We start from the raw sequence: 1,153,433 nt of genomic DNA, 5'->3' as shown, positions 1-1,153,433 counted from the left end.
TTAACACTCATACATGAACATATACACACACAAATATATTTACACATATGCACACACACACACACATATATATATATATATATATATATATATATATACACACACACACACATAGACATATATATTAATATATATACATATACACACTTACAAACACATACACAAATACATATACATATATATATATATATATATATATATATATATATATATACTTACTGGCCACTTTATTAGGTACACCTGTCCAACTGCTCGTTAACACTTAATTTCTAATCAGCCAATCACATGGCGGCAACTCAGTGCATTTAGGCATGTAGACATGGTCAAGACAATCTCCTGCAGCCCCTGGGGTCATCCCCGGACCTCTGGCACATTTACTCACCAACACGGTAAGGACTGGTATTTTTATGCCCTAAATTGGCTGTCACCAGGCATGAGCTTTTGCTATGCCACTACTTAAGTGCATGTTACTATGCCCTAAATAGGTCTACATTCGCCATATACCAGCCCATTTAAATTGGCTCAACCTCTGTGCAATTTGCTATGTCCGGGTATGACTGTTTTCTTTCTCTGCTGTATGTTCACCCTGTAACCCTGTCATACAATTCCTTTTAACAATTGTCTATTTATGGTTATGTGTTTTTACCTTATACATAATAAAATTTTGTTACTTTTACTATTTTTTTGAATCTGTTCTTGCCTCATAGCTTCTCCCCTATTTCTTAGGGGTAATATAGGTTCTACAAAATGGAAATGGCAGGCAGCACTCCAGGGTTCAAGTCAAATGAAGGTGATTTTTATTGGAACAAGTGGTGACGTTTCGGTGTAATACACCTTTCTCAAGCTTGAGAAAGGTGTATTACACCGAAACGTCGCCACTTGTTCCAATAAAAATCACCTTCATTTGACTTGAACCCTGGAGTGCTGCCTGCCATTTCCATTTTGTATACAAGTAAGGACCTGGCCAAGATCCTTGGGGGGCTCTGCCCCCCTACTTTTGAGGAGTTGCTTCCACTGTGCGGACTTGAATTTTCCATGTTTATATATATATATATACACAGGAAGTAACTTTACCTTTCTTTTTTGGTCCTGGCAGGTTCGACCTTGTCCTCCTGAAGGGGGGAGCTTGGAGCAGAGGGGTTGGCGGGAGCAGAGGGGAAAACCGGGAGTGGAGGTATGCGGGAAGTGGGGGACAGCTGGGAGCGCCTTGCCGGATGGAGGGCTGAAACACGGTGCCGGATTGCGGGGGCAGGAATATGGTGCCGAACGGGGGGCTGGAGCCCAATGGCGGCCGGCGGGGGCAGGAGGACAGTGTCAGAGGCGGCCAATAGTAGGTAACAGGGAGGACGGTGCCGGACGGAGGGCTGAAGCTTGATGCCGGCCAGTGGGGGCATATATACGGTGGATTTACTGATTATCTGGTACAACATGCCACCAGTACATTTTATCAGATCATCAGAAATGACATAGCAAAGAATCTCATACGGACTACAGGCTGTCATGGCAATGAATATTCGCTCCCCCATGATGTCACAGGGAGCAACCATTACAGCCAAGATGCTTGCTGGTACATGCCATAAAGCGTTTACACCTGTGTTAACTGCCAACACCAGTCATAAGTGTTAACGCTGGCTGTATGCTACAATATATAATGTTGATTGGCAGCAAGGGGTTGAAAATGTTACTTAAAAAATACCTCAACCATTTTGCATCCATTTTCTTGTCTTAAGTTATTTATGAATCACAGCAGCCTCCAAGCATTTCAAATACATTAAAAGGGTTAATACATTTAAAAAATTCAATTATTTAAATGTGCAATATCCCCCACCGGGGCCTAACCTTGTATTGGGGCCTGGAGACAGCCGCAGTACCTGAGTGGCTGGCGGATGCGGCCTAGGCACGCTAGTGTCACGGTGCTTGGTATGGGGACCGGAGGGCTGTTCTACAGCCTGGCAGGTCTCCAGCAGGGTGGTGTTGGCAAGAAATGATGAGGGAGAGGCTGCTATAGAGGTTCTCACTGGGGCAACCCTTTGGTGTCTGGAGTATGAGTCTCTGTGTGGTGGATAGGGTGCCCGTGATGGTGACAGCCGTAGTAGCAGGGACCAGACGGAGGCAGACGTTGAACAAAAATAACTTACAGTTCTTTATTGGAACCGACAGGAACAGTAGCAACTTGGCTTGACAAACGGTAGAATGCTTTGGCAGTCTATGTACTATGCTCTGTGTGGACTGGGGGAGTGCTAAAAATGGGTCTCCTGGTGACAGGTTCCCTTTAATACCACCCTGCCTGCATGGTAATAGTAGCTGCAGGTTAAACTATTGTCCAAAGTATATTTTTAATTTGTTCTCATAAACCAATAAAAACTAATATTTTATGTGTCTCTATTGTAAAATGTATGGAAAATCCCAGAAATGTGAAGTTTGCATTATGAGAGGTGCATAATGGATGACATCCAAAAAAATGTGTTAGGATAGGTGAGAGTAAATTAGAATTTCTGAATACAGCACATATTGCATTTATCTTCACACAAACAGAGCGAGGGAGAACATTTAACTGATCTCTATATAAATTGATGTTAACATATTTGGCGGAAGATGAATGCAATTGCAAATAAAATACAAAATGAGAATAAATTCAAGGAGTAATATCTCCCAATAAAAGTGAATATTGTCAGCGTTTATACATCGAGAGCTCAAGTAACAGAAAGATTGTTCTAATGTTGTGTGATGGAGCAACTGACCCTAAACACATCCCTCCTGTCTCTGGGGATGGAAATTATGTGTACTAACCATGTATTATCAAAAGGCTACAGGTTAAATCCACAGTCAACATTAGAGTTCACATATAGAATTAATCTCCATAAGAGGTGGAATTCCAGTGTACGTACTGTACAATGTGTTATTGATCGTCTACTTATCCTGAGTTGAAGAATTTATTTGTTGTATAACAAAAATGCTTTTCCCACAATACATATATTGCATTATTAAAGGAAATCTACCATTTGCTTTTATGCTTTATAAGAACCAATCATACCTCGAGAATGCTGTAGCAACACTGATGCATAAACATATCTTATTTAATCCCTAAACCGTGTGGTTTTGCTGGAAAAACAATTATAAAATTATGATAATGAGGCTCTGTCGCTCCTGTGGCTGGCTCAGCGCTTCTCCTCTTACCCTAATTATGTACTTCAGCTTCAGAGAACGCTGTATTCACTGTGTTGTCCCTGACAGTCAGAAGTAATCAATCGCTGCGGTGTATGAGTCATCCAGCTCAGGTTGAATATTACAGTCTAGACAGTTCAGGAAGCTCAATGTAATGTGTTTATCAGTATTCACCCAGCTTTCTCAAGTTCCTGAATTTTATAATTGTTTTTTTGACCAAAACCACTAGGTTCAGGGATGAAACAATATGGGGCTTATTTACAAAGGGTTTGCAGATCACACTTTCGTTAGATTTTGGAAATTTTCGGGATTTGCGCTGCTGTGACAACTATTTAGAAGGGGATTATGTCACACGCGAGGGTGCTAGCTTTGTCACAATGGTGCCAGCTTTCGTGCAACAGAAATCATAGACCAGGAAGGAGATGGTGAACTCCGGCGGAAGCGACAGATGCAGGAAATCAGGCGCACGATCTTTCGATCTTTGTTTATCACGTCGGACAATGCACTTCGAGTGAACTCCGTCGGCCGCGTTAGTAAATGCGCCCCAATACGTTTTTGCATCAGTATCGCTACAGCATTCTCAAGGTATGTTTGGTTCACAATGCATAAAGACAAATGGAGATTTGCTTTAAATTTGTACTAATTTGTAGTTACATTCTATGCTTCAGAGCAGCATTCACTGTTATACATACATTATATTACTTAACCTGTAAAGTGACAGTCAATCTTATACTCTAATGCAACAACAAACAAAGAAACATGTACAACTTGGACAGGTAATTGTACTGTAATTCTAGTTTTAAAGAATTAGGTTCAAAGTTTAAGGGAAGGACCTCCAAGGTAATATTCTCTGGAATACTAAATGTGCCATGCGCTACACGGAGCAGACAGCGGGAGCTCAGGGAGTTAAATGCATGGCTCAGATCCTGGTGTAGAGCAGAGGAGTTTGGGTTCCTAAAGCATTGGGCTGACTTTTCATTGGGGTACAAGCTGTTTTCCATAGATAACTTGCACCTAAATGGAAGAGGAGCTGCTGTGCTGGGGGAGAAGATCCTAGCAGGGGTGGCGGAGCACTTAACCGGTTAAGGACCGGGCCCTTTCCTGTTTTTTTCATTTCCATTTTTCACTCCCCACCTTCAAAAATCTATAACTGTTTTTATTTGTACACGTAAAGAGCTGTGTGATGGCTTGTTTTCTGCGTAACAAATTGCACTTCATATTGATGGTATTGCATATTCCATGCCATGTACTGGGAAGCGGGAAAAAAATTCCAAATGCAGTGAAAATGGTGAAAAAACGCATTTTTGCCATTTTCTTGTGGGCTTTTATATTATGGCTTTCACTGAGCGCCCCAAATGACATGTCTACTTTATTCTTTGGGTTGGTACGATTACGGGGATACCAAATTTGTATAGGTTTTATATACCTTATATACTCGAGTATAAGCCCAGTACTAATACTCGAGTCAAAAAATAAATATATCTAAACTTACCTTTCTGGCGACCCCTGTATATCTTCTGTGCGATCTGTCCGGCAGCGGCGGCAGGCTATATACACTGGGGCAGGGTCTGGCAGGCTATATACACTGGGGCAGGGTCTGGCAGGCTATATACACTGGGGCAGGGTCTGGCAGGCTATATACACTGGGGCAGCTGTGACCAATGCATTTCCCACCCTCGGCTTATACTCTACTCAATAGGTTTTCCCAGTATTTTGTGGTAAAATTAGGGGCCTCGTCTTATACTCGGGTCGGCTTATACTCGAGTATATATGTTTTCATACATTTACAAAAATTAAAACCTCCTGTACAAAAATTTGGGGGGGGATTTTGCCATCTTCTGGCGCTAATAACTTTTTTATACTTTGTTGTATGGAGCTGTGGGTGGTGTTATTTTTTGCGACATTTGATAATATTTTTATTTATATCATTTTTTGGACTGTACGACCTTTTGATCACTTTTTATAGATTTTTAAAATATTTTTCAAAATGGCAAAAATGTGCCATTTTCGACTTTGGGCGCTATTTTCCGTTACGGGGTTAAACGCATTGAAAAACTGTTAATAGATTTTGATAGATTGGGCATTTTCGGACGTGGCGATACCTGATGTGTATGATTTTTACTGTTTATTTATATTTACGTCAGTTCTAGGGAAAGGGGGCTGATTAGAATTTTTAGATTTTTTTATTATAATTTTTTTTTTAACTTTTTTTTATTTTTCTTTTTACTATTTTTCAGACTCCCTAGGGTACTTTAACCCTAGGTTGTCTGATCAATCCTATCATATACTGCCATACTAAGGTATGGGGATATATATATATATACACTCACCAGCCACTTTATTAGGTACACCATGCTAGTAACGGGTTGGACCCCCTTTTGCCTTCAGAACTTCCTCAATTCTTCGTGGCATAGATTCAACAGGGTGCTGGAAGCATTCCTCAGAGATTTTGGTCCATATTGACATGATGGCATCACACAGTTGCCGCAGATTTGTCGGCTGCACATCCATGACGCGAATCTCCCGTTCCACCACATCCCAAAGATGCTCTATTGGATTGAGATCTAGTGACTGTGGAGGCCATTTGAGTACAATGAACTCATTGTCATGTTCAAGAAACCAGTCTGAGATGATTCCAGCTTTATGACATGGCGCATTATCCTGCTGAAAGTAGCCATCAGATGTTGAGAACATTGTGGTCATAAAGGGATGGACATGGTCAGCAACAATACTCAGGTAGGCTGTGGCGTTGCAACGATGCTCAATTGGTACCAAGGGGCCCAAAGAGTGCCAAGAAAATATTCCCCACACCATGACACCACCACCACCAGCCTGAACCGTTGATACAAGGCAGGATGGATCCATGCTTTCATGTTGTTGACGCCAAATTCTGACCCTACCGTCCGAATGTCGCAGCAGAAATCGAGACTCATCAGACCAGGCAACGTTTTTCCAATCTTCTACTGTTCAATTTCGATGAGCTTGTGCAAATTGTAGCCTCAGTTTCCTGTTCTTAGCTGAAAGGAGTGGCACCCGGTGTGGTCTTCTGCTGCTGTAGCCCATCTGCCTCATAGTTCGACGTACTGTGCATTCAGAGATGCTCTTCTGCCTACCTCGGTTGTAACGGGTGGCGATTTGTGCCACTGTTGCCTTTCTATCAGCTAGAACCAGTCTGCCCATTCTCCTCTGACCTCTGGAATCAACAAGGCATTTCCGCCCACAGAACTGCCGCTCACTGGATGTTTTTTCTTTTTCGGACCATTCTCTGTAAACCCTTTCTTCCCCACACTGATGCTCGGTTTGACCATGTCTACATGCCTAAATGCACTGAGTTGCCGCCATGTGATTGGCTGATTATATATATATATAGTAGAAAAAGGGGAGAGAGTAGAAGCTGTATTTAGAGATGACGTGGGTGCAAATCCCGGAGTCTTGACAAGGATCCCACAACATGCTGTATGTGTGTGTATATGCTATATGTGTGTATATGCTGTATATGTGTATGTATATGCTGTGTATATGCTGTATGTGCATTTGCTGTTTGTATGAATACGCAGTATGTGTGTATATGGTGTGTTTATGTTGTATGTATGTGTATATATGGTGAGTATATTTTGATGTCTAAGTATGAATACATGAATACATAAATGTGTGCATATGAGTGTATACATGTATGTGTGTAAGGGCTCATTCACATGAACATAATGGGGACAGACCATTGATGTCTATGGCGCCCAGACACTGTGTGGTGAGCACACATTATCTCACCGCACTGTGACCATGCATGGACATGTCCTATATTACGCTGTGTTACGATGCTGGCCACTTCCTATTCTATGGAGAGAGGAGGGGTGAACAGGGCTAACCGCTCACTCTCCCCAGCGTGCTGATGTATGTTCACCCGAGTGACGGCCCAGGCGAACATGTGTCCTGGGAATATACCCTGAGAGTTTATAAATGATTGTGTATCAGTGTATAGCTTAATGGCCCACATTTACTATTAGTGAGGAAGTGTATACAACGTGCAAGAGCGTGCAAGATTAATAAATTCCGGAATTAATCTGCCACACCATGAATGTGCAAAACGCAAATAAACCGAGTGCACCAGTTCTCTTAGTTACACTCCTGCTAACATGCAATGTTGAACGTTGTGGAAGATTTACTATAGCCTGCAGCCGGCCGCTGGCTCGGGCTATAGGGCATTTGTTGTGTAGAATTGATCCAGTTGCATGATTGGAGCCTCTTAATAGATGGTCTGATGTGCACCAGTAGTGGAAATAGGAAGATAAACTTCCAATGTATACAAGTCAGGAGAAAAGAGAGGTCCTCTTTAAAATGTGGTGGAAGTGCAAAATGAGTTGTGAAAGCCAATTCTGATCAGAGATAATTAGAAATTGCGGCAGCAAACGCATTGCACCATAATGTTACCAGTGGTACGAGACCTTACTTAATTTTGTAAGCTCTGCATATAAAGACTTTCCAGGCACAAATCACTGAGCCGTCATCTCACAAGTGTCTGTAATTTTATTCTTAATTTACAAAGGACAAACAGTATTTACACAAAGGAGCCTTAATTGGAATCCTGGAAGCTGTATTAGCGGGATCTTCGTTATCATCTGAAAAATTAATTGGATATTCATATAGCTCCTTCACTGCTCTCACCTGTCCCTGCCTTCCTTAGCACCTATTATGACAAGGTGTCACACTCTTAACCCTTTGTGGACTGCAGCACGTTTTTGATCACAGTAACTCACTGACTGTACAGTTTTGGAAATAATTGGAAACTATCATGTTATATAAAGCCACATTCTAGTCCAATGATGTGGAACAAATGCTGTGTGGTACATGGCAGCCAACTACAGTATTTAGCTTTTTTTAATATCAGGTTTAGCATTAGGACTATGGGGATGATGTATTATACGTATATTCCTACCATGGGGCAAATGCATTTTATTGCTGTTAAAAATTCATAAAAATGAAAATTTTATTTTATTTGTTTTACATTTTTACACTGAACTTTTCTAGTGTAACAGGAAAACATTTTTCATATGCAACATATTTAACCATACCTTATTCTATTATTTTGGATCATAGTTATGGTACACACAGTGATGGACATGTATCTTTATTTCTGGTAGTTTAATTGTCTCATTATTGCGACTTTTGTAGTTTTTGCAACTTTTCACTGTGACTTTTGCTGCCGTTTCTCAAGTACACCTTGATCTGCACCTTGTGTAGTGCGCCTTTTGTATCTTTAGTTTCCAGAAGTTCTGTGCGCCTTTTCACTCATGTGTCACTCTTTTTGCTTATTTTTGCTACTTTTTAGCCGCAAATCTGCACGATATTAACGCATGTGTTAACACCAAGTTAACATCACATTAACACATGTGTTAACAATGCCTTGACATGTCAGTTTTGTAAACACAAATGTTAACAGTTATGTAATTAGGCAGATCACCTCTCCTCAGCTGCTGCAATGTCTTTCAAGACAAAATGAAAATGCAACCAAAACGCAACGTGTGACCTTAACACCACGTGTGACCACAGCCTCATATGTTGTAATCTCCCTAGGGTGTAACTAGAGTGCTTAAAAATGCAGGACACAGCCTCAAATTCAAAATTTACAGTAGTGTCCACTCCTGCATATAACCCCCTCATGTGGCTTGTGTCCTCTCCTGTATATAACCCCCTCATGTGGCTTGTGTCCTCTCCTGTATATAACCCCTCAGATGGCTTGTGTCCTCTCCTGTATATAACCCCTCACATGGCTTGTGTCCTCTCCTGTATATAACCCCCTCACATGGCTTGTGTCCGCTCCTGTATATAACCCCCTCATGTGGCTTGTGTCCTCTCCTGTATATAAAACCTCACATGGCTTGTGTCCTCTCCTGTATATAACCCCCTCATGTGGCTTGTATCCTCTCCTGCATGTAACCCCCTCATGTGGCTTGTGTCCACTCCTGCATGTAACCCCCTCATGTGGCTTGTGTCCTCTCCTGCATATAACCCCCTCATGTGGCTTGTGTCCTCTCCTGCATATAACCCCCTCATGTGGCTTGTGTCCATGTGGATTTGAGACATTAGCAATAAATACTCTTTGTGCCTGCCAAGATAGGAAAAACTGAATATGTATCACAAGTAAAAAGACATGATCATATATAAGGCGCAAAATAGAGTTGCCAAATGTCTCAATTATACACCAAAGAAAAAAAAACTATGATACATGTCCCCCACTGAATAAATCAGGCGCATTATGCAGTGCACAACATAGAAGTAAACTGTATGAATGATCAGCTGTTAAACCTATATGTGGCTACACTACACATATCACTATGGTCATCCAGCTCCTATGGAGACGGGCCAAGTGAGTAACATTTAACCCCTTCCACCTCACCCAGTCGAAAAAGCCCACAAACTTTCCTGTTTGCAGACCATTTTTTCACAAGGCTTTGTGCACATGGCCTTAGAACCATAACTGAGCTGTCGAGTCCTCCCTGACAGCCTAGTTGTTAAAAATGCATTGTAACAACCACAGCAGGTTTGTAGCAACCAGCCTAGTAACCAGATTAATTTGTCTCCTGATAATAAACCAGGCTTTTCTAGGTTTCCTAAAAGTCGGGAAAAAAAATCGCTTACAGCAAACCCCAAATCATTTACATTGTTATGTCATTAAATTAAGGTTCCTTTTATTATTCAGGACTAGGAATGTGCTCTGAGAGGTAAAGGGTTGTGTAGGGGCAAGTAAATGCCAGAAATGCTATAATACAGCAGACTGCAGAATGACCAATACCTCATGCACAATCACTGAATCATTTTACATGTATATATCTCGTATATACACACTCACAGTATATCTTTAATTATGTGCTATGACCCCTGTTGTGGAGCACCTATGCGTCAACCCTTTTAGTACCGGACAGATACAAGAACACAGTGCCCGGCAGCGGCTCCTCCATCTCTCAAGCAGAACACAGGTTAAGCGTCTGGCATTTCGTGCTCTTTGTCGCTGTGAAAGAGCTTGATTATAAAAATTGCTGCAATCACTCCTAATTATACATCAAACATCTAATCAATGTAACTCCTACGTGTATAATATATATATATATATATATATATATATATATATATATATATATATACAGGGTTGGGGGGGGGGGTTGAACCTTAACTCTTAGCTTGCTGGGTTAAAAAATAATGAAGCAGAGTTCAGGTCACATTCAATCAATGTATAATGTTTCATGCAGGGTCTGTCTCTGTGTCTTACACATTGTGGGCACGAGGAAGAAGGATTCTAAAAATGCATTGGGAAGGTGATGTCAGTGACTCTTATACTATGAGAAGAGGTTACCTGCAGGTCAGTGCTAAGCTGCAGTTGTTGCTGAATTGATGCAAACTGGTCCCAAGATGATGATAGGATTAGAAAAATACTTCAAAATCTTGCTGAATGCCGCAGAAAGTCGGGGGTGGATACAAGAAACTAGAGGCCTACATACACTATATAAAAAGACATATATGCATGTTTTTCTCACTATCTGACATGAATTCAGAATAAGCATTTCCCTTTTTAAATCAAGTAGGATTACCAAAATTATTTATGTTTGCCAAAGGCCATAATAATGAGAGAGAGTAAATTTTAAAGGCATTTTATGTATACATCTACGTTTATTGGAAACACACCTGTTGATGTATTTAAACAGGGCCGCATCTGCCATGAGGCGGGGTGAAGTCTCCGCCTCAGGCGGCAGATTGCTGACCTGTTTTATGAGCGGAATTTCGCCACCGGTACCAAGGACTTGCCAATGGCTGGAAACTCCACGCTATCTGAAAAATAAATTACATCATGGCCTTTAAGGTACCAATGTAATTTATAGGCAGAGCAGTGCAGACATTAGGGCTGCCGGCTGGAGCATGTAGGTAAGGACAAGTTTTTTTGTTTTTTTTGTGGGGCTATGTATACAGCACTGGTGGGGGCAAGAGGCTGTGTATACATGGGTGGCAAGAGGCTGTGCATACAGGGGGGGCAAGAGGCTGTGAATACAGGGGGGAAGAGGCTGTGCATACGGAGGGGACAAGAGGCTGTGCATACAGAGCTGGGGAGGCAAGAGGCTGTGCATACAGGGCTGGGGGCAAGAGGCTGTACATACAGGTTTGGGGGCAAGAAGCTGTGCATACAGGGGGGAAGGAGGCTGTGCATACAGGAGGGGGGCAAGGGACTGTGCATACAGGGGGCACAAGAGGCTCTGCATATGGGGGGAATAAGCTGTGTATAAATTGTGGGTGCTGTATATACTATAATTTGGATGACTATATAAAGGATTATTTTACATGGGGAATAGTGTGTTCAGTCATGTTGTGAAGATAATATATATTAGAAACATGCTCCATTATACTGTAACTGACTGTGGTATTTTTAGGGGCGCAGTGTTGAGTTGTGCTGCATAGAGCTGAAGGCGTTTGTCTATGAATATGAATTCAGCAGAGATAAACCTTGGCTGGGAGAAATCGTAAAGAAGTCCTCTTTCTGATGGAGCAGATCGTCACCTGTAATCTACTAGATGTCACTAATGTCTGTGTATAGTGACTGACTAATAGTGTGTAAGGTAGCATCATCGGGCGAGGGGGGGGGGCATTTTGAAGTTTCGCTTCAGGCAGCAAAAAGGCTTGAATCGTCCCTGTATTTAAGGCACCCCTGAACGACTGCTACTTTGTATAACATCATGGGAAAGTCAAAAGAAATCAGGAAGAGAATTGCGAACTAGTCATAAAAGACCCCTGGGGGACATTTTCACTTTTTTTTCTTTTTAATTTAATTAATTTTTTTTTTCTTTTACAAGTGTTTCCCTGTAGCTGGGGCATCTATAAGAGCCTCAGTTACAGAGGAATACCACCACCTGTCACTGGTGGTGCTGATCAGAGCTGGACTGGGTCTAATTAGACCCAGCAGCTCTGTTTAACCACTTTAGCTCCTTCAGCTGTGGGGAGCAGAGAAAGGAGAAGCGGTAATAAACAGCATCTCCCTGGGGTCTCTGGGTGTCTTTGACACCCGTAGACCGGGTCCACCTCCTGCGGCCACTGCGGGTGCAGTAGAGAACTAAAGATGTTGCTGCCGACTCGGGACCTGCGTCCGATTATGTCTAAAGTCAACGGGCTTTACTAGATGAGTTAATAAACCACTACCGGTATGTTGTCAAACAGCTAAGCGATTAGAAAATCAACTTTGAAGTGAGACTGGTATTATGAAGTCAAGTCAACACTGAAGTCGAGCTTTCCCTGCCTTAAAATACCCACTGTTATTATGGTTTTGTGTCTAGAGACACAAAACACAGGTGTTCAGAGGCAGGGAAAACTTGACTTTACTGTTAAATTCTCCGCCTCCCTGACTTAATATCAATATCAATATCAATTAATATCTCACTTCAAAGTTGATTTTATGGATGATGCCACCAAACTGGGCCATGAAAGAAACATCATCTAGAATCTGTTCAGCTGCTCGACAACATACGGGTAGTGGTTTATGAGGTCAATTTCTGATGACAGGGTTGTCACATTCTACAAAGATAGCTCAAAAGAGTTAACAAACGTGTTCTTCATCTGCTTTGGCTGAAGCTCTGGGCATATACACTGAAGGTATCCAAACACATATACAGACAGATGGAGGAATCCTTTTTGCCTTCATTTGCTCATTATACATTGCAGAAAACATTGGATAGAAAGACGCAACAAGCTACATCTTTCCATCCTGCTGAGCGTCGTATATGTGTACATGAGCCTATATGAGCCTATATGAGCGAATATAATAGCATATGGAGGATGGATGCAACTGTATTCCATCCATCTTTAATCTTTATTTAGCAAACAAGGGCAATTAAATTAATTGGGAGGCACCCTGAACATCTGCAGCAAACAATAACTGTCTGCTGTCAATGTTCACCGATTCAGATTTCAGGGAGAAGTGATGAAAAAGGTTGAGTTTAGAGATGAGCGAGCACTAAAATGCTCCAGTGCTCGTTATTCGAGACAAACTTTTCCTGATGCTCGAGTGCTCATCTCGAATAAGAAGCCCCATTGAAGTCAATGGGAGACTCGATCATTTTTCAAAGGGACCATGGTTCGGGAATAAAATGTGTTATTTAAATAAAAAACTTATCTTCTGATAAGTTAGCAGATGTATGCAAACATCTGCAATCTATTCTTCACTGTTCCACGCGTATATTATCTCCCGACAAGTTAGCAGATGTGAAGAACAGTGAAGAAAAGAATAAAAACAGTGAACACAGGATCATTTAAGTGAAAAACGCAGTGAAAAACAGTGAAAAATAGATTGCAGATGTTCGGCACATCTGCTTACTTGCTGGGAGATACGCTGTCCCGGGATCCGCTCCTCTTCTTCCACTGAAGTCTCCCCGATGCCTCTGCGCTGCTCCCCGATGCCTCTGCGCTGCTCCCCGATGCCTCTGCGCTGCTCCCCGATGCCTCTGCGCTGCTCCCCGTTGCCTCTGCGCTGCTCCCCGTTGCCTCTGCGCTGCTCCCCGATGCCTCTGCGCTGCTCCCTGTTGCCTCTGCACTGCTCCCCATTGTTTCTGCGCTGCTCCCCGATGCCTTTGCGCTGCTCCCCATTGCCTCTGCGCTGCTTACCGATGCCTCTGCGCTGCTCCCTGATGCCTCTGCGCTGCTCCCCGATGCCTTTGTGCTGCTCCCTGATGCCTATGCGCTGCTCCCCGATGCCTCTGCGCTGCTCCCCGATGCCTATATGCTGCTCCCCAATGTCTCTGTGCTGCTCCCCGATGTCTCTGTGCTGCTCCCTGATGTCTCTGTCCTGCTCCCCGGTGTCTTTGTCCTGTTCCCCGATGTCTCTGGCCTGTTCCCCGATGTCTCTGTACTGTTCCCCTATGTCTCTGTCCTGCTCACCATGTTCTTCAATGTGTTCTTCACATATATATTGTTCTTCACATACTATTTTGTTCGCACCATTTCACACGTATCTTCCGACAAGTAAGCAGATGTGCTGAACATCTGTAATCTATTCTTCACTGTGTTTTTCACTGTGTTTTTCACTTAAATGATCCTGTGTTCACTGTTTTTATTCTATTCTTCATTGTTCTTCACTGTGTTTTTTAATTAAATGCTCGATCTCGAGCAGGGGAAATACTCGTCCGAGCAACGAGCCGCTTCGAGTATCTTAATACTCGAACGAGCATCAAGCTCGGACGAGTATACTCGCTCATTCTAGTTGAGTTATTGCACTTTATGAGTGTACAGTGAGACACTTCTTAGCCCTCCATTGTAAGAATACGTAGGAAATTGCGCCTGTTGTATCACTACAACGGAGGGTTACAGTGAGATATGAATGTTATTTAAATAAAAAACTTATCCTCTGATAAGTTAGCAGATGTATGCAAACATTTGCAATCTATTCTTCACTGTTCCACGCGTATATTATCTCCCGACAAGTTAGCAGATGTGAAGAACAGTGAAGAAAAGAATAAAAACAGTGAACACAGGATCATTTAAGTGGAAAAACGCAGTGAAAAACAGTGAAAAATAGATTGCAGATGTTCGGCACATCTGCTTACTTGTCGGGAGATACGCTGTCCTGGGATCCGCTCCTCTTCTTCCACTGAAGTCTCCCCGATGCCACTGCGCTGCTCCCCGATGCCTCTGCGCTGCTCCTCGATGCCTCTGCACTGCTCCCCGTTGCCTCTGCGCTGCTCCCTGTTGCCTCTGCGCTGCTCCCCATTGCTTCTGCGCTGCTCCCCGATGCCTCTGCGCTGCTCCCCATTGCCTCTGTGCTGCTTACCGATGCCTCTGCGCTGCTCCCCGATGCCTCTGCGCTGCTCCCCGATGCCTTTGTGCTGCTCCCCGATGCCTCTGCGCTGCTCCCCGATGCCTCTGCGCTGCTCCCCGATGCCTCTGCGCTGCTCCCCGATGCCTATATGCTGCTCCCCGATGTCTCTGTGCTGCTCCCCGATGTCTCTGTGCTGCTCCCCGATGTCTCTGTCCTGCTCCCCGGTGTCTTTGTCCTGTTCCCCGATGTCTCTGGTCTGTTCCCCGATGTCTCTGTACTGTTCCCCGATGTCTCTGTCCTGCTCACCATGTTCTTCAATGTGTTCTTCACATATATATTGTTCTTCACATACTATTTTGTTCGCACCATTTCGCACGTATCTTCCGACAAGTAACCAGATGTGCCGAGCATCTGTAATCTATTCTTCACTGTGTTTTTCACTGTGTTTTTCACTTAAATGATCCTGTGTTCACTGTTTTTATTCTATTCTTCATTGTTCTTCACTGTGTTTTTTAAATTAAATGCTCGATCTCGAGTAGGGGAAATACTCGTCCGAGCAACGAGCCGCTTCGAGTACCTTAATACTCGAACGAGCATCAAGCTCGGACGAGTATACTCGCTCATTCTAGTTGAGTTATTGCACTTTATGAGTGTACAGTGAGACACTTCTTAGCCCTCCATTGTAAGGATACGTAGGAAATTGCGCCTGTTGTATCACTACAACGGAGGGTTACAGTGAGATATGAATGTAGATTAATATGGATAAAATGAGTATAATATCTAACAATGCCCCATAGTAAGCTGGCCACACTCCATGAACTTCCTTGCTTCGTAAAGTTATGTGAGTGCAGCCGGAGATGAATGACAGGCTTGACCAGTCAGATTTTTCCTTGGAGTAATTTCACGCAGTGAAAACTGTTGCCTGAAACGACTAAGTTCTATAATTAAGGGCAAAGGCGAAACCCAAAGTTCAACAAGAAGCTGGGTGCCAAAATTAAAGCAATTAACCTCTTAGTAAAAGTCCAAAAAGGTTGTATGACTACACATGGCTGTTACTCCTACATTGGCTTTGGTGTTGAGAATGTGGGATGGCCCCTAAACTTGTTAACCCTTTCCACTAGCTTAGTTTCCAACCGCAATGTTCAGAGCTTTGATTTGGAGACAGTTAATCCTATGGTTGGCAAAATTAGTTGTAGTACATGAAAAGCTGAGAAGACCTGTAAAGTGTTGTTATGCGGTTTTGTAGTGCAGCAGCATCACCGTAAACAGATGATTACACTAATCATGAAGTAATTCTCATTGCTGTTACGCATGATACAAGATTCCCATTTGTTACCCTTTGGGTTGAATAGAAAGGGGCTGCCCCTTCCTGATATGCGGTTACAGAGGAATCCTGCAGAAACGTTCTATCAGTCCTCGACTGCATCCTGGTGGAAACCAAGGGGTTATGTGCTCTTTCCGCACGTTGCCAGTTCTGCATCTCTTCTAAACAAGGGTAATTAGCTGTTGGCGGGTGGTGTGCGGTAATTAACATTCTCTCAATTTTGTCTCTCGGCTTCGGTTTTTTGTGGGTATAATTGGGCTCAGCTTTCTCTTTCTTTGGATAATTGGGTTCTCCCGGCGTAGAAATTGCATTGCCTATTCTAAATTTAACCGGGAAGCTTTGTACTTTTGGTGCCTGTTCTCGTCGCCGGCGTTCATTGTTTTGAGAAGATTTTTGTGGAACCATTTATTTGGGTATTTGTTGTTTATGATGAAAGGGGAAAAGGTAAAATAAGAAACATAAAGAAAAGGATGTACATTTACTATGCAATGTGTGAGTGAACGCAAAAAATATTACTGTCAAAACAGTGGTGCAAGCAGGCCCAGCGTTACGCCATGTCAAAGTGGGAAAATGCCCAGCGCCCCCCAACCTCAAGGGAGCCTGTGGGCATCTGCATGGCTGGGCTGGCATTCTATTGCAAGGGCCTCTGTTTATTCCCATCGGAAATCCCTGTCATTGGCTGTAATAGTACTCAATGTGGCCTTAACTACAAGCTGCAGACAGTGAGTGTGATGTGGTCGGGAGCTTTCCTGGAACACGTCACACTCTGACCCACAATGCGCAGCTGTGTCATAACATCATCCCTTCCCACTAGGAAGCACCAGCGGCTGAAAATAAAAAGACAAGACAAGGCAGGTGAGTATCAGTTTTTTTTCTTTTGCAACAGAGAGGAGGGGCCCAGTGTATACAACGAGGGGGGCATTATCTAAATTCATGAAGGGGGGAAATATATAAAACTAATGAGGGTGCACATTATGTAAATTCATGAAGAGGGCAGTACATAAAACTCATGGAAGGCAGTGTATATAATGCAGGAGACTATTATTTAAATTCATAACCAGGGGCAGTATATAAAACTCATGGAGGCAGAGTATATAATTAATAAGTGTGGCCCAGTATATAAAATTCATGGGGGGCAGTATATATAATGAGGGGGCCCCGTATAGAAATTCATTAGAGGGGGGTAATATAATTGGGGGCACGGAGTGTATCATTCATTACGGGGCTCCATGTATATAATTCACATGGTTGCTCAGTGTGTATAATTCGTTAGGGGGCATGTCTTGGGCCTTGTGTACCTAATCTTCTTTGCTCACAACCAAACCAGTTAGATGTGAATGTGTTATTGGTACATTATTCATTTGGGGCCCTAGTTTAAATTTTGCCTAAAACCAGCCCTGGGTACAAGGTAATGTTATATTAAACCTGAAACTGATTTGTTGCCTACAGAGCAATAGGAATATTTAGGCAAACAAAAATTGTATAATACTTGTATAATTATAAACAGACAAGTGGAGAGAACTAATTCCCAGTGGGTGCAACTCTAACAACATGTAATGGAATTCTTGCATAGGGCTTCCTTCAGTCACACTTAGCTTTAGCCTCTCTGGTTGGTAGAGTCTAAGCTGCTGAAGGTTTTCACCATTTAGCTACTGTATAGGGATTTGGAGTTTGCTGATATGAATGCAAAGATTGCATCAGCACAATGGTCAATGTCTCATGGAGTAAACAGACGTAAGTATAACCATAAATAGCATGGTAATTGCTGAATACTAAGTAGAAGGGTGTCATGGGCAAAGGGAAATCCATGATTAGTAAAATTTCCATTTAGAAATCAACAGGTTCTAAAACGATAGGCTGGAATAGGCCAAACACAGTCGAAGGTTAATAAACCAGGGTTAATGCAGGGTACTAGTGAAAGCCAATTATCACATTCCTTTTGATTGGCTAGTCAATAACTGAACAGGCATTCGATATGCATAGGTGCCACCTGTAATTTCTGCCAGTACTGCACAGATTTTACTTCTTGTAATGCAGCAGAGGAACTATATGACACAGTTGTAATATATCCTTCTAAATGCACGCATGCTCAGTTGGTCTCTTTAGACTCGAATGGAAATTACAGTATGTTCTGAGTGCGCTGACTAGAATTGGTGGCAATCCCAGCATAAGTGTGACTGGCAAGAAAAGAGGCATGACCCGGGAGTATATCATCTTAGAGTTGGCGATTACAATAAATAAGTGGAGAATGGAAAAGTTAATCAACTTTTACAGGCCTGTGGCCATGAAAAGGGGCATCTTCTATGCCTAGAGAGGCAGTTCTACCATTGCCATAGACAGGGATTCTTTACTGGAAGAGCAATGGCTATCAAATTCTGTGGCGCAGGAAGTTGTTATGGTAGATACTTTGTAAATGTTCAAGAGAGGCCTGGATGCCTTTCTACAGAGCAATAATATCACGTTTATATGGATAGTTGATGTTGATACAGGGGATTATTCTGACTGCCGCACTGGGGTCTGGAAGGAATGTTTACCTACTTTGGACCTGCCTTACTCTGGATCAACACTGTATTATTTATAGGTTGGACTTAATGGACAGATGTCTTGCTTTCATTTCCTGAGGCTACTAATGGCAATGGGGAAGAGAACAATGCTTACTTGTTATGTACATGGGCCCTATCACTGGTAGGTAATTTAGTGGGTAAACCATGTTAACAGAGTAGGGGGCTGCACATTCAGCAGAAGACATGGTGTTCTATCTAGAACAGTGGTTCTCAACCTGTGGGACGAATACTATATTCTTGTACATGGTTTGGGGTCACTACAACATGAGGAACTGTATTGCGGGGTCACAGCATTAGAAAGGTTGAGAGCCACTGATCTAGAAGATTACAAAAGGTACATGTTCTGATGTACCTAGAGTTTCATAAGACCAGCATTTTCAGCATAGGTTCTAAATCTCTTTAGGTTGCTGTCCACGGTACTGAATCTAGAGACTGTGCCTAGTTATTTAAATGGGAGGAATTACTGAAGCAAAAAATAAAGCAATCTGAGTAGAAATAAGATCTGTATCTGCGTAGGAAAACTGTGATGATAATTAACACTAATTGAATACAATGTGCTTGAGTGACTTGAGAACTGTTACTATTTTTATAAGTATACAAAGGAACAATTATTGCTTTCCGCCCAGAGCTATGTTAGATGTGAACTGTCAAACAATGGTAAAGTATCTGGTGATATATGAGTGAAATAAACAAGAGAGAATGCGAGTCAAGATAAAGAATACAAAGGGATTGCCAGTGCCTAGACTCACATAGGACAATAATTTAGTTCCTGCATCATGGCTAAACTACATACGGGTATGGTACCATAAATTACAATAATGTATGCTAGACTTTCATTAATTAGGTGCTTTGCTAAGAATCTTCCCAACTTTTATTCATATGACTTAGGTGATGGAGCATTGTAATGCAGAGATCTCACAGCATGCAGCCCCTCACCCTCACCCCCTCCCAATCCAGTTTGGTTCCCCCCAAGTGCCTCAAAGAGCCCTGACCAGTGCATCATTTTCTCTTTGGAACACTTTAGTTTGGTTCTAGTCAGAGGCGTAACTCGGATTGATTGGGCCCCATAGCAACAACTGTACATTGTGGTGTGCGAATATATTGGCCACCACAATGTACCCTACAGTTAAACCTACATTAAAATAAATTATGTCTTTTCTAGTATAAAACAGGATGAAATAACACAGTCCACTATACTTTTTCATACTGTCTTTCCTGCTGTATGCAAGGTATACTGAGAATAGGAGGGAAAAAGAACAGAACACAGTAAAGCAGCCCAGGGCACATTAAGAAGACATACTTTGGGGGACAGAGTCCATGACCTGCTGACATCCATGCCTGGCAGCTCTCTCCCCCTTTTCCAACTATAGTACAAGTCTCTGGCATTGTTTCACGAGAGGGAGAGGCTTTCTCACACTACAGCCGATCCCAGCACACAGATGCCATACAGGAAGTGTGGGCGGGGCTATCAGTGTAAACTGTAGTCTGGGGGAAGCAACTTCCCTGACCAGCCCATGCAGCAGGTAATAATTTAACATTTTTGCTAAGCTACAGTGGCTAAGATAGACCCCAGTAGAACATTTTTTTACTCTGCAAAAAAGGTTTTTGTCTTAAGCCATGCCATTTCCACTGCCCCTTACTCCACCCCCACACAGTATGATTCCCCCCTAAGAGCTCCCCCAGCAGCTCAACTTCATACTGTTGTCCCCCACCCCCTGCAGTTCTTTTTTATAATGTACCCCCCAGCAACCCCCCTTATATTGTGGCTCTGTGCCAGCAGCTCCTGTTTATTTTGTGCCTCCCCCCTCATACAATGCCCACCCTAGTTGCTCCTTTGCATTTTGTGCCCCTCCCCCCAGTAGCTCCTTCATACTGTGGCCTCCCATCCTCCTTGTTACTGTTTGTAAAAAAATAAATAAACACCATTATTTGAATGTGTGCCATTGTATGATAGAGGCCACGCCCCCTCGATCCAGCTGGAAACATCAAAAGGTTTAGGCTGCGCTACCCAGCAAAACTTTGCCTTATCCAACTTGGAGTCGTTTTCAAAAATACCAGTGAAAGAACGATCACGGGTCCTTAAAAAGTATGCCGGAACGGGGTAGGAACACCCTCCGGCCCTCTGATCCGTCGGCGGCCATGCCCCTAAGTGCTACCTCCACACTCACATGCAGTGGAGGTGGCACAGTCGCTCAATTTTGATTATTTACCTGCTTCTACAGCATAAAACTGTCATAGAAGTAGTGATAAATTCTCACAAGTATTTTCTACAACCCATTACCTGCTGCAGCTCTTTTCTCCTCTCCTGTTTGTATAGATCTAAAACCAGCAGGCAGGATAATGTCATATCATTGTGTCTGCCAGCTCCATGCACACTTCAGCCAGGCACAGTGATAATACAGAGAGTAAAAATTTCTTTGCAGTATCATTGCAATCAACTCTATCAGTGTCCGGAGAACATAAATAGAGTTGAAGTCCCGGGACATACATCCCGCAGACAGGACAGTAGGACAGAGCCCGAAACTGTCCTGCAGGGTCTTTGATGGGTGGAAGGTATGACTCTCTCTGCTGGCTCTGTAGCTGCTTTAACTAATATGGTTGGTAAGAGTGTCTTTATTCCATGTAGCGACGTTTCGGTGATGCAGCACCTTTTTTAGCAACTCGAATAAAGAAATGGAATAAAGACGCCCTGATTTCAGTTTGTGTTTGGAGTGCTGCCTATTCCTTGGGATATTGATTGAGGACCTCTGCCAATGGTAGTCTGGATTTTGCACCCACCATTTTCTGCTGTGCTGCTCTGGATCTTCTGATACTATGGTTGGTAGTTATACCACTGCCTCTAGGCACTGTACACCGGAAAGACCTGCTGCTTTTAGAGGTCCTATGGCCCAATTATCTAATCTTCAAAATATGGCCCTAGTCATTGGAAATATTTGACTATTTAGTTGCTTCCTAATATATCTCACCCCTTGACATACGCCATTCACAATTTATTAATTTGCCAGTACGAAACTTATGGTAGATATATACAAATAGCATCTATTTATAGGGCCTCAAACCCTGAAAAGCGATTATCTTGTTATGAATAAAACTTAATAAAACCTAAATTGTACATAACATTTTTCAATGTCTGCTTCAGTTGCACACAAGGGGGCACATTTACTAAGAACAGTGGAAAGTGCACTATGTGCAGTCTGCCTGTGTGGTGTGCAGCAGATTCATGTGCAACACTTTTTCTTTTGGTGCACCTTTAACATAGGGCAGTGATGGCGAACCTTTTACAGATCGAGTGCCCAAGCTACAAATAAAATCCACTTATGTACCATGAAATGCCAACATGGAATTTTAAGCAGTAACTTATTGGTACCTGTTCTTCGACATATTTCAATGGTATCAGCCCCTAAGGCCACCAATACAGTTTAAGGAAGGAGGGTAAATGCAGATTATCATTGTAGCTTTTCTCCAGAGGAAGAATGAAGGGTCCAGCAGGATGTTCTCCAAAGATAATGCAGCCCCTTCCACACCTTCTTACTTTTCCCGCAGTTCCAAACAGCCAATGGAGTGTTGCTTTAAAATAGCGCTGAGAGCAGCATCTCTTAAGTTTCCTGGGACTACAGGAAGATTTGGTGGATTTGTTCCTGTCTGGTGAACTCTGTCCTGGGGTAAGAACCTGAGTGCCCACAGAAATGGCTCTGAGTGCCACCTCTGGCACCCGTGTCATAGGTTCGCCACCACTGTCTGACTTTGCATGATAAATTTGGTGCAGAAATTTGTGTTGCATGAAGAATAGCGCAGCCGCGCCACAAAAGGGTCGCGTGAGATACAAATGTGGTGCAGACACTTGTTAAATACCTGTGCAAGCAGTTTGCACTGAAAAGAACGTGCAAAGTACCCCAATGTTCCTAATCTTTGCTATCTGTCTCTCAATGGAAACATATTTGTTTACTTTTATAGTTTTGCTGACATAGTCCTTCTTACACAGAATGAAAACTTTGTTACAATCTATGCAAGTACACATTCTAATCATATACATAAACATGTTCTAGTTACTTAATAAGTAAAAGCATTATTTAAAAATTCTAAAGCTCTTTCTAAATTAGGAAATCACAGCTTGTCTCCATTTCTGTTCTCAACTGCAAACTGTAACCTCCCCATCCTGATATTTAATTTGACTAATGCGCTGCAAATTGATATTACATAGTATGTACATTACAAGAGAACACTACCATACAGAAACAGTAAGTGGTTCACACCTCTCTAGACCTTGCATCTGTTCCTGTATTAATCTGGAAGAGATCATGGTGGCAGTAGTCATCGTTTTGGGGACGCCTCAGGCTAGTTGAGTTTTTGGAGCTTTGACATGACATGCAAACATGAAGGATTGGGAGTGTAAGAATAAACTGAGAATGCAGAAAACTCTAGCATAATTATATGTGGAAGAAACAGGAAAGAGTGTGGAGCAGCTGTGCAATCTGCACTATGATTTTACCAGTTGTGATCATGGTGATGTACAGACTAAGATATACTGCAAAAACCTCTTGACTATCCAAAATTACATTGAAGGGATAGTCCACTTTTAGCACATTATAGAAAATAACTGACATTGTTTGTGTAACAAAAAGTTATACAAATTTTCAGTATTGTAGATACAGATATAGATATAGATCTCTGCTTCTTATGGGAGGCTTATATGTTTACAAAGGTCAATGGTCATGTGATGCCACACAGGTGTATTAGCATCATGCAGCTTTGATTACACTGTGTATCTACAGGAAGAAAACAATGAAGCTTCCTGTTGTATGACAAGCAGAAATGGAGAAAACAGTGAGGAATTAATACAGAAAGTATATTGGTCAATTTTATAACTTTTCATTAAACAAACAATATCAATTATTTACTGGAATGTGCTTAACCCCTTAAGGACGCAGCCTGTTTGCAGGTTAAGGCTCGCAACTTTTTTTTGAAATTTGACCTGCGTCTCTTTATATGGTTATAACTTTTGAACACTGTTACTTATCAAAGCGATTCTGATATTGTTTTTTCCCCACATGTTGTACTTCATTTTAGTGGTAAATTTTGGCTGATACGTTTTGCGTTTATTTACAAAAAAAAGAAAAAAGTGATGAATTTTTAGAAAAATTTGCCATTTTCGAAATTCAAAATCACCGCGTTTTCAGGCAGATAGATTTACCACCTAAATAACTTGCAGAATAACATTTCCCATTTGTCTACTTTACATTTTCATAATTTTTGAAATGTTTGGATAATTTATTTTGACGTCACGCGGCCTACAAATCGAATAGCGCTTTTCCGGATTTTCGGAATTGACTATTTTGGGGATAAATACTGTTTGAAATCAAATTTTACATATTTAGCAACAAAACCCCCTATATAACCAACCCATTTTCAAATCTGCACCCCTCAAACTATCAGAAACAGCATTTACAAAGATTGTTAACCCCTTGAGATCTTCATAGTAATTGAATCAAAATGGCGGTGAAATTTAGAATGGTCAAATTTTGTCGGTTATACGTTCATCTAGCCCTAAAATTTACACATTTCCAAAAGATAAAAAGAGAAAACTCACCATAAAATTTGTTCTACAATTTCTCCTGAGTGCAGCGACCCCCCACATGTGGACATTACTTGTGTTATGGGGGCACAGCAAGGCGCAGAAGGGAAGGAGCACCCTGCAGCTGCCAGGATTTTAGTTTCCTCATTGGCCCCTTTTGAAGGCTATAACATTTTCGCTTTTCCGTTATTTGGGCCATGTGACGGCATTTTTTTTGCGGGACGAGATGCTTTTTCCAGTGTTACCATTTTGGGGTTGGTATCACCTATTGTTGAAAATTTTGGAACTTTTTTTGAGGTCATGAGTAGAAAAGCATCAATTCTGTACTGGATTTTTTACTTTTTTTTTTTTTTGTGTTCACCGTATAGCCTAATAATCCTGTTATCTTTATTCTATGGGTCGATACGATTACGGGGATACCAGACATGAATATTTTTTCTTATGTTTTACTAAATTTGCCAAATAAAACCCTAATGTGGGGAAAAATCTATCATTTTTGCATCGCCGTCTTCCAAGTGGCATAACATTGTTACGTTTTTGGCTACAGAGCTGGTTGATGGCTTGTTTTTTGCGGGACATGTTGTTCTTTGCAACAATGTCATTCTGGAGTACATATGTTTTGTTGATCACTTTTTATTGCATTTTTAGTGGGATATAATAGGTAAAAATCATAATTTTTGGCGGGTTTTTAACGTTTTTTTTTTACGGCGTTCATCATATGGGTTCAATAGTTATTTAGTTTTATTCTATGGATTGTTACGGACGCGGTGATACTATATATGTGGGGTTTGTGTTATGATTTAGACTTTTTTGAGTGTTATATGTCTCTTTATATGTTTTGGGGCTTATGGGCATTTTTAGTGATTTATAAAGTAATTTTTTATTGAAAAACATTTTTTTTACATTTTTTTACATGATCCACCATGGGATATGAACAAGCAATCATCTGATTGCTTGTTCTTGATAATACTCTGCAATACTAATGTATTGCAGGGTATTATCAGTGCCAGCCTATGCAGATGCATAGGCTGACACTTTGCCTTTAAGATGACGTCACAGACGCCATCTTAAAGGTAAAGCCTCCAGGCTTCTCTGGGGTCCCGATCGGACCCCAGAGGTGCCAAAACAGCAATCGGCCCCCCCGAAAACGGTGCGGGGGGGCCGATTGTGATGTAAAGACCCCCAGAAGGCATGTTAAATGCCGCGGTCGCGTTGACCGCGGCATTTAACGGGTTAAACACCCGCGATCGGAGCCCACTCCGACCGCGGGTGTTAGCCGGGGATGTCAACGGTAGATTACCGTTGAAATCCCGCGGCTAACGATGCCGGTTCGGCTGCTATACAGCGCTGAACCGGCATCGTCTCTGCGCAGTAGCTGTACTGCGCTGAGCGCTATTCGCGGGACTCAGCGCAGTACAGCTACGGCGCAGAGCGCTAAGGGGTTAAAGTGGAAAACCCCTTTAAGGACTGTTTACTAAATGGATGAACACTTGTGGTTTGGATTAAGAGATGTTCTTCTCAAAGAGGTGATCTTTTGGAGAGGTTTAACTTTATAAAGATGTCTTCTGTTTAATACTGACCAATACTTCACTAATACTGAGACAGTTCTTCTATGTATCCTCTTACCAGTATTCTTCAAAACCCCCAAAACTACTAAATTTCAGAGGTCAAGAGGAATATTCCAACAAGAGAAATACAATAAAGAATAGTTTGGGTGGAGAGTTCTTGGAAAGTGGTAAATTAGAATAAACTTATAACTGCAGCCGGGAGCAGCGAGTAACTACAGACAAGAAAACACTCAATTCTGACCTTTCAGTTTAGCGCATACAGCAGCTGTGCACAGTAGTCATTTTTTTCACACCTACTTCAATCACCATGATATAAATATCTAATAGCATGCCAGAGCAAGCACTCACATCACATAATTCTTTCTATTCAACCTTATGCAGTTGAAAGGTACTTCAGTAGCAGGATAACTTGCAGACTGAGGGAGTCCCCAAAAGAGTAGAGTGCGCTGAGTGCTACTTGTGTCAGCGCCATAGAGAGTGGCAGAGCACATGACCTACCACTCCTTTCATTTGGACTACAGATAATTTGTTGTGACTGGAATAACCCTTTAATGTGCTGCTGTATCATGACCAACAATATATTTTCACTAAGTATATTGTAATCAGGTATCTGGGTCAGTCATGGGTTCTCCTTAGCAGCTGGAGCTCTCATGTCCTGAGCTGAAATGACAGTGCTTTTAGAAAGTGCTACAGCATAAATTTTACATAAACCCACAGAGCTGGGCATTTAATCAATGCCACGAGCCAGAAAACCTAACTGCAATCAAAGCCACAAATTAAAATCGCAGGGGACAGATGCCTTAAATCAATCCCAGGAAATATTAACCAGCGGATTCTAAGACTATGCTCCGAGCCAAGGGAAGGAGAGAGAAATATTCAGCAGCCACAGCTGACTGCTCCCTGCCTTTATCACCCAGGTGAGAGGCTGCACCAGTAATCCTCACAGAAAACTGCCACTTGCTATAAAAATGTCTGACTTTGCCAAATGGAAGGAAACTTTGAGGATAAAGCCAGACTGCAGACTTTAGAGACATGGCTGAGGTCGCTTTATCGGCCTCATGTTCATTTTCTATTCTCCTTAAGAAATAACACAAGTGAAGTGTAATAGGACTCATTAAGGAACATTCATCTAAAAAAGATTATTTGAAATAGTGCAGTACATGGGCAACATTGTATCAGTTTGGGATTGAAGCTAATTTTCACAAAAATTGTGTGCAAAGATTTTAGTTATATCTGCAATGTCATACACCTGATGGTGGATGTCAAGTGGAAGAATGATTGAACTGAATGATTACATTCAACATGATATCAATGAGGACTGTAGCTGGTCCCACAAAAAGGACACTTTGCACAGCTCCATAAAGTATAAAACCTTTTGCCAAACTAAGCTAATATAAGCAATTATGTAATTCCCTCTCTTTACCTGTCTACAGTCATATGTCTGCTAGCAGGAGTTTTACTTTGTCCGTATGGCTGCCTTTGTTTGTTTGGTTGCCATGGGAATCCATATCTAGACGGTCTAGAGGAGTAGAGGGTGGGTGGGTGTTGTTGGGAGGGGCAATAGGAGATATGCCCTGATCAGTAGCCTTATGGGTGCAAGACTAGGACCTTGAGTGATGTCACAAGCATGTGACTGATCACAGGCTTCAGGTCATCCAATTACAAACATGCTGCAGTATTCATAAATCCCCACGAATGGTATGTAGCAGAGCTGTTTTTGTTTGAAAGTTTGAATGTAGCAGAATGTAGCTGAATTGTGTATACAGTACAAATTGTTTGCACAGGATAAGGGGTGGTCTGCAAAAAGGTGGGCAGCTTCCATAGAATATAATGCAAAAAAAAAATAAAATCAGAGATTCTCCGTGATGCAGCTCTGTTTTTATCTTCTTATTCCTATTTAGGTGTTTTATAGTATAGTTGACATGTTTTAATATATCTTATATCTCCCAGCCGACACTGTGCTCCCGCCTGACCCCCACTCCCTGCATCCTGCATACCTCTGCTCCCGGTTTTCCCCTCCTCTCCACGCACCTGCCCCCCCCCCCCCCCCGCTCTGCTCCCAGCTGCCCCACTGCACCCTGGAGGACAAGGCTGAACCTGCCAGGACCATAAAAGAAAGGTAAAGTTACTTTATATAAAGGTAAAGTTACTATATATATATATATATATATATATATATATATATATATATATATATATATATATATATATATAATATATATATATATATATGTGTGTGTGTGTATATACTGTTTGTATATGTATATATATGTTGTATGTATATGCAGTAATTGTCATATTTATTGGCTTCTGTTTTGTACTACATGGCGGCATGCTGTATGCATTTTATACTGAATGGCGGTACTCTGTATGCATTTTATACTGCATGGTGGTACTCTGTATGCATTTTATACTACACGGCGGCACTCTGTATGCATTTTATACTACATGGCAGTACGCAGTATGCATTTTATACAACATGGCGGCACTCTGTATGCATTTTATACTACATGGCGGTACACTGTATGCATTTTATACTACACGGCGGCTCTCTGTATGCATTTTATACTACATGGTGGTACCCTGTATGCATTTTATACTACACGGCGGTATGCTGTATGCACTTTATACATCATGGCGGCACTCTGTATGCATTTTATACTACATTGCGGCACACTGTATACATTTTATACTACATGGTGGTATTCTGTATGCATTTTATTTTACATGGCGGTACACTGTATGCATTTTATACTACATGCGTGAGATTGTGTAAATGTGTGTAATTGTATAAACGTGTCTGTACCAATATGTATATATTTTTTTAAGGGGGGCCCCATGCAGAAATCCGCTATCGGGGCCAAGCTCTACTAGTTACGTCCCTGGTGCAGAGCGAGACAGAGAAAGTTCTGTAGAATAGCACAAATCATGACCTCACAGGGTGTCACGGCCGGGTGACGCAAGTTGCGTGCTTGCGTGCCGGGAAGAAGACTGAGGCGCGGCTCGGGAAGAAGCTGAAGGTGAGCATATCATGTGTTTCTTTTAAGGGGCCCTGCAATAGACATTACATTAAAGGGGGAGGGGGCATTTCATTAGAGGGGGACTCTGCATGAGACATTTTTTTTTTAATTTAACAAAGACTATATTAATTTGGTATTTATGTGAGGTGGCTTTTGAGAGGTGGGGAGTAAAAAATAGAAAGGCAAAGACAGAAAAGGGCTGTTTAGTATTTGAACTAATATAACAATATTATATCAACATTATAACAACAACCCCTGCGAACAGACATATGACACAGACAGTGGGCACTGATGCTAAACCCAGTTCCCAGCTGTCCGTTCCTATTGCCTGGCCCACACTAGGTAGGGGGTAGACAACTAGAAGACGATCCTCTGTTATGTCTTGCACACATGGAACACAACAAAACAAACAAAAAACACAATATGGCGGAATGGACAGCAACAATGGGGGCAAACAATGACAAAATAGCAATGCAATAGAAAAGTAAGAAATAAAGACCTTAGATCAGATACCTGAAGCAAATACACAAACAGAGAAAGTGTGAACAAGGCTTGACAGAAGTTTGACCAGCAAAGAGTGCTGAAAACTTACAGAGGCACACAGACACAGGCACACAGACAAAGGCAGAGTGCAGAGTGTGGCAGTAACCAGATCTAGAGATTAGTATACAATGCCAGAAAAGAAAGGCTATAAACTATAGATTTTGTGGTAGCAATAAGATTATTTTGAAGTAGAGGCACAAATTAGTTTCTATACATTTTGAGTTTGTGTAGTAAAAAGTCGCAACAAGACTGGACAATTATAGATTGTATATAAATATTGCATTCACATTACAGGACATGTATAACTAATTAAAATCTAGAGAGTACTACAATGGCTTCACAAGCGGAGGTCCCTTCAAGATGGCTCCTGAAATGTCAAGATGTACTAATGTAAAGATCCCAAATCTCCACTGCCCAATTACCAACAGGAAAAGTATCTGATTGCCTGTTAATTGTATCCAGGATGAGATGATGTGTCTAGTGGGGAGTAATGGGATAATGGGATCCCACATTCACTACTTAATATGGCTACTCAAGGTTGACAAGAGACTCTTGAGCTCCCGCAGGGAAAAGGAGGAAGATACAAGACACAGAGCTGATTGAGAGCATCTAAGGTGGATGTTGGCTGCAGTAAAGAAGTCACTCTGGATGATGTGCTCATATTCAAAAGTCTGACCCAATTATTCTTCAATGCCCTCAAAGGATATCATTTACACAGTGCCTCTAGCAATCCGGAAACACAACAGAGCCAAAGACAGGAGAGTAAGATAGGAGGCCAAGATCAAGGCTCTGCCTCCAAGGCCAAGATCAGTCTCAGACACAAGAGTGATTCTCCAGAATCTAGACTATTAGCGAACATAAATGCCTAAAGTATAATAAGATCCACCACCATAACAGACACCTGTTTATTAGGTCTACAGTTACACAGTTTCAGAAATCAACATCACACACTCACACCCCCTACTGCCCTAATAGAGGGCCTAGGCCCTTCCTGCCTGTCTGCAAGGGCCACCACATTTATTCTGCTTCACCTCTGACCCCACAAAGCAGTAACGGCCTGCGGGAAGCAATTACATTGTGTTTTATTAATGGTTTACAGTCTATAACTGAGAGGTGCATGGCTGCAATCACCTGCTGACTCCTGGCAGGAGAAGCGCGATGAAGAGATATCAGGGGAAATAGCAAGAATATACCATAGCAAGAGTGCTGGAAGATATATTCTAGTGTGCAGAAGGAAATCAGGGTCACCAGGTTCAGGGTGAGCGCCAGGATATGGAATTGCTCTTTATCTAAGTAAAATCTCAGTAAATCACTGGTGGAGGAAAGCTTTCACAAAGCATTTATGTGACTACAAGTAACAGGTGCCCAGTTAAGAAAAGCTGAAGGCTTTATTTACTGAATACCAGAAGAATCAGGCTGAAAATTGGCGCATCTATTTACAGTTCTCATTATTTCCATCGAGAGAACTTCTCTTATAATTAAGATGTGTTCATTCATTAAAATGAAATTCAATTTTTTGTAAGTGTTTTTGGAAAATTGGAGCATTTTGACTACAGTTTGCCCTCAATCTGTAAACACTTCCTTACTAATCAAGCTACATGTGTTTGAGGGGTGGGAAAAATATTTTACTCATGTTAAAATAACTTAAAGAACCAAGATGGGAATAGAAGTGAATGTTTCATCCTTACATAATCTATGCAGTGGAACAGGTCTTCCCCAGATCATGGGGTGTGAATCCAATCCTGCACTGTAGTTAAAAGTGAGTTAATTAAAATTAATTAATGTTCAAAAACATTGTGACCAAAACACATGAATCTGTTTGGACTGATATTGCCCTTAGTTGTAACATGGTTATGACTTAGGGCACTGGTGGCGAACCTATGGCACTGGTGCCAGAGGCGGCACTCGGAGCCCTCTCTGTGGGCACCCAGGCCATCACCCCAGCATAAAGTTCACCAGACAGCACTCAAGGAATCTTCCTACAGAATCTTCCTACAATGATAGGCGAACTTTCCCTCCTCTTTTCAACTGCATTGGTGTCCTTGGGAGGCTGAACGATTGAAAGTTGTCAATGAACAAGGAGAAATACATTACTGCTTAAATTACTGTACTGGCACTTTGCAATAAATAAGTGGCTTTTGGTTGAAGTTTGGGCACTGAGGCTCTAAAAGGTTTGCCATCACTGACATAGGGCAATATCTGCCCAAAATGCTTCAGGAATTCCTATGTGTTGATCACATTGTTTTTGGAATAATAAAAACACAGTGGGGCAGATTTACTCACCCGGTCCTGTTGCGATCCCCGAGGTGTGTTCTCCAACGAGGATGAAGTCCGGCGCGTTTCTTCAAGATCGTGCGTCCATTTTCCTGCATGTGTCGTTCCCCGCTGAGGTCCGCCGGAGTTCACCTTCTTCTTCCTGGTGTATGTGAGTGCATTGTCTTGCGATACAATTTGAATTGTAAATCCGTCGGCCAGGCCCCCGATTTGTGTCGCATGCAAGTCCGCGCGTTCGCCAAAATGGGATCGCGTGCGTTCCCAAAAACCCCACTCAAAAAATGCGCCGTGTGGACCCTTAGTAAATGTGCCCCAGTGTTTGCGTGTAAATCACAAACAATGTAAAAGCAGACATCTGTATGTGACTTTATATAGTGGAGGAGGCATATTACCAAAGGAGTCTGCTGCACTTCCAGCCCCCCTACTAAGGGTACATTCACACGCGGTATGCCCGCCGTGCGGGCATACCGCCGTGTGCTGGAGGTGAGGAGGAGGTGACCCCTCCTCCCTCCATAGGAAATAGCGGCACACGGCCGCACATCCGCCGAAAGATAGAGCTTGCTCTATCTTTTTGCGGTGTGCGGCCCGGATCGGTGCCACACATGTGTGGCACCGGATCCCCGCCGTGCCGCTATTGCCGTCTATGGGGACGTACATGCGGCCGCAAATTTGCGGCCGCATGTACGGCCCCGCAGACGGCAGTGTGAATGAGCCCTAAGATGTACAAATGGTTTAAGAATGCTAAACAAGAAATGCCTGTATTACCGCACCTCATATTCCTAATACTCTTCATAAATAATATGTCATATGCATGTCGCGTGACTACCTATGTGTTATACCATGTTACTAAGTACTCCCCATTGTTTCCAGTGAAGTGAGCATTAATGGCCATAAGGCAGGAATCCAGGTGCCAAGAGGAGGGAATAAAGCTGAACTGCTCCATCTGCTTGTTAATAACTTCTTAAAAGTTATTTATTAAATTAACCCTGTATGAAGAGAGTGCAGGCGTCTCCATGGTTACCTCATATCTTGGCAAGCTACGTTATAAATGATTATGATTTATAAAAAAAAATCAAAAATAAATCTGTATATTGTAAAATAACATTCTAATCAGATTATTTGTGTAATGTCTCTGCACAAAGCGAGGCAATGAGAGAAGTGCAGAATGCAGGGATTAATCACATCCCTGTGCGCAGGAGATAAACAAGGGAATTATGGATTTCAGCCTTAAACTAGTCAGTACTTAAATAGTCCGATCAGCATAAATGCTTCTAATATAAAGTATGTGTAAGGCTCCTTTTACATGAATGTATAAAAACAGCTGAGTGCTACCTGTACCATACCTTTTTCATCTGGGTAGCACACAACCACATTCACTACAATGGGCAATACAGTCATCCTTTTTCACCATACCATACAGTACCATACTGTGAGCGAGGTGTAACAAAAATATAGAACATGCCCTATTTTCTCCAGTATTTCTGTTCTGTACACCCCAAAGAAGTCTATGGGAACGTTTAAAATATGTGTTGCATACAATTATGCATCGTATCCTGACGTATATATACACGCGTGTAACATCGTTTGCCAACCCACTGTTCTTGACCAGTAAGTTTGTTTTTATTTATTTGGCTCTGACCTAATGACCTTTCTTCTGGCTGGGCCAAAGGTTTATGGGCAGATACCTGGTATTGCTACTACATTGGCTCTGGTCATTCCTTGAAACGATTATTTTGTCCATGTGCTACTCGTAGTCAACTATCTGAGCTGTAAAACTTAGAGCAGGCCCTATTCCATGAACAGTCTTTAATGTGGTATGTGAGCAGACTTCAGATGACACACAGGCCACAAAATGCATCAGTAGCCTAAAGAATAGATCACCAAGAGAAATGAGGTGACATCAGTGAAGAAGGTGAACATGCCTGACCATAACCACTGGTCTCATTTGCTGTCCCTCCAAATACCACATTGTCCCCCCATAAGGCACATAGTCCCCCCATAAGCCACAATGTCCCCACCTAAGCAACACTGTCCACTCCTGCAGCCACACTGTCCCCTCATAAGCCATACTGTCTACACCAATAGCCACACTGTCCCCACAGCCATATGCCACATAGCCCCCCACCCCCTGTAGCCACAGTACGCCCCATCCCCCACCCCACTCTGGAGAAAAGAAAAACTCACCTTTCCTCGCTTCCCTGAGGCAGCCGCCATCTTTCTTCAGCATGCACCTGCTGTATATCCCGGCTCTAATGCCGGCACACGTGATCCAGGGACGAAATTTTGTTTTGGGTACCCGGCACTTCCCTGGGTAAACCAGGTGCTGGCGCCAGGCATCATAGGACCAATTTAGCTTCAGTTTAGGTATCTGTCATTCTGCCCTCAATATATAAGGTACAGCTTAGGTCCTAATAATCACACTTATCCCAACTGCCCCCCCCCCACTACTGCCTCCTTTTATACTACTTGGGAATTGCAGTTTTTTTGGACCCTTTGTTGTTTAATTGACAAATGGGGAAGATCAGGGCTACTTTCAGGAACAGAATTATTCAAGAGATTCACAATGTCACAGGGAATGAGGGGGCCTTCTATTTCTAAAAGCTGATGTGAGCTGAGAATTTTGAAGGAAGGGATGAGACGGACTGTAATAGTCTTTCTCACCCTTTGTATAATTAACACTTGCCCTTATCTCCCAGGTCTTTTTTGTCATCAATTCCCCCTTGATCTCTCTTCTAATTAATTTAAGATAACAATTAGAAGAAAAATGTCAGCAAAAAAAGACAGAACATTCATGGTGGCAGCAAAGTTTTTTTCATACAGCTATTGCTACCGGGCGGATGTACAAAACATTGTCAGACAAGATGGGCTGTATGTAATTATTCTGCCTATAAAAGAACCATCAACCCAGACATCACTTTCTGGGGAGTGTAATGTAGATTCTGCAACATAACTGAACTGAATTCTTACTAAATAATAGTGCAGAGAGATTATAATGTTATTTGTGGATTTTCCTTGACTTTTTAGTAACATTATTTGTATCTGCAGACCTGATTGTTACCAAAGCTGTTGCCAAGAGATGGTCCTGAACTGTGGGCAGTGTGGAGGCACATTGTAGTTTCACTGACAATCAGCAAACAGTGGGCCAGACTGCACATAAATACTTGTTCAAACTGGTTGCACATGTATTTATGAAGTGTTTCTGCCTGTATTGTATTGTATTAACAATACATAATACTGTGCAAATAAAGGGGTGATCAGGTGCGCATTCACACCATGAACCACATTTATGTCAGAAGTCTGGCATAATTGTGAAGCACATCCATTAAACTGTGTGCAGCAGAAAAAAACTGGAGCACTTAGTTGATGCACTTTGGGCGCATGCAGGGTGGGCCAGATTCATGAAGACTGTGCACCGGTCTGCATGAATCGGGTGCATTCTTCCCACAAGGGGGGGCAAACTGCACAGAAATTTAATAGTGAGACACTAATCCAAAAGGACAAGCAAAAAGCTTAGAGTCAAAAGACCCAGAGCCTTAGACAGAGCCTATATTTATAGGCATGCTCTGTCTAGACACTCTGAGATGCCAGCCAATGAGCCACATGCAGAGCCTTAGGAAGATTACAATAAGTTACAAACATAATGTAAATAACATTTTAACCCTTGGGTTAACAGACATACAAATATTGCACTAATAATGCCCTATTCCCGCCACTTGGCGGTAGTGATGTGCCATGCAACCTAACTAGGGGATGGAAATATGCAGTTTAATATGCAATTAAAGGGATCCTGACTGTGAATGAGGCACTAGAATTGGGAAAACTAAACACTAGATCCCTGAGGCAAGCATTCCAGAGTTGCATTTAGTAATTGCCCAACTCCAGGACATTACACTTTTATAATTTGCATCCACACGTTGTGTATCCTCGTCAGTCGTATTTTTGATGTTTACTTTTTTAAATATCTAAATTTTAGGTCTAAATGAATGCATTATTTTGAATAATTAAATGTCTTAGTTGCATCACAATTTTTCTTTGTTTTTCATTCTTGTGATGGATTTACGGAGGATGATTTAAAATATAGTCCCTTTAATGCAACTTCAAAACTATATTTATCCCTAAAAATATTTTTATGACATGTGGATATTGGTATATTTTTCATATTACTTTGGAAGCTAATTTTGTTAGGTAAACCTGTGGGATTTCACATATAAAAAGGGAATTCTAGAAATAATCATACCCTGAGGAGGCTTAATGGGGGTTACAATTGCTGTAACTATACAAACTTGATTACTAGACTTATATCTTCCATATAAATGATTATATTGAAAAGCACACTGTTGCACAAATAGTTTGGATTGGACACCATGTCATGTATAGAAATTAAGACAAGAGATGATTATAAATGTAAATTTGGTTTATTGAAATAAAGTCCCCGCAGATGAAAATGTTGATCCAGAAGGAAGAAATCAGAGATACTTCTACTATGTAGAAGGTAGTAAAAGCCAGTGCTTTATGATGGTGGTGGAGTGATAAGTCCAAGAGAATAGCACTATAGGATGCCATGGGGAGTTTAAAAAACATGATCAGAGAAAGTGAGTATAAATAGTGGTAAATGTCCACGGATACATGTGACTGAGACAATCCGGAGTCAAGTACCTTTGATGGGCCATTGGAGGGCCTTCTACATAGTAGGGCTATGGTAGTCCTACCTGGATGAAGTGTGCTTAACTCTAAATTTAGATTTTACTTACCTCTTAGGTAAGAATTAATCTGTATATGCAGCCCAGCCATAATAATAATAATGAAATCTAGTGTCCATCTGACCACCATGTAAACACAACATACTGGATGTGTTTTCAGAGAGGAAGGCTGTAATCTATGGTCTTGATTCCTTCATTCTTTTGGGATGCTGAAGGTATTCCCTTTACTTTGGTTTCTCTAAACATTGGTAATGGTGGAATCTTTATGTAGCAGACGTGTTATGTTATTCATTTCATGGAAGCAGGGCTATTACAGTCCTTCTTTCATTTCAGGAATAGTTTTTCTGGTGTCTTCCAGAAACCTATGTTACACACCATACTCAATACGTCCATGGGGAAAGCTATTGGAATGGATTCCCTGTGCTGAGCAGTTGTTCTTGGCAGCTCTTGGACCTCTACAATCAATAGGTATGTGGGTAGACTTTTCCTAAGGTACACATGAGCTGGTAGGCTTCTGTTCTTAAAGGAAACCTGTCATCAGAAACTGACCCAATAAAACACTACCAGTATGTTGTCAAGCAGTTGAACAGCTTCTAGATCAAGTTTCATGATCCAGCGTGGTGACATTATCCAGAAAATCAACTTTAACGTTAGATGTATAAAGTCAGGGAGACGGAGAGTTTAACATTGAAGTCAAGCTCTCCATGCCACCGAACACCTACCATGTGATTGATATCATGCGCAGAACTTCAAGAGATCTGATCAGTGATCTCCCTGGATGCAGGACCATAATTAATTGATTTTCTGGATGATGCCACCACACCAGGCCATCAAAGAAACATCATCTAGAAGCTGCTCAACTGCTTCACAACATACTGGTAGTGGTTTATTAGGTCAATTTCTGATGACAGGGTTCCCTTTAAAGGCACAAGGAGGTATTTTTCTGCTGTTTGCCTAAATGTCATGGAAATACACCATGCTGGATATGTGTAAAGATAAGAAGACTATTATAATCCAGGTTCTTTATAGGACTGGGTATGTTCTGTCTTCCATTTCCACAATATGGCTTTCTGCTTGCAAAGAGTTCCAGGTGTCATTTGGTTGTCATCCATCTGAATGTCAGGCATAAATACCAAGCTCAATCCGTTTGCAAATAGGAAGGTTGTTTTCATCTCCAGCTCTATACATTTTAAGTTGCTGTTTGGATCTAAAAGATTTCTGCATCAGATATTTTGAGGAATGTGGTCTGTGGAGAACGTTATGTTCCCTACTAAGCCTCGAAAATTATTATTAGAAAAAAATAACACTAAAATACAAAAACACAAATCTATATGATAACTATTGATTCTTTTATGTAATCTAAGGAATCCTGGACGCAATGAAGAATCTGAGGTAAATTCAGGTCAATGCTTAATAAACAAAGAAAGGACCATAAAAGCGGAGCAATTATTTTGTTACATGTAGGACATATTTTTATCCAGGAGAGGAGGGTAGGAAAAAAATAGGCCAATTCAGCGCTGCTCCAGGACATATTTTTATCCAGTTATACTTCGAGTCAATCCTCTTGTGGGCTCCTGGTGGGCCTGTGGATGTCCAAACCCGTATAAAAATTTGCCCGGCCTTTATAGCATAAGTCAATGGTGCTGCTGACATTTATTATTCCTGCAGAAGTGCCCGACCATGTGTGCGTGTATCTGACAAAGCTTTGGACACTATCCGTGTGCAGGTTACAAAACAGTTAACACTGCTGTGCCTGCTCACCACAAACACTGTTAAACGCTTCTACTGCTTCCTGTATACCTACTTACCGTGGGTTACACTTCAGCAAACGGCATGCACTTCACTGAAATTCAAAAGCTATGGCAAGTCCTGGGAGAAAGGTGGGTCGGATGTTAGACTGGACTGTTAAGGAGATCTTCCATGCACATCTTAGTGGATGCGCTGAGTGATCCATGGGGGAGGATGGGGTGTTAGGGCTGTTTCACATGAACGTGTTAACGTGCCGCATGGTGGCATGATCCCACAGGCTGCACGCAGAGCAAAGGACAAGAGTCCTTGCATTATATAGAAATATAATGCAAGGAAGTTCCTTCTACTGGCTGAACAGTTGAGCCAGAACTGTAATAGTTAATAAAGTCCTGGTGTGCTTGTTCGGCCAGCAGAGGAAACACTGTTCTAAGGTATTTATATATATTATACATAATCATGTGGCCTTCTGATATATGTACATTTACAGTTTTTCTAACATAATTGTTGGTAACCGCCATGTCCTGTCACATAGAATGGTGCAGTTCTTGAGGATTCAGTCTTGTGTTGTGAATCCATAAACAGACTAAATTATGTGACCCCCACATCCTCATAATGTGAGCTACTTTAGTCAACAACAATATGACCTTTACTCCTAACAGCTGTGTGGTAGATTTACATGAACATCATGACAACAGGAGATACCTGGACATTGGGGACTAAAAGTCCAGAAAGTGGTGAATGGCTATATGGGGTAATATAGCACCTCTGCATTGGATCACTCTAACATTGTATTACTACTTGCCTCAGGAATCATATTCATCAGCCACTTGGTTGGACATCTGCTTGGCACCTCAATGCACATCTGTTGATTAAGACTGAAACTCCCCTGGAGTAAATGCCCCCACAGGAGTGGTATTCTTCTTCACTCCACCGTTTTTCTTTGGGAGGCCCTGAAGAGTTTTGGCTTCAGCCCTCAGTTCACACATTGGGTACAATGTCTCTACAGTGCCCCCAAGGCTAGGGTTATAGTTAGTCAGTTTGATCTCTTCAAGAGTACGAGACAGGGCTGTCCGCTGTCTCCATCACTCTTCGCACTGTTTAATAAGCCTTTGGCAATAAGGATACGGGAAGACAAAAGAGTTAAAGAATGTGGATGTGTAGGAATTAGAGACAAACTCTGTCTTTATGCAGATTACTTAATTCTCTAATTGCGAGATAGGCCAGGGTCGGTGCGGGGAGTGATGGAGATAGTGGAGAAATTTGGTTATTGGTTGGGACTGAACATCAACTGGAGCAAGTCACAGCTATTGGCCTTGGAGGCAGAAGCTAGACAAGATTTGGATGTGTTCAGCTTAGATATTTCTTACAGCCAATTTAAATATTTAGGGATTTGTGTATCAGCAAAATCTGATGACTACATAAAGCTAAACCTGACCCCCCTTAATTAACTCGATAAGATGTTGGTGCAAATTGCCGCTGACCCTATCTGATAGAGTTGGTTTAGTGAAAATGGTGATTCTCCCACAATTGCAGTTTATTCTGTCAGCCAGCCCGATATGGATTCTAGACTCCTTTTTAAATTAATAGAGGTAATAATGAACAATCTCATCTGGGTTCATAAAAAAGTAAAAATGAAAATTTCATATATGTATAAGAACATTAGAGAATGGTGATTGGGGATACTCCTATTTTGGGATATTTCATCAGTTCACAAGTTACAAAACTGATAATGTGGAAGGGGCAGGAGGGAACATGTAAATGGTTATGATAAATACTGTGAAAAGAAAAGAGGGTATGAGAATTTTTTATCTTACATAGATGTGAATTCACTTATTATTAGCAAAAGAATATGTCTATGTATGCCAATATAATGTGACATGAATTGTATCTAACTGTTTGCATAATAGGAGACATGTCTGTTAGTTAATTTCTCAGTATTTGGATGGAATTTTTTATATACTTTAATAAAGAGATTTATACCAAGAAATAAAATAAAGAAAGAAAACTGCAAGGAATTTATACAGAAAGTATATTGGAAAAATATATAATTTTTCATAATGCAAACAATAACATTAATTTGCCGAAATGAGAACGCCCCTTGAACTATTTGACAGTCAGCCTATCTCATGGCCCATAGAGTAAAGAAAATATGATATTATTGTAAACTTCCTTTTCACAAAAGCGATAAAAGGGGGCAGTAGAATCCTATTACAGAAAATGAAGACAGAAAAGACTGTAGGGGGAGTGTCCCTTTAAATAGTAAACAAAATCACCAAGTGTGAAGCAACATGACAACAGGAGGCAAGTTTTAATTAGAAACTGACAGCTCCATTATCTAATAGTACACCCATATATCGCAACCAATGTCTAGATTATTCAGGAGGGAAATTTCATCCATAATTTCTGTAAAAGTTACTCATACAATGTTTTGTGTGGCAGTAGGAGACTACATAGCAAAGGCAGAGTGGTCATAAATCTCACCTGCCTGTAAATACTCTGTATGGGGGGGTCCTGCCTGTATATACTCACTATGAGAGGGTCCTGGCTGTATATACTGTCCATATATTAATTTGGGAGGTCTGGTAAAATAAATTGTGGGTGCTGTACAATATATAGGATCTTTTATTTTTGTTGTCAGTTGTGTTTTAAAGGGTATTTGTTATTTTGGGGCACTGTTCTATTACATTCTACTGTAAGTCTACTGTAAGGCGCACATTGTGGTGATTTCATGCACAGAACTCAAGACATCTAGCAGTGAATTCAGCTGTGATAAGTCACAGAAGGGAGAAGTCATAATGGGGTTCTCTTTCTTACGGAGCAAACTTTCACCTGCAAGGTACTAGATCAGTGATGGCTAACCTGCCATCTGGTGCCAGAGGTGGCACTCGGAGCCCTTTCTGTGGGCACTCGGGCCATCATCAGAGATGACTCCAGGTATCTTCCTGCAGTCCCAGACTCCCCAGGACTTGCTATGCAAAGAGGTATTTGAAAGTGACAGCTCCACCTGGGACTATTTTCTGCTTTATTGGTGTCCTCAGGTATCAATGAAAACTGTGACAAAGAAGGGAGTATAAATCACAAATTACATTTCTGTGTTGGCACTTTGCGATAAATAAGCGGGTCTTTGTTGAAGTTTGGGCACTCGGTCTCTAAAAGGTTTGCCATCACTGTACTAGATGCCACTAATATCTGTGCCACTGACTGCCTCCTAGTGTTTGAGACAGCACCAGTCGCAGGGTGATCTTTGTGTGCACTGTATTGTTAGTAAAGTTTTCAGCATTTTCTGGTCAGCTGTAGATGCTTTTTATATATTTTCCTTCTATTTTTGTGGGGCAAAGCAGATGCAGTGTAGGCAAGGGCTCCAGAGGTAGGGAGGGGGTTGTCTTTCAATTTATGCCTTAGGCAACAAAAAAGCCAGAATTGGTCCTAGTGGCTTAGGCAGAAAAAAACAATCTAGCACCTCATTTCCACATAGTACTCATGTAGTTATAGGCTAAACTGAAGATGTAGTGAAATGCAGGATTTACTCAATGTAAATGGTTGACACTTGAATTGTGCTTTGATACCCAACTTTATGCAACCAATTTACATCTCACTTCAAAATTGATTTTCTAGATGATACAATCATACTGGACCATAAAAGAGACAAAACTAGAAGGTATTCCATTGTGTGACAACATACTGTTAGTGGTTTGTTAGGCCAATTGCTGAAGACAGGTTCCCTTTAAGTCAGGGCTCTGCCTCTGGAGTGGTTCTGAAGCCACTGCTTTGTTATTTTAGCTGTGTGTTTAAGGTCATTGTCTCGATGGAAGGTGAACCTTCTGTTCAGTCTGAGGTCCAGAGCACTCAGGAAGAGGTTTTCATGCAGGATATCTCTGTATTTGGCCGCTTCAATCTTTCTTTCAATTACAACCAGTCATCCTGTCCCTGCAGCTTAAAAACACCCCCATAGCACGATGCTGCTGCCACCATGTTTCATTGTTGGGATTGTATTTGGCAGGTGACGAGCAGTGCCTTATGCAGCACCTTTGCGTATTGTTTTGAGTTACATATGTTTGGTATGGACAACTTTATTCAAGTTGTAACCATAGTTGCCTGATCTTTGGATTTCTCAAAACAAGCTTCTGCATTCCTAATTAACTAATCGAGATCTGTAACTGGGAAAGCCTTCCCTCATCCCTTGCCTTTGGAGAATATGGAATTCAGCCAGAGCTTCTAAAACGTGTGCCTCATCTTTGAGCCTGCCAGAGACTTCTTGAAGAACTCATCATTTTCTCGTACTTGGACTTTTTTAGTGATAAGTGACCATGTTTGGACTTTATTTGGAATGTATTTCTTGTTTTTCTTTGTATTATATTTATGTAGTAAAATCTTTTGTATATATACTTTTTTTCCTATTTTCTATTAGTGTTGTCGGCTTTGTTCGCTGATCACCAGAGATTATTCTCCATTTTTTGATAAATATATATATATATATTTTGATAGGGAGGTTATTCGTTTATTTTTATATTGGGTGGTCTGACTTACTACTGACTTTATTGGACCTTCTTGTATATATGCACTATTTTGTTGTGATATATTGGATAGGTATCACTAGCATTATAAAATTAGGACACCTCCATTGTTTAACCTCTCTTTCTGTTTGCTCTGACACTTTTACAATCTAATATTCTACCTGGGGATGCACAGGCATGGTAAGACGCTGTTATTTTAAACACAGTGGGGCAGATTTATCAAGTGTCTGAAAATCAGAATATTTCTAGTTGTCCATGGCAACCAATCACAGCTCCCCTTTAAAATATTCATGAGCACTGGTAAAATGAAAGCTGAGCTGTGATTGGTTGCCATAGGCAACTAGAAATATTCTGACTTTCAGACAGCTTGATAAATCTGCCTGTGTGTGGTTACTTCCGGCTCCAGGGGTTGCTTGGTTACTATTCCAACGCGGCACTGCGGCTGAGTCTGTGCAAGTGCAGTAACATGCTGTTATATCTAATGCAGGATTACCATTTTCTTTTACGTCACTAGGTTACCATGTACATGCAGTACCCTGGCCGGGGTTGCGCAAGCGCATTAAGATTCCACTATATTCTACATAGTGTGACCATTTCCGGTATCGAAACGCGAGTTCCGGAAATGCACAGAAATCTCGTGTAGACGCCAATCTTAAGGATTATGGAGGCCACTGTGCTCTTAGGAACCTTAGGTGCTCTAGAAATGCTTTTGTAACCATGGTCACATCTGTTCCTTGCTACAACCCTGTCTCTAAGCTCCTTGGGCAGTTCCCTAGAACTCATGATTCTCACGTGTTCTGACATGTGCTCTGTGAGCTGTGCAGTTAATTTAGACAGGTGCGAGTTATCTATGAGTGTCACAGCAAAGGGCTGAATACTTATGACCATGTGATATTTCAGTTTTTCTTGTTTAATAAATTAGCAAAAATATCCACATTTCTGTTTTTTCTGTCAAAATGGGGTGCATAGTGTACATTAAAAAAATGAACTTTTTTGATCATACCAACTATCTACATTGAAACAAAGAGTGAAAAATGTAAAGAGGTCTGAATACTTTACTTACCCACTGTACTTTAGAATGACCACCATGTGTACTGAATGAAGGAATTTTGTACTAAATGCATCTGGTTTTGGAAGTAACTTCTACCCGCTCCACTTGAATTACAGCCCTCTTCTCTTCAGCGCTTTTTCCTGCACAGTGGAACCCAATGTATTGTACAAGGAACTGTAGAATGACCCCTTTAGGTGAATGGTTCTTTCTTCAGTTACATGCACAGGCAGACCGGTAATTTCTGTTATCAAAATGGCATGCTGTAATCTCATTACAGAAAAGAATAGTGTGGCCATTAAGTACTTAATTCAGATGCGGGCATTACAGTTTTCCATGCCAGGGCTGCCAGACATTCGCTGGCAGGAATTCCATTTGAGGCAGCGTTCACAAGGTGTGTTTCAGTTTAGTTTTTCAAGGACAGAGTAATGACTGTATTTAGTCTATTTGGTGTCAGTATTGTATCCGAGTCACTTTCTTTTTTTCATGTCTGTATACCTTTGGTTCAGCAGTTTTTCTTCATGTCCACAAAATAAAAATGATGGTTTAAATCAATTAAAAGGAAAAACACCTGGTTTCCCTGCATCATCATTGAATGGACAAAAATACCTGATAACGTAAGTAAAATAGGACGGGCTCTATTTTTTTCCACAGATCAGTGGAAGAAACTGAAAAGGGAAAAAGGACATTTAAAATAATGAGTCAGTATGCTGTCCTCAAAAATGATGAATAATGAGAAAAAAACAGATCAGCAGCTGAATGGTAAGGTCAGAAAATAGGGACATCACCACGTATTATTGGGGGTATTATTGATATATTAAAGGCACATATTTGTGGGCTCTATGTATAAATAAATACTTTGGGGGGCACAATATGTAAGTATTTGTTAACATATAGTGCCACCCCTGTAGATACTTACATATAGTGCCCACAAAGTACTGAATTACATATAGTGACCCCACCAAAGTAGCTACATATAGTGCCTCCAAGGTATATGTTTACATAAGTGTCCCAAAAATGTGCCTTTAAAATACAAAATCAGTTACCCTTGGCAGTGCTCTCGCTCCCGACTCCTCTTTTTGTTTCCTATCTGCTGCGCTGCGGGAGGGACAAAAACAGGATGCACGACTGCATGATGACATTAGAATGCGCCTATGCTTCCTGGTTCAAAGTGCGATTTGTACTGGATAAGTCTCCCCGTGGCATTGCACAGTCCCTGTCAATGGTATCTGCATCCTAAAGAGGCATATGCCATTGATTGCTTTCATTTCAGTGAGTACACAACAAGTGCTTACTCTGACACTGGCAGGGCCTCCTAGCAGGGGGTCGGGGGGCACTGGTGAACTGCGGATCAGCACACTGTAACAATTCTTACACATTACGGCCTGAAAGGGATAAAAGTTGTGACAGGCTACATGGTAGGGAAGGTATAAATAGAGTTGAAATCAGGGACATGCGACTTTCTGCTTTTGACATTAGGACAGACCCCAAAATCCTGGAATGTCCTTCTGACTTTACACTACAGATCCCTTAGATATCACTCAGCTCAGTAATTTATATAACAATATACACTTACGCTCCGCAGCTCCATCTTCCTTTTTGCCTCTGTATAATGTATAAAGCTGTCCCATCCATAACCGCTGACATATGACAGAGCATGTGGGAAGGAGATTTCTAGGAAAGCTGGGGATTTGTTTATTTGCTTAGGCATTAGAGGAAATAATGCATTTTCCAGGAAGTTTTTGTACTGTAAGCTCTCTATGTAAATCAGGCAGGGAGACAAGCACCCTCAGCGATGGGCTGTATGGTAGCAGGGCCTGTTAGGATCTCATTATCAAGTGCACAACCACCTCTGCATAGGGATCACTTACAAGTCTAGAAAGGAAGGTAGACAAGAGGTGACAGGTTTGCTACTGCAGTGCACTTGCCTTGAAGCCTCCAACTCCAGAGGTGACAGGTTTCGGATCTAAATGTCAATTCCTAAGAGCTTATCCAATGCCCTGGGCAGTTTTCTATCCTTGGAACATATTTAATTCCTCTGTGTCCATATCTCCTACACAACAAGTGGACTGAGCGAAGAAACTGGGGCACGGAGCTGGGTCTGAATATTGTACACTCACAATTTAATGTAATGTAGGTCACACAGCTACATAGTATCATGTAGTAACACAGATAATATCACATGTACTCTGCATTTACCACAAAGGTGATTTCATTATTGCTTTCCATTAAGATGTTGGTAAGAGTCTGTTCACATCATGCCTGAGCCTCCTCAGACATATTACACTTGGTGAGAATATTGTAAGACATTTAACGCCAAGGACTCGATGTATGCCACTACATAGGTACTGTATATAAAGGCAATACACATTTTTCTGTGGAACATTCAATAAAACTGACTGCACACAGACATTTTTTATTCAGTGAGCCCTAAAGATTTTTTTTTCAGTACTTCAATATTAATGCCCTATCATTAGAATAGCAATAAAAGATTGGCAGGATTTCCCTATGCGACCTCAAAACATACTGCATGAAATTGTTGCAGCTCTTTCACTGTATATCAGGGACCTGCTAATGAGAGACTCCGCTAGGGAAAAGGGAAAACTTACTTAGTCTGGTAGTTGCTGGATGGTGGAGGGGACATATTACCAAAGTCAGAGACAGACCAGTGTTCACACCACGATAGACAAAACACTGAGGGACAAACAACATATAATAGACAGATAAGCAAAGTCAGACAGAACCAGGTCAAATCCAAGATGTTAGTCAGGCATAGAATCGTATAGCGAGAGAAAGGTCAAATAAACGTAGCGGAGAACAGATACACAGAATAGAAAAGCAAAGCAATTGCAAAAGCAAATGACAATAGCAAAAAGATTGCAATAACTAGCAACCTGCAATCAGAATTGGCAACTATATAAGGAATACCTGGACACCGGCCACAGCAGCAGCTGTCTATCATTCAGGTCACAGCTTACACTAGAAACACAGGATCTGATTACATCACCTGGCTTTCCAGAGGAACAGACTCTTAAAGGCAACTGTCAATCAACGTTCCCAGCCAAGCAGCCCTCAGTGTGGCCGGAAATCTGGTCCAATTCGCACTGCTTTAGGAGAATTCAACAAGTCCTGACAATCTAGTTCTTCAGTCTTATGTAACACTTTCATTATATAATAATTTCCCAAAAGACTTGGAGGGATTATTACAGAGGCACATTGTTACAAGTTGCAAAATCTCCATTAGCTGTACACATATTTATGTATGTGGCATAGTTACTACAGGTATATATGTATGTGTGAAGTATAGTGACTGCAAGGATATATTTATGTGTATGGTAAAGTGACTATAGAGATATATTTATGTATGCGTATAGAGACTATAGAATTTATATGTGTGTGGTATAATGACTATAGATAAATTTTTATGTGTGCGCTTTAGTGAATGCAGGAATATATTTATGTGAATATTATGCTGACTGTATGTATATATTTATGCGTGCCATATATAGAGATGAGCAAGCACTAAAATGCTTGAGTGCACGTTACTCGAGTTGAACTTTTTCCGATGCTCGAGTGCTCTTTTCGAGTAACGAGCCCCATTGAAGTCAATGGGAGACTCGAGCATTTTTCAAGGGGACCAAGGATCTGCACAGGGAAGCTTGGCCAAACACCTGGAAACTTCAGAAAATGATGGAAACACCACGGAAATTGACAGGAAACAGCAGGGGCAGCATGCATGGATGCCTCTGTGGCTGCCTAATCGCACCATTATAGGGCAACAGCATGGTGATGACAGAGTGACCGAGTGAGGCGAGATAGCATCTAAAACACCCAATAAATGACCCTGACACTATAGGGGATGGCATGCGGAGGCAGCAGCAGCAGCGGCAGGCTAAAGAGTGGAATGGCGACATACCCCAAATGGACTCAGGCTTCAAACCAATTTAAAAAATTCCTTTGGCAAGAATAACGTGTAGCACTGTACGTATCAGTATTTGGCCTGGTTATGGCGGCAGAGAGGAACCAAAGGAGGTGAGCAAGAAGCTTTAAAATTTTTCCCTATGTGAACAAAAGGTTGACAGTATATTTAGTCGATAACACAGCATGGCGGCGACAGAGTGACCAAGTTCCATAACGTATCTGGTGAAACACCCGAAAAATGAGCCTGAAACAGCTCGTTTGCTAAGGGCACAACATGTGGGGGCAGCTATGGAGACAACTTTTGGAGGCAGCTTAGGAGACGAGGTCTGGAGGCTGCTATGGAAACAACGTGTGGAGGCAGCTATGGAGACGGCGTGTGGAGGAAGCTGTAGAGACGGCATCTGGAGGCTGCTATGGAAACGTCGTGTGGAGGCAATGGGGATGGTTATGGCACCCGAGGTGAACGTAAGGAGGTGAGAAAAGAGGAGTGAAAAGATAGATTTTAGAGGTAAAAGGTTATAGGTTGTGGGTTGAAGGTTGAAGGTGGCTGCAGTTCAAACAATGTTAGTTGACTCTTGGGATGGAGCTGGCATTCCGCTGCCAGGCGAGCTTTCGCCTGTCCAAGCCACTGCCTCTCGGCTCCTCCCCACCCAAAATGGGCCTGGGGGCCAGAAGCGTTTACTTATAAAAAAATTATAATTTTCAAAGCAGGCGGGGTTGTTTGAATATTTCATCTAGGAATAATGGAATAGCATAGCGGTGCTTTTTTTTTTTTTCGGAAATGGTTCCATGATTAAGAGCGACAGTATGGGGCATCCATATTGTGCTGCTATGATTGAAACTTCAGGTCTCCAGCATGGCGGCGACAGTTGGGCCGAGTTTCATTATGTATCTGGTGAAACACCTGAAAATTCTGCCTGACACAGCTTGTTTGCTAAGGGGACAATGTATGGAGGCAGTAAGGTAGTAGTAGATTAAAGGTGCTGCAGTTAAATCTATGTTAGTTGGATCTTGGGATGGAGCTGGTGGTCCACTGCCAGGCGAGCTTTCGCCTGGCCAAGCCCCTGCCTCTGGGCTCCTACCCACCCAAAATGGGCCTGGGGGCCAGAAGCGTTTACTTTGAAAAAATTATAATTTTCAAAGCAGGCGGGGGCTACAAACAGCACTTCTAAGAAGCTTTTATATAAGATCAAGTGCAGTACTGTTCTTATAAGTAATTGGCCTGGTTATGGCGGGGGAGGGGAACGTAAGCAGATGCGCAAGTAGCGCTGAATAATATCGGTCAATGACAAAAGTTTATCGGTATATTTTGTGGATAACACAGCAGGCTGGTGACAAAGTTAACAAGTTTGATGTAGAAGCCATTAAAACAACCCAAAATTCTGCCTGACACAGCTCGTTTGATAAGGGGATGATGTATGGAGGCAGCTATGTGGACGACTTTTGGAGGCAGATATGGAGATGATGTGTGGAGGTAGCAATGGGGACAACGTGTGGAGGCAGCTATAAAGACGACGTGTGGAGGCTGCTATGGAGACAATTAAATTTGAATAGTGCTTGTATGTGGCAGTCCAAAAAAGTTTTCAAAACAGAGGAGCGGGTAGGTGGCCCTCCAGAAAAATGAAATACATAGAGTACTATAGCTAGAGCCAGTTGGCCCTGGCAAAAAATAGCCAGTTTCCTCTGCTTTAGTCTACAAAGAGGAGGAGAATGAGGAGGAGGACTGCATACATTATTCAGGTTGAGCTGCTTTCACCTGGTGGAGAATAGAAATCATGAGAAATCCAGGCTTTATTCATCCTGATAAGCGTTAGCCTGTCAGCGCTGTCAGTCGACAGGCGTGTACGCTTATCGATGATGATGCCAGCTGCACTGAAAACCCGCTCTGACAACACGCTAGCGGCAAGGCAGGCAAGAACCTCCAAGGGGTACAGCGCCAGTTCAGGCCACATGTCCAGCTTTGAAACCCAGTAGTTGTAGGGAGCTGTGTGATCATTTAGGATGATGGTATGGTCAGCTACGTACTCCCTCACAATCTTTAAGTAAAGATCAGCCCTACTCTGCCAAAACTGGAGACAAGTGACAGTGTCTTGCTGGGGTGACATAAAACTGGCAAAGGCCTTGGAAAGCGTACCCCTGCTAGTGCTGTACAAGCTGCCTGCTCGCCTACTCTCCCTCGGTACTTGTCCCGCAGAAGTACGCCCTCTGCTGCTAGCGCTGTCAGAAGGGAAATACTGTTTCAGCTTGTGCACCAGGGCCTGCTGGTATTCATGCATTCTCACACTCCTTTCCTCTACAGGGATGAGAGTGGAAAGATTTTGCTTGTACCGTGGGTCCAGGAGAGTGAATACCCAGTAATCGTTGCTGGAATAAATAGTTTGAATGCAAGGGTCATGGGATAGGCAGCCTAGCGTGAAATCTACCATATGCGCCAGAGTCCCAACTCGCAAGAATTTACTCCCCTCATTGGCCTGACTCTCCATTTCCTCCATTCCCTCCTCCTCCTCCAACTCCTCTTCTTCTGCCCATACACGTTGAACAGTGAAGGACTGAGCAATGCTCCCCTCTTCTGTCTCGCTAACATTCTCCTCCTCTTCCTCCTCCACCTCCTCCGATATGCGCTGAGAAACAGACCGGAGGGTGCTTTGGCTATCAACAAGGGAATCTTCTTCCCCCGTCTCTTGTGACGAGCGCAAAGCTTCCGACTTCATGCTGACCAGAGAGTTTTCAACAGGCCAAGCAGCGGGATGGTGAGGCTGATGATGGCGGCATCGCGACTGACCATCTGTGTTGACTCCTCAAAGTTACTCAGCACCTGACAGATATCAGACATCCACGTCCACTCTTATTGTAGAATGGAGGAAGCTGATTTAGCAGGCATGGCACATGTGTCAGTCTGCCGAGTTGCAGAGCCGCCACCAGGTTACAGCCGTTGTCACACACAACCATGTCACCTGATCAGGCCAGCTAACCACTGCTATCGACATGTAAGTGTACCACCTGATGTTGGGTGGAGTGCAGAGTCTTCTGGCTTGTGATTGGCTCTGTTTCTGGCCGCCAAAAATCTAAACGCCGCGAGATGACATTTTCTCGAGCGGGCGAAATACTCGTCCGAGCACCGAGCAGTTGCGAGTATACTAATGCTTGAACGAGCATCAAGCTTGGACGAGTATGTTCGCTCATCTCTAGTGGTATAGTGACTTAAGGGAAATATTTATATTTGTGGTACAGTGACTGCAGGGATATATTTTTGTGTGTGGTATGGTGACAGTAGGTATTTATATGTGCTGTGTAGTGACTGTAGGTGCATATTTATGTGTGTGAAATAGCAACAGTAGGTACACATTTATATGTGCTTTATAGTGACAGTAGGTACATATGTATGTGTTTGATATAGTAACAGTAGGTACATATTTATATGTGCTGTATAGTGACTGTAGGTACATATTTATGTCTATGGTATAGTGACTGCTGGGATATATTTATGTATGCTCTATAGTAACAGGATATATTTTTTTGTGTGCACTATAGTGACTACAGGTACATATTTATGTGTGCACTGTATTGACTGCAGGTATATATGTATGTGTGTGGTGTAGTGCCTGCAGGGATACATTTATGCTTGCTGTATAGAGACTAAAGAAATGTATTTGTGTGTGTTGTGTAGTGACTGCAGGGGTATATTTATGTTTTTAGTATAATGACTGTAGGTCACATTTCATTGTGTACAGCTGTTAAATTGCATTTCAAAATGCAACGTAAACACCATGGGGCAGATTTTCCTACCCTGTCCTGTTGTGATCCCTGAGGTGCATTCTCCAATGAGGATGAAGTCCGGCACGATTCTTCAAGATCATGTTTCCTGCATGGGTCGCTTCCCTGCTGAGGTCCGCCGGAGTTCACCTTCTTCTTCCCGGTGCATGTGAGTACATTATCTTGCGACACAATTTGAATTGTAAATCCCATGCTTAGTCCGAATCTGTCGGGTTGTCCATCAGCCACGCCCCCCCATTTGTGTCGCATGCAAGTCGACGCGATTGCGCCAAAATATGATCTCGTGCGCCAAAAACCCCACTTAAATGCGGCGCAAATTGGAAATAGTTGGGAAAACCAACGAAAATGCATCGTGCGGACCCTTAGTAAATGTTCCCCCATGTGTGACCACACCCCAATGATTGAATTGTCCCTGGTTTTGACATAATTTTTTATGGTTTGAGAGTGGAGAGGGTGCCTAGGGCACCAGAAGGCCTTCTTCCTGCTCTGGTATTAGTGCAGGTGAAATGTATCACTCTGTAGTCCAGCCTATTGAGAACACATAGGGCCGACCCTTTAACTTTATTACAAATTTGTATTTGTACTTGGAAAAAAATAGGAAAATCACTTTTTCCATTTCATGTAGAGATTACTCATTATCACAAAGCCTCATTAACAAAGACATTATTCAAACAACGCAGATAAACACAATCCATCTTCATTTTCAAAGAGGCGACGTGCAGTAATGTTTACAGCGTGTGCACAGCATCGGCTCAGCTAAATGCAGCGACACAACCTTTGTTTTCTACATTTGTATAAACATTCAAGGATAATCCAATTTTACGCCTTCTCTCTGTTTTTTTTTTATTACCGGCTACAACATTTATAAACCTGCTTTAATAAAATCCGATGAATTTCACCTCTGGGCTTAGGGCAGTGCTGTAAACCTGATGTGACCTTCACATGGCCCCAACAATGGAACAAAAAAAGAAATGATCTGCGGTCAATGATCTAAACAAATAACGTCTTCAGCGCTGCCCAAATCAAGTTTATCCCCACTAATAATAGCTACTCAGGAGGAACAAGGCCCATAATTGAGTTACCTTCACCTAGTGTCCTGATACGTAATTGACCTCGACTGGGGATGATTAGATGATGTAGACGAGGAATGATGCCTTGCCCCAAGAACTGCGCAGTGAAGAGTATTGAGGAAGACAGGTCAGCAGGGCAATAGACACACAATGCAGACATATCTGCTGTGTACTGGATACATATTAGCCCACTCTTGGGTGCATGGTAACAGGTAAGATAGCTGGAGACACTGGCTGCACAGCATATAATGGGGACAACAGAGGAATGGGGATGCAGCGACTATTTGACATAAAAATGAAGCTCTGGTCTCCTTAACAGCACTTCTCTTCATAGCTGAAATGTGTCAGTTATGTGTAAGAATGTTACATATAATGTATATAATTATATTCTATGGCATCAAGCAGTTGCCATGACAGTCAAATCAGGATCCTCTCATAGGGTCCCATGGCTTGATTTGGCATGCCCTACTAAAGCCTACCAGAGGCAGGCTGTAATAGGAGAGCAGTATTTCCACCATATGCTGCAATACAGTTGTATTGCAGTATATTACATGAGCGATCATAACTCCATAGGATGAAGTAGTAAAATACACTCACCGGCCACTTTATTAGGTACACCATGCTAGTAACGGGTTGGACCCCCTTTTGCCTTCAGAATTGCCTCAATTTTGTCGTGGCATAGATTCAACAAGGTACTGGAAGCATTCCTCAGAGATTTTGGTCCATATTGATATGATGGCATCACACAGTTGCCGCAGATTTGTCGGCTGCACATCCATGATGCGAATCTCCCGTTCCACCACATCCCAAAGATGCTCTATAGGATTGAGATCTGGTGACTGTGGAGGCCATTTGAGTACAGTGAACTCATTGTCATGTTCAAGCAACCAGTCTGAGATGATTCCAGCTTTATAACATGGCACATTATCCTGCTGAAAGTAGCCATCAGATGTTGGGTACATTGTGGTCATAAAGGGATGGACATGGTTAGCAACAATACTCAGGTAGGCTGTGGCGTTGCAACGATGCTCAATTGGTACCAAGGGGCCCAAAGAGTGCCAAGAAAATATTCCCCACACCATGACACCACCACCACCAGCCTGAACCGTTGATACAAGGCCGGATGGATCCATGCTTTCATGTTGTTGACGCCAAATTCTGACCCTACCATCCGAATGTCGCAGCAGAAATCGAGACTCATCAGCCCAGGCAACGTTTTTCCAATCTTCTACTGTCCAATTTCAATGAGCTTGTGCAAATTGTAGCCTCAGTTTCCTGTTCTTAGCTGAAAGGAGTGGCACCCGGTGTGGTCCTCTGCTGCTGTAGCCCATCTGCCTCAAAGCTCGACGTACTGTGCGTTCAGAGATGCTCTTCTGCCTACCTTGGTTGTAACGGGTGGCGATTTGAGTCACTGTTGTCTATCAGCTCGAACCAGTCTGCCCATTCTCCTCTGATCTTTGGCATCAACAAGGCATTTCCGCCCACAGAACTGCCGCTCACTGGATGTTTTTCTTTTTTGGACCATTCTCTGTAAACTCTAGAGATGGTTGTGCGCAGTTTCTGAAATACTCAGACCAGCCCTTCTGGCACCAACAACCATGCCACGTTCAAAGGCACTCAAATCACCTTTCTTCCCCATACTGATGCTCGGTTTGAACTGCAGGAGATTGTCTTGACCATGTCTACATGTCTAAATGCACTGAGTTGCCGCCATGTGATTGGCTGATTAGAAATTAAGTGTTAACGAGCAGTTGGACAGGTGTACCTAATAAAGTGGCCGGTGAGTGTAGATAATAAATAAATTCTAAACATTTTATGTATCCCTAGGTCCTAATTGTCCAAATTCATACTTTTTCAACATTTTTCCCATTAAAAATGTTAATAAATGGTTATCAAAAGGATGTACAGTATGAACGAATATACATATTATATTTATTATATATATTATATATATATATATATAAAAAAATTTGTTATCTCTGTTATTGAGCTGACCCAAAGAACAAAGAGAATGTCCCAGAATTATAAAACTGGCATGATTGCATTGGCTTGTTTGCACTGGCTGCACAAAACTCTGCACCCAAAAAGGCATTCTGGTGCCAATTTGCACCTGGTGTCCAACACAATTGTAGCGCACACCTGTTAAGCTGAGTGTACCAAAAATTAAACTGGAATTATAGGCAGCTGCACCAGATTATTGAAGATGTGCTCCAGTCCTCAATAACCAGACGCAGTCTGCACATTAGTGAGCTGTAGTTCAGTTTGACGCACTATTGATAAATCCTGGCCAAAGTGTCATTTGGACCACACAGTGAAAACAGTAAAAACAAATCCTGTAAGAAAATGACGCAACTGCTTTTTTTTCATCAATTCCACTGCATTTGGAATGTTTTTTGGCTTTCTAGTATATTGCAAAGACTATTAATTGGTGTCACTTGAAAGTATAATTTGTACCACAAATGGCTTGGTAAATGGGAAAATGAAAAAATTATAGGGCCTGGTTGGTAAGAGGTTAATGGTGTCCTTTACAGCATACTGTCCCAAGCCGTCTCTTTTCCTAGAACTAGTACCCTGGTGTATTGCATGCTCTTCACACCATGCTCTTCACAGGTTTTTAAACCCTTTGATGTCCAATGTGACCCTTCTCTACATGGGATCTACATAATTTAGGGATTTCAGCTAGCATGAAAGGATAGCTTATTCTGATGGTATCATCAGAGCTTCTCCTATATAAGGTCAGTGTTTTTGCTGTATGTGAGTTTCTGGAACTGGCTGCAGACTTCAGACACCTAGCGGCCTAGGGTGGAGCAGCCCTTTAAAAACTTCTGGGTCTTTCTCAAAGTAAATCTAGCTTTCTGGGTTTTTCAATTCTTAGAAGAACATTGGGCATTGGTGTAGAAAGTAATTCAATAACATCTCACAGAAGCTACAAGGTGTACCTCTCCTAGTTTGCCCCTGGATATGAAGTGACACTCCTGTGTGCGTGGCGGTGCAGTTGCCGAGAAAATCATATGAATCCTTTTCTAATGACATAATGGGATAGGGCAGGAGAGCCTTAGTGAACACCATAGCAAATCCGTATTAACTTCTACTCTCTGGGTGTAAACCAGAATGCTTCCAATTAACGACAGCAGGAACTGATCAACAACAGATATCCCAACGTATTACCTATTATTTATATAGTTGCATACTACACAGTGTCATTCCATCAGTCTCCTGTGTAATCCAATCTCCTTATTCCATTTTATATGAAATCACACACTGACAAAGATGTTTTGTAGATTGGCCTTGACTCAAGGATTATGAGCTCTTGAGGAAAAGGGTCTCCCAGCCCTCAATAATTTCTCAATGTCATTGAGTCAGAGGGTCGCAGCAATGTATATCTCATGTAATTGAGGGCTCCTTGGAAAACATGGGGTGGTTATTTCGCGAGGCTGTGGTAGAGAATCTTAGTATAGATCTCCATCAGGAATGGAGAACTACAAGCAGATAAGAGTGGCAAGGGAGTAGTTGCGAACAGCACCCTCTCCAGGTTAGGAGCTGTCTAAGGGAGTCATGAACCCAGGTTCTATCACTGGATATTAGGTATTAGCAGCGGTAGACACTGCCTGGACAGGCAACAGTTAAGTATCTGAAAGTTATTATCCAATTGTATTCCAATACAATGGCAAGGGAGTAGTTGCGAACAGCACCCTCTCCAGGTTAGGAGCTGTCTAAGGGAGTCATGAACCCAGGTTCTATCACTGGATATTAGGTATTAGCAGCGGTAGACACTGCCTGGACAGGCAACAGTTAAGTATCTGAAAGTTATTATCCAATTGTATTTCAACCTGTACACTGGAGTGAAGAGAGATAGTGTATAGCACACCTTTAGTGCTGCCCATAGTACTTCCTCCCAGGACACAATCTGAAGCTTCCACGATTGAACACAGCTACATCCCAGCCTGCATCTACTACCAGGCTAGTGAACCATCCCTGAGGACCACTCTCCATGACCACTCCAGTAATCCGGAATATCCTGTAATCCGGAATCTGTTACAAGATCATTTGGCCCATTGCCTGCAGTTGTTCCAATAAAGAACTGTGAGTTATTTTGCACAACGTTGCCTGCGTCTGACCCCTGGATATGGCTGTATCACCACCTCGGGCTCCCTATCCATTACCCAGGGACATATCTTATAGAAATTAAGGGGCTGTCCCAGGGAGATCCAGTACATCAGCCTTTCCCTCCATATTTCTTGCACACACCACCTGCAAGAGACCGGCCAGGCTGTAGGACAGCCCTCCGGTCCCCATACCAAGCACCGTGACAGGCCCCAAGAAAAGGCTAGGCCCCAGTGGGGGATGTTGCAGATGCATTTCCTTATCCCATTCTGGAAAACTTAGCATATTTTCCCAGAATCCCCTAGTGGAGAATCCATGGCTAGAAGACTCCTGTTAAAGGGGAACACTGTTTCTAAATTGACTCTCTGCTCTATGAATATATATATATATATATATATATATATATATATATATATTACATATAGGGTAAATGGATACAGTATATACTGATAGCAGTCACTGATATACAGAGGCCATTTGGTCATTAGCATCACAAAGGCTTCAGCAGGAAGAAGCCACCATGAAGCAGGTGTGACATTCTCTATCTGCATACACTCGGGTCTATCCTGAGGGGTCTTAGGGTGGAGTTATGCCCACCGAGATATTTAGGCTGGTGAAACCAGAAGTCTTCCTCTTTTGCTTCTTGACTCTCCCTAGAAGACAAGCACTTAACATAAGGGACCAGGTCATATATTGTGTGTGCTTTCTGTGTATGTATATAACTTTATAAGAGTAATTATAAGATAGTACTTATAATACAATAGTAGACTACATGTACCTATAGATATTCCAGGTGTGTTTTACCATATATACATAACTAAGTATCTGCAGTGAGTGTATATATATCAGTGTAACTACATGTACAACCTGTAGCCGTATTTCACAAGTGGATCTGTGCCCTGCACGTGTATTGGAGGATTAGATATATAGATGCTATTGTGCATGAGTCTCTATATGTACATGTATATGGTCAGGTACTGGATGTGACTCCTGCTTCAGGGTATATCCAGAAGCTGATATTGTATATACGTACACATTACTGGGGGTCCAGGGTTGGGCAGGCAAGGAGGCCTCTGTGTGTAGTTGTGCCTTGTATGTATTTTGTATTGTATTTTATGTGGTTACTTTGTCACATGTATGTTATTAGTAAAATATTTTTATATTTAAGTATCTTTGTACTGTTTTTCCTTGCAAATCGTCTGGTGCTCACTCATTCCATTGCATTTGAATGATGTTTAAATACACAATAGAAACGGAACATGTGAATGTACATTTCCAGACAGTCAGCGGGTGATCTTTGACATGGCAGCTACACACAGCTATGATCTATTAACCTGCAGCCCCAATGGCTGTGCAATTCTGCAGGAAAGCATTAGTCTAATCGGCAAAACCACATTGCCATTTGATGCCTGCATTACCAAACTAGGCCAGAAGGTAGTGGTGGCATTATTTCTGGCATTTAGAAAATCATTTATCCTAATGAATAGTCAGGTACTCTCGTAAAAGAGTCATTTGGGGCCCTCACAACCAACGTGTTTCATATCATACAATTGTTCAGGCAGGTAATGATAATCTTTATGTTTATGGCCGTCTCTAAGAAGCTAAAAGCCTCAACAAAATTTACTCCACAGCCTCCCTGCAGGATTCCTGAAGGACACTGCTGGATGTGACCACACTGCTATCCATGAATTATACATACATTGTTTAGAAAATTATTTTAAGATTCTTGCTATTGATTTTTAAATGGCATTGAACATCACATTCATGCTATTAAACCTGTCAGTGTCATTACCTTGCAGTTGCTGGTTTGCACGGGTGACTGCTCCTCCCGTTATCATTTCCTTCTGATCTGAAACCAGCCGGCGACCTCGGCCTCCCATCTCGTCTCGTAATATGCACCGTTACCGTGTAAACGGCAGCCACGCAATTCAGGCTTAAAACAAATGTAATGTTTAAGTGAACAGTACGCTCTCTTGAAGACATAATTGACTTTTCTGTGGAAAAGATTGCTCTGATTCTGCCATAGTGCCACAGCGGTTTTCAAGCATTTTAGACAACAATAGAAAAAGTTTAAGAGCCCACAAATCAATGATAAGCAAGAGGATAAAAGAAGCCATGTTTCAGCCTCCAGGGCCTTCATTGCTCTGTTACTGCTTCCAAATCATGTTTTACATTGATTTGTGCCTCTTTTATGTTAGGCTCATTGGAAGAAATGTGCTAAAAGCTAATGGCACATAGTCACTGCTATTAGTGGAATAGCTGTGAAACAATTAGTCGCACATACACTAAATAGCTTGAAAGGCCGAATGCAAGCTATATGGCACAAGTAGAGCCTAAGTTTGATGAAGGTGCAAGGTCAACAGTGGTGACTGAAGACCCAGAGAACAGTCCTTAAGGGAGATTAAGATATTATGAGATTCTTAAAGAGCACCTGTCCCCAGAAATGTCATTTTAGCTGGTGACAGGTTCCTATAGCCTGTGCCATTCTGATTGTAAAAATAACTTCTGAATCATTACAGTAGTTTATATAGGTTTCATTCACATTACTCCTTGCCAGCAGCATGTGGCGAGTCGCTGAGACAGGGGCAGCTGCAGCCTGTTTGTGCCTGTGTCAGTCTCCTCCACACTCATGCAGCTCCCTTAGCCAACCCCAGTTCCTATCATGTGCATTGAGCAGTCAGGGGAGGGGGATGGTGTGGAGTAGCGGAGGAATGTATGAGGAGACAAGGACACATAAACATAGACAGCTGAAGCTGTTCCCCCCAGGACTCACCACATGCAGCTGGCAGGATGCCAGGCAATGTGAATTAAACTTATATAAACTACTGAAATGATCAGAATGTTTAAAATCATTTTTAAAATCGGCATAGCACAGGCTATTGGAACGTATCACCAGCTAAAAATTACATTCCTAATGATAAGTTCCCTTTAAAGGGATTTGATGTTCTTTGGATTACTAAAGCTTAGCTTTCTGCTACTATGATTATTTTTGTACTGATATCACTGCTTTTATTATCCCTGTACTGCGACATTACTGTGTTAATTATCCATGTATTGTGACATCACAGTGTTTATCATCTCTGTTCTGTTCAGTTTTTCGCTGCATTGGGACAACACTCTGCCCAGTATCCCTTTTTCTATGAGATCACTTCTTATAATTCATGTAATGTGGTTCCACTGTTCCATATTTCTAGTTGTTACTGATAACCACACAATAGAGTGATGCACTGTGTCATAGCTTTTGCTGTATATTCCCTATTATTAACCCATTCACACAGACTGGATGAACAGAGACGTGCCTAGTGCAGCGTATCATGTTATGTTATATATGTTCCGCTATTCCCTGCCTGATATTGCTCTTGCTCTTTCTCCTGCCTGTCTTTGTATTTTTTCTCACCTTGTAAACGCCTCTATCTGTCTCTTCCGCTCAGCTAGAGCGTCTCTCATCCATTAGAAATCAATTAAGTGCAGCTTCGGTACACGAATGTGCAGGAGAAATAGTGGAGAACATATTGCTATCTCCTTCAGAATTAAATCCATCCTCTTGTCTCAGGATTATACCCAGAGGTTCAGCTACAACTGAATTAAGACTGGGCTTGGGGTCCCCCACATTCAGAAGCTGCAGTCACTGGGGGAAGATTTCAGGAGTCTGGCAGCAACAAAGATAACTTCATTTCAGATCTCAATGTGCTAAATGAGTCCAAATACTCAGTACAGTATATCTGCTGTATTACATTAGAGCGATACAGATCTGATTAGTATCCAGTGATCATTTCCCCAGGCGACTGCTCTATCTCAGCATGTAATGCTTTGAAGGGGGTAGAAGTAACATAACTGCCACATGTTCATATCTTTTCTCTTCTGAGTTTCATCATCTACAGAATGAATCTTCCCAAAAAGTTGTCATTATACTTCTCAAATATTTTCCATAAAATGATTATAAATCATTACTGTCAGGTCTTATATTCTTTGTTACTCCAACAAATGTTTCTATAGTAAACTTGTAGAGCTGCCATTGATCTATTTAGGACATGGCTCAGTGGTTAGCACTACAGCCTTGCAGTGCTGGGGTCCTGGGTTCAAGTCCTATCCAGGTCAACATCTGCAAAGAGTTTGTATGTTCCCTCCGTGTTTGTGTGGTTTTACTCCCACACTCCAAAACATACTGGCAGGTTGATTAGACTGGGGACAAGGACTGATATGTGAAAATCTGTTGGCGCTATATAAATAAAGGAAATATTAAATTGTTATTATCTTGGCATATGAATTTGTCACCTACTTATACAGATTTAGAGAACACTATAAGTCAATTGCTACAGGTAACGGCTGTCCTCGACTTATAGAACATGTTAAAACATGCCATGACGGTAACCCTGATGTTTTGAAATTTGCAGGAATTACACAAGTTAAAATTAATCCGAATGGAGGGGATAGAAATCAAAATCTACTAAGAGAGGAAAGCAGGCAGATCATTGCATTTGATGCAACTGGCATCTTGGGAGTTAACGAAAAAAATGATTACAGCATGTTTTTATAGGTGCCCTTTCATTAATCCAGTCCCTAGAATAACCCTATCTGAATTATATACATAGATCATAACCTTAAAATGGATAAATATAAGCTTTACATTCTGCTTACGGTATAAATATTATTCTGCCACCTGCCAATGTTATTAATTATACTTATTACTGTATTATGCTTTTATATTTTCTATGTCCCTGTTTGTATACTCACCGTGCACTGCTTTTTTGTAAATTTGATGTATTTGCATTGTTCCCATGACGACACGTACCAGCGCCTGCGCATATAAGGTGCACGGCGCAGGTGAATGACGTCATTGGCTTGATGATGCGCCAGTAGGCGCGAAACGACTCGTCGCCAGGCCCCGCTCCCCCGTGTACTATGCACCTGAAATAAAGACACTACACAGCAATTGGTGAGTGCCGCTTATTTTTCCTTACTTTTTGGATATTGAATGGACTATTCATCGTATTAGCAGAGCACCACCGCCTGTTTCTTAACGAGAGGAGTGTATTGCCGGAGTCCGATACGGTTACTAACACTGCCCTGCTAGTGGTTGAACTGTGACCACTCAAATTGGATTGTGCTGAGTACTATTTCTTACTTATCTACTTATACAGGCTGTGTCCACCTTTATGTGTTTTCTTTTGTCCTGTAGGATTAGACATTTGTCTCTTTAACACTGGCAACAACCAGCTACTTTTACTTCAGTGGTACCTGGCTTTTTGGCAGAGTGTGCCAAGGCAGGCCCAAGTGACTCTAGTTACGCCGCTTTCTGAAGTATAATACAGGATGTAACTCATGATCACTACAAGGTAAGTATTGTAGTGTATGCACATGGTGGCCCACATTTATCAAAGCTAGTGCAGTCTGTACTATGTGAAGTTTGCCTGTGGAGTGTGCAGAGTGCGCCAAATTCATCAAAACTTGTGCAAGGTCTTCATGAATCTGGCGTTCCCTGCACTTCTCTGGAAGTGTGTACAATTTTTTTTGGTGTTGCTGCATGCTGCGGAATTGTGCCGCCCATGAGTAATAAATGTGACAAAACTGCAACTAAGCAGTAACAAGCCCTTTTGGTGCACATTTTTTGTGTCTTGTCAGACACAGCACAGCCGCGACACAAAATTGGCACAAACACTTTATAAATATATATGCAAGCAGTTTGCACATTCTCTCTAGTGTAAAGTCAGAAAGAAAACTGGCACAAACACTTTAATAAATGTGGGCCAGTGACTTCACAAGCAGAATAGTGAGTACACTGTAGATATTTGTTTTTTTATGAGTATATAACAATGTAGGGCTTGCAGGTGCCAAACCTTGGCTTTATGTGTAAGTATTATATTGGTTTAATATGTTTGTATATAATGTACATTGTCTATATAGTGAGTATAATATGTATATATAGGTTGGTTTTGGGGTGTAGGTGTATATAGTCAGAGTAGCCACCAAAATCTACAAGTGATGTCCTCCTGAGAGATACTAGCGAGGGCTCCTGTAAGGTTGACCGACATACACCCACAACACATCATGATGGAGTTGTGAAATTGTTGCACAGTTTATTGAGATACCCTCGTATTTATGGGAAATCTTATCAGTTATTAGCATATCAGAATCATTTACAAGGACACATGTAATAAGCAGGTGACTGACTCATTTAAAAAAATACCCTTAATTTAAATGTAACCTATTGTAACATCTCCCACCTAAAGAGCACAGAAAGGTTACTTGTGGATATTAAACTACTGTATCATCTTTTCTAAGGATACTGGCAGGTGTCCAGAGGTCCAGAGTTATCCCTATTTGATTCTCACACATTTACAAAATTAATGAGGAATATTTCAACTACTAGTAATAGATGAATATTACATAAAATAAGATATTTTCGTATAGCAGATCAAAAATTACATTTTCTAAAAGCAATACAACGCACTTAAAGGTCCGGTTACGGGAATAATATGATTAGAATTCATTAGGCATAACATTTTACTTTAACACTGGACCAGGCCAGGTTCTATAAATAAAAAATGGAAAAAGGTGGCACAAGTTGTGGAACAAGTTCCAGTGGTTTTTATTCCCAAGTTGGCCTTTTCTATTTTTTATTTATTATAGGACCTGGGCTGGTCCTGTGTGCTGGCACATGTGTGGGTGTTTTGCTGGTGTGGTTATGGGTTTGGATTGTGTTATGGGTGTTATAACTGTTATGTGTTCTTATTTATATAGGTGGGAGTGTGCTAGTGGGTGTAAATTACTTCAATCTTGTAATTATTGTATATAGTATGAGGGGAATGGAAATTATTGTGTTTATATTATTTGTTATTTTTTATTGGTGTGATTATTACTATGTTTTATATTTTAATAAAAAGATCTACATGATGTAACTCACAATCTGTACAAAGTAAGTATTGTAGTGTATGTACACAGTGCCAGAAGAATAGTGAGTAAAGGATATGCTGACTAGTATCAGTACATGGTGGTTGCCGTATTATCTATCCATTACAAAATTACTCTACAGTCTACAGTGTGTATATAGTCTTTGTGTAAACTTTACTTTACTCAAGGTAGACAGGTGTGTAGCTCAAGGTTCTTTGATGAAGCAGCAATTGTGTTGAGAATAAAATTTGTGCAACAGAAGTTGCTGTTTAAAGATGACAAGGTTGGAGTAAAAAAAGTCCATTAAAACAGAACCCATGGGTATAATGCACTAAATGGAAAAACAACTGTTGATAACAGGATCTTAAATATGACAAATGATCTCCCTGAAGGAGACTGAAGACTGAATAGTTGTAACATCTGATTACCCAAATCCCCCCCAAAGCATCTACACATTGTCATAATCTTTTCTGTTGATTGCGGAATGATTGCAAGACTGGATGCAAATTGTAATGGCAACCACTGGAGTGTCCTGTTGTAGACAGAATAACCTTTAACTACTTCAAAAGTCTACTGCATAAACTGCAGATTCACTGAAGATTTAATAATCATCCATTACAGTTGATCCAGGCCCTGATTGGGTTAATGGTGCCCGTGGTAGAAATGCGTCAATAAAGCCAGTAGTGACGGGAAAGAGCTGAGTGAATATTTAGGACGGCTACTTAATTCAGTCTGCTATTTCCATGTTGTAATCACTCCTAATTAGAGCTTGGAGTTACTTAGCCCTGCGCTATCAGGTCCTTCACAGTCTGCTCAGCTACAGGCAATCCCCCAGCGGAAACGCTGCTCTTGGTCTGGAGCCTGGTTATAGTGACCTGCATCTCATGACAAGGAGCTCATGTGCGCTAGATGCTAGCAAGCTCCTGACCGGCTCTGGGGACACCTGGTGGAGGAAAGACAGAATTCACCAGCATCCGACAACCTCACTGAGATTTACTGAAGGATATAGTTTCTAATTTGCACTACTTTTTTGATTAAATAATTAGCTCTAAAATCTATATAAATGATAAAGTACATACATAGTAAATGTTTTAAATGTCCACAACTTAAAAAAAGTTTTCTATAATGAATAGTCTTGTAACTCTTGTAAGGCAAATGCAAGGGCAGAATGGACGGCACCCGCCTGCACTGTATACAATACCTTGTAATGGATCAATGCCCACGACCGCCATAGAAAAGTGCTTGTCCTACTCACAGATAACGCATAGGCTAGATTTATTAAAGCTCCTGCACCAGTTTTCCGTCTGACTTTGCACATTCTTTTCAGTGCAAACTGCATGCACATGTATTTACAAAGTGTTTGCTCCAGTTATGTGTCTGACTTTGCTCTAGAAAGAACAGGCAAACTGCTTGCACATGTATTTATAAAGTGTCTGCGCCAGTTTTGTGTTGTAGTTACACTTTGTCTGACAAGACAAAAAAAATGTGCATCAAAAGGCGCATGTTACTACTTAGTCCGACCGTCCGCCACAATTCTGTCCAACGTGCGGCATACGCTGCAGCATGAACAAAGTCCCCCAAATAAGCAGTTTGCACTGTTTTTGATAAATGAGCACCATATACTATAGTTCTTGAGGATCAGTGGCGTAACATGAAGCTGTCAGGCCCCAGTGCAAAATGTGTGCCAGACCCCCAATTCTAATGTATCATTTAGAGTACTAGTCTTCTGACACAGGAAAGGTATACCATATGGGCCCCCTAGGCCTGCTGGGCTCCGTTGTGACTGCACCCTTTGCACCCATCAAGTTACGCCCCTGGTGAGGATCCATACTGATGCCAGACTGATGCCAATTGGCTGTGAATAAACAGATGTTAACTTCTTTTCAGAGACGACTTTTGTAACATTTGTTTATAGGTAGCTTAGGCTGTGGGAAGGCTGTGCAAATTTGTCTTAAGATAGTCCCCACATTTTCACCACATCTTCATCCCATTCACATGTACTGTTACTGCATGCACACGATGACTTGTGCTGGGGGTTCAAACCTGTATCATGTAAATTACTGTGGAAGATTTTACTTGCAGACCTTGTACAAAAGGGTAGCAAAATCAGCCAAATGATGGGTCTTTTTTTCCACAGCATGACTGCGAGAACTGCGTCACACTTTGTGATTTTGATTGTGTATAATAATAGATGTTTGTATATATAATTATACAGGTATGAACGGTTAGATAGGGGGATTGATCTGTCATAATTTCTGGATTTCACTTTAAATCAACTCTACCATCAAAATACATCATGATAAACCAGGGACACTTACTCCTAGATCCAGACATCGTGACGGTGGAAATCTTCTTATATTTGTCATCCATGGCCTCCTTCCTTCTAAAATCAACTTTTAGAATTATGCTAATGAGACTGAAAGGCTACTGGCATGGTTTCAAGAGCCTCTCTGTGCTACATACTTCACTGGATGTTACAATGTATTCGAACCCCCTCTGGTCCTGCACAGCACTTCACTGGAACTTTCACTATACAGTGGGAAGGGATGAAGTGTTCCTACACACTGTAACAGACTGAATCTATGGCATGGAGGAGCACTGGGAACCGCTCCAGTATCCCTTCATTATCATAATTTTAAAAGTTGATTTTAGAAGGATATAGATATAAAAAAAACACCATAATCACAGTGCCTGAATCTATCAGTAAGTGTTCCTGTTTTATCCATACTTGATTTTGATGATAGATCTCCTTTAACATAGTACTTGCATTCTATGTGTCCCATTATGTCCTATTGCAATCTTTATGTCTCTGTAAAAGCATAACAAAATACGAAATACAGAAGGTGATGAGAAAGTTCCCATTAGCATTCCATTCCCCATGTACATTAGCTTCCGTTATGCTGGTTGCTATATTTTTGCTATAAATAATGGAGGAGTATCACAGAAGCTGCTGAATTTGACTGTACACTCATCCATATATTTTGGAAATGGACTGACTCATCTGTGGTGCTGCTATTGGTGGCTCAATAGCAGATTGTGAAAGCAGTACATATCTTTGCTGCCTTCACAATAGCGCCAGTGTACTTCACATGCTACCACTACTTGGCCACAGCTGACCTGGCGCAGGTACATATATGATGTAACTGCATATCTTTAGAGTGAAGAAGGCACTGTTACTATATGGGGGTTCTGATAATAAACAATAGGGACACTGTGAGTTAGCTATCGTGGGTTAATGTGACTATAGGTTACTGTAGGGGGAATGTGACTATTAGCTACTGTTGGGGTGCTGTGACTACTGGGTACTGCAACAGGCACTGTGCTGAGTGGGTATTATTACTATATTAATATATTAGCTGCTGAGTGGACACTATTACTATATTTCTATATTAGCTACTGAGTGGGTATATTACTATACTAGCCGCTGAGTGGGCACTATTACTATATTAGCTACTCAGGGGGACAGGGCAATGTGACTATATGGGGGCACTGTTACAGACATACATAGAAGGCTGTTTACACGCAACTATATTACTTGACTGTACGCTGTCTGCGAAAAATTAGGACACAAATCAGGGTCTTGGACTTTCTTTTCACTGACCTGAATAGCCTGTTGATGTCAATGTAAAAAATGGCAAAAAGGCATGCAGCCTTAATGTTATTCCTAGGAGTCTAGCTTTACTAGCATTATATCAATGAATCAGGAAGTGAAGGATGAAGACTGCTATTGGCCTAAACATCATCTAAATCTAAATTTAGATAAAAAATAAAAATAGAGAGTGCAAAATGAAGAATATATGTAATGATGGCTCGGGGATACAGGGACAACAAACCAGACAGTGAGCCCTAAGTCTGAGCCCCCCAATGCTGTCACCTGCCTACTTGCCTCCGGTATCCTATTGATACGGGACAACCACGAAGACGATCCCTTCCTAGGCCACAGTGCAGACAAAGAACACGACAAACAAACAATACACAAAGGTAGCGAAGTCAGGTAAACCGGGTCACAACGGAGAGAGCAATATATAAGCAGAATCAGAAAGCGAGAGCCGAGGTAAGTAACGAAAGCCAAAGTCAGAATGCCAGAGAAGTCAATATAAGAACAAAACGCTGAAAGGACTGGGGAGCTGAAAATACGAATATTACCAGCGCTGAGGAACCTGTGCTGGAAAGTAATATAGGTGACTGGGGAACCTCCCCTCAAGGTGACTGGAGGAGAGATCTGTCATTCACAGCAGGTTAACTGTTGCTAGACTGCAGGGAAGCGGGTGTGGTGCAACAATCAACCCTGCAGCAATCTCAGTCCCAGTTCACACACAGAAACACTGAACCACCTCAACGCCTTCTAAGCCGCATACCGCGGACAGAAGACGATACAGGCAAAGACGTAACAGTACCCCCCCTTTTACGAGGGGCCACTGGACCCTCATTATTCCCACTTGGTTTAGAAGGATTACGGCAGTGGTATATGTTGAGGAGACGTGGAGCATGGAGATCTTTACCAGAGACCCAGGTACGATGTTCCGGGCCATAACCTTTCCAATGGACCAGATATTGGACAGAGTTTTTTACCCTGCGGGAATCCAAAATCTTTTCTACCTCAAACTCTAGTTCACCTTGGACCACCACAGGAGCTGGTGGTTTAGTCACGGGTAACACGGGAGGGATATATTTTTTCAGAAGAGATTTGTGAAAAACATTATGAATGCGAAGAGAGCTAGGCAATTGTAACCTAAAAGAGACGGGATTAATAATTTCGTTAATCGTGTATGGCCCAATAAATCGAGGAGCAAATTTCCCAGATGGCACTCTGAGACGCAAATTTCTAGTAGATAGCCACACTCGTTCCCCCACATTATATTCAGGACCAGGAGATCGTTTTTTATTAGCCTGACGCCGTTGGGTATCTTGGGCTTTCACCAGGTTCGACAGAACCCGTGCCCAGACTGAGCTCAGCCTTTGGAACGTTGCTTCAGCGGAAGGGTTAACAGACTCAATGTCTTGGCAGGACGAAAACTTTGGGTTGAACCCGTAATTACAAAAGAACGGCGACATTTTAGATGAGGTACTAACCCTGTTATTTAAGGCAAATTCGGCGAGCGGGAGGAAGGATCTCCATTTCTCCTGGTTATCGGAAATAAAGCATCTTAAGAACTGTTCAAGCGATTGGTTAAGTCTCTCTGTCTGCCCATTAGTCTCAGGATGGAAAGCGGAAGAAAATGAAAGAGAGATTCCCAATTGACCACAAAATTCTCTCCAGAATTTAGAGACAAACTGTACCCCCCGATCAGAGACAATATTTTCTGGTATACCATGAAGACGCAAAATATTGTTTATGAACAATGAGGCCAATAATTTAGCACTGGGTAATTTCCTGAGGGGTACTAAATGACACATTTTCGAGAATCGGTCACAAACCACCCAAATGACAGTTTTCCCTTGAGAGACAGGTAAGTCAGTTATGAAGTCCATGGAGATATGAGTCCAGGGTTTTTTAGGCAGAGGGAGAGGTTGGAGAAGTCCCTCTGGTACTCTTCTGGGCACCTTAGACCTGGCACATATATCACATGCTGCTACGAACTCCTGAACGTCACGTGACCACGAGGGCCACCAGTACAACCTTTCTAAGAGATACTTAGTGCCGGCAATACCAGGATGTCCGGCGAGCACAGAGCAATGGATCTCCTCTAAGACCCGGAGCCGAAGATTATGTGGCACAAACAATTTACCCATAGGAAGATTACTAGGCGCAAGATCTTGAGAGTTCGAGATAGCGGTGGCGAGGTCATGGTCAATAGCAGATAACACAATACCAGGCGATAGAATCTTATCTGGGACAACCTCTGGGGTATTGTCGTTACCAAAGCTACGTGATAGAGCATCAGCTTTGATATTCTTAGTGCCTGGACGGTAAGTAACAACAAAATTAAAACGAGTAAAGAAGAGTGCCCAGCGAGCTTGTCTGGGAGACAGTCGTTTAGCATTATCTAAGTATAACAGGTTTTTATGGTCAGTAATAACAGTTATGGGATGTTTAGCTCCTTCTAGGAAGTGTCTCCATTCCTCGAATGCCCATTTTATGGCCAAAAGCTCTCTGTTACCCACATCATAATTATGTTCGGCAGAGGAGAACTTCCTGGAGAAGAACGCTACAGGTTTTAGGTTAGTGAGAGACTTTGATCCCTGAGATAACACTGCTCCCACCCCTACTTCGGATGCATCAACTTCAACTACAAAAGGGTGATTCAAATCAGGTTGAGTCAAAACTGGCGCGGTTACAAAACATCTTTTAAGCTGTGCAAATGCTTGCTCCGCCTCTGGAGTCCAATTGGTCAGATCAGCACCCTTTTTAGTGAGATCCGTCAACGGCTTAGCCACAACAGAAAAATTCTTAATAAATTTGCGGTAATAGTTGGCAAACCCTAAAAACCGCTGAAGGGCTTTAAGAGTGTTGGGGCGTTCCCATTTCTCGATAGCCGTGACCTTGAGTGGATCCATACAAAAAGATTTAGGGGTGATGATATAACCCAAAAAAGTAATCTTTTGGACCCCAAACAGACACTTAGACAACTTAGCACATAAGGAATTCTTACGTAATCTAGAGAGAACATCCCTGACCTGTCGGATATGGGTTGACCAGTCAGGGGAAAAAAAAAATCAGAATATCATCCAGATAGACTACCACATATTGACCCAGGATATCACGAAAAATATCATTCACAAATTCTTGAAATACTGCTGGTGCATTACACAACCCGAAGGGCATCACACAATATTCAAAGTGTCCTTCGGGGGTATTAAAAGCAGTTTTCCACTCGTCCCCCTTTTTGATGCGAATCAGGTTGTAGGCTCCACGGAGGTCAATTTTGGAGAACCAGCGGGCACCCACCACCTGGTTAAGCAAATCAGGGATAAGAGGAAGAGGGTATTGGTTTTTGACAGTGATGTTATTCAGTTCACGGTAATCAATACAGGGTCTAAGTCCACCATCTTTTTTCCCAACAAAGAAAAATCCAGCCCCCATAGGGGAATTCGAGGATCGTATATGACCCTTTTGAAGGCTCTCTTGTATATACTCTCGCATAGCCTCTCGTTCTGGGGAAGACAAATTAAAAATCCTTCCCTTGGGATATTTAGACCCGGGAATGAGATCGATCCCACAGTCATAAGGCCTATGTGGAGGCAGGGACTCGGCAGTCTTTTTATCAAAAACATCAGAGAAATCAGAGATAAATTCAGGCAGAGTTTCTTCCTCTGACTGACATTTAGAGAGGAACAGCGTATTACAATGGGAGGAACACAGCGGATCCCATTTAACCAGTTCTCCAGTGGTCCAATTAAATACAGGATTGTGTACAGATAACCATGGAAACCCCAAAATGACATCAGCGGACAAGTTTTTTAAAACAAAAAACACTACCCGTTCGGTGTGGATAGCACCAACCTGCATGGTTATCTGTGGAGTTCTGAAACAAACTCTACCCCCCCTTAAAGGGGTAGAATCTGCCCCCACAACCAGGACAGGAGGATTCTGGTTAACCAACTCCAGCCCTAGGGCTGAAACAAAAGCAGAGTCAATAAAATTAGCAACGGATCCAGAATCAACCATAGCTTGTCCAGATATAGACTTATCATTAGCAAACAGAGACACTGGCAACAAAATTTTAGATACAGAGTCGGAAGATACCTGTGCGCCTGAGTGACACTCCCGATTATCACTCAGGCGCTGAAGTTTTCCGCCTGTGGCCTGGGTCTGGTAGGGCAGCCTCTCAGGAAGTGTCCAGATTCACCGCAGTAAAAGCAAAGACGATTCTTCTGGCGATGCTCTTTCCGGGTTTTGGCTCTCGCCGTGCCCAACTGCATAGGTTCTTGTTCAGATATAGGAGAGACAGAGTTTTTAGGAGAAAGTAAAGGTGACCCGGAGGAGTGACTCGCATCTACTCTATCTTTTCGTCTGTCCCGTAGGCGACGATCAATGCGGACTGCTAAGGCCATGGTTTGCTCCAGTGAGTTTGGATCAGGATGACCAATCCAGGCATCCTTTACAGGTTCTGACAGGCCTTTTCTGAAAAGGGCTTTCAAGGACGGTTCACACCAGTTCAAGGTTACGCAGTGTTTGCGGAATTCCATGCAGTATTCCTCCGCAGAGCGGGTACCCTGCGAAAGAGACAGCAAACTGGACTCCGCAAGCCCAACATGATCGGGTTCTGAGTATATGGCCCCCAAGGATTGAAAAAAGCGTTCCAAAGAGGACCACTCCTCTGCGGCTGGAGGTAGTTTCAGGGCCCATGCCTGGGGATCCCCCTGGAGTAAGGAAATAACCACCCCCACCATTTGAGTTTGGGAGTATAACGGGTTAACCCGAAAATAAAGCAAACAGGATTCCCTGAAAGTCTCAAATTTCTCTCTATCACCTGAGAATCGATCCGGGAGTAACAGGGGCGTCGCTAGGTCAAAAGATCCGGGGCTCGTGCCCCGGATCTTTTGGCCAGTGCCCCGAATCTCCTCGGGTCAGCAGATCATCTGCCCCTGGAGATTCCTTCCCTCTCGTTCTCATCACGATCTTTGTCCTCAGATCGTGATGAGAACGAGTGCAGGCGCTGCTTTCCCCTGCAAGGACCTTACCTCCGGGAGTTCCAGAGGCTCAAGGACCTGTGATGATGTCATGATCACATGACCAGCAGGGGAAAGCAGCGCACAGAAAGAGAGAGAGAGAGCTGCATCTGTGAGGTGAGAAACATGATAGGGACTAGGGAAGGGGGAGAACATTGTGGGGCACATTATTTCCTGGGGGGCTGTGTGAGGCACATTATTTCCTGGGGGGCTGTGTGAGGCACATTATTTCCTGGGGGGCTGTGTGAGGCACATTATTTCCTGGGGGGCTGTGTGAGGCACATTATTTCCTGGGGGGCTGTGTGGTAACATTATTTACTGGGGGGCTGTGTGGGCACATTACTTAGTGGGGGGCTGTGTGAGGCACATTATTTCCTGGGGGGACTATGTGAGGCACATTATTTCCTGGGGGGACTGTGTGAGGCACATTATTTCCTGGGGGGACTGTGTGAGGCACATTATTTACTGGGGGGCTGTGTGTGAGGCACATTACTTACTAAGGGGCTGTGTGAGGCACATTATTTACTGGGGGGACTATGTGAGGCACATTATTTCCTGGGGGGACTGTGTGAGGCACATTATTTACTGGGGAGCTGTGTGAGGCACATTATTTACTGGGGGCTGTGTGTGAGGCACATTACTTACTGGGGGGCTGTGTGAGGCACATTATTTACTGGGGGGCTGCGTGTGGGGCACACTATTTACTGGGGGGCTGTGTGTGAGGCACATTACTTACTGGGGGGCTGTGTGAGGCACATTATTTACTGGGGGGCTGTGTGTGAGGCACATTATTTACTGGGGGCTGTGTGAGGCACATTATTTCCTGGGGGCTGTGTGAGGCACATTACTTACTGGGGGGCTGTGTGTGAGGCACATTACTTACTGGGGGGCTGTGTGTGAGGCACATTATTTCCTGGGGGGCTGTGTGAGGCACATTATTTACTGGGGGGCTGTGTGTGAGGCACATTATTTCCTGGGGAGCTGTGTGAGGCACATTATTTACTGGGGGGACTGTGTGAGGCACATTATTTCCTGGGGGGCTGTGTGAGGTACATTATTTCCTGGGGGGCTGTGTGAGGCACATTATTTACTGGGGGGCTGTGTGAGGCACATTACTTACTGGGGGGCTGTGTGAGGCACATTATTTACTCGGGGGCTGTGTGAGGCAGATTATTTACTGGGGGGACTGTGTGAGGCACATTACTTACTAAGGGGCTGTGTGAGGCACATTATTTACTGGGGGGACTGTGTGAGGCACATTATTTCCTGGGGGGACTGTGTGAGGCACATTATTTACTCGGGGGCTGTGTGAGGCACATTATTTACTCGGGGGCTGTGTGAGGCACATTATTTACTGGGGGGACTGTGTGAGGCACATTATTTACTGGGGGGACTGTGTGAGGCACATTATTTCCTGGGGGGCTGTGTGAGGCACATTATTTACTGGGGGGACTGTGTGAGGCACATTACTTACTGGGGGGCTGTGTGTGAGGCACATTATTTACTGGGGGGCTGTGTGTGAGGCACATTATTTCCTGGGGGGCTGTGTGAGGCACATTATTTCCTGGGGGGCTGTGTGAGGCACATTACTTACTGGGGGGCTGTGTGAGGACATTACTTACTGGGGGGCTGTGTGAGGACATTACTTACTGGGGGGCTGTGTGAGGCACATTATTTCCTGGGGGGCTGTGTGAGGCACATTATTTCCTGGGGGGACTGTGTGTTGCACATTACTTACTGGGGGGGCTGTGTGTGAGGCACATTACTTACTGGGGGGCTGTGTGTGAGGCACATTACTTATGGGGGGGCTGTGTGAGGCACATTACTTACTGGGGGTCTGTGTGAGGCACATTACTTACTGGGGGGCTGTGTGGGGACATTACTGGGGGCTGTGTGGTCACATTACTTACTGGGAGGGCTGTGTGGGCATATTACTTACTGGGGGGCTGTGTGGTCACATTACTTACTGGGGGGCTGTGTGTGAGGCACATTACTTATGGGGGGCTGTGTGGGGACATTACTGGGGGGCTGTGTGGGGCACATTATTTACTGGGGGGACTGTGTGAGGCACATTATTTACTGGGGGGCTGTGTGGTAACATTATTTACTGGGGGGCTGTGTGGGCACATTACTTACTGGGGGGCTGTGTGAGGCACATTATTTCCTGGGGGGCTGTGTGAGGCACATTATTTACTGGGGGGCTGTGTGTGGGCACATTACTTACTAAGGGGCTGTGTGAGGCACATTATTTACTGGGGGGACTATGTGAGGCACATTATTTCCTGGGGGGACTGTGTGAGGCACATTATTTACTGGGGAGCTGTGTGAGGCACATTATTTACTGGGGGCTGTGTGTGAGGCACATTACTTACTGGGGGGCTGTGTGAGGCACATTATTTACTGGGGGGCTGCGTGTGGGGCACACTATTTACTGGGGGGCTGTGTGAGGCACATTATTTACTGGGGGGCTGTGTGTGAGGCACATTATTTACTGGGGGCTGTGTGAGGCACATTATTTCCTGGGGGCTGTGTGAGGCACATTACTTACTGGGGGGCTGTGTGTGAGGCACATTACTTACTGGGGGGCTGTGTGTGAGGCACATTACTTACTGGGGGGCTGTGTGAGGCACATTATTTACTGGGGGGCTGTGTGTGAGGCACATTATTTCCTGGGGGGCTGTGTGAGGCACATTATTTACTGGGGGGACTGTGTGAGGCACATTATTTCCTGGGAGGCTGTGTGAGGTACATTATTTCCTGGGGGGCTGTGTGAGGCACATTATTTACTGGGGGGCTGTGTGAGGCACATTACTTACTGGGGGGCTGTGTGAGGCACATTATTTACTCGGGGGCTGTGTGAGGCAGATTATTTACTGGGGGGACTGTGTGAGGCACATTATTTACTGGGGGCTGTGTGAGGCACATTACTTACTAAGGGGCTGTGTGAGGCACATTATTTACTCGGGGGCTGTGTGAGGCACATTATTTACTGGGGGGACTGTGTGAGGCACATTATTTCCTGGGGGGACTGTGTGAGGCACATTATTTCCTGGGGGGCTGTGTGAGGCACATTATTTACTGGGGGGACTGTGTGAGGCACATTACTTACTGGGGGGCTGTGTGTGAGGCACATTATTTACTGGGGGGCTGTGTGTGAGGCACATTATTTCCTGGGGGGCTGTGTGAGGCACATTATTTCCTGGGGGGCTGTGTGAGGCACATTACTTACTGGGGGGCTGTGTGAGGACATTACTTACTGGGGGGCTGTGTGAGGACATTACTTACTGGGGGGCTGTGTGAGGCACATTATTTCCTGGGGGGCTGTGTGAGGCACATTATTTCCTGGGGGGACTGTGTGTGGCACATTACTTACTGGGGGGGCTGTGTGTGAGGCACATTACTTACTGGGGGGCTGTGTGTGAGGCACATTACTTATGGGGGGGCTGTGTGAGGCACATTACTTACTGGGGGTCTGTGTGAGGCACATTACTTACTGGGGGGCTGTGTGGGGACATTACTGGGGGCTGTGTGGTCACATTACTTACTGGGAGGGCTGTGTGGGCATATTACTTACTGGGGGGCTGTGTGGTCACATTACTTACTGGGGGGCTGTGTGGTCACATTACTTACTGGGGGGCTGTGTGTGAGGCACATTACTTATGGGGGGCTGTGTGGGGACATTACTGGGGGGCTGTGTGGGGCACATTATTTACTGGGGGGACTGTGTGAGGCACATTATTTACTGGGGGGCTGTGTGGTAACATTATTTACTGGGGGGCTGTGTGGGCACATTACTTACTGGGGGGCTGTGTGAGGCACATTATTTCCTGGGGGGCTGTGTGAGGCACATTATTTACTGGGGGGCTGTGTGTGGGCACATTACTTACTAAGGGGCTGTGTGAGGCACATTATTTACTGGGGGGACTATGTGAGGCACATTATTTCCTGGGGGGACTGTGTGAGGCACATTATTTACTGGGGAGCTGTGTGAGGCACATTATTTACTGGGGGCTGTGTGTGAGGCACATTACTTACTGGGGGGCTGTGTGAGGCACATTATTTACTGGGGGGCTGCGTGTGGGGCACACTATTTACTGGGGGGCTGTGTGAGGCACATTATTTACTGGGGGGCTGTGTGTGAGGCACATTATTTACTGGGGGCTGTGTGAGGCACATTATTTCCTGGGGGCTGTGTGAGGCACATTACTTACTGGGGGGCTGTGTGTGAGGCACATTACTTACTGGGGGGCTGTGTGTGAGGCACATTACTTACTGGGGGGCTGTGTGAGGCACATTATTTACTGGGGGGCTGTGTGTGAGGCACATTATTTCCTGGGGGGCTGTGTGAGGCACATTATTTACTGGGGGGACTGTGTGAGGCACATTATTTCCTGGGGGGCTGTGTGAGGTACATTATTTCCTGGGGGGCTGTGTGAGGCACATTATTTACTGGGGGGCTGTGTGAGGCACATTACTTACTGGGGGGCTGTGTGAGGCACATTATTTACTCGGGGGCTGTGTGAGGCAGATTATTTACTGGGGGGACTGTGTGAGGCACATTATTTACTGGGGGCTGTGTGAGGCACATTACTTACTAAGGGGCTGTGTGAGGCACATTATTTACTCGGGGGCTGTGTGAGGCACATTATTTACTGGGGGGACTGTGTGAGGCACATTATTTCCTGGGGGGACTGTGTGAGGCACATTATTTCCTGGGGGGCTGTGTGAGGCACATTATTTACTGGGGGGACTGTGTGAGGCACATTACTTACTGGGGGGCTGTGTGTGAGGCACATTATTTACTGGGGGGCTGTGTGTGAGGCACATTATTTCCTGGGGGGCTGTGTGAGGCACATTATTTCCTGGGGGGCTGTGTGAGGCACATTACTTACTGGGGGGCTGTGTGAGGACATTACTTACTGGGGGGCTGTGTGAGGACATTACTTACTGGGGGGCTGTGTGAGGCACATTATTTCCTGGGGGGACTGTGTGAGGCACATTATTTCCTGGGGGGACTGTGTGTGGCACATTACTTACTGGGGGGGCTGTGTGTGAGGCACATTACTTACTGGGGGGCTGTGTGTGAGGCACATTACTTATGGGGGGGCTGTGTGAGGCACATTACTTACTGGGGGTCTGTGTGAGGCACATTACTTACTGGGGGGCTGTGTGGGGACATTACTTACTGGGGGGCTGTGTGGGGACATTACTGGGGGCTGTGTGGTCACATTACTTACTGGGAGGGCTGTGTGGGCATATTACTTACTGGGGGGCTGTGTGGTCACATTGCTTACTGGGGGGCTGTGTGTGAGGCACATTACTTATGGGGGGCTGTGTGGGGACATTACTGGGGGGATGTGTGGGGGACATTTCTTGGAGCGTGCTCACACATGGCACTAGGACAGGCCTTGGTTTGTTCACATATATTTTCCAGTAATACACAAGTGATGGGTAATGAGCACCTGGTTTTGTTTAAATGCAAGACAAAGTGTGAGCGCAGCCTTTCAGTATTTGGGGAGATTGTTAGGGGCGGCAGCAGGATAACACTGCCAGGGAACCAAGATGTAGGGACAATGAAGAACATAAGATGTGGTGATGGGGATTTCTCCTTTGTTCTCTGTAGCTGTGTATACCAGAAGTAACCTTGTTATTGGCACAAGCACATGTGAGGGGGTTATGTACAGAAGGGGGCATTACTGAAAGTGCAACACACATGCATTGGGGCCCGTGCCCCGGATCTTTTACCACCCTAGCAACGCCCCTGGGGAGTAACATTTTTACCTTGTTAATACTGGGGAGTGGAGGTTGCGGAGCAGCAGGAGACGTGGCAGGGGTCTCTGCTCTAAACTGAGTTAGAACATGGACCTGGTTAGCCAGATCAGCCACAATGCCTGCTAGGCCTTCCATGCGATGCACAAGATCCGGGATGGAGCTCATCCTGGCGGATCCGGAAGACGTAGCAAACTAAGGATTTTTAAAGGGCTGGTAATAATGTAATGATGGCTCGGGGATACAGGGACAACAAACCAGACAGTGAGCCCTAAGTCTGAGCCCCCCAATGCTGTCACCTGCCTACTTGCCTCCGGTATCCTATTGATACGGGACAACCACGAAGACGATCCCTTCCTAGGCCACAGTGCAGACAAAGAACACGACAAACAAACAATACACAAAGGTAGCGAAGTCAGGTAAACCGGGTCACAACGGAGAGAGCAATATATAAGCAGAATCAGAAAGCGAGAGCCGAGGTAAGTAACGAAAGCCAAAGTCAGAATGCCAGAGAAGTCAATATAAGAACAAAACGCTGAAAGGACTGGGGAGCTGAAAATACGAATATTACCAGCGCTGAGGAACCTGTGCTGGAAAGTAATATAGGTGACTGGGGAACCTCCCCTCAAGGTGACTGGAGGAGAGATCTGTCATTCACAGCAGGTTAACTGTTGCTAGACTGCAGGGAAGCGGGTGTGGTGCAACAATCTGCAGCAATCTCAGTCCCAGTTCACACACAACCACCTCAACGCCTCAGTCCCAGTTCACAAACACTGAACCACCTCAACGCCTTCTAAGCCGCATACCGCGGACAGAAGACGATACAGGCAAAGACGTAACAATATAACAAGCAGATGTGATCACACGTCATGATTTTGTTGTCCCTTGGCCTGCTGTCAATGCTGGGAGGTCACCACATGGTGACATTGTGACTGCTGTGGATCCTGTCCACTACAATAACATAAGAGAAGGCTGATATAATATTGGGAGGAGAGGACGGATGTAATGAACGTTCTTTGATGCATTTCCCCATTAGTATTGTAATTAGCCAATTCTAACATAAAGACTGTGACTTATTGTGTGAAGGGATCTCATCTCCCGGGTTTTGCTGTAATAAAGCGGCAGGATCAGAGTCTCTTCAGGAGGATCATTGCTGGAACAGGATGTCACTGTGAAAAAGTGTGCACAGGGCTGATAGAAGGCATCCCTGCTGGAGAGGTTTGTATTCCCGTCCGCTCACATATTATCTTGCCCTTTTCATCGCTCTGCAGACAGACACTATTCCTCCCTAATTGTTGACGATTAAAAACCGGCAGAAGAGCAAAGCATCAGCCCTAGACGTTTACAGCGGATCAATTTCCAGAGAAAAGGATAGAGAAGACAGCCTGGAAATAACTCCTGCCATGTCATTGTGACTGGCTGTACTAAGGGGGCGCTGTGCATGACATCGCTTATCTTCATCTTATGTGTAAGTTCATCTTATATGTAAGACCATCTTCATCTAACGTGTAAGACCACCTACATCTTCATCTAATGTATAAGGTCACCTTTTTATTCATCTAATGTGTAAGACCACCTTCATCTTCATCTCATGTGTAAGGAACCTTTATATTCATCTAATTTGTAAGACCACCTAAATCTTCATCTAATGTATAAGGCCACGTTTTTATTCATCTAATGTGTAAGACCATCTTCATCTCATGTGTAGAGAATCTTTATATTCATCTAATGTGTAAGGCCACCTTCATCTTCATCTAATGTCTAAGTTCACATTATATGTAAGACCACCTTCATCTAATGTGTAAGGCCAGCTTTAACTTCACCTAATGTGTAAGGCCACCTTCATCTTCATCTAATATGTAAGTTAATATTATAGTTAAGACCACCTTCATCTAATGTTTAAGGCCACCTAAATCTTCATCTAATGTGTTAGGAACATTCATCTTCATCTAATGTGTAAGTTCATATTATATGTAAGACCACCTTCATCTAATGTGTAAGGCCACCTAAATCTTCATCTAATGTGTATGGTTACGTTAATATTCATCTAATATGTAAGGCAACCTTTATATTCATCTAATGTGTATGACCATCTTCATCTAATGTTAAGACCACTTTGTCATCTGTTTTTTTTTACATATCTGTTAATAAAACTTAAGATTTTTACAGTCATTTACAGTCATCTTACAGCAACTATCCATTACATCATAGACAGCATTTGGATGCAAGAGCGCCGGCGTATGATAAGTATCCCCCACGTCTGTCTTTGGAGTTCTGATGCCTTCAGATACACTAAAGTGGCTTTGTTTTTTGTGGCAGTGTTTTTTGCTGTGTTGGTTGTTTGCGACAGTCGCATGAAAAGTCGCAGAAAACCCCCAACAAATGTCGCAACATAGACCAGGGTGGGGACTGGTGTAAACATGTGCCTAAACAGAAATTTGTGCCAAATCGCAAATCATGAATTCAGTCACATTATGAAAGCTAGTCTATGCAAATCATGAAATTGGCGCAAGCAGGGTCTATGTCAAAGTGCCAAACACAGAAAAAAACAATGATAAATCCCCCCCATTGACTTCTATTGGACCACAGGTCAGTGTAAACGGATCTTGCTCAGAATAAGAACTGCATTTAAAGCTACAGCATGATGTCCATTCAAAAAACAGACAACTCAAGTCCATGTTTCTCTATGGTGGACAGAGGCCCTAAGAGGCAGAAAATGGAAGGGGGGAATACCTATGAGTTAGGAAGGAGGCTCCATCAATAATCCTTGTTCTGCAGCAGCTATTATTGCAGTATTTACAGACACATCTAGAAGGGCTCTAATCCTCTCCAATGAAGAATCCCAGGAGACCTAAAAGCAATATCATGCAATCAATGGTTCCCATCACAGGGCATCTATAATAGGAGCGGAAACACATATTTCTGGCTAAAAACCAATGGAAACATGTAGAGATAATTGTGTTCTTATGAACATGCAGATTATCCTAGAAGTGCATTAGAGGCTGACCTGATTTGTTTACAGATAGGTGCAAGTGCCCTGGTCTCTGGAACTACTACCATGCTATATGGATGACATTGGTTGACAATCTTGAGAGGAGATCCTGGTTAGTGGTATTTTTAGCATCTACCTTCATCATAGCTGTCTAATCCAACAGGACCCACCATTGGTGCACTTCCAGGAAAATACCCATGTAAACGAAAATCACAATTCTATATTGCATGTCGTGAGTCTTTATACAATGAATAAAAATATTTATTCAAATTTTATTTGTAGTGTCACTCTATATAGGAAAGCACTTTCTATTACAGGTGAAAATACAGTTAACCTATAAATAGCCACACAACATAGGCCAATAAAAATATTAACATATATATGGGAAACTTTAGTGTGCAGCTCAGTGTATAGATTGGGCTAGACTTGCAGACTTATGTTTTTAAAATGATCTATTAGATCAGTAATTAAGACCCTAACCTCAGATGCTGCATTTGACTCTAAAGGGTGATGCATCACATTCACAAGGCTTGAAGTTTGTTCTAAAAGAAGCTTATTCATACATTTACATGACATATAGATGCACATGGCTGTGTATACAGACACACAACACATAACAGAAAAGCTTGTCCGTCATGTAATAGGATTGGCCACTTTACCTCATGTTTTTTGTAATGTGAGTGTAAATGGGGGGCAGGATATTAGGTAATTCACGAATACACATATATTAAAAGTTCTGATTCACTTTCTTGATATGTAAAGTGAAGCCTAGCAAGCTTTACACCCTGCCCTTTACTTTTCCCATATGGTCTCTCATTACTGATCTGCATGAAGTCATATCTGTGGCCTCTGACACTCCTAGGATCAGAAAACTGACTGACAGTGAGTATATTTGTGTGTGCACATGTTAAAAATCTCTAAATTCAAGGCTGTTTTAGCCCAACCCCCTTGAAAGGTTGTTTATGACCCATAACCCTATCCACAAACCACAATCTCCAGGGAACATGTTATTTAAAATTTGGATCCCATCCCTAAGTGTCTGGACCAATCACGAGTGTAAACGGCAGGTGACTGCTGCATAATACAGCAGTTATCTGCCATTTATGGAGAGGGCTCAGCCCATGATTTCTCTCCCTACAGTCTTAACAGCACCATATGTGCACTGTTAAGGGTTAAAAGTGTTTTCATGGCAAAAAATACAGATAATATACCCATGGAATAAGTTTAGAGAGTTAGGGGTAGAACTTTTAGCACTGTTCACAGAGAATGGAACAGGAAGCTGACATAAGGAATGAAAGGAAGACCTCCCATATTTTGTTTCTTTTATGATCTATAACTTACATTTAATTGAATAGATCTGCAGTAATATGTTCTTATCACTACATAGCAAGGATGCAGATGGATGTTGATCGGTGGAGGTTTGGGTTATAGGACCGTCACCGATCTGATGTTATGGAACTAATCTTTGTATATGTTATCAATATCGTTAGCCATTTAGCAACAGTGCCAATACTTATGATCCCTTCCAACAACCATAAACAAGTGGTATCAGGTGTCATAACTGAATATAAAGCTCACTTTAAGTTATTTTTGTAGCAAATGTTGCTCATTATTCAAGCTCTCTCTCAATTGAGGGTGATCACTTACATTTCTAATTCACTTTCCACTCTGAAATGTCTGCTAAATCACATGACATATGTAAGCTCACTAAGATGTCTGGGTACATAGAGGTTCTGTGCAGGGATGAGGGGGACCAAAATCTTCCAGAAACAACAACAAATTCCCAAACAGAGAATATGGAGAAAAGAGCTACTAATCTGACAGAAAATGTGTTACTCTTCCTGTACCTACACAAGTTGTGGATAGCGGTTTCCAGGATTATACACAGCGCCAATCACTCGTATTCCATCCTTTTCATCAAATTGTATCTTTATTAATGAGCTATGTAATGACCAACGCTCGTCCTCAGTTACATCAAGCTTAAAATTACATAAAAGTATGTCTGGCTTATAACCTCCTGCTCTTGGCACGAAGATCAGGGAGGCCTTACGGCAGCATGACGCTAGACCTTATGTCAGCTAGGTCAGGCTCGAAACGCGTATTTCATAGCTCATAAAGATACGATGAAAAGGAATACGAGTGATTGGCGCCGTGTATAATCCTGGAAAGCGCTATCCACAACCCTACCTTCGTTTGTGACAACGCTGTTGCCACTAAGCCTGGGACGGTCGCCTAAACCACCATAAAACTTAAGCTGTTTTCACGTGTTGTACCGACTGTACAACTGAAAAAGGTGAGCGCATTTATAATAACATAAAAATTATCTAAGATCTCACACATGTGGTGCCCATATGGTCTCTCTTCTTATCTGATATATATATACCTACACGAGACTACTGATTGTTGCAAAATTTGTTGAAATTTGAGGTATGCTGTAAAGAGGTTGTTTGATTTGTGAAAAAAATGGCTGATTTCTTCCTAAAAAAGTGTTACACCTGACCACGATCTTCGTTGGTATTACAGCACAGCTGTAAAAAATCAAATGGAGTGAAGTTGCAATAACACCTACTAATCATAGACATAATCATAGAAAAGGATTTGTTTTTGGAAGAAAACAGACATGCCTCAAGCATCCCCTATAAGGACAACCAAACTCAGTGTGCCCCATTAAGACCAAAAATATCTTTTCTGTGACCTTTGGGTGAGAGTAATAATTATTTGTTTGTTTTCTTTTTAATTGGTCTCTAAATGAAACAAGAAAAAAGTTTTTCTTGAAGCAACTTGCTCTCATCATCTTTTTTCTGTGACTCTGAATAATTCAGCCCTACAACAGCGCTGCGTATATATTTAATAGAGAATGGGATTTATCTCTTTGGATGTAATGGCCTCCCATAGCCACCAATGCCCACCTAGATAATTGAATAACAGCACATGATGAAGATGAGAATCCTTGAAGTAATAATGAAACATGAGGCTCCCGCTGAGCTCTTTATGGACTACCAGGCGGCCGGATGGCATTCAAAGGATGGAATTGTCTTAAGGTTAGATTTGCATTTCAGAGTAACTCCAACGTCTCCCGGAGCGACCTAAAGCTGCGATTCAAAGTGAAGACTTCAATTCATGTCATAGGAAATGGTTCTGTGGGGGGAGCAAACTATATTTATCCCCAGCATTAGCCCTTCTACACTGGAGCTGCACATGCTCACACTCTCTAATTGGATCTGGCTGCTCATCTGTTCGTCAGCTCTCTTGACCTCATTGGCCCCCAAAAGTTTAGATTTGCAAATATTAAACTAAACTGAAAATGAACACAATATCTGTGAAGATTTTTAGTATTCCTATATATTTCTGTATTCTGATCTACAGATTCCTGTAGATTGCAGTGTGTGCCTTTGTATTCTTGCATATTGTTGTATACTGCTGTATAGTATTATATATTGCTCTGTATTATTGAATATTACTTTATCACACTATATTGCTTTATATCACAGTGTATCCAGGTATAGTGACGTATGTTCATGTACAGTATATGACTGCATGTTCCAGAATTTTACAGTATTATGATTTATTTGGTATAAAACTTGCTTCCTTCGGCAGTGCTCCAGGATTGCTGAACGTCTGTGGAGAAAATCGCGCACATCTGCAGACTTTTTACACTTCAAATTTATGCTCAAAAGCCATTACTCTGCCTTCACCTTGCTAAACTGGTCTTTTTAACTAATCTCATATCCTCTCTCTAACAACCCCAAAATGCTCTTCAATACTCTTCACTCCTTACTAACATCAAAGGTGCAGTTGTTAGAGAAATAGTCACCTGTCACAGACCTTGGGGTTAAAGATCTGGCCACCTACTTTAAAGATAAAATTGATTGCCATCGCCATAAAAAAATTACTTACTCCACTAATCTCCTCCCTCTGGTGCCTTATCCTATGCACTCTCTTCGAGGCAGTCAGAGAAGAAGTGTCCAGGCTCCTTTCCTCTGCTTGACCCACTACCTGCATCAGTGACCCCATCCCCTCACATCTCATACAGTCTCTCTCCACAGGAGTGGATCCAAAACAGAGATGACCAGTAAATGGGATATTTGCATGTCTGCTGTGTTTTGTATCCACTGCTGCTTTTGGCTATCAATCCTGAGGCTTTTCATTCCTTCTGACAAATGAAATGAAGGGGAAAACTAAACATAGTGGCAACGTCATAGAGTGGTGAAGGGGGGAAAACAGCATTATGGAAATCACAGGGTGTTCCAGGGAGAAAGCGGTCAGTTGGCAGCAGCATGAGTAGGTCGCAGAGTGGCACAATGACAAATTATGGAGGTGGCGTAAACATGGTAGGCCACAGAGTGTCACAATGATAGAGTATGGAGGTGGCAGCAACATGGAAAGCCACAGAGTGGCACAATGATAGAATGTGGAAGTGGCATCAGCAGCAGGATACCACAGAGTGTCACAATTATAGAGTGTGGAGGTGGCAGCAACATGGAAAGCAACAGAGTGGCACAATGATAGAATGTGGAAGTGGCATCAGCAGCAGGATCCCACAGAGTGGCACAATGATATAGTGTGGAGATGGCGTCAGCAGCAGCAGGAGCCCACAGAGTGTCACAATGATAGAGTGTGGAGTTGGCAGCAACCTGGTAGGCCACAGAGTGGCACAATGACAGATTGTGGAGGTCGCGGACAATTCCAGTCCCTGGTAAAGATGGTGGGAGGCAGATGGAGCAACTGACAGCAGATGTGTGGCATCAGGCGGGTGGCAGCATCAGAATGGTGGCAGGAAGTTAGAATCCAGACTCATTTCTCATCGTTTGGGGGAGACGTCATGGCTGATCTAATCTGATGCATAAGGCATTGGTGTGTTGAAATCCTGGCCTATCCAGGCCTGATTCATCTTGACAAAGGTTAGTCTCTCCATATTACGGGTGGACAATCGGGTTCTCTTTGGGGTAACGGTGGCCCCCGCTTCACTGAACACCCGCTCTGATGCAACACTACTGACCGGGCAGGACAACTTCTCTACTGCAAACTCCGCAAGTTGCAGACACGCATCAAGATTTGCTACCCAGTAGTGCAGGGGATCCTCTACCTGGGGTTGTAAAATGCTTTCCAAGCAGGCCACCACCTGCTGGTGCAGGGTCTGCTCCATGTCCTGCTGCTGCTGGTGGCGGCTACCCTCCTTACTAGGCGGGTGAAGAAAGTTGCTAATTAAAGACTCCAGACTTAAAGGGGTATTCTCGTCTGGGCATTCACATTCAGTTTGATAAATCTGCCATATATAAACATTTCTTCAATTAGATGTTATTAAAAAAAATGTTCCTGTGTGAAGATAATTTCTCATAAATGTACTGATAAGGTCCCTTAGAAACGAGATAGCTTCGTCGGATACGGCCACCTCTGCTTGAGTGATTGCCCAAAGAAACAAAAGGTTTTTGTATATGAAATGTCCGGGATTTACTGTATGAACCACAGCCGTCCTGTGGTAATGATTACTGAATCCAGGAGGTCAGACAGGACTCAATAGCGCATGTCTGGCCACCGCTGCCAGAGTGTGACGTGGTCGTAACCGAGGAAGCCATCTCGTTTCTAAGGGACAGAATGACTACATGTATGAGAAATTATCTTCACACAGGAACATTTTTTTTAATAACATCCAATTGAAGAAATGTTTATAAATGAAAGATTAATGAAACTGAATGTGACTACCCAGACGAGAATACCCCTTTAAGCTCCTGCTGATGGAGCTGCTAATGCTCCTACCCTCCCCATCTCCCCACAGCAGCAGTGGCAGTATTACGTGAGCAATCACTGCCAGGAATCCCCCGGACAGACTCTACTTGTGCTCCAATTTCCTCCTTCTCCAGTTCAGCCCCCACCGGACTCATGTGGCCATGAGATGTAGTTGCCACTTATCTAGTGCCCTGACCAGACAGATTTTGCAGCATGAGTTCTAGGACATGAAGCAGTTAAATGACGTTATTCATCCGGCAGTCTTTGTGACTGACAAATAACGTAACCTCTTCAAATGGCCGGAGCAAACGGCAGTTGTCACACATGAGCTGCCAGTGGCTGACATCAAAGTTACACAGGGGAGTATTCCGGTCTGCTTGCATCATCAAAAAATCATTAATGGCTTTTCTCCATATGCAGGCGGTCTAGCATATGGAGGCTGGAATTCAATGGTTGGAAACATCGTATATCAAACTATGTTGGGGGAGACCGTTCTGCCGCTGCAACTCGAGGAGGGTGTCCTTGGCTTTGTAAGAATGGCTGAAGTGCATGCAGTTTCCTGGCCATTTTTAGAATGTCTGGCAGATGGGCGGAAGACTTGAGGAACCTGTTGACAACCAGATTGAACACGTGCGCCATGCATGGCACATGGACCATCCCTCCTCGGTCACAGAGAAAGCCACAGATTGATTTTTTCTAGCATGACGCGGAGCAGTTCCTCCCCTGTGTGACTTTGTTTGCCCAGGCAAACCAGGTATAGAAATGTGTGACACAGCTGTAACCTGCACATGTGGTATGATGGAGCAGCACTTGTGGAGGCTGAGGTGGTGGTGGAGAAGCAGGAGGCGGACACTGGCGCATGAGCAGCAGTTTGACAATGTGGAGGAGAAGTTGGCGTCTCTTGTTCAAGTTGTCGGTGTTGCTGGGCAGGAAGCAGATTCACCCAGTGTGCCATAAAGGACATGAACTGGTCCTCACCGTAGTTATAGCTCCACACATCGGCGCTGCAGTGCCTTTGAAGAAACCAATAAGCTCAAGGACTGGCCCACCTTCTGTTCTACATATTTGTGAAGGGCTGGCACTGCCTTTTTGGAAAAAAAGTTTTGACTTGGAACTCTCCACCTTGGTTCGACACAAGACATTAGTTCTCTGAAGGGTACAGAGTCTACAACTTGGAAAGGGAGGGACTGCAGTACCAACAACTTGGACAGGAGCACAGTCAGCTTCTGCACCTTAGGATGGCTGGACACATATAGTTGTCTCTTTGTAATCGCCTCGTGCAATGGCTGCTGGCCCCCTACTAAAGAATGTGTTATATAACAATTTTCTTATACTTTTTATGCACAGTGCTGCAGAATCAATTATTTAGTTATTTTTTTAACCCGTGTCCTAATTATTATACATGTAATACCCCTTTATGATACATTTATACAATGTGCCTCCTATTTATTAATTTACACATAGTTCCCTTACATGATATGATTCAATTATTCTTTAAAGCCCCCGAAATATTGAAGGGATCTTGTCAGTGAAGATAAGCCCAGTAATATATATTCTATGTTATATTCCTGTATGAACTGGATATATTGCTATATATTTTGGTATATGCCTGTATATTCTGTATTTTACACTATATGTTTTCAGTTTATTAAATTATTTTATTTATTCTGATCCATTATGGATCCCTTGGCCATTATAAAAAAAAGTCAACTTCTGTCTCCCATTCCATATGGCCATGTAATACCTTATTCTGTTTGTATCTATATCCCATGATCTGTGCTGTGAAATATGTTGGTGCTATAAAAATAAAGGTTCATTTTTTTAATCCAAAAGTTAGTGCCGAAAACATCTCAAATTCACCTCCTACTTATTCCAGCACTGTTTATTTCTCTTAGCACATCTTGCGCAGGAAACAGCAATCCTTTACTATGAATGTGAAGCAGAAAATGGCATACATCAGCACCAAACAGGTTCCCCAACAGCCTAAAAACTAAGAGATAAGTGAAAATCTCCCTCCAGACTAAGTAATGTTTTGGTCTCCAAATACATATGTGAACATTTGCTATTCTGCAAATTATTGTTCCATATTTGATGCCCATATAACTATAATGAGGAATTTGATGATGTTTCTTCTTGATGATTATTAATTAATACAGACTTTTTCTTTTTACATTCAGCTGATTTTTGGGAAGGCTGGTAATAATAGATTAACAGACAAGAGGCTGATAGAAGGGAAACTTGGGAACTTTATAATTTTTTTTTTCATAATCACTTAAATATCTGAGAAGTTAGTGAAAAGGGGGAAGTTGCTATTTTCCATACAGCAGTAGAGAATCCAGAAAATAACATCCTTAAATATTTGGTTGTTTCAAATTCTTGCCATTTAACCCCTTCACAAGATGGTCCTTTTTCATTTTTGTGTTTCTGTTTTTCACTCCCCACCTTCAAAAATCCAAAGCTTTTTTTATTTTTTTTTCTGTATACAGAGCTGTATAAGTGTTTATTTTCTGTGTAGCAAATTGTACTTACTAGTGACAGTATTTAATATTCCATGCTGTGTACTGGGAAGTTGGAGTTCCATATGCACCATTTTCTCACTAGTAGCTGCTTACTAAAGTAAAGTTTTAAAAGTAGCATTGAGGGAAAGTTTTTTTTATCCAATCCTGGAAAACATATTAGCATACTTCCTCTAAACCTAAACATTTTGTTACAGGTACCTGTAGATAATGTGAATTATGTCATAATAATAATAATAATTCATAGCAAGACACATTTCTGCAGCAGGTTTTACCAAGATAAAAATATTCAAAAACACTGCACAGAAAATGGACAGCAACTTTTGTTGGTTTTTGTTGTGGATCTTGATATAGTTTCCTTCTATGAAGATCCCCTTTATCTGCAGTTACCCTTTGACTTTCCTTGGTCTGTATTTACTAGGCCGGGCGAGCATACAGCCGCGTGCTGGAGAGTAGGAGGAGTGCTGCTCACCCCACCCCTCTCCATAGCAATGCACGACATCCAGGCGTAAATATGGGAAAAGATAAAAAGATAATGCATGCTCTACCTTTTTTAATGCACGGTATGGTACGTTGACACACGGGTGGTCACCATACCATGTATGGGTGCCATACGCGTCTACAGGGGTGCAAATTTGCAGCTGGTTATACAAGCCCACAACATCAGTGTGAAGGGGTCGAACTTGTATCTTTGTCATCCGGTTCAGATTGGGTAGGAATAAGAAGAAGCATGTGGCTCTGTAGCCCATATCTCATGCGTCCCACGGTTAATTACTAAGATCATTATTATTCAGTAAGAAATATTATTTGCTTCTGCTAACCATTTCTTTCAGAATAAGATTAATTGTAATCAATTTAAATAAAGGATTTCATTATTTTCTCTAGGAATTATCCCCTAATCCTGACATTTTACTGCTTTATTATTTAGGTTGCATTGCTTTCTGAACCGCAGCAGGTGGGGCCGCTTCTGTGTCACAGAATGGAGATTGCACAGGCAAGTCCCCTGCTCCTTAGAGACCATTGTATGATTGTGTCCTAGGTCGTATAAAGATGTTTTATAAGACACTGATATGAAAAGATTCATCAACAGGGGTATGATTGATTAAGAGACAAGAGTGTTGTCAATGACATAGGAAGTAACTTAGGCAATTAGAATTTTTTTTTTTGGAGGACAATTTTAAGTCCTGCTCTGAAGACCCCTAAACTTACATGGGCCACCCTCTTTTATGAAAAATTGCAAATCATACCATGAATATGATAGAATAAATGAAGGTATTAAGTTAAATAGGGTTTTAGGACTTAAAACAAACCTGTCACCAGGACTGTCAATTTTAGCTGGTGACACATTCCTATAGCCTGTGCTATGTTGATGTTAAAATGCATTTATCAGCATTGTGAATCATTTCAGCAGTCTATAATAGTTTATTTTACATTAACTGGCTCCCTACTAGCAACATGTGGTGAGTCCCGGGAGGAAGGTGGAAGGCAGCTGCAGCCTGTGTGTGCCTGTGTCAGTCTCCTCTCCTCCACACTCATGCAGCTCCCGCCTCCCCCTTCCTGTCATGAGCATTGACCAGGCAGGAGATGGAGGGGGATGATGTGGAGCAGAGACAGAATGTAGGAGGTTATACAGGCACACAAAGGTTGTAGCTACCATTCCCCAAGCTCCCCCCTTTCCCCAATTGCCACCCGGACTGACCAAAAGCTGCTGACCCATGGATAGCATAGGCCCAGCTAAAAATCACATTCCTATTGACAGTTTCGTTTTTATTTCAAATTAAAGCTAGCAGAGATCCTTTTTAGAAATTTGTGACTGAACGTTCAAAGTAGATAGTTGCAGAGTGTTTTATATTATAAATACATAAAAGAAGACAGACCTTATGGGACAACTGCACAGGAGTCTGAGTTTTGTGATCTTTAACTTCAGCTTTTAACAAGAAGTGCAAATAAAAATGCAAAATACTGGTAATAAACTGCAGAAATGGACCGATTCCTTTCCAGAGCACCGGCTACAATTGCCCTTATTAAAAGAAGGTTGTCATTTTCTTCTCTAAAACATCAGCACAGAATATTTCACCTATAAAAATATACCTAAAACAATCTCAATCTCTTAAAGGGGTTGTCCGAGTTCTGAAAAAAAAACAAAGGGAGGCCGGGAGGGCGCTGCTTAAAAAAATAAAGTTTTACTTACCTTCTGGTGCCCTCCGGTATCCAGCGCTGCTGTGGCTCCGGTCTGGGCACCATGTAAACAAACATGGCCGCCGGAGCAGCCCTGGACTCAGCTTCCGGCCGGACCCGGTCACCCTGTCTCTAAATGCTAAAGTAGCAATTTTCAGTCTTCTGATGTGTCTGAATTCTGCTCGTGAACCAGGAGGTCAGGCTGAACATCTCTATAAAGTAATCTTTAATTTTACTATGGACACACCTTGCCCCCTCAAGAGGATTCTCCAAAATGCGAAAAACTATTGCTTTAGCTTAGGTTAGTAATATTTTTTAGGTTCAATATGGTCTTAGGTGCAGAACTCGCAGAGCAAATATTCACAAACTACCAAAATAGTGTAAATACAAAAGTACTGAAAGAAAATACTGATACTGTCATCTAGGGCTATAATGAATGGACCGAAATAATGGCCTAAAATTAGTTTATTCCAATGTAAATGTGTTTTCGCTGAAAGTCCTCCATCATGTTTCAAGGCACACAAGTGCCCTGGGGAGCAGGGACGCACACGCTGGCCAGCCGGGACGGGAGGAGGAACATGAAGAGGTGTGTGAGCTAGGGACCGGGCGCCACCACGGAGAGGGGCACAGGTGTGCCTGTGATCTGAGACATGGATTGCAACACACCCATGACAGTGACCTGTGCATAGGATCAAAGTGCATAGGAAGCTTGCTTTAGCCACATTTTTGCCAAAAGTGACCCAATAAATCACTACAAGTATGTTGCCAAGTAGCAGAACACCTTCCAGATCCTGTTTCTTTCATGACCCAGTGTGGTGGCATCATCATGAAAATGTTAAAGTGAGATGTAAATTGGTTGTATATAGTCAAGGAGGGGGATATTTTAACACTGACGTTAAACTCTTTCTTCCTCAGAAAGCCCCTTCAATGTAATTGATGTTCCTGCATTTAGACAAATTACTAACCAGATCTTCTGTCAATCACAGAGGAGGAGGCGTTCAGAGCTCCCCACATTGACTTCAGTGTTAAACTCTTCGCCTCCCTGACTTTACACAATCAATTCACATCTCACTTCAAAGCTAATTTTCTAGATGATGTCACCACACTGGGCCATAAAAGAAACAAAAACTAGAAGGTAAAATGCAGTTTTACTGGTAGTTGCTTATGCAGGGCCGGATTAAGGTTGGTGGGGGCCCCTGGATGCAAAACGTGGTGGAAAAGGGAACAGAAATCACTATATACTGCTCCCCAGCAATAACTATAAACAGCCTACCCAGTAATCACTACAGCGCCCAGTATTCACTATATACAGCCCCCAGATATCACTGTATACATCTCCCCCAGCAATCACTATATACAGCCCCGGCAATCACTTTATACAGCCCCCAGTAATCAATATAAATAGTCCCCAGACATCACTATATACATCTCCCCCAGTAATCACTATATACAGCTCTCCCCAGCAAGCACTATATACAGCTCCCCCAGGAATCACTATATGCAGCACCCCAACAACCACTATATACAGCTCCCCCAGTAACCACTATATATAGCCCCCAGTAACCACTATATATAGCCCCCAGCAATCACTGTATACAGCCCCCAGTAATCACTATATACAGCCCCCAGCAACCACTATATACAGCTCCCCCAGCAATCACTATATACAGCCCCCCCAGCAATCACTATATATAGCCCCCCAGCAATCACTATATATAACCCCCAGTAATCACTATGTATTGCCCCCCAGTAATAACTATATACAGCCCCCCAATATTACCTATATACAGTCCCACAGCATTAACTATATACAGTCCCCCTATAATAACTATATATAGTCCCCCTATGATAACTATATACAGTCCCCCTATGATAACTATATACAGCCTCCCTAAAACTATATACAGTCCCCTATAATAACTATATGCACTATATAATTATATACAGCCTCCCTATAATAACTATATACAGTTCACATATAATAGCTATATACAGTCCCCCTATAAGAATTTTATACAGTCCCTCTACAATAACTATATACAGCCCCCCTATAACTATATATAGCTCTATAATAACTATATACAGCCCGCTATAACTATATACAGCCCGCTATAACTATATACACCCTTCCTATAAGTATATACAGTCCCCCTACAATAATTTTATACAGTCCTCCTATAATAACTATATACACCCCCTATAATAACTGTATACAGCCCTATAATCCCCCTATAATAACTATATATAGTCCAAGGCAAAATAAAAAAATTTACTCAACGTGCGCCTCCTTCCCTTCCATCGTGGTGTCAGGATACTAGTGTATATAGGAAGTAAACAAATATGTCGGCGCCCTGCTACAGGAAACGCCGTGACGCTGCGGAACTGTGACATCACATGCTCCGATGTCATACACGATCCGGACATCTATGGGTATCGCTCTGCCATAGACTGATTCAGGGCACAACGGTGAAATTTGGTCCAGGGAGCCCAGAGCCAAACACACTGTTGGCGATTCAGGCGGTCATGCGACCACCCAAATCGCCCACATTTGATGGGGGCCCCCCTATAATCCGTCCCTGGGCTTATGTTAGATAAATATCAATATCTCTGATGTGATGTGCATCCAAATTGTTGTGTACTGCGAGCTACTCAGACAACCATGATTGAACACACACACTTGTGTCTCCCAAAATGATTCCACTTTAATGTGCACTGGGGTGTGGCTTTAATATCCTCTCAGACAAAGAGTTAAAACAGACCTGCACAGTAGTACTATTTCTCACATTCCTATCATTGAAGAGGGTTTGTACTCTGAGACTCTGAAATTCAAATTCAATTCAATTAAAGACAAAATGGAGAATACATAAAGAAAATGGATTCTGCTCTCTCATACTTATTAGGCCAATTTTTGATGACAGGTTCCCTTTAACAAGTTGGACATAACCCGTAGTTATGAGCCCTTGCTAACAGGATATGGTCAGGGGGCTAGATCTATCATCCTTGCGAATTTTGAGTAGGTAGTTCTCCAAAAATCCTACTAAATTATCTAATACCCTAATCCTGGACATAAACCCCTCTTGTTTGGTGTGGGGTGAGAGTTAACAAGTTGCCCAGTTGCTTGGAGGCAATTAAGCAATTATTCCATCCTCCTATCAAGAATTGTGGAGTCTAAAAAAAAACGGTAACTCACTAAGGGTAGGGGTAGCAGATGAACATCCTCTTCTCAGTGACATCACAGTCGGTGGGTGGGAGCAAAAACCATGTGGGTTTTTAATAATCAAGCCCGAAAAACCCCCTTAGTCAGTCTTATGGGGAATCCATCATTGCATGAAGGGGATTTCAAGACAATCTTGCTGCTGAATCTCTACAGCCAAATAACTGTTACTAATAATTAGTAAGGCTATTAGTTTTAATGCCTTTTTATTTTTGTATGTAGGTATAGTATACTGTATATGTTCTTGCAAACATTTTTTATCTGGCAACTGTTTTAAGTGTTGCACTGCACATCTGTGTATAAAATCTTATAAATTAAATTTCTTTCTGATTGTAGCCTTAAGGAAGATAAGTTTCCAGAGAGATAACATTACTGATATCCGTTTGTAAGTAATCATATAGCTAAATGGGTCATCTGTGATTTGGGTTGATAGGATTGAAGGATTTCTGTAGACAGGTGCGTATTAGCCTTCTCATTTTAAATTAATAAGAGCAGTGTAGATGGTGGCAGATTTGAGTGTCAGGGCTAAAAGTAAAATTTAGCGTAAAGGTGCCATTTTGCGTAGAGGGGAAGCACTTTATGTACTAAATTGTGAGGCTCTCTATGGTAAGTGCACGCCATGATGTGACTTGAGAGTGGGTATTCACCACAATCACCAATAAAATTTAACAATCAAGATATCAGATTACAAAATTTGGGATTATTCAATTTAGAAAAAAGATGATTCAGGGTGCGGTTACACGTTGCAGTTAAAACTGCTTCACAATTAGTTTTGAGGTGGTTTTAGGTGCAGTTTTGTCAATTTCACAAGTGAAAGACATGAACTGAATGGGTGAATTTGATTTTGAAGGAGAAAGCTGTTCCACAAATTTTATTCACCTGTTGATTTGATGTCTTTCACTTGTTAAAATAAGTAATACCACCTAAAACCAACCCAAAACTAATTGTGATGCAGTTTTAACTGTGACGTGTGACCGCACCCGGAGGAGAGATGTCATTAAAATGAACAAATACCTGAACGGGCAGTACAAGGATCTCTCCAAAGATCTTTTTATACTTAGGCCTGTGACCAGGACAAGGGGGCATCCTCTGCGCCTAGAGGAGAGGCGATTCTACCATCAACATAAACAGGGATTCTTTACTGTAAGAGCAGTGAGACCATGGAACTCTCTGCCGCAGGAGGTTGTTATGGTGGACTCTATGTACATGTTCAAGAGAGGCCTTGATGACTTTGTGGAGAGAAAAAAATATCACTGGTAATGGGGATAAAACATTTATTTAATTCTTAAAGGTTGGACTTGATGGACTTACATCTTTTACAAGCCTTATATATTATACTATGATATCTTATCACAAAGTATGTATTATACACAAACATTATAAAAGTAAACATATTGGGGCTCATTTACTAAGGGTCCGAACGCCGCACTTTTGTCGGGTTTCCTGAATATTTCCGATTTGCGCCAAATTGCCCCAGGGTTTTGGCGCACACGATCGGATTGTGTCACATCGGCGCCGGCTTTCATGCAGACAGAAATCGGGGGGCATGGCCATCGGACAACCCGACGGATTTGGAAAAAACACAGAATTTTAAAAAAGAATTTGTGTCGCAAGATCAGCACTTACATGCACTGGGATGAAGAAGGTGAACTCCGGCGTGACCTCAGAGCAGAAGCGACACCTGCTGGATATCGGGCGCACGAACCTTAGTGAATCCCGGCAAACCCGTATCAATGTCGGACAACGCGCCGCAGGATCGCGACTGGACCGGGTAAGTAAATGTGCCCCACTAAATAAAAAGTATAATCAAACACAGTATAGTTAAGCAGCGAGGTTGTGATAAATCTGAGCAGTGGGAGGCTTCAGAAGCACCATCAGTGGCTCGGCTGCCATATGAAGTAGATTAGCTTCCCAGTTTTTAAAAGTAGGCTCCAGACTAATGGAAATAGCCTGAGTGGCTAAGTTGTTGAGCTGCGTAATAATATTTAATGGTAGAGGGGGCGGTGGTTGTCCTGATGTTGAAGTAGCAAACTGGTAGAAGATTACAATGTTGACCTAAAATAGATGGCAGGACCTCAAGTACATATTCAGTTTTTTTTCCCAAAATTTACTGCATGTATTTGCAAAGCAGTAGCAGAATCATTAGCGGCAGTTGTTTGGGGTGCAAAAGTTGGACTCTTACCCCCTGACAGAGTTGGAGAAAAATCTTATTTTCATTCACAAAAATTGTTTATTGAACAACAGGAACATGTACACTAGGGATGGCATTGAGGTATAGAAATTACAAAGACAAAGCAGTAGCCATAAAGGTGTTGGTGCCAAAGTCGTACAATACAAATTACAAAATCAGCGTGGAGCAATATGGCAATACCAAACAAAAGGCATGTAAGCATCACATAACCTTGAACATGCTTAACCTTAAATGACAAGAATGTTTTTTAATAAAATGTTATTTACTGATTTTATACACATATGTTCCAAATATTACAGAATACATGCATAACCAATGTACTCACCACTAGTAAATTTAAACTGAAGTTCATGATAATATGGCTATTTATCTCCCTAGTTAGAATACTCTTTAGCATTGTTAACACCTATTTTAAAGTGCTCATGCTCAGGACACCGTCTACTCTTTACAGGCACAACTGTGGCATTGTAAAATTTGCCAATTCAATTTATGTATAGAATATGCTTTTTGGAGGTCTCCATTTGTTAAGACCTTTTCTTTCTTTTGTTTGGGGAAATATAACATTGTTAGTATTGACCTCAGCATACATTATAAAAATATATAGTATGTATAATACATTTTATCCATTGGATGTTAAAATCTGCTTGAAATCAGCATTAAAGATGGGTGAATCGATTGTCACAATTCTGAAGTTTACAGTGATTTTTTTTCACCTTTATTGCTAAAATGAGCGCAAGCACAACGTGTTACATGGGGCAGAGAACTGGGAAGAAGAAGGGAACACCCTCAATGACATATGCAGACCTGTAAGCCAATCAGCGACCGGCAGGCTTATGTGATGTCACACAGCCCTATAAAAAACAGGCCACCATTTCCAATCGCGGCATTTCACACTGCATGTGCTGTCTCCAGCGTCTAGCTGTTTGTACTGTACTGTGCTGTAGCGATTTCTGCTCCACCCCAGGGTGTCCATTTTGGGGGATCTGTATACCCCAAATGGCAGTTCTTTTTTTGTTGCTGAAGTGAATAGGAATAAATCTGTGTAAAATCCACATAGTTTCTGTAGTGATTTCTGCTCCAATCCCAGGGTATCTGTTTTAGGGGATCTGTATACCCCAAATAGCATTTTTTTGGTTGCTGAAATTAATAGGAAGAAATCTGTGTAAAATCCACATAGTTTCTGTAGTGATTTCTGCTCCAATCCCAGGGTCTCCGTTTTGGGGGATCTTTATACCCCAAATAGCAGTTTTTTTTGTTGCTGAAGTGAATAGGAAGAAATCTGTGTAAAATGCACATAGTTTCTGTAGGGATTTCTGCTCCAATCCCAGGGTGTCCATTTTGGGGGATCTGTATACCCCAAATAGCAGGTTTTTTTTGTTGCTGAAGTGAATAGGAAGAAATCTGTGTAAACTACACATAGTTGCAGCAGTGATTTTTGTTCATATTCTAGGGTGTCAGTTCTTCTGTAAACCCCAAATTGCTGTTTTTTTGGTACATAAAGTAGGTCAATGTCATATCAACATAGTTGATTAACCAATATGTCAGACAGAGAGGTGGCAGGTGGAGCAGGCACATATTGCACCACAGTATGGGAAAGTCGCGCAGGGCTGACTCTGTGAGGCAAGAACTGCCAGTGTCATCTAGAGGCAGAGTGTTGATAAACAACCCAAAGATTCTCGATTTGTTGACTAGGTCATCCACTTCCTCCCAAATGACATCTGACAACCCCAGGCAAGAGTCCGTGGGTTTGTCAGATTCAACCCTTAGTTGGCATGGCCCAGGAGTAGATCAGCGGCGCTCAACTGTCCTTAACCAGCCTCTGTCCTGTTCATTTCCCTCAGCTAGAGATCTTCTAGGTGGTCTTGGCTCAGCGCCACTATACACCAAGGAAGAATTCTTTGAGGACAGTCAGCAGCTGCTTGGCAGTGAAGAATTGCGTCAGACATCTGATGCTTTGTGCAGTAGGCGGGAAAGTAGACATGTGGAGAGTAGCATGGGAGCCGAGCACTTGCACTTGCAAGTAGTCGAGCTGTGCATACTGAGACCGTTGATGAGAATAGCACATATAATACTTCGGAGCCGGGTGAAGACAGCGATTCTTCATCATTAACAGGAGAAGAGGGTGTCAGCTTGCGCTTCAGGCAGCGAAGCAGACAGTCACTCAGTGCAGAGTGTTGGCAGTAAAATCACCACCTCGGCGAGTGGCAGTTTTTTGTTAAGACACCAGAGGAGCCGAGCGTGTGTATATGTAGAATCTGTGGGCAGAAAGTCAAACGTGGCCAGGGACCTAACGTTGGCACCACAGGGAGAAAAGTGTCTCAGATGCGGAACTCTATCCTGCTGCCGCAGCAATGGCTGCGGCCACTAATGGGACACATGCCATTTCAGCCAGTCAAGGCTCCAGCGCCTCTCCCGAAGGGAGCTGTCTTTGACATCATCTCCTGGTATAGATGCTCCTGCTCCTTGCTACGCATGGCGCCAGCAGTCATTGAAAGAGGCGATGACAAAGAGACAACTGTATGCATCCAGCCATCCTAAGGTGCAGAAGCTGACCGTGCTCTTGTCCAAGTTGTTGGTACTACAGTCCCTCCCTTTCCAAGATGTGGACTCTGCACCCTTCAGAGAACTAATGGCTTGTGCCGAACCAAAGTGGAGAGTTCCAAGCTGAAATTTCTTTTCCAAAAAGGCAGTACCAGCCCTTCACAAATATGTAGAACAAAAGGTGGGCCAGTCCTTGAGCTTATTCGTTTCTTCCCAGGTGACAGTGCGGACGTGTGAAGCTGTAACTATGGTCAGGGCCAGTACATGTCCTTTACCGCCCACTGAGTGAATGTGCTTCCCGTCCCGTCTCCTCCACCTTGTCAAACTGCTGCTCCTGTGTCCACCTCCTCCTCCTTTTCCACTACCACCTCAGCCATCACAAGTCTAAGTGCATCTCCATGTGCAGGGCACAGCAGTGCCACGCAGTTCTACACATGGTTTGCCTGGGCGAAGAAAGTCACACAGGGGTGGAACTGCTCCACGTCATGCAAGAACAAATCAATCTGTGGCTCTCTCCATGACAACTGTAAATCGGAACCATGGGGACAGACAATGGGAGGAACATAGTGTCCGCACTGCACCGAAAAGGTATGGCCCATACGCCCTGCATGGTGCACGTGTTCAATCTGGTTGTCAACAGGTTCCTCAAGTCTTCCACCCATCTGCAAGACATTCTAAAAATGGCCAGGAAACTGTGCATGCACTTCAGCCATTCCTACAAAGCCAAGCACACCTTCCTCGAGTTGCAGTGGCAGAAAGGCCTCCCCCAACATAGTCTGATATGCGATGTTTCCACCCGTTGATATTCCAGCCTCCATATGTTAGACCGCCTGTATGAACAGAGAAAATACATTAATGATTTTTTGATGATGCAAGCGGACTGGAGTACTCCCCTGTGTAACTTTGTTGTAAGCCACTGGCAGCTCATGTGTGACACCTTCTGTTTGCTCAGCCTTTTGATGAAGCCATGTTATTTGTCCGTTGCCAGTACTGCGGGATGATTAACGTCATTCCACTGCTTCATGTCCTGAAACTGATGCTGCAAAATCTGTCTGGTCAGGGCACTTGAAAAGTGGCGACTACATCTTATGGACACGGCGGGGGCTGAACTGGAGGAGGAGAAGGACATTGGAGCACTAGTAGAGTCTGGTGAAATCAGTGGTTTTTCCACTCAAGTGCCAAGAGAGGAGGAGCAGGAGCATCCGGGAGAAGGTATAAGATGAGGCAGATGACCCAGAAGCACCACGGCAGTATACAGCGGAGATGGATGCCAGAAATCCCACAGAGTCACTTGCACAGATGGCCCGCAGCATGCTGATTTGCCTAAATAGTGACACCTGAATAGTGAACATCCAGCATAGGGATGAGTTTTGGCTCTCCACCCTTAGACCCTTTCTACCGGTCAAAAATGGGTGACTTTTTCAAACTTCCAAAAGGGAGAAACAACTGGCATAAAATAGAGAAATGCTGAAAAGACAGTTGCCCGCTGTCTATGTGCGCCCTTGTCCATCCTCTGTCAGGTCTGATCATACTACTGCCACAGCAGCTCCATCAGCAGCTTAAGTCTGGAGTCCTTAATGAGCAGCTTCCTTCACCTGCCTAGTGAGGAGGGTAGCCACCACCACCAGCAGCAGCAGGGATGCAGCAGACCCTGCAGCAGCAGGTGGTGGCCTACTTGGGCAGCACTCTACCACCCCAGGTATAGGATCCCCTGGACCACTGGGCAGCCAAACTTGATGTGTGGCAACAACTTGCGGAGTTTGCAGTAGAGAAGCTGTCCTGCCTGTCCAGTAGTGTGGCATCAGAGCGGGTGTTCAGTGCAGCGGGGGTTATCGTCATCCCAAGGAGAACCCGCTAGTCCACCCGTAATGTGGAGAGACTGACCTTTGTCAGGATGACTCAGGCTTGGATCGGCCAGGATTTCAACTTACCAATGCCTTATGCATCAGATTAGATCAGCCATGACGCTTCCCCCAAATGTTGAGAAATGAGTATGGATTCTAACTACCTGCTTCAGCCACTATTCTGATGCTGCCACCCTCCTGATGCCACACATCTGCTGCCTGTTGCTCCATCTGCCTCCCACCATCTTTACCAGATACTGTAATTGTCACCCACCTCCACACTCTGTCATTGTGCCACTCTGTGGCATACCATGTTGCTGCCTTCTAAATAATTTGTCATTGTGCCACTCTCTGACCTCCTTTAACTGCTGCTACCACCTCGACACTCTGTTATTGTGGCACTCTGTGGCCTACCAGGTTGCCACCACCTCCACAATCTGTCATTGTGCCACTCTGTGACCTACCATGTTGCCGCCACCTCCACAATCTGTCATTGTGCCAAAATGTGGCCTACCAGGTTGCTGTCAGCTCTAGAATTTGTCATTGTGCCACTCATTGTGCTGCTGCTGCCACCTTTGCAGTTCTTTTTTTGTCAAACACATAATATTTTCAGGGACATTGTAATAAAGCATGCATGCGGTATCTCTATTCTTCAAATTCAAATTTAAATTAAAAATTTCAACTTCAAATTCATTTTAAACTTCAAATTCATTTCAAACTTTGTCTGCTGCCACCTCCACACCTGTCATTGTGCCACTCTGTGGCCAACCAGGTTGCTGCCACCTTCACAATCTGTCATTGTGACACTCTGTGGCCTACCCGGTTGCTGCCACCTCCACACTCTGTCATTGTGCCACTCTGTGGCCTGCTGCTGCTGATGCTGCCACTTCCACACTCCTGTGCCACTCTGTGGCTTACCATGTTGCTGCCACCTCCACACCTGTCCTTGTGCCACTCCGTGGCCTACCATGTTGCTGCCACCTAAAGAATTAGTCATTGTGCCACTCTCTGACTTCATGCTGCTTCTGCTATCTCCACACTTTGTCATTGTGCCACTCTGTGGCCAACCAGGTTGCTGCCACCTTCACACTCTGTCATTGTGCCACTCTGTGGCCTCCTACTGCTGCGACCTCCAGACTATATCATTGTGCCACTCTGTGTCTTACATGTTGCTGCCACTTCCACACTCTGTCATTGTGCCACTCTGTGGCCTACCATGTTGCTGCCACCTAAAGAATTTTTCATTGTGCCACTCTCTAACCTCATCCTGCTGCTGCCTTTTCCACACTTTGTCATTGTGCCACTCTGTGGCTTACTATGTTGCTGCTACCTCCACAGGCTGTCACTGTTCTACTCTGTGGCCTACCAGGTTGTTGCCACCTGCACACTCTCTCATTGTGAGACTCTGTGGCCTACCAGGTTGCTGCCACCTCTACCCGCTGTCATTGTGCCACTCTGTGGCTTACATGTTGTTGCCACCTCCACACTCTGTCATTGTTCCACTCTGTGGCCTACCATGTTGCTGCCAATTAAAAAGAATTATCATCGTGCAACCCTCTGACCTCATGCTGCTGCCGTTGCCACCTTTGCAGTTCTTTTTTGGCAGACAAATTTAAATTAAAAATTTAAACTTATTCATTTCAGACTTTCTCATTGTGCCACACTATGGCATACCATGTTGCTGCCTCCTAAAGAATTTGTCATCGTGCCGCTCTCTGACCTCATGCTGCTGCTGCCATTTCCAAACTTTGTCATTGTGCCACTCTTTGGTCTACCAGGTTGCTGCCACCTCCACACACATTCTGTCATTGTGCCACTCTGTGGCCTCCTGATGCTGCCGCCACCTCCACATTCTATTATTGTTCTATTCTGTGGCTTAACATGTTGCTGCCAACTCCACACTCTGTTATTGTGCCACTCTGTGGCCTACCATGTTTCTGCCACCTCCATAATTTGTCATTGTGCCACTCTACAGCCTTCTCATGCTGCTGCCATCTGACTGCTGTCTTCCTGGAACACCCTGTGATTTTCAAAATGTTGTTTTTACCCCCCACCACTCTATGACGTTGCCACTATGTTTGGGTTTCCCCTTCATTTATAATAAATACCAATCAGATAACCCTATTCCTGCATAGAGCCTAACACCAAAATCACAATAGCAATACCAAAAGAGGCATATAGGACAACAATCTACCCCAACACAGACACAAAGCCATTTTGTTGGGAATCAAATAACAACAATCTTTATTAAAGGTTATTTACAGTAATCAAGACACATAACATTAAAACCATATAAAATATTCCACAAAACACAAAAGAGCGTGGTGGTGGTCCCAAGTCAACCAAAATGTAAACGCATCTCCACTAGTACCCTAAGTACACATGTAAGAGTAACTATATGATCAAATACCCACCCGGGCGTGACATGTCGAAAAGTTACAGGAGAGAGGCTTTGACCACCACCACAGCACCCCGACGCACGTTTCGCCGTCGCTTCTTCCTGGGGGTGTGCTGTGGCGTGGTAGGGATCACATATATATACATCACGTAACACAAACATGTGGCCTGTTTAAACCAATGAATTACCTGAGAACCAGCTGAATGGCAGGTGTGTACCGAGCGCATTACCGCGGTCGTCATGTCGGCATCACGGGGCGGAGTACCGGAGTTCCGGAAGACGAAAGAAGCGCACGCATGCGCGTCATCGTGAGCCGGAAGTGCGGGACCGCGACCGAGACCCGCGCATGCGCCGAAGCAATGCGCAATCGCCTGGCCATATCAGGTAAGGGCAGTGATGTGGGCAACCTATAATGTAATGTAATTAGATGCTAAAGTGACCTGTGCATACTTCCATCAAATACCATTGATTATTAAAGTAACAAGTGCCACATGTAAAATATATAATCAAAGTTGCAGACAAATGAATACATAGAAAATTCATTAAGAGTTAATAAATACATATTAATAATTATTAATAAAGTGCATGTCCAGACTTACAAACAAAAAAATAAATGGAGAATAAATTATATATATGTAGGAATGTATAAAGTGACATGTGCATACAAGAAAAATAGTGTAAGCTGGTGGCAGAAAATCCACCAATCAAGGGAATGTGAAGGATGGTGTGAAGCTGTGGGGACCTATAGTGATAGGATCTGTTGTGTTAATGAAGAGTATTGTGGACTCATGTGGGGTGTCATGAGAACACAGATGGATGTAAAAGCAGAATTGTGCTAAAGGTGTGGTGTGGTACCAGTGATGAAACTATAGTGCAAAAAAACACAACACAAAACACAACACTTAACGTGACCAGTGCAATGTCATGAATCCTGTCAATAGGCAGTACAATGCCTTGCTAAATTGCGTTGATATGTACTAATGTGCGTGGTAGGTATGTGAGAGTGGATGAATACTGAGTGGTTGAATGGTGATTGTAAATGTGAACAGTATGAATTGGTGAATTGTGTGGTATACGTGAGAATGATTGAGGACTGTGGGATAGGTGATATGCATGGCGTGACTGTAAAGGTGGATTGCAGAAGAATACTAAAGTGAAGTTAGATAAAATGAGGTCAAGTGTACTGTATAGTATGTATGTAAGAATGACAATTGGACGTCAGAATCATAACTATGTATATGGTAATGTGAATGAAGTGTGGAAAAGGATAGGTGAAAAGTGAGGATGGCCGGTTTAAAGACGACCAAGTGGGTGACGTGGGGGGGGTTTATATAGCCCCAATGAATGCCCCGCAGCACATATAAAAGGTACCAGCATAAATAGCCTGGTGCATATATTATAGTGGAACACCCCCACAAAGAGAGCAACGGCACAAACGTGATAGTGCAGATAGATCCTCATAAGTCAAAGATCCGGATAATCGATATTCAAACGTTCGAAAGTCAGTGTTCGATCACTCATGACCACGAAGATCTGCCTTCAAAGGAAAAGAGAAGAAAAAGGGGAAATGTAAACTAAATATCACCATAGCAACCCTACACCACTACTCGTAGCCCCATATCGGCCACATGATTGCACAACGCATCACAACGTATTGGACCCTACCATACACTAAAAGATGGAATAACAGACTCATTAAAACCAGCGCTGTGGGATAAGGTTAAACATATGGGGAGAATGAAAGTTTTTCATTAAGTCCAGAGGGGAATGTGGTGGCCAATTTAACTATCCACTTTAACTCGATTCGTTCGAGTTTCTTGAAGGTGTCACCACCTCGAGCCCCCAGAATGATCTTGTCTATGCCGTGGGCTCGTAGATCTTGCCATCTCCCGTTATGGTGCTCCAGGAAATGCTTAGGAATGGGTTTCAATTTTGATAACCTTTCCAAATCCGTGGGGAGGAGTTTGCCCGCTGCTCTAATATCTTTCAGGTGCTCTTGTATACGGACCCTCAATTCACGTGTGGTCATTCCAACGTATTTCAGTCCACAGGGGCAGCCCACAATGTAGACTACTCCAGTGGTGCTACAGTTAATAAAGTGCACGATATTGAAACTCCGTTCCCCTCTAGAATCATGAAAGGTTTTAGTTTTTACCATCAGTGGACAAATGGAACAATGTCCACACGGAAATGAGCCCCAATCGGGCCCCTTCGAACCGAAGATGTAATTTTTTGGTTTTGAAGGTGCATAGTGACTCTTCACTAACATATTTCCGATGGTTTCCGCCCTCTTAGACGTTATTTGCGGAACACTTGAGATGTGTTTTGCAATTTCAGGGTCAGACAAGAGTATTGGCCAGAAACGTTCAAGAATCCTATTCATTGCATGCCACTGAGAATTGTAAGTTGTAATAATTCTGACCTTGTTGTCATGTGGGCGTCTCTTTTGTTGGGTCAGGAGGGATCTACGATCCGACGTCTTAGCTCGCATATATCCCCTCTGTACATCTGAGTCCCGATATCCTCTTTGTCCAAACCGTTCCTTTAAAATCAGTGATTCTTTTTCAAAACTCGTCTCGGTATCACAGATTCTCCTTGCTCTCAGGAACTGACCTGTAGGGATTGCACGGATTGTATGAGAAGGGTGGAAAGAGTTGGCATGGAGGAGAGCATTAACTGATGTTTCCTTGCGGAAAATGGTTGTATTCAGATGTCCCTCATGTCCAACCTCAATCTGAATGTCTAAAAATTCAATGTGTTCCTGACTTATATTATTTGTTAGTCGAATGTTCAAGTTATTAGAATTCAAGTCATTCAAAAAAAGATCCAAGCCTTCCCTAGTCCCCTGCCATATAAACAAAATGTCGTCTATAAATCTCATCCAAGCAATCACCTGTCCAGAGGCTCTATCCATGGCTTCCTGTACTTCGTTCCTCTCCCAATGGCCAAGAAATAAATTTGCATAGGAGGGGGCACACGTGGCCCCCATTGCAGTCCCCCTCACCTGCAAATAAAACCTCTCTTTGAAGAGAAAATAATTGTGGTTGAGGATGAACCCCATTAATGTCAGGAGGAGGATGACAAGATTTTCATCCAGATCTCGTATTTCCAAAAAGAATTCTACTGCTTGGATCCCCAGATCATGATTGATACAAGTGTAAAGTCCTTCGACGTCACAGGACACCAGAAACATATCTGGCTCCAAAACCACATCCTCCAAACGCTTCAACACATCTGTGGAGTCCCGAATGTAGGATGGCAACTCCTCCACACATGGGCGAAGATAAAAGTCCACAAACCTACATATGGGTTCGCACATACTACCACAGCCTGACACTATCGGGCGACCAGGTGGAGTCTTGGCATCCTTATGCACCTTAGGAAGCAGATACAGGGTAGGTGTAATAGGGTCTTCCACCTCTAAGCCACGGCGTATTCTTAGTGGTATAATACAATTTTCAAATGCCGCATCCAATATACATACTAAGTCTTTGCTAAAGACTTCAGTAGGGTTTCCTGGCAGTTGTCTATAGCATTCCTGTTGCCCTAACTGTCTCAAGGCCTCAGCCTCGTACATATCAATAGGCCACACCACCACGTTGCCCCCTTTGTCAGCGGGTTTGAATACCACTTCCTTCATATTCCTCAGTTCTTTCAATGCCTGTCTTTGTCCCGGAGTTAAGTTGTCATAACGGCGATGTTGAGGCAATTTACGCAACTCTGCTGTAGTCATTTTGACAAACATTTCCACTTCTGGACTTATTGAGAAAGGGGGAAACGTGGTGGATTTAGGTCTAATATGTGCCGGAAATTTGCCTTGACCCGAGTCACTCACCTGTTGTTGTTCCTGCTCCTGTAGCAAAGACTCTAGTATCCTAAGCGTTTCCATGTCTTCCGTGGCTACAATTGAATGAGAGGTATCATCCTTAGCAAAGTGCTTTTTCCATAACAATTTTCGTGCAAACAAATATATGTCCTTAATTGCCGTAAAGTCATCATATGTGGCCACAGGACTAAAATTAAGACCTAAAGATAGTACAGATTCTTGTTCGGCTGAAAAAATAATTTTAGATAAGTTGATTACCTTTAATTTGCCGTGATTCAGTTCTTGTTGATTGTAGTATTTGCGTTTCATTGGAGTTCCTCGACTCTCATATGATGTTGGCTGACGTGCAGAGTTGCCCTCCTTTCCAGAGTGTGATGAATCAGAGGTGACCGTATCTAGAGAGGTTGTGGACTCAGACCTCCTCATAGAACGTGAGGCATCTACTCGCTGCCACCGGTAGGCCCTCTGTTTCTGAAAGTCAAGCATATCTCTCTGAAACTTTTTGTTCTTGACCTGTTGGATGTCTCTCTCACATTTTGAGCATTCCTGATTTAACTCCTGCTCAAACTTATTCATACCGTCAGCTGACAGCAGAGTCTTGATCTTCTCCTGTAAGGGAGACATGTTTTGTTCAATAGTCTCCAATTTCTTCTTTTCTACACCAATCAATATTTCAATGAAAGTACGGGAACAGGTGTGACAAGCATCTTCCCACCGCTTTCTCGTCACTTCATCTTCCAGAGCAAATGATGGATACACCTGTATCCTCAGCCCCCTAGGTATCAGATCTTTGGCCAGATACTGTTCCAATGCAGCTTTATTCCACCAAGTTTTGACACGTTTTCTAATCAATTCTTTAAGAGATATCTGTATCTCCCTAGTTTCATCTCTCCCAGATGATAATCCCACTGAATCGCAATTAAAAACTTGATTAACCATAGACAACCAATTCGTTTCTCTACTTCGAAAGTCCATAGTTAAAGTTGGGAAATCTATAAATGAAACATACACAATAAATACCAATCAGATAACCCTATTCCTGCATAGAGCCTAACACCAAAATCACAATAGCAATACCAAAAGAGGCATATAGGACAACAATCTACCCCAACACAGACACAAAGCCATTTTGTTGGGAATCAAATAACAACAATCTTTATTAAAGGTTATTTACAGTAATCAAGACACATAACATTAAAACCATATAAAATATTCCACAAAACACAAAAGAGCGTGGTGGTGGTCCCAAGTCAACCAAAATGTAAACGCATCTCCACTAGTACCCTAAGTACACATGTAAGAGTAACTATATGATCAAATACCCACCCGGGCGTGACATGTCGAAAAGTTACAGGAGAGAGGCTTTGACCACCACCACAGCACCCCGACGCACGTTTCGCCGTCGCTTCTTCCTGGGGGTGTGCTGTGGCGTGGTAGGGATCACATATATATACATCACGTAACACAAACATGTGGCCTGTTTAAACCAATGAATTACCTGAGAACCAGCTGAATGGCAGGTGTGTACCGAGCGCATTACCGCGGTCGTCATGTCGGCATCACGGGGCGGAGTACCGGAGTTCCGGAAGACGAAAGAAGCGCACGCATGCGCGTCATCGTGAGCCGGAAGTGCGGGACCACGACCGAGATCCGCGCATGCGCCGAAGCAATGCGCAATCGCCTGGCCATATCAGGTAAGGGCAGTGATGTGGGCAACCTATAATGTAATGTAATTAGATGCTAAAGTGACCTGTGCATACTTCCATCAAATACCATTGATTATTAAAGTAACAAGTGCCACATGTAAAATATATAATCAAAGTTGCAGACAAATGAATACATAGAAAATTCATTAAGAGTTAATAAATACATATTAATAATTATTAATAAAGTGCATGTCCAGACTTACAAACAAAAAAATAAATGGAGAATAAATTATATATATGTAGGAATGTATAAAGTGACATGTGCATACAAGAAAAATAGTGTAAGCTGGTGGCAGAAAATCCACCAATCAAGGGAATGTGAAGGATGGTGTGAAGCTGTGGGGACCTATAGTGATAGGATCTGTTGTGTTAATGAAGAGTATTGTGGACTCATGTGGGGTGTCATGAGAACACAGATGGATGTAAAAGCAGAATTGTGCTAAAGGTGTGGTGTGGTACCAGTGATGAAACTATAGTGCAAAAAAACACAACACAAAACACAACACTTAACGTGACCAGTGCAATGTCATGAATCCTGTCAATAGGCAGTACAATGCCTTGCTAAATTGCGTTGATATGTACTAATGTGCGTGGTAGGTATGTGAGAGTGGATGAATACTGAGTGGTTGAATGGTGATTGTAAATGTGAACAGTATGAATTGGTGAATTGTGTGGTATACGTGAGAATGATTGAGGACTGTGGGATAGGTGATATGCATGGCGTGACTGTAAAGGTGGATTGCAGAAGAATACTAAAGTGAAGTTAGATAAAATGAGGTCAAGTGTACTGTATAGTATGTATGTAAGAATGACAATTGGACGTCAGAATCATAACTATGTATATGGTAATGTGAATGAAGTGTGGAAAAGGATAGGTGAAAAGTGAGGATGGCCGGTTTAAAGACGACCAAGTGGGTGACGTGGGGGGGGTTTATATAGCCCCAATGAATGCCCCGCAGCACATATAAAAGGTACCAGCATAAATAGCCTGGTGCATATATTATAGTGGAACACCCCCACAAAGAGAGCAACGGCACAAACGTGATAGTGCAGATAGATCCTCATAAGTCAAAGATCCGGATAATCGATATTCAAACGTTCGAAAGTCAGTGTTCGATCACTCATGACCACGAAGATCTGCCTTCAAAGGAAAAGAGAAGAAAAAGGGGAAATGTAAACTAAATATCACCATAGCAACCCTACACCACTACTCGTAGCCCCATATCGGCCACATGATTGCACAACGCATCACAACGTATTGGACCCTACCATACACTAAAAGATGGAATAACAGACTCATTAAAACCAGCGCTGTGGGATAAGGTTAAACATATGGGGAGAATGAAAGTTTTTCATTAAGTCCAGAGGGGAATGTGGTGGCCAATTTAACTATCCACTTTAACTCGATTCGTTCGAGTTTCTTGAAGGTGTCACCACCTCGAGCCCCCAGAATGATCTTGTCTATGCCGTGGGCTCGTAGATCTTGCCATCTCCCGTTATGGTGCTCCAGGAAATGCTTAGGAATGGGTTTCAATTTTGATAACCTTTCCAAATCCGTGGGGAGGAGTTTGCCCGCTGCTCTAATATCTTTCAGGTGCTCTTGTATACGGACCCTCAATTCACGTGTGGTCATTCCAACGTATTTCAGTCCACAGGGGCAGCCCACAATGTAGACTACTCCAGTGGTGCTACAGTTAATAAAGTGCACGATATTGAAACTCCGTTCCCCTCTAGAATCATGAAAGGTTTTAGTTTTACCATCTTACCATTATTACACCTTACAATTCTCAGTGGCATGCAATGAATAGGATTCTTGAACGTTTCTGGCCAATACTCTTGTCTGACCCTGAAATTGCAAAACACATCTCAAGTGTTCCGCAAATAACGTCTAAGAGGGCGGAAACCATCGGAAATATGTTAGTGAAGAGTCACTATGCACCTTCAAAACCAAAAAATTACATCTTCGGTTCGAAGGGGCCCGATTGGGGCTCATTTCCGTGTGGACATTGTTCCATTTGTCCACTGATGGTAAAAACTAAAACCTTTCATGATTCTAGAGGGGAACGGAGTTTCAATATCGTGCACTTTATTAACTGTAGCACCACTGGAGTAGTCTACATTGTGGGCTGCCCCTGTGGACTGAAATACGTTGGAATGACCACACGTGAATTGAGGGTCCGTATACAAGAGCACCTGAAAGATATTAGAGCAGCGGGCAAACTCCTCCCCACGGATTTGGAAAGGTTATCAAAATTGAAACCCATTCCTAAGCATTTCCTGGAGCACCATAACGGGAGATGGCAAGATCTACGAGCCCACGGCATAGACAAGATCATTCTGGGGGCTCGAGGTGGTGACACCTTCAAGAAACTCGAACGAATCGAGTTAAAGTGGATAGTTAAATTGGCCACCACATTCCCCTCTGGACTTAATGAAAAACTTTCATTCTCCCCATATGTTTAACCTTATCCCACAGCGCTGGTTTTAATGAGTCTGTTATTCCATCTTTTAGTGTATGGTAGGGTCCAATACGTTGTGATGCGTTGTGCAATCATGTGGCCGATATGGGGCTACGAGTAGTGGTGTAGGGTTGCTATGGTGATATTTAGTTTACATTTCCCCTTTTTCTTCTCTTTTCCTTTGAAGGCAGATCTTCGTGGTCATGAGTGATCGAACACTGACTTTCGAACGTTTGAATATCGATTATCCGGATCTTTGACTTATGAGGATCTATCTGCACTATCACGTTTGTGCCGTTGCTCTCTTTGTGGGGGTGTTCCACTATAATATATGCACCAGGCTATTTATGCTGGTACCTTTTATATGTGCTGCGGGGCATTCATTGGGGCTATATAAACCCCCCCCACGTCACCCACTTGGTCGTCTTTAAACCGGCCATCCTCACTTTTCACCTATCCTTTTCCACACTTCATTCACATTACCATATACATAGTTATGATTCTGACGTCCAATTGTCATTCTTACATACATACTATACAGTACACTTGACCTCATTTTATCTAACTTCACTTTAGTATTCTTCTGCAATCCACCTTTACAGTCACGCCATGCATATCACCTATCCCACAGTCCTCAATCATTCTCACGTATACCACACAATTCACCAATTCATACTGTTCACATTTACAATCACCATTCAACCACTCAGTATTCATCCACTCTCACATACCTACCACGCACATTAGTACATATCAACGCAATTTAGCAAGGCATTGTACTGCCTATTGACAGGATTCATGACATTGCACTGGTCACGTTAAGTGTTGTGTTTTGTGTTGTGTTTTTTTGCACTATAGTTTCATCACTGGTACCACACCACACCTTTAGCACAATTCTGCTTTTACATCCATCTGTGTTCTCATGACACCCCACATGAGTCCACAATACTCTTCATTAACACAACAGATCCTATCACTATAGGTCCCCACAGCTTCACACCATCCTTCACATTCCCTTGATTGGTGGATTTTCTGCCACCAGCTTACACTATTTTTCTTGTATGCACATGTCACTTTATACATTCCTACATATATATAATTTATTCTCCATTTATTTTTTTGTTTGTAAGTCTGGACATGCACTTTATTAATAATTATTAATATGTATTTATTAACTCTTAATGAATTTTCTATGTATTCATTTGTCTGCAACTTTGATTATATATTTTACATGTGGCACTTGTTACTTTAATAATCAATGGTATTTGATGGAAGTATGCACAGGTCACTTTAGCATCTAATTACATTACATTATAGGTTGCCCACATCACTGCCCTTACCTGATATGGCCAGGCGATTGCGCATTGCTTCGGCGCATGCGCGGGTCTCGGTCGCGGTCCCGCACTTCCGGCTCACGATGACGCGCATGCGTGCGCTTCTTTCGTCTTCCGGAACTCCGGTACTCCGCCCCGTGATGCCGACATGACGACCGCGGTAATGCGCTCGGTACACACCTGCCATTCAGCTGGTTCTCAGGTAATTCATTGGTTTAAACAGGCCACATGTTTGTGTTACGTGATGTATATATATGTGATCCCTACCACGCCACAGCACACCCCCAGGAAGAAGCGACGGCGAAACGTGCGTCGGGGTGCTGTGGTGGTGGTCAAAGCCTCTCTCCTGTAACTTTTCGACATGTCACGCCCGGGTGGGTATTTGATCATATAGTTACTCTTACATGTGTACTTAGGGTACTAGTGGAGATGCGTTTACATTTTGGTTGACTTGGGACCACCACCACGCTCTTTTGTGTTTTGTGGAATATTTTATATGGTTTTAATGTTATGTGTCTTGATTACTGTAAATAACCTTTAATAAAGATTGTTGTTATTTGATTCCCAACAAAATGGCTTTGTGTCTGTGTTGGGGTAGATTGTTGTCCTATATGCCTCTTTTGGTATTGCTTCCCCTTCATTTAATCTGTCAGAAGGAATGAAAATCTTTAGGATTGATAGCCAAAAGCAAAAGTGGATACAGAACACAGAGGACATGCAAATATCCCATTTACTGGTCATCTCTGATTTGGATCAACTCCTGTTTGTTTTTGGCTTTAGCAATACTTTAGCAATACAGTGGCATCAATGCAAAATTACTGCCGAAACCCTCTCCCCTATTTTGGGGGTTTCTACATGTATCCGCGTTTAACAGAACAGGTTCTGTAGAAATCTATGGAATCATCTGATTTCAGTATAAAAAAGTGCACTCTTTGATGTTATAGTGGGATCTTGGCCCTCAGCACACTCCTTTCAAGCTGGCACAGACGTTACCTTGTCAGGCTGCGTTCCCGCTTCGCTTACTTGGTGAAGTTGGCCTCTGTAAGTGCCCATTGAATTGAAGAGTGAAACGATTCTAAGAGCGGCGGCTGTCATGTGCATATCATGCTATCATGCTAAAACACAGCATTGTTTGAAGACCAAACCACGCTCCCTATGCATATTTGTGCATGGCACAAAGTTCTACAACACCCTACAGGCTCTCTGCAGCCAGGAAGTACCTATTTTTGTGATTTGTCATGATTCTATTTGGGCCGAATCGAATATTTTTGAAAAATTTGGCGAACCGGTTTGGATTGAATTTTGTCAAATAATCAGCATGAACAACTAACTGCATAGATGCACATTTTCTGTGGATTTTCCCTTACCTATCGACTTTCACGTTACAGAGACTGCACACAAAAATCAATTAAACTGAAATATTGATGTTTTGGAAAGGACACAAAGATAAAATAGAAAAGGACAGATATGGACAATGAGAACTAAATGTAGATCCACCAAACTGTCCCTACCTACTTGCCAATCCTTCCATAGACAGTGACAACTGGTCAACGTTCCCTTCCTGTGCCAAAGTGAAAACACAGGACCAAACAAATACAGAAGTATAGTCATACAAATACAGGTAAAAACTAAGAGGACGATGCAGTACAGAATCAAGAAATGCTAGAAAGCTCCATAGAAGATTTATAGCAAGCACTGGGAAGTGTGCAGACAAACCTCTTATGAGATAACAGAGTCCTGGTTCAGATGACGATTGTACCAGCAACCTGGCATTGAGACTAACCAGATTAGTGTTGGAGGAATGTTAGTGAAGAAGGCATCTTAACCATCTGCAGCACAGAACAAAGTCAGTATGAGACAGATGAGTATGGTGGTAATAATTTAAGAGAGCCAGGATTAAAATAAGGTAGTGTTCAGACTGGTTCAGAACAGAATGCTAACTAAGTACAAAATCACAGTCAGCAATGAATCTTCTGCCAAATAAAAAATTCTGAAAAGATTCTAAGTCTACGTTCATCAAATTAACATTTGACTGCCTGATAAAAAAAAAAAAAACATTTAAATGTTATTTCCTTTATTAATTCGTCTTCTAAAAACAAATATCCATAGAATCACTGTCTCAGGTTTTCAGTATGTATATGGTATAATAGACACTACGGGGCATATTTATCAAACACTGGTGCTCATGCGCCAGCATATGATAGCCCCGCTGCTGCATGTTCGCAAGCCCGATACATCAAGAGGCTCCCGCCTCATGATGTATCGGCGCAGCCGGCAGCACAACCGGCAGCGCAGCGTTTATCCTACGCCAGGTAGGGCCTGGCGTAGAAAAAGGCACAGCCGGCAACTTTTCACATATGAAAAGTCGCCGGCAGCAGCGAGTGCGCAGGTACGGGGACAGTAACGGTCCGCACCGGCCCACTCCCGGCCAGCCGAGCCCTCCGGCTGCGCCCTCCCTTCACGCCCCTTCATGCCCCACTGCCGTGAAGGTGGCAGATCGGGGCAAATAATAGCAAAAGCTAGCAATAAGCTAGCATTTGCAATTATTTCAGGGCCTCTGCACCACTGGTGTTGTGCAGAGGTCCTGATAAATATGCCCCTGTGTGTATTGTTACACCCTTTTATTGTGTGCGTCTGTTTGTATTATACACTGAACAGGTTGGAATATACTGCTCCCATGGGGTAATGAGGAGTTCAACCCCACGTTAATTCATATTGCATTATGAATGCAAATTCCACACTACAATGAACTTGCTGGCTAGTCAACAATAACCTAGCCAGCTAATTAGCCTAAAAAGAAGCTGTCTCACTAGCCTATAGAGCGATTGCCTGACCCGTTTCTGCATTGATCAGTGGTATCAATTCGTCATCAGAGGCATAAAAGTAGCTAGTTAGGTTACAGCTAAATCAATTTGCCGATACTATCCTGTGCTCAGTGTTTCCTGAACACAAGAAGCATCAGCCGGCACTGTTGCGGTGCACTGTTGAGATGTGCGAACATAACATATATAAAGAAAATGCCACTCCCAACATGGGTGGGCTAAACAATCGAGCCCCCAATCAGACCCAGGGGCATACCTAATAACATCACAAGGGTTTGATACTCGGCAGCCAATCGGACTTCTCCCATAGACATCCATGCACTATGCATGCATACTAATGGTAATTTGAGAATACTTGCCTTTCTCACAAGTATTACCGCATCGCTTAAAGAGAACCCGTCATGCAAAATAACCCCCCTAATCTAAATATATTTTCATAAACTGCCATTAGAGAGCATTGCCTCTATCCCTTCATTGTCCCTCTACATGCCTGTAAACCTAAGCAATGAGGTCCTAAAGTTATATGCAAATGACCTGTGAAATGTCCAATGAAGCATTAGCATATTCAAGCTGTCCACTCTATTCATGAGTGGGAGGCACAGCCACACCCCCAGTGCATGACTGACAGCCTGTATAATGATGTGAGGCTGTATAATGATGTGCTTCCTGGTGCTGGTGGCCACGCCCCCTGCAGCCTGTGTGTGTGTGTGTGTGTAGGAGAGATACAGCAGCTCCAGGCAGCCATGTTATAGCAGAACATGTCAGGTAATTGTGTAGCTGATGTCTGTGTCTCTGTGTATTGGGAGGATGCAGCATGTCAGCAGATGCAGCACAGATACCAGCAATGCTTTACTATACATTACACACAGACATGAGAGGGGAGGGGAGGGGGAACAGGGGTGACATCACTGCCTCTAACCATGTGACCAGCCTCATTTACATGATAAAGAATAGATGATTTTACAATGAATAATGTATGAAATAACTAGATAAAGGCTGTGATGGGATCCTTGTGAGCTGCTCCAACAGGTAGAGGTGACAGGACTAGTGGCAGAGACCTGATGACAGGTGTCCTTTAAGATGGAAAACACTAGGTAGATCACAATAGAAGTCATCTATTTATGTAGCTCCAGTTGTACATAGGGAGTTTATATGTGACCATAGCTGTTTTGAAATGCTCCATGAGATACAAGAAGACTAGCATGACTCTATATAGACATAATGAGATTCCTGTGTGAACCTAGCCACTTTGGAAATGCTCCCTAGTGATGGAACCCTAGTAGTAGGACCGTTTCATGTATCAATCACAAAAAGCATGCATAGCTAATCTGGTTATTTGGTCCTCTGGTTTTTCTGTGGCCAATACACATGTCCATTTGGCTTCACGTTGGATAAGCATTTGATCAAAATTACCTCCACGCATTGGGGGCTTTACAAGATCCACACCTTGGAATGTAATTGCACATATAGTCACCGTGATGCCAGTCCCAAACATGTCGGGCAATTGCAGTATCATTGTCCTTTTTGATCTCTCTTATGTGTTCCCTTATGTGCACTCTGAACTCTCTATATGTCTTGCCCACATATTGGATCCCACATTGACAAGTCATTAAATATACAACCCAGTACTTCTACAGTTGATGAATTGTTTATTTGTAAAGGTACTGTTAGTTGTATTGCTCTGAAACACTTTGCTCTGATTGATGGATTAACATGATTAACCAAAAAACGCATTTAAATGTGGAGGAGGTTTTCGGTTACCAAGTTTCATGTACAGCTGGTTCAAGATGACTGTGAACTAGTTTGTCTCTAAGATTGCGCCCCCTTCTGTACATAATTGCTGGAGCTCTACCAACTAACTGCCCAACATCTGGTATCTTCTGCCATACTTTATGGTTAGAAAATAGCACTGAAGCTGACTTTGGCACAGGCCTTCTGCTGAAAAGTGACATACAACAGATTTTTTTTTTCTACACAGAAAAAAAGCATCTACATTACTTCAGCTAAATTACATTCAATTAAATGCGCATATATTGGCATCTAAATTTCCACAAGAAAATACAGTATATGCAGTGTATAGCACATCATAAGGTACAGAATGAAATCCAGACCAGTGGCAAAAAAATGACAACTTTTGCTTGTTTTGTTATACAGACACTTTCAAAGCAGGAAGTGCACTGCACACTTTCCATAGCCAATGGGGCAGATTTATCAAGTTTCTGAAAGTCAGAATATTTCTAGTTGCCCATGGCAACCAATCACAGCTCCCCTTTAAAATATTCATGAGCACTGGTAAAATGAAAGCTGAGCTGTGATTGGTTGCCGTGGGCAACTAGAAATATTCTGACTTTCAGACACTTGATAAATCTGCCCCAATATGTCCTGTATGTTACCAGCTTTGGGGAAGTAAGAAAGCTGGCCAAAGGCCAAAAGTACACCAAAGTTGTATCACTGCCCAGTGGAAAATATTACCTTGGATGTAATGGAAGCATTTTCCTGCCTGTGACTTTGTGAAGATATTGCAATACAGTAAATTGCTGCTTAATTTACCATGTATAACTGTGTACCCAAACTCAGCAGACAAAAGAGATGACCCAGAAGATGTTCAGGCTATGGAGCAGGAGCCTCATTGACATTATAAATCGCTCTGGGGAACTCATTCTTCAATAAGGTATATGGATACATGCACACAAACAAGCTGATTCTGTGCAGTGAAAAATGGGTATAACTTTGTATTTTCAGAGATCCTCACAAACATTACTCTATTAGTAATCCCTAAAAATGCTTCAGAATAGGACATGTTTTATATTTTAACAGAATGTTTTGTTGAAAAGTGTTGCACTTTTGCAGCTGTGTTCACTCTTTTCCGATAGCTCATGGACGTTTTTTACTGTCATGTATATGTAGCCTAATCTTGAGAACAACTGTCCATGGGGGTTATTTATCAGGCCCCATGCAAGGTGATATAGTCACACAATTTTCAACTGCATGATGACCCCTATAGAGGTCTGTGGCACCCGGGCAGGGTGTAGGGAGCACAAAGTCTATCACTGAGCCATAACTGAGCCGTTCAACTTCTTATGGAGGGGTAGGAATGAGGAGCACTCACCGCTCTTCCCTCCCATACGGAGCTGTATGCTACAGCCAGGTACAGCCCAGGCAAGCATACAGTCATGTGCATGGGGCCTCATAGTAGTTATTTTTTTTCTCTCTCTCTTTGCACCTTTCTAAGTACTTTGAGCATTTTTTGCACCTTTCTGCACTGATTACAAATGGTTGTTCAAAATTGGAGAAGCTGTTTTTACTGTTAGGTCTGCCCTATTTATCTTAGCTGGGCAGATTTGCCTGTTTGCGTTGTACCATTTTTTTTGGTGCAAATCAGCTGAATTGTGCAATAAATAGGCACATAAATAATCCAGCAAAACCTTTGTGTCAGCAAGATTCTTTCATGGAGGTAGGAAAAAAAGGTGCAAAAAGAAGAAAATTGGGACTTTTTGATCATCAAAAAGCAGAAATTGAGCCAACTTAAAGGGAACCTGTCACCATGTTTCACCCTTGGGAAACATGTGACCTTTTCAAATATATGAATAACTCCCCACACTCAGGATTGGCTGTAGAGGAGCAGGGGGCGTCGCTAAGCCCAGTGATGGGTGTTTTCATATATTTGAAAAGGTCACATGGAGAAGCTGTTCCCCAAGGGTGGGGTGAAACTGCTCCTTTCCAGCTCCTCCCAAAAGGCAACTGCCTAGTCCCACAGCAGATGCTAATGAAAGGTACAATATAACATATCTTTTTTTCTGTAAAACCAATTTTTAATACAAAAACACTTTGGCAGTGTATGTACTATGCTCTGTGGGGACTGGGGGAGTGCTAAAAATGGGTCTCCTGGTGACAGGTTCCCTTTAAAAATAAAACCAAACATGAGTTAAAACACATTTAACCTTATAATTAAGAACCAAAAAATACACTGGAAAAGGAAAATTAGCAAAGATACCGCACTATGATAACTGACCCCACATGACTACTTCAATCCACCACATGCAGTAAGGGGGATCATTTATCTTCAGTTTGGACACTTGTGCCTATCTTTTATTTATTTATTTACTTGGTTTTCGACTGTGTAAACTTTTTTACTATGTCTGCTTATGAGTGGAGTTTATTTGCTATAAAGTAGCAACTTTGTTCTGCAAATTGTGGATACAATTGCAACTTTTTCATACATCCACATTTGGCCTCTGCAAGGTGAATGAAAAATTTGGGCACAAATATGCAAAAGAACCAAAAAATAGAAGAGAAGAAAAAAAATAGAAAATACAAAGATAATTGACTGCCAATGAACCAATGTGGTTGCCACATTTTATGGCTTTGTAGTAGATCTTGCAGCATGCACTAGTTTCTGCCCCACATAGAAATAAATGGGTTCAGCAAGTGTAAGGTGAGTTTAAGGAAAGGTAAGATATCTGCTGCATATGAAGATTTTTATTTGGTACTTGAGTAATAATAACATTAACCACATGGCTGTATTTTTATATTTGACTGTACAATGGCTAAGACAGACTGTTCTGAAAACAGCACTTATAGATGAATCATGCCATTTACTCAAGAACAGATCCTCTTCTGCGTTCAAGGCTCCATCTCAAGGTCGCCTTTCTCAAAGCGCTAGAAAAACAGCAGACACTGTCATTAGTACAGTCGGATTTTGGGTGCATACAATATTTTTATTACATGACTAATGAATAATATTCACTTTTGAGCAGTCAGACATAAGGGGCCACATTTATCGTGGCTTTTACTTCTAAAAAGAGGCTCTGGGATTTGCGACTTCTCCACTTAAATCACTGATTGGGAAGGTTGGGGACAGTGTGCATGCCATGCAGAAGGCCAGCCCTGGGCTTTGCTGCTCCAGCCCACTGAATATAACCTGCGTCCATTCAGGCGCAGGCTATGTCGCAATCCTACGCCAGGTCAGACTTAACGTAGAAGAGCCCTTGCGGCACACCGCATTTTTGTGCTGTGCAGCTGGCCACTGGGATTTATCGCAAGGCTCTTGTGATCAATATGTCCCATAGCCCCTTGTGGAAAGCTACAGATAGAAACATCTTTGCCAATATTGTATAAGTCAATATAGTATTGTAGCAACATAGTATAGTAATATAGATGTCCGCTTGGCTAAAAACTTAAAAGTCAAGATTTAGTCACGATTCCTGGCACAGAGGGCAGGATTTGACTCATATGTTGGCACATGATGCCCCTGTGTATAAAACATCACCCCTACAATTATAATATCAGATTTATTATAGACAACTTTATATAGGTGCAACATCAGGTGTTGATGTCTGCAAAATTTACTACATTTTCACACCTGGTTCCAAAGTTTTTTCTGCACCATGAGGAGCTGGATTGCACTTTTCACTAATCTGTTTTCTGCCTCTGAATTCACATGATAAATCTAGAGTAAGTTCTCCTAAGTGATAAGTGGAGTGGGTTGGAAAAAAAGTAGCCAACAAAGATCACTGGAGGGGAGAGAAAAGGAGGTTAATGTTATGGCTATTAAAATCGAATACAGTTCTGAGAATCTGATACTATGGAAATGAGCTCATGCTTTTTGATATGTAAAGAGACACTCAGATCTGTACCTTATTATGTGTACAATTGTGAGACAAATAAAATGTTGTTTAAAAACAAGTAGCCAAAAAAATCGTAATTTGGGTGCACATTTGCTAATGTAACAATTGTGAAACATTTTCAAGACTCTTTGAACTGCAATAATACGTCCCTCTGTTGTGTGTCTCTGACCTTAAAGGAAATCTGCATAAAGAAGAAATAAGTAGATTTTCAATAGTAAATTGATTGCAGGGGCTACTGGGGGCATGGAGTATCCTCAGAGTCACCAAGGTGCCAACAGCAGAGGAACTCTGCACTGGCGCTGAACCCCCAAGCTGCGGGCACTTCACGGCAGTGGAACAGGAACTATTGCGTTTGCAGAGAGCTCACATGCAGCTGGATATGCACCCCTGAACAAAAACAGGTTAGGTGGATCTGCTGGGACTACTGAGCAGGGGTCGGCGTAGAGTAGCCTTCACCCACAGAGCTCTCTGAGGCTATGTCACGCCCCCAGTAGCCCCTCCAATTTATTTGCATAAAGAAGAAATACAGTTTATTTTAGCAAGGGTTGTATACCAGATAATGTTAAAACGGTTTGAGGATGGGGTAGGGAGGGGGAATCTACATTGGGATCTATTTCAGAAAGTAGATTTCCTTTAAAGGAGGCTTTTGTAATTTGGATATGTGGCCCTTTAGATGCTAGATGTCCCCTAAAAGGAAGCTGATAAACATGTTCTGTAGTTAACTAAAGAGCAAGGTGCACACAGCACAGACCCTGCGCAGTCCTATAATATGTCTTTGTTACTGATACGCTTGCAGGGTACCGTTAGAATATATCTCTTCAAGTGTTAATGTTTTATATATGACCTCTAGATACAAATGATCCAGTCAGATGGAGGACAGGGGCTTTCTTATCATCTGTCCCGCTCACTCAGTGCACAGGGCACGCAGCTCTGTCCTACCTGATCTATCCTGCAATTTACAATCCATCCTGTCACCTGCTTAAAATTCCACTCAGCTCCTCACCCATAGCTGCTCCTAATCTCTGCGCCATAAATATATAAATATTGTTTTGTGGAAAAGGGAAGTTTTCCTTTGTTGGGTTTCATCTTTTAAAAGGCTTTGATAAAGCTCTTCTTCCAGTGACTGCTCCCATTTCATGGCACACTCATCTCACTGTGTTTCTGATTTCAGCTGCCAGTTTTCTCCCTCTTGGATATTTTACATTTGATTCTATTTTCAGTTTTACAAAACATGTTTTCCAAAAACCAAAGAGAAGTGAGAAAAGTATGGCCTCTATGTCACTCTGTGATATATAAGACTTAAAGGGAAACATTAGTGAAAACGTACTGTAATTGTTCGCTATAGAATCCTTCAAAGCTTTGCATACCTCATTCCCGGGGAGTCCATGATTTAATATTACTTTTAGACCTTATATAATGACAACTACAAACAATTTCCTACTGGAAAAGTTTAAGTAAATTGACAAATGTCACTTCCTCTTCAAATGGGGAGACCCTACAACAGCACTTCTCAAACTTTGGGTCGCCTAAGACCATCAGAAAACACATATTTCCATTGGCTTTGGGAACTGAGACACCACTTCAAAGCCAGTAGACGGGATCAGCTTCATCCTGCTGTCTCCCATGGTCCGTTTCCTATGTGCAGCTCCCCATGTCCACCCCACCCTCAGTGTAAGACTGTGCCAGGGTGAAGATTTGCATACAAAAGAGGAGATGATCATCGCATGGGCACAGCGTCAGGAGAAGGGAGACTTTTTTGTGCCCCTTAAAGAAGGTAGGCACATTTTGCAAAGGTGAGCATTTAATTTAGGTATATTAATAATTGCACAGTAAATCTGGTCATCTTTATTATAGATAACCCAGAATTTTATTCTCTATGATTCTATATGGCGCAAACTGATGTTTTAGCATGTCAGCGTGCTGTAAGGGGTGTATGGAGAGGGCTCACAGGCATATTACAGCAAAAACATATTGTAGCAAATTACAGTTATTGAGTAGCAATAAATAAAATTTTATAATTGGGGATCACCACAACATGCGGAGCTGTATTGAATGACATTAGAATGCTTGGGAACCACTCCACTTACAATGTCCATTCAGTCATGAAAGGATCAACCTGATTTACACTCCAGTATTTCACTGACCTGTGCTGTTAGTTCATAATGGAAAGCACAATTAAACTGAACTATTATATTCACAAATCATTTTTTATTTTTTGACAGATACTTATAGACTTGATACTCATATGGGGTCATTTATTTTTAACCAGAACATTTGTGCATGTCTTTTTTGTATATTTTGGGTCTTGTACTTGCTTGGTTTATCTTTGATGGTGATGTTTCCTGAGCTACCTGTACCATTCTATTACTTACGTCTGCTTGGGACTAAAGTTTTTACTCAAAAATTGTTACTTTTTACTATGATTGTGCAAAAATGTGTGACTTTTTCACATCCACATCTGGATTTTAAAGATATATTAGGTGCAACATTTATCACCATCGGGGCCAGGGGAAGGGATCAGCTTCATGCTACCTCAATACATGTCTGCTTAGCGGGAGTGTGGAGGTAGAACTTCACCTAGATTCACCTAGACTCCCTGAGTCAGCCTAAGAGCCAATGAAGAAGAGGAAGCAGGACTGCTGTGGGGGAACAAGGGAAAGATAAGTAACATAGGGTTGTTTAATGCAGTTACAAGAGGAGAGAGGCAGAGGCCACAATATAAATATAATTTTGGCCTGAATGACTCTTTCCACTCTTTTCATTTGTTTGTTAAAATACAAAGTTTATTCTGATTTTAGGACTCTTTTTCAGGCTGGTAACATATAATGAGATGTGTTAAGAAGTGTACGCTTTGAAATGAATAGCTGAGAAATAACTATTAATACTTCGAGTCAAAATAAAATTTGGATTTTAACAAATGGATCAAAAGTGGAAAGAGTCATTGGGCCCACAGCAGGAAGTATCTTGAGCATGACATAAAGACACTCCAGCAAAGATGACGCTGTTTTCCTTCTGAATCTCTATTTGACCAATGGACTCCATCAGGAATCCATAAAAGGAGTACAAGCCAGCAGCAGAAGGCCCCCGGGACAGTTATTTTGATACATGCAATTAGTAGTTATGTGCTGGGCATAACCAAGTCACGTAAGCAGCACCAAACACACGCGAAAATCTAACACATTTCAAAACGGAAGTTGCCCGATGAGCTCTTTTTGTGCTCCTTTCTTTTTTTATATCTCTAAAGAAAGTAACTTTGTCAGCCTTGGTTTGAAATGTTCCCCTACTTTCCTATATTTTCCATAAGCAGAATATTATACAATAGGATATATTGAGAAATAATGGAAACAATCATCCACAATTATCCATGAACAGCATATTAGGAAGTTTTTCTGTTACTTTTGGATACAGAATCCTTCTGCAGAATCTAGCCACCGCTTATACACTCAGGTCTCCAAATCAATATTTCTTGAGAAGTTAGATAAATGGGATTTGTTGAGTGTACCCCAATGGTTATTATCAAAATGCAATGACCTTGTGGACCTTTCTGTGTAGAAAAGCAGAAGATTATTGATAACTACAGAAGATGCAATGCGCAGGGAACTCTAACATGGGGCTGGGGATCGGAGAGTTTTATTTTCTTATAGTGATGTCAGGAATCAGTGAATGGTTGAGATGCCTCTGGCTGTTTCTTACTTTTTAACAGGATTTCCAAAGATGACAGTAAATTAGAAATATAGTAATGATAAATCATAGCAGAATTTTGTTACTGCAAGGCAAAAAGGGCTCAGCAGTGTACCCCTTCATCTGCTAAAAGCATTTTGATTTCACAGAGGCTGGAGAGATGCAACACAAAATATTAGGTGGCAGCATGAATAATAGAGAACACAAGCAGGGCAAGTCTGCCACCAGACAGCAGATAACTTACAAGCCTACACATCTCTTCAAAAAGATCTTATATAATCTTATATAATTTTACCACTAACAACATCCATAACTACAAATAATACTGATACTTGATCTATAGGAGGAAGGAAAAATTGGAATAACAAATAAGATCATATGTAAGACACATATGACACCTTCTGAGAGTACACATGCAGCATTAGATGTTCCTGCTGGATACTGGAACATCCTAGATAGACCTTGTATTGTATAACCATAACTTTATACAAAATAAAAAATACTGTTTTTGACTCAGTTCTGTGTGACATCCCCAGTTAAAGCATACCAAACCTTTTTACAGAATTAGTGTGTATATATATGGCTATTATAAGACTTGGAATATGCAGTGCAACCGGTTTGCACGCTGTATCTCTAATTCTCATCTTTATACCAGTTGATGGGTGGACCGCCAAAAGGACATAGAGGAAAATCTATTCAACTACCTATATTGTGCTTGAACACATCATCAGAATCACATTGGGCATTATTGGAAAGCACTATCCAATACTCATGTAAATAAAGCGTTAAATACCTGTCAATGCTGCGTAATCCCCGAAACAGTCTGACAAAAGTGAGCAGCGTGACCCTTAGTAAATGAGCACCACTATGTATCTGCAGCAGCTATTGTCTTTTATCTTTTGGCTCTTTTGGCTCCTGCTAACTAGCCTTTCTCCCCTTTCAATTGTCCCTTCCTATTTGCTACCCTTGCACTATATTGCAGGTGACAACTGGGCAAATGCCTCTACCCTGGGTTTATACACAGAACACACAAACATGACAGATAATTAGGCTAAGTCAGACAAACTGGGTCTAGGTGCAGGCAAAAGGTCAGTATAAAGCAGAATCTTAAAACGGTGAGGAAAATATGCAGTGACTGCACATTGGGTTTGAAACACCCAGCACACTTAAAGAGCATGTGCAGAGCCAATCCCAGCTGAGAGAGACTGAAATAACTCTTTAGAAGTAGGCCCTAAACAAGGGGAGTGTAGGTGCTTTTCTGATGTGCCTCCCAAATCATAAGTGTTTTGCTGCAATTTGCAGAAAAAAATGCAATGGTATCTGCATGCACCTCCTGAGGCCAAGGGACGTGTGATGACCTCATCAGCACAATGCAAAATTTACATGTGGATTGATTGGACTGGGTTTGATTATGGGTTTGATTATGTCAAAACCATGTGATCATCCACATTATTTAAGGTCCTGTGGGAAAACCAGTGATCTATATTTACACGTAGCTGGACAACTGTAAGGGGGGAAGTTAAAGCTAGAGAACTAGATATGGGGATACAGGCTGGAGAAAAGGACATGGGACAGCAGAGTCATTTACAGGCAGCAACAATTGCTTCTCTGAGGTAATTTCCAAATCAACAAGCTGTTCAAATATCTGCTTTTATCAAAATGGTCATAACTGCTGATGATCAGTTAATGAATGGCATTTGATTGGCGGCAACTGGCTGTAACCTACCTTCTTACTGGAAGCAGTAAGGGTGAACTTACTTTTCTTATAAAGTGCATGTACCAGAAGTTCACACAACTTGCTAATAGATACGGTGGATTTCTTAGAAGAATGTAGCCATGTTCTGCCAATTCCTGTACAAACCACTTTTCAGAAAAAGTCAGACTTATTACACTTCTACTCTTCACAATTCAGGGCTCATTTATTGTTATAGTAGACATTGTTTTGATATTCAAGGCATATTACAAAGGAAGTACATGAAATAACTTGAATAATTGGAATAAGTATTCTTTTTTATTTAGCTATAAAAGTAACTGGGGAAAGAAGAAAATTATATGACTCAAAATCAGAAGAAAGGAAACAGAACAAAATATTCACATCCCGCTAAAGAGTTAATGTGAACTGCTGTAAACACAATGAAATGTGTATATCCTTGTGTAATGAAATGAAATCCTAGCACCTCTTTGGACATGTGCATTGTATGTGCAGAGCACAGTGGAGAGCTTCTGACTAGAGGCAGATGTCCCTTTCTGTGTGCCACCTGCCTGGTAAGTGATGGAGGCACATGGCATCTCATCCCTGAACCTTTTGTACTTTTAGGATAATAAGAGGAGGGTACAGCGGCAGCCCACTTTACAGTCCTGACACAAGGCAGCAGCACAGCTGGCTGGCTATCACCAGAAGAGATTAAATGACTTCATTTACACTACATTTGCCTGTATTCTGTGCCGCATTTGGTGCTTGCTATTATTATAAATATGACTTGCTTTGTTCTGCTGCAGACTGCTCCCAGAATGCAAGGTGCCCACTGACAATTGGTAAAATAATTTAATTTAAAGACAAATGTTATACAAAAGGAAGGAGTAAAAAGAACTAACATCATGTGTTATCAACTTTCAGCAGTGTGAAGAATGGAGGATTTGGGATTTTTATATTGTATATGGAAGCTTAATAATTGTTTTTTTTTCGCTAAAAAGGTTCTTAACCTTAAGTTTTATCAACACACTTTCTAAAATATGGTAAACCACGGAGGAGAGTGAGAGTGTTTGTGTGCTCCTCCACATTTACCATCATGCACACGTGGTCTTCTCGCATAGCCTGGTGGAAGGGTTTGTTTGTGCCAGGGGTTTCAAGACCAGCAGACAAGACAAGTGTCCTGCAATGTAATATATTCACAAATATATATGCACTGACCCCAGCATAGGCATGGCAATTGTATTGAAAACCTTCATACAATTATAACTAGAAAATGTATAAAATAAAAACATGATTTATCATTCAAAATTATTTAATTTTTGGGCTACTTATGCCAGTATATTTAGATAATCTTGTGGAAAGAGTTTGGTGGTATAATCATAACCATTCTTCAAGGCGTGTTGGAGATTATATTACTGTGTTTGCTTACATGTGTTTTCTTAAAGAGGACCTGGCACCAGATATTGCCCCCTGACTAACAATGGCTGTTAGGGTTACAAGTCCTCCCCATATGACCTAAAATGGTCTGCCATTGAGGCACTATACCTTAATTACAGCTATTTTTCTGATATGCAAATTAGCTTTTCTGACTCATCTGTGGCAGCCTGAGAGAGGAGAAGAGTCAGAGATACCAGTGAACCACACCCCATTATTCTGATTGGCAGCTCTGTGTCTCTTCAAATCCCTTTAAGTCCCCCTTTATGAAGGTTGAGCTGGGCTTTCAATATTTCCCTCCAACTTTCATAACCTTGTACTACTGCCATGTATCTCTAAATGATATTTGTATAATGTTAGTGTAACACAAAATACTTTGCCAAAAAATAAAGGGAACGCTAAAATAGCACATTTTAGATCTCAATGAATAAAAAACATTCATATTCATTGAAATAAGTTTTGCAATACCAACTATTGACCAATGATTGTACCGCATGTCAAAAAAAGCATGCTATGTACAACCAGTGTGACGTTCTGTAGGTACTGACTCAATGCCAAAATTAGTAGAAAATAATTTACATCTTTATTATATATTACAATATATAACAATATAACCATCATGTGCAGATACCTATTCAAACACATCAATCTGTGAAAGCCATTAGCTCTTCTATACAATAGTTTTATCATATGCAACATTGTGGCCAAATTCAGTTCATTTACTTCCCTTATGTCAGCACCCTTAGATTATGCCCTTGTGATCCTGGGCACAAGGGCATAAAATATAGCAAAAGGGACCTTCTAAAGGAGAGCAGGATCTCGGTGCTAAACTCCCACCCTGCTTGACTGTATGGAACCAATTTACATTTCATTTCAAAGCAGATTTTCTAGATGATGCTACCGCACTGGGCATGAAAGATACATGATCTTAAAGGTGTTTTCCTTCTTGAAAAATCCTGTAGTCGTTTATTAGTTAATCTTCGCTCAGGAAAGCTACGAACCCTTAATGCTTGCAAAACTGCCAGGCATAGTCCTGTATATATGTATATACTATACTGAGCTCAGTAGACACAACGCATGATGGTAACTATGGGAAGAATTTAATTGACTCCGTTCAGAGATAAAAGAAGCCTTTGTCCACTTCACTGCTGCTGAGGAAGATTTCTGACAAGTAGCTTTAGAACAGAAAATGCCTTAACTGGATTGAAAAATGTGAGCAACATTACATGGGCAGAGTTCTGTTTGTTTTGGAAGGATGAATCACATATCACACTTTGTAAAAACATCATTATGATCTCAGAGTTACACTTTGGACAAGGAAGAAAGGTGGGGAAAAATAAGGACATAGGAAGACATCTGTACTTTTGATTCTTGCAGTTTAGGTAAAAGTTCAATTACACTTTAAAAGTATGAGCTGCTCAGTCACTAATTATCCACCTAGAAAAATTTCTAAAATCCACAATTAAACACAACATTTCACAACATAACATTGGAAGCTTCATATTTTATCAAGATTTATAGCAGCTTAAGGAACTCTTTTTGTGCAAATATTTATTTTATAAGGGGATAGTTGCACCTCTGTTACTGCTCTTTATTTTACTTGTTTCTAAAATAAAACCTTCTAAAGCTGCAAATGAAAATATGAGTTTGGCCTCTGTGAGAAAACTTACAGTAAAACTTTAACAAAAGCTTTGAGAACAAAAGAAGGGAATGAATGGTGAAAAGCCGGAGGCAGACTTCTATAAATAACAGCTCTGGCGGGATGATCTTTACTTGTGTTTAAATAGTAAAAGATATAACCAGTAAATCAGATGTTATATCGGGAACATTTGCTGCACAAGCACATATCACCTGAAGGACAAGGATAGCACTGTCCAGGACATTATATGAAGCCTCTTCATTAAGAGACAGATACAAGCGTAAGGTACAAATAAATCAGTAAAGTTTCACCAAGTAGTAAAATAAAAAAGTTGGCTGTAATGACATCACGTCCCATGATCATTGCGGCTTTAGTGAGGATTTCTCCATAGTAAGAAGATGCCCTCAAGTTGTGAATGGATACAGTAGTTGCTGCTTGGGGAATGACAAATAGCAAAATGTAATCATTAGAAACTGTTTTAATACTTTTTGGAACCTTTTTTTTTCATAACGGTTGAACCCTGTATAACTTTTTTACAAGTTATAAAAGTGCGGCACATTTATCAAAAGTGTCCCAAACAATTTATATTAGAAAGCCTGAATCATCCTGTCTGATGCAGGATGATAAATCTGATGTAGTATAAGACTGTGTAGCCTAACTTTGCATCTCCTATTAGTTAAGAGTTAGGGTAATAATTAGGGTTACTAAAAAAAAAGTTTATGTCGTAAATCTCCCCCGTTGTATTAACCCCATCATCTCTAGCCCAAAACATCTCCTTATTTCACACAGAGTTTGTCAGAATGTTCTAAATGGACTCTCTGCTGAGTCACAGCCACAGCTGCCTTCCTAGGAGCGGACTGACAGCTACCTTGCAGTATCTGATCCCTGGAAAGCGGGGTGGTTTATTCTGTTGGTCTAAGCTGTGGCTTAAGTAATGCAGGAGCTAGGGTGGGGTTCAGGATCTGGATAAAAAGCTAATCTCCACTTAACTCGGGGCTGGTTATAGTTTTGTTTCTGTTTTGCTGGACCTGAAACCCTAAACTTGTACTTCAGCCTGTATCCAGCCTAAACAAGTGCACTGAACCCCAGTCTGAACTGTAACCTGTACCTGATCTGAACTCCAGTGTGAACTGGAACCCTGTATCCTGCCTGATCTTTATCTTTACTGTATAATGCGTTATTTAATTTATTTATGTACGCCATGATTTGTAAACCTCTACAGAATATAATAGTGCTTTTATAATAAAGATGGTTATTATTATCTGGAACCTTGAAACCCAAACCTGATCTGGAACCTTTACCTTTTTATCTTGCCTGATCCAGAACCTTGCCTGAACCCCGTTCCAGAACCTGGATACTGTACCTTTTTACAGACCCTGCCCCTTGATACCGAGCCTGTTTCTTAATTCTATTTTGTCTGCATATTTCTCTGACGGTAATACTCTTATTCTCCCTGTATTCAACAGATTACAATCTAATCTATACATGTCATATATAATATAATAATATAGTACTTCCAATTTTCCATTAGAAACTCCATGACTAGGAGTTGTAGTTCTTAAACACATCATAATAATAGCCATGAGGGAGCTTCTCCTATAGCCCTATCCCCCAAAGTCCTGTACACCTCTGTCCTATATAAATGTGTATTAAGTTTTAAGGAATTTAAGGTTCCTTAGATGTTGAGGTGTGTTCTATAATGTTCTGGAGAAACTGAGTTGTGAAGCATGCAGTTCTGGAGCAGCTGTGGTGTGTATTGTGAAGTTTTGGAGAAGCTTAGGTGTATATATTAAGAATCTGTAGAGGCTGATGTATGTTTTATAATGTTTTTAGCAACTATGGTCTGTATTATGAAATTCTGGAGCAGTTGAGGTGTATTATGAGGTTCTGTAGATGCAAAAGTGTAAACTTTAAGGTTCTGTAGATGCTGTGATGTGAATTATGAGGTCCTGCAGCAGGAGAGGTATGTATAATGAAGTTTTGGAGCAGCTAAGGTGTGTATTCTGATGTTCTACAGCTGGAGAGGTTTGTATAGTTAGTTTTTGTAATAGCTTACCAGGGGAAACATAGATGGCAATGTTGCACTATGCATACCATTCGCAAAAAGAGTTCCCAATGTAAACTTCTTACCTCAAAAGTACAAACCCCATAATTCCTGTGTAATGTATGTGCTATGTTCCAGCCATTGCCATGTCACAGTTTCTGTTTTTTTAATCTGTAACCAGAGTTTCATAATTCTGCCTTAGAATGTATTATGATCACGTATGATGCATCTCTATCTATGGAGTGTTTTAGCATTCTATTCTTTGCTGTTGATCCTATACAATATTATCCTGCATAATTGTCTTCAGCAATTAACCTACCATTACTATAAGTAATATTGGCATTTCTAAAAGTCACCTGCAAAGCTCCCAAGGCTGAGAAGACACCAACAGATCCTACAAAATGTGGCCAATACCTTACCCTTTAGAAAAGTAATTTATAGTTGGTAACGCTCTCCGAGATAATATTGCATTTCTCTTAATTACCCCTTAATTATCTTTGAGGATCCTATAATTAAAATTTCACAGAAGTGTCACTACAATCCATCAACCGGACGAATGTAGAAGAAAGTAAAAAGGGAGCAGCAGTTCAATGCGTCACTATACTGTCAAAGACCTGAGGAAAGTGGAGGAGGGTGTACACTTACACGAAGGTTTGATCCAGTCCATGTCAAGAGAGCCCTCACTTGTGGACCGGTCTTCAGTAATGCATTAATCTGACCAAAAATGTGTTATGACATCCCGATTCTGGAGCAAATGGAAAAACCAATCAAACAGGAACGACATGAAAAATGAGTTTTTCATGCCCTTATTGAACACATTGATTCAACATTCACTGTCTGTGTTGGGAAAAAAGCAAATGATTTATGTGATAAAGTAAGTATGTGATATATCTATGAAGCAGTGACTGGCACCATCTGCAAAAACTACTGGTACAAAGATATACAACAAATCTACTTGGATCTTTCAACCTATTCTTATTGTAATTGTAATTTCCAGACTGGAGGGAATTGAAGTTGACTAATTTGAGGAGGACTTCAACTCTTTCCACTGTCTCCTAATTCATGATCAATCAATACCATTCCTTTCAGCCCCAGTATGCTGATAAAACGGTCTGGAATGGGAAAGATGGTGCACTGAATATCAGATCTTAGGCTTAACCTAAGAGTACCCATATACATTGGACTATATTTATCAAAAGTAAGGCAAACTTCACTAAGTGCAGTTTACCTCATGAATGTGCAGGGTGCATCGGATTATTAAATACTGGCGCACGGTCTTCGGGAAGTTTGCACCATCTTTTTTAGGTGCAACTTTAACATTCAGCATGCAACACAATTCTGTCGAGTTGCTGTATTAAATGTGTCACCTACTCTGACTAAGCACGAAACATGCCCCTTTAAATTCCCATTTTTCTTTTTTGTCAACACAAGACGTTCTTTTCAGTGTCTTCACAGTGGTGAATACATATAAATCCCACTACTACCACCAATTGCTAGGCTGTACCTAAATAATAAGCCTACAATCGCATTGTTTATGTGATGCATTCAGTGTGTACGCTCCATATGTACATGAACATGTCAATTAACATATACTGTCATAAGAAGGCCTCTGTCTGATCAATATATGTCACATCCAGCAGGAAACAGATCTTTGTGAACATATGTCGGGAACCCTCATGATGTATGCTTACAATGGAGATAAAAATAGGATGTGAACAAGTCATTTGTTAAAGGGTACCTACAATGTTTTTTTCTTGATCAGTTTTAGGCTACATTCACACTTCCGTATGCGGGATGTGTATACGGCCGACGAGAATGGGCAGAAGTGTGTTCACACTATACAGAGCAAACACCCACGATGTGCACCACCAAAGGATTAAAGTGTATATGAAGGGGGATTTTAGGGAAAGAGGGAAAAGTTGTGAACGTATCACTTTAAAATGTAACTTTTATTTGTTCTTATATTAAAATAACCAAGACTCGTGTGCGTCTACATACACCATGAGGTTCTGTGTGGCAATACAAACCACACTTAATCAATGTCACCGTGGCTATATACTGTAAGCCTGGGACAGTAATACAGGAGGAGGTCCCCTTAGTTTGAACAGTCCTCCTGTAGTCCAATGTCACGTCCTCTTAATAATTTTTATAAGAGGACAAGAGGAGACAATGGTATATTGCTTGCATCATCCAGCGACAGGTGCTAATATTCTGCAGGCCACCTGAGAGCACAATGCTTCTATGTGTGAATAGAGACACAGTGGCGCGCTGTCAGATTCCTTGCTGGTATCGTTGCGCTGCGCCGCATGTGTCAAGACACAGTGCGCCAGCAGCTTGCTGTAGCTAGTCTCCGCGCACTCACACACGATATGAATTGTATCAGCCGCAGGAACCCAGCGCTGCACTGGCTCACTATTTGTATGTATGCTGGCACTGTCCCTCAGTTAATTGTCCCTATTCTGTGAGCATTGATTAGTGAAGAGTGTCCCGACACGTATTTCCCCAGGTCACCCTGGCTTCTTCTCGGGGCGGGGACGGCCAGGTTCGGCCATCTTTTATGATGTCATTTTTTTTTTGATTGATAGGTTAATTGTCATTTTTTCTTTTTTTTTTCTTTTTTTGATTGATAGGTTAATTGTATACGGCCGACGTACATACATCCAATATACGTCCCCCATAGACGGAAATGGGTGCACAATGCCCAACGGAAGCGGTATAGTACAGCACACGTGCGTCACTGTACCGCTCTGTACCCTGTAGAAAGATAGGACATGTCCTACGTACGGTGCCTGGCGTCATATATTCCTCTCTAGAGGGGTGTGGGGTGAGCGGCGCTCTCCCCCTCCTCCTCTCCCCGGCACTGCCTTGTGCCCGCCGTCCTACAACACTGCCATGTTCCCGCCGTGGGCAACGGCAGTGTGAATGTAGCCTAAAGGCCACTTCATATCACAGTTATTTCATCCAGGGAGCTGCTGTTCTATTTAACCACTTCTTCTCTTTGCTTCCTACTTGTAAGAGTTGACATAGAGATATATAAAAATTACAACCAGAAGGCAGGGTAGATCAGTGTTTGACTGCATCCCACATAAATTTACTTGAGATTGTGCTCACACACAACCATAGGGTCAGAGAAGTTTTATATCCCTTCAGCTATTTATGGAGGGACTTGCCTATTATATATGCACCCTTTTCATGTAGATATAGATTGACAGCTGAAGGGATATACAGAGCAAGGTGAAACGGGGGGGGGGGGGGTGAAAACTTGCCAGGGCAGATTTGATGGGAATTTAGGTAGTCAGCAGAGTTCCTACACAGCAGAGCATGCTATGACCTGGTAAGAAGGCAGGAATAATACAACTTACCTATATGTGAAGAATTCAGAATACATTGATAGAACTGCACAGAAAAGAAACAAGTCACATAGCTAGAATATTGCTGGTGACAGCGGTTATACAATTTATAAATGAAACTTTATAAAAGAGTCTACCTAGTTATGTCATATAAACTATGTCCTATGTATCAATCATATATCCATCTCAGTCATCACAGTTGCATCTCTCTCATAACTGCATCACATATCTCTTTAGTATGAGTCTATCCCATATCTGCACACTAGTGTCACTATTATCTGGCCAGTATTCTCCAGAGCCTGATAGAAATAGCTGGCCTTGCATAAATGGGTGCTGCAATTTCATATTTAAATGGGAATATATCAGTGATCTGTCATCTTTATTACTTCTTAAGTGTAATTTCCCGCTCCTGTTCTATTTTTTATGATGTAAATTGCTCACTTTCACACCTGCAAATATTTGGATTAATCATTACATGGAAAATTGTGTTTAAAGCTCATGCAGATTTATGGTAATAGCCATTAATGTCATTATTGAGCCATGGAGGGCAGAGATGTATAGAGTGGGTAGAGTTCAGCAGAGGCCACCTCCGGACTTGTCACAGAAGGTGTATATTTATACCTGAACCGTATTGTTCCGTGTTAATGCTGGCACTGTGCTGGAGAGAAACAGTGGCGTGAAGTATTTACTACTGCTGAAATAACAGCCGATGAGTGGCATGCGCAAATGTCACCGTCATCACTCATTCTCAGCCAAAATGCTGCCTTTTCCCTTTTATGTCATATTTTATGTGGTCACATATTGTTTAAAGCATTTAATAGCCTGAAAACCTGTCCCATAATGTTCTCTTGTCACTTCTCAAGCAAAGTGTAGCCCTCAGGTGTGCAGTTATTTTGGGGACCAGTAGACTTCATCGAGAAAAGTAACCAGATTGAAATAGTGTAACATTTCGAAGAATAAATGAAACATTCTCTGGAACCTCTAGCTAGAAATGGACAAGGTCCGACATGTATGTCTCGTTCTACACTCGCTTCATAAGTGAGGACCCTGACATGTTTACAATCACAGCTCAAGGCATATTAGGTTGTTTTAGTTGTTTATTCATCATTTGGTATAAAATTTTACCTTGTATGTTCTGCCTACTAAAAGTCCAAACAACACAACTCCAATTCTCTTCACCAGAGAGCAAGTACATGTCAGCGCAAGGTAACAATTAGAGATATGGTAGCACCTGAGGTAACATTTTATGTGTTTTTCAATAGAAGTGTAATAAAATGTGCGGTTAAATCTGTCCGGGCATGACAGATAATTGTTTGCAGAAGGTACTGATATATACAGGACTCTCTACCAATCCTATATTTAAAGTCATATTATTTATTCTATAGCTTTGTGTAATAGCACTACTATACTGGTGAATGGCGGTTAGAAATAAAGATTGCAATCCCACTTCAAATAATGTCTCTCCACTGTATAATACCACATAATAACTGTAGGTTCATCTGTGTGATCTGCCCACCCTGATAATTTAGATGATATCCCACCTGTTCATATACTGATATGCCCTGTAGAATCTTATTTTCCTTTCTTATACTACTTCTTGCACTAAGAGAAGGGAGTGAGAGAGCACAAATTATTGATAACCAGCTATGTGAAGAATTTACTATCTTTGAAGTATGTCATAATAGTACAGAACAGCAAGGTTAAGGATCTAACAAGGCTAGTGCCTACTGCCTTATGCTGCCAGCAGATACCCATTGCTAACACTCGTGTAAGTGCCACCATCATATTGGAAGAGATTGTCGCCTCCTGTGATGCCATGGCATGCAGCGATCTGATCTCATGACAGCCTGTAGCCTACCATAGCTCCCATATCATGACCTGTTATGGATCCTGTCTGTCATAACAAGCAACCCAGGGGGCCTAAAAAATAAGGAAACGTTTCAAATCTCCCAAAGAATAAAGGGAAAGTGTCATTTGGACTACAAAGTGATAGTGAAAAATACAAAGCTCATAGGAAAATGGAGCGCCTTCATTTTTTATACCAATTGGAATTTGCCTTGAATATTAAATACTGAGACAGTACAATATTTGCCACAGATGACATAGCTATGTTAACAGGAAAGTAAAAATGTAGCTTTTGAAAGATAGGGGTTGAACAATGGAATAGTACTTCAATGTTAAAGGGTTATTCCAGACTATTTAGAAAGATGCCTCACTCTTTCTACCTTTCCCTCCCTCACTCTCCTCTCCTGCCTGTCTCTCACTCCCTCCCTCTATCTGCCTCTGACTCTCCCTTTCCATATTTCCCAACTTTTGGGAAAGCGAAAGAGGGACAAAAAGTCTCCCCCTTTTTTAGAACCCATGCCCGCAGCCCCACCCACAAACATAGTGTAATGGCCCCCACATAGTATAATGTCCCCTTCCTGTGGTCAACCTCCCCCCTATGGACCCATATAACAGCCCCTAAAACAACTCGGCAAAATATAAAACCCCTCTTTAATTTTTTCCTCCCTTTACATTTGGTTTTCCACTTTTATTTATCTCCCCAAACATATGCATAATACTATCTGTACTCCTAACCCCACCCCTCCTAACCCCACAGAGCTTGTCAAATTGGTCCCTGTCCCCAATGGGGCTCACAGTCTAATCAACCTACCATTAGTGTGGAAGGAAACCAGTGGACCAGTAGGAAACCCACACAAACACGGAGAGAAAATACAAATTATTTGCAGATGTTCACCCTGGGACCTCCTCTTCCTGTGGCCTCCTGTCCTGAAGCCAACTCCTGTCCTCTATCCTCCTCCTCTGGCCCCCTGTTCTCCAGCCTCCTCTTGTGGCCTCTATCCTCCAGCCTCCCCCTGTCCTCCAGACTCCTACTGTGGCCTTCTGCCCCCCCACCTCCTTTCCTTCAGCCTCCTTTTGTAGACTACTTCAGCCTCCTCCTGTAGCCTCCTGTACTCTAGCCTCCTTCTGTGGACTCCTGTCCTGCACCCTCCTCCTGTAGCTTCTGTCTTGCAGCCTCCTTTCCTCCAGCCTGCTCCTGTGGCCCCCTGTCTTCTATCCTCCTCTTCCTTTGTCCTGCAGCCTTCTCCTATCCTCCTCCTGTGGCCCCGTTTTTCAGCTTCCTCCTGTGGTCCCCTGTCCTCCAGCCTCCTCCTGTCCTCTAGGCTCCTCCTGTGGCTTCCTATCCTGCAGCCTCCTCCTGTGTCCTGTGTACCCCTGTCCTCCAGCCTCCTACTGTGGCCTCCTGTCCTCTAACCTCCTCCTATAGCCTTCTTTCCTCCAGCCTCCTCCTATAGCCTCCTGTCCTACGGCCTCCACCTGTGGCCTCCTTGTGTGTCCTGTTTGATCACAAATTCCTACTTTTTTGAACCTTTGGGAGCTTTTTGGCTAGTGGTTGCTGGATTACATCAGGATCCAACACATCAGCACTGAAATACCATCCATTATCTGAGCACCCCCACCCGGGGCACTTTGCTATTTGACAAGTCTTCACCAGGTGAGCACCCCTATTAATGGGTTGGTTCTACATCCTCTTTTCTGGAAGTTATCACCCGAGGCACCATCCTCTGTTTTAAGTTTTTTCTTTTTATTTATAAATACCTGTAGCCTCCTGTCCTCCAGCCTCCTCCTGTAGCCTCCTGTCCTCCAGCCTCTTCATGTATCCTCCTATCCTCCAGCCTCCTCCTGTATCCACCTGTCCTCCAATCCCCTCCTGTGGCCCCCTGTCCTCTATTCTCCTCTTCCTGTAGCCCTCTGTCCTCCAGCCTTCTCCTGTAGTTTTCTGTCCTCTATCCTGGTCCAGTGGCCCACTGTTCTCCAGCCTCTCCTGTGCCCCCCTGTACTCTATCCTCCTTTTCCTCTGGCACCCTTTCTTCTATCCTCCTCTTCCTATGGCCCCTTGTGGGAAAAAACTTACCTTGCCACATTCCCCCGCTGCAGTCACTTCTTCTCCTGGGCTCAGACTGTTACTCAAGTGAGGGGGCATGTCTGGCCGAGGGTCAGATCTACCTCCTCCCATATCTGAAAGAGTCATCTGAGGGACATCTGAGTAGATATCAAGAGCTTATCCCTTCTCCTCCGACACTTTGGGAGGGAGAGGAGCAGCCTGGGACTCATAGCCATCTGTGACGTCAGGACAGAGCTCAAAATTTGGTACTGTCCTGCCAAATCCGGGGCAGTTGGGAGCTATATCCCTCACTCACTCGCCTTGCCAGTCTCTCTGTCTTTCACTCTCCCTGTCTGTCGATCTGTTACTCACTCACTCTCAATGTCTATATCTCACTCTCCCTGCCTGTCCTTCTGTCTCTCACTCTCCATGCCTGACTCTCTGTCACTCACTCTCTCTCTCTGCGTGTTTCTCGGTCTCTATATCTATCCATATTACCTCACACATAAGCTGTCTTATACTTGTTGCCTATAGTAACCAATCAAAACTCAGAGCTCATATTAATGGCTTGTGGCAAAATAGCAAACAATCACAGCTCAGCTTCTAATGGCTACAGGAGCAGCAACAGACAATGGCTTCTGTATATGGTGGTTACTAAGTGGATTTTGGAAAGAGCGGGGTGAAAATTTTGATTCCAAACTGAGTCTATGACATTCCCTGAATTTGGTGATTGTAAACGCAATGATGCAGTTTCTTTTAGCGGACATACATACATACATACACACATACATAGACTCAGCTTTAAATATATATATATATATATATATATATATATATATATATATATATATTAGATGTAATTATTGGAAATACTTTCTATCATGGTATCTTAAACGGTCATGAGTATTACCGTATATACTCGAGTATAAGCCGACCCGAGTATAAGCCGAGACCCCTAATTTTACCACCAAAAACTGGGAAAACCTATTGACTCGAGTATAAGCCGAGGGTGTAGTATACAGCCTGCCCTGCCCCAAGTAGTATACAGCCTGCCCTGCCCCAAGTAGTATACAGTCTGCCCTGCCCCAAGTGGTATACAGCCTGCCCTGCCCCAAGTGGTATACAGCCTGCCCCAAGTGGTATACAGCCTGCCCCAAGTAGTATACAGCCTGCCCTACCCCAAGTAGTTTACAGCCTGCCCTGCCCCAAGTAGTATACAGGGTGCCCCAAGTATGCCAAGCTAATTAAAAAAAATAAACTTAATACTCACCCTCCGACGATACTCACCTTTAATACTCCCGGATCCCGGATCCTCAGCGGCGGCTTCTCTCTGCATTCTTCACTAGCCGGCAGTCGTGTCCATGCGAGCTGCCGGCCGGCTATTATAAGTATATACATACATAAAAGAACAAACGATTTACAAGTTATCTTTCTAATTACCGTAATTAAAAAATATACAAATGTACAAAAATAATATACCTTATTTTCTGGACTATAAAACACCCTTTTTCCCCCCAGAAAATGGAGAAAAAACAGTGGTGCGTCTTATATTCCGGATGTAGCTGCTGGAGGGAATGGAGGGCACCGACTGCGCTCTGCCAGCTAATGCTGGCAGTAAGCGCAGCCCTTCACTGTGAAGTGCAGGGGCTGTGCTGAGTGCCGCTACGCTCATCTCCTCCTCTCAGCCCTCCACTGCAGGAGGAAATGGAGGACGGCAGCCCGCCCGCTGCACTCTGCCAGTTCTGCCATCCTCAGGGCACTGATATAAATGAGCTTTGTGGCAGAGCAGCAGCAGGAGCGCAGCAGCAGTGGAGAGAGAGGGGGGAGGAGAAAGGCACTGTCCAATCCCTGCTCCGCTTGTAAGTACGCCAAACCAAATAGTTAGCACAAAATAATGAAACAACATTTCTTAAAATGAACCCACTCCGTTAATGACTCAACAAAACCTTAGAAAACGCATGAGTGATATCCGGTCCATAAATATTTCATTACACCATTTTGTTTAAAACTTAAATCTTCTTTTATTAATTATTGCCATCTAAAAACAACAGTATAACAGTATGTGATGTGGGAATGCACTAGTGAAACTCCCAAGGACAACTTACCTTTTATTGTATTTCAATAGTCATACTGTTATACTGTTGTTTTTGGTTGGCAATAATTAATAAAAGAAGATTTAAGTTTTAAACAAAAGGGTGTAATGAAATATTTATGGACCAGATATCACTCATGCGTTTTCTAAGGTTTTGTTGAGTCCGCTTGTAAGTAGCCTGGGAGGCTCAAAGTGAAGACAGATGAAGAAGGCTGCGGGCAGTGTGTGAAGAGGAGCCTGTACAGCTCTGCTGCAGTGTCTGACCTGTAACTTCTCTCCCAGCACAGGATCAGTGATAAGTGCTCCCTTCCCCCGGGTCTCTGCTCTCACAATCTTAACCACTTGTTGCCTGGTATGTAGTGACTGCTCTCCTCCTCATAGATTGTAAGCTCTTGTGACCATTGTACAAGCACTGTCACCTTCTGTGTCCTCCTCCTCATAGATTGTAAGCTCTTGTGACCATTGTACAAGCACTGTCACCTCCTCTGTCCCCCTCCTCCTCATAGATTGTAAGCTTGTGTGACCATTGTACAAGCACTGTCACTGTAAGCTCTTGTGACCATTGTAGAAGCACTGTCACCTCCTGTGTCCTCTTCCTCCTCATAGATTGTAAGTTCTTGTGATCATTGTACAAGCATTGTCACCTCCTCTGTCCCCCTCCTCCTCATAGATTGTAAGCTCTTGTAACCATTGTACAAGCACTGTCACCTCCTGTGTCCCCTCCTCATAGATTGTAAGCTCTTGTGACCATTGTACAAGCACTGTCACCTCCTGTGTCCTCCACCTCGTAGATTGTAAGCTCTTGTGACCATTGTACAAGCACTGTCACCTCCCGTGTCCCCTCCTTCTCATAGATTGTAGGCTCCTGTGACCATTGTACAAGCACTGTCACCTCCTGTCCCCCTCCTCCTCATAGATTGTAAGCTCTTGTGACCATTGTACAAGCACTGTCATCTCCTGTGTCCTCCTCCTCATAGATTGTAAGCTCTTGTGGCCATTGTACAAGCACTGTCACCTCCTGTGTCCCCTCCTCATAGATTGTAAGCTCTTGTGACCATTGTACAAGCACTCTCACCTCCTGTGTCCTCCACCTCGTAGATTGTAAGCTCTTGTGACCATTGTACAAGCACTGTCACCTCCCGTGTCCCCTCCTTCTCATTGATTGTAGGCTCCTGTGACCATTGTACAAGCACTGTCACCTCCTGTCCCCCTGCTCCTCATAGATTGTAAGCTCTTGTGACCATTGTACAAGCACTGTCATCTCCTGTGTCCTCCTCCTCATAGATTGTAAGCTCTTGTGGCCATTGTACAAGCACTGTCACCTCCTCTGTCCCCCTCCTCCTCATAGATTGTAAGCTCTTGTAACCATTGTACAAGCACTGTCACCTCCTGTGTCCCCTCCTCATAGATTGTAAGCTCTTGTGACCATTGGACAAGCACTGTCACCTCCTGTGTCCCCTCCGCATAGATTGTAAGCTCTTGTGACCATTGTACAAGCACTGTCACCTCCCGTGTCCCCTCCTTCTCATAGATTGTAAGCTCTTGTGACCATTGTACAAGCACTGTCACCTCCCGTGTCCCCTCCTTCTCATAGATTGTAGGCTCCTGTGACCATTGTAAAAGCACTGTCACCTCCTGTCCCCCTCCTCCTCATAGATTGTAAGCTCTTGTGACCATTGTACAAGCACTGTCATCTCCTTTGTCCTCCACCTCGTAGATTGTAAGCTCTTGTGACCATTGTACAAGCATTGTCACCTCCTCTGTCCCCCTCCTCCTCATAGATTGTAAGATCTTGTGGCCATTGTACAAGCACTTTCACCTCCTGTGTCCCTTCCTCATAGATTGTAAGCTCTTGTGTATTGTACAAGCATTGTCACCTCCTCTGTCCCCCTCCTCCTCATAGATTGTAAGCTCTTGTGACCATTGTACAAGCACTGTCACCTCCTGTGTCCTCTCCTCATAGATTGTAAGCTCTTGCGATCATTGTACAAGCACTGTCACCTCCTGTGTCCTCCACCTCGTAGATTGTAAGCTCTTGTGACCATTGTACAAGCACTGTCACCTCCTGTCCCCCTCCTCCTCATAGATTGTAAGCTCTTGTGACCATTGTACAAGCATTGTCACTGCCAGTGCACCTCCTCCTTATAGATAGTAAGCTCTTGTGACCATTGTACAAGCACTGTCACCTCCTCTGCCCCCCTACTCCTCATTGATTGTAAGCTCTTGTGACCATGTGTCACATATACTCATACCTATACAGCCCTGTAACTCTTGAGACCCCCTGACTACATGCCAGCATAATTCTATCTAAAGATAGACGGCGGTTACCCGGGAGAGGAGGAGGGGGTGAGCGCTGCTCGCCCCTGCCCGTCTCCAAAGAGAAACATGGCTGCACTGCACCGCCCAGTTACTTTACTGTTACTTAATTAAAAATTTTAGCACACTATTTGGGGGAAAAAAAAACATTTCTTATTTTTCCTCCTCTAAAACCTAGGTGCGTCTTATGATCCAGTGGTTTTATAGTCCGAAAAATACGGTAAGTGTGATATTTTAATCTGATCGCAAATACACAATCCTGACATCCAGCATCGATTTCTTTGAAACCTCAGAGGACAATAACATTTGCAACCCTGCAAATTATAAGTATCTAAAATGGCAATGTTATTACACATGCTGGCTGAAGCGCTGAAATAAAGCAATGATAAGAGACGTGAATTGCAGACAGCGAACTCCATGGAGCTCAGATACATTCAATTACTACATTTGTGCCCTTAAACTCTCCTTTTAGCACCATCTGCTGTTCCATAAAAGGCCCTTAGCCCATTTACAGGACATCAAGTGCCCTGATAAACCATAATTCAGGGACACATGTTGTAAATGATAGCTTCAGAGTCAGTGCAAACTGCAGAGCTTCACTGTAATGCTTTGATGAATGGTGCTGGCGGTCTTGGAATACAGTAAAGTGAGGAGAGTTTCATGTCCATTTGTGCTCTGCACATTGAGATTGTCCTAGTAGGTGCTACATAATATGCAAAAGTATCTATATATCTAATCTATCTATCTATCTATCTATCTATCTATCTATCTATCTATCTATCTACTGTTATTTATCTATATCTATCTATCTATCTATCTATCTATCTATCTATCCATCTATGTAGAATTATGATGAAAACCTTTTTCATGATATTGTAATGATATGTTTTTCCTGGCATTAAAGGGTAATTCTCGACTCTGATAATATTGAGGTTACAGTTCTTTCCATACCAACATTCACCAGTACAACGGTGCCCCCACCTTACTGAATAGAAATGCTCATAGAAATAATGAAAAACAAACAAGAGACTCAAAGGCATTTGCTATCCATTGCCCCTATTAATATAGAAGATCTGTACAATTATTCATCAAATAAGTAGAGGTAAGTATTCTGTACTTACAGAATAGCAAATGAGCTCAGGATTTAGAAAGCAGAACCGCACTAACGGAACAGACTGATCTCATGTGTGGTATGATCAAAAGACCCTTTCTTATTATCCATCATTGCAACATGCCCACCCTCACTTAAAAAAGATCACTATGACCACCGGGATATGCATATTCTTGTGGAAACTAAAGGACCCACTTTCCATGGTGCTCTGGATAGGAATGACCTGATACACACAGAAAAACTAATTATGTCCTCTAAAGGACATACAACAAATTCCACCGGACCTGGAGTCAGTGGCTGGAATACTGGCAGACTTCCCACTATTGTAACCTTTTATAATGAGACGGTTGACACTCCAATACAGAAAAATGGGTTTCTTAATTCCCCCTGGACACATCTGCTCTTTGTCACCCCCACCCTTTTTCTCTTTTGCTTCTTCTCACCCCTTGCTTTGCTCTATGCAGAAGACCTTTTTGTGTGCCATAAGTAACTACTTCGAAATGTCTTTATAGATTTATATAAAAAAGTTTTAAACACGATGAGCAATTAGGCAATATTCACACACTTGTATATCACAGACAAAACAAAAAATTTTTTTTGACAAAATGTTGTAGTGTTCTGCCATTAATTATAATGAACCTGATGGGGCTGAGGAGGCTTTACCCTCTTTTAAGTGGTATTCCCACAAAGGCAAGTTTCTTATATGTACACAATTTCAGTTACCCTTAGACACAACCCTGTTACTTCTGACTTAGGGACAGGTGGCCGCCATCTTGGAATTGTATGTGACAGTGTGCAGATGATATTTCTGTCTCTCTATGCCTGTAGCCATGCCCCATGCATGGAGCTCACAGAGATTACTTCCTGCCAGGAGATCGTGAGCAGAGAGAGAGAGGTACTGCAAACTACAAGCTACAAGGAGATAAGTGATATGGGGGAAGGGGGAGGCAGGCACATATTTGTGAGATGTAGCAGGGCTCACAGTGTAACAGTGTAAAAGTCTGCCATCCTCTGACAGCCTTATGTAATCTTATGCATCTCTGATCTGTATCATCTCTCTTTCTATGTGTCACTATGTTAGTACAATGTGAGAAGCCAGATAAAAGTGTATATACACCTGTACTCTAGTAATGTAACCACATTGTTACCCCACAGAACTAGATGGGTCATAATTTGTCTGCTTAGAGAGTCCATGCCCACACCCTGGGATTTTACACTGAGCAGCCTAGAGAGTGGTAGAAGCTAAAACAGCAATAAAATTGAGTAACATTGTAAAGTAAGGGGTTAACTTGTGTTAACATCCCTACCTGTCTGTCACTCTCTTGCTTAACATTGTGTTAACAAGGAAGTGGGGGGAATTCATTAATGTGTCCCAGGCTCCAACAGTGCAGAACTGCACAACACTTGTCCAGTGCTGCATCAGATTCATCATTGTGATAATGAATCTGTAGACAGGGGTGCACCTAGCCTTTCTGCTGCCTGAGGCGAACTATAAAAAGACGCCCCCCCCACTCCATATATGTAATATATCAGGGAGTGTCAGGACCAGACCCAATCATATTGGTTTAATGTTAAAATAAAGCAATGCAAAATACATAGCGCTTCCCCCCATGTACTATATAATACACACAGCGAGCTACCACAAAGCACAAATACATACAACAATCCGCCATATAATATAAAATCAATACAGAGTGCTGCCACATACCATATAATACATATAGCGTGCCCCCATATACCATATAATACATACAGTGTGCCTCCATATACCATATAATACATACAGTGTGCCTCCATATACCATATAATACATACACTGTGCAGCCATATACCATATAATACATACAGCGTGCCCCCATATACCATATAATACATACAGTGTGCCCCCATATACCATATAATACATACAGTGTGCCGCCATATACCATATAATACATACAGCGTGCCGCCATATACCATATAATACATACAGTGTGCCTCCATATACCATATAATATATACAGTGTGCTCCCATATACCATATAAAACATACAGTGTGCCACCATATACCATATAATACATACAGCGTGCTCCCATATACCATATAATACATACAGTGTGCCGCCATATACCATATAATACACACAGCGTGCTCCCATATACCATATAATACATACAGTGTGCCCCCATATACCATATAATACATACAGTGTGCTCCCATATACCATATAATACATACAGTGTGCTGCCATATACCATATAATACATACAGCGTGCAGCCATATACCATATAATACATACAGCATGCCGACATATACCATATAATACATACAGCGTGCCCCCATATACCATATAATACATATAGCGTGCCCCCATATACCATATAATACATACAGCGTGCCCCCATATACCATATAATACATACAGTGTGCTCCCATATACCATATAATACATACAGTGTGCTGCCATATACCATATAATACATACAGCGTGCAGCCATATACCATATAATACATACAGTGTGCCCCCATATACCATATAATACATACAGTGTGCCGCCATATACCATATAATACATACAGCGTGCCGCCATATACCATATAATACATACAGTGTGCCTACATATACCATATAATACATACAGTGTGCTCCCATATACCATATAATACATACAGTGTGCCGCCATATACCATATAATACATACAGCGTGCCCCCATATACCATATAATACATACAGTGTGCCTCCATATACCATATAATACATACAGTGTGCTCCCATATACCATATAATACATAAAGTGTGCCGCCATATACCATATAATACATACAGCGTGCCCCCATATACCATATAATACATACAGTGTGCCGCCATATACCATATAATACATACAGTGTGCCCCCATATACCATATAATACATACAGCGTGCAGCCATATACCATATAATACATACAGTGTGCCTCCATATACCATATAATACATACACTGTGCAGCTATATACCATATAATACATACAGCGTGGCGCCATATAGTATATTTTACATGGTGGCACGCTGAATGTACACACATACATACACATATATAAACAGTATATACAGCAAATATACACCCATACATATACAGAATATATATATTACACACATACAAACACACACAGAGACATCTATGCATACATTCACACACACACACACATATATATATACATACATAGAAGTTACCTTCACTCTTTTCTTCCTTTTCTTCCTTTCTCGTCGACCTTGTCCTCGGGGGGCCGGGGGGGGGGGGGCGTGAGAATCGCAGCCGGGGTGGGAGGGAACGGGGATGTCGGAGCCGGGGGGGAAACCGGAGTCGGGGGGGGGGGGCAGCGAAAACGGGGGGGGGGGGGCGACGGCTTGCGCGGACATTGGGCTGGGGCAGGGACTGGTACCTGTGCCGGGCGGTGAGATGTGATAGGCGGGCCGCGGGTGGGGGAAGTGTCGGCCGGCGCGCAGGTACATGTGCCGGCCGCGGGCGTGTTCAATGGATGGGCGGGCCACTGGGGGAAGTGTCAGCCTGCGCGCTGGTGCCTGTGCCGGGTGTTTGAATGTGATAGGCGGGCCGCTGAGGGGAAGTGTCGGCCTGCGCGCCGGCACAGGAGCCGGCCGCCGCCGGGTGAATGTGATGGGCGGTGGTATTGTCCGGGGGGGACTTTAAGAGGTGCCAGCTGGAACCCATGCCAGCGGGCAGGAGCCCGACGCCGCCCCCTAGTCTAGCAGGAGGCGCGCCGCCTGAGGCGAGAATCTCAACTCGCCTCATGGCAGGTGCGCCCCTGTCTGTAGAAGTATAAGATTTTCCAGTTGTACTTTTTGACTTGCTTATCTAAACTGTGTGCCACAATTTGGCACACCCTCCTTAATTTTTTCTCGCACAGACTAATTTCTATGACCGCACCTACTTTCTTCAAAACCACCATTGTCTCGCCCCACCCTCCTTTGTCAGGCAAGTCAAAAAAAGGCCAAAGAAATGTTCTAAAACCATTTATAAATGTTTCAGAAGGCATTTAAGACTTTTTTGGTGCAAATTCCTCATTTTCTGTTGGAGGAGCAATATAGAATCCCCTCCAGTGTGTGTGAAATATGTGACTATTCTGATACATAGCAATGGATTTCTTCTAAAGTATAAGTAAAGTTTAAGCATTATTTACATAAGTCTCTATGCAATGTATGTCATGTATGTATTGAGATTAGTAATGCCACCATAGTAGTTTCCTTACAATAAAAGTAATTCACATATAGCCACTATACAAGTCATACTCATATGACTCCTAACAATCATGTATCAAGGACATCATTTAGGCCTCTGCCCGCAGCTCATTGTCCTTGTAGACGTCCAGCAATGTATGTGGAAGAATCTCGCCTGGCTTCCATCTATACTAACAAACTCCAAAATAACATCACAATGGAATGTAAGGAAATCTATTCAATGTTACAAGGGTCTCACAAGATACAATCTAATGAAATCCTATAAATGAATAGTACAGAAAGGCCAAATGGATCTTAATGCACATCTGCTCTCAGTGGACACAAGCGGCTGTTGTACTTGAATGATAATGTTACATCCAGATACCTATCAGGCAGAGAGCTGAGCCACACTAAAACCTATAGATATCTGCAGCACATGCCTGTTAAGGGCAAACAATACAGTATCGGGCAACACCTTGTATCAAGGGTTTTTGGCGTAATATGATTTCAGAAGGGACAAACCATAAAAAACAAACAAACCAAAAATTAATACATAAATCATAAGACAGAGGCTACAATATGGTGGTAGAGGAATTGCAGCTATTCCAGGGAGCTAAGGAGATCATAACGTGTAGAGAATAAAGTGTACGTGTCATTTAGCACTGACATTTTGTTGCTTCTGTGACATTAGACATATGCTAATCCATCAATAAGTATCTGTAAAAAATAATTGAAACTTACTCTCTGGAGAGTGTAATAAATTAATAACCTGCAAGTGATTAGTAGATAAATCAAAGGGCAAATGTAAAATGTATTAGATGATGAAGATGAATTTTATAGGAAGACATCTAAAGGTTCTGTAGGATAGGAATGTTTGCTACTTAGATGGTATCTTCAACCTCTGGTTTTCCTGCCGCTGTAAAACTATACATCCAAACATATTGGGGCACATTTACTTACCCCTCCTGTCGCGATCCTCGAGGTGCGGTGTCCCACGAAGATTCGGAGCTGCTGAGATTCACTAAGATCATGCGCCCGATATCCTGCATGTGTTGCTTCCCCGCTCAGGTCCGCCGGAGTTCACCATCTTCGTCCCGGTGCATGTAAGTGCATGGCTTGCAACACAATTTTGAATGTTAAATCCCGAATCCGAATGTCCGAATCCGTCGGGTTGTCCGACAACCACGCCCCATGTGTTGCATGAAAGTCTGTGCAATTGCATCAAAATCCGATTGCTTGAGCCAAAAACCCCAGTTAAATGCGGCGCAAAACAGAAAAAGTCTGGAAACCCAATGCGCTCCACGGACCCTTAATAAATGAGTCCCATTGTTGTTTATCTCTATGGCTTTGTCAATCATTCACAGGGGTAACCGCTAGCGCTGCATTTACAAACACAACTCTAGTGTACCGGGCGGGTCTCCACCTGATCATATATGTGTTTCTATGGAAACACATGTGATCTGTAACCAGAACCCGGTGTCTTGTATTGTTTTACTGCAAGACACCAGATTCTGGTTACCAATCACATGCGTTTCCATAACAATGCATAGGCAATTGGTCCCGCCTCATTGCATTTGTAAACAGAGCGCTAGTGGTTAGTGTGACCGCACTCTTAACCCCTAGGGGACACAGCCTATTTTGGCCTTAAGGACGCGGTCCCATTTTTCAAATCTGACCTGTGTCACTATAAGTGGTTATAGCTTTGGAACGCTATGAGATATCCGGGGGATTTTGAGATTGTTTTCTCGTGACACATTGTACTTCAAATTAGTTTAAAAATTTGGATGAAATCTTTTGCGTTTAGATATGAAAAAAAACAAAATTTGGCAAAAATTTTGAAAAATTCTTTACTTTCAACGTTCTAAATTCTCTACTTTTGATGCAGACAGTCATAGCACCCAAATAAATTCATAACTTACATTTCCCAAATGTCTGCTTTATGTTGGCATGGTTTTTTAAGATTCCACATATTTTACTAGAATGTTATGAGGCTCAGAATTTGGGTGCCATTTTTCACATTTTTTGTAAAATCGCCAAAACCCGTACTTAGATGGACCTGATCAACTTCTAATTGACACTGAGAGGCCTAAATAATAGCAAGACTCGTAAATTACCCCATTGTGGAAACTACACCCCTCAACGTATGAAAAACTACTTTTAAGAAGTTTGTTAACCCTTTACGTGTTTTATAGGGGTTAAAACAAAATGGAGGTGCAGTCTGCAAATTGTAATATTTTTTCACAATACACCCATTTTGGGTGGAAAATTAAACATTTAAAATGGATTAAATTTAAAAAGGCTCCACAAAGTTTGATACCCAATTTCTCCCGAGTACACGGATAATCTACATGTGGTGGTAACCTGCTGTATGGGCGCACGGCCGGGCATAGAAGGGAAGGAGGCGCCATCCAGATCAGATTTGCTATGTCACATTGTACAGGCTATAATTTTTTTCTTTTTTTTAATGTGGACCTATAGGGGCTTATTTCTTTTGCCACATGAGATGCACTTTTCTGGTATGTAATTTTGGGGCATCTACAGCTAATTGGTGAGATTTAATTAACTCGTTGTTGGTGGAGGAAATGAAAATCATCAATTTTTAGGAAAATTTTTATGTGTTTTTTATTTGGCCGTTAACCATACCATAAAAATAGTATATTATTTTTATTCTATGGGTCGCCACTAGAGATGAGCGAGCACTAAAATGCTCGGGTACTCGTTATTCGAGACGAACTTTTCCCGATGCTCGAGTGCTCGTTTCGAGTAACGAGCCCCATTGAAGTCAATGGGAGACTCGAGCATTTTTCAAGGGGACCAAGGCTCTGCACAGGGAAGCTTGGCCAAACACCTGGGAACCTCAGAAAAGGATGGAAACACCACGGAAATGGACAGGAAACAGCAGGGGCAGCATGCATGGATGCCTCTGAGGCTGCTTAAATGCACCATTATGCCAAAATTATGGGCAACAGCATGGCCATGACAGAGTGACAGAATGAAGCTAGATAGCATCTAAAACATCCAATAATTGACCATGACACTATAGGGGACGGCATGCAGAGGCAGTGGCAGCAGCGGCAGGCATGGCAACATACCCTAAATGGACTCAGGCTTCAAACCAATGGGTAGCAGAGAGGAACCAAAGGAGGTGAGCAAGAAGCGCTCAAATAATATTGGTACATGATAAAAGTTTGCCAGTATATTTTGTGGATTACACAGCAGGGTGGCGACAAAGTTAACATGGAAGCCATGAAAACAATCCAAAATTCTGCCTGACACAGCTCGTTTGATAAGGGGACCATGTATGGAGGCAGTGAACTAGTAGTAGATTAAAGGTGCTGCAGTTAAAACTATGTTAGTTGGTTCTTGGCATGGAGCTGGCGCTCCGCTGCCAGGCGAGCTTTCGCCAATCCAAGCCCCTGTCTCTAGGCTACTCCCCAAACAGCACTTCTAAAAACCTTTCGGATAAGATCAAGTGTAGTAGCGTTCTTATAAGTTTGGGATATGGCGGGTGAGGGGAATGTAAACATCTGCGCAAGAAGCGCTGAAATAATATCCGTAAATGAAAAAAGTTTTCCAGTATATTTTGTGGCTTACACAGCAGGGTGGCGACAAAGTTAACAAGTTTGATGTGGAATGCCCTGCAATAGCTCTTGGGCGGTGTGCCTTTTATCACCTAGGCTCAGCAGTTTGAGCACCGCCTGCTGTCGCTTAGCAACGGCACTGCTGCTGTGCCTAGAGCTACCGACTGATGGCGCCATGCCCACGGATGGTAATTCGGAGGAGGAGGAGGTGGAGGAGGGGTGGGAGGATTTGGAGGTATAGTAGGCCTTTGAGACCTGGACCGAGGTAGGCCCCGCAATCCTCTTTGTCGGCAGTATATGACCAGCCCCAGGGTCAGACTCGGTCCCAGCCTGCACCAAGTTAAGTGTAGTAGCGTTCTTATAAGTTTGGGATATGGCGGGTGAGGGGAATGTAAACAGATGCGCAAGAAGCGCATGATGCGCATGGAGCTGGCGCTCCGCTGCTAGGCGAGCTTTCGTCAATCCAAGCCCCTGTCTCTAGGCTACTCCCCAAACAGCACTTCTAAGAACCTTTTGTATAAGATCAAGTGTAGTAGCGTTCTTATAAGTTTAGGATATGGCGGGTGAGGGGAATGTAAACAGATGCGCAAGAAGCGCTGAAATAATATCCGTAAATGGTAAAAGTTTGCCAGTGTATTTTGTGGATAACACAGCAGGGTGGCGACAAAGTTAACAACTTTGATGTGGAATCCATGAAAACAACCCAAATTTCGGCCTGACAAACCTCGTTTGATAAAGGGACGATGTATGGAGGCAGCTATATGGACGACTTTTGGAGGTAGCAATGGAGACAACGTGTGGAGGCTGCTATGGAGACAATTCAATTTGGATAGTGCCTGTATGTGGCAGTCCAAAAAATTTTTCAAACCAGAGGAGCAGGTAGGTGGCCCTCCAGAAAAATGGAATAGATTGAGTGCCTGTATGTGGCAGTCCAAAAAAGTTTTTAAACCAGAGGAGCAGGTAGGTGGCCCTCCAGAAAAATGGAATAGATTGAGTGCCTGTATGTGGCAGTCCCAAAAAATTGTTTAAAACAGAGGACCGGAAAGGTGGCCCTCCAGAAAAATTGAATAGATTGAGTGCCTGTATGTGGCACTCCCAAAAATTGTTTAAAACAGAGGACCGTGTCGGTGGCCCTCCAGAAAAATTAAATGCATAAAGTACTATACCTAGAGCCAGTGGGCCCTGTCAAAAAACAGCCAGTTTCCTCTGCTTTACAGTAGAAAGAGGAGGAGAAGGAGGAAAATGAGGAGGAGGAGGAGTGGATAAATTATTCAGGTTGAGCTTCCTTCACCTGCTGGAGATTTGAAATTAGGAGAAATCCATGCTTTATTCATCTTGATAAGCGTCAGCCTGTCAGCGCTGTCAGTCGACAGGCGTGTACGCTTATCGGTGATGATGCCACCAGCTGCACTGAAAACCCGCTCTGACAAGACGCTAGCGGCAGGGCAGGCAAGAACCTCCAAGGCGTAGAGCGCCAGTTCGTGCCACATGTCCAGCTTTGAAACCCAGTAGTTGTAGGGAGCTGTGTGATCATTTAGGACGATGGTATGGTCAGCTACGTACTCCCTCACCATCTTTCTGTAAAGATCAGCCCTACTCTGCCGAGACTGGGGACAGGTGACAGTGTCTTGCTGGGGTGACATAAAGCTGGCAAAAGCCTTGTAAAGCGTACCCTTGCCAGTGCTGGACAAGCTGCCTGCTCGCCTACTCTCCCTCGCTACTTGTCCCGCAGAACTACGCACTCTGCCGCTAGCGCTGTCAGAAGGGAAATACTGTTTCAGCTTGTGCACCAGGGCCTGCTGGTATTCATGCATTCTCACACTCCTTTCCTCTCCAGGGATGAGAGTGGAAAGATTTTGCTTGTACCGTGGGTCCAGGAGAGTGAACACCCAGTAATCGGTGCTGGAATAAATTCTTTGAACGCGAGGGTCACGTGATAGGCAGCCTAGCATGAAATCTGCCATATGCGCCAGAGTACCAACGCGTAAGAATTCACTCCCCTCACTGGCCTGACTGTCCATTTCCTCCTCCTCCAACTCCTCCAACTCCTCTTCTTCTGCCCATACACGCTCAACAGTGTAGGACTCAACAATGGTCCCCTCTTGTGTCTCGCCAACATTCTCCTCCTCTTCCTCCTCATCCTCGTCCACCTCCACCTCCTCCGATATGCGCTGAGAAACAGACCTAAGGGTGCTTTGGCTATCAACAAGGGAATCTTCTTCCCCTGTCTCTTGTGAGGAGCGCAAAGCTTCCGACTTCATGCTGACCAGAGAGTTTTTCAACAGGCCAAGCAGCGGGATGGTGAGGCTGATGATGGCGGCATCGCCACTGACCATCTGTGTTGACTCCTCAAAGTTACTCAGCACCTGACAGATATCAGACATCCACGTCCACTCCTCATTGTAGACTTGAGGAAGCTGACTGACCTGACTACCAGTTCTGGTGGAAGTTGACATCTGGCAGTCTACAATCGCTCGGCGCTGCTGGTAAACTCTGGATAACATGGTCAGTGTTGAATTCCACCTCGTGGGCACGTCGCACAACAGTCGGTGAGCGGGCAGTTGGAGGCGGCGCTGCGCTGCCCTGAGAGTGGCAGCATCTGTGCTGGACTTCCTGAAATGCGCACAGATGCGGCGCACCTTCGTGAGCAAATCAGACAGATTGGGGTATGTCTTGAGGAAACGCTGAACTATCAGATTTAACACATGGGCCAGGCATGGCACATGTGTCAGTCTGCCGAGTTGCAGAGCCGCCACCAGGTTACGGCCGTTGTCACACACAACCATGCCTGGCTTCAGGTTCAGCGGTGCCAGCCACAGATCAGTCTGCGCCGTGATGCCCTGTAATAGTTCTTGGGCGGTGTGCCTTTTATCGCCTAGGCTCAGCAGTTTGAGCACAGCCTGCTGTCGCTTAGCGACGGCACTGCTGCTGTGCCTAGAGCTACCGACTGATGGCGCCATGCCCACGGATGGTCGTTCGGAGGAGGAGGTGGAGGAGGGGTGGGAGGAGGAGGAGGCATAGTAGGCCTCAAACACCTGGACCGAGGTAGGCCCCGCAATCCTCGGCGTCGGCAGTATATGACCAGCCGCAGGGTCACACTCGGTCCCAGCCTCCACCAAGTTAACCCAATGTGCCGTCAGAGATATATAGTGGCCCTGCCCGGCAGCACTCGTCCACGTGTCCGTGGTCAGGTGGACCTTGTCAGAAACGGCGTTGGTCAGGGCACGGATTATGTTGTCTGACACGTGCTGGTGCAGGGCTGGGACGGCACATCGGGAAAAGTAGTGGCGGCTGGGGACCGAATACCGAGGGGCGGCCGCCGCCATGAGGCTGCGAAAGGCCTCGGTCTCTACTAGCCTATAGGGCAGCATCTCCAGGCTTAGCAATCTGGAAATGTGCACATTAAGGGCTTGGGCGTGCGGGTGGGTTGCACTATATTTGCGTTTCCGCTCCAGCGTCTGGGGTATGGAGAGCTGAACGCTGGTGGATGCTGTGGAGGATCGTGGAGGTGACGATGGGGTTTTTGTGGCAGGGTCCTGGGCAGGGGGCTGACTATCAGCTGACACAGGGGAAGGAGCAGTGGTGTGCACGGCCGGAGGTGAACGCGCTTGTTGCCACTGAGTGGGGTGTTTAGCATTCATATGCCTGCGCATACTGGTGGTAGTTAAGCTAGTAGTGGTGGAACCCCTGCTGATCCTGGTTTGGCAAATGTGGCACACCACAGTCCGTCGGACATCCGGTGTTTCCTTAAAGAACCTCCAGACTTCTGAAAATCTAGCCCTCGCCGCAGGAGCCCTCGCCACGGGAGCTTCACTAGTTGACACATTTGGCGCTGATGCACCAGCTCTGGCCCTGCCTCTCCGTCTGGCCCCACCACTGCCTCTTCCAACCTGTTCTGGTCGAGGACTCTCCTCCGTCTCAGAAGCACTGTGTTCACCCGGCCTCTCAACCCAGCTTGGGTCTGTCACCTCATCATCCTCCGATCCCTCAGTCTGCTCCCCCCTCGGACTTCCTGCCCTGACAACAACTTCCCCACTGTCTGACAACCGTGTCTCCTCATCGTCGGACACCTCTTTACACACTTCTTCCACTACGTCAACAAGGTCATCATCACCCACAGACTGCGACTGGTGGAAAACCTGGGCATCGGAAAATTGCTCATCAGCAACCGGACAAGTGGTTTGTGACTGTGGGAAGGGTCCAGAAAACAGTTCCTCAGAGTATGCCGGTTCAAATGGCAAATTTTGCTGGGAGGGGGCAGACCGGGGGGGAGGAGGCTGAGGTGCAGGAGCTGGAGGAGTGCCGATTTCGGTGACATGGGTGGACTGCGTGGAAGACTGACTGGTGGACAAATTGCTCGAAGCATTGTCGGCAATCCACGACATCACCTGTTCGCACTGTTCTGGCCTCAACAGTGCTCTACCACGAGTCCCAGTAACTTCAGACATGAACCTAGGGAGTGTAGCTCTGCGGCGTTCCCCTGCTCCCTCATAAGCAGGTGGTGTCTCACCCCGCCCAGGACCACGGCCTCTGACCCCTGCAGTAGTTGGACGCCCACGTCCCCGCCCTCGTCCTCTACCCCTAGCCCTCGGGTTAAACATTTTGAAAATGAGAGTTATAACTTGTATTTTTTTTTAAACTTTTTTTTTTTTTTTTTTTTTTTGTGTTTTTTAGTTTTTAAAACCAAACGATGCTATCCTATTGCTATGGCTATTTTCTAGCCAAGTATTACAGCACACTACTATGCCAGATGAGATGACGCTGAGTTATGAAAAAAATAAACGTAAAATAAAAAGAAACTGGCAGACTCTGCCTAATTGAAATACAACCCCGGGCCCTAATAAATTTTCCCACTTCGGTCTTTGCGATGGATATGTGCGTCACTAAAACACAGTGGTCGCAAGTCTGACTCCAAATTGCTCCCAATTTGATAGTAGATGCACTGCAGCAAGTACAGCCACCAGCAGATCAACCAGAAATCAAATATATCTAACGCTACTGTAGGCGTAATTAAGACGTTTGTATTCTCCTATGGCTATTTTCTAGCCAAGTATTACAGCACACTACTATGCCAGATGAGATGACGCTGAGTTATGAAAAAAATAAACGTAAAATAAAAAGAAACTGGCAGACTCTGCCTAATTGAAATACAACCCCGGGCCCTAATAAATTTTCCCACTTCGGTCTTTGCGATGGATATGTGCGTCACTAAAACACAGTGGTCGCAAGTCTGACTCCAAATTGCTCCCAATTTGATAGTAGATGCACTGCAGCAAGTACAGCCACCAGCAGATCAACCAGAAATCAAATATATCTAACGCTACTGTAGGCGTAATTAAGACGTTTGTATTCTCCTATGGCTATTTTCTAGCCAAGTATTACAGCACACTACTATGCCAGATGAGATGACGCTGAGTTATGAAAAAAAATAAACGTAAAATAAAAAGAAAATGGCAGACTCTGCCTAATTGAAATACAACCCCGGGCCCTAATAAATTTTCCCACTTCGGTCTTTGCGATGGATATGTGCGTCACTAAAACACAGTGGTCGCAAGTCTGACTCCAAATTGCTCCCAATTTGATAGTAGATGCACTGCAGCAAGTACAGCCACCAGCAGATCAACCAGAAATCAAATATATCTAACGCTACTGTAGGCGTAATTAAGACGTTTGTATTCTCCTATGGCTATTTTCTAGCCAAGTATTACAGCACACTACTATGCCAGATGAGATGACGCTGAGTTATGAAAAAAATAAACGTAAAATAAAAAGAAAATGGCAGACTCTGCCTAATTGAAATACAACCCCGGGCCCTAATAAATTTTCCCACTTCGGTCTTTGCGATGGATATGTGCGTCACTAAAACACAGTGGTCGCAAGTCTGACTCCAAATTGCTCCCAATTTGATAGTAGATGCACTGCAGCAAGTACAGCCACCAGCAGATCAACCAGAAATCAAATATATCTAACGCTACTGTAGGCGTAATTAAGACGTTTGTATTCTCCTATGGCTATTTTCTAGCCAAGTATTACAGCACACTACTATGCCAGATGAGATGACGCTGAGTTATGAAAAAAATAAACGTAAAATAAAAAGAAACTGGCAGACTCTGCCTAATTCTACTCAAACCCCTAATAAATTTTCCCACTTTGGTGTTTGAGGTGGATATGTGTGTCACTAAGAGCTAAACACAACGGTAGCAAGTCCCCCTGCTAATTCCTCACAATATGGTACAAGCTGCAAATAAAAAAAAAAAAAAAAATTATAACGTTATTGTAGCCCTAAGAAGGGCTGTTGGGTTCTTTAAGAATCACTCCTGCCTAACAGTAAGCTAATAGAACACCCTAACGCTTTCCCTGAGCAGCAGCAGCTCTCTCCCTAGCGGCATCCAGACAGAGAATGATCCGAGCAGCGCGGGCAGCGGCTAGTCTATCCCAGGGTCACCTGATCTGGCCAGCCAACCACTGCTATCTACGTGTAAGGGTACCACGTCATGCTGGGTGGAGTGCAGAGTCTCCTGGCTTGTGATTGGCTCTGTTTCTGGCCGCCAAAAAGCAAAACGGCGGGAGCTGCCATTTTCTCGAGCGGGCGAAATACTCGTCCGAGCAACGAGCAGTTACGAGTACGCTAATGCTCGATCGAGCATCAAGCTCGGACGAGTATGTTCGCTCATCTCTAGTCGCCACGATTATGAAAATACTTCATTTATATATATTTTTTATTTTTTACCATTTTTACTGAATAAAAAGTAATTTGGCAAAATTGTTGTTAATTTTAGCATTACCGTCTTTCATATGTATAACTTTTTTAGTTTTCACCTCACAAATCTGTTTAAGGGCTTATTTTTTGCAAGAATGATAGCTCTTTTTAGTGGTCTTATTTTAGATTGCGTAACTTTTTAAAATCACTTTTTTTAGAGCATTTTTAAAGGGCATTAATAAAAAATCATCTTTTTCAGAGAGAGTTTTTTTAGGTTGTTTTTTACGGGGTTCACTTTGCGGATCTAATAACAATTCTGTTTTATTATACAGATTGTTACGGACGCAGGGATACCAAATATGTGGGGGTTTTGTGTATTTTATTCAATTGTACTGAATAAAAACTAATTTGGAGAAAATCTTATTCATTTTAGCATCACCATCTTTTCATATGCATAACTTTTTTATTTTTTGGCTGACAAATCTGGTTAGGGGCTTATTTTTTGCGAGAACAGTTGTTCTTTTTAGTGGGCTTATTTTAGAGTGCATAAAATTTTTAAAATCACTTTTTAGAGCATTTTTTATAGGGTATTAATTAAAAATTATCTTTTTTCGGAACGTTTTTTGCGTTTTTTTCCTCCGGCGTTTACCGTGCGGGTCCAGTAACAATTCTGTTTTATTATGCAGATTGTTACGGACGCGGCAATACCAAATATGCAGGTTTTTTTTGTGTTTTTATGTTTTTATACTTTATTAAGTTTTTTATGGGAAAGTGACATTTTAGGGGCTTATATTTTATGTATTTATTTTTTATTTATTATAATGTGTAGTGTTAACTGTTTTTGCATTTTTTTTTACTTATACATACTTGAACTTAAACCAGTGATGCTCTGATCACTGGTTTAAGTTCAATACACTGCTCTACAATACTATTTTATTGTAGAGCAGTGTAAACTGTCTGAGCAAGCTTGCGCATGCTCAGACAGTTTACAGCCAGACCCGGAAGGGGTCTGGCTGCCATGGAGACCGGGCAGCTCCGGGGCACATGCCAGTCCTCGGAGCTGCCCGGAAGAGGATCGGATCCCCCGGTAAGCGGCACGGGGGATCCGATCCACAGCAGGAACACCCTTACACGCCGCGGTCATGCTTGACCGCGGCGTGTAAGGGGTTAACACCCGCGATCGGAGCCGGCTCCGATCGCGGGTGTTAGCGCAGGCTGTCAGCTGTACTAGACAGCTGACAGCCGCTGCTTCTGGTACCGGCTCCGTTCGTGAGCCGGTCCCAGAAGCTAGACGTTATACTACGTCCCGGTGCGCTAAGCATCTAGCCCCGGGGACGTAGTATAACGTCGTGGTGCGCCTAGGGGTTAAGGGTTTCCCAGTACAATAAACAATGCATTATATTTGGAGGGTCCGGCAGGTCCATTGTGTTGTACCCTTTATTGGTGCCGTCTAGAGATGAGCGAGCACTAAAATGCTCGGGTACTCGTTATTCGAGACGAACTTTTCCCGATGCTCGAGTGCTCGTCTCGAATAACGAGCCCTGCACAGGGAAGCTTGGCCAAACACCTGGGAACCTCAGAAAAGGATGTCAAACACCACGGAAATGGACAGGAAACAGCAGGGGCAGCATGCATGGATGCCTCTGAGGCTGCTTAATCGCACCATTATGCCAAAATTATGGGCAACAGCATGGCCATGACAGAGTGACAGAATGAAGCTAGATAGCATCTAAAACATCCAATAATTGACCCTGACACTATAGGGGACGGCATGCAGAGGCAGCGGCAGCAGCGGCAGGCTAGAGAGTGGCATGGCGACATACCCTAAATGGACTCAGGCTTCAAACCAATGGGTGGCAGAGAGGAACCAAAGGAGGTGAGCAAGAAGCGCTCAAATAATATCGGTACATGATAAAAGTTTGCCAGTATATTTTGTGGATTACACAGCAGGGTGGCGACAAAGTTAACATGGAAGCCATGAAAACAACCCAAAATTCTGCCTGACACAGCTCGTTTGATAAGGGGACCATGTATGGAGGCAGTGAACTAGTAGTAGATTAAAGGTGCTGCAGTTAAAACTATGTTAGTTGGATCTTGGCATGGAGCTGGCGCTCCGCTGCCAGGCGAGCTTTCGCCAATCCAAGCCCCTGTCTCTAGGCTACTCCCCAAACAGCACTTCTAAGAACCTTTTGTATAAGATCAAGTGTAGTAGCGTTCTTATAAGTTTAGGATATGGCGGGTGAGGGGAATGTAAACAGATGCGCAAGAAGCGCTGAAATAATATTGGTAAATGATAAAAGTTTGCCAGTATATTTTGTGGATTACACAGCAGGGTGGCGACAAAGTTAACAAGTTTGTTGTGGAAGCCATGAAAACAACCCAAAATTCTGCCTGACACAGCTCGTTTGATAAGGGGACCATGTATGGAGGCAGTGAACTAGTAGTAGATTAAAGGTGCTGCAGTTAAAACTATGTTAGTTGGATCTTGGCATGGAGCTGGCGCTCCGCTTCCAGGCGAGCTTTCGCCAATCCAAGCCCCTGTCTCTAGGCTACTCCCCAAACAGCACTTCTAAGAACCTTTTGTATAAGATCAAGTGTAGTAGCGTTCTTATAAGTTTGGGATATGGCGGGTGAGGGGAATGTAAACAGATGCGCAAGAAGCGCTGAAATAATATTGGTAAATGATAAAAGTTTGCCAGTATATTTTGTGGATTACACAGCAGGGTGGCGACAAAGTTAACAAGTTTGATGTGGAATGGCCTGTAATAGCTCTTGGGCGGTGTGCCTTTTATCGCCTAGGCTCAGCAGTTTGAGCACCGCCTGCTGTCGCTTAGCGACGGCACTGCTGCTGTGCCTAGAGCTACCGACTGATGGCGCCATGGCCACGGATGGTAATTCGGAGGAGGAGGAGGTGGAGGAGGGGTGGGAGGAGGAGGAGGTATAGTAGGCCTTTGAGACCTGGACCGAGGGAGGCCCCGCAATCCTCTGCGTCGGCAGTATATGACCAGCCCCAGGGTCAGACTCGGTCCCAGCCTGCACCAAGTTAAGTGTAGTAGCGTTCTTATAAGTTTGGGATATGGCGGGTGAGGGGAATGTAAACAGATGTGCAAGAAGCGCTGAAATAATATCCGTAAATGGTAAAAGTTTTCCAGTATATTTTGTGGATTACACAGCAGGGTGGCGACAAAGTTAACAAGTTTGATGTGGAATGGCCTGTAATAGCTCTTGGGCGGTGTGCCTTTTATCGCCTAGGCTCAGCAGTTTGAGCACCGCCTGCTGTCGCTTAGTGACGGCACTGCTGCTGTGCCTAGAGCTACCGACTGATGGCGCCGTGGCCACGGATGGTAATTCGGAGGAGGAGGAGGTGGAGGAGGGGTGGGAGGAGGAGGAGGTATAGTAGGCCTTTGAGACCTGGACCGAGGTAGGCCCCGCAATCCTCTGCGTCGGCAGTATATGACCAGCCCCAGGGTCAGACTCGGTCCCAGCCTGCACCAAGTTAAGTGTAGTAGCGTTCTTATAAGTTTGGGATATGGCGGGTGAGGGGAATGTAAACAGATGCGCAAGAAGCGCTGAAATAATATCCGTACATGGTAAAAGTTTGCCAGTATATTTTGTGGATAACACAGCAGGGTGGGGACAAAGTTAACAACTTTGATGTGGAATCCATGAAAACAACCCAAATTTCTGCCTGACACACCTCGTTTGATAAGGGGACGATGTATGGAGGCAGCTATATGGACGACTTTTGGAGGTAGCAATGGAGACAACGTGTGGAGGCTGCTATGGAGACAATTTAATTTGGATAGTGCCTGTATGTGGCAGTCCAAAAAAGTTTTCAAACCAGAGGAGCAGGTAGGTGGCCCTCCAGAAAAATGAAATAGATTGAGTGCCTGTATGTGGCAGTCCAAAAAAGTTTTCAAACCAGAGGAGCAGGTAGGTGGCCCTCCAGAAAAATTGAATAGATTGAGTGCCTGTATGTGGCAATCCCAAAAATTGTTTAAAACAGAGGACCGGGTAGGTGGCCCTCCAGAAAAATTAAATGCATAAAGTACTATAGCTAGAGCCAGTGGGCCCTGTCAAAAAATAGCCAGTTTCCTCTGCTTTAGTGTACAAAGAGGAGGAGAAGGAGGAAAATGAGGAGGAGGAGGAGTGGATAAATTATTCAGGTTGAGCTTCCTTCACCTGGTGGAGATTGGAAATTATGAGAAATCCAGGCTTTATTCATCTTAATAAGCGTCAGCCTGTCAGCGCTGTCAGTCGACAGGCGTGTACGCTTATCGGTGATGATGCCACCAGCTGCACTGAAAACGCGCTCGGACAACACGCTAGCGGCAGGGCAGGCAAGGACCTCCAAGGCGAACAGCGCCAGTTCGTGCCACATGTCCAGCTTTGAAACCCAGTAGTTGTAGGGAGCTGTGTGATCATTTAGGACGATGGTATGGTCAGCTACGTACTCCCTCACCATCTTTCTGTAAAGATCAGCCCTACTCTGCCGAGACTGGGGACAGGTGACAGTGTCTTGCTGGGGTGACATAAAGCTGGCAAAAGCCTTGTAAAGCGTACCCTTGCCAGTGCTGGACAAGCTGCCTGCTCGCCTACTCTCCCTCGCTACTTGTCCCGCAGAACTACGCACTCTGCCACTAGCGCTGTCAGAAGGGAAATACTGTTTCAGCTTGTGCACCAGGGCCTGCTGGTATTCATGCATTCTCACACTCCTTTCCTCTCCTGGGATGAGAGTGGAAAGATTTTGCTTGTACCGTGGGTCCAGGAGAGTGAATACACAGTAATCGGTGCTGGAATAAATTCTTTGAACGCGAGGGTCACGGGATAGGCAGCCTAGCATGAAATCTGCCATATGCGCCAGAGTCCCAACGCGTAAGAATTCACTCCCCTCACTGGCCTGACTGCCCATTTCCTCCTCCTCCAACTCCTCTTCTTCTGCCCATACACGCTGAACAGTGAAGGACTCAACAATGGTCCCCTCTTGTGTCTCGCCAACATTCTCCTCCTCTTCCTCCTCATCCTCCTCCACCTCCTCCGATATGCGCTGAGAAACAGACCTAAGGGTGCTTTGGCTATCAACAAGGGAATCTTCTTCCCCCGTCTCTTGTGACGAGCGCAAAGCTTCCGACTTCATGCTGATCAGAGAGTTTTTCAACAGACCAAGCAGCGGGATGGTGAGGCTGATGATGGCGGCATCGCCACTGACCATCTGTGTTGACTCCTCAAAGTTACTCAGCACCTGACAGATATCAGACATCCACGTCCACTCCTCATTGTAGACTTGAGGAAGCTGACTGACCTGACTACCAGTTCTGGTGGAAGTTGACATCTGGCAGTCTACAATCGCTCTGCGCTGCTGGTAAACTCTGGATAACATGGTTAATGTTGAATTCCACCTCGTGGGCACGTCGCACAACAGTCGGTGAGCGGGCAGTTGGAGGCGGCGCTGCGCTGCCCTGAGAGTGGCAGCATCTGTGCTGGACTTCCTGAAATGCGCACAGATGCGGCGCACCTTCGTGAGCAAATCAGACAGATTGGGGTATGTCTTGAGGAAATGCTGAACTATCAGATTTAACACATGGGCCAGGCATGGCACATGTGTCAGTCTGCCGAGTTGCAGAGCCGCCACCAGGTTACGGCCGTTGTCACACACAACCATGCCTGGCTTCAGGTTCAGCGGTGCCAGCCACAGATCAGTCTGCGCCGTGATGCCCTGTAATAGCTCTTGGGCGGTGTGCCTTTTTTCGCCTAGGCTCAGCAGTTTCAGCACCGCCTGCTGTCGCTTAGCGACGGCACTGCTGCTGTGCCTAGAGCTACCGACTGATGGCGCCATGCCCACGGATGGTAGTTCGGAGGAGGAGGTGGAGGAGGGGTGGGAGGAGGAGGAGGCATAGTAGGCCTGAAAGACCTGGACCGAGGTAGGCCCCGCAATCCTTGGCGTCGGCAGTATATGACCAGCCGCAGGGTCAGACTCGGTCCCAGCCTCCACCAAGTTAACCCAATGTGCCGTCAGCGATATATAGTGGCCCTGCCCGGCAGCACTCGTCCACGTGTCCGTGGTCAGGTGGACCTTGTCAGAAACGGCGTTGGTCAGGGCACGGATGATGTTGTCTGACACGTGCTGGTGCAGGGCTGGGACGGCACATCGGGAAAAGTAGTGGCGGCTGGGGACCGAATACCGAGGGGCGGCCGCCGCCATGAGGTTGCGAAAGGCCTCGGTCTCTACTAGCCTATAGGGCAGCATCTCCAGGCTAAGCAATCTGGAGATGTGGACATTAAGGGCTTGGGCGTGCGGGTGGGTTGCACTATATTTCCGTTTCCGCTCCAGCGTCTGGGGTATGGAGAGCTGAACGCTGGTGGATGCTGTGGAGGATCGTGGAGGCGACGATGGGGTTTTTGTGCCAGGGTCCTGGGCAGGGGGCTGACTATCAGCTGACACAGGGGAAGGAGCAGTGGTGTGCACGGCCGGAGGTGAACGGGCTTGGTGCCACTGAGTGGGGTGTTTAGCATTCATATGCCTGCGCATACTGGTGGTAGTTAAGCTAGTAGTGGTGGAACCCCTGCTGATCCTGGTTTGGCAAAGGTTGCACACCACAGTCCGTCGGTCATACGGTGTTTCCTTAAAGAACCTCCAGACTTCTGAAAATCTAGCCCTCGCCACGGGAGCTTCACTACGTGACACATTTGGCGCTGATGCACCTGCTCTGGCCCTGCCTCTCCGTCTGGCCCCACCACTGCCTCTTCCAACCTGTTCTGGTCGAGGACTCTCCTCCGTCTCAGAAGCACTGTGTTCACCCAGCCTCTCAACCCAGCTTGGGTCTGTCACCTCATCATCCTCCGATCCCTCAGTCTGCTTCCCCCTCGGACTTCCTGCCCTGACAACAACTTCACCACTGTCTGACAACCGTGTCTCCTCATCGTCGGACACCTCTTTACACACTTCTTCCACTACGTCAAGAAGGTCATCATCACCCACAGACTGCGACTGGTGGAAAACCTGGGCATCGGAAAATTGCTCAGCAGCAACCGGACAAGTGGTTTGTGACTGTGGGAAGGGTCCAGAAAAAAGTTCCTCAGAGTATGCCGGTTCAAATGCCAAATTTTCATGGGAGGGGGCAGACTGGGGGGGAGGAGGCTGAGGTGCAGGAGCTGGAGGAGTGCCGATTTCGGTGACATGGGTGGACTGCGTGGAAGACTGACTGGTGGATAAATTGCTCGAAGCATTGTCGGCAATCCACGGCATCACCTGTTCGCACTGTTCTGGCCTCAACAGTGCTCTACCACGAGTCCCAGTAACTTCAGACATGAACCTAGGGAGTGTAGCTCTGCGGCGTTCCCCTGCTCCCTCATCAGCAGGTAGTGTCTGACCCCTGCAGTAGTTGGACGCCCACGTCCCCACCCTCGTCCTCGTCCTCTACCCCTAGCCCTCGGGTTAAACATTTTGAAAATGAAAGTTATATAACTTTAATTTTTTTTTTAACTTTTTTTGTGTTTTTTTGTGTTTTTTAGTTTTTTTTTTGTGTTTTTTAGTTTTTAAAACCAAACAATGCTATCCTATTGCTATGGCTATTTTCTAGCCAAGTATAAAAGCACACTGCTATGCCAGATGAGATGACGCTGAGTTATGAAAAAATAAACGTAAAATAAAAAGGAAAAGGCAGACTGTGCCTAATTGAAATCCAACCCCTAATAAATTTTCCCACTTCGGTCTTTGCGATGGATATGTGCGTCACTAAGCGCTAAACACAGCGGTCGCAAGTCTCACTCCAAATTCCTCACAATTGGCTAGTATATGCACTGCAGCAAGGACAGCCACCAGCAGATCAACCAGAAATAAAATATATATAACGCTATTGTAGGCGTAAGTAAGCCGTTTGGATTCTCCTTTGGCTATTTTCTAGCCAAGTATGAAAGCACACTGATGAGATGACGCTGAGTTATGAAAAAATAAACGTAAAATAAAAAGAAACTGCCAGACTGTGCCTAATTGAAATCCAACCCCTAATAAATTTTCCCACTTCGGTCTTTGCGATGGATATGTGCGTCACTAAGCGCTAAACACAGCGGTCGCAAGTCTCACTCCAAATTCCTCACAATTGGCTAGTAAATGCACTGCAGCAAGGACAGCCACCAGCAGATCAACCAGAAATAAAATATATATAACGCTATTGTAGGCGTAAGTAAGCCGTTTGGATTCTCCTTTGGCTATTTTCTAGCCAAGTATGAAAGCACACTGATGAGATGACGCTAAGTTATGAAAAAATAAACGTAAAATAAAAAGAAACTGCCAGACTGTGCCTAATTGAAATCCAACCCCTAATAAATTTTCCCACTTCGGTCTTTGCGATGGATATGTGCGTCACTAAGCGCTAAACACAGCGGTCGCAAGTCTCACTCCAAATTCCTCACAATTGGCTAGTATATGCACTGCAGCAAGGACAGCCACCAGCAGATCAACCAGAAATAAAATATATATAACGCTATTGTAGGCGTAAGTAAGCCGTTTGGATTCTCCTTTGGCTATTTTCTAGCCAAGTATGAAAGCGCACTGATGAGATGACGCTGAGTTATGAAAAAATAAACGTAAAATAAAAAGAAACTGCCAGACTGTGCCTAATTGAAATCAAACCCCTAATAAATTTTCCCACTTTGGTGTTTGAGGTGGATATGTGTGTCACTAAGAGCTAAACACAACGGTAGCAAGTCCCCCTGCAAATTCCTCACAATATGGTACTAGCTGCACTACTAGTGCCAGCAAGCCCAGCCACAAGCAAACAAAAAAAAAAATGTATAACGTTATTGTAGCCCTAAGAAGGGCTGTTGGGTTCTTGTTGAATCACTCCTGCCTAACACTATTCTAATAGAACACCCTAACGCTTTCCCTGACCAGCAGCAGCTCTCTCCCTAGCGGCATCCAGACACAGAATGATCCGAGCAGCGCGGGCAGCGGCTAGTCTATCCCAGGGTCACCTGATCTGGCCAGCCAACCACTGCTATCGACGTGTAAGGGTACCACGTCATGCTGGGTGGAGTGCAGAGTCTCCTGGCTTGTGATTGGCTCTGTTTCTGGCCGCCAAAAAGCAAAACGGCGGGAGCTGCCATTTTCTCGAGCGGGCGAAGTATTCGTCCGAGCAACGAGCAGTTTCGAGTACGCTAATGCTCGAACGAGCATCAAGCTCGGACGAGTATGTTCGCTCATCTCTAGTGCCTTCAAGTTAATGGTTTTGCCGATAACCACTAGCATGTTACTAGAAGGGTGCTAGACCAAGGACGGGACAAGAAAAATATTTTTTCTTTTTTTAATGAACCCTTTTTTTTTACTTCTTTGCCTTTCAGATCAATGTATGTGGTGTGGTGCGCTGTGGTGGACTACGTCAATGACAAGGATTTTCTAATGCACAAAAATATGAGGTTTTCTACACCAATAATATCAGGCTACAGCTTTATGCTTTTTGGCTGATTATAGAAAAAATTGTTCAATATCACTGGGGTTGGAAAACCCAGTTGTTTGGACTTTTCCAGCCCAATAATACTAGACTGCAGCCATCAGAGTACTTGATTATAGGGTGGTTGCGTACTGGATTGTACCCAGCTCAGGTATCCACTCCCCTGGTGATGATGGGTACCAGGATAATGGTAAGGGTTTTAGTGATTATGGACCAGCACTGAGCCCTGGTCTTAGTAATGGGTTTCACCATCAAGGTAAAATTCAACTTAAGCAAATGACACATTCTTTAAAAATATATATTTTTTAAATAAAAACTCCTCTACACACCCTGGTTAAAGGGGTTGTCCAAATTTAAAAAAAAATATATATGTGGCCGGGAGCGGGGTTACTAAAACAATAAAGCTGTACTTACCTCCCGGTGCCCTCCGGTATCCAGCGCTGCTGTCGCTCCGGTCCGGGGGCCATGTAAACAAACATGGCCGCCGGAGCAGCGCTGGATTCAGCTTCCGGCCGGATGCGACAACCTTCCGGTCCCCATACACAATGCAGTGTATAGGGACGGATAGGCGTACCCGTCCACGGCCGGCCGGAAGCTGAGTCCAGCGCTGCTCCGGCGGCCATGTTTGTTTACATGGCCCCCGGACCGGAGCGACAGCAGCGCTGGATACGGGAGGGCACCGGGAGGTAAGTACAGCTTTATTGTTTTAGTAACCCCACTCCCGGCCACATATATATTTTTTTTTAAATTTGGACAACCCCTTTAACCAGGGTGTTGCAGAAAAAACATGAATTCTCTAATTGATTTTTGACCTTTTTGTTGGTGTTTACCATATACCCTAAGTAATGTGTTAGATTTATTTAACGGGTCAGTAAAATTACAGCGATACCAAATTTCTATGTTTTTGCTTACATTTTACTAATTTTGTACAATAAAACTATACCTAATATAATTTTTGCAAAACCATTTTCCAAGTAGCATGACTCTTAATTTTTGGTCTATATAGCTGGATGAAAGGTTGTTTTTTGTGGGACATGGTGTTCCTTAGAACCATACCATTTTTATATTGATATGGTTTTTTAAACACTTTTTATTGCATTTTATGTGGGACAAAATAGGCGTTCATCATTTGGGTATAATAATGATTCTGTTTTATTGTACGGGTCATTATGGAAGTGACAATACTACAAGTGGCACCCACAAAAATGCTGCCGGTGGAGGGGGGCGTGATCGACCAGGGAATATCCCTACAGCCATTTGAATGTCTTGGTCGTGCTGACCGAAGCATTTACATGGTTAACACCCACAATTGGAGCTTGCTCCAACCGCGGATGTTGCACAAGGATGTCAGCGGTAGATTACCAGGCTATTAGCCGGACAGCGGCTAATGTCAGCGGTATTAGCCGGACAGCTATTAGCGGCATGGGGTTAAGTAATTTGAAATGTTTGAAGCTCCTGCAATTCATAAATAGTAGGTAAACGCATTTAGGATTTCTTATGCAGTTTTCATTTGATGAATCATCACATGTATATGTGTTCTCTAAGTATAACTTGTGTGTCACATTGTTAGCATTACAATGTTTCTACAAGTGATGTGTCATGCCTAATGGATTTGCTTTGCAAATGCATCATAAGGATGCAGTCTTAGAGAACCTGAATGTATCCACTAACCCAAAGTTCACTAACTCCTCTACCACTAACCTCACTAACTATAAGCTACTAACTGTAGACCACTGACGCTTGAGCACTTGAGCTGCTAACCCTAGACTACTAACCCTAAATTACTAACTCCACACCTCCAACTAATCAGCCTCATTGTACATAGTGAATTTTAGATGTATATTCAAAATAAGTTCAGCAGCACCAAGTTGTAAAATATAAAGCATTGGTGCTTTGCTCTTAAAGTGGTATTGATGGATCACTGACAATGTATGCAAAAAGATGCATCCATATTTAGCTATAGACTTTAATATTATACCTGTATAATGTTATTTGCGGTCCACAATAAAACCCAAACCCCACATTGTGCGAGAAAACATCCCACAGGAAACTAGTTGGCATGTAAAAGAAAATCTAGGCTCATACAGAAAACATGTAAACATAAAGTATGTATAAAGTAAAGTTGTAAAAAGTAGATAGTAACCTATGACCCCTGTACAATGAGGGAGCAGCGGGAACCACTGAGGCTCACTTACTGTACTCTGTAATAAAGAATAATGCACTCAGCTGTAACATACTGTGCCCTATGAATGTGTCTGCAGTAAGGTACACCATTACCCAGGCAGCTGGCACAGTGGGTAAACACAGGTTGTGCTGTAATTTACTGTCAAAGAAGTTGAGTTGCTGAAACAGAAATTATATCTAAGTACCTGTGGGTGAAATGTCCCAAGGCTGTAAAACTGGAAACTGTAGCACAAGCACGGTAGATCTTTAATAATCCCTTTCTTTGTAGAATTCATGTCATGTCTACCCAGCATGGTCCCTAGAGATAGTTTTGTAAGCCCATCAAGGGTCCTCGCTCGTCAGCATGTGTAACAGAAAGACCCCATGAGGCTTGAGCAATCTCATCTCCTCTCAAAGGATAGGTATAGTTTTGAACATTTCCCTCGAGTGGCCTTAACACGTCTCCCTTTAGTGAGCGCATAGCATGACTGTCCGAGAATCTGTAGGGAGCGAGCAACTCTGAGAGCAATTAAGAGCTATGGACTGACTGAGAACAGCAGCATGAGGCTCCAAAAGTGTCTGTATCCTGCTTTTATAGTGTAACAGGTGTAATGGATTCACCACTGGTAATATCTAAAACGTGGGATCGTAAAACCAATATTACTTATCTTATATATGTTTATGAGCCATTGGGGCAGATCATCAGCAAAAAAGAATCCACTTTCAATCCGTATGGAAATAAATGAAGTCATGGAGGTAGGAGTCTCAAACCTTTAGTTATCCTCTCTGCAACTCAGCTTGCCCCCGACATTGTGAGGGATACTCTGAATTACATCATATACACCCCAAACTGTAAATTGAAGATAAGTTAACATCCAGCCTCCATTCACCCTGATCCTATGTTCATTCATCGATATTCAATACTCTAATCAGGGACATCCCTCTCCACTTATGGAGTAAGCTAAGGGGGGAGGAGAGCTAAGAAAAAGATAAGAAAACTTTGTAAGTGTTCCTTTAAGTAATACCCTATTTAGGCTTTTGCAAGAGCTGTTCCAGAGTTGGTGACCAGAGATTAGCGGCTATCATGTCTTCTATTCACTTTACACCGAAAAAGCAGAATGCTCTTTTCCCTAATTATTTCGGAGTAAGTGTTTACGAAGGAGGAGTAAGAGAGACCGAAAAGTACTTTGTATAGTTAGGTACACAAACAAGTTGAGCACGCACCAGCTCACCGTATCACTGCACAAAGTACTCCAGCACGGACACCCCAAGGCAAGAACCCATGAAACCAATGTAGAGAGATTCCAGCACTGCAAACGGGATTCCTTCCTATAGTAATTCTTTATACCAAATTCAATAAAAACGCAAACACCACAGACAGTGATAAACATGTTTTGGCAGTTCTGGAATCTCTCTACATTGTATTGTTCATTGAAAAGTTACCTATATTTATATTTTGTACTACAGATACAGTGTATGCAGTAGTACATGTTTTTGGGAATATATGGAAATATAGTGCCCTGAAAAACCTTACAATACTTAGCATACAAATCAATGAATTCTTAATATTCACAATCAAACATAATTTAAAACAGTAAAATGCTTGGGCCCAGTTCACACCTGCACTCAGAGCTCTAATATTGATTTCAATGTCCATCAAGGGACATTTTAAAGAATCTGCTATGGTTTTTGTGACAGACAATGGACCTGTAATGGCTTGTAAAGTCTATTTGCATCTTTGCATCACTTCCGGTATTTGAGACGGAAAACACAACGCAGCCGCTTACGTACAATGTTAATCTGTGTGCGCTATATAAATAAACAATTATTATCAATGTCCCAATCAAACAATGGAAGTAATTAAACTCAATGAGCATCAGTCAACAACACATCAGTCAGGGTGCGGTCACACGTCACGTTTAATGCATGCATTTAAAAACGCATTGCAACAGCTGAGGAGAGATTTGCCTGATTAAACAGCTGTTAACACTTGTGTTTGCAAAACACAACCATCATCGCATTGTTAACGCATGTGCTTGTTTGCGCAATGTTAATGTATGCAATAACGCAAGTGTTAACATTTGCATCTTGTAAACAGCTGTTTAGTGTTAACAGCTGTTTAATTAGGAAAATTTCTCTTCAGCAGTTGCAATGAGTTTTTAAATGCATGCGTTAAACGCGACGTGTGACCGCACCCTTAGACTTCCGTTGTTATCAGTTATTGCAGAAAGAGAATAACTGAGGTCTAGAAGTCCAAGTGGAAATATTCTGCGTGGTTGTATAATATTGATAGACCTGTGGTGGCATTAAGCTTGTAGGAAGCTGAAGAAGCTTTGATGTTAAAAAGCCTTCAAGTATAATTTACCAACGTGCAGCCAGTTAGTAAACTGCAACTACAACAGTAATAATATATGTCTCATAGTCTCAATATTTGCAGTGAGTTAGAGCGTTCCCATCTGATATCCTTTCAGGACTTGCTGGGAATGGAGACTTCAGTACTAAACATGACATAACTTTGTAATCCTTCCCCTGATAGAAGCTCCTGTGGGAAGAGCCATGTCACTGCATGTGATTCTCCTACATTATAATTGTGTCTCTCATGCTCACAGCACAGACTGTCGTACAAGCTCTGAAACTTGTGTCAGGTTTGTCCCAGGGGGCCAATGTGGGAGGTTTTGGCATACAGATCTCAGGCTGAGTAATGAAAAGCAGCGGCTGTACACGTCTATATACAGCGCCTTCCAGAAGAAGAGATATTGTTAGCTCTAACAAGAATAAAATTATCCTGTAGTTGTAATCTCCCACCTATTTGTGTATTATTAGAATATATAATGTGCTCATAACATGTCAACGTAGAAGAACGCCATTCTCTATTATACATCATGAATAGGGGGAAAGGGTTCAATGTAAATGCTGACAGAACCATTTACATTATCTCAAAGGATACAACTGTGGCAAACTGTCTGCTGTTTCCATGAGTATTTGGAGAGGTCAGATTTCAATTCATTGACAAAAAGAAGAGATTTTTTTCAAACATGGCACTAAATATCCTCACTGAAAAAAGTGGTTGTTCCACAACTTTTGTTGTGAGAATGTAGTAATGATAATATAAACTGGCCCACATTTATCAAAAATAGTGCAGTCTGTACTTTGTGCAGTTTGCCTGTGTAGTGTGCAGGGTGCGTCTGATTCAGACTTTGTGATGCCCGTTCATCATGAATCTGACCCCCCCCTGCACTGCTCAAACTTTTTTTGGTGCACCTTTAACATTGTGCATGCGTCACAATTCTGTCAGACACTGCATGATAAATGTGATGCACAGTCTGACTGAACGCCCCTTCCAATGCAGAAATTTATGTCGCATTAGGTATAGTGCAACAACGGCATGCCTCCTTGGATTTCTACTCCTCCCCATGCCTTCTTGGACTTCTATACCACCCCATCTTCCATGGAGACATGATAGGATTTCATGTGATCAAATACATACATGGGGTAGACATTGAAGATGTAACAGGACTGTTAACCTCTTCCGATGTACGACGTAATAGTACATGCGTCTGCTGTGGGTGAATGGAGAGGGCTCATTGGCTGAGCCCTCTCCATAGCCGGTAAGTCACCAAACACTTTGGCTGCCCAAGTACAAAACCTTGTGTCACAATTAACACACAATTGTACGATATGTAAATCTCTGAAGCTATGGGAGACCCAGACTCTCACCTGCTACTCTCAGCATTTTGGTAAAGTAAGGAGAGAAATGCAAATTCCAAAGGTAAGGTAAACTTACATACTTTTTATACGGATTTTTTTGTGCTTTAACTCTGAAATATTTCAAGTAATACAAAGCTCTCTGAAATTAAGGACCCAAAAAGCAGCCACTTGGAACTCTGTGCGGGACATATGTCACTCCTATTGCTTTCTTTTTCTTTTTTTGTGTGACTTTATGTGAAACTTTACGCAGTTTGAGACTTTTTAGGCGCAGAATCAAGCAGCGTACCAAAGTTATCTGCCCCAAGGACTTAATGTAGTCGCCATTTTTATCTTTGTTGCCCAGATGTTTGATCAACTTTTCAACTTTTAGGCTGTGAAATTGTCCCATTCTTGCGCCTAATAAGTTGCAAAACAGAGAATGCTAGACCCAGACTTACTTTTGGGAGCTACTATTTGGGACTAAAAAGCACACCACAAAAAGTCGCAAAAGTGAGACTAAACAGGCAACTCATCACTTGTATCACAAAGAAAAAACTTGAGATACATTGCAATGATTCAGTAGGCCAACTTCAGGAAACCTGAAAAAGTGGAAACCAAAAAACTATGATACATGTGCCCCTGTGAGAGTGAATTGGGATTAACTGCACTAAAAGCAGAATTTTCAGGGTAGATTGGGGACATACTTTATGTGTATTTAGGATAAGCACAAAAGCGTATGATTCCATGTACTGTATTTAACCCGTTTCTTCTGTTTTTGACCAACAGAGGCACATGAGACCAGTGTAAAAACTGTGCTGAATAATCCTCCAAGGCAAATCACTGACAAAAACATCACATTACATCTGTGGAATCTCATGTAGCTCCAGAAAATATAAAAAAAAGCTAAGTATCTGGCTACCCCCCTCGGGCCTACAGGGTGAGATGATGTTTCTTCTTTGCAGAAAGAAAGAAAGATATAGAATTTAAAAATGCTGAGCAGTCTATGGTCATGTCCGGTACTAGATGGTTATAACTACAATTCTAAGAAAGCCTTCTCTCTGTAGACAACCTGCATCCATTACAGAACTGCAGGCTAATCTGCATAGCCATAAAAGTGATTATGTCTCCATTGTTTTACCATTTTCTAGCCACAGAGGTATGTTTTAGATCCTACTAAAGGCCACTTGACACTATCAAAGGTGTAGAAGGGAATTTCGACCCTACAGACTTCCTTCACTTTAACTGCATGGATGCTGCCCCAGTGCCAGTTAAAAGGTAACTTCAATCCATAGGCTTTACAATGTTACCTACAGTCCATTTATCAACATCCCCACAGTGAAATTTCCGAGAATCCTGCACCTTTTTGAGCAGAATTTTCCTGCACTAGAATTATGATAATCAATACACAGTAGACATGTACATTATAATAATTGCATGTTGTTGTTTACATAGTGTGACGTCCGGTTACAAAAATGTATGTTTTATTAATGGAAAAATATTGAATATAATGCGACTTGAGCATTAGCAAGTCTGGTGTGTTCTGGAAATGTAACCCGTATAGTCTTTTATTTTACAAGCTTCAAATGAAATGTTCTCAGTGTCTACTGATATTATAGACAAGTCCTCTGTAATTAGCAAATGCAGGCGGAGAGGAAGGGGGACAAGGACGGAGGAGGGGGGCTGGATATATGAAGTATTAACCTCGGCCATACTTGAAGGCTGGGCTTGTGCACTTTATAGAACATGACGGTTCAGTTTCAAGGGGACGTCGGGGTGACTCATCTTCACTGATGCATGAGGATACTTAATCAACCTTTTCACACCTGAGAGCCACTTCTCTGCCTTCAATTGCACATAATAATAACTCGGCTTTCATGAGCCCTTTCTAATACGCAGATATCAAAGCAGTTTTTTGTGCAGGATATTGATGCTGGAAAAGGCCTCATTAGCCATAACAGCTGTTAATTTATGGCTGGGTTAACAGAGAGATCTGAACCTGCTAATACCTGGGGAATTCAGACATCACCCACCAATTACCCAAATTTGTTTTCTACTTATTAAAAGCGAAAAAAGTTTAGAGGAAATGATTTTGTTTACATGGGATGTTGCTCTTTGAACAGGTGCTGGATGTGTCCTCTTGTGAGTTCCTCCACTGCAGCCGCCTCGGTGAGTTTCAGCACCTTGGAGAAATCCTCTTCAGGATGGAGGTGAAATTGAGAACATAGCCCTGGTCTGTTAAGTCTTCAGCAATCACAATCTGCATACTGTATGAGTAATGAATGAGCCCAACTGGGGGATTTTATGGTACAGATTATGATGTGTAATTATAGAAAGGTATCTGAGACTCCTCATGGAGGGAAACAATACCGGCCGTACCAGCAATAAGATGTTTAATGGTGGCGAACAGGTTTCAAGGAGTTAATGCCAGGAGACCTGAGTGGTTTCTCCAGGACACCGAAGAAGCAGCTGTTCTTTGCCCTGTGCTACATGCACCCTTTCCAGCTCTGTAATAAGTCCCTGCTAGGCGGCTGTTTGATGTTATTGCTCGCTTTGCCAGCTAAACACTGCTCCCCCTGGCCCTCCACTGAAGCCATGAAGGAGAGCACAGAACAGCAAATTAACCTTGAACGCAGGTGTGAAACAAACAACCTTAAACGAATCAGAAGCATGAAGTATGGCCGCTAATTACTCCGCAAGCGACTATACTCCCAGCTGGCAAGGCATGGGTCTCTCAGTAACCCTTGTGCTGCTGAGGAGGAGGCAATGTAGTGGATAGCAGCATGCAAGTATAATACAGTATTACTGGAGAACAAGGAGTTTGGTATAAGCAGGCTCTATAATACTGAGTAGTAGGCACTATGGGTGGATGTATCATTAAACAGACTTCTCTATAGTACTGAGTAGTGGGCACTATGGGGATTTATCATTAAGCAGGCTTCTCTATAGAACTGAGTAGTAGGCACTATAGGGGGATATATCATTAAGCAGGCTTCTCTATAGTACTAAGTAGTAGGCACTATGTGGGGGATTTATCATTAAGATGGCTTCTCTATAGTATCGAGCTCTAGGTTCTACAATGGGGCACATTTTGGGGCGCGCAAGAGGCGTTCCTACCCTGCGTCTGCATACGTTTTAAAAAAACGAACATGGCGTAGTTTTGCCTGGCGGCGTGCCACCCAACGGATACATCTAGAGGCCTACTCCCCTTTATGCATCTGCCGGTACATGGGGGAGCAGGTGCCGGCATTTGATAAATCCCCCCCCCCCCCTATGTCTATGTAGGCTAAATATGTAGGGACATTGTAAAAGAGATGAACTAGATCTCCATATAAAAGTCTAAATTGCATCTCTTATTGAGTTGATATTTCTTTAGATATTCTATGTTCTCAGAAATAGTGCATTTATATGTTTTCACTTATTTGTACTGTGACAATAAAATATTAGATCCAAAGAGTTCATCCATTTCATACTGAACATCAGCAACAAATGTTTCTTTTCACTGAATATATTACAAAGTTGCATGTTTTTGTAACACAATAATGAAAAAACTCAGTTTTCCGACGCTTACATCTTTTTTTTTTTTGTCTCTCAATTGTTTCCTCCATTTTTAGTTCCCCGACACCTAATTTAGGCACAATTTTTGTTGCACATTAAGAGTCTATCAACTTCTAAACATTTTCTAGAATTTGGAGTGATATTTCTGATGCCCATTTTTATGTAGCGCCCCAAATATATTAGGCCCTTGCACCACAATGTAAAATCACAGTGCAAAACACAACTAAAGTTAGGAGCCAGAAACCATATCTAATGCCACAAATAATAACTTTCCCCATTGCTTCTGCTTTTTAGATGGTCTTAGGCAGTGGCGTAACTAGGAGAGTCAGGGCCCCATAGCAGATTTCCGCTACGGCTGTTGTTACGCCAATGGTCTTATGTCAAATATTTTTCATAGTGACTTAGACTGCTTGATAAATGTGCCATGTGAAATGTCTCCAATAAATGTGAGACTCATTACTTAGATATTTCTAACGCCAGGAGGGGACTGGAGCCTAATTGACACCTTTCGAAAAGTTGCACTTCATAAATCCGTCTAACAGATCTGGTTTCAATTCAAATCTGGTGTTAGTAGGCTTAAATGCAAAGTAGAATAGGTTGGCAAATGTCACAAAACAAAGTTGCAAATTTTTGGTGCAAATCGGCAGTTGTGACAGTGTAGTACTACATTCTCCCAAATGTGTTTCTGATTATTTCACAAAAACATGCTACAGGTGCATTCAAGTCTAGTGTCATGTGCTGTAAGAATGTGAAAACCAAATCTGTCTGGCGCTGCGCTGTGTTGCTGTGGCAGTATAGAAGGAGAAATATCAATCTCTGGCATAAACAAAACCATAGGTACGTGGGATAATTAATTTTTCTGGTGATATCGGAATCAGTTTTAGTCTCTAATGCCCCTACATTGCTAATCCATGATCTGAGCGGCTGCCCTCCAGGAGTATTCGCAGTACCATTCCCAGAGGGTATACAGAGGTCTAATGAGTCCCAGAAATGATTGCAAGGGCTGCTGATCAAGCAGAAGTAAACAGGTTTCCTCCAGAGAGAATCAGCGATTGGTAGAAGTCATGCAATACTATGCACACTGTGCAAGCTGATTCCTTCAAGCCTCTAGGAATCCGAGGGGAGATCTGGCAGTCTGTGTACACACAGCACAAGTCACACAAGTGCGGCCTCCAAGGTGCTTGACTGTGACCTTGTACCCTGCACGCAGGTTATTTCTACAGTGTCTTCTGTACTTCCAGTACTCTGTACATGTAATCTAATAATGTATTCCATAGAAAACTCACTCCATGGTCATTATAATCTGTATATAATCTAGGATGCTGCTATTGTCATATTCTACATTTAACCCCTTGACGACCTGGCCCTTTTTTGTTTTTGCATTTCCTTTTTTCACTCCCCATCATCAAAAATCTATACATTTTTTATTTTTACATGTAAAGAGCTCTGTCGGGGCTTGATTTCTGCATAACAATTTGCATGGTATTGAATATTCCATGGCGTGAACTGGGAAACGGGAAAAAATTCCAAATGCAGTGAAATTGGTGAAAAAAACGCATTTGCACCATTTTCTTGTGGGCTTGGATTTTATGGCTTTCATTGAGTGCCCCAAATGACATGTTTACATACATTTACAAAAATTAAAACCTCCTATACAAATTTTTATTTTACCAATAACTTTTTCATACTTTGGTGTACAAAGCTGTGGGTGGTGTCATTTTTGCCACTTTTCATGACGCGCTCAATGATTTGAATATTGAAATAGTTTTCAAAATGGCAATAAAGTTCCAAATTCGACTTCAGAGCTATTTTCCGTTATGGTTATGCTGTGAAAACCATGATTATATTTTAATAGATCGGGCATTTTGGGATGCAGCAATACCTAATTTGTTCATGATTTTTACTGTTTATTTATATGACTTGTAGGGAAAGGGGAGGGGGTGATTAGAATTTTTTGTTTTTTTTAATATAATTTTTCTAAACATTTTTTATATTTTTATTTTTACTACTTTTCAGAGTACATTAACCCTAAGTTGTCTTATTGATGCTACCATATACTGACATACTATAGTATGGCAGTATATGGGGATTTTCCTCCTCATTCATTACAATGTGGGAACCGAACATTGTAATGAACAAGTTAGATCCAGACAGCCTCGGGTCTTCAGAAGATCCGTGGTTGTCATGGCAACCAATCTCCTTCCCCCAATGGGATTATGGGGAGCGACGATCTGCACCAATTTTTGAAGGATGGGTTAACACCCACGATCGGTGCTAGCACTGATTGCAGGTGTTACCGATGAGTGTTTGCTGCAGTATGCAGCAAAGACTCACTGGCTGTGAAGAGCGATCTTTAAGCACCCACAGCTGATATGCGCCGTACTATTATCATATGAGAAAATAAATCTATTCAAAATCTGGTTTGCTTTCAGTTATGTTATGTACCCTCTGTCTCACTCCTGGTCATACACGTAGGTCCACCCATGATCCTGTTCTTCATGTAACCTACTCTACTGCTGCTTTCATCTTATAGTGTATGTGTAACCTATACTGCAACAAGTCTCATCAATCTCATGAACTTGTATTCTTCACTGATCATGCACATTAACCCATCCAAAATCATGCCCTATAGGTGACCTACTCTACAGCTGCTCTCATCAATGGTTAGATTTTTCATGTACCCTAAATTTTAACCAAACTCGTGTATGTATATGTAATCTATTTGCTCATTCTCATAAACCTGCACTCACTTCAGATGACCTCTTCTACAGTTGCTCTCATCTATTTGTAAACTGTACATAAAACCTAACTTGCAAGCTCTCTCATTCTTGGACATGTAATCTATTCTACACTGAGTTGGCCTACCCTTGATCATGCTCTTCAGATAACATACTCTCCTGTGTTTTCATCTACAGTTATACTGTACATGTAACATGTAACATGCAACTGGTCTCATTCATGGACATGTAATATATAGGCAGTCCCCAGGTTACATACAAAATAGGTTCTGTAGGTTTGTTCTTAAGTTGAGTTTGTATGTAAGTCGGAACTGTACAATTTATAATTGTAACCCCAGACAGAATATTTTTGGTCTCTGTGACAATTGGATTTTAACCCCTTCCCGCCACGGCCCTTTTTCGATTTTTCATTTTTCACTCCCCACATATGCAGCAAAGACTTACCGGCTATGGAGAGGGCTCGGCCCGCGAGCCCTCTCCATGTACCGGGACCCGACATGTGACGTACTATTACGTCACATGTCAGTAAGGGGTTAAAAATGTTGGGTTGTCATAAGAACCAAGATTAACACTAAAGCTTCATTGCAGACACCTGCGATAACTGTTTCAACTGATTAATGTATCCTAAGGCTAAAGTACAGTAAATTACCAACATCCAGAGGCCCGTTTGTAACTAGGGGTCGTCTGTAAGTGAGGTGTTCTTAAGTAGGGGACCGCCTGTATTCTTCAAGTGGCCTCATCCTTGGTCATTATATAGTAGATGTGTGCAGTCCCTGATGTTGCAGGAACTATACAGTTGTTACGGAGGTCGCGGGTACACCTTTGCCCCTCTCTCTGCCCCAGCACTCCTCAGCTGTAATTTACCTGTCACCGCTCCTGTCTCCGGTCCATCGCCCGTGCACACTCTTCCCTGTCTCCCAGGACGCACTTGCGCCTGCTTTAGAAGATTTAAAGGGCCAGCTCACCGTTAACTGGTGCTGGCCATTTCACAGAATCCCTTATTAACCAGCCTCTTCCTGCACTCCCTGCCAGATCTTTGTGCCTCACAGCCTTAGAAAAGGCTTGTTGTATGCCTCATGCTATTGTTCTGTATTCCCATTGTGACCTCGGTTCTCCTTTTGACTTTGATCCTGTTCCGCCTGCCATGACCTATTGATATGTCCCCAATTTACCCATCCTAGCCCGAGTCACCCACTAGCAGTCTATATCGCTCTATACAGCTTGCTAGTCTATATCGCCCAATAATTTTCCAGAGGTATGAATGCAGACGGTGTGACATCATCAAACACTGCCTGTGTCCATGCAAGGAAGCGCTACCCAGCGTGGGAGAAGGCCACAAAAACTCATTTGTAGGGGGCTGTATCTAATAAAAAGGGATATTTAAAAAGAGGGATGTTTAAAAATTGGTGTCAAATACTAAATAAATTGAGGAAGTGTATGTTATTAAGCTGTATATATGACAAAACCTGGGAGGGGGGGGGGGGCGATAACTCAGTATGGTTCCGTATTCATAAATAGTCTATAACTGAACTAAACTGGGGGTGGAGGGGGCTTTTTATTGGAGTGTGCATTGTGGGGATTGTATATGGGGGTCAGATCTTTAATAAAAGGGGATCATTTATGGGGAGGCTGTTATGGGATACTGTATTTAAATAAAGTGGGTTCCATTTATGGGGGGGGGGGAGATTTTAATTACAGTAGGGCTGTGTATGTGGTTCTGTATATAATTTGATTGGAGCCTGTACATTATTGTGGTGTATTAATATATTAGGGTGAAACTATTTATTAGGGGGCTGTATATTAAATTGTATAGATTGGGATATATATGTACCACTTAGGAGCACAGGGGACATTATGTTGTAAGTGACTTTTGTATTTTTATGGGCGCAGTGTGGAGATGCTGATAAACCATGGCCGTAATGAAGTTCTCTTCCTGATGAAGCAGATCGGCACCTGTAAGGTACTACATGCCACTAATTTCTGTGTCACTGACTGATCTACTAGTGAGTGAGGTAGTGTCAGCCTGTGCACAGTGATCTTCGGTGCTGTATTATTACATACATAAAAAAAAAAGGTAAATATGCTTTTTAAAGATGCCTCTGTAAGGTCAGTGGGCTGAATATAGGAGGGGATCAGGGCTAGGATTTATTTACTTTTTTATTTCGCCATTTCAGTTTTTGCCTCAGACAGCAAAAAGGCTAGAATTGGCCCTGCCTAGGACTATTCTCTACCACCTGCATTCTATTCCACAGGCATTCCATTTTATTAAGCTCACGATAAGTCTTCAGGGCTGAGTTTTCCTTTCTCATTTCTGCTTCAAAAATGTAATCAAGTGCGGTACCCCTGATAGAAATTATAAACCACGGGACCTGGCAGAGCGCATCAGATTAATTGAAACTTAAACGGCCTCAAAAGTAATGTTTGCTAAGTGTTCTATTTAAACATTCGCATCACTGTGAGAAGCCCCTTCCCCCCCAAATCACGCCCTTGGCCGCTCTAGCACACACCCCACACAATGCTCACTTAATATAACATAATTGCACACCATGGTACGCAGCATTTGCCGCTGAACTGCTCTAATATGTGGCCCCACACCATTAATTCTGTGAAGGTCCTACAACAGTTCCAGCCACATTGTTCATACAAATAAGGTTAAAAGCGCCTCGGATGACACAAATAAAGGCTAGACTAATGGCTGCAATAAATAAATGCAGTGATAAATACCATTTGTTATAATTACGGTTCATTCCGACCTCTCCCTAATCGCCATCCGATCATACTAAAACAATAGAATTAATGCAAGTGAGTATGACACATAGTTGTAGACATAAGGTCTTACGTGCTTAACAAAGCTAGGGCAATATAGCGCAAAGAGTGCTGAGTAGTTGGTGCAGGCTCTGGTTTCCATAAAGAAACTTAATTTCATAATGACAGGTTTAATAGCCTTCTATAGTGTTCTAGCCATGTATATACCGGATTTATGGTAACTAGCAGTTTACCACACCATACAATCTCTCTATCAATTTAGGAATACCATAATAAGGCAAGAAAAAGGGTTTTCTATACCCATTAGATAAAAAGCACAGAGAGTTAAAAGACAATTTCTTCTGTGTTACATCTGTATCAACCTTGGTCTAGAAGTACAAGACCTTCCTTTACTGAAGTCTAATCGCCTTCTCCGTTAAGTCACAGAACGACCTTCTGCAAACAACACAACATGAAGCTTTCACTTCAGTGGCTGACAGTACAGAATGAATTCATCTAACGACAAGTTGTTAGTAACAAGTACAATAATTAAATGTGGAAGCATGTGGGGTGTATTAAAATCTGAATAAACCTGTTCAATTACTCAAAATTCATAATCACAAAAATATAGAAGAGGATAAAAATGAGTCAAAAACTCTAGCAGATAGATAAGATCCTATCATTGGTCACCCCCACCCCATGTGCAACATGACAGCTTTCAATTCTAACTTACAAATGTTTATTGCTGGCAATAATCACTAGATATTTGTTTGCCAAAATGCACAATTCACACAAGAAATATATTAAAACATAAAGCTAAGCAGTTGTTACGCTCTCCCTATATTCATTGATTTCTTATTACATTGACTGCAGTAAAGGAACAAAGTATAACCCTAAAATACACCAGGGACAACAGCATAACTAGATTGTGGAAGCACACTGCCACATTATATATATCAACAGAAAGAAAATGTAGCAAGATAGCACAATATGAGACATTCTCAAATAATAGTAAATGGATAAACCTCAGTAATATACGCTATATAAACATATCCATCACATAACTAAAGCCATGAAAAGCAGACAAATAACAGTATGGACCTGACTACCAGATGAGTCCATGAGCAAAAGCAACAGCAGTCAATTGGTTGAGAATATACGGTAAGAAAATATACTGTCTATAAATAAGATTTGTAAATATGTAAAGTGCAGGGTTGTGCACACTAGAGGCACTAAGGGCATTTATTATTGACTTTTATGCAGAAAACTGGCAGATTTTTTTTGCTGCGCCTGTTGCCACAATATTGGCACTTTTCTGACACTCACAAATTGTTTGTTTTTGGGCACATAATGTGAGTACCGCTTGGGAATCTGACATTTTTCTCCCCAATCTAGTTTGCTAAAAACTTTTTGGGTGCAAATTTTGACTTAAAATTAGAGCTGCAAAAAGCTGGCCTACAGAGCTCAATTTCACCATCATGAATGTGGAGACAGATCTATTCCTATTCGGTCCTGTGCCAATTCATAAAGACCTTGTGCCACAATCTTACATCCCAGTGAAAAATATAGCACGAATCAGGCACCAAAAACAAGCACCCTGTGTCACAGTTAATAAATGCGTCGCACTCTGTTTGTAGATACTATAGGGAGAATTTATTAATGTGTGGCACAACGTCTGAGTTTTGTAGTGTTATTTTTCATTGATTCACAAGAGCTTAATGTATTTGGTGCATCACAAGAAGAAAAAAAGAAATGAAATTGCCCCTCTCAGCCTATTAATAACAACTTTTACAAATCTTCTTAACTTATTGAGAGCTTTATAGTAACTAAACAAAATGGAGGTAAAATTTAGAATTGTCTAATTTAGAAAATATTTACAATTTGGAATTTACCCAACTTAAATTTTGTTATGTAATTTCTCCCAATTACAGGAATACCCCATATATGGACTTTACTTGTTGTATGGGGGCACAGTGGAGGGCCATGCAGCCGACAGTTTGTTTTTTTTTAAGTTTTTTTAATGCCGCACTTTTGTAACTATAAAATATTTGTTTTCCCATTAATGTCGCCATGTAAGGGCTTATTTTTGTGAGATGAGATCTTTCAGTGATACTATTTTGTGATGTCTATGCCCTACTGATGAAAATTTATTGAAAAATGGGTCAGTAACTGATTTTGTTAATTTTATTTGTAGTCTATAGCCTAATAAACACATACCGTATATACTTGTGTATAAGCCGAGTTTTTCAGCACAAAAAATGTGCTGAAAAACGTCCCCTCGGCTTATACACGAGTCAATGCAGAGTAAAAAATACTTAAAAAATAATAAACTTATATACTTACCCTCCGGTGGCCCCGATGTGCAGCGCTGCTCCCCCGATGTCTGCGCGGCTCCTCTTGTTGCTTCCGCGTCCGTCTTCTTTCTTCTGCTATGTTATTCCCCCGGGCGGTGCCTAGTATGACGTCAGCAGCGGCGCGTCATACATTGTGTTTACAACATATATCTGTACGTATCTAACTATTTCAGATTTATTTCAGATGTAGGATCTACATGTAAGATTGTAATATCCGTGACATACCATTCTCTATATAAGGTTATGAATGTGTTTTTATGCTATTGTTTTAAACCCATTTTATCATCCGGAGGTATTGTTTCGGTGTCCTCCTAGATCATGTGACTAGTGGGCGTCACCGGCTATCACGTGATCTAGGAAGGGGAGTTACCTAGTGTCACATGACATGATGTTTATTTTAAATAGCATGTATTTACCACTGAGTAGTAGACCATGAATAAGGCGTGACCGCCGAAACGCGTAGGTCTGTGTATTGGACTCTTTGGATACGTGTTCTCAGTTTTATATTGTGTATTCAGTAAAAGAGAATCTTTACTACGAATGTCTTGTGAGTCTGCGTAAGCAGTGCCGGGATAATCTTTCCACTACAAATATGATGTCCAGCCAGATGAGCCACAAGTGGGCTTTCTTAGGGCCTTCACACATTCATTTTATTCAGGTGCAGTTTTTGAACCCAAAAATGGGTGTGGATTATAATAAGTGAGAACATATAATTGAGAGAAGCTGCTCCTCCTCTTTCTGAAACTTCAATCCTGGTTTGGACATCAAAACTGCATCTGAAAAACAACATTTGAATGCACCCTCAGCTTTCTGACCAAGCTCTGAGGGGGATCCATGTTTACACTTTACCATGCTTTAGTGCCTCTTTTTAAATGATGTTTGGAGCCTTATTGATGGCAGCTGATGTTGTAAATTGGAATGATTGCAACTACTTAAAATATTTAGTAAATAAAAAGTTGCAAACTGAAACAAAAAGTTGCCAAAGTGAGGCTAAACACGTATCACAAAGGGAAAAAAAAACATAAGATACATTGCAATGATTAAGTAGGCCAACTTCAAGAAACTTGAAAAAGTGGCATCCGAAAAAATATAAAATATCTGCTCCTTTTAGTATTAGAGGTCAGATGTAATAAATCAGACCCTTTGTCTCCCACTGTCCATAAGATGTGGCATCCACCATTCTTTAAGGGCTTTAAGGGTTCCTGCACAACCAGGGCCAGATTATAGTGGGTGGGGGAGTACGGAGCGCGCCCCAGGGCCCCCACCACTGTGCCCTTAAAGGGGCTCCCACAACAATGTATTTGGGTCCGGGCTCTCCGAGCCATACCCAGCCGATGTGCCCGAGTTCCTACTCTGCCATAGACGATTAGAGGTAAACAAAGATGATGCCCTGCTGCGTGTGACCGCAGAGTGCCGCTATCTTGGTACACCTCCAATATCCACTAGTATTCTAACACCGTCAAGGAAGGGAAGGAGGTCGGCGCACATTGGGGGAACGAAGGAAGATGAGTACAGTTTTATTATTTTACCTAGGACTGTATATTGTTATTATAGGGGAATAGGCTATTATGGAAGGGTATATAGTTATAATAGGAGTCTGTATATAGTTAGTTATTATAGGGGGGCTGTATTTAGTTGTTATGGGGGAACTGTACATAGTTATTATTGGGGGACTGTATATATATTTATAAGGGATTGTATATAGTTATAGGGGTATATATAGGGAGCTGTATATAGTGATTACTGGGGGGCTCTTTATAGTAATTGCTGGGGCTCTGTTTATAGTGATTGCTGGGGAAGCTGTATATAGTGTTTGCTGGGGGAGCTGTATATAGTGATTGCTGGGGGAGCTGTATACAGTGGTAGCTGGGGGAGCTGTATATAGGGGTTGCTGGGAGCTGTATATAGTGATTTCTGGAGGGGTTGTATAGTGAATACTGGGTGTTGTATATAGTGATTACTGGGGAGGCTGTAAATAGTTATTGCTTGGGGGCAGTATATAGCGATTGCTGTTCCCTGTCTGGACTACATTCATTGGGGGCCCCCACCAGATTTTGCACCCTGGGGCCCGCACCAACCTTAATTCGGCCCTGTGCACAACATGAGGCACATGTATCAAACTTTTGGCTTGACTTTTCTTTCATTTTTAAAAATTTTCAAGGTGCTTGTGCTCATTTGCGCCTTTTTTTGCGCCTAAAACAGTCTCCTTTTTAAGTCTGCCATTGTCTAGTTTCCTGCAATGTCTCCTGAGTTGTCACCTGAATCCAGATGTGAAAGTTGTGACTTTTATAAAGAGTCAAGTAAACATAGAAGCTTTCTATAGCAGGACAGCAGAGATCTAGAAAACCATGAGGAATTGTTACAGAAATTATACTGGAAAATTGTACAACTTTTCCTTACACAAATCATATCAATTATTTTCCAGTGGACACTAAAACCAGTGGACATTTTAATGGATCCTTTAGTCTTCGGTTATTATCGTTTTACTGGTGTAGGTCAATAATAGAGGTCCAAACGCAGGTGTGAAGCCAGAAACTGGCGTAGAAGAACCATCTTAAGGGTAGAAAAAGAGTCAAAAGCCGCAATTACCAACCATAATAGGGTGAAAATTAGGAACATATATGTAATGTTTAATCTGCACCAAACTCCCACTTTTTTGAGTATACCCTAAAAAAGTAACATAAATGACCTAATGGCATTATAAGCCACAATATATATAAACAAACCATAAGACACATGTTATGGGTACATTCACACAAATGTCAGGACGTTGGAGAGGAGGAGGAGTGAGCGCTGCTCACCCCTCCCCTCTCCATAGAGCAGCGCAGGGCCGGCACCGTAACATATACTTTATTTCTGTGCTCACCGCACCGTGACCAGGCACCATAGACATCAATGGGGACTTATATGCGCCAACCCGATTTGCTGTTCCAATTACATTTGTGGGAATGATCCCTTACAGTGAGTTGGAGATATGACAACACAAGCACCTCACATTGAAAGGTCATGGCAGGTTTCTAATCACAGGACAAGTATCCAGGATTCGGTAAGCAATCTCAGCGAAAGGTGAGTTCTGTTACGGACACATGGACAATGTAATGTGCTGATAAAACTCACTTAGTTGGCAATCTGACAAGCGGAATCACTGCTCACAGTCACAGTTTTCTGACGGACAAAGCACCAGAAATTGGACAATGGCCAGAACTTCAATATTCTCGGTAACATCAAACAGGATGATGACACAACTACAACAGGACAAGGCCTAATGGCTGTACCTACCATCAGACACTATCTGCAGCCCACCTTATAGGTGACTCATGTTACAGTAGTAAAAGTCCATTGTGATGTACATTCTCAGCTCAGTGCTCTTATGATTCTCCTTATATGCACACGGCTTCTCCTACACAGAGCAGTCAATACAAGAAGCAAATTCTCGAGCCGCAGTGCATTCCACTTCATCATAGAGCAACATTACACGGCAAGTTCAATTTCCTGATGGAAACAATACAGAACAAAAATCAATAAACAAAACAGTAATTACTACATGTTACTTCCAATCATCCATTTATTACAGTGCAGACAGTGGCAGGAGCCTCCTCTGGTTTCAGATATTTGCCTGGATACATCTGTGAAGCTTTATTTTCACAACTGGTCCATTTTCCATAGCTGGCAGGAAGCAGACACTTCTTTGTGACTGCACTGGGATCCTGTATAGATCAATCTATGTTTTACTTCTTTTGGCAAAATCCAAAGTGTGTTGGCCGGAGCACGGACTAACCAACAGCTGCTTCTCATATGGGCGCAGCCAGGACACACACCCATACCAATGTGCATATCAATTCAATTCACCAGGTATAGTGAGCCTTAACTGTTTGAAGGTATAGGGAGAAACATACACCTACCTATTCTCACAGGCGTAACTATAAAGGGGTGCCTCATGAATATGGAGAATCTCCAGAGGTCATGGTTTGCAGTAAGTAATAAAAACCAACATACTTACCCTTTTCTGTTTAACGGTCCCAGCGCCGCTCCAGGACTTATGGCTTTGGGCCGTGCACCTGACCGTTAGTTGCAGGGGCTCACGGGATCTGCTTCATCCTATGAATGGCTCCTCGGACATAGGAAGTCACTGTCTTCCCACTATTATGACTGAATCTGTTTAACCTGCAAGGTCCTCTAATGGATAGTCTGATTCTGATGACAGTATTATCCATTCATTCTATACTATCTTTCCTTACTATACATTGTGAAGCACAATAGACCATCGAGAAAAGACTAAGGTGTGAAGAGCACCCATTGTCTCCTGCTCAAACAACTCACATACTGTCAGGTGATATTTTCAGCTGGTGACACTTGTGGACCAAGTGTAAATTGAAGAAAGAGTCAGTAATGACTTGAGATTATCCTCTGAAGATATGAACAGAGCAAGAATATCTATATGTATATACTGTATATATATATATATATATATATATATATATATATATATACTATAGGTAGCTGTGCCTGTATATATGCAGTATATGCAGTATATATGGCACTTCATATGCGTGTATATGTGTGTGTATGAGTGAATAACTGTATGTTTATGTATATAGGTATAGAAATGTGGGTGTATATATGAGTGTAATATGTATTTTTTTAAGCTAAAGGGGGGCCCCATTCAGAAGTCTAGTGCCTAGTGCACTAGTGCCTGGCCCTGGGCACAGTATATATTTATGGCTCTATACTGGGCCCAGTATATGTATATCTCTCTTTAATGGGCGCAGTATATATTTTTATATATATCTGTAATGGGCACAGTATATTCAGTACAGACCAAAAGTTTGGACACACCTTCTCATTCAAAGAGTTTTCTGTATTTACATGGCTATAAAAATTGTAGATTCACACTGAAGGCATCAAAACATAAGCCAACTTTTTCTTTGATTACTGCTTTGCACACTCTTGACATTCTCTTGAGGAGCTTCAAGAGGTAGTCACTTGAAATGGTCTTCAAACACCCTTAAAGCAGTTCCCAGAGATGCTCGGCAATTGCCTTTTACCTTCACTCTGCAGTCCAGCTCAACCCAAACCATTGATTGGGTTCAGGTCTGGTGACTGTGGAGGCCAGGTCATCTGGCGTTTGGGGACAACTGCGCTTGGGGACACTTTCAAAGTTTTCCCAATTTTTCGGACTGACTGACCTTCATTTCTTAAAGTAATGATGGCCACTCGTATTTCTTTACTTAGCTACTTTTTTCTAGCCATAATACAAATTCTAGCCTGACTTCTGCACAACACACCTGATGCTCTCAACCCCATTTATAAGGCAAGAAATCCCACTTATTAAACCTAGACAAGGCACCTGTGATGTGAAAACCTTTTCTGGTTACTACCTCTTGAAGCTCATCAAGAGAATGCCAAGAGTGTGCAAAGCAGTAATCAAAGCAATAGGTGACTACTTTGAAGAACCTAGAATATAAGACTCATTTTCAGTTGTTTCACACTTTTTTGTTATGTATATAATTCCACATATGTTAATTCACAGTTTTGCTGCCTTCAGTGTAAATCTACAGTTTTTCTAGTCATGAAAAAACTCTTTGAATGAGAAGGTGTGTCTGATGGGACACTGTTAATATCTATCTCTGTGTAATGAGGCACATCATTTACAATATCTATATATATATATATATCTGTAATGGGGCACAGTGTATGTTTATATTTTTCTGTAATGGGGCACATGTTGCACTGTTGATCACATAGGGGCACATTTACTTACCTGGTCCCTGCGCGATCCCCGAGATGCGTTGTCCATCGGAATCCCAATCTGCCGCGATTCATGAAGATCATGCATGTGTCGCTTCCCCGATCAGGTCCGCTGGAGTTCACATTCTTCCTCCCGGTGTATGTAAGTGCATTGAATGCGACACAAATTGATTTGTTAAATCCCGCGCGTTGTCCGAATACGTCGGATCGTCCGTCTGCCCGCCCCCAGATTTGTGTCACGTCAGCACAATTGCGACACAATCCAGAAAACGTCGGAAAACGACGGAGATGCGGCCGCGGGACCTTAGTAAATAAGCCCCATAATGTTTAAAATGTGTTTTTCAATTTCCTGAAATGTTAATAAATACATCACCTTCTTTGCGTGCCACCACCACATTTGTTGTAGGATTATTTGCTTTTGTTCTACAATGTTGACGCCAAAGCTTCTGTGTATGTGTTACTCATTCAGAGACTGCTGCTGGGGGCGCTGTTGCATTACAGTGAATGGAAATTTACGGGCTCATCAGTGATGAAATGCAGTACTGCAGTCTACAGGTCCAGGAGGTTCCCAAAGTTCTAGCATTTAGAACCCTATTCACTACTTTATTAATCCCCAGTATTGTGCACAAATAACAACTACAATTATTGTACATTTATAGATAAATACAAATATATTCAGTTAAATCAAGTCTTAAATAATAGATACAGTATCCAATATGAAGGAGGGAAGAAGGTGATGAGATAATGAATGAGTGTAAAATGAAGTGAGAGCAAAGGAGAGGGTCTGGTGATCAGGGAGTGTATGGGGACCGGGGCAAGGAATAAGGAAGTGGATGAGGAAGAAACAGGAAAGAGAAGGGTAAGTGGGCAAGGAAGTAGATGGTGGTGAATGTCAATAAAGAGGTGCAGCTGAGGAGTAAATAGGAGAAAGGGGCAGGGGAGAAGTGAAGGAAGGAGAGAGACAGGGGGTCAGCGAATGAAAGGTGAAGAGGGGCTGGTAAAGAGAGTGTACATGGAGAAGGACAGATGAGAGAGAGTTAAGGGAGAGGATCAGGTAAGAAGAGAGTAGGGGAAGTGGGGCAGATAAAAGGAGAGGAAGGTGGGCAGATGAGAGTGGAGGGTATGATGGGCAGATGAGAGTGGAGGGTATGATGGGCAGATGAGAGTGGAGGGTATGATGGGCAGATGAGAGTGGGGGGGGGGCAGATGAGAGTGGGGGATAGGGACAGATAAGAGTAGGGGAGGGGGCAGAACAGAAGGAAAGGGACATGTAAGGATAGAGTGGAATGTGGGAGGCAGGTAAGATAGCAAAGGCATAGTGGTAGATGAGAACGTGAAGAGAGAGGGACGGGTAAAGACAGAGCGGAGAGAGAGAGAGTGGCAGATGAGAGGAGGGAGAAGGGAAGGGGCAGATCATAGTGGAGGGTATGAGGGGCAGATCGGAAGAGAGTGGAGGGAGAGGGGCAGATTACAGTGGAAGGAGAGGGGCTGATGAGAGTTGAAGGTAGGGGGCAGATGAGAGTGGGGGAGTGGGTCAGATGAGAGAGGAGAAGGAGAGGCGTGGATGAAGGGAGCAGGTGAGATAGCAAAGGGAAAGGGGTACATGAGAGGGAGAGGTGCAAAAAAGAGAAAGTGAAGGGAGAGTGACAGATGACAGAGAGTGGAAGGAGAAGGGAAGATGGGAGTGAATGGAGGGAGAGGGGAAGGTAAGGAGAGAGTGGAGAGAGAGGGGCAGATAAAAGAGAGTGGAGGGAGAGGGGAAGGTAAGGAGAAAGTGGAGAGAGAGGGGCAGATGAAATAGAGTGGAGGGAGAGGGGCAGGTAAGAAGAGTGTGGAGAGAGAGGGGCAGATGAAAGACAGTGGAGGAAGAGGGGAAGGTAAGGAGAGAGTGGAGAGAGAGGGGCAGATGAAATAGAGTGGAGGGAGAGGGGCAGGTAAGGAGAGTGTGGCGAGAGAGGGGCAGATGAAAGACAGTGGAGGGAGAGGGGCAGGTAAGGAGAGTGTGGAGAGAGAGGGGCAGATGAAAGACAGTGGAGGAAGAGGGGAAGGTAAGGAGAGAATGGAGAGAGAGGGGCAGATGAAATAGAGTGGAGGGAGAGGGGCAGGTAAGGAGAGTGTGGAGAGAGAGGGGCAGATGAAAGCCAGTGGAGGGAGAGGTAAGCAGGTAGATGAAGGCATAAGGCGCAGGTGACAATGGGGTAGAAGGGCGAGCAGTAGGCGAGCAGGCAGTGCATTGGGGGGGTTATGAGGAAGAGGTCATAGTGTGAGAGGGGAAGGAGGACAGCGATCTCCGGGGCAGGTGAGGAGAGGTGTGCTGTTCCCCTTAGTTGTATATGTTGTTATTCTACTGTTTACATAACTGTATTTTGTTCTACCTCCATTATATGTGATATATTGGGGCTATGCTGGTCAGTATGCACATGCGCTCCCTCTGCTTGTTTTATAAGTTTTTTCTATGTGGGAGTGGTTTTGGAGCCCTGTCCCTGGTTATTTCCTGTGGCAGCCATCTTCGGTTGCCTGTAACTGGGAACACACGTGTTTTGGGCTACAGAAGCATCAAATTCTGACCAGCAGCTCAGATCTCCGTATTACAGAAGCGTATATCATCTTCAAGACTCATCACTTACCAGCATCAACAATCTCAGAGCCACACAACACTGTATCTGTGACTATCGCTGTATCTGAGGTAATAAACCAAGTCTTGCTTCACATCACTGATTACTGCATCTTATCTACTGCATCTGAGCTCTGGTCCTGTCTGCTCCACATTCTGGATACGAAGGTAGGAAAGTTTCCCAGTTACTATCTTCTAGTCAGTTACACCTTCAATCGCCTTGTGTGGGGACAGAACAAGAGGAGTGACAGGGCTGCCAGTCCCCTCCTGCCATGTCTGGCTCTGCCTGGAGGAGGAGGAGCGGAGCTGTGAGGAGAGGATGCAGCTGCTCATCCAGTGCATGTGTTTGGTAGCTCAGCCGCGGCGGCTGGAGGAGATCTGAGGGAGCAGGGCAGGAGCCCGGGACGTGGAGCCCCTGCAGGGAGGTTACACCGGTGATAATGCTGCTGCTGCTGGGGATGACATCTTGGCGGGCGGACATGCTGCTCCTGACCTGGATGCTGCTCGGCAGAGGTAGGAGACATCGCTCATCACTTACTTTCTCCAAGTGGCGGCTGAGCGGGATGTGATCGGAGCTGTGGCTCAGGCTGGACCTGGCTTCTAGTTGTGTCACCCTGTGGTGCTGCTGTCTGCAGGGTGACAGGGGGAGCTGTGGGGGGCGCTGGAGCTGCAGGGGGCAATCACCTGTTGGAATTCTGAGAGGACATGGAACAATGGGGGAAATCAAGTGAAGTGCCAGGAGACAGGAGGACAACTCTCATCAGGCACCTGACTACTACAGCCACTTGTTAGTATTGATGGAGCAAGTTCATAGGGTCAGGCAAAGGTTGTGGCCAGCATGATAGGACCCTGACCTAGGCTCAGGCAGAATGTGTGAGGATGGCAATGGGGATGTGCCAGCTAGTAGGGAATGTGGTGAGGCTGGCATGATCACCAGGGGCTGTGAGACAACGCTGCTTATTTGGGTAGAGAGAACCATGTCCTTTCTGCCTGCTCGCCCATCTCTGGCAGAAGCATGGCTTGTCACACAGAGACCTCACAGTTGGCTTCAAAATCTAGCAGCGGTGTCTAGTTATTTGGCCATTCTGTGTAACAGATCTCATTGCTTGTAGCAGAGGAGGCTTTAACCCTCTCCGCTGCCTCAGACAGCCCCAGCTTCATACAAGTGCATATCTCCAGCCTTTCCTCAGCTTCCATGTATGGAAGTATACAATAACCCAAAGGTCCATAACTCTATATTCTGTCTGCATATGCCAGCTTCCAGATCCAGAACTCAGTACAGAGACATTGGGGCCTAGGGACCTAAGGTTTGTTGTGGAACAACTTCTGGTCTTGCTGGGATCACCTTGCTGGTGCTGGACCTATGTGTAGACCATTGGGGGAGTTCAGGGGCTGCCAGGTACCAACCTAATAAAACTGTTGTCAGATTTTGCTTTGCCTTCTATTACTTTGCACATCAATAAAAAAGCAGCAAGATTAAACCTGTCTTCTTGAGGAACGTCAGAGAGAGGGATGAAATCTAGTTTAGTGCGATATTGACACTGGAATGAATATATAACAGGGTTACCTCTCCCAATTTAAGTCTCTGCTTTGTTGTGGATGGAATTTAATATCGTAAATCTATAACTTCCATATGTAAAATTAATAGCAGCACTGATATTGTAAATGCTGGAATTGGGGGGGCTAGGCTTGTGCTGCGTTGTACCCCATACAGTAAACTATACCTGAGATCACACTAGTTGTGACACTATTGGACTGTATGACTGGTTAGGAGCTGCTGGGGGTCAGATAAGTTCAGCGTAAACTTGCGTTACTACAAGCATTCTTTCCCAACCAGGGGTCCATAAACTCTGATCAGGGGTGCTCCAAAACACAGCACCTGTAGATACATACGCAACATATTCTAGAACGGGCCAATAATTTATAGATCCTTTACCCTCCCTTGCGCTTCTTTGAGGCAGGAAGTACATTGGGGGTCCTTGGGAGTGAACATTGTTTCAGGGATTTCCTTTACAGTAATAAGGTTGAGAATCACGGCTGTACAGGTAGTATACAAGGTTTGGCATCACTGTTTATCTTGTGATGCTCTGCCATCCCCTTGAGAAGGAAGGGATTCCAGCTCTGCTTTGAATTCAGCATGAAATCACTTTACAGCACACCCCCTCCAGCTCGAGGCATAGAGTTAGTTCATCCAGGATGCTGGCATCTATTCATGGATCTGGTCTAATTCCTGCATATCCCAGTCTCAAGCTCTGCGATGTATTCAGCACCTCCGCGCTTTCACAAATAGGCTGCGAAGGTCAGACGGTCTGCTCTGTGCTTCCCGAGCGGATGCAGAGATCTCCAAGCTCCTATTAATAACTGGTGCATCTCTAGAAAGACCTAATGTGCCCACGGATCTACCGCCAGGAAAGAAGGTGGAGGAGGAGAAATCGCTGCTAAAATATGCCTGTTGTATTCATTCAGATGTTTAGTAGTGTCAATCATTCCTATCTGAAGCAGCAGTTTCTGTATCTCCTCTGCTCTCCTTTTCTCTCTGATCAATCTTCCTAAGCCTCCATGTCAGTCTATTTATGGAGCTTGTGCTCATACGGTAAAGACCGCGCCATTCCAGACTGGGAGACGGGCAGGTTAGATATTTCATGTATCCAGTCCTGTCTATATATACCATTTATTAATGATACCGTGCCACACTGGACCATGGCAACAAACTGGGTGTTTGCCCAAGTTTTGCAGAAAAGACAGTTTCCAACTTTGGACAAGGATGCCCTGCGGTAGGGAGCATAAGACATAGCTAGTAATAAGGCTCCCTAAAAGAAACTGTCATAACAACCTGCTTACTTTGCTCCCCATGAGATTCTAGACAGGTCATGAAGAAAACTCTTCTCTGGCCAGTATCTCATTGTTCGTTTTTCTCTAGGATACTTTCCCTCTCTTTTCTGTTGTACTCTCTTATTCTCCTATCCCTCTCCAGACATCTGCTGTCTGAAAAAAATCTGCTCAATGCCCCTGCACCCCACCATGAGAAAGCTGCTCTGAATGACAGCTGCTAAGTGATACTTAGGTTATGTCCCTGTCCATTGTGCTGTAAGGATGTGGGTAAGGAAGGCTCATGAAGCCTTCTATAGAATGACAGCAAGCAGAGATCTAGAAAACTGTAAGGAATTGATATAAAAAGTATATTAGAAAATTGTATAACTTTTCTAAACATGGATAAAACATGGATAGGTATAATTTTTCTGAGAGTCAGGGCTATATTTGTGATCAGAGATAGAATGGAACATCATAGTTACACCCCTGATAGTCAAGGTCAGTGAAGTGATTAATGGTAACCTCCCTGGTGGTCTAGGGATATGAACATGGTAATAATTACATCCCTGGTGGTCTGTGGCAATATTTAACCTAGTCAGCCTAGAAACCTTTTCATCTGTACAAGAGAGGAGGTTAGAGATGTAGAGAGACTGGGCCCATCTGACATAGGATTGGTAGTGTCTGCCCTGGTGCACCTGCAAATCTGATGTGAATAGCCAAAATTGGGAGAAAATGTAGTTGCTAGAGGTTACAGCATATTATCAGATCTCAAGTATAGGAGGTAAAACTATCATCTTCTTCATTCACTTTCGTGGTAGAATTGGTGCGCTGTTGTCTGAGCAGGTTGTTTGCATGTGTGCATCTCAGTTTATGTATCATTAGTATAATGTGTTACTCAGACGAAGCTGCACTCCATTAGTAGTGGAAATACTAACGCTCTATGAAAGCCGCTCAGTAGATGATGGAGTGAATGTGCTCCATGCACTGGAATGGCTGCACCGGATTCTGGCTAGTCCCTATATCACACAATGGCCTCCATAGTCAAGTGTTTTTCAGAGTGTCATAAACATGGGGCTTCACAATTCCATTTACTTCCCTGATTTGCATTCACTTTACGATTCTCTGCCGTTTTGTTTCTGTTTAATTGGATTTCATGCAGTAGGTGGAAATTTGAAGGGCTCAATGGAAATGAATGGAAGCCGTTGGTGGCCGCTCTGTGTGACAGCACTGAAATCCAGGCTATTAGGGACTTCATAAGTTTGGAGGTGTTTGGACAAATTTTACTTGTTTTTGTTTGGTAACTGGCTGCAAATTTCCATGTTGCATGGATTTCACAAAGAGAATAGAATATCTATAAATTGATTATTGCCGCTCAAACTCATGCAAGAGCATTGAAATGCGGTACCAGAACCAACCGATGGACAGGTCATTGTTTCTCGACAAATCAGCTAAGACTTTCGGAGCTTGTGCAACCACTTGTAAGCTATGCAGCAACAGCTGTCTAGTCATAGTGTATTTGCTATTCTCCTTCATCTCGAGTTATTTAAGTGAACTGGTGAATAAAATCTATTGTTTTGTCTTTACCTTTGGCTTTTTTTTAACTCTATAGATATTTTTTATAATGATAATTATGGATGATGGATAATAGTCAAGCAAACTACCCCTTCCCTCCATATATGTGATAAATTAAATTTGACATAACAGAAGCATACTATAGTCCCATTACACGTACCAGATTGACCCCTTAATGTCACGTTCCATATAGTTCATGCACAGAATTCAGAATTGTGACAATGTCAGATATAAAGAGCTTTCCCATCGTCTCTGTGGTCATTGTTCCTGTCAATCATAGAGACGCATTCTCTCAGCACAGATATATTACATAAAAGAGATTATCAGAAAAAGCCGCATTTTGTCTGTAACACATGAACAGAATAAAAGCCTAGAAATGATCAGTGAGAAGGTTAATACGCAAGTCTACAGGAACGCTGATACCAGTGTTTTAAATGCCACGCATTAGCAAGCTGTACAAACAGACGCTTTTAGGAGTCGATGAGGGTAAGAAAAACTAATAATAACATCACCGTCTGCTAAGTGAGCTCCATTGTGACTGCTGAGGGATGAGGAAAAGCTAAAGCTGGAGCTGTGTGTACTACAGATGGTACAGGGGTTCGGGATGCAATGCTATTTATGCCATTACAAGTAATGGAATGGCATGGAATGCTGGATAAGGTCTTATTCACACAGGCGTGTCCGATGCACGTCCCAAAAAAAATGCATCCATTTTTAGTCCATTGCTTGTCATTATTGTATTCAGATCTGTTTTTTTTTTCACGTCCGTATGACAATGGTTTATTTGTTTTTTTTTTATCACATCCTCAAAATGAAATGAATGGTTTGCAAAACACCTGATTCCTTAGCATCATCTGAGAAAAAACTCGTAAATTATCCATGCGCCATCCTGTTTTTTTTCTCTATTGCAAACATGCAAAAATAGTGGGTGCTCCAATTTTTATTGGCGGACTGCAGGTTAGTGGAAAAAACAATAAAGGGTTAGTATACTGAAGAAGACAAATGAGCCCTAACACTTATGTGTTAGGGCATTGTGAATTGGTCGTAGCTACTGTATTTTAGGATGATAATAAGATTATTTAGTTACACTTATACAAGACTGAGCTGTCACGTTATGTAGGTGGTGAAAGAACTGAAGAAGACATACATGAGAATGTGAATATTGTAAAAACACCCCCAGGGTATTTGTTGGCCTCCCTATTAGACTATTACCAGGCCAGCTTTGAAGATAACCCCATTGTAGAAGATGCTATATTGAGTTCCATAGAAGGAATAAAGGATGATGGACTTTGCTGTCTTGGGTGTGACATAAAAAATAATATGTGAACCCCAATTACAGAACACCAAAACACAATCCTATTCCTACCGGGAGGAAACATGTCGTGCCCCTTGGTGAAAGGAAATTGATGCTGTCACTCAGAGGCTCTGATCTGACTCTTTCTTTTTTTGCTTAACATTTCATCCAGCTTTTCTCTCCATTGTAAAGAATTGTAGGCAGAATGTGTCAAAAATAGACAAGAAACGGAAAGAGAGATAAAACGCGGCATCAGATCAAATAAGGGAAATGGGCAACAAGGAGAGAGCAATGATGAAAAGGAGGGGACGGGGACAGGAAATGGAGTTGCAGACTGGAGCAGCTTAAAGAGCCGCGGAGGGAGAAAGGTAGACTGTACAGGTAATAGAAAGGCAGGGAGGAGATGAGACAGCAAGAGACGGATGCATTCTGAAAAGAGACAGCAGCGGGGGCTGAGTGCTGCAGAGAAATAACTCTAGAGAATCCCAAAAATTGTTCTATCGCTAGAACGTGTGAAGTGCCACTAATGCTCTCTCTTAATATTGAATACCTGTATTAATAATGAATGGCACACATTAGGCCGGTTCATCAATATTAACACTGTCAGTGCAGTCACTCATTGGTAAATGGGACACTCTATTAAATGGCTAAGAGTGCTTAGTTATGACACGCCAGCTGGAGTAATGGCATGTCCCCATGTGAATTCATTGCCAGGATTTCAGTTTAATATATAGACATCTAAGCAATGGTGACTTGTACAGGCATACTCTTCAGTCTGATGGTGTGGAATCATCCCCACTCCCCCTATGGTGTCCACAGAGCAGCCCAGCAGTTTGATTTCTGCGCCACGAGACATGGTGGTTGCGCTTTAGTCTTGTTATCGAATAATTAAAACGTACACAACGTCTGTTCAATTCCTGAACTCATTTCAGGTTGTCAGCTTGAGGACACAGCGACTTGGTTCGCTGGCTCACGTGATGTGACTGTATGCTTATACAGGACCAGACAATGATTGCCTCCATGTAATAGAGAAGACCAACCTGCTGCCGAAACAGTCAGGGTCAAGCTTCACCCTTTCCATCCATGCATGGAAGCCCTTGAAGCCCTTTTCAGAATGAAATTTTGTGCAAGCATACTATGTATCATTGTGTTGAGAAAATTGTGTATGTAGTAAAGTTGAGTCTTGAGCTATGTATTATTTGTGAATTTACATAGGACTGCAGGTACACCCTGTGCACTAGTTTGTATGGAGAGCTACTGGGGCCTACTGTGTAACCTACTATTGTAGACAAACAATGAGGCACGCTCTACTACATCTCACCTTGGTTGATTCCTGATGACTGTCACACAGTTTCTTTATTAACCTTACAATGTCCTGTGATGGTAGCAGCTCTGATGAGTAGCAAGCAGTTACATTCCTGTGGATGATCCTGATGTTTGCAGAGAGCTGCTCGGATGCTGATAACCTCATGAAGCCAATGTGTGAACAATGAATGAGGCCCTGAGTAGGAGTCAGGAGGGCATAGAAACACTGATTGCTATCACAGGGCTGCAGGAGCAGCAAGCACTTTATTTGCACATAAGAACCTCCTGATGGCAGCAGTGTCTGCATCTGCATCTAGCTGACTGCGCGATGTGTACAGGTAGCCAGGCTGAAGATTAGAGGATAGGGTGGTGGTAACTTTGTCACAGCACACATAAATACAATACATCTAGCTTTATAAAGATATCCTGCATTGTAATGCTTCATGATATGTATAGCTGCTATGTATTTAGGATTCTATATACATGCCATGAAAGAAGGGGCCATATATCTGTACTAAACATCAGCATATCTGGGCTCTGGAGATTATATTGTCTTCATGATTTGAAATCTTGACAATTTTTATTGTAGCACAGCATGACTACACTCATTCACATGTCCATTAAAGGGAAATATTCTAGAAATGACAAGTTTACTCTATAAACGGGAAATGAAAGTTCTGACCAGCAATCAAAAGAACAGTGGTCCCATGTTTCTAAATGTGGACTCCAATTTTTTGGGACTGCCTGAGATGGTCAAGCATTGTACTCTTTTTCTCAGTCCCATAGGGATGAATAAAGCCTTAGACTGTATCAGTGACCTGCTGCTCCATTATAAGGGTAGCATAGGGTCTCGGTCATTTATTATTGGTGGGGTTCTTGAAGGTCAGACTCCCTTTTCCTCTCAAATTACAAGGTACATCTCAAATAGATTACAAGGTACATCTCACATTACCTGAATACCCCAATAAACTCTTGTGTGCTTCACCTGTTCTATCTATATCATAAGAAGGATACACACTCTTATTTTGGTGTGTGTGTGTGTTGGGAAGGGATAGAAATATGTATAAAGATAACCATTTATACTCATGGTATTTATATAGCATTGGTTTTCTTATATAGAATATTGTACGGTAAAAGATGTGCAATGTGCAAGTACCCACTGTTCTGCTTTATGTTGGTTCTTTTAAAACTAATACTATTAAAAACATTGTGACTGTGGTTGGCCGTGAAGAACAAACAGAATAAAATCAGTGGTGTAATCATAGAGGTGCAGCAGGTGCACTAAAATGGCATAAAAGAACATGAGGACTCCAAATAATGGGGTCTCTGGCCTTGAATCCCCTCTCTCATTGCTGGCTGCTGGATGAGTGTACACCACCGCTCTGATTCATCGCTCATGAAAGTTATTCTGGGCAGATTTTCATAGCTGTTTTGTAAATTTTTCATAGAGGATGAGAGAATTACTGTACTTTCATGAAGGCGGCAAAATTATTACACATTCATGAGTCTCTCACATAAACAGGAAAGCTGGGTCAGTCCGTCTCCTAATTCACAGCCAGTCATCATAATTCTAGAAGATTGGAAATGACTGGGCCCAGGTAGAGCCTGGATGATGTTTTTATTTTGTGCTGTTTATTCTCCAAATAAAGACATTTTAATAGAAAAACCTGGGAGAAGTGTGAGCTCTCGGTAGACCGCAGATGATAAAAAGTCATCTCACAATGAGAGGTACTTGACAGGTCTGCAAATTCAGCAGCAAGCTGCTGTTAGGAAGGTGGTCTCTAGACAGTCAATTGAAGAGAATGAAAGATTACAGATAGTGTTGTATTTCTCCGGGACCAATTGTCATGTTTTCTATAAAGATCAGAGGAAAGGATCAGTTCACCCCCACATCCTTCCGACTCCTCTTGGGCAAGTGGCTGGAGTACTTAATATGGGGAACATGAGAAGGTGCATGCAGGGAATGGTGTGATTCACATTAGGAACCAAATGTCACCAACTTGCAATCAGATCAACCTAGATATCAAGTGGGAATTCAGCAAAAAGCACATTGCTTTATGACCGCCGATTTATTTACTGGGATTGTGGCTACATTCTTGACTTAAATATAGGAGGCGATTACAGGGGATTGATGGGACTGATACCCATGCTCTTTCTATGATGATGTGAACTTTACTAATATTATACAAAAAAACGGAGATAGGCCAGACAGAAGCGTAGTGAGGGGAGGCCGGCATGACATGGTCTGTTAGGTGGGACCTTCAGGGGGTTGGGATACAGTTGCTGGTCAGGGGGGGGGACACAATGGCTGAGCCGGAGTTGCCAGAGGAAGTGACTATCAGTTGCCTCAGAGCAGGATTGTTTTCCATTTTGTGCAGGGGTAAGTGTAGCAGAACACCCCACATTGTTCGACCTAGAAGCCCTTATATGATAATTGAGGGCTACTTCAGCATGATAAGAAAATGGTAAGGGAATGTGTAGTGACCGTGCCAGGTTCTGGTGTCCTGGGCAGTGCAGCTGTGCAGGAGCCGGAGGTGACACTGAGTACTCGACGACGGGTAAGGAGTCCCTCTGAGGACCTTGCACCATGTGGGCCACCTACCCCTGCTGCTAACAGGCACTCACCTGCTGGTAGGAATCCTGGGTAAGGGAGAAGTAGTGAGTAAAGGTTATGGATAACCACAAAGGGACCAAACTCAACAGTGCCAAAGTCATGGGATTATGTGCATTGGGGGAAACAAAGTATTGCAAAAGAAGCACACTTATAGGGGCACATTTACTAAGAACAGTGCAGTGTGAACTATGTGCAGTTTGCTTGTGTAGGGTGCAGAGGGCACCAGATTTAGGATTTGGCGTCTTCATGAATCTGGCGTCCTCTACACAGCTCTGACAGAGTGCACCACTTTTTTTGGGTGCACCTTTTACATGGGCATGCGACACAATTCTATCAGGCTTTGCATGTTGAATGTGGCGCACAGTCCAACTGAGCACCGGAACGCCCCCTTCAGTGGAGAAATTTCTGTTGTGTGAAGCATAGTGCAGCGGTGACACAAAACAGTCATGTGCAACACATTTGTGGCACAGACACTTTTAAATACCTGTGCAAGCTGTTTTCACTAGAAAGAACATGCAAAGTCTCCTGGAATACTGGTACAAGCACTTTGTAAATGTGCCCCATAGTTAGTGTTTTGTACCACATAGAGAAGCCTAGTATAGACTGTTTTATGATTTTGAAAGCAGTTAATTGGCCCTATCGTGATGACCTGAGTTGTCTCTCATGATTATTATGCATGGCTATGTCTAAGCATTAAGGCTCATTCACACATCAGGCTTTTTATAAGTATTCTATCTGCAATTTCCAAGGGGGATTTATTATTGGCTTTGTGCCATTTTTTTGGCACCCCCATTTTTTTTGAGCCTTATGTGTCATATTTATTATATGTCTGCAATTTAGTTTCTTTACGACACTCACAACTTTGATTTTTGTTGCTCAATTTGAAGTTTTTGAGTCCTTACATTTTTGCTGCACTTTCCATTTCTGGATGCTTTTTTAGCACCCCCTAATCCCTTTCATGAATGTAGTTTGAAACTTCTGACGCTCTTCTTGCGTTGCACCAAATACATTAAGGCAGTGCGCCAAAGTATTACATCAGAGTGCAAATCAATGCTAAAAAAACAATAATAATAAATGCCTCCCTTTGCGTTTATTCTCATTTTCTTTTTTTGTCAATGGATGAGCAGTATGAAAAATATTTTGAGCATGTACTATTTTTTCACGTTTGCAGACCACAGAGTTCAAAAGAAGTCTGTGGGTCCGCAGAAAAAAGTAAATGATGGCATTTTTGTTCAGCCACTTTTTTCACTGAGAAACCTAATGTTTTGCCCTCTAACTAATGTAAACCAGCAGTTTTTCTTCTGTTGACGTGGAATAAATGGATCAACGGATGCCATATGTACGTCAATAATGGATGTGGATACAATACTGACATATAACGGACTGCGGTTAACTGCTCATGGTCCGTATTTGATCATTTGTAAGCCAAAACCAGAAATGGTCTAAAACTTGTAACATATACAGATCATTCCATTATACTTTTTGTCTGTGTAAGCTCCACTTTTGGTTTTGAATTACAAATACTGATGCAAAATCCTAATCAAATCCTGACCATGGGCAGATACCCCTGATTAAAAGGGTCATTATGTTATCCTTGGAAATCCAGGATAGCAAACTGAGAAAAAACTGATGTGTGAATAGTTATATTTCATTTAAAAGTTTCTATAATTCCCAAAACAAAAATAGAAATAAAAAACCATAGTGGAAGCCTCCATCCTTTATGCTGCAAGTTTTATGTCAAATACTTTTTCTTTATTTTTTACTTTATTGTTTTATTTACAAAATGTTTAGTTTTCTGTCTCCTGACACTTTCACCATCCTCCGGGAAGTGCAATTATATAGAAGCTCAGGGGAGCTTAGTTCACATCTCTTGATATTAGTCATATGAACAATGTGTATCTTTCTCTTAGCAGTCACCTGGCAGCTACTGAGCAGGCGACAGCCCCCCACCCGCTCCAGTACATTGTGTCTGCTGATAGCTGCTGTATAAGATGCTATGTTACTGCTTTAGTGTAATCCGGTAGTCTTGCTGCTTTTCACACTGGCACAGCAACACAAAATAAGGAGAAGTAGAGAGAATGCAATGTAGACAAATTATAATCCTATTATCTACAGCAGCATTTTCTCCCGAAGAAATCCTGCGTATATTTGCATTTTATTTTATTAGATGGTGTGTACTTGACTCAAATTGAAATGACTTGAATAAATTGAAATATTAATGAGCATTTCCAGAGCTGCCGCCCACTGTTCTGTTTGTTTAAAAGGAAAAACAATAGGAAAATAACTGCTGTGTGTGTTTTTCGCTCAATTGGATTTAGAGTTTGAGTTTGGAGCGATTTATGGTGAACCTTCACATCAGTGTTTTGGAAGGGACATTGCTTTCAGTGCTCAGATCACACCCATGTCACCCTAGAAAGACAAGTGATAAAGATTACATGTGATGTGTGGGTACTGGAGCATACCAATCAGCCACTGGGCAGTCACACAGTGCCGAGAGATAAGGTCCTTCCCCCTAGGACTGTGAATATTCTGTACTGTGATGGGGACAGAAAAAGCCTAGCTTGTCTATAAAAATAACTTGTAGATAAAACAGAATAAATACCTGCTTACCCCCCATTGATATGATGACAATTTTAGAACTAAAGTTGGGGTGATTACCTATTATCAGTGGATAACAGGGCCACTTTCCCGAAAACTCACATAATGGGGCAGATTTACTTACCCGGTCCATTCGCCATCCAGTGGCGCGTTCTCTGCGGTGGATTCGGGTCCGGCCGGGATTCATTAAGACAGTTCCTCCGTCGTTCACCAGGTGGCGCTGCTGCGCTGAAAAGCATCGTTCCACACTGGAATTCACCGAGGCCGGCTGAGTGAAGGTAAGCGCGTCCCAAGCGACACTTTTTTGTTTTAAATGCGGCGGTTTTTCCGAATCCGTCGGGTTTTCGTTCGGCCACGCCCCCGATTTTTTGTCGCGTGCATGCCAGCGCCAATGCGCCAAAATCCAATCGCGTGTGCCAAAATCCTGGGGCAATACAGAGAAAAAAACGGTGCAAATCAGAAATATTCAGGTAACACGTCGTGAAAACGCAAATCGGGCCCTTAGTAAATGACCCCCAATGTGACATATAATGCTGTTCTACTCAACTTACATTGCCCTACTCATATGCATCATGTTATACCGAACCCAGTTCAAGAATACAATACAGAACTCAATTTCAGATTGCACTACCTAACGAAACTCCAGTTAAAACTACTTAGTTCCATCATGCAATGGAAAATTAGAAGACAACGGGGGTCATTTACTAAGGGCCGATTCACGTTTTCCCGACGTGTTACCCGAATATTTCCGATTTGCGCCGATTTCCCCTGAATTGCCCCGGGATTTTGGCGCACGCGATCGAATTGTGGCACATCGGCGCTGGCATGCACGCAACGGAAATCGGGGGGGCCTGGCCGACCGAAAACCCGACGGATTCGGAAAAACCCGCAGCATTTAAAAAAAAAAAATGTGGCGCGAAAATTGCACTTACCTTCACACAGCCCGGCTCGTGTATTCCAGTGCGTTCCAATGCTCTTCAGCGCAGCAGCGCCACCTGGTGGACGTCGGAGGAACTACCTTAATAAATCCCGGCCGGACCCGAATCCAGCGCAGAGAACGCGCCGCTGGATCGCGAATGGACCGGGTAAGTAAATCTGCCCCAATATATGAGCTCTTGATTCTTTCAGAAATAATGTAATCTCCATTGATCAACTTTTGCAGGTTTTTTGTAAGGGATACCAAAGTATATCAACATAAACCCTTTATTTTGCAAAAAATGTGATGTTTATAATTAGAGAAGAGCAATGACTGTAGCACAGAGAAAGATTCTAACTACATTTTCTGAAGGTTACACCAGTCAGTAGGACGTGCTCAGGTCGTTACTTCGAAGGACTTCAGCACATCTGCAGCCACAGGACATCACTAGTCTGTCTCACTGCTCTGGTGTGATTTCTTCCAGTCTCTTCCACAGTTCTGTGACTGTTGTGGGATTTTTTTGGGTTCATAATTTTGTCACCATGGATTTCCAGAAGTTTTCAATTGGGTTTAGATCAGGGCTTGGCCATTTCATTGTTTCAATGTTTTCTGTTTCAGGGAACTGCTTTACCCAATTTTTTGTGTGAAAGGGGGCATTGTCCCGCATGAAAATTGCTGGCTGATTGAATGAAGAACACAAGGCATGAACCACATGGTGTTGAAGATGTTGTTGATACTCAACACTGATACATATTGCACTACTGAAGGCATCTCAGATACATATTAAACTAACTGAACTGCATATTACCTTATATACTCGAGTATAAGCCTAGTTTTTCAGCACAAAAAATGTGCTGAAAAAACCCAAACTCGGCTTATACTCGAGTCAAAAAAATAAATATATCTAAACTCACCTTTCCGGCGACCCCTGTATATCTTCTGTGCGATCTGTCCGGCAGCGGCAGCAGGCTATATACACTGGGGCAAGGTCTGGCAGGCTATATACACTGGGGCAGGGGCTGGCAGGCTATATACACTGGGGCAGGGGCTGGCTGGCTATATACTGGGGAGGCTGTGACCAATGCATTTCCTACCCTCGGCTTATACTCGAGTCAATAGGTTTTCCCAGTATTTTGTGGTAAAATTAGGGGCCTCGGCTTATACTCGGGTCGGCTTATACTCGAGTATATACGGTACATTACTGAAGGCATCTATCAGATACACCATGGATATTAGGTGTTCAGACCAAAATTTTCTCAATTTTGTCTCAAATAAAATAAGGGAACGCACGTATGAGCTGGCTTTTTTACTAACACAGCTACATTTTACAATACCCAAGGCATTGATTATAAATATAACGCTAAGTGACAAACTACACTAACTTCATACTGTCTAACTTCATACTGTGATGACATATCCATCAGTAGATTCTACTCTACTTGAGAGTTGGATCTGCTTACCACCAGACAGAATAATATCTCAGTTGGCCCTTACATGGTAATAGGCCCTAACCATAATAGAGCCTATTGCTTCTACCAAGCTTTCAATGCAATTCAAGGGGGCAAGCACCAGTATAGATGAATTGTGGGTCCTTGTAATATTTATTATCACTATTTTCTTTTGTCTTTTACAATAAACTATTACAATGGAGTCCTACCTTGTTCTCCACTAGCATATAAATTTGGAGATCAATGCTGGAACAATGTGTAATCTTCAGATGTAGCAGGAGGAGAGGCAGGCCCGCGGTGTAGGGGAGCCTCTTGTTTATGTTTACAGGTCCCTATATACATGTTCTCTGTGACTTAATATTAAATCCTCTTGTTTTCAAGGAATAAACCAGACCCTGCTTTTTGAGGGCAGAAGAGGCCAATGTGTCTGCAGTTTCACTAATCCTCTCAGTGGCAGCTCCTCTTGGCTGGAAACAAGCTGTCCTATGCAAAGTCACTTTGGCTATTAAGTCTTGGAGAAAGTGACGTTGGAACAAGGACCTTTCCCACCTGCCGTTTGTTTTCTCTAGTAATCGCTGGCCGTCTCTTAAGGTCTCCAGGATATGTCAGTGGGGTATTTATCTGGAACCCATGAGGGAGCAGCTGGTGGAATGTCCAACCTTGTACAGGAGGGCAGTTCAGTTTAATACTCTAGTATTACTACAAGGAAGTATGTACATCCTGACAGATACCGTAAATCATGCATTGGATATTATTTGGTACTAACAGCATGCAGATCCAATAATGTCAGTGCTAGATATTTAAGTTCTGAAGCTGAACTGTGGCTTAGGGATTTAATGTGAACATCTGATCACATGGAAGCCATGACTGCGGGAGAATTGGAAACTGCTATATTTATAAAATACCTTAAAATATTCCACTATTGCCACATTGTTAAAAAAAAAGTTGACAAAGTAAAAACAATAGAGTGAGCCCTGCTGAGAATGCATATGAGTAGAGTACTATGATGGGAGCCGGGGGAGGGGTGTAATGGCACTGCACGGTGCTCCACACCGCAGGAACGTGCCTCAGCAGCAGAACATGGCTGAGTGTGCACAGACATGGTGTTTCAGCCATTTAAAAATGGAACAACAATAGGCAAGACAGGAGAAGTGTCATTGAAGAGCAGGACACTTGCAGCTTGACAGCCTCATCTGCACAGGTCGCCGAGAAACAGGAATACCAAAGATGTTAATAGTGTTTCTATAGGTCATACACAGGACAGGGAAACAGGGATGACATGCTACACTAGAGGGAAGTATGATATGTTCTGCACATTACACTACCCAAGACATCCACAGAATGTTAATCATATCCATTATAATATGTATCCTATCTGATCATGTAGTATAATAATAGCCAAACAAGAACATGCAATTCCAAACATTATACGTGTACTCTTTACAGCCACATGATATCCTACTAAGACAAATACATATAACACACCCCTACCCCATCTACAAGGCAGTGGTGATGAGCAGAGCTGACCCACAATGTTCTTGTTGGTACCAGACATTGCCTGTTGTGGTCCACAGAAAATGAACCAAGAGTTCAGTCAGAAGTCCATGTTCGGTTCACCCCCCCCCCCCTCTTCATCGGTAATACTCATAGCATGTAAAGGATAGCAACCCCATTTAAAGGGTTAACAGTATTCAGATTCTGGTCCAGTTTTGGCCGAACCCGTCAGACACGAATACTGATGGGTCTGCTTACAGTTCACCTACATATAACGAACCAATACAACTATACAATACTATCACATAATTTCACTACCTTCAAGAGAGCAACATATAACACTGTAACATCCCATAACAGATGTGAACTGGTCCCTTCATTTCAACAATGTAAAACAGTAGCCAACATGATACTAATACTATCAAGACAGCTGCATATACCATTACATGTATAAAACTAATAAAACCACAAATAAAACTCAACAATACTAAAAAAAATAATACTGCTCCCCAATAAAAGTACATATAGAGCAACCCTACACAAAGACCTACTACACACACGATTAAACACTACTACATTACCTGGGCAATAAACCATAAAGGGAATGTTAGAACAACAATATATTGTTCACTCACCTCCAAGGTGCACGAGTCCTATAATGGAAGGATCAGACTTCCAAAGTACTAGACACATGTTCAATCCTCATCCGTAAAAGTCCATTTGCTTTATTCAGTGTACATACCATAATCTGAGATGTTTCTTCCCAATGTGAGCGTTGACTTTTATGTATGAGGAGTGCTGGTCAAACTTACTACCTGTGAACATGCATAAAGGTAAACTGGCGGCACCCTCGGGTAGGGTACGAAATGTCTCATAGCCTACCTGAGGCTGCTAAGACATTAATCTGACAACCGTGCACAGTAGCTACAAACTACTACAGCTACATATACTCTTTATATTAGCAGCCAGAAGTACGTTATAACTGTACCTAATCAATAATGGATTCTCTGAGTAAAATTTTAGCTCATCATTTGGACTAGTAACCATAATAAGTCATAAATGACAAAATATCCTAGTATTAAATTCCTCATTAAATTGTTTACACCAGCTTCTTCTACTGACAGAAACTTCCATCTTACAGAACATTTTCTTACTGTGTCTTTGTCATTTTTCTTGTGCCCAAACCAATTATTTCTAGTTCCCTCCTATCTGGCTTTCAGAACAGCCTTTGTTGCAGTTTTTTCGTGGATAATAGATCTTGCACCTGCAACATTATATGACTAGTAAAATTTGCTTCAACATACAATAGCAGTGAATGGGTTAACAGCACCAGAGCTGCTCCGTACACTTGATGGATGCCACACTGTAACCGATGGTAACCCAATTACTACAGTAGCAGAAAGCTCCTACAGCCATGGGTGGCATCTCGAAAGCTTTTAAAAGCCCTGGCTTGAGCAGACACCTAATTAAATGAAGCCTGAAATGAGCCTGGGAGACAGAACGTGCTGCTGAGGAAAGCACAATAGATGCTGTGGGTATCATTATCTTTCTGTCAGATGTAGACCTTGCGCTACAAGGCTTCATCAACCCAGCACAGTGCATGACACAGGGAAATCTAGGGCTCCCTTCTGTCCTGCCCATTTGTTTAATGATCCCGGACAGAGCATGGACAAGGGCAAAGGTGCTGACAGCCAGGCAGCAATATGCAGAAACAAACACGTATACAGCATCATGGGCAAACAAAACAAAAAATTGAGACAATAAATCACTTTAGTACAATCTGCATTTTTACTGTGGGCAACACTGACACAATAAGAGTAGGGGGATTTTTCATTCCAGAATTGTGGCTTCAAAAAGTCACAACATGGGGCATTTGCAAAATTTGGGGCTCACTTGTGCAAAAATGTTGCAACGTTTTAGCATATTTGCACCACTCACTCCAGTTTTAAGAAGTGGGTGGAAAGGTAGACCTGTTAGGACACATATTAAAAAGGTGAAAGTGTATACTTCAAAAGACAGACTGAGGCTGCGTCACTTGTTGCGTTTCAATGGTGTTTTGAAACACAATTCAAACACGAAGGGGGAAATCTTGGCCCAATCGCAAATGTGCTTCCACTGGAGCGCATGGAAATTAACACCACGTGTTTTGCGTATTTTCAATGCAAACATGTGGTGCTCTTTACTGATCACATGTGTTTCAGCGGAAGCGCATTTGGCCGAGTCGTTCCCCGATGCATTTACAATCATGCCAAACACCTCCCCATTGCATCAGCTCAAGAAGAGTTAAATAGAATTAAAAAAAATATATATTTTTTTTTTGCATTTCGCTATGATCAGCAATACAGATGTGTTTAAACTAGGTCCATAGGACCCCTACATTGCACTGCCAGCAGTTTGTTGGGTGTACACCTGCTGGCTGGTTCCATTTAAGTTCTCATTGAAGTGCAGTGTCAATCCATCCTGAATCCTGCAGAGTTGTACCATATGGTGAGTTACAATAACACGTTATTGTTCTGCTTAGCGGGCAAGAGTCTTTGTGTGTGTTGTTGGCTGAGAAGTCAACGGGCAGAGATTCCCATCTGTGTGATATGAGGAAGCGCTTGTGTCTAATAATACCCCTAAATATGACATATATTACAGATCTGAACAGACATTGTTGTCGACTAGAATAGGAATCTAGAAATAGACAGCCAGCTGGGCAGTGCTATCTGCCAGACTTCCTTATACCCAGTATATTACCATGATTCTCACTCTCTTAGCATTATTTACAATGTTACAATGGCGTAGGTGGGAAACATTCTGCCACTAATTGTTTCAAATGTAACAGATCCAAACCCATTAGGCAGATCTCATTCTGCCAGTCCAGGGGCACAAGGATGTATCATCCTCCGCTTGTTAGGGAAGAGCCCAGCGGAAGTTTCCAACACATCTTTATGGAACCGTGAGTGATGAGTCTCTAAGTGGACCAATGGTATTGCTAAATCTTTCTTGAGCTACGGAATAACTTCAGATGTGCCCATTCTCAATCGTTAGATCAAATGATTGTTAGGATAACATTTGTACCTATATAAATGCATTGATTCATATACCAATGCGGCACAAGTCCAAATTTACATGTAACTATCCTTAAACTTAATGAAGTCACATGGCCAAAGTTATTGTCATTGACCTGTGAAGTGCATAGCCTGTCGTGTCCCATAGTACCAAGCTGCCATTGGATGCAGTTATGGTACATGAGGTAATGTCTCAAATATTGCAACCAGCCTCTATGTTTTCCTGTGCCACTAAGGTTTTGGGATGGATTTGCACATACTGTACATTAGCAAATCTCTGTAAAGAAGCACTTTATAAATCTATCTACCACACGTAAATGTTCTTAAGTAAAGAATTTTAATGGGTGCAAATCTGTGACTATCTAAAGACAGAAATATGATACATCCTCTACTGGAATCTATAGATGTGTTGCCTGGATTACACTACAGTAACGCATCTTAGAGCTCCAGGCACGGAAATCTTAAGGTTTGTTTTTTTCTTTAAAGGATATATTGTTACACATTATTAGTTTTAATAGCCAGGACAAGCGTTGTTATTATGCACAGAAAGAAAAACACTTTAATGAGAAGTCAGGAAAAATAGAGTTGAGTTTGTAATAAATTATTGTTCCATGTACTTTGCTGCTGTCTAGAGGGACCCATTCTAGGCCAGTTTAATCCAAGAAGCTGCTGGATGCAGCATTTATATTAAGAGTGTGAGCGGTGATGGGCCAGATCTCTCCGCACATGGAAGCCGCTATCTCTGGCAGAGTCGCTTCTTCCCCCTTAATAAACTTCTTTTTCGTAATTTTAGGAAATTTGCAAACAGCTCATATTGCTGTGTAATGAGCCAGAGCAGGAGCAAGTTTCCACTGAACAGTCGCCTATAGGAGAGGAAATGAACAAGCGTGAGATTCCACTTAGAATATTTGGGACAGATGGGGTTGGTTTGAGCGGAAAGTCCAAGGTAGTCATTCCACGGATGACCCGTCCACAACAAGAAAATGCTGGCGATAAACTTGGTTTCAATGTTTCTCTTGCATACTCTCTTCTTAACCTTTTCATTACATGGATTGACATCTGCATATTAATCCTAAGCAGAAAAATACATGCTGTGGATTCAAAACCCACAGAACAAACTATTTAGCATTGCAGGTTTTCTATGGGGAACGTATATGTAATACACATATGCATTTCAGGGGAAACATATGCATTTTGCTCAAGCGCCTCCTATTTGCGTTTTGTCAGTTTTAAATTGCAGGAAAAACACAACGTGTGAACGTGGCCTCCTTCACAGCAAGCAGAGATTTAAAAAATGGAGAGAATTACAGGTAGAATGTATATTAAAGCTGTAAATCTTATTATTTTACAGCTTGTTGTACATATAACAGTGTCTATATAGAAAGAATTGTTTAATAAAGTTCTCATTTAGAAACTGAAAAGACCTCGAACATCTGTTTAAAAAGAACCAAATGGCAGGTGTCAGGATTTGCTCTGGAGCAGACAACACAGATAGAATAGATGGAAAGATCTGACTATTAGAATCGTTGTTGTCTCTTTACAGCTTCCCATTGCTGGATATTAACAATCTGCTCATAACTAGTCCAGAGAGTGAGTCACCTGCAGCTTGCGCTCCCATTCCTTCTTCCCCGGGCAGCTGCTTGCCCATTAGATGGAAGCTCCACGCATCTGGGAGAGAGAATTTCACATCCAGCTATAAATGTCGTTAAACAGAATAACGCTACTGGGGCAGTAAAATGTGTCACGGCGTAAATGCGTCCTGCAGAAAAGATACACGTAAAGGGAGACAATTCATCAGATGTGATTGCCAGTCTCCTATATTGTTTTATAGGGAACAGAATGGAAGGCCTAATGAAAGTGATCCCAGGCTGGAATAATTACTGGTGTGATGCTAGATTACCCTGCACAAGGTGAAACACATCAGCTCAGGCTGGATAGACGTTCACTTTTACCATCTGCTTCCCTTCTTCTATCTTCACACTAGCAAAAAAAGGAGCCTTGACTTCTACAGCAAAGTGATGATATTAAAGAGGCCACTGCAGGAGAAGTCTCAGTCACTGACCTGCTCACTTCACCTTGCCCCTTATCTTACTACTCAAAGGACTTTTCTTGCCATGATAAGAACTCTTAGAAGAGAACTCTTCACCCTCGGAGCTGTGGCACTGTCATTTATTATATTGAGCTCCACTTATGAGTCCAAACTCGATTATTGAGTCCCACAGTTTATAAGACTGCAGCCATTAGTTACATTAAACAAGCAGTATCTAGACACGTAGCTGTTCACATTGAGATTATTCCTTCTGTCAGATGTAATTATATACGAGGAGGAAACCCAAAGGAAAGCTCCAATGTATAACACTATATAGACATACAATAATATGGTTTTCTTTTTTGTATGCACTTTAAAAGACATAGCACACATACTTTGTGGTTTTACTGTAGAGCTCTATGTAGGAAAGTGTAGCAAACCACAATTTTATGTACAGAAAAACAAAAATATGTTAACACAAGTTGAGGGATGCTTAAACGGTGCTCTTTTGGGTGAATAAAGCCACGAATTGTGTACAGAGTGGTACACACATGGATCCCTGCATATCAAACTCTCAACCCCATCTATCAGCTATTGAACACCTATCTCAATTCATGAGTGACTTTTTTAAGTAGATATCACTGAAATCTAAGAAGGTTGCACAACACAAATCATTGTTGTAGCTCCTCACGGCAGTTACAAAGAATACTGAAATTCATTTTTAGAAAGAAAGGATGGCACACTTCTGCACAAAACGCAATGCCTTTAAATGGATCATGACCCATTCATTAAAAAGTAGAGCATGTCCTAGTCTGAACCATTTTTCATGGATACAAATACGAACATCCGGCTCAAGAGTAGACTCCACTCCAAGCTCACCAAGCTGAGCAATCTAATATCACTTTAATAAAGGGAAATTCACCTTTAATGCATTGCCTTTTTCTGGTAGATAACTTAAATGTTTAGTCACATTTAAAGAGTCACATACAGGATCAACTACAATAATGCAGTATAAATTGTGAGTTTGTGAGAAATTAACACGTCATATGAGTTTCCAAGTAAAAGACAAAACACAGACATCATTTTCAGCTTTATCATGGATACTACTGTGGACAATCCTTAGTGTATGTAAAACTGTAAAACTTGTATATAAAAAAATATACTGAACTACGAGTTGACATATTGTATAAGCTATATGTCCCTCCAGACTTTGATCTATGTAACATTTGTTCTTAGGCTTTCCCAGTGGAGGTGTACAACATGTAGCCATATAAATCCCGTAGGGTTACTGATAGTCTTCATGCACAATGAGGCTTAAAGGACAAGCTTCAGCCTAGAACTGAATAAAGGGACATAAATACCGGACTGGAGAGGGGATGAAAGTATAAAAATGTCCCTGCCAGAATATAACAAGAGGGAAGGAGATAAAAGAAACCACATAGAGACAATTGTTCCAGGCCCAGGCAAGGGAAGGAGGCATTAAGATGATATTGTAGCAAGAGTTGAAACAAAAAAGTGGCCATATCTATTGAAGACACAGCCAGAGCTGCCAGTGATTGGCAGCAGTGCCATCCTACACACATCAAACAGGCTTTTGTTGTATGGAGACAGCAATGTACGCCCGGTGCTCTGAATAGCATTGTGTTTTATAGAAAGCCTCTGTGCAGAATATTCAATATATACCAGTGGTAATGCCTTAGTTTAGTTTGTTAACTCGTGCCACAAGGTATGTCTTTTATCAACAGAGGAATTGTATGAGCTACTGCAGGACAAGGGTCGGGAGTGAGCTCCTTGGTTCTGGCCATGCTCACTTATGGATCAGATGTCTCAATACCCACAGCATAACCTTTGATCTAATCAGAAGGCAGAAAAATAGAAAGAGACTAATATTTAATGCATTATCTGTCTATATATTGCCTAAATGAGCAGGAATGTCCCACCGTGGGCTCCTCAAACAGTGCAAGTTTAGCCGCTAAATTCCTTCGGCAGCGGCTCCCCTGGAAGCTCATGTCACTTCCAATGCTTAGACATGTGGAAAGAGGGCTGATGGAAATACGAGGAGACAGTGAGACACGGGAGGAATGACAGGCTGCGTTAGATGAAAGAGTTCTGATGTTCCGATGCTTCTCGCCAAGAGAGGGATAGTGATCTGAAAAGGATGAATGAGCAAGAGAGAGGGAGAGGGCTACACCAACACCATGGGGCTGTATTAGGAACGCTACATTGATCCAGTGATGAGAAATGACACAGAAACAAAAACTACAAAATGGAAGCAATAGTGTGTTATGCGCTACCAGGACTGTGGTCTGAATCATGGCTTATGTTGGCCATGGGGTTGTCAAATGGGACAATCACAAGCAAACATGCTTCAGTACAATACAATAAAGGCTGTATAGGCAAAGAAAACCGAAATCAACATGTATGTGACTCTATGTTAGGGTCCCTTAAGCATGGTAAAATAACATACCATGGAGAAGATAACATAAGTGAAATCCACGTGGATGGGACCTACTATCAGAACTATGAACACTCCCATAAAAATAAAATAACATTTAGAAAAGCATTTATTATAATAGGGTCTTTTTTTCATGTGCTGGCTTGCAATGCTTTGTGTCTATGCTGCTTACATCAAGAATTTATCTATATACTCTAGTAACTACCTTGTAAATACATTACAATACATATCTTATTCTGAGAGCTACATTCACAATTCTGCAGGTGTTAGAGCTGTAATCTCCCAGTATTTCATGCTCGCTTTTGCAATTCTCATTGTGGAAAGGGTCATCTTGACACCAGGCATTGTACAGTCAAGTGATACTTAAAATCTACTTTCTCTCTAGATTAGAAGAGCTTAGATTGGTTATTAGGGAATGTCTGTCCTAATATAAAGCAGCAGAATAGTGAGTGCAGCTCAGAGAGTCCTTGGAGGAGGTAAACACATATGTTGCACAATGAAAGTACCGTCCTGCTTTGTTGAACAGCTTTTTTCTAAATCCGAAAAATGACCACCAAGCAACACAGAGAAAAGACAAAAAGTTTCCAGTCCTCACAATCTTTACCGAAAATATCTTGAAATCTTATTTGATACTCTAGGGTGATAGAAATAAAGTGACTTCAGGCTTCAGCTGCCAGAATCTCTAAGATAATTACAGTCGCCTCTGGTAGGTTTGCTGAGTTCGGGATTCATTGAGGAGAGAAAATCTCCCTGGGCCAACCCTAAAGCAAATACTGTCAGTGTGACACTAGTCAATGTGTGGAGAGGGAGAGATTGCTGGCTGCGGCGCAGAACTCACGTGGAATAAATCTACTGAGAACTGTGCTAACGCTTGCCAGATAGCATCCGTCAAAGCGCACAAAGCCGTCGTTTTGCTCACTCACTCGATGAAAGCGACGATACTTTGTCTGACTAAAGAACACAATGTTTCTCTTCCCTCCAAAAAGAAAAAAAATAGTTAGCATTTTTGGTAAGACTTTGTTGGGAGCTATTGTGAGTAGACTTCAGTATATGGAGGGTTTTAAGAACAGATGGGCAGTGAGGTAACTGTATGGATATATCTGACTAGCTTGGCAGGTAGAAGAAGTCAATATATGGGTGCCAATCAATAACATTGTTCATATGTAATAAATACATCAATTCCTAGCGGCTATGTTCTGCCAATGTGTGGATGTTAGAAAAATGAAGTGAAGCATGGGTATAGTGTCAGCTTGTGAGCAGTGCATGTTGTTGCATGTAACACTGCATGGCAAAGAATGCCAAATACTTGACACAGCACATGAAAGGGAAAAATATGCAAAATGCATATAATTTTCAATTTGCAAAGCTGTTGCACATTGAGCTTTTATTGGGTAAATGTGATGTAGCTGTGATGTGGACACTATGGGGCAGATTTATCAAGCAGTCTGAAAGTCAGAATATTTCCAGTTGCCCATGGCAACCAATCACAGCTCAGCTTTCATTTCACCAGTGATCATGAATATTTTAAAGGGGAGCTGTGATTGGTTGCCATGGGCAACTGGAAATATTCTGACTTTCAGACTGCTTGATAAATCTGCCCCTATATGTCAGCTGAGATGTTGCTCTATTTTTGATTCATGATTCAACACACCAAAGTTATTGATGAAAAACCTGTGGTATGATTGGTATTTCAAACACATCTGTGGCACAATCATGGTAATGAGTAGAAGGTACGATAAAAATAAAAGAACCCATACCCAAGCAACCCTCTTCTCCTCCAACTGCATGACCCACATCCCTCGATAAGTCTTCCAATCAGTTGTAAAAAATCAATTCACAAAGGTGGTTATCTATCTAGCTAGAGAAAGGGTAATCTAGTCCAGATCTGAGTTGCAATGGGGCTTGTGAGGGTAGCAAAGCACTGTCAAACCAAAGTCAAACCACAGTTAAGTGTTTTATATATATCATATTCCAAGCAAATGAAGTTGTCCATTCTATCTACCTCATCTTTATTAAAGGTTTGCACCCATCCGCTTATACTGGTGCTACTGGCTCACTATATAATTTTAAGTGTGTACATACCTGTATAGGCCCAGCGCAAATGTTTAAAACTTCTGGAAATGCTTAAAGTAACTGTTAAATGTGATTTATAAAAGATGATTACATTTGGACTTTTTATAGGTCATAAAATGACTCAAAACTAAACTGCTAACTACAGTTCTAGTCACTGTGCACTTTACAGTTAAGCTGCACCATCCGTGTGCCACTTCATGGACAGTTCCATCAGGATTTCCCTTTGCAGTATGCATATGACAGATCTAGATACTGGAGTGAGAATATAAACAATCTGCTGCTTTGGCAAGGCTGCACAATAAAAATAAGGGGACATGTGTGCCGGATGATAGAAGGCCATGCCCTGTTTGAGCCAAAACTGCCAGCTTGCTTGGGACTTTGTGGACTTGGCATGTTCAAAGTTGAATATGCCAAAATACATCTCGGAGGAGAGGCTTGAACCACAGAGAGTGCAGATGGGTATCGCCATGGGACTGTCGCAGCCAAGTGAACTCATAAAGAGACAGGGAGTTAGGGTCTATGAGTAAGAAAACATATCTGAATAGAGAGACAGTGAGTGTGTCAGGACACGTTTGTCAATGCATTGCCCAACTTCCAGCAAAGGAGAGTAATGGAGAACTAGAGGCAGATAGAATCTGTCACTAAGGTTTAATTTGTGGAGGAACCGGGAGAGGCAGCAAGCGAAAGGACAGCCCTTCATTTATTGAAACAGACAGCTGGGAGGGGTAGGGAAACACTGAGGAGAACGCAGCCATCTGCAAGAAAAGGGGAGAATTAGCGATTCAGCACTTGTCTGATTTGCGCTATTTTTTCGCAAGACCAAAAGAAACATTATCACAGTAACAATTCAAGTTGGACTAGAACTGAGATGGAGACTTAGCCTCAGGAGGGGGAAGAAATTAGACCGACAAAGAATTCTCAGGAAAAATGCTAAAATGTGTTGGCATTCGTGAGCATGTGCAAGGATTGTGAATAATTTAGGTTAACACTTTTACTGCAAGCATGAATACTCAAGGTCCAGAAGAAAACGTAGATCTCATCTGTTCAACTTCTCAAGAGGCTTAAATGATATATTTTGACATGCAAAACTCTACCAATATCATATGTTTTATCTTTAAATTACATTAAAGGGAATGTTGCGAAATCATAGCACCGTAAAATGTAAGCCCAACGTCATTGCATATGCTTATGTATGAGGTTATTGGGGGGAATCTGTTATATTGGTGCTCCAATACTTGGGAGAAAGTTGTTCCCACTAGTTGGGTTATGACTTTCTATTGATGCCCAAATCTCTCTAGGAGTCTGAGATTTGCATGCCAAGAACTCTTCAGCACAATTCTAATCTTTTTGTATCAATGTTTTAAAGCAGAGGCCAAAACAATGAAACAAATGATTATACACTAATTACATCTGCCATAAAAGTGTCATTAATAGGCAAAACTGAATCAGAACAGGGCACGGGTCATCATTCTCAGCGGAGAGCTATACATGTAAAGAAATAGGAGCATAAAAAGCTAAAGTAAAAAGTATATTTCTAATTGTAATCTGAGCAATGTATTAAAATGTGGCTTTTCTAGGATGCAAAGGGTTATGTGAGCAATGCTTTGTAGGCAGTGATTAGTCACAGGGAGCAGAACCTCATGGAAGCCTCCAGCCTCCCAGCTATCTTCACACCCTGGTTTTACTGAGTGCTTATCAAAGGCGACAGCAAGACATGGAGAAGCCCGGAGCAGCACCTAGGAAATGATGAGAAATGACCAGTCTCAGGACATCATTTGCTAGGACATAACATAGAGGAGGGGTGTTTATATCAAAGATATTGTGAAATTCGTGCCCTAAAAGCTCCATCTCTAAGATGGGCATCCGCTAGCTCCTGCTTTCCAACATGACGGGACAGTAGGTACTAATGTAGGTGCCCAATGTAATAAAAAGGCTCACCTACTGCCCCAGACTAATTCAAAGATCTTTTTTATTGTTAAACTTTTGATGATGGGGAAAAGTGGACCTTTATCAGAAATTTGAGAACTCAAATTTGAATCGAATTTGCCCCGTATCATATTCTACCTTTGTTAACCCAAGCTGTAAAGCAAAACTACTACAATCCCCTACTGATGCATGATAGTTTGTTTCTCAATGCCTGGGGAACCAGCCACATCTAGTAGGTAACCATTTGGATGGTCTTTTGTGCTGATTTATTCTTGTTTCTGATATCCTTTATAAAAGAACCAACATTTATTGTATTTAGTGATCTTCTACAAGTAAAAGGTGGTTATGTCCAGGTATGATCAGTTCTCAGTGATTCTCTCCCCTCCTATCCCTTAGACAGAATAGCATCTATCTGTGTGCACTGTATTCCAACATTATTTCTTAGCATGAACACTGTATTAGCAAAAATCATTATCTCCAGCTCGGAATATTAAGGCAAAAGACAAAATGAAATCTTTGAAGCGGAGGCAAAACACATTTTTTTTCCTGACTGATTGCAAAACAATGAAAACAAAGTAAAGATCCAGATGGTAATGTTGATTTACAATCCTAATTGTCGGTAAATGACGCTATTACATCCCATCCAAGAGGACTCTCAGAGGTGACAGAAATGACTGCAATTCTGCAGCACATCGCACCCTGAACGTGCTAATACGATAATGATTCCAGCAGGCAGCTCACCTCATTTCATTGTAAGGGGAAAATATATGTCTTTGCCGCGTCTTTTCCCCGCTTGGAGGGGGGAGTTGTGTGATTGATGCCTGGAGCAAGCTTGGCTGCAGCACTGTTTTCATTTCATATTTATAAAACCTGATGGAGACATCGATCAATTAGGTGCTAGCTTCTGTATTTTGTGACGCCATGTCCAGCTCTTGGCTGTGAATCTCAAGTTCAGATTGAAATCTGTTTTGTTTTTGTTAGTGTGGCAAAACTGGAGCTACGAGGACAGGAAAATGGCATTTTATTTCCATCATCTCCCCCAGGCAACCTCACAACTGCTCGAAAAGGTCTAGTGGAGCAGAGGTTGATCTCATAATACTGTAAATTATAGACAAGGAGGACACATAAAAATCAGGACGAGATGCAACAAGCCATTAACCATCACCTTCTCATTAAATGACTTTGGCGTAAAGATTACAAGTTGAAATGGAAAAGGAAAGAAGAGTGGAAGGTGATGTGAGATGTGAGATCGGGGGTCTAGCTTGACAGCAGCAACATAAATATAATTGGGAGGAGGGTGCTTCCAGGTTTGAGTTTTTGGTGTTTTCATACCATCTTTGCATTAACTAGACATAGCTCATGCTATAAGGGGTTGGTCAGGATTACAAAGGCTTTTTTTTCCCCAAAATCAGCACAGCTTTTCTTAATGGTTGTATACAGCATTGGGATTTAGAATACTGGACTAGACAGTTAATTAGTGATGCAAAAAGTTATATCTCCTGGACGAAATGCAAGAATTGTTTCAACTCCTATTTTCTATTTAAAGGCCACAGGGAGTTATTTTCACTGCCCCAAATCTATAAATATGTATCCTGCACCTTGAAGAATGTGGCACACAATGCAAACTAACAAAATAAGACAACATTCAGGTGTCCAATGCCTTGTGAGACATTATGATAGCAGGTTAGACTGGCAAAATTAGTCAAAAGATTGCACAATATGTCATCTAGGATGATGCTGAGACATGTACGTTTTTAAGATAATTTTTTTATTGAACAACTTTTGTAATTTTTTAAGACAGAGAGTAAAGCCCAAAAAACTTAACTGAATTCCCAAAGAATCACTCTTTAATTCGGGTGCACATCTATCAATAAAGTCCCCTGATAGTTTGCACAAGATGATGGTCTACAATGTAATGCGGTATGGACAAACCCCATCTGCCATGTTCTAAAAAGATTCAATGCTGCCCACAGTGTTTCAGTGTTTGCTACAGTAGTAAATAGTAATTTTTTTTACTGTTTTTATTGAAACTTATTGAGATTTCTGCTGGTTTCCAGATAGCAGTTTATTGTGTGAGCTCCGATGTCATGCAGAGTTGTCACACGACTGACAGTGGTTTGAACCTGGGCAACTCTGTATAGAAATGGAGAAAATTACATGAAAAAAATTAGTCAAGCAACTATTTATGCAGAATTAAACTGTGAAATGTTGTTGACTGTGGAATTGCACTTTAAATGAGATGTTTAGTGGAGTTTTCCTTTTGTCCCTGATTGCTAAACCAAGCAATGAATATCATATTTGTCTCACTTTCCCTCCATAGAATCTGTGCAATCACAACAGAGGATCACATTGTGACTTGTGCAACGCGAGGACAATCGCCAAACGAGATCTATTTGTCAATCATACAAAGGGAGGCTGTGGCATTGAAAAGCTTGGCTTCCTTTCTCTGCCATTTAACTGTCATTTACACGTCTCTTGAATTATTCACATACATTTATTTTTCTACACATCTATTATGTGTCTTTCAACTCATTTAAATAGCAGATTGAAAGAGATGAGTGGAAGTGAACGGCCTGGATTGTCGTCTACAGTTAGATAAATGATTCCAGGGTCACTCTGGACGGGCGTCTCGGTATTATCGCCTTGTGTCATTTTTCTCTTTGCTGTCGGTAGCTGTCAGATGGTAATTTGGTGCCACTTAACAAACATACAGTGAAATTAATGTACAAGTTAACATGGTGTTGAATTTGGAGAAACAACAGCTATTTGTAGGCTCCACTGGAAGCTACCGGAGCTTTACTATCTGCTTTACTAATGCCTGGTATATAATATGCAGTGCAGAATATATCAGCACTCCACCCTATTACTGAAAGTCAGGCTTTCAGCAGCCCAGGACCTTAAGGAGCTCAGCTTCTATATGTTTATGGATCTCCTGTGTCCCACGTCATCTAAACTGGCCACATTGCTCATTGGACGCCATGCAATAAATCCAGAGACAGGATAATGCACAGTTAATAATGTATTAACTTCCATTGGATAAGATAAAGGGTCCTGAATTATTAACTAAGCTATATCGTTCTTCTCATTTTACAAAATGTGGGGCGGGGGTGTTAGATCTGACCCTTCAAAGTGACCCCAAAGCAGTTTATCAGTTTTCAATTAACAATCTTTGCCAACCGCACACCAATAAGGGCACATTAATGTGAAGTTAAATCATTGCTTTTGTTAATAGGCAAACGGGAAAAAATACTACCTAATCTTCTGGGGATTTCCACACTAGCTGTAATCTTATAATACAAGGAGCATTTGGCTTTTGAATATTTGCAAGAGATACTGTAGATAATAGGAATCGTTAATCACCCTAATTATTAATTCATGCCAAGTCTTAGCGGGTACATATTGCCTCGTTCTTCTATGAGGTAATATCACCCATCTTCAAAGAATTGTCTAAGCAGGATAAAACAATATATTAATATATGAAGAAATGATCCGGAGAAAACAATGTTGGCCTTTAGTGGTTTTACCAAATCAGACTTTGCTTTTACTTGGCCAAACATCGTATAGGCAATAATATACCCAAGTCTAGATGATGTAGTGTCATGTGCTTAGCCTCCCACATCACAATAAATGTGTTATTTTTGGAGACAACAACCATATGTGAAAGGTACATCTACTACGCTTAAGAATATAGTAAAAAATATATATACCTGCAAAGGCCATCACTGGGCTCCATATACACTAGACAACATGAAATGCATGCATGATCTGGTTTACTGAAAGAGGCTATGAATGGGGAAAGGCCTTCCATCCATCAAAAGTTCCACTCACCCAATTCACATCTCCCTAGATGTGTACCATCTGAGGACAGTCAAAGGAGATTTGGGGCCCCATGCACATTAAATGGCCAATTAATATCTAATCTTTATAGAGGCCTTAACAAGTGCCACGGGGGGGCTCATTAGGTTACATGCTGGACAGACAGTGCGCTATAGATCTTTGTTCTTTGGGTAGAGCCTTGACATTTCACCTCTAATTTATTAAATACCTGTATTAACGTGTAAATGAAATTTTATTGCATCTTTGCCAATATATTTTCATTGTGATAAACAGGTTGCTTTATTCCTTTTCTTGAAGCCAACACAGGTTAACATTTTGCCGATTCAGTACAACAAATCATTTTGCTACTGGCATGACTCTAAATGCCCTGTACAGAACAAAGCACTGGCTCCGAAATCCAGAGGTGTAACGCATTGATAAGTTCTCACCTAACCTGCCAGCCTGGTATCCTGTAAAAAACAGAGTGTAAGTGAGGAGTCAATACTGTCAATATGTGCTGGAGCTTTGTAGCAAATGACCAGCACATTACAAGACTGATGGAACAGCCGCTCCCTGTAGGTCCAGAGGTCCAATTTTCTTGACCAGTTTTTTCCCTTACCATTGACAATTTCACTTAGTTTAATTGTACTATTATTTTTTTAAAAGAAAGCATGAAATAAAGATGCTGTTACTTTTTTTTATTTTAAATGCAGCCTCCAGTATAAAGAATGGAGGTTTTCATATAGATGGCTAATTCCCAGCAAGTAAACAACAGCATGCTAATGTAACAAATGCCATATAATTAAGGTTTATATCATTTGAAATATTTTGTATCAATAAGAGTAGAATGTGTATTTACCTAAAAAGAATATAAAAAGAATGAACACCTCTATTCTTTACATTGTATGCTGCATTCAGAGAACTGCTCTTATTTTTACAAGAAGCTTCTTTATAAACAGAAGCCCCCTTAAAGACCAAGGTGTTCTTCATTAGAGTTAATCAGGTGACTATGGTGATCGACATCAGAAATTGTAGATAGTAATAATATATTCATGAATAATAGAAGTTTTTCTGCAATTGACGTTGTGGACACACTTTACAACTATTATTCTTTGCAAATATAGGGTCTCATTTACTAAGGGTAGCGCTGCTCACTTTTGTCGGGCTGTTCGCCTTATTCGGGGATTACACGGCTTGGACAGGTATTTAACAGGTGTCTACAATGGGATTGTGTCGCACGTGATTACAACCAGTGGCTTACTGCAGAACACTGTACCAAGGCTCCAGTGGTGGCCAGCACCAGGCACCTTAAGTGCCGGTGGATATATGGGCATTGTCTCTTCTGTCAAGCTGCAGCACAACACTACTACGGTATATTTGTAACCAACTAAGAAACTATAAACATGTAAGAACGTGCCTCTCATAGAGAATGGATGGAACTGTAACATTAAAGCCTGTTTTAGAGGCTGCAGTCACATGGCTGGGGGGGGCACACATCGGACACGCTGGAGAGGAGGAGAAGCGAACGCTGCTTACCACGCCCCACTCCATAGAAAATAAAGCGGCCGGGCTGTTCCTACGGCCAAAAAAAAGCATGCATTATCTTTTTGTGGCCACGGCACGGTACAATGACCACATGTTATGCTCACCGTACAAAGCCCGGACTCCATAGACGGCTATGGGGGACATTTATCCAGCTGCAAATTTGTGGCTTTATATATGTCCCCTATACGTTCATGTGAATGCAGCCTTGTTGTGTGTAACTATTGCCAGAACACTTTCTACATAAGCATTTCTCCAAGGGTATCAATAAAATACTATATTATACAGATATTACAAATGACCATATGTAGACATGGATACCATGGTGCAGAGCTGGTAGATCTGTCTGAAAGAGCACACTGTTCACAAGAAAGTGGGTTACCTAATCCAGAATAATCATTCTTACAGAATATGTGCCTCATTTCAACCTAGTGACATCAGAAGTGAGAATTTGTTGGGCCATGTCATGTGTTCTACCTAACAGAATGATTTAATCTAATCAGTGCAACTCGAGAAAGCAGCCAGGCTTTGTACGGAACAGTCAGGATTCCTGAAATAAAGCAAGAAATGGAGAGTGAATAAAACGAGTACGGTAAATTAACAAAAGGGACAGGAATAGAGGCCGTTTTTAAGGTCTGATGACTTAATGGATTCATAATGACTTTTAAATCCTCACTCGAGCAAGAAATAGTGTTCATTTTATAATTGCCTATAATTACACTTTTTCATAATCCAACACTGCCTGGCAAACTCCATCTATTGGGCTCCATTATCAATCCATTGTAAGCCTGAGTCCCTTGTGGAAATATTTATAATGTAATACCCACTGCTCCGAATCTTCTCCTGTTTATACATGACACTAGAATATCTGCACACAAAGATGCGTGCAAAACCTTGGCCATCATCAACAAGCATGGTCTTCAGGTCTTGTATGTCTAACCCACTAGCTTGGATTGACAGTGCCTAATGCTATTTAAAGGGAACCTGTCAGCTGGAACTTTATTTTCACTAAAGACAGGTTGCAGGTGCCCATTACAGCTGCATTGCATTGCATTCTGCTTTCCCTAGCATTTACATTATAATATAAATGTGTGTTATAAGTTACCTTGCTATCTGACAGAATCCTCTGTTTAGTCCTAGGGGTTGGGCTTTGGTTTGCATGCACTTTAAAAAACATATGACTTGTCTGTGCTGCTCACTGCTCACCTCTCAGCCCCCACCTTTGTGCTCCTGCACAGCTCCTTCCTCTCCCACTGATGTCAGCTCACCACCCTGTGAGCTCTATGAAGTAGCAGGAGGGAGGAGCTGTACAGTAGCACCAAGGTGTGGGCTGAGAGCTGAGGAGTGAGCAGCACAGGCAAGTGACATGTTGATTTTTGAAATGCATCCAAACAAAAGCCCAACCCCTGGGACAACACAGATGATTGTCAAGAATCCAGGTAAGTTATAACACAAAATTATATTGTAATGTAAATGCTTAGAGAAGGCAGAGAGGCATAATTGCATTGCAGCTGTAATAGGCATCTGCAACATGTCTTCAGTGATAAGGAGGTCCCTGGTGACAGGTTCCCTTTAATATAGGACTTTCTGCTTTTGGTGGCCAAATCCACTAAGCTACATCAACGCAAACATTGTTTAGGGACATGCTGCAAATTGTATAGCAAGTCATATTCCTGTCCATGTTTGTGGCTTGTTAGTCCACAGGTCCATTGTTTGTGGGCAGACATCTTAGGTAGCATTAGGGAACCTCACTGCACTATTGCTAACAGTTGAGAGACATTGTAAAGTGCAGCATATCAATCTCTTGCACACTTACCTAAAATGGCGCTGTGGTCTGTTTACTATCACCACCCCTTGTTTGCGGCCCACAAACAGCACAATTTGTGTACATGTGACCTTACTCTTTTGATCTAATACAATCATATATAACATTGATACAAGCAAGGTAATGGTCTGCTTCTCGTTAGGGGATATATAACAATGGAAAATGGTTCCCGCAATCCCTTGAGGTCCTAAAAGCTCTTCTGTTTTTGCAAATTAATTCAGCTTCACATTAAAAAAAACTATTCCATAGCATGTTCTCCTTAAACTATGGTATGTTTACTATGTGGATACCTGGGTTTCACCGTTTGGGGCCTTTTTACCATTATAGTAGATATTTTTTAGTGTCAGGCAATTAGGTCCAACCTATAATAAAATAACACCACCACTCATAGCTTTCCATATATCTAGAACATTCTGATAGACACAACCCCTTTCTCTTAAGCATTGATCTTTATAAAGCGCACAGTGTGATATTATAGAATAGAGTGGGAAGCCTTGACGTCCAATAAACTAGAAAGCGGCCACGTTCAAGCAGCATGTCCTACAAGGACTTCGCAAGTAAAATACAGATGGCTTTTTAAAAGGCTTTGTTTCCTCCTACATGATAAGATAAAGATCCCTGCTTCCTCTATCGCCTATCTCCTGGTGACTAGCCAACTTATCTTCTGAAGATGGCAATGTACAGATTGCAAAACAACAACCGGCCACGAGCTGCTGATATTTTCCATGCAAGAAAGCGAGAGAGTTGTAAAATGTGAAATAAAGGCCGTCTATTAAAGTTGTGAAATGAGTGCAGTGAACTTTCCAGGGATTTAATCCACTAAGCCACAATTTCCATATTCAGATGGTCAGCATATTGCTTTGCTTTTTGCTTTGAAGCAAGGTCTTTATTGGAGTGTCATTAGTTTCCCTTAAATTCTAAATCTGAGGTTTTCTAATAAACATCAAATATCAAACAGCAAAGCTCTTCAGCTATTAAAAGTAATGGACACTCTGAGATTCTGCTAACTAAATAGTTTGAAATAATCTGTGGCCTGGAAATCTATAATGTCATTTCTCATGCCGGGCTTTCTTCTGTTTTTTCAACGTGAAATCAATTGACTTCACGGAAAGTGACTAAACACAGAGACATCATTCATTTCATCACAGCCACAAAAGAAGTAAACGCTGCAAAAAAAATAACAATTAATAACTGACGGTCAATTTTATAGATTGATGGTTTTAAGTATAGCATCATGGATGATATTTGGGGATATAAACAAGCACAAAATATATATGTATTTTTTTTTTACTGTGATAGGCCAATTCCTGGACTGCAGCCCCAATTTTGCATAAACTGCTCATTTCTGCCTCTGAAATCTGGTCCCTGGTTGACTAATAGATGCACATGTGATATTCTGCCTATTATATGTTAGAAGCTTGTCGGCTGCATTCGTGGGGCTGATTCACTGACAGACTGAGAATAAATGTTCTTTCTCAACCATCTGTTTGGAAAGAGTCCCAAGGTTTTTTCTCCCCTGTGACAATCAAGAGATAAAAAGAAAACACAATTTTAGATGCCAAAACGGACAAAGATTCCCATTCTCTCAAAAACATGCAATCAAGATGTCTTTGTAGAATCCTTTCTTCATGATGTGGGAGCAAGGAGACAGCCTGTGAATTCTTTCCTTACTGTGACACTTATCTACCTGTTGTCTATAGGGGCTTCATTTTTCTGACCATAAGGACAGTCCCCCAGAGTCTCCATAGAAATTCAGACTTGTGCATCACACTGCAATTTTGTGGAAAATGGTAAATGAACATAATGTTAATGCATTAATTGTTAAAATGGACATATGAATAGTAGATTATTATCATATTACAGCCCCCAAAATATAGAACTAATATGCGCTATGCACCTGAAAAAAAGATGTAGGTTAAAGGGTTTTTCAAGTAACCTTTGTGTTGGACCAGGTTGGAAATAAATAAGATTGCATTAATTACCCCACTCAGGCTCCTAGTACCATTGTTTCTCTGGTAGTTCTGGTGTTTGGTCCACTATCCAGTCAGAAGGTCTGGAAGACTTAACCAATTAGTTGCATAATCGGACAAGGAACTGCATACTATAGGTGCCCTGGTAAACGGAAGTGATACCCCATGCTCCGATGAGGCCACTAATTGGGTGAAGCAAATCCAGTGACCCCCTCGAAATTACAGCTGGAAACAGGCCCTAAAGCTACCACCGCCGGAGCCACACAAGAAAATGTGAGTCGACAAATGTATGCTTTGGGTTTTTTTTTACCCTAGTCTTGGCACTTTAGTGGTTTTTCAGATTCCCCTTTAAGATCTGGTAAATATTAAGATAAAATTGACACTTAACCTTGGTGTGTTTCATACAGTACTCAAAACTTGTGTGGCAGGGGCATAATCCTGTTGAAAGGGGCCACTGAATTTAGGGAACGCCACAGCAATGGAATTGTGTGCATTGGTCTGCAGTTATGTTTGGGTAGGTGTGTGTCAAGGTAAAATTCTCGTAAATGTTAGAGACCAAGTTTTTCCAGCAGAGCATTGTCCAAGTCTCACACTATTACCAGCTTCCTTCCTGGTTCCACTTTTCCACAGGTTAGCAATAGTCATGCATTCGGGAAGCTAATGTTATCATTACAATTATTCAGTTACAGCCGATCCCCTACTTAAGAATACCTGACTTACAGATGACCCCCAGTTACAAACGGACCTCTGGTAATTGGTAATTTATTGTACTTTAGTCCCAGGCTACAATAATCAGCCATAACAGTTATCAATGGTGCCTGTAATGAAGCTTTATTGTTAATCCTGGTTCTTATGACAACCCAACATTTTTAAAATCCCATTGTCACAGAGACCAAAAAAATTTTGTCTGGACTTACAGATATAAAATATACAGTTCCAACTTACATACAAATTCAACTTAAGAACAAACCTACAGAACCTATCCTATAGGTAACCCGGGGACTGCCTGTTTTTCTAATTCTCATATTTACTATATGTGTGTTTTGGGGATTGACAAGAGCACTCTTACCAGTCTGCAGAACCTAAATGCAGCAAGCTGTGATGTATTGCATGTTCTATTGTAGCCAGCACCTTGTATTACAGCGATTCTTAAGTGTGATTGCGTTTGTCCACTCACATGAATGAACCTTGGACATCCATTACACTGCCATAGTCCATCAACTGCCTTCAGTTGAAACCATTTACCACAGCATACTAATATAATAAAAAAAATAATACATAAATAAAGCCTGCCGTTTTGCAGATGTGTTGTGTTGTGTTGCAACTAAAAAGTCACAGCTTTGTACATTATATAATTACACCTTTTTCCTGATGCTAACAAACCCACTTTAAGAACTAGTTATTGCAGACAACCACTACATCTTGCAGAGTAATAGACTCCAAGCAGAAACTTCCAATGGAGAAGAAGACATCCTGTGAGTTAAGGATCAAGATCAATATGAAGCCTAAAATAATTTTTCAGAAATATTCAACTAATCAAGTAGATTTATTTAGAAAATATGGCTATAAAAAGGAAGAAAATAAAGCTAGTTCCACTGCAGCAGTGTCGTCAGTGCAGAAGTGATAACCTCACATTTATTGTTCACCTTTCCTAATGCCTGACTAGAGGGACCCGGAGGTCAGCGGCACACGACCTTAGTTTGGCCATTAATCATGGACCATATGTTGGCTTGATTTCATAGTGCATGGACATGTGCTCCCACCAAGGGGTTATTTATCATTGGTTTTACTGGGCTTTTTTGGGGCGTAAAAATAGTCTCAAAAAAGTCACACTGAGGTTTTTTGGTCTCACAGGTCTATTTCCGCCTCATTAATCTGTCTTAAATATAGAAGTACTACTAGTGCAATGATGTGCAAAGCCAGATTCATGGGACTTTTACAAAAATAAACTGTGGCAAGGAGCCGCCTAATGATACAAAACCCTATCTATCTATCTATCTATCTATCTATTTATCTATCTATCTATCTATCTATCTATCTATCTATCTATCTATCTATCTATCTACCTATCTATCTATTGTTGATAGTCATCAGAGAATGAAGTATGACTTTGTCATTAAGAGCCTGAAGCAGATTTTTTTGCCTTTTTAATCCAATTGCCTGGTTGGAAACCAGAACTGATATTTCAGAAGACTTGATATTTCGGATCTGAGAGCAGAACAGAAGACTTGTAATAAAAAAGGAGAAGCAAGGGAAAATAAAAGCCACCTAAAAGGGCTTAATAATAATTAAGGCTCTGAGCAAATTAACAGCTTCTCAACACATGAAGGGATTTTGATCTAATGCTGCAACTTCAATTTTCTCCTCCAATCCTATCCAGAGGAGGGGAGTGGGCGGAAGGCATTTAAGGCTTGTGGTTTTCCATTTAAAGGCAGGACATTTCAGAGTGGAAAGGGAACAGCTTCGATCTGCAGCTATTTCAGAAATCAGGAGACTATTCTGTGGCTTCTTAATAGACTTTGTTTCCACCATTCCCAAACCGTTTAGACACAACATTATCTGCAAAACTACATACAGAAAACAGACCCCCATGGTAAACGGGTCCAATGGTCCATTTGACTGTCAATAAGCTTATATCCTTAAGAGCCCATCTCTCTGGGTATCCTAAGAAGGATGCTTATGATTACAAGAAATACTATGGCAATGCTGGCCACCTGTCTCTTGCTGTGCATTTGCTGCATATAATAAAACATCTTTATTAAATGTAAAGAGATAAAAAGCAATGAAGATTAGAGCTTGAACCCAGTGAAATGATCTATAATTGTGATACACACCTGCAGTTATTTCAGAATCAGATCCCAATTCTGCTGAATTGACTGCCATTAGTCGCCACTGTTCTGCCTCTGATTGTTCGGGAAACAAATTAATTAAGATGGTTTTTTACACTGCATGGATGAGCAGCATGAACAGTTTGGACATGCTAGGTCCTTTCTTTTAATATCAACATGCAAAGTGGTAGGTCTTGTATATGATGTCCACTCTACTTACTACTATTATTGTAAAGGTATTTGTGTAAATTATACAACTAAATTGGAACCCTCTTTGGAACGTGTTTTTTAGTCTATGAAGCATTTCACTTTATCTCTGCAACAATCTTCTATTTTTGCACTCCAGTTCCTACTTTTTTTGAGAGTTCATCACAAGTTCATTTAGAACCATCACAGGGTCCTATTAGTAATAGAGGAATGAAGTAAACTAGGGACCGTGTTGCCTGTATCTTCTTTTCCATTACTCATAACAGCAAAAATAACAAAGGCTGGAGTGCTATTTTTGCCATTAATAATCTTGGTCGCATTGTGGAACATAAACTTCCATAAATACAAGGCAATAAAAATGTATGACAAACAGAAGCCCTTCTGTTTACTATCCTTTTTGGTGTCCATTCTTATTTATAATGGAATTCCAAAATGACATCACTAGCAGTGATGTAACCATAGCCTAACATGTCCACTTCAAAAACAGAAAGAGGGTCCTTGATGTACTAAAACTAACCGAAGGGTCTGAACGGGTCAGAAAGCATAGGGTGCTTTTAACCTCACCAATCACATATAAACTAAACATAAGTACTCTCCTTGTCAAAATATGCGGTCTGAATGCTGAGAAATCTTGCACTTGACCATGAGGTAGTCACACCATGCGTTGGGTAAAAGAAAAAGCACTAGACATAACAGCCAGACATGTGCACAAAGTGCACTGGAATATTTATGTGCATATACAGAAAAATTTAGGGCATGCCCCAGAACGAGGCCCAGGCAGCCTTTTCAAATTCTACCCTGACACTGAGAATGACTGCTCTACAGTCGTTAAAGGTGGAAAAATATTCAAGAATATTTTGTAATCAGGTTGTGACTGATGTAAAAAATTTGTATACTAGTTGCAAATCACTAAACTTTCATGATCGTAATGATGCATGTCCACAACCAAATCTTCAGACAAGCGATTCAATAGTGCAACCGGCTTCAAGGCAGCATTAAGACCGATCAATCCTGGTGCTCGGCAGCGTCTGTTGTCCACATTAACAGCAATAATGCATCTGGCTGGCAGGAGATCACAAGAATATGATGCTAATAGTTTAATCCTTTTAGTTTGATGAGACATACACAATGACGTTTAGCTGCTAGTTAGATCTTATTTCACTTGGACCATAAACATGACATCAAAACTATATGTCACGACCTTATGGGCCACCAGTCAAATGGGTGGAGGGCAGAGCCAGTGCCAGCACTGGGCATACCAAGGCAAGTGTCGGGCTCAGAGCTGATTGGGGGGGGGCCCACATAAGGCTATATATAATTAATCCAGAGAGCTAATATAAAATGACCATGAGGGAGCTGTTTGGTATGATAAACTAGGGAATAATGTAGGGATTAGGAGACTGTTTTAGTTTCTGAATTTTTAATGCCACCATGTGAGTTCACTGCAAAGGGGCCTACTGAGGATCTGTCGCCCAGGGGCCTACTTAAACCTGGAGCCGATCCTGGTGGACATGAATAAGGTTGCATTAGCATGTTAGCAGGGAGGAGCTTCTTCCTGTCGCAGATAGATTTAGACCTGAACGCGTGGGAACATGCACCATTTGTTTTGCCCATCAACAATGCAACACATGTGCTCGTTCCCAAATGCGGTTTAAGCACATTTGGGAGCAGCTCTACCAACTGCACTTGAATTGAGTTTCTAAACATAGTTCAGATGTAACATGTGAACTCACCTTTGTGACCTTTATTTCCCAGGAAAAAAAATCCCTGCTCCAACTTTGCCTCCTAAAATATACAAGGCTGTGAAAACTCAAGGCTCTAACCTTTGATGTAAAGGGCAGCCTAAACATATCTGCCGTGGATAATATTTGGTAAATCTTAGATTTTCTTCAAATGTTTTCTGTTTTAAACCTTTTAAAAAATCTAAATGTTTATTTTATGTTTGTAGATTGCCATTCAGAGCTCTGTCCCATTTGACTTTGGGAAAGAGTCATATTGTATATATCTTCTATCCCTAAATGCTGGCATTGACGCTGATAATTCATTTCCACTTCTGTGATTGTAAAATGTAGGCTCTTTTTTGAAGGCAGCAGCGAAAAATGTAATTGTATTGAATCACAAAGTGGCCTCATCTAAAAAGCAGTCAGGCACATATGTGCTAAAAGCTGCATGTAAAAGTTTCCTTCTTTCTCAAAGGCTGGGAATCTAGAGCTGTCATTTTGTATAGAAATGAAATGAATGGTCCTCGGCGTCTCTGCATTAAAGAGAGAACAGAAAGGAACAGTTGCACTATTGAAAAGCAGAACACTTGCATTGATTCCAGTTTAAGAGTGCCAGAATACCCATAATCTAAGCAAATTGTCTGTGCTATATCTCCGCATTCGTGAACAGATGAAAATACAGGGAGAAGATGGAAGGGAAGAGGCAGTAGGCTGAGCCTTTTCCTGCTGGTATCATCAAATCATGTGTTAAAGTTGTGTTTAGACTTGGGACTGACTGGGGAATCTCTTCATATGTATCTGATGAACAGTGGAGTAGTTGTTCTTGTTACCCGGTGCTCTAGTTGCCCTACACACAAGTAACTACTTGCACTAGACCTTGCTGTCTGTCTTATTCGCTTGTGTTACCACTGCTGCTTCAGAAAAGTTCCACAACTTCTTAATAGAGTCTCTGCTATAATGCCTCCCAATTTGAATGAAACTGATAACTGTGAATACAACATGCCTGAAGCTGAGAAACGTGTATCAGGGTACATTCACACACACTTATGTCCGCCCGGCCGTTGCGCTGCTCACCCCTTACCTCTCCATAGAAAACAGCGGTCGTGTGAATGAGGCCTTATTGTGTGCTGGATATAGATGGTTACAATGTATTACTTCTCAGTCCTGGATCCAATAACTGCATTAAGGGTTCATGCTGCACACTTTTGTCGGACTGTACACCTTTTTTGGGGCTAAAACGGCTTGCACGTTTTTAAGAAGTATGTGCGCTGGGATTGTGGCACACATGACCCTTTTTGTGGTGCAGCTGCGCTGGCTTCCATGCATGACTGGTGTTAGTTATCAATGCAACAAAATGTATTATTTCTATGTATACATTCCTTATTTCTTACTTTCCTCCAGTATAAAATATTCAATAATACATTAGCTAGAGTACTCTCACTGTCCATTGACATAGCCCTCACCATCTTTTCTATTTTCTTACATGCCAGACTTGGGCATAGTACAACTGAGAAGGTAAACTTTGATGTATTTAATCATAAAGGGAAAATACAAGCCAAAAGCGCACTTCCATATGGCACTGATTCAGCAAATTCCCCTGCTCCAGTAACACATGATCTTCCTCTGTATTTAGTAAATGAAGAACAAAAGAGTCTCTCTAAAGAATAAGTGAAAAGACGATAATTGGGAAGCAAGCAGAGGTGTGACTGGTGAACAGCGGAGTAATGCTGCACACAAGTGGAGGGTTAAAATTAAAACCTTGTGGTCACATATTTTAAAATATTTATTGGCGGGGAGAAAGTTCCTCCCTGGGCCAGGAGATCTGCTGTAACCAAATTACTTCTACACAGAGTGTACATTACCTGAATCTTTTTAACATAAGTGGCAATAAAAAATAAATTGGTTCCAGACACTGGGGTCGCTTGGAAAGCAAAATGCGTATTTAATAGTCCATTTTTTCCTTCTTCTTTGAGCAGCGTTTACTTGTAACCTCTTCCTTTACAACTTCTAAGGATGATTGTTCCTACAAGAAGATCCTTTGATTGAACACCTAGGGGGCTATTAAACTAGCAGCTTTATGCATGAGTCTGTTACTTGCTGCATTGTTATTAGGGAAGAACGTCCATTATCATCATTCAGATCATTCACTTTTCCATTCTACTAAATAGGGCAAAAGGAAGTAGTTAATAAGTTTTATATTTGGTACAAAATGCACAACTTGTGAATACACAACTTCTTAAGGTTTATAAGGAATTGATGCTCTGAAACAATAATGATTTTATGTGTATATCCTTCAAAGGGTTGTGTATTTTCAAGGAAAATTTGGCTATAGGAATGGATGACTTTTGACAATATTACTATTTAATGGCATTAGGTCACTGAACAAAAAAGAAACTGAATTGTAACCTTTACTAATATTCCATTAAAGTGTATGAAAGCAACCCTATGATGAAAATGGTCTTCAACTACCACCTAGTATCTTCAACCTACTGTCTATTAAAGGTTAGTCCACTTTGCATGGGGATATTTTTCTCACCTCAGAGATCATAACCTCTATGCTCTCTATTTTAATAGATTTGCTGTAGTTTTCTTTCCCTTACAGCCAGTGGCGTAACTAGGAGAGGCAGGGCCCCATAGCAGATTTCTGCATGGGGCCCCCCTCCCTCTTAAAAATATTTATACATACACAGACGTTTATACAATGACACACACATAACATTCTACATTCACTTTTATGTACTCATTCACACATACATACGTATACACTCATATGCACACATTTAGGTACTCATATATACATTTATACACTAATACATACAGTTTATATGCATCAAAGTTTCATACATACTATTTATATACATACATCACATTCTTTTACATACGGTATATACCCACTGTGTATACACATACATGCACTATAGAAACACCATATACACATACTGAATCTATATACAGCATACACACATACATACAGTATATACAGTGTATACATACATAATGCATATACATACAGCATATACACACATACACCATATACATATACTTATTTAAATGCATGTGTCTACATACAGCATATTACCGCACATACACTATATACAGCATATACACATACAGTATACACATACTGCATATACATGCAGTATATACACAAATACATATGGTATATACACACACATACAGTATATACTTTACAGCATATACGCACATACAGCACATAGGGACATACAGCACATACAGCACATAGGGACATACAGCACATACAGCACATAGGGACATACAGCACATAGGGACATACAGCACATAGGGACATACAGCACATAGGGACATACAGCACATAGGGACATACAGCACATAAAGCACATAGGGACATACAGCACATAGGGACATACAGCACATAGGGACATACAGCACATAGGGACATACAGCACATAGGGACATACAGCACATAGGGACATACAGCACATAGGGACATACAGCACATAGGGACATACAGCACATAGGGACATACAGCACATAGGGACATACAGCACATAGGGACATATAGCACATAGGCGCATACAGCACATAGGCGCATACAGCACATAGGGACATACAGCACATAGGGACATACAGCACATAGGGACATACAGCACATAGGCACATACAGCACATAGGGACATACAGCACATAGGGACATACAGCACATAGGGACATACAGCACATAGGGACATACAGCACATAGGGACATATAGCATGGGTACACTGCACATACATACAGCACAAACATATATTACATACAGCATACATACAATCTTACATATATAGGGACTTACATTCGGCGGGCGCGGACGGAGTCGGCCGGCCGGGCAACCGTGGAGGAAATGGACCAGCCAGGCGGCCGTGTAGAGGCTGGGCCGCGGATTGACAAGGCCGGCCTGGAGGCCGCAGAAGCATCGGTACGGCCGGGCGGTCGCCGATGGATTAGGCTGCAGGTCTGGCCGGGCGGTCGCCGATGGATTAGGCTGCAGGTCTGGCCGGGCGGTCGCCGATGGATTAGGCTGCAGGTCTGGCCGGGCAGCGACTGGGGCACAGATGGACAAGTTAGCCGGGCGGCCGTAAAAGGAGTAGGCCAAGCGGCCAAAAACAGACTGGGGCGGGCTACCGCGGGGGACTAGGCTGGCGGGCTGCTGGAGTCGTCGGGGCGGTCGCGCCAAAAGAAGTGGGCGGGCTGAGTGACTACAGGCCAAGTCCGGCGGCCTGCAGATAAGGTGGGCAGACAGGGACAGAGGGACGGCACAGGGGTCCGTATGACTGTACAAGGGCTGTCCCATCTTCGCTTTTCATCTCGGGCCCCTGTGCCGCCCGGGCCCCGTAGCAACCGCTACGGCTGCTATGGCTATTGTTACGCCACTGCTTACAGCACAGGTAACATAGAAAATAGCATGAACTATAATGCCTCCGGTTTTGTCTATTTTCTCTTAGTTACTAGTCCTTTCACAAAACTCGATGTTTGTCCACACTGTAGTTTCACCAGGCACCCAAAAATGACAGGATGGTAGGTTTATACACATCATGAATGCAATGGTGGTATACAAGGGTGGAGCTGTGACAACCTCTCATTTTTGGAAGATTAACTTCAACACAGTAGATTTCTCATGTGCATGGCTGAGGATAGAGTGGAAACAAGGAATATGGAGGGTTAGTCAAATCTGGAAAACTTACCTGGTTAGCCACTATAAAAGAAAGCATTTGAGTTACGGTTACAAGTTAAAAATGTGTTAATGTTGCATTTACATTGCGTTTACATAAATGTGATGTAAACCCTAAACATATTGTTTACAATCTCAGATTGAGTTTGCAAAGTGTTAATAAATGCTGCTTATGTGCCCCCCATTGCTATTCCCCCCAACCACCACTTTGCTGCACGCTCTGTGATGCTCTCTATATTATGCTGTTGTCGTTGTACCCTTAGTTTCACCTTTGGCTATGTCTGTTTGTATGTCTTTAAAACCTTAAATAAAACTTTAAACATGAAAAGAAATTAATTACAACATGTAGGGAACATGAGTACAAAACATTCTTCACGGACCAAGCACGGGCCCCTGCATAACTTCAGTGCAGATGTTTGCTTAGCCGGCTGTTGGCTAAATCATAAAGTGTAATTACTCTGTATTCTTTCTATTTTATACCCTGCTGACAAAGCTAAGTCTGCCGGGCTTACAGAGGCCACGCTACTGGGCGTCGGGAACTGTAACTTTACCGAGGGGAGGGAATCTACTCACAGCAGATGTCTACCCTATACAGGATTATAGAGGGGAGGGAGACTGGATTAAGAACCAGATGTCTGAATTTTCTTATTTTCCCACTTCTTTGATTTCTCCTAATAAAAAAATGTGATACTGCCGTCTACCAGCGACCTACATTTATATTATCTTTTGGAGATTGCTCCTATTTTAGAAATCTAAGGGACATGTCTAAAAATTAACTCTTCTCCCTATGCTATCTAGGTCTCCAGAAGAAGAACTGGTACTGACCAAAGAGGTCAAAAGGTAGCATTGTTTAATTGGACAAAAAAAAAAACACATAGGGGGAGTATATCATATACTGGGATGCAATGCACCCCCCTGTCCTACTGGATACATCAAGAGGCTTAGACTTCTTAATGTACCCGTTGGCCAGCCCCACCGCCAGGTAAAACTATACCAGGCCCGATCTGGCATTGTTTTGAGTAAAAACCTGCAAACAAATGTTTGCAGGCTTTTAGAAAGTGCGCAGGTACGGGAAAGGAGCCCACACCACTAACAGCCTAACCCTCCATGCCTAGGTGCCTTAATCGCAAGATATTCCAATTATTTTGGTGCTTCTATGCCAAAATGAAAATGTTGGGGGTTTTAGTAAAAAATTAAAACAACACTGATAATACTGCTTGGTTTGAGTCCCCACTTGAAGCCTTATAAAGTTTTCAATATTTGTACAATATCAGTATAATTATTTTGTGACATTTAGAAATGTGCCATTGTAAAAGGACATCATATACTCCCAGATTATATTAAAGAGAAATAAAAGACAAACCTTTCACCTAAATGAGACCGAAGTCTAATTCCATCCATGAAATCTTCTTGACTGCTCCTAATTATACTGCTTTACATACTGACTGACTTAGAGAAAGAACTTTTCTACAACCAGACAGAGTGTTTCTACTTAACAGAGCAGCTTTTGAGTCTAATTGACAAGATGGAAAGTACTTGCCGAGTTTTCACAGAGTAAAGTAAAGAAAAGCTCACTTAATAAAGCTGCTAATGGGAAGAGTATAAACCTGCTATTGGTCCAGGCTAGGTTACAGGTCTAAGGAGTGTGAAGACCACTGCTTGGACTGTGTTACCAGTATTATCTGGGGTAAGAGAGAAAAGGTGTCAGGTACTCTTCTTTTTAGTTATTCTATCTATTGGCTAACATGGTACAAAGATTAGAAGTGTAAGATTGAGAATGAAAGATGATTTACATACCGGAGTTCACATACTGTAGAAGTCAACATACTAGTGTTGTAGAAAGGGGTTAATATACTATAACAATGCCCATTTGTTAATTCGATTGGCTGGGGAGAGTAACAGCTGTCAGAAAGTGTCTGTCGCAGGTAATTAGGATGCACATTTAATTTGAGAGTAAAACATACACATTTTCTACGTTTACATAAAAGGCCCAGAAAAAGCCTGGGGCGTACAAGTGTAAGTCACAAACAGCAGGGAGGATGCCAGTTATGTTTTTATCACTCAGCGCTTCCTACTTCAAGCTATAGCTCAAACTGAGTCTTCAGTCTTCCATCAAATAGAAATGTTCATCGACATTAGAAGACCAACTTCGTAGAGCTGCCTGCGAACTTAACGCTTCCAGGAATGTCCACATAGTGAGAAGATATCCACCCCCTAACATAACATTCAAAGCCCATGGAGAAACAGTAGCTTATGTTGCTTGCAAAGATGCTTGATCTATATTGTGTAACGATGAGCATCAGGTCAAGCATCCAGTGAACTTGGCCTGTAACTTATTTAAGTGAGCGAGAGCTTGTTGAACCTTGGAATGCATCACAATGAGCATCAACTATAATTGCAATCTTATTAATGTTCCATTAAGGTCTCTATTGCTTCCTTCGTTGTTACCCTTTAACACTTGAAGGAGAACTATTTGCTCAAATGTTTCTTCTCGAAAGTCCATTTATTTTCTAGTGGCTGAAGTCCCAGTCACCTTGAAACAGGAAACCTGCACATGGAGCATGAAAACCTTGTAACATGTACTTAAAAGAGAGGCAGACTACAGAGGGTTATTTCTCTTTTCATTCTTCTGTCACCTGAGGAGGTTTCTTCATTCTTAAAACAACGATCTTCTTTGTACAGCTTCTTCTTGATGCTACATAAGGAGCTAACCATGTCCCAATTAGGCTCTCCTTATTCCACAACATATCTAGTGGCACAATGGCCCTGATAATGCCATGTATCATACAATGGAGAGATGAGCAGTACCCTGACCTGCCTGTAACAAAACTAATCAGATGACCAATTAATGCTTACCAATTATAGCCATATAACGGCAAACTGCATCTGTAGCATAATAAAGTGCTAATTGTAGAACCCTGGTGACATCATATGCATGCAAACAAAGCAAACAAGACCAAGATAATTACAGCAGCAGGGGGTGTAAATGTATTGAAAAAGAACGCATCATAGCTAGCGCCTTGTGTTTTCTCCACGGCTGGCTGCCGAGCTACAGCAATCCGTCATGGGCATTCATAAATGCGCTTGTCTGCTGCCATATTGTTTACTGCTCTCAATATATGCCACCAGTTAACTATACGCAAACACAAATGTCCAGCGACAAACACAATGGATTTTGGATGATAATGCAAAGTTAATTTTCGAAGACTGGGAAATTATATCATTTTGAGATGTGGCATCAGAATTGTTAAATTACAAGGCAGTAATTTAGCTTTTGTAAAGCTGGAAATAGCTGCTTCTAAAAATACTAATAATCGCTGAGAAATGAGAGACAGCTGCATGCGGGATTATTGTTGCCGTGTTTTTATTTTTTTTACCCTAATGCTTGTATGTATTGTGTTTTACAGCTAGACAGCTCTAATAAATCCTTATGCACTGAACAACTGAGAACTGCCACTGGAGACATGGGGACCTGACCCGTGTCATATAGAAGTGCTTTCAATTCAGAATTCTTGGACCATAGAAGCAGGAAAGCTAATCTACTGTAGGAAATAACATGGCTACTGCTTCACTGTATGGTCCTACTAGGCCGCTTCTGGGAGATTACATTTACAGTACTGTCTGTCGTCAATGGACCCAAACTCTAAATTTTGCAGTGTCCGCGTTGTAATGCATCTTGTTAGTTAGTATCCTCTCCATGTTGCTGGCATAATATATAATCTGCCTGCTGATATGCAACCAGTTGCCCTACAACTAATTTCATCAGCCATTTTTCCTAAACATGGGATTGTTTGGAAGGATATTCCAATGCCAATGTCAATGTCAGACTTTGGAGAAGCCTTGTCATATTATTTGGAATGTAATCAAAAGTAGGATTCTTGAAAGTCAGGCATTGCCTTATAGGGGGCCACCTTCCAATAATGGCACCAGAGGCACAGTTTTTCTTCTTCCATTCATCAAAACATGTTTGCACCTATAAATACCTTCTCCATAAGAAGACACATTACCCCTCCGGACCCTGAGAATTATGGGACTCTAGTAAAGTCCTGCACATCCCAGCAATTTCCCCATCTCTGATACAGACATTAGGCAGAGAGGAGGATCATGATGATATAGCCCCGAGTGTAGCAATAGCAGAGACTTTGACTTGCCGCAGAATCGACACAATGTATCTTTACTATGTAACAAACTAATTATTAGCTTTTTCTCTTTCTTTTATCTCCTTCTGTCACAGCGGCTTAGAAAGCGAAGCCAGTGGGGACTTGTGATACTTATTAATGCAATAAAAGCACATAATCTCACAATCCTAGGCTATTCATTGTAAGCTTTATTTATGGCGACATGGCACTTGAATTATTCAAAGAGGATTTTTCTCTTGCTATATAGTTTCTTTGAAAAATGATAAGGTTAATTAAAAAGAGAACAACTTGATCAATTGCTGACCATAGTAACCTGGGTCACTACGGTAAGTCATAGCACATGAGAGATCCCAATAGAAAGCATTGCAAGCCATAATGTAGGTAACATAGGGGGAGATTTAATGCAAAAGAAGAAACCTGCACTGTCATATAATACATGCAAGCCAACACACTATAGCGACTAGAAGGCCATTGACCAAAAAGACAAAGAGACGTGTGTATAATCCAAAGACGTATACAAAAGCTTTATTTCATGTCATACCAAACAACAGAAAATGTTAAAAGCATCAAAAAAGTACTCAAGTACATATTACCTAGACCACTGTATCAGACTTTGTCGATACATTCACATTGCATCAAAAATACAAAGATTATTGCCAAATGTCCCACTGCTGTAAAAGTGCTTGAAAAGTACTACCGGTAATTCAAATGATAACTCCTATAGCTAAAAAGTATATAACACAAATGGAAATAATGGCACAACCTCAAAGAATATCACATGGTTATTCAGTATTTATATATAGTTACCAATCCCTGATCATAAAAGGCAATGTGCAGGATTACCCCACGTGTTCCGTCGATAGATGCGACTTCCTTAAGGGTCCATTGTGCCATTATTTCCATTTGTGTTATATACTTTTTTGCTATAGGAGTTATCATTTGCATTAGTACTTTTCAAGTACCTTTTAGACACCTGTCTACACCAGTGGGGCATTTGGCAATAATCTTTGTATTTTGATTTTGCAATGTGTATGTATCGACTTATCAGGGTCTGATACAGTGGTCTAGGTAATATGTACTTGAGTACTTTTTAGTTGTTTATAACATTTTCAGTTTATTGGCATTTTGACATGAAATAAAACTTTTGTATACGTCTTTGGCCTATACACACTTCTCTTTGTCTTTCTGATAGGGGGAGATTTATTATATGCTGGTGCTCCATACGCCGGCATATATTAAAGCCCCATCCCCACCATCATAGCAGATACACATGGCGCACACAGATTACAAGGTTTGATGTATCTGCCGGACAAAAGTACACCAGGTCCGACGTTTCGCATAAAAGCCTACGAACATACAGTGGCGAATGTTTGCAGGCTTATAGAAAGTGCACAGGCAAGGGGCGTTCCTGCCCCCAGCCCTCTCTGCCTTCATGCCCCCTCTCGCATACAAGGCATGGAGGTGGCGTAGTTGAGAGAATAATTAGTGAATCAGAAAACTGACGTAGAGGCACTGATAAATGTCAGTGGGGATTTGTGGAACATTGGGGTGACAGTAGTGTTTGAAGGGGCATTGGGGTCTGGAGGAACATTAGACAGGTATGAAGACTGTTATATTTATATTATTGATAAATTATTAACCAAAAATTCTGCAGAAATGCTACAAAATGGATAATTTCTCCTGAACCTCATGTACATAGGAGCAAGCCTGTATAAAGATAAGAGAGACTCAATAGCAATGTTTGGGTTGCAGTAATTAATGAAGCAATTAATAAAGGTTGTGTTAGATAGAAAGGATTTGACAGCACATCTGACTTACAGTCCATCAGCGGACAAGCCTCATCCAGAGAATGGACTCCCAGAGTGATGTGCGGTACATTTATTCAGCCTTAGGCAAGGAGAAGGCCAACACATTATTAGCATCTGCTCTAGGAGGTGATATATAGCGATGAGACAATGTATAGGTCTGTCATGTTCCTACAGGATAATACTGTCCCATGTATTGTGTATCATGGATCTCCTTAAAGGAAACCTACCACTTGAAGTGGCAGGTTTTAGATGGAAATACCGGGCACCAGCTCAGGGTGAGCTGGTGCCGGAGCTTATTTTAGTTAGTGTTTTAAACCGCGGTATCGCGGTTTAAAACATTTTTTAAACTTTATAGCCGGCGCAGGGAGGTACGCGCTCGGCGCTTACCATGCGCGCAGCTACATAGGAAGTGAATGAGAGCCGCGTGCACGGTAAGCGCCGAGCGCGTACCTGCCTGCGCCGGCTATAACGTTTAAAAAGTGTTTTAAACCGTGATACCGCGGTTTAAAACACTAACTAAAATAAGCTCCGGCACCAGCTCACCCTGAGCTCGTGCCCGGTATTTTCATCGGAAACCTGCCACTACAAGTGGTAGGTTTCCTTTAAGATAGGAGTCATTTATTTCCATGACACAGTCAACTCTACTGAGTACAATAAGCAACTTGATAAATGCCCCAAAATAAGTATTTTACAATAGGATCATCCACCTTCCCATTCACTATATATAGATGGCAGATTGGGGATCCATCACCACAATAGTACTGATAGCTCACGAATAATGATACTTTGCTTTACTAGTTATTGCTCTGTGCTTTTCCATCTATTACATCCCTTATTTATCAAATATTCTACTTTATATACAGAATTAATCTACACAAAACGCTTGGTCACTTTATAAATGCGCTGCATTACTGAACCTTAGGTACCCACTTGTTTTATGGTGAGGTGAAGCAGACCCTCAGGACTATGTCTATTTATACTGAGAAGTGTCGCTTTAACACTAAGTACTGTATAGTCATGTTATATAGGAAACATGAACTACCTACAAACATTATAGGAATTCAGAACAGCTATTAGAGCAGTAGCAGTTTGCAAGCTTTATGATAGTTTCCAGTGACAACCAGCAGAATTGTGAATACAGCTCATGAGTACAGAAAAGGCTGTATTTTGGATGAGTAGAAGATGAGTAATGAGGCTCAACAAAGCTTTGTTTGTAAGTTACATGTATCTTTAATATGTAAAACACAATCTATAAACGTGACATAATGTCAGCTCCTTATATCAAAGAACAAGCCCTATTTCCTCGCTCCTCACCTGGCTGCTATCATTTTCGCTGTTTTGTATTTCGAGGATGGTTCTCTTTAATTATTTTGAATAATGATAAAGTTCAACAACTGCTGTGCGGAAACACCGGGGAGATGAGAGTTTGTTTTGCATAATGCAGATTTTATGACCTAGATTTACTTTGATGATAAACGGAAAACATTTATGGGGCTATAAATCTGGAAAGCTGGATCAATGTCAATCAATAGACAGGGACAAGTGATGCGCCACTAAAAGGAGCTCATACAGTAAGCAGCCCTAGCACAGAAGATCCATGCATGCCTGTATGGAACAGTGTAGGGTGAATTACCACCATAGGCAAATTGCAGGAAATTCTGCCTTAATTTTTAGCAAAAGAACCGGTGCTCCTTCCATGCCTTCACTTAATAAATATGCAAATTAGTCCAAAGTACTTTGACACAGCATCTCAGACTATACATCTCACTGGACCCAGGAGTGATGTAGCCAAAGGGGAATACTGAGAGAAGCACTGGGTGATGGAAGTGTAGCAGGGGGCTGCTGTGCCACCAGAGTCCGGAGGTGCTCGCCAAAGCATTTCTGCATCATTTGCATATTTTAAAGTTAACTTTTGGCATGGAAGGAGCAATTATAAAATAAAAATGAAGCTATGAATGGCATGTGGCATAGCAGATGGTTCATGTAGCCAAATTGTGATGACTGATTCCCTTTAAGACTAAGGTGGTGTCAGGTTTGGTAATCTGGACCATCCTATTGGCCCTGCAGCAGCTTGGCTGGTCTTGCAATACTTACAATCTATGGTAAGTAGTAACACTGGAAGTCTATGGGGCTTATTTACTAAGGTCCTGCGGCCGCACTTTTGTCAGGTTTTCCAACGTTTTCGGGATTTGCTCCACTGCGACAGGTATTTAACTGGGAATTGTATCGCACGCGCGTGATTTAGCTTTAAAATTGTGTTGCGAGATCAAGCACTTACATGCATCCGCAAGAAGTCAAATCCTTTACAGCAAATTCTAGTTGTATCTGCTGTGGTTGTCCCTGCATGAGTTCTTGTCCACAAGTATTGACTGATGGTTTCAGGGATTTATCTGGTATAGTGTTAAATTTGCAGAAAATAATGCCTATTATCATATTAAATAAAAAATATATAGGCAAAACAAAAAAATCTATGTCTATTGTTACACCCCATTGCATTTCTTCATTGCATTTAAAGAATGAAACCACCACTTTGTGATTTTTTTTGAGTATGAAAAGAGCAATTTCCTGATCTAAGCTAGAAACAAGCTAAATTTTGCAGTTTTATTGGCTCTCCATCAAAACATGAATCAAGCATTTTTTTTTAATCTCTGTAGGCGTCTGAAATTAAAAAGCTTTCTAATGGTTTACCAATAAAAGCACTCAAAGGATTAAAGCAATAATAATTTGCTTCTTATTTTAAGTGAGAGTTGTAAATAAGACAGAAATAGACTTTTATTCAGCACAACCCCTCCAAAGTACAAGCAGCAGCCGGTAAAGAACATACAAGGGAGCAGACCTATGCAGAGGTTATACACATGGATGTATTTTTGGGCTTCCTCAAGCAAAGAAAAACAACTTACAGGATCATGTTTGGTCATTTGGTAAAGATGATACAGTATTTGTACAGTATATACTTCTAACCATCACTCATAATACTAGCTTCTGTAGTTATCCTAATGGCCAACTTGGTTAAGATATAAAAAAAGATGCATATATACTGTAGTTTTTTCTATGTCACCTGTTCCCATGATAGGTTGGCAGAACAATGGGCATTAGGCATCTGGCAAAAACTATCCATAGCAGAAGTGCTTTATGGTACGGCACTGCTGCTCCGAGTGTGTTTCTAGTGACTTGTATGGAATTAAGAAATGTTATGACATAAAGATTGAGAATGGACATAGTATAGGTGCAAAATGAGTACCACGTCAATAATTTACTAGGTTGCTGTATATGAAAATAAAACAGTGGACAACATGATCCTTGTGGGACTTTTTTGGTTTTTAAATTCCTGATTTTTACATGACCGAAAGGTGGGCATGGGCAGTCTCCAGAGAATGGTGTCCATTATCCTAATGTATCCCAATACCCTAAGTTTGCCACATGTAGTTATGTGATACACAACTGCAAGGGTGAGCATAATTCAGCACTCATCTCTTTTTCCATTTATTCATTTATAGCAACACATTTGACACAGAAGTGAATTCTGAAAAAAAAATTCTCAGCCAATGACCCTACTGATCCCTGGTAGCTGAGTGGGTGTCACTACGTGGCACAGGAAGGGTTAACAGAGCAGGTCACAGGGTCCTATCCAAGTGCTTGGCAGAGGCAGGAGTGATACAGATGCTGGACAGAATTAGCACAGCTTTATGAGGCAAGCTATAGAAGGCAGGCTGCTGTCTAGAAGATATGAAGGGGCTTCCAACAGCTTGGCCTCAGGAGATGAGACAGAAGGAGCTGTGGCCCCAGGTAGTTGTGCTGCTTACTGTGAGCTTTAAGATTAATATTCCAGATGTTCTCCTCTCCTGCCAGGGGCACATCAGATGGCTCACATCCTACAACAGCCACAGCACTTTTCAATCTCTTCTTTTCCAATCCATTTATTTTCCACTTTCATCCTCCTGCGCCCTATGAAGAGCTCCTGTTTATTCTTCCCATACAGTATACAGAAATGGTACAAGTTCTCCCACAACGGAGACCAAATCATGGCCACCTAATTATACACTGCGCTGTACAATATGTAAAAATGTCTAAAACTGAACAGAATTACAATCCATTATTACAATCCATAAACCTTGGAAATAATGGATCTCGGGATACATGCACTATATTGATTACTTTGACAGTGGTGAAAGGAGTGCAGCTAAAGGTGAAGAAATGTGACTCTTTTTTAAGGCTTTTTTCCTGAGTAGATTATTGGTGTTTGAATTTTAATCTCCCTTTTTATTCCTTAATAAAGTCATTACAAAAAACATTAATACAGTATATGACAGATTGCTGTTAAACACTCATCTTTACCTCTAGACATCCATTCAGATTTACTCCTTTAAGCCTAACTAAACCTTTGAAATAAATAGAGAAGATGAAAATAATAAACTTTCTAATATACTTCATAAAGTAAAGCAGCTTCTCTGTGGCCTTTTTTCTGTTACTTATTTATCCTGTAGTGAGCAGTGTTTCAGAAGTCTCATACACAATATAGAGGTAACGAAAAAAAGGCCAAAGATTCACTCTTCCTTTATCATGAGAATATTTCCTTTGATGATTCAGTTCTCTGAGGAGATTAGACTATCCAGGAACTGTCTGTAAAGAGTCAAGTCATTATACACTTTATCAGGTTCCTCTATCTCTCAGTAGAGAATGGGACAGAAAGCTGATTCACACAAACTGCTTAAATAAGTAAGAAAGGCAGTAGAAAAGTACACAAGAACTTATTTCCATATTAAAGTATATTACAAATTTTACAGCCTTATCCTTAACCTTTATCACCTGCGCTGTTGATTTCTCCAATTTAGTTAGTTGAGTTACACTTTAAAGTGAACCTGTCACCAGGAATGTGATTTTTAGCTGGTGACAAGTTTAAATAGCCTATGTTATGCTGATTTAAAAAATGCCTTTGCCTGCATTTTAAATCATTTCAGTAGTTTATTTAAGTTTAGTTCACATTACTTGGCTCCCTGCCAGCAGTGTGTTGTGAGTCCCAGGGGATGGGCAGCTGCAGTCCATATGTGCCATGTCAGTCTCCTCTCCTCCATTCTCCTTGTGCATTGAGAAGTCAGGGGAAGAAGGGGGATGGTGTGGAGGAGAGGACGAATGTATGAAGAGATACAGGCACTTGCAGGCACTGATCTCTGGGGCTCAGCACATGCTGCTGGCAGGGAAACAGGTAACATGAATTAAGTGAATATAAACTACTGACTTTATTCAAAGTGCTGCATTTTTAAAATCAGCAACATAGGCCAGTGATTTTCAACCTTTTTGAGCCACGGCACACTTTTTATACTTAGAAAATCCTGGGGCACACCACCAACCAAAATAGCACAAAATGACACTAAAACAGTCATATTATACATATAGTTAATAATATAGTTTCTAAATTTATTTTACTCAGTGTGAAACCTGGTCCTGTTTCGATAAACACAAAAGGGATATCCTGGCAGGAATGGTGGAAAGACACACGAAGCTCTTCCTCAGCAGTTCTCAGTTTCTCCCTGTTTTTAGTATATGGTGCTGATTATTATGTGGCTCATATACTGCAATATGAAGGGGTACAATGAGAAGTACTATGGCCATGAGGCCAGAGTACAAGTGCCGGCTCATATACTCAGCATATGAGCTGGTACTTGTAGTACTCCAGCCTCATGACTATAGTATTTCTCATTTTACATTTCTCATTGTTATATGCAGTATACTGCTGGAGTACTAAAAGTACCTGCTCATATGCTGAGTATTCTGCCAACAGTTCATATACTCAGGCAAAAGCTCATATAGTCAGCATTATTGGTGGGCATTACCTTGGCGGTGGGCAAATGCGAGAGTCTCTCCGCTCTCAGGATGATGCGCCGGCCTCGGTGATGTCATTTTGACGCGCAAGGTTCAAAGCTTGTGCATGTGTTATTGTACATGTCTCCTACATTGTAAGAAGCCGTGACTGCGCATCGCTGTGCATTGCATATTTTGGCTTATATTGCCCCTTTAAATAATAGAACCCAACCACCTTGAATTCTGTCAATAATAGAAAAAAATGCCCCCTCATTGATTACAACAAACTGAACATGAGCTGATGTCAGGATCTTCCAGAGTCAAAAGGCTGGAACCAGTTTGAGCCGTTCCCGCTCACCATGTATGAAGAGCACTGGTGTTCTAGGAGACATCACAGTGGTCGGTGCTCTGAATGTTGTATTTAGATCATATCCTGCACATACAAAAATTACACAATAAAAGTGATTGTTTACATAGGAGTTGCAGCTCTTGAATTCTCCCGTGCGTTTGCAATAAAAGGAATGTTAGCAGGGAACTGTGGGAGAAAGCTTGGAGCATTCTGGTTATTTTCTTTGAAGTGGCAAGGTTCAGGGAGGTTTAGAAAAAAGATGTGTATGAGCGTACGCAGCATTTCATTGACCACATGAAAATACTCATAGCCTGCCGGGTCTTATATTGTTCTCGCAGGCATATGGTTTAGCTGATAAAAAAAAATAATATTAAAAAAAAAAACAGATTTTGACCTGTGGACCCAAACTGACAACTTCAGAGACAAACAACACAACAGGATGTTTCCATCTGTCAGGCTCCCTTATCTCTGCTGCTCACTGACATTTCTGAGCTCACTGGGAGAATGAAAGCTATTGAGTCCGACCTTCGATGGATAACGCTCAACCAAAAACAACACGTCTGACATATTGCATCAGTGTTAGGGTCATATCCCAGGTCACCACAGTAAGACTACAGGACAGTTATGGCAATGTTCAGATAAATGGGGTTAGTGGCCAGTTAGTATCCTAAGACATGGCATGACATCAGTTTGTGGTTCATTCAGAAAAAAAAAATATGGGGATCTATCTGTGATTTACATGACATACTAAATATAGACATGGCCAGTATACTAAGCAGACCAATATCTATAGTCTATACCCAACACATCCATTCCTTAGGATCATGTTCAAACAAGGTTCACAGTGGGAGGAAGGGCCACTTGTCTCCCGGGTGCTGGTCAGGGCAGGGGCCTTTTATGCACTCATGCGGATACATATCGAGTATACAAACACATATAGTGCCATATACAAATGTACAGCATGTATACACACATGCAGTATATACACACACACACACCATACAGCATATATACATCACATATATGTTATATACAATGTATGCACAGTGTACAATGTGCAGCATAATATGTATATAATGGTTCACATCCTCCAATCTTTAGTGTGTCTCCTGACACTGCGGGCCCAATAGCGACTGCTATGGAAGCTACCACTGTAGTTACGCCCCTAGGTCATGAGAAGGATGTGTCAAGTACCCATTTGTATTAAAAACCTTTGTCCTGGATATAGTGAATGTACATAAATACATTAGTGGTGACCTACAGACTGGTCAGAAAACAAAGAGGAACTCCAGCAGCACACAAGGTTTCTTCAGATTAAATAGATATATTCTTTATTGTATTCTTATTCTCAAGCATCCGTAAGACAAGTCAGTTTAAATACTTGAGTGTTGGCATGTATATCAGATCATGATTAAGATGGCTCCCGTCAAAACGTATTCAACGTTTTTACCGCTGTACTTGTCTTATGGATGCTTGAGACTAAGAATACAATAAAGAATATATCTTTGTAATCCGAATAAACCTTGCGTGATGCAGGAGTTTCTCTTTGTCTTTTGACTTTTTGGCTGACGGACTTGGCGTGTACTGTGCACTGCAAGGAAGGAGGATTTAAGTGTTCAAAGGGGTGAGCTGGTTTTTAAAGCTTGTTTGGCTTACTTTTTCTCTATTACCTACAGATTGAACTCCTAGAACTGGGTAGTGGGGTCACCCTTGATCAAGCTTTTGTATGACTACCGAGGGTACAGTAAATAATATTGGTAACTGTTGAGTCTATTGAGTAATCATTGAAGTATAACATCCTAGCAATGAGGTCAAAGTTTTAGCTAAACCTGTGGGTAAGAATTTGACAGCATAAGCCCTTCTGTAGACCCTTTCCACTAATACCCTAAATGGGCAAATAACAATAGTCACCCACAGAAAGGAAAGAAACACAATAACCTCCAGTATTAAAAAACTAAACAGAGCATAAACAAACATATATGAGCCCTGCACAACAATCAATATTATTTATGGTTTATAGACACAGTATTAACTAGGAACCATGAACAAAAACATGTGTCACAACCATGAAATTCCAATAATAAATAATTTTTTTTTTTTTTTAATTTTTATTGAGAAAAACATGGTACAATATTGATCTACAGTACATCTTATAAAGCATTACAACTGTGCATATTAATATTCTTAAGTTCTATAGTACACATCATTACGCCAAATATAACTAGGCGATAGGTCTGCGCAGCAATAGGGAGCTAAAAAGTCCATGAGAGGTGTACATAGTTGTCCAGCTCACCAGAGGTCCTTGGCAGTAAAATAAATAATTTTAACAAATGTATCCCATAGACAAAGACCAAACAATTAATATTAAAACCACCTTAAAAGTGTAACCACATACACATTCCCTCACTGCAACAGATCCACTAAGTGTTGGTTCACAAAAATATACATGCAATGAAATAGTAATCACAGGTTACCATGAATAAATAACAAATCAATGCCTTCTCGAAGCAACCATGTCGAAATAACTTATCTATCCATAAAGATGTAAAGACCTATATGTAGACATAGAGGTGAACGAGAGACCAAACACCTGAAAGCAGCCAGGAGGTACAAATTTCTGCCGTACGTGTTCTGCCGCTCACAGTGACTTCATCAGGGGAAAGTGAATAGTACGAGTCTGTGTGGCTGTTTTATGTGTATGCGGTTCCTTGGCTGTGCACGCTCCAGAGACTTACGGTAGTTAATAGTGCGCATGCATTAGGACTTGTATTCGGATCTGCCAAATATTTTCCTTCTAAACTAAACTAAACAGACTAACCAGTGATTCTATCTGCACAGACCAAGTCTTCAGAGATAGCACAAGGTCTTCTCAGTACTGGGGTTTTCACACTCATAATGTAAAATTCAGGTTCAAAGCTGTCAGGTACTTAAGCTAGACGATTAAAAATTGTGATAATTAATGGTTCTGTAATGAAAGCCTAGTCATTTTATACACAGTGCAGATTTAATGAGTAAAAAAAACAGAGGAAAGGAAAACAGTAATTACATAAATTGTTAAGAATATTGTGAAAACAAGCACCTTAATGTGGAAATGTTTAGTAACAAAAATCTGTTAGTTCAGTATGCGGCCACTTTGCCTCCAAGCACATGCTTCACACTTATTAGGGCACAGAAGACACGTATCTTGCAGATGCTGAGTATATGGATTGTGCAGTTATTATTTTATGCTGTTTCTCAGGTAAAACCAACCATTGTAATCTATATACAGCTTCGACCACATTCACATGACCAATTGTGAGCGTACATACGTCCCACCATAGACGGCAATGGCCGCTCGGAGAAATACGGTGTGGCTCCATACACACCCTGTATGCCGTGCATTCCAATGGAGAGGGGAGGGGTCTCCTCTCCTCCTCTATATCCCAGCAAACATATGCCGCCCGGCCGTAGCTGTGCGGACATACTCAATTGCCTAGCAACCCTGCACAAAAGTGAAGTTGGTCTAGTAAATGTATAGGGGACCTCTACCTTATTTTCTTCCTATACATAACAGTTAATATGAATAAGTGAAGCTTTAATAAAGTAGTGGTAGTAGTGGTATGGTAAGGTAGCAAATTTATTTGAGTTTCAGGATTTACTTAAAGTGAACGTGTCACCAGGAATGTCATTTTCAGCTGGTGAAAGGTTCCAATAGACTATGCTGTGCTGATTTAAAAAATGTTTAACATTTTTGTCAGCTTTCTGATTCATTTCAGTAGTTTAAATAAGTTTAATTCATATTACCTGGCTCCCTGCTAGCAGAATGTAGTGTGTCCGGGCAACTGTCACCTTTGTGCCAGTGTCTCCACATGCATTCTCCCTCTCCTCCACACCATCCCCCTCCCTTTCCTGCATGCTTAATGCACATGACACAAAGTGGAGAGGGGTGAGGGAGCTGTATGAGTGTGAAGAAGAGGAGACTGACACAGGCTGGAGCTGATCCTTCCCAAGGGGACTCACCACTTGATACAGGCAGGGGACCAGGTAATGTAAAAAAAACAATTATTAACTACTGAAATTATTCAGAATACTGACAAAGGGGTTATTAAAGTCATCATAGCACAGGCTATAGGAACCTGTTATAAGCTATAAATAACATTCCTGGTGACAGGTTCATTTAAAGTCTGAGTCGGGCCTGCAGGGACTGACTACAACCATTTGCATTGCAGGGACTCATAACTATTCCCTAGCTCTCTATGGCAAGCTATTGTTGGCCTGTCCTGAAGATATTCCATCAATACAAATTGACTGGGAAACCCCTTACAGACTTTCTTTAACTCCTAAAGACAATGCAACTCGGCTGAAGTCACTGGACATATAGTAGCTGCTCTCCAATGAACTAGAATGTGGAATAACTACAGTAGGACAGTATTCAATATATTAGGCCTAACCTGCAGTAAACACCATGAAATGTATTATTTTCAGACCTGCCAATGTGACCTCTTCTTTATTACTGCCAGCATGTTCCTTATATTACTCCACAGACAGTCTGTCATCATCCCTTATTGGTTTAAGCAGCCGCAGAGGGAACTGGGAAGGATTCCACTACTGTAATGATGTTGTCATTTCCCCCTCACAATGCTGACTTTTATTTTAATCAATTTCGAAACAAATGAGGCAGAAAATTCCCCTGTTTTATGGGGTCAGGACAATATTACCCCACTGAATCTAATATGAAGCATTCAGATGCATTTAACCCTCTGTCTCCTGGTAGAAACGTGATTATTGGTAATAGAAGCTGAATGGAGAGGAGGGAACTCTTTACAGTATCGCATTTTCCCTGATGTTGTAAAACAAATTACTTGGCACGTTTCATTTACATGAACCTCACTAGAGAGCAAACATTGACCTGTAGTGTCATGTTCCTTTAAATCATATCTTGGAGGACTGGGAGAAGCATTTGTTTCTGGAGAATTTGCAGTTGTTTTATTATTCACTGATATTTGTCCTTATTGGATCTACCTTATTGCTTCTGTCTAAATAATTCTACAAAATAAAATGAATGGAAAAAATGCTAGATGTATAACATTTCTAACTTTTGATAAGAGTTAATCTTACCTTCTATATTGTTTTTTAGGTTCTGTGAGGATTAATTTCACAATATATTTTTACTACTAGAGCTCTTTTTTTTCTACACAGCTGTTCATTGCTTTTTTCGCCATATATTTCTCAGCTTGTGGGTATGAAGGTCACATGATCTATTGGTTTGCCAATTATTGATGCTGATTATTTGGTTTAATAATCCCCTCTACGTCAGCTTCAACAGTAGCCATTGTGGTTTCACCCCAGTTACCACAGAAACAGACAAGACTATGATCGGAGTCTTTAAGTCATAGCATTACAGTATTTTTTTGTTGTTGGAGAGAAAACTTCTGTTGAATTACCTTAACATGAAACCATATCTGGAACAAACTACTGGCAGGACATGTAGGTAGTCTATAATGTTCCATTCATGGTGACACATGTACTTCAATTAATGTATTGAGTAAAAGAGTACAGTACACCAATTATGCCCATTTGTTAGGCTGCTACAAATTTTAAGAAAGAATGCCGCCCAGCCACTCAGTATGCCACGTGCAGCGTACACAGGATGGCGATGATTAGGAGCTGCCTCGTTGAACCCCAAATTACAACGTCAATATGATAGTGACATGTGGAACTATGGCTGCAGTTCATGCTGCGCTCTTGTTTGTCAGTAATTTCTATTGTTGTGTGATCATAAATACACCAGAAATCACAGCTCGGTAATTACACCCTGTGTCCAGGATGGAGGTGCCAAAAGTCATTTGGAAAAAAAAACTGCTAAAAGCAAGCAAAGAAAACAGATGCAGAAATCCTTACATGGAGCTCCATTGGACTAGTGCTGGTATAAATGCCTTCTCTTGAACATGAAAATATGAAAATTTCCAGATTTGTCTCTCCTCAACCAATTCCCATGGAAGTTTTATGGAAAACAAATTGACTGAATGGCATACAGATGACACATGGACCATTTATGTGGGCAAACGGCACAGCAACGGATTACACGCTGCTGATATATGGACCTCGGGTTCACCTCTAAGGCTTCATGTATGTGGATGTTGTTTTTAGCACACGTCTGCGGGTCTTTCCATGGGCTCACACACATACTGCGTCATTGACCTCCCATGCCAATGACATATGGGCTACAAACAATGGACCATGGGTCAATGTAAAGCATACATGTTCGTGTACAGGTAACCTAAGGCCGCATTTACATGAACGTATGCCCTCCATAGCTGGACGGGCATACGTACGCGGCAATGGAGAGGATGCATCTCAACATAGAGATGCACATCTCAACATAGAGATAGGACGGGTCCAAGCTTTTCCTTTGTACAAAGTGGTACGGTGCCACACTGGGCTCTGTCACTTAAAGTGTCCTCCCATTTCACAAAGACGCACTTCAGAAATCCAAAGCAATGCTTCCCATGGGGCAGGAAAGAGTAAATAAGTGTATCTTGTGAAATCCACAATGGACACCAGTAAATTGTCCCCACTGGGAAGATCACACAATCCTGTTTAGGAACATGTACCTCTTTGGTAACATGCCCAGCTGGCCCAGTGTGAAGTCCCCTTTTAGCAGCTGGAATTTAGCCCTTGATAACCACTTTTTAAACCTTCCATTCACACAGGTACCTGCCGAGGCATTGGATTCCCAGCGTTAACAGCTGCCAACGATCTTAAAATCATAAGCGCCTTATAAATCCCCACTGACAGCCTGTCCCAGAGAACGGTGGGGGGAGAGGCTGCCAAGCAGAACACATTATTAAAACCTCTCATTCCACTTTCCCCAGCTTATGGTTATCATAAAGCACCAGTTTCATTCAATGCTCAGAATGTTCCTTCCCCTCACTAATGGGGAGGAAGAATAAGATGGCACATGGACGTACTTAAGTCCATGTAGGTTCATATGTATCCTTGTGTATGTTTCGTACATAACTTGTGTGTATATGTGCTTATAAGATTGTATGTCTGGGTTTCAATGAAAGGTTGACTGGGAGAGGAATAATAAAACATATTGGGGCTTATTTACTATGGTCCTGCGGTCGCATTTCTGTCGGGTTTCCCGACGTTTTCGGGGATTGCACTAAGGATTGCGTTGCACGTGATCGGATTGTGTTGCCCCCCAACACAAATCGGGGGGCGGGCCGACGGACAATCCGATGGATTCGGACAATGCACAGGATTTAACACTTAAAAGCAACAAATGCAGGATATCAGGTGCATGCTGGTAGTGAATCCTGGCAGACTTCATCCTCGTCGGACATTCCGGTTCTGGGATTGTGCAAGGACCAGGTAAGCAAATGTGCCCCATTATGTTATATGGTGATTATATGTATACATGGAAACCTATACTGCAGCTATTCTGAAGCCTCTGTTACAATGTATTATGTAAGGCATTGTATGTCTTTTTATGTATTTAATTCACTATGTTACCTCTAAACTGGATTCTTTATACTTTCACAGTGTGAGATAGTAGTCCCAAACATGGGACTCTGCCTCGGACGGGATACTACAGCTTCGGGCACTTAGAAGGCCATGGGTTGTGATACACGGCCATTGTCTTATCTGTTAGGGTTACACAGGTTGTAGCTGTGCACTGGCCCCTAAGCTAGGGATGTCTCACAAATTGCAGAAGGTAGAGGGTCCCTACAAGTGTGGGTAATACTGCCATAATAAGCTACTGAAGTACTAGAATTGTGACTAAATGCTGCTACAATTGATGTGCAGAGCACACTATATATATAATTATTTATAGGTACAGTATACATAATTGTTCTCACTAGACAATGGTATATATTAAGTGAAAATGTTTAGGGACACAGTGTGGTCAGTTTTGTAGCAAAATGCAGTTTTCATATATATTGGAACATGTAATGGTCATTTGTGTTTTTGTATTCTTTGATGAATGCAACATTTTCTGATTGCGGTGTGAAAGCAATTCTAAGAATTGCCTGGGGGATTTATTGGATGTATATAGTGGGGAATGAGCTTCCCTAAGTTTTACTCTTACACCCAGGCCTATAAGCCTCTACCTACACCCTTGCTCTTAGCAGTCGGGGAGTCAACATTTACTGATCATTGCTGTAAAGCATTTATAGTAGATATATCAGACGCCATACAGATTATTATTTGCAATTTAAACTCTCCATAAAATAATTGACCTATTTAAAAAAAATCATATGCTAAGGTAACCAAACCTTTGTATAATATTGTACAGTATATAGCAGGGTACAGAGGAGGATTTGGGGAGGGCAAGGATGCTTTTACACATAGCTGGAAGATTCAGGGTCGCCATCACTTCTATGATCAATTCGGCACTGAAATTACAGAAAATTGTCCGTAGCTATGACAATTGTAATAGAAGGGCAGTAATCCTTAGAGCTAAGGTCACCAACCTGTAGCTTTCAAGCTTTTATGATATTATTACACTAAACATACTGCAGCAGCCTGTGGCTTTAAGTGCATCCTTGAATTTGTAGTGTTGCAGAGACATAAGTATAGGGGTATAGAGACATTTAGTACATTGCTTCGGCTTATCCTAAAATTTAAAGCTGTGAAGCAAATAAATTCACATTCATGTAAAATAGTGCAGCCGCAACACAAAACAGTTGCGTGTGACACAAATGTGGTGCAGGTACTTCTTAAATACCTGTGGAAGCAGTTTGTACCTAAAAGAACATGCAAAGACTGACAGAACACTGCAGCAAGGTCCTTAGTCAATGTGCCCCAATGTATTTGGGAACTCTGATGGAGCCAATTGCTTATATCACGTTATCAGAGTCCTTCCATTAGTTGTAGGATATTCTAATAATGAGGGGGTGGATGGAAAACCCTTATGGTTTTTAAGGGAATCCATCAGGAGAGTCCACAGACTCCAGTCCATTAGTCAGAATCCCATATGCAGTCTGAAAGATAATGAAGGACACTTCTATTAGTCCACCAGGTCTGTGGTAGACCCTAATCAATCCCAGAGGTAAAGGGAAGAGTCCCTCTTATAGAATTATATTGCTATTTAAAGGTTTTGTCTAGTCCTCCGGAAATCTTAAGGACTGTAGTTGACAACTTTAACATTTTCACATTGTTTGTACATTGATTGTTACATGATGCTAGTGTATTGGAACAATGAATACATCTAGAGAGTAAAACCCTTCATACAGCTGAGGGCTTACAACAATGTAGTGTAGACAATCATCTGGGAGCTGCAAACATCAGCAACACACATCTCTGTCTTGTTTTGATAGTTTGTTACAATATGAGTCCATTAGATGGCTTTACTGGCACAAGGATTTGCTTTACTGGATACAGCTTAATAAACAATTAGAAATGGAAGTTATTTGGTCTGCATCAGTTTTCTAGATCTAAAAGAGAATGCACTCATTCACTGACAGCCAGCATAGATCTTGGAACTAGGCAGATTGTCTCTTTAAAGATTTTTCACAAATACAGCTATTGACAGGTTCAAATAGAGCCATATTAACTAAAAGCCACCCATATTTTAGTAAACAATAGTTTAAGAGCCAAAGAGGAGACCACCAGCAACACCCCTTCAGAGACGTACACCAGAAATCCGGGACACAGCGACACGCGCAGGAACAGGTATGGAGGATTCACAATCAGGGTGAACTTGAAGTAGTAGAACATGCAGCAAGCAAAATATTGAGAAGAGGGTAGCATCACTTTATGGGTGCATGGAGTAATACAAGCCGTCGCGTCTAGCCGCAGCATGCATCCCCCTGTACCCATGGCATCTTTTCATCAGTGATCAGTGAGTGATGTCTCTTGATGTTTAAAAATTGTTTAAATCACATCCCCCTGAAATCAGTTTCATGTTATCTTACCTGGCATCAGAGGAGCGTGTCCTCCTCTGCCTGCCATTCCTATTTACTCCTCCCCATACCATATGCCACCTCGCCATTCATGTTATTTGACCAAGGTGATGTCATCTAAGGTCATTTACCCAGTAACACTAACATTTACCTCATGTATATATCTGATCACATTAAATCACAGCATGCCTCCGTGGACTACTGCTCCTCCCCATCCTCTATGGAGGCATGCTGTGATTTCATGTTATAAGATACATACATGGGGTAGATGTTAATGTTACTGGGTAAAGCAAATGATACTGGTTAGAGGACCTTAGATTAAATGACATGACATAAAATGCTCAATGGTGTAACAGAACTCTCTTTCTCTCACTGTTCCAGCATGGAATTGTGTAAAACATTTGACACAGATTTTTCAACCTCAAATAGTAAATTAACAGAGCTGTATATGTCTGAAGTCCAATATTGGCGTAAGTACTAGGTCGATACAGCAGCATGTCCTAGCAGTGAGACCTGTCTATCAGGAACATGGAGGCAAGGCAATGCATGTAAAATTAAATATGCAGGGCTTCATTAATATTATTGGACTCACTAGTTACTCATTGGTTATTTCTCTTCTCCCAATTCTGAGCTGAGTGTGCTTGTGTAGGTGGGAGTTAGCCAAGACTGACATGTGTTTGTGGGTTCAGTGAATCTGGGTGATGGCTGACCATTTTCACTAATGGAGAATATGCTGAATTGTCCTGTATGGGAGAAGTCAGAAACAGTTGTTGGCAAAATATTACCATTAAAGGTGAATGGTCAGTTTTACTTTATCTTCTGTGTTTTTGCACAAGACCCCAGATAAATCTTAATATGAATCGGAGAAAATAACCAGACAACAATGGAAGGAAATTAAGTTCTTGTATACGCAGGGACGGCGGCAAAACAAAAGAGAACTGGAGGGGAAAATGACAAATCTGGAGATGACAGCCAGGAGCCGAAAGATAATAACACAAGTAATAATAATAATAATAACATGCATTTATGGAGACCCTTTGATCCAAACAAGAGCACAATGCAATTCAAATGTATTCAAGGCAGCGAGACAGCAGCAGCAGAGAGGGATCCGCTCACAGAAGAGATTTTTCTGGCCGCATTTAATTCATTAGCATCTCAGTTATTCAACTCCTTAGTGTAATCTCTAATTAAACACAGCCACAGACGCTATATCTACAGAAAAGCCTGACTTAAAACTTCTCCTCTCAATAACCATGCCATTATTATCCTCACATTGTTAGAGAGAAAGCCTTCTGTACGAAACCTCCATTAACTGAGAAATACAAGCCCCGGCATCGGAAGAAGGAAACACAAAGAGCTTCATTGGGGGCGCACGCTTTTCCACCTTTTATTCAAGATCCGACCGGTTTGTAAGTAGGCTTTGTGGCCTGTCACCTATAGCGCCAATGAGCGGACAATGAGATGTTTGTGCTGTGTTTCCAGCCATAGATACAGTTATAAAGACAAAACAGTTTGCTTTTCACACAATAAGATCTATCCAACACATTTGTTTCTAGGTGGCATTATCTGGATAATTATAATTAGCCCTTATTACTGATGTTTTATTCATGTAGGATACCTATATGATGCGGATCTGAGCAGCAGGAGACAAAGGACATTGTGATACAGCAGTAATAGGCAGCCGGGTGTTTGAGCCGCTTTGTCACAGGGAGTAAAGGCTAATAGAAAAGGGCGCACAGTGTTTATGTGGAAGCGTTGCTTGTAAGGAGCTATGATGAGCTTGTAAGTGACACTCTGTTATAAGTGGGCATTAATTTCTGTTTAATGTACCGTGCTGTGCCTGGCCTGAGCTGTGCAGCTAGTGAAGAAGGCTTTCAACATGATTAGGCCATGGATGCTAGTGCCTTTCAACTTTATTTATTGCCAATTTAACTTACTGTATGTAGATGCAGAGTCATTCTAAGGAAGAATAAAACTGCAGAGGGAGGGGGAGAGCCTGGTACGTGTAATGCCTACACTGATGTCCTTCAATGGTGCGGATACTGGAGCTTTATCAAACCCAGCACTATATTGATGGCCTACTTTTGTTACAGAGCCCCCTTTTTGGTGTATTTTATTAACTTAAAGGGAAATTAAGACAACTACCAGTATTTTTGTCATTTATATAAATAACTTCTAGATCATGTTTCTTGCATGACCCAGTGTGGTGCATCACCAAGAAAATTGACTTTGTAGTGAGATGCAAAATGGTGGCGGAAAGTTCAGCACTGAAGTTGTCAAACCCTCCAACTTCAGAATGTCCTCTTCACTGCATCCAGGGACATCTCTTACCAGATCTCCTGAAGTCCAGAGCATGAGGTCAATCACCATGGAAAGCCAGTTCAGACGTGGGGATAACGTAACTTCAGTGTTAAACTCTGTGCAACATTATTCATACAGTATATATTTCACTGGAAAGTTGAATCTATGGATGAAGCCACCGTGCTGTCCCATGAAAGAAACATGATCTGGAAGATGATTGACAGCTTACTGATAATAGTTTATTAATCCGATTTCTGATCACAGGTTCCCATTAATCACATTCTGTTGCCACAAAAATATTGTTATCATTAAATCAAGCCCATATTTCCAAAATGTTGTTGAATCTACACATCCCCACATGTTCAAGAATAGCCTTTCCAACTGAATAGCTGAGCAACTGAGTATATTTATTAAAATGACTATGTGCCTAAACAGCACAAGTCATAGATTGTGGCAACAGATGACCAAGCATTTTCACATAGCACAGTGACCTCTGATGCCCTCTCTGCTCTCTGACCGGCTAATTCCCCCTGCTTTACATATAATGACGTGGACTTATTGAATAAGAAGATTATAGCATGTATGATCTTCTAAGTGTAGTCTGTTACCACAGTAAGCCTCCAATAAGCCTGTTGTCTTTTCAGTTTTCCATTATACAACACAAAGGAAACGTGCGTTCTAGCATTAGCCCAGCTCGTGTTCTTCTTTGAGAATTAATCCGTTTAAACTAGCCTGCCGTCAGCTGTTTGAAGACTGCAGTGGTGTAAGTCCCAAGAAATGCTGGATTTATGCACCAATTACAAATGGGAAGTAACCTGGGTTAACTCTTTCTGGAGTTAAGGCACAACATAAGTCCAATTTTGACTATTTAGACAGGTTATGATTGCTTCAATATAATTGGAAACTTGATCCATGTATAAGGGGAGGGGGGAGCGGGGTTTATCACCACGTTGTCTGATATTGTGTATTACATTTTGAGCCTAAAAAAAGTCCCAGCTGCGATAAAAATTCTCAAAAAGTAGTACAAGATATTAGACAACAAGATGATAAATTCCCCCAGTGCTTTTGATGTATACTGCTGTGCCGGAGCAGCAATGGGGCTATCATACACCGCCACACCAGTGCCAATATATAATAAATAACCCCCTTTGTTTGCTTTTGCAGTTTTTTGGGTTGTTTTTTATGCCAAATTTATCTTTATGTTTTTTTTTCTGTGTTTAATCTGTTAATTCACTTTTCTGTTCTTGGCTTCAATTGCCACTCATGAAAGAAACTTGTTAAGGAATGGCTGGAATAGTTTTGCACCTTTGTTTGGCCCAATTCAGACAATTTAGGCCAAAAAAGGTACACATACAAACACGACTATATGTCCAAAAGCAAAGAGCCTTTACAGCTTACTCTTCTCCTCCAAATCCTGCGCCTGGGCCCTAAGGGAGATGAAGGCTGTCACTGTGCACGGATGTATTGGTTGGACTCCACAATGGTTTTTGGAAAATGAGGGTCATCCAGCACAGTGTAGAAAGTTTCCACAGTGTTAAAAGTTTCCAATTTCTATACAAAAAAGGGCATTATAGCTCAGCGCAGAGTACAATGTATAGTAATTAGTACTCTGCATTTAGCCATAATGCACTGTTTTGTATTGAAATGAATTTTAACATTTGAAGAATAAAGTTGGAAACTTTTAAAACAGTGCTGGATGACCCTCATTTTCTGAAAACAAATACAAACAAGCTCATCTATCCTGCTAAGATTACTTTTTAAGTTTTTCACCTATTTCAATATCTCTGGTTGCAGTCAGTGTGAAGCATTAATAATTAGAAATGTTTTATTTCAATGTTTTTCTTCTTTTGCTGATTGTTGGGCTTTGTTGGTAGGACTTCGCTAAATGGTCCATGTGCACTCTATTGCCTTCTTGTTATACTTGACTCTAGGAGTGGAGTGTTTCTATAATACAGAGTGGTACATAGTACCTGCTATGATGCATAAGCTGAAATAAATCCTTCAATCAGGCTATTGTTAGTATATTACCAGAAAAAATATAGTAGCAAAGCAGCGCTCCTTATAAAAGTTTTTTTCTTTATTCCACCATAATAAAAAAGCGATGTTTCGCCCCTTTCTATGAAGGCATTATCAGGCTATTGTTAGTATATAACCATTGTTGTCCATTCAACCTTTATTTCTACAGTACTATGCAGGCGTACATTGATGTCACATATTTGGCTTTTGCTTTTCCAGGGTGAAACTTTTGTATTACAATTGTCACCATTATTTGCCATGCGGATCCAGTCAGACGAAATGTCTAATTGTAATGAGTTCTGTTATTGTTCTGGGAGTTGAAGGCTGTTAATAGCTATTTCAATGAGTTTATCAGCGATAATGAATTATTTTGCATATATTCGATGCTCCTGAGGGGATAAATATCTGAAACCACAATTACGACATACAATTACACAGAACTTGCAGCTAATAGAGGGAAGAAAGTAAAGATTATTCTGTGTTTACTTCGAAAAGTAACAGTTTGAAGTGAAATGGAGAATATTATTTGAACATAAGAAGACCATGTTTATGGTGATTTTGCTGACAGAAAGTTTGGATAACTTCATGGTACACTAGAATAACTGGATTCTGGTACAATCTATATGTGACCAGTAGAAAGCTAGATGGCTTTCATGAAGTCTTGTAGTTTGCATGTAGACTTATCCCAATGCTTGGAAATAGAAATAGACATTGCTTGCTGCCATGCACAGTAGGTGACATGTAGCCTCAGATCACCGCCTGGTGCTACGCACGTTACACATAAGCTTTGACTGCTTATTGTATAGTAGATTATATGTAGACTTGGAGCTTTACATATTACATTTTGTTTGGTGCCCTATAGATTACATGTAGACTTGGCCCATTGCTGGCTGCCATTTTTACTATGTAACATGTAGACTTTGATCATAGCCTGATGCTACATAAATTACAGATAAACTTGAAATATGGCTTGGTGCCTAATAGATTACATGTAGACTTGAGCCATTTCTGGGTGCCATTTATACTAGGTGACATGTGGAATTGGATCATTACTAGGTGCTATGTACATAACAAAGAACTTGAAACATTGCTTGGCACCTCATACATTACATGCAGACCTGAACCCTTAATTTGTGCCATGTAGTGTGAATTACATGTAGACTTCAACCCTTACACTGCACCATTTAGTGTGTATTGTAGACTTTTCTTATTGCTTGGTTCCATGAAATATGATGCCCATTTATGTACAATCCAAACAGTGTCCATCACAACAAGGTCATTGTATCGATGAAGTAGTTGAAAAAAGAAACTTCTTTATTTGTAGAAAATTGAAAAAAGCATACACCATGGAGTGGAAAAGAACAGTTTTAACAATGAAATATACACATGCATATTAAGATCATACAACACCTTGTCTACACATGTGGTAAGCATTTATATACCATCTATTAGTTGTCAGCGCACTCAAGCTTCCAGGACAAACGTTGTCCCGATTCAAATAATGATGGTTCTTACATTAAATCCCCCTTAGAGAAAGCTAGAATTAGGATAAACCTACATATAAAAGCTAACACAGTATACTTCCATGTTATCTAGATTGTTGTACATCTTCTTGTTACCATAGAACGGACTGGATGAATGTCATCACATAATATCTATGACCCTATGAACCCACTACTATCAGGAGAAGATTCTTATAAAAACATTTTGTTGTGATACCATGTATTTTTTTTGTATTGTTCCATTATATAACTTTTCTGAAAGCTTTTCCATATCTCCATTTCCTAAAGCTCACCATTTATAGTGTAATAAACCTTAAATGGGGAGACTGTATAATGAACTTCTGTGGGTGTGCAGAAGTCGATGCCGTTCATAAGTGACCTGCAGTGTCGTATTCCCATTTCTCCTGTTAAGAAAAGGTCAAATGAACTTGAATGGACGGTATGATAATTTCCCTGACTTCATACTAAATTAGCCAAGCTAATTGTGAGGAGAAATCTCTCTCGAGCGGCAATTCATTAGTTTTTGGTTTACAGGTGAAGTTTCTGCAGCAGCGTGCTGCATCTTCTCTAATCATTACATCCAGCTTATCCCATTTCCACAATTAGGATAAGCATTTTGCATCGAAGCGTAGGCTCATTATTTTCCTCAGAAAGTGTTTAGGTCATAATAGAAAAATTCTTATAATTATTGATGGGCGGACAAGGAACTGACTGTTAGTTTGCATCTAATACAAGGATTTCTAAGTGACTATTCTTCAGTTTAATTGCAAAATTTAATGAACTTCTAACTTGAGTCAATCATTAAGTTTATGAACAGAAACAAGAAGAATTGGATTAAAATATGTGTATTAATGTGCTGGTGCTTCTACTTGGGCATCATGAAGCTGTTTAATAAGGGCAGTCTTTACCCTATTGGCTTTTATAAGACTTTAGTGGCCACAGGGACTTGACCACATTAGTTATTCCAATAAAAATTTGGCAAAAAAAAAGATCTGACTGTGCGCTCATAAGTCTGAGGACAGTTTTATGGCATAAATTACATTTATGGTTAGGTTGTTTGATAGGGCTTTCAGGGCTTAGGAAGTTAAAGTCTGTGGTGTCTCTATAACATTAGTTATAGAGACCAAAGGGGGCATTTACCTTACACTAGCGGATAGCCCCGCCACCCCTCCGGTGCAGCCGGATGCATGAAAAGTCTTTAGCCTTTTGATGTAACCGTTGGGTGGCTGCACAGTGTTTTTTTTCTATGCTAGGTCCTACCTTCTCATGTTTGTGAAATTGGTGGCTACAGCGAGTGTGCTGGAGCAGAGACAGGGACAGCCTGCACTAGTCCATTGCCCAGCCGGCCACGCTCACTCTCTCACCGGGCGCGTCCCCCTTCATACCCCTACTCCCCCTAGCATGGAGGTGCCGGAAAGGGGAAATTAATCGCAAGTGCTAGCAATGCACTAACATTTGCTATTATTTTAGGGCTTCTATGCCATTTTAGTGGCATAGAAGTCCTGATAAATACCCCCTAAAGTGTCATAGATGGTTATATGTAAATATGAAAAAGTTCTATCATATCATCCTATACTTATCTTAGGCTAGTTTCATAATGTTTTTTCTATACGTTTTTAGGACACTAAGTGTTTTGCCTACATATCCTTACAACATATGGCTTAGATGTATCCCACTGTATGCTTATACAATGGGATACATCGCCCAATGACTCCTCCTCCACCCTGAATGCAGGGGGAGGATTTAACAGTGGCAGCAGCCAGTGATTGGCTGCTGACAATGTTAGGGGTGTTTACCAAGTGATGTAACTGTCCTTATACAGAGAGTGTCATCACCGTGTCCCCCCTCCAAATGAGTAGAACCTGGGGGATGTAGCATGCCCTCCCCATAGGCTTCTATTGCCTCCTATTAGCGTATTATGTCACTCAGCAAGACGAAGCAGGATGGAAAGAAGTTGCTTTCTATACATTGTATACTGAGCTATCAGAGATAACAACTATTCCTCCATCTGATGTTTATGTCAGTAAGTACACTTAGCGTATATGTAGATAGCTCACCGAGCATATACACTGAGCATATACGGAAAACGTGATGTGAACCCAAGCTTACTTGTTGATTCAGTGGAAGGAAAAAAAAAAAAACCTGATGATTCAGGCAACAATTAACCCATATACAAAGAATACTTTCTACCAGACTCTGAATATGCCCAAATATTTCCTGGATCCACATACCAGTTCCAAAGAGACTAAGTATCTGTAACCTGTGAGACCAAGTATGTGAAGCCTGCAAGTAAATCTTCTATTCCCCTCTTGAAGGTGTAAAAGAAATTAACCATCACATCAACATCATGTGGAGTGTTTTTTACAATTTCACTGCACTTACAGTAAATAACCCCTAATGATGATGATGTAATTGACTCTCTTCTACAGTTGGTGGATATCCCCTTTTCATTGTAACAGGCCTAAGAGTAAAAAGTTCATTAGAAAGATCTCATTTCTGTTCATTCAAGTATTTGTGCACAGTATAATGGATAGCCCTGTAGCTATACTCTTTTATTCAATAAATGGAAGTGCTCCAAGCTTGATAACCTGTTTCAGTATTCTTATACACCTATGTCCTCACCATGGTTGCTTTCATATCCAACAACTCTACTTCAGCTATGTTTTTCTTATAATCAGGTGCCTAAATTATGTAAATATCTTATGCATGGTCTGACAAATGATCAGTATAGAGTTACTTTTATGTTATGAGCATCTATGCCTCTCTTGATGCATAACATACTCTATGCCTTGGCAGCCATTGCCTGGCACTGGTCACTAGTATTGATTTTGCTTTTCACCAATATTCTTAACCAATCTTTATTTGTACTTTTACTAAGTTTTAAAGAAGTTTTAAGTAATTGTATATTTTGCCTCCATGTGCATAACCTTATCATTTTTGATTATTTTAAATACTCCAGATGTATTAATCAGAGAATTGGGAATTCTGATAATCCAATTCTTGTTGCAGATTGAATTAATTTGGAGATTTTGGTTATGTATTTCCCAATAACTTCAGATGAAAGACCTTTACCTTGCAAATGTACAGTGAAGCAATGTGGCTGCTAATAGAGGAGAATACATATATTATATTGTGATTTGTATTATGTCTTTGCCTTTATTCATCTTTATCTCTACAGTATATACAAGCTGTGCAGTAGATTTTACCATGTTTGTTGCATAACTATTAGTCGTTTGGAGTAACGCCTAAAAAGTAAGGTTTCAATAAACAAGCAGTAAAATTGAGTGATGGGACAGAAAGTGACACAATATATTATAGATCATTGCTACACATGAGGAGTTCTGACTACATTATAAATGATGTCTGGGGAGGGCAGTCCAAGCCTTTTGCACAGCAATACATCATATAACACGCAAGAGATCACAAATCGGCTTATATCATACAACATGCAATGAGTAGAGATGTAATGAACACAAAGTGCTATGTAAAATAATGGGATAATGGGATTAGAGGAGACAGGATGAAGGATGGTTTCTATCTCCAGTCATTCAACATTCCCAATTATAATGTCCTGCTTCAGATATCTACATGTGATATCCAGGGATCATTATCAGTGTGGATTACTACAAAGAATACATTAGGAGGTTATTAAGACTGCAAGAAGATCAGTGTTTAGGGACTCAGAGACAGATACATAGAAGAGCTGGTGTGTTCTGGAGGAGAGGGACCATTATGTATAATGTGAAGAACATATCTAGATTATAGGGGTCACATGCTTGTAAATATATGTTGGGGAAGAAGTCCCAACAAAAGCAGGTTTTTGGTCCTTATTTTTTCTAAAGCCATTTTGGTGAAAGTGTGGCACTCATTTTAGAAATACATTGCAAGATATGGATGGAGATGAATTGATTTGCAAAGGAAGTAGTGGCCCTTGTTCATTGTGTGGCCCTGTAAAACCTTGACTACTGGCTTGGGGTGTCTGTTCCTCTCCGGAACAACTCAATTCTCAGACTACTGCATGAAGAATAACCAGGGTATACCTTCAGAGCTTCCCTGTGTGAATAGAGATTGTGGCTACTGCATTGGCCACCAACAATTATAGAGAAGCTGTATTGCAGTGAGGCGATGGGCGTGGGGAAAACTGTGTTGTGTGCAATTAGCATATAGTCTGTTGTAGGGGCATTGAGGGTATTGTGAAACCTTCATGACAGGTCCATGCAATGAGAATAATTTGCCTTGTAGGTGCAAAAATCAAAGAAAGGCTGGGAATCATTATACAATAGGAGACCAGGAATTAATATAGAATGAGAAGCTGCTTTATTAAACCTGCAGACAGTAAACAGGACCTGGAGGGCATGGCTCAATTTATAATGATAAGACGTCAGATGTTGAGCAATGAGCAGAGAAGTTTGACTGAGAATGACAGGTATAAAAGATAGAGGAACAGGAGCACTATCTGGTCACTATGTGCTAGGAATAATCCAGCAGGGATCCACATCTTTCCTCTGACTCATTTATGAGACCAGTATTTACTCCTGATACATAACTCTGTATTCTCATAGGCAATATGTTGCCTATGTATATATATATATATATATATATATATATATATATATATATATATATATATATATTCACTCGGAAATTGCGGCAGCACTTGCTATGAAAAAAGGTTGGCTCAGGACCTGGACCAAAGTCCCTCCACATATAAATTAAATGAAAATGACAGCATTCAGAGATTTAAATGTGAAAAAGAACGTACTTGTTTATTCCAACATATGTCAAGCTACGTTTCGGCTCCTTAGACCTGGAGCCTTCTTCAAGCAAAAGTATCTAAGGAGCCGAAACGTAGCTTAACACATGTTGGAATAAATGAGTAGGTTCTTTTTCACATTGAAATCTCAGAGTGCTGCCATTTTATTTTTTTATATATATATATAGACATGTTTTACATGGCTGCCTATGGGTGATGTGTGGCTTCCATTACAGCTTAAAATACAAAAAGTATACATTACATATTCTTATTTTTAAGAGCCTGTAGGATGTAGGAAATAGATGCCTGATTGATTCCATTGGTCAATACATCTATGGAATACATTGGAGATAAGTTAATACAATATAGGACATTTATTAAGGTAATTACAGACAATGTCATTGGCTGCAGGAGTCTGTCTTGTCCTTGAAGTTATTCCTGGAGTTAAAGAAGAGGTAATAACATATCATTCTGGCTAATCAGTTATGTGTAACATTCACTTTAGGGGGAGGGGTGAGCGCAGGTGTCCTTTCTACACAGGCAGATGAGCGGCTGTGGAGCAATTTGCCAAAATATAGGGCGTGTCCAATATTTTGTGGTGCGGCTGCTCGGTAGGGGTCTGGTCGCAAATCAGCCCCCTAATGACCATGTGAATGAGCCCTTAGACTAATCATCATGAAAAACATGAAAATAATTAATATTTAGTGCATATATTGATCCAAAATGATATGGCCCATGATTTACATCAGTCTGTGACATCAGCAAATAGGCCTGTGAGTGTTCTGAAACCATACAAAATCTTCTAGTATTGCCACATTCTGGTGTCATGGGTGATAAGAATCTGAATGAAGCCCAACAATGGGCACAGCAATTTTTGTAAAGTAAGGGGAAGAACCAACCAGTTGTTTATGCCACCTATAAGATGGTACAATGCACTCTGGAAGACTTGCTGTTCACTTCTTCTCTAGTTCTGTCCCTTCCGCATGATTGTAGAAAATGTTAATGGAATCATTTAGTGAGTAATAGCAAGTTGAAAAGCTCTTACCTCATGGCTAATGTGCATCTCCCAGGAGTAAAGATTTCCAAAGCGCATGTAACTGTCCACAATTACTGTATCTGCCTCAGGACTGTAGTGATGGGAGGTCAGAGGAGGAAAGGGGCCTTCAACCTGCAGAGATATAATTGTAAACCAGATCATGCCCTTATTCCTATTAAACCCCTTTCTATCTGCAGCAAGATGGATCTAGGTAGCTGCAAATGGCCTGTTCTGTCCATACTCTGACAAATGGCAGGCTTTTAGAAGCTTCCTTTCCTCTCTAAAGATCATTTTAATCAATTTGAGGTCTGTGGTTTCATCTTAAAACGACTTTATTATTTATTCATTGTCTTATTTTTACACAGTGTTTCTAGCATACGTTGTGCCACCAGAGAAGAATAATACTGAAACACTAAAGGATATCATCCAGAGAATTCACGGCGGCCCAGGGAGGCTACTAGTACAGCGATCAGAGTGACAAGACCATAAGGACTGTAGACAGAAGAAATGTCCTGAAGATAGGGAGCACGCCTTAGAAAGCTGGCAAAAAGAAAGGCCTTGACTACCGAGCCAATACCATTCTCTGGACACACTGCTCGAGATTCAACACTAGGCTTTCAGAATAAATAAAGGCTCCTCACATTGCAAATTATAAAGCTGCTATTCTGAGAATTTTCAGGTTTTTTTTCACAATAATGTATTTAATTTATATTGTCCCATAGTCACAACAGCTCTGTACTGTACCTACAGCTTAGCTCCCAGATATAGGTGAGCAATAAGTAGAAAACACATATAAAGGATGTATGGCTGTAGGATCTGACTACTGTTTTATTTGTGTAGTCTGTTACCATAGAGACACAGGGATCTGCATAAGCACTATAGGCACAAAGAGGGTTTAATAATTTAATAAAGCTGTAAAGATAGTAAGAGCTAAAAAGATGTTTCCAATAAATTGAAACATTTTTTTAAAAAATAAGCTCTTTCACCATCTAGCCTTATATTTAATAGGAGTCTTTACTGAATGTACACACATTTCTAAACATATTTTGTTCAAGGAAAATATACTGGGAAACACAAATTTTTAACATTTTGTTGTGAAAGGGTCCCCAATTGCATCACAGGTAGGTTCCCATCTGTTGTAACTAAACTCTTGGCTATAAAAAGCAATGTGCTACTGGGCTAATCCCATGGCCAAAGTGGACATGTTGGTTTTCAACTTTAACTTTTAACAATGATCAGCAATTCACTTAAACAGAACAAAAAATAATTAGTGGTACGATATAGGAGGTTGAAGGCCCAGGTAGGTCAGAGGACACTGCTGCAAAGCACTAGGGGTCAAGTAGATCCAAGGTTCAGACCAGACTACAGGGCAGACAGGTTCGGATTGGGGGCAGGTCAAGCTAAGGTTGTCACCAGAAGCAGAGTTACAGAGGGGTATCTGTGTAGAGGAGCCAAGTGAAAGGAATCAGACTATAGTACAATGTACACATTGGTAGGGAAGAAGCAAGCTAGAGACCTTTACTCCCAGTGGAAGAAAGTGCATTTTAATACCATGTCTTTCTTTGAAGACAAAAGAATTGTGACTGTGGGGGTTATTTATCATTACACCAGCTCCATGGGTCAGTTCTATGTCTATTTTTGGAGATTTAGTGCCCATCAGATTCATTAAAGTGGCTTTGGCTCTTTAATAAATGTTCTTATGGCCCAAAAAAGTCTCAAAATACATAAAAAGTCTCAGGTGACTGGAGTAACTGTGAGACATTTTAGTCATGATTCTGTCTTTGCAGTAGTTCTATGTTTAGGGCAGATTAATAAAGAGATGTATATAGTCCTGTAGCAGGGAGAAGTATCAAAAAACTTCAATGCGACTACTTTATGGGATGACTTTTTTACGCCAAAAAGCCAAGGGAAACCAATGATTAACAACCCCATATATCTCTAGTTTATTTTTTCAGTCGATAACAGAGCTTTTTTCTATGTTTATCTCTTAGAGTTTTGCTCAACTACTCCATGGAAGTGAATTACCCGTAACCCTATTAACTCTCTCTATTACCCCAATCATAGTCATAAAGAGTGACAGTGGGGGACATTTATCATGGGTGACTAGAACAGTTCTGCTATCAGACACTTCTGATAAATCTCCCTCAGTGAGTGTGTCTTTTTTATACACCGTTGCATATGTTATTTTTCCTTACCCCTTGCCCTTATATACGTTGTATCTCCTTCTGTTCCTTGCTGTGACTAGATTTTGTATTACCATAGAGGACACTGTCCCTTTATATCCATTTTCTCTGTTGCAATTATTTAAATGTCTATACTGTTAATAAAACTTGTATTATAAGATTTTGTGTTCATCAAGTTTTTATCAGTCCTTTTACCATTTTATTGCTCCATAATCCTCTGAAATCCAGTGCTTACATATTAATTCAAATCAAATATTAGGCATCTGGCAACAGCACAGCGCTGAACAGTAGAAATTGTATTTCCGGATGTTATTAGTGTTATCATAAAGACATTTGTACTTCAATCTCTATCTGGTGGATGCGGCATATACTTAAGTGGAGATATCAGAAGAATATTCTAGAACCAAATTTTTTGCTCTTGCAATAAAGTAACAGACTTTACCCTTCCTCAGAGACAATGGGGGTCATTTATCTTATCTCTGTTTGTTTTGGCTAGATTTTGCCTGCCTTTATTCTGCCTGCTACTTTGGTAATTTACAATATCATTCTTACTTTTTCCTTGTGTTTAATGGGTTTATTTTTTTTATGGCTTTTTGAGACATTTGTTACAATTGTCTCAAAAATGTCACACAGATGTCTCAAGTCACTTCTTTCAATTTTCTAAGTTTTCCATAAGTATGGTTTCATGTGGAGTTTTTTACGGCAAAAAATGTTGCAAATATAAGACAATTTAAAATGATAAATGTCATTTGTGACATTTAGCACTTCTGGAATAGAAGATAAATGTGTCATACTGACGAAAAACAATTACCTGGTGGACATTTCAAAAGGTCCCCAAAAAGGCATAAAAATTGCAATGCACCAAAAAAGGTCTAAAAAAGACAGAAAAAAACTGAAATAAAAATAAAAATAAATGACCACCACCTATAATCTAGCACAGTATCAAAGTCTACTAAACCTAGAATACTGACCCAGACTATCTGACCTCACAATGACCAATACTACAAAACCTACAATACTGACCCAGACTATCTGACCTCACAATGACCAATACTATTAAACTTAGAATACTGACCCAGACTGTCTGACCTAGAAAACTGGCAAAGATTTCCAGACAGTGGCTGTCTGACCTAGAACACTCACCAGGACTATCTCATCTGGAAAAGTAACCAGGGCTACCTAACCAACAACAATAAGCTAACTTGGGACAATGACTAAGACTACCTAAGTTGGGACAATGACCAAGATTGTCCATCCTGGGCCAACAGCAAATAATACCGTACTACACAATGACCGAAACTGCTGAACCAACAATTCCCAACTTGGTACAATGATGAAGACAATCTAACCTAGGACAGTATCCAATCCTGTATACTGGGATGTATGAGTAATAAACTGTTAAAGGAGAAAACGGTTTCCAACTATATGTGCAAAACCTTATGACTCAGAACCCTGAATGTTTTATCCCATTTCTATGTGTCTATTAACCTTGGTACCATCTCAGTTGTGATTTTCCTTTGCAGCATTTGCTTAGTACATTTTACCTTTTATTGGCTCTGTCTTCTTTATCTCTCCTTCTCGCCGCAGTCATCATTTCATTATATAATACATTTTTATTTTTGTGCGGGAACAATGTGCAATGGAGCATTCCCTAGCAGATAGTGTGTGTGTATGTGTTTGTTTTTCGGATGACCATTGACTTAACTGACCATGAAGCTGAAAGGGTTGTACTCCCACAGGGATTTCAAGTCACTGCCTGACACAATAATTACATTGGCTGTGAACTCCATACATTATATGCAGCGAGCGCCTGGTCCTTTGTTATTACGTGGCTTCATTGTGAACAAACATCCATATTGTCTCTGCATAAGTGTCTTGTGCTCCAATAATGATTTCCCGAGGCTTAAAGCTAAGATCTACTGATGGCTTTCACACTGTAGGCACCCACCATGCTCTGGATTATAAGACTGTTGCCAAGCTGTTTTAATACAGCATTTGGTTTCCTTTGTGTCTCGTTCCTGAGCACTCTGCTGCCAGCCTACACCTTGCCAACAGTGAGAGGGGTTAAGCCCTTACTTAAAAAGAGAAGAGCAAAATATGCCGAGAAACCAGATGTGATGAAGTGTTAGTACGCAGGAGTTACGGGTGGCAGATTGCATTGCTAAACCTCATTAGCATTACTGTCACTTAAAGCTTGGCCAGGCAAACAAAGGAAATATTCGTGCCGAGACACAGAAGGCCACTGAATAAACAGCAGCAGGATTCCCAGGTATTCATTCTCTTTCATTTGCTTGAGGATTTTGAGCACACAAAAGTTATGGGCAGTACATAAAATATAAATTGATCCCTTATCCATGTGTGAATGGGCTAAAATGATAACTGGACATCATTTGTGATATATCGGTGGAAATTTATTAAAAGAGTCTGAGAGCAAAACTATTCTAGCTGCTCATGGTAACCAATCAGAGTTTTTATTTTCCCACACATGATTATAAAAATTAAAGCTGAGCTCTGATTGGTTTCCATGAGCAACTAGAACAATTTTACCTCAGACACTTCTGATAAATGTCCCCCATTGTGTCGCCTTTATTGAAGTTCATTAAGAAAGCCAACTCTTTTCATATAGCTCAGAAGTCTCCACAAATTCTACCCACCATAACTATGCATAAAATGTCTAACCCAGCAGCATATGTAGAATAAATCTCTATCCATATAATGACTTCCATCCTATGCTACTACAGAGCAGCCCTCACTTGTCTGCTGGTAGACTTACTGTGTACACACAATGATGTCACAGTACAGGGATAATGCCACAAGTGATGTCACATTACAGAGAAAATACAGAAAGCGATGTCACATTACAGATCATAGGTGAACACAGCTCGTAGTGCAAAGCAAAATTTTGCATGCCACGTTCTCTAACTGCTCCTAATATTGAAATTATAGAAATCCAGCAGAATGTACTAGTACCATAAGTAAAAGACGGTACCATAAGTAAGACACGGTGAGGTATTAATGGGGACCGTGTCAGACGAGAGTTATTGGAGGTCTGAACGAGCTCTCTTTCTGATGTGTTTTTGCTGACTAGATGGTTGATGTGCATACTATTGTGGTTCACTGTGAACTTATTTTATCAGTAATTATTAAAAGTTATGTTTTACTTATGGTACTGGTACATTCTGCTGGATTTCTTACCAATATTTGGATGTATTTTTCTTGACTTGAAAAGTGAGTTAGCCAACTAGGCAACCTTTTTCTGTCTTGTTCGGATTTAGAATTTTCTAATATTGAAATTATAATAGCAAATTGAAAAGTCCTCATTAGCTGTTAAGCTCCATAGCAGCTTTTATGCTCATTACCCTGGTAGTTACAACTATGCTCATCATGTATGGATCTAGAAGTACATTATGTGATATACCATATGTACTCGATTATAAGCTGAAGTACCTATTTTTGCCACAAAAAAACTGGGAAAACTTATTGATTCATGTATAAGCCTAGGGAGAAAAATGTAGCAATTAATCTTTAATAAAATGTCCAGTAGCAGCCTCCCCTCATTAATAAATGTCCAGCAGTGTCCCCTTTAAAGAAATGTCCAGCAGAGAGCCCCATTAAAAGCTCCAGCAGTGCCCCCTTTAATACAAATTTACAGCACTGTCCCTTGTTAAAGTAATAAACTTATTACTCACCTCCTGTGCTTTGGTTTTGGGACTTGCACCATTGTACATTATGCGGCCTCCTCCAACATGGGACGTTAGCTCTCTAATCTGAAGAGGCCACTCATTGGATGAAGTGAGCCCCCTGGAACTTCCTGTCAGAAACAGGGCCAAAAACTGGAAGTAGCGGAGCAATGTGAGAACCAAAAGAGCCAGACAATGGCTATGTATTCCTTTTCTTTTTGAACTCAAGCCCCCTGGGGAGGTTTTAGATTCATGGAAAACCCCATTAGTCTAATATACCTACAAAAGAAATCAAGTTCTTGTGGCATTCCTAGACATACACGATAAACAAAAAATGTAACAGAACACAGTATCTGTATGACTAGTAGCATACACAACACAGACCCGCTCTCCATGCAGAAGTGGGAAAGGGTTAAGAAAAGCCATCTTGTGTACAATGTTTTGTAACTGCCTTTGCCTATTCTCGCCCCTAGTAAGCATTTTTATTATGATTAGTTCATTCCCTCTTATTTCCCTTGCAACCAGAAAAGCACTTAGAAGAATTCCTACTGGAAGCTCGCAAAATGGAGAGAAAATTAGCAGCAATGTAACATCCGCTGCCAATCTTCAAAACAGCTGCACTTGAGCCCAGCAAAAATAATAACGCGCTGAGCAATTAGCGTAATTAGCATTGGCAGGGCCCAAGCCAGCCGCAACACTGGATAGCTGGGACCCTTATTAGACACTCCGACGAGTTGGAGTAATATCTGTGACTCCCACACTAGCGCTGAAAATTGCCCATCAGAAAACTGATTTAAGATATTATGTGAGGGAGGGAGGAAGATGTCAACCATTCTCACATCGTCTCCTTGGACGGACAAGGTTTCATTATGTTAGAGGTGCAATTAGTGAGAACATACATGAGTAGAATTGTGTGATGAAATTCAGTATAAAAATATATCATTAATGCCGTTCTGATACTATACATGGAGTGTACTCTTCACATCATCAATCATTAATTAATATGTATTCCTAGGAAGAAAACAGCAAACATCTCTGAGCTCATATATCGGCACAAGAACCTTCCCAATGACAGGTCTTATATACACACCTTTAAATCATCAGTGTCATTTTCTGGATGCTCCTATCTGTTTGCTCGCCCTAGGGTTAATATACTTTAGTCTCTGACCTTCATGATACTATTATAGCTGTGGTAGAATGACAGCTAGTACAGAAGTCGCAATGACAACCCCTATATCTGGGCAGACCCATATCCTTTACTCCCATGCAACCAGCAAATAATACAGCAGGGTACTATGAAATGAGAGCAGGGGAATAATATGATATGAGAACTTGCCTCATTTGTGGTGCAGGCAAGTCTCCTTACATGTCTGATATAGAAAATATGTGCATTAACAGTGAATGTCTTTCTGTAGAACTTATGTTGTGCAGGTCGGTAGCACGTGGCCGTGGTCAGTCCATGAAAGACGGAACCTGCGTCCAGTGATATGATGAGAGGACTCCCAATCCAATTGTATGGATTTATGTAAAAGCATCCTTTCAACACCAAAAAAGATGGTGTTGTCCACCAAAATTAAATTATACTGAAAGTGGACTCACCTCACTGCTCTGTTCCTTCCTAGTCGACCTGCAACCTGGTAATGAACATTGACGTGGGGGATCTCTAATTTCAGTATATATTCTTCATATTTTATATAGCTACTAGTTTATTTTAAATACATGTATGAAAACCCAATTTCTAATACGGCGTATGGTTGACATGAATTAGAGTAGATGTGATAACTGTTTGCCCCACTAGTTCAGGTCTTTTTTTCTGCTTTATTATTAAGATAATAAAGCTATGGAGAATTTCGGTGCCGCTTCTTGTTCACTCTTCAAGGAGGAGCTCTGAGACCTGTGCACCTGGTCAGGGGAGCTGACTATTGTTCATTGCTTTATCCTGCCCTGGTTTCCTTAGCACCACAGAGACTCTACTAAGAATGTGCTCCTTCCCCGTGCCTACATAATGGATGTTTGTATTGTGCTCACATGTCATACTGCTTCCCTTGCAGATTGTGATGTTTTTCTTTTTTATCATGATTTTTTTTTCTCTCCAGGATTCGTGACTTTTCTTTGATAAGCACGTTTTCAGACCATCTAAGTGCACTTCTGGTCTCAGTTCTGATCAGTATGCAGCTCCAGCTGATAAAATATTACCAATACAAAGATAACCTTTTTGTATAATAGCCAAGTACTTGGATGTCTTGTCTGTGGTTCTTTTTTGTCATCATTCTTCTTTTAGTGTTATCGAAATTTCCCAGTTGTCGTCCTTGTTGGTGTCGTTAAGGTCACAGCTTTTTGGGAATCAAATTGCTAGTTGTTGATCAGACAACAGTCATGATATAAAGAAGTGGAGAAGTAAAATAAACATTTTTACAACTTTCATATGAAGGTACTGTCAAGACACCTTAACAATTAAAAACTCTGTAGGATGGAGTTATCCTTTAATTCTGAAGTATGTTATAAGATGAGCATTTTTCATATTATGCAAAGCACAAACGTCAACTACAGGCTTGGGTCATGCACCTTAAAGGGCTTGTCCCATATCAGCAAGTTAGGCCCCATCCACAGCATAGTGCCTAACTTGCTGATTGATGGGGTTGTCAGTGATGATCGGAGAGGCCATTCGGACCTGGGCGGGCTGCCCTATTCAACTCTATGGAGTTGACAGGGTACAGTGTTCAGCTATCTCTGTTAGCTCCGTAGAGATGAATGGGGCATTCTCAACCGGCTGCTCTGGTCATCTAAGACTGGGATGGGGGTACATCGGTCCCCCGTTCTTGTGATCTGTGGGGGTGCCATCACTGAGAACTGCACAGATCAGCAAGTTAAGCACTATGCTGTGGATAGAGCCTAACTTGCTTATATGAGACAACCCCTTTAACTCACAACAGCTTTTTTCATTCAACAACTTCCCTGAAATTGTTTCGCAGCAAATCCTCATAATTAAAAGGTATGTTTGATATTTAGCCTCTGGGTTCTGAAAGGAATGTTTTTTTTTTCTTTCATCCATTGACAACATGATCTTAAAAGTGACAAAGAATGAAAGCATATTCAAAATGGGTTAGATATTGCAGAAGTTTTATGAACTTTATGGTTAATAAGCTGGAAACCTTTAATCACTTGCTAATTACTCCCATTTGGATTCAATCACCTTTCCCAGTGCTAAAGAGTTAAAATATTGTGATTTAGAAAACATTTGCGTAGCGCCTGGGTAAAATGTAGAATAACAAGGGTTGTACTTAACATTGTTGCCGCCTAACAAGAATATTAAATATTAACTCAATCTGCCGCCTCCTTGTGTCAGACACTGGCATCCTGTTTAAGTTACCATATTAATATTGATGAGGATGAGGAGCTTTATTTAACACCTCCACAAGCAGAAGAACAACTTTTCATTTTCCAACTTTCGTTAACTCCTTGGACTCTGACAAGGACAGACACCCCATCATGTGAAGTGCTCCTCAGTTACTTAAAACCAGTCTGTTAATTCCTCATAATTCACTCCTCAGACCCTAAACCGCAGTGATTTGTAATGAAAATGATATGTTACTGGCAATGTATCCAAGTACAACATGGCTGCATTCCCAGCAGGGAGATTCCTCCTTAAAGCATCAATCGTATTTAACTTCTACAAGAAAAATAATAAATCCTTTCAGAAATTACCTTGCTCCTTTTCACTTCATTGTGGCACCATTTATCATGGTAAAACACAGTCCGGCAAGAACCACCTCCGAGTGCAGCAATATTTAGACGCAAGTGTTAAAAATGGCCTTGGTGCATTAGCCAGGTCTGCTCCAGAGGAAGGTTAGGATGAGATCAAATGGAAGATTTACCTCTCCGCACAGTAGTGTTAGAAGAAAGAAAGACACTTCAGCCTCTACTGGATATACACCAACACGCTCTGAGCAAACATCATTCTATACAATCTTGTGTGTTTGCTTTCTATAACCAGATGCTGTATAAATAGGTCACATGTGCTAAAAAGGAATGTAAACTTTAAAATTGTATTTACAGTTTTATTTTGTAAGACATCTCATATGATAGAGAGCACAAAAATATTTAAAACTTTAAGTATTCATTATCAATGCAGACATGTGGAATGGAGTTTTATGAGTTCAGACTTTACATTGTATATTTGTTTGTAGTCTGTAGCCATGAAGACACATAGGAGCTGCATATGTGAAATACCAACACTGTTTTCGAAGTTTATCCATTGCACTGGAGCAGTAACATCAATGCAATTAAGGTCTACATAATATTCAAAGGGATTTAAATGCTCAAAACTATTAGTGACCTATCATTGACACAGGGTACTCCTGACAATCCGCTAAGAGAGCAAATCCCTGCACAGATTATGAAGATGGGAGCAGACAGCTCCATCTATAGCATAGGGGCCATCCAAGATAGGATGAAAGGAAAGTCAATACAGTAACAGTTCTGCAGTTTGGTTGACATACAGGGAGTCCTTGCATCATATTTTTGTATAATGGAAGGACTTCCATCTGGTGCAATGTATTCATTTGATGTCATTGGACGATGTCATCCATGAATGTCATCCATGGATGCTACTCTGCAAATCTAGTTCTGTAATCCTGTGTGTATGGGTGCAACATTTATTTTCACCTTATTGGAGTGGGTGCCATATGTGGCATAACAACTGGTTATCAATGACCTCTAGGCCTTGAAAACCCCCTTTAAGCCACTATGACAGAAATTGCACTTTGTTCAGACAGTAAACCCCTGAAAGTGCTGATAAAAATAAACTAGGAATGAGGAGGAATTTCCGATGATGCCATCAAAGACTTTTCGTGCGCTTTGCAGAACACCATATGCTTTCACTTCATTTTCAGCAAGTCGAATGTGTGAAAATATTGTTATTAAACACAAACAGGAGAGAAGTGCAGTTAAAGAAATCAATAAGCACATCAGCAAAATTATTCTAATGCCCCACAGGGCACATAATCTGAGAAGGGTAGGCTGCCTGCACAGCGCTGATACTTGTAGTTCGTATATGAGCTCTATATCTTCTTGATCACCAGGTCGGCACCTCCTGCTTTCCATGTAATAAGCAGGATAAGCTGTTTGGAGAAAACTAATTAATATAAATCTTCCTTCTGCGCAGGGAAGTCATTATTAGAGGATGAGGTGATATTTCGATAACAGAAAGCAATAATGATAAAGCTTTGTATCTTTGTAGCATAGGCATTTTGGAGTGTTTGCGGCCACAGAAACATGCATCGCTGATGTTATCTCTCCATGTTCTTCTTCTGCTACGGCTCACACAGGTCTAGTGGGCAATTGCTGATGTTATCTCTCCATGTTCTCCTTCTGCTATGGCTCACATGGGTCTAGTGGGCAATCGCTGATGTTATCTCTCCATGTTCTCTTCTGCCTTGGCTCACATGGTTCTAGTGTGCAGTTGCTGATGTTATCTCTCCATGTTCTCTTCTGCCTTGGCTCACATGGGTCTAGTGGGCAATCGCTGATGTTATCTCTCCATGTTCTCTTCTGCCTTGGCTCACATGGGTCTAGTGGGCAATGTAAATACATCATATGATGTTTACTGGAGCTTGATGCATTCTATTGGACCCTTCATCCCGTCTTCATTTTTCCATTTCAAAGTTCATTGTTTCCTCTATGTATAACTTTGTATGGCAGCCTTGGCTGCTCACTCATGATTCAATCAGTAATTTACAAGAAAGACATAGAGTTCTGGGTTTTATTTAATTGGAAACAATGAGTTGTCTGAGTGCCACACAATTCTATGGGAAGATGAGAGGGTCCATTCAATAAAGCCTTTCATAATAATTGTTTTCTAAGATTTAAAACGATGCTGAGACAGAAGTGCCTTAAGAAGGATAAAACACACATTCTTCATGATGTATATAAATAAGAAAACACATAACCTCTGGTAGAATCCATTCTGTGCCTGCTATTGTATCAAAGCTTTATCCATTAAGACTATAAAGCAATTCCTTTGTCATAAAAGTTACTGTCCGCCACAGGGAGACCCAAAGATCATTCGAAGGCTAAACTACCTAAATATTTGGAGGTTATGAGCTCACTAGCAATTTTTTTTATTGCTCTTTGATTCCAATAATTCTTGACTTAAATTTACAGTTTTGCATATAAAGTTTCCATACACTCCTACAAATGAAGCATAGTTTAACTTGACACTGAGGCTTTGCTATATCTGTATGGTATAGCTGAATGGTCTCCATGGTTACAGACTACAAACAAAATCCCGTGTAGTCTGATCATTTTATTTGTAACAATTTAGTAAAGTACAAAAAGCTAAAGGGATTTTATTAGCATTCAAGAGCTGTCCACCTCTTGGTGCTGAAACTGGCTGCATCTCTTAAAATTTCTTTGCACAAGTTTTCAAAAATGTTTCCGGCTTAGGGAACAATTTCACCAATATGTTCAGGTCTGATGGTCTTCATATCAACAAGTCTCAGCTTTGAATTAAGCAAATGCAGCTGGCCGATAATCCAGGCCCATCATGAGACAACAATGTATTTACAGAGCTGAACTTTCCCGTAGCATATATTCAATCTATTCAATGTTCTGACAAGTCGTGGTTCTCAAGTTTGGGAACGGTCCAAGGATTTGACACAGCTGTAGCTGAATGTGACCATCAAAGCAAGTCATCTGCAGTGCAATTGCATTTAATCACAGTAACATGACAGCCGGGGAGTGCATGCTTGTCATTAAAGGTCATTTGAAGAACGTTATAATCAGCCATCTTTGCAGGTGGCAGCACAGAGATGCCACTTAGTGCTGAATTTCAGGGGTTCACACTTAATGGAGCGAGGCATTCTGCGGGAGAACCATTGCAGAACTCATTCACAAACACGGCGGCTCTTATACATATTTACATTCCATCATCCCTCCCAGCTTCTAACTATTGTAATTACACCACGGGTCACTGATTAGTTATAAGGTCACAGGCTCGAAACACAATACTCTGCTGGTTCCTCTGGTAGGATAAAAAATGATAAGCGGAAAAGCATCTCAAGGGGTAGTGCAAGTGCAATCTAAGCCAGAAACCCAACACCTTCCTAAATGGCTAGTAAAATGTAAATGTCTGCATTATCTGCTGATGGTCAGATTAAATTATCCTCACACCCTTTACTGACATGTGTGAACAATTAAATCAATAATAATATGTAAGATTTCAGCTAATGTCTATGGGGTAGTCCAAATACCACCCCATGTGAAGTCATTACTGGAAAGATCAAGTTTTTAGAAAAATGATCAATGAGCCCTCATGGCCCAAGAAGGGTGGAGTAAAATTATTACTGTACTATCAGAGACAGGTTTCTCATGTAATAGATTCTAACAATGTCACTAAAAACCAGAAAAAATGAAACTTTTTGGATGTATGTTCCACATTTCAGAAGGTTCCTCTTAATAAATGCTCTGAAAATCATTGTTTTCCAAGGTTACAGGAAGAAGCTGCCTGCACTTTATGTACTATGTACATGCTAAAGCAGAGCAAGAAGACAAAACCAAGGAAGTATTTTAAGTCTTAAACAACATATTCTGTGATGTAGTGAGGATGTGTCCAATACAGTATGGTACTTAAAGGAAATCTATTGCTGCTTTGTGACCCAAACATACCTTGAGAATCCTGTAGCTACACTGATGCAGAAACATATCTTGTTTAATCCTTGAACTGATTGGTTTTGCTAAAAAAACAATTATAAAATTCAGGACCTTGGGAAAGCGGAGTGCCTACATAAAGACATTACACACGGACCTTCCTGAACTGTCCAAATAGGACTAATTAACTTAAGATGAATAATTACAATAATTCATTTATTTATATAGTGCACACAGCTTATGCAGCACTGCACAGAGCTTGCCAAATCAGTCCCTGTCCCAAATGGGGCTCACAATCTAATCAACCTACCAGTATTTTTTGGAGTGTGGGAGGAAACCAGAGGACCCGGAGGAAACCCACGCAAACACAGCGAGAACATACAAACTCTTTGCAGATGTTGCCCCTGGGACTCATACACAGCAGCTGGGGGATGGTGCAGCGATTGATTACTTCTACCTGTCAGGGACAACACAGTGATGACGTATTCTCGGTTTATGCTGAACAGGACAAGGCTGAAACAGTGCATAATTAAACTGAGGAGAAATGCTTGGGAAGCCACAGGAGGAACAGAGCCTCATTAGCATAATCAGTGTAGCTACAGGATTCTCAAGGTATGTTTGGTTCACAATGCATAAAATCAAATGGCAGATTTTCTTTTATACTGTACATCTCATGCCCACGAACGTGAAACGGGGCCAAGTAGGTTGTCTTCTTTAAAACAAAGACCACTGCTCCTTATAACTACTGATCCATGGGGAACTGTGGTGGGTATAATGATTTTTAGCAACACATTTTCCAACCTAAACAGAATTGATTGCAAAGTGACATTTTTTAACTATGTATGACAGTTAATGACAGTAACTGTTTTAATGAGAGGATTTGATAAGGAGAACATATCAGTCAGGCCTTGTGTAAATTGCAATCCCACATGTAATATGTATGTGCTACTTGCTGTGCTGGGGTTTACTCCTCTCTAATGTGACACTGATCAGTTACACATTTTTTTACAATGAATGATAAAATGATATTTCACACATGTCAGGGTGGGGGTACCTGAGGCTGAAGAGGAATCTTATTCAATATGAAAAATACTCCTCATTAAATTGTCTGTGTGACTTTTTAAAACCAAAATCCGCAAAAACTGTAAATTTTTGCTACTTTGTGACACCAAAAAATCTGGCATAAAAATGAATAATCTCCCCCGATGAATTAGATGCATCTGCAGAAAATTAAATCTTTACTATCTAGGAGCCGGCATCGAGTTAAGCCATAACTGATGCCAATTTTTGGCACAAATTCTTAGAAATCTGTGGGCTACAGGAGGCCACTATTCCACTCAGACCCTGCACATCCACACATAGGTGACATGAGCAGAGCAAACTCACCAAAAAATGATCACTGTGTTGCAAAAATTGTGGTGTAGCAAATGTTTTCAACATTTTTTAAAAATTTACATTTTTTCTGTACATACTATAGCTACACTGGGTACATGTAAGTTTAGATTTGTCTGTCTTTTTTGGGGGGTATTTCTTAGCTCTCTGCTGATCAGATGTATCTTAGCAGTTTTTCCTTATTGATACATATGGCGTTTGGGGTCCTAGTGAACTAAAGTTGCAAAAAGTCTCCAAAAGTCTCAACTAGTTCTAAGCTTACTTTTACACCTGGCCAGAGAAAGCTTTAGATGTGTACTAAAATTTGCTACTTTTTTCAACTTTTTAAAAAAGTCGCAACTTTCACATCTGAATTCAGGCGATAACTCAGGGAACACTGCAGGAAAAACTAGACAATGGAGAACTTTGAAGGAAGACTGTCTTAGGCGCAAATAAAGTTGCAAATGAGCACAAGCACCATGACAAGTCTCAAAAAAATAAAGAAAAAAGCAAGCCAAAAGTTTGATATACTGTATGTGCCTCAATGAATGCAATGAGATGGAATATGAGGATGAGCATAAGACAAAAGATGATAAAGCACATTTACTTACCTGTCCCTGGCGTGTTCTCCGATGTGTATGATCCGACCAGAATGCACTCTGCCGTGATTCACTAACATTGTGCGCCCGCTATCCTGCATGTGTCGCTTCCCCGATCAGGTCTGCTGGAGTTCACCATCTTCCTCCCGATGTATGTAAGTGCTTGTTCTTGCGACACAATTTAAATGTTAAATCCCGCGCTCAGTTCGAATCAGTGGGATCGTCCGATGACCTGCTCCCCCCATTTCTGTCGCATGAAAGCTGTGCCAAAATCTGATCGTATGCGACACAATCCCCTTCTAAAAAACGTTGGGAAGTCCGACGGAGATGTGATTCGAGGACCCTTAGTAAATAAGCCCCAATGTCTTACAGATGCTTCCCAAAGGGGTTAAAAAAAAGAGGAAATGTACAAAAAATGTGGATCACAGAGCAACTAACCTATTATGATGCAACATAGATAAGTCATGAAGAATTACACAGAGATAAGATGTCTGGTCATTGCTTATGCTTTTATGGTGCATTCACATGTTCTGTTTGTATTGCTCCTAGAATAAGGAGGGATTGTACCAATTGCATTTGCATTTCCACTGAGGTCGGGAAGTAAGAGTTCTCCTTACGGAGACTACCAATTAAGGCCACCATGTAGGCGTGTAGAGTCTTATAGCCATTGATGCCCCACTAGGGGGATACTGGGAAAATATGCAAAGTTTTCCAGGATGGGATAAGGAAAACCACGTCTCTTTTAGCTACCTTGTAAGGCAGCTCCCTTGACATTAAGAATGAGCTACAAGAGGCCTGGATTAAAACCAAACCAGTACATCTGTTTCAGAAGGAACAGATTCCCAACAGTACAACATAGGGAACTGGTTATAAGACTCCACACACCTACATGACGACTCAGAACTTTTAATTCCCGACCCTAGTCAAAAGCTTCTCACTCAAACCAGCTCCCTACTCTGTACTGATAAGACCCATCAGGTGGAAACAGTGCTGTCTACAATTGGGAGTCTGTTCCTTCTGGAATAGATATACTGGTTTGGTTTTAATCCAGCATCACGTAATAAGACCTCTTGTAGGTGATGTCTGATGTCAAGAGAGCTGCGATACAAGGTACCTAAAAGAGGTGTGGTTTCCTTATCCCATCCTGGGAAACTTTGCAACTTTGCATGCAATCGGAAACTAGCACCAGGTTTTGCATGTAAACAATGGAAAACATGTGGTGCTTCTTACCTATTGCATGTGTTTCAGTAGAAATGCAGATGTGATCATAATAAGCATGTCACAGTTCTGGTTACATTGCAATACAAGCGTAACGTGTGTCCGCATCCTTAGCTGAGAAGGACCTTTAACATGTGCCCCATCTGCTCCACTATTAGGGACGTGTCTGAACAAGAGTCCATGAACCTTTTGTTGTTTGTATTTGTACGCAGTGAGACTTATGTGTCGAGATCTTCCAATCTGAACCTTATTGTGGTTTAAATGTTGGCGTCAGTATCAATAATTGATATAAACAGTTTCAAGTATTAAGAATCCATGGAGACTATCAATTGTAAGAAGGAAAAAATAACCGCACGTCTAACACAATACTTGGTAAGGGCCGGTCATGAAGAATTTGCAGCCTCTGCTATAATTGGTTGGCATTTAAAAGAGCATTACACGTATTTAGACATAGAAGATGAATTATAGTCTTTATACATCAAGATAATGTATTACCAGTAGCTATAATAATTATGTTAAGAACAGTTCAAACCGAATTCATTGCTAAGGGTCAGCGGAAAATTTCACGCTGAAACCCACTTTCCAGTAACTCAGGTCTGGATGTATGTCACTTACATTTTTTGTTAAAAGCAGAATTAGAGTAGTAAATGCATGCCGACCGAAGAAAGCAAAAACTATTCTTATTTTTCAGCACAGCTGTGCGCTCCGTCTCCCGGCATGTTCAGATGATGATTGAAATGTTTTAGAAACAAAACACTTCCTGCAATTGACTTGATGTTTTCATGAATAATGTTATTAGTGCAAGTATGGGTTAAATAAATATGAGAGCAAATTAGTCCTCATTAACAATTCTGACATATTGTAGTACACCATAAGGATGCTGCATCCCATCTTCATTATAGAGACGTAGTGGAATGGTTCTATTTGTGATATTCAGTACCTAGATTTCAGCCAAAAACTCAGACTGATATCAGCAAATAGTAAGGAAATTCTCTCCCAGAGAAAAATAAAGGCTGGGCATATTACTGCATCACGAGACAATAGAGCTGCCTTGCAGTACCTGGTACAGCCACTACCAGACCTATGGTGTGCATGTTCGATTGTGCAAAGGAAACACAACTATTTTAATTAGATGACAATGTTGGGTGTAGTATTAAGATGCTCAAATTTGAAGGGAAACTATCTTTAATCAGTTTTGGCCATGCAGACCCTGTTCTGCACCTTTGTGTGTTATTAGTAACAGCAGAACTGTGAAAATTATATTTATATAGCTGGTTTAGCTGATCCTGATGCCTCCACCACTGACAGCAGTAGTAGTACAGTAGTCTTCTGGTTGATTACTACAGCATTCACAGAAGACGAGCTATAGGTCAAAACCATCTAAGATAATTATACAGCTCCCCTAGGTCAATACATAACACTGTCTGCATTTTTGCATGATCAGAGTTGCTGACAGATTACTTTATAGTTGGGTAGAGCATTTCACAGTAACTGAAAAATTAAAAAGAAATATTTTCGAAAATGTTCTAAAAATGTTGCACAAAATATCTGCAGTAGCATCTGCACATAACAAAGTGTGCAACTTGTCAACTTAGCCTGTAGATTTTCATTGCAGATGTTACCCTCTGCCAAATTAAAATTTGCAACAAAAAAGCATGCTTTGTTGCGCATTCTTAGCAGCGCATATAATTGGATGGAGAAAATTTGCGATAGAAAAAGAAACATATAAGAACAAAGGCCAATCGAAGAGAGCAAGGCCCCTTACACATGAATGTATATTTTTAGCCATGTGCTAGCTGTATCATAACATTTTTATATGGCTAGCAAATGGCCCTATTGTTTTTAATGGAAAATATAGTCATTCATTCATATTTCCTACTGTTGTGTATGTGAAGTGGACAACCCCACCGCAAGAGCATATTCTATCTGTGGACCTATTTCCGGTTTCACTCCCTTCTCCTCCCAGTCATGTGCTACGCCAGGGCTACTGCCTGGGTAAGCACATGGCCATAAGGGAACTTCAATTTTTGAAGCTTTCTGCAGTCTCTGCTGTGTCCAATCCCTAAGGTAGGCTATTGCAGATAATTTAAATTGGGTGAAAGTGTCATAAAGAATACACATGTTTTACACATCATTTGATCCTTCTTTGTTGGTACAGCAATAAGGTCTATCTGGCTGTGTTTAAAAAAAAAACCAAAAAACTGTGAAATTACCAGGAAAATACATGTGAATACACTTGACTAGAAGTATATTGAGTAAGTGAAGGAATGTTTCTCATTTGGCGGATAAGTAATTCTAGACATGTCGACCACCGTCGCTATTAACGTACGTCATTACATGAATTATTGAGCTGCGAGACGTGTGCAGCATTTGGGGAGCCCACATTCTGTAACGTGAAATTGATGTTAGCTACAAGCAAGTGTTAGAGGTTACTGCTCCTCCCTGGCCCAGACTTAAAGGTATGGAGATAAGATACAGCAGAACTTTACAGCCTCAGTTTTTTGGCTAAGAGTTGGCATCTCTCATAAAAATGTAATTAACTACTGCAAACTTGTGAGGGCCGAGCTAAGTCTAATTGAGTGATCAGCGCAGTCTGCATGGACGGAGCCTCGCATACTAATTACTATATTATCCAACACCTGCTTCCCAGCACAGAGCAGGGAGTACAGGCTGGATGAGAGGAGCTTCAGGACCATTGCCTGGGACCTCGGCTTTATAGCTGAAAGCCTCTGGTAGCTGCTGCATTGTACCTCCCACTAAACAATGCTCATACATTACAGTTGTTGGGTTCTACACTGCAGTTATATCATCTAACATAAGTTCATAAAACCCCAAAACAAGATAATAAACATTTTTTTCACAGATATAAAGAACACAAACCAAGATGCCTAAAAAATATAAGGAAGGATGACTATTGACAACTGTTGTTTATTTCTGTGTCTATATAAAGCCATATACTTTTATTTCCACTTTTAACACAATTTTAAAATGAGTAAATAATACATGTTATATTATTTAAGGGGTTTGCCCATGAAAGAAAGTTCAAAGCTCAAATTTTAATCACCTAATGATGTTTACACAATAAAGATCATTTTTGACCACTTACCTTACAATTTTACTGCTGTTTTAGAGTCTATCACTCAGTGATGGTTAGTGTAAAATTCCAATTACAATTCCAGAGTGTTATAATTATTATGATCCCTGTGTGCTAAGAGATGCTTTGTGCTGACAATGTGCTTAGGGTACCAGGGTTTTTTAGTTTCTAAAGATTCTACTAGTATCTGACAAATTGAAAAAATGAGATGAGACAAATCAGAGAAAAGAGATGACGCAATCCCTGAAATGGATATAAAACATAATGACACTCTCAGCTCTGCTAACTCACCTATAACACACTCAGAGTCAGCTCTGCTATTTGCCTCTCTCCTTTGGATAACACCCTTATCTTGTCTGTAGCTTGTAGAATAAGTCTCTGTACACTGCTGCTTGCCGAGAGAAAGTGTCTGTGTCCGAGCTGGTCTTGTAATGCGGGGAAAGGGGCAGAAGATATGGTCGGATCCAGGGACAACCATATTGTATCTGTGAAATGCTATATTTTTTTGTTAATAACAGTGAATTAGAGGATGTCTTATTTTGTTATCCTTAGTATATTTAAAGGGGTTTGCATATGAAAGAAAAGAGAAAGAAAATTCTCATTTTCAATCTTCACGTGATCATTTTTAAACCCTAACTTTGCAATGTTACTCTAGAGTGTGGGCTGGGACTCTTTAAGCAGACACTTCATGATCCAACTAATGCTGTGAGATTCTGAATGCTGACAATGTGACAATTGTCAGGGTACAGGTTTATATACACTTTCATTAGCTTTTGAACAATCACTAGTGTATGAGACAGATCAGAGATAAGAGATGATGAGATCAATGAGATGCATACAACACATGACATGCTTAGGTCTGCTACATCTCAGCCACAACATGCATGTTAGATCTGCTGTGCCTCTCCCCTTGATAAAGACCTTATCTGTCTGTAGCTTGTAGATTTACTCTCCTCAGGATCTTGTTTCCTGACAGAAAGTCTGTGTGTGTTTGTGTATGGTGTGTGTGTGAGCTCATCTTGGAATGCAAGGGGGGAGGGGCGCTGCAGACAGGAGCTCAGTGCAGCCTCAGACAGGTAGAAAAATATGTCTTTCCAACCGTAAAGTCAGAAGATTAATGGTCGGATCCTGGGGAAAATTAAATTGTATACACCAGGACTGATAGAGACTGGTTTGAATCATGGGAAATGCTGTATTTTTGTTAATAACAGTGAATTAGAGAATGTGTTATTTTGTTATCCTGAGTATATTAAAGAATCTGGTCCTGTTTTCCCCTTTCTTCTCTTACTGTATCAGAATAAACCTCCTTTCTATGCTTCTTTATACAGAGAGCAGACAGATAAGGAGGAGTTCCTTGCCTCCATGCAAACCTGGATGGTATTTCACTTGAGAGACCTCTCGCTCTATATAGATAAATTATCACGCAAAACATTATCCAGGTCTGTGGAGAGCAAAGTCCTCAGAAGTTATGTTTAGGCACCATATTATTCCTGTTTTTTAAACAGTTTCTAAGTGTGTTATGTAAATGTAAGCTGTAAACACAAAGAAATGTGTGCAATAGTTACATTTTCACTAAGATATTAACTTGTTAATATTCACTGCCTTCCCTAAGCAACATAAAGCTCCAATCCTACAATCCTTCCAGTAACAGAAAATAACAATGTAGACCCCAGTGGTAGAAAATGTTTTGATGAAACCCCCTCCCACCGATTAAAGCAGGGAAGCCAGGAGCTGAAGCCAAGATATTTGGTAGAGGTTCAGCTTGAAGCCATTGACACACTGTGATTCGCTCCAAATGAGTTCAAGTAACAGGTTCCAAGAGAGAACAGTTATTGAACAGGAATTGTCAATGCCAGAGCTCCATCCAAAAACCTGAGCGCCGGTCTTTTTCTAAAGACCCCATTACTGCTCTGTTTAAGACCAGCTGGAGACCAGCGATCCGATCCAGGACTGTGTTAAATATCTGAGCTACAAAATCAAAGTAATCCATAAACATTTAGTGGAATCATTACTGCTCTGGATGTGGAGTGACGAAGGTGTAATGATGTAATGTAAAAAGACTATTCTGTATGTAGTTCATTGGGTCAGTAAGGAATCAGCCTATAGTGAAGGCTTATAGACATAAATGTATTAAAGACTGGTTAAATTACTAACTAGTGTAGCTTATCTGACCAATGTCTTATACAGTAATGCTTAAAAATACACATTGCTAATTTATATAAAGGTTATATGTTTGGAAAACATTTCTTCTTCAAAGAAGTCCACATCCTATACTCTACGGATGCACACTGCTTGGACCCCAATGTTATAGACACCCAGGTATTCAGCTCTGATTATTAATCTTCTCAGAGCTGGGGGTTTGTCTCAGGTACATTTAGTGCACAGATGGCCAGACCAATCAGCTGCAGGGTCAACGTCCAGGCACTCCATTTTATCTAACTGCTCACTCCATTCAGTGCTGGTTAGACTTGTCGCCGGGCTCCTGTACTCCTACATAGTGTATTTGCTGGTCTTTTCTGACCCTTGCATGTACAAGATGATTCTATTGGATTGGATGATTCCCATTAATTTGGACCTCACCTGCATCTAGGTTTTTGCTCGGTTAGCCTGACCTCACTTTTGTCATTCTGTCACTTTGTTTGCATGTTTATCTGTTCTGTGCACATATTCAGGATAGTGATTGTCATCCAGTTGTCACCAGTGGGTTAATGCAGTGTCGACATGTGGGCAGGGATAGAAGTTGTGGGAAGTGAAGGGCTTGCATTTCTTCCAGTCTTGATAGCACCATAGCCAACAGACATATATGTACTGTGGATACTCCTAACTGTTCAGTCAATTTCAAGTGTTTTGTATAGGGATTATTTAAACAAGAATCCATATTGGAGATGTGTATGGTAAATTACACACAATTGATTGCAGAGAAGATGCTCTTTGTAAGATCGCATCTATTGTGTCTTCTTGTTCTCCTGTTTTTTTTCCCTTTGTACCTAAACGTGTGAAGTGGTCTACAGATAATTGGAATTGATGGATTAACTAACATTTCAGTATAACAGATGAAGTGGGTTAAATTTCCACAGGGGGGGTAATGCTGTAATGTAGGTTAGATACACTTGTAAGACCTGACTGTAAGATATTCACTGAAGTGACAAAATTCTGTATTCTGCTCTGGACTGACCTGTGCTTATATGATATGCACATACATAATGCCACTTGTCCTACATGATGCTCTAAGCATTTGATTGAAAAAAAATCTTATGTGAGTCATCAGGCAACTCCAATCCATCAGTGGATCGAGTATGTATTAGAGTTACTTCATTTTTGCTAAGTGGTTTACTGGAGAAAAAAATGTGTAATGACAACCGTCAATAAGGTGTTGTTGGCAGATCCAATATTTGTATATGTGTATTAAGTCATTTTAATGCATGATGGTGACCTAGAATAGTTTTGGTTGGCTTATTAAATACATAAGATCTACTGGAAATCTAGGCCACATGGCAACATGTTACAAGACATAATATTGTACTCCTATATCACTCCTAATGATAGGGAAGGAGGTTATGCTACAACTTATCTGATTTCTTAAAAATTGGCTGACACTTGGCGGATATCCAACCCAGCTGAATTCTGCTACGTTTATTGCTGCACCTTATAATGAGCAGCTCTACAATTACTATGGTCATGGTCATGTTTTTTTTTGTCTAACCCAAGCCTAAATCAATACAGTAGGACATAAATATGTAAGTTCATTAAAATGTATCCATCATATGAGCAGCACTACTGCAAAGGGGCACAGTAGTCCCATGCAAAAGAAACCGTTAGCTGCTCCCATTCCATTGATTCCCATTCCATTCTATTACTTCTCATCCCATTCCATTACTTCCCATCCCATAACATTGCATCCCATCCCATTACTTTGCATTCAGTTACTTCTTATTCCATTACTTCCCATCCCATTCAATTACTTCACACTATATTCTATTATTTCCCATTCCATTACTTCCTATTCCATTCTACTAGTTCTCATTCCATTATTTCCCTTTCAGTTACTTCCTATGCCATTACTTCACATTCTATTCAATTACTTTCCATTCCATTTCATTACTTCCCATCCCATTACTTTTTATTTCATTTCATTACTTTCCATCCCATTCCGTTCTATTATTTCCCATTCCATTACTTCCTATTACATTCTATTACTTCTCATTCCATTCCTTCCCATTCTATTTGATTACTTTCCATTCCATTACTTCCCTTCCCATTCCATTCCACTACTACTCATTCCATTACTTCCCTTTCTATTCTGTTACCTCCCCTCCCATTCCATTACTTCCCATTGCATGACATCCCATATGATTACTTCCCATCCCAAAACTATTTATTCAATCCCATTACTTCCCATTCTATTACTTGCCATTACTTCATATTCTATTTCTATATCTCATGGTGACACCTAGTAAATGCTCATAGTGCTAGAAATAAGCGGGACACTATTGATCTGGATATTTTGTATTGCTTGATCCTTTTTGATTGTACATTACAGGCGGTCCCCTACTTAAGAACACTTGACTTACATACGACCCCTAGTTACAAACGGACCTCTGAGTATTGGTAATTTATTGTACTTTAGTCCTAGGCTACAATGATCAGCTGTAACAGTTATCAAATGTGTCTGTAATGGAGCTTTAGTGTTAATATTGATTCTTATGACAACCCAACATTTTTAAAATCCAATTGTCGCAGAGACCAAAAAAGTTCTGCCTGTGATTACAATGATAGAATATACAGTTCCGACTTACATACAAATTCAACTTAAGAACAAACCTACAGACCCCATCTTGTATGTAACCCGGGGACTGCCTGTATTAGCTGGTTTTTGTCTGTTTTAATTATGTGAAATACAATCAATTTGGATTTTATCATTATTAGTGTGCATCATCACTTTTCCTCCCCCAGGCTTCCTTTTTTTTGTGGTATGTTAAGTGCTTAAAAGGGGTTACTTTTCACCCAGATTGTGTGCCTACAATATAATATATTGGACTATATATATATATATATATATATATATATATATATATATAAATATATACATGTCAAACTTATTCATTTTCTCCAATAAAAGGAATGTAATCAATGATTGATTATTTATAAGAATGGATTATGGATATGTACCGTAGTTTAAAACATTTTAGGAAGCCTTCATCCATCTCATCTTATTCCTCCTTCCATTCACTGTGGATGTCACAGTTAAAGGAAACAAGTGAGCTCCTCACTCTCCGGGGTCACGATATACAATGAGCGCACGCTCTGCTTAATTAAACATGAACAAATGTCTGCTAACCAATGGCCAGTAACACACAGACCGCAGCTTGTATTGCAGGGTGACTACATGTCCTGTTCTTTAAGAAGACCAAATCACTGCCTTAATTTGACAGGAGAGCTGTTCCAATCTCAGACATGGGCAGTGAGCTTGAAATCCAGACTGAGTTTGTCAGCCCTTTGTAAATGCTGTTGCTAGGTAACCATCAATCGCACTACCGTGATGTTCTACTGCTGCACTACCTAATGCTATTATCCGCTGTTGATTACCTTTTCCAGTCCATTGAACCCTGTTAAAGCCAGAGACTTCCCTTACATAGCTTTCTTTGGCAGTAGCCGGCCACAATCTCTTGGAAAACTTCCCTTTTAGTCCATTCAGAAACTGGAAATGCTCAGTTGAGCTGATATAGGAGAGTCATTCAAAAACTCCCCTGGCCTGTGCAGATACTGGGAACATGTACAATATGGCCTCAGCTGCCAGCTTTTACTTGGGTTCTGCCAAGAAGCCTGAAAATACAGGTAGTCTTCTTCTTCCACTGCAATACAGATCAGACAGCTTAGCAAAAGAATTAAAAGGAAGAGTAAAGGTCAGCCTGCAATGTTCAGAAAATGTATCGATGCATTGAGAAAAATAACTTATTGGAGGTCATTTATCATAATTCTGTCTTTCATCATGTGTGTCTATTTGTGCATATTTTAATGAAGATTGTGCAAAATTTGCCGTCGGTTTATCACAAATCTAAGGAGCAGATAATCTTGTATATGTAGGCGCAATCGGCTCTTGTGCCAAAATGGGCTACTGCCACTACAAATTTCTTTTAGGCTGGGATCTGTCAGCAGTTTTCACCATACAGAGCAGCAGAAAGTGTTAGGCAGCAGCCAATGAGAACTCCCTAACCATACCTTGATGTGAATAGTTAGTAGCTGCCTATGTGAGGTCTTCTGCTTTGTATGGGCAAATCTGATGAAGTATTCCTTATAATGATTGACAGCAATTTCTCTGCAGTTTTATACAGAATGAGTTTCATTATATAGGACCACTCACTGGACTTCTAAGAGTGAATAAGAGGTTTAGATGAGTAAATCACAAGATAAAATGAATATAATTTTTTTTCAACTCCCGTTCTATAAAATGCTGTAACATTCTCAGCGTGATATGTTCCCTTTTACGGAACTGATCAAGGATCCATTTAATGACTACAGAGTAGTAGGAAGGGGTTAACTGCACTGAAGAGGTACAGAGCCATATTCCCATCAGGCAGATTACAGAACAAAGAGCTGGGAGTGAGAATCTAAAATACTGGGAACCTACACATGTACATGATTGATTGATGGATGCCATAGATGTGTGGCTGTGACATCACCCTCCTACAGACACAGGAAGCCTGTTATTATACCTGCATTAACATTTTCATAAACACACCGTGCCACTTGCAGAACCCCCAGCTCTGGCTCTGGGGGTGAGAGCGGCCCTCCTACAAGTAAAAAAACCTCCAACTTGTCACTGCCTGTTGGGTACACGTCAATTGTGGGGCAGGTTCAGCGGCTGGACAGCTCCGGGTAAACATGGAGGGGGAAGGATGAATGTTATTATACAAGAGGAGGACAGGCTAGAAAACTCTTTTCACACATCTGAACTAAACCCATGGACGCCAATGTTAATGTTTCCATTTGCCATTTACATTCCCTTATTACACAGAGCCTGATGCTGTGCACATATAGGAGACACACAAGACAAATCCAAACTTATAGAAACAAAAAATACATGGGCTAGAAGAAGTAAAGGAGACTGAATGTCTGTCAATAGGATGACATGGTTTAATCCCCATGGCAGGGTTTGGCCCTGTCATCAGTTTAGGACTCTCATCACAGCCATGTTATGCATGTGACATCAGAAGCGAGTGATGAGAGAGGCTGTGATGATCACACAGTATTAGGGATGTATCAGTGCTAAAGCACCTGCTGGAGCTTATGCAATGCACAAGTAGATTGTATGCAGATTACATGTACATTACCGGAGGGGCCACCTGGTTCAATTCTGTTTGGATCCCTGTGGAAATTGTAGCTGTCACTTACTGTCAGCTCTCAGATAAGCAGCTTTGATCCTCCACAAGACATCTCCCTGGAATATGCATATGCAATCCCAGAAAGAAGACACAATTGTAACCCTGGAAAGTTCAGGTAGGGGCCATTTCTATTGTGGGCTCATATTAAAAAAGGAACTGAAGGAGCAACGCACGGTACCAGTATTTTCTCTTTAATGTTTTTTGAACCTGTGTTATGCTCTGTCCATACAGGTCCTACGCTTGTCATTTATTTAATGACATTAATTTTACCTGATGTGTTTGTCTTCCTGGTCATTAGGGACACCCTTCAAAATATGTCACCCATCATCCTTGGTAAACAGGAAATGTAGTAATTCATATTGACCATTGAGATAAATGACTGACTCAAAATACTAAATATATGGAACACCAGAATGGTAAATGCCCATACAGTCTGGTCTCACAGAAAGAAGTCCAAATGCGCCATGAGACCGCCACTCTTAACCTCTCTGTCATGCTTTTTCCCTTTCTTTTCCCAGGACAGGGGCACTGACTATAAGCAACACAAACACATATAATAACCGGATTCCCTTAGCTACTACTATTAAGTAATATATAAATAGCAATGTTAAACTGGAAAGATAAAATATACCCACCCCAGACACAAATGCATTCACAGATTGTGAATGTCTTTGGCATCGGTCACATCCGTTTGACTATATAATTGTGCACTCTTTACTGAAGCGATGAAAATTGTAGCCATTAATACCATAGCTGCGCACCTCTGACCCCTCACTGCTCTACTCCGCAAGGTCTCACCTACCTTTAATGAGACACAGTTACCTTTGCAGTGGAATAAGAAAAACATGCTGTGTGTATGTGTAAATTTGAGCAATCCAACCTTTATATTGATAGACTCTCTGGGGAGAGGAAAGCTACCCGAGTATAGGCCGAATTGTGTTTCCATTAGCTATGAGGCTGAGAAATGTAAATATGAATTTTTACGTTATGTAAACTCATTAGTCGCTGCTTAATGCGTCTGGAAGCAGGAAGAAAGAGATCTTGATTGTTGCGTTCAGAATTCACTTAGAAATTGCATTTAGTCTTAATGTTCTCATTTGATACATATTGGGGCACATTTACTAAAAAACTGTGCAAACTGCACTATGTGAGGGCTCACAATCTATATAGTAGGGTAGCTGGAGACATGAGGTAAGGGGCATAGAGGGCAGTTATTACGTTCGGTGGACCCTGAAAAGATGGCTTTTCAGGCTATGTTTGAAGATTCGGAAAGTGGGGGACAGTCTGATGCATTTTGGAGAGATATCACCAGTGGAGAAGCAGAGTGAGCTAGAGAAGGAGAGTGATTGTGGTGGTTTCCCATTTTTACAAAGCTGGAATATAACACAGCAGAGGTCATGATGTGAGTGGGCAGAAGAAATGCTGAAAGAGAGTGTTCAACAGCAGGTGGTGGGATATTGGGGTAATAGTGGAGATGGAACTATAGGGGATAATGATTGTTATTGGCACAAGTTGCATTTTGAAAGGGTAATGGATTAGTAGTTACTTATGGTGTCCTTTTGTTCAATTGCAAGGGCTGGTTGGGCTCTCTGGTGCCAAAATAAGCTGACATCCCAATAATAAGATAGTTGGAGATAAAAACACTATTAGAAGGGCTGGCTGGGCTCTCTGATGATGATGATGATGGTGAAGATGATGGTAGGGCACAAGGTCATATTCTATAGTGCTACATTTTGGAATAATTCAGATGTGTGCATATTATCTGCACTTAGGAGACTGTACAGCTACATCTTAACTGCACTCAAAGACCATGTATAAACCCAGCCTAGGCCTATAGGCAACATCATTCTCTTGGATTGAACAGTCGTATCTTTCATATTAAAATAAGTATAAATAACTGTGATAAAAAGGCCAGGTTACAAAGTTTTCCTTAGTAATTGTCACCTGTCTGACAAGTGTCTACATCCATAAGATTTTTGTGACACCATTTTTCATGTTATCATCTGAGGTGAGAGAATGTAGTAAGCTGCAACAGGAATATGATTTCAATATACCTACATCCCGCCTGCTCATTAGGGGAGCCATTCTGATCCTAGAATTATATCCGCCAATTACGGTATATCTGATTCCATATCTATATAAAAAACGTTTGTTTTTGCAACCTTTTACTATCCAGTTAGCAGGTGGCAAATTGCAGCTTTGGAAAGGGTTGGAGGCCACTGCCATAGATGAACTTATCCTTTAAAAGACCCTGAATAACATGTTTTCCATAAAGTCAATGAAATTATGGTGATGACATCAGGTTGCAAAAGGGTTAACTGTCTCCAGTCTCCCAAACTGTTAAGATTCATAAAATAGAATTTCAGTCGACTTGTTAAAACTCTTCAAGTGGAAGGCTTCGAATTCTGAAATAATATGCCTCACAGGCTCTACATTCAATTTTTAATGTCTTTTATCTATACTTTCTCCATGAGGAAAATTACAACTTTGTAATAACTTGGGCTCAGTGATTTTATTTTCACAGTTCTGCTCTGAGCTCCAATATTCACTTTTCCTTTCTTAAAACTTTCTATTTTTTTTTTTTGCCCTTAAACCATATTTTCATCTACCCTGGTATTAAACCTAATGCAGAAGGGAATTACAGACAAGCATTTAGAATGCAGTAAACACGTTCCGGGCGGCTATTGAGGAGGATACTTTACACGGAGGCAATCTGTAAATTGTGTCAGATGAAGGGGAAAGCACCGGCCCTCCGATCGCTTCATGCATTGATTTGAATACTTTGTTGCAAATGTTTTTTTGAAAGTGAATGATTCAGATCATTAAAGTGATTTCCATGTCTCAGACTGTAACTGTACAATATATATGTATCTGAATCCTGACAAGATTGCTCCTTACTCTATCAGATGGCCGCAAACACAACCAAATTATTTCTAGTACAATCCAGGCTTGAGGCTCAGTTTCATCAGTAAATGTGTGGCCATAACCTGATACCTCTATGTGGTGGTTGATGATTGTAATGTAAAGAAGTTTAGAATTGTTCGATCCTTGTAGAAAAATGACAATATTTTGGTCCCTGTCAGAAGCAATGTATCACATAGAATTTTATCTCAACCTTCTATATACCAGTGAGTAGGCAACTTATACGAGAGAACAAGTTGTATACCATAATTACCTTTGTTACAAATTAAACCATTTTACAGGTTATATATAGAATGAATTTCCATGTACTATTCAATACCATACTTGTCTTGTAATAACAAAAGATTACAGCTTGTATTATACAAAATAGCTTAACTTACTATTCTGCTGGTGATGACACTATGTAGATATTTTATATTACTTATCCTGTACTGATCTTAGGTAGTTAAATACTCATACTAATACTGCACGAACTATTCTGCTGGTTGAGTCAGTTAGTTCTTACATTATAGTACCTATACTGTATTGATTCTGAGTAACATCATGTATTATACTCCAGAGCTGCACTAACTCTTCTACTGGTGAGTGATTCGGGGGTTTCTTCGCCAGTTTATATTAAGCCCAATATCCACCCATTTTTAGGTTTGTGACCCTGCACGGAAACCATAGATTAAATATCTGCTAGATTGGACTCATTAGGAGGTTAATATTTCCCCACACTATTGTATTTGCATTACATATGCTGTGCTGATACTGATTTACATCTTATACTATACTTCAGAGCTGCATTCACTATTCTGCAAGTGAAGTCACTCTGTACATGTATTACTTCATACGTTACTAATCCTGAGTTGCATTCTATATTATACTCTACAGCTGCACTCACTATTATGCTGGGTACAGGCTTTACATTATGTTTTGTGCTCTAAACCTGTGTGAACACAGCATATTTTATAAAGCTAAATTGCCAATTTTTTAAGGTTCCTCCATTTTCAGCATTCCTTGAAATCATCTTATTTAGAATCTCAACTTATCTGATATCTGATAGTAACAAACATACCTGCAAATCGATCTCTCAAATATAATTCAGCCTGTAATGTACAGAATAGTAGGTCAACTAGCGATGCAGATTTCCATTAATATAAAATTTTTTGAGAATTTAATGTATTTTAAAATATATGGTGAAAGTCTTGTTGCAGTAACAACTACTAATTAAACTTAGTAACATATAAAACTTATTTTGTATGTTATTTAATTGATAATTTTTATATCATATAAATATCCTATTCTCAGAGTATATCACCAGCACAGCACTGTAATAATGGCCATCCTATAATAGCTAAAGATATGCACTGCAAATAGAATCAGTCCTGATCTGTTTTTTAGGCTTTTATTATAAAGACTCTGCACAGGAATTATGTCTTTATTGTGGAGTTTGTAGCAAGTTATCGCCCCAGTAATCAATAGCTGGGAGATGGTGCCAGTTCTACCCAATTGACATTAGCAGTTTGGTGTCACCTCTAGAACGCACTGTATCATGAAGCCGCATGTCCCTGAGGTGGAAGTCCGCGTGCCTGTGCTTGTCGAATGCTATAGGAATCATTCTAAATAAAATTCACTGCATTAAAACTCGCTACCTGCTGTGAAAACTGTTCTGAGACTGAAAAATAAACCATCAATACATCTAGATCATCAAGAGGTCAGGATATGGCCTTCACTCCAGGTCCTAAAGCTTCCACAATAGAATATTTTTAGTATTTTAAACCTTAATGACTGCCATATTTACTTTATTATGGTGTTAATGGTACTCCTTCTGATGAAATGCCACACTGTGTCATCACAGCCCAACCCCGGCACTAACACCGGGATCAGAAAAGCCCATCATGCACCCGGAAAAGCCCAACGGCACCCTGCTGCATCAATAGGGTCACATTGCAGTCCTGGGTCCTCTAAGGACCCCAGGGCTGCCTGGGATAGCTACGGTATTTATTAGGGCAGGCGGGAGAACTGTCATCCAAACCCTTGGCTGGTGCTGCCACCCTTTCCTAAGCAAATGCAAATGAAATGGTAAAGCTGCATGTGCTGATGGGAAGCGCAAGACACAGTGAGGCCTCAAATCTGTGACAACCTGTATACCAGTACTAGCTCCTTAATGCATCATGGAGGAGTAGTGACATGATGTGGCATAAAAGCCACTGGTTTTCCTATTATACCACACAATGTCACTGGACTTCTTGTACTTTAAGTAATACATTAATGTATAGGTAGCTGCCATTCAAAGTAGTACTGAGACAAAGTGTTATGTACCCCACCCTGGAAAATGTATTTTTTCTCATCCCATCATTGAAAACGTATTTGCATATTTCCTTCACCGCTTTTATTTCTTCAGCCTTCCACAGTAGATAAAAGGCACTAATATTAAAAATCCAGCTTTATGAGACTATAATTTTCAATATGATGTACAGTAAGAAAAAAATCTCTATCCTTTTGTAAAGTGATCTATGTGGCGCCCTGTGTACCACCTGACTGAGAGACACAGGACTAAAGACTCCAGGTCAGTAGATGTACATGAAGATGCCCATTCAGCCAATCACTGGCTGCATTGGTGATCACCTGACTGTGTGATTGTCTAAAGGGCTTGACACAGGGCACACAGGGATCAGATAAGACTTGGTCAGCAGTGGAATGACAAGGGCAGCAAGGCTGTTTTATAGCTCATGCTGTCCTGGACACTGAGTCTGCATTCACCCCATCAATAGTCAATTTGCACTTGACAATAATATTCAAGATTCATTTGAATCATAATGATTTTAGGTCACTATTATCCAACTCCTATAGGCTATTAACCTAAGGTAAGCAGCATTTATGAAGAATTATAAAGATTTATTCACCCAAGGGCGAAGTGCGACATTTCATCTTTTGTTGCTTCACAGGCTGTTACACAGTGCAGGAACACATCTTCTATACTGTGCTGCTCCCTCTGCAGCCTTTGAAGCTACAGCTCAGAGGGGCTTAAGGTATGAAGTCATGAAAAGCTAGCTCCTGGAAAGCTTTTAGAAGACATATTTAATATAATGTATGTAAGGGCATAGCTGAAGATGAACTGAATCTGTATAAACTGAAAACTTGAGTTCTTTTCACAAAGCAATTAAGTGTATGTTTACAATGCCCCACAGACTGACGCCAACTTGACCCTAAAATTAACAATAAAGCATTTGGAAATGTCACGTTGTTACACACAATGCTACACTTCAACTTTTAGATCTGGAAAGAAAATTGATCTTTGTATCCTATCACTGAAGCTCATTATCTTAAACAACCACATTTCTCGAGCAGATAAAACAGAAGAAAGAGCAACAGTAATTTCACTGCTAATCATGTAATTAACACACGATGCCGAGAATGTATCAAGATCCTGCCACTTGTGCCTCCACTGGAATATATTTGCCCCAATGTCAAATATGTGAAAGTTGTAATTTCAGCTCCTTATGGTTGATGCTAATCTCTGGGACTCAGGCTTTAACGCTGGCTTAGATGTGACGGAGCATATTAACATAAAGAGAGGTGGGAAGTACAAACACCCGGACGCCAACTTTAGATAAATAAGATCTTCACATATCATAGTTCTGTGACTCTAGAAAAACAAACAAGGATTGTGTGGAATTATAAGTATTGTCCATGTTCAACCCCCTTTGATATGCACAGTAACTCCACCAGCAAAATTGTCAGTGCAGCTGTGAAGCATAATATAGGTTGGATATCAAGATCTGTACAGGAGAAGTAAGGCCATGTATGTACACAGTAACTCCATCAGCAGAATAGTGAGTACAGCTCTGAAGCATAATATAGGTTTGATATCAAGATCAGTACAGGATAAGTAAGGTCATGTATGTACACAGTAACTCCATCAGCAGAATAGTGAGTACAGCTCTGAAATATGATATGGGTGGTTATCAGGAATAGTACAGGATAAGTAAGACTATGTATGTAGATAGTAACCCCCTCTGCAGAATAGTGAGTACAGCTCTGAAGTATAATTTAGCGTGGATATCATGATGAGTACAGGATAAGTTAGGTCACATATGCAGCCAGTGACTCCACCACCAGAATAGTGAGTTCCGCTCTGGAGTATAAAACTGGGTATATACAGGATCAGTAGTAATGTGTGTGTGTATATATATATATATATATATCAATACATGATGATCCCCAGGAATCTAGGTAACTAGCGTTGGTCTGCTCGCTGCTAGCATCTTTTATATGATCTAAGAGCTGCACATACAGTTTCACCCCTCTGCATACAGACAGGCTCCAGATTTGGATAATCTTGAATTAATGATGAAAGTGAAATTTATGAAAATCGTCCATTTGGACTGAGCTTTGTATTAGGACTCCGCACATTGTCTACCATTCGCTTGACTTCTATTACTTTCCAGAGCTGTGAGCAGGAAGGAGTGAATAGAAGTACAGTTTTAATGAGAATGTCACTGTATCCACCACAGTGACCACATAAATCCTCCAGGTTTACATTGTGTTAATCTCTACACCTGAAAGACCGTCATCGAACATCAGATGTCAGGATAACAGACTCAACACCTAAGTCACACATGCCAATTAACACAAGCAGCAAACCCCTGGGGAATGACAGCTCCGGCGAAGATCTACTGAGCAGAGTCCTGCCGAATCACAGAAAAAGCCTTCTATTCAATACAACTCTCATGGAACATTCTGAGACATCTTTATTCTACTGTTAACATAGCACAGAGGATGTTCAAAGTGAAGAGAATTGGCCAGTTTTTAGAAAAGATGTAAGTCTTGATACAGCCGCCGGAGTTATTCATTGTACACCATTGGAGTAGAGGGAAAGATATTTGGCCCATATAAAAAAATAATGGAATTGAATGTCATAGCTGTAGTCAAGCTAGAAAACTTTGATATTTGTAGTTGGTGTCCTTAAGGGCACCACTTTGTGTAATGTTATATCCCAGCATGCATTCCAGGTTCTAGACATAAACCGTTATAATTTAACTAACATTATATGCTATAGTGTATATTTTTTCACCATAACTACCCAGCATGGATTCCCGCTCACAGGGCTCCTGCACATCGCAACATGATCAACCTTCGTTGCAGCCAACCTTATGCCTCCATCACTTGTATACCGCTTGCAGCACCTAAGCTCACCGCTAGGTGCTGCTGCACTGCAAACTAAAAATGCTGCAGCGCCACCTGGTGGAGAGTTGAGGCTGCACCGATTTCAGAGAGAAACCAGATACGCAGGGTAATTCTGGAATCGGAATAGAATGGAGCAGATGGAGGGAGTTAAATCGCTGAGGATAAAGACGAGCTGGATGATTGTTGCCAGAACAATATTAATGCGACAATGCTGTGATCTGCGCATTTTCTTGAAACAGAGCAAAGCTGCAGCCTAGGATGAAGCACACTGAGAATAACACGTAGATGTGTTTAATGGTCTGCTTTCTTCCTACACATTAATCCTTTAAGGAGATTAGTTGGGAGTAAGCCCTGTTGAAGCACAGATTGCAATATCAGTTAAGCAGCTTGCATGCCCATCAATCCACAGGATAAATAAGTCTGTCCGTGCAGTGGTGAAAGATGACACAGACCGTGTTCTAGGCCATGGATGTCAGGGGAGGGTTACAGAGAATGGATTGGTCCGCCATTCTATAAACCGATTTAGGACCATTAGTGTTTTTGTGATCATTTCTGTGATCAAACTTATCTTTCTGTGCCCAATGTATTGTACAACCAGTGGATCTTCCAATGGGTCTCCAGAGGTCCAGCAGTGGGGTGGGGGAGTCACCATTCCTGAAACAGGCTACAGGCAAGACTGAAGCCTCTTTGTATATCCGGGGCGCCCAGCGGGTGGGATTAACGTTAACATTTTAGTTATTTGCAGCAGCGCTTCATAAATCCCTTTTCTATATCTATGGCCCAGAGGAATCACATTGGATTGGATGCCCGGAGCCTTCCAGTTTTAGCACCAGTGTATAAATGCTGTTACAAAGACTGGAGTGGCAATAAAGCTAAATTATTCCCCTATGTAAACACCTTTAGCACTGCTCAATATTTGATCCATAATTTACTATGGCTTCATCTGCATTTTATGTGTAGGCCACCCCGGCCAGGAGCAATTAACACACAAGACGGTATAATTCTTTACACAGAGATCAGATGGCAGAAACTTTTATCATGCACGAAGAATCAACAAAGGTGCTGTTAATGATCAGACGCTGAAATGCGGAAGATTCCTTCCCAGATACATTGCTTTCTTCAAACAGATAATTACTAGAGGCTCTAACCAATACATTCATGTTAAATCCAATCCCATCATCTTCAGTCAGATTAACCTCAGCAGTGCCAGCCTCCTCTACAAGCAACCGACAAGTCTCAAGGTTAATTTTCAGATCCAGCTCTGTCATTATTATATCTCACACATTCATGTGCCACAAATCAATGGTTGAACATCTGATATATGAGTCATGTGACCACAATGCATTAATAATTGAAGTGAGGTTCTTATGAAAAATGTATAGCTACCTGATGATAAATAATCACCTGTAATAAGCATCAGCCTGAGAAGGAGGCTTACATGTCTAAAGAGTATATTTATAGATCACTCATCATACAAGGCCATGATCTGTAACGTCTGATTTAGGTATATAGATATCAAACAGCTAGAGATTTCTTTCTTGGAGTTATTTAAAAGGTTTATTATACTAGCCTTAAAGAGAATCTGTCAGCAAAGCTGCAGGGTGTGTTGAGGAGCAGGCCTGGAGATCATTTTAACCATACCTACAGTGCACTGCTGTGTGAGATCTCTTCAGTGTATTGCTGCACAGCAACTCCCCTCTGCTGTAGCAGGCTTCTGTTTGAATACTACAGCAAAGGGGGGGAACTGTGTTGTGTTCAGTGAAGACAACTTATCCAAAAAGGAGAGGAAAAATGTGTCAAAAGACAGATTTATTAATTATCCAAAAAGTTTAAATAAAAAACAACCTAAACCAATAGTAAAAACACTTAAAGCTACATAAAAATTGTACACAACTACACAAGTTTTGGTAATTCCCTCTGATATAAAAATAGTTGTAAGAATGTCCACTCTTGAATTTGTTGCATTGTCACTAGAAACGTTAAAAAAATAAGCTTCATTTCTTAAAACCCCATAATATTGACTCTTAGTGAGCATGCAGTGATTACATAGAGTCAGATCCTACAGCACCTGAAACAACGCACTCCAATATGTATACTCTGATAAGGTTTACTGTAAGAGTCTCCAGCCTTCCTGTACATTATTACTATAACTAGTGCCAGGGGCTTGTTTTCTGCTCTACAAATAGGACAGTTAATTAAACCTGCTGTACAGTAAGAAATGTAAAATGTCCCTGGCTGTTCCTCTAATGCCAACCGCTGATCCACCACACAGGAGACCGTCTGATTCATCACCACTAAAGAGCACATTGCCGATTGCCTGTTAATCCCAACTAGATACATTCGCCATAGATAATGTGTGAAGCGAGGAACTGGCGCCATTGTCAGGAGCAATAAAGGATGACTGGTAAATTGAAGGATTAATGGATTATGTGCCGACAAATGAAATAATTCATGACAGTTACTGCTGGCATGAGATGGAGTAGCTCAAAATAGGAACAGCTATGGGATGTCCATAGTAGGTCAAAACACTGAATACTTCAAACCCAATATCTGGGTGTGCTGTGTATCTCTTCTGGAGAGATCTGCAAGTCAGCAGCTCTCCTCCAACTACTATAGCAGAAAAAGGATAGGGCAAACAGCCTCTGTGTCTGAGAGTTGAAGAGTCCATGTGGGTTTAACCCTTCATGTAAACAACAAGAACAAGGACACAATTGCACTCTGCACACCCAATAGACTTAAATAATTTCATTATAGCCAAACAACAAACACATTAAAATACATATAGGAAATTAAAAAGATTCATACAGGGGTTCCCCTTCATATATTGACATCTCAAGGATGCAAAACATACAGGATACAAGTACATATAAATACACAAGATGAAGTTGTATCACAAAACAAGGGCTTCCCGTACCTTAGTATCATACAAAAAAATGTATGGGAACAGTCACTAGATATATATATATATATTTACTATAAATTCATGAATATAAATATTTGGTCTAGAGGTACAATAAATGTAAATCTACAATCTTCCTGAATGTTCAGATGTCTACGAGCAGTACGGTACAGCAGACCTTGTGGATTTGTGCAGAAATAATACTTGTGCAGGTTCCTAAACACCCCAAAATTATTTCCCTCCAAGGATGAGTTGGGAGATACTCAATATTATGAAAAGTGAAGGTTGTGTCCGGCACTGGCCGAGGATTAGGAATGTAATGACAAGAAGCTTATCTAGTTTCTTCTGAGACTCCAAGTAATCTAGGTACAACACACTTCAATCTCTCCAGGACATGGCACAGATTCACAATCCTGACAATTGTATCCAGCAGGCTTGTAAGTAAAGCATTCCATGAAATGTGGCAGTAGCGGTGGTTATGCCGCAGATAAGAGGGAAGTTGCTCCATATTAAGTCTGAAAATGTTAACATGTATCAGACTGGAAGTAGAAATGAAATCTGTAAGGTGAGGATAAACCAGAAGGAAGGCAACGAACAAAACCATACGATTATATACAGAAAAAGAGCTATAGAAAATGATGGCTTGGCTCAGGGCATGGGCTTGGAAACGTAGGCAATCCATCTCAGCGACAATGATGCCTGACTTATGTTTCCATCCTAAACTACGTCCCGTTACACTAAACCCTGCACATTCCATAATATACTTTCTCTATAGCCTGGTCTATTCTGCCATTTATGTCCATTACCCCCAGGTCTTAAAGAAATACATTCTGGATAATGTTATAATGTCTGTTGCAGAGGACGTCATAACATTTTAAACAATTTCCTCCAAATTCATTATAGCAATTGTAATTGGGCTAAACAATGCCTCCCCAGAATTTGTTGCAGCTTATCTAGCGATAAATATATATCTATATATATATATATCTATATATATATATATATATATATATATAGATAGATAGATATATCTGTGTAATATATATACTTCTTGCCCACTCCCACAGCTCCCTCCCTCTCCTGCTTTAGCCTCGGGGCTTTATTGCACTGCAGGGATACAGAGCGGATGTCACAGACAGCAACTGATAGATGGAGCCCTGTCCTGCGCACTCATTGTCAATATCTTTTGTGTCCTAAAGACGCAGATGATATTGATTGTTGTACAATATGGAGAAGGTGGAGGAGGGAGATTGATACCCTCTACCTGCTCCACAGGGTCAGCACCCCGCCTGGTTGCACCTACCACTCAAAAGGTAGAAACAGACCTGCTCATTTTTAGAAGAAAACCACAGACTTCCATGTGTATTAAGCACTATCCAATATTTGTAAAGGGTTCATCTCAGCTATATTTACAGTATGTATGTGTCCACTGTTGTCCATCATGTCTTGGATAGTGTTGGTGCTGTCCATGATCTTAGACCCCTCCCTACAACCTTTAGAATACATTTTGCTTAATCATACTGAATTATATATAAGCCAGAGAGATAGTGAGATCTTTGGGGTAAAATTGGATTTGTATAAATCTGTGCGAATAAGCGCTACAGCATCAAACCCCTATGTCCCCAGACTCAAAAATAACCATTTATTAAATTGTACGGCACTACAGAATATGTTAGCAATCTATAAAGTACAAGGATTGTATATATGCAGCCTTACATTTCTGTACAATAAGCTTTGTGTCATGAAGTGTTAAAATACATCATGTTGCAGTAAAAAAAAATAAGTTGCACGCTAGACTGGAAGATACATAGCTATTTTCTAGAAACGTCTGTAGATTAATAGTATCTTCTCCCGGCAGAGGTGGTTTAGGTTAATGTCGTAAGGAAAATTCGCAAACACTTGGCACAGGGACAAGAGGCAGCCCTGAATAAAAGGTCAGAGGACAGACCAGGACAATTTATCAAACCACATGGAACAGCGTAAATTTAGGTGATAGCAAGGACAAGGAGCGTCAATACCACGCTCTGCCTTCTTCAGGGTCTTATACAGCACAAAAAGCCCAATTATATGTTCTGCAAATTTACTGACAAGTGCACATCCCCCTGACTGATGGCCACAAGAAGTATTGGTGCTGTCGGGTGACTGGTTAGACCAGGGAGGGACAATTTGTTATAGAGTTTATGCACACAGCTCCTACTAATGCAATGTTTTCCTGCAAGCATTTTTCAAAAGGTTAATGCTTAAGAAAGGAAGAAAGTTATAATTCTATGTGAGTTATATTATTCTCTAAAAAGGTCAGATTAGAGATGTGGGAATAAGCGGGGATGTTGCTTGGCACTCGGCAATGTAGCACTTGATTAGCAGGTGAAATTGAAGTGTTAAGTATACTGACGCTTCACTGTAACGTAACTCATCAGTGCAGGGTAGGGGCCCGCTCTACACTGAATGCAGACCACCTAGGAATGTTTAGTACTATGTGACTGCTCACATAGTTTTACTACAGACATTGCCTTTCCTTAATGTCTTGTTTGCTTCTTTACATTTCAAGTAGCTTTTCATATTAAAGGGAAACCATCTTTTGTGGATTAACTCCCTGAACCAGCTGCTATGTTACCTCTTGCTATACCCACACATGACACCCTCTGCCCATGTGTGGGCATAGCCCTACATAACAAAGCAGTTTGTTCAGGTAGGTGGTGATGGATTCCCTTTAATTACACAAATACCCTAGGCCATAGGACCATTCCCAAACTACAGCCGAAAACGGACTTATTTATCACAAAGTGCCAACAAAGCTATTTAATCAGCAACTGCAGCTTTCATTGGTATTGGCATCTTGAGGACATCAATACTGTCTTTGTGGAAAGACAGTTTTGGAGGGGAAATTCAGATTTTTACTGTAGCTTCCCTCCATGGTCCCCTTGACAGGAAGAATTGTGGGACAGGAGATGACAACTATTCCTGCATGTCACAGGGAAAACAGAGCTCTAATCTTTAAAGGGAACCTGTCAGCAGAAATTGACCTACTATACAACCAGTATGTTGTCAAGCAGCTTAACATCTTCCTGATCATGTCCCACCATGGCCCACCATGGTGGCATCACTTGGAAATTCAACTGATTTTATGGAGTCATGGAGGTGTAGAGCTCAGTACTGATGTCAAGTTCTCTCTTCCTCCGAACACCCCATCCGTTGTGATAGACATGATGCACCAGACTTTAGGAGAGCCTCTAAGTATTGTCTCTTGACAATGGGCAATCATTTACAAAGAATAGGGATATCTGAGGCAGGGAAACTCCCCACCACCATGACTTTATAAAACCATTTTGCATCTCACTTCAAAGTTGATTTTCTGAATGTTGCAGTACTGGTGGTGGGACAAAAATAGATTAAATCATTATTCAGATCCCAGAAAATCCTTTTAAGATGGTTACCTGCAACATTTTAGCAGGACCATTACACCCTGCTCTAATAGCAATTCCATTGTGCATTTGGGTAAATGGAGCACAAATGTAGACTCTCAATAGCAGAGCATTTAGCTGCACTTCGACACTGTTGATTTATTCCTATTATTGTTATATTCGTTATAAATATTCTTTGTACACAAAGCGCATTATAATCTGCTAGTTTATTCCACCTTTACTGATCTAGAGAAGATGAACACAAGGTTAAAATATCATTATCAGGCTGAATAACGCACATTGACAAGAATGAACAATGGAGTGCTTTCCATGGATAACGTTTCCACATTGGAATATGATCAAACTTTTAAACCAAAAATAAAAATGACTCTTATGAGCTTTTATTGTCTTGACAAATGACAAGGCGTCTGTAGCTTATCCGCAAAATAGCGAAGGGGAGGGGGAATCCTCAAAAACCGCTTTATATAAAAAAAATAATAAAGTAGAGAATTGTGTGAACAACAGACTGTGTGGGTAGGCCAATTGTTCATCAAGTCTGGATGGTAATCTGTTCTCATTAAATATAATCCATTCATCTTTATAATGTTCTCTCAACGATTAGAACATCACAGAGTTTGTCTCAGCACCATAAAGATGATCTATAGGATATTATTTGCAAAACATAAGCTCCTATTGTGATATATCATGAGCACAAAACATTCGGCGTAGATTTTTTTATTATGATTTTTGTAAAATTGTTCCCCTGTGTGCTGTTATAAGTAACATTCTTTTTATGTTTAATTAATCCCGAGCTTGTAAAATGAGATAGGGGAAGGGGGATCTGTCATGGAGTGCTGGCTTTACTGGACTGATTACTTCTATATGAGACTGGTGGGGTTATGCTGGGTGGTACTGTGTGCCCTGTATAGAAATCAATAGGCACAATGTTTAGGTATAATGAGGTCTCCTCGAAACAGCTTACTAAAGATTCTAGAGAGTGCTGTTATATGTATGGGACCCAATCTACCACTGGTGAACAATGCTTTGTTGTTGATAAACGCTATATATTATATTACATGTGTGTTTTCAGGTGTGTGAATAGATTTTTATCCTCTATTGGTTAAAGAATCCTAAAGGATTAAAAACTAAATTATTTAAGCCAGTGTATAGAATCCCTGTGGAAGGTCAGAATCGCTGCCGAAATTTGCAATAAACACAATTTTTTGGTGGAACAGAGCTTAGTCGTTTCATTGTAAAGGTTGAATAACACAATGTAAATGAATGCAACAATAATGGACATGTTACAAGTTTACAAATTGGCAAAAGAAAGGAAATAGACAGCATGGTCCTAATGGTCCTGGTTCCACGGACCTGATCTTATTAATCCAGGGAAGAAGACAACAGCCTTCCAAAGTATCAATGTGAAAAATATTAAGTTCTTGATTCACCCAGTATAAACAGATAGTTATACAAGTAAAAACTGGATTTTTATCACAGTATATGGATACAGTCCACTATGTTGATGTAAATCGCAGTGGGTTGGCCACAGTTGACTATTACTACTTCTGCTGGAGTTAAGGCTACATTCACACGAATGTATGGGGGACCGTATATACAGTTAACGTATATACGGTGTAAATACGTTCCCCTTACATCGCAATGGCCTCATTGCGCCATACTGGAGCGGTATGGTGGCGCATGCGTGCATACCATTCCATAGTGCATAGAAAAATAGGACATGTCCTATCTTTCTACAGAATATGGTGCCGTGCGATGTGTATTTCTATGGAGAGGGGCGGGGGTGAGCAGCACTCTCTCCCTCCTCCTCTCCCCGGCGCTGTGCATGTAGCCTAACCCAAAACCTATTACACTTTTCACACAACAAAAGCAGTTTTTGCTGCTGCTGATTCAAGGCTCCATTCCTTGCGGATATGTCTACTATTGCATGTACCGGAGAGTGTCAGAATGTGAATTACATGCAAGTCCAACTCTCTGCCATGCACTGCCTTCTATGGGACAGTAAGTCACCACCTGCCACACTCCTTTACATCAGACTTGTATGGAACAATCAATAAGAAGCCCATTATAGGGGTTCCTCTACTGCAACCCCATGAGGAGTATTTAGAACAAGAACAACTTTTTAATATACAAACTGAAGTAGAGACCATCCAAAGTCTTGTACAGTGTCATACTAGGCAAAAAAAATCTATAAAATCACTCAAAGGGAAAGATTTGAACTATAAGTTGACACAAGAATATGATTTGCATCTGTAACATGAATAGTAGAAAAGATTCACTACACTGTAGACAGCTTTTAATGTCTCTTTAATAACCAGCATCCTGAGTGTGAAAACTATTGAGATTTAATCTATGACTGACCTTCGAGTAAATCGCTTAGTGAATAGACTGTAAATAGTCACAATGACTGGGGACCTGACTTGAAATGAGGAAAGGTCCATTAGATTAGGATTGATGTAACTATATAGGACATCCTCTTGGGTCTTTCCTACATGTACCTTGGCTTATTGTATCATTTGCTGCCCTCCCTTCCTGCACTCTGCTCCTGGTGTTACATCCCCAATGTTTTATTATCAGCGCTTTTATTTTAATCTGGGAGAAGGCGCCTGTGAACTTGTAGGAATATATCATGTATCTCCTCTAAAATGTCAGTTGTTATCCCTGTGACACCGATGTAATAAAGAAATGTTTATTTTGTTTATTAATTCCCACTTGTACCCGGAATTTGGCATTTCAAAGCCAAGCAAAAGAAGAACTTGGTGGCTCTTGTTTCCCTGTGTAGCGGTACTATACGGTAGGGCTTTGTGTAAGCTGGAGGCATGCTTGCTTTATCTTTCACCTATGTGCATCTGTCACTGATCAAAAAAAAAAAGAATCAAAAAGATGAACTGAGGAGAACATACATATTTTGAGTCAGGGAACCTTTTGAAGTTTCCTATTCCATTCAATTTATATAGAGTACCCTACTTCAAACATCTTCAACTTCAATGTTGGCGCGTTCTGCAGCGGAACAAAATGGCCACCGATTCTGGTCATTAACTGTAGTGCACTCTACTTATTTTTATCATAAGAATAAATATCCCCTTCTGTAGCTTTATTGTTGGAATAAAAAGAATAGGTTCTGCATTACGATTGTGTGGAGTGTGCAGCCTTCCCAGGGCAGAGGAGGTGATGGATTACCTTGGAGAACTTTGCATGCATCGCATCAACACATTGACATGATTTAGAGAGCTTATGACACAAATTGGGGATTGTAACTTAATTTTCCAATAAAAATTAGTTTAACACTGAGCCGTGAATGGCAAACTAACGACTGCAATATTATTTGCAATAAAGAGAGCCTAGCTGGGATGCTGAGATCCGTTACCCTCTCCCATTGTGAGGCCGGGAATTCTGACAGCTGTGGATGGTGTAACCTTTCTTACAATTCCTCCACAGTTCACTGCCTCCTATTTTTAAACCCTAACTTAGTGGAATATCATTGGCCTAATTTGCATTGCATTAAAGTAAAACATTTGAAATTTGTTCCCAGCAGAAGTAAATCTGACAGGACTTTATGAAGCTATTATACCTGCAGGTACCTCTTTTACTTAAAACACATTCAGCTCCAAGTCTTTTAATGATATTATTATATGTACTTTTCAGACTTACGGGAGACTAGGGAGAGTGAGATCCTTTTCCTTGGAGGATAGATAATCCAATGGCAAACTCAGTACATGCCATGTCATACAGTAGGAGAGAAAAAGGAAGGCAGCCAAGGAGAGACCGAATAGCGCTCATAGAGTACTATTGTTAAAGTATACTATGATGGTATTGAAGATATACGATTGGATGGAGGCTCACGAGATCTGGTTGTGCTGAATTAGGCACAACACTATTTGTCGCTTGTTAAGGTCTGGTGAGGGAATCTTATGTGCTGCCTTAAGACAGTCGTCGTCTAGACTCTAGTTGCCAGGACAGTCTGGATCGAAATCTAATAGAGTGTGTGGGGGACTTTCAGGAAGGGCGCACACAGTGAATTGAAATCTTCACGTTGTAAAATATGGTGAAACGTTTATTTGATATCTCAGGTCACAACGGAGGCATAAAATGGAGTTTTTATGACTCCGGAACATGTTGTGACCCGAGATATCAAATAAACATTTCACCAAACTTTACGATGTGAAGCTTTCGATTCACTGTGTGCGCCCTTCCTGACAGTCCCCCATGCACTCCATGACAGTAGGAGATTATGTGAAGGAAATTTTACTTAGTATTAGTCCACTCACTGTAATGATCTCAAAAATATGTTTTTGTGATCCTGCAGTCCTGGGCAGCCCAGCACCTGCCACGCTCAGACCTATTTTAAAGAAACACGTCCTGGGCTGCCTGGGACTGCAGAAGGAGGGAGTCAGTGTGGACAGGGCTGCATCATCAGTGGATCTCCTGCAAAGGACCCTGAAATTGTAACCATTCAGAGGACCCACGAGGGAAGCTACTATGATAATGCAAAATTATCTTCCTTTCTACTGTGTTTGTGTCCTAAGGATGAGCATACAATTGAAAGTTGTGATGGAGCCTAGAGCAATATGTCACTGCTTAAATCGCTGTGTTGGCAATTTGAAAAAAAAAAAGTGGGCTTTTGAATGTATTCTGGGTATTTTGACTCTGAAAGGTTCACTGTCCTCCATTATGGGATAACTAATAAAGATAATTACTGCCCTATTTATGTAACACAGACACGCTCATGTGTATTATACTCGCCATTCTTTTCATTGTATTACTATTTATTAGCTGCCATGGACCAATGTTCTCTCAATTGCCCTGGAAGCTACTGTAAACCTGGCATAGCTAAAGAAACACTGTCAAGAACCTAAAATGAAGTTGGGTTCTGTTGAGACGGGGAAAGTTACATAACGTCATATTGAGAATACATTCATGCATCCCTATGGTCACATTTTTTTATAGACGCTGGTTCAAGTAAGTCATTAGTTGCAATTTCAAATAAGTATTGTGACTTTTTTATAGGATAACTCTGATTCTAACTTTATATTAAGTTAATTCAGAGCTGTGACATTTAATGTAAGTAGCCTTATAACACACACTGTCCGTGAATCATGGAACGTATGCTGGCTGAATTTCAGAGATTTATCACATTGCATGGGAAGGTTCTTCATTGTGAAATATGATGCAAGGAGTCCCTTTTTCCAAACTATTATGATGATTACAACCTGGTGCTGCTCCTTGCATCATATACTACTATAATGAACAGAGGCCAATTGTGTGCTGCTGGCCTTAGCTGAACACTGAAGTTTTTCTGGTTGCAAGTGAAAAGTAACAGTGACAGAAATATGGAAAACATTGTGTAACCCCAGTTAAGTAGTAGCAGGCTGTATAATAGTAGCAGGTAAGTAGATTAAGGCACCTATATTTTTGCTTGTTATGAGTGTATTAGCCAGACAAGACATCATCACCATATTTAGCACATACTTCTATTTTATATGAATATACTTGAATTAGGAATATTACTACTATCAAATGTAGGATGTATACACTAGATCTGTAAGATCTATGGGATCCAGAAATAAAAGGTGCCAACTTGCAAATCTCTCATGGTTCTCTAATGTCCACAGATGAACTTGTTGCTCTGAAGATCAAACATGGGTTCTTTATCTACAGTATGAATTTAGTATAGGCCACATTAAACACAGTGAAGTCCAGAATAATTGAGTATGACATAGTAAACCCCAATATTGCTGTAACTTTGAACACTACACGGAAGCTCAGTGCAACAGAGCAATAATACAGGCAGCCACAATTCCTATCCCAGGAGGTCGCACAAATATGGTTATAGCAGAGTTTCACACTGCAGATTCATCTCATCGGCCACCTTTGGATTCACAGATGGGGAGAGGAGCTAGTGACACAGATCAGTCTCTGCTTCAGCCCCTGGGACTCGGAGAACCTGTTCTACACTGAAGATAGGACAAGGGTTTTATTATTTACAGATGACAAAGGGTTTGGGGAAACAGCTGTTAGAGCACATCTCATATTAGGACTGGAAATAGTGGAGTTTTGCAATGTTCACATGAATACGCTACCCTACAGACTACTTAATGCCAAAATAATTGTCCTTATGTTAATGAACGCAATCCGATGTCGGTTGAGTGTTAATCCTAGGTCTTGAGGAAATGTCACCATGGCCTGGGATGAACGTTTTGCCTACTCTTCTGACTAGCACCACTGTTTTCCTTGCTGTAACATGGCTCCTCAGATGTCACATCATTCTCTGGCCTCTGGATACTTCATTACTGTCACTTAATACACAGAATATCACATTGGCTTATTCCATTTCAATACATAATGGTTTTATTCACTTGTATAATTTTATTGGCCATACAACGTATTATTTAATTTGTTTGCCTATGTTTTTCTTTGAAGTGCATCTGTCAGGGGGGTAATGATATACAGCAGAGGCTGAATCATTATGCGATAATCTTTTCCCCTCAGGTTCCTGCCCTCCAGAAATTATTGCTGATGAATTCATGCAGCAGATCAGTTCACCTATGTGGAGTCCCATAAGCAGCATGTTCCTAAAGTGTGCTCATCACAAGTCTGTTTGCATGAATTGCTAAAGAAAAAGATAATAATTAGGGCACAGCACAGGTATCTTTTTCCTTAGATTTCACATGCTTCTGTTTCTGGGGAAGAAGGGTGATTTGTATTATTCACTATTGCTGTAATAATGAAGAGACTATGCAAGAATGATTTGACTGAATAATTGATATTGTGAAAAGATGTATTATAGCAGAAGAATTATTAATAACAATGACTATTCCTACAAACCTACAAGTAAAATACATTAGGACTTTTTAATGTCATTGCTCAGTGTAAACCAACAATAGCTTACAGGGCGACCCTGGCAATTTTAAACGGGCACAGTATTGTCAATCAATTTGTGCTGTAATAAAAAGTAGAACTGAAATATACTTTATTTAGCAAAACTGTGTTTTCTCTTTGAAAAATACTGCCTCTGTCAGATTTCATCTGTTTCCAAGAGAGATGAGCAAATCTTTGTTGATTCATATACTGGATTTTTCACCACCAAATCAAATTTTTTCTCATTTGCTTTGGACGAACCAATGTTACTCCAGTTATTTTTTAAATTGCTGATGATTCACCAAATTTTAAAAAAATGTTTGATTTGGGTCCAAACCCATATTGCTCAAATTGTCCTGGAAATTGTTATATAACCCCTTCTAGTTCTCTAAAATAAAAAAATAAAAAAATAAATAAATAAAATCTGATCTTTTATAATAAGGTTTAGGGATTAGGGATAGGGTTGGCATTAGGGTTATAGTTAGGGTAAAACCCTAATGCTAATCATTATCTAAACCTAATGTCAACCATAATGTAAAAATGTATAAAATACGAACGAAAGATGATAGAACCTTTTCATTAAAAAAATATTGGGGGTCATTTATTAAGGGCCCGATTCGCGTTTTCCCGACGTGTTACCCGAATATTTCCGTTTTGCGCCGCTTGTACTTAAATTGCCCCGGGATTTTGGCGCACGCGATCGGATTGTGGCGCATCGGCGCTGGCATGCGCGCGACGGAAATCGGGGGGCGTGGCCGAACGAAAACCCGACGTATTCGGAAAAACCGCCGCATTTAAAAACCGAAAATGTGTCGCATAAGGACCGCTTACCTTCACCTGGTCCAGCTCGGTGCATTCCGGCGCGATGAGTTTACTTTCAGCGCAGCAGCGCCACCTGGTGGACGGCGGAAGAACTACCTTATTAAATCCCGGCCGGACCCGAATCCAGAGCGGAGAAGCCGCCGCTGGAACGCGAATGGACCGGGTAAGTAAATTTGCCCCATTGTGTTTCAGAGCACTAGAGGGGGTTATATAACAATTTCCAGGACAATTAGAGCAATATGGGTTCGGACCCAAATCAAATAATTTTTTAAAATTTGGTGAATCATCAGCAATTCACTCATCTCTGGCTTCCTGGTTACAAGAAAGAAAAAGATGGGATATAAGATGGGGGGATTCGGGAAGTCTAAATTTGAGCTGGTTTCTAGTCTCTTATACAATATGGACCAGAACCTCCCTAATGAACAGAGATTGTGCACGGCCGTCTTAGATACATATTAGATAAACTGTGTTAATGTTATATAACAGATTTCCTCACTACCTCAAATAGATTCTCCTCCCCCCTGCACCAAGCTTGTCTTTACAGTCTGCTATCTCCCCTACCCTCATAGCTATAGCTGCCCGCATCTTGTCAGAGCACAGTAACCTATAGATTCTCTCTGTTGCCTTTAAAAAAATATATATTATAAAATCATATTATCAGCCATGGGTAGTGAAGAAAAAGTACTAACAAGCAGGACTGCCACTAGAAAGTTTGGGGCCCCCTGACTGGTAGATTTTGTGGGCCGGCACAGAATGATAATCCAACTCTGTGTGCACAGTGAGTTACCTGCACCAGGTAAGAGAGGAGGTTTTTCTATGATTTGGGGCCCCTTCTCCTCCTCGGGGTCCCTGAACACAGTGACACTACATACCCCCCGATGGCGGTCCTGCTGACAAGCCTTGACAATCTATATGCATGACTCCTGAAATGGAGAAAACTGTGGTTAATACTGCACAGAGCAAGGAAAATAAGAAGGATATCCAAAGCAACTATCAATGAATAGCCTTACAAACAGTGAGCATCTTCTATTCCTGGTGCTTGAATGATACTTGAAGCGATAAGTTTGAACAAGTCATAGAAAAACCCTACTTATACGTCACTCCTCCCAAATCTAAAATACACCTTAGTAAATGACATTGGTTTCTATAGAAATAAACTGCAGTGTATCCCTAGCAACCAAAATCTCAGATAATTCAAAACTAAATTGCGGTGACGGCATGCTTGCCATTGGTCATCTGACTGTCACTCCTTTTTATCTGAAGTACTCTATTATTACTATAATTAGTCAAGATTCACGCAGCAAATGCAGTAAAGGATGGAGAAATACACAGCCGGACACAAGATCTAAGAAGGGTTATAGAACCAAGCAACTTTTTGCAAAAACTACAAAGCTTGCCAAGATATTTCTCATTCCGTTTCCTCCAGTTGTGTTTTTTATTTCTATAATCTTCCTGAATTGTGGCACTAGAGGCAGCTGCTATACATCATATAAACAGAACAAGTCACATTAATATACAACTATAGATGCCACAGTGGAGTCCGTTCACTTCAAGGCCTCCTGGAAGGGATACAGTGCCCATAAAAGTATTTGAGTTAGGAAGTATCAATTTTATTTTTGCCTTAGATTAATTTCTAAATTGATGTTCCAGGCGTTCTCCTCTCTCCTGGTAAAAAATAGAAGGAGTAATGAGGCACGAAGAGCCAGTCTTGTCTCACCCACTGCAGGGATAGTTAAACGTTTCAATATCGAGAGAGAACTCTAAAAAGCGTTATCGGTGAAGCATGTCTCATATCAACTTAATCTCAGGGGATATTGCTGAGCTACGAGGAGGAGTGTCTGTGATTAATATCCTCCTTTTCAAACCAGATTTACACTTTGTATGAAATATTGCAAGTCTTAAGTGCAAGGGCACGGCAAAGTAATAACTTATTAACACTCCCAGGTGAGAAGGTTTCCCCCAACCCCATTGTGTCATTTGTTACTTCATATTCCTTGGAATAAGATCAACTTTTTAACAACTGCAAGTAATGACATATGAGCATCATAAGGATTTTCTTATACCAAGACATTTATATTGTATCTAATTAGTCCCATGTCAGGTCACTAACTTGGGTAAGAAAATATTCCTGAAGAAACCAAGGATATCCAGGATATCCAAACTGGACACCTGCAGTCTTTCTTGCTATATGAGGATCTGATTTTTGTAGTTTATTATTACTATAAGGAGACCAAATTATGATAACCTTTTCAGGACCATGGACAGCAATAATTTGCCTAAAGGGAATAGATAGCATAGAACATGGCACAGTAATAAAGAATACCGGTAATGAACACACTGGGAATAGACAAAGAAAGAAGACAAAGACAGTGAGCCCTAATACTTAGCCAACTAACTAGAATTCCCTACTTGATTGCCTTGTATACCCTACTGGTAGGGGACAACTGGTTGACAATCCATTGCTACAACAAAGTCTCAGGAGTCATAACAAAAAGGGCAAACATAGTACAAAATCAGAAGACAGTTGAATAGTCTGAACACAAGCAAAAAGTCATGTTACCAGGAGACAGATATCAGAGTCACAAGAGAGGTTTGGAGCCAAATAAGAAATCCTTATGACAACCTATAGGATTAGGAAAATGATTTCTAATTCTCTTAAGATTTGATATTTTTGTGAAAGGCATGCAGTCCTCTCTTAAACATTTACAAAGTATCATTACAACATCTTGCACAATGGTGCACAAGGAAGCTTATTTACATATACATAAAAAAAAATAAAAAATGTAAGTTTGATTTGGAATATGTAAAGTATGCGTAGTTTTGTTACATGTAGGGGGAATTGGAAGTTATAAAGTTTCCTTAAAGATATTTATCTTTAGGGATCTCAATGGCCAGAATTAGAACGTTAAGTTTAGCGCAATCCCCTTTACAGCTTCAACTTACAACTTCATCCCTTTTTTCTATTTCTCTGTTACCATATCAGTAATCAAAGGACATCTATCATCAGATAGCCTGATGGTAAATGTTTATACTCACCTCCCCATCGCATCCCACACGGCAATAAGCTTTTTTGTCATATTTTAGAATGCCCGGGTTTTGTATAAATAGAGCTTTATAGCATATGCAAATGAACCTGAGCCATAGCAGATATGCAGTGATCACGCATAGCGTGAGAATAGCAGGAGGACAGTGGGTGATGTCACCGGTTCTCTTAGCATAGTGTCGGCATAAAATAATTATCGATGGAGCCAAGAGTTGCTCGGTAGGCTTATTTGCATATGTTATAAAGCTCTATTTTTTTAAAATGGGGCATTTTAAAATATGACAAAAGAAGCTTATTGCCATTCAGGATGGGACGTGGAGGTGAGTATAAACATCTACCATCATATTATTTGATGGTAGATGTCCTTTAATGACGATTCACGTGATACCCTATTGGCAAAGAAAAATTTGGCATGACATTGCTACTACCCAAAATTACAGAAATGGGCGTAGTGCAGGTGTAGGTTATGAGGATATTTGGAGCAGTAGAGGCAAACGATAAAAATGTTGTGGTTTGTGGTTTTTGTAAACTGGTTAATGGTGGATTTCCTCCAGAGGCAAAATTAGTCTTTAACACACAGCATACTTGTCTTTCCGAAAAAAAATGTTCTAGCCTTAATACAGTATTTGAGCCACAAGTCATTATAGAAGCCATAATTGACTAAAGAACAAAGGAAAATTAACATTCAGATCCTGATGGATACACAAATGTATTGCAGACTAATTAGCTCTATGTGTGAAGTTTCTGAGAATCACTTAAGGAAAACACTATCCTGCTTTATTTAGACCTTGGAGGCCACAGCCTTTGTGGTGAGAAATGGTAGATTAGGTCATTTCAAGTCAATAGCTTCCACGAGTTGACAAAAGATACATTGTTCAGTGATTACAGTTCTACTGACACCAACAAATGTTATCTCCCAGCAGTTAGTTTGCTAGTTTTCTATAAAGGAAGACTAAGTAACATTCATTCTCCACTGTCTACAATTGTCAATAGAGATGTGTATACAGTTATTACCTTCTGTGCACCAGTATCAATGACGACTGAGCCCAGTGAATACATATGAGCCGTGTTCTAGAGTAACGCTCTGCAGTTTTCTAGACAGCCTCAATTACTATTTAAGTTCTAATTAACTTGTGCTCCATCAAACACTTCTCCCTAGGTGGCTGATTTGTGATTATAATAGGAAGTGTTAATGCTTTCCTTGAAGCAGGAGGTCAATGGAAATGGGGGATGTTGGAAACAGGCATGTAAGAGAAATCGTTTCCTTAAAGGATTTTGGGCTGCTGATCTGTCAATCTCAGCCCATAAATCCAAACAACGTCAATACTTTCTAATGTGTCTTTGACTGTAATTCCAGTAAAGACTAGTGTGGAGCTGATGGTAAACCAATAAAGTCGCCTACTTTACTTTTATTGTCTTTATCATGAGAGGATAATGCAGCATCTCTAAAGCCAGCACATCTTCATAAGACTTAGGAAGTGCTGGAAGGTAGCGGTGAGAACGAACCTGCTGTATGTGGTTTCAGTGATGGGCCTACTCATTCACACTTTGCTCTTGTATAATGAGTCATTTATGCTTTTCACTTTATTAGCTCCAAGTCAAGAGTTAACAGTTAGGCCAGCACCACATGACCTGCTCAGTCTGTCACACCCGGATCTGATACTGGCCGGACTACATGAACCAGACACAGTTCTGGGGATGGGGTTCTGAGAATCCTAGTGATATATAAGTACAGGAGTCTCATGATTCAAGGCCCACTGAATCCAGCAAGTAGACGCTCCGGTTTTCATGGAATGAGCAGGTACTTGTGGTGCGGGCCTAAGACCTTCATTCATTCAGTATTCATATGCATATGTTCTTCATACTGAGAGCATTCAGAAATAATCAGTGAAAATATACTTTACTAAAGGGAGCTTTCAAGTTAAAAAGTTATTTGTAGGAAACAGAACCTACATTCAGAAACTAAAACTCTATGTGTTAATGAAGCTGGTGCAGGATAAGAATGTCAATTTCCAGTTTAGACCTACTTTAAAGTGGTCTAAACTCTGCAACCCAATTTTTGGTACACGGAACATGCAAATAGGTCACACCCCCTTTAAGACCAAGCCACGCCCTTTTCCGAAGGTCACGCCCCCTCAGTCGAACAAGTCGGAAAATGACTAAAAACAGGTCTAAAAAGCCTTGATAAATGTGTCGCAAGGCATTTTAGACGCAAAAACACCAGAATTGTGATGCAAGTGCATTAATACAGCCCCCTATGAATATTTTACTATTTCACGGATGTGTTTTTTTTATCTTCCTTTTATCTTGCTCTAGCAAACATTTTAAAACGCTCTTTACCGCATAAGCTATTCCTGCTACTTTCACGTGTCCCCTTGACGTTTACCGTATATTGGGAGGATTTCTTAACACAAATCTACAAAGAATACTGCCTTATAGTCACAGGGGGACATGTACCATTATTTCTGCTAGTCAAATTGTCTCATTTTTTTTCTTTGTCGTATTTGCGATTTTTTTGCTACTTTTCACTTGTCGTTTTTCATGTACACCTTGGTCTGCACCTTGTGCAGAGTGCCTTGTGTATCTTAGTTTCCCAGATGTTCTGTGCGACTTTTCACTTTTTTTGCTTATTCTTGGACTTTCTAGGCGCAAATCTGCACCTGGTCCAGGGTAGGTGCAAAGGACGGATTTTTTTTTTTATGGACCCTGTTTTAACATGTAAATTGGAATTATTTTACATGCTTTAAATGTTTAAAATTTTGCACAGTAACCTGTTTTTGCATTTACATTTTTTTTTTAATAAATTGGTTACTAAGGGTGAGGTCACATGTAGCGTTTTAATATGCAGGACACAGCCTCAAATCCAAAATTAACAGTAGTGTCCACTCCTGCAAATAACCCTCTCACATGGTTTGTGTCCTCTTCTGTATATAACCCCCTCATGTGGCTTGTGTCCTCCCCTGTATATAACCCCTCACATGGCTTGTGTCCACTCCTGTATATAACCCCCTCACATGGCTTGTGTCCACTCCTGTATATAACCCCTCACATGGCTTGTGTCCACTCCTGCATATAACCCCCTCATGTGGCTTGTGTCCTCCCCTGTATATAACCCCTCACATGGCTTGTGTCCTCCCCTGTATATAACCCCTCACATGGCTTGTGTCTTCTCCTTTATATAACCCCTCACATGGCTTGTGTCCGCTCCTGTATATAAATCCTCACATGACTTGTGTCCGCTCCTGTATGTAACCCCCATATGGCTTGTGTCCTCTCCTGTATATAACCCCCTCATGTGGCTTGTGTCCTCCCCTATATATAACCCCTCACATGGCTTGTGTCCACTCCTGTATATAACCCCCTCACATGGCTTGTGTCCACTCCTGTATATAACCCCCTCACATGGCTTGTGTCCACTCCTGTATATAACCCCCTCATGTGGCTTGTGTCCTCCCCTATATATAACCCCTCACATGGCTTGTGTCCTCCCCTGTATATAACCCTTCACATGGCTTGTGTCCTCTCCTTTATATAACCCCTCACATGGCTTGTGTCCGCTCCTGTATATAAATCCTCACATGACTTGTGTCCGCTCCTGTATGTAACCCCCATATGGCTTGTGTCCTCTCCTGCATATAACCCCCTCATGTGGCTTGTGTCCACTCCTGTATATAACCCCCTCACATGGCTTGTGTCCACTCCTGTATATAACCCCCTCACATGGCTTGTGTCCACTCCTGTATATAACCCCCTCACATGGCTTGTGTCCACTCCTGCATATAACCCCCTCATGTGGCTTGTGTCCTCCCCTGTATATAACCCCTCACATGGCTTGTGTCCTCCCCTGTATATAACCGCTCACATGGCTTGTGTCCTCTCCCTTATATAACCCCTCACATGGCTTGTGTCCGCTCCTGTATATAAATCCTCACATGACTTGTGTCCTCTCCCTTATATAACCCCTCACATGACTTGTGTCCGCTTCTGTATGTAACCCCCATATGGCTTGTGTCCTCTCCTGTATATAACCCCCTCATGTGGCTTGTGTCCTCCCCTGTATATAACCCCTCACATGGCTTGTGTCCACTCCTGTATATAACCCCCTCACATGGCTTGTGTCCACTCCTGTATATAACCCCCTCACATGGCTTGTGTCCACTCCTGCATATAACCCCCTCATGTGGCTTGTGTCCTCCCCTATATATAACCCCTCACATGGCTTGTGTCCTCCCCTGTATATAACCCCTCACATGGCTTGTGTCCTCTCCTTTATATAACCCCTCACATGGCTTGTGTCCGCTCCTGTATATAAATCCTCACATGACTTGTGTCCTCTCCTGTATGTACCCCCTCACATGGCTGTGTCCACTCCTGCATATAACCCCCTCATGTGGCTTGTGTCCACTCCTGTATATAACCCCCTCACATGGCTTGTGTCCACTCCTGTATATAACCCCCTCACATGGCTTGTGTCCACTCCTGTATATAACCCCCTCACATGGCTTGTGTCCACTCCTGCATATAACCCCCTCATGTGGCTTGTGTCCTCCCCTGTATATAACCCCTCACATGGCTTGTGTCCTCCCCTGTATATAACCCCTCACATGGCTTGTGTCCTTTCCTTTATATAACCCCTCACATGGCTTGTGTCCGCTCCTTTATATAACCCCTCACATGGCTTGTGTCCGCTCCTGTATATAAATGCTCACATGACTTGTGTCTACTCCTGTATATAACCCCCTCATGTGGCTTGTGTCCTCTCCTGTATATAACCCCCTCACGTGGCTTGTGTCCACTCCTGTATATAACCCCCTCATGTGGCTTGTGTCCATGTGGATTTGAGACATTTGAAACAAAAAGTCTCAAAAAGAAGCTAAAATTTGTACCTGCCAGGATAGGAAAAACTGAATATGTATCACAAGTGAAAAGACATGATCATATATAAGGCGCAAAATAGAGCTGCCAAATGTCTCAAAAATTCACCACAGAAAGACAAAACTATGATACATGTCCCCCACAGAGTGCCATTTGTGGCCCAGATGGCCCCATTGTTAAAACACTGTGTAGCACACTGTGTACAATAAAGGTGTCATCTACCTGCTCTTCAAAGGCCAAAGGTATTGAGGTCTATAGCTATGTTTGATGTATATGTCAGGAGTTTTGCTCTTAGCTTTAGACATCTCTATGATTCTTCTCCATGTATATCTTTATGGAGGTTGTCTCAGTAATAGATGCCATTTGAGTTTGAATTCTATTCCCTTTCTGAAGTTGTTTATACCATCAGTCCCCGGTTATGTACAAGATAGTTTCTTTAGGTTTCACCCTAAGTTGAATTTGCATGTACTTCGGAACTGGTATAGTTTATAATTGTATCTCCAGGACAATAGGATTTTCATAATTTGTGCAGCCTGGGACTAAAGTAAAGCATCTAGAGAGCTTCTCTAGAGATCACAGGTGTCAGGGTAGTCCGCCTGTAACTAGAGGTCGTCTGTAAGTCGAGTATCCTTAAGCTGAGGACCCCCTGTATTGGAGAAGGGTCTACCCTTCATGCAAATCTGGGCTCCAAAACATTTCTATCATGGCCTGTCATTGGCTAAATTCCAGGGTGGAACAAGTTAAGCTAAAAAAAAAAAAATCATCATCTATACAAAGTCACACAGCTCATTTTACTGGGCAGTCTTCCAGCCAAGGTAACATCCTTGAAATTAAGCACTGTCTACCCCAGCACAACGAGAAGACGAGTAAGAATAATGGTCTAGTACTGCTGAGCTATCATTATGCTGAGCTCATTTGAGGTCGGGTCTGGGAGGGGTCCACCTACTTAACACATTGCTAAAGGAAAAAAATAAGTAGGAAAGAATAGCCAAGGCCCTTACCAGACATATCCTGGAATCAGCTCTTTCTGCAGCCTAAATATTCTGCCTTGCAGTATACCTGGGGAATTGATCAAATCATTAAGCTGGAATGGGCTCACGTAATGTTGTGTAAGCTTTCAAGTCAAAAACGCATTTATTTACCCAACACAACAATTGCTACAGAAATGATCTCACACAACGGAAATAACTCACAGGGAGAACCACTGATGAAAGGGAAGCATCAGCCAGGCGGAGAGTACTCATTACTATTAGCTGGAAAGTCCCCTCTTCATTCTCAACTCAACTGATGGTGTGTAATGCCCTGGTGTCCTGCCCACACAGAATGAGCTACAATCAATGTCGCTGCCACTTTATACTCCCCCCCCCCCCAGTACAGAGCAGCAGCCTTTCAAATTAGTTTTGCTTGTTTCCATTTCTTTAAAACAATATCTTAAAGGGTTGTCAAAAAGAGCAAAAGCTTGTTTCAGTTTGTATCTATTTCTAAAGCCTGCCCATAAAAAATAGATAGAAATTTGTTTAGGTGGACTCTGGTTCAGCCATTGGTTGTTCAACCCCTTTCCCTTTTAGCTCCCCTCCATTCAAAAGTCACTTCATTCAAAAGTTCACTCTAGTAATATGTGGCCTTAAATAGACCTTAAAGTGAATCTGTCTCCAGGGAGTCAATTTTAGCTGGTGACATGTTCCAATAGCCTATGCTATGCAGATTTTAAAAATGCCTTTGTCAACATACTGAATAATTTCAGTAGTTTATAATACATTATTTTACATTTTCTGGCTCCCTGCCAGCAGCGTGTGGTGAGTCCCGGAGGAGGAGAGCTGCAGCCTGTGTGTGTATTCTTCTTCTACTCCACACCATCACCCTCATTTGCCTGCTCAATTCACATAACAGAAAGTGAGGAGTGTGGAGGAGAGGAGACTGACACAGGCACACACAGGCTGCAGATGCCCTCCCCCCAGGGACTGACGACACACTGCTGGCAGGGAGCCAGTTAATGTAAAATATAGTATTATAAACTACTGAAATTATTCAAAATGTTAACAAATCATGGGCAATTGGAACCTGTCACCAGCTAAAAATTACATTCCTGGTGACAGGTGCACTTTAAAGGGATTTTCCTGGTTCAATGGTAAACCCCTTGAGAGACAGGAGAATCCATGTTCTTCATAATCATGGGGGTGAAAACAGTTACATATCATTGTCGCTATGGGATATTCACAAAGAAGAATGAAAGAAAAACTAAAAAAATCTGTAAAAACAACAGGTTCCGTCCCACCATCATAAACATATGCACAACACAGAAGCCAAAATACAGGTATAGCATCAGCTCCAAAATCCAGCTCTGGCTCCGCTACGATTCAGCATCTGTCTAGTGTACCCTCTTAACATTCACGACAAGTTACGCTCCTCTCTGCAGAGGCCCTTTTTTCTGGAGGTTAGGTATTCAATGACACTTTTTTGTGCCTGCACATGTCTGTTTTGTTATCACGACACTTTGGCCTTCAGTCCGCGTTCTTTTTTTAATCTGTTATTTTGCTGTAACCCTGGCACAAACAGAGCAGTCTGCCAGGAGCATCCATAGTGCCCAGCAGTGAGAACATTAATCACAAGATCTCTTCAAGTAACAAGTTTCCTCCACAGACTTCTCAAGAGACATGTTTTTTCATACCAATGCTGCTGAAACTGTCGGACTTTAACAGAAAATTAGATCACAGTGATCTTAACCTGGGATGAGCTGCCCTCCCTGGTGCCCTGAGTGCCCGGACATACAATGAAGCACTTTCTCTGAATTAGAAAGGAATAGCGCTTCAGACAAAGAACAGAGAAGTAATTAATAGGGAATGTTAATGTGAACACATTAGAGCCATGGAACAGGCTCCCCCTGGTGGACAAGCCAAGTTGCAGCACACCTCCAGGCTGCTGTAATCACTGCTGGAAACAAACAGCCATTTATTATTGGGCGACAAGGCTGCTGTTGCGGGTTTTATTCACTTATCTTTTTATTTACTTTGATCTGACAAAACACAAACAATAAAGTATGGTTTCTGGAAGATGCTGTAAGAATGACTTAATGTTTTGATAAAAAATAATATTCATCTTCATCGGCCAAATATCTTTGCTGACCTTGTACATTTCTCCACAGCTGCAACAAAACTAGCTGAGATATTGTGATGATCAATTCAGAGATATTATGTAGCAATAAAAGATGTGGGAACCTCTAATTATTACAGTTTGGATTACTGTAAACAAGCACAGACAGTGCGGGGGAGGGTGGATGGCTTATTATAACTTCAACTTCCGGCAAAATAAAAATGTGTTTCTGTTTTTCGATAAATAGCAGTACTAAGAAATGGGATATTACAGGACATCCTGTAACATTACATAGCACAAGGTCCTGTAAAGGGTGATGACTAGAGATGAGCGAGTATACTCGTCCGAGCTTGATGCTCGTTCGAGTATTAAGGTACTCGAAACGGCTCGTTGCTCGGACGAGTATTTCCCCTGCTCGAGATCGAGCATTTAATTAAAAAAACACAGTGAAGAACAATGAAGAATAGAATAAAAACAGTGAACACAGGATCATTTAAGTGAAAAACACAGTAAAGAACACAGTGAAGAATAGATTACAGATGTTCGGCACATCTGCTTACTTGTCGGGAGATACGCGCGGAACGGTGCGTACAAAATAGCATGTGAAGAACAATATATATGTGTGTAAAGAACACATTGCAGATGTTTACATACATCTGCAATGTCTTCTTCACACATATATATTGTTCTTCACATGCTATTTTGTACGCACCGTTCCGCGCGTATCTCCCGACAAGTAAGCAGATGTGCTGAACATCTGTAATCTATTCTTCATTGTGTTCTGCACTGTGTTTTTCACTTAAATGATCCTGTGGTCACTGTGTTCACTGTTTTTATTCTATTCTTCACTGTTCTTCACATCTGCTAACTTGTCGGAAGATACGCGCACCGGGGAGCGGCACGGAGACATCGGGCAGTGGCACGGAGACATCGGGCAGCGGCACGGAGCGGCACGGAGACATAGGGGCACGGAGACATAGGGGCACGGAGACATCGGGGCACGGAGACATCGGGCAGCGGCACGGAGCGGCAAGGAGACATAGGGGCACGGAGACATAGGGGCACGGAGACATAGGGGCACGGAAACATAGGGGCACAGAGACATCGGGGCAAAGAGACATCGGGGCACGGAGACATCGGGGCACGGAGACATCGGGCAGCGGCACGGAGCGGCAAGGAGACATAGGGGCACGGAGACATAGGGGCACGGAGACATAGGGGCACGGAGACATCGGGGCACGGAGACATAGGGGCACAGAGACATAGGGGCACCGAGACATCGGGGCACAGAGACATCGGGGCACAGAGACATCGGGGCACGGAGACATAGGGGCACGGAGACATAGGGGCACGGAGACATAGGGGCACGGAGACATCGGGGCACGGAGACATAGGGGCACGGAGACATAGGGGCACGGAGACATCGGGGCACGGAGACATCGGGGCACGGAGACATCGGGGCACGGAGACATAGCGGCACGGAGACATCGGGGCACGGAGGCATCGGGGCACGGAGCGGCACGGAGACATAGGGGCACGGAGACATAGGGGCACGGAGACATCGGGGCACGGAGACATCGGGGCACGGAGACATCGGGGCACGGAGGCATAGGGGCACGGAGACATCGGGGCACGGAGGCATTGGGGCACGGAGACATAGGGGTACGGAGACATAGGGGCACGGAGACATAGGGGCACGGAGGCATAGGGGCACGGAGACATAGGGGCACGGAGACATAGGGGCACGGAGACATAGGGGCACGGAGACATCGGGGCACGGAGACATCGGGCAGCGGCACGGAGACATCGGGGAGACTTCAGTGGAAGAAGAGCAGCGGATCCCGGGACAGCGTATCTCCCGACAAGTAAGCAGATGTGCCAAACATCTGCAATCTATTCTTCACTGTGTTCACTGTTTTTATTCTATTCTTCACTGTTCTTCACATCTGCTAACTTGTCGGGAGATAATATACACGCGGAACAGTGAAGAATAGATTGCAGATGTTAGTATACATCTGATAACTTATCAGAAGACGTTCTTTTTCAATTAAATAACACATTTTATTCCCGAACCATGGTCCCTTTGAAAAATGCTCGAGTCTCCCATTGACTTCAATGGGGCTCGTTATTCGAGACGAGCACTCGAGCATCAGGAAAAGTTCGTCTCGAATAACGAGCACTCGAGCATTTTAGTGCTCGCTCATCTCTAGTGATGACATCTGCAGGCCAGAGGTATGTGAGGGTCATTATATCATCCTGATGTAGGACTGGCCCATCTGAGTACCAGAGGATCCTCCGGTGGGCCGTGGCTGTACCCCAGAGGTGCAGCAGAGAACAATACAATTTGTAGGCTACTCGAGTCTATGTTCTAGAACTTGATGGAGGATAGGCTCCCAGCATTATTTATCTGGTGGGCCCAAGGAACCCAAGCCGGCACTGTGTACTTCATTATACAAGATATCTACTTTACTTTCTGAATGGTCTCTACTCGAACAAGCAAGTTTTAAGAGACATACATAAATCCAGAATATTGATAATCCACCACTAGCAGTGGCTTAGCTTCTCCTATAATTGGCACCAAGATTCATATTTCATCTATGCTATCTATGGGTCTATATACCTTGTTATCAGCACTTCTTCTTAGCACCCACCAAGCACATTCCCTATTGCCCCCCATCTCCCCTCAGTAGATCAACAAGTAGTAAAGTGTAGATGGATAAGGGTTACGCACGACAGCAGGATCAGACTACACCAGATGTATAGTCTGTTACCATGGGCACACATAAGTCTGATAAGGATTGTCGCAACTATTTCCATATTTCCTTCATTCACCTAAGATGTTCTTGAGCAATAAAAATAGATTTATCCATGGTTATAACAATGGACTGGATGTTTTTTTCATAAGTAGTATGTACCTCTATTTATTATTATCATTCTGCAACATATTTTGCAAAAAGTAATGGAAGTTTCATATGTAAATAAAAGAAATGATTCTTTTTATAACAGCGACAATAAAAACCTCTCCAGTAAGTAATCGCATCTACAAGTGATACATGTCTACTGTGACAGCTTTACTGCAATTTTAACTCAAAATGAAGTTATTAAGATCCATTCTGTAACTGCTGACTCACATCCGAGAGCTTGGATGAAGGATGCTGTCATTTTACTCCTCTTAAAAATAAGGCAAGGAGCATTATGATGATACAAAGGAGAATAGAGCACATTGAATGCGGAGGCTACAAAATGAATACAGAAGGGAAATAGACTATATCCCAGCTCATTGTTGGTGGGAGAAGTGCTCATGCTCTAGGTGTGTAAAATAGGCCAAGAAAAGTAATCTGTGCTAGAAGAAACTTTATGTAGAAAATGAAAGTTTTACCGGGCTCTGGATAAAAATGGCCACTTATTATTAACATTCCTACTCTAAAAATGAAAGCTTTCCACTGTTTTGTGTCTTCAGCTCCAATGTAGACTGGATCTCAAACTACATCTCCATGGTTACAGACTACAACTTCTTTGTGGTCAGATCTTGCAGACATGTTATTCTTGCTCTCTCTTGTTGATAACTTACACTCAGTAGAGTAGGAGGAAGAGAGAGTGAATTTAGATCTCTTTTACAATAAGGGCAAGTTCACATCTGTATTATTTAAATTTTTTTTGCCTCAGATTAACTAGTGTCAAAACATGCAGAACAGGTCTAAATCTTTCCATTATACATTCTCTGAATAGTCTCCTCTCCTGGTTTTGAATGGAAAAATGGAGACATACTGAGATGTGAACTGTCCCTTAAATCCTTCAAGGCGATATATATATATTTTTGAAAGGACTTGGTTTGTCCATCGCAGTCCATGGGTGATGACATCTATGTGCTATCCATTTTCTGTGGATCTGTTGCCAGTCAGTAGCTGCCACTCTGAGATATATATATATATATATATATATATATATATATATATAGCGTTCCATGCGCAAAGGAATGTAGAGTGTTACAAGCCGTCTAGAGAAATGGCCACCATGTAATACATGGACAGGGTCTGGCTGAACAACAACTACTTATTCTTGCTCAAAAGGGCCCCTATGATGTTCATAAATAAGATATGGTCAGATTTCACTTTATAAGACAACCCCTCTAAACTTAAATTATACAAGAATGGAGCAAGATTTTATTGCTCATCTTTGTAACAATGCTTTATCTATCATTTAACAGGAGATTCGGATCTTTCTATGACCTGGTTTCTTTGTAGAATGACCTTGGCCCTTTCGGGGTCAAATGCTTTATATAAGGGATGTTTATACTGAGCATTTCATGCCCATAGGTGGACTTTGAAGAGCTGCGAAATTTATATTATTCTTTCAAAACAACATGAGATGTATTCCCCAGGAGTGTGGGAAACGCTCCAGAGCCGAGCTCCGGCCCTGTTGTTTCAGTTCAGCGTGGCTGATGTGCAGTTGTATAGGAATTATGAGAATTCAACTGGGCCTGGGTGAAATAAATGATTCATGACATAACTGTGCAATGAATATGTTGTTTAATCACACAGGCTGTCTGCACAATTGCTGCTAAACTCCAGACACAATATATTTCTGTTTCAGAATTCATGTTCAGATGACAACAATACGATATTGCCTTATAATCCGGATACAATTTCATCTGCAGAACAACTATTACATGCTAGAGTGAGCAGTCTGTGCATGGGTTATTTGTTCCAAAGTAATATTTATCTAATATTTTGATGCGTATCGCTATAATAAATGAAAGTATTTATACCCAGTTCATTAACATTTATCAGCATGCAGCATGCAGAGTATCGGTATCTTGTCTGAGATAAGGGGTCTTGTTCTGGATACAGAGAATGTTGTCTGTCTATGCATTGCTAATGCTGCCAATGAAAAAAGAAATGAGTTAGATGTCTCTGGATACCTGGGCACAAAGCAGTAGCTAAGGCTCCATGGTATATGCTAATACATTTAATACTATATCCGGCACATTTTATGATTTTTGGCCCCTCCTCCTGTGCCACGATTGTGATCTCAACATAACCTTGACATAGGTTACAAGTCCTCACTGTAGGGCAATGATATTATTACACAGTTTAGTCATAGATGAGCAACTGATCTCCACTGAGTCCTAGAGCTGTTACCATGAGCAGCATTGCTTCTCATTAAATGATACCATATAAACGGCGACTACCAGCTATATAATATGGTACCTGTTCTATGTTATTCCTGACTATTTATTAAAGGGAGGGTGTCACCAATTCTTGTTTTTGACAAAATATGTCACTTTTTGAAAATGTTATTTTCTTTCAGATGCTATGCTTCATGATAGATGCTGCCATCTTGCCTAGGCTCTTTTAGCAGCATTTAGTAATATGCCACAGGCATCGGTGGACTACAGCTGACTCACTGAGGTCTATGGGGAATTTTTAGGCATTCTCTGTGCAAGGAGTGGGTAAAAATTCTGTGACATCTTCTGTTAGTAATGGAGGCAATGATGGTGTTTTATTTTTAGTCTGTTTTCTTCCATTACAATGCCATCTGACTTGTTTGCGATGTAAATTAGGTGACTGCAGCAGGTAAATCTGTCCGCCTAATATTCAGAGAGAGAATTGCAGGAGATAATACTTTTTAACCACTAAAGGACATCTATCAGTAGAACAAGGATTGTAAACCAAACATACAGACATTCCAGTGTGTGCCCCCTCTGTCAGGATCTGCTGTTCTTTTAGCTTCTTATGCCATTTTTTTAAAGAAAAAGGGGCTTTAAAAATCATGCAAATAAGCCAGCGGGGCTCCTAGCTCCATTAACTCCTAAGGAGCCTGGAGCCCCACAGGCTCATTTGCATGATCTTAAAAGCCTTTTTTCTCACAAACCAGGGCATAAGAAGCTAAAAGGGCGCTTTTGGGCATTATATTCCATTATGGAGTTAAACAGCAGGACTAACCATTATTATATTTTGATAGATAGGACATATTGGGACATGGCGATACCTATCATGGTTATGATTTTTTAAAGTTTATTTATATTTATATCAGTTCTAGGGAAAGGTGGGTGATTTGAATTTTTAGGTTATTTTTATTATTTTGTTTTTACTTAGTATTTAGTATTTTTGAGACCTCCAAAGGTACATTAAGCCTAGGTTGTCTGATTGATCCTATCATATACTGCCATACTACAGTATAAAGACCTAAGGCTGTCATGGAGACAAATCGTCGCTACCCAATGATGTCACAGGGAGCCAGCTTTTTACTACCACTGGCAGCGGTAGTAGGGCTAACACTCGCAATCGGTGCTAACCGGTGGGTGTTTTCTGCAATATGTAGCAAACGCTACAGGTGTGGAGAGAGCTCAGCCCGTGATCCCTCTCTGAATACAAGCAGCCGAAATGCGACGTAACTATAAGTCACATGTCATTAAGAGGTTAATAAACACATGTATATACATATATATATATACTAAAAAAACATGATATATATGACGTATATGTACTTGCTTAAAAGCTGAGTTTTTCAGCACAAAAAATGTGCTGAAAAACCCCTAAGCTTACATACTCACCTTCCAGTGCTGCCCAATACTCCCCATGGCTCCCCAGAGACGCGTCCATATGCTTTGCCCGCCGGCATACATCATGATCTGTCGCTGCTGCTGATGTCATAGTGTGCGCCGGCGCGCATGGAAGTGTCTCTGCCCGCTTTGTTACAGATGAAGAGCTGAATGAAGAGGAGCCACTAGGACAGTGGTGGCGAACCTATGGCACGGGTGCCAAAGGTGGCACTCAGAACCATTTCTGTGGGCACCCAGGCCTAAACCACAACACATAGTTTGCAAGCTAAGACTCAAGGCTTTCTCCTGTGATCCAATACAGCTCAGGACGAGCCAAGCTCAGCACTATTTGGCAACATCTTTGGCTGCCAGGAATACAGGTGGAGCAAGAAGGGGTGGATAGAGATGGATTGTCATTGGGGCTCCTGCTCTGGGCCCCCTGATTATTCCTCTTCAGGGGACACTGGAGGGAAGCTACAATCCAAATTTCTCCATCTTTCTATTGTATTGTTGAACTCAGGACGCCAATACGATTAAACCCCGTGATACAGCTGGGATCAATAGGTTACTGCTTAAATTGTCATGTTGGCACTTTGCAACATATAAGTGGGTTTCGGTTGTAGCTTGAGCACTCTGTCTCCAAAAGGTTCGCCATCACTGCACTAGGAGGATCTGGGAGCATCGGAAGGTGGTTATAGTAGTTTATTTTTTTTTATATACCCAGGGGCTGCAGGACCATTCATCAATAGGGGGCAGTTGACTAAAGGGGGGCGCATTGCAGGGCATTTCATAAGTGCAGGGGGTTGGTTGCGGGGCATTTCATTAATGGGACGCTGCTGGTAATTTCATTGGTCAGAGAGGCTGTGACAAAAGCATTTCCCATCCTATACTTGAGTCAATAAGTTTTCCCAGTTATTTGTGGCAAAATTAGGGGCCTCGGCTTATACTCAGGTCAATTTATGCTTTGGTATACACAGCACCTTTATACACTACCAATTTCTTCAGCAGCTTCTGCTACTATATGCTACTGCTGGACATTGGAAAACATCTATGTTTTAGTAGGGCACTTTATTACACTTTTCCCCACCACCATGTTACAGTATATTCTAGCTGTATGTCTTAGTTGCAGGTACGGTAATATCGCTGTTGCATTACATGCTCCCTGGGCTTTGTCTGTTATTAGATTCTACCTATGCAGGTGATGGACGATTTCTAAGTCAAGAGATAAAATTCCCATTACTGCTACCCAGAACTACATAGGAAGGTTTCTAATTCATTCCTTACTTGTCAAATAGTGTAAAGTGTATAGATATCTGCCAGATCACAGACCTCATCTGATCTCATTTAAGGATAAAATCAAAAAAGCCTTGTCTGAGGCTTAGTGAAGAAATTGTCCGGTAGAGGTTCTGTCTTACATATCCCTGGTTTACATGTCTAATTCCCCGGAGCACCTGGTAAATCCAATTGTCTGTTTGCCTTTTTTCAAGTTCTAGCAACAGGTGCTGTGAACCGTGTCAATAATACCGGGCTTACCGAGCTGTTTGCATAGGCAGAAAAAAATCATGTGTGTTATTGACATAGAATCTCTGAGGGTCTGTGTATCCAACTTGTAAGACAGATGCGCGTGAGCGAACACCTGCTCCAATATGGCTGATTGTGATGTCATAAGTCTTAATATTAATCTCGCTTTAATGGAAGTTTGTTTGTGTCTGTGATCCACAAATGATGAGTTTTGTCTGGTGTATAGTAAATACAACCCGTTTGTTGAGACAATAGTCCCGAAAAATATAACTTATATGTAATAAAGTGAGATTTGGCTAAGACTTGAGCAAACCTGTATTCACCATACACTGGTATGAAGGATGAGCCATTGGGGGAGAGGTCATCAAAACTAGTACAAGTAGAGCAATACTTCAACCAATGTCTATGTTATTATTCTCAAGTTCTTTGGAAACTGACATCAGTAACCTAGTTGGGGGCAAAATGTACATTTTATTTGCTAGTTTAGAATAGTTTTATACATATACAGTAACCAGAGGGTCAACAAATAAAGAGCATAGTCACTGGCATCTACATTTTTGGGTACTGGGGTGAAACTTTATATCCTCAAAGTTTTGAGGGGCTTGTGGAATAAACTCACAGGCAATGGTATTGTATGTTCCTATTGGAATCCCATATACATTAGGGAAATTGATAGATAATAGATTGTCAGCTTTTCAGAACAATGTCCTTATTCTTGTTTTTTCATTACTGTTTTATTGTTTGTATATGAACATGATGATCGTTAAAGTGCTGTGGAATATGTTGGTGCCATATTAATAAAGTTTATTATTATTATTAGTAGTAGTAGTAGTTGTGGTAGTATTGGTAGTATTATTTTCAGTGGTGAATTAAAAGGACACTGTCACCAGATTTTACTACATTAAACTACTATTCCCCTCAGGTAGGGGAAGAAATGCCATTTTAGAATTCCCTCTTTTAAGGGAAATCTTGCCTGTTTACCTATAAAATAATTCCCTCCAAAGTCATAGGAAGATGAAGTAAGAAGTATGTATTGCCTGAGATTTGTCACTTTTAGAGGCTGGAGAAGTGGCCCCTATCTTGGACTCTATAGTACCTAGAACCATGTTTTTGGTGTCATTTTAAAGATTAGAATCTCATTTTTGAGATAGCAGGATTGTGGTTCTGTGAGCTTGAGGGCAAGAGATACAAGCAGTTAAAGAAACAGTTAGAAACTGGATCTTTTTCTGCAAATCACATGTCTTTAAAGGAAACCTACCACTTCTGATGAGGTGAGCTGGTGCCGGCACTTATTTTCGTTATGTTTTTAAACTGATGTAAAGCGTTTAAATGCTTTAGTAATCTTTATATACAAGTAGCTTCACCACACCATGGTCCGCGCTCGGCGCACCATTTGCGCCACCGCTCGTGCGCCTGAATATAAAGTGGTCGCATGCATGGTCCGCCGAGCGAGGACCATGGTGTGGTGAAGCTACTTGTATATAAAGATAACTAAAGCATTTAAACGTTTTACATCAGTTTAAAAACATAACAAAAATAAGCGCCGGCACCAGCTTACCCTGAGCTGGTGCACAGCATTTGCTACCATCGGAAGTGGTAGGTTTCCTTTAATTGCCTGTATCTCCTAGGCCTCATGCACATGACCATTTGCATTTAGCGGTCCCGTTTTTGGATCTGGTTTGGTGCCGGCAAAATCTGGGGAGTAACCCATATGCCACCATAAACTAGTTGTATCTGCAAAAAAATACAGTGGGCTGGCACCCACATGACCTGGTCTCCTGGCCAACCCACCACAAAAATGGTCATATACAGTGAACAACACCGCATTTAGGTCATTTTTTTTGTACTCTCATAGAGAGACTGTACTGCAAAAACGTCAAAAAATAGGACATAATGAGAAATATAGTGACCAGATACATAGCTGTATTTCCTATTTCAGTCAATGGAGCCTTTTTTTAGATGCAAAAGAAAAATGGTCATGTGCATGAGGCCTTACTCTGTAGCTCCTGATTTTCACATGGTTCTAATACAAGTACTATAGAAATGAAGATATGGTAAGTAGCGCTCTCCATGTAGCCTTCAATAAATGACTCCTCTCACCTCATTTTCATGTAAATTTGGAGGGTATTTTATTGGTAATGGGCAAGATTTGACATAGAAGAGGAAATATGTGAGGGGATATTTCCTACCCTACCTGAGGAGGCTTGTAGTTTAGTGGGGCAAAAGCTGGTGTGTCTCCCTTTATAGAATTATAACAGATATCACTTTATATCTAATAGAACAAAACATAACATAGTGCATTATGTGGCTACAGTGCATGCCATAGGTACACGTGGTGTTTCGGCTTGATATTTAATGTTTGCAAGTAATAACCAAGTCTTACCAGGGCCGGCTCATCTGTATTGATGAGTACAATTCTGTGAAGACCAGTCAATTCTTTCCAGAACTAGAATCAGGCTCTGTGGAAAGCTGCATTAGTGGAAAATAGATTTTAAAATAAAAATCATATTCATTAATATCTGCATTGACTGTACATGGACACTATGAGAACCGGCGACATGTTTATTGGCCACAAATACGGAGATGTTAAGGCCGACCTCTCTTCTGCTCTGGGCAGTTTTAAAGTTCCTCAGATTAATAATTTATTGACCACAGGTCTGTTATAATGTGTTGTCGAAGCTTTTAATAGCTCTACATATAAAAAGGACACGTATAGATAGCCAAGCCATTATGATACTGAAAGGAGCGGCTATAAAATCTCTGATAATGACTTTTCACCTATGACTTATGTTCGGTATAACGAACTCGGTCTAAAATATTGCATTATGGATTTCCCGCCAAAACACTGCAACCAACACTATAACAGTGGCCTAGGGATAACTCATATCATAGTGAATCATGCAAAGGATTTACAGACCATGCTTTTATGGTGAGTATCACATCGACATATTAAGTGCTAGAGGATATACATGAAATAAGAGCATAGTGACATCATTTACACATTGCCCTTTATTTGCAACTTTCTATGTGTATTCATATGTATTAATTGATGTTAAATAGTTTATTGTTTGCAGAAGTGCAGTTCCTTTCGGCAGTACTAGGTATTGTTGTACACGTCTATCCAGTCTAATAATATAACCTGTAATACCAGATACAACCTGAAGAGATGACTGGCGCTATTTCTGAGGAAAAGAAGCCACCACTTTAGTTTGTCATCGCAAATTTAAAGGAAATCTACCACCAGGTAGATTACTTACTTAATAATAACATGCAAACCCACTTATTTTTGTTCTGATGGGTAGCAGAAGGCTTACGAGTTAAAAGTAACTCTAAGATTTCATTAGCTTTCTAATAAGTATATATATATACACTCACCGGCCACTTTATTAGGTACACCATGCTAGTAACGGGTTGAACCCCCTTTTGCCTTCTGAACTGCCTCAATTCTTCGTGGCATAGATTCAACAAGGTACTGGAAGCTCCTCAGAGATTTTGGGCCATATTGACATGATGGCATCACACAGTTGCCGCAGATTTGTCGGCTGCACATCCATGATGCGAATCTCCCGTTCCACCACATCCCAAAGATGCTCTATTGGATTGAGATCTGGTGACTGTGGAGGCCATTTGAGTACAGTGAACTCATTGTCATGTTCAAGAAACCAGTCTGAGATGATTCCAGCTTTATGACATGGCGCATTATCCTGCTGAAAGTAGCCATCAGATGTTGGGTACATTGTGGTCATAAAGGGATGGACATGGTCAGCAACAATACTCAGGTAGGCTGTGGCGTTGCAACGATGCTCAATTGGTACCAAGGGGCCCAAAGAGTGCCAAGAAAATATTCCCACACCATAACACCACCACCACCAGCCTGAACCGTTGATACAAGGCAGGATGGATCCAAGCTTTCATGTTGTTGATTCCAAATTCTGACCCTACCATCCGAATGTCACAGCAGAAATCGAGACTCATCAGACCAGGCAACGTTTTTCCAATCTTCTACTGTCCAATTTCAATGAGCTTGTGCAAATTGAAGCCTCAGTTTCCTGTTCTTAGCTGAAAGGAGTGGCACCCGGTGTGGTCTTCTGCTGCTGTAGCCCATCTGCCTCAAAGTTCGACGTACTGTGCGTTCAGAGATGCTCTTCTGCCTACCTTGGTTGTAACGGGTGGCGATTTGAGTCACTGATGCCTTTCTATCAGCTGAAACCAGTCTGCCCATTCTCCTCTGACCTCTGGCATCAACAAGGCATTTCTGCCCACAGAACTGCCGCTCACTGGATGTTTTTTTCTTTTTTGGACCATTCTCTGTAAACCCTAGAGATGGTTGTGCGTGAAAATCCCAGTAGATCAGCAGTTTCTGAAATACTCAGACCAGCCCTTCCGGCACCAACAACCATGCCACGCTCAAAGGCACTCAAATCACCTTTCTTCCTCGGTTTGAACTGCAGGAGATTGTCTTGACCATGTCTACATGCCTAAATGCACTGAGTTGCCGCCATGTGATTGGCTGATTAGAAATTAAGTGTTAACGAGTAGTTGGACAGGTGTACCTAATAAAGTGGCTGGTGAGTGTATATATATATTTTGTGTTACCCTCAATCAATCCTAGATCTATTAGTAACATAATGGATCTGAACATACAGCAGGTTAATGGGTGACGAAGATATAAATATAGCTTCTAAGCTCATTAAAACATCAATAGCCAGGACAACAGGTTTGAGGGTAAGGCAATGGCTTATAAATTGAACAGATTCACTTAGTTTGTTCAAAGCAAAGATGTCTTTTTCTTTTGTCGTCAAAATACATGTTTTGCAAATGACTCGATTAACATTTAAAAGGGCGCTCCTCGTTTCTGCTTGGGGGCATCATAGAGCAGAGAATAAAAGCATACCCTGCTATTTCATCCCCCCACTACCCACCCACCTTTCACACGGCTGGCTATATACAACATTTCATAGAAATTGATCGCTGTTGGAGAAACGAGAGGGGACTGTGAAAGGTGCATATAAACCCTGTCTTCTTTATTTAATTTGATTTTTATTTTCAGGTGCGGAGGATTATAGTCTGCAATATAAGGGAGAAATAATGTATTAGATCCAGGGTGTCTAGACAGAGCTGAGTAGACAAGACCTCAGCCATCGGCAGCCAATAACATCTGCAGCTCATAAAATGCAATATTTTAGGATTGATTTTTTATTAAACATAATCTGTTAATTACTAAATTAATAATGCACAATGATCTTCTGTGGTGACCGCAATAATCGCAGAAGATTGCGGTTTTGGGTCGACTTTATAACATTTATATCAAAACCAATAGTGTTTTACAGAATTTCTCCTAAAGAGGAAGTCACCGAGTCATATTTTTATTAAAAAGGATAGCTATGTCTTTATAGAGTAAAGTATAATTTATGGGTATAGGTATATGGAAATACAAAGAAAATGTTTTGTAGTTAATATTTTCATTAAAAAGTATTGAAACAAAATCCATATAAATTTGGGCTTATGATCCATGAAAGAATGTGTTATTTAGACCAACTGTGAAATCTAAAAACAAAGCACATCAGAAAATTAGGCACAATAATAATAAGGCTTCTTTATTTATATAGCACCTACAGATTATGTAGCACTGCAAAAAGCTCCCCAAATCAGTCCCTGTCCCCATGGGGCTCACAATCTAATCAACCTTCCAGTATGTTTTAGAGTGTGGGAGGAAACTGGAGGAAACCCACGCAAAAACAGAGAGAACATACAAATTCTTTGCAGGTGTTAACCTGGGTGAGAATTGAACCCAGGACTCCAGCGCTGCAAGGCAGAAATGCTACCCACTAAGCCACCATGCTGCTTTTTCAGCTTCCTAGTTTATTGAGAACATTAAAGGGGTATTCCAGGAATCAGCATAATTCATATACAAATGGCTCATTAAAATATAAGCTAATATGTAATTAGTTGTTATTTAAAATTTGACTTCCCTTAGTGGAAAATGCTGCTGACATGACTGTAATGAAGAATTAAAATGCTCCTGCCCCTTTAATCAGTCCGTTAATTTCCTCCACGCAAAGCAAACACAGGACAGAAGATGGCCGCTGGTCACATGTCCACATCACATGTCCTGCACCTGCCTGGACAGGTCATGTGATCACCACTGTGATTAGTTGTAGTTGGTTGGTTGCACTACATCCAGTATGGCCAGTGATGTGGTGAGACGTCATCTCAGTGAGGTGATGTGCAGGGATTGCAGTTTCACATCATTATTACTATGGTAACAGAGCAGGACAGTCTGTTACATCATCACTAGGAGCAGAGCATAAGAGGTAGGAGGAGTTACTGAGATCTAAAGGATCATGGAACTTCCATCGGTATACATCTTGATGATACTCTGCAACTCTGCATACTGTAGAGAGTCCATACATTTTGTAAATGATAAAATCAAACTATTTAAGCTTCATTTTGTGACAAATGACATTGAGTTTTGTTATATTCATTTATTTATATCATCATGGGTTTTTGTATAAGACATTCACATTCCCGGAATACCCCTTTAAATGAAGTACAATTTGTCCCAGAGAAAACAATCCCTTATATGGTTCTGTAAATAAAAAAATTAAAAAGCTTTTTTTGTGGATTATAAAAATGCAAGAATTAAAAAGGGATTCTTTTTTTTTCTTTCTCCCAGAACAGCAGGGGAAAAAAGGACTCCTTGTATTACATCACTATGATGTACTGAGTCCCGCACTATGCACTGTGGCAGTCAGTGAAATCTGGCCAGTGCACAGTCCGATTTACATGGTGCGTCCATGGCTGTGTGCAACCGACCTAAGGGGTCAATGCTTGCTACGTGCACTGGCCCAGAAAACAGGGTGTAACATAATGTGCACCTACCTCACACAAAACATAAGTGTGAACTCCGTAGATGTGTGTAATAATTTTCTTTGTATAGTTTACCTCTACTCGAAAGCATCCACTTTGCATATAAGGACGGCATCCTAGTATTGCTTATTACAACGTATGTTCATCATTCAAGAACAGTTTGGGAAAAACGATATTCCCATCTGTATAAGGTCTACTTTAATAGGAACTGAGAAGTAATACAGATGTGCTGTAACCTATACCATCTAATAAGACTTCTGCCGATAATCATCTACTGATAATCCCTATTACGAGTCCTGCTCTCTGCATACTATGACACCACATGTCCTTTACTCTTTATATCAATGTCATATGGAAGCAGGTGATGGCTAATAAGCATCTCACATCATGATATTAAGGAAATTAATATTGATGGCCAATCATATCTAGGAACAGCTCATTAAGGCCTGTCACCTTTCCGTCCACATTGTGCATATTCATTCTAATAGGAAGGTTAATTGTCTGCTTATAGACAGGTTCAGATCTGATGCCTCTAGGGTATCTACCTACTGTATACCATCAATCCCCTGTACAATTCATGGCAGCCATGGGGAACCTCACAAATGTTGAGGTGTCACTGTGCCGTGGTGACAGTGACAACATGTTTATCCATTCGCTTAGGAAAATATTGATTGACTGGAGACGTAATAGAGCAGAACAGGAGCCCCAGGGGAAAGTGAACTTACTGGACTCGGTGACTTCATTCTGTCAGCATCGCAGCATGCTTAATCATTCTAAAATGTGGAGTTCTTATAATCCCATCCTTGGTAACGGGGACATAAAGGAGCTGCAGGCTAATCCCCTGATTGTATCAAGCCTAGCTAAGAAAAAGTACCTGTACCAGCAGAAGTCACAGTCTGAAGATCCATGTACTGGATCAGGAAATAAACCACATCTATTGATAGGGAAGAAAACAATTCCTCAAATTTACCAAGAGAGATAAACCACCAGGCTAAATGGGACTTTGTCTCTTGCAATATGCACGTATGTCCATTAGTAATAATAATTATTTATTTTAATAAGAGCTTGTGCTCTTGTTTTAAGTTAGCACACATCCCCATTTATTTCTATGGGTCCTACACAAGAATGTGGTTTCCATAGACTGAGCCTTCTGCCTGACACATTTTGGAACAAATTCTAGTCTGGCACAAGTTTGCAGCCCACGTAGTCTTTTCTGTTGTTACTGGTGTGTGAAAGTACATCACACAAAGATGAAACGAGGACCGCAAAAAACGGACTACTGGCCCATTGCTGACAGCCTGATACTGCACACTGTGCACACTATGAAGCCTGAGATACAGTATGTAGCAATGAGGTTTTTCCCTATATGGTTAAATGGTGCTCATTGCACGCACTTTCATCAGACTTGCTGCCGTTTTCAGGATTTGCACGGCATTGACAGGTATTTAACAGGGGTCTGTGCTGGGATTGTGTCACAAGTGATCAGTTTCTGTTGCAGCTGCGCTGGCTTCCATGCGACACAAATTGGGGGGAGGACGATCCGATTGATTCGGACTGAGCGCAGGATTTAACTATCAAATTGTATTGTGAGACAATTCATTTATATGCACCATGAAGAAAAAGGTGACCTCCATCAGACCTTATGGGCATGATTTTAGTGAATCGCGCCACATTGCATGATCGTTGGACATTGGACTTTCGGTGAACTCCAGCGGCCACGTAACTAAATGAGCCCCAATGTTACCTTCCCATTAGGAAACCCAACCTATAAAAAGAGTGAGCAAGTGAGATAACTAAACAAACATGCAAAATAAACATGGGACTTAGAGAAATCCATAAGCACGTTGCAGAAAAACTTGTAAAGTGCTTCACCAAAATTTCCTGCAGAAATGGTGGAGTATGTGTTTAATGTTCATCTGATGCCGTCTGCTCCTGGCTTTATCAGCCGTAGTCATAATGGCATTAGTTCTGCTCTCATAGAACCAATCCACCTGATGATGAAGGCAGCAGTTTCCATGTTGTACCCGGTCCAGGTATCTGAAGTCTTGAGCTCTGGAGCATGGTAAATATCTGAATTACAAGGGATTGTTTGTTTCTTTGATTAACATGAATTTACGAGCACTTTAATAGAGCCAGAGACAAGAATGAAATGTATCAGTAATTCAATAATAATCAGCGTGGCATCACAAGAAATGCCTGGCTGCTCAAACAATTGATTCCAAGAGATGACCGGCATTGCTTACACAGCAGGCGTAGGCCTGGAGTGATAACTCACAGTATTGTGGGAACCATTAATATTTGCACCATTCTCCTGCAATTTTGGCATTGAATGTTACCCAGGTGCCCGCAAAGAAGATTTTCTACACTGGATTGCATGTGGTGATGCAGGGAGATTTACAAAGCTTGGCATTTGAATAGCCAGCTCAGAAAACAGCGGCAATAAGTCACGGCCGTGAGTGTGCGAGCTGTGACGGGGATCACACAAGTATAGAGATGGGAGATTAGTCGTTTTCTGTTTCTCGCCAATGAATCTTATCTTCTATCGGTTTACACATTTTCTGCATACATTTAAATATCTTCTTGAGCTCATTACACGCTCGGGCGGGTGACAAGGAGTCCTGGGAGCTTTCAGATGCAGCTTCTGACATATCCACAAAATTTCTATATGGCCAAAACAATAAAAATGCTTAATTTGCAGCAAGATATTCTTAGTGCACGGTCATTTTAATGTTTATTTTAGGTGTTTTTGTGTCTTTAGCTGTACAAAAAAAAAAATCGGAAATGGCTTCACCGGTGACAAATAAACCACTTCACAATTGGCCCCGGAGCACTAGCAGTGATCGGTGACATTGAACTCTATCTGCTCTCTGCAGATGTCGGGTCTATTCATTTTGGCCTTGAATTCACAGATAGGCAGCCACAAAACAGTCTTTTGTTAAGAAAGTGACAGTCTTATTAGTTCCCTTGAACTAATTTAACTGCGGTAAAAGCACAGATATTACTCCATCTAATTTATTGGCGGGGTGGAGTTTGTCAGGGCCTGGGTGGATGTATTTCCACAGTTCTACACCTTGAAAATGGATGGTTATTTATTTTTACGCCTAACAACAGAAGTTTTTCCTAAACATAGTTTTAGGAAATACTGTATATGAAGAATACTGCAACAGAAGAAATAATGAAAGCAGGGGACTCCAGAGACGGGCCGAGGGGAGTTTAGAATGTCTCCCAAAATGTTTTAAGTTCATTATTATTATTAGAGTTGGGCATCCATATTCCAGTGATGACCTGACCCAGATCAGTCTATTGCATAAAATACTAAATAAAAGGATCCTAGGATCCTGTCATAAGGACAAATTAATTGGTCAATATGTTACTGAGAACAGTACATTTTTCATTATTATTACAATAACACAAGTAATGCACAGAGATAATGTAGTAACGGAAGTCCCAGTAAAGTCATAACAAACACAGTAGTGTCACATGAGCAGGACATTATGCCCAGTGATGTCATAAGTGCAGTACATTGTTTACAATGATGTCACTAGAGCAGGACATTATACTCGGTGATGTCATAAGTACAGTACATTCTTAACAGTGATGTCAAAAGAGCAAAACATTGTGCTCAGTGATGTTACACAATTTGGTGAGAAATGAGCTAAAAGTATATGTCATAGTCACAGTCTGGTCTATAAGGAGAGAGGGAATCATAATATCATAGAACAGGTCAAGATGCCCTGTACATCAAAGTAAGAGTAGAACATGATGATGTCACTAAGCTTTAAAATTTTCCATTGCCCATGAGGTCAGAGTTTGTGAAATGCAAAAAGTAACACCTCTCTCTATCATTCATAGCCATCACTTACTGCACCTTATATCTGAAAGCATATACACCCTCTTATTTGTTTGGGGCAATTATAATTTTCTTTTTTTTAAAAATGGTATCACAAGTCAAATCTACATTGGCCATTTTTTAGTGCAGTCAATGGAATATCGTTCTCAGTAACCCCCTAATACTAGCCTGTTACTTTATTAATAACATGTAATACATTTCATTATTCCTTTTTTGTTTTTGACTTTCAGCTTAGTACAAAAAAATGAATATTTACTTTTTACAACAATCCTACCCGTAGTCTCTGATGTCAGTCTGCTCCTATAAAATCCCCAGGATTTTTATACCTCAGGATCCCAACGGTTTTCTTATATGTCCATAAATAACTTCAGCTCATCAGATGACACTTTCTTATAGTGTCCCCATTATCCATTGCAAGCTATAAGCACAGGATGAACTAAGTAATTATGACAATTAGAATAATAATACATCTTAATAACTTTAACACAATTTAATTAGGTAAAATTGAATCACAGGAAACCGCAAATCAGAATATTTCAGTCTAATTAGCAATTAGAGATATGAGCTGTATACATTCCTCCTGAACCGTAGAAGGAGGGAGCCCATTAAGAAGAATGGAGTAACGACGTGTGTTTATTACAGACACTGATCCAGAGTAAGCTCATAGCTATAGACGGAATTAATGATTGATGGGGAGGCAGAAAGATGGTGTTGGGGGCTGTTTATAGAGATGTTATCAGATGTACAGACAGCTCATTAAATATTTCATTATATAGCAAGGGGGTCATCTAAGTTTGAATCACTGGATAGAAAAGAACTGTTGCTCCATTAGCTAAATAGTTATACTCATATCTTTTATATGACTAATGAAAAAAAAACATGTCTTGGCATTCAATGCATTAATGAGCCAGAACTCCTGCCTCACACCCATGAAATTACGACTTTTTAAAAAGTGGACATGGACGGGCGTTTAGCTGGGTGGGTACGCCCTGGCCTGACAAAATTTGGGCACAGGTTATAGCAGAATTCTACACCAGGCAGAACTTGGCTTGGAATTCATACACGATCACCAGATATACTTAGGAATATTTAAGGTTGGCATGATTAAAGGCGTCTGAGTGGATCCTAATCCAGTCATAAAGCAATGTCATTTGTTAGTGATTAAATTATCAGAAAAACCCTTTAATACAATAGATAGCTAAAAGTCTACCTAGATACTAGATACAACCCAAAACCAGTGAGTGTTAACAAATTAGGCTGCCCCAATTGAAGCAAATGATCTGAAGGTAATAGGGTTAACTTGACGGGACAACCTATTTTTAATTCTGTTTTTATTCTGCACATAGTTAATTAGAAATTCATTTAATTACAGAGTAAAAAAAAAAATCAACCCAGTCTTGCATAACACTAATCAGGCGTATGAGAGTATAAATCAAGAGGTTACTACCAACAGGGAACCATGTAAAAATAGCCTGCTCGGACTCATTTGCTCCTTGGTTGAGAGGTTTGCAGCTGTGAGGAAGTGTAGGTGTTTGGTTATCATTTCTCATATAATCTAAGGCTGGAAATTGTGTTTATTCTGCACAGAAATGTTACATGGATGCTAAAGAATTATAGGCCAAAATGGATAAAAACAGTACCCATACTATACAGAGGTTTTTCCAGATGTGTTAGAGGCACCCTGTTTCCCCGAAAATAAGATAGTGGGGCACATTTACTAAGGGTCCGCGGACCGCACTTTCGCCGGGTTTCCCGACTGTTTCTGTCTTGCGCTGCATTTAACAGGGGTTTTTGTCACATGTGATCGTATTGTGTCACAATCACGCTGGCTTTCACGCGACACAAATAGGGGGGGGCGGCCGCCAGACGATCCGACGGATTTGGACAAACCGCAGAATTTAACTTTAAAATTGTGTCGCATATAATGCACTTACATGCACCGGGGAGAAGATGGTGAACTCCGGCGGACTTGATCGGGGAGGGACAGGTAAGTAAAAGTGCTCCAGTGTCTTATATTAATTTTTGCTCCAAAAGATGCATGAGGTCTTATTTTCAGGTGATCTCTTATTTTTCCATGAACAAACATTCACTTTTAATGTTAAACAAAAAAATTCTGAATTCCATCAAGATTTTCTTGTAACTATTTTCATATACAACAATCTATGGTACTCCATTTCTATTTGAATAATTGGTCCTAATCTCTCATGTTTAGAAATAAAAATTTCCTTAAATTAACCCTTCTTGTCCAGGTAGCTTCTTGTAGCGCATTTGCACTGCAACAGTCATTTATTTATCCAATGAATTTATAACTAGTGTCGCAGCCTTTTGCAATGTAGTAGCAAGCAATGACTTCCGGTAGGTCTTATTTTCAGGGGAGGCCTTATATTTCTAAGTTTTAAAAAAAATTGTGCTAGGTCTTATTTTTGCGGGGGTGTCTTATTTTCAGGGAAACAGGGTAGTAGCAGTGTCAGACTGGTCTTCCAGAGCACCATAAGATCCTCCAGTATGTCCAGGCTTTCACCCAATGCTAGACCCCAGAGGTTCATCCGAAGACAGTCACATTTGGAGGCTACAAGTGTCTATTACACAAGGTTTTTATTAAGGTTTTAAGGATGGGCCCCCCTAATTTTTTATCTGGTTTGCCAAAGGAACCTTAGTCCAACACTTCATATTGGGGTGCCTTCAATGGTATTGAAAGTTACATCACCATAGTTTTATGGGTCAGTTCTTCACACACATGGACAGCACTTGCACCAAAAATAAATGATAATTATTTCTCTGTACCTTGGATGCCTATACACAGTGTGCTCCAGCCACAGTAACCACATGTGAATTATTGCTTATTGCTGAACTGCAGCTGTGCTTATTGAGTTTTAAAGGGTTATTTTTATCTCAAACTAGCACTATCTACAACTTTGCTGTGGTGGTCAGAAGTTATGGACCACAGTAGCCGTTTAGGATACAACATGGCTGTAAGATGCCAAGTGCATCTCTCCTATTTATCTATCAAATCTACACCAACATGGGAGCAAGAGATATATCAGTATTCATCCAGTCTTTCCTGCCATTCTACAATCTGGGATAGCTGGTTGATGTGTTACGTGTAAGAGTTGTAACAGTATAATCGCCAGGACATTTTTAGAAAATATATTAAAACAACTAAAGGCAAAACAGAATCTTGCCGAAAAAGGATGAGTAAAAGACTAATGGGATTATTTCTCCTACATCACTACTGTCCTATCCCTGCACTAATGTGTCTGGAAATTCTCCACAAGTCATTCTCCCAGTGCCTCCAGCACTGGTGATCAGCACTTTTATCATTGCAACTCCAGATTGAAATGGACTTTGTCCCTGAAAATGGGTCTCTTATGTTGGCAATGTTGTATTTTAAAAGGATCAGAGAAGGATGAGAGTCGTAATGAGACGGTCCCACTCTGTAATCGCTCTCGCTCTTCCTATCTTCAGTTGCTTGAGTTATATCGCTCTTTTTAAATGACTAGAATCTCTCAATCTCTTTTATCTATCGAGTCACTGCCATTAGGCGGAAGAAACAATCATAAATAACTTGACAAGTCAGCAAACTCTGTAAAAAATAACTACTGTGATAAATACCCGTGTTCATTTTATAGAATATTGAAGGAGGCAATGTCACATCTCAATTCTATGAACAAGCCATCATTGTACACTGTTGATCAGAGGTAATGAAGTAAATAAAAATCCAAAAACTAATGATTACCCCGAACGTGTAGATTGTTACAATATTTTGTTTACCTCTTGACCTCAGATGGGTTAATCCTTCAGTCATAGCCTAAGCCCCCTTTCACACTTGCATTGTAGATCACGTCAGAGTTTGATCAGGGTGCAATCAGGGTTTGGTCAGTGAAAAACTGACATTTTTCATCAGAGTGCAATCAGTTTTCAGTCAGTGTTTGTTCAGTGTCTCAGTTTTTCATGCGCGTTTTCAATGCTATTTCAATGCATTTTCACGCACAGATAATGCATGTGAAAATGACTCAGGACTGAGCTCTATCTTTTCTATGGCAATTGATCCGTGAAAAACGCATTGCACTTGCTTGGACTTGCAGGTGTCTCAGAGTGCAATGCGTTTTTGATGCGTGTCCATAGACTTGTATGGTGCGTTTTTCACGAGCGTGACTTAGCATGCTGAGATTTAAATGCGCGTTAAAAAAAAAGCATGTTAAAAAAAAATCAAGTCTGGAAAAGCCTGTTGATTACAATGGGCCAAAGTGCAATGTAAGCTCTGCACGTCAAAATTGTGCGCAGAACGCGTGTGAAGAACGCAAGTGTGAAAGGAACCTAAGTTTAGGTCTGGGGTTCAGGTGCGTCCTGCTCGACCTGGTCTTATTGTCGGATTGGCTGCCAATCCAGCAAATTAACACAGCTAGCTACTAGAAATAGCAGTAATAGGTCAGAGGGACACACCCCGGCAACATAGCATAGATAGCATGGATGCACCTGGCCATGAACCTAAATTTTGGGTCTGCTGATCTTTAATCTCAATTCATCACAATTTTCAAAATACTTTTAAATGAAGAGTTTACATATATTACACAAATAGAAATTCCTCTGTTGTCTCAGGCTTAAAAATCCGCATCAAAATCCTCAGGGAAGCTGACACATGCAATGTTTGACCTTATTCACAAATCCATGTTCTACAGTATTGTGGATATGTTTTATAGTGGTTGATCCACTTTTCACACAGTGAAACACAATTTCATAATATTTTTTTAAAGTGCATTTTGACTTTAAATGAAACCTACCATGAGGAATCTACTATAAGAAGTAGATCTGATGGTAGATTCCTCCTGCCTGCCTCTGCCCTAATCTGTAATTTAACAGTCCTGGAACCTAACATAACTTGTTAAAAAATAACTTATTTTAGTAATATGTAAATTAACTGCAGAGGCTACTGGGGTGTGTACTAGCTTGGTCGGGCACTGGGAGCTAAGGCTAGTACACTCCCCAGTAGCCTCGGCAGTTGATTTAAATATTACTAAACTAAAGTTTTTAACAAGTTAGGTTAGGTACAAGGATTATTACATTACAGATTAGGGCAGAGCCAGGCAGGGGGAATCTACCAGCACTCTACTTCTGATGATAGATTCCTCATGGTAGGTTTCCTTTAAAGGAAACCTACCACTTGAAGTGGCAGGTTTCAGATGGAAATACCGGGCACCAGCTCAGGGTGAGCTGGTGCCGGAGCTTATTTTTGTTAGTGTTTTAAATCGTGGTATCGCGGTTTAAAACACTTTTAAAACTTTATAGCCGGCGCAGGGAGGTACGCGCTCGGTGCTTACCATGCACGCGGCTACATAGGAAGTGAAGGAGAGCCGCGCGCATAGGTAAGCGCCGAGAGCGTACCTCCCTGCGCCGGCTATAAAGTTTAAAAAGTGTTTTAAACCGCGATACCGCGGTTTAAAACACTAACAAAAATAAGCTCCGGCACCAGCTCACCCTGAGCTGGTGCCCGGTATTTCCATCAGAAACCTGCCACTTCAAGTGGTAGGTTTCCTTTAATTACTTAAATCACTTGTCCAGAAAAAAAAAAGATGAATGGTTGAATCAAATTATTAATCAAAGACATAGCTGCCAGGGGGCAGTTGCCCTGGGCTCTGGGCCTCTGTGAAGCCGACTCTTCGGTCTTTCACTTTCTTTGTGTCCCCATTACACAGACTTGAATGCAGTGATTCTAGAGCAGCCTGTTACTCCATAGTTGTACATGGAGAATTGTGATAGTCCTCCAAGGTCCTGAATAGTCAGTACAGCATCCAGAAGAAGACACAGGAGATGTGTGAGATAAGTATGGGTTTTATGAGTGTCTCTGTGTCTTCCTGAATTTTTGTCTGTCTAAGTACCATTGCCCACACATCTCGTTTCTTACTACTCTCCTACTAGTATGGGCACCGCACAGTACTGTGTAAATTCCTTAAAATACAGATTTTGGTGCAGATAAAGTTGTGGTATTTGACAAAATGGGATTGGTTGACTAATGTCGTGTCCCCCTTTCCTGCAGAGCTGTGGTACATATCCTGCAAGTCAAATTCCTGGCTGTGGGAAACAGGACATATATACAATTTTATACAAAAAACAGATGTGATTCATCTTTATTTAGATATACGTACAATTAAAATCACTTAAAAACCCATTATATGGGATAAGATAAGAACCAAAATGCACCCCACTCCTAGACAGGACTGTATAAATGTATATACATGTCATGTAACAATTTTTTTTGTGTGTTTAATTGATGCGATCGTCATAAGTCAATAAATATTCTTAGCCAATAGAAATGGTTTAAACAATTTAAGTATAAGAATAATGTACATTGTAGTAATAAACAAGACTAAGACTACACAAATACATTTCTATGCAATATTATGAACACAACGTAACAATGATAACATTACCATGTAATTAGGCCTCGGGTAGGGGGAGTAGAAGCCCCATGCATATTGTCTGCTAAACGGGCTTAATCAGGCTTGGGTCAGTTCTCAGATCTTTAAAGCGGGCCTGTCACCTGTAGAAACGGCACTACAGATGCAGCAGTGTTACACTGCTAGCGTTATCAGAAACCTCCGATAACGCTAGCAGACACTGCTGCGATGTACACTAGAAACGCCGGACCGTTCTCAAAGCACTCCATCGGCGGGCGGCGACTGCCAAACGGCATGCGGCAGTCGCTGCCCCTAATCAAGTCCCCTCATGAATACGTCAGAGAGCGATCCGGCATTTCTAGTGTACATCTCGGCAGTGTCTGCTAGTGTTATTGGAGGGTTCCAATAACGCTAGCAGTGTAAAACTGCTGCATCTGTTGTAGCACTAGGAGCTGCTTACTTTACACCTACAAAACCGGATATGCATCATGATCAAGTTTGTGCATGTCATTCATACAGAAGTAACAAACACGCACGAATGGGCTTATGGTCATCATGCATATTCGTTTTTGTAGGCGGAAACAGGTTGCCTCACTTTGATGATCACGCTCCACCAGAGCAGACTAAGAATATTTATTGACCTCTGACTACCACATCAATTATACATACAACAAAAACATACCTACTACACCCCAACCTACGAATTATAGGACATATAAACAAGTCACTGCACAGTTGCATGTAAGGTTGCATTACATAGAATATAAGAAGAACTTCAAATAATTCTTGATTATTGATAAATAATTGCACCTGAGCCCCCCCATTCTGCTAACAGGATTAGCAGAAAACAGAGAAGTGACCCTCAATGCCTTAAAAAAAACACCCAGAGGGTGCAAATATCAGCCACCCTGTTGCAGGGAGCTTTGTGCAGGGCAGCCATCCACATCAAGCTGTCCACTATGCAGAATAAAGAGAGATGTGCTCATACTACAGAGAAATTGATTGGTTTCAATTGATATTCACAGATTAGTTTGGAATGTGGAATGAATAAAAGTTCTTCAGGTCACCGGCGCTAAGAAGCCTTTTTCTTGACTGTAGTTGGGGAACTAGTGTCAGCTTTGATTTATGGAGTGCTGCTGTGGGCTTGTTAGTACAATGTGTGTGTCAGTCTCCTGGTAGTGTGCCCAAACTGCAGTGTGATCCCATAGCTGTCCTGTAGGCATATAGCATATAGATTTAACCTATACAAATCAAATAGGCCAGAATGTTTCAGGAAGCAGGGAAATAGAGACATGAATTATCCTCCAGTCCATAGTTATTTAGAGCTGTCATTTTTTCACATCTACCAATTGATGGCACAGAAGGTAAAAATGTAGAAAATTATGTGTGAGTGACGTACAAAAAAGTTGCTAAGCTTTTGATTAATTGCTTATGCAAAGTATCTGGCACTCAAGCCCAGAGCAGACGCTCCCGGATTTCTTCACATCCTCCTCCTCTCTTATGTTTTTTATGTGATTAGTAACATAAAGGAGATCTGCAGGTCCCTGGATTGGGACTCCTGACAGGCTTCTTGGTTGCTGAAATGAATACTGCCTGAAAACATATTATTTGCAGGTTGGATGTTGAATAATGTAGATTAGACGTTCACCTGGCCACGGATAAAGCCTTTTGTCATTGCACTGCAATTTCACCAAATAACTATGGGGTCAGCAAGAATCTTATAGGGCAGTAATAATGCAAATGTTCGGATGGGGATCATTATTCAATATTAAAATGTCAGTTAGGTCCACGTTTTTTTTGTTATTAGAATGTTATTTTAATTAGAATAGAAGAAAAAACATACAGCTCACCGATGCAATGTTCCACCCATGCGGGGATCCATACAGGTGTTTGTGCTGTACTCGACCATCAAAGAACAAAACGGATCTCTGCACTGGTGTTGGGTAAAACACTTTTCTTTCTCGTTAGAGCTTTATTTCAATTCAAGTCCATAAAAAAACACACAAGCATTCAAGTCCATAAAATACACACAAGCATTTTTCCAGAACCATACAGGAAGGAGGAAAGAAGCCTACACATTTCTGATGCACTATGCACCCTTAGTCATGGCTCAAGCTTGCATAGCGCACCAGAAATGTGTAGGCTTCTTTCCTCCTTCCTGTATGGTTCTGGAAAAATGATTGTGTGTATTTTATGGACTTGAATTGAAACTAGTGCAGAGATCCGTTTTGTTCTTTGATGATCAATATATTATAATAACCGCTTCATTTGTATGAATGATTATAATCAAATACATCTTCTTTAGCTATTCAATGGATATTTTGATAGAATTGTTTTCCAAATAACTCAGAGATTTTTTATTTTTTTTAAAGGGATTATATTGTGTGCTATTGTGTACTAATGAGAATACTGGAAATCAACAAAGCCACACAAGTGGACAGGAAAGAATAGGGTCCACCAGTAACATTTGATTTTTGGGCCCGCCAATGTACATGAGGGTACCTCATCAAGCACTGGTAGATCCACCTTTTCACCTGGAGGCCAGCTTGAACCTGCACACAAGTGAATAGGAGCATAGCTGCGTAAACCTGCGACTTAAAACTCTGTCATTCCAGCAAGTGCTGCAAACAATTTAACGGAGGGAAGCTTGGTGTTGGACTTAATCAGATATTAATCGGGTTATCTTTAATCTGAAAAACTCTAGGTGCTGGGACACACATGTCATAATTCAGTTACTTGTTATGTGTATCCTTAACATGTGCGGCAAGTCAGAAGAATTAAGTGAGAATTAAGTGACTTCATGGAGGAATTAATGTAACACAAAGGGTTTTACAGTGGAATTAATTATGAAGGTGATACTGTCTTATTAGGGTGAGTAGTAATGACATGGTGCCTGTGTAATTTATCATAATACTTCCAGAAAGAAGGGCACCTTAAAAAACAACAAACGTCGAAAATGTCAGTCAGTTGTTCAGACCTGATGAAATGGTCCCAAAGATAATGACATGGTGGGTGGGAGATGTGGATCAGTGCGCAGTGGTGAAGAGAATGAAATGCGTTCACATCTGCATATCAGAGCTGAGACACCCATGAATGTAAGACTGACTCACTCAAGCCTGTTGCTGCATTATACAAACATGAAAGCTTTCCGGCAGCAGCGAGGGCTCGGAGTGAAGCGCTTGCCTCTCTCGCTCTATCCACTTGTTATTTTTTGTCTACAAAATAGAAATGTTTATGCTGCCTATTATATACCCAAGAAAATGAACAAACTGAAATATTTATCTCATGACAGCGGAGTTAGGTGCAGGAGGCCCTCACAAAAGACAGACTCATGGCCGCTCCAAATATGTGTCACATTTATGAGTGTCTTATACCTGACTATTTTAATGAGGGACTCATGCTCAAGTCCATGCTACACTTGAGGTCTATATTTCACCTACATATATGTGTGTCTAATGTATCCAAATGCTCACATTTGCCAGATTTTTTACATACATTGGGCTGGTCTATGTCACTTTCAATTGAATGCAAAAGATCAGTTGAATGTGCTTTTCAATACAATTGATTTTTTGTAAGACTATAAAACCATATATTATCAGTGCAAAAATGTAGTCTTGACCTTCGTTGTAACATTGCTGAATTTCTACCATTAGCAACACATAACAATGACAGCTCTCTATCTCGTTTACCTTTGTTTGGATCCAGTGGGGCACATTTACTAAGGGCTTTTCACCGCATTACAACACTTTTTTTCGGACTGTGACTGTTCTTCAATGTTAAAATGTCTTGCACACGTATTTAAATAGTGGGTGCGCTGCAATTGTGGAGCAACTGCACTGGCTTCCAGGCGACACAAATTAGGGGGCATGCTGTCGGACAGTCTGACTGATTGGGACTGAGCGCAAGCCCAAGCACGTACATGCACCACTAAAAAGATGGTGAACTCTGTCGGACCTAAGCGGGGAAGCGACACATTCATGATATCGGGTGCACGATCTTAATGAATCGCAGCACAGTGTATTATAGACGGACAATGGACTTTCTGTGAACTCTGGTGACCGGGTAAGTAAATGTGTTAAACATTCAGTTGGGACCTCCACCAGATTTTGCTCCCAAGGGCTTCCATCAAAATTAATCCGCTCCTATTTATCATGCTTAATTTTAAAGGTAGATGTTCTTTAAGGAGAAAAATTTACAATACCTAAAGTGCCAGAAATCAAATGAGATTACAGGTGGTCCCCTACTTAAGAACACCTCACTTACATACAACCCCTAGTTACAAACGGACCTCTGGATGTTGGCAATTTACTGTACTTTAGCTTTAGGCTACAATAAACAGCTATAACAGTTATCACAGGTGTCTGTAATGAAGATTTATTGTGAATCCTGGTTCTTATGATAATCCAACACTTTTAAAATCCAATTGTCACAGAGACCAAAAAAATTTAGCTGAGGTTACAATGATAAAGTATACAGTTTCGACTTACATACAAATTGAACTTAAGAACAAACCTACAGACTCTATCTTGTATGTAACCCGGGGACTGCCTGTAAAGTGTTGGGAGAGGGACCTATCGGCCCTTTTGTACCTCACAAATATACTGTATAACACTGCCATTAAAATAGTCTTTTTGTCTATATAACATTACAAAAGCCACAAAATATTTCATAGCTTTTCCGTCTATGTGTTTTCCACATATAAAATAGATATACCTTTAGCCATATGCTTTTCCATTTTTCACAATAAAAAGTCACAAAAATTGTTATAAAATCATTTTAATATATTCTTCAGCTGTCTAATGATCCCTGTGATATTTGCCTCTTGGACAGATCTGACAGGAGAACCATAGTACAGATGACATGGGGAGCTAGTGGACCCTGATGAGAACATGCAAACAGAAAGGGTCATGCAGAGAGCGAGAATGGAGCAGAGAGAATGACAAGGGCGGAGGATACAGGTGCAGAAATGATTAAAATCATTCTCTAGACACGACCTGTGAAATTCGGGAACTGTAATATTCCTTCAGAAAGAAAAAAAAAAACCATGGATACATTGTCTCCATTCTGTCCTCCTGACATTTAATCTGTCACATAAACACTGAGAAAAGTCTGAATTCACCTTTTTAAGAGAAACGACTGATAAATCAATCATAAGTTTTTGCTATTTTATTTTACTGGAATGATAATATGTAGATAATATTAAGAAATTAAATATATTAAAAATATTTTTTCATTAAACCCTACCAAAGCTTTATGGACATTCGATCCATTTAAAGGGGTATTCCCGCTTTGGCAATTTTCCAATATACTTTGTATATCTATATTCCACACAGTTTTCTAGATCTCTGCTTGCTGTTCTTCTATAAAAAACTTCTATGTTTACTTCCAGTGGATAGAAATATGACCATGGTCACACAGGTGCACGGCTCATTATATCACAGAGAGTAATCAGAGCTGTGTGATATAATGGGCTGTGCACCTGTGTGACTATGGTCAGATTTCTATCCACTGGAAATAAACAATGAAGGTTTCTGTAGAAAGACAGCAAGCAGAGATCTAGAAAACTATGAGGAATTTATACAGAAAGTATATTGGAAAATTTTATAACTTTTTATTATTTAAACAATATCCATTACTTGTTGACTTGGGAATACTCCTTTAACAAAAAATGTCATGTACACATCGAAATTGTTGAAAAAAATCATACGGACAAAAATATTCATTTGGCAATACTTTGACTGTGAAGTGCTGAACCTCAGGTTTCTGCCTTGGGTCTACACGGTGATTAGTCCTATTCATTGGAAATAATAAGTATGTGGCCACCCGCAATCATTACAATGCTGTTTCTAGCATTTTATATGCCTGTCTAGATTAAATACAGTAGGAGGTAGATTTTAGGAATTTTTTCAGTGTAAAAGACTCCATGTGAACATACATTTAAGATTGGTCCTGGTTACAAGCAAATGCTGGTTTGCAAACTGTAAGTGATAAAAATAGTTTGAGCCATAAAGACTACAGGGTATGTTTGCATTTTAGTTGCCATGGCTATATCTAAGGACCACACTTATATCTACAATTTTGCTAGGGTTACAATATGATGGATTCTGTAATCCAGTTACTGATTGGATGAGAAACCTCCAGTGGTGTCCAGAGACAAGAAGTGTAGAAAAACACTACTGGACTGGTGGGGGAACCGGCAGCCGTTACGGAGGACTGTTTTCATACTTTAATATGCATCACAGCATTGGTTCTCACATTTCTCTCTAGTTCCCAGTGTTTCTGAGCCATCAATATTCAGATCTCTAGCGTCGTATGGCCAGACATGCTACTCCACCTACCTAAAGCTTAATAAGCATAGTTTATGGGTAGCTTCAGGACCCAATATGCCAATTGGTCTTTCTACTGTCATGTTAGTGGTCTTAGGTAGAAAGAAACAGCTTGATACTGCCAATCTGAAGGTGGGGATGGAAAAATAATGCCCAGATGAAAAATACAACTGTAGCTGCACCAATGAAAAAATGGAAAGAATTGGAACTCTTGGAGAAGAGCCTCTTTAACTTTCTACCAACATATCTTGTCAATGATATCCTGAATGGACAATGGGGGTAATTTATCATTAGAGCGGCTCCCTACAACAGTTCTATGTCTGCCTATGTCTATGCTGGCAGTGTTTTTTTCTGTGTGAATTGTTTGCGACAGTTGCATGAAAATTTGCAAAAACCCCCCAAAAAAGTTGCACCATAGACCACGGTAGGGCTGGCGTAAATTTGGGCCAAAACTTGTGCCTAAATGGAAATTTACGCCTAATCGCAAATCATGAATTCAGTCATATTGTGAAAACAAGTCAATGCAAATAATGAATTTGGCGCAAGGAGGGTCTATGTCAAAGTGACTTTGCACTGTCATATGTTTAATTGGCGCAATGGAAAGTCGCAAAACAGCATTTGCACCACAAATGTGCCAAGTTCGGAATGATAAATTCCCCCAATTGTGTATAAATAATAACCATGAAGACACCTTGATCCACATACTGAATTCTATACATGGGAGTCATGATAGAAATACGCTACAGCCTACTCAATACAAAAATATAAATAAATGATCCCCATTCTTTCCTCATGGACGCAGCACAATTAATGAGTAAAAGCTATGTGTTACTGGAAATGCCCGGAGCCAATTATGTTCCTTATTGTAACTTCCCCTAATGTGCCATAATTAATCCACAATCTTTTGACCTGGTAACCTGATCCCGCAGAGCTATGTTAATATAAATCTATCTTGTTTTCCAGTCTTGATGCTGCTGACCTATTGTGACATCTGACCTTTCCATCCACAGCCCCATTAATGTTAATATTATCCTACTTGTCTTTGTATATGTGCTGGGACGGAAATGTCTCAATTAACCCTTCATTAACCTATCATGTTACAAGAGTAATTAGCTAATTATTCTGTCTGTTCCCATTTTACTCTGCATTAATCATCTACCTGCAATAGTTTAAGGTGATAATCTAATCATGTCAATTTGAAAAAAAAAATAACATTTTATTTTAAATCGTATTAGAGTGAATGGTTAATCCAACTCCCTGGGAGCAGTAATCTTGGCTAATCACTAAGAAACACTCATTTTTCAGAATAATGATAATAATCACCGTAATCACATTCAGCTGTGAATATTTTACATTTACGTTATACGAAAATAGGACAATTTTGTATCTTTTGCAACTTTTCTATAAAAATGAGTTCAAAAGGAAAGATAATTACCGTATATGCCGGTAAATTCTTGAAGTGACCAATCAATGTTTCTCTCCTATTACTATGAGAAATGGTTGGCTGCTATTTGATCAAAATTCCCCTTCACAGTTATTCAATCAATGAATAAACCGCTCTGGAGGGAATTTATCATATGATAGAGGCTTCCTCTCCTGCTGCCGTGCAAAACTACGCCAGGTCCGACCGAAAAAACCTGCAGGTTTTTAAAAAGTAAGCAAGCATGGGGCAGGAACTCCACCGGTGACCACACCCCCTCCACGCGCACATGGCCTTGAGGTAGCGTAGGAGCAAAAATAATCGCAATTTCTTGCCGTGCGGAACAAATTCCGATCATTATTTTAGTGCTTCTATGGCAGGAACGGGTGTAGAAGCCCTGATAAATGTCCCCCTATGTATCTATACTATAGAAAAACTGTAACTGGGGAAATTCTATTGCTCATTACATTACTCATCCTGTACTGATCCTGAGATATTACTTCTGATGGTAACATCACTATGTACAGTATATGTATCACTTACCCAGTAGTAATTTACTGTTACAACCCATATAATACTCCAGAGCTGAACTCACTATTCTCCCAGTAGCATCACTATGCATATACATAACTGATCCTGTAGTGATCTACTGTTACAATCCTTAGCTGCACTGCTCTCGAGAGCTGCACTCGGAATTCTGTTACTTATAACTGGAAACAGTCAGCAAGTTTGTGGACCAACATCACCTAACTGTTTAGCTGACTCTTCTAGATTACGCTGTCTGTTGCACATCCATAAAGAATACAGTCCGTGTGATGTCCTTTTTGTATTCTGGAAATCCCCCTATGGGGCCCACACAAGGTGCAGACTATGGCATACTTGAAAAACAACAGCAAAAGCCACAGTGAAAAGTCGCAAAAAACGACAGAAGTCGCAAAAATGAGACAATTAAACTAGCAGACATAAAGATACATGCCCCGCAATGTTTGCTAAAATTAGAATGCAACACCTGGTTCCCCAAAATCACCCAAGAAAAAACAGACCTAAGGTCTTTGAATATGATGTCATGGGCCTAACTGTTCCGTGGCAGTTTTCTTGTGCAGTTTGCTCATGACTACATGTGCAAACTGCTTGTTCATGTATTTTTGTAGCGTTTCTGCCGGTATTCAAGTTTAAAGAAAAAGGCGGATGTCCACTATATTTTCAAAAATAAGAATTGCATCTTTTCCATTTTTGAAAATATAGTGGACATCCGTCTTTTTCTTTAAACTTGAATATGATACTAACTTGGGTGTCTCATTTTTTCTAATATAGACCCATCTATACACAAAATTATTGTTCAAGGTTTCTGCCAGTATTGTGTTGCGGCTGCACTGTGTGGGCTACAACACAATACTCTGTACCTAAAGGGGCTTTCCAGTGCGCATTCGTATCAAACACCACATTTATGTTGGCAATTTCTACATAATTGTGGCGCATGCCCATTAAAGTGCACCAAAGTGCATTAGAGTGCACCAAAAAACAAGTGGACCACTCAGTTTCTGCACGTTTTGCATGTGCAGGGTACGCCTTATTATTGTGCGCCGGTCTTCAATAATCTGGTGCAGTCTGCACATTAGTGAGGCAAATTGCACGTAGTGTATGGGACCCAAAATGTGCAAAACCACTTAGAATACAGTGAGTCAGTATACTATCCATAAAATCACAGATGGGATATGGATGTGAAAAAAAGGAGCCCTTACAATTATTCCAGTTCCAGATTTTTACATTAAATGTCTGTGAATAACCTGGTGTAAAAATGATGTTGCAGTCTAGGGCCTTGTTCACACAAGGCCCACGTTTATTAAAGCGTTTGTGCCAGTTTTCTTTCTGACTTTTCACTGAAAAGAACGTGCAAACGTGCTTGCACATGTATTAATAAAGTGTCTGCGCCAGTATTGTGTCACAATAAAATACTGCACCTAAAGGTGCGTTCCGGTGCTGATTCAGACCATACGCCACATTTATTATATCGACTGAATTGTGTCACTCACTCTAGGTGCACAAAAAAAAGGTTGGTGCAGGGGGCGCAAGATTCATGAAGACCGTATTCAATAATCTGGCGCACTCTGCAAGCTATATGCAGTTTGCACTACTTTAGATAAATGTGGGCCAGTGTGTTTTCAGATCCCTTCTGGTAATTACAGTTTGTTCACCCTAGATGTACCCACTGCACTGCTCTCATTTCATAAGACTTGCGATAGTGTAAATGTCTCTATGACCAGGAAACAATCGCCTCCATCATTGACAGAGAGGATGGAATGAATAGATGATATCAGCCGCAGTTTTCTATGAAATCATCGCTCACTAATGACAAATGGCATTCCCAGAAAATAGAATGATGGTGACTTCACATTATCTTTATTGATTCAGACTGTCTTCAGACATTTATCGCAGTTTTACTTCACTCTCTTTGATTTGCTCTTAATTCATTCTCTCTTCATCTCCTTAAAATGTAAATAATTCTACAAATTCTACAGTCACCACTGTTTACATTTGCATCGGGGGGGAAATCGAGGTAGATCTCCCCGGCTCAGAGGACAATCACAGACGGCTCACCAAGCCAGGGAGAGCTAAGGCATAGAGCCAGCTCCCTGTGTCCTCCACCCAGCTTACTACAGTGCCCACTAGAGGCACCTCTGCCCATTGCTGTCCTCGCACTGGGGCGCAGCTGAATAGGTTTGAGTTTGTTCTCTCAATGTAGTGAGTCTGGCAGGTACTGGGCAAGAGTGCCCTATCCATTAAACGATTTGAGCCTCTTGCCTCAGGCTGCACCAACTGCAGTAAGATGGGGGTCTGTTTCAGGGGTGCTGTCTTTTGCTATAAAGCAGGACCTGACACCTAAAAATATTGAGAAACTGCATGGAAATCCCACTTACTAAAGAAAATAACCTGATATATTATTTCTGGATGTGGCAGAGAGAACTGCGTACTATAGCTTGCCTTTGTGTTTAGTTTCATCCCTGGCTGTGGACATCCATAGAACTTTATGTGAAAAGCTCAGCTCCTGCTTTTCTCCCTACTATTGGTGCAGAGAGAAGGGGTGGGGATGGGTCACCATGAGGGCTGTGTCTACCCCTCTCCTCTGCAGCAGATGTATTGTAGGTGCTCATGATTCTATCCATAGCAGTCCTTAGAAGTTAGATCTGCCTAGTGAAGCTCTGCATGACAGATCATAGGACAATAAAGGTAAGTATATGTAGCATGTAAAAAATAATCCTGGTTGTGTGTATCTGTGCAAGTAAAAGTGTAAGAATATATGACTGTATATTTATGTAAAGTTACTTTGCTTAGCACTAAATGCATTAATGATTTAATAATAGAGCAGTGGCCTTACTCATTGGCTTTATCCATATAACATGTTTGGCTTCCATTACTATAGAGACACCAGGATGTATAATATATACATGTATATCCTGTATCTGAAGTTTAATTGTTATCCTTTATCCGCAATATAGGCGATAACAATCTCATCTGTGGGGGTCCAAGTAGTTGGACCTTCCACCGATCATGAAAACGGACACCATGGTTCACAAGAACAGAGCTCCTGCTCTTACTAATGGATGGAGCGTTAGATTGAGCATACATCCTGCTGCTCTATGCGATTCTATAGAAGCTCTGTGCTCACTGCTATCTCTGCATACCCTTAAAGTATTGAATGGAGTGACAGGACGCACAATCAACCTGACACTTTATAGAACTCAGGGTCTACGGTAGCATTAGTCCAATCCTAACAGTTAGTAACTAGATATGGCAGCACAGCAGCTTAGTATGACTCATGTAGTGGACATGTTGCGCTTTTCAGGGGTCAGAATTTTTGTTGATAAATATATGACTTTGTATATAAAACCTGTATAGTGAGTATATAAGTATAGTATATAGTGAATGTATAAGAAGGTCCATGTGTGGGCATTCAATCAACACACACATGTAAACTTCTCATAAACTCTGTCATCACACACATGGACCCTGTCATACAATTCACCACAATGTCACACATTCAATATACTCACTATATAGATTTAATATACATAGTCATATATACATCCACAAAAATTCTGACCCCTGAAAAGAGCAATTCCAAATATTTTGATTGCATTTTGACACAATTAGGCTTTTTGGGACAGTTCTAAATCCACTACTCATCAGATTTATTAAAGAGGAGTACATACACCAGCAGAGAAGTGGAGTAACTATGAGATTTTTTTTCTTCTTTGTAAAAAGTCCCAAATCATGAATCAGGCTTTGCATTGTGTTATACGCCATTGCATTAGCAGTAGTTGTATATTTACGCCAGATTAATGAAGTGGCAGAAATAGCCCTGTGAGACTTTTTAGCAGTGAAAAGTCTTTTGTATGCCAAAAAAAAGAGGAAAACCAATGATAAATAACCTCCAATATCTTTGTCTACAACAGAAGATTAGCTAGACCCTTTAACCATTACAGTAGGTCAAAGAAGTCCAGCTACTCCTCTCTTCTCTGCTGCTGTGTTGGCCAAAAAACACATAGGCCCACATTTATCAAAAACATTTATCAAATGTGCAGTTTGCCTTTAAAGTTTGCAGGGTGCGCCTGATTTATAAATTGTGGTGCACAGTCTTCATGAATCTGGCGCCCCCTTCACTGCTCTGAAAGTGTGCACCATTTTTTTGTGCACTTTGTTCACGCTGCAGAATTGTGGTGGAGACACATTTGTGGCAGATGATCCGACTAAGCAGTAACAGCCCCTTTAGGTGCACATTTTTTCTATCTTGTCAAACACAGTACAGCCGCATCACAAAACTGGTGCAGACACTTTAAAAATACATGTGCAAGCAGTTTGCATGTTCTTTCTATGCAATGTCATACAGAAAACTGGTGGAAAGGCTTTTATAAATGTGGGCTAATCTTTTCTTAATCCTTCTTGTATCGTCTGTTACTTCAGCATCATTATAGGACTTGTATTGCACACAATGCACCAGGGAACCCAAGACTTTCACACTACATCACTTTACACTCCCACCATACCGAGATACAGCCTCATAGCAGTGTCACTCTTCTCCGTCTTAACTACTGCAAATATCATATCATCACCAGCAGCAGCATGAAATACCATTTACCATTTTGTTAGACTATAGGTTCTTAACTCCAGGCCGGGATTAAAGAATCTGCCCTCACTCTGTTGTTGTCCTCACATGTCACCATCTTGCTTTTACTTCCTCTCCATCTTACCGACAATCACTGCTGCTTTCTCAGATTCGTTGTAATCTGATCGCCTGAAAATCCCCTTTGAAGTAACACTGCGTGAAGAGGATTTATCCATGTCCACTTAAATATTCATGGGCTTGCATTTCTGCTAAAAAAGACACTTGTTTATTTAGATAAGATTTAATTTATTCATAATTTACCTAAATTTGCTGCCGCGTGCATGTACATTTTAGCTTATGAGCAGCATAATACATAAAACATTAGTCAGGCATGCAAATTTCACAAACACGGCATTTTATCCTGCCGGCTTTCTCTACAAGATAACTCACTCTGAGTCTGGAGGGAAGGCTGGAGGGAGTCTCTGGCTACTACCTGATCTTTAGAGACAATGCATTTTTCCCCTCTAAATGTTATGGTGAAAGGTGTTGGATACATTTACAAAGAGCTAATTTCAAGCTGGCAGCTTCAATGCACTTGCCTTTAACACATACAGTGACAGCTCTTGTAAACCTTCCATGTCTACTCAAAGGAGACAGCGGGAGTGTGAAATTGTTCCCTCGCTATCCTCAGTCACGTAGAACCGTCTGTTCCAATGACACTCGGGGAAGGTGTTGTGATACATTCCTTAACAAAATGTGTCACAAGGATTCATATAAGTGCTCAATCACAAATGAAATACAACTTAAACAACAGATAGCTTTTTCGTGGATAATTCAAAGCTTCAATAGTTCAACCGGAACTTCCCCTCGTGCCAACTTGATAGTGTACAGCCCTGTAAAGCCCTTACAAATAACCCAACAAAGTAACATATTGTCATGATTTTGGGGTAATCAATGTTCACCAGTAGAGGTCACTAGACAATGGAACAGCTAAATATAATGAATGCGAGCAGCATGATGGAGATTGGAGGGCATCTCTGGAGAAGTGATAACTGCATTGCTAAGAAGACGAGAGATCACTAGAAGTGGCTTCTGATAGAAAATACATTTTTCTGTTTCATTTTAAGTCCACAATCCTGACAAAAATAATTGTTGTTATCCTTAGAGCCCTTTGAATCGCCAGTATCCGGTAGAAAATCATGAATTCAAGGTGATGTCAGTTGATGACCGGACCAGAAGTCTATGTTTATCAAAAGCTGTGCTTTAGTACTAAAAGTGTGCAACTGAAGGATGCATGATGTTTGCCTCTTTTGGATTATAAGGTTACATCTAGTGTTGAGCAGACATGAACCACAACAGCTGAACCCAAACTTTCTCAGGTCTGCTAGTCACTAGTTACATCTGACAGGATAAAAAACAGGATAAAAAATATTGATGACCAATCATAAAGCAAGGACATCAATACTTGATTGATTGGGGTTCACCCAGCACCCTACAGATTAGCTTTACTCAGAAGCTATAAAAAAATAGAATGCAGCAAGACGCAGATAGACATGTTTCTGTGTAGTCTTAAACCAAGTCATTACAGCTTAGTTCTTACTCAGTGAATGAGCGCTGATCTGCAGTAACTTGGTCGTCCTGTTTCTTTATCTTTAATCTGAAAGGACCAGTTTTGCCAGTGGCACCTCACAGTCAACCTGGCACCATGAAAATATAGTGCAATCTGGAGGCAGTGGGGAAGATTTATTCAAAGTGTAAAACTGCTCTAGTTGGCCATGGACACCAGTCAAAGCTACTTGAGTGAAGTTGCCCCCCCCACCCTGTTAAAAAAAAACAAAATTGGTGTCAAATGTTTGTGCTACGTTTGTGCTGGTTTGTGCAGCAGAAGTTTTCGTTTGTGCCATTATTGTTTTTAAGATATTAATGAAAGTTTCCAGAGATCATCAAAGGTCAACCCACCCCCCACATTGCCCAAATCAAACAAAACTGGTGCCGAACAATTCTGCTACATTTGTGCTGCTCAAATTTCTTTTCGCACTGCTTTTGTTTTGAATGTATGAACAAAAAATAAAGGTCAAAAGTTCAACCAGCCCCCCCCACATTAACCGAATCAAACAAAACTGTTGTCAAATGTTAGTGCTACGTTTTTGCTGGTTTGTGCAGCAAAAATTTTTGCTTGTGCCACTATCATTTATAATATATTCATACTTTTTTCCAGAGGTCATCAGAGTTAATTTCTTCCAAAGTACAATGTGTTTGCTAGCTCCCCCTGGTGATCAAACCAGGGAAGTGCCACTAGGTTTGTTTTTTACCAGTTCATCCTAAACACCTTAACCTAGGTAAACACCTAAACATACCTTAAAAATGATAGCAGCACAAGCAAAAACTTTTGCTGCACAAACCAGCACAAACATAGCACTAACATTCGACACTAGTTTTGTTTGATTCGGTTAATGTGTGTGGGGGGAGGGGAGGGGCTGGTTGAACTTTTGACATTTAATTTTTTGTTCATATATTCAAAACAAGAGCAGCACAAACAAAAATTTGGGCAGCACAAACCAGCAGAAATGTAGCAGAATTGTTCGGCACCAGTTTTGTTTGATTTTGGTAATGTGGGGAGGCTGGTTGACCTCTGATGACCTCTCAAAACTTTCATTAATATCTTAAAAACGATAGCGGCACAAACGAAAATTACAACAGTTTTACCTCAGAAACTTGATGATAAATCTCCCCCAAAGTGTTTAAAATATAGGGACAGATGTATCACTTTTTTCAGTTTTTTAGTTGTTTTTGCGCCTTTTCATACTGGTGCACCATTTTTTGTGCCATTTTTGCGAATAAACGCCAAACTAGCCGCGCAGCAAAAATAGCCAGGTTTCCCCCATTTAGCCTACCAATCCAGATGTTTTGCTGCTACTATTAATATTCATCACTTGAGAATTTTCATTCAGGTGCAAAAATGGGCCCAAAAACACTCCAGCCCAAGGTGGTGTTTCCTGAGAAGTAAGCACTGAGCTCCTGTGCAGAGCAGCTCATCCCCAGCAGCAGAGCTCAGCCAGACACTAGTACAAATAATACAGGCACTGCAGACTCTATTTACAGGGCATGAGCTTCTATTTACTAAACAATCTGCAGAACCCTCAGCTCAGAGCAGGAGAGAAGTTTGCAGGATTTTGCAGATACGATAGAAAAGTGTCCCTGTGTAACAGGAAGATCACACTGGTGTCTGAGGAGGATACTGGGCACAATTACAGGGGTGCAGCAGGAGATCAGCACTGGGGGATCCCATCCAGGAGAAGCCCCTGCTGAGGAGGTAACTGGGTGCAGGGTGTCACACACCTGGGTGCTGCTGTGTTATCTTCATTCTGGGCTGTGGGAGAAGCAGAGAAGAGTTTGTAGGTCACATGTAAGTGCCCGAATCTAACTTTGCGCCTATACTGCGCCAAAATTGCACCTAAACTTTGTTGAGGTAAAGTGCTTAATAAGAGGCAGGAATTCAACTAATCACAGATGGTTTTAGCTTGTGATCATTCTGGCGCAACAGTGCACCAGAATTTAGGCGCAACCAGTACACTTACCCGCAGAAAATGATACATCTGGAAAAAGATTTTGTAACTTTTCATTTATATTTCTGTTTCTTACATGCTTAGAAACTGTAGATAAGTCAAAGATCAGTACTATCAGTGACTGACAGTCCTCTATATAGGACTGTGCATGAATGATGAACAATATTAATATTGTTCTCCAGACTCCATCTTCTTGATAACAGTTTCCCTATAAGAAGGCTAAAACACAACTGGGTGAACACCTGCTGGTTCTTTAAACAACTCAAATCCAGTTATAGGTTCATGTAAGATACGTTTAGCTGATACTGGATAGTTTAGGGAATTTGGGTAAAAAGAACATCCAGTAGACACGGAACATTACTGAATTTGGAGTATACGTCCAGCACTTTATTGGTTAAGAGAGAAGCCTTGGACTGGGTTTTCTGTAACCCAATATCATTAAATCTTTACTGCTCCGAACATGCTCCAGTTTCCTTTATTTATGAGATGTATATTTCTTCTGGCTTCCCGCCTCCACTCTGTCCCCCCAACCCGTTTTATTACAGTCATACATTCGCCCGCTGTGACAGCTGGGACTCTGTAAAAGCTCTCTCTGAAAAGAGAAAAAATCTATTTGCCATTTTTTTTTGCTGGGTAATAACTTAAAAATACCCACTGAAGCCATGTATATTAATTATGATAAATGATTACATTTAAATATATGGAAGGAGAGGCCGTGCACGACTAAAGAGCCATCCAGGCTGCACTTTGTACAAAGACGATCTATAAAGTGCTATGCTAATCATCGGCGGAGGAAATAATAAGGCTGCATTATTCCACAGTAACATTTTGTGTTGGAATCAAATGTCAGAAAATGACTTGTTATAAGTAACATATTTACATAGGAATGTAATAACTCAAACATTAGAAAACGGTAATTAATCCGTAATAGGGAAAAATACGCTCGGCAGTTTAGTTATAGTAATTCTATTTAATTGACCAAATTGAACATTCTGCTTAATAGGTTCGGCTTATACATGAATTTTCAAGACAAATCTCCTCTGCAGATTAATCTAATTTCTTCCTCATCTCAGTTAGGCACTTGTGGTATCTCAACAGCTTACAGAAAAATGAGATTTTCCTACATGAAAGTGGCAGTCTATTAGCAGGTAGCAGGAAGTAAATGAATTTAGTGTGTTAAGCTGACATTGCACAGAGCCAGTTCTTTCGTTCTTTGAAGAGAGATGAGTACCCCAAATTAATTTCTGCATAACTGGAGACAGTCGTAGGGTGACACAGTACGCAGAAATCCACAGTAACAGTCTATATACTGCATAATGCAAACATAAGGGAGCAGCACTTAACACCACTTGATTCTCAGAAAATTGTGAGCAGGTAGCCAGTCATTCATCTTCTTAAAAGTCAGACAGTGGGGAAGATTCATTATGCCACATTTACTGTAGTCTCCACCGGAAAACTGGTGGAGACTATAGTCTGTATCCACTAAGGCCAGAACCTCATAATGGATATGGCCCGGACCACCAGCGGGGGGATTTTAAGACTGGTGTTAAAAACACCTGTATTATTCAATTCCCTCCATTGAGTCCACCTTGATTTTCCCTGTAGACCACATGGCCAGCCTTTATAGTCAACAGCCAACCATACAACACCTTGAGATAGCTCTAACCTTTAGTTAGGAAGAACCCAATTACTTGAACGGATTTCCTGCTTTGGACAGCTAAATTAAAGTATGATATGAAGCAATTTGAATAGTTAAGTCATTTTGCTTTGAACTTATTTGCCTCTCTTGTGGCCAAAGTAAGAACTTCCAATGGCGTAGACTTTCCTAAATATTTAGATTCCAAATATTCCTGGCATCCTAGTCATGTGATGCTTATTCCAACACGAAAGCAAGAAAATTCATCATTTGGTGGAAAAATAACTGACATCCAAGCTTTAGTGTACATAAATTCTTATTAATAATATAATTTGCCTACAATACTGTATTTGAAGTAATTTGCCAAAATATCCAAATGGCTGCCTCTATTGTGTACAGACAGTATTGTCACATGAAGTCAATATAGTTTCCTGTTTAATAGAACAAATATTATTTTGTTAGTCTTATATTTATCCTTACATGGGAAGAAAATCATATATTTTAATATGTTTATCCTGGAGTAGTCCAATCTTTGAAAGGGTTTAAGTGAACTGTGTAGCCTTTTCTTACCTTGACAGATAGGGGAAGTGAGTACACAAGACACCTACTGTCTCTCCTATAATAGCACACCTCAAATATTAACATACCAGACATTAAGGAGAAGCAAACGAACCATCAAAGATAAATTCACCATGTAACAGTACACAATAAAAACATCTGTATTGCTTTCCTGTAGTACATATGACAGCAAACTACTTCTCTAATAGCCGAGATCTTCTCCCTCAACCAGAACAGTCCGCACAAAGTCTTTCATTTGTCGCCATATGAAAGAAACATTTTCTTCTCCCAATAACTATGGGTGGATTACACTGTCTGAGTTGATACAAGTTTGCATTTAATCACAATTAAGAGAGTCATGTTTCACGATGCTGCAATAAAAGGCAAACCATGCCGCAGATTAATCACGTTACCTGATGAAATAGCTATAGGGTTAGCAGCCGAGCCCCCTCCGCAGATCTCAGCAATGTATTTTCAATTTATTTGTACTAGGTTCCTGCCAGATACAGACAGGGTGATTTATGAGAACGTTTTTCATTGGGGAGGGTTAGACCCAACTGTTATTTCACTTACAACAAGGTAGGGGCTGCATTCTCATCTATCCCACCTTGACATTTCTGTGCGTGGTGAGAATGACCTGGAAGAAACCAGAAATAGAATGGGCAAGGACAACACCCCCCATGCTTGTCCTCTTTTCCCTTTACGATGCTGGGATCCATGTGGAAGCAAATGACACCAAAGTGTCCCAGAGAGCTATATGACTTTAAATAATAGGTCAAGGCTTTACCTGGAATATTTATAGATTTGAAAAGAAAAGCTATGTCATAGCATGATAAAGCAACTGGCAATAAATTAGCAATATTTGGCATACGCATATTCCATCTTTCATAAAGTTGCATTAACCTCACAAAAATGTCTAGCAAGATGCACCAAATCTTATTATTTGAAATATTTGATATCTCAGAGCCTATTATGCCCATAAAGATAAATACACCTATCAGGGTTGTCTACATTGAGATTTGTGACCAAATTGTCATCACAATATGCTACTAAATTGCTACATGTGAATTGCTGTATAGGAAATCTGGATTAGATCAAATTGAAATAATAATAATAATCATAATCATAATAATAATAATCTTTATTTATATATCGCCATCAAATTCCACAATGCTTTACAAATCAAATAATGGGGGTCAATTGTATTTAGTCTGGGACTTGCCTAATTTTTTCTTTTGGGTTTTGGGCTAGTTACATTTATCTATGATATATTTGGCATTTGAGTTTTGTTTTTTTTAAAGTCGTTCAGAACTTGGAGCTTGAGCTACCCATACTATTCAATTGCCATGTCTGCTCAGGACTGGAGTAAAATTTACTTTTAATTGATCGTAAAAAAAAAAATTGTGGCTTTTCATATCTCCACATTTGGACACTGAAAAAGAAAAAGGTCCCTGCAAACTTTGCTAGTGAAAAAGTCAAAGTTTTTTGCAAGTACCGTATTTTCTGCCCTATAGGGCGCACCGGACTATAAGGCGCATTAGTCCGATGCGCCTTATATATGTAATAATTACATATATAAGGCGCATCGGACTATAAGGCGCGGGGTCCGGCGGCCGGGGGCGTGGCGGAAGTCCGGGGGCGTGGCGGAGACCCGACGTGACGCGGCGACGGGACACGGCGACGAGACGCGACGCCGAGACGCGACGGGGAACGCGGGAAAGGTGAGCGGAGAAGGTGAGGGGGAGGTGGAGGAGGGCAGCGGACCATACTTACATAGGTCCCCGCTACCGGAGACAGCAGATCTCCCGCTGGAGATCTCCGGTAGCGGGGACCTATGTAAGTATGGTCCGCTGCCCTGTGCCCAGCGCCATACATAGGGCGCACCGGACTATAAGGCGCACTTTGGATTTCCAAGGAAATCCAATGCTTTTAAGTGCGCCTTATAGTCCGGAAAATACGGTATTCAAATCTGCAAAAAGAAAGAAAAAAAATAAGATAAATGATCCCCAATGTGTATTTCCGTTCCTCTGCACTGTGGTTGGTCCATTAAATCCACCTAGTTATAAAAATAATAATTCTTTATTTAGATAGTACACACAGATTATGCAACGCTGCATAGAGCTTGCCAAATCGGTCCCTGTCCCCGTGGGGCTCACAATCTAATCAACCTATTCTTATGTTTTTGGAGTGTGGGAGGAAAAAGTAGGACCCGGAGTAAACCCACACAAACACGGAGAGAACATACAAACTCTTTGCGGATGTTGACCTGGGTAGGACTTGAACCCAGGACCCCAGCGATGCAAATGCTACCCACTGAGCCACTGTCCTTCCCTATATATACCATAATCTCAAGCAGAAATCAGTAATTGAACATCATGTAACCTAACCAGATCACAGTTTGGATTGTACCAGCCTTGGATAGAACAGGATAATTCTAGAGGCCAGACATAGAACAAGTACAAAAGCCTCAAACTGTTCCCCTTCGCAGCACAGCAGACCTTCTACTTATTTACAGTAGAAAAGATTTTGCTTTCTCTACATTATCTCTTGTACAACTCTGAAATTCTATGCAAAACATCTGTTCCTTCCTCTCATCGTTCATCAAATAAAATACTTATTTCAAAATACTGGGACCCCTTGTTTCCAGCAATTTGCACCCCCTCCTTCTCTTCTTTCCCTAATTGTAAATAAACCTAGAAGTGATGGAGGATTTTAATGAGAGAGACAAATACAATTAGGAACCTGCTCTAATGTCTCTTATTCACCTGCTTAGGAAACAGTCTCCACAGGGCGCCTCTTGTTAAAGGACCTGCTCCAATTACTTTTCTGTCTCTTTTTTTCTAAAAGAAAATTAGTGGGTGTAAAACTAATATAAGCTGAGCAGTCAGGGTGTCTGGCGTAGCAACGCTGTCGCAGCAGGACACAGAGCAGTGTTATAAGCCTCTGTCTGATACTACTGAATACTATACTAATAAACTGAATTCATCTCTGCATGCCAGCATCGCATCCTCCATCATATTACTTAGTAATCATCACCTCTCTGTGACATAATATCATGAGAAGGTCAATAATGTAAAAAGATCTTCAAACTTAAAAGACCACATTTATTAAAGCCTTTGCACCAGTTTTTTGTCAGACTTTGCACTAGAAAGAACGTGCAAACTGCTTACACATGTATTTAAGTGCAGTACCACATTGGTGTCATGGATGCACTATGCCCGACACGCCACAAATTTCTGCACATAAAGGGGTGCTTAGTCGGAGTTTGCAACACATATATCATGCGGTGTCGGACAGAATTGTGCCGCAAGCTCCATGTTAAAGGTGCACCAGAAAAAAGCTGGTGCACTCTTTTGGAGCAGTACAGGGAACACCAGATTCATGAAGAACGTGTGACACATTTCATGAATCTGTCACACAATGCAGCCTCTACAGGAAAACTTCACATAATGCAGTTTGCACTACTTTTAATAAATGTGCCAAAGTCTATAATATGAAATGGTTAGAGAGTAGAATCAAAGTCCCAGTACTTTGTCTATGACACACAAATACACATAGTAGGGGTTTTAACCAGCACCATAGTTTAAACATCAGGAACCTTATTGACGTATAATAAAAATTCCATATTTAGTAGTCTCACGCTAAGGGTAAGGGCCTATTGTTTTTGTGTCCCAAACACATCACAAATGAGCATGTGAATATGAAATATTTGACATATACTTCAATAAAGTTCCTGATGTCTAAAACACAGTGCTGGGAAAATGTCCCTTTTCTGCAATGATTCGGCAGGTCCTGGTGCGTAATAGAGCTGATGCCTGTTGTGATCAATAACTTCCTCTTGAGCCCGTTTGTGACCGCACCCTCTGCACCCCTCAAGTTGCACCCCTGTTTGCAATTGCTTCAGATAATTGACACCCCACCGTATAAATGATTTCATGGTCTCCTGCTATCACTGAAAACCCCTAAAATACCAGGCCACTGAATGATTCCTCTTTGACCACAGCGGTACAGTAAGCTGATCGCTTTAATACTGCGACATACACTAAGTAGAGTTTCTGACGATCTCAGGATTACAAAACCCCTTTGTTCACTACTGTATAGACTTTATATAATGTGCTAGTATTATCTCCATGTGGCACAAAGCAGGCTGACAGGACTCATGACAGACAATAAATAACGGCAATAAGGGATAAAGGCACCGTGTACTGTGAGCGGATGGCTACACAGCCACTATCACAGCGCAATTTACAATTCTCAAAAGGCGACAAGGAAACGTTTGGTTAATTTGTCAGAAGTGGCCTCGGGAATGTCGCTTTTCAATGCTGAGTGTGGGAGTGGGCTGGGGCACTATGAAAATAATAACCTGCCTCTAGCATGTCTTTTCCATCGCATCATAGCACGAACGAGTTATGGAAAGACGGTTATTACAGGCTAGGTGTGTGAGTCCCCTGTCTGTGATGCCAGGGAATATTCTCCTGCTGGATATAGATCTCTGTCAGGCCTAATAACAGAGCTCGCAGTTATGTCTGCAAGGGCGTCAATGGCGCCTGTAACAGCAAAGAGAACAGACAGGGTTTACTAAATAATAAGAAGGATAACATTTCAAAGTCAGTGGTCCACAAAATGGGTCATGTAGCATGCCCTAATGGACTTGTGCGCTCATTAAAATAGGGGAGCCCAGTGACCCCAGAATTCATATAGGTTCTTCTAATATAATGTCCACTACTACTGTCCAATACTGATGCGTATGATATGAATTTCTTTCCTAAAGGAGACATTTAACAATCCCTCAAATACACTAAGCTTATCTGGATAATCCTTTAAGTTAGCGTAATAATAATGTGAATTGTCATTAGTAGAAGTAATCATTCTAGTAAAATCCACTTTTTGTTCAATCTGCATAAATAGCATTATTCTAACCTCTGACCTCCAGCCTGTAGCCCACTGACCTTTGTAAAATTACAACACCTACCATGCCGAGGCGGTCACAGGAAAAGCTCATGCACTAAAGCAAAGTCATTACAACCAGTAGATTTCAGTGAAATCAGAATTTTTTTTAGTATTTTATGTGATGAGTTACCTTCAGAGTCTACCTGACATATGATGTAGGGGTAAGGATCCCACTTTGGGGCTCATTTACTAAAGGTCGGGCTGCTCACTTTTGTCGGAATATTCGCCTTTTCGGGGATTACATGGCTTGGACATGTATCTAACAGGTGTCTGCGCTGGGATTTTGGCGCACACAATCCTTTTTTGGCACAGCTGTGCTGGCTTCCATGCCACACAAAATGGGGGGCATGCTGTTGGACGATCCGACTGATTCGGACTGAACTCGGGATTTAACTTTCAAATTGTGCCGCAAACCCTAGCACTTACATGCACCAGGAAGAAGAAGGAGAACTCTGTCGAACCTGAGTGGGGAAGTGGCACATGCAGGATATCGGGCGCGCGATCTTAGTGAATCGCGGCCCAGTGCATTATCTTCGTACAATGCACTTTCAGTGAACTACAGTGGACGCCCAAGTAAATTTGCCCCATTGTAACATTTCTTTGTGCCTTGTTCCCCTGGTACGTAAGCCACCACTAGAGTTGAAAAGTAGCGGTTCTTCACATTAAAAACACATGTACATTTGGCTGCGCTATGTATGCATGTGTTTCAGGGGATTGGGAGGAATGGCTTTTGCTGACAGCTATTGAAGGTGCATGGATGCATTTATTTAATCAGTGATCATTATCAGAAATGAAACGGAGAGAAGAGCAGTCAGAGGTTCTGTCTGTGAGTAAATTATTTGGTGTCTCTAGACATAGATCCTTTGCCTCTGGCTACAACTAGATTACAATAGAAGTGATCTCCTATAATAACTTGTTAATAAAATTGCATTTCATAAAATAGATCCATTTTGTACTTAGGCAAAAAACAGCTGCAGATTGCTAAACAGTCTTCCTCAGCAATCTCTGAGGCAGTTACATTTACCTTTTATAAATACAAATGTTAACATTATATTAACATATGCATGTGTAAACATTATGTTAATATTTAGTTTAGTAAACACAAATGTTAATGTAAATATACAAATATCCTCTTCCCAGATGTTGTATTGCATTCAAAACACAATGCAGATGCCACCTGAGACAGCAGTCACAGGAAGCTGAGTACAGCACAGCTGAAGGTGCAGGTTAGGGCAGGTAAGGCCGGCGGCACAAGTGGCATTTTGAGCCCGTTTTGGGTAAGTAGTCTGCACCTAGGATAATCGGTAAAAGCTTTCAAAAATGCATTTGTTTAACTGACTGCTTAAAACGGCCCAAAAACACCACGTGTGCCACCGGCCTAAGTCTGACAATTTCTCACCCAAAAAAATCAATAATCACATAATGATTCATAAATTATTCCTTTTGCACTTGTTTTAGTTACAATTTTATTGTAATGTAAAGGTCATCTGTAGTTTTGGCCCTATGAAACTTCCTGCCCATATAAAGGTATGTTTCCTGAATTAGTAGGGAGCCATTGTGAAAAGACTTACCGTAGTGGGGGTGGTGAGTAAAGCAACACAGGCACCTGAACAGAATGGGTCAGGTATATTGAGTGTTAATGCCTGTTGGAAGGTAAGGATTTGTTTTCTGTGGAGATGAGTCAATTTAAACCTTACACAAAACAAGACAAATCTTTAAAATCCAAAAGAGCAAATGCCAGCAATGTAAAATCAGGTGCTCTATCTATATGCCCCCACCAATAGTGCAGCAGCAGGGCCACAATTTTATTGCATTTTTGCTGTTATTCACAGCAAAAACATGAGTGCAGTAAACACACACTATGGTGCTTCAGGACCTTGAATGACATAATTCAAGTTCCCGCTGCATGAGTTGCTAAAAGCTGTATTTCTGTACAGAACTACAACTGTTACAGCCGGCCAGTGAAAGGACCTGTGATGATGTAAGGATAACAAGACCCTCTGACCCCTCCACTATGGTGATGGGAAGTTTGGCTCTTCTTAGTCAGCTGGTTCATTAGACTCCTCTCAATAAGAAGAGTCGGCTCAACTGGCTCCTGAACGGAATCCTATTTAATGTATAATGGCGAGCCTCAGGCCAGTCAGTCACCCCACTTCTCACCACTTTTAACCCAATTTCATCGGGATAAAAGGGGCGTGGTTATTAGGGGCCAGGTTAAGTGAGCTATCAGTTCACAGAAGGGAGCCTACTCTTGTCGTTGCTACGAAAGACACAGCTCTTTGTGCCAGCACGTTCACAAATGACCCAGCACTACACCTCTATACAGCAGCCAGGGAACAGGGCTGCTGACAGTGATGACAAGGGACTAGACTTAGAAATGGGAGAGGGTTCGCCCTTTCTGTGGGAGTATTGAAAAAAAAACCTTATTGGGGCTTGCTTTATGGGGTCTATTATAGCTCCCACGTGCAGACACTTATACACAATTATTTCCTGCTGCATGGGTTCAGACAATTTCTATTATGATTATTATGTGCACTGTAGTCTTCTCTGGCGTCTATATTACTAATTGTACACATGCAGTATTATCCAGTAGTGGTTTCTGGGGGGCATTTGCGCTGTACTAAGGTTTTTTTGCGCATCTAGGGGGTGGCGGTATGACAATGTGGCCCTCAGAATGTACTGTATTTTTTGGCCTATAAGGCACACCAAAAATCCTTTAATTTTCTCAGAAATCAAAGGTGCGCCTTATAGGCCAGTGCGCCTTATATATGAACTTATACAGAAATGTACTACAGACAAGATGTACTGTACATTTACCAGTGTTTAATAGCTCCATCCCCAGAAATGTCCTGCACCTTCCCACACAGTATACAGGGTCCCTGGCTCCTGAAGTGCCCCCATCCTGCCCTCCCCTAGCACGGAGAGACCGGAGCTGCCATAGTGCCGACCACGAGGCAATCATCAGTAAACAATCCCCCATACATGACAGCCCTGTAACAGGGGAAAGAGAAGGAGCCACAGGGAACCCCACAGAAATAACACCCTGCCTGAGGAGGGAAGGAGAAGGGGCAGAGGGAGACCGCTTAACCCCTGCTGCATCACCCTGCATTAACCCCCAGCAGCCCATACCTCTGAGATCGGAGCTCTCTGACACGCTGAAGACAAGTTTCCCGGGAAGTGTAGCTGGCCTGAACTGTGCACAGGTCTGCCACCTGCTGGTCATTTTTAGCTACTGCATTTGATCCTGCGCCTTATACTCCAGTGCGCCTTATATATGAACCTAGATGTCTTAGCAGGCTTTTATTAGAGGTGCGCCTTATACTCCAATGCGCCTTATAGGCCGAAAAATACGGTAATAGGTTGTGCACCTATGAGATAGCAACATTTTCAGCAATCTTTTGCATTATAGATCTAGGCCAAGTACAATAAAACCTAAAGTCACATAGAGCAGATAGAATAAAAGCACTGAATAATGTCACTCTCATCTTAGCATACACAAAAAGGATATTATAGGCAATCATTTGGATTACAGAAGCCATGTGTTTCTTCACATCCTATAATGCTCTCTGCTGGGTCCTGCACATTCGGTTTCCTTCCGTGAAAAGCTGAAAACAAGATTTCTGCAGGAACATTTCTGTCCTGTTGTAAAGCCTATAACCATCTGACCTATACAAAAGACGTAAATTATAATCTATGGTCTGCTACCATTTTAGGCCTATAATCCTTAAAAAATGACACGGTTGCCTATACTTAGTTGCATAATATGACACAGTGTGACAAGCACAAAGCTAAAATGTTACACCTATTGAGAAGGATTTGTGAAGAGCTAAGGCGGCCTAAGTAATTGTCATAGAACCAAATTAATCACCCCTGCCAGCTCACAGATTCATATTACATAAAGTATGTGCTGTCATTATACAGGGCATTATTATTCTGCAAAATGCAAATAGTAATCATTACAACACATTTCTGAACACAGAATAGGTGATTCATTTTCTACTATGCAATTTGTTAGCCTATTCTAAGCACATTATTATTTGTCATACATATACAAATACCCATGTCCCACACAAAATCATATAAATCATATAAATCCCTCTCACAAAATACAAATACACACCTACACAAGTACATACTTCCCCTTGATTTGGACAGGTAATGGGTGCCCTGTGGAGGGAGTAGCAGAGAGGGAGAGGAGCAAATAAGACAGAAATTATTAACCCAGATAGTGATGTGGAAAGTGAAGCAAAAGTAAAAGATGAAAGACCACCCGCATTGTGGGACTAGCCAAGTAGAGTGCCAGGGAATGTTCCTGGGGGTCAAGGTTCAAATAATTTATTGTTGGCCCCAAAGATCCAACAGAAGACCAACCCATTTGGAAGTGACATCACAATTTATTATGACATGACAATGCCCCTTTACCTACTATGACATCACACTGCCCATTATGATATTATAATGCCCATTTGTGACATCACAATGACTTATTATGACATGACAATGACCCTCTATGTCATCTAACTGACCTACTATGACATCACACTCCCCATTAGGACATTATAATGCCATTTGTGACATTACAAAGGCCATTAAGACATCACATAGCCCCACCATGACATCACAAAAAATATTGCAACACCACAATGGCCCTTTATTATTACACAATGTTCTATTATGACGTTGCAATAATAATATATCTACCTTCGTCTACCTGAAAACAAGGGAATCCTCAAGTGAGCCCAGGCTCTAACACTTCATAATCAGCCCCACAGATGTAGCAGAAGAGATATCCATTAAGCAATCACTTAACAACATGTTCTTTTATTTAGAAGTTGATTCAAATATTATGAATGATTAAAACTTATTGATTATACATCCAGCATGGGGATTTATGGATGAAGGGTGGGCCCTGAAGATCAGCACCTCTGGGAGGACGATTTTACCCCAGTCCCAACTGGCCACAAGAATGATGCAGTAGTCTATGAAGAAGACGATAAGGGCAACCACAAGCATTTCTTTTTGACTTGTGGTTAAGGAAAGAGCATGTTCCTGATTTGTTTCTTAGCTAGAGGTGTCATGAAGTGGCAAGGTCTTGTGTGTTTGGTTTTAAAGAGAGTACAGAGTCAAGACTAGAGAAAGTGTGTAGCCCTCTCAAAGCCACTCCAGGCTCACCAGTATGGTGATTACTTGCATACATTGGGGCATATTTACTAAGGGCTTTGCGGCACACTTTTGTCGGACTGTGTACATTCTTCTAAGGTAAAACGGCTTGCACGGGTATTTAAGAAGTATCTGCGCTGAGATTGTGTCGCACACGACCCTTTTGTGCTGCGCTAGCCTCCATGGGAAACAAACTAGGGGGTCCCAGATTCATAGTTTCTGGTGCATGGTCTTAGTGAATTGCTGCACGCAGCATTATACACGGAAATAGCACTTTTAGTGCAGTTTCCAACTTTCTAAGCAAATGTGCCCCTAAGTGTTTTTAAATCACATTTGTATAACCTTATTTTATGCTGTATAAAGGATGTAAAATTTGAGGGTGTGAATATATATGTGCTTCATTTGCCTTGTTTGAAATTTGATGTTTGATCATTTATATCTTGTATGTATTGATATATATGGTGCCCATATATATTATTAATGATTTATGTTTTTTATAAGGATGGCATTACTCTCTGATTATATCACCATTGCTAAAACTGCATAGTTTATGGGTTATAGAGAGACTTATCCAACTTTACATCATTTAGGGAATGGACCAGCCCACTAATTGCCCCCCCATTTATTAAGGTGTTTCTGGATAGGCTTCCTACTATACAATGTAACGACCTATGTATTGCTTGTGCATCACCACAAGAATTACAATACAGGTTACCCACAGTATTAAAATGAGGGCATCAATGGGTTAAGTGTTTCACACATGAAAGAAGCGTTGAATGTTTCCTTTCTGTATGACCGCTTTACAGAGGACACGGGGGTTAAATTACGCAGCATACTCATTTTCTCTTCTCAGCTTTTTGGCGTGAGTAGGAGTGCACTCATTTTGCAAAAAGCTGTCATTATTGTAACGGGTTTGTCAGGTCTATATTATAAGACAGGAGCTGTCAGTGGTGGATGAGATGTTTGTCACCGGCTCCCACTGCTTCCCAGTGATAGGAAGGAGCTAAACCAAAGAAAGGAGTAAACACTTTAAGGATAAAGAAGAGGCAGGCAATGGTGAGGAGGGAAGAGAACTCAATGGGACTATTGTTCTCTAAAAAACAATGCTATTACCTGGTGCTCCCTGGAGTGCTGGCCTGAACCCATCACCTGAATACGGCCTGACGGAGCCAATGGAAACACTACCAGCAGGAGGGAGGCTGCACATAGCTGACAAATTACTTTCCAGCTCTGATGTTTTGGTGGTGATAGGAGGGTCCTGAGCAACACTAAAATATTTCATTCTTAGACTCGATTTACACACAGCATATTGCTGCCATTTGTAACAGTGTCAAAAACATTACATTTACATGTTGCTGGCAGTCCTAGCAAAATGAAAATGAACAGCGTTGAGCTGTGATTTCTCTTCAGCTGATCTAGATTTCAATCTGTACGTTGCAAAGGCACATTATTGATGTCCTTACACGGCCAAATTTTTATGAATTACGGATATTCATGCTATTTTACACAACATGTAAGTGGAATTTGTGGATTTCCATCTGCTATGTTGTGATAGTAAAGCACTATGGTGTAACTATCAGGGATACTGCTGTGGCTAGGTTGTGTCACCAGGCTATAGCAGATCATGTAAGTGTGTAGTGTACCTATATAACTTGTAAAATAATCATTCAGAACCCCAATTCTAATGACAAGCAAAGATCCCTCCACCCCAAAACATCCCTCTAGCCCAGTGAATATCTCCGGTGTCCCAAGCTGCATTATTATGGATAAGCATGGATATCATCCTGCTGTTATAATAGATGAGCCGGTAAGAGGCAAAGCAGTGCAATTCCTCAGCTAATTGTGTATAATTATTTCTGCCTCTTTCCTCGAATACGATGAGGTGTAAAGGGTGGGAGAGATGGGAAAGCAGACAAGGAAATGTAAAAATGATGAGCGCAGGGCAGCATAATGCATCCAGACTCAGGCAGACGCCCAGCTCGGCGTGCAGACACAACAAGAGAGGATAATAAGGGGATTTCTATGTGTGTGTTGCAGAACACATTAATACAGAGCTCACACAAACACAGGGTTGTGATCTCTCTAGCAAACAACCTGTACTCCCCTCTCTACTGGGCTGCAAAAGAGCAGCCTAATTAATCCCATCATGAAGCGAGATATTTTAACCCCTGTCTCAGGTCACACAGCCTGCTGCCGGCTCTGGCTTTCAATGCGAGAACACTTGTGTGGCCTCAGACGTCACCAGGCATAAAATAGTGACAGGTGCAGAGATGTTCAAACAATTGCTGGTAAAGGCATACGGTTAACCCTGAGAAGACTGTCGGAGTCGGTGTAGATATAAGCTGTATACATATTTTCAGACCCCAGCAGGGATTCCAGAGACGTAGTATTTCATTTCTATCCAGGTAAAGCAATACCTTGAGGCGTCGTTGTCTGATCTTACATTTCTGTCTACAAAAAAATATCAAGATTTGCAATTTCAGTAAAAACAGTTTACTCTTGTAGAGAATGAATGTGTCAAAATCTCTGCAACTGTTCAAAAAAAGGTTGTATTCAGGTTTATTCGCTACACATTGGGGCACAAGGAGCCTGTGTCAGTTTTCTGTCAGACTTTGCACATGTATTTAAAGGAAACCATGATTAATCTACAATCAGAAGATTTTAGTAGTATGTATATTAACTGCAGAGGCTTCTGGGGGGTGGAGTAACCATAGCTCCCAGTGGCGGGCCAGGCTAGTATACGCCCCAGTAGCCTTTGCAGTTAATTTACATATTAGTAAAATAAAGTTTTTAATAAGTTATGTTAGGTTTCAGGATGATTAAATTCCTGATTAGGGCAGAGGCAGGAGGAATGTACCATGAGATCTACTTCTAAAAATAGATTCCTCATGGTAGGTTTCCTTTAAAAAGAGTACCCACCCCTTTTGTTCACTATTCTTCACACAACACACATTTTGTCATTGAAATGGGTGTTCCGGTGCACAGTCAGACTGTGTGCCACATTTAGGAAAAAAGCTGTTCTGTCCCATTTTTACCTGTTTTCTTCTCCTGTAGTGAAGAGTGTTTCTGAAAGGCCATACAAAGTAGAAAGATAAGGACAGGAGGCTAAAGATGAATTCTTTCCATACCTCTGTGAGGAGATAATCCTTACCAATGAATCAGCGTCAACTTATCTATCAGTTGTCAGTGTAAGTAGGGGAAGAAAAGCTGATTTACACATACTGCTAAAAGCAGAAAGAAAGGGAGGAAAAACAGGAAATGGAATCATGTTTAATAAAATATATTCCAAAGTTTACTATTATCACCCGCTCTACAATTTAGATTCAAAGTTTAGTTTGAATGTAGGATTGTACTGGTAAAGATTATTGTGCATGTAATCTCACTCATTGTAGGGTTTTCTTAAATGTAAAAAATGTGGAAAAAACATATAAACCCCTACCACTACCTCAGTCTTCTCTACCATGGCCATTGACTACCGTGGTCATGTAATACAGGAACCACTAGAGAATTATGGGGATTATTCCTTTTTTTGTCATGTATGCCATGCCTGAGTTGGTACCCTGGTAAAGCATACCACCAGCTGGAGAAAGGAGGGGTGAGCACTCCTCACCCCTACCATCTCCATAGGAAAGGGAGCAGTGGATTAGGAAAAATGGTTTTGTGTCCATTGTAGTAAAAACACTGAATTCAACCATAGAAGTGATGTCAAAGGGGCTAAATAAATCCACTAGCATTATCCTTAATGGTGTCACAGGTGTATAGACAGAGAATTGAATGACATGGTCTGTAACAGAAAAAAAGATTCACTACAGGAGTGGCTGCATATTCCAGATCAGAGGGAGAATAAATATTTTCCTGTTAATTAGACCTCTGGAAATATCAGTGAGCATATGGACATCTTCAGCTCTTTTTACCCCCCAGTCTGGGGACCCCGTATGAAACTGACAGACCCTCTGGCAAGCAGATAAAATTTTGTGTGTGAAATGTCAACTGGAAAAGACATGAGGCTGCTTTGTGCAACTCAAATATGTATGGGATTTAAAGCATTCAAAAACTACATCTGTAAGGCTTCTGTTTGTGTAAAAACATTAACAAGTCTGGAGATGTGAAAATCCCAAAACTGGTAGATGCCCAATCAAATATTCTAGAATATTCATGGCCATACATGTCCGAAAATTATCCAATATTGAGTTGTAAATAGTAGGCTCCTTTCTGTTTGTTGGAGATGGTATTTTGTAAATAAGAGCCAAATTACTAGAAGAAAGATGATAAAACGATAGATGAATGAGATAGATAGATAGATATGATGTACAGATAGATAGATGAGATAGATAGATAGATAGATAGATAGACAAGAAATAGATTATCTTACAGATTGCTGTATATCTAGTGAAAGACTTTTCTGGTAGACATTAGTTGCATACATTTTCTAAAGCATCTAATTTGCATGTAGGAACTGGAATTGAGAATGAGAGATTGTCTGATTAATGGTCTAAGCTTCAATCAGGCCATCAGCACCCATGCTGCGGCTTTGTTAGGGGTGGGGGCACTCAGTAGTTGGAGTGAGGACAGCAGGACGTACAAGCTACAGTAGGGTCAAGTGATTGAGTAAAGCTGGAATTAGGATGGACTCCTTCCTGTCATTGCTTGTCCCACCTCCTGTCTCTACTGCCATTACTTGTTGACATCTACAAAGTTTGCAAGTTTGACCCTGATTTTCTTGAAAATACAATGTCATGAAAGACAAAGGAGGGTGCCCACAAATCCGTATAACACCTCACGAGAAGATGACATTTAGGGAGTACTTTTATTATAAAGTTAAACTTGACTTTTTAGCATAATGATTTTCAAGATGTAAAATGGAATTTTTTTTTACTATCAGCTCATTCTTCCTCTTACAACAAACATTGCTGTCTGTCTGCCTATGTAAATTAGATATTGGAAGAGAAAGCACTCTGGCATTGTACACCTTGACAGCCTGTCACCCAGGTTTAATGACTGCCTCCTAATTTAGTATTTGTTCAATAGCTTTTTCAATTTAGCCTTGAAAGCCTTAGAGGGAGCAGCTTATGATTGAAGGATGATTCAAACGTGACAAGTGCAGCAGAAAGCAGATTTTTATATCAAATGCCAAAAAATGTTCTTTACTGCCTGTGTAAGTGGTAGGTAATGTGAATGCCAGTGGGCACCAGTGACTGTGATGTGCCCCGCTCCAACCTCCCTTTTATATAAAATTCTATATAGAAGACAATGGGCACTGTAGATCATCAGAAACATATAGATGTCTGCCGTAAACAACAAAACAGGTCACATCAGTAGATCAAGATGGCTCTGATAACCATCACTACAAATCACATTACAAACTATGAGCCTTCCACCCCCTTACCCTGTCACCCCAGCCAGTGCACAAATTTCAGGCCTGGCATTGAAGGCTCTGAGCTGCCAGCTCCTGTGTGATCCTCTTGGGCTTCTTTATACGCTATGTTACACACATCATTCCTGAGCCTTTCCAAGCGATGTGTTTTGAACACAGTTAGTCAGGCAGAAAGATGGAGAGCTGTAGAAAACTACAGACTTGGAAATCCAGACCAAATCCAATTCCTTTCCACATGAAGGCAGCTCTAGGAACAGATCTGTATGAAAAGAACTTGGGTTCGAATGTAACCCTAATACCAACGCATCAACTATAGTGCAAAACTCACTAGTGCAAATGTTTATGGAACTTTTGAACAACGAGAAAATTCTATTCCCTCTTTTATGTTAAAGGAAATCTACCACCAGGTTGATGGCTTGTAAACCAAGCACAAAGACATACTGGTGTGTGCCCCCTCTGGCAGGATCCACTCTTCTTTTAGATTCTTATGCCCTTGGTTTAAGAAAAAAGGCTTTACAAATGATGCAAACAAGCCTAAGGCCCAGACCCAATTAACAGCTATGGAGCCTGAAGCTCCTTGGGCTAATTTGCATTTGCAATTTCTAAAGCCTATCTTTTATAAAAACAAGGCCAAAAGAAGATAAAAGAAGAGCGGATCCTGCCATAGGGGGAACACACCAGTATGTTAGTGTTTTTGGTTTATAATCCCTGATACTGGTGGTAGATGTCCTTTAAAGTAGAACTGTAAAGTATAAAAATGTTTGCCTAACTGCACTAAGCAAAAATAAGCAATTCTCTAATTTACTATAATTGGCTATCTGCAGCTTTTTAGCAGCTAGCAGAGGCTTTACCTTGGTTCCCCAGGTTAATCTCCATTTGCCATGCTTCCTGGTTGGCATGGGAAACCGTATAGTACAGCTAGAGACAACAGGAGTCTGCTTGAGAGGGGCTTCAGGACCTGTAGTGATGCATCACACTCATCCCATGTTTCAGTTTGTCCAATTACAAACACGCTGTTCTGTGTCATTTTAAAGGGGTATTCTCGTCTGGGCATTCAAATTCGATTTCATTAATTTGCAATATTTAAACATTTCTTCAATTAGATGTTATTAAAATTATGCAAAGGTGTCTGAGGGGCTCTGGGCTTCATAGCAGTTCCAGTAGCCCCTCAGGCTCATTTGCATAATATTTTAAGAGTCTTTTTTGTAAATACAAGGTATAAGAGAAGCTAAGAGAAGAGCAGAACTTACTCTTCTCTTACACACAAGCACACCAGCATGTAAGTGTGCTTGTACAATCTTTGATCCTGGTGGTAGATTTCCTTTAAGCTGTGGTTATAGTCACGTGATGTTATAGTAACGTGCTGTCTCACAACCTCAAAAACTTTGTTTGTAAGGCAGTGTATTCCTAGCAACCAACCTGTATCAAGTCCTTAGCTGTAGATTGGCTTGGCACAATGTCAGTTCTTAAAGTGGCTTTATTATAACAATTTTTTTTGTAAAATTAAATGTCAATGTGATCTTAGGGTCTTCCTTTGTCACATTCAAATACATGTGAAAAGAACAGAATAACCTAAGAGAAATAAACACAGATTCTGAAGTAATGTATACTCATACTTAAACATGGAAGTGGATACATTTACTATAGTGAAGCAGAACTGTTCCAGAGTACAAATACCTACATATAGAAAAAAGGTATTAAAGACATCTTCCCCCAGATATTATTAGTGGTTGTGGCTTAATAGAAGGTCTCTGGTAGGTGATATATTTTCTATATTATTCTATGTTATTATATACCCAGCGCTATTGACCTTGGAGTAGAGAAGTTAAGTTTATATACAATAGAATATAGGAAATCATGAGCATGCCGCTTAATTAGTATATAGCAACTTTATGCAGATTATATTACACCCATTATAATTAAGTAAAGAAAAAAGACATCTTAAAAATATTTTCCAAGTCATTCCATTCCTGAACGTGCAGATTAATCAAGTTTTCCCTATTATACACAGCACTTTTATGAGCAACTTCATAAAATATCAAGATTGATAATGAACATTTATCTGAATGATGAAAGAAGCAATGACAATGGTGCTGCTGTCTCGATAGCGTTTAGTTAAGGTTAGGAATACATTTCCACAAAGGGAAGAGTCTGCAAATTATCCAGACATATTGTGCAGGAAGATGAATTTCGGCTTTTGAAAAACTAAGTTCTGTTTTCGGGTTCAAATTGCTGTACAAAAATGAAAGCAGTCATATATATCCAAACTGATTGTAATCTACAACATATGGGAGTTCTAGGGACAGTGCTTGATAAAATATGGTTTGGGCAGTTTAATGGACACTTCTGTCATGGTCTAATTTTACAGGTCCCAGTAAAATTAGAGAACATGATGTCATATTTTGTAGTGCAGATGGATACCAGCCAAATAGCAGATGACTTTCTTCATAGACAATGTGCTGTTTGTTTCTATTGTATGTATCCACCTGTCAGTCTCTCGCATTTGTAAATGTTTGTAAACATCTCTAAAAAGATTTAACACAATTAAAATGAGGGACATTATGCTAGAGGCAATTCCAGACACTTTGTTGTGTTATTTCCATGGTACATTTACATTGCAAATGCTTGGCAGTCTATACCCTAACTTCTCCATAAAATCATATAAAGCACAAGTGGTGGCATCTTAGGAGATTCTCTCTTAAAACTCTTTCTAGTCACACTATGGAGCATATGGAGAACCTGTCCTTTAAATTAACCCACCCAAAATAAATACTTCATTAAAAACTATGAGTAAAAAGCATTTTATCCCTAAATGGTTCCTTTCCTTGGCTAATATGTTAAAAAAAAATCTGTTTGTAAAATTTTATTGCTCTCACCTGATGCGAGTCCAAGCAAACACTATTTACACTCGCGTAGTAAATTTTACTTGCATTGCCTTGCCCCATGTTCATGATTGACAGGTCTCACTGCTAGAGAACATGGCACACCGAACTGGATTTTTATGACTTTATTTCAGTGAATATTTCACACAGTATAGCCTTCACCGTAGTAAATGAACACAAATTATATATTATTAGATATATTATTATACAAATCAGAAATAGTTTATAATGTTTCGGTCATCACGACCTTTGTCAAGTATGATCTGGCTGTATAGGGTAGTCTGTAAGAGAATGGTGAGGCAACATGTCGGTCGTGATGACCAAAACATTGTAAACTATTTATGATATATATAATAATATATAATTTGTGTTCATTTACTAAGGTGAAGGCTAAACTGTGTGAAATATTCCCTGAAATAAAGTCATAAAAATCCAGTTTGGTGTGTGCCATGTTCTCTATATGGATTAAGAATTCTACACAGAGCACCACCACCTAATGGTGTGCGTGTCTGTTTCTACTTGTCAGGTCTCACTGCTAGGTCATGCTGCTGTGTAGAACTATGAGAGGGAGCTCTGTTACATCATTGGACACTTCATGTCATGTGACCCCTGGTGTCATCTAAAGTACTTTTACCCAGTTACATTTGCAACTTCTACCACATGCATGTAGCTGATCACATTATATCACAGCATGCCTCCATGAAGACATGGGGAGGAGCAGAAAGAAGTCCATGGAGGTGTACTGTAATTTCATGTGATCGGATACATACATGGGATAGTTGTTGCAAATGTAACTGCTTAAAAGGACCTTAAATGTTTGGAGTTGTTTTGACGCAGTTGTGGTACAAATGCTTTTTGCTACCTTCCATCGGGCCAAATGAACATAGGACAGTAGAAAGTCACTTTGAAATAGAACCTGCTTGCTTGCACCAAATTCATTATTTTCATAGACTGGTTAGCACAAAACATAACTGAATTCAGGGTTTGCGATTTGGCGCAAATTTTCCTTTAGGCGCAAAATGACTCCCGTCACCCCGTGACCTATAAATGGGAGAAAATTCACTACCAAATTTATCAGTACATCAAAGGACAAGTACGCCAAAAAAGAACAATTTGCTACAAACGCAAAAAAAAAGAATATTATGAGACAAACGAAAAAAACAAATACAACAACATACATAGGCTCATTTGATGAATACAGATAAACAAAAATGGAATTAAACATAGACAACCAAGTAAATGCAATGATGAATTCCCCCCAATGTTTGCCTGGATTGCCTGAAGATGCAGAGCATGTTATGTCAGCAATGCACTACCCACTATGGGCCTGCACTTGGCATAACAAATAGCACTTTTGTTTGGGGTGTTCCTTTAAGTACCATTACACTTCTATCCCAAATACTTACTAATATTCTCCTATGCTTAGTTTCATGTAGAACATAAGCAAAAAAAAGCCTTTAGACAGGTAAAATGTATTGCCCAAATATCCAAGATATCCAAGAGTCCAAGATATGATCTTGATGTTGGTGCATTTGGAGCTGACGAGAATAAAAGCATCAGAGAACATCACATAAATAATGGAAACACTGCATAGCCAAACAGTGGAGGAACATATTGATATATTTTGTAATATATCAAGCAGGAGCAAAGAGAAGGTTCACGCCTCTCTTCAGCATTGCTGTCCACCTCCTCCCTTCCCTCCCCAGTCAGAGAGCCGGCGATGGCAGGCGGAATGAAGGGGCTTCTGTGACGTAGAGAGGAGCCTCTGAGGCTCATCTGCCTGATTTTAAAGGGCGATTTTCTCCTAAACTAAGCCATTAGAAGATAAAGGAAGACTAACCAGTATTTAAGTGTGCTTGGTGTACAATACTGCATCCATGTGGTATATTTCCTTTTAAGGAAATCAACCATTTAAATTTTTTTTAAAAAGACCTAGAAATACTCACCTTTGCTCATCTTCATCCTGATCAGCGGTGTTCTTCACTAAACTTTCTTTCCTAGAAAAGAAAATTACTTTTAGAAGTATGGAGTGCGGGGATATGATGTACGGCGCTCCAGGCTGCTAATTATGCACACACCCGGTGGGAGTATGGGATAGGGAGGTGATGTCACGCGAGTGAATTCACGCCTCTCTCATGACGTCCTCTCCCAACATGGGAGAGGGAGGGGCATGAATAATTAGCACCCAGGGCGCCGGACATCTTGTCCCCGCACTCCGTGCTGCTAATTATAAGTTTATTTTCTAGGTGTCAAGCTTAGCAAGGAACACCGCCGGGATCAAGATGAAGAGGAGCACAGATATTTCTAGGTGTTTTTTAAGGAAATTTTTTATAAATTGTTGATTTCCTTTAAATCTTTTGCAACCTTCTCATGTGTAGTTTCTAGATGTGTTCATCTTGAATACTGTCATCCATCACTGAGGTTCCTTAAAGTTTCTCTCAAAGACAACACCCTAATGATAATGGAATAAGGTTTAAAATGGGTCCAGAGAACATGAAACACATACAATTCTTTGCCTTGAAATTCAGTTAATGAAGCTGGCATCTCCATAAAGTGACAGGCATCAGGAAGATAAATGACTGCTGTCTGGAGCATCACACCTCATGGAACTACAGCTTTTACACTTTGCAGCACATCAATGGATTTTGTAGGATCTCCAAGACCTCTCACTAGATGTGACTATTTAACTACCCATAGTTGAAGTTTGCCGATTACACTTGCCATGCGCAGGGCAGACAAATGGGGTCCATTTAATGACTGATAATACCACAGTACATCATTTGCTGTAAGCATGATATAATTACTTGTTCTCTTTCATTTTCAAGGCAGCAGCACAAAACAGATAAACGTTCACTTTGCGAGATGACTTGAGAGAAGTTTCTATGTATAACGGTATAGCCTTTAATAAATAATTCCGATATTGATCTATTGATCGATATGAACCACACTAGAATTTGTCCTGCAGCTTTCTATAAATATTTTACGGATCAAAGCCTACTTGCGATCGTTACAGATATTCCAAACCCATCACGGAAAAGACATTCCATGGCATCCTCATCAGCAAGTGGTCATGGATTTCTAGCCTGCTGGATAACTCAGCCTCAAACTTTTATCTTACATCTGAAAGCCAAACAACCTGTGGATATTTGATGTAGTATATATCATACAGATATCACTGACATGTCTATTTAGTTTAACCATTTATTTTCATAAAGGCTATAAGCCCCAGCAGGCAGTTTTCATTCATTACCAGAATAACAATACACGTGTAATTTATGTAGCCACCTTGTGGTCTAATTAGTTAAGTGAGGTCCTGAACAGGGAATCCTACATTTTGTAAATGTATACATTTTGTATTTGATACTGTTTCCCTTCTGTGAGAGTCAATGATTTTACATTTTTGTATTCTGTATTTTATAGCAAAGCACAATGGCAGTTCTCTGGTACAGAACTTCGCAAACTTGATTTACACCAAATTATTTCTAACTGTTGAGTTTTAGTTTTTGCCCCCCCCCCCCCCAGTGAAGTGGGCATCACATCATGTGTACCAATAAGAGTTGGTATAAATGTGATGGACTCCATTTATTTTAAATTCCACTTGAATGTTTGCACAAATGGATGGAGCTGTCTGAAAGTTAGAATATTTCTAGTTGCCCATGGCAACCAATCACAGCTCCCCTTTAAAATATTCATGAGCACTGGTAAAGTGAAAGCTGAGCTGTGATTGGTTGCCATGTGCAACTAAGAATATTCTGACTTTCTGACAGCTTGAAAAATCTGCCCCAAGGTGTCAGCTCTATCTGCCTCCGCTAACCCTAATCTATATATCTATATCTATGGACATTGTACTGCGTTACTCCTATAAAGTTTTTACACCTATTCTTATGCTGTATGTACGGGTATAGCACAATACTGCTACTCCTATTCTTTATGTATAGACAACGGACAGTACTACTACTCCTATCCTGTACATATGGGCACATCACAGGTCTACCCACCTTATTCTGTAGTATGTATGTATGTATGGAGAATGGGGGGCCACATTTATAATAATGTGTAACCTCTATAATGGGCCCAGATTTTTCCCTTCTGTGTGAAAGCCAAGTTGCAAACTTTTCCCAGGAGAGTATGATGTGTAACTACTTACACCGATTAAACCTATCCAGCAAATCAAATATCTTCCAATTGTAACAAAAATTGTAGACTGCATGCAATGCAAGACATACTAGATCTATCCAAATAAGGGAAAAGTATCCAAGGGGATTTTAACATTGCTAACATTTAGTGTTTCCCTTTAAGGTACACATTACACAATTATTTTGCCAGTGAGTAGTCAGTGAAAGGAACACAAGCTTCGGGATAACTTTGTGTTATTCAAAGCAGACTGCAGCTGCCATTTTCCTTTAACTATTGGTTGCTTTTGTTTTTTCTTCATTGTACATGGGCCCAGACATATGCATCTCTCCAAAATATTCACTAACTTGTAAGGTAAATGAGAAGCTTTTGAGTTTTAATGTGTTCATGGGAACATCAACACTGACACTGTGATCAGTGATCAATTGCACATCTGCTGTTCCCTGAAATGAGCACGAAAGAAATGCCCCAGTGGAAGAGGACACCTGCTAGGCTGGGGTACAGAATGAAACTGTTAAAAAAGACAGAGAAAAACATTACTGAGAGAGGAGAAAAAACTTCTCATTAAAGCCGCCACTCATACTTTCACATAACACCTCTCAATATGACTTTCACAAATCCTTTTACAAAGTTTTTTTTTTCTAATTTCAGTTTCTATTACAAATCTTTCCAAACCAAATGTAATAAATTTAGATTGTAAGCCAGATGCGGAATGCAAAACTTTTGGCACAAAATGCTCCATCAAAAGACACTGCAGATGAAATACACTCCCCCTGAGGGATAAGTCTACAGTTTAATTTAATTTGATATTTCAAATTAAATTAATTCAAATGGTTATGCAATTCCCCAGGAAAACAGTCTCGGCTTATCGTGGCCTGCCACCAAATTGTTTAGTGCTCAAGATATATTTTATACTGTTAACAAAGACGGATGGATTGTGATGGAGTCTGAACGTTTTTATGTGAAAATTCATTGTCTATGCATCTGACACAAGTAAAAGAATATGAACATAAAATGTTCCAACTTCTCCGACATGTAAATCACATTGACTGACTCCCTTTTATTCGCCCCCAGAGCCATTTAGGTGGCAGTCCTGCGGCTGTAACTTCTATTATTATGATTACATTACAACGCAGTAATCAGATGTTACCCCATCAAAACTAGAAGGAAGAACATATTTTAGCTGGAAGAAAGTCATTTAGAATTTTTCATTTATTTTCTGATTTGCTTGTTGACAGATAGAGGCTATCACCTGATTTCTAGGAACGTCATATCCTTAAAAAAAACATTTTTCATTCATGATCCATGTAGTGAAAACACACAGTACATATAAGTATGCCTTGCAGAGTGAAAGGGGTATTGATCACATACATTAAATATAGGTATCAGTGTAAGTCACTGTAGTTAGATGCAGCATTCTGGTGAGAATGTAGAATGCAGCTGGTAAGCAGTCAATTTTCCTGCTGCATGTATGTCTTATATGCTAAATATATTTTTTGAAGCGCAACTTCAATACTATTTTTTTACAAATCAATATATCTTGTCATGTAGGATAAATTTTTCCTATTACTTGTCTAGCAGTTTTTTTTACCACACTCATCAGTTTAGCCAGTCCCTTAACCTGTTGTCTGTTCTGTCTGTGACTGTAGATTCCTCGCACCTCTTCATCAATCCTCACCACGGCCCCTGCTCTCCAGAAACTACACAGCAGGGAAGCTGTTTACCCTTAGTGCTCACACAACACAAACTATACACTTTATGTAACTATTTCACTGCTGGTTTCTACTACATATTCCATTCTCCTCCATGTGATTAAAGCTGCAGGCTAGTCACTATAAAGATCCTGTATGTAGAGACCATGCAGAGCTAGGTGGATTTACATGTAGGAATCTCACTGGATTTCCTGCTAAGTTATTTCATGAGAGAACACAAATAAACTATGGGCATCTTGTTATTGACTCAGTTTGAGGGCAAAGATAGGAATAGATTATGGAAAATAGAGGCATTGTTCTGTTTCTTTTGAAAGGGAGAACCACAAATGAAAATTTGGTAAAAATCATTATGACATTAGAGTTATACTTTGAGAATAATTGATGTTGACACTATCTGTATTTAAAGATAATAATAATTAATAATAACTGCATCCTGCAATTTTAACTCTGACCACTATTCCCAATAACAGCTAACACTTGCTAATTCTGTAGGGAGCTTTGTATGCAGTAGTCATGTAATTTATATCACTGACAGGATAACAATAGAAGATAACACATCTATAGAAAACACCATCATTTTATTCATCCACTGAAAATGGATGATGTTACAACTCATGCCTCTCCTATCTGCACAGAGCATGCCTAGAAAATTCCTTATAGACTTCAAAGAGTCACACTACCGTAGATCATTGTTTCCTAGAGCCATGAGGTTGCTTTAAAGTAAATGCTGTTATTAGAGCTCAAGCAAGATGGCAGAAATTAGAAGAAACATTCTACAATAAGTAAATAAGGACAAATTAGAAAAAAAGTTATTCATGTTGTTAACTAGTTTTAATGAGTCATCAACAGAACATTCTCTATAAGGGAAAACATTCAATGTACGGTAATAAGCAAGGAAGCACAGTTAAAATTGTATTATTCTGCAAAGTGTGGCCAACTTTAAACTTCTTCTCGCCCCTCATTCACTCGCTGTAGCACTTTGCTCCACTGCAACTCCTACCCTGACAGGTCCGTATATCCCATGGACTACCTTCCCCCACTGGCATAAACAGTTTCCTTATACCCACTCCTCGTCAGAAGAGCAGAATTTACATGTTGTGCAGAATTCAATATCTGACTGAGCTCATTGGCTGAAGGACCTGTGTATCACATGGCTATGATGTCATCACATGTCCTTTAGCTTTAAGGAAAGCTGTACTGATAACTCACAGCCAGAATCACCAGTGCAGTTACTACTTTGCAATGTTGAACAGTCCAGCAACCAGAAATCTGCTGGATTGGGTAGATTACTAGTCTGGGTCTGAAATACAGTTTCACGCTCATGGACCCTTGTCCAGGAATTCATTTTGAGACCCTCTACAACTAAATATACTGCATATAGTGATTACTAAAATTACCAGGAAATTTTGAAAACTACTGCACAGTAGGCTGGTACAGTCGAAAGATATAAAAATAATACAAATTATACATATTAAATATTCTACAAATAATTATGTATTCAACATAATTAAAGGGATTCTGTAGCAATTAAAAAACATTGCTGCTTTCCTGTAAAAATAGCACCATAGCTGTCTTCAGGCAATGTATGGTATTGCAGATTGGGTTTTATCCACTTTAAAAGAGATTAGTTGCAATGCCACGTAAAAACCTGCATTTAGGTGTAGCGCTGTTTTTCGGAAGAAAGCACCTATGTTTTTGTTAGCCTAGACAATCCTACGGTTTGGTTTGAAACCCCCACAATCAGCTGTAACATTTGAGGATATTGCATTACAAATTTGCAACAATAATAGGGATAAGAGTTCTTGGGTCCTCCAGGACAGAGAGATAACCATGGGGATTCTAAGGCAGAAAATCTGTTTAAAATATTTAATAGCAAGCAAGCTCAGCATGGGACGGTTAGATATGCAGAAACCGAAATTCGTATGCTTGTCTGAAAATATTAACCCCTCTAGAGAGCAATAAATTTGTGACAGAAAAGGATGACAGAGCAGCAGTAGTAATATCATTTCTAATCCCCTACTGAGGCATATCAGCGCGCTGGTCATCCCCTCATTTCACAGCTATTTCTGCGCCTGTCATTGCTGCGTGAGTGACACCTGTCGGACTCAGTATCTACAGATCCTTCTTTATTAGCATAAATAAATGAGTACAGCCAGGCCTAGGAGACACAGACCTTCAGAAATCTTTATCACTTTATCTGTCGCTGCAATGACCATTTGGTGATTATGTTCTTTTTTTGTTACGTTCAAAGGCAAATAATGAGGTAGGTAGGCAGCTGAAGCAGATCTCAGGGCCTGAGGACATCCAGAGAGAGAGAGAGCGAGAGGAAGGGAGGAGCAATGGAAAGATTAGGAGAAGATGGGAAGAAGAGGGCTAGAGGTGCAAGCTTGTGAATTCATCTGGTGAGATATTAGCACAGACCTGGGGACGTGGCTGTCGGCTGCGTTGGCGCCTCTATGTATATTACTAAGCTGCTGAGATTGGTAACCTTCTATAAGTGCACTATTCTCCCTCCCAGGGAACGCTGAATTGCACAGGGACCTGGAAACTGAGGCGTTGGGAAGTAACTTTAGAGTTTGCAATGCTACAAACAGATTACACACAGGCGGTGGAGACTGAGGGTAATGAGACAACAGCACAGCAGCGAAGGGAGAAAAGAACAAAAACAACAGCAAAATAAATAAATAAAACAAGAACCTTGTGGCAGTCAAATCAGTATGGAACGAGATCGCTGCGAGATTTTACAAAAAAATAAAATAACTGCATCAAATTACAGCTGTCAAACCTCTCCAACTGGAAGTGTCAAATCCAGCTCATTACACGGACGGCAGGTTCCTCTCCGCTCAAGATTGCAAGGTTCCTAGAAAAGCCTTTATATTTTGCCAGATTTCCTTGCTTAACCTTCCAAGTGCTGCAGAATGAAAGCCACCATAGCTAGCTAGTTTTAGTGGAACTGTCAGGAAAGAGAAGGGGTTAATGCATAGTTATTCAAAATAAAAAATTGGAGCAAGTAACTGCTGAACGAGAGCTGGCATGGAATGAACAGGGCTTCAGGGAGGAGAGGCAATTTCTGTTCCAGTCCATGTGGTTAAAAATACTTGGAATTCTTTTTCTTTATGCATGAATTCAATGATCATGAGAGATGAATGATGTGGAATTTGACTCTATCCATCAGCAGCACCATACATTTTGCACAGTCTGTCTCTGTAATACAAAGAGTAGCCAGGAGAAGGCAAGAAAGTGAGGTCCAGCAGAAGGCAGGAGGAGAAAGCAATTTCCGAATTGAACAGGGAAGGCTGACCATGTAGTCAGGAGTCTAAAGGGGTTATTTATCATAGAACTGTCGCAAGGAGATGCCTAATGATAAATAACCCCATAAGTCTCCATGCACACAAACATGGCCAAAATCAGCCATGAAAAATGGACATTAACTTGGACATGCTCTACTATTTAATGGATCAAACGCATAAAAATAACGGCCGTGGGAAATGATCTATTGAACAACTATATGATGTCCATTCAAAAAGAGTACAGCACATGGCCCATTTTCACCTTCTGGTGAAAACAAGGGGATTATGCACATATTTCTGGTACTCCATACTGGGGGACATGTATTATCGCATCTGCACCAAAAAAATGCCGGGATTTTAATTTTTTTTGGCGCAGAACTGTTGCGGATCATTTATAATGAGTTTGCGGCAGAAAGAAAAGATGTTTCCGACTATCCCGACACCTCCATCTTTTTTGGTGCATGTGGGCGTGGCCTAATGTTTCCATATTATCCTCCACATTTATGTGTATTTTTTCAACTTTTTTAGGCGCAATTTTTGGTGCACGATAGACCAGTAAAAATTGGTCAGATAGCAAAATTAAGGCACAGTCCATGTAAGATGTCGGCATTTTTATGGCGCCCGACTGATCAGTTCCGTCTACCCATTAATTACTAACAGCCTTGCCCCACTTAAATACATCGGGCTTTGCAAAGACTGATCTCCGATGCGGACAGAAGTGCTTGCGCCACAATTAGTAAATCCGCCCCACTGTGTGTCACATATATTAACTATTACAGACCAGCCTATTAATAGACATACACTTTACCACCCTCTACTAACAATATAAGATCTCACAGCATGTTTTCCCTTACCCTTCCTGTACAGAGAATATCTAAAGAAAAACTTTCCATAGACCTAAATCAGCTCCAGTGAATTGCCGCATATAGCCATGAGGCCGATGTAAAACATATCAATAAAAAGTGAGTAAAAGCTGCAGAAGTCATATTGTAGATAATAAAAGTAAACATTGTTATAACAGTTTAACAGTTTGTCTAAATGAGCATTTCCTATATTTACAGTGACAGCTCATACCTAATAAACTAATAGATGTCTTAACGCTTGATAGGCAGTCCCTAGAAAGACTTAAATCCTTATAGAGCATAATAATCCAGTAATATATTCTATTGGTTAAACTTTAGCCTCCTGTTCTTATTCTAAGGCATTCAGATTTACTGCTCCCTGCAGGAGAAGAAAGGAGCCAGACATGAGACGGAAAAGCTTAATTCCTTAATATTGTATATTTCAAAGTTTACCGCCTTCACTATTCAATTAAATAAATTTTAAAAATGCCTCAACGGTTTAGTTGTTTTACTAGCTTAACTAATAAATCACAAAGCTACAAATTCCTGTAAGGAAAAGGCATTTTATTTCTCCATTCTGTACAACCATAGAGGATTATTTATAAGGACACATTGCTTAGTGTTCCTGACACATTTCATGTAAAGTGTATATTTACCGTACATATCTTCTCTAAGCACACCATGTATCAAATACAAACAAAGCAGATACCCAGAACGCAGCATAAGAACATAAATAAAGTGCCAATGTAACATACTTGAACGACAGAGTAGGCCCCAGGGCAAAGTATCACACGTACTACAAGCAGATACATGTGGGAACAAACATCTCCAATCTCACAGTTGAGTCTGAATGTGTCTGTCAACAGCTCCGATAAGCAATAACAACATTGCCCTCTTCGCTCATACAAGTTTTTCAGAAGGTTATTATAACTATATTTATTTTCAGTAGCATCTGAAGTTATGGTAGAAGCTACACTTAATTTATAAGGAGTGAAAAAGAGTAGACCAGCTCATGGTGCACACAACCGTTTAGTGTCACGGCTGCACTATCCTTCACACGTAACAAATTTCACCATTGAAACGGCGCTCCGGTGCACAGTCAGACTGTGCGCCACATTTAATATGCAAAATCCGACACAAGTGTGGTGTATGCCCCATTTAAAAGGTGCACCAAAAAAAGTTACCAGATTCATGAATTGTGGCGCCTGTTCTTCATGAATCTGGCGCCCTCTGCACCTTCTCCAGGCAAACTGCATATAGTGCGGTTTGCACTATTTTGAAGCTGGAATACTTTATATATAAAGCTGGGACACTGTGTAAGCATTGCATTTCTTCACAGAAAGTTCTAAATCTGAAGCTGTCAGTTTCCTGCTGTGGATTCACAGTGGATCCTTCTGCTTTCACAGCACAGCAGATTTCCATACAAATTCAAGAGGAAAATTGTGCGTAAATTAACCACCCCTTACCCTGTCTATTTACTTGGGCCGCAAGCAACAGTCCCATGTTGGTGGGTGAGTGCCGCAAACTTGGACAGGAATTGGACCTCCTCTTTATTTTTGGTCTCAGCAGTTGGCTCATCATTGTGGTACCATGATACCATTCAATATAATCTGTCCGTGTGGGAAAAACTGGTGTCCGCAGGAGTGCCGACAGCCAGTGAAGCAGGAAACTAGGAAAATAACTGGAACCTGGGTCAGGTCAGGAGGAAAATTATGTGGTCAGTTATCAGCTATGGGGAGGTGTAAACAGATCTCAGCGTTTAGTCCCCTACCTACCTCTCATACTGACAGCAAGAGACATAATAACAGAATTTTGAACATTGCTAATTTAATTTATGATATAGCTGGTTAAGGAAGAGTTAATCAGACCTAGCACAATTCTGGTGCTGATACAATTAAAATAGTCATGTGCTGTGAAATTTATAGGCAGATCAATGCTACAGCAGAATCGGGCGGCTGGTGATGTAATGGAGCAGTCTGGTAGCTTTTACTTTCTCTCTGGAATATAATGCTGTATTAAAGCAACTTTTAGGAATTGTATACCCAACGTGGGTAGAGATTTATAGGCTGGTATTGTTTAGATTCAGAACTAAGAATTCAGAACCGAAAGTGGCTGACTGTGAGGAATTGATTGTTTATTTTATTAACTGGATGCACCTTCAAACGACTTCATAACTGTGTTAAAAGAATTGCATTCTGCTATGTGTTACACCTGTTCAATAAATGTGTGAATCGAGAAACTTCACCAAACCCTGACATTAAAACTGAATTCAATGATTTCCAGTGCAGTTGTGTTGCCTTGTGTAGACGCACAATGAATGGGATACAACTATTCTTTGTTCTTTAGTGATGACTCCAGTTCTAGAATATCAGCCACTATTAAAAGCAAATCTGTTGAAGCTTATACTGATCTTAAGTGCACTAACATAAAAATTACTTATGCGCCAGGAAACTAAGCCTCAAACAATTTTATCTGGTGCTGATGAGCCTATTTAACCATCAAATAATTCAGCTCTGAGACTGTACTGAGATAATTTGCAAAAGACATCACTATCATATCTCGAGATGGAATTTTATCCATCTGAAAGGGAGATAGCAAAAGATTGGTTTCAAATTATAGGTCAGTACCTTGGACAATTATAAGAGAGGTATGACTATGATTATGTCCTTTATTACATTCTGCTGCTTCATTCATAAGCTCAGGCAGTGATTTACGGGCGGTCCAATTTGCAAGTGAAACTTGTACAGCCTTCAATTTTTAATTGAAGGTATTGAAACTGGCAGAAACAGAGATAGCAAAATAGGGGGCTAGAGAGAGGGAGAGCTATTCATAAGGGATGGCACAAGACTTGCAGAAGAATAAGAGAGGGAGCTGTTTGTATTTGATATGAAACTAAATAAAAGACATTGAAGGCGGGAGATGGCGGCTCAATGGAGCACAGCTGACCAATATATCTTCAGTCAGAGACACTTGCTGCATTCTGCATCCACAGAGAGGACTGCAGGCACATTGAACGTTGAATTATCCCCAGTCAGTCTGCAGAAACTGCTCAGATTGAGTCAATCTACAGCACAGGAAACAGGGAATTAACACAGGAAGTCCGCCATGCCTTCGACTTTGAGAAATTTCATCCTCTAGCAGCCTTAATTAATGTCCCAGAAAGGTGCCAATGACAGTGGCTCACTTGTGAAAATCTACTGTATGGGACATGTACATGAATACCAAATCACAGTCATTAGAGCTTGCCGTAATTCCAACAATGAATGATGGATGAGCTGGTCTGCGGTGTCGCGGGCGCTGCTGGATAAAGGTGTGTGATGAATTGCATCTACGTGGAGTGGATGGCCTTGAATCCCTCATACAGTTGCACCTGGCGTCATTTTTCATCCAAACCAATTGGACCAGGGGAGTGTGAGCATGTGAGACGCAGCATGAACCCGCTCCCATTTCCTAAGGCAGCGCTCAAAACCGAGGCTGATGGGTGATGAGGAGGCACATTAGCTGGGTCTAGTGAATCCCTAGATAATGGGGCACTGACATGGTAATGAATACCTCTTTGTGAATATTAATTCATCTGCATGTATCATCAAGACATGGTTATAAGTGAAATTTTACCTCTCTCAAGAGAATAGGTGACATCTATAGCAAACACACAGCAGAATAAAGCACATTCACAGCATTGTTTAAAATATAAGCTGATTTTTTCTGCTGTATGAATGACTGTGACTTTCTCCTCTTGTTCCACAAGCATTGCAGTGCACTTCTGCAGCAAATATCTGTCATATATAATCTGCAATCTATATCATATCTGTCATTGAAACTTTTATGTGAGAAATAGGCTATTTATTGTAAAATTCTTATAGATTTGATACCCTGACCCCCCTACGGCAAGCTTTTGTGGAGCAGGAATGGCATCAGTGCTTCCCCAAAAGTGGTATCATTTTCCAGGGTGTTTCCCATGGAAATAAGGTTGGGAATTAGGGCAGATATTGAGTGCAGCCATGTGCCATTATTTCAAAACATAGATGGCAGAAGGTCACACTAAATGCTAGTGCCCATGGCCATCATTTTAACGGACTGTGTGACCTATCCGTTAAATAATAGAGCATGTCCTAGTAAGATCTGTTATTCACAGATCACTCACTGACCATAGTTCATGTGGATCCTTGAAAAATAGATTTCAGTTAATGTTTGGGTTTGTGAAAAAGGTGGGGTAGAGTAAGATAGATGGGGAGATTTACTAAGGAGATTGTGCCAGATTGATGGCTTACATTATTTATACCACATGAATGAATTAATTTATGAATTAAGATATTTTCTGATCTTATCCAACAAGAGACATGATTTTTAAGGAAATCTACCAACAAAATCAAGCATGATAAACCTAGATCAAGGCCCTGTGACTGTGGTAATCTTCTTATATTTATTATCCATGGCCTTCATTTTTCTAAAATCTAAAATTATGCTTATTAGTTAGGGGGGGCTTCTGGGGGTGTCACCAGAGCTCTTCATGGAGTGTTACACTGTCTCCTCTTCCACTTCTGATTTATCAGCACTTCCCCACTCCCTCTGCTTGATGTAATCTCACTTCAGCAGAGGGTTCAGCACACAGTGGTAGTGTATCTGCAGCAAGTAGTGTATTTTGTAACAACCCCAGGAGCCCTTCAGACTGTCCCTGTTTTATCCTGATGGTAGATTTTCTTTACAAACAGTTGTGAATTTGGAACATGTGCTAACCATTGTTTCAACAGCTAGCAAATGTCCCCATTAACTTATATAGTCTCATGCACAAGGTCTTGGATTCCATGACCTGGGAAGCCTTTTTTAATTGTCATCAGCGTGTGAGCGGCACTGCTTGCATTCATTTAAATTAATCCACCCAAAATAAATACTTAATTAAAAGCGATGATTAAAAAGCATTGTTCATAACCCTAATTATTCCTTTCTATGCCTGCAATGTTAAAAAATCAGTTTGTACACTTATATGCATCTCACCTGATGTTAGTCCCATCACGCTAAGTGAGTCCTGCATATAAAACTTTACTTGCATTGCCATGTCTCCTTGTTCCTAATTGACAGGTCTCACTGCTAGGACATGATGCCGTGCTGAACATTGAGAGAGAACCCTGTTACATCATTGGGCAGGTTGATGTCATCTAAGGTCCTTTACCCAGCTACATTTGAAACATCAACCCCATGTATAAATCTGAGCACATGAAATCACAGCAAAATAATAATAATAATTTATTGTCCCTGAAAAGGGAAAAAGAAAATGTCACAACAGGTTTAAAACTACAGACAGGGCTTAAAATACAATACCATAAAAAAAACATTAACAATGCAATTAATATGGGAAGTAAAATGCCCAGAAAGAAATTAAAGGATGTTACACCATGGGACAGTACCCTGTCATCATATCTGCCCTACAAAAGCAATATTAAAACATACAATAACCACATGCTAGCTAGACATCACCCACCACTTGACGATGCCTGAAAAAACACTCTATTTCGTGTTCCACAGGTGGATAGTGAGTGAAAAGAAAGATTTTTTATATCTGTCCATCCGCCATTTCATTTCTTTTAATCTACCACTGAAACTACTTCTCTGCTTTTGTATTTGGTTGTGCAGCAGGTGTGTCGGATCCATTATCACACTGGCAAATTTTTTGAGTACACGATGCCTACATAGAGTATGAGGAGGGAGTAGAAGTCCATTGAGACATGCTATGATTTCATGGGGTAGATGTTGGAAATGTAACTGGGTAAAAGACCTTACGACCTTATGATCACCCTGGTCATATGACATTAAGTGCTAAATGCTGAGAAGAGGCATGGGACATGGGGAGGAGTAGGTGGGAGGCGCCAGTCAAGCAGGACACGCCCTCTCTGATATCAGGTAATATGACATAAAGTTGATTTATGGCGATGTAGGGAAAGAATTTTTAGCTAAAGGAAGGGTGTCTAAAAGAAGCCCGTCACTAGCTGTATGTGTGAAAATGTGGTGAAAGTTCCCTTTAAGGTAAAGAAAACATAGCTTTTTCAGTGTAGCGGTTCGAAACCTGTAATCTTTTTACTTTTGAAATAATAGGCTGGAGACACACAGACTGTAACTGTGGGTTATCTCTGGCAGAATCACTTGCAGTGAGTTCCAGCATAGTAAACTAGATTTATATTAACTCCATCCACTTGCTGTGCTTCAAAAAAGAACATCAACTGGTGCAGGGTTAGAATATGCGGCATATTACCTATTACTTCTGATAACAGGAGCCAAGGCACAAAACCAAGGCACAAACCAGCTGTGAACAGCTGCTTTCAGACACATCAAAAACCACTGTGGGAAGATCCATAGTACCTCCCTACTGTGTGTACTTGACCATAATCAGGAGTAGTAAAACTGCCTCAATTAAACTCAGGGTACAGAAAACTGAACAAGCCCTTTAACCTTACAAGAAGTGGAAATGATATTGAAACATAGAACAATGCCTACCCTATACAAATTCCCTATAGCAAGGAAATAAGTGAACAATTATTTGTAATGTAAAAAGCTGCCCCCATCATAGTCTCAGATCTATTTTAGAGAGCAGCATCCCCAGCAGCTCTGAATCTTTATTGTTCCCAGGTCACAGGCGGAGAGCCTTCCAGTGTTAATATTACAGTAGGTAATAAAATGAAAGCCTTTGGTGAAGAAAATTTTATATCAAATATTTGTTTACAGCAAAGTGCTATCAGATCACAAATGATGAGAATTACTTCTCATACACTCGCTTCTGACCCCTAGCAGAACTAGTCTTTTTCAGAAAGAAAAAAAGTTGGATGTAATTATGTGTGATTTAAAACATTCACAGTTCTACAATAGTGGCCTTTTATGGAGCCTTATTTCTTCTCCCATTTGGATAGATCTTCTGCTTACTTTTGTTCCTGACAATACTGTCTCAGCCAACAAGTAATCTTCTTTGATTGAGTCCTCTTTTACATTTCTAATCAATGTCTTAAAATGCTGCGCTGTGAAAAAAATAAATGATAGAAACAAGACTATTCATATAATATTGTAAGTTGTCAATGCATCAAGAACCAATATTAAGTAAGTGCTACTAGGAGATTAAGTATATAGAGTCATTAGGTTGTAAAAAACTCATGGGTGAACTTATACTAGTGGAATAGTGAGTAACATACATTTCCATTGTAAATAACACTGTGGAGTTAAAGATGGAACTGGGGCACTGATAGCACATACCCCTTTAAATAGGAAAATGTATGCCCATAAACACTTCCTTGTCAAATTGCAATAGACATAATGATCAATGGAACTAATGTGTGACAAGCCAGACTTACCGAGAGACTCCAACTTTTAGCGCTGCATTTGCACTGAAATTGAAATCAATTCCAACCCCAGGCTGGCCTATATATCATCCATAACCTGTGCCAGTTTTCTGGAGCAGGCTATAGTGGAATTGGCGGGCTAACTTGTCTACACGCAGGACGGGCTTATGCCTTGCATTACACACATGCATTCCGATCATTCAACTAACAGTTTAAGATTTCAGTAAAAAAAAAAAACTATTTATGTTAGGAAGCTGTATGCAAGACCACTGGAGTCTTTGGGAGAGAGAAACTAAAACTAACTAGAAGGTCGACAAAGTTAAACTTTTTATACAGGCCAAGATTATCAGAGCTTTATGAAGGATAGTAAATCTGGTTTAAGACTGGATAAGACCTAACTTGTTGATCGTGGGGGTCTCAGTGATGAGACCCCCAAAGATCACAAAAATGAGGGGTCCGATGGGGTCCCACCATCAGACTTATGGAGCAGACAGCTGCACATGACCGTTTTGCTCCATTAATCTCTCTGGAGCTGCCAGAAATTGCCAAGCGCTACTTTTGGCGATCTCTGTCAGCTCCATAGAGATTAATGGAGCAGAACGGTCATGCACAGCCGTCTGCTCCATTAGTCCGATGGACCCCTCGTTCGCACGATCTGTGGGGGGAGCAGCACTGAGACCCCCACTGATCAGCAAGTTAGGCCCTTTCCCGTGAATAGGGCCTTACTTTTTTTTGTGGAAAAACCCCTTTAAGATGGTATAATCTAACTTATAAACTTCTTGGCTTATTTTGTGACAGTAAATCATCAATTCTGCAGTTGCACTGTGTTGGCACATAAACCACACCAATTTTGTGTGAAGCCACATCCTCTTTCCCAATATGAATCTTAAAAGTGTCCAATAAGGATTTTTGTTGGATAGTAAGGCTAAATTCTAGTGCATTTTGCTTTGCTTTGTATATTCCCTCCATTGAGTTAACAAAGTTCACTGACATGTTCCCTTTAAATACACAGTAAAATATTGGGGGGAAATTTTCTATTAAAAAAGATAAACCAACCAAAAAATAGAAAAGCAGGGGCTAGTGTTAGCCTATCCAGTTTTCACACTCTTTAAGATCTAACTTGTGAAAGTTAATTTGAAGTAGCAGTTGTGGCACGCTCTTGGAGAGAAAGGCATTGAATAATTGCTTGGCGTCTTGGCATGGTGTCAGTTTAGATCCAATCTATTTGATATATTTCCTTCTTTTCTAAATGCCGGAGGAAGCGGACATGGATTGCAAGCTCTTCCATGAAAAGATTCATTAGGACCAAGGAATGGGATAAAAGGTTTTAAAATAAGAACAGTAAAGATTGATTGGGCACGTACAAGTACAAAGGTAAGAAAGTGTAAAGAAAAATATATATACCTAATCCCTTGAAGGGCTCCCTCATGTGCGTTCTTTAAAAGCAGTATAGATGCCGCGATTCAGCCTTGGTTACATAGCAACCTTAGCCGCTCTGCTCACTGATTCAAGCGCATCCCCAAATCAATCAATACGTTTAATAGCACTTCTGCAACAATGGCAGCTCCAGCCAGAATTCATCTTCATTTTGCCTGTGCAGTCGAGTAACCAGTAGGAAAAAAGGCGCAGCAGGTCTCCGAATGGTCGGTTAAGTTGGAGAAAGGCCTTTTTCAATTTACCTCACAGTGTTAATCCTTTGCAGGGAATCTTAAAATGAAGCGTCTCACTCGGGTGTTTGCTGCAGCTCAGTGAGAAATACATTTCTACGCTCTCGCAAATAAATAGGTTTTAGATTTTTATATGAAGCAAAAAGCTCAGTTTGCACCGTCAGTTATAGGACGTCTAAAAATGGTATCTGTCTCCAAGGATCCTGATGTGTAACTTCCTATTTCAATTGAGTTTAATACAATTTTATAAACCTTTGTGTCAGCGCCAAGCAAGTACCACATATGGTTATTATAAAGGTTGTATTCCTGACATTTCCGCTTGGGTTCAGCAGACACTGTCCTTTTATTCGAAAAACAAAAACTACCTTGAACCTTACACAAGATGATCATCAAGTGTACTGGGTATAATACAGTCTAATACACTGGCTTCTGCTCCAGGCACCAGGCACAGCAAAATACTTCTGACTTTTGTTAAGGGGTTTGTCAGATTTATAAATATAAATTACAAAGATTTTTGCGACTTTTTAATTTTTGAATTAAATTTTGTAGACATTGTACATCTGTTCCTTACCATTTTTAAGATCTCTGCTTGCTATCAATGTTTGGAAATTTCTTTTATTCAGGGTCCATCCTGGCAGTTTTAAGCCTCTGCACATAGAGAAGAATGTTTCCATTCATGGATAGAAAACAGAGATCTTGAAATTGTGAAAAAATGAATCACAAAGTATATTGGAAGGCTGAGCATTTTTTTATTATAGGATGATTTCCATTAGGTTTAGTTTTTACTGTTAAAAGGATAAAAATGAACATTTTTAAAAATCTTTACTTATCAGCAAGACACTCTAGACACTCCCAAGTCCCCATTGGCTCATATAGTGTTGTATGTTGGGTTTTCAAACAATATTTTTTATTTTAAAATGGAACAACGGGGCATTAGACATTGAAAAAAGGGATACCTACCAATTGTAACACAGTCCTAGTTCTGATGTCCCTAAGTCATGGGGGCACATTTACTAAGGGTCCGCAGCCGCGAAACCGTCGGGTTTTTCCCGAATATTTCCTCTTTGCGCTGTATTTCAAGGAAATTGTGGCGCACGCGATCGATTTTTGGCGCAATCGCGCCGCCTTTCGCGCGACAGAAATCGGGGGGCGTGGCCACCGGACAACCCGAAGGATTCGGAAAAGCCGCAGAATTTAAAAAGCCATTTGTGTCGCAAGATCAAGCACTCACATACACCAGAAAAAAGCAGGTGAACTCCAGCGGACCTCGGCGCAGCAGCGACACCTGGGGAATATCAACGCACGGACCTTAGTGAATCCCAGCAGAACCCGAATCAGCGCCGGAGAACCTGCCGCTGGATCGCGACTGGACCGGGTAAGTAAATGTGCCCCATGGTCTTTACTTTCCAGCATCTTAATACACACAGTGGATGCCTTCATATCCTTAAACCAGCTGATTTAGACTGCCACAGAAGTCAGTGACTGAGCAGACACCTCCAGACATATTTTTTGAGTTGAGACACCAAAAAGTCAATTCCAAAATTGATCTGGAATTTGTGGGCTATCTGAACAGGCAATTATCTTTACCAAGGTTTTTACTTAAAGGGAACATGTCTCCAGGGACCACGTTTTCACTAAAGACAGGTTGTAAAAGCCCATGACACCAGCAGTGTAAATATGCTTTTCTGCTTTCTCTAAGCATTTTCATTACAATATAATAGTTTGTTTAGTCCCAGGGGTTGGCTTTGGTTTTAATGCATTTCAAAAAACAACACATGATTTGTGCTCAGCTCTCAGCCCCCACCTTTGTGCACCTTTTGGAAATGCATGCAGAACAAAGCCAACCCCTGGGAGTAAACTGAGGATTCTGTCAGGAAGCCAGGTCAGCTAAAACACACAATTATATTGTAATACCATTGCTTAGAGAAGGCAGAGAGGCATATTTGTAATGCAGGCGTGATGGGCTTATGCAACCTGTCCTTAGTGAAAATGAGGTCCATGGTGACAGGTTCCTTTTAAGAGTGGGCAGCAAATATTAGTGTTTTATGTAACTAAGTATAGCACCAAGTCATAATTGGTTCTTAGTTTATGTCACAATCCCAATATTATTGGCCACCTATCTATCAGAAAAGAATTACTTACTTCAGATTCATGAAGTCTCTTTCAGTTTATATAGACACATTTGTTTTGCACTAACTAACTCATAAATTCATAAAAACTCAGAAATCTGAACATCCCTCCAGCATTCTCCACCACAACCCTGGTCCCCAGCCAGCTCCTTAAAGCCCATAATGACAATGCTGTAGTTTACTAGGAGCATTTTGTTTTTCCCAAGTGCATGATTTTGTTCCCCAGACGTGCAGCAAATATGTCTCCTGTGATGTGTCTCTTATATAATCCATCATTTCGGAATATACAGAAGCACCGGCAGCACTTTACTTGTACAGTTTACCTTTGAAAGCTACAGCTTGAGCGTTTGGGGAAAAAATTAGCTGTAACTGTCTTGCAGATAAACATGATGAACTGTTTGAATTGTCTCAGACTCCATGAAGTTTCCTCCTACACTTTCTAATTTACACTGAAGACTCGGCGGAAACATAAAGCATATCAGTCTGACCTTAGTGCTCAGCAGTGGCTGACATCAATGTGTAGCATGTCATAATAAGTAGCTTTTATATAACACATAATGAAGGCATGATCAGAGGCTGCTGTTTGGCCTCTATGGGAACAATGGGGAGAGCGTAACATAGGCCGTCACATAGGATATACTCTTCCTTCATTAATAATAAAAACAGGATTAATCCCTACATGATAAGATCAAAAGACTGGTCAGATATGTGGAGAATCTTTGTACTGAAGTTTTCATCTAGGTCTCCTGAACCCATCCATATGTGAGCACAGGGTGCTTCCTAAACCCCAACTTCTTGACATCTACATAAGCCCCCAAGTGGGCTGCTTTTCTGGTAAACCAAAAGGTTCCTACTTGGCAAGTCTATCACGGTATGATAAACTCTCATGATGCAAATACATGTGTGATTTCAAATATTTATTCTTTTTTTTGGTATAAACGTGTAAATACTTTCGCAAAAATCTTTAAAGTTTAATGTTTAATGTTATGTGTAAATAATGGGATAAGACTGCTACCTCCGAATAATTCAAGTGACGCTCCCTCTCTAAATCATTCTCCTGCTACCAACTTGGCAGCCGTTCGCTGTGCTGTATTATTTATGAGTTTATAATTATGTCATGGAGCGAAGAGGATGACACATATACCAGATCCATGTTCCACCCTCTGAGCAGAGAGGGAACAGAGCAGAAAGGAAGAACCCGCTCCCTATTCCTAATGTCACTCTGTGACTAATCATGCTGAACCATACTGGGCATGGGGGACCAGCACACAGTATGTAGACATTTCTCATGATAATAGTGTAGGCAATCTCAATATGCATTGGTTATGTACCTCATTTACCTGAAACACATATATATTATCCGATAATGCACACATCTGTGGGGGTGCAGTGGCACAGCTAATCTATGGACAAAGCCGGACATAGACAGATAGATAGTGTAGCACCCATTCTGGTTCACAGCAGGAAATTTCTACTTCAATCTGTCTTGCTCGCAAGACAGACAGAAGCCCACATAGGTATCAGAGTACAAAGAAGCTTTTTGCATGGTGTGGAAAGATACAGACTCTTCCTAACAGCAAACTCACTTACAAACACAGCATAGATTATAGTAGCTAGAAAATGAACATTACAAGTCGCATAATGACCAGAAACTGTTACTAGAAATCTGTATGCAAAGTTTGTTATAAGTTTACGTGGTGCCCAGAGGTAACACTTTAATACACTCACCGGCCACTTTATTAGGTACACCTGTCCAACTGCTCGTTAACACTTAATTTCTAATCAGCCAATCACATGGCGGCAACTCAGTGCATTTAGGCATGTAGACATGGTCAAGACAATCTCCTGCAGTTCAAACCGAGCATCAGTATGGGGAAGAAAGGTGATTTGAGTGCCTTTGAATGTGGCATAGTTGTTGGTGCCAGAAGGGCTGGTCTGAGTATTTCAGAAACTGCTGATCTACTGGGATTTTCACTCACAACCATCTCTAGGGTTTCCAAAGAATGGTCCGAAAAAGAAAAAACATCCAGTGAGCGGCAGTTCTGTGGGCGGAAATGCCTTGTTGATGCCAGAGGTCAGAGGAGAATGGGCAGACTGGTTCGAGCTGATAGAAAGGCAACAGTGACTCAAATCGCCACCCGTTACAACCAAGGTAGGCAGAAGAGCATCTCTGAACGCACAGTACGTGGAACTTTGAGGCAGATGGGCTACAGCAGCAGAAGACCACACCGGGTGCCACTCCTTTCAGCTAAGAACAGGAAACTGAGGCTACAACTTGCACAAGCTCATCGAAATTGGACAGTAGAAGATTGGAAAAACGTTGCCTGGTCTGATGAGTCTCGATTTCTGCTGCGACATTCAGATGGTAGGGTCAGAATTTGGCGTCAACAACATGAAAGCATGGATCCATCCTGCCTTGTATCAACGGTTCAGGCTGGTGGTGGTGGTGTCATGGTGTGGGGAATATTTTCTTGGCACTCTTTGGGCCCCTTGGTACCAATTGAGCATCGTCGCAACGCCACAGCCTACCTGAGTTTTGTTGCTGACCATGTCCATCCCTTTATGACCACAATGTACCCAACATCTGATGGCTACTTTCAGCAGGATAATGCCCCATGTCATAAAGCTGGAATCATCTCAGACTGGTTTCTTGAACATGACAATGCGTTCACTGTACTCAAATGGCCTCCACAGTCACCAGATCTCAATCCAATAGAGCATCTTTGGGATGTGGTGGAATGGGAGATTCGCATCATGGATGTGCAGCCGACAAATCTGCGGCAACTGTGTGATGCCATCATGTCAATATGGACCAAAATCTCTGAGGAATGCTTCCAGAATCTATGCCACGAAGAATTGAGGCAGTTCTGAAGGCAAAAGGGGGTCCAACCCGTTACTAGCATGGTGTACCTAATAAAGTGGCCGGTGAGTGTATGTTTCTATGCTCACAAGAGTCCCTATTGGAAAAACCTCAATGGTTTCTCACTTTTTGACAAAATTTGCAGAACATCATTAGTACAAGTGAATAGGACCCAGAACTTACAGAACTTAATGGTCTTAGATGTGGCCGGCTGTGATGTCAGCTGGAAGGGGTGCTGGTAGTAGTACTTGCTTTAAACATCTAGTAAGACAACCCCTTTAAGTAAGGGAGCGGGTTCAGATGTATAGAAGAGATACAGATCTTCCCATTGGATCCACTCCTGTTTTAGCTTTAAAATATCATTTGAAAGAAATAAAAATATAAAATGATGCAAAATACTGATGAAATACTGAAGTAAGTATGGAAAAGGGGCCTCACAGCACAGCAGAGTTCACCAGAGCAAGGTATTATGGCCATGGTACTATATAAAGAGGCAATACAATCTTTCCCCACTATTCTCATTTAAAAGCGATAAACACAAAACTTCTATTTCATTAACTTTGCATTGTATAAGGGGCATTTTACATGATTTTGTAAGAAGCATGAAAGAAAAAATTGCACTCTTCATACCATACAATGTGTTCTGTAAGGAGAACTTACCCTCTGGTTGCCATAGCATTTAGGCCAAACATATGTGATGCTTCAATAAGTAGGTAAGGCTTACTGAAGAATTGCACTTTGGTGGCTTATGATATAAACAATTCATGGACCATAGACATGTAATCCTTGTCTGACCATGTATGGTGGAGTGCAAAGTGGAGAGGTCATGTTCCTATGCGAACTCTGTAGCGGAAATAAATGTATTATTTCGAAAAACCTATAGTTTCAGCAACCAAGCACAAAACCATTATTATTTCAACGTTGGAAGATATTGCTATTGTGTCAGAATCCCTGAAAGAAACATCTGACATTTGACACTGAAGGGTCGGGGTTGATAAGTAGAATTGATTCTTTTTCAAGCGATTTGCTGAATTCATTTAATTGTGAAGTTAGAGGCATCGGTTCAGGACCGGTACGTGCTCAATACAGATCATTAGAGCACTCGCTGGCTGTGTGCATATGTTGCTAGCGTCCAAGCGATCAAACCATTAGGCTGGGAGCAAGTTACGCTTTCAGCCATGGATATGTTTTTTAAAGAATGTTAAAGGTTGTTGCAGGGGTTTAAAATAGACACAGGCTTAGCTATAGATCTAAGCATAATATGCCTCAAAACAAATAGAATATAGAATCAATGTGCTCCTATTTGTATACAAGGTGCAGAGGCCACAGTGGTGTACCAGGCTAGAGGAGCCATTTGTCTGCTTAGGCTGCTACTTCTATATATAATGTACAAAGTGGAGACAATTGATCAGGCCATGTTTTCCAGAATTCTAGCTTGAAAAACAAGAAAAACAGTAATTTGTCACTTTTCAGGCTTTTTGCACGTAGTGCACCATCTTACATTTTTACAGATTTGTATTATTGGTAAAGTAGACGTGGTTAACCAGTTCTGCAATTTGGTGCAGAAAATCTGATGCATAAGACAGTACCAGCCATGTCTATTAGATTTTGCAAATCTAATGTATTGTACATGAAGCAGATATTTTCCATGTCGATATTTTGCTGCAGATTTCAACTGATTTCATTATGTATCATTATTTTTCTTAAAAATCTAAAAGAATTCCACTCTAAAAATCTGTGCCATCTAAAGTTACCTGCAAATGATTAGGATTATAAAAATCTGTGTGGAATTCTAAGTTAAAAAAACATACATTTTTGAGGTCTGCAAATGGCTAGTGAGTCAAAACAGCTAGGTCTTCATTCACCTACATAAGAGGATTGCAAGTTCACAGGGAGGAAAGCTGAAAATAAATTAAAATGGGAGACAATACATCAGGACTGGCTAGATTTCAATTCGGCCATGCAGGTCCCACACCAGAATTATTTAGAGGTCAGAACCGTTCCCATTTTGTAATATGAATTAATATTAGAGATTAAGGATAAGACTTTTGTGGCGCAGCTGCGCTAGCCTCCGCGTTCTGGGGCTCAGTCAGGTAAGACCACATCTCACCAGAAATAGAAATTATTTGCTTAACAGCTGGTTTGCAGATAAGATTTCATAGGGGACGTATTTAATATGCAAAGTCTGTGGCACGCCCTATGTTAAAGGTGCACCACAAAAAAGTTGGTGAACCATGCCGGGCCAGTGCAGGAAAGTGCCAGATTCATGATTTCTGGGAACACGTTCTTAATGAATCCTTCACACCATGCATTATACACTGGAAAGCAACTTTTAGTGAAGTTTACGACTTTCTTAGTAAATGTGCCCTAGTGTGTCCATACCCCTCATGTATATATACCTGACTACTGATTTACCAAAAATTTGTTAAAAGGTTAGACACACTTGTACAACATTTTAATGGTTTTGTATTATGCAGCAGATTTTAGCCTGTTAATCTGTGTATCCTAAGGTGGCGATATTGCAGCTTAATATCAATGAGTGGAAACAATAATGAAGACACAACAGAAGTTGCTGATTACTGAACAGCATTTTTTATCTTTCTATGTAAGGCCCCTTGCAGACCACCATATGAACGGCAGCTAGCATACAGCCACCATAGGAGTGCATTGCGCACAGCATGGTACTTTAAATACACAAGGATCTCACCGTAAGGTGCTGTTGCCTTAAAAAAAATAGAGAGTGCTCTGTCTTTTGCCATAAAAACAGCCCAGCAGTACGCCTCCATATGGATCGGGGAGGTGTGAAGAGTGCTCACCACTCCACCTTCCCAGCTGAACGTTCAGAATGCTTGCCCAGGGCCAGTCCCATGTGTTTCATAAAGAGCTGCAGCAACGAGAAAATTTCCTGCTGCAGGAGTAATTTCAATATATACTCAACCTGCACATAACCTGCTTATAACATTACAAATATTCCATCTTCTATAAACAAATTGGATGATCCCGAACATTTTATCTGTCTTTCAGATCCTGCATCATCTTATCTGCCTTTTATCTGTGATGTCACTCAATGGAAATTTTCTGTAACTTTGTAGTGTCAAATGCTCTTCAAGGGACTTTCTTCATATCAATACGGCTTATTTATTTTGATGTAGGTTCAGAAATGTGCTAATATTCTGACCAAAGAAATGAAAGCTGTTCACAGACTATCTCAGCTTTCCGTAAAACGTTGCATATCTATTTTGCGTTGGCTTTCATTTAACTAGCTTTAACACTTAAGTGTTGTCCACAGGAAAACAACATACAGCTGTCATGGTTTTTAGAAACTGTTTGATGACCCCCCACCAGATAAGACCACATCTCACCAGAAATAGAAATGATTTGCTTAACAGCTGGTTTGCAGATAAGATTTCATAGACTACAAAGTTTGCAGAGAGAAGAGAAGTGGCAGATTTCTCTATGATACGACCATCCTTGAGCAGAGGAGGATGTTGGCCAGCTTCTAATATATGTTAAATCTTCCTCCATGTAACGCAGAGACTTGATGATTAGCTTCGGTGAACCTTTATTGCCAGCTGTGGTGTTTGATGTGGTTCATACTCAGAGTCTGTTAGATTTCTTGCATTCAATGAATTACTGTAATATTTGTTATATATGACTGCTGTGATTCCCTGATCAAAAGGTCTGCACACACCCGGCTACAGCTACGCGAGACGTCATATTGAGTGTTTGCAATCTTATTCAGTCTAGTGTTATTCTATTTGAAATTCTCCTGGAGAAATTTCAAAGAAAATATTAAAAATGTAATGTCTATCTTGTTATGGAGCTATGTTCAAAGCAATGACCCACTGACCATTGAAGATACTGTAGGCTACATCCCAAGTATTTCACAATTCACCCCTAGGATTAATAGAGGCAACTGCATGTAATGTCTGTCAGGCGTTCACAAGACATCATTGACTTATTTCTAATACCATCAACGTCTGATGGAGCCTCTAATTCAGATGGGAACCAAGTCTAAATTTACACATCTTCATCAAATTCTAAACTCTAAGTGCAAATTGTTTAATGTATGAACAGTTTCTATAAAAACCTACATTATGGGGCACATTTACCAAGGGCTGTGCGCCAGTTTTCTGTCAGACTTTGCATGCTCTTTTAAACTGCTTGCACAGGTATTTAAGAAGTGCCTGCACATTTGTGTCACTCGGGACCCTTTTTGTAGTGCAGCTGCACCAGCCTCCATGCAACACAAATTAGGGGGCGATCTGGTGTCCAGTCTGAATGTGGGCCGGATTTTGCGTGAAAAGTCTGACAGAAATGTCTTGCATGCTCAATGTTAGAGTTGCACTGTTGTTAGTAAATGTGCCCAAGTGCATAAATGTATACAGTTCTATAGTAAACTCATATATTGTCCGATCCTGCTTCACATTTTAGTCTCTTTTAAGCCCCTTATGTATGTTGCAAGGGGGAAGAGCAGCAAGGAATTGAGTTTTGGATGCTTCTTCTCACAGTCACTGAAGGCTACTTTTACCCTTGTACAGAGAAATCTGTCAGAGAAGGCTTATAATAGCTCAGTATCTCTGTGTATCTCTTTTTACTCCTTACGTAAGTGGTTGGAAACACTCATTTCTACTAAATTTTTATTAGGCGTAGTGAGATTTTCTAAGTACTTAGAAAGTACTTAGAAGAACACAGATAAGAGATGCACACTGAACTGTCAGGCTGCTTCTCTGACAATATTCTCTTTAATATTAATGAGGGTGTATATTAGGCTGCACCATGGAAAGGGTTCTAAAAGAAAATGTTCAGCAGAAAACATTTGTTGCTTTATTTCACAGTATCAATATAATGGTATGTTCACATAACAATATTGGCATGTGGAGAAAACCATACAGTATTTACATTTCTGCCACATTACATTAACCCTATTCAATGCCCTATTCAATTTAGTAGTTAAAGGGATTGTCAAATTTCAGGAAAATAAATATTATTGTTTATGTAATAAACAGTTGTACAACCTTCCAATATATTTTCTGCATCTTACATTCTACTTGCTGTATTTCAATAGGAAGCTTCATTGTTTACTTCCTGGAGAGAGAAATGTTCCCTGCTCATGTGATGTCACATAGGTGCACAGCTCGTTGGATCGCACAGCTCTGATTACCAATGTGCACCTGTGTGACATGACCATGAACAGATTTTTGTATCTACAAGAGGTAAACAAAGATATAGAATGCCAGCAAGCAGAGATCTAGAAAACCACAAGGAATTGACAAAGAAAATGTATGGGAAAATTGGATAACTTTTCGTTATATACTAACCATAACATTTATTTGCAAAAACTGGACGACCCTTTTAAGTATGAAAACAATATGTGGAAAAAAACCTGTATCCATATTTATTATTTATTTTGTAAAGTGTGAAATATAATAGAAACTTAATGAAGTTTATATTCCTATTTATTTTGCATCAGAATTACAATTACATATGTGTGTACATAGCCATACTTCATTTTGTTTGTCTTTTTGCTTGCTCCAAAGTGCCTTGTGATTGCAGAAATTTCCCTTATACCATGGTGTGAATTGCAATAAAGCTGACTTGACTAAAGCCAATAAACGTTTCCAAATCTGGTGCTAAGGCAAATAATTGAGACTATTATACTTCAATCCATTTCAGTTAACCACTTCTTTACAAGTGGTGACTTAAAGCAATTTATTAGCATGGTGCACTGCTGAATTAGTCTAATTGAATGAGCTGATAATTATCCCACTTGGGTTTAGACAGGCATATCCTTCAGCCTGGTCTGTCAGGAGCATTTGAGCAGGGCTGAAGAAATCCATATGTTGATGAGGTACTGTATCTTCTGTAAGAAAAACCCCTCTGCTCAATTTATAGCAAGACTGGTATCTTGCTGACAGGGTTAAGCGGGAGCTGATCTTGTATTAATACATTTACGAGTCGGCAGCCAATCAGATGCTTAGCGCTTACCCAGCATTTGCTAGAATATTAATGACTTCTTTATTGATGAGAAATGAACCCAATTTTAACCTTTCTGGTGAATTCTAGCGATAGCTAAATTTATTTTGCCTTGTTAGCTGATATTTCTGATATTTACACAATATGTGAATTTTGTAACTACTTCAGCTCCAGTGAAGTCAGCTGTGAATTTCAGATAAAGCAAAGGGTAAGGTACTCAGAAATAACCAAGACATGAAAGCTTTGGAGAAGGTGGCTCTTCAGAGGTGCATTCTCTTTACAGTGCAATATTTAGACATTTGCATTCCCTTAGGACAGTCAGTAGCTGAGAAATCTGAAGTTCACTTAGAGCTTTAGAAGAATTTATGATCGGCTGAGGTGTTCCTATTTTTCAAGGGAATAGTCAATGCTCATTCTGGGATTGATCCTACACCTTGTAGTAGCTTTCCTTGGCTTTTAATTTAAGTCTGGACTCTCCTTAGTCAATACCGCAGTTAACGGATTAATTCTCATACTAATTTGTAATTACTTAAATCCTAAGACTCTCTATAGTATCGTGGTGGAAAAGGATAGAGGTAGACCTCCAATAATGTGGTACACTAGACTTTTGTCCATCATTTAGGGTACAGAGCACTATGTAATGTAGTAGATAATATTCATTGCATTATGAATTCATTAGAATAATCCTGAATGTAGTAAAATAATGATTAGATCATTTTGACATTGTTATCATTAAAATGTTATTACACTATTTATGGCATATCCATTGAATGTCCAAGAGATTTGGATTTCACCTCTGTGACTACTAACCTACCTAAAATAGGGGTCCATTGATTTCCTGTTCTTGAGAAAGGTGCAGATCCTAGGGGAGTTCTTGGAGCTTGTAGATTTGAAAGTGAAGAAAAAAAAATCTCCCTGTAATAATCGGTGGGGTTTGAAATGTTAAATTTACTAATTTGTTAATTTGCATAACATTATGAACTGAAGATTTTTAGGAAGGTCAGAATACAAAATTCTGATTTCCCATAAAGGACGTTAAAATACTTTTCAATCCAACCTCCATGAGGAGTGTAATTACCTTCCTGAGCCACGTCTATAGCCTGTCACAAAGTCCCTACACTGTGCTGACAAACTGTAGACTGGTGTCTACAGCTTGGTATCAGTTCCATTTGGAAGAGATTTACTAGTTTGGCTAATATCCAAAGTCATATCACAAGTCACAGGGGGTTATTAATTATGGCCTTTCTGCAGCTCTTGCGCCTTAATTTATAAAGTGTCATATGCTGCTTGTGCATCCAACAGCTTTCTGGCGCTCCTAATTTTCTGACTCACAGCTACACGCAACTCTAGGGAGTTCTAAACCTTTTCTTCTGTTCTCCAATTCATTGCGCCACAAACTTACATCCCACTTCAAAATATAGCATGGTTACAAAATTAATAAATACCTCTCACAGTCTCCATAATGATTTGAGTCTCCTTCTTGATCCGTAAGTATCAGAATTCTGCCATAAGTTGTTGGCATGAATATGAGAGTCTGAGATTTAGTAAGGTTGAAGAATTTCTAGGTTGCTGAGCAGAATTCTAACTGAAAATCAATCTACATGGTCCCCAATGGCCGAGGCTTGATATATTGACAGTTCACAAATCATATTTCAATTAGAATATAGAAATGTTTTCTTTAAAATCAATGCAGTGAAGTTTCTCTACTAAAAAGCTGTGTGAATCGATAAGTGCATGAAGTTCTCATTCAGCATACTGCAGTTCTCTAATACCAGGTGTTAATGAATAAAGCCTCTAGCAGATTAATGCTAATCACTGTCTTCTCTATTAGGAGAGTCTGACGACAGGTTAACCTGCACATCACTGACTATGCAGACCTGCGGCTTTATGATCTATAGCTTAATGGTCAGCCATTTGTATCCTATTCAATAGTGTCTACACATTTGGTAGAGCCAAAGCAGTTTAGAGATGCTGCTAGAAAATGAAAATCAGGACATGAATGATCTAACTTCTAGGTCTTCCTAAAAAATTCACCATTGAATAAATGCATGAGTAAGGAATACAGAGCAAAAATGTAGCCAATAATTGCATTATCTCACTGTGTCGATCAATAAGCCATTCCTAACAAGTAAGTTGGGGGTCTGCTAATCAATAGTTGTCATCGATAAGCTGATGTGATTACACATAACTAAATGAACTGCTGCTATGCATTTACCAAACTACTGCATAAAGACTAAACTAATGTGTATAAGCAAAGCTAGCAATTTAATGCAAGACGGTGAAATATGGTCACTTACCCACATATCTGGCTTTATAATGTAGGGATCTACCATTGCATCCACAGTTGTGGTCACAATTGTCTTCATCAGCAAGTTCCGTCTCATTGTTATGAATGGAAAGTTGGCTGTAATACCAATCACAAAAAATTACCAAGAGTGGCATTAGCCATAAAAAGATAATAGTTCCTCTATCAGTTCCCATTCTAATCCTTGACCTCAACCTGTTAACTGAAAAGGTCTTGTCAATTACTTTCTGTGGATCAAATATCTGTAGTGGAAAGGTGTTTCTGCTGTAGATTTATTCTGCAATGTTTGTATTGGATTGTCATAAATCCCATACACTAAGCTGCTGTATTATGCTATGGATTTACAACACAGAAAAGCTGCGCAGCAAATCCACATAATACGCATTGTGCAGATATACCCTTAAAGCGCACCTGTCACCAAGAATGTCATTTTTAGCTGGTGGCAGGTACGAATAGCCTATGCTATACTGATTTTAAAAATATCTTTGTCAGCATTCTGGATAATTTCAGTACTTTATAAAACTTTATTTCACATTACCTGGCTCTGTGAAATGGGCATCTGTTGAGTCTCGAGGTGGGGGGGAGGGGTAGGCAGCTTCAGCAGTCTGTTTGTGTCTCAGTCTCTTCTTCTCCACCCTCTCCCACATCACCACCCTCCCCACTTCCTGTCATGTGCATTGAGTAGGCAGGGGAAGGAGAGGGGTGGTGTGGAGTAGAGGAAGAATTCATGAGGAGACTGAGGAGCTGGTACAAAGGCTGCAGCAGTGCCCACCTCGCAGGACTCAACACAGCATAGCATAGGTTATTAATATCAGCATAGCATAGGCTATTGAAACTTGTCAGGTTTGCTTTAAGGTCTCCATTTCAAAGTGGTCAAAGACCAGTGCCTTAGGAGCAATATACCTCTTATACAAGCACTGAAATATAGAAGTAGCCGCAGTATACCACCATCAGCCAAGTAATAGGAGAGGAAGAATGAAGTTAAATATGATTTTTCCACAATAAATCATAATCACTGCTTTCTTTAGAATTGGCCTCATTTCTATATGACATGAGTGATGTGCCAGAACTCAGGTGTAACAAGCCGGCACTGTATGGATTGTGCATCTCCTTTGATGGGCAATTGGAGATTGAGGGCAGAGCCAGGGGCTGAATTAGAAGACACAGTTTACAACGAGAAAGACAGATTTAGCAAGCTACGATCATCTGTTCACTTATTGGCAGACTACAAATAATCTATGTAAAAGAATGTGGACATTAAAATCTTCCCAGGAGAGCCTTTGGCTCATCTAATGAAAAATTTCATCCCTGCCTCAAGCAACCAGTCATTCTAATGATGCACCAGGCGCTGAAACGACCTCCTTGTTTTCCGTTCTGATCTCAGCTGATAGCTCCCTCTGCCAGAGCCATCATATCTCTGATCTCTCCTTGCTGATGTTAAGTCTGTCTTGAGTTCAATCGCACCACAGAGAGATTAATACACTCTGGCATTCTCAGCATCGTGCTGTCCTAACCTATACATCAGGCATGTCATGTCTTCTGCTATCCCATATCGCCCTGATAACTTCACACTGGCGCTAAGAAATGCTCTCCTCTGGCTCAGCACAACCTGCTTCCATTTTAACCACATAAGGGGTTTAAAATACAGAATGATTGTGTATCATTCATCTATGTTTAAATCCGCGGCATTAGGGACAGTGCATGTGCCATCTGGGGTCTTGTATTATTGGCAATAAGATCTTTTAGGAGCCATAGTGTCATCATTTAAAGGAAATCTATCATGAACTATAACCAAAATTAAACTGAACATACTCACCTATAATCTTGAAACTTTGGGATCGCCTGAAATAAAGAAAAAATAAAATTAAAAATAAGCCCATAGCGTGGAAATGCGCCTCTCACCACTTCCCTATCCTATGGTGGAGAGGGGGGGGGGGGTGACATCACACAGGAGGCACAAATAATTAGCAGCCTGGAACGCCAGACATCACATGTGGCTCCCTCCTTCTCCTCATGGCCACTCTAACAACGCCGCTCTGTGCCAACATTACACTTGTGAAGCCATCAGACGTCAGCCGGGACACGGATAGAGGGATATCGCTACAAAGCAGTGTTGTTAGGAAAGAGAGCTTTCGTCAGGAGGTGAAGGGGGAGCATGACTGCATGGTTGAGGCCTACAACTCCTTGGCTTGATTTTTGCAAATGAAGAGGCAGAATAAAAGTTGATTTTGGAAGAATGGTGCCACAAAAGCATAAGAAAAGAAGCACTACTAAGATACATAAAAGGGTAATATTTGCATTTTGTGGGTCAGAAGCCATGTGACAGGCTCCCTTTAGTCTGAGATTAGTATAAAATAAGGAATTATTCAATAAATATATAGCACTAGAAATACTTTTGCAGATTGTCTGAAGGTATACTAAGCATCACACATAGGGACACATTTACTAAAAGCAGTGCAAACTGCACTATATCCAGTTTTCCTTAAATACATGTGCAAGCAGTTTACAATGTGAGAATGTTCAAAGTCTGATTGAAAACTGGCGCGAGGCCCATAGTAAATTTGCCCCATAATGTTGTATCAATTATTGGAAGGTCTCATGCCTATGATAGACATAAGCCCTGTTTTTCATTAAGAACTGCAAGAGGCAAGGACATGAGCAGAGAAGAAATGAGAACATGGGCTCCTCTGGATCTGTGGTCTCATGTGCTGTGTGTCCTGCATGGATGGAGTAAGTGCATAAACACAGTCTTATCTTCAATGACAGCGAGCAGTTCCCTGAGGGGTCCCATCTGCCCACCCTCTCTATCTCATCTGTGGAAACATTTCCTTCCCTATCCCAAGCAATTTGTATCAAATCCCGCTCAGTATCTGAGCCCCTCCTCCCTCCTTTCATAATGTTCTTTTGGGCTTATTTACTAAGAAATCCCAGCTGCAAGACGGCAACAGATTTGGGTTCAGCTGAAAAGAAAACACAGTTATGGTATAAGAGCCATTCATTTCTCTGACAGAAGTCAGAAGAGTTCACTGGTATGAACCAGTAGCTGGAAACCTGTCAAAGGATCACTAGGTTATTTTAAAAGAAACTCATACAAAAGTTTTTGATGCCTTAAGTTGTAAATCTAAAACATTGGTAAAAAAGAAACTTTAGAATATTGTAAATTGTATCCGTAATAGGTTAATACAGGAATCTACAAATGTTCATCTAGATTAAGGGGAGTGGTGTTCTTTATGGTGAAAGTCAAGGCTCCTGCTGGTTAAAACCATTCATTAATTAAATAACCTTTCATTATTGATATAATACTGTTGCCTTTGCATCGTTTGTAATTGGGCAATTAAAAAAGATTGTCTCACATGTACCACCCTGTAACATTAGATTATATAAAAGGGGTTCCCTTCTAGGGATTTTAAACATTAAAGAGGATCTGTCAACTAACCTGCCTTGTCGGCTAAGTTATATAATTGCATTCTCCATGCCTTCCAACTTTTCATGAAGAGAAAGAAGGGCCACATTACTATGCCCCTGGCCACATCCCTTTTTTGCTTGTATAAAAATTCACTACATTTTCTTTCAAACAGGAGTGACCATTTTTAGATTTACATTTAGATTTAGATCTAAATGGGTACTTTTGGGACATGGGGATACCCACGTTTATTTTTATATCTGTTCCACAGAAAGGGGTTTAAATTTTTTTTCACAGACATAGACTGCGGAAACATCAAGATGCCGAAACCTCTTGATGGCAGGGCTATCATAAATAACCCCCTTTTGTGTGAACATCCATCACCATTAATTGTAGATTGCAAATAAGTGAAATGGGAGTAAAAAATCAGGTGCCCTATCAGGTGTGCATGGCGTGGCGTAAGGGAGACATCTTGTAGGCCCACTACTCTGACAATTGACTGGGACTGAGCAACATTGAATGGCGCTATGCTTCTGGCAGGTGTAATTTGAGCCCTACAGTCAGCTGCCAGGTGGGAGGGTTGACATCTACACATCTATGGACAAGTTGTGAATAAAGAGAAACCCATTCATGATGTGAATATATGCACGTACAAAAAACAGATTACTGGCAATACTTCTCTCTCCTTTTATATTACAAATATTCATAGCTGACTCAAGAGTGACTGGGATATTTATGTAGAATTCTGAACGGGTTTTTGCTTTTAGATATTTTACTTTAGGTTTTATAGGGTTCCAAACAACAATTTCCATCAATCTGGCAGACTCTCTCAGGGCACAGATGCAAATTTCTTTGGAACATACTGTTAATGTTTGTATTACTTTACCAACACACTGTATGCTCCAAATTAGCATTAATGTAATAAGCGACATCTCGTGTTTGTTCAGAGGGCTTTTTTTTTTTTACCTATAACAATATTCTCCATTAGTCACTTTAATAAAACAGCCAACTCTGGTATAATTTCACAATGGAATGCTTTATCTGGATGAAAGGAGCACTGAGCAGGCAAATTTTATTCCTTAACATCTTTATTTGATTGGTTAGGAGGGATCGCTCATAAATAGCTCTGATGATGAAAGCAACAAAAGAAGAAAGGGAACAGTAAAACCAGTATCAAGCCTGATAGGAACAAGAGAGGTCGGGAGATGAGATAAGGAGGATGGCTGAAGACAGCAAGGAGAACTCTTACAGCAAGTAATGAGGGTAAATCATAATTAAAAGGGATGCGTTCTCTCTACACAATTGTAGGCCCCAGGAGAGGGGCTTTTATGTTCAACATTTGCTGAATCAAGTTAAAGGACTAATAAATGTACTTTACTGGCATCTGTCATGGAGCAATTTCTTAGGGTAACACAGCTTTATCATTTAAGATTCTTATTTCTTAACAAATTTATTAGTTACTTTTGTAAATGACAAACTTAATAAAACTGTTGTCTGGCTTTGAACATGTTCAAGAGAGGCCTGGATGCTTTTTCTTGAAAGCAAAAATATCACGGGTTGCGGGGAAAACCTATTCTTATAGGTGGGGACTTAACTAGGAGAAGCAGGGCCCCATGGAAAACTTCCCAAAGGGGCCCCCCTTCACACATATGACTTACAATCACACACATTCATTCACTCATATATACAACATTTATATATTCATATACAGCATATATACACCATATACACAAATACAGCATAAACATACATACAGCATATACACACATAATACACTACCTTATACACCCATGCAGCATATACAAAGACATACAGCATATACACATCACATGTTCACACACATAAAGAATGCTCCTGTTACTGCTGACTACACAGTAAACTACCAGAACAGTTCAGGAGACTGAGGGGACACAGAAGCACACAAGACAAGTCTGCCATGTAACCGAGTGCAGAAGGAAGCTCCGAGCTGGTGGACGGGGCTTACACTGCAGAGCGCAGGAGAATCCTCTGTGTCTGAAATCGCTGCGCCCACCAACCCTACTGGACATCATAGGTAGCAGCAGGGGTAATCAAGAATCTAGCACCAGCCACGAGCTGGTGCTAGAAGCTGCACTACACATGCAGGTCCATGGTCTGTGCACTGCCGCCTCCTTCAGGGCTCTTTCATCTGCCGCCTGAGGCAGGATTTTCATCCTGCCTCATGGCAGATGCGGCCCTGTATGAATACACCACACATATATACACACAAATACAGCACACACATAATACACACTGACACTGGTTTTTAATCTCTCGCACCAATATAACCATTATGGAATTTCAGCCAATCCTGAGCACAATGCCTCGCCCATATCCCAAAGTAACATCTCTCCATGAAAGCTTGGCCATTTTTGAGTGAAAGGCGTTGTCAAGGATTCAGTATATGGTAAAATAATACTAGTTGCAGTTTTTATTTTCATTCTATAAAAGTCTGCAGGTAGCTTAGCTCTAATACCGACAGGTGGACCTTGATTGAAATACATGGAAGGATTACTTATGCAGACGTGTCAGTGAAAACCTTATCCCAGCATGTCTCCTAGATCCAGAATTAGCAGTTGTCACTCTCTGCAGGGAGAATAGCATGTGAGGCTTACATAGAGAAGGTGCATGGGATAATCTGTGATCCTCCACACTGTGTCCTACCTGCAGGAAGCCAGACCTCAAATGAATGGAATACAAGATATTATAGCTAAGTAAAAGCCCTGAAATGAAGACCTATCTTTTCTTTTTTATGGCTTAGATAGTGTCTGAGGATTCTCTAAATGGTGAAATAATTGGTGAGCCAACTCTGCTTTCCCCTAATTTCTGGCTTGTTCTGTATTCACACAGAGATGTCCCTGCAGGGGGTCTACTGTGCGCTTGACTATAGGAAGCCCACACTCCAAACACTGTAATAAAACACTTTCCGACAGATTTCTGCAGGGATTTAATGCTTCATTAACTCTTCATTTTCCACTAACTAAATGTCATTTTTGTTTCTGGCTTGTAAAAGGCAAGGACAGAGCTCAGACAACTGTTATATTTCATTTCTTCTCTCTTACGTGTGATGATACCTGTACATTTGTCATAAGGTTTTCTCAAATTTTATCTGAAGGATGTGTAAATCCTGTATAAAACAGATTGGTTAAGAAATAGTTTCCTAAGCATTTAGTTTAGGTTATTTTAATTTAAAAAAATTCTCAGATTTGGAAAAATACTCCCTAGCACCAATAGTGAGGTATAGAGTACCCTAGCACATATAGTGAGGTGACAATGGCTAGGGGACAATCTGAAGCAAGGCCGGCTGTACACAACAGTAGTCGTTTTGTGAAAAACGGACCAAGTTCAAATAAACCATGAACCTCTGCACCATAAAACCTTTCCAGTCCACAGTCTTTTTTTCCTTAGAAAGACAACAGCCGTGTAACCACAGGGAAAATATTCTCTTATTAAGGACAGGAGTCAATTTAAGTAATATGTTCAATATATAAGTTACAGCAAGTGGCCAGGGAAAGCTGCGGATAGGGCTATGTTGGGCCGTGGAGTGGAACGTTTTCAATTATTACGGAATAGAAAAATACATAACACGGTCCCTGACATTCAACTTAGAGACAACCAGTTACATACAGACCTCTGTGTCTTGACTTCTAGTGAAGTATTGATAATTGTTAGTTGAAGGACATCTACCACCAGCATCAAGGATTGTAAGCCAAGCACACTGACACACTAGTGTGTGCCCCCACTGGCAGGATCTGCTCTTCATTCACCTTCTTCTGCCCTGGTTTAAAAAAAAAGTGTTTTAAAATTTTGCAAATGAGCCTGAGGGGCTCCAGACTCCATAGATTTTAAAAACAGGGTTCAAAACAAGTGCATAAGAAGCTTAAAAAAGAGTGGATACTGCTAGAGTATGTACCAGTGTGTCAGTGTGCTGGGTTTATAATCCTTGTTCCTGGTGGTAGATGTCCTTTAAGTTTTAGTGTGTCTGGCTGCTATTCAGAGATGCAACTACAGCAGTAGCAGCCATAAAAGATGCTATAGGGCCCACTGTGTCAGGGGGCCATGGCATCCAGCCTGACAATCTAAAGAATGTAGGACGTGTACCATCATTTTCATATTTTCTGCACATTTCACAGCTTAATATGTATATAACAGTGCACATCTTCCACAGTACACAGCATGAATTTGCAGCTCAGATAAGAAATGAGAGGAGAAGGGAAAGCAGAACTACAGGACCAGGGATTTATCTCTAATTTCTGCTGTTTACTTACCCCATGTGTTCAGCAGAAACTGGGACAGATATGTGTAAGTGTATAAATGTATTTATCAGTACATAAATGTGTGCACATAAGTGTATAAAATACATATATACAAATACATATATATTCTGAGGCGGTAGGGGGGCCACATTCATAAGTCTGCTAAGGGGCCCTTCTTCTCCTAGTTATACCGCTGCTGCTATTTATTAGGTAGTTCTTATCTTTTCTCTTAATATTAAAAAGTTACATTTGGCAGCATTCTTCTCAAGATAGAACATACTTGTGGAAGCCTAAGACTTAGGTTATATTAACATTTCTTAATGCATTAGAAGTTTGCAGGATATAAATTCAGAGACTTTTGTTATTAGTTACTGGTGAACTGCAAACTTTTTATAATCATCATTTATTATAATCATTTATAGTAAATAATAGATTTTGGCTCAAAGCCAACAGACTATTCCAACATAGTACATACCTTTTAGGAGCACATAAAAGGTAAAAATATAGCAGAAGTATTAAAAAAGAATACAATAATTTGCCATCATACAACATTAAAAGCATATGGTAACTGAAAGAGTATCTTACTTCTTTAAGAAGCTTATTAGCACAGTTCAGACATGGATGGACATACAGTATGAAAGTGAATTTTAAAAATTACATCCACAATACAAAGATTTTTAGCATGAAGGTTACAGATGAGAAAATCCACACCATATGTCTAAAGTTTTAGAGATTCAGTGAATTTCACAATGAAAGTGCGCAGCATAATCTGTATGCAACAGGTATACCCTGCTTTTCAACTCAACCTAACAGTCCTTATAATTCCCACTTCAAGTGCTCCTTGTTGAGTATTCATAGAAATTACATAACATGACCTTACAATACAATGAGGTCAATAGCATAGCGTTCATTTCCCAAGATACTGGATACATTACCATGTTAACTGTGAAGCTGTAACATTGATAGGGTTAACATTAGATGCCTAGAAAAACTGTCCCTAAGGTGGGATTGGCAGGCATACTGGTACAGAGTGGCTTTGAAATTGGATCTTTTATCTTCCAAAGTCTAATTAGAAAGCATCACACATCCCCAGTAACTGTGCTGACACAGACAGGCACGTTAAGCACCAACAATAAAGAACAAGATCATAAGCAGCTCAAATGACAAATGACTTCCCCATAAATCATGCGCTCAACCCGACTGCTGCTGCCAGAACAAGATTCACGACGGCAAGCAAATATCAGGGAAATCCACTATAACTTGTGGGAAGGGCCAAAAACTTTAGTCGCTTGTTTAAGAGGCACCTTGATGCTTACTTAAATATTCACTGAAATTCACAGATTCTCTATGTCTGGCAATTCTCAACATATTCTAAAGCTGATATACATTTAAAACTTAAAGGGGTTGTCCAACCACAGAGGAGAAGTGGGTCACGAGAACATGGATCCCAAAATGTTCCCCAAATGAACAGAGCATGAATTCATCTCTATGGCACTCACAGAAATAGCCAAGTGCCGTACTCCATCTCCATCAGTACCATAGACAGTGAATGGAGACGCAAAGAGCATGCCTGACTTGTGCTCCATTCTTTTGGATCCCAACAGGGGTACAATGGACCCACATTGTTGTGATCCGTGAGTGTCCCAACACCCTTTATCTTGTGGATCTTGTTGTGACTAGACAATCCCTTTAAAGCTACATCTACTGCAACAGAAAGCCAACCAGTCTGTAGAAGCCTAGCTACTAGTCTCAAGACAATAACCTCTTTCCATATGCTTTATTAGGCTATGAAAGGGCTCATAGAGAGTGGGGCCCTACCAGTTCAAGTTTTACATAGTTGACCATTGAATAAAACATAAGTGACATACATACAATAGTTACAAAAGGATGACTTCACGACACAATTGTCGGTAATCTGAGTCTTTTGTAACATTCTGTGGCTTGTAATTACATTGCAGCCTTAAAATATTCCTGAGATGTGATCAGAAACTGTGTAAGACCTCTCCAATGGGGATTAAAATAGGCCTAGTTTTTTTTAACAATCCCCATATTATGTAGTGAGCAGCCAGTTCTATTGTTGTCTTTTGCAACTCATTTAAGAGGAGAAGCTAGCTATTACCTCCTTCTCCCAAATCCAATCTTTCAATTATACTTCTTAAGATTGCTATTTTTACGGAAAAAAAGAAACTATGACATTATGGGCAATATGTGAGCATGATGCAAGAAGAAGTGCATACAATGATGAAGTTTCAGTCTAGATTCCAAGCATTTTACACATAGTAAAGACAAGGGATTCCTAAATCTAATCAACTCTTAGATAAAGTTGTGACATATTATTCTCAGAGTCATCCATTTTAAGGTGCTTTAAGAATATGTGTTAGTATTTGAACTAAAAAAAACACAAAATTAAAACTCCGTTGTAATCAGGTTTGAGCTGGTTTTGGGTGAAATCCTCTTAATTTAACAGGTGAAACAAAATAACTGAACATCATGGGGAAACCGGTTCAATAAATGAAATTCACCTGTTCAGTTCGTGTTTTAAAGCCGCCTCAAAACTCATTACAATGCAGTTTTAACTGCAACTTGTGAACCCACCCAAAGGATCAAAATGATTGGGAGACTCTTGTTGACTTGTTAGCCTAGACTGTAATTCAAATACCCGCAGTCCAGCACCAGATCATCTGTAACATTGAATGATACATTGTAACGACTTCAACATGGCAACAGCATAATCTAGAATATTTCATCATTTGGCATGTGTCACTTCCTATGGATACCAGATTAAATCCATTAACTCTTCTGGGACCGCCTGCTGACTTTAGAGGGTGCAAGTCCAGAGTCTGAAAAAATGTCTTTAGAGACCCTAGAGAGAAATAAAATGTGGTTTGTTATCGCTTCTCCCTTCTCCGCTCCATACAGCATTGCGCTGAATGAGCGAGATGCATAGAGGAGCGGAACCTGTGCAGCTGCCGGTTCCATAGACTCGGCGGTTACCTGACCGCTGGGTCTAAAGGGGTTAAACAGAGCTGTTGGACCTAATTAGACCCTGATCAGCACCACCAGTCACAGGTGGTCATTTCCCTTGTAACTGAGGCTCTAACAGATGCCACATTTACAGGGGAAAACTTGTAAAAGAAATAAAAAATAAAGTGAAAATGTCCCCCAGGGATCTTTGATGACCTCATGGGGGACATATAAAGTAAAAACAGACACACAAAATATTAACAAATATTCCTAAAAATACAATGACATTTCCCCATATAATATAAAAAAATCCCCGCTACACTACAAAAAGCATCGCCATAGTCGCCCCGTTTGCCCGAGACTATACATATTATATATCAAAATGACCGAAACAAAATAGGGAATTTAATGTCTATTTTGAGTTCATTTGAAAATTTAAAAAGTACTATATATTAAAAAAAGCCTTTTTTCCACTTTTAACCACAAATAAAAATGAAAAAAAAAAGTTTAAACTTTTATTACCTTTTTAACCAGCTCCATGTATCCCGGAAAAAAAACAGTGCCAAAAATTTTTAAGGTAGCATGGAAAAAAAATAAAGTTATGGCCCTTAGGCTATATTCACACTGCCGTTGCCCGCCCGTACCGTACCGTAGCGGGCAACGGCAGTGTACGGGGAGAGGAGGAGGAGGTGAGCGCAGCTCACCCCCGCCCCTCTCCATAGCAACCTATGGCGCACAGCGCCGTATTACGGGAAAAGATAGGACAGGTCCTATCTTTTTCCCGGGTACGGAACGGTACGGTGCCGCACGTGTGCGGCACCGTACCGCTCCCGTAGGGTGCCGTGCGCCCATAGGAGTGTATGGGGGACGTATATCGGCCGTATATACGTCGGCCGTATATACGTCCCCCATACGTTCGTGTGAATATAGCCTTAAACCGGCGCTTTTGAAAATTTGCTAAAAATGCCCGGTCACTAGGGCTAAGGGGTTAAATATCTTTAATTGTCATGTAAATAGGTAAATAGATTCTGCTCTTTCTGGACACATAGTTGAACAATCCAGTGACTGTCACCAAGCCAATTCTTTATACTAAAATGAACACTGGCAAGTTGAGTCGCATTTCCCCAGATGGATCCTCAGCCAGAGATGGCAGAGAAATAGCTCTGTTAGTTGTAGAGGCATAAGATGAAATGAATCCTGGGAGCTGTCTTGTTACTTCCAATGCACAGATTATATTTTCATTCAAACAGCAATATCCATGTATCTTACAGCACTTTACCAAAAAGCCTGAATGCAGAACATGGAATCAATATTCCTGTTCACAAAGGAAAACAAAATAATTGATTTGCTGGTGTTTAGACAAAGTACACAATTTTGGTTGCTATAGTAGAGCATATCGATCATTCATAGCATCTCTTGATGTATAGGACAATTACTTCAGTCCTAAGTGAGAATCTAACATTATAAGAGCAAATGTTGCATCTGGCAAGTTTTATGAATCAAATGTTCTAGATAACCAGAAAATGTGCATCGATGTTGAGTCAAGATAAGTAAATGCATACAAGCAATGAAAGAGACGAGTATAATGTATGCTTTATATTCCATACAACATACAATGAATATAAGTGCATATATAATATATAGTACAGAAAAAATCTAAAACTCTCTTAAAGGAAATAACTAAACCAGCAGTGTGACTGTATAACTAATGTGTCAAATCCAACCACTGTTGTGCAATGAAGTGCAATGTGTTTCTGGTCGACACATCTCGGTAATATATACCTTCCTTCAGTAAAGTATGCCATGAAGCTGTTTGTTTCTGCAGTGCCTAGGTTAGGGGTGGTTCCATTGTCCTCTCTATCTTAGCAGGCTGGTACTCTGGCCAAAGGCTAGGAGCTTAGGGTCAATGTCAGAGTATGCCCGTCTCAGCTTGTTCTTCTGGTTGTTGGGGTAGACTGTCAGTCTTCTCCTCTGAGCTCTGTTCCCTAACTGCAAGACACTAGGGTCTGGGACTGTTCTCTTTATATATTGCTATATTATGCTTCTATTTCAGCACAAATAATGACAAAGCATTATCTCATTGTCTTACATTGAGTACCCATAATACTAACGCAGAAAGTTTCTGTAATGGTAAACAACTTTCCAGACAGCACCTGTCATTCTAAAGGTCAGACTGTCTGCTTTTCTAGTAAACAAGTCTGTTTTCTTCTGTAAAACAATTTATACTAGTTTCTTGTTAAAGATACACAATCAGAAATGCCCCTTAACTCTTTCTACATGTGTATACAGATACACTACTAATAAACAGAATGTATGTAACAAAACACTGTTGATTAAACAGTTAAAATAAAGTGATGACTTCATATAGCGAAAATATTAAAATGTCCACAAATGTCTAAAGTTAAATGGAGCATATTCACTATGGCTACTTTGTGAATACAGGCAGAGGACACTTCTCTACCTAAGAAACAAGTAAACCACACTTTGTTTCTTATGTAACACTACTTTTTCTATTTAGAAGATTCCTACAACAGGTATACACTTATGGAAACTTGCTGTGTTATATTAATATCTACGCCTGGCTTACTTTCTATTACTATACAAAATATATGGATGTGACCACAATGAGTATTCATAAATTCACCTGTAAATAGACACAGTGAAGGAAACAAAGTTTTTCCTCTGTACACAGTGGCAAAGCATCATAGTATCAAGTTACGGGCAGGCAGTCTGGAAAATGTCCATGCCCACAAGCTCAGAGTGAGCTGCAGATGGTGATGCCAGGAGAATTGAGTGAATCACCCCTAGAAAATGTTCCATATGTATAAGTAATAATGAATAAGAAAAAGTTGAACCTGTACTGGTACAATATCAAATATCAAGAAAATGCCCCAAATTACCTCTCATTTCTACTTGCTGATAGACCTACTATAAAGTGTAATTGAAATCTACATAGAACTGATGTGTATGATGGTTAGTATTAACACCAACCATCATACACATGTTTCATACATTATCCATGACTCTCTTAGAATAAATCACGTGCCACTCGTCTTTTTCCTTGCTGTACCTACAGTGCCCTGAAAAGAGCATTTGTAGGTTTTGGGACCTGTGTTCCTAGGATAAGTAAATTCTATTACAGATGTAAATGTATAAGAGAATGCTGTAGTAAAATGATCCATATTATTATGAGCACAAATTACTCATACAATGCATGTATTATTAAACGATTATGATGAAATAAGTGCCTCTGTATCTGGGTAATTTTGCAATGCGTGTTGACAAAGAATTCCACTAACGCAACGTGTGTGATGCAACGTGCATATCATTTCAATGCTGGCAAAATCATTTCAATATAATTAGATATGTCGACCACAAAATTAAAGATGTTTCAACATGATCCAGAATGGGTTCCTATTTAAAACGTGTATGATTACAGAGTACACACCACTCCATTATACATTGTGTTAACTGTCCACATAATATACGCTTGATTGCTGCAGAAAATTGCACGTGCTCCTCAGCTCCAATGTCCATCATTTTTAACCAATTAAAGGACACATTGAAATGTAAATGAAGTATATTCTTAGATAGTTGCTCTCCTTAAAGTGTTGCAATGCTTGGTGTTTATTAAATAGGACATTACTTTACAGGTAGCAACAGAAGGTAAAATCTAATCTTTTAAAGTCTCCCTCATATTGTAATGTGTTATGGCTTCCAGTTTTACAATGACAGCAATTTTACAAAATCACGGAACTCATCCATTGTTTGTGTCCTATTCCTCATGGACTATACAGAAAAGTCAATAAAAAAATGGATCCATTTTTTTGTGGAAGTAGTTCACTGTAAAGAAGTTATTACAGCAAAATGTCCCCTATCTATAGGCCCCACTGGGGTATGTAGAGGACATGATCACTATCCCCCCAAAATTTCTTTCTCTAAAAGACTAGTCCATGTATTAAATATTCAGATATTAAAGTCATAGTCACTTGGTCTCCAGAAGACCTCCCATTTGAGAAAAGCCCATTCCTAAAATACTTTGTTTTCCGCATTACACTCCCTATTGGGCAGTCTATTCTCTCTCTCTCTTTATCTCTCTATAATTATAATCAATGGGCATCCTAGTTTTTACTATTAGCCTTTTAGTGTGATTTCTCCAAATCAATCAGCCTTTCATCAAATCCAAAGCAGTGCATTTTGTGCTACATATATACAAGATTTAGACTTGATAACTATATAATACTGAGTGTCTGATCCTCCAAGCGTTAATGGCAACCTGCCAAAGTCACAGTGACATCCTGGGAAGGAGGGACAATCAGAGGTAAAGATACAACCAGGTGCTCTGTCCATTTATTCTAGTGCTGAAATTACCTATAATTGTAGGGAATGCGATGGAACTGCAATTCCAACACGCCTCGCCGCTTTCACATTCCAAGACACAAAGAAATATTCCATCTTTGTTTAAATACCGCCTATGCCAGAACGGCCAGCACTGCACCTGCTTATTTGTATTGTGTTTAACTCATTTATATAGTGAAGGCAAGGTAAACAGCCTGTCAATTATTGATGGGGATGAGAGCAGAGCACTTTGCATCTGGCCTGAATATTTCAATAGGATGAAAGGAATTTCTCTGTAGTGAGAAGGTCAAAGACTTGAGAATAGCCCATCCATATGGAAGGAATTGTGTAAATGTTTATGTTGGGGATGGCTTCAATCTCAAATAGGTTTGTTAATAGTTTAGTAACTGGTTTTACAGTTCTGTGGTTTGCCCTTATTGGGGGTAAAAGTATATATTGTATTATATTATTATAAGAACTGTTTTGGTCTCATTGTTTTATACTATACCCCTTCCACATCTCCTCGGCAAATATTTGGCAAAGCTCATAAAATATTTTGCATAATCTATGCCCCTGAATGGACAAAATTACTTTACTTATTAGGAAACACTGGAACAACACTATAAAAATTGGTGAAATTGGGTAAATAAATACTTATTTTATTATGTTTACACATCTCTTAACAATCCTCCTTACCCAGATACAAGGGGCGATCAAAAAACCCCCTTTAATATTTTCTTTATTTTAGATAATAGAGTTACCTTTCCTATATTTTCAGTAACTAAATAGCAAGCAGCTCAGACATTTTAAAATGTAAATGAAGTGGAAAGGACATGTTGTCGGCCTGCGTCAGATGATAAATGAATTCAGTGTTTTTTAAGAAGGTTAAACCTGAAACCAAAATGACTTATACTGATCATATATGAAAATGTTCGATGACAAATAAACTTCTAGGACAAAAGTGATGGATATAATAAAGCAGAAAAAGATAACCAGGATAAAAGGTTGTAAACCAAGCATATTGACATACTGGTGAGTTCCCCCTCTGGCAGGATCTGCTCTACTTTTAGCTGCTAATGCCCTGTTTTGTTTTTCCAAAAAAGCTTTTAAATTATACAAATGATCTTGAGGGGCTCCAGGTTCCATTAACATCTAAGGCTCATTTGCACAATTTTTAAGCCTTTTTAAAGAGGTAAAACAAGGGCATAAGAAGCTTAGAGAAGACCGGTTCTGGGGGAATCTGATAATATAATGATTTAATCACTATTATACGATTAAGAGCAGTCTTTCCAGTTAAACATTCTCCCAAAACCATGAGGCAAGATGTTAATAAAGCTATGCCATTATATCCAGTGTCTACTGTGTATATTTGGGTATATTTGGAGACATTAGTGGATATTCGGTATAGAAGAATATGACTAGTACATGTATATATGAGGACATTGCTATTATTGCAGCTCCTTCTATTGAGTGAAAATTACATTGGAACAGAGTCTATCTAACAGATATAATATAATTGGTTGTGACAATAGTTTGATAACATTTACTGAGCGCCAGATACAATCTGGAATGTGATTAGATTGAGTGCAGCTTTGTATGGGAGTGACCTGCCTGGGGTTAGTATATCTGTAGAAAGCAGGAGCTGTCCAGCAAATTGAGGGCTGAAATATGCACAGAATAACAGCATCTCCTCCTCTTCCTCTTATCTGCATGCATCCCTGGCAATGGTGGTCTAAGTCAGCACCAGAGAAGAAGAATTCTGGAGCACTTACAACTTTGATATTTCTATTCCTCTGTTATTCCTTCTTGAAATTAATGAATACCATGACTATTGATTATTAGCATTCCCCTATCAAAGATGTATGTTCCTTCAGTTTGACAACACTTATTGTATAACCCCAGAACTGGAAGCAGACTGATTTGTGCAATGTCATCCATCGTAAACACTACAGTGCATGGGGTTCCTTGATTCTGGCTCTGTACACTGTGCTTTTTCATATCTGTATTTGCAAATGTAAAGGGCATCAATTTAAAAATACTATAAATTCCATTTATCTACTAAAACATACATGTCAGGCTTTACATCAAAATAAAACAAAATATAGGGGAGGGGATATTCAGAAACTAGGATCAGGAAACAAATATGGGGGAAAGACCACCATGTGCCTGGACTTTTTGTAGGAACTGGCACTGGCTAAAGTTAATAATGCCAGCACAGGGCATTCCCAACCCAGTCCGGCTGACTCTTCTCCCTGCCCACTTGGTGTAGAAGTGGCATAATTGGGAAGTCACAATTCCTGGTGTGCATAAATCCTCTCATGGATTGAGATGAATAAGGTATAAATGGGAAGGTTTGCTTTAAAGAAAGTTCTCCATATATGTGGGAGCAAAAGCAAGCAACAGGGAGTCGCTCTGTATATATATCCTGTCCTGACATACTAATGGAGAACACAGAGCTAACATGCCTTTTTTATGGAGCTGGATTAGGCCTGTGAGGAGGATTTGTCTTCCCTGAGTATTCTTTTAACCAGAATCTGTGTCATAAAAATTTGTAAATCTCCAAAACACCTCTCCTTCCTCCACCCTCATCTCTCTCCCCCCTCTTGCCCGGCTGTGAGGAAGAGAGAGATGCAGTGTAGAGATTCGGCTGATAGACAGATGGAAAAGTGTAATTACACACAGGAGCTGAAGCGTTTTCTGGAATTACGAATGTGGGTAGACAATTAAACTCTTTTCCAGAAGATTAGCCTTCTCCCTCCCATCTGTGCCTCATTTAAAAGTTTTTAGGGGGATATGTAGCCAGTCTCAGGAGCCGCCTTTCCGAGATAGGGTCTTCTCGTGACAATAGACAGCTGAAGTTTATAGTAAAATTTAAGAGACTCTTATTCTTGTATATGCCTAGTGTTCTACGGAGATCATGTAGTATGATCTGGTATTACCTATAAGTGACCCTAATCCCTTCCACTGTAATGTATCTCTGTTCCTCAGTGGATTGCTTGAACTCTCCGATCTCTAAATGTCTTATGATGTTTTATTGCCTCTTAAGTTTTTAAGTTAAACATTATTGTTAGAGGCTCGATGAAGAAAGGAGAGAGCGGATGTTTCTACCAATACAGCCAAAACAGTTGCTTAGGATTAAATGACCCTGTTAGCGGTGAGAGATCTCTATCACTCTCTTCTGTTCTAGTATTTGTCAGATCTGGCGAACCTCCAGTTGTTAAAACATTACGTTCCGATTCTCAGGAGACGAATAGAGAGCAGAAATGTAGTCAGAGTGTACACAAGCAGTGTATACAGCTTCACAAAAGTTTTACAGACAGATGGAATGTTACTCTTGTCATTTATCATATGTATAGGAAGCAAGATGGCAGAAGCCTTCATTTTCTTTCAATGGGAAACTATAAAAGTGCCATAATATTGTTATGACTGTCTATCCAGGAACAGAATAAAATATGTACATAAATGTATACCAAAACTATGCACATGCTTCAAGAGCAATTCCACCCAAGCGGAACTTTCTGAGATCTATAATATTACAGAAAGGTAGCGCTTCAAGAGCACCTACAATACAGGATGACTCTGTTGTACCCCCAGCGCGGCTGGTTGTATATGTGCCTGCAGCTCTATTAATCTCTGTTGCACTGACAGAGGTAGCTGAGCATAGAACTTAATACCATTGACAGTGAACGCAGCAACGGCCATTTCTGACTTGCCATTTTATTCATTTGGGGTGAAACGGACCCCCATTGTGTGATCCAAAGTGGTCCCATTGGTAAGTTTTGCCCAATCCACTTGAAACTTGATGCAGCACTTGGTGTGGCTGAACAACCCCTTAAGCCGTGCAAATAAATACTTATAATGCAAGAGAGGGGGCAGTTAGTTTTTTGCTATATAAGGTAACTGTCCAATGTCTTGTGCTATTCCCAGAATGCAAATAAAGAAACCCTACAATGATACCTGTATTGGCCACTACTTGGTGTACTGAGCCACACTGTGGCAACCAGCTGATTGGCAGGGTTGTGATATTTATGTCTTATCCTACAGATAGAACATCAACTGTAAAGTCCTGTACAACCTCTTTAAACAACATTTTCATACTAAAGAAATGTAAATGTTAAACTATCACTTAGTCTTTTCAGCTTCCAGGGATATTTATGTGCAGGGAAACTCCCTATAATTGGTAGGAAGGACAAGAGAAGGAAGGTGCTCTGTCAATGATGACAGTACAGGCACACTAACACTGCGGGAAATGGGCCCATACGCCATAGTTTAGGAGATGGTATAAATCTGTTTACTTTGATGAATCTCTTTTCTCTATAAACATAATTGGAAAATGATATTGGCAGTATTATTAATGTCTCACTGCTGTTGGAAGGCTGTCATGCATGCGAGTGCCCCTGCTAGGCGCTGCCTGGGTATCCGCTTGTATACACCTGAAGTGTAATTGGAAAGTGTTTTGAACTCCTGCTTGAATGAAAGGAGCGGTGTAAATGCAAATTACCATTGTAATTTAAAGGAAGAGGTGACAAGCATCTCCTTCAGTGAGTGAATGGTAGTAGGAATGAAATGACAAAAAGTCGACACAGGTCTTCGATGACTACATCCGAGGCATTAGTCCATATAATTATGTAAGGCAAAAAGATCTCTGCATAATTACAATAAAAGAGCGATTCCTCTATTGAGCCGGGAAGTTGTCTTCTTGAATAATATGTGTGTGCAGAACATCCTAAGCTTTACATTGATGTCTGCTGATCATATTTCCTCGTAGGATTGCAAGAAAAGATACATTTTTATTTCTTAAAAGTGAGACGGGATAATAAGGGGCTCTATACACTGAACAGGTTAAATATTTAAGCTTCCAGAGGTAGACACAAAGCTTAAAAGAAAAAAAAATCCTGTTTTTTGTGCTATGTAGACATGGCACTATTTTAACATCAAATAGCTAGAGAGTCTGTACGTGGTAGGAATCACTACACTGAAAATCATAAAAACTAAGATGAAGAATTATTTATAAAGTTCATTCTGATATGGTTCCCATGAGATGGGATTAGTCTGGGTCTCAGACTCACATTTCACCTGTAACCTGTCACACATCTACATGCAGGGTCTGCTTTTCAATGCCTTCTCAATATACTTAGCAGATTTTCTCTGCTTAATTCTAGAAAACATCAGACTTGGTTTACTTTCTATAGGATTGTAGCCAATGAGAAATATAATAACAAATGTTTAGCAGATTATTCAATGTATTAAACATATTTCAGAATTCAGCTTGTCACTGAAAAAGACTAATGTTTTATTGTGCAGGGAAGAAATTGAACAATGATATCCATGGCTAGTTGCTTGGGTCATCAATTGGCTGTTTGGTTACCAATTGGACAATATGTTCGGGCAAATCCCGAATGCACACATCGGGTCTGCTCATATCTACTAACCATCAAGATTGTTACTAAAATCTCAGTACCATTAAAATAGTTAGAGGCCTTCTAACAGTACCTATAGAGAAGAATGGGGCACAACATGCCACTACTATGGTATGGAGTTTCCCCAACTCTGTCTGCAGCAGATAACAGTTAAGAGAAGGATTAGACATGCTGGATTTCAACATGTTCCATCCTTTTGTCCTGAACAATTGGAATAGATAATGGCCTAGTCTCCCTACCCCATACATTCTGGGAGGTGAATGGGCAAAAACAAGCTTTATCAGTTAACATTTCTATTCTGTACATAGCCTGTACATTAAGAAACTATTTACGACATAAACATATGTCTCGAGGAAGGGGTATGTTCTATGTGGAGGGCTCCCTATGCGGCCATGAGAAATTCTTCTTGTACAAGGAATGGGAGAAAATAAACAAGCACTCGAATGCTATCTCAGCAGTGTAAGACTGGGGAAACATAGTTCTTATTGTCGACTAACAACTTACAGTCCAAGAATCTGTGTCAGTATAGTAACCCTTAAACAAGACTACAGAAATTAATACATGGAGACGGTAAACTCTGAGATCTCATTTCTGCTGAAATTTTGGATTGGTGCTGCAAAGGGGTCAGCATATAGATTTTCTTCAAATCAGACAGACAGGAACAAACAAGTTTCACAAAGCTTTGATCAAAACAGCAGAAATGGACGGCTGACATATTTTTTCAGAGACCGATAAATAGAAGAAGATAGATTTTGCTCCAGGCTGGGTAAAAAGCCATTAGCTGTTATGGAGTATGTATCTGTACGCCCTCCATATCCCTTCTGCTGAGATCTCATGGAGGAAAAGAGAAGACCTTCCCAGGGTAATTGGAGATCAGAGATCCCCCATTATTCGCGTGGTCCGATCACAATTTGCAGTCTTTTCAATGCTGGCTGTCTGGCATTCTTTTAAGTTGGACCCATGCGGAGAGCAGAGGAGAATATCTCACCCTCAGTTTCCATTTCTTTAAAGTTAGCGTAGTTGTATTCAAGATACATATAAATATGCTATACCACATTGAATAGTGTGAAAGGAGAAGAGGCTGTTATGTGATTAAAATGAACACAGCAAATTTTAATTAAATTGGAAGAATGTAATTATATGTTCACATTGTATTCAATGCTTGTTCAGTTTATTACACTTTCCAGGAATCCCTTCTTAGAGACCTTGCTGTAAATTTACCATTTCCTGCCTATTCTATAAATCATGGCCAGGAAACTGAAATATTCTGATGTATTTCTGACACACAAAAAACTGGCATATACGTTTATTGTTTTAGACCCTTTACTCTATAAAGGGCGGAGTCTATCACACAGTGAGTATAGCTCATTATGAAAGGGTCATGATCGAAAATGACATTGAAACATTGGGGCTCATTTACTAAGGGTCCGCAAACCACATTTTCATTGGGGTTCCCAACTTTTTACGTTTTCCGACGCATTTAACGGGTGTTTGTGCACGCGATCGGATTTTGGTGCAGGATTTAAAATTCAAATTGTTTCGCAAGATACGCACTTACAAGCACCGGGAAGAAGATGGTGAACTCAACGGTGGACCTCAACGGGGAAGCGACACATGCAGGATCTCGGGCGAATGAGCTACGTGAATCGTGCCGGACTTTATCTTTGTCGGACCGTCTAGAACGGGGATCGCAACAGTACCGGTAAGTAAATGTGCCCCAATGTGCCACAAAAAAACATTTGGTCTATGGTATATTGTTGGCTGGGATTTACTGCTGCTTTCTTTCATTTGTGAAATGTATAGAAGGGAGGGGGGGGGGGTTGTTCTTTAACCCCTGCTATACTGGTATGCAAAGCTTATTGGCTTTACTTGTAGGGATCTCACTAGATTAACTGAGTTACATCATGAAAGAACAAAAAGCATCATGGGAAGTGAGAGCATCTTATTACTGACTCAGCTTTAAAGCCATGACGGGAATAAGTTAGTCTCCTCCCACTTCATTGCTGCTGAGGAAGATTTCTGACCAGTTGCTTACAACAGAACAATGCAATAACTGTGGAAAGAATAGGGCAAGCAAAAGAACATGGCCATCCTTCTGTTTGTTTTGATAGTGAGAATTAAATATGACATTTTTAAAAATAATTATGAAATCGAGTTACACTTTAACAGACCAAAACCAGCCAATATAAATATAAATGTTTACTAATGGACTCATATGACTTACTGTGAAATACTGTGTATACAATCTTTATCTAGAAAACTCAATAGATCACCCACCCCAATATAGCCCCTAATTGCTGAAAGGTCTAAAATCTTAAGGTTAAAATTACTCAGGATTCATCAAAATAAAATAAAAATATCTGCAAAGAGATTCCAAGTGTGATCTAGCCTTTGGAAGAACAACTTTATTGAAATATTGTGCAAGGAAAAAATACAGAAAATATCCCAATCTGGTATCATTAATGTATCAGTCCTATTGCAGTTTGACATTTCCCAGGAGCCCACATAAGGTGAGCTATAACCCTTCAGTATATAAACACTAAATACAACTCATAAATACCCTTCATGCCTTAAATAAGGTTCATAGAGCTTCAGAAGTAGGGCAGCCTCTACATTATTACTTACCCCCTCAAGAGTGAGTGTGTTTTCATGAGACCAGCAAGTATTCGACGACATTGATTCCCTCAGTATGAAAATGCTCCAGTCAATTTTTTAATGAAGCTTTGAATCTTGATGATAAAGGAAAAATTAAAGATAATCAGAAAAATTGTAATTCTTTTTTAAAGTGAAGGCTCTATATTGAACAGAAAGAATAGTGCAGAAGTCATCAAAATGTTAATAAGCGCAAAACTGAAATTCCGCAGCAGCTAACTGAGAATCTTAACTTAACTGCAGAAATAATTCTATACAGCTAGTGCAAATACTGAAACAATATTGAGGAAAGATAACATCAGTTGTATTATATACAGTCAACATCTACAGTAAGTATATTAGAATTACTTGTAGGAGTAGAGAGCCTAGAGGAAGAGCTAGAGCCCAAAATAAAATGCTTGCACAGAATCTGCTGCTATCATATTGCTTTTTAATCCGTTATGTCTCATAATTAAATGGCTTGGTTCATTTTCCTACTCAGTTCATTTCCCTACTGAATTTATAAAATTAAAGCTTATCCTGCAGTTTTGTGTAAACATGGGGCTATAAGAATTTTTAGATTACTGGATTGAGAAAGTTTTTTTGTAATGATGTGTCTGCAATAGAAATGCATCTATATCAGATATTTTTTTCAGCAACATATCAAATCAAAATTTTTCTGATTCACCTTGGATGAACCAAAGTTGCTCAAATTGTCCTGGTTATTGGTATGTAATCTAATAAATACTGATTTGTTTATAAAAAGGTTCTATCTTCCAATTTTGTATGGGTTTATCATTGGCGTTAGGATTAACCATAACTGTAACCCTAACATAGGTTAACAACCTCAACAACACTTGTATAAAAATAATCTGTGTGTTTGTGGAACAGTTTGGGTTTTATACTAATATACAGAACAATTGGAGAAAATTCAGTCTGATTCATTTTAGAGCTGAACTGAACTTTTGAAAAATTAAACAAGGCTTCAGTAAATCAGATCTTGAAAGATTCTCTCATTTGTAGTCCACACATTACAGCTCTTTGATACCTTAGGCCAGATGCACTTGACACGAATGCTCGCATCGGCCGCAGCCGGACGAGCATATGGCAGCACGCTGGAGAGACACCCCTCTCCATAGTAAACAGTGCTGCACGGATATTAGTGCGGCTACTAACTTTTTTGTGGTGAGGGCATGGTACGGTTGACACACTTGTGCCATCATTATTCATTGTGGGTGGTCAGGTTTTCAGCCATGTGCAGCATCTAGGATGTATGGAAGCACCCTACTCATCACAAAATTGATGGAGTGTGAAGTGGTGATAACAAGACATTAGTGGGACAAAAGTATATGGGGTCTGTTTGAGTTTGCCACAGGTATGCGGAAAGTGAGGTATACGCATATAATAATGTGCTTCATGCAGATTGGAAAAAGACTAGCGATCTGGCGGTACAGTATACTAGCACTCACAACCCACATGTAAAAACCGAGCATAATCATCGTGATCTATTGAATAAATGAGAAAAATCAGACAATGAAAGCAAGTGGCGCCCAGCAGTTTTTATCACGCGTATATTCAAATTTGTGAATGAATGTGTATTTTCAATATTGCAGTATGAAATCATTCTGTGCGCCTCGCCGGCTGCCTGAAAACATAATATTTCTGCCATTTCATTTAACACGACTGACTTTGATGAACAGTTAATTATACAAAATTATCCCTTGTAATAAATGTGCCTGAATGAATTCAAGTGAGATAGAAAAGGTAGCATAACTTTTCCTCCAACTGTAGATGAAGCTTTTGGGAGTTGAATTTCCATCCCAGCAGGTGGGCTAGGCCTAACAATGGCAGGCTGTTCTCTGCAGAGGCTTTCGCCACTTCACATGGAATTAATGCTAAAACCTTTACTGGTTAAGTCATTCAGCCAAAAGAAGTTAATCAGCAGAGGATTTCACAGGTACAGCAATACAGGATAAGCGCAACGTAATTAGGATTGGGATGAAGCAGGCTACACATTAGGCACCCTGTGAAACCGCTGGCAGTGACTTCAACTCTTGGCTATCGCTTTATTCTTAGGACCATGAATAACACCAGGGAAGGGTTGGATGCAAACACAATATCCGGATGAGGGCTGATTTTTATATTTAATTAAACTGAAGTTCTAGAAATGTCAATGGTTATGGGGGTGACAGTTATCTCCACTGGACTGCAATGAACCCCCCCCCCCCCCCAAATAGATATAACAGTATTTCTTATATAGCTGCATTTTTGCACTTAATTCCCACAATACCTTTATAGTTTTTTGGACAGAACAATATTAGCATCGTCATTGCAAAGTCCTTCACTTTGGCAGTGGGCCCATACCCCACCTTTAACTACGGGCAAGCCTATTAATTGATCATGAGAGAAACCCAGAAAATATTCTTGCATCAGCATGTGTGAAGCCCAAGAAACATTTCTTTCTTGCATGTTTCAGACGACATATGTAATTCAATTTGGCAACAGACCAAATAGTGCACCTTACTTTAATATATAAGGTCATAATGTTGCTGAATTGGAAGGCACCCATCAGAATACCAAAAATTACTGATGTTTTCTAAATTTCAGATATCCTTCAAATTATTTAACCCTTAAATTTTAGTATTTGGCTCTGAGATTTTGAACTCCTAAACAAATCCTTATAATAGGTCTGCGACCCTTGCTGCCCCCACATCAGGTAATTGGAGGGCCAGTGGCATTCTGGGGGCAGACAAGCCCTGTACTTTGTTGAGCAGCTATGGTACATGAAACCTTAATATGCAGATTAGGTGCTCATAATGAGGCACATTTACTAAGCACATTTACTAAGCACAGTGCAAATTGCACTAAATGCAGTTTGCCTGTGTAATGTGCAGGGTGCACCAGGTTCGTGATTTCTGGTGCACGTTTTTCATGAATCTGGCACTCTCTGTACTGCACCAGCTTGTATTTCTTAAATACCTGTACAATAAGGTACCTAAAAGAATGTGCACAGTCCGACAGAAAACTGGCGCAAAGTCCTTAGTAAATGTGCCCCAATTATTAGGGCTTGCCACCTTATGTGATTCTGTAAAGGGTGCCTACCGAAAGTGACAAAGACCTGTCATGCAAAATCCACCACTACATGAAAAAGATGCTTCCTGTTTTTTTTCGATATTTCCATACTGCTAGATAGGGAAGCACAGCAAGCACAGCACTACACATTAGAAAGCCAAGTCTGTCAGCTTAGTCATTACAGAGGCAAAATTCACAAATCGCCTGTTACACCTTTTTCCTCCCACCTCAACATATCCTCTCTCAAGCAATTCCTCACCAGTATCAGTCCATTGCATTCTTCCAGGTTTTAATTGTTTTGCAGGCGACAACATGGAAGATATTAATCAGGTAGGCTAAGAGAATTAATACAATAAATAGGCTATTAAGTCAAACAATTTTTCAGCTCCAATATTAAATCATGCCATTGTTCTGTGTGCTTCATTAACTAAGTGAGCTACGCAGGAAAAATCCAGCTGATCCCCACTAAATAGTATAAATGTCTGCGCATAGCAGCGATAAGGACCATCTGCTCCTAGAAAATTTCTACTTCTACTCTGCCCACTGTGGTCCTCACCATATAGATATATGAATAAAACCACCTCCTATTCACACTTATTGGTCAACAGTCTTGATGGCCATATGACTGAGCTCTCTAGAATCCTGCGTTTCCAAAGCTAATGATATTTAGGTTGGTTTCGAAAATCCTCTTGAACGGTGAAGCAAGGAGATGTTACTCTTCATAGCGCACAATTTGGAGCTGTGGCATAGCCTTCACATTTCCATGTTTATTTTGCCATTCTGGCAGTATTAGAATCCAAAAAAGACTTCTGAAAATATTAGGAGACCACAAATAATGCAGTCTTCCCACCAAAAATAGTGGTATTGTAATGGATAGGATTCAATTTCCTGGTGAAGTTATTAAAGATGAAGTTAATGTTTAAAGAGAAACCGTTATTTGAGATCATTTTAAATATTGTGTGTGGTTGGATGTGGTGAACATTTTGGTAATATACTTAATTAAAAAACTGCTTTGTTTGCAAAAAGAAATCAAGCTACTAACTGCTATAGAGATGTATATTGTGTCTATGGAGGCTGCATAAGCTCACAACTTATCTCTGTGTGTGTTTAAGCAGCTGTGAGAAGGGAGGATTACCATATATACTATAAGCCAACCCGAGTATAAGACGATCTGATTTTAACACAAAAAACTGGGAAAACCTATTGACTCAAGTACAAGACTAGTGTGGGAAATGCATTAGCCACAGCCTCCATCCAGTATATAAAGAGCCAGCCCATGCCTGCTGTATATAGACATCCAGCCCATGCCCAAGTATATAGCAAGCCATCCCCCTCCCCCAAGTATATAGCCAGCCCACTGCCCCCAGTATATAGCCAGCCCATACCCCCTACTATATAGCCAGCCCCTGCCCCCAGTATATAGCCATCCAACCCATTCCCCCCACTATATAGCAATCCCATTCAACCCAGTATATAGTCAGCCAAACCCTGCCCCCAGTATATAGCCCACAGACCCTGTCCCCAGTATATAGCCAACAGCTCCTGCCCCCAGTATATAGCCAGCCCCCTACTCCCTAGTATATAGCCATCAGCCCATGCCCCCTAAAATATAGCCACCAGCCCCAATTATATAGCCAGCAGTCCCTGCCCCCAGTATATAGCCAGCCCACTGCGCAAGGTATGTCCAACCTATAAAGAAATAAACACTCTATACTGGGTTCAAGTTCCATCCAATACAACATCTGTAAAGAGTTTGTCGGTTCTCTCATGTTTGTGTGGGTCTCCTCTGGGTCCTCCGGATTCCTCCCACACTCCATACAAAACATACTGGTAGGTTGATCAGATTGCAAGCCCCATTGGAGACAGGGGCCGATTTGGCAAGCTCTGTGCAGCGCTGCGTAATCTGTGCACAATATAGATAAAGGAATTATTATTATATTACCTTTCCAATCCGTCGACTCTGTGTCCCTGCACTCTGCCCTCGCACACACCATGAAGTCAGCCACTTGCTGACGTCATAGTGTGTGTGCTGCCATTGGCCATAGGCATGCACACACTATAATGTCTGCAAGCAGTTGACAGCAGCGCACAGGGACACGGAGCCCGAGCATCACAAGAAAGAAGAGGACCTGTGGGGCATCAGAAAGGTTAGTACAGATTTTTTTTTATAGACTCGAATATAAGCCAACTTATATGGCTTATACTCAAGTTTACACGGTAACCCCTTCACTGTCAGCTTCATTTTTTAATATAGTGCTCATAACATACTACAGACTGGGAGAGAACAAAAAGGGTTAACACTCACAGCTGTGTAAACAACAGGAGAACAGAGAAGAAAGACCAGTTTTCAATCCTGTAGACAGGTTTGCCATGGGAAGTTATGAACAACATTGTAACTAAGGGGCATTAGCAGTCTATTTCTTTCCAAAGAAGGAGAATTTCTTAATGAAGTATATTAGAAAAACAATTAACTAAAAAAGTGATGCTTCCTGCATACTTATTTTCCGATATATAAATTTGGAACAGAAGATCAATATATTCTGAGCAGTACAAAAGATTTAGTGGGCAATTCAAAGCAGTACGGAATTATTATTGCAATGAATGAATTATGCCCAGTAGTACAACACAACCACACCTCATTGCTGAGCAATTCTGACTTTTGTGTCACACAATTAGTACAAAATTCTATGTATGTAAATTTTTTCTGTATCTGTCAAGTTCTTCAGCACTATAAGAAGTATAGTTGTGCTTCAGCTGTCAAATTCACCACTTCCAATTAAGGAAGTGGTGTACAAACGGTATAAGTATTGTAGGGAGGGGTGACTCATCTCACAACAGAAACAGTCACTAAGACATTCTGCATGACAACTTGAGAAATCCAACATGACCTGCCCCATTATAACTATCCAATGTATAGTACTTTAAGGTTATTGAGTCCTCATAAAGGTTCACCCAGTAAAGCTGACATTGTGAAATATGAATTATTCAATCTTCATACAGTGGATTTATTCACATTTGTATCATGTGAATCTGATGAAATTGTGTTTAGTAAAAACAGGATAATCATAAATCTGTATCTCAGCTAAAAAGTTGTGCAATTATAAATGATTGTGACTGATAGTGCCATTAACAAGCTGCAATGTATGTATTACCCATAAAGTTAATGTATGTGGTTGGCAGAGAAACAGAGACGGGTGTAGAAGTCTGTACCCTCCTGCTGAGCCCCTGAGAACACCAAGCACTTATCTCCCTCCTTTTATCTGTGCTTTATCTCACCTCTTGGGCATATTATGCTGTCTCCTTAGAAGCTTAATGTCAGACCTGTGAGGTATATTCTCTCAATGTGCGGTGCCAGATCAGCTAAATATAAGTCTCATGTTGGCTTAGTAAAGGTTATCTCAACTTGCAAGGAAGATCCAAAGAATAAACAGAAGAGTAGACAGCATGGAAAAAAGCAGTGGGTAAGAATACGTGACAGGCCAAGTTTACTCTGCACAGGATCGGTGTGGAATTGGTTTACTAAAGAGCATAAAGTAAAAAAAACCTACATAAATCAAGTCACAGATATCTAAATATCTTCGTAAAGTTGCTATATAGTAAAAATATAAAGTAAGATGGTATTTATCAATGGGAGATAATTTATAGTAAAAATTAACCCCTATGACGGGGTTTTCATATCACATCAACATCATGGGGGAGATTTATCATCATGTTTCTGAGGTAAAACTGTTCTAATTGCCCATGGAAACCAATCACAGCTCAGCTTTAATTTGATAAACAGATGTGGGGATATGAAAGCTGAGCTCTGATTGTGTGCCATGGGAAACTAGAACAGTTCTGCTCTAAGAGACTTATGATAAGTCCCCCACATCTCTATAAGACTTCTCTAAAAAGTTAACTTTTTCTAAAAAAAGAAGTAAACTAAGGCTGCTAACCACATTAGCAGCATTATCCGCTAATCAATAGGGTGTGTGGGGGCATGTATTTCCTGACAGGTTCCCTCTAACTAAAATCTTAAAAGAGCTGTCTGTATTTCTTTTTTTCTGTATTTTCCAGTTCTCCATGTGTAGACAAGATTTACAACTTCTTATTCTTATTACTACGCACAGAGACAAAAATGAGTTTTTACTGGAATGGTGTTTTCATGCTAGCATACAAAAATTCAAACATAGATAATAAAATTTATAGGTGTAGTATCTATTGTACACAAAAGTAACTGAGAGTTCTGGGAGTTGAAAAGAACAGTCAAAAAAGATGAGAAGAAACAGCCAGCTCACCTCATGATGTAAACCCAGTATAGCTCTCCCCTGTGATTCAATCCCACACTCCGAATCTTGTATGCTCCAACATTAAAATTTCATGTTTATTTTCACTACATTAAAATATCCATGCTGTTATAACTCCTGCCAAAAACCTCATGGTCTGAGTAAGTATTATGATTAAGGGCGTAAAGCAATGTCCAAAGCGTGTAGGTTGTTGGAGGGAGATATAGCAACATGTATATTTTAATACATTGAAATAAAGAATGCCATTTTAATATTGGAGCCTACAAAGCTTTGGGGGGTTTGGACCTTCTTCTGCCAATGAGTGGTCTCCTTAGACCACAGGCCATCAATTTTGAGGTGGAGGAAGTGACATCCCATGGTCTGAGGAAGACATTCATTATTCGAAGCAGGTGCTGTGACCGCATATAATGTGAGACACAGGCGCTGCAGACCACAGGAACCAAAGCAAAGTGGGTAGAGGAAGTCGTAGTAGGGCAATGATGTATCATTCCATTTTTTTTTTTTTTTTTGCCAAAACTGCCCCTTCCCTCATGGATTCTCTAAAATTCATGAAAAACATAATTAAATGATTTTTTTTCTGAACCCGTTTCGGTTCATATGGTTTGGTGCTATTTCAGCCCTGAATATCTTACTATGGGAAAATGATTGTGACTATATTGAATCACAGGTGATACCACTAAACATCTCCTTTCATGAATATTTTTGGGACCTTCTTCTCCAGAACTATTCACAAATTGCACCAAAGAATGAATTCCAGTGAGCAGTGGCACATTCCTGACATTAAAATCTAAATCTGGCCTTACAAAATCTTCCTTTTCCATCTTTACTCTAATTACCAAACTCAGAAGCAGGCTGAGGTTTTTTCTTGCAGACTGGATATCTCATCTTGACAGTGGCAGGCAATGTACTATCGTGTGTAGATAAATGGAGCATTATTGCAGCGAGAGGCGGATCAACTGCTCAGCATTCAGGCAATGTGGACGGGCAAAGAGGGAACTTTAACAGTCGTTAAAACCAAATGTGGCACCGGGGAGCAGAACCATAAAATAATAGCCTGACGCTTTCCCTCGCTTTTTTATGGATCGCGCTCGGCGGATGGATTGTCATAATAAAGACATACGGTTAAGGTTTTAATCCATGCTAGACTAAAGTACCCCTCTGAGGGACCTGAAAAGAAAGTATTAGTGGTCCCTTGTCTCTGCGATATGACCCAACACCAGGAAATTTGATAAACACCATTAAGAGATTCCCAATAGCAGTCAGCAAATAACAAGTCATTAAATGGAAAAGAAAATTTTCCAATGTGCATGAAGAACAGTCCAACGTCTTGCGCTGTCTTTGTATTAACCCTTGTGATCTCAGGCTGTTCATGGAATGGAGTTGTAATGTTAGGCAATAAGAGTTTTACTTACCATGTGGGTGTGAATTATGCACTGCTTTATACTCTGTGATAACTAGAAGCTATGTTAGGAAAAGTTCTAAAATTTTTTCAAGGTCAATGGTTGTCATAATTCAATAATGCTGCATTTTAAACCAAAGAACACTGACAACAGAGGTAACAATGTCATTTATGCACATTGTGGCTTGCATGAGAAGAGGATACATTGACCTCAGCTGCTGCAGATTGATCCTGGAAATGTTGGCAGCTGATGAATTTTAGATGAGCACTTTAACATGGAAAGGTATGCAGCCGCATGCCAAATTTATCTCAGCTTATGATGAGAAGTTAAGACCTGCAATAAATAAATCGTAAAAAGGTGTATGAAATACGAGGTCTTTGCTTTTGTCATCTCTAAAATACATCTGTGTTCAGGCGCCTTTCATTCTATAATGTCCACTGGTCAAGTGCGCCTTAGTTCAGCCATTATACAGAGACTTCAAAAGGCAGATTTCACATCTAAGTACTGTAAGGAAGATTAAGGCAACTTGTATATGAACATTGGCTCCAAGCCATGGTTCCACGGTCTGTTTTTGCTGTCCTTGTGTCATAAATGTGTAATCCGTGTGAAACATATGTCCGCAAAAACAGTGCTTGTGTTCTGCATGTCATTTGTTTTTGAGGCTAAAACAGAAGGCTGGCTGATGATGTCTTTAGCTTGTCCCAACTTCTTGAAGGGTCACCTGAATGTGTTAAATAGCACTGATCCACAAATACAGACGGCATCTGTGTTCCAAAAATTTTGCAGACTTTGGTGTAAAATAAATTATAAACTTAGACTATATCTGCTAAAGTTCTGCCAGATTGATCATTCCACATAGTATGTGATACATTGTAAAGTTGTCTAGCTTAGTGATCTCTTGCCTAATTTTGAAATATTCAAAGAACTCATCTCTGGGATCACATGTTTCTGGAGTTTTTGGAGAAATGGGCCATGACCCTACTTTACAATAAGGGCTGGAAAGTGGATGTTGCCAATGAGAGGTAGGACAGTGCCGTCAGATTACTACTTGATGACTTGTGTTTCTAGCATGTTTTTTTATTTTTTTCAAAAGGACAAACACAGTATAAATAAAGCTGAAAGCGTGAAGTGCACATCAAAGGGGATTGTGGGAGTTTGTCTAAGAATCAGCCGCTTTATGTAAATGACATTTTTGCGTCCAGATCACAAGGGAAATTAGAAGGAAAGTGAATGTTTTGGGAATACATTGGCAAAGACTTGAGCGAGAAATCTAATCAAAGTTTTCATTAAAATTTCCATTCTTTCCAGAGATGTTTAGGACACTTTAAAGTCTAATAAGCATAGGATGACTGCAGTTTAAAGCCTTTAGGTCTACTAGAGAGTCAAATGGTTAAAATAACCATTTTCCTGACTTAATGAAGCACAGATCACTAAGCAGTCTTGCAGTGTTGGAAAAATACAGCACCGTAGCGGATGATCTTGCCTTCTTATATTGTGAGAGAGGCACTAGACCACAAGGATAAATGCCTGAGAAGGAATAAAGTCTTGCAGTTGGGAGGAAAAACCAAAATAACACTGCATTTTTGTTTTACACTGGATGATCACCATTCACAGGCTACACTAGCTTTAGCTTTCTTAACCTGTAAAGTTCATGAGTGACTCAAAAAAGAATCAGGGCTCGAAAAAGCAGTTCATGAAGACCGATAGCCTGAAACAGACCATAGCCCCAAAGATGGGTTTTTTATCTGTATGACAGAATATACCATGGGTGTGTCATGTATGTGCAGTTTTTTTTTTTGGAGCACCAGTAAAGTGAATGTGTGTAGTGACCCCTTAATTCACAGTCTCTGGCCCTTGCTCATGATGTCCTAGCTCAAGATGCCCTTTCTCACGATGCCCTATACCAAGGATATACCATAAATTTCTTATATGGCAAAATCCCTTTAGATTGGCAGTCCTATCAGGCCAACCAAAAACACTTAATGGGTTTTTCCATGTAGACTATTTGCATGATAATAAATGCAGGTCCAGCTCTCCATTCAGACGTTTCTGGGTTCCCATTGGTAAAACTGGCATCTATCTACTATTGATGATACATTCTGTAGATGCGTCATACATATTCTACATAGAAAAACCCTTTTAAACTGCACAAGATACCAATTTTTCATGAATTTTCACTTTTAAAGCAGTGTACTTGATAAGAGGTTTTGAGCTTTTTTATCTGTGTTGCAGACTGCTCATCCCCCTTTTGCTCCTGTACAGCTTCGACCTCTCCCACTGATGTCATCTCACCAGGCTGTGAGCTCTGTGAAGGAGCAGGAGGGAGGAGCTGTACAGGAGCACAAAGGTGGGTGCCAAGAGATGAGCAGTGAGCAGCACAGACAAGTCACATGTTGTTTTTTGAAATGTATCCAAACCAAAGCCCAACCCCTAGGACTACACAGAGGATTCTGTCAGGGTGCAAGGTAAGTTATAACACACAATTATGTTGCGATGTAAATGCTTATGGATAGCAGGTGAAATGTAGGTATTGATGGGCTTTTGTAACCTGTCTTTAGTGAAAATGAGGTCCCTCATGACAGGTCCCCTTTAATTATGACTTTGACTTGCAAGAAAATAATTTTTAAAAAGCACCAGTACAGGCGATCCCCTACTTAAGGACACCCAACTTACAGATGACCCATAGTTACAGACGGACCTCTCTGCCCCCTGTGACCTCTGGTGAAGCTCTCTGGATGCTTGATTATAGTGCCAGGCTGCAATAATCAGCTGTAAAGTGTCTTTAATGAAGCTTTATTGATAATCCTTGGTCCCATTACAGCTAAAAATTTGGAAACTCCAATTGGCAAAAAAAAATTGTCTGGATTTACAATTATAAAATATACAGATTCGACTTACATACAAATTCAACTTAAGTACAAACCTATGGAACCTATCTTGTATGTAACCCGGGGACTGTCTGTATTTAAATATGAAACTAATTATAGGGGTCAGGGCATCATCCCTACATACAAGAACCTCTCCATCCCCTTTTCCCAAATAAATCATATATAAATAACACCTTAACACAACACGTAATATCCCCAAACAGAATCGCAGAGTTTTCCTCTGATTTATCTGATTTGTCTTATTGTTAATAATGTGTGTTCTGTACCTTGTATTACTGGTTTGTGCATATTGTCCTAAGAGGATATGAAGAAATCATTAGGCGAATACAGATGATGTACAACGACAGGAAAATAAAATATACAAACATACACATTACCGTCATTTACATTTAATAAAGAAAATGATGATTTAAACTGCGCAAATAATTCTCCTTATTGAACAGTAAATTAATTAAATGCATAAATATGTGCTATGGATATATTAAGACCCAAGTTCAGTTCTGAGCTGATACTTCCTACTTACAGTACATAATTTATGTGATGGAAACAACATGTTTAATACAGAGCGGAAAATCTGAGTAGAGAGGATTTGTATAGATTTGCATATTATTTGCATGCCATTATGCTACAATTCCTCTGCCTGAAAGCTACAGAAAGCGTATTATACCTGATCTCTAGTTGTTTTTTTACATAATGAATTTCCACAGACAAAACCGCAATCGCTCTCACCTTAAATGTATATATATTGAAGAAGTTGCTCACCGTCAGTTTCTCATGGCAACTTCTTCACACCATGCCAGCCTTGTCTTGCACGACTGAAGAGAACAAAACCCTTGGGAAAGTCAACGTTATAATATGTTGACTGCACTACTGTATGTACTAAAGCAAGTGATCAATCAATAAATCAAAAGGTTACATAAATAATATACTACATAGAGATACAGTTCAGAAATTGCTGTGAAATTGAAAAATACAGCAATCTCTCATATATTTTCTACATTCTGATTCTTCTAGTCACCGGACTGTGTTATACCCCATTTGATTGTTATACCCTCTCCCCAGGCTCAATCTAATATATTTCCACCATGTTTGTAAACTGCAGTTAATAGCCTGGCACGATTGCTATACAATTATCAAATCCTTCTACATCCAACTCCATCCACTGTATAGATATGTATCACCATATGGACATCTGATCAGCACAAGGTCTGTATGTCGGACACTCACTGATCACATGCTAATGATCTATACAGAGCAGCATGGTGGCTGAGTGGGTAGCACTACAGCCTTGCAGCGTTGGAGTCCTCGGTTTGAGTCCCACCCAGGTCAACATCTGCAAAGAGTTTGTACGTTCTCTCTGTGTTTGCGTGGGTTTCCTCCGGTTTCCTCCCACAGATCAAAACATACTGGTAGGTTGTTTAGATTGTGAGCTTCATTGGGACATAGACCAATTTGGCAAGCTCTGCGCAGCGCTACGCAATCTGTGTGCGCTATATAAATAAAGAATTATTATTATTTTATGCATGGAGGCCTTGAAAAAAAAACTTTTACTTCTAGGATTTATGAAGCAAAAATTAGTTTTGTATCTTTGAGAAGATAATCTGTATTATTAGCTGCAATGACATAACATAGGTAAGGAAAGTTCTGCTGTGTCTGAAATTGATGATGTGAGAAGAATTGTGATGCTTTCAGCAGTCTTTATCCTGTAGATCAAGGAGGCAGAAGATCAGCTTTAAATGGCTTTAATCTGCTAACCAACACCGCCTACATTGTGAATATTCTTTTAAAAGGTTGCACAGTCGGTATTAATATCCACCTGGAACAAATATGCGACTTAGTAGTCATTTCTCATATGAAATGTATAGCAGGTTTCTCTGTGCTGTGTCAGTATTGTTAGAAAGCAATTCTCCAGCAACATTTGGCTCAGGTTATCAGATTGCAAGCTCTTTGGGGGACCACAATCCATCTCATTAATCTCTTCCTATAACTTGTCATCCTTCATTTAAAACCCCCGACATGTCTGTAAGCTAATTTTCCTCTAGAGCTATTTGTTCTAGGCAGAAGGATAGAAATTGAAGAATATATGTGCATACATACATATACATTCTGTAATTTGAGTAAATGTATGTACATATCTGAAAATATAGTAAGAAGTTGCTAAGAAATTATTTACTAAAAGAACTAGTAAACCAGTGAAGGAACATATTTCACTTTCTTTGTTCTGAATGAGCATTGGCAGGCTGCCTTCTCTGTGCATGTTTCTGAGATATTGCAAAGTATAAAATCTCTATTCTGCTTTCCCTTCATATATATTCACCATATAATTGTATTCGAGGAGCACTACCAGCATTTTATATGGGTCTCCTAACTGCAGCACTGCCCTTAAATAGAAAGGCAGCAATCGAGTTATTGCTGCAGGTAAGTGCCCTAAAACTACCAATATATCACCATGTAATGTATGAAATATGGTCTCTGCTAGCTGCAGGATTACTTGTAAAACTAGATATAATGCAAACAAGAGGATGACATACACACATATAATGTGTACACACTGAATGTGTCCATAGACATATGCAGGCAGAAAGAGCTATCCTTCTTGTTGCAGAGTGACGTATATGTTTAGAGGAGAGTATAGCATCCATCCCTGACCTCCGCTGAGCTTTTGCAGTGAGCAGTCTACACTGATGTAAATGTTCATACAAGGACAGTTGAATGACTCGGGAGACATCCTTAACATTGTTAAACAACAAAAATCACTGACTGCCGCTGATTTTTACTCCTCTTCCTGCTTTCAGTGCAGAGAGGATGAACTGGACAACGTATCCTACTGTACAAATATACAGTGGGATATGTTGTAGACTTCTGTTGTAAGAATACATGAAGACTCCTCCTGATGTATCCTTATTACAGAAGGTTATAAATGTGGTATAAACCAATAAATCATTTAGCACATTTTTACTAAAATTCCCAATCCTCAGTATTTATAAAATCTTGGATAGTGAATGGAAATACTGTAGTCCACTCACTCTGCGTTATAGATTTCTTCATGTTTTATCAGTGTAATGTAGGTGTCCACAGAGGATTAATGGGTAGAGATACACAGTAGCAACTTCAGTTAGCTGGAGGAGTTTGCTTCCATTCACTTAAAGCAATGGAAATTGATCCACAAATGATATTATAAAGTTGTTTTTTTCTTCATACAATTATTTTCATTTCTCTACTCAAGACCAGACAATAATTTTTATATCATTTGCTTTTAAAATGATAAAACAATGTTTCAGCGAAGAAAAGTGGACGTTTGGGATATAATATAGACTTGTAAAAGCAGTCATTTCTGCATCTATGGTTTCCTGACACTTGTATCATTCATCCCAGGTCTGTCTACACGTAACATCCCATAGTACAGACATAACTACAGTTCTGCCAGTTAAGCCTGACGTTTATGAGATACTACATCTGGTCATCGGTAATAACATAGTAAAGATCGCGCTGCCAGCACACTTTGCTGCCACAAAGATAAAATCGTAAAAGAAACTCCAAACATAATGACATTTCTCTGAGCAAAAATCAAAACAGCTGAGCGCTGCCAGCAAAGCTTTTATTCAGATTGATCCAAAAGAAAAGTCCAGAATTTAATATAGTTTTTTGCTATTTTAAAACACATACACCTCAACGTCAAACGCCCAGACAGCCTATTTATATGTATATATTCTTTTGATCCGACCACTTAAAAAGTACTTATCAAAATAGCATTTATGAGGACATATTTCAGCCCAGTAGCAGGGAGTATCGGAAGATTAAGGAGACAAATTCCCGTAATCCAGTGGTTTAAAGAAAAACAAAATATCTTAAGCATGAAAAGATAAATGTTGTGCTTCTGCCAGATGATCGGAATCACTGCTTCATTTCTTCTAAATAAATCTCAGTGATAACAGGAGGAAAATGAACCAGAGAGGAGCATTAAAGGCTGACTTGTAGGATTCTCCAATTTCAGCTTGATGATCTCTCACTACTTTGTCTCTTTGTAAGAGTATAACCATACAGGACGGTAGCCTAGAATTTTTTTGATGCAAAATCCACACCTATTCTGCATGGCTTGGTATGAATTTTAGACAAATGACGTGCAGATTTCCCAGATATGACAAATATGAGATATATAGTCCTATATGAATATACCCTGACAGTCTGCATATATAATAATGCGTTTTGCACAATCACTAGAATGTATATTGCTGCCCACCATCTCCCGCTATCTGCTGTTGCTGCTCCACCTATAGCCCTCTCACTTCTCTCCACTTCAATGTGCATTTTAAGTCACTAGTTCCACCTCCACACAGTATAATACTCCCCTTATGGCCACCGGATGGTATAATCTGCACTCCTGTGACCCTATATAATGCCCCCTTCCTGTTATCCCTACTGTATAATGCCCTGTGCCCTCATGATATATGATGCTCCTCTAGTAGCCTCTCACTTAAAGGAAACCTACCAACGGATCTACCTTAATAGGTGCATCTAACGTATGTAAAGATATCCCTTTTTAGGGCTAATCCTTTAGTCCCTGTATCTTTTGTAATCTTTAATCAGGGAATATGCAAATTTTCTAAAGAGGCTACTGGGGCGTCGAGTAGTCGGAGCTGAGGCTACATGGTGCAGCTACTCCAAACCCCAGTAGCGTCTTTGATCCTCCTACCAGATAGCTTCAGTGTGCAGCTACAAGGATCTGCGCGCACTCGTCCGCGAAACCAGATTTCTGCGTATGAGCAGAACACATGCTGGCGGCAGCGCAAACTGGGCTCCGAAGCCTGAGCTACCACGCATGCGCAAAACTCTGGTTTCGTGGAGGAGTGCTATCTGGTAGGAGGATCAAAGAGGCTCCTGGGGTGTGGAGCAGCCGCGCTGTGTAGCTTCAGCTCCTGCTACACCACGCCCTAGTAGTTTAGAAAATGTGCATATTCCCTGATTAAAGATTACAAAAGATATAGGGGACTAAAGGATTAGCCCTAAAAAGGGCTATCCTTACATATGTTAGATGCATCTACCACCAGATCAACCTTAATAGGTAGATCCGTGGTGGTAGGTTTCCTTTTAAATATCTTTTATCCTTGGAATGCCACCTGCTGCATTTGTGCCTCCTTCTCTCGAGCTCTCAGCAATTATAATTCCCCCTTTTCTGTTACCCTCTTCACATAAATTCCCACTTTTGTGTTTGCCTCTCACTTACAATGCCCTCTTTTCTGTAACACACTCACTTATAATATCCCAATTTATAATGACCAGATTTCTGTATCCCCCTTCTTATAATGCTCCACCTTCTGTAGTCTTTTTCGCTTATAATGGCCCTTTTCTGTTTCCTGTTGTCACCCATATATAATATCCCCCTTTCCTTTTTGCTGTCAAATTTGAAGGAAAAAAAATAATATGCACTTCTTGTTCTCCCACTTTTGTTTTCTTATCTTTTATCTGGCAGTTGGGTTCGGCAGAGATAGGCTGGCTACATCAGTGCTGCCACGTGTGTTCTTACTCCACGTTACTCCACCACTGCCCCATTCACATAGCATTAATAGAAAAATACTACATTTCATTCATTCATGAGTTGTAGGTTTCTACTGGTCTTGAGCCTTACCATGCCATCTAGAATGTTTCCATTCACTTATGTCATGCACGTGAATAAGGAATTTAATGGGTTTAATAGGTCACATTGCTAAGACATTGAAATGTATAGTAGATAATGTGATTGCAGAATGTTCCATTACACAATGACTGATTTACATAAGACCGACGGAGGCCCTTTAAATATTTTCAGAATTTTAATATAAGAAGCCTTGCAATTAAATGCCATTATAATCCTTTTCTCCCTTTGTGAGCACAATACTGCTACAGCCAGAGAACCGTAATAGCATCGGTTACAGAGATGGTTTTGCAGCAAGGTCAGGGACGGTTGCCTGTCATGTGACACCCTGCACCAGATATAATGTGAATCGGATTGTGCCCATGGACTATGATTAATCCCTGCTCGTTACAGTCTCTTTCTGGGCGGTAGAAGGTAATTATTTCTTATAGTAATCAGAAAGTCGTGTTCAGACAAAAATCATTTGCATTAATAAGCTTAGGACCAATGAGAGGAGACACAGTGTAAACGAACCATGGATTATAGCCGGATTAATACCGTCTAATACATGGGACTTGGGTACATTCATTAGGAGACAGCGGTTAAAACAATAATAAATACTTAACTAATCAACCCCATTAGGGGACATAATGCAAGCACTTCATTTAAAGTGGCATTAGAAGTAAAACGTGGGGCTGGAGAGCAGGCAGCGAGCTGACTGGAAAGGGATTTGGTTAATTCTCCGAAGCAGAAGGTTGTTTGTATCTGGTGATGAACAACATCACCAACCTCACTGTCTTTTAGAGGGAAAATATAACTTTGATGTGTAGACAAAACTTAATGGCCCATTTACTATAAGACATCGTAAACTTAGACCCCACATGCTAAATTCATTACAGTATTGCACAGTGCTAGGGGTTTGCCCTAGGTCTATGCCTTCATCCTCATACTTCAGACCATTATTTTTGTTATAAATGATAGCTCTCATCGATTTTACACATTGTCCCACTTGCCTTGATAATATTCTGTCCAAGCACTAGCATCCTGTGCTGCCTCAATGCCAAATCATCATGTAAATTATTCATAGGTTGTTGGTATTATGAAATTTCTGGGCAGGAGACATTGTTATAAAAACAGCCTCTCTTCTTCTTCGGTACATCATGGTAGCTCCCGTCTCTGCCATTCCCCACACGGTGTCATGTTGATCATTTGTGAACATATATGACTGCTTAGTAGTAGGCTGCAGCAGGCCCACGCTATAGATGTAATCAGGACCTGATTGTAGGAAGGGCTCCAGGGGTGCAAGTCCTGGGGCCTCCACCACTTTACTTAAAAGGAGTCTGCCACCAGCAGTGCCACCATGCTGCATGTGCACCTGTTTAGAAGCTGTGGCATTGGCCGCCCAGTCTGCCTGTACCTTTCCAGGAGATGTGTTGTATGCCCCCACCATAATTTGTGCCCAGGGACCGCCACCTATCTTACTTCGGCCCTGGATATGATGTCACCTTTGAAGCTTCTTTTCACAACATTTGTAGTTACTTTGTAGTTATACATCCCCCTGCTGCTTCATTTTAGTTTTTCAATCCTTAAAACCCCTTAAATAATTTTATATTTAATATTCAAAAACTTTTATTTAAAAATTCAATATCTGTATAGACTTAACGTTACATTTATTACAATTGTATCCAGTCTAGACATAGCGCTTAGAGATAAACCATTTGGAGTTCTGCTAAACTAATACAGTATATCAGACACTACACTGTACATACCTAAGGGTATATTCACATGTGTCAATGTAATCTGACACTGATTTACTAGAATTTTCTTTGGCAGATATCCAAAGCTACCATTTAGTTTAAGTTCAGCAGTGACACATGAGGGTTGTCATACAGTGGGGTTATCCTTGATTTTGTGCAGAATTTGCGTAAATAAGTATGCCGAATATCTGCACAGAACGATTTTTTAGCATGTGCCTAGGTTCTAGAAACTCTGCTCATATTTTGGGGATTATGCAAATGTGTTCCCAGTTAAAATCTGGCATGTATGGACAAGGCTTAACTCTCACAATCACATTTTATTTATTTATTTAGCTCGCCAGATGTATTTGTTCAGGGCAGCTTCACAATATAAATATTACTTCTGTAGACAGTAAGCAGATATGAAAACAGTAAAGTTTGAAAGTGGCAGAATTGGAGTTTTAATGTATAATATTTCCATAGAACTGGGTATCTTCTTAAGGGTAAAGCTGCCTCCCTAGTGCAGGCCTTGGATGTATCCATTTCCAAGTACAGGATGCATACTTGATGTATAAATGAGGTTGAAGTCTGTGCAGAGATTTATCTTCCAGGCACGGTGGATTTTTGGTGTAATAAGGTGAATCAGGGACTTTTCAAGGATCTGTGTACATGGAAGCCTGTAGCAGGTGAAAGTCTAAGGGGGAACGCGAGTTGTGTTTTGGTGAAGGCTCAGCAGATCTGTAGCTGTGTCAAAGGTCTTGATCCTATAGAACATTTGTTTGTGAATTAGGGACAGAAAGATTTTAAAATTATCAAATGTGAACCCTCACAAAACGGATTTCCTAGCATCTCCCTCCTCTAAGCTGTCGGTAGCTTACTCAGAAGACGAATAAACATGGAGTCCTTTTCTGTGTCTTACAAGCTTAAACTCTTTGCCGCTTCGCGGTCCCGCTGCGCTTCCACTGAAGTGTACACCAACGCGTCCCGCCAGCCACTGTTTTCTTAATTTCAATGAGTATTTTCTTTCATCGCTAAAACAATTACACAGCCATTTCATGTTTAATCTGGCTCATTCTAAATATCTAAAGATCTAGAGACTCTTAAAAGTCGAGCAAAGAGGGTTAAGGAGGGAGTTAGCAGGCTTAAGTCGTTTTTTTTTTACTGTGAATGGATAAGCTATGAAGTAATGGGCCCGTGCGTAGGAAGAACACCTCAAACACTTGTCAAGGCCAGGAATTCATGCTCTATGTGTCCACCTGCGGAGGTAATTGGGTTCATATGAATTTCGTGCTGGACTGCCCTTCCCCCTATTAATGGCAAGGGTCCTCCAAGACACGTTGATTAGATTTATTGTATAGCACCTATTCTTTATATGCATATTAACAGTTCATCTTAACATTTGAGAGCAGAGCATCAGGGCCTTTCTATCCTGATAAATAAGTAAAATTCCCAGTAAATGAAATTACTTGAAACGTCTGGCAAACTGGAAACTGGAAACGTTTGGCCTTTATTACAACTCCCTTCCTGCTCGGACTCCCAGACACCTCTTTAGGATAGTGTATCATTGGTGTTGAGTAGTTCCCTGCATCATAAGCATGGATTACTTGAAAATATGCAATTTATAATATGCAATTCAGGACATGTCTCCGAACACAAGATCGGTGCCTCATAGTTGTGACCGTGACCTTCTACTCAGACTAAGGCTACATGCACACTGCCGTGGGGCCGCCGCACCATAGCACGGCAGGCACACGGCAGCGTGGGGAGAGGAGGAGGAGGTGAGCACCGCTCACCCCCGCCCCTCTCCATAGCGATATATGGCCGCGGCGCCGTAATACAGGAAAAGATAGGACATGTCCTATCTTTTGCCGGGCTACGGAGCGGTACGGTGCCGCACGTTTGCTGCACCGTACCGCTCCCATAGGGCGCCGTGAGCCCATAGAAGTGTATGGGGGACATATATCAGCCGCATATACGTGAGCCGTATATACGTCCCCTATACATGTGTGTGAATGCAGCCTAAATAGGAAGTGCGCTGCTCATCCTGGAGAACAGAACAAGAGAGGGGGCGCTGGAACTTGTGATCATGCAGAGGAGGCACCAAAATGCTCATTTACATATGCAAATAATGATAGCAGTGGGCGATTGCTCGGGGACAGTTGTACACTTACATGCACATTACACAAAACGTGAGGCAAAGTGCCCAACCCCTTTAAAATAAATTTGCTGACATACCATTCAATGTTCAATATTTCATTCACTGAATTTTTCATTAGATTTAATTCAGATTTAAATCGAATCGGTCCAAAACAATGTTGATCCAGTTGCCCTGGAAATTGACATACAACTCCATCTAGCCCTCAAAAAACACATATTTTGCCTCAAAAAATTGCATCTTGTTTTGGAAATAGTTTAACTTTGGATTACAGGCATAATTTGTTAATTATAAAGTCTTCCCATAGTAAATGCTTGAAACCTAAACAGTTGGATCCACAATGACTGAATAACTTAGATTACAAGCACAATTCATGCTCGTGATTCAAATCACTTGTATATCAAAGCAAGTTTTCCGTCGGCGCATGGGAGAGGAGGAGGGGGTGAGCGCTTGTGGCACCGTACCCACCCCTCTCCATAGAGATATATATTGCGCACAGCTTAGTAATACAGGGAAAGATAGGACATGTCCTATCTTATCCTGGGTAGGGAACGGTACGGTGGTGCAAGTGTACCTCGCTCTGCGCCCATTGCCGTCCCATGGGGGACATATATACGGCGGCCGCATAGACGTCCCCCAACAGTCGTGTGAATTCAGCCTTAGTTAAATACAATGTCTTGCAAAATGCTTGCAGAACAAGTTACTCATAATCCAAGGTACTACTGTACCAATCTCAGGTATTACTGAGAGCAGTAGCCATTTTAAAAGATTTGTCTGTACTAAATCAGAACATATTTGGATTCGCTTCTGTGACTAAAAAATCTACCGAATCTAGAAACCAATGAATAGATATGCTCATCTCTAGTCCCTTGGAAACTGTTAGCGCACTATAGATTATGGATAATCCAGTGCATGGTCTGTGGAGAAGAACTACTTAGAGCTAGAGTCTCCTACAGGTTATGTGGGCATTTCCAATGATTCATGGGAGTTGCTATTTTAAATTTCCTTTTATAAATCCTCAGCAGTAACTCCAAACCTGAGGTACGCTGACTGTACTATGTAACCCAGTAATATACATTATAGGATTCACATGTCAATGACTTGTTAGAAAATCTGCAGCAGAATGTTGTATATTTATAGTTTACATTGCAATATTGTGGAATTTGCCACAGGAAATAACTTTACATTTCCTCTTTTTAATCTGCAGCAACTTAAAAATGCTTAAATGCAAAGACGTATGCCTGCAGCCTTAGGACTGGTACACAATCCGTGACTTCTGGAGTGCTGAGTCTTCCTTTGGATATTTTTATACTGAGGTGCTTATCTGTTTGTCTTGCAGCTATGTTAAAGCAGCAAGGCGACAAGTGAGTCTTTGAAAATAGCACTCAAAATACATTAAACACAATTTATTTAATCCATATGGATAAAACAGATGGCAGAAAAACATCCACCATTATAGAAAAACATATGCAATGTATTACATCAGCAGCAGATTAATCCATCACATACTGAGTGGAAGGATGAGCCCCCTCTAGTGACCAGAGTGCAAACTGCAGCTGACAAAACACAATGTAATTGAGAAATCAGGCAAAAGTCTAATGTTCTAGTTATTAGATTACCCTTAATAATCCTAAACACATGTATCAACAATGCCAGACTATGGAATTGTGAAAATATTTATTCCTAAAAGCAATTATAATGAAATTAGTGAATCTATATCTCTTGGTTGACCTTTAGTCCATGTGCCAATCAAATACAGAGTTAATGAAGACAACACTGTGCATATGAAAGGCTTTACACTCCAGACTCTTGATTCGGCGTTTAGCTAGTTGTGAGCATTATTGAGCGGACAGTGATCGCATCCCATACATGGGTAACCTTGGGTTTACAAGATAAAATTGATCCAAATAAAATATTCTCCTGTGTAGAACTCAATCATATTGATCTGTGCTATGGATTGGCCTGTCTGAACTACAGATGAACCTGCGCTCTGCACAGGAATAAACAATATGTATACAGTATATGCTTCATTCTAGCTTCATTCTGACATTGTGCCATCATAAATAAGAAGACAATAAATTTGTATTGGAATTGGTGAAGTGGATTATTATGCTAGGATGTATTATACCCTCATTGAACCTGATACTCTGAATATCACAGAATGTCCTTTAGGGTGTTGAAAAACATGGACGCTTTCTTCCAAAAACAGCTACTCTTATGAGCATTTAGTGCATAGTATTGCAATTAAGGTCCATTCATTTTATACAAGCACAATCCATGGTCAGGTGATCTGCTGTTTTTGGGAGAAAGTAGCCATGTTCTTCATCCCATGGACAAGCCTTTTAAAGGGTACCATAAAAATTCAATCCATTCTAGAGAACATGTTAAAGAGCAGAAGGAGCTCATCAGACTGATGTACAGATGTGTTAATTTTTTCCAAACATCTCATTCTCAGCTCAGGAATCCAGGAGGCAGCCATTCCTATATAAGCACGCATATAGTGATAACTGCCAATTAATGAGTAGGACCACCCACTGGACTCCTAAACACAGAAAAAGTAGTGATTTAAGTCTTTTAATAATACATAATACTGAATTAGATAAATGCTCATCTCTGGCTGCTCTATAATATGCTGGTTGTAAAATGGACTGCATTCTCATTATTATAAATTAGGGAAATATTGAAGAGTGGCTGTAAAATAACAGAAACGCAATAATGACCATTACTGATTTCAATTCAGTTGCTACAAGCTGGGCATTCATGTTGAAATGGGAAATCATTGATATTTCATGGTGCCCGTTTAAATGAATGGATCACCATATTCTCTTCCAGAGAGGAAAAGGAAATTCCTATTTATTACATAATTCTACCCTTATAGCGAGAGAGAGAGAGTTGTCCCTCATAATTGATTGTAAATGTAGTTGTCCCATAATTGAGAGTTGTCCTGTAATTGATGTAACCTCTGAAAGCTGAAGTAAGAGCTTTTGTACTAGTCTACATGCACACACGCTGGCGGACCTCACCTGTCAATACAGGTACGTTGTTTACAGACCAGGAGCAGGCACATTCATGCACAGGTCAGGTAACTCTGCTTATCTGTACATCTATAGGGGTGCAACCACCAGTTATGCATCAGAATCTTTATTTCCTGCAAATTCTAACGTATTATTTTGGCTATGGCCACTTTAAGTAGCCTTACTGTTCTTATGAAAAGGAGAAGCTTCTGGGCACTGAAATACAGTTTGAGTCAGATCCACTCGTCGCTGCATATAACGGTGTACATCATTTTAAGGCTGTTCAGCTTGAAGCCGTCGTAAGGGCAGATTCATAGCCTGGAAAGGAGCATCATTCGATCTGAGCAATGAGTAACGCATGCTAGGCGCCATTTGTCATGACTATCAAAGTCTTTCTTTATGTGGGATAATCAGTTTTTTCGGGGGTGCTATTCCGACAGGTGAATAATGACGATTATCTTCCATGTTCAAAATTTATTCTTTCTTCTTCCCTGACAGGGTTTCTACTATAAAAGAGGAAAAAGCCATAAAACATTTGGGATAGGAGTTTGCTGAAGCGGCTATGTGTTGAATTTTAATCTTTTCTTTATAAATGTGCCCTTGTTCCTTTTTACCATTAATGTCATTGAGCTTTTCTTTAATTAGACTACATTGTGTATTGTCACATGGATGCAACACTCACCTATAAACAGTTCATGAAGAGACCACATGTGGAAGTAACAGTTGTGATCGTCTAATATCCTCTCCCATTTTGCAGATATATTCATCTCCATGGATACAGACTACAAACAAACCTATGTAGTCTGATCCTGCAATCAGGTTATTCCATCAGAAAAACATTCCTTTACTATTGATTCTTTATCTGGAGACCTTATATATTTCTTTATGGCTGCTTTATATCCCAGAGCCAGATGTGGAGGCCTAACACCTTGAGTCCTATTCATTTAATATTAATAGCATTTCATTGTATTACAAAAGAAGACAAATAGAAATTGTGAAGGGATGTTTGTGAAGCATAGGCAGCGTTTCCACAGTGGGGCAGAGCTGGTCACAAATGAACATTTCCTGCAGTGCACAAACAGAACAATAACTTCTATTACCCAGAAATATCAGTCTGGAGCATTGTTGATACTTGATCTACTAATTGAGAATTTTGATCACTAGGAAAACAAAGACTTTGCCTTGTTCCTTTCTATTCTCCCTGCCTGTAAGTCATTTTTCACAAGACATTAATCATATTTACCTTGCAGCTACAGTCCCGTTCTGCCCTCTCTTGCCGATTCTCTGCACAGCTCATGGGTCCTGGCTGTGTAGTGAAATGTTAAATTTGATTGAATTTACAGGTTCTGGCTTCACTGCACGATTTTGCCAGCTGCTAGTGTTTCTAATGTCATATTTTGTGATGTCACAATAATGTGGCTGTAAGACATGGAACAGCATGGTAATGGGTGCCCTGTCCATGCAGAAACCTTTGTAGAAGCACAACCCACAAAAAGACAAATTGTTAGTCAGTTTGCTGACCCCATGGAAAAAAAAAGAAAATGATCTTTTAGTTTTTTGTTTTCATTCAAGCATTATCATTGAGATAGGCTATTAGTGTTCCCAACTCTCTGTCTTTACAGACAACCATGATAATAATGTCTGCTTTTACAAGTGCATAATTCTATGGCTTCCGTTAACAAGTTGGGGAAAATGTAATGGAATTGACCAGCAAATGGGAAAATATAGGGTAAAATGTGGCCACCTATCACTATTGATATTCTTTAAGGGGTTTTTTTTCAATTCAAATTAAAGTATTTTCAATACAACATAGTGGTAAAGTAAGTGAAACTTACCTGAGCCTCCTACACTAATGGGAATGACTCTGCATAATGTTCCTGCTTCCACAATACAGAAAACACGGGGTGATAGACCCAGCAGTCTCACAACCATGAATTGGAAGTTATTTTTTTTATCATGGCTATCTGATAAATATTTGTTTTTGTAGCAGAGCCTGTATACAGCATTCAAAGCTGAAGTCTTCCATCATTCCATGCTTTTTCAGTGTCGTCACAATAGAACAAAAAATAATGGGGAGTGGGATTTAGCATGTGTTGCTGCATCATGTTCCAGCACTTGATATCCCCATCCACCTCCCTTTGGTTGAGTTGCATATATCAAGAGGCTACAACCTGTTGATATATCCGGCACTCAACCGTGCGGCTGGCGGTTCCGCACCAGGTCAAGCCTGATGTAGATTTAACCTGTGCCAGTTCCTGGTACACTCTATCACTAGAGCACAGGCAGAGGGCACTATTCTGCCCATTCCACGGAATTACACAGCTCCCTTCACACCCCTCTACATCCTCTTGGCATAGAAGTGGTATAATTGGAGAAATAGTCACGGACATGCGCCGATATGATTCATGAATATGTTAAATTAAGAAAAGTGACAATACTGAGAGCTCTGTTATCCTAACATTACATGATATATCACATTGTGCTTCCTGCAAGTAACTGAATCTGAGTTTTGCCTTCATGGATAGAGGATGAGGAGTAGGAAGGGGATATTTTCAGGCAAAACATTTAATAACAGAAGTGGTATATATATTTTTATCCCAGGAAGCTGCACGTTGACTCTGAGTTTGATAACAGCATTTATGACTTTGAAGGGAATAGAGAAAATAACTCCACACCAGACACGACTGGAATCTAAAGATGCATTCGGCTCCAGGAGCCAATTGGATACGACTTTAAGTAGGACCAGGGGGACATATTTTGAGAAAGATAAGAAGTAGAATTTTGAGGAATTATAGAAGAGAGGAACACTTCATCCGCAACGTTGGAAAGAGACACTTTTACATTTACGTCTACTTCTTAAAAAATTGAATATTTTCATTGACAAACTCAGAGGGTTTTCAGTCTCAGGAAAAATTGCAGCTCAATATTGATATGTTTCCCAGGAGAATTTTAAGTCTGTACAACACTCATTCAGAATATATAATGTTGATGGAGCGGTGAAAGCTGTAGTGGGGCACAGGCTTTAGAGAAATTCACTTGCCTGGTCTTGAGGAAAATCAGTTTTCTCATCCTACAGTGCTGGGTCTGGTGTATTGTAGGAATTCATGGCTTAAAGGGGTTTTCTAGTCTTCTGTTAGCTGCATGTACTCCTTGGGTAATGGAATTTTTTAGTATACTTTGTCTACATTCTTAAGACTTGTTATTGTGGTCAGTTTATGAAAATGTCCCAATACAGAAAAGAAACTTAGCTTTTGGTATAGTGTATCAGTGTAGTTATGCACTGTGGAAGCACTAATCAATAACAGTTTTCTCAGTAGGTTTTTTTATAACTTTGCAGTAACTGAATCCTCTTAGCGGTTCTAAAGGGGTAGTAAAATAAAACAAAGACAATATAGATGAGTTTCTAAATGGTGAGTGTCCAAATACTGTTTATATTGAGTGGCGTTCTCACATGGGTACTGGTAAGGCTTTTGTCTCAATATGTGTTCATCCTGTACGTGGCTTCTCTTCATCAGTCCTATAGAGATGGATTGTGCCGCATTGCAACATTCGGGCCTTCGACTCTTATGACCAGCTTTTGGAACCTCAATGATAACGTATATCCTTTTCTTTCACTTGTGGTACAACCCCTCTTGCTCTATTAAATGTTTAACTTTTGGAAGAGAATGAAGGTCCAAAATTAGTTCAATATTTATGTATCAAAAGTTTTTATTGGATGAATTTGTATCTATTAGATCACACCAAATTCTTGCCCACAGCCTTGTGTTATCCTGTCCCTCTCCTGCACTATTCAACATAGGGGCTAGGGTACCTCTATATTCACCTTTCACCGCTCCCCTGAAGAAGCAGCTCTTCTTCTCTTCTCCTCTGTGCGGTGGCTTTACGTGGCTCTGAAATCGGTAGATGTGATGTTATCAAATCTCTTGTGTCAGCTACAGAGCAGAAGAAAAGAAAAGAAGACTTTTTCACTTCAGCGGAGCAGGAAAAGGCGAGTTAATGTTTTTTTTCCCACACAAAAACAAACACATATAAGCGCATATAAATTGGGGGAGGGGGCAGTGGATTCTACAGGCAGGGTGGGGCACGGTGACAAATGGGGGGGCACTGACACAATTGCCTGCTTGTTAGCAGAACCAATCTGGAGGACGCTGGCCCTTTAGGGCTGGACGAGGGGGAGCGCGTGCCCTAGCAGCGGGAGCACGCGGCCTAGTCGGAGAAGCCGGTGTGCGGCCTGGACGGGACCGAGGCAGCATCAGGAGCCAGGAGAGCTAATGTCCTTAACTGTTGACAAGTTGAAGAGTTTCTTCGAGATCAGTTGCTGAATCCCCTGTATAAAATCTGTATACTTCCTAATTTATGCATTTCTTGAATCACATTAGTTTATAGAGTATAAGATCATATCCAACTTTCCTTCATGCAGAAGGGAGACTTCAATGACAAACCTTGACATGATGGACAAGGTCATGATGTGGGGAGAAGAAATGTCTCTAGTCATAGATTATGAAACAACCGCAGCCCCAGAATCCATTGTTGCTCCTTCACAATACAATAGCAATGATAAAAAAGCACATCAATATTTAATTGCACTAAAGATCCATCATTCTCTTTCTTTGCATTTGTAATAAATTATTCCATTTAGATTGCGGGTGCTCATTTACAATCACATTAATGTTACACAACATTGTTATCGCATTGAGAGCGCTCAGAAATGTAATTACACATGCCCTTTTTACATTCAATTTTTTATCATAAATGATCATTTCTCCCTCATAAACCATTTGTTACCGGGCTGAAAGAAATGTATTTAGTGTGACTTGAAGCCACAAACACAATGAAGCAGGCAGCCTGATTTCATGTCGGGTGATCAATAGCGTTATGTGGATGGATCTTAGCAGAGCTGCCATGAGTAGATTGTACGGCAGCCCCAGCAGTATCCACTCTTATTGTGGAGGTGATGTATGGCTGAGACACTGCCACGATGGATGGCTTCTTATTAAGAGGCAGAATATTATGTGATTAAAACTCTATATTTATTTGTAGTCTGCATGAATCATTGTAAGAACCTTCTCTCCCTGTTATCAGCTGCGATTCTGTGAAGTTTATGAAACAACTGCAAATTTTTCACAGAAGAAAGAAACAGAATATTTTGTGGCTGCCGTTAACTTCAAAACTTTCCTATAGTTATAGGGGATTCTCATGTTCCAACCATCTACCTTCCGCATCTGATCAGAGAACCAAACATGTGATTGCAGGATTCACCTCTATCTGTTCTTATTCAGAACTCTCTCTACTGCCATCTACTTCATAAGTCAGTGTCCGTCCCTTAAATGATCCCTGCAGCATAACTGTAGGAATTGGACACATCGTATTTATTTCTAAAAAGGAAAAGACATCATCTGACAACATCTGCTTGTCTGTTCTTGTCTCTCATTTTTACAGAGCTGGGTACTGGTAAGTTAAGTGAGAGGTCTTTAATAAGGTTCGGAGGCCATACACTTACATGTATTGTAGATGTAGGCCATACTTTATTCCCAAATTTTTGTCACAAATTAGGAGAATAAGAACTTTGCCCACAAAAGCTTCTCCAAAATAGTTATAATTGAAAAAAAAATTCATTTATAGTGACTTTGTTACCCATCTGTAGAGATCCAGCAATGCCACACAAATGTGCATAAAGTACAATTTATCCCGGCAATCCCCAAATACAGGCACATTATATGCTGGAACCAGCTACGTTATGTATTCTTTGTACTTGGTCGCTGGAACTCAGTCCTATTTGTGTGAAGAGTATAGAACTGTTGTAGCCAGATAAAATAACTATACAGTGTAAGCTCTTGTAGACACTGATTCTGGAGGTCCAATAGGTCCTGCATTTAGAAAATCAGTGGAGAACTTGGATCTCTACCAATCGGATATGTTGATGTCCCATGTTCTGATTGGGTGCCTAATACTAAAGTCCAGGAAAACTTCTTTAATGGGCACTATATGCAAAGTATCTGGGCAGTAATACAGGTGTAAGGACAGCATTCTGGGGAGTAAACCTATGGCATATTTTGTTTCCCTCAGCAGGTATTGGCAACAACTTATATACCTGCTCTATGAAAAATGGGGTTATGCAAGTTAAAAGGCAAAGTTGTGTGTGGCGTATTACCAGAGAGAAAGTTAGAGAGGATAGACTGTGTTAATGGGGTGAACTTCATATATTTAGGTTTGGTGTATTTTGACACTGAATTAGCCTTGTCATCATGCCAATTAAGTGTATACAATAGAAGCCTTTTGATTACCCTCTAACCTCCTTTAAACTTTTGATGTAGAACCCTGTAGAATTATGTTCTCTTGAATATACCAAATTTCCAACACTGGAACAACGTCATTCTATACCACTAGTGTACATGTGGTGTATATTAAGGAACAGTTAATATAATTCGGTTTCTTAGACTAGGCCTTCAATGCTAAATTAGCAAAATGGAGGCAAAAGGAAATTGGTACAAGGCTTCTTTACTGGCGGCCCGGTCAATGATGTTTCACGGGAAAGAATGGAATGAGTGTAGAGATGAAAGATAAATGGTAGATAGAAAAATGGAAACAATTCAAGTAAGCATAATGTAGAGACTCCTCAGAAGGAGGGGTGCGGTGCCCCCACAGGTCCTTGGCTGGGACCCTAAATAATCAAAATGTAAAAAATGCAGGCAGCACTCCAATGGTCCAACATTTCGGTGTAATCAAAAAGGTGATTACGCCGAAATGTTGCCAGTCTAAATAAAGTTCACCTTACTTGGAACTTTGGGTCATTGCAGTGCTGCCTGCATTTTTTACATTTAGATAGATAGATAGGCACATAGGTAGGTAGATGTCTGTGTTTACAGAAGATGAGACTGCCATTGTTTTCCTGCCTACGACTTTGTTCATTGTGTCTTTCTTTCTATCATTTGTTTCCCCCTTTGTGTGGGGTTGTGGGTGGGATAGAGAAGGGTGAAGTGTATTTTCTGAAGAATTGTTACAGTACTACCATTCTATGCAAATTCAATTAAAAATTGACTAAAGATCTAAAAAAAAATATTCTCATTGTGGAGTGTTGAGAGTAATGTGTTTAAATAAGAAAACTTCTACACAATAGCAAAGGATAGCAGAAGTATTGAACCGAGCTTCATGAAAAATTTAAAGTGACCAAAGGGGACGACACCTGTCACACATAAAAGCCCCTGTAAGTAAGGTAATGAGCACTTATTAATCTGTGGGCATGCAGATTACTTTACATAAAGGGAGAAAATGCATAATAAACCCATGCACCATAACGCTCTTTTCTCATGATACCACTGGCCCTTTAAAAATAAAGCCCTTTGTTCTGCATTTGACAGAATAGGCACATGATAGAATTTTGCTTCTCCCTGTTAGTTTCTCAACAAAGCGAATGGAGCATCCTTGACACATAGACGCACAAAATGAATTCTCTTCTAATCAAAGGGAACAATACAGGAACGCTTTGTGTTCCTAGAAAAAAATTCTCTTTGTTTAAAAGAAGAAAGGGGTGCAAAAAAAAAATAACAAGACACAAAGAAAATAATTAATGAAATTAAAATCCACGTCTCAAAGTCCCTATTGCTTGTTTTAAGTTTGAAAGCTGAAGTATTCATAGTTTCCCCCCTGGTGAAGACTGCTCATCAATAGCCTTGCGTCTTGTGATGCTATAGGTCAATGGCCACGTGCGGCCTTAGTATAACAATTGCATTGAAAGAACCAGCTATGCGCCACCTTTTCTGGCTTAGAAGTATCAGAATGAAATTGTGTAAAAGTTTTAAATTTGGCATATTAGATGCAGAGTAACGTGGATTTTACTAGAACAGCAGAGATTTAATAATCAATGAGGCAACATTTCTAATGAGAGGAAGTTCACCAGCTTCACCTCCACAGTAAAATAGCATTTTGTAGAAAACTTGTAGGAGACTTTATAAGGTTTGTAGACATACAATTACTTTGTGTGTCATTCAAAAGGAGTTTTCATCTTTATGTGAATAAGGTTTGTGGTGCATCATGTCTGATGGTGAACCTGTTTTGGTTTTTATCATTGCCCATTGGTGTATATTGAATCCATCACTGGCCTTCACTGAGCGTACGCTTTAGGAGGACCCCAGTAATGTAGCTGTCCATATAAGGACAGTTACATCACTAAGGAAAATACTCTGAAAATTGGCAACAGCCAGTAAATGGCTACTGCTGATGTTCACTCGACCTCCTGTTTTTAGGGTTTACGAGGGGAACAGGTTCACATATTCCATTATATAAGCATACAGTCGGATACATCCTAGCCCTACCTTGGAAGATTACATTCATTTATCTGCCCGACGTATCCTTACAAGGAATGGCTAAAACGACATGGGAATATAGCCTTAACTGTTCTCTGTATAACATAGGATGGGAAGTATGTACCATCAGTACAAGGTGACAAGTGTGCACTGACCAATGACATCTAATCAGCATTTAGCTTCCATTAATCTGCTACACATAGACTAAGAAATAAATCGCCTGCTTACTCCACGTTAATGTGTGTCGGCACTTAGTAAATGAGTTTCTACACACTGACCTGACACTAGGATAATGTATCCACAACATACAATCAAACAATCCAAGCCTGTTCCTTCATTTGTCCTTTTAAAAGGGAATGATAAAAACTTGTTTTGAAAACAGCATTTTAAGGGCTCTTTCACATTGAAGTTGCTCTGCCCCTCCACGGTTCAGTGATTTGCCTCTCAAAGGCATTTGGGCACATTTTCTTTGGTCCAGCGCCAGTTTTCTGTCAGACTGTGAACTTTCTTTCTATTGAAAACAGCTTTTACATGTATTTAAGAAGTTCCTTTTGGCGCACACAACCTTTTTGTGTTGCGGCTGAAATATTCTTCGCACAACACAAATTTTGTTATTGGAATAGGTGGTCCGGTTTACAATCCGACCGTGTGTCACACTTAACATGCAAAGTCCAACAGACGTGTGTTGCATTCCCCATGTTAAAGGTGCACCAAAAACAAAAGGGGAGCAGGGCAGAGGGCGCCAGATTCATGAAAAACGGGCGCCACAAATGATGAATGGCTCCCTCTGCACACTACACAGGCAAACTGCATGTAGTGTTTTTAGTATGTGCCACACTGTTTAAATGGTTGTTTTCACATTGGCTTGTATTTTCACTGATCTGTTGTCCGTCAAAAAAAATGATAAAGCTATATTTTTCACTGATGCATAACACGGAAAGCAATAGAAGTCTATGGGTCTGCAAAAAATAAACTGTTGAGACATCCATTTTTTTTCACTGATGATGCTGAAAAATCAGGTGTGATGCTTTCGAAGCAATGTTAAACCTTCAGTTTTTTTGGCGGACACAGAGACAAAACGGATGCATCACAGAGACAAACCGAAGGAAAACACAACGGAGGCAAAACACAATGGATGTGCAGCGCTAAAAAGCGTTTAATTGAACATTTCATTTGCATTAATTTCTTTTGCATGAACTGGATATCGGGAGTGCTTTTCTAAGGTGGTGTCAGTTGCCTTACAGCCTTTGAGATGCTACAACAGGGAGTCACACATTAGGGAAAATGCCCATGTTTCACCCATTTTTTGAACAGACAGAACATGGCTGCACTAAATGCAATACTTTTTTTTATAGATCAGTACCTACATCGGCTTTTCACAGCCAAGAATCGGTGTAAGCCTTACGCCATCTGCACACTGTGGGGCACATTTACTAAGGGTCCGTGCACCCCATAGTCCCCGACTATATGCGCCGCATTTTAACAGGGGTCTTTGGCGCACGCAATCGGATTTCATGCAACACAAATCGGGGGGCGTGGCCATCGGACAACCCGACTGATTCAGACTAAGCTCAGTATTTAAAACTCAAATTGTGTCGCAAGACATGCACTCACATACACCGGGAAGAAGAAGGTGAACTCTGGCGGACCTGAGCAGGGAAGCGACACATGCAGGAAATCGGGCGCGCGATCTTAGTGAATCGCACCGGACTTCATCCTCATCGGACAATGCACCTTGGGGATCGCGACAGGACCGGGTAAGTAAATGTGCCCAATTATGTTCAGCCCTTAGAAATGGACCTCTATGTTGGTCTGGTTTAATGGACTGAACACAGCGCACATGATGAGAAATATCGTGCAAGATGCAGCAAATGTAATGCAAGAAATTCATGTATCCTGGCCAAACTGTGTAGTTTGGTTGGCAGACAGGGAGTCCTTGCATCATATTTCTGTATGATGCATGGACCTCCAGCATGCTGGGCCATTTCCACGGGCTGAATACGCTCGTGTGCAACCAGACTTTAATAGAGGTTTGTGAGAAGTGGAAGTGGACTGATTTTTTTCATAGTTTTTTTAGGCTATTTTGCTTCTTTTGGCTTTTATTAAGGATGAATAAAGGTCCCTGAGAAATCTTTAAGCTAAGAAAGAAAACCACAAAAATCTATTAATCACTATTGATAGGGATGAAGGCAAAGGAAAAACCTCTTTAGATTTCTTACGTTTTTTTTCTTGCCCAGGCCAATGATATTGTAATATCTAATTTTAGAGCCTGGAGCAGGCAGAAAGCCGACTCGCCCAAGGTCAGCAAGAAAATGTGCGCGCTTGGATTAAAACCAAGTTCATTCGCTTCAAAGCCACTGACATTACAACTAATTTACTCTTTAGCCCCGAAGAGAGATTGTGGGACCCAATTAATCTATTTTTCTTGCAATTAAGTAAGACTATCAGTCACATATGGGACGTTTGATCTAATTAATCTGAGCATCCAGCACCAGTGCAAAGGCTTATAATAGACAGTGGTGTTTATAAAGCACAGTGCTGATGCGGTGCCATTACTGGACCTGAGATCTGCTTGCAGTTTCTGAGCCACTAATGTGACTGGAGGCCTGCAGGCCACATGGGGCATTTCCTGAGATCTTTTCTCTTTATTGCATCTTCCTGCATATATAATAATCTGTTCTACAGTAGACCCATAAGTAATAAGGTGAAGTCACTAGCTGCGTGGACTTGGGACTTTTGATGTTTGAGCCACTTCAGAGAGAGAGAGTGAATTGATAGATCAGGGACATCTAACTACCTTCTTTATGACATGTAATTTTGTATTTTGTTCTGGCAACTCCAGGGGAATGAGTCATCTAACAAGTTCTTGATGGAAAAGGGAAATATAAAAGAAATGCAAATCCTTGCTATTAGTTTTATAGAGACTCCGACGCTGCAACTTACCTACCCAAGCTAACTATTATGTTACAAAGAGCTTTGCCACACGTCGCCTATACCCATACCATAAAATTTCTCTTAACAAATATGGAATGAGGCTCAGGCTGAAGTTCTATGGGGGGCTCCAACTCCACAGCAATCACTTCATCCCCTGCTACACTTGCTGGACCCAGGAGGGATATAGCTGAAGGAACAGACCAAAGGAAATGCAGCCAGAGGCATTTTTTGCTGTGGAGTCGCCCCTCCACCAAAGCACTTAAGCCTCATTTGCATATTTTAACAGTTAGGTTCTAGCATGGAAGGTGCAGCTTCGAAGTAAAAACATGGGTATGTGTGGGCATAGCCCTACAGTGCATAACAGTTAGTAGGGTAGGTTAAAAGTGATGATGGATACCCTTTAAAACTACATGCACACTGCCGTGCGAACAAATGCATCAGAAGCAAGGAAAAGTTTGCAGCCCATTTCTGGCAGGTGTGAGGGGTGACCAGCACCCCAAATTATAGCAGGAATAGTACCTGCTCGATAATTTCAGGCACGGCTGCCCAATCACATTGCAGTGAGACATGATTTGTTCACTGCACCGTGATTGTGCATTATAGAAGTCAATCGCTGCCATTTTTACAGCTAGCTCATTGCCACCAAATTAGGCCAAAAAAGAACTTTACACCAGGAAAATGTAGGTGTGTTATAGAGCAGGAGGAGATTAGCATAATAATATGTATGGTTTTATAGAGGAAGATTAGAATCAGAAGCCCAATTTTTATTTTTTGCAGTCGAAAAAATTAAATATGATACAACAGTTTATGTCTTACTCTTTACTTTTTTTTTTTTTTTTTTACCAATTACAGTATATTACTCTGTAACATCTAACCTGGAGCCAGCTCTCATAGCTGGGAATGGGGAATGGTCGGTGTTCAGCTTCTCAGGATAAATGCAAAACATCAATTCCATGTAGTGACAGCTCAACACCTTTCCCCAGTGCTAAAATCACTTAAACATAAAAAAGATAACATAAAAGTCTCAGGCTTTCTATCCTGGTTTAAATTGTATGACACCTCCGATGAGTTTCAGGCTTTTAGTCATAAAATCTGTTTCAGCAACTGAGAAGTTGTTAATCTTCCTCTGGCACAGATGCCGTGTAGAAACTGTTACCTGGGCAAAGAGCTCCCTAGAGACCGCAAGAAGCCAAATGACAGCAAAAAGATAAGAGAGGGGAAACGTGCTGGCGGGAAACATGTGGGGGGGACGGGGGTTACTTAGATGATTGTCCCCAGAGCATCAACCACTTACATAGAAAACATTGCTGGAATAGGAGAAGGCAATTATCATTTCAGTGTGAACAAAGTTTGGGTTTCGGATCATTTCACATGTCACTTTGCTTAAGAAATGTCCTAAGGCTTACTAACAAAATTAGAGGTTTCTGGAAATGAATTTAATTCCCGTCATGATTTTGCATATTGTAGTGGTATTAATGACAGTTTAACATGTGACACCGGAGGGTACATATGCTAGGGAAAAGGACGAAACTCAAGGGTGTCCAATTTACACAAGAGATGTTATTGTCTGTATGACGAAAGTCATATAATTACCCATTATACTTTATATTAAGTATCATAAAAGAATACAAATAAACTTTACCCCCCCCTCCAATGTGCCTTTGTTGAAAAGCACAGCACAGACATCCAAGTATAAATCTGCCTCCACCCACAATTAACATTTTTCCCCAAACTTTTTTCACTTTGTCCATGTTGGCCCTACCCACTAGCGCTTGGCCCCACCTAGTGCTGGGTGCATGAAATTGTGAGAAGACCTGCAGTTTCAAACAGTGTTCAATTTACCATCCAAGTGAGAAGGGGCATTCTGGTAAGGACAGGGAGAGCACTTTCTGTCTGCTGGGGTTGAGATTTAAAGAGGCACTTAGCTGAGATGTGATTCACTGGCAGCCTGGGAGAAAATTTGATTCTTTTCTTCAGAAGTTGAGTCATCTATACTCATTTGCATATCATAATTACAGCTTAAATAAGGTACAGTGTCTCAGTGCAGATTATATAAGGTGATATGGGAATGGATTTTAACCCTTTAACAGCATGTATTATTGGTATGAGGGGTAAAATTCTGGTGACAGTTCTGCTGGAAGTAAATTTAAATTTGGACAAAAAAACGTCCCTAGCAATGTGTACCAATGTGTCTAAGATGCATTGCGGCACATTTATCATTGTACTTATGTGAGATGCGGCTGTTGATGCACAGGAAAGTGGGTGTATTAGGATCTACCTGGTGCTGATGTACCAAAATATTGATCCATGCCAACTAAATGGAGTTGTTAACTTTAAGCACAGTCTTAGGCCTGTATTGTGTACACTATGGGCCGCAAACAGGGGAAATTTAACCCCTGCTTGTGGTTTGATTCTGCCAGGTGTACAAGGACAGACCCTGCTGACTCTGAACACGTCTATAGGAAATTAGGTAGTTTGATAGTTTGCAAATGTGCCGTGCCTCACAATACTGTGTCCATACATTGTAGACCTCAAGGGGGCCAATTTAGTGGCTAGCTCACAGCGCCCCAAAACATTGGTGTGCATGATGCATTTAAGGGCATCTGCCATCAGTTTACTAATGCCAGATGTGTCCTAATAAGAAGCCAAAAGCTCAATGTTAATTTCTCTGCCTGTTAGGTGGCAACTGTGCATTTGCAAAAGAATTGCGACTTTTTATGGTTCAACAACAGGTTTTATCGGCATTCTACACAACATTGTATATTTTGTGATGTTCAAAGTGTTCAAAGGAACAGTAGGGGCATCCACAGACAACAAGACAAGACAAAATACAAAAGGGAAGTGGGGTCTGCAGAAAGAAAGGGAGAAGAGAATGGGATATGGAAGAGGGAGGGAGGTGGGTGGTGGATAAGACCCTTATTGTATACCCAAACGCCTGACCCAAGCCGGTTGCCGCCTGCGGTCAACCAGTTATGTATGGCAGGTATAGCCCGGACTTTCATCCTGCTGGACCAGGTTGAGTGAAACTGCTCACATCTACCATCATCCCTAGCTTGCAGTTCCTCCATGTGTCTAATTGAGTCCAGTGCCTCTATCCACTGCAATCTGGTGGGTGATTCAGTAGATCTCTACAGCCTAGGAATTATTTGTCTCATGGTCATAATAAAGTGTCACAATAGTCCTTTTTTGTATCCTGCAATATTTCCAGAGAACATCAATAGAAGCACTAATTCAGGGGATGGTGTGACTTTTCCCGGCAGATATTATAGAGATCGAAGATGGCTCGCCAGAGGTCTTGTACGGGCCCGTACTCCCACCACAAGTCACAGCCTTCACATCTGGATACAGGGAACACTGAAGAAAATTAGATAATGGCAAACTTTGAATAGAAAAAATAAAAAAAGGCGCAAAAAAGCACAAGCACCTCAATAAGAATCCTGCTAAAATCTTACTTATTGACAACTAGTATGGGTTAAATGGTTGCATCCTCCTAATGTTTGGGCTCCCTAGCTATAGATTGGGTTGCTTAATGGATAAATTCACCCAAGTACACAGACCATGTTATCTGGAGCACACGTAGCCGTTATTTTGTTATAATATATTCATTCTGGTAAAATGTACCATTTTGGATTCATGGCCATACTGACATTGCTGTGATGCATTGCAAACAGTCACCTAGTCACAAGACTGGAACATGACGCTGCACTGTTGAGTCTGGTCTTTCCGTCTTCTTCTTCTTCTCAACCTCTCCTTTTCTCCGCCAAACCTATATTGCCTTCTATTAAAAAAGACTCACACACCCTGCTTGGATTAAATTGGCCACAGCAGCCTTTTATTAACAATACAACAATAAACACAGTCAAACTGCTGAGTAATTTAACATTCCCCCCCCTTCTAATCAAAGAGGAAGTGAGGTCCTTGGAGTTACCAAAATTGAGTAACCGCCATTCTGCAACCCTACTTTTTCTTTACCCCAAACCGCCACCTCCGATTCAAGGGCACCAAGAGTGCAGTAATGGCCGTCTCTACTCCTTTTTTCACTCCCCGGGACACCACCCAGCGGGAGCCCAAACCGCCATCCCCCAGGCGGCCCACCAAATTAAATAGATGAATCCTATCCACCAGCTCTCTTTTTTACCCCTTCACTCCACCAACTCCAAGGACCTTGCTCCTCCCTCCCCGCCCCCTTAGCTGCTATGACAAAAATTTTTCACCCTCCCTCATTAGAAAATAGGGTGGGTGGGTGGGACCTATTTTCTCTGTAAAAGATGTCTGACTGACTTTCCCTAACGGTCCCTGCCAACACGCCCCCTAGCAACTCCCGCTCTTCACTGTTATGCCCCTTGACTACTAGCCCTCCCACCAGGCTGCGTCATGGCGACCTCCCCTCACTTCGGCGGTCCGGCCTCTTCTGGATAGAGGTTTGATCCTCTGTTATAAGACAGTTGTGTCTATTACTAGAATAGAGAATTGTCCTTGTTGGTATTTAACAATCATTTTTGATCATTGGTATATATAGTGTTGTGTGTCTTTCTTATGCTGGTGCATACAGTGGGATACATGGTGTCTGGGTGCTTAGCTGTACTTGATATAGTTTTGGCTTCAGTTGCAAAACACAAGGTTTGATGTCAGCAGTATTTAAAAGAAAATACAAGAAGAGAGAAATGTGATGGAAATAGTGTGTCTTTCATCTGCCACAAACGCTGCACTTGAGCATGTCTTCTCAGTGGATATTAACTTTTTCAGAGTGCATAAGATAATGTAGAAGCCTTGCCATGATACAAGAGTGCTTCCGATACAGAAGCCTTCCTATGCTCCAATTATGCTGCACATGGAATATTATGCAGCTGCTATAACTATAGATGAACGTACATATATACAGACAAACATATACATATTTAATGTTCCACTTTCTCTCGGCGCTCCTGGTGCTCCGCATTACCAATAGTTGGAACCCTGCCCCTGTAAAAAAAAACACTTAGCTTCGACAACTTCTGACTGCCCGGCACACCCAGCGTCCCCTGTCTCAGTGCCGGATTCAGTAGTGGGACAGGGGACGGGTGGGCATGCCAGACAGCTGGAAGTTTTGGAGCCAGGCGTATCTGCGGCTGTAAACAAACAGGGCATGGAATACCAGGAGTGCCGGGGGAGGATAGTACGGGTTTATATTTTATAACACCCCCAGCCCACCTCTAGTTTTTATCAAATTTGGAAAACCCCTTAAAGCTAATAGGATATATAATATTTCTTTAAAATGGTGGCCGCATAGTACAAGCATGCAAACATTTATATCATGGGCCATAAGGCCCAAAGCTTAGACGTAGAAGTTCGGAGCACTTGAGATATTTTACACATTATGAGGAACTGGGAGGACTCTACACTTGGGTTACACCATTTGAGTAGGCCTCACCTTAGGTTGGAATAATGGATAACATGAAGTAAAGTATGGATAATGGAACAATGGATAACATGAAGTATGGCATATTTATTGGTCCTGTAGTCAGATTTGCTCTATAATGAAATAAAAAGCTGATAACAGAAAGCAGGTGATTGCATATATTTTCGTGAAAAATAGAGAAAAATCATGTTTTAATGTTGTGTCCACTGGTACCTTTTTGCATGAAAACAACATTTATACCCTGTTTTGTAGAGTATATGTTTATATAGTATATATATTGTCCAACCTGTAAACATTTTCTGATTTAAAAGAATAAAATATGGCGCATTCAGGAGAAACACAGCAGTGCCTACTTGTGGAGATATTGGTGTAGACCATGCTACTCTATTGAATGCAATCTTTTGCCTGGCACATGTATGATTGTTATTCTGATAATACGTATATATTCTAGTGCTATCCCGTTATTGCAGAGCTTACTTCATGGGTGACAAATCTTGTAAATGTTACAATGACTTCACCAATTGAATTTATTTCTTGTGGCTATAAAGTGTCACATTTCTATCGATAAAGAGATATTACCAGACATTCATCCCTTTTTCCATATAGAATAAATTAGCTTCATCATCTGCCAGTCATCAATCTGCAGGGACAGCTTTGCAGCCACCGGTCCGGCCCCTGAAGAGCATTAATTACCACAATATTTCTATCCGCACTGTTTGCAGTCGGCACTATTACCGGGGTGTTAATATACAGACAAGTGCAGCCCCTTCCCTGACTCTGGGTGACAGCTGCACTCTGCGTGTTATCTGCCGTCCATGGCCGGACCTGACATAACGTGTTAATTAGAGACTGATGTTCGCTGATATGACACATAGACGCACAGCAGAATTGGCAGCATCAGTCACTAAGGAACACAAGCTGAACCGCCTGACATATTTAATTAAAAGGGAGCATGTTCTGACAGCAGGCCCAGTCATTCTCCTTCTGCAGCCTTCAACTGATCACACCGGTCTTACCATAAAGATGACACAGCCAAGACAAGTCTGGAGCAAGGTGCGCCTTCCTTCAGTCTCTGCACCAGGAAACATCAGGTTACTTTTCCTTAATTGACCTTAAAGCAAGATATGGAGATTATTTTTATTTTATTCAGGGGGCTGTATTCATGAGAATTTGCTCATGGGTCAGTGACCTCCATTGCACTTTGTGAAAAAGATTGTATGTGAGAAATTTCCGGGTGTTTTATCACATGCTACTTGAACATAGGAACAGCAAACAAGTAGAATATATTCATGCGTTACTCTTGAAGCCATGTCTTCTTTGGCTATATGAAAACATAGCCGAATGGTATCAGAATTGTGCGGTTTTGCTGCGTTAGGGGTGGGCGGGGGGACTCAATTAAATGGCAAGCGGATGATAAAGACTTTTTCTGCAATGTGTGTATGGGATTTTCATTAATTCCACACACTAAACTGCTTGTGTATTATATTATGAATACCGCACAGAAAATCCATGCTTAATACGCTTCATGTGTAGATAGCCTTTAAACCCCTGACGTAAGCCTGGCGTCGGTGTCACAGGCTGAGCCCACTCCAAACAGATCAGGATCGCATAAAGCAGGTATTAACCCTTTACAGGCCTTTGCTTTGTCGGCAGCATGTAACAGCTGGTGGCGCATGGGCGCCATCTTGGCTGTGTTATCGCCACTACCTGTGATGTCATTGAGTCATCGAGGAGTGACGATCCATTGCCACGACAGCATGGGGTCTTTTTAAGACTCTAGGGGGGTCATTTATCTTATTTTCCCCTTCTCTGCGCCTTCGTTTTGCACCTGCTGTGAGTCTATTTGTTGCACCTCATTTATCTTTGGCCTTTTTGGTCAGATGCAGGGTTCTTTTGCGTAATTTGTTGCGCTGATCATACATTGCCTTTCCTAGGCATGGTTAGGACAGGGGTGTTATTGTGCAATTATTTGCACCCATATAGGTGCAATAGTATAATAAATCAGGCGCAAACATCTGTAAAGAGGAGCAATGTGGAAGCAGTTTTATCATGCTGGATTTGCTGGATAATGGTAGATTTTCTTTGTCCAGCAAACAAAATTTAGAGCAGATAGAGAGAAAAAAATAGATAGCAGTTCTAGAGGGATACATATAAGAAGTCATTTTTAAAATTAATGTAAGATATTAAAAAGTAAATTTGTCAGCATGTCTCTAGTAAAGCAAAGATCACACTTATTAGTATCACAGTCCATCACTTAATGACAAACTTTACTCTGCTACATCTGCATATATAGAGAATTTTTGGCAATGGCCATATGCACTCCACTGCAGATATTGAGAAGCTGCTGAATATCCCCTACGGAAAAGTTATGGTTTCTCTAGAAATTAAATGACTTTAGTGAAGAGCAGACCAGAAAAAATATCTTAAAAAGCCTTTCAAGTCAACTCTATCAGAATGAGCAGGAAATCTCTTCATCTTCGGCTTTTTAATTCAAAGCGTGAGGAAACTCTTGACATTTTTTCTGGACCTTCTGATGGAAACCAGGATGTAATTATAGAATATTTTAGAGTGTGACTAGCTGCTATTCAGGACAGTGGTTGTCTGGGGAGCTATGGTCCTGCAGTTTTCAGTAGATTCCATTACAATCCAGTATCTTACAATTCCTGACTGAGATATAGAATTCTGTTTATACCTCCCTGATGTTTTTGAATTCCTTCAAAGGTGGTCTAGCAGCTCTTACTAAAGAGCTTACCTAGTGACAGGTAAAATACTGTCAGTACTTTGTAAAACTTTATTTCACATTACATGGCCCTATTACCACCCCCTCTCCTCTTCCTGTCATGTGAGCAGATAGGGGAGGGATGGTATGGAGGGGAGCACAAAGACACTGACACACAGGTTGCTGCAGCTGGTTTCCCCCGTGAAACTCACCACACACTGCTAACAGGGAGGAAGGTAATGTGAAATAAAGTTTTATAAACTAGTGGCAGTGTTCAGAATGTTGACACATTTTTAAAATCAGCATAGCAGAGGCTCGCTTTAAGAATTGGCGACAGGTTCACTTTAAGAATTGGCCTCTAAACAGGAAATGTAATCAATACTCAACAAATAAGATCCGTAAGCAATCACTCGCCGCCAATTCCTTGTTTCTACTGTCTACTGTTAAGCCATGAGGATCTTTTAACCATGTTTATAGAAAGCTCCAGATAACCATTTGCCTCAATGGTAACATTTGACCACTAAGGACAGTGATTGGATGCAGTGATCAGCCTGTCATTTTGCTCTCTGGTTTCTGGTAAAAAACACAGACTGGGTAGGGAAAAGAGAAAAAAACAACATTCAGTGGATCACTGACTCCTCCGCTAGTGTACCACTTGGACTCCACAGCTTTCTCCGGGATTGTTGACTTAACCTGTGTATGTACAGCACATGACCACTACAACCAATCTGGCCTCAGCAGACAAGTCAAGGCAACTAGGTAGTGGTGATGTGTTGTTGTTAGTGGTGATTGGTTACATGGAGACTGACATGTGCAAGCAAAATATCAGTAGTCACTTTTATTTTTAGATCCAGGCACTGTGACTTTGCTAAGTTTATTATCCATGGTCTCCCTCCTTCTAAAATCAACTATTAAAATGATGCTAATGAGCCAGAAGGGCTGCTTCATTCTGCAGACTGCTTAATAGGTTTTAGATTTTATAGAGAAATCTGTAAAAAACACAGTAACCTGAAAAAACCATACAGTAACATTTCCGGTGTAAAAATCGAAGCTCAACACAGGCCTCTCACCAAGCAAAAAGTGGCAACATTTAGAAAATATATAAAGATTCAGAGCTTAATCCCCGAGTCTTGCAGTTGCTAAGCTTTCCGTCATCCCAAGCTTGTGCTGAACACTGTGCCGGATTTACAAGGCAAGTAGCAGTCTTGCATCTACTGGAAAAAACGCAATTGCATGGAAATTAAAGAGAAGAAAGAAGCCTGATTCTGGGTTTATTCCGCCGGTTATTGCCAGGTGCACTGATATGATAGCGCAGACATGAAGAAAAGTTATTTTTAGGGTAGAGAGATTCTAAAGAGATTTGTGCAGTTTATCTTGCGCTTGTTAACATTAAAATCTTCCCCATTTCTACAGTAGGGAGGGATTTGCAGCAGGAGGTGAGGGTGTTTACAGGTGGAAGTCTCAGGCGCCATCACATAAACAGCTTTGAAAGATAGTTTTGTTAGCTACCTCTGAAATTTCACTTTCTGAAATGTTCATGTTTTCAACTATGGAAACCAGCTACACCATTTATGTTATTTCAATAACCTTCTAGTCTAGGCATGTGCTTAGACTTAGTGTCCAGCAGGATATTTCATAAAGATCATGATGTTCAAGATCTTAGTGGAACGTCCTGCAATGCCTGGACATGTATGACATATGTGATCAGTGCTTATCACAGGGCAACCCATTAGGACATACCATATAGACTCTGAGGAGATGACATAAAACCATTCTAGAGAATAATCCTTGGTAAATTCTACACAAATCTGTCTCATGTCCTTATATATTTTTTTGTCTATTAGCCTGGAGTCCATAGTCCAGATAGTAGGCTAGACTAGAAACTACAGTAGCCAACTCTTACATGTTGTAATTTTTAGATCAGGACACCTTTGCAGTCTCTGGGAATTAAATGAAAGCTTTCCGTTCACAGACAGATGGCAGAGATCATGCAGATTAATACAAATTAGCAAAACTTTTCATACTGAACTAGTACAGTACATTTTAGGTAATATGTACAGCTTTAAGATAATGGGGGTCATTTATTCGCGTTTTCCCGACGTGTCACCCGAATATTACCGATTTGCACCGATTTCCCCTGAATTGCCCCAAGATTTTGGCACACGCGATCGGATTGTGGCGCATCGGCACTGGCATGCACGCGACGGAAACCAGGGGCGTGGCCGAACGAAAACCCGACTCGGAAAAACCGCCGCATTTTTTTAAAAAAAGTGCCGCGGAGCTTGCACTTACCTTCACTCAGCCCGGCTCGGTGTATTCCAGTGCGTTTCGGGGAACTTCAGCGCAGCAGCGCCACCTGGTGGACATTGGAGGAACTGCCTTAATAAATGCTGGCCGGACCCAAATCCAGCGCAGGGAACGCGCCGCTGGATCGCGAATGGACCGGGTAAGTAAATCTGCCCCAATGTATTTAATATTATTACAATCACGGCCAGATTAAGGTAGGTGGGCACAAAATCTGGTGGGGGCCCACTAAATGTAGCAAGTTCTCCTGCTCACTATTCACAAGTCATGTGACTCCTTCCCACTATCTACTAGTCATGTGACCCTAGGAGTGTGCCGCTGTGCAGCAAGGTATGAGGTTATCGTGTGTTGCAGCGCCCAGATAGTGACAGTGAGCTCTGTCACTCTCTGGGAGCAATGTGTGGCTGTACTGTCGTGCTTCACTGCTAGACAGTCAGCTGACTGTGAGTCTCTGCAAGTGATGCATAGCAGGGGTGCTGCGGCACACGCCTAAACTCAGACGTTGCTGTTGTTGGAGTTCCCCCTTAGTGTGCGCCCCAGGAGCCTGCCCAATAATCCCTCCCTGATTGCCCAGTTATGTGTCTTTTAACTATATATGTCAAATGATTGAGACCTCTGCTGAACAAATATTTGATCTCATTGATGATAGTCATGTTTTGTGACAGCATGGGGCTTCATAACTTTTCTCTTGAATAGCCTCAGTAGAGCTCAATTCCAACAGTTGAGCAAAGAAGAATCTTTACCTCCAAAGTGGCTTGGGGATTGTTATATCCTGCTAACCAAGTGACAGAAATAAAACTACTAGGTGTCAGGTCAGTCTGGAAGTCAATGACATCCATCATCTAAATGTTCTGCAGCATTCCAGCAGTGAAGGAGTTAGAGGCAATGTCAGCTTTAATAAAGTTTATAAAAACAAAAATAGGATGATATGCCCCCACTGTGGGCCGATTGTCACACACTATGACACATGCCAGGGGCAGTAATACCTGTGCCTGCCAGGAGTCATTGTAATGTCAGGGAGACCAGTCTAAATTTATCTTCACCAGCTCCATCCAAATGTGAGAGCAGTGTTGAGGCCGGGATCACTGTGCTCTATATTTACATCAATAATAATGAAGGGGGATGCACATAGGACCCCAAAACATGATGTTTGGATCTATGGCTTATTACACTCTGCATTCAGGCATCATTACAGAAGGCAAATAGCAGCAAACTGATTATACATAGACCATGGCATTATTTATGTATTGTCATTGTTCCTGTCCTTGCTGCAAAAAAGGTAAATATGGAATTTCTCTACACATCTGTAATTAGGGGCAGGACAGATTGTGGATACATTTAGGCATAAAAGATTCTCTATTCTTTATTACAAAGTTCTTTCTATTCTCTAACTTTCTGTAATATCCATTATGGACTTGAGGCACTATACTTCATGTTGAAATTATGAAGAAATAATGACTGATCTCAAATCCAGAACGTGTGGTGGCATATTGATGCATCACAAACACATAGTAGTATATTGACTTATCTAGGACGTTCATTAGTGTCTTGTCTTATGGTGATGTTATGTAATGACTTGCTGACTTTATCCAGTATTTAAGGAGCAGATTGACTTTAATAACTCCTGGTTGTTATCTACAGCTGACGATTTAATAGAGGTTATACCAATTATACATTATTAATGTTTCCATGAAGAGAATGGCACTTATTTATAAAGCATTTAAAAGTTGAGTCATAAAGGGGGATGGGGTAAGGTTGACTCTTTAGTGTCTGGTGTAAAGTAAAGACTTTCAAGTTGTGTGCAGAAACTGAACAAGCAGGTATTAGTATGGAATCTTTAGCTTTGAGGCAATCATAGCAATAGTAAAGCTCCAGAGTATAATACTAGATGTAATGCAAGATCAGTTGTAGTCATGCAATTTCATGTGTGTACACAAGGGGGACTATTTTAACCCCTTAAGGACGCAGCCATTTTACAGCTTAAGGCTCAGCCCGATTTTTTGGATTCTGACTTGCTTCGCTTTATATGGTTATAACTTTTGAACACTGTTACTTATCAAAACGATTCTGAGATTGTTTTTTCCCCACATGCTGTACTTCATTTTAGTGGTAAATTTTGGCAGATAAGTTTTGCGTTTATTTACAAAAAAAAGAAAATATGATGATTTTTTTGAAAAATTTGCCATTTTCGAAATTCTAAATCATCACGTTTTCAGGCAGATAGATTTACCAGCTAAATAAGTTGCTGAATAACATTTCCCATTTGTCTACTTTACATTTTCATAATTTCTGAAATATCTGGATAATTTATTTTGACGTCACGCGGCTTACAAATAGAATATCGCTTTTCCGGATTTTCAGAATTGACTATTTTGGGGATAAATACAGTTTTGAATGAAATTTTACATATTTAGCATCAAAACCCCCTATATAATCTACCCATTTTCAAATCTGCACCCCTCAAGCTATCAGAAACAGCTTTTACGAAGATTGTTAACCCCTTGAGATCTTCATAGTAATTGAATCAAAATGGAGGTGAAATTTAGAATGGTCATATTGTTCCCTTATACGTTCATTTAGCACCAAAATTTACACATTTCCAAAATATAAAAAGAGAAAACCCACCATACAATTTGTTCTGCAATTTCTCCCGAGTACAAAGACCCCCCACATGTGGCCGTTACTTGTTTTATGGGGGCACAGCGAGGCGCAGAAGGGAAGGAGGGCGCTGCAGCTGCCAGGATTTTAGTTTCCTCATTGGCCCCTTTTGAAGGCTATAAAATTTTCGCTTTTTCGTTATTGGGGCCATGTGACGGCATTTTTTTTGCGGGATGAGATGCTTTTTCCATTGTTACCATTTTGGGGTTGGTATCACCTATTGTTGAAAATTTAGGAACTTTTTTTGAGGGCAGGAGTAGAAAAGCATCAATTCTGTACTGGATTTTTGACTTTTTTTTTTTTGGTGTTCACCGTATAGACTAATAGTCATGTTATCTTTATTCTATGGGTTGATACGATTACGGGGATACCAGACATGAATATATTTTCTTACGTTTTACTAAATTTGTCAAACAAAACCCTAATGTGGGGAAAAATCTATAATTTTTGTATTGCCATCTTCCAAGTGGCATAACTTTGTTACGTTTTTGGCTACGGAGCTGGTTGATGGCTTGTTTTTTGCGGGACATGTTGTACTTTGCACCAGTATCATGTCTGAGTACATATGGTTTTTTGGTCGCATTTTATATCATTTTTTGTGGGATTGAAAAGGTAAAAATCATAATTTTTGGAGGGTTTATAACAGTTTTTTTTTACGGCGTTTATCGTGGGGGTTCAATAATGATTTACTTTTATTCTACGGGTTGTTACGGACGCGGTGATACTATATATGTGGGGTTTGTGTTATGATTTAGACTTTTTTTTTGAGTTATATGTCTCTTTATATGTTTTGGGGGTTTGGGGCATTTTTAGTGATTTATGACTTTATTTTTTTATTGAATAACTTTTTTTTTTTACTTTTTCACTTTTATACCATGGGACATGAAGAAGCAATCTTCTGATTGCTTCTTCATGATAATATTCTGCAATACTCATGTATTGCAGAGTATTATCAGTGTCAGCCTATGCACTTGCATAGGCTGGCACTGTGCCAGTAAGATGACGTCACAGACGCCATCTTACTGGCAATTCTTGCTAGTAACTCTGGGGTCCAGATCGGACCCCAGAGTTACTATAGCAACGATCGGCGCCCCCCGAAAACGGTTCGGGGGGGCCGATCGTGGGGGAAAGACACCCCAGATACTTGTTAGATGCCGCGGTCGCGGGTGTTACACTGGGGTGCCGGCTATTAGTTACAGCCGGCACCCCGTGTTTCCCGATGCCGGTTCGGCTCTGATCCAGAGCCGAGCCGGCATAGGAGCCGTGGCGGATATATCCGCCACTGAGCGCTAAGTCACTGCGCTCCGTGGCGGATATATCCGCCGCGGAGCGTGAAGGGGTTAAAAAAATCTCAATAAATCATGCTAGATCATGTATCTGAAATAATTTAGAAGTGTGGAGTGTCACTTTAGACTAGCTATTAGTTGGCCTAGTTTAGAACTGAATTTTCTGGCACTAGGACTAGACCATAAGCCCCTTTTCCCAAGGCCTTAAAAATGGCTGAAAATGGTCTCAAACCCTCAATAAGGTGGCACACAGCATTTCAGGTGAAAATCACTCTACAGTTCTGCTGTAAACAAATTGATAAATCTGGAATAAGTAATAAAATGTACGGTATGTACACATTGTCAGACATATATTATTACTCATGCAGTAGCTCACATACATTACACATATGTCTAGACAAGACTTGTCAGATACCTTTTCCAAAATCCAGTTATTGGCACATGAATACGCCAATTTTTCACAGTTGCCACTTTTTTGACACTGACCCTTTCATTTCAAGCCTGTTCACAAAACCCGACCACTCGACCCATGAAAAAATAGAGCATTTTCAACTTTTTCACAATTGGCAGAAATTCGACATTGTTGGTCTTGTAGACTTTAATGATACTTGAATGACTCTGGATTTATGAAAATAGTGCACTTTACAACTTTTCAAAGTACATGCCATCTATGGTACATTCGTTGCCAGATGTTTTCCCACACTATGCTATGATGCAGTTATTTTTTTCATATCTCCACTTATACCACTTCACCTATAATGTTTGAGGATGCAATGTTATTCTCTGCACTGAACCTTTTTGATCTTTATCCTTTCATTATTTTCAACCCAAGCCTCCGATATCTATATTCAGCTGTGGTCCTAATGGTGACAAAAACAAAGTACCTAATGACATTCTGTAAATGTCACTTAGCCAAGAGCTCCTTGACCTTTGGAACGAGATCACCGCCAGCATCTAGCTTGTAATAAGGCTTATTCACTCCTCCGTCCTCAGCAGCTGGCTTTATGTCAAAAATGAAAAAAAATATATGAAAACTTGCCCCACTGATGATGCAATAAGCTGCTCAGACATCCAGAAACTTGATTTTCTCTAAAACAACAAACTAACTGAATTAGCAGCGTCAGATTTGCCATGTTGGGTGCAATAAAGTTGTCTAAATGAACATCTGTAGAACACTGGTTCCAGGAATCCTGATCAGCAGCCGCCTTGTTAAATCCTTCATCCTTATCATAGAAATGTATTCAGAGATTTTCCACTTGCAGAAGCCTGCACCAGGCCTGCCATCACCTATCTAAGGGAAAGTTACATTACTTGGCGTGAGCCAAGGACTGAAAATGTGTGACTATTGAAGATAAGTGCCCAGGTGCCAGGCACAAGCATCCTCTAAGCAGGTAAAAAGCCCCTATAGGCGAGTGCAGGCCGCATAGTATAATGGCTCATTGTTCCGCCATCAGTCAATAGCCAGGATTTCTGCAGTTATACAAAACATGGCGTGTTATTGTATATGTTTGCTAAGTGGAGCTGTGCATCCGTCTTGAGACTGGCACTATGACAGGCCATGAAGCAGAAAGAGGCAAGGGAACTGAAGCTGCAAAGTGTTTGTCCGTCTGCAGGCCCCTCTGCGGCAGTCGGCGACTAGTAGTTTGGCAGACTTTGGAGAGCGGAGCCAGATGCGCTCTGTCACATACAGCAGACGGCTTATTAACCACGCCACCGCACAGCAACAGCACAGATGTTCCAACACAGAGGTGGCTTTTTGCCTTTTTTTATAAGTGTAACTTCTGCTTGTTGTTTTCTTTATTTGCTTTCTTCAGCTTCTTGTGAAAGTTTCACCGTCATCTTTTTTAATTTCATCGCAAGTGCAGAGTCGCTGCCCCAGGGTGACTGCACGATTGATCTACCCTAAAGGAAATACAGTTTTCAAGATACAAGACAAAAGTAAACTGGTTTCAAGCAATGACTCAGAGATAGATGAAAGTAAAGATATTTTTGATCGATGACTTTTTTGAATGCAGGTTTGGGCAATTGGAAAACTAATATGTCATTTGTTTGTTTTTTAGAAACACAGTTGCTTTGTTTCTTTCTCCAGATCATTTTACCTGAAAGTCAAAACAATCAATAATAATAACTAAATATTAAATGTCCTTAAAGCGTTTTTCTGGCTTTACATTAAGTTTTATCAGTGTTAAAATAAAAAGTTCTACAACTTTCTGACAGTCGTTAAAGCAAATCTATGAAAACTATCTAAAATAAAAACCATTTGATAGGACATTCTTGCAGTGTAACTTATATAATTCATGAGCACTGTAGTAAATATTACAAAGTGCTATGATTGTGATTGCTATGAGCAACTAAGACATTTTTTAGACAGTTTTAATACTTTGTCTGTTATACATGCAAGACTGACTCATGCAAATCTGTTGGGTGCTATTGCTGAATAGACAAATACAAATCTTTAAATGGAATCTGAAAGCAGTTTTGTTCATATTAAACTGCAGACATGCTAGGTATAGGACCTGGAGAGCCGCGTAACCATACCTTTGTGCTAGGTATAGGACCTGGAGAGCCGCGTAACCATACCTTTGTGCTAGGTATAGGACCTGGAGAGCCGCGTAACCATACCTTTGTGCTAGGCATAGGACCTGGAGAGCCGCGTAACCATACCTTTGTGCTAGGCATAGGACCTGGAGAGCTGTGTAACCATACCTTTGTGTTCGGTAAAGGACCTGAAGAGCCATGTAACCATTCCTTTGTGCTAGGTATAGGACCTGGGGATCTGTGTAACCATACCTTTGTGCTAGGCATAGGACCTGGAGAGCTGTGTAACCATACCTTTGTGCTAGGTATAGGACCTGGAGAGCTGTGTAACCATACCTTTGTGCTAGGTATAGGACCTGAAGAGCCATGTAACCATACCTTTGTGCTAGGTATAGGACCTGGGGATCTGTGTAACCATACCTTTGTGCTAGGCATAGGACCTGGAGAGCTGTGTAACCATACCTTTGTGTTCGGTAAAGGACCTGAAGAGCCATGTAACCATACCTTTGTGCTAGGTATAGGACCTGGGGATCTGTGTAACCATACCTTTGTGCTAGGCATAGGACCTGGAGAGCTGTGTAACCATACCTTTGTGCTAGGTATAGGATTTGGAGAGCTGTGTAACCATACCTTTGTGCTAGGTATAGGATTTGGAGAGCTGTGTAACCATACCTTTGTGATAGATATAGGACCTGGAGAGCTGTGTAACCATACCTTTGTGCTAGGTATAGGACCTGGAGATCTGTGTAACCATACTTTTGTGCTAGGTATAGGACCTGGAGAGCTGTGTAACCATACCTTTGTGCTAGGTATAGGACCTGGAGAGCCGCGTAACCATACCTTTGTGCTAGGTATAGGACCTGGAGAGCTGTGTAACCATACCTTTGTGCTAGGTATATAGGACCTGGAGAGCTGTGTAACCATACATTTTTGCTAGGTATAGGACCTGGAGAGCTGTGTAACCATACCTTTTTGCTAGGTATAGGACCTGGAGAGCTGTGTAATCATACCTTTGTGCTAGGTATAGGACCTGGAGAACTGTGTAATCATACCTTTGCATGTATAGTAAGTAGCAGCAGGACTGGGAAAAGTGAACTTTTAATAAGGGTTTGCAGCTCCTGAAAGTACTCTATTTGAGTCAAACTGCAGAGATTTCTGCTCTTTGTGGTGAGCTGTTCAACAACTCGGTCCTTCTTTTTTTGTGACTGTTGCAAGTATCCAACCAAAATCCTGATGGAGCTCCTACCTCTATTAGAGGGGATGGGCAGTTGAACAGCACAGTGCAGAGATCAGAAAGCTCTTCAGGTTGATAGCTCTGCCTGGAGCTCTCGCAAAATCTGCACATCTAGATTGTAACTTCACTTTTTACAGTCCTGTGACTCTTAACAACTATTAACAAAAAATGTTATTGCAAACAAAAAAATATTTAAGTACCATTTACACCCCAAGAACATGGAAGTTAGACATGTAACCTTTTTAAATATTAAAAAATAAGTTTTTTTGGAGACTCCGTAGGATATTTGTTCTCTGTGGGAGAGGAGGGTTGGGGCCTTCCTCTACAGCAGGTTAATTTGCTGTTTGCACTCAGCTTTCAATTTTGGTGCTAAAGATGTTGCTGGGATTTCTTGCTGTAAGATGGACTGACAGAGCTGCTCCATTCAGTATTCAACATGACCAGCGTAGCAAGCTGCTTCACTGATGTATTAGTGAAGGAATGGGTAAAATGGCGGAGATTTATCATAAGTTTCTGAGGTAAAACTGTTGTAGTTGCCCATGGAAACCAATCAGAGCTCAGCTTTAGTTTTATAAACAGCTATGAAAGCTGAGCTCTGATTGGTTGCCACATGCAACTAGAACAGTTCTGCTCTAAGAGACTTCTGATAAATCTCCCCAAATGATTGTATAATGTAACTTCAGAGTAAATGGGCACCTGAGTGAAGTTGCCCCCCCCCCACCTTGTTCAAATCAAACAAAATTGGTGTCAAACGTTTGTGCTACTTTTTGCTGGTTTGTGCAGCAGAAATTTTCGTTTGTGCCGCTATCGTTTTTAAGATTTTAATTTTAAGTTTCCAGAGGTCATCAGAGGTCAACCAGCCCCCCCCCCCCCCACATTGCCCAAACCAAACAAAACTGGTGCCTAACAATTCTGCTATGTTTGTGCTGGTTTGTGCTGCTCAAATTTTTGTTTGTGCTGCTATTGTTTTGAATATATGAACAAAAAATTAAAGTTCAAAAGTTCAGCCAGCCCCCCCACATTAACCGAATCAAACAAAACTGGTGTCAAACGTTAGTGCTACGTTTGTGCTGGTTTGTGCAGCAAAAATTTTCGTTTGTGCCGCTATAATTTTTAATATATTCATACTTTTTTGCAGAGGTCATCAGAGTTCATTTCTTCCAAAGTACAATGTGTTTTCTAGCTCCCCCTGGTGATCAAACCAGGGAAGTGTCAGTAGGTTTGTTTTTTACCAGTTCATCCTAAACACCTCAGACACCTGAACATACCTTAAAAATTATAGCGGCACAAACAAAAATTTTTGCTGCACAAACCAGCACAAAGGTAGCACTAACGTTTGAGACCAGTTTGGTTTGATTTGGTTAATTTGGGGGGGCTGCTTGAACTTTTGAACTTTAATTTTTTGTTCATATATTCAAAACAGAAGCAGCACAAACAAAAATTTGCACAGCACAAACCAGCACAAATGTATCAGAATTGTTCGGCACCAGTTTTGTTTGATTTGGGCAATGTGGGGGGGGGGGGCTGGTGACCTCAGATGACCTCTGGAAACTTTCATTAAAATCTCGAAAACGATGGCGGCACAAACAAAAATTTTTGCAGCACAAACGTTTGACACCAATTTTGTTTGGTTTGAACAAGGTGGGGGGGGGGGCAACTTCACTCAGGTTAAATGGGCTGCCACTGTGTTTTTTTATGTTTTCTTTAATGTCAGAATGTAACTAGTTTCCTATTTACAATAGCTTATTTATTAAAAGTTCATGATTTTTACTTCTGGATGCGGCAACAACAGGTCTTTAAAGCTTCTATGTCCTTCTACAAATATTTAAATAATTTTGTTATGGGGAGTTCAGGCAGAAGAGGGCTGAGGTATTAGCAATCGGTGACCGGGACATCACTACAAGATTATGCAGCAAATTTCTGCCATTTTCCTATCTGTTCCATTCCATCTGCCATTCACACATTATCTGCACAAAATTATCTCTTTTTTTTCTGAAGGAAATAATTGTGACATAAAAAGATGCAACGTGACAAACAACAGGAGGCGAAGGCTTTTCCAATTTTGATTGCATTTTTAGCAGAATATTTTCCTATTTTAACCCATGCATACTTTTTATGTAGTTGTCTTTTTCCTGCCATACGTATATCGCAACTATTCAGACTCATGTGGCCACAGCCTTGAGGGAAACCAGTCAGGCACATCTGGCCCCACAAAGCCAAGGTTCTAAATTATTTTTTGTATGATAATATTGAGTCAGGGGTGAATCAGTGAATTCTGAAATGATAGGTTCAGGGACTCAATTCACTGGAAGCATGCGGTGCAGGGGCTCATTTTGTAATTTACAGAAGCCACTGTCTCATTCAATATAGGTTGCGCCTGATAATTCAATAGTGGCACATGGTGTTCAAGTATCGGCACTGCTATGGAAAGTGTGGGTGAAGTTGCATCTTTTTCTTTTTGGTGACCTTTCATTATACCTCGTGCAACACAGTTTGTCAAGCCGCAGTAATAAATGTGTTGCAAACTCCAACTAATCACAACCACGCCTCTATTGGTGTACAGTTTTCTAAAGTGAGGGACAAAATGCAACCGCAATATAAAAGTGCCACAAACACTTCATAAATACATGTGCAAACTCCGACAATGTTCTTTTTAGTGCAAATGTATTTTAAAAAACTCAACGTGCAGACACAATGATATATCTGGGCCATTGTATTCTTGTAGGGATAGAATATGTGTGTTTTTAGTAATCACTTGATCCCCTTCCCATACTTTCCTTGCAGCAATTTCAATTAGAAGGGATACAATGCATCTGTAACTTGTAAGTTATTCATTCGTAGACAGCAGCATCTTAAGTTTCCAGACTCTTAATAAATCTCTGTTAGATTCCAGTATAAAACCTCTATGGTGGTGAAGAGCCTGGAGATACTGGGGAGCAATTATAGTCATTAGGGGAGCAGGTCAAATATATTGTGCTTGAGGGAGCTGCTGGTGCATTGGGCAGGGGGACAGGTTGAATCCACCTCATGTTGTATATCGCTGGCAGAACCTGCAGCATACACACATTTAATTGGTCGTCAGGGGAGAGGAAGGCTCCGCTCACAGGGAGAGAGAAAACGAGACTTACGCTGAGAAACCGCTGGAAGGATATCGAGAAGATGCAGACACTGATTAGCATGGCCAGAGTTTTGCAGTAATATTTTGGATCGGCCAAATATAAGTCTATAAGGGGATTGTCCTCTCACTGACCTAACAGACTGACCCTTCCTTCAGCAATCAAGAATGCTGTTCATTCCTGTAGTTCCATCCTGGGGCCTAACAAAGGTTGCAACTCTATGAAACTGATACTCAGGCGATACAACTGACACTGCCAGCCACGTTATTTTATCGTATGATGGATTGCCAAGTTGTCACATTTTAGTGGGCCAGGAAGAAATCTTCTAGACTAGAGACGTGATGGAAGTGTTTAATTTTGTATCATATCTGTGCAAGAAAAAAACAAAGCAACAAAGCGATACAATGGTATATACATGAAAGAAATGTATAAGTTAGTTTTAAAAGTATTTTCCCAGCTTCAGTTTCGGGTTCAGTCATACCAATAACAGAAACCACTACATATTCTACGTTGCTCCATTTTGTGGGTGAGAATCCTGCTCATGCTTACTTTTTGGCCAGCTTTCCACACAGACATCTTATAGTTCATATTAATTTACTGCATAATCTTGTAGTGATGTCCTGGTCACCTATTACTAATACCTCAGCCCTCTTCTGCCTGAAGCTTTAGAGACCTGGTGTTGCCGCACCCACAAATCCAACAAAATAAAAATCATTACCTTTTAATAATCCATTGTAAAAGGAAACTAGTTACATTCTGACATGAAAGAAAAACATAAAATAAAAACATCCTGACCACTAAGAGATTTCAGGCAGGGCATGCTTTGCCCCTAAAATAATGGACGTGATTGCTTGGGGGTCCAACAAACATACCTCCCAACTTTAAGAGGCATACAAAGTGCAGGAGCTGTTCCCCCGCAGAAACCTTGCTTTTTCCTCTTCTGTGGCTTTGAATCCAGGACAATATCACATTGTGGCAAAGACTCAGGGGTGATGAATAGTTCCATTGGCTCTTTGCTTCACCATTGCATTCAAGCACAGTTAAAAGTCATGTTAGAGCAGGAGCCATAGACTCCTTGTTCTGGCATACAAAGCTGTGCTTTGCATGAGGGTGCCCCTGAAATCTCCCAATATCCTATGGCAGTGAATAAAGCAGGGGTTGCTCATTTGGACTTCTGTGATCGCTGATCATACCATTATTGCCTATCCTGTAAAAGGGGTCATATATCATTATGAATACAATGTGTTCACGTTTTCTGGGAGTTAAAGGGGTATTCTCGTCTGGGCACTAATTCAGTTTCACTAATCTTCCATATATAAACATTTCTTCCATTAGATGTTATTAAAAAAAAAAATTCCTGTGTGAAGATAATTTCTCATAAATGTAGCCATGTTGTCCCTTAGAAACGAGATAGCTTTCTCGGATACGACCACATCACATTTTGGCAACAGTGGCCAGATATGCGCTATAGAGTCCTTCCTGACCACCTGGATTCAGCGATCATTAACACAGGACGGCTGTGTGACATATAGTAACTCCTCGGACATCTTATATACAATAACCTTTTGTTTCTTTGTGCAATCCCTCCAGCAGAGGTGGCTGTCCCTTTCTAAGGGACACAATGGCTACATTTATGAGAAATTATCTTCAAACAGTAACATTTTTTTTTAATAACATCTAATTGAAGAAATGTTTGTATATGGAAGATTTATCAAACTGAATGTGAATGCCCAGATGAGAATACCCCTTTAAGTGTCATGTTACGTCCTTGAAGAAGTAAGGTTTGACTTTTTGCAGCAGTTTCATGAGGTTGTGCTCTTATGTCTGTAAAATTATTAATATTATTTATTCACCAATAAGGTGCAGGGCATTTCCTGTAACTTTAAAAAGATCTGTAACGTTAAAAAACATTTTCAGACATGTCTGGTCCAGAATTTCCCGTGTATTCTCTATCAACAAAGGCTGAGAACACAAGTGCATAACCTGCAGATAGTTCTTATTTCCCAAAGCATCACAAGATTTCACTCTCCAGCAGATGGAATATTTTGTGTTTTTCTACAAGAAGCAGCTTTTTTTTCTAACAGCATAGACTATACAGCATGTTAGTGGGGAATACCAGAAAATGTCTGTAGTCGCTGTGATACCACACATTCAATAATAGGGGCAGAGTACTGCGATACCTTTCCCCGTATCCTCAAAGCAACAGCTCTCCTTTTCCCCTTGGTGTGAGCTGTACATGACTATTGGTTACTGTGGGGAACACTGACTATTGGCTACTGTGAGGGACACTGACTATTGGCTACTGCGGGGGACACTGTGACTATTGTCTCCCTTGGGGAACATTGTGACAAAGCTGAGTAATATGTTCTGCTTTCTGGTTGCTCTCAAATGTTTGATTGTAATGGTAATAGTGTATTAATGTAACTACTCAACAGCTTGAGTGGATACATTTACACAGTAATACTATTACATTCATCCCTTTTAGAGGAAACCAACCATTTGATTTGATGCATTATGAACCAAACATACCTTGAGAATGCTGTAGCTACACTGATATCTTGTATAATCCATTTCAATATGATAATGAAGCTCTGTCGCTTGTGTGCCGGGGCTCAGCGCTTCTCCTCTAACATTCGTTCTGCACTTCTTCTGAGAATGATCAATCACTGTGTTGTGCCTGACAGGCAGAAGTATTCAATCGACGCACCATCCCCCAGCTGCTGTGTATGAGTTATCCAGCTCAGGTTGATTAGTCCTGTCTGGACAGTTCATGAAGCTCCGTGTGTAATGTGTTTATGTAGGCACCCAGTTTTCCCAAGGTCCTGAATTTAATATTTTTTTTTGCCAGCAAAACCATTCAGCTCAGGGATTAAACAAGATATGCTTCTGCATCAGTGTAGCTACAGCATTCTCAAGGTTTTTTTGGTTCATAATGGATGAAATCAAATGGTAGATTTCCAGTGATGTGGACATCACATTAGCAGTAATTTGTGTAACCTGTGGTCAGCTTTTTTTATACAGTATATAGTAAGGTTGTTTCCAATATGACACATATTATAGATCACATAGACTGCATTTTAAGACAAATAAGCTGTAAGTCATGCAGCTTGGTGCCATATTCACATATATTATTCATGTATAGACTGCATCTACTGTATATATCTGTATGTTTCAGTGTATGTATATATAGGAAAAGATTAAGCCACATGGATAAAGAAATGCTGTTAATTATACTGCTCGTGTCTCATTGCCAGTGCCTAATTCAACGGCAGCTCTGTAATTATAACTCTGTAAACCGAAATTCAAGCACTCCATAAAGCGGGGGCCGAGGCCGGGGTCTGTGCCAGTGGCCAAAGTGCCCATTATCCTTTCATTTGCCGTTATTTTACAGACAAAGCAATAACATTGGCGCATTAAAAGGGTTTGTTATAGAATTTCTATAAACAGAAAAGACGACGTCAAGCGAGAGTTTTTATTTTTGCTAATGTTGGAAAGTATCAAATAGAGATTATTAAAAAGTCATCCTTGTTTGTGGATGCTGGGTGACACAATCTATCCCGCCAATCTTCACATTCCATTTAATACCAGTTATACCTGTGGTCTTATATAGGACTGGGAATACTCGGTAATCACTGCAGGAAATGTACTAATTTGTGGTGCAAGCTGTGTTTTGGCACCTGACTTTACTGTGGTGTTTCAGTTTGCTTATACAGGCGACCGCCAACTTATAGAAGACCCCCAGTTACAGACGGACTTCTCTGCCCACTGTGACCCAAGGTGAAGCTCTTTGGACACTTTACTATAGTCCCAGGCTGCAATGATCAGCTGTAAGATGTGTACAATGAAGCTTTATTGATAATCTTTGTTCCCATGACAGCACACAATTTTGAAAATCCAATTGTTATAGGGACAAAAAAAAATCTGGACATACAAATTAAACCTAAGAACAAAGCTAAAGAACTTATCTTGTACATAACCTCGGACTGCTTGTCTATTTTTGGACATGGCCATAATTAATTTGGTGCACCACAAGCAGAACAAATAGGTGTCAGAAATAACACATCCAGGAAGAGGTCTAGAAGTTTATAGACTTGCCTTTGTCTAAAATTGTGCCAAATATGCACCAGTAAAAACTGTATGAGATAAATAAATGTAGCAAACCTGTTGGAGTCGACAGTCGGTAAATCTTGCGAATTGGCGCGTGACCGCATTGAATTACACACCGCGCATCACCACGCCAGGAATGGACATTGGCGTGGAGAGCGGCAGTCACTTGCCAATTTCAGATAGGCCACGAAAAGGTTGTGTGTATGTGTCCTTATATGTGCCACTGTGTGTTATTTGTAGTATTGCATAGGACTGTAGGAAACATCTTCCACTATCTAGACTTATCATTGTGTATTATCTGTGGTGTTACATAGAACTGCATATAAAATATACCACACTATTTCTATCCAGATACTTATTACTGTGTGTTATCTATGGTTGCATAGGACGGCAGGACACATTTACTATATTGTTTGTGCACAAAATGATCACTGTGGGGCTCATTTACTAAGGGGACGCAGACCGCACTTTTATCGGGTGTTCCAATGATTTCCGCATTTAAAAGGGGTTTGTGTTTCATGCGATGGGATTTTGGCACATCGGCGCTGGCTTTCATGCGATACAAATCAGGGGGCGGGCCGTCGGACAATCCGACTGATTTGGACCAAGCACGGGATTTAAATCTTAAATTGTGTCGCAAGACAGCAAGACATGCACTTACATACACCAGAAAGAAGAAGGTCAACTCTGTCGGACTTGAAGAATATCGGGCGCACAATCTAAGTGGATCGCGGCACAGTGCATCATCGTCGGACAATCTGGATCGGGGATCGCGACTCGGACTGGTAAGTAAATGTGCCCTGTGTGTTATATGAGGTGTGGGGTGTTATTTAGGACTGCAGGTAACATCTTTTACCTTATATGTCCTATCACAATTATGGCAACTTAACAAATTTGGCTGTGCTGAAAATATATCTATATACAGTATATGCATTTAGTTTTGGAGTCTATAAGCTCAGTGCTCAGCCTCCTCATTATCTGGCAATGCTGCTGTGAACACATAGACCCTGTTGTGGCAGTCTTGATAATTATGTTCTTAACACAGAACGTTCATGTGCAGCTGTCAACTAAATGAGGAAACATCACTGTGCAAACTAAAAGCCACAGACATCAGCATGATCAATTAAGAATGAGACAACTTACTTAATATAGCATCCCCATCATCACATGGAGATACCAGGAGGCACCAGGCTCTGGGATTTGTACAAAAAAACTTTTATTTAAGTAAACCTGGTCAATGTACAAGAAGTAGCTGCATAAAGCCAATATGAAGTTCTGGTGGTGACGGCGGGGGGTGGGGCGGGGGCGGGGGTTGGGAGTTGGGATAATGCAGTAAAATGTGGGTGGTTTGCACTTTGGGGACAGGCAGGGGGAATCCTTATTTTATATTAGGTAGGTGGTACATGCAGATGTGATGAGTCACTATTATTAATAGTCAGATCCTGCTTTGCAGAAACTGCTGTTTCCACCCACTTTCCTCCAAGTGGTACTGCCTGAAGCAAGAGACTCAACTTGCCTAATGACAGGTGCCCCCCACATGGCACTGCTCGAAAGTATGAGCACCTGTGTGTTAATCTCGTAACCAGATTTTTCCCATACAATAATGCACTTATCTTCTGTTCTGACCATAATTCTATCTCAATACTCATATGATACTGTGAATATTGGACAGGAGAGCTGTGGTCATTCACATGAATTACAATAATGCCATGATTCCAGTTCGCTTTAACCAAGAGCATACAGGTGACCTGCTTACTGTCTTCAGAATAATCTCATCCTGTGGTTTAGCATACAAGTGTTCAGACAACTAAACTGTCCCATACAGGATTGCAGCACAGTTTATTGTCCCCTGGCATGTAAATCATCTACATTTTATTGTCTTTATAAATACCGCCTTATAATTAACGATCAGATGTTAGTGTTTCCGGAACAGCGTTGTAAACAGACCTCCGTGTATACAAGCTAACGAAGATCCATGAATAATACATTGGCAGGAGTCGTACTCACTGCTTCATAATACAGAGAAGGATTTATTAGTGAGAACGGAAGTTAAAAGTGATGGGGACGGCGAAGCAGCTGTTCCAGCGCAATGTGAATGCTGCTTTATGTTCCATGAAAAGAATAAAGAAAACTGCAGTCCCTGTATGTTCTGCCATGCAGAGACTGTACAGAGGGAGAAGAATTTCTCTGAACAGAAAAAATAATCCTCCATTAGTGCAGTAAAGATCTATTATTCTGTCATTCTCTAGTCCAGAAATTAGGAAAATATGGCTATGACCATTGAATCATGAAGTTCATTTGGTAATTCATCCCTCATTGCTGTGTGAATGAATTCTGTAACATAAGGCTTTGTCACTAGTTTAGGCCACTTTTACATGGCAGTATTCTGGAATATTTATCATCAGTTTTTGTAATCCAAAACTAGGAGTGGATCCCATAGAGAAAAACTAGATTGGAAAGATGTGTTCTTTTTGTGAATAGCATCAATTGTATGGTCCTTGTTTCCAAATGCTAAAAAATCTGTCCAGAATAATGCCGTACAGAAGAAAAAAGCTTTTGTCTCCATACACTGTATATCTTCGGCAATGGAGGCAACTGAAAACAGATGATTTGTACGATGTCTGAACCTACTGATCTGATATTGATGACCTAAACTAAGGTTTATTTCTACAGCCATTAAGCAGTTCTACAATACCTGTACTCATGATCTTCCATGTGAAAAACATTTATGTAGACATTTCCATCATTTTCTGTAGACTGTACGGTAACAGACGGCTATAGTGGTCTTGAGAAAAAATTCTACTGAATCCAATATAAACATAATGGAAAAAACTGTAAAATGTTGTGCATAACTCCAGCCCTAACCTACCTTGCCAAAACTTGTCAAATGAATTTGATTGGTAGAGTGACCCACACCAGCTCCAAGCTGAAGTGTAGATCCCTCTATATTGTTGTTCCTGACAAAGAGCAGACAGATTTTTGCTACTTGTGTGGATGAAAAGTTCACGAGCTATGATCGAATGACATTCTACCCTAGAAAAAAAATTTGGCAATACGCGACGGCCTTCTACTCCCCCCTCCAGGAACTTGCAGCTGGGAAAGTTCACTTCCTTTTCTCTAGTCATCCTCGCCCATCTGACATTTTCCAAATAACAAGGTTCCCCTTTTCAGCTCCTCTCCTTCTGAGAAGTTTGAATGTCTTTTCAGAGGTGTGGGGCAGAGGTGGGGGGAGGGGAGAGCAGGATCTGTGCTGCACCCGACCTTTTAAAAAGACCGCCAAGGGGCTAATTAAAACTGAACGTGGACACTTAATACTGACAGGGCAGTGTGTGCCCTCCCATCTCTATTGTCACACATACGAGAAGCATTGCTTCATGCTTGGCACTAGAAGATGTCCCCAGCCTGTTGGCATTGCTTTAATGGTTCGTGGTAGCAGATCCCTATACGTTGTATAGTCTCGCTACTCCAAGGAAATATGCTAATTCTGCTTTTCAGTCCACCAAACGGAAGTGCTACATGGCAAGGAGAAAAATCTTGTATGTCAGTGTAATTGCTGTCAGATTTCATCCCCCACATGCTGCAGAATGACTCTGACATTATTCATCTGAAAGAAAAGAAGGGGAAGAAAAAGTTCTGTACTTTCCATATTCCTTCCTAAGTGCAAAGATGCATAATAATATTCTGCATTGACTCACAAAGAAATCTTGTCATAAGATGGTGCAGTGGGTCAGTAGTTCCTGGTATCCTACACACACGTGTGGCCATGCTGGGTAATAGGTCCAAGATACATACTGCAATTGCTCAGAATAGTTGATGGTGCGCTCTGTCACTTTTTGGGAACCCTTTCTATGACCTGGCTGTTGAGGAAGGCCAGCACTTCCATGCATATTTTACTATATTTTATTAATATTATTATTCTTTATGGAGTCCCATTGATTCCATTGTGCTGTAGATTTGAAAAAAATGTTTTACTTTTAAAATTCACATAAGTATTTATGGGAAGGTATAAGGAAAGACTAGGTGAAGGAGCAACAGAGGAGTTATTGTATATTGGAGGCACTTGTAAACAAGCGGGTCTTCAGGTCATGTTGGAAAGTGTGGAATAAGTTTTATGTGTATAGGTGTTTTGGTGGAGAGTCCCAGAGTATGGGGGATACATAGGTAAATGTCTTTGAAACAGTTGTAAGAAGAGTTGATAGTTGAAGAGTGAAGCAGAGATTATGTGTGAAAATGCATGGGGCGAGTAGGTCAGATATGTATGGAGGGGACAACTCCCACTTGTAATTATGACCCATTTATATTAATATTCATCCCATATATTTAGCTCAAAAACAGATTAAAATTCTTGACTTGTTCCACAGAAATAGTTTTGAGGTCCAATAGTGGGCAACACGATTTTTCTTGGTGCACTTGATTAAACTTCCTCCCCCTACTGTGTTATCTACAGTGCATGATCAGAAATCGCTGATCTGGAAGGGGTATGGGAGATTTGTAGTGTGGTATTGGCACTATACAGAAGCCAGGTTTTTATTCTTGTGCCCATTCCACCTATGTTCACCCAAGACAAACACAATTTGACACATTAATGCCTCTCTGGTAAATGTACGACAAATACATTTCCATGTCTCCGCCAGCAATTTTCATAAATCACCCTCTACTTAGTAGCCGGGCAGGAAAAGCAATATAAAAAAGCCTCTTAAAAGACAAATACAATACAGTGCATCTAAGTCTTATTAGAAGAAATTTACGCAAATTCCCCATAGTCATATTTTCTCCTCAGCCTATAATTGGAAACACATGACAGGCTGCAACTCCAAGGAGTGTCACATGTCACATCATTGGCTAGTCAGGCTGTAACATCTTATCCATCCAGTGTACACAGTGGTGTCCCAACCGCTAAAGCAAAAGCCTCTGTCTCCCTTCCCTGTCATGTACCGCTGCAGCTGGTGTCCTTGGTTGTGGATACAGATCGATCGGCACAGAATTAAGGGACAGCAGGAGGGTCAATGCATGATGACATTTCATTTAGGTACTGTCACAAGGAATGCTCATACTTTAGCGGCCGGCTTGTCACTTGAGCTTTATCTTTTTACACTGAAGACTTTGTATCTATAGGACAGCATGAGGTTTTTTTTCTGCTACACAAACCAATATCAGTAATCAGTCTTTGAAAAACTAAACTTTAATGCACAAAATTTTTTATATTGTTTATACTGCATTTTGTTTCTTTTCCCTACCAAATTTATGGTGTGTTCCCCATTTCTGCAGTGTGCATACAGAAGTAACAGGGTTTTATGAGTACCCAGGTTCTTAGGGGGCAGACTGATAACACAGTGATGAGCACTGGATCAGCAAATTTACAGTAAGTCCCCACTGTGAGGTAAAAGGAAATCTCTGTTTAATTATAATGACCGGAGGAGTAATGAGAAATGCTGCAAGCAGCAGAAAGCAGCTCTGTAATAATGGACTGTGGGGGTCCGTGCAGCCCGCAGGCTGTGTAACGCAGACTGGAAGAGCCAAATGTTTATGGGGACCAGACACTGTTCATCAGTGTGTACACAACCTGTTGTGCACACAGAGGTAACATGTGAGGGAGATTCGTTGTACAGAATCTGGACATTAACTCATAAACGCATGACCTTTACTTGGGCATCAAATGAATAAGTGTGTGGTAAAGTAAGTAGAAAATCACAAGTTGATACTATGGATATTTTATATCTCCCCACCTAAGAATCTGTATGATAAGATACAGAATGCCAAGAACAACCTTACTTAGAGGATTGCTCATTGTTGGACGTGAACGAGTCAACTACAAGAAGTTTTTTGCACACTGTATTTTCGGAGCAGATGTTCCGCCGTTCTTATAAAGCACTAATTGAAATTAAAATGTGCCGATTTATCTGATGCCGTGTCTGAAACTTTAATTGGCATATAATAGCTCAGCCAATCTAATACAAATCAATAGCCGAGGAAAAAAAAAGACTAAGTGCTATTTAATATATGTGGGACAAAGATCTGGGCCCAGCGCTCCGTCCTCTGATCTCCTAGAAGCCATTAAACAGCGCCTATTGTTCTTCACCACTGCGGCTGTGTGCAGGCCTCCAGATTACGTCCATACAATTAGAAATAGCCATCTGCCAATGAACACGATATTTACTTCCTTTACTAATTTCTTACATCATTAACATGGATATACAGTATGTAGAGTAAAATGTCTGTGCATATGTATCAATGGTACCTGGATTATCAAATGCTCTATAATAACGGACAGTCACCTGTTTGGACTCTATGGTGATTTGTATGAAAATATGAGAAAGTACAATACCACATCAATTCTGGCATTAAAAGGGTTGTATACATGAGATTGGCAGGGGTCCAGATCCTAGCACCCCTGCCATTTAGCTAATTGAATATTGAGAATTATGTTCCCTTTAATGTTTACAAAGTACAGCATTGTACTTTTAGCTGTAAACGTGTCTTTTATTATATCTCAGACCCATTTATGATAATGTTTGAGCTATAACAGACACGTTACTAAATGTTAGGCACTGTGCCTGATAAACAAAGTGGGTGCCAAGAGTTGGGGCTCTTTCACATTGGTGTTGTTTTTCATGTCCATGGTTCAGTGATTTTCACGGATGCCTTACAAAGCCATTGATTTGTACTGTATGGGTGTTTTCACATTGGCTTGCATTTTCACTGATTCGTGGTCCGTGGAAAAATTTAGGAAACTTCCAGTTTTTGTTGATGCCGTTCACGGAAGGCAAAACAGAAGAAAAATGGAGACACAACACAATGGATGCGCAATTGAAGCTGAACAATAACACCAATGTGAAAGAGCCCTTAGATCTACACAATCTGTTACCAGTGGCTTATATGCTTATATTCCCTTTTACAAGACTTGACGGTTGCTATTATCAGATTATTTCTAATATTTTTCATATAAAAGTATGTTGAAGAATCTAATCTAAGTTAGCATATTCAACTTCAACATTAATATACAGCAAACAAGCAAAAGATTCTACTACTTTCTAGAACATTAGATGCCAAAGTAATAGCTTTTTATTTTAAAAGTTATGCACATTGGGAGTAATTTCTGAGTAGCAAGTGTGAGATAGGTCCAGGGGCGTAACTAAGAGAGGCGGGGCCCATAGCAGACTTTTGAACGAGGCCCCCCTACTCCCACAGAAAATATACATACTTGTATACACATTTATACACTCTTAGGTCCTTTGCACACAAATACAATTTATGGCTGGATATCATTCCCCAGCATATACTGTCTCACCACACCATAACCATGCACCATGCACATCCTCCATTCTTTAGTATGTCAGGTTCGACCCTGGGGCCCCCTCACACTGCGGGTCCCATAGCAGCTGGTATGGCTTTCACCACTGTAGTTTTTGGGTAACCTAGCAAATTTATAAAGATAGCACAAAGAAAGCCATCTGGTGAAATTAGGGTGCCCTCACTATGCAAACAGTCATAGTGAACAGAAGATTAAAATAGGTCAGGGTCTAAGGTTACTTGGATATTGTTGAATCCTATTATGAAATATTCCTTCCATTCCTGCAATCAGAATTGCTCATAAACAATCCTCTAACAATAGAGCAAGAATTGTAACAATGTAACAATACATCCATCAATGTATCAATAATAAAGTCATTATATCATCAGCTTCGTTAACAGAGAAACAAGCCAATTGTACTTCACGAAGCAGGAGACTCCTGAGAGCACGTCTTACATTTGCCTGAATGTCACTGAAAATGGGAATCTGAAGGGATGGCAGTTTAGTAGAGTTGTAATTTCTGTCCATAACCATTAATTCATACAAGTACATAAAGATTTCACTTAATATAATTGACACAGGGAAATGTGCAGGAGCTGGGAAATGAAATGATGACAATGTCTAGGGCTGTGGTCTCCCATGCTAAGGCATTCAAGCAGTTGCTCATAGCGTACCCTGACTGCTAGGGTATGCTGAGAGTTGTAGTCCTTCATCAATTGGAGAGCCATGGGTTGCCATCAATGCTGGGAAAACTAGCTTTGTTTCCTACCTGAATCAACATGTAACACACATAGGGGGTTATTTATCATTGGTTTTCCAGGGCTTTTTTGGCGCAAAAAAAGTCTAAAAGTAGTTGCATTTAGGTTGTTTGTCTCACAGGACTACATACACCTCTCCATTAATCTTGCGTAAACATAGAACTACTGCTAAAGCAACACTGTGCAGAGCCGGATTCATGACTTGTGACTTTTGCAAAAAATGTCATAAAAAGTCTCATAGTTACTCCAGTACCCTGCTTGTCTATGTGCTGAGACTTTTTATGCATTTTGAGACTTTTTGAAAAAAAATTCAGGACAGAAAACATGTGCATCGGAGCTCCAAAAATAGACATAGAAATGTCCCAAGGAGCCGGTCTAATGATAAATAACTCCCATAGAGTCTAAGCTTTTAGTCTAGCTTGTTTAGTTTTTTTCAAGCTTCAGTTTTGCAAGTAAAATCTGGGCTAAAATTGGGTGGAAGTTTTGGCTAATTTTATGCCTTGGTAAAATCCCATAATTAGGGGAGAAAGGGCTCTTTCACATTGGTTTTGTTTTTCTCATCCGTGATACATTGATTTTCACAAAATTTTAGAACCTGTCCTATTTGTGGATTACATAACACAATATAAGTCTATGGGTCCACAAAAAATAACTGATGACAGATCCATTTTTCACTGTTGTTGATGGGAAACCAGGTGTTATGTTTTCTAACCAAAACCATTTTTTTGTGTGCAGGAAAGCATAAGGAGCATAAAAAATATGGATGAGGACAAAAGACAGAAGCAAAATGTGAAACTGCCCTAGGGCTGACCGCACACAGTCCTTTTATTTGCTGCCAGTCCACTTACTATTAAGGAGTTAGGCAAAGACCCGTTTCACATAAACGTTGTGGGAACCTATATCTGGCCGCAAAATTAGCAGCTGGATATCTGTCTCCACAGATGCCTCTGGCACCCGGCTTCCCAGACGTCGGGAAAAAGATGCAACCGGGTACTAGGCATCCCTATGGAGAGGGGAGTGGTGAGCTGAACGTGTGCTATACATAGGCGTAGCCTAAGGCCCTGATTACACTACACATGATCTGTCTGCATTATGTAAGCTGAAAACAGATCTTCTAAGCAGATCTTCACTCAACAGGTCCTTCCACCCTTCCATTAAGCGCAGAAGACGACTGTTTTTTCCGCACTATAGATAACTGAGGAGTACTGGAAGGTAACCTTCCATACATTGAAGTCTATGGCAAACAGAAGGCTAGCTTGAGACACAAGGTTGCCTAAGACAGAGAGTTTAATGGCAACCCCCTATGCAAGTGTTGACTGGGCCTTATGCCAAAACCTGCCACCAGCAACACAGTTTGGAGCTCCGCCTTTTTGGAAAACAAAATAGTCTTCACCCCTGTATCCACAATCTGAAATAGTTATTAACTAAACTATACTATATGTATAAAAAATGTCATAAAATACGTAGTACTTTTTCTTATATGACCACATAAAATGTCTCTATTGGTGGTTTTTGCATCTCGTGTGTAAACAGAATGTAATCTCTGTCATATGGCCACAAAGTAGGCTTGTGTGTAAACTGTGTGTTATCAGTTGTTGTGGAAAAAAACTAAAGCTGGCAAATTATGTCAGAAGCTTGTCCCAATCCTTTGTCACACATTTGTGTTACCTAGCAACTGATCCTCAAATGTGGACGGCACATAGAAGACACACTGTGTGTCACAACTATTTTTGACAGCCCCAGACAGATTTCTATAGGAAAACAGAGCCGTAAACATAGCCAAGAATAGGACCTGCTCTGAGTTTTTCTCTGGCACTAGGCTCAATCACGGTGGTAAGGATTTCTAAGCTGTGTGTATGAGCCCATAGAAATACATGGGGGTGTAACACAGCAGTGAAAATAACAGCCATATGACCTGAGGAGAGGAAAATGTTTGTGTGCATGAGGGCTTTACCTGCAAAATGATGTAAAAGAGTGGAGCTTTTCTATCTGCAAATAGATGGCAGTCATGTTTTTCCTGTGGCTTAGCCCTACTCTACATGATAGAGTTAAGTGGATTTGTGGCCATTTTGCAGTCATCTAAGTTCTCCATGGCTGCAGGCAGGAGCTCAGATATTTCCCATTGCTACCTCATACAGTCTTCTTTAGCCGAAAAAGAGTTACCGTGGAGAGCAGCAGTCCGGTTGTGTACAAGCTTTTGCTAAGCAGAAAAAGAAGATGTAGAAAAATATGTTAACAGGAATAGGGAAAAAGCATCTTGTGGTTTTAAGGCCAAGACCTGTGTGTGTCTGCTCCTTTCTGATAGTCCGAGGCTTCCAGAGATCAAAGACGTTACTGTTCCTAAGGCGTCAGGGAGAAGCCATGTTTCGGTCAGCTGTTCATTTAGAAAAGGGTGGAATTATCTGTACTTCAGGGACCCATGTTCAAATTTATCAAGCAGAGATTACAGTTCTGTATACTGTAAACTCACTTCATTAATTCTTTCATCCCGGAGTTCCACGGACCTCGCTCGCTGCAGGAGTCGGGCTGCCGACAAATGATTTTTCCCATCCTGGAAAGTGGAAGCCGATTAATATTCAGGCCTTGTACCAGAGTTGAAAGGATGAACCAAGGCTTGGCTAAGCGTCAGATTCATGTTGTTAATGATAATAAATCAGCAGCCCGCTCCTACCATGAACAAAGTGCCCGGGTTTGTGCAAGTGTCTAGGTTAAGAAATGCCACCTCCTAAGGGGGCTGTTTATGATGAGATGTATGTTCTTGGCCTGGAGTGCCGACATTTGCCTATACCAACAGGCATCTCCCAGGATACTCCTTTATATCGCTTTGTCGATCTTCAGATGATTGTTTTGTACACTTGACAATATATATTTTAAATATTTGTAAATATACTATATTCTGAAAATAGAGGCTATAGAAAAATCCACAAATGTAATTGTGCCTGGTGGGACCTCTACCCATGGACATTGCTAAATAGGTTTCGAAGGTTGCAGCAGCTCACATAATGTTACCAATGAGGCTCCTGGCCTCTAAATGGATATGTCTGCTTTAACCCATCATTGCGTCAGCCCCGTCCAACATTTTCCCACTGGAACAACAGTTCTCCCATGCCTACAGTAAACATGAAAGCTCTTTCATTTGCTGTCTTTTGCCACCCTTATGAAGATCACTATGTATGCACTTTCCAAGGATCATGTAGGGTTGGACACAATAGTGGATCATAATATGGGCATCTGGGAAGCAGCCCATGGGCTAAAGCTCCTGCTGGGTTCCTTAGCCAGCCAAACCACCCATCAAGTTTGATACTGCCTTGTAAAGGCAGAAAAGTTTCCAGCCCTACACACCTCAGCATTGATACTCATAGCACAATACTACTTGTATTCTTTATATATACAGTATATGGAGAATGCACAATACTATTTTTCTTATACTCCATATATGGGTGTTTATGCGGTGTAACCTTCTGAGGTACATCCTTGTCAGACAGATAAGAACGCTAATTAATAAATCTTTCCATATCTAGAGAATATTTCCAAGGTTGATTCAACTCTCTGAGGAGAATACAATATCATGGGACTCTTTGTAAATCATTAAAGAAGATGTCAGGATTAAAAAATTGTATATATGGCTGTGGATGTCATAAAAAAATATAACACTTCTACTCACCTCCTCTGGTCTTCGCGTTCACCCTTGGAATGCTCATCAGTGCATGGTCTATGTTTACAGAGGGTGGCAGTGCTGTCTAGACCACTCCTGAGCGCTTGCTGGAGCCTGAAATTCAGACTGAAGCAGGCAAATGGCATTGCACGAAGTGGCCCTGCCAGCCTCTGTAAACATACAGAGACCCAGGAGTGAGGGGCAGCGCCGCGGATGAATGGCAACGCCAGTGGAGATTAGTGCAAGTGCTTTATTGTTTGTATCCACATATCATTTTCTTATTCCAGCCAATCCCTTTAAATCCTTTATATCTCAACTGTCAGTGCATACAGAACAGAAAGCTGATTTACACAAACTGCTTAAATAAGGAAGAAAGGCAGGGGGAAAAGAAGGACACAGAAACAGATTTCTTTTTTAACCCCTTAATGTCCGCCCTATCGGTTTTTTACGGCGGTCATTAAGGGTACTTCTTCTGACACGTACGCCTTTCTACGGCGGCACGTCAAAGAAGATTTCGGGACACCGGGTCTCGCTGGTGCCGGTGTCAGGCTGTGATCTTACAGCCCAGACCCGGCACTAACACCCGGGATTGGTGTTTAACCCCTTACACGCCGCGACGTGTAAGCGTGTTCCGCGTGGATCTCTCCTGCCGCAGCCCCAGGTTCAGACGAGTGACCCCGGGCTTCTGGCTCCTCTACCCGCCGGGTTCTGCCTTCCTGGCAGGACCCGGCTGTAAGTAACTGAGCAATTGTAAGTAATTTTATAATATAATTAGATAAATAAAATAAAAGTCCCATAATCTCCCCAGTTACACATGAAATGCAAATAAAGTATATAAAACACAAAAACACATACATATTTGGTATCACCGCGTCCGTATCAATCTGTACAATAAATCTAAATCAATCTTGAACCTGCTCGTTGAACGACGTAAAAAAAAACTCGAAAAACTTCCCGTAATATACAATTTTTCATCAAACACCATCACAAAAAATGTTCTAAAAAGTGATCAAAAAAGTTACGTTCCCTAATATGATACGACTGAAAAGAATAACTCTTTTCGCAAAAAATAAGCCCTCAACGAGGTCTGACAACAGAAAAATACAGAAGTTATGGCCCGAAAAAGTTGTCAATAGTAAAAACTATTGCGATATTCTCCAATATTGGTTTTGCTCAAGAAAATTGAGCAAAGATAAGAAAAACTATATAAATGAGGTATCACCGCAATCGTAGTGAACCAGAGAATAAAGATAAAATATTATTTTTATGTTACAGTGAGCGGGGGGAAAAAATGCTAAAAATCCAAAATAAAAATTGATGATTTTGTTTGTGCCCCCTTGAAATAGTTAATAAAATCTCATGAATAAGCTATAGACCCCCAAAATGAATTATCTATACATTGTATCTCATCCCGTAAAAAATAAGCCCTCATATGTTTGCATTACCAAAAAAAATAAAAATGTATAGGTTGTACAATGTGACAATACAAATCTGCTGTGAATGGCGCCTCCATTCATTCTACACTCGGCCGTGCGCCCGTACAGAAGTTTACCACCACATATGGGGTATCAATACACTCAGGAGGAATTGGCCATCAAAAGTTGCAGTGCATTCTGAAACTGTCAGTTTGGCCTAAATGAATGTATTTTCAAAAAAAATTCCATAGTTTCTAAATCGCAGGTCCATATTGTTTTAACCCATGTGCAACACTTAAAGGGTTAATGGACTTAATAGAAGTTGTTTTACATACATAGTGGGGTCATTTATGTGGTTTTACTATTATTTAGGCCTTGAAAGCTGAGTTGTTCCTTAAAATGTGAGTTTTGGCAATTTTCATGAAAATTAGAAAAATCGCACCTAAAGTTCTGCACCTCATAACATGCTAGAAAAATGACAGGATGCATAAAATATCATCTCAACATAAAGCAGACATTTCGTAAATGTTAATTATCAAGCTTTTTGGGTAGTTTTACTTCCTGTCTGGAAAGCAGAACATTTCAAACTTGGAAAATGAAGAATTTTTACAAACTTTTGCCAAATTTTCACTTTTTTTCAGAACGAATCGCAAAACTTATCACTTACATTTTATAACTAACATGAAGTACAATGTGTCACGAGAAAACATTCTTAAAATCACCAGGATATGTTAAAGCGTTCCAAAGTTATAACCAATTATCGTGAGACATGTCAGATTTGAAAAATTGAGTCTGGTCATTGAGCTGAAAACTAGTGTCGGTGATAAGGGGTTAAAGAGTCCTTGTTATGCCAATTTGGGCCCTAAACCTGTGGTTTAGGGTCCCAGATCAGCCTGTATGAGGTCTCTACGTGGTCCCAATGTAAAAAATATATATATACTTTCCTAGATGCAAGTCCAATGAGGCACATTGGACTCACATCTGCAGCTGTTTCCGGCATGTGCATCATGTGCACTGTGACTCCTCCACTTCACTTGCAGAAGAGTGCTGGCCGGCGCATGGAGCTCAGGAGTGAAGGCAAGTTTTTTTTTAAATTGCGCCATCATAGGGACCTCATAGAGGGCAATTCAGGGCACTAAACCACTGGTCCATAAGGACCTTTGGGTGGTTTAGTCCCCCGAATCACCCTGACAGGCTCTCTTTAAAGTATATTACAACATTAACTTTTACCATCTGCTCTATTGAGCTTTCACAAATTTTTTGTTACACTTTAAATCTGAAAAGGCAACAAATTACAGGGGGTCAAGTCTTGTGTGTAATATAGAATTATGGCATAAAGGAAGCTGGTAATGTTAGGGATTAATTTATTGCAATTATATTTTGCATATTTTGGGGCTATTTGTAAACCACAACATGTTCTCCGTAGGGAGAATACATATGCAAGCATTTTTGGTTTTGGTTGGTTGGACCACCTGTCTTTAATTGAAACAATGTAGTTTGTATTGAGACCATTTCCCAGAACCTACATACCTCAGCACCATGACAAAACTGCATCTGTTTCTGTCTTACCACAATGGATGTTCACTTGGCCCAAGGCAACAATAAGAAGTTTCTAAGTTTTTAAGTAAGGTCACAGCACTGGCCTGCGAATCCTCTGTAACTTTCTCCATGAGACTTGTTGACCTACTTGTGAGAGACTTCTCCTCTCCAATTCCCTTCATCCCTGATCTGCTATCATTCTCCAGAACCTGCAGCGCACCTTATCTTCTGTGCACTTGGACAGACCCTCAGGTGCACTAAAGATTAACAAGGTTTAGTAAATCTTGTCATGAATAAAACACTACAGACATTCTTCCCGGATCTGGGCCGAGCGGTGCAGGTGATGCGAATCTTAAGTTCAGCGCTTGCTGATGCTGATTAATATTAAATCTTTGTTTTTGCTGTAGTCTGGGCCCCAGGGCAGTGGAATTAGCCTGTAAGATCTCGGTGACAGGAGCTAATTATTTCTGTATCACGCTATTATTCAGTCATGTGTCTTGGCAGAGTCAACCCAGGAATATTGCCAGGATTGTCAGAAACATATGGCAGAGCTGTTTGTTTATGGGTCACAGCAATTGGTACAATATGGGCAAAAAAGGGCAAATAAGGGTCAGGTGTCTCCTGCTGTGCCCGTTGCTACATGTGTTTACACCCTCATGATTAAATGTGACTAATTATAAATTATAATTGTAATATTAATCAATCCAGCGACTGCAAAATATTTGCTATGCTTATCGTGAACTGATTTTAGACTCCAGTCACATCCAAAGTTGCATTCATAGTGATATTAGTAGCAACGGGTAGCAAAAAACTGTATTTACAATTATGTATACTGCATGACCAGATCAAGGGTGCTGGAGCGAAAAGCTAATCACTAAGGCCCCTTCCACACTTGCGTTTTCCACGCGCGTGCTCTGCGCATGCTTTTGACGTGCAGAACTTGCATTGCACTCTGACCCATTGTAATCAATGAGCTTTTTCAGACTTGCATTTTTTTTAACGTGCGTTGAAATCTCAGCATGCTCTACTTTTACAAGTGACACGCGTGAAAAACGCACCATACAAGTCTATGGAGATGCCTCAAAAACGCATTGCACTCTCAGTACACTCATGCAAGTGAAATGCGTTTTCACGCATCAATTGCCATAGAAAAGATAGAGCTCAGTCCTGAGTCCTTTTCTTCTTTACATTTAGGATTTAGAGTTAATATAGGAGCTTGGAGTGCGGCGGTGGTCCACGTTCATGTAGTGATTGAGACTTAGTAATGGCCGGGGAACGGCCTGGAATGTTAGGTGGAGAATTCATCAATTTAATGTGTCCACATAAAACAAAGTGGGTGCAGGAGAAGAGTCATAAAGGCTCAATTAATTGTCGTTCATTAACGTGTCATTGTGCATTTTGTAATGGACAAATCTCAGGCTGCAAGCAGCAGTTACCGGTAATCACGTGATGTGTGGCGTCCTGTAAGAAGTGGCGCTTGTCTTATAAATCCTCATTATCACTGGTGACGTCATTGCAGATATTTCTGCCTATAGACTATTCTAATATCTGAGCCATCATTGAGGCTTAATCTCCATTTTTTATGAAAGTAAAACTTTGTAAATCCTTATTCTGCATCTTACTAGTAGACTTTTTTATTTGATTTTAACAATCTTAATATTTCTCCTTTGTGAGTGCGAATTGTTAACATACTAAAATGTTTTAAAGATGAGACAGTTTCACAATTGCAGATGTCAGATTATCAGCAGTGACTTAAAGGGTCTCTCCAAATGTACTTTTGGGATGGGGGGCACAGAATATTTAGTTTGTAGGGAGAATTGTGACATTTGACGGAGATTATTTCATTCTTCCTTTCTTTATTAAATTTCTATAATATTTGTGAGAGATTTAATGTCATCACCTTTGAGATACTTAATGTTTTTGTTTGTTCTTTTTCAGAATTCGGTCAGACTTTGGGATTTATGTCAAAGGACAAGTTCCGCAAGATGTCTGAAAGTAAGTTCACTTCTACTTTCCATCTCTGTGATGCTCTGCATGTCCTGTGCTCTATCTCTTCCAACTGTATCTTTAGCAAAGTTAACTTAAATTCTGCTATTTTAGACCAAAATTCGAGCTGTTTTGCCAATCGTCATTTCATGTGTTAATTTCAGCAAACATTGTGCAAAACACTTTATATGAATGTTGACTTGGCTTCCATACAGAAAACAGACATTTATACATATTCTAATTTTAAAAATTGCCGAGAATCTTTTCTCGAGAACTTTGTTTTTTTTTTTTCGAACAAACAACTTTAGATTGGTAGTGAGAACTACCAGAGGTGTTACATAAAATTCTTCAGTTAACATGAAGTTCTTAGTACTAAAGTTTTTAGCACATTACTATTACAACTTTAGGTTGTGGCTGGATTCTAGCCCATTTGACCCTGTGACAACTATTGCTGAGCTGTGCTCTGTGGGGATCAAAAGAAGTATCCACAAAATAATTGACACTTTTTAGAATAACCTCATCTAGATAAGATTTGAACTTGTCCCCGTGCCGCCGCTGCCACATGTCTCCGTGCCGCCGCTGCCACATGTCCCCGTGCCGCCGCTGCCCCATGTCACCGTGACTCAGCTGCCACATGTCTCCGTGCCGCTGCTCCCCCATGTCTCCGTGCCGCCGCTCCCCGATGTCTCCGTGCCGCCGCTCCCCGATGTCTCCGTGCCGCCACTCCCCGATGTCTCCGTGCCGCTCCCCCATGTCTCCGTGCCGCTCCCCCATGTCTTCGTGCCGCTCCGCCATGTCTCCGTGCTGCCCCATGTCTCCGTGCTGCCCCCCGATGTCTCCGTGCTGCCGCTTCCCCGGTGTCTCTGTGCTGCTCCCCGGTGTCTCTGTGCTGCTCCCTGTGTTCTTCAATGTGTTCTTCACACATATATATTGTTCTTCACATACTATTTTGTTCGCACCGTTCCGCGCGTATCTTCCAACAGGTAAGCAGATGTGCCGAGCATCTGTAATCTATTCTTCACTGTGTTTTTCACTGTGTTTTTCACTTAAATGATCCTGTGTTCACTGTGTTCACTGTTTTTATTCTATTCTTCATTGTTCTTCACTGTGTTTTTTTAATTAAATGCTCGATCTCGAGCAGGGGAAATACTCGTCCGAGCAACGAGCCGTTTCGAGTATCTTAATACTCGAACGAGCATCAAGCTCGGACGAGTATACTCGCTCATCTCTACAGATGAAGTATTATACCTGGGACTGGACACAGCCCTGAATCCTCCTAAGGTGTTCGTTATTTTCTGATATTCAGACACTTCAGTGATATTGCGAATGCAGCTCTGAATGTGGCTAAAGTAGTAAAGTAATAACCAAAATCCTGGCAGTGCCCTCATGCAACCTGTGATACCACAGTGGTAAACCATGTTGATTGCTGTGCAGATTGGTGCTTGAACTTTGTGGATAATATGTGGATCTTCCTTCTTTTCTGTCTTTTATTTGGGCCATAAGTTTCCTGTTAATTGCATTTGTTGCCCCTGTAAATCACATAAAATACAATAACTGCTCCCCAGCTCCATCCGCTGATCGTTCACATAATGGCAGCATTAATCTTCCTTGGACATCCCGCAGCTGAACCTTACTGACCCTGGTGCATTATTTTGATACCGGACATCAGTTACTGAAGTCTTCTTCCACATTCCCATTGATCCTGTATTCATGAATTATTGGTCCGGCTGATCTGCTCCCTGTGACTCTCATTCTAATATCACTTATAATTTATATACAGTAATCTAGTCCGGCTCATCTCTAAACACTGCTGTTCTCCTAATTAGCCCCCAATCAGTTATAAATTAGATATATATGAATCGCTAAAGGTTTCTACAAGTTTGTTTGCCAATTTACGGGACACATTACTGGTTAGGCCTGGTAACTGCAACTGGCGGTAGTTTTACACACTCAATCTTTATCATCGGCACATTGTTATAAGACATGCTGGAATTAGTAAGAGGCTCCAGCTTATCACCTCTGTGCAAGAATAAAAGTCTAAGCCAGGTCCTTAGAATTCAGCTATTGTGTAAATGTGGCTAGGCCACTGTGTAAAACGTCTTAAATTCCAATGTGTGCACCAGGAATTGTGACTTTTTCATGCCTTGTATAATGTCTTGTGTGTCAGTATTTTGCCACACATCAGCTCAAGTGTTCTGGATGAGACTATATTACCACGGTTGCGCATTTCCAACTCCATTTTTTTTTTGTTGAGGGGTATTTAGAGGGAACCCATCAGCAGAAATCACACTAATAAACTACTAAAATACATTGTCAAGCAGATGAACACCTTACAGAGAATGTATCTTTCATGTCTCAGTGTGGTGGCTGGGCCATGAAAGAAACATTATCTGGAGATTGTTAATATGCTTGACCAATTCCTGGGAGTGGTTTATTGAGTCAATGGGGATGTTGGTTTTGTATATTAAGATGCTGAAAACCAGTACGGAACTTGCTTTTCACAACTGAGGGCTTGTTACAGGTATGAACAGTTTGTGCTTCAAATGAATGCATTACATTAATAATGTAAAGGTAATGCACATGCAGGGGTGCACCTGCCATGAAGCGAGTTGAGCATCTCACCTCAGGTGGCGCACCTCCTGCTAAACGAGGGGGCAGCACCGTCCTCCCACTTTCCCACTTCCCGCCGGCTGGCACTGAGCTCCCACACACCGGATGAGACCGCGTTGCAACCCTCTGTCTGGCTCCCACCGCCGGCACGGAGCTCCGCCCCCGCCGGCCGCCTCTGTGCTCCCTCTATGGCTCGCCTCAGACATCAGGCAGGCTTGGTTCCACTGTTTAATGCAGTCCTTTTGCACTATAATCTCACGTATACATAGCATATATTTCCAAAGCTGTGGTATAAATTTTTAGTATCTGCGGTTTTCTGTTGCAGCACAGAAAGTCAGTTAAAAGTTCAACTGATTTTCAGGATCTAATCTCCAGTTTTATATCACTCTGGGTCCCCCACTGATCAGAACTAGGTAACAAAAGTTATCCTGGAATCCCCCATTCACTTCTGGGAGGAGATCACTGTTACAGTAGCCTCATAGAAGCCCCAGAGAATTTCCTAGTATGAATTAAGACATATATGTTGTGTATATTACCTGATAAACGAAAAGTAGCTTTGTTCTTAGATTAGTTTTTAGCAAATGTGTGCCCCAGATACTCTGAAGAGGGAGCTGATTTTTTAATGTGCTCTAAGTTTTCCCTTTGTTGAAGCCCTTTGAGCAGAGGTGATTCAACTCTATGGTGGATGCCACTTTGGTTACTGACCTCTGAGTGTGCGTAATAGAGACTATCCACAGCTCATATGCCAGACTTTCTCCAGGGTTTGGAGACAGGGGGGATCAAGAAGGGTAATGCAGGTGATTCATAATAATAATGATTTATAAAAGTCCTGTGAAAAGCTGTATGACACCCTCCTTTCAATGGTTATAAATAGCTATTTTTACGCGGGATCTTACACCTAAAAGCTGTAGCATAAAATAACTTACAGTATAGGTTTTCTAAAGCAGACAGTCCCTTTAAGGAGCTGAGATTATACAAATAAACACACAAAGTCACTTTGTTCCATGTATGATAGGTGGTGATACATAATGAAAATATACATGCATCCAGCATTGTAGCTCTGTTGGACAAGACGTTCTTTCTGTTTAATAATTCATAACAACACATCAAAGTGAGGTCAATTATGTACAAGAGACTGACCCATAAATGATTCATGTAGTGATACACTCTATCCGTCCAGCCGCGTGTCTGTCTCCTGATGCTGGCCCTCACTGTCTGTCCAGCCACAGGTGATGAGCTCACAAGTCATACAGGCGTCGTAAGGGTTAAGTGTCCGGCTTTCTTTGACGAACCATCCTCTTGTCATTACTGCTCTCAAGTGCCTGTCTTTAAGAGTTTTCAGAAATGAAATGACATAAATTACAGTACACAAGGCTCCTCTACTTCTTATCTACTGTATCATCAAGTTTAGCTTCTCCATTAGTTGTTTTTTCTTTTCGCCAATCTCTACCACGTCCTTATTTCCACGTCATTCATAAGGGGCCTACTTAACACACTTCTGGTTTCATATTCTGAACGGTGCTTCATCAAATGTTGGTTAATAGGCTCTTTTAGCAACCAAATTGATCCCTTACCGGAGAGCATTCATTTCAGGTTCCTCTACCTTTCATGGTCCACCAGGGGATTTGTGTCTGGTGTAATATTTTCTGTAAAGCTCTTTCGATCTCTGAACGCTGAATTTGTGAATGTCTCCTGATAATCCATTAAAGACAAGAACAAAAATCTCCTTAGATACATTATTACTCCTCAGCACTTTGCTTTTTAGTAATAAGAACCCATGTCTCTGTATTTTCCCAATGTACAATCTTACTGTGGGAGATTATTTAGTGTTAAGACTCTTGTTTGCCTATTCTACAAGCAGGTATTGTTAACTGGATTGGCCATTCCTATATTTAAGTTGCCTGTGTGCCTTTATTACCCTGCACATGAATGTTTCTCAAGTCATTAAGCAGATCTGCAACTTACTATTGTAATTAGTCCACCGCTATTATCCTTTATTATTTATATGTGTATTACTGGACCTCCTGGATTGCTCATTGATTGCCCATCACCGTGCTTTCAGGTGAATGTATTGCGGATATATGGATACTTTGATGCCGGAAGGTACCTCCGGTTGTCATTTCCTGTATATTGAGCAATAGTTATCATACCCTCGATTGCTTTACTTTTTTGACAGGATATTTACTTAGAGATATTGGCATTTTTTGGTCTTTGGGCTTACTAAGGGGGGCTTATGTACTCTGTGGTTTTTGATCATCTCAGTTACGGTATATGGTATACATTTGTATAATCACGTGTATTGGTATTATTACAATAAAGCATTTTTTATAGCTTTGCAGCTCTTTTCTTCTGAACTTTATTATTTACATGCCTGAGATCTGCTGAACAGGTGGAGCTGGAAAAGCACTCACTTCCCCCATCCCTTCACATCATGACTCACCCCTCCTCCTGCCCCTCCCTGGCTCAGCCAGAGTGCAGCTTCCAGGAAGTGGATGAAAGGGCTGAAGGGGAAGGACTGTGTGAGAGTGATGTCACATGGACACCCGGCACTGCCTCAATAGAGTAGAGCTATGTGTATGCAGAGGGCAGCATGCAGAGTACAAGGGATAGCAGTATTGCAAAGTGGCCAATCCTTTTAATATGTGAAAAATGCACCCGATTTATTACCCTTTACCAGTACTATGAAAAGCCTGCCCCATTGCACCCAATGATAACACAACATACATTAAGCTCCTTTTAGTAGGAGCAGCAGATATTAAATACCCCAAAACATTTTTTTCCCATTATACCAATACAGTATACAAAAAGATATTCCTACATGTAAGTTATGAATGAATCATGTCAGATTGTGAAAGGATACACCCTTTTCACTAAGGGAATTGTAACATCCATTCATTGCAAGGAATAACGGAGGAACAGTATAAAATGATTGTAATATGGCGAATATGCTCCACAAATGTTATTTTTTTATGAGGAATATAAGTATACACTTAAGCAGATATGTCAGGGGAGATAACTGGTCGTTTTTCAAGGGAGTCTACCACCCCACCACCACCAAGTGTTATAATCAGCTGGCAACATGGTTTTTCCTGATTCCTAACATACATAATGGATTTCTGTCCATTATGCAATTTCCAAGACATTCCCAGTTTAATCTGTATGTTATTGAGGCAGTTAGTGCATCAGGGGGTTTGTGTCCTCAGAATCTGGAGCACTGCTGTTCTTTTCTTTACCACTTTCCTCTTCTTCTCAAATCTTTTCCTTATCTGATGCAGAGGGAAGTGGTCCAGGCAGGAAAATCAGTGCTCCGGGTGCTCAGGACATGCTCATTAGCCGATGGACTAAAATAAGAATTTCTCAGGAACGTCATAGTGGACAAAAATAAAAAAATTAAAAAAGTATTTTTGAACTTACAGTACATTTCTCTACAATTTGCTGTCAGCAGATTTTAACGATTGGGGAGGTTTTAGACTCCCTTTAAGCCACATTATACACTTGTCCACAATTGAGGCTTCAGAGAGCATATGTGATGTGTTGAACACCAGGTGGTTTGTCTGGCTGTAGATTGAACCTGTATACATAGTGAATATTGCCAGCTGTCGGCTCACTGTATCTTTTACATCACAGTTTTTCTGTGTGGCTCCATTTATATCTCCACAGCAGTGTCTCAGCAAAGCCGGCTCTGCTACCACAGTCTCCATAAAAGCATTGGTCTCAGATTGCCAGAGCTGCACTGAGCTAAATGATCTATTCAAGCTCGTTTATAAGAAGGTGCCAAGCAAGGAAGGTGGCACTAATGGCTTAAACCCATCGATTCGCCCTATGCTGCCTTTATCCCTGAGAGACGTTGGCTTTTTCCCTCCAGCCCCCCTTCCCTCCGCTTTTCAGCGCCTCTCTTCAATCTATCGCTGGCTGCAGCTACGTAGCACTGAGTGCAATGCTGAAAAAGCAATCCATTGCCTTCAATCAATTTGTGATTGAAATGTGACATTTGGATGGAAGTTTTGCAGAAAAAAAATCTATGGCAGTCAGATGTTCTCGGAGAAAAAGGCTTTGACTTCAGAGGAAATACAAGCTCAGCTTCAGCGATGTTTTGAAGAACTGTACGATTAACCCTCCCCATGCCAAAATCACACTTGGGCTAAGGAAACAACATATAAAGTATTTGAAAAGTTTTTCAACATCTTGATTTAGATTGGGAAATCTACATAAAACATCCAATGCCCTTGAGATAAACTGACTGGTGGGAGTTTTACATACGCTAGATCTCCTGATGTATCTGCTGGCCGTGGTGCATGGGCACATGGCATGGGGTTGGCATAGTTGCGAGAATTAGCACAATTTCTTGCAATGCGCAAGAAATTGCGATTATTCAGGTGCTTCAACACCTCTTGGTCTGACCTGGTGTTGGAGTACTGCAAGTGTTTCCCACTTAATCTTATACTTTAATCAGTTCCAGAGCCTCATTCACATGTCTTATGTGGTCAGGGCTATCAACTCCAACTAATCATATAGCATAATGCTAGCACTGAAGTTGCTGAATAGTTGCTTTTTATGGGGTCAAGTTAACATTGCTCCCAAGTTTTGCGATCCAGAGAAGACACAAGATGAACATTCATATGCTCCAATACATGTCCTTTGCTACAATATATGTATAATACCTACATTAGGGGCCCCACACTCTATAAAATACCCCCATAATGACCCCCACCATGTACAATGGCCCCTTTCTTGTGGCCCCCATTATATATTCCTTCATTCCTGAGGTCATCAACCCAAACTGTGTAATGCCTCTAAACTGTCTAGCCCATATACACTCACCGGCCACTTTATTAGGTACACCATGCTAGTAACGGGTTGCACCCCCTTTTGCCTTCAGAACTGCCTCAATTCTTCGTGGCATAGATTCAACAAGGTGCTGGAAGCATTCCAGATTTTGGTCCATATTGACATGATGGCATCACACAGTTGCCCCAGATTTGTCGGCTGCACATCCATGATGCGAATCTCCCATTCCACCACATCCCAAAGATGCTCTATTGGATTGAGATCTGGTGACTGTGGAGGCCATTTGAGTACAGTGACCTCATTGTCATGTTCAAGAAACCAGTCTGAGATGATTCCAGCTTTATGACATGGCGCATTATCCTGCTGAAAGTAGCCATCAGATGTTGGGTACATTGTGGTCATAAAGGGATGGACATGGTCAGCAACAATACTCAGGTAGGCTGTGGTGTTGCAACGATGCTCAATTGGTACCAAGGGGCCCAAAGAGTGCCAAGAAAATATTCCCCACACCATGTCACCACCACCACCAGCCTGAACCGTTGATACAAGGCAGGATGTATCCATGCTTTCATGTTGTTGACGCCAAATTCTGACCCTACCATCCGAATGTCGCAGCAGAAATCGAGACTCATCAGACCAGGCAACGTTTTTCCAATCTTCTACTGTCCAATTTCGATGAGTTTGTGCAAATTGTAGCCTCAGTTTCCTGTTCTTAGCTGAAAGGAGTGGCACCCGGTGTGGTCTTCTGCTGCTGTAGCCCATTTGCCTCAAAGTTCGACGTACTGTGCGTTCAGAGATGCTTTTCTGCCTACCTTGGTTGTAACGGGTGGCGATTTGAGTCACTGTTGCCTTTCTATCAGCTCGAACCAGTCTGCCCATTCTCCTCTGATCTCTGGCATCAACAAGGCATTTCCGCCCACAGAACTGCCGCTCACGGGATGTTTTTTCTTTTTCGAACCATTCTCTGTAAACCCTAGAGATGGTTGTGCGTGAAAATCCCAGTAGATCAGCAGTTTCTGAAATACTCAGACCAGCCCTTCTGACACCAACAACCATGCCACGTTCAAAGGCACTCAAATCACCTTTCTTCCCCATACTGATGCTCAGTTTGAACTGCAGGAGATTGTCTTGACCATGTCTACATGCCTAAATGCACTGAGTTGCCGCCATGTGATTGGCTGATTAGAAATTAAGTGTTAACGAGCAGTTGGACAGGTGTACCTAATAAAGTGGCCGGTGAGTGTATAATACCCCCTAATGTGGCCTGCTAACATATAATGCCCTTCTCCCTGAATTCCCCTCACTTATAGTGCCCCCACTCTTCATTTTAGCGCTCACCAATGATGTCCACGATTAATACATAATACCCCCATTTGTATTTTTCCTTCACATATAACTCCCCCTTTACTCTCTGGTTCCTTTGGGTTCCTTTAGTGACCACTTTTATTAATCCCCTTCCCCTCGATTATAGATTCCCATATCTAGGACACCCCTCCAGTCTTGGTAATTGGCACTGCCTGTACTTGTAGCTTTGATCCTAACATTGTCCCTAGCAGCTCTACAAAGCCTCCATAACACAATGTCCCTTTCACTACACTACACTTCGAGTCATGCAATTAGTTACAGATTCATCAGCTGCCACTATGAAGTTTCACTATTTTGATATCTAGTAATTGGGCACAAAATGTCACTGTGGGGACAGCGACACAAAACACCCACATCCGGGCGAAGCCTGAAAGGTCATATGGCATTTGGCCTGACGAGCAGCTCAATGCTGTCTGCTCGATATCCTATGGGAGAAGATAAAGTTAAACTATTGTAAAATCAATCTTGGATTCATGTAATTGAAGAGAATGAGGTGAAGTCTTTAAAAGTTATTATGTGAAATACTAAGAAACTTATAATACATTAATGTAGAGCAGATGACTTTCTTATAGAGAACTACATCCTGATACGTAAAATATATGGCCTAGCCTTTCTACTCTGCTTTGTGTCAGGAAGTAAGACTTCTCCTTATGGAGACTGCCAATTAAGGCCACCTTGTAGGTGTGTCGAGACATATAGCCAATGACGCTCCACTAGGGGATTCTGGGAAAATATGCAAATATGTTTTCCAGGGTTGGATAAGGAAAAGTGTGCAACTTATAGGTATCTTGTAAGGCAGCTCCCTTCATCAAGCATCACCTAGAAGCCACCAAGAGACCTTATGACATGATGCAGGATTTAAACCAAACCAGTATATCTATTCCAGAAAGAACAGACTCCCAGCTGTAGACAGCACTGTTTCCACCTGGCTACCTTGTTAGGCAGCTTCCTAGACATCAAGCATGATATAAGGAGAACTCTTACTTCCCCAACTCTTTACTCTGCTTTGTGTCAGTTTTAGTTACTTCCATTCTTGCATTCTATTTATGTAATTGGGAACAGAGGAAGAATAGAACTTTAATTGCTCAACATATGACTGGTACCAGTGGCATTGATTATTGCTTTGACTGATTGGCCTGTGTGTCAGTCTTCACTGCAGTGATGGTATTTTATTCATGGGTCTGGAAGCAAACAGCTATATAGGCAGCCCCGGATTACGTCCAAGATAGGTTCTTAAGTTGAATTTGTATGTAAGTCGGAACTGTATAATTTATAACTGTAACCCCAGCCAAATTTTTTTGGGTCTCTTTGACAATTGGATTTTAAAATTTTTGGGTTGTCATAAGTATATATATCTTAATTGTAAACACCTCTGATAACTGTTACAGCTGATCATTGTAGCCTGGAACTAAAGTACAGTAAATTACCAACATCCAGAGGGCTGTTTGTAACTAGGGGTCGTCTGTATGTTGGGTGTTCTTAAGTCAGGGACCGCCTGTATAGCTTCCTTTCCAGTGGACGTAGAATAAAGGGTAAATTTAAATTATTGCTATATTTTTTCTTGGGTGATCGTATCATATGTCATTTTTTTCACACCAGTGATGGAGGCTGTTTCTGGCTTCCATAGCATGATTTATGGCATAATATCCTGAGACTGCATTGCTTTCTATTTCAGAACCATAATAGCATCTGAAAGTACAAAGAATGATGTTATTTTGGTGTTCAATCTTAATGGGTTTCTGGAAATTCCAACTCTGCAGTTGTCAGGAGGTTCCCCTCTCATATTCTTGGATATCGGAAAATTTGTTTAATTCTCAGTTTGGCTCTCACATTGGGAAATTAAGAACATATTATTTTTAGTCTTAATTCCGGTCTGAATTAGTATGTTACCATATTTCTGTGAAATTAGTATTTTAATAAAGACATCTATCATATAGGAACATGACTGGAGTGCTTAAAGGACACCTGTCATCAGGTCTCTGTCACTAGTCCTGTCACTACTACCTGTTGGAGCAGATCACAAGGATCCCATCCCAGCCTTTATCTAGTTATTTCATACATTATTCATTGTAAAATCATCTATTTTTTATCATGTAAATGAGGCTGGTCACATGGTCAGAGGCAGTGATGTCACCCCTGTTACCCCTCCCCTCTCCTCCCCCTGCTCAGGTCTGTGTGTAATGTATAGTAAAGTATGGCTAGTGTGTGTGCTGCATCTAGTGACATGCTGCATCCTCCTAATATACAGGTGAGAGACACAGACATCAGCTACACATGAATCTGACATGTTCTGCTGTAACATGGCTGCCTGGAGCTGCTGTATCTCTCCTATACACACACACATGCACACACAGGCTGCAGGGGGCGCCAGCACCAGGAAGCACATCATTATACAGCCTCACATCATTATACCGGCTGTCAGTCATGCACTGGGGGTGTGTCTGTGCCTCCCACTCATGAATAGAGTGGACAGCTTGAATATGCTAATGCTTCATTGGACATTTCACAGGTCATTTGCATACAGCTTTAGGACCTCATTGCTTAGGTTTACAGGCATGTAGAGAGACAATGAAGGGATAGAGGCAATGCTCTCTAATGGCAGTTTATGAAAATATGTTTAGTTCAGGGGGTTATTTTGCATGACGGGTTCTCTTTAAAGGGCTTTTTTAGCGTAGACATTTATGCCATATTCACAAGATGTCAGGTAATGTGTTATAGATACAGGGTTTACCTATTGCATCACATAAATAAGACCTTTATGGCATATTCTGTGGAAATGTCAGAATTCTCTGCAAGGGTAAATTCCCTTTAAAGGATATCCCACTACAGGATTGTATATTAGTCAGGGGTGGGATTCAAAGGTTTAACAACAGGCTCCCTCCATTGTGTAGCACGGCATGTGAAAAAATGATCCCTACTATATTAAAAAAAATTACAATATTTAAAATTCACTGTAAATTAAATGAATATTTAAATCAACCTTTTTGTATCTAAAAGTAATTTAATGAATGTTTATTTATACTCTTCTAACCTAAATGATTAAAAATGATCTTTATTGTGTAAACATCACTAGGGGCTTGAAATAGGAGAATTTTTTTCATGGGCAAAAACCTTAAATTTATAAGTTATTCAGTGAACAATTGTGAGCTCATTGGTAGAGATGAGCAGACTTGATATTCAGATCCATCCGCCAAACTTGGACGTACTGCCAGATTGGCAGCCGAACAGCCATGTGTATGTGCATGCGTGTGCATGCGTCAATGTGTCGTTGCATGGATGAGGCTGTATGTATGTATGTGTATATATTTGTTGTATGTTTGTGTATGTAACCCATTGTGATGTTCTGCAGCAACTGAGGTGCTTATTATGAGATTTTGCAGCAGCCGAGGTGTGTTATGTGATGCTCTGCAGCAGATAAGTATTATGTTTTATTCTTGTAGATAGAAGCGGTTATGTACCTGTACATAGAGAGTATAATTCTTGTACATCGGGCTGCTATCATAGTGGTAATATTTTTATACATAGTAGGTAGCATTAAAGTAGTTATATTCTTGTACAAGTTGGTCAAATTATATTAGTTATAGTCTTATAGAAAGGAAACAGTATTATTATAAGATTCATTCTTGTGTATATGAGTTTTATAGTTGTTACATTCTTGCACCCAAGAGCATAGATAGCAGAATTCTTGTACATTGGGGCAGTACACTGTTACTTACTGCTAGGGTACATTCACTGTAAGTGAGCTAGGGGCAACTCAGCAGGAGAAGAGTACAAGGAATATAAAATCTGCCCTTTGATCTAAGACATGATGTACGAAACATACAGAATAAATAGGTAAAGGTAGTAAAGCTTTCTTATATCATCCTCTCCTTGTGTAATACTATCAGTCTATAGCTTTATTTCTGCACACAGTCATGTGCTGCCTCTGCTGTTTGCTCTGGGTAGCTGAGGAACATCTTCATCACAAGGCTTGGAGACGTGTGGGGAATCCTTTGGGCCAGTCCTGGCAGTGATTCTCTCAGTGTTTAGCAAGCTTCATGCAAACAGTTTTGGAGTCTTTTGGCTTCCGACCACTAAAAGACTGGAGGGAGCTGTAAAGCACAAAGATGTCAAACTGCTTGTTACCCACCTGTCTGAGGGAGCTGTGCGGACAAGACTCGCCGCGTTTAACCCACTCACTGTCTGTCAGGAGTTCAGCCTAAAGGGGAGCCAGATCTTCTTTGAGAGAAGTCAAATTCAGCATTGGGAACTAGTGAGCTGGAAAGCGTGCAGTATAGGATTTTTCGGAATCCACGTAGTTTGCCTAATATAGCCAAAGGCCAGATCAAATGTTTGAGTGCACGGGGGACATAATCAGTGACTATTAGTGGTAAAATTAATACTTGATATAATCCCTATGATCCTTTTCGATAGACATTCTGAAATCGGGACCCCCTACAATAATCCTTCAATAAGATGACCACTAAATGTTTCCTTACACCCTCACCATGGATTAACGTATATACTCGAGTATAAACAGAGGCACCTTACTTTACAACATAATACTGGGAAATCCTATTGACTCAGGTATAAGCTTTGAGTGAGAAATGCATAGGTTACAAACTCCATTATAATTATATGTACAGCAGCCTAACCCTGTAATGAATTACTCCATGCAGTTTCCCCAGAAATTAAATACCCCATACAGCCTCCCCAAGTAATGAAATGCCTTGCAGCAGCCTCAACCAGTAATGAAATATCTCATGCAGCCTCCCCGAGTAATGAAATGCCCCATGCAGCCTCCCCCAGTAGTGAAATAACACATGCGTTCTCCCCCAGTAATGAAATGCCCTGCAGCAGACCCCCCAAGTAATGAATTTCCCTGTAGCTGCCCCCCATGTAAAGAAATACCCTGCAGATGCCCCCCAAGTAATGAAATGCCCTGTAGCTGCCTCCCGAAGTATTTAAATGCCCTGCCACTGCCCCTCAAGTATGGAAATGTGCTGCAACAGCAGCCCCCCTTCCCCCCAACAATTTGGCTTTTTTCAGCAAATTGTTTGTGTTGAAAAACTCGGCTTAATCATGAGTATATAAATACCTGTAATCTATAGGGAAATCTAGAAGAAAGTCTTTAGAAAGTTTTCCCAGATGAGAAATTAGGTATTACACCCTGTTCACTAACACAGGCTTACTGTAACACAAGACAAGACAGGATCCCCAGACTAAGTGATGCTCTTTGTAAACCACTCTTTCCTACAAGATGAAGATCTTGAACAATTGCATCCACTTTATCCATTAGGAATTGTTTAACAAGACACATTAAATGGGGAATCTAAACTGGCCTTTCCCTTTAAGTCCTGATTTGTGGGGCCTGAATAATCCTGACAGATCATTTCTTCTTATAAAGATCTACAAGAAAATTAATGATGACTTGCTCTACAAACCTCCTGATTAGACGTCTTATTCAAGGTCTTAAGCAACCATGCCGAATTATACGCAGCCGGTCCCTTTTATCGATCACATGCTCCATCCTGTTTGTTGTTCAAGAGACTTAAGATGCGGACTACACTGGAGCTGCGGAGAAGACGACAATCACTTATAACTAGTGACAGCCCAGTCTTCTGCTTTACTGATCTGGTATTGATCCAAGTAGCCGTTATCAACCATTAAACTCCAGAAACAGCCTGTTGGCGCTGTCAGACCTACTACATCACAAGAGGATTTTTAGAAATCTGCCAACACTCGATTAGGATCTATAGCTGGTTTTAGAGACTTGAGTCTTCCTCTTGTATGTAAATAAAGCTTGCTCAATGTATAATAAAAAGTTGAACAACTTACTAATAGCTGTCAGTTGGGACAGGCTGTGATTGTAAAATATACTGTTCATATTCACTGGCAGTCGCTAGGCATCTTAAAGTGGTGAGTGATTCTAACACAAAATAAATGAGAACGGCTTTAACTACAGGAGCATAGAGCATATTCCAGGACGTATGAAGGCCCATATGGATGCTGTGTCTGTAAATTAGTTGTTTATATGGCTATGCTTTATATGGTTACATGTGTGTATCACCCTGACACCATATGTTACGCTACAACTCTTTGGTTTGCCTGCTTTTGCAGAACAGGGAATGGAAGATCAAGAATGATTTTGTGATATCGGCATCTACCCAACAAAGGCCAACTGCTCGACTTTCCAAACAAATCTGCCCAGAATGATGTGAAATGACCAGATATACAGAACAAGAGATTCTGTCTCCCCGACTGATGTTCCGAATCAAACGTTACGTTAACTTATTGTGTTCTGTGCACGAACAGTTGCTGCATCTCCCTAATGAGACTCGTCTAATCTATGCTTCCTTGTGAAATGGTCTTACATGGAGAATGGAAAATCTCCTGTGCCAACAGCAACTGAACATCTGTTAATGCAATAATGGGTGCACTGATACGTTCTCCTGTTAGTAATGCGCAATGGTGGGATTTATTTTCATTTACTAAAATACATGGTTCATGTCCATCCTGCTCTGAAATAGACTATAAATCTCAAGAATGGTGATTTACTCTAAATCGCCACCTGCTGTACATACAATGCATGATGATAAACCCTCGGTGGGAGCGGCAGTCTATGTCATAGACCTCATAGTTCTTCTATGGCTAAAGTAAAATTGTCTCAGTTCATTCTCAGTTTCTAATGAACTTATTTCTATTCTCGTGACGGTAAACCTCACTTAGGAGGAATTGGTACCATTTTATGTGTAAGATTTTATGCTGCACATAGAAAAACCTTCCGTCTTTCTACCCTGCCAAATGGCAATGCTTTTTACTCCACGTAAATGTCTGCAACACGTAAAAAAGAATGGTGGATAGTAATTGTGTAGCACCATTCTGTTCCAGGAACATTTCAGCCAGGCCCTGGGTGAGTGCACGGAAAGCGATAACCTCTGCTTATAAATAAAGCAGCCATTTTATGGAGTGGAGGCTGGCACGTTCCTGGCTGTTGTGCATTTTATGAAGTGCCATAAATTTTTACCCTGTGATGGATTATTGAGAAAGGTTAATTGTGGAACAGATCGTAATCTCTGCAACAACCAGAAATTCTAATTAGCGATTGTTACATCGAGAAGATGCGGTGCAGCAAACTGGATCCAATGGACAGTTCCCAAGATGATGAAGATTATTTTAATGTAATGTTTAATGGGGGTGATGAACATATAAAATGTATATATATGATTACTATGTGACAAATCTCCTGCCCCGACACTTCCACAGTTGCACCTACCAAAGATATTTTGAAGTTTCTATGCTGCATACCTTTTTAAGAAGTCACAGTAAAATAATAAGTACAGTACAAGGCATATTCTTACTTTTATTGTCAGAAATGCTAAACTCCTAGTTGGTCTCTTGCCAGGCCCATAACTGTAACAGTGAAAATAAATGGAGTTGCCCTTTGCCCCTGGATAGCCTTGATGCCCAGTTTAAGAGCAGGAATTAAAAATGATGGATGTGCAAAAGACAGGGCTATGCGCATAGAGACCTTGGTACATGATCAGCTGTAACTATATAATTATATGGTTATTATATGTATCATATTATCTCATGTCCCATTAGATTTTATTAGTAGATCATTATGAATGTTATAAATCCATGTTTACTAAATATCCATTTATCATATTTTGTAAACATAAAACCAGCTATAACATCATAATGTCACTATATTTATCTACTTTTAATACAATCCGAGCCTCTCTTCGTGTTTGGTGAGACGTCTCGTCTGCAGGATACATTACCTTATTGCGGTATCCCTCTTTCCAATCTCCAGAATCGTTCTCAAGCCTGGCCGTCTGCCAGATATAGCTAGGAAGAGAATGGAATCTCAATCAGTGATTGATGCGCCTGGCAAGAGGTTTTATGGTCTTTGGCCACAGTAAGCACCTTGCACTCATTGTCAATTTCCAACTAAAAATAGTCTGTGGTTAGAGAAGGTATAAATCCACTAATGTTTACGATGCAGAGAGCCCACAGGGAGGATGCAGATGGGCGGGAAGCCTGGGCACCATCTTCCTACTTTCAAACCACAACATTGCCAGTACTGAAAAGATGTGTTTCCCGCTTGTTCAGTTGTCTAGATCCAAGAGTACTTAAGAGATACCATTGATTAGAGGTTGTATTACTGCAGGGTGGATCCACACGGATTTGACATGCTGTGAACATTCAGTTAAGACCGGATAACCTTCGTACTTCTATGGGGTTGTACTTCAATTCATAAGAAAAATGCATCTCTACATCGCCAATAGGTCAGTTCTCTGCAACTCAATGTCCGATCCATGAAACAAGATTTTAGTATATCTAGTTTAAATACCTCTTTTGCGGGGAACAGTGTAAAAGCTGCTCTTGTGCCAGAGGCATTCTTACCATTGGGCCAGACCGCATTAGGTACTATTAGGAGAGGGAGGTCAATGCTTCTTCCCGACATAGATCCCCTGCAGCAGCCACCACTATAGGAATTCCTAGAGAGATTTTTACAGTGTATAAAAATTTAAAGTGGTTTTCCAGTTCCAATGTATTATTGACCAATTAATGTCAAACTGGACAAGACTAAATGCAGGCATTTGAAATCCAATTACTCTGCTTGATTCTTATCTCCACTTATATCTGCCATTGGGAGAAGTCAGAAGCCTTCCATATATATCAGCGGGCTAAGCCATTACATGCCTATTGTGAACAACTAGGATAAAGAGAATTAACCATAAGCTCAGGGCAAGGACCTCAAAGGTAATTTTCTCCGAAATAGTGCCTGTACCACGTGCCACACCAGAAAGGCAGCGGGAGATCAAGGAGGTAAATAAGTGGCTCAAAAGTTGGTGTAGGAAGGAGGGGTTTGGGTTCATGGAGAACTGGGCTGACTTTTCTGTCGGCTACAGGCTCTACAGTAGGGATGGGCTGCACCTCAATGGGGAGGGGGGCGCTGTTTTAGGGGAAAAAATGGCTAGAAGGTTGGAGGAGTGTTTAAACTAAAGACCTGGGGGGAGGGCAACTACACTTGTGCAGGACAAATAGACGGTGTACATAGAGAGCTGGGAAGAGTCATAGTCCATGGGGGAGGAAGGGGGGCTGGAATGAGATTGGGGAATAAGGACAAAAGGAATACGGACAGGAAAAACCATATAAAGTGTATGTACACAAATGCCAGAAGCCTCACAAACAAAATGGAGGAACTGGAACTCTTGATGTTGGAACGGAAATATGATATAGTGGGTATCAGCGAGACATGGCTGGACAGTAGCTATGACTGGGCTGTTACTATAGATGGTTATAGTCTTTTTAGAAAGGATCGTATAAATAAAAAAGGGGGAGGGGTTTGTTTATATGTGAATTCTTGCCTCAAGCCCGTCTTGCGAGATGACATCAGTAACGCAAATGTGGAGTCCCTATGGGTGGAGATAAGGGGAGGGAAAAAGAATAATAAAATATTACTAGGGGTTTGTTATAAGGCTCCAAATATAATGGAGGCAGCAGAGGAAATGCTGATAAGTGAAATGGATGCGGTTTCAAAGCATGGTGAAGTACTTATCATGGGGGACTTCAATTACCCAGATATTGACTGGGGGGCAGAAACCTGCAGGTCCTTCAAAGGTAGCAGGTTCTTGTCAACAACAAAAGACAATTACCTGTCGCAACTAGTCCTGGAGCCAACAAGAGGGGGGGCACTGCTGGACCTTATCCTTACCAACAGACCTGATAGGGTATCAAAACTACAGGTTGGGGGGAACCTGGGGAATAGTGATCATAATATCATTGATTTTGTATTACGCTTTACTAAGAGCGTTAGTGAAGGGGCAACCAACACTCTAAACTTCAGGAGGGCAAATTTTCATCAACTAAGGGAAGACCTTAAAGGCATAGACTGGGATAATGCTCTCAAAGACAAAAGCCCCCCCCCAAAAATGGGACTTTTTCTCATATATTCTGAAAAAGTCCTGTGAGAAACACATACCTTATGGGAAAAAGCATAAAAGGAACAAGAAAAAGCCTATGTGGCTAACTAGTCTTGTAAGGAAAGCAATAAGCGAGAAAGATAAAGCGTTTAAGGTGCTAAAACGTGACGGTAGCGATGAGGCATTACGGGATTATAGAGAGAAAAATAAATCCTGTAAAAAGCAGATAAAGGCCGCAAAAATAGAGACTGAGAGAAATATTGCCAGGGAGAGCAAAAATAATCCCAAATTATTTTTCAAGTATATAAATGATAAGAAATTTAAAACAGAGAGTGTGGGTCCCCTTAGAAATAACATGGGGGTCATGGTGGAAGGAGATGAGGAAAGGGCCAATCTACTGAATGTCGCCTTCTCAACTGTCTTTACCCAGGAAAATCCCCTGGTGGAAGACACAATGAGGAATAATGTAAATTCTTTTTATAATGTCAACAGTTTAACCCAGGAAGAGGTACGGCGCCGCCTCGCAACCACTAAGATAGATAAATCATCTGGCCAGATGGCATACACCCCCGGGTTCTGCATGAATTATGTACGGTGATAGACAGACCGTTATTTTTAATATTTGAAGATTCACTGAGGACTGGTTATGTTCCACAGGAATGGCGCATAGCAAATGTGGTACCAATATACAAAAAAGGATCAAATAGCAATCCTGGAAACTACAGACCCGTAAGTCTAACTGCTGTGGTGGGGAAAATATTTGAGGGTTTTATTAGAGATGCTATCCTGGAGTATCTCACTGTGCACAACCTTATAACCCAGCGTCAGCATGGGTTTATAAGAGATCGGTCCTGTCAGACTAATCTGATTGGTTTCTACGAGGAGGTAAGTTCAAGACTGGATCTGGGGGACGCTGTAGATGTTGTATATCTGGACTTTTCAAAGGCATTTGACACCGTGCCACATAAAAGGTTGGTATATAAAATGAGACTGCTGGGAATAGGAGAAAATCTGTGTATCTGGGTAAGTAATTGGCTTAGTGATAGAAAACAGAGGCACATGGCACATTCTCAGATTGGGTTGATGTTACCAGTGGAGTGCCACAGGGGTCAGTATTGGGGCCACTTCTTTTTAATATTTTTATTAATGACCTTGTAGTGGGTTTACACAGTCAAGTTTCAATATTTGCAGATGATACTAAGCTGTGTAAAGTAATAAATACTGAGGTCGATAGTTTAGCATTACAGAGGGATTTGTGGAAGCTTGAGGGATGGGCAGAGAAATGGTTGATGAGGTTTAATGTAGATAAATGTAAAGTTATGCACTTGGGCCATGGAAACAAAAAGTATAATTATGTTCTAAACGGTCAATTACTTAGTAAAACTGAAGCTGAAAAGGACTTGGGCGTATTGGTGGATGGTAAACTTAATTTTAGTGACCAGAGCCAGGCGGCTGCTGCTAAAGCAAATAAAATAATGGGATGTATCAAGAGAGGAATAGATTCTCATGATAAAGACATAGTTCTGCCTTTATACAAATCCCTGGTCAGACCACACATGGAATATTGTGTACAGTTTTGGGCACCAGTGTAAAAAAGGAATATTCTTTCTAGAATTGCCTTGTTTTTATTACAACTTGTTACATCCCACTGGATGGATTATGTTTCGAAATTACGAACCTTTAATGCCTTCGAGATGTAGTAGAAGTATGGCCACTGATCATGCAACCTGTATAGGTTTCATAGGACAACACCTTTAAGAAAGAATATTTTACTTAATATGAGTTGTCCTTCCCTTAGCATCTCCGTCATCTTCTGGCCCTATCTTAGCAGCTTACTAAAGCCCTGCTGCTGAAGCAGCCACTCACCTCCAGCCGAAGGCACCTATACCAGGATGTGAGAAACCTCTGCCGAACACCATCCAAACAGCAACATTGAACCAGTTGATTGTTTCCTGCTTTCGTGGCCATTACCGTGTTCCAGAATAAATAACTGTGAGTTTTATGGTTGACATCTCTTGTCTCAAAGTGATCCCTGCGTAAAGCTGCTAAAATCAAGGAAGTACCCTTTATCATCACCCAGGGATCCCTACACTTACATCATGGTTGCCCCAGGAAGAAGTATCATACACCTGAGTGGCCTGACAGGCCTGAGTGACTGAGTGACTGTCACCCAGAGGGGTGCTTAGCTGCTCTCCGCCAGCCACTGAGATACCAAAGGGAATCCAGCTACCCCCAAGTCCAGAAAGGCTAGGCACCGATAGGGGATGTTGCACACTGTTATGTGCAAATTCTCTGAAAAGAATCACTTTTTGCCAGAGATGAGTCAAACTAAAGATAAACCACTTGAGATGCCACTTTTATGGGATTTACAGAACCTACAACCATGGTTTTATAGTAAAGGGTAGACCAGGGGTCCCCAAACATTTTACATAGGGGGCCGTTCATGGTCCCTCTCAGACTGTTGAAGGGCCGGACTAAAGTTAAAAAATAAAAAAAAATAAGAAATTCCTCTGTACACTGCACATATCCTATACTGCTCCTCCATCATTAATTATTTCCTAAACTGCCCCCCCATCATTAATTATTTCCTATACTGCACCTGCATCATTAATTATTTCCTATGCTGCTCCTCCATCATTAATTATTTCCCATACTGCCTCTCCATCATTAGTTATTTCCTACACTGCTCCTCCATCATTAATTATTTCCCATACTGCCCCTCCATCATTAATTATTTCCTATACTGCCCCCCCATCATTAATTATTTCCTATACTGCCCCTCCATCATTAATTATTCCCTATACTGCTCCTCCATCATTAATTATTTCCTAAACTGCCCCCCCATCATTAATTATTTCCTATACTGCCCCTCCATCATTAATTATTCCCTATACTGCTCCTCCATCATTAATTATTTTCTATACTGCCCCTCCATCATTAATTATTCCCTATACTGCTCCTCCATCATTAATTATTTTCTATACTGCTCCTCCATCATTAATTATTCCCTATACTGCCCCTCCATCATTAATTATTTCCCATACTGCCCCTCCATCATTAATTAGTCCCTATACTGCTCCTCCACCATTAATCATTTTATTTAATGCCCCCATAATTAATATTTTTTTTATATTAGGGCCCCCCGGCCGCCAAAATATATATGCTGCTGGTTAAAAAAAAAAATACTATACTCACCTCTGACAGCGGCTCCCGTGTCTTCTTTCTTCGGGCTGCTGTCGGCCGGGAAGGGGTTTGCGCGGCCGCGTGATGACGTCATCACGCGGCCGTGCATCCAGGTTCAAAGAGCGTGTGCACCGGGGTTGTCTTCTGGCCACATCGCTCCACCTGTAATAATAGTGCTCAAGCGGCCGCATCGAGCACTATTCAGTGACGGGCAGGAGCTTCCTGTCCGGACAGAGGCTCCTGCACGACTGCTGTGACCTGCCGGGGCCTCAGCAGGAGCCGCTGGCGCTCCAAGCGCTGGATTGCGCGGGGGCCGGATAAAAACGGTCCGCGGGCCGTAGTTTGGGGACCACTGGGGTAGACTATTCATATCCAAGTAGTTAAACCATGACCATTTCTGATAATAATCGACAAGTTATGACCAGGACTAGATATGGATATATATGAGTAGTAGGGGGAAGACATAAAGTTTATAAAATTGACCTGAGTGACTTTCACTATAGGGGAGGTATCGTTGGAATTATAGCATAGATGATAGTTTAAGGACATTTACCATAAGGGGGGGGAGATGAGTGGCATACACGTGACACTAGGCAGTGTTCTTGGTGCACTATGGCACTTTGGATCTGTAGTTTTATATATTGGAGATAACATTACACAGTTCATCCGATGCCCTATGGCTTCAGAACACCATAAAAAGCTGACCTTCTCTTACATGCAGCAATGTGCTCTTCTCATAAATGTTCATGACCATGAATTGGTTCTAATAGGAGACTCATGGACTTCAGGTGTTATTGTGGCCTGTACAGAGCAGCATTGGTCATTGATGACCCTTCTTGACCTTCTTGACAGCTATTGTTCCTTCCATGAATCGCTTTTACGGGATTTTCTTCCCCTGATTACCTCAATTTCTGACTATAAAGCTCAACGTGAATGCCATATAGAGAAGCACTGGCGGGCTGGGAACATGTAGTGAATTACTCATCTATTTTTGTAGATAACATTTCCTTCCTTCACATGGTGGTTGTGAATTCATGTGTGAACCCAAGACAGCAATGAGGGAAGCAGAGAAAAAGTGGAAAGTGGTTTATAAAGAAATTCCCTAGGAGTCTGGTAAATTAATATGTGGCTGAAAATAAGGTTATTTATACCTCAGCCCAAGCAGGTGATAATCATTGTATACGCACCACGTGTGAGTTATTGCTTGAAAGCCCCCATTCACTTTTCTACAGGGACCAGAAAAAGGAGAGGATGCAGGATCTCAGTGACAGGCTATACTCATGTATCTTTCCTACAAATCTGTCTCCTTATTATCTGCTCATCACTCTGGAAGGTGCAGGATGACTCTAATGATCCATACATTACACATAGACTAAGATTTTACCAACCTTCACTATGGCACTAGGGCTAAGGATGTACACCTGAGACAACAGAGGGAAGTCTGTAGATTTTAAAGGATTATACAGGTAGTAGTGACCTCAGCTCAACTTGTGACAAAATAATTCTTACTCGCCAACTCATCCACTCCTGTTAAAGGGAACCTGTCAGAAGAAATTGACCCAATTAAGCACTACCAGTATGTTGTGAGGATATTTACACCTTGCATGTTTCCTTAAATGATCAGCACAGTAGTATCATCCAGAAAATCACGCCACCACACTGAGCTCTAAAGAAAACATGAACAGAAAGGTGTTTATCTGCTTGACAACATAATGGTAGTGGGTTTTTTTTCTGTTTGTTTTTATTACCTCTACGTCCTCTCTAGCTTCTGAGAAGGGATCAGATGGAGGGGGGAGTGGGGGTTGGATTGGGCTTGGCAGAATGTTATGGATATTGTATATTCTACTACTGTTTTGTATGAGAATATTTTGAAAGTGGTATCTTCTTTATATTTTGTATTGTTGAATTAAAAAAGAAAAATGGAAAAAAAGGCCCATGCCAGCACCGGGCATTGGGCATCCACATGTATATTCACATATTTTTCATAAATCAACAGCTCTTTAGATGCAAAACAACTTTGCTTATTATCTTTGTTACCTATATGGAACAGTTTCCTTGCAATCCCCCTCCGATTACCTAGTTGCTGCAGGAGCTGCTTCCCCTCCATGTGCCAATAAGCCCTGGAGTCCGTACTTTGTTTATAGTTTGCTAATCAGATGGTTTCATGGGAGGGTCGGGTCTGCTGCTTCCTGCAGACAGGAGAGGAGGTCATGAAGCAAAACAAGAGAACAGAGGATGCGTATATGAACTGAAAAAGTAAAACTAAATTTTATTGAACAATAACAATCACATACAATATATGGGGAAGAAAATGATTAAAAACATCTAATAATACACCAATGGGGGTAACAATGCAACACAGGACCCAGAGGCATCCATGGGACCTGTATCCCTATAAACCCGCAGCCTGAGTAGACAACAAGACTAGACCCAACAAGCAAAAACATGCAACGATACAAAAAGAAATATATACCAGATGATAATGCAAGTAATGGTACAAGGAGTCTAGTTTTCCTTTGGGGTTTTTCCTTTACCTCCTTTTCCTACAGTTTTTGCCCTGCCCCTTTTGTCTGTTACTTGTTGCCATTTATGTCCTCTTGGATTGGGCTGCAGTCATCAAATCACTGGTGGGATACTGGCACAAATGCAGTGGAATATGCTGCTGCCCTCCATTGTAAGGATATGTCAGGAATCCTCCTGATGTATCCTCAGATGGCAAAAACAGGATTTGAGAGAAGCCTAATACTGGCCTCAGCAGCGGGATGTAACTAATGCTCACTGCGAGGGCGATGTCACCATTGATCTTTTGAACAGCTTTTAACATGGGGGTAGACTGGGGGACTGTCTGCCGGTTTAAGGAGTTTTATGCATTCAAATCTATAGTATCCCTTTATACTCCTTCCGTATCTTCCATATTTAACACAAGTTTGGAAAATAGCCTTGCTGATGACCTCCTACACTTTACTCAGTGGAACTGAAGAGTCAAGGCTAATTCATTGTTGCTGTGACTGCCACATATACCTGACATTTATAGCTGATCATTGCACTGCTAAGGTTAGTTTCACGTTTCCTAGAGACAATTTGTTGTGTTTCAGGGGGGTTAAAATTTAGAGTAAGGAGATCACATTGTCTTCTGGATGACGATGATGGGAAAGATGATAAGAAGTAGATGATGCCCTCTTCTTAACGCTTTAACCTGTCTGCTTCAATTAATTAAAACATCTTCCTTCGTATATTCTGTATATTGTGAATTCTTGACATTCTTATCTGCTACCTTTGTCGATATTAAGTCAATAAACCAGTTAAGGCTTCATTTGCATGTGGCAGATTTATTGCCATTTTCATTTTGTCCCCAAAGCATGAGGGTATGGGCAGAAAGTGCAGCAAACCCTAAATGGCGTCAAAGCATTTCAAGCATTACATATGGCTTCATTATCCTTGCACCATGTTTGTGTGATAGATCAATACTTGAATCTAAGCTTGTCTCATATAACATGCTATAAGTAGAATCATTTCTTTGCAGTCACAGGGCCATATGAATCCCTTTCATCTTCTTGTGATGATAGAATTGTTGACCATTGCTTCCTCCAGGTTAATCAATAATTGTGTGATTGTACAAGAGACGTCTTACATCACACAATACAATTTCTACCTCTCATTGTCCATCGCATCTTCGTCCTGTAGATGCCTCAATCAAAAGGTGGCGGATATAAAGGGCCTGGAGTCAAACACTCGAGGCAGACGCAACGCCAGACCACACAGACCACCCACCGCAATCATCTCTCCCAAAGAAACAATCAATTCACCAGAAATACTTCCAGAGCAAACATGTTATTAAGTTGTACTCCACACTATTGCTCATTTGAGGGTTCCCAATTTAAATAAGACTCAGATTATTATTATAATTTTTTCATGAAGGAGATTTTTCTGTTCTGAGCGATGTCGATAATAACATTCAATTTTTATGCAAAAAAAAAAGGCTCGCCATTCAATTCATTTTTAATTCATTAGTAGTTTCTAGGCGTTGAATCCATTTTCTGAGCAGTATACAGAGCAGTGTTTTATGTTGTAGGGAACAGTAGAATTATAGAAATATGACACATCTGCATTGTCTCGTTTTAAAAAGCCATAAAGCTGCAGCATAATGCACAGTAAAATAGCTACTGCAGTTGCCCCAGAAGCAGGTCCAGTACTGTATTTTTCAGACTAAAAGAAAAAATCTTGCTAAAAAGTTCCTGCCTCTTATTGTCTGAAGGTCAGGAGGACCAAGCACTTCCAAACCCTCCTGACCGCTATAATGGAGATAGGGGGAGACACTGACATAGTGCTTCCCAAAAAAAAAGCCTCCACACTGTTCTTTCCTTCACCTAACCACATCCTGACTGTAACACACAGGATATCTCATTTTGCATTAGGCAATAGGTAAATGGACAACATTTCAATTGAATTCTATAAAGATCATTCCATTCCCTACCCTTGAAATGTGAATACCCGCAAAATGAAAGTATTATACAGGCGGTCCTCTACTTAAGAACACCCGACTTACAGACAACAGATAGTTACAAACAGGCCTATGGATGTTGGTAATTTACCGTATTTTCCGGACTATAAGGCGCACTTAAAAGCCTTGGATTTCCTTGGAAATCCAAAATGCGCCTTATAGTCCGGTGCGCCCTATGTATGGCACAGGGCAGCGGACCATACTTACATAGGTCCCCGCTACCGGAGACAGCAGATCTCCAGCGGGAACTGCAGACCACGCGGCACAAACAACTTCTGCCGCGTGGTCTGCAGTTCCCGCTGGAGATCTGCTGTCTCCGGTAGCGGGGACCTATGTAAGTATGGTCCGCTGCCCTCCTCACCCTCCCCGCTCACCTTCCCCGCCGCGTCTGGGCGTCGCGTCTCGTCCCGTCAGGTCTCCGCTCCGCCCCCGGACCTCCGCCACGCCCCCGGACCCTGCGCCTTATAGTCTGATGCGCCTTATATATGGAATTATTACATATATAAGGCGCATCGGACTAATGCGCCTTATATTCCGGTGCGCCTAATGACACGGAAAATACGGTACTGTACTTTAGCTCCAGACTACAATAAACAGCTACAACAGTTATCAATGGTGTTCTTATGACAACCAAACATTTTTAAAATCCAATTGGCACAGAGACCAAAAAATTTTGTCTGGGGCTACAATTATAAAATATACAGTTCCAACCTACATACAAATTCAACTTAAGAACAAACCTACAAAACCTATCCTGTACTAAACCCAGGGACTGTCTGTATAACTGTTTTGAAAAATATTCTGAAAAAACAGCCAAAATACCAATACATTCTGTACCTCACTGTAGATTCTGCACAGTATGAACTATCATTGTGTAGATAGTGAGTAAAACATGGTTTTGTTATGAGACCACCAAACTCTCCTGTGCATGGAGAAGACCTCTAAAAGGATGGACTTTCCATGCCAGTTATGTATCTGCTGTTTGAGGGACTAGAAGTGGTTAAGGCCATTACTCACTGTTGTTTTGGCCACATCTTCATCTACAATGACATGACTTTGGATTTGCAAAACCATATATAGCTTAGTGGACTTGTAACTATTAAAGATGCCAATGTGTGATTACATTAATAATGATTTATCTGTTCTCTTTCCATAGGTCAATCCTCTTCCTTTACCCAACAACCGCAGGACCAAGTAGTGGTGGCTGGGAGACCAGTGAGCTTACCGTGTGCCATCCCTGGTTATCATGGTGTTGTACTGTGGATCAAAGATGGATTGGCACTAGGTGTCGGAAGAGATCTTTCTGGTAATGAACACTAATAGCATCATAGCTATGGGATGTCATTTTTGTTTTTTAATTAAACAGTTTTATACTCTTAGATTTATTCCCATTTAGATTGGTATACATTACTTATTCATAATTACTCTTTGAGGGTCCTATGTTCTTCAGAATTATAAACCCCAAATTAGCTATCTTGAGTAGACCCCTATAAACCTAAACCCAGAGTCTTGTACTGGAGATCCTCTACTATATTTCACAGCCATACGTCCTGAATATTGTGTTTATCTGCTTAAGACTTTGGCTGGCTAGAAGAATATGGTGTGGTGAGGGGGTATTTAAGGGTAATCCACCAACAGGATCCTGGAATATAAACCGACATTGGTCATGTGATCCTATGTGCCTCTTTGTTCTGGCCTCATTTTGGTGAAAATAGGGTTTTAAAAATATGCAAATAAGCCACAGGGGCTCTTGTAGGCATAATCGGAGCACCTCCGGGCTCCATCTTCACTTAATTATGTACATCTCTTTGCAGGGCTTACTGCCCTTCATCTTCCTCCTCCTCCAAGCCCGAGAAACGGAAAGGTCACCCAGCTCTTGCCAATGCCTAGTCGTGCCGCGCATGCATTCTGGCTGGCCGGTGGAGGTGTGAAGTAATTCCTGCAAAAGGGTATACATAATAAAGTGAAGACAGAGACCCTCCAGCTCATTTGCATACTTTCACCAAAACAAGGCCATAAAAAAGTTAATGAACAGCACATAGGAACTTGTAAGTGACACTGGTTTGTATTCCAGGATCCTGCTTGCTACAGTTCTGTTAATGGGGCTTCAAGACAGCAACTTTAGAGGAAAGTAATGGTGCTGCAAATGCTTACAAATTATTAACTTTGTTTCTAAGCATTCAAGGATACATCATAATCTAATGAACTTTATATTTGGTTTAGGCTATCCCCGATACTCTGTTGAGGGTGACCACTCATCTGGAGAACACCACTTAAAAATCCAACGCGCAGAGCTCCAGGATGATGCATTATATGAATGTCAGGCTATACAAGCTGCCATCAGATCACGACCAGCCCGGCTCACAGTGTTGGGTAAGTCACTTCTTCATTGTATTACTTAAAGTTCTTAAACTGAACTCTTACCTAATATCCGAATTTTAAGTTTACTGAACTTTTAACTGAGTTGTCCATCCATGACAGTTTTCCTTATATTCAGGATATCTTGAAGCAATACAGGTTGTTCCATTCACAACACAATGGTGCAAGATGCTCTGACCACAGACTCAGATGACAGCATAATAAGTTAAGAAAATAGGTTTTTCTTGGATTCTGAGTCTGAAGCTTATTATTAGTAATAGCTGTGGAGCCACCATTATTCCTGTTCAAATTGTATTATTTTCAGAGTGACAATAAGATATTAGAGAGTAAAGAAGAGAGACTTCTTCTGACTAGATAACTGTATTATAGACCCCAGAAGAAACAATCAATAGTAATACAGACCAAACAATTGATAAGAATACTGGGGGATATTTATCAGGACATTTAAAATGCTTGCTTATTGATAGCAGTTGCAATTCTTTATCCCAATCTGCCACCTTCACGCCAATGGGGCGTGAAGGGCCGCAAAGGAGGCGGGGGTGCGACTGGCCGGGAGTAGGCCCGCACGGGGCATTACTGTCCCCACACCTGCGCACGCGCTGCAGACGGCAGACATTTATCTTTAGTCATTTATCTTTTTAGATCATTTAGGAATTTGTTTTAGGAATTTTTGAATGCATGTCAGGTAATATTTGCTGTACAGTAGTGAACCCATGAAAAATTTTAGTGGTGAGCCAAAGGCGTTCCTGGCTTCCAATTTAAAATAATTATTCCAACCCAGTAGTATACACTAGACTAGTACAGCATTACACGGTCTCTCTTTGTGGCTGAAGAGGTTCTCTGTACAATCAATCCACTGTATAAAACAAATAGGAAGACCTCTTTAACTCATGTAAATGGTCCTTATCTGCAGGATATTCACAGGGCCCACTTATGGGAGGTAGATCAATACCCGGGATGAGACTAAATATTTATCTCTGCGGAGAGGATGCAGATCTGTCACGTCGCTGGTGACTAGAACCGCCGCACCTCATTATGTAAATTGTGACTTTAAAGCGAGCGCTGCATTAAGCCTAAAAAAAACATGATGAGTTGATAAGAGTTAGAAAAAAATTGATTGAGATGAAATCATTGGGTGATTTTTGAGGCAGCACAGCTCATTAGCTGTTTGAATAAGCCGTGATGTTAATTAAACAGAGTTTGGAGAAATTCAAACATGATGGATTTCGGAGTAAAATGCTAGGTAAACATTTTTGGCTGAATCACTAGGGTTTTGAGTGCGTCTGCAGATCAAAGTGATCAGAGGTGGGGAGGGGGCTGCCTAGTTGAAGATACAGGGCGCTATAGCCAGAAGGTAGCATCTTCTTAAGGTATATATATCATCAGCGTGTCTGCAGCCCACCATGGGAACTTGCTGGGGGCCCTGCTCGTTGTGCCCACGTCATGGGACTCCCCAACATGCTCTAATTAGCGACAGGTCTGTTTCTAGAACATCAGACAAATTACTTATTGCGTTGTGATATTTTAATGTGCTCCCAGGAGGTACAGACAAGTATCAAGGGATTTAGATGAAAAGTTGCAACCAACATGAACATTTTTGGCATAGAATGGAATCTGAAAAGTGTTAAAACAATGGATGAAGAGAAGAATATAAGAAAAAGGCTACATTGGGTAAACTGACAGATATGGAATAGCTCGGTGTTAGATCAGTGGGGATTTGTCTCCCTGCTCATCCACCAGTCATTGAATAGCTCAATATTAGATCAGTGGGGGTTCATCTCCCGCCACATCTATCAGTCAGCTGCGTAAAGGAGCTCTGCATTTTTGATATTTGTGACTGAGAATGGAACAGTACAGCAAATCAATGAAGAGCTGCTCCTACAAGCCTGGTGTGTAGTTTCCCAGGCAGATTGAATAGGTTTATGGACCAACCCGAGTACTAAGGTTTCTTAAAACTGCTCATCATCCGGGATTTAAAGGAGTGGAACCCTTGTCAATCTTGCATTGGTAACCTAACCTAACAAATAATAATTAGCAAAATGCCTCCAAAACCAATGATACTATCATGCCCCCCTTTGGTTTCAGAGAAATTTTTGAAACTGATGCCTATTGTTAGGATAGGAGAAGACACATAGGGGCTTATTTACTAAGGGTTGCGGATCGTACTTTCGTCCAACTGTTCATTGTTTTCGGGATTCGCGCTGCTGGGACAGGTATTTAGCAGGGGATTGTGTTGCACGCGATCGGATTGTGACGGAGCTGCACACGCTTTCATGCGACAGACATCGGGGGGGCATGCTGTCGGACGATCCAACGGATTCGGACTGAGCGTGGGATTTCAATTTGTGTCCCAAGACAATGCACTAACATGTATCATGAAGAAGAAGGTGAACTCTGGCAGACCTGAGCAGGGAAGCGACAGAGTGCAATTCCGGTCGGACAATGCACTTTCGGGAACTCCGTGGATGGGTAAGTAAATGTGCCCCAAACAGTTTCTATGTGATACAAATCAATCTTCAAGTGTAGCAGAGGGAAAGAGATTTGCACACCAACAACCTATCTTCTGGCCTTCCACTGGAATCATTGCCCATTGTGTTCTTACAGAATGACTTTTGTATCCATAAAATGATGATGGTGCCCTACATAGCACTATCATAGGTTTGGGATTATTATGAGTTTGATATATTCCCTTTAAAGGGCCTTATAGGGGTTCTGCAATAGATAGTACTGAGCAAATGCACATATTGCCCTGTGTATGGTTGGTGCTTACCACTTTCTGTCTCCTCCATGTTCTAGATCCTGTGTTTTGTTCTGTAAAGGGTTACTTTGGGGGGGTCAGGTACACCATACCTCCTGTAAATTGATGGCTGACCTCTCAAATCAGTGCGGTTGGCGAGAAAGCTTTGTACTTGCAGACAGTAAATCAATGCTACTTGTACAGAGACAACTACAATGGCTTGACAAGGGCAAGGCAGGGGTAAGTGCGCTAGTACGCTGCTGAATGGCATGAGTCTTCTTCAGCCTCAGGAATAATAACTTGCTCTGTTGTACCTGGAAGCACCTGGGACCAGATTCTTTCAAGAGCAAAAGATTACACTCACAATGATCAATCAATGGGAAGCGCATGAATGGAGACTCGCTGCAGTATCAGATCGCCTGTGGAACAAGAGGTCCAGGGGGGTGGCAGCACTTATTAGGATCAGTGTAGCCAGGGCAAACCACAACTGAATTTATAATGCAGGGGGTCATTAGATAGATGGAAAGTACATTTGCACGGGTTAGGGCCCCTGCCTGATACCAGAGAGCAGGTGCAGAGTCTGCTGGATGATACAAAGTCATGTCACTATCCATGGAATACAGATATTAATGTCAGCAAGTTCCCTTGCTGACTTTCTATGTCCTTCATATCATGACTCCTGAATCTGGTAAATAAAGACACATCAGGTTTTGTCAGGCACTTACAATCTCCACTACCAATGGCAATACTTATCTCATATTCTTCAATATTTGCTATAGGAACTTCCATTATTATTGTAGTTGTGTGTTGTCAGTGAAAAAAAAAAGTACCGATAGAGAGCTTTTAACTGAAATAAAGTAACAAGTTCTATGTTCTTACCCCACTACTTCTTCATTTACAAATTCAGACCATAAAAATAAAAGTTGACAAGCCCTCTAAAGAACTATAATGGCAGCATCATTGGTTGTCCTATAGCAGTCATGGCGAACCTTTTAAAAACTATGCCCAAACAACAACCAAAGACCATGGGACACATTTACTCACCCAGTCCTATAGCGATCCCCGATCCGGACTGTCCGACAAGGATGAAGTCCGTTGCGATTCACCAAGATTGTGCGCCCGATATCCTGCATGTGTCACTTCCCCGCTCAGGTCCGCCAGAGTTCACCTTCTTCCCGGTATATGTGAGTGCATGTCTTGCGACACAAATTAATTTTAAATCCTGCGCTTAGTCCAAATCAGTTGGGGTGTCTGATGGCCACGCCCCCCCCCCATTTGTGTTGCATTAAAGCCGCTTGTGTTGCATGAAATTGCGCTAAAATCCGATAGCACACGCAGAAATCCCCTGTTAAATGCAGCACAAATCGGAAATAGTCGGGAAACCCGAGCGAAATGCGGTCCACGGACCCTTAGTAAATGTGCACCCATGTATCCATCACCACCATCAACACAGCAATTTAAGCAGAAATGTATTGCTCCCTGCTGTGCCAACACTTTCAATTGTATTGGCATCTTGATATTACCAGGTTGAAATATGGAGAGGAAAATAGGATTATCGTTATAGCATCCCTCCAGGGTTCCTATAATAAATTGTAGGACCCGCAGCTGGAGCTCCAAAGATAATCCGGCCGTCTCCAAAACCGCAGTCCTGGACAGACCAACATGTGTCACTTTAAAATAGCTCTGAGCTCGCCCTGTCCTGGGTGGCCTGGGACTGAAAATGAATGCCTTGAGTCCTGTGTGGTGAACCCTGTGCTGACTGCCACCCCTGGCACCCGTACTATAGGTTTGCCACCACTGTCCAAGAGTGTTTCAGTGTAAAGAATTGTGGAAGGGCAAAGAGCAAATGGCTTTTATGGAAGGTGAATTCCTGATACATCATGAACCCTGTTCCTTAGGGAGAGCTTTCTTAAAGGTAACTAAACAGTAAATGTATAATGTAGCTGTATGACATCATAGGAGAGCAGTCCCTATATACCTTGTAACATTGTGTCAGTGTAGTAACAGGGTGACACATTGCACACTTATGCTTGGCTGCAGTGATGTAGGGCAAGGGTTAACGCATTTCTCAGCCGCCAGAAACTGATGTTCTGTGTAAGAAACATTTACGTTCCGTCCCTTTGCAGAAGACAAGTGAAATTGCTTTACTTACATACCTATTAAGCCTCTTTTTCGCCGGGGTATGTCCTCTGAACTTCGCTGCCAGCTTTCATTTAGCTGGTGATCTTGTGTCTTGCCAAGTTCTGTGCTCTGGAAATTCATCCAAAGCAGCTTTCTCCGATGGAAGCAGAGACATGAAAGAACGGGTATCCTGGGGCCAAACTCACCGTATCTCAGGATGACAGATCGCGCCCATCTACACAAACACACAACCATCCTGCAAAATCATATTACTGCAGATAAATCTTTTCTTCTTTTCTAGACTTTATCTTACATTTGTGGGTTTGGGGTATTTTTAAAAAGATTAAACAAAAATAAATATTATTATTACGGTTTAATCACATTCTCTTCTAGGAAACAATCAGATGCAACATAAATACCCATCTAAGAGTTTATAACATGGGTTCATCTTGCCATTTGCATTCATTCTCTGCATGGTTACATTCCTTCATTATTCTCATCATTAGCTTCCATTTCATGATTACAATGCCAGTGTCGCAGTGAACACTGGCATATTGTATTGAGTAGATCTTTAATGGCTTTTGCCCATGAAATGTAATCCCCTAGTTATGTTCACACAATAAAAAAATCGTTTTTAACCCCCTTACTTCACAATTTTACTAAGTTTTATTGATGTTTTAGTGATGGTCATTGTAAAATTTCAGATTGGGGGGGAGAGGCTCTCTAGCCAGACACTTCATGATTCCTCTGGGCTAAGAAATGCTGTGTGCTGACAATGTACTAAGATTATATACACTTTTATTTAGACTTATTTGGCAAGCTCTGTGCAGTACTGTGTAAGCTGTGTGCACTGTATAAAGAATTATTATTAGTCTGAACATTGTTCTAGTATCTGACACATAGAAAAAGAGAGATGAGACAGTTCAGAGATGATGAGATCCATGAGATAGATGTAAAACACAATGACACAATCCAGCTCTAACCCTTATGGATAAAGACCTTATCTGTCTGTTGCTAGTAAAGTAAATCTGCTTGCTGGCAGGAAGTGCCTTTGTCTTAGCTGGTCTCGTAATGCAGGGCGAGAGGCAGGAGGCAGAGAGCACTGTAGTGTGCAGACAAGAAAAGCTATTCATGAGAGTAATTGTCAGAAGTTTTACGGTCGTTTCCAAGGGCAACCAAAATTGTGTACACCAGGACTGAAAGAGAGTGGTTGGAAATATATCTCTGAAATGCTGTATTTTTGTTAATAACAGTGAATTACAGAATGTGTTATTTTGTTATCCTGAGTAAATATAAGACTCTTGTCTTTGTGGGAATACTCCTTTCATAATAATTTGGATGTTCCTTCCCTAGTGCAGTATTTCTTATCCAAGTACAAATGCCCTTTAAATGTTAATGTTGCTGGTCACCGGTAGATTGAAGCTAGTCTTTCTGGGCACTGGACCTTGCTGAATGCCATCTACCTAGTTCTGTGTATATATTTAGGATTCCATGCGTGACATAATTCTTAAATTATATTTTATGCACATTTAATTGAGATGGTTAACTATTTGGAGAGTTATAACAGAGAGGGGGTGCCTTTAGTCAGCTATTAATGTCTCATTAGTTATGGCACATACTCCATAGAAAGTTGTCAGCGTAGAGAGACCGGAGTGAGACACGCTGATTGTGACTGATGTGCATTTTCTGCATGGTTAGAGACGCAGCCTGTCAATCACTCTAAATTCATTTAACAGGAAGGTAAAAGGTGAAATGGTACCTGCAATGGAATGAGGTTTGAGTCTGATGCAGAAAGTCTGAAAAGTACTCAGCTCAGCTGTGTTTAAGTTCATGTGCTATGAATGTTCTATGGAGGGTTATGTCAATTTTTATATCTATCCCTTATCGACAGTATAGGTGATAAATGGTTCAGCAGTCGGACTACCCACAATCAACAGAATGGAGGACAGCAGGACTTGAACTGGGTTATGGAAAGTTCATAGACGGCAAAGTAACGGTGGAGGCAGGTCCATTCTGTGCTCATTGACTTCTATGGGACTTTTGGATTGGCTTACAGACAGCTAACACCAGGAAAATCTACTGGTATCGGAGAACTTGTGGGCCCCCATTCTGTGAATTACAGTGGTCTACATAATGAAAAATACAACCACTTTCTAATTCGCAATTGCTGAATGCAAACCTTCATTGTTTATATCCACGGGACCCAAATTTAGGAAATCTCTAAATTGAGGAGTTGTTGTAATTGTAAAGTCCAGTTCATCCCTGGTAACCACCATACTGATACATCGTAGCAAACTAAAATAAAATCAATCTCAAATTCTTAAATCAAAATACCATCAGGTTGTCCTAAATGGATTTTGATCATCATGAATGTGTTTTGTCAGGGGACAGATGTCCACTTTCAGCAAATATTTGATATTGTTTGTATAAGGGAAAGTTATACAATTTTCCAATATACTTTTTGTATCACATCCTCGTGGTTTTCTAGATCTCTGCTTGCTGTCCCACTATAGAAAGCTTCTCTATTTACTTTCAGTGGATAGAAATCTGTCCATGTGATGTGATGGACATGCAGGTGCACAAGCTGTTATTATCACAGACCGTAATAGGAGCTATGTGATAATAACGGCTCGTGCAACTGCATGTCCATCACATCACATGGACAGATTTCTATCCACTGGAAGTATATATTTACTTCTATACTTTCTATAGTGGGACAGCAAGCAGAGATCTAGAAAACTGTGAGGAAGTCATCCAAAAAGTATATTGGAAAATTGTATAACACAAACAATATCAAATATTTGCTGAAAGTCGACAACCCTTTTAATATTCCTGATATCAAAGGGAACTGTATTTGGGCAATTTTTTTTGGTGAGCTCTAAGAATCTGTTTTATTTTAATTTTTTATCTGGAAAACCAAAAACATTAGTGGATTGAAAGAAGATAGAAATGCCATCTGCCCATTATAGGTTTTGTGCCTTTACTCTGCACTTTTCCGAGAAGTCTTGGCTGGAGACCTCTTTGAAGGTCTCCTGTGGATCATCTCCAGGAACCTCCAAAATCCTTTGTAGTATATCCCACTGCCAACATTTTGTTCGTTTTGAGGAGAATGGTGGGATTTTTGTGTAGATTTAAAACAATTTATTTCTTTGGAAATCTTTTGCTATAAAAACCACACATGCCAAATACTGAACGAATATTTAATTGACAATTGCTAGAATGATTCCTACAACCCAATTACCAAAAATGATGAGCATAGGTTTTCTGATGTAGTACTACATGTTATTCTTCTTCTCACACCCTCTGCTCAAGCACCATCCACAGGTCAAGTATAAGAATCTCTCTACAGGATGCTGTAAGTGAAAGAACCTGTGATTTTGGCACTAGACCTCCATCCAAATGAAGTGCATAAGATCTGACACAATAGGGGCATTAATCAAGACTGTGCTTTTCTCCAGCATTGGTGGAGGATGTATCTCATTACAAGGTGTTTGGCTTGTCATAAATTATGAGGATGGCTCCAGCAGGTCAGGCCCCTATCCATGCCAGCTTCTGTCTGGCATAGACTTTAGCCATATTTTACATCTGAAAACTATAGAAGACAATAAATATGGCGGAGGCTGGTGGCTCTACCCTTTCTGAAAGTGGCCATGGTACAGTACAGTACATAAGATATTACTTTCCTAACCAGAAGGATGCCACATGGTATTCATTTTTATAGATTAAATTTGTGACTATATGTCATAATTCTTATTTGCACACTAATGATATGTATGCACAGGGGTAGGCATGTTTTTGTTTTTACAATTTTATTTAGTAGACTTCCATTCTTGCAATGTTATTGGTACTTCTTTGGTCTATTGCTCAGATATTAATTTACTCTTTATTATTAGGAACATATGATGTATGTTACATGCTGGGGCCAAAATGCTACAGCTGTATATTAGGCACCCAAGAATAAATCTCTCTCTCTTTTCAGCAAGGTCAAGGATTATTCTCTCTGCCTTATGTACACAGATTTGTAATCTACCCATAAACCTCTGCTTTATAAAATAACCAGATTAAGGAAAATTCCTTATTTGCTGGAATATCTATTAGGTTCCACCTAGAAATCCCTTTTCTTAATGTGCTCACAGTGTGTTTCAGTCTGAGCAGCCCATAAATCCCACATTAAAGACACAAGGCGGCAAAATGAGATTCTGTGTCAAATTGACATAAAAATGCAAAACGCCAACTTTAAAGAAGCCCGTAGCATTTTTCATACATTAGGCGAGAAATGTTTTCAGTCCCATTAAGCTAAGCTGCCTCTTGGCTGTTTCCGAGCTCAATCTGTCCATGCCACCGGCTACAGACTCCCCACATTGACAGATAGTGCGCTGGGCTCAGTTAATCTGGCAGATTGCGGCATAGAAAACGATGGGCCTCCCAAGACCTTCCGAACACTCATTTTTTACACTGCAATAATACATAGAAAGGGTTATAGTCTGGGTATTCTGTGCAGCACATTTGGAGCTGTGGAGAAGGAAGGAAGGAGATGAATTGGCCTCTCCGTGCTGAGCCACAAGACTCATCATTATACATGTAAATTATAATTTCATGTATATAATATGCCATCAAGGTGTTCCACACAATAACACTGCCACTCTTTTATCGCACATTTTATGTGCTAGTAAATCAAAGCTGCTGTCACCCCTGCAGCCGCAACACCCTGCATTGCAAGTCAGTGGCCGTAAATATTCCCCTTACATATGATACATGAGAAGTGTCCCTGGATTGTTACTGCTAAAATATTGTGATGCTTCTAGCTCCATCATACCATCCCAAGAAATGGTAGAGACGCTTTCCCTCATGGCAGATAATAGATTAAGGCTGGCAGGACACACAGTCATGTCTTTTTTCCCCTCTGTTACTTATTTATAGACCAACCTCTTACATTTCCATCCAGATCCCCCCGTTATGTTGTGGAGCTCAGTAATGTCAATTATATCTCATTCCTGAGGGTGGCGCTGTTGATCACTCCCCCTCTCTAGGAACATTCTGTCACATAAATCATTCTATTGACCTATAATGGAGGTCAGAGCTTTCCTCTATTCACAGCTAGTGACTGGGTTTTCCCTGGTGGGCCAGATGTGGAGGTGTTTGTTAGATTCGGTGTGGATATCCAACGAGACGAAAGTCCTGCGCCCTCATATCTAAAACAAGTATTCATGGTAAATTAGAGATCTGAAACGAGTATTAAGTGTTCTGTGCACCGTGAAATGAGATAGGAAAATGGCTGGATGGAAGACCTCCCGAGGGTGGCTGCAACGCACAGACTGATGTACGTTACATTGACTTCTAGATTCCTAGGTATACAGTTTGGGTCCCTTTTTCAACATCTCTGTTCAGTTCTTTAGAAAGAAACAGACACTCATCCATAGATTTGGTGTGTTGTATCCACGGCAACACTAGGCACAGCCATAATCATAAGTGGCACTGTCACTGGATATGTGTAATCCTCTGCATCTCCCGCAGTCTTTATTTTAATAAATTTGATCTAATTTTCCAATATGATTCACCCATCAACTCTCTTCTAAACTGACTCTTTTGGGTAAGCTGCCTGTAAGGGCTCATGCACACTAAAGTTAATTTAGGACAAGTCCTGGGTGTTGTTTCTATAGCTAGCCCACGTCCCTATTCACTTTTGGGCTCATGTACAAGGCTGGGAATTCCAAGGCCCCATGCATGAGCCAAAAGAATGAGCAAGACCTATTCCTGCACAAATTCATGGCTCAAATTGTCTATTATTAGACTATTATTAGCAAAACTGCTCTTATGTAGCATACACCCTCCTGCCCCCCGCCCCTCCACTAACACTGCCCTCACCGGACAATGAAGGGGTATGTTTGTGACTGACAGAAGTCTGAGCCTTTTTAGGAGAGACGTGATATTTACTATTCGTTCCTTAAAGGAACTACCTAATATAGTAGATCCAGGGGAAGACACCAAATCTAACTTATTAGGTAGATCCATGATGGCAAGATTCTTTTAAATATAGTCAAATAATGTTTTTTTTAGCAAAGCATCGCTTTCTCTTACAAGAATCTCAAATACAGTTAACCCTTGGAGGGCGGGATATATTTACCCAACGGCGGCTCCCAGTTCCAGCATTTCCCAGCTCCCACAGGTGCCTGCTGAGGACCCCAAGTAGCTACAGCAGGACCCGTGACCACCGAGAATGTCAGAAGACTGACAGGCACAACCAGGAACTGGGCAAATGTGCTTTTTTTGTGCGCAGTTATATAATAATGCAGGTAAAGGTTAATCCAGGAGAGGTCATTTTAGTTTGACTCTTCCCCACCTCCAGGACTCCTTATAGGTTATTTGTATACAGATCTGCACTTCCCAGAATACAGCCTGGAATGTTCCCATTCACTACTGACAAGAGGAAATCCTGAAAAACAAAGAATTTAATTTGCTGACTGTTTGTTCAGCTCTTTTTTCCTTGTTTTGCAATTTCTTATTCTCACATATTTTATGACCATAGTGACCAGTAATGTGGATGTGGTATAATGACGTGTGCTCAGTACAGTTCCTAGTCTCCTGTGTGCAGGGTGTAATTGGGAGTACTGCATATAATGGCACACTGTCTTCTCCGCACAGTTAGTGATCACTTGTTTGACACGGTGGATGATTACAGCTATTGCATGGTATTTTATGTGCCCTGTATAGTTCTGCTTGGCTTGTACTATGTGATACTCATTGAACATATACAATACACCAGCAGGACTGCTTTGTGCCCTGCATGGGGGTTCTACATGGTTTTTGGATGAAAGGTTAGGCCTGTCCCTTTAATTCAATACCTACTGTGAGTCTCAATAAAGCAGAGGAGATTGTGATGACCAGGACAGGGATGTTCGACCTGTACAAGAGCAGAATGTGCTCAGGCTCCCTTCCAAGTTATTACTGTTCTATAAAGCTGAAGATGTTACCCTTGTTGTAGTGTCCCTACCTTGTGCGTGATTGCTAAAGCTACAAACGTATTCACTGTCTGTTATCAAAATGTAGTTATTTCAAAAAATTCTGGAATACACCACATGGATGGATAAAGATAGAAAAATAAGATACAGATAGATAGATTTAATAGGGAGCCATTCAGAAGTCAAAAGAGCTGGCTCTTAGTTAGCGGAGCCTAATGATCCAGCTAACTAAGAAGAGTGAGGGAACTGTGTGGGTGTGGAGGAGAGGAGACTGACACAGGTACACACAGGCTGCAGCTTCCCTTTTCGGGTAATGTAAATTAAATTTATATAAAGTACTGAAATGATTCAGAATGCTGACAAATACATTTTTTTTAAAATCAGCACAGCACAGGCTATAGGAACCTGTCCCCATCTAAAAATGACATTCCTGGTGATAGGTTTGCTTTACATTCATGTATATTTCTGGGATTTCTTGCATTCTGGTCATGCCTACACATCTCAAGAGTTAGTTTGCTTTGGGTTACTATTCAACTACCAATCATCTATTCTGCTTGAGGTTTGTTTGCTGCCCTTAGAGTCTCTTGTAAAATGTTTCGATAAACCTAAAAATTCATTGTCTCCTTAGTGACCACAAGAAGTCTAGGCACAGAGCCAGAAAAGCATAGTATTAGTAATACTGTGTCATTGAGTCTAACACATGTTTTTAGCAGCTTGTTAGATGTTCGTATCTTAGATTATCTATGTCTAAACACAACAATGATAGCAATCAGACCTTATTTTGATAGCAATCATATTATATGTTAGCAATAACATAGTTCTGAATGGTTTTTCTTTTAACTATAGATGGATAATAGATTGCTAGACAGACAGACAGAAATATTGGAAATGTTCAGCTGTAACGAGGGAAGTTGTTTAATTGCAGAAATGTTAATGAGTACAGAAAAAAATGCCAATGATTGACTGGACTGAAATCCATTAGGGTTGTATAGTATTAGATCTGCTCTGTCAATCATCCCTGGTCAATGAGCAGCACACTTACTGTATGCGCTGCCTAGAATTAGTGCCGCATATGTGCTCTTTCACCTAAATAAAATTACCCATTTCTTAGATGTATATAGAGCCTTAGTGCACAGAATAAGTCTCATATCTATGTTATCCTGTTTACCTGCCAGTGAAAGCATCGGTGGGCCACAACGTCTTCCGCTGCTGACTCCGCCCTCGACATCCGTGTCGGGACTTCAACTCTATGTCTGAAGGGCACAAATAGAGGCCACAATATGAGGAAAAAAATGAGAGGGGCCACAATACAAAGGATAAATGAGAGGGGGCACAATATGAGGAAATGTGATGGACCACATTATGAAGAGCAGATAAAATTATGAGGAGCAGATGAGATTGGCCACAACATGAGGGGGAGATGAGAGGGGCCACAACATGAGGGGGAGATGAGAGGGGCCGCAATATGAGGAGAAGATGAGAGGGGCCACAATATGAGAAGATGAGAGGGGTCGCAATATAAAAGGAGGAGATGGAAAGTGCCACAGTATGAAGAGGAGATGAGAGGGGCCACAACATGAGGAGATGAAAGGGGCCATAATATAAAGAGGAAATGCGGGGGTTCCCAATGTGAGGCGGAGATGATAGGCTACAATATGAGTGGGAGACGAGAGAAGCAACAATATGAGGAGGAGTGGCCACAATTTGATGGAGAGATAAGGGGCCACAATATGAAGGGGAGATGAGTGGGGCCACAATATGAGAGGCCCCCAGTCTGATCCTGCATCTACAGTATTAAAGTCATGGAGCCAATTCCCAGTGTCAAAAGGCAAACGATTATTTTTTGCTTTTTAATGGATAAAGCAATCCATGAAAATCTGATATTTCAATTAAAAGTATTTATGTAAATATATGTTTGTTTTTCTCCTATATATTAACAATTCTTTGTGAAGGACTTTTTACAGTGAATTGATTGGAAGGCCTATGGTATTTAATGGCTATACTGTCTCAAGTTATCTAAATCCTAGTTTCCCTTTCTATTTTACTAGTGTACATCCTTATGTTCTGATATGGAAAAATGGGATGGAAGATTAAGAAATATGAATGTGATTCCTGAAAGCAGGATACATATACAAATGTTTAGCATGGGAATTATACTGTTTTAAAGGGATTGTTTGCTTACAGGGAGGGGGGTTGTTATAAGATCTTGGCAACTCTCTTTAACTGGGGTCCTTTATATTATGATTATTAGTTTGAGTTTTAAATCTTTTTTCCTGTTCCTAAAATGTTGCAAGTCAGATCTACAAACTGAATATATTCCAGCAGACTGTTCATGTTAGACACAGCTTCTGGGGGCTAAGCCAGGATACTAATTTCCTTGTGGTTACGGGTTGTCATACGACCATTCTCTTCTGTAAATGGATCAGAATAGTTTGGAGATGAATACGCATCTGATTTATAAAGTGCTACGGAATATGATGGTGCTATGTAAATAAATGTTATTATGGTTATTATTATTAAGGTTAAATTTATTATTATTATTATTATTATTATTATTATTATTATTATGTTACTGATGCCCTGTAATGTTCTAATTTCTGACAATATCATGATATATCCTCCATAGAGATACATGCACTCCAGGAAGCACCTGCCATGCAGCTCCATAATCATCCAATCCTTGTGCCATCTATTTTCCACAAATAAAATGACAAAGGTTTCCCCTCCCCAAGGTTTTTCTTTCTGATGAGAAAAACTTGTCCTCCCCAGCAGTGATGGGGTTAACCTCCATCATTTTGAGGCAGACTACCATTCTGTAAGGCAAGACAAGGGGGTAGCTGGAGAAGAATATAGAAGCTTTAAAATCGCTTGTTAGTGCTATTTATCCGTAATGCTACAAAGAAACAGAATTACAGCCGTCCTGGAGAGCGCGATTTTAGGGTTTTTTTGTCTGTACCATGAAATTGCAGGAAGCTGGCAGGAAAAGACCATTCATATAAATGATTTCAGCTCACAGGAGCCGCAGTTATGGAAGCCGCTCCATGAAAGACACCTTTCACACATCTCGCTCTCTGCTGAACAATAGAATCCACCGAGACTTGGCCCTGGCAGGAGGACCAGTACAGTCTCCTTACATACTAACAGTACAGTCTGGGGATATGGCGGAGAGGAAGGGGTCAGACCTGGTGATGGATGGAGGCACATGCTACTATATTCTGAGCTGCAGATGGCTGCCCATTCTAATGCCACTCTGAATGGCACAATATGCACCTGTACTGAACAGCCTGTTGTACTAACTAACCTCACAGATTTATTGTCTTGCAACAAATTGCTGTTCTTCGTATATTTTACAGCATTCTACAGTGTATCATGTTGTAAACTTCAGTGCAGGTGAATATCTTACATATAAAAAGGTGTCTGTGTTTTGGATAAAAGGATAAATTTACAAAGGTTTTAGAACCCTATGCACATATACTATACCAAAACAGTAACAGTTTCATAACTATAGTGTATAGGATTACCGTTACAAATAGGCTATCAATGTAGTATATATAGATCCTGGGCACGTATAGAATTAATGGTATGAATGGATAACCAATAGAGTATACTGTATATAGATCATGGGCACGTATAGGCTTAATGTTATTTATTACCGTATATACTCGAGTATAAGCCGACCCGAGTATAAGCAAAGGCCCCTAATTTTACCACCAAAAACTGTGAAAAACTGACTCGAGTATAAGCCGAGGGTGGGAAATGCATTGGTAAACCCCCCCCCCCCCCAGTAGTATACAGCCTGCCAGTCCCCAGTAGTATACAGTCTGCCTGCCCCCAGTAGTATACAGCCTGCAAGCCCCCAGAATAATACAGCCTGCCAGCCCCCATGTAGTATTTAGCAGCCCCTAGTAGTATTTAGCAGCCCCCATGTAGTATACAGCAAGCCCCTAGTAGTATACAGCAAGCCCCTAGTAGTATACAGCAAGCCCCTAGTAGTATACAGCAAGCCCCTAGTAGTATACAGCAGCCCCTAGTAGTATACAGCCAGCCCCTAGTAGTATACAGCAGCCCCTAGTAGTATACAGCAGCCCCTAGTAGTATACAGCCAGCCCCTAGTAGTATACAGCAGCCCCTAGTAGTATACGGCCAGCCCCTAGTAGTATACAGCCAGCCCCTAGTAGTATACAGCAGCCCCTAGTAGTATACAGCCAGCCCCTAGTAGTATACAGCCAGCCCCTAGTAGTATACAGCAGCCCCTAGTAGTATACCCCCCCCCTCAGTAGTATACAGCCTGCCAGTCCCCAGTAGTATACAGTCTGCCTGCCCCCAGTAGTATACAGCCTGCAAGCCCCCAGAATAATACAGCCTGCCAGCCCCCATGTAGTATTTAGCAGCCCCTAGTAGTATTTAGCAGCCCCCATGTAGTATACAGCAGCCCCCATGTAGTATACAGCAAGCCCCTAGTAGTATACAGCAAGCCCCTAGTAGTATACAGCCAGCCCCTAGTAGTATACAGCAGCCCCTAGTAGTATACAGCAGCCCCTAGTAGTATACAGCCAGCCCCTAGTAGTATACAGCAGCCCCTAGTAGTATACAGCCAGCCCCTAGTAGTATACAGCAGCCCCTAGTAGTATACAGCCAGCCCCTAGTAGTATACAGCAGCCCCTAGTAGTATACAGCAGCCCCTAGTAGTATACAGCCAGCCTGCGCCCACGGCCCTTAAAAAAAGAAACTTAAATACTCACCCTCCGATGTCAGCGCGCCTTACCGATGTCCCCGATGTCTTCTCTCTTCTTTCTTCCGGCATGGACGCGGCCATGTTTTCTTCTAGCATGCGCATACTAAGACGCGGCTGCTGCTGACGTCATAGTATGTGTGGCCACGAAGAAAACAAGTTTATTTTTTTTAAGTGGGTAATTTTTTTTTTGTAATAGACTCGTGTATAAGCCGAAGGGACGTTTTTTAGCACATTTTTTGTGCTGAAAACTCGGCTTATACACGAGTATATACGGTAATTGTAAGTTCAGTTAATTGTAACTTCAGACAAATATTTTTTTTTGTCCCAACAACAATTGAATTTTACATTTTTTTTGCTGTAATGGGACCAAGCATTATCCATAAAACTTCATTACAGACACCTCACAGCTGATCATTGCAGCCAAGTCTATGGTAAAGCATCCCAGTGGGGAAAGAGGTCGTCTATATTTAGGGGTCGTCTGTTACTTGGGTGTCCTTAAGTCGGGGACCGCCTATAGATCCTGGATGCATATAAAATTAATGTTAACAATACAGGAATTAGACTGTTTGTCCGTTCAATGTCTTTGATTTTTTGTTTCAGTTTCCAAGTGAATAATCAATGATAGGAAAAACAAAGAGGTGATTATTAATGTTTCATGAAATGCTGATCAATACCAGCTGCTGGACATATATCTATTATCAAAGGCTATTATGAAATATACAATGTGTGATTGCTATAGAAATTATCCAACTTCGAAACAACCATTCCATAATGTATAATACATGCAGGGAGGTTTCATTAAACAGGGACCTAATGACTCAGAATGGGACCTGACCGTAGAAGAACAGTGCGTCTGCTGCATTATTCTATGCTGCATATTGTCCTGAGAGCAGGTACATATGCATATCAGATACAATTTGCTATTCTGGCCTATTGACATTTTACTGTATTTTATAAATTTGACTCAATATTGGCAGAAGTCAGTGCCTTATTTTAGAAATAGCAAACTTGAGGAAAAAACCCTTAGTGGTCCCTGTGTAAATACAAGGGAAGCCAATTAGTTCTCAGTTGAACACCCAAAGGGAAACCTAATCTGCCAGCAAAATATTTATTCTTGCCGCTCGACCAGCAGCGCCAGGCCCGATGGTCTGTGGAGGCTCGGGCACTGACAGCTGGTTTAGTTATAGGGAAAGAGAAAACCCAAGATGCCACGGTGACGTGCCAGATGCAGATCACCAGATCCTTTACTGATTCTTCTCTCTAAATAACTCTGATTATCTGGGGAAACAACAACTTCCATCATCTCCTTCCACTGTTTAGTCTTTGAATTTTGCCTGTCGGAATCCATTAATGTTTTAGTTAATGGAAATTTGGTCCAGAGATGCTGTCTCTATAAGTGAACGGCGGCCAGAGTGCTGTCATGGCGTCGCACATCAGCCCAGGTGTTATCAAAGGCTCAGACATGCAGGGTAAAAAATTCTCCCCATCTTCCCAAATGCAAATGCATTGTGCCTGTATTGGCAGTGACGGCACCAGACTCTGCCAGCTGTTTTATCAACGTCACTTCAATAGTTTTCAAGTGGTGCAATGTCCATCAGGATGACAGATACAATCCAGAGTGGCAGCACCTGAGACGCCAACAAAAGTTCTCTTTTTTGTATTTTGCAGACAGGAGCCAGAGAAGCGGCCACCTGTATTTCTTGGGAAGATTCCAAATGTAATTTAAGTGCTGTGTGTTATTTAATTGGGGAGGGAGCAGGCAGCGCCAAGGAGTCCCAGACATGTGAGCAAAGTTCTGTCTGTACTACTCAGGTGCAACCTGGATAGCTGGAAAGATGAGGATTATTCAACCTAACCAAATGTAAATCATGGGGGAACTTATAAAGAGACCTTATGGCAAATTTGATGCATTTGATGCAAATTTCTGGCAGTGTGAGCACTAGGAGATCAAATCACTGCCAGCCGCAACTATTGTCCATAGTAAAATGTGTGCCAACAAAAAAGGTGCAATTTCTTATCTTGATGAATGTATGTAAAAAGCAAATACTGATAATAAATCCTCCTATTTGACTGTACTTGGTGTGAACAAGCTTCTCTGGTTTAGGGACACTGCCACATTGTACCAGGGGAACTTGATGTGTCATCCATACAGTACATAAATTAACTTAGCAGTAAAGCAGTTGGGGACACCCAAGGCTGTCTTTTGACCTTTTTTTTTTTTTTTTAACAAGCGTTTTTTTAACTTCATGTTAACTGGTTTACTTATGATTTCTACCCCTTATTACATGCCCCCTGCTCCTCCATGAGATAGAAGCTGCCAGGCTGTCACCATATACATCCTATATGTGTTGAGTGGATTTACTTGTGGTAAACTAAATGGATTTAATTCTACATTACTTTGATAGAGAACATCATGGGATCTGTAAGCAAGCTAACTTGCCTCAGCTTAAGGGCATAGACAGACGATATTAGTCTCCGCCCACTTCAGCTCTGGTGAGAAAGATTTTTGTCAAGCACTTTCAGAACAGAAAATGCCATAACTTTGGAAAGAAAAGGGGGAGCGGCTGTTTGTTCTGTTTGTTTTCAATGGTGGGATCACTTATAATAATTTGGTAAAATCACCATAACTTTACAGTTAAAGGGAACCTACCACACAAATCTACCCGTAAAGGTAGATCGGGTGGTAGGTGGATCAATGGGACGTGAGGATAGCCCTTTTAAGGGCTAATCCTCACGTCCCCGCACTTCTTTAGTAACTTTTATTTGACTTTTATGGTAATTTTATTATGTGGTTACTGGGGCGTGGCGGCTACTCCACACCCCGGTAGCCACTTTACCCCTCCTACTCACCATCTTCGGTGCGCAGCTGCTCATAGCTGCGCGCCCTCGTCCGACGATCCTGCCGTCTGCGCATGCGCAGAACAGCAGGCCCGTGCCTGTGCAGCCCCGGCTTCGGAGCAGTGACCGCGCAGGCCTGCTGTTCTGCGCATGCGCAGACTGTCGGATCATCGGACGAGGGCGCGCAGCTACGAGCAGCTGCGCGCCGTAGATGGTGAGTAGGAGGGGTAAAAAGGCTACTGGGGCGTGGAGTAGTCGCCTCGTGTAACCTCAGATGCGGCTACTCCACGCCCCAGTAGCCGCATAATAAAATTACCATAAAAGTCAAATAAAAGTTACTAAAGAAGTGCGGGGACGTGAGGATTAGCCCTTAAAAGGGCTATCCTCACGTCCCATTGATCCACCTACCACCCGATCTACCTTTATAGGTAGATTTGTGGTGGTAGGTTCCCTTTAAGCTTTAACACCACAGAAAACACACAATGATAAGTTTCTATGTACAGATAATACAGTAGATAATTCCTGCTGTAATTCCATATAGCTACAAAGATAACACATAATAATAAGTCTCTGTGTGCAGTTAATGTAGTAGATGGTTCTTGCAGTCCTATTTAACACCACCGATAACACATAGTGATAAGTCTCTGAGACATGGTATTGAAGTAGTGGTTACTTTCAGTCCTGTGTAACAACACGGGTAATACTCTGGGATAAGTCCCTGGATCCAGATAAAGTAATAGAAATTACATGCAGTCCTATGTAACACCACCAATGACACACATTAATAAGTCTGAGTCTTTTTGCAGTCCTATGTGACAGTACAGAAAACAGTGATAACTATCTGAATCCAGAAGTAGTATTTGATATTATATGCCATCTTATGTAAAACCACAGATAATACACAGTGATTATCTATACTCAATGTAGTAAATGTTACCTGTAGTCCTAACACTTCAAAGAAAACATAGTAACAAATATCTTGCTGTTGCCAGTACGATATTTGTTACTATGTTTTATTTGTAGTGTTAGGACTACAGGTGACATTTACTACATTATCTATACTCAATCAATTATGTTTTATAGCATCTAGAGTGATTGTCACTCAACAGATTTTTATAACCAACATTATGGCCTCATGCACATGAACATATGCTACGACCACAGCCCGGACAAACATACAGACATAGAGGAGGGTTGATTGCTCCTCACTCCTTCCCTCTCCATTGAAAGCCAAGCGGCCACATGTGCTCACCACACCGTGACTGGGTGCCATAGACCTCTAGGGGGGCCCTGATCCGGGCACAAATTGTAAATGAGGTGAATGATATTTCTGTCAATATTCTGTTCATTCATTCTTATCATTAACCAAGAATCTAAGTATAAACTATTCGGCTTCCCAATAACAAATTTGGATACAAACCATAGATCTCTGTGATTAATTGCTAGAAATCATAGGATGATTTAAAATTATCCTAGTGATATAGCTTTTTCTGAGGCCAGGATTTGTGGGCGTTCATGGGGTTTTTAAATACGGTAATTCTTCTCTCATCCAATAGATAAATGACTGTGGATCTTTAAAGCATTTCACAATTTTCCATCTGACTAATTTTTGGGAATTGATTGACCCTAAAAGATAGAAGACAAGGACCTGAAATCATCTGCTGGGAAAGAAAGCAAAATTCATCTTAATCCATTAAATGAGAACTGGGTTTATAGACAGAAAGAACACATTACCGCAGCGCATCTGACGGGACATTCATCACCTCAGATAGAAGTTGGATGTTGATGCCTTGTCATTAGTGGGGGGATGCTGGGGGTTATAGTGGAAGGTCACTCGGTGGTTCAGAAGAGAAGTCTGACGTGTCAGACGATAGAACTGTCACATAGGGGTTAATAAGTGCTTGAAACAATGTATCACATAAAGCTTAAGTACAGGATTACAAGGACAACTCTGAAGTTGCCCTTGTATACTTGCATAATATTTTACAGAAGAGAAGTAGGAGGCACGTATGTTACTGGAAAGCTAACATGTTAGGGAGAATGGCGGATGTTCATCAGGGCTTCTGTGCCACAACAGTGGCATAGAAGCACTAAAATAATCACAAATGGTAGCTTATGTCTAGAATTTGTGATTATTTTCCAGTATCTGCCACCTTCACGCCAGGGGACGTGGAGGGGCGTGAAGAGGGGGCGCGGCCGGCCGGAGGTGGGCGATGCGCCAGGGGGTGGGGTTCCTGTCCCCACCTCTGCGCACACACACGAGTGCCGGCATTTGCTAAATAACCCCTAATGTGTGAAAGTTTTCTGCTAAAGAACACGTGCTGCAGCCTAAGAGCCAATAGGAAATAAGCAGAATTTAGAAAGCAGCTCTGAATACACACACACACATATATATATATATATATATATATATATAACAAATATATAACAAAACATGAAGTAATGCAAATTATTGTAGCTCCTCCTTTAACTATTCACCATGCATGCATTGCATACTAATCTTCACCAGTGAGAGTTAGGGCTTATTATTAAGTTATTTTGATATCAAGTTGAACTTTCTGTTTGTACATAATGCTTGATCTTTAAGAATATAGAAGGATATCATTGATCAACGCTAGTGGCCCTAACTGCTCATGACAGGTTCCCTTTAATGGATTTACTGGTGGATACAACTGATATCTGAATAATTTGTAAATTGCTTTGGTGTAGGGGGTTATATGTATTCTCTTCGGATCGGTAGTGGTTGGTTCTATGTTATTTTTCTTATAGGTGACATTATCAATGACACAGTAAGGTTGATTTTACACGCGTCTCCAAACATTTCATAAGTGAACAGCAAAAGGAAAAGCTGGGTATGTTATTTTAGATAGGATGGGGCTAGCTGTTGCAGATTTATCTAATATGGGTAACAACTGTGTTGCACACAAGGGTCCATCATTGGCCATCGCTCAGGAGACTATTGTATCAAGGGGCAAAGGGTTTCTTACATGTAATTCTAGAAAATGCAATATGTGCAGTTTTGCCATCAATAGGAAGAAATCATTATGTTCCAGGACGCACACATGTAGGGTATTACCGGCTTTATTAATTATGACCGCTTTTATGTCATTTACATTATACAATGCTCCAAATGCAATTTACAATATGTAGGATGTACATTGAGTGAAAATCCATATCTAGGAACACCTGAGTGATTGCAGACAAATTAAAAATTCTCTTGGCTTTTTTAAAGCATTTTTTATACCAACATCAAGGCAATACCAGCACTTTTAAGTTCTATGGTATTGAAGTGGTAAAAAATCCAAGATAGGGCGGCTGGAGGAAAACTTTGCTTTGAAGAGAAGCGTTTTGGACTTTTGATTAAATACTTGATACCGAAATGGATTGCTTTAAAAATCTAATGCATCTTTATTGATATTAAGTGTTTTTATATACCGATTATATGTACAGTTACATATTCATAGGGTACAGACAATTAGTTTTATATGTGGCTTGCAATTAGTTTCCATTCAGGTTCACATCAGATTGTAGTTCTTAACTGCACTCTAGGAACTAAAACTCCCCTCCAGATCCGCTTGGGGCAATCTGGTATAATTTGGTGCCACCTAGTAGCTGTTTTAGCATTACCAGTAGAGTATACCTTCCAGTTAACCTTCAGGTCCACTTGGTATTATTCAGTGCCACCTAATGTAAAGAATCACTAGCGCATCATAGGTCTTTCGGTTCCCCTTCAGGTCTGCCAAAGATGTCATTATTCAGTGCCACCTAGTGGCTAGTCATGACATTACAGTTGTTTCTTAGGTTTTCCAGTTCACTTTTAGGTCCACACTTATTTCCTTATGTTTCCTTATGCGTCTGGTTGGGTTTCTAGTTCCCTTTCAAGTCTGCATTATGTTTGCAGTTTTGTCAATAATAATGTTAATATTTTAAAATGTAAAAACTCCTTTCTTGAACACTGCGTTCTGGATGGTGACTGACTAACCAAATATATATATATATATATATATATATATATATATATATATATATATATATATATATATTATACATATGTGTGTTCATTTCCTTTTTTTTATGCTATGTAGTCTAAGGAAGTATATTGTTTGTCTGCCGGAAACACGTCAGTTGTTTAGAGCTTATATGTACTACCCCACAAGTTTCTAGACCTGCCCACAGTTTTACAGCTCCCATCACAAACTCCTACAAACAGCTCTAGTGCCTATGCAACAGAAAAAAAATTGTTAATTAGCTCTTCCTAAATTCCCAGCAAACATTTTTTATTTAAATTTTTATTTATTTGTTAATTTACATGCTGAGACTACAACTCCCTTGAAGGCCTGCATAGCAAGCTGGGTGTAATACATCCTTCCCCTGCCTCTCTCTCTTAGCTCTAGCCGGTAAAAAAAAGTGTAAATCTTGGATATTGGGTAGATTACTGATTTTTAGTCAATCTACAGACAGATCTTAATATCTGAATGAGATGGTTAATTGGAGTTTATGTTCTGGTGAGGTTATGCAGGGAATTCTGCTTAGAATGCAGCCACACTTAAGACTGAGTTTTGATTAATTGCTGTTTTTCTAATGAGTGACTTAACGAAGAATATTACAATATATTAACATACCTCATACATTTGGTGCAAAAGAAGAAATCAAGAACCCTCAGGCCCAGATTTACTTAATGAGCAGGAAAACAATGTGGTGCTCACTAAGGTATTTTATTATTACAAATGCGGCCAAAATAGAGTAAAACGAACGAGGAATAATCAACTAATGATCCAAGATCCAATTCACTCCAGCCATTCTCTATCACACAACACTGTCCCAATGAGACTTAAACACAGAGGCCCTCAGGAAGGAACATCCACAATCATGTAAATACGCAGAGTCTGCCCGGCACCAGAAAGTTCTCTGATAAGCTTTTAGGGTATGTCTGTTTCTAATGATGACCAGCAACCAATCATTGCAGCTCTAGAATATGACATGATATGTTATAACTCAGTATCACAGTCATCTCCCCAGCAGTACCGTGCGTACAGCTCAAAACACCAATCCAAGCCATGCCGCTGTGGAGTATAAGCCAGGATGCAACTCAGCATTGGTACAGAGGAGCAGATCTGGAGTTAAAGGGGTTGTCCACTCCTTTACATAAGTTGCCTATTTGATAGCCCGTGGCGCTTAGCCGTGGGGCTAATGACTGCCTGCAAGTTTGGGGCGTAAAAGTTAGTGAGGTTTTTAGCAGTGGCAGCATGGCCCCTTTAAGAAAATGTTTGTTTATTCCTGGGTGCATGGGCTACGTGACTGGGGTGGGCTTCAGGTGTGGGTGGTATTAAGGGTGAGATAAAAGTGATAAAAGCAGACTGCAAGTGTGAACTCACCCGCTTTCCTGTTAATCTTCCCACCCATCCAGTTTGCACTAGAAAGAACTTGCAAAGTACGACAGAAAACTGATGCACTGAGCTTAGTAAATGTGACTAACTCATAGAATAGTTACTGGAGCTCTGGAGGGTAGTGACTATGGATTAATGGAGAATAAGAGGAATCATTGGAATACTTGTTCACAGAGACTCCACCAACAGAAAAGTAAGTGCATCTCTGGAGTATAATACTGGATGCAACTCAGATGTGAGAAGCTATAGTATAATCTCCTCCACTGCCACTGGAACACATCCATACCCCCTTCTGACAGTGGAAGGCCCATTCATCAGTCCAGGAGAGATCTCTGAGATTCTCCCTCATTATTTTTTCCAGCAACTTATGACTACTAACAACTAGCTCTCAGCATTCACTCCAGCAGCAGAATAGTGAGTGCAGCTCTGGAATTTACTACAAATTGAATCTCAAGATCAGTAAAGGAATATGTGATGTAATGTCGCCAGGTTTTCCACAAAGTGCCACTGATGTATTGTTGTTCTGCCATGACCATGGATGATACATTATATAATTTTTGTAATGCTGTATGGTAATTTTAGGGTCTCCCATTTATTGTAAATTGAAGGCTCTTGCCTATGTTTATAATGGTTCTGCATCATCATAAGAGAATTCTAACAACCAGCTTGTAAAACGAAAGCTCATTATACATAGAGACATTATTAGAATCTCCTGTACTTCTTACCAGGTAAAGCCTGTGCAGCCCCGAGCCAGCTGACCGGGTCACCTTGTCCCTAGTAGAATGGACGTTTTCTTTAGATGAAGATCTCCTCGTAAAATTATCTAAGGCTCAGTCACAGGGCAGAAACATTTCTCAGTATCTCTTGCTTGAATGGTTTTGATAAATGACTTTGATCGTTGGGCAGAAACGGTGGCTCTGTTATAGATTTGTAGCCAATTTATTAGAACGTAAAGACTGGAAAAATATCAAAAGTGGGGGTGGCAACTTGTTCATGTGTGCGTTCTTCTGTGGAGCATTACTAATTACCTCCTCACTGCCACAACATGACCTTCACCACGGGCTCACAGGGCCCACATGGTATCACCCATATTTCAAGCAAGAAACAAAGCACCAACCTACTAAGAAAGCAAACGTATGTGGAGAAATCATGATATCTGTTCAGTGCTGCTGAAGCAGCGGCGAAGCAGGGAATCCTTGCATCATTTATCAGTATGATGCACAGAGTCTGTCTGTGACACAGTACACTGCATGGTACATGACAGGTGCAATCACAGCCATGGGAATTGGCTCTTAAAGAGGTTGTCCACTTACAGAAAATTGTTGATACTGTTTGTGTAAGGAAAAGTTGTACAATATACTTTCTGTATCAATTCCTCACAGTTTTCTAGATCTCTGCTTGCTGTCAAACTCCAGGTACTTGCTTACCTGAAAGAAATCTGTCCATGGTCATGTGATATCACACAGATGCACGGCTTGTTATAACACATAGCACTTATTAGTCTCTGTGATAATAACAAGCCGCACACCTGTGTGACCATGGGCAGTTAACCTGTCCAAGCCGCACAATCCCCGAAAACGGTGCAAAGTCTGACGAAAGTGAGTAGCACGAACCTTAGTAAATAAGCCCCATTGTATTGAACCACAGCATTGTTGCATAGGAAGATTTGCCTTTGTAGCATTTGGGAAAACTAAGTGACACCCGTAGGAGCTCTTATTACTGCCTCATTGGTCGTGATCCACCTTTCCCAGAAAACAGTCCTTACATAGTAAGAGATGAGTACAATAAATATGACCTGCAGCTGTACTGACCAGACATACCCACGACAGCTCCGAGTTGGGTCTGCAGAGAATCCAGCGCCCCCATGATCACTAGCTGCATCCTGCAGGTGGAGATTACAGGGGTTAATGGCTTCCTAGACTCTGCGCTGCCTGTGGAGATTCATCACGCTCTGCTATATGACCATCTGGGAGCAATTAACCTATTTCTAAATAAGCAGAAAACGGTAATATCACCTGTTTAATGACTTACAGGAGGAATTAATATTTTAAGAATAGAACGTGAGAGGGAAATAGACATAAAATATTGTACAACAACATGCAGTAATTACGGCTTCAAGCTGCTTGCGCTCTTATTTTCCACGTAATTATTACCATTTAGTTGGTGCACATTTTTCCCAGAGGATGATGGGAATAATCCATAAAGCAGCCAGGATGGTGCAGGTCAGATAATGATCACTTGCTTAGACTTGTCGTCCCTTGGCTCCCCTACATTACCATCATTACTTATGTCAGAGCACTTTCCAGGAACGCTTATATTTCCCTCTATTGCTGGAGCATATGACCCAGATATCTTATAACATGCGGTGACTCATTCCATGCTGCAGAACTTCTAGAAAACGAAGGCAGCAACTAAACACAGAGGGTCATACATATGGCGCAACGGTGCAACAAACAGGGTGGAAATCAACCCCACCTTGTAAGGTAAATTGGTTGGTGAGGCAATGGCTCCCGATGGTGAAATGGCTTTCCCAGTCTCTCTGTTAAATTAGACTTAATCATTGTCTAATGGAATGTTACATAATGATAAACTTTCACTTCCTTTCCATTTTCATGATCTCTGCTAGCTGTCAGTGAATGCTCTGTACGAGAAACCAATGGAATTTGTGCTACAGCATGTGGATCAGCACACGGGCTCATGCATACGAATGGGAATTTTGGACATGTGCTGTTTTCTCTACAGCAAGCACACATCCACATTTATTTCTATATACTTATTCATGAGCTGACTCCCATGGAGGTGTGGTCACACAGCACAGTTCTTAACCCCTTAAGCCACCGTGACGTTGGGGTACGTCATGGTAAGCTTCTGTTTGCGCCTCCATGACGTTCCCCAACGTCATGGGGATCCCACAGGCTCAGAAGCAGGCACTGTGCGATCCGTGCAGGATGTCAAACATGACCGCAGCAGTTAAAGCATCCACCCACCTCTTCATCCGAGTTTAAGGGTGCCAATCGTCTCCATGGCATCCCTGGGGTAGAGTGAAGAACCCCAGGGCCACCTTAAATGACTGCCTGCTGGGTCAGACCCAGCAGTGCAGCTGTCAGCCTATGCATTTGCATAGGCTGAATGTTCTAATACACTGCCATACAATCAGTGAGGGACAAAAAAAGGTGTAAGAAAGTTAAAAAAAAAATCGATACTCCATAGCCTGCAGCCATCGTGTGATGTACAGATACGTCACGTATCGGTAAGGGGTTAATATACCCTAGCGGGTCTGAATAATTTTAAAAAGTAAAACTTTAAAGGAAATTAACCACTCAAAAAAACTTATAAAAATTCTCACCTGCACTCCTCTTCATCTTGATCCTGTTCGTTGCTAGTCTTGAGACGCCGGGATCTCCTAGAAAAGAAAGTTATATAATACAAGATGTCTGGCGCTCCGGGCTGCACCTCCCTCTCCCAGCTCTGTATAGATAGATAGATATATAGATAGATAGATATATACAATGTGGTGTAGCCTAAAATCCTGTTACATTGTGTTTACGCAAATGCGGTATAAACATAATATTCAAATTGAGTTTACATAAACGCTGTGTAATAATCACAGTGATGTAAACTCATTAGGTTTACATAAATGTGGTGTAAACATGTTCAAATTGCATTTACACAAATGTGGTTTACATTAATGTGATTTATAATGTGATGTAAATTAAAAGTGTGGGAATGCAGGCTAATATTGCATTCACATAGCGTTTATGTAAATGTGGTATAAGCATCGTTTTCGAGTTGCTTTTACATAAACACGATCTAAATAAATGTGATGTTAACACAATGTAAACGTGATGTAAATGAAAAATGTGTGAATGCAGACTAATATTGTGTTCACACATCACTTACGTAAATGCAGTATTAATATTGGGGCACTTTTACTATGGGCCCTGCACCAGTTTCTGGCGGACTGTGCATGTTCTTTTCGCACATAATGCCTCCAAGGGTATTTAAGAAGTGTCCACATTTGTGTCGCACTCAACCGTTTTGTGACGCGGATGCGCTATTCTCCATGCAACACACATTTCTGCACTGAAATGGTGCTCAGTCGGACCTTGTGCCAGATTTAATATGCAAAGTCAGACAGAAATGTGTTGCATGGCTTACGTTAAAGATACACCCAAAAAAAAAAAAAAACACCAGATTCATGAAGAACAGGCATCAGAAATCATGAATCTGGTGCCCTCTGCACGTCACACAGGCAAACTGCACAGAGTACAGACTGCACTGTTCTTAGTAAAAGTGCATCATTGTATTCATTGCTTTTACATAAACGTGGTTTCAATCAAGGCAATGTTATATTACTCCTCCTGGTATAGAGTTTATCCCCAGGGGTATTATGTGGCCTGGGCCAGACTATACACGGGCAAGAGGGGTATATTCGGGCCTGGAGGGATAATACTCTGGCTAGCCCAGAGTATACCTTGGTATACTCCGGGGAGGGGTCATTCTGGCCTGCTATACCAGGATATACCTCCTGACAGTGAGTCAGTTACCTACAATATGATCTGCAGTGACTGTACTACTTGTACTGTTCCCTAATTTAATCATCTTGGAGGACAGACAAGTTATTTAGTGTGAATAAAGTGTATTTTTGGGAAATGAATAGGTAAGCAGTGGGGTAGGTACGGATTATACTTAGTTTCTGTGCAGGGATTTTACAGCGCAGCGGCAGCGCCATCGTTGTGGGTAGCCATTGTTTTGGCAGCTGACTTAAGGCCACCAGATGGGGAAGTACTTGTCGATAAAAGAAATGTTCAGATCCCTCCTGGGTAAATTAATACATTGCAATATGAAACTAAACTTCCAGAGGTCAAACTGGAAAAAATGTTACCTGCAGTCAAAAAGTTCTTTCTATGCCTTGAAGCAAGGTCTCGCTCGAAAACTTTTACTCTGATTGCAATTTGAGTAATTCAAGAGGAACAAGTGTAATTCTCTTACATTTTAATGGGAAATTGCAATTCTGTGCAGTGAAGGACACTTTACCCCACACCGGCTAATAACATACCTGAGATGCGAACCATAGAAAGGGCACGTTTTTGACTGTGAGGGTGGCATGGAATATTCTCCATGTTCTAGGTCTTATTTTAACAGTTCTTTATGATGAGAAGGTTTGACATATCCATTTGCTTTACCTCTCATTGTTCTTTTCTACTTGTATCTAGATTAGAGATCTATTCAGCTTTAGTCAGTAACCAAATTCGATTTTATTCCTATTGAACTTATTCACACATGTGCGCTTTCTTCTCAGTATGCTATCCGTGATTTTCAAGGAAACATATTGAGCCTTTATTCTGTACATGCTTTTTCACAAATTTGTTTATTTCTACTAATCCTTGATCCAAGAAAAGCATTTTAGAGACTGTCCTTTTTTAACATTTGAAAACAATAGAAGTCTTTGGGGGGCAATTATCAATGTTTGTGCAAGGTCCATTTCATTGACGCACAAATTGTGCAGTAATTTACACCGGGATATTAGATTTTGGCACAAGGGTTTAATGAATTGGCGCATCACCGAAATTGGTCTGAACTTTTTTCACATTCATGAAAGTGAAATAGAACTCCGTGACCAGCTTTTTGCAGCTCTGTGTGCAGAAAATTGTGCCCAAAAAAGTGTCAGGAAACTAGAAGCGCAGTCAGACAAAAGTTGCAATGAATAATGACTGCCCCTTTATGGGTCCTCAAAAAAAAAACTGTTGACATGTGTTCAGTCAATTTTTTTCACTGGTTTTACCTTCAAATTTATGTAAACCATAAGGTTTTTTCAGATGTGAAACAAAGAATGAATGCCATACGGACTTGAAAAGAGCCGATGCGGATACAATATTGACACAAAACGGACTGACTAAAACAATCAGTGCACTGACCCTGCAAAAATACACCATGATAGACGCAACATTACTTCTACTCAAATCCCTTCCAGAGCTGCATACTTACTTTTGCTTTTAACTCATGTCTAGAGCGGTACTCAATCATCATTTGTTTCTCTGCTATATATTTTGATTAACTTGTCATGAACAAATTTCAGTTCCAACTTATCTTATACTCCAGTCACAAATAGAGCTGTAAGCATAATTTTGATGCTGAAATATTTGTAGATAGTGCTCTAGCAGAGAATAGTTACATGTTGTGTTTCATACAGTATGGAACATTTATTTATCCGTCCCGTTGACGGCGCTGATCCGGAATGCCCAACGAGGATTCGTGTCTGCCGCGATTCACTAAGATTGTGCGTCCAATTTCCTGCATGTGTCGCTTCCCCCGCTGAGGTCCGCCGGAATTCACCTTCTTCTTCCTGGTGCACGTGAGTGCTGATCTTGCGACAGAATTTTGTTTTTAAATTGCACAGTTTGTCCAAATCAGTCGGGTTGTCCGACGACGTCTACGCCCCCAATTTGTGTCGCATGCAAGCCGGCGCCGGTGCGCCACAATCCGATCGCTTGCGCCAAATTCAGGGGAAAACGTTAAAAAGTCGGGAAACCCGACGAAAATGCGGTGTTCGGACCCTTAGTAAATGTGCCCCAGTATCTTGCAGTATTTTAAGTATTTTGTTGCTATACTCAAAGCAAAACAGAACAATACAATATTGGCCCAGGTATACATAACGCTGCATGAGATATTACGCCCTGTGTAACACCTCTGGTTTGATAACACTGGCTTAGTGTCAGATGGCCTATTCCAATGTTCTCAGCAATCCTACACTGACACAGTTCTGTCTTCTCTCTGTATGATGGCACAGCCCTTATGGGTGCATGTCAGTGCTTTGCTGGGCCTCAGTGTCAGCACCACCTAGTGGCCTGTCTAGTAATTGCAGAACAACACACTATTACTTTCTTACCATAAGATGTCTTGGGTTGCCTTAGGAAAACTGTGATAATGTAATGATCTGCAGATACATATAACAAGCCATTATGGTTTACACATGTAAAAGAGAATATTTTAATTTACCAAAAACAAGCAGAGATCTTAAAACTGGGAAAGCATTCAACTATTATACAGCTTTATTTCCGTAAAACCAACAACTGAATCCCACATCGTTTGCATCAGATTTACCACAGTGTGGGCCCTGACTCTATCACTGATCCATGTTGCACGTTGCCCTGGCAGCATCGCGTCTATGTCTCCTAAGGAAATATTAGATCACTATGAGAAGTCTCACATCACAGGCCTGCGCTTATAGCTTCTGACACATGCACCTTTCTGCCCCACGTGTTTTACTTTGATTACAGTTCAGTTAGAAGGAAGCAGAAGGATGAGATTTATCAAAGTGCCGCACATATAGGAATATTCTGCTCCTTGTCTGGTTCTTAAGGCTACATCCTGGAAATCAAATCATCCGCCAGCACTGGGGGATTAGGAAGGAGACGATTCCTGCAGCACATGCATTTTAAAACAAACGCTGGAGGCAGAAAGAGACAAGCCGCAGAGAGAAGAGGCAGAGGGAGAAGATGAGCTGTGGGGTCACCCTTTATGTTTGAACCTCTAAATACACAAAGTTGTGATATTATCTCTGCTGTGCCAGAGCTGCTTACAGGAGTGTGGTGCCTCATAGTGGAGGAACGAAGAATCATTCACCGCTGTGCCATAGGATATGTAGGATTCTGATCAGTCAGTGAACAGTGAATGATGACTCCCCAGCGGCGCAGAAAATCGGTCTGGCCAAGTCATTCATGAAGATCTTCCGTGATGTTCTAGGGCTAGGTTCACATCTGCATTTAAATCTCCATTTCTAATACATCCATTCTTTGGAGTACAGAGAATCTTCCATATGTGCAAGTTGAATCTTATTTATATGTATAACTAACGAAACAGATGTAATCTGCTTGAAATTTTTCTACAAATTGTGTTTCATGAGGGCTACAGTGGAAGTAATGTAGATTTTAATTTGGGTTTTGTGTCCAGCCTGTAGAAAGAAAAAAAAAACTCAAGTGTAATTATGTAGCCATAATAACCAAAATGTTGCCCTTTATTCTTTATCATGCAAACTAACACTGGGGTCAAAATCTATTTACATATTTTTTGTCAATTCTTGATGGTTTCATACATCTCTGCTTTTGTTGTATCTTTGCTATTTTTTACATTCTAGTCTTGTGAAATGTTTTATGACAACCCCTTGGGGATCCATGATGGAAGCCAGATGGTCACCCACCTTTCTCTGAAACCATTTTAGTAGGGATTTCTGTTGTAATCTTAGAGGGGAGAAATTATTTTAAATTTGTTTTAGATTGTAAAAACATGATTTTTTTTTTTTTTTTGATTTGCCCCATGTTTCAGCAGGTTGTGTGTGGTATTACAGCTTAGGCAAGTTGCACAGAGGTGAGTTTATTCTGAGTTTCTGCTAGATCTACCATCCCAAGTGCGGAACTTGTCTAACCTACCTAAGGTCCATTACCAAGCACAACTAATATACTGGCACTGTTTCTAGGAGAAAACAGCAAGGTTTTTTTAATCCTGAACAATTGATTAAATTATATTTTTCTCACATCAACACCTTTACAGGGAAGCAGTTACGAAGCGTTACATTGTGTGTCAGTAACATATCTTTTCGGTTCTGATCTCATGCTGGTTAATACCATGTCTCTCTCTGTATCATAAGGTTCCCCTTTTGTATTTTTCCTATACACTTGTATAATTATCTTGTGTTTGGGAATTTGATTATTCAGGTAATAGCTTATTTTGTGACTGTGGGGGCTGACAGCTCAAGAATACAACCCTAGCTGTGTGGCACAGTGTGGCTGAGGGTGGCATGCAGAGTTTGCATGGAGCTGGTACTGTGGATGCCAGCCTAGCACCTGCCTCTATGACTGCCCCCCTACCTGGTCAGCCCACCCCTCCGCTTGTGGACTAAGCCTTCCTCTCCCTATCTTCTGCCAGCATGAGCCTAATGAAAAACAGCAGATGTTCTGTTCACTTTCAATTTACTCAATACATTAGCCTCATGCAAATCATATTTCATATCCAGCTGCGAGCAGCAAACAGTGGGACTGAGCACAGTCTGGGGCCTGCATGAGAGATTCCGGCAATAATCCCTCATCGAGTCCGTCCAGCGATGTTCAAGATGTTGCAGTCTCGGAGACGGGACATACAGGACGAAGAAGGAGGATGTGAATATATAATACACATCAAGCAGAATCACTGATGCACAGATGACTGCCAGAAAACTCTGCATCCTTTTATAATACTGGTGCACCCTCTAATAGGCTTGGAATTGTATTATTGTGTAGATAAATAGGGAGTTAACTGATGTGGATTTCCAGGACTAGTTACAGAGGCATAACACAAGCACACAAAAGTCGCCAAAATTGGCAATTTTCCATCCGTTTTGCATCAGATTGGCTTCCTGTCATCCATTTTTGTTTAATGTATGTAAAAAAAATGCAGATTTTTGTGATGTACAATAGTATATCCCTACAAACACTCCTTTCTCGTGAAAAAAATTCAATGCCAACCAAGTGCTGTCTGTTTCCTTTGACGACCCACTGACTTCTGTTGGGCAATGAGTCACTAAAAAAGGATCTAACATGCTCAACTTTTTGACAGAACAGATGCATTAAAGGAACAGGCGTGGGCATTAGTAGCTTATAAAAAGAATTGCATTTGGCTTACCCTTGTTCCATCTATTTAGAAAATAGACGCCACATGGCCGTTTTTCACTGTAGTATGTCTACTGCTACTACTGGAGCGCAATGTACTGTATATAGAAGCTGGTGGACAGTCATTCAGAGCAACCGTGCAACCAGGGTGCATTCACACACATTCAGTTTTTCAGATAGCGTTTTTGATGTCCAAACCAGGAGTGGAGGGAAAACAGTGGAGTTGCAGCTTTTCTCAAAGATATTTTCTCACAAACTATAATCCACACCTGCAATTGGCTTCAAAAACTGCATCTGAAAAACTGAAAGCGTGGACGCACCCTAATATGTGCCATCCTGTTTTAAAGGGATCAAAATTAATTGGACAATTGACTCAAAGGCTGCTTCATTGGCAGCTGTTAGCAATTCCATCATGATTCCATTCTCTATTAAACAGATTGGAAGCCTGGAGTTGATTTGAGGTGTGGTGCTTGCATCTGGAAGATTTTGCTGTGAAGAAAACAGTACAAATGACCACTTTATGCAGGTAAAAAAAAAACTTCCCTATGAAGAAATCTAGTGGTGGTCTGGGGTCGTCCGTCGCTGCTATGCTACCTGGCTGGCATGCCCACCATTCCCCTATTCCAGTGCCTGATACACATTGAAACTAATGCTGTATCAGGTCCTGGGACAGGGGGCGGTGGGTATGCCAGGTGAGCAGATATTATCAGAGCCCAGCATGCCATGCCTGTAATCTGGGCACCGCATAGACAGAGAAGTACAAGTTTATTTTTATTTCCATCCCCCACCCCAGTCCACCTCTAGATTTTTTAACCCCTTAAGGACGGAGGGTTTTTCGGCTAATTTCTCGCTCTCCAACTTCAAAAATCCATAACTTTTTCATTTTTACGTGTACAGACCTGTGTGAGGGCTTATTTTGTGCGTAACAAATTTTACTTTCCCGTAATGTTATTTATTTTAACATGCCGTGTACTGCGAAGCTGAAAAAAAATTCCAAATGTGGAAAAATTGAAAAAAAAACCGCACGTGCGTCACGTTCTTGTGGGCTCAGTTTTTACGACTTTCACTCTTCGCTCCAAATAACATGCCTACTTTATTCTTTGGTTCGGTGCGATCGCGGTGATACCAAATTTATATAGGTTTTATTGTGTTTTAATACATTTTCAAAAATTAAACGAATGTGTACAAAAAAGAAAAAAATTTTTTTGCCATCTTCTGACGCTAATAACTTTTTCATACTTTGGCGCACGGAAATGTGTGAGGGGTCATTTTTTGCGAAATGAGGCGACGTTTTCATTGCTACCATTTTGAGGTCTGTGCGACATTTTGATCATTTTTTATTTCATTTTTTATGTTATGTAAAAAGGTGTAAAAGTCGCATTTCGGACATTTGAGCGCCATTTTCCGCCTCAGAGGTCACCGCCGGCTGTAACCGTTTTTATATTTTGATAGATCGGGCATTTTGGGACGCGGCGATACCTAATATGTCTGTGATTTTTACTGTTTGTTATGTTTTATATCCGTTCTAGGGAAAGGGGGGTGATTTGAACTTTTAATATTTTATTAATTTTTTTAATTTTTTAAACTTTTTTTTTTCTTTTTTTTTTCACTATTTTTTAGACCATCTAGGGTACATTAACCCTAGATGGTCAGATCGCTCCTACCATATACTGCAATACTACAGTATTGCAATATATGGCATTTTTGCAGGTCATACATTACAATGAGCCACTGGCTCATTGTAACGAACCTGCATAAACCATGTAGCCTCGTGTCAAAAGAAGACCCGAGGCTACCATGGTAACCGATCGCCGCCCCCCGATGACGTTCGGGGGCGTGGCGATCGAAAAAAAGATGGCGGTGCCCGCGCGCCGCCGTCTTTTAAACGCCGCCCGCGACTTTGCGGGCGGCGTTTAGAGGGTTAATAGCCGCGATCGGTGCAAGCACCGACCGCGGTTATTAGCGGTGGGGGTTTTGTGCAAAATGCAAAAACCCCCACCTCTGTATGAAGAGGACTCAGCCCGTGAGCCCTCTTCATACATCCCTTATACCTCTGCGCCGTAGAGCTACGGCGCAGAGCGTTAAGGGGTTAATAAACTTGAACGACCCCTTTGAACTCCAAAAACAGACTGCATGAAAGTAAATACAGAGGGTTCACTGCATGCTGCAAGCTTGGTCTCCGCTAAAAAATGATCTAAAAAATCCAGCACAGTTCTGCAAGAACCTTCTTTGGCCAAATGAAGGCAAGATCAACTTGTACCAGAACGATGGAAAGAAAAAAGTATGGCGAAGGCGTGGTACAGCTTGTTATCCTACACACATCACATCAGCTGTAAAACACACAGAGGTAGTGTGATAGCTTGGGCATGCATGGCTGCCAGTGGCACAAGGTCCCTAGTGTTTATCAATATGACACTGGACAGACACAGCCGGATGAATTGTGAGGTATTCAGAAAAATACTATGTGCCAAAACATAAAGCCAAAGAACACCAGGAGTGCCTCAGGAAATAAAATAGCCCACATTTTTTTTATTTACTGTGGCAGAAATTTAGAAAGGAAAACATCTACATTAAATCAAACTATTTTATGAGGAAACTAGTTATAATGTTAAGTAAATGAGGATCAAGTTTTGCCCCAGGGCAGTTTCTTTTTTTTTTTTTTTGCCCCTCTCCGAACCTGTCCTTGGGCAACACACAATATAACCCCCCCACCTGCTAAACAATATCCCTGTACTGAACCTATAATATTATTCAGCCTGAGAGCACAGTTATAAGCGCGACCCTGGGGATGACACCTGTCAACAGCACCATGTAGCCCAAATCCTGCATGGCTTATGCTTTATTCATGGTGACCTCCTACACCAATATGGAAAATAACAGTGTACAAACCTTGCAATGTCCAGATTTATCTTCCTTTTTCAACACATTTTCCATAAATCATTTGGACTAGAAACTTCAAAATATATTTAATCAGAGAAAAATGTATGTTTTTTACTCTTTGCCTCCTACCCCCTAACATTTACTCAAAAAAATGTACGGAGATCTCCAAAGACAAAAATAATGCTCATGCTCTCTCATCATAAAGGTCTGAGAAAAAGGGAGGGGGCATAGTAAGAGTGAAGGAAAGTCACAGGTAAAGAAGAATTTGCAAACAGTAAGTTTACTATATCTTACATAAGTGCTGGAGTCAGTATCATCAATACTGTTAATTTTTTTTCTCTCTAGTCTCCTCCCTGCAGCTTTGTATCCGTGTACACTGTATGGCAGACATCATAGTACGTAGTCTTCCCCCATTAGTACAAGGACAGCTCAGCGTTATAATAAAGTTGGTGGCTGCGGAGGGAAAAATGTAGAAAAGGTCACATAATGGCCAGATATATTGCTATACCTCATATACATTTGCTAAAAATACGTATTTGATACACTGCCAACATTGCAAGTTTTTACACAGGAAGGAGTGATGTACCAGTGTATAAATATATATACACACTGGAGATCAAAATGAGATATCAATGTATGATTACTTGATTTTACAGAGTTTTCTATTGGCTTTAGATCAGGACTCTGGTCTGTTCATTTTATCATTTCAATGTTTTCTGTTTCAAGGAGCTGCTTTACCTGTTTGGCTGTATGACAGGGGGCAATGGTCTGATACACACTTGCATTCACTCTGCCATGTAGCTGTAGCTGCAGATTGGGCTTTTAATCTAAATGCTTATAAATGTTGAGAGACTTTAAGACGAGAGATCCTTACCCTGTCACAAGGCTGAACTGGCGAGCAATTCCAGCTGCAGCGTTAAAATAAATACCCATGGAGATTCTCTGAATTATTCTGTCCTCTCTTGCATTTGTTATTGAGGGCGACCAGCCTTCTTGGGGGACTTGAATGAGTTTGAGATGTGATAAAGATGCAAAATTCTAGAAATCACAGACCTGTAACAAACAACTTTTCTTGAGCGGCTGATAGGGTCACCCCTTTGGCCTTAATCTGGACAACTTGCTGCCTGAGGGTTTCAGTCACTTTGGAACGGCACACCATTTTTGCAAAGTCAGTGAAAACTGGAAAGTTAGGCATCATGACAGTGTTCTCTAATTCTGATCAGTGTTATTTTACAATAATCTCATTTACATTTTTATTCTTTAGAAGATATACAAACTATGAAATAAGCTTAAAAACTGCTGTTATGTTATCCATGCTATGATATATTTATATACCCATTGTAAGCTTTGTAGCAGCTCTCAGATGCTGTACTATTGACAGGTGACAGATGGTACAGCACTTTTTTCTGATTACTGGGAACCTGTCATTCTCCACTACCATCATCTTCATTTCACCTGTAGGAATCCAATTGACCATTAATCTCTGCACACGTAAATAAATATCTAACATTATGCCAGGTGATGCCGAGTATAAAATCTCCTATAAATATTCTGAACATTTCGTTTCCCCCCTGAATTCAGAGTTTATTTTTATTACACATTTTATGCTGAACTTATTTGAAATTCTGGTGATAGAGACATAATACGCTGCTGCTGCCAGTCACTGCTTATCCATTGTTATGCAGTTAGTCAACCATTACATCTCTGCCCACACTGAGGGCTGCAGGGGGCGCTCTACATGTTGCTGATTCTCATGAATTTCATCATAAGCTACTCAGGTATTGAATATCCCATAAGCACTAATAGCTTTAAAGCCAGTTTATAGAATAAACATAACACACTCACATCCTGAGCAAGGGCACTGGTAGCAATTTTCCAGTCTAATCATTGTCTCTCATAGTGACCAGTGGACTAGTGGAGAATGGTGTCTGATAATAACCACTGGCCTGGTGTCAGAAAATAACCACTCAGCTGGTGGAGACTATTGTCCGATAATATCAACTGGACTGTTGGATACTAGTGTCTGATAGTAATCGCTGGACTGGTAGAGACTGGTTTCTGATAACAACCACTGGACTTGTGGCAACCACTGGACTGGTGGTCACTGGTGTCTGATAACAATCACTGGACTGGTGGATACTGGTGTCTGATAATAAACACTTGGCTGATGGAGACTATAGTCCAATAATACCGACTGGACTGGTGGACACAGATGTCTGATAACAATCACTGGACTGGTGGACACAGATGTCTGATAACAATCACTGGACTGGTGGACACTGATGTCTGATAACAATCACTGGACTGATGGAAACTGATGTCTGATAACAATCACTGGCTGGTGGACACTGATGTCTGATAACAATCACTGGACTGATGAACACTGATGTCTGATAACAATCACTGGACTGATGGACACTGATGTCTGATAACAATCACTGGCTGGTGGACACTGATGTCTGATAACAATCACTGGACTGATGAACACTGATGTCTGATAACAATCACTGGACTGATGGACACTGATGTCTGATAACAATCACTGGACTGGTGGACACTGATGTCTGATAACAATCACTGGACTGATGAACACTGATGTCTGATAACAATCACTGGACTGGTGGACACTGATGTCTGATAACAATCACTGGACTGATGAACACTGATGTCTGATAACAATCACTGGACTGATGAACACTGATGTCTGATAACAATCACTGGACTGGTGGACACTGATGTCTGATAACAATCACTGGACTGATGAACACTGATGTCTGATAACAATCACTGGACTGATGAACACTGATGTCTGATAACAATCACTGGACTGATGGACACTGATGTCTGATAACAATCACTGGACTGGTGGACACTGATGTCTGATAACAATCACTGGACTGGTGGGCACAGGTGTCTGATGGTAATGTATACACCAGCATCCTTGCCCATTGGGCATCAGTTCATGTGTGTGGGATAACTGATATTTCTGTATCACCTCTGTCGTGACGCTGGGTATTCTTTCTGGCATTGTTCAGTTGCAATATAAATAGTCTCCACATCTTGCAATAGATGCTGTACAGTTCATTTCTTTTTAAGTTGCTTGATATATCTATCCATATCTATTTATAGGAAAGCGGGTGACAATCAATGTGGATGTAATTGCAACTAACATGCAAAGACTTTTTAGAAATCCCCAAAAAATGGGTCCTGTGCAGAAGCGTTATTACAGGGTAGTGGTTTGTACAGGTTTGGCCGCTTTCAACTCCATGCATTTTGCTTTATTGATGCCTGTAATGCTTTATTGGTTGTTTCAGTAAAGCTGGTAAAGAGTGATGACCAATATAGTCATTATGTTGAGAGTTGTAGTACCACCACAGCTCAAGAGCCGCAGGTTGCAAACTGCTTCAATTACAGGAAAATCATCATCTCCCAGCAAGACGAGAAATAAATGATTCTTTTTTTGCCCTTAGCCACATCTAGTGTAATATCAGCATTGTGATTATCTCTATAAATGAAGTGATTCCCAGCCGGGGGGCAGATGAGATTTAACATGGAGATCTGCAGACAGTGGATGGTACATGCAAGGGTTTGTACAGTCAAGGCCGCCCTGGATATTCCTTTTGTATTGATGAAATCCTTAATGAGTGGACTTCAGCTTTCAGCACATGACAAATCTCGGGCGAGAGACACTGACTGGGCCAGAGTGATTAAAACGGTGGATGGCAGGGCCCAGCACTTGATGAATGTTTTCTGTAATGCTGGTACCATCTCTATCACCGCGCTCAACCGAAGACATCCATCTTAGTCCACAGAGGACTGAGCTAATGGCATCTGAAGATCCCCCCTCAGCGGTTTTTAACCACAAACCTGTGAGAAGAGGCTGTCACCACTCACCAATCAATACTGTACAGAAATAACCCAGATTCTACCTGCCGCCTTACGTTACTGGCATAGTGCCGAATGATCCTGAGCATCAATAATCTTTGCTCCCTGTAAACTGAAGCTGAGCTGTAATTCCCTGAGATGCTGTGGGCTCCTGATTTATACCCATAACACACACATCTGCAGTGTCCACTATACGACCAGGTGTGACTGATAAGATTAATATAAGAAAAAAACAACTAATATGGCTGCCTTCTCACAAAATTGTCACTTATCCCCTTGTATTAAAGGGGTTTTAAGTTTAAATTTTGGACAGATTGCTGCTGGTCTAGCAATCCATGTGTCCTTCTGCCCTATGACGCCACATACTAAGTCCATTTTGTGAAACATAATCCATTTTGCAAGCACAGAATACAACAAAAAAATGTTTTGACCACAATGTATCCTACATGCACAATAAAACTAAGTTGAGTCTTTACAGAATCAATATTATTGACAAATAATCACAAATGACACAAACTTTGTTTGACAAATTAACCTTTTGTAAAACAAAATCACATTCCATGAAATAAAATATGCCATTCCCTGTGACAAATTTATGACAAAATTACTTTGTTACCAAATTCTATTCTGTGCCACAAAATACTTTTTCTGCTACAAAATTCCATTCTGTGTATCAAAATAGATCTTTACCCAAGAATTATTCTGTGTGACAAAAATCCCATTCTGATGACAAAATTTTATTCTATTCAGCAAAATGCCATTGTATTACAAAAAGCACTCACTATGCCCAAATTGCAATCTGTGTAGTAAACCTTTTTGTGCCACAAAGTTAAGTTTTGAAGCACACAATGAATTTTAAGAAGTTAGTGTGAAAAATGAATTTTGTGACTGAATTAATTTACTGTATATACTCGAGTGGAAGCCGACCCAAGTAGAAGCCAAGGCACATCATTTTACCACGAAAAACTGTGAAAACGTATTGACTCGAGTACAAGCCTAGGGTAGGAAAATGCAGCTGCTACTCTCTAATAAAATGTCCAGTAGTCTCCCCTCATGAATGAAATGTCCACAGCAGCCCATCCAATTAATGTAATATGTTCCCATTATTGTAATGTCCAGCAGAGTGACCCGATTAATAAAACATCCAGCAGAGAGCCCCATTTAATAAAATGACTTGCAGAGAACCCCTAAAAAAATAAAGTTAGTACTCACCCACCTTCAGCCTGCAGCCCTTCTTCAGGTGGGCTGGGCTAGTGGATGCACGTGTATGCGATCTGTATAATCAGATCTCATTGTTGTTTTGGATGGCTACCTCATAGTGGTATCACTGCCGAGAACAATACTCTTCTATATCCATCAGTGCCATGAAGATGAATGAAGCTGCCAGCACATGTGCGACTGGTTGCTCCGGACATCTTGGGTGCAATAGGGGTACAATGGACTGCCGTTCACATGATCCATGGGGATCCCATTACTGAGACCACCAATCAGCAAGTTAGGCTTTATATTGTGGATAGAGCCTAACTTGCTTTGACTGGAGAACCCGTTTAATGAATAAGGAATTTTATGATCACCTATTATTTTATTTTAGGGAGGGGGAATGGAAAAAATTGGGCTTTTTTATGACATTCACCATTCATTTTCTGTAACAATAATAAATAACAGAAGCCTGCTTGAAGCTACCCATCTATTCATGGAACTCGGTGGGGAATGGAAGGTGAACAGAAGACTTATTAGGATGGAATAAGAGTTGTTGTGTTTAGTGGGGGATTTGGGTTAGCTGAGTGTTTTTTTTTCTTCCAAAGAACATTTTCATTACGAGGAGGCACATAAAGGTATTCGGTGCATACATTCAGAACATTATCACATTATACAGTATGGTGGTAAACGTACCTAGGTTGAACTTGTTGCAGCGCCCTTTGCTAAACCCTAAGTTACATCTCTGTGATTACGGTACGAGTTTTAGAGGGAGCCATGGGAAACATTGTTTCCCCACTCTCCCCTGTCACTTTGTGTGTCCTCCCTGCAGCACATCTCCTGAATGTAAACAGACATCATTAATTCAATTACCTCTCATACATGTTGTTTTATGGAGGCGGCAGCACTGGTTACATGTCTACCGAGGTGTTTATAATTGAATTATAATTACAGTGAGATATTACGGGGGAGTCGATCACTTTGTTATTCGGGGGTGATGGTCTCTGTGCAACTATTACCATTGTTTTTCTGGCTCCCGATGCAGCTCAAGGACTCGCTCTCAGGAGGTAATGACGCTTTCACTCTGCATCTGGTTATCTGGCTGCGCAGTTCATCTTCTACAGAGAACATATCTGGATTTCTCCTTCACCTATGAGAGCAGCAAGTTATATTATTATGCGGGGCAGCCATTTTATGTGCCATGGGTGGGCACAGTGGTCGCAGCACCTCTTGGTGTATAGATTCTGAGGAGGGCACACGTTCAGTGCTGACACGCTACGAGCAGAAGACATGAGGCTGTTTGTAAAGGCTGCAGCTATTTTAGTCAATCCATTATCATTTTTATTGAAGGCCTTAAAATGTATGGCATGCAGGGTTCTTGTGTGTTTTCTTTATTGCAGATACAACAAGGGCAGCCAAGATCCAGAGCCGGGAGAACAAAACCTCTCTAAATCATAGTTATCCAATGTGTGACTGAAGATTTCTAGAGGGTAGTATCAGTGCACACTGCTACAAATGAAATCTTCTAGTCTGAAGCAAAGATTAATAAATGTATAAAAAGCATAAATATTCATTTTTTGACAGAATCTATGGGGAATATTTATGATGTGCTTTTTTCTATCAGCGTTCTTGGCAGCAAAAAGTTGGGGAAAAAAGTCACGCCATGGCTCTTTACGACTTTTTGTCGTCTAAAACTTGCATGAGGTATTTAACTTAAGACATAGAAATAAGAGCACATTAATCTGTCGCAATGTGTAAGGCCATGTATAAGAAGTGTGACTACCCCCGACATATAAGAAGAAGTAAATACCTGATGCGTCCAAAAATGCATCTTTTTTGTGCATTTTTCTAGAAGTCGCAAAATTACCGAAAAACAATATACAACATAAGCCAAATTTATCAAGTATCCAAAGCCATTTTCATAAATCAGATAAAGCAGAGCCTAATGATTAAGACAAGACTTGTTGAAAGTAAATGATCTCATACTACTAAAACAGATTGTTTGTTTTTCTTGTTTCAAAACTGTATCTCATGAAGACAATCTGGAGTGAGATAAATAGATAAGGAGTAATGTGTATCGGTGAGGAAGCCTTTCGCCTCAGACCCTGAATAAAATTTATCACGGCTTGTATGCCAGGAATCACGACAGTTGGGTAGGGACACCATCCTCATGACAGTTGGGTAGGGAGGTGGCATAGAGTAGTAATGAGTGGGCCAGATAGGGGACTCGCCATACTGGCACATTTTTGGCTTTAGCATGGAATAGGATTGTCCCAGGTGAATGGGCTGGGGCCTTATATTATCATCACCCCTCCTTCCTAGTATACTTTTCACTCTGTGAAAAGCTCTGAAGCTAGATGCTCATTGAGGTGTCAGCATATCTATGCAGAGAAAATGAGGTGGGCAAACAACTAGCATGTCCACTTTGGGTATCTTTGTGTGTTTCAAGGGTAGACCACCTCTCCAAGCATGCAGTGGTTTACTTAACAAAACTTTTGTGCACAATCCATAAATATTTATGATATTTGAGCATTAATTCCTAATCTATCTGGCTTGCCTATTACATAGATGGAAGAATGACAGTTCTCCAGTGTTGATGGGGAGAATTAACTCTTTAGCATCTCCAAATGGTCTTCCCACTCTACAATGTTTTGCTTTTCAGACAAAAAAGATCAATTTTCATGGTTTAAAAAAGCCGAACCCTTTTTATGTTGTGTGAGATTAAAGCTGAAATTCCATGTACAGAATCATATTCTTAGTTGTGCCTTCAATTTACCGGCACTGAGTCGCATAATTCTTTACTTATGATGAACCTTGGATTTTAAGAGGGTTTAACCGGCTGGTGAAATAACAGAAAATAAAATCCAGAGAGAGAGAGCAGATCACAGGCAGAGGAGAAGAGGCACAATCCTGCTGAATAATTTGTAAAAATGAATCATTACTGCATCTCAGTTTGATACTATAGGGCAAATGTATATCGACTAATAACAGTAAGTACTACAGTGTCCATGTAATAGTAACAGTCTGTGTCCCCATGACTGCTGTAAACAATCAGTGTCCCTGGAAGTGACAGCCATTGTCCCTAATGTAGTAACAGCCAGATTCTCCCCCTAACAGTAAATAGCCTGTGTCCCCATAACTGTAACAGCCAATAACCTATAGAAGCCGTAAATTCATGTAAAATTAACAGCTATAATTTTCCCATAAGAACTACAGTGCTCTAGTCAAAATTTGCACCTCACTCCTTTTATTTAAGTTCCTATGGGCAGCAAAATGGAAACCTGTGTCACTAAATAATAATATGTCACATATTTAGTCAAGCTCTGCATGGAAACATGGTGGAAAAATGGAGATTAGCTCTATGGGGCCAGTCTGCGTGTGGATCCTCAGCATATCAAACCTCAGAATATGAGTCTGTTTTTTCACAAAAATAGAGTCTTGTGAGCCTTCCCTTACAGGAACAACTGCCTATAGAACAGAACCAGTGCCTATAGTAATCGTTCTCATAGTGTCCCAGAGAAATGACTACCACAGTGACCCAATAATAGAACCAGTGCCTATAGTAATTATAGCCATAGTGTACCTGAAAAATGACTACCACTGTGACTCCATAACAGAAACAATGCCCCTATATTAATGATGGCCATAATGACCCTGTAAATAGTGCTAACCCCTTTGTTCTCAGAACATTGAGTGTACCAGTTCTTTCATAGTAGTAACAGCAATATTAGCTGTATAAAAATGCAGTGCCCATAGTGCCCCCTTAATAGTATCAGCCGCAGTGTTCCTTTATAGTGACTGACACAATACCCTCTCTGAAAGTAATTGTCACAAGACCTCTAAAATAGTAACAGATTTCCTTATAAGGCCCTTTACACGCTGCCATTGTGATGTCATATAAAACTTGTGGAAGGATATACGTCCCCATAGATGGCTATGGCGCCCGGTGCCCCTGTACCATACTGTGCACGGCAAAAACTATCTTATCCTGTGTTTACGGGTGGGCACCATGACTCGCTTTGAAGAGCGGAGGGGTGAGCAGTACTCACCCCTCCAACTCTCCATTTCCCGGCTGTAGACTGGGCACTGTAGTCTTCCAGTGACAGTGTCCTTACAGTGACAGGCAATTATGAGCAATAGAGATGAGCAAATTTATTTGTTGGTCTAAGACATCTGGAATTCTCTCAAGACAAATCTGATACTGTCATTCATTCCAGAGCATAGGGCAAGAGAAAATAAAAACAAAATGGAAACTTTTTATGGAAACTTCATCTCAGACCGGCTTGGATTTTGACCCCAAAACAAATGCTTTGAAAACTTGGATGAAGCTTCAGCAAATTGAATCTTGGATGATTCTCTCATCTCTAATAAGAAACAAGTTCATTCTCCTGAACTAAATGCATTCTTCTCTCTAAGAGAGCCTCCTTACTATTCACCTATCCATATTTGAGTTCTTAAAAAAGGAAAATTCCAAATCGTCAACCTGCAGAAAAGACATTGAGATTTGGGATCTGTCAGGTCCCCAATACCTGGACCCAAACCCACTTAGAATCCCCACTTAAAGGCAACTTGTCATGGCGATTTGCGACACTAAACCCCCCTGTAGGGTTTTTAAGCATTCAGGGGAAAAAAACTTTTTATATTTATCTCATCCCTCATTCCCTTCAACGTCTGCAAATTACATTGAGTGATGCTGGTGTATTGCACCTGGCTGTATCGCAAGAGGAGGAGCTGGTACAGGATCCTCCCATGTGAGTCTGATGTGCCTCATCGGACTCACATCTAGGTAAGTTTATTTTAGCGGTTTTATTTTTGTTTTATTTTTCTCAACTTACAGGCTTCAAAAAAGTTGATTTGGGCCCTAAACCACAGGTCTATGGAGTTCTAAATTGTCCTTTTTTAAAGCAAAACCCCTATGGCTTTTCTGTTATACATGAAGGGAATAGCAAAATGTGACTAACAATTCTAAAGGAAGAACAAAAAAAATCAAATCTTCTTCTCCCTGTGACAGAGATGGAGCTTGACAGATGTTTGTGTACTTTTATCAAGGGATGGTGGGAAAATAGCAATATATCATACAAAAAATAACAAAAGAAGGTGCAATATCAGCAAATCAGAGAATGAAAGATAGATGTGTATCCTGGAGCATGAGAGGAAAGAAATGAGTAATGTCACAGAGGAGGGGAAAGAGGTGGAGAATGGGGGACAGCCGGTCCTTGCCGCCTGCTCTGATAGATGACGTCCTAGACTAGAAACTGAGAAATGGATGCGTGTGAATGAGAAGCGAAATGAGCGACATCCACAGAATGAGATTCGAGAAGACAGTAAAGAAAAGTTACAGGCAGGAAACTGTAGACTAGTCAGGACTGGACCAAACAATGATTAAATACATGAAACACACAAGAGGAATTCTCCTTTTTGATAGGTTTAGATAGAGGGTGCACCAGACAAGTCTAGGATGGTCCTCTTGTCATCCAACTACATAAAGGCCATTTATAGTGATCTCATGTTCCTCATCATCACCCTGTGTAAACCTGCAAACGATCATGTCAACTGCAACTTAATGGGGCACATTTACTTACCTGTCCGAGGAGTTCACAGAAAGTGCATTGTTCCGATAGTAATGTACTCTGCCGCAATTTACTAAGTTTGTGCGCCCGACCTCCTGCATGTGTTGCTCCCCGCTCAGGTCCGCTGGAGTTCACCATCTTCTTCCCGGTGTCTGTAAGTGCTTGATCTTGCAACACAAATTTAAAGTTGAATCCCGCACTCAGTCCGAATTAGTTGGGTCTTGTGAGGACATGCCCCCTGATTTCTGTCACATGAAAGCCGGCGCAGCTGCGCCACAATCCGATCATGTGCAACACAATCCCGTTAAATACCTGTCCCAGCAACGTAATTCCCCAAAACATCGGGAAGTCCCATAGAAATGCGATCCGCGGACCCTTAGTAAATAAGCCCCAATGTGAGCAACAGGGATGTACTGATAACAATAATGAGTTACATGTGCATGTACTGGTTCACATACAGTTGCAATTACTGCTATATGAAGCTCCATGACTAGCAATTAAATAGCTGTACAATCGTTCAGCACTTGTTATCTGCCATTATAAATGGGCCGTAAGCCTCAAAAATTTGGTGCACTAGGGGACAGAGGCTTAGTAATAGGATGCAGGAGCACCACCTGGAGATATGAATGCTGGACTGTGTTCATTCCGCAAAGGTTCACACTTTACTTCTGCATCCCAATGGTGGCTGTGAGTCAGAGGGGCCACGTCGAAAGCTCGTTCAGGAGAGGCCAGCAGCATCGAGTGCTATAGAATCATTCACTGCAGTCACATTCCACAAACGGCGCCATGGTATACTACAGCCGCATTACTAGTCACCACTGCGTACGGAAGGCAGTTCTAATTACATCCATAACCTTGGAGGTTGGTAGAACAGCGTGGTAAAACCTTAGTGTGCTGTGGAGTAACGCAAAGTGCCAAGGCTGGAGTACAGTGGGGGTCATTTACTAAGGGCCCGATTCGCATTTTCCCAACGTGTTACCCGAATATTTCCGATTTGCGCCGATTTTCCCTGAATTGCCCCGGGATTTTGGCGCACACGATCGGATTGTGGTGCATCGGCACTGGCATGCACATGACGGAAAACTTTTAATATAGGGTATGGTCAGGATCAAGATAAAAGATCTATCCTATTAACAGTGATATTACTAATGCCATTAAGAAAACTTCAGTGGAGAACAGTTTTGCGACTTTTATGTGGAAAGTGGATCTGGACTGTGACATACTGTCTGATTACCTTCTGAGCTGTATGGTTTTATCATTCTATATTGTAAGAGTATTGGTGTATAGCGTATTCCCATTGTCCCAGATTGGATACACTAGCATTGCAAAGTTTTTATGTCTTTATAAAAAATATTACAAAATATATATATCATTACATTTTAAACTGTAATGGGATGTGGTAGTGCATTTATCCATTTTTAGTATTTTGGTCTTTTTTACTTTATACAGTTTGACACAAGGTTTGATCAGTGCACACCATGGGAAGTTTTTCTTTAAGAGGATAGTGCGGTCTGTTTTCTATTGTTTGATTTGTTGTATTTATATATGGAAAGAGAGAAGGTGATTTTATTTCTTTCCACTCTATAATCAAAATGGGGCTTTTCAGGTAGCTCACAGCAGCCCCCTTTTGTAGCTGGATTACAAATTACTTATTAGATGTAAGATCATTAGCACCGCGGTTCCAGTCCCACTGAGCATACAGGGACGTCATGGTGCAGATTTTAGCTGCTCAGCGAATAATTAGTAGCCACCTTCACGGCTTAGTTGTGATCTGGTATCTCTTTCCCAAAATAAACCATCCCCTAGAGAGACCCTCAGTAGAACTTCAGCAGGAAAAAAAAATCAATTCATTTATATATACAAGGTAATAGGGAAACATTAGCAATATTTTGTAAATTGTTTTAAAAAATAAAAACATCCAGCTTCTGTCTAAATGCCTCTGGTATTACAGGTCACCTTATTCATAAAAGAGCAGTTGTAGTACCAGACACAATCCATGAACATACGTAGTGCTGAAAGAAAGCAACCACAATTTTCTTAACAAACCCTTAAATTTTAAGGGTGCATTCATGTGTGGTATTTACATTGCATTTTAAAATGCAATACAACCGCTCAGGAGATTTAACAGGTGAAACCCTTTAACTGAAGAGGTGAATAACATTTTGAAAGGGAAACCTGTGCAATAAATGTGATTTACCTGTTCAGTTCATGTCCTTCACCTGTTAATATTAGAAACTGCACCAAAAAACACCTGAAAACTGATTACAATGCAAGTTTAACTGCAACATAAGGCAGATCGCCTGTCCATTTTCAGTGTTTCATATCATTTTTTTTCGCAGTACAGGCGGTCCCTTACTTAAGGACACCCGAATTACAGACGACCCCTAGTTACAGACAGACCCCTCGGCCCACTGTGACCTCTCATAAAGCTCTCTGGATGTTACTATAGTCCCAGACTGCAATGATCAGCTGTAAGGTTTCTGTATTACAACTAAAAATTTTGAAACTCCATTTGTCACTGGGGCAAAAAAAAATGTCTGGAGCTACAATTATAAAATATATAGTTTCAACTTACATACAAATTCAACTTAAGAACAAACCTATGGAACCTATCTTGTACGTAACCCGGGGACTGCCTGTACACATAATTTCTGACTTTTTGTATTAACATGTATGATTGGTTGCATCACAAAAATTTATAAAGGATTTTCTGTTTAGCAGAACCACTGTGAAAGGGTTTGTAATGCACCTTTATAACTTTTCTATTTCATGTCATGTATTAGGTTCACAGGGTAATTATAGCATACATTCCTAAACATTGCTGTACATCCAAGTAGGTTGAAGTTATACAGGTACATCCCAGCCTCAATACCCTAATAAGTAAGGACCCTTCAAAAAATGTACAGCTTTTTTTATTTGTGGCAAATACATTATTACTTTGACTTGACCTTGTACTATGAAGGATCAGTGTGCCTTTAAGTAATACATAAGTTGCCACCCCTCAGTCCAGGCACTTGTTCAAGGAAATTTTAGTTCCTAGAGGACATAATGAGATTATAGGAAGAAATTGATGAGCATAGAGGAAAGACATTAAATATATCTAAGAAAGCGGCGCGTTAATGTTCCAGGTGCGAACAGCAGATAGGAGCCACCTCGGTGAATGATAGATTTAATAATATCTAAAACACTGCCACCCCTCCCCCCTCTTCTCCTTTTCAGAATTTAATCGCCATAAATAAAACTTTGTGCTGCGACCTGTGGGGAGGAAAATGAGATGACCACATAAGCTGCTCCCGGAGGCCTCCACCAGGGACGTTATCCGGGAAAAATACGCTTATAACGAGAATATATTGGAATCCATTATTCATTCTGCCTTTGGGGACCCTCAGGATAAGTGCCCCCCTCTCCTCAAGATCCCACCTAGTTTTTAATCTCTGCATTAATCACATAGAGGTGTCGCCCTTCCCCCTGAATGATTACAAATTGCAGGGGGCTCTCTATGAGGCGAGATTATAAACCTTCCCCTCCGCCCCGTGACATGAATTATGCATAGTGAGAGCACACTGTCACTTCTCATCGCTTTATTTTCCCATTTCCTGTGTTACCTTTCCCTGCACACAGAACAAATCGCCCTTTACATAATAATGGCCTCTATCAAAGGTGCGGCTGTACACTGCTGTGTTACCAGGCACAGTCTGGTCATATATATATATATATATATATATATATATATATATATATATATACTGCGGTCACATTATAAAGTATCTTATAAGCTAGAATGATACCAGGACAGGAGAATTTTCTTGTTGCTTTTATCTGCTTAGTCTTATTTGAAATTATAGTTCAGCTCTCCTTAAATCAAGCTGAATCAAGCTTGCCACCGTACATATGCCCCCCACTGATGGCAATGGCCGCATGGAGCGCTATGGTGCCATACACATGTGGCACCGTACTGCTTCGTAGACGTAGAAAAGATGGGACATGTCACGCCTCCTCCTCTCCATCACGACTGATGTATGCCTGCCCGGCCGTAGATGTGTGGGCATACGTCATTGTGCATAGGGCCAATCAGAGATTTTATAAATGGAGTGCAACTGTAACAAAAGGTTAGGGCTCCAAAAAAGAGTGGAGGAGCACAGTGAAAAAAAAGGTTTATTACCCAAAGATTGGGTGCAACCCCAGGAGAACCCCACTAACAAGCAGATAGATGAAATCTCCAAAAATGCAAGTGGGGCAGCACTCTTTGTAAAAAGGCCGTTTATTCATCCAAAGTGAAAAATGTGACGTTTCAGCCCCCCCCCCCCCAGTGGAGCTATTTTCAAGCATGAAAATAGCTCTCTTGAGTAGCTGAAACATCATATTTTTCACTTTGGATGAATAAACAGCCTTTTTACAGGCTGCCTCGCTTGCATTTTTTAAACTTGGGGCTCCTGTATACAACAATGTTTATAGGATGTGTGCTGAACATACTTTTTACTACTAGTACATGACCCATTCCCTTAGATGGGCTCATGCGGAGTCCCGACTGGCTGAGTCCCAAAAGATACGGTAGGCCTTTTCTTGCTTGTGTCGCGGGCAGTTTTTTCAATTGTGCACTCACCACCGAAGAAACTGAGATCCACGGGTTCACTGTTTAGGTCCTGTATATAGTAGCACATGTCAAGGATATGTAATAACAATAATAATTACCTAGCGCCACCATATTCTGCAGCACTTTACAAATCATAGTTGACGTTACAGAGTACAAACATTCATATGGAACATGGAAATATGGAAAATAGTAAGGGCCCTACTCACAAGAGCTTCCAGTCTATGAGGATGAAAGGGGTAACGCAGGATAAATAAAACCTTGTATAATGGTCCAGCCATTCTTCATAAGGAAATAGAAAATAAAATACAATATAATAAATAGAGGTGCTTCCAGTCATCAGCTGTCATATTATGTACAAAAGTCCAAGGTGAATGGGGCTGCAGAGAAGCCTGAAGCTTGGTGTCTAGTGTTTGCTGGATAATAGATGGGAGGAGGACACAAGATGGGTTATTAAAGATAGTTGAAACGTGCATGCAGTTAGCAAGTGTGACAGGCTTGCCTAAAGAGATGGGTTTTAAGAGCATTTTTGATACTTTGGAGGTTGGGTATTAGTCTGATAGTCTGGGGCAGAGCATTCTAAAGAATAGGTGCAGCTCTGGAGAAGTCTTGGAGAAGTGAGTGAGAGGTTTAAATTAAGGTAGGGATTAATCTAAGATCACTAGTGGACCCAAGAGCATGGATTTGGTGATAGATTGAGATGAGTGAGGTAGGAAGGTGCAGTAATATGGATTATTGCTGTATTTGGAAGTTGACTGGCAAACAGTGCAGTGACTGGAACAAACTGGAGGCAGCCATGTAGCGTTTGGTCTGTAGGCCTTTTTGAAAGTTGTAGAACTTCTGTAATAAAATAAGTAATTTTAATGAGCCCCTTAAGGGAAGGCATCTCAGCAACAGTTGTGTTGGAATATCATGGAATCCTAAATCCCGGTGTTCATTATTGCCCTGCGTGTGTTTTCTTTGCTCCTGTCCCATAGAACACGTGGAGACGAGTTCTCCCGAAATGTAATGTTGTCACATATATTTACATTCATTACAGTGAGCAGCAGCATCTGGAGGTTTTTTTTTCCTTGGTAGAGACAGAATGAAATATGAGCCGCGGCAGGAAACATTCACTGCGTTACCAGCAGAACATGTTTTATCAGGAGAGAATTTATTACATATTATTATTGTTATTGTGGCCATACTTTACTTTCAGCCTTGTATCTACAACAAGAACATGCGCTGTGTGTGAGGGGTTTGTCCACTCACTGACCAAGTGCAGAAATTGTCTATTCCAATATTTGAAGGGGGGGCTTATAACCATGGAAACTCACTTTTTATGAGCTGTATCAATTAACTTCTATGCAGAACACATCAGTTAAATTCATTATCAACTTTTTTTTGTAGAGATGTATCACCTTCTACCGACCTACTACCATGCAGATATGTGGACAGCCCCCACTAAGATACATTTACTCTTATTATGTGACTTGTCATCTCCTAGCAGTGGTATTTAGGATGATATGTCTGTTGTATAGGATCTGAAAGGTCAGATGAGAGATGGCTTTGTACTTGTCGCCTCCAACATCTCTTTTTATTCATGAAGCTTGTATTGTCATGTAGACACATTTCATGTGGCAGGAGCCACTGGGCAACCTGTAGAGCATGATTTCTATCTCCTAAGTAACATGTGATATACAACCACATATCAAATACCTAGAAGGTTTAAAGCATATGTCAATCTTTGCATTCAGGACTTGATATAAGTTTAGTCTCCATGAGACTCCATTCACTTAAATTAGTTCTGTATGATATGAGTAATGTCCAGCACAAATTTACCTGAAGTGCCATATGGCCAGCTCAGTGGTCAGGTCGGCGCCAGGGAAATTTCCATAAAAAAAGGATAAGGAGGATGTGGGGAGAAGTAACACCTCAACATATAGTACCCAAATTTAGACCTGTTACTAAGAATCGTAATAAATGTATATAGGGCCATCATATTCAGCAGTGTTTAGAGATCATGGGGTACATATACAAGCAAAATAAGACATTACAGAGTAATAACATACTCGGATAAAACAGTAGGAATGAGGGCTCTTCTAGCAAAAACTTACAGCCAAGGAGTATGAATGGGTGACGCAGAAGGTGACATAACGTGCAGTGCCTGGGCCCAATGCAACATCTGTAACGGGGTCACCCATTATAATTTTGGTTTCTTCCTATAAGGCAGAACAGTCTTTGAGCACCTCTAGTTTAAGGAGCTGTGAGTCAGCATCTTATTTGCCACAATGTCTGTTTCATTATACGAACACCCAGAGCTTCTCAGATTTGTCATCAGGGAGGCTTGGGCAGTAGACTGCCGCCATGATTAAAGACCATCTGACTATGCTTCTCTAATCCTGTAGTTATCATGCTGTGTTCCTGCTTCCAAATTCATTATTTCAGAAGAGCCATCCCAAAAAAATGTTTTTATGAGCTAATCATTGGTTTATAATTTACACATCCAAACAAATCTTCACTGCGCCTGAGACCTGTTTCAACCTGTATGGCCAATTATCTGTAGATCAGAAGCGATGAGATGGAACACATTGTCCGGTCCAACATTCAGCGTAAGCGACGGCGACAGTAACACTCACCCACTGGGCTGTAAATATAGATCACACGGATGACGGAGATTACGTGACTCACAGAGCATGGATTGTGCTGCACTGAAGTCTAATCTGCTGCATCTCCACACGACAGTCCCATCATCTATGAGATATTGTGACTGTCAGTCATCGTTACACTAAAACCTACCACATTTATTTTATGCCACTCAAACCACAGGAGCATTTCCATGAATGTGCAGCATTGGGATATTATTTACCATGGATCTCACTTTCACTCACAACGACGACAGTTTCTAAATCCGTTAATTTTTAGAGAGCATATTATAGACCTCAGGGGTAGAATATCTGCTGATAAATGACACAACTCAGATGGTGCAAGAGTTAGCGTACATAACGTAGATACAACAATGAACTACGTGATTCATTTGGAGCATTACAGACGGATCCTTCCATGTGATATGCGTCTCCTTCCTTATTTTTCAATAGAAATGGACAATCAGGTTTTCTGCTTCTTTATTTTTTTTTAATACTGGCCGTATAAATGCAAATTATAATCCAGAGCTAGCATCACGGCGTTGCCAGGTTTATGTATAATGGTAATTTCAGTGCTGTAAGCGGCCGACTTCATAGATTTAAAGGTGCAATCCACAAAGGTTTATTAAAAAGAACAATTTCTTTTATTGATGTTTTTTACAAGCTATTTGTCCTGCATATTGAGGTGTTTTTATTATTTTTTCCAGATTTATCTCTTTTCTTGTGTGCTGAAGATACCATTATTCTCATAAACCGCTCTGCACACTGCAAATCCTTAATTAAATGCCTATTAAGTCATTTGTAAAGTCATTTTAATAAAATGTTGAGGATATTTTTAAATGTTTAATTTCCTATCAACATCCCTAAAGGAGCCTAAGGCCCCTTCCACACTAGCGAGTGTGATGCGATGAACTCGCATCACACTCGCAACGCAAGCTGCCGGGAACGCACGGCCCGAACGCTGCACCGCGGGAGTGAACTGACATGCTGAGTTCACTCCCGCGGTGCAGCGTTCGGGCCGTGCGTTCCCGGCAGCTTGCGTTGCGAGTGTGATGCGAGTTCATCGCATCACACTCGCTAGTGTGGAAGGGGCCTAAACCAAATAGGTAGAGATGGCCTAACAGCTACATGCCTATAGACTATTCATTAGCAATCCTGATGGTGATGATGTCTAAAGTCACCTCTGAAAGTCACCACACAATTTAGGAAAATGTGTCTAATCACAACCAACCAAAGCACATCTTAAAAAAAACACACTATAAGGAGAGCTGTACTCACTATTCTGCTGGTGGAGTCACTTTCAAAATATTTCCCCTAACGCCTGCCCACAGCATCCCTTATGTACATTTTAGACCCTGTCTAATTTGGCAGAAACCTTAGCTGTAGGATGCGCTCCCTTCAGGTTCGAGTGCCACATGGAAATATCAAGAGACTGAAGCCTCCAGATGTGTCTGGCATGGTGGAGGCGTGGGGATTTTATAAAACATCAGTGCACAATGCAGATTTGAATGTAGTAGTCTTATCTTATACTGATCCTAACATATTGCATGTACTGTACGCTCACTATTATTCTAGTCCCAATGTACATAGTATGTGACTTTCCTTGTATAAATTCTCTGTTATAGCCTATTGTACCCCAGAGCTGGAAAACAATTCTGCAGGCTTCAGAGCAGCAATGCTTTATGTTACTCTGCTTGTTCAGTGAGTGAATTTTGGAAAGTGCAGTTTTTGCACTGTTTTACTGCATTATAGGAGATCTGCAAAGATGAGAGTGGGCTGTATAACTATATAACTAGGTTAGGCCTCTGATTCGGACTGTAGGGAAACCACAGATACAACCTTATAGCCGGGCTGGATATTGCTACCTTTCTGGAATCTAATCCTACAAATCAAGACTTCAACAGCTATAAATCTAAAACTTGATGTCATGAAAGTTGTGTAACATTACAAGTACGGTATATGGAATAATCATATTTGGTCCTAGGTGGTAAAAAGAGCAGAGATGATGGTGAATTTATCTAATATGGTTTCTTTTAACCAAACCTTGTACAATGCATTTTACTCTATTGCGTCTCTCTATTAAACGCGCTCAGCTTCCCAGTGCAAGTCATAATATTTTGTACTTTTATTAGAAAGGTTTCTCATTTGCTGGAAACATGATTCTTATATTTATAACACAACAGATTTATTTCATTTCAATGTAGGAAAAATGGAAAAAAAATCCTCTTTTGTCTCAATCATTTCTGCTCTGGTGACTGAATAGAAAACATGTAAAATGTTCTGTGTTAGGAAAAATTATTGATTTCAATGCAATCCGTGCGCAGCGTGTGTGAATGCCGCCACATCAGGCACGTCCACTTACTGCAGTTTTATTAAATGCGGCTATGTAAGTAGAAAAATGTAGAGTTCCATCCTGAGAACAGATAAAAGGTGTGACATTGTTTAACTACCCAGAGGCCTCTACTTCTTCTTAAAGAAAAATACCCGCATTGTATGTTTTCTTGTACAATTTGTTGGTTCATACTATGAGGAGGACAGTAGGACAGGTAAATACAGTTTATTGCTCCCAGCCATTTTGGGCTGGATAGTGACGGATGGTAGTATTCCTGATAAACATATGCATTATAAGGTGTTTTCAGGCTTGATGCTGTTAAAACTGTATCACAATTGCATCATAAAGAACAGCATTTTTTTGTTTGGTTGTAGGTGCAGTTTCATAAAGAGTTGGGCCCCATGCACATAACCATCTGCAATATTTGCGCCACGGACAATGGGCTCTGTGCCATTATTTGTGGTCTGGTTGACACAAATGGAGTGAGCAATGCTCACCACACTCATGCCCATTCAAAGTGACATGGCGGTCTCACCACTCTTTGGATGGTGCAGAATAGAATTCAAAGGAGCTCAAAATTCGCTCATGTGCTAGGAGGCATAACTCCAATTTCGTAATGATTTTTACCAAATTGTCATAAGTGATTACCCCTTAAAAAACAAACAAAATGATGCCCAAAGTGTGCTGCTCACCCTTTTCTTTCCAGAGTTATGGCATTTTCTTTGCTAAAGTTACAGGTCAGTGCATTTTCCTCAGCAGCAGTGAGATGCAAGGAGATTGACCTCTTCCTGTTTCTGTCCTGAAGCTGAGTCAAATTTAGTGACAGAAAGACAGACAAAGTGCTGCAGAATCACAGACTGGGACAGAGGGTTTGATAGGAAACAGGGGAGACCTTTTACCTCACTATACCGTGATTTTAGCATCCACAAAGCAGCACACGGTTAGCTTTCCTATCAGTTACACACAGAGAGAATCACATAACCTTCCGCTCTTCACTCTAAAGTGAGCAGGGAGCAGTAACCCCTTCCTTCTATGGAACCGTCCTGTAAATAACTTTACGGAATCACAGGGATTATCAGCACAGCCAGGAGACAAAGCTACTGCAGGAATTGTTACACAGATCCCCGGGGTTGTTGTCTAAGACTGCTTTATATGGGCAGAACTGCTTTAACAGTTAAAGGGGAATTCCGGAAATATGAACGTCTGACACAAAAACCCATGATGATATAAATAAATGAATATGACAAAACTCAATGTCATTAGTCACAAAATGGAGCTTAAATAGTTTGCTTTTATGATTCACAAAATGTATGGCCTCTCTAAAGTATGAAGAGTAATCACTAAGTTGGCCGCCATTAGAAACTACAACTCTCATGATCCTTTAGTTCTCAGTAACTCCTCCTCCCTTTTCTGCTCTGCTCCCAGTGATGATGTAACAGACAGTCCTGCTCTGTTACCATAGTTATGATGTGTAGTGGCCAGCACTGCACATCACCAAACTGAGATGACGTCTCGCCACAACACTGGCCATACTACATGCACTGCAACCAACCCACTACAGCCAAACATAGTGGTGATCACATGACTTGCCCAGTCAGGTGCAGGACATGTGATGTGGCCATGTGACCAGCGTCCATCTTCTGTCCTGTGTCTTCTCCGAGCAGAGGAATTCAACTGACTGATTAAAGGGCCAGGAGCATTTTAATTCTCCATTACAGTGAATGTCAGCAGCATTTATCTGCTAAGGGGAGCAAATTTTTAAATAACAACTTACTACATATTAGCTTATATTATGAGTACCCATTTGTATATGAATTATGCCTATTCCTGGAATACCCCTTTAAGCAAGCCGTTAAGGGGAAGCTACATATTTGCTCTATTACTGTAACAATAAGCTCTTATGCCCTCCACTTCCAAAATAAGTTGTACACATGACTGTAGTATATCAGTTGTAGTTTGGGGGCAGCATATCACCACTGCTGCTGAGTTAGATTCCAGGCCAGATCAAATAAGCAGGTCGCATTTGGCCTGGGGGCCAGGAGTGATAGTGATAGAAAACACTGTTTTTGGATAGGAGTGACACGTTTCAGACTCGTGTCTCCTGTAATAACAATGTGGAATAATTATGTAAATAGAGGTGATGAATGGAGCAGCGCGCCGAATATCACAAATCATCACCGGCTCTACACACAATACAATCCCTCAATGGTAATAGCTGAACGCACAAAATGAACAAAAACTGATTAAAAAATCACTTTGCCTTGGCACCTCAGACTCATACTGTTTTACCATTTCAAGATAACAAGATAATGTACAGGCAATATTCATCAATTCACATACAAATGAGAGAACGCTCACAGACATCTGTTTGTGACATTGCCGAGATAAAAGAGCAGCTTCTGCTGGGAGGGAAAGGTATTAATTGCAGCGCAGGAAGCTCTATTCTCGCTGCACAGCAGTGTCACCCTGGAATCAAGTGCAGATCACACTATCTGCAATGCAATTATTGCGTCCCCTAGTGGTAGATCCGAGCACAACATCACATGTATATCCTGTGCCACAATAATTTTTACTCCGTCTAGTGGTAGATCAGAGTGCTGCATCACATTATAGTATTTCATGTGCTGCAATAATTTGTACTCCATCTAGTGGTAGATCGGAGCATTGCATTACCCATCACATCATAGTATAACAAGCACTGCAATAATCTATATACAATCTGGTTGTAGATCAGAGCACTGCATCACACTATAATATAATCAGGGGTTATCCTAGTAGCTTAAACATATTCACTTTAATGGAGTGGATCTGCAGTACTAAACACCGCATAAGGACCGATAAGGTGCTGCTTTTGAAGAGAACACGCATGTTTTCCAAATCTTATATATAATCTGTAGTGCAATAATGTTTGCTGAGTACTATAACCGCTAGGATGTATTTCACTTTTGCCTTAGAGTAAGTCCCATTGCTCATGAGCGAGTTTAAAGCATGATGCCTCAATTTGGGCAAGGCTGCAGGTACAGATGGTATCGCTGCCAGACTACTCAAGGCCTGTAGTGATCAGCTTGGTGGGATCATTGCACATGTGTTCAATATAAGCCTGAGGTTGGAAAGGGAACCACAATTGTGGAAAACTTCTTGTGTGGTACCACAGTTCCAAAGGCACCTCATCCATTGGACCTCAACAGCTACAGACCAGTGACACTAACATCCCATTTGATGAAGCCCTTTGAGAGGTTGGTTTTCACACATCTCCACCCTCCAGTGAGCTCATTTATGGACACCCTACAGTTTGTTTATTGGCCTGGCATTGGGGTGGATGATGACATCACCTTCCACCTTCTACATCGAGCTTTTTCTCATCTGGAGAAACCAGGGAACATGTAAGAATAATGTTCTTTGATTTCTCCACTGCTTTCAATGCTATACAGACAGGGCTACTAAGAGACAAACTGGATAAGGATGGAGTGGACCACCACACCTCTAGATGAATCCTTGACTACCTCACAAACCGACCTCAGTATGTGAGACCCCAGGACTGTGTGTCGGACACTGGGATTTGTAGTACAACTGCACCTCAAGGTACAGTCCTGGCTCCCTTCCTCTTCACACTGCACAGCAGAGAAGAGCTGAGGAGGCTGAGGGCATTTGGAGAGCAGGGGGCACTTCTTAAGACCTTCTTCAACTCTGTAGTGGGATCAGCCATCTTCTTTGGTGTAGTCTGTTGGAAAAGCAGCATCCCATCTATGGAGAGGAGCAGACTGGACAAACTGATTAGGAAAGCCAGCTCTGTCCTGGGGGTCCTCTTGACACAGTGAAGGTGGTAGTTGAGAGGAGGATACTGTGTAAGTGGAAGGCTATTCTGGAGAATAGTTCCCATCCTATGCATGAGACTGTGGTGGCGTTGGGGAGCACCTTCAGTGACCGACTGCTTCCCCCCGAGTGTGAGAGGGAGCGTTATTCCTCCCCACAGTGATCAGGCTGTTCAACCAACAAGGTCCTGATGGAAGTAAGCTGAATACCACAGACTGAATACCAAACTGCCGATCATTGCTTGTCTTCTTTTTAGTGTTCTTATCATCTTTTCTTTAGTCCATTTATCTCTAATATTCTTGTTCTGTCATTGTTTATAGTGTACTCTCTCTCTCTGCTACCGTAACACTATACATTTCCCCACTGTGGGACTAAAAAAAGAATTATCTTATCGTAACTTGCATCAAACTCGCATCGTGTGATGTCTGCAATGTCTGTCCGAATATTCGTAAACCAGAACTGAAATGACATGCTAAGTTCAGTTACGATTTATGAGCGTTCGGGTGTGACATTCCAGTAAGCGCACATCAGTTTGCTTGTGGGCAATTGGCCTAAGGGTCATGATATCAGTGGTGGGTTGGTCTTCTATCGGCAGCTGAGAACCATCATCCTTCTTATCTTCACCAATTTCTGTTTGTTGTAAATACAAATACAAAATAACAATAATTCCTGCAATCAAGAAGTAGAAGCAAAGTAAAAAACAGCCTAAATTATTATTTTTGTCATTCCTAACAATCCACACATTTCCTGATTCAGTGGAACAGATGGTGGGGACCATCAATGAACAGGCAACACGCGCATGTACCAAGTGTTAATGAGTTACCACACAACAGGTGTTAATGCGGGGCACACTGGATCTTATGGAGGAAATATCATCTGATGAGTTCATTAGGAACATTACACTTTGCCAAGAAATACAGTATCTATGACATTTAACCATCAATCATCTAAAATAGCGAGAAGGATCCAGAACAGGGACCCCAACAATCTGATCTTAAGCAGGGAGAGAGCTGACTTATGAAATCATCCTTTAAGCATGTCTTAAAGGAAGAAATCCTTTTTTCACTAATTAAAGGACTGTCAGAACAAATATATATATTTTTTTATCTGATTTTATTGTCTGGTTAGTCGATGACTGTAGGGGTGTACATTTTAGGGTCTTTTGTTCGTCATCATAAGTTTGTGATGGACTGGACTCCCATTGAACAATGACCTTTTTCGGGCATGCTTTCTTAATGCATGTTTGTGCATGTATCTGCGCAGTATTTAAACTCTACAGTACACACCTCCTCCTATTCTAAAACATGCTGTCTGCAGTTAGGACACCGCGTACTATCTAGTTACTCAACTGTGTAATACGCTGTCTGCCATGCTCAATACCATAGTGCCTGCAAATAGGACACTTTGTACAAACTGCTTGGCTCCTTCTGCTACTTAAAATGCTACCTGCAAATAAGACACTATATGCAACTGTCTCAAGACCTGCTATTTTATAACACTCTACCTGCCAAGCTCTATAATGTGCAGTGTGCAGATAGGGTAGCATTCTAAATCTGTCATTTACTCCTGCTCTGTAATATATTGTCTGCAGATAGTAGGACACAGGATACAATCTGCTCAGCTCCTCCTGCTCTATAACATATTCGGGCACATTTACTTAGAAAGTTGGAAACTTTACTTGCTTGGTATGACTGATTCATTAAGAGCGTGGGCCAGAAATCATGAATCTGTCACTTCCCCGCACTGGCCCGACATGGTTCCCCCAACTTTTTTGTGTTGCACCTTTAACATAGGGTGTTTAACCGACTGCTGGCATGCCCCCTAATTTGTGTCACATGGAGGCCAGCGCAGCTGCGACACAACATGGTCACATACGACACAATAGCGTCGCACACACTTCTTAAATACCTGTGCCCAGCCGATTTAGCCTAGAAGAATGTGCAAACTACGACAAAAGTGTGGTGCAAAGTCCTCCGTAAATGTGCCCCATTGCCTGCAGGGAGGACACTTGGTAGCATCTGCTTAGGGCCTGCCGCTCTATCATACACTACCTGCAGATGGGACTCTATGTACAATCGTTTCAGCTCCTCCTAATTTTTATTACTTTACCTGCCAAGCTCTTTAACATGCTGCCTGCAGATAGGGAAGAATGCTTAAAGGGGACCTGTCACCAGATTTTCACCAGAGAAGCCTAATAACAGGTTCCCATAGCAGTATACCAACTTGTGCACACACTGTTTTTAGCTAAAAAAAATGCGTAGTACCTATCCCCAGAAAATGAAGTTTGTAAGCCTACCTAGCACCCATCCTGAAGGAGCAGGGTGTTCCAGGGGCATGTGCTATCATCTGAGGCAGTGTGTCTCTCACCTCATGTCTGCTCCCTCCTGCAGTAAGCAAAGGATGTCTCAACAGCTCAAGGGAGTGGGGAGGAGGGACGTGTCAGCAGACATGAGGTGAGAGACACACTGGGGCTTATTTACTAAGGGTCCGCATTTCCTACAGACTGTTCATGGATTTCAGGATTTGCGCCACTGGGAAAGCAGGGGATTGTGTTGCACAAGATCGGATTTTGGCGCAGCAGCGCCGGATTTCATTCGACAGAAACTGGGGTACAGGCTGTCGGACGATCCGACTGATTCGGACTGTGCTCGGGATTTAAGATTAAAATTGTGTCGCAACCAGTGCACTTACATGCACCAGGAAGAAGGTGAACTCCGGCGGACCTGAGCAGTGAAGCGACAGATGGGGGATATCGGGTGCACGATCTTAGTGAATCGTGGCACAGTGCATTGTCGTCAGACAATGCGCTTTTGGGAACTCCGATGGCTCGGGTAAGTAAATGTGCCCCACTGCCTTGCATGAATATCACTTGCCCTTGGGGCACTCTGCTACTTATGGCAGGGTACCAGGTTGTCGTACAAACTTAATTTTCTGGGGATAGGAACTATGCATTTTTAAGCTAATAACCATGTGGGCACAAGTTGGTATAGTGCTATGGGAACTATGCTATGGATATTAGGCTTATTAGTGAATCTGGTGACATGTTCCCTTTAATCTGCCATTTCCTCCTGCTCTATAATATGCTACCTGGAGATAACACACATACAATCTCTTTAGCATCTTCTGCTCTATTAAATGCTACTTACAAATAGGAAACTGTGGTATGTAGTGTCTGTTCAGCTCCTACTGTTCTGTAAAATGCTGCCTGTAGATTACACTGTGTGTAAAACTTAATGAGTTTGTAACTATATATTTTTATATCATCTAAAGCCTGTTCACAAGTTGAGAAGTGTTTTTTTTTAAATTTTTCTCAGTAGATGACATTTCATAAACAATAAGTCTGAGCGTTAATGAGTTAGTTGTAATTGTGTGCAGGTCCACAGTGGTTGCCTGTCACACGTCTCACTGAAGTCCTTCTCCAATAGCCCATGCAGCATCTATTCCCAGTGCTCAGACATTGAAGATTTGCCTTATTAATACCTAACCCGCTGGTGACATTAGTGACACATTGAAGTGTTACTCACTGTAAATCAGCTAAATCAGCTTATTTAGGGTAGTTCCAAGACCTATTGTAAACTCTCTTACATATGAATCCTGAAAGAGTGATCTGCACTAAAGTTTGGAGGAGGAGGATCGGCTTTGTTATATTGTCTGAATGCTCATGTTTGCTCTACATATACAGAATACATGTTGAGAAGCTTAGATCTCCAGCCCTCCCACAGACCCTCAGGTAAAACATATAAATGCGTCATCCACAAGCTGTCACACTAGGCAAGAGGAAGCAAACTTTTTGCATCCCTTCAAACTAGAACCATGCACGTAGCCAATACACTGAACCCACTATCCAGAACCTGCTGACAGACCCTGAATGTTCCTGCAAGGGAAATGATAAACTAATTTACGCATGGCAGCTACTGGTAGAAAAAGATTGGAACTGCAGAGTACAGTGAGAAGTTACCCTGTCCAAGGTCAAGACTCAAAAAACACAAATGAGGTACAGAACAAAAATAAAAAAGAATAATGACAATAGTCAAATCAACAGGAAATTCAACCAAATGAGTACAAGTCAACAAGGTAGAAGAAAATAATCTCTGGCAGAGAAGTCCAGCCCCAGAGAAGCATTTTAGGAAGCTAAATAAAGAGGGAAGATCTCACAGTTGCATACAAGAATGTTCCAATTCACTGACAATAAGCAGAGATTTAGAGAAGCAAATAAACAATGATTAACCAAGTTGTGCATGGGGCTGCAGAGATTACATCCCGATTACATCCAGATTACCCAGCATTGTTGTATAAGGCACAAAGTAGAGGAAAAGTTGAAGGAGTAGCACAATGGTATATTGGATTAAGATCCGTGTGGGTGCACGCTTCAGGGACTCTGGCTCAGAAAGACCCTTACATAGGTAAATCCAACAGCGAGGAAGCAGCACTCCAAGTTTCAGTAGTGGTATTTATTTCACCAGTGGAAAAAGATACAACGTTTCAGCTATCTCTATGTAGCCATTTTCAATACTTGAAAATGGCTACATAGAGATAGCTGAAACGTTGTATCTTTTTCCACTGGTGTAATAAATACCACTACTGAAACTTGGAGTGCTGCTTCCTCGCTGTTGGATTTACCAGCATTGTTGTATAATAGAGAATTGTAGAACTTTATGGTGTTTAATTGTAACTTTTCTTTGCCCTTTAAACCATGATGTGTCCCCTGGTCATGACACTGCACCCACAGACCCTCTTTCATCCAATGTGACAGGGAGTCAGGATGACATTCAGCAGACGCAGTACAGATGGTAGGACTCCATGACGCCAGTTTATCTCTCCATATAAATAAGGTTGTAAGGATAATAGATAATAAAGATAAAAGTGACATAAAAGTGTTTATTACATTCTGGAACATAAATGGCGGCTGTCACGCTGGGATTTGCCCGGAGATGTTCTCTGTGTGACATAGTAAGGCCTAAATAAATTGTCATCTGTGTGAATGGCACAGAGCCTCAAATGCCCCACACAACCCATAAATTTATGTCATATAGCTGAAACTTTCTCTCAAGATGCCCCTTTACCGTTTTTTTTAGGTATAAATAGGGAAAGTTGGGCACAGAGTGGCAATTATTGCAACCTTCTAAAAGTTCTAAAGTTCTTTACTGTGATTTATTTGGAGACACCACAGCATTTGAAAATGTTGTATGCTCTTTAGGTACAATACTGTACATATTATAGTGGCTGTACTTGGTACTGCATCTTATCCCAATTCTCTTGAATAAGACTGAGGTGCAAACAATACATGTGACATCACAGACTTGTGAAGCTGAAGGAGCATTGCAATTATATCAAACAGCTGATCAGCAGTGGTGCCGGGTGTAGGACCTAATCCAATCTTAGAAAGATCACTTATCCTTGTGATCAACAAAATTATACCATAATATCCCTTTGATAAAGTTCTACTATTCAGGAATCTGGAACGGATCAGAGGCAACCCCTGTTGAACCTTTAGAAGGATCTATATTGGTGGTTACCCAGCTGGCCCAGGGACAAAAGGCTTTGGTTATGCAGCATGAACAATAAGCCTCATTCTCACAGAGATGGAAGTATAAAAAATATATGGCTAGAAGTGGCTGAATTATTTCTGACATATATTTAGACTTCCTGTATGGCTAGCTCTGATGCTATACATTAAATGTGCACAATATACAAAGAAATCTGAATTGTTTTGCCCATTTATCCTCATATAGCCATACATTAAGAATTTTCAGACAACCTAAACAATATAATTTTAATTGAAAATTTGAGAACAATATGAGAAGTGATTATACTATCATCTTTAAAGCTTCAGATGTGTCTGTACAGCCGACATTCATCAAACATAGCAGTTATATGTGAACTGTACCCAGTAAGGCAAAAGCTCACGTGCATTTTTACATCTGTTCGGTGTTTACCTATAGCAGAAGCGACAATGTCGTGTTGGATCCATGGAATGATGGACATTAGAATATAGTTTTTAGAGAGCAACACCAACATAAATTTTTTCACAAATCAATAGCTCTTGTCATGTAGAACACCTTTTGCCTATTACTTTCATTACATATCTCCAGCAGTATCATTGCTATCCTCCTCTTTAGCTTAGCAGAAGCCTGCGTTAAAGTAATTCATTTCACTTAGTTAATAGAGAATTAGTTAAAGCAATAAACTTATCAGCTTCTTCACTATATGTAAGAATTAATTTTGAGTAACAGCACAAGACACAGGAATGTAGTTTGCAGCGAGTCAGCTAAATTATATCTGTGTGAAAGGATACAAGGGATTCTGATCTTATCTCTCTGTGCTGATTATCTCTGTTGTTTACACATAAGGTACAGAACAGTTTCACAGATTTGAGGGTCTGTTGCTCCCTGCTTACTCTGGAGGGAGGAGAGAAAGGTCATGTAATGTAAAGACATTATGAAATCAGATTTGCACTGTTCAATAAACTTTTTAAAGGGAACCTGTCATGAGGGATTAGACCCTCAAACCACCACCACCCTGGTATTCAGGACAGTGTTAGAACCACAATGATGTCCTCCTATATTCCAGAATATTCAGCATTACACAGAAATATATTTCTGAAAGCTGTATACAAATGAGCTGAGAAACATCCCACTAGGATATCCCCTCCAGGATTAAATGATGTGTCAGAATCCATGTATATCATCACATGTCAGGATAGTGGCTTCTGAATGTATTTTTTGATGATGTACTTGTCTCATGGGAAACTTTTCAAGCCAGGAGAGGTCAAGATTCAAAGTTCTATATTCTAAGAGATTCAGCATTATTTAGAATAAGAAGGACACAATTGTGATGCTGTCACTGTCCTGTATAACAGTTTGGTTATGTGGGACTAGATCCTCATGACAGGTTCCCTTTAAAGAAGACCTCTTAGCAAGCAAAAAGTTTGATACATGTGCCCCATTGTGTCCAATAAAGGCTGTCATCCAGTTGTCATTCTATAAGTAAATATTTAGGAGGTATAATAGAGGAATGGTACAGCAATATGTGACCAGAATATATGTTCCTGAAATGAGACATTGTATTACATATGCAAAATGTATTATGCAAGATTAGAAAAACTAATATTACAGCTCAGTTTTATTTAAACAAATGAGACTTTACTGAAATAGTTCACAAAGCTTGGTACATCATGTAGACTGGTGAGAAACTATTTTATGTATGTTCACACTTATGAATGTGCTGCTCACAACTATTTCCCTAAAGGTTGTCCTTACAGTGTCATATTATCTATTAGTGTCAGCAAGATAGTTTAACCTAAAGAAGGACATTAAGACATCTTGTTTGTTTCCCAACAGTTCCGCCAGATGATCCAGTAATTATTGGTGGTCCTATTATAAGCCTCCGTGCGGGAGACCCTCTGAATTTAACCTGCCATGCAGACAATGCCAAGCCAGCAGCCACCATTATCTGGATGAGGAATGGAGAGGTCCTGAATGGGGCAACGTATTCTAAGGTCAGAACCAAGGCTTGTTATATTATCATTCTCGTAATGTTAAGAAAACTTGTTGATATTGGTGTTCATACACCATGGAGGGACATAATCATGAATATGGTTAAAACATAACAGAAACAGTAAGAACAACTATAAAAATTGCCAATAATTTGTCATAGCCACACTCAATAAAAAGCTATCTAATTGAATGTCTCATGATTGAAGGTTGGATACATTGACCTGATTGGTTCTGTAGAATGGACCATTCCTTAGTTATTTTTGTTGCAATTATTTCAGTACTTCTACACCAAAACCTGATAAAGCTTCTCCTGTGAGACGATCCACGGGATACCTGGGATCCACCTTTTTAAAGTAGTTGAAAGAACAGGGATGCACTGTTGTTGATTTTGACAGTAGGTGGCTAGGTTTGATTACCATTCGGGCAGCTCCATAAAAGAGAATAGTGCACTAGTCAAAAATGCACACCAGGGCTTCATCCACAGGGAGGGGTCAGACGGATGTATCATCTTTCCACTGATTAGGGGTATGATGAACCTCCCACTGTCGAGTGATTTCACAGGGTGAACCTACTCTTTAGAGTCTGAAATTCATCACATAAAGCCTCGCCAAGATAGCACCTATACTCTAAACTTTGTTCTCCTAGCCCCGGCGCTCACTTAACTCAATCCTCACTGCCACCACCTATTTTTAAATTAATATAAATAAGCCAACTGTCTACATAAGCCCCTTGACCACATAGAAATTACATATTAAAAGTAACACAATTCTCTATACCATTACTAAAAATGAATCCCTGTAATGTTATCCCTTCAGAAACTAAGATTCTCTAAGGCTACATGCAGAGACTTATTCCATTCTAAAATTTAATATACAAAAGTACAGTGAATACATTAATAACATACAATTGTCAGGTAAAAAGGTTATAAAACAATATACAAATGACACATACACAAACTGTTGCAAAATAAAAAGGGAATAAAATGAAAAGCCTAATGAAATAGTGGCAGATATCCGCCGCTGTGAGACCCAGCTAAAAATTCCTTTAGGCAGACTTCCAGGTGTTATTTGGAGTCTCAAGATGACTAAATTAATTTATAGACAGAGGGTCTTCCTTCCACCTCCTAGCTTGTGTTGTCACTGAGAATGGGAGGTTCACATGCCAATGGAATATACCGCCCCCTCTGTGAGACAAATTGTTGAGGTGAGTTGTTAGGAAAACTAAGAAAATGATTATGATAATGCAACTTTTTTAAGTTGGCCCCAAACTTGGGGTGACCACGCCTAAAAACAGGGGTGCTATGACAGCTGACCCTGTTTCCAAGCAGCTATGGTAAAATTCCTCAAATTATATCCAAGTTATTTGATAAATATGAGTTTCTATTGTCTCCTGTTTTTAATTTCTGGTGGGAAAGAAAAACACCAATCTTTCTCATCCCTTAAGCCCTGGCCCAGGATATGTGCTTGGGATAGTTGTGAATGACCAAACTCTCTGTAAATATAGGCTTCCCTTCAGCTTTGACAAACATAGACCACCTGGGGTCTTTGGCCACCACACTAGCTTTCCTTTCTGGGCTCTAAAGTGTAATTTTACATTTTCACTACAAAGCTTTGGGGGTGAGTTTATGGCTGGCTATGACTAAATGTAAATGTTATTGTAATTAAAGGACTAGTAGGGGCTTCACTCAATAAATCATGGCCATATTTCATACTTTTACCACAAGGGAATATGTGTTTTGGTGGAAATATAGATATTTACTATATAGAGATATACAGTACTGTCTACATCTACAGTACCCCACTACATGTAGTAGTAGATAAGTTGCTTACTCATGAATCACCTTAATTTGCTTTACTTACCCTCTTTTGATCCTGTGATGTTATATTTCCTGTAACCAGAATGCAGTGCATTGTGAGAGCCTACATGACACAAGAACTATTAGGTTATGAAATGTAATGATCCCGTTCCCACGCTTTTAGGTGGCAGCCATCAACATTGTGAATGCGGCTTTTGAATTGAATGGAGTATGAAACCTTGTACTAAATTCAAGGTACATTTGAAGCAAATGAATTCTTGGGGTCACCTGCTATATGTGCAGCATAAATCCAGGACAATAGTCTGACAAATTCCCCAGATATCTACGATTCCAGCTCCTTTTATCTTTTTAGGAACACACAAAATCGAGCACCTTGTGATTTTCCTGTTCTTTCATTCCGCCTCCTGTTTTCTTACTGAACCAACAAGAGAAACATTTACTTCTGTCTATCTGCTCCCAACAGCCGACTCTGTAATCCCTGCGGCCAGTGGGAACAGATAATTAAAAATGCAATCTGCAGTAGGGACCTTGCTATGAATGCAATGAGTATGTTGCCTGCTACCTTCCCAGAATGCTTTGCAGCTCACCACGCTCTATGGTGGCTCCATTGAACCAAGAGAATAAGAGAAAATTGAAAGCTTTTCTACGCCGCCAGCATATCATTACAGGCCTCGCATTTCTTTTGTGCCTCGGAAAATGCCACAAAGAAAAAAAAAATGTATTCAGTTCCTCTGGAGACGGAAAAAAAGTAACATTCAGTGAAATATTTCAATAATCTGGATTTAAATATATGAGCCTTTTATAGTCAGGATGTGGGCTCGCCTCAACGTAGTGCTGTATAATTTAGAAAGAGGGAAACAACCACAGTGCTGATGGAGAAGGCTGTAAAAATATTATTCTAATGCTGGGGCGTATAAAGCGCTTTTAACACAAGCAACAGGAAACAATGTTATGCTGTAGCAACAAATGACGAAAATACAACAATAACATTATATGGAGAGAATGTGATGTCATGACCCATAAGGTTTAGTTCAGGGACTGACTTGACATCTCTACAAATACACAGAACTGTGCAAAGCCGGTATTCACTAGGTCAATTACATTCATATTAGCTTTGAGCATTTTGCAGGTTGAAGGTAAAACAAGCATTAAGGATCAAAGGCCGCCATCTCTATTCTCTATTATGTGTCCATGTGTTCTAGCGATCCAGGTTTGGTTGCTGCATTCAAACCATTACTGTTTTTTTTAACAGTAATATTGTCAATCAGATTTCATTTCTGGATGCATTATCAGTGCTGCACCTACTAAAGCCTAGGTTTTTATAATGATTTCTTTATTTATATAGCGCCCACAGATTCTGCAGCACTTCACAGAGCTTCCCAAATCAGTCCCTGTCCCCATGGGACTCACAATCTAATCAACCTACCAGTATGTTTTGGAGTGTTGGAGGAAACCGGAAGACCCGGAGGAAACCCACGCGAACACGGAGAGAGCATACAAACTCTTCTAATTATAATAGAGAATAGGAGCATCTAAATCTCACGCCACTAAAAAGGATGTGCTCAAGACTCTGGATGTCAAACAGCAAAAATATGTGATCAAAGATATCATAAATAACTGTCTGGCAGAGGCCGAGTGTGATCCAATGTTAAACAAACATAAATTCTAATAAAGTGATAGTTCAGTGTTATAAGTTATAAGAGTATAAAAGAAACTAGAACTTATTCTGTATCAATGTACAAAATCAAGTTTGAATACTTGCATTGAAAGCCTTATTTTAACTTTTATTCTAAGAATCAGGGATAAAACAATAAAAAAAATAAAAAACACAATAATACACTTGACAATGGTATTGTAAGTAAATAAATATAACCATATCATATTTGCCATATAAGAAGGAAGAAATAACAATCTACGATGCCATATAGTGTATAATAGCTGAATTTAGTTTTTACATATAAAAAATATAAATAATGAGCTCATCTACTAATAGATAAAATATATGCAAATCACTATGCTAAACATTAAATAGCCTGGCCAGGGTATATTACACTGTTTACTCCAAATTTGAGCTGTATTTTTACAGATATCAAAATAAGCAATTATACACTATATAGCTGCTGAATTATCAGTGTCCTGATATCATAGATTGCTAATTGATCAACCCTATATGGCAATTATGATATGGTTGATTGATTTATTTACAATACCATTATCAAGTGTATTATTGGTTTTTATCCATTACACAGATTTGTTGAATAAAATTTGATATAAGGTTTTTAATGGAAATTCAAATTTGATTTTGTCTGTAATTCAAATTTGGTTTTGTCTGTAATTTCTAGTTTCTTTTGTACTCTTCTAACTTGTAACATTGAACCTTCACTTTATTAGAATTTATGTTCATTTAACATTGGATCACACTCAGGCCTCTGCCAGACAGTTATTTATTATATAGTTGAGTCTCTAGCCTCAGGCAGCAGTCTGCAATATCTCAGATTTGCTAGCCTGGGCTGAGTCCATCTAAATAAAGTCCCTTGCACTTTTTAGCGTCTATACCTTATATTTCTGTTACTCATTAAAAGTCCCCAACATCCCCCTACTTACTCCTTAAAAAAGGTAGCTTCCTTACTATTGACACCTTCCAACTGATGCTGCCTGTACAGGAACTGTAAAAGAGTAAGCAAAATGGTCTGTATGCAGCAACACCATGGGAAATAAATGGATTAAGCCCCTTGGATGAGTGTGGAAGTTGGATGAGTGTGGAAGAGACACAGAATGCAGCTGCCTCCTCCTCCCCTCTCTGGGACTCACCACACGTTGCTGGCAGGAAGCCAGGTAATATGAATTAAACTTATATAAATCACTGAAATTATTCCGAAAAAAAGGTATTTTTAATATCATCATAGCATATAGCTTAGAATATTGCAGTGGTGGCGAACCTATGGCACGGGTGCCAGAGGCGGCACTCAGAGCCCTTTCTGTGGGCACCAAGGCCATTGCCCCAGCACACCAGACAGGACTCAAACAGGACACAGGACTGCTTCCAGCAGTCTCAAGCAACTTAAAAGATGCTGCTTTCATTCAGTCATATATTAATGCGATACTTACTTCGCTTCTTGGGACTGTAGGAAGAGGGAGAATGAGTAGACAGGGCTGAATTATCTTTGGAGGACCTTCAGCTGACCCTACAATTCTCTGTGTACAGACGGCCAATGGAAAGAAGCTAATATTATGCAAATTTTTCACCTTGTCCTTAGGAGGCCAATATGATCAAAAGATGTTGGAGAACAGGAGGCAATAAGTTACTGCTTTCATTTTTGGTTGGCACCCCACAATAAATAAGGAGGGTTTTGGGTTGCAGTTTGGGCACTCGGCCATTAAAAGGATCGCCATCACTGGCATATTGGAACCTGTCACCAGCTAAAAATGACAATCCTGGTGACAGGTTTGCTTTGAATGCACAACTTACCCCACAACTTAAATATCTGACAAAGGGTTATCTCTTCTTATCTACTTTTGACATGCTTTATCAACCAAACCAAGCTTGCCTGTAACCACACAGATTAGTAGTGACCAGTATAACCAATAAGCAGATATTATATAAACGGTTAATGATTAATACAACCCGCGGATGCTGGGTGTGATCTTGATCACTAAGTGAGACCTAGTTTTTCTGTCCGTCATAAGCAATTTTTCACTTTCAGTTGTGAATCCTGAAGGGAATAGTCTCTTCCCGTCTGTGATCTGGCAAAACAGCAGAGATGTGTCCAATACTAATGGTGTAATATATCTATAATGCATAAGTGTTTTCATTTTGTTACCTCTGGGATATTATCTCCATAATTTATCCCATAACATTACTATCAGACAGTGCAGAGATTACAGGTCACAATGTAGTGACCACAGATGGAACTTGGGACATTTCATTATCTGTAAAGGCCATAAAATTCTCTGAGATTATTTAACTGAGAACATAAGATCTAACATTGTGTCACTGATGTGGGGTGAAAACAAAGAGTCTGCATTGTCACTGTTATCTATATGTCCAAATGACATCCCGTTAACTCTCTGGTAGCATAACCACACATCTCACTGCCCACTGGTTCTGTTCGGCTGCAGAAATAGAGCTCTAGGATGATGAGAGTCACTGTGACTGCGGCCATGGGTGTTGCACTAGTTGCCTTTACTTACAGGTATTGTATTTTTATATTAAACCTGTAATATGCCGTCCAATGATAGAAGCTCAGGACATCATAATGAAAGGGTTAACCATGCTAGTGCTTTGCGGAAATAAAACAACAATGAGACGGTGAGCAGGACGGATAGATTGATTGTCTTAATTGTTTTAACTGCTTTGTGAATTATTTATGAATATATTATCTGTAATGATACTTAAAGCCGCCGGGAGAAGGAACAACAAAGCCTTGATATTTTCTTATCATTTGATCAAAGTATCCACAAAGCAGAGCTCAGCGCAACCTCTCTGCTTAATGAGCGCGTTCCAGTACAAAGTAACAAGAAAAGCGCAGCACTCCCCCATCTGACCCCGCCATGATCCTGTGTACGACGTGCTACACGGTAACATCACTCAACGCCAGCCCCAGGGCATCATGGGAACAGGCAATAACTGCAGACGAATTGGATAACACTGGGAAATTTACATTTTTTTTAACCAGTGATATTTTACTTATTGCAAAAAAACATGTGTTCACATATGAGTGCCAGGAAATACAGGCCGTCCTCGACTTAAGAACACCCAACTTACAGACAACCCCTAGTTACAAATGGACCTCTGGATGTTGGTTATTTGCTGTACTTTAGTCACAGGTTATAAAGATCATCTGTAACAGTTATCAAAGGTGTTTACAATTAAGATTTATTGTTGTCAAGGAAATATTATTCTTGAATGTGTAAGATTTGTTGAACTATTGGGCAATTACAAACTTTGTTGAAATATGTGGCATCCATTGAAGCGTCCAGGCCTCATTTACAACATCCTGGAGATCCTTACAACCTGATAAACTCTGACCTGCAGAATGTTCTGTGGTGACCTCAAAAGCCATTTGGTCACCTCTCCTCTGCACCTACCCCCACCCCTGCATCTAGGGATTTTGAAACAAATGACTGTTTAAATATTCCTGGACACTCCCCCCTCATTAACACTTTGCCCAATCGTGAGTGACCCTCTGGACTAATTAATGAATGGGAGGTTCTGAAACCTGAACCAAACTGAGAAGATATAAAACAATATGAAATCCAGGAAATGGTGTTCACATTTTGGGGGCTGCCTGACAAAGCTGAGTGTGTTCCTTATTTCTCCCACCTCCAGGGAATCAGGATTTACTTTAAGTTGTAAGTTTCTGTTATTTTTCTCCCTTTTTATTTTATAACAGTTTTGCCGTGTTGTGTGTCATTTTATTTTGTAACTCTTTTGAATATTATTTTTATGCACTGACCAACTTTTTGTAATTAAAGCTTTTCACTTTAATTGTGGTCCCTGTATGCTCTGCGAACTCATAGCCTTGTGAAGTGTGGTTAGCTGTGTGACTGCTAAAGTGCTGAGTGTGCATGTCTAGTGGTGTGACAAGGTGACTGCCTGAGAGGGAAGAGTTGATGTAGAGTGGGATACTTATTGGTCCCAGTATAAATGCAATAAGTGGTGGCAGCGGGTCTGGTGCTGGATCTGTATGAGGTGTGACTTATGCTCAATTTGTGTCCTGAGTGAAAGGTGAGTGCAAGCTTGAGTAGGCTAAATTAACCCGTACAGTTGCACCCCACGTCACGTGACGAGGCGGCGGCGTCCTCGTCGTGACAATTGTCCTGGTTCTTATACCAAGCCAAAAGTTTTAAAATCCAATTCTCACAGAGACCAAAACATTTTTTCTGGAGTTTCAATTATACAATATATAGTTCCGACTTACATACAAATTCAACTTAGGTTCTGTAGTTTCGTTTTTATCTTGTATGTAACCCGGGGACTGCCTGTAATCAAACTTATGCTAATATTTAACAAATCTGGACTTGGACTCAATACCGCATATACAATTCGCCCATTGAAGTGAATGGAGTGGAAATTTGTTAAAAATAGTAGTAATAGTCCTTTTGGGACCATTTTTCATGAATTTCATTTGTGAGATGACTCCCGTAGAAGTCCCTACTATAGGGGTGAAGAGAATCTGCACTCAATCCATGTCAAACCCAAAGTAAATTCACATATAGTACATGATTTTTCTTGGGATGTACTGAGGATTTTTCCTTTCCATGTGGGAAAACTGTAGAAAAATGTACAGCTTATACAGATTGTGTGCTTAAATGATTTCTTTTAGTCTGTGCATATTTATGTATGGTCCATGGTATTAGTCATTAATATGAGATTGGTGGTTGAGCAAAATTGCCTAAACTGGTGAAAAGTTTTGCCTAAAAACAACAGTATGCCTGGTGGAAACTGGCATTTACATGAACTATAATGTGCACCACTTTCTGGCATAAGCTATAGGGAATCTGTCAGGTTACAGGAGTCCCCTCATTGCTAAGCTCGAACAAGGTCGGTCACAGCTATATTGTGAATTGTCAGCAATATCTTTAAAGAATTTAGTAGCATGCTAAATAGTAGGGGCTTATTTACTAAGGGTCCGCGGATCGCACTTTCGCCAAATTTTTTCTCCTTTAAAATATTCATGAGCACTGTTAAAATGAAAGCTGAGCTGTGATTGCTTGCCATGGGCAACTAGAAATATTCAGATTTTTAGACAGCTTGATAAATCTGCCCCATAGAGTCGGCCATAACAACCTCCTGCGGCAGAGAGTTCCATAGTCTCACTGCTCTTACAGTAAAGAACCTCTGCCTATGGTGATGGTAGAATCACCTCTCCTTTAGGCGTAGAGGATGCCCCCTTGTCCTGGTCACAGGCCTAGGTATAAAAAGATCTTTGGAGAGATCCTTGTACTGTCCGTTCAGGTATTTGTACATTGTAATGAGGTCTCCGCTCAGTCATCTTTTTTCTAAACTGAATAATCCCATTTTTAATCTGTCAGTATATTCCAGTCCCCCTATTCTCCTTATAATCTTGGTTTATCTGTATGTAAGTCTGTATGGTCACCACACAGTGTACAGAGCCGTCTGCCTAGTCTGTGCTTAGTCCAATATGTAGCAGGTGCTGATTGCGGCTGTGCTATTCTATGATTAATGTACATAGACTGGAAAACCCCTCAAAAGGGCTGGCCACTTTATTTCATGTTTTTCTAGTAATGTGTGTTGGGCAGGATACTAGGTTATTTACTAATACATTTCTATTAAAATTTCTGCACTACTATGTAAGGTAAATCCCCCCTTCCTGTATCTTACCGTATTTTCCGGGCCATTAGGCGCACCGGAATAGAAGGCGCATTAGTCCGATGCGCCTTATATATGTAATAATTCCATATATAAGGCGCATCGGACTATAAGGCGCAGGGTCGGGGGCATGGCGGAGGTCCGGGGGAGGAGCGGAGACCCGACGGGACGAGACGCGACGCGACGCCGAGACGCGGAACGCGGGGAAGGTGAGCGGGGAAGGTGAGGGGGAGGTGGAGGATGGTAGCAGACCATACTTACATAGGTGCCCGCTACCGGAGACAGCAGATCTCCAGCGCGAACTGCAGACCGACGCGGCAGAAGTTGTTCGTGCCGCGTGGTCTGCAGTTCCCGCTGGAGATCTGCTGTCTCCGGTAGCGGGGACCTATGTAAGTATGGTCCGCTGCCCTCATATAGGGCGCACCGGACTATAAGGCGCACTTTGGATTTCCAAGGAAATCCAAGGCTTTTAATTGCGCCTTATAGTCCGGAAAATACGGTATTCAGAAATAAAAGCTTATCGTAAAATAAGGAGAGTAGCTGATGAGGTAAAATACATTTATAAACCGGGGGACTTTACTTTACACCATAAGAAAGCATTTCTGAACATTTAATGGATGCATAATCCATAAATTACCTAATATCCTCTACACTGCTAGCACCGATCCCGGGAGTTATTAGTCCATTGCCTCCGGCAGCATTAAAGGGCTTGGCTAAACCATCTTGGCTTAGATCGTTGCTCCCCGTGATGATCCGCTGCTACAACAGCCTCGGGTCACACATAGCCCCCAGGCTGTTTCTTTTTACATAGTGTATTGCAATGTGTGATTTGCATATTGTAATACATGAGGTGTAAAATCACCATATACTGCCATACTGTAGTGTGCCAGGATATGGTAGGATCAATCAGACAACCTAGGGTTCAAGTACTTTAGGGGGTGTGAAAAATAGTTAAAATTTTTTTTTAAAAAAGTTAAAAGAAAATTAAAGTATGGGCAGGGACTCTCAAAGCAGACACATTATGATTCCTCATAATTTTATGAGGGCTATGAGATGCTGAGTGCTGACAATGTAATTAGATTATAAGGGTCCAGGGTTTTTCTGCACTTTTTTAGCTTTTAACATTGTACTAGCATTTGACAAACGCAAAGGAGGGATTTTTTTCATGGACCTTGTTTTAACACGTAAATTGTAATAATTTCACATGCTTTAAATGTTTAAAATTTTGCACAGCAACCTGTTTTTTAAAAAGTCTGACATTTTTGCATGAAATTTTTTTTTATTTATTGGTTACTTCTAAGGGTGAGGTCACATGTAGCATTTTAAGTGTGCTTTAATTGCATTTTGAAACCTATTACAACAGCTGAGGAGAGGTGATTTGCCTAATTACATTACTGTTAACATTTTTGTTAACAAAACGCAATATAAATGCTATGTTAACACATGTGTTAACATCACATTTACTAGGCCTTTAGTAAATGCAAATGTTAACAGTAATGTAATTAGGCAAATCACCCCTCTTCAGCTGTTGTAATGTGTTTCAAAACGCAATCAAAACGCAACGTGTGACCGCAGCCTCATATGTCGTCATCTCCCTGGGGTGTGACTACAGGGCTTTAAAAATGCAGGACACAGCCTCAATCCCAAATTAATAGTAGCATCCACTCCTGTATATAACCCCCTCAAGTGCCTTGTGTCCATGTGGATGTGAGACATTTGCAGCAAAAAGTCTCAAAAAGAAGCCAAAATTTGCACCTGCTAGGATAGGCATGATCATACATAAGTTGCAAAAAAGAGCTGCCAAATGTCTCAAAAAATCAGCAAAGAAAAAAAAACTATTATACATGTCCCCCAATGACACTCTCAGCTCTGCTAACTCTCGAGTGTCAGCTCTGCTCCCTCACCTGAAATGAAACACAGAGTGAGATCTGCTATAAAGACTGGGGGCCCGATTTGCGTTTTCCTGACGTGTTGACCGAATATTTCCGATTTGCGACGATTTTCCCTGTATTGCCCCGGGTTTTTGGCGCACGCGATCGGATTGTGGCGCCGGCATACACGCAATGGAAATCGGGGGGCGTGGCCGTACGAAAACCCAACGGATTCGGAGAAACTGCTGCATTTTTTTAAAAAAGTGTCGCGGGACACGCACTTACCTTCACCAAGTATAGGATCGTGAACTCCGGCGGGCCTCGGCGGACTTCAGCGCAGCAGCGACACCTGGTAGACGTCGGAGGAACTGCCTTAGTGAATTGCCGGAAAACCCGAATCCACCGCAGAGAACGCGCCGCTGGCTCGCGAAGGGGCCGGGTAAGTAAATCTACCCCTATATCTCTCTGTAGCTTGTAGAGTAAGTCGCTGCACACTGCTGCTTGCTGGCAGGAAGTGCCTGTGTCTGAGCTGGTCTTGTAATGCAGGGAGAGGGGCAAGAGGTAAAGAGCACTGCACTGTGCAGATATTAGAATATATTCATGTGAAGAATCTGGCCATAGAGATAAGATTTATGGTCACATCCAGGAGACAACGAAAAATAAACACCAGGACTGATAGAGACAGGTTGGAAATGCTGTATTATTCTGAATATCTATTTAGGAATCTTGTCTTTGTGGGAATACTCCTTTAACCCCTTAACGCTGAAGCCACTTTTCACCTTCCTGACACGGCCTATTTTTTTAAATCTGCCCTGTGTCACTATGTGGTTATAACTTCGAAACGCTTTAACATATCCAAGTGATTTTGAAATTGTTTTCTCGTGACACATTGTACTTCATGTTAGTTACAAAATTTCGGTGGTATGTTTTGCATTTATTTATGAGAAAATGAGATATTTGGTGAAAATTTGGAAAAATTCTCAATTTTCGAAATTCAAAAAGTTCTACTTTTTCCACACATGAGTCATAACACCAGAAAACATAATAACTAACATTCACCAAATGTCTACTTTATACCTCCGTAGTTTTTTTTATACATACTATCATTTTTGTAAGCTGTTATGGGGCTTTGAACGTTAGGTGTGATTTTTCACATTTTCATAAAAAAAGCAAAATCCTGCTATTGAGGGACCTGCTCAGGTTTGAAGTCACTTTGAGAGGCCTAAATAAAAGTAAAACCCCATAAATTACCCCATTATAGAGACTACACCCCTCAATGTACGTAAAACAACTTTTATGAAGTTTGTTAACCCTTTAATTGGTTTACAGGGGTTAAAACAAAATCAGATGCAATTTAAAATTTATTTATTTTTTTTTACTAAATTAATGTGTTTTTCATAAAATGTACAAATTCTCAGTGGATAAAATACCAAAACGCTCCACAAAATTTTATACCCAATCTCTCCCGTGTATAGTAATACCCCATATGTGGTGGTAACCTGCTGTATGGGCACACGCCAGGGCATCGAAGGGGAGCTGCGCCATTCAGAGCAGATTATGCATTGTCACTTTTTATTGGCTATACAATCTTTATTTTTTTGGCAATTTGGACATATAAAGGCTTACTTTTTGCGACATGAGATGCACTGTACAAATACTTCATTTTAGTGGGTCTGTAGCTTTTTAATGAGATTTTATTAACTCTTTAATGTATGGAGGAAAAGAAAATTGTCAATTTTGGGTTCTTTTTTTTTTTATATAAAAATACTATAATATTTTTATTCTCTAGATCACTACGATTATGGTAATACCTCATCTATATAGTTTTTTATATATTTTACAGGAAAAAAACGAATATAAAGAAAATCTCATTTGTTTTTGCATCGCCATCTTTCCAGGATATAACAATTTTTTTGTTGACAGTGCTAGTTTAGGGCTTATTTTTTACGTGTTGAGTTGTCCTTTTCAGTGGTACCATTTTGGTGCACATAACTTTTTTTTGATCACTTTTTGGAACATTTTTGTGAAGGGATTTTATGAAAATGTACATTTTTGGCGAGTTTATCGCGTTTTGTTATTACGGCGTTCACCGTACGGGTCCAATAATGTTTCTGACTTATTGTACAGATTGTTACGGACGTGGCGATACCAAATATGTGGGGTAGTTTGGTCATTTTCAGGTTTTTTCACTTTATTAGATGTGTATAGGGAATGTTTGTGTTTAGGGGGACTTTAATTATTTTATTCAAAAGTGTGTTATTAGTGTTTTTTTACCTTTTTTTTCTTTACTTTTACAGGTTAGCTTGAACAAGTGATCCATTGATCACTTGTTCAAGCTATTCCTCACCTAATACATGCTCAGTGTGTCACAGCCGGGTCCTGCCAGAAGGCTCCCGGCAGGAGGATCGCGCAGCCCCGGGCATCGGAAGTCCCGGGGCTGCGATCGGAGCAGCGGACCCCCCCGGTAAGCGCCGCGGGGGGGGGTCTGATTCCAGCTAAATGCCCCTGACACGCCGCGGTCAGCACGACCGCGGCGTGTTAGGGGTTAACACCCGCGATCGGAGAAATCTCCGATCGCGGGTGCTAGAGGCAGGAGCCGGCGCCAGAAGCTTGACGTACTATTAATGCTTTTTGCGGGAACACACCTCCCGCCATGCAGTAATAGTACGTCAAATGTCGGGAAGGGGTTAAGGATGGAGATACATATAAAAAATTCACTGTGGGTTAGCTGATTTGGAATCCCCATTAACAGAAAAGTTGCACCTAACTACACATGCACCTAAGTAAAAAAAATAAATAAATGAACTATAAAAAATCCCAAAACATATGTTGCTTCATGCTGAGAGTTTAGAAACTTAGTGTTTCCACAACATAGAACATGCAGTTTGGACTGGTATCCTTACTTTCATTACTATTCAATACTATTCCTATTTAGACATTAGATATAGGAGACATGTAACCAGTCATAAGATAGATACACAATGTCCAAAGGAATTTGTTATAAAAAGGAACAATTATATAAACATATCACTTATAAAAAGAAGAAAAATTCAATAATGGCAAATTAGATTTTACTGCAATTTTTATCCCCAAGGCTGAATTGAGCCAGAGACAAACATCAACTATGTTTCTCGGTTGAAGAGTTTCCTCTTGTAGTTTCCTCGTCTCTGTATAAAGTGCAGTATATCCAATAGATGATAATTACCATATTACAAATGAAAAAGCTACAGAAATAATATGGTGTGTGTGGCTTATGGTTACCAGTAATGGCCACTATGTCAGTCCTGGGAGGTGCAGTTACCTAACATACCACAGAATGGCACATCTTTGGCTACATGCACACTGCCGTGTGGCCGCCGCCGTAGCATGGCGGGCACACGGCAGCGCTGGGAGAGGAGGAGGAGGTGAGCGCCACTCACCCCGCCCCTCTCCATAGGAACACATGTGCGGACCATGGCGCCAGCGCTGCCCGATTCACTGACTAGGCACCAAGCTACATCGGAGCATCAGGTCCAGGTGCACTAGAGTGCTGGAACCTGGCTGCACACAGCACCTGTTCCTGGATGCCGAAATGTAAGTCCTGGTGCCAGGGGGACCTGAAGCCACCCATGGAAAAAAAAGAGAAGGTCCCCTGGTGCCTCCACCCCCCCCCCCCTCACTCCTCGAGCTACTGTCCCTGTAACCTCTGCCCAATAGTACCTACCACAGCTAATGTAACATGCTTAACCCCGGTGTATCAGTGCTGGACATAAGGGAATATGCTATATCCAGAGGCCCAGGGCAGCTTAATTCGCCAACACATGTCGCCACTGTGGCAACGGACAGTGCCCCCCTCGTCCAATGCTGGTCTCACAGATACACTAAAATGAATGTCAAGTAAGCTGTAAGTTACCAGTAGTATTGTATTACAATCATGTTTGTATTTTGTATATATTAACCATGTAACTAAGACCATCAAAGAAAGCAGCAAATAAATGTAGTCTATTGTCATTCTGATGTAACATGTATGTAACTACCTGTACCCTCATCAGTATGTAACCAGATGCCTGAGTAGAAATGTGGCCAAAAAAAGCCTATTCCTGATGTGTTGCTTTATTCAGGCCACTAAATTTACAGACAAATCTCTAAACAGCTATTTTTCAGCCTTTTCTTGGTTGACATGGAGCTTCTGATAGTTAGTGTATTATAATCAATGTTTGTCCTCAGAAACGGAGCTCCATATGTGGCTCTGATCTTTAAGGAGAAGTGTGGGTGGATATAAGACCCCGGTTATTCATGTTGCTATTTTTCCTATTAGCACTCTGAGTTCCGGCATGTTATACATTAGATGTTGCCATAAATTGGATTTATCAAATGGTGAAAAAAAATCTGGCAAAAAGTTCAAAGCTGCAGAATCTGTAAAAAGCTAATTCCATACATCAAATCCCTGTTATCACCTCAGGGGAGGGGGTAATCCAGCTCCTGCCAGCACAGCAGAATTCCTGGAACATTGACTTTTCCAATCTGGGCTCCAGTGGGTCTTCCAGGTCTCAAGCTTTCAAGTACAATTTTTTTGGACAGGACACCAAGTTTTTGAAGGCCATGCCAGGATTAGTCTCCAGGAAGAGGGCACCAGGCTTGGAGTCTATGCATTTTATTTGGCTTGTTCCAGTCACTCAGTTCTGGGCTCTGTAGACAGCTTCTTTTGTTCTTCTTTTGTCAGTGCTGCTAATAAACATAGAGCAGATAAACTAGGGGAAGGCAACAGACCTTTACAGTAGGTATACCATGTGACCACCCCATGTCGACAATTTTACAGGCTTCCAACCATTTCATAAACAATATTAATACAAAAAAATTGACATTGTAATAATAACCTGCATGTTTCTCCAGTGCTCTGTATGTAGCCTGCAGTGTAAAGAATGTGGGGCGGGGGGTATTTTGTTTGGACGTTTTTATAACCCAATCGCAAAAACGATCATGACACCTTCGAATATCCTCTCCGGTATCTAGCACCCACATCTAAACAGTCAACACCTAAGCAACAAGAACATTTCTGCCATGTAGGAGAGGCTTTGTATGGAGCAATGTCTAGGTACAATCCACACTAATGCAGGAAGGAATTACCAAGAGCAACAAATCCTAATGCTGGTGTGACTTTTTATTAGTTCTTCCCACTGTTTATATGAAGTTATTATGTAGGGTTATGTTATTGGAGTTTCAGCTCTGATCAGTAGCTACTCTTTCTTGCAGAGTATTGATGACACAATATTTCATAATCTAAAAGTTTTATCTGTCTATGGTAGAAAGTTGTATTTATCTCTGTGAACAAATTCCACAAAAGAGCACCTCCTCGGGCAGCTATACTGTAGAGAGAAGTGGAGCATCTCCAGCAACAGGCAGGAAATCTACTGTCAAAATCAAGCCTGATAAACCAGGGGCACTCACTCTTACTCCAGGCACCGTGACTGGGGTCAACTTCTTATATTTGTTATCCATGGCCTCCTTCCTTCTAAAATCAACTTTTACAATTATGCTAATGAGCTCAAAGGACTTCTGGGAGTGTTTCCAGATCCATTCGTGCGGTAGCTTTACAGGCTGTTATTTTGTCTCACCCTCTCTCCTGCTCCCTCGGGACTTCTCCCCGTCCTTTGATGTAATCTCACTCCAGCAGAGAAAGTTTCAGAGCATGGTTTGGAGAGATCCTTACACATTGTAACAACTAGATCACGCAGAGAGAGTGACTGAGCCCAGGGATGGAAGAAGCCGCGGCCTGCCAGCAAGCAGACTGCAGATCGATCACAACGGAAGATAATCAATTGCATGCATGCAAGACACACATACAATTGATTACAATTACAATTGATTGTGTGACATCATATAGGGGCTCACTTACTAATGGTCCTGCGGCCTTTCCAACTTTCCTATCTGCGCTGCATTGCGCCGGGGATTGTGCCGCATGTGATATGATTTTGGCGCATCGCCGCTGGCTTGCTTGTGACACAAATCGGGGGGTGGGCCGTCAGACAACCCGATGGCTTTGGACTATGCGCGTGATTTAACATTTCAAATTGTGTCGCAAGACATGCACTTACATGCATCGAGAAGCAGAAGGTGAACTTTGGCGGACCTCAGCGGGGAAGCAATGGATGCAGGAAATTGGCCGCACGAGCTACGTGAATTTTGTCGGACCGTCCAGATCGGGGATCGCGACAGGACCGGGTAAGTAAATTTGTCCCATAGTCTGCACTGGCATTGCACATAAACTTATCTCTGCCTGTGCTATTGCACTGCTGGCTGACAACAGACAATTTATTAGTGAGGGGAGACTGCTGTGGGTCAATTTATTGAGTGAAATCCGCTGGCTGTTGTAAATTATCAATCAGTGAAAGCTGCTGCTAGACATTTTATTGAGTGGAGGCTGCTGCTGGAAATTTTATTGAGTGGAGGCTGCTGCTGGAAATTTTATTGAGTGGAGGCTGCTGCTGGAAATTTTATTAAGTTTTAGCTGCTGCTGGACTATTTATTGAGTGGAGGCTGCTGCTAGATATTTTATTGAGTGGAGGCTGCTGCTGGACATTTTATTGAGTGGAGGCTGCTGCTGGACATTTTATTTAGTGGATGCTGTGGTATATTTTGGTGTAGAATATATATGTGTATTTTAAAGTATAATGTGTAGGATGGGGGTGGCAGCGCGACTGTCGGTATATTGTGGGCCCAATCCAAAGTTTGCATTGGGGTACACTGGTATCTTGTTATGCCACTGCATGTATATTCCATTTTTTCATGTAGTGTGTTGTCTTTGTATGGCTGAATATAGACAGGTCAGGTCAAATAGTTTCAAGTAGTTTTTGTTTTTTTCCACAATGCAATATGACAGTCTGAATGTACGATAAGGTGTATTGTAACGTATGTCTTTTTGCTGTCACTTATATGTCATGTTATCACGGATAATTGTAAATCACAGAAAGGGGAGGACAGTTAAGGGCTGTACTGGGGGGTCACGAACACTATTCCATTTGTATGGAAATGGAAAATCTATGTTTCTTTGCAGATCTAAAGTCACCAAGGGGTTAAATTAAAGAGTATTAGTAAAGTTCGGATTATAATGATTATAATTGCTTTTATCTTCACTTTAATTAATTATTCTTCCATCAAGGGCAACTCAAGGTCAATTTCTTTAGGATTTTAATTAGTGCGTCTGTCTCCAGTGTGAGGAGAGTTCACGGGTAATTATTGTGTTTTTTTTCCACTTGTTTTCATTAATTGTTGTTGTTTAGGATTTTCTCTAATTAACGTCTAAGATTCTTCGTGTTTTCACAGATTCTCTGCTCTGCCTTTCTGTCCTTAATCCCCAGAGTTTCCTCATCTGCAAATCGGATGAGAGACTGGGAAGCCTAGCGTTCCTTATCAGGAGGATCGCAGTGCGGCCTCCATGACAAGCGCTGCTCATTCCTCAGCCCGGGGCCACGTCTGTCATTTATTCATCTCGTCTACAAATCATATCTGACTACATGAAACAAATAAAGCAATTACAGTGTAGCCGAGAACTGTCTGTAAAACACAATGCAAGCAAAGCCACCCCAGAACAGCGAGATTGAGAGCGAGCCCACCAGGAATCTCAGATATAGCAGGGCTCAGCTTGTCACATTACTCATTTTATGGTGACATCACTGTTTATTGTCTGCACTGATACATAGCGCCAAACCCCGCTATATCATGTCCACTAAAATTATCAGGCAAAACCTTAAAAAAAAACTATACCCTTATCAAAGAATACTGACATCTTTACTAATAAGTGATAAGACCCTCATTTAGCGCCAATAGCTTATATTTGGAACGCAGACCGGGTTCACTGACGCTCTGTGAATGGCAGTACACTTGACTCACATAGTAGTCAGAGACTAATACAGAGGGGGCTTGTAGCAACTCGTAACTATTCTCCTCCCTTCAGTCCACAACTTTTTACTCCTACCAAACATGACTTACTGTTTCATAACTATCCACACTTAACCTTTCGCCAATGCCCTTTTTCATTTTTTGCTATTTTTTGATACCCTTCTAAAGGTTTTTTTTTTTCTTTTTCTGTGTCTGTAGCTTTATAAGGGCTTGTTTTCTGTGTAACACATTGTACTTGCTATTGGTGCTTTTTAAATTTCCGTATTGTGTACTGGTAAGCTGGAAAAATTAATAATGCAGTGAGCTTGATGAATAAAACGCTTTTGTGCCATTTTCTTGTGGGCCCGCTTTTTTACAGATTTTACTGTGCGCTCCTAATGTCACCTCCACTTTATTCTTTGGGTCAGTGCGATTTTAAAATGATACCTAATTTATAAAGGTTGTATTAGGTTTTAATAGGTTAAAAAAAATCTTCATTTTATCATTCTGACCCTAATAACTTTTTCATACTTTGGCGTATAAGGTGTTATTTTGAAGACGTATTGGCATTTACATTACTACTATTTGTGGTACTCTATGACCTTTTGATCACTTTTTATTTCAATTTCTAAGTGTTTTGAATATTTGGACACTATTTCCATTAGGGGGATTCCCCGCCAGGAATAGCTGTTTTTAAGTATTGATAGATCAGGACTGTTTGGACACAGTGATAACTTACAGTATATGTTTATGATTTTTTTATTGTTTATTTTTAAATCGGTTTTGGCAAACGTGGGATGAATACAAATTTTTTTTAATTATTTTCTTTTACTTCTTTTATTTTATTTTATTTTACTATTTGTTAGACCACCTATGGTACTTTAACCCTATGTGGGCTGATCGTTCCTAGTATATGCTGCAATACAGCTGTATTGCAGTATATGATGTATTTACTGATGATCTTTTACAGGTATCGATGATCACAGCGAAGATGGTGGCATTGCAGGTGGCATGTAAAGGGTTAAAATCCACAATTGGTGCCACAGTGATAGAGGGTGTTAATGTTGAGTATTTGCTGCAATATGCCCCAGTCTGTGAGCCCCCTCCATACTGAGTCTGCGGGCCCAGCTTGTGAGCCCTCTCCATACAGCCCTTGCTGCAAGACAACATAGTATTACATGGGTAAAGGGTTAATTAAACATGATCCCACTGTGAATACACTGTGCTCCTAATAGATATTAAAGTAGATCTACCATAAAATCATTCATGGATAAACCAGGAACACTTACTTAGATCCAGGCCCTGTGACTGTAATCATCATGTATTTGTAATCCATTTCCTCCTTCCTTCTAAATCATCAATGAGAAGAAAAACGGATGAGAGGCGCCAATCCAGTAGGTAGATTTAGGATTTTTATTGGTAAAAAACAGGGGTAGTGTAAAAGCCAAAGGTTACGCATTTCGAGGATGGACCTCCCTCTTCTTCAGATCCAGGCAACTGAGAGTGTCCTTCCTTTTAAAATCAACTTTAAAATTATGCTATTGAGCCTGAAGGGCTCCTGGGGATGTTACCAGAACCCCTCTGTGCTGCAGCTTCATAAGCTGTTATACTGGGCATTGGCACTTTCCCCTCCTACTGTGGCCTGAAACTTTCTGTGTTGAGAAAGCAGTGGGGATACAGTCTGTGAAGCTGCAGCATGGAGGAGCTCTTGTAAGTGGAACTGCTAGGTAAAAAGATCAGGGGCCCATGTGTAAGACATTACTGAGTGTGGACTGCAAGGAAACTGCTTAAGGGGGATATCATGTATTGGGGCTGTGTGTGACATTGTTTACTGGGCTCTGTGTTGGACATTACTTATTAAGTGTAGGGGCACTATTCAGTTTGGGGCTATGCTGGGGCACCAGCTGTTATATGTCTAACCTTCAACCATAAATCTTCAGTTTTTTCTTGCAATATGCAAAACATGAATCTACCTTTCGATTCTACCTCTGTGACTTATCTAGGCAGTGGGCATTTGTAAAGACAGCCCCATCCATCAGTGTTTCATAACCTGACAATTCTCATTTTTAAAACTCCTTTTTAAAGGGAACCTGTCACCAGGGACCTAATTTTCACTAAAGACAGATAAAAAGCCCATGTAAAAGCCCATGACACCTGCAGTGCACAAATGCCTCTCTGCCTTTTCTAAGCATTTGCATTACAATATAATTATGTGTTATAACTTACTCTTGCATCCTGACAAAATCCTGGGGTAGTCACAGGGGTTGGGCTTTGGTTTGGATGCATTTCAAAAAACAACGTGTGACTTGTATGTGCTGCAGGCTGCCTCCATCTGACCTCTGTGAAGGACTTGGATGAGGAGCTTTACAGGAGCACAAAGGTGGGGGCCAAGCTCTGAGGAGTGAGTAACACAGACAAAGCACATGTTGTTTTTTGAAATGCATCCAAACAAAAGTCCAGCCCCTGTGACTACCCCAGGATTTTGTCAGGGTGCAATGACTGTATATTGTAATGCAAATGCTTAGAAAAGGCAGAGAGGCAGATGTGCACTGCAGGTGTGAAGGGCTTCTGCAACCTGTCTTTAGTGAAAATGAGGTCCCTGGTGACAGGTTCCCTTTAACTTCAAAGTTTGCTCTGCTACATGTGAATTTATATACACCCTAACAATACATTTCCACATTTCTAGGTGAGAAAAACAAGAGCCTCCTTTAAGATTATTTCAATATGCGGAGTTCAGTGAGATTGTGTGACCGGTGCACTTTATTCTCATTTATGATTGTTTTGGGTCATCACATTCCATCCTACCCCATTGATACGAAGTCTGAATACAGTCCACAGTTTTCTTGACGGTTCATCTTCAAGTTTTTGCTGCTTTTATGTGTAATATAACTTTGGCGGGGGATGATAGATGAATGATACAATGTATCTCTGGTGTAAAGCAGTAATCATCCTTTATTGCTTCCTGGATGTAATAATCATTCTCAGATTCATCAATACATAAAATGTGATGAGCGCCAATTCCACCTGCCTTTTACACCGGGACCAGGGTTGGTTAAGTGCAATTTGCTTTTAGGGGAGAGTTGAAGGAAATGCATTGTGTAAGATTTTATATTTATTATTTATTTGGTAATGGAAAGCTTCAGGCTGAGATTTCACCAGCGCTTACTATTTAGCATATTTATTTGAAAGTTAATATTTTTCTTTGACTGTGAATCAGAGTTAATGTTCCTGTAACAGCGGCACTGTATGACAGTGCGAGGGGTGTGTACAAGTAGATTCAGGGCCCAGTAATCAGAGAATGTAACCAGCAGTGAATGAATAGGAAAAACCACATTGGTTACAAAGATGGAATGGATATTACAAGAAAATTGATTTAAAGGGAACCTGTCACCAGGGACCTGTCAGACAGGTTACAGAAGCCCATTACAGCTGCATTGCATGGATGCCTTTTCTGCTTTCTCTAAGAATTTTTAATAACATAATTGTGTGTTATAACTTACCCTTACCCTGACAGTTTCCTCTGTGTAGTCCCAGGGTTTGGGCTTTGGTTTGTATGCATTTCGAAAAACAACACATGACTTGTCTGTGCTCCAGACTCCTCAGCTCTCAACCCCCACCTTTGTGCTCCTGTACAGCACCTCCCACCTACTCCTTTACAGCCTGGTGACATCAGTTGGGGAGAGAGGAGCACTGAAGGAGCAGGAGGGAGGAGCTGTACAGGAGCACAAAGGTGGGGGCTAAGAGCTGAGCAGTTTGCAGCACAGACAAGTCACATGTTGTTTTTTGAGATGCATCCAAACCAAAGCCCAACCCCTGGGACTACACAGAAGATTCTGTCAGGGTGCAAGGTAAGTTATAATACACAATTATATTGTAATGCAAATGCTTAGAGAAAGCAAAAAGACAGATGTGCTATGCAGGTATAAAGGGCTTCTACAACCTTTCTTTAGTGAAAATGAGATTCCTGGTGACCGGTTCCCTTTAAAGCTGCATTCAAGGCTCCTCCTATGCAATCATGCCCCTCCTCCATCTTTTCCTCTCTCCATATTGTAAAAATAAAAAGATTTTTACATCTTCTGTGTTTAGGATCTTTTTCTGGTTTTAGAAAGATAGTACCTTCAATTATGCAGAAACTGGACTTATCCATCCTTACCCATCATGATAAACTTACCTCTGAAAGTGTCCTCCAGGCTCTGCCACCAAGTCTTTAATAGCAGATACTTTCATTCCTGTGAATAGCAGTAAAGAATGTCCTTTGATCAAACTAATATTTCCTGTACATCCCAAAAATGTTTAATTGGAATGAAGTTTGTAAGAATTTAAATGCCAAGTTAACATTGTAAACTCTAAAAACCCTAAATATGAAATGGAACCTATGTGCAATTCCTGTTGCAGAAGGACCTATGATGACATTATCACTGATCCTTCAATAACATCTTCATCTCTCTCATCTGCTTAGTAGAGACATGGGTCAGGAAGTAAGAGTTCTCTTCATGGAGACCGCCGTATAGACGTGTGGAGTCTTATAGACATAGCTGCTGTGACTCACTACTACCTCACTTTTTCCCCCTTTAGCAACTAGTTTATATGTAATCTGAAACCTCAATGACCTTCTGTTCAATTACCTTCTTGCTAGGGGCATCAATTTTTAGGATTGGCTGTTGGGCCATTTGGCTGCCAATCCGGCAATATGTCAGGCAGCTGAACCTGAACACCAAACACGACCATTGGGTCTGTTCATCACTAATAAAGAAATATTCCAAAGTTTTTTAGTTAGATATATTATTCATTTATGCTAAAGTTTTTGAAAAGTTATTGGTTTTAACTTATCAATTCATCATTTAATTTAGTTCAACAGGGGCAAGTCCTCTTAGGCCCTAGCTCCTGACACAGGAGCAGTTTTTTACCACCAGCTTTCACTAGAGAGCACAGATCTGTAAGTGACCAGAGAGACAGTGTGTAGCACACCTTCAGTGCTACACATAGAACTACCACCCAGGTCAAAGCTGCACCATCCAGTATTGGACACAGCTACATCCCAGCCTGCATCTACTACCAGGCTGGTGAACCAACTCCTGAGGATCACTCTCCATGATCACTCCAGTAATCCGGAATCATCCTGTAATCTGGAATCTGTAACAAGATCGTTTGGCCCATTGCCTGCAGTTGTTCTAATAAAGAACTGTGAGATATTTTGCACAATGTTGCCTCGGTCTGATCCCTGGATGTGGCTGTATCACCACCACGGGCTCCCCATCCATTACCCAGGGACATACATTACAGACACTAAGGGGATTGTCCCAGGAAGAACCAGTACCTCAGCATCTCCCTCCATATTTCTTGCACACCACCTGCTGGAGACCTGCCAGGCTGTAGAACAGCCCGGTCCCTATACCAAGCATCGTGACATCCACGTGCCTAGGCCGCAACCGCCACTCCGGTATTCTAGGCCACGGCTACCTCCAGACCCGAAGAAAAGGTTAGGCCTGGGTGGGGGTGCTGCAAATCAGTTTTGTTGGTGAGGTCTGACCCAGTAATTTAGTCATCCCGAATTAGTTCTTTTGGAAGTCAACTTCAAGAGCTAACTGTTCAGTTGCTGCCTTATATATCTCACCCCTTGACAGATGCTCTAATCTATAGTAGAATAACCCTTTTTAGGGCTAATCCTTTAGTCCCTGAAATCTTTTATAATTTAATGGCCCTAAAATGTAAACTTAATAAAGAGGCAACTGGGGCGTGGAGTATCCGTAGCTGAGGCTACACGGTGCGGCTACTCCTCTTGTGATCCGACTAACTGAAGAAGGATTGATAGGCAGAGGAGTAGCCGCGACGAGTAGCCTCAGCCCTGGCTACTCCACTCCCCAGTAGCCTCTTTAGTAAATTTGCACATTAGGGCCATTAACAATTTCTAAAATTTTTGTGGGACTAAAGGATTAGCCCTAAAAAGGGCTATCCTACTATAGATTAGAGGAACCTGCCACCGTATCTACCTTAATAGGTAGATCCGTGATAGTAGGTTCCCTTTAACATATTATTTTGTAAATGCAGATGTTAACAGCAATGTAATTAGGTAAATCTCCTATCCTCAGCAGTTGTATTGTCTTTCAAACCACAAAGTAAACGCCACATGTGAACTCAGCCTCTATGCTATTCACTTAAAGGGAACCTACCGCCACATATCTACCTATAAAGGTAGATCGGATGGCAGGTACATCTATAGGATGTGAGGATAGCCCTTTTAAGGGCTAATCCTCACGTCCCCTGTATCTTTTGCTAAGTTTTATTACTCAAATATGTAAATTTTATTAAGCGGCTACTGGGGCACGGAGTAGCCGGAGCTGAGGCTACACGGCACGGCTACTCCACTCCCCAGTAGCCTCTTTGTTCCTCCTACCAAAAATCTTCGGCGCACAGCTCCTCTTGGCTGCGCGCTCTCGTCCGAGAATCCTACCGTCTGCACATGCGCAGTGGCTCAGCCTAAGCTCCAGCTACTCCACGCCCCAGTAGCCGCTTAAGAAAATTTACATATTTGAGTAATAAAAATTAGCTACAAAGGTGCTTAAAGTAAAAAAAGAATTGCCTCTCCTGGAGCCAGCCACTATTCTGGTACTGGGGCTAACAGAATCAGCTGATTGGTGGTGGTCCCAAATGTCAGACTCCTTACAATCTAATATTAATTACCTTTCCCAAAGACATGTCACTAATATCATAAACCTAAAAAAATACCTTTAATATTACAGCTGATCAGTTTAGACATTACTGAAGCAACCTCCAAGCATCAGCACTGAAACTAGCACTTTATGTGTAACTTCATCTTTATTCCTGCTCAGTAATACGTATCAGTGTCCTTCAATTACCACACTAAGTGGGCACATGAAAGGCCGTTTAGCATATTCTGTATGATGCCAATTTACATATATTTATTGCTTGTTAAGCCTTGCTATATTCAGACAACAGGAGGCCTAGTTAGGTCTGCTGAGGACACGGGATTCCTGCGTCAGATGAGAGAGTGTGCGGCCGCTGCGATTCCCTGGCCTTGCACTGACTATAATTATACATCAGATATGTTACATGTGTGTTACATTATTCATGTGGACGAACATTAGCTATATTGTTCCTCAGAATGAATAAGCAGAAAGAATAAGAAGGGCTTTGTAGCAACTGTTACTTTTGTACCATTGAAGCTATCTATCAGTTTATGGAATGTTACCATTCAATGACATAATGCAGAAGTTATGACAATGGAAAAGATGTGAAATAAGATTGAGGAGGGGGATAAGGGGCTGATGTTATGATGAACATAACGCTGAGCCCGGGTGATGATCGTGTACAAGGTCTGCAGCTTGTTACTGAATGAAAAGTGTCGCTATCACAGAATGCTCCTGAGATGAAGGATTTCTCTAGTCAGCAGCAGCTGACTCGCCACTGCCAGGAGGGGTAAGTGTGTAATCAGGGCACGGGCTCCGCAGGTGCAGCCACCTCGGCAGGGCACTTACAATATGCAATCAGACAAAATTGGCATCCCAGAGCGAGGCTCTCGTCAATCAGCTGGAGAGTCATGAAATGTAGAGGGTCGTGTATGGAACCAGGATCCAGTAACCATCTCCATGCCATGACAGATGGCAGCAAAAAATAGTCTAATCACAGGGGTCACCTGCTTCAGGTAAAAGGTCAGGTCCTACATCTGACCAGTGAAATCAATGTCTATTCTCAGATGGCACCTGTTTGTACTGAGAGTTTACACCTAACCTATGACAGTCAGTGTCTGGTCACTGAGGTACCCTCACTTGTAGCCATGGTTCATGTCAAACCATCTGCTTGTGGACACTGCAGGGAAAAAGAGTGTGGTCACACTGCGTTCTAGGTCCGCTCTTGGTGCGTTTTTAAATGCATGTGGTTTTTTGGCCTTTGACTCCTTAACACTCCATGATATACTTGCTGTTAAGGATGTCTGAAGAGATCTCATGGGGTGAGCCCTTGTCATACAGACATGGGGTCTGCAAACACCTACTGCTAACACCTGCAATCAGTGCTAGTACTGATCGTGGGTGTCAGACCTCTAAAGATTCACCGGTGGCAAATGGGCGCCGCCATCTTTGTTGTGGTCGCCAATCCCCATGATGTCATTGGGGATCAGCGATCTGTGGCCATAACACCCTTGGGTCATACAAAGTTCTGAGGCTGTCTCATTTTAGCCTATCTATTCCAATGTGTGATTTGCACATTGTAATAGATGATGTGGAAAATCCCCATATACTGGCATATTGTAGTATGGCAGTATATGGTAGGATCAATCAGACAACCCAGGGTAAAGTACTCTAGGGGATGTGAAAAATAGTTAAAACATTTTTCTTTAAGTTTTAAAATTTTTTTTAAAAAATTACATAACCTAAAAGTTCAAATCACCCCCCTTTCCCCAGAACTGGTCTAAAAAGAAATAAACAAGTTAAAACATAAACATGTAAGGTATCACCACGTCCCAAAATGTCCTTTCTATCAAAATATAATAATGGTTATTCCTGATGTTGAAGCCCGTAACGGAAAATGACCCCCAAATGTCCGAAATGCCATTTTTTCATAATTTTGCAATATATAAAAAATGTTTACAAAATGTCAAAAGGCCGTACAGTCCTCAAAATAGTAGCAATGAAAACGTCATCTCATCTCAAAATGTACAGGCGGTCCCCTACTTAAGAACACCTGACTTACAGACGACCCCTAGTTACAAACAGTCCTCTGGATGTTGGTAATTATTGTACTTTAGCCTTAGGCTACAATAATCAGCTATAACAGTTATCACAGGCGTCTGTAATGAAGATTTATTGTTACTCCTGGTTCTTATGAGAATCCAACATTTTTAAAATCCAATTGTCACAGAGACCAAAAAAATTTTGACTGGGGTTACAATAATAAACTATATGGTTCCGACTTACATACAAACTCAACTTAAGAACAAACCTACAGACCCTATCTTGTATGTAACCCGGGGACTGTCTGTATACCTTACACAGCTCTGTACATTGAAGCTTGAAAAATGTATTCAGAAGATGGCAAAAAATTTGCATCAGAAATGAATTTTTAATTCTTTGTAAACAAGGTTTTTATTTATTATACAGGGCAGGTATCTGCTGTATTATACACCTGCCGCTAACTGGCATGATTGGTACTGGTCAAAGTTGACCATTTCACCTTAACAGCAGCTTCACAAATTGAGCCACCATATTGCCGCTAGGCGTGATTGATTGTTGCCATGAAAGGTGAGAGTCTTCGGGTGGTTCCTATGGCTGCCAATCAACACTCCCTATCATGGCCTGCAGGGGGCAGTCTGTAATATAAGAGCTACATATTCTCTATATACTGCAATACAGGAGTATTGCAGAATATTTCAAAAGCAATCAGACACCCAAGGGTTTAAACACCTTAGGAACCCTAAAAAAGTAATAAGTTTGAAAAGTGCTGCTTTTGGGACCCATACATTTTTTTTTTTATAAAAAGGGATACAAAGGTTGTAAAGTTCTAAAAATTATATAAATGAAAATGTCATCTGTTCTTTCAAATAATGTCATCTTAAACAACTCCATAGGCAACAGTATAAAAAGGTGTGTCAGGATATGGTGATGCAAAAAGATTTTACATTTTTTAAAAATCATTTGTGTTATCTGTACTGCATAGTTACTTCTGCAAATGCAATGCCTGCTTGAAAATGGTGAAACTGCTTTTATTTTTTGTCAATTACACCACTCTTGGAATTTTTTTTCCAGCTTCCCTGTAGATTTCATAGAATATAAAATTTTTCCACTAGTAAGTAGAAGTACTGTACATAACCAGGCTTCATACAGCTCTGTTAAAGAAGAGCAATGAAAAATGTAAAAACACTAAGCCCCTTCTACACTTGCGTTTTTCACGTGTGTATTCTTTTGACACGCAGAACTTGCATTGCATTCTGACCCATTGTAATCAATGGGCTTTTTCAGACTTGCATTTTTTTCACGCACACACACGCACTTAATGCATGTTTAAATCTCAGCATGCTCTACTTTTGCAAGTCGGTGCGTGAAGAACTTACCATACAAGTCTATGCATCAAAAACGCATTGCACTCTGAGACACATGCAAGTCCAATGCAAGTGCAATGCGTTTTTTCCACATCAATTGCCATTGAAAAGCTAGACCTCAGCCCTGAGTCCTTTTCATGCACGTTATCTGCACGTGAAAATGCATTGAAAACACGTGTGAAAAACTGAGACACTAAACAAACTCTGACTGAAACTGATTGCACTCTGATGCAAAATGTCACTTTTTCACTGACCGAACCCTGATCGTACCCTGACGTGATCTCCAACGCAAGTCTGTAAGGGGCCTAAAACTGAAAATGGCCTAGTCCTTAAAGGGTTCAATTCTGTAACCATGTGTTTCCTAGCTGGTGTATCAAAACCTAACTCTATCATGGGTGATAAGTTGAAATACATCTCTCCATATATTATCATGGGTGATACTGTGTACCAAGGCACTGTATTAATCCCTGTAATCTTTCACACCTTCTGTTGTGTAAGCTCAGTGATACAGTCTCATCTTATGTTTTTCTCTATAACAGACTCAGCTCCGGGATGGAAAACGGGAGAGTATAATCAGCACGCTCTTTGTATCGCCATCAGACATTGAGAATGGGCAGACAATAACATGCCGGGCTACTAACAAGGCAGTACCGGGAGGAAAGGACACGACCGTCACCATCAACATCCAACGTAAGTATCCCACTACCCCCCTTTCCATGGCTCAGAAAGATACAACCATGTATAACCTTTTGCCAATTACTCCAGCTCGTGTGATGAAAATACACTCTTTAAACCATTTCTCATCAGATATATTCTACATCTCAAATATCTTGTTTGTGGCCCCTATAGCCCTGCATAAACCCTCTAGCACAACACTGTATGCATTTTTGGTCTTGTTTTTTTGCCATAAAGATGGCCGTTTGTCTCCCATATATTAACTGTATTGCATCGTAAGCAAGCCGTAGCCACAGAAAAACAGCTACTCTTCTATGAAGAAGTATGGGGTCATTTATGATTAGCCGGCTGCAGTGTATCACTAGCCATATTTCCCATTAAAGTCAATGAGGCTGATGCAAAAAAAAACTTGCGGTAGCTAAAGTTTCAGACAGTTCTGAAAGTATAGTTCAAGGAGGAAAAAAGTATTAGAAATGAAGAAGAAAATCATTATTTGATGGGGAATTCACATATTTTCTAACAGGTATTTTAATGGAGGTGACAGGTGACAAAATATCAGAGCCTCATAAAGATGACAGGAACTTCTGTTCTGATTTTTTATAAGAGCTATTTGGATAGCGATCCCTCGGCGTTCTTAGCCTACTTTGCCTCAACTCTGGAGTTTCCATTATAATTTTTTGCTCTGTGTTGAGGGAAATGCTCTAATTATTTTCTTCTGATCTAGGATCTCAGACACTGGTTACTAGTGCGGCCACTTAAAGTTTATTGATATGGAGATGTAGCCCTCACACCACAAAGTTATTCTCCCATGATCTAGAAGCAGCGGAGAGTGAGCAGCAGGGTATTGAGCAGACAAGAACCGCTCTGTTTGTTTTTTTACCCCTTCAAGCTAGTGCCCGTTTTTCTCCTGAAACCCTTTTCAGGAGTTTCTATATTTCTATTGATCTATTGATCTCCCATCACTTCCTCTTCATTGTAATTGTTGCACAATAACTCCCAGATCGATTTTCCTCTTATAATCACTTAATTACTTGTGTGAAAGGAAGAGCAAAGGATTAGCTATCTGCTCAGAAATTGATGAAATATAATCACTGGATCAATGGAAATGTTTTGTGGTACAGGATTTGCAGCCTTCAGTTATTATTCACTTTCAGTATTATATAGGTAACTCCCATTGGTGCAGCCATTGCAGTGAATATATAGCAGCCTTATTGCCTCCCCGCTTATCCAGCCATTGTAATTGTCAATCACTACTGTAGCCTTGGCATTTTATTCATGAATCAGGGTGCCAGGGATGAGCAGATGGGATACTGTGTAATGAATTATTACCTGCTTACATGACTGGGAGAAATATTCATTAGACATAACGTATAGGATTTTGGTTCTTGAATGTAAAGTAATTTGATGTCAGTGTTAATATTTCAACAGCCTCAGATCTGGCTTGGTAGAAAGTCTCTGCAGGATAATCTTATCAACAATTTAGCCCGAATACAGGCCCTTGAGCTCTGCGGGGCCACAACATTTCATAAGGACATAATCAGACCAGGTCTTATTAAGTGTGTCCCGACTCTGCAGGGTGAAGAATCACCACTGTGCTGGACGACCATTAACTGTCCCAGTCACTGCGGGGTGAACGTAGTGACATGAACCTCCAGCCAATTATTTTGGCCAGTGCCACTGTAGGTTGACCATATATAGTTAGGAGCAAGGATCCTGTCCATCTTTATCTGTGAATATTCTGAATTACGCCCCGTCTCCTCCACAGAACAATGGTATTTATAGCTGCGCTGCACTAATAACCGACCGTGCAGGAATTGCCGGGCATTAAACAGCATCTTCTTTTCGGGACACACTAATTGGAAGGATGAAAGAGGCAACAGCTATCAGAAGACTTTGAAATGAGATTTCGAATAAAGATCTCGCTCGCTCTGAATTGCTTGCGCGGAAAAGCAATTAAAAATGCTATTAACGGCTACGAACTGCATCTGGAACGGAAGAACACACGTAGGAAAATAATTATAATTAACCCCATTATTCCTGGCAAACAGTTACATGGAATGTAGCGGTCTCCTCCTCAGAACCAGCCAGCTCCTCCCGGGAATACAGAGAAACGAGGCTCTTTTTTTTCCGTTTTATTATTCATGTACAAAATTAAATCCGGTCACAAATGCTCATTATTATAACTGGCAGGAGCTGAACGCAAACAGCATTAATCAAAGACGTGCTAACCCAGAGACATGTTCCTCTACACCGCCAGTGGTGGCGGCCACAGTATATGCAACATGGCACTTTGTAACAGGTTATTGAAGGATATCCTGCAACAAACAATGAAAAAATACCCAGTAATTTATACATGTTCCTGGAAAAGCTTTGTCAACATGGCTACCTTTGAAGGCAGATATGTCATGCAGGATTTACAATTATGGTAGCCATATTCTATTACAGTTAGGTATCAAATTATCCTAATTATGCTGCTTGGAGAATTTAGCCATTTTTGTTGTCTATCAATCAGCTTTTTTAGAATAAGACCAAACAAATTCTTCTTGTGTCAATTCAGTGACGCCTCTTATTATTAGATGATTGGTGAAGAGTCCTTTGAATCACCAATAACCTCGGTGCACGTTTGTCTCTTTGCACAGGCTGATGCTGTAGTAATTTTTTCTCCTGTATTCAGTTGCATTAGGCATCGGCAGCACATGGCTGTTTACACAGGATGATGCGCTGCCAAAGACTTTGAATAAAAGATACAATTAGCTGATTATGATTGTCAAGCCTTTAAGAAGCTGCTTATGACTCGTGACTACAGAGATTATCTACATTGAAGCTGGGAATATTTTTTGGCTCTTCTTCACCTCTAAAGACTGAACAGTAACTTAAAGTTCCTGTGCCACAATACAAACTATTAGTAGATATAAAAGGGGGTATTTTCAGGGCTTCTGCACCATGCCAATGCTAGCACTTTCAAATATTTCCCCCTTCCCACCCCCTCCACGCCAACCGGGGAACATGAAGGGGGGGCTTGGCCATAGAGAAGTGGGGTGTATCTCGTTCTCGCGCATGGCCACTCACTGCAGCCACCAAATTTTCATATGTGAAAATTCAAGGGCTGCATTTATTTCAATGACAGGTAGGGCCTGGCGTAGAAATAAATGTTGCGTAAGCCCCCATCGGATAAATCAACAGGCCGGAGTGGGTCGATACATCAAGAGGCCAGCTGCGGGGGTATCATATGGGGCTATCATATGATAAATAACCTCCATAGTGTGTGTGTATGTGTGTGTAGATATACAGTATATATATATATTTTTTTAAATAAACTTCATGATTGTGCACCGATATCTTGGCACCAGCATAGTAATTATATTAGCACCCCCCCCCCCCCATAATATGAATTGATTTTAAGAATCCAATACTGCACTCACCTATGGGGAGTAGGCTGCTCTCTCCCTCATTCATCCTCATAACTAATATACATTTGCTGTTTTCTCTGCTCTTATATATGATTAATGTGCACTTATATGTATGTAATGGAGCCCTTTAATAACCTTCATTTCTTGTAATTACAGATCCTCCTTTGGTTAATCTTACAGTGGAGCCTCAGCCTGTACTGGAAGATAACTTGGTCAAATTTCACTGCTCTGCCAAAGCCAATCCTGCAGTGACACAATATCGGTAAGATCTTATGGCCGCACATGGAGGATGATTCACAAAACATATTGAAATATTTTTTTTTTCTGCACTCAAGTTTTGTCAACTTTTCACTGAAATTGTTTATTTGTGGGCAGGACCATATACTTTAGTTTGATAGAGGATAGGAATCAAATGTAATGTGTCATTTGATTTTAGTAAAAAAAATGTCAGGAAGTGGTCATAGGAGAACATCACTGTGCCATTCCTGAGAATATGATCCATGTCTGCTACAATGTGCAGTACAGATGCACCTCCTTGTGTGGTATAAGGCTTAAAGTCACTTTCAATCTTTGCATTAGAACTGCATTGAACAACGTGCAATTGGAGTGCAGGGGCAGAGGTTTTCCCAATCACATATGTATTTAGGCCTTAGCTGCATTTACTGACCAATAAAACACATTTGTGTACAGGTAGGATAACTAACATTTCATAAGTCTGATATTGAAGAATGTTGAGAAAATTGAATTTTTTTTCTCCCTATGTTCAGTGCCTTTACTTGTTTCCTTTACAACACAGGTTATAATTAAGCTGCCAGGGAACTACAGACGACATGCAAGGTTCCCATCCCCCTCCAGAAATCCCAGCTTATATAAAAAGAATTCTGCACAGAATGTAGGATATAATGAATGGTTCTCAGCTCCTGCTTCTCTTTATTCCACATTTTACAATTATTCTCATATATGAACTGTGCTCATTTTTCATCTCTGAGATACAAAAAGGCCTTAATTTTGCAGCCACTTCATTCTAAACAGTAAGTTCTGCAGCCGGTAGCTTGCAACAAGGCTGTGATATATCTGCACCATTAAATCCGGGCTAAAAATAGGTCCCCAAAGCACATTAGCAGATATTGTGCCAGGTATAGGCATTGCCATCCTATATGTGATGCCGTGTAGGAAAGTCATGTGTATCGAATATCAGACATTGTAGTCTGTCCCATAAAGGAAAAGATAAGACGTAGATGTATATGAACTGATGTATTTGAAAATTTGTTAAAAAATCTGAAACCGTTATGGGCCCACTCAATATGCAAAATTTACACAATGGGATGTAGGATTGTGCTCATAGAGTGACCTGGGTATAAAGACTTTTAATATAGGTACAATAATAAAAAAGTATCTAAAGCACCAAACCCAGTATTCCCTCTACCTCAGTGGCAATTCATAATACATTTTCATCATAAAATATATGTTGTTTATTTTTCTTATAGCCTGTAAAACATAATCTATATAAAATGATACAAAATATTTCAAGTCCAATAAGAGATTCTTGTATGAGTCTGAAACAATTAGAATTAAACGTTATTTAACTATTATATAGCACACACGGTATTCGGATATTGACAGATCTGTAACCTCTATAAATTTCTTTTGACTTCAATTCTTATAATATGAATTGCCCCTGAGGTATAGGGAATACTGAGTTTGGTGCTTCAGATCCTTTTTTTTTTAAAGGAGTAAATCCTCCATTTTTTGCAGTGTGGCAGATTGGGTGGCTAGGCCCCCTGACAATCTAGGTCCTATTTCCAACCCTGGGATGAAAGATTCTTGTTATGTTTGTTTGTGAAAATGATACAAGCGTTATTTTTGTTGTACAAGCGTTTTTTCCATTATTGCCATGGTCATGACAACATTTGGTCATGAGTAACATTTATGTAAACGTGGCCTTAGGCTACATGCACACGAACCTGGATTTTGGCTGTGTGCTAGCTGTTGTTTCACTTCTATGGCTCATACATATGACCACGATTTTCACGCTCCTGTGTATGAGCAGTAATCTTCTTCTGTCGGCGGCACATGAGCGAAGCTCACACACCAATTACACACAAGTCTGTTGTTTGTTGCCTGTGAACAGCACGTGTAGGTTGAGCAGTAGGTTGATCAGTACGTTTAAGGAAAGCTGCTTCGACCTGTTAAAATCCTTTTTAATGGAAAAGTTTCAATGGATGAGTGTCTGTCATCAAGAAGTGGAGGCAACAGTAGTAAGAGATGACTACAAAATCCAACAACATGGGGTTTATTTTATTTTCTATATCTACAGAGAGACACATTTCTGCAGATCAGCTGCATACAAATGAGAAGGGGATTTTGTCATCAATACTATTTGCCAACTTTCTTCATTATTTTATCTTAAGCATATTGGAACAGTAGACGCAACGTTTGCAAAAATCTCCATACAATATAAAGTAATTTGACTCTGTAAGGGTCTACTTGACATTTGGCTTTTCAGCACCAAATACACATTTATAAAGGATGAAAAAATATTGTCAGACCAAAAACAGCTTTTCTGTTGGAGCCTGATTCATAATTGCTGAACATGGCTGGACAGAAGGAATGGCCACTTTGTGGTGGGCAAGCTACGTTTTTCATGCAAAATAAGTAAATTTATAGCTTTCTGCGCAATCACAAGCAATTTCCTGCCCATTGATTCACATTATCTCTGTGGTGCTGCTTGGAAGTTTTTGTAGTTGGTTCTTCATGATTTTAAGTGGATTTGTCTCAGAAACAGTTTTTCTGAGAGAGGACCTTTACTTTTGATTCCTATTGCTACGTTGCATGCTGAGTATGGAGCTTAAACTCTTTTACTATGAATCGGATTGAAAAGGACCCTGCAGCTTGGTCTCGTCTTCGAACTTCAGCCCTTCCAGCGATAGGAGAGCGGATAATCTTTCCAGCCAGTTCCGTGCACACTCCCACGTACAACCTACATTGACGCGGCAATAAATTGAAAGCATTCGAGTGTGTAATACCCAACATTATTAAGAGTCGCTGCGTAATTTAAGATAAGTTTAATAGCTTTGCAGATGTAAGACCCCAGAGCCGGGTTTAAAATGCAAAGCAACCCTGTATCTCAGCATCACAACATGTGCTGTATATATTAGGATCAAACAAGTGGCTGGGGGAGGGAGAAAACTCGAATTGTTGTTGACCCTCTCAGGATTGCTAGGTATAAGGGATTCCATTTCTGTGATTGATGCCTTCGCTGCTGAGATCTGACACCTAGAAGTATTTAAAAATAAAAAGTGTAGATTGTAAGTTGTGTTTTTTCTTATCAGCTCTCCTTATAAAAAAAAAATAAGCAGGGAATGCTGTAGCGGTGAAGCCCTGGTAGCAGTGTTAATTAGGTTAATTATTTAATGTCTATCCTAGTTTTTCATCATCTTGTCCAAGGAGAAAATTGCAGCTATTGGGAGGCATGGGTCAAGTGCATTGCAAAAAAATTGTAATTGATTTTGCATAATTTTAATGGATTCTATAACTAATTTTAAAAATATTTATACAATTTTATTAAACAGTTTTCGTGGTTTCATCATTTCATTTTTATCTAAAAAAGAAGGAGTCGTGTTAAAATGGACCGACTCCAACTCCAAAAACATATAATAATAAATAAAATTTCTTTGAAATGCCTTTTCTATTTCTGATCTAAGGACTCAGGCCAGAGGTGAACAACTCAACTCAAGGAGCTGCATCAGTATCCAGTACCTCCCCCCCCGACGCAGTCCAAGGCTACATTCACATTGACGCGTGCCCGCCTAACCGTAGCACGGCAGGCACACGTCAACGCCGGGGAGATGAGGAGGGGGTGAGCGCCGTTCACCCCTACCTCTCTCCATAGAGAAACATTGCGCATGGCCCCTTAATCCGGGAAAAGATAGGACATGTCCTATCTTTGCATGGGGTAGGGAATGGTCCTACTCCTTAGGGCGCCCATTACCGTCTATGGGGGACGTATATCCGCTGCATATACGCCGGCCTTAAATACTTCCTCAATATGGCTGTGTGAATGCAGCCTTAATACTGTAGATTCCCCCCACTGTCTATATATTGAGTGATATGGACCATGATTTGGGAACCATTTAGCAGTACAGAGGTTATTTTTGTAAGGTAAGTGCTTGCAGCAATTGGGGGATGTGAAAGGGTTTGTGCTCCAGATTCAGCTCCCTTGTCACCTTTCTCACATTGTTAATCATAATTAATGACAATATTAAGGAGGTCTTTCCTCAGCGTGTATAACACTGGGGTGGTTCTTGATTAATGACTCTGTGTATTGGGAACTGCAGGATGGCTTCGCCGTCTGCCCTGCACCTTTGTAATGTGTGTCACTTATGGATCTTGTGATGCATAAAATATTTTGTCTATGGCAATAAGATGCAGTGTCTCCGTGTTAATAATACCGCTGCCCTATATATAATATAATGAATTGCATTGAAATTGCTGCAAGAAGCAGATCTGTGCTTCCTGTGGCATATGGGATTAAGGACTGGCATATAACCTTCTCCAGGCAGGTTCATTCCATGTGAAACAGGACGCGCTGGGAATCCTCTTAAATTAGTTAGTTGCATTTAAATGCTGAATACGAAACTCGGTAATTAAATTAATCCATCAAAACTAAGCGAGGTCGACAGTAAACAGTTTTTACTCATCTTGTTAATATTCATCTGGTTTGTTTGCTAAAGCTCTGCAGTCCTCCTTAGTAGTACAATTTACTGGGTGCTGTGGTGTTTAACCTGTATCCCAATGCTGAAATCTATTAACACTGTAAAGTTAATGTTGGTGGCAGAGGTAACATGGTCAATGGAGTGCAGACTAGAGAAAACTATTAATGCAGTGTAGGAATTAATCAATTGGACAGCTCTGTGCAAGTATATGTATCAGATGTGAACATAGAGCTCCATCTAAATGGACTACACAGCTTAATCAACCACCAAAAGCTGCGAGATGACTGGTTGGTCAATGAAAGGACAAACATTAAAAGGGTTGACCGCTGCTAAGAAACTTTACTAGGATAAGTTCAAGACCCTAATAGGCTCAACTGTATTGTACCTACCTGGTAAAGTGTCTCTGTAGCCAATGGGAGGCGCAGGTCACATGACCCACTTGCAGCAGGACACTGGACTTTCTGCGACATCCCATGTCCTGCTGACTTCTGGTGGAAGAAAGGGCTCTGCAGTAATTATTGTATTCATGCCCACTCGCTCCCGTACCAATAGTACATAGGGTAAATGCCAAGGACACCCGCACACCCCTCCAACCACTGACAGTAAATAAGGTTAAATAAAGATACATGAAAAGATACATTCAAGTCCTACCTAGAATCCTACAGTGTTGATCTATTGGGGAAACAAAAACCCCGCAGAGCCAATGCTAATTGGCCTGTAGTAGTTTTTTATACAGACCAATATGGTATATAGATACATAGTACATATAGTACATATATATAGATATATAGTACAATAATTGTATCCAGGTGAGGGAACATGTGTAATGGGTTCTTCCATCTAAGGAACATCAAAGTTTATCTAGAAAATAATAATAATAAATCTCTATATCTAGTGTTCACAAGGGAGAGCCCTTATACATTGTAACAAACCTTGTACCTGTGTCAAGGCACAAGGTCAGAGCACACTTTAGCCACCGAAAGAAAATAACTCTTTCATTCAGTGACAGCCAACAGAGATACAAACCATGGCTGCTTATTTTTGTAAAATTGTTAAAGGTCCAAGTTAGACTAAGTTTGCATTCCCTCCTTTTATCAAATTATGGAAACCCCACGTCATTTTATTTGGTATTGATAATTCCGTACTTTGAAGTCCATGGGGAACGGAAGGTGAATGGAAGACTTTCTGTTGAGCTTATGTTTTTAGCTTCCTTTATACTGTCCTAAAACTGAGACTCCAAAGCAGGTGTGAACTGGATGTTACAGTTTTTGATACAATTTAATACAAAAAAATGCAAGTGAATAAGAAGCTTTCACACAACGACCTTCCAATTATGTCTTAGTGTTATCAGACAAACAGAATCCACATTTGCTGTGAACGCTCATTGCCATCTGATGTACCCAACACAGAATGTGATCAGCCGCCTACAGATATCTGATGATGCCAATTGTTGTGGCTGGAAATGGCTGTTTTCCCACTTTCTGTAGTTAATATTTAATAACATATGCTTTGATAATCAACAAAATAAGTCTTTATATTATCAAAGTAAGTAAAATTGTATCTGAAAATATTGTCATCCTGCAGTAGCATACTACATCTCATTCTAGAGACCACAGATGACAGCTCCAGCTCCCTGCCATGGACCTTTCAAATTATCTCTAATTTGCTTTTTTTCAGTTTCTGTAAACTGAAAGCGCAGCTCACCCCCACCCCTCGCCATGTCCTATCTTTTCACGGGGTATGGAACGGTACGGCGGGCACACATCGTGTAAATGTAGCCTTAGGGTGGATTCACACTGGCTTGTTTGTTGTATGTCCGTTGCACATCCATTGCGTATTGTCTCCATGTTGGTTCTGTTTTTAGTTTACATTGGGGCTCATTTACGCCGCACTTTCCTTGGGTTTCCTGCATTTTTCCGTCTGCTTTCACGCGACAGAAATCAGGGGGCGTGGCCGTTGGACAACCCAATGGATTCGGAAAAACCGCAGAATTTTAAAAAAGAATTTGTGTCGCAAGATCAGCACTTACATGCACCGGGACGAAGAAGGTGAACTCCGGCAGACCTCGGCGCAGCAGCGATGCCTGCTGGATATTGGACGCACGACCTTAGTGAATCCCGGCAGATCCGAATCAGCTTCAGACAACACGCCACGGGATCGCAACTGGACCGGGTAAGTTAATGAGCCCCAATATGTCTATGATGCTTCCCAGCATCATCAGTGAAAAACCGGACCTTTCATCAATTTTTCTTTTTAGACTTCTATTGCCTTCTGGGATCCACATCCATGAAAAAATAGGTTTCGAAATTTTTATCACAGACAATGGGTCAGTGGAAAACAACTGAAATGTGAAAACACCCATTGAAAACAATAGATGTGAAAAACAACTACTGTGATTGATTAATCATCCAGCATCAGACACAGGGATTAATCTGGCGCAGCAGAGAACTGTCTAGTTCTACCCTGCACTGGACTAAAGACCAACATATTGATACATCTCTCCCACTGTGACTTGTTCTAGTAGGATTCCCAATGGTCAAGTCCCCTTCAGCTGCACCACAGCTATAATGAAGCATTAATAGTTTGTATAGAAATCAATGCACCATCAATGTCTGTATGGATATTTCAGGTCCTCCATAGAGGATCAGTTCTTCCCTTAAAGGGTTCTAAGGCACAGATGCAACTCATTCATTTGGCCATTAGAAGGATATTACTTATGAGGCAAATTGTGGCTGCAGTGAGTATAATTACTGGCACTGCAAGGGACCTACTTATAGAACGGATGGTACACAGACATTAGTGACATCTAGTACCTTACAAGTGATTATCTGCTGCATTCACCACACTATTCTCCACATAAAACATCCTCCACGTATATACAATATATGGGGCAGTCAAGGCATCATCATCCTGGACACATTGGGGCTCATTTACTTACACTGTCCTGCGGAGTTCACGAAAGTGCATTGTCTGACGATCATGCACTGTGCCGTGTTTCACTATGATTGTGTGCCCGATATCCTGCATATGTCGTTCCCCCGCTCAGGTCCGACAGGGTTCACTGTCTTCTTCCTGGTGCATGTAAGTGCTTGATCTTGTGACACAATTTGAAAGTTAAATCCCATGCTCAGTCCGAATCAGTCGGATCGTCTGATGGCCTGTCCCCTCCCATTTCTGTCGCATGAAATCCAGCGCAGCCACACCACAATCCGATCGCATGCAACACCATCCCCAGTTAAATACTTGTCCCAGTGGCGCAAATCCCGAAAGTGTGTCCACAGACCCTTAGTAAATAAGCCCCATAGAATTCACATGCATTATGTATTTCTAGGAGGCTTATTTATCCTCAGTGACTACCACAGACAACCATTATCTGTCCTCATACAGTTTTAAGCCATTAATACGACTAGTGATACCACCAATATTCGAAAGACTATGATTGGGTTACAAAAACCCTGATTCCCATGCTGTCTGTAAAGAGCAAAAACAACTTGAAGACGATCGTTAATGTTAGTAACACAAGCTGCCATTTTATTTCCAGCTATCATTGCTTCTTACAAATAACGCTTGAACAAGCAATGCAAGCAGAAGTGAAGCCGTTAAGGAAAGCAGTAAAGCAGCTTCTGCCGCCACAGAAGGGAAACATTCCATTATTTACTATGTGCGAGGAGCCGACGGATGAAATGGTGCTTCCATAATCTGAATACCTTCCTGAGCATAAAATACCCACCACCGCTGGCGTTGCTTTAAATGAAGCCGCTCTGGGTCTCCTTACAGCTGGAACGTCCCACCTAATGGCTAAGCCACCGCCATTAAATCCTGTTTATGAACTTACTAAATGAAGCTTAGAAAATGAGCAGCGACTTTCCTTCCTTCTATTTCCTTACAGTTCTAGAATCTGAGACAAATAAGCAGATTGAAGGCATTTTCATCCCTATCTCCTGGCAGGAAGGTCCATGCGCGTCATTGATTACACAAATACAATATACCAGGAATATTTCAGCCAGTAATCTCACTTTTCCTGGTTGCTTCCATTGATCACCAGTCGCACATGAGGCTTGTACATGATTCTCCCCCAGACACAGCTGCGACTGATAGCACTAATTTAATTAAAAAGCAGATATCGGCCTCATTATTGACTGTCAGGTACATTCAAGAACTTCCTCGCTCCGATATCTGGTGCTGCCGGCATAGCTTAGATGTAACAGCCGGTAACGTGCATCACCAACTGTCTATCCAGCTCAGTAATTGTCAACTGGATGGTCTACAGATCTACCTGGGCCAAAATTGTTATATGCAACAGAGCTGGCATTGAATGCAATTGATGTATGTGGAATTGCTATGGGTAATATCCCTTACATTAGAAAATGCTACCTATACCTATGACCAATGGATTTTTGGCAAGCAGAAAATCTGTTGCATTTTTTCACACGGTGTGCTTGTAGCCTCGAGTACCGAAAGCAATACAACAAAGGTGCTCAGAGCCTCAGAGTGGACCATAAATGTATTGCACCATAGATGGTTATAGTTGGATTTGATTAAAAAGAGGCTTAATGCTAATAGAAATTGTACTTTCATTTTATTTATTCAGCTGTCAATCCTTCAGCCCAAAAAAGCTGCATTAGATTTGTGATTCCCAGGGCTTTACCTCCACCACCCTCTTGTTATTACGCACCCACTGCAACACATGGAGCATTAGTGGCAGGTAGCCACCATGACTCGACTACAAGAAACAGAAAAGCTACCAGCCCCAATTTAGACTCCACCTTTTCTATGTAGGACAGGCACTCGTTTTTCGCTGCACATATTGGGGCAGATTTACTTACCCGGTCCTGTCGTGATCCCGCGGTGCATTCTCCGACGAGGATTCCGGTCTACTGCAATCCACTAAGATCGTGTGCCCAAGTTCCTGCATGTGTCGCTTCTGCGCCGAGTTCCGCCAGAGTTCACCTGCTTCTTCACTTCTAAATGTTAAATCCTGCGCGTTGTCCAAATCCGTCGGGTTGTCCGACGGCCTGTCCCCGGACAAGCCGGCACTGATGCTCCAAAATCCGATCGCGTGCGCCAAAATCACAGGGTAATTTGGAGCAAGACGAAAATGCGCTCCACGGACCCTTAGTAAATGAGCCCCATTATCTACTTTACCTCAGACTGTTAACACTAAGTTATCTGGTATAATATAGGACTGCATGCTGCGTCTCTATTATCTGTACTCAGGAATATTAACCCAGATCTATTATTGTGGCTGCGCCAGTTTTCTGATTTTCACTAGAGAGAACATGCAATCTGCCTGAACATGTATTTATAAAGTGTCTGCGCCAGTTTTGTGTCATGACTGCACTGTGTCTGACAAGACAGGAAGAATCTGCACTTAAAGGGGTGTGTTACTGTTTAGTGGAGTCTGTGACCCAGTTAACGACTTGACAGAATTGTTTTGCACGCTATCTATTAAATGTGCACCAAAAATAAAATGGAGGGGTTCATATAATTGAAGACCGAGCACCAGTATTCATCAATCTGGTGCACCCTGCACATTTGTGAGTACTGCACTTTTTATAAATCTAGGCCATTGTGTGTTATTTGTGGTGTTATATAGGATTGCAGATAACTTCTACTACATTATCTGTGGTCTGAGCCATTACTGTGTTATTTGTAGTGTTACATAGGACTTCTAGTACATTGTGTATATTTTTGGATATATAATTATCCACTTCTCAGAAGATGGAATCAGACATTAGCCAATTCCTCCCTCTCCTCCAATCCCTGGGTATAATATTAAAATACTAAATTATGAGCCAATGATTTATATTATACAGTGTGTTCTGGACAAAAAGACACAACATTGTATTAATATTTTACACCCCGCTACTCCATATGCTGTTGGCCCCCAACTAACTTCTGAGGGAGATTACCCTTCAGCTTTATTGAAGGAACACCCTCAACTGCATAGGAAGCTACCTCTTTACTTTCTGCACATGAGAACTAATTTATAATTCACAGAGAGCAGATGAGAGTGAATACCTGCGCTTGTTCCAAGCTGTCATTGTGACAGGAATCGCTTGGTGTTTGCTAAGGCCGCCCTGACAAACAAATCACCTGACATTACAGAGTCACCCTGCGTTTTCTAGAATTGTGTAAATATAGAATTATCAATGTGGCCGTCTGACTATTATGCCCAATTTTCTGGTCAATTCTACAATAGCAGTATTTCCAAACAGCTCAAAAGCTACATTTTGGGTACTCATTCATACATCCATTACAGATATAAATAAAAGGAAACCTACCACTTGAAGTGGCAGGTTTCAGATGGAAATACCGGGCACCAGCTCAGGGTGAGCTGGTGCAGGAGCTGATTTTTGTTAGTGTTTTTAACCGCTGTATTGCGGTTTAAAACACTTTTTAAACTTTATAGCCGGCGCAGGGAGGTACGCGCTCGGCGCTTACTATACGCGCGACCGTGCGCACGGCTCCATAGGAAGTGAAGGAGAGCCGCGTGCATGGTAAGCGCCGAGCGCGTACCTCCCTGCGCCGGCTATAAAGTTTAAAAAGTGTTTTAAACCGCAATACAGCGGTTAAAAACACTAACAAAAATCAGCTCCTGCACCAGCTCACCCTGAGCTGGTGCTCGGTATTTCCATCTGAAACCTGCCACTTCAAGTGGTAGGTTTCCTTTAAAAACTTCTGGGAACCAACAGGGGTTGTTCTAAAAAAAACAAAGGAACTTTGACTTACTTTCCTGTTCACCCCTCTGGTCCAGCATGGCAGCTCATGGCACTGCAGGCCCCTGTTTGTATACGGGCTGCATTACCAATGTGCCATTGATGTGACGCTTCCACCATAGCCCCAATCTACACAAAGAGACCAGAAATGTTGTAAGGCATGGCACTGGAGCATGGGCAAGACAAGAGGTGAACATAAATAACCTTGTTGTTTTTAACAGTAACCTATTTCTGCCAATTAATTTGATAACTTCAAAGTACCCCTTTAAGGAAGATAAGTAGCCAAAATATCAACTATTGTGCAGGATTATCAAGGTTTGTTTTTAAATTGCTGCCTCTTTAAGAGGATGAGCTCAGAAGCATTGTAACCACATTCCTTGGTAGCTTTTTACAGGTTGCGTTGACTGCGTGTGAAGTATCTGCAACTTCTGAGGCTGGATGAACCAGGGGCCGCTGCGCTGGGACCCCTTTATCTGGCTGTGACGAGAGAATATGCCCTGCGCTCTTTGCCGTCTTATGTTGTTATGGGAACTGGCACAAAGACGATTCAGTCAAGAGCGGGCGCGCTCTGCTGTTCTTGATCTCATGAGGGAAAATCCATTCTGATACCTAAAACACTGAAAACCCTTAAGTATCAATAACGTAAAGGTGGAAATGTTCTCAGCAAAATTTTCCTTGTTTTGTGTGTGAAAGAAGCATTAAAAGTAGTGATCCTGTGTGTGTGTGCATCAGTCCCAGTGACAAGGCGGTAAAGACTAGGGCTGATGGCGGTAACAGATCAATCCAGATTCCCTGAATTAAACAGAAGTCGGCATGAAGATGGCAACAGTTACAGGTTCTCTAGTCTGCAGAAATTATCTGTTTTTGCATTGGGAATTTGGTCATGTGTGGGGTTAAAAAGCATTGGGGGAATACAAATGGTCAGTAAGAGTAGAAGCTGCCTTACAGCAAACCTGTCACCTGGAATGTAATTTATAGCTGGTGACAGGATCCTATAGCCCATTGGTGGTGAACCTATGGCACGGGTGCCCGAGGTGGCACTCAGAGCCATTTCTGTGGGCACTCAGGTCATCGCCCCAGGACAGAGTTCACCAAATAGAACCAAATCCACCAAATCTTCCTGCAGTCCCAGGCATCTTAAGAGAAGCTGCCCTCCATGCTATTTTAAAGCAACCCTTCATTGGCTGTTTGGAACTGCAGTTAAAATTAGTAGGTGTGGACTAATCTGCATTATCTTTGGAGGTCCTCCTGCTGGACCCACTATTTTTCCTGTACAGAGAGACCCTACAGAGAAGCTACAATGATAGTCTGAATTTGCCCTCCTTCTTTCAACTGTATTGGTGGCTTCAGGGGGCCCAATACAATTGAAAGATGTGGAAGAACAGGTAGCAATAAGTTACTGCTAAAAATGCCATGTTGGCACTTCAAGGTAAATTAGTGGATTTCGGTTGTAGTTTGGCCACTCGGTCTCTAAAAGGTTCACCATCACTGCTATAGCCTATGTTATACTGATTTTAAAAATGCCATTGTTAGCATTCTGTATCATTTCAGTAGTTTATGTTACATTACCTGGCTCCCTACTAGCACCATGTGGTGAGTCCCAGATGTGGTGAGTCCCAGGAGGAAGGTGGAAGGCAGCTGCAGCCTGTGTGTGCCTGTGTCAGTCTCCTCTCCTCCACACTCATGCATCTCCCGCCCTTTCCTGTCATGAGCATTGAGCAGTCAGGGGAGGGAGGGGGATGGTGTGAAGGAGAGTAAGAATGCATGAGCAGACACAGGCATACAAACATAGATTGCTGCTGCTTCCTCCCCCCCCCCCCCCCTTTAGACTCACCTTTAGAAGAAAGGCGGTCAAGCATAACAAAGATACAAAGATTACCATAGCTATGGCGCCTGGATCTATGAATAAGTGTCCCTGGTTTATCATGCTTGATTTTGATGGGTGATTTCCTTTAAGTTAGCATTCCCCTTTAATGTGTGTTAACATCCATGTTCTAATTGGCATATGTTGTGGTATTCACTATGTAAGATGGCAGATTCAAAAATCTTTCCTCTAGAATTACAAGTAGGACCAAGACTGAGCTAGACATACAGGACCAAGGGGATCAGCAGTTGTCACCCGTCCCTTACCAATTCCACAAAGCATTTTACAGTATCAGGAGAACATCATATAAAGCTGTGAAAATTTGCACCAGATATGAAATGGGGGTCTGTTGGTGTTTGCCCGATAAATAGTGGCAATAGGCTTGTTATAATCTTCATGACTGGGATTTCTGTCCTTGTTATGAAGAAACAGATGGTTGACCCAGGACAGCCCATATTCAGGATGAGTGATGTTGAGTATAGCCACAGCACCTGCACAGTATAACCACGCATGCTACACTGTTATAAATGAGATTCCTGCTCGGCTAAGACAGGCGCTCAGTCCAGTGCAATTAATTTCACATCAGACATTGTTACTTTTTGTGCATTTTATCATTTATATGCGGTTCCAATTGTCATAAGTGGCGCAAGGCACTGAGTGCAGAGAACTAGGAGGCATTCGTCAAGCTGCCACCAAGACGTGTTCATTATATCATGTGCACTGGAGGCAGCTCGAGGTCAAAACAACAATATTTTTAGAAGTAATTAATGGGAAGAAATTCGCCTTCATTTATTATGAATGGTGTTTGTAGAAGAAGAAAAATGTTTCCTGGTCACACAAATTAATGATCTCCCGAAGCAGCAAAATAAGGAGCTTGCGATCTGAGTACTGAGCATAAAAACCAAACAATAAGGAGCCTCAGATTCAAGTGCTGATGAATAGAGGGCAATTTAATAAGGAATTGTAGATATGAAGCCCAAGAGTAAGGAGCACTGGCATAGGTAACAGAAGAATAAGGACTCTCAGATTGGAAGGCTGTATAATAAGAAATATTAGATCTAAGGACCAAAAGTAAGGAGCCTCAGAATATGGAGCTTCCCTACGGAAAAGACCAAGGATCGCCTTACTTATCAGAGAACATCCTCTAACTAGGAATAGTAGCACTGTGAGCAGCAGCTTAAAGGGGTTGTCTCATTGTAGCAAGTTAGGCCCTAGCCACAGGATAGTGCCTAACCTGCTGATCGGCAGGGGTTTGAACGATGGGACCCCCACAGATCACAAGAACGGTGATCTGATGTACCCCTGTCGCACCCCAAGATCAACGGAGCAGCCAACCCCCAATGATCAGCAAGTTAAGCCCTATCCTGTGGACTGTGACTAAACTGTGACTAGTAGAGCGTGCTTTGTCATAGATCTATAGCTCAAGTGAATCTAAGAGACTTTGTACTTTGTAATACAGGCAGTCCCCAGGTTACGTACAAGATAAGTTCTGTAGGTTTGTTCTTAAGTTGAATTTGTGTGTAAATCGGAACTGTATATTTTATTATTGTAATCCCAGGCGGAATTTTTTTGGTCTCTGTGACAATTGGATTTTACAACTTTTGGGTTGTCCTAAGAACCATTAACAATAAATATTAATTGCTGACACCTTTCCTCTTATGTTCCTTCCCTTACTGATAAAATGTAATTGACTTTGCTGAATTCCATATTACTCACTAGAGGAAAAGGAGCTCACTGAGATGTCCGATTATTTTAACTTTCTGTGGGGAGTTGCCTTCTTCTAATAAAATATTAAAACTTGGTAAAAACAAAAAAAAAGAAATAAAAAGCATTTCATAGAGACCGGCATCATCACCTAGGTCTGGACTGCAAATTACAGGTAGAACCTGCATAGAGGAAAGTTGTAGAATACAAGTCATATAGCAAACTGGACAACTGATTTGTTCCACATTTCTTAACCCCTTCCCGACATTTGACGTAATAATACTGCATGGGGGGAGGTGTGTTCCCGCAATTTGCAGTATTATTACGTCATGCTTCTGGTACCGGCTCCTGAACGGAGCCGCTACCAGAAGCATGGGGTGCCAGCTGTATGTTACAGCTGGCACCCGTCTCGTGTGATCGCGGCGTGCAAGGGTCCCATGTGCCAAATCGGACCCCCCCACGGCGCTTACCGGGGAGTCCAATCCTCCGCTGTCATCCCCGGGGTCTGCCAGTACCCCGGGGATACGCAGCTTCTTCCGGGAGCCGGGTCCTGCCTCCTGGCAGGACCCGGCTGTGACACACTGAGCATGCGCAGCATGCTCAGTGTGTCACATAATACAGTGTAATACATCTGTATTACACTGTATTATGTGAAGAAGAGCTTGAACGAGCGATCAGAGGATCGCTTGTTCAAGCCAACCTGTTATGGTAAAAAAAAATGTTAAAAACACTTCATATATACATTTATTAATAAAAAGAATGAATTAAATAAAGTTAAAGTCCCCTAAACACAAACATTCCCTATACATATCTAATAAAGTAATAAAACACAAAATCACTAGAAAACCCCCACATATTTGGTATTGCCGCGTCCGTAACAATTTGTACAATAACTCAGTAATATTACTGGACCCGTTCGGTGAATGCCGTAAAAACAAAACACGAGAAACTCGCCAAAAATGTAAATTTTTCATAAAATCTCTTCACAAAAATGTTCTAAAAAGTGATCAAAAAAAGTTATGTATGCCAAAATGGTATCACTGAAAAGAACAACTCAACATGCAAAAAATAAGCCCTAAAACCAGCTCGTAGTGATCTGTAGAATAAAGATATTATAGTATTTTTAGTGTACGGTGTACGACCCCCAAAAAATACAAAAATAGAGGAAACCAAAATTGACAATTTTCTTTTCACCCATACATTAAAGAGTTAATAAAATCTCATCAATAAGCTAATGACCCACTAAAATGAAGTATTTGTAAAGTGCATTTCATGTCGCAAAAAATAAGCCCTTATATGTCCGAATTGCCAAAAAAATAAAGATTGTATAGCCAATAAAAAGTGACAATGCATAATCTGCTCTGAATGGCGCAGCTTCCCTTCCATGCCCTGGCGTGTCCCTATACAGCAGGTTACCACCACATATGGGGGATTGTTATATGAGGGAGGGATTGGGTATCAAATTTTGTGGAGCGTTTTGGTATTTTATCCACTGAGAATTTGTAAATTTTTTGAAAAACACATTAATTTAGCCCAAAAAATTTACTTTCAAAATTGTATCCGATTTTGTTTTAAACCCTGTAAAACAATTAAAGGGTTAACAAACTTCATAAAAGTTGTTTTACATATGTTGAGAGGTGTAATTTCTATAATGGGGTAATTTATGGGGTTTTACTTTTATTTAGGCCTTTCAAGTGACTTGAAACCAGAGCACGTCCCTCAATAGCAGGATTTTGGCTTTTTTATGAAAATGTGAAAAATTGCACCTAACGTTCAAAGCCCCATAACATCCTACAAAAATAAGAGTATGCATAAAAAACTATGTGAATGTTAGTTATTAAGTTTTTTTTCTGTTATGACTATGTGTGGAAAAAGTAGAACATTTTGAAGTTTGCAAATCGGGAATTTTTCCAAATTTTCACCAAATATCTGATTTTCTCATAAATAAATGCAAAACATACCACCAAAGTTTTTCAACTAACATGAAGTACGATGTGTCACGAGAAAACAATTTTAAAATCACTTGGATATGTTAAAGCGTTTCAAATATTATAACCATTTATAGTGACACAGGGCAGATTTGAAAAAATGGGCCGTGTCAGGACGGTGAAAAGTGGCTTCAGCGTTAAGGGGTTAAATAGGTGACTGTATGGGTGTAGCGGTTCCCCCCATATCTCTAGGGCCACAAGCCATTACATGTGTTCTAGACACACTGCTCCTGCATACCCTGACAGTTTGTTACAATGTATCAGTGCAGGTGAAATGTTTCATCTCAAAGCGTCTTTACAAGCGTCCATCTTTAAAAAGATGACATGATTTATAGTTGATGTTGACAATCAAGTGTCTTTTACCAGTTGCCATCAAACCCTGACCAAACCACAACTCTCCCAGACCCCAGTAAGCGTGATGACTAATCTCCCATTAAATAGCGCTGCCATTTCACATCTGATAAACAGCAGGTATTCTATTTCATCGTTGAGAATCGTTTAAACGCAACTTTCATCGGTTTCCCGTTTGCAACACCCTCATTAAAAAAAGGTGCTTGCAGTTTAACATCTCAACATGCAGATGTCTTAATTAAACATTATGAGAGGAGCTGCGAAGTGCTAATCGCCATTAACAAGAGTGCTAATTATATGACAGTACATTTTGCCTTGGACGTCTGGGGGAAAGTGTTAACTCGCGCTGTGCTGGTTACATATCAAGAAGATGGTATCATTCCAATTCCATTCCATTGACATAGCATTTTAGTAGTTAAAGTTCAGCTCATACATAATGGGAGAGAGTTATCACTGCTTCCATGCCAGCTTGTTTTCTGGCGTACAAGTAGTGAAATAATCCCAAATTCTTGCGAAATTCAAGAATTTGCCATTATAACAGTGATTATGCCACCTCCAAGACATGTGGACATGAAGGAAGTGTAGAGGGCGTGGCGGCCGGCAGAGTGGGCGTTCCCACCATGTGCTTGTGTAAGTTTGAAAAACCTCTGAATGAAAGTCGGTGAGCGTTGCACCTTTAGCACACCACGCGCCTGACACTGGCGAACCTATGGTCTGTTTTAGAGTCAGTGTAGATCATACTGGAGGGTAGGTTTCCTTTAAGAGATTCACTATTATCTTTCAATACTATACTGACCTGTTAATGATGTAGTTTTCATGCAATAAGTCTGTGTAGTCAGTCTGTTTTGTCACCATTTTGCTGCATACAGCTATATGTCTTTGATAGCGTGGGCTGCCCTCACTCCTAATGGCTGCTGCGATCTCACTCTGAGACTGCACATGTGCAAAACACTTTTTTCGGTCATGCGCAGACTACAGTGAGAGACACGATTCTTACATTCTGAATATTTATGCCGATATAAACATTGAGATGCCAGGTACCGATTACTTGTTTATGCACCAGCTGATTCACAACTAGATCATGTGACTTGGCACATATCATCAAGTTTTCATTAATGTATAAATTGTATTTTCTAATAGCTTTTAAAATGAATTTGCGGGCAGGGGGACTTTGAGGGGGACGGGCGGGAAGACATGCCGGTGGGCGGGCAGGGGATCGTGGAGGCGGGTGGGCGGCAGGAGGGCAGGGGCACGTACCAGCGGGGAGGATGTGTTGCATCAGGGGGGGGCGGGAGAGTGGGCGGCCGACACAGGTGTGCGGCTCTATGTTTAGCACAGCAGGCGTTACTGCTGTGCTGTTCACAGGCAGGGGAGGGGCCCAGGAGAACAGCACTAAATTTTGGTTTCATGTCCATCCCGGGCCCTCTAGCAGCACGTGCCCCATAGCAACCACTACGGCTGCTACAGCTGTTGTTACGCCACTGTTACCATTAACCACTTAACTTTCAGTTACTACTAGGTAACACCTCCCAATCAACCAGTCACCTCTCAGGTATTTTGTCCAGGAATGCCGATCAGTCATTTGAGCAGGCCAAGTGGCTACGTACTCCAGCCTGAGCAATGGTTTCCAAGCAACACACCGACTCACTTGCAACTATTTCACCCATGTCATATTGAGGGATCCCAGAGAATAATGAGTATCAGTCCATAATAGGAACGCTATGTGTATTTTATGATCACTATATGTACTGTATAACACAATATGAATGATGTATCTATTTTACACCTTTATTTCACTATATTGAAAAGTGTTTTATCCACATCAGAAATGCGTATAGGTAATTGATGATGTCACTTCCTGGGTGTATATATAACTCCCTATAACAATTGTTTCTATGCTTGAAAATAGCTTCATTGAGGGGCTTGAAATGTTGCACCTGCACTTTGGGTGAATAAACCCCTATTTTTTCAACGGATGTGCTGCCTCAATAGCTTTTCTTTGGACTTTACATACGCTTTCCCTGAGAGTCAGGCTAGCTGAGCATGGCACCCTATTTTTTTTTGTTAAAAACCGCTATATTACTGTGCTGCTCCACCTATTTGTATTTTCAAATTAGTTGGGGTTGACCAAAGATTTATTTTTATCACCTATCTACTAGAGAATAACATGCTGATTTTGGCAACATCTTGGACCCCAATGATCACAAGGAAGGGAATGGTAGGTTGAGCATGTACTCTGCTGCTCCATTCATTCAACATGGCACGGCTAGAGACAAACAATGTACTCCGCTCTTATGGCACTCTTATAACTAGTACGTGAAGTGCAGGGCAGATGTTGAACCTGCTAGTCCAGTTATTTGGGGGAATAGGATCCACATTCTTGTCATCAGCGTGGGTCCCAGAAGGCAGAACCACATTTATTAGCCAGGCATCCTATATCCTGTGGATAATGGAAAATAGTAAATGTTTGGTCAACCCATTTAACTAGGAGAAGATGTCATGGTAGATATGCTATTGGAGGGTACCCCATATGCCTCCTTCTTATTGCCCCCTATGTAAACCCAACCTATGTGCACATCTACATAAGGCCTGTATTTCTTACTTGTGTCCTCATGTGTTCTTTTACATTGTATGTACTTATGACATGGATATGAAGTTATCCATAGAGAGATTTGCAGTGCATGATCCATGGCAATGCTGTGGACCACACTGATACCTTGTTATATCTGTGTAAATTCTGCTACTGAATGACCACATCACAGCACACTCTGTATCGGGCTCTAGACTCAGTGACCGTACATAATATTTTGGGCTTCGTAACCATAATGAATTATAAATGCTCTTTCATTTCCTGCATTGTGCCCAGTAGCCACGTGGCTAATGAATGTTGTAATGTGCGAACATTAAAGACTCAATGTTCTGAGCTAATATCAAACAACATGAGCAGCTAATGGAGGCTCCAGCTCTAAATGTACGGATGTAATTGTCCCTGTCAATGGCTGCGATTGCTTCTGCTATCCGAATGTTTTCCTTCCATTATCCAAAACCAGCTGGAGAATGGCTGTGATACAGCAAGGAATCTCACTGTAAACCATAGACGGACACCAGTCCATGAGGTTTTCTGTTATGTGAGGTCCATTTTTATAACTCTGTATTTGTTGTAGTATTTTTTTTATCTTTAGATGTCACCTGTCACAAATATTTGTGGTTTCAGTGAGTAAAAACTGATCAGGAAGAATTTTAGTTGTAAGCATTAAATTTTCCTGTTATACGACCTATATAATGAATCATGCTTTAAAATATTCGGAATAATCTGTAAATTTTCACTCTTCTACTGGTGGTTGTGGTTATATCTTTACAGTGTTTTAAGTATCTCACATTCACTGTTCTGGCTTCTAGGTGGGCTAAAGGTGGACAACTTCTTAAGGAGGTGACAGAAGAAACATATGAGACAGTGGTCGACTATTCGTACTTCTCAGAGCCAGTATCCTGCGAGGTCACCAATGCCTTGGGCAGCACTAACATCAGCAGAACAGTAGATGTTTATTGTAAGACCCTCCAATTTTTATATTCAAAATAGTTTAGTCAAAACACAAATTGCTTACTCCAGAATAAATACATTCAATAGTACACGAACATGAAGGATTTTGCAGGAACCAGATATTACAGAAAATACACCTGTACCTATGGAAAATGACAAAATCGTTAAATAACTTTGAGGCGTCTCATGCATATCGAATAATGAAACCGTCTAGACTCAATGCATGAGCATAGTAGAGCATGAGGTCTGCAAGTGCAAAATGGCTCACCCCTGTATATCCCTGAAGATATATGAAAAGCTAAATGGAATCATAGAACCGAAAGGGAAAAGTTGGAGAAAGGGAGAAGAGCTTGAAATGAGAAGGTAAGGAACAGCAAGGAAGTAGGGGGAGACATATGAGGGAGGGTGGGACAAGTCCTCAGGACCTGAACTACGAGAACAAATCGGTGTATGCTGGGGTATCTTTAAAAAGGAACCATGGTTGCCAAATGCAGAGAAACTTCTCTGTGGTCATATCTACTTCCGCTGTGACCTCTTCCATACAATATAAATTGGAAACCTCCTGTACCTACTCGGCAAAGGGTGGAGTGATAGGTAATCTCTAATGCCACAGGATGACATGTAGCTATGAGAAAAAGCTAAGAGGTTCTCTTCTGTAAGCCAACGTTACCCGGGAGAATTGATAACATACCTATTTTAGCTGAGGCATTACACACTGTCCATAGGTGTAGAACACCTTGCTTCAAAATGGTCAAAGTCTATCACACACCAAACAAATATGTAACATCGTCCCTCTGGAACTGCCGCAAAGCCAACTGGTGTCTGGAACCTCAGGATAGAATGTTACAGGAACCCAGTACTATCTCATCAGAATTTATTCCTTTGTTTATCCTGAAAATTCAATCCCCAGATCCTGTTTCCATTTGCCCACAAATCCGGGCTCGTCCGTATGTAGTTCATCCTGTAAAATAAAATAAGTTTGGGAGTTGGTGTGCAGTGGTGTGGTGTGAGAGTCAAACAGTCCCTCGAAAGCCGCAAGAGAAGAGGTGAAATGTGTCCGATTTCCATGAGCCTGCAGTAAAGACCATCCACTTTTTAATTCAAATTAGGCTCCCAAATACCACATTATAGCCCATCGCGGTCATACATTAGTGTTATAGTGATAGTATAGAAATGACAAACATGCTTGACTGTTGAAGTGTAGTTCTAAAGGCAAATAGCTGAAGTGTGCATGCAGCTCTGGATATTAATGAAAGATGAAGCATCATGTAAATCAGGGGTCTCAAACTCGCGGCCCGCGGGCCAACTGCGGCCCGCGGGACAATATTTTGCGGCCCCCACCTGCATGGAGAGGGCAGGTCGCGCTGCATGGAGAGGGCTCACGGGCCGAGCCCTCTCCATAGCCGGTAAGTCTTTGCTGCATATTGCAGCAAAGGCTTACCGGTAACACCCGCGATCGGTGCTAGCACCGATCGCGGGTGTTTTGACAGCGATGGCTGCCGGCAAAGCTGCCGGCACCTCAAAAAGATAGCGGCGCCGCCATCTTACCTGGGATCGCCGCTCCCCGTGACGTCATCGGGGGACGGCGATCCGTCTCCATGGTAGCCTCGGGTCTTCCGTAGACCCGAGGCTATTTCGTTTTAACCCCTTCATTACAATGTGCTGATAGCACATTGTAATGAATGAGGAGGAAAATCCCCATATACTGCCATACTGTAGTATGGCAGTATATGATAGGATCGATCAGACAACCTGGGGTTAAAGTACCCTAGGGAGTCTGAAAAATAGTATAAATAAAAATACAAAAAAGTTAAAAATAAAAAAAATTATAATAAAAAAACCTAAAATTTCAAATCACCCCCCTTTCCCTAGAACTGACATAAATATAAATAAACAGTAAAAATCATAAACACATCAGGTATCGACGCGTCCGAAAATGCCCAATCTATCAAAATATGATAACGTTTTTTCAATGCTTTTAACCCCGTAACAGAAAATAGCGCCCAAAGTCGAAAATGGCACTTTTTTGCCATTTTGAAAAATATAAAAAATCTATCAAAAGTGATCAAAAGGTCGTACAGTCCTAAAAATGATATCATTGAAAATATTATCAAATTTCGCAAAAAATGACACCACCCACAGCTCCGTACACCAACGTATAAAAAAGTTATTAGCGCCAGAAGTTGGCAAAATCAAAAAAATAATTGTTGTACAGGAGGTTTTAATTTTTGTAAAAAACATTATAAACCTATAACAAATTTGGTATCCCCTTAATCGTAACGACCCATAGAATAAAGTAGACATGTCATTTGGGGCGCTCAGTGAAAGACGTAATATCCAAGCCCACAAGAAAATGGCGCAAATGCGTTTTTTCACCATTTTCATTGCATTTGGAATTTTTTTCCCGCTTCCGAGTACATGGCATGGAATATTTAATACCATCACTATGAAGTGCAATTTGTTATGCAGAAAACAAGCCCTCACACAGCTCTTTACGTGTAAAAATAAAAAAGTTATAGATTTTTGAAGGTGGGGAGTGAAAAATGGACATGAAAAAACAGGAAAGGACCCGTAACCGGTTAATCCCCTTCCCTCCGGTACTTGAAGAAGATGAAGTCGCCGCTCTGAACGCACTTGGTGCAGGTCAGAGCGGCGACTTCATCTTTTCTTTGATGGGAGGCAAGTACCGGGGGGGAGGGGGGGATGGAGTGTCCCTGACTGGGCTCAGTGCGGTAGGAGCTTGGGACCCCTCGGTGCACAGGACGCGTTCATAGAGAAAACATGTCTCCCAGCTTGGGGCTTTCCTTGCGCTGGGAGACGCCATGACATTTGAATCTGAATAATGATATTTTGTAAGCGCATTTTGTGCGGAAAACTTGATGCGGCCCAGCCTTACCCAGAATCTACCTCCAGCGGCCCCCAGGTAAATTGAGTTTGAGACCCCTGATGTAAATCAAGATAAGTAAATGAAGGTATTTACAACTATAAAGAATCCAAAGAGAAGGAGCAGTAGTAAAGTTATACTATAGCTGATGGTGGAGAGCCAGGAACCAGCATCACATACATAGATGAAGTCAAATGTATAAAATTGTTACTGAAAAGGCATCTTCAGTCACACTACAGTGAAATAAACTGGTCATTCCTGGATAGGATGTATGGAAGCCAACAACAAATGTTTTTTTACGCCATTCAACTTTCCATGGACGGGGTAATTTTCTAGCCGGGGCTGGTATCACTTTTATTTTTATTATTCTATTTTATTGGTCTATTTCACTATACTTCTTTTTGTACTCTACAGTTGGACCTCGGATGGCCACAGAACCTGAATCCGTTGTAGTGGATCTTGGATCAGAAGCCACCTTCCACTGTGCCTGGATTGGTAACCCCTCTCTCACCATTGTGTGGATGAAACGTGGCTCTGGTGTGGTAAGTACAATTCATATAAAAATCTCTTAATTTAACTTAACAAACCAATAACTTAAATCATTGAAATGTTTCACCACATCTGTGTAGCCCAGTGGCGACTTGGATTCCATGGCTTTTATCTCCTAATAGCTATGGCTCTTAGCAGATCTTTAAGATCTTTGGTTACTGTCAGGGAATATCAATATTCTTGCTCGCCATTTTGACTGACTGACAAAGAATGTGGCTAGAGAGAGCTCTGTGCATTGTCACAAGCTGTCCAGCTGTATGAGTACTACAAGGTCTGGACAGGTTTTCCAGTCTCATTAAAAATGATGAATGTTCCTTTTCATTGAGACAACCTTTGTTGTTAAAAATAATAAATGTAAACACTTACTTTCCTTTGTATAATAAGGTTACAAGCAGGCCCCATTCTGGCATTGACCTGAAGATTATACTTTTATGATGGAGAAGCCAACATAGTTTCCCTTACACAAGGCAAAAATAAACATGTGACTCCATACAGAGGAAACAATGTGACGTGCACAGGAATTGTAACTTACTTCCATCAGTCAGTGTCTGCGCCATTGTTTAATAGCCTAACACCGGCCGTCAGTCTCGTAAAGACAGGACTGCGATTCTAGTCTCCAGCCAGTTCATAGCCTGAGTTTTTACAACCAGAGCAGGATCGCGGGCTGAAGCTTTGACATTTATTTCCAAAGTTAAAATGGCAAAAAGAAACTATTACAGACTGACTTTCCTGAGGTCAGAGCCTTTATAGTCCAGACACGAACATATTAAAGGCAGAATTTTATTTTCAAAATTTCTTATTTATTTTTATCATCTCAAAATGTCCAGCAGGGTTCACGTAAGGAATGACAAGCACAAATAATATATTTTCTAGAATTGCAAATACAGAAGGTCAGATCTGTCATTTACGACCACATATACCAGCATTATAGTGTTGATAACTATGCCTTACTAAGGTACAAGACATTTGGGTAAACTTGATGAAAATATGGAATTCTTTTGATCATGCATTTAATCAACCAGTAAGTCTGAGGGTCTATTAATAGTTTTCAGAGCAGGATCCATCATATGAAAGGTATCATTGTTCCTGGATTATAGTAATTACTATATAATATACTGTATAATATTATATTCTGCTGATATGTCTGATAATCTACCAGTCTTGGTTTATCTCTGAGATCCTTTTTGTAGTTAATACCATAAAATTATTTAACCTTCTTGTCTACTGTATTGTGTGTCCGCTATATTGACATCTAGTGGCCATAATGAAAATGGCATTTTCAACATTGAATTTTCTAGAGATCATGGGGAGATTGATTTTTTTATATTTAAAAGAAAGTCGCACATTTTTGTGCAAAAAAGTCTACTTTTGATGTGTCTAAATAAAGCCTTTTAGATCCAAAATGTTTTTTTTTAAATGCATTTTTACATTCTTTTAACCTGAATTTTTTTTCAAGGTGGTGAAGTTAGACAGGTGAGTGCTTCCATAGCATTTGTGACTTTTTTGCCACTTTTTAAAAAGTCCCAGTTGGTGAATACATCTAAATTTAGTGTAAACAGCTGGATTTTTAAGATAAATACAAGGAATCCATTGAAAAAAAGTGCACCATGAGTTGTGGTGTAAATGTGGAAAAGTTGCAAAATAGTGCACAAATAAGCCTGCAGAAAAATATGCGACTTTTTTATTCTAACATTTAGAAGAAAAGTAGCGATAAATCCCCCTCCCATACCCCCCAAGTTCCTTTATTAAGGAAAATTTGTATTTTTGCCTGTACAGATGTTACATACAGGCCTGAGTAAATGATGGCAGATTATGCAATAATTGTGGAATTTTGTTGTTGTATATTTTACTTAGGTCTTGAGTAATGACAACTATTTGACAATAAAAAACGTGCGTCAAGAGGATGCTGGGAAATATGTTTGTCGAGCTGTAGTACCACGGGTTGGTGCTGGCGAGAGGGAGATCTCCTTAACTGTCAATGGTAAGGATTCAACCAAGGTCCTGCCTCCTGGGCTTAGAGGCACTGAGACAGGATTAGATCAGTCCAAAAGTTGTTTTATAGCCAAGCAGAATTCAGTTGAATGAATTTGAGCTGCAGTGCTGCACACAACCTGCGGATAGGTGTGGCACTGTCACTAGAAGGCTAAAGCCACATTGTTTCTAATTCTTTAATAAATCTGTTTATTTCTATAGGAAAGCTGGTAAAGACAACCATCACGGATCCCATAGAGCAGCCATCCACCTAATTATATAACACATTAATATTATTGTATACCTCATCAATCATTAAAATTGGGATTTATAAAGGGGATTCCTCTGATAATATTGATGACCCAGCTTTCTAAGGAACGCTCCAGAAAAATCAAATCTGCCATTCTGTCCTGGGAAATCTGAATGGTAAACACTACAACCACAAATCAAGAATGATAAACCAGGGATGCTTACTCATAGATTCAGTCACTGTGACTGTAGTAATCTCCTTATGTTATCCAAGGTCTCCTTCCTTCTAAATTCAACTTTGAAAATTATACTAATGAGCCTGAAGGGTTTCTGCTTATGTTACCAGAGCCCCTCCATGATGCAGCTTCATACGCTGTGAGTGTCTCACAACCCCCCTCCATGGAGGGAAAGGGAAGTTCTCCTGCACAGTGTAACAGCCTATGAAGCTACAGCAGAGTGGGGCTTTGGCAACACCCCCATTGTAACACCCATTATCATAATTGTAAAAGTTGATTTTAGAAGGAAAAAGGTCATGAATGACAAACATAAGCAGATTACTGCAACCACATTGTCCGGATCTATGAGTAATTGTCCCTTGTTTATCATGTTTGATTTTGATCGAAGATTTATTTTAAGTGTATGTTCACACAGTGAAAAATGCTGTGCGCAATCCGGTCCACAACTTTCCAACAATGATTTTGATTGACAAGCCCTATTTTGACCCCATTTGGGAATTTCCATTGATTTCAATAAGAGATGGATTTTGCATACATTTTCCCAACAAGATTAGCTTAAACACAAACAGATATTTGTATGGTATTCATTTTTCTTTAGTATATTTCCACCTGGAAAAGCTGTGTGGCATACATAGTGACCACCATTATGGATGCCATTCTCTGTAACCAGCTCAGCCTCTGAGGAAGAGGAGCCTAAACAAGAGGGGCGTCAGCAAACAATGGAAACATTTTTGGCATCTGTAACGGTTGCTTTTCTACAAATAGATACAGTAATTTGTTTTATATTGCATTTGTATTTGTTGTTCTGGAGGTGAATTGGGGACTTTGTTTTATTGTGATGTATATTAACATGATTATACAAGAACCTTGGGTCTTCGTGTCCAGGAAAGTGTCGCATACAAGCGGCAGTCCTTGTCTGTGCTCCAGTCTGAAGTAAATCACTTTTATATCTTTATCTCTTGCAGCGAAGCAGAACAGTAGATTTAGCTCTTTAATATTAGATTCTTTCTTATGTCCCTATTAAGAAGGCAGAATAACACTCAGTGGCGCCAGTTGTATATGGGCCCAATCCGCTTCCACTATTACAGTGGTTTACCCGAATATACCGAATATGTTAGAAGTGGAAACACTGTCCTCAGAGTGCAATGGACTAAATGTTAGTATGAAATAACGTTTGGGACAGTAAGCTGTAACCGTGTTATCCCTAATATTACTAACTATAGTCTAAAAGCCATTTACGTCTCTCTCCCTGATTTCTGAGACCTATTTTGTTTTTATTTAACTGGGGTGTACCAAGATTGATTCTTATTCTCTATCCAGAGGGCAGGGGATAACAATCTGATCCAAGCAGATGGACCCCCACAGTCCAAGAGAAAGTGGGTGCTTTTCTCACTAAGTAATGAATGTGTCCTGTCACTTCATTTAATTCTATGAGAGTATTGGGAATTGCTCGGCATAATGCTCAGGTATCCCTGGCGCTTTAATTTACTGTATATGATAATGCAGGAGATAACCAAATTAGTATTGAAAGGAGTAGCAGTACATATGCTCAATCTACCACTTCATTCAGTTAGTGAGAACAGGATCTACATTCTCATGAATCATGGGAGTCTGTTCTAGTGATTGGAGGGGGTCCCAGCAGTTGAACCCCCATCAATCAGATTATCCCCTACCTGTGGTAACCCTGTGCAAGATAATACCCACATAAGAAACTGGAAACATTTGTTGATCTCTGCCATAGTTCAAACTGGTTACTGTAGTAGCATTTGTTATCACAGTGTTGTGTAGACTGTAGAGACACATTTCCTCCAAAAAACAACCTATGAACCAAGGGCCAAAATAAAAGAGCCTGACACATCCACCCATCATCACCAGTATCATTCCCTTTAACTGACTCAACTCGAGTGCAAAGGGAAAGATGCACAGTTTGACCTTAGGCATTAGGACCCCCTCCCCTAGCCCCCACAATGATTAAAGTCAGATTGGGAATGTCAGCCTGGCTGCCCACATCTCCTAATTTCCCAGATCACAGTTGGTCTTCTGTCCCTAAATAACACACATACTGCGATAATGCAATAAGGAGCGCACAGGAGCGACAAGGAGATCCGCCGGTGGCATCACATTGAGCCAGGATGAGGAATGCACCATTTGGTTTTATCTTGCCGTGCCTTGCAAAGTGATATTGTTTTCCTTCCGCTCGCGCTCCCTTATCGACAGCAGGAGTTTAATTACAATTAAATAGCTAGCAGAAAACAAAACCAGCAGTAAGGAAACAACGCAGGCGGGCGGGGGAGGGGAAATCAGGCATCGGAGAAGGAGAGGACTGTCACCGGGGAAAAGTGGCGAGACTCAGTGCCTGAAACCAGTGACAAGCCAGGCGATCCCATGTATTCTAGTTGATTTTTGCATATGCAAAGGTGATAATCAAAACTAAAATCTCAGCAAATAGATTTCAGGTATGCATTTGTGATTTAAAATATTATCTGTACTTTTACATAGAACTGCAGGTTATGGCTAGTACATTATTTCCACTTACCTGTGGTCTTACATAGGATGGCAGGTAACATCCCCTATATTATCTGTACTTACCTGTGGTGCTAATAGGGCAGCCGGTAACATCTACTACATTATCTTTACTTACCTGTGGTCTTACATAGGATGGCAGGTAACATCTACTACATTATCTTTACTTACCTGTGGTCTTACATAGGATGGCAGGTAACATCTACTACATTATCTTTACTTACCTGTGGTCTTACATAGGATGGCAGGTAACATCCCCTACATTATCTGTACTTACCTGTGGTGCTAATAAGGCAGCAGGTAACATCTACTACATTATCATTACTTACTGGTAGTGTTACCTAGGATTGCAGGTAACATCTACTACGTTATCTTTACTTACCTGTGGTCTCTCTTACATAGGATGGCAGGTAACATCCCCTACATTATCTGTGCTTACCTGTGGTGCTAATAGGGCAGCAGGTAACATCTACTACATTATCTTTACTTACCTGTGGTCTTACATAGGATGGCAGGTAACATCTACTACATTATCTTTACTTACCTGTGGTCTTACATAGGATGGCAGGTAACATCCCCTACATTATCTGTACTTACCTGTGGTGCTAATAAGGCAGCAGGTAACATCTACTACATTATCATTACTTACTGGTAGTGTTACCTAGGATTGCAGGTAACATCTACTACGTTATCTTTACTTACCTGTGGTCTCTCTTACATAGGATGGAAGGTAACATCCCCTACATTATCTGTGCTTACCTGTGGTGCTAATAGGGCAGCAGGTAACATCTACTACATTATCTTTACTTACCTGTGGTCTTACATAGGATGGCAGGTAACATCTACTACATTATCTGTACTTACCTGTGGTCTTTCATAGGATGGCAGGTAACATCACCTACATTATCTGTACTTACCTGTGGTGCTAATAAGGCAGCAGGTAACATCTACTACATTATCATTACTTACTGGTAGTGTTACCTAGGATGGCAGGTAACATCTACTACATTATCTTTACTTACCTGTGGCCTCTCTTACATAGGATGGAAGGTAACATCCCCTACATTATCTGTACTTACCTGTGGTGCTAATAGGGCAGCAGGTAACATCTACTACATTATCTTTACTTACCTGTGGTGTTACATAGGACAGCGGGTAACATCCACTACATTATCTGTACTTACCCGTGGTTTTACATAAGCCTGAAGGTAGCATCTATTACATCATCTGTACCTACCTGTGGTGTCGAATAGGACTGCAGTTAACATTTACTACATCGTACACAGAGAGTTATCACAGTATGTTATTTGTGGTGTTGCATTGGACAGTGGGTAACATCTACTACATTGTATGTACTCAGAGAATAGCACTACCCGGTTACTAGAACATTAAAGGGTTTAGGGTTTTCGAAATAAATTTTTAATTTTGGAGATGTTTCTCCTTTATATTGAAGACCTGGATAGATAATAAGATTATCATGTAGTCCTATGGATCTTGCTTTGTGTGTAATTTTATATAATATACAGCAGGTTATACAGCCAATATATATATATATATATAAAACGCCTACCTTCCCCTCTCTTGCAAACCAAATGGATTCGGCTCTGTCATCCATAGCATTGTAATTCTGAGATCCGGAGCTTGTCCATATGTTACCAGTTGTTGTGAGGCTGGCAGCCCGGCGCCTGTAACAGCTGTGTTGTTAAAAATGTATAGGCAAACTGTGCACGGAAGCGGCCCACCGTGGACCCCAGCACAGAGAGCTATCACCACTGCAGCCTCCAACTCCAGGAAACTTTTCATGAAGTTAACAAATTCCAATAATTGAACCTTTCCTCCTCCTACTGCGGGATATAGTTTACCTTAATGTTTTCCAGTAATCGATCATCTCTTGCAGTGATGTAAATGTGCTACAACATTAAATGTAGCTCCTGTTTTCTTATAGATAAGATACAGTAGACAGTGGTTGATGATAGATTTGGTACATATTTGGATGCTTTGTGTAATTTTTACTTCCTTTTGGTTAGTTGTATGGGATTAAGTTTTTTCAACCAAAAAGTATAGTCAACTCTCTCTATACTGTTACAGTGCTGGCACTGCAGTTCTGCCAGTAGATAGGTCGTCCATGCTTCACATATCTGTATGATGGAAAGCAGCAAACAAATACAGGCGGCACAGTGAGACAAAAGGATTGTAATCCAGTGTGGGTGCAGGCTCCAGGGATTCGACTCAAAACCCCAGCGGATATCCAAAATTCGTAGACAGAAGAGCAGAACTCCTTGGTATTCAAAATTTATTCACAAGTGGAAAATATAGTGCTGTACTGTATTTTCCACTTGTGAATACATTTTGAATACCAAGGAGTGCTGCTCTTCTGTCTACAAATTTTGTATGATGGAAAGACTACTGTCCAGTGCAATGTGTTCAGTCTGTGGGATTGTACCAGCATACAGGTCCGTTCCCATAGGCTGAACATGTCTGTATGCATAATGATAAGACTGACATTATAAGTCACATTTATCAGGGCTTGTACACCTAAAATCTTGCATTCAAGCCCTGAAATAGGTGCAATTCCTGGCCATGCAGGGGTGTGGAGGGGCATGAAGGAGGGCATTGGTCAGGGCCATTCAGATGCAGGAAACTCAGCACCAGTACAGACCTGATGAATGTACCCCACTGACTTGTAGAAGAACGCCACCAAATATCTGTTTCTAATGTGATATATAAAGATGATATAAAATATGTAAATATACACACGAACAAGTCAAGGATTTATAGCGAATCTTTAGATTAACAAAGTTTTAGTGTGAGATATCTTTACTTCATTACAATGTGACTTCATGTTAATTGTGGAGAGCAGTGCATTGTGGGAAGTTGAAATAATAGCTCCCTATCAGCTAATAAACACATAGGCATCACTAGTGCCCGCAATAAAATGAATTCACTGGTTATCCACAAAACAGAAGGATAAGGGTGGGAGGGGGAAGTGCTGGGTGACTGGAAGACGTCCTCAGCAAGGTGACACAGGAACAAAGAAAATCCATAAATTCTTTCTCTACGATTACAGTTGAACACAAAGGCCATCGTGTATCCTGCTTGGAAGCTGCAACCTCTGCCCGTCATCTACACAACTCCTTCACAATACAGAGCAACACACAAGCATTGTTACCCATCGCTTATCACTTAATAATTCATAAGTGGAGGAGAACAGAGGTCTGCGCTAACAACTCGCATAAAGAGAACAAAACTCTTTCACACTAGGGTTCTGGTTCATATGCTGAATGTGGCTATAGACTGCTGGGACCCAGTGGATGCTAAAAGAGTGTGTGCTTAGTATCCATCATGCTGGTATTATATGCCAGGCTGAAGAGTAGTCAATGTATATTCAATATATAATTGGCATGAATGGCCCTGGCTGTGAAAAATGTAAAAAAAAAATTGCACCTGCCAGTGTGACAGGCATTATACCAACTATGCTTGCTTTACTAAACCAGCCTTAGTAATTGCACGGAGCACTAACTTTGCGACCAAACAAGAGTAGCTAGAGCAATGCCACATCGACACAGTGGCCTAGGGCACAAGACACATGAGGTGTAGGGCACTAACATTGGGGGTGACAAGTCCTATAAATAATCACAGTGTCCAGCGAACAGCCAGGTATTGCGATTATTTTTTCCTTTAAGCCACCTCCACGCCAAGTGCTGACCGGATCCTCCTGATCCTATCCGGCAGCAGCAGAGGGGTGCTTTATCATACGATGGTGCACAAAGTGCTAGCATACAATAAATTTCCCCACCAACATGATACTTGTAGTAACAGGACAATAGGATAGAGCAATATCTTACAATACCCTGAAACTTGGAATGACAGAATGATGACACTGACACTTGCTAGGACTAAAATGAAACGCACACTGAAACTTGGATGATAGGATAGTGACATCACTGATACTTGAGGGTACAGGGACATCAACACTTTAGGTACCTCAGCATGATACTAAAAACGGGGGGGGGGGGGGGGGCTACCAAACAGCTACATATCTATTTGACCACATTTAGACAACATAGAAATTATGTCCGCAGTAATGTGATGCAGTGCTGCAGAATGTCACACGCTGTAACCTCCATCACTGGTTGGAGGATTCCAGCAGGAGAGGAAGATAAATTCTGGGCCCTCTGAGACCCTTCAGAGGAGAGGTGACATAAGGAATAAAATGAATTAAGATGTATTACATCAATGCAATAAGAGTCTCCTGTATCTACACACTACACAAAGATGCTAAAGAGTGGCCCTAGAGAGCGGCATGGTGCCAACCCCAGTACAATGAGCAATCTCCGATACAGACAGACGAACTCAAGAGCCAGCACTCTACAAACTGAGAATAGCTGGAGCCACAGCTCCACCTGCAGGGCACTATAGGGTAGTGGATACAGGCAGCTCTCTGTGGTCTGCTGTATTCTGTAGCTGGTTATGCCAGAGATTGCTGCCTGTTTTATTTTTATTATTTTTGCTGTCTCTTGTCCCTTAGGGTGCGGTCACACGTCATGTTTAAGGCATGCGTTTAAAACGCATTGCAACAGCTGAAGAAAGATTTGCCTAATTAAACAGCTGTCAACACTTGTGTTTACAAAACGCAACCGTTAACGCATGCATGTGTTAACACAATGTTAACATCTTGTAAACATGTAAAACTGTTGCAATGCGTTTTTAAACGCATGCGTTAAACGCAACGTGTAACCACACCTTTAGGGTTTCTCAGTGAATTACACAGTTATTGTGATGATTATCAGATATTCTGTGGAATAACTAACTCCCTTTTATAGACTCACAATTCGGCTTGCAAACATTTTGGTCTTTTGGTCAGCCAGCACAGTCCAGCTCAATAGATGAAGATGGCCTCTTATACAGTGTAACAAGCTCTGGCTCTGGGTACAGGGTAGTTCTGTACAGGGTTCAGTCTGAGGATTTGAGCAATGGAGGAAAGAGTTTTACAAATTTGCATTTGTTCTTTTCAGTGTATAGTACATAAGCTTTATTGTATAAGACTGCATGGACAAAGTATAAAACCTGTGGCAAGTAAACTTGGTTTTGTGTCATCTTTCAGGTCCCCCGATCATCTCCAGCACCCAGACACAGCATGCCTTACATGGAGAGAAGGGACAGATCAAGTGCTTCATCCGCAGCACGCCTCCCCCAGACAGGATTGTAAGTAATAGTGGGACTTGGCTTTCAAACTATTTCACAAAATCGGGCCTCTGACCGCATTGCTTTCAATAAAGCCATTTGTTGTTTTTGAATTATCCCATAATGTACTTTGGGCCATCTATTGTTGCTTTCTATGTATGAATAATGGTCGCAGTAAACTATGACTTTTTGTTCAATAATACATGGGGCCAATGTATGAAGACTGTGCATCAGTCCTAACTATCATCCCAGCTGTAGAAAGAGGCACCAAACAAGGCTTCTGCTTCTATTAAATTTTGGTGTGACATCATTTTTATATTGAACAATACATTGAGATTTTTCACATGACAGAGCGGTAATATACCTACACTAATACATTATTAGCATAGAAGAGAACTTCTTATGAGGGCTAAGAGGACTGGCTAGAGTGGATTCAATTGCATAAATGTAGTCAGGTACAGTGGCATAACTAGAAGCTGATGGGCCCCAGCACAGAGTCTGTGCCAGGCCCCCGACTATAATGTATGGCTTATAGCAGTGATGGCTAACCTATGGCACTGGTGCCAGAGGTGGCACTCAGAGCTCTTTCTGTGGGCACTCAGGCCATCACCAGAGATGACTCCAGGTATATTCCTGCAGTCCCAGACAGCCCAGGACTTGCTGTGCACAGAGCTATTTTAAAGTGACAGCTCAACCTGGGACTATTTTCTGCTTTATTGGTGTCCTCAGGGTGCTGGTATCAATGAAAACTGTGACAGAGGAGGAAGTATAAATCACAAATTAGATTTCTATGTTGGCACTTTGGGATAAATAAGCGGGTCATAGTTGTAGTTTGGGCACTCGGTCTCTAAAAGGTTCGCCATCACTGGCTTATAGTAATAGTCTTCTCATATGGGAAGGTGACACCATAAGGGCCCGGGTTCGATTGTAACCTCTGCACCCCCTCAAGTTACCCCCCTGGTCAGGTACAAACAATGATTGTAAACTCCAAAATTCTGTTCAGTGATCACAATCTACAAATTGATGAAAAAAATAAACAAGACATTATTAGAAAATGACAAACCTTTTTATTGTTCTGTGAGTAGTATATACATGTCGGAGGACATATCAAAGTCGAGAACCCCTTTAAGGGTGCAATTCTGGCCTGAAAAGCATTGCCACCCATTGTGCACACACCATTGTCTTTTACACGCTTTCTCTTTACCCATATGAGCTGTGTACATTCTTAGACAGATGTTTCTAGTGTGTGACAGAGCAGCAGTGTCCACCACTAAGCCTCTCCTCCAGAGCCCACACCACCCTCCTGCGCCTCGGACCTACATGAAACACACTTGTAACATTCTCGACTGTTATTCCAGAGTCAATACGGCAGCTTCTCCACAGAGTCTTACGCACATTCCAAAAATAAAACCAGGACATCTTTGATCTTCTTTCTATCAATTTCAGCGCCCGCAGGCTCGCAGATAGCTGAGGGGGAGTAGAGGCTTTGTCTTATCTATTTTTACCTCTTCCACCTACACACAAACAAGCCTCCGGATCTCACCAAGCGTGTGCGTTCTGTGCTGGGAAGCACACAAACACTTATGTACTGATAAAAAAGATTGCCACAAGAAAACAAGTAATTACATTACATATATACAGAGTCACAACCCCACCAAGAGACTAAATCATTCAGTGACCTTAGCATAAGGGGCCCTGGATCTGTGAAGAGTGACAATGCTCCACAAACAAAACTCAATACCATAGTCCCAAAATATTCCGGCAGCTGTCAAGTTTCACTACTTGCACCATATCCTGCATCAAATTTGCAGTTTAGTATTTCTTTTTAAAGAAACTCCAGTCCAGCAAAAAGCAAACAATGTGAGCATCAAGAGTCAGGACAGATAAATATTAATTTAGTGTCTGCTACACATGACTAATTTGCACAGATTGGCTACATTCACATGATGTATGCCCACCGTACCGTACCATAGAGCGACACTCACCCCACCCCTCTCCATAGAGTAACATAGGGCCCGTGAGGCTATTAGGTCATTGAAGTGTATGGGGGACGTATATACAACATATATAAATATAAGTCGCCGTATACACGTCGTCAATACGTTCGTGTGAATGTAGCCTTATAAAAAGAAAATAATATCAATAATACAATTTTTTTTCTTTAACAAACACTGCAAATCTTTTAAAAATACAATATAATATGTATAATACAAAACATTGCATATTCATCAAAATTCAAAAACATTCCTAACTCCCCTTTTCTACCCATCTCCCTAACTCTCCCTTTCCCTAATCCAATAGAGGGCGGCAAAAGACTTGGCCTCACTAGAAGTCAACCAGAGAGACAGAAGAAGAAAGAGGAAAAATAAGTGTAGAATTAGAATCATAACTCAATGGTTCCTATAGACGTTTGTACTTGTTGCCTATTTGATATCAATCACTTACGGTCTTATTTTTTGATTCAGATTCCTAAAGAGGGATCCTGTGTTAAGTTCCAGATACCAATCTTGCCAAAAACAAAACTTTTAATTAAGCCGTAGACTGAATAAGACCCAATACGCCAACCCTTGCACTCTGGGATAACCTGATCTTCAACTTGGTGTCGATTATTTTAAAACCTCAATCTACTATTGATCCACTCAGGGGCAGCTCCATAACACAAGAAAAATATTTGCTGGCTTATCTGATACCTATTACATTGGGCATTCTTCCTCAGCTTCATTTTAAGCAATACCGCTGGTGAATAATACACCCTATTAAGGATATTTAAAGGATATCTACCGCCAGGATGAAGGATTGTAAACCAAGCACACTGACAAGGGGTTTTCCCACAAAACAAGTTAGGCCCTATACATTGGATAGGGCCTAACTTGCTGATCGGTGGGGGTCTCAATAATGAGACCCCCACAGATCACAAGAACGGGGGGTCCGATGGGGACATGTCCCAGAGATGAGTGAAGCAGATGCCCGCGTGTGTTTGTGCTGCTCCATTCATATCTATGGAGATGAGATTACCAATCGACAATCTCCATCAGCTCCACAGAGATGAATGGAGAATTGTTGAGGTGCAGGATCCAGCCCTTGGTTCCGCATAAAACAATTTGATCCAGCTTATAAATCTCTCCCCATATCCAAATTGTGCCCCCACCTGGCTAATCTGCATGGAAGCAAAAAGTCTACGGAAATTGGTTTTACCACTTCGGCCTGGAACAAAACCACATTGGTCTGGGTGTACATTTTCAGTTATCACCTTTATGCGAATTGCCAGAATTTTTTCAAAAAGCTTACCATCCACATTTAATAATGAAGTTGTGCGGTATCATTCCGTATCAAGAGTTTCTTTATTTTTAATAGCGTTCATACATAGATTCAGGTAGCTTACCGAACTCTATTGAGTGTTCCCATATCCATAGCGGAATCGCTTAGAGGATCTCGCTGATCCTCTTATTTTTTCTTTAAATATAAAAACACAACAATTCTACTGACCCAAATAATAAAGAGGACATGACATTTGAACCCCACGATGATATTTAAAAAACAAAGGTCATTAGAAAAACAGTGTTTTTTTGTTAGTGTCATTACATGTGGAACTTTTTCTACCATTGTTGCACAAAATATGATCCCACTAGGAAGTACAATTTGTTTGAGTTACGGGCTTTTGGAAGGTAAGGATTAAAAAATGGACAAAAGGTTAACAGGTGAAAACTGTTTTTACAGTAATTTGCACAGTTGCATACAGTACATTTATTGCACACAAAATTAGAGCAGAATCCACTCCACATCTCTCTCTTATTGCTCCCTCAGAAAGGAGAGCAGGTCTGTATTGGACATTAGTATTGACCAGTTCTGATGTGAATGAGTGTTTGGAACTGATAGAAACATTCTCCCATTCCCCAGCACCCATCTGTGTATCTTCATTCACTCAGCTCTTGCTCAATCATCCACCTTCTCTTCTACATGTAATATATTAGCCCTGCGAGCTTCAGAAGAAAAAGACAGATAAAATATATTTTTCTGATAAAATAGATTAAAAAGTTTTTTATAGTTACTTGTACTTTCAAAGGATATCCTCTTTAGGAACACTTTTTGTGAGTCTCACAGCAAACTCATCAAGGTGAAGAAAGGAAATGATGAAATCCTTCACTTCTGTCTGACGGCCTTAATGAGAAATCATTGCACAGTTCCAGTGCTTAAGCTTTGGAGTTTGACTTTATTAAATTGCTTTGTGAATTGCCAGTCAGATTCAGAGGATGGGGCTATGGGGTACTATGGAAACCCTGAATGGATTCCAGATATCCAGAATCCTGCTGGGAACCCAATCTTTATCCACATTCAATAGAGTTTTAAATGATATTTGCAGTATGTCCAATGAAGCTAAATGAGTCTGTCAGCTATTATATTACAGTGTTTTCCTATATTCCATTATACCTTAGACTAGATTGGGTGCTCCTTAGAAAGGGGTCAAGGATGGGGGTGGGGGAAGGACCATATATCTCACCTCTGCTAAAGTTTTGGTTTTCCTTGTGGGTTTCCATAAAGAATTAATTCAGAATATTACCAGATTATATAATTGTTCTCCCCCTCTTAGGCCTGGTCATGGAAAGAGAACGTCTTGGAATCCGGGACCTCTGGTCGGTACACAGTGGAAACAGTCAGCACGGACGAAGGAGTCATATCCACCCTGAGCATCAGCAACATTGTAAGGGCCGATTTCCAAACTATTTACAACTGCACAGCATGGAACAGCTTTGGCTCCGACACAGAGATTATACGACTAAAGGAGCAAGGTGAGCTGGCAGTTACATGCATGAATTATATCATATAAAGGAGAACACCACCTTAAATCATTCTACAAAGTTAAAAGACAACTGCATTTGGGGTCAGTAAGAAAGACCCCTAACCATTTATTAGTAGAATGTCCTCCCTAAAGGAGACATTAAAATCACTTTAGCATTGTTCAACAATCCCTTTAATCTTAGATGGTGACTATAGCAATTATAATAGCAAACCATTGGCACTATCCAACATAGCTCTGATTAGCACCTCTGATTGACCTAGTATGAAATAAAAAATATATAGAGATAAAATAATGTACATTTCATAAAATGGTCCTTAAGGTGGTATTCCCCTTCAAAATCTGGTTGCTGTATGTAAATGGTGATGAGTTGTACTATGATGTAGCCAACTTTTTATAAAAGAAAGCAGTAGCTTTTCCTGTGGAAAATGACACCATGTTCCATAACAATTGGTTACATAAGCCGACCACAGAATTGCCTGCAGCTAACCCACAGCATATTACAATCAAGGCATAGTGGATGGGATTTATACAAATACCAACCTCATGCCTCATATGATATGTGCGGCAGGTCTTGTACCTGCATCTTGACAATTATTGCATCTTCTTGCAAATTGTAACTTTCGTGAAGGTTGAAGTCCACTGCGGCTCCTCGAAGAGTAACGGCTTAGAATGCCCCTTTTTTAGCTGGATTTTGCCATGGGTGGATTCATAGTGGAATGTCCTGTGTCTCCCCAGTCTAATACTAATATAGAGTGGCCTCAGGTCTTACGCTCCAGTCTCAACCCAAGCTGCATTCAACGTTCTGGTTTCCCTTGGCTCTTATCTGCAGGTCCAATTTATTTTCAGTAGCATCTTCTATAAGTATTATATATTTGCCTACTATGTGTGTCATTAAATTTAGCTGGATCTGCCACTTATCTGCAGTTAAACATCTTTGGGGAGATTTATCACTGCTTCTACAGCAGTTTTCTGGAGTGGATGGGGCATATGCCATGTTGGCGTGGAGGGGGCGTAGAGGGGCATGGCAGCTGGTGGAGTAGGCATAGAGGGGCACATTGACCTGCTGGAGGGTTGTTTTTGCCTGTGTTCTTTTGCAAAACCAGCGTTTTTTGCTCACCAGCTGCCCACCAGAAACTTCAGGAGGCCTAAGCCTCTTGATGTATCCAGCGTGACGAGGGGGGTGTAGCCGCCATCATATGCTAAATCTCCCCCCTTATGTCTGCGGGTAGAGGATCCTTCCTTGCTGCTGGTTCAGCATTCATACAGAGCAGCTTTTAGGAATCCTGAGATGTTCTTTCTGTCGTACAGCATATTGTGCTTCCTCTTGGGCTGTACAGCCTCACAGTTTGTTCCATTTTTGGATATCTTTACAGTATCTTCTCTCCTCTAATGGCAGATAATACTCTGGTACAGAATGCAATCAAATTGCAACTCTCTTTGGCTCCTTAGTATGGAATCATAGCTAAAGAGATTCTTTAAATGCAGATTTGGATGTAACTGGTATAAAAGATTGTGTAACAGAATATAAATAAGTTTTCTCCAAGTTGCTCTGAATTCTATGAAGTTTGAAAGCATAGACTCCCTCCGGGCCATTATCTACTGCTAAATCAAGTGGAGAAAATATTTTCAATATATAGTAAAATAGTGTTTATCCAGCATCAGTCACGTCAGAGACATTTCATACCTGTTTTGCCCATTATCACCTCATGACAATGAGGTCATCCAAATCTGTCATCCGGTTCCCCCGGCTTTTAAATGCTTTACTAGAGATGTCTTCACAAATACAGATTCTCTACATGAGGAAAGGAAATGAAGACAATTTGTTAGTGAAGTTTAGACTGAAGATGTTTGACTTGTGTAATGTCTGGCTGCCAGAGGGCCCAGTAAGATATTACACCGTGCACAGTTCATCACGGGAACCTCATTACATTGTCTGTAAGGTTATTGTGGCGGCTAATGTAGTAGAAGGAACGAAGGAGCCTTGAAGGTGAAATCTGACACCAACCTCTCTTGTCCTATTAGTTTACAGAACGTGCAGAACAGACTGAAAGAATAAAAGTGTCACGGCAGCCATTTTGATCTGGGATAAGACATGTCATACAGCAGTTAGATTAGGTCACAATAAGGTTTTTACATTTCTATACCGGATACAGCTCACTTAAGTGGGGGGGGGGGCTATTGTCAAACAAAGTAACTCACAATATAAAGGATGTAGAATAGCTAATAGTCTCTGTAGCAGAGTTAATTAAGGCAGTGGGTAGACAAATTGGCACTGGTATAAAGTTTTTTATGCTACTCCTATGTCTTATTATATTAAAGATTGATACCCTTGTTGCTGTGGTAAGGGTAACAAGTTGTAGAAACTGTAAAAAACTTATACTCTCCTCTCTCTGTGGTCCTGTTCAGCCGTGGCGCTGACCATCACTGGTAGTTTCTGTTTGTATACAAAGGCAGGCAGAGAGATGGCCTTGTGTGCCATGCGCCTGCAACAGCCTGTAACTGCTACTGTAGCAGGGAGAGCATTTTCGATGTAACTTTGCCACCAGTCTCTGCATACAAACAGAAGCTGCCAGTGAGGGTCAGCGCCATGGCTGAACAGGGACTCAAGAGAGGGAGATATTCACTCACCACGAGTCGTACATACAAATTTATTTAATCCCGGACAACCACTTTAAGTCCATAAAGTCCAATTATAAAAGTGTATTTCTTAAATTTCTGCATAGTAACATTCAAATATATTTTGGATATAATGAGGTTTGAAATAACAACCAAGAGTTGACAAACTATCCTGTAAGAAAATGGTGTTGCAGGATGTTCAGACCCACCTTGTACAATCAAGACACAAAAGCAACACATCAATTAAATTAGGTGTACACCCAATCAAAAAAATGAAACCTTTTTATAGGTACAAAAAATATCACCACAAGGACCTAAGACTGAACCACACTGCTATAACCCCAAAGGCTACAAATAGCGCAGTGTGTTGTAATACAACAAAATATTAATACCAATGATAAAAACCTACCCAAAACATGTTTCTTTTTGGATTAATGCAATGGTGTGAGCTTCTTTGAAATTGTTCAATAAGGGAATACCCCATTAAAGGTACTGAAATATTACAGGCAATGCCCATATAGTTAATCCGTGATGACCAATAACAGGGAAGACCTTATATACAAACATGGATCGACTTCTTACATTGTCAAACAACACTTGTTATGAACCTAATATGGATCTTTGTAAATGGATCCTAAATTTGAGAAATTGTTACGTATAACATCTTAAAAAGTGTAGAAAACATCTTTTCTGGCAGAAACTCTCAGTATACATTACCTCACAGAACGACCCGCAGTGTGATCCAAGAAACCTTTCAGATTAAATGATTGCTGTAGCCACATTAAACCACATAAAATATGGATATTGTCATCTCAGTAATGTATCTCTTATTGATCCATTCTCTACTTAAATGCTCTTCTCAGCCTTAAAGGAGAACTCTATCTGGATCATTATGTGTATCAAAATTGTCAAATTTTAATTTTTTGGAAAAAGAACAGTCATAACGGAGGAGTTAGTTTCTACAAATAGCATTTTATTGTTTTTAACTAGGGATTTGATTGTTTTTAACTATATCCATTACAACAACTACTCAATACTTCTCTTATGTTCTACTACTGAAATTCTCATTTTAGGAAACATATCAAAGTGATAGCATGGATTAGAGTCCCTTACTTTATTCACATCCCTCCAGTGTTGTCTCAGTGTAGTGCAGGTGTTTTATATTTCTATGAAAAAGTTTTGAACTAACAAATATCATCCCCACATACAACAATAGAACAGAAATACTCTCTACAATAATACAAAACTGCTACTATGCACAATAATAAAACTATAATATTGTATTCTATGTACAAGAAAATAACTATGTCAATGCTGCCCACTATGTACAGAATATAACTACTATAATACTGCTTAATACATGCAAGAATATACCTACCATAATACCATAATGTACAAGAATATACCTACTGTAATTCTACTCCAATGGAATTGCTATAATACTGCTTCTATGTACAATAATATAACTACTGTAATACTGCTGTCTATGTAAAAGAATATAACTACTATAATACTGCCCCAATATACATATTATAACTACTGTAATAGACGTGGAGGTAAGAGCACCATAAATATCCATTAACTAACAAAAGGCAATTTAATGCACAACATACTGAAATCTTATAAATAACAAAATACTTGTAATTAGGCTATCAACGCCCCCCAATAATAAGAACAGACTTACTGTTGGTAGGTAAAAGGCTGCAGCTCTTTAATTTTTTACAAAGAATAATTTAACAATCCCTTCCCTTCCTTGGTTGAACTTGATGGACAAGTGTCTTTTTTCAACCTTATAAACTAAGATACTATGATACTATGAATTTAACAATCTTAAACAAACATAAGGTGCATTCTTTTGAAGTCTTTCTGCATGAAACGGACTGCCCAGACGGACTCCCATCCGGCACTACGGACTGCCAGGCAGTGTTAAGTTCTTAAATTTCCGCCAGTTGTGACTTAAGTAACACTGAAAGACGAATAAAAAACAGAAACAGCACACAAACCTTAACAAATAGGGAGGGCGGGACTTCTTCCAGGTGCGGGCAAGAGGCCGGATAAGCAGTGAGGGGGGGATTATAAGGACCAGGAAGAGGGGGAGGAGAAAGGATGGAGGAAGCAGCCAAAACACCCCTTCTTAAAGTGCTATCCCCTTCAACATAAATAATGTAAACCCAGGCCACCCCAGTCCGTGGGTACCTCCTTAGGCTGTCGGGGGTCCTATTCAGACGGAAATGAAAGAAGTAAACATAAAACCATTATGAGTTTCTGGCATCTCCTCTGTATCAAATGGTTTAAAGCTTATAAAACATATTTTAATGTGCAAACATACAATGGTATAAAACGGTGACCATGAAACTGTGAATGTCAAACTAACTATGAAAAAAAGAAAAAAATATGAGGGTAAAAAACATATAAGGACTTATAAAGACATATAAGGATAACAATAAACTATTATAAAACTGCCCTTTATGTACAAGAATATAACTATAAAGCCCCCATTGAGATCAGATTTTGTATCAAACATAGATCCTTAAAATTGTGAGGAATAGAAAAATATTGTGTTGGAAAAATGGATTTAATCATTAGTCATTTCCAAATTATGAAACTAGAATCTCATTTATCTGATGTCTGCAGCAGGGAAAGTAATGCCACCACGGCTACATTTGGTTCTCTGCATTTAAGTTACTAGCCCCTACAGTCATTGAGAAGCAGCTCTATGCATGGACAGTGATGGGTTAAGGATGCACTACTTGTTGGAAGGCCTCCAAGCCAGCACGGATTTTATTAAATGGCGGGGCAGGCAGGTGGAGAGCGCTCATTAAACTGTGATTTATAGACGCTGCTGTCATGTAGATTGAATCGGAACTAAATGAACTGCTCAGAATTAGCCTTGGGCACCTTCCAACCTAAGCGGAGACTGTGGCCGCACGGTCAGATGGTGTCATGGAGATTGCAGGGGATTTAGAGCCAGATGGGTTTGTGTCCTCCATTAGAGGGAGGGGGACCATGAGCATGACCTGTGTGACTACACTACAGAGTATTCATAGACACATCCCTATTGTGTGAACTCATTTATCTTATTCTGACCCTTCCTAATAGAAGCTGTCTGATCTGTACTATACTGTATCTACCGCCATGTTCCTCCAGCTAGTACTACTACCATTTCAATGCACCCTACACTGCCTAAATAATTTCATAATGTTCAACTACTTATATGGGATCAGACATAAATCATGCCGCATGAGCCAGTCACCAGCCCCTCATTCTTCTTTGGCCATGTCACTATACCCTACATGCTGCTCTATAACAACATGTACGCACATTGGACCAGATTTATTAAACTGGCTGCACCGGTTTTCTGGGGTACTTTGCACATAACTGCATACTACTGTATTTATGTGGTGTTTGTGCCAGTTTTGTGTCACAGATGCATTGTGTCTGCCACGACATACAAAACTCTGCACCTAATGGGGCATTCCAGTGCAGATTTGCACCTAGCGGCAAATTTACATCTTCAATAATCTGGCGCACTTTGCACGTTATAAATAATCCGGCCCATTCGGCATATTTATCATCTCCCATGATAAATCTGGACCATTGTTATTTACAGCTATGTCCCTGCACACTAATTTCAGCACCATGAACGCTGCTCTGCACTAAAGCCAATTGTCATACACTGTATGCTGCTTTACTTGCATGTTTATGCAACATGTACCACTCTGCATGCATATACAGATGGTCCCTTACTTAAGCACACCTAACTTACAGACGACCCCTAGTTCCCTAGTTACAGACTGACCTCTCTGCCCTCTGGTGAAGGTCTCCAATTGCTGCAATGATCAGCTGTAAGGTGTCTGTAATGAAGCTTTATTGATAATTCTTGGTCCCATTACAGCACAAAATTTTGAAAATCCAATTGTCACTAGGACAAAAAAAATTTTTGTCTGGAGCTACAATATACAGTTTCAAATTCAACTTAAGTACAAACCTAAAGAATCTGTACCTAAATGACAGAAATAGTGACCACTTAGTTCAGTTCTGGAGAGGACAGTGATAAAACTCGTACATATCAAGGCAGGTATCTAAAATTGATATAATGCAAACATAATTTTATGTATGTAAATGAAGAACAAGAATTCATGGAATTATGCTTTATATCTAATTCTTTGTTATTCCAGAGCTGATGAATGGAGACTAAATTACATGATGTCTCCTATAGAAAAACACAACAAAGTAGGAGACTCTGCTTTCACAGGCCCCAGTTCACATCTCCTTTAGGTCTTTAGACATTACATTACATTGTGAGTCAAAAGCAGGAGGTGTTGTTTGTCTGAAATTTGCTGGTGTTGTCGAAATCATACCATACCATATCCCCTGGGGCCCAGAAGTAGCCCTCTTATCACTAGGACTAGTAGAACTGCCCTTCTCCCACCTTACCACTATTATGCATCTTCTAAACTCTGCAAGAAACCTAATAGCCAAAAACTGGAACTCAACAACATTACCCTCGTTCCATCAGATATTATGTGTTGTAAAAAACAACTACAATTTAGAATCCCTGTTAGCACTCCACAAGGGTAACAAAAACTCCTTTGCAAGTAAGTGGGCGGACTGGACAAATTACATCTCCAAGCATCACCCATAACATAATCTGACTTTTACTATATATGTTGTATTCTCCCTAAGAAACATAATCATTGTGTATCAAACTACAGGCACTGTTATTTTTCTTTTTTAACTTCTATGTTCTTATATGTTTTTATTGCATGTGTAGCATATCATATGCCAGCAAAGCATTATGTTTTATAATGTCATAATATTCAATATGATACTCATATGCGCTGTTCCTTGTATTAAACTTTAAAACCAAATAAAAATAAAGTTACAAAAAAAAGCAGGAGGTGTAAGTCTTTCCATTTTACCATAGCTCTTTATTGTTGCTGGAAAGTCTTGCACCTGTTCTGTGTGTTAGACCACATTTGGTTGTGGCTCACAATAACTGATGCAAGTAACTGAAGACATAACAGACAGAGATGTGAACTGGGTCCAACTTTCTGTCACTTTCTTGTAGCATAGACAACATTATAGAGAAGAATAGTAAACTTAATGTGGGGTAGAGAGGGAAGCATTGGGTCCCTTGAGCTACGACTCCAACCAGCAGTCAAAAAACAACAAACCTGATACAGAGCACAGATAGGAAAACTGTTTCAAAATACTGACTAGAAATTACACACTGCCCAGAAACAGTGCTATTGCTGATTTTGAAAGATCTATCAATTGGTGATGGGCACTACAATAGTAGATAATTCACTCATTGGGACTTATTTGCTAAGGGTCCCGCGGCCGTATTTTCATCGGGTTTCCCGACTCGTCGGGGATCACGCCGGGGATTGTGTCGCACGCAATCATTTTTTGGGGCATCAGCGCCGGCTTTCATGCTACAGAAATCGTGGGGCGGACCGTCAGACGATCCGACAGATTCTGACTAAGCGCGGGATTTAACATTTAAATTTGTGTCACATCCAATGCACTTACATGATACAAGCAGGAAATTGTGCGCACGATCTTCTTGAATCGTGGCAGATGTGCATTCTGGTGGACATTCCGGATCGGGGATTGCATAGGACCGGGTAAAGTAAATGTGCCCCATTGTGTTGGAGGGCAATACTTCAATAGTGAATGCTCAGTGTCATCTGAAGGATTTGTAGAATTAACAGTCAATCGCTACCCTTGGAAAGAGACACTTAAGGTAAAGCATTTGTGAATCATGGTTTTCCTGCCATCCTGTAAAAACGAATAAAATCTTAGGCCGTTCCCTTAATCTGGACCCACAAGGCAGCGACATAGGACGACATCTGTCACACAAGACACAAATTGAAAAAAATGACACAAATTAAAAGAGTCTTCTGCTGTCTGCCGGAGCGCGATACCAATTCCGCAGTCACAGGCGTCAAGATCCTGTCACAAAGTGACAGCATTAACCAAATTGTGCACTAGATATAGATTTTATTATTCCGGCAGGCTGGAGAATCGCAGGGACAGATACTTCTAACGTTGCACGTTAAAGGACCACTGCATTAGATACAAGCGCAATGAAAAGTTCTACAACTATATAAAACTATATAAATATATTTGCTTTCCGGCACTGAATTCAAAGGCAAGAAATGCAAAGACCTAGATATGATTACATAGCAGAAGGTTTGTTTCAGCTGTATACATCCTAGATAAAGATATCTGAGGTACACAGTTTGGCTTCCAGATTTTTGATTGTTAGATCATGCAGCAGCTGGAAAACCACAGATTCAGGCATCATGCATATGGTTCTTGTTTTTGCCTGTGGGTTGACTCAATAGATAGCACACCTACAAATACATTTCTATGGGCTTCAAAACTCAGAGCAGATCCTATTCCTACCGGTAAATACAGTCATCATGTGAGTGGACCTCACACGCCAATGGGAGGAGGTGTATCGATCTGTTTACGGCAGAAAACTGGAATGATTTCCACCTGAAATGCTGTGCGCTACATTTATTGAAGGTTTTAGACCATTTTTCAGTAGTTTACTGAAAAAGGGGCGTGCCCTCGACAAAAAGGGTTGTGCCCTATGTACCAGAGCACCAGAAAATTCAATATTGTGGCACAGCGACCTAGTTCAATTAATAGTAGGTGCAAAGAAGGACTCACCAGTCTTATACTGCACCAGATTAGTCATCAAGCATCAAACATAGTGATTAATTTGGCGCAGCAAATGTCTAGTTTTACTGTACTCTATATCTCATCCAATGCCTTAGGGTACGTTGTTTGGAATCATTGATCTACACACATTTGTGTGAATGAGATCTTCTTTTACCCTGTGAATGTAAACAAGAATATCTAATAAATTTAAAAGCAAAAAATTTTCAAGAGATTTGTTTATCATATTACTAATCGGCTATGAAATTTAATTTCTTGTAGCTTTTGGAGCACTTCATCATCTCAGCTATAGGGATTCACTGAGAGGATTTTGGTTTAGAATTCTGCACTTGATAAAACTTTTAAATGTATGCAACTTTCCATTTCTGGTGAGTTAGACTTGGAGATTCATTAGCATGGGCTCAGTGCCCAAAAGGGACCGACATTCTGAATGGATTCTCGTATTTTTTTCTTGAGAAGTAATCCATTAAAATGTCATCCTTTACATAGGACCCCTAAATCTCTACCGTCCAAAGCGCTCAACCTAAATAGTTTTGACTGAGTGTCACACTTTATTAAGTAGATGATATATTTTCAAGGCTCAAATGTAGGAAAATGTGTTCTGCCTCTAATCAGAAGAAATGGAAATTGGACCTAAAATATAAGCGCCATTGAGGGAGGCTTGGAAGTTATTCTGATTTAATAGCGGTGTATAAGTGACCCCCCCCCCCTGCCTAATATTTGTCATTGACGTTAGCTGCGTCCTTAGTAAATCTAATGTAGTAGCATGCAGAAACTTCAGCCGTGCCAGGCTATAGACACCTGTTTTATCTTTAAACAGGTCGGAACGCGCGTTCAGGAGCAAGTGTGGAACCAGGTATGGATTGCTAACGTCCAGGTGAATATGCCCTGTTCTGTGTGTGTCTACCATGATGAGTGTCCAAGATGGTCTCTGACTCCCGGGGGCAGAAGATTCAAGAGAACTTCCCACACTTCTCAGTCTCTTACATTATGTTACTTTAGAAATGTCTAGAAATTCACAGGTAACGTAGCTTCATGTATTTATGTATCTCAAGAGCATTTCTCCCTGAAAAATAACAGCTCCTTATTAAAGAGAAGTCTGTAAGTCTTACTTGATAAACTCGAAGGGGGAGATTTATCAGAAGTGTCTGAAAGCAAAGCTGTTCTAGCTGCTCATGGCAACAAATCAAAGATCAGCTGTCATTTTATAAATGGCCTTGAGAAAATGAAAGCTTAGCTGTGATTGGTTGCCATGATCAACTAGAACCATTCTGCTTTCGGACACTTTTGTTAACTCTCCCCCAAAGACATTGAAAGTGGATGGCCATACAGCTTCAAAAGAAGATGTTACTCAGCTTCCTTAGTCTCCTGGATGGCAAACACGTCATGTTCGGTAACAAGAAGATGCTAGGGGTGCATATTTACATTATCTTGGCAGATTTACTACCTGGGTATCTAGGAAAGCTGGGTGACAACCAATATGGATATAATTTTAACATCAGCAGAAATATTGACATCTGGGTCATTCATGTCATAACCCTCAAATGTGGCTTTTATTCGCCTCTATGTAAGTTCTAAGGGCAGCGGAGAGGAGATTTTCCTAATTGCATTGCGTTGGTATTGTGTTTACATAAACGCAATGTTAATGCAATGTAATTGCATTTCAATAACATTGTGTTAACAATGCGATTACATTACGTTTTGTAAATGTGATGTTAACACAAAGTTAATGCGATGCAATTTGGCAAATCACCATGGAGAGCATGGAAAATCAGCAATTAAGGACTCCATGTAAATGAATGGAGAAGGATGCACATGCGTGGTCATCTCTACACCGTGGCAGTGAGCCAGGATCGAGTGATCATCATTCTTGTGATGGGAGAAATCTTTTAAATGTCAGAAGAACAGTTACTGTACAATGGAAGTAGTGAGGTATCATTGCTTAACAAAGATATTCAACATTTACACATTGGTGATAACAGCTGCTATTATTGGGTGTTTACACATGCATATGATTTGTTACCTGAAATGTATGCAATCACGCATGATGTTTATGTGGTAGATCAGGCGCAGGGGTTGCTGCAGTTTACTGTACAACAAATTCAGACTTTCTATAACAAATATTGAGGCTTGAATATACATATTAAAGCTTTAGTTAGGAGAACAACCCAGCTTTCCTGGACTTCTAGGCAAAAAATGTGCAGTGAAAAGATTAGAAATGCCCTATTCAAATTATTGAAGATTCTAGGAAAATTTGGATCAAGCCTTGTACTGAAAGAACCCAGCATTCCCAGTAACAGCAGATTGTTTTTATGATCATTGGAGGATAATTCCATTCTACGTCTAATTGCAAATTTTAGAAATCATCTCTTCTTACAGCTTTTGCTTTAGGTCCTGTGTAAGTGAAAAAGTGTCCAATTTCGGGATACACTATTATTGTTGGCAGCAGTTTATCCTTCTGTTATAGGTTTCCTATATACATAATGTAACAGCTGCAGGTTGTCTATCTTGATATTGAATAGCCCTTAAAGGGGCACTGTAGCATCAGCCGGCTCCATCCATATGGCTATAAGGTATACACATAGCATTATAATGCACCTATCCCAAGATGGATGTGTAGTATGCTATTAAGTGGAGGGATGAAAACAAAGGAAAAGAGCTCCTTCACCTAATCTGGCTCTTGCTGAACATGTAATGTAGGAGATTACATTAAAACAAGTATAAAACTGGGATCTGTTTTAAGAACTCAAATTTGAACTCTGCATATACATTTGCAAGAATCTGTATTTACTTCAGTCATACTCAAATTCATTGAAATGTTCACCACTCGCACATTCTGACCATGGTCCAACATGGCGTAGATTTCAGCTATAATATAAATTTGGCTGGCCAGGACATCCCTGACCTTGCACCACCTTGTTCCCTGCTCTACCTTACCCACTTTTTAATAAGCAATGTGTGTGGGGCAAAGCTGCCAAAAAGCAGCAAACTCTGAGAATTGAGGGTTTTTCACACCTTGTATACATAAAGACTGGTTCACAGGGCATTATACATCAGCTCCTGTGTCTCTCTGCAAAGGGTTCACGACAGAAACCAACATTTTTATGGATCATTGCAGATCCGACTACAACATTCAGATCAGAATTATGGTATTTGTAATAATACTAAAAAGAATATGTAGTTTCATCCTGAGAAATACCATAAAAATTTTATGTATTCTCTTTACTTCTTAATAACTGAAGCTATGGCCAATGCATACCACACCCTTGTGGTCAATTTGGGACCTGCTTATGCAGTACACATTGAGCAATGACATCTGCATTGTAATGGAGCTTCCCTTTAAATATTTAAAGGAAAAATTCTGCAGAAGCATATATTGGCAGAATATAAGCATAGATTTATTATACGGTTAGTAAAGTCACTGTTTTCTCAAAGCCTTAAAGGGGTATTCTCGTCCGGGCATTCACATTCTCTTTCATTAATCTGCCATATATAAACATTTCTTCAATTAGATGTTATTTAAAAAAATTTACCCGTGTGAAGATAATTTCTCATAAATGTAGTGATATGGTCCCTTTGAAACAAGACTGACTCCTCGGATACGACCACCTCTGCTGGAGGGATTGCACAAAGACACAAAGGCTGTTTGTATATGAAATGTCCAGGAGTTACTACATGTCGCACAGCCGTCCTGTGGTAATGATTGCTGAATCCAGGTGGTCAGGCAAGACTCAATAGTGCATGTCTGGCCACTGCTGCCAAAATGTGAGGTGGTCGTATCCGAGGAAGCCATCTCGTTTCTAAGGGACATCATGGCTACATTTATGAGAAATTATCTTCACACAGGAACATTTTTTTAATTAATATCCAATTCAAGAAATGTTTACATATGGCAAATGAATTAAATTAAATGTAAATGCCCAGATGGGAGTACCCCTTTAATACTGAATGGAGTGGCAGAACACATGGTCCACCAATTAGTGAGAACATGATCCCCATGCTCATGATCGATGGGTTATCAAGCAGTTTTACCCCCACCCATCAGATTGTTATAATTTGGTAATACCCAATTTAAGGCACCTGTAGCTTTATTCATCTTGTGTCCCCTAGTTCATGACTAGAATGACATAGGTTGTGCAAAGCTGAATGGCAATCCAGGTTTAGGAATAGAATGATAGGACTACAGTAACAGAAACAGAAAATTAATTGAAAGATGAAGACAGTTGTAACTCTAGATTTACTTAAACTTATTTTTTTGTGAAGAGATCTTAGTAAGACAGGAGCAGTTGCAATATCTTTTGTCACATTCTAAGGTGTGTATGCCAAATAGCAATGTCGGTTATGTATGAATATGGGTAATTGACACAGAACTAATATCATATATAAATTTATTTCAATTTCTTTTGAAGGAAAGGCAACAATCTGAACAGCCTAATCGTGCTATGGACATGCTGTTTATATACATATAATAATAACTGTTATGGTAATCTTCTGGAAAATATGGCAACATAAATCTGTCCCATGGATTTAGAAAAATTGGCTTTGGAATAAAGTGATTTTCTATGAGTTTTTGTAACTTGGTGGTCACATCATTTTTATTGTTTTCTATAGCATTTTGCTGCTTATAGACCCCCATAAGATCCCTAACAAAGCAGTTGTTTGCAAATATGGCTTCCACAGCACAGCGAATAAATGTTGTTACTTTACCTGTGTCCCTGGATGGAATGTCCCTCTAATATCTGCTGCAAGAATTAATTTGACAAATATTTCTTAAGATCAATGGAAGGAGCCTACAGATCAGTGTGTGAACTCACCATCTCCACCTTCTTCTCCTGCAGAATCTGTCCCAGTCACAGTCATCATTGGCGTTGCGGTCGGTGCTGGAGTAGCATTCCTGGTCCTCATGGCTACAATTGTAGCATTTTGCTGCGCTCGGAATCAGAGAAGTAAGTGTGCTAATAACTTGTATTATTAGGAAAGAGGGGGTCACTTATTTATTGACCTTTGATTTAAAATAAAATATTGTTAACACAATCAGTGTATTATATAAACCATTCTGTGTCATTATACTAACATGCCGGTTCACCCACACAGTGGGTAGTTAAGTACTTCTTACGGCTGCAGGTTTGTTACATTTTTGTCCAATATGGATAATAATGAGTGATCTAAACACATCTGTAGCCTCAGTCTTTGACTAATCCTTATAGTTTGTATCAATGGGGTTAAATTGTATCACCTCTGAGTTGATCATTTGTAAGTCACAGTAAGTCACAATTCACAGACAATTGTTAAGACTGAATACAATTGTATCAAACCCTCAGCTGTTAGGTATTGTGATCTCACCTATTTATCTATAAAAAAAAAAATCTCTTCCAAAGTCATATGCAAATAAGCTGAAAATAACTGGAGAGTGTTTGAGATGTGTAAAGTGTCATATTAAAGATTAGAATCTCATCTTTCAGATTGTATCAAACTTGTGGTTCTTTGAGTTATAGAACTAGAGATACAGGCAGTTAAGAACATAGCTTCAGATAAAGATCCAGATCCTGCTTATGTCTGGTTCTGTATCTCACAGAATCACAATCCTCATGAGATCTTAAAGATTACATTCTTATCCTTTAAGTGACACAAGCATGTTTCTAGGTACTATTGAACCAAGGATATGGTATTCTGAAGTGACACTCCCCTACAGGCTCCAAGCTACGACATTTCTATGCTCATTTTCACATGACTTTGGAGGAGTTGAAGTTGAACGGGTGAGATTTCACATAAAAGAGGACAGAAAGGACATTTCTTAAGGTGGCTGGTAGTTTAAAATGTATTAATTTGGTGACAGTGTCCACTTAAAGTGTCTAAAATTTAGACTACAGTAAGACATTTTGGTGGCTGGATTTTGCAGGTTGAACACTGCGCTCAGATGGGACTCCAAGCATCATAGTTATATGTGATGCAAGGAGATCCATTTTCCCTGCTAAAACAACTTAAACCGGGCTGTCTTAACCCAAACCAGATTTAGTGGGAAATGTATCAGAATGGTCTGAGAGCAGGACTGTTCTAGATGCCCATGGCAACCAATCAGAGCTACGCTTTGTTTTACCCACAGCTGTTTATAAAATTAAAGCTAAGTTCTGATTGGTTTCCACAGGCAACTTGAACAGTTTTACCTCAGACACTTCTCATGAATCTCCCCCTTAGTGCCTATTGGTGAATGATAAATCTGTCCAAAACTGTCCAAATCTTTGCAACTTCTATTTGTGCTATTGATTCTGAGGATTAAAAAATATGCATATTTTATGTAGCATTAGTTCATGTATGGCATGTACACCAACCATTAAAATATCCGTTTTATTAATTGCCAGTTTTAACTTGTAATAAATGTATGTATTCTTTAGATCTGAAGGGTGTAGTGTCTGCCAAAAACGATATCCGTGTGGAGATTGTACACAAAGAACCAACAAACGGGAGAGAGACAGAAGAGCATTCCAGCATTAAACAGTTAATGGTGAGATGAAGAACTATGTGTATGTGACAGATAGAATGTAACCATTTGTGCATCAGACAATGACGAGATGCAGAGTCTTGGTGGAATGTGGCCCTCTTCAGATCAAAATTTGGAGCAGAACTTGTAGGAGTTAGATGATGCATTGATGTAAGTCATGGGCTGATAAACAACTTCCTCTTGGAGGGAGAAAAGCAGGAAATTGCAGTCTTCTTACTCTTGTTCATCACTTTTCATGATATCACAGCGCCAATATATTTATCATGCAGGTTTTATAACAGGACATGACAGATTGCTGTATAATCTGCACGATCGACAGCCTCCCAGTGATAGAGATGTGAATACAGACTGCGGACACGCTGTACTATGTGTACACACAGCCTGATAAACTGCTTTATTACAGCGTATTAATTACAACTCGCATTGCATAAATCTGACTTACTAAAAAAGCCGCTCTGAAAAGCTTTTTAATTTGGGCAGATTTATCTTCCTCCCGACACGTAAATGTGATTTAAACTTACAATAATTTCTGATAAACCACTTCCTCTCATGAAATGTATCGCACTTATATGGTTTAGAGAGATGAAATTTAAGAGAGGCTGAAACCTTAAGCCTGACGCGTAATCCTGCTCCCCCATAATCAATGGCAATCACCCGGCGGAGACTTTGTATAATCTAAGCGTGCACGATCTGTCCTCAGGGAGCGGCAGCCCCTGTGTAACGCAGCTCGTTTCAGAGATAATTAACTAATAATATAGTGCGCCATACTAAACGGACTGCTGCATAATTAACTAAACAAATCACTGCCAGCATGTATGAGGAGTAAACTCATGCAACAGAAACTATGTGAAGAGAGAAAAACGATTTTCTGGGGTTTTCTTTGGACCTCCAGCAATGTTACTTATTTTGTATCTTCTCAGTAGCAGCATAAATCTCTCACATCTGCTTTGTTACTTGTTGTTGTTTGTTACCAGTGAAGGTAAGTATCAGTCTAGAGGCCATAACAATTAGGTTACATGGCTGTCTAGAATAGATATATTGCAGCAAAACATCAACTGAAATAAGTATTAAAGGGAACAGTGTAAGGCTACATTCACACACATGTATGGGGGACGTATATATGGCCGATATACGTCACCCATACACTTCTATGGGCTCACGGCACCATACAGGAGCAGTACAGTGCGGCACCGTAGCCCAGGAAAAGATAGGACATGTTCTTTGCTGTTTTCTGGATTTGCGCAGCTTTGACAGGTATTTAACAGGGGTTTGTGCTGGGTTTTTGTCGCACGCGATCGGATTTTGTTGCATCGGCGCTGGCTTTCATGCGACAGAAATTGAGCGGTGGGCTGTCGGACGATCTGACTGATTCAGACAGAGCGCGGGATTTAACTTTAAAATTGTGTCGCAAGACAATGCACTTACATGCACCGGGAAGAAGAAGGTGAACTCTGGCAGACTGGGTAAGTAAATGTGCCCCAATATGTCTGTATCCGGTCTAGGTACTGCTATGTGATCAGCAGGGGCTTAACTCAAATGACTGAGCCCCATAGCACACTTTTACACCATACACAAACACATTCTTTACTTACAGAACAATGCTCCCTCCATGTGAAGCAGAAAATCCTGTGCCCTACTTTACACAGGATTGCCTGTATCTATGGAGGGAGAGGCAGCGGTACTATGTATGTTATAATAGATGATGCTGACATAGGTCACAGCACAGGCTGCACATGCAATATTTCCATATTCTTTACATATAGCACCTCCAATTGATACTCCTGCAGCACTTACAAATGATATGTCCATGTGAAGCCGGAAATGCAAAATAGATATATATGCAGCACCTCTAGACAATATATCCATGCAGTACCTCCAAATAATATAAATTCAGCAGCTCCAAATAATAAAAATATATGCATTGCTCCAATGATATAAACATGCAGCGCCTCCAAATAATATACAGGCGGTCCCTACTTAAGAACACTCGACTTACATACAACCCCTAGTTACAAACGGACCCCTGGATATTGGTAATTTATTGTACATTAGTCCTAGGCTACATTGATCAGCTGTAACAGTTATCACAGGTGTCTGTAATGAAGCTTTAGTGTTAATATTGATTCTTATGACAATCCAACATTTTTAAAATCCAATTGTCACAGAGACCAAAAAAGTTCTGGCTGGAGCTACAATGATAAAATATACAGTTCTGACTTATATACAAACTCAACTTAAGAACAAACCTACAGACCCTATCTTGTATGTAACCCGGGGACTGCCTGTACATGTGGAACATCCCCCACCGGGGCCTAGCCTTTTCTTGGGGTCTGGAGGCAGGTGGGGCCCAGAATACCGGAGTGGCTGGTGGTTGCGGCCTAGACACACTGATGTCTTGTTGCTTGGTATGGGGACCGGTGGGCTGTCCTACAGCCTGGCAGGTCTCCAGCAGGTGGTGTGTGCAAGAAATGAGGAGGGAGAGGCTGATGTACTGAATCTCCCTGGGGCAACCCCTTAGTGTCCGTAGTATATGTCCCTGGGTAGTGAATGGGGGAGACCTTGATGTTACAGTCGTATCAGGGACCAGACGGAGGCAACATTGTGCATCAATATATTACAGTTCTTTATTGGAACAACTGCAGGAAATGAGCCAAATGATCTCATACAGATATCGGATTATTGGATAGTCCGGATTACTGGAGAGTGGTCATGGAGAGTGAACCTCTGGAGTTTGTTCACCATCCTGGTTGTAGATGCTGGCTGGGAGGTAGCTGTGTCCAATGCTGGAAGCTGCAGCTTTAATCCTAGGAAGTAGTTCTGTGTGAGACACTGAAGGTGTATCTCACACTGTCTCTGGTCATTCAGTGTTGTAGAAGAGATACTCCTGTGTCAGTAGCTAGATTCCAAGAGGTCTCTCTAGTAAGAGAGCTGGCTGGCAAGAGATACTCCTCTGTCAGGAGCTGGGCCTAAAGAGAGCTTGTCACTTCCTGTTAAGAAGTTTTTGTTACACTCTGGTCAGGTGGTCTCACTCTCCAATCACACTCCAGTTACAAAGGTGGAACATCATTGGATAATAACATGAAACAGTTTTAACCCTTGCCTATCCAGGCAGAAAATACCGCTGCTAATTACCTGTAGATGTACCGAGTGATGCAGGGGGCTTATTCGCAAACATTCCTCTGCCATGCGCATTGGCAGGGGTGTTGCATATGCAGAAGCTTCAAAAGAATTTATATGCAGTGCATCCAGATTTATATACATGAAGCACCTCCAAATTATATATACATACTGTAGCTCCTAATGATATACATGAAGCACCTCCAAATGATATAGATGTATGCTGCACCTCCAATGAAATATACATTCCGCAGCTCTAAATGAATATATATGTAGTGCCTCCAAATGAATATACCTGTAGCGCCTCCTTTTGATATATAAACGCAGCACTTCCAAATAATATGTTCATGTGAAGCAGACTGTGTTACATAGGACTTCCTATTATCTATGAAAGGATTGGCAGCGGTTACAGTACATGATGGGGACAATGATATCACAGCTTAGGGTCACACACTGTAGGTTTTTATCACTAATGCCAAACGGACCTACGTGCCTAAAAACAGCACAAGAACCAGGCTCTGTAAATTTAATATACATATATTAATAAAATTAAATGTATACGGTGCCTCAAAATTAAATATATTGAATGCATCCAACTAAAATATACCTTCAACACCTCAAACTATATACATGCAGCACCTCAAAATGATAATTTTGAGGCGCTCTAAATGATATAGATATATGCCTACAATAAAATATACATGCAGCAGCTTCAAATGAATATAATTTCAGTGCTGCCAATAAAATATACATGCAGTGCCTATAGAACTATAGATATATATTACCTATACATGATATACATGCAGAAGCTGTAAATAACATAGATATATGTAGCACCTCCAATGAAATATACCTGCAACGTCTCCAAATTATATATACACGCAGCATGTATATATCATGTAGTAAGGCTGCGACAGTGGTAGTTCCACCACTGGTGATAAGAACTACAAGTACTATTGACTGACAGATTATAGAAAACTAGAAAAAAAAATGTGTAGTGTCTAGTGGAAAAGTTGCAGAACCAAATCCTAATTTAGTGAATAGACACTCTTTACATATTGAATAGGGTCTATTTAAAAAACAGTATGGGCTCCACTATGACTTAAGTGCAGCCTCACTCTTCTATACACCCCATGATTCTGCCCAATGCTAAATATTGGTGCAGTCATGGGGCATCAGTTGTTGGGTCAGTTGCAGGATGTCCCTATACACCAGACTATAAGGTCGCCCTTTGTAATGCATCATTCTCTCCAGTTGATTCTGTTCTTTGAGCCCGGCAGGTGTTCTAATTTTGTGGTAAATGACTGGGGGCACAGTCAGGCCTCGGCTCTTGGCACAGGACCATGGCTCCTGTGCCAGCTCATCCCCTGCTTTGTATTCAGCCCTGATGGAAAAGTTCTACCTCAAGAAAAAGTTTCTAGTAGCAGGAAATTAATGCATGGAGGAGGCTGAACTGTCACTCCTGGGCCGCAGTCCTGTGCTGTAATCCTGGCACCTGTCCCTCTCCTGCCAGGCGCACCGTCACAGTGTGCGTGCCCCTTACAGGAATGCTGCAGATGAATTTGTAGCTGATCTATAGTTTTAATCACTTTTCCAATCCGTCATAATGGAGGAGTATGACATTGTCAGCGCCGAGGCTCGACGACCTGCATAGCCAATGAGCCAGCACTGCACTCTGCAAGGGCCTGAGCATGCTTCATGATGGCACATTAGATAGGGTCTTTATTTAGGGCCCCTTTCTCAAGGTTAGGCAGGATTTATGGAAGTTGTACTAATTTTCAGGCTGCAAATTTAATTTCTCTTTTCTTTCTTGGAGCCTCTAAAATGCAGCTTGCAACCTGCTCCAGGTTTTAGCCGGTAATATAAGTTTGATATGAGAGCTATGTGTCCAGGACGCTGCTGTTGTCATGTGTAAGCAAAAGCTTCATTCTTAGACTGATTTCTCCCTTCTCTGATCTCCTCTCCCTTGAAAAGGGCCAGGACAAGGCATTTTGATGCGCTAAACAGGCAAGCACAATTGCGCCCCCCACCACATGCACATGTAAAATCACAGCAAAAACCCAGCTGAATCAGGGCAGATCCTGAAGTAAAACATAAAAGGTTAACTGCTATGGGATCATTTACAATGAAGGCCTACCAGCAGACCAGCAGTAGATAAATCACACCGAAAATCTTTACCCTTAGTGAAAATAGTATACTTAATATATACAATTGGAACGAGCAGAGATCGTGTAAAAAGGAAGGCACTCACCAAAATCCAGCGGAAAGGATAATTCTTCTTTATTATACATGCAAGGGTACTCACAAAATGTAGGACGGGCAAGGGAGGGAGTGAGGGGTGATGCTACCAAAAGGCAACGGCCGTTTCGCGCAGTCCGCGCTTCTTCCGGCCTCCGTGCATAGTGACTATACGTGCATAAGGGGTATAAATGTTATGTCGAACAACCAAATTATTCAAAACACCTGCGGTTCAAGAGGCGTATCTTGCCTCACATTACAAATTCCACCAATAACACGTCTCTAATGGCTAAAACTCACCCAGGCAAGTGGGAGCTCAGCCAATCCTGTGGCGCAATCATTCCCGTCTAGCGGCGTGCTTGGCGAGGCATCTCATGCCTCCGTCCGGAAGCCAGGCTGCCGTACCGCCCCTAACACGCTCAGCTGTCTGGGATGCATCACGTGACACCCTCTCCGCCCGCCACGCCTTTAATTCTCCTTTACTTTTGAGTTCTCCCCCATGGCCGACCTTATAAAGAAAGCATTTAAAGATAACTGGCACGTGATAGAAAACGATAGAGACCTAGCCAAAGTAGCAGAAGGTGGTCCAGTGGTGAGTTTCAGAAGGGGAAAGACTATCAGATCAGAATTGGTCAATAGTGCCTATAGATCAGCACAGAGTAATTCGTGGTTAGAGAGAAACCCAATAGCGGGGAATTTCAGATGTGGAAGGTGCAAGTGTTGCCCGTACAACTCAGGAGAAAAAACGGTAGATTTTGGAGGTTTGAAAGTCAAAGTGAAAAGTTTCATTAACTGTAAGACCACCTTCGTGGTATATGTTTTGAAATGTGCTTGCCAGAGATTTTATGTCGGGAAGACGATCAGGAATTTGTATCTAAGAGTGAAAGAGCACCTTAGATCAATCGAAACCGGTACAGGGGCCCCACGTCTCATACAACATATTAGAGAAGAACATGGAGGGGACATTAGTACGCTCAAATTCGCAGGCATAGAAGTTGTTAAGAACCCAATTAAGGGAGGGGATAGACAGCGCCTCCTGCTGCAAGCAGAAAGCAGGTGGATTCTGCGCTCGAACGCTATGGGACCGGTGGGTCTTAATGACAAAATTGATTTTGGAATCTTTTTATAATAGTTGTAATAATAATCCCAATTGATAAGACAATGTTACACTGTATGATTTTAGTGACTCATCTAGGTGTATGACTGATTGTTTTCATCGCCTATTTGTTTTTAATCACCACGGGGTATATGTATCTAACAGCCTTTAGTTTATTACCTGTGATTATGTTCATTGTTCCCACGTTGACAAGAATGTTCTTATACAGGCTTCGTATCACCCTATGGGTCAGTGGTACAAGCTCGCCTTCCACCTCTACTCCCACCGCTAATCCGTAGATGTGATGACGCCGCACCGGTATCCATGGTAACGCGTCATGTGATCGGGAGGCGTGGCGGGCGGAGAGGGTGTCACGTGATGCATCCCAGACAGCTGAGCATGTTAGGGGCGGTACGGCAGCCTGGCTTCCGGACGGAGGCATGAGATGCCTCGCCAAGCACGCCGCTAGACGGGAATGATTGCGCCACAGGATTGGCTGAGCTCCCACTTGCCTGGGTGAGTTTTAGCCATTAGAGACGTGTTATTGGTGGAATTTGTAATGTGAGGCAAGATACGCCTCTTGAACCGCAGGTGTTTTGAATAATTTGGTTGTTCGACATAACATTTATACCCCTTATGCACGTATAGTCACTATGCACGGAGGCCGGAAGAAGCGCGGACTGCGCGAAACGGCCGTTGCCTTTTGGTAGCATCACCCCTCACTCCCTCCCTTGCCCGTCCTACATTTTGTGAGTACCCTTGCATGTATAATAAAGAAGAATTATCCTTTCCGCTGGATTTTGGTGAGTGCCTTCCTTTTTACACGATCTCTGCTCGTTCCAATTGTCAATATATGCCTACAGGATACAGAGCACCACTGCCTCATTGGGACTCACAGCACCTGTCCAGACTCCTGTTCCTGCAATATACCATGTGGATATGTTAAACTGTTGATTAGTATGCGGTAGTGCCGTGATCACTTTGTCCTGCTTTTCGTTTTGGTACTTAATATATACAGTAGATTCCAGGAAATTGATATATATATATATATATAGAACTACAACTATATGGATTATACCAAACACATAGATACCTGTAGTAATTATGCTGAACAAATCAATATTTACCTGCAATGAATATACTGCACACATAAATATATATCAGCAGTGACTACCCCCACATGGATACACTGGCAAAACGTACTGCACACTTGGACTGCCTTCAGGCAGATACAGATTTTTCTTAAATTAGGTTGTAACTGTGTCCTTCTGCCTTTATGCTGGCATTGTCCGTCCTGGTCTTCTTCCTAGAGGAATCCTCATGAGTGACAATGCAGGAGACATCAGGTACAGAATGTAATCATGACATTGCCCTCCCATGACTCATCACTCCCGAATTTGCACCCTTGCGATTTCAGCCTTTGGAGCACATCTCCACACTGTGTCCCTAAAAATATCACATTCAGTAAAATGTGCTCTTGATAACAGCTATGTCCCACAGTCCTCCTCAGTAATATTTACCACTCAAAACTGATTTTAGTTACTCCTTATTAATGTAGCACAGGACCCCCTTAGTAATATAGCACAACACTCCCCCTTAGTAATGAAGACCAGGACCCTCCATAGTAATATAGCACAAAACCAGTTTAGCAATATAGCAAAGGAACCCCCTAGTAATATAGCACAGGGCTCCCCCGTAGTGAGATAGCACGGGGCCCCATCCTCCTTTGTGAGATATACCACCCTTATTCAGATAGCACAGCCGCAGCTGTGTTAGATAACATAGGACCCCCCTTAGCTAGCACAGGGACCACCCTTAGTCAAACAGACCATTAAAAAAATAAATAAGCAGTCCAAAACATGAATACTCACCTTCTACCTTCTGTTGCCTTCCTTTCTTCCTCTTCGGCCCAAGTTTCATCTCACACAGGACGCTGTCAGCGGCATGATAACACTGCTGCCGGGATCCTCTCAAGGACATTCTCACTACACTCCCTGGTACCATCTCATTGTCAGTAGAAAATGAGGGAACAGAGTGACAACTCTGACACGGAGTAACATGCCCCTTAGCCCTTAAAGGCTTTGGACTTTGCACAAGAAAAATCACTAAACACAAATTGTGCTATTTTCTTGTAATGATTAAGAAAAAAACACTTGGTTATTTTTTTTGCAATGAGTTTTTCTTGTCATAAACCATCATTTCCAAGTGATGGCATCTTCAATATTCAGATTTCTAGCTATGGGGTGTTCTCTTTCACTGCCTAAATGTTCTCTTCTGTCATCTACCAGCACTCTGCTCCTCCACCCTTCTTCATACGCAGTAATAGCTACTATTTCAATATATTGTGCCAGGGGATTTTGCCCTGTCCCCTGTGTTATAATACAGGCGGTCCCCTACTTAAGGACACCCGACTTACAGACAACCCATAGTTACAGACAGACACCTCTGACCTCTAGTGAAGCTTTCTGAATGCTTTACTATAGTCCCAGATTGCAATAATCAGCTGTAAGGTGTCTGTATTGAAGCTTTATTGATAATCCATGGTCTCATTACAGCAAAAAATGTTTAAACTCCAATTGTCACTGGGGCTAAAAAATTTTTGTCTGGATTTACAATTATAAAATATACAGTTTCAACTTGCATACAAATTCAACTTAAGAACAAACCTCCGGACCCTATCTTGTACGTAACCTGGGGACTGCCTGTAATGTAAAGAGAGATAGATGCTGTCTTTTATAACCTGGCACTGCTAAACATCATAGAGGAAAGACTGGACAGAGAGAATGATGGGCATGGCTAAGGAAGGGTTAGGCAGAGGGAGGTAAGCAGCAGGTTTGGGCTGTATCAGACTGAGCTGTCTGTTGTAAGATGGGAGGGTATGTGGCTGATGAAAGTATACAGCTCTATTGGGCTGTATCACACTGAACTGCCTTCTGTGAGATGGGAAGGGGCAGGGTTGAGCTTCCTGGCTGCTGGATTTGGAGCAGAGGTATGTGTATGAAGGGAATAGAGGGAGTAACTGTTTGAATTCTACTCAGATTTATTTTAGTGAGGAAGTTGTATTTAAGTGTGTCTTCAATAACCTGTCGCACCTGGGATGTGCCAATCTTGTTTTTTTTATTTTTCTAGCATTCATTAACATATAAAAATACATTAAGCCCACAAATTCTGCCTTTTCCAGCTCGGTGTGAATGTACACTTATATGTGCAGAATTCTCAGGTCAGTTACGTTGGTCTGGGTTGCTGTGTAGACAAGTATTATGTATATTTCACACCTTCTGCTCTTTATTCAGTTTCAGGTTTAGAAATTGACTAATAAATTTAGTTAGAAAACAAACAATGGCACTTAATAATCAGGTCCCCTCCCCCATCATACTGCAAACCCCGGACAGGTGCAGTAGCGATTACAGGATACAGATTGCCACCTTCTGCTCTGCTTCTTAAGATTTACTCTGTTACTTTAATTAAACACAATCGCACTTCGCTGGATCAGGAAGAAAACAAAGCATTTTTTATCTTAATTGCTGGGAGGTGACAGCGGCCTTTTCACTACATCACATCCATCAAGAGGAATGCACTGCAGCATAAAGTGACCGATGCCAGGACGGTCTACATATAAATGGAGCTGCTGGATCTCCGGTTCCAATTAGTGAATTCAAAGCAATAATTATATCTTCTGCGGGGAAAGCTGGATGGCAGCTAGATTTTGCAGCATTCAGTCATAAAGCAGTATGAAAGGGGAGGTAGTATCACTACATAAGGGCTTATTCACACAGACAAGTCCGTTGCATGTCTGTTGAAAAAACATCCATATTGTTTCCATTTTTAAAAAAAGTTTTCACATCCATTCACATCTTTTTTCACATGTGCAAAAAAAATTCATTCATTCATTAATTCATTCATTCAATAGAAGGCAAAACAACGGGTGAGACGGTGAGACTTGGCCAACGTCACCCTGAGCTCACTCATTATTCTCCCCTCCCTTGTTATTTCTCTTATGCAAAATCAATGACTTGGCCAAAAGCTTCCTCAGCTCACTCATTCACCCATTACTCAGGAATCAGGGAGGGGAAAGACGAAACTCATCTCCCTCACTCCCGAGACATTTTCAGATCCAGTGAATGGGCTGAAGAGAAAACCAAAGGAGGTGGGAATGAGGGAGCTGAGGGAGACGTTGGCTGAGTAGTGACTCACACTCCTGGTGACTCGGTGAGTCTGCTGGTGAGTCCGTAGGTGCCAACTACTTTCTTAACATTAATTAAATAAACATATGAACTTTGGATTTTTATTTTTAAAATTAAATTGAAAAGAGTAAGAAGACTTCTGTGGGAACCTGTCATTAGGTTTAATGGTGACAGCATGATGACAGGTTACATAATTGAGTTTTTCTGATGAGTTTTGGTTAGGTTTTTGCCACAGCATCTTTATATATCTAAACTCGGAGTAGACTTTAATCCCAGACTTCAGGCCGAGGCTACAAATATAAAGTGTTTATTGCTATACAACCTGGCTGTTGTTTAGTGCCTGGATGGATAGACATTCTGCCTGCCCATTCCAGAGCTCTTCTATCTTTAATATGATATCAGAGAGAAATACTATACCACAGTGCAGCCAATGTCCCTTGCCTGCCATTAACACCATTGATTCATATGCTGTGGTCCCTGGACTGGATACTCATGGCCTGTGCTCCCCCTTCCCCCTCCGATATTGCCTTTTAGTCCCTGGGGCAAAGCAAGGAGAATGGCGCTAGAGAATCAATAGCAATTATGAGTAACATTTCCATGTGGCAAAACCTCTGCAGCACAAGGGGTGTCCAGTACAAAATATATATTACCATATCTGAGGTTGATCTTTACTGATGTTACCATTGAAGCAGAGTTAACCCTTAGTTATACCTAGGACTATTCAAAATGCATTGGGTTTAATAGGCTGCTAGTTCTATCCCATATGATTCAGGGAATGGTGAAGAAACACTACATTAGACACTACATTAGACACTACATTGGGCATATTACAGTGCAACATGTACCTGGGCCCCAGGCACAAGTCATGCTAATAAGCAGGTAATGGAGCGATGGTGCTGGTGACATTAGGGCCAGAATCTATTACACATTTGATCCCCATACACTGTGTAACTTTGTCAAAGCCAAGTAGGATTGAGGAAGTATGGTGTGACCACTCTCTTTATGTTTCTTCTACAGATCGACAGAGGAGACTTTCAGCAGGACTCCGTTCTCAAGCAACTGGAGGTTCTAAAGGAGGAAGAAAAGGAGTTTCAGAAGGTAAGATGGTAACATGAAGCAGAAGAGCTGTACTATCTGCAGAATATGTGAATTGCACCCAATTCATCAATACACCTGTGCCAGATTTACGCCAGAAAAGAAACACTTTGACACCTTGACACCCTGTACTGCTTGGGAAGTGTACACCATCTTTTTTGGTGTACCTTAACATACAGGGGCAGATTTACTTACCCCGTTCCGTCGCAATCCAGCGGTGCGTTGTCTGACGTAGATTCAGGTCCGGCAGGATTAACTAAGATCGTGTTTCCGAGTCCTTTCCTGTGTCGCTGCTGCGACGAGGTCCGCCGGAGTTCACCTTCTTCTTCCTGGTGCCTGTGAGTGCTTGATCTTGTGACACAAAACCTTTTTTAAATTCCGCGGTTTGACCTCAACCCCCCCATTTCTGTCCCGATGCGCCAAAATCCGATCGCGTGCGCCAAAATCCCGGGGCAATTTGTCGCAAAACGGAAATATTCCAGAAACTGAAAGTGTAGCGTTCAGACCCTTAGTAAATGAGCCCCACAGTGTGCAACACAAATCTGTCGATATAACACCAAAAAGAGCACATGAGGAAAACGGAAATAAATTAAGAAGAAAAAACTTTATTACTTAATTTTTTACTTTAATTTTTACACACCATGATAAAATCATCATAAAATCAGGGGTAACAGGAGAGGTAGAAGTTTATACACACCAGGAGGTATGGTATACAGGAGTACAATAATTTGACATCTAGGGCAAAGCAATAAAATACGTAGATTGCAACAACATTATATGTGCCCATCCAGTTCACAAAAGTAATTGCAATAAATAGCCATAGTGATATAAGTTAGGTGCATGTATATTAACATCTGTGAGCTGGATACCTGTATGCACGGTTACCTGGTGAGCAAGAGAACCCCTGTCGAGTCGCTGTATTTCATGTAAATTTCCAAAAAGTCGCCCGGCTTGCGACCACAAGGCCCTTTTTAAACCTCCAGGGCAAAAAGTAGATATGTTAAAAAATAACTCTTATTAGGTCTGCTTTTAAGAACAGTTGAAAGTGTGTTAAAAACACAAATAGACAGTATCCACACTAACAGTACTTAGGGATACACGGCTTCTACCCTTAATGTTATATAGTAACTCAGACAGAAGGGTTTGATCAGTTCCCCCTTAAAGTGAACAATCGTAAATTGTACAAGGAGCAGTATTGTGGGAAGAAGCAACCCTGTTTGTCCCTATAGTGTAAAGCCCATAACGCTGGCTCTTGACACTCACTAGGAGCCCCTAGAGAATTGCTTTCTCATAGTGCCTAATCCTTATCCAAAAGTGGAATACTGTCTACTGCAATTTAAAATTGTCTAACAGATCAGCTTAACCCACCCCTATTATGTGCTGTATTCAATGTGTCGCAAACTTCGATTAAGCACTTCCACGCCCATTTCGGTGCACATCTTTTTCCATCTTGTCGACACACAAAACTGGTGCAAACACTTCTTAAATACATGTGCAAACTCCAAGTTTTGTTGCAGCCAGTATAATAGATTTGGCCCAGTGTTTTAGGGCAAGTACAGTAACATGTACTGGGACGACTAGGCATGTCATGAAGAATCATCCAATGTAACCTAAGCTAGGTGGGCCTAGAGTACATGTAGATGCAGTGTCTAACCTACCAGTATTTCATCCCTGGGCTCCACCTTTGTGAGGGCCCCATTTAACAAATAACCCCTTCTGGCAGCTTTCTCAGCTCTGCTGCTGTGTGGAAATGTGTTCCCGGGAAAAAGATCTAAGAAGGCCTAAGCTCAAGGAAATAGCCAGTCAACATATTACTGACACGGCTACCAGGACCATAACAGTCTGAGACGAGGGCTAGGAAGCTGCCTCTACTTTTGGAATTTGTAAATTGTTGTCAATTATTTTAGTCCAACACGGCAGGTTTCCAGTCTTATACATTAACTTCAGGAAATGTTCCTGAAAAGCCACAATCTTTCCTTGCTATTGAAAACATTGCCACTTACATCCAAAGACCTGGTATATGGTATAATTGTAATTATTCTAAAAAATCTGGACTTCAGACTGATACATGTTGTAACATGTAACATTGCAACCAATTATGAGGAAAGGGAGAGATTTCTTCAGAGAATTGTCTAGACTGAAATCACTTGATACAAACTCTCAGGGACTGGATGGAAATATTGAATGTTAAGATTTACTGACCACTAGCACTGATGTGAAAAATGTTGAGAGGATAAAACACACAGTATAACATAAAGCTTCTCATCTTCTCTGTGATATAACTTAGTAACTGCTAGTCAATGCCCAGTGTGATGTGACTGTCCTTGCCTTAAAATAATCCTGAAATAACTTATTTTCTAGGACCCAACCAATGGCTACTACAGTGTCAATACCTTCAAGGACCATCATTCAACCCCAACTATCTCCTTATCCAATTGTCAGCCAGATATACGTCCTGCAAACAAGCAGAGGGTGCCTACTGGCATGTCCTTCACCAACATCTACAGCACGCTGAGTGGTCAGAACCGCCTATATGATTATAGCCAGCGCTTTGTCCTTGGCATGGGCAGCAGCTCCATCGAGCTTTGTGAACGTGAGTTCCAGAGGGGTTCAATGAGCGACAGCAGTTCTTTCCTGGACACTCAGTGTGACAGCAGCGTCAGCAGCAGTGGAAAGCAAGATGGCTATGTTCAATTTGACAAGTCCAGCAAAGCGTCTGCTTCTTCGTCCCACTACTCCCAATCATCTTCTCAAAATTCGGACCCAAGTCGGCCACTTCAGAGGAGAATGCAGACACATGTGTGACCATGGGCCTTATGCAAAACGCAATGGGGGTAAAAGTGGAGGACGTTCAGCTGTTAAGGCTTATGACAGGAACTTTGGACATTCTAAAGCTGGGAACTAAGGGTCATGTGGAGCCTCTTGAGATATTTATCTAGTTTTATATTTATATGAGAAAAACATAAAGAGGAGATGACAGGAGGATCTCCATATTGTACAAAGCACTTTGTTCTATGGAGTACAACAAGCCATGCTTCTATTCTTTAAGTGGGAGGGAAAAAATGTTTTATAAGACTATATCCCTGAAAAAAAAAAACATCAAAAAATGTCAAGCTCCCGGTTGTGTGGGGCTTTGGCACAGTGTGAAGCAGGAATCTAGCCATTAGTAAGCACAATGCTGATATAAAATGCGGATAATGGCAGGGTAGAAGAGGGATGGCAGCATCGGGGAACGCTGCCAGCTCATGTAGCAGTAAACTGGCCTATACATGATTATTCCATTTATTGCCCAGTAAATATATATATATATATATAAAAATATTACGTTCCTTAGATGAAACTTCTTCTAAATGGCATCCCCACCTCTTCCCCAGTATTCCCCAGTATCATGTATGATTATTCCCCCATCGGCAGGGGATGTGGCTGTAGGAAATAATCGAGCAGATCTTGAGTTTCATGGTTTGTCTATAATTTTGTCATGTTTTATTAAAAAAAAAAGAAAAGAGAGAAAAAAAATCCTCTAGTTTCAGGGACTGTAAGGGAGTAATGGGTTCCCATTGTGTCTCTTCTTCACCTCTTACAAGGACCCATCACATTGGAGACGTCACACACCTATAATTTATATGGTTATTTTATACAGTTCATAGATTGTTTCTACTCATCATAAAGGGACATGAACTGATTAAAGGTGAATGATGGGTACTACGATGGGTGCAGACCAAGGGCCTAGTCACATAGTCACATGATCACTGGTTAAAAACATTTAATGACAGCCAGGGCATAAAATGTTAAAAGAGAACGGAGCGTTATGTGTTATCCTTCAATAAAATAGGCGATGTGTGTGTCATAGTGGGGTCAGCCATGTTTGTTGGTTATCTATATATACATATCTTTTAATAAATACATGTCCGCACACAGGACAGGCAGCCATTGTTGTCCCAGAGTCTGTGATTTATTTATTTCATCATCACAAGTAAGTGGTGACTCACATATCGTGGTTCTATAACTTGGAAGCTTTTAAAAAGAAAATGTCACCTTCTCATAGTGTCCATATATTGTAAGGCAAATTTTTAAAATCATTTTTCAAGTGGTTTTACACTGTGCTCATACACAGTAGCATAGTGGATAACGGCTGAGTCTGATTGCTGGGGGTCTGACCCCCAGTGAATATGAAAACTGTACCTGCATCTCCCTTGATCTGGCCCATACTTGATGAACTTGCACTACATTCACTTTAATGGAGTTGATATAGCCTTATTGGAAGTGTGTAGAAGTCAGTTTAACACAGGTCAAGCATGTAGATCAGCACTCCATTCACTTTTATGGGGGTTTTGGATATATCATTTAGATCAGCACTCCATTCCTTATAGTGTACTTCAGGGAACTTGCAGGTGCCCATTCTCATGATACACCTACCAAAAACAAAACACACAAAGTACTAACCCATATATCTTAAAAAGTTCAAATTTTATCATGAAAAAATACATATCAAAATCACATATCACATATGCTATATAGAGAAGAAATATGGGCTAAGGATAGCCAGATGAAAAACACAAAGATGTGACCACAATGCTAATCATACATTCAAAATCAATTATACCAGCACACCATATTTTCAAACTTCTTACAGATAATACCAGTTACAACATATCCGAAGGAGTAAAAAATGTATCTAGCTCTATAGCCACTAGCAGAAATTGTTTAAAGAGGTCCAAATAACTGAGCATATTACTGGTTGGTGTTCTGGTCTGTAAACCTAGCCATTGCATGAGTTTCGAGCTGTTAATACAGCCATGTGACTTGGCCTTTAGAGTATTTTTTTATTATTATAATGGATTTTTGTAGCTCCTACACATTTGATTTCAGTTTGACATACTTTAATATAACGTATAGTGATGTATGTGTTACCAACAATCTTTTATCACTGTTACCAACAGCAACAAATACAAAACTTATGGAGTCAAGTATTGTTATGGCAGTGATGACTGTAGTGAATTACCACTAACAATACTTTTTGTTGACTACCTTCAAGCAGTCAACCAGTAAAATATTTCTGTCCATTTCATCTTTTTTCGCATTTGTATATATAATATTTGTATTATGTTTTAGGCAATATTTGGTGCACACCTTGTTACAATGAACACTGGTATGAAATCTTTCTGGGCTTTTCTGTATTCCTTGCCATAAATGGCACATTGACTCTATTATACAAGAAACAGCTCTCAGTATAGCTGCTGACCTCTAACCTGTATTCTTAGACCTCCATAACAAAATCTTTCTTTCTTAGTAGTCAGTATTTCTTTGGTGTTTAACTGTTTGTATGCAGCTTTCTTTCATCTTCATTTGTGTGATGCAATATTGTTATTATATTGTTGTTCCTGTATTTATTAGTTGGATTTTCTGAGACAATGAGATGTCCTTTATAGTTGTAGGTTATACTGTGTAGTAATCGATTTTTATGTTGTCATCCATGGTGAGCATAATGATCTCAACCACTGGTGGGCACAGTGTAAATATGGCTTCTCCTGAACTTTCTCTACCAGGGCCCTTTACCATTGCATTGATGTCCACCCAAATTATCTCCTGTTGCCCCTTTAAGCCCTGCATGCATGATAATGCACAATGCCGTGATTCACTAAGATTGTGCGCCTGATATCATGAATGTGTCACTTCCTCGCTCAGGTCCAACAGAGTTCACCATCTTTTATGTGGTGCATGTAAGTGCATTAGCTTGCGACACAATTTGAAAGTTAAATCCTGCGCTCAGTCTTAATCAGTCTGATCGTCCGACGGCATGGAAGCCAGCGCAGCTGCGCCAAAAGACAATCGTGTGTGCCAAAATCCCAGCACCGACACCTGTTAAATACCTGCGCAAGCCATGTAATCCCTGAAAAAGGTGCAAAGTCCGATGAAAGTGAGCAATGCAACCCTTAGTAAATGAGCCCCAGTGTGTACCCATTACAGCCCCCTATAGTCTGTAGTCAGTCTTGTGCTGCTGAAGTGAGGTCGACATTTTACCACTTTATACCAAGCCGGATGTGATGGGCGGGGCCTTCCTGGACTGGATATATGGACCAAGGTAAGTATTACTTCTATATTATTTTTAGGCCACCTGAAGCCGAGAGTAATCCTTTAAAAAGGGAAATGAAAACTGAAAAATCATAACCTTGAGGTAAGAAATGTTCTGGACATTCATGAGTCGTCCTCTCATCATGAGTGTTAATGGTCACTTGCCCCCACATTTTCATTCTCCGCCTCGTTAACAATTAGCCTCTGGTTATAGCGAGCTCCGGCCAGACTCTTCTCTGTGTTGTCAGGGAGATAAATGGCCTGAAAAGGAGAACTGCTGGAATAAAAGATTCCTTTCCGTCCCGATGCTACATCTTCTACTACAACTACTATGTTATATCATCTCTGAAAACTGACTTTATTGTGCTCTGTAAAAGCTCAATGCTCCCCTCATTCACCATTACAATGCGGTTTTCACATCGAAGCAACTCATGGCTGTGACCCATTTTCCATACGTATAGTGTCAGACTGAACCCCCTTATAGGTGTTTTTCTTTCCTTACATGAACACATACAATAAAGCTGCATTTGGAAAACATGAAATAAATGATACATCATTACAAATAAACTGGGAGATTCCTTTGGGTCTACACATTTCCTTCATATGATGAGTTTTATAATGGACAGCTGCAAAAGGAATCAACAGTGTGACTGTACATCAAGGTAAGCAGGAAGCCATGTTGTCTGTTGAATGATAAGGGAAAGAATATGCAAATACATTGTCACACCATTTTTTGGTACTTACAACCCTAGGTTAATGGCCAGCTTTAAAGTAGCCTTGTGACAACCCTAGGCATTGAGCCTCATAAGTTAATTATTCAAGGAATATAATGACAAGTTGTAGTAGAAATTCCTCCTTCTGACCAACCTCTCTGGCCTCTGGTTAATTCCATATAATGTAACAATGGCACAAAAATAGGATATTGACTATACAAACCTGCAATGGTGGCATGTTATCTTCTCCCTAAAGCACATTAAAGGAAATCTACCATTAAAATCAAGCATGATAAACCAGGGACGCCTACTCATAAATCTAGGCACCCTGACTCTACATATATCTATTATCCTTCTTTCTAAAATCCCCTCTTGTATTATGGTAATGAACCGTGAACGACTCTGGGGGTTGTTACAAGTACCCCTACGCAGTGTCGACAGGGGTGCCTGGAGCCCACCAGAGGAATTGATTCTGCCCCCCCCCCTCATGCTACATAGAAACATTGGGGCATATTTACCAGGGCCTCTGCACCACGTCGGTGGCATAGAGGGCCTGAAATAATCGCAAATGCTGGCTTATTGCTACCACTTGCAATTATTTTGCCCTCTCCGCCACCGTCTGAAATATCAATTCCCCTCTTGTTCTCCTCTCCCCCCTAGTGACCCCCCTGCTGCCCCCTGTTCTAGTTCCCCCCCGATGGCCCCTTGTTCTAGTTTTCCTCACCCCCATATATCCACCTCCTGCTCTAGTTTCCCTCTCCCCTTTAGTCCCCCCTGTTCTAGTTTCCCTCTCCCCCCTAGCCCCCCCCCCTGTTCTAGTTTCCCTCTCCCCCCTAGTCCTCCCCTGTTCTAGTTTCCCTATTCCCCCTAGTCCCCCCTGTTCTAGTTTTCCTCTCCCCCCTTGTCCCCCCTTTTCTAGTCCCCCCTGTTGCTCCCCTGTTCTAGTTTCCCTCACCCCCATATATCCACCCCCTGCTCTAGTTCCCCTCTCCCCCCTAGTCCCCCCTGTTCTAGTTTCCCTCTCCTCCCTAGTCCCCCCCTGTTCTAGTTTCCCTCTCCCCCTAGTGTCCCCCTGTTCTATTTTTCCTCTCGCCCTAACCCCCATGTTCTAGTCCCCCCCTGTTGCCGCCCTGTTCTAGTTTCCCTCACCTCCATATATCCACCCCCTGCTCTAGTTCCCCTTTCCCCCCTAGTCCCCCCTGTTCTAGTTTCCTTCACCCCCATATATCCACCCCCTGCTCTAGTTTCCCTCTCCCTCCCTAGTTCCCCCCCTGCTGCCCTCCTGTTCTAGTTTCCCTCTCCCCCCTTAGTCCCCCCTGCTTTCCCCTGTTCTAGTCCCCCCCTGTCCTTGTTTCCCTCTCCCCCCCTAGTTCCCCCCAACTGCTGCCCCCATGTTCTAGTCCCCCCCTGCTCTAGTTTCCCTCTCCCCCCATAGCCCCCCCCTTGCTACCCCTCTGTTCTAATTTCCCTCTCACCTCACTGTTAGCAGTCTGTTCCGTAGGAGTCTGTATAGAGGAGAAGCCGGAGGGTCATGTGATGATGACATCATCACATGTCCTCCAGCTTACCCTGTATACAGCAGGAAGGTCCTGCTCAAACTGCACACATCTTTTATTACATTTTTGCCCGCGATTCTCTGTAAAAATGTGAAAAAAGTCGCGGCCCTGCTGTCCTCTGTTTGGACCCTCCAAGCCCCCTCCAGTCCCCTGTGGCTTCTGCTCAATTCAGGGGTGAGTTCATGAGAGGTTGCTGGATGCAGGGGACAGGATCCGCAGCCGCGTGATGTCATCATTTAGCGGCAACGCATCCTGGGTCAAAGTGCGATGTGCATCGGGAAAGTGCACGTCTTACAGATGCCGATGCTATTGATCAAGTTCCATCCGGTAAACATGCGGCCATCCGGTGCGGCCGCATCGTGTTCTTTTACTAGAACTGGCAGGGGCCTCCTATCAGGACAGAGGCCCCTGCCATAGTGCAGGTGTCAGGGCCCACGGGGGGATTCACCAGCCCCGTGGCGGGCCAGACCGAGCCTGCCCGACCTGATATAGCACGCAGCATTGCCGGAATGTAAATGCCACTGCACCACATCAATGTAAATGGCGTCGGAAGCTTTCCCGGCAGAGTTTAAAATGTTAATGCCGACAATCACTGCCAGTAACAATTTCAGATGCTACCGAGAGGTGGATTGAGCTGACCATGAACCCCAATCCAAACTCCCGATGAACTTTGCGATTCGGGTCTGCTCAACTCTACTTGTATTCTTTATGAATTAACAACTCTAAATCATATTTTCTCAAAATTCTAGATGCAACTGTTATTATTCTGTATATGTATGAATAAATTAACAACTGGGAGTTACCATTTCTCCTTTTACAGGGTTGTGCTCGATGCACTGGACAGTGTCGAGTTATAACTGGTGACATACCACAGACAGGCTATGTACTAATGATATGTCCATGTATGGCAGTGTACTGTGGCTGTAACCAGGGGTGGCATTAGGGGGTGGCAAACTTTGCATTTGCCTAGGGGCCCCTATCCTCAAAGTGCCCCCTGTATGTGGACTTTTGTGGGCAGAGGATGTATTGCTCCTTTGATAACCCTTGGTTGAATGCCGGGGTGAAGATGCTTTTTCTCCTGTCTATATATCTATCATCTATCTGTCTAGTTATCTATCTCCTATAATTTGACTATTTCCTACCTATATAACTGTCTATCTAACCATTTATATATCTAGCATTTTTGTCTATTTATTTATCTATATATCTTCTATCTACCTATCTATTTCCCATCGGTTACCTATTCATCTATCAATCGCAATCTACACTCACCGGCCACTTTATTAGGTACACCATGCTAGTAACGGGTTGGACCCCTTTTGCCTTCAGAACTGCCTCAATTCTTCGTGGCATAGATTCAACAAGGTGCTGGAAGCATTCCTCAGAGATTTTGGTCCATATTGACATGATGGCATCACACAGTTGCCGCAGATTTGTCGGCTGCACATCCATGATGCGAATCTCCCGTTCCACCACATCCCAAAAATGCTCTATTGGATTGAGATCTGGTGACTGTGGAGGCCATTTGAGTACAGTGAACTCATTCTCATGTTCAAGAAACCAGTCTGAGATGATTCCAGCTTTATGACATGGCGCATTATCCTGCTGAAAGTAGCCATCAGATGTTGGGTACATTGTGGTCATAAAGGGATGGACATGGTCAGCAACAATACTCAGGTAGGCTGTGAAGTTGCAACAATGCTCAATTGGTACCAAGGGGCCCAAAGAGTGCCAAGAAAATATTCCCTACACCATGACACCACCACCACCAGCCTGAACCGTTGATACAAGGCAGGATGGATCCATGCTTTCATGTTGTTGACGCCGAAATCGAAACTCATCAGACCAGGCAACGTTTTTGCAATCTTCTACTGTCCAATTTCGATGAGCTTGTGCAAATTGTAGCCTGAGTTTCCTGTTCTTAGCTGAAAGGAGTGGCACCCGGTGTGGTCTTCTGCTGCTGTACCCCATCTGCCTCAAAGTTCGACGTACTGTGCGTTCAGAGATGCTCTTCTGCCTACCTTGGTTGTAACGGGTGGCAGAATGGGTCTGCCCATTCTCCTCTGACCTCTGGCATCAACAAGGCATTTCCGCCCACAGATCTACCGCTCACTGGATGTTTTTTCTTTTTCGGACCATTCTCTGTAAACCCTAGAGATGGTTGTGCGTGAAAATCCCAGTAGATCAGCAGTTTCTGAAATACTCAGACCAGCCCTTCTGGCACCAACAACCATGCCACGTTCAAAGGCACTCAAATCACCTTTCTTTCCAATACTGATGCTCGGTTTGAACTGCAGGAGATTGTCTTGACCATGTCTACATGCCTAAATGCACTGAGTTGCCGCCATGTGATTGGCTGATTAGAAATTAAGTGTTAACGAGCAGTTGGACAGGTGTACCTAATAAAGTGGCCGGTGAGTGTATCTCTCAGATCAATCTATCTGCTATCTAGTTATCTATATGTAATCTACTTTATATTTCTGTATCTATAAATCTTTATCATCTTTTATATTTATTTATCCACCATCAATCTACCTATCATCTGTCTCTCTCCTATAACATTCTCCTACAGTCCCATATTACAGATACTTACCATACTACTGCTTGTAACTACAAAGTGTTATTATGGTGCATGGCTAAATCAGCCTCTTACTGACTGTGAATGCTCATAAAATAGGGCCCCACTTTGTCTAAAACCGTCCCTGGCTGTAGCTGCATGTATGACTGTATACAGAGGCTGTATCTTCATGTATAGATGTGTACCAAGGCTGCAGTTCCATGTATGGCGGTGTACTGTGGCTGTAGCTCCATGTATGGCTGTGTACTGTGGCTGTAGCACCATGTATGGCTGTGTACTGTTGTTGTAGCTCCATGTATGGCTGTGTACTGCGGCTGTATCTCCATGTATGGATGTATACTGTGGCTGTAGCTCCATGTATGGCTGTGTACTGCGGCTGTAGCTCCATGTATGGCTGTGTACTGTTGTTGTAGCTCCATGTATGGCTGTGTACTGCTGCTGTAGCTCCATGTTTGGCTGTGTACTGTGGCTGTAGCTCCATGTATGGCTGTGTACTGCGGCTGTAGCTCCATGTATGGCTGTGTACTGTTGTTGTAGCTCCATGTATGGCTGTGTACTGCAGCTGTTGCTCCATGTATGGCTGTGTACTATGGCTGTAGCTCCATGTATGACTGTGTACTATGGCTGTAGCTCCATGTATGGCTGTGTACTGCTGCTGTAGCTCCATGTTTGGCTGTGTACTGTGGCTGTAGCTCCATGTATGGCTGTGTACTGGGGCTGTAGCTCCATGTATGGCTGTGTACTGCAGCTGTAGCTCCATGTACGGCTGTGTACTGCGGCTGTAGCTCCATGTATGGTGGTGTACTGTGGCGGTAGCTCCATGTATGACTGTGTACTGTGGTTGTAGCCCAATGTATAGCTGTGTACTGTGGCTGTATCTCCATGTATGGCTGTGTACTGTGGCTGTAGCTCCATGTATGGCTGTGTACTGTGGCTCCAGCTCCATGTATGGCTGTGTACTGTTGCTGTAGCTCCATGTACTGTATGACTGTGTACTTTGGCTGTAGCTCCATATTTGGCGGTGTACTGTAGATGTAGCTCCATGTATGACTGTGTGCTGTGGCTGTAGCTCCATGTATGACTGTGTACTGTGGCTGTAGCCCCATGTATGGCTGTGTACTGTGGCTGTAGCTCCATGTATGGCTGTTTACTGCGGCTGTAGCTCCATATATGGCTGTGTATTGCGGCTGTAGTCCATGTATGGTGGTGTACTGCGGCTGTATCTCCATGGATGGCTATGTACTGCTTCTGTAGCTACATGTATGATTGTGTACTGAGGCTGTATCTTAATGTATGGCTGTGTACTGTGGCTGTAGCTCCATGTATGGCTGTGTACTGTGGATCCAGCTCCATGTATGGCTGTGTACTGTTGCTGTAGCTCCATGTACTGTATGACTGTGTACTGTGGCTGTAGCTCCATGTATGGCTGTGTACTGTGGTTGTGGCTCCATGTATGACTGTGTACTGTGGCTGTAGCTCCATGTATGGCTGTGTACTGTGGCTGTCGCTCCATGTATGGCTGTGTACTCTGGCTGTAGCCCCATGTATGGCCGTGTACTATGGCTGTAGCTCCATGTATGGCTGTGTACTGCTGCTGTAGCTCCATGTTTGGCTGTGTACTGTGGCTGTAGCTCCATGTATGGCTGTGTACTGCGGCTGTAGCTCCATGTATGGCTGTGTACTGCAGCTGTAGCTCCATGTACGGCTGTGTACTGCGGCTGTAGCTCCATGTATGGTGGTGTACTGTGGCGGTAGCTCCATGTATGACTGTGTACTGTGGTTGTAGCCCAATGTATAGCTGTGTACTGTGGCTGTATCTCCATGTATGGCTGTGTACTGTGGCTGTAGCTCCATGTATGGCTGTGTACTGTGGCTCCAGCTCCATGTATGGCTGTGTACTGTTGCTGTAGCTCCATGTACTGTATGACTGTGTACTTTGGCTGTAGCTCCATATTTGGCGGTGTACTGTAGATGTAGCTCCATGTATGACTGTGTACTGTGGCTGTAGCTCCATGTATGACTGTGTACTGTGGCTGTAGCCCCATGTATGGCTGTGTACTGTGGCTGTAGCTCCATGTATGGCTGTTTACTGCGGCTGTAGCTCCATATATGGCTGTGTATTGCGGCTGTAGTCCATGTATGGTGGTGTACTGCGGCTGTATCTCCATGGATGGCTATGTACTGCTTCTGTAGCTACATGTATGATTGTGTACTGAGGCTGTATCTTAATGTATGGCTGTGTACTGTGGCTGTAGCTCCATGTATGGCTGTGTACTGTGGATCCAGCTCCATGTATGGCTGTGTACTGTTGCTGTAGCTCCATGTACTGTATGACTGTGTACTGTGGCTGTAGCTCCATGTATGGCTGTGTACTGTGGTTGTGGCTCCATGTATGACTGTGTACTGTGGCTGTAGCTCCATGTATGGCTGTGTACTGTGGCTGTCGCTCCATGTATGGCTGTGTACTCTGGCTGTAGCCCCATGTATGGCCGTGTACTGTGGCTGTCGCTCTATGTATGGCTGTATACTGTGGCTGTAGCTCCATGTATGGCTGTGTACTGTGGCTGTAGCTCCATGTATGGCTGTGTACTCTGGCTGTAGCTCCATGTTTGGCTGTGTACTGCATCAGTAGCTCCATCCATGACTGTGTACTGTGGTCGTAGCTCCATGTATGACTGTGCACTGCCATATAACTCTATGTATAGCTGTATACTGAAGATGTAAGTTGATGTTTGGTGGTGTACTGCATCTATAGCTTCATGTACGACTGTGTACTGAGGCTGTATATCCATGTATGGCTGTGTACTGGGACTGTAGCTCTATGTTTGGCTGTTTACCTTGGCTGCAATGCCATGTATTGCTGTGTACTGTGGCTGTAGCTCTATCGATGGCTGTGTACTGTGGCTAGGGCTGCATGTATGGCTGTGTACTGAAGATGTAAGTCCATGTATGGTGGTGTACTGCATCAGTAGCTCCATGTATTGCTGTGTAATATGGCTGTAGATCCATGTATGGTTGTGTACTGAGACTTTAGCTCCTTGTATGGCTGTGGATTGCAGCTGTAGCTCCATGTAGGGCAGTTTACTGTGGCTGTAGCTCTTGGTATGGCTGAGTAGTGTGGCTGTAGCTCCATCTATGGCTGTGTGCATAGGATATATCTCTATGTGTACTGTTGCTGTAGCTCCATGTATGGCTGTGTATTGTGGTTGTGGTTGTGTACTGAAGATGTAAGTCCATGTATGGTTGTGTACTGCATCTGTAGCTCCATGTATGGCTCTGTGCTATGGCTGTAGCTCCATGTATGGCTGTGTACTGAGACTGAAGCTCCATGTATGGCTATATACTGCAGCTAAAGCTCCATGTATGGCTGTGGACTGCAGCTATAGCTCCATGTATGGCAGTTTACTGTGGCTGTAGCTCCATGTATGGCTGAGTACAGTGGCTGTAGCTTCATTTATGGCTATGTGCATAGGATGTATCTCTATGTATGGCTGTGTACTGTGGCTGTAGCTCCATGTATGGCTGGATACTGTGGCCGTAGCTCCATGTATGGCTGTGTACTGTAGCTCTAGTTCCATATAAGGCTGTGTACTGAGTCTGTATCTCCAAGTATGGCAGTGTACTGTGGCTGTTTCTCCATGTATGGCTGTTTACTGTGGCTGTATTTCCAAGTATGGCTGTGTACTGTGATTGTAGCTTCATGTATAGGTTTGTACTGTGGCTGTAGCCCCAAATATGGCTGTGTACCATGGCTGTAGCTCCATATATGGCTGTGTACCTTGGCTCTAGCTCTATGTATGGTTGTGTATTGTGGCCATAGCTCCATGTATGGTTGTGTACTGCCAAGTAGCTCTATGTCTGGTGGTGTACTGTGGCTGTGGCTCCATGTATGATGATGTACTGTGTCTGTATCTCCATGTATAGCTGTATACTGTGGATGTATCTCCATGTATGGTGGTGTACTGTGGCTCCATAAGTGGAAGTGTACTGAGGCTGTAGCTCTATGTATGGCTGTATACCGTTGCTGTAGCTTCATATATGGCTGTGTACTTTAGCTGTAGCTCTATGAGTGGTTGTGTATTGTGGCTGTAAATCCATGTATAGCTGTGTACTGAAGAACTTATCCCATGTATAGCGGTGTCCTGTGACCTCATCATTATTATATAATCATCTTTCCATTAGATTGTGGCCCCCTCTCATACTCCCCATATTTTGACCCCCTCTCACACTCCCTGTATTGTTGTCCTCTCTCATACCCCCTCATATTGTGGCCCCCTATTATCCCCCCCTCATATTGTGACTTCCAGGTGGAATTCCACTTTGCATTTGCAAAAAGGGGTATGTCAGCAGCAGGCAATTGTGGAATTCCATCTCTAGAAAGCCCAGGTGAGGTGAAGTAGTGACAAACAGCAGTTCACCACCAATAACTGGACTGCCATTTGAGACATTTGTTCAGGGCTGCACTGCTTCCAATATGCCACCAATATGGTCAACACTTATGACTTTATTGTCAGCTCTACCATCCCCCTCTGTGACCTGTTTGAAAATGTTCTTATGGCAATGACCGAGCATGTAATGGTGGCCAGTTCAATCATGCCAGTTCGCACATTACTTGCAGTGTGGAGAAGGAGGAGACAACTCTCACTGAGGACAGGGTAGCCGTCCTTCTGGATCTATGGTACAAGGATAGTGTAGCATCCTTAATTCCACTAGTAGAGTGTGAGACAAAATGAGAGCATACAAGCGTGAATTGGTGCAGGCACTCTTGCAGAATTCCCATCTAACATTGAGAGCTCCAAGACAGAAAACTGGCGTAAAAGCCCTAAAAAGTCTCAAAATTAATTGTAGTGATACCTTGAGTGCAGGAGCTATCACTTCTACTCCGATAGGATGGGCCACAAAAGTAGTTAGTAGTAAGCAGCTAGAGTCACCCCATGAATGTAAAGTTTAATTGCAGCTTGATGGTTCATATGGGCAGAAATTAGGTGCCACCATCTTTCTCAACAGTGTTAATTTTGAATTATCAGTAAATTGCCGATTTAACCTTTTTGCTCAGAACTATGCCTCAGATTCCATTTAATATCTGCATCACAGGCCGACCCTTCAACTCCCAGCATCTGTGGAAGGTCGCTGCTCGCCAACAATGAGGTTAACTGGGTTTTAATAATGTACTGAATTACACATTAATGACCTTATTGCAGCCTTAATTAAATCCATTTTGCTGCATCAGGGCCTATTAAAAGTCTATTCTGGGAAACACTGCTGAGAAGAGTGCGGGAAGTTCAATCATACCTGCGAAGACATTGGGACCGACTGCAAAATCAGGACCCAGCAAAGCAATGCAATGACCTCTAACTGCACAATGACCCGCCACCTATTGGTGTTCAAAAAGAAGGAAATTATGATAATCCTGTATGACATGATACGCTAGATATGCAGAAATCCTTTATGTAAACTTCAATTACGCTAGCAATGAAACATACAATCACTGATTCTGCCTACTGAAATACTAGGAGCCCCATAGAGCTGTTTAATGCCACTCAAAATGTGTGTACATAGTGCTGAAAATAGATTTACAATGTGATAATGAGCATTGTACTTGCAATGAAGAAAAGAAGAGCGGCACTCATCATAACATGCAGTAGTCCTTTATTATCGGTGCATAGTACAGGGAAGTTGCGGGGCCTGACGACAGGCCGTTTCGCGCTTACCAGCGCTTTCTCAAACCGTTGACGTCATCCGTCCGCGACTCGCACAAAATATGCGTAGACGCCGGTGGATGTAGTCAAGGAAACAGTGTGAACATAACGTGCAGGTAAACATTAAAATCATAATCAGTATCAGATAAAAACAACGATAACAGATTTCATCCTAAAGGCACCTACTCATATGTATATTTTAAGTCACAGTAACGCATTAAGCATATCTCACTACCGTGTTACATTTAATTCGCTAGCAAGGAAATCATAGCTTATACCGTCAGCGGAGGGAATTATCGGAGGAAAACACTATAATCGTTTTTATCATTCATCCCCAGTCTGCCCGTAGCATTGAATTTAATAATGCACTTACTTTCCTTTCTAAGTAACTCTCGGTTCCTGTCTCCTCCAAGGGGGTCCACTTTAACTAGTTGGATGCCTGCAAACCTTAGAACCTCAGGATTCCCTTCATGGTGACTTCTGACGTGTTCGATAAGTCTAGGACACCCCTCTCCTGAACTGATAGATTTATAGTGCTCTCTAAATCTCACATAAAGTCTGCGTATAGTCTTCTCGATGTAAAAACATCCACAGGGGCACAACACTACATAAACTACATAAGTAGACTTACAGGAGATAAAGGAATCTACTTTTTTTGTCACACCACCAAACTGAATGGCTTTAAGTTGACTATTATATGCACAAAACTTGCAGGTTCCGCATTTATAGGTACCTCTAGGGATACCCTTATCTAGCTAAGTTGAGTGTGGGGTGGAAAACTGGCTCTGCACCAATGCCTTTCTCACTGTAGGGCAACGTTTAAAGGATACACAGGGGCGTTCCGTCACAAACTCCCTAAGTTGAGGGTCCTGTTTAAGAATGCCCCAGTTTTTTTTATGGCTTGGCGAATGAGGTTCTCATCCAAAAAGTCTAGTGTCTTGTCCCCAAATACAGCAATAAAACGCATGCCCATGGGATTTTGTGTATTAAGATGGTCAACAAACTCGAAAAATTGTTTGCGAGAACCCTCCCATATAATAAAAATATTGTCCACATAATGATGAAACGCCTTCATGTTTGAGACAAAGGGATTGTCCAAAGAAAAGATGTAACAGTTCTCGAAACAAGCGAGGAAAAGATTGGCAAAAGTACACGCAACAGGAGTACCCATTGCGGTGCCGGTTCTCTGTATTCTCCAAATTTCAATTCTTTTTAGTTGCTAAAGTTGATATCAAGAAATCCGTGTCAAATCAACATAGTTAATTGAGTGATTTTTGCTCAAAGTCCAGGGTGTCAGTTTTTGGGGTTCTGTATTCCCCAAATTTCAATTCTTTTTTGTTGCTTAAGTAGATGTCAAGAAATCCATGTCAAATCCACAAAGTTGCTGGAGTGTTTTTCTCTCAAAGTCCAGGGTGTAAGTTCTTGGGGTTCTGTATTCCCCAAATTTCAATTTGTATGTGTGGCATTAGTGTGGCATCAGAGCAGGTGTTCAGTGCGGAGGGGCCATCATTACCTTAAGAAGAACCCGCTTGTCCACCCATAATGTGGAGAGAGTGACCTTTGTCAAGAAGAATCAGGCTTGGATCGGACAGGATTTCAACACACAAAAGCCTTATGCATCAGATTAGATCAGCTATGACGCCCCCCCCCCCCATGAGCTACTATTCTGATGCTGCCACCCGCCTGATGCCACACATCTGCTGCCAGTTGCTCCATCTGCCTCCCACCATCTTTACTAGGGACTGGAATTGTCACCCACCTCCACACTCTGTCATTGTGCCACTCTCTGACCTCCTGCTGCTGCTGCCACCACCTCCACACTTTGTCATTGTGGCACTCTGTGGACTACCATGTTACTGCCACCTCCAGAATTTGTTATTGTGCCACTCTCTGACCTTCTGCTGCTGCTGCCTCCAGACTATGTCATTGTGCCACACTGTGGCCTACTATGTTGCTGCCACCTCCAGAATTTGTCATTGTGACACTCTTTGGCCTCATGCTGCTGCTACTGCTGCCACCCACCTACACACACTGTGATTGTGCCATTCTCTGACCTCCTGCTGCTGCTGCTGTCGCCACCTCCCCGCTTTGTCATTGTACCACTCTGTGGCCTACCATGTTGCTGCCACCACCAGAATTTGTCATTGTGCCACTCTCTGACCCTATGCTGCTGCTACTGCTGCTGCCCACCTACACACATTGTCATTGTGCCACTCTCTGACCTCCTGCTGCTGCTGCCGCCACCTCCACACTCTGTCATTGTGCCACATTATGGTCACCATGTTTCTTCCACCACCAGAATTTGTCATTGTGCCACTCTCTGTCCTCATGCTGCTACTACTGCTGCCGCCCACCTACAGACACTGGGATTGTGCCACTCTCTGACCTCCTGCTGCTACTGCAGCCACCTCCGCACTTTGTCATTGCGCCACTCTGTGGCTTACCATGTTGCTGCCACCACCAGAATTTGTCATTGTGCCACTCTCTGGCCTCATGCTGCTGCTACTGCTGCTGCCCACCTACACACACTGTGATTGTGCCACTCTCTGACCTCCTGCTGCTGCCGCCACCTCCACCTCCACACTCCACTTACCACTCTTTGATATTACAGTGGGATCTTGGCCCTCAGCTCAGTCCTTTCGAGCTGGCACAGATGCTACCTTGTCAGGCTGCCTTCCCGCTTCACTTATTTGGTGAAGTTGCCTATGTAAGTGCCCATGGAAATGAAGAGTGAAGCGATTCTAAGAGTGGCGGCTGTCATGTGCGTGTCATACTAAAACACAGCATTGTTTGCAGACCAAACCACGCTCCCTATGCATATTTGAGCATGGCACAATGTTCTACAACACCCTACAGGCTCTCTGCAGCCAGGAAATGCCTGTTTTTTAACATGATTCAACATGATTCGATTCAGGGGATCAGCATTATGCTTTTCTTTAAAGTGCTGTGCCACAGGTCTTCCTTCTGTGCTGAAATCTGGATCTTTTGCAGAGATAATGGGGCACATTTACTTACTCGGTCCAGTCGCGATCCCGCGGTGCATTGTCCGACGCTGCTTCGGACCTGCCGGGATTCACTAAGGTCATATGCCTGAAATCCAGCAGGTGTCGCTGATGCGCCGAGGTCCCCCCGAGTTCACCTGTTTCGTCCCGGTGCGTGTAAGAGCTGATCTTGCGACACAAATTCTTTTTTAAATTCCGCTTTTTTTCCGAATCCGTCGGCTTGTCCGACGGCCATGCGCCCCAATTTCTGTTGAGTGAAAGACGGCGCCGATGTGCCACAATCCGATCGCGTGCGCCAAAATCCCGGGGCAATTTAGAAATATTTGGGAAACCCGACAAAAGTGCGTCTTTCGGACCCTTAGTAAATGAGCCCCAATGTCTTGCATATGCGAATTTTCATCTCGCGTATGGTTAGGCCAATATAAATTTTATTGCAAGGGGCAGGTGGCATAATATATCACTGCTATGGTGTTGCAAGTGATGTTATGTGTGATTTTAAATTTCTTTGTACCGCCATGTTTATCAAAGAATCGGTGCGTTCACCGTCTCACTCACTTCCCAGTCCTTACTTGTGCACATGTGTATGTCACTATATACCACTGGTTTATTTCAGTTTTATCTCACTTTTTTACTATTTATTAAATATATATCAACTTATCTTTATTGATAACTTTGTATACTTTTTCATTGTACTTGCTCGTTAGTCAACTAGTTAGGTATCTTATATCCACTCTTGGTTCAATTCACAAGTGTCCAATTCCACCTGATAGCATTTGTTAATTCTGAAGGTGTAAGTGTCCTCTTCCTACATGTTAGGTAGGTTAATTCCGGAGATGTGAACATTGTTTCCATAGCGCAGCTAAGATTTGCGCTAATCACCCTCTACGTTCCCATGACAACTCGGTGCAAAGTGTTTGTGCGCTTTGCTTCTGGGTGTATGCAGTGTACTTACTGCGCATCCACAGAGGCAACGCGAGTAAGCACACCCATCACCCAAATATCGCCCTCTACTATGAGATTATATTGTGTATATTAACCCTTTGTTCGTCCACATCACATGAATGGCATGTTGGTAGTACTGTTCTGTATCAATAGGCAATATCATTTGCAAGTATTCCTGTCTCTAGCTCCATCTCTACCAATAGGTGATAACCCTATTTCTGTGTACCATCAACTATGGCCCCATGCGTTTTTGTCATTTTAACAACTTTTTCAATATTAATGAAGATTTATAATTTATGTGTGTGTTGTCTGGATATCCTGTCCCCCATATCCTTATGGTGGACAATATTGGTAATGCAGTGCCGTTTGGCATCTTTGACTTGTTGATGTCATATACTGTGTATTCTTGCTTAACAATCATTTTAATCCTGTCTGATCCCTGCAGTCAAGTGCAGATCCCTGCTTCATAGTGCCCCACAGCCATGTGCAGACCCCACCCCTGTGACCATGTGCAAATTATGCCCAAACCCAAGGCCCACGTGCATTTTATGATCGCTGTAGACATGTCTATTTTTTTTTTAAATGGATTGTGCCATTGGGGGGACACACTTGTATTTCAATGCGCTTGGTGTACAATCCTTCTCCCTGGTGGTAGTTGTTCTTTAATACTTTAGAGTACCTTAAATGGGTTTTCAGAGTCTATATCAGACCACTAAATTAAAAAAGTACAAATATTCACCCCCTCTACTCTTCTCCTTGATACCAGCGCTACCTATCACACTTGACACACCAGGATCACTTAGAACAAAAAGTTATAATTAGAAGCACGGAGTGTGGGATAAGATGTCTGGCATCCCAGGCTGCTAATTATTCACTCCTGCGCACCTCCTCCCTCTCCCATGCTTCTGTGCCCCTGTAAACAAAGTCCAAAGACAGAGCCGTTGGACATCAAAGGGACCACGTAAGTATTTTATTTTTTGAGCAGCCCCATCCTCGCAACATATTTTTTTTAATAGTACTCGCACAAACACATATTGAAGTAAACCATATAATGTAGGATTGTAAAACAGGTACACTTTTAAGCAGATGTGTGCACTATAAGAAAGGATCTGCTCTTCTGCAAGATAAAATAACTGATGATTCCGGCTAAAGGGCCCACACACAAGCATGTAAGCTTAATTGTTGTGCATAGCTTTATCCGAAATGTAGATTCCATTTTTACATTGCCTGGAACTGCACACATTAGTGGCCTTCTTCATAACTATAAATATCCAAAGTGTTAAATCCTCTTACTTGTATTATTAACCTTGCAATAATTACACAAGCCAAAGGAAAGTGTACACAAATTTCATTAATGTCGTAAATTTCAAAATGATGAGGTCTTGGTTAACTCCTTTGACTCATTTTACCTTGTCAGCCCGAATGCAACAATTCAAAAATGGGTCAAAGAAGTTTTAAGCTCACAACCCTCGTCAAGGAGCCCCACCTCTTGCGAGTCCCTACACTAAACTACCCAAAACAAAAAAAAAAGAAAATAATAAAAAAGCTAATCTGATAGGAGCCTCAAGATCCACTAATAACATCCATCTGCCTGGGAACTGCACCCTCCGAGGAATCAAAGTAGGAGGCAAACAACTCACGAACAAACAGCCCAGCTGGTCCATGGAGAATGTTGTCCAGGGGAACAGACGCTGTTGGATGTTGTCCCTCCAGGTCACTATCTGAAGCACCATCATGGAACTCATAATGCAGTGAAGCAAACAAATTCCAGGGGACAAGAAACCTAGAAAATAAAAGAGAAAATCATTACTATTGAAAAAAATCTATTTAAAAAATCTTACAGCAGTGTCACAACGAGCCGTTTCTCTGGTGTGACAGACTGCCTCATGTTGGTATCCTGTAACCGGAGTCCCAATCGCAGGGCCGCTAAAAGACGGTCAAAACAACTAACAGACATCCGAACGTAGTTCTGAAATTGTCCGGATGTTGTCGAAGGTCATCATAGAAGTCCCTAAAGTGAACCCAAAACCGCCTAGTTGTCTTTGGCTTCACTTCCAGCATTGCAGAACACCTTCGGAGAAGCCACAGAACAACCCAGTCCAGGATCAGATCATCAGTAGGATTGTGTCATCACAAGATCCTATAAACTCCAGAAACTACCGCCAGAACGTTCGTGTACATGGCCCCTAATATTGGTAATTATTTCAATGGATGTAATGGAGACAGATGACATAATATCATAGTAATAATTAGATATCTACACAATGTGGTTTGGGTCCTTCTTTATATCTCATATAATATAAAATTAATGGGAATCACACACATAGCAGGATTATGTCTCAACTGTAATGGGTGTGATATGGCCACCATAGAAGTCTATACTGGACCCCCATATGTCTCCAATACTATGCAGAGTCATATGGAGGACATTCTATCACATTCATATTCTATGACTCATCCCAATTTGATCTCAACCCCTGTAAAGACACCATAAGGGTAACTGTGTGTAATCCTGTGTAATAAGAAAATATGAATAAGATCCATGTAGTGTCAGTATCTTACCAGACTTTTTATGTATATTTGATGTTTTCTGTGAATTAATTATGATGTTTTTCATCTTTCAACTGATCTTTTGGTGATCTTCTGTGGAAAATAAGAAAAGCATAATATTGGTAAATATTTCTATGAATTTCATATTACAAATTGGAAAACTACGGGAAACCACACGAAACTGGGCGAATCGGACCCTTAGTAAATGACCCCATTATCTCTGGGATAATAATGGGGACTATAAAGGGACTATAAATGGATCCTGCAAAGTTGTTTGCAGTACTTCAGTGGCCACGTCCAGTAGGGCTTCGTGCTATCCAGAGATTCCTGGGCTTCACCAATTACTATTAGAAGTTTATACCACATTTCTCCTCCCTGGTATCTCCCATTGTGGTGCTGACCAAGAAGAATGTCAATCCTAAACTCTGGCCTCCAGCAGCTGAAGAAGCTTTCACTAAGCCAAAGTCTGCCTCTGCATCTGCTTCTGTTCTCACCCAGAAAGGGCCCAAAGGCCGAACTGTCACCTGTGGGTTCTTTTCTAGGACCTTTTCAGCCTCAGATAGGAAGTATTCTATTGGTGATCGGGGAGCTTCTGGCCATTAAACTTGCTTTGGAAGAATGACATTATCTCCTAGTGGGAGCCTCCTGCTCCTACCACCTCCTGCTCTTGACGCGGATTCCTCCGAAATCTATGAAGTAAAAGTGGTCCTGGATATGAAGTCTGTTAGAGTATAGTGGTTTTTTTTTCTTATGGATTGGAAGGGATTCAGGCCGGGAGAGTGTTCTTGGGAACCTGATGGAAACATCCTCAATCATGGTCTTTTGGAGAGGTTCCTACAGACCAAGAAAAGGGGGAGGCCAAAGGGGAAATACTGGTGTGGGTTGCAGGCGCACCCGTGTGCCTCCCTGTGCCCCTGGAGCTCGACAGCTTCTCTCATCTTCCCACGCTCCAGCGACTGTCTCCTCGCTCCAACGCGCACGTCTTCGCCTCCTAGGTGAGCCAGCGGTCTAGAATTTAAAGGGCCAGGACACCAATGATTGGTGCTGACTTACCGCCTTCCTAGTTAAATTCCCGGCCCCTTCCTGTGTCCTCTGCCGGATCTTTGTGCTTCCATGCCATTGAGAAAGCTGTGTTCCTTGTCCTTTGCGTTTATCCTGATTTCCCGTTGTGACCTCGATTCCGTTCCTGACTTTGGTCCTGTGCTGCCTGTCCTGACCTACTACTGCCACTACTTCCCCTACTCTGATCCTGTGCCACCTGTCTTGATCTCCTTCCTGTCGCCGACCACAATTCTGTCTTGCAATTCTGTACTTTTCCTTGGCCACCTACGCGGACAAAGTCGCGCCTGTGGAGCAACCTGGTGGTACCACGCCACAGCAGGTCCAAAATGCTTTACGCTGGGCTCTGTCGAAAACCGGGGATCACATACACAGCAGGATTATGTCTCTGTATAAATTGTAATGCCTTTGATATGACCATAATAAAAGTGTATAGGTTTCACACTGGACCTCCATGTGTCTCCAATACCGTATAGAGTCCTACGAGAAGGATATTCTATCACATTCATATCCTGACATGTTCTATCAGGAGATGCGTTACAGAGACACAATGATTTCTAGCACATTATTCTTCTTACCCAGGGACTCTACAACCCCCTCCCCCAGCTATATCTTTCTGATATTTCTGTGTCATACAAGACATTTAGAAAGAAAAAAAGACAAAATGATGTCATTGAACAGACCACTAACATACATGACCTATCCTAATTTTATCACTACCCCCTGCACAGACACCATAAGGGTAACTATGTGCGACCTATGTAATAATAAACTATGAATATGATTCATGTAGAGTCAGTAACTTACCAGATTTTTAATGTCCATTTGATGTTTTTGTTAAAGAATTATAATGTTTTTTCATCCTTCAACTGATCCGATCCATTCAATGATTTCATCATTTCCTGGGATCTTTTGGTGATCTTCTGTGGGAAAGAAGAAGAGAATAATATTGGTAATTATTTCTATGGATGTCATGGAGACATTTGACATAATATCCTAGTAATACATATCTGCACTATGTGGTTCTTTATATCTGATATAATATGTAATTTATGGGGACACACAGCAGGATTATGTCTCTGTATAAATTGTAATGGCTGTGATACAGCCCCCATAGAAGTCTATAGGGGTCGCACTGGACCTTCATATGTCTCAATTACCATGTAGAGTTATATGGAGGATTTTCTATTTCACTGATATCCTGACATGTTCTATCAGCAGCCGCATTATGGAGACACCATAGGGGGCATATATCTTTATTTCTCCTCATTTTTTCTTTCCGTTTAGTGACTTTTTGTGTTTTTGTGACTTTTGACAGTGACTTCTGCTGTAGTTTCTCAAGTACTCCTTGGTCTGCACCTTGTGAAGTGTGGCTCATGTGGCTCACATTTGCCCTGCAACTTATTCATTTTTTTCTCTATATTTGCGACTTTTCAAGCGTAAATCTGCTCCTGGTCAAGGGCAGGTGCAGAGGAAGGATTTTATTTCATGGACCCTGTTTTAACATGTAATTTGGCAATTGGCATTAGTTCACATGCTGTACATGTTTAAAATGTTGCACATAAACCTGCTGGACATTGAGATAGGGCTGTTGTTCCTTTTAATTTATACATTTTTGCATTCACAGTTAATTGAAATTTATTGGTTACTTCTAAGGGTTTGATCACACCAGACTGCATGTGTTTTATATTTTTCCATGCGTATGGTTGGTTGGAAAGCATTTCTTCTTCATTTCTGGAAGTGTAAGCAGCTTTGAAAATGTTAATTCAGGTGCTTGCCATTCCAGCAATAAAGTAAAACACTTTCTAACCAATCATATGCATTGTAAAATGTAAAGAACATGCATTTCTCCTATGCTTTAAAACCCTATCACAAATGCCAGGTGTGACCGCAACTTCATATCTCATTGTCTCCCTGGGGTGTGAGTAGAGTGCTTAAAAATTCAGGCCAGGGCCTCAAATATAAAATTTACAGTAGTGTCCACTCCTCTACATTGCCCCCTCACATGTCCTGTGTGAAAAAAAAGTCTCAAAGATGGCCAAAAGTTGCAACAGCCAGGACAGGAAAAAACATGTATCACAAGAAAAGACATGATCATACATAAAGACACTGAGACCAGAACAAGGCTGACACACAGCCAAGGTCTAAAGCGGCGGATACCGCTTCTTTCTTACAGGCTTAGGATCGCTATACAGTACAATCCGCATCTGAGGAAGGTCTTTTTGACCGAAACATCATGTATATGTATTAAGGTGGATTGGTACAAGAATAAAAGCATTAATTTTCAAAATTGGATTTAGTGCCATCTTCCATATCCTTACTTGCATACGGGGTTGAGACCCTATTTTGGCACCATCAAATAGTGAAACAGGAGTGCAGTGGAATTTCTACAAGTATGATCATACATAAGGAGCAAAAAAGACCTACCAAAAGTCTTATTTATACAACAAAAACTACCATATGCACTCGAGTATAAGCCGAGTTTTTAAGCACAAAAAATGTCCAAAAAAAAAAAAAAGTGCGGGGACACGGAGAAAATACCATAGCATTGATTGATTAAAGAGGGCCTGCCGGGGGGGGGGGGGGGGAGTCAGAAGGTGAGTACACAGTTTTGCAGAAGAAAAAAGATAGCCATGAGAGGAGGAACCATGAGGACCACTACTCTACATGACCCATCCCAATTTTACATAACTATGTGCAAACCTGTGTAGTAAGAAACTATGAATATGCTTCAATTAGTTTCATTATCTTACCAGATGTATTCGGAAATTCCAGCCATTAAAAATATCCCTATCATGGAGCACAACACTGCGATGAATATGTTGTTTCTTTCATTTGTTCCTGCATAAAAAATATTAGATTTAGTAATGATGGCGCTATTAATATCTCCAAGACCCACAGGGTAACAAGCCTGGGGACATCATCAGTAAGTATTACCTGATTATCCTACTATATACTAAAATATTATATATAAAGAGAAATGATTGAAATATCAGAAGCTCTTCATATGTTCTATCAATATCTCCACTAATGTTTATTCCCATTATGATTCTTACCGGGCTCCATATCCATGATATCACCTGAATAATATGCAGATGGCTTCTTCCTATAAAGACAGACAAAGACAGACACAGAGACAAATAGTAAGAACTTAGACTGTAAAAGTGACATATAAAGTTCTCCATGTATAAACCATGAATAAAGTGCAATTTTCAGTAACTTACCAGGCAAAATACCACAAATGAACGATGCAAATTACAGTTGTGATGGCCCATAGGACAGCACATATAATATAAATAATAATATAAATCTTCTTACACAAATCTATGGAGAGTGAAGAGGTTAGGAATGATGTTGCTATAAAATCCTCTAATAGTAGCACATTTATATAGTTAATAGTTATTTAAAACAAAGTTGAGATTTACGTCATATTTTTTTTTCTGTAATATTTATATGTAAAATTAACACATGTGATGAAAATAAAACAAAAGTACAACAAAATGTTTCCCAGCACTTACTCGCCATCTCTCCTCGACGAACTCTAAACCCACAAAGAGGTCATAGAGCCAATCACCATGCAGATACTTGGCCACGGCATTGTGATGTCATCATGTAAAGGCTAAAAAATCAATAATCTTTATTACAATTCACAAACAATAACCAAAAGTATCCTACATGCATGATTTAAAAACATTTAAAAAGTGTACAAATACACATATATACATCTGAGTGGGTCAGAGCCTGGTAACAAGGACCCACACACGGTCAGCACAAAATATGTGGACGCAAATACCACATAGAAAATAAAAGGGTAAAGCCCTAATAACCAAACCTAAATTCTATCCTGAAAAAGTCATGTATTGTCAAATCCAGATGCTCAAAAGGGGAGCAAGGTTGGAATAGTTTTGGATACTCGAAAAAATCAATTAGCGGAACAGAATAGAACAAGGAAAAGGGGGAACCCCATAAGGTTAGAACAGAGCAGAGCCCAAGTAGTGAAGTTGCTAATCGTGAAATCCCTAGTGGGAGGAGGAAATGCTAGGTCACAGACCTGTAGAACTCTTGTTACAATGTGATTTAACCATGGCAGCCAGCAGCTGCTTATGGAACTTCCATTTGATGCCAATGGGCATCTATGTCCCTACCATGGACTATATACAGGCTAATCCCACCTTATTTTACCATGGAAAATCCTCTGTTTCCTTATCGTCTGTTCGGCAGCACATATATATCGGTAAGCTCCCCTAGGTACAACCCAGAAGAGAACAAAATCAATTAAACAATTAGCCAATGGCTATCCACATCTGTATATAGAGACAAGAAGGCCTGCACACCCCTGTATTTTTAATTTTCTTAATTAGAAAGAGCTCAGGTCACTCTGGGTCTTTACACAGAAAGCAGTTTGGCAATGTGACCTTATCCGGGCTAAAATACCTTGCAGGTCACTCACCCTGGGGCCTATACACCTGTGTGGCTCCCTGGATGGCATGGTGTGGCCAGGTGCTCGTTAGCACTTATTATGTCCGTGGATCGCATCTTGCATCCCATGACATGTGTAAGTCCACGTTATCCTTCCTTTGCAGCGGTGTCATTCGGGGCAGGCAGTCCCCTGGGAGGCCTGGAGCAACTTCTAATAACCTTGGGTAAGTGTGGCCTGCATACCTTGATGTTACACATCTATGCCCTGTGATTATTTATCACATTATTTGTTTAGACGCACTGGACTTTGTGTTGCCATGGCTGGCAGGTCCAGGTATGGCTTATGAACATGTGCAAAGCCTTAGGATTATCGTAGGACTATGCATTTCTTAGGTTCCAGCTTGCTTAAATTTTGGGTCCACTAATCATACGCGAGAGTTCCTGATTCTTCTGATAGCTCACATCTATGAGGTTAAGGGTGATGCCACACGTGGCTTTTTAGGTCCGTTTTTAAGCATGTGTTTTCAGTCCATTCAAAAATGTGTTTGGCTTCTTTGAATCTGTTTATCTATTAACCCCTTCATGCTCTGCGATGGATATATCCGCTGCAGAGCTATAACGGGTGTATGAAGAGGGCTGTGTTGCATATGTGTTGCATATTGAAGAAAATAGTGTCCAAGAACAAGATTGACCACAATCAAAAATATATTTTTGACTTCAAAAATCTTCATGAAACATTCAAATTTTCAATCGATGTACAATAAAACTTTCCAAGTAGTATAATAGCTGCTTGCATTTTTAGACCAAAAGACTCTGTGAGTAAATCAGTATATACTTTCAAACTCGCTTAGGCGTAGTAACAGTCCATCCAATGAATGTCCAATTTTATACAACTCACATATCTTGATGTAAAGACGGAAACCACAGCAAAGACCCATCGCTATCACCCCCAGTCGGTGCTTGCACCGATCGCGGATGTTAACCTCTTCCCTGCCGCCGGCGGCACTTAAAGCATGGCGGCGCCTCCATATTTCTTCAGATCGTCGATCCCCGAATGTCATCAGGCGGCGACGATCGGTTGGCATGAAAGACCCGAGGCTGCATGGCTACTGCAGATTTGTTACAATGAGCCAGTGGCTCTTCTATGTGTGCTCGGACTCAAGGAAAGGGAAATTTCGGTGTCTCAAATGGTTATTTAATATTTAAAGCTGAGTGTATCTGCATATATCTGTGTATATGTCCACTGAAGTAATCTGCAGCTTCACATTTACAATCAGAAAATTTTCCACAGCTGCTCTCTGGGAATGTTATACGCTAGGATTTGAGTTGAAATTTTCACCCAGTGCTTTCCAATTTACACTTATTAATCACCATCTACAGAAACCATTGTTAGCAACCAATCGCAACTCAGTTTCTATTTTGCCACAGGTCATTAATATGAGCTGTAAGCTTTCATTGGTTACTGTAGGAAATGGGGGAGATTTGTCAAATGACAAAAAAGTCATTTTTTTTGTGACTTTTCATTACTAAAAAGTTACGCATGACTATTTCCGCCACTTCACTATACTGGTGTAAACATAGAACTACTGCTAGTGCAATGCAGTGCCCAACCAGATTCCTAACTTGAGATATTTAAAAAAGCTACATAGTCACTCCAGCCTCCTGCTGGTGTATGTGATGCGTCATTTTATACATTTTGCGCTTTTTTTTTGCGACTTTTTGAAAGAAAAACACATATAGAGCATAAGAACATTTATTAACCCGTAAACAACCTGTGTCGTAATAGCACGTCACGGGTCGGCCGCGGGTGCATGGAGAGGGCTCACGCGCTGAGCCCTCTCCATAGCCGGTAAGTCTTTGCTGCATATTGCGGGTGTTTTCCCGCTGATCGCCTCCGGCAAAGCGGCCCATGCGCCGCCATCTTTTCGAGGATCGTCGCTCCCCGTGACGTCATCGGGGAGCGGCGATCCGTCGCCATGGTAGCGTCGGGCCTCACGAAGACTCGAGGCTACTTCGGGCTAACTCATGCATTACAATGTGCTATCAGCACATTGTAATGTATGAGTAGTAAAATCCCCATATACTGCCATACTATAGTATGGCAGTATATGATAGGATCGTACAGACAACCTAGGGTTAAAGTACCCTAGGGAGTCTGAAAAATAGTAAAAATAAAAATAAAAAAAGTTTTTAAAAAATTATGATAAAAAACCCTAAAAACTCAAATCACTCCCCTTTCCCTAGAACTGATATAAATATAAATAAACAGTAAAAATCATAAACACATTAGGTATCGCCGCGTCCGAAAATGCCCGATCTATCAAAATATGATAACAGTTTAATCCCGTAACGGAAAATCGCGCCCAAAGTCAAAAATGGCACTTTTTTGTCATTTTAAAAAAAATTTAAAATTCTATAAAAAGTGATCACAAGCTCATACAGTCCTAAAATCGATAACATTGTAAACGTCATCAAAATCCACAAAAAACGACACCACCCACAGCTCCATACACCAAAGTATGAAAAAGTTATTAGCACCAGATTTGGTATCCCCGTAATCGTACCGACCGTAATCGTAGATATGTCATTTGGGGTGCACAGTGAAATCCGTAAGATCCAAGCCCACAAGAAAACGGCACAAATGCGTTTTTTTACCAATTTCACTGTATTTGGAATTTTTTTCCCACTTCCCAGTACACGGCATGGAATAATAAATACCATCTTTATGAAGTGTAATTTGTTACGCAGAAAACAAGTTGTCACAAAGCTCTGGACATGGAAAAATAAAAAAGTTATGGATTTTTGATCATGAGGAGTGGAAAATGAAAAAACAAAAAAGAGCCAGGTCCTGAAAGGGTAAAAGGGCAAAAGACACTTTAACCCCTTAAGGACGCTGGGTTTTTCCGCTCATTTCTCGCTCTCCAACTTCAAAAATCCATAACTTTTTTCACGTTCTTGTGGGCTCAGTTTTTTCGACTTTGACTGTGCACTCAAAATAACACCTCAGCTTTATTCTTTGGTTCGGTGCGATTGCGATGATACCAAATTTATATAGGTTTTATTGTGTTTTAATACATTTTCAAAAATGAAACGAATGTGTACAAAAAAGAAAAAACAATTTTTGCCATCTTCTGACGCTAATAACTTTTTCAAACTTTGGTGCACGGAGATGTGTGAGGTGTCATTTTAATGAGGCGACGTTTTTATTGCTACCATTTTGAGGTCTGTTCAACATTTTGATCATTTTTTATTTAATTTTTTATGTGATGTAAAAAGGTGTAAAAGTCGCATTTCGGACATTTGGGCGCCATTTCCCGCCTCGGAGGTCACCGCCGGCCGTAACTGTTTTTATATTTTGATAGAGTGGGCATTTTGGGACGCGGCGATACCTAATATGTTTGTGATTTTTACTGTTTATTATGTTTTATATCCGTTCTAGGGAAAGGGGGGTGATTTGAATTTTTTATATTTTATTAATTTTTTTTATTTTTTAAACTTTTTCTTTCCTTTTTTTTCCCACTATTTCTTAGACCATCTAGGGTACATTAACCCTATATGATCAGATCTCTCCTACGGCGCAGAGCGTTAAGGGGTTAATGAATCTGATGGGCAACAAAACTAGACAGACATAGAACTGTCCCAAGGAGCCGCGTAGTGATAAATCTCCCCCATCATGTTTTCTTGCTTGTTAATTTATGTAGGTACAATTTATGTTGAAATGGGTTTTTTTGTCTTTACAGGTATACTTAGAATATGTATACCGAATCATGTATATATGCATGTAGAGCAAAAGATTTGGATATTATAGTTGTCAGATCCGATGGATGTTGCTGTAATATAGGTGTAAATAATGACATCATTGGATGTGTCTGTATATGACTGAATTGTCCTTTACCTTCTCTCTTACTTCTTTTTCCATATGGTGGTTTAAACAAACTTCTAAAATACTTACCATAATAGATTTTGGTTTTGCCTCGTTTCCATTATAGGTATGTTCTTCATTGATGTGATCAGTTTACATGATTATGAAGGAGTTTTTCCACCACATGACCATGGGGGGTGGGAGTTTTAAATATGGTATGATGTGTTTGTATTTTAAGACCATGAATAGGGCTTGCTAGCCGAAACATGTAGGTCAGTTAAGAAGAATCCATTTTTTCTCCAGTATACAGCTCCTTCCTCCCCCACATTGTATACAACTTTTTCCTCCCCCACATTGCGTACAGCTCCTTCCTCCCCCACATTGTATACAGACACCCCCCACACACACACACACACATGGTATACAGTTGTATGCTGGGGGGAGGGTAGGTGCATACTATGTGCTGGATGGGGGTTGTATATACTATCTACGCAGGGGGTAGTGTGGCTGTATATTATTAAATGAATGGATCTGTGTAAAGGGGCTGGGTTTTTAGTAAGCTGGGTGGCTGTATATGGAGTAATGTATATAATTGGGGAATATGTATTTGGAGGCTGTAGTCGGGCTTTATATTAATTATGGGGTTCAGTAGGTAATCAGTTCAGGGGGTCTTATATATAATACGTTGTGGGTGCTGTACATACTATTATTTATGAAGGGGATTATATTAAGGATATTTTATGTGTTTTTTGAAGGGGTTTTATGAGGGGGGCATTTCAATTTTCACCTCAGGCAACAAAAAGGCTAGAAACGGCCCTACAGCAGCACATAATACAGAGTATAATTCTTTTTATTTATATAGCGCCTACAGATTCTGCAGCGCTGCACAAAGCATGAAAAATTGGTCCCTGTCCCCATGGGGCTCACAATCTAAACAACCTACCGTACATATATCAGCAGGCTCTGGCGAGATTTGCCTGATTACATTGCTGTTACAAAACGCATGCACTAACACAAGTTAAAGCATGTGTTTGTTAACACATGCATTTTGTAAATGCAATGTTGACAGTAATGTAATCAAGCATATCTCCTCTTCTCAGCTATTGTTATGTATTTCAAAACGCATAACCTGTGAACGTACCCTCAGAGTACCTGTGTATGATGAGTATATGCAGCATCTGAGGTATGTATTATGATGTTCTTCAGCAGTGGAGGTGTGTGTTATGAGGTTCTGTGGCAGCTGAGGTATGTATGATGAGGATCTACAGCAGCTGAGGTGTGTATTCTGATGTTCTGCAGCAGCTGGATGTATATGCAACATCCCCCACCCGGGCCTAGCCTTTTCTTGGAGCCTGGAGGCAGCCCTGAATACCGGAGTGGCAGGCGGTTGTGGCCTTGGCACGCTTATGTCATGGTGCTTTGTATGGGGACTGGAGGGCTGTCCTACAGCCTGGCAGGTCTCCAGCAGGTGGTGTATGCAAGAAATATGGAGGGAGAGGCTGATGTACTGGATCTCCCTGGGGCAATAATAATAATAATTCTTTATTTATATAGCGCACACAGATTACGCAGCGCTGCACAAGCATTTCAAATTGGTCCCTGTCCCCATGGGGCTCACAAGCTAAACAACCTAACAGTATGTTTTGAAGTGTGGGAGGAAGCCAGAGTACCCAGAGGAAACCCACGCAAACACGGAGAGAACATACAAACTCTTTGCAGATGTTGACCTGGGTGGGATTCGAACCCAGGACCCCAGTGCTGCAAGGCAGAAGTGCTACTCACTCAGCCACCGTGCCGCCCTAAGGCAACACCTTAATGTCTGTAATATATGTCCCTGGGTGATGGATGAGAAGCCCGTGGTGGTACAGCCATATCCTAGGATCAGACAATCCTGTACAAAATAACTCACGGTTCTTTATTAGAACAACTGAAGGCAATGGCCAAACAATCTTGGAACAGATTCCGGAATACTGGAGATTCCGGATTACTGGAGTGGTCATGGAGAGTGGTCCTCAGGAATTGGTTCACCAGCCTGGTAGCCGATGCAGGCTGGGATGGAGCTATGTCAAATTGTGGATGCTGTAGCTTTTGACCTGGGATTAGCTGAGTGTCAGTGCTGATGGTGCACAGACACTATCCCTCTCTTCACTCTGTGACAGGATGTGCTCTCTGGTAAGAGCTTGTGCTCCAAGAGTTTTCTGGAACTTAGGAGCTAAGAAGAACCTAACCCTCCCTGTACAGGGGTTTTGTACCTGGTCACTTTCCAATCACACTCCAGTGTACATGGTAAAATGCAATTGGATGATAACTTGCACCCTATTAGCCATTGCCTGTATAGGCAGGATCTACCGCTGCTAATTACCTCCGAATTGCTGTTTTACCCCTAAGGCGAGTTGTTCAGGCTCACCTGCTGGGGAGAGACAGATAGAGGGCCTTATTCGCAAACACTCCTCTGCCTGCACATCGGCAGGGGTGTTGCATATATTATGATGTTCTGCAGCAGCTGAGATGTATATTATGATCTTCAGCAGCTGAGGTGTGTGTTATGATGTTGTTCAGCAGCTGAGGTGGGTTATGATGTTCTTCAGCAGTTGAGGTGTGTGTATGATGAGGATCCCCAGAAGCTGATGTGTGTATTATGAGGTTCTGTAGCAGCTGATGTGTGTATTTATGAGGTATTCCAGTGAAGTGTGAATAATATTTAGTATCAGTATGTGAAATCTCACTAAAATTTTCAGCATTTACTGTATAAATAAATATATTCTTGGGGACATCCACCACATTTTTTGCCAGGAGAGAAGATTAAATTATTTCTAAACCTGTACGGCCGCAAAATGAGACTGCAGATATGTTTGTTGCTGCTAATATTAAGTCTTTTTTTTTCAAAACTGTAAGGTGTAGCGGTATTATTTGGGCCTCATACAGCATTATCATTGGTAATCTTGTTTTTTGCATTGTTACTACTCTTAATATTAGTCTGTGGAGGTAATTTTAATAACTGTACTGAGGTAAAATTTGCTACTGGCACAGGTCAAAACTAATTTTTGTTTTTTATCTGTGTGATGGTAGTTTTTGTCTTTTTATTGCAGTAATGATGGTTACAGGGGCAGGGGGGCCCCGTTAGGAATTTTGTCCTGGGCCCAGAGGTCTCTAGTTACACCGCTGCATAAAGGGGTCTTCCTATTTATAACATACACATAGAAAATTACTTTTCTCAGTGATCTCAGGACACAGCCAAAGCAGATGTCTCTGCTTACTGTACTCAGTAGTAAGATGTATTGCAGTGTCTGACCTGTGAGACCAATAACCAATGGTAGCACTGGTGATTATGTAATGTTAAAATGATTAATTTCTGAAAGAAAAAAATTTTATCACGGTATCAGAAGCTCAAGTAAAATCAGCAGCGCTGAAGACATATTCCCTTACATGGAACTTAAAATGCTTAAAATGGATTCAATATTAATGATTTGACCAGCAGGGCACTGGTGCCACCATGTGACCATATTCTGTATGACATAAACCTTAAACTGAGACAAAACCTAGTCTGTGGATCAAATGTGGAATCCATAGTTGATTTCAAGGGTGAGTTTAGACACAAGAAGATTTTTTTTTTTTTTGTGTCATGCCTATCAGTTTGAAGAATTGAGTTTTTGCTATGGATTTAATTTTTTTGCTGTGAAAAAACTAAACTAACTGACAAAGGAAAGTTGATGAATCAATACGGAAACCTATAATAGTTACATCTAAGCCAACATGTTGGCAGCAAACACCCACCTTGTATAGATAGGAGTCATACAATCATGCTCCTTTGTGTACAGAACTTCATGCTTAGTTGTTACAGTTCTGATATATTGCCGCTGCATTTGACAATCAGATGTCTTTAGCATCTTACAGCACATCTCCACACGGTGCCCATAAAATACCACAGTCATTTAAAGTGTTCCCCAAACAACAATACTCCTCTCCTAAATAATATGTACTCCTGACCACAGAACTGACCACTCTGTTTCACTTACTATATCTAAATACCCCAACTAAACAACTGACCATGCCATGCCACTAGATATAGGTATGCATTTAACATACACATCACCCTTTCATAAATTATTAAAAACAAATAATTCCCCTGAATACATTATAAGAATACCCCTGAAAAACTATACTGTCCTACTAAATTGATATATGAGTACTAAAGCAATGGGTCATAGTGCTAAGAAAATGGGGTCCCAGTGATAAAAAAAACCCCCAGTGATTAGGCACTTACTGTATTCCCTATTCTGTGGATAGGGCATGTGTACTTAGTGGGTAACCCCATTTAAGGATACTGTAAGGTTTCAATTTTATGTTATGAGACGCCATCTTACCTGTTTTCAGCTGCTTCAGAGATTTGAAAGAGTTATGGGGCAGATTATTAGAGGTTTGAATTGAGGGATCAACTAGAGGGTGCTGAGAATCATTTGTTGACATTATTTAGATAAAAAGGTCAGCCAAATTTAACATTTACTTACAGAATATTCCGGAAGCTTTATCTATGTTTGATCCTAAGTGGGGTAGACTCATTTGAAGGATGTCTAGTGTCATGTGATCTCATTATTTAACTCCAGAGACATAGCAAAAATTCAATGAAATACATCAATGTCTAAAAATACTTGTGGAAATCTCTGGTGAGAGCGGCCCGGGCTTCAGTATGAGATCAGTATGAGATAATCACCATGAAATCTTCTCAGGGAAAACCACACTTTTATCACTTCTCAGATCACAACGCAGAGCGGAGCAAGAGGTCAGTTTGGTTTATTTTTGAAGAGATAAAAAGTGAAAATAATCATTAAACGGCCAATGACAACTCTCTGATGTTCTGATCTGAAGCCATGACTGAAGGGCTTTCTGTGCCTTCTTATATACATGCGGTAAATGAGTGGTATAGGAAATCAGATGTATCTTTATAGATTTGTTTGTAAGCAGCTAATTGCCAGCGTATAGTCAGTCACTATAATATGTGTTTAATAATAGAGCCTGTGACGAGAAAAAACACTGTGGTTGGGCTATGAAATGCCTTAAACATATTCCGCAACTAATAAACTATCATAAGTCAAAGTCTTGTGCTCCCCTGGACTGTGACAAATGTGACTGAACATGCCAGGCGCCCGGCAGCTGAAATCAGCCAATTAAAACTTCAAATAAAACAGCAGTAATTAGACTATGAGGTCCAAGACCAGCTACAATCCATCATCAAGGGATATTTCCAATCAATAGGCTACATCCAAACAGAAGGAGAGATCCAAGTTTAGACTCAAGAGGGGAAAACCGATGATCACACAAGGTAATGATTCACAGAGATAGTTGCTGCTTGCAATTATACAATAAATTGCATGTGAGGCCCAATTCACTATCCATAAGGTTCTTCATTTGTTTCCTTCAGTTATTGTCAGCCAAAACCAGTGGTGATCCACACATAACAGGTGAAAGTCTCTCCAGCAACTCTACAGAAAGATAAGGTGTAATGAAAAGATCCCTATTTGTACTTATGTTTGTTCGACCACACCTAGTTCTGGCTCACAAAAAATGGAGGAAACTGAAGGAAATAAGACCTAATGGAGATGTCAACTGAGCCTTAGTGCTCATACACATAAGCGCTGACGATATTTTCTGCAGCTAACACAAGTTCACATTCATTTCTTTATGCCCATAGCAAAATATATAAAGCAAATGATAAAGCATATCCTATTCCTGATTTTGTTTAAAGAACAACTATAAAGTATAAAAACTTTTGCCTAACTCTGCACTCATTGCCTATCAGCCATTTGCTCATCCAGGGGTTTTATCTTGTGCCCCTGGCTGCCTTTGTTTGGTTGGTTGCAATGGGAATCCATGTCTAGATGGTGGAGATGAGTAGAGGGTGGGTGGATATTGTTGGGAGGGGCCCTAGGAGATGTGGGAGTAGCCTGCTCAGTGCAGGAGAATATCAATCCCGGCAGTATGTAAAAAAACTCTAGGACCTTGAGTGATATCACATGCTTCAGATCATCCAATAACAAACATGCTGCAGTTTTCATACATCCCCAGGAAAGGTATGTAGCAGAGCTGTTTGTGATCGTGCAGAATTGTGTATGTATGAAAGCTTGAATGCATGCACAAATCAAGAAAGAGCTCACGCTACTCATCAATTCCAATGAATGGCATTATTCTGCATACACAGAACAGTGTATATACAGTGCAACCTCTTTTCACAGGAAAGGGGTAGTCTTCAGATAGGGGGGCATCTTCCATAGAGTATAATGGCCAAAAAATTAGTGATTGAATAACAAAACAGTCTTTTAGGGAGGGGGTTCCCTCAAAGAGCTGGTCTTTTGGAGAGATTGTGTTATGTGTACATTATATATAATATATAATGATCATACAGTAATCTACTACACCACAAAGAAAAAGATACATTTAAACATGTCCAACTACACCATAAAACCCTTATATAGGAATAAAAAGATGAATACATGGCAATATCATTTATTCATCTTGTCATGTATTCATCTTTTTATTTCTATATAAGTGTTTTATGGAGTAGTTGGACATGTTTTAATATATTTTGATGATCATTACTATGATGCAGAGCTCCAGTGCTCTGTGCTGTCATCTGTGTGTTCCCTGACTTGCTCTGCAAATTAGGGGGGCAGCAGGCCCCCCTAATTTGTCGCATGGAAGCCAGCGCAGCTGCACCAAAAATGATCGTGTGCGACACCATCACAGTGTAGACACCTGTTAAATACCTGTCAAAGCCGTGCAAACACCAACGAAAGTGCGATCAGCAACCCTTAGTAAATAAGCCCCTATATCTCATCATATGATAAAGTCAGAAGCATGATATAGGTATTGTTGGAATTGTTGTCAAAGGCTTTCTCCAGAGTGGGACTCCCTTGCCAAAGACTCATTGGATGCCAACAATGGTCCATGAAGCTTTTGTTTGAAGTACATATAAATGCATGCATGTTGTGTGCATGTAGGCAGTTGAAGGAGTAGAGAATTAATTAATGCAAGATGGCAGTCAAAGTGTAAGCTGTATTTTAGCTTAGGCACTGTGTGCTTCTTTTATAAAAACTTTAATTCTTCATCAGGAAGAGATTTATTATTATTATAGTATTTATTATATACTATAATCTGTACATGAAAATGAACAGAGGAAACTATACAACAATGTTCAAGAAATATATACAAAATATACAGAAAGGTGCAATATGGTCATTGCTACATTTCAAACAGTATTCAGCACCTAAAAGGACTATGAATGGATAATCTATTAAAGGGGCAAGTTCATATATCACACATAGGATGAATCTTCAGATCTTGTGGCCTTCAGAAAGTAAGATGTTCACTAATCATTCCGATAAAACCAATTCCTGTTCAGTTGCTCTGTCCACAGCCTCAAAAGTATGTCAGATTGTGAATAACCTTGTGTTGAAGAAGCTTTTTTATCACCATAGCTTCTAGTGGAACTTTATGTTCTGATCTCTAGGAAAACAATCATATACTATAAACACAGCAAATAACTTGCTATAAAACTCCCTCTAATTTCTATAGAGAATTCTATAATGCCAACCTTTTGTACAAAAATATAACTACTATAACACCCCCACTCAGTTTATGAATACACCTACTATGATTCTGAGTCGTAACTACAGCCGTGGCAGCTGTTCTGGGACCCGGGAGCTTCACAGCGCTCACAGACTGGTGAGATGACATTAGAGGGAGTAGCCATGGGGGCTATGCCTGCCAGTATGGGTGCAGAGGGCAACATCAGTGGGAGCAGTGGCGTAACTAGAGTCCTCAGGGGTCCAGGGCAAAATTCCCAACAGGGCCCCCCCCCCCGGTATGCATAAAAACATTGAACGCCATCCACCAGTAGCCGTAATTAATGTCCCCCATAGGTAAAATACCCCCGAATAGCCATTTCCTACCCCCCCCCCCAATAGAAACAGGGCCCCATATATTTAAGCAAAATAAAAAATATAATTCTTATCTTATTTCTCTCCTCTTCACTCTCTCTCATCTGGGGATTCGGCGCAGGCGACGGCTGATGACGCATCTGCCAGGTTAGGTCCCAGGTCAACGACCTCAACAGACCAGGCGCATGCTGACAAGTCACTAAGCCTGCGTCGGTGTAATCGATGGATGCGATGCATGGGGACGGCGGGTGAGGTGGGTGGGACAGTGGATGAGGTGGGTGGGACGGTGGGCAGATCGGGGGCCCGTTCTCCTTTTTAGAATTGTGACAGCTCCAGGCCCCCTTGATCCAGCGTACAGACCAGATGCAGAACAGTCAGCGCGCTGTAACGAGAAGGCCCGCGGCTGTCACAATTTAAAACATCTGCTGGCTGTGCTGCGCCGAGTTATCAGCGCCGAGTATCAGCCCGGTCTCAGTCGCCACCCCTGCGACCTCGATCGATCGTGGGAGAGGGGGGAGCCATGGGGGCTATGCCTGCCAGTGTGGGTGCTGGGGGCAACTCGTTCGCATGACCGCCCGAATCGCCAACAGTGTATTTGGGTCCGGTCTCCCTGGGATGAATCCCCCCGATGTGTTCCGACTTCAATCTATGGCAAAGCGAGGAAGCAATAAGTTCTCTGCTTTGCCATAGACGATCGGATGTAAACAAAGATGGCAGTGCCCTGCCACTGGCAGCGCAGCATGTGACGTCACAACACCGCAATGTCACAGCGCCGTCTGTAGTCGGGTACCACCATATTTGTTTATTTCCTCTATCCTGACACCGTGATGAAAGGGAAGGAGGTTGGCGCACATTGGGGGAAGGATGGAAGGTGAGTACAATATAATTATTTTTGTTATTTATTATCGTGAGGCTGCATATAGTTAGTTATTATAGGGGATGTATATAATTAATATAGTGGGACTGTTTATAGTTATTATAGGGGGCTGTATATAGTTAATATAGGGACTGTTATAGTTAATATATGGGGTAAATATAGTTATTATAGGGGGTGTATATAGTTATTATAGGGGGACTGTATATAGTTGATATAGGGACTATATATAGTTATTATAGAGGGTTATATGGTTATTAAGGTGGACTGTATATAGTTATTATAAGGGGGACTGTATACAATTATAGATGGTGTATAAAGTTATTATAGGGGGACTGTATATAGTTATTATAGAGGACTGTATGTAGTTAATATAGGGGGACTGTATATAGTTATTATAGGGTTGTATATAGTTATTAAGGCGGACTGTATATAGTTATTATAGGGGTGTATATAGTTATTATAGGGGGGCTGTATATAGTTATTATAGGGGGGCTGTATATAGTGATTGCTGAGGAAGCTGTATATAGCAATTGCTGGGGGAGCTGTATATAGTGATTCCTGGGGGAGCTATATATAGTGAGTCCTGGGGGAGCTGTCTATAGTGATTGCTGTGGGAGCTATATATAGTGATTGCTGGGGGGCTGTATATAGTGATTGCTGGGGGAGCTGTATATAGTGATTGCTGGGGGAGCTGTCTATAGTGATTGCTGGGGGGCTGTATATACTGATTGCTGGGGGGCTGTATATAGTGATTGCTGGGGGAGCTGTATATAGTGGTTGCTGGGAACTGTATAAAGTGATATCTGTATATAGTGATTATTGGGGAGACACTTATAGTATCCCCTGTCCCCTGTCTGGACTACATTCAATGGGGGCTCCCACCAGATTTTTGCGCCCAGGTCCCCCACCGGCCCTGGTCTTGGTCCTTGCTGGTCCTGTGTTGCAGCGGCAATTGATGCCATATTATAATGCACCTATTAGCGTAGGGACCCACTAGAATAAGTGGTTAGTGGGCTTATGCAATACAAAATGTAACTAAAAACCTTGAGTGTAGTCTACCGGCAATAGATGATTGTGTAGTGTATGGATGTGTGGTCCAGTTCTTTTTTTCTCTCCCAATACTGGTAAGTTTATTCCCTATATAGATAGCCGGAGGGTATGTAAGTTTATTATTTTAAGGGAGTCTACTTCTGGACATTTCCAGTAGTGGCCTCCCTTCACTAATAACATGTCCAGAAGTGGCCTCCCCTCACTAATAACATGTTATTAGTGAAGGGAGGCCACTACTGGACATGTTATTAGTGAAGGGAGGCTGCTGCTGGACATACTATTAGTGAAGGGAGGTTGCTACTGGACATGCTATCAGTGAAGGGAGGCTGCTGCTGGACATGTTATAAGTGAAAGGAGGCTGCTGCTGGACATATTATTGGTGAAGGGAGGCTGCTGCTGGACATGTTATTAGTGAAAGGAGGCTACTTCTTCACATGTTATTAGTGAAGGGAGGCCACTACTGGACATGTTATTAGTGAATGGAGGCTGCTGCTGGACATGTTATTAGTGAAGGGAGGCTGCAGCTGGACATGTTATTAGTGAAAGGAGGCTACTTCTTCACATGTTATTAGTGAAGGGAGGCCACTACTGGACATGTTATTAGTGAATGGAGGCTGCTGCTGGACATGTTATTAGTGAGGGGATGTTGGTGCTATGACATGTTATTAGTGAAAGGAGGCTATTTCTTCACGTGTTATTAGTGAAGGGAAGCCACTACTGGACATGTTATTAGTGAATGGAGACTGCTGCTGGACATGTTATTAGTGAGGGGATGTTGGTGCTATGACATTTTATTAGTGAAGGGAGGCCACTGCTGGACATGTTATTAGTGAAGGGAGGTTGCTGCTGGGATATGTTATTAGTGAAGGGAGGCCACTTGTGGGCATTTTATTCAAGAGTATTGGCTGCATTTACCACCCTAGGCTTATACTCTAGTCAATAATTTTCCCCAGTTATTTGTATAAGTATACACCTCGTAAGTGTATGTGCATGTATATATAAATATGTTTGTTTGTGTATGTATGTATGTATGTATCTATTATCTGACGCCTTTTCAATTATTTATGTTTTCCGGATCTGTGTATGCTTATTCATACTTCACCTGATTCAGTGGACTACATGGCAGACCTAGATAAATAAATATATTTCCTAAAAAAAAATTGTGTGTGTGTTTTTTTTAACTTCTTTTCTATTGGCCAACACTAGGATCCAGCCTTAGGAATGGGTGCTGACTATTAGAAAATACCATTACTAAAGCAATTTTTGAGTTAAAAAGATTGTTTTAGGAAATATATTTTATTAAAATAAAAACCTCGAAATAAAACACCCTTGTCAACCACTTTTTAAAAAAATAAATTATCCAGGTCACTGATGTAATCCATCAAAGTATTCACCCACATATATATGTATTTTTATATATACAGGCATACTGGGGGGAAGAGTGGCAGCCGAAAGTTTTCTATGGGGCCCACTTATTCCTAGTTACGCCACTGCCCTTTATTATATTAATGCCCCCTATGTACAACGCTATAACTACTATAATACTTCCCCCTATGTACAGGAATATAACTACTATACTACTGCCCCTATGTACAAGAATATAACTACTATAATACTGCCCCTATGTACAAGAATATAACTACTATAATACTACTCATATGTACAAGAATATAACTACTATAATACTGCCCCCTATGTACAGGAATATAACTACTATAATACTGCCCCCTATGTACAAGAATATAACTACTATAATACTGCCCCCTATGTACAGGAATATAACTACTATAATACTACCCCTATGTACAAGAATATAACTACTATAATATTGCCCCCTATGTACAAGAATATAACTACTATAATACTGCCCCCTATGTACAGGAATATAACTACTATAATATTGCCCCCTATGTACAAGAATATAACTACTATAATACTTCCCCCTATGTACAGGAATATAACTACTATACTACTGCCCCTATGTACAAGAATATAACTACTATAATACTGCCCCTATGTACAAGAATATAACTACTATAATACTACTCATATGTACAAGAATATAACTACTATAATACTGCCCCCTATGTACAGGAATATAACTACTATAATACTGCCCCCTATGTACAAGAATATAACTACTATAATACTGCCCCCTATGTACAGGAATATAACTACTATAATACTACCCCTATGAACAAGAATATAACTACTATAATATTGCCCCCTATGTACAAGAATATAACTACTATAATACTGCCCCCTATGTACAGGAATATAACTACTATAATATTGCCCCCTATGTACAAGAATATAACTACTATAATACTGCCCCCTATGTACAAGAATATAACTACTATAATACTACCCTCTATGTACAAGGATATAACTACTATAATACTTCTCCTATGTTCAACGCTATAACTACTATAATACTACCCTCCATGTACAAGAATATAACTACTATAATACTACCCCCTATGTACAAGAATATAACTACTATAATACTGCCCCCTATGTACAAGAATATAACTACTATAATACTGCCCCCTATGTACAAGAATATAACTACTATAATACTACCCTCTATGTACAAGAATATAACTACTATAATACTGCCCCCTATGTACAAGAATATAACTACTATAATACTGCTCCTATGTACAAGGCTATAACTACTATAATAAGACCCCCTATGTACAAGAAGATTATTATTATAATTGTATTCCTACTGTATGTATAAGAAAGCAACTGCTATAATACTGCCTCTGTATGCAATATTTACCGTATATACTTGAATATAAGCCGACCCAAGTATAAGCCGAGGCCCCTAATTTCACCACAAAAACCCGGTAAAACCAATATTTTTTTACTCGAGTATAAGCCGAGTGTGGGTTTTCAGCACATTTTTTTGTGCTGAAAAACTAGGCTTATACTCAAGTATATAAGGTACCTAAAATAATACTGCCCTCTATGTACAAGAATATATCTACCATAGTTCTGTTTGACTAGTTAAAAAGTTATCAAGTTAAAGATCCCCAACCCATTACTGGAAAGAACCCACTGCATAGAAATGTTATATGAGATTTGTGGCAACCATGAGTCAAAAGCGGATACTTACTGCCATGTTTTTCATGGTCGCTTTATCATAGTAGTGAACGTATTGTGTTTTACTGATAGGTGCTGGATACCCAAATCCTGCAATATGCACCACGTCACAAAAGTGTATAGCAAAGGAGATGGCCATCAGGCCAGTGGTAGGCTTCTGAAATCATACAAGCAGATCAGTTTCTTCCCTTCTCACCAAGAAGCTTCTTATACATCTGCTTTAAGATACTTACTGCTGAGAATTTCTGGGTTTTATTGTCGTAGCTAAGGAGTCTTGTGGCCGCAACTTCCACGAAATATGGGTTCAGAATACGTACATTCTCAGGTTTCACATTCCAGATTACTGGTGGCTTTCTCCAGAAACCATTTGTAATCTGAAAGAATAGAATATAAAGGGGTTTTTTTTTCATCAGACCAGCTCCCTGGGACAGTTATATGTCTATTTTTGGTGCTCTGCTGCCCATCAGATTCATTAAAGTGGCTTTGGCCCTTTAATAAATGTTGTTATGGTCTATTTTCTGTCTGGGATTTTTTTCAAAAACTTTCAAAAAAAGTCTCAAAACACATAAAAAGTCCCAGCACATAGACCAGCAGGTGACTGGAGTAACTGTGGGACTTGTTATGGTTCAATTAAGTTTATTAATCAAACAAACATTGAAACAAACAAAAGTAATAGAATATTATAGCAACAGTGCTATAACCAATTTCCAAAGGAAGGCAGAGACATCAAGTACACAATAGCACAGTCAGGTGATATTGATTTTGCAAAAGTCCCATGTCTTGAATCTGGCTTTGCACAGTCTTCATAGTATCATAGTATATAAGGCTGCAAATCCATCAAGTCCAACCTTTAACAATTGACAAATGTTTTTTCCCCATAATCTCTGATATTTTGCTCTCCAGAAAGGCATCCAGGCCTCTCTAGAACATGTACATGGAGTCCGCCATAACAACCTCCTGCGGCAGAGAGTGCCACAGTCTCACTGCTCTTACAGTAAAGAACCTTTGTCTATGTTGATGATAAAATCGCCTCTCCTCTAGGTATAGAGGATGCCCCTTATCCTGGTCACAGGCCTAGGTATAAAAAGATCTTTGGAGGGATCCTTTTACTGCAGATATTTGCACATTGTAATAATGTCTTCCCTCATAATCCTAAATTTTGTAATCTGTCATTGTATTCTAGTCCCCCCATTCCCCTAATAATCTTGGTTGCTCTCCTCTGCACCCATTCCAGTTCTAATATGTCCTTTTTATACACAGATGCCCAAAACTGTAAACAATATTCCATACGTGGTCTGACCAGGGATTTGTATAAGGGCAAAAGTATGTCCTTATCATGAGAATCTATTCCTCTCTTGATACATCCAATAATTGTACTTGCTTTATTAGCAGAGTCCTGGCACTGGTCACTAAAATTAAGTTTACCATCCACCAATACCCCCAAGTCTTTTTCTGCCAAGGTTTTACCAAGTAATTGACTGTTTCAAACATAATTGTTTACAATTAATTTTTATTTTATGGCCCAAGTGCATAACTTTACATTTATCTACATTAAATCTTATCAACCATTTCTCAGCCCATTCCTCCAGCTTCCAGAAATCCTTGTAATTCTATACTAACGACCTCGGTATTAATTACTTTACACAACTTAGTATCATTTGCAAATATTGAAAGTTAACTGTGTAAACCTACTACACGGTTATTAATAAAAATATTAAAAAGAAGTGGCCCCAATACTGACCCCTGTGGCACTCCACTGGTGATATCAACCCAATCTGAGAATGTGCCATTAATGACCACCCTCTGTTTTCTATCACTAAGCCAATTACTTACCCAAATACACAGATTTTATCCTATTCCCAGCAGTCTCATTTTATGTACCAACTGTATCAAACACCTTGGAAAAGCCCAGATCTACAACATCCACAGCCTTCCCCAGGTCCAGTCTGGAACTTACCTTCTCATAGTAGGCAATCAGATTAGTGTGACAGGACTGATCCCTCATAAACCAATGCTGATACTGGGTTATAGGGTTATGTACTGTGAGAATCTGCAGGATAGCATCTCTAACAGTAGTTCTATATTTACACCAGATTATTGAAGAGGTGTAAATAGTCCTTTGAGACTTTTACGTATAACAGAGCCTTCATCCTCTACAACCTATTTTAAGCTTCCATCTTTGTAAGAATCTTCATTATACAAGCTTATCTGGGAAGTTAATTGTATAATGATATTATTATGTGTAGGCACTGTATGGTATCATTATTCTTACATTGATTTGCATGTTTTTTGTGTGGTCCATCTTATTCCATTGCTGCATTTTCACCTCTGTAAACAATATATAATTTGTAATCTTATTTTTTGTTCAAAATTTACAACAGATGTTGTTTTATAAAATGGATATATCACCACTTTTGCATTATGGCCCACTTTATATAAAAGTTCTCTCATTGACCATAAAGGGGGGCAAGATTTATGGATGCAGGTATGTGGGGTGGAGTTGGTTTGGTATTTGACCGTGACACACAAAGGTCAGTCATCACAGCAGAAGATCAATTCTCCTAATGTGTCAGATCAGTAGGCGAAATTAAAAAGCAATCCCCAAGCATCCACGTAGCAGGTCATTGACAGGGTCTTGTACTAAACTTATCAGTGCTCTCAGATAACATAACGCACCCTTTTCTCATTATTCAGAATAGTTTTCAGCCATTTTACATCGTTACTCTTGAACGCCACCAGCACCATCAGTGTCTTCGGATCGTTATCCAAATTCAGACTGAAGTGAGCAGATTCTGGGTAGAACAACCTTATTGAGGTCTTATCGCCCACATCTTTCTCATAATTATGGACAGGTGCATTGTTCAACCTGTAGAGAAACTATAACGATCAGAACATAGGCCCTCTTGTCACTGCTCCTAAGTCCATAATTGTAACAAAAACAGCAAGAGGCCCAATATAAATATCCACTCACCTGATGATCACGTCATATTTATTGATGACCTCTCCCAATGAACTGTTTTTCATGCGGTAGCCATTTCCGACTACTACACAGCGGCGACACTGCAGCCTGAGAAAGGAATATAATATAGTTGAAGATAATAGATTTATATTTTTTCAAGAGCTGCAGGAAAAATATGGGCTAAATAACAGTGAAGGTGGGAATTTTTAACAAACAGTTGGAGATTCCTACTGAAATATTATAAACCAATATTAGCAGCTACATGGTCATCAGATAAAAATCAGATGGCAGAGAATTAGATTGAAGAAGTGGGGATAATAACAGAAAGAACTGGGACAACTGTTTGTAACAAAATTTCAAATATAATACACAATCTGGTGAAACGGCTGGCTCAACTTTTTTTACTCCATAGGATTAATTACACCCCCAAAAAAGTTGGCAAAGTTTGGTAAGGGAGAAACATTTACAATTGGTACAGAAAGTATTCAAACCCCTTAAATTGTTTAATTGCAGCCAATTGGTAAGGCCAAAAAAGTAAATTTCTTTTTGCTAATTGATGTACACGTTGCACCCCAGGAAAAACTGAAATATTACGTAGTCATAAGTATTCAGACCCTTTGCTGTGACCCTCATTTACCTCACATGTCCATTTCCTTCTGATCCTCCTTGACATGGTTGTACTCCATCATGCAATGCAGTTCAGCTGTGTTTTAACTGATTCGACTTGATGAGGAAAGGCATACACCTGTCTATATAAGACCTCACCACTTACAGTGTATGTCAGACCACATGAGAATTATGAGGCCTAAGGAACTGCCCAAGGAGCTCAGAGACAAAATTGTGGCATAGCACAGATCTGGCAAGGTTTCTGCAGCACTTAACGTTCCTAAGAGCACAGTGCCCTCCATAATCCTAAAATGGAAGATTTTTGGGACAACCGAAACTCTTCCTCCACCTGGCCGTCCAGTCAAACTAAGCAATTGCATAAGAAGAACCTTGGTGAGATAGGTAAATAGGAACCAAAGGATCACTGTGGCATAGCTCCAGAGATGTAGTATGGAGATGGGAGATCAGTGCAGCCCTCCACCAGTCGGATCTTTATGGCTTTATGCCGATGGAAGCCTCGATGCAAGACATCTGAAAGCCACATACAGTTAGCAAAAAAGACATGAAGGACTCCCTATGAAAAATAAGATTCTCTGGTCTAATGAGACGAAGTTTGAACTCTTTGGTGTCAATTCTAAGCAAAATGTGTGGAGAAAACCAGGCAATGCTTATAACCTGCCAAATACAATCCCAAAAGTGACACATGGTAGTAGCAGCATAATGCTACATGCATCATGTTTTTCAGCTGCAAGGACAGGACGACTGGTTGCAATTCAAGAAAAGTTGAATGCGGCTCAGTAAAGAGATATGGATGAAAACCGCTTCCAGAGAGCTCTGGACCTCAGACTGGGCCAAAGGTTCAACTTCCAACAAAACAATGACCCTAAACACACAGATAAGATAACAAAACAGTGTCTTTGAACAACTCTGTGACCATTCATGACTGCCCCAGACCTGACCTAAAAAACTTGTTGCATCATTCCCAAAAAGTCTACTTATGACCATGTGATATTTCAGCAAAAATATCTACATTTCTGTTTTTTCTGCCAAGATCGGGTGCAGAGTGTATATTAATGAGCAAAAAAAAGAACTTGTTCTTACCAATTGGCTGCAATGAAAAATTTAAAGGGGCCTGAATACTTTCCACAACCACTATGCAATCAGAGGTTTACCGATCACGGTTACAGGGGGTGATACTGTGACCAGGCCCCTGGAAGAGAAGGGCCCAGGCCATAGCAGTCACATCTGCCTAGCATGCAGCAGTATATATCGACCCGTTACAGTCAAGGCCCCAGTCCTCCTGTAGTGAGTATGCTGTTTGGTGTCAATAGCTGGTGGCTGCGGTGGGTGGTAGTTTGCGGCAGAAGCCGGTGGGTGGAGCGGGTGCCTGCAATAGCTGGTGAGTGTTGGGCGGCGATAGCTGTTTGGTGGGGTGGTTGGGGTTGCTGCGATAGCTCGCGGGTGGGGCGGCCGCTGACCATAGCTGATGGGTGAGGTGCAGGGTTGGATTGGCCATAAGACCCACCGGGAGAAATCCTGGTGGCCCGATGGGGCCAATCGAAAATAAAAAAAATGTACTCCCCTTTCCAACGCTCCCCCGCAGCTCTGCTTATGTAGTCCGGCCGACAGTGACAGCTCCATGCTCGCTGGCAGGCGCACAGACTATGATGTCAGCAAGTGGGTGGCATCATAGTTTGTGAGCCGCTGCCACACACTGAGCTGGCACTACTGGACAGATTGAATGCATCAGATAGCGGAGCTATGGGGGAGCATCAGAAAGTTGAGTACATTGTTTATTATTTTAATGTGCTGGCTGTATAATGAGGGGGGGCAGGCTGGCTGTATACTGGGGGGCAGACTGTCTGGCTCTATACTGGGGGGCAGGCTGGATAACTGTATACTGGGGGACAGGTGGGCTGGCTGTATACTGGAAGGGTGGGGGGCTGGCAGGCTCTATACAGGGGGGCAGGCTGACTGACTGTATACTGGGGGCTCAGGATGGCTGGCTGTATACTGGGGGGCAGGCTGGCTGAATACAGGGGGGAAGGGTGACTGGCTGCATACAGGGGGCTAGGTTGGCTGTATACTGGGGTGGCTGGCTGCATACCGGGGGCTACGTTGGCTGTATACTGGGGAGGTTGGCTGTATACTGAGGGCGTAGGCTGCTTATATTGTGGGGAGGGGCTGGCTGTATACTAGGGGGACTGGATGGCTGTATACAGGGGAAATGGCTGGCTGTATACAGTGGGGGCTGGCTGTATACTGGGGGGAATGGCTGGCTGTATACTGGGGGGGGTGGCTGGTTATATACTGGGGGGGCTGGCTGGTTATATACTGGGGGGGTTGGCTGGCTATATAATGGGGGCAGGCTAGTTAAATACTGGGGAGGAGCTGGCTGGCCATTTACTGGGGAGGGGCTGGATGGCTATTTACTGGGGAGGGGTTGGTTGGGGTTGGGGAGTATTATAGTAATTACTTGGAGCAAAAAACAGACACAAAAGTAGAGATGGGAAATCCAGCATCCAAAAAAATGTAACAGGAAAACCGTGTTAAAACATAGTCAGAAATTGAATCTTCTTCTTTTAAAAAATATGTATAGTGAAAAACATGGAGACACAAAACACCCAAAAAACACGAGACAAAAAATTGGCAGAGGTAACGCGTTTCGGACTGTTACATCTTAGTCCTCAGTCATACCTGCCCTGCTCTAGCAGCTTGTAGTTTAAGTAATGGAAGATTCAGAGTCAGCTAGTGGGTTTTCGGCATGGAAATGACATGCACAGTAAAAGATGTGTGATTGGCTCCCTAACCTGCAAACTACAGGTAGTGGAAAAACAGTGTGATTTTACTTGTTTTAAAGTATAATAAGTCCTGTAGTTTAATCCCTTTGACAAACGAGTATCTAAACTTAGAATACAAAATGCTTCTATGGATAGAAGTAATTTTTTCCAGTCGCCACCTCTATTGGGGCATGCGACTTGCTCTAAGGCTGTAACTGACATTCCATTCATTGATACTGCATGAATTTCTTTAAAATGTCTGGAAATGTCTGATAAATTGCGTGTACTGGTGACTGTGTTAGGGTTGGCACCAGTTATATGTTCGCTAATACGGTCTTTTAGCTTTCTGACCGTGCATCCTACATATGGCAACAAGAATTTAGAGCAATGTATTAAGTATACCAAATGAGACAATTCACAGGTCATGTATGTTCTGATACTGCACGTCATGTTACTACTAATCAGTACAGTATCAGAACATATATGAACTGTGAATCATGGAAATCAAGGAAATCTACCATAAAAATCCATGATAAACCAGGGACACTTACTCATAAATCCAGGCACTGTGACTGTGGTAATCTTCTTTTATTTGTTATACATGTCCTCCTTTCTTTGAAAATCAACTTTTATAATTTTATAAATTTTATAATCATGTTAATGAGTCTGAAAGGCTCTGGTGAGCGTTTCCAGAGCCCTTCAGTTGTGTAGATTCACAGGCTGCTACAATGAGCAAAGCAGGCTCATAGATAACAAATATAAAAAGATTACCACAGTCAGATTGCATGAATCTATGAATAAGTGCCCTTTTATCATGATGGTTTTTGATGCTAGATTTTCTTTAAGAAATGGTCAGTGAAAAACTGACATTTTTCATCAGAGTGGAATCAGTTTTCATTCAGAGTTTGCTCATTGTCTCAGTTTTACGCGTTTTCAATGCAATTTCAATGCGTCCTTAACTTGCAGATATCGCACGTGATAAGGATCAGTGAAAAAGTTATTGATGCATCTCCATAGACTTGTATGGTGCGTTTTTCATGCGCAAGACTTGCAAAAGTAGAGCATGCTGAGATTTAAATGTAAAAAAACTGTGCGTGTGTGCATGAAAAAGAATGCAAGTCTAAAAAAATCCCCATCGATTACAATGGGTCAGAGTGCAATGCAAGTTCTGCGCATCAAAAGCACACGCATGAAAAATGCAAGTATGAAGGGGGCCTTACAAAGGCTAACTAATTATATTATTCTAGCTGAAAGCATTTCAAAGGCAACAGTCAAAGCCAACACACAGGTAGAAGTAGGGGATAGGAATATTTGGGGTTATTTATCATACGCCTGCCCTCATGCCTCGGCCTCTTGATGTGTCCGGCGGGGTCCTCTGCAGTGCTTATCTTTACACCAGGATCTGCCTGCGGGCTGTAGCGAGTGGCTGTAGCGACAGGAGGGCCACACACTGGTCCACTCCCCGCCGGTGGGGCAGAAGCCGTAATAAATGTCACATACATCCCCCACAACAATAATATAATGAAGTATTAATATGTAATTAATATTATGTTATATTAATATAATTGTAATGAAGATTGAATATACGAATTGAATGTTTTGAATAATAATTAAAAAATACATTGGCCTATAGACCTGAATGTAGATGGATGCAGATGATCAGATCATATTGTAATTCCTTCCTATGAATTTGGCTGCAGTTTGTATCTCTTGATAGAACAGAATAATAAACAGAATTTTATGGTACCCCCTGAAAGTAGTAATTGCCCAATGCTATCACTAGAGGGCAGCCAAGACTAGATGATCTGCTGCACATTGCTACCAAGTTCCTTTACCATCAGTTACAGTCACAGGCTTAAACTTGGATGACAAGGGAGACGTCTTTAACTTAGACAAAGGGTGCAGGAAGTGCAAAGTGGAAGTGTTGATCTGTATATTACTATGGAGCTGTGTGTTTCACTTCTCCACAGCTTTTATATATATTTATTTTGTAATTTATTTATTTGTATTATTTGTGTCTCTGATATTATGATGTATGTTGTCCCTGTGGTATGACATCTGGCGTTTCATTATTGATCACTGTCAGTATCTTCTCTGTACTGTGGCATAACTGTGTGTATAATCCCTGTACTGTGACATCACTGTGTATCCCTGCACTGTGACATCACTGTGTGTATACTATCATTGTACAGTGACATCACTGCGTGCATTATCTCTGTATTGAAATATTCACTGGAAAAGAAAAAAAGAATACATAACGTGTGTGTGCCATGTTTTCTGATTGGATACGGATTGGATTGAGAATACCACATTGAGCACCACTACTTCAAGAGTGTGAAGTTTCTACTGTTCTAGATACCTTGGGGCAGATTTACTTACCCGGTCCTGTCACGATCCCCGAGGTGCATTCTACGACGAGCATGAAGTCCGGCCCAATTCTTCAAGATCGTGTGTCCATTTTCCTGCATGTGTCACTTCCCAGCTGAGGTCTGCCGGAGTTCACCTTCTTCTTCCCGGTGCATGTGAGTGCATTGTCTTGCGACACAATTGGAATTGTAAATCCTGCGCTTAGTCCGAATCAGTCGGGTTGTCCATTGGCCGCGCCCCCGAGTTGTGTCGCATCCAAATTCGATCGCGTGTGCCAAAAACCCCACTTAAATGCATCGCAAATAGGAAATAGTCGGGAAACCCGACGAAAATGCGCCGTGCGGACCCTTAGTAAATGTACCCCCTTACTGTGACATTGCTGTGTATATATTTGCCCTGTGCTGTGACATCACTGTGTGCAGCATCCTTTTATTGTGATATCACATTGTGGATTATCTAAGCCTTTGAAATATTCTCCTGAAAGCGTCATAGTGTAATTGGGGCCCTATTGTAAGTTGGCTGTGGGTCCCAAGGTTACTACTAGTGCCTCAAATATAAAGATTTATTTATTTATTTTATTTTGGGTACATAGCTTTAATGGTAGCAAATTATAATATGAGGCTTCTTGGAGGTGGACATGACCACAAAAACAAAAAGTTAGAGATAGTTGGCTTTTGGGGGACATTTAAGCAACTTACACATTTTAAAAAATAAAAAGTTCACACTGCAATGAAATAATATCATAAAAGTTAAAGCATTTATTGCCAATTTCCTTATCTCATACTATCTATTGAAAGAAAAGCAAACAACAGGTGTGGGTAAACCCCCCAGAAATGTCTCAATAACTTGTCATGTGCCTTGAGCAGTGATCACAACTTGATGTTGTCTCATACTGTGTTTCATTCAACTAACTGTCTGCTCTTCATGAGGGCAGCCTTCAGGTTATTGAGGCTCTGGGGTATAGATGTACAATCCTCTACACTGCATCTCAGCTGATCCCAAAGGTTTTCAATGGGATTCTTGTCTGGAGAAAGTGCAGGCCACTCCATTTGAGGTAGCCCAGTCTCCAGTTGTCATTCACTAATGATGTGACCTAATGATGAGCTGGAAAATTGTTGTCTATGAAGATAAAATTAGGCCGGTGTTCTTTTTACAGGGACACAATGACCGGATTAATGATGTTATTCAAGTATTATGAGCTTGCCACTGTACTGTTTAAAAAGTGTTGGGCAGTTCGGTATGGACCAGACACACCTGTCCAGACTATAACATCACTACCATCAGGTGATGTATATCGCTCTCCTTGATGTTACCAACATCACTTCTGCTCAGTACAAATGCACTTTCATCAGTGACAGCACTGAGGCCCACGGATCCCTCCAGCACAGATACGCCCTGGCCGATGAAAGACGAAGATGCCTGTGACTGGTGGTGTAGTCAGGTACCTTTGCAGGTCATCCTGCTCGCAGACCACACTGATGTACAGGTTTTTGGAAGGTCTGAAAGACCTTTCACCTCCTTAAATGTGCGTGGAGCTGTGTAGCATTCACCATCCAGCTCTCCAGGACACATCCACGTCTATGCCTTTCTCTCATTCTTCCAGTCTCTCTGTATGTCTGTTACAACCTGCTGTTGACACTCTGTGACGCTCTAAGCTCAGAGGCCACAGTCTGAGAACATCCTGCCTGATGCCTCAGAATCCTAAAGGAAATCTACCATTTAATTTGATGCATTCGAAGCAAACATACCTTCAGAATGCTGTACCTTCACAATCCCTGGCTTGTGTCTGAAGGCAGAATAATCAATTGCTGCACCATCCCTGCTGTGTATGAGTGATCTAGCTCAGCTTGATTAGTCATGTCTTGACTAACCTCCATTTAGGTTAGGTTACAAGCTGTCTAATGTGTTGATCTAGGCAGCCAGTCTGACCCAGCTTTCCCAAGGTCCTGAATGTTATAACTGTTTTTTCAGCAAAATCACTCAGCTCAGGGATTAATCAAGATATAATCCTGCATCAGTGTAGCTACAGCATTCTCAAGTTATGTTTGTTTCATACTGCATCAAATCAAATGGTAGGTTTCCTTTAAAAGGGCTTTCCCACAAACAAAAGTTAGGCCCTATCCACGGGGCCCTAGCCCACTTTTATTTGTGGAAAAACACCTTTAGGCATCTGTTATGTTTGACACTTTTGGTGACATCTGGGATGCTCAATTTCTCTATTCTCACCCAAGTCTGATTTCTGCCACACCTGTTCTCAAGCAAAGAAGCACTTACATAGGACCTGCCTGACAAAGAGAAGTAGATGAACAAAACCACAGAAGCTAGACATCATGAGGAGATGCAAAGAAATTAGAGGTATATCAGCCTGCAATAGGTTATAAAGCCATCTCTACTATAACTTACAAAATACCCCAACTTACAACACAGCAGTGTACAGATATTGTGCAGAAAGCATTGTGCATTTGTGTGATTAGTCTTTACCTGTCAATTTCATGGGGTGTGTCATAATGATAAGTGAGAGCCAGTGTTTGCATTATCATCGCCTCTAAATAAAGGAATAACAAATAAATACATGCAAATGGTAAAAAACAAGAAATCAGAATTACAATATGTTGATGTATGACTTGTTATTTCAAGGGATTTGACCAGTTATCCATGGGTGAGAAATCAAGACAAACAGAGAGATGGAGAAAATAGGGCCAACTACCTTTCCTGGTAGAGGTGGTTGGGGAGAGAAACAGAAAGACAGTTGATATGTGATGCCTTGCTGCTCCACCTCTCCGAAAGCATACTGAAAGTTATTTTATTTGTGAAATATTGATACTGCCCCTTCCAGGCTAAACATAGCAGTTCACAGAACAGAACACATGTTGTCATATAAGTGCTAACTTGATGATGGAGCTTAAAAGAAATCTACCATTTGCTTTAATGCATTATGAACCAAACACACATTGAGAATGCTGTAGCTACAATGATGCAGGCATGTATCTTGTTTAATCCCTGAACTAAATAGTTTTGCTGCAAAAACAATTATAAAATTATGACAATGAGGCACTGTCGCTCCTGAGGCTGCCCCGGCACTCTCCTCAGCCTAATTATGCACTGGTCAAGCCTTGTCCTGCCCAGCATAAGCCAAGATTACTCATCACTGTATTTTCCCTGTCAGCCAGAAGTAATCAAATGCTGCACCATCCCCCAGCTGGTGTGTATGAGTCATCCAGCTCAGGTTGATTAATCCTGTCTGGATAGTTGAGGCAGCTCCTGTGTACGTAGAAGTAATGTGTTTATGTACAGCAGCCAGGGCACACAGCTTTCCCAAGGTCCTGTATTTTATAATTGTTTTTTTGAGCAAAACCACTCAGTTCAGGGATTAAACAAGATATGTTTCTGCATTGGTGTCACTACAGCATTCTCAAGGTATGTTTGCTTTACAATGCATAAAAACAAATGGTAGATTTCCTTTAAACAACTAGGGGGAACAAGGGGGACGTGTCTAGCTAAGTGTCCAAAGTAAAGATGACATTTACATTGATGTGTTTTTTTAGGAAAGGTCAATGACCTAGCACAGAGACATGGCAATAGCTGTGTTCATATAAGTTCATTACAATTATAATTTCCTTTCATAGACGCATGATCCTAATGATTTTAATGCGTGATGATTTTATAAAATGCTGTGGTTTGTAGGAAAATCTGTAGTGTGTACACTTTGGGAGAAATTTATCAAGTACTTTAGCATTGTGCCATTTCTTGATGTTAACCCCACCCCTCATATTGTACTGGGTATACTAAGAGGCTCCAACCTATTATTATATATGGTGTCCTACCATGCAGCCGGACAATTCTGTGCTGTCAACTGTGCCAGGAACCCTGTGCCGGTGCTTGAGACTTGTGTCTAGTGGTACATACTGTCAGTAGTGGGCTCTCCCCAGGATCATGGAAATCACTTAACTACTGTGTAACTTTTATCTACTTAAAGGGCATGTGTTACCAAAAAATGAACTACGTTTTTATAACACATTTGAGATTAAAAATATGAGGGGGTGACACAAGAGGTATAAGAGCTTGTATAGTGATCCATTCTTTATAAGGGAACAGAGTAAAATAATTTAATAAGCTTGAACCAGCCATCAGCTGCCATCTTATTTACAAGGTCCAAGGTGAAAGTGACTGCAGAGAAGCCTGGAGCTTATGTGGTGTTTGCTGGATAACAGATGGGAGGAGGACATAGGATGGATTAGTTAGGAGAGAGTTGACATTTCATGCAGTTAGCAAATATGATAGTGAGATGGGTTTTAGAATGTTTGAAACTGTGTAATATTGAGGACTTGCATAACAATACTCCCAGACAATAGCATTAATAGCACAATATGATGCCTGTACTTTGCTACCATAATGGGGCTGTTTCCTTATCTGGTGTCATTCATATCAACAGTAACTTACCACTTCCATTGGTGCCATATGGCAAGTAAAACCTGGAACGGTACGATGTCCAGAAAAAATCACTAAGCTGGAGGAAGAACTTGTGATTTCTGGAGTAACTGTAATAAACCAGATGGAATTAACGGGAAGGTGATCAGGATACTGGTAACAAAATTATAGTTCCCTTATCAAAACAAATGTGGTACCTACTACCTTCTAATATTATGATTATTTTTTGTTTTTTTACTGTCACATAGGCAGTGCCAGGCTGTCAGGGGAAAGAGTCTAATTAGCATATTGGGTATATAAATTATACTAATTAGGCTCTCTACTGTCAGGGGGTTGGTCCTGGGCTGGAGCAGATCAGCCTAGCACCCTCCATCTGACAGTAGAGACCTGAAAATAATTACTCAGGAATGGTAGAGGTAACAGAAATTCTCCGACTGTGTCAGAATCAATGGATCAATGCCTATAATGTAAAGCGTTGTCATGGTGAAAGTAGTGAAATGTCCCCTTTATCAATAATTGAATATTTATATGCTGTCAAATATTAGTCTAAAATTCTAGCTGGATCTGTCCCTTTAACCATAGAATGTATTGACTACATTTTGTGTCATACAAGGCATGATGCTATAGGTCACCACACTGCAGTTTCATCTAATGCATAAATAAGAGCTATTTTATAGTCAGGAGCAGTTTCGTTATTATACCGGTATTGTAGATACTCACTTGGGGATTATAGAAGCTGCCTTAGAAGCAACGTCTCCTGGTGTGCACTCACGTCGAATGTGCTCATATGGTGGGCTGGAGCTAGAGGTTACATATTGTAAATGAAAAAAGAAATCTGGAATATGCATATAATATGGTATTTATATTTATACTAATTTAGCTACAATGATATTCTACAGATGAAAAGTAAACTAAAAAGAATTCTAAAAATAAATTGACAAAATTCCATTTGTAATGAAGCTCTTGTTTGTAGCATAGAGCTGCAATATGATCTAAAGTCCACCAATACGCCTTGGATATCCAATCATAATCCTATTACTACTTTATTGTAATATTATTTTAATGACCAGCTCATAAAAAGGTTTCCCAACTAGATAAAAACACTTCTTACCTTAACATGTAATAACCTCTGCTTGTATACAAAGTAATTACGATAAATATAACCAAAGAGATGAGAAGCTCCAAAGTGATCCCCCCTGCAACGTAAAGCAGTTTATCTCATTTACATTGGTCTGGAGGAAATTTTATATATATGTTTACTATGGATGCAGGGGCTCAGTAGACACATGATTGGCTTAGATACAGCAAAAAAAGAATGAACCACATATTATAGATTTAGATACAGCAGCTCAACAGAGCATACATGATAGATAGGGTCAAGCACAGGAGCTACACAAACAGAACAACAAATTATGTGGGGGTCATTTATCATAGTGTGGTTTGAGGTTTGTTCTTGTTTCCTTTTCTTTTCCAGTGTTTTCTTATTCGTGCTTATTTATCATAAGGCTTTTTTTGCTATGTTAAATTTGTTTGGCTTCATACTTTATTTTCCACAATTTGTGTTTTTTTTTTATATAAAAGCCACAAGTCCTCTCATTAATAAGTCTCAATTTGCAGCTTTTGTGCATTTATTGTGCATTATTTCCTACAACCATAAAGAATCTTGCTAATGCCAAGATTTTCCTAGATTAGTTTTGCACCTATTTCTGCTTTGCACCAACAAAGAGACACAAATCAAACAAGTACATCTGTCCTGCTTACATAAATAAGGAACCCTAACACAGCTCCCCCAATTTCATACAACCTTCGGAATAGGCGCAAAAAAGGAACAAAAAATGCTCAAATTAAATTAAAAAGGCGCAAACACAGAGAAAAGAAATAAGAACTATGATAAATTACCCACAGTGAGTTGTAAAATTATTTATAGGCCCCTTCCACACTAGCGAGTGTGATGCGATGAACTCGCATCACACTCGCAACGCAAGCTGCCGGGAACGCACGGCCCGAACCCTGCACCGCGGGAGTGAACTCAGCATGTCAGTTCATTCCCGCGGTGCAGGGTTCGGGCCGTGCGTTCCCGGCAGCTTGCGTTGCGAGTGTGATGCGAGTTCATCGCATCACACTCGCTAGTGTGGAAGGGGCCATACACCTTGAACTTTTCCTCATGTTAAAGATTATAACTAGAGATGAGCGAGCACTAAAATGCTCGGGTGCTCGTTATTCGAGACGAACTTTTCCCGATGCTCGAGTGCTCGTCTCGAATAACGAGCCCCATTGAAGTCAATGGGAGACTCAAGCATTTTTCAAGGGGACCAAGGCTCTGCACAGGGAAGCTTGGCCAAACACCTGGGAACCTCAGAAAAGTCACGTCATCGGGGGCGGCGATCCGTCTCCATGGTAGCCTCGGGTCTTCCGAAGACCCGAGGCTATTTCGTTTTAACCCCTTCATTACAATGTGCTGATAGCACATTGTAATGAATGAGGAGGAAAATCCCCATATACTGTAGTACGGCAGTATATGGTAGGATCGATCAGACAAACTAGGGTTAAAGTACCATAGGGAGTCTGAAAAATAGTATAAATAAAAATTTAAAAAAGTTTAAAAAAAAATTATAATAAAAAAACCTAAAATTTCAAATCACCCTCCTTTCCCTAGAACTGACATAAATATAAATAAACAGTAAAAATCATAAACACATCAGGTATCGATGCATCCGAAAATGCCCGATCAAAATATGATAATGGTTTTTCAATGCGTTTAACCCCGTAACCGAAAATAGCGGCCAAAGTCGAAAATGGCACTTTTTTGCCATTTTGAATAATATAAAAAAATCTATAAAAAGTGATCAAAAGGTCGTACAGTCCTAAAAATGATATCATTGAAAATATTATCAAATTTTGCAAAAAATGACACCACCCACAGCTCCATACACTAAAGTATAAAAAAGTTATTAGCGCAAAATCAAAAAAATAATTTTTGTACAGGAGGTTTTCATTTTTGTAAATGTATGAAAACATTATAAAACCGATACAAATTTGGAATCCCCTTAATCGTACCGACCCAAAGAATAAAGTAGACATGTCATTTGGGGCGCTCAGTGAAAGACGTAATATCCAAGCCCACAAGGAAATGGCGCAAATGCGTTTTTTCACCATTTTCATTGCATTTGGAATTTTTTTCCCGCTTCTGAGTACATGGCATGGAATATTTAATAAAATAAAAATTTAAGGTACAGTATGGTAACATTTACAGTAAAATGGACAATGGTAATGTTGTTGTTGTATGCCTTATGTTTATGAGCGACAGTTTTCCTGCTATATACCTGCATGTCATAAGAATTTAAATTAAAAAAAGGACCATGTTAAATTCAAATCTGTTTTTTTTTTTAATTTTTACCGGTGTTTTGTATGCATTGGAAAAGGTGTAGTCTTATACGGCGAATATATCTTGAACTCTATATTTTAAACAGGAAAGTAGGGGAGTCACCTTATACACCAGGTCGTCTTATACGCCGGAATATACGGTATTTGGTCACCTTCAAACAAGAAAGATTTCTGGCTCTCACAGACCTGTAACTTCTTATTGAAAAGGCTCTTCTGTCCTCCACCCATTACCTGTAGTAATTGCACCTGTTTGAACTTATCAGTATAAAAGACACCAGTCTACAACCTCAAACAGTCATACCCCAAACTCCACTATGTTGTAGAAAATCCACCTTAATTTGCATATAAATTCTTTAACAATCAGACAATGTGATTTTCTGGATTTATTTTCACATTTTGTCTCTCATAGCTTAGGTCTACCTATTATATCAATTACAGGCCTCTCTCATGTTTTTAAGTGCGATAACTTGCACAATTGATGGCTGACTAATTACTTTTTCCCCATTGTACAATATAAGGAGGGAGATGAGGGGGCCACAATATAAGGGGAGCACAATATAAGGGGGTAGATGAAAGAGAGCTTACAATATTAGTCATGAGAGGAGGCCACAAAATGAGGGTCTGGATAAATTGTGGCCCATAATATGAGGGGGAGATGAAGGGGGGGACCAATATGTGCTGTAGATGAGGTGATCGCAATAAAGGGGGAGATGAGGGGCAACAATATAAGGGGTAGATAATGGAGTCACAATATAAGGGGAGTTGAGGAGGGACCATAATGTAAGGGGGATATAAGGGGGGGCCATAATGTGAGGGGGACATAAGGGAAACCCAAAACATTAGGGGGAGATGAAGGGCCACAATAAGTAAAACCCTACAAGATTATGGGGATATGGGGGTCTTGAGTGGAGGCAACAATATAAAAGGGGAAGATGAGGGGGGACAAAATGTGAGAGGTGGTAAGGAAGCCGCACAATATGAGGTGGAGATGAGAGGGGCCACAATATGAGGGGGAGATAAAGGGGGCATAATATGAGGGGGAGATAAAGGGGGCCACAAAATGAAGGGAGGTGATGGGGCCAGAAAATGAGGCCAGAGATGTGATGTGAGGAGGAGGTGAGGGAGGCATACAATATGATGAAGGATGAGAGGGGGACACAATGTGAGGGGTAGATCAGGGGTCAAAATATGAGGGGAAGATGATCGGGCCACAATATGAGGGGGAGATGAGGGTGGCCCGTAATCTGAGGAGGAGGTAAGTGAGGCCAAAAATACGAGAGCTGACAGGGCTACAATATGAGGCCACAACTTTGGCTTTTTTCCTGACCTTGCATTACACATTTATCGCAGAATTGTCTGATCTTTTTATTGGTTTTCATTATGCTGTTTGTTCACTAATGTTCTCTGACAAATCTCTGAGGCCTTCACGAAACAACTGTAATGAGTATACACTGTGCGCAGGGCCGAATCTGCCATGAGGCGAGATGAAAACCTCGCCTCAGGCGGCGGATGCCAGAGCTCTGCGTGAGGCGGCGAAATTTGGGGCCATAATGTGGGCGATGCGGGTGGCGATTGCCGCCCGAATTGCCCACATGAAAAATCAATCGCGCCTGTCTCTTTAAGAGACAGACGCGAATGAAGTACAGAGCGGCTCCAGCACAGACCCTTCTGTCCGTGCCGCTCTGTTGCTTTGGAGGACTCAGGCAGCGTGCAATGACGTCACACCGCCTGCGTCCCTTCACAGAGCACAAGCCAGCCGAAGACCCGGGAAGAGGACGCGAACGCCCGCGGGGGAGCGTGACAGGAGTCAAGGTGAGTGGATTGCTTTATTATTTTTATAAAAGGCAGACTGTATACCTAAGTAAACGGGGGGGCTGTATATCTAAATAAATGGGGGGCTGTATATCTAAATAAACGGGGGGGCTGTATATCTAAATAAACGGGGGGGCTGTATATCTAAGAAAACGGGGGGGGCTGTATATCTAAGAAAACGAGGGGGGGCTGTATATCTAAGAAAACGGGGGGGCTGTAATGGGGGGGGGCTGTATATCTAAAAGAACGGGGGGGCTGTATATCTAAGAAAATGGGGGGGGCTGTATATCTAAGAAAATGGGGGGGCTGTATATCTAAGAAAATGGGGGGGCTGTATATCTAAGAAAATGGGGGGCTGTATATCTAAGAAAATGGGGGGGGCTGTATATCTAAGAAAATGGGGGGCTGTATATCATAGAATATGGGAGCTGCTTATTTTAAAATAAGGGGGCTGTATATTATATAATAAAGGGAGCTGTATATTATATAATATGGGAGGTGAGCTGGACATTATGTAACCTGGGGATGGTTTATATGGGGTACTGTATGTAATTTAAGTGAGCATGATTTAAATAAAATTTTGGGGCGGTAAATCTGTATATAGTTAAACATGTGAGAATCTGGATATAGGGGTCAGATTTTAGTTAAACTATAGGATCTGTATATAATTTAATCAGGCGAGAGGGGCTTTTATTATAAATTTTAAAATAAATGAAGAAGGGATTCTTTATCCACTCTGTGTGTATGGGGGGGGGGCAGAGTGGTCCATTGTGTCATGAGAGTTGTACAGTATATGATTTAGGAGCGCTGTTATTTCTGTGAATATATACTGTAATTGACTGTGGTATATTATTGGTGCAGAGATGTGGTGCCGGGAGCTGAAGACATCTGCAAGCAAATTCAACAGTCCTGGGTGGGTGAAGACGTAACGAAGTCCTCTTCCTGATGGAGCAGATCGTCACCTGTGAGGTACTAGATGGCACTATTGTCTGTGTCACTAACCGGCTAGTGGTACCACGTGTGGTGTCACAGAGGGCCAGTTACTAATTTTAAGTAATGTTTTTAGCATTTTTTTTAACAGGTTGTAAATCCTTTTTAAAAATGTGGAAATAAATTCAGTAGGCCGAACATATCCTGGAAGCGCGGGGGGCTCGTCTGGTGTTGTGGCGTTGGGGCGGGGGGGTTTTGGGGCGTCATTTTAATTTTCGCCTCAGGCAGCAAAAACCCTAGAATCGGCCCACAGATCTATTCTGTATTTGCTAATAATTTGATATATAAAGGCACTTTTTATTCAGATGTATTAGAGTACTGGGGTCTGAATACATATACACACCATACTTTTAAGTACAGGAGGTCCCCTACTTAAGAACACTCGACTTACATACGACCCCTAGTTACAAACGGACCTCTGGATATTGGTAATTTATTGTGCTTTAGTCCTAGGCTACAATGATCAGCTGTAACAGTTATCACAGGTGTCTGCAATGAAGATTTAGGGGCAGATTTATCAAGCAGTCTGAAAGTCAGAATATTTCCAATTGCCCATGGCAACCAATCACAGCTTCCCTTTAAAATATTCATGAGCACTGGTGAAATGGAAGCTTGGTTGCCGTGGGCAACTGGAAATATTCTGACTTTCAGACTGCTTGATAAATCTTCCCTTAGTGTTGATCCTTATTCTTGTGACAACCCAACTTTTTTAAAATCCAATTGTCACAGAGACCAAAAAAGTTCTGGCTGGAGCTACAATGATAAAATATACAGTTCTGACTTACATACAAATTCAACTTAAGAACAAACCTACAGACCCTATCTTGTATGTAACCCGGGGACTGCCTGTACTTTGATTTGCCATCATTTGCGAAAGCACATTTTATTTTGCCTCTTCGCGTATTAAGGTGTACAAGCCGTGATAAATTTCCTTTTGTGTTGCCCTATCACACAAAATACTTTTAAGTTTAAGGGTTATGAATACATATGCAACCCATGACTAAGCTGGAAAAAAAGGCTGCTAATGACTTTGCATTAACAGGAGCAAGGGAGTTAAGTCCCTATCTGGCTGCAATATCAAAATAAAAGAACAGAAATGATTTTTACAAAGCAAATGTGTTACATGAACAGCCAATGTAGCAACTTTTTAGACTCACCCCAGCCATATGTTCCTATAGAGATTTTCATGGTGCCTGAAAATGAAATAAATTGCTGTTACAAACCATGACAAAAAAAAGACATAAAAGAAACAGAAATTTGTACTGTACTTGGAAGTGCAGAGAATGAAAATTGATTGCTACCTAGTATTTTGCAGTTCCCTGATAGTAACAACTAATAAATATTGTGATTGATGTGTCATCATGCTACTCTGAAGAAAAACAATACCCAGATAACTATTCAAACAAAAGATAGCCCGGATAACACAATTCTCACTGTGTGGCAACACAATGCATAAATGGGTAAGCATTAGAGATGAGCGAGCACTAAAATGCTCGGGTACTCGTTAATCGAGACAAACTTTTCCCGATGCTCGAGTGCTCGTCTCGAATAACGAGCCCCATTGAAGGATGGAAACACCACGGAACTGGACAGGAAACAGCAGGGGCAGCATGCATGGATGCCTCTGAGGCTGCTTAATCGCACCATTATGCCAAAATTATGGGCAACAGCATGGCCATGACAGAGTGACCGAATGAGGCTAGATAGCATCTAAAACATCCAATAATTGACCCTGACACTATAGGGGACGGCATGCAGAGGCAGCGGCAGCAGTGGCAGGCTAGAGAGTCTCATGGCGACATACTCTAAATGGACTCAGGTTTCACCAAAGGAGGTGAAATGATTTCCTATGTGAACAAAAGGTTGACGGTATATTTAGTCGATAACACAGCATTTTGTCAACATAGTGACCAAGTTTCATAACGTATCTGGTGAAACACCCGAAAAATGAGCCTGACACAGCTCTTTTGATAAGGGGACGACATGTGGAGGCAGCCATGGAGACGACTTCCATGATTAAGAGCGACAGTATGGGGCATTCATATTGCGCTGCTATGATTGCAACGTCAGGTCTCCAGCATGGCGGCGACAGATGGGCCGAGTTCCACTATGTATCTGGTGAAACACCTGAAAATTCTGCCTGACACAGCTCGTTTGATAAGGGTATGATGTGCTGTATATCCTCTCGTGCTCCAGCGTCTGGGGTATAGAGAGTTGAAATGAGACATTGGTGGACGCTGTGGAGGATCGTGGAGGCAAAATGGACAGGAAACAGCAGGGGCAGCATGCATGGATGCCTCTGAAGCTGCCTAATCTTGGGATGGAGCTGGCGGTCCACTGCCAGGCGAGCTTTCGCCTGTCCAAGCCCCTGTCTCTCGGCTCCTCCCCACCCAAAATGGGCCTGGGGGCCAGAAGCGTTTACTTTGAAAAAATTATAATTTTCAAAGCAGGCCGGGTCGTTTGAATATGTCACCTAGGAATAATGGAATAGCATAGTGGTTGTATTTTTAATTGTTTTTACGGAAATGGTTCCATGATTAAGAGCGACAGTATGGGGCATCCATATTGCGCTGCTATGATTGCAACTTCAGGTCTCCAGCATGGCGGTGACAGATGGGCCGTGTTCCACTATGTATCTGGTGAAACACCTGAAAATTCTGCCTGACACAGCTCGTTTGATAAGGGGACGATGTATGGAGGCAGTGAACTAGTAGTAGATTAAAGGTGCTGCAGTTAAAACTATGTTAGTTGGATCTTGAGATGGAGCTGGCGCTCCGCTGCCAGGCGAGCTTTCGCCAATCCAAGCCCCTGTCTCTAGGCTACTCCCCAAACAGCACTTCTAAGAACCTTTTGTATAAGATCAAGTGTAGTAGCGTTCTTATAAGTTTAGGATATGGCGGGTGAGGGGAATGTAAACAGATGCGCAAGAAGCGCTGAAATAATATTGGTAAATGATAAAAGTTTGCCAGTATATTTTGTGGATTACACAGCAGGGTGGCGACAAAGTTAACAAGTTTGATGTGGAATCCATGAAAACAACCCAAAATTCTGCCTGACACAGTTCGTTTGATAAGGAGACCATGTACGGAGGCAGCTATATGGACGACTTTTGGAGGCAGCTATGGCGATGACGTGTGGAGGTAGCAATGGAGACAACGTGTGGAGCCAGCTAAAAAGACGACATGTGGAGGCTGCTATGGAGACAATTTAATTTGGATAGTGCCTGTATGTGACAGTCCAAAAAAGTTTTCAAACCAGAGGAGCAGGTAGGTGGTCCTCCAGAAAAATTAAATAAATTGAGTGCCTGTATGTGGCAGTCCAAAAAAGTTTTCAAACCAGAGGAGCAGGTAGGTGGTTCTCCAGAAAAATTAAATAGATTTAGTGCCTGTATGTGGCACTCCCAAAAATTGCTTAAAACAGAGGACCGGGTAGGTGGCCCTCCAGAAAAATTAAATACATAGAGTACTATAGCTAGAGCCAGTTGGCCCTGGCAAAAAATAGCCAGTTTCCTATGCTTTAGTGTACAAAGAGGAGGAGAAGGAGGACAATGAGGAGGAGGAGTGCATACATTTTTCAGGTTGAGCTTCTTTCACCTGGTGGAGAATGAAAATTTAGAGAAATCCAGGCTTTATTCATCTTGATAAGCGTCAGCCTGTCAGCGCTGTCAGTCGACAGGTGTGTACGCTTATCGGTGATGATGCCACCAGCTGCACTGAAAACCCGCTCGGACAACACGCTAGCGGCAGGGCAGGCAAGAACCTCCAAGGCGTACAGCGCCAGTTCGTGCCACATGTCCAGCTTTGAAACCCAGTAGTTGTAGGGAGCTGTGTTATCATTTAGGACGATGGTATGGTCAGCTACGTACTCCCTCACCATCTTTCTGTAAAGATCAGCCCTACTCTGCCGAGACTGGGGACAGGTGACAGTGTCTTGCTGGGGTGACATAAAACTGGCAAAGGCCTTGTAAAGCGTACCCCTGCCAGTGCTGGACAAGCTGCCTGCTCGCCTACTCTCCCTTGCTACTTCTCCCGCAGAAGTATGCCCTCTGCCGCTAGCGCTGTCAGAAGGGAAATACTGTTTCAGCTTGTGCACCAGGGCCTGCTGGTATTCATGCATTCTCACACTCCTTTCCTCTCCAGGGATGAGAGTGGAAAGATTTTGCTTGTACCGTGGGTCCAGGAGAGTGAATACCCAGTAATACCCAGGAACATTCTCCTCCTCTTCCTCCTCATCCTCCTCCACCTCCTCTGATATGCGCTGAGAAACAGACCTAAGGGTGCTTTGGCTATCAACAAGGGAATCTTCTTCCCCCGTCTCTTGTGACGAGCGCAAAGCTTCCGACTTCATGCTGACCAGAGAGTTTTTCAACAGGCCAAGCAGCGGGATGGTGAGGCTGATGATGGCGGCATCGCCACTGACCATCTGTGTTGACTCCTCAAAGTTACTCAGCACCTGACAGATATCAGACATCCACGTCCACTCCTCATTGTAGACTTGAGGAAGCTGACTGTCCTGACTACCAGTTCTGGTGGAAGTTGACATCTGGCAGTCTACAATCGCTCTGCGCTGCTGGTAAACTCTGGATAACATGGTTAATGTTGAATTCCACCTCGTGGGCACGTCGCACAACAGTCGGTGAGCGGGCAGTTGGAGGCGGCGCTGCGCTGCCCTGAGAGTGGCAGCATCTGTGCTGGACTTCCTGAAATGCACACAGATGCGGCGCACCTTCGTGAGCAAATCAGACAGATTGGGGTATGTCTTGAGGAAACGCTGAACTATGAGATTTAACACATGGGCCAGGCATGGCACATGTGTCAGTCTGCCGAGTTGCAGAGCCGCCAGCAGGTTACGGCCGTTGTCACACACAACCATGCCTGGCTTCAGGTTCAGCGGTGCCAGCCACAGATCAGTCTGCGCCGTGATGCCCTGTAATAGCTCTTGGGCGGTGTGCCTTTTATCGCCTAGGCTCAGCAGTTTGAGCACTGCCTGCTGTCGCTTAGCAATGGCACTGCTGCTGTGCCTAGAGCTACCAACTGATGGCGCCATGCCCACGGATGGTAATTCGGAGGAGGAGGAGGTGGAGGAGGGGTGGGAGGGGGAGGAGGCATAGTAGGCCTTTGCGATATACTTCCTTTTGCGCTCCAGCGTCTGGGGTATGGAGAGCTGAACGCTGGTGGATGCTGTGGAGGATCGTGGAGGCGAAGATGGGGTTTTCGCACGGGAGGTGTTTGGGCCTTGGTCCTGGGCAGGGGGCTGACTAGCAGATGACACAGGGGAAGGAGCAGTGGTGTGCCCGGCCGGAGGTGAACGGGCTTGGTTCCATTGAGTGGGGTGTTTAGCATTCATATGCCTGCGCATACTGGTGGTAGTTAAGCTAGTAGTGGTCCTGGTTTGTCAAAGGTTGCACACCACAGTCCGTCGGTCATCCGGTGTTTCTTTAAAGAACCTCCAGACTTCTGAAAATCTAGCCCTCGCCACGGGAGCTTGACTACGGGCAACATTTGGCGCTGATGCACCAGCTCTGGCCCTGCCTCTCCGTCTGGCCCCACCACTGCCTCTTCCAACCTGTTCTGCTATAGGACTCGCCTCCGTCTCAGAAGCACTGTTTTCACCCGGCCTATCAACCCAGCTTGGGTCTGTCACCACATCATCCTCCGATCCCTCAGTCTGCTCCCCCCTCGGACTTCCTGCCCTGACAACAACTTCACCATTGTCTGACAACCGTGTCTCCTCATCATCCGACACCTCTTTACACACTTCTTCCACTACGTGAATAATGTCATCATCACCCACAGACTGCGACTGGTGGAAAACCTGGGCATCGGAAAATTGCTCAGCAGCAACCGGACAAGTGGTTTGTGACTGTGGGAAGGGTCCAGAAAACAGTTCCTCAGAGTATGCCGGTTCAAATGCCAAATTTTGCTGGGAGGGGGCAGACTGGGGGGAAGGAGGCTGAGGTGGAGGAGCCGGAGGAGTGCTGATTTCGGTGACATGGGTGGACTGCGTGGAAGACTGACTGGTGGACAAGTGGCTAGAAGCATTGTCCGCAATCCACGACATCACCTCTTCGCACTGTTCTGGCCTCAACAGTGCTCTACCACGAGTCCCAGTAACTTGAGACATGATGAACCTAGGGAGTGTAGCTCTGCGGCGTTCCCCTGCTCCCTCATAAGCAGGTGGTGTCTCACCCTGCCCAGGACCACGGCCTCTGACCCCTGCAGTAGTTGGACGCCCACGTCCACGCCCTCGTCCTCTACCCCTAGCCCTCGGGTTAAACATTTTCCAAATTAAAGTGTAAACTTTTAATTTTTTTTTTTTTGTGTTTATTTTTTTTTATTATTTTTTTTTTTTTAACAAAACTATGCTATCCTATTGCTATGGCTAGTTTCTAACCTACACTGACAGCACACAACTGGATTTTGTGCTGTGCCTGATGAGTTTGAGCTATAAAATGAAATAAAGGTAAAAAAAAAAAAAAAATCAGCAGACTCTGCCTAATTCTAATCAAACCCCTAATAAATTGTCCCACTTCGGTGTTTGAGGTGGATATGCGTGTCACTAAGAGCTAAACACAACGGTCGCAGGTCTCCCAGCAAATTCCTCACAATATGGTACTAGCTGCACTACTAATGCCAGCAAGCCCAGCCACAAGCAAACAAAAAAAAGGAAAATATAACGCTATTGTAGGCCTAAGTAAGCCGTTGGGGTTCTCCTATGGCTATTTTGTAGCCTACACTGAGAGCACACTGCTTTGCAAGATGAGTTTGAGCTATAAAATGAAATAAAGGTAAAAAAAATAAATAAATCAGCAGACTCTGCCTAATTCTAATCAGACCCCTAATAAATTGTCCCACTTCGGTGTTTGAGGTGGATATGCGTGTCACTAAGAGCTAAACACAAAGGTCGCAGGTCTCCCAGCAAATTCCTCACAATATGGTACTAGCTGCACTACTAATGCCAGCAAGCCCAGCCACAAGCAAACAAAAAAAAGGAAAATATAACGCTCTTGTAGGCCTAAGTAAGCCGTTGGGGTTCTCCTATGGCTATTTTGTAGCCTACACTGAGAGCACACTGCTTTGCAAGATGAGTTTGAGCTATAAAATGAAATAAAGGTAAAAAAAATAAATAAATCAGCAGACTCTGCCTAATTCTAATCAGACCCCTAATAAATTGTCCCACTTCGGTGTTTGAGGTGGATATGCGTGTCACTAAGAGCTAAACACAAAGGTCGCAGGTCTCCCAGCAAATTCCTCACAATATGGTACTAGCTGCACTACTAATGCCAGCAAGCCCAGCCACAAGCAAACAAAAAAAGGAAAATATAACGCTATTGTAGGCCTAAGTAAGCCGTTGGGGATCTCCGTTCCGGTCATGTGACCTAGGTCGCGATCATGTGATTCCCTGAATATACAAAAGGACAGAAACTGCGGTGCCATCATTTGACAGACATCTATGGTAAGTATCTAAAAAAAATATTGTAGGACACAAACATAATTGTATAGTAGTGTAAGTGATATGTACCCACATATAAAATATTTCCAAAGAAAAGAAAATTCAAAGTATAATGTTAGGTACGTAATGTTGCATCCATTAAATTCTATATCAGGGAATACCGCGTATGGATACTATATGGCTTCTAGATGGAACCCCCACTACAATTTACAAAAAAAAATTTTTTTAAATAATTTTTTTAAGCTTTCCAAAAATTTTTTTACCAGACTTATTAAATAGATGTAATTGTAAATTCGGAGGTCCTCTCATCCATCCCACATACACAACTCCAGTTTGAAAGGTACCTCAGGGGATTAGGGACATAGATAGACTATCTGGGCCAAACTATTGCCAAGTCATATCCAGTAGATATGTAGCCCCTTTATATTTGGTACAAGTGCTGAGTTAGTTAGGCCATACATATTGGACATCCCAAGACAAAAAAAAGAGAAAACCGTAGGAGTATATCGCTACTTAGACAAATCGTATTGTTCCAAATTGTATATATATACTATTTTTAGTTCCTATGTCTGTATTTTAGTCCATGTATGGCCATGTATCGCAGCTAAATTAATCGGATGGTCACCAGCCATAGATACCTCTTAAATAGATAAGACATCCATACACCTCCACTCTATAGAAAAAGCCATAGCAGGAAGAAAAAAATAGGGGAGGGGGGGTCCAAATTGATATACCATACTAGTACCTAGATCACGTAGTAATCACAGTCAAAGGAGGGGCTGGATCCACGCATGGGGGTGAGACAATATACAGTGCCACTCTATCTGTAAAGAAAATACAAGTGATATGTCATGTAAATATAGTGTATGGTCATACAAGTTAAAAGCAAGACATCAATCAGTCAAAAGTCATATTATTGCGGACAAAGAATGCATGTAAACCTAGGGAAAAACCTAGATGACGCCTCCCATCTTAAATTCCCTGTTTAATCCATTAGGTTCAAGTGAATCCAGCTCATATATCCACCTAAGTTCCAGTCGTTTCAATGATCTTTCCCTGTCTCCACCCCTCCGATGTTTTTGTACTCCATCTATGATACGGAATCGGAGTTGTGAGACATGATGATGGCTCTTAAGGAAGTGGTCCGGAAGGGGTAAATCTGTCTTGTTGGTTCTGATTGTTGACTTATGTTGATTTATACGCAGGCGACACTCCTGGGTGGTCTCGCCCACGTATAAGAGACCACAGGGGCATTGGATCAAGTAGATGACGAATTTTGAAGTGCATGTGTAATGTTGTTTAATCTGATATTTCCTGCCTGTCTGATTCCCATCACCTTACGGTCAAACCAGCCGATAAGGGTGGGGCGATCGTGGTGATGGATACCGCCCAGTATATCCAGGAGGCCATGCGTCAACTCAATGACCCTAATATATACTTGAAATGTACCTATGATCCTAAATTTGATATTTTCAAAAAAATCAAGACCCTGGTCGACCACGCTTTTGCAATAGATCTAATAGACAAGAAACTGCTTTCATTTCTCCTGACACAACATCCAGTTACACCTGTCCTATATTTGCTCCCTAAAATTCACAAGGATCTTAAAAATCCACCAGGGAGACCGATTGTGGCGGGGATGGGGTCTATCCTCTCCCCACTCTCTAGGTTCCTGGATAAGTTACTCAGAAAAGCTGCCATTTCCACTCGCTCATATGTCAGGGACACTACTGATTTTATAAACAAATTGGACACATTGGATGTTGGGGACAACGATATTTTGGTTTCTTTTGACGTTGTCAGTCTATACACCAGTATTGACCATGAGAAGGGGGTTATAGCTGTGGCCGAAACTAGACGCAACTGGGATCTTGATGAAAGTGGCAAAGAATTTATTATTTCACTTTTAGAAATAGTTTTACAATATAACTATTTTCTCTTTCAAACAGACTTTTTTATACAAAAACGTGGCGTCGCCATGGGGTCAAATGTTGCTCCTACATACGCGAACATTTTCATGGCTTGGTTTGAAGAAAGATTCGTGTACCCATCCAGCCACTTCCACTACGTGGAGGGCTGGATGAGGTACATTGATCATATATTCTTCTTGTGGAAAGGGAGCGAGGGTGATCTGTTGGCTTTCTCTCAAGAGATGAATGTTCACATACCAGAACTACAGTTTACGATGGTTAAGTCCAAGGAATGCCTACAATTCCTGGATACTGTGGTCAGGGTTCAGGGTAACCATCTCTCTACTGATTTGTACACAAAGATAACTGATAAGAACAGTCTGTTATCATTTAACAGTAACCACCCTCCCAGTATGCTTGAATCCCTACCCTATAGCCAGCTCCTGAGGGTGAGAAGGATCGCTGCTGATGAGGAAAGGGTTGACCTACAACTTGATGAGATGTGCACAAAATTTGAAAAAAGAGGTTACCCCCGACCACTCCTGAACCGTACCAAAAAGAGGGTCAGGGTTTGTGAGCGGGATACACTTTTACGACCAAAGAATAGGAAAGAAACGGGAACCAATAGAATCCCATTTGTATCCACATACTGTTCTGTGAGCAATAAAGTGGCAAATATCTTAAGGGACAACTGGTCGATTGTTAGAGACTCTTTACCAAACATTACTGAGTTTCAAAATCCTCTGATTATGGCATATAGGAGACCAAAAAATCTTGGGGATCGGTTAGTACATGCCGATATTTGTGCGGGTTTGAAACAAAAGACTAGTGGGAGAATGGGGAGTTTCCCTTGCCTTAATTGCTGTAACTGTAACAATATGCTCAAAGGCGACACATTTTCTCACCCCCGCACAGGCAGGAAATATCAGATTAAACAACATTACACATGCACTTCAAAATTCGTCATCTACTTGATCCAATGCCCCTGTGGTCTCTTATACGTGGGCGAGACCACCCAGGAGTGTCGCCTGCGTATAAATCAACATAAGTCAACAATCAGAACCAACAAGACAGATTTACCCCTTCCGGACCACTTCCTTAAGAGCCATCATCATGTCTCACAACTCCGATTCCGTATCATAGATGGAGTACAAAAACATCGGAGGGGTGGAGACAGGGAAAGATCATTGAAACGACTGGAACTTAGGTGGATATATGAGCTGGATTCACTTGAACCTAATGGATTAAACAGGGAATTTAAGATGGGAGGCGTCATCTAGGTTTTTCCCTAGGTTTACATGCATTCTTTGTCCGCAATAATATGACTTTTGACTGATTGATGTCTTGCTTTTAACTTGTATGACCATACACTATATTTACATGACATATCACTTGTATTTTCTTTACAGATAGAGTGGCACTGTATATTGTCTCACCCCCATGCGTGGATCCAGCCCCTCCTTTGACTGTGATTACTACGTGATCTAGGTACTAGTATGGTATATCAATTTGGACCCCCCCTCCCCTATTTTTTTCTTCCTGCTATGGCTTTTTCTATAGAATGGAGGTATATGGATATACTCCTACGGTTTTCTCTTTTTTTTGTCTTGGGATGTCCAATATGTATGGCCTAACTAACTCAGCACTTGTACCAAATATAAAGGGGCTACATATCTACTGGATATGACTTGGCAATAGTTTGGCCCAGATAGTCTATCTATGTCCCTAATCCCCTGAGGTACCTTTCAAACTGGAGTCGTGTATGTGGGATGGATGAGAGGACCTCCGAAGTTACAATTACATCTATTTAATAAGTCTTGTAAAAAAAATTTTGGAAAGTTTAAAAAAAAATTTAAAAAAAATTTTTTTTTAATAAATTGTAGTGGGGGTTCCATCTAGAAGCCATATAGTATCCATACGTGGTATTCCCTGATATAGAATTTAATGGATGCAACATTACGTACCTAACATTATACTTTGAATTTTCTTTTCTTTGGAAATATTTTATATGTGGGTACATATCACTTATACTACTATACAATTATGTTTGTGTCCTACAATATTTTTTTTAGATACTTACCATAGATGTCTGTCAAACGATGGCACCGCAGTTTCTGTCCTTTTGTATATTCAGGGAATCACATGATCGCGACCTAGGTCACATGACCGGAACGGAGATCACGTGATCGGAGTAGAAGAATCCGACTGAATACTCGGAAATAACTAATATAGAAGTGCGTCGCCTTGACTACCACAATAGCCACGCATGCGTGATAGGGACGGACGGCTCGGATTAGGCTGGGGGTTGAGAGATCTTGATACTAATGAAATGCACCTGGGGAGCTACAATTTGGCTCTATATCTACTGGTGTTATGCTGTTTTGCACAATAGATTGCACCTTGTATGCTACAATGTATAATGTCTTTTTAATAAAATGAATTTTGATGTTAATACTATAATTATGCACTATGTTCACGTCACTGGAGGAAATGATGTCATCATTGGTCTCACTTTATATATGTTTGTTAAGGTCATGTTTTTTATGCTTGAAAAAGATTCATACTTGAATCGAAACGTTGCGTTTTTATGCCCGGATGATGTACCAATAAAAATCACTTCATACTTTACCTCTCGGTGCTGTGGCTTCCTCTCTCGATTATGCTGTGATTGAAGTTTTTGAACGCCTGAACTTCCAGCTGCGAGCACCAATCCCCAGGAGGGATCACTGTGGATTGCTGTCCTTTCTCTCTATTTATGAGGTGGATATGCGTGTCACTAAGAGCTAAACACAACGGTCGCAGGTCTCCCAGTAAATTCCTCACAATATGGTACTAGCTGCACTACTAGTGCCAGCAAGCCCAGCCACAAGCAAACAAAAAAAGGGAAATATAACGCTATTGTAGGCCTAAGTAAGCCGTTGGGGTTCTCCTATGGCTATTTTGTAGCCTACACTGAAAGCACACTGCTTTGCAAGATGAGTTTGAGCTATAAAATGAAATAAAGGTAAAAAAATAAATAAATCAGCAGACTCTGCCTAATTCTAATCAAACCCCTAATAAATTGTCCCACTTTGGTGTTTGAGGTGGATATGTGTGTCACTAAGAGCTAAACACAACGGTAGCAAGTCCCCCTGCAAATTCCTCACAATATGGTACTAGCTGCACTACTAGTAGCCCAGCCCAGCCACAAGCAAATAAAAAAAAAAAGTATAACGTTATTGTAGCCCTAAGAAGGGCTGTTGGGTTCTTGTTGAATCACTCCTGCCTAACACTATTCTAATAGAACACCCTAACGCTTTCCCTGACCAGCAGCAGCTCTCTCCCTAGCGGCATCCAGACACAGAATGATCCGAGCAGCGCGGGCAGGGGCTAGTCTATTCCAGGGTCACCTGATCTGGCCAGCCAACCACTGTAAGGGTACCACGTCATGCTGGGTGGAGTGCAGAGTCTCCTGGCTTGTGATTGGCTCTGTTTCTGGCGCCAAAAAGCAAAACGGCGGGAGATGCCATTTTCTCGAGCGGGCGAAGTATTCGTCCGAGCAACGAGCAGTTTCGAGTACGCTAATGCTCGATCGAGCATCAAGCTCGGACGAGTATGTTCGCTCATCTCTAGTAAGCATTCATTTTTGGTAACTAATATTTAGCATTATTTTACACAGTACAAAGTAAAGACACATGACAAATAACATGATAACAGCTTGCTGACAATGTATATGTAAAACACTAGTAGTAAATACATTCTGTATTTTGCCAAGGGGAACAAGTAGAGACAAAGGTCCAACAGATTAGTTTTAATGTGGAGCTTAGGTGCTGCCAGACTGACACATGAGATGCATCACAGAAGTATGAAAAGACTATACAGTCTACAAGATCGCATATCACACAATAGGGCACATTTACTAAGGGCTTTGCGCCGCACTCTGTGGCATCAATCTGCACTGACGACCATGCAAAAGAAATTAGGGGGAGGTCCGTCGGTCGGTCAGACTGATTCGGGCCAAGCGTGTATTTAACTTGCAAATTGTGTCACACGCCCTATGTTAAAGGTGCACAACAAAAAAGTTGGTGAACCATGTCGGGTCAGTGCGGGGAAGCGACAGATTCATGATTTCTGGGCAAACTTTCTTATTGAATCAGTCGCAGATATAGCACTTTCAGTGCAGTTTCCGACTTTCTAAGTAAATGTGCCCCAATATGTATTCTGCAGCTATACTTGGCAGCCGACATCATTATCATTTCATAAAGTCTCCTAGTAGCCCAAAGAGGATTTTTTACTTTCAAAACCAATTCTTTGCATACTTTAATAGGTGTTTCTATCATGTTTGTGGTACAGTTGCCACTTGATAGCTTTATCTGAATTAGATTTTGGATTGAACTGACTTTTCATCGAAATCTCAAAACTGACCACACTGTGGCCCAATATATTTTAAACATGCACTGCAAATCATATTATCTAGGAATAGATACAGTGATGCCCTTAATTGTTATGTACAGTATACAGTCCCTTACTAAATCAGCCAAAATATAAACAGAACACCTACGTTCAACATAGAGCCACAAAAATAATAAGGGGTATGGAGGGTCTTAGTTATGAGGAAAGATTAAAACAACTAGATTTATTTAGTCTGGAAAAGAGACGACTACGAGGGGACATGATTAATTTATATAAATATATGAATGGTCCATACAAAAAATATGGTGGTAAGTCGTTTCAGATTAAATCAAATCAAAAGACGAGGGGGCACTGTCTTCGTCTGGAGAAATCAAGGTTTAATCACCGGAGGCGACAGGGCTTTTTTACTATGAGAACTGTCAATCTGTGGAATAGCCTGCCTCAGGCGCTGGTCACATCAGGGACAGCAGAGAGCTTCAAGAAGGGTCTTCCTCATCCAATCCCTTCCCTTCCTTGGTTGAACTTGATGGACAAGTGTCTTTTTTCAACCGTATAAACTATGAAACTATGAAACCTCTGAATTAATAATATACCATATAATTTGACAAATTATATACAGAACCCCCTGAATAAAAAATTATGTACGCCCTCCCATTATATACAAAACTCATTTAATAAGTTATATACACCACCCTTGAATTTACTAAATGATGCACAGCACCACAATTCAACTATATTATACACCGTGACCAACCAGATTGATTCACTCATACACAGAACTCTGCCTCCTCCAAAATTAATTAATATTATAAACAACATGTGTATAATATAAAAGATTTAGAGAGCTGTTGTATATGTGGTGATGGTTACTGTATATAATGTTTAAATCATCTAGGAGTGCACTATATATAATAGAATTAAACAGGTTAGAACATGAAAGAAAATTCTCAAATTTCAACCCCTTAGTGATGATTTCACAATAAAGATTATTTTTAACCCCTTACTTTATCATTTTACTCAGTTTTATTGCTGTTTTAGCTCCTATCACTCCCTAGGCTGGTCAGTGTAAAATTCTGGAGTGTAGGAGGGGACTCTCTAAGCAAACACATTAAGATCCATCTAGTTCTGTAAGCTGACAGTGTGGTTAGATTATCAGGGTATAGGTTTATATACATTGTCATTTAGTTTTTGAACATTCACTAGTATCTGACACATAGAAAGAAACATGAGACACATCAGAGATAATAAGATCCATGAGATACATATTACACATGATATTCTCAGCTCCACTATTACAGGCATAACATACACAGCTTTGCTATATCTCACCTAAGTGTCAGATAAACTCTAACTCTGCCCTCCCCCACCGCTCCCCAGGTCCAAAAATGCAAGGGTGGGGGCCGCTGCAGGGAGCAGTTCAGCTCAGTGCAGTGTCAGACAAAAGAGCAAGATGACTACCGACCCTAAACTCAGCAGATACAGGGTTGGGTCCAGGGGCAACCAAAATTGTGTACACAGGACTGATAGAGACATGTTGGAATTATATCCGTGAAATGCTGTATTTTTATTAATAACATTAGGGTGGCAGGGTGGCTGAGTGAGTAGCACTTCTGCCTTGAAGCACTGATATCCTGGGTTCAATTCCCAACCAGGTTAACATCTGCAAAGAGTTTGTATATTCTCTCAATGTTTGCGTGGGTTTCCTCCGGGTCCTCCGGTTTCCTCCGACACTCCAAAACATACTGCTAGGTTGTTTAGATTGTGAGCCCCATGGTGACAGGGACCAATTTGGCAAGTTATGTACAGAGCTGCGTAATCTGTAGGCGCTATATAAATAAAGAATTATTATTATTTTTTATAACAGTGAATGTGTTATTATTATTATTATTATTATTATTATTATTATGTGAATGTGTTATTTTGTTATCCTGAGTACATTTAAAAAAACTTCATGGGAATACCCCTTTAATGTGGAAGGACTGCTTAATACTCATATTATCTTATTAAAATAAAAAAAAATCCCTCATTTGCGATACTTTTACCAAACTATTAAATCCGATGTACAGCTACACAGAGAGAGCACCCCCTTTGAACAAATGTGCACTGCCCCTACTCCTACACTAAGACCAACCTCCACAATCTATGCCCTATACTTAGACAAATGGGCGGATAACATGCCACCATTTGTGGAAGCCTGGCACAAAGAACTAAACAAGACCTATAGTGCAGAGGAATGGGACCAATCTTTTGAGCTATGTCATAAACTCTCCATCTCCAACAAGGCCCAGGAGACCAATTATAAAATTATCTCACAATGGTACTGGGTCCCGACCCGACTCCACGCAATTCACCAATCCTGCAAAATGATCCATTCCAGCTTCTCCTCTCCATGATTCCACTCAAACCTTCCACTACCAAACGCCCTCTACTGGGCTTTTTTCTCATCGCAGCACGAGCATTGGTCCCCAGATTGTGGAAGACTATGAGAGTCCCTTCCGCTACAGATCTTCTACAGGAAATCCTGACCCTCCAGAGGATGGAGGAACTCACCACTGACTCGCACTCCACGGTTGAATAACATCTCCAGACTTGGGGCCCATGGATGGATTTCCACCGGTCCCCCAACTTCTCCACCTTTCAGTGAGAAAGTGCTCTCTCTCTTAAGATGGTGCCCCCTGAGACTATCGAATGACTGTCTTGCACTATCCCTAGCCCCTACCCCCCCCCCCTCTTTCCTCCCCATCCCTCCCCAACGCTCCAATTAGTTTGTCGAGTAACCCCACTGTTCTTTACACCACGAAAACACACAACATTTCTGGTTTATATTTCATGGCAGCCCTCACTGAGCTGATTACACTGCTATAAAACCGTGGGTATACAGTCAGCTCCTCTCTCCTAATAGAAATCTCATTGCTTTATTCTTCTTGCTATCTCCTTACGGAAGATGTGACGGGATGTTTCTTAGTGCTGTTAAATAATGTATAACGGTCGCTCATTCTCTCTATGTGACACCCTGTATACTCCTCTCGAAAACATGTTCCTGTCATTGTAAACTGTTTTGCTGTTGTAAAACCAGTTAATAAAAACCGTTCAATGAAAAAAAAAAAAATCCCTCCCCTAGGTCCCACACAGAGCCACCTCTACTCAGAATAACACTATTGCATTTTGTTTATAGTGTCCCACAGCAGACGACTAGAGCAATTTGTTCCTGTCTAGAGCAATTATCCTATGAAAGAGGTAGCGCAGCATAATAGTAACTTTTATATGGCTGACTAGGATCTCACTCCAACAACCTTATCAATAATGGACTCTGGTCCTTTGGAATGCAACAAGGAAATAATATGTAACACTCATAAAAACATGATAATTATCGAAATCTACTAATGGTGCTGGAATCCTTTATTAACAGAACAATTTTCCTTCACCCCCAGTCATATCTATAGAGACCATCCAGCCATCTTTATATAGAATATCCAGTCATGTATTTAGCTGTCATGCAGTCAGGTCCATAGAGTGGCATATCTATAGAGATTATCCAGCCATATAATAATAATAATTATTATTATTATATAGAGGGATTATCCAGCCATATCCGGCTGTGGGGGGCTATGTATATATCTATGTATTCCTGGGGGCTGTGTACACTTCTATGTATTCCTGGCAAGGTTCTGTATATATTTCTATGTATTCCTGGAGGCGGCTGTGTACTTATTTATGTATTAATGGAGGTGGCTGTTTATATTTCTATGTATTCTTGGGGAGGGGGGCTTTGTATATGTCTATGTATTATTGGGGAGGCTGTGCATATATCTATGTATTCCTGGTGGTGGCTGTGTATATATCAATGTATTGCTGGGGGTGACTGTGTATATATCTATGTATTCCTGGGGGGCTATGCATATGTATTTATGTATTCCTGGGCTTGGCTGTGCTAATGTATTATAGAGGCTGTGTTTATATCTATGTGTTACAGAGGGGAGACTATATATCTCTGTGTTACGGGGTGGCTGTGTATATATCTCTGTGTTACTGGAGTGGCTGTATATATATCTCTGTGTTATGGGGGTGGCTGTGTACATATCTCTGTGTTACATGGGTGGCTGTGTATATACTAGGGGTGGCGTTGGATATATATATATATATAGTGGGGAGGGCCCCCACTAGTGCAAAAGCTGTTAGTGCACAAGTTGGTCCTGGGTGCACAAACCGTTAGTATCAAAGAGAGTAATCATAGATGTGTGATACTAACGACTTGTGCACCTGTATGTCCATCACATGACCATGGACAGATTTCTATCCACTGGGAGTAAACACAGACTCTTTCCATAGCAGGACAGCAAGCAGAGATCTAGAAAACTGAATTGAAATACAAGCAATTGATACAGAAGGTATATTGGAAAACTTTTCCTTACACAAACCATATCAAGTTTTTGTTGAAAGTGGACAACCCCTTTTAAGTAATTTTCTATATACAACTAAACATGTCTATAGGAACATTGTATGATTGAATCTAATCCTTTTTTTCCCTGATATCATCTATAGGATACAAAACACTCTGGTTCAGCCAACATTGGTGTAATTTCTATGTCCAGGTCTAGCTCTAGGTCGCTATTTACACTGCCTTTCACTACTGTTCTATAGATGTCACATTACATTTAAACACTGCTTCAGTATTCTATCCGTATTCTTCCCTAAACAGCAGGTCTTTTATGTATCTTATGTATATTGACAGTTTAATAGTGAATAAATGAATTATTTTTGACTTTCTTAATCTAAAGTTACACAATTTTAGGTACACTTAGATCTTTTGTATAGGTCTATAGACCCATACAAGGTCCCATTTCTATGCATGTTGTTCCCATCCCTGGGATATATTCCATGGTTCCTGTGCTGACCAAAGAAATGGATGCACAGCCAAAGAAATCTGGGACTGCCCATTGAATCCTTTATAGCAGTATCCTAGTTTGGCCTTGAAAAATGGGCTTAACTCCTATACACAAGGTCAATAGGACATCAATAAAATTGTTCTTAAATCCAATGTGGAAGCATAGAGGCAGGAATTGCCATCCAGTGATAACATTCTGATATTTGTTTTTCTATTCTGTGAAAATAAGCCAGAAAAGAAGGACTCATGTGTACCAAATGTCCATGTGAAACAGGCTTAAAGGGCTGTTCAGCAAATAAATGTTATTGCTTGTATAGTGAAAAGTTATATAATTTTCCACTTTCTGTATTGAATTCCTAGTGGTTTTCTGGATCTCTGCTTGTTGTTCTGCCATAGAAAGCTTTATTGTTTACTTACGCTGGACAGAAATCTGACCATGGTCACACAGGTGCACGGCTCGTTATATCACACGTCTCTAATTACGCTCTATCATACTAACGGGCCATGCACCTCTGTGACCATGGACAGATTTTTGTCGACTGGAAGTAACCCATGAAGCTTTCTATAGCAGGCTTCTTCCAGGGGTGTTCCAAGTACGCCCCCACTGTGTTGAACGATGGTGGCAATAGGAGGAACAAAACCGCATTCGTGTTGGTCTGAACAGTTGGCTATTCTTATCTGGAGGATCTGTGGGTTTGTGCCGTGAGCGTAATGAAGGACGAGTTAAGGCAATTATTGTGAACATTCGAAAAGGAAGTAGACCTTCAGAGCTCCGGTCAGATAAGAAATTTTATATATTTTTTTATATATTTTTAACACTGGGACTTCTGAATCAGTCCTGGACCGTTGCTCGGCTCTATGAGACTTTAAGAGTGCAGCACGATATCAAAAGAGAGTTTCTATAGCAGGGCAGCAAGCAGAGATCTAGAAAACTGTAAAAAACTTCATACAGAAAGTATATTGGAAAATCGTATATATATATATATATATATATATATATATATATATATATATTTACTATGCAAATCATAACATTATTTTGCTGATATGGAATACCCCTTTAAGGATGTACCGTATATACTCGAGTATAAGCCAACCCGAGTATAAGCCGAAACCCCTAATTTCAACACAAAAAACTGGGAAAACCTATTGACTCGAGTATAAGCCCAGGGTGGGAAATGCATTGGTTACAGCCTCCCAGTATATAGTCTGCCAGCCCCAGTAGCATACAGCCTGCCCAGCCCCTTTAGTAGGAAAAAAAATAACACTACTCATCTTTCCAACGTCCCCCATAGGTCCTCTTCTGTCTCAGACAGAAGAGGACCTATGATGTCAGATGATGTCAGAAAGGTGAGTTTTGACTTTATTTTTTTAGTTGACTCGAGTATAAGCCGAGTTAGGGGTTTTGAGCACAAATTTTGTGTTGAAAAACTAGGCTTATACTCGAGTATATAAGGTATTTCCTCTATTCAATTTAATGGATCAGTGTGCAGTTCATCAGACTGATTGCTGTTCGTAGCAATATTTTGATTGGTAAGAATATTTTTGCAAAATCTCACTAGTTCACTCACTTTTTCAAAATATAAATGATCAATATATTAAAAAATCTGCAAAGCTGTGAATACTTTCAAAAGTCTTACAATCAAAAAATTGGTATTGTTCAATCCCAATAAGCATGAATAATTCTAACATCTTTCTTCCTGTCAGGTCTCATTGTCTCAAAGACAGAACACAGGATTTTCTGCATTGCCCATGTATCTGATACAATGTGACTGGTGCATTATCCATTATTATCATTTTCTATACTACAGAAAACTATAAAGAAGCAATTAGGGAAAAAAACATTGTATAACAATTTGCTACATCTATAAACATATTGTGTCACCATCAATAATCCCCTTAATATAAGTTCATAACATTCAGAAATACCTTCAGTTATGTGCTGCCTCCTGTCTCCATGTCCCTGCTTCTTGTAAATACAAAAACTTTTCCTCTTCTCACTCATCTAATATCTGACTTCTTTGTCCCTCTGCTCCTCCCTTCCCTATGATATTATGATCTCTGAAACAAGAGGAGGATATTTCTAACACATTGGCCAGCTATTTTACTGCAGGCGCTCTGAGAAGAAATCAATATAACTATGCTAGTTATAATATTTTACATAGATGTATAATTATAGTATTTATATTATTTTATACTTGTGACATTACACATACCTCATGCATTAAATATCACCCCTCTACAACCAAACAACAATGACCGAAGCTTATTTACAACAGGTAAGAAATGTGGGTGGAACTTATCAGGTCTCTATTCCAGAATTCTGGATTTAAAAAAAGATTTTTTTAAAGATTTCTTTAAATTCAAGATATTCTAATATTATTCATGTTGATTCACGATTCATTTTCCATACACAACAAGAACTGGTACATTATATGATAGAAGTTAATTGTTATTTTCCATTAAATCATCTGTAGAATCATCTGTAGAACCATCTGTAGAACTGTCTAATTCAGTTCAGTATTTAATTGATCAAACAAATAAAAATACTTGATTTATAATAAAGGTCATGCAGTCTCAAAAAATTCACAGTGAAAAGCCCACAAGAAAACGGCACTAATGCAATTTTTCAAAAATTTTTGTTATTTGGAACTTTTTTCAGGCTTACCAGTACATGGGATATCACATAGTGCCACTAGGAAGGAAAATTTCATATGAAGAAAAACAAGCCTTTATACAATACATCTATGTGAACAGTAAAATGGAAAAGTTATTGATTTTTAACCCCTCAACGACGTATTAGTACATCACATGTTTTCTGCGGGTGATCGGAGAGGGCTCATGGGCTGTAGTATGGCAGTGTGTGGTAGGATCAATGAGATAACCTAGGACTAACAAAATTTAGGGTGTCTGAAAAACAGTAAAAAAAAGTTAAAAAATTAAAGAATGCTGGAGTTAAAGAAGGGATCAAAAACAGACATAAAGGGGGGTCATTTATCTTATCTCTGTTTGTTTTGGCTGTTTTGGGTCGTTTTTCCATTTGCTTCTTTAGTCATTTATCATTCTCACCTTTTCCTTGTGTTAAATGGGTTTCTTTTTTTCAGATCTCTTTTTGAGACATTTGTTACAAATGTGAAAAAGTTAACCCCTCAGTGACCAGCCTGCTTTGGGCCATACCATATTTGCAGTTATCATAGCCACATAACAGCTTCAGTTTAATTTTTATAGTAGCGTTTTGTGATATATAAGATTTATTGATGAACTTTAATTTTCTTCTGAAGTATTGAAGCATTTTGCAACAATACATGGAGGAAATGTCTCTGAATTGAAATATAGAAACATGATAGTTGTGATACCATATGAGGTGGTGATTACAGGATGAATCCTTGAAACAGAGCCAGAATAGGAACAAAATACAATATATTAGTACTCATTATTTATAGTATTTACTCTAATGCTTCATTTACTTATTTGTGTATTTGTTAATATGCATATTTACGATACTAGCAAAACAACTGCTGAATGTTTAGAATATTTGGGGAGCACTTGGATTTATGAACCAGTCCTTCTTTGTCCAAGTCAGATCAGGCTAGCAGAGAGAAAGAGAAGGCAGCAGCTGTGACTGATTTATAAAATAAGTGATGTGTATGTTTGCTTAATGGCAGCCTGGTTTTCACTACATTTATTGGTTCATACAATTATTTTCAGTATATACAATACTGGCATATATTTATGATCCACTAAAACACCACTACTCTGCTCTCCTCGTTCTTGATCCGTCCACTGCCTTTGACACGGTTGACCATTCTCTCCTGCTACAAACGCTTTGTTCCCTTGGTATCAATGATCTGGCCCATTCATGGATCTCCTTATACCTCTCCATTCAGAGTTTCAGTATCTATCACTCACACCACCTCTTCACTGCACCCCCTCTCTGTTGGCGTCCCACAAGGCTCCTGGGACCCCTGCTCTTCTCCATTTACACCTTTGACCTAGGGTAGTTCATTAAGTTCTGAAGCAGCTGAAGTATGTATTTTGAGGTTTTTTGTTATGGTGTTATGCTGCAACTGAGGTGTGTATTATGAAGTTCTGAGGCAGAAATGTTGTATAATAAAATGTTCTTCAGCAGCTGAGGTATGTATTATGAGGTTCTGCAGCAGCTGAGGTGTGTATTATAAGGCTCCGCAGAAGGTGAGGTGTGTATTATGAGGTTCCGCAGCACCGGAGGTGTGTATTATAAGGCTCCACAGCAGGTGAGGTGTGTATTATGAAGCTCTGCAGCAGGTGAGGTGTGTATTATGAGGTTCTGCAGCAGATGAGATGTGTATTATGAGGCTCCGCAGCAGGTGAGGTGTGTATTATGAGGCTCCACAACAGGTGAGGTGTGTATTATAAGGCTCCGCGGAAGGTGAGGTGTATATTATGAGGTTCTGTGGTAGCTGTCAATATAACTTCATGGGGGTAGAATTCTGAGCTTCATCCTTTTGGCAAAAAGATCTAGAAAATGCCCTGCTTGTAATCCTGAGTGAAATGTATGTCAGGGCATTCATATCCCAAAGAAACAAGGTGACAGCGATATATATAATGGTTAACATTTTTATGTGTTTGATCTGTTTAATAGTTAACACTGACATATGGGCAACTGAAAAGGATGACCTTGTGAGGTAAGAAAACTCTGCTGAGCAGCTGGCCATAACATTTTAACAGTGCAGTTTTTTCAGATATTCTTAGGATTTTTCTACAAACTTTACAAGGTGCACTTTTGGGACAAGCTCATCTATAAATTACACCAATAGGAACTTTAATGACATTCCATTCTAAATCCATAGGAATTATTAGGGAATTGGTCCCTTTGGTGTGAACCTGTTGGGATTTTTACCCATTCGTCCAGAAGATGCTGATAATGGACAAGAGGACCTGGCTATTAATATCCATTTTATTTCATCCCTCAGAGGCTGAGGTCAGGGCGGGGACGTAACGTCCAAGCCCAGAAATGGAGGGGTTCTCATCTGACTGAGGTGGCTCCAGACCCCTTCCACCAATTAAGGCTGTGTCATCACTGCATCAGCCACCTCAGTAGAGAATCAATGTGACTCATGTAAGCATGATGACAAAATCAAGCCCACGGGCATCTCTCCTTTAAAGCCCGGACAGAAGAGGAAGCCATGGGTCCACTGGCAGCTGGGAGATGAGTATAGATTTTTTTTCTGTCCACTAATGGCTATTAATTAGATATTTTAATGAGGGGGTGCTGCAATGACATATATTAATGAGTGGGATGCTGGTGCTGCATATGAATTAGTGCTACGGTGCCAGTGCTGCATATAAATTAATTAGGGTATTTGCATGCGTGGGTGCCATATATTAATTAGTGAATACTGTATATATATATATATATATATATATATATATATATATATATATATATACACACATATATATATGGGTGCCATATATTAATTAGTGAATACTGTATATATATATATATATATATATATATATATACACACACACATATATATATATATATATACACATATATACACCGACTATGCAAACCTGCAACTGCAAACTGCAGCAGAAACTGTAGCTTAAAGGGGTATTCCCATCTGGACATTTAGATTTAATTTAATTCATTTGCCATTTATTCAATCGGATGTTATTAAAAAAAATGTTCCTGGGTAAAGATAATTACTCATAAATGTGGCAATGTTGTCCCTTAGAAACGAGATAGCTTTCTTGGATACGACCACTTCACATTTTGGCAGCAGTGGCCATCCGCTATTGAGGCCTCTGTGTCCACATGGATTCAGCAATCATTACCACAGAACGGATGTGGGACCTTCAGTAACTCCCGGACATTTCATGTACAAAAACTTTGTGTCTTTGTGCAATCCCTCCAGCGGAGGTGGTCGTATCCGAGGAGTCAGTCTGGTTTCTAAGGTTTCTAAGATTAATGAAACTGAATGTGAATGCCCAGCTGAGAATACCCTAACCCTAACAAGGGTATTGAAGCTTGTCTAGTAACTCCACGACTGTCATTTTTCTGGGTATTGGTGCATAGAACACTGCATCCCCAATTTAATTGTATTTATTCTGTTTTCTGGGCATTGGTGTATGCAACAGTGGATCCCCAATTTAATTTTATTTATTCTGTTACTATTTAAAAGACATCTACCACCAGGATTAAGGATTATAAACCAAGCACACTGGCATACTAGTGTGTGCCCTTCTGTCCGGATCTGCTCTTCTTTTAGCACCTGTTTTTTTTGGGGTTTTTTTTACAAAAACAGGCTTCTAAAATTATGCAAATGAGCCTGGGGGGCTATGGACACAAGAGCCTGCAGGGGTCAGACAGTTATACCCTACCCTATAAATAGGTGATACAGGCACATTGAAGAAAAACAAAATCTTCACATCCCAGCTTTGACTTCATGGTGCAATGGAAACAAAAGAAAGATTGGCTCAAGTCACAAAAGAAATTAAGAAACATTCAGGATAGTCAAATAAAGCATTAAGTGAACCATAGAAGAGCAACACATAAACAAATATATTATGCAAGTTAAAGGGACACGATTACTATTTATAAGCACAAAGAATACCTGAGAAAAGAGCATATAATGAATACATAGGAAAAGTGTCAAACCCAAACAGCTAGGTCAACGTAACCTGAGTAAAACCTTGGACTGCTATTATGTTCCCTTTTCTGATGTTATAATGACTACATTCTATAATGTTAAATACCTTTGTGTAAAAATTACAAAAGTGCTTAACCCCTTGACGCTCGCCCCATGTAAATTAACATTCTACAGGTCTGGTCCTTCTGCCTCTAGACCGTTTTACTTGGAGTGATTACACTAGTGACAGCGCTCTTCTGTGCTGCTTCAGCGCTAGGTGTTTACAGCAGCTCAAGCATTGAGAAAAGACATCTGCAAACACCATGATGTTCACAGGAAAGTTTGTTATTTTTGCAAATTTTTTGGGTGGCCTGCAAGTTCTTCTTGCTCCTTGTCAGATTGCTATCTGTCGGTGACATCATCATATCATAGCAAATATGACATTCGTTTATCATCAACATACAATGAATTATTATCGATAACCCTTAGTGGACATATCAAAGTGAATATATATGTATATATCATAGGTATATATAAAAAATCTTATGCTCAACGCTATTTTTCAAGTACCAGAAGTGCACTAGCCAGCGTACTGCCAGGTGCGTAAATTAAAAGTGTTATTGTGCAACAAAGCATCTCGGGTGATCATGTGACCGGTCGGGCCTTGGCGCATGCGCAGCTAGGGGATATCACCATCTTTGATAAGGGTGTCAGGCATAATATAACTAAACATAGTGATGCGGACTTATCGTGCACGCGTGAATACGTTTGATAAGAAGGATCCGCCATATTGAAAAAGGGCATATGAGAGAATGGGACTATTATTATATAGATACAAAACAGAGAGAGATGTGCACTTAAGATGCCAGATCCCAAAGGTGAACAGGTGTTCATGCCAAGGCTGTCTATTCAAATTAATGTATAACAACCCTATAACACTACCAGACTCCTGGCAACATTGTCGGTTGATTCTCACTCGGCCTTGCCCAGGATCAGTCAGTAAATTACACCTTCCAATCCAAAGTAGGGAAATGTTCACATTATAAACATTTAGTCTCTATGTGGCCCACCCCTCTCGCCCCTTTACTACACAATGAAGAGGTCACTTAACCATAGCTTATATAAAGCGCTTCAGGTCCTTAATACGGTGCGATGATGATTATATCTTCAAAGTGATATAGGGACTTCCTGTTTTCAGGGATTTTTCATTGAAATCTTATCTATAAAATAAATAAATCACAATTTAGTCCCATATATTTAAAAAATAAAAGATATTTAATAACACAACTTTCCAGTGTAACGTAGGTTAGTCAGGCACACTTAGAAAACAAGAGTCTAGCCCATTCCTATATAATATCCATGGTACTGAATTCCACATTGGGGGGGCTATTCTGTTAGATTTTAACTCAGAGGCAGCGGACGGACAGCTAACTTAGGGTTTAATACAATATAGCTAGCTAGCGGTAGTATTCACAATCTGATTCTGTGGTTAGTGGACTCTTGGAAAGGAGCACATAGCACTGTGGGATTGCAGCACTACTCACACTGGGGAGCTTGACCTGTGATCTTAGGGAGAATACGACGCCGAAGTGGCTACAAACTGAACCCAATAAATTTACACGGGTCTCTCCTCAATATAAGATAGAATACGAGTTGTAGCGTACGTACACACCATCAGCCTCCGAGATCTAACCACAGATTTATGTGTCTGACTTTGTAATACTTACCACCCTGATATAGTGAGAGCTGCCGCCCCTTGTACTCTGGCAAATTTTAACACACAACATTGGATGATGTTAGTTCCATCTTTTAATAAATAACAATAAAAGTTACCTTTTAGTGACCAATGGGTTTATGTGTCCCAATGGACAATTTTCTTTGATTCATAATTTATCCAAACCCAGTCACAACGTGGTCTATGCAGTAAAACCTTTCTGAATATTCTATACACAAATTCCACATTTAACCCACTAGGTTTCAATGTGTTCAACTTATATATCCATTCCAACTCCTTTCTATATAAGATTTTAGTTCTATCCCCACCAAGTCTCATTACAGGGGCATGATCAATTATGCACACTTTCAATTGAAATTCTCCATGTTTCACTCCTGTACAGTGTTTAAAAACAGGCAAATCCATTATTTTATCTCTGATGGACTGTCTGTGGTTGTTTAGTCTCAATTTGAGTTCATTTTTGGAGTCACGTGTTAAATAATAGTTAGTAGTGTAACCATTCCCTGTACAGGTATCCATGAATGTATTCCTTCAGATAATCATTTCACAACGAACACAATTAAAGGGGTATTCTCGTCTGGGCATTCACATTCAGTTTCACTAATCTTCCATATATAAACATTTCTTCAATTGGATGTTATTAAAAAAAATGTTCCTGTGGGAAGATAATTTCACATAAATGTAGTCATTCTGTCCCTTAGAAACCAGATGGCTTCCTCGGATACGACCACGTCACACTCTGGCAGCAGTGGCCAGACTTGCGTTATAGAGTCCTGCCGGACCACCTGGATCAAGCAATCATTACCACAGGACGGCTGTGGGACCTGCAGTAACTCGAGGACGCTTCATATACAAAGCCTTCTTGTTTATTTGTGCAATCTCTCAGGCAGAGGTGGCCGTATCCGAGGAAGCCATCTCGTTTCTAAGGGACAAAATTACTACATTTATGAGAAATTATCTTCACACAGGAACATTTTTTTTAATAACATCTAATTGAAGAAATAATTATATATGGCAGATTTATCAAACTGAATGTGAATGCCCAGACGAGAATACCCCTTTAAGGCAGGGAAAGCATCCCTTTCTTTCCATAGAAAGGAACATTTGGACCTTCTTTTTTTCTGGACCTATATCTGATCTGACCAAACGGTCCTTCAGATTGTCAACCCTCTTGTAAGAGAACAAAGGGGGATTTTGAATAACTCCTGGCTTTTTTAAGCCATCCCTTAGCATAGACCAATGTTTCCTAATCACCTTCGAAACTGCATGTTCCTTTCTATGGAAAGAAAGGGATGCTTTCCCTGCCTTAATTGTGTTCATTGTAAGATGATTATCAGAGGGAATATTCATGGATACCTGTAGAGGGAATGGTTACACTATCAACTATTATTTGACATGTTACTCCACTTATGTGATATACCTCCTTGAGTGCCCGTGCCAGTTATGGTATGTAGGTGAGACAACAACTGAATCAAATTGAGACTAAACAACCACAGACAGTCCATCAGAGATAAAAGAATGGATTTGCCTGTTTCTAAACACTGTACAGAAGTGAAACATAGAGAATTTCAATTGAAAGTGTGCATAATTGATCACGTCCCTGTAATGAGACTAAGTGCGGATAGCACTAAAATGTTATGTAGAAAGGAGTTGGAATGGATATATAAGTTGAACACATTGAAACCTAGTGGGTTAAATGTGGAATTCAGAACCATGGAAATTATATAGGAATGGGCTAGACTCTTGTTTTCTAAGTGTGTCTGGCTAACCTACATTACACTGGAAAGTTGTGTACCACTTATCACTTTGAAGATATGATGATCATCGCACTGTATGAAGGAGCGCTTTATATAAGATAAGAGTAAAGGTATATAAGTGACCTTTTCTGTGTGTAGTAAAGAGTCGAGAGGGGAGGGCCACATAGAGACTGAGGGGGAGATTTATCATAAGTCTCAGAGCAGAACTGTTCTAGTTGCCTATGGCAACCAATCAGAGCTCAGCTTTCATTTTCCCACAGCTGTTTATAAAATCAAAGCTGAGCTCTGATTGATTTCCATGGGCAACTAGAACAGTTTTACCTCAGAAAATTGATGATAAATCTCCCCCTAAGTGTATTTGATGTGAACATTTCCCTACTTTAAATTCGGAGGTGTAATTCATTGACTGAGCACAAACGGGTGAGAAACAACCGACAATGTTGCCAGGAGTCTGGTAGTGTTATAGGGTTGTTGTACATTAATTCAAATAGACAGCCTTGGCATGTACATCTGATCACCTATGCCAGTGATGGTGAACCTTTTTAAGACCGAGTGCCCAGACTACAACCAAAAACCACGCATTTATCACAAAGTGCCAATATAATCAGCAGTTTATTTATTTGTTGAACTGTTCTCCCAACATACCAGCCTCCGGGGGACACAGATACAATTGAAAGCAAGAGGGCAAATCCGGACTATCACTGTAGCTTCTCTCCAGATTCCCGCTGTACAGGAAGAGTTGTGGGGCTAGCAGGAGGACCTTCATAGATATTCTGGTCCTCTCCGCACCTTCTCGCTTTTCCTTCAGTCCTAAGCTGCCAAGAGATTCTAGGTGCCAGGGATCTAAAGTTATGGCTCCTATTTTCTAGGATGTATCTCATACATGTTGGCCACTGATGTGCCACCCTATGAGGACATATGAGATACTTCCTTAGCTATTAAAGGGTTAAAATAGCACTGTGATTAGTAAAACTTGACTTGCGTGGAACTGCAGTTAGATTCTTTGAGTCCTGTCTGGTGAACTCTGTGCTGAGCTTAAGTGCCCACCACTGACCTATGGGATCTGGCATCAAGTGTATTTATTATAAGTGGATATATGGGTTCAGGTAACACAGATACAAGAATTAGTGGATAATATTAGTGGAAATAAAAAAAATATAACTGTAAAAACAAATTTATATAAGTATCTGCTGAGCAGTATATCTGCTGAGGAAGGAACAGGAGTTCCGATATTTGTTCAGTCTATGCCTATCAAGTATATGACATATACACTCACCGGCCACTTTATTAGGTACACCATGCTAGTAACTGGTTGGACCCCCTTTTGCCTTCAGAACTGCCTCAATTCTCCATGGCATAGATTCAACAAGGTGCTGGAAGCATTCCTCAGAGATTTTGGTCCATATTGACATTTGTCGGCTACACATCCATGATGCGAATCTCCCGTTCCACCACATCCCAAAGATGCTCTATTGAATTGAGATCTGGTGACTGTGGAGGCCATTTGAGTACAGTGAACTCATTGTCATTTTCAAGAAACCAGTCTGAGATGATTCCAGCTTTATGACATGGCGCATTATCATGCTGAAAGTAGCCATCAGATGTTGGGTACATTGTGGTCATAAAGGGATGGACATGGTCAGCAACAATACTCAGGTAGGCTGTGGCGTTGCAACGATGCTCAATTGGTACCAAGGGGCCCAAAGAGTGCCAAGAAAATATTCCCCACCACCACCACCAGCCTGAACCGTTGATACAAGGCAGGATGGATCCATGCTTTTATTTTGTTGACGCCAAATTCTGACCCTACCATCCGAATGTCGCAGCAGAAATCGAGACTCATCAGACCAGGCAACGTTTTTCCAATCTTCTACTGTCCAATTTCGATGAGCTTGTGCAAATTGTAGCCTCAGTTTCCTGTTCTTAGCTGAAAGGAGTGGTCTTCTGCTGCTGTAGCCCATCTGCCTCAAAGTTCGACGTACTGTGCGTTCAGAGATGCTCTTCTGCCTACCTTGGTTGTAACGGGTGGCGATTTGAGTCACTGTTGCCTTTCTATCAGCTCGAACCAGTCTGCCCATTCTCCTCTGACCTCTGGCATCAACAAGGCATTTCCGCCCACAGAACTGCCGCTCACTGGATGTTTTTTTCTTTTTCGGACCATTCTTTGTAAACCCTAGAGATGGTTGTTTGTGAAAATGCCAGTAGATCAGCAGTTTCTGAAATACTCAGACCAGCCCTTCTGGCACCAACCACCATGCCACGTTCAAAGGCACTCAAATCACCTTTCTTCCCCATACTGATGCTCGGTTTGAACTGCAGGAGATTGTTTTGACCATGTCTACATGCCTAAATGCACTGAGTTGCCGCCATGTGATTGGCTGATTAGAAATTAAGTGTTAACGAGCAGTTGGACAGATGTACCTAATAAAGTGGCCGGTGAGTGTATTTTCAAGATTGTTTCATGTGGAAAAAAAAAGAAGCATATATATATATATATATATATATATATATATATATATATATATATATAATATGAAGAAAGCGGGCAGCGCTCCGTTGTAGGAAAAAATTGCAAAAGTGTCTTTATTCCATAGTAAGTAACAATGACAACGACGTTTCGGCTCTGCAAGAGCCTTTTTCTTGCAGAGCCGAAACGTCGCTGTCATTGTTACTCACTATGGAATAAAGACACTTTTGCAATTTTTTCCTACAACGGAGTGCTGCCCGCTTTCTTCATATTATAACTAGAGGACTTGTGGCCCAGTCCTGGGATGCCTGCACCCATTTCCCTCTTTTAAGGTTTGTGCTGCTTAGACTTTCCTTTTAGTATATACACTCACCGGCCACTTTATTAGGTACACCATGCTAGTAACGGGTTGGACCCCCTTTTGCCTTTAGAACTGCCTCAATTCTTTGTGGCATAGATTCAACAAGGTGCTGGAAGCATTCCTCAGAGATTTTGGTCCATATTGACATGATGGCATCACACAGTTGCCGCAGATTTGTCAGCTGCACATCCATGATGCGAATCTCCCGTTCCACCACATCCCAAAGATGCTCTATTGGATTGAGATCTGGTGACTGTGGAGGCCAGTTGAGTACAGTGAACTCATTGTCATGTTCAAGAAACCAGTCTGAGATGATTCCTGCTTTATGACATGGCGCATTATCCTGCTGAAAGTAGCCATCAGATGTTGGGTACATTGTGGTCATAAAGGGATGGACATGGTCAGCGACAATACTCAGGTAGGCTGTAGCGTTGCAACGATGCTCAATTGGTACCAAGGGGCCCAAAGAGTGCCAAGAAAATTTTCCCCACACCATGACACCACCACCACCAGCCTGAACCGTTGATACAAGGCAGGATGGATCCATGCTTTCATGTTGTTGACACCAAATTCTGACCCTACCATCCGAATGTCGCAGCAGAAATCGAGACTCATCAGACCAGGCAACGTTTACCAATCTTCTACTGTCCAATTTCGATGAGCTTGTGCAAATTGTAGCCTGAGTTTCCTGTTCTTAGCTGAAAGGAGTGGCACCCGATGTGGTCTTCTGCTGCTGTAGCCCATCTGCCTCAAAGTTCGACGTACTGTGCATTCAGAGATGCTCTTCTGCCTACCTTGGTTGTAACGGGTGGCGATTTGAGTCACTGTTGCCTTTCTATCAGCTCGAACCAGTCTGCCCATTCTCCTCTGACCTCTGGCATCAACAAGGCATTTCCGCCCACAGAACTGCCACTCACTGGATGTTTTTTCTTTTTCGGACCATTCTCTGTAAACCCTAGAGATGGTTGTGCATGAAAATCCCAGTAGATCAGCAGTTTCTGAAATACTCAGACCAGCCCTTCTGGCACCAACAACCATGCCACTTTCAAAGGCACTCAAATCACCTTTCTTCCCCATACTGATGCTCGGTTTGAACTGCACGGTCTTGACCATGTCTACATGCCTAAATGCACTAAGTTGCCACCATGTGATTGGCTGATTAGAAATATATATATATATATGTATACACATGAAAAGATACACACATATATATCTATATATACACATGACAAGACACACACACGTGTATATATATATATATATATATATATATATATATATAATAAAGGAAAGTTCGGAGCAGCACAGCAACGTTGGTGGGTGCACAGACCGTAGGTCCCCAGGCCAGGGGACTGTAATATAGGGTTAGGAAAAGGCAGCAATGATTGCAAAAGGCTCATAATGAGCTGAAACGTTGCTTATGGAATAAAGACACCCACTTCGTTTTTCACTACTTTTGGAGTGCTGCCTTTTCTTAACCATATATATATATATATATATATATATATATATATATATATATAGTGGGAGATTTAGCCCAGTAGAGATCGTCGTAGCGGGGTTTTGTGATGCAGTTCAAGACCGTGACACCAAGGTACAGTCCAAAATAGGTCTAGCCTGCGTTTACAGCCTTCACATTCAGGCATCAAAACCAAATAATAACCTACCTGTCAGGGTACTAACTATACAGTCATTCTCTAACTCACCACTAAGAAAAAGACTTTGCTGCTCCAGGCACAGGGGTCAGGGCTGTGTGCTCTCCAGCCTCCTTTAAGAGAGACAACACTCTCAGCTCTGCTCAACAGCTTTATGCAGGCTGATTAGGCTGTTCCCACCACCTGTGTCTAAGGTTCTGGACAGCACAACCTCAGCACTCAGGCCTTGCATAATAGGAAAACCTAGGGGAAACAAACCGCCCATCCACAGTTAACCCCTCAGTGTCTCACATACCCTCCACCTCTGTTTGACCCTGTGGGGGCGAACACTTTTGGCCATCAGACAGTGGGTACGAGACAGGGCATCAACATTCCCATGCAGCTTTCCTGCTCGATGTTCTAGCGTGAACTTGAAATTTTGTAACGTTAGGAACCACCTTGTGACCCTGGCGTTCCTCTCTTTAGCCTGACTCATCCAGGTGAGGGGAGAGTGATCGGTTACTAGCGTAAACTGTCGCCCTATCAAGTAATATCTCAGGGATTCCAGAGCCCATTTGATCGCCAAGCACTGCCTCTCAACTATACTATAGTTCTTCTCAGGAGGTGTGATCTTGCGGCTCAGGAATGTCACGGGATGTTCCTCACCCTCCACTAATTGGGACAGGACAGCCCTTAAGCCCACGTCAGAAGTGTCAGTCTGGACAATAAAGGTTTTGGTGAAGTTAAGGGTGATCAGTACTAGTCCCTCGCACAAAACCATCTTAAGTCGCTGAAACGCCCCCTCAGCCTCTTCACTCCACTTTACCATTACCGACCCGCTACCCTTGGTCAGGTCAGTCAGGGGTGCCGCTATTGTCGCAAAATCAGGAATAAATCGGCGATAATAGCCCACTATGCCTAGGAAAGCCCTCACTTGCTTCTTGCTCACAGGTCGTGGCCACTGCTGTATCGCCTCCATTTTATTTACTTGGGGTTTGATGACACCTCGCCCAATACGGTACCCCAGGTAACGGGCCTCTTCCAGGCCAAGTGCACATTTTTGGGGGTTCGCAGTCAACCCTGCTGCCCTCAGGGAGTCTACTACTGCTTGTACCTTGGCTAGATGACTCTCCCAATCGTTACTATAGACTATGATGTCATCCAGGTAGGCCAATTCATATCTCTGGTGAGGTTTTAGCACGAGATCCATTAATCTCTGGAATGTGGCGGGAGCCCCATGTAGCCCAAAGGGAAGTACCACATACTGAAATAACCCATCAGGAGTAACAAAAGCTGTCTTCTCTTTAGCCCTGTCAGTAAGGGGTACCTGCCAATACCCTTTCGTCAGGTCAAGGGTGAAGAAGAACCTAGCCTGTCCAAGTCGTTCTATCAACTTGTCAACTCTGTGCATAGGGTAAGAATCAAATTTGGATACCTCGTTCAAAACTTTTTAATGTCTGAAATCTCCAGAAGTGGAGAGGTTTATTACCTGGATCGGGAGATCTTGTACCCACACCGGAACCACCTGTTAGACCAACGATTCCAGCAAGATGGAAGCCGCCCAAGAGAAGTGAGTTCGTAACAGGAGATTACCCCTCCTGAATTGCAGTCACAAAGGTACTGTTTTTCTCTTACTATCCTGCCATATATCAGAGTATTGGAGGACGTAGATGCGGAGAAAGCATTTATTTATTTGATCATTTGGATTTAGGGGTACTTTTTGGACTTTTTTCCCCATTTTTCTCCCCTAGCCTATGTTGAGGCTGTTTGTACAGTAGGTATATTAGTGTGATTTTTGTCTGCTTTTCTTTAAAATAGGAGTAACGCACTTTCCTACTGATTAATTTCCAGTAAAACATTGAAATATTGAAAAATTAACGTAGGATGGTAGAAACAAAGGAATTTTGGCGTCCAATCTCAATTGATCTACTCTATAATCTTGTTGAGGCATGGATTTTTAGGGTAGGTTTTTTCTTAGCTTTCTTTGCAGTGTTTAAAGTTAGCATGCTCAGGTATTTTAATAGATGACTTGTTTTTACAGCAGGATTCGGTTTCTATGTTATCAAGAAGTTGTAAGACTGACCAATTGGGTAAAGCTAAATGGATTTATGGGTTAGGTAAGAATTTTCTGTGTCCGATTTTCAATATCAAGCAATGGCTTTGCTTTAGTACAAAAGCGACGGGGCCCCTGTTGATGCACAAGTATCTGTCTCATGTGACAGTTTTTAAAAAACAGTTTAGTTCCCTTAGGTTTAGGTAATCAAAAGATTTCCTCTCATTCCTTCCAAATTTGGTGCAGCAACACAAGCGGCATTCCTTGGTTTGAGCGATGCTGTAGAATTCGGTAGATGGGAGTTGTGTAGTTTTTAAATTGTATCTAAGGCCTTATTTATTAATTGCCAATTAATATTACGTTTTTTAGGTTCTCGCTTAGCGATTTATATACTGGGCCACTCATTTATTTTTTGGGCAAAGAAAAGAGCTGGAAGACATTGCTACACCTAGAATTTGAATTTTGACCCTGAGTATTTGAATGTTTTTTTGTTTGGTTACAGAGGTATGAAATGGAGGAAGGTAATAGAGGAAGTTAAGAGATTAGTTATTGATTTTGCCTGCTCCTAATGCTTTGATCTTGCACGTTGGATGTAATGATATATGTAAGGTCAGAACATTGGAGTTGATATGGTAGCTAAGGAAAGACTTAGCAATTTTAAAATATATACAGTACAGACCCAAAGTTTGGACACACCTTCTGATTCAAAGAGGTTTGTGTATTGTCATGACAAAAATTGTAGATTCACACTGAAGGCATCAAAACTATGAATTAACATATGTGGAATTATATACTTAACAAAAAAGTGAGAAACAACTGAAAACATGTCTTATATCCAAGGTTCTTCAAAGTAGTTACCTTTTGCTTTAATTACTGCTTTGCACACTCATGTTATTATATTGATGAGCATCAAGAGGTAGTAACCAGAAAAGGTTTTCACATCACAGGTGTGCCTTGTCAGGTTTAATAAGTGGGATTTCTTGCCTTATAGATGGGGATGAGACCATCAGTTCTGTTGTGCAGAAGTCAGGTGGTTACACAGCTGATATTCCTATTAATTAGGACTTATTTATATTATGGCTAGAAAAAAAACAGCTAAGTAAAGAAAAACGGGTGGCCATCATTACTTTAACCCCTTAACGCCAAAGCCACTTTTCACCTTCCTGACACGGCCATTTTTTCAAATCTGCCCTGTGTTACTATAAATGGTTATAACTTTGGAACAAATTTAACATATCAGAGTGATTTTGAAATTGTTTTCTCATGACACTTTGTACTTCATGTTAGTTGAAAAATTTTGGTGGTATGTTTTGCATTTATTTTTGAGAAAATCAGATATTTGGTGAAAATTTGGAAAAATTCTCGATTGTTGAACATCAAAATGGTCTACTTTTCCCATACATAGTCATAACCGCAAAAAACTTAATAACTAACATTCACCAAATGTTTACTCTATGTGGTCATGGTTTTTTATGCATACTCTTATTTTTGTAGGATGTTATGGGGCTTTGAACGTAAGGTGCAATTTTTCTTATTTAAATAAAAAACGCAAAATCCTGCTATTGAGGGACCTGCTCAGGTTTCAAGTCACTTTGAGAGGCCTAAATCAATGTAAAACCCCATAAATTACCCTATTATGGAAACTACACCCCTCAATGTACGTAAAACAACTTTTATGAAGTTTGTTAAGCCTTTAATAGTTTTACAGGGGTTAAAACAAAATCAGATGCAATTTTGAAAGTAACATTTTTTTGGCTAAATGAATGTGTTTTTCAAAAAATGTACAAATTCTCAGTGGACAAAATACAAAAACGCTCCACAAAGTTTGATACTAGAGATGGGCGAACACGCTCGTTCGAGCATTAGCGTACTCATAACTGCTCGTTGCTCGGACGAATACTTCGCCTGCTCGAGAAAATGGCATCTCCCGCCGTTTTGATTTTTGGCGGCCAGAAACAGAGCCAATCACAAGCCAGGAGACTCTGCACTCCACCCAGCATGACATGGTACCCTTACACGTTGATAGCAGTGGTTGGCTGGCCTGATCAGGTGACCCTGGAATAGACTAGCCCCTGCCCGCGCTGCTCGGATCATTCTCTGTCTGGATGCCGTTAGGGAGAGAGCTGCTGCAGGGATAGCGTTAGGGTGTTATATTAGCTTACTGTTAGGCAAGAGTGAGTCTACAAGAACCCAACAGCCCTTGTTAGGGCTAGAATAGCGTTATATATATATTTTTTTTTTTTGTTCGCTTGTGGCTGGGCTTGCTGGCATTGATTGAATTAGGCACAGTCTGACGTTTTTGTTTTTTTTTTTCAAAACTTAAAGTGACTTAAAATCCAGTTGTTGTGTGCTGCAGTGTAGGTTAGAAACTAGGCATACAAGAACCCAACCGACTTTCTTAGGCCTACAATAGCGTTATATATATATATATATATATATATATATATATATATATATAGTTGATTTGCTTGTGGCTGGCCTTGCTGGCACTAGTAGTGCAGCTAGTACCATATTGTGAGGAATTTGCAGAGAGAGTTGCGAACGTTATATTTAGCTCTTAGGGACACACATATCCACCTCAAACACCTAAGTGGGACAATTTATTAGGGGTTTTATTGAATTAGGCACAGCCTGACGATTTTTTTTTTTTTTTTTCAAAACTTAAAGTGACTTAAAAACCAGTTGTTGTGTGCTGTCAGTGTAGGTTAGAAACTAGGCATACAAGAACCCAACCGACTTTCTAAGGCCTACAATAGCGTTATATATATATATATATATATATATATATATATATATATATATATTGTTGATTTGCTTGTGGCAGGCCTTGCTGGCACTAGTAGTGCAGCTAGTATCATATTGTGAGGAATTTGCAGGGAGAGTTGCGAACGTTATATTTAGCTCTTAGGGACACACATATCCACCTCAAACACCTAAGTGGGACAATTTATTAGGGGTTTGATTGAATTAGGCACAGTCTGCTTTTTCTTTTTTTTTTTTTCAAAACTAAAAGTCATCAGGCACAGCACAAAATCCTGTTGTGTGCTGTCAGTGTAGGTTAGAAACTAGCCATAGCAATAGGATAGCATCGTTTTCTTAAAAAAAAAACACACAAAAAAACACAAAAAAACACAAAAAAAATTTACAGTTTACACTTTAATTTTGAAAATGTTGAACCCGAGGGCTAGGGGTAGAGGACGAGGGTGTGGGAGTCCCACTACTGCAGGGGTCAGAGGCTGTGGTCCTGGGCGGGGTGAGACACCACCTGCTGATGAGGGAACAGGGGAACGTCGCAGAGCTACACTCTCTAGGTTCATGTCTCAAGTTACTGGGACCCGTGGTAGAGCACTGTTGAGGCCAGAACAGTGTGAGCACGTGATGTCATGGATCGCAGTCCACCCATGTCACCGAAATCAGCACTCCTCCAGCTCCTCCACCTCAGCCTCCTTCCCCCCAGTCTGCCCCCTCCCAGGAAAATTTGGCATTTGAACCGGCAAACTCTGAGGAACTGTTTTCTGGACCCTTCCTAGAGTCACAAACCACTTGTCCGGTTGCTGCTGAGTTCTTTTCCGATGCCCAGGTTTTCCACCGGTCGCAGTCTGTGGGTGATGATGACATTGTTGACGTAGTGGAAGAAGTATGTAAAGAGGTGTCGGACGATGAGGAGACACGGTTGTCAGACAGTGGTGAAGTTGTTGTCAGGGCAGGAAGTCCGAGGGGGGAGCAGACTGAGGGATCGGAGGATGATGAGGTGACAGACCCAAGCTGGGTTGATAGGCCGGGTGAACACAGTGCTTCTGATACTTAGGAGAGTCCTCGACGAGAACAGGTTGGAAGAGGCAGTGGTGGGGCCAGACGGAGAGGCAGGGCCAGAGCAGGTGCATCAGCGCCAAATGTTTCACGTAGTCAAGCTCCCGTGGCGAGGGCTAGATTTTCGGAAGTTTGGAGGTTCTTTAAAGAAACACCGGATGACCAACGGACTGTGGTGTGCAACCTGTGCCATACCAGGATCAGTAGGGGTTCTACCACTACCAGCTCAATGGAACCAAGGCCGTTCACTTCCGGCCGGGCACACCACTGCTCCTTCCCCTGTGTCATCTGCTGCCTCTGCTAGTCAGCCCCCTGCCCAGGACCCCGGCCCAAACACCTCCCATGCGAAAACCACACCTTCACCTCCACGATCCTCCACAGCATCCAACAATGTCTCCATGCACAGCGTTCAGCTCTCCATACCCCAGACGCTGGAGCGCAAGAGGAAGTACAGTGCAACCCACCCACATGCCCAAGCCCTCAACGTCCACATCTCCAAACTACTTAGCCTGGAGATGCTGCCCTATAGGCTGGTAGAGAACGAGGCCTTTCGCAACCTCATGGCGGCGGCCGCCCCTCATTATTCGGTCCCCAGCCGCCACTACTTTTCTCGATGTGCCGTCCCAGCCCTGCACCAGCACGTGTCAGAGAACATCATCCGTGCCCTGACCAACACCGTTTCTGACAAGGTCCACCTGACCACGGACACGTGGATGAGTGCTGCCGGGCAGGGCCACTATATATCGCTGACTGCACATTGGGTTAACTTGGTGGAGGCTGGGGCTGGTCATATACTGCCGACGCTGAGGATTGCGGGGCCTACTTCGGACCAGGTCTCTCAGGCCTACTATGCCTCCTCCTCCTCCCATCCCTCCTCCACCTCCTCCTCCGAATTACCATCCATGGGCATGGCGCCATCAGTCGGTAGTTCTAGGCACAGCAGCAGTGCCGTCGCTAAGCGACAGCAGGCGGTGCTCAAACTGCTGAGCCTAGGCGATAAAAGGCACACCGCCCAAGAGCTATTACAGGGCATCACGGCACAGACTGATCTGTGGCTGGTACCGCTGAACCTGAAGCCAGGGCATGGTTGTGTGTGACAACGGCCGTAACTTGGTGGCCGCTCTGCAACTCGGCAGACTGTCACATGTGCCATGCCTGGCCCATGTGTTAAATCTCATAGTTCAGCGTTTCCTCAAGACATACCCCAATCTGTCTGATTTGCTCATGAAGGTGCGCCGCATCTGTGCGCACTTCAGGAAGTCCAGCACAGATGCTGCCACTCTCAGGGCAGCGCAGCGTCGCCTCCAACTGCCCACTCACCGACTGTTGTGCGAAGTGCCCACGAGGTGGAATTTAACATTAACCATGTTATCCAGAGTTTACCAGCAGCACAGAGCGATTGTAGACTGCCAGATGTCAGTCAGCTTCCTCAAGTCAGCGCATATTGGAGGAGGTGGAGCAGGAGGAGGAGGAAGAGGAGGAGAATGTTGGCGAGACAGAAGAGGGGAGCATTGCTCAGTCCTTTACTGTTCAGCGTGTATGGGCAGAAGAAGAGGAGTTGGAGGAGTTGGAGGAAGAGGAAATGGACAGTGAGGCCAGTGAGGGGAGTGAATTGTTGCACGTTGGGACTCTGGCGCATATGGCAGATTTCATTCTAGGCTGCCTAACCCGTGACCCTCGCGTTCAAAAAATTTATTCCAGCACCGATTACTGGGTATTCACGCTCCTGGATCCACGGTACAAGCAAAATCTTTACACTCTCATCCCTGGAGAGGAAAGGAGTGTGAGAATGCATGAATACCAGCCAGCAGGCCCTGGTGCACAAGCTGAAACAGTATTTCCCTTCTGACAGCGCTAGCGGCAGAGGGCATACTTCTGCTGGACAAGTAGCGAGGGAGAGTAGGCGAGCAGGCAGCTTGTCCAGCACTGGCAGGGGTACGCTTTACAAGGCCTTTGCCAGTTTTATGTCACCCCAGCAAGACACTGTCACTTGTCCCCAGTCTCGGCAGAGTAGGGCTGATCTTTACAGAAAGATGGTGAGGGAGTACGTAGCTGACCATACCATCGTCCTAAATGATCACACAGCTCCCTACTGCTACTGGGTTTCAAAGCTGGATGTGGCACGAGCTGGCGCTGTACGCCTTGGAGGTTCTTGCCTGCCCCGCCGCTAGCGTGTGGTCTGAGTGGGTTTTCAGTGCAGCTGGTGGCATCATCACCGATAAGAGTACACGCCTGTCGACTGACAGCGCTGACAGGCTGACGCTTATCATGATGAATAAAGCCTGGATTTCTCAGGATTTCCATTCTCCACCAGGTGAAAGAAGCTCAACCTGAATAATGTATGCACTCCTCCTCCTCATTTTCCTCCTTCTCCTCCTCTTTGTACACTAAAGCAGAGGAAACTGTCTATTTTTTATCTATCAACTGGCTCTAGCTATAGTACTCTATGTATTTAATTTTTCTGGAGGACCACCTACCCGGTCCTCTGTTTTAAACAATTTTTGGGAGTGCCACATACAGGCACTCAATCTATTTAATTTTTCTGGAGGACCACCTACCTGCTCCTCTGGTTTAAAAACTTTTTTGGACTGTCACACACAGTCACTATCCAGATTTAATTGTCTCCATAGAAGCCTCCACACGTCGTCTTTATAGCTGCCTCCACACGTTGTCTCCATTGCTACCTCCACACATCATCTCCATAGCTGCCTCCCAAAGTCGTCCATATAGCTGCCTCCATACATCATCCCCTTAGCAAACGAGCTGTGTCAGGTAGAATTTTGGGTTGTTTTCATGGCTTCCACATCAAACTTTTCGGAAGTTTGGAGGTTCTTTAAAGAAACACCGGATGACCAACGGACTGTGGTGTGCAACCTGTGCCATACCAGGATCAGTAGGGGTTCTACCACTACCAGCTCAATGGAACCAAGGCCGTTCACTTCCGGCCGGGCACACCACTGCTCCTTCCCCTGTGTCATCTGCTGCCTCTGCTAGTCAGCCCCCTGCCCAGGACCCCGGCCCAAACACCTCCCATGCGAAAACCACACCTTCACCTCCACGATCCTCCACAGCATCCAACAATGTCTCCATGCACAGCGTTCAGCTCTCCATACCCCAGACGCTGGAGCGCAAGAGGAAGTACAGTGCAACCCACCCACATGCCCAAGCCCTCAACGTCCACATCTCCAAACTACTTAGCCTGGAGATGCTGCCCTATAGGCTGGTAGAGAACGAGGCCTTTCGCAACCTCATGGCGGCGGCCGCCCCTCATTATTCGGTCCCCAGCCGCCACTACTTTTCTCGATGTGCCGTCCCAGCCCTGCACCAGCACGTGTCAGAGAACATCATCCGTGCCCTGACCAACACCGTTTCTGACAAGGTCCACCTGACCACGGACACGTGGATGAGTGCTGCCGGGCAGGGCCACTATATATCGCTGACTGCACATTGGGTTAACTTGGTGGAGGCTGGGGCTGGTCATATACTGCCGACGCTGAGGATTGCGGGGCCTACTTCGGACCAGGTCTCTCAGGCCTACTATGCCTCCTCCTCCTCCCATCCCTCCTCCACCTCCTCCTCCGAATTACCATCCATGGGCATGGCGCCATCAGTCGGTAGTTCTAGGCACAGCAGCAGTGCCGTCGCTAAGCGACAGCAGGCGGTGCTCAAACTGCTGAGCCTAGGCGATAAAAGGCACACCGCCCAAGAGCTATTACAGGGCATCACGGCACAGACTGATCTGTGGCTGGTACCGCTGAACCTGAAGCCAGGGCATGGTTGTGTGTGACAACGGCCGTAACTTGGTGGCCGCTCTGCAACTCGGCAGACTGTCACATGTGCCATGCCTGGCCCATGTGTTAAATCTCATAGTTCAGCGTTTCCTCAAGACATACCCCAATCTGTCTGATTTGCTCATGAAGGTGCGCCGCATCTGTGCGCACTTCAGGAAGTCCAGCACAGATGCTGCCACTCTCAGGGCAGCGCAGCGTCGCCTCCAACTGCCCACTCACCGACTGTTGTGCGAAGTGCCCACGAGGTGGAATTTAACATTAACCATGTTATCCAGAGTTTACCAGCAGCACAGAGCGATTGTAGACTGCCAGATGTCAGTCAGCTTCCTCAAGTCTACAATGAGGAGTGGACGTGGATGTCTGATATCTGTCAGGTGCTGAGTAACTTTGAGGAGTCAACAAAGATGGTCAGTGGCGATGCCGCCATCATCAGCCTCACCATCCCGCTGCTTGGCCTGTTGAAAAACTCTCTCGTCAGCATGAAGTCAGAAGCTTTGCGCTCGTCACAAGAGATGGGGGAAGAAGATTCCCTTGTTGATAGCCAAAGCACCCTCAGATCTGTTTCTCAGCGCATATTGGAGGAGGTGGAGCAGGAGGAGGAGGAAGAGGAGGAGAATGTTGGCGAGACAGAAGAGGGGAGCATTGCTCAGTCCTTTACTGTTCAGCGTGTATGGGCAGAAGAAGAGGAGTTGGAGGAGTTGGAGGAAGAGGAAATGGACAGTGAGGCCAGTGAGGGGAGTGAATTGTTGCACGTTGGGACTCTGGCGCATATGGCAGATTTCATTCTAGGCTGCCTAACCCGTGACCCTCGCGTTCAAAAAATTTATTCCAGCACCGATTACTGGGTATTCACGCTCCTGGATCCACGGTACAAGCAAAATCTTTACACTCTCATCCCTGGAGAGGAAAGGAGTGTGAGAATGCATGAATACCAGCCAGCAGGCCCTGGTGCACAAGCTGAAACAGTATTTCCCTTCTGACAGCGCTAGCGGCAGAGGGCATACTTCTGCTGGACAAGTAGCGAGGGAGAGTAGGCGAGCAGGCAGCTTGTCCAGCACTGGCAGGGGTACGCTTTACAAGGCCTTTGCCAGTTTTATGTCACCCCAGCAAGACACTGTCACTTGTCCCCAGTCTCGGCAGAGTAGGGCTGATCTTTACAGAAAGATGGTGAGGGAGTACGTAGCTGACCATACCATCGTCCTAAATGATCACACAGCTCCCTACTGCTACTGGGTTTCAAAGCTGGATGTGGCACGAGCTGGCGCTGTACGCCTTGGAGGTTCTTGCCTGCCCCGCCGCTAGCGTGTGGTCTGAGTGGGTTTTCAGTGCAGCTGGCGGCATCATCACCGATAAGAGTACACGCCTGTCGACTGACAGCGCTGACAGGCTGACGCTTATCATGATGAATAAAGCCTGGATTTCTCAGGATTTCCATTCTCCACCAGGTGAAAGAAGCTCAACCTGAATAATGTATGCACTCCTCCTCCTCATTTTCCTCCTTCTCCTCCTCTTTGTACACTAAAGCAGAGGAAACTGTCTATTTTTTATCTATCAACTGGCTCTAGCTATAGTACTCTATGTATTTAATTTTTCTGGAGGACCACCTACCCGGTCCTCTGTTTTAAACAATTTTTGGGAGTGCCACATACAGGCACTCAATCTATTTAATTTTTCTGGAGGACCACCTACCTGCTCCTCTGGTTTAAAAACTTTTTTGGACTGTCACACACAGTCACTATCCAGATTTAATTGTCTCCATAGAAGCCTCCACACGTCGTCTTTATAGCTGCCTCCACACGTTGTCTCCATTGCTACCTCCACACATCATCTCCATAGCTGCCTCCCAAAGTCGTCCATATAGCTGCCTCCATACATCATCCCCTTAGCAAACGAGCTGTGTCAGGTAGAATTTTGGGTTGTTTTCATGGCTTCCACATCAAACTTGTTAACTTTGTCGCCACCCTGCTGTGTTATCCACAAAATATACTGCTAAACTTTTATCATTTACCGATACTATTTCAGCGCTTCTTGCGCTTCTGTTTACATTCCCCTCACCCGCCATAACCCAAACTTATAAGAACACTACTACACTTGATCTCATACAAAAGGTTCTTAGAAGTGCTGTTTAGGGAGGAGCCAAGAGACAGGGGCTCGGATAGGGGAAAGCTCTCCTGGCAGCGGACCGCCAGCTCTATCCCAAGATCCAACTAACATAGTTTTAACTGCCGCACCTTTAATCTACTACTACCTTACTGCCTCCATACATCGTCCCCTTAGCAAACGAGCTGTGTCAGGCAGAATTTTGGGTTGTTTTCATGGCTTCCACATCAAACTTGTTAACTTTGTCGCCACCCTGCTGTGTTATCCACAAAATATACTGGCAAACTTTTATCATTTACCAATATTATTTCAGCGCTTCTTGCGCTTCTGTTTACATTCCCCTCACCCGCCATAACCCAAACTTATAAGAACACTACTATACTTGATCTTATACAAAAGGTTCTTAGAAGTGCTGTTTGGGAAGAAGCTGAGAGACAGGGGCTTGGACAGGCGAAAGCTCGCCTGGCAGCGGACCACCAGCTCCATCCCAAGATCCAACTAACATAGTTTTAACTGCAGCACCTTTAATCTACTACTACCTTACTGCCTCCATACATCGTCCCCTTAGCAAACGAGCTGTGTCAGGCAGAATTTTGGGTTGTTTTCATGGCTTCCACATCAAACTTGTTAACTTTGTTGCCACCCTGCTGTGTTATCTACAAAATATACTGGCAAACTTTTATCATTTACCAATATTATTTCAGCGCTTCTTGCGCATCTGTCGCCACCATGCTGGAGACCTGAGGTTGCAATCATAGCAGCGCAATATGGATGCCCCATACTGTCGCTCTTAATCATGGAACCATTTCCGAAAAAACAATTAAAAATAGAACCGCTATGCTATTCCATTATTCCTAGGTGAAATATTCAAACAACCCCGCCTGCTTTGAAAATTATAATTTTTTTCAAAGTAAATGCTTCTGGCCCCCAGGCCCATTTTGGGGGGAAGGAGCCGAGAGACAGGGGCTTGGACAGGCGAAAGCTCGCCTGGCAGCGGACCGCCATCTCCATCCCAAGATTAGGCATCCTCAGAGGCATCCATGCATACTGCCCCTGCTGTTTCCTGTCCATTTCGCCTCCACGATCCTCCACAGCGTCCACCAATGTCTCCATGCGCAACTTTCAACTCTCTATAACCCAGACGCTGGAGCGCGAGAGGATATACAGCACATCATCCCCTTATCAAACGAGCTGTGTCAGGCAGAATTTTCGGGTGTTTCACCAGATACATAATGGAACTCGGCGCATCTGTCGCCGCCATGCTGGAGACCTGAAGTTTCAATCATAGCAGCGCAATATGGATGCCCCATACTGTCACTCTTAATCATGGAAATCGTCTCCATGGCTGCCTCCACATGTCGTCCCCTTATCAAACGAGCTGTGTCAGGGTCATTTTTCGGGTGTTTCACCAGATACGTTATGGAACTTGGTCACTATGTCGCCACCATGCTGTGTTATCGACTAAATATACCGTCAACCTTTTGTTCACATAGGAAATTATTTCAGCGCTTCTTGCTCACCTCCTTTGGTTCCTCTCTGCCACTCATTGGTTTGAAGCCTGAGTCCATTTAGGGTATGTCGCCATGACACTCTCTAGCCTGCCACTGCTGCCACTGCCTCTGCATGCCGTCTTCTATAGTGTCAGGGTCAATTATTGGATGTTTTAGATGCTATCTAGCCTCATTCGGTCACTCTGTCATGGCCATGCTGTTGCCCATAATTTTGGCATAATGGTGCTATTAAGCAGCCTCAGAGGCATCCATGCATGCTGCCCCTGCTGTTTCCTGTCCATTTCCATGGTGTTTCCATCATTTTCTGCGGTTTCCAGGTGTTTGGCCAAGCTTTCCTGTGCAGACCCTTGGTCCCCTTGAAAAATGCTTGAGTCTTCCATTGACTTCAATGGGGTTCGTTGTTCGAGTCGAGCACTCAAGCATCGGGAAAAGTTTGTCTCGAATAACGAGCACCCGAGCATTTTAGTGCTCGCTCATCTCTATTTGATACGCAATCCCTCCTGCGCATAACAATACCCCATACATGGTGGTAACCTGCTGTATGGCCACACGCCAGGGCATCGAAGGGAAGCTGCGCCATTCAGAGCATTGTCACTTTTTATTGGCTACAATCCTTTTTATTTTGGCAATTTAGACATATAAGGCCTTTTATTTTGCGACATGAGATGCACTTTACAAATATTTCATTTTAGTGGGTTGTTAGCTTATTGATGAGATTTTATTAACTCTTGAATGCATGGGTGAAAGGAAAATTGTCAATTTTGGTTTAGTTTCTTTCTGTATTTTTTGGGGGTCGTACACTGTACACTAAAAATACTATTCTATCTTTATTCTATAGATCACTACGATTACGTTGATACCTCATTTATATATTTTATATATTTTTTCATATATTTTTACAATTTTACTGGAAAAAAACTAATCTCCTTTTTGTTTTTGCATCTCCATCTTTTCGGAGACGTAACATTAATATTTTTTGGTTGACAGAGCTAGTTTAGGGCTTACTTTTTATGTGTTGAGTTGTCCTTTTCAGTGGTACCATTTTGGCGCGCATAACTTTTTTTGATTACTTTTTGGAACTTTTTTGTGAAGGGATTTTATGAAAAGTGTACATTTTTGCCAGTACCCAGGGCTGCGATCAGAGCAGTGGACCCCCCGGTAAGCGCCACGGGGGGGGGGGGGGGGATAGTATCCGATTTGCATTAAATGCCCCTCGTGGTTAACACCTGCAATTGGAGAATCTTCGATCGCTGGTGTTAGATGCAGGTGTCGGCTATAATATACATCCCGACACATCCAGCTTCTGGCTTCTGGCGCCAGAAGCTTGACCTAATAGTACTGCAAAATGTGGGAACTCACCTCCCGCCATGCAGTACTATTACCACAAATTCCGGTAAGGGGTTAAGAAATGAACATCAGTCAGTCAGAAAAATTGGGAAAACTTTGAAAGTGTCCACAAGTGTAGTTGCAAAAACCATCAAGTGCTACAAAGAAACTGGCTCACATGAGGACCGCCCCATTAAAGGAAGACCTCTGCTGTGGAGGATACGTTCAGCCAAGTCACTAGCTTCAGAAATCACAGGTTAACAGCAGCTCGGAATAGAGACCAGGTCAATGCGACACAGAGTTCTAGCAGCAGACACATCTCTACAACAACTTTTAAGAGGAGACTGTGTGCAGCAACCTTCATAGTGAAATAGGACAGGCAACAAGCACAAGAGATGGTTTGGGACTAAAGAACACAATAAATTAGACCAGTGGAAATCTGCGCTTTGGTCTGATGAGTCCAAATTTGGGATCTTTGGTTACAACCACTGTGTTTTTGTGTAGCTCAGAAAAGGTGAAAGAATGGACTCTTCATGCCTGGTTCCCACAATAAAGTATAGAGGAAGAGGTCTGATGGTTTGGGGGGGCTTTGCCGGTGACACTGTTAGGGATTTAATCAAAATTGAAGGTATATTGATCCAGCATGGTTACCACAGCAAAAGGGGCAACAAGTGCTAAGCATGTCTGGGAACTCTTTCAAGACCATTTTTAAGACCATTTCAGGTGATTACCTTTTGAAGCTCATCAAAAGTGTGGAAAGCAAAACATGAAAGCAAATGGGGTCAAACAAAATAAGCACATCTGAAAAACAAACTTCTAAACTCAGAAAAGAAAGGAAAGCAGATGTGATGTCAGAATCATAAATCTTTATTGAGTACACAAATACATTTTAAAACCAATTAAAAATCCCAAATGGGAAGGACATAAACAAAAGATCCCCCTAGGCCCAGTAATTCTGATAAAGATAAATCATCCAGATATAGGAAGCAACAAATGAGACTGTTACTCGACTCCAGATATGGAAATGTAGGGTATAATGCTATGAGTGATCAGTTCACACAAGAAGAGAAATCAAGATTGTAAAAAAAGTAAATTGTCTACATTACCAATAGGAGTCAGACCTGGGAGGACGGGAGATCACAAAAACCCCATGCGGGCTTCCTCAGGGGGTACCAAGTGAGTCGAGCTCACATGGAAAGCAGTAATTAAAGGATACTTTGAAGAACCTAGAACAGTGGTGGCGAACCTATGGCACGCGTGCCAGAGAGGGCACGCAGAGCCCTCTCTGCAGGCACGCGTACCATCTCCCCATTCTCATCAAAGTCGGAGCTCCGGCTCTGTCCATTACAGCCTGAAGCTGATGGGCTCTGCTCTCACTAGTGATGCCTTAGTGAGACAGTAGTAGCCGATCAGTGCCCGCCCCTCCTCCCCTTCAGCCCGGGAAACAGTGGGAAGAGAACAGAGTGAGGCAGCTCACAGGACGGAGCTGACAGCAGCAGAGCAGAAATACAGGGTCAGGAGCTGCTGGGGCTGCTCACACACTGAGATATACACACTTACAGGTCCTGGCAGGTGACACTAAACCAACTATAGATACTTGTGGTTTAGTGTCCCAAATCCCCCTGTATGACAGCTGTCTGTGGCCACATTGCCTGTATCTGAAGTGCTCATCAACTGCACAAGGCAGCCAGTGAAGGCAGGACAATCCTACAGTAAGCACCCTATGCACAATGTAACTGGGTGCTATGCTGCATCACTGGCATTGTAGTGCAGGTGATGAGCGCTGTGGACAGAGGCAAGTGTATATGTGGCCACGGACAGCTGTCATATGGGTGATCCCAAATCCAACTGTGCCTCCACCCCACAACAACCACTTTGCCATAAAAACCTATCCCTGTGATTGTACTGACCCACAGAATAAAGTGGACATGTCGTTTCTGGTGCACAGTGGAAGCTGAAAAGAATTTGGCACAAAGGCATTTTTTTTACTAAGAAGTCTTTTACAGTGGGGAGTAAAAAATGGAAACGTAAAAACAAAAAGGGGGTAAAAATGGCAATATTTGGTCCATGAGCAAGCTAAGTAGTTACCAATAGTAGTAGTTAGCAATACTATTGGTAACATTGGCCTTTCTATAGTCTTTATTACCAGAATGATGCTATTTATGTGGTTGTAAAGGTGGCATCATCATATGGCAGTATTATTTGTCTTATTGTTAGGTGGTATTGTGGCACTATTGGGCTAAATTTCTGTGTTGGCACCTCGCTATAGAAACGTTGGCTTTGGTTTGCAGTTTGGGCACTTGGTCTCTCAAAGGCTCGCCATCACTGACCTAGAATATAAGACTTTTCAGTTGTTTCACACTTTTTTGTTAAGTATATAATTCTACATGTGTTAATTCATAGTTTTGATTCAGTGTGAATCTACAATTTTTATTGTCATGAAAATATAGAAAACTCTTTGAATGAGAAGGTGTGTCCAAACTTTTTGTCTGTACTGTACTTCCAGACACAGTGTTAATTTTCTCTGAAATTGGTCCATTCCCAATTTGGCAGGGAAATGTGATTTTCTGGAAAAAAATAAGGAAGAGAATTAATAGGTCAATGCAGAAATACTTGCCATTCATAGGTGGCTTCTCTTATAGGCATAGTTCAGAGAGGCTCTCTGAATGATCCAATGTTGTCCTAAATGACTAATGATGATAAATATAATCCAACTGTGTGTAATTATCTCTCCCTATAAATACACATGCACTGTGTTCTGTTTAAAGTGCAGAGAGCATCAGGCAGGTCTGTTATACTGTTGTAGAGAAGTTTAAAACCGGATTTGTGTACAAAAAGATTTCACAAACTTAAAACATCCCATGGAGCAGTTGGCAAGCGATCATGGAAGGAGTATCAGACCACTACCAAGACCCAGCTGTCCCTCTAAACTTTCATCTCAAACAAGGAGAAGACTGATCAGATATACAGCCAAGAGGTCCTTAATCACTCTGGATGAGCAGCAGCGATCTACAGCTGAGGTGGGCTTTCTGGAAGAGTGACAACAAGAAAGCCATTTCTCAAAGATATCCATAAAAAGTGAGAGTAGGAAGACATTTTTAAGGTAGTTATTGGTCAAATTTTCAAAATTTCAGTTCTTAGTCATGTTCATGGTCTTAAGATTAAGACCATGACTAAAAACTGAAAATTTTTTTGTATGTTCGAAACGCATTGGCCTGTGTGCCACTTATGCACTATTTTGCATTCACATTGTTTTTAATTTGACCAATAAACTAAAAATGTTTTTATCATAATTGGAGTGCTGGTGAACATCTTCCTACTCTCTTTATTGCTGCTAGCCGTTTACCAACATGGATTAGGAAGATCAATTATCGCTTTCATCTACCCCTTCCCCCCTCTCTTGAGCACCAGTGGCTACATGTTCCCTTCATACTATTAGGTGAGCTGACACTCCTCTACAAACCTGTTTTATCCATAAAAAGTCTTGTTTAAAGTTTGCCACAAGCCACCTGGGAGACAAAGCAAACATGTGGAAGAAGGTGCTCTGGTCAGATAAAACCAAAATCAAACTTTTTGGCAACAATGCCAAACAATATGTTTGGTATAAAAGCAACACAGCTTATCACCCTGAACACACCATCCCCACTGTCAAACAAGGTGGTGGCAGCATCATGGTATGGGCCTGCTTTTTCTCAGCAGGGACAGGGAAGATGGTTCAAATTGATGGGAAGATTGATGGACCCAAATACAGAACCTTCCTGGAAGAAAACCTCTTGGCTCTGCCCTGAGATATCTGTGTTCCAGCGCGGTGACGTCATCTGTCTGCGTTTGCGCTGTAACAGATATAGCTTGGAGCAAAGTCTGGTGCTCTGGGTATCATGTTTTCTGGCGCAGATGGATGATGTCATCGCTTTCGCGCGCTGTGACAAATTCAGTGAGAGCAGAAGAGCACCCCGAGATTACCGCTGCAAGAAAAAGATGAGCAATGATTTTTTTTTTTCACTCTAGACACTGTTTATCTTTTAGTCACTGTAGGGAACCCTGTGATTATATGGATACTGGGGAACCCTGTTATTAGCAATTATGGGGTTATTGGGGCACTGTGACTATTTTGAATACAGTGGGGTGCTGCTGTGTGGGCACTGTTACTATATTGGCTATGGTTGGACCCCTGTGATTATCTTAACTGAAGTGTGGCCCCTGTATCTATTTTGGCTATTGTGGGGGCACCATTACTATTTGACTAGTCGGGGGGGGGGGGGGTGCTGTGACTATACTGATGTTATGGAGGGCCCGTGACTATAATGCTATTGTGTGTGTGAGGGGGGGGGGGTCACCATTACTATATTGGCTATTGTGTATTGGCTAGGCTACACTTTATTGGCATAACTAGGAGAGGCTGGGCCCCCTATCAGACTTCTGAATGCGGCCCCATTGGCCAGGCAGTATTCTTATCCTAGGGAGGTTGAGGGCACATATCTTTCCCAGTAACTGCAGACAGGACCGGATTATGGTTGGTGGGGGCTCCTGGGCACAATATCTGGTGGGGGCCCCCATTGAATGTAGTCCAGCCAGGGTATAGCAATCACTATAGACTGCCTCCTAGCAATAACAATAATAATAATCACTATATACAGCCACACAGCAATGTCTATATACAGCTCCCCCATCAATCACAGTGTACATCTCCCCAAGCAATCACTATATACAGCCCCCAGCAATCACTATATACAGCTGTCCCAGGAATCACTTTATACAGCTCCCCCAACAATCACTATATACAGCTCCCCCAACAATCACTTTATACAGCTCCCCCAACAATCGCTATATAAAGCTCCCCCAACAATCACTATATACAGCTCCCCCAGCAATCACTATATACAGCCCCCCAGCAATCACTGTATACAGCTCCCCAGCAATCACTATAAACAGCTCTCCCAGCAATCCCTATATACAGCTCTCCCAACAATCACTTTATACAGCTCCCCCAACAATCACTGTATACAACTCCCAGCAATCACCATATACAGTTCCTCCAGCAATCACTAATCGCTATATACAGCCCCCCCAGCAACCACTATATACAGCTCCCCCAGCAATCACTATGTACATCTCCCTCAGCAATCACTTTATATAGAGCCCCCAGTAATCACTATATAAAGCTCTCCCAGCAATCCATATATACAGCTTCCCCAAGTCACTGTTTACACCCCCCCCAGCAATCACTTTTTACAGCCCCCAGTAATCACTATATACAGACCCCCAGCAATCACTATATACAGCTCTCCTAGCAATCACTATATACAGCTCTCCTAGCAATCACTATATATAGCTCCCCCAACAATCACTGTATACAGCTCCCGTCAATCACCATATACAGTTCCCCCAGCAATCACTAATCACTATATATAGTCCCTCAGTAATCATTATATACAGCCTCCCAGCAATCAATGTATACAGCCCCCCAGCAATCACTATATACAGGTCCCCCAGCAACCACTATATACAGCTCCCCCAGTAATCACTATATACAGCCCCCGAGTAATCACTACATGCAGCTCCCCAGTAATCACTATATACAGCCCCCAACAATCACTATATTCACTCCTCCATCAATCACTATATACAGCCCCCCAGCAGTCACTATAAACAGCCCCCAAGTAATCACTATATGCAGCCCCCCAGTAATCACTATATACAGCTCCCCAGTAATCACTATATACAATCCCCCCAGCAATCACTATATACAGCTCCCCCAGTAATCATTATATACAGCTACCAAAGCAATCACTATATACAGCTCCCCCAGCAATCACTATATACAGCTCCCACAGGAATCACTATATACAGCTCACCCAGCAATCGCTGTATACAGCCCCCTATAATCCAGCCCTGACTGCAGACCACATGGGGGAAGTAGACAGAAGGAAGCTAGAGATGAGAGATTCCTAGTCCTGCTGACCCCTTCCCCCTGACATTTCTTATCTTAATTCCTGACTCAGCTGTGTACTGTGGAAGATTTCAATATTATATACATATTATGCTGTGCAAGGTGCAGCATAATATGTATATAATTGTGTGCATTCATCATTCTTTAGTGTTAGGATAGATGCTGGGCCCCTCGACACTGCAGGTCCCATAGCAGTTGCTATGGCTGCTACCTCTGAAGTCAAGCCCCTGTTGCGGTGCACCATTATTATTTGACTACTGTGGGGGGGGGCTGTGACTGTAATGCTGTTGTGGAAGACCTATGACTATACAGCTGTTATGGGGGCCCTTTAACTATACTGGCTTTAGTGGGGGTCACTATTACTATATTGGCTATTGTGGGGGCCCTTGTGACTTTATTGGCTGCTGTGGGGGCATAATTGTGATCTCTATGAGAGCAAGAGAACAGCATTAAGTTTGTGATTAAAAGGTGAAGGGGATGGTGATGAAGTGAGGATTCTAAAATAGTTGTGTTGCAAAATCTGCACAGGTGAGTGGAGGCTGGATGAAGATGATATGGCTTCCAGGTACAAGAACAACATGAAAGAGATTTCCTCCTATCAAAGATATTCTGTAAATCACCAGATTTATAGTAAGTGCTTGTTTTACCTTTGAGCTCACATGTATCTCTATTTGTAATTCACGTTAATTACAGAGGTACAACAGCAGTACATTGTCATACATCGGGTCCCATGGAATCTTCTGAACTGTTGCTGTCATTCAATATTTAATATGAATCAGCATCACAAAAAGTCTGTAAATTTCTTACTACATTTTTCAACCAGGTGATACCATTCCCCATGCTGATTGTATATGTCCCCAGTTATAAATGTTAATGGTCCTATTTCTGTTATATATAGGAAACTTACTTCAGGTGCTGTGTTTATGTACTGAGCTTGGCTTGGGTGATGTATTCATATAGTGAAGTTAGATCTAGTGCTCCATTTATTTAGTGAGCTTTGGTTTAGTCCCTTATTTAATATGGGAGCTTGTTTTTAGTGTTTTGCTTACACAGTGCCTTGTGTTACATTCATGACAAGTGACCAGTGACATCATCGCAGGTTCTTCAGACTTCTAAGAATAGCAAACTGTATATCATGTATGTGATTACATGAGATCACAGCAGCCTCCACGGCTATAAGAGGACAACTAATGACTAGTTCAAGCAGCTTTTTTATTTCTTTTTCTTCACACCTGTTCTTTGTGCCTAACCATATTGTCTAATGGTCTACACGTGATAGTGCTCTTTTCTTTTTTTCATCTTGTGCTTTGTAGGTAGGTACTGAAATTTAGGGTTAAGCACATAATAGCATGTATGTCCCAACCAGTATAAGCCCTATATCTATTGGATAATATATTGAGATTACATGCAAATACCCTTCTGCAAGTTGATGGAGGTAATTATAAACATCAAGCAAGAAGAATCAACATACCGTATATACTTGAGTATAAGCCGACCCGAGAATAAGCTGAGACCCCTAATTTTACCACAGAAAACTGGGAAAACATATTGACTCGAGTATAAGCCGAGGGTGTGGTATACAGCAGGCCCCCATGTAGTATACAGCCAGCCCCACGTAGCATACAGCCTGTCCCCATGTAGTATACAGCCTGCTCTCATGTAGCATACAGCCTGCCCCATGTAGTATATAGCCTGCCCCCAGTAGTATACAGCCTGCCCCCAGTAGTATACAGCCTGCCCCATCAGTATACAGCCTGCCCCCATCAGTATACAGCCTGCCCCCTTGCAGTATACAGCCTGCCCCCATCAGTATACAGCTTGCCCCCATCAGTATACAGCCTGCCCCCGTGTAGCATACAGCCTGCCCCCATCAGTATACAGCCTGCCCCCATCAGTATACAGCCTGCCCCCTTGCGGTATACAGCCTGCCCCCATCAGTATACAGCCTGCCCTCATGTAGCATACAGCCTGCCCCCATCAGTATACAGCCTGCCTCCTTGTATCATACAGATAAAAAAATAAACTTAATACTCACCCTCCGGTGTCCCTGATGTTCCTCCCGGCTCCCGGCGGCTTCTGATCCCCATCGCGGCTCCCGGTAGCTTCTTCACTCTTCTATCTTCTTTGGCCTGGAGATCGCGCCGCCCGTCGCACACTGTGGTGCGACGCTGTCGCCGCTGATGACGTCACAGTGTGCGACAGCCGGCAGATCGCATGGACACGACTCTGCCGGCTAGAGAAGACAGAAGAGGTGACACATGGAGCCACCGGGAGCTGCGACAGGGATCGGGAGCAGCAACGAACATCGGGGACACCGGAGGGTGAGTATTAATTTTTTTTTTATCATTGACTCGTGTATAAGCCGAGGCAAGGTTTTTCAGCACATTTTTGTGCTGAAAAACTCGGCTTATACACGAGTATATACGGTAATAATAATAATTCTTTATTTATAAAGAATATGCAGCGCTGCACAGAGCTTGCCAAATCGGTCCCTGTCCCCAATGGGGCTCACAACCTACCTGTATGTTATGGAGTGTGGGAGGAAACCGGAGGATCGGGAGGAAACCCTTACAAACACAGAGAGAACATACAAACTCTTTGCAGATGTTGACCTGGGTGGGACTTGAACACAGGACCCAAAGTGACCATGTTTTCTACTCCTCTGTTTCTGATTATGAGATTAAAAGGTATGCAAAGTGCATAGGTTTCAGCTATATATAGATATAGTCAGAGGTAAGTCACAATGATTTACATATCATTTCCCTGTAACACTAAAAATGACATACCTTATACTCCCCAGTGACAGATCATATAGGATGTCACTTGAGGAATTTTAACAAGTAACAATATATAGTATATGATCATATAAAGGAAAATACTAGGTATTTAAATGAAAGGAGCAAAGGTAAATCCTTCAAAAAGACCGTTCACTATAAAAGCTAAAAGTGATGAAGGCATAATAAGGACCTGTGATTAACACAAGGCACTTGTCACGAAGGACCTAGTTTAGTAATGGACTGCACAATTAACATTAAATAACATTAAATGCCTGACATAAAGAAAGGCATCCAAATGGATGACTTAAATCCATACGTCAATAGAGGCAATAATACCTTTGGGTAAAATATTATAACCAAGAAGAAAAAGAAAGGGAGGAAAGGTGATAGAAAGAGGGGAAGAGTGGAGAGGGTAAATCCTATGTTTTACATGGCTGTCCAAAGTACTCAGTGGAATCCCAGCAAGAGCATACCATTTTGGAAATCTATTTTTGATAGGCCTCCCATGGGTCCTAGGAAGTAATCGTCATGCCAGGGTCAGCATCTTCTCCATCTGTTGTATAAACTGGATTTCTTTTTAGCCATTCATCCACAGTAGCGGCAGTGGAGTAACTTGAAGCTGATGGGCCCCAGTGCAAAGTCTGTGCAAGGCCCCTGACTATAATGTATGGTATATAGTACTAGTGTTCTCATATGGGAAATGGACACCTTTTGGGCCCCCTAAACCTCTTGGGCCCGGTTGCAACTGCACCCTCTGCACCCCCTCAAGTTATGCCCCTGGTAGGGGGAAAGGGCACTTCCGGTGTCTTGGTATTACAGTTTGTAAATGGCAAAGCAGATCTTTCTTGACCAAGGAGATGGTGCCTGGCAGAACCAAGAGAAGCGCCAACTGGGGAGAAGCCAGAACCAATTTACTGTTGACTAACCTGTGGGTATCAAAAACCATGCTCCAGAAGGGCTGACGCAAAGAACAGCTCCGCCAGATATGTAGAATCAAGCCCACCTCCGCACCGCTCCTCAAGTCTCAGGGACCTATGGACAGCAATTTGTAATTTTTCTCTTAGGCACTAGAGGGCAAGGGCAACCTGTGAAAGAAAAAGAATTACTTTCCCAGTCCTCTTCCATAATTCCGATGGACAATTCCGATTCCCATACTTTCACAAAGTGATGGGATGAGTCCTCTAGTAGAATGCTATAAAGTCGGGGAGAGCATGTTCGGGGGAAGATGGGAGTCTGAAAGGATGCCAGAGTCTTGTATTCCAGTCAAGATAGGGTAAAGTCGAGGTTCAAGGCCCTTAATGAATCCCAAGATGGGAACTGTGCGTCAACAACTGTCTGGCTCATCCGTATGTCATCAGCAGCCTCCCAACAAAGAATCCTGTGTCTGCCTATCCCCAGGGGAAAGGCTGGGTTGTTAAATAACGGAGTAAGGGGTTCCAACAGCCTTGCCAAGGTTCTCTGTCAGACTATCATATCCCAGGCTTGAAAGATGTATGAGGTGAATAAAGAGTGTGGGTCGTGGTAAGCCATTGTATGGAGCTTAGGGAGAGGTGGACTAGGTCAAAAGTAGAGCTTCCTAAGTACGCTGTGATTGATCACAAATTCATTTTATTCAGAAAGTATCGAATAATAAACAATGCGTTTCGGGGGCGGACCACTCCCTTCATCAGTTTCTTAAATATTCGTGATCTAGTTAGAGGAGGAATATTGCTGACTGAAAAGCCAGCCTTGGAGAGAGATTTTGCCGCTGCAGTGGAACTTGGTGTACCCCACACCAACACATCAGCCACACTTTAGATTACCACTGCTTTTCAGTCAGCAATATTCCTCCTCCAACTAGATCACAAATATTTAAGAACCTGGAGCTGAAGAGGACTTGGGGGTATTGGTGGTGTGGCAGGGTAGCTGCCACTACAGTAGATTTTGGGTATAGAATGAGTATGTTGCTGGATGGATGTGGGAAAGCTGGATGTTTTTGCCACTAATGAGGATTCAGTTGCATCCAGCTGGAAGTCCTGCATAACTACGTGGTGCAGACTTCCCACAATGGCTCCACCCTGGGGAAGAGACAGGCTGTGTCAAAAGCCTGTGGAGCTGTGGCAGTGAACTGACACTGAGTTTTTGGGGTACCTGGCAGTAGGCCAGCACCTGGTGAGGTAGGGAACCTCAATGTATAGTTAGTGCCGGAGAGGCTTAGGCTTTATTTTTGCTGTTTTGTTTATTTTGTTTTTACTGCCGAAAAAAACTGGCTGCGGTCAGTTGTATCCAAGTTGCACAGTGTGGACAGTGAAGTTACTTGTGTGCTGGTAATTTGTGCCCGTCTACCCCAGGAGACGACGATCCCGGACCTAATCCCTTACAGTGGATGGTAAACTTAATTTTACTGACCAGAGCCAGGCGGCTGCTGCTAAAGCAAATAAAATTATGGGATATATCAAGAGAGGAGTAGATTCTCATGATAAAGACATAGTTTTGCCCTTATACAAATCCCTGGTCAGACCACACATGGAAAATTGTGTACAGTTTTGGGCACCAGTGTATAAAAAGGATATAAAAGACGACTGAGGGGAGACCTCATTACAATGTACAAATACCTGAACGGACAGTACAAGGATCTCTCCAAAGATCTTTTTATACCTAGGCCTGTGACCAGGACAAGGGGGCATCCTCTACGCCTAGAAGAGAGGCGATTCTACCATCACCATAGACAGAGGTTCTTTACTGTAAGAGCAGTGAGACTATGGGACACTCTGCCGCAGGAGGTTGTTACGGCGGACTCTATGTACATGTTCAAGAGAGGCCTGGATGCCTTTCTGGAGAGAAAAAATATCACGGGTTATGGGGATAAAACATTTATTTAATTCTTAAAGGTTGGACTTGCGTCTTTTTCCAGCCTTATATACTATGATACTATGATACACCACACACAGCTCCGTATACTGAAATATGAAAAAAATATTAGCGCCAGAAGATGGCAAAATAAAGAGGAGGTTTTTATTTTTTTAAATGTATGGAAACATTATAAAACCTATATAAATTTGGAATAAAGTAGACATTGCACAGGGAAAGTCATAAAACGAAGCCCACAACAAAATGGCACAATGACATTTGAGACACGGAATGAATAATAATAATACCTTTATTTATATAGCACACACAGATTGCGCATTAAACTAATGTTTACAACACCATATCATACTAATGCACACCATTCAGATGGAAAACTAAAGTACGCATTAGGGAGGGGAAATTCCTGGAATTACAACCATTTTCAAAGTTAGGCCTCCACTGAGTGTGGAGTGATGTGTAGTTGACTGTGCCTGGAAGCGGAGTGGACATGTGTGGGCATTCTTGAGGGAACTATTGCATATGTGTATATTGCATGTAAACTAGAGATGAGCGAACATACTCGTCCGAGCTTGATGCTCGATCGAGCATTAGCGTACTCGTAACTGCTCGTTGCTCGGACGAGTATTTCGCCCGCTCGAGAAAATGGCAGCTCCCGCCGTTTTGCTTTTTGGCGGCCAGAAACAGAGCCAATCACAAGCCAGGAGACTCTGCACTCCACCCAGCATGACGTGGTACCCTTACACGTCGATAGCAGTGGTTGGCTGGCCAGATCAGGTGACCCTGGGATAGACTAGCCGCTGCCCGCGCTGCTCGGATCATTCTCTGTCTGGATGCCGCTAGGGAGAGAGCTGCTGCTGGTCAGGGAAAGCGTTAGGGTGTTCTATTAGCTTACTGTTAGGCAGGAGTGATTCTACAACAACCCAACAGCCCTTCTTAGGGCTACAATAACGTTATACTTTTTTTTTTATTTGCTTGTGGCTGGGCTTGCTGGCACTAGTAGTGCAGCTAGTACCATATTGTGAGGAATTAGCAGGGGGACTTGCTACCGTTGTGTTTAGCTCTTAGTGACACACATATCCACCTCAAACACCAAAGTGGGAAAATTTATTAGGGGTTTGATTTCAATTAGGCACAGTCTGCCAGTTTCTTTTTATTTTACGTTTATTTTTTTAATAACTCAGTGTCATCTCATCTTGCATAGTAGTGTGCTTTAATACTTGGCTAGAAAATAGCCATAGGAGAATCCAAACGGCTTACTTACGCCTACAGTAGCGTTATATATATTTGATTTCTGGTTGATCTGCTGGTGGCTGTAGTTGCTGCAGTGCATCTACTAGCAAATTGTGAGCAATTTGGAGTGAGACTTGCGACCACTGTGTTTTGCGCTTAGTGACGCACATATCCATCGCAAAGACCGAAGTGGGAAAATTTATTAGGGCCCGGGGTTGTATTTCAATTAGGCACAGTCTGCCATTTCCTTTTTTATTTTACGTTTATTTTTTTCATAACTCAGCGTCATCTCATCTGGCATAGTAGTGTGCTTTAATACTTGGCTAGAAAATAGCCATAGGAGAATCCAAACGGCTTACTTACGCCTACAGTAGCGTTATATATATTTGATTTCTGGTTGATCTGCTGGTGGCTGTAGTTGCTGCAGTGCATCTACTAGCAAATTGTGAGCAATTTGGAGTGAGACTTGCGACCACTGTGTTTTGCGCTTAGTGACGCACATATCCATCACAAAGACCGAAGTGGGAAAATTTATTAGGGCCCGGGGTTGGATTTCAATTAGGCACAGTCTGCCATTTCCTTTTTTATTTTACGTTTATTTTTTTCATAACTCAGCGTCATCTCATCTGGCATAGTAGTGTGCTTTAATACTTGGCTAGAAAATAGCCATAGGAGAATCCAAACGGCTTACTTACGCCTACAGTAGCGTTATATATATTTGATTTCTGGTTGATCTGCTGGTGGCTGTAGTTGCTGCAGTGCATCTACTAGCAAATTGTGAGCAATTTGGAGTGAGACTTGCGACCACTGTGTTTTGCGCTTAGTGACGCACATATCCATCGCAAAGACCGAAGTGGGAAAATTTATTAGGGCCCGGGGTTGGATTTCAATTAGGCACAGTCTGCCATTTCCTTTTTTATTTTACGTTTATTTTTTTAATAACTCAGTGTCATCTCATCTGGCATAGCAGTGTGCTTTCATACTTGGCTAGAAAATAGCCATAGCAATAGGATAGCATCGTTTGGTTTTAAAAACTAAAAAACACACAAAAAAAAAAAAACACAAAAAAAAGTTAAAAAAAAAATTAAAGTTATAACTCTCATTTTCAAAATGTTTAACCTGAGGGCTAGGGGTAGAGGACGAGGGCGGGGACGTGGGCGTCCAACTACTGCAGGGGTCAGAGGCCGTGGTCCTGGGCGGGGTGAGACACCACCTGCTTATGAGGGAGCAGGGGAACGCCGCAGAGCTACACTCCCTAGGTTCATGTCTGAAGTTACTGGGACTCGTGGTAGAGCACTGTTGAGGCCAGAACAGTGCGAACAGGTGATGTCGTGGATTGCCGACAATGCTTCGAGCAATTTGTCCACCAGTCAGTCTTCCACGCAGTCCACCCATGTCACCGAAATCGGCACTCCTCCAGCTCCTGTACCTCAGCCTCCTCCCCCCCAGTCTGCCCCCTCCCAGCAAAATTTGCCATTTGAACCGGCATACTCTGAGGAACTGTTTTCTGGACCCTTCCCACAGTCACAAACCACTTGTCCGGTTGCTGATAAGCAATTTTCCGATGCCCAGGTTTTCCACCAGTCGCAGTCTGTGGGTGATGATGACCTTGTTGACGTACTGGAAGAAGTGTGTAAAGAGGTGTCCGACGATGAGGAGACACGGTTGTCAGACAGTGGGGAAGTTGTTGTCAGGGCAGGAAGTCCGAGGGGGGAGCAGACTGAGGGATCGGAGGATGATGAGGTGACAGACCGAAGCTGGGTTGAGAGGCCGGGTGAACACAGTGCTTCTGAGACGGAGGAGAGTCCTCGACCAGAACAGGTTGGAAGAGGCAGTGGTGGGGCCAGACGGAGAGGCAGGGCCAGAGCTGGTGCATCAGCGCCAAATGTGTCAACTAGTGAAGCTCCCGTGGCGAGGGCTCCTGCGGCGAGGGCTAGATTTTCAGAAGTCTGGAGGTTCTTTAAGGAAACACCGGATGACCGACGGACTGTGGTGTGCCACATTTGCCAAACCAGGATCAGCAGGGGTTCCACCACTAATAGCTTAACTACCACCAGTATGCGCAGGCATATGAATGCTAAACACCCCACTCAGTGGCAACAAGCGCGTTCACCTCCGGCCGTGCACACCACTGCTCCTTCCCCTGTGTCAGCTGATAGTCAGCCCCCTGCCCAGGACCCTGCCACAAAAACCCCATCGTTGCCTCCACGATCCTCCACAGCATCCACCAGCGTTCAGCTCTCCATACCCCAGACGCTGGAGCGGAAACGCAAATATAGTGCAACCCACCCGCACGCCCAAGCCCTTAATGTGCACATCTCCAGATTGCTAAGCCTGGAGATGCTGCCCTGTAGGCTAGTAGAGACCGAGGCCTTTCGCAGCCTCATGGCGGCGGCCGCCCCTCGGTATTCGGTCCCCAGCCGCCACTACTTTTCCCGATGTGCCGTCCCAGCCCTGCACCAGCACGTGTCAGACAACATAATCCGTGCCCTGACCAACGCCGTTTCTGACAAGGTCCACCTGACCACGGACACGTGGACGAGTGCTGCCGGGCAGGGCCACTATATATCGCTGACGGCACATTGGGTTAACTTGGTGGAGGCTGGGACCGAGTCTGACCCTGCGGCTGGTCATATACTGCCGACGCCGAGGATTGCGGGGCCTACCTCGGTCCAGGTGTTTCAGGCCTACTATGCCTCCTCCTCCTCCCACCCCTCCTCCACCTCCTCCTCCGAATGACCATCCGTGGGCATGGCGCCATCAGTCGGTAGCTCTAGGCACAGCAGCAGTGCCGTCGCTAAGCGACAGCAGGCGGTGCTCAAACTGCTGAGCCTAGGCGATAAAAGGCACACCGCCCAAGAACTATTACAGGGCATCACGGCGCAGACTGATCGGTGGCTGGCACCGCTGAACCTGAAGCCAGGCATGGTTGTGTGTGACAACGGCCGTAACCTGGTGGCGGCTCTGCAACTCGGCAGACTGACACATGTGCCATGCCTGGCCCATGTGTTAAATCTGATAGTTCAGCGTTTCCTCAAGACATACCCCAATCTGTCTGATTTGCTCACGAAGGTGCGCCGCATCTGTGCGCATTTCAGGAAGTCCAGCACAGATGCTGCCACTCTCAGGGCAGCGCAGCGCCGCCTCCAACTGCCCGCTCACCGACTGTTGTGCGACGTGCCCACGAGGTGGAATTCAACACTGACCATGTTATCCAGAGTTTACCAGCAGCGCCGAGCGATTGTAGACTGCCAGATGTCAACTTCCACCAGAACTGGTAGTCAGGTCAGTCAGCTTCCTCAAGTCTACAATGAGGAGTGGACGTGGATGTCTGATATCTGTCAGGTGCTGAGTAACTTTGAGGAGTCAACACAGATGGTCAGTGGCGATGCCGCCATCATCAGCCTCACCATCCCGCTGCTTGGCCTGTTGAAAAACTCTCTGGTCAGCATGAAGTCGGAAGCTTTGCGCTCCTCACAAGAGACGGGGGAAGAAGATTCCCTTGTTGATAGCCAAAGCACCCTTAGGTCTGTTTCTCAGCGCATATCGGAGGAGGTGGAAGTGGAGGAGGATGAGGAGGAAGAGGAGGAGAATGTTGGCGAGACACAAGAGGGGACCATTGTTGAGTCCTTCACTGTTGAGCGTGTATGGGCAGAAGAAGAGGAGTTGGAGGAGTTGGAGGAGGAGGAAATGGACAGTCAGGCCAGTGAGGGGAGTGAATTCTTACGCGTTGGTACTCTGGCGCATATGGCAGATTTCATGCTAGGCTGCCTATCCCGTGACCCTCGCGTTCAAAGAATTTATTCCAGCACCGATTACTGGGTGTTCACTCTCCTGGACCCACGGTACAAGCAAAATCTTTCCACTCTCATCCCTGGAGAGGAAAGGAGTGTGAGAATGCATGAATACCAGCAGGCCCTGGTGCACAAGCTGAAACAGTATTTCCCTTCTGACAGCGCTAGCGGCAGAGTGCGTAGTTCTGCGGGACAAGTAGCGAGGGAGAGTAGGCGAGCAGGCAGCTTGTCCAGCACTGGCAAGGGTACGCTTTACAAGGCTTTTGCCAGCTTTATGTCACCCCAGCAAGACACTGTCACCTGTCCCCAGTCTCGGCAGAGTAGGGCTGATCTTTACAGAAAGATGGTGAGGGAGTACGTAGCTGACCATACCATCGTCCTAAATGATCACACAGCTCCCTACAACTACTGGGTTTCAAAGCTGGACATGTGGCACGAACTGGCGCTGTACGCCTTGGAGGTTCTTGCCTGCCCTGCCGCTAGCGTCTTGTCCGAGCGGGTTTTCAGTGCAGCTGGTGGCATCATCACCGATAAGCGTACACGCCTGTCGACTGACAGCGCTGACAGGCTGACGCTTATCAAGATGAATAAAGCCTGGATTTCTCCTAATTTCCAATCTCCACCAGGTGAAGGAAGCTCAACCTGAATAATTTATCCACTCCTCCTCCTCCTCATTTTCCTCCTTCTCCTCCTCTTTGTACAGTAAAGCAGAGGAAACTGGCTATTTTTTGACAGGGCCCACTGGCTCTAGCTATAGTACTTTATGCATTTAATTTTTATGGAGGGCCACCGACCCGGTCCTCTGTTTTAAACAATTTTTGGGAGTGCCACATACAGGCACTCAATCTATTCAATTTTTCTGGAGGGCCACCTACCTGCTCCTCTGGTTTGAAAACTTTTTTGGACTGCCACATACAGGCACTCAATCTATTCCATTTTTCTGGAGGGCCACCTACCTGCTCCTCTGGTTTGAAAACTTTTTTGGACTGCCACATACAGGCACTCAATCTATTCCATTTTTATGGAGGGCCACCTACCTGCTCCTCTGGTTTGAAAACTTTTTTGGACTGCCACATACAGGCACTCAATCTATTCCATTTTTATGGAGGGCCACCTACCTGCTCCTCTGGTTTGAAAACTTTTTTGGACTGCCACATACAGGCACTCAATCTATTCCATTTTTATGGAGGGCCACCTACCTGCTCCTCTGGTTTGAAAACTTTTTTGGACTGCCACATACAGGCACTATCCAAATTGAATTGTCTCCATAGCAGCCTCCACACGTTGTCTCCATTGCTACCTCCAAAAGTCGTCCATATAGCTGCCTCCATACATCGTCCCTTTATCAAACGAGGTGTGTCAGGCCGAAATTTGGGTTGTTTTCATGGATTCCACATCAAAGTTGTTAACTTTGTCGCCACCCTGCTGTGTTATCCACAAAATACACTGGCAAACTTTTACCATTTACGGATATTATTTCAGCGCTTCTTGCGCATCTGTTTACATTCCCCTCACCCGCCATATCCTAAACTTATAAGAACGCTACTACACTTGATCTTATACAAAAGGTTCTTAGAAGTGCTGTTTGGGGAGTAGCCTAGAGACAGGGGCTTGGATTGGCGAAAGCTCGCCTGGCAGCGGAGCGCCAGCTCCATGCCAAGAACCAACTAACATAGTTTTAACTGCAGCACCTTTAATCTACTACTAGTTCACTGCCTCCATACATGGCCGCCTTATCAAACGTGCTGTGTCAGGCAGAATTTTGGGTTGTTTTCATGGCTTCCACAACAAACTTGTTAACTTTGTCGCCACCCTGCTGTGTAATCCTCAAAATATACTGGCAAACTTTTACCATTTACGGATATTATTTCAGCGCTTCTTGCGCATCTGTTTACATTCCCCTCACCCGCCATATCCTAAACTTATAAGAACGCTACTACACTTGATCTTATACAAAAGGTTCTTAGAAGTGCTGTTTGGGGAGTAGCCTAGAGACAGGGGCTTGGATTGGCGAAAGCTCGCCTGGCAGCGGAGCGCCAGCTCCATGCCAAGAACCAACTAACATAGTTTTAACTGCAGCACCTTTAATCTACTACTAGTTCACTGCCTCCATACATGGCCGCCTTATCAAACGTGCTGTGTCAGGCAGAATTTTGGGTTGTTTTCATGGCTTCCACAACAAACTTGTTAACTTTGTCGCCACCCTGCTGTGTAATCCTCAAAATATACTGGCAAACTTTTACCATTTACGGATATTATTTCAGCGCTTCTTGCGCATCTGTTTACATTCCCCTCACCCGCCATATTCCAAACTTATAAGAACGCTACTACACTTAACTTGGTGCAGGCTGGGACCGAGTCTGACCCTGGGGCTGGTCATATACTGCCGACGCAGAGGATTGCGGGGCCTACCTCGGTCCAGGTGTTTCAGGCCTACTATGCCTCCTCCTCCTCCCACCCCTCCTCCACCTCCTCCTCCTCCGAATTACCATCCGTGGGCATGGCGCCATCAGTCGGTAGCTCTAGGCACAGCAGCAGTGCCGTCGCTAAGCGACAGCAGGCGGTGCTCAAACTGCTGAGCCTAGGTGATAAAATGCACACTGCCCAAGAGCTATTACAGGGCATTCCACATCAAACTTGTTAACTTTGTCGCCACCGTGCTGTGTAAGCCACAAAATATACTGGAAAACTTTTTTCATTTACGGATATTATTTCAGCGCTTCTTGCGCATCTGTTTACATTCCCCTCACCCGCCATATCCCAAACTTATAAGAACGCTACTACACTTGATCTTATACAAAAGGTTCTTAGAAGTGCTGTTTGGGGAGTAGCCTAGAGACAGGGGCTTGGATTGGCGAAAGCTCGCCTGGCAGCGGAGCGCCAGCTCCATGCCAAGATCCAACTAACATAGTTTTAACTGCAGCACCTTTAATCTACTACTAGTTCACTGCCTCCATACATGGTCCCCTTATCAAACGAGCTGTGTCAGGCAGAATTTTGGATTGTTTTCATGGCTTCCATGTTAACTTTGTCGCCACCCTGCTGTGTAATCCACAAAATATACTGGCAAACTTTTATCATGTACCGATATTATTTGAGCGCTTCTTGCTCACCTCCTTTGGTTCCTCTCTGCCACCCATTGGTTTGAAGCCTGAGTCCATTTAGGGTATGTTGCCATAACACTCTCTAGCCTGCCGCTGCTGCCGCTGCCGCTGCCTCTGCATGCCGTCCCCTATAGTGTCAGGGTCAATTATTGGATGTTTTAGATGCTATCTAGCCTCATTCGGTCACTCTGTCATGGCCATGCTGTTGCCCATAATTTTGGCATAATGGTGCGATTAAGCAGCCTCAGAGGCATCCATGCATGCTGCCCCTGCTGTTTCCTGTCCATTTCCGTGGTGTTTCCATCCTTTTCTGAGGTTCCCAGGTGTTTGGCCAAGCTTCCCTGTGCAGAGCCTTGGTCCCCTTGAAAAATGCTCGAGTCTCCCATTGACTTCAATGGGGCTCGTTACTCGAAACGAGCACTCGAGCATCGGGAAAAGTTTGTCTCGAATAACGAGTACCCGAGCATTTTAGTGCTCGCTCATCTCTAATGTAAACACATCAGGGCGCGGTCACACATACCGCTAGCGATGGGTGTACAAACACAACACAATAGTGCATGTGGCATCTTGGCCCAATCTTATTTGCTTTTCCACTGAAATGCATGTGATTGCTTACCGATCAAATATGTCTTATTGGAAACGCTAATACAATTGGGCCAATGCATGCCCAATACAGTAGCGTTGCGTTACGTGTGACTGCACTCTGTGACTGCAAAAATTATGTGAGTACCTTTGTAAAATGGCTAGTGGTGTGGCCAAGGGCGTAGTTAATGTCCCTCTTTCTATTTTTTAAAAGTTGGGAGTATGTATGTGGCATAGCAAGTGATATCTTTCCTGCTTTGCCAAAGAGCGTGCAGGACATCGTTTGTGGCGCAGTGACGTACACCCTGTGCGTCTGTGCCAGGACACTGACATCCCAAGAGCAGATGATGTTGGTGCGCATCGGGGAAACAAGGTCAGCGTGTAGCAGGTGAAAATAACTTTATTATTTTAAAGGGGGACTGTGTATTAACCTACATATTTTGGGGAGGGGGGCCGGTTAGTGTGTTTATATATACAAGTTGACGCAGTGTATTCCTGTGCTGTATATATATATATATGTATTCCTCTAGGTGGGGGGGGGGGTGCTGTATATATGTATGTATTCCTGGAGGATGGTAAGTCGTATATATGTAAGTTATACATTTATACATGGGGGGGGGGTTGTTGTATATATGTATGCATTCCTGGGGAGGAGGAGTGTTGTAAATATGTATGTATTCCTTGGGGTGGGGGGGGTGTTGTATATATATATATATATATATATATATATATATATATATGTATTTGCAACACCCCTGCCAATGCATAGGCAAGGTGGTTGTTGTGAATAGCGCAATATCCTTGTCAGGATCCATGCGTGTGAGATCCACTCCTTCTATAAAACATCTAGGACACTTACAAGTTTATATTCTACCAATACAAAACAAACATTTTGGGGTGTAATATAATCTATATATTAAATTTGATCATACAATACCGTTTTTTGCTCCCAGTCTATTACTTTCACAAATTCATTTCCAATCACCTTTCTCTAGCTAAACCCCCTCTTTATTCAATTTCTCTTTACTTCTAACAGTGAGTTTGTCCCCAAGTTCTTGGAAAGTTAACTTATATGTCCAAGATAATACTCCTTTTTTCTTTACCTTTTTTAACAACTGTCTGTATCTATAGACCGTCTATATCTTGTATTATGTTAAAATCCTGACTGCAGGCTTACGCCTCAAATCGGAACTACGTATTTGTGTGGCCTCTGTAAACCACGGGTATTTAGGGGACCGGTGGTGTCTAAGACCGACAGATGGCAGGTTTACCATGTATAATATGTACGGTATGTACTATATGTCATATTACTAGCTGATGTGTCCTTGGACAAATTTCAGGCCTTGGTGCAAGGAGTGGATTACAGGACATGACCCCATGCCTTACTTAAGAAAACAGCTGGTTTGAGGGCGATAGCTACCAACTGTGTTGTCCTCAATTATGTCACTTAGTGTCACGCACGGGGGTGTGGGAGAGTCTCTTTCTGACAAGAGTCTATGGACTCCCTGGTCCATTGTAGGGGATAACGATACTAGCCGTAACCCAGGAGCGGAGTCTAAGTGGACTTCTGGTCTTCGCCAGGGCCCGCCACCAGGTCGCTCCACGGGTGCGACTAGGCCCGTAGTGGCAGCCAAGGTAGGGACACGGGGACCACGGGAAGGCTAGACCATGGGAAGGCAGGACCATGGGAAGGCAGGACCATGGGAAGGCAGGACCACAGGAAGGCAGGACCATGGATAGGCAGGACATCGGATAGGCAGGACCTCAGATAGGCAGGACCTCAGATAGGCAGGACCTCTGGGAAGGTCGGAGGAGCTCTGAGAGGCTGCGGAGACACTGGGGACACCAGGGCCAAGCAGGACAGGAGTGGAAGCCGGACTTGTGATGGTTCAAACCTGGACCGGATTTTTGCCAGGAACGTGGTATGGGTAGTCATGTATATACAGGCAGTCTGAGGTTCCATTGGTTTGTTCTTAAGGGTAATTTGTATGTAAGTCGAAACTGTATATTTTATAATTGTAGTTCCACACAAAAATTTCTTTTCCCCCAGTGACAATTGGAGTCAAAATTTTTTGCTGTAATTGGACCAAGGATGATCAATAAAGCTTCATTACAGACACCTCACAGCTGATCATTGCAGCCTGGGACTAAAGTAAAGCATCCACTTCACTCTACACTTTCACAGTCACACTTGGCAAATAGGTTTGTCTGTAACTAGGGGTCGTCATTAAGTCGGGTGTCCTTAAGTAGGGAACTGCCTGTATATATATATATATATATATATGTGTGCTACTAGGGGTGGAGCTGTATATATATATATATATATATATATATACATATTGTAACGGGATTAGCTCTGGGATCGCCGTCTCCTGGGATAGACGAGCACTTTTTGACACATCACAGTCACAGTCCACTCCAGACAAGCTGGGTGGTGCAACTGGCTCCAACTTCTTCAAAATGGCAAAACAATACAAAAATAAAGTCCTAGGCCGTCTGGCCACTAATTACACAATAGTTTCCTCACTACTAAGAAAGTGTACCTACTGTACAGCTTCCCAACCGCAGCATACAGCAATTGACAACTCACATAAGGTTTCCCAGGAAAAGAGAGAGAGACTCTTTTTGTGCACCTTCTGACTTTTAAAGCAACCCCTCAGAGATTACTGGGGGTGGCGCTGAGTATATATTATATGTGTTACCGGGGGTGGCGCTATATATATATATATATATATATATATATATATATATATATATATATTGTATGTGTTACTGGGGCTGGTGCTGTATACTGGGGAGCTGTATATTTTCATTAGTAACATTTACTTTATTAACAAAAAATTGTGGGGAGGGCCCAGGGGAGAGCCCCTACCACCTTTAATCCGGCCCTGATACTGTTCATGCTGAATGTGATCTGAGATAGTACACTGGGGCCCTTATTCCACTCTATGTCCCCTGGTTTTTTTTTTTTTTTTTAATATCGCTTTATTTGCATCAAAACAATTTTCAAAAAAGTTTCAAATCACAGTGTATAAATTCTCATCACAGACAAGATATATGTACATAGATATGACCATCTCCGAAACCTGGGATTCCCAAAGTGTGACACCAACTTTGTGCCATTCCCTAGACATCCCCGACCTCCTATCAACAAAATACTCTAGTATTTTGAGAATTATACACTTATCTTCTCCATTTCTTCATAAAGAGAGAATAACACTTAGATCCCCCAGTGTCCGCTGACAGAAAAAAAAAAAAACATTAACTCAGGATGAATTTTAGAGCCACAACTGCCAAATCCTACTCCATTTTTGCTCCTTTTTGATTATTTTAAATCAATTTGGTTTATTTAGCTGCAAAAAGCCGCTGAATACAACCTCCTGTTCTCCTTCCTATTAAAAACCCATTTTGGTCGCTGTTTATAACCTCTTTTATGACCTTTTGTAATCTCATTGTCCGTGTTCTTAATGTCCGTGTTTATCAATGAGATCGGGCGATATGAACCCACATCCATTAGATATTTATCTTTTTTTGGAATGAGGACAATACCGGCCATCGATCTAGTAACTCCTTCTCCCTCTATCGCTTCTTATAGTACTTCCAGAAGTCTAGAAAGCAATACTTCACTAGTTGTTTAAAGAAGCCAAAGGGGAGACCATCTGGGCCCAGAGAGGTATCCTTACCAAAAGAATCTAAGGCAAATTTCAGTTCTTCTAATGTAATAGGATAATTTAACATCCGGCTTTGATTTTCTCAAATTTTAGGAAACTATATCCCTTCCAAATACTCCTCGATTTCCCTGGTACTAAGTGTCTTTTTAGACATATATAATTGCTCATAGAAACTCGCTATAGTTTGAAGTATCCCTTCTTGATCTTTAATAATTTTGCCATCTTTCCTCCTAATAGCTGTAATAAAGTTCTTTTTTTCCGAGTCCAGAATCAAGTTTGCTAAATATTTCCCTGGTTTTCCGTCCTCGATAAAATGAGTTTGGGAGCGAAAGAAGGCTTTGTGCTGTACCTTTTGATTCATAAAATCTTTAAGAGCCTGTGCACACAACTGAACTTCTGCTCTTGTTTCCTCAGAAGGTGCTTCAATTCTACATTACACAACTTTTGTAGGAGATTACGTTCCTGCTGACTATATTGAATACTAGCCTGTTTTTCATTTTCCTCCAATATACTCCCCCCAAATGGATTTTCAAAGCGTCCAATATTGACCCATAACCTGCAGTGCCGATGTTCTGCTCCCAAAACCACTGAAACTGTTTCGCAATTTCAAGGTGATCTTTAAGAATGCAGATCCAATATGGATTTAACTTAAATCTTTTATGGGTATATACCACAGATTTAAAATAATCATAACATAGTCGGATATAATAATGTTTTCATATACTATTCTACGTATCAGTTTAAAAAAGGTAAAATTAGACAGTCATAGGTCCATCCGGGATAACGTCCAGTATGAGCGACTCATGCATGAAAAGGCTTTTTGGTTCCCATATAATTTCCGCCATATATCGATCGGCATAAATTCCTCACAAAGCAAGTACAATTTTCCATTTGGGGTGTTCCCTGGTGCCACAGCCTGAGTTAACCTGAACCTGTCTTTTACAGCATCCATCATCAGGTTAAAATCTCCCATTATCATCAGGGGACACTGATCCTAAGGTTCTATGAATTTCAATAAGGCATAGATCACCTCTAATGAAGCTGGAGGAGGAATATAAAAAAATTCCAGAATAACTTCTAGGCCTTTCAAAATGCCATGCAAAAAAAACAAATTTACCCTCTTTGTCCATCAAAGAATCCTTTATTTCAAAATCTATGTCTTTATGAATTATTACCGACACCCCTCTAGAAAAGCTGGTACCAAACACATGGAATGCTTCCAGACCAATTTATTTTGAGAAGGTAGGAATTCTCTGGAGTCAAATGGGTTTCAAGGAGGCAAACAATAGCTGGAAGATGGTTACTGATAACATCCAAAATTTGGCATCTTTTAGGTCTTTCGCTAACTCCTCTAACATTCCATGTTAGTATTCTAGTTTCCGTTCTTCACACACAAAAAAAACAAAACCCTTCTGCCAGCGGAACACCCCCACCCTCAAATCCCTCACTGACCCATCTTCACCCTTTGCTCGACAGGTCTCACACTCCCCCAGGCGCCACCCTCCTCTCCCTCGTTCCCACCTCTTTATCCATATCATTTTCTTTACGAAGACTCTATTTAGATGAAGCCCGCCTCTTTTATAATCCCTGTGGATCCAACCAGTTCGTCACCTCCAGAGGGGAACTGAAGAACCAACTTTTCTCTTGATATATAACCCGCAATTTTGCAAGAAATAGAAGCGCATATTTCACTTTTCCTTCAAGTAGTCTTTTCTTAACCCCTTAAAAGCTTGCTCTTTGCAATTGAGTTTCTTTAGAATAGTCCGGATATATTGCGACCTTGGCTTCATTAAAGGGGTATTCTCGTCTGGGCACTCACATTCAGTTTGATTAATCTGCCATATATAAACATTTCTTCAATTAGATGCTATTAAAAAAAATGTTCCTGTGTGAAGATAATTTTCCATAAATGTAGTGATATGGTCCCTTAGAAACGAGATAGCTTCCTCGGATACGGCCACCTCTGCTGAAGGGATTGCACAAACAAAAAGTTTTTGTATATGAAATATCTGAGAATTACTACATGTCCCACAGCCGTCCTGTAGTGATGATCGCTGAAGCCAGGTGGTCAGGCACGGCTCAATAGCGCATGTCTGGCCACTGCTGCCTAAATGTGACGTGGTCGTAACCGAGGAAGCCATCTCTTTTCTAAGGGACAATATGGCTATGTTTATGGGAAATTATCTTCACACAGAAACATTTTTTTAAATAACATCCAATTGAAGAAATGCATATATATGGAAGATTAATGAAACTGAATGTGAATGCCCAGACGAGAATACCCCTTTAATGGCCAGGTCAACAATATCCCGACTCGCAAAACATAGTCCGATCACGTGTGACACAATGCCAGCTCAGAATCCTGTTAAATACTTATCACAGCCATGCAAATCCCAAAAACTTCGGAAAGTCTGCGCATGGACCCTTAGTAAATAAGCCCCAATATGTAAGTTGGGATGCTTAGGTTAGGTAGGCATAAACCACCCTCACCCCCTCTAGCATTTCTATGTGGCCCAGATCCCCAAGAAAAGGGGGTCAAAGATGTATCTATCAAAGAGAAGTGTAAATGCCCTCTTTAAAAACTTAAGAGTGGTCCTATAAAGGTAAGGAAGTGTTGGTAGAAGAACCATTTAAAAAATGTCCCTACCTACCAATGACCAGGGAAGAGTATTCCACATTTTAAGCTTATTAGAAACTAGCTGTGGCTCTCGTCATTGCCCAGGATAGTAAATAACTGCCCTTAGCTACAACAAAATAGAATGAGTTAACAAAAAATATTTTATCTGTATCTCTCTCTCTGACTGTCTACGTCTCTGACTGTCTCTGTCTCCAACTGTCACTCACTGTTTCTGCCAGTGACTGTCTCTGACTGTCTCTTTCTCTGACCATCTCTGTCCCTGACCATTTCTGTCTCTGAGTGTCTCTGACTGTGTCAGTCTATCTCTTACTGTCTCTGGCTGTCTCTGTATCTGAGTATCTGGTTGTCTCTGTCCGTTTCTACCACTGAGTGTCTCTGACTGTGTCTGTCTCTGTCTCCAACTGTCTGTGTGTCTCTTACCATTTCTGTCTCTGACTGTCTATGTCTATGACTGTCTTCATCTCTGACTGTCTCTTTCTGTCTCTGACTATCTGTCTGTCTTTCACTGTCTCTGATCATCTGTAACGTCCGTGCCTATGTCGCACTATCCGTAGTTGGTGGAATAGAGGTGTTTATTTGTGTGTGAACTGTGGCTTACTGCTTGTGTTTGGATTAACTGAACCACACCCTGCTCCTTGCATTTCTGTCCTTCCCAGCAAGGATTACTAGCCTGATGGACAGTTTCCCCAGTGTGCTGCTGGAGGCATGTCTGGGAATGGCCTTATATACCTGCCCATTCCCATCATACCTTGCTGGTTATTTTGAGTCTTGTCTTAAAAGTGTATCTAGTTCAGTTTTACCTGTCTCTGTTTGTCTGCCTGTATCTTGACCTGACCTGTGTATATCTGCCTGAAGACCTGTATATATCTGTTGTTTTGTCCCTGTCTCAGTCCTGTGTTTGTATTCTGTGTACCAGTGTGAACACTGGTCTATTCCGGTATTCCGGTTACCTGTTCAGTCTTGTGTTGGTTTCTGTGCGCCAGTGTGAACACTGGTCTATACCTGTATTTCCGTTACCTGTCTGCTCCACCATCCAGCAGCTACCAGACAAAGTAAGTTTTCCCTGTCATCTTGTAGGGTCACTCAGGGTCCGTTAGTTAGGTTCCTGATAGTGGGTTTACCCTTATCAGGGCGGTTTATCTGCTTTAGGCAGGGCCTTAGCCCGCAGGGATGTCTCAGGGTGAGTTCGCCACCACTTACCTAGTCTGACAGCTAGCGCCAAGCCTGGTTGTGGTTGCGCGGTTGCTGGACAGGTGCTGACATCATCTCTGTATTTGTGTCTCTTTCCAACTGTCTCTGACAGAGAGCTGTTCTAGTTGTCCATGGCAACCAATCAGAGCTTAAGTTTAATTTTTCCCCAGCTGTTTATAAAATTGCAGCTGTTCTCTGATTAGTTTCCATGTGCAACTGGAAAAGTTTTACCTCAGACATTTCTAATAAATCTCCCCCTATCTCTGTATCCCTACCCATATTACCTCACACAAAAGCTGTGTTGACCTGTGACAAAATAGCAACCAATCACGGCTCAGCTTCTAACTTCCAAAGCAGCAGCAGCAGACAATGGCTCCTATATAGGGTGGTTAATAAGTGTAATTCGGAAAGCGTGGGTTGAAGATTTCGGCTCAAAACCTAGTCTAAGATGTTTCCTGAGTCACAGGAGCAGCTGTGCAAAATTTGGATTATAAACGCAATGGTGCAGATTTCTTTAGTCGACATACATACACACACATACACTCAGATTTTATAAATTATATATACTAAATTACACAGAGAATATTAAGGGAAGGAAAATGGGCACACATCTTTTACCCCTCCCCACAAACCTCACAGAGCACCTTTATACATGTTCCACTGATACTAGGGATTAGAGTCACCATTCTTCAAATAATACTTTTATTGATATCCTCTGTTCCACTCATAGAGACAGGGACATGCAGTTAAGACACCCTGCTCTCCTCACTGGCTGACCCTGCTAACCCAGCCCCCCTCATGAATGAGAGAGACATGTGTCTATCTGAAGAGACATCCTGAGGGCAGCATGAGGTGGATTTCTCTTCATATAGCCATGTCTGTCTTAGCCCTTCCCTTCAGGAGGGAGTGGGTAATCATGTAGCACAGCCAAGTAACACAAAACCACTTTCTGTCTCTCCCTCTTTCAATGTAACGTAGCGTTTCATACAGCCCCGGCAGGGAAATGTAAAGGAAGCAGTGGTAAGTACTATTTCCATATGCAGGGCTGCAAAATTTCAGTACTCCTGACTGCTGCAGAACCTCAGCTGCTACAAAACCACATTATACATAGCTTATCTGATGCAGAACCACATTATACCCCCCAGCAGCTTCCCGATTTCATTGTGCCAACCCAGAAGCTGCCACTCAGATTATATTCCCTCCAGCTTCTACCTTGGTACTATAAACCCACCCATTTGCTCCGCTGGTATCATATGCCCCCCCCCCCCCAGCTGCTCCCTATATTGTATCCCCCCCCCCCCCCCAGCTGCTCCTGGCATTAAATTCTCCCTACTTGCTCTCCTGGTATTGTATCCCCCCAGGTGCTCATCTGATATTAAAGGGGTATTCCGGGAATATGAACGTCTGACACAAAAACCCATGATGATATAAATAAATAAATACAACAATACTCAATGTCATTAGTATCAAAACGGAGCTTAAATTATTTGATTTTATGATTTACAAAATTTATGGCCTCTCTAAAGTAGGTGGAGTTATCACTAAGATAACTGGAAACTACAAGTTCCATGATCCTTTAGTTCTCAGTAACTCCTCCTACCACTTATGCTCTGCTAACAGTGATGATATAACAGACTTTCTTGCTCTGTTACCATAGTAATGATGTGTAACTGGCATCACCACAACACTGGCCATACTGAATGCACTGCAACCAACCGACTACAGCCAAGCGTAGTGGTGATCACATGACCTGCCCAGGCAGGTGCAGGACATGTGATGTGGACATGTGACCAGCAGCCATCTTCTGTCCTGAAGAAGGGCCCCCCAGGATTGTTTAATCTGGGGGACACATGGCCGCACAGCCCTCTCTTTGGAAAATTTAATTATTTAATTACATATTTAGGTTGAATTTGGTTAAGTTGCCTTTTGGCGTTTTTTGGTATGATCCGACTTACCTTTGGTTGTATATGAGTTGGTATATTCGTTCTGGAATATTCCTGGTTTCTGGGCAAATAAATGTCGGCATCTCATTGATTGGCTACAGAGCTGAGGAGAAAAAGTATTTAAACGGCGGTTGCCGGGTGGCGATTGCCAGAAGACGTCGCTTGTCAAGAAGAGAAGAGACATGGAGAAGCTTATGCAGGAGCTGTTGCTGAAAGCGGGACGCAGCGGTGGTGAAGAAATCCTCCGGAGCTGCCTGAGGACGCTGGAAGAAAGGCGCCAGGAAGAAGAAGCACCTGCAGGAAGTCAAGCGGCGCCGCGCGAATGGAGAGAAGAAGCGCCGGAAGAGGAAAGTCTCAGCTGCAGCATCATCGAGGAGGCGTGTCTGTCAGCTGATGAAGAACTCGCCGCGACAGAAGAGGAGCCGCTGCTGGCCGCCGGGGGAAGTGTCGCTGTGCCGCCATGCAAAAGAGCTTGTATTCCCCGCTCTGCGGGGAGGGCGGCGGCAGCGGCGCTTGTCCCCGGTGGCGAGCGGAGCAGTCGGAGCCAAGTGCGGAACACAGAGGAAGAACAGGCAGGAAGAAGTCGGGCTGCCGTTGTTGAAGAGGTCGGGCTGCCGCTGAAGAGGACAAGGAGGTCTCGGGTCCCTTATTCCCCGCCAGTGCTGCCTCGGACAGGTGGGAATAAAAAGAACTCTGCCCGTGGTGAGCGGGCGGGGGAGCGTAGGGAGCCCGTGGCTCCTGTGTCATCCAGCGATGTTGGAAGGGTGTCGGTCCAAGGAAATTCCAGTGGAGGAAGTCCAGGACCTCAGCGGACCGGTGAGAAAACCACAAATGTTAATGATAGTGTTAATCCTAGGCTTTTTAACGATTTTATGAAGCAATGGTTCAATTTTATGAGTAAATCAGGGGCGGTTTCTTCACCTGCTGATGCATGGTTACCAGTTAATACGGAGATCATTCCTTCAAATGAGGATAATGTCACTAATGTGGATAATGATATTGTTCTTCCTGAAATTGATAAGGGTATTGGTGTTATGCAAGTTTATGCAAAAGAGGCTATGCCATGTGAACTGTCACCATTAGGCTTTCATTTGCCTATGGTAGTTAAAGATAAAATTTGGCGTGAAGAATATGTTGATGTTTTTACTTTGCTGCCTTCTTATAAGGAGCCATTGGTTAAAACTGACTTAAAAAATGATAAAGTAGATGATGACAAAAAACGTTTTCCTTCAAAGTCTATATTTAATTGGTTACAGGCATTTTTTATTTATGCTTCAGTTTTAAATGAACGTCACCCAAATGTGGGAGGTTTAATTCGCCATATGGACATTGTTTTGGATGCTTATCGTAATTTTGGTGGCATGTCATGGTGTTCATATGACGAGTCATTTCGCCAGAAGCTTGCAGTCTACCCTAAATCTTTGAAATGGGGTGTGAAGGATGTAGGTTTATGGTTGAATTTAATAACTCAAAAATCATTTCTTAGCAGACAAACTCCCAATACGCAGAATTCAGTATTCCGAAAGGGAGTTTGTTTCGCATTCAATGATGCTCAGTGTAAGTGGGGAGCAAACTGTAGATATCGCCATGAGTGTTCCTTCTGTAGTGGGGCACACTCCATGTCTAGATGTTTTAAGAAAGCAAACCAAGCTCAGCTCCCGAACGCCAGGGAGCAGCTTTCAAAAAGCTTGGACGCCAGTGAAGCTGGAAAGAATGCTCCCTTGGCTAAGGGTTTATCCAGACAGACAGATAGCTAATTTGTTAATTAATGGTTTCACTAATGGTTTTGAAGTGCCTCCGTTTACAGGTTCTGGTTGTGTTTGGGTGGAGAATGCTAGTTCTGTTAATTCGAATGTTGAGGTTGTTATAAGTAAGTTACAGAAGGAGTTGGATGAAGGACGTATCGCTGGTCCATTTGCTTCACCTCCGTTTATTAATTTCCGGTTGTCACCTATAGGTCTGGTTCCTAAAAAAGAACCAAACTCGTTTAGACTAATTCACAATTTATCGTTTCCTAGGAATTTATCTTTGAATGATAGTGCTGATAAGTCTAATGCTAGTGTTAATTACACTACTTTTGATCAAGCGGTAGAACTATTGAGACAGTTTGGGCAGGATGCCCTAATTGCAAAAGCGGATGTTAAATCTGCCTTTAGGCTTTTGCCAGTTAATCCGATTGGTTTCAACTCGTTAGGTTTTCAATTTAATAATCATTACTATTTTGATAAAATGTTACCCATGGGTTTTACTTTATCTTGTTATTATTTTGAGGCTTTCTCATCATTTGTGGAATGGGTTTTAGTGCAACTAATGAAGGAGGGTGGGGTATTACATTATTTAGATGACTTTTTGTTTGTAGGTTTGGCTAGATCTTCTGTTTGTTCAGATTTACTGAATTTATTTTTTGCTGTTTCTGAGTTTTTTGGTATCCCTTTAGCAAAAGATAAAACGGTATTTCCTTGTAATAGGCTAGACTTCCTAGGCATTACCATTGATACCAATAGAATGGAATTTTCTTTGCCTATAGATAAGATCGACAAAATAAAGTATTTGCTGGCGAGATTGTTGACTAAACGTAAGTGCATCCTTAGGGAAATGCAATCGCTTTTGGGTTCTTTGAATTTCGCCACTAGGATTATTCCTATGGGCCGTGTTTTTTGTAAAGCACTTTATATCTCCACTCGCGGGCTCCGTTCCCCATCATCACATATCCGTTTGACTAGGGAACTTAAAGATGACATGTCTCTTTGGCTCGAATTCTTGGATAAATTTAATGGCCATACTTGTTGGCAGTCCGAGTTCGTAGATTCTAATGCGTTATCATTATTTACTGATGCAGCAGGCAGTGTAGGCTATGGAGCTTATTTTGATAAAAAGTGGTCTGCGGAACTTTGGCCGGAATCCTGGCATATTAGCAAGGTTACAAAAAATATAGTTTTATTGGAATTATTCCCGGTGGTGGTTTCTGTAGTTATTTGGGGTGATTATTTTGCTAATAAGAGAATTTTACTATTTTCTGACAACAAAGGGGTGGTTTTTGCTATCAATTCTTTATCTTCCAAGTGTGACACAGTAGTTCGTTTACTTAGACATTTGCTGCTTATTTGTTTGGAACGTAATATTTGGTTGAAAGCTAAGTTTGTAGAAGGCAAAGCTAACATTATCGCTGACGCTTTATCTCGTTGCCAGATGGAGAAGTTCAAGAACCTAGTTCCAGATGCGGAAGAATTTGGGATTCCTTGCCCTGGTCATCTGTGGAATCTGATATGGGTTTAGTATTTGAGTGTTTAAGGAAGTCCTTATCTGATAATACATGGGCTTGCTATGAGGCCGCATGGCTGCGTTGGTTTTATTTTTGCCAGGAAAATAAGGTGGATTGTTTTTCTGATGATTTAAATGTTTGTTTAAGTTTTATATGTTCTCTCATGTCTTTGAAGTTTTCATCTTCTTTTATTTCTAAAACTCTAGCTGGTATTTCCTTTTTCTTTAAGGTAAGGGGTTTATCGGCTTTGTCCTCTCATTTCTTGGTGAAACAGTTGATTAAGGGTTATAGGAAATCTGAGCCTATGCGGGATAGGAGGCGTCCGATCTCTTTTGCATTATTGATTAGAATATGGGAAGTGTTACCAGTAGTATGTTCTGACTCATTTGAAGTAATTTTGTTTCGTGCTGCTTTTATTTTTGCCTTTTTTGGGGCTTTTAGAATTAGCGAATTGGTATCTATTAGTAAGAATAAGCCTTCTGGGTTGCTGTTACAGGATGTTTTTTGTTGCTCCCTGTTTGTGCGAATTTTACTTCGCCGTTCCAAAACGGATCAGAGTGGTCGTGGATCTGTCATTAAGCTAGCTAGGTTAGTGGATTCACCTTTGTGTCCGGTTGCTAATATAAAATCCTGGTTGAAAATTAGGCCTGCGGTAGGGAGTCATCTCTTCATTCATTTTGATGGATCTCTGTTAACTGGTTTTCAGTTTAATGCAGTCTTAAAAAAATGTATTCAACATTTGGGTATTGTTGAAGATAATTTTTCTGCACATTCTTTTCGTATCGGAGCTGCAACTGAGGCAGCATCTTTGGGGCTCGGGGAGGGCTTAATAAAAAATATTGGTAGATGGTCATCCAATAGATTTAGACTCTATGTTAGACCAGAGTTAATCATAGGTTCTCATTAATTTTGTCTTTACAGATCGTCGTATTATTATTTGGATAGTGGGACATTCTTTTGTTTATTGGGCCCAGAAGCGGGCTGAAGCTAGACCCTATTCTGCTAATTTATCTTTAAATGAGAAGAAGTTTTTTGTCTCCTGGATAGGTAAAAGGGGTTTAAAATGGAGGGAGTTGCTTGGGTTATTACGTGAATCTGCAGAGTCATTACCTTCCCCTGATCTCTTAATTTTACACCTTGGAGGTAATGATTTAGGTAAACTAAAGACTATGGATTTGCTGTGGGCCATGAAGAGGGATTTCGTGTTTATAAAAGGTATGTTTCCTGACACTTTTATTGTCTTTTCTGAAATAGTACCTAGGCTTATTTATGCTTTTGGCCAATGCACTTTTATCGAAAAAATTCGGAAAAGAATAAATAGGGCAGTGGCTGAGTACCTCCCCAGTTTAGGAGGTTTTAGTTATAGACATTTAGAGTTAGAGGGTTTCGAGTACGGTTTATATATTTCTGACTTCGTTCATTTGTCCGATATTGGGTACGATATTCTAAATTCTGGTTTTGAAAACATAGTGGATTTATGGCTGCGGTGTTTTGGGGGGGCCTCGCGCTTTTAGTGCGTGGCTTGTGGGCATTGTCACCCAGCAATGCTGGGTGGACTGGGTTTTGATGAATAAAATTGAAGTTATTCTGCTTGTCTAATGCTTAATGATTTATTATTAATGAATTTATTGATTTTAATAAATTATTTAATGGATTAATTTTAATGTAACTCTTTAATAAACACCACGGCCATTATTCATCCAAAAAGAGTTGTTGTCTTTTATTTTATTTTATTTATTGAGTAGGGCTTGTGCTGCCATGAAGAAGGGCCCCCCAGGATTGTTTAATCTGGGGGACACATGGCCGCACAGCCCTCTCTTTGGAAAATTTAATTATTTAATTACATATTTAGGTTGAATTTGGTTAAGTTGCCTTTTGGCGTTTTTTGGTATGATCCGACTTACCTTTGGTTGTATATGAGTTGGTATATTCGTTCTGGAATATTCCTGGTTTCTGGGCAAATAAATGTCGGCATCTCATTGATTGGCTACAGAGCTGAGGAGAAAAAGTATTTAAACGGCGGTTGCCGGGTGGCGATTGCCAGAAGACGTCGCTTGTCAAGAAGAGAAGAGACCCACCCCCCCCTCCCATTAATTTGTTTTTAGAACTGTCGTGGTGTTTGTTAGTTGGGCATTGTCACCCAGCAATGCTGGGTGGACTGGGTTTTGATGAATAAAATTGAAGTTATTCTGCTTGTCTAATGCTTAATGATTTATTATTAATGAATTTATTGATTTTAATAAATTATTTAATGGATTAATTTTAATGTAACTCTTTAATAAACACCACGGCCATTATTCATCCAAAAAGAGTTGTTGTCTTTTATTTTATTTTATTTATTGAGTAGGGCTTGTGCTGCCATGAAGAAGGGCCCCCCAGGATTGTTTAATCTGGGGGACACATGGCCGCACAGCCCTCTCTTTGGAAAATTTAATTATTTAATTACATATTTAGGTTGAATTTGGTTAAGTTGCCTTTTGGCGTTTTTTGGTATGATCCGACTTACCTTTGGTTGTATATGAGTTGGTATATTCGTTCTGGAATATTCCTGGTTTCTGGGCAAATAAATGTCGGCATCTCATTGATTGGCTACAGAGCTGAGGAGAAAAAGTATTTAAACGGCGGTTGCCGGGTGGCGATTGCCAGAAGACGTCGCTTGTCAAGAAGAGAAGAGACCCACCCCCCCCTCCCATTAATTTGTTTTTAGAACTGTCGTGGTGTTTGTTAGTTGGGCATTGTCACCCAGCAATGCTGGGTGGACTGGGTTTTGATGAATAAAATTGAAGTTATTCTGCTTGTCTAATGCTTAATGATTTATTATTAATGAATTTATTGATTTTAATAAATTATTTAATGGATTAATTTTAATGTAACTCTTTAATAAACACCACGGCCATTATTCATCCAAAAAGAGTTGTTGTCTTTTATTTTATTTTATTTATTGAGTAGGGCTTGTGCTGCCATGCAACGGACCGCGCGGAGGAAATTAACGGACTGATTAAAGGGCCAGTAGCATTTTAATTCTTCATTACAGGGAATGTCTACAGCATACTTGTATATGAATTATGCTGATTCATGGAATACCCCTTTAACCCCCTTCCCCAGCTGCTCCTCTTGTATTAAATTCATCTGAAAAAAAAACAGTCCGCAGTCTAGGTAGTGCGCAGGGGTGGGGCAGGAACGCCCCGCACTGGCCCACTTTGGAGTCGGCTGTGCAATTACTGGTGTTTTGTAAGTAATTGTGATTATTTCAGGATTTCTGTGTCACTTTTCAGCTGTAGAAGCCCTGATACATGTCTCGCATGTACCCCTTCTAAATAGCTCCCCAGCCTGCAGCCCCAAATTTACTCACAGTCTCCAGGTAGCTGCCGGGCACAGGCAGCTCATACTGCGTAGCCAGCCAGTACCTCTTCTTCTGCGCCATGTGACTTGACGCTATCATGTGATGTTACCAAAGGTCCTGGTTTGTAACAACTAGGGGTGGCAGGGAGAGAGGAGTGCAGAAGTTGTGGTCCAAGAAATCATGCGAAGTTGTTTGTCTGTGCTTCCTCCGATCTCCAGGACACTGGTACGGAGGATCTGGCAGTGCTAAAGCTCCTTACCTTCATACTATTATTTTCACACATAATGAGAGAGGGTTTAAACAGTAGAATTGATGCTAATGAGGCAGACAGACTCTGGGGATGTTACCAGAGCCCCTCCTTGCTACAGACTGTTACAGTGCTCAATGTAAATTAACTAGGGAGTTTTGAATATGATATATAGGGGGATGATACTATATTCACTACAGTGGGGCACTGTAAATTTATTACCTACCGTGGGGGCATCATTACTATGTTGGCTATTTTGGGGCAATGGTAGTATTGCCTAGATTGCTACAGTGGAGCACTATTAATATATTGGCTTATTTGGGACTCCCGTTGTTAAATTGAATGGTACTGTTAATATACAGTGGTGAGAATGAATATTTGATACAAGGATGATTTTTGCAAGATTTCCCACTCACAGAGAATGGAGAGGGCTGTCATTTTTATTGTACAGTCATGGCCAAATGTTTTGCGAATGATACAAATGTTAATTTTTAGTCTACTGCTTCAGGTTTTATAATGGCAATTTGCATATACTCCAGAATGTTATAAAGACTGATCAGCTTAATAGCAATTAATTGCAAAGTCAATATTTGCCTAGAAAATCAACCTTTTCCCCCAAAACACATTTCAACTTCATTGCCGGCCTGCCTTAAAAGGAGCAGCTAACACAGTTTCAGTGATTGCTCCAGTAACACAGGTGTGAGGACAGGGCTGGAGATCAATCTGTCATAAGTAAAAATCACACAACTGGACAATTTAAAAGGAGGCTGGTGCTTGGCATCATTGTTTCTCTTCTGTCAACCATGGTTATCTCTAAAGAAACACGTGCAGTCATCATTGCACTGCACAAAACTGGCCTAACAGGGAAGAGTATCGCAGCTAGAAAGATTGCACCTCAGTGAACAATCTACCGCATCATCAAGGAATTCAAGGAGAGAGGTTCCATTGTTGCCAAAAAGGCTCCAGGGCACCCAAGAAGGCGAGTGCCAGGACCGTCTCTTAAAAGTGTTTCAGCTTCGGGATCGGGCTACCAGCAGTGCAGAGCTTGCTCAGTATTGGCAGCAGGCAGGTGTGAGTGCATCTGCACGCACTTTGAGGCAGAGACTCTCGGAGCAAGGCCTGGTGTCAAGGAGGGCAGCAAAGAAGCCACTTCTCTCCAGAAAAAACATCATGGACAGACTGATATTCTGCAAAAGGTACAGGGAGTGGACTGCTGAGGACTGGGGTAAAGTCATTTTCTCTGATGAATCCCCTTTCCAATTGTTTGAAACATCTGGAAAACAGCTTGTTCGGAGAAGACAAGGTGAGCGATACCACCAGTCTTGTCTCATGCCAACTGTAACTGCAACCATTCATGTGTGGGGTCGCTGTTGAATCGGCTGTTGCACAGTCTTGCCTAAAAACACATCCATGAATAAAGAATGGTCCCAGAATGTCCTCCAAGAGCAACTTCCCCCAACTGTCCATGAGCAGTTTGGTGATCAACAATGCCTTTTCCAGCATGATGGAGCACCTGCCATAAAGCAAAGGTGATAACTAAATGGCTCAGGGAACAAAACAGAGAGATTTTGGGTCCATGGCCTGGAATCTCCCCAGATCTTAATCCCATTAAGACCTTGTGGTCAATCATCAAGAGACAGTGGATAAACAAAAACCAACAAATTGTGACAAAATGCAAGCATTGATTGTGCAAGAATGGACTGCTATCAGTCAGGATTTGGTCCAGAAGTTCATTGAGAGCTGCCAGGGAGAATAGCAGAGGTCCTGAAGAAGAAGGGTCAACACTGCAAATATTAACTCATTCTAACTGTCAATAAAAGCTTTTGTTCCTCATAATATGATTGCACTTGTATTTCTGTATGTGATAAAAACCTCTGACAAACACACATAAAAACCAGAGGGCAACAGATCATGTGAAAATATAATATTTTTGTCATTCTCAAAACTTATGGCCATGACTGTGGGTGCACATCAGCTGTGAAAGACAGAATCTTTAAAAAAAAATCAACAAAATCATATTGATTTACATTTTTTGTATGTACAAAAGGTAGGTGCCATTACAAATTTCATATGCATGAGGAGCATGGATAGTACAAGGAAATTCCTATTCAGCAATTTTTGTGCTGAAAATTCTCCACTTATACTCGGTACATAAAAAAATAAACTCAGTACTCACTATTCTGACGGCCCAGGCATCTCGTCTTCTATCTTCATGTTCGGGGCAGGTTCGCAGCAGCTCTGTGGTCAGCGCCTCTTTTTTCTCCATGCCGCAAACTAAACCTGCCGCGAACACGAAGATTGAATTTGTAAAGCGCTACGGAATTTGATGGCACTATATGAATAAAGATTATTATTATTATAGAAGAGGAGCTGCCCGGGACGTCGGAATGGTGAGTATCGAGTTTATTTTTTTCTACGGGCAGGCTATCTACTACAGGGGGCTGGCAGGCTATATACTACTGGGGGCTGGCAGGCTGTATACTACTATGAGGGGCTGGCTATATTCTAAAGGGGGCTGGCTGGCTATATACTATGAGGGGCTGGCAGGCTATATGCTACAGGGAGCTGGGCTGGCTATATACTGGGGCTGTGACCAATGCATTTTCCACCCTCGGCTTATACTAAAGTCAATAGGTTTTTCCAGTTTTTCTTGTTAAAATTAAGGAGGTTGGCTTATACTCGAGTATATGGTATGTTACTCCATTTACTTTCTTTGCTTCTCATGCATACAAAATTTGTCACTGCTTATTAGACCTACATACTATACCTACCTTCATACATACAATGGGGCACATTTACTAAGGGTCCGCGGACCGCGATTCCGTCGGGTTTCCCAAATATTTCCATTTGGCGCCAAATTGAGTTTGCCGTTTTGGGCGCAAACGATCAGATTGTGGTGCATCGGCGCCAGCTTGCATGCAACAGAAATCGGTGGGCATGCCGTTGGACCACCCCACGGATTCAGACAAACAACGGAATTGTGTCGCAAGATGAAGCACTCACATGCACCAAAGAAGATGGTGAACTCCGCAAGACCTCAGCGTGGAAGCGACACATACAGGAAATTGGACGCACGACCTTAGTGAATTGCGGCAGACCCGATCCCAACGCACCGTGGGATCGTAACAGGACCGGGTAAGTAAATGTGCCCCAATGACTTTTTCTGTCCACTTTTATTGATGATTTTTAGATGACACCTAATAAATCACTATTGTGATCTATGTTTAATTTGGACCTGAGAAGAGCATCATTATATCAGTATAACACCTGAATCTCCTTACTGGACCTAGTTTAACAATTGTCAGGAACATGAATGAGCCATTGATGTTGTTCTTTATCCTAAATGCTAACACAAAGGCAATAAAAAATGTAAGTAGGAAAAGTAATCTGCTGAATTAATGAAATAATAGTAGAGCTGTTTCTTGAAAAAGAGAAGGGTGGTGAAATAGTGGAGCAATGACCACCAAAAATCAAGCAGATCAATGAATTTTAATAATTATTTTCTGTTTCCTGTGTATGTCCTGCCCACTCTATGGCGTTTCCTCATGTTCTTGCATACATATTGACATAATGAAGGTACGAGCACCGGACTATATGACGACTAATACGCTAAGTTTCAATGAAGAAGAAGCCGAACGCATCATTTCACAGGCTACAGCATCAACAGAGTTTCTGTGGATCCCAACAAGTGAGTACAAGAGGAGAGATTGGGAGCGGTAAGCAAGAAGGCTCACAGCCTATGAGCTCCATGCCACTACTCTTGCGGAATACTATCAGGTTGGCAGGATTCCGAGGGGACTCAGAGTGCATCTGTGTCCTACCTTCTTTGCGGATGATCAAGAATACACAAAGAAGTTTGAAGGTATAATAAACAAATGTTCTCTGGATATCATCCTATTAACAATTGACTATTTACAACAGTCTATTACTAAACTTAAAGAGGAAATTAAAACCACTGAACAGTAATGACATGATTCCCTATCTACAGAGAAATTAGATAAATTGAAGATCACAGTAAATAAACATTTATCCGTGATTTTGCGGACAATTTACTTAAACGGGTTGATAAATGGCAGGAATTGTCCTACCCAATATGGAGGTCTACAGGAAGCGGATACAATTCATCCAGTTCTGTCAGCGATCGTCAATATTTAAGAAAGGATGGCTGTCCTTTATCCAGACGAGGGCGACCACCAGGGCGCACAAGAGGACGAGGAGAGCGGGGAGACATCATCAAAGATCGAGAGAATCCAGTATTGACGCGGGTCACAGATATGCAACCACAACCCCCCTCCCTAGTCATAAACATTTCCTCACAAAGTTTATCTCCGGATGAAATGAATCTGTTACAAAAAGGACTGTCTTTTAGCACAACAGAGACTTTAGACACCTTCAGTCTGGACATTGATCTTCAAAGGTTTTTTCGTAACATAAGATTAAAAGCCCATTTTTCAGCTGAGCCGAATTTACGGCCGACGGAAAGATCCACAGAATCAGGAATAATGCTTAAATTATCATATTTGGGTTAAACTAATAAGAGTTGTTATAATCCACCAAAATCGTATCATCCAGTAGAGACTTTTATACAGTTTGTGAATAGGGATATAGAAAAAGAACTAAAATCAAAAAAGGTCTTTATCATGTTAATCAAAATCTGTCTCCAACAGAGAGGCTGGCTCTTAAAGGTTTATTACACAATGATAATATAACTATAAAACCAGCCGATAAAGGCAAATCCATCGTGCTGAAAAACCGCCTATAAAAATGAAATTATACGCCAGCTCTCTGATAGGGACACATATGAGAAATCCTTCTTTTGAAGTTAAGAAAAAGATTGATGCCTTAATTTGTAAAAATCTAAGTGATTCTGTTATTGATGAGAAACTTGCAAAATATCTGCATAAAGAGTCACCAATAATTCCAGTTTTTTATGTACCGGTATTGCCAAAAGTACATAAAACCCTGCAAAATCCACCAGGGAGGCCTATTGTGTCTTCCAAGGATTCTTTGCTCTCACCACCGGCAATCACACTGGAAAAATGATTAACTCCATCAACAAAGAAAATGCCTTCTTATCTTTTAGATACAGGGGATTTCCTAGGAGTTTTATGCAATATTATTGTCTCAGATGAAAGTTGGTTAGTGACCATTGATGTCACCAGCTTATAAACATCAATTGATCATTGTAATGGTTTACAGGCCGTGGAATGGGTACTCCAAAGTAGTGAATATAATAATGAACAAAGAAAATTCATATTGGATAGTTTAAAATTGACTTTGGAAAACAATTTTTTCATGTTCCAGGACGATTTTTACTTGAAGAAATGTGGGACGGCTATGGGGTCGAATGTGGCCCCACCCATATGCAAACTCGTTTATGGCCTTTTTTGAAGATCAATTTGTCTATAATCACCCTTTGTTTGAGAGACATATAAAAACTTGGAGGCGTTTTATAGACAATATTTTTTGCATATGGGAGGGGCCACTCAATGCCCTATTAAGTTTCCTAAGTTACTTGAACTCAGTTTGGAAAGAATTAAAATGACATATAGTCAGCCTAAAGTAAGCTTTCTATATACTAAAGTAATGAAAGGAAGAGATGGCATCTTGTTCTTTGACATTTATAGAAAAGAAACAGACAGAAATAGTCTGGTACATTTTGATAGTGCCCACCCGTATTCAGTAAAGAAATCAGTTCCTAGATCGCAATTTCAGCGGGTAGATCGTAAAGTCACAGATCCTTCATTGAAACATGAAAGAATTATTGAGATGAAGAATAGATTTATACAGAGAGGATATCCCTTTAAATTGTTAGAACAATCGAGTCAGATACTAGCGACAGAAACTAGAGAGATACGAACAACTAAGCCCTGTTTACCTTTTGTTAGACAATTTCATCCATTAATCTACAAAATTTACAAAGTAATTAGGAAACACTGGCATTTCATATAGGAAACATATCCACAGATTTCGGAGTTTCAAGAGCCCCCAACAATGTAGTAATGTGATCAAGGCAGACTCCTTTTTTCTCCCATTCAGGGAAAATATACAAAATAAAATCTATTACTCCTAATTGATAAAGTAGATCTACCAAGACGGGGGGGGGGGGGGGGGGGGACATAACAAATCTTACTATGAAATGAGGCATTTTGGATACATGAGTTAAAAACCTTGGAGCCACATGGTCTAGACAGGGACAATGAAATCTGCCGAATGTAGGAATGTAGTTTCATCACTAACAATCCTTTTTTCCTACAGACACAGAATGTTTGAGCACATCAGATTTGTGGGGAGAAGACGTGGTATAGAAAAAACTTTCTTTTTCATTTGAATTAATGAACTAAATGCATGTTCAGTGAAGTTACTAACCTTACACTAACAGAATAATAATGTTAAAAATATGTCAGATTTTTGTATTACTATGATAATAATGTACAATACCGTGATTTGAAGGTTTACTGTTGAAGTGAAGTCTTCCAATAAACAGGAACGATGGTTCCATTTTGAATGTAGGATCGATAATAGTCACATGAACGGTGACGGGTCACGTGACATGGTCATGTGATCGTCATTCACAGAGTGAATGACACGACTTACCGGAAGCGGCATACACTGAATGAACGTCTGATACTTTAAAAACCCATGCATGTGAGGAAAAAAAAAGGGTTTTACTGCGTGATCTGTATGTACTTTATGTGTTATACGCTCCGTAAATAAAAGGATAAATTTTGCTTTCACCTCAGGGTGCCTGGATTTTTCATTTCCATACAACTTCCATCAAGTTCAACAATTGGAGTCACATTTATTGGGCCACTGTGACTCTCTCTTATTGGAGGTACAGGTATATTTCATGTGAACACTTATGGAGGTTACTTCCTGTCCCTGGGGTGATGGTTTCCCATACACAATAGTTAGTTCAGTTGTCCTTCTTAGTTTAGTAACATCCTGAAGCATCAATCTTATAAAGTAGGTGATCATATTATTCTTTTCTTGTGAGGTTCTCCTAGGAGAAATGTCTTTTAAGTGTTAGCTTGGAAAAATGAGTGACTCAGTAAATCTCTTTAGACCTTTAGATCTATAAATTTATCGTCCAACACATCAGTCTTCACATCTTCCGATCCTAAAAATAGAAGTCCAATGTGCTATCCATTGCGCCACAGAGCCATGTAACAAGCACTAGGTTCTAGAAGTGCAATGTGCTATCCATTGTGCCACAGAGCCATGTAACAAGCACTAGGTTCTAGAAGTGCAATGTGCTATCCATTGTGCCACAGAGCCATGTAACAAGCACTAGGTTCTAGAACTCCAATGTGCTATCCATTGTGCCACAGAGCCATGTAACAAGCACTAGGTTCTAGAAGTGCAATGTGCTATCCATTGCACCACAGAGCCATGTAACAAGCACTAGGTTCTAGAAGTCCAATGTGCTATCCATTGCGCCACAGAGCCATGTAACAAGCACTAGGTTCTAGAAGTGCAATGTGCTATCCATTGTGCCACAGAGCCATGTAACAAGCACTAGGTTCTAGAACTCTAATGTGATATCCATTGTGCCACAGAGCCATGTAACAAGCACTACGTTCTAGAAGTGCAATGTGCTATCCATTGCACCACAGAGCCATGTAACAAGCACTAGGTTCTAGAACTCCAATGTGCTATCCATTGTGCCACAGAGCCATGTAACAAGCACTAGGTTCTAGAAGTCCAATGTGCTATCCATTGCGCCACAGAGCCATGTACCAAGCACTACGTTCTAGAAGTCCAATGTGCTATCGATTGGGCCACAGAGCCATGTAACAAGCACTAGGTTCTAGAAGTCCAGTGTGCTATCCATTGTGCCACAGAGCCATGTAACAAGCACTAGGTTCTAGAAGTCCAATGTGCTATCCATTGCGCCACAGAGCCATGTAACAAGCACTAGGTTCAATGTCAACATGTTGTGGTCCCCGTCCTCAAATAGGAGTGTCCTAATCTGAGTTTACCTGGAATAGACCAAAAAAGGGGATAGTAGGGGATAGCTACAGAATGCACTGGTTATTAGGGGAGTAGACATTTTATTAAGAGGGAACCCACTCCTCAATGCCTTGTATAAAATACCCCTTTTTACAACACTTACGTCTGCTGTACTCACCAGTATACCGTCTAACAAAGTGAAGCAGCTAATGTATGGACACTTAAGCAAAAGTAGATTTTTATCTTAATTTATTTAAAATGTTTGCATTTTGTTATAGATTTTTAAAAAGAGATTTTAAAAAGTGGTAGAAGAGGAAGAGAACCTGTCCCATAAACTCCATGTATATAACATGTCACATAGAGGAACCAATGACCAAGAACAATCAGGTATCACATTATATTCTCCCGGATCTTCAGTCCTTGACTAGAAGGAAGAGATTTTCATCTATAGAATGTAGGCTTTCCCTTTAAAGGGGACGTGTTTTTTCCCCCACTAAATAATAACATGGCAAAGGGCAGGTTCTTTAGGGAAAGCTTGGGTCCCCTTGTTGCTCTCTCTGTAGGGGAGACAGCAGCCCACACTTATCAATTGAAATATGCTGGAGTCAGCTGTATTGGTCACATGTAGCTTTTCAGATAATCCTTGTAAGTCATATGACTAGAAGAACCATGTTCAAAAGGAAAGGCTGCACACAACTATCTTATAGCAAATTATACAAAGCTAAAACATCTCTAGCACAAATTTTAAAACCCTGCCCTATAATCAGTAAATACATTAACTGCTTAAAGACATCCAATTCATAGTTTAGGACAGCTCTTATGTGCTACATTCTGGAAGTTCCATTTACGACTATGATACATCAGGGATTAGAGTTGACCTGCAGATGAGTGCTAACAAAGGACCTCTGAATGTAGCTTCAGATGTGGATGAGATATGCAATGGAATCACAAGGTCACTCAATGATGTGTATAAAGAATGATCCCTTATAATATGTCTCTGATCCTATGTCGTCATTTTCAATCTGTATGTTAACACACAGGAAAATCAAGGCACTGAAGGCCCTCAAAGGCATTTCAATGTACTAAATTCTCTTCCACTTCTACCGACCGGAGACACACAAAGAGTTAAACATAAAAGCAGCAGCTTATTACTAGGGGAGGTCCAGAATACCCCATTTGGTGAGATAAGGGCTGACATCCTTCAGAATCAAATCTTCTCACCCAAGGAGTTGAGAACATATAAAGAATTGGCACGTAGCACGGGGTCCTGCCCCTTTAATCCTGTACATCCAGCGGCTAATCCAATCATCTTTTTGAGGACAAAGTCAAATTTCTGATTTCCAGGTAGAAAAAGAAAAAGTAAAGTATGCAAAATTGCATCCATCTCAGTGGTATCTGTCACTGTACTTTTTTTTATAGTGCTGGGCAGTAGAAACCACCACCATCCTTGGATCTTTAGGTCACGGCTTCTATGGAGCCCAAGTCTAAAATAAATAATATACGTCTTTGTCTTAAAAAAAAAATCTATAAAAAGTTAATTTACGAGTTCAGGCAACAATTATTACATGTTCATCAAGCGCTCTGTTTAGTGACAGCTTCTCCATTAATCCATCGCATGTGGAGGTTCTGTACAAGGGATGGTCACTATAGGAGTCTGACTGGTGCAGTGTGTCCAGCATACTGTCCTCCCAGCCACAGGGGGCACAATATTTCCATATACTGATCGCCATCAGAAGTATGTCAGGTTGTGAATGATCTGGTGCTGGAGAAGGTTTCTTATTGCAATAGCTTCTAGCGTTATGTTGTGTCCAGATTCCTGAGAAAGAAAAATGGTACGTTACTACAGGTAGCAGCATCTATAGTCCAGTGCAGTGATGGCGAACCTTTTAGACACAGAGTGCCCAAACTACAACCAAAACCTACTTTTATGTCGCAAAGTGCCAACATGACAATTTAAGTGGTAACTTATTGATTCCAACTGTATCATAAGTCTTAATCGTATTGGTGTTCTGAGGACACCAATACAATAGAAAGAAAATTTGGATTGTAGCTTCCTTCCAGGGTCCCCTGAAGAGGAAGAATCAGGGGATCCAGAGCAGGAGCTCCAACCATAATCCATCTCTATCCATACCTTCCCGCTTCTTGTGTAGTCTTTGCAGCCAAGAAAGTGTTGCCAAGAATAGTTTTGGACTGAAGGAGGAAACCTTGAGTCATGTCTAGAAAATTTTGTGCTGGGGTGATGGCCTGGGTGCACATAGAAAGGGCTCTGAGTGCCACTTCTGGCACCCGTGCCATAGGTTCACCAACACTGGTCTAGTGTATCATGTGTGATACTGTCTGCAGTAACATTATATCTCAGTCTATTACATGTGATACTGTGCTGCTAAGCTAATGAATCTTAGTCTATTATGTGAAACTGTCTGCTGGGTTACTGTATCCAGATCCATGTGTGATAGCATCTTCTAAAATATGGAGGCTAATCAGATTTTAGACCCATTGCTTTAAGGAAATTTACAATTATGATAATGAGCCTGAATGTCTTGTGGGGGTGTTAACAGAACCCTTCCATGCTGCAGCTTCACAGGCTGTTAGGGTCTCCCACTCCCCCTCTGCTCCATCAGCACTTCCCCCTCCCTTTGCTTGATGAAATCTCACTACAGCAGAGGAAGTTTCAACACATGGTAGGAGGGGGAAGTGCTCCTGCACTGTGTAGCAGCCTGTGAATTAGCATAATTTTAAAAGTTGATTTTAGAAAGAAGGAGGTCATGCATAACATAAGAAGATTACCACAGTCACAGTGCCTGGATCTATAAGTAAGTGTCCCTGGTTTACTCATACTTAATTTTGAAGGTAGATTTCATTTAACACATTAAAGCTCTTGACGTACATAACTTAGCGCTCCATGGTGTACCTGTGCGTCACAGAGCCGATGTTACGGTGATAAGGAATAAGGAAATAACTTGTAACTTACACCTGCGGTTGGAGTGACTGTCACGGTCAACGAGACTATTTTATACTTAACAAAATACGCAAGTTAACCAACTAAAATAATTTTAATCCTGTAGAACAAAACTGGCTGCTACATGAGCCTCTTTCCAGGGATGTGTACTATTAAATACACATTGGGACTCATTTACTAAGGGTCGAGCGTGCACTTTTGTCGGATTGTGCACAGTTTTCGTGGCTAAAATGGCTTGCATAGGTATTTAATAAGTGTGGGGATTGTGGCTCACGTAACTCTTTTGTGGCGCAGCTAAGCTGGCTTCCATGCAACACAATTTAGGGGATGTGCCGTCCGACTGATTCGTACTGAGCGAAGAGTTTAACTTTTAAATTGTCTCGCAAGCCCAAGCACTTAGATGCACCACTAAAAAGATGGTGAACTCTGTCGGACCTGAGACATTGATCTAATAAGTTAGGGGTTGGTCCTGGAGAGCTGTGAGGAGTTGTATAAAAGCAGGGCTATTAACTATCATTGCCTGCAGCTTTATATGCTTATACATAATGTGGATCAAAGACAATGACAAAATCCTGAAACTCACCGACATTGATTTTAGTGTCACTTTCTCATAGTAATGGATTGGCTGTTTTTTGTTAGATAATGCTGGGTAACCAAATCCGGCAATGTCCACCAGGTCACAGAAGTGAAGTGCAAAGGTGATCGCCAGCATGCCAGTAGTGGGCTTCTATAAAAGAGAAATGAGCATTGGTACTAGATTAGTATGTTGAGAAATTGTAGAAGTACCATTTTAGCCAGGAAAAATAAAAAATCTGATGTAAATACTTTTGTGTAAAAACTACAAAAGTGCTTAAAGGGCACCTACCACCATGATTCTACCTATAAAGGTAGAACTGGTGGTAGGTGGATGAATGGGATGTAACGATAGCCCTTTTTGGGCTAATCCTTACGTCCCGGCTATCCTTTTGTAAACTTTAATTACTTTATATGCAAATTTTTTTAAGCAACTACTGGGGCGTGGAGTAGCTGGAAATGAGGCTACTAGTTGCGGCTACTCCACGCCCCAGTAGCATCGTTGCTCCGCCTACCAGGTAATCTTCGTCGCGCAGCTCCTCGTAGCTGCGCGCCCTCGTGCGAATACCCTGCGTTCTGCTCATGCGCAGAACGCAGGCCTACGGGTGCGCGGGCGTAGCTCCGAGGCCGGCGTTACTGTGCATGCGCAGAACACCGGGTACTCGGACGAGGGAGCGAAGCTCCGAGGAGTTACGCGCAGAAGATTACCTGGTAGACGGAGGAACGAGGCTACTGGGGTGTGGAGTAGCCGCGACTAGTAGCCTCATGTCCGGCTACTCCACGCCCCAGTAGCCGCTTAAAAAAATTAGCATATAAAGTAATTAAAGTTTACAAAAGGATAGCCGGGACGTAAGGATTAGCCCAAAAAGGGCTATCGTTATGTCCCATTCATCCACCTACCACCCGTTCTACCTTTATAGGTAGAATCGTGGTGGTAGGTCCCCTTTAAGGAATGATGCCTTTGTTGGCTAACCAGAAAAATTATATTTGTTGCAAATTTTCAGGGCACACAGGCCCCTTCATCAGGCATGGATACAAATGAAGCACTGGGAGAAAAACACAACATTTGAGGAATGTTATACTAAGATAATAAGTACATACGGTGAGACTCAATTAAGATAAGCTGGGGTAACGAAACTGGACCTGTGTGCCCTGAAAGCTGGCAACAAATACAATTTTTCTGGTTAGCCCATAAAGGTATCATTCCTTAAGCAGTTTTGTAATTTTTACACAAAAGTATTTACATCAGATTTTTGATGCTAGATTAGTGAAATATTTGGATTTTTATAACCAGGTTTACAGGCGGAGGGGGGTCGTGTATCCAGGCTGCAGGATATCCTCTTATGTCACTTTTTGTCCTGCTCCCTGGAGGTGCTGCTTCCAACTGTAGCTTGCAACTGTAGTCTGCATGTGGGTGAAATAGCTGTACAAATGTCACAAACTTTTTAAAACAAACTGTATATATCAATAGTACAACTCTTAAACATTGTAAATATTGTAGCAGAGCAGCCCACACTCCATCTGTCTCCTTTCATGCCCCCTTCCTTCATGCTTCTGCACCCGTGTGATCATCGTGACATACAGTATTGATACCTTATGGTGCTATTATATAGGTAATCCATGATGTAAAGTGCATCGAGGGATTAATCAAAATTCTGGTAATTGTTGACCACTATCCCGCCAGATCATGGTACAGTGTTCACCGCACTGTGATCGAGTGCCATAGACCTCTATTGTGTCGTGATCTGGTGCGGCCAGATCATGGCCACAATAACGGTCGTGTGAATGTAGCCCAACATAAAAAATGTAATCTACATTTATTATACAAATGCTTCTCAATTAGAATATCAGCAAAAAAGTTGTTTTTTTCAATAATTCAATTCAAAAAGTGAAACTCATATATTACTCAATGTAGATAATTACAACTTACAGACAAAAGTCATTTAAGGAGATGTATTAATGTGTCGATCTTTAGAGCACTGTAAAGTAGAACTTGACAGTTCTCTGTCACAAAGATTAATCATTGGGACACATTTACATACCTGTCCTGCGTGATCCCCGAAAGTGCATTGTCTGACCGCAATGCACATCTGCCGCGATTCAAGAAGATTGTGCGCCCGATATCCTGCATGTGTTGCTTCCCCGATCAGGACACAATTTAAATGTTAAATCCCGCGCTCAGTCTGAATCAGTCAGATCGTCCGACGGCCCACCCCCCAATTTCTGTCGCATGGAAGCCGGCACGCCAAAATCCGATAGTGTGCGATACAATCCCCTTCTAAATGCCTGTAATTAGTAAATAAGCGCCATTGTGTCTGATGCTGGATGATTAATCTGGTGCTGTATAAGACTGATGAGTCCTACTTTGAACCTCTTATTAGTCTATATTTCTGTTCCACAGTATTCAATTTTCTGAAACATGGCTTAAATTTTCTGGCGTACTGTCTATTTTCTGTCCTGTCACACCCCTTAGTTACAAAGAACACACCCCTTTTTCAGACAAGTCGGAAAAATGCCTAAAATGTCTAAAATCTGTGATAAATTAACCCCATAGAGAATCTACAGTGTATTGACAAGAGGAAGATGAGAGACACCAAACTCAACCGTGCAGACAAGATGGCCAACATTTCTATGCTCAAAAATATTATTTTACAGTTGGTTTTTAAATAATATTCTAATTTCCTGAGTTAAGGACTTTTGGGTTTTCCTTGGGTGTTAGCCATAATCATCAACATTAACAGAAATAAACATATGACAAAGTGTTGTTTGTAACGACTCTATATATTATGTGTTTCCCTTTTTCAATTATTTATTAACTTATTGAGAAGCACTTGTATTTGACACCTAAACTCTAGAAAGCTGCAAAATCTGGTGTGACATGGAGGAGATAATGAACAATTTCAGGCATATTCATTGCTTTTTTGAAAGACGCTTACTGCTTTCATTTTTTTTGAGGACTTCTGGTTTGCAATAATAACATCCAGGATCTTAGTGGCAGTTACTTCCATATAATAAGGATTGAGGATCCGTGTATTCTGAGGGGTCACCTCCCAAATTAAAGGCGGCATTTTCCAAAAACCTTTACGGACCTGGTGAAAGAAGAAAATCTTAGCAGGGCTTGGCCAAACATCCACATACAGGGTCTGATGCCCCATTTCACAGTTATGTGACCATTAATTCAGAGCTGAAAGACACAATGCTAGAACCCCACCCACAACAGTGAGATACATTAGCAGCAATATGGGTGATGGTCTAAGGGTTTTAATACACCACACATATTTTTGTATTAGATGGATGAGGAGGGGGTAGTTAGTCCCCTCATATACTTTGTATAGCTCCGAAACTGATCCCACTAATGGGATGATGGAGCGTGATGATGGAGAATGTGACGCACCCTTTTTTCATTGTTAAATATAATCTTCATCCACTGGATGTCCAGAGGCTTAAATGGCACAAGCACCAACAAAGTATCAGGGTTGTTGTCCAGCTGTGGGTCAAAGTCAGCAGATTCAGGGTAGAAGAATCTCATGGTGGTCTTACTGCCTACATCCTTCTCGTAATTGTGGACAGGGGCATTGTTCAGCCTGGTGGTAAAAGAATTAGATTAGAAGTATCCAAAATGTATATTTGTATACTGCATGTTGAGATAGATACAAAGAAGAAAAACAAGTCCGCACAGTGGAGAGAAACCTCAATAGAGGGGGAGCAGAGCCTCCATGAATCCTGGCAAGATCCTTCAGTAGTAAACGTGAAAAAAGGGTAGGCAGCACTCCAAAAATCCAAATTTCCCAAGGGTGAAGTTCATTGAAACAGTGGCAATGTTTCGGTGTGAACCACCTTCATCATGCAATTTAACAAGTGAACCCATACAGGAAATACATGGTACAACAGTGAATACAAGTGGGCGTGCCTTAAAGTACAAGGTGCCTGATTTACATAGAAATAGATTTATCGTATATACTCGAGTATAAGCCGTCCCGAGTATAAGCAGAGGCCACTAATTTTACCACAAAATACTGGGAAAACCTATTGACTCGAGTATAAGCCGAGGGTGGGAAATGCATTGGTCACAGCCTCCCCAGTATATAGCCAGCCATGCCCAAGTGTATATAGCCAGCCCCTGCCCCAGTGTATATAGCCTGCCAGACCCTGCCCCAGTGTATATAGCCTGCCGCCACTGCCGGACAGATCGCACAGAAGATATATAGGGGTCGCCGGAAAGGTGAGTTTAGATATATTTATTTTTTGGACTCGAGCATAAGCCGAGTTTGGTTTTTTCAGCACATTTTTTGTGCTGAAAAACTAGGCTTATACTCGAGTATATAAGGTATACATATAAAATTGATACATATTGATAAATTTCTATACACAGTAGTCATCACATACATTGTAGAGCAAAATATATACATACTGGGACATTTTGTATACCTAAAGTGTGCATAGTAATGTATCAGGTGTGAATAGGGTCAGGGCGTGCCTCCATCTGTTTTACATCCAAAAAAAGTGGCTATATGTGATGTGATAATCACTCCCCGAGACTTTAGGTTTCCCAGGAGGTGATTATAGGGACTTATGAATTTTTGGAAGCCACTTTTTTGGATAAATTTTTAAGATGCTTTGCAGTTTCAGGAGCATCATATATTCAAGACACATCTGATATTTTACATACACCTAATGGAATTGATTTGGAAGGAAATAAAGATCTTGTACGAGTTTCATTTGATGTAGTTTCCCTCTACATTTCCATTGACCACACAAGGGGGTTGAGGGCTGTAGAGAGAAAAATGGAGAATTCAGTGTATCATCCAAGGGAATGTCAGTTAGCTATGGACCTGCTAAATCTAATACTCCATAACAATTATTTTTTTTTTCGGTTCTGATTTTTATGTTCAACTAAAAGGAGTGGCGATGGGTGCCAATATGACACCTACATATGCCAACATTGTGATTAAGAGGAGAAGTTCATCTATGTGTCCCACCACTTTGGCGCTGTGCTGAGGAGGTGGCGATACATAGATGATACCTTCCTCATCTGGACAGGGTCATTTACACGACTTAATGATTTCCATACATACCTGAACAGTATTGATCAAGACATCAAATTCACCATGCTACATTCAAGCGATATCATCCAATTTTTGGAGGTAACAGTTAAGATTACAGATAAGGGTCTTTCAACAAGTCTGTATACAAAACCTACAGACAGAAATAATCTTCTCAGATATGAGAGCAGTCACCCTAGGTCCATGGTTAACTAATTACCCCTGAGCCAACTGTTCAGAGTCAAAAGAATATCTAGTGAGCCAATTGATTTATAGAGGGATCTACTGAATACGGAGAAAAAATTCTTGAGACGGGGTAACCCCAAAAAAGTTATTTGTAAAAATAGAGAGGTTGTGGACAACAAAAAGAGGGAGGAACTTTTGGAGAGTAAAACTAAAAGAGGGTCATAAAAAACATTGGTCGATTCTAAAAACTTATATTGTTGAATTCAATAATTCCCTACTCATTTCTTATAGGCGATCCAAAATTATCAAGGACATTGTAGTCAAGGCTGATGTGGGCCCATTGAAGACACACATACAGTCAGGTCTATGGGACAAGAGGCGCACTGGAAGCTTTCTGTGCAGAACATGCGTCAATTGTCCACATATGTTAAAAGGAGAAACCTTTAGACATAACAACAAGGAATTTAAAATCAAACATTACTTGGACTGTAATAGCAACCACGTGATTTATTTGTTAAAATGCCCATGTGACCTGGCATACATAGGAGAGACCACATTAGACTTCAAAACTAGGTTCACTGTTACACAGTCCATAAAAAACGACTTGACTAACCCCTATCTAGGTACTTCGCAGAAAAGGGACATACCGAAGGCCAACTTAAGTGTGTGCTCACAGACCATATACCACCCCTGAGACGCGGAGATCATAAGAAGCTATCGAGAACCAAATAACTAAATTGGATCTTCTGTTTAAATATCCTACAACCCAATGGGTTGAACATGGACTTCAATTTGGAGAGTATTCTATAAAATTATGCAGCACCTATGCAAGATATTGGAGATTTCCCTTATATTCTGTATATTCCTCAACGTAAGACAAGTGTTTATCTTAATTCTTATTGTACATTAATTGGAATCTCTCTTTTGCAGATCATATATCTAAACAAGCCATGGAACACTTTGGGACAGATGTTCTTTCCTTCATGTACTTGCATCTTCACTTTCCACTCATTTGTATATTTTTGCCATGTTGGAATAGACATTTTTGGATGTGTGACCACCGATTGACATTAAATATTCATATTTGTATTACATATTTGTTTGTGCTACTGATCTTGTTGCCATTTTTGCTCCACATGTGGGTCAATAATTTGACTTGGGTGTTTCTATGTCCAGTTGTATGTGACCAGTCTTTAGGTTGACTTTGTGCTGGTAGGGTGACCATCATAAATGGTCTACGACACGCACTAAAGTCACCAACTTTGGGGATAAAGCACAGCCACCTTAAATGGTCTCTCGCTTCCCACATTCATATTTGTACACACCCACACACATGGTGGTTTGCATTATTTGGCATTCAGGATGGGCTACTTCCCCTTTAAGAGTGACTTATTTTCTGAAGTGCATGTGCAGTTTAGCCCTCAATAAGTGTTGCATACGCATTCTATATATTTCTATGCAATCTGACACAATTTTAATAAACGCTCTAAATTAATCCCAATACCATGTATTCCCCTTTAATAGCAATGGAACGATATGCTTGCGAGGTGAATTTACATTGCATATCCTGCTGGGTACTTTTTACATATTTCCCATGGTTTTCCTGTCAAACGGAGGCCACATTTATAATTTTCATTCATTTTTCTTCTTATGGGCCTAATTTTTAAGACACTACATGGTTTTGCCGTTTACAAACATGGCACCGAGCGTCTATGGATCTCAGTTCATGTGCGTGAGGTTTTTGGCGCGGGTGTATTGGGACTGCACAGATGCCGATACATTTGATCCACTGACGTGGGATGTAAAACAGATAGAGGCACGCCCTGACCCAATAGAGGTTATTTAAACACCTATTCACACCGATACATTACTATGCGCACTTTAGGGATACAAAATGTCCCAGTGTGTATATATTTTGCAAATAAAAATTCAAACGAATGCAGCCCCTTATCCGTGGGAAGAGCTCAACCAATGGTCCTGGATGGATCCAAAACATCCGAAGATCTCTGTAGAAGAATATTATATAGTGTGACAGGAGCTGTATGTAGTCTTCTAGTCCCTCAAGGCATCCCGTCCTTGTGGATTTGTTATGCGCATTTTTATCTGGCTTTATCGGAGCATGCTACCAGGAGATTTTGATGATTAAAAAGACACTTAACCGGTTCCGTGTATATATTTTGCACTACAATATATGTGGTGACTACTTTTTATAGAAATATATAAATATGTATCAATTTTATATGTATAAATCTGTTTCTAAATTGAAGGTGGTTCACACCAAAACGTTGCCACTGTTTCAATAAACTTCACCCTTTGGAATTTTGGATTTTTGGACTGCTGCCTACACTTTTTTCAATTTTAGATAGATATATAGGGGCATATTTATCTATTTATTTATTTACGATAGCCCTGCTGCTGCATGTTTGCAGCAGCATACATCAATAGGCTTCCGCGTCTTGATGTATCGGGGCAGCCGGCTGCGCAGCGTTTATCCTACGCCAGGCAGATATGAAAAGTCGCTGGCAGCAGCGAGTGTGCCGGAGTGGGGACAGTAACGCCCCGTGACGGCCCACTCCCCCCCCCTTCACGCCCCACTGGCGTGAAGGTGGCGGATCGGGGCAAATAACCGCAAGTGCTAGCAATAAGCTAGCATTTGAGATTATTTCAGGGCCTCTGGCGTGTCACAGAGGTCCTGATAAATATGCCCCACCATAGGGTCAGTGGTGGCATGGGAGCGACTATGCCCCCTCTCCATTGAAAACATGCGGATATTGGAGACACAGCTTTTGACAAAAACCTAATGTTTGCGATGATGTAGTGACTACCGTAGCTATTTACAGAACTAATCTGAATGCATTTTTATAAGTGCAATAAATGGAAAAGCTTCATGTGAACACAATAAAAGGATATGACTGATATAAAACTGTAAAGCAAACAGTATGTTTGTCTTCTCAATAACATTACAGTCTTCCATAAAACACTAAACAATACAGTTACAAAATAAGAAATAAAGATAAATGATTTTATTGGCTTCTGTCGAATGCAAATATTTACTAAAGAAGCATTGGCTAGGAGCTTGATGCATTGGGATTAGCAGTTCTGCTCTTGTACGCAGTCTATGAATGAACCCTGGAGGGAACTTTCCCCATCTAATACATGTTTATAGTCTCTTTACAGCAAAGATATGCAGACTTACTGTAAGTTGGACAGACGTATTTGATAATAAGATACAGAGGTATTTTAGTGAATCTTAGGTCTAGGGCTTCTGGGATCTCCTGGTCCACCAAATAAACGCATCTATGAATAATGCCCTATAAATCAACCATTTGAAACCTTTTTTTTGTTTCATCAAGTTTTACTTCTTTCAAATAAATACATGTATTTACATCAATTCATTTTCTGAGACGTCTGAGGAAGGGGGCGTGTCCCTTGAAACGTCACAGCAGGTGGACGATACCACTCTGTCCAACAGTCAGAGACAAGGCAGTCTCAGCCCTGGGGCCTCCAAACATGTGAGTATTGCGAAGGGAAAAAAAACTACTAGAACGCCAAATGAGGTGAATTTCTTTATATCTTTAAAGTTCATGTGATAGCACACTCACTAGGACGTACGTACACTAGCCGAAAAATTGTTATAATATATAAGAAGATTTAAGAAAATGAAAATGAATTGATGTAAATACATGTATATATTTGAAAGAAGTAAAACTTGATGAAACAAAAAAAAGGTTTCAAATGGTTGATTTATAGGGCATTATTCATAGATGGACTTACTGTAAGTTCCCATTACATTTATGTATATTAATCATTTCTTTATTTCAGATATGTCTATGGTAGAATATACTGTAATTCAGTGGAAATGTCAAACCCTTTATTCTCCTGGGTGAATATTCTGACTGTACCTTCACATGAACATGGAAAAATGTGGCTATGAAAAATGGACATTAATGTCAGTTTTTTACAGTTGATTTACTTCAGTTTGTTATCTTCTATGATGAGCTGTAAAAACAGTTCATGCTCTACTTTTTAATGGATCGTTTGCAAGGTCCATTAAAATAATGTTTGCAGTGGGCATTGTTCCCTTAAAAAGTATTGCATTTAGTAAAGCTATGGGTTAAAATAAAAAAAATCAAGAGAACATGCACAAATTTCATGTGAAACTTAGGGCTCATGCCCATGACAAAGGAAACGAGTGAAGTTTTTGTTAACGGACACCACGCACGGCACCAAATGCAGTACTTCTTAATGGATCAGTACCCAGAGTCGTTATTATTTACAGACTGCCTGTCTGTAAAAGTGGATTGAACTGTTTTCCCTGATGTACAATAGAAGTCAATTATTTGGGGGATTTAACACAAAAGCAACAGCGCGTGATCTAAACCCTACCCTGTTGTTAAATACAGAACTTACAAATAGAGAAGGTAGGTGACCCAGGGCGGTGCCAGTATAAACCAATATGGACATACAGGCGATCCGCTACTTAAGAATACCTGACTTACAGACAACCCCTAGTTAAAAACGGACCTCTGGATGTTGGTAATTTACTGTATTTTAGCCATAGGCTACAATAAGGAGCTATAACAGTTATCAGAGTTGTCTGTAATGAAGATTTATTGTGAATCCTGGTTCTTATGACAACCCAACATTTTTCAAATCCAATTGTCACAGAGCCCAAAAAAATTTGACAATGATAAAATATACAGTTCTGACTTACATACAAATTCAAGTTAAAAACTAACCTGCAGAACCCAATCTTGTACGTAAACAGGTTTACTTTCTTTTGTATTTCTCTGATATATGTGTAATCTATTTCACAGAAGTACAACTTCTTCATGTGAACCTGGGCTCAGCAGCCACTACTAATGCTGGCCTTTGTTGGACCATACACTTATGCACTACCATCCATCCATAGTTTTATATACTCCAATACTAGGTCTGTCATTTATTTTCTGTTGTATAGTGGTTACTGTTACAATGACAATGATCTTACCTGATCACAACGTCATATTTATTAATGACTTCACCCAGAGAGCTGTTTTTAAGCCGATGTCCATTTCCCACCACTATACACCGTCTACACCGCAACCTGGACATGGTAACAGTAACATTGCTGTGTTATTATAAATTAGCAGTGTATTCACTAAAACAATTCTAATTGTGTCTAACAGATGTCATTGGGAATGCTCTTCAGGGAATATATCCTGCCCTTGTCTCTGCAGCGGGAACATAATTACATATTGTACATTCAGTTCCACATAACTGTCAGTAGATGGCATCAACATAACTCATGTAAAGAGATTTTAACATAAAAGGTTTAGTTTTCTATGTTAAATATTTATACAAAATGTATACAAAATTTTTTGCACTATAAGATGCACCTTACTTTAGGAAGAACACATATAAATATCCTTGTGGTTATACACATCTGTGCAATGTACATGAGCAAATACAGGTCTACTAGTATAACCAGTCTCCACTTCTCAAGTATGGTATCCCTCAATACCAGCCTCCCCCAGCTCCTTATTCCCTCTGTATCTCCAGTTTCCACTTTTTCTGCACAACCTCTTCCAGCCCCTCAACCCCTCTGTATAACCAGTCTCCACTTCTCAAGTATGGTATCCCTAAATATAACCAGCCTCCACTAGCTCCTCATCCCCTGTGTATAACCAGCCTCTACTTCATCTGAATAGCCTCCTCCACCTCCTCATCCCCTGTGTATAACCAGCCTCCACTTCTCTTGCACAGCCTCCTCCACCTCCTCATCCCCTGTGTATAACCAGCCTCCACTTCTCCTGCACAGCCTCCTCCACCTCCTCATCCCCTGTGTATAACCAGGCTCCACTTCTCCTGCACAGCCTCCTCCACCTCCTCATCCCCTGTGTATAACCAGCCTCCACTTCTCCTGCACAGCCTCCTCCACCTCCTCATCCCCTGTGTATAACCAGCCTCCACTTCTCCTGCACAGCCTCCTCCACCTCCTCATCCCCTCTGTATAACCAACCTCCACTTCTCCTGCACAGCTTCCTCCACCTCCTCATTCCCTGTGTATAACCAGCCTCCACTTCTCCTGCACAGCCTCCTCCAGCTCCTCATCCCCTGTGTATAACCAGCCCCCACTTCTCCTGCACAGCCTCCTCCAGCTCCTCATCCCCTGTGCATAACCAGCCTCCACTTCTCCTGCACAGCCTCCTCCACCTCCTCATCCCCTCTATATAACCAGCCTCCACTTCTCCTGCACAGCCTCCTCCACCTCATCCCCTGTGTATAACCAGCCTCCACTTCTGCACAGCCTCCTCCACCTCCTCATCCTGTGTATAACCAGCCTCCACTTCTCCTGCACAGCCTCCTCCACCTCCTCATCCCCTGTGTATAACCAGCCTCCACTTCTCCTGCACAGCCTCCTCCACCTCCTCATCCCCTGTGTATAACCAGCCTCCACTTCTCCTGCACAGCCTCCTCCACCTCCTCATCCCCTCTGTATAACCAACCTCCACTTCTCCTGCACAGCCTCCTCCACCTCCTCATTCCCTGTGTATAACCAGCCTCCACTTCTCCTGCACAGCCTCCTCCAGCTCCTCATCCCCTGTGTATAACCAGCCCCCACTTCTCCTGCACAGCCTCCTCCAGCTCCTCATCCCCTCTGTATAACCAGCCTCCACTTCTCCTGCACAGCCTCCTCCACCTCATCCCCTGTGTATAACCAGCCTCCACTTCTCCTGCACAGCCTCCTCCACCTCCTCATCCCCTCTGTATAACCAGCCTCCACTTCTCCTGCACAGCCTCCTCCACCTCCTCATCCCCTGTGTATAACCAGCCCCCACTTCTCCTGCACAGCCTCCTCCAGCTCCTCATCCCCTCTGTATAACCAGCCTCCACTTCTCCTGCACAGCCTCCTCCACCTCCTCATCCCCTGTGTATAACCAGCCTCCACTTCTCCTGCACAGCCTCCTCCACCTCCTCATCCCCTGTGTATAACCAGCCTCCACTTCTCCTGCACAGCCTCCTCCACCTCCTCATCCCCTGTGTATAACCAGCCTCCACTTCTCCTGCACAGCCTCCTCCACCTCCTCATCCCCTCTGTATAACCAACCTCCACTTCTCCTGCACAGCCTCCTCCACCTCCTCATTCCCTGTGTATAACCAGCCTCCACTTCTCCTGCACAGCCTCCTCCAGCTCCTCATCCCCTGTGTATAACCAGCCCCCACTTCTCCTGCACAGCCTCCTCCAGCTCCTCATCCCCTGTGCATAACCAGCCTCCACTTCTCCTGCACAGCCTCCTCCACCTCATCCCCTGTGTATAACCAGCCTCCACTTCTCCTGCACAGCCTCATCCACCTCCTCATCCCCTCTGTATAACCAGCCTCCACTTCTCCTGCACAGCCTCCTCCACCTCCTCATCCCCTGTGTATAACCAGCCCCCACTTCTCCTGCACAGCCTCCTCCAGCTCCTCATCCCCTCTGTATAACCAGCCTCCACTTCTCCTGCACAGCCTCCCCCACCTCCTCATCCCCTGTCTATAACCAGCCTCCACTTCTCCTGCACAGCTTCCTCCAGCTCCTCATCCCCTCTGTATAACCAGCCTCCACTTTTCCTGCACAGCCTCCTCCACCTCCTCATCCCCTGTGTATAACCAGCCTCCACTTCTCCTGCACAGCCTCCTCCAGCTCCTCATCCCCTCTGTATAACCAGCCTTCACTTCTCCTGCACAGCCTCCTCCACCTCCTCATCCTCTCTGTATAACCAGCCTCCACTTCTCCTGCACAGCCTCCTCTACCTCCTCATCCCCTGTGTATAACCAGCCTCCTTTTCTCCTGCACAGCCTCCTCCACCTTCTCATCCCATGTATAACCAGCCTCCACTTCTCCTGCACAGCTCCCTCCAGCTCCTCATCCCCTGTGTATAACCAGCCTCCACTTCTCCTGCACAGCCTCCTCCAGCTCCTCATCCCCTCTGTAAAACCAGCCTCCACTTCTCCTGCACAGCTCCCTCCAGCTCCTCATCCCCTGTGTATAACCAGCCCCCACTTCTCCTGCACAGCCTCCTCCAGCTCCTCATCCCCTGTGTATAACCAGCCTCCAGTCCTCCTGCACAGCCTCCTCCAGCTCCTTATCCCCTGTGTATAACCAGCCTCCACTTCTCCTGCACAGCCTCCACCAGCTCCTCATCCCCTCTGTATAACCAGCCTCCACTTCTCCTGCACAGCTCCCTCCAGCTCCTCATCCCCTGTGTATAACCAGCCCCCACTTCTCCTGCACAGCCTCCTCCAGCTCCTCATCCCCTGTGTATAACCAGCCTCCAGTCCTCCTGCACAGCCTCCTCCAGCTCCTCATCCCCTGTGTATAACCAGCCCCCACTTCTCCTGCACAGCCTCCTCCAGCTCCTCATCCCCTGTGTATAACCAGCCTCCACTTCTCCTGCACAGCCTCCTCCACCTCCTCATCCCCTCTATATAACCAGCCTCCACTTCTCCTGCACAGCCTCCTCCACCTCATCCCCTGTGTATAACCAGCCTCCACTTCTCCTGCACAGCCTCCTCCACCTCCTCATCCCCTGTGTATAACCAGCCTCCACTTCTCCTGCACAGCCTCCTCCACCTCCTCATCCCCTGTGTATAACCAGCCTCCACTTCTCCTGCATAGCCTCCTCCAGCTCCTCATCCCCTCTGTATAACCAGCCTCCACTTCTCCTGCACAGCCTCCTCCACCTCCTCATCCTGTGTATAACCAGCCTCCACTTCTCCTGCACAGCTCCCTCCAGCTCCTCATCCCCTGTGTATAACCAGCCCCCACTTCTCCTGCACAGCCTCCTCCAGCTCCTCATCCCCTGTGTATAACCAGCCTCCACTTTTCCTGCACAGCCTCCTCCAGCTCCTCATCCCCTGTGTATAACCAGCCTCCACTTCTCCTGCACAGCCTCCTCCAGCTCCTCATCCCCTGTGTATAACCAGCCTCCAGTCCTCCTGCACAGCCTCCACCACCTCCTCATCCCCTCTGTATAACCAGCCTCCAGTCCTCCTGCACAGCCTTCTCCAGCTCCTTATCCCCTGTGTATAACCAGCCTCCACTTCTCCTCCACAGCCTCCTCCAGCTCATCCCCTCTATATAACCAGCCTTCACTTCTCTTTCACTGCCTCCCACAGCTCCTCATCTCTTGTGAATTTCCCTTCTCGCTCCTACTCGTTTCCCTTCTAGGTCCTTCATCTCCTGTGAATCTTGTGGATTTCCCCACTGTGGGACTAATAGAGGATTATCTTATCTTCTCTTCTCATACAGTCTTATCACCCCCTATGTACAATCTCCTTTAATAGTTAGTAAAAGTAGATGAAGTTGCATAATCATGTCATAGTGTGCGTCGTTGTTTTACCTTTCTATTTCTGGTGGTACATGGTATTGGTTTGACAGTGCAAGAAATTTTGTTAGTAGTTCCTCTGAAAAAAAAAATAGTTAACTATCAGTAAATACATGTGAATAAAAGACATTTACCATATGGACTCCATTTGGGGATAACACATGTGATAGTCATAGCACTACATGGCTCATGTAATGTAATCACTGGATCTGCACAAATAATCACATAATCACATTTCTCCGATTCTACTGCCAAAAGACTTGCAGCACAACGTTCAATCTTATATCTGTACCCCCATTAGTTCCTAATCTCAACTTTGCTCTTACCACTTCCCTTTGTTCCATACGGTAAAGGATAGACAGACTCATTCTTCACCCAGAAATAATCACTAAGCTGCAGGAAAACGGGGTGATTCCTTGAGTAACTGCGGATGGAAATAAGAGCATATTACAAGGCAAATTAGGAGGATGGTTGCGCAACTGTATACATGAGAATGGCTATGTGTTTTACCAGCAGATGGTTGTGTGCTATACATATGAATGGCTACATGTTTTAACAGCAGACGGTTGTATGATATATATATGAGAATGGATACAAGTTTTACCATTAGATAGTTGTGTACTACACATAAGAAAAGCTATGTTTTGTACTAGATGATTGTTGTGTGCTATACACGAGAATGGATACAAGATTTACCATTAGATGGTTGTGTCCAATACATAAGAATGGCTATGTTTTGTACTAGCAGATGGTTTGTGCTATACATGAGAATGAATACATGTTTTACCATACAATGAGCATGGCTATGTATTATACCAGCAGATAGCTGTGAGCTATACAGTTCATGAGAATAGCTGTGTGTTGTACAAGCACATGACTGTGTGCTTTATAAGAGGATGGTTAAGTGCAGTCTAACTGCAGTCAAAACTGCTGAATCTAGGCTTCTAGGCTTTGAAAAACTGAAGTTTTAATTAGAGAGTATGGGGCCTCTCCAGCGCAAACGGACATGTCAAGAGGCTTCAGTTGGCGTGTTGCTACGCAGGGTTTTACGTGTGAGAAGTCAGTGCAGGGCGTCCTGTCCCACTGGCCTCGCCCTCACTCCCGCTGCTCATGCCCGCTTGCGTGGAGGTGGTGGAAAGCAGAAAATAATCGCAAGTGCTAGTGACACACCAGCATTTGCAATTATTTTATGGCTTCTACATTAAGTTTTGTGGCATAGAAGTGCCATGATTAATACCCCCTATGACTGATCCGTAAAAAATGGTTAAGTCTAGGACGTGCTCGACTTATTAACAGTTCGGTTGCACGGTAAAATAGCAGCTGTGGGCAGCCCATCTTTTTCACATGTCGACTGCATCTGCCTTCATAGTGGAAGTTGGCTGTATACTGTGTGTAAAGATGACTGTGTGCTAGGAGAAAAGATTGTGCGAGATGAATGGTTGTAGTGACAGCTATCAGACACTTACTTGGTGATCAAAGAAGCTGCTTTAGAAGCAACAGCACCTGGAGTGCAAATGGCTCCGACATTAACATAAGGTCTGACGAAAAAGAAGACGATATTAATGTTCGGTACAATACAAAATGAAGGATACACAGGATGGCCACACTATGAAACGCTTGCACCTGGAGGTTAACCAGATCAATGCTAAATGTATATACTAAATATTATGAAAGCAGAACGTATTAAATTATATATTCACGTTATGTGCTCGAGATACATAATAATAAAATCCACTAAGTATGGTGCGGAACCTACCTTGGTATGTAGGAGTCTACATGTAGGTACCACAGCATCCCAAAACAGAACATAACAGTGAGGAAGGCAGCACCGGCTCTCCATCCTGCTGACAACATACAAAGCAGACAGCACTTATACATTGTAACACTGAAAGGAAAAGTAAACGAGAAAACCCAAAACTGCAAAACACACAAACCCTACAACCCAAAGAGTCCATATGTATACTGGGAGAAGAAAGATCAATCCCCTCTAAAGTCAAGAACTTAAAGTAATTTAATTCTCTTAATGAAGTATTCTGCTCAAAACTATTTTGTCAATGCTTAACCAGTAATGTGCAACAACCCTGCCGATACATAGGGTGGCAAATAGTGCCATCTCTATGTACGGAGAAGCCTAGGGAGACTGATCACCTGACGTGGTGGTCGCCAAAAGTTGGGAACTTTGTAATTGCGGCTGGAACTACTGCCTAGGAGGGCAAGAATTAACATATCTATTGTCTGTAAACAATGATATGCTGTGTTCTTATTGTTAACCAAGCTGGAAGCTGATTGGAGAGTGCTGCCACCTCACTAGAGTATTCTAGAAGCAGAGCAGAGTGCAGAACCTGCCTGTGTTGCAGAAGCCAATGTCACACTACCAGGAAGCATAGGTGTCTCAGGCCTGCTGCCTGATACCTGTAGCCTGTCAGGAGACTAGGCTAGAGCAGAGGTCCACTGTCCGGACCTGTCCATCTCTGGCTCCATCTTATCCAGCCCAGCCGGAAGTTATTCCCAGCCTGTGAGCAACCCTTAATGCAGACTAGCTATCTCCTACCAGCTTTCCAGCATGCTGAACCTGCTGCTGATGTTAGGCCATTGCCTGCCGTTCACGTTACAAGAAAGAACCGTTAGTTGATTTGCACAACGTGCCTCCATGTGATCCCTGGATCAGGCTGCTTCACCATCATGGGCTCCCCATCCTTCATCATCCAAGGACTTCTACATACACCTGAGGGGTTGACCCAGGGAGAAACCTATTGCATTTGCTTCTCCCTCTATTTTGCTTGCACACACCACCTGCTGGAGACCTGCCAGGCTGCAGGCCTGTCCTCCGATCCCAATACCAAGCAACGTGATCATAGCGTGCCCAAGGCCACATAAGATAGCCACTCCGGTATTCTAGGCCTTGACTGTCTACAGCCACCCGAAGAAAGTCTAGGCCCCTGTGGGGGTTGTTGCAAATGCATCTAAAACACAGAGGGGGAATATATTATGACTGGCGTTTAGAACGCCAAACTTAAGATCCTTCACCCACCCCCCTGCTGGTGCTACAGCGTCCATATTTCCTAAGAGTCTCTGGCCTCTTGGTAAATACGGGCACAAACTGGTAGAACTGGTAGACCATGTCAGAACTGGTGGAGTTTTTTGATCTAGTCTCTACCCACCTCGCTCCCCTCCCGCTAAAAGACTCCTATATCAAGACCAATAGTCTTTCTCAGAAAGGCTATTTATCCCCAAAAATCCATCCAGATACAGAAAAACTAGAAGACTCAACTTCATCATCAAGTATACCTCTAACCATAAGACTAATAGATCTGTAATGTACAAAATACTGGCCCATTCTTCTAAGAAACCCTCACCTCACTAAATCCCTCTCCGTTCAACCCCAACTTACGTTTAGTTGAGCCCTCACTTTAAAAATTATTATGGCACCCACAAAATTACTTAAGCCTCAGCACAAATCCAACCTTATCCAATCTATGATTTTTCCAGACCTCAAGAGGACCTTTCGTTGTAATAGTGGTCAATGTTCAACAGGCAAGCAATTTAAGATTAGCTTGTTCCTTAACTCTGACTAAGTAGTCAATCTACTTGAATGCCCCTGCTTATTGCAATACAAGGGCATAACATCATAAACCCTAACAGATAGGGTGAAACCCATCGGAACAAAATCAAGACAGGTTATCAACTACATAGTGTCTGCAGATGTGCCATGCTTATTTTAACTGCAACTTTATTAGTCTGTCACTTATACCAATAGAACAGATCCCTAAAGACCACCCGGATTGATTAGACAACTCAGGGAAAACTATTGGATCTTTAAATTAAATTCCATGTGCCCATGTGTTTAAATGAGTCTATGGAAAGGGTCTAATGTTATAGCCACAAAAAGTTTACAACATAGACTGGAAGTTGACTTAGCCACATGTTATTATGGTTATTATTCTATCAAATACTGATCGTCAAAGGAAATCAGCCAGTTAAAAAAATAAATTAACACCTTAAGATACTCACCTCCGCTCCTCTCACCTAGAAAAGAGAGTTATAAAAAGCAGCAGTAGAGTATGGGGACAAGATGTCTGGCACTTTGGGCTGCTATTTATGCAGGCACTCTTCATGACTTACTTCTCCAACATGGGAGAGGAATGCATCATGCAGGAGAAGTGAATTCATTCCTCTTGCGTGACATCACCTCCATCTCCCAGCATAGGAGAGGGAGGTGCAAGGCCTGCATAATTAGCAGCCCGAAGCGACGGACATATTGTCCCCGCGCTCCATGCTGTTTTTATCTTTTCTAGATAATCTCGGCATGTCAAGCTTACAGGAGACAAGCACCAGGTTCAAAATGAAGAGGAGCACAGGTAAGTATTTGTAGGTGCTTTTTTGTTTTTTTTTTAATAGTTGATTTCCTCATTATATCATGGTCCTTTTGATTCTATCTCTACTTTAACTACTTATTCGACTGTTTCATCCATCCAGTGAACCATAGAAGTTTACTTATTTATACTTATTTTTCCAATGAACACTTCCCCCCCTATAGTACATTTGCTTTTTATCTTCTTCTATGCTCTTCTAGCCTTTTCATGTTTGATCAGGTTGTTTTATTTTATTTCATTTCAGGCATAAAGGGATACCACTGCAGTTAGCCTTCTTACTTCCATTTTCTTGGCTCCAGCAATGCTTATACTATGATTCCAATTGCAACTCCACTACTCCAGTCTGTGCATTCTCTCCACTGCACATGATTCCCCCGCAAGTATATAAACCCCGGAAGCCGAACCGGACACAAAACAGAGTGGGGCAGATTTATCAAGGTGTCTGAAAGACAGAATATTCTTAGTTGCTCACGGCAACCAATTAACCTCTTAAGGACCAGGCCCTTTTTCGTTTTTGCGTTTTTATTTTTCACTCCCCACCTTCAAAAATCTATAACTTTTTTATTTTTCCGTGTACAGAGCTATGTGATGGCTTATTTTCTGCGTAACAAATTGCACTTCGTAGTGATGGTATTAAATATTCCATGCCGTGTACTGGGAAGCAGGAAAAAAATTCTAAATGCAGTGAAAATGATGAAAAAACACATTTGCGCCATTTCTTGTGGGCTTGGTTTTTACAGCTTTCACTGTGCGCCCCAAATGACAGGTCTATTTCATTCAATGGGTCAATACGATCACGAGGATACCAAATTTGGATAAGTTTTATAATGTTTTCATACATTTACAAAAATTAAAACCTCCTGTACAGAAAAAAAAATACTTCATTTTGCCGTGTTCTTGCGCTAATAACTTTTTCATACTTTGGTGTATGGAGCTGTGAGTGGTGTCATTTTTTGCGACTTCTGATGACGTTTTCAATGCTTCTATTTTGTAGGACTGTGCGACCTTTTGATCACTTTTTATAGAATTTTTTCTATTTTTCAAAATTGCAAAAAAAATGCCATTTGCGACTTCGGGCGCTATTTTCCGCTACGGGGTTAAACGCAGTGAAAAACGGTTATTATATTTTGATAGATTGGGCATTTTCGGACGCGGCGATACCTAATGTGTTTATGATTTTTACGGTTTATTTATATTTATATCAGTTCTAGGGAAAGGGGGGTGATTTGAATTTTTATGTTTTTTTAATATAATTTTTTTTTTTTTTACTTTTTTTTATTTTTTTTTTTTACTATTTTTCAGACTCCCTAGGGTACTTTAACCCTAGGTCGTCTGATTGATCCTACCATATACTGCCATACTACAGTATGGCAGTATATGGGGATTTTGCATACCATCTATTACAATGTGCAGATCGCACATTGTAATAGATAGCCTCGATCATGACAGCCTCGGATCTTTGTGTGATCCCAGGCTGTCATGGCAACGGATCGGCGCTCCCCGGTGAGTGACGATCGGAACCAAGATGGCGGCGCCCACGCGCCGCCGGCTCTTTAATGCCGCCGGCAGCTTTGCCGGCGGCGATCAAAGGGTTAACACCAGCGATCGGTGCAAGCACCGATCGCGGGTGTTAGCGACGGGCGTTTGCTTCATTATGAAGCAAATGCCCGGTGAGTATGAAGAGGGCTCAGCCCGTGAGCCCTCTTCATACTCCCCCATGCGCAGTAAGACGTAAGGGTACGTCTTATTGCGCTATGGGGTTAAAGTTCCCCTTTAAATTTTCATGAGCACTGGTAAAATTAAAGCTGAGCTGTAATAGGTTGCCATGAGCAACTAAGAATATTCTGACTTTCAGACAGCTTGATAAATATGCCTTAGTGTTCCTGCCAGCCCCTTGATTCCAGAATGTAAGTAGAGATACAGGCACGTATTCTATTCTATCAACAATACAGTGGGTGACATATGCTCCTTTTACAGAGGCTCACGAACAGTGTTTGGGTCACTAAAACTTCCACTATCTACTTTTGGAATCTTTAGCTGACAGATACAGGGTTAGTTCCCCTTGTTGTAAGCCTTGTTTTTGAAGAAATTACTAAGGATAGCTTTCAAGCTTATGAATATTGCTTGTGTCAGTTTTAGTCTTCTTTCGGTACATATTACATATGATTATGCATTTCAATTGGCAATTATGTACATCTAGTCATAAACTATTATGGTTATAGCTAGATAAAATGATCTATTTATTTATTGAATATGAATCTTTATTGACAGGCACACTACTTATTTATTGTATTTGTACTTGTACTATGTAGGTTTGTTCTTAAGGTGAATTTGTGTGTAATTGTAACTCCAGACACATTTCCTTTGGTCTCTGTGACAATTGGATTTTAAAAATGTTGGATTTTCAGAAGAACCAGGATTAACAACAAAGCTTAATTACAGACACATGTAATAACTGTTATGGCTGTTTATTGTAGCCCAAGGCTAAAGTACAGTAAATTAACAATTACGACATAGTCTATCCCAAGTATGTATCTGATCAAATGAAATCCAAGATCACTTCCATGGAGGAGGAGTAGAAGTCTATGGAGGCATACTATGATTTTATGTGATGAGATACATACATGGAGTAGACGTTGCAAGTCTATTAGGACCTTAGATTAGTGTTCAATAATGTAACAGAACTCTCTCTCAATGTTTAACACAGCAGCCTTTCCTAGCAGTGAGACTCTTCAATCAGGAAGAAGGAGGCAGGGCAGTAAAAGTAAAATTTACTATGCAGGACTCAGTGTGATTGGACTGAGATCAGGCGAGTTACATATACGAACATTTACAAACTAATTTTTTAACTTTGGGAAAGAACATGCCATAGGAAGAAGACATTTAGGAATAAGGGTAGTGCTTTTTAACCATAGTTTTTAATGACGTATTCAATTTGGGTGGGTTAATTTAAATGGCAGTTTCTCTTTAAGAAGAATTCCTTTTCGCATTTGGTTAGTGTAGTTTATTTTACGTCTTTCATATCTATTTTTATCCTGAAATGAAGAATGCAGATCCTGTGTTAATGGCTCACTGATCTGAGAACCTTAAGGGTCAGGGGCTGGTGGTGTTAAATAAATCTGGGGTGTGCCGTTGCTTTTACAGTGGAAACTTACACATAAATAAATATTTATAAGAGGACTCTCAGTTTTATCTTTACAGAACCTTCACAGAAGGAGTCTGTGTTCTTATCTCTGTTGGAAGTTCCATCAGAATTTCCTTAGAAAACAGCACAGCAGCTACACCAGTCAGCGCAGTAACATGCTATACCCTGCTTCTACTAACACCATCATAGTTAGCGTTGTGGTCTATTATGTGTCCGTGAACTGATCCATAAGACACAGGTGTTTTTCTTTTCTGGTTTTCCAGTTATTATCACAGTGCAGATATGAATACAGCCTAGCAGGTTTCATAAAAGTGAGTTTATTATTTTTATTGGTGGCCTGTTTAAATTATTAATATTTTATTACAAACAATTTCCTTACTCTCACAGGGCTCTATTTATACAGTATGTAGATGTAAATATGCACATTGAGCCCATATTCTAAATGATAACATATATTACCCTCATAATGAATTATATACATATGCTCCCTAATCATAAATTACTGTTCTAATAATTCATGAAGAGGCCAATATATATTATAATTTATTATGGGTTGTCTGTAAGTCGGGTGTCCTTAAGTAGGGGACCGCCTGTATATGCAAAATGTGTATGGCACCCTTGGTGCAAAAACGACCGTCAGCAAGTCAACTATTGATGATGCTTCCTTAGCATTGAAGGGTGAAAGCAGTGCTAGATAACCTGTGTGCCACATGTAAGTGTTTGGCCATAACACACCCCATACAAATGTTTAGAACCGCACAGTGATTGGGAAATCACACTGTGAAGTCCTCGGTACACAAATACAGGTTAAGGCTATGATAAATAGACTCAGAACCTGCCATTCAGAGTGGAAAAATGCATTACACCTGATCTCAAGACCTCTGGCAGCACCTAGTGCCGACAGCCACAAGCTCATCTGTTATAAGAATCCCTGTTATGAGAATCTCTCTATTTATTTATTTCTTTATAGATACCGTATCTCTCAATATCATATATCACTATTTTGCTTCTGCTATGAAGAATATTACTATTAGAGCTTTGAGGCTATGAAAATCCTCCTTTTAATGGTTCAACAGATATTTTTCTTTGTACAAAAAAAAAAACATTCCTTAATACACCAATAAGATTCTATGGGAGGATTTAAAAGAGAGACATCAGTATTTCATCTTTAGTTATATTTATTGATGTTATTTTCTCCTGAGAAATATATATTATATAAACATAAGAGCAGATGAAATCTGATGATATACTGATGCATCTTCTTTTGTTTCCTTTAAAGGGAACCTGTCACCGCTGTTCCAAAAAATTAAACTAAGACAGGTTCCCATAGAGCCCTTTAGTCCTAAGGGCACCCATTTATCAACTAACACTGGCGATGCATAGAAAAGCAAAAAATCACATTTTATTCTGTGCCTGGTAACCAGGGAGAACCCAGCGATTCCACGTGGGAGGATCACCGCGGCTCGAGTCCTCGCCCTCCTCTGTGCACATCAGCCAGCGCACGCCTCCATCTTTCCTACATCACGCGGCTCCCTGGCTTCCTGCTCGCTGATAAGCATTGCCACAGCTGAGAGCAGCCAGTGCGCGTGCGCGGAACTCGGCTGTGCAATGTAGGAAAAATCATACAGGGGGCGTGCGCTGGCTGATGTGCACAGAGGAGGGCGAGGACTCGAGCCGCGGTGATCCTCCCACGTGGACTCGCTGGGTTCTCCCTGGTTACCAGGTACAGAATAAAATGTGATTTTTTTGCTTTCTCTATGCATCGCCAGTGTTAGTTGATAAATGGGTGCCCTTAGGACTAAAGGGCTCTATGGGAACCTGTCTTAGTTTCATTTTTTTGGAACAGCGGTGACAGGTTCCCTTTAAAACCTCTAATGCTGTCAGTGACTAAATATGAATAAAACTGAACATGGATGTACACAAAAGTCCATTTTTTATGATTCATAAAACAGAATGAAACCAGCCTTAGCATGGATAAAGATTGCTGTAAGCAATCCATATATAAGAGGTGTGGAGAAAGATACAGATAAATCTTCATATACTGCTAATAAAGAAGATTGCTATTGAGACCTTTGGGCTAATAAAATCCTTATTCTAACAAAAGGTGAGCTTGTGGCTTACCACTCTGTGTTACTGGCTGCAGAACCAGGGGCTTTGAGTGCAAAAACTGCCCCAGAGATATAATAAAATTGTAATATTTACACACATCACAGAAGCCATGTAGGAGTGCTGAGAGGAGACTCTCTCTTGACACAGAATAGAAGAGGAGAATTTACTGCTGTGTAGGAGAGAGGCTTCCTGTCAAGCAAAAAAGGTCATGCCAAAAGTCTTATTTACATTATATGAGAAAAATGTTTCCTTCAGCTAAAACCAGAATTACTCCATAGGCCTGGCTGTGATAGATATATACTGGGAGGGGAAGGGATATGCTGGGCTATATACCAGGAAGGAAGAAATGTGATGGGCTACCTATATACATGGGGCATATGCTGGGTTACCTATATACTGGGGGCATGTGCTGGGCTACCTATATACTGGGGGAATGTGCTGGCCTACCTATATACTTGTGGCATGTGCCTTTTACAGAGGGGGGAGATGCAATTTTGCTTGTTTACTTAGGGAACCAAAGTGCCTTGTCCAGGCCATGATACTATCATCTTAAAGGGACCTTAATAAGAATTTTGGAACCTCTTCTGATAATATTTAATGCAGTTTGTGAGCAAAGATACTAACCTTGTTTACTGTTCATTTTGGTCGTCGGAAAACCACTACTGCTCTGACAGATTTCATGGTCAGCAATCTGGAAGTAAAAAGGAAAACATTACTATTATTTGGCAGTTAACTGTATAAATGTACATTTGATTACATACTGATATCCTTGCACAAAGGTCATCAAAAAAATCTAATGTAATAGCCAAAAATAGTGATACATTGCTAGCATGAAGTGACCTTTTACATTGGCCACTTACCAGATGAACTATCAGGAATGCCTTCAAGTTCTGGTTTTTAGATGCAAGTATGGAAGACAAAATTAGGTGTGGATTATAATTGCTGAGAACTATATGGTAGCTCACCCGTGCCTTTCTGCCCTGCCAGCAAAGTGGCCGCGCATCTTACCCGTCCCGGCTCCTGTCTCAGTCCCATCTGCCGTGCATGTGCTTCCCCGACTCCTAGGGGGTGCGTGCCAGATCTTTGTGCCTACGCCTTAGAGAAAGCTCCTTAACGATATTCCTGCGTTCCTGTTTTTTCCAGCTCCTGTGTTCCTGTGTGTTCCTGCATTCCTGTGTCCCGTGTTCCTGTGTTCCCATGTGCCTGGACCTCCCGGTGCTGATCCTTGATTGGACTTGACCTTGCATCTCTGCCGCCTGCCCTGACCCTGTGCTTGAACCTGACTGCAAGACTGTCTCGGCTGCCACTGCAGGCTGGTCGCACTCGTGGAACGACCTGGTGGTACCCCTACCACAGCAAGACAAGTGTCACAACACTGTTGGAATATATCTGATTATCTCTTAAAGGGGTCGTCCAGTCAGTCACTTGAAAAATTAATTTTTCCCATTTCCACAGAAGAGAAGATTGTTGATCAGAGGGGACTTCCAGTGGTGGGATTCCCACGGATCACTAAAACAAGGGTCCACTGTAGTTCAAAGGAACAGATTGACAGGTTGCACATGAGCTCAGTTGCTGTATTCAATGCTATTTTTTTGTAACCACAAAGCTTTCTCAAAAGGAAATATAGCTGAGACATGGCCTACGCATTTCAGGTGCTACACGCACCCTTAATCATGGCACCATGATTAAGGGTGCGTGTAGCACCTGAAACGCGTAGGCCTTGTCCCGCAATATGTAACAACTGGTGTTGCCATTGGGTTGTCATGTTTTATATTGGAAGAAAATAAAGATTGCACAAAAATTTTTTAACCACGCCACGTCGGTGCCAGAGTGATTCTGCTTATAATGTTAATGATAACCTGTTCATAGTATAATTTATGAATAATAGTTAACTGATTGATGGTGTCCCAAGTATCTGAACCCTACTGAACATTATTGATCCTAAATTACATTAAATGCTGTTCTCACAATTTCACAGTATTCACAGCTGAAATCTCCAAACATCTCCTATTTGTTCAGTTTCTGTATAAAGCACGAATACTTAGGAGGTGCTACTGAAATGAGATTGTGTACAGTACAAGGTGGTTCGGGTGCCTGAATAGGCCAGTCTGTGCTGCAAACTTTACGCAAACAAGGTGCAGCCGATAGAAGTCATCATGGCAGTCTGGGCCAGATGGAAGAGAAAGCAGATATAACAGCCAATATAAATGGCAGAGGTCACCGGCAAGTCACAACATTTGTACATTGTATTGTATTGTAACTAGTATTGTAACTAATTGCTTAACTGGTCTGCAGAGCTATGTATAGAATAATTACCGTATACATTCGAGTATAAGGCGACCCAAGTATAAGCCGAGGCACCTAATTTTACCACTAAACACCTGAAAAACCTTGAGTATAATCCGAGGCTGGGAAGTGTATTGGTCACAGCCTCCCAGTATATAGCCAGCAAGCCCCCTGTAGTATATAGCCAGCCCCATTTAGTACATAGCCAGCCATCCCCCTGTAGTATAAAGCCTGCCACCCCCTTCACTAGATAGCCAGCCCCCTTTAGTATAAAGCTAGCCCCCTGTAGTATATAGCCAGCCCCCTTTAGTAAATATCCAGCCCTCTTTAGTATATAGCCAGCCTCGTGTAGTATATAGCTACACCTTATATATACCTTATATATATAGCTCACCTTTCCAACGCCCGGGCAGGTCCTCTTCTTGCTTCAGCTCCAGGTCGGCACCAGGTCCGTGCACACGGCCCGGCAATATCACACTATGATGTCAGCAGCAGCTGACATCATAGCTGCGCGGCCGCTGTGTACATACCTGCCACTGGCTGCGGATGGAACAAGAGAAGACCTACAGGGGGCCCAAGAAAGGTGAGTTTTGACTTTTTTTGTGACTCAAGTATAAGCCAATTTTGAGTTATTCAGCACATTTTATGTGCTGCTGAAAAACTTGGTTTATACTCAAGTATATATGGTAACTATCACTATATGGTCACGGTATGGTAATATCGATATAGCTGGGTCGTTCACTCCGATGTATTTTATTCCCTACATTCTGAACCTATGTTTTCATCACTTCTGTACCAATTCCATATAGCTCAGGTTCACGAGTTGACAACATGTAACACATGGCAGGTTTCATCCATGACGTCCATTAGTGAGTTTTGGGATTTGACCCTAATACCAGAGCCTGAGGTTTAACACCTCAAATGTCAGGATCTAGTAGCAGCCACATCAGATTTCTTCAGTCCATTAATTCCATACTCTCTAACCCTAGAGAATACCATCAAACATTACTATAATTTAATGACTTTGGCCAATATTTTTTACATATCGGCTGAGCTTGGTGGCTGTTGTTGATGATCTAATGTAAGGGGGGTTCTCCAGATTCTCTGCTAGAGGTGGCTAATGCTTCTATGTCTATGACCATTCTTAGTCTATTCAAATCCATAACATTTTAAGCAAACAAAAAATTTTTGAAAAACATAATAAAGAATAATGGTATAAATCGGCTGTAATACATATTCAAGAGCAACTCAAAGATAGAATACTAAGCTAAAAGTTTTGTTAACTGGATTGATTGATGTCTCTCCCATAGATGCACACAAACACACATATAGGGGCACATTTACTAAGGGTCCAGGGACCGCATTTCCATCAGGTTTCCTGACTATTTCCGATTTGCGCTGCATTTAACAGGGGTTTTTGACGCACACGAACAGAATTTTGCCGACTTTCGTGCGACACAAATCGGGGGGCGTGGCCATCGGACAACCCGACTGATTCGGACTAAGCGCGTGATTTAAAATTCCAATTGTGCCGCAATACATGCAATAACATACACCAGAAAGAAGATGGTGAACTCCAGCGGACCTCATGCTGGGGAAGCAACACATGCAGGATATTGGGTGCACGATCTTTGTGAATCGTGCCAGATTTCATCCTCGTCGGACAGTCCGGATCGGGGATCGAGACAGGACTGGGTAAGTAAATGTGCCCCATGGTATATACATAAAGTTGTGTATATAAATACATAATTCATCAGCTAAAAAAAAAGTACTGAAAATTGAAAATAAATAGAAAAAATAAGAAAAAAATAACAAATACGGTACACAAAATCTGGTTAGCAATAAGTCATTAAAAATGTACGTCTCATTAAACAAGCATTGTTAATAATAACAGTAATTTTACCTAAAACAGTAAATAAAATAATATTTCAGTAATAATACATTGTAAATGGTAATAGGCCAATATATTCTACGGCAAGTTATTTTGATGCTCCTCTATTCATAACAACCGAGAAACACATAACATTCCCTTATTCTAGTGCTGATCCCCAAACACCACCCCTCCTAAATGAAATGACACCCCTGGGCTTTACAGCTAAATGTTATTAGATGTTTTCATCAAACTTTGACAGCGCTGGCGGTGGAGGATTACCCAGAGGCTCAGTGTTATTAGACTGTAATGAAAAACATAACGTTATGGGTACAGTACCCCCCTGGCAATGGAAGAACACAAGCAGGTGGCACTATTTGCATAATTATAATCAATCCCTTAGTTTCTGGGTCCTGATATCCACCACATATGACCAGCACCCTTGCTTGACTTACCATTATCAATACTCAGCAGGATGGTCACAGCTATGAAGAAGCAAAAAGTCAGACACAAGAGGCAGAAAAGGGACTGAGCTGCGGGTGACACGCAGGATTCCTCCCACCTCACTGTTTATCTAAAGCAGCTGTATAAGCAGGAGGGAAAGCGATTGGATTGTCTCATATCATTAACGTTACGAAAGATGAAACAGCATTACTGGCAGGTACAGTGTGCAGACCTGTGGCCGCACCCATAGGTGGCACAGACAAAGGCATGAATAAACAGAGAGGAAATGCTCTTTAGAGAATGTTATAGGGAGCCCAAATAACACTAGTCAATGAGTAAGCTAGGGAGAGAGGGGCAACATCAACGAAGGGCTACCTGTGTAGGATAAGTGGTGGTTCTAGATTCAGGATCACTAGAACCCTCTTCAGTGCAGATGGGTGATGTGCCCTGTATTGGATGCATAGCCTCTCAGGCTAATCGTATGTCAAATATCCATAAATAAAGATCCTTTTTCATCAACATATCATTCTTTTTGCACAGATCTCATTAAACTTTAGTCTATGAGTGATGGGTTAAAAAAAAAAAAGCTTCAAACTAGGGTGAGCTGGTGCCGGAGCATAACTTGGTTATGTTCTTAAACCGTTGTAAAGCGTTTAAACACTTTAGTAATCTTTCTATACGAAGCAGCTTCAGCTGAGATGAGTGCATACCACTGTGCGCCAAAGCGAAGATATGCTCCGGCACCAGCTCACCCTGAGCTGGTGTGCGGTATTTGCTGCTTAGAAGCACTGTTGGAAAGTGGTAGGTTTCCTTTAAAGACTTTACAGTTATGAAAGTTAAGATCCAAGGTAATGATCTCCCCAGTATATGAAGTTTACAGTAAGCCAAGCAAAAAGCCAGGCGAAATGCCATTGATATTTGTCTTGGGGGAGTGGACGTCATTGAAAGTCAATCTCACAGCACAGTGGTCAGGTTAACCATTGAGACACTTAGAGAGATGAAGGGATAGTTGCACGTTCCTGTTTATTCTGAATGACAAGTGCATGAACTTTCTCAAGAGAACAGCACAAGTACACATTGGCTATATGTGAAGATGTAGTATACAGTACACAATCCAAATAATTCCTTTTCATAGTATAATACTCCTCCCCAGGTACTAGAAAATAACTACTGTAATACTGTCCCTATGTAGAAGATTAGACCTCTATTATAAGCCTGACTACACTGGGGATTATACATGTTTCTGTATGTGAATATCTTACTGTCTCTGTAGTACAAATACTTTATGGATGATTCTCTCTTTCAGTGTATGTATTATAATGATACTAATGACCAAAAGTGGAAACCACAATGTAACTGATCTGATAAGGAAGTACATTTATTCATTGATGTGATGAAATATTTGTTATTTCAGTGAGTCGTGTGGTTTCAATGTTATTTCCAGTTCATAGGAAAAGCATGTAGAGAAGTATGCGGTCTACAGAGATATACATATGTATCTAATAGATATTTCCACTAGTAGTTGTGGTTTGTGTTTTGTAAAAGTAAATACTAGATGTAGTCATAACATGAATTCTATGGACAAGTCACTTTAGTAGGGTTTTACCCTCTTATCTAAATTACATATCTGGATCCACACAAGATAAAAAAACAGAGGTCTGAAAGTGCCCCAGTGTGAAAGTAGTAAGATAGTAAATGCTAAAACAGTACTGCATTCACTTCCATGCGACTGACAAAGTTCGCTATCCTGGAAGTTGCAAGGAATTGGGATGAAATGGTCAACACTTCTCATCAGGCACTTAAGGTCAGATCGCAACCATTCTCTCTTTAAGGTTTAATTAAAAAAAGAATCATATGGATTCATATGGAAGAAATGGCGGCCAAGCATTGGTACTATGGCTTATTTCACATTGAGTGAGGATGGCCATTCTCCTGACTTCTGGGAGTTCCAGTGGTAACACAACTAGTGATCAAAATGGTTCAGTAAGGCATCAGTGATTTTCATGCTGAAAAAGAAAAAAAGGGTGTGAATGGGGACAGATATCTGGCCACACCATTTGCGGCCAGATATCAGTCCCCATTGATGCCTATGGCACCCGGTCACTCTGCAGTGAGCAGACATTGCGAAATATAGGACATGAAACAAATTACAACAGCTGAGGAGAGGTGATTTGCCTAATTACATTACTGTTAACATTTGCATTTACAAAACGCATAGTAAACGCAATGCATAAACGTCACGTTTATGGCACCCGGTCACTCTGCAGTGAGCAGACATTGCGAAATATAGGACATGAAACAAATTACAACAGCTGAGGAGAGGTGATTTGCCTAATTACATTACTGTTAACATTTACATTTACAAAACGCATAGTAAACGCAATGCATAAACGTCACGTTTACATTGTGTTTGGTAAACGCAAATGTTAACAGTAATGTAATTACTCAGCTGTTGTAATGTGTTTCAAAACGCAATCAAAATGCAACGTGTGACCTCACCCTTAGAAGTAACCAATACATTACAAAAAAAAAATTGTAAATCTAAAATTTTATGAATTTTCAAAAAACAGGTTACTGGACAAAATTTTAAACATTTGAAGCATGTGAAATAATTCCAATTTACATGTTGAAACAGGGTCCATGAAAAAAATCCTTCCTTTGCACCTGCCCTGGACCAGGTGCAGATTTGCGGCTAAAAAGTCTCAAAAATAAGCAAAAAAGAGATACAGTGAAAAGTTATCACATGACATAATTAAGGCATATCTCTCAACCTTTGAGGAGATGAAAGAGGGATAAAAGATGTGTGAAGTGTGCTTCAGAAATGTTTTTTGGCCTAAGCCTGCTAGAATTGGGACATACCTCTCACCAGGGCTAGATCATAGGCCCCCACCACTTAGCCCTTAAAGGGGCCCCCACCAAATGTGGGCAATTCGGGCGGTCGCACGACCGCCCAAATCGCCAACAGTGTACTTGGCTTCGGGCTCCCCGGCTGATACGTGCCGATGTTCCTGACTTTCGTCTATAGGGGACTCTATATAGGTAAAGGGGGTATATAGTTATTATAGGGGACTCTATATAGGTAAAGGGGGTATATAGTTATTATAGGGGACTCTATATAGTTAAAGGGGTATATAGTTATTATAGGGGAGTCTATATAGTTAAAGGGGTTATATAGTTATTATAGGGGACTCTATAGTTAAAGGGGGGTATATAGTTATTATAGGGGGGCTGTATATAGTTATTATGGGGGTGTATAGTTATAGGGGACTGTATATAGTTATTAGATGGGGTGTATAGTTATAGGGGGACTATATATAGTTATTATTGGGGGTGTATAGTTATTATAGGGGGACTGTATATAGTTATTATAGGGGGTGTATAGTTATCATAGGAGGACTGTATATAGTTAATATAGGGGGACTGTATATAGTTATAAGAGGGGGTGTAAAGTTATAGGGGGACTGTATACAGTTATTATAGGGGGTTTATAGTTATAGGGGGATTGTATATAGTTATTAGAGGGGGTGTATAGTTATAGGGTGACTGTATATAGTTATTATAGGGGTGTATAGTTATTATAGGGGGACTGTATATGGTTATTATAGGGGTGTATAGTTATTATAGGGGGGCAGTACATAGGGGGAGCTGTATATAGCGGTTGCTGGGGGAGCTGTATATAGCGGTTGCTGGGGGAGCTGCATATAGTGATTGCTGGGGGAGCTGTATATAGTGTTTACTTGGGGAGCTGTATATAGTGATTGCTGGAGAGCTGTGTATAGTGATTGCTGGGGAGCTGTGTATAGTGATTACTGGGGGAGCTGTATATAGTGATTGCTGGGGGAGCTGTATATAGTGGTTGCTGGGGGAACTGTACATAGTGATTACTGGGGGAGCTGTATATAGGGGTTGCTGGGGGAGCTGTATACAGTGATTGCTGGAGGAACTGTATACAGTGATTGCTGGGGATGCTGTATACAGTGATTGCTGGGGGAGCTGTATATAGTGGTTGCTGGGGGAGCTGGATACAGCGGTTGCTCGGGGAGTTGGATACAGCGGTTGCTGGGGGAGCTGTATATAGTGATTACTGGGGACTGGTATGTAGCGTTCGCTGTTCCCCGTCTGGACTACATTCAATGGGGGCCCCCACCATATTTTGCGCCCAGGAGCCCCCACCAACCTTGATCCGGCCCTGCCTCTCACCACCAAGAACAGTGGGACAGAACCTGAAAACCGTGACTGTCCAATGGAATCGGGGTGGTATGATTGGGAGGTCTGATTAAGGCTATACTAGGATAATAAGGTAATTGCCGAGAAGCATGTCCCACATCCACTCACTACACTGCTCTAGCCCTAAGAAAATGACCCAGTGACACTTATATAGGTGCAAATTAATAGTAGTTATATTTCTGCAGATATGAGCAAAGTTCTTAATAGCAAACATGTCCAAATCTTACCCTAGAGGTTATTACAAAATAATCTGGGTTCACACAGTTTTTTTCATATACTCAGCATATAAGCTGCAAAGCTCCCAGCATATAAACTGAGCATACCTATAGACTGGCAGATGGAAGCTTTTCTCTCAGTATACATCAAGCTGAGTTTTTCTATCCTGCTTCCTTCTGCAGAGTAATGTGTATGCTCAGCATATGCAGTAGTACTCCACTGAGCATACACTACACCAGTGATGGCTAACCTATGACACGCGTGTCAGTGCTGACACGCGTAGCCATTTTCACTGACACACGGCTGCCTGAGAGTTAAGTTTCATCCTACATGACCAGGTGCAGTAGCCGGGAGGCTGAGAGATTGCACTGAGCTTCCAGCACTCCCCCCTCCTCCTCCTCCCCCGGGCCGGCCCCTCCCCATGTGTGAGCTGTGCCTAGTGTCTCCAGTCAGCACAGGTATCAGCATGGGGCACAGCAGGAGAGGTGACCCGGCCATACACCCAGGAGGCTCCTCTGCAGCTCCTGATAGTTGTGGTGGGGGGAAGATGGCAGCAGAGTCAGAGGTCACATCGCTGCTGCCTTGTGTGATGTCCCAGCAGCTGCCACCTCTACACTGACCATCTCCACAGCAGTGGCAAGGGAGGACAACCACTCTCATCATATAGTAAGGAAGGTCAGTGCACTGTATGATAGAAGACATTTATCAGGGCTTGTGTGTCAGTTTTGTGATGTACAAGCCCTGAAATAATCGCAACGCCTTGCAAATCGCCAGACATTGCGATTATTTTGCTCCTCACACCTTCTCCATGCCAAGAGGGCATGAGGGAGATGCAGACAGCGGCGCCTGCACCCTCGCAATAACCTGTGAACTTTCATGACAGAAAGTTCACAGGTTACTAAGCATTTCCACACCTGTCTGATTGTAACCGATCTATTACAATGTGCGATTTGCACATAGTAATAGATGACTGTAGTATGGCAGTACATGGTAGGATCAATCAGGCAACCTACGGTTAAAATACCCTAGAAGTTAAATAGTATACATATTTGTTATTTAAACTATAAATATCACAAAATTATGTTTTTTTGTCAAGGTGACACACCACCCGAGTTATGCTCGGTTTTTTGGCGAATTTTGACACACTAAGCTCAAAAGGTTGCCCATCACTGCACTACACCATATCACTGACCTAAGCCAACTACTATCCTAAACGCCTATGATTCCAATCCCGGGCACCATGAGGTGTGTGCTTTAAAATCTGCTTTATTCTAGTTAATTAAATCCATATAGCTAGCAAGACTGACAGAAGGCTATACAGAGGGATGGCGGGAGGAATGCGTGACAGCAGCTAGGTTTTCTCCCTCCAACACAGAAAGGTCTACAAACTCCTCATTTGCACACACTACACTACTGATTCATGCAAAGTTTTTTGAAAGGTCAGGTATACTTTAGGGTAGGGGGGTCATCTCACGCAGCAGCAGAGGTTTCACTGTATTACAGGTTAATATTTTAGCATGTTTTATCTTGTTTTTTTTAAAATAATTTTTAATAAATGTTGTATAAGATTCATCATCTTACCAGTCTAGGAAAAAATTGGATGAATAAGACAGATGAGCTGAGACAATGACACAGACATCCTCTCATTAACTTCTTATTCTGAAAATAAAACAGAAAAGGGAGAATTTCATTAAAAGTTGTAAAAATCCTAAAAATAAATTCTAGAGGTGTCATCAGTAATAGGATTTATAAGTCATTAACAAACTAAATATAATTTATTATCTGCAGAAAATGTAGCGGCAGCAGCTGTAAATGAATGTCTTATTAATCACATTTACTTGGTCACATTGTAGGAGTGTGGTATTAAGAGAAATAAGGCTACATTCACACTAAAGTATGCGGGCATACGTTCGCTGCAATGGATTGGAGGAGTGGTCCCTCTACTCTCCATTGCTATACATGGCGCATTGCGCTGTAACATGAGGAAAGATAGGACATAGATGCCATTATCAGACACAGGAGTCTACACATAAATCCCATTACCAGGTACAGGGGTCACCTATGTCTACACATAAATCCCTTTCCAGATACAGGGGTCACTTATGTCTATACATAGATCCACTTATCAGATACAGGGGTCACTTATGTCTATATAAAGATAACATTATCAAATGCAGGGGTCACCTATGTCTACACATAGATCATATAATCAGATACAGGGGTCATTTATGTCTATGCATAGATCCCATTATCAGATACAGGTGTCACCTATGTCTAAACATAACGTACATATTTAGAAAAAACTAAATTTCTACTTTCTATCCAATCATTGTGGTGGGATCCATATGGGTGTGCTTTCCAGGATCTGAATTGCTATAATCCAAAAAAATCAAAGAGGTTCTGTAGCACGTCCGAAAAGGATTTCTTTATGTATATATTCTTTAAAATCTTCTCGGTTACATTATGACATAGAGCCTTACATGGTATAGAAAATCAAGCACACATGTGAACATTAAAAAGCACAACTATCCAATCAGTGCAGCCGCACGTCATAGCTTAAACACAGAATCCTTACATGAATATACATCAGGAAGAAAACAAAAAAATCAAAATGAGGTAAAAAACTATACATATCAAAATTAAATTAATAAATGTATCATATATGACCCTGTCATACATTTATTTTTAGTGCGGCTGTACTGATTGGCTAGATGTGCTTTTTAATGTTCACATGTGCGCTTGATTTTTTATACCATGTAAGGCTCTGTTGAGCTGAAATGTGTTGGTTTTGTCTCCTACCTTTTAAGTCATGATGTAACCGAGAAGATTTTAATGGATATATAAATAAAGGAATCCTTTTATTTAGATGTGCTACAGAACCTCTTTGATTTGCTATGTCTACACATAGATTTGATTATACAATACAAGGGTCACCTATGTCTACAGGCAGATCCTATTATCAGATACAGAGGTCACCTATGTCTACATACAAATGCCATTATTAGATACAGGGGTCACCTATTTGTATACATAGATCCCATTAGCAGACACAGGGGTCACCTGTATGTACATAGATCATATTATCAGATAAAGGGGTCCCCTTTATTCACACATGGATCCCATTAGCAGATACAGAGGTCACCAATGTCTACATACAAATCCTATTATCAGATAAAGGGGTCCCCTATGTCCACACATAGATCCCATTATCACCTATGTCTATGTACACCTATGTATCACCTATGTACATCCCATTATATGTGACTTTAGTAGAAGCCATTAAGGGATATCCCCCTCCATAAACACACAATCCCTTTACAAATACATCAAAACACTTGATAGAATGTTTCTCTCTGCTAAGGAAAACATTTCCAAACCAAACTCGGCCTCAGGTAACTTTTCTGTCATGGCAACATCCCACATCCTCTAGGGAAAGTTCTTGACTTGCTTGTCCTGGGATGCTCCATTGTTATCAGAATAACCATAGGGGGAGGGGGTGCAGTAAAACAGTTATACAGCGACATATACATTGTTCTATTCTGCTAGTTAATCCTTGAGGGAAGAGAACTATAAATAATACATGACAATATCCAGAGTATGGAGAATATCCTACATTATTAACATAGGACTTTAACATGCATCTCCTAGGAGTTCATAGACCTGAAGATATTACAGAAAGGTTCACCTGGTGATAAGTTCTGTCTGAATTTTATGGTGAAGCGGGTAAAAAATAATGATATAATGATAATGAGTATCCCTAATTATTCCAGGCTAGGTATATTCAAGACGCTGTTAACATATAAACTCAGATCTCCATCAATCACACAGCACATCCATAAATAAAATATCTATCATGTATTACTTTACTCATAACAATATACAAGGCAGATATATTAACTGTACAAGGGTAAGGGTACAAATAAAGATCAAGCACTAGAAAAAATATTCATCGCTCCCTTCACACAGCAATTTCCCACGGAGCACAGGTTGGACATGCAGACCACAACAGTATTTACATGGGGCACCTGCAAAAAAGCAGGAAGAGAAGTGAAGAAAATAAAAAAGGAGGTGTGAGGGGCTGATATTTTGTATCCTGTGCTTCTGTCTAGCATACAGTGTATGAAGAGCAAATGCAGTGACATTTGACCTCCACCTTTGCCCCCACTAAGCAGCACCTTTCATTCTCTCTTACCTGACCGCAGCCTCTGCTGACACACACCACACTGTAGCAAAGGAAGAAGCTAAAGATGTATATCTGTAAACACCAGAGCCAAGACAAGCCCAGAGAGAGTTGTCTGCTCCACAGCACAGTCTGATCAGTTATAATTTGCCGCTTGCAATGAATCTGAGATCTCATCACAGATGAATCATGAAAGTAAAAAATTAAAAACACTGCTACGTCTTTAGTATCTGCACCCACGCTGGCAATGATGTAATAAAACCAACACCGAATGAGGCATACAGACCCAGGGAAAGGAAGAATGATGTCCAGTGATAAGATCAGCACACTACTCTAGCTGAAACACTCTGTGCTGCTGGGAGATCCCCTTTTATTTATCAAAGATCTGTTAATTCTTGCATCAGAATTTCCAAAATCAAGTTTACAGGTCTGTGGTTGTATACAATGCAAAATTCTTATACCACAAAGCAAAGAAACCCTGATGAGAGAAAAGCCTTTATGTATCAGTTTGAACCATTACAACATTTGTATATCACTTAAATGGATAAATCATGGCTCTTAAAATGTGACCAACCACGGTCAACACATTCATACCTTGTAATACTCTGAACTGTTGAGGCTGCTATAAAATTTGGAATTCACAATTGGTGACACCTACCCCACATAATCAACGCATTTTTATCCTGAAACACTCTGTACTTCTGTAAACCATGATTGCAATTGTATTACCAGGGGTCTTGGTGGTCCAGGGCCCCACATGTTACCCCAAATTATACTTTTTCTTCAGTCATTTACTAATAAAAATCAAGGGGATCCCTGAAAAGCAATGTGTACCATAGAATAATAGGGAAGTGTCATATAAAAGGTATGGGTTATTGCCTAGGCAGGGATGAAGTCATGTCCCAGAGAAGAATGCTCACCTGTACAGGTATCCTGTCCTTACATCCTGATGCCTCCACATAATACACCAACTGCAGCACATCATCCTTGTCACTGGTGTCACCCAGTCCATCCCATACCTGTCACCTCTTTTTTCAACTTTGTTATGTATCTGTGGAGTTACTTAGGACTTTAGGTAACATCTACAATATTATCTGCACTAGCTACTACGCGTAATCTGTGGCGTTACATAGGACTGCAAGTAAATTCAGTCCATTGATAAGCACTTATGGAACCAGGACCATCCCTTTCTTAAAGATTAGTCTTTCAATTTCATTTGAGGTCAGTGAATGGGAGCCCTTTGGTACAACGATTAAAAATTGTTTTGGCAAAAGTTGAACAAACCTGTAAGGTTCATCAAGGAAGCAGAATATTTTGTAGAATGTAGTGTCCATACACAATGCAACATGCTGGTATTTGAAATGGATAATGGATTGTGACCCTTATATATTTGATGTGTAAATAGACATAAATCAGAAATATTGTGTACAGAGGATCAGGACAAAGCCTGTCCCCTACTAGTTGCCGTAGTAGTCCTTCTATATATGTTTATTTCAGAAGCTCACTTTATATAGAGACATCACAATGGGATCAGTTCCCCAGGAAACTACAGTAACTTTTCATGTACTTTATGAATTAAAAAGGGAAGCTTCACTTGTTATGTCACATTAAGCTAGAAGTTTCAATGGTTGTTTCCAGATCTAACATTTGCAGTATGAATTAAGAAGGGCAGGAAGAATTAAGAGTCAAGTGATCAAAAAGACTGGATTTAGAATGTAAATATTCTCTCTGCAGCTTCTGTGTTTTTCTTATTGAAATAATTGAAGAGGACCTATAGATCTTCCTAACTTGCTTGTTTTACCAAATGGTTATACAATAATGATTGTTTCCTTAGGCCTCCTTCCCCCTTTACATCAAGAGGCCTAAGTAGGTTTTGCATGGGCCATGCGGCCGCTGGGCATACGACACCAGGTCCAACCTGGTGTAGTTTTGTGTAAAAACCTGCAAATAAAAGTTTACTGTTTTTTAAAAAGAATGCAGGTACGGATTGAGAACGTCCCGTGCCCGCCCCCTCCCCCACCCACTGTGCTAGCATTTGCATTGTTGCATTATGTGCTATCTATTAGAAAAGTGGCGTAAAAACAATGATAACTCCCTGTTTGTGTTAAGATTACAGATGGTTACACATTTTAACATTTTCAGCTTTAAAAAGTATTACACTTATGGATGAATATTTCCATTCACTGACAGTAAATCAGGATTGCTGAATAAGAGAAAGGGAAAAAATATATGAAGTCATGTCTGTGGCACAGCTTTGGTTACAGCACAATTTCTCACCAAGTAAAACTCATTGCAATCATCATTACTCACATAAGAGTTTGGGCATTCTGCCACTAGGCTGGTATTGCCCCTAAACCCCATCTGCCGGAAAGCCTGGCCTATGCAGAGATGTCTGCGGTGCCTGTAAAGAGTGCAATGACTCAAAGGTTTTATGAAGCAGGAGATTATCACTGTCTGGGGTGACTATGTGGACACAGAGACAAGATACACCTAGGGATGATGTTAGCTGAAGAAGGAGAACTGCAGGAAGGGACCCCAGGGTGTCATAAGAAGAGACTGCAGCCATGATATCACATAGAGAAACTGCATGTAGAGTAAAGACATAGGAGAGACTGCATTCAGGTTGATCTGGATATGAGACACCAGGGAAAGAGTGAATCACATGAGAGACTTCATGGAGAAGTGACATTTCAGGACCATAGAGAGAATGCACCACAGGACAGATGCCCCCGAGCACACCCTCTGATGACCTAAAGACAAATACAGGCAGTCCCCAGGTTACAAACAAGATAGGTTCCATAGGTTTGCTTTTAAGTCGAATTTGTATGTAAGTCGAAACTGTATATTTTATCATTGTAGATCCAGACAAAAATTTTTTTAGCCCCAGTGACAATTGGAGTTAAAAATTTTTTTGCTGTAATTGGACCAAGAATTATCAATAAAACTTCATTACAGACACTTTACAGTTGATCATTGCAATCTGGGACTACAGTAAAACATCCAAAGATCTTCACCAGAGGTCACAGTGGGTAGAGGGGTCCGTCTTTAACTAGGGGTCGTCTGTAAGTCGGGTGTCCTTAAAACTGTATGCAAATGGTAATGTAATATGTTTAACCCTTTCATTACTGAAAAACATGATAGCACAAACACTCAGACAAATGCCATTATGGGCTTTCCTACAAACAATGCTACTTTAAACTTCATTATTTTCATCTTTTGAGTCTGTCCAAAATAAAACTTGCAGCAATTTGACATGCTTATACACTAACTCTGCTCTCGGGCTGTGATTGGATTATTCTAATGCTTTACAATCTTTATTTACAATTTATGAATTGTTTGTACAGATCATTAATGATGCTACAGAGAATTCATTCATTCATTGTGGTCTTGTGAAATCAGTTAGAGAAAGCAAATATTATCCTATCTTATCCCTAAGTGTGTCCAACCTAGAGTTTTGAGTGCGATGTGATACCCAGAGAAGTATCACAATACTCGATATCAATACTTTTAAGTAAAGAAAAAAGTATTTTTTGGATCCAATGTTAAGGGAGCAATCACATGGGGCGTTTACAATGGTTTAGAAATGCAATGCAAATGTCTTGGGGCGGGGCTCAGCCCAATCACATATGCGTTTCTAATGAAACACATGCAATCAGTAACAATCAAGGTGAAGGTTGTCCTGGTAATGTTTATATGAAATGTTTATTTTGTGTTTTATACATTTTTATTAATTCAATGTAAACTGCATTAATTATATGTTAAAAAAACAGATAATGTAGTGATGTATAGAAAGACCTTGGGGGATATCTATCAGGAGTTCTGCACCACAATAGTGGCGTCGAAGCCCTGAAATAATCACAATTGCTAGCTTATAGCTAGCACTTGAGATAACTTTCCTCTATCCGCCACCTTCTCGCAGGGGAGGGCATGGAGGGGTGTGGCCCGCCAAATTTGTACAAAAAAATTGTAAATACATAAATAAAATAATTTTAAAAACACCTCCAATTTCCTTATATACACTTATATATAAAATAGAATAATTAAAATGGCCCCCCTTATCTCAAAATTGGTACTTACCCGTTTTGTCAGGTGTATAAAATATAAAAATAAAAAACTAACTAAAAATTGAAATTTTAGTGCTTCCTACCTCCCAAAAACATGTACCATAATAGAAAGCAATTGAAAGGTCAGATGTACCCTATAATAGTATCGATCTTACCGTTACCTTTTCCCAAAATAAACAAGCCCTAACAACCCTCTTTTGATTAATGAATAAAAAAGTTCTAGCTCTCAGAACTCCTTAAAAAACCTTACATGTTTGGTATCTCCTTTATTGTACTAGCTTATAGAATAACAAAATCATGTTTATTAAACTGTGCGATGAACTGAGTAAATGTTTAAATTAAAAAACTAGCGGCAAAAGAGCTGTTGTATTCTGTACGGTTGCAGGAAAGAGTTAATAAATTTGAATCATCATTCTATTTTTACCATAAAAATAAACCCATTAGAAAATACAAATCTTCCCGCAAAAAACAAGCCCTTATATGCCCATGTCAGATAAAAAAATTTAAAAAATGTACTTTTGGAATTTGAGCAGGAAAAAAAAGGCCATTTTAGGCTACATTCACACAAATGTGTGCCCACATGGTCGACATATCCTATCTTTTCCCTGGGTAGCCTTAGGCCGTCTACTTAAGGTGTTAAAAACATACAGAAGGAACACTGCATGCATTCCCTAAGAAGCTTGATTCTAGTAACATAATGTATGTAGAAAATTATTCCAGACTTGTAGGGACTATAATATTCATACAGCCCAGTGCTCGTGGAAGATTTAATCCGACCCTGGTTGCATCATATTTCTGCATCAAAGGTCATCAATTACTGTTGAAACCAAAAGTTTACATACATTATATAAAAAGACACATATGCATGTTTTTCTCAGTATCTGACATACAGTCAGAATAAACCTTGCCCGTTGTTGGACCCTTTAGGATTACCAAAATGATTTATATTGACCTTAAACTGCATGACTTGGGTCAAAAGTTTTGGATATCCTTCCACAACCTTCTCAGAATAGCTGATAAGAATTTGGGTCCATTCCTTGTGACAGAACTGGTGTAACTGAGCCATGTTTGTAGCCCCCTTACTCGCACCTGTTCTTTCAGCTTTGCCCATACATTTTCAATAGGACTGAGATCAGGGCTTTGTGTCGGCTACTTAAAAATATTGACTTTGCTATCCTTAAAGGGAACCTGTCACCAGGGACCTCATTTTCACTAAAGACCATTACACCTGCAGTGCAAATATGCCTCTCTGCCTTTTATAAGCATTTGCATTGCAATATAATTGTGTGTTATAACTTACCATGCACCCTAACAAAATCCTGGGGTAGTCACAGTTGCTGGTTTGGATGCAGAGCTTGGCCCCCACCTTTGTTCTCCTGTACAGCTCCCCCTGCTGCTCCTTCTCAGGGGTAACAGCCTGGTAAACCTGACATCAGTGGGAGAGGGAGGAGCTGTACAGGAGCACAAAGATGGAGGCAGCCTGTAGCTCAGACAAGTCACATGTTGTTTTCTGAAATGAATCCAAACCAAAGCCCAACTCCTAGGACTACCCCAGGATTTTGTCAGGATTCAAGAGTAAGTTATAACACACAATTATATTGTAATGCAAATGCTTAGAAAAGGCAGAGAGTCATTTTGCACTGCAGGTGTCATGGGCTTTTACAATCTGTCTTTAGTGAAAATGAGGTCCCTGGTGACAGGTTCCCTTTAAGCCACTTTGTAATCAGGTGGCAGTATGCTTCTGGTTATTGTCCACTTGGAAGACCCATTTGCACCAAAGCTGATGCCTTTACACTGAAAAGAACGTGCAAACTGCTTGTACATGTATTTATAAAGTGTCTGCGCCAGTTTTGTGTCGGGGCTGCACTGTGTCCAACAAGATAGTAAAAATCAGTCAGAGTTTATGCCACATTTATTTCTGACGTGCGCCACAATTCTGCAGTATGAACAAAGTGCACCAGAAACAAAATGGTACACACTTCCAGATCCATGCAGGTTTCAGAAGATTATCCCCTTAGTGACCACAAATACGAATTTCTCCGTCATTAGGCATTAGGCTAGGCCAAAAGGATTGCATGGACCCCCCCATTGGAAATCGGTAAAATGCGCTCAAATGTCCAAATCGCAACTTTTTTGCTGTTTTGCAACATATAAAAAAGTTAATAAAAAGTGATCTAAAGGTCGTACGGTCCCCAAAATGGTAACAATGAAAACATTAGCTTGTCCTGGAAAAATGACACCTTAGCCAACTCTGTAATCCTAAGTATGAAAGTATGAGTCAGAATATGGTAAAGTTAATAATTTTTTGAGGGATACATAAGTTTTTAATTTTTGGTAAAATATATTTGGTAAAACACCTAAAAAACCTATCGTACCAAACCAAAGAATATATAAGCATTTTGAATTGTATTTCCTCTTCCCAGTACACAGGATGGAATATCAAATACCATCACTGGGAAGTATAATTTGTTACACAGAAAACAAGCCTCCACACATCTCTGTACACGGAAAAATAAAAACGTTTTTTTAAAGTAGGGAGCGATAAACAGAAGGTAAAGAGTCCATGTTCACACGTGGCATTTTGGTTGCGTTTCGAAATGCAATCCAAAGGCTCCACTCGTGATAACATATTTTGGTAACATTGTGTTTCCAACACCTTAACTGAACTGATAAATATTAGTTAATTCCAAATTCAAACCTTCATTTTCTTTGAATTTCTGTAAAATACATAAAGAGTTAACAAGCTTCCTACCTGCTGTATTGAATAGTTTGAGGGGTGAAATTAATAGAACGGGGTTATATGTTGGGTTTCTATTAACAGAACTTCCAAAACCCCTATAGGAATTAAATGGCCCCTAAAATAATTGATTCTAAAAAAATTTTGAAAATTTAAGAGAATGATGTTCGATTTGTGATCTTTCCAGTGTCGTAATAAAACAAAAGGACACTTCTAACATGATGGCAACACAAAGCTGAGATATGGTAAATGTTAGTTAGTGACTAATTTGGGTAATAAGATGATCAGTTTGAAAAACAACATTTTGAAGTTTGAAATTAGCATTTTTTTTTCAAAATATTTACCCAATTCACCCTTTTTCATAAATAAATGTTAAATATATCAACCAAAATTTACCACTATTTTGAAGTAGAAAATGTAACAGAAAAACTAACTCAAAAATCGCTTGGGTAAGTTAAAGCCTTCTAAAGTTAGACCAGATAAAGTGACACATGCTGGTTTTGAAAAATAGGTCTTGGTCATCAAGGCGCAAATAAGCTTGGTCACTAAGGGGTTAACCCCTTCCCGACGCATATTGCAGCAATATTGCAGCTAGCACCGATCGCGGGTGTTCTCACCTCGATCGCCGCCGGCAATGCTGCCGGCAGCTTTAAAGAGATGGCCATCTTGTCGTGGATCGCTGCTCCCCGATGACGTCACGGGGAGCGGCGATCCGTCGCTATGGTAACCTCGGGTGTTCCGAATACCCGAGGCTACTTCGTTTTAACCCATACATTACAATGTGCTAATTGCACATTGTAATGCATGGGGAGTAAAATCCACATATACTGCCATACTGTAGTATGGCAGTATATGATAGGATCGATCAGACTACCTAGGGTTAGAGTACCCTAGGGAGTCTGAAAAATAGTAAAAGTAAAAATAAAAAAAAGTTAAAAAAAAAAAATTATAATAAAAAAACCTAAAAATTCAAATCACCCCCCTTTCCCTAGAACTGATATAAAAATAAATAAACAGTAAAAATCATAAACACATTAGGTATCGCCGCGTCCGAAAATGTCCGATCTATCAAAATATGATAATGTTTTTTCACTACGTTTAACCCCGTAACGGAAAATAGCGTCCAAAGCCGAAAATGGCATTTTTTTTGCCATTTTGAAAAATATAAAAAAATTAATAAAAAGTGATCAAAAGGTCGCACAGTCCCAAAAATTATAGTAATGAAAACGCCATCAAAATTCGCAAAAAATGACACTAGCCACAGCTCCGTACACCAAAGTATGAAAAAGTTATTGGCCCCAGAAGATGGCAAAATAAAAAAAAAATATTTTGTACAGGAGGTTTTAATTTTTTTAAATGTATGAAAACATTATAAAACCTATACAAATTTGGTATCCACATGATCGTACCGACCCAAAGAATAAAGTAGACATGTCATTTGGGACGCAGAGTGAAAGCTGTAAAATCCAAGCCCACAAGAAAACGTCACAAATGTGGTTTTTCACCATTTTCACTGCATTTGGAATTTTTTTCCCGCTTCCCAGTACACGCCATAGAATATTAAATACCGTCACTATGAAGTGCAATTTGTTACGCAGAAAATAAGCCATAACACAGCTCTTTATGTGGAAAAATAAAAAAGTTATAGATTTTTGAAGTTGGTGAGTGAAAAATGGAAGTGAAAAAACTAAAAAAGGCCAAGTCGTTAAGGGGTTAATGAAGACTGTGCACCAGTTTTAATGAATCTAGTGCCCCCTGCACACTCCACAGGTAAACTGCACATAGTACAGACTGCACTGGTTTTGATAAATGTGGGTCATTATCTGTCCCCAGTGGTAGGCAGGTAGTATTGCAGGGGTGCTCGTATGAAGTAATCCTTATCAGTGCAGCTTGCGGAAATGACTTGTTATCTAATGTCTGGAGGTTTATCAGGTGTAGTGCACACCATGAGCTGATAGCTCTGTTATTCATGTCTTGCACTGTTAATCGGTTTATGTACAGAACCATCTATTTTACATGTCAGAAGGCAGAAACATAAATAGGATAAGACATATCGAAACCACTTTCGACTTGAGGTCAGGATCACCCTAGTCTTGTCTGATTCCACGGCTTGGGCGATATAGTGCATAGCATTGTGGATGCTTTAGAAGGCAACAATACAGGTGGTTACCCTTTATAAGCATTCATTGCATACTGCTCTGTTTGTATTTTGTTTAAAGGGGTTGTCATGGACTTGACTATCTTTAGGATACATCATTAACTGTAGATTGGTTGGATACGCTTTGCCCTTTAGCGTGTATGGAGCCATCTATTTTAGACTCCATGACCCACATTTATTAAAGTGTTGGTGCCATTTTTTGCACTGAAAATAACCTGCATACTGCTTGCATGTGTATTTACGAAGTGTTAGCGGCAGTTTTGTGTTGCGGCCGCACTGTATGCACTGCACAGCAAAATTCTGCACCAGACTGTATACTGTCAGATTGGGGCACATTTACTAAGGGTCCGTCGGATTCATTTCCCTCGGGTTCCCCGAATTTTTCCATTTTTGCGCTGAATTGCCCTGGATTTTTGGCGCACGCGATCGGATTGTGGCGTGTTCATGCAACACAAATCGAGGGGCGTGGCCCTCGGACAACCTGACTGATTTGGACAAACAGCAGAATTTAAAAATGAAATTGTGTGGCAAGATCAGAACTCACATACATCGGGAGGTAGACGGTGAACTCCGGCAGATCTCAGCGGGGAAGTGACACATGCAGAAAATTGGACGCACGATTTTAGTGAATTGCGGCAGACACGAATCCTCGTCGGACAATCCGGATCGGCTGTGTCAACGGGACGGTTAAGTAAATGTGCCCCAGTGTACACCACATTTATTACTGCTCTATGTTAAAGGTGCACTAAAAAGAAGTTGGTCCACACTTTCTGAGCAGTGCAGGGTCCGCCAGATTATTGAAAACCATGCGCCAGTATTCAATAAACTGGAGCACTCTGCACGTTAGTGAGGTAAACTGCACCATTGAAGTTTGCATAAACGTGCACCTGTATGTTCAGCTGATCAGAACTGGATCTGGATTTCAGAACTTTGGTAATGGCCTGTGCTAAGGCTAGGCCATTTATTGTCAGTTTCACAGATCCCCTATAACTATCTCTGGAAGGGGTCTTCAACCTATGATCCATTATGAACAACAACACAACAACTTCTAGTATGATTGTTTCTATTGCATGAGGGTTTTCAAGACATTTGTGCATTGTGGGAATATAGTTCTTGGTGTTCCATTACACGGTGAATAAGACATTTTATATGTTTTGTGGTTTCTTATCTCATAATATTAAGGTGTTGAAAAGATAAGGAGATGCCCCTTTAAGTTTACTTGTTCAGCTTATATCACCTGTTTGTAAAGCTGCGCTGCCAACATGTATCCCCCGAGTATTGAGATAATGATTGCTAACAGTTAATGCTCTGGCAAGTCTCTGAGGAGACTTTTGTCTGCTCATGAGATGTAACATTGTGTTTTGGTGACAGCTCTGGAATGTTAAACACTTGTGGCTTAGTGACATATCTGCCATATAGTGACATTATGTACCCACCACTTATATGGGGATGGTATAAAGAAATGATGAAATCTCTGTGCAACAACATGTCCAACCCTCACCTCCTGCTGAGAGCAAGACAAGGGTTGTTGAGATGGCATTTGGGTAAAATCCCACCTGCCATGTAGATCCACAAGAGCTCAGTACAGGCTACTTAATAACACTCGACTTACATACGACCCCTAGTTACAAACGGACCACTGGATATTGGTAATTTATTGTACTTTAGCCTTAAGTTACAATAAACAGCTGTAACAATTAGCAAATGTGTCTGTAATTAAACTTTATTGTTAATCCTGATTCTTATGACAACCCAACATTATTAAAATCCAATTGTCACAGAGACCAAAAAAGTTCTGGCTGGGATTACAATGATAAAATATACAGTTCCGACTTACATACAAACTCAACTTAAGAACAAACCTACAGACCCTATCTTGTATGTAACCCGGGGACTGCCTGTACTCTTATGGTGATATTCATTAGCGTATATAGAAATCAGTGCTATTCTAAATATGCTAATTAGACTTAGGTGGGCAGTGCCAGGCTGTCTGCTCCAGTCCTGGATCACCCACTTGACAGCTGAGAACCTTGTCAAGATAATGCTGCCAAAATTAACGACACAAATTTCTCATAAATGCCAAGAATTGGAGTTGGTGGTAGTGGTCATCTGAAATCAACCCCCATGCTATTAGGTTCATGACAGATGTGGGGTAGTTCAGCCTGATTTTGGTTGTAACTTCTTAGGGTGCTGTCACACATGGCACTTGCATTGCGTTTAGAAACACAATTCAAACACCCGGGGTCAGGGCTTGGCCCAATCGCATATGTGTTTTCAGTGCAATCAGTAAAGAGCACCCAGTGTTTTTCACGCATTTTTCATGCATTCCAATGGAAACATATATGTGATTTGGCCATGCCCCACCCACAGGTGAATGCATTGCATTTCTAAACGTAATGCAAGCGGCCCATGTGACCACTTACTGAATTGTTTTGGATTTGACATACTTGTTTTTGGTATTTTAATAAATTAGGAAGCCTAATTTTTCATACTTTTGGTGTCTTTTTAAAATTGTGTGTTGTTTTTAAGTATTTTACCGTATTTACATTTTTTGGATGCACCCTTAGTTTGTAGGCCAACTATAGGTAAATACAAGGACCTCATATAATTGTATTACTAGAAAAATACTGATAGAGTTCTCAAAGTAGTCAGATGACATGCTGCTTTCATACAGATGCTATTTACAGTTCCATATACTCTGCCTTACTCACGAAGAACGGTGCCTTGTGAAAAAGGGTATTACTATAGCTCTCATTTTCATTTCCTTCAATGGTCCATTAGCCACGTGTTAAGCCAATATTCAGAATAGTGGTTTCCCTATCAATTCTGTTTACATAAATTATATAAAAATACACATATGCATGTTTTTTCTCACGTGAAATAAGAATAAATATTTTAGGTCAATTAATTTTTAAGGCATTTTATAGTACTTTACTTTTAATTACCGGTAAGAGTGTGTCATTATTCAAAGTGAAACAAGTACTGTATCTGCACAGGCTGAAAGGGCACTCTGACAGAAAGCAGCCATTACTCTGAGAGTAAAAAAAAAGGCAGATTAATATTTTCAAATGCATGCAGGAAATATCCAAAACGGTCCAGCACGGTATACAGTTAAAGGAAACCTACCACATTAAATACCAATTTTCGTTAGTGTCATAAACCGCTTTATCACGGTTTAAACACTTTTTAATCTTTATATGTGAAGCAGCGTCGGCGCACCATGCGCGCACATATAAAGATTAAAAAGTGTTTAAACCGTGATACAGTGGTTTATGACAATAACAGAAAATATGCTCCGGCACCAGCTCACCCTGAGCTGGTGCTCGGTATTTGCAGCTTACACCTACTATTTAATGTGGTAGGCTTCCTTTAAAACTTTTTTTTTACTCAATGTTCCATATTAAAATGATACAAGGTGACTATAGTCATGTCAACAATAAAACAAACTATCACAACAGGATCTGGTGGTCCTGACATTATCAGGTGTCGGGCTCCAGTTGTTATCCATCATATGGGTGCACTCTGTTGGCACCCTTTTTAATTGTTTTTATAGTCTGTTTTGTCCGATTCATGTTTGGTTTTTGTTATTTGTGTATTTAATAAAGTATTATAGTTTTTTGCTACATGACACATGTTTCCTTTTCTGGTATTCACATGGCAGTTTATTCATGTGTGTAGCTTTACAGTGGATTTGGATTTGTGATACAGTCCTAGTTTTGTCATAATTATACAGTTCCAACTTACATACAAATTCAACTTAAGAACAAACCTGCCTGTACTCACCATTCCGATGGCCTGGGCAGCTCCTCTTCTATCCCCATGTTCGCGGTGGGTCTACAACAGCGCCTCTTCTATCTTCAGGCCGGGGGCGAGGTCCGCCACAGCTCCATGCGCACGGCCTGGCCAGCGCACTCTGTGATGTCAGCAAAGATTTTGTCCTCCCATGACGGGGCAGTTTGGGTTTTAAAATTTTTTAAAATGTTTCATAGTTTTTTTTCACTGAATGTTTGAGGTCCACTCACAGGTGGCTTTTGACCAATCCGCCGCACTGTGCTCAGTCTGTGGTATCTGACCAATAAATTAGAACATTTAAAGTTAACATCCATGACAGAAACCCAGTTCAGTCCTAAGATCTTTTACAATTGTTGTCAGTCTATACCAGTGATGGCTAACCTATGGCACTGGTGCCCGAGGTGGCACTCGGAACCCTTTCTGTGGGCACTCAGGCCATCACCAGAGATGACTCCAGGTATCTTCCTGCAGTCCCAGACAGCCCAGGACTTGCTGTGCACAGAGGTATTTTAAAGTGATAGCTCTACCTGGGACTATTTTCTGCTTTATTGGTGTCCTCAGGGTGCTGGTATCAATGAAAACTGTGACAGAGCAGGGAGTATAGATCACAAATTAAATTTCTGTGTTGGCACTTTGTGATAAATAAGCGGGTCTTTGTTGTAGTTTGGGCACTTGGCCTCTAAAAGGTTTGCCATCACTGGTCTATACAGTCCTCTAGTATCGGGTACAGAAGAGGTTAAATATTCTCTATTTAGATGCTAAACTATACTATAGATCTGTAAACTATACTAAGTATTAGTTACACATAGATCTTGACACACTCTGCTTCTAATATACAATAAAATCTGCTATAGCGTTAGGCCCCCTAACACTCGCAACGCATGTTGCACGGATTCCAAGGCCTGTACGCTGCAAACCGGAACTGAACTCAGCATGTGAGTTCAGTTCTGGTTTGCAGCGTTAGGGCTGTGCGATCCGGGCAGCACACGTTGCGAGTGTGATGCGAGTTCATCGCATCACATGGCGAGTGTAGAAGGGGCCTCATCAGGGGTAACTAATAGTAAAATGCTTTTAGATGCTGCCTAAAATGTAGATTTTCATCATAGGGCCTCATTCACACATCAGAACTCTACAAGTATGGAGAAGTAGTATGCTGCTCATAACATTTCCATCCATTCTCAGTCTGATTCTGATTTCATATAGAGGTCCTTCTTCTACATAGGGATTTTTCTAATAATAATAGACCAGGATTTCCTGCCTGCACCTAAAAAACAGGAAGAGTAGTAAAAAATTAACAAGGTGTAAATAATCCTAATTAGAAAATACAAATATATGCCTGCGGCCACACCCAGAACATGTACTTGTTACAAGACAATTTGACATAATTAGGGAATGGTGGTTGCTGCTGACGAACATGCTGTACAGCTCCAGGCCAAGCAATAGTTAACACACATATTAATTGTGTGCCAAATAAATATGATATTTGTTCTAGCGCCGCACCCTGATGGTAAGCGCTAATGACATCACACCTAATCCACAGCTGGAGCCTCCCGGCCACACAGTTCATCCCACACATTACTGGAATACTTTATCAGGGAGTGCATTTTCTACAATGTACCAGCAGCGTATACATATGAAGGTTTAGAAGCGTTACAGACAGATAACATACTTGAGTCTGGGTAATCACACTCCAGCAAGTCAGCGGTGGATAGATACAGCTGAGAGGCTACAGATAAGAACTTATTTCTATAACCAGAGATGACAGTAGCTACAGCTCAAGCTTTGAAAGACACTGTAAATCTTGTCAATGGACAGCAACTCCCACTTCCCCTCCAATCAGCTATTTAACCAGCAAAATATAATAGGGGACTGGTATTTGTATTTCTATGTGTCCCTGACTGTATTTATGTGAATATGTATCTTTTCTCTATGATATCCTGTAAATCTTGATTTTGATTATACAATAAAATAAAACTTTTTTTCAGACCTGATGCTGAATGATTTCTGCAGATTCGTTACAATAAGCCAGTGGCTCATTATAACGAATCACATGCAAAAACACCATATACTGCAATACAGTAGGGGGTCTAGGGTTAATGTAACCTAGATAGTCTAAAAAATCGTGAAAAAAAAGTAAAAAAATTAATAAAATATTATCATCCCCCTTTCCCTAGAACTGATATAAAACATAATAAACAGTAAAAATCACAAACACATTAGGTATCGCCGCGTCCCAAAATGCCCGATCTATCAAAATTTAAAAACGATTATAACTGGCGGTGAACTGCGAAAGGGGAAATGGCACCCTAAGGTCCGAAATGTGACTTTTACACCATTTTACATCACATAAAAAATTGAATAAAAAGTGATCAAAATGTCGCACAGACCTCAAAATAGTAGCAATGAAAACATTGGCTCATTTCGCCAAAAATGACCCCCTCACACAGCTCCGTACCCGAAAGTATGAAAAAGTTATTAGCGACAGAAGAGAATTTTTTTTTCTTTTTTGTACACATTTGTTTAATTTTTGAAAATGTATTAAAACACAATAAAACTTGTATAAATTTGGTATCACCGCGATCGTGCCGAACCAAAGAATAAAGCAGAGGTGTTATTTGGAGCGCCCATGCATAAAAACTGAGCCCACAAAGAAAGTGACGCACATGCGTTTTTTTTAAAAAAAAATTTCCACATTGGAATTTTTTTCCAGCTTCCCAGTACACAGCATGTTAAAATAAATAACATTACGGGAAGTAAAATTTGTTACGCACAAAATAAGCCCTCACGCAGCTCTGTACACAGAAAAATGAAAAAGTTATGGAGTTTTGAAGGTGTAGAGCGAGAAATGAGCGAAAAAAACCTAATTCCTTAAGGGGTTAAACTATTAGTATTTTCAGGTAGGGTATGAAATGTCCTTTATAGAATTCCCTCTTTTATGTGAAATGTGCATTACTTTTGACCAGACAGTTCTCTGCTGCGCCAGATTAATGATGGTGGAGATGTATGAATCAGTCTACACCAGGATATTGTAGTAATTTGTCCCTGAAATGCAGTACGTCACATTTATTGAGGTTTTTAACCTTTTTAGGCAGTTTTCTGATTGGTACAAAAAAGGAGACAAGGCCACGGCAAAAGGGTGAGTGGTTGAACCAGATATTAGCCCATGCCCCAGAAAATTCGGTCTGTACATCAGAAAATTAATTATTGTGACCCAGCAAACTAGACCAATTAATAGGAGGTGCAAAGTGCGACTTGCCAGTCTTATACTGCACCAGATTAGTCTAGTTCTACTCTGCACTGGTCTATCGACTGATACATGACTATGATATGTATCGTTTGGGGCCAAAGGGGCAATTATGACTGTGTTGGGGGCAGAGCTGTACTGGTAAAAAGTCATTAGAGAGATCCAGAGGAATTGTTTCCGGGTTAAAATGCAATTCTTTTTTTGATGGACAAGACACCAGACGTAAAATCTGTTTCTGACAAGTGCAAGTTCCTTTTCTCATGGCCCAGACTCAGACCCAGCAGCTATTCTTAACTCTTTCAGGGCTGGATGCACCTCACAGCTCCTGCATTCAAAGGAGAAGGCAGAATCAGTAATATTCTACTTTCTCTTTAGGGTCTCTGGTTGTGTCTGAAAGTCTGAGACCTGGTCCTGCTCCCTCAATTAGTGCAGGAGCAGGAGAAAATACAACGTCTTTTGACCTGCACTGCCCACCATTGAAAGACAAAAGTGGGCAGTCAAGTCAAGTTAATTGACATAGTACTTATTTGCTGCAGATGAAAACTCTTACGCTGCATATTTTTTGGGCAATGTGTACAGGCGGTCCCCTACTTAAGAACACATGACTTACAGACTACCCCTGGTTACAAACGGGCCTCTGGATGTTGGTAATTTACTGTACTTCAGACCTATGCTAGAATAAACAGCTATAACAGTTATCAAATGTGTCTGTAATGAAGCTTTATTGTTAATCCTGGTTATTTTATTTATTTTTTTTTATAAACATTTTATTAAGATTTTAGTATAGGTACATATACAAAGAAACAAAATACTTGTTGTTACAAGTCTTTACCATTCTGTGTACATTGTAATGAGAGTATACGAATCCGTTTCCTCTTGTAGTATTCTAACACCATGTGAGGGTAATACATACAGTTTCTTTAATTTGTAGAGGATATTACTGAGAGAACTTATGCGTATTAGAAGGTGAGTACCTGTTAGCAACGGTCAAAAACATTCAAAAATAATTTAACAATAAAACCAGACTAACAAAGACCTGAGACTGGCTATTGGTAGTTCTAGGATTTTTCCCAACTAACAAAAAAACCATCATCACTCATACTTCAATGGCCACAAAATTAGTTATCTCAAGACATTGGAAAGAAAGTGACTGTCCGTCGGCGAGCCATATCATTAGCCAGGTGAACAATAATTGCTCATTTGAAAAACACATAGCCCTTCAGGAAAATAAATACCTTAGATATAAACAAACATGGGATAAATGGTTAACCAGCTCGGACTACCAAGGGTAATCCTGGTTATTATGACAGCCCAACATTTTTAAAATCCAATTGTTACAGAGACCAAAAAAATTTTGGGTAAGGCTACAATTATAAAATATACAGTTCTGACTTACATGCAAATTCAATTTAAGAACAAACATACAGAACCTATCTTGTACGTAACCCAGGGACTGCCTGTATATGGTATTGTCGTAAATCCAATACATTACACTGCTTTGTATTACACTGCAGATTTACTGCATGGTATCATATCTCACTGCGATAATCTGTGTTTCAGAGGCTTCTTGTTCAGCATATTATTCACTAAACTAACATCTGATATTATCTGTTAACAAAATAAACAATGCCTCTTCCCTAATGCTATCGTACTCAGGATAAGTTTTCTTACCAGACGTCGGTTACCACTGCATCACCACTTCTTGTATCTAGACACTTGCACCAAGAGGCTCACGTATAACAGAATTGGTGTTTAGTTTATGTAGTACCACAAATTCTCCCAGTCTGATGAGAGTTCATAGGAATTTGGTTTTATGACCTAGAGATATTTCTTACAATGTGGATGAATCTCTACATTGTTTGCAGATCTACTTAGAAAGTAAATGGTGGGTGGATCCAATGTGACCTGTTCTGATTATTCGCTGACTATCCTACACGTCATCATAATCCAATAATAATATACAGTGAGTAGGTGATAGATAGACCAAGTGATGTAAACAATTACTACAATGGATTTATCAGGAGATTAGGCTAATGACATATGTCATGATCTGGCACTTATTTTACCAGTTCATGACTACCATTTTATTTTTTCAAAGGGCTGGTCCATTCTAAAAGAGGTCTAATCACTGTATAATGAGACATATTCTTCCTGACATACTAATACTTTTCATTAACATCATCATTAAAGTAGGCCAGGAAATATGCACCAAATTACATAGTGGTGAGTGTGATTCAGAGGTGCCACCAGTGACGCTTGTTGGTTTTGCTATGTTACCTCACAGTTTAGTGCATGTGGGCCAGAGGGACACATAGGGTAGAATACATAGATATTCCACCACTGTGGTCTCCTAGTAGATCCAGAAGCCTTCTCTGCCAGGTCAGACCTGTTTACACCAGGTTTCACTTGGTAGTGATTTTAGTTTTAGCCAGTTTTCTGTTGGAGACTAGAAAATATAGTAGGACATGTCCCTGTCTACCTCCTACGCGCTCTACTCTCCACCCAGTTACACCCAAAGTGGAGTCCAGGAAAGTAAAGCTCAAAACAGCCCAGGGTGGGGCTGAATACATCCCTTCTCCTCCAAATAACTGAAATAGAAGGCATAGTAAAAGCCCCCTATAGTTGGGTCATGGGGTAACTAGCAATAACTAGCCAGCAAGGAAAGATTAGTAATAGAGTTACAAGAATTATGTGCTCCTGGCACCCACAGTAAAGGTTATAGGATGAGCTATGCAGCTAGAGCTTGGGTTTTAGAGTAACTCATATATTGCACTTTGTATATAAGATAGTGACTGATGGTCCAAGCAGCAGCATTTTTATTTTTTAAATTATTTTTATTCTGTTCCCTTATAAAGAATGGCTGGGCCATTATACAAGGTTCATATACCTCTTGTGTCACCCCCTCATCCTCATAGAGCTCTGTAAGCTCACTCACTCCTATTGTTCCATATGACTGTTTGTACTCTGTAATGTAATATTATATTTGTATATGTCCCCTATGATTTGTAAAGTGCTACAGAATATGATGGCGCTATATAAATAAAGATTATTATTATTATTATAATTGAAAAAGTGGTTCTACAATAAGATGATCTATCACATTAAGAAGACCAATCAAGGTTGTGAAAAAATTGAAGATACCCTTGATCTGACAGCTAAAATAATGTCTCTTCACGCTCAATATCAGCATGGGTGTGGGACATTGCATGGAGAACCTTTTTATCGCAAAAGAAAAAAATAATCTGTTATATATCTTCTGGTTGGGGCGGAGGGGGCGCTGTTCTATAGCATGCTTCAGGAGGCAGAGAGGTTAGAGGCACACCAAGCTAATCTATGTGCGAATCTCTTTATAAGATGGGAAAATCCTTTTAAGATGATACAACAAAATGGAGTACAAAAACAGGATACCACGAGTGTACTAAATACTTGGTCTACAGATTACTGACTTGGATGAGCTTAAAGCAAAATCATGGTCCCGGTCCATAAGGTGATCAGAGAGGAAAGCTGTAATTCACTGTGGGAGTGGCGCAAGATCAATCAAGGTAGCCAGAAAGCATAGACCAGTGTTCACACTAGTGAAACACAATTACACTATCAGTACATATGTAACAATAACGCTATAAAAGATGCAAAGACAAAAAGTAAAGAGAAAAATTAACTTTTTTCATGAAAGTACCATATTTTGGCGCCAATCCAAGAGCCTCTCAAAGTTCAAAAATGTTCTTAAATAGAAGCTAAAAGGTTGCACTAGGGTAAGAGTACCGTACAGGTTTTTGGTTGGGTGGGGGGATTTTGTTTTCGTGCATATACATGTGTGGTCTGGCCCTTAAAGTGTACATCCAGATGCTTTTGAATGTGCTGCTGCATTTTTTACATTTTAGATGAATAGATCTATATTTTACATGCAAAACAATAGACAATAAATAGACAGATTTTTTGTTTTTATTTTTTTATTCCACATTCCTGACCAGTGGCATAACTTGAAGCTGTCAGGCCCCCAATTATAATGTATTGTTTAGAGTACTAGTCTTCTTATATAGGAAAGGTACACTATACAGCCCCCCCTAAGCCTCTTGGGCCTGGCTGCAACTGCGCCCTCGGCACCCCCTCAAGTTACAACCCGTGCCTGACCACTGTCGGATGCTTTGAAATTATGCTATAAACAGGGTCATTATGATCGAGGGATAAGCAACTACCAGACAACTACATTTTAGCATAAGTGGGATACTATATAGGTCTATGTTTAGCAGATGTCTTTTCCTTTTAGTCATAAACAAGATATGTGGCATCAAAGATAATCGGCTTATCAGATCTTACAATTCAACAGCAGTAAAAACTTTGTTACTTCAACACAAATAACAATAATATTAAATTGCAGTGAAGGTTAAATATCAATGGCACAAGGCCCAAAGTGTCTGAGAATCTTCATGGTTTAATTAGGAATGATAGATCTTATATGAAACAATAATCAAAACAGAAACTCTGCCACCTGCAGGTGCCTTGTATAACTGCAGCCAATGGGTAAACCTGATAATTCAGTGCTTCCCATTCCTGTCTGGATTTACTGTTCTGTAATTATAAGATAACATCATGGAACATATTTAGCCAAGCTCTCTGCTAAAAACACATTAAAATCCTTCTGAAAAGTTTGGTTGTACTGGGCTGTGACCACAGCTACTGATGGAGCAAAAATAACAGTTTTAAGGTTGGAGGCGAATTACTTTGTAGTTCTGGGCCCCTGGAGCTGAGCCTAGATATAATGTCTACAGCACAGTATAAATCAGATTTCTCAATTCTGTCTGTTATTTTTTAGTTACACACAGGAACCTCATTCTCCTGGTAACAGCACTGCCCATGGGATGATTTCACCCTTAGTGATGAAAACTGGCACATTGACATTTATTTCAGGCACTGGAAGTGCAGACAGTTTGGAAAATATCACTTCCTAACTTGGGCTTTGGTTAGATACAGAATGCAGGAATTCTTCAAGGATGTTGTGTTATGCCAGGCGTGCTATGTGTGGGAGAGAGTCTGCACTGGCATCTTTGTCGTGTGATCGTGTTACATGGTGCAGGCAGGGTACACAAGACGGCAAGAAAACTGCTAGACACAGTGATGAACAAATGGACCCAAAAATATTAAGTGATTACAGATATATATTTCCCCACTGCGCACGAGTACGTACAATGTACCACTGCAATGTGACACAAAGACATAAAGGTATCATTGGAGTATCACCAGTTTTAGGGCCCGAAACCAAATACAGGTCCATTTGGACCTGTGGTTTAGGGTTCCAAAACAGTGTTTATGAGTTCTCAAGGTGGGGGGCAATGTAAAAAAACAAACATAAAGGGGCATATTTATCACACACCGACCTTCGTGCGCACAAGCGCCTGCGTATGACAGCCCCGCAACTGCATTTGCACAGCGGCATACATTGGGGCAGGGCCCGGCGTATAAAAAAACGGAGCCGGCAACTTTTCACATATGCAAATGGATTGGAGGCGACCCCTGACACCATAAGAGTCTGCCAGTAAGCCCACACTAAGAGAAGTGTCCCATCAGCTGCTCCTGGCTATCCAGGAGGCTACCACCTCCTCCACTTCCTGCAAGATAGAATAGGTAAATGTGGATGTAGAATCTGCGGGAGAGAGTGCGGGAGACCAAGGACAAGGATGATAGGGTTGCCCCAGTCCCAGATCGATTACAGACACTGAAAAGAGCTGCAGCCAAGAGATCCCAGCGCACAGTTAAACTGATAAATCGTCTGCGCATAATAGGGCTGCCAGGGTGGGCTGAGGGCCATGAACCTGAGGCGTTTGTTGAAGTATGTTTCAAATAAATCCTTCCCAATGCTGCCCTGTCACCAACCTATGCCATTGAGTGCGCACAGAGGGTACCAACCAAGCCCCTGCCAGTTTGATCCCAGCCTATGTTAGCAAGGCTTGTCAGCAGCAAAGATTGTGATATCATCTTTCAGGCGGCTCGGAGAAGCGGTGCAATTTCCATCTTTTCAGATTTTTCTGCTGCTCTACAAAAAATGAGGGTGCCCTTTCTCGGTGTTAAAAAGCGACTGAGGGATATGCAGCTTCCATACAGTATGATTTTCCCAGCATCCCTGTGTGTGCTCCATGCAGAGAAGTTTCATTTCTTTAACACACCTGGAGAACTACTGGCTGGTCTCACTTCACAGGTGCCCGCAGCATTGGAATCCTCCATTCTACAGGTTCAGTTGTTTGTACACCTCTTATTATGTTAGGAGGTATCCCTCAACCCAAATACATCATCCACCATCTCCTAGCTGCCCTGAATCTCACCAGGCCTCTCATTTGGACCTGCAGTCCTTAAGGTTGGACAGCAACTTCTCCTTTAAAAGTAAATTACAACCCCCCATGGCAGACTGCAGGGTATGGGTGCAGCTAAGTTGGTTACTCCTGCTGAGGGGGTTATGGCCGAGGCTCCTTTATGGAGCAATCCTTCATTGCCTCACCTGGCACAACTACAAGATGTCCAAATCTGGAAGGCAATAGATGCTTGTACCCTGAAGGGTTTATACTTAGATAATGTCCTCTTATCCTTTTATCAGCTTAGGGAAAGACATGACATTCCTCACGATAGATTTTACGATCATCTCCAACTGCGACATGCTCTCCCCTCTCTATTTCCTGAGCCTCGTCTTCCCATTTCTGAACACCCTCTCATTGGTGTTGTAAGGTCCCAGGATCCAGAGGGATTTGTTTAAATGATTGACTCCCACCTAATTAGAGCCAAAACCCCTCTTCTGGCAATTTCAAGATGGAAGGAGCTGATCCCAATTTGTATGATGATATAGTTTCTGATCTCACCTGTTCTCATTTAGAGGTGTCTCCAGCTGTGAACAATTAGATGTCATACACTAAAGTTATCTTAACCCCTTGCATTTGTTTAAGAGGCATCAAATCCCCTCTCCTAATTTTCACTGTTGTCGCTGTGCACTTGATATGTGAATGCCCTGCTCTGCAATCGTTCCGGTCAGAGGTCACTGACTTGCTCCCCTCTGTGTAGAATTTTCTTACTCTTGAGGTGTGCTTATTTGCAATACTAGATGAGGAGCTCTGGCCTAGGTACGTAAGGATATTTTTAACGATAACTCTTTTCCCAGCTATAATCCTTAGGTGGATAGATCCTAGGTCCCCTTCCTCAGCTATGTGGAAGGGATTAGTTAATAACGTGCTTTCCTATGAGAGGGTTGTCTATAAGAATAGGAAATGCTAGTGCTCCACCAATTTGACTACTTACAGTATACCCATAGGGATTTGACCGATTCTCTTATCTAAATTCAGGAATGTATTCTATTGGATCCTGGAGGCCCTACTTGTACTACAATCACGCTTGCATTGCAATGTGAACTGTGATTCCTCTATTGTATCTATTGTATGTTAAGGTGGTTCTTTTGTTTTCTGTAACCTGTGACTGTAACTTTCATTCACTGATGTACATGTCCTGGTTATACTGCGATGGCCTATTGTATACGTCTTTAGTTACTCCTTTTCGCATTGCATCCAGAGCTTGGTGCACTTTGTTGTACTGTACTGATGTCAATGTTTGTTTTATACCTTAAATGAAACGTGTCACATGAAACGTGTCTTTAGGCAAAAAAACCTAACCAATCAGAGTAACAGAAGATGCTTTAGGTATAGCAAATTTGCAATTTCATACGTTCTTAAAAAGAAGGTCAGTTATACCAAAAGAGGTCATAAGATAATAAATGGATGATCACAGAATTATTTACTCTTCACCAAACTTTCAAGTTAAAAACACTTTCAATAATGTGGGCGAATCGATGTCAAAGTCTACAATCAAATGACATCTTTATGAATGTACATCCAGACGGTTTAATTCAACATTCAAGATTAGAAAGAAGAGATTAGACTTTTCTAGACATTATATACATAAAATGTCCATAAATGGACAGCAAATCCTCTTGGGGAAATAAACTCTGCTTTTGGTAATATCCATGCATTTTACACCTAAAGCTGTCATTCATTACGTATTTGGAATTAATCATGTCTTGATGGCTTTATTTCAAATGCAGTGCTGTGCTGTGCACAGCTGAATATGAATATTCTGTCACTATATAGATACTACTGCATCCAACTGTGCAGTTCTGCCAGATCTATGATTTATGTTGTGCAGTCATCAGATCTATGGTCTACATAATGTAGTCACCAGAGATCTTTGATCGTTTTAATATTTTTATTAATGACCTTGTAGTGGGTTTGCACAGTCAAGTTTCAATATTTGCAGATGATACTAAGCTTTGTAAAGTAATAAATACTGAAGTCGATAGTTTAGCATTACAGAGGGATTTGTGGAAGCTTAAGGAGTGGTAAGAGAAATGGTTAATGAGGTGTAATGTAGATAAATGTAGCATTATGCACTTGGAAACAAAAAGTACAATTATGTTCTAAACAGTCAATTACTTAGTAAAACTGGAGCTGAAAAGGACTTGGGGGTATTGGTGGATGGTAAACTTAATTTTAGTGACCAGAGCCAGGCGGCTGCTGCTAAAGCAAATAAAATTATGGGATGTATCAAGAGAGGAATAGATTCATGATAAGGACATAGTTTTGCCCTTACACAAATCACTGGTCAGACCACACATGGAATATTGGGGGTCTTTTTACTAAGGGCCCGATTCGCGTATTCCTGACGTGTGACCCGAATATTTCCGATTTGCGCCGGTTTTTCCCGGGATTTTGGCGCACGCGATCGGATTGTGGCACATCGGTGCTGGCATGCACGCGACGAAAATCGGGGACGTGGCCGAACAAAAACCCGACGGATTCGGAAAAACCGCCGCATTTTAAAAAAAAAAATGTTGCGGGACTCGCTCTTACCTTCACTCGGTCCGGCTTGGTGAAGATCAGTGCATTCCGGGGAACTTCAGCGCAGTAGCGCAGACGTCGGAGGAACTGCCTTAATGAATCCCGGCCGGACCTGAATCCCCCGCAGAGAACGGGCCGCTGGATCGCGAATGGACCGGGTAAGTAAATATGCCCCATTGTGTACAGTTTTTGGCACCAGTATATAAAAAGACATAGTAGAACTGGAACGGGTGCAGAGGAGAGCAATGAAGATTATTAGGGAAATGCGGGGACTAGAATACAATGACAGATGACTGAGGGGAGACCTCTTTACAATGTACAAATACCGGAACAGCAGTACAAAGATCTCATCAAAGATCTTTTTATACTTAGGCCTGTGACCAGGACAAGGGGGCATCCTCTACACCTAGAGGAGAGGCGATTCTACCATCACCATAATCGGGGATTCTTTACTGTAAGAGCAGTGAGACTATGGAACTCACTGCCGCAAGAGGTTGTTATGGCGGACTCTATGTACATGTTCAAGAGAGGCCTGGATGCCTTTCTGAAGAGCAAAAATATCATTGGTTATGGGGAAAAACATTAGTTCAATTCTTAAAGGTTGGACTTGATAGACTTGCATAGTTTTCCAGCCTTATATACTATTATACATTGTGTATTCACCAGACTTATCATGTCATGTCTGCTGTTGCAGGGCCGGGCTGAAAGGTAAATGAAGGTCATATTCTTGACTGACTTTGCTTAGCTGCCATTCAGGCAGCTTATTCACCAACTATAAAGCCTTCTTGAGACTGAGATTCACTACCAGTTATTTACTAAGCTGTATGTCTGTAACTCTGTCTGTTGTTACTGTGCTACTAGCTGGTAGTGACTTCAGTTTGATTTTGTTCTAACCCGCTAAGTTTGCTGACTATGTTTTTTTCTCCCATCTTCCTTATTCTGTACTTTATCCAGAGTAAGGGAATTTGCCTAGCTGGGAGCCATCATTAAGGGCAAGTAGGCAGAGACAGCTGGACTTAACCTGACATGATCTACATTGGATACGTATCAGAGATTTATGATGTACATTGTGCTGTCACCAGAGATTTTTACTCTACATTGTGTAGTCACCCTAAATTTATGGTCTCCGTTAAGTCAACAGAGTAGATTATGTAGACAACAGAAATCTATGATTTACATTATGTAGTCACCTGGGATTTATGATCTACATTGTTCAGTCCCCAGAGATTTGATCCTGCATGAACACTATATTCCCATGTGATTCAACCCTTTTTGACCTGTTTGTGACAATCAAAATGATTCCCATAAAAATTATTTTTCAAGGTGTATAGGTGGAGAATTTATATCTTAAATGGGTTTATCTAAGGTTTAATATTATCCCTTTTCTAGAGGCTATGGAGCAGCAGGTTAGAGATCAGTGCTGTACTCGGCTATCTCTGGAAATTAGAGCTCAGATTAGAATGTTCTCAGGTATCTTGTGGTTAGAGAAAACACTGAATCTTGGCCAAAATTCTTTCATTTTGAATTGAGCTTGAAAAGCGTAAACACATTACAAATAATATTAAAGGCATTCTCTATCAAATATTTTGAGCAAAGAATGACTACAAACATCAACTTTTACAATGTAAGCCCGTTCGAAGATCACACAAAAATCCTATAGACAATAGACAACATCTAATTTTTCCTTCCCTTTGTGATATTGCTGCATGGAAATTGGAAGCTTACAGCCATGGTCCTCAACAAATAATAATAACAATAATTTGTTTATTTATATTATGTAGCGCTGCACAGAGCTTGCCAAATCGGTCCCTGTCTCCAATGGGGCTCACAATCTAATCAACCTACAAGTATGTTTTGGAGTGTGGGAGGAAACCAGAGGACCCGGAGGAAACCCACGCAAGAGAGAACATACAAACTTTTGCAGATGTTGACCCTGATACTTGAACTCAGGTTCCCAGCACTGCAATGCTATGAATCCCTGGGGGTTGTACCAACCTACAGATTATAATTGTTTTGGGATAATCCTAAAAAAAGGGATTGCATGTAGAGGATATCCCCTCGTGATATATATATAGAGAATTAATTATCCAGTTCCTTATAGAGTCCTGGTCCCAGGGTAAGAGTTTAATATGAAGCAGAGAATCCAGGGTACAACTTTTGTTCTTTGCCAGGTTATCATTCCAGTTAGATTTTAGTTTATTCTATGGTCCCAGACATTTTTTCCAATATCCGAGTCAAACTAAAATGATGTATATACCATTGATAATTGATGGTTACAATGCCCTGGTCCACTTGTCTACATTTTCTAAAAAGTTTCAGGCTGTACAGGATAGTTGCATTTGTAAATGTTTTCAGATCAGTTTCTACCACAAGTATACCCGATGAAGAGATGCAAAATACATACAAATCCCACAATATAACATTACGGTAGTAATCTAGACAAACAGAAAGTGGCTATTAATAACCTGGTTCTTTTGTGTCAAGTGTACTATATGTAATAGGGACCAACTTACTATTAGTATATAGGCATGTAAATATTTTGTATACGCTTTAAGAGTCTGAGCCATCTCATTATCAACAAAACAGCAAATTACTGTCATGCTGTCATAATAAATCAGCTAAAAGCAACCCCTTGTTCTGAACTGCTGCCTAAGTGTCTCTTATCACACTGCATCCTGCAATACCCATCTGCAGTTTCTGCTCAGATGTTTCTTTTACTGGATGCTTTGCATAGAACAGTCTACCGTGGTAAATTATACAGTCATATGAAAAAGTTTGGGCACCCCTATTAATCTTAATCATTTTTAGTTAGCAAAATTTGGGTTTTTGCAACAGCTATTTCAGTTTGATATAAGTAACTGATGGACACAGTAATATTTCAGGATTGAAATGAGGCTTATGAAAAAATGTGCAATATGCATTAAAACAAAATTTGACAGAAGCAAAAGTATGGGTACCCTTATCATTTGCTTGATTTGAATACTCTTAACTACTTTTTACTGACCTACTGAAGAACTAAATTGGATTGGTAACCTCAGCGAGCTTTGAACTTCATAGCCATATGCATATTGCAGCAAAGGCTTACTGGTAACACCCGCGATCGGTGCTAACAGATACTGTAGTATGGGAGTATTTCTTAGGCTCGATCAGACAACCTAAGGTTAACGTACCCTAGGGAGTCGGAAAAATAGTAAAAATAAAAATTTTAAAAAAGTTTAAAAAAAAATTATAATAAAAAAACCTAAAAATTCTAATCACCCCCCTTTCCCTAGAACTGATATAAATATTAATAAACAGTAAAAATCATAAACACATTAGGTATCACCGCGTCCGAAAATGCCCGATGTATCAAAATATAATAACAGTGTTTCACTGCGTTTAGCCCCGTAACGGAAAATAGCGCCCAAAGTAAAAACTGGGCCATCCCAGTCCCCTGTCCTGAATATCATTGAACATCTGTGGGATGATTTGAAGCGGGCTGTCCATGCTCGGCGACCATCAAGCTTAACTCAACTAACTCATTAAAAGCTACAGGAAGCGATTAGAGGCTGTTATTTTAGCAAAAGGAGGATCTACTAAATATTAATGTCACTTTTCTGTTGAGGTGCCCATACTTTTGCACCTGTCAAATTTTGTTTTAATGCACATAGCACATTTTCTTTAAGTACAATAAACCTCATTTCAATCCTGAAATATTACTGTGTCCATCAATTACTAATTGTCACAGGTGGTCCCGTGCTCCTCTGTCCCCGCCAGCACGTCGCTTGCACCTTACCCGTCCCGGATCCTGACACGATCCCGTCTGTTATGCACGCGCATCCCCGACTCCTATGGGGCGCGCGCGCCGGTTCTCTAAATTTAAAGGGACAGCACGCCATTAATTGGTGCTGGTCATTTTCACAAATTCCATATAAGCCTGCCTCTTCCTGTAAACCCTGCCAGATCTTTGTGCCTCACAGCCCTAGAAAAAGCTCCCCGGCGATATTCCTGTGTATTCCTGCGTTCCAGTGTGTTCCTGCTCCTGAGTCCTGTGTTACCAGAGTCCCTCTGTGTTCTTGTGTTACCAGAGTTCCTCCGTGTTGCTGTGTTCTCGTTCCCATCTGCCTGGACCTCCTGTTGCTGACCCCGGATAGGACTTGACCAGGCATCTCTGCCGCCTGCCCTGACCCTGTGCCTGGACCCAACCACGAGACTGTCTCCTGCTAAGGTACCTTCACCTCGGCTGCCACAGCGGGCTAGTCGCACCAGTGGAACGACCTGGTGGTACCAGGCTGCAGCAAGTCCATCCCACTTTGCGGCGGGCTCTAGTGAAGACCAGGTACCACTTAGACTCCGGTCCCAGGTGTCGGCAAGTACCACCTCCCGCGGTGGTCCAGTGGATCCACACATCCCAAATCCTGACATTAGTTATATCAAACTGAAATAGCTGTTGCAAAAACCCAAATTTTGTTAACTAAAAACGATTAAGATTACTAGGGATGCCCAAACTTTTTCATATGACTGTACTACATAACAACAAAAACAGAACCCCCTCCAAATTGTACTGCTACTAGATGCCAAAATAATAGAGTTCTTTTGCATTTATTGGTCTGTTGTTGCAATAGTATCATATGAATAGGTTTAATGTCTGTATTTGGAGAATTCCTGGGCAAATGTGCAATGTATACACAGTATAAAAGAAGCATGATCTGACACTAGTCATAACTATAGTAAATATATATATATATATATATATATATATATATATATATATATATATATATACACTCACCGGCCACTTTATTAGGTACACCTGTCCAACTGCTCGTTAACACTTAATTTCTAATCAGCCAATCACATGGCGGCAACTCAGTGCATTTAGGCATGTAGACATGGTCAAGACAATCTCCTGCAGTTCAAACAGAGCATCAGTATGGGGAAGAAAGGTGATTTGAGTGCCTTTGAATGTGGCATGGTTGTTGGTGCCAGAAGGGCTGGTCTGAGTATTTCAGAAACTGCTGATCTACTGGGATTTTCAGGCTGGTGGTGGTGGTGTCATGGTGTGGGGCATATTTTTTTGGCACTCTTTGGGCCCCTTGGTACCAATTGAGCATCGTTGCAACGCCACAGCCTACCTGAGTATTGTTGCTGACCATGTCCATCCCTTTATGACCACAATGTACCCAACATCTGATGGCTACTTTCAGCAGGATAATGCGCCATGTCATAAAGCTGGAATCATCTCAGACTGGTTTCTTGAACATGACAATGAGTTCACTGTACTCAAATGGCCTCCACAGTCACCAGATCTCAATCCAATAGAGCATCTTTGGGATGTGGTGGAACGGGAGATTCGCATCATGGATGTGCAGCCGACAAATCTGCGGCAACTGTGTGATGCCATCATGTCAATATGGACCAAAATCTCTGAGGAATGCTTCCAGCACCTTGTTGAATCTATGCCACGAAGAATTGAGGCAGTTCTGAAGGCAAAAGGGGGTCCAACCCGTTACTAGCATGGTGTACCTAATAAAGTGGCCGGTGAGTGTATGTACATAGGAAGAAGTATTGGATTTGTTATATCTTTGTACATAGTGAGCTGTATTATGAAAGTTGTTGTGTGACCTCTGATGAAGCTCTCTGGATACTTTACTATAGTCCCAGACTGCAATGATCAGCTGTAAGATGTATATAATGAATATTTATTGATAATCCTTGGTCCAATTACAGCAAAAAAATTTGAAACTCCAATTGTCACTGGGGCAAAAAAATTTATTTTCTAGATTTACAATTATAAAGTACCGTATATACTTGAGTATAAGCCGACCCGAGTATAAGCCGAGGCCCCTAATTTTACCACAAAATACTGGGAAAACCTATTGACTCGAGTATAAGCCGAGGGTGGGAAATGCATTGGTCACAGCCTCCCCAGTATATAGCCTGCCAGACCCTGCCCCAGTGTATATAGCCTGCCATACCCTGCCCCAGTGTATATAGTCTGCCAGACCCTGCCCCAGTGTATATAGCCTGCAGACCCTGCCCCAGTGTATATAGCCTGCAAGACCCTGCCCCAGTGTATATAGCCTGCCGCCGCTGCCGGACAGATCGCACAGAAGATATACAGGGGTCACGGGAAAGTTGAGTTTAGATATATTTATTTTTTTGACTCGAGTATAAGCCGAGTTTGGGTTTTTCAGCACATTTTTTGTGCTGAAAAACTAGGCTTATACTCGAGTATATAAGGTATATATAGTTTGGACTTACATACAAATTCAACTTAAAACAAACCTACGGAACCTATCTTGTATGTAACCCGGGGACTGCTTGTACATAGGAGACAGTATTATAAAAGTTATATTCTTGTACAGGGGCAGTATTATATTAGCTATTTTATTATACATAGGGAGCAGCATTATAGATGAATTACATTCCTGTATATTGGAGGAATTATTATAGTTATTTATCATACTATATTCTATTAAAGTAGTTATAGTATTTTATATCGGAGCAGTATTATACTAGGTATAGTGTTGTTATAGTACAGTAGTTATATTTTTATACAGTATTCTTTAACAAATGTAGACAGTAGTTGCATCCCTAGGGAGATGTGAATATAATTGAACCAGATAACTATTTTGGTAATTAAACGCTGTAAAAAATACATTTCTCTCCAATTTCCTGAAGTTATTACTATAAAAGATTTTTTTTTAAAGGAAATGACTAATATCTAAGGCAAGTTTATTTTTGCTGTATTTCCCGACAGCAGAAACGTAAAAGTCCATGCAGAATGAATTAGCTCTTTACTTCACTCTTCACCACAAGATTTGTTCCATTTAGAAAAAAAATGCTCTATAAACTTCCCCATAATCTGGTGTAGATTACAGATAATTAGATTCATATTCTGCACATTCAATAAGAAATATTTAAAGGAAAACTTCACTTAGCTGCAGATATCCTCTACTGATCTCATGTTGCTTTATGTCTTATTCTCCAGTTATGCTTTAAGAATTCTGCAGGTGCTTCGAACTGAGATAACAGACATATAGTGACCCTATTATCATAGCTAAGATTGTTTAATAATGCTTTATTGATCAACGTTTTTGATTACTCTTTATCCATCATGATTGGTACAGAAATCTAACCACCTGTACTGGCCCTGGATGCCACTGGAATACAAGACATTTCCAAGATAAGTACAAGTAATATCTTTGCTTTAATAAAAAAGTGAACATAGGCATCAGATAGCAGAGCGTTCAAGTTTGGCTCAAGAATAAGCAGATGCTAGAATCTTGGTGTCACTTTTCCCTGGAAGTAGAATATGAAAACATTGGACTGCTACAATGATTAAAGGGAACCTGTCATATGTTTTCAAGCAGTTGAACAGCTTCCAGATCATGTTTATTTCATGATTCAGCTTGGTGGCATCATCAAGAAAATCAACTTTGAAGTTAGATGTATTAAGTCAGGCAGGTGGAGAATTTAACACTGAAGTCAAGCTCTCCCTGCCTCTGAACACCTCCTACCATGTGATTGACATCATGCGCCGGACTTCAGGAGATCTGATCAATTATGTCCCTGGATGCAGGACAATTACAGTGAAGGGGACGTTCTAAGGCAAGAAAAGCTTGACTTCAGAGTTAAACTCTCCACCTCCCTGACTTCATAAAACCATTTTACATCTAACTTCAAAGTTGATTTTCTGGATGATGCCACCACACTAGGCCATGAAAGAGGCCATCATCTACAAGCTGCTCGGCTGCTTGACAACATTATAGCAATTTCTGATGACAGGTTCCCTTTAAGTCGCAATGTTGTGAGCTGTACTTCAGGAAGAACATAAGTGGGGTTGTCTAGCACACCCACCAGTGTAAGATTTTGATATGTCTTCAGAAAATGTAGATGTAAAGAAATATCTTCACTTGTAAACATGTTTTTTTCCCTGTAAATTCGGCAGATGTCCCATAATAAAATTACTTTCATTTCTAGGCTTATTCCTGCGCTTAAATCAACTGCAGAATTAATTTAGCTATAATCGGAAGGGAATGCCCCTTCCCCAAACACCAAAAAGACATTTTGCTGTAGAATCAATATTTTTCTAAAGCAATGTGGATAATAGCATAGTTATTGGATAAAAGCAGGAAGGAAGGACACCGCCCTGTGTAGAAAATCCCTTTAATGTAAATGTGATCATCTAAATATCTGCACAAAAACTTATCTATACAGGGTCTATACACCTGAGACAAAAATGTTATGCAATGATCCAGAATCCCAAGATGATCCAAGAGATCCAAGCCAAAAAGGATCCTCTATGGGTATTTTAAAATCCTTGTTTGGGTAGGAGCCAGCCAAGCATAGATGTTAATGTTATCTATGTATCAAGTCAGTTTGATATGAACGTATCAGTGGCCCTGAAAACTGCTTAAAACTGTGCTTTAAAAATTATTTGAAAGAACAATTTACAGCTATGATGCTTTACAGCATAACATTGTAATTATTTGTATGCTATTTACTTAAAATTGTATCCAATTGAGGTTAACAGAAAACAAATATAATCTATAAGGGAATCTTGCCATAACCCTAGGGCAGCGGTGGCGAAACTATGGCACGCGTGCCAGAGGTGGCACTCAGAGCCCTCACTGCTGGCATGCGCCCCATCCTCCCAACCACTGCCAGGTGCGTACAACCACTGTCCACACCTGGTTGTCATGGCTGTTAGCAGTATCGGAGCTGCGCTCCGATACTGCTAGCAGCCATGACAGAGCAGGGTGTTGACTCTGTCACTCCGATCACAGCAGCGCAGAGGACGGTAAGCGTCCCAGCGCTGGCAGCGTAATGATGTCATTACGCTGCCAGCGCTGGGCACCTTACTCCGTGTGTGCTGCTGTAATCAGCCGGAGGAACGGCGGAGTCTGAGGTGAGTTATTTATTTTTTTTTTTTATTCAGCGCATCCACGGGGCATAGTAGATCAGCAGGAGGCTGATTTCCTGCCCGCTCCCGCCCCTCCCCTAAGCAACCGGCCCGAAACTCACTGCGCCGCTACCACAAGCCCCCCCCCCCCGCGCCTGAGCCCCCGTCCGCTTTTGCCCCCCTACCCCCCGCCCCAAACTCCGCCCACTACTGCAATTTGCCTGCCTGAACTCCGGCCGCTCTCACTATCCCCCCCCCCCAACTCCGGTCACTGTCCCCCATCACCCCCTCCCCTGGAACTCATGCCTCATAACCCCACTGCCCCGAACTCCAGATGCTGCATTACCACCCCCCCAGCCCTAACTCTGGCTGCCCACCCTCTGCCCATCTACCCTACTGATCCCCCCCTCCCCCCCCTGGAACAACAGACACCTGAACTTCTGCCCGCCAGCGTGGCCGCCACCTTGGACAACCAAAGAGCAAGTAACATATGTATTTCTATGTATGTATTTATGTATATGCATATTATATTATATATTTATATGTGCATTTATATATTTATACCTGTGTGAGGGCTTATTTTTTGTGTAACATATTTTACTTCTCAGTTATTATTCCATGTCGTGTACTGGGAAGCTGTAGATTTTAATACTTTCGCTGTGCGCTCCAAATCATCTCCTTTATTCTTTGGTTCGCTACTATCACAGTGATACCAGATTTGTAGGTTTTATTGTGTTTTAATACTTTTTCAATAATTAAAACAGTGTACGAAAAAGAAAATAGTTTTGCCATCTTGTGACGCTAATAACTTTAGTGCACGGAGCTGGGGAGGGGTGATTTTTTTTGCTTAATGAGCCGTTGTTTTCATTGCTACCATTTTGAGGACTGTGTGACCTTTTGATAACTTTTTATTACTCTTTTATGTGATGTAAAATGGTGTAAAAGTGGCGTTTCAGTGTGTATAGGACTGCTGGAATCCCAGCTCAGACAGTCCTGGGTAAATTGATTCTAAACTAAACCGTCAGTTTTCTGGTTAAATTGCCGCACTGGCACTTTGCGATAAGTAATTAGGTTTTGGGTTGCAGTTTGGGCACTCGGTCTCTAAAAGGTTCGCCATCACTGCCCTAGGGTGTGCAACTACATGACATCATCTCATCATTACCCATTTAGTTGCACCTGAGCCTAGATAAAATGGATTTCACACAAAGAAGTGAACTAGTATTGAAATAACAAATTACATATTAAGGCAAATGGAAAGAAGAAACAGTGTCTGAGTCTTTCTTAAAGTTGACTGTCCCACCCTGGAAAATCTTACAGCTTTACAATATAATGATCCAGAGATAATGCAGGATCCTCTATTTCTATTCACTAACCTATGTAATTCCATAGCAAAACAATAACCCAAATCAGAGCAATAACACCCACATGGAGATAGATGCCATATAACACAGCAATACTGCTGCTGCTTCTGTGGAGGAACAATCTGTGTGATGTATATTATCAGCCCTGGAAACCAGATCTATTGTCTGATTCTATGAGAGAATAACATCAGGCTTGCCTTTGCCAAGGGAGGGAAATTTGGAACAATAGAAGAAATGTTATGAGCTGGGCCTTATAAGCAATATAAAATCATAGTAAACTAAACTGACTAAAGAGTAATACAGGCCAGCAATGAGACAAAAACAACGATAGTTTTTTATTTTGGCTGTCAAGGCTATAACCAGATTTCTCTACATGTAATTATATTTTGCCTCTAGTCAAATATCTCCAATCTGCGCCCCTCCAGCTGCTGTGAGACCCCACCATGCTCTGACACAAGCATGCTAGGGAAAACAATTGTTGCTTAGATGAAGCCATGACAATATCAATAAAACCCACCATTCTTTACGCTGCAAACAGCATTTTATGTGAGTGAGCAGAGCACAGGTAGCTGCTCCTTTTACTGCCGTCCTATAACAATGGATTCCTAGCACTCAGATCAGCACAGGCAATCTGGCCGTCTCCTCCCTGTGTCATGTCATCCAGATGTGCATGATGTCATCTCCAGATCTGCGGCCACCACACACTGTGCTGGAGTCAACCAAGGGGAGCAGAGGCTCAGTGCAAGGAAGGGCTCTGGCTGCTGCACATGCTGTGAGTGCTAATCCCTGCTAATGTCTGTAGTGGTGAAGAGAGAGGTATAAAAGGTTATAATAGCCGCAGAATTCTACCGCTCCCAGACCCCATTCCAAAATCAGGGGTGTACATGAAGGTCTAAGTAGAGAAGCAGAATTCCCATTGACTCATCTCAGGTAGCAATGCACCAGCACAACCCATCCAAGCAGCTCCAAGTCACCATTGCCTATTCTCAGCCTACAGTAAGCTTCCACTAGTTTTCCTCCTAACACTGAAATAACTAAAAGAGTGACTGCTCTGGCAGTATAAAGCACCATAGTGTGTCTGCTCTTACAGTAGAGGCTTCTATTTCAAGACTGCTTACAGTTCCATAATTTACCTGCTTCTACCATAGAACTTTGACAAGCATGACTGCGGCTTTAATAGACTTTTATTATAGTAGAAAGCTTCATAATCTGACTGGGCACACAAACTCCCAGAAGATCTCTGATCTCACAACATAGGGCTCCCTAGTGTGATTGGTTGTATAGCAGAGAGTTCTATAGTGTGACCTCTCTGATAATAGAGGGTTTCATAGTGTGACTGCTCTTATACTAGATGGTTCTATACTGTGACTGCTCTTATACTAGATGGTTCTATACTGCTACTGCTCTTATACCAGATGGTTCTATAGTGTGACTGCTCTTATACTAGATGGTTCTATACTGTGACTTCTCTTATACTAGATGGTTCTATACTGTGACTGCTCTTATACTAGATGGTTCTATACTGCTACTGCTCTTATACCAGATGGTTCTATAGTGTGACTGCTCTTATACTAGATGGCTCTATACTGCTACTGCTCTTATACTAGATGGTTCTATAGTGTGACTGCTCTTATACTAGATGGTTCTATACTGTGACTTCTCTTATATTAGATGGTTCTATACTGTGACTGCTCTTATACTAGATGCATCTATAGTGTGACTGCTCTTACACTAGATGGTTCTATAGTGTGACTGCTCTTATACCAGATAGTTCTATAGTGTAACTGCTCTTATACTAGATGGTTCTATAGCATGAATGCTCTTATACCAGATGGTTCTAGAGTGTGACTGCTCTTATACTAGATGGTTCTATACTGTGACTGCTCTTATACTAGATGCATCTATAGTGTGACTCCTCTTATACCAGATGCTTCTATAGTGTGACTGCTCTTATACCAGATGGTTCTATAATGTGACTGTTCTTATACCAGATGGTTCCATAGTGTGACTGCTCTTCTACTAGATGGTTCTATAGTGTAACTGCTCTTATACCAGATGGTTCTATAGTGTGACCTCTCTGATAATAGAGGGTTTCATAGTGTAACTGCTCTTATACTAGATGGTTCTTTAGTGTGACGGCTCTTATACCAGATGGTTCTATACTGTGACTGCTCTTATACTAGATGGTTCTATAGTGTGACTGTTCTTATACCAGGTGGTTCTATAGTGTGAATGCTCTTATACTAGATGGTTCTATAGCGTGACTGCTCTTATACCAGATGGTTCTATAGTGTGACTGCTCTTATACCAGATGGTTCTATACTGTGACTGCTCTTATACCAGATGGTTCTATACTGTGACTGCTCTTATACCAGATGGTTCTATAAAGTGACTGCTCTTATACCAGATGGCTCTATACTGTGACTGCTCTTATACTAGATGGTTCTATAGTGTGACTGCTCTTATACTAGATGGTTCTATAGCATGACTGCTCTTATACCAGATGGTTCTATAGTGTGACTGCTCTTATACTAGATGGTTCTATACTGTGACTGCTCTTATACTAGATGCATCTATAGTGTGACTCCTCTTATACCAGATGCTTCTATAGTGTGACTGCTCTTATACCAGATGGTTCTATAGTGTGACTGTTCTTATACCAGATGGTTCTATAGTGTGACTGCTCTTCTACTAGATGGTTCTATAGTGTAACTGCTCTTATACCAGATGGTTCTATAGTGTGACCTCTCTGATAATAGAGGGTTTCATAGTGTAACTGCTCTTATACTAGATGGTTCTTTAGTGTGACGGCTCTTATACCAGATGGTTCTATACTGTGACTGCTCTTATACTAGATGGTTCTATAGTGTGACTGTTCTTATACCAGATGGTTCTATAGTGTGACTGCTCTTATACTAGATGGTTCTATAGCGTGACTGCTCTTATACCAGATGGTTCAATAGTGTGACTGCTCTTATACCAGATGGTTCTATACTGTGACTGCTCTTATACCAGATGGTTATATACTGTGACTGCTCTTATACCAGATGGTTCTATAAAGTGACTGCTCTTATACCAGATGGTCTTATAGTGTGACTGCTCTTCTACTAGATGGTTCTATAGTGTGACTGCTCTTTTACTAGATGGTTCTATACTGTGACTGCTCTTATAGTAGATGGTTCCATAGTGTGACTGCTCTTATACTAGATGGTTCTATAGTGTGACTGCTCTTATACTAGATGGTTCTATGGTGTGACTGCTCTTATACTAGATGGTTCTATAGTGTGAATGCTCTTATACCAGATGGTTCAATTGTGTGACTGCTCTTATACTAGATGGTTCTATAGTGTGACTGCTCTTATACCAGATGGTTCTATAGTGTGACTGCTCTTCTACTAGATGGTTCTATAGTGCGACAGCTCGTATACCAGATGGTTCTATAGTGTGACTGCTCTTCTACTAGATGGTTCTATAGTGCGACAGCTCGTATACCAGATGGTTCTATAGTGTGACTGCTCTTCTACTAGATGGTTCTATAGTGTGACTGCTCTTATACCAGATGGTTCTATAGTGTGACTGCTCTTATACCAGATGGTTCAATTGTGTGACTGCTCTTATACCAGATGGTTCTATACTGTGACTGCTCTTATACCAGATGGTTCTATACTGTGACTGCTCTTATACTAGATGGTTCTATAGTGTGACTGCTCTTATACCAGATGGTTCTATAGTGTGACTGCTCTTATACTAGATGGTTCTATAGTGTGACTGCTCTTATACCAGATAGTTCTATAGTGTGACTGCTTTTTTACTAGATGGTTCTATAGTGTGACTGCTTTTTTACTAGATGGTTCTATACTGTGACTGCTCTTATAGTAGATGGTTCCATAGTGTGACTGCTCTTATACTAGATGGTTCTATAGTGTGACTGCTCTTACACCAGATGGTTCTATAGTGTAACTGCTCTTATACCAGATGGTTATATAGTGTGACTGCTCTTATACCAGATGGTTATATAGTGTGACTGCTCTTATACCAGATGGTTATATAGTGTGACTGCTCTTATACCAGATGGTTCTATAGTGTGACTGCTCTTATACCAGATGGTTCTATACTGTGACTGCTCTTATACCAGATGGTTCTATAAAGTGACTGCTCTTATACCAGATGGTCTTATAGTGTGACTGCTCTTCTACTAGATGGTTCTATAGTGTGACTGCTCTTTTACTAGATGGTTCTATACTGTGACTGCTCTTATAGTAGATGGTTCCATAGTGTGACTGCTCTTATACTAGATGGTTCTATAGTGTGACTGCTCTTATACCAGATGGTTCTATAGTGTGACTGCTCTTATACCAGATGGTTCTATAGTGTGACTGCTCTTATACCAGATGGTTATATAGTGTGACTGCTCTTTACTAGATGGTTCTATAGTGTGGCTGCTCTTATACCATATGGTTCTATAGTGTGACTGCTCTTATACTAGATGGTTCTATAGTGTGACTGCTCTTATACCAGATGGTTCTATAGTGTGACTGCTCTTATTTCAGATGGCTCTATAGTGTGACTGCTCTTTTACTAGATGGTTCTATACTGTGACTGCTCTTATAGTAGATGGTTCCATAGTGTGACTGCTCTTATACTAGATGGTTCTATAGTGTGACTGCTCTTATACCAGATGGTTCTATAGTGTGACTGCTCTTATACCAGATGGTTATATAGTGTGACTGCTCTTTACTAGATGGTTCTATAGTGTGACTGCTCTTATACTAGATGCATCTATAGTGTGACTCCTCTTATACCAGATGCTTCTATAGTGTGACTGCTCTTATACCAGATGGTTCTATAGTGTGACTGTTCTTATACCAGATGGTTCTATAGTGTGACTGCTCTTCTACTAGATGGTTCTATAGTGTAACTGCTCTTATACCAGATGGTTCTATAGTGTGACCTCTCTGATAATAGAGGGTTTCATAGTGTAACTGCTCTTATACTAGATGGTTCTTTAGTGTGACTGCTCTTATACCAGATGGTTCTATAGTGTGACTGCTCTTATTTCAGATGGCTCTATAGTGTGACTGCTCTTTTACTAGATGGTTCTATACTGTGACTGCTCTTATAGTAGATGGTTCCATAGTGTGACTGCTCTTATACTAGATGGTTCTATAGTGTGACTGCTCTTATACCAGATGGTTCTATAGTGTGACTGCTCTTATACCAGATGGTTATATAGTGTGACTGCTCTTTACTAGATGGTTCTATACTGTGACTGCTCTTATACTAGATGCATCTATAGTGTGACTCCTCTTATACCAGATGCTTCTATAGTGTGACTGCTCTTATACCAGATGGTTCTATAGTGTGACTGTTCTTATACCAGATGGTTCTATAGTGTGACTGCTCTTCTACTAGATGGTTCTATAGTGTAACTGCTCTTAAACCAGATGGTTCTATAGTGTCACCTCTCTGATAATAGAGGGTTTCATAGTGTAACTGCTCTTATACTAGATGGTTCTTTAGTGTGACGGCTCTTATACCAGATGGTTCTATACTGTGACTGCTCTTATACTAGATGGTTCTATAGTGTGACTGTTCTTATACCAGATGGTTCTATAGTGTGACTGCTCTTATACTAGATGGTTCTATAGCGTGGCTGCTCTTATACCAGATGGTTCTATAGTGTGACTGCTCTTATACCAGATGGTTCTATACTGTGACTGCTCTTATACCAGATGGTTATATACTGTGACTGCTCTTATACCAGATGGTTCTTTAAAGTGACTGCTCTTATACCAGATGGTCTTATAGTGTGACTGCTCTTCTACTAGATGGTTCTATAGTGTGACTGCTCTTTTACTAGATGGTTCTATACTGTGACTGCTCTTATAGTAGATGGTTCCATAGTGTGACTGCTCTTATACTAGATGGTTCTATAGTGTGACTGCTCTTATACTAGATGGTTCTATGGTGTGACTGCTCTTATACTAGATGGTTCTATAGTGTGAATGCTCTTATACCAGATGGTTCAATAGTGTGACTGCTCTTATACTAGATGGTTCTATAGTGTGACTGCTCTTATACCAGATGGTTCTATAGTGTGACTGCTCTTCTACTAGATGGTTCTATAGTGCGACTGCTCGTATACCAGATGGTTCTATAGTGTGACTGCTCTTCTACTAGATGGTTCTATAGTGTGACTGCTCTTATACCAGATGGTTCTATAGTGTGACTGCTCTTATACCAGATGGTTCAATTGTGTGACTGCTCTTATACCAGATGGTTCTATACTGTGACTGCTCTTATACCAGATGGTTCTATACTGTGACTGCTCTTATACTAGATGGTTCTATAGTGTGACTGCTCTTATACCAGATGGTTCTATAGTGTGACTGCTCTTATACTAGATGGTTCTATAGTGTGAGTGCTCTTATACCAGATAGTTCTATAGTGTGACTGCTTTTTTACTAGATGGTTCTATAGTGTGACTGCTTTTTTACTAGATGGTTCTATACTGTGACTGCTCTTATAGTAGATGGTTCCATAGTGTGACTGCTCTTATACTAGATGGTTCTATAGTGTGACTGCTCTTACACTAGATGGTTCTATAGTGTAACTGCTCTTATACCAGATGGTTATATAGTGTGACTGCTCTTATACCAGATGGTTATATAGTGTGACTGCTCTTATACCAGATGGTTATATAGTGTGACTGCTCTTATACCAGATGGTTCTATAGTGTGACTGGTCTTATACCAGATGGTTCTATACTGTGACTGCTCTTATACCAGATGGTTCTATAAAGTGACTGCTCTTATACCAGATGGTCTTATAGTGTGACTGCTCTTCTACTAGATGGTTCTATAGTGTGACTGCTCTTTTACTAGATGGTTCTATACTGTGACTGCTCTTATAGTAGATGGTTCCATAGTGTGACTGCTCTTATACTAGATGGTTCTATAGTGTGACTGCTCTTATACCAGATGGTTCTATAGTGTGACTGCATTTATACCAGATGGTTCTATAGTGTGACTGCTCTTATACCAGATGGTTATATAGTGTGACTGCTCTTTACTAGATGGTTCTATAGTGTGGCTGCTCTTATACCATATGGTTCTATAGTGTGACTGCTCTTATACTAGATGGTTCTATAGTGTGACTGCTCTTATACCAGATGGTTCTATAGTGTGACTGCTCTTATTTCAGATGGCTCTATAGTGTGACTGCTCTTTTACTAGATGGTTCTATACTGTGACTGCTCTTATAGTAGATGGTTCCATAGTGTGACTGCTCTTATACTAGATGGTTCTATAGTGTGACTGCTCTTATACCAGATGGTTCTATAGTGTGACTGCTCTTATACCAGATGGTTATATAGTGTGACTGCTCTTTACTAGATGGTTCTATAGTGTGACTGCTCTTATACCATATGGTTCTATAGTGTGACTGCTCTTATACTAGATGGTTCTATAGTGTGACTGCTCTTATACCAGATGGTTCTATAGTGTGACTGCTCTTATTTCAGATGGCTCTATAGTGTGACTGCTCTTATAGTACGGTACCTGGTTCTATAGTGACTGCTCCTATACCAGATGGCTTTATAGTGTGGCTGCTCTTATACTAGATGGTTCTGTAGTATGACTTATCTTATGATAGACGACATTTTGGGACCTCAGTACAGTAGTATTGCAGTATATAGTATGGGTGATTAGTATGTCTAAAATAATAGTTAAAAAAATATTTAAAAAAATGAAAAAAATATAAAAAATTTTAAAAAAAGTAAAAGTTTAAATCAACCAAAAGAAAAAGTTTAAATCAGTTTAAACTGTAAAAATCATAAACATGTTAGGCATCGCCACATCCCGAAATGCCCATTCTATCAAAATATAAAAATGGTTATTCCTGACCTTGAACACCGTAATGGTGTAAATCTCCAAATTGCCAGCATTTTTCCATCTATAAATACTTGAATAAAAAAATTATCAAACTGTCAGGTCCCAAATTGATATAAATTAAAATTACAGCGCATACCACAGAAAAATGACACTTACACAGGTCCGTACACCAAAGTATGAAAAAGTTATTGGCGAAGAATCTGGCAAAATGGCAATTTTATTTTTCTACAAAAGATTTCATTTTTTTTTATCTAAAAAGCCATAAAAACAAGGCCCACATGAAAATGCTGATAATGTGTTTTTTTGTGTCAATTTCACCGCACTTGGAATTCTTTTCCAGCTTTTTAGTATAATTAAATTGTCACACTACAAAATACAATTTGTCCCCCAGATAACACTCTCCACATCTCTGTAAAAATAAAAAAGTCAGAGCTTTGGAATGAGGGGAGTAAAAAACAAAAATGCAAAAAAAAGCTGAGTCCTGAAAGGGTTAATATTATTATACATATTGTAATTGTTGATTACAGTAGATATCGTTTTTACACGTGCTTTGCTACACAAAATAGGAAGCCAGTAGTTAAAAATTTGAATCCCACCCCTTCCCCTGTTCAACTTGGTCTTTGGGTTTTAAAAATAACAACTGGTTCAAAAGATATGACCACCAGAAATGTATATTGGCTCGTATTAAACAAACTGGCATTAACCAGTTCAGCAAATAAACACAAAAGCCAGAAAAAATAAAAGGTTACTTGCCCCTTGGCCAGCACGGAATAATTTATATACTTCTGGGTACCATAAAAATAAAACAACATAGAAACAAATGAGCTATGTTTTTCAGTACAGGCAGTTTCCGGGTTAAGTACAGGCAGTCCCCAGGGTACATACAGGATAGGTTCTTTAGGTTTGTACTTAAGTTAAATTTGTATGTAAGTCAGAACTTAATTGGATTTCTAAAATTTTTAGCTGTATTGTCAGCAAGGATATCAATAAAACTTTATTACAGACACCTTACAGCTGATCATTACTGCCTGGGACTAAAGTAAAGCATCCAGTGATCTTCACCAGAGGTCACAGTGCGCAGAGAGGTGCATCTGTATCTAGGGGTCATCTGTAAGTTGGGTGTCCTAAAGTAGGGGACAGCCTGTATTTTGTACTTTGTGACAGGTCCCCTTTAACGCCCTACTGTCATCTTTAGCAGCACACATCTGTGGTCGGTCTGAGCGTTGGCTGGATATCACAGACCACAGTGAAGAGGATGAGACTCTGTGCATCATAGTGATATAGGATACACGTAGTCTAGGATCTCCTGCTGTACTGTTTCTGATGCTACCTAGTCGTCCTCTTAACTTTCTAATAAATAATGTCAAGTCCCTGGTCTCTTGCTCATTTTAACAAACACTTCATGGAGTATTCACTGAAAACCATTTAGTTGACATAAATTTACTGCACTGTGTTTTTGCAGGCTTGGTTTCCATTCACTTTGTAGGAATTGCCGGCTACATAGTACATGGTATAGTGATTGCCCAGTACTAAACAGCTGATTGCTACAGTCACTCCATTACTTTTATACACTCAACGGCCACTTTATTAGGTACACCTGTCCAACTGCTCGTTAACACTTAATTTCTAATCAGCCAATCACATGGCGGCAACTCAGTGCATTTAGGCATGTAGACATGGTCAAGACAATCTCCTGCAGTTCAAACCGAGCATCAGTATGGGGAAGAAAGGTGATTTGAGTGCCTTTGAACGTGGCATGGTTGCTGGTGCCAGAAGGGCTAGTCCTAGTATTTCAGAAACTGCTGATCTACAGGGATTTTCACGCACAACCATCTCTAGGGTTTACAGAGAATGGTCCAGAAAAGAAAAAACATCCAGTGAGTAGCAGTTCTGTGGGCGGAAATGCCTTGTTGATGCCAGAGGTCAGAGGAGAATGGGCAGACTGGTTCAAGCTGATAGAAAGGCAACAGTGACTCAAATCGCCACCCGTTACAACCAAGGTAGGCAGAAAAGCATCTCTGAACACACAGTATGTCGAACTTTGAGGCAGATGGGCTACAGCAGCAGAAGACCACACCGGGTGCCACTCCTTTCAGCTAAGAACAGGAAACTGAGGCTACAATTTGCACAAGCTCATCGAAATTGGACAGTAGAAGAAAGTAGAAGAAAAACGTTGCCTGGTCTGATGAGTCTCAATTTCTGCTGCGACATTCGGATGGTAGGGTCAGAATTTGGCGTCAACAACATGAAAGCATGGATCCAACCTGCCTTGTATCAACGGTTCAGGCTGGTGGTGGTGGTGTCATGGTGTGGGGAATATTTTCTTGGCACTCTTTTGGGCCCCTTGGTACCAATTGAGCATTGTTGCAACGCCACAGCCTACCTGAGTATTGTTGCTGACCATGTCCATCCCTTTATGACCACAATGTACCCAACATCTGATGGCTACTTTCAGCAGGATAATGTGCCATGTCATAAAGCTGGAATCATCTCAGACTGGTTTCTTGAAAATGACAATGAGTTCACTGTACTCAAATGGCCTCCACAGTCACCAGATCTCAATCCAATAGAGCATCTTTGGGATGTGGTGGAACGAGAGATTCGCATCATGGATGTGCAGCCGACAAATCTGCGGCAACTGTGTGATGCCATCATGTCAATATGGACCAAAATCTCTGAGGAATGCTTCCAGCACCTTGTTGAATCTATGCCACGAAGAATTGAGGCAGTTCTGAAGGCAAAAGGGGGTCCAACCCGTTACTAGCATGGTGTATCTAATAAAGTGGCCGGTGAGTGTATACTGACAATCCCAGAGAATATTCTGTCAAAATTTGACTATAAAACTCCTTAGAATTTTCATACAGGCCTGGGCTCTGTCTTAATCTGCCCCTGGTCAGAGGTGTCAGAAATGTGTGGCTCATTTCCTGTATTAATAGAAACGGTCATTATATAGGTATATTTTACATTGCTGTAACTTTCTGCCAGAGCTCTACTTGTTATTATCGTATGCAATAGTTTTGTGTTTATTTTGGCTTTCTGCCTGAACTTTTATAAGGAAAGTGGAATAAAGATACCACTGAAGGCATCAATCAGCCACCATCAAGCCTTTTATGCGACATAAAATGCATTTGCAGCTGTAAAAAGTTTCCAAAGTATAAAGATTAAAAGGACAATGTGATACGCACGGGGGCAGCATGGCAGGTATAAGCGGCAGCCAGATCAGGACAACAACCACCCAGCAACTTGCCAGAATTGGAGCAGAGGAACCAGAAAAAAATGAAATCATCTGTTTACATTCTCTGGGGGAGAGAAAGTGTCAAACATCATATTTTCCTGATTACAAATTATGACCAGAAATTGTAGAAATGCATTTCATGACACATGACATCCATAGTAAGTAGCCTGTACTGTCCTATATCTTCTTCTCTAGAAAACCAAATCTGATAAAAGTATAAACATAGAGCCACAAAGGGATTGGCCAGGACTAAGTCTATAATCTATACAGGGAAAGGCTGCATTTACAGGAAGATACATACAACCCCCATAGACAGCAATATTGTATGTCCTGACTGTGGAGATAAGATAACAGAAGTAAATGCTGATATCAGTGTTTGTATAGCGGTTATTAATGGTCCTAATGAGTTTGGTAAACAGAGGCAGCTGATAAGTGGCACTGCTAGCCACAGCCCAGGGCAGGACAGTGTCAGTCCTTTATGCAGTTCTAAGTTTCTTATCATGAACCAGGAGGATCAGACTGAACCATAATAATGATCTCCGCCTGACAAGAATTTCTGGGAGAAAACTGAATAGAAAATAATGTGATTAGAATTGGAAACAGTGTTTTGCATATAGGAGCCCTGGCATAACACACCTGTATCTTAGGCCTCATGCACACAACTGTATGTTTTTTCCTGTTCTGTATATACAGCTGTATTTTGGTCATAAATACAGGAAGTTTTTAATCCGTATGAGCATGTTTGACACCGTATGCGCAGCTGCATTGAGGTCGTAGGCTACATGCACACTAACTGTTATTGGAGCTCCACTGCCATCAGATTCATTAAGGTGGATTTGGCCCTTTAATACATTTTTAGGGGCAGCATGGTGGCTGAGTGGGTAGCACTTCTACCTTGCAGCGCTGGAGTCCTGGGTTCTAGTCCCAACCAGGTAAACTTCTGCAAAGAGTTTGTATGTTCTCTCCGTGTTTGCGTGGGATTCCTTCCACACTCCAAAACACACTGGTACGTTGATTAGATTGTGAGCCCCATGGGGACAGGGACCAATTTGTCATGCTTTGTGCACACTGCGTAATCTGTGTGTGCTATATAAAAAAAGAATTATTAATAAATGTTCGTTTGCACAGGTTGCTGTGTGGGATTTTTTTTAATGTAAAAAGTCCCCCAATAAAATCGCCAAAAAATCACATATACCAGCAGGGGACTGTAGTGACTATGGGACTTTTTATGGGACTTTTTTTGCAAATGTTGGAAGTCTTGAATCTGGCTTCGCATGGCGTTGCACTAGCAGTAGCATTTACACCAGATTAATGATGTGTTTGAAATAGCCCTGTGCAACTTTTTAGTAGTAAAAAGACCCAAAAACCTCAACGCAACATTTTCAGAGACTTTTTTACACTGAAAAAGCCCTACAAAACCAATGATAAACCATATGCCAAATAACCCAGAATAATAATTATTCTCTGGGTTCATATGATTCCAGGGATCCTAAAACTTTTTTCCAAAAGAATTTGTTCCTGTGTCATCCCAACACCCACAATATTTACATTTTTTTTGATTGATTAAACCACCTGCTAACTCTCTCTTTACTAACCCATCTTGTGTCCTCCTCCCATCTGTTTTCCGGCAAACACCAGATATATACCAAGCTATATTGCAGAGGGCCGATAGGGTGAGAAAGCCCTCTTAGGGTTAAGGCTAAATGAGAGCTGTTACGGCAGTCTCTCAGCTATCTTAAGTTGGTCGAGTTCCCGTTTTTCTCTGCTCAGAAGACTTGTGCCACACTTAAAATGCTAAACAAAGGTGACAGTCTAGCCTAAAACCCCTGAGTGACCGACATTAAAAAATGTATTGGTGGTCACTACAGGGTTAATATCAATATGGGTTTTTGAAGTCATAGAAATCTTCTGAAGAATGCAAAGTGCTAAGCTCTTAGTAGTTCTATTAGAGCCAGTAGCTGCCTGAAATAGCCTGTTTCCTGTTGAACAGCAAAAAACTTCCTGTTCTGACATGATCAAAATCAGCTAAATGGACAAAAGAGACCTAGCAAGTAGACACCAACAATACATACAAAAAAACACAGTCTCTCATCTTTGTTCATACCAAGTTTTTGTTGACAAGTTTTGCTTACTGGTTTGCAAAGTTAAAACTCACATATAAACAACGAAAAATTGGATTGAACCACAAAAACAACGAAAAACGAAACATATCTCCTTTTTTGGAACCTGGTGTTGGGGCAACAGACACTCATATAGCCAAAGAAGGAGCCTTAGTGTCCATGTCTAGAGGCTCTATGTTAAATGCCTTTCCAGTAATTTTATTTCTTACCTTCCCCTGATTCCCACCAATATTTCTTCAAGTTTTTCCAGTTTTTGTTAGTCACTATAAAGCAGGAGTGCACAACCTGCAGCCGATGCCGGTAGTGCTCCACACGCTTTGCTTATTTTATGGAGGTAATCATTGGTACATAAGACCCAGGAGCAGTGAGTACAACTAGCAATTACTTGCTGCTCCCTAACACATCTCCGACATTTATGATCAATATTCATTTCAAATTTAGCTAGTGTCTTTAGTGAATAATATAAACCATCTTCCAAATTGTTATGCAAATTGGATTTAAGTGTCATAAAGATAACATTTTTTGTCAAATCAATCTCTGATACCTGCGATAGTTAGTTAAGCAGGTGAGACCAATTAAAGGAAAAATACTTAAGAAGGATGTTCCACATTATTAAACAGGCCAAAGGATCTCTCTGCTGCCGAAAAGCGTCAATAGTGCAATACCTTGGACAAGGTATGAAAACATTATATATTTCACAAAAACTCAAGAGATTTGTGGCTGATTCAGAGCACAGACGGGTTTGTGCAAATAAAGGTAGAATAAGGTAGATTTCTGCCAGGCAAATTAATCGGATTAAAAGCAGATGCTAAAACAAACCAGCAAACAGATATTTGAAGCTGCTGGAGCCTCTGGAGTCCCGCGAACCTCAGGGTGTAGGATCCTTCAAAGACTTACTGTGGTAAACCTACTATTTGGCCACCCCTTAACCATTGCTCACAAGCAGAAACGGTTGCAGTGGGCCCAGACATACATGAAGACTAATTTAAACAGTCTTGTTTACTAATGAGTGTCGTGCAACCCTGGATGGTCCAGATGGATGGAGTAGTGCAGAGGTCTCCAAACTTTTTACATAGGGGGCCGTTCACTGTCCCTCTCAGACCGTTGGAGGGCCGGACTAAAGTTTAAAAATAAATAGCGGTACATGTGACCGCATCCACAATACATTGGCACCCCCTCAATTAATTATTTAATATACTGCACCCCCTTGTGAACTATTTTATATACTGGCCCAATGAATTAATTAATTGGGTCAATTAATTATTAATATACTGGGACCCCTCTCCATTAATTATTGAATATGCTGCCCCCCTATTAATTACTAGATTGTCCTTCATAATTAATTATTACCTATGCCCTCCCCCCACCATTAATTATTTCCTATGCTGCCCCTCCACCATTAGTTATTTTATGTTCCCCCCCCACCATTAGTTATTTTATATGCCCCCCACCATTAGTTATTTTATATGCCCCCCACCATTAGATATTTTATATGCCCCCCACCATTAGTTGTTTTATATGTCCCCCCCCCCGCACCATTAGTTATTTTATATACCCCCCCACCATTAGTTGTTTTATATGTCCCCCCCCGCACCATTAGTTATTTTATATGCCCCCCACCATTAGTTATTATTTTTTTTATTTGCCCCCAGCATTAGTTATTTTATATGATGCTCCCATAATGAATTATTTCATATATTAGGGCCCCCCGCTGGCACAATGTTTACTGCTGCTTAAAAAAAATTTAAAAATCCTATACTTACCTCTGGCTCCCGCGTCTTCTTTCTTCTTGCGGCTGCCGGACAGGAAAAGGTGCACGGCCGCGTGATGACGTCATCACGCGACCGCGCATGCAGGTTCAAAGAGCGATGTGCGCCGGGGTGGTTTCCCGGCCACATCGCTCCACCTGCAATAATAGTGCTCGAGCGGCCATTTCCGGCCGCATCAAGCACTATACTGTGACGGGCAGGAGCTTCCTGTCCGGACGGACGGAAGCCCCTGCCCGACTGCCGGAGGGCTGCCGACTGCCGCATAGAAACAGTCCGCGGGCCGCATGTGGCCCGCAGGCCGTAGTTTGGGGACCCCTGGAGTAGTGGATGGTTGGTGGATGGCCACCATGACCCAACAAGGTTGCAACGTCAGCAAGGAGGTGGCAGAGTCATGTTTGGGGCCGGAACCATGGGGAAAGAGCAGGTTGGCCCGTTTAGGGTTCCTGAAGGTGTGAAAATGACCTTTGCAAAGTATGTAGAGTTTCTGACTGACCACTTTCTTCCATTGTACAAAGAGAAGCAGACTTTCCAGAGCGAAATCATCTTCATCCATGACAATGCACCATCTCATTCTGCACAGATACCTCTATGTCATTGGCTGCTATGGGCATAAAAGGAGAGAATCTTATGGTGTGGCCACCACATTCCCCTGACCTCAACCCCATAGAGAATCTTTGGAGTATCATCAAGCAAAAGATCTATGAGGGCGGGAGGCAGTTAACGTTAAAACAGCAGCTCTGGGAGGCTATTCTGACATCATGCAAAGACATCCAAGCAGAAACTCTCCAAAAACTCACAAGTTCAATGAATGCAAGAATCGTGAAGGTGATATCAGAGAAGGGTGCTATGTTACATGTAACTTGGCCTGTTAGGATGTTTTGGATTGAAATAGCTTTTGATTTCAGTGAATGCGACCTCCTAATGCTGCAAATTCAACAAATTACTATTATGAGTTCTTTACAACCTATAAAATGTATAATGTAAAATGTGGATAAAATGTAAAATAATAATTTGGAACTGTGCATTACGAGTTTTTTTCATTTTGAAGAATATACTGTTATCATTGGGAGGTTTGTTGAATACAATTCAACATTATACTGACTGTTATTTGCATTGACCATTTAGGAAAATCAAACCCACTGAAATCTGATGTCACAGATTTTTGTTACTCCACTCTCTTTCTCCATAGAGGAAATGCACCATCAAAATCCAGCAAGCTTAAACAGGGACATTTACTCATAGATGCAGGAAACCTGACGGTGGTAATATTTTTATATTTGTTATTCATGGCCTCCTTCCTTCTAAAATCAAAATATTACATTTGGACCTGAGGGGTTCCTGAGGGGTTACTGAGTCTCACCCTCCCCCCTGCACTCAATATAATCTTGGCAGAGGTGAGCACAAAGGGGAGTGCTCCTTCAGAATGTAACAGTCTGCGAATCTGCAGCTCTGATAACATGCCCATAGCCTTTCTGACTCATTTGCATAATTTTATAAGTTGATTTTAGAAGGTAGGAGGCCAGGAGTAACAAGAAAATTACCAAAGTTACAGTGCCTGGATCTATGAGTAAGTGTCCCTGGTTTATCTTGCTGATATTAATGGAAGATTTTGTTTAAAATATAACCATAATTTTAGATAATTTTTTATATTCTTTAACATTTTCGCCAAATTTTCATTTTTTAATAATGAAATGAGAAACACGCCAACTAGGATTCAATCTAAAAATCACTTTGGTAAGTTAAAGTATGTTTAAAAGCTATAACCATATAAAGATACACATGTCAGATTGCAAAAAAAGAGGCTAAGCCTTAACGGGAACCTGTCATCAGAAATTAGTCTAATACACCACTCCCGGTATGTTGCCAAGCAGATGAACATCTTCCAGATCATGTTTCTTTCATGAGCCAGTGTGGTGGCATCATCCAGAAAATCAACTGTGAAGTGAGATGTAAATTTGTTGTTTAAAGTCAAAGAGGTGGAGATTTTACCACTCAAGTCAAACTCTCTCTTCCTCAGAAAGCCCCTTCACTGTAATTGATGCTCCTGCAGCCAGAGACATCACTAACCAGATCTCCTTAAAGGAAACCTACCACTGCTCGCATGATAAAATCATGCGAGCAGACCACCTGGTAGGCTATTTAATACTGATGCCGGCACATACTTTAGTTAGGCACGGCGATCGTTAGTTTAGATAAAAAAATGTTTTACTTACCTATGAAAATATCCCTCCGTTGCTACCCCTACGTCATCTTCAGAAGGGAAATGCCTTCCGATCTTTAATTATTCCCGCCTCCTTCATTGTAGCCGTCCTCCTTCGGGTGCCGAGAGCCGTGACGTCACCAAGCTCTCGGCACCTATCGCGCATGCGCAGATACTAGCTCTCACACAGCCGGACAGCGATAGGTGCCGAGAGCTTGGTGACGTCACGGCTCTCGGCACCCGAAGGAGGACGGCTACAATGAAGGAGGCGGGAATAATTAAAGATCGGAAGGCATTTCCCTTCTGAAGATGACGTAGGGGTAGCACCGGAGGGATATTTTCATAGGTAAGTAAAACATTTTTTATCTAAACTAACGATCGCCGTGCCTAACTAAAGTATGTGCCGGCATCAGTATTAAATAGCCTACCAGGTGGTCTGCTCGCATGATTTTATCATGCGAGCAGTGGTAGGTTTCCTTTAAGTCCGGTGCACAATGTCAATCACAGAGGAGGAGGCATTCAGAGCTCCCCACCTTGACATCATTATTAAACTCTCTGCCTCCTTGACGTTATACATCTAATTTACATCTCACTTCAAAGTTGCTTTTGTGGATGATGCCACCACACTGGGCCATGAGAGAAATAAAAACTGACAAAATAGTGGTAGTGGTTTATTAGGCCAATTGCTTAAATTGCTTATGACAGGTTCCCTTTAAATGGGTTATCCCATGAAAGAAGTTCTCAAACTTCAATCCCCTAGTGATGTTTACACAATAAAGATCATTTTTAAGCCCTTTACTTTACAACATTACTCAGTTTTATTGCTGTTTTAGCTCCTATCACTCAGTAATTGGCAGTGTAAAATTCCAGAGTGTGGAAAATTCCTGGAGCAACCAAAATTGTGTACATCAGGACTGCTAGAGACAGGTTGGAATTATATCTGTTCAAAAATGTTTAGGATGAAAGGGGTTCAGATGGAAGGGGTTCAAAAATGGATTTTCCATGAATATGAATGGCCTCCTCAGAGTAAGGCTGCATTCACACTGCCGTATGTTGGACGTATATACGGCCGACATATTTACAGCCTATATACATCCCCCATAGATGGCAATGGGCGCACGGCGGCCTACGTGAGTGGTACAATCAGGGGCGGGCTGGGAATTTAAAGTGGCCCTGGAAAAAATTGTAAAAGTGGACCCAATCAAACTGTTTATAGATGGTCTAAATCAACATGTACAGCGCAGAGAAAGAGACTCATACTGCCTCCGTTATACAGGAATCAAGCTTCTTTTTTAAAAGAGCACAACTTAATTGCAGCCAGATCTTGTGCAGTGAGCTCTGCAGATTTTTGTGGCAGATAACTTTTAAAAAAGCATTAGCAAAGCGAGTGTATGAGCTTGGCGGCGAGTGTGCATTGATCTCAAGTGTGTGCAGTGTCTTAAGTGTGACTTACGTTTAAGGGAAGGAATACTTTTTGGATCCAGCAACAAATAGATAAGTGCATCTACATTTTTTATTTCCTGATATTCATTGTGTGATTTTTATTGCAACCAAGTAGATCTGAAGGTATTTTACTTGCATAATCTGTATATTGTGTGGGGGGTATAGGGAGGCAGTCACCTTGCTTATCTAGACAGTATAGTCACAGGTGCTGCCTAATTAATAGTGGGGTGTGGCTATCTAATTAGCAGCCTTTATATACTTCTGTGGTCAGTTTGTTTGGTGGTTTGCAGCCAGATCTTGTGCAGTGAGCTCTGCAGATTTTTGTGGCAGATAACTTTTAAAAAAGCATTAGCAAAGCGAGTGTATGAGCTTGGCGGCGAGTGTGCATTGATCTCAAGTGTGTGCAGTGTCTTAAGTGTGACTTACGTTTAAGGGAAGGAATACTTTTTGGATCCAGCAACAAATAGATAAGTGCATCTACATTTTTTATTTCTTGATATTCATTGTGTGATTTTTATTGCAACCAAGTAGATCTGAAGGTATTTTACTTGCATAATCTGTATATTGTGTGGGGGGTATAGGGAGGCAGTCACCTTGCTTATCTAGACAGTATAGTCACAGGTGCTGCCTAATTAATAGTGGGGTGTGGCTATCTAATTAGCAGCCTTTATATACTTCTGTGGTCAGTTTGTTTGGTGGTTTGCAGCCAGATCTTGTGCAGTGAGCTCTGCAGATTTTTGTGGCAGATAACTTTTAAAAAAGCATTAGCAAAGCGAGTGTATGAGCTTGGCGGCGAGTGTGCATTGATCTCAAGTGTGTGCAGTGTCTTAAGTGTGACTTACGTTTAAGGGACTTAAGTTTGAGGGGCTTTAGCAGGTAACTGCTGTGTTTTGTGTTACTTTGACTGTAAATTCTTCTTTCTGTGCATAATTCTATTGTAATCCCCATTAGAACAATGGACTCCATAAGTGGCATTGCTACACGGTGTACATCCTGTGCCATGTATGCTTTCCTTGAACAGCCGTTCGAGGGGGAATACTGCTGTGTGGGGTGTGTGAAAATTGCTCACCTGGAAGCCCAGATTCTGGATCTAAATGAGCAAGTTTCAAGGCTGCGGGCAATTGATAATATGGAACGAAGTTTGCTGCTCCTGGAGCACAAACTCTCTGGGGAAGATGGTTGTGGGGAGGGAAGTATGGAGGTGCAGAGTGAGGGGGCAGCTAGTTGGGTAACATGTAGAAGGCGGGGTAGAGGGAAGAGTTGTAGAGAGTCTAGTCCTGATCTGGTGCACCCCAATAAGTTTGCCAGGCTGGCGGATGAGGGGGATATCAGCTCTGGGGTAGCAATGCTGCAGAAAGATGTGGCCGCTAGCAACCAGGGGAATGTGTGCTCCAGTAAGAAGGGTAATGGGAGCAGAGGCAAGGTCAGACAGGTGCTGGTAGTGGGAGATTCGATTATTAGGGGAACACACAGGGCAATCTGTCACAAAGACCGTGCATACCGAACAGTGTGTTGTTTGCCGGGTGCTCGGGTTCGGCATGTTGCGGATCGGGTTGATGGATTACTGGGAGGGGCTGGTGAGGAACCAGCGGTCATGGTCCACATTGGCACTAATGACAAAGTAACAGGTAGGTGGAAGGTCCTTAAAAATGATTTCAGAGATTTAGGCCATAAGCTCAGGGCAAGGACCTCAAAGGTAATTTTCTCCGAGATACTGCCTGTACCACGTGCCACACCAGAAAGGCAGCGGGAGATCAAGGAGGTAAATAAGTGGCTCAAAAGTTGGTGTAGGAAGGAGGGGTTTGGGTTCATGGAGAACTGGGCTGACTTTTCTGTGGGCTACAGGCTCTACAGTAGGGATGGGCTGCACCTCAATGGGGAGGGGGCTGCTGTTTTAGGGGAAAAAATGGCTAGAAGGTTGGAGGAGTGTTTAAACTAGAGACCTGGGGGGAGGGCAACTACACTTGTGCAGGGCAAATAGACGGTGTACATAGAGAGCTGGGAAGAGCCATAGTCCATGGGGGAGGAAGGGGGGCTGGAATGAGATTGGGGAATAAGGACAAAAGGAATACGGACAGGGAAAACCATATAAAGTGTATGTACACAAATGCCAGAAGCCTCACAAACAAAATGGAGGAACTGGAACTCTTGATGTTGGAACGGAAATATGATATAGTGGGTATCAGCGAGACATGGCTGGACAGTAGCTATGACTGGGCTGTTACTATAGATGGTTATAGTCTTTTTAGAAAGGATCGTATAAATAAAAAAGGGGGAGGGGTTTGTTTATATGTGAATTCTTGCCTCAAGCCCGTCCTGCGAGATGACATCAGTAAAGCAAATGTGGAGTCCCTATGGGTGGAGATAAGAGGAGGGAAAAAGAATAATAAAATATTACTAGGGGTTTGTTATAAGGCTCCAAATATAATGGAGGCAGCAGAGGAAATGCTGATAAGTGAAGTGGATGCGGCTTCAAAGCAAGGTGAAGTACTTATCATGGGGGACTTCAATTACCCAGATATTGACTGGGGGGCAGAAACCTGCAGGTCCTTCAAAGGTAGCAGGTTCTTGTCAACAACAAAAGACAATTACCTGTCGCAACTAGTCCTGGAGCCAACAAGAGGGGGGGCACTGCTGGACCTTATCCTTACCAACAGACCTGATAGGGTATCAAAACTACAGGTTGGGGGGAACCTGGGGAATAGTGATCATAATATCATTGATTTTGTATTACGCTTTACTAAGCACGTTAGTGAAGGGGCAACCAACACTCTAAACTTCAGGAGGGCAAATTTTCATCAACTAAGGGAAGACCTTAAAGGCATAGACTGGGATAATGCTCTCAAAGACAAAAGCCCCCCCCAAAAATGGGACTTTTTCTCATATATTCTGAAAAAGTCCTGTGAGAAACACATACCTTATGGGAAAAAGCATAAAAGGAACAAGAAAAAGCCTATGTGGCTAACTAGTCTTGTAAGGAAAGCAATAAGCGAGAAAGATAAAGCGTTTAAGGTGCTAAAACATGAAGGTAGTGATGAGGCATTACAGGATTATAGAGAGAAAAATAAATCCTGTAAAAAGCAGATAAAGGCCGCAAAAATAGAGACTGAGAGAAATATTGCCAGGGAGAGCAAAAATAATCCCAAATTATTTTTCAAGTATATAAATGATAAGAAACTAAAAACAGAGAGTGTGGGTCCCCTTAGAAATAACATGGGGGTCATGGTGGAAGGAGATGAGGAAAGGGCCAATCTACTGAATGTCGCCTTCTCAACTGTTTTTACCCAGGAAAATCCCCTGGTGGAAGACACAATGAGGAATAATGTAAATTCTTTTTATAATGTCAACAGTTTAACCCAGGAAGAGGTACGGCGCCGCCTCGCATCCACTAAGATAGATAAATCACCTGGGCCAGATGGCATACACCCCCGGGTTCTGCATGAATTATGTACGGTGATAGACAGACCGTTATTTTTAATATTTGAAGATTCACTGAGGACTGGTTATGTTCCACAGGAATGGCGCATAGCAAATGTGGTACCAATATACAAAAAAGGATCAAATAGCGATCCTGGAAACTACAGACCCGTAAGTCTAACTGCTGTGGTGGGGAAAATATTTGAGGGGTTTATTAGAGATGCTATCCTGGAGTATCTCACTGTGCACAACCTTATAACCCAGCGTCAGCATGGGTTTATGAGAGATCGGTCCTGTCAGACTAATCTGATTGGTTTCTACGAGGAGGTAAGTTCAAGACTGGATCTGGGGGATGCTGTGGATGTTGTATATCTGGACTTTTCAAAGGCATTTGACACCGTGCCACATAAAAGGTTGGTATATAAAATGAGACTGCTGGGAATAGGAGAAAATCTGTGTATCTGGGTAAGTAATTGGCTTAGTGATAGAAAACAGAGGGTGGTCATTAATGGCACATTCTCAGATTGGGTTGATGTTACCAGTGGAGTGCCACAGGGGTCAGTATTGGGGCCACTTCTTTTTAATATTTTTATTAATGACCTTGTAGTGGGTTTACACAGTCAAGTTTCAATATTTGCAGATGATACTTAGCTGTGTAAAGTAATAAATACTGAGGTCGATAGTTTAGCATTACAGAGGGATTTGTGGAAGCTTGAGGGATGGGCAGAGAAATGGTTGATGAGGTTTAATGTAGATAAATGTAAAGTTATGCACTTGGGCCATGGAAACAAAAAGTATAATTATGTTCTAAACGGTCAATTACTTAGTAAAACTGAAGCTGAAAAGGACTTGGGCGTATTGGTGGATGGTAAACTTAATTTTAGTGACCAGAGCCAGGCGGCTGCTGCTAAAGCAAATAAAATAATGGGATGTATCAAGAGAGGAATAGATTCTCATGATAAAGACATAGTTCTGCCCTTATACAAATCCCTGGTCAGACCACACATGGAATATTGTGTACAGTTTTGGGCACCAGTATATAAAAAGGATATAGTAGAGCTGGAACGGGTGCAGAGGAGAGCAACCAGGATTATTAGGGGAATGGGGGGACTAGAATACAATGACAGATTACAAAATTTGGGATTATTCAGTTTAGAAAAAAGACGACTGAGGGGAGACCTCATTACAATGTACAAATACCTGAACGGACAGTACAAGGATCTCTCCAAAGATCTTTTTATACCTAGGCCTGTGACCAGAACAAGGGGGCATCCTCTACGCCTAGAGGAGAGGCGATTCTACCATCACCATAGACAAAGGTTCTTTACTGTAAGAGCAGTGAGACTATGGAACTCTCTGCCGCAGGAGGTTGTTATGGCGGACTCTATGTACATGTTCAAGAGAGGCCTGGATGACTTTCTGGAGAGAAAAAATATCACAGGTTATGGGGATAAAACATTTATTTAATTCTTGAAGGTTGGACTTGATGGACTTGCGTCTCCTTCCAGCCTTATATACTATGATACTATGATACTATGAATACTGCCTTATATGTACAAAGAAAAAAACTACTACAATACCTTGTAAACAAGAATATAACTACAGGCAGTCCCCTACTTAAGAACACCCGACTTACAGACGACCCTTAGTTACAAACGGACCTGGATGTTGGTAATTTACTGTACTTTAGCCCTAGGCTACAATAATCACCTGTAAGTTATCAAATGTGTCTGTAATGAAGATTTATTATTAATCCTGGTTCTTAAGACAACCCAACAGTTTTAAAATCCAATTGTCACAGAGACCAAAAAAAAAATTTGTCTGCAGTTACAATTATAAAATATACAGTTCCAACTTACATACAAATTCAACTTAAGAACAAATCTACAGAACCTATCTTGTACCTAACCCGGGGACCACCTGTACTATAATACTGCCCTCTATGTACATGAATATAATTACTATAATACTGCCCCCTATGTACAATAATATAACTACAATAATACTGCCCCTATGTACAAGAATTTAACTACTATGCCATATACCACCACCAGCCCCCCCAGTATATAGCTAGCCACCCCCAGTATACAGCCAACCAGTCCCCATGTATATTGCCAGCAGCCCCCCCCCAGTATATAGCCAGAGAGCCGCCCCAGTATATTGCCAGCCAGTTCCCCCAGTATACAGCCAGCCCACCCTGCATATAAAAACAGCCCTCAGTATACAGCCAGCCCCCCTGTATATAGCCAAACAGCCTCCTCCAGTATACAGCCAGCCGTACCCTGTATATAGCCAAACAGCTCCTCCCCAGTATACAGCCAGCCCCCTGTATATATCCAAACAGCCCCCCCAGTATACATCCAGCGCCCAGTATATAGCCAAACAGCCCCCAGTATAAAGCCATCCCCCCTGTATGTAGCCAAACAGCCCCCCCAGTATACAGCCAGGCCCCTGTATGTAGCCAAACAGCCCCCCAGTATACAGACAGCCCCCCCGTACATAGCCATGCCGACACACGGAACTGTCACTGCCGGCCGGACTGTATCAGTGGAGCTACGAGGGAGCGTCGGAAAGGTGAGTAGATGGGGTTTTTTTTCTGACCAGCCCCACCAGCCCCAGACCGGCCCTGGTTACAGTGCAGCACAAGCATGGCACTGTATCCTGTGAAAAGATAGGATGTCCTATCCTTACTCGGCATACGGCGTTGTGCGCCATGTTCCTGGAACAAAAAGTGCTGGAGAAATGCGGGGACCTACAGCCAGAGAAGCTTACATATACTTTCACAGAAAATTTCAATTTGGATTGACCAGAGCAGTACTGAACTAAATTCTCTCTATGGCCCCTTGCACACGACTGTATGCTAGCTGTCCCGACCCAGGCGTAGCATCCATTCATTTGAAAGAAGCCTAATTTAGTAATCTTATTAATGTTTCCACGTGATGTCTGATTGATGGTGTGTGACTGCTGGGATCCCCGTGATTAGAATAGGGGTTTCCAAGTCCCTTGTGTGAATGGAGCAGTAGCGTGCAGACTAGAGCATGGACATTTCAGGTGCCCCATGTCCCCCACTGAAATGGAGCAGTAATGTAATATGCACAATGCCATTGAGACTGATAAGAGTAGCAGCTCACATGCTTGACAGCTGCTGTTTTTAATCAGGGTGACATGAGACCCCTGGTATATGAAGTGGAGTCTAAGGAATAGGAACAGATGCTTATCACCTATTCCCTAGAGAGGTGATACACTTTAAGTGTCAAAACCTAAATATCAATATCTGATCCAATCAAATCCATTAGACTAGAGCTCACAACCCATTTTGTATGTTTTCTATTGAGACAAAAGCTGTGACACCAGTGTAAACAGATACTTAGAAACAAAAATTTTAATTATGAACCCTTGGGAGGGTTGTGGATGTACACAGTCATATCATTGCTGACTGGCAGTTTGCTATCTCTGCAGTGCATACACATGATACAGCACAATCCACATCCAACACATGACCTGGGGTGGATTAAGAGGGCCATGGGCCCCGGTCTGTATGAGTATTATAGCCCCTACAAGTCTGGGATCCACTTCCTCCATTTTTGAATGGAGAACATGTCCCTTCTGCCTGTTTAATCTGCCGTTTCAGAACTTTTGGAGGACCTTCAAGGGTCCTGAAGTGGCTTTTGTGTACATGTGGGCTAAAATTACTTTGGTCAGTAAAGAATTTATAGAAACAACAAAAACAAAAATGCAAGGCGTTTTTATCCTATTCGAAGTTTTTGCAGGGTGCTAATAAAAATTTTAAGAATGCTACAAATAGAGTTCAATATGGAGGGGTATGTATTTGTGGATCAAAATATATAAATATAATATTGTAATATATATGTGTAATGGAGACCACCCCATATGAAGCCACAACATGTGTAAAATCAAGGAAGAGGTAACAAGTATATTTCTGATGATAGAATTGCTTTTCAGTAGACTTTGCAGAACAAGAAACAAGATAAGAAAACAGTTCATGCAAAACAGTGTCAGGAAATGGGCTGCCTTATGGGAGAGAGATTAGGAAGATGGGTGGGGACTCTTTATGCTTTGCAGATGGACCCTGTAATGGAGCTAATTGCTTCAAAAATATAAAGACATGTTCTGGATATTTGTCCTGTAGAAAGCAAGTGGACAAGAAACATGAAAATAGCTACAGTAAAAGAGATATCAGAATAATATAATAATTAAGCAGAGCAATATAGAATATTATAGACAATGAGGATATGCTAAACTGAAGAGGAGCAAAGACCTGCAGACTAGAAGAGGACATACTAGAAGCATTTAGCCTCATGACACAGAAGAAGCCTGTGCCTATACAGCCACACACAGAGACCCTACCAATCTACAGTATGCCGCACATGACATGGGCCACATTTATCACTAGACACATATCTTACTCCAGCTTTTACAGCTCTGTTTTGCCCATCAGATTTATTATAGTGGCTTACACAGCTCAATAAAGTTTGTTTTATTTTAACACACATTAGTGGTTATTTATCATACACTGGCGCTCATGCCCTTCCTGGCGTAAAAATAATCTCAGCCAGCACATAAGAAAATTTGTCAACTGTAGCGAGTGCACGGGGACAGGAAAGCACCACACGGGCCCACTCCCCACCTGCCGCATCCACCCACCACCCTGACAGCGGTGCCCCTCCCCTTCAGACCCCCTCCATGCCCCCTGGTGTGAAGGTGGCAGATTGGGTAAAATAATTGTGCAATGTCATCCGTGTTCCATCCGTTTTTTTTCCAGATCTGTTCACTTCTAAGGAGGTCCGTGGTCAGCATGTGGGAAAAAATAGTGCATTTTTCTCACAGTCTGCACAACAGTGAAAAAAAACGGACATATGATCAGACCCGTAGAAATCAATGGGTCAGTATTCTACCTGCAAAAAAACGGCTAGCATACTGATGTCAAAAACGTCCGTCTGAATGAGCCTTAAATCTGTGCTTGTAAAAAAGTAAAAAATTTGGTACAGGTGAGACAATTTTGAGACTTTTGTAAACAGAAAACTGACATAACTGTTCCCATTTCTCAACATAACTGGACATGAGAATATTACACTGGATCCTAGATGTGAGCACAGCCAAACCTGAGGTCCAGCAAACATGACAGCTTAAGTGTATAGGCAGGAAAACCCCCATCATCATTACTGCTGTTATTACTAGTCTCCTATTAAGACTGAATGTGCTTGCTATCCTCATTACACAACATACTGTACATCAGATATACTGTATACTCTGCACCAACTGTACTAGATACATTGGAGGAGATTTATCAATCTGTCTACCCCAGAAAACTAGTAGTAATCTGATCCTGCCATGCTGTGCGCCACATATGATGAAAGTTTTAGAACCATTTTTGACTCTTTTCTGACTCCTACGAAAAAGGGGTGTGTCCTCAGTAAAAGGGGGGGTGTCTGCACAGAAATAACCACTGCGCCAGAAATTTCAATATTGTGGCGCAGCGAACTAGACCAACTAAAATGAGGTGCAAAATATGACTCTCCAGTGTGATACCGCACCAAATTCGTCATCCAGCATCGGACACAGGGACAGCAGAGTCCTGTCTAGTTCTAGTCTGCACTGGTGTCCGACACATTAATACATCACCTCCATTAAATATACAGCATATACTAGATATACTGCACATACTGGATACAACACATACTTTGAATATACAGAATAAACTAGATACACTGCATGTTGGGTATATAGTGTATTCAGTAGAAGCAATGGGGGGCATTCATTATTTTTGTCACTAGTTGATCTATTTTGGCGCCTGATTTTAGTGGTGATTTGCACTGTGATGTTATTGGAATTAATATATTTGGCGCACCGCAAGAAGAAGAAATGAGAAGTAGTGAGAAATGTTAAAACACATTCATGAAGGGGTTTAGATGTTGGTATTTACCCAAAAAAAGGGTAAAAGGAAAACTAAAAGTGCAGAAATAGTGTGGGGATTGAAACTCTGCGCCCAAATTGAGCTACAAAAAAAGAGGCATGAGTATACATCACATACACTGCATACACCACAAACGCTAAACCCAATACTATATATACGCAATAGATCACATACATTGCATATGCTGAGTACAATGGATACAACCCATATACAAAACAAATGTAGTACCCGCAATGGGGGGCATTTATTTTTGGCGCTAGGTGTTTCTTTGCGCCCAATTTAGTGGTGATTTGCACTGTGATTTTATATTGTGGCACATGTATTTGGAATACCGTAAAGAGGAACAAATGAGCGTCAGAAATGTCAAACCACATTCATGAAGGGGTTTACAAGTTGGTACACTTGCTTTTTGTAGGTGCAATTATGCGCCACAAAGGTGTCTGAAAACTAAAATTGCAGAAAAGGTATTGGGATTGAAGAGCTGTGCGAAAATTAGGTGACAAAAAAAAGTTGTGTGTGTCAGAAAAGAAGCTAAATTATGGTGCCAACATGTATAGCTCCAAAAATACTAGTGCAAAGCCAATAATAAATGCCCCCCAATAACTATACCAAGTCATCTCACAGAGAGAACTATTTGAGGTGAACATCCAAATTACTAAAAGTAGCCTTCTAGGGTTTCCTCAAAGATTGATAGTAGTTGTAAGAACATTGCTACATTACACACATGTGTAAATATACATATATCTATAGGTACATAGAGAACATTGCTACATTACACACATGTGTACATATACATATATCCATAGGTACATACAGCACATTGCTACATTACACACGTCTATACATGTCCATAAGTACATAAAGATATATATTCATATCTCAAGTACGTGTACATTACACACATCCATACACATGTAAATAGTGATACACAGTCATACAAGTATAGAGATTACAGTGTATTCTGCACAGCTACACATGTAGCTATGCACGTATATATTACAACATATGTACATAAAACATATCCATACACACAGACATACAGGTATTACCATACATACAGACACACAAGTTTTGGGCATATACATATCTATAGCTTCATGCATGTGTATCAGACACATTCATACTCAAAGCCACACAAGTATATACAGTACATATGTGTAAAACACAATACACAAAGCTCCAAACATATATACTGACACTCACCAATACATATGTAATTTCACACATATGTATATACATAGGTCAGGGATACATTACACACATATGTACATGTATATACATAGGTCAGGGATACATTACACACATATGTACATGTATATACATAGTGCAGCAATACACTACACACATATGTACATGTATATACATAGTGCAGCAATACATTACACACATATGTACATACATAGTGGAGCGATACATTACACACGTATGTACATACATACTGTAGCGATACATTACACACATATGTACATACATACTGGAGCAATACATTACACACATATGTACATACATACTGGAGTGATACATTACACACATATGTACATACACAGGTCAGGGATACATTACACACATATGTACATACACAGGTCAGGGATACATTACACACATATGTACATACATACTGGAGCAATACATTACACACATATGTACATACATACTGGAGTGATACATTACACACATATGTACATACACAGGTCAGGGATACATTACACACATATGTACATACACAGGTCAGGGATACATTACACACATATGTACATACACAGGTCAGGGATACATTACACACATATGTACATACATAGGTCAGGGATACATTACACACATATGTACATACACAGGTCAGGGATACATTACACACATATGTACATACACAGGTCAGGGATACATTACACACATATGTACATACATAGGTCAGGGATACATTACACACATATGTACATATAGTGGAGCGATACATTACACACATATGTACATGTACATACACAGTTGAGTCATACATACCTCCACACTCATTCATACATACATGTCCCTGGCAGGTGCGGGGCCTCATCTCTGGCCATCTGCACTGGCGATACAGGTGCCATCTCACCCACCGGGCACAGCGGTGTGCCCTATAGGTGTGTGTGTCACCCTGTGCCCGGCGGGTCGCTCCCCACACGACCAGGATGATGACAGCAACAACCACGGCTGAGCCGCATCCTGTGCGCTTCATGCATTGATGCCAGGCTGATCTTCCTGGCACAGCCACCGCCTGGCAGAACAATGGGCAGCGGAGAGCGGGCACTACCAGGCTGCAGCGTCCATTGTACAGCACATAGCATGGTACTCACTGGCGCTTCTGTCCTCCCCGCTCCCGGGTACTCGGTGCCTGCAGACTGGGCAGCCCAGAGGAGGGTACGGAGCACGGCAGCTCCGGGGGAGGAGACCGGAGGAGGAGGGGGGCTGATAATAATGACAGCATGGTCAGAGAAAAGGAGGGGGCGCCGACATGACTGGAGAGGGAGGGGGCACTGGCAGATCTCTGGAGAAGGGGCATCACAAGAGGGGGCACTGGCAGAAGGAGGGTACAGATATCATGGAGAGGGGGTGCAACAACATCAATGGATGGGGACACGGAAAGAGTGCCATTTGAGGTAGACCATAGGCCCTCGTCTCCTCACCCCTTCCTTCCTATCATAACAATAGTCAGTAATATTTTTCTTTTTATGTTTTTATGAACAAATTGCTGGTGTCTCCCCTAGAACTAGTTAAAGAAATACAATTGTCAGTAATAAGAAATGATGAGGCAGTTGTGGTGGCTAGACATACATTTCATTGCATCTTAAATCTGTAAAATGCCCAAGTGACTGCAGGGCTTGTTCTGCATTGTTCCAATATAGGATCTACTTCTTGAACTGTATGACATCCCCCTAGTCCAGTGATGGCGAACCTTTCAGAGACAGAGTGCCCAAGCTACAATATAAATCCACTTATTTACCGTGAAGTGCCAATATGGCATTTTAAGCAGTAACTTATTGTTACCTGTTCTTCGACATCTTTCAATCGTATCGGCCCCCTGAGGCCACCAATACAGTTGAAAGAAAGAGTGCAAATTCAGACTCTCATTGTAGCTTCTCTTCAGGGTCTCACTGTAGAGAAAGAATGAAGGGTCCAGCAGGGGGGACCTCAAAAAGATAATGCAGCCCTGTCACTTTTCAAGCAGTTTCAAACAGCCAATGAAGTATCACTTAAAAATAGCGCTGAGAGCTGAGGATTTGTTCCTGTCTGGTGAACTTTGTCCTGGGGTGATAACCTGAGTGCCCACAGAAATGGCTCTGAGTGCCACCTCTGGCACCCGTGCCATAGGTTCGCCACCACTGCAGCCTAGTCCCATAGAAGCCAACTGAGCACAGCAAGTTTTTAAATTATCTTTAGCTTAATCAATCAAAACATTAAAATAACAAAACTTCTTAGATAGAAACTGTACTAAAACTGTACCAAAACTAAACTAGTACCAAAACAAAGCTAACTATATAGATACAGTACCACAACCAAGATTGCTCAGTCTATCACCCAGCCCATGCTCTTCAACCCTCCAGTCATCTAAGATTACTTTCTTTCTAATTTATAAATTAATGAATTAATTAAAATTTTTATCCCTAAAGCAGTGTTCCCTCAACTTTTTGAGGGGACTGGCTACACCCAAAAATTTTTTTACCAGGGACCAGGCGGGGTAACCCTTTTACCATTGTCCCTGGAAAATAAAATTGTGTGCCCTGCAAATAGTCCATATCTAACCTCAACCCTTTTAATGTGCCATTTTCTGCAGCCCCTAGTCTAAAATGCCCCCTTTCCTGTAGCTGCCCTTTTTTCTGTAGCCCCCCTCTACAATGCCCCTTTTTCTGTAGCCCCCTTTTAAAGTCTTAATAAGAAAACGGCTACAGAAAAAGGGACGTTATAATACCCCCTTTTCTATAGCAACCCCTACACACCTATAATGTCCCCTTGTCTTTGGGCTTTTCACTGTGAGGAAAAAAGCCAACCTGAGTGTAAACAGAGTTACCTAATTTTGCCACCAAAAAAAATGGAAAAACCTGGTCTGGAATATAGGCCTAAGTTGGGAAATGCAGCTGCTACTTTTTAATAAAAGGTCCAGCAGCCTCACTTCACTTATTACATGTCCAGCAGCGGCCTCCCTTCACTAATTACATGTCCAGCAGCAGCCTCCCTTCACTAATAACATGTCCACCAGCAGCTTCTCATCACTAACAACATGTCCCAGCAGTGGCCTCCCTTCACTAATAACATGTCCCAGCAGTGGCCTCCCCTCACTAATAACATGTCCAGCAGTGGCCTCCCTTCACTAATAACATGTCCGGCAGCGGCCTCCCTTCACTAATATCATATACCAGCAGTGGCCTCCCTTCACTAATAACATGTCCGGCAGCGTCCTCCCTTCACTAATAACATATCCAGCAGTGTCCTCCCTTCACTGATAACATATCCAGCAGAGGCCTCCCTTCACTAATAACATGTCCAGCAGCTACCTCCCTTCACTAATAACATATCTAGCAGCATCCTCCCTTTACTAATAACATGACCAGTAGCGGCCTCCCTTCACTAATATAATCCCCAGCAGCTGCCTCCTCTCACTAATAACATGTCCAGCAGCGGCCTCTCTTCACTAATAACATGTCCAGCAGAAGCCTCCCCTTAGTAACAACATTTCCAGCAGCGGCATCCCCTCACTAATAACATGTTCAGCAGCAGCCTCCCCTCACTAATAACATTTCCAGCAGCGGCCACCCTTCACTGATAACATGTCTAGTAGCAACCTCCCCTCACTAATAATATGTCCAGGAGCAGCCTTCCTTCACTAATAACATGTCCAGCAGCAACTTCCCCTCACTAATAACATACCGATCAGCGGCCTCGATCACTAATAATATGTTCAGGAGCGGCCTCCCTTCACTAATAACATGTGCAGCAGCGGCCTCCCTTACTAATTACATGTCCAGCAGCGACCGCCCTTCATTAATAACATGTCCCAGCAGTGGCCTCCCTTTCACTAATAACATGTCCAGCAGCGGCCTCCCTTCACTAATAACATGTCTAGCAGCAACCTCCCCTCACTAATAACATTTTCAGCAGTGTCCTCCCTTCATTGATAACATATCCAGCATTGGCCTTCCGTCACTAATAACATATCCAGCAGAAGCCTCCCTTCACTAATAACATGTTCAGCAGCGGCCTCCCTTCGCTAATAAAATGTCCAGCAACGGGCTCCCTTCACTGATAACATATCCAGCAGCATCCTCCCTTTACTAATAACATGTCCAGTAGTGGCCTCCCTTCACTAATAACATGTCCAGCAGCGGCCACCCCTCACTAATAACATGTCCAGCAGCGGCCTCCCTTCACTAATAACTAAAAACATGTCCAGCAGTGGCCTCCCCTCACTAAAAAGATGTCCAGCAGCGGCCTCCCTTCACTAATAAAATGTCCTGCAGCTGCCTCCCCTCACTAATAACATGTCCAGCAGCGGCCACTCTTCAGTAATAGCATGTCCAGCAGAATCCTCCCCTTAGTAATAACATTTCCAGCAGCAGCCTCCCCTCACTAATAACATGTCTAGCAGCAACCTCCCCTCACTAATAACATAGCTTTTTCTCAGATTACGCATCTATGATGCATAGTGAGCGTTTATACGGTGCTGGAAAGCTTGACTTGTTTTGAGAATGTCCAGTTTATTGGTACTTAAAAAAACAATTGTAACAGATTTTGCAGATAAAATAAATAAATATGAATAAAATTTTAAAGAACTACGCGTTTCGCGCTCAAATTGAGCGCTTCATCTGGTTCAGATGAAGCGCTCAGCTCGAGCGCGAAACGCGTAGTTCTTTAAAACTTTATTCATATTTATTTATTTTATCTGCAAAATCTGTTACAATTGTTTTTTTAAGTACCAATAAACTGGACATTTTCAAAACAAGTCAAGCTTTCCAGCGCCGTATAAACGCTCACTATGCATCATAGATGCGTAATCTGAGAAAAAGCTTTGCTATTTGGAGTTCTTCCCACGGAGAAGGATCAACCCCGAGATCGTGGCTGCAAGGAGACGCTAACGGAAAAAAAACACTAAGCACTGCTCAGAGTTGTGCCTGCCAGCACAACTCTACCAGGTTAGTAGCTTTACTATTATCTATTGAAACTTACCAGAGGATACTACACTAGAGGAGCGCCCCTTCCTTCCTACTACTTTCTCACTAATAACATGTCCAGCAGAGGCCTCTCTCACTAATAATACCGTATATCCAAGAGCAGCTTCCATTCACTTATAACATGTCCAGCAGTGGCCTCCCTTCACTAATAACATGTCTAGCAGCAACCTCCCCTCACTTAATAACATGCCAATCAGCGGCCTCTCTCACTAACAATATGTCCAGGAGTGGCCTCCCTTCACTAATAACATGTGCAACAGCGGCCTCCCTTTCACTAATAACATGTCCAGCAGCGGCCTCCCTTCACTAATAACATGTCCAGCAGCGGCCTCTCTCACTAACAATATGTCCAGGAGCGGCCTCCCTTCACTAATAACATGTGCATCAGCGGACTCCCTCACTAATTGCATGTCCAGCAGCGACCTCCCTTCACTAATAACATGTCCAGCAGCATCCTCCCCTCACTAATAATATATCCAGGAGCGGCCTCCCTTCACTAATAACATGGGCAGCACCTAAAACGACCACATAGCTGATTGTTGTGCTCACAAATTTGCATTTAAACAAATACAAGACACCACATGCTCGTTATCGATCACTAGCGTTTCACTGGAAGCTCATGGGATATCAAACCCGAGGCCCGTCCTACTGCCACGTGTGAACATGCCCCCACAGCCCCCCAGTTATTTCCTCACACAGCCCCCAGTAATGTCCCCCACAAATCCCCCCAGTAATGCCCCCCACATAGTCCCTCTGTAATGTCCACCACACATTCCCCCGGTAATGTCCCTCAGTAATGTCTCCCACACACAGCCCCCTGTAATTTCCCCCAGTAATGTCCCCACACACAGCCCCCCTGTAATGTCCCCCAGTAATGTCCTTCACAGCCCCCAGTAATGTCCCCACACAGCCCCCCTGTAATGTCCCCCAATAATGCCCCCACACAGTCCCCCTGTAATGTCTCCCAGTAATGTACCCCACAAACAGCCCCCCTGTAATGTTCCCCAGTAATGTACCCACAAACAGCCCCCCTGTTATGTCCCCACACACAGCCCCCCTGTAATGTCCCCCAGTAATGTATCCTACACACAGCCCCCCCTGTAATGTCCCCCAGTAATGTATCCCACACACAGCCCTCATGTAATGTCCCCCAGTAATGTCCCCCACACACAGCCCCCCTGTAATGCCCCACAATGATGTCCCACACACACAGCCCACTGTAATGTCCCCCAGTATTGTTCCACACACACAGCCCCCCTGTAGTGTCCCCCAGTAATGTCCCACACACACAGCCCCCCTGTGTGTCCCCACACACAGGTCCCAGTAATGTCCCCAGTATTGTCCCCACACACAGCCCCCCTATAATGTCCCGAGTAGTGTCCCCAAACACAGCCCCCCTGTAATGTCTCCAGTAGTGTCCCTACACACAGTCACCCTGTAAAGTCCCCAGTAGTGTCCCCACACATAGCCCCCCTGTAAAGTCCCCACACACTGCCCTCCTGTAATGTCCCCCTGTAATGTGCCCACCCAGATCCCCCTATGTTCTCCCTCTAACCTCACTCCTGCAGCTTTGTGCACTGCTTCCCCCTGCAGGTCATGTGATCGTGACATCATCCCAGGTCCTGCAGGAGAAAGCAGTGTGCACTGTGCAGTTTTTCATCACGATCTATGTCCTGAGGACACGATCAGGATGAGAGAGGGGAGGATGCCCGGGCGGCGGGACAAATGTCCTACTGACTCAGGGAGATCCGGGGCTCCGGCCAAAAGATCCAGGGCACTGGCCCCGGATCTTTTGACCTAGCGATGCCCCTGCTGGCAGATGATGTCCTTGATTATAGAATTTCTACTTCTACCTGAGCAACCATGTAAGCTTCTTCCAGCCACAACCCATCTCTGCAGATTTAGCAACACAAACATATTTTATGTTCATCATTATCACTACCTTCTCCCAAACTTAAAGGAAACCTACCACTTAGAATGGCAGGGGTAAGCTGTAAGTACCGAGCACCAGCTCAGGGTGAGCTGGTGCCGGTACTTACTTTAGTGAGTGTATTAAACCGCGGTATCGCGGTTTTAACACTTTTTAAACTTTAGAGCAGAAGAGGCTTCGGCGCCTACATAGGAAATAGCGGAGATGTTGCGCGCGCATGGTCGCGCGCAGTGCCGAAGCCCCTTCTGCTCTAAAGTTTAACCGGTTCGCGACCGCCCGCCGTGTATTCACGGCGGCGGTCGCGCTGCATGGAGAGGGCTCACGGGCTGAGCCCTCTCCATAGCCGGTAAGTCTTTGCTGCATATTGCAGCAAAGGCTTACCGGTAACATCCGCGATCGGTGCTAGCACCGATCGCGGGTGTTTTCACAGCGTGGGCTGCCGGCAAAGCTGCCGGCAGCCTCAAACAGATAGCGGCGCATGGACGCCGCCATCTTACCTAGGATCGCCGCTCCCCGTGATGTGTTCGGGGGGCAGCGATCCATCTCCATGGTAGCCTCGGGTCTTCCAAAGACCCGAGGTTATTTCGTTTTAACCCCTTCATTACAATGTGCTGATAGCACATTGTAATGAATGAGGAAGAAAATCCCCATATACTGCCATACTGTAGTATGGCAGTATATGATACGATCGATCAGACAACCTAGGGTTAAAGTACCCTAGGGAGTATGAAAAATAGTATAAATAAAAATAAACAAAAGTAAAAAAAAAAAAAATTATAATAAAAAAACCTAAAATTTCAAATCACCCCCCTTTTCCCTAGAACTGAATGTAAATAAACAGTAAAAATCATAAACACATCAGCTATCGACGCGTCCGAAAATGCCCGATCTATCAAAATATGATAACGGTTTTTCAATGCGTTTAACCCCGTAACGGGAAATAGCGGCCAAAGTCGAAAATGGCACTTTTTTGCCATTTTGAAAAATAAAAAAAAATCTATAAAAAGTGATCAAAAAGTCGAACAGTCCTAAAAATGATATCATTGAACATATTATCAAATTTCGCAAAAAATGACACCACCCACAGCTCCGTACACCAAAGTATAAAAAAGTTATTAGCGCCAGAAGTTGGCAAAATAAAAAAAAATATTTTTATACAGGAGGTTTTAATTTTTGTAAATGTATGAAAACATTACAAAACCTATACAAATTTGGTATCCCCTTAATCGTACCGACCCAAAGAATAAAGTAGACCTGTCATTTGGGGCGCTCAGTGAAAGACGTAATATCCAAGCCCACAAATGCGTTTTTTCACCATTTTCATTGCATTTGGAATTTTTTTCCCACTTCCGAGTACATGGCATGGAATATTCAATACCATCACTATGAAGTGCAATTTGTTACGCAGAAAACAAGCCATCACACAGCTCTTTACGTGTAAAAATAAAAAAGTTATAGATTTTTGAAGGTGGGGAGTGAAAAATGGACATGAAAAAACAGGAAAGGGCCCGGTCCTTAACCGGTTAAAAAGTGTTAAAACCGCGATACCACGGTTTATAACACTAACGAAAGTAAGTACCGGCACCAGCTCACCCTGAGCTAGTGCTCGGTACTTACAGCTTACCCCTGCCATTCTAAATGGTAGGTTTCCTTTAATACTTTTCTCTTGATCCCTTTAAAATCACAATTTTGCCACCATAATAGCCAATATAGTAATAGTGCTCCTCAATAGCCAATTCAGTAACAGTGCACCTGCTGTATCCACTATAGTAACAATATCCCTATAGTAGCCAATATAGTCATACTGTCCCCACAGTAGCCAATTATAACATAGTAACCCATAGTAACAATGCCCCCATATCCCAGAGTTACAGGGCCCACAGTTGCCAAAGATAACAGTGTTCCCTATAGTAGCCGATTGTACCTTGGGGCCCATAGTTAAAGGACCCTAAGGCAGCCATAAAAAAAAATAAACTAACGTCCTCCACTGCTGTTGTCCTTCCAGCAGGCAGCTGACAAATGATTTCTACATTTCCAGCAGGCTGCAGGATTATTATCACAGGCTGAGCAGGCTCATGACTGGAGTCTATTCCCCCCATGACGGTGGCCCTGTTCTTCCCTGTATCAGACACTGATCTTAGCAAAAATGTGAATTTTTGGAAATTATTCATAATTGATTAAAGTAGTGGCAATACTAGGTGCAAGGGAGGCTTTTTAGACACCTTGAAGGGCATCTGTCGCTACTATATGTCCACAGCTGCCACCCATTCCTGTGTTTTTATCCTCGAGGACTTCTTCTGTGCCAAAACTTCATTTTAAAATATGCAAATTATGCTCCTTCTCTTATTCTTCCTTCTTTAGTTACTTTACTCCTGGCATCCATGTCCATCGAGTGTAACATGTAACTACTCATCACACAGACTGTGGTGGATCTTTTCAGTGGCTAATGGCAGCTGCACCTCTGGTAATTCCAAAAGTGTGGACACTGTGTGGGCCATCATATCTTTCCCAACAGCCAAACTCATGACTGTGCCATCATCCTCTCAATCATTGACAGTGCTATTCACCAATGCACCTCAGATCTTTTTTTCTGATAGATTGTCCTCATTCATTTCACTGGACAGAGCAGTGCCAATCCAAACCCAACTTCTCCACCTAGAATTCTGGACAAAATGAAAGGAAGTCTATATTTATGTCATATTTTCCCAAGATTCAGAAGGCTTTCCCACGTATTATTGATAATATCAATACTCACCACAGGACTGCAGAGCTCCCATAAGGTTCTGGATTTCAATACAAATATAGTACTCCCTACAGTGATTGTATTTTTACAAGAACCTCTACATCACTTTGGCCCAAGTATATGCTTTGCAATTGTTCATTGTATATCTTGGCAGTAGCAGGGTTGAATGAGATAGGAATGGGCTTTTTTCACACTACAATGGTCTTGATTCCAGAGTATGGTTACATTTGCCTTACAAGTACCATTCAAGACTCAATGGCAAGGATCTTTTTTAACACATTTGCCTCAGACTCTCTTTTCACACAAGGCAAAGTCTTTTGTGGTGGTGAATTCAATTTAGTTCTAAATCACATATTTGACAAGTTGGTTAACCATACATTCAGTACATTCAATACATCCGGTAATCAGATTGGCAAACTGATTCACAACTATGACTTAATGGACACTTGGCATACAATAAACCCGGTAAAAGATTATACTTCTATTTTAAGCGCTCTAATTCCCATGTAGACCACCATTCTTTAGTAGCTTGCTTATAAGGCTTTCAGAGCTAGAAATATTGATGATTCATCCTAAGTAGAGTTCATCAATATCAGGTTGGTGGAAGTGCAATATCCTGCTCCTCCACACATGAGCTGTTCTAAGCAGCTGATAAGCAGAGAATAAAACTGGAAGCAGACAACAGAAAGATCAAGCCAATCAACTCATCTACAGTAACCTTCTCTGACCACTGAAATTGACAACAGAGCTTACTGCTTCCTGTTCCATTCACTTGTTATCAGCTGCTGAGAAAAAGCTATATGTCGGGTGCTGAATGTTGGACCCCCACCAATTTAAAACCTTTAGTATGGATATATCATCAATATATTTAATCTATTGAACTACTTGGTATTATTTTTCATGGCTTGTGTGCCAGTATGTCAAGTGGGGAGGGGACATGTAGGGGCAAGGAGTGGGCAAGATCTGGGGTTTCCTGGCATGGCACATTGGCTATAGCTTGCTCAACACAACCAGTTGCGATAAATGCCACCCTTTTAGGGTATGTTCACACACACACAGCACAAAATTCTTTTCAAATAACAGGACTAACTCCCAACAACTAAAAGAAGTCCATAATACTTTCAATAGTGAAGAAGCTTTTCAAGGAGATACCTCTTCCGACTTTATCTGACCACTAAGACTTGTAGTTGGAAAAGATATTAAGTAATCAAAACCACAAGCTATAAAAACATTCAAACCAGCTTATACCACAGTTCACTCCAGATCTCTGGGATTAACTGTTGAATGTTTATGAGTTATTGGGGTTCAGGCCCAAATTGTACAGTCTGGAATAGATATAGTAGTCTGGGTAAAATATCGATTTTTAGTACATTAATTCTCCCAAACCAAAATAGGGCCAACGATTGCCACTTCTACAATTATCTACAATTATAAAATATACAGTTTCGACTTGCATAAACTTTCCAAAAAAATGTTATAAATCAATAGTGCAGAGAATAATAGTTAACTTTGTAACATACTTCATTATATGAAAATGTTCCTGTGTCTTACTTTTTTCCTGCATTTCTTTTTTATTTTAGAAGTTTGTGTAAATCACCTTACTCTCTCCATACACCACTGACAGTTTATCAGATAAGACACTGTTAAAGACCCTAATGACTTAAAATCTTTACAGACTAAATACCGGTAGTCTAATATCATCAGAGAACTGAATCATCAAGGTAGAAATGCTTTAGGTGTGAAAAAAGTTCATTATTATCTGATTCAGGTCATTAAGATATACTACTTTACAGAAATAATACAGATATACTACTCACTGCAGGAGAAAGAGCAGAAACAAGACACTGAGAGGTTGCTTTACATAATGAAGTATTTTACAACCTTACAATTATCATCTGTTCTATTCATTTCTGAACATTGTTTAAAAGGTTTAGTTACTCTTTAAATCCCTTCTGCCTGGGATGGGATCCAGTTGATTCTACCCCGTTCTCCTTGGAAGGCGGAGGATCCAGATGCAAATGCACTCTGCAGTTTAATGCTGGAGTGGTGCACTGAAACGTTGAGTTTACTGTTCACCTTCTTGCAGGCCGATACAGTGTGTGGGTCACCTGAGTTAAATTATCCATGGTGCCAGTGACATCATTATGTATTCTCACTGTAGAATCATGCAGTTTGGCAGGTAAGGACAGCATCGGAGTAAAGTATGGGAGTAAGGGCTCCCTTGATATCCTTGATGGACACTATTGTGATGCTAGTGCAGATATAAGTTGCAGATCTGGATTTGTTGGCTGCTTATTATATTTTAATGTGCATGCCAACACATTTCTCATCCCAGGATTGGCGGATACCCCCTGAAGTGTTTTTCCTCTTTTGTAGGTAAATATGGTTAAGTATCTCTATCTAGATGTACCATGCTCTCCGCTCCACACACCAGCCCAGCCGGTGGCTCCAGTGGTGTGTCAGACACTAGAAGGTCAGTCAGTGACTAGAGCAATAATCAAACAATGACAGTAGTGTCATATTGCAACTAAAAAGGTTACAATTCTTCTCCATTGGGTACACAACTCTACTATCTAGATGTTAAGAACTTTTGTTATACCACATCTGACCGGGCTGTGCCCTCTGCATATATCACAAATGAGTATTGACAATCCTCAGTGAGGCACTTCCATCACTTCTCTTTTCCAAAACCACCTTATTTCCCTCTTTTATTATCGTATATTTTGCATCTTTTTGTTTTTGGCAAAATAAATGCCAATATCATTATTATGTACCACATTACTACCTTGTGTTATTTAATCTTTAGTTAAAACTGTTTAACTCCTTAGTGCTACTACGCTTAATGCTCAGTACTATGCTAGTACGATGCTGGTTCAGCTCTGCACCAGATCTGAGCCGGCATCGGGAATCACTGTGTGTCACTGGTAAAGTACCACTGACATCCCCGAGTAACACCTGTGGTCAGAGTGAGCTCCAATCACAGGTGTTAACCCTTTAAATGCCATGGTCAGCGCAACCACAGCATTTAAATGTCTGCAGAGAGATTCCCCCTGATCGATCAGTAGTCCACACCCGCAGCATTTTCAGGGGGTTGCGATCATTGCTATAGCGACAACTATGGCAACAGCCGCAGGGCTGTCCATAGTAAATGTCTGTAAGGTCCTGTTACATACGGGATCTTACAGGCAGAGTATCAGCCTATGCACCAGAATCAGTATTGCAAGGTATTACAATGACAAATGATTGCTTGTTCATGTCCCATAGTGAGACAAGTAAAAAAAAAAAAAGTTTTAAACAAAAGTAAGCTAATTAAAAACCCCCAAAGCCCCGTTACACATTACACTTACATGTACAATAAAAAAGGGACAAACACCATTCAAGCCCTGCATATGAAGTATCTCCACATCTGTAATGACCCATGCAATAAAACAAAACCATTATTATAGCCGCACAATGAATACTGTAAAAAAAAAATTTTAGAAACCCAAATACAAAAATGGTACTGCTGTAAAGCATAACATGTCCCAGAAAAAAAAAATGCTCCCATCCAGCTATATAGACCAAAAATTAAAAGAGTTATGCTTTTTGGAAAATGGTGATGCAAAAAATATAGATCTTTTCCATACATGAGATTTTATTGTACAAAATTAGTAAAATGTAAGAAAAATATAGAAATTTGGAAGCGCAGTAATTGTACTGACCTGTGGAATACACTTAAAATATTACTTAGGGTGTTTGGGGAAACCCCCCAAAAAAGTAAAAAATAAATTACAACGTTGATATTTTTTTCTACAACATCCCTCCCACAAAATAAAATACATGTTCAGGAATAGGGCATAGCCACCCCAAAATAGTACCACTGAAAATGCATAATAAGCCCTTGCATGGCAACATTAATGGAAAAATAAATATTTTACAGCTCAATAAATTCAAAATCCACCAAAAGACAAAATTGGCTGATGCACGGCCTTCCTTCCCTTCTGTGCCTCACTGTGTGTCCCTACATCAAGTAACGTCCACATGTGGGGGGGGTCTATGTAGAAATTGTATAACATAATTTAATATGGGTTTTCTCTTTTTATCTTTTGGAAATGTGTAAATTTCTGGGCTAAATGAACATATTACCGACAAAATCGGACCATTCTAAATTTCACCTCCAATTTGATTTAATTACTATGAAGATCTCAAGGTTAACAACCTTCCTGAAAGCTGTTTCGGATAATTTGAGGGGTGCAGATTTGAAAATGGGTTAATAAATAGGGTTCTTCTATCATGATATATTTCAAATTTCATTAAAAACAGTAATGATCCACAAAAAAGTAAATTCTGAAATCTTCTTGAAAATACAGAAAACCGATCTTCGATTTGGAAGCCGCGTAATAAAATAAATTGTGCGGACATTTCAAAATTTATGAAAATGTAAAGCAGATATATGGGACATGTTATTCAGCAACTAATTTAGGTGGTAAAACCATCTGCCTTAAAATTAGATAATTTTCAAAATGTTGAAAATGGCAAATTATTCAAAATATTCATCATTTTTTGTTTTATTTTTAAATAAATGCAAAAGTTAGCCAAAATTTACCACTAAATTAAGTCCAACATGTGACAAAAATACTATCTTAAAATTGCTTTGACAAGTAAAAGTGTTCAAAAGGTATAACCATATAAAACGACGGATGTCAGAATACAAAAATGGGCCTGAGCCTTAACCCCTTAACGCCCTGCGCCATAGCTCTACGGCACAGAGGTGCAGGGAATGTATGAAGAGGGCTCACGGGCTGAGTCCTCTTCATACAAGGGTGGGGGGTTGTTGCATATTGCAGCAAACCCCCACCGCTAATAACCGCAGTCGGTGTCGATGCTAGCCTCCGGTCTTCGTTTGACCCGAGACTAAATGGCTTCTGCAGATCCAGTGGCTCATTGAAACGAATACCATGCAAAAATGCCATGTATTGCAATACAGAAGTATTGCAGTATATGGTAGGAACGATCTTACCATCTAGGGTTAATGTACCCTAGATGGTCTAAGAAATAGTGAAAAAAAAAAGAAAAAAAAAGTTGAAAAAAATTAAATCACCCCCCTTTCCCTAGAACTGATATAAAACATAATAAACAGTAAAAATCACAAACACATTAGGTATTGCCGCGTCCCAAAATGCCCAATATATCAAAATATAATAACGGTTATGGCCGGCAGTGACCTCCGTGATGGGAAATGGCCGAAATGCGACTTTTACACGTTTTCGCATCACTTAAAAAATGGAATAAAAAGTGATCAAAATGTCGCACAGACCACAAAATGGCAGCAATGAAAACGTCGGCTAATTTCGCAAAAAAAAATGACGCCTCCCCCAGCTCAGTGCACCAAAGTATGAAAAAGTTATTAGCGTCAAAAGATGTCAAAAAAAAATTTTTCTTATTTGTACACATTTGTTTAGTTTTTGAAAATGTATTAAAACACAATAAAAACTGTATGAATTTGGTATCACCGTGATCGTACAGAGCCAAAGAATAAAGTAGAGCTGTTATTTGGAGCGCACATTCAAAGGCGTAAAAACTGAGCCCACAAGTTTTTTAAAAAATTTTTTCCACATTTGGAATTTTTTTCCAGCTGCATGTTAAATTTTTTTACACGGCATGTCAAAATAAATAAAATTACGGTAAAGTAAAATTTGTTACGCACAAAATAAGCCCTCACACAGGTCTGTACACGTAAAAATGAAAACGTTTTTGAAGGTTTTTGAAAAGATTTTTGAAGGTGGAGAGCGAGAAATGAGCAAAAAAAAACCTGCGTCCTTAAGCGGTTAAGCTATAAACTAGCTTTACCTGAAGGGGTAAATGAAATCTATTTACATATTGCCATTCAAAATAAATAAACAAACAAACCCTCTTACAACTCCAACAGAAAATGTTAATTAAAAAGAAAAGAATAAAAAACGTTCTTGGAACTTTAGACCCCATTTTGGCTTAAAGGACATCTACCACCAGATTACTGGTGGTAGAGTGTCCTAACTAGACTGCTAGCTATGTCTAATTTATGCACGGCCCATGCTCCAAGCCTTATCCTGCCGCCGGCCGGGGAACTAGAACAGCCCTCTCCACAACCGGCCCTCTGATGTCAGCGGTCATGCATAAATTAACCCCTTTATCACCGACACTGGTTTTCAGCTCAATGACCAGACTCGATTTTTCAAAACTGCCCTGTCTCACGATAATTGGTTATAACTTCGGAACGCTTTAACTGGGTGATTTTGAGAATGTTTTCTCGTGACACATTGTACTTCTTGTTAGTTATAAAATTTAAGTGATAAGTTTTGCGTTTCGTTCTGAAAAAAAGTGAAAACCAGTTTGAAATGTTCTGGTTTCCAGACAAGATGTAAAACTACCCAAAAAGTTTGATAATTAACATTTACAGAATATCTGCTTTATGTTGGGATGATATTTTATGCTTCCGGTCATTTTTCTAGGATGTTATGAGGCGCAGAACTTTAGGTGCGATTTTTCTCATTTTCATGAAAATTGCCAAAACTCACATTTTGAGGGACAACTCAGCTTTCAGGTGACTTTGTAAGGCCTAAATAATAGTAAAACCCCATACATTACCCCACTATAGAAAGTTCACCCCTCAACATATGTAAAACAACTTCTATTAAGTCTATTAACCCTTTAAGTGTTTCACATGGGTTAAAACAATATGGACCTGCGATTTAGAAACTATAGAATTATTTTGGAAAATACATTCATTTAGGCCAAAACTGACATTTTCAGAATAAATTAAATGATGAAACGCACTGCAATGCTTGATGCCCAATTCCTCCCGAGTGTACTGATACCCCATATGTGTTGGTGACTGCTGTACGGGCGCACGGCCGGGCATAGAATGAATGGAGGCGCCATTCACAGTAGATTTGTATTGTCACATTGTACGACCTATACATTTTTATTTTTTTTGGAAATGCGAACATATGAGGGCTTATTTTTTATGGGATGAGATACAATGTATAGATAATTTATTTTGGGAGTCTAAAGCTTATTCTTGAGATTTTATTAACTATTTCAAGGGACACACAAACAAAATCATCAATTTTTATTTTGGATTGTTAGCATTTTTTTTCCCCTGCTCAACGTAACGTAAATATAATATTTTATCTTTATTCTCTGGTTCACTACGATTGCGGTGATACCTCATTTATATAGTTTTTCTTATTTTTGCTTAATTTTCCTGAGCAAAACCAATATTGGATAAAATCGCATTGTTTTTACTATTGACAACTTTTCAGGGCCATAACTTCTGTATTTTTCTGTTGTCAGATCTGGTTGAGGGCTTATTTTTAGCGAAAACAGTTGTTCTTTTCAGTCGTATCATATTAGGGAACGTAACTTTTTTTGATCACTTTTTAGAACATTTTTTGTGATGGTGTTTGATGAAAAATTGTATATTATGGGAAGTTTTTGGAGTTTTTTTTTACGTAGTTCACCGAGCGGGTTCAATATTGATTTAGATTTATTGTACAGATTAATACGGACGCGGTGATACCAAATATGTATGTTTTTGTGTTTTATTTACTTTATTTGCATTTTATGTGTTACTGGGGAGATTATGGGACTTTTATTTTATTTATTTATTTAATTATATTATAAAAAGATTTAATTTTATATTATAAAAAGATTTAACATTTTTTAGTTCTTGGCTTGAATAAGTGATCATCCGATCACTTATTCAAGCCTTTACACTGCAATACACTTGTATTGCAGTGTATAGCGTAACACGCTACTTACATCATATGGAAGCCGTTATAAAGTATAGCAAAATTTGATATACAATACAATTTAAACATTAAAAACAATTAAAAGTGCATGAAGATGTGCTAACATATCAACATATACAAGATGATATAATATATAAACATACATGCTTTATTTATACCCTATGGGCCACATTTACTAAAAACAGTGAAGTGTGCAGGGTGAGCCAGATTCAGGATTTCTGGAGAACTTTCTTCATGAATCTGGTGCCCCTTGCACTGCTCCGACAGAGTGCACCAACTTTTTTTTGGTGCACCTTTAACATGGGCTGTGCAACACATTTCTGTTGGACTTGATAAATGTGCCGCATGGTCTTCTGCATCAGAACTCCCCTTTCAGTACATATGTGGTACAGACACTTCTCAAATACATGTGCAAGCAGTTTGCACATAAACAAACGTGTAAAGTCCGACAGAAAACTGGTGCAGGGGCTTAAGTAATGTGGCCCTATGGTAATAGAGAGTCCTCATAGTCAAAAAGATGTAACAGTGAATCCACAAATAGTACATGCCATCTATATTGCACAAATATAAGTTACCGTATTTTTCGGCCTATAAGGCGCACCGGACTATAAGGCGCAGCTCTAATAAATGCCTGCTAAGACATGTAGGTTTATATATAAGGCGCACTGGAGTATAAGGCGCAGGATCAAATGCAGTACCTAAAAATGACCAGCAGGTGGCAGACCTGTGCACAGTTCTAGCCAGCTCCGATCTCAGAGGTATGGCTGCTGGGGGTTAATGCAGGGTGATGCAGCAGGGGTTAAGCGGTCTCCCTCTGCCCCTTCTCCTTCCCTCCTCAGGCAGGGTGTTATTTCTGTGGGGTTCCCTGTGGCTCCTTCTCTTTCCCCTGTTACAGGGCTGTCAGGTATGGGGGATTGTTTACTGATGATGATTGCCTCGTGGTCGGCACTATGGCAGCTCCGGTCTCTCCGTGCTAGGGGAGGGCAGGATGGGGGCACTTCAGGAGCCAGGGACCCTGTATACTGTGTGGGAAGGTGCAGGACATTTCTGGGGATGGAGCTATTAAACACTGGTAAATGTACAGTACATCTTGTCTGTAACACATTTCTGTATAAGTTAATATATAAGGCGCGCTGGCCTATAAATACGGTATAAAAAACAACACAGATGGTGTATAAAAAATTACCTCAAATAAACAAAAAAGGTAGTCACATAATTGAAGAAGAGGGAGTGGATACATTGCATTTTTTACATTTTTAACTATCTAGGAAATAAAGAAAACCCCCATGGTGCTACAACTTGTGTTGTTTTTAAGGTGAATGTAGATTTAAGTGGATGTAATTTTTTAACAGAGAAAGAATTGGCTGATATTGTGTGAAATGCCAGAGAAAACTTGCAGTTATATGAAAATATGCAGTACAAAAATGTTGCACTGATGTGCCAGCCCCACAGAAGGAGCCAAGGTGGAGTGAGGGGTCTGTCATCTTTTCTGACTTCCCTTCAATGCTATAGTTGTATACCCCATGACATATCACTATTTCTCATTTCTCCATGTTGTGATGCGCCTTTTCTATTTCCCCTATATATCTATATGCAGTCATCTGGGTGTTACCCTGTCCCTCTACAGTTTGATGTGTCAAGTCTGCCTGGACAATATGAGGCGGTGCAGGTATGCCACCCTGACATGTAACAAACCAGAGACTACTCCTAGAGATCTAAAAAGAATAGCAAGGGAACTGCACAGCTCAGTTACGGGAAATGACACAGAATTATTTAATAAAACCAGCACGTCAAACTTTTTTCGGTGATCTGTATTAACCAGTGACTGTCTTTCAAGCTCAATATACATAAAGAAAGTAATCACCTTAGGGGTTACCATTTTATTGTTGTCACTCTTCCAATCCCATTAAAACAGAACATGACCTGTAAAGTGTTGTTGAGAGCTTTAGTTAAATTATTACGCTCTGATGGCCCTTGAGGCCCTCCTTAGGTCTATATCCTCTCCTGAACATGTGCTATACCAACTGTATGCCATCTTACTGAGTAAATCTTCCGGTGGGCGACCAGGGTTTACATATACCTGGGAGACAGAGATGTTGGTTGAGCTTACTGATGCGTAATGAGAAAAAGCCTTTCTGTTCTGCCACAGATTGCCCCTGCCCTGTAGTTCCCAGGAGAAGAATTACAAAATATTATCCAGGTGGTACAGGTGCCTTATCATGCTTTACAGAATTTATCTGGCGGTTTCGGAACTCTGTTGGACATGGGATGCGGAGATGGGATGCATGCTTCATATCTGGTGGAGCTCTTCGGGGATCCAACCTTTCTGGCTTATGGTGTTTGATACCTATAACCAGGTTACTGGTAAGATCATGGAAGCCTGCCTCCAGGTGGCGCTTCTTTCATTGTTGCCAGGCATCGCAGTGTGGACGGTGATTCCGCAACATTGGAAAAGCCATGGAGTGGCTTCAAGAGCTCCGATTTATACGAAGAATGAAGGAGTTGGTGGCCGATGACTCCCCTGTTCCGAGCAAAGCAAACTGTGTCTGGGACCTTTGAGAGGAATACCAGCTGACCCCTGCCTTCCATGACCTCTTTCTCTAGAGTCTCTGCAAACACAACCGAATCCAAACAGATACCATGTGTGGAATGAAGATGTGGGAGACACCTCCCTCACCTCTTTCCCCTAATCCTCCTTACAGAGACTGCCAATTAAGGCCGTCATGTAGGCATGTTTGGTTTGTCTAGCTAGGTAGACCCTGCAGTAGTCTTAATAAGGTCATGTTCTATAAAGTATTCTCTTGAGCAAGTCCTAATACATTGCGCCTATGTTTATCTTATGCTCCATGTATGCTCCTTTATGTTTGTATGTTAAATTTCTTTAATAAATGTGGAATAAACATAGTAAAATCATTACTTAAAAGAAATCGACCATCAGTACCAAGCATGATACACCAGGGACAGTTACTCATAGATCCAGTCGCTTTGACTGTGGTAATCTTCTTATATTTGTTATCCGAGGCCTCTTTCCTTCTAAAATCAACTTTTAAATTGTGATATTGATCCTGAAGAGCTCTGGGGGCGTTCTCAGAGCCCTCCGTGCTGTAGTTTCATGAGCTGTTACACTGTCTCCCCCTCTTCTTATGTAATCTCACTGCAGCAGAGAATGTTTCAGCACACAGTAGGGGGGGGGGAGTGATCCTGCACAGTTTAACAGCGTGTGAAGCTGCAGCATGGAGAGGCTCTGGTAACACCCCCAGAACCCTTGTGGTTCATTAGTATAATTTTACAAGTTGATGTTAGAAGGAAGGAGCCCATGGATAAAGTATGTAAGAAGATTATCACAGTCTCGATGCCTGGATCTATGAGTCAGTGTCCCTGGATGATAAGGCTTGATTTTGATTGTGGATTTACTTTAAATGGCGTTTGGAAAAGCTGTGTGACAATGCTTTAGTGAGTAGAACTGGTGGCCGTAGACTGAATAGAATGATAACAAGGGAATGCATGATTATTCAGGATTTTTAGAAATATTGGCTAAGGATAAAGAAATCCACTGCAAATGCTTGGCACAGTCACTGTTTCGGTCCAGTGGGTACCAGGGACCTGTAAGCTTACACATGTCAGATGGCAGGTATCAGGCATCTCAGTAGGTATAACACTGGGAAATTAGTGTTACTCTACAAAAGGACAAGGGGTCGGAACATTTTCTTCAGTGCTTCTCCAAGGCGGGAGGGGGGGCACTGGAGCTCTTTACAGAGCAGACAAAGGGCCTGTTGTTTACATAGAGCACAGATGGGGCCTGAGACAGGTGCTGCCAAAATTGTCTGAGAAATCAAAATCCCAGTAGACAGGTTATACTGTCCAACTGCTGCATCACATTTACATGTATTTATCACATCCTCATGTCCTGAGCAACAAGAGATAGATAAATAAATAGATATTAGACAAATATATCATATATATATATATATATATATATATATATATATATATATATATATACTGTAGATTTATGTAAGATATATATATTAGCAAGATAAAAGAAAGATACAGTAGATACACTATAAAATACAAATACAGATTGACGTAAATTCCTAACACTTATCTGACATCTCTTGAGGACTTGTTTATAATCGTATAGAATGTTTCACTGTTGGGGGGCAATGGATTTAAAACGGCAAGAAATGGAAAGGGTTAATGTACTGAGCTGTGGACACCTTGTTACAGGATTATGGGCAGAAATTTGGTAGTTACTGTGCCAGCAGCTGTAACCAGGATGTGCTGCCCAGTGCTAGGGGCTGCTCATCTTATCAGTGTGAGAACCAGGGGCGCAGTGTTACTGCCAAGAGCTCATTATAACATCTCCATGTCTGATAATCCACAGTCCTGGCAGTAGTAAGTGCACTCAGCATGACCACTCACAAATGACAGTCCAATTTGAAGTCCTAGCCTCAGACTGCCCACCCGCTAATCCAGCCTGAAATACCCAGAGATTCCCATGGAGAGCAGATGTGACAGATAGAAGACCCGGCTCTGGGGCTATATTGCTCATGTAAACGGCTCAACTGCAAAGTCTGCAGATGCTAATATTATCTTCTATGTTGCAAGCTTTCTCCTGTGAGCTGTTAATATGTAGGATTTGCCAGATAGCTCTTTTTTCACGCCTCAGGACACAGCTTTCTCCTTTGGCATGCCCTAAAGGGTAAAGTAGAAAGAAGCAGAGGAAAGTCAGTGACAACTACTGTAACTAAAGTTTATTCCGCTATTGACCTGACAAAATAGGCTAAATATGTTTTTATTTCCTCAAAATACTCTGTAACTACTTTAATAGTGCCCCTATGTCCAAAAGAAAGTTTTAAAGGGAACCTGTCACCAGGAGACCCATTTTTAGCACTCCCCCAGTCCCCACAAAGCATAGTACATACACTGCCAAAGTGTTTTTGTATAAAAAAATAGGTTTTACAGAAAAAAAGATATGTTATATTGTACCGTTCATTAGCATCTGCTGTGTGACTAGGCAGTTGCCTATTGGGAGGGGCTAGAAAGAAGCAGTTTTCCCCCCACCTGGGGGCCTTTTCAAATATATGAAAACACCCATCACTGGGCTTAGCGACGCCCCCTGCTCCTCTACAGCCAATCCCGAGTGTGGGGAGTTATTCATATATTTGAAAAGGTCACATGTTTTCCAAGGGTGGGGGGGAACTGCTCCTTTCCAGTCCCTCCCAATTGGCAACTGCCTAGTCACACAGCAGATGCTAATGAAAGGTACAATATAACATCTCTTTTTTTCTGTAAAACCTATTTTTTTTATACAAAAACACTTTGGCGGTGTATGTACTATACTCTGTGGGGACTGGGGGAGTGCTAAAAATGGGTCTCCTGGTGACAGGTTCCCTTTAAGACTAAAATACTGCCTCCTATGCATGGGTGTAACTACCAGATGTGGCTCTTTTGATGGCTGCATCTAGCTCACGGGCCAGGCTTCTGGTGGGGCCAGTGGAAAAATAAACCCTTCCGACGCTCCCCCGCAGCTTCGCTATTTGAAGCAGTCCAGCCGGCGGTGACAGCTCATGGGTGCTAACATCGCACAGACTTCAGCAAGCCCCTGACGTCATAGTTTGTGAACCGCTGGTGCGCACAGAGATGTCCCCGTCAGCCAGACTGCTTCAAGTGGTATTGCTGCGGGAGTGTCGGAAAGGTGAGTACAGGTTTTTTTATTTGTATGTACTGGGGTGGGGGGCTGGCTGGCAGGCTGTATACCAAGGGGGGGGGGGGGTAGCTGTATACAAGGGAGGGGCTGGCTGTGTACAGGGGGGGGGCTGTATTAAAGGGAGGGGCTGGCTGTATACAGGGGTGGTGGCTGTATACAAGGGAGGGGCTGGCTTTATACAGGGCGGACTGACAGGCTTTATACAGGGGGGTGTCAGGTTCTATATAGGGTGGGCTGGCAAGCTCTATACAGGGGGGGCTGACAGGCTGTATACAAGGGAGGGGCTGGCTGTATACAGGGGGTGGCTAGCTGTATACAGGGGGCTGGCTGTATACAGTGGAGGGGCTGGCTGGCTGTATACAAGGGGGTAGCTGGCTGTATACAGGGGGCGAAAGAATGGCTGTATACAGGGGGGTGGCTGGCTATATACAGGGGGTGGCCTGGCTGTATACAGGGGGGAGGCTGGCTGGCTGTATAGAGGGGGGTGGCTGGCTGTATACAGGGGGTGGTGGCTGTATACAGGGGGGAGGCTGTCTGGCTGTATACAGGAGGGACTGGCTGGCTGTATAGTGGGGGACTGGTTGTCTATATACTGGGTGGGCAGGCTGGCTGTATACTGGGGGGACTGGCTGGCTGTATAACAGGGGTGGCAGCCTATATACAGGGGGGACATGTATACTGGGGGAGTTGTCTATGTATTGGGGGGTCTGTGTGGCTATATACAGGGGGGTTAGGCTGTCTATACTGGGAGGGGCTGTTTGGCTATATACAGGGGGGTCAGACTGTCTGTATACTGGGAGGGGGGTCAGGCTGTCTGTATACTGGGTGGGCTGGCTGGCAATATACAGCGGGGGCTGGTTTTATACTAGGGGGACTGGCTGGCTGTATACTAGGGGCTGGTTATATACTTGGGGGCTGGCTATATACTGGGGAATGGCAGGTTGGCTATATACTGAGAGGCTGGCTATATATTGGGGGGCTGGCTATATACTGGGGGGCTGGCTGGCTATATAGTGGGGACTGGCTATATACGGGGGGCTAGCTGGCTATATACTGAGAGGCTGGCTATATACTGGGAGGCTGGCTATATACTGGGGGGATGGCTGGCTATATATTGGGGGCTGGCTATATACTGAGAGGCTGGCTGGCTATATACTGGGGGGACTGACCGGCTGTATACTAGGGTGGCAACCTATATACAGGGGGGAAATGTTGTATAGTGGGTGAGTTGTCTATATATTGGGGGCTGTCTGGCTATATACAGGGGGGTCAGGCTGTCTATACTGGGAGGGGCTGTTTGGCTATATACAGGGGGGTCAGGCTGTCTGTATACGGGAGGGGCTGTCTGCCTATATACAGGGGGTCAGGCTGTCTTTATACTGGGCGGGCTGGCCGGACAATGTTGACGGGTGCATGTGAAATGACCGCATCTATCAGTATACCTATCCTATAGGTTTAATCTGATGACACATTTCCCGGATGGGAGATGTAGAAACGCGTCAGGCGGAGGTTAATTATAGGATTATCACCAATGTGAACAGCACTTGACTAGGTTATGTGTTACGTGGCACAGTGCAGTGATCATAAATTAAGTAAATAGGCTGTACTGATACCGCACACGTTCTTGCTCAGTAGTATCCAGGAATACAAGTATGATCGGGAGTGCTTGAACTTCGGGTTCCCGATGCCTGTGTATACACTGAATGCCTGATTGAATTTTGTGGCTGTTGAGTGGCCCGATTTTAATAGGTCTTAATAAAGTATTTGTTTTTTAAGTGTTCTAATTTTCAGGCAGTTAATCCTCCTCTGCTTCTGATGCTCTGGTGCTGCCTCGGGTCCTTCGGTCCTCTTTGGGTTTTTCCGCTCCTCTTCGGCTCTTCGCGCTCGGCTAGCAGACAAAATGACGTCACCTGCTTGCAGACATCATTGTTTGTGAGCCGCCAGCATCGCAAGGGGATCCGAAGAGGAGTGGAACTTCCCAAAGAGGAGCCAAAGAACCTAACGAGGATCCGTAGGACCCGAATCGACACCGGAGCATCGGAAGCAGAAGAGAACCTATGAGGGACGTTGGAAAGGTGAGTACAGTGTTAATTTTTTTATATACAAATTTGGTGCTGAAAAACTCAGCTTATATTCGGGTATATACGATACTCATGAAAAATTGTTTGTGCATAAAGGGGTTAATTTTTCCTACACTGTTTTGGCTTTTGGACCTAGTGTTTGAATAATAATCGTTTGTCATTGTTCATCTGTCGTTTTATTTATTTTAATTTAGTCTTGCACCACAATCACGTGACCTAACTGCATGTCCAAATCTAGCAACTCACTGTCACATTGGACAGATCAGATTTTTTTTATTGTGTCCTTCTATGTAGAATCATAGACATCACAGGGAGTGTACTCTGCATATCGAAAAGAGGAAGTTCTGCAGATCTCAGAGATTTTCCAACAGTTTAAATGGAGATAAATTGTGTGAGGTGGCAGATATCTTCACTCTTTACCTGGTACTGAGCTATAAGAAAGTGAAGGAAAAGTAATGCGAACAGCATGGAAAGGAGACAGTGATACCACAAGCTTAATAATTAATCAGGACTTAAGTAATTTATCCACTTCTCAAAGTTTTATCTCCAAGACAATGAGGAAGGCGAGTGCGAGGAGTCAGCACCCATTACTATATAATGTACCAGAGCCTGATACCATCTAAGCGTATATACGAGCAGCGTACAGGATGCATTTCTCATAAAGCTGATTACTACAAGTATAGGATGTTGGGGTCGGAGGGGCACCCTCAGTTTCCTTCTCCATTTACAAAGTTTCCATTAATTGTGGGCACCACCATTAGACCATCCAGTCTTCAATATGTAATGGATTTTCCTACAGTAAATATGAGCCTGTGTTTCAATCACTGAATCAAAAATAATATTTAGCCCTGTGTTCACATTCCCAAAGTCGAATCATAGTAGTCCATCAAGTCCAAGCTATAGTCCTATAATGTTAATCAAGATGAAGGCACAAAAAGTTCAATATTAATCACATCAGACCAGATAATCTTATGTCTCATAGTCTGGGAGACCTTCATGTGTTTTGTTGCAAACTGTATACAAGATTTCATATGTTTTGCACTGACTGTGCCATAAAGCTCTGACTGGTAGAGGGCTGTAGTGATAGTTGACTTTGTGAAACTTCTCTGGAGCTCAGTCACAGTGATCTTGGGATTCTCCTTTGCTTCTATCAAGGTGGCAATTGCCATGGTTGGTGTTGGCACAGATCGCGGCACTTAACTGGTTTTCCTGTGGGTGCTCCTTGTGATGTCATCGGAAGACGCTGATCAACGCAATAACCAGTGGGAGCCTGGGCTTTATGACTAGTATAACCATGCAGCCTTTTAATAAATTAGTGGGGCTGTACCTATTAATGAATAATAACAGTGTGCCCTAAAATAACTAAAGAACATAAGATATTATTAAGGCAAGGTTGAGGCATTTGCTTGGTGTTTTGAAACACATTGCAAATGCATCGCCAAAACTCATCACCAAAAGTATGTGTTATGTAAGTAGTCATTTGTGTTTTAAGTTCTTACTCGTCATTATTATTAATGGAAAAGGTAAAGCACATATTAGATAAATGAGCATTTGGTGATCAGCTTTGAATGATGTTTGTGCAATTGGTTTCAAAAAGAATTGCAAATGCATCATGTGAACACAGTTTAAGGGGAGGGGGTCTACAATGTTTAATTAGCGATGCATATGATATACAATAAATGGAAGGTGCTGTACATACAAAAAAATGTCTTTGAGGTTATATATAGGATTATGCATTTATGAATTTAATGGTATTATATGCTGATTTACTCAGGGGGGATATAGTGTATACTGTATACTATGAGGAGATGTGCTTCCAGGAGCTGAAATCATCTAGTGGCAAATTCATGGCCGAGAGAAGTAGTAATGAAGTCCTCTTCCTGATGGAGCAGATCGTCACCTGTGAGGTTGCTACTGACTTATTGTGCGGTCACATGTACCGTTGGCATTGCGTATACAAATGCTACGATAGCTCCCAGGTGCGAGCCTCCATGGAAACAAATGCAATGCTGGTTACCGATACATTGCACATTATAAATGACAGTTCTGGTGTCCCATGGTTCAGGTATTGTTGGGATTTTTATCAAAGGCTCTGTCCAGCTGTGCTAAAGCTTCTTGGCCAGGTAATTTCAGAGCTACTTCTAGGTAGCTCCAAAGTATAACAGGGTAATTTCATCCTAGAATGCAACAGTTAAAAACGGTCACTAGGTGTCAGCATAACACCCTATTTAAAATATGTACATATAGAGCAGTGGTGGCGAACCTATGGCACTGGTACCAGAGGTGGCACTCAGAGCCCTTTTTGTGGGCACCCAGGCCTTCACCCCAAGACAGAGTTTGCCAGCTAGGACTCAAGGCTTTCTCCTGTGATCCAATACAACTCAGGACGTGCCATGCTCAGCAGTATTTTAAAGCAACATCCTTGGCTGCCAGGACTACAGCAGGAGTGAGAAGGTGCGAATAGAGATGGATTGTCATTGGAGCTCCTGATCTGCGTCCTCTGATCCTTTCTCTTCAGGGGACCCTGGAGGGAATCTACAATCCAAATTTCTCCATCATCCTATTGTATTGGTGAACTCAGGACGCCAATACGTTTAAAACCTGTGATACCGGAGGGATCAATAAGTTACTGCTTAAATTGTTATGTTGGCACTTTGCAACGTATAAATAGGTTTTAGTTGTAGCTTCGGCACTCTATCACCAAAAGGTTTGCCATCACTGTTATAGAGTAACTACTCTCAGTGCATATAACCATATAAAGCAACTATATAAAATAGTAAAAGTCCTCTGGTGCATTAGAAGTACTGGACCTGTAGAAACAACTGTGTCTACCAAGAGTAAACCTAGAAGAAAGTTTAGGTTAGTTTAGGCACAATAAACCAGATATTTAGGTGTTTTTTTCAGTATTTGATGGCAAAAAGTATTTGTCTCAAAACATCAAAGAGTTGCATATTGAGGGTTCTTTCACATTGGTGTTGTTTTACAAGTCATTGGTGGAGTGATTTAAACAGATGCGTCACAAAGCCATTGATTTCTATGGGTGTTTTCACATTGGCTTGTATTTTCTCTGGTCCATTATCTGTGGAAAAAATTATGAAACGTCCTATTTTTTTCACGGATGTAGATCATGGAAGGCAATAGAAGTCTATGGGTCGACAAAAAAAAAACCAAAAAACGGGTGAAACATTCTTTTTTTTTTAAAGAGAACCCGTCATGCAAAATAACCCCCCTAAACTAAATATATTTTCATAAACTGCCATTAGAGAGCATTGCCTCTATCCCTTCATTGTCCCTCTACATGCCTGTAAACCTAAGCAATGAGGTCCTAAAGCTGTATGCAAATGACCTGTGAAATGTCCAATGAATCATTAGCATATTCAAGCTGTCCACTCTATTCATAAGTGGGAGGCACAGCCACACCCCCAGTGCATGACTGACAGCCTGTATAATGATGTGAGGCTGTATAATGATGTGAGGCTGTATAATGATGTGAGGCTGTATAATGATGCGCTTCCTGGTGCTGGTGGCCACGCCCCCTGCAGCCTGTGTGTGTGTGTGTATAGGAGAGATACAGCAGCTCCAGGCAGCCATGTTACAGCAGGACATGTCAGATTCATGTGTAGCTGATGTCTGTGTCTCTCACCTGTATATTAGGAGGATGCAGCATGTCAGCAGATGCAGCACACACACTAGCCATGCTTTACTATACATTACACACAGACATGAGCAGGGGGAGGAGAGGGGAGGGGTAACAGGGGTGACATCACTGCCTCTGACCATGTGACCAGCCTCATTTACATGATAAAAAATAGATGATTTTACAATGAATAATGTATGAAATAACTAGATAAAGGCTGTGATGGGATCCATGTGAGCTGCTCCAACAGGTAGAGGTGACAGGACTAGTGACACAGACCTGATGACAGGTGTCCTTTAACTGGTGAGGCTGAAAAAACAGAGAGTGCTAAGAGGCTGCAGCCTACTGATATATCCTGGCGAGCAGCTGCAATGCTCTGTCTGATCCTTAAAGTGTTGTCCTGGATGGAGAGACTGGTGTAGAACAAGGGGGCCCCTATTCTTCGAGAGTCACAAGGCTCTTGAGGAAGCAGCCATCATGAGCAGTTTAGTAACAGTCTCTAGCTTCTCCCATCACAGTACAGGCAATCACTGGGTTACATACAAGATAGGTTCTGTAGGTTTGTTCTTAAGTTGAATTTGTATGTAAGTCAGAACCGTATACTTTATAATTGTAACCCCCTGCCCAATTTTTTTGGTCTTTGTGACAATAGGATTTTAAAAATGTTGGATTGTCACAAGAACCAGGATTAACAATAAAGCTTAATTACAGACACAACACAATTACAGACATGTTATAGCTGCTTATTGTAGTCTAGAGGTTCTACAGAGGTTCGTTTGTAACTAGAGGTCGTAAGTCGGGTGTTCTTAAGTAGGGGACCGCCTGTATATGGATTCACTGACATAACTGGCATAGGCTGAGGAGACAAGAGAAAGCTAATTGCTCTTTTTCTTATTGTAACTGCTGATTTTTGGGAACAAAAGCAATAGACGAAGACGACAGCAACTGATCTGTGAGGAAATATAGAAAATTATACTTGAGGGACACACTTTATCAGTCAAAGATATACAAAGATTTGAGTAAACGTTTATGATTTCATCAAGACGACAGTATTCTGTAAGCAAAGACCGGAAATGGAACCCAAACTGAATATTGCAGCATTTAGGCAGAAGAGTATTTTACTTGCAGCAGAATGAGCAGTTACAGGCTGATGACACCAGGACAGAGACATAACTAGAAAAGGCAGGGCCCCATAGCAGACTTGGGGACCCCTTACATAATATGGTGCATAACCTTAACTCCTTAAAGACGCAGCCATTTTACAGCTTAAGGCTCAGTCCCATTTTTTAGATTCTGACTTGCGTCGCTTTATATGGTTATAACTTTTGAACACTGTTACTTATCAAAACGATTCTGAGATTGTTTTTTACCCACATGTTGTACTTCATTTTAGTGGTAAATTTTGGCTGATAAGTTTTGCATTTATTTCCAAAAAAAAAGAAAATATGATGAATTTTCTGAAAAATTTGCCATTTTTGATATTTAAAATCATTGCGTTTTCAGGCAGATAGATTTACCACCTAAATAACTTGCCGAATAACATTTCCCATTTGTCTACTTTACATTTTCATAATTTTTGAAATGTTTGGATAATTTATTTTGATGTCACGCGGCTTACAAATCGAATAGTGCTTTTCCAGATTTTCAGAATTGACTATTTTGGGGCTAAATACAGTTTTGAATGAAAATTTACATATTTAGCAACAAAAACCCCCCATATAACCAACTTATTTTCAAATCTGCCCCCCTCAAACTATCAGAAACAGCTTTGACGAAGATTGTTAACCCCTTGAGATCTTCATAGTAATTACATCAAAATGGAGGCGAAATTTAGAATAGTCAAATTTTGTCGGTTATACGTTCATTTAGCCCTAAAATTTACACATTTCCAAAAGATAAAAATACAAAACCCACCATACAATTTGTTCTACAATTTCTCCCGAGTGCAGAGACCCCCCCACATGTGGCCGTGACTTGTTTTATGGGCGCACAGCGAGGCGCAGGAGGGAAGGAGCCCTGCAGCTGCCAGGATTTTACTTTCCTCATTGGCCTCTTTTGAAGGCTGTAAAATTTTCGCTTTTGCGCTATTGGGGCCATGTGACGGCATTTTTTTTGCGGGACGAGATGCTTTTTCCAATGTTACCATTTTGGGGTTGGTATCACCTATTGTTGAAAATTTAGGAACTTCTTTTTGAGAGCAGGAGTAGAAAAGCATCAATTCTCTACTGGTTTTTTTACCTTTTTTTTTTGTGGTGTTCACCATATAGACTAATAATCATATTATCTTCATTCTATGGGTCGATACGATAACAGGGATACCAGACACGAATATATTTTCTTGCGTTTTACTAAATTTGTCAAATAAAACCCCATTGTGGGGAAAAATCTATCATTTTTGTATTGCCATCTTCCAAGTGGCATAACATTGTTACGTTTTTGGCTACGGAGCTGGTTGATGGCTTGTTTTTTGTGGGACATGTTGTACTTTGCACCTGTATCATTCTGGAGCACATGTTTTTTTGATCACTTTTTATAACATTTTTTGTGGAATTGAATAGGTAAAAATCATAATTTTTGGAGGGTTTATAACAGTTTTCTTTTACAGCGTTCATCGTGCGGGTTCAATAATTATTTATTTTTATTCTACGGGTTGTTACGGACGCAGTGATACTATATATGTGGGGTTTGTGTTAAGATTTAAACTTTTTTTTTAGTTATATGTCTCTTTATATGTTTTGGGGCTTTTGGGCATTTTTGGTGATTTATTACTTTATTTTTTTATTGAATAATTTTTTTTTTTACTTTTTCACTTTTTCCACCATGGGAAATGAACAAGCAATCATCTGATTGCTTGTTCATAATAATACCCTGCAATACTTATGTATTGCAGGGCATTATCAGTGTTAGCCTATGCACTTGCATAGGCTGGCACTCTGCCAGTAAGATGACGTCACAGACGCCATCTTACCGGCAGTTCCTGCAGGTAACACTGGGGTCCAGATCGGACCCCAGTGATACCGTAGCAATGATCGGTGCCGATCACCCCGTGTTTCCCGATGCCTAAGCGCTAAGTCACTGAGCTCAGCGTCCGATATATCGGACGCTGAGCGTTAAGAGGTTAATGGGAACCTGTTGGCAGCATTTCAGTTATCATTTTACAGGCAGGTACTTATCTCGATTCAGCTTCTGGGACCCAAGTCATGTAATGTTTCAAGCAGGAGGAGTCATGGAGTCACCATGGAACACCCGCCCACATGACTCAGGCTCCAGAAGTTGTATAGAGATAGATATGTGATTTCAAAAACAAACCAGCCCATATATTCAAATACATGTTTGTGTTGTGTATAATGGGACCTACAGCAGCTTCTATTAACCTACATTTGCTTATTTATGAGAGATGATGGGGGTCTGACACCTGGCACCAGCGCTGATCAGAGGAGAGCAGCCTACTGCAGCTTTACTACACACAGGACAGAAGTAAACAGCTCTGCCCATTGTGTGGTGGTGGTTAAGGGCAACTGCAGGGGTCACATCCTCATTACTAACCTACTGTATAATACAGAAAGGCTGTTATTATTCTGGATCTGGAAAACTCCATTAAACTTGACGTCAAATGTATTTTAAGGTTTCGGAAGCACATGTTGGATATATATATATATATATATATATATATATATATATATATCTCATATACACATATTAATAACCCTCATACATATACAGTTATGAACTGATACAAATACATGTTATACTCATATATGCACATTCACTCAGTTATATACAAGCTACACTCACACTGGCATGTGGGGGGCGGCAATGGGTGTACGGCGCCGTATGGAGCTGTATGTTGCAGCACACAGCATATATACCTTATACACACAGTATACACTCATTTATAGATTATACACTCTTATATACACACAAATTATAAACTCATACACATATACTTATATTTACATTATACACTTATTACACACATTATACACTCATTACACACACATTATATACCCCTATATACACACACACATACATATATATATATATATATACTCATATATACATTATGCACTCATTACACACATCATACACTTATATATACATTATACACTCATACGTCTAAACGGATTTATCAGCTCTTTGGATCTCCTTGCTCTAGGTGTGCAGGTCTACTGCTCCCAGCTCAGTGCCCCTGGGTCCCAGGAGACCTGCTCCCAGGCTTGGGGTCAGAAGGCCACATAGATAAAAATGCAGCCGGGTGACAGGACAGGATATTACCTGAAGTGTCTTCTCCTGCCGCCCCGCTGCCCTCTGCCCCTCCCAGCATTTCTCCTCTGAGCAGCAGCTCAGCATAAAGTTCTGTATGAGGGAAGATGTGCTGTGCAGGCATGTTACTGCACAGCTCTTTCTCCATTCTATAGTTCGTGTGGCAGGTCGGATCCGGGCCCCCTGAGAGGCGGGGCACGTAACAGTTGCTATGTCTGCTACTGCGGTATTTACGCCACTGCACCAGGGCTCTCCAGTGCTTTTTGATTGGTGCTTGATTTCTCTATGAAATAACTATTAAGATTTTAATATTACTCTGTGTTGCAGAATTAAAATTCTGTCAAATTTCTAACAAATTGTTATAATTCCCATTAATATTGTATAGTTTACAGTAATTCAGTGAAACACCACAAAATTAACGCTGTATTACCAGGCGCTGCATCAATGTAGTTAATTAAATTTTTTCCTTTATTCTTCAAACAGATTTAGCCTCAGGTCCTGAGTGTTTGTTGCATTCTTCTTGAAACAAGAAAACCCTATTTAACCCCTTAATGCATATGACTTCGTAACATCATAATGGCATTAAGGATGTATGAAGAGGGCTTACGGGCTGAGCCCCATTCATACCCGGTAAGTATGACACAGATGGAAGGGTTATTTGTGTCAAAATAGGGCAAAACTAATTTTTATTTTTCTATACAACAGGTTTTAGGTTTTTTTAAAAATATAATAAAACCTACCATATATAAATTCCTGCGATTATACCAACCCAAGGAGTAAAGGCAATGTGTCATTTGGAGCGCACAGTGAAAGCTGTAAAAACTGTGCTTACAAGAAATATTTTTTTTTTCTACGATTTCATAGCATTTGGAATTTTTTTAAAGCTTGCCAACAACCAACCTGGAACTTAAAATACTGATGTACCTGTACATGATTGCAATATGTCATGAATAAAGAAAAAGGTTTTTAATTTACGCCTTGACTTTGAGCTGGAAAATAGCGTTTGCATACCTTGTAACTTAAAATGCCTTCACTAGGAAGAAACAAGCCCTCCTACAGCTCTGTAAACAGAAAAATAAAAAAGCTACAGATTTTTAAAGAGTGAAAAATGTAAATTCAAACCATAATCCAAAGTAATAATAATTTTACAGAACGCTTATGCAAATTCTGCCATATTCGCCCATATTGTGCTGTTTTTTTTTCCAAAGTTTGGCATTTTCTGTTATGAGTGTTTGGCAAAAATCTCTCACCAGTGGTGCAATGGAAAGAGACTGACTTCTTCCTGTATTTGACCTGAAGCGGAGTCCAATTCACTCTGCCCACAGATCCCATTATACCATATCGGTCCGTCCCCCACGATCACCCCCCCACACACACAATTTTGCGATCGGGACCCCAGAGATGCCTGGAAGATGGCATCTCTGAGATTTCTAAAAGTAAATCCACTGCACATATAGGATGTATATGGTAAAAAGTGGTAGAAATCATAAGTAAACAGTTACATGCAGTCTAAAGCCTGTGGTGTGTGGGAACGAAGGGTTATTTCTCTGCACAGAGTTTATAGTGTACAGTACAAGCTGAAGGAGGGTGTGCAGTATGACAGAGAGAAAGACTAACAGTTCTGTAAAATCACAGACTGGGATAGAGGAACTGATCACTATTCTGTGTAGGAGACATCTGTATCCGCAGCACTGAACACACTCAGCTCTGTTATCCACATTTACTTGAAACAGTGCAAACTGTACTATGTGCAGTTACCTGTGTATAGTGCTGAGGGCGCCAGATTCATGATTTCTGGAGCACGTTCTTCATGAATCTGGCGCTCCCTGCACTGCCCTGACCGAGTGCATCTATTATTTTTTGGTGCACCTTTTAACATGGAGCGTGCAGAACATTTATGTCAGACTTTGAATGATAAATGTGCACGGTCAAACTGAGAACCGGAAAGCCCATTTCAGTGCAGAAATTTGTGTCGCGTGCAATACCTGTGCAAGCAGTTTGCACTGAAAAGAATGCACAAAGTCCGACAGATAACCAGTACAAGCAGAGAGAGCACTGTCACATGACCTCCCTCCTTCCTCCTCCGTGAGCAGGGAGAAGCAGCCATTCCCCACCTGCCAGTCCATAGAGTTGTTTCCAGGATGGTCTCCAGAGGTTGTCAGCACAGGGAGGAGAAGTAGCTACTTCAAGAATAATGGGCTAAACTAAGGAGCATGGCAAAGAAACTGCTAGATATAGGTAACAAAGTTAACAAGCAAAGTTGTTTTACAACGAGCTATTGATTTGTGAGGGGGGGAAAAAAAATTGGTACAGATGTACTTTAAAAGGGTAAAAATAAAGCTTCCATTAGGATCATACAACAAGCAGCACAGCTGTGACATTGTTTTACAATGTCCTTTACATTCTTAGGATCTTTTGGGTTTCCCAGTGATCATAAAGAGGGAGCTAGTACATCCTAGTAATCTATCATCACTTTTTTTGTCTGTGGAGATACCATTTTAATTTATAAAAAGTCAAAATATATAAAACCACATAAAAACATTTTAACAGGATAAACAGTGGATGGCAGCTCAGATGTGTGGCATCATACAAAAGAGAAAAACAAAATGTAAGATTTAAAAATGTATGTAAAAAAAAAAAAAAAAAAAAAAAAGAATTATAATCAGTCGTAAAATATAAACTTCATATAAAACGCAGATTCAGCATCTTCCGGCTTCTTTAAATTTCTGCAGGAGTGGTTCGTCTGAACGCAGGGTATACGTCAGGGTGCGTTTGCTGTAGTACTGAGAGTCCATCTCTAGATTCTGGATAACGTCACTCAGGAGGTGGGCACGCTCTACAGTGATGCCTGGAGCCTCGTGCCCAAGTGCTACGAAATGCACATGCAGGTGGTAATACGAAGGTTGGTAATGAAGATAGATACGCAAATGGTTACCCTGGACACCGTACTGCTTCAGGATGGCTTCCTAAAACAAAATCCAAAAAAAATTATTGCGTGAATTGCAGCCCAAACTATCTGAAGGATGCAAAACTTTTCATTGCACAAAAATGAACACATTGTTTACATCTGACCAGACGCCATTGTTCTCACCTGTCCCTCTTGCAGGACATTCTTAAGCAGCGGCAAGTGGTCCCCGTTAAGGTCTCGTAAGGATTTTATGCCACGTTTGTGACAGATGGCGATGAGGTACAGATCATCTACCTGCAACACAGAAAAAATATAATTCCTAGCTTTAGGTATGGGGATGTAGTAGTCACTCTCCTAGTAGATCATGGCATATAGCTTATAGGTATGGGGATGTAGTAGTCACTCTCCTAGTAGATCATGGCACATAGCTTTAGGTATGGGGATGCAGTAGCCGTTCTCCTAGTATATCATGGCATATAGCTATAGGTATGGGGATGTAGTAGCCGTTCTCCTAGTAGATCATGGCACATAGCTTTAGGTATGGGGATGTAGTAGCCGTTCTCCTAGTATATCATGGCACATAGCTTTAGGTATGGGGATGCAGTAGCCGTTCTCCTAGTATATCATGGCATATAGCTATAGGTATGGGGATGTAGTAGCCGTTCTCCTAGTATATCATGGCACATAGCTTTAGGTATGGGGATGCAGTAGCCGTTCTCCTAGTATATCATGGCATATAGCTATAGGTATGGGGATGTAGTAGCCGTTCTCCTAGTAGATCATGGCACATAGCTTTAGGTATGGGGATGTAGTAGTCACTCTCCTAGTATATCATGGCACATGGTAGCTGGACACCTGGTCGCACACTTCACTCTGAAGACCAGGAGTCTCCTAATCTCATTTTACAGGGTTCCCCGGAAAGGACACTTGAGGAGAACACCATTATTCAGGATTAGTGAGAAGATATTACATTACAGCCTTCAGACACTAAGAATATTAGAGCGCCAATTATCAGTCTATCCCCGACTACTTCCCAGAAAGATCAAGATTCCTCCAGGTATAAAAGTAAATGTGGTGAAAGTGCAGAGGTTGTTAATCTCAGCAGAAGATGGATCTGCATCACTGTGACGCTTGGATGCTTCCTCTGTGGCTCACAGTATACACTGAATGTGATACGACTATTAGTGAATAGATCACCACAACCGCAGAGAAGGATATACCCGGAATTCCCAGGAACACAAACATCCACTTTAAAAGGCTAAAACACAAAAGATATTAAATCCCACATCCCAGCAGCGAAACATGAGCATGCTGCAGAAGTGTACAATAGATCCTGAACGTGGGACATGACCATCAGCAAACTCTCAATAGACCATTGTGCATCGTCAATAACCTAGGAACAGAACAACAGGACTGTCATAATTGTTCTACTGCTTGCTCCCTGAGGATACCTTTAAGTTCCATGTAGATAGATATAACTGTGTTTCATAAACTCCCTAATATCCTAAAGGCTGGCCTGCCTAGTGGAAGGGGTTGTCCAGCATCTGTCAAACCTCTGGTGAAGAAGCAGAGACTGGAAAAATAAAAGGAAATGGCTATGTATGCTACAATTTAATAAAACTGGGTTAGTCTGGTAATGAAGAATTCATTTAAAGGGAACCTGTCACCAGGGACCTCAATTTCACAAAAGAAAAGTTTCAGAAGCCCATGCATTCCATACACCTGCATTCCAAAGCCTTTCTGTTTACTCTGAGTATTGGGTTTGGACGCATTTCAAAAAACAACATGTGACCTCTCTGTGCTGCACTCCTCAGCTCTCAGCCCCCACCTTTGTGCTCCTGTACAGGTCCTCCCTACACCACTGATGTCATCTCACCAGGCTGTGACCTCAGTGAAGGAGCAGGAGCACAAAGGTGGGGGCCAAGAGCTGAGCAGTCGGCAGCACATATTTGCAATACAAGTGTGATGGGCTTCTGTCGACAGGTTCCCATTAAGGTGTTTTTCAGTGACTTACAAGTTAGCCCCTATCTGCAGCCCTATACGACCAGCTGCTCTCTTCATATCAGGAGACGATGGGGGTGCAACAGACTCCCATTTTCGTGACTCGTTGGGGTGCCATCACCGAGACCCCGCTGATCAGCAAGTTTGCCCCTATAGGGGCTAACTTGTATGTCACTGTCGAACCCCTTCAAAGGACAGTCACCTGATCCTGACTAAACTTTGACATCAATGGCCGTTTCAATTGTCAGCACTCTACATACTTCTCTGTGTCCCAAATGACAACTCTGTAGTAACAGGACACCAGAAATTCACGCCCTTGATGTCACCAAACAACGTCATTGTATACACCAGAGAAATCAGAGTAGCTCTTACCAGCTACATGAAAGAGGAGCCTGTGACAACTGACACCAAGATGAGGGGATTGACAGACACAGAACGTAAAGAACATTCACATGCTCAATGGAGCCCCCAAGTACAAAGGCCTGATTATTGAAGCTAGTAATCTAAATGGACAAGAGGACAGATAGTGTAACCCATACACCACAAGAGAACGTTTGTTTTGCATTTTAACCCTATTTAAATTTAGTTTTTTTAAGTCAGACAGGTACCCAAAAGAGAAAATGTTTAAAATCCCCCAAGCAATTCTATTAAACCCCTTCAAAAGACTTTTCTAACTTCCTACTAAAATTTGTTTCTTGCATTGTGTTTTAAAAGTGTCGGTGAAAAGTCAAAAAACTTGCAATATGCAGGGTCCTGTAGATCGAGCAAAACTTAACCTGCACAGTGTCATTCCCCTTTATCCATAAATAAATTTGCCTAAAAGGGAATCTGTTAGAAGCATTGACCTTTCAAAACTGCAGACAGAGTTAGCTACATTCACACACATGTATGGGGGACGTATATACGGCAGATATACGTCCCCCATACACTTCTATGGGCTCACGGCCCTGTACGGGAGCGGTACGGTGCAGCACCATACCGCTCCGTAGCCCGGGAAAAGATAGGACATGTCCTAACTTTTCCCGTGATACGGCGCCGTATCTTTCTATGGAGAGGGGCGGGGGTGAGCAGCGCTCATCCCCTGCTCCTCTCCGCAGCACTGATGTATGCCCGCCATACATTGTGTGGGCATACATTGTGTGAATGTAGCCTTAGGCTCCTGCACATGAATGTGCTCAGTCCATGGAAACTGACCTGTGTGCTGGTCAAATCCCATAAGTGCAGAAAAAGGGAATCCTTGCATCACAGTGAAAGTGAAATATGATGTAAGAACTCTCCATTTGCCAGCTGAACAGCCGTTACAGATCGGTGGGATGTGATCAGCACATGGTACTTTTCATATTTGGGGGAAAATTTGTGTAACCATAGATTTGTGCCACAGGACTGTACAAAATGCATTTATATTCCAGCATTGTAACTGAATTTGGAGCACTCTGGTGTGCGAGATCTGTTCACTATACTGCTGAACAGCGCCTCATGCGGAGTATCTGTTTTCAAACAGAAGCCTCCAACAGCACAGGAGGAGAGGCTGTGCAGCAGTACATTTAAAAGAGATCTCACACACCAGTGCCCCAGAGTGCTCCGAATGCAGCTATAATCCGGGAACAGAAATTCATTTTTCATTCCTGCTACTACAACACATTATCTTCAGGTCTGCTACCCAAGACTAGACGTAGTCAACTGCATGCAATACGGACCACATGCTGCTGCAGGTGCCCGGCCGTGCTGCAATCCGGCAGGAATAAAGAAGGGAAAACTTCGCTCACAATTACTCTTCAATGGCTACACTAAAAAAAAAGCAAAGCTGTAACAACTCATGTTATATCAGGCTAGCTGACATGATTTGGTAAAGATATCCTCTAAATTTAGGACAATGTTACAAAGGGGAATGTCATTTTTGGACAAACTTGTTCCAAATGGCCTCATAGAAAACTGTAGTAATAAAGGGACGGGGGCAACCAAGTGACCAAACGTATATCATAAACCAAAACAGCCTTTATGAACTGTACTCCGTTGGGCAAATTTCCTTCAAAAATCATAAAACTGCCAGATAAACGTTTGAAAAACTACATCTAATGAGTCACAGACCTGTTTCTGATTCCATTTGAAGTCAGGTAATAGGATGAAACCGACTTCTTGATCCGGGTTCTCATGGACAATTCGATCCTCTTCTGCTTTCTTCTCCAGGATATTGTAGACCCACTGTAAAAAAAGGAAATAAGACCAAGGTAAATCCTGCAACTTTCTAATAGACATTGAAGGACATCTTCAGGGAAACAAATGTAGTTTCAGCAGCTATGAGCTGGCATAATGGGAATCTTGTTAACAGCTTTGAATGTGCAAATCTTCAGACAGCGTTAGGCATAATCCCAGAACCTCTGTGTTTGTTGTGAGAGGCAGAGCTGTAAAAATGATTTATATCCCAGAAGTGTAGCTGGACTTGTACCTGCATAATCCTGTCTTTGACCGGGCCACTGGTAAATTTGTAAAATGGGGTCATAATTATTTTTCTCATTGCATCACATTGCTAGATTATGAAAGCGCACTCTAATGTATTGGTATGCGAGATCTCTTTGCAAAACACAGTACAGTCCTTCCTCTCTGCTAGAAGTCATTCCTGTAGGAGACTCCTGTTTGAATACTACAGCAGTTACTCAGGAGGAGGAGCTTTCTATGTTAAAGGGAACCTGTCACCAGGGACCTCATTTTCACTGAAGACATGTTGCAAAAGTCTACCTACCTTTGACATCAGTGGGAGAGGGGAGGGAGGAGCTGTACAGTAGCACAAAGGTGGGGGACAAGGGCTGAGCAGTCTGCAACAAAGACAAGTCACATGTTGGTTTTTGAAATGCATCCAAACCAAAGCCCAACCCCTAGGACTAAACAGAGGATTTTGTCAGGGTGCAGGGTAAGTTATAACACACAATTGTATTGTAATGCAAATGTTTAGAGTGGGCAGAAAGGCATATTTGCAATACAGATATGATGGACTTTTGTAACCGGTCTTTAGTGAAAATGAGGTCCCTGGTGACAGGTTCCCTTTAACTAAGGAGATCTCACACATCAAGAGTTTCAAGCCCAGCTACAATTCTGGAAAATAAATATATTGTTTACAGTCCTGCTGCTACTAACACACAAAAAGATATAGATACATAGATAAGTCAATAATACAATATAACAAAGTCACATATTATAAAGCAAAAAGAGCTTTATGCCAAAATTTTAAAAACTTTTACACCACTTCACTGGATCAGAAGATTGATGATTTATTAATAATTATCATTCTTCATTTTTGGGATTATGGTCGATCCCTTATTGTATAATTTGCAACACTAGTGGCTAACGCAAAGGCTGATCCTGAGTATACAGAAGTTGCCTTTCTTAGCCTCAACACTTAAAGGGAACCTGTCACCAGGGACCTAATTTTCACTAAAGACACATTGTAAAAGCCCATGACACCTGCATTGCAAAAATGTCTCTCTGCCTTTTCTAAGCATTTGCATTACAGTATATTTGTGTGTTATAACTTACTCTTGCATCCTGACAAAATCCTGGGGTAGTCACAGGAGCTGGGCTTTGGTTTGCATGCTTTTCAAAAAAGCAACATGTGACTTGACTGAGCTGCAGGCTGCCTCCATCTTTGTGCTCCTTTACAGCTTGTCCCTCCCCCACTGATGTCATCTCACCAGCTCTGAGAAGGAGCAGGAAGTGGAGCTTTACAGGAGCACAAAGGTGGGGGCTAAGCTCTGAGGAGTAAATAACAGACAATTCACATGTTGTTTTTTGAAATGCAGCCAAACCAAAGTCCAGCCTCTGTGACTACTCCAGGAGTTTGTCATGGAGCAAGGTAAGTTATAACTCACAATTATATTGTAATGCAAATGCTTAGAAAAGACAGATTTGCACTGCAGGTGTGATGGGCTTCTGCAATCTGGTTTTAGTGAAAATGAGGTCCCTGGTGACAGGTTCCCTTTAAGTTATGCCCAAGTATCCTACAGAAGAGGAAGGGCTAACACGGCCGTTGTCACAGCTATCACAGCGGTTGTCACAAGCCATTTCCACTACCTCTGTAAATACATGCAGTAAAGAGGCATTGAAAGTGTGTAAGCCATCACAAACTTTTCCCAAAGCAGTAGTTACCTGAATGCTGAAGCTCTGGGACTCAATGAAGGGGAGAGTTATATTCCTATAATCCTCGCCAGTTTCTTGTATAAGGTAAAGCTCCTGACGCATATACTTCTTGATATGCTTCTCAGTTGCTGGGTGAATGACTGTGGCTTTCACTTCTGGATAATGGAGAACAGAAATATGCATCTGTTTAACCCTTTCAGGACCTGGCCCTTTTTTGTTTTTTCATTTTCATTTTTTACTCCCCATGATCAAAAATCCATAACTTTTTTATTTTTCCATGTACAGAGCTGTGTGACGGCTTATTTTCTGCGTAACAAATTGCTCTTTATAGTAATGATATTGAATATTCCATGCCGTGTACTAGGAAGCGGGAAAAAAATTCCAAATGCAGTGAAATTGGTAAAAAAACGCATTTGTGCCGCCTTCTTGTGGGCTTGGATCTTACGGATTTCACTGTGCGCCCCAAATGACATGTCTACTTTATTCTTTGGGTCGGTACGATTACGGGGATACCAAATTTGTATAGGTTTTATAATGTTTTCATACATTTAAAAAAATTAAAACCTCCTGTACAAAAATTTTTTTTGGGATTTTGCCATCTTCTGGCGCTAATAACTTTTTTTATACTTTGGTGTACTGAGCTGTGGGTGGTGTTTTTTGCGGATTTTGATGACGTTTACAATGTTATCAATTTTAGGACTGTACGACCTCGTGATCACTTTTTATAGAATTTTTTAATTTTTTTAAATGACAAAAAAAGTGCCATTTTCGAATTTGGGCGCGATTTTCCGTTACGGGATTAAACGCAGTGAAAAACTGTTATCATATTTTGATAGATCGGGCATTTTCGGACGCGGCGATACCTAATGTGTTTATGATTTTTACTGTTTATTTATATTTATATCAGTTCTAGGGAAAGGGGGGTGATTTGAGTTTTTAGGGTTTTTTATTATAATTTTTTTTTTTTTCACTTTTTTTAATTTTTATTTTTAGTACTTTTCAGACTCCCTAGGGTACTTTAACCCTAGGGGGTCTGCACGATCCTATCATATACTGCCATACTACAATATGGCAGTATATGGGGATTTTACTCCTCATACATTACAATGTGCTGATAGCACATTGTAATGCATGGGTTAACCAGAAGTAGCCTCGAGTCTTCGCGAGACCCGAGGTTACCATGGCGACGGATCGCCGCTCCCCGATGACGTCACGGGGAGCGGCGATCCTTGAAAAGATGGCGGCGCCCACGCGCCGCCATGCTTTTGAAGCCGCCGGCAGCATTGCCGGCGGCGATCGAGGTGAAAACACCCGCGATCGGTGCTAGCACCGATCGCGGGTGTTACCGGTACGCCTTTGCTGCAATATGCAGCAAAGACTTACCGGCTATGGAGAGGGCTCAGCGCGTGAGCCCTCTCCATGCACCCGCGGCCGACCCGTGACGTGCTATTACGTCACGGGTCGTGAAAGGGTTAATATTATATACTATACAAGTAGTGTACCCTATGTAGAGAAAAGCCACTGTTCATACAGAACAGATACAATTGCTAGATGAATGGAACAACCTAACCCAATTCATATTAAAGGTCATCCTAGGTTGACCCCAAACTTATAGCTGCATACTAAGACTGAAGCCCCAAAATTACTTTCCCAATTTTTTCTGATTAAAGCCTATAAATAACTTCCACTGTGAAAAAAAAATAAAAAATAAATAAAAAAAAATCAGAAACCACACAAGATAAAATCAGAAAACTGACAAACTCAAAATGGAAAGTTTCAGGTCCTATATTAAAGAGGACCTTTCACCACCTCACTTATATGGAGATTAGCCCGCCATACTGTAGGGGCTGCTACATAGATTCACAGGCACTTAGAATTTTCCTTCTAGCCCCCACGGTTGCAGAGTTATTAGTCCCGAGACGTGACCATTATAATCTGTGTAATCAAATGTTGCGTAAGCGTAGCCGTGATGCAAGCGGCGCGTAGCCGTGACGCAAACGCCATGTAATGCAAATGTTGCGTAAGCGTAGCCGTCATGCAAGCGGCGCGTAGCCGTGACGCAAACGCCATGTAATGCAAATGTTGCGTAAGCGTAGCCGTGATGCAAGCGGCGCGTAGCCGTGACGCAAACGCCATGTAATGCAAATGTTGCGTAAGCGTAGCCGTGATGCAAGCGGCGCGTAGCCGTGACGCAAACGCCATGTAATGCAAATGTTGCGTAAGCGTAGCCGTGATGCAAGCGGCGCGTAGCCGTGACGCAAGCGCCATGTAATGCAAATGTTGCGTGCGCGTAGCCGTGACGCAAGCGGCGCTGCGTGCGCGTAGCCGTGACGCAAGCGGCGCTGCGTGCGCGTAGCCGTGACGCAAGCGGCGCTGCGTGCGCGTAGCCGTGACGCAAGCGGCGCTGCGTGCGCGTAGCCGTGACGCAAGCGGCGCTGCGTGCGCGTAGCCGTGACGCAAGCGGCGCTGCGTGCGCGTAGCCGTGACGCAAGCGGCGCTGCGTGCGCGTAGCCGTGACGCAAGCGGCGCTGCGTGCGCGTAGCCGTGACGCAAGCGGCGCTGCGTGCGCGTAGCCGTGACACAAACGTCGTGCAAACGGCACGTAAACGTGGCGCAAGCGGCACGTAAACGTGACGCAAATGCTGTGTAAGCGTGAATGTTACACAAAGGTTGTGTAAAAGTAAACGTAATTCAAACGCCACGTGAAAGTAACTGTCGCAAACGCCGCATAAGCGTAACCGTGGCGCAAACGCAGTGTAAGCATGATGCAAACGCCGCGTAAATGCAAAACTGACACAACATTGTGATTATGTTAACACAATGTCAAGAGAATATTAGCAGAATGTGTGTGAACACAGCTATTAGATGAACATAGAAAAAAAACGCACAGCTCAATATTCATAAAAGCTTCTCTGACATTGCCTGCCACTGATTGGACAGTATGAGAGAAGATTAGAATAACACACGCCCCCAGCTCCAGCCCCAGCTCCTCCTCTCTGACCAAACACTGATTACAATGGTCAGAACCTCGGAATGATATCTCCGCAACTGCAGGGGCTAGAAGGAAAATTTCAAGTGCGCCTAAATCTGTGTAGCCGCCCCTACAGGATGGTATTATAATCTCTACATGTGTGAGGTGGTCAAAGGTCCTCTTTAATTGATATATTTGAGGCTGTCAGTTAAACGTAAAGTAAAATACCTGCTATTCTATCAGCTAGGCACCCGTTATTAATTCATTCATTTACCACTGATGTAACGTGGTCTAACATAGCTCCAGAGATGTAATAAAAATAATAATATAACAGAAGTTATGCATGTTTTAAGTAACCAAATCTTCTAATGGAAAGATAAAAAAGGTGTGGCTTCTCGAAGGTTAGGGAAAATGCAAGAGTCACATGGTAGGGATAATTAAGCTGATTGGCTAGGGTCCTATCCCACCAATCCCGGACGAATGATGTGCAGCACAATTTCACACTTCCATACAAACACCTTAGGGTGAAGACACACATGGCGTTTTTGGGCCGTTTTTACTAAGTGCGTTTTCAGATCGTTAAAAACGCATGCGTTAAAAAACGCATCCGTTTTTTGAAAACGCATGCGTTTTTGTCCGTTTTTCCGAAATTGCGCAACGAAAAACGGACAAAAACGCATGCGTTTTTAAAAAACGGATGCGTTTTTTAACGCATGCGTTTTTAACGATCTGAAAACGCACTTAGTAAAAACGGCCCAAAAACGCCATGTGTGTCTTCACCCTTAAAGACCTGCCATTTTTTGTTTAGGCATTTCCATTTTTCACTCCCCACATTCAATAATCCTTTACAAAACCTTCCAAACATACAAAAAACTTTATTTGTACTTTATTTTGTACAGAGCTGTAAGAGGGATTATTTTCTGAGTAACAAATTGCACATACTAGTGGCAGTATTTAATATTAAATGACATGTACTGGGAAGCAGGAAAAGTTATTCTTTGGGTGTGGATAGGATTAAAAGGGTTTTCTCACGAACACAAGTTAGTGATCAGTGGGGGTCTCAGTGATGAGACCCCCACAGATTATGAAAAGTCGGGGTCCAATGGGGTCCCAGGTACCTCCGTAATTTTTTTTTGGAGGAAAAAAAAAAGTTTTTCATTTTACCGTATTCAGACAATAGTTTTTTTGGTGCACGGACCATTATAACGTGTCACTTTTGTGGGACCAGCTAATGTTTTCAATGCTAGAGTTTTGGGGACTGTACTACTATCCGAATCCCTTTTTTCAATTTTTGAGGTGTTGCGAGAGGGAAATGGGAAGTTATTTCCCATTACAGGGTCACTAAAAGGAATAAACATTTTTATATTTTATTTTTAAGGTCCCCCATCACATTTAACCATGGGACACTCACTAGGTCCATGAAGCTGATGAGCCCCTCTGTGCTCTGAATTCACAAACAAACCGTTACACATCTGCCTAAAGGACAGGACCTGGAAAGAGTGACAATCGTTGCCAAGATGGCAGCGTGTAGCCAGCATTTAAAGGGTTTACTCCTGCGATTGGTTGTTAGGCTATACGCAAAAACGACCCACAAGGTGCAATGTATTGTGAGCGTGCACAATAGACCTCTATGGGGGCCATGAGCCCAGCAGTCGGACCACCATTATCCATCAGCCCGTTTACTTCACCCCATCTCACCATTCAGCTCAGGTGGCGGATTTAGATGGTAAACGCTATAGATGTCGTTCTTTAGTTGAAGCTTCGGCTCAGGATTATTGCCCAGCAGACGAGAGACTGCATCTGCCTGGAAGGGCGCCCTCTCCAGGATAACGACTGCATCTGCGCTCTGCTCCTTACAGCTCACCTGTGGAGAAACAGAGCAGGTGAGGAGGAGCCCAGAACAGGACATCATGGCCACCCTGTAATGCACGGATGGGGAAGGAAGTGGTGCTCTTCTCTACATCACATAACCTTTTACACTCTTATAACTGCCCAGGCACGGTGAAGCAATTGTCTGACAGAGTATAGCAGAGAACAATAGAAAAGACAAGGAAGGTGTAATACTATATGTATAATGTCCTCCCATAGGAACAAATACAGCATGTAACTGGTTAAGGCAACAATAATAGTCAATAAGTAACAATTTCACTGTATGCAGATCACCGCCAGATGGTACAATCCACCTCCCCCCCTCCTTCCGCACCAATGGTACAGCCTCCTCTGAGCTCGTGCAGGTGTAACCCACTTTCCCTTCCCCCGGGTACCTTTCCATGGAGAAAGATCGTTTTGTCCCTCGCTGACTCTCGCAGGACGCTTTGCAGCTGGAACCCAGATAGAGGATGTTCAGCTGCCGCTGAGGACCCCCCATCCCCGGCCCCGCAATTCTCCACTTCATCTTCCCGCTTCCTCTTCTCCCCAGGATGAGCCATTGTGACCATGCACATGCGCAGTACTGCCGGTTTACAGCGCCATCTACTGCACCGTGTTATAAATGACAGTAAAGAAACTTGTGATAGCGCCACCTTGTGTGACGTCTAGCTCGAGCTCGTATCTCTTGATTCTTGTACATAAATTATTGGATATTACCTTATTATAAAAGTTATTTCCAGATACTTAATGTTTGTAGTTTTATAAATATTATGCGTTTTTACAAAGGGTGCAATTACTGCTGTAGCAGCCATAGAAGTTGTAATGGGGCCGATGATGTTGGTTGGAAAAAGACAATCAAGACAATGGGGGGCATTTATCAATTTTTTTTCTTTTTTTCCCCTACTTTTCTGCAACTTTTTAGCATTTTGTGCTTTTTGTTGCTATTTCAAAAAGTTCGCCATGTTGTTCTTTTTCAGTGGAGCGCCAGATTTGCCATAAGTTTCCAGATGTGGACTTCTGAAAAAGTTGCACATTTTGGTGCAATTGTGGTGAAAAGTCGCTAATTTATGCACAAATACCATCCAGTTCAAAGTAGACGCAGGCAAGGGGTTGCTTAGACTTTTGTGCAACTTTTCAGTCATTAGTCGCATGTCTCATATATTAACCAAAAGCTGGACACACGTTTCCAGACTTAAGATAAATGTCCCACAATGTAGGACATGCAGCCTATCCAAAAAATTATAGAGATGATATCACTTACAATGCAGCCTATCCATTAAAGGGGTTATCCGGGTTTAAAAATTTTTTTATGGCCGGGCTGGGGAGGGCTATTTAAACACAATAAACATGTACTTACCTCCTCCGGTGCTGCCGATGTCCCGCGCCGCGGCCCGTCTTCTCCGTGCGCCGGTTTCAGTACAAGGGCGCACAGGGAGCTTCCGGCCGGCCGGAAGCTCCCATGCGCACCATCTCCCAGCGCTTACAACGCTGAGAGATAGGGACGGATGGGAGGAGCCATCCACATCGCGGACCGGAAGCTCCGTGTGCGCAGCTTCCGTGCCCCTGTAAACAAACAGGGGCACGGATCGAAGGGACCGCGGCGTGGGACATCGGCGGCGCCGGAGGAGGTAAGTACATGTTAATTATGTTTAACTAGCCCTCCCCAGCCCGGCCATAAAAATTTTTTTAAACCCGGATAACCCCTTAGAGTTAACTAGAGAGCAGTGATGACATCACTGGCAATGCAGCCTATCTAATCACTAGTGACCGGTGGTGACATCACTGAGCAGCCTGTATACTCAGTAAATCACAGTGGTGACATCGCCTAATATACATCCTATCCAATAAAAAGCAGTGGTGGTATCACATAGGTTGTAGCCTTTGTGGTGATATTAACAAGAATGCAGCCTACCATTCACTAGAGAACAGTATGTGACATCACTAGCAGTGCTGCATGGAAAATCTGTGTGTTATATGCTACATGTGCTGCATCCGGTATCTACAGCAGTAATTGACATAATTCTAAGGGTGCGTCCACATGTTCAGTTTTTCAGATGCAGTTTTGGATGTCCAAACCAGGAATGGAATAATAATAGAGGAGGAGTAGCACTTATTAATAAGTCCTCTCCCATTACAATCCACACCTGCTTTTGGCTTAAAAAAACCACCCTGAACCCATAGTACAAGCCATGTTTCCGCTGAAGAATTCTTTGCATTGTGGGGCTGCACCTACTACTCTGTTCTTGTAAGCTGCCACAGCTTCTGTGCTTAGAAGTTACTCCACCTTCTTGTCAGAGATCATATAACAGCACTTTAAAAAAACACCATGCATACGTTAATATTGAGTATTAGCATATTATTATTCTGGACACAATTTAACAAAACTGGTAAAATAGCAGCTTTATTGTAGCATCAACTTTTTTACAATACTGTCATGAAATATACTGTCAAAGAAAAGGCAACCTAAGGTCAGGGATTTGCAGTGGGTTCATGGCCCTCGGACTTAGGATTGTGTATGGTTTTGAAAAGGTTCTCTACAGAAATTCTACTGAAGATCTGTTCAGTGTGTACCTAGCCTTATAGGGCCTGTCCAGTATTATGTAAATTTACTTAAAGGGGTATTCCAGGAATCAGCATAATTCTTATACAAATAGGCCATTTAAATATAAGCTAATATGTCATTAGTTGTTGTTTAAAATGTTGCTTCCCTTAGCAGAAAAATGCTGCTGACATGCAATGTAATGAAGAATTAGAATGCTACTGGCCCTTTAATCAGTCAGTTGAATTTCTCCGCATGGAGCAGAAACAGGACAGAAGATGGCTGCTGGTCACATGTCCTGCATCTGCCTGGGCAGGTCATGTGATCTCCACTTTCTTGGCTGTAGTCAGTTTGTTGCAGTGCATCCAGTATGGCCAGTGTTGTGGTGAGACGTCATCTCAGTGAGGTAATGTGCAGTGATGGCAGTTACACATCATCACTGGGAGCAGATCAGAAGAGGGAGGAAGGGTTACTGAGAACTAAAGGATCATGGAACTTGTAGTTTCCAGTGGCGCCTACTTTAGAAAGCACATAACATTTTTGGAATCATTAAATCAAACTATTTAAGCTCTATTTTGTGACTCATGCCATTGAGTTTTGTTACATTCATTTATTTATAGTATTATGGGTTTTTGTATCAGACATTCATATTCCCAGAATACCCCTTTAATTACTCAACGTAATGCTCTTGGCTGGGAGCAGTATTAGGTTTTGCCTTGAAAAGTTTACAGGAATACTTCTATTACAGACAGCAAACAGAGATGATGAAAATTATTGAGAACTACCATGTAAAGTATATAAGTAAACAGACGTGTGGGTCAAGGGGCTGAGGATAACGTTGCTGTTAGCTGCTGTGCCCTGGGGGGCATCTCAAAAGGTAAATAGCAGTAAGTTATGACACTGTTATAGTATGTCACAGTGGATAAAGCATCTACATTTTCCATGACATTCTATAGCTGTGCAAATGTGACCTATACAGGGACTTGTTCCATGTCTGTATAACAATGGATCACTATAGTCTGTAGTGTGCAATATAGTCAATGCTAAATTAAAGGATAAGATCATTTTAAAATGACTTTTCATAAACCAATAATTGACCTGAAAATTTTTCATTGATTTAGCAAATGCTGTTGTTCTTGGGGACATGTAGCAGAGTCCTGTCTTGATATATTTGTATAGATGTCACTGTAAAGTGCATGAGAGTCAATGCTTGGTGCCTGTGAATGTAGGACCTTCTCTTCAGAGCTTTCTGCCAGACCCGAGTAGAAGCCATTGCCACTTGTGTAAATGTCACTACACTCGGAGTCTGACTGTGAGCTCACTGTTTGCCCACCACTTGTGTATATCTCACTGCAGTTTGAGTGTAAGTGCTTCCTCTCTATTTTTTCATCATTTGTATATAAATAACTGCAGTCTGAATGAAGGTCCCTACTCATGGACCAAATGCCAGAGTCACTTGTGGTTATTTGTGTCTCATGACTGAATAAGTCCTTGTTTGTGATGCATTTACAATCCGTACAGATGTCTTTGCATTTGTCCTGCAGCCAAGAAGGTGTCACCTGTCCAGTCACAGAGCTTCTCATGGAAATATAGCTGGTGCTGTCCTGTTCGATCATAGTGCTGCCTGTGGGCATGTCACTGATGGTCTCCTGTTGGGTCACAGAGCTGGTGGTGTCCTGTTCGGTCAGCATGCTTTCCATGGACATGTCACTGGTGGTCTGCTGTCGCGTCATACAACTTCTCATGGAAGTATAGCTTGCAGTGTCCTGTGCAGTCACAGCACTCCCTCTGACCATGTTACTGGTGGTCTCCTGTCCAGTCACAGAGCTTCTCATGGAAATATAGCTGGTGCTGTCCTGTTCGATCATAGTGCTGCCTGTGGGCATGTCACTGATGGTCTCCTGTTGGGTCACAGAGCTGGTGGTGTCCTGTTCAGTCAGCATGCTTTCCATGGACATGTCACTGGTGGTCTGCTGCCGCATCATACAACTTCTCATGGAAGTATAGCTTGCAGTGTCCTGTGCAGTCACAGCACTCCCGCTGGCCAGGGTAACAGAGCTTCTCATGGAAATATAGCTGGTGGTGTCCTGTTCGATCATAGTGCTTGCTGTGGGCATGTCATTAATGGTCTCCTGTCTGGTCACAGAGCTGGAGGTGTCCTGTTCAGTCACAGCGCTTCCCTTAGTCATGTCACTGGTGGTCTCCTGTCTGGTCACAAAACTTCTCATCAATATGTCATTGCTAGCCTCCTGCTCAGTTTTAGAGCTTTTCATAGACATTTCACTGATGGTCATCTCTGGCACCAACCTTCTTAATGGAAATTCACTTGTGGTTTCCTGTACTGGAATTTCTAAGGACCCGTTTGTAGGGGTCTCCTGAGTTAATGGGGTTCTCAAGGAAATGTCACTGGTGGTCTTCTCTGTGATTGGGATTTTTGAGTACATATTAATAGTAGTCTCCAGAGTAACTAAGTTTTCCATGGATAAGTCACCAGTGGATACTTGGGTTTCTAATATATCCCTGTGGCTCTTTTCTACAGGCTTCCTGGGGCTCTCACTACTTTCCGGGGTACTTCTACTTGGTGAAAATGCAGAAATCTGGTCACTTGTAACAGTCAGCATCTCCTTTAGATCTATGGGGAAAAAAAATATAAATAGTTGCAAATAAAGGCTTTAGATATGAATATGTTAATAACTTCAGTTTTTACCTCTAGTGTTCTGCAGACACTGAGAAATATATACTTCTGCCAGAAGGGATGTATAGAACCCTATTTCAACCAGCTTTGTTGGATTTCCACCCCACATGCCACATTGAGAGTACTGGAGGAACCTATAATCTCAGCTGGGAAAACAACAGAGACTATAGCTAAAATCTCCACCAGGTCTAATCTGGTAGAAATTTACCCCTGCTGTCAGAGCTTACGTGTGCAACCTTTCATTTTAAACTAAACTTAAGCATTTACTTAAAATAGATTTGGCAATAAAAATTTGCCATGACAGCCTTGGGTCTTCGTTTTGAGTCTGAATGGCTACTGCCTATTCATTCATTCTGTATAGTGTGCACAAACGCCATATACTGCAATACAGTTGTATTGCAGTATATGGTAGGAACGATCTGACCATAATGATATAGAGGTAGAAATTAATAGCACTGTGTCTATTTTTGCAGAGGACACCAAGCTGTGTGGTGTAATACAGTCTATGGAGGGTGATTTAGACAAACTGAATGTTATACCTGGGCGCTAATAATCCATAGGCAAAATATGTCCTTGGTGTATGACCTAGCTTTATACAGGGGGTGCAGGCAGTGGTTATATCCTGGGGGGCAGGCACTGGCTATATACTGGGGGGCAGGCACTGGCTATATACTGTTGGTGCAGGCACACCCCACCTACCAGGGGGGCAGGCACTGGCTATATATCGGAGGACAGGCACTGGCTATACACTGGGGGACAGGCACTGGCTATATACCGTGGAGCAGGCACTGGCTATATATAGAGGGGGGCAGGCACTGGCTATATATGGGGGGGGGGGCAGGCACTGGCTATATATGGGGGGGCAGGCACTGGCTATATACGGGGGTCAGACACAGGCTATATACTGGGGTCAGACACAGGCTATATACTGGGGGCAGGCACTGCCTATATACTGGGGGCAGAGGGCTGCTGGCTATTTACTGGGGGGGCAGGCACTGGGTATATACTGGGGTAGAGGGCTGCTGGCTATATACAGGGTGTAAGCACAGGCTATATACTGGGGGGCAAGCACTGGGTATATACTGGGGGCAGAGGGCTGCTGGCTATATACTGGGGGGGCAGACACTGGCTATATACTGGGGGGCAGGCACTGGCTATATACGCGGGGAGGTATTGGCTATGTACTGGGGGGCAGGCACTGGCTATATACTGGGGGTGCAGGCACACCCCACCTACCAGGGGGGCAGGCACTGGCTATATACCGGGGGGCAGGCACTGGCTATATACCGGGGGACAGGCACTGGCTATATACTGTGGAGCAGGCACTGGCTATATATAGAGGGGGGCAGGCACTAGCTATATACTGGGGGGCGGGCACTGGGTATATACTGGGGGCAGGCACTGGCTATATACGGGGGGCAGGCACTGGCTATATATACGGGGGTCAGAGACAGGCTATATACTGGGGGCAGGCACTGCCTACTGGGGGCAGAGGGCTGCTGGCTATTTACTGGGGGGGAAGGCACTGGGTATATGCTGGGGTAGAGGGCTGCTGGCTATATACAGGGTGTAAGCACAGGCTATATACTGGGGGACAGGCACTGGGTATATACTGGGGGCAGAGGGCTGCTGGCTATATACTGGGGGGGCAGGCACTGGCTATATACTGGGGGGGCAGGCACTGGCTATATACTGGGGGGCAGGCACTGGCTATATACTGGGGGGCAGGCACTGGCTATATACGGGGGGAGGTATTGGCTATATACAGGGGGCAGGCACTGGCTATTTATGGGAGGCAGGCACAGGCTATATACTGGGGGCAGGCACTGGGTATATGCTGGGGTAGAGGGCTGCTGGCTATATATACAGGGTGTAAGCACAGGCTATATACTGGGGGACAGGCACTGGGTATATACTGGGGGCAGAGGGCTGCTGGCTATATACTGGGGGGGCAGGCACTGGCTATATACTGGGGGGTAGGCACTGGCTATATACGGGGGGAGGTATTGGCTATATACAGGGGGCAGGCACTGGCTATTTACGGGAGGCAGGCACAGGCTATATACTGGGGGCAGGCACTGGGTATATACTGGGGGGAAGGCAGTCCCAGCTGCTTCCTGTCTGTGTTGCGAGATGCGCATGGCTACATACAGCACACTATTTTTATTTTTGTATCACAGCCCAGGAAATCTTGGTACTAAACCGCTTGCAGGGGGATTGTATCGAAAAAGTATTGTTGTTTCAATACATCTTGCAACCCTTCTTGAAGGTATAATGGTGAGTCACCTGCATTCTCACACATTTCTTATTCACTGCTGGCTGCTATGACCCCATTAATCACAAGATTGGCTCATATAGATACAGGAATAAATTGAGCTCTTACTTTATACTTACATCTTAGTATGGCATCTTTGACTTTAATGAACACACTCCTGTCATTTAGCGTGTCCTTGAAGGCATACATATGCTTCACTTCTGATGGGTACTGTGCCAACGACAGCCCAATTATAACAGGGATTAAGCGCCCATTTGAGCATGGTGCCTGCGTAATAAACTGGTGCATTTGGTATCTACACCAATTGTCAGATAGGAAATGTGGGGTCAATAGCATCACCCAGCAGTGGCTGTTTTCCAATCCGCTGCAAATCTCTGAGGGTATAGGACTCCCCGCCAACATGTCCCTCATAGGAAGGAAGCACCGCAACTTCTCTGGCTGCTGCTCCAGGTATGAAAGCATCTCCATTGCATATGAGCAATCGGCCTCATCCTTGCTGTGACAGATGTAGACATCATACAGGCGCTGCCAGCGCGTGCTGTTGTCTGGCCACACAAGGACAGGGTTAGTAATGGGTGGTGGCACCGTTTTCATTGGCAGACTGTGGACCCTGGCCGTAGTCCTAGTTCCACTGCCACCACCTATTCCTGTAGAAGTCTGAGCAGGTGACTCGATTCTACTCTCCCTCGCACCCATTTCCAAGAACCTACAGGAAATAAAAAATATAAAGATATGGAAGAAAAACATAACATAGCTGCATAGTGAGTGCAGTTCTGGAGTATAATATAGTAGGTAACTTACAATCATTAGAGAACATTAATACATGTGTTGATTAGAGAGCGCAGCTCAAGGGTATATAAAAATGATGCAGCACAATAAATAATGTAATGTTTGTACACCAGTACACAATATGCAGTGCAGTCTCTATTAAATGAAATCTACCATCTAAATCAATTATGATAAACCAGGACACTTACTCATAGAACCAAACACTGTGAATGTGATTATCTTCTTATATTTGTTATCCATGGCCTCCTTCCTTCTAACATAAACTTATAAAACTATGTTAAGGATCCTGAAGGGCTCTTGGAGGTGTTACCAGAGCCCTTCCCTGCTGCAGGTTACAGGCTGTTACAGTGTGCAAGGAGCACTTCTCCCCTCCCACTGTGTGCTGAAGGGAGAAGGGGGAGATAGTCTTACAGCCTGTAAAGTTACAGTAAGGAGCTGCTCTTGTAACACACCCAAAGCCCTTCAGGCTAATTAGCTTAATATTACAAGTTGATTTTAGAAGGAAGGAGGCCATGGATTACAAATATAAGAAGATTACCACGGTTATAAGTAAGTGTCCCTGGTTTATCTTGCTTGATTTTGATTTCCTTTAAATAATTTTACTGATGAGTTTATGTCATAGATATTTTTGGGGATTCCATCTAAACAGGACCTTATTACCCACAATGAAGGCATGTCTTTTATTTAGATGTCTTCATCACCACAGCTTCGCCACCACTAAGAATGAAACTCACACAGGAAATGTTTAACTCTCAGGGAAAGAACAGGAAGCACCCAATGAGAAATGTCACGCTGGATGGCACAAAAGAAGTCATTATATTATATACCAGCTGGGTTAACATAAAATATTTTCTATATCTATCTTTGTATGTCTATCTATCTTTATCTTTATTATCGTTATATCCATCTCTCTTTCTATCAGTGTAAATCTATCTTTATTTCTACGTACATCTATGTATGTATATCTAATTATGTATACTCCTTAATTGGAATCCTGTTCTGTTTAAATAAACTCATTGAACTTAATTAGGAAAGGCACACACCTGACATCACAGATCACAGTGAATGTCAGAGCACATGAGAATCATGAGGTCTAAGGAACAGCCGCAGGAGCTCAGAGACAAAATTGTGGCAGTGCAAAGATCTGGCAAAGGTTACAAAAGAATTTCTGCAGCACTTAAAGAGGACCTGCCACCCATAATTTCGGCACTAGGAGCTGCTTACTAAAGTAAAGTGGTGCTTAAACAAACGCCGCAGTGTTAGAAGGATAGCGTTACCGGAAACCTCCGGTAACACTATCTAACACTGCGGCAGAGTACAATGTAATCTGCCTCTTCCCCAAACCACCCCTCTCGCTCCATAGGCTGGCGGTGACTGCCACGCGTCATGCGGCAGTCACCACCACTAACACGCCCCAACCCCACTTTGCGAGCGGTCTAACGATTACATTGTACCCCGCCGTAGTGTAAGATAGCGTTACCAGACGTTTCCGGTAACGCTATCCTTATAACACCGCTGCGTTTGTTTAAGCACTAGGAGCTGCTTACTCTAGTAAGCAGCTCCTAGTGCTGAAATTATGGGTGACAGGTCCTCTTTAAGGCTCCTAAGAGTACAGTGGCCAGAACAATTCCTTCACTAGGCTGTCCAGCCAAACTAAAAAATTGTGGGAGAAAAGCCTTGGTGAGAGAGGCAAAGAAGTACCCCAAGATCACTGTGGCTGAACTCCAGCAATTGGAAGATGGGAGAAACTTCCACAAAGTCAACTATCACTGCAGCCCCCCACCAGTCGGGGCTTTATGGCAGAGTGTGCCGAGGGAAGACATATGAAAGCCACATACACTTTGCAAAAAAACATTAAGGTGTCCCGGTCTATGAGAAATGAGATTATCTGGTCTGATAAGACGAAGATTGAACTTTTTGGTGTTAATTTTAACTGGTATGTGTGGAGAAAACTAGGCAGTGCTCATCACCTACCAAATACAATACCAACAGTGACACATGGTGATGGGGGCTTCATGCTATGCTATCATGCTATGTGTTTTACAGCTGCAGGTAAAGGACAACTAGTTGGAATTAAAGGAAAGATGAATGTGGCCAATTACAGAGATATCCTGGATGAAAATCTCTTCTTAGAGCGCTCTGCACCTCAGACTGGGCTGAAGGTTCACCTTCCAACCAGAAAATTACACTAAGCACACAGCTACAATAACAAAGCAGTGGCTTCAGGACAACCCTGTGACCATTCTTGACTGACTCAGCCAGAGCCCTGACCTAAACCCAATTGAGCGTCTCTGGAGAGACTTGAAAATGGCTTCCACCAACGTTCACCATCCAACCTGAGGGAACTGGAAAGGTAGCGAGGCAGAGGATCCCCAAATCTAGGTGTAAAAACTTGCATCATTCCCAAGAAGACTCATGGCTGTGCTAGCCCAAAAGGTGCTTCTACTCATTACTGAGCAAAGGGGCTGAATACTAATGACCATGGGATATTTCAGGTTTTCTTGTTTAATAAATTAGCAAAAAATATCTACATTTAATTTTTTTTTCTATCAAGATGAGGAGCAGAGTGTACATTAATGAGCACAAAAAGAACATTTTTGATCTTTTATTTTTTAGCTGCAATGAAACAAAGAGTAAAAAATTTTAAGGGGTCTGAATACTTTCGATACCTATTGTATCTGTATATGTGTCTATCTACCTGTCTATCATATTACCTCACATATTACTTCACATATTACCTCACACATAAGCTGTCTTATACTCATTGCCAATAGTAACCAATCAAAACTCAGAGCTCATATTAACCCCTTAACGCAAAAAGACTTTCCTGAACGTCCTGTACTCACGAGTGTTTGCTGCACAATGGAGCAAACACCGGTCGCTAACACCTGCGATTGGTGATTTGCCGGCAGCATTAACGAGTCAGCAGCGCTTTGGAGCCACCATCAGAGCTCAAGTTTCATTTTCCCACAGCAGTGTATAAAATTACAGTAGATCTATTTGGTTTCCATGGGCAACTGGAACAGTTTTACCTCAGACATTTCTGATATATCTCCCCTTATCCCTGTATCCCTATCTATATTACCTCACACATAAGTTGTCTTATACTCATTGCCTATAGTAACCAATCAAAACTCAGAGCTCATATTAATGACCTATGGAAAAATAGCAACCAATCACGGCTCCCCTCCCACAGCAGCAGCAGATAATGGCTCCTGTATAGGGGGGGTTAATAAGTGGATTTTGGAAAGCTCAGGGTGAAAATTTCGGCTCAATACCGAGTCTATGACGTTCCCTGAGTCACAGAGAGCGGATATGCAAAATTTGGTGATTATAACAGCGACAGTGCAGATTACTTTAACGGACACACACCCATACACTCAGCTTTATATATCAGTTATTTAATATTATATAATGTAATTACTGATGACTCATACGGCAGCATTGGGTTTGTACTTCACAAAGCTCACTATTTACATAATGACTAAGAGCTACTATATGTTATTATTGGTGTTACATAGGACTGCATGTAATATATACTACATTTACAGTACTCAAAGGATTATCACTTTGTTTTATCTATGGTGTTACATAGGACTGTAGGACAAATATACAACTTTATCATTCAATGGTATAGGTGGTAGGACAGAATGTCTACAATTCAGTATGTAGTATAAAAACTAATAATTGTCATAACTTACCAGACATTGTTTTCTGTAATCTTTTGGAATCATGAATGAAAATTGTTCTAAAAATGAGGAGCAGAATATTAAAACTATTAGCATTATTTAGATCAAACATGACATAACGCTGCAAACACTAAGCTAAAACTTAACTGAGAGATAAATACTTTGTAGCTAAACGCTTGTTCACCATTCTCTCTCTAATATAGTAACACTGACTCTATACCGGTCACTGGTATCCCCGATCCAACTTATATCACCCCTTATCTTGTGTATGTTATGTTCTAACATATTGGGGGTTATTTACTAATGATCCCCGGTCGCACTTTCGGCGTTTTCGGGATTTGTGCCGCTGTGACAGGTGTTTAACTGGCGATTGTGCCGCAGGCAATCGGATTTTGGCACAGCTGCACTGGCTTTCATGCAACAGAAATCGGGGTGCGGGGTCGTCGTACGATCCGACCGATTTGGACTGAACGCTGGATTTAACTTTCATATTGTGTCGCAAGATCAAGCACATACATGCACCAGGAAGAAGAAGGTGAACTTCGGTGGACCTGAGTGGGGAAGCGACACATGCAGGATATCGGGTGCAAGATCATAGTGAATAGCAGCAGATGTGCATACAGGTCAGACAATGGACTATCGGGGACCGCGTCAGGATGGGTATGTAAATGTGTCCCACTTTGTGACCATACTTTTGGCTTTGTGGAGAAGAATGTTAAATACCATGAGATGAGTTAACCAAGATATATTAACATATCACTTGGGTTCCTCTCCCCACAAAGTTAATCTGTATTTAAGAACTAAATAAACCCTACTTTTATTTTCAGGTTGTCCTTGACTATTCTTTAAAGGGTTTGTCCGAGTTTAAAAAAAAAAAACTATATGTGGCCGGGAGCGGGCTGCCCTCCGGTATCCAGCGCTGCTGCCGCTCCGGTCCGGGCGCCATATAAACATGCATTCAGCTTCCGGCTGGCCGTGGCCGGGTAGGCCTATCCGTCCCTATACACAGCATTGTGTATGGGGGCCGGAAAGTTGTCGGGTCCGGCCGGAAGCTGAATGCAGCGCTGGATACCGGAGGGCACCGGAAGGTAAGTACAGCTTTATTGTTTTAGGCAGCCTGCTCCCGGCCACATATATTTTTTTTTCAAAACTCGGACAACCCTTTTAAGATCTGCTTAACATAATAAGCTGCATAAAAACAGGTTTGTCTACTTGGTAGGAGATTTGCCACTCCCATCAAACCATTGTAGAAGCACTATTTGTAGGCAGAAAAATGTTGCGGCTCTAGCAATGTGACCAGCGAATGCCAGACCTAACACTAAATGCAACAAAAATAATGAGACGAGCCTGTGATGGTATGTGCTTCATGTATGGTATAAACCCAATATTCTCCCTACATCAGAGCATTGGCCATATACAATCCCTGTAACATCCCAGCAGAAGCAAGGATATTTTATGATCTGCTATTCAACAAAATGATCCACATTTACTCACCTGTCCTGTCGCGATCCCGAAAGTACATTGTCTGACCTGGATGCACTGGCCACGATTCACAAAGATCGTTCGCCAGATATCCTGAATGTGTCGCTTCCCCGCTCAGGTCCGCCGGTGTTCACCTTCTTCTTCCTGGTGCATGTAAGTGCATTGTCTTGCGACACAAATTGAATCTTAAATCCCGCACTTAGTCCGAATCAGTTGGATTGTCCGACCGCCCGCCCCCCTATTTCTGTCGCATGAAAGCCAGCGCAGAAGCGCCACAATCCGATCGCGTGCGACACAATCCCCAGTTAAATACATGTCACAGCGACGCAAAACCCAAAGACTTCAAAAATCCGACGAAAGTGCGATCCGTTGACTCTTAGTAAATAAGCTTGCACAGCTGATGGACTGGCATAATGCCATATCTACCTGGTGAAGCTGATAAAAGAATTTTATTTATGAATAGTAAATTGATGTCCATACAATGTTCTTACCATGTAACATAGTTTGTTCCTACACCTTGCTGATTACCCTATCCTGATCCCGCCGGTACCCTGCCGTGTTGATCCCACCAGTCTGGACCCTGTGGTGGTGATCCTTCCAGACAGAATCGTGCTGTGTAGCCTGTCCTGTTCCTGCCAGTCTTTACCCTTCTGTGTACCCTATTCTGTTCCTGCCAGTCTGTACCCTGCTGTGCACCCTATTCAGATCCTGCCAGTCTGTACCTGGTCCTGATTCTCTTAGTCTGTACCCTGCCGTGTTGATCCTTACAGTCAGAATCGTGCTGTGTAGCCTGTCCTGTTCCTGCCAGTCTTTACCCTTCTGTGTACCCTATTCTGTTCCTGTCAGTCTTTACCCTTCTGTGTACCCTATTCTGTTCCTACCAGTCTGTACCCAATGTGTATCCTGTCCTGATCCTGTCAGTCTGCACCCTATCCTGAAAGTCTGTACCCAATGTGTACCCTATCCTGCCATCTGTATCTTGTTGTCTGCCAGTACTGCCAAGCTGTACTGATCCTGCTAGTCTGTACCCTGTTCATGATCCTTCCAATCTGCATTCTGCTGTGTACCAAGTCCTTAACCTGCCATCTCTCTCTCTGCAGTTAACCCATACCCGTCCCTGTCAATCTGTCCCATGCAGTTTCCCTAATCTCATTCCGCAGTATAACCCATACTACCTCTGCTATACTCTGTTATTCACTACCGCTATAGTGAACTCACCGCCTTGTTGATCAAGAATTTTCTGTGTTTGTCATCATTCTCCCTGGGGTGGATTTGCTACTGGTGAAAAGCAGACACATGCAAAAGCGGCCCAGGCTTAGTAGGAAGTCAATACTGGGAGGTACTAAATCCCTCAATGTGCTCCCTCCTCCTTACAGCCAGGATCCAGCATACTGAAAGCTTTGTCATTGACTGTAATTTCTGACAGTACTGAGTAACAAAGTTGAACTAAGCAGTAAAGTGCAGAACAAATTGTAAGAAGAAAGTACTGAAGATGTACACAGCGACCTGGAAGAGATATTAGTAGTGCCTGCACTTAGTCTCCTCCTCCCTTCTTGTAAAATGAAAGGGGTTTTCCATGATCAGAATAAAAAGGGTGGAGGGGTGAAATGACATAAAATGATAAGACGCAGTGCCTACCTAATAAATTCCCCCTGTCCCGTTTACAGCCCCCGGAGTTAATTTTTCATTTTTTTTACTGCATGGTATAAATGACACAAACACAAATTACACTTCAGGTCAGTAAAATTACATTACAGTATGATATTATATTCAACCAAAACTTTTCTGTTGGAGTTTTGTGAAGGTTTAATTTGTAGGGTAAGCTGTAGCTTTTATTGACAACCTATTTGGGCTACATAAAGTGGGTACAAAAAGTATTCAAACCCCTTTACATTTTTCACTCTTATTTCATTGCAGCCAATTTAAGAGATTAAAAAAATCTTAACAGAAAATAACAGAAATGTAGATATTTTTGCAAATTTTTTTAAACAAGAAAAACTGAAATATCACATGGTCATAAGTATTCAGACTATGACACTCATATTGAACTCAAATGCTATCCTTTTTTTCTGAACCGCCTTGAGATGGTTTTACTCCTTTATTGGAGTTCAGCTGTGTTTCATTATACTGATTGGACTTGATGAAAAGGGAAACACGCCTGTCTATATAAGACCTCACAGTGCAAGTCAGAGCACATGAGAATTAGGAGGTCAAAGGAACTCCCCAAAGGAGCTCAGATACAGAATTGCAGCAAGGCGCAGATCTGTCCAGGGTAACAAAAGAATTTCTGCAGCACTTTTGGGCCCTAAGAGCGCAGTGGCTTCCATAATCCTTAAATGGAAGAAATTTGGGACAACCACAACTCTTCCTTGACCTGGCAGTTCTGCCAAACTAAGCAATTGTGAAAGAGAAGCCTAGGTGGAAGAGGTAAACAAAGAAGCCATAGACCACTGTGGCTGAGCTCCAGAGTTGGAGCAGGGAGATGGGAGAAAGTTACACAAAGTCAAAATTGGACATAGAGCTGCAATGGCACAAAGAGTTAAAAATTTAAAGGGATCTGAATACTTTCCTTATTCACTGGACAAGGAGGAGTCAAAGACGGAGTGGGAAATTAAAGTGGTCCTGGAAAAAATTGCAAAAGTGGGCAATGTTGTAAGTGGTCCAAATTCACAAAAGATGGAGTCAACAGAAGTGGGTGGGGTCAGAACCACAGCCACATTGGTGGTAGGTTGTATATTGTATAAATGCAATGATGACATTACTTTTATACATACAGTATAATGATGCAGCAGCTGAAGTGTTTATTATGAAGTTCTGCATGTGTCATTGGTGCCCCTGCAACCTATATCCCGGGTCGCAGGCGCACCTGTGTACTCCCCCCCCCCCCCCGAGCCAGCCTGCGCATCAACTAACCTTTCATGACTCCAGCGGCGGTCTCTGTGATGCTGTAAAATTTAAAGGGCCAGCGTTCGGATAATTGGTGCTGGCCAGCCACCTGCCCTAATACATTTTATCCCCCTCCTGTGTCCCCTGCCAGATCTTTGTGCTTCATAGCCTTAGAGAAAGTCTGCCTTTGCCTCTGCCCCAGTTCTTACAGGGCCTGATAAGGAGAAGCCATTCCAACTGGAGGTTGATGCCTCATACGTCGGTGCTGGAGACGTTCTCAACCAAAAGGGCCCAAAAGGTTGAACCCTCACCTGCGGCTTCTTCTCTAAGACCTTCTCAGCCGCAGAGAGGAATTGGTGATCAGGAGCTTCTGGCGCTATCTTCTGGAAGGAGCTCAATATCCGGTCCATGACCTCTTGCATGTCCCTGACCCTGCCTTAAGATTCTGTACTTCGTCTTGGCCACCACTGCAGTCAATGTTGTGCCTGTGGAACGACCTGGTGGTACCATGCTGCAACAAGTCGAACCTGATCCACTACCACTGATCCTGACAATTATGAGGTTCTGCAGTAGCTAATGTGTGTCTTATGATGCTCTGCGGCAGCTGAGTAGTTTATAATGAGGTTTCTTAGCATCTGAGGTGTGCATTATAAGGTTCACTGGTAACTGGGGTACTCAGAGGTGTTTATTCTGATGTTCTGCAGTAGCTGAGTTGTGAATGTTGAGGTTCTGCAACATCTGAGGTGTGAAAGTTGAGGTTCTGCAGAAGCTGATGTGTGTATAATGAAGTTCTGCAGCAGCTGAGGTGTGTATTATGAGGTTCTTCAGCAGCTGAGGTGTTTATAATGAGGTTCTGTGGCAGCTGAGGTATGTATTTTGAGGTTCTGCAGCAGCTGATGTGTGGATTATAAGGTTCTGCAGTAGCTAATGTGTGTCTTATGATGTTCTGCAGCAGCTGAGTCATTTATAATGGGGTTCTTTAGCATCTGAGGTGTGTATTATAAGGTTCTCTGGCAACTGAGGTGTTCTTTCTGATGATGTTCTGCAGCAGCTGAGGTCTGTGATATGATGTTCTCCTGCAGCTGAGATGTGTATAATGAGGTTCTGCAGCAGATGAGGTATGTATTATAAGGTTCTAAATCAGTTGAGGTGTCTATTTTGATTAAACAGCTGAAGTGTGTGTTATGATGTTCTGCAGCAGCTGAAGTGTGTATAATCAAGTGGATGACTTTGAAAACTGGCTTTGATGGAACAACATCCGTATTGTGGGGCTCACGGAAAAGTCAGAAAGCCCCAACCCGACCCAGGAAAACTGGCCCAAAAATTTACTTTCAGCTGAAACATTAACTTCCTTCTCCACGGTAGAGTGTTGACTCGCCCTGACCCCCCTGGGGGGAACCCAAGACCATTCCTTGCTAAGTTGCTGCACTTCATCCTTAGGACATTGCAGGCTTAAGGGGAAATCCTGTATGCCAACAGAAAAGTCTCTTTCTACCCAGTGTGCCAACGTTTCGGTGACAGCCAAATAAATTACTTCACTTCTCCGGCTGAAGCTGTGGGGTTGGCTCCTCCTCCAGACTAATGCTGGACTAGTTGGTGTGCTGGAATCTGTGGATTGTAGGGGTGCTGTCTATGGACTAGGGGGCTGTCTATGGACTGGTGGGTGGGGGCGCGTGCTGGGAATATGTATATGCTGAGTTGGCGTGTGCTGCAAATATGTATATACTGAGTGGGCGCGTTCAGGGGCTATCTATATACTGAGTGGGCAATTACAGTAGAGTAGGGTCCAGTCATGGCTTAAAAATGTTTTGGTCAAAAAAAAATTGATACATTACATTGTATACACAATGTGGGAATGTAAGCCGGTGATGATAGGGAGTGAGGCCCACAACCTTACAGGCGGCAGCCCTGCTCGTAAGATACATTTAAATATAGATCCCAAGGTCTCTTGTCTACGTGCATGGTCACTGCTCCCTCTTTCACTATATTAGTGCACTAATATCTTTAAAATGTTTCATACAAATTTCCTGTACCAGTTCCACACCTACCCGGGTTTACTTCCCAAGAGCTTGTTTAAATGCATAGATAACATTCTTAGATCCTTCTATTGGCAAGGAAGCCCACCACTTTTCAGCTTAGTTTTTCAGCAGGCACCTAAATTCCCGGGGTGGGTTGGCAGCTCCTGATCTGTACCTATATTACCTAGCTTCGCAGCTGGTATTTGCTCACTGGTGGATCGTTTGGATCCAGGTAATGTGGCCACAGATCTTGCAGGGGCCCTCATGGGATCATATGAAGCTGTCATGGTTACACCCGCGATCCTCTGTACGGATTGAGGGTGCCTTGTGCCGAGCTCCCCGCTCTCCCTGCCCTCACTTACATCTCCTGGCTCCGGTCTGTACTCTGGCTCGCAGAATGTAGGCCGCATTCTTATTCCCTGCAGTCGCGCGCTCCCGCCACTGGGGGGGGGGGGGGGGGCGGCGCGCAGACTTCTCCCAGCCGTAAAGGGCCAGCGTCCTCCTTATTGGTTCTGGCATTCCTGGCTCAGCTATATAGCCTGGCGACTCCCAGCATCCCCTGCCGGATCTTCATGTCCTGCTACTGAAGAGAAAGCCCTCTGTGTTCCTGAGCGTTTCCACACGCCTCTGTGTATTCTGTGATTCCCGTGGCGGTGCTGTAACCCTGTGGTGGTGCTGTAACCCTGTGGCGGTCCGGTAGCCCTGTGGCAGTCCGGTAGTCCTGTGGCGGTCCTGCAATCCTGTGGCGGTCCTGTAATCCTGGTGGTCTTCTGAGGTCCTGCCAGCCGTCCTTCCAAGGTCCCTACCTTGGCTGCCACCACGGGCCTAGTCGCACCCGTGGAGCGACCTGGTTGTCCATCCCGCTTTGCGGCGAGCTCTGACGAAGACCAGGAGTCCACTTAGACTCCGCTCCCGGGTTGCGGCTGGCATCGTTATCTCTCGCGGTGGTCCGGGGAGTCCACAGACTATAGTCCCAAGGGACTATTTCCCATAGACTGTGACAGAAGCTCTTGTCAGCCTCCTGAACATGTTATCATTATTACCGACTATCTAATAATGTAATCTAATGCTCTTTTTGTTATATTTTTGTATGATGTTATGCATACTTTGCTGGTTCAAAAAAATTCAAAAATCAAGAATATAAAATATAAGAAAGCAAGAAAGAAAATAAAAAAATATTAATAAGGAAGGAGCCAGATACCAGTTTATTTATGGTATATGTCATTTCTGTGGGCACCCAGACCATCACCCCAGGTTATCCAAAAAGGACCAAATCCACCAAATCTTCCTGCCTTCTCAGAGTCTCAGTGCTATTTTAAAGCGACACTTCATTGGCTGTTTAAAACTGTGAGACGAGGTGTGGACGAAACTGCATTATCTTTGAAGGTCCTTCTGCTGGACCAACCATTCTTCCTCTACAGAGAGACACTGGAGAGAAGCTACAACGAGAGTCTGAATTTGCCCTCCTTCTTTCTACTGTATTGATGGCCTCAGGGGGTCGATATGATTGAAAGATGTGGATGAACAGATAACAATAAGTTACTGCCTAAAATGCCATGTTGGCACTTCCTGGTACATAGGTAGATTTTGGTTGTAGTTTGGGCACTCGGTCTAAAAAAGGTTCTCCATCACTGGTATATGTGTATGCGGAAATTTGTTTATTTCTATGTATCGAATAAGTGCATTATCAGATGAATTATGCAGGTTGGGGAGTGGCCACAAAAGTTTAGGTATTTGGGGCTTCAATGAAAAGTTTGCAGCGGGGCACACGGGGCTCTTATCATAGCACTGCTTTCTTTGAAACATTTACTGGTTTAATTTCTGTAAATGTGATCTCATCTCTGTACAAGACAAGCTAATCATTATCCTGCTACCATTAAAAACAGAGGTAACCACAAACATCACAAATTCATAACAAAACAGGCTCTGTTGTCATTGATAGTTATCTACAGTAAATATTGGAGTTTCCCACTGTTATTATTCAGATCAAAGGGCTATTCCCAAGTCAGGTATTTATGACATATCTGACTCAAAAATCACAAAGAAGAAATTTCCAGCTGGACGTGAAGAGTTGGTCAATACGTAAAAAATTGCATGTGCACCTGTGGCCGAGGTTGTCCGTGCTGGAGCTATTGGAGTCGGAGAATCGAGGACTGTTTGAACAGCATGGTGAGCTGATTTTACGAGATTGTATTTTTTATTCATATCATTTTAAAATCATCAATTTAAAATGGATGTATAAAAAACATACAGCAAACAAATAGACATTACATTGTTTCTATATATAGTTCATGTATATTAATATACATATTACATATTACAATTCATATGAATTTTCTTATGAATTTATTTATGGACTTAATATCTGATTACAATTTTATGCACATGTATTTATGGACTTTTTATATGAATCCGTACCTTCTTATTGTCTTTTTATCCATTTTACTTCAAGGGATTCTATTACTCTTTTTACAATGATACTTTGTCTCCCTAATTGCATATTGTGTATATGTGACTACTTCCAACATTATATTCAGTGTCATAATTCATTTTATGTATGGAATGTTTTTTTGACTGTATCTTCTCATTGTTACAGAACTATTTATTGGACCTGACAAAGGGGGTAATACATCCCCGAAACTCGTTGTCAATATATATGTGAAATAAATGTCTAATTGTATACGCTTATATGTATATGTTTATAATTAATTCTAAGGGGTAGCAAAGAAAATAATTATGAGGGGCAGCATAGGAAATAATTAATTGTGAGGGGCAGCATAGAAAAAAATTATGAGGGGCAGCATAGAAAAATAATTAATTATGAGGGCCAGCATAGGAAATAATTAATTATGAGGGGCTACATTGGAAATAAATAATTATTAGGGGCAGCATAGGAAATAATTAATTATAAGGGGTAATATATGAAATAATTAATTATTAGGGGCAGCATAGCAAATAATTAATGGTGGGGGGCAGCATAGGGAAAAAATAATTATGAGGGGCAGCATAGGAAATAATTATGAGGGGCAGCATAGGAAATAATTATGAGGGGCAGCATAGGAAATAATTATTGGTGGAGGGCAGCATAGGAAATAAATAATTATGAGGGGCAGTTTAGTAATTAATGGGGGAGGCAGCATATTTAATAATTAATTGACCCAATTAATTCATTAATTGGGCCAATAAATTAGTTCACAAAGGGGTGCAGTATATTAAATAATTAATTGGGGGGGCAGTGTATTACAAATGCGGTCACATGTACTGCTAGCGCTGTGTTTTCAAGGAATTTCTTATATTTTTTTATTTTTAAACTTCAGTCCAAATGGTCTGAGAGGGACAGTGAACGGCCCCCTATGTAAAACGTTTGGGGACTTCTGTGCTGAACTATCAACCTCAGTATTAATTACTTTACACAGATTAGCATAATCTGCAAATATTGAAACTTGACTGTGTAAAACCACTACAAGGTCATTAATAAAAATATTAAAAAGAAGTGGCCCCAATACTGGCCCCTGTGGCACTCCACTGGTAACGTCAACCAAAATTAATGTGCCATTAATGAAGACCCTCTGTTTTCTATCACTAAGCCAATTACTTACCCAAATACATAGATTTTCCCCTAGTCCCAGAAGTCTCATTTTCTATACCAACCTTTTATGCGGCACGTGTGTCAAATGCCTTTGAAAAATCCAAATATACAAAATCCACAGCGTCTCCCAGATCCAGTCTGGAACTTACCTCCTCGTAGAAACCAATCAGATTAGTGTGGCAGAACCAATCTCTCATAACCCCATGCTGATACTGGGTTATAAGGTTATGTACAGTGAGACACTCTAGGATAGTGCAACACCCTCGCCGATGCAATGGCGAGGTAGGGTTTGCGAATACGTCCCACCTGCATGTAATCCCATTACACAACATGGTTCTGATAGGACATAGGGATATTGCAGTGGTGAATCCTGCCTGGCAAGGCAGAGGTTAAGTATTTTGTATGATGCAAGATGCTGTTGTCCAATGATATGTGTTACATCCTGTGCTTTGTGAGCTGAGATGTGATTGGAGGAGCAGCCACCACCTGACCAAAGGGAGGTAATAAAACCTCTGGCCAGGAATGTTCTGGATGATTATTCTAGTGTGGAATCCTAGGAGAATCAGTGAGTGAGTGAGAAATCTCTGTCTAGCCCATACCAGAGCAGGAAGAGCTTAGCCCCTGCCTCTGAAGAGTGGAGTCTAAGACTAGAGTTAGTGTAGTGAGGAAAAGGGGTATCATCTTACCTTTAAAGGTGATACCTGAAGCCCTACAGGACAAGCTGAAGCTTCCTACCAGGACACAGCTGCCTCCCAGCCTGCCCTCTACATCCAGGCTGGTGAACTATCTCCTGAGGCTCCCTCCAACTCACATCTCAGCACTCCATCTACCTGTTAAAGGCACATTGCTGCGGTTCCTGCCGGTTCAAATAAAGAACTGTAAGTTGTTTTCTTCAACTTCTGTCTCAGTCTGGTCCCTGCTAATACGGCTGCCTTCATCACCGGCACCCTGTCCATCACCCAGAGACTCACACTCGGGACATTAAGGGGTTGCCCCAGGGAGATCCGCTATAGCAGCCTCTCCCTCATCATTTCTTGCCAACACCACCTGCTGGAGACCTGCCAGGCTGTAGGACAGCCCTCCGGTTCCCCCGTACCAAGCACCGTGACAATAGCGTGCTTAGGCCGCAACCGCCAGCCACTCCGGTACCGCGGGCCCCGGCTGTCACCAGGCCTCACCTCAAGGGCTAGGCCCCGGTGGGGGATGTTGCAATAGCATCTCTACAAACTCCTCAAATATTTTCCCCATAACAGAAGTAAGACTCACAGGTCTGTAGTTTCCAGGATCGCTTTTTGATACTTTTTTGTATACTGGTAAGATAACCAGTCCTCAGGGCATTTTCAAATATTAAAAATAACGGTCTGTCTATCACAGTACTTAGTTTGTGCAGAACCAGGGGATGTTTGCCATCTTGGCCTGGTGATATGTCTTTGTGGTTGTCAGGCGGTGCTGCACCTCTTCTGGGTTAAACTGTTCACATTCCAAAGAGAATGTCACTACACATTGGGGCACATTTACTTACTCCATCTGGAGGAGATATTAAAAGTGCATTGTCAATAAGATCGTGTGTCGATTTCCTGAATGTGTTGCTTCCCCGATCAGGTCCGCCGGAGTTCACCATCTTCCTCCCGATGTATGTTAGTGCATGTCTTGCAACACAATTTTTAAGTAAAATCCCGCGGTTTGTCCGTATCCGTTGGATTGTCAGATAACACGTTGCCGATTTGTTGCATGAAAGCTGGCGCGATTGAGCCAAAATCCTATCACGTGTGTCACAATTGCCTGCTAAATACCTGTCCCCGAAAACGTCGGAAAACCCAACTGAAATGCGGCCACGGGACCCTTAGTAAATAGACCCCATTGTGTGTAGTGACACAGGTTGGCGTGTGTGATGATGACATGACTGGTAAGACAGTGCGCCCGTGACAGCCTGGAGTTTCAATAAAAAGGAGAAAAGAGAAGGTGAACTGATCAGGGGTCAAAATAATAGGGGGGAACTGCTGGCTGGGCATAATAATATCTGGGGGTCTACAATTTCAGGAGAGCTGCTAGTTGGGAACAATATGAGGCGAATTGGGGGGGGGACACAATATCATGTGAGGGGAATTATACTGTAGGGTGAAAACGGAAGGGTGGAGCAAATGGCAGGGCTTAGGGCAAAAAAATATATCCCACTACTGTTGCCATAAAAATGGGGACATGGCCTAGGATATTAAAATTTTTCAACTGCTATCCCTGTTTCTGAAAGGTAGTTGGTATAGAAATAAAAAACAACTATGCCTTAAAAATAATATTAATAATATGGTAATATTGAATAATAACAAATACGCTACAATACTACATATTACTCTATATTATTATACTATAATATAATACAATAATCCATCTTATACACCTGTGAATATTACAGATTCGGGCACCTCCCTGGCTCCCCCGTATCGGCTGGGATTCTCTCTCACATGCATCATCTCCATACGTATTCCGTCCAGGATGTTCAGGGTTAACAGCTGGGCGTGTCCGGAGCTGCTCGTTCTTATTGGCTTTTTCGGACGACGCTCCTCCTCCAGAGCGAAGAGAATGTTTTGTAACTTCTCGTGGAACGTGATGTAACGTGTGAGATCCCGGAGCCAGCGCCGACCCGACGTGACGCCAGGTACCGACAGTTCAGGGAGCTACAGCAGCACTAATAGCATCATCTGCTGCCTAATAATGATACGTTACTACTGTTACTCCCATCATGTTATACTGACCCTTTACATTAATGCTGCACTAGTGCTTAGCCTAAACTGATTTGAAGTCTTGCTACTACTACTACCATCATCCACTTCTTATCCTGCTCTTTTACCCATCTACTGCTATTGTTAATTACGTCATCCTTTCAAAGACCTACAATGATCCCACATTATGCTACATCACATCTCATATCATACTCTACAGAGGTCGCACTAACATTTTTGCAGAAGGGTAATGATACTCCTCTTACTATTTTGAGGAGTTTTAAATATTTTCAGTTACACAAATAAACAAGTTGTAATAGTATATAGTGTGAATAGACAGATATTTATACAAGAAAATCATTACAGCCCTTAGTTTTTTGTGCATTGCAAGGCTCCTGATCCAATGTTCTCTCTATCGAAATAAAATATTCCCGGCATTTAACTTTGTAACAGAAAATAGCGCCCAAAGTCTCTTTCGAAACATATGAAAAAGTGATCAAAAGACAGTCCTCATCTCACACACAGATACGACGCAGCTCTGTACACTATAGTATGAAAAATGATCGCTAGTAGATGGCAGAATGAATTTTTTATTTTTTTTGTACACTAGGCTTATGAATTGTAAATTTAAATGTAACATTGTAAATGTATGAAAACACAATAAAACTCATATAAATTTTGTATCCTCTTAGCTGTCTAATGCGCCTCCTTTCTGCCCAGCCATCATGCCTCATCGGTCCATCCACTGGTTCAGAAAGGGTCTGCGTCTGCATGATAACCCCGCCCTGCTGGCTGCCATGAAGGACTGTGAAGAGCTGCACCCCATCTTTATTCTGGACCCTTGGTTTCCTAGGAACATGAAAGTTAGCGTCAACCGTTGGAGATTTCTCATTGAAGCTCTTAAAGATCTGGATGAAAACCTGAAGATGATCAACTCTAGGTACCATGCTGACCCTGTGAGGGTTTCCCTGTGGCCCTCTGGGTTGGAGCTTATGTTTTAATGTTTATGGGATATTTGTTGCGCTTTGTTCAGGTTGTTTGTGGTCAGAGGGAAACCAGCAGAAGTCTTCCCACAGCTCTTCAAGAAGTGGAAGGTTACCCGGCTGACGTTTGAGGTGGACACCGAGCCGTACTCAAGGCAGCGAGATGCAGAAGTGGGGAGAATAGCCACAGAACACAATGTAGAGGTCATCCAAAAGGTGTCAAACACCCTTTATGATGTAGATAGGTGGGTGCAGATGTAATGAAGGCTGCACAGACCAAAATTTCTGTCCATTGAAAAAAAACCTGTAACATTTCTCAGATATGTGTTTCACCAAATTATCTTTGTCCACGGATAGAGTGCAGTTGGATTCTCCACTATGCTCTACTGTAACCCAAACAATATTATTGTGACAAAAATACATACATGGCATTCTCGATTTCTAAGCTTTCTATCAATACTGCATTAGTAGAAGCTAGGTACAAAGTATTGTTGTGCTGGTGCATAGCCCTGGCTAGGTTAGCTGGGATCACAGGCTCAGTTGATGCTTTATGTTTTGGCTCTTGCATCAATGTGGGTTCCTTCCTCCATATTTGGTGGAAGTGGGCGATAGTGGATACATTTGGGGGGGGGGGGGTGAGTTCCTTGACAGGCTCCACCATTGAGAAAACGCCATCATAGCATTGCTTATTGGTAAACTTCCTTAACTCCTGAAAGCTACACAAAATTCATTAGGTTTATTTTGCTAGCGGCAAAAATAGCCATTGCAATGGTATGGAAATCCTTCACCGTCCCATTTAAATTTGTGACATCCAAATTGACAATTTGATTAACAATATGATTAATGACCAGTCATTTATTGGCGGGTTCGGTAGACAAATTTTTCAAAATTTGGAATATCTGGCAATAGAGGGATGAGATCACTCCTTTACTTCTGGTGATGGATCCCCAGAATACTGGAGAGTGGGTCAAAAAGAACTGGTTAGTACATTAACTTCCCCCTTATCTTCCCCTTCTCGCCATATCTCTCAACTCACAAGTGGTGGTTAATTGTCCCTAAGGTTGTGGTTATTTTCTAAATTTTTTGCTCTGTATCAGAGAATGAATGAAGCATGAATCCTCATTCTGAAATGGGGTTTCACAACTGTGTAATTCCGGAGGACTTAGGTCTCAAGATGTTATTTTGAATCTTATACATTAGATGATAACTGTTCTTTCATCTTGTATATCTTGTACTGATAATAACCATTGTTATGATACTCCTCCTGATTGGAGGATCCTGTTACATACTGTAATATTTTGTGTTTTGGTATTTTGTCTTCAATAAACGGAGTTGAAACAAAATAATATTGGCCCTGGAAGATTCTACACTAGGCAAGCAGATTTGGCTAATGGGGTTTTCCAGGGTCTGTTGGAGGTCTGGATCCCAAAAGCATTATGTGACATGTTTTCTTATCCTACAGAGTAATTGCTGAGAACAATGGCAAGCCACCTCTTACCTATGTCCGCCTGCAAACAGTTCTGGCCTCAATAGGTCCACCAAAGCGCCCATGTTCAGCTCCAACTAAAGAGAACATGAAAGGTACAAACTGAGGAGAATCCAACAAAAGCTAGAAATCTGGTATAATTCTGGAGCATCTCTCTACAATGTGCCTGCTGCTTAGATCTAGTGCCATAATAATAGATAGTATATTTGTGCATATACTAGGGCAATAAATGGAGTCTGTGAACCAGCTCTTACATGCTTGGCGATTTAATTGGGTGCTTCTAGTGAATGAATGTGGGATGGATCTATCAATAAAATCTTCCATTCTTCTTAGATTGCCGCACTCCATGGAAGGGTTCATATGAGGAGATATATGGGATTCCTACTTTAGAAGAACTTGGACAAGACCCCACTAAACTGGGACCTCACCTGTACCCTGGGGGGGAGAGTGAGGCCCTGCGACGGCTGGACCTGAACATGAAGAGAACAGTGAGGCAACACTGATATCATTGTGTTTTAATATTTGCAGCCAAGCAGGATTTTATTGGCATATGTTCACTAGAAACAAATAAGCTGTTTTAAAGATTTATGTCTTTATATAAAATTTGGAAGTTTTTGTATCTTGTAAATGGTTAATTGAGATTCAATTTTTCATTTTTGGTCTTTTCTTTAATAGGCGTGGGTTTGTAACTTCAAGAAACCAGAAACTGAACCCAACTCTCTTACTCCTAGTACAACGGTGCTCAGCCCCTACATGAAATTTGGATGTCTCTCCACACGGACATTTTACTGGCGCCTGGCAGAAATTTACCATGGGGTGAGACATTCACTGATGATTATCCATTGTGGATAATCCATTTCCACTTTCTTATTTGGGGTACCTAAAGGAAATCATCGTTAAGAATGATAAACCCAGGACACTTAGCTGTTGTATTGCATTTTAAAACACGATGTAAACGCCATGCGTCAAAGTAGCCTGTTAACAAAACACAAATGTTATTTTTGTTAATTTCAGGAAAATTTATGTGTATGAGAGCAGAAATGTGCTAGTTGCCCATGGTGACCAATCAGAGCTCAGATTTCATTTTACCACGGTATATTCTAAAATTAAAGCTTGGCCTCCGGTTGCTGTGAGCCACCAGACCAGTTCTACTTTAAAGCTACATGCACATTGCCGTTGCCCGCCGTACCGTAGCACGTGCGCCATATATTCCTCTGGAGAGGGGCGGGGCTGAGCGGCGCTCATCCCCTCCTCCTCTCCCCGGCGCCGACGTGTGCCTGCCATGCTACGGTACGGCGGGCACACGTTAATGTGAATGTAGCCATATACAGATCCATATGGCTGGACTGGAGTTATACATTCGTGTGAAAGGGGCCTTACTCATAGGCACTGTGACCTTGGTATTCCCTAAAAAGCCAAATAAGAGGGTCTAGGATAGCCCATCAGTCTCATTAGCATAATTTAAAAAGCCATGGAGTCATGGATAACAAATATAAGAAGATTACCACAGTTACAGTGCCTGGATCTTTGAGTAACAAAAAAAGGCACAATAAGAGGGGGAACTGCTGAGAGGTTATTGGAGCCTAAAAGTGCAGTGGAAAAGAGCACACTTGTTGCCTCATTTTACAGAATCCTTCTTTCCTCAGTGATTACCACATACACCTTATGTTATCACTTTATACATGTTCATACTTTTCATTTGCCCAGAAAAAGCACTCCTCTCCTCCAGTGTCACTCCATGGTCAGCTGCTGTGGCGTGAGTTCTTCTACACAGCGGGAGCAGGGATCCCCAACTTCAACAAGATGGAAGGGAACTCTGTGTGTGTCCAGGTGGATTGGGATGAGAACAAAGATTATCTTGAGGCCTGGAGAGAAGTGAGTAAAAATATGTAATATCTGCAGGGGCGGACTGGCCATAAGACCCACCGGAGAAATCCGGGTGGGACAACTCGTTTGGGTCCGATCTGACTCTGGTGGGGCCGGTGGGAAAATAAAAAAACATGAACTCGCCTTCCAACGCTCCCCCACTGCTCCGTTATTCTGTGCGACGCCGGCGCGTACGGAGTTGTCACCGCTGGCCCCACCGGATCAAGTAGCGGGGGAGCGTCGGAAGGTGAGTTAATGGTTTTTTATTTGTATGTACTGGAGTGGGGGGCTGTATACAGGGGGGCTGGCAATGTACTGGGGGCTTGGTTGACTGTATACTACAGGGGGCTGGCTGTATACTGGTGGGGGGCTGGCTGTTTATATACTGGGGTCCTGCTATATACTATTCTTGTACATAGGGGGCAGTATTATAGTAGTTATATTCTTGTACATAGGGGGCACAATTATAGTAGTTATATTCTTGTACATAGGGGGCAGTATTATAGTAGTTATATTCTTGTACATAGGGGGCAGTATTATAGTAGTTATATTCTTGTACATAGGGGGCAGTATTATAGTAGCTATATTCTTGTACATAGGGGGCAGTATTATAGTAGTTATATTCTTGTACATAGGGGGCAGTATTATAGTAGTTATATTCTGGTACATAGGGGGCAGTAGTATAGTAGTAATATTCTTGTACATGGGGGGCAGAATTATAGTAGTTATATCCTTGGACACTGGGGGCAGTATTATAGTAGTTATATTCTTGTACATAGGGGGCAGTATTATAGTAGTTATATTCTTGTACATAGGGAGCAGTATAATAGTAGCTATAAGGTAGGAATAACAAAGCAAAAAATGCAGTGGTATATGCTAACCCCTGAGTTTGTAGTAAGCTTGTGTATGCCGTGCACAGATGGTTTGGTTGCTGTTCCGGTTCCAGGCACATGAAATGAGAATGAATGAAAAATGATGTCCATCGGCAGCAGGCTAAAAAAGTCAGTGGCTGGTAAAAAAAAATGCTTTATTGAAAAAAAACAATGGTTAAAAAAGGATACCATGGTATTCTTGTTTTAACCATTGGTTTTTCAATAAAGCCTTTTTTTTTTACCAGCCACTGACTTTTTTAGCTATATTCTTGTACATAGAGGGCAGTATTCTAGTAGTTATATTCTTATACATAAAATGCTGTATTACAATATATTTTACTTAGGGGCAGTATTATATTAGTTACATTCTTGTTTATCGGAGAAGTATTTAGTATTTTTAGTGTATATAAGGCCATATTAAGTTGTGTTCCTTTAAAAAAAAAAAAAAAAAGCGTTATTCATGTATAAGGGAGGCAGTATGAGTCTATTTCTCTGCGATGTACATGTTGATTTAAACCACGCCTACTTTTTGACCCCACCCACTTTTTTGGCCACTTTAACGGTTTTTCCAGGGCCACTTTAAATTCCCAGTCCACCCCTGAATATCTGTATGTATAAGCCAGCTCTGTTCTGTATGATTGCGATATTTCTGATGACTTCTCTCAGGCCAGGACTGGTTACCCCTTTATAGATGCCATCATGACCCAGTTGAGAACTGAGGGCTGGATTCATCATCTTGCTCGGCATGCGGTCGCCTGTTTTCTGACTCGTGGGGATCTGTGGATATCATGGGAGGAAGGTCAGAAGGTCAGAATAAGGGCTTTGTGATCTCTGATATATTCTTTGCTTCTTACTAAATGTATATTTTGCACAGGGCATCATCCTGCTCGAGGCTGGCCCTGCTTGTGACCCTGTATTATCCAAATCTCTTTCTGTCTCTGCAGGTCTTTGAGGAGCTGCTACTGGATGCTGACTGGTCCCTGAATGCTGGGAACTGGCAGTGGCTCTCGGCTAGTGCCTTCTTTCATCAGTTCTTTCGGGTTTACTCACCAGTGGCATTTGGGAAGAAAACGGACAAAAATGGAGATTATATAAAGTAGGTACAAAAAGACTGAGGGCACGTTCTCATGATGCGTTGCGTCACGTTTTTTTAAAATGCGTGTTTGACACATTCCAAAGGCTTGAAAAGACATTGCTGAGAATCACATGGAAATACTCAATTTATATAAATGGATTCAGTTATAGACCAATTTAAAGATAAGTTTGCAGCCAATGTAAAGTTGTATGCTCTTGTCTAGAGTTCAAATTACAAAACCCTTTAAATTTCTACCAGCGGATTGTGTGGGCAGTATTTGTCCCGATCGCCTGCAATCTGTAATGAGCAGCCGCTGTTTAGCATTTCACAATGCAAAACAGCAGGTGCTTCTTACCGATCGCATGCGATTGGGCTGAGCACCACCCACAGGGTTACCTTGTGTAAAGAAGGGTGCTGTCACACAATACGCCTGTTTACCATGCGGTCTGAATCCATTTCACAGCTGCTTACACTTCCAGAAATGGCCGAACGCATGGTAAACATACAAAAACGCACCAAGAATGGTCCAAGAACAGTCCAAGTATGCACTGTGCGACAGCTCCCATAAGACAAGGAAAAGCCACGTGAAAACTACCTTGGGGTGCGTTCACACGTTCACTTTTTCAGATGCAGTTTTTGAAGTCAAAAGCAGGTATGGATCATTATGGGTGAGAACATATCATTGAGGGCAGCTGTCCTCTCCTTTTTTAACTTCACTCTTGGTTTTGACATCAGAAACTGCGTCTGAAAAACTTGTGAACACACCCTCAGCGCCCACTTACCCTTGTCTGTCATCGGCTGAGCTATGTGTTACTAAATTAATTAACCCCTTCCAATTGCAGCCAGTTTTCAGGAAAAATACACAAAAATGCCCCACACTTGAGCCATTTTGCAAATATATGATGTAACTTTATTAGTTTTCCTGTGCATTCTTGGTCTGTGGTTTGCAGCCCATGTGTCATAAGCGTGTGAGGTCTGTTTTAGCACTGATGACAGAAAAAGACCGGCAGTGGGCTCATGAACGGGACGGGATAAGAGAAGAGAAAAGCAAATGTGTGGGTCCGATGAGGAAATGATCTGGGTGTACTGCTGGAAGGAAATGGGATTATCCCTCCCCATCCAGGATTGGTGCTAGCACACCTTGGATCACATTGATCAATCTTGTCACTTTCATGTATGTTGCAGGAAATATTTGCCAATATTAAAGAAGTTCCCACCAGAATACATATATGAGCCATGGAAATCCCCTCGCAGTGTGCAAGAGCGTGCTGGCTGTATCATTGGGAAGGACTACCCTAAGCCGATAGTGGAGCATGAGACTGTGAGCAAACACAATATCCAACGTATGAAGGCCGCGTATGCTCGGAGGTCTGGGACCAGTGGCGAACAGGCACCAAAAAGTCCAAGTAATAAAAAGGGTGAGAAACCATTCTGCATTATCTTTTTGCCCAATAGACACACGGCTAGGATGCTTGACAGCAGGAGAGGTTGATTTTCCGAGTTTTGGGCCTCCACTCTTTCCTTCATGTTTTAGGCCGACGGCACTCGTGGCGTTTTGAACCCGTTTTTGGGCCAGTTTTAAGCAGTTCATTAAAAACTGCATGCGTTTTTAACCAGTTTTAATTAATATAATTGGTAAAACCGGTCAAAAACGCATGTGTTTTTTTTAACGGACTGCTTAAAAACGGCCAAAAAATGGGTTCAAAATGCCACGTGTGTGGCCGGCCTTGCACTGTAGGTCTGCTTGTTTAGTTTGCCTGCTATGTACACAAGAACTGATTCCAAAAACATACTGGTAGGTTGTTTAGATTGTGAGCCCTATGGGGATAGGGAACAATTTGACATGCTTTGTGCGCTATATAAAGAATTATTATTATTCCTATTACGAAAATGACTGGAGTTCTGCTTAAAGAAAATCTAGCATAGATATAACAGGGACACTTACTCATAGATCCAGGCATTGTGACTGTGACAATCTCTATATTTGTTATCCATAGCCTCCTTCCTTCTAAAATCAACTTTTAAAATTATTCTTATATATCTGAGGGCCTATCATAGCGCATCTGAGACGGTGTACACATCTGTAAAGCGGATCACAGTGTTAAGGACGGTAGCCCCTCATAATCATATTTTTAAAAGTTGATTTCAGAAGGAAGCAAGCCGTGGATGACAAATTTATCACAGACCCGGTGCCTGGATTTATGAGTAAATGTCCCTGGTTTATCATGCCTGATTTTGATGGTGGATTTCTTTTAAAACTCTCTCTGTAAATGGGTTATCATTGATTACATCATAAGTATGGATTGTCTGTTTCCTTTGCAATGTATATTTATATATTCACTTTTTTATTTAGTGGTTAATGACAGGTGCGCATGACTGTGAAAATCCGCCTAGTCCCATCCGATCAACAATATTTTTAATGGATCGGTGCCCATGGCCTTTATTTCAATGGACCTTGTTACCGACCCATTAAAAAGTAAAGCAAGTCCTAGTCAGCACTGTTTTGAATCCATCCTAGAATGTAGATGATCTGACTTTAGATTGATACAATTCACCCAATCAATGAAAGAATTTAAGAAAACATCCGTTCTTCATGGTATTTTATGGCAAGTTTCCTGTGCGGGTAACCTAACAGTCAGTTCTAGTGTAGTCCTGATATCACATGTGATGGGTAGAGGTGCATAAGCACATGCTTGGGAACAAGTGGTCTACATGACAATATAGCACAGTGTATGTGCATGCTTATGTGTTTGCTAAATACTATCACCAAGTTCCTGAACTTTCATTGATTGCAGGAGTGAAGAGGAAAGCCCCATCTGTGGCCGATCTCTTCAAAAAGAAATAAACCAGGCTACAGCGAAAGGGGAAGGATCAGCTATATGGACACGCGACTGACCTGACAGCATCAGGAACTGAAAGCCAAAGCTGCATCATATGACAGTCATGCGCACTCCGGATCCTTCGCTAGACCTGATGTGACCTGCTGCCATTACAATATCACTGCTTTCTCCTCTATGGAGGATGTAGTCACTCACATTTATTCTTTTATGGTTGTTGCCTGTTTACATTGCGGTGTTTGCTTTGGGGGCAGTGGTGTCTAGCTGGGAAATGAGTCTTTCCCTCCCATTTATTGGTTATCATTGGGGACTTGCAGGGTGGATAGTTATAGCTTTACCATTTAATACCCTCAGGTCTCTGATGCTATGTTGACAGCTGTAAGAAGTCATGTACAGCACTATTTACCACCTTATTGTCACTTTTGCAGTCTCATTGCACTTGGGGGTTCATTGCTAAGGGGGTTGCATACAATTTTGTACCAGTTTTTCCTAAAATAAAATTCAAATTAAATACTCGATAGACCTATTTTTTTTTTTTTTTTTTGAAACGGCAAAACTACACCGTTGCTTGTTACAATTTGTCAGTGATGGAAATGGAAAACTCAGATAAATTAGATTTTTGGCTCCGAGGATTATTTCTGGTGGTGATTAAAATGTATACGTTTTGTAAACCGGAAAAGAAGAATGTTTCCATTCATAGGCAGCAAGCAGAAGATGCATAGACTCTGCATCTTTGCGGGATCAGCTTCCTCCTGCTATCTCCCACAGACCACTTCCTATGTGTAGCACAGCGCAGCACCCCTCCTTGCCGGAGGTCCTTCTCGTCCCCAGGACAGTTTCCATTTGAAGACTCCCACAGTGCAAGCCATAGCCACTTGGAGAAGTTGCGTTTCACAAACACCTGAGTTGTATGGAAAGGACTCCATACACTTGAGCCCTCTCCAGACACCCCAACCCTCCTGCAAACATACTGTAGTTTGCGGCAAGGGGTTAAGATTGGTGACTAATCTTAGGGGTTTATCCAAAACTTGTAGAAAAAGAAATAGGGTCGTGTTCACATCCGGCTTTTGAATTGCGCTTTGAAACACAATTTAAAGACAGTGGGGAGGAGTTGCTCCTGATCACAGGTGAGATAACAATTCCTAACAGTAACAAAATTACAGTAATGAAGCGGCAACAAAAATGATTTGGTCACTACAACATAATGAACTTTATAAAAGGGTTGTGACATTGGGGAGGTTGAGAACCGCTGATCTATGATTATTGTCTGTTGAGTAGGTGAAAATGATAAATGCATAATACTAGGAGCAAACACAATTGCTACTTTATTGATGCATTCTCCATTTCCGGCTGTTTCCCTCCACCCAGGGTAAGGGGGGAATTAACGAATGGACAAGATGCAATAACTTGGTTAAGCGTTACCTGCTTATGATCTGCTGCATGGGATTGCCTTACTATTTCGTATTCTACAGCAAAGTTCCTAAAATGCAGCATGTGAGCATTCAGAGGTTCTATGCCCTCTCCCAATAATCCATGTTTAAGCAGTAAACATGTATTTTTTTTTATTTATTAAGTTTATTAAGATAAATAAAGTTTGTTATGCAAATTTCGATTTCTGCCCTTTAGATTTCCCATCAATCCCCTCACCTGTGTTGGAGTGGGACAAATTTACCTAGTGACTGCCCTATGTACTTATATTTGGACCGTTTCATCCATCTGCACCTAGACATAAAGTTGGCAGATTCCCTTTTACAAAACTAAAGTAGATTACAGCCTAAGGAACTATTAATAGCTTCAATAGGGGTCCCAATCCTTGACCTGTGTTACATTGTGAAATAAAACCATAACTCAGTGGATTCAGTAATGGATTTTTATCATCATAAAAATATATGGCTTCTTAAAGGAGAACTACAAAATACTCTTAAGGCCCTCTAAAAGTGTTCCTCTGGTAAACATTTTTCAGAATACAATAGCTCTTGGCATGTAGGATTGTTTTTCCATTTTCTTTAATTTTTATTACCTATGTCCAGCAGTTTCTTTGCTGTCCTCCTCAGTTTTGCTCAGGTTGAAGCCCACACCCACTGCCTGGCAATAACCAATGGGAACTGCCATCCATGAGAAGTCCTCACCACTCTCCTGTTCTGCCCTGGCTTCTGATGCTAACTATATGTGTCTGCATCAGGATACAGGGCAGTGCAGCACCCAGAGCAAGAGGGGAGACCAGCGGTGAGTACTTGTCAGCTGTTCTGTACTTACCTCTCAGGCATATGCTGCTATGGGCACTGCATTGCCCTGGGTCCTAATGCTGGAACATAGAAATAGCGTCAGGACCCTGAGCAGCTTAGCAGGAAGAGGAGTCTGGAGAGGTGTGGGTTTTGTTTCTAGTATTATAGTTCTACTCTGTGGGGGGAACCCAAGAATTATAAGTCTACTCCAAGGGGGGGGGGGGGGGGGGGATTCGCTTACTAGTGCGGCCCCTTAAAGTTGAGCAGTATGACAATGTGGCCCTCAGACCAATAAAGGCTGTCTTCCCTGGTTTAGCACATCAGGGCAGCAGTTTGAGTTCCGTTCTCCTTAAAGGACATCTACCACCAGGTTCAAGGGCTGTATGCAAATGAGCCTGAGGGGCTCCAGGCTCCATAGGTGTTGATGGAACCTTGAGCCCCTCAGGCTCATTTGCATACAGTCTTTCATCCTGGCGCTAGATGTCCTTTAGGACTCCCTGCAAACAATGTTTTTTGTATTTGTCCTATACATTAAATATTTTAACGGGTTCATACAAAGCCATGTACATGAGCCACTATCCAAGCCGCAAAACTCAAAGCAGATCCTATTCTTCCCCTTGTTTGTGAGCCAGACGGTCTTTTCTATTATCTTCAGAGTGAGGTCTGCTCACCATGAAGAGACATGGGCCACAGACAGAACACAGGAAGTATGGGCTGTAGGCAACGGACTCCAACATAAGGCAAAACACAGGAAGGGGTTGGAAGTAGCTTCAGAACAGAAGAGACTTCATAACTCTGGATATAAATGGGTAAGTAGCACAATATGGGTATCATTCTGTTTTGCTTTTGAAAGTGGAATTGGATAGTTAACTCATAATGAATGAGGGTAAATTTTAAATAGAGTTTGAAAAAAATTGCCAAGACACTCACTTTCAGAATCCAGCTTTCATTTTTCCAACACAAACAGGAAAAATGGAAACAGCTCTGACTCGTTGAAGCCTAGTAACATGGATGGCAAAACACAGGAGCAGTAAGAGCTGTCATAGGGACACACAATCGAATTGGTGACCCTTAATCTCATTATTAATATTGTAAGGGTAGGGAGTTAAAGGGGTATTCTCGCCTGGGCGTTCACATTCAGTTTCACTAATCTTCCATTTATAAACATTTCTTCAATTGGATGTTATTAAAAAAAAATGTTCCTGTGTGAAGGTAATTTCCCATAAATGTAGTCATTCTGTCCCTTAGAAACGAGATGGCTTCCTCGGATACGACCACGTCACACTCTGGCAGCAGTGGCCAGACTCGGGCTATAGAGCCCTGCTGGACCTCCTGGATTCAGCAATCATTACCACAGGATGGCTGAGGGACATGCAGTAACTCCCGGACATTTCATATACAAAAACCTTTTCTTTCTTTGTGCAATCCCTCCAGCAGAGGTGGCTGTATCTGAGGAAGCCATCTCGTTTCTAAGGGACAAAATGACTACATTTATGAGAAATTATACACAGGAACATATTTTTTAATAACATCTAATTGAAGAAATGTTTATATATGGCAGATTTATCAAACTGAATGTGAATGCCCAGACGAGAATACCCCTTTAAGGAGGTTTTCTCTTGGGATGTAAAACAACTTTGCCCATCATCTTTGTTACCTATATCCACCAGTTTCCTTGCTATCCCCCTCAGATTACCTCAGAGCTGCAATAGCTGCTTCCTCTCCCTGTGCGCAAAGAGCCGGCTCCTGTCAGTGAACCGATGGCTCACTAAATCCCGCCCCTAACATCTCACCACGCCCCCCTGTAACCTGATAAAAGTAGTGCTCAGACACCACAGGCTGTAGACTACATGTAACTGGTGTACTTGGATTTCTTCCACTTATTACATGTTCCCTGCTGCTCCATGTGATGGAAGCTGCCAGACTAGTACCCATATACATTCTGTATGTTCAGTGTATTTACTTGTGGGAAACTAAATGGATTTAAATGCTAAATTACTTTGAGAGAGAACACAAGGCATCATGGGATCTGTAAGCAAGCTAACTGGCCTCAGCCATAGAAGGCATAGACTGACATTAGTCTCCGCCGACTTCAGCTCTGGTGAGAAAGATTTTTGTCAAACACTTTAAGAACAGAAAATGCCGTAACTCTGGAAAGAAAAGGGGGAGCAGCACAAAGTAGGCGTCATTCTGTTTGCTTTCAAAGGCGGAGTCACATTAATAATTTGGTAAAATCATGATAACATTACAGTTACGCTTTAAAAGGTTATAGCAAAAAAAATGTAAAAAATATTCATAAAATGTCCTGTGAGGTATAATTGAAGGTGAGCTTGTTTCATCTTTTCACCAGTTGCGATTTCTGCCCGAAATAATTTCCTGAAAGAGTAGTAAAACACTGACATCTCCAGCTCCTGCGGCAAATGCATGCTGTAGAGGGGGAAAAAAAAAAAAAAAAAATCTTACATTTTTTTCTGAACAATATAGAAAATGAATTGCTTACATCAGTGCAGACCCTCAATGCCATTTGGTCCAATAACTTTGTCAGATTTGTTCAGTGGGTCAGGGACTGGGTGAGCTCTATTTACCCTGCCAATGTGTCCATTAACGCAGTGTTCTCCAACCTTTTTTCATCGGGGGACAAGCTGCACCCAAAATTTTTTTTTTACCAGGGATTGGGCAACCCTCTTACCAAGATCCCTGAAAAATAAAATTGTATGCCCGAAAAATAGTCCATATCTGTATAGTTTCAACCTATATTATGCCCCTTTTCGGCAGCTGCCCTTTTTTCTGTACCAGCCTTTTATTGTCTTGATAAAAAGGCTACAGAAAAGGAGACATTATAATATCCCTTTTTCAATAGCAACACCCACACACCTATAATGTCCCCTTGTCTTTGGGCTTTTACTGTGAGGAAATGAATATACATACCACATATATACGCAAGTTTATGTAGCTGACCTGAGTGTAAACCGAGGTACCTAATTTTGCATCAAAAACCTTACCTTGAGTATAGGCCTAGGGTAGGAAATTTAAATGCTACTCTTTAATAAAAATGTCCCAGCAGTGGCCTCTCCTCACGATTAACATGTCCAGCAGAGGTCTCCCCAACATTTATATAATGTCCGCAGCAGAGCCCCCCTCTCCCCCCAAAGAAATGTCCCCAGAAGTACTTACCCCCCATATGAAATGTACACAGCGGAGGCCCCATAAAAAGAAAGAAAACACTTACCTCCGGCACCCCGTGGGCCCAGCTTATTGTGTTCTCGGATTCTCTACAGTGCGGGCAAAGGCACTGTATTGTTGGTGTGTTTTGATTAACCCCTTCATGACCAATGGTCATCGGTGCCTGAATTTCCAGGTCAAATTTTGACGTTCTGCTATGCGCTTATTTAAATGATGATAGCTCTGGAAAAGCTTTACATATCATAACAATTTTTATCATGGCATTTGAGACTCACTTGATAGGAAAGTTTTATTGATGACATTTTTTTCTTTATAAAATTTGCCAATAATTGACTACAAATGTGAAAAAATAAAATTCTTTTCCAATTAAAAGTTTTTTTTGAAAGTTGAAGTAACTTTTAACAAAAAATGTTACAAATACGTGCAGCATTTTTCCATCCCCCTTTCCCAGGTTCAGCTACAGATGCAGAGGGTGCATGTACTTGTGCAAAGTGAAAGTATCCTGCAACTCCTACTATATTCTGCCTTCAGCGGACCGGATGGAGAGGGGGGAAATTCAAACTCCCTACATCCTGAACCCTTGCACGTAAAAACACAATTCTTGTGTCATATTAAATAGGAGAGTCTCCCCTTTTCTATGTTATATTGTGCATGGATGCTTAAGAAAAGCAGAGATATCCATTAAAATTATTTTTATGTGTAGCGCTGTATTCCTGATTGGAACTTTTTTTTTTAAGTACAAATTTAAGGGTGGATATCACTGGCTCTGTTAAGCATCCATACATCATATTAAAGGGGGGATTCTTCTGTTTAAAATGACATAAAATTATGTTTCTATGTGCCATGCGCCAAGGTTCAGGAGATATGACCGTTTGAATTTGGCCACTGTCAAGACTTTTAATAGACTTTTATAGACGTCCTTTCTGCATGTGCAAATAGGTCGTCTATAGCCGTATGGCAGTCATGAAGGGGTTAAACACAGAAGAAATCATTAAAATTTTTCCACTTACAAGCACAATGTGTGATGAGAACGGAGCCAAAAATGCACCAAGACACTGCATGCAGCATGCCTCACTGCGATAATACGCAACAGAATCTAATTTGGGCTGTGAGCTAACCGCAATTTGTGTGGCTACCACACACACCCCAAATACAGTTGTGTGAGATGTAGGGGCACATTTACTAAAGGTCCATCCGTCGGGTTTCCCGATTTGCCCTGAATCGCCCTGGTTTTTTGGCGCACGCGATCGGATTGTGGCGCATCGCCGCCAGCTTGCAACACAAATCGGGGGCGTTGCCGTCGGACAACCCAACTGATTCAGACAAACTGCGGAATTTAACATTCAAAATTGTGTCGCGAGGTCAGCACTTCCATGCAACGGGAAGAATATGGTGAACGCCGGTGCGGCTGAGCGGGGAAGCGACACATGCAGGAAATTGGATGCACGATCTTAGTGAATCGCGGCAGCTCCGAAGCCTCGTTGGACATTCCGTTGGACATGGCGGCGTCAATTGGACAGGTAAGTAAATGTGCCCCGCAGTCTCTTACTTTTCTAGCCTTTTCGAACAGGTACAGCTGGGAAATCTTGTGCCTTGTCTCCAAGACAAGGAATTCTAGGAGAACATGCTAAGTGATAATGACATGGGTCTGTTTACATAGATTAGTCTCATCAGTAACAGCTCTGCTTTCAGCATGCACCTGTGCCCTCATCCACTCACCTCACACAATGTTCCTCTCTAGGATGGGCTGTTGAAAAATGAAACGCTGAAAGTCGAAAGAAGTGAGATCCAATGTAGTAAACTGCCCATTGTGGAGTAACTCAGCAACCGCACGTCCAACAGCTGGGGCCTGCTGCAAGCCATGGCCACTGAATCCACACGCAAAGTAGAAGTTCGGCACCAATGGGTGAGTCCCTATGACACCATTCTGATCATAGGTGTTGTAGTCATAATACCCGGCCCAGGAAGACTTTACCTGCACCAACAGATAGTCCACCATTTAACACAAAATTACATGAAAAAGGTTTCTAGCAGCTCAAGTACAATCCTGAATACACATAATAACATATAAATGCCCTATTAGGAAACCCTCAGAAAGGAGGAGAAAGAGGGTCTGCAAGTACCTTATGTAAATGGGTCAGTAAGGTGCATGCTCAGCCACACTCCACTCACTTCTATAGGACTTCCTGGACATGGATCTCTTCTTAAAAGGTAGTTGAACATGCACACACCTTGTCTCTTGATAGCTGGAAGTGAAGCTGTCTGAACCCAAACAACGCCTTTAAAGGCAAAGTCTAGTTTACATAATGGTATATAAAATATGTTTTTCTATGAAACTTTTGTGTTTCAATTCATCAACAATCTGAAAGAGAATAGGATGTCCCCATTTACCAACACCAAGTATAAAAATACCAAGTAACTGAAACGTTCTTATAAAGACCTTTTTATTAATAAAAGGAATATACCACTAGCTGGTAGACATATTAAACTACAAATAATACGCTCCTCCCGATGATCCCGGCACCAAAACATATAATTAGCAGCCTGGAGACGAGATGTCCGGCGCTCTCGGCAGCAAATTATGCACACCTCCCGCATGACATCACTTTCCTCTCCCAGCATGCATAATTAGCAGCCCGGAGCTGCGGACATCTTGACCCTGTGCTCTGGTCAGCTGATAATGCTCTTTTCCAGGTGTTCCTGGTGTGTCAAACTCAGAGGAGGACACTGCCAGATCAACATCAAGAGGAGCAGAGATACTTTAGAGCCTCAGCTTATATTTGGGTCAGCTTATACTCGAGTATATAATTTTACCACAAAAACTGGGAAAACGTACTGACTTGAGTGTAAGCCTATAATGGGAAATGCATTGGTTACAGCCTCCTTCAGTATATAGTTATTCAACCCCCTGCACACCTGTATATAGACAGCCACCAGCCGCCTGCGTGCCCCCTGTAGATAGCCAGCCAGACTGCGTGCCCCCTTTATATAGCCAGCCAGACTGCGTGCCCCCTTTATATAGCCAGCCGCAGTATGTCCAGCAAATAAAAAAAGATCAATAATCACCTTTCCCAACTCCTCCTGTAGGTAGGTACTCTTCTTACGTCCGGGAGCGGCAGGTCTGTGCCATGGCTGTGCTGCCGTGGCTGTGCTGCCATCATATTGTATGTGCCGGCAGCCGCTACTGCAGGTAAGAAGAGGACCTGTGTGGGCTGTTAGATATGCGAGTATTGACTCTCTTTTTTTGACTCGAGTATAAGTCTTAGTCTTGAACTTAGTATTTGTAGTTTAATATGTCTACCAGCTGGTGGTAGATTTAATTTACGTCAACAGTGGGGATATAAAGTTATCTCAGACCATAATAAATATTGTAGAACCAGAAGTGTGACTTTGCTACTAGATAACCCACAAATAAGAACAAAGCTTGTGAAGTATTAAGTCAAGGACCTTTACCTTTAAGGACTCGAAAACTGGCACTCTGTAGGCCAGAAGCGGCCAAACCTTCTGCTGGAAATATTCGTGGTCCACATCCAGGTTGCTGTGGTCTGGCTCTTCCTCCTGTGCAAGCGTAAGCAAGATAACAAGATCACATTCTCCAAACTGCTCCCCTGGTGATAGCTGCTACCACTTACCTCTAGTGGGGAGAGGCCTCCGATATAGTTTCCTCCCAATCCCTCTCTTCTGAAGTAAGCGCCTGAGCTGTCAATCAGCAATGGGCAGTCCAGGCCGGGACCATTGGGACAATGGAACATGTAAATGTACCTAGAAATGAAATTACATTGACACTACATCGCCACTGGAGTTCAACTGCAACGGCCACAAACCTCTAATAAATTATCAAGATGGAGGCTTCCAAGAAATATTGGACCTTCAATTCCTGTACTCCCAGGACCGCCCAAACCACCCACCAAGTTTCATACTGCCCTGTAGAGAGAATAAAAAAGAAGGACTTCCAACCCTGAAATTCTCATACATGTAAATGAACTTGTGACACATAAGAGCCCTTCCAGGAACTCTGAAGGTCCCTTAAAAAAAATACACCAACTGTATACATAATACGGCTAGTGCTGTATTTACAAGCAGTTTACAACTGCTTGTAGCTGTGTTATTGCTGTATCAAAGAAGATGACATTACAAGATAAAATGCCACAATGACATCACTTATTAAACAGATGTTACCTTTTTCTGGGCTCTACAGGAAGTTTGAATTCTTGGAATGTGCCCGGGCTCCCACAGCCTATCCCAATCATCTCTGCCACTTTTGAAGACCAAGCGCCAGCAGCGTTGACAACAGCCATACATTCAACAGGCTGGGTCTCCAAACTGTTTTGTGCTTGTACCTGAAATTACAAAACCCAAATCTATGATTATCCAGATTACAAAATAAATAAAATTAAATATATTCGGAATAAAATCATTTGAAACTCACAATAACTTCATGGATCCGTCTAAAGTTCACTGGATCACCATCTGAGGTCACCATTTCTTGTGTGACGTAGTTGAACCCTACCAGACAGAACTATTATATATTTATTGCCTCCTATATGCAATGCCTATTTTTTATTACCTCAATGAGCAATCATATTTTTTTGCCATCATCCTAATCCAATAACATTTTCATTATTCAGTTGCCTTGATTGTAAAAGAAGTTGTTTTTGCAGGACTAGTTGCCATTTTTCAATGGCGTTCACTTTGTAGTACATAAAGCTCATTTAGTAATGAATATTGACCCATTCTGTGGCAGGATGCAAAAAAACATCCTGCAATTTTGGCCTTGTTTTTTGTGTTTGAATTGTTGTGCCACCTAGCATGTACATTAAATCACATTTTAGCTTTAATTTACTTGTTGCTACGATTACAACAATGCCAAATACAGTGGTTATAGAAAGTATTCAGACCTCCGTTAAATTGTTTTACTCTGTTTCATTGCAGCCAATTGGCAAGATCAAAAAAGTTCTTTTCTTTGCTCATTAATGTACAATCTGCATCCCGTCTTGACAGCAAAATTATCTACATTTGTTTTTTTTCCAATTTATTAAACTGAAATCTATAAAAATCTGAAATATCACATGAAAAGAAGTACAACTCGTGATTTGAAGATATGATAGTGCTTGTTAATTACAACTATTTACAGCGAAACGTGTATTAGGGTCTTTTGCTTTGCATATTCGAGTCCTTGGCATCAGTGACCAATCTAAAAATAAAATAGTTTAAGGAGGTATGAGAGTCAGCTCGGGGTGTCCTAAAGGTTATAATAAGCGATATGGGCTCACCTCCAGGGTTGCATACGTCTCAAAGCTTCCAAATAAGGGATCTGCAAGACTCCTTAGGAAGAAGTGTTAGGAGTAAAGCTACCCCTGAGTCAGTAAGGAGATAGTTAATGGTCACAGTAGGGTAGATGAATAATCCATGAGGAGTGCACAGAAAACAAAAAAGAAGAGGGTGAGAAGATAAGCGTTATGTCCGTGTGGGTTAGGGTCTTAATGACACTGTAGTCACAAAGTAAGTCCCTATTAAACCCTAGTTTGGGACGCAGATCTAGTACACCCTGGTAGCCTAGCCTCGGGACTGTGGTCCTATTCAACTAGAGGCCTGACTGGAACCTGACCCTGCAATAACCCTGGCCCTATTGTAGATCTAATTAGCAGTTAAAGTCAGGTTGTGGTCCTTATACAGTAGTGTCACAAATAGAGTTGTGGCTCCTATGTTAGAGGATGCATGTCCTGAAAGGAGTATGAATCCCAAATCCCGACAAGGCTTGTTTCGCCCTATGGGGCTCATCAGGGGATCACTGGGTTCATCCAACAAACGTCCTATTGAGAAGTGGGGAGTTTTAGTTGTTGACCTACTAGGATGCATATGAAGTGAGAGCAGTGTGTATTAAAGGAGCTTAGTCTTACCTTGTCCCTTTTTGGGGGCAGTTTAACGGGTAAGGCAATGCAGCCAGGCAAATAGGCTTAGAGAGTGTGGTGTCCGCTCCTGGTCTAAGCCGTGGGGTCCAGTGGGATCTCCTGAATTGGTTCTGGGGACCGAGGTTTTAAAGAGGGTGCCGTAAATAGGAGGAGTGCCAGGCCCCCGCCCCCAACGACACTGCCCATGGGCGCCAACCAATCAATGGGTTTGCACAGGAGGCTGCCTCAATGGGCAGACGCATGCGCACAACCGACAGGTGCTTGCCAAAGAATGGGCAGATGCCCACTTGGTAGGCGGAGACAGGCGGAAGCGGGGAGGAGTCAGTCATAGGCTAAAGGTAAGTATGGTAATAGTAATATGGGCGCACTTTTTTCACTTTGAAAAAATATACACCCACTATTAAAAGAGCCTTTAAGGAACTCCACCAAATATATAGAGACCAAATCAGCTCTTGGTGGGAAGTCCAAGAACTATATTAAACATATTATAGATCCCTGCAGACTTAGAATTCCCCTTATCCCCGCTGCCCGTTACCAAGGTTCAGGATTCATTACCAAGTGGGAAAAAGAGGCTACGGGTGCTCTATACGTCTCATGCAACTCCTCCTAGAAGAAAAGGCTAGACTAGACACCCTTACTGCTAAGCTAAAGGAACACATCGAGATCACAGAAAAATTCTCAACAGACCCCGAGTTCACTACTTATAATAATTTATAAAGATTTCAATTCCATCTCAAAGAGAGAAAACACAAACAATTCAATAGAGACCTCAACGACTTCAAAGACAATAAAACATACTCTTGTATAAACGTCAGACCTACCCCTGATGACACAGACTTGACAACCAATACAGACACTGACTGATCGGTGACTAGCCAAGACCCAAGAGAAAGGGGCAGATACGGAAGAGGTAGGGGAGGAAATAGGAAAGGTACACCACCTGGAAACAGTAAAACATGTACAGAAAACATATCCACAAGCCCCGGTCCGCACACAACTACATCTTCCTCTTCATCATCCTCCTCTTCTTTTTTGCCAGTAGGCCCAATCTATCCCCTCAGGAACCGGAACACCAGAGGACGCACTTAGACTCATTAATGGTCAATTTGTCAAACCACACACTTACCCCTGCAGAATCCTCAGTCCTTAAAAAGGGGTTATCATTCGTCCCCACTAATAAATGCGATACCTTTAACGGGTATAAAGACATACAGCTATTCTTACGCAAATTGCGATGGCACAAATTCTTTAAAATCAAAGAAAGAAAGGTATGTCAGGATCTGGGGATACCCAGTGACATCCTAGCAGACATGCATCTATTAGACAGTTTACCTAACCCATTACCAATCACGACTGGAAAAGGTCCCTTTACAGACCTCAAAAACCGGAGCACTAAAACTCCCCCAATTGGGGATATTTCAAGTATCGACATCTTCGCACGACTTGTACTGAATGACTTAGACAAGGCAGACGTAAGATCTAAAACCACTAACTGCAACAAAGAGGAAATTATGGCCTTATCCTCACTGCAACATCACTATTCAACCATCAGACAAAGGTGGGAACATAGTGATCTTGCAGTCAGAGGACTACCGTATAATGTGCCTCAACCTCCTTAACAACAGAGAAGGCTAGTCTATCCTTACAAAAAACCCTACAGAACAGTTCTTAGATGAATTACGTAACATCCTCAAAAAAGCATTAACCAAAGAACTCATTAACCAAGAAGAATATGACTTCCTCCTACCCCGACATCCCGTGATGGTCACTTTCTATGGGCTTCCCAAACTACATAAGGGCACTAACCCACTGAAAGGTCGCCCCATAGTATCGGGAGTGGGGTCACTTTGCCAAAATGTAGGTACCATATATACTCGTGTATAAGCCGAGTTTTTCAGCACAAAAAATGTGCTGAAAAACGTCCCCTCAGCTTATACACGAGTCATATAGGAAGTTAAAAATACTTAAAAAATAATAAACATATATACTCACCCTCCGGTGGCCCCGATGTGCAGCGTTGCTCCCCCAATGTCCGTGTGGCTCGTCTGCAGGCTTCCGCGCTCGTCTTCTTTCTTCTGCCGGGCGCCGCCATTGCTCTCTCTCTCTCGGCCGGCGCCTAGTATAACGCGCCGCTGCTGACGTCATACTAGGCGCCGCCCGGGAGAAGAACAATGGCGGCGCCCTGCAGAAGAAAGAAGACGGGCGCGGAAGCCTGAAGACAAGCCGCACGGACATTGGGGGAGCAGCGCTGCACATCGGGGCCACCGGAGGGTGAGTATATTACTTAAAAAATAATAAACTTATATACTCACCCTCCGGTGGCCCCGATGTGCAGCGCTGCTCCCCCAATGTCCGTGCGGCTTGTCTTCAGGCTTCCGCGCCCGTCTTCTTTCTTCTGCAGGGCGCCGCCATTGTTCTTCTCCCGGGCGGCGCCTAGTATGACGTCAGCAGCGGCGCGTTATACTAGGCGCCGGCCGAGAGAGAGAGAGCAATGGCGGCGCCCGGCAGAAGAAAGAAGACGAGCGCGGAAGCCTGCAGACGAGCCACACGGACATTGGGGGAGCAACGCTGCACATCGGGGCCACCGGAGGGTGAGTATATATGTTTATTATTTTTTTTTAATGCTGGGACAAGCTGTATACTACTGGGGGCAGGCGTATACTACCTGGGGAAGGCTGGGCTGGGCTGTATACTACTGGGGGCAGGCTGTATACCACACGGGGCAGGCTAGGGTGCTGTATACTACTGGGGGCAGTGCTGTATTCTACTGCGGGCAGTGCTGTATACTACTGGGGGCAGTGCTGTATACTACTGGGGGCAGTGCTGTATACTACTGGGGGCAGGCTGGACTGGCTGTATACTATAGGGGGCTGGTTGGCTATATATTTGGGGGGGTGTCTGTGACCAATGCATTTCCCACCCTCGGCTTATACTCGAGTCAATGAGTTTTCCCAGTTTTTGGTGGTAAAATTAGGGGTCTCAGCTTATACTCGGGTCGGCTTATACTCGAGTATATACGGTATGTATATTGATAAGGTGCTTGCCCCCTTTGTTACAGCCTTACCCTCTTACACTCGAGACACCACCGACTTACACAAAAGATTAGATGGTCTCAATATTGGACCAAATACCCTACTTGCCAGCATAGACGTGGAGGCCCTCCATCCTCCATCCCACACAATTTGGGATTGAAGGCAGTTGAATTTTTATCTCAACACCAGAGGTAGCCACTGCAAGGCACACAGCTTATTTAATTCTAGAACTATTAGAGTTCTCCTTAACCCACAACTTCTTCACCTTCGATGGCAGAGTGTACCACCAGTTCAGGGGCACAGCTATGGGCAGTTTGTGCGCTCCCACATACGCTAATTTGTTCCTGGGCTGGTGGGAACACTGCTGCGTCTTTGGTGAAGAAGAAGTTGGTCCCAGACACATCAGTATGGCGAGCCTTTGGGCTCGTTATATTGATGATGTCTTTATAACATGGGAAGGCTCATCTGACCAGTTTAAACAGTTAGTAAACGACTTGAATGATAATACCCTGGGACTCAGATACACTTATGAGATTCAGACATCACGCATCCTTATTCTGGATGTCATGATACAGAAAAACAACAGGGGTGAGCTAGAGACCTCCATCTTTAGGAAACCAACATCAACAAACTCACTCCTCAGGTGGGAGTCTAATCATCCCCCTGCCCTCAAAAGGGCCATTCCATTTGGGCAGTACCTTAGAGCCCGGAGGAATTGCTCAACTCGGAGTGAATTCCACAAAGAAGCCAATTAACTCCGACTAAGATTCTTAGCATGCGGTTACCCCGACACTTTACTCAAGTCAGCGTACAAAAAGGCACAGGCCTTAGAGTGTACCAGTCTTCACACCACTCAACCGAAACCCACAACATCACAGACCATAAGACTTATTGGCACCTACGATGGGGGGACCGATACCATACGCCAAATACTGACTAGACACTGGCACATACTAAGAATGGACCCCGACAACTGCAGAACACCCCTCAATCACCTTTAGGAGGGGTCGGAACATCAGAGACAGGGTAGTACACACTCATTTTGTAAGACCCAAACCTGACCAGACCTGGCTTACTCAGACCAGCAAAGGCTGTTACCACTGCAGTGGCTGTGTTGCTTGCAAGGTAGTGAAGACCTGCAAGAGTTTTACGAGTAATACGACAGGACTTTCATATGATATTAACCATTTCATCAATTGTAAATCCCTAGGGGTACTTTATCTAGCCACCTGCAAATGCGGTAAACAATACATTGGGAAGACCTTCCATGAATTCCGGTGCAGGGTCGGAGAACACCTAGGGGACATCAAACACAATAGAGACAAACCATTGGCTAGACACATGCACGAGGAACATGGTGGCAATTCGACAGGTCTATTCTTTATCGGCATTGACCTGGTGAAACCACCAGAAAGAGGGGGTGACTGGGACCGCTTTTTCAAAAGGAAACACAATGGATTTTCAGACTCGAGACTGAATCCCCATTAGGTCTCAACGAACAGTTGAGTTTCGCATGTTTCCTTTAAATAACCCAGCCAACACCCCCCACCCAAATAGTACTATGTCTATTTAATTCATGACATTAGAATCTCCTTACTTTGTTCCTTTTTAAATACCAATTTTTGTATTCACCACCTACACTTGACCTTACGACCACTGAGACATATACGCCATACGCCACTCTTTATTTATCCATACCCATCGTGGGTTATTACAGTCATGCTTGGCTATTATTACGTTGCGGAGGAGTTTTATTTTCACCCTGCTCCATGATTTCACTATGCGCCCGTATTACTATTACCATATTTACCTTTAGCCTATGACTCCTCCCCGCTGTCGCCCGTCTCCCCCTACCAAGTGGGCATCTGCCCATTCTTTGGCGAGCACCCAGGCGACAGTGCGCACTGACATCAGCATCCCACCGGTTGTGCGCATGCGTCAGCTGTGCCCATTGTGGTAGCTTTACTCCTAACACTATTTCCTAAGGAGTCTCGCAGATCCCATATTTGGAAGCTTTGAGACGTATGCAACCCCGGGGTGAGCCCATTTTCATCGCTTATTATAACCTTTAGGACACCCCAAGCTGACTCTCATACCTCCTTAAACTATTTTAATTTTAGATTGGTCACTGATGTCGAGGACTCGAATATGCAAAGCAAAAGACCCTAATACACGTTTCGCTGTAAATAGTTGTAAATAAACAAGCACTATCAAATCTTCAAATCACGAGTTGTACTTCTTTTCATTAACATTTACGTGATTTTTTGAGGGCCATCTCAGTGGACCTCCTGAGAAACCCAACACGCATTTCCGGAAATATCACATGGTCATAAGTATTCAGCCCCATTGCTCAGTATTGAGAAGAAGCACCATTTGCTCTAGCACAACCATGAGTCTTCTTCTGAAGGATGTAACAAGTTTTCACACCTGGATCGCTTTGTTATTTTAGCTGTGTAGGGTAATTGTCTTGTTGGAAGGTGAAACTTCAGCCCAGTCTGAGGTTCCGAGCACTCTGGAAGAGGTTTTCATCCAGGATATCTCTGTACTTGGCCTCATCCATTTTTCCTTCAATTGCAACCAGTCGTCCTTTCCCTGCAGCTAACAACCCCCCCCCCCATAGCATGATGCTGCCACCAGCATGTGCCACTGTTCAATCTTCATCTCATCAGACTAGAGAATCATATTTCTCATAGTCCGAGAGCCCTACATGAATTCTTTTGAAAACTGTATACGGCTTTCATTTGTCTTGCACTGAGGAGAGGCTTCCATTGGCACACACTGCCATAAAGCCCTGACTGGTGGGGGGCTGCAGTGATAGTTGACTGCAACTCTGTGTGGTTATAAGATGTTTGTATGATATGAAGTTGAATCGTCAGCCAACTTTATGCCACTTAAGCAGGTAATAATCCAGGTAAGACAACCTCAGTTACTTTATTGGATATCAGGCCCAGAGACTGCCAGACATTGACAATGGTGTTAATATACACTCACCGGCCACTTTACTAGGTACACCATGCTAGTAACGGGTTGGACCCCCTTTTGCCTTCAGAACTGCCTCAATTCTTCGTGGCATAGATTCAACAAGGTGCTGGAAGCATTCCTCAGAGATTTTGGTCCATATTGACATGATGGCATCACACAGTTGCCGCAGATTAGTCGGCTGCACATCCATGATGCGAATCTCCCGTTCTACCATATCCCAAAGATGCTCTATTGGATTGAGATCTGGTGACTGTGGAGGCCATTTGAGTACAGTGAACTCATTGTCATGTTCAAGAAACCAGTCTGAGATGATTCCAGCTTTATGACATGGCGCATTATCCTGCTGAAAGTAGCCATCAGATGTTGGGTACATTGTGGTCATAAAGGGATGGACATGGTCAGCAACAATACTCAGGTAGGCTGTGGCATTGCAACGATGCTCAATTGGTACCAAGGGGCCCAAAGAGTGCCAAGAAAATATTCCCCACACCATGACACCACCACCACCAGCCTGAACCGTTGATACAAGGCAGGTTGGATCCATGCTTTCATGTTGTTGACGCCAAATTCTGACCCTACCATCCGAATGTCGCATCAGAAATCGAGACTCATCAGACCAGGCAACGTTTTTCCAATCTTCTACTGTCCAATTTCGATGAGCTTGTGAAAATTGTAGCCTCAGTTTCCTGTTCTTAGCTGAAAGGAGTGGCACCCAGTGTGGTCTTCTGCTGCTGTAGCCCATCTGCCTCAAAGTTCGACGTACTGTGTGTTCAGAGATGCTCTTCTGCCTACCTTGGTTGTAACGGGTGGTGATTTGAGTCACTGTTGCCTTTCTATCAGCTCGAACCAGTCTGCCCATTCTCCTCTGACCTCTGGCACCAACAAGGCATTTCCGCCCACAGAACTGCCACTCACTGGATGTTTTTTTCTTTTTCGTATCATTTTATGAAAACCCTAGAGATGGTTGTGCGTGAAAATCCCAGTAGATCAGCAGTTTCTGAAATACAGGCGGTCCCCTACTTAAGGACACCCAACTTACAGACAACCCATAGTTACAGACGGACCCCTCTGCCCACTGTGACCTCTGGTGAAGCTCTCTGGATGCTTTACTATAGTCCCAGACTGCAGTGATCAGTTGTAATGTGTCTGTAATGAAGCTTTATTGATAATTCTTGGTCCAATTACACCAAAAATTTTGAAACTCCAATTGTCACTGGGGCAAAAGAAAAAAAATTGTCTAGAACTTCCATTATAAAATATACAGTTTCGACTTACATACAAATTCAACTTAAGAACAAACCTCCAGACCCTATCTTGTATGTAACCCGGGGACTGCCTGTACTCAGATCAGCCCTTCCGGCACCAACAACCATGCCACGTTCAAAGGCACTCAAATCACCTTTCTTCCCCATACTGATGCTCGGTTTGGACTGCAGGAGATTGTCTTGACCATGTCTACATGCCTAAATGCACTGAGTTGCCGCCATGTGATTGGCTGATTAGAAATTAAGTGTTAACGAGGAGTTGGACAGGTGTACCTAATAAAGTGGCCGGTGAGTGTATATTGTCCATTCAGCCCCACATAGCAATCAGTCCTCCTTGTCTTCAGTGTTGCATCTCTTCCATTCCTCTGTATCCTTCCACCCTCCTATCATTCTCTCTTCTTTCCCTTTAACTACACCTTAAACAAAATTCTCTTCTTAAAGAGGAACTGTCACCACCCGAAAAATAGCACCACCAAATATGTTCCCCCTAATCCTGTCCCCAGCGCCTTAATATTTATTAAAATTTGTGTGTGCAAACTTAGTTTGAATCAATCCGACCTCTTACCAAATAATTAATTAATAAGCCACTCTGCGGCCGCTGTCAGCTCGCTGCACCGCATCCAGCCACCAGCGATTGCGCAATACATTGCGATTCTTAATTGTCCCCGACTGACAGGGGCATGGAGGGGGTGTGTCGGCCGGCCCCCTCATGAATACGGCTGACTGAATAAATATAAAAAGGGCTGGGGACAGGATTAGGGGGAACATATTTGTTGGGGCTATTTTTTGGGGGTGACAGGTCCTCTTTAAACCATGTTCTTCACAATGATTAGCAAGTGATAGGTTTCTTATTGGCTGAAACAAAGATAACTGAAGTACCCATAGCTGTAGTTGGCTAAATAGTGGCCAGTTATCAGTGACGTAACTGCAAAGTGCCCGGTGCCCGCAGTCTGCGTGTCTTTTCAGAGGTGCAGAGAATCAATTGTATGCCAGACACGTATACAACTGATGTCTGCTGACACTGATGACGTCATCAGCGGCGCTACTGCCGCATCTTACAGTTTGTGCGGCTAAGGTGCACAGATGGATGTACATCTGCATGCACTGCTGCCAGAGAGAAAAGGAAGACGTGGGAAAATCGCTGGATGAGGAGAGTACAGAGTTCATTGTTTTCGCTAAGGGGGCCTCTCGCTAACCCCTAAGTGACCGCCCATACGGATTTCTCTGTTGGTCACTAAGGGGTCTTAGGTTAGGCCGAAACTAAGGTCTGCACAGCCTTATGACAGCTGGGACCCTGCTCTAACAGTCCGGATTGAAAACTCCATTCCAATCCGGCTGTTAACCTATTAGATCCCGCGGTCATGGCGAGACCATGATTAAGTCAGCATGACGAAACGCGTAGGTCTGATGTGTACTGTTCCTACATTGCTGTACTATGGATTTTAAAAGCTTGAAAATAAAGAATCATCGATTTTATCTGCATCTCCCGTGAAAGTGCTGGATTTGTTTCTGGATGTTAAACTTGCTGTTCCGTGGAGGGCTTACACGGGGGTCCGTGCACCAGGAAGATTGCTGAACAGAAGTAAACCTCGAGGGTAAGCTGGGGTTTTTTGTTCTTTGTTTATAATGGCCTTTAAATCCTTTTATGCAGTGTGACATATTAGTGGTATGACATCCATTTAGTCATATGGTGCTTTTTAGGCAAAAAAATTTCCTATGAAACATCGCCACCCAAATAATGTAACATTAGGTGAAAATATTAAGGGTTGACATAAAGCTCTGTTTGGTTTGGGGGGAAGAAAGGGGTTGGATATATTATGTAGGAGAAAAGATCTAGATAATTCTTTTCCAAAACACTGGAAAAAACTGACGGGTCACTCACCTGTCACCTCTCCATGGCAATGCAAGACACCCATGGACAGAGCCTTACGCCGGAGAGCACTAAGCAGTAGCCAGGGATCGAACCAGCCCTCGTTCTCCAGACCTGTAAACCAAGTATGAATTAGGGTATTTTCTGAATGTTTAGGGTACGGTCACATGGGGCGTTTACATTGCGTTTAGAAATGCAAGGCAAAAGTTTGGGGACGGGCCTCAGTCTGATGACATTAGTATTTCCTTTGAAACGCATGCGATCAGTAACGGTCACCAGTGATTTGCCAGAAGAAGCTTTAGTGCTGTAAGTGTAGTATATGTGCTCTAAAGGTTGCCCTGGTAATGTTAATATAAAATACAATACTAAATAGTATTATTTAGGGCTCATGTAGACAGGGGTTTTTGATGTCCGAGTGCTATCCTTTTGTTGCGGATGCAAACGGACTCACTGTTTCCTATGGCTCTGTTCACGTGTCCATTATTTTCACAGCGAGAAGAAAATGCAGCATGCTTTATTTTGTCTCACATGCAAACCACGTACATCCATAGAAGTCGATGGATCGGAAAAAAAAAATGGACAGCACATGCATGACATCCGTATGCCGAGTATTTTTTCTCAAATGTTGCTAGGCAACCAACTGGGCGGGCAAGAAGTAGATTCAAAACCCATCGGCTTTTTTTGCATATGTGGAAAAAAACCCAAAACAAACAGATGGCGTACGGACGTGAGAAAAACAGATACAATATGGTCTAACCACAGACATCGTGTCCGCATTTTTTGCAGACGGGAAGGGGACACGCCTTGTGTCTGGGGAAACCCTGGGAGGTGTAAAGACCAATATATGGACAGATGGTGATCTCTCCCTGTGGATCCGGACCCTGCTCTGCTGCTAACCCAACATATCTCTCAAAAGGATTGCCTGACCGATGTCTGTAGAGTCTGTGGAAGTCATTCAGTACCACACATAACAGAAACGTGGTATTGAACCGTTCTGGCTTTAAAAGTGTTGTATAAGTACTGTGATTTTGATAAATCGTGCCACCCTAGTAGGAACACATACAAAGCAGGTCCTTTAATTCAGAATCTGATGAGTAGCACAGAGCAGCAACTCACCATAAGAAGCCAGCGCCACGTCCTGAGTATTGATCCAAGGAAACTTCTTCTTGAGCTGTTCTGGGGAAAGCAGTGCCACTTTGGCTCCCTGTTCCCTGTGGAGTAAAAAAAATAGTACAACGCATGAGTAACTAGGACATAAGTATAGAGTCACTAAACTTCTGCCTCCTGCGCCAAATTTGAATCTGCACCGCTATGTACATTACTCATTACTGAACAAAAAAAAACAAAAAACAAACAGCATGATACATTCTACATTCTGAGACTTCAATCACTGATGTTTACACTGGGTAAGTGTAATAAGCTTTGAGCAGTAAGAACTATTGAACCAGGACGCCACGATCTCAGTCGATGTTGGTAACCAATAGAATTCCAGTACCTCTGAACTCTATAATTTTCTTCCAGGATCTCAGCGCCTTTCTCACTGGACAAGAAAAGGTATCCAGAAGGGTTGAACTGAACATCAACGGGGTCTTCATTCAGAATACCCAAGTACTCCTATAACAAGACATATAGGGTGCAGAGAGAACAACACATTGACTTAGGCTTTAACCTACTAAGAGGGATTAACAGTTATTATAAGGGTCACCACTTACAATGTTATAATCAGAAAGCTTTAGAACAGACACCTCTTTAACAGCTTAAAGGGGTTAAAGGGTGTTCCTATTTCAGTAAATTAATGTTACGGTTTGTCTAATAATAGTTGTTATATAGTGTATAACTACTATACTTTGTGTATCTATTTTTCAGTTTTCTGGATCTCTGCTTGCTGTCCTTCAATAGAAAGTGCACCTGTGTGACCATGGTCAGATTTATGTCCACTGTAAGCAAACATAAAAGCTTTCTATAGAAAAACAGCAAGCAGAGATCTAGAAAACTTTGAAGAATTGATACCGAAAGTATATCGGAAAATTGTATAACTATTCATTATACAAACAATAACATTTATTAACTGAAATGGGAACACCCCTTTAACTAGTGAGTGCAGCTCTGGTTTATAATGTTGGTTATAACTCAATACTATAGAATGTGTATATATACAGTAGGATGAAAAAAAGTAATTAATCAGCCACCAATTGTGCAAGTTCTCTCACTTAAAAAGATGTGAGAGGTCTGTAATTGATATCATAGGTAGACCTCAACTATGAGAGACAAAACGGTAAAACAAATCCAGAAAATAACATTGTCTGATTTTTGAAGAGTTTATTTGCAAATGATGGTTGGAAAAAAAAAAAAAAAAAAGGATTTGGTCAATAACAAAAGTATATCTCAATACCTCTTAAATTAAGTCTTCACAAGGTTGGCACACATGGTTGCTGGTATGTTGTCCCATTTCTCCCATGCAGATCTCCTCTAGAGCAGTGAAAATTTGGGGCTGTCGCTGGGCAACATGGATCTTTAACTCCATTCAAAGGTTCTCTATGGGGTTGAGATCTGAAGGCTGGCGAAGCCACTTAAGGACCTTGAAATGCTTCTTACGAAGCTGCTCCCCCCCTCCCCCCCCCGAATGGTTTGGGTCATCCCAGCCTAGTTCAAGAAATTTTGTTTCTGGTGTCCTTTGACAGCTCTTTGGTCTTCACCATAGTGGAGTTTGGAGTATGACTGTCTGAGGTTGTGGACAGGTGTCTTTTATACTGATAACAGGACCAGATTCCCACTGGTCATGGGTGGAGGACAGAGGAGCCTCTTAAAGATGAAGTTACAGATTATAATTTGCAGAACAATCAGACTGATTTTCTGGATTTGTTTTCACATAGTTGTCTCTCATAGTCGAGGTGTACCTCGTGATGCAATTTAGTGGGAGAACTTGCACAATTGGTGGCTGACTAAATACATCCCCCCACTGTATGTAGATTAATTGTAAATATTACTCTTAAACAAGGTTTTGATGCATAAATAAAATACAATCAGTGTAAAAATTGACTGTTATCTTACATTAATATTGCGCAGAAAATGTGCTCCAAACAGGGACATCTGGATATTTTCTGGTCGAGAGAACTGCTGCCTGATGCCGCCTGCCGAGAGAACGGTGGAGGCGTGAGAGTACTATAAGACGAGAACAAGAGAAAGCATTACTAAATCACATTGCCAATTGTAAGAAACAAAGAAAATGATATGTAAAGTAATGGACCGATATCTATTAGTCACCCCCTCTCTCAAACTCTAAAGCACTTGGATCTTTACCTCTCTCACCTAAGACCGCATTTGACTACCTTGACAGTCACAAAAGGCTAAGGTGAACACTCTTGGGTATTTCCTCCAGTAGGCTTATAGAGTTTCCCTAACTACGATCCTTGAGACGAACGAATATTTAACAAGGTGAGCCTCTGATATTACATTTACGTTACCATATTATCATGAGGTCACCACTATTTGACTCTCATACGATCACTTCTCTCTTTACAGACTGACCTTCAGTGCAGAGGCCTTCATCTGCATTAAAAAAGACTCCCAAAGCTTTACCCCTGTTTTGGTTTAACTTGACTAATAAAAGAAAGTATTTGTAAATCACTGATTGTAATTTGTTTTTCACTCCTCATAAGTGATTTTTCTTGGGTCCTCATTCACTTGAGTTTGATCCACCCCCGCCCGGGTTTATTGTATTTTTTCTGATCTTCCCCTAGGGATGGCCGGTTTCCTTAAAACAGGACTGGATACCTCTCAGTGGTTGACAGAGGCTAGTGAGGTATTTTCGGACAAGGCATTCACAATTAAGAAATATACACCTACAATTAAAGGAGCATTTAAGGAACTCCACCAAACCTATAGAGATCAAATCAGCTCTTGGTGGGAGGTCCAAGGACTAGAGAACTATATTAAACACATTATAGTTCCTCGCGGCCTCAGAATTTCCCTTATTCCCGCAGCTCGATACCAGGGATCAGGGTTCATTACTAAGTGGGAAAAAGAGGCGACTGCCTGTTCTCTTCGCCTTATGCAACTTCTCTTACAAGAAGAGAAGACTAGACTAGACTCCCTAACTAATAAATTAAAAGAACAGATTGAGGTCACAGATAAATTTTCAACAGACCCTGAATTTGCAATATTTGAGAAACAGCTACAGAACAACTTAGAGAGATTTCAGTACCACCTCAAAGAAAGAAAGCACAAACAGTTTAACAGAGACTTAAGCGACTTTAGGGACAATAAGGCGTATTCCCGTTTAAACGTAAGACCAACTCCCGTAGATACAGACCTAACAACCGACACCGATACGGACACAGACCTCTCAGTAGGATCACAGGGCCCACGCGGTAGAGGAAGAGGTAGACGTGGTAGAGGCAGGGGCGGTAATAGGAAGGACCAGACCACTACTGGAAACAATACAGAATGTCCCGCAAATACTTCCCCAAACTCGGGCCCACACTCCTCCTCCTCTTCCTCATCAGCATCTTTTTTACCAACAGGCCCGATCTACCCTCTCAGGAACCGGAACCCCAGAGCAAGGACCTAGACCTTTTAGTCATCAACCTATCACAACGTACACTAACTCTAGCAGAAACCTCCATTCTGAGGAAAGGTCTATCATTTGTTCCCACAAACAAGTGTGACACATTCAATTGGTATAAAGATATACACCTTTTTCTGCGCAAATTACGGTGGCATAAATATTTTAAAATTCACGAACGTAAGGAATGTCAGGATTTGGGGATCCCCAGTGACATCCTAGCAGACGTCCGTCTATTGGATAGTCTCTCGGAACCCCCTGCCATAGCTACTGGCAAGGGTCCATTCACAGACCAAGACCCCCCCTATAGGTGACATTTCAAGTATCGACATCTTTTCACAACTAGTCCTGGATGACCTCTTGAGCACAGACCTCAGATCTAAAACCATGAATTGTAATAAAGACGAGATATCTGCCCTATCCGCTCTAGAAAAAGACCGTAATATAGTGATTAAATCATCCGATAAAGGCGGCAACATTGTAGTACTTCAGGCAGAAGATTACCGCAAAATGTGCCTTGATCTTCTTAATGACAAAGAAGGCTACGCCATACTTCCAAGGAACCCCACGAAACAATACTTGGCTACCCTGGAGGATATCTTGGGGAGAGCTCTGCTACAAGAACTCATTACTAAAGAGGAATATGATTTCCTCTTTCCCAAATTTCCTGTCCTGGCCACCTTTTACGGTCTCCCTAAGTTGCACAAAGGCACTAATCCACTTAAAGGTCGGCCGATCGTTTCGGGTGTTGGATCCCTGTGTCAAAACTTAGGTATCTACATTGACAAGGTGTTAGCCCCCTTTGTCTCTTCCTTACCATCGTTTACCCGGGACACAACCGATTTACTTAAAAGACTAGATGGCCTTATTATCGGAGAAAACACATATCTCGCGAGCATAGACGTAGAGGCACTCTACTCCTCTATCCCACACAATCTTGGTTTGAAGGCAGTTGAGTTCTATCTTAATTCAAGGGGAAATCAATGTAAGGCACATAGCAGCTTTATCTTGGAGTTGCTGGAATTTTCCCTTACGCATAACTTCTTTACCTTCGACGGCAGTGTGTACCACCAGCTCAGGGGCACTGCTATGGGCAGTTCATGTGCCCCTACATATGCAAATTTGTTCCTGGGCTGGTGGGAACACTGCTGCGTGTTTGGTGAAGAAGAAAATAGCCCAAGACACATTGGTATGGCGGGCCTTTGGGCCCGCTATATCGATGATATCTTCTTAACTTGGGAAGGGTCCATAGAACAGTTCAAATCTTTGGTTGAGGACCTCAACCATAATGTATTGGGTCTCAGATTTACCTACGATATTCAATCCGCCAGTATCCCCTTCCTGGACGTTCTCATACATAAGAACAACATAGGAGAACTAGAAACTACGATTTTTAGGAAACCCACTGCGACAAACTCACTTCTTAGATGGGAATCCAATCATCCCCCTGCTCTCAAACGCGGTATCCCCTTCGGCCAATACCTTAGGGCCCGGAGGAACTGCTCGACAACAGAGGACTTCACTAATGAAGCAAAGGTACTCCGCTCTAGATTTCGGGCAAGGGGTTATCCGGATCATATCCTTAAATCCGCATACAAAAGAGCATTGGCTCTAGACCGCTCGAACCTACTGACTACCAAACCTAAACCATCCACACCCCAGACAATTAGGCTTATAGGTACCTTTGACGGAGGCACAGACAGCATACGTAAGATACTGTCCAAATACTGGCACATTCTAAGAATGGACCCGGACCTCAGTGCTGTCACCACAACACAGCCCTCTATTACCTTTAGAAGAGGCAGAAACATTAAGGACAGGGTAGTACACAGCCATTTTTCAAAACCAAAAAGAGAACAAACATGGCTTGATAGAGGCATCACAGGCTGTTACAGATGTAGTGGTTGCATTGCCTGTCCAGTAATCAAAAGTTGTAAAAACTTTAGAAGTTACACGACAGGGAAAACATACAATATTTACCACTTCATCAACTGTAAATCCCTAGGGGTCATCTATTTGGCGGTCTGTAAATGCGGGAAACAATATATTGGCAAAACCTTCCGAGAGTTCCGCCGAAGAATTGGCGAACACTTGGGTGACATAAGACATAACAGGGACAAACCACTATCTAGACATATTCATACTGAACATCAGGGTGATATGACAGGTCTCCTCTTTATTGGCATTGATCTCGTTAGACCCCCAGACAGAGGAGGCGATTGGGACCGTACCCTAAGACAAAAAGAGGCACGCTGGATTTTCCGTATGCGTACGGAATCTCCACTTGGCCTCAATGAACAGCTGAGTTTCTCTTGCTTTCTATAACTTTCTGCTGTCATTTCTCTAAGATTAACTTAGTTTCTATCATTTATGCATTTTTCTATCACTACTGTACTACATACAATTTAGCACATTGGTTAGTAGATTCACTAACCCTCTTTTACTACTTATTGACATGACTGATTATCATATTAAGTCCTTATATTCATAGCATAGGTCGGTACATAAGCAACTTTTGTATCTTCATTTATATGCTTGATTAATAATGCCTCTTGTTGTCCGCTAGACTACCCGGCTTCAATATACAGCCACTTTCGAGGTTAATGCCTCATAAAATCCCTTATTTGTATTTGGACCAATCCAGTGCAATTGGCACTCCTTGGTCCTTAAACTCGTCCAGGTGTTCTATTACGACACCTATTAGGCATAGGGATTGCGCTTACTTACCTAATACACACTAACTCTTTCAGCCTCCTCCCCACTGCCTCTCTGTATCCGCCCACCTCCGTGACGATTCGCGGGGTGGGCGGAGTTTTATCGGGTGGTAGTACGCGTGCGCGGCAGTGTGTGCGCGCGCGCGGCGGTCCCGTCGCGTGTCGCGCCTTTGGTCCGACACAGCGCCGGAACCTCTCCTGCCCGGCGTTCGCGGCGCACGCGCCCGAGCCGCCCGTCTCCCAGCCACAGCAACTACCTGATTGGTTGGTGAGTGTGGGCGGCACGGGGGAGGAGGGGGCGGATTGTCTCATCATAGCGCGCCCTTTTAAAACCCCTGCACTATCACAGTCATTACAAACCACTGGTTGAGACGGCTGCTAACAGGAGCTACACTGTCTCCTACGGCTGAAGCAGTACCTGGCTTTATTCCATTTTCCTGTCACCCCCTACGATACTAAGGTAATACCTCTTTATTTTACATGCACACATATTTAACACATGTATAACTTCAGTTATTCATACCTTACTGGGGTTGATATGGTAACTGTTCACTGTCTCTAATAGGGCGTTCATTGAAGAACCCAGCGTTCCCCTGATGAGCCCAATAGGGCGAAACAAGCCTTGTCGGGATTGGGGTTCTCTCTTAAAAATCTATGACATTTTTTTCTCGACCCGTACTTATGACAATATAGGACGCCGAAAGGCTTCAAAAATCACTGGAACATCCCTGCTGAATAGGTCTTTAATAGGGCCAGTTATCGCAGGGACAGGTTCCTGTCGGGACTGTGTTCACATAGGACCATAGTCCCGAGGCTAGGTCACAAGGGTGCAATAGTTGATGTCCTAAATAGGGCTTATATAGGGATTTACATGACGTTTTTGTCACTAAGACTAAAGCCCAGATGGACCGATATCTATTAGTCACCCCCTCTCTCAAACTCTAAAGCACTTGGATCTTTACCTCTCTCACCTAAGACCGCATTTGACTACCTTGACAGTCACAAAAGGCTAAGGTGAACACTCTTGGGTATTTCCTCCAGTAGGCTTATAGAGTTTCCCTAACTACGATCCTTGAGACGAACGAATATTTAACAAGGTGAGCCTCTGATATTACATTTACGTTACCATATTATCATGAGGTCACCACTATTTGACTCTCATACGATCACTTCTCTCTTTACAGACTGACCTTCAGTGCAGAGGCCTTCATCTGCATTAAAAAAGACTCCCAAAGCTTTACCCCTGTTTTGGTTTAACTTGACTAATAAAAGAAAGTATTTGTAAATCACTGATTGTAATTTGTTTTTCACTCCTCATAAGTGATTTTTCTTGGGTCCTCATTCACTTGAGTTTGATCCACCCCCGCCCGGGTTTATTGTATTTTTTTTGTAAAGTAATGGTTGCCCAAGACCATTAGACTACTCAAAAACAGTCTTATAGTAATCTATTTTCTACAGAAAAATCTGTATAAAGTCTGGAGAAATAGATATGCAAAATAAAAAAGCACCACCCTCCCCAAGAAATTGAAATCTACTCCTGCGCCCAAATCATCCACTGTTTTATATGTGGATGGACAAGAAGATAACCTGGAGTCTGTTATTATGGGTAACACAGTCACTGGTCCCTGGACCCACCAGAACTGCTGAACATGGACTATTAAAGGAATTGGAGGAGTGAATCCAGCCTTGCCTATGGTCCGGGTATATCTTGATGTGGTGTGAGGAATGGAGTAAGGTAAGTTGGAGTGACTGACAATATCCAACTAATGTGTTATTAGGCACTGATCTCGGTCACTTAGATTTCAGATATGTACCTTCTAATGTTGTTGATGATTATTGCATGTCTGTAACTCCCTATGAATCCACACTAGTAATTTGTGATAAGTCTGAATCTTGCAATATTCCAGACAGTTAGAATTCTGCAACTAATGATACTCAATATCTACAGATGTACAAGAATTATATACTAATCCTGTAACCAGCTATGTTCTAGTGCCAAGTGACAATTCCATCTAGGCAAACGCAGAGGTCCAACTAGGCACACACAGTATACTTATAGGCCTGGTATGGGGAATGATGTGACCAATCACTGCGGTTCCAGCATTATCTGCCAAAGGATGGGGATGTCCGGGAAATTTCCAAAGCTCCCACGGTCCCTTTGCAGATGATTGATGAACCTGTCCAGAAGGTTGCTGTGGACCAAGTAGGGCACCAGACTTCTAACATCATGTAATGTATTAAGTTCTGTCCCTATTTTTATTGTATCAAACTGTCATTTTTTTATTTTATGTATTTGTCGGTATAATTTGATAATTTGTAGGATAACCCCTTCTCGTTTGGAGGCACTGTCCTTTTTGATATTAAGCTTTAAATTAATTAGAGCCTTCTTGTGTTCTAACAATTCCATAACTCAGAAGAGACGTAACCTAAAATAATTGAATGTTATATTGAATTTGGGCATTATCTATGCAAGGTGTCTTGTCAGCCTTATATAGGAGTGGAGTCAGCTAAAATTCACTCTGGTTTTGGAGAGTGTGTAGCTGTCAAGAGGACGGTCCACTTTAACCCAACAGACTTCCTTCCTGAGCCCAAGTCCATGATCCTGACATGTACCAATACATAAACCATAGAGGATGTACTTTTTTCATGAATGTTCTTATCAGACAAATACTTATAAAACAACCCCCCCATAGAATAGTTCAAGGGTCAAAATGTGGGTTGTTGCTCTATAAACATTTGCACCAAAAGCGTAATAACAGTTTAGAAGATGTTCCGCCCTCAACCCCTGATAACCTTCCCCTGAAATACAAACTCACAGTCGTGTCTCGCTCAACCACCAGGACGTTGTAGGCTTTCTTCTTTGTCTGCATCTTTTTCAGCCAATAAGCTACTGACCAGCCTATGACTCCGCCCCCGACGATCACAATATCTGCATGTTCCGGAGGAAGATGGTCCATAGATTTAAACGGAGTCCAGTCACTGCCTGGCAGCGCATCCTTGACTTTTTTATGGACCTTCTCTAATTCATTAGACAGAACTACATGCAAGATAAAAGGTTGGTAAAACAGAATTAACAAAAAAAAAAAATGGTCAGACAGAAGGCGAGGCTATGACAACAATCAGTCAAGTTATGGACTGGTTGTCAGCGGTAATTGATACAATAAATGTTTCTGTAGTATAATGTGAAACAATGTTTTTAATCTTTTTTATGCTGTACAGTTATATCCCTTAATACAGGTTGCAGGAGCCTTTTATAGAGCTGTATAATGCATGAGCCTCCTCTCCTCAGTGGGTGCAACCAAGTAAGAATAAAGTGGGCAGCACTGGCACTTTTATAATGTGAAGTAAACGGTTAGTCTAGGACAGTGATGGCGAACCTTTTAGAGATCGAGTACCCAAAATGAGACCCAAAAACACACTAGCTTTTCCCAAAGTGCCAACACGGCAATTTAGGCAGTAACAAACTTATTGCTACCAGAATCTTTGAGCTCCAATCCGACACCTTCTCACTCTTCGGACAGGACCAAGCAGCACAGGATGGGTCACTTTAAAATAGCAGGGCACTACTTGGACTGCCTGAGACTGCAGGAAGATGCCATGTCTGGCAAACTCTGTGCCTGGGAGACAGCCCGAGTGCCCACAGAGAGGCCTCAGAGTGCCATCTCTGGCACCAGTGCCATAGGTTCGCCACCACTTGTCTAGGACATGCCACAATATAGTGGGAACTATACCAGTAGGATGACTTCGATGTGTGGGAACAAAAAGGTATTTCATATATTGCTCAATTGTACATATTATAATCGTTCCAACAGTTGCAAGCAGAATTTGTTTTTCTGCAAAATAATATTTACAACACGCCTTGGAGGCAAAGGGTCGTTTGGGCTCCTTGGCGGTTCAACCGTCTGTAATAGTCAACCTGCTTGACCGTAGGGGGTCTGCCAGTGGGCTAATCTCAATGATGTATAGGCACATACTTGAGTTTCTGATACCAAATTCACTGGACTGAAAAATGGGTTGCTGAGACAGAGGGAGTAATAGAAGAGGTGTTGAAGGAGGTCTTGGCAATGGTGCCCGCAGGGTCTCTCAGTCTAACCCATAGACGTTCTCAGTCATTTCAGGGTGTACCGTACTCCGATACTTCTGCAAAAAAAAAAGAAAAAGGGGTATCGCGAAGATGCTAAATGTCCCTGATGTAATGTAATAGGTCTGCTGGATCCACCATGCATATGTTCAGGGGCTGCCCTAGGATACAGCGGTATTGGCAAAAAATATTCGCCTTACTGGAGAGGCTGTTTGGAGCTACAATTTCACAGTCACCACTGGTGGGCGTTTTAGGTTACACTTTGGTGTTTACTCCAACGATGGCGCAAAAGTCGACAGTTACCAAAATCTTATATCAGGCAAGGAAGGTTTTGGCTGCCCACTGGCTTGATGCCTTTCCTCCTAAATTTAAACAAGTAGTAACACAAATTAATCATATCATCAGAATAGAAAAATATATTCATACAAAGCGAGATACCCTTAAAAAGTTTGAAAAACAATGGCGCACTTGGCTAATGATGGGCACTCCCATGATTGTTACTGTGGAATAAAAATTGACAATATTAGTTATCTCAAAAGTGAAGATGATGCATAGTGAGAAGAAGAGTCTCACAGACAGACAGTGGATTAAGCCATAAAATTTCCATTCGGGGGGGTAATACACATAGCACACTCACACCACTGCACACACTCACAACACTGCACACACTCACAACACTGCACACGGCACTGCTCTTAGGCCCCGTCGATCACAAACGCAGGCAGCTGCGGGCAGGTAGAGATGGAGCAGGACGGGGAGCAGCAGCTTCGTGGCCCACATGCAGTGGTGTAACTAGAAGAGGCTGGGCCCCATGACAAACTTCTGCATGGGGCCCCCCTTCCCCTTAGGGCACGTCGGCGCACGGGACAGGAGGAGGGGGTGAGCGCTGCTTGCCCCCTCATACATACAGAATGTACACACATACAGTATATACAGACACGCTGCATACACAAAACAAATATGCATACGTACAGCATACACACACCATACACAAACAGCACTCACTCACAGCGCAACCGCACACACCATACACAAACAGCACTCACTCACAGCGCAACCGCACACACCATACACAAACAGCACTCACTCACAGCGCAACCGCACACACCATACACAAACAGCACTCACTCACACAGCATATTCATACACTCACAGCGCAACCGCACACACCATACACAAACAGCGCAACTGCACAGCACACGCGCAACACACAGCACACGCGCAACACACAGCACACGCGCAACACACAGCACACGCGCAACACACAGCACACGCGCAACACACAGCACACGCGCAACACACAGCACACGCGCAACACACAGCACACGCGCAACACACAGCACACGCGCAACACACAGCACACGCGCAACACACAGCACACGCGCAACACACAGCACAGTGGCCAGTGTAAAATTCTAGAGCAGCGATGGCGAACCTGTTAGAGGTTGAGTGCCCAAACTGCAACCCAAAACATACATATTTTTTTGCAAAGTGCCAATACAGCAATTCAAGCAGTTACTTATTGCAATCTTTTTGCTCTGTGCTATACCACAGCTTTCAATAGGTCTGAGGGCACCAGAAGCAGAGTAAATTTGGATTGTCATTGGAGAGTCCCTTGACATCCACCTGAACAGGAAGATTCAGGGGTCACACAGAAGGAGCGCCAATGATAATCTGACACTGCCCACACCTCATTTCTCTTCCTGCAGTCTCAGGTAGACCAGGATTCTCCACATTAAAATAATGCTAAGCATGGCAAGTCCTGGGACTGCAGGAGGATCCCTGTCTGGCAAACTCTGCCATGGGGCAACAGCCTGAGTGCCCACCAAGAGGGGTCTGAGTGCCACCTCTGGCACCCATGCCATAGGTTCACCACCACTGTTCTAGAGTGTTGACGGGAACTCTCTAAGCAGACACTTCAGGATTCCTAATTTGCTATGAGATTCTGTGTGCTGATAACGTGTTTAGATTATCAGGGTACAGGTGTATATACACGTTCATTTAGCTTCTGAACATTCACTCTGCCATCTCAGCCATAACATACAATGTAAGCTCTGCCTCCCTAACAGAATAAGGCCTTATCTGCCCGTAGCTTGTAGAGAAAGTCTCCTCACACTTGTGTTACTGGCAAGAAGTCTCTTTGTGTGTCTTGGAAAGAAGGAGTGAGGAGCTCACTGCAGCATCAGACAGAAGAACAATTAGGTTTTGTTCTTGTACAGCATTTATGAACTGGTTCTGATAAAGAAGTCACGCATAAAGCTCCCTTCTGGTCCTCTATTTTTATTAAGCATTGTTCAGATGCTGTATAAAGTACTAAGCTTGGTTTTTACAAATGACCACAGCTTTCATCCTGTATCTATTATATAGTACAATATTTGTATATTGAGCTTGGTTCTTGTGCTGTATACCAGTAGGAAGCTGATGATACAGGGATGGGAGGCGGTGCTATATTTAGCTTTTTATTGCTTCATCTGGCCACTGCCGGGTTTTTGGGCTCAAGTTTCCATCTTTGTTGTAAAGTCTTATAATCTCACAGGAAGAAAACAGAAGAAGCCATTAGTTTTTTGTGTGATGAAAGAAATGGACTCATCATGTCCTTTCTTGAAAGGAAGTTAATCATGAGCAGAGTTCTAATGACACAAATATACTGAATAAACAGATAATCAGAAATTCTATCAGTTTAATAATTAACTTATAATATCAAATAACTCCAAGAGATAACTTGTGCAATGTCATCTATGTTAGTGGTGTCAGCAGGAGTAACAGCTCTTTGTACTGTGTGGGTCAATGTAGCGCAACAAGCACCAGCTTAATGGTGTAGAAAAATTGTAAGGTCATGTTGTTTATGTGTTACATTTGTTCTTGGCACAACCAGGTTACTTATTGTTACACAGTTACTGTGTGTAGTTACACAGCAATCTGTTCCGGGCTTTCTCATTTCTTAAAGCAAACAGGCCATTCAGGGGCCTGGGAAAGCTGGGTGACAACAAGCATTGAAGCATTGTACAGGAGTCACCTAGCTGTTTTAGGACTAGTGTGAATGGGACTAGAACTAACACCAATCAAGAATAAAACTTCCTCTAGTATTACTGTATATAGATAATACTAGGTATTGTGAAAAGAAAAGAAGGGACATATTTCTGATTGCCGATAGAGCGGTTCCTTACAAATCACATACAAACATTAAAGGGGTTGTGGCGGGTGCATGCTGTCAATGTTACGTCAACTATTTAAGTAATTTGCCCATTAGTACCAATGGTTTGTGGCAGTCACTATCACTTAAGGGCAATTCAGTGCAACACATTAAGTTTTCCTTACAATTAGTGAACCAAAATATTATGAAAAGGAAACTGGCAGAATAATTGTTAAAGTGTAACAAAATGTTCAACAACTTGGCATAAATGAACAGTACAGATGATCGTAGTAAACTTTGTAGTGTAGAAATATGTTCCTGTGCCCTTCTTTTTCCCCAGCCTTTCTTGCTTATTTAAGTAAATCAGCTCTCTGCTCTGTATCCATTAACACCTGGGAGATAAAAGGAATCTAATAAAGTGTCTAATGACGTAACTCCTTACATACCACCCTGGAAAGTCTATAGGGAATAGATAAAGCTGTCTGAAGGTGATCAGATAAACTGTTCAAAGCAGAAAAAACGCACAAAAATGCCACAGAAAAGCAGCTTCCCATAATGAAGTAGATGACAAAGTCTACTATTAGCACCTGCTAAATACATTTCTGCAATAAAAATAGCTTTTAAAGGTTCAGTGTCGCTCTAGGTATAGACTTCTACCAGCTGCAGGGACATATCCACACATAGATAACATCCAATAATGGAAAGGGGGCCACTTACTTTTGGTGAAGTCGTCCTGCTTTAATAAAGTTATGGATGTCCTGAAGCTCCTGTGTGTCCATGTGGTGACCTTAGGGACAGGACCCCTCCGTGCCAGCAACAGCCACGACCCCGGCCTGCACAACCGGCTTACACCCATAGCAGCCCTGCACTGACAGCCTCCAGCATCTCTCCAGCACATAGAGGACTTTCACAAAGCGTCCTACGTGACCTCATCAGCCAGCGACAGACCGACAGCCAATCAAAACCGCTGAGTGTAACTCCCTCAGGCTCCGCTAGCGAGCATGCTGTCGGGTTGGTGATTGGGTGTACCAACATGGCACCAAGTGAGAGGAGCCAGAACCTCCTTTTCCGGTACAGGCGGAAGTGACGTACCTCCGGTGTTTCTCTGACGTGTCCCGGGGTAGTGGGTGACGTGCGGACGGTGGAAGATGTTGGACTTCTTCACGATCTTCAGTAAAGGCGGCATCGTGCTCTGGTGCTTCGAGGGGGTGCGCGGCTCCTTCAGTGGCCCAGTCAATGCGCTGCTGCGCTCCGTCATCCTGCAGGTAACCACCCGGGGGCGCTGCGTCCTGTCATCTGTCAGTTGAGGGGGAATGGGGGTGATGTTAGCAGTAATGACACATATGAAGGACCATGATATTGGGGTTCATTGCAGGAGGCTGCCAGGTGATATGACATGTGACAGCAGTGACCTGTATCCCATCTCTGTGTGGTGACATCTGCTTAGACACTAGTGGGTTCTGGTTCCTTAGGGTCCTACAATTCTTACACTATGATATATAGATCTATGGTAACCAGATGAGATGATGTTTCTGCTGTAGAATTAGGGATCCAGATGTGCCAGGAAGAGTCATGTGGAGGTGAGAACTGGGTCATGGTGCTGTCCGCTAGTGCGCATGTTATTGGGGCTTACTGGGGATCAGTTAATGTATATAGTAGTAGAGACTCTTGAAATGACTGCATGGCACATGTTGAGCTTTTTTTGGGTTGCTACTGTGTCCATAATACAAGATCTATCCCTTTCACAGGGTTGGCTGTAAATGACTTATTGCAGTCCTGAATACACAGAAAGGGGGGGGGGACTCGCTTCTAAAAGCAAAATAAATCCTTACTTCGTGATCTGTTCTCTGTGGATATCCAGCGCTGTCCCTCTGATGCATGTGACAACTGCAGCAGTCATGTGATGTGTAGCTCAGTGGTGCCACCCATGATACCAGCACATGCCATCTGCATTTTCACGGACACTAAGTAGAGTGATGAAGAGGCAGGGCACAGACAGGTCCGTTATCTTTTTGTATTGTAGGCGATTTGCATGAAATGTGTAGAAACTCCTTCAATTCCTGGACTTTCCATTACATCTGTATTTTATATTTCTGTAGGAGAGAGGCGGCAGCAACAGCTACAACCATGATGCCCTCACTCTTAAGTACAAGCTGGACAATCAGTTTGAGCTGGTCTTCGTGGTAAGATATCTAACAGTATTACATTTACAAAATGATGGGTCTGGTTCCATTCCTGGATCCTTACCTTATGTTAATGACAGAGAAGATGTTGCTCCCAGGGACCTCCTTTCCCATGATCACAAGGGGTCTAAGCATTCAGACCCCAGTGATCACTTATTCTTTACAATGTGGTCGGGTATAAGTATAACCCCATTAATCCATTTCTTGTCCCTGCAGGTTGGATACCAGAATATTTTAACACTCACTTATGTGGACAAGTTAATAGATGACGTCCACAAAGAATTCCGGGATAAATACCGTAATCAGATCCAGCAGAATGGGGCTCTGGGGCTATTAAATGGCTCTTTTGATTTCCAGGATGACTTTAACTCTCTGCTCAGGTAAGTTAGAGCCTCACAGCATTTTCTCTGTAAGGAACATATAACAATTGTTTCCACAAAGAATTGTCTCCGTACAGACTTCCTCATAGTATTATTTACGTGTTCATTTGTCCTTACTATATAGTGCAGCTGAGAAGAGCGGCAAAACTCGCCCCAAAGACAACATGAGGCCATTCGAAGAGTCGGAGAAGTCTAAGAAGACTGTGAAGTCCATGATTGAGAAGCCGGGAGAGAAACCAAAGGAGAATAATAATAAGAAGAACAAGTCATCAAAGAAAGAGAGTGGGTTCAAAGAGTTTAACCCTATTATGTCCCTGATTACTTATGTTACATCCTTCAGGCAGATTTGACTGGTTTATGAGGATCTATACAGCCAATAAGACTCCGTTAAATAATGTAATTGCATTTGCATATTATTCATGTGGATAATGCTAGCGAGTTATCATCCACAGCGAGTTTCCTAGCCTAAGTGTATAACCTTACATTAAAGGAAACCTACCACTTGAAGTGGCAGGTTTCAGATGGAAATACCGAGCACCAGCTCAGGCTGAGCTGGTGCCGGAGCTTATTTTTGTTACTGTTTTAAACCGCTGTATTGCGGTTTAAAACACTTTTTAAACTTTATAGCCGGCGCAGGAAGGTACGCGCTCGGCGCTTACCATGCGCACGGCTCTCCTTCACTTCCTATGTAGCCGCGCGCACGGTCGCGCGCATGGTAAGCGCCGAGCGCGTACCTCCCTGCGCCGGCTATGCAGTTTAAAAAGTGTTTTAAACCGCAATACAGCGGTTTAAAACACTAACAAAAATAAGCTCCGGCACCAGCTCAGCCTGAGCTGGTGCTCGGTATTTCCATCTGAAACCTGCCACTTCAAGTGGTAGGTTTCCTTTAATGCACTTTACTTTCATTAACCATTTATCTGCCTGTGCCTCTTTACTATCATACTATTCTCTTCCTTACTTTACAGAACTAAGTATCTCCTGCTAATGTGCAAATTCTAAACCCTCTGATTAATAAAACTATAAAGGGATCCTATACCATCCCCTGCAGCACTCCACTAGTACTTGCTAACCCAATCTAATAATGTAACATTATTTGTGGGCCTGTGTCATTTAACTGAGCTGATTTATCAAGCTTAAGACTTACAGTAACTGTTATCATGGAAGTCTCTTTTCACAGGAGATTACTCTTTGTAAATATTAGAAATAAGAGTCTATTATGGTACTGTATACCTGCCAGGGGTGTATGCCATCCAGAACTGGTGATTTGTCTATTTTTCACTATTTTTAATATATCGCACCATTTGTATTCATGTTATCTGTCATCCTCTGCCTTGGCATCTTTGGGCCACTTACTGTTGGTGACCCAGGTTGCTGTTTGTCCTGCAGCAGTGCCTATTAACAAACTTGGAATATTTACAAAAAGAGGAAAAGAAAATCATATTGGTGCGTATTTGGTATGTTATCTCAAAAATTCCTCGACCCACCCTATATATGCCAAATTGGGCTGACAATAGGCATATTAACGGGGTGTAAGTCATCCAGGCAGCTGCTGGCAACTCTATGCAGGTATGATCCGTTAGAGATGGATTTATGTACATCTATTGATAAGATATAGAACCTGTTCTCAACCCTATTGCATTTATAGGCTTAACCTCTTGGTCAAATTTGGACCGTTTCTGAGTGCCTGTATACATTCAACCATTAGATTTTATGGTATTATTTATTACAGACACAAACATGAGAACCAACAACTTGTCTAGGTTGAGTTGGATGGTTCTGGTGTTTCTCTCTGGTAGACATTGTTTTTAAGTGTCTGTCTACTCATTTAAATTTGTATATTAATTAATTAAAGCTTTGCCATATATTTGTAACAAATTGTCTGTAGCAATGCCTGCACGGCCTGGGTCTCGGGCAGCCTGTGAAAGGTCTTCTGATGCTATGAGCTTCTTCTCACAAGACCATCTGTCTTTTGCAGACCTTGCACCAGAAGCCATCACTTCAAATAAAGCAAAGGTCAGTGCCCCTGCATCAACTGGAGACAAAGAGGAGCTGACCAGCGAGGAGGCCATGCAGAGGAAGCGTGAGGAGTTCTTTAAGAAAAGAATGAAGACTGGAGACAAAGCCAAGTAAGGATATGATGATATCCAGGATTCAATGTTATCACCTGAAGCATGTTAAAGAAAACAGAAAGAGATATGTCATATGCAGTACTTTACTGGAAAACACAAAGAACAAATTAATAACACTTACAGGAAATCTACCATCAAAATCTAGCAAAAACCAGGGACACTTACTCATGGATCCAGTCACTGTGTGATAATCTTCTTAAACTTATTAGCCATGGCCTCCTTCCTTCTAAAAGCAACTATAAAAATGATGCTAATGAGCCAGAAGAGCCCTGGTTATGATGCATTCTGATGGTAGATTACCTTTAAAAAGTGACTAACCTCTACAGTCCCCCAAATTGAACCACAAATAAGGTTAGCCTATAATAAAGCATCAGATTCAGTAGTTGCAGCTGTGCTCAATCCCTAAATGTAGTATCATGTAAGCAGGCATATAACCGTAATCCCACCAGTGAAAAGCAAGGGTCAAATGAGGATGTGAATATATAGGCAATGTAAAAGAAATGCACTTGCATTTACACATGGGGGTTAATTTCTTTCCACAGTAAATCCCCAAAACCAGAGACTCAGAAGGAGAAAGGAAAGCAGCCCCGTGTGTGGGTGCAAGGAGCATCAAACACCAAAGAGCTAGACTACAGCAAACCCACCACCAACGGCAGCACAGAGGAGGTGACTGTGCCGGATGATGACCTGGAGGCACTGGTGAGGCAGATAAGATAAAGTAACTGAATTACAAATTACTTGGATATTCGATATTTGATCATTTCTGTATTTTGTCTGCATTTGCAACCTTTGTTCTTACAATGGCAAAAGGTCAAATGTCAGAAACAATATTGAACTGTGTGAACCAGTTTTATGTAGTACTACTTATGTGATGTGTCTTACAGAGATTCCGCAGTGGTCTCATGGCTGGAAACCCCCCAGATGTGGAGTATGGAAGCAGCAGTGAAGAAGAGGAAGATGTCCCTTCTGTTCAAACTGAAGCTGCTTCTTCTGCTGCCAAGTCTAGGTACTGATACCTTCACATTAGACGTACTGGCCAGAAGGTTCTGCCTAGTTGTGCTCTGTATATTTAAAAAATAAATAAATAAATTTCTTTTTAGTGCCAAGAAAAGTGCTTTCGGGGGGATGTTTGGCATGTTGAAGGGCCTGGTGGGGGCTAAAAGTTTAACCTTGGAAGACATGGAACCTGTCTTGGAGAAAATGAAGGATCATCTCATAGGTGAGACGGTGGACAAAATACTGTAGACAGACAATCTTTGTGTAAGCACTAATATATATATATATATATATAATATATATATATATATATATGTGTGTCACCCGGGAGGATGCAAGGTTTTTTAACATTTTTTAACATTTTTCTAAATTTTGCAGCCAAGAATGTAGCCGCAGACATTGCTGTGCAGCTCTGCGAGTCAGTGGCAAAGAGACTGGAAGGGAAAGTTATGGGAACTTTCTCAAGTAAGTTTAACTATGTCACTCAATATGCATTTTACAGTAAATGCTGATAAATTAACTACATTTAAATAGAACTAATACCTCTGAATGGTGCAGCTCTAAAGTATAATATGCAATTACTGATGTAATATATGCACAAAGTGACTCCAGAATATGGAATACAGAATAAGTAATGTGGAAATGTGCTTCCTGTCTCAGATTTTCACTTTTCTCCTATCAGCTGTGACTTCTGCAGTGAAACAAGCTTTACAGGAGTCCCTAGTGCAAATCTTGCAACCAAAGCGTCGTGTGGATGTGCTGCGTGATGTGCTGGAGTCACAGCGCATGCGTCGTCCATACGTCATCACTTTCTGTGGGGTTAATGGAGTTGGGAAGTCCACCAACCTGGCCAAAGTAAGGGAAAGAAAACATGCAGAGATGTCCATTACCTCCTCCTACCAGTAGTAACTTATCTTTTCTTCCGCTTAAATATAGATTTCCTTCTGGCTGATAGAGAACGGTTATAGCGTGCTCATTGCGGCTTGTGACACATTCCGAGCTGGGGCGGTGGAGCAACTGCGCACTCACACAAGACGCCTTAATTCCCTGCACCCTCCTGAGAAGCACAATGGGCGCACCATGGTGCAGCTCTATGAGAAGGGCTACGGGAAAGATGCTGCTGGAATTGCCATGGAGGCTATATCTTACGGTAAGTGCCACTCAGCAGGATAGCAGTAGTGTTGGAAGTGTGGGCTCAATTCCATTGTTTAATGGTAATGTGTCACATGATTCTAAATTATTTTTAAAGGAGTTGTGTACTTTAGCAACCCTGAAGATCTGTAAACCAAAACTATGTGTACTAGTAGCAGGACTGTAAAAAATGCATTTATATAACAAGATTGTAGCTGAACCCAATGCACTCCTATGCAAGCTCTTTACACTGCCCTCCTCTGTGCAGTAGCCAGCATCTGGTTAGATATTACAGCAGAGGAGGAGCTGGGGAGCAGTATGAATGCACAGAATACAGTGCAGGGAGGCCAATACCTATCACCGTAAGCAGCTTTGCTTGGTTAAAATTGTTGGTAGAATCCAATCAAAACAAGTTTCCAAGTTTAAACTTATTTTCTTTCTGATTTAGCTTCTTAATTTTTCCGTAACGCTAACTATAATTAATAAAATGTAAATTGCAGTTGTCACTCTGGTCACTAGTTCTAATAACAAGATGGCACTTGCTAAGGCCTTACAATCGTGTGCTTTGGCTAATGGCCAGCACCTTTGGGCACGTTCACAACCCAGAAGATGGGGCAGATTCAGTTCCTGCCCAATTTTTGCAGCCCAGCAGTTGCTTCCTAATGACCTTGGTGTGGCGTGCAGTGTTTCCCTGCCAATGTTAGGTTGCAAGCAAAGGTTGGCGAAATGCCTAGGGCCTAATTCTTTAGTTTTCTTTGGATCAGTGACCTAATTTATATCACAATGACAATAGAAGATACACCAATATGCCATAATTACCTCTTCAGTGTATTGCCTCCCACCATCACAGTTTATTTACCCCTTCTACTTGAAGAGAGAATGCCTGGAAAATTCTCCACAGACATCAGTGAGACGGCTCCAGTATAATGATGGCTATGGCCATGAAGCTACTCTAAATGCTAATACTGGAGCTCAGGGAAAATGGCAGAAAATAGAATGGGAAATAATCAGAAGTATAAAACTTTTTACCAGGGATGTTTTACGATATGTTATTAATAAGAAAAACTTTTTTTTTCATGACGATTGTGACTGGTGTCTGTCTTGAGGGTCTGGGCGTTGATTCCATGTCTGTGTGTCTTTGTGCAGCTCGTAATCAGAGCTTTGATGTGGTTCTGGTGGACACGGCCGGACGAATGCAGGACAATGCTCCTCTGATGACCGCGCTGGCCAAACTCATCACTGTAAACATGCCCGATCTCGTACTTTTTGTTGGTGAAGCATTGGTCGGCAATGAGGCAGTGGATCAGTTGGTGGGTAGTTATTCATTAAAAACCATTTTATAATAGATCTTTAATTTTTTTGTTTTAGGACATTAGATTGAATGTCTCTCATTTATTTTTTTTAAATCTGTTCCTGGGAAAGCTGAGTGACTTCTTACAGGACTGCCAGCTTTTCTCACAAATTATTAATATCTGAGCATTATAGATAATGCTCAACCTACAACCAGGCACCAGAAAGGCTCACGTAATAGGCGACTGATCTTGTAACATTTGTGTGATCTCTGGCTTCTCAGGTGAAGTTTAACAAGGCTTTGGCAGATCACTCGATGTCGGAGAAGCCACGTCTCATCGATGGGATTGTGCTCACCAAGTTTGACACAATTGACGATAAGGTAAATATGCATGTATTTAACGCAGCTTTCTCATTCATTTGGTATTCCAAATTACCACTTATAATTTTTTATACAATAACTGGTGGGGAAAAAACTAATTTATTCCTATAATCCCAGCATAATTTCTTTACTTCGTGCACGGACTCCACTTCCCAGGAAGGCTTGTACAGCAGGCTGTGTGTAGGGATTACCTCCTCGCTCTACCTCTCAGCATTTGTATGGACCATAGTCAATAAAGGTTCTCCACCCAGCAAGTCTGAGTATAATACGGCACATTTCTTCCACCTCACTTTTATCTCCTTGCTTGTCAGCACAGTATCGCTACTCCCCCTTTCTTGCAGATCAAGCACAAACTTTCGCTTTTTGTACATTCATGAGATGCATCTCCTTAGCAGAGTCAGTTGGTTGCAGTGCATCCAGTATGGCCAGTGTTGTGGTGATGTGCAGTGATGGCAGTTACACATCATAACTATGGTAACAGAGCAGCACAGTCTATTTTATCATCACTGGGAGCAGAGCAGAAAAGGGAGGAGGAGTTACTGAGAACTAAAGGATCATGAGACTTGTAGTTTCCAGTGGTGCCCATCTTGATGATAACTCTGCATACTTAAGAGAGGCCTTAAAGTTTTGTGATTTGTTACACAGAAAACAAGCCCTCGCACAGCTCTGTACATGTAAAAATTAAAAAGTTATAGATTTTTTAGGGTAGGGAGTGAAAAATGGAAACATAAACAAGAAAGGGCCTGGTCGTTAAGGGGAGATCTCTCCAAAGATCTTTTTATACCTAGGCCTGTGGACAATGGGGCATCCTCTACGCCTACAGGAGAGACAGTTCTACCATTAAACAGGTTCTTTACTGTAAGAGCAGTGAGACTGTGGAACTCTCTGCTGCAGGAGGTTGTTATGGCAGACTCTATGTACAAGAGAAGCCTGGATGCCTTTCTGGAGAGGAAAAATATCACATTATGAGAACAAAACATTTTTGTTGATTCAGGGAGTTTTTCTGACTGCCATGTTTCCCTTACACGGGACAACTGGTTCAGCCTGTGTAGGGATTTTTTGGCTTCCTCTTGATCAACAGCATATGCCTGAAAGCACTAAGCCATGAGACTTGTAGAACTTCTTGTACTGTGGTTGGGAGGTCCCTGTCATCTTCTATGTGTGTCATGTTTATGCCTTTCGCTGTAGATTGTCATCACATTTAGAGCAGACTTTTAACCTTTTAATTTGTCTTCCTATAGGTGGGAGCTGCCATCTCCATGACGTACATCACCGGGCAGCCCATTGTGTTTGTGGGCACGGGGCAGACTTACTGTGACCTGCGCAGCCTGAATGTCAAGGCCGTGGTGGCTGCGCTGATGAAAGCTTAAGCTTTGTCTGTGTGCACACATCTCTCCATTAGTGTTCTATCTGCCATATTATTCTTATGATGTTTACAGTCCGCTACCTGAACCCTCTCCCCTATCGAGCTGCATGCTCCACATACCTTACATTTACTGAGTTCCTAAGAAGAAGGGGGGGGGGGGGGGGGGGGGAGAGACATAACCCGTATAAAACATAATTTTAGGAAAAACTGTATTAAGCAGTCATGTTGAAGAATTTGGTAAGATTCCAAAATTCTGGCATCGAAGTGGGTTATCCTGAATGCCAGATGTAAAAGCCGACCTTCAATGCATTGTTTTTGCTGCTAAACAAAATTGCATAACGGTGGAGGGGTCTTCCAGTTTTATGTAAATTAAGCTTTAACATTGTATTATCTTTTATTAGATCTATGATACAGTCTACACAGCAACCAATCACAACATCCGCTCACATAAATGCTCCACTGTGAATGGTTCTTGCTAGCAGCATAGACAGATTTGAGTGTGAAAACCAGACTGGAGACCATTCTGTATACTACTCACAGCTGAGGGTTTGCTCATTTGTATGCAACATTTGTTTCAACAATCCTAAATGATCCTAATTTCACCTGCACTGATACATTGTTACCATCTATCAGGACAGATAGTGCTGCTGCTGTGTTTACCTCCACAGAGGATTGACTAATACACTGAAACAACCCTTCAGCTACCAGTATTATCTCATTAGGGTTTTCATACCAAACAAGATTGTTTTATTCCATGACAGCAAGCACGGTGTCGATGCACAGACCACGTGATACTGATTTGCATAATCCACATTTTACTGGAGGATCCCCTGAACTGTTCTTGTCACTTGCCCCTGCGGGAGGCAGCCCCTCAAAAAAAAAACCATTGACCTCTCTGAGGCACAAGGGACTCTGCTCCTTAAGCCTGGAAAGGTGCTGCCTCGATTGGACACTTGTATTCAGTATATTACTGGCCACACATCTCTGGGTTCATGCTTGTTTGTCTATGTCGGAGGCTCGTATGCTCGCCTTCAACACCATCCTCTATGTTGTTCACCATCCTGCTTCAGATGGGGAACACCTCATCCCGCCCGGCTCCTCGTCTAGTGGCACCATGTTATGCTCATTTGCAATATATGGATCAGTCCAGTTAAAGAGAGTAAAACCTAATTTATAAGAGAATAAATTTCTTAAAATAATGAATAAACTCTATGTGTAATTATTCCTGAGAGCAGGGGCTTAATCTCATCATGTTGATACCAAAGGGGATGTGCAAATAACCTTCCAGAGTGGTTCAGCCCTCTATAAAGCATCTCCCTGGTAGTGTGAATGTTACCTCTTCTGGCAAATTTTCTTCAACCTGAGTGACAATATGGAAGACGTAGTGGTCCTATATGAGTAGTCACTAAGCATTCCCTCACTCATATCCCTAATGCAAGCACATTTGCTTCTGTTAAGGGACCTGGGAAGCAAAGTGACCGAATTGTAGCCATATTTATCCTGAAATCAGCTTTTCCCCAGATCATGACAAAATTAGAAGTTTCAGGATTTGTATTTGGAGAGCTTTCTGTAGACGTGCAGGGGTGTTCCATTATTACATACGTTTATAGGCAATGGACAAGCAATCCATGTTTACCACTTGGTTTCCAGCATGACAGGCTTCCTCCCCATCCTTCTGGGGTCCACAACCATAGAGGTGTCTTCCATATTGTGTGTAGTTGTCAATCATCACTGGTTATGTGAGTCACTGCAGGTACTTGGATATGTTATGAGGCCCATTCATGGCTACCTCGAGTCCACAGCTGCCCCAAGATCCTGCATTTGCATCAACACTGCCGTAACAGGACAATCTGCCTGATCAGTAGCTTCTCTGTTGGTGCTGTTACCACGCCATTACCCCTAAACAGTCAAGCAGAACCTAAAAAGCTACAAACTGGAAAGCCACAAAGAAATAGTTAAAAATCAATGCAGCGTGAAGCTATGTGCTCATCTTATGGCCTTTCTATTAGGACATGCATTGGTGCTCATCCATTGACCTGTACAGTACTTATTCCTTAGAGTTTCAGTGATGATAATCATAGAGAGGGCTTCACTGTGTCAGCATTGTGTTTTCAGATTTACTATCTGTTGGAGCTCCTAATCCCCAACGTGTTCTACATGGTGTTACCTGCTGCCACCACAAGGGGGAGTGTACAGCCTCTCCATAATGGGCTGTTACTATTTCCCTGATGCTTCTAATCTATGTAATACAAAGCCGGATTGATCAAAGAGGCCTCGATCCCAGCAGTTTAACCTCTAAGATGTCACTGTAGCATTGATGAATAAAGCGCTTGTCCTATGCCATATGATTGCTAGGATCCTGACACTAGATGTCCGTGCTGATCTATCTCACCACCTTCCTACAACTGGAAAGTTTTCATAAAAGAGCTGAAAGCCCATCAATCCCACTTCTTTATAAACACCATTAGCAGGGGCGTAACTACAGTGGTAGCAGCCATAGCAACCGCCATGGGGCCCACAGAGTCAGGGGGCCCCAGCATCCGACCTGACATACTAAAGAGTGGAGGATGTGCATCAATATATCCATATTATGCTACACTTTGTATATCATAATATGTATATAACATATATGTGATGTATATATAATGCATCTGTGATGTGTATATGTGGTATGTGTATACGGTGTATGGCGTCTGCATATACTGTATGTGTGTATATATGCTGTGTGTTTGTAAATGTCACTGTATGTGTGTGTATATGCTCTATATGTGCATAAGTGTATAAATGTGTCATTGTAACTTGCATGTGTGACTATACAAATATGTATCATTTTTAAGTGGGAAGAGGGGCCCCATGCCGAAGCCTGCTATGGGGCCCTGCCACTCCTAGTTACGCCACTGACCATTAGGGGTCCGTTTACACCCTTATGTTTTTCGATCCTCCTATACTAACTGAATAAAGTAGGACAGATCCATGGTGCAGATCAACTAGACTTATGATTCTTTTCAAAGTAATTAAAATTACATGTCATCTGTCCTGCTTTATTCAGTTATTATTGGGTTTTTCCTTGTTCAGTAATCAGGCTGATTGTGGTGCTGAAAGTTATCTAAAATGCCACAGGGGTTATAAAAGGGGGCATCCAACCTGTGCTCTATTCCCTGTTATGGGACTTCAAAGATAGACTCAAATGGTGCCTAGTCTTAAGAGCTTTAGTACCCAGTGGTGCACAGGAGTCACAACCATTTGGACACTTATGCCCTATTCTCTGGATAGGGTACAGGTATCTTTTTGGCACAACCCCTTTATTAAATGTCTGATTTACAGTTATCTCCTTCTATTGGCAGTCATTATGGGGGTTTTTTCCCCTTTTTTTATCCACAGGTTTAAGAAATTTGTACCAAAACCCCTGCTCACTAGAATGACGTATTAAAAAAAAGAAGCCAATCATCACAGATTTAGGAGTCAATATCAGAAATGAATATTGCAGATCACAACTGGACATTCATTTTAATCAAAATATACTAGAAAGTTCTGTAACTTTTAAGGTGTTTAGCATGTTCTCACCATAGTACAGATCAAATAGTGGTTTAAAAACCAGTACAAACCTAAAATCTGTGGTTTGTTCCAGTCTGGAGCCTCTTATGTTTGAGTCTGAAACTCTAGGGCAATCTATCAGGTAGAGGGGAGATTCCTGCAGCTGCTGAGGGATCTTCTTTAAAGCAGACTGGATATATTGTATTAGGTCTGTCCAGGTTTATGGACAAGAAAGGAAGAGATGTCAAAAATAGTGAGGAACTGATCCACAAAGATCAGAATCTATTACACAAGCTTAGTTACACAGGTCTGTACAGTAGACAGTGACAACCTCATCTGGAGGTTAGATGTAAACATTAAAGTAGCAGCGTCCCTAGTTGTGTGAGACGGGTGCAGATCTCACTACAGTAACTGCTATGAAATGGTTGATAAAAGCGAAAAAAGAAAAATAAGTGCGCCCAGATGCAGGTAGAGCCAAAGCAGCTAAAAAGATATCTGAGAAGACTGATACCACCAGCAGCAAGTGGTGGCAGGTTCCTATCCTTCATGTGACACGTGTCATCTTCTTACATAGACTCTCGTGCTGCATCCACATCCTCGGCCCGTCTGACATCACAGTGAGCACCGCAGCGTCATGTGCTGTTACCTGAGGACAAGAGAGGAATGAGAGTGAATATGCCAGAGGAAGCAGCCAAAGATGTACACTTCTAACAATATAACCCATTTAGACGAAGCACTTGGCTTAAGGAGTCTTAATTCCACCTACTGGGCAACAAATTGAACATATTAGTGTGTCCCTTACAAAGCTGCCGAAATAGATCTAATAATAGTAAACTATCCTGAAGCTAGACTGTGTGTGCAAAACAGATTACAAAAAGGGATAAGTTTGTGGTCTGTGTTGAATAGGTGGACGTGGGTGGGTGAGCACCCCTCACCCAACCCATGCCCATAGGAGCAGAGCAGCCGGACCACACTGTGGCTATGCATAATAGACCTTCCTGGAGGTCGTGAGCTAGCCACCATTAAACCCCCATATAGAGTTGTCTTCATGATGCCTGAAATGGTTGAGAACAGCGAGACATAAATCATTTGTACTTGCCTTACAATTTGAGGCCAAAAGTAACCTTATAAACCACTACCAGTACCTTATTAAGCAGAGTAACACCTTCCACAGTATGTTTCTTCAGCAATAAAGTCAAGCTCTCCTTCTCTCACAAACAACCTTTCTGCCGTGAATGACATCACTATTTCCAGGAAGAAATGTAAGAAGTCTCTTTGGAAAGATGCAGGGGAGAGCTCTACTTTAGCCCTCTGGTTCACAAAGTTGAAATTCTGGATGCTGCTTCCAGGCTGGAGCATGATATGAAAGGAGTCGATGTGTAAAAGGTACTGCCTTAGATTTTGCCAACTTGAAGCCTGTTACTGAAGAGCGGTTTGGGCCAACTAACTCTCTTTGCACATACCGGATTTACTGGACTGAATCTAAAAAAAAAAAAATCACTAAACTTAACTCATTCTGAACTCTAGTTCTAGTAAATTCTGCAAGCACATGGTGCAGGTTTTTCAGACCATATTGGCTTGTAGTCAACAAACTTGAATCCATTCCTAGCCCTCCCTGAAAGCTCAGTACTATCTAATGGTCAACTTCATAAGGTCTGTCATTGCAAAACTTCCTTTAAAAAAAAAACACTAAAACCTCTTAACATGTGACGGCTTACTAAACTGTTTATCTCGCATGGATTGTGAAAATATGTGCACCTGTTTCCATGTAAATGACAAAAGAATGCCATCACATAAAACAAATCAGTTATACAGTAACGTGTAAAAGATTTATCATGTGACCACATGTTTGCATATACAGTACACGTACCCTGACACCAGAGATTAGCTGCAGTGATGTATATTAGAGGGATATCCATCCCACCAGCCTGCTCAATGCTTCTAGTATCAATTGGCAACATAAGTGGAGGATGTAACTCAGCATCAGTACAGGATAACTCAAGTTATATATATTTACAGTGTGACTTCTTGAGAAGGATAGTGAGTGCACCTCTGCAGCATAATACCTGTAGTACCAGAATCAGTACATTATAAAGTAATGAATCTACACAGCATGTACACTAGAGATAATTTAATACATAACTTATAACATCATCTTGTGACAAATCCTTCAAAAAGCGTGTGATCGTGGGAGGTGTTTTGTAAGGCACAGTGATCCTCATCCACAACATAAGCAAAGGTTACTTTCCAAACACTGTAGTACAGAGAGTATAACATAAATACTATCCTATAAATTCCAAAAAAAAAATTGGATGCGAACAACAAAAACATCCAACAGTTCATTGAAGACATTTTTATTTCCGTCCTCTCTTTGCAGGCCGCGTCCTTAGATCTGAGGTGAAGTTTAATGCAGGAGGGGGCGCTGTTCTGGCTCGCATGGAGTAGCGGTACTGGGAGGGAGGAGGGGATAATGGGACAGGGGGTGATGTTGGTGACAGTCCAGCAGTGGTTTCCACAGTGGCTGCCCTCTGCTGGTCAAGCAGGGCTTGCAGCTCCTGCTGGTTTGCACTCTGCTGGATAGCCAGTAGATGTAAGCTTGCAGCAAGTTTACTGATGTTGGTGTTCATGTGTGCAAGTAGATTGTTTCTCTCCATCTCCACCTTTAGGATCTTCTTAAACACGGTGCTGTTTCGGTTAACACCCATGGTGAGCTGACACAAGTCTAAGTGTAAGGCGTTCACCTTGGTCATGATTCCTTTCCGTAGTGCTTCTTGTGTGGTTGTAAAACTTCTCAGCTGGCTCTGAAGTGCCCAAAAGGTCTGGTTCTCAAGTGGAAGTGGCAGCTGTGGGGACGTGTTCTGCAGACCTTTGGCCTTTGATTTAACAGACTGAGGCTTTAAGGGTAGTATGGATGGCAGAGTGCCACGTTCCCGATCAGTCTGTGTAGAATTGTCCATTCTAGAGTGCTCGGGGGTCTCAAGGTAAAACGATTCGCATGACTCCTCCAACTCGTAGCTTAACTCCTGACCAAGTGTTTGCCCTAAAATGGTAATGTGCAGACATTAAATATAATGTAAGGTAACCAGTTCATTAAACAGGTGGGGAGGGGGAGGCAGATGCTTTTTGTTGGGTAACAACCAGAATAGTCACCCTTACAACTGGCAGAACTTTGTCAACCAGACTTCATAGACTTATGTACGCCAACTTTGCTCTGCTCACTTATGTAAATATGGTTAGTGGGGGTAGATGTAGACAGCCATTTGGGCTACAGGAAAGCCGGGTATGGGATGCAATGGTGGACAGTTAACCCAGCATTCACAGAAAGAGATATTACTGCTAGTGATCGGCAGAAGGCAGGGCAGGAAAAGTAACCAGAGAGAAAAGGCTGAGGAGGAAGAATCTTGTGGCATAGTATCTAGATTTATATCTAGATATCTTCTCAGAAGCATCTTGGGCTCAGGAAATGATTGGTGTCTTAATTGGAGAAGCTAAGATCTGCTTAGGTTTGATACTGGACTGTAATCCATTGTCCTCCATATTGATCTCCTTATAACAAGGACCAATGCTCTGCAGCACCATAATTCCATAATGGTTATCACAACACCAAGAGGCAGGCAAATAATTAATACCATATATACTCGGTGTATATGACCTGACCTGAGTATAAGCTGAGGTACCTCATTCTCACATAAAAAAAAGGGAAAACCTATTGACTCAAGTATAAGCCTAGGGTGGGAAATGCATTGGTTAAAGCAGGGGTAGGGAACCTATGGCTCGGGAGCCAGATATGGCTCTTCTGTTGGCTGCATCTGGCTCTCAGACAGATCTTTAATAAATAGTGATGGCTGCTGTGCGTCTCTTAGACTGATCACTGAACACAGAAGCGATGTTACCGCTACCTATCTACTGGGGGTATGTGCTGTGGCTACCTATATACTGGGAGTATATGCTATGGCTACCAATCTACCAGGGGTTTGTGCTAAGGCTGCCTATCTACTGGGGGTATGTGCTAGGGCTGCCTATCTACTGGGGGTATGTGCTGGTCAGCCGGGACAGGAGCAGGAACATGGAGAGGTGAGTGAACTCGGAAAGGGATGCCGCCATGGAGGGGGACACGGGTGTGCCTGCCAAACGAGACGTAGTTCGCAGGGGCACCCGTGACACCGGGACTACCTACCTACTTGGGGCCATGTGCATATTGTACGGCTCTTATGGAATAACATTTTAAAATATGTGGTGTTCATGGCTCTCTCAACCAAAAAAGGTTCCTGACCCCTGGGTAAAAGGTTCCTGACCCCTGGGTAAAAGGTTCCTGACCCCTGGGTAAAAGGTTCCTGACCCCTGGGTAAAAGGTTCCCGACCCCTGGGTAAAAGGTTCCCGACCCCTGGGTAAAAGGTTCCCGACCCCTGGGTAAAAGGTTCCCGACCCCTGGGTAAAAGGTTCCCGACCCCTGGGTAAAAGGTTCCCGACCCCTGGGTAAAAGGTTCCCGACCCCTGGGTAAAAGGTTCCCGACCCCTGGGTAAAAGGTTCCCGACCCCTGGGTAAAAGGTTCCCGACCCCTGGGTAAAAGGTTCCCGACCCCTGGGTAAAAGGTTCCCGACCCCTGGGTAAAAGGTTCCCGACCCCTGGGTAAAAGGTTCCCGACCCCTGGGTAAAAGGTTCCCGACCCCTGGGTAAAAGGTTCCCGACCCCTGGGTTAAAGGTTCCCGACCCCTGGGTTAAAGGTTCCCGACCCCTGGGTTAAAGGTTCCCGACCCCTGGGTTAAAGGTTCCCGACCCCTGGGTTAAAGGTTCCCGACCCCTGGGTTAAAGGTTCCCGACCCCTGGGTTAAAGGTTCCTGACCCCTGGGTTAAAGGTTCCTGACCCCTGGGTTAAAGGTTCCTGACCCCTGGGTTAAAGGTTCCTGACCCCTGGGTTAAAAGTTCCTGACCCCTGGGTTAAAGGTTCCTGACCCCTGGGTTAAAGCCTCCAGCCCCCAAGTATATAGCCTTCTACCCCATTATATGGCCAGCAGCCCCTGCCCACAGTATACAGCCAGTCAACTCATGTCCCCAGTATATGGCCTGCCAGCCCCTGCAACCCTAGTAAATAGCCCCCCCCCCCCCCCCGTATATGCCTATACTACGTGGCATTTTGAGAGAAGCTTGTGAAAAGGCATAACAGTAAACTACTCCGAAACATGGATATTCTCCAATTTCATAATGATGAATTTTTTACAAAATTGATATATCCGTTTCCCCCTTTAACAACAAACAGAAAGATGCTCAAATTTTTTTTTCTTTTTTTATAGTTAAGGAATTTTACTGTTCTAAGTTACTTGACAGAAATCCTCCTCATCAGCGGCAAAGAGGGCAGAAACTAACCTCTTTTCATCTTTACCATAAAGCTGAGTCAATTATAAAATGTTCTTAGTTCCCATGATGCTTTGTGTTCTCTCATGAAGGAAAATTTAGCAAATCCAGTGAGATTCCTAAAAGTGAATCCATGGAGCTCAGAATAGTCTGTACATACAGGATCTTTATAGTGCATGAAGTAAATAGTAGAAAACAGCAGTGATACAATTATATGAAGAGTAAAGTCTGTGCTGTGTATGTGCTAAGAGTTAAAGAGGACCCGTCACCCCAACAAAGACCCCGTCCAAATGTGCTCCCATAACCCTCTCCCTAGCTCCTTTCTACCCAGCCAGGTTTTTTTTAAATTTATGCTTGGAAAAATGGTTGAAACAGATCCAACCTCTTAACAAATAAGAGGTTGGATCCTCATATCTCAAGCACGGCAGTCGGGTGTATTCATTAAGGGGGCGGGCCGACACTATGGGGGGCACATTTGGACGGGGTCTGTTTTGGGGTGACAGGTCCTCTTTAACAGCTTCATAGCTGTGTAGAAAGTGCCGTTATAGCAGAAGATGGGGGAGGTTTACTGCAGAAGAGTCTATCACATAGTTTAAGATGCAGAGAGAGACAGAAAAAGTTCAACAGAATCACAGACTGGGATGGAAGGACTAATATAGAACAGAGAATATCTTGTACCTCAACATTCTTTGCAGGGAACTTTTGCATCCACAGAGCTGCAGTCACAAGGCTCTCTTGCTAGTTACATACATAAAGCAACATATTACCTCTCTCTCCCTCAAGAGTGAACAGGGAGCAGCACCTCCCCTCTAGCAGTTAGTCCAGTTTCTTGTGTAAAACATCTATAGTCTCAAAGCAGCACAACCAAGTTAGACAACTGCAGGTAAAGGCTAAACTGAGGATGATAGCAAAGAGACTGATGGATATAGGCAATCAAAGTAATAGGTAAAGTTGTCCTACACCACAAGAGCTATTGATTTGGGAAAAAAATATATTATCAGAGCTGTGCCTTCACATGCATGGGGGTCATACAATACATTTTCAAGCAGCATGTAGCTCTAAGATAAAATGTAGACAAAAACCTAAAAGGACCAAACTACAAAGCATGAACATGTTACACAAATATATTAAAAGAGGTAAATTATATTACAGAACTAGAACAGCCCTGCTCTTTGTGACATTCCCGGTGAGATAATGTATGGAAATACAGTACTATTTTTTCAGTCTCTCCATTGTCAGATACTCCAATTCCCATGTAAAAGCCCATCTTCACTCTAGTCCTGCTGACACTGTTGTAGGGCTTGTTAAATGTCAGCACTGCAGTGAAGAGCCATCAGTCTGGACTGGAATACAGGACAGGAAAGATGAATCTGATACACTGCGACAAACCCATGAAATGCAAGATGTGCTAGGACAGGGATTATTGGTTTCTAGATGTAAACAAGAATGAATGATTAGGAGTACCAAGAAACTACAAAACATGGCCCATTTACATACTGCAGGATAATATCTCCGGCTCCTGCATCAGTCATCGGTAAGTGACATCATGCGCTGATGACAGGAGCCAGAGAGAAGTCCAGAGGGAGAGTATAGCTGCTTTATGGCAGACGAGGCACATCTGTTATACCTAAATGCTATAATATTGTACTAGGAAGCTTTCAGATCTGGTGTCAGCAAGACCCTTCTCAGGTAACAGCCGGTATACTTTACACAGAAAAAGGATAAGTAAAAAACTGAGGCTGTAACCATTGCTGAGCATTCTGGGAAGAGCACATTACAGAACAAGTACTATAGGAGACATAGACAGACCTGCAAAGCCTTCCTCCCCTTTGACATCATTACTTAAAGGGGTATTCCAGGAATCAGCATAATTCATATAGAAGTGGGCACTCAAAATATAAGCTAATGTGTAATAGGTGTTATTAAAAATTTTGCTCCCCTTAGCAGTAAATGCTTTGCACATTTGGCTGTTGTCGGTTGGTAGCAGTGCATCCAGTATGGCCAGTGTTTGGGTGATGGCAGTTACACATCATTACTATGGTAACAGAGCAAGAAAACCTGTTACATCATCATTGGGAGCAGAGTATAAGAGGTAGGAGGAGCTACTGAGAACTAAAGGATCATGGAACTTGTAGTTTCCAGTGGTGGCCATCTTAGTGATAACTCCACCTACTTTATAGAGATTATAAATTTTGTAAATCATAAAATCAAATTATATAAGCTCCATTTTGTTACTAATGACATTGAGTATTGTTGTATTTATTCATTTATATCATCATGGGTTTTTGTGTCAGACATTCATATTCCCGGAATACCCCTTTAAGGCTAGGCTACATTCACATTGACGTGTGTGCTTTGCTTCTGTTGAGTTTTGTTTCTGTTGTGTCTCCATGTCCGCATATCCTTAGGATAGAGCAGACCTGACACACATTAACCCCTAATAGGCCATTTGAAGAATACACATGTCCATAGCATAGACCCCAGGGTTGCCATAGAAACTATCTGAACCCTTCCATAAATGCTTCGGTGGCTGCCAATCAAGCAGGGAATGTCCCTGCATCCATTCAAGTGGTAGATTACCGCTGGGTGTTTCGCGTTTCCCTATATATATCGGTTCAGCACCAATGAAGAGCTGCACCGCCATCAGCTACACATCGTACTATTACAGCGCTGAGCAGTATTCGCTGATCTTCACGCTGTAAAAGTACAGCACAAAGGGATAAGTAGTTAATGTGCCCATTTGGAATATTAACTATGCCTAGTTATAACCATTTATTCTTTGTGTATAGTACCATAACATCACAAAGCGACAACACAAACATGTGGGCACACGTGGGTACAAGAACCTGCAAGTCTAGATACATCTAGTCTTCACAAATAAATCAATGAGTCACTTTCATAGCAGAGTAAGGGATATGCAAATAGGTTTACAAGAAAAGAAAATAAATAAATCAATGTCTAAACTTCAGGAAGTCTTGGTCAATAGGCAAACCTGAAAGTCTCTTCCACAAGGAAGAGACACACAAATGTAGACAGCAGAGTCATTGCTCCTAATCAGTACAGGGTAGGGAACTAGTTTGGCTATGTGAGAAACCATAGGAAAGGGTCAGAGATTGTACATTATAATAACCAAACCATCAAGTATCAAAGTCAAAGTGGATTTTGGCAGGGGTCCAAGTAAGCTGAACTAATAGATTGTAAAGAAACTGTACTATTCTGAAATTTGATAGGCTTTGGGAAAAATGAGCATCCTGGTGACAGGTTCCCTGTAAAGTTAGCAATAGAATAGAAGCAATAGAAGCAATAGAAGCACAGATTTTCTTATCCCAGAAAACGGATTTGCATATTCCTAACCCAGAATCCTTAGTGCACTGCACTGCACCTCTCACCCCTGTGGCTATCTGGACAGTCTGCAATTAATAGTTTAAAATCTTTAGTCCCATTTATACCTTCTTAATAAATTTTCACTGAGCTGTTGGCATACAACTATGGCTTGAGTATATACTTGTCCTACAAGACTACTAGATTTGCTGCTAGTGTATTTGTTCATAAATTTCTTATTTGTACTGATGAAATAGTTACATCCGTATCATACTCCAGAGCTGCACTCATCATTCTGCTGGTAATAACTGAAAACAGTAAGCAAGCTTGAAGACACCCATCTCAATGGCTTTAGGTGGCAGTCATTGTTGAATGTACAGTGCTAAACAGATTGGTTTTCTCTTTCTGGCTTCAGTGATAATTTACTGATGCCTTACTGAACCATTCTTTTCAATGAGCTTTTTCACACTTCAGTTTTTTTTTTCCCACTGATCCAATGTTGTCAGTAAATACAAAGAACACGCTGAAGAGAAAACCAAATTGTAAGTGTCCATAAGCCAAAATGGCTTCTGTGAAAAAAACAACGATGTGAGTCTACCCTTAATACTAGCACTCCATCAATACAATAAGAGCTGAAGACATGAGTTGCTGTGTTGTAATCATCATTCCTCCCTTGCAGAATTAGGACTTAAAGGAAACCTACCACTTGTAGTGGCAGGTTTCTGATGGAAATACCGGGCACCAGCTCAGGGTGAGCTGGTGCCGGAGCTTATTTTCGTTAGTGTTTTAAACCGCGGTATCGCGGTTTAAAACACTTTTTAAACTTTATAGCCGGCGCAGGAAGGTACGCGCTCGGCGCTTACCATGCGCGCGGCTCTCATTCACTTCCTATGTAGCCGCGCGCACGGTAAGCGCCGAGCGCGTACCTCCCTGCGCCGGCTATAAAGTTTAAAAAGTGTTTTAAACCGCGATACTGCGGTTTAAAACACTAACGAAAATAAGCTCCGGCACCAGCTCACCCTGAGCTGGTGCCCGGTATTTCCATCAGAAACCTGCCACTACAAGTGGTAGGTTTCCTTTAAAGGGCACCTACCACCAGGATGAAGGACTGTATGCAAATGAGACTGAGGAGCTCCAGAATCCATTAACACCTATGGAGCCTGAAGCCACTAGGCTCATTTGCATACAACCCTTCATTCTGGTGATAGATGCCCTTTAACATTTTTACAAATACATCTAGTGACAGGTTTCCACAGTGCCCCATTAACCCTTTAATGACCAAGCCCTTTTTTGTTTTTGTGTTTTTATTTTTCACTCCCCACCAACAAAAATCCACAATTTTTCATTTTTCCATGTAAAGAGCTGCATGAGGGCTTGTTTCCTGCATAACAAATTGCACGTAATAATGACGGTATTTAATATTCCATGCCGTGTACTGGGAAGTGGGAATAAATTCCAAACGCAGTGAAATTAGTGCAAAAAACAAACACATTTGCACCATTTTCTTGTTGGCTTGGAGTTGCGGCTTTCACTTTGCGCCCTAAATGACATGTCTACTTTATTCTTTGGGTCGGTACGATCATGGGGATACCAAATTTATATCGGTTTTACAATGTTTTCATACATTTACAAAAATTTTCATACTTCAGTGTACGGTGCTGTGGGTGGTGTAATTTTTGCGACTTTTTATGACATTTTCAATGCTACCACTTAAGGGACTGTACGGCCTTTTGATCACTTTTTATTGATTTTTTTTTAAATATTTTTCAAAATGGCAAAAGAGTGGCTTTTTCAACTTTCGGCACCTTTTTCCGTTACAGAGTCAAAGGCGGGAATAACCATTATAATATTTTGATAGATCAGACATTTTGGAAAGCAGCAATACCAAACATATTCATGATTTTTTACTGTTTATTTATATTTCCATCAGTTCTAGGGAAAGGGGGGGGGTGATTTAATTATACTTTTTAATGATTTTTTTTAACTACTTTTCAGTACTTTAACCCGATGTTGTACGATAAATTCTACTATACACTGCCTTATTATGGGGATTTTCCACAGCATCTATTACAATGTGCAAATCACACATTGTAATAAATGGTGTGAAACGAGTCATCCTTGGATCTTTGTGTGACCGGAGGCTGTCATAGCAACAGATCGCCACTCCCAACAGATGTCATGGGGATTGACGATCTTGGCCAACATGGCGTCACACACCCGCCGCCGGTTTTTAACGCAGGTTTCACGCCCGCGATCGGTGGGTGTTACCGGTGGGCGTTTGTTGTAATATGCAGCAAACGCTCATCGGCTATGTACAACTTTATCTATGGTCACCTAGCGTAAGGGGGGGGGCATGTCCTCCGCTGGACTCTCCCATCTACTCCTCCCCATGTCTCTTCTTAGCATGTCTTGTAACCAAGGTGATGTCATCGAAGGTCCTTTACCCAGTTTGCAAGGTTTGCAACGTCTACCCCATGTATGCTTCTGATTACATGATATCCCAGAAGCCTCCCTGCCAGTTGCTAGGCATTGACCACTGAAACCATGTGACCATGGTTTCAGTGGTCACATGTCAATAAATATTCAACAAAGACATATAAACACTGGTGTCACTGAGCAAAAACATGACACTTACCTGTGCGTCCCTTTGTGGATATTTCATTAGCCAGTCTCTCAAAGTATTCAGGGAGATCAGAATACTCTGTGCCATATGAAATGACCTTAATCCCCTTGTCCAGCATGTTCTCCCGCAGTTTCTTGAATTCATCCACATCTTCTCTACGAACCAGCATGAAGTGTTCCAAGTCCGACTTGTGTTTCACTGCCTCCAAGAACAAGGCCTGGAACGTTGTATCATCCACAGTGCGGCCACAGCCCAAGAACAGGAAGGACTTGGTCTCATAAAGCTTTTGAATTTCCCTCTGTAAAATTATTTTAATATTTAGAATAATTATGCATCAATTTCTCAAAATGATATGGTTATTCACATGACATATTAGATGTAAAATATGATATCTAATATGTATTTATAGAGCAATACAATCCAACATTCACATGAACCTGTGCCCACCGTACTGTAGCACAGCGGGCACACGTCGGCGCTCGTCAGAGTTTCCTACCTCCGCCCCTCTCTACAGCGATGTATGGCACAAGGCGCTGTATTTCAGGAAAAGGTAGGATATGTCCTGTCTTTCTCCTGGCTATGGGACGGTGCTGCACATGTGCAGCACCATACCGCGCCCATTGCCGTCTGTGGGGGACGTATATGTGTCGGCCGTATATACATCCCCTATACGGTCGTCTGAATGTAGCCTAATACAGTAGGCATAACAATGTAATTATAGAATTATTAAAAGTTATCATGCAAAATAAAATATGTAATATAACAGGTTGCTATATGTAACAACATGAAATAAAAACTATAACATGCTATATAAATTATAATTTTATAATATTTCATATTAAAACTTCTTACATGACATAATAAAATAATGAAGTTCCCTTTAAATGTTATATTTCTGTCACCAGTGGGCTCTTTTTCAAGGTTCCTATACAGACTGAACAGTACTTAGCACCCATGTTTTTAACTATTCTCTACATTACTTGGTTTTAGAAATATCCTTTGGTAAACTTTACCTAGCTCCCTGCCAGCTTGCGCATCCAAGTCCCAGGGGTTGTGCTTTTCAAATGGTAAGGGCGCCTGCTACTTTGAATCATTGCTACGCTCGTCCCCCTGCCCATTATCACCCCAAACTCCCTTCCACATCCTCCTTCTATTCCACCTCCCACACATGACATAGGCTCACCGCACAAGCAAACCTCGCGCTTGCGCAGTGAGCCTTGCAATTCCAACATGGCTGGACAATCTGCTGAAAAAAACACTATGTGAACTAAATAAGACTATAAGTTCTAGGGATACAGGCCAGCCACAAGACTGCATATATAGGAGATATTCAATGTAAGCATTTCTAGATTCAGCACAATGTGTGAAGCCAGCACTAACCCACCATAACTTCTGTGTTCCTAAGAACATTCTGGTACCCGGCTGGGTGGAGGACAATGCCACTGGGGTTGGTGTAGACCCCATGTATATGCAGGACACTTAGTTTCTTCTTTTCCTGAGCCCATTCAAGAACCTGGTAAGAGAGGATACTTATGTTATAGATTATATAGGGAATTGTAAGGGATCTGTTGCACAATGTAAACATCCTATATGAAAAACAACATTATAAAGTTATCACTACACAGAGTTGCCACCTTCTTTTCATCAGTGAGGTCTATGGATTCCAGCTGTTTTCCCTGATGAACTGCGTAGATCTCCAGCAGATTGTCAAAATTAGTTGTGAGGACAAGGGCTCCATGCTCCATCAGCTGCAGTACAGACTGTAAGAGCTGCTTCCCTGTCTCCTCCATTTTGGACCCCAGGTCATCGAAGACTTCATAGAGACAGTCCTTGAAGAAGGTGGAGCGTACATTGCTGGTGCGCTGAAACAAAGGAGCAGGAGAAACTAAGATTGAGAATCCTTCAAACAGTTAGGCAACCTTTTTACCAGTGGTTGTAGGAAGCCGTCTACATAGATGGCCAGAAGGTGTAGTACTGAATCAACTCCGAACACAATTGGGCTCCCCGGAGGGTGGGACATGTCCTTATGTATTTTGGGGAGCAAATACAGCACATATTGGTGGTGGGATTGTCACTACACTTGTCTGAAAAAGGGACCACGTCCCGAAACATCACATGGTGTGCTCAGCCCGTCTCCCTGAAGTTCACGCTGGACTATATGGACTTTCACACTTGGGTGATTATGTTTTGCCTAAAATGCTTGTAACAATTGATTTTTTTTTATATTTGATATTTTTGAGAAAGAAAACTTGCTAAATAGCAAATAACAGCGTGGTGAGAGTTTCATTCGTACTTTAAGAATGATCCTCAAAGTCCCCATCACACATAGTGCATGTACTTACCGGTGACAGCTTCTGGATGAGGTCATGAGCTACATGGATAAGGTTCTTGTCTTCATGTAAACATTTCTGGAATTTCTTGCTTTCTTCTTCCTCTAGAAGGTCAAAGTCATTAGCAGCATCAAGAAGTGCCTGGATTAACCCCTTCCAGGACTTCAGTGCGGGCACTTGAGGGGCTACAGCGGCGCTGATTCCGGTTCCGATCACCAGCACCAGCTCTTGAGGCTTCTTCGTCTTTAGGCTTGGTAATAGTTTTCTGGAAGACACAAATTTTGTTCTGATAATACTAGCACTGGTGATCGCCATGATCTACATCCAGACACCCTCCCCTTGATGCTACAATATGGTACATCCACTACACTGCATTCAGTACATACATCAGTTTGTGGCAAAAACTGATGACATCACCTTCAAATAGAATGTCCAAGTTCTCTCTTTAAAGGATAGACAACCAATAAGAGTCATGCGAGAATAAGGTGAAAAGTGTCATTTTTCCAGAGAGTCAAGTTTACAGGAGGATTGTCACTTCAAACACCCCTATCTGTGATAATATAGTACCTAGAACCATAATTTTGATGTCATATTAAAAGATGAAAATCTAGTCTTTTAGGTTGCTGAAGACATAGTTGTAAGCTCCAAATAAAAATACAATTCTATTAATGGTCTTTAGATCACATAAGCACAAGCCTGATGTGATCTTAGCCATAACACCAAAAGTGGCACTCCCTACAGCCTCTCCACTTGACTCATCTCAGGTAAACATGACACTTCTCTGCTTATTTTCACATGACTTTGTTGCAGATGTTTCTCAATAGGTTAATGAACAAGATTTGACAAAAAAGAGGGAATTCTAGAAAGGACATTTCATACCCTACCTGAGTGTGCATCAGTTTAATGGGGTAAATTCTGGTGACAGAGTCCCTTTAAGTGTATGTGTATTACAAGTCCATACAGGAAGACTATACTATGAGAAATCTTCAGCTTTTCCTCATTTTTCCTGCTAGTTGTTTTTTGGGTACTTTTTTTTAAGCAAAGTATAAGCATCAATAACATGGATGAAGGAAAGAACACTAAACATTCAGGGATTGTAATGCATGACGCGAAAGTGACAAATCTGTGGGATTATCACCTCAATTACTTGAAGCAGAGACTAAAACAAATGAGAAGGATTGGGATTATCACCTCAAGGACAAGTAATGACAACAAGATGGAAAGTTGGGAATAGCACATGGAGATATAAGTGGTTGGAAACAGCATGCAGCCATAAAACCTGGATAGGTCAGCCTGATGGACAGGGGTCTAGTCTGACTACTAGGTAACTAATGAGAATTACATTGTTCTTTCTCACATAGTAGACTTTCAGATTACTTATTAACCAGCTTTTTCCTGGCTGGATATTCAGAAGGAACACATCTCCTCTGGAGCTTGATGGAGAAGACGATGACTTCTACTTAGATCACATCAGTAGCTACACAATACATCTCTACATCTGGAGATTAGGATAAATTCAGTTCTGTACAAATCAGCCAACAATAATAATAATAATAATTCTTTTATTTATATAGCACACACAGATTACGCAGCACTGCACAGATTTTGCAAAATCAGTCATAAAAAGTCATAGTCATGAATAAAAAAACAGGAAGGACAAGGGACCTGCGATCTTCACACCAGGCAGATCTCACCCAGCATACGGATATTAATTGCCACACCCATCTGTATGTGACAGGTGATTGGAGAATGACGCAAAAACAGTTGTTTAGTACAATTCAGATAGAATTTCAACTTGTAACTGGTTATGAAAAGAAAGTGGATGACTTGATGAGCTTTATGTTACAATAAAAACAGATCCAATGGCTAATAAAGACATTATCAAAGGTATTGCTTGCCTGGCCTATGTACAACCATAACAATAAGAACTTCTGAAATTGTATATATCCAGGCCATAAAATGAGTAAGATATAACTAAAATGGAATAAACATTGAGCTAAAAAGGGGCAAAAGAAATAAAATTTCTCTCACAGAACAGTTTGAGTTTCAATAAGTTTTCATCCTGTTGGTGGTCAGGGGGAGCAGCATCTGTGAAAACCTTCCCTAAATTCCTTTACAGAACACTGACTTAAGTAGCTGCTGCTTTCTGCCGAGTGATCTGTCAAGGGCAGACTGTACAAACCTGGTGATAAAGAGCGTTCTTCTAGGGATTACAGTCCAATATTGGAGGGGGTCTGATTACACTGTTTTTGGCAGGGACTACACGGGTGGAACTTATTTGGCCTCCTGTGTATTTTAACCCATGTAAAACAACAAAGGCAGCAAAATAGCATCTTTGAGAACAGAGCTCACCGGTGCCATCATTGCATAATGTTTCTAAACTGGCCGTCACTACAAAATGCAGCTTTAGGACTGAACAGGGTTTATACTCCAGGGATCAGGGATCTTCTACGGTCAGATAAATAGAGATTTATAATACAGCAATAATGGACAATGTAATATTGGGCATTGGCATTTACTGCCATATGGTTCATCTGCCATCACACCATATAGCAAAGTACAATGATGGTGACATAATAAAAGTGCCATATGGAACCCAAAAACACTACAATAAAACTGCACATTGGCAGCTTGAGTGTACGACCCAGCCAACTTATAACACAGGTACTAGCTCATGGTACATGATAAAGCAGTGTCCTGAGAAAGCCACAGACGTGCCATGGTGCAAGTATCAAATGACTTATGAAGTTCTAACTATGGCATATATTAAATTCTGTCTATAATATGGACCAAATGTATAACGCTCTGCAGATAAATGCAAAAATGGCCTCCAATCTGCCTTGCCAGGTAGGGGGATAGCAGAAACACTGTTGAAGGAGAAGATGCTAGTGATGGGTAGGACAGTTTACATTTACTATATAGTTCGTATAAATAACATACCAAGGAACAGTCACCTGAAGTGTCCAGATACGAATTGATCTCTTACCTGGGCTTCTTGGCTGGGGGTAAGCCGTCCTCTATCAGCATCAGCCTCTCCGACTTCAGGTTCAGGGCAGAAGCCATCAACTATCAGACAGATGATGACAAGTTTACTCCAAGTAACTGCACAAATACTGCACAATACTACTTTACAATGTTCCATTCACCTTCCAAGTACTGAAAGTCCCCTCTTTGCTGCAGCCTAATTCTATCCCTGTCACAGTAACCCAATGCTACCCCTGCATTGTGACCCCACAGACTCACCACACTGGGGCAAGCTGCTGCGATGGGGCACGATGCTTTAAGTTCTTCAGTAAAAATGTGAAGAGATTATCCCAGCTACGAAGTTGGCAGAAAAGTGAGACACTCTGTTCCTTTATTGTGACTGGATCCTGCGTCTACCCTTGTACCGACTACAAAAGCTTTCGATGTTATTATATACTGAAAATATTAAAAAAATGTCTCCAGGCTAAAATGTGATTGTTTTCTGAGATAGCGGTGATTGCTGAGAAGGGCAGCCAAGAAGCAGGCAGAGATCACCATGGCAGCACAGGCAGGAGCCGGGAAGTGGCCACCCCATGCACAACTTTCCGGCTGCGCTGCACATTAGTGACATTCTTAGAGCGTGCCTGTGTTTACCTTACTGTGCCGGTCCCTTCCAGATGGTGCCAGCGCTCAGATCCTCCAGACCCTGCAGGATCAAAAACAGCAGCAGCTCAGATCATGCCACAACAGGATAAAGGGGCGCTCTGGGTATAACGGTAGACTTATAATGCTGCACAATTCCCAAGATCCCTCCTTGCTGTCAGTGAATGGGAATAGTTCAGATATAACCGGCATCTGATATCCAGTCCTAACCCTGCAGAGATCCTAAAAATCATGAGGAAGTGAATCACTAACTGGGTGCACGTGGCAATGAGCATTGCAGCTGTGAACGTCCCACCCTCCTTCAAAAGACCAAACCATAGCAAAAAAGGGTTAAAATGACAGGTTGTCAGGGTGTTTAACCATTGCCGCACTCAAACTACAGTTATGCTGTGATTTATGGAGCTTTTTATAGGTTACTAACCTATAAAAAGGCTAACTGTGCTTGTAAGAACAGCAACATGAGAACAATGTATAGCTGCAAAACACAAACCATACCAGTTGGAAACACGAATTCAACGCAGACAGACCTGGCCCAAGAGCTGATAATCTAGTTCAGTGTACATTACATAACAAAAACAATACAGTACTCTTTTCCATAGACAGTCAAGGTGTAACTCACGGATGCGACTGGGGGATGCTCCAGCAGCTGTTCTCTGTGTAAGGTGAGTGTGCGCTCAAGTTATATCCAGCCCTGCCTAGTCACAGCACAGGTTTATCTAGGAAGGTTTAGCAAGAGGAACTGAGGTCGGCCCAGAGGCTGTAACAATGGGTATATGTGTCGACTATGGACTGGGGGAGGGGGACACCTATTATCCAGTGGTAATGACTGCAGCCTGTGCTATATCCCAGCACCTCCCCACTTCTCCAGAACCCAATACTTCTATACAAAACATTTACATTACAAAATAAATCAGAGGCAGAGGTACAGATTTCAATTTTTGGAAAGTTCAATTCTGTATCATTTGTAGCAGCAAATACTTTACCTGTCACCAACATGTCCTCACATAGAAACTTTACCGAAAAAGAGGCGAGACTAAAAACAACACTGAGGGCACTTTCACGCGATGCGTTGCGTTTTGGATGCATTTTGGACACGTTCCAAAGGCTTCAGCCTTGATCACGTGCTGAGGTTACATTCCCTTTTAGCAGATGCAGTGGAAACGCAATGTAACATTAGCATGTCATCAAGGCTGAAGCCTTTGCATAGCTCCCAACCGTCCCGATTTTGACGGGACTTTCCCGTTTTTCGTACCCCTGCCCCGCGTCACGGGCAGCTATGATATTGTCACGGATTCTCCCCCCAGGTCCCGCTGTGTCCCGCTGCTGTGTCCGCATAGTAAATACTTTGAAAGTCTGAACTCACAGTACAGAATGGCTTCTACAGACATCGGGAGGGAATCCTTTTCAGAGAAGTGTCGGGCTTAGCGCAGAGCAGGGACCACGTCATCAGCTTCAGATCTGTCCATATATGGTCACTGCATCTCCTAGGGTTCTCCAGAGCAGACATCGGGCAGGGAATCCTTTTCAGAGAAGTGTCGGCTCAGCTGGAGAGCAGGGACCACGTCATCAGCTCAGATCTCTATCTGTCCATATATGGTCTCCAGGTCTTCCCCAGACACAAGCTCTTTATATAATTAAATTAAATAAAGTTTTGCCCAGGCTGAGATTCGAACCTGGGACCCTCTGCACTGCAGACAGGAGCCTAACTAACTGAGCTATAAGCCCAGTGATACAGAGCTGAGGATTTCTGGTAAGTAAGACATGTTATCAGCCAGTGTTACATTGTGATACAGACTAATGCACTGATATATAGTGAGGGATCTTCTCAGAGATTATTATTGTAATTATTGAGACTATTATTATTATTATAAATTTTATTATTATGGAGATGATTATTAATAATGGTAAAAATAATAATAATCATCTCAATAATAATAATAATAATAATAATAGTCTCAATAATTACAATAATCTGAGAAGATCCCTCCCTATATACCGAGGCAGTATATAGTTCTTAGTTACCAAAATTCTCCACTTGTTAATCACTGAGGTTATAGCTCAGTGGGTTGAGGCGCTGTGTTATTATTGTACATGGACACTGCAGGTTCTGGGTTCAAATCCCAATGAGGATAATATTTTTATTTTTTTTTTTTTTAAATTATGATTTTTATTATTTTTAATATGGCTAAAATTTGGGGCGTGGCCAGGGAGTGATTGGGGGTGTGGCTTAGGGGGATCGCCGCGGCACGCTACGCGTGCCGCCATTTTGTCCCTCTTTCCTTTTCCCAAATGTTGGGAGGTATGGCCTTTGGAATGCGTCAAAAACGCATCAAAAAACAAAACACGACACAACGCATTGTGTGAAAGCTCCCTGACACAAATAACAAGGTACGCATATTAAATATATTTTTAGACTTACTTCAGTTATGGTTGTACGTTTGCTACAGTAATTTCCACAGAATTGAAAACAAATATTAATTTGACTGTAAAATTTGAATATTTTCCTGCACATCAGAAGCAAACAAAGCTCTGCTGTGTGAATATGCCCCAACTGCAAAACTGCACCAAACACAGCACTTAAGAAAGCATGAGAACTTTTTGGTACTTTGGCTGCATTACCACATTCTGAAAACGGATGTCAACCGCAACAGGGAAGAGCTTGGCACAATCGCATGTGCCACAGGCATATGCCAATGGGAAGGGTGATGCAGAGGCATGCGCTTTCAATGGGTTCGAAATCACAACAGAAATGCGACCAAAACACCACGTGTCACCGGCCTGAGGGTGCGTTCAAACGTTTCGTTTTTCAGATGCAGTTTTTGAAGCCAAAAGCAGGTGTGGATCACAATGCTTGATAACATATTGAGAGAGGCTACTCATACTCTTTTTTTTCACTCCACTCCTGGTTTGGACATCGAAACTTTATCTGAAAAACTGAACATATGAACGCACTGCTTTGTCTGCGTTTTCAAAGTTGCGCCCACCGGGGCGGGCCTCGGCCCGATCGCATTGGCGTTTCTATGGAAACCCCTGCGATCGGGACTGAGCCGGCAGTGTTTTGCGTTAATTTAATGCAAAACACAGGCTGCTGTGTATAGTATGGGTCGCCACTATTAAGAAAATAGCTAATTTATATAGATTTTTTAAATTTTTTTTCCCAAATTTTACTGAATCACCATCTTTTCATATGCAGAACTTTTTTATTTTTCGGCTGACGAATCTGGTTAAGGGCTTATTTTTTGTGAGAAGAGTTGTTCTTTTTAGTGGGATTATTTTAGAGTGCGTAACATTTTCTAAATCACTTTTTAGAGCATTTTTAAAAAAATATTAATAAAAAATTATCTTTTTTCGGAACATTTTTTGCGTTTTTTTTGCCGTTTACTGTGCTGGTCCAGTAACGATTCTGTTTTATTATACAGATTGTTATAGACGCGGCTATATGCAAAATATGTGGGGTTTTTTGTGTATTTGTATTTTTTATACTTTATTAAGTGTTTTTATGGGAAAGTGACATTTTAGGTGCTTATATTTTTATGTACAGGCGGTCCCCTACTTAAGGACACCCGACTTACAGACAACCCATAGTTACAGACGGACCCCTCTGCCCACTGTGACCTCTGGTGAAGCTCTCTGGGTGCTTTATTATAGTTCCAGACTGCAATGATCAGCTGTAAGGTGTCTGTAATGAGGTTTTATTGATAATCCTTGGTCCAATTACAGCAAAAATTTTGAAACTCCAATTGTCACTGGGGCAAAAGAAAAAAATTTGTCTAGAACTTCAATTATAAAATATACAGTTTCGACTTACATACAAATTCAACTTAAGAACAAACCTCCAGACCCTATCTTGTATGTAACCCGGGGACTGCCTGTATTTATTTTTTATTTATTCTTATGTTTACATTTTAGTGTTTTTACATTTTGTCACTTATACAAACTTGAACCAGCGATGCTCTGATGGCAGTTACACATCATTACTATGGTAACAGAGCAGGACAGTCTTGGGACTTCACCTACTTTAGAGAGGCCATAAAATTTTTTGAATCATAAAATCAAAATATTTAAGCTCAATTTTGTAATTTATGATATTGGGTTTGGTTATATTCATTTATTTATAGCACCATGGGTTTTTGTATCAGACTTTCATATTCCCGGAATACTCCTTTAACCCCTTCATGCTCTTCGACGGATATATCCGCCGCAGAGCAATGAAGGATTTGTGAAGAGGGCTCACGGGCTGAGCCCTCTTCATACAGAGATGGGCTTTGCTGCATATTGCAGCAAAGACCCGCCGCTAAGACCCACGGTCAGTGCTTGAACCGATCGCGGGTGTTAACTCCTTCTTTGCTGCCGGCAAAGTCACCGGCGGCACTTTAAACGTCAGACCCGAGGTTAAATCGTTTTTACATACAGTTTCTGCATATTCGTTACAATGAGCCAGTGGCTCATTGTAATGAATGACATGAAAAAACTCCATATACTGCGATACAGTTGTATTGCAGTATATGGTAGGAACGATTTGAACATCTAGGGTTAATGTACCCTAGAGGGTCAAAGAAATTGTGGGAAAAAAAAAAGTTTAGAAAAATGTAAAAAATTAATAAAATATTAAAAATTCAAATCTCCTCCTTTCCCTAGAACTGATCTAAAATATAATAAACAGTAAAAATCACAAACACATCAGGTATCGCTGCGTCCCAAAATGCCCGATCTATCAAAATATAAAAATGGTTATAACCGGCGGTGACCTCTGAGACGGGAAATGGCGCCCAAAAGTTCGAAATGCGATTTTTACACCTTTTTACATGACATAAAAATGTAATGAAAAGTGATCAAAATGTTGCATAAACCTCAAAATGGTAGCAATGAAAACGCCGGCTCATTTCGCAAAAAAATGACCCCTCAAACAGCTCCGTGCACCAAAGTATGAAAAAGTTATTAGCGTCAGAAGATCACAATATTTTTTTTTCCTTTTTCATACACATTAGTTTATTTTTTGAAAATTTATTAAAACGCAATAAAACCTGTATAAATTTGGTATCACCGCGATCATACCGAACCAAAGATTAAAGTAGACGTGTTATTTGGAGTGCAAAGTGAAAGTTGTAAAAACTGAGCCCACAAGAACGTGACGCACATCCATTTTTAAATTTTTTTTCAACGTTAGGAATTCTTTTCCTGCTTCCCAGTACACGGCATGTTATAATAAATGACATCACTGGAAAGTAAAATTTGTTACGCACAAAATAAGCCCTCACACAGCTCTGTAAACGGAAAAATGAAAAAGTTATGGATTTTTGAAGGTGAAGAGCGAGAAATGAGCAAAAACACCCTGCGTCTTTAAGGGGTTAACAAAAAAGTATGAAACAACTGAAAATATTCTGGGTCCTATTACTGCTTTGCACACTCTTGCCATTCTTTGATGAGCTTCAAGAGGTAGTGACCAGAAAAGATTTTCACATCACATGTGTGCCTTTTCAGGTTTAACCCCTTAAGGACGGAGGGTTTTTCGGCTCATTTCTCGCTCTCCAACTTCAAAAATCCATAACTTTTTCATTTTTCCGTGTACAGACCTGTGTGAGGGCTTATTTTGTGCGTAACAAATTTTACTTTCCCGTAATGTTATTTATTTTAACGTGCCGTGTACTGCGAAGCTGAAAAAAAATTCCAAATGTGGAAAAATTGAAAAAAACCCGCATGTGCGTCACGTTCTTGTGGGCTCAGTTTTTACGACTTTCACTCTTCGCTCCAAATAACACGCCTACTTTATTCTTTGGTTCGGTGCGATCGCGGTGATACCAAATTTATACAGGTTTTATTGTGTTTTAATACATTTTCAAAAATTAAACGAATGTGTACAAAAAAGAAAAAAAAATTTTTGCCATCTTCTGACGTTAATAACTTTTTCATACTTTGGCGCACGGAAATGTGTGAGGGGTCATTTTTTGCGAAATGAAGCAACGTTTTCATTGCTACCATTTTGAGGTCTGTGCGACATTTTGATCATTTTTTATTTCATTTTTTATGTTATGTAAAAAAGGTGTAAAAGTCGCATTTCGGACATTTGGGCGCCATTTCCCGTCTCGGAGGTCACCGCCGCCCGTAACCGTTTTTATATTTTGATAGATCGGGCATTTTGGGACGCGGCGATACCTAATATGTTTGTGATTTTTACTGTTTATTATGTTTTATATCCGTTCTAGGGAAAGGGGGGTGATTTGAACTTTTAATATTTTATTAATTTTTTTTATTTTTTAAACTTTTTTTTTTCTTTTTTTTTCACTATCTTTTAGACCATCTAGGGTACATTAACCCTAGATGGTCAGATCGCTGCTACCATATACTGCAATACTTCTGTATTGCAATATATGGCATTTTTGCAGCACATTCATTACAATGAGCCACTGGCTCATTGTAACGAATCTGCAGCTGCCAGATAGCCTCGTGTCAAAAGAAGACACGAGGCTACCATGGCAACCGATCGCCGCCCCCCGATGACGTTCGGGGGCGTGGCGATCGAAAAAAAGATGGCGGCGCCCGCGCGCCGCCGTCTTTTAAACGCCGCCGGCGACTTTGCCGGTGGCGTTTAGGGGGTTAATAGCCGCGATCGGTGCAAGCACCGACCGCGGTTATTAGCGGTGGGGGTTTTGTGCAAAATGCAAAAACCCCCACCTCTGTATGAAGAGGACTCAGCCCGTGAGCCCCCTTCATACATCCCTTATACCTCTGCGCCGTAGAGCTACGGCGCAGAGCGTTAAGGGGTTAATAAGGGATTTTTTGCCTTATAAATGGGGTTGGGACCTTCAGTTGTGTTGTGCAGAAGTCAGGTGGATACACAGCTGATAGTCCTACTGAATAGACTGTTAGCAGCTTTTTTTCAATTCATAATACAAATTCTAAATAAAGAAAACAAGTAACCATCATTACTTTAACCGGTTAAGGACCGGGCCCTTTCCTGTTTTTTCATGTCCATTTTTCACTCCCCACCTTCAAAAAATCTATAACTTTTTTTTATTTTTACACGTAAAGAGCTGTGTGATGGCTTGTTTTCTGCGTAACAAATTGCACTTCATAGTGATGGTATTAAATATTCCATGCCATGTACTCGGAAGCGGGAAAAAAATTCCAAATGCAATGAAAATGGTGAAAAAACGCATTCGCGCCATTTTCTTGTGGGCTTGGATATTACGTCTTTCACTGAGCGCCCCAAATGACATGTCTACTTTATTCTTTGGGTCGGTACGATTAAGGGGATTCCAAATTTGTATAGGTTTTATAATGTTTTCATACATTTACAAAAATTAAAACCTCCTGTACAAAAATTATTTTTTTTATTTTGCCAACTTCTGGCGCTAATAACTTTTTTATACTTTGGTGTACGGAGCTGTGGGTGGTGTCATTTTTTGCTAAATTTGATAATATTTTCAATGATATCATATTTAAGACTGTACGACCTTTTGATCACTTTTTATAGATTTTTTTATATTTTTCAAAATGGCAAAAAAGTGCCATTTTTGACTTTGGGCGCTATTTTCCGTTACGGGGTTAAACGCATTGAAAAACCGTTATCATATTTTGATAGATCGGGCATTTTCGGACGCATCGATACCTGATGTGTTTATGATTTTTACTGTTTATTTATATTTATGTCAGTTCTAGGGAAAGGGGGGTGATTTGAAATTTTAGGTTTTTTTATTATAATTTTTTTTTTTTAAACTTTTTTTATTTCTATTTATACTATTTTTCCGACTCCCTAGGGTACTTTAACCCTAGGTTGTCTGATCGATCCTATCATATACTGCCATACTACAGTATGGCAGTATATGGGGATTTTCCTCCTGCTATCAGCACATTGTAAAGACGGATCGCCCAAGCGCCGCTATTTTTTTGAGGCTGCCGGCAGCTTTGCCGGCAGCCATCGCTGCGAAAACACCCGCGATCGGTGCCAGCACCGATCGCGTGTGTTACCGGCAAGCCTTTGCTGCAATATGCAGCGCGACCTGACCATTAAGAAATGAAGGTCAGTCAGTCCGGAATATTGGTTAAACTTTGAAAGTTTCCCCAAGGGCAGTTGCAAAAACCACCAAGTGCTACAAAGAAACTAGCTCACATGAGGACCCCCCCAGGAAAGGAAGACCAAGAGTCACCTCTGCTGTGAAGGATAAGTTCATCCGAGTCACCAGTCTCAGAAATCGCAGGATAACAGCAGCTCAGAATAGAGACCAGGTCAATGCGACTCAGAGTTCTGGCAGCAGACACATCTCTACAGCAACTGTTAAGAGGAGACTGAGTGCAGCAGCCTTCATGGTAAAACAACTGCTAGGAAACCACTTCTAAGGACAACAAGCAGAAGAACACAAGGAATGGACATTATGAAATCTGCGCTTTGGTCTGATGAGTCCAAATTTCCGATTTTTGATTCCAAAAATCTTTGTGCGATGCAGAAAAGAAAACAAATGGACTCTACATGCCTGGTTCCCACCGTGAAGCATGGAGGAGGTGTGATGGTGCTTTGCTGGTGACACCATTAGGGATTTATTCTAAATTGAATATATACTGAACCAGAATGGATACCACAGCATCTTACAGCTGCATACTATTCCATTCGGTTTAGATGGACCATCATTTATTTTTCAACAGGACAATGACCCCAAACACACCTCCAGGCTGTGTAAGGGTTATTTGATGACCTGGCCACCACAGTCACCAGACCTGAACCCAATTGAGATGGTTTGGGGTGAGCTGGACCGCAGAGTGAAGGCAAAAGGGCCAACAAGTGCTAAGCATCTCTGGGAACTCCATCAAGATGTTGGAAGACCATTTCAGGTGACTACCTCTTGAAGCTCTTCAAGAAAATGCCAAGAGTGTACAAAGCAGAAATCAAAGCAAAAGGTGGCTATTTTGAAGAACCTATAAGAAAATATAAGACATATTTTCATTTGTTTCACACTTTTTTGTTAAAGGGCACCTACCACCACAAATCTACCTATAAAGGTAGATTGGGTGGTAGGTGGATCAATGGGACGTGAGGATAGCCCTTTTAAGGGCTAATCCTCACGTCCCTGCACTTTTTTAATAACTTTTATTAGGTATTTATTCAAATTTACTTATGCGGCTACTGGGGCGCGGAGTAGCCGCATATGAGATTACACGAGGCGGCTACTCCACGCCCCGGTAGCCACTTTACCCCTCCTACTCACCCATCTTCGGCGCGCAGCTCCGCGCCCTCGTCCGGCGATCCTGCCGTCTGCGCATGCGCAGAAGAGCAGGCCCGCGCCTGCGCGGTCACTACTCCGAAACAGGCGCGGGCCTGCTCTTCTGCGCTTGCGCAGACGGCAGGATCGCCGGACGAGGGCGCGCAGCTACGCGGAGCTGCGCGCCGAAGATGGGTGAGTAGGAGGGGTAAAGTGGCTACCGGGGCGTGGAGTAGCCGCCTCGTGTAATCTCATATGCGGCTACTCCACGCCCCAGTAGCCGCATAAGTAAATTTGAATAAATACCTAATAAAAGTTATTAAAAAAGTGCAGGGACGTGAGGATTAGCCCTTAAAAGGGCTATCCTCACGTCCCATTGATCCACCTACCACCCAATCTACCTTTATAGGTAGATTTGTGGTGGTAGGTTCCCTTTAAGTATATAATTCCACATGTTAACTCTTAGTTTTGCTGCCTTCAGTGTGAATCTACAATTTTTGTAGTCATGAAAATACAGAAAACTCTTTGAATGAGAAGGTGTGTCCAAACCTTTGGTGTGTACTAATATATATACACACACATACATCCCCCTCAGCACCTGCTTATCTATTTACCTTCTATTATTATGCATCCTAAGTCATCAGGCAAAGTGCAAGTTTGTTTAAGTATTCACATCCGTTGGCATAAAGACAAAGGTATCTGATGAGACATGGAAAACGTGACAAAGACACCCCAAACACATTGGGATCAATGGCTGGGGGTCAGTGTACTCTGCACTGTTCTCTATCTGAAGTTACAATCCAATAGTTAATAGATAGTAACAAAACAAAAAAAAACATTGGTCAATTAAAACTTAACACTTTTTAATAAACATTTAATCCACAATTATTTGTGTCTTTGTTTACTTATATACAGGGAATATTAACATAGGATTATTAAAAATAGACGCGAAGAATGGCTATTCAGTATATAGTGTACTGTCCCTTTCATGAATTTAGGACCTTAGTGACAAATCACTTCACATATTATCATTGGACAGTACCATATGTAGGGACTTGGGGGCATTTTTTTAAGACTGGAGAAGAAGGGGGAGAAAACTTAGAAAAATAAGCAGTGCTCAGATTATAATAAAGTCAGTATTGACTGTCTGGTAGTCACCGATTCTAATTAATAAAGTCTCTTTCACTCCCAAGATGCCCCATTTTAACCCAACTCCCATCTCCCTTTAACTTTTCTCCAATCACTTGCCCTTCACTAGAGTATTCCTTATATATCAAAGAGTCACTGATAATACATAGACGCTGCAGTTCTACCGGTTATCATATTGATATAGTCACTCAACACATCCGCTTATTTAATAACAAACAAAAATCAGCCCCCCCCCCACCCCACCCCGGACATTCCATGATCAACTACACTCCCATATGGATAGGAGGTAGGTAAGTATCTATTAAAGGCCCAAAGTATTTAGCTGTACTCATTACACATATGTACACATGGATACATCTAAAAACTTAAAGGACATCTAGGGCCAGGATGAAAGACTGATTCAAATGAGCCTGAGGGGCTCCAGGCTCCATTAAAACCCAAGGACCCCGGAGCCCCTCAGGCTAATTTGCATACAGTCTTTCATCCTGGTGGCAGATGCCCTTTAATGTAAACTTTGCAGGACTGGAGTGTCATTCGTTGAACTTACTCAATGCACTATTTAATGATGACAGGGGAATATGGATTAACATACTCAAATAATACCCTCTTTCGATGAACCCATTGTAAAGGTCCATGCTTTCCTTCTCAAATTCCATCTCCATCGAACAATTCGACCTGGCCCTCAAATATTGGGCAACAGGTATACCTCTTTTTAATGATCTAGGGTGCCATCTGTTCCAATGTAATAAATTATTGGTGGATGTTTTCTTACGATAGATAGTAGTGACCAGTGTTATCTTTAGTGATTGTGAGATCTAGAAAGTAGATCACATTAGCAAAATGTGAATTTAATGCTAATTTAGTTGTTAAGTTAAATCACAAATTTTTAAAATTCAAATTTCCCAGAGGATCGACACGACCTCCATCTGAAGTTTAACCGGTTCGCGACCGCCCGCCGTGTATTCACGGCGGCGGTCGGGTCGCGCTGCATGGAGAGGGCTAACGGGCTGAGCCCTCTCCATAGCCGGTAAGTCTTTGCTGCATATTGCAGCAAAGGCTTACCGGTAACACCCGCGATCGTTGCTAGCACCGATCGCGGGTGGTACCACAGCGATGGCTGCCGGCAAAGCTGCCGGCAGCCTCAAAAAGATAGCAGCGCATGGGCGCCGCCATCTGACCTGGTATCGCCGCTCCCCGTGATGTCATCGGGGAGCGGCGATCCGTCTCCATGGTAGCCTCGGGTCTTCCGAAGACCCGAGGCTATTTCGTTTTAACCCCTTCATTACAATGTGCTGATAGCACATTGTAATGAATGAGGAGGAAAATCCCCATATACTGCCATACTGAAGTATGGAAGTACAGTGCCTACAAGTAGTATTCAACCCCCTGCAGATTTAGCAGGTTTGATAAGAAGCAAATAAGAGCAGGATTTATTAACAGATGCATAAATCTTACAAACCAAAAAGTTATGTTGCTTAGTTATATTTTAATAAATTTTAAAAATAAAAGTGTGGGTCAATTATTATTCAACCCCTAGGTTTAATATTTTGTGGAATAACCCTTGTTTGCAATTACAGCTAATAATCGTCTTTTATAAGACCTGATCAGGCCGGCACAGGTCTCTGGAGTTATCTTGGCCCACTCCTCCTTGCAGATCTTCTCCAAGTTATCTAGGTTCTTTGGGTGTCTCATGTGGACTTTAATCTTGAGCTCCTTCCACGAGTTTTCAATTGGGTTAAGGTCAGGAGACTGACTAGGCCACTGCAACACCTTGATTTTTTTCCCTCTTGAACCAGGCCTTGGTTTTCTTGGCTGTGTGCTTTGGGTCGTTGTCTTGTTGGAAGATGAAATGACGATGCATCTTAAAGGTCCTTGATGGATGAGCGGAGGTTCTTGGCCAAAATCTCCAAGTAGGCCGTGATATCCATCTTCCCATGGATGCGGACCAGATGGCCAGGCCCCTTGGCTGAGAAGCAGCCCCACAGCATGATGCTGCCACCACCATGCTTGACTGTAGGGATGGTATTCTTGGGGTTGTATGCAGTGCCATCCAGTCTCCAAATGTCACGTGTGGTTGGCATCAAAGATCTCGATCTTGGTCTCATCAGACCAGAGAACCTTGAACCAGTCTGTCTCAGAGTCCTCCAAGTGATCATGAGCAAACTGTAAACGAGCCTTGACATGACGTTTTGAAAGTAAAAGTACCTTACATGCTCGCCTGGAACGGAGACCATTGCTGTGGAGTACGTTACTTATGGTATTGACTGAAACCAATGTCCCCACTGCCATGAGATCTTCCTGGAGCTCCTTCCTTGTAGTCCTTGGGTTAGCCTTGACTCTTCGGACAAGCCTGGCCTCGGCACGGGAGGAAACTTTCGAAGGCTGTCCAGGCCATGGAAGGCTAACAGTAGTTCTATAAGCCTTCCACTTCCGGATGATGCTCCCAACAGTGGAGACAGGTAGGCCCAACTCCTTGGAAAGGGTTTTGTACCCCTTGCCAGCCTTGTGACCCTCCACGATCTTGTCTCTAATGGCCTTGGAATGCTCCTTTGTCTTTCCCATGTTGACCATGTATGAGTGCTGTTCACAAGTTTGGGGAGGGTCTTAAATAGTCAGAAAAGGCTGGAAAACCAGATAATTAATCCACACATGTGAACCTCATTGTTCTTTGTGCCTGAACTACTTCTTAATACTTTAGGGGAACCAAACAGAATGCTGGTGGTTTGAGGGGTTGAATAATAATTGACCCATACTTTTATGTTTAAAATTTATTAAAATTAAACTGAGCAACATAACTTTTTGCTTTGTAAGATTTATGCATCTGTTAATAAATCCTAAATCCTATTCTTGTTTGAAGTCTCTAACTTATTTGCTTCTTATCAAACCTGCTAAATCTGCAGGGGGTTGAATACTACTTGTAGGCACTGTATATGATAGGATCGATCAGACAACTTAGGGTTAAAGTACCCTAGGGAGTCGGAAAAATAGTAAAAAGAAAAATAAAAAAAGTTAAAAAAAATTATAACAAAAAAACCTAAAATTTCAAATCACCCCCCTCTCCCTAGAACTGACATAAATATAAATAAACAATAAAAATCATAAACACATTAGGTATCGACGCGTCCGAAAATGCCCGATCTATCAAAATATATTAATGGTTTTTCAATGCGTTTAACCCCGTAACGGAAAATAGCGCCCAAAGTCGAAAATGGCACTTTTTTGCCATTTTGAAAAATATAAAAAAATCTATAAAAAGTGATCAAAAGGTTGTACAGTCCTAAAAATGATATCATTGAAAATATTATCAAATTTAGCAAAAAATGACACCACTCACAGCTCCGTACACCAAAGTATAAAAAAGTTATTAGCGCCAGAAGTTGGCAAAATAAAAAAAATAATTTTTGTACAGGAGGTTTTAATTTTTGTAAATGTATGAAAACATTATAAAACCTATACAAATTTGGTATCCCCTTAATCGCACCGACCCAAAGAATAAAGTAGACATGTCATTTGGGGCGCTCAGTGAAAGACGTAATATCCAAGCCCACAAGAAAATGGCGCAAATGCGTTTTTCACCATTTTCACTGCATTTGGAATTTTTTTCCTGCTTCCGAGTACATGGCATGGAATATTTAATACCATCACTATGAAGTGCAATTTGTTACGCAGAAAACAAGCCGTCGCACAGCTCTTTACGTGTAAAAATAAAAAAGTTATAGATTTTTGAAGGTGGGGAGTGAAAAATGAAAAAACAGGAAAGGGCCCGGTCCTTAACCGGTTAACATATTCCTTGGTAATTTCATTGTTTCTTTGTAAGGCAAATAACTGATAATGGTGGCATCCAGTTTAACTAATGTACATACAATGTATAAATAATAATACAGCAATATGCAAAACAGGAAAAATGTGCACCTAGAAGCGTGTTAGTGCTCGACAAAATTATGAGGCTAACTACACGTATTACAGATTGCACTAGTTTTGATAAATATAGCCTATTGGGGCTCATTTACCAAGGGTCCACACGCTGCATTTTCGTTGGACTTTGCACTTTTTTCATTGATTGCACGGCATGGACAGGTATCTAACGCTGTGTCTACACTGGGATTCTGCCGCACGCGATCGTTTCCTGGCGCAGCTGCGCTGGCTTCCATGAGACACAGTTTAGGGGCCGTGCCGGTCCGACTTTTTCAGACTGAGCGCAGGATTGAACTTTCAAATTGTGTTGCAAGATCATGCACCAGGAAGAAGAAGGTGAACTCCGGCGGACCTGAGTGGGGAAGCGACACGTGCAGGATATCAGGCGCACAATCTTAGTGAATCACCGCACAGTGCATTAGAGTCGGACAATGCACTTTCGGTGAACTCCACGGATGGGGTAAGTAAATGTGCCCCAATGTGTCTACCCTAAAATGTAAGTGTCAGTCTTCAATGTAGTTCAGTGGAAAGTATGGTAGAGAGGTTGCTGAAATCACCAATGTGACAAGTGCTACAGCAACCATGGAAGAAAAAACCTCCTGCTGCCACCTAGGGATTAGGGGTACATCTGCCAAAACCCAGGAGAACAGGAAGATACCTCAGCGGTAACCCAGGGAGGAGATACAGAGGCAGATTTATCAAGCTGTCTGAAAGTCAGAATATTTCTAGTTGCCCATAATGTTGCTTTGTGGAGAAAACGGCACCCGATTCACAATCATAAAACCACAGTCCATACATAGGATTATTATCCCATGAGACAATGCTACATGTATGATAGTGTAGAGGAAACAACCGTATACAGATGTGATGTGAAGTCAGGAAGAGGCGGTGTATTTTGCTATAAGCTAGGTGTGTACCATATGGAAGGCACAGAGTATCACTGTTATGTCACACTATAGGCTGTGTATGTTTACACTCAGGTTTTGCTTGTCTGCACCTTACTATACTGAGGAAGGATGTCGTGGAATTAAGGTTGGTAGCTATTGTGTAATGTTGTACATGTGTGGTTGTTATAACATTGTTTCCCAAGTATGTGTCATAATGTAAATAGTGTCACGGGATATACATCATTCAGTTCAGTTGTTATCTTTAAGTTTTTAGTGTTGTGTGCTTGTCATATAGTTTCCTGTGCATTGTGTTATACTGTGTGCTTGTCAAGATACTGTCTCCTGTGTACTATGTGTTTCAGGTTCATTGCATTTATCATATTGCTGTTTCCAAAATGTTATCATATCATTGTGTTACATTGTGCCTGTAATATTGTTACCTGTGTATTACATGTTGCGGTGTGTCACTGTTACCTGTGTATTACATGTTGCGGTGTGTCACTGTTACCTGTGTATTACATGTTGCGGTGTGTCACTGTTACCTGTGTATTACATGTTGCGGTGTGTCACTGTTACCTGTGTATTACATGTTGCGGTGTGTCACTGTTACCTGTGTATTACATGTTGCGGTGTGTCACTGTTACCTGTGTATTACATGTTGCGGTGTGTCACTGTTACCTGTGTATTACATGTTGCGGTGTGTCACTGTTACCTGTGTATTACATGTTGCGGTGTGTCACTGTTACCTGTGTATTACATGTTGCGGTGTGTCACTGTTACCTGTGTATTACATGTTGCGGTGTGTCACTGTTACCTGTGTATTACATGTTGCGGTGTGTCACTGTTACCTGTGTATTACATGTTGCGGTGTGTCACTGTTACCTGTGTATTACATGTTGCGGTGTGTCACTGTTACCTGTGTATTACATGTTGCAGTGTGTCACTGTTACCTGTGTATTACATGTTGCAGTGTGTCACTGTTACCTGTGTATTACATGTTGCAGTGTGTCACTGTTACCTGTGTATTACATGTTGCAGTGTGTCACTGTTACCTGTGTATTACATGTTGCAGTGTGTCACTGTTACCTGTGTATTACATGTTGCAGTGTGTCACTGTTACCTGTGTATTACATGTTGCAGTGTGTCACTGTTACCTGTGTATTACATGTTGCAGTGTGTCACTGTTACCTGTGTATTACATGTTGCAGTGTGTCACTGTTACCTGTGTATTACATGTTGCAGTGTGTCACTGTTACCTGTGTATTACATGTTGCAGTGTGTCACTGTTACCTGTGTATTACATGTTGCAGTGTGTCACTGTTACCTGTGTATTACATGTTGCAGTGTGTCACTGTTACCTGTGTATTACATGTTGCAGTGTGTCACTGTTACCTGTGTATTACATGTTGCAGTGTGTCACTGTTACCTGTGTATTACATGTTGCAGTGTGTCACTGTTACCTGTGTATTACATGTTGCAGTGTGTCACTGTTACCTGTGTATTACATGTTGCAGTGTGTCACTGTTACCTGTGTATTACATGTTGCAGTGTGTCACTGTTACCTGTGTATTACATGTTGCAGTGTGTCACTGTTACCTGTGTATTACATGTTGCAGTGTGTCACTGTTACCTGTGTATTACATGTTGCAGTGTGTCACTGTTACCTGTGTATTACATGTTGCAGTGTGTCACTGTTACCTGTGTATTACATGTTGCAGTGTGTCACTGTTACCTGTGTATTTTGTGTAGTGTTGTGTCATTGTCTCCCGTGTATTTGTCAACTGTCTATAACGTGTTGCAGTTTGTCGTTGTCTCATTGTTATCTGTGTAGTATGTGTTGCAGTGTCTCATTGTTATCTGTATATTATGTGTTGCAGTGTCTTATTGTTATCTGTATATTATGTGTTGCAGTGTCTCATTGTTATCTGTGTGTCAGTGTGTGTGGGTACCATTGTTACCTGTGTGCGGTTGATATAACAGTCGCTGTTGTGCCCCCTGTGTGCTCCATGCAGCGGCAGTGTACAACGTGTCATTGTGTTACCTGCGTGACTGCAGCCGCTCCACTCATACAGTCCTGACAGCAGACATGGAAGTACGGGAGCCGGCTGGATTCAAACTTCCTCAAAAGCGTGGACTCTGCTTCCCTCTGGTGGCTGTTCCCTGCTTCTACTATTGAAGGACTAGTACAGTCTATGGTTGTCAGCGAACTAGTGAACTTCTCCGATGCACGGGCCTAACAAAAAATCATGAGAATTGGTCATAAACAATGAGTACGGCTCAATTCACACCTGTGTTTGAACCTCTTTGTTTCTTTCATTTCTAAATAATAATGGATTTGTTAAATGTGTTTTTCAGTGGACTTCTGTTAGAGTCTGTTTGCATCACTTCCCTTACTTGAGGATGTAAAACATTGGTACATGGCCATTAGATAATAATATAGGCGGTTTGGGCAGTAGCTGGGGGCCCAAGGCCACCCAAACATCTGTTCCAGCTTTTAATAGACATGTACAAAAGAGCCATTTTAGGACCTTTAAACCCTTAGGGACGTGGCCCTTTTTTCGTTTTTGCATTTTAATTTTTCAATCCCCACCTTCAAAAATCTGTAACTTTTTTATTTCTCCATGTAAAGAGCTCTGTTTGGGCTTGTTTCCTGCGTAATAAATTGCACTTCATAGTGATGGTATTTATTATTCCATGCCGTGTACTGGGAAGCGGGAAAAAAATTCACAATGCAATGAAAATGATGAAAAAACACATTTGCGCAGTTTTCTTGTAGGCTTGGATTTTACAGCTTTCACTGAGCGCCCCAAATCACATGTCTATTTTATTCTTTGGTTTGGTACGATCACGAAGATACCAAATTTGTACAGGTTTTATAATGTTTTCATACAGTTAAAAAAATTAAAACCTTCTGTAAGGTTCTGGCACTAATAACTTTTTCATACTTCAGTGCACGGAGCTGTGGGTGGTGTCATTTTTTGCGACTTTTGATGACGTTTTTAATGCTATCATTTTGAGGACTTACAAACCAACAACAAAAGAAGCACAGTGTAACAGTGGTAGAATCTAGTGACAGTAATATCGACCAATGTAGCCAAAGGAAGGCCTCTTACTGATGAACTACA

The 1,153,433-nt window shown here is 41.5% G+C and overlaps 9 protein-coding genes and 1 long non-coding RNA gene across 31 annotated transcripts; 3 read left to right on the top strand and 7 right to left on the bottom strand.

Moving 5' to 3' along the window:
- Positions 1-194,370: 194,370 nt before the first annotated feature.
- KIRREL3 (kirre like nephrin family adhesion molecule 3) lies at positions 194,371-730,309 on the top strand. 3 transcript variants are annotated; one of them, XM_072156677.1, is made up of 17 exons: positions 194,371-194,637; positions 528,958-529,014; positions 556,520-556,669; positions 557,587-557,736; positions 626,396-626,553; positions 656,022-656,172; positions 659,724-659,829; positions 680,308-680,456; positions 683,748-683,875; positions 685,737-685,863; positions 693,966-694,066; positions 698,634-698,832; positions 708,973-709,008; positions 712,991-713,098; positions 714,545-714,654; positions 726,304-726,384; positions 728,743-730,309. In XM_072156677.1, the coding sequence occupies exons 1-17, from the start codon at positions 194,565-194,567 to the stop codon at positions 729,184-729,186; spliced, it is 2,328 nt and encodes a 775-aa protein (XP_072012778.1). In that variant the 5' UTR covers positions 194,371-194,564; the 3' UTR covers positions 729,187-730,309. The 3 variants fall into 3 exon arrangements, with proteins under 3 accessions (XP_072012778.1, XP_072012779.1, XP_072012780.1); XM_072156678.1 differs by lacking the exon at positions 708,973-709,008 and having other exon boundaries at positions 194,372-194,637; XM_072156679.1 differs by lacking the exons at positions 194,371-194,637; positions 528,958-529,014; positions 556,520-556,669; positions 557,587-557,736 and adding an exon at positions 566,048-566,127.
- On the bottom strand, positions 641,720-671,122 carry LOC140135334 (uncharacterized). Its single transcript, XR_011856500.1, has 3 exons — positions 671,015-671,122; positions 649,600-649,657; positions 641,720-642,275 (listed from the first exon to the last, which is right to left on the bottom strand). It is a non-coding gene; the product is annotated as an uncharacterized lncRNA (long non-coding RNA).
- A 35,721-nt stretch (positions 730,310-766,030) lies between the features above and the next one.
- Positions 766,031-811,822, bottom strand: LOC140135333 (CMP-N-acetylneuraminate-beta-galactosamide-alpha-2,3-sialyltransferase 4-like). Its single transcript, XM_072156681.1, has 11 exons — positions 811,697-811,822; positions 792,286-792,321; positions 786,054-786,138; positions 785,663-785,743; positions 784,955-785,052; positions 782,996-783,059; positions 774,774-774,869; positions 774,479-774,668; positions 772,036-772,176; positions 771,816-771,959; positions 766,031-766,333 (listed from the first exon to the last, which is right to left on the bottom strand). The coding sequence occupies exons 1-11, from the start codon at positions 811,770-811,772 to the stop codon at positions 766,247-766,249; spliced, it is 1,098 nt and encodes a 365-aa protein (XP_072012782.1). The 5' UTR covers positions 811,773-811,822; the 3' UTR covers positions 766,031-766,246.
- Positions 811,823-883,696: 71,874 nt separating this feature from the next.
- Positions 883,697-990,079, bottom strand: LOC140135331 (CMP-N-acetylneuraminate-beta-galactosamide-alpha-2,3-sialyltransferase 4-like). 10 transcript variants are annotated; one of them, XM_072156672.1, is made up of 14 exons: positions 989,873-990,031; positions 937,167-937,451; positions 921,826-921,903; positions 911,826-911,892; positions 903,331-903,418; positions 903,041-903,112; positions 901,901-901,998; positions 901,590-901,653; positions 897,215-897,310; positions 890,391-890,580; positions 889,933-890,085; positions 888,297-888,419; positions 887,007-887,150; positions 883,697-885,280 (listed from the first exon to the last, which is right to left on the bottom strand). In XM_072156672.1, exons 2-14 carry the CDS (start codon positions 937,167-937,169, stop codon positions 885,194-885,196), a joined length of 1,263 nt encoding a protein of 420 aa, XP_072012773.1. In that variant the 5' UTR covers positions 937,170-937,451; positions 989,873-990,031; the 3' UTR covers positions 883,697-885,193. The 10 variants fall into 10 exon arrangements, with proteins under 10 accessions (XP_072012773.1, XP_072012774.1, XP_072012767.1 ...); XM_072156673.1 differs by lacking the exon at positions 937,167-937,451 and having other exon boundaries at positions 989,873-990,079; XM_072156666.1 differs by lacking the exons at positions 937,167-937,451; positions 989,873-990,031 and adding an exon at positions 989,566-989,716.
- Positions 990,080-1,024,509: 34,430 nt separating this feature from the next.
- Positions 1,024,510-1,036,348, bottom strand: DCPS (decapping enzyme, scavenger). Its single transcript, XM_072156665.1, has 6 exons — positions 1,036,154-1,036,348; positions 1,035,588-1,035,753; positions 1,030,928-1,031,073; positions 1,028,876-1,028,989; positions 1,024,970-1,025,080; positions 1,024,510-1,024,844 (listed from the first exon to the last, which is right to left on the bottom strand). Exons 1-6 carry the CDS (start codon positions 1,036,331-1,036,333, stop codon positions 1,024,578-1,024,580), a joined length of 984 nt encoding a protein of 327 aa, XP_072012766.1. The 5' UTR covers positions 1,036,334-1,036,348; the 3' UTR covers positions 1,024,510-1,024,577.
- Positions 1,036,349-1,038,099: 1,751 nt separating this feature from the next.
- On the bottom strand, positions 1,038,100-1,060,274 carry LOC140135329 (uncharacterized). The gene is made up of 3 exons (XM_072156664.1): positions 1,060,116-1,060,274; positions 1,047,758-1,047,804; positions 1,038,100-1,040,929 (listed from the first exon to the last, which is right to left on the bottom strand). The coding sequence occupies exons 2-3, from the start codon at positions 1,047,762-1,047,764 to the stop codon at positions 1,039,407-1,039,409; spliced, it is 1,530 nt and encodes a 509-aa protein (XP_072012765.1). The 5' UTR covers positions 1,047,765-1,047,804; positions 1,060,116-1,060,274; the 3' UTR covers positions 1,038,100-1,039,406.
- LOC140135327 (cryptochrome-1-like) lies at positions 1,060,235-1,070,074 on the top strand. 3 transcript variants are annotated; one of them, XM_072156657.1, is made up of 11 exons: positions 1,060,235-1,060,373; positions 1,061,130-1,061,377; positions 1,061,471-1,061,665; positions 1,062,883-1,063,001; positions 1,063,240-1,063,394; positions 1,063,582-1,063,722; positions 1,064,614-1,064,781; positions 1,066,311-1,066,451; positions 1,066,589-1,066,740; positions 1,067,905-1,068,137; positions 1,069,515-1,070,074. In XM_072156657.1, the coding sequence occupies exons 2-11, from the start codon at positions 1,061,163-1,061,165 to the stop codon at positions 1,069,562-1,069,564; spliced, it is 1,569 nt and encodes a 522-aa protein (XP_072012758.1). In that variant the 5' UTR covers positions 1,060,235-1,060,373; positions 1,061,130-1,061,162; the 3' UTR covers positions 1,069,565-1,070,074. The 3 variants fall into 3 exon arrangements, with proteins under 3 accessions (XP_072012758.1, XP_072012760.1, XP_072012759.1); XM_072156658.1 differs by having other exon boundaries at positions 1,060,258-1,060,373; positions 1,061,158-1,061,377; XM_072156659.1 differs by lacking the exon at positions 1,066,311-1,066,451.
- A 2,896-nt stretch (positions 1,070,075-1,072,970) lies between these two features.
- On the bottom strand, positions 1,072,971-1,105,569 carry FOXRED1 (FAD dependent oxidoreductase domain containing 1). Of its 3 annotated transcripts, XM_072156662.1 has the most exons (13): positions 1,105,235-1,105,568; positions 1,101,278-1,101,443; positions 1,100,120-1,100,340; positions 1,093,077-1,093,187; positions 1,091,521-1,091,639; positions 1,091,142-1,091,236; positions 1,090,038-1,090,139; positions 1,079,394-1,079,470; positions 1,079,144-1,079,304; positions 1,078,597-1,078,726; positions 1,078,418-1,078,522; positions 1,076,684-1,076,939; positions 1,072,972-1,074,208 (listed from the first exon to the last, which is right to left on the bottom strand). In XM_072156662.1, exons 3-12 carry the CDS (start codon positions 1,100,258-1,100,260, stop codon positions 1,076,685-1,076,687), a joined length of 1,296 nt encoding a protein of 431 aa, XP_072012763.1. In that variant the 5' UTR covers positions 1,100,261-1,100,340; positions 1,101,278-1,101,443; positions 1,105,235-1,105,568; the 3' UTR covers positions 1,072,972-1,074,208; position 1,076,684. The 3 variants fall into 3 exon arrangements, with proteins under 3 accessions (XP_072012764.1, XP_072012763.1, XP_072012762.1); XM_072156661.1 differs by lacking the exon at positions 1,101,278-1,101,443 and having other exon boundaries at positions 1,105,235-1,105,569; XM_072156663.1 differs by lacking the exons at positions 1,101,278-1,101,443; positions 1,105,235-1,105,568 and having other exon boundaries at positions 1,072,971-1,074,208; positions 1,093,077-1,093,156; positions 1,100,120-1,100,258.
- Positions 1,105,525-1,114,535, top strand: SRPRA (SRP receptor subunit alpha). The gene is made up of 14 exons (XM_072156656.1): positions 1,105,525-1,105,782; positions 1,106,617-1,106,700; positions 1,106,917-1,107,080; positions 1,107,205-1,107,362; positions 1,109,056-1,109,206; positions 1,109,752-1,109,908; positions 1,110,094-1,110,215; positions 1,110,310-1,110,428; positions 1,110,584-1,110,670; positions 1,110,888-1,111,060; positions 1,111,142-1,111,355; positions 1,112,483-1,112,646; positions 1,112,910-1,113,008; positions 1,114,250-1,114,535. Exons 1-14 carry the CDS (start codon positions 1,105,666-1,105,668, stop codon positions 1,114,376-1,114,378), a joined length of 1,938 nt encoding a protein of 645 aa, XP_072012757.1. The 5' UTR covers positions 1,105,525-1,105,665; the 3' UTR covers positions 1,114,379-1,114,535.
- A 5,489-nt stretch (positions 1,114,536-1,120,024) lies between these two features.
- Positions 1,120,025-1,152,484, bottom strand: FAM118B (family with sequence similarity 118 member B). 7 transcript variants are annotated; one of them, XM_072156652.1, is made up of 9 exons: positions 1,152,350-1,152,464; positions 1,143,998-1,144,073; positions 1,135,155-1,135,206; positions 1,134,523-1,134,602; positions 1,131,549-1,131,801; positions 1,130,838-1,131,068; positions 1,130,591-1,130,719; positions 1,129,219-1,129,504; positions 1,120,025-1,120,948 (listed from the first exon to the last, which is right to left on the bottom strand). In XM_072156652.1, exons 4-9 carry the CDS (start codon positions 1,134,597-1,134,599, stop codon positions 1,120,263-1,120,265), a joined length of 1,662 nt encoding a protein of 553 aa, XP_072012753.1. In that variant the 5' UTR covers positions 1,134,600-1,134,602; positions 1,135,155-1,135,206; positions 1,143,998-1,144,073; positions 1,152,350-1,152,464; the 3' UTR covers positions 1,120,025-1,120,262. The 7 variants fall into 7 exon arrangements, with proteins under 7 accessions (XP_072012753.1, XP_072012752.1, XP_072012750.1 ...); XM_072156651.1 differs by lacking the exon at positions 1,152,350-1,152,464 and adding an exon at positions 1,152,267-1,152,336; XM_072156649.1 differs by lacking the exon at positions 1,143,998-1,144,073 and having other exon boundaries at positions 1,152,350-1,152,484.
- Between the last annotated feature and the right edge of the window lie 949 nt (positions 1,152,485-1,153,433).

Source organism: Engystomops pustulosus, chromosome 6 (genome assembly GCF_040894005.1).
Source record: "Engystomops pustulosus chromosome 6, aEngPut4.maternal, whole genome shotgun sequence".
NCBI lineage: Eukaryota > Metazoa > Chordata > Amphibia > Anura > Leptodactylidae > Engystomops > Engystomops pustulosus.
The sequence above is the reverse complement of the archived record's forward strand: the minus strand, read 5'-3'. Positions and strand labels throughout refer to the sequence as shown.

Bases quoted from the DNA above. Each gene is read 5' to 3' on its own strand.
- LOC140135333 (XM_072156681.1), bottom strand. From the start codon at position 811,772: ATGAGTGAGAAGAGGAAAAGTTTTTGTATTTACAAGAAGCAGGGACAT. The intron at 792,322-811,696 runs GTATTTCTGAAT...TTTCATTTTCAG, and splicing joins GAGGCAGCACATAACTGAAG to GCACCATGAAAATCTCTATA. The intron at 772,177-774,478 runs GTGCGTTATGTT...CTATTCTTTCAG, and splicing joins TTCTGAATAATGAGAAAAGG to ATTACAAATGGTTTCTGGAG.
- FAM118B (XM_072156649.1), bottom strand. From the start codon at position 1,134,599: ATGGCTTCTGCCCTGAACCTGAAGTCGGAGAGGCTGATGCTGATAGAG. The intron at 1,131,802-1,134,522 runs GTAAGAGATCAA...TGTGTCTTCCAG, and splicing joins CCCCCAGCCAAGAAGCCCAG to AAAACTATTACCAAGCCTAA. The intron at 1,131,069-1,131,548 runs GTAAGTACATGC...CCTTTGTTTCAG, and splicing joins TCATCCAGAAGCTGTCACCG to CGCACCAGCAATGTACGCTC.
- FOXRED1 (XM_072156661.1), bottom strand. From the start codon at position 1,105,415: ATGTGCTGGAGAGATGCTGGAGGCTGTCAGTGCAGGGCTGCTATGGGT. The intron at 1,093,188-1,100,119 runs GTGAGTTTGTAT...CTCGTCTTATAG, and splicing joins TGGTTGAGCGAGACACGACT to TACTCTCACGCCTCCACCGT. The intron at 1,090,140-1,091,141 runs GTGAGTTGCTGC...CTTGGTTTACAG, and splicing joins CGTGGCGCTGGCTTCTTATG to GTCTGGAGAACGAGGGCTGG.
- DCPS (XM_072156665.1), bottom strand. From the start codon at position 1,036,333: ATGTGCATGGTCACAATGGCTCATCCTGGGGAGAAGAGGAAGCGGGAA. The intron at 1,031,074-1,035,587 runs GTGAGATGGGGT...TCCATTATCCAG, and splicing joins TCCGCCACCTGAGCTGAATG to AAGTGAAAGCCACAGTCATT. The intron at 1,028,990-1,030,927 runs GTAACTACTGCT...CTTTTTTTACAG, and splicing joins CCCAGAGCTTCAGCATTCAG to TGGGTCTACAATATCCTGGA.
- LOC140135331 (XM_072156668.1), bottom strand. From the start codon at position 924,601: ATGAGATCTCAGATTCATTGCAAGCGGCAAATTATAACTGATCAGACT. The intron at 921,904-924,436 runs GTAAGAGAGAAT...TTTTATTTTCAG, and splicing joins TCAGCAGAGGCTGCGGTCAG to AATAAGAAGTTAATGAGAGG. The intron at 897,311-901,589 runs GTAAAACAACGA...TACCATGTCCAG, and splicing joins GTACCACCAGAAATAGAAAG to GTTGCGGTGTAGACGGTGTA.
- KIRREL3 (XM_072156677.1), top strand. From the start codon at position 194,565: ATGCTGCTGCTGCTGGGGATGACATCTTGGCGGGCGGACATGCTGCTC. The intron at 694,067-698,633 runs GTAAGTAATAGT...TCCCCCTCTTAG, and splicing joins CGCCTCCCCCAGACAGGATT to GCCTGGTCATGGAAAGAGAA. The intron at 713,099-714,544 runs GTAAGTGTGCTA...TGTATTCTTTAG, and splicing joins CTGCGCTCGGAATCAGAGAA to ATCTGAAGGGTGTAGTGTCT.
- SRPRA (XM_072156656.1), top strand. From the start codon at position 1,105,666: ATGTTGGACTTCTTCACGATCTTCAGTAAAGGCGGCATCGTGCTCTGG. The intron at 1,105,783-1,106,616 runs GTAACCACCCGG...ATATTTCTGTAG, and splicing joins TGCGCTCCGTCATCCTGCAG to GAGAGAGGCGGCAGCAACAG. The intron at 1,110,429-1,110,583 runs GTGAGACGGTGG...TAAATTTTGCAG, and splicing joins AATGAAGGATCATCTCATAG to CCAAGAATGTAGCCGCAGAC.
- LOC140135327 (XM_072156657.1), top strand. From the start codon at position 1,061,163: ATGCCTCATCGGTCCATCCACTGGTTCAGAAAGGGTCTGCGTCTGCAT. The intron at 1,064,782-1,066,310 runs GTGAGTAAAAAT...GACTTCTCTCAG, and splicing joins ATCTTGAGGCCTGGAGAGAA to GCCAGGACTGGTTACCCCTT. The intron at 1,066,452-1,066,588 runs GTCAGAATAAGG...CTGTCTCTGCAG, and splicing joins CATGGGAGGAAGGTCAGAAG to GTCTTTGAGGAGCTGCTACT.